Here is a 1,153,433-nt window from a genome sequence, read left to right as displayed (position 1 = left end):
AACTCTGAATCAATTTTTTTTAATATTGCGTGGGGGTCCCCCCAAATTCCATACCAGGCCCTTCAGGTCTGGTATAGATTTTAAGGGGAACCCCGCACCCAAATTAAAGAAAAATTGTGTGGGGTTCCTCCCAAAAATCAATACCAGTACCCCTACCATTTCACCCAAAAAAGTGACAAAATTGGTAAAAAAAACACACACACACACACACACACAGCTTGGGACAGGTCCTGTAATAAAAAAAGAGAAAAAAATTCCAGCAATGTAATCCTTCCAAGACCCGGGGATACACGCCGCCATGATCATTTCCGCCTCCATGGGAGACGCCCACTTAATGACACGAGACCCCCCCCCCCCCGACAGCTCTTAAATAGCTGAGGCAACCAGGGTTTGTGAGATACTGTAAAGCGTGGGCAATCTGCGCTTCCCCCACAGAGTTAAAATATTATTATTATTAGTGAAAATGGTGCTAATTAGTACAAATAAATGAATAAAGAAGGATCTATATATATCACCCAAGAATTGCATATAACCCACCACACAATGGTTATGTACTGATAAAATGTATATTTCCCAGCATAACAGAAGGGAAAAAAGAAAATCAATCAATAAAAAGTGACTGGTGCTGCAATAATACAAAATAACTGGAATAAACAGCTATAAATACATGTCAAAAATAGGTAAAAAATGCGCAACCAAAAAAAGTGCGAACAAACAAAGTGTCCTGATATGGAAATGTGAAAATAAATACAAATACATATAATGTTGTAAACCCAATTGATAAATAGGTGCAAATGGTATTAACCAAATTAGTGTCTACTGCAGATGGTGTTGATTTGCTGTAATCACAGAGAAAAAAGTGGTAAAAACTTCATCCAAAATTATCATCCAAACTTTCAGCCGTTGGTACACATTTAAACAGAGGGGCCGCTTACCAAAACAGGTGGACCTCTATTACGGAGGTCTTGGAGGCTCAACAGACCAGGGGTCACTCAAGGGGATCCTCGGTAGCTAGACACTGATGTAGTAGTGTCATGGCAAAATCGGCTGTATGCAAAGCACACCGCCATTTTGTCCTGTGCTAATCGAACACATTTCATCTTAGTGAAATAAGCCATCTTTAAACAAAATAAGTTCACTCACCATGCATTCTCTGCCCATTCATTCAAGTCAATAGACCATCACACCATGCTTGTTTTCATCTCGACATCCTCACCAGACTCCCTTGTCGACGCCCTCACAGGCTGTTTTATTAAAAACCCAGCAGGAAGTGATGTCACAACATGTGACCTCCTCCATAGGAAGTGAGCTCACAGGGTGTGAGCTCCACCCAGCAGATGCCCATATACGAATTTGACAACACAGGATGTGATAATACATGATAACCCTTCTAACAGGGATAATTAGATACATATAATACATGAATGCAATATAATACAACAACACCACAATACAATTTACGATACGATACAGTAATAATACTATAACCAATGAACACAGTTCCTGATGAGGGGAGCCTATATAACAGCTGTATGCTCATGCCACCACATTTATGTTGATCAGACAGAGACGACAAAAGCACACATCCGCTAAAACGATGGGGACGGATTTAGAGAGATCGGCGTATCTTTAGAGTGGCGTAGCGCATCTGATATGCGCTACGCCGACGTAACATAGAGAGGCTCGTACTGTATTCACAAAGCACTTGCTCCCTTTCTTGCGCCGGCGTAACGTAAAATGGCCGGCGTAAGCCCGCCTAATTCAAAGTAGCAAGGCAGTGGGCATGTAGTATTATAATGAAGCGTGACCCCATGTAAATGCATGGCCGAACGAACGGCGCATGTGCGTGCATGCTCAGAATCACGTCGCAAATATTCCCTAAGATTCCTTCGGCTCAATGCGTACGACGTGAACCTAACTTACGCCCAGCCCCATTCACGTACGACTTACGTAAACTACGTAAAATCCGACGGCACTTCCGACATCCATACCCTAAACTACTTAGACCAGCTTTTTGGTGGTTTATATTTACGCCGGAAAAACGCCTTATGTAAACAACGTAGATTACAGCGACGGGCGCAAGTACGTTCGTGAATCGGCGTATCTAGCTCATTTACATATTCAACGCGTAAATCAACGGAAGCGCCCCTTGCGGCCAGCGTAAATATGCACCCAAGATACGACGACGTAGGAGACTTACGTTGGTCGTACCTTGGCAAAATTCTGGCATATCTCATTTAAAGAATCAGAGCATAGATACGACGGCGCACATTTGGACTTACGACGGCGTATCAGTAGATACGTCGGCGTAAGTCTTTGTGAATCCGGCCCATAGTGTGCCTGCAGAGTGGACGCATTGCACAGGCGGATATCTGTGCATGACACAGGGGCCCGTTCGCCGGCTGATACCCCCATTCCACAAACACCCTTCTCTAAATCAGGAAGTGTATCTCAACCAGTCTCAGACTGCCCCAGTCAGCTCTGTAGAGCGGGTTGCGGAAGTACTAAGACTGGGTGCCATTATGACAATACATATTAAATACATCTTCAAATTTCCACAACAGTAGAGTATCCGTTTTTATCTCCAGGCTTCCCAGGGCTGTAATGGATCCTATTGCAGGTAGTCTCCACTCCCAATGGAATAGCGTGATGTACGGGTATATTAAAGGAAGAGCACAAAAAGCTTCATGGTGCAGAAGGATTTAAATAATTAAAAGCCCCTTTATTGACAAAGCGGGTTTACTGACATCAGATAAAAGCTTATTTGGCAGAACAATTTAAAAGCAGGTAAAACATCCAGCAGTGGCTCGGGCCGATCAGCTGGGGCGTGGTGACATTAGATATTATTCCCCCGCCCGACGCTGCGTTTCTTCTCACAAGGCATCAACAGGGATAGGAGGCAATACCCCAGACATCACACACGACTGTGCCATAAAGGATTCATGTGGTGACGTGACTGTGTTTGCAGACATGTGGCTGGAATGTCTTCATATGGAATTTTGGGTACATCACGCTATTCCATTCAATACAGTAACAGTGAGTAGGTGTTGTCAATATAGGACAGGAAGCAGGGATGGACTGGCCATTGGGACTACAGGGAGTTTCCCGGTGGGCCGATTGCTCAGTGGGCCGGCTTCAGTGACAGCGGCCTGGAAGTTTCTCACTTCTGCCTAATCTTGTCCCATAAGGGGGGGGCACCAAACTGATTCTTTGCCCCGGGAGAAATAATGTCTAGCTTCCCCACTGGTACTGCCTATAAGAGTACCAGTATCAGCTGTTCTACTCTAATAAAGTAAAACAGCTAGTGGCTAGTGAAGGGGGAGAGGGGGCTTGGGTGGCTGGGGGGGGGGGTGCGGGAGTTGTCCGGCCGCTGTGGGAGAGACCTGTCAAAGTGGGCCTGTCTGGATGAAGTCCAGGGCCAAATTTTTGTACCAGTCCAGCCCTGACAGGAAGTATGTTACTGGCAAAATTACAAGGTGAGAATATAGGGGAAAAAGCCTGAAGAAGAAAAAAAAATAACAAAAACTAACATACATCTATATAAGAACATGTAAGTTAAGTAAAGTAAAGTACATTCAGAAAAAAAATCTGCTGTATATCCCCTTTTATTCTGCAATAACTGAACACATACACAGTTGCTTTAGGCTAATGATCTTTGTAGCATAAGGTTAACATAAACTAAACATTGCCAAGTTTTTTTTTTTTTTTTTTTCATTTTACTTTTTACTAAGGATAAAGTTACTTCAACTCAGTAAATCAATTTACTACAGAGATTATAATTCTCTGGCTTCATATATCCTTACCATTATGTTAAATAAAATATATTCCCTTTACTGTCAATTTGTTAAAATAATAAAGGAGGCTGTGATTATTTTATTTAACATATATCAAATAATTCCCAGAGTGTTGATTATGTGACAAAATATTTAACACTAGTATAGACATACATTCTTGTTTGAGAATTCATTTTTTTATGACAATGCTTGAATGGATCAACAGTTTCAACAAGAGCAAGTGAGGTAATATCCACAGGAATTGTATGTTTGTATTACGTACAAATTATAGGCATATGTGAGGAAGGAGCCTGTTACCATTTTGTCATCGCAAAATCATATTCCTTGAAAAAGGAAGGAAAAAAGGTCAATACATCCATTCTATGGTTCTAGTTCATTTTCTCTATCAATTATGCAATAAGTATTATGTGATTACTTTGATTTAATTACAGTCACTTTGGCTGTCTAAATGGAAGTCTTATAATGCGTGTTTTATTTTTCTATATATTTTTCTTGGAAAGGGGTAAAGCAGACCAACGCAGTGTTCTTATGCTTATTAGAAAAAAATAAAACAAAATTAATAACCTTGGTGTTTTTTTAATGTACATTTATATTGATGACTAAAGAATCAGGCTTTGAAATTCAGACAAAACATATAACAGGCTCATTCTTAAAGAAACCCCCTCTTTAATATTATTAATAATAATGCTAGATGAAAAAAAAAATGCATACCTTTTCTTCCTATTCAACATTTATAAGCATGTTATTGAAATGTGAGATAAGGTTTATATAAAGTAGACGTTTAAAGCCGTTTTTGCCACAGGGAAAGGTGGAGAGACAGATGTGTATAGACACGTTCAGGCATTTATGTGACCTTGCTTTTTTTTTTTTTTAAACAAATTAATATTTTTTTATTCACCATAATTATTTGCAGACTGTCTTCTTTGAGAAAAAGAAAAGAAAAAGAAAATATACCATGATGTCATGCAGGTATTGGCAAGCTGTGACCTCTAAGCTGCAGGGATTTGCAAGTCCTATTAAGACATTCTAACAGTAGAAGGAAGCTGGTTAACTTAACCTGATCTAGTGACTGAAATAGTATTCTAAGTGGGAAAGCTCCATGAGTACACTATACAAAAAAAAGCTTAATTTATAAGGCTGATGGACATTGTTAAGTGAAGCAGATTTGTATGGTGCCAAAATGATTTGATGCAGGCTTTTGTACAAATAGGCATGGGGTATGGTGAGTACTGGTATGTTAGTTCATGTGATAAATAAGTAGGAGTTGATAGCTCAGATGATGTCTCCTTAGGGAATAATGGTAACACAAGTAACATGCATTGCTGCATTACAGTGCCATTCTTTTTTGAATACACTACGGCAGGGATGTCAAACTCAATGCCATCATGGGCCGCGTCAGCATTATAGTTGCCCTCAAAACACTAGTTGTATCTGTAAAAATATATAAATGTATCCAAGGCTTTTTTTCTCAGAGAATAGATGTAGGAACACAACCACAATCCCCTGCCGAACCACATTGAACAGTGGGTTTGGCCAAATTGCCCAGCGGGAGGATTTTAAAGGGACAATAAATACCAGGAGTGTGTTATGGGCAGAGTTCAGGGATGTACTGTGTACAGAGTGTAGAATTATTGGGTGTGCTTTGTACAGAGTGCAGTTTCAAGAGTGGCCTATGCCAGCCCTTAAAAATTAGATATTTAGGTAGACCGAATGGAGCAAGCAGAAGCAACCAGGATTCTGCTGAGGGAGAAAAGGCACCCGTGGGATGCTGAGGGGATAACCCACAACTGTCCTGGCTTGCTGGCAATCTCTGCTCTCCCCCCTCCTCAATGCAGACACCAGGCCAGCTCTGCCCTCTGCCTTCCGCTCCTGCTCCGGCTTTCTGCCTCAGTCTCAGCAACTCCCCTGGTAAGGAATCCTGCAGCCTCTGCATCATGTTTTCGTTTTGGAGAGACAGCTTTTTTGTGCGAGCGCCAGGCACCCAGGACATATGTCCCACATTTGCTGGTGGGTGACCCGGCGCCGCAACCGCCCGCATTGCTTTTGTTCTAGTCCAGCTCCTTCTTTCCCCCGACTGTCGAGACTGTAGGATGGAGCCAAGTGAAGTGCAGTGAAACTTCTCCTCGGCTCTGTGCTACAGTCCCGACAGTCGGCGCTCACTGTCAGCGGCACTGTGCTGAAGAAAAAAAATATCAAATAGCACGGTACCGGCTGAATTCTACATTTCCAAGAGGTGACAGAGCTTCTGGGAGAGGGGGGATTAGTTAGAGAGGTGGGGGGTTGTGAGAGAGCTGGTGGGGATTAGTGAGGGAGCTGGGGGGTAACATTGGTGAGAGAGCTGGCGGGTATTAGTGAGAGAGCTGGGGGTAGCATTAGTGAGAAATCTGGGGGTAGCATTAGTGAGAGAGCTGGGGGGAATTATTGAGAGAGTTGGGAGGGTGGCATTGGTGAGAGAACTAGGGGGGAATTGGTGAGAGCTGTGGGGGCATTGGTGAAAGAGCTGTGGGGCATTTGTGAGAGATGAGAGAACTGGGGATAATTTGTGAGAGGTAAGAGACTTGGGGGTTATTTGTGAGAGGTAAGAGACCCGGGGGGGCATTTTCAATCAAGAAATACCTGTGTATAATCTGGATAAAATGTGATAATTTACAAGGGCATTTAGGGGCAGGATTAGGGGCAGATCAACTGGTTGTGAGTAAATTTTGAGCCCTGCCCTATGCACAGAGTGCAGAGTTCAGAGATGTGCTACTTATATAGTGCAGAGTTTAGGGGTGCATTACATACCAAGTACAAGGTTCAAGATTGCACTGTATACAAAGTGAAGGGTTGAGGAGTGGGCTACAGTACATGCAGAGTGCAGGGTTTATGGGTGTGCAATGCACAGTCTGCAGGGTTCAGCTCTTTTTCACAGGCTGTCCACATCTCACTTCCACCCCTCCTCACATATGACCTTTACATCACTCTCCCCATCCCCTACCTCTACACACATCTCCCTCCACAGCCCTCAACTCTGAAATCCCCCCACCCAAAATCCTTCTCACATCTCACCTACCTGGCCTGGCTCTAGTACCTCCCAGTAGTGTAGGCAGCCCCACCTCTCTCTTTTACTTTCAGGGAGAACATTGGTCGCAGATTTGGGCACCGATAAGACAGCTTACCATGTGCCTTATCCCATACTGCACCTGCATCTCCCATGTCCCCGCCATGAGTGCAAGGCAGGCAGGGATCTGTGATAGCTGCCGAGAAGAAAGCTGTCCTTGTAAACACAGAGGGCTACTGTGTTTACAAGTGACTGTGGTGATCGGGGAGTGAAGGGTGAAGGGTGAATGTCTTCTAGCCCTCTACAGTTCTTCTCCCTCTCATGCATTGCACGAATCTATGTTATTGTCGCCGCTGCCACTGTTCTATTCAGATGACCGGACATGAGCTCCAACCATCTGAATAACGGCAGCTGGTTGGCTGTACGGAAGTGCCTATCAGAGCCAGCGGATCTGATAGGCTTTCCGAGTACAGCCCTTGGGTCCCCGGAAGCTTATCCTCGGAATGCATGGGGGGTGCGTTCCTTGGATAAGACTGACAGGCGTCTCAGCCAATCAGGTTGGCCGGTTCTGGCTACCGGTAACCTGATTGGCTGAAGCGTCATCGAGGGCGGGAGAAGACATCGAGGGTCGAGGATGTGGATGGCTGACTCCAGTAAGTGCTGGGCAGGGGGGGCAAAGGGGAATTTTACAGGGCACAGTGGCAACGAAGGGCACAGTGACATCAATGGGCACAGTGGTGACAATAGGCACAGTGGGGACAATGGGGACAATTGGCACAGCGGCATGAATGGGCACAGTGGCGACAATTAAAGGGCATAGTGACATCAAATAGGCACAGTGGCGACAATAGGCACAGTGGGGACAATGGGCACAGTGGGGACAATTGGCATGGCATAGTGACTGCATTTGATGGCATGGAACAGTGGTGACAATTCATGGCACAGTGGCTGCGTTTGATGGCATGGCATAGTGACTAGAGATGTAGAGAACTGTTCTCCAGCGAATAATTTGCAGCGATTTTTGCGCGTTCCATTTTAGATTCATTCGGAACCTGCATTCTTAATGAGAGGAGGGATAGTGTTGCTGCTGCTGAATTGATAGGGAAAGCATAGCTAGACTAGTGTTTTCAGTGTCCACTCCAGTCCTGAAAGACTCATCTAAACTATGCTGTAAGGACAGCACCCCAAAAAGCCCTTTTTAGGGCTAGTAACCCCAAAAAGCCCTTTTTAGGGCTAGTATATCAGTCAGCTTTTTTTTCTCTGTAATCTAATTGCAGTTGCCTGCTAGGAAGGCAGCGTGTGTCAGGATCACAGCGTACACTGTGCCCAGTGCGACCCACCACTCATCTATCTTGGTGGCACAGTAGATAACATTTAAAAAAAAAAAAATTATTACTGCAATATAATTGTAGTCAGTTGCCTGGCTGGCAGCGTGTGTCAGGGTACAGCGTACACTGTGCCCAGTGCCACCCACCACTCATCTATCTTGGTGGCACAGTACATAACATTTAAAAACAAAAAACAATTATTACTGCAATATAATTGTAGTCAGTTGTCTGGCTGGCAGCGTGTGTCAGGGGTACAGCGTACACTGTGCCCAGTGCCACCCACCACTCATCTATCTTGGTGGCACAGTACATAACGTTTAAAAAATAAATAAATATTATTACTGCAATTTAATTGTAGTCAGTTGCCTGGCTGGCAGCGTGTGTCAGGGGTACAGCGTACACTGTGCCCAGTGCCACCCACCACTCATCTATCTTGGTGGCACAGTACATAACATTTAAAAACCCCAAAAAATTGACTGCAATAGAATAGTAGTCAGTTGCCAGCGTGTGTCAGGCTCATAGTGTAAACTGTGCCCACTTGCCAGTGCCACCCCTCATATATCTGGTGGCATAGTATATTAAATTTAAAAAGAAAAAACACAATTTTGACTGCAATAGAATAGCAGTTAGTTGTCTGCAGGCGTGTGTCAGGCCTACAGAGTCTACTCTGCCAACTTCTGCCAGTGCACAGTGACACTCATATCTGGTGTCACAGTAGCTTGCACACATAATACAACTAAACAAATAAAAAAAAATGACTGTCAGAGGCAGGCCACCCCGCAGGGGCTGTCGTGGTGCTGTGATTCCCTTTGACCCTAGATTAATGCCCAGTGTTCAGAGGCCACGTACAGATTACAGATAGGGTTAGAGTTACAGACTGTAACCCTAACCCTATCTGTAACCCTAACCCTGTCTGTAACCCTAACCCTACCCTAACCCTATCTGTTACCTTAACCCTAACCCTAACCCTATCTGTAACCCTAACCCTAACACTATTTGTTACCCTAACCCTATCTGTTACCCTAACCCTATCTGTAACCCTAACCCTAACCCTAAGCCTTACACTACCTGATCGATATAACATCATACTTGATGTTTTAAAGCACGTTATTCCAAACAATTTATGAATGTTAGGTGATTTATGCCCTTTATGGATTAAAAACGGACTCTGCGACAACTACGTAATTTTCCATGGGAGTTTTGCCATGGATCCCCCTCCGGCATGCCACAGTCCAGATGTTAGTCCCCTTGAAACAACTTTTCCATCATTATTGTGGCCGGAAAGAGTCCCTGTGGGTTTTAAAATTCGCCTGCCCATTGAAGTCTATGGTGGTTCGCGCATTCGCGAACATATGCGCAAGTTCGCAATCGCCATTCGCGAACGCGAAATTTTAGGTTTGCGACATCACTAATAGTGACTGCATTTGATGGCATGGTACAGTGGTGCGAATTGATGGCACAGTGGCTGCGTTTGATGGCATGGAACAGTGGTGACAATTGATGGCACGGTGGCTGCATTTGATGGCATGGCACAGTGGTGACAATTGATGGCACAGTGGCTGCATTTGATGGGCACAGTGAGGCTGCAATTTTTTTTTCTGTTTTCACCCCCCCCCCCCCAAAAAAAAAAATTCAGCACCAGCCGCCACTGGTACAATGTCCCCTATACTCATTCACATAGGGCGGGGGGCTAGGATCTGGGCGCCCCCCTGTTAAAGGGGGCTTACAGATTCTGATAAGCCCCCTGCCTGCAGAAACCGACAACCAGAAAATACACCAGTTCTAAGCAGACAACAGTCCCAGAGCACCCTCTTCTGAGTCTCTGGACATGTGCTATGATTCAGAAAAAGTCTAGTTCAAGTAAAAAAGGGATGGAAGTTGTCCAAAATCTCTCTCTTTGAATTCTGCTGAGACAGTCCTATTTTCCTTCCTTAAAAGTAGTGGGAGTGCTCTCTAGTGTTGTCTGATCTCACCAGGCATCTAAATCACACCTCACACCTTCTCAGGTAGAAGTTTCTCAGTCTCTGCTTCTCTGAGCTCCCACCTGCTGGTGGTCACCTATGGCAGGGATCCATTCATCCAGCAGCTGCAGCTTATTCTTTGGTTAGCACTCATCTCTTGGGCAGCACAGCATCATATAGCTCAAGCCAAAACGTTAACTACACAACACTGTTTCCCCTTCACTGCAACCTTGTGGCACTCTCTCTCTCTCTCTCAGCTGTTCAACAATGATTGCAGCAGCACATGGTCCCCACAGTGGCTTCCTCCCTCCAGTCTCCAGGCTGGAATCACAATTCAGTTCCCTCTTTCAACAGCCCACTTCACTCTCCTCTTGCTCTATTGTATCAGACAATCACCCTCTTTCAGACCCAGCCAAGGGGGCAGCCCCCTGAACTGGATACACATCATAGATGAGCATTACAAAGTGGTCTCCCTAAAGATGGCCGCTACATGTCTGCAATAATGAATATTCAGTTTAATCCTGTCCACACTGCAGAGGGATAATACAACAGCACAAAAGAAGTTCCACAGTAGTTATTAGCTACAGTACAGGTAATATTACATTAAAAAATTGTTGTGTGCTAGTAGGGGTGTTAAGCACTATGGGGTGTACTAGCGGCCCGTTTACTTTGAATGGGCTGCCTTAAGCAACACACATTAACTTACAACATAACATGTGCTAACCTGAAAATTAACACACATATTTAAATATGGCCTTAGGATTAGGTTATCAGGTGATAACTCTCTCTGAATTGATCACCTGCCTTGTCACCCAGTCACATGATCCCCTAGTGAAGACCACACTGTATATGTACTGTATATATGTTCAGCAAGGAGGATCACTTTGGCATGGTTATTAGTAGAGGAGCGTATGTATATTTATTGCTGAATGCTTTTTTTTTTTTTCAATTCTTTATTTTATATTATGCTTTTTGACTGCTTTTGATTATTACTTTGAAACGCTATGTACAAATGAATAATTTATGGAACGTGTCACAACATTTTTTTGATTTATGTTTAGAATTCTTATAAGAAATGTTATGAACAGGTGATAAATATTATTTGCAACACTTTAAACAAGCGCACTTTTTTTACACAATTTATATCCAGATTAAGGGATTGATACAGACACTAGTGAAATTATCTTCACAATGAATTACTTAAGGTATCCTGCTAAAGCCTGAGTATATATTGGATTGAAGTGGTTGTGAAAGCTGAAGGTTTTTACCTTCATTTATTCATGCATGAAGGTAAAAAACTCTCAGCCCCCTCTAATACTTACCTAAGCCAATCTCAATCCAGCAATGTGCACGAGACCCAAGGCACTCCTGGGTCCCTGCCTCCTGATTGGCTGAGAGCCATTGGCTCCTGCTGTTGTCAAGCACAGCCAGTGATGTGGAAGCTGGGGACAGGGCTAAGCCACGCTCTCTGCATTTTATGGATAAGAAAAAGCCGAAAGCCGACTCAGGAGCTAGCATGCATGAGTGCCTCCACAGGAACCAGCTTGCTATGGGGGCATTCAACGGGTAGGAGGGGACCAGAGTGCTGGCGAAGGACCCGAGAAGAGGAGGATTGGGACTTCTCTGTGCAAAACCTCTGCACAGAGCATGTACGTATGATATGTTTCTTATTGTTTTTAAATAAAAATATTTCTTTTACGATCACTTTAAATTAAACAATGGATTTTCCCTTGTAGACAGCACAACCATTTATAACTACCTGGCAGACAATAATCATTTTTTTATGGATTCCAACAGTTATTCTCCCGCAGAAAGGAAAAGTGTCCAAATATGTAAAAGTGTGCGCCAATATGGCTCAAGAATACAGCAAAAAATGTTTTAAATTGATCAAACTACAGAGGTTATGTTATCATGAGAGGAATATTAAATTACAGCAAGGATTATTACAATTAGCCTATTAATTAACCAGCTAAAAATCACAAAGGGAATAATACATTATAGTTACCCTCCAAAGCAGATATAGGGGATCCCTGTGTAAAACGAGAAGGCTTTAAAATGGCTCCTGTCCAGACCCTTAAAATGGCTGCCGATCAAGTGGTGGAGTTATCTTCCCAAAATGGCATCTAGCTATGCTGGAGATTTGTGTCCTGGATTCATCGAAGTGTGTGTCAGAGTCTCTCGATCTTGAATAAGTGTCTCTCCGAGATGATCAATCTATAGATGATGGGTGTGAAATGTTTTATTCTCTCGTAGATAATCTATTTCTGTCTTGCAATTTATTTTGTTCAAATAATACAACTCATAAAACGACCCAGAGGGTATAATCTTATTTCTTATTGGTAGCCCAGATTATTAATTAACATTTTGTATATTCAATCAATAAATCAACCTTACCACCAGATGGCATCCTGGGACTTAAAATGTCTTACCTCAGGTTATCAGGGGAATTTAAATTGTGTAGTAAATAATTTGTTAAGGAATACATTTATATTTTTCTATACAGATACAATTATCTTAGTTTACCTAAAAACATAAAATATCATTGAGGGTCTGGCAGCCTTATAACTTGTGCTATTTATTTTTCTGAGTGTAGCAGCATTTAACTGGAACATTTTTGTTACAAAGAGAATTAATTTCTTACATAGTGATTAAAAATATTAACTATACACAGAAAATAAATTGTATACTTAAACTTATTCCAGCCAACTACTAGAGTATGTCTACATGATAACACGCATATTTCGAGCAATAATAATTACCCACAAACACAACTGTAGTAATTAAATATTCTTAATACTTAACTTTTTCCAGTCTTTTCTACAATGTCTCAAAATATCAAATTGTATGTATATATATATATATATATATATATATATATATATATATATATATATATATATATATATATATATAAATATATATACACACAGTATATATATGTAACATTTTCATGGCTTAACATTTTCAAAGAAAGGATCTGTACTGTTAATTTTCTGGTTAAAATTCTCACAAAATCCTTCAGCTTGAGAACAATGGGCACCTGTGTTTGCAGAAACTTGTTGAATGGGATCATATACCTCTTCTCTTCAAGCTGTTTCCCTTATTTCCAGAACCAGGAAAGACCAGCTGGACCACAGTATTTGTGTACAACTAGGTTAACTTGCTTGGGAAGTAAACTTTCCCCCATTGTTAAAAGTCCCTTAATTAATTGATTTTTACACAACTTGATTGCAGAACAACATGATTCACTTTCAGCCTCCTGGGTTAGTTAAATTGTATCTGACACTGTCATTTGACCTACTGCATTTATAATCTGGTCACAATTTTTAAAATTAGGAATGATAAAATATATTTTATTTTTTATTTTTATCAAAGCTCTGATATGGCATAGTTCACTGTCGTCACTATCGGGAATGTGGCTCTTCGCATTTATTCGACCTTTAGGGCACTAATCCTTTCACTGATATGATGAACTAATCCTTCCACTGAAGCCAAGGACAGGGCACTATCCCTCCCACTAACACCAACAACAGGGTAATATTCCCATCATTGACACCAGTGATGGGGCACTATTCCTCCCACTAACACCAACAACAGGGTAATATTCCCATCACTGACACCAGTGATGGGGCACTATTCCTCCCACAGACACTGACGAAATGTATTTCACTTCCACTGACCATGAGCCTACGGGCATTGTTTACTCCACCGATGTTCGGGCATTTTCTACTCCCACCGGCCACAGTCCAGCCCATCAAAAGTTTGAAGGACAATAATCTGGCCCTTTGTTTTGATAGATTGGAGACCACAGGTCTAGGGCAAGAATGTGAAGCCAACGCCAGGACAAATGCATGTAGACAGTAATGCCGCGTACACACGATCGGAGTATCCGATGGTCTAAAATCCGATGGATTTTTTCATCGGAATTCAGACTAAATTCCGACCGTTCAAAACACGGTGATGTAAAACACTACGATGAGCCGAGAAAAATTAAGCTCCATGCTTCCGAGCATGCGTTGATTTGATTCTGAACATGCATGGATTTTTCTCCGACAGAATTCCACACAGACGATCGGAATTTCCCATCGGATTTTTTTCCATTGGAAGAAATTAAAACATGTTCTATTTTTTTACTTCGATGGAGAAAAGTCAGATGGGGTCCACACACGATCGTAATTTCCGATGAAACTTTACCTTACACATTAGCCATGTTTGTTGATCTGTGTCAAATGCTTTTGCAAAATCCAAGTATACCACGTCCAAAGTTTTACTTACCTCCTCATAAAATAAATCAGGTTTGTTTGACAACTTCTGTCTTTCATGAATCCATGCTGTCTGTTGCTTCATTTTTTTTACAGCAAGAACTCATCTATGTGGTCTTTTACTTAACTCTCCAGTATCCTCCCGACTATAGAAGTTAAACTAACAGGTCTATAGTTACTTGGTAAAGACTTTGATTCCTTTTTAAATATGGGCACCACATTGTCTCTATGTCAATCCAGTGGTACCATTCCCGTCATTAACGAGTCCCCAAAAATTTGAAACAATGTCTTTGAAATGACAGAGCTCAATTATTTTAGGATCATTGGGTGGATGCAATCTGGTCCAGGTGCTTTATCCACCTTTAGTCTGTCTAAATTTTCTGGACCATATCACTTTTGGTCATTCTTCATCTGTATTTGACCTGTACATTAACCACTTCAGCTCCGGAAGGTTTTACCCCCTTCCTGACCAGGCAATTTTTTGCATTACGACACTGCGTCACTTTAACTGACAACTGTGTGGTCGTGCAATGCTATACCCACATAAAATTGATGTCCCTTTTTCCCCACAAACAGATCTTTCTTTTGGTGGTATTTGATCACCTCTGCTGTTTTGCACTGTTCTGCTGTTTTGTTCTGCTGTGTTGCACTATAAACAAAAAAGAAACCAACGATTTTGAAAAAAAAAAACAATTTTTTTTCTTTCTGCTGTAAAACAAATCCAATGATTTAAAAAAAAAAAAAAAATTTCTTCATGAATTTAGGCCAATTTGTATTCTGCTACATATTTTTGGCAAAAAAATCCCAAAAAGCATATATTGATTGGTTTGCGCAAAAGTTATAGCATCTACAAACTATGGGATAGAATTATAGACTTTTTTTTTTAAATAGTTTTTGGGGACCAGTGACACCAATTTAGTGCTAAAAAATGCACTGTCACTGTATACATGACACTGGCAGGGAAGGCATTAACATCAGGGGCAATCAAAGGTTTAAGTGTGCTCCTAGGGAATGCTTTCTAACTATTTGGGGGATGGACTGACTGGAGGAAGAGAGACATCTGTGTTCCGAAATAGCAGGAACACACGATTTCTCTCTTCCTCTGTGACAGAACAGTGGTCTGCCGTGTTTAAATGGGCAGACCACTGTTCTGTCTCTCCTACGAATGATCGGCGGGCACAGGGGCCATCGTGCACGCCCCAGAGAAGACAATAAGAATCATTTAAGGTATGTGATTTTGTATCTATTGCATCATTCTCAAAATCTGTGTTTAACAATTCACTACAGACATGTTTTTTACCTTCAATAGTTTTATTAGAAGATTTGAAAAAGTATAACAGTCTTTACATACATCAAGTGCATAATACCATAATGTGTGTAGGAAGGAGGGATTTGGTGTAGGAAGGAGGGATTTGGGTTTCTAGAGCACTGGGCTGACTTTTCATTGGGGTGCAACCTATATGCTAAAGACGGTTTGCACTTGAATGGAAGGGGGTCTGCTGTGCTGGGGGAGAGGTTTATGGGAATGCTGGAGGAGTATTTAAACTAGGATTGAGGGGGGAGGGTGAATTAGAATTACATCGAGCAGACAGGTCAGTTAGTGGTCAGACATTAATGGAGAGTGGAATGGGGATAGATGGGGGAAGGGTTATGGCAGGTGACAAGAAAGTTCCCATGTTGCAAACAGCCATTGGAAATAATAGTGCCATTTGTACTACTATAAATTATATGAAAAACACCAGAGAAAAAAAATGTAACAATACATTTAAGTGTTTGTTCACCAATGCCAGAAGTCTGCCAAGCAAAACAGGTGAGCTGGAAGCTCTGGTGCATGAGGAGAGCTATGATGTAATCGGTATTGCTGAAACTTGGCTTCAATCCTCACATGACTGGGCTATTAATATTCCTGGCTATGCTCTCTTTCGGAAAGACAGGGTAAAAAGGAAAGGTGGAGGGGTCTGTCTCTATGTGAGAAGTGACCTCAAAGCAAGCGTGAAAGAGAACCTGGTTGATGGAGAGTGTGATGAGGCTGAAGCATTATGGGTGGAACTGCATACAGATGTGCGTAGTTCAAAATTAATCATTGGAGTTTGTTATAAACCACCCAATGTTAATGAGGAGGTGGAGACTCAGCTCCTTGCACAGATGGAAAGGGCTGCAAGGTCTGGGACGGTGATAATAATGGGGGATTTTAACTACCCAGAAATTGACTGGATTAATGGCACTTCTGGGACAGTTAAAGGACAAAAATTTAAAAACCTATTGCAGGACAATTTTATGGTGCAGTTTATTGAGGCCCCAACTAGGAATGATGCCCTGTTGGACCTGATAATCTCAAACCATGCAGAGCTTATTACTAATGTTCAGATAAAGGAACACCTGGGTAGCAGTGATCATAACATGATTTCATTTAATATTAACTATAAGCAAGAAATACATACAGGAAATATTAAAACACTAAATTTTAAGAGAGCAAATTTTCCAAGGATGAGGGCTGCTCTCCAGGACTTGGACTGGGAGGGACTATTGGCACAGCTGAACACAGAACAGAAATGGGAATTCTTCAAAATGACTGTGTGGAACCTCACTGCAAAGTATGTTCCCATGGGCAATAAGTTTAAAAGGCTAAAAATAAAACCTATGTGGCTCACGGTCAAAGTTAAAAAAGCTATAAACAAAAAGAAAGCAGCTTTTAAAAAATATAAAAATGAAGGAACACTAGTGTTGTTTAAATGTTACAAAGAATATAACAGGATATGCAAAAAGGAAATCAAGGAAGCAAAAATTCAAAACGAACGACAGATTGCAAAAGATAGTAGGACAAACCCCAAAAAATTCTTTAAATATATTAATAGTAAAAAGGTGAAGTCTGAGCATGTAGGCCCCTTACAAAATAATCTAGAGTGGGTGACTGGGGACAAAGAGAAGGCAAATTTATTAAATGTTTTCTTCAGCTCTGTGTATACAATGGAGCATGGGGGAGCTCATGTCCAAAATGGGGGTGGGAGTGACACAGCCTCAAATCCACAATGGCTCAAAAGTAATATGGTCCAGAAATATTTAGACAGAATAAAGGTGGATAAAGCACCTGGACCTGATGGCATCCATCCACGGATCCTAGGTGAGTTGAGCTCTGTCATTTCAAAGCCACTGTATCTAATATTTAGGGACTCATTAATGACAGGAATAGTACCACTGGATTGGCGCAGGGCCAATGTGGTGCCCATATTTAAAAAGGGAACAAAGTCTTTACCAAGTAACTATAGACCTGTTAGTCTAACTTCTATAGTTGGGAAGATACTGGAACGTTTAATAAAAGACCACATGGATGAGTTCTTGCAGGAAAAAAACTATTTAAGCAGCAGACAACATGGATTCATGAAAGACAGAAGTTGTCAGACAAACCTGATTTCCTTTTATGAAGAGGTAAGTAAAACCCTGGACAGAGGCGTGGCTGTGGACGTGATATATTTGGATTTTGCAAAAGCGTTCGATACAGTTCCGCACACACGGCTCATGTGTAAGGTAAGGTCTACAGGATTGGATATATCAGTTTGTAAATGGATAGAAAATTGGCTGAAAGACAGAATTCAGAGAGTCGTGGTTAATGATTCTTACTCTGAATGGTCCAATGTTATCAGTGGTGTACCCCAAGGTTCAGTGCTGGGACCCTTACTTTTCAATATATTTATAAATGATATTGGGTCTGAGATCAAAAGTAACATTTCTGTCTTTGCAGATGACACCAAGCTATGCAGTGGAATAACGTCCTTGCAGGATGTCTCCAATTTACAAGCCGACCTCAATGCTCTGTCTAATTGGGCGACTAAGTGGCAGATGAGGTTTAATGTAGATAAATGTAAAGTTATGCACTTGGGGGCTAAGAATATGCATGCATCATACATACTAGGGGGAGTACAACTGGGGGGATCTGTAGTGGAGAAGGATCTGGGGGTTTTAGTTGATCATAAGCTCAATAATGGCATGCAATGCCAAGCTGCGGTTTCCAAAGCGAGCAAAGTCCTTTCTTGTATTAAGAGAGGTATGGACTCCAGAGACAGAGATATAATTTTGCCCCTGTACAAATCATTAGTAAGACCTCATCTGGAATATGCAGTTCAGTTTTGGGCACCAGTTCTCAAAAAGGACATCGGAGAACTGGAGAAAGTGCAGAGAAGGGCAACCAAACTGATAAGAGGCATGGAGGAGCTCAGCTATGAGGAAAGATTAGAGGAACTGAATTTATTCACTCTTGAGAAGAGGAGAATAAGGGGGGATATGATCAACATGTACAAATATATAAGAGGTCCATACAGTGAACTTGGTGTTGAGTTATTCACTTTACGGTCAACACTGAGGACAAGGGGGCACTCTTTACGTCTAGAGGAAAAGAGATTTCACCTCCAAATACGGAAAGGTTTCTTCACAGTAAGAGCTGTGAAAATGTGGAACAGACTCCCTCCAGAGGTGGTTCTGGCCAGCTCAGTAGATTGCTTTAAGAAAGGCCTGGATTCTTTCCTAAATGTACAGAATATAACTTGAGTATTAAGATTTGTAGGTAAAGTTGATCCAGGGTAAATCCGATTGCCTCTCGGGGGATCAGGAAGGAATTTTTTCCCCTGCTGTAGCAAATTGGATCATGCTCTGCTGGGGTTTTTTGCCTTCCTCTGGATCAACTGTGGGAATGGAGTTGGGTGTATAGGATTTTACTGTGTTTTTTATTTTTGTTTTTTTATTTTTTGTGGTTGAACTGGATGGACTTGTGTCTTTTTTCAACCTGACTAACTATGTAACTATGTGTGTCCGAGAATACATATCACAGTGCATCAACCACATGTTGTATATTATTACAATTAGATATGGTATCTCGAGTCTAAATACAATTCAAGTCGATAAACTTATAAACCTGTATATTGATAACCATGGCTTCGGTGCAGCACAGTGCTACAGGATTCACATAAACCACCGGCCCGGCCAATGCCCAGCCCGGACGGGGCAGACCCCCACACCACCGGCGCCCCGGTCGGGAACAAACTGCGCCAACAGCAGGGAGCCCCCCCCTCCCGGACCACAACACAGCCCCCGCCAGCGGCCAACATAGTAATCTCCGAGCATTTTGTGTGTCAGTAATACAATAGGAGAGGCTATACGTGCGTATGTAAATAAAACATAGAACAGATATAACAGGGGGTTAGGGGGGGAAGGGGGAATTGTAGTAACGAACATAGGTAAGGGGAGAATGGGATTTGGACAGCCTGGATAAGGAGGGATAGAGAGAGAAAGGGGAAGGGAGGGAGGGAGAGAAGGAGAAGGAAAAGGGAAGAGGGAGGGCTGGATGCGTCTCTATCTTATCTTACCAGAAGTGACAGGTGTGAGCAAGTAAATGACAAAGCATACTTAAAATTTGCATTCGTTAGTCTCATACCAAACTACCCAAGGCTTCCAGGTCTTGGCCCCATGACCATGAGCACAATATGACGTTTCAAACATAATTTCGTAGTTAATGTGGAGGTTTGTAGATCTCACCACTCCTTGTAGGGTAGGAACTTCTGTGTTCCTCCATTTTCTCATTAACTCTAGTCTGGCACTCAAAAGTATATGTGTAACTACCGCTCTATGTGTTGCAGGTATTGAGTCTATGCCTAAGGATAGGATAGCCATGTCTAGTCGAGGGGGATAGTCGCAATTGGTAACCTCACTTATGAGTGCAAACACTTTGTTCCAAAATGTCGATATCTTGGGGCAATTTCCCAAAATATGCATCAGCGAACCTCTATGACCACATGTTCGCCAGCATAGCGGGGAAGATTGGGCCTGGAAACTCGCCAACCTCGTGGGGGTCAAGTATCACCTCAGTAAAATCTTCTGGGAAAGTTCCCAAAGGTTGGCGCATCTGGTGGCTTTATACACTGACGAGATAGCCGACTGCCATTGGGATATGTCATATTTGCTGGCGAGATCCCATTCCCAAGACCTCATAGAGGGCGTTTTGGTCATAAGGTTCTTTTGGCTTAATAAACCGTAGAATAGGGATATACCTTTGATGGAGGTCACTGGGTTAGTGAGGTACAGGAACACTCTCCAGGGAACGTCTACAGACAGTTCTGGGGAGTTGTTAAGGAGATGTGTTACTTGCATGGTAGTGTACTGATCTCTGGGGGTTAAACCATATTCTATTTGAAGAGATCTGAACGATTTAGTTGCAGGTCCAACTTGGATATCTGCGACAGATTTAATGCCCCTGTCCCCCCAATGTCTAATATTAACGTTGGGGATCAGTAGCTGCAGGCCGTTTATAGGAAACGGTATGTTACGGAGGTTAGGGTCGCCTGTCGGTTCCTTCATAAATTTCCCCCAGGCTTTAAGCGTTGCTTTGATGGTTGTGGATATGTTTGGGGGTAGGTTACCCAAATGTGTGCTGGCTAAAAGTAGAGCAGGCAAATCTAGGTTTGGGCATTGGACGGTTTCTAACGATGTCCATCTCGACTGACTTCCACTTTGGAACCAGCTCCTTAATTGTGCCAGGATTGCGGCCAAGTAGTAGTCCTTAAGGAGCACATGCCCTACTCCCCCTGTTTTCCTAGATTTTACCAACTTGTGAAAGGCACATCTTGCCCTCTGACCCCGCCACAGGAACTTATTTATTAGGGATTGGGCTAAGGAAAATAATTTTTCAGGGACCAGTATAAGGAGGTTTCTAAATAAGTAGATGAATTGGGGTAGTAATATCATTTTAAAGGCCGCTAGGCGCCCCGCCCATGAGGATTCAGTCCATGAGAGCTCCTTGAGTTTAGATGGGAGGGAGTGTAGAAAAGAGTTGTAATTGGCGTCTACTAATCGATCCGTATTGTCCGTTAGTGTAATGCCAAGGTACTTAATACCCCTAGCACTCCAAGTATAGGGGTACTGATGTTTGATTTTAGCAGTTGATTTGTCATCTAGACCTAGGCCTAGAATATATGACTTACTTTCATTTATTTTATAATACAAAACCTTGTTGAATAGATTCAGTATTTCTTGAGTAGCTGCCAATGACGTGTCTATGTTGGTCAAGATCATGATTATATCGTCAGCGAAGAGACTGATAGAGTGTTCCTCTTTACCAACCTTGAACCCAGCTATCTTGGGATGTGATCTAACTGATATGGCTAGGGGTTCCATCAGCAAATTAAAGATCAGAGGGGACAGGGGGCACCCCTGTCTTGTGCCATTAGTTATACCAAAAGGCGCAGATAAAACTCCGGACATATATACTTTAGCTGAAGGCCTAGAGTACAGTGCTTGGATAGCTGTTAGTACATTACCACTGAAACCAAACTCTTCTAAAGTTCTAGACAAATACGTCCAGTGAATCCTGTCAAAGGCCTTCTCTGCGTCCAAAGATAGGAGCAGAGAAGGCCTTTGTTGCACTTTCGCCAAGTGGACTATATTGACCATGCGTCTGGTGGCATCTGACGTTTGTCTATTTTTTGTAAAGCCAGATTGGTCTGGGTGGATCAATGTGGGCATAATATCTATTAATCGTGTGGCGAGTAATTTAGCATAGATTTTAATATCTAAGTTGAGAAGTGATATCGGTCTGAAATTTGCTGGTGAGGTAGGTTCTTTGCCGGGTTTGGGTAGAGCCACTATGAGGGCTTCTAGCATTTTTGGTGGGAAAGAGGCAGAGGCAGCAGCCGACTGAAACAACTGCAGCATGAATGGTGATAGCAAAGATTTAAATTCCTTATAATATTCACTGCTAAAACCATCGGGTCCAGGTGACTTATTGAGAGGTAAGGAGTCTATGACCTTAGAGAGTTCAATGTTGTTAAAGGGAAGGTTAAGGGAGTCGAGCTGGGCCCTGGATAGCTTAGGGATGTTTATATTGTCTAAGAATTGAGAGATAAGCTCAGGAGTGGGCTGGGTGGTGGACGGGTCGTCTTTGAGATTATATAATTTGCTGTAGTAGCAGCTAAAAGCGTCTGCGATTTGCTGGGGGTGGAATATTTTCTGAGCGGTGTCGGGGTGTAGCACAAAAGGGATTTTCGTTTTATATCTATGACCTTTAAGGGTCCTTGATAGTAATTTCCCTGCCTTATTACCTGCGGTGTAGTAGGTCATCCTTAGACGTTTGGAGGTTCGCTCGAAGCTCTCCAGTAGGAGGAGTCTGAGATTATATCTAAGTTTTGTGAGTTGCTCAGATAGGTTCCTAGATGGGTTCTGTTTATTTTTGTTGTCTAGGTCTGAGATTTGGCTCAATTCCGTAAATCGACTCTGCCTCTGCCTCTTGGACCTTGCGCCGGCCTGAATAAATATGCCTCGTATAAATGCCTTATGGGCATTCCATAGTGTGTAGGGGCTTTGGACAGAATCTTGATTGTTTTTAAAGAATTCAGCTAAATGGGTTCTAATTTTGTCTTTAACCTCCCCGTTTTGCAGAAGAAGGGTATTTAGTCTCCAAACCGGGGTTCGTTTACAAGAAGCAGAATCAGTTAAGGATAACACCACAGAAGCATGGTCACTCCACGAAATGTCATTGATCTTAATCGATTTAACCTGAAATAATACTTTTTGTTCAACCAGAAAAAGATCAATCCTTGTATAAACACAGTGAGGTATAGAGAAAAAAGTGAAGTCCTTTTCATTATCATGTAAGCAGCGCCAAGCATCATACAGATTGTGCTTAATAAGTGATGGAGATAGTGCCGGTAGGTGACGGGCAGAGGAAGTGGTGGAGTCCATAATTGGATCAGGGGTTATGTTGAAGTCACCACATAGAACAAGTGAACCCTTCCGGACTTTCGATACTACTTTCATGAATTTATTAAAAAAATGAACTTGGCGTTTGTTAGGGGAGTAGACGCTGGCTATGGTGTAAGTGACAGTGTCTATGTCACAGATCAGTATTAGGTATCTTCCCAAGGGGTCTCTGAGGATATCCTGTAGTTTAAACGCCACAGTGTCTCTAATGGCAATCAGGACCCCCTTGGTTTTAGAGTCAGCGTTGGCTGTGAACACATGTGGGAAACTTCCGTGTGTACATTTCGGTGGGGCTTTAGCACAAAAGTGTGTTTCCTGGGCGCAGATAATATCACAGACATGTTTTTTTATGTCCAAAAAATTGTGACAAAAATTAGATCACCTTGGGCTGTCTACTTTAAAAAAAATATGATTTCAGGAGTTTTTGTACTATTCTGGCATTTTTATTTTAACAGAACGTTAGAGAAACAATTTTTTTCCTTTCCATAGTAAAAAAAAAATGTGATTATTACATACCACCAAAAGAAAGCGCTATATGTTCCAAAAAAAATATCTAAAACTAATTTGCATGTACTGATCAGTTGGTACAGTGTTGCTTGACGGAACAATTGTGAAATAAACTATCGTAAATGTTAAAGTAACACTATAGGCAATTTTTGGGGGGATATTTTCATTTTGGAGTAAGTATGGTTTATAACCCCTGTCATCTCCCATTGTGGAGATTTCCCGTCAATTCCTGTCCTGTAGCCAAACAGTAAGTGAGAGAAAATCCCCCAAAAGGAGGGCATCCCAGGTTGTCACCAGGGTCACCAGAACTAGTGTCTCTATTGGAAGATTTCCCCTCTATTTCTGTTCTGATTCAACCAAAAATGTGGAATGTTCGTTTATTTTTACTTTTGATGATAATGGTAAACAGGACAAATAGAGAAGGACAAATCTCCCTAATGGGGACACAGACAAAGAAAAAACTCACAAAAGTTACATATATTGGTAGAATTTGAAAATTATTTGTTTAACCTGACTTTATTAAAGTGTATATAAAAGCATTTTATTTAGTTTTAGAGTGGGGAACAAATGTTTAATACTGACTGTGTCCTCGTCGGGAAGAGTCACCCTCTCTATTTGTTTTGGTAACCATTTGTGAGTTGTCACTGTAGCAAGAGGTGAGCAAAAATCATCAAACAAGGACAACTGTTTTGTGACAACCTTGAGATGGGAATTTTGCTCGCTTTCAAGAGAGTTTCTAATATTCACTGTTGCATCTCCAGCAAAGAAAATATAGGAGAAACCTCCCCAGAAGGACACAGGCAGCAAAAATAACCCGCAAGGGTTGTTAACCATTTCATATTATCTAAATAGAAAAAAAAAAAGAGAAAAAAAAAGTTTGGGGCTAAAGCTGAACTAAACTCTCTCAATCAACATTAAATATTTTTAACCGTGGAGGAGTGTTTTACAGCTGAGCACACCCTCCTGCCTGCATGCCCGAATGTAAGGGCAGAGGCATTAAATGAAGTAAATGCTATATAAATCTACCCTTACTGAAGATAGCCGCGGTTTGAAATTCAGAGGGGTTCAAAGTGGATCTCAAGGGAAAAAAACCATGGAAACATAAACAGATAGGTGAGTTTGCAATGAATAATATAAACAAAATAAATAGCATTTTCATTTTTTGTGTAGTTGTAATTGTGTATTTTATATTTCCTTGTGTTATCTTAAAAGCTATTCTCTACTGCTTTTTAGATATATTTTAGATAAAAGGTGCAGTTCTAAAGAAGACATGCTTTAGCTCATTATTGACCAACACTGTTTTAGACTTATTTTGCCAATAACTGGGCTGTGTATGGAAAGCACAAGACTTGCAGAGTTGATCAATATCTGCTTGGATACTGTTCTTGCAGGATGGAAAAATCTGGTCCTGCAAAGAAAGCAAAGTGAAACGGCTGCTTTTAAAACAAGATCTTTAGAAAGTTGAAAGCAATGTATAAACCAGACACTAACTTTCCATTTTACCAACATTCCAAGAAAAACATTATGGAATGTGAAGAAAGTTGTTTTTAAGGGTATAGTCTGTATATATGATGAACTTAGAGGTAATTGTAATTGGTTATCCAGATTGGCTGAGTCTGAAAATTTGCATTGGAGACTAAGTCTGAATACTGTCTTTCACTTTGTGTGCCAATAGACTAGCATATAAAGTAAGTTGATATACAATAAACTGCTATATTGTTCTTTTATATTAAAGCACTTTTATTTTACTAAAATCCCCAAAAATTAAACATAAACAGAACTCACCTTTATAATTGAAACAGACAGGTGTTCCAAGATCATTGCTGTCTTTAAGAGCTTTTATCTATGATTTTGCTTACCACTGGTTTACAATTTAAAAAGCCAAATTAAAAAACAAGATTCCTGGCAGGATCAGCAAGTATTGTTTTTTTTAGCAATCATCGAACAGTTACAACAAAACACTTTCAATGGTACATTTAACAGACCATAAAGGGAGCAAATAAAATATGTTTACTGTTAGGGCTACATACTGTATACTTAAAGGTGATATAGCAAAGAATAAAATGGGAATGGGAATTTGATCTTATTGGTTTGCCATCATATAGCTTAGATATGAAAACATTATCTGTCGAGCTCTGTGAAAAATAGGGCTATTGACTATCTCTCTTTTCTGGCTGCTCCAGGGAATTTGTTTTAAATACAGCTCTTTTAAAAAAAAGGCCATCTCTAGCAGTGTTGCCAACCTACCAGATTAAAATTTACTGACACAACACCCAAAACTTACTGGCACGGCCATGTTTTTACTGGCATTTCCAAAAGTTACAAAATTACGGTTGTGCAAATTGTGCAAAGTGAAAATTTCAGTATTTAGGCTACAAATAAGTACAATGGGCCAAATTCTCAAAAGAGATACGCAGACTTAACTGCTGTTCAGTCTGTGCCTAACTTTGGAAACGATTCTCAAAAGGCTTTTTCCAAAGTTAGGCAGAAAATCTGACATGTGTAAGACACTTACACGGTCAGATCTTAGGCTGCAGTACCGCATCCGCCACTGGGGGCATTTCTCATTGAAATGCAGCTTTGAGTATGCAAATGAGGACTTAAGCAGATTCTCAAAGCATTTCATCACTGTGATTTCTGCGTAAGTTCCGAATTTGCCTGCGCAAAACTAGGGCTGGTTTTATAATGTGGAAAGTTAGTCACACATTGTAAAGGCCCATTCCAGCGACGGCATTTGGTATGCATTCCCGAGGGAGAACTCCACGGCAATTTTTAAATTCAAAACCGGCATGGGTTCCCCCCCCAGGAGCATACCAGGCCCTTAGGTCTGGTATGGGTTGTAAGGAGACCCCCCCTACGCCGAAAAATCGACGTAGGGGGTCCCCCTACAATCCATACCAGACCCGTATCCAAAGCACGCTACCCGGCCGGTCAGGAATGGGAGTGGGGACGAGCGAGCGCCCCCCCCTCCTGAGCCGTGCCAGGCCGCATGCCCTCAACATGGGGGGGTTGGGTGCTCTGGGGCAGGGTGGCGCACTGCGGGCCCCCCCACCCCAGAGCACCCTGTCCCCATGTTGATGAGGACAGGACCTCTTCCCGACAACCCTTGCTGTTGGTTGTCGGGGTCTGCGGGCGGGGGCTTATCGGAATCTGGGAGTCCCCTCAAATAAGGGGGCCCCCAGATACCGGCCCCCACCCTAAGTGAATGGATATGGGGTACATCGTACCCCTACCCATTCACCTGGAGGCAAAAAGTAAAAGTTAGTAAACACACAACACAAGGGTTTTTAAAATAATCTCCCCTCTTCCGCTGTTGACTCGGCGAACCCCGGTTCTTCTGCAGATGTCCGGTGCCTTCTTCTTCAGCGCTGGCTGCCTGCTATCTGTGTGTGTCAGCTCAATTAGTAACAGGCAGCCGGCGCGGTTCTTCTTCTTCCCTCTTCCGATGTTGCCTCGTCGCCTCTTGTCACTGTAATGATGGAAGCGCGCCTTGCATCCCATTTATATAGGCATCACCGTCCCATCATGCTCCGGCAGGTACCCACGTGGTGGGTGCCTACCCACGTGCACCCACCACGTGGGTACCTACCGGAGCATGATGGGACGGTGATGCCTATATAAATGGGATGCAAGGCGCGCTTCCATCATTACAGCGACAAGAGGCGACGAGGCAACATCGGAAGAGGGGAGAAGACCCTGAGGTCACAGAAGACCGCGCCGGCTGCCTGTTACTAATTGAGCTGACACACAAAGATAGCAGGCAGCCAGCGCTGAAGAAGAAGGCACCGGACATCTGCAGAAGAACCGGGGTTCGCCGAGTCAACAGCGGAAGAGGGGAGAAGATGGAAGAAGACCCCCGGAGAGCGGAGAAGCCCCCCCCGGAGAGCGGATGAAGAAACCCCCCCCGGAGAGTGGAAGAAGACCCCCGGAGAGTGGAAGAAGACCCCCGGAGAGTGGAAGAAGAAGCCCCCCCCTGGTAATAGAGCTAATAAAGAAGACAGGGGGGGCCTCCGGAGCAGAATAATAAATTATTTTAAAAAGCCTTGTGTTGTGTGTTTACTAACTTTTACTTTTTGCCTCCAGGTGAATGGTGGGGGGCCGGTATCTGGGGGCCCCCTTATTAAAGGGGACTCCCAGATTCCGATAAGCCCCCTCCCGCAGACCCCGACAACCAACGGCAAGGGTTGTCGGGAAGAGGTCCTGTCCTCATCAACATGGGGACAGGGTGCTCTGGGGTGGGGGGGCCCGCAGTGCGCCCCCCTGCCCCAGAGCACCCAACCCCCCCATGTTGAGGGCATGCGGCCTGGCACGGCTCAGGAGGGGGGGGGCGCTCGCTCGTCCCCACTCCCTTCCTGACCGGCCGGGTAGCGTGCTTTGGATACGGGTCTGGTATGGATTGTAGGGGGACCCCCTACGTCGATTTTTTGGCGTGGGGGGGTCTCCTTACAACCCATACCAGACCTAAGGGCCTGGTATGCTCCTGGGGGGGGGGACCCATGCCGTTTTTTTCTTTGAAAATTGGCATGGAGTTCTCCCTCTCAGGAATGCATGCTGAGCGACGCTGTCATTTTTTTTTTATAATTATTTGTTTTCCCGGCGCGTCTTTTTTTTTTCACCCGTCGCAACTTTAGTGTCCCGTCGAAATTCTCAAAGCCGCCCGGCGTTAATTACGTTCGCGCGCTGCACGTCGGGAAAATGACGTCACACGCATGCGCAGTACGGCCGGCGCGGGAGCGCGCCTCATTTAAATTTTATACGCCCCCAGGAGAGGAGGACCGCCTTACGACGGCAGCACTTAAGTTACACGGCCTGAAATTTCTAGGTAAGTGCTTTGAAGATCGGGCACTTAGGTAGAGATTTTAAGTCAGTGTAACTTAACTGCTGAAATTTAAGTTAGGCTACGTTTTTGGGAATTTGGCCCAATATGCAATAAGCAATGTGATTTAAAGTAGATATTAAGGCAAAGAACATATTTCTTATTTTATTTTTAATATAGTAAGTAAGTGGCTCAGGGACAGGACTGTGCAGCAGCACAGATCACTGACAAGTCCCCTCCTGAGTGACAGTGACAGTCTCTCTCCATGCCAGGTGGTCCTCTCAGTCCTCTTCAGTCCAAACAGCAACAACAGTCCTGCTCCTGGCTTGCCTTGCTCCCATCCCGCAGACCCGCACACGAGGCTCTGGCTATTCCGTTCGGCTCCCTTGCACTATGACATAACACAACATGCTCGCCCAGACTCGCCCCCACTGGTACCACCCGAACACACTGTAGCAGCCACTTGGATGGTCCTGGCCTGGCTCCAGACCCGAGCTGCGCATGCCCGGTTCCGAGCCAAGCTTCACACCCATATTTTTTTACTGGCAACCTTTTCCTCTTACTGGCATTTACTGGCAGGAGAAGAGCACCCATTTTTTACTGACTGCCAGTAAAAATACTGATGGTTGGCAACCCTGATCTCCAGCAGTGTCTGTATTTTAGACTACCATCAGTTTATGGAGAGTTTCTTCACAGTAGGAGAGGTTAAGCAATGGCAAGCCTTAGCACATAGTCAAAGTCAATATCAATAATAATAATAGTCGTTAATAAATACATTAAAAATAATAATAAAAAATAATAATAGTAATAATAATAATAATAATAATAATAATAATAATAATAATTGTCAAGAAGATTATTTTCTTGCAACTAATAATATCCAAAATGTAATTTACACATTTTTTCATCCTGTGGCAATTGTGCCAATAGTTATAAAGTTGCCTTTTTCTGGCACAAAGTTACAGGAGCTGTGAGAGGGGGAACTTGATAGACATTAGTGTTTTTTTACCTCAATTGAAGACTGAAGAACTGAATGCGTAATCTTTCTAGCAGCAATGTTTAGGAAAGGTGTTACAGAAGCCAAACTGAAAGCAGTCAATTCAAAAACACCACTCAGGTACGTTACCATTTCAGGTCAATTGAATACTCAATGTTGCCAAAAGCTGAAAAACAATATAATTATATAATTTTATATATGTATATATATATATATATATATATATATATATATATATATATATATATATATCATGTAAGAAATATATTTTTAGGGCCTGTGTGAGAGTTATTTTTTGCCTGCTCGGGATGCACAGGTGTTCTGTGCATCCACATGAAGGCAGTCCTATTCATCTCAGTTGGATTGCATTGGCTACAGGGACACAACTGCTGGTGTGCGTGTCCCCGAATGCACACTGTCTGTGTTCAGGGACACACCCGCATTCTCACGGGTGTCAAATTGAGAGCAGCAGCTGTTCGAGCAGCCACTGCATCCCAATTGACATGACTAGACTGCCTGCACAGAACACCTGTAAAAACATGGTCCTCATACAGGTGTATGCCTAAAGTATAACTAAGAAATATTTTTTTTTGGATAGAGTGGAGGGATTAGAACACGTTGTCAGTTTTTGTTGATTTCTGTGCCCCCGTTAAGGAAATTCATTGCCTCTATATATCCTGTTTACCATTATCATTGAAAAGTGAAAGTAAAATAAATTTTGGGTTGTCCCCAGAAATGTAATAGATGGGGACACTAGTCCTGGTGACCTGGGGGTCCCCAAGGAAGTCTCTTAATTTGCAGTGATTTCCTCTCAATTCTTGTTAGGCTATGGAAATATCCGCAAAGGGATACAGATGGGGGAAAAAAAATCTGACAGGAGTTTTAATCCTCTCTTAAGCCGGGTACACGCGATCAGATTATTGGACACATTTTTGTCCGTTTTTTGTATCTCATATCAAAAGTGAAGAGGTTACACAACATACGAAAACTCTCGTACATCAGAATTCAACTTCAAAAGTGATGTAATGTGTTTTTTTGTATGTGTTTCGTTTCTTAACATGTGCCGTCTTGCTCTTACGATTTTTTTTTCAGATGAAAACTGTAATAATTTACCACTTCAGCCCCGGAAAGATTTACCCCCTTCCTGATCAGAGCATTTTTTGCGATTCTGTACTGCGTTGTTTTAGCTGACAATTGCGTGGTAGTACAACATTGTACACAAACAAAATTGATGACCCTTTTTCCCCACAAATAGAGCTTTCTTTTGGTGGTATTTAATCACCCCGCTATAAACAAAATAGAGCGACAATTTTGAAAAAAAAGCAATATTTTTTACTTTTTGCTGTAATAAATATCCCCCCAAAAATATATATATATATATAAAAAAAATGTTTTTCCTTAGTTTAAGCTGATGTGTATTCTTCCACATATTTTTGGTAAAAAAAAAACAAGTATACTGATTGGTTTGCGCAAAAGTTATAGCGTCTACAAAATAGGGGATACATTTATGCCATTTTTATTATTATTATTATTATTTTTTAATAGTAATGGTGGCTGAGATTTTATTGGGACTGCAACATTATGGCAGACACATCGGACACTTTTGACATTATTTTGGGACTGTTGTCATTTATACAGCGATCAAAGCTACAAATAGCCACTGATTACTGTATAAATGACACTGGCAGGGAAGGGGTTAAACACTAAGGGGCGATCAAGGGGCTAAGTGTGTCCTAGGGAGTGATTCTAACTGTAGGGGGGATTGTCTCACTAGAACATGACAGAGATCACTGCTCCCGATGACAGGGAGCAGTAGCTCCCTGTCATGTTGCTATGCAGGACAGGGAAATACCTTGTTCTGACGCTCCGTGTCACGATGGCGGGCCGCCACCGAACATCAAGTTCGCAGGACTCGCGGCGCACATGTGCGAAAATCATACTTGGTATTTTTAGAGCATGCACATCCAGTTTTAGCCGTTCATCACATTTTACTTCCTATTTTCTGATAGTGTGTACTGGCCTTTACTCTATCCAAAATGAAGAAAAATGTTTTGCCCATAGTTATACTCAAAGCCTTAAAACATATAGCCATATTGCAAGATCCTTCTGTCTGTAGATTGAGTTTATGTAAAACATAAAAAAACATAAAAACCTTTATGAAACATATTTAAGATTAATACAAAATAAACTTTCATAGGAAGAAAAATTAAATTTTTGCAAGAAAATTTTCCACTAAAATGTCCTCTTAAATTGTAGTAATTTTAGGTAGAATTATTCAATACAGGTAATGCATTAAAATTATATTTAGATCAGAATGTAATCTCACCAACATAGAGGTGAGGCATAATAAGTGTAGCCAAAGCAGAGTTGAGCAGTGGCGGCTTGTGGTATATTTTTTTGGGGGGCGGCAATCCGTCAGATGCCACCCACACCGACGGTCAGGTCTTCCACCCTCCCCCAGGTCAGTCAATCGGTCCCAGCACTTAACCCATCTAGGCCATGGGCTTCCTCTGGGCGGCTGCTTCTGCAAACCCGAGCCTCCAGGTCCAATCATGTGCTTCTAAAAAAAAACTCCCCATTGGAATCCATGTGTCTGAAGCCCTGCATGTACTGTAAATTAGGGGCTGGGCACATGGATTAGGGGGGCGGCTCCCCTTCCCCCCATATGGATGGGCTGCCACTGGAGGCGAGACATCAAAATGTGATGACTGGCATTACATGTTGACAACGTCCTAGGCACAGTGCCACCAGCAGCAAAAAAACAAGGCCTTGATAGTTACTTTCATATATCCCTGAAGTATGGTTTAATCAATCCTCTCCAGAAGTTTTGGACTTCTGTGTGATGAAGGTTTTTATTTGCCTCCTGCAGCGCTCTTGCAGACTACACTCATCCTGTTGTTTACATCACTCATCAGCAGCCTGAAGTCTGTCCAACTGGCAACAATACTTTTTAGAAACTGCAGTTTTAAGTTTCGACAGTCTGTGATGTGTGATTCAAAAGAAGATGGCACTGCAAATCGTCTGAGAGTGGTGAAGCATCAAGTAGCGGAAATCCCCTTATTACCTCTCTGGAAAACAATTTACAATGACAAAACTGAATTAAATGAAACTTATACAGATGAGAAATGCATTATCATTTTTGTCCTATTTCTGACAGCAGCCTTCTCCCAAGAAACAATACACCCATAGATAATCGTATACAAAGATGAGATCATGAGAAATTTCTCTAGTTTTCATTTTAAGGAAATATAAAGAAATAACTAGATCAGAGAGATTACACGCCCACTCCCAAAGCATTTTTTTCTAAGAGAAAAGAGAGGATACTGTTCATATACAAGTAGAGCAAAGCCACGAATAAGACTGCTAATGGGTGCAAAGAATGGAACACTGTAAGTATACAGATCCAGTAATTGCATCGTAACACACTGGATCCATCAGCTTGGTGTTACATGAGAACATTGGTGAATGGGGATGAGTCAAAGGTACCTTCTGCCGTTGGACGAACATTACAAAAGTTTGGGTGTCAAATCCAAACTCCACTGGTGTTAAAAATCAGTTCTGGCAATTTTTTAGGGTAATAGACAAGGGATTGCCAAACAAATGACAGGAGGAGAAATGTGGGCACTGTGCCAAGGATCATGTACCATATTGAAAAAAAAGTTTGGTTTGGCAGGAAGCAGTGATTTTTGCAATACTTAAAATGAAACATTAAAATGCTGAATTCCTTTAAATAACATGCCTGGGGGATGCCCTTAACTGCCTGTGAATGGCCAAATCTGTTCAATCTATACAACCTACTGTAACAAAAAAAAACAGACATTTAGGCCCCTTTCACACTGATGGACTAATTGGGTCTGCCTGTCAGCTTTTTAGGGGGACCGGATCAGACCAATCATATAGAGAGCTATAGAGCGGTGGATGTCAGCGGACTTGTGTCCATGGACTCCCGCCGGCATCCAATCCTGTCCGCTAAAAACAGATGGTTGCGGTACAGATGACAGTTGTATGGAAAGGGCCAGGCAGTCCTTTTTCATCTGGAAGCCCCATAAAGAACAGTGGGCTGTGGTCATGTCCGCTCTGCATCAGTGCATCCACCTGCTCAGCGGGGATTGGCAGAGAGATCCCCTGCTGAGTGGGCAGATCCACTGGTGGACTCCGCCAATGTGAAAGGGGCCTGCCAAAGAAAAAAAAATTCTCTTTAAATTGCCATTAATTGGCATATTCAGCCGCTGTTTGTAAGCAAACAGCTGAGTACTCCCTTCATCCATAACGGATCCTTATCCTAGAGTCTGGTATAGATTTTACACAAACAAAACAGCATGGGGTTCCCCACACAATTAATACCAGGCCCTTCAAATCTGGAATAGATTTTAGGACGCCATGCCAAAAAGACTGAAAAAAAGGTGTGGGATTTAAAGGGAGACCCCGTGTAAAAATAAAAAATTAATGCTTGGGGTCCCCCCAAAAATCCATACCAGATTCTTATACGAGCATGTAGCTTGGTTGGCCAGCAAAGGGGGAGGAAATATGCACCCCCCCCCATGAACTATAATCAGCCCCACACTTCGCCAAAAGGGACTCCCTGGGAAAGCCCCTCGTCTCCATGTCCATGAGAACCAGAGTTCAGAGCTGTCAATTTATGGCAATCAGTCATCGTCATCTGACATGCCAGCGGTCTGTGTTTTTTTTTTTCTTTATTGCTGATGTGATCAACTTTTGATTTACTTTTGGGACATTGTTTAGTTTTGTTTCTTTTAAATAAAGGACTTATGTGTATGTAGCTGTTATTCACATTGGGGGGGCTGGAATCTGGTTTCCAGATTCCAGTAAGTTCCACATGGCTAGGGTTTTGGGGGAAGAGTCTCTTGCCTTCATGAACAGGGGGGCAAGGTGCTTTGCTAGGGAGGTCACCCTAGCAAGGCACTCTCCATTTTAAGGGCATGTGGTCTGGTGTCTTACAGGAGGGAGGACACACACTTGTCCCCGATTTCCTGCATGCTTAAAGTCTGGTGTCGTACTTGGGGGGATCACATTTTTTTATTTAATTTTGCTTGGGGTACCACCCTAAAACCCATACCAGATGCTAAGGGTCTGGTGTATAATTTGGAGGGACCTTACACCTTTTTTTCAGTTTTTTGCATGGAGACCTCTTTAAAATTCATACCAGATCTGAAGGGACTAGTATAAATTATGGGGGGAATCCCATGCCATTTGTACCTATCCTCAGCCACTTTGTTTACGTGGTCAGGGATTCCAAAGCCAGTAAATTAATAGGGTCAGAGAAAATCACTTGTTGCTAAGGACAAGACGGGTGCACCTGCTACCTTGACAGTGAAGGGTGAAAAAATAGCTGCTACATACAGTATGATGTACAGCTCTTACAGGCTGAAAGTCTGGCATTCTGAACATTCGAACAAACAAAATGTGGTCCCTATTGGTGAACTGATATTAAAGGGATTGTAAAGGTAAAAAAAAAAATCCTAAATAGCTTTACCTTAGTGCAGTCCTCCTTCACTTACCTCATCCTTCGATTTTGCTTTTAAATGTCCTTATTTCTTCTGAGAAATCCTCACTTCCTGTTCTTCTGTCTGTAACTCCACACAGTAATGCAAGGCTTTCTCCCTGGTGTGGAGAAAGTCTCTTGAGGGGGGGAGGGGGCGAGCAATTACTGTGTGGAGTTACAGACCAGGAAGTGAGGATTTCTCAGAAGAAATAAGGACATTTAAAAGCAAAATGGAAGGATGAGGTAAGTGAAGGAGGACTGCACTGAGGTAAAGGAAGCTATTTAGGGAAATTTGTTTACCTTTACAACACCTTTAATATTAAAATATAGTAGATATAACTTACCATTCTACTGTAAGATTCTGCACAATATTAATAAATACAAATCACCCTGTTCTTCTTATACTGAAGTATTACCTTAACTAAAATATAATGCTTTTCGGTACTTTGACTGTAATGCAATTCAAACTAACTTAATTAGAAAAGCTGGTAAAAAACATCAACTAACATATTTGAATAAATAAATAAAACATCCTTTTACCATGCGACCAGCACCTGCATTTGGATTAAATGTCGTGTGTACTAATTAGAGCAGGTCCCCAGGCAAAATATATGTAGTGTTGATATACTTATTGTATATGTAATGTTATGTCTGCCAAAACATTTGTAATGCTGCTCAGTCAGACTGGTGATTCCTCACAGGTTCATCTGGTTCAGATTTAGAGCTTAATTTAGGTGTTAATTATACACTAAATTAGTATCATCAGACTGTCAATTTATTGTCCATTAAGAAGGCTGGTGTCACAGAAACCTGTAATGCTATACAAGGAAATAGCGGGCCCTTACTATATATGTGTTTTAAATGTGTGGCAGGTTTGAAGGCATCTGTAATAAAGAGAATGGGCCCTGGTTTTGTATACTTTTTCACTATGTTTTATGGTCAGGATTAAAAAATAATATATAAAAAAGTACTTTTATTTTTTAGTCAGGTAATATAAAATACTGCATATTAAGGTTTTGTGTTTTCCTTTGCTGCCAGAAAGTGGTCTTCTAAGAACCCTTGCTATTTACAACCCTCAGTAGCTCAATCAGAAAGCTACCAACGCAAGAGAATGCATCAGAGCAGTAACCTATCCTCTTCTTCCTCTTCTTCCTCTTCAATCTATCTGGCTCTGTTTGAAGTTTCAGTAGGGAACAATGTAGCTAAAATGAGATATCGACTGATGATTTAATTTTGATTCATAGTACTCTGAGAATCCTTTGTGACATGCCCATGTCCATTTTTAACAGATGAATTGCATAAACAATACAATACAATTTACCAGAATCATTATAGATTATGTTTAAAGGGTAACTCCACTTTCTTGAGGTGAAAAAAATAGCAAATAAAGAAAAATAATATAGTGTTTACAATTGCAACGCTAGTCATATTGCAATTGAATGTTATTAAAAAGTACCTTTACTTTTTAATCTGCAGCTCTGTAAATTTTCTTAAAATGCTTTGCAATATGGCTATCTGGAGGTGTTCTGTTGCACAGAATGTGTACAAAACACCTCCCAGAAACATAATTTCCTGCTCGTGTGATTGGCTCACCGATTTTTCCAGAAGTCTGCCCAGGATACAAGTCAGGTTTCAGGCATCCCCTGGAAGAAAATTTTTATTTTTGGTGAGATACCCCAATAGGAAATCCTGTCTAAAGGGATGCAGGCCCAGTAGCTTTCCTCATTAGTGCTCTGCAGCTGCACAGCTGATTGATAATTATGACACCACTCTTATTGGACCCATTCTGAAAAGAGGCACAGAGGAACAAACAGTGATTTCTATAGAATAACGAAAGGTAGGAATCCGCAACAAAGTTTGTCTTAATCTGTGTAATGTACATAGATCACCTAGAGGGGAATGTTTTTTTCTCAACAAAAGTGGAGTTAGTATACATTTTGATGTCATATATTTACATTTTTGTTTTGTAGACATTGGGGCAGATCCACAAAAGCATTACGCCGGCGTATCTCTTGATACGCCGGCGTAATTTAAAATTTCCCGCGTCGTATCTTTGTTTTGTATCCACAAAACAAGATACAACGGCATCTGGGATCGTTCCGACAGGCGTACGTCTTAGTACGCCGTCGGATCTTAGATGCAATTTTTCGGCGGCCGCTAGGTGGCATTTCCGTCGAAATCCACGTTGAGTATGCAAATTAGCTATTTACGGCGATCCACGAACGTACGTCCGGCCGGTGCATTTTTTTACGTCGTTTTCGTTCGACTTTTTCCGGCGTATAGTTAAAGCTGCTGTTATGAGGCGTACTCAATGTTAAGTATGGCCGTCGTTCCCGCGTAGAATTTTTAAATTGTTACGTCGTTTGCGTAAGTCGTTCGCGAATAGGGATTTGCGTAGAATGGCGTCACCGTCGGAAGCATTGGCTTGTTCCGGGTTAATTTCGAGCATGCGCACTGGGATACCCCCACGGACGGCGCATGCGCAGTTAAAAAAACGTTGTTTACGTCGGGTCACAACGTATTTACATAAAACACGCCCCCATTACATCCATTTGAATTAGGCGCCATTACGCCAGCAAAGATACACTACGCCGCTGTAACTTACGGCGCGGATTCTTTCAGGATTTAAAAAAAAAAAAAAAAGGAGGTTACGGCGTAGTGTATCATTAAAACAGCTAGGTCGGGGTACCCCACATCCAACACATACGTGTAAAATAGATGCCTTCTATTTTAACAATAAAATGAAGGATAATCCCCGAATATATTATATTACCTCTAATATCCAGGTGGTCATGAGTATATCACTGCTGGGAACTGGGTCTCATACACTGCAATAGTCCATATAATGGCTACTTTTTAAATGCTCTTTTTCCAAATGTATTGTAGCTTCCAAAACTGATGAATATTCTCCCAATGAGGGAGTTTTTTTGTATAACAACATTTTCCGTGAGTGCAGCTTTTATTCTATTCTTTTTTGTTTGTGTTTAATTATATGTTATGAACCATGTGTCACATACAAGGTGATAAAATGAAATGTTCAGTGCAAGTTAAAACTTGATATATATGCAGAGAATGAAGTAAGAGGAAAATAGTTTTAGAAGAAGTTAACTTGTATATATTTATTAATGCTATTTTTTGCCTATATAAATCACTGTGTAGCCAGACAGTGCAGCCCCCCCCCCCCCCCACACACACACACAATAAAACCCACTACATTTTTGCAACCTTTTGACTTCGATTTTTGCAGCTCATTACTCCAGTAAGCTAATCAGTGCCACTCCATTGTAACCACCCTGTGACAATGATTTTAGGTATCCGGAAAATTAGGAACAATTGATATTGAATTTTTCTTAATTTGTGAATTAAACTGCCGTGCACCTTTTTTTTTACAGAAATATATTTTTATTTTATTAACAAAATTGGCATACATTAATTGTGCCACTCACATAAGCAAATAGAAAAATTACAAATTACCAAACATTTTTTTCTCCCTGGACAGTTCCCATTTCCATTCTCACCCATTCCACCAGTGTCCTGTGCCATCCAACATAGCATATTTGAGGTCTGTACTTAACTACTGTTTGTCTGCCTTCATGGTAATTATTGCAGGAGTTAAAGCAGTATTAAACACAAAAGCAAACATTTAGAGCCGGTTCACACTGGGGTGACTCGTCAGGCGACTCAGCCGCCTGACAAGTCGCATCCCATTGTATTCAATAGAACTGTTCTAATAGGAGCGACGCAAGTTGCTCCCATTTAGAAAAAGGTTCTTGTACGACTTCGGATGCGACTCGGGGCGACTTGAATTGACTTCTATACTTCATTTTGCAAGTCGAATCTAAAGTCGTCTTCAGGACGCCTTGCCGAGTCACCCCCAAAGTCGTGCCGCCCCAGTGTAAACCGGCTCTTATTATGTGCCCAAAAACTTCAGTGTATTTTTTACAGAAATCTTGCACTTCATAAACTGTAGCACTAATATTGTGTAACATAAAAAAATGGAACTACCAACATTTTATTCTTTAGGGTTTAGGGAAAAATGCACCTTCACCTGCGTAGACAAAAATCCTTGCACTGTCCCTGGCTTTCCATCTCACTTGTTTAAAAAGGTATTATAAACAGAAATCAGAACTGGATGTAGTAATGCAGGCAACTTCTACTGTATACATGCATGATGCACACAAACTAGATTATTTCTCTCTTGTAGGCTGTAGGGTCTTAAGGTGCTGTATACCCAAAGTCCACATCACATTTTACAGTATGTTCCAGAGCTATAGATGATTTTTTGACTGGACCTAAATGATTTGTTGACTGTTCTGCCCCAATGTAAGCACTGCATGTGTGATTTCTATAAATTATTCAATTGTGGAATGATAGTTGTAACTAGCAGTCTAGAATTAGCAGACAATGACGCAATCCAAATGGCATTTTGTGGATCACTGAAAGCTTTAAGCATCAAGTAAGTCAAAAAAATCATAATATATCTAGCTCCAGCAATTACATGTGCTCTGATTCGAAAATAAGGAAGGACACGCTGAAAAAAGGGTGAGACTAGATATACAGAGCATCCCCTAGCAACGGAGTGATGTAGGGACAACATTATTCAAAGGCAAATAAACAACAATGCATGTGTTACGTGATATCAGTAGAGCTAAAACCAAAACTATGGTATGCTGTTAAAGAAGTGTTGAACCCCCCCCCACGAAAAAAATGTAATGTCAGCAGCTACAAATTTTGTAGCTGCTGACTTTTAATATTAGGACACTTACCTGTCCAGGGTTCCCACGAAGTCGGCACCCCAGCTGATCTAAAAAATGGCTGTTGGTTGTTGCCTCCACCATTCCTGGTAAGGGAAACCTCATCGTCGTCTCCCAGAAGTGGTGAAGGGTACCTGGCAAAAACAGGTACCCGTTCACCCTATAAGATGCCAATTGTGACACTGGTGGGGTGGAGGAGACAGATAAGTGGAAGTTCCACTTTTGGGTGGAACTCCACGTTACCTTTGGATGGATGGTTAAAATCCCACACTTTTTTTGCTATCTGAGTTCCTTTAAGATGTTTTTCCTGTTTCAGGAACAGTAGAAAATGAGAGGATCTCTCCAAAGTAAGGGGATTCTCTCTTATCAGAACAAGTGTTTCCATTAAAAGATTTCCCTACAGGCCAGTTCTATTGACAATTAACATTTTGGATTTTCCCTTACTTTTAGACAATGGTTACCAGGATAGATAGAGTGTGAACTGTGTCTATCTCTGCTCTATCCAAAAAGGATAAAATGGCTTTAGATGGTCCTAATTCTAGTTCAGAACCAAACTTTTGTTTTTGTCCTGCACAGTTCTCAGTACTAGCTCTCACATGACTATAAAGGCCCCTTTTACACTGGGGCAGGACGTGCGGTGGCGGTATACAGTAGGTGAATCCGATTTTGTGTCAATCTCGCTCTCTTTCTCGGCGAGATTGAGCACCTACGAGCCCCATCGCGGGAGCCAGCGCCGAGCTGGCTTGCCGCGATGGAGACAGAGCCGTCATAGAAGCGACGGGAGATCCGACTTGGATTCCCGCCAATTCTACACGTGTGCGGCATTTGTTATGAATCCTGAGGGGGAAGTCCCCGCCGGATTTTAAATAAAAATCCGGCATGAGTCCCCCCCTCAGGAGCATACCGGGCCCTTAGGTCTGTTATGGGTTGTAAGGAGAGCCCCCTCTACGCCGAAAAAAACGGCGTAGGGGGTCCCCCTACAATCCATACCAGACCCGTATCCAAAGCACGCTACCCGGCCAGCCAGGAAGGGAGTGGGGACGAGCGAGCGCCCCCACCCTCCTGAGCCGTACCAGGCTGCATGCCCTCAACATGGGGGGGTTGGGTGCTCTGGGGCAGGGGGGCGCACTGCGGCCCCCCCACCTCAGAGCACCCTGTCCCCATGTTGATGAGGACAGGGCCCCTTCCCGACAACCCTGGCCGTTGGTTGTCGGGGTATGCGGGCGGGAGGCTTATCGGAATCTGGGAGCCCCCTTTAATAAGGGGGCCCCCAGATACCGGCCCCCCCACCCTAAGTGAATGAGTATGGGGTACATCGTACCCCTACCCATTCACCTGCAAGAAAAGTGGTAAAAACACAAATAAACCACAGTGTATTAAAATATTTTATTAGTCTGCTCCGGAGGCCGCCCCCTGTCTTCTTTATTAGCTCTTTTACCAGGGGGGGCTTCTTCTTTGACGTCTTCGGGTGGGTGGGGGCCGCCGTCTGGTTCTCTTCCACCGCCGGGGGGAGGTGGCTTTTAAAAAAGCCCCCACCCCCCCGGCGGGTTTCCTCCGGCGTCTTCGGCGGGGCTCTTCTTCTTCCGCTATCCCGACGGGTCTTCTCAACTCTCCGGGGTTCTCCTTCTGTCTTCGCCGCTCTCCGTTGTTGACTCGGCGCACCCCGGTTCTTCGTCTCGCTGTCCGGTGTCTTCTTCCGTGCTGTACGTCTTCTCCTTCCGTGCTGTGATGAGTTCTTCTTCCGTGCTGTGACGTCATGTTCTTCACTTCTCTCCTTCTCCCGATGTTGACACGCCGGTCCTCCTCGCTGAAATGACGGATGCGCGCCTTGCATCGGACCTATATAGGCCTCACAGTCCCATCATGCTCTGTACCTACCCATGTGATACCTACCCACGTGGTAGGTATCACATGACATGCAAATTGCACCACCCACGCATGGTGGATGTAACTAAATTAGGCTAAAAGTGATGGGGCATAAAGAATAGGCCTGGAGTCAATAGTAAAATACAAATCAATAAAATAAAAATAAAAATACAGGGCCTGATTCTCAAAAGAGATACGCAGACTTAACTGCTGTTCAGCCTGCGTATCCCTGTGCCTAACTTTGGAAACGATTCTCAAAAGGCTTTTTCCAAAGTTAGGCAGAAAATCTGACATGTGTAAGACACTTACACGGTCAGATTTTAGGATGCAGTACCGCATCCGCCACTGGGGGCATTTCTCATTGAAATGCAGCTTTGCGTATGCAAATGAGGACTTAAGCAGATTTTCAAAGCATTTCATCACTGTGATTTCTGCCTAAGTTCCGAATTTGCCTGCGCAAAACTAGGGCTGGTTTTATAATGTGGAAAGTTAGTCACACATTGTAAAGGCCCATTCCAGTGACGGCATTTGGTATGCATTCCCGAGGGAGAACTCCACGGCAATTTTAAAATTCAAAACCGGCATGGGTTCCCCCCCAGGAGCATACCAGGCCCTTAGGTCTGGTATGGGTTGTAAGGAGACCCCCCCACGCCGAAAAATCGACGTAGGGGGTCCCCCTACAATCCATACCAGACCCGTATCCAGAACACGCTACCCGGCCGGTCAGGAAGGGAGTGGGGACGAGCCCCCCCACCCCAGAGCACCCTGTCCCCATGTTGATGAGGACAGGACCTCTTCCCGACAACCCTTGCCGTTGGTTGTCGGGGTCTGCGGGCGGGGGCTTATCGGAATCTGGGAGTCCCCTTTAATAAGGGGGCCCCCAGATACCGGCCCCCCACCCTAAGTGAATGGATATGGGGTACATCGTACCCCTATCCATTCACCTGTCGCATCTTGTCGCTGTAATGATGGAAGCGCGCCTTGCATCCCATTTATATAGGCATCACCATCCCATCATGCTCCGGCAGGTACCCACGTGGTGGGTGCACGTGGGTAGGCACCCACCACGTGGGTACCTACCGGAGCATGATGGGACGGTGATGCCTATATAAATGGGATGCAAGGCGCGCTTCCATCATTACAGCGACAAGATGCGACGAGTCAACATCGGAAGAGGGGAGAAGAACAGAAGACCCTGACGTCACAGAAGACCGCGCCGGCTGCCTGTTACTAATTGAGCTAACACACAAACATAGCAGGCAGCCAGAGCTGAAGAAGAAGGCACCGGACAGCTGGAGAAGAACCGGGGTTCGCCGAGTCAAGAGCGGAAGAGGGGAGAAGATGGAAGAAGCCCCCCGGAGAGCGGAGAAGCCCCCCCCGGAGAGCGGAAGAAGAAACCCCCCCCCGGAGAGTGGAAGAAGACCCCCGGAGAGTGGAAGACCCCCGGAGAGCGGAAGAAGAAGCCCCCCCTGGAAATAGAGCTAATAAAGAAGACAGGGGGGGCATCCGGAGCAGAATAATACATTATTTTAAAAAGCCTTGTGTTGTGTGTTTACAAACTTTTACTTTTTGCCTCCAGGTGAATGGATAGGGGTACGATGTACCCCATATCCATTCACTTAGGGTGGGGGGCCGGTATCTGGGGGCCCCCTTATTAAAGGGGACTCCCAGATTCCGATAAGCCCCCGCCCGCAGACCCCGACAACCAACGGCAAGGGTTGTCGGGAAGAGGTCCTGTCCTCATCAACATGGGGACAGGGTGCTCTGGGGTGGGGGGGCCCGCAGTGCGCCCCCCTGCCCCAGAGCACCCAACCCCCCCATGTTGAGGGCATGCGGCCTGGCACGGCTCAGGAAGGGGGGGGGGCGCTCGCTCGTCCCCACTCCCTTCCTGACTGGCCGGGTAGCATGCTTTGGATACGGGTCTGGTATGGATTGTAGGGGGACCCCCTACGTCAATTTTTCGGCATGGGGGGGTCTCCTTACAACCCATACCAGACCTAAGGGCCTGGTATGCTCCGGGGGGGGAACCCATGCCGGTTTTTTCTTTGAAAATTGGCATGGAGTTCTCCCTCTCAGGAATGCATGCTGAGCGACGCTGTCATTTTTTTTTATAATTATTTGTTTTCCCGGCGCGTCTTTTTTTTTTTCACCCGTCGCAACTTTAGTGTCCCGTCGAAATTCTCAAAGCCGCCCGGCGTTAATTATGTTCGCGCGCTGCACGTCGGGAAAATGACGTCACACGCATGCGCAGTACGGCCGGCGCGGGAGCGCGCCTCATTTAAATTTTAAACGCCCCCAGAAGAGGAGGACCGCCTTACGACGGCGGCACTTAAGTTACACGGCCTGAAATTTCTAGGTAAGTGCTTTGACGATCGGGCACTTAGGTAGAAATTTTAAGTCAGTGTAACTTAACTGCTGAAATTTAAGTTAGGCAGACTTTTTGAGAATTTGGCCCACAACAGTTCTGTTTACTAGGCTACAACAGACCTCCCTGCTATAGAAAACATGTATACTTGAGAAAAAAAATTAAATCATGTCCCTCTAGAAATATTTATTAGAATTTGCATGTCAAGAAAGATAGCACCTCACAGAATACCAGTTTGCACCCCCCTCCCCCAAAATAAATAAATAATTAAAGCACACACCATCATCGGTAAACTAAAAAAGTCACTGTCTTAGGCCCCGTACTCACGACCAAACATGTCTGCTGAAACTGGTCCGCAGACCAGTTTCAGCAGACATGTTTGGCCGTGTGTAGGCCCGAGCGGACCATTTTCGGGCGGATCGGACAGGTTTCCAGCGGACAACTGTTTCCTGGACTTGCTTTAAAACAGTCCGCTGGAAACCTGTCCCCCCGACATGTACGGTCGTCTGTACAGACCTACCGTACATGTCCGGCCGCCCACCATCCCTCGCATGCGTCGAATGACTTCGACGCATGCGTGGAAGCATTTTAAAGGCAGGCCGCCCACGTCGCCGCGTCATTGTCGCGGCGACACCGCATCATCGACGCGGCGACGCGCGGACCTCTGTTCGATGGTGTGTACAGCCATCGAACAGAAGTCCCCAGGCAGACATGTCCGATGAAAAGGTCCGCGGACCGGTTTCATTGGACATGTCTGCTCGTGAGTACTCGGCCTTAAGGGTCCAAGATAACTTAGGTACTATTAATCACATAAAACTGCTTTGGTTAATATAAAATGTACGGTATATGTAATGCAGTGTAATGTTGAGCACACAAAGAAACATTTTACATTGGGTGTACTCTAATAAAGGATAAGGTATACAGTGGAACCTTGGATTATGAGCATAATCCGTTCCAGGAGAATGCTCGTAATCATAAGTACTCACATATCAAAGCGAGTTTCCCTATTGAAGTCAATGGAAACGAAAATAATTTGTTCCGCATTGACTTCAATGGCGTGCAATACCGCATGCGGCCAGATGCGGGGGGCGCTGGAGAGCCTCAGAAACAGCCGGAAAGGCCCGAGGACAGTTCGGTTGGCCTTGGTAAACCTCGGAAAGACTCCCACCTCAGGTCAAACGTGGTACTGCACACCGCTTTGGACTGAATCCTGCTTGTTTCACGAGACAACACTCGCAAACCAAGTTAGGATTTTAAGAAATACAGTGTTCGGATTGCGAAACGCTTGGTAATCATGTTACTCGCAATCCACGGTTCCACTGTAATTAATACATTTACATTGTTGGGCAAACATCAAAGATCATTTTGTGAAAACCAGAAGGGGACAGGAAATGGTTACTGTACAAAATGTGAATATAGGACATAGTTCGATACACAGTAAGTCTGGTCTTTTAAATGGTGGACTAACTCCCTGATGTCTGACTTATAATGAGAAAATTTACCATTGTCCAAGTTTTTAACTTGCACAAGAAGATGATTTAAAGGTAAGTATACCAGACTTTATTACACAACCATATTAAAATATTAAAATGACATACAAAAGTGATAGCGTATTAGCACATGTGTAATCTTGGGATTTTGGTAATTTAATTATAAATACCACTCACTTTGTACTCATTATTATAAAATCATCAACCAATAGTATCAGGGAAAAAAGTAAAGACATCTACACCCTTATCAGTGCAGCTTTCTATATCAGAGCCAGGGCATGACAGGTCCATGTCTGCAGAGCAGACACGGACACAGCAAGCTCTACTCTATAGGTCCTCAAGTCAGCTTACATCTGCGGCTCCATAGAGGTGAATGGAGGGTCCGATTGGGCCGGATAGATTATGTGAAACGGGCCTAAGGCTGCTTTCACACTGATGCGCATCAGTTTACTCACACTGAGGATGCAGCGCAGTACACTTGAGGCTTTCCTACGGGTAAGCTGCACTTTGCCATAGACTTCTATTATATCCTGCAGATGTAGTGAAAGTGCACCAAACACAACAGAAGTCTATGGCTCAGTGCAGGTAACCCGCAGGTACACTGCGCTATACCCGCAGATCAGTTTGAAAGCAGCCCAGTAACCACTGCAGAACAGATATGTCCATATATACATTGTGATTTTAGTAATAAACGTACCTTTAATAACAGTCTTCCATTTGAGTATCGCCTGATGTTGCTGTCCCAGGCAGCATGCATTTGGTGTCAGTCCGCCTGTGACAGGAGACGGCGCTAAACAGGAAGCATTGATTAATGCGGCTCTGCCCCGCAGCCAATTGCTTCCTCTACCAACAGCTTCATTCACAACACTGATGCTCTGGGATGGCAGATCGGCGACCTGCGATATGGGCTTGCCAACCAGCCATTCCAGAGCAGGAGGTCGTGGGCCATATCAGAGGGCTTTGCAGGTCACATGTGGCCTCTGGGCCACTGGTTGGGCACCCCTGGCTTAAATTTTAAGCATATCTTCTATGCTATTTAAACATGGTATGTGGCTTCATGCCAGCAGTGGCTAGTGCATGTACTTACAAGTTTAGAAATTTGCTTCAAGAGATGACATTATTGTCTGCACTTCTTAGTCAGGAACTCAAGTTGGGAGTCAAGCCTCATTTCACTAGTGTAGTTGGTTTGTTTAGCTTGATTCAATACATGCTCCTGTGTAGACATGTGCATGATTAAAATAATTGTTTTTCTTCGTTAATCTAGTTATTTCGTTTAGTTAAATTCAGTTGATTTGTTCAATTCCTATTTGGGATTCGTATTCAGAATTTGTTTGGCCTTTTTTTTAATATTACCAATTTTTTCAATTTGAAAAGTTCAAATCAATACATTTCGAACCTAAAATCTTCACCAAATGATTACAATGACTCTTTTAAATCACCTTTGGCTTAAAGGGGCTGTAAAGGTTTTTTTTTATTGTCACTGAGCCCGTCATCACTGTACCTGAAAATGTTTAAAACTTGCGGTCTCCTCCTGGTCCCTTCTGTGATAGACAACTAACACAGTTCCACCTATCATGGACATTCTCTCATCCTCGGACTCAGTTTCCCTAGCAGACACTGTCTTCATTTTTCCGCCAATCATGGACGGATAAAAAGGCGTCCGTGATTGGCGGAACACTGAACACAGTGTCTGCTGGGATGGGTGAGGATGAGAGAACGTTTGTGATAGGCGTTTCGCAGCAGACAGAGTTTCGCCTATCACGGAAGGGACAAGAGGAAACCGCAAGTTTTAAACGATGGACGTCTGCAGCCTCTCAATATTTCCAGGTAAACTGACTCGAGTATAAGCCGAGGAGGGCATTTAAAAAAAAAAAGGGCTGAAAATCTCAGCTTATACTCAAGTATTTACGGTAAGTAAAGTTCTGTTTTGGGACCACACACTAATTCTCTTACCCTTCTTAACTGTGAATCTTTTACACTCTGCAACTCTATACACAATTTGACGATAGGCATCTGTTCTAGAATTCTTAATTTTCTCAAGTGCTATTTTCTGTTTTGCATAATTCACAATAGGTCTTCAGCTGTGCTATTCTTTTAGTATTTTTAGAAAACAAATATTGAAAACTAAGGTTACAGTGAAGCTTAAGTGAATAAGGTTACATAAGCAGCCTTGGACATAAACATGCTGACTGTGGTTACTAACCAACTTCTGTAGGCCATTAAGTCTTTCTGTGTTAACACTTGCATTGTCTACCTACAAGCCCACACAATTTCTACATTGTACAAGAAATTCTAGAGTTCTGAAAAACATATTCATCAGATGAGAGATAGCATTTTCTGAACAGTCTGATTTGCAGAGCAGCATCTACAGTGTTGCAAGTTATAATTAGCAAGAGGAGGGTTCAAGAAAATAAACTACTGTGTTTCCCCGAAAATAAGCCCTGGTCTTATATTAATTTTGGCAACCAAAAACACATATTTTCAGGGTAGGGCTTGCTATGTAATTTGCTGTCGAGATTTGGCCGAGATCCCCCGACAGGCAGGAGAAGAGGAGATCTGAGTGCCGCTCTGGGCTTCCATAGCCCATCTGAGCGCAGATCCACGATCCGAGCATTGCAGAGGGAGCGGGGTCGAGATCCCCCGCTGACAGGCAGGAGAAGAGGAGGAGACAACCAGTTCAAACTAGGGCTTATTTTCAGGATAGGGCTTATATTGCAGCCCTCCTGGAAAACCAAGGTAGGTCTTATTTTCAGGGTAGGTCTTACTTTCGGGGAAACACAATAGCCAAGGGTAACTTTTTTCACCATAGGCCATATTGCCTCCATCCAGACACAAGGTAAATAGTTCCTTTCTCAATATCAGTGAGAGCACTGGTGCAGTTTGGTGCCACTTTCAACAACCACATGAACATTGCTTTGCAACTACAGAGTCTGCATTCCATCAAACAGTGGATCTGCATGCTCAGAGGCAGTCATTGCTAGGCTATGTTCATTCAAAAAACCTTTAAGGAGTGTTTCAACCTCAATCGTTTTATAAATGCGATCACTATCCGTACAAAAATAATTTCTTTTGCTGTGAACTATTCCCTCTCAAAGCGCATTTATCTTTAGAACTGCATATGTATAACATTCCATGGGTGAGCAGGAATGTTTTCTGTTTATCATCTTGCAAACACAGGTAATCTCTGATAAATATGCGCTTCACTTTAGGTTTTATCTCTTTATTTTTTTTGCTGTAGGCCCTGAAAAATATTACATTTTAAAACAGAAAAAAACTAACCACCAACATATCTAAGCAAAAAAAATGTCACAAGCAGTAGAGGAAAAGGAATCAATATCACTTACCAGGTGTCAGTCCTATTCAGTCCCAGTGATTGAAAATGTTGTCTGGGGGTAGTTCAATGTGTTTGAGCTTGGCAATATATATAAAGTCGATTTGATTGCTTTTGTTTCCAAGTGTGGCAATAAGTGGATTCATAGTGAAGGCATAGTTGTTTCTAGATTACTACAAGATAAAAAGGAAAACTCAGCAAAGAGATCAGACAAGCATGACCTTTATAGATAAGGACAAAGTAAAACTTACCAAGTGCTGTTGGTGACAGGTTCAACCTTTGGCAGACATGGGTAGAAGGCATGCTCAACTGCAGGTACAGGGTACAGTGATGGTCCCTTGGATGGCATGAGTAAGATTCCAGAAGGAGGTACAGGTAACAGGGATGACAGTAGCAATCATTGTCTGTGATTTAGGAAAACCTCAGAGCAACAAATGACCATAACCATTAAGGTGGCATGTCCAGTCTTGGGCAGATATTGCAGGAGGCAGATTCTAGCTAGACTGTAGGTACTGGGTGCAGTGGTGGTCTATTGGATGGTGCAGGTAAGATTCCAGAAGGATGCACAGGGTACATGGATAATAGTAGGAGTCAGTGTTGGTGAATCAGGAAGACAAGCAAATGAACATGATCATTACAAGGACAATAGAATAATTACTAGGTGGTGTTGGTGAAAGGTCCGAGCTTGGGAGGACTCTTGCAGGAGAACGGGAGGCAGATGCAGGCTTGACTGCAGGTACAAGTTGCAGAGATGGTCGCTTGGTTGGCATGGGTAAGATTCCAGGAGGAGGTACAGGAAATTTGGATGATTGTAGAAGTCACTGTAGGTGAAAATGGATGACCTCAGCACAAGAAACAGAAAGATGAGTTCTGTGTGCAATATGCAGGATGTCAAAGACACTATCACTATCAAAATCAAATATAGATTTATACCAAGATAACTACATACCCCTGCTGAATAATATTCAAAGTGAACTCAAAGGATACCCTGCCCATAGACTATCATGGTTCGGACGAATAAATGTAGTTAAAATGATGATCCTTCCAAAGGCCCTATATATCTTTCAAAGCTTACCAGTAGATATTCCTGGGGCTTTTTTTAAAACATTAAGATCAGTAATACAGAGATTTGTATGGAATAACAAAAGTAATCGTTTTGCCTTTCGGATATTAACTAGGACTAAAGAAAAGGGGGGTGTATTCCTCCCCGATTTTGAAAAATACTATGAGGCAGCGATTCTACGGCGGGTTATGGATTGGGCATATGCCCCTCAGCAAAAAAAAAATGGGTAGATCTGGAAGAGAAAATCTCTAAAGTAGCGTTGGGACAGATTATCTGGATCCCGAGGCAGTTTAGAGGTTTGATGGAAGTAATGGCCCCAATTACCTTAGTAGCATTGAACATATGGGATAAATTAATTAAAAACATACAGAAACAACAAAATAGTCCCTTAATGCCCTTAACAGGAAACAACTACTTTACTCCGGGGAAGGACAATAAATTATATCTAAAATGGACTACAGCACCCCACTTAAGATTAAGGGATGTAATGAAGGGGAATGCCCTTTGCTCACTAAATGAACTCCGTGAAAGATATGGGCCTACCCCTTGGGAGGCCTGGAGATATAAACAATTGCAACATTTCGTAGGCTCCCTTCCAAAACCACTCTGGGGGGTTGGTGAATTAAATGTATGGGAAAAACTAGTGGACCAAATGGGGATAGGTGGTTACGGAATTTCTACCATCTATACGCTCCTGATAACACAATTAGAAGATGGAGCTATGTGTCCAACGAGGAGCTGGGAAAGAGAATTAAATCAAATATTATCAGAAATTATGAGAAATAAAGTTGTAGATTTTGTACATTCCACATCGATAAATACCCGGATAAAATAAATGAATTTTAAATTACTAGTTAAGTGGTATTATGTTCCAGCAAAATTACACAAGATAAACCCCCAGGTTTCACCCTTATGTTGGAGGGAATGTGGGGAGGTGGGAACCCATGCCCATATCTGGTGGCAGTGTCTTAAGATCCAACAATACTGGAAGCAAATAACAGAATTAATAAAAGAGATCAGTAAAACAGAGATTACCCTAGACCCCTGTCAGTGTTTGTTTCATGTAGGGAAGGGGACTTGGTGTTTTTTTTTTTCTCCACGAGTGGATTTGAAGGGGAAGATTGTTAATTAATATTTCCCCCCTAATAATAATAAAAAAAATATATAGATATAAATAGATTTAGCCACAGGGAATAAATATAAAGTGAAATCACATAAAGATACTTTGATAGGGATCACGATGGGGAAGCAGGGGATAAATATACACGCAGTATTCAATAAGATGGGAGATGTGAGGGGTCCCTCCCTCCCTTCCCCTTTTTTTATTTTTTTGTTGTTTTTCTTTTTTTGGGGGAGGGAGCTGGGGGGGAAGGATAAGAGAAGGGGGAGGATAAAGGAGAAAGGAGAAAAATAAAAGGTGTAGGATAGACCCATATCGATAGTGTTTTGTTATTAATGTTGTCATGTATATTTAAGTAATGCTGAGTGTACTTAAACGTGAACTTTTGTATATGTTTAATGTAAATGTAATATAATGTGATTTGTGTATATGTTTTAAAATTTTTAAATAAAAACAAATGGAAAGTCAAAGACAATGTCAAATGGACAGAAAATAAAAGTGCTGCATAATTAGCAGACTCCTCATTAGAGGTACATTATTCACATTACTTAACCACCTCACCCCCTTCCCGACCAGAGCACTTTTTACAATTTGGCACTGTGTCACTTTAACTGACAATTGCGCTGTCATGCAATGCTATACCCAAAAAATTCTTTTTTTCCCGCAAATAGAGCTTTTTTTGGTGGTATTTGGGGTTTTTATTTTTTGCGCTATAAACAAAAAAAGAGCGACAATTTTGAAAAAATAAATAAATATTTTTTACTTTTTGCTATAATAAATATCCCCAAATTTAAAAAAACAAATTTAGTCATCAGTTTAGACCAATATGTATTCTTCTACATATTTTTTGTAAAAAAAATCTGAATAAGCTTACCATATATACTCGAGTATAAGCCGAGTTTTTCAGCCATTTTTTTTGGGCTGAAAATTACCCCCTCGGCTTATACTCGAGTCAGTACCTGAGTCCCCCGCCTGACCTCACGTTGCCCATTGCAGAATCCGATCTATGTACCCGAGTCTGTGATATAGACAGCGACCTTGCAGTTTTAAAAACTTTCGCTCCTCCTTGTGCTGTTCCGTGATAGGCAGAACACTGGGATTCCCAGCAAACACTAGCCCAGATTCACGTAGATCGGCGCATCTTTATGCTGGCGTAGCGCATCTCATATGCGCTACGCCAACGTAACTTAGAGAGGCAAGCTTCGTATTCTCATAGCAAATGCGCCCAACCTTGCGCCGGCGTAACGTAAATTCGTTGGCGTAAGCCGGCGTAATTCAAAGTAGGAAGGAAGTGGGCGTGATCCATTTAAATGAAGCGTGACCCCATGCAAATGAAGGGCCGAACGAATGGCGCATGCGCCGTGACGTGGACGTATGTCCCGCGCCCCTCTGCGCATGCTCACAACTACGCCCGGTGTAACCCCTGAGATACGCCGGCCCACCGCTTACGCCCAGGGCATAAATACGCCCAGACATGCGCCCGTCGAGTGCAAAAGTACACCTGTCTGTTTGTTAGTGGTGTAAGTACTTTTGCTTTGTCTTGCTTTGTGCCATGCCTGCTCCTAGGAGTGATAAGAGGAAGAAAAATGTCTCCCCAGAGGAGAGGGCGATTATCATATTGGCCATGGAGAGGTATGATGTTCACCTCCATGGGGCAGAGAGTAAAACCACGAGTAAGGCCAAGAGGGATGAGATCCTGATAAAGATCTCTACCCAGGTCAATGCCCTTCGGAATGAGGTAAGGACCCCCAAGGACATTTTGAAAAAGATTAATGACCTGCGTAGGAAGGTCAAAGAGAAGCTGGGCGAGATGAGAAAGCATGCCAGGAGCACTGGAGATGGACCAGCCTCTGCTCTTAGGCTGACTCCTGAGGAGCAGGTGGTTGCCCGTTGTCTTGAGAGGGAGCAAGTGGAGGGAGTGGAGTGCTAGGACTCCATTGAACCGGCCTTGAGGACAGGTAAGTGTGTTTTATCTCCTATCTGGTGTGTAGCATGTGAGGGGGAGGACGGGAACATGTGACAAGTGTGTGGGTCCACCAACATGTGAATGTTTTGTGTCATCCACAGATGTCCAGGAGGGAGCAGGGCCATCTGCTGCCTGTGGCCGTCCCACACCATCATCCCCTGAACATCCTGTACCTCAGCCTGACCCCCTGGGAAGCCAAGAGTCATTGGTGGAGGGAAGTGCCCAGACCTCAAATCAAGAGGTGGTTGAGGAGGATGCGGTCCCTATGGATCAGGAGGTGTGCCTCTATTTGGAGGAATCCTCCCTTTCGGCTGGGCCCTCTCGCACTTCCAGCCCCATCTCGTCAAGCCCCTCAAGGTCCATCGCCATCGGATCGAGTCCCTCAGGATCCATTGCCATCCCAACCACTCCCCCAAGGGCCTCCCCATATACAAGGCCCCAAGCCTCTCCTGGCCCCAGGAAGGCTACCAGGAAGACAAGGGGGGTTCCTGACTTCCTGCTGGAAAATTTAGCAAGGGCACAGGACTGCCAGACCCGCCATATGGGTAAAGTGGCCGTGGAGATGCGTTGTGTGGCAGACAGCCTGGCCTCCACGGGCCACATAAATTACGCACTTCTTGATGTCAGTGGCAACAGTGCAGCGATAATCACCTGCCTGGGGGAGCTGCAAGCCACAACGGCTACTTTCGTGGCAGAGGTGAAGTCCCTGACAGAGGCTGTACAGGGCAATACAGCTGCCATTGAGGCGGAGGGGAGGCAGACGCGGCTGGTGCAGGTGGAGACCAATGCCATACTCACCCGCATTGCCGTGGCTTTGGAGGGCAGGCAGCCAGCCAGGGAGAGACCAGGGGATGCTCCTCCACCTGATAAACCACCCCCCCACCCAAAGCTTCCACCAGGCAATTACGGAGCCAGGGCCGTGGCCGTGGCACCAGGCTTGGCCCACGACAGGGCACATGATTTTTTTGTTGTGCCTTAGATTTGCTCAGGTGATGAGCATTTTTTGTTTGGTTTTGCTCAGGTCTTTTTTTTTCTTAATTACTGCACACGGTGAGGCATGTAGACTTTAGTGTGACTGGTGTGTGAATGTGGGGGTGACACTCCTGACAGTAAGGTTTGTCACCCTGGGTCTTCACGACCGTGTGAATGTGGTATGAATTAACAGCGACATAATTGGGGCCTTGGCGTGACGTTGCTGCTCCCAAGTCCTGCATGGTGGACTTGGGCTAATCCAATGTGATGTGGATGTGGTGTGTGTGAGCTAGGGAACACAGTGGTGTGCATGCGTGCATTCTCCTTGTGCCATGATGAATGTGTGTGTTTAATGTGCAAAGATGCGTTCCACGAGGCAATTCCTGACTGCTGTTCCTTCAGCAGACGGGGTAGCCTCGGGCAGGGGGGGATGTCTGGTTCGGGGGTCAGTTCATCACATATGTCAATCTCCAGGCCCTTTCTCATGGCGAAGTTGTGCAGCATGCAACATGCAAAGATGATCTGGCACACAAAGTTTGGGGAATACAACAGGGTACCCCCGGACCTATCCAGGCATTGGAAACGGGACTTCAGGAGGCCAAATGTGCGTTCCACCACTGCACGGTTACGTATGTGTGCATCATTGTATCTTCTCTCTCCTCTGGTTTGGGGATTCCGGAATGGAGTCATGAGATGGGGCCCAAGGGCATATGCAGAGTGACCTGGAAGGGAAAAAACAGGAGGATGTTAGTCGTGCATGTGCCCCTCGTGATGTCTGCATCATGGGGTCGGACAGTCATGCCTGACTCCCATGTCACTCACCAACCAGCCAGCTGTCCCCGTTCTGTTCAAATTCTGTTGGGATGTTGCTTTGACGGTATTTGTAGCTGTCGTGGCTGGACCCGGGGTGTTTGGCACGGACGTGCCATATGAGGCATTGGGCATCGGCTATCACCTGTACGTTAATGGAATGCCAATGCTTACGATTGCGGTATATGTGCTCTGTGGCACGGGGGGGGGGCGTAGTGCCACATGGGTGCAATCAATGGCCCCCACGGTGCGTGGCAATCCTGCAATTCTGACAAAATCACCCCTTCCCTTCTGCCGCAGATGCTCATGGGTCGGTTTGATGAGGTGGTGGGACATGCATCTGAGGATTGCGGGGACAACCTGGTGCACACATCTGCTCATGGTGGTTTGTGACATCCCAGTCACTACTCCACTTGTACGCTGGAATGATCCACTGGCGAGGAAATGCAGTGTTGCCAGTACCTTGACCAGTGGCTCCACTGCATGTGAACGTTGTGTTGGGCTGGTGATGTCATCATTCAGGGTTGTGGCTATTTCCAGGATGGCAGCAGTGTTGAATCTGAAGATGCGATACACCTCCGAATCCCCCATGCCAAGACGTTCATGCGCGTTTGGTATATCCTCTCCTGTGCCCTCCTCCATCTACGCGCCTCTGAACACACTAGTAGTGCTATGACCATGCCTGCCCCTCGCATGTTGGCATACGGATGTGTTGTCCTGCAAGTGTGGTTGCTCAGCTCGTCCGTAACGGTGCAGCTGAAGCTGCTCTCCAGCTGACCTGCGCACGCCTGGTGCAAAGTTACCCCTGCTTTATGAGGGGTAACGTTAGGCCGGACAGCTTACGCGCAGCACGCGTAGCCTGCGTCAGGCGCACGTACGTTCAGGAATCGCGTATCTGTCTCATTTGCATATTTGAATACAAAATTAATGGGAGTGCCAGATGCGTCCTTCGTAAATATGCGCCCACGCTATGCCGGCGCAGAAAAGTTACGTCGGTCGGAAGAAGCCTATTTTCAGGCGTATCTGGTTCTGTGGGTACGGCGCATAGATACGGCGGCGTATATATACACTTGACAGTGTTTGCTGGGAATCCCAGTGTTCTGCCTATCACAGAACAGCACAAGGAGGATCCCAAGTTTTTAAAACTGCAAGGCCCCCCCTCTATATCAGATTGCCTCTCGGGGGATCAGGAAGGAATTTTTCCCCTGCTAAAACAAATAGGATCATGCTTTGCTGGGGGTTTTCAACTTCCTCTGGATCAACTGTGGGTAAAGAATTGTGTAAATGGGATTGTATTTTTTAATTTCTGTTTTAGTTGAACTGGATGGACTTGTGTCTTTTTTCAGCCTGACTAACTATGTAACTGTGTAACTATCTTTGTCTGTATACTTTCACAAGGTTGGTGATTTAAAATTAAACTCCAGACAGATATAAAAGATACAAATTAATGCAGTTCCTGTAATATTTTTCGTACCCCAGTTGAAGTCTTTGCGGACGAAATGCGTAGGGTTTACACGCTGCCCCAAGCTGCCCTATACTGCGCTTTTAAATTTTGTTCAATTGAACCTTTTTTAATAATTTTAATTTGTGCGGATATTTTTAAGTTTTTGCAATAAAACCACAATACTTTGGATTTACGCTATGTGGAGGTCCCCTCTTTTTTTCCTTTTTATGTTTTAAACTTTTTACCACCTGGTGAACTTACAACTTGGATTGAAGGACTACCCCTGACCCAGAATATATCCGACTCCTGGATTTGTTGATCGTTGGACACATGGTTTTTTCCTGAGATGGAGTGATTGAAAGATCTGCACTCCTCACCTGACTCCATGGTCTGTGGATATACGTTTGGTTGATCCACCACCACACGGTGAGCTGGATACACAATCTTGGGTAAGAGTAGCCATTTCTCTCCCCCCACCCCACTTATGGTGAAGGCACTCCCGGGTGTTAGTACTTGTGGTGTATTACGTTGTTTGGAAGGACATCCAGGCATCAGTAACAATAGCCTGACATCCTTGTTACGTCACTGATGATTACAGTTTATGGACTTCCAGCTACTATTGTTTGCACAAATTTTTGGTTCCCACTCCAATGACATTTGGACTGCAATGCATATATGGGTTTAATGCACCATTAGTGATTATTCAGTTGTGAATCGATTTTGCATATAGCGGGTTTATGATTATTTTGCTTAAATTTCCATTGGGATTTTAATTACGTATAATTTTTTCTTATCACCTTATTTTATGTGTTGAATGTCAGTAATTTCTCAGCGATTCCTTATTGCAAGAGATCTTTATATGCACTTTAAGGTGTTATATTTATTTAACTTTTTATACTTATTTGATATATATTGCATAGCTTTTACTTCTACTGTATATAACAAAAAGTTTCTGTATTAATCACTACCAGCACTTTTCTCTGCAATATTATATCGCAAGAGATCTTCATATACACTTTAGTGTGTTTCACAAGATACTTTTTCCTTAACAGGAGATATCTATTCACTTGTATGATTTCAATAATGTATTTCTTAGGTTGGGTGAGTACTCACACAATAATCATTCACAGCGCCACACTTTTCCATTTCCACTGTAATATTTAATGCATCAATAAATTTATTTTTTATATGCAAGAAGTGTAAGTAACTGAATTTGACTTGGTAGCAGTCTCTGCACATCAGACCTCAAAGAGATGGAGGGATAAGCAGCAGAAGGATCTTTCACTGCAGTACAACAGCCAATCAGAAGTGCTGAGAAGCAAAAGCATGCTGGTAGGAAGACAGTGTAAAGCCTGGTACACATGATCAAATTTTCGACGGACAAGGCGTAGGTCTTTTGTCTGAAGGGCATTGGCCAATAATTGATCTTGCATACAAACGGCACACAATTGTTGGCCAACAAACACAAAACAACTTGGTTTTTCAGCTCTTTAGCACCACCCTTTGGGCAACTTCTCCTAATGTTGTGCTATGGTTAGCATTGCTTCTGAGCATGCCTGTTTGTACTTTTTTTCCGAAGGACTTGTGTACACACAGTCGGATAATCAGACAGCACACATTTGTTGTCGGAAAATTTTAAAGCATGCTATCCAAAATCCGACAACAATTGTCCGATGGAGCGTACCAACGGTTGGATTTTTTGACAAAAGCCTGCCATCACACAATTCCCGTCGGAAAATCAGATCCTGTGTACGAGGCTTAGGATATAAGTTCATCAGTGTGCTTCTTCTCCTTGTGTGTGGGGGAGACTTGTAAGTAAAAAAATCAGGTCTCCTCCACTGCCAGATGGGATTGTGCTGTGGGGCAGAGCTGTGTAAATCTCAGAACTGAATGGAAAGAAATACAAATTCTTTGGCAGGTAAAACAGCTCTCAAATATGCATTTTATCTGTGTATTTAGCTACTTCCTGGAGTTGGGCTATAATGTATGAAAGCACGGTTTTCAGGTTTATAACCAGACAAGTAGAATTTACAGGAGAGCTCAGCAATGGCAGCCTCCATGTTTTTTTTTGTTTTTGCTTTCTCATGAAAGGTTTACTTTAAGTGTTTTCTAGTAGATTGTAACATAAATTCACTTTACGTGGTGCCTAAGTGAATTATTCAGGTAGCGGGTATATGTAAAACAAAATATTCAATGTGTAATATTATAGTCCTGACACAATTCACAAGCTTTGTTTACATTTCTTGTACAAGGAAAGCTTATAACAAAGAAAGGAGCCAAGGAGAGGTCAGTGTCTGAACTAAATAATTCAGTTTACATGTGCTTTTGCAGTTGAGTATCCAAGGTCACTAGGAAACAGCTGAGGGTTTGAAAACAGTGTGCTAAAAAAATAGCAGCAATGGGGATAAAGTGAAAGGGCGCAGATATGAAAATCACGAGTGCTCATAAACAGATGCCGAAACCCTGTAATTCCTCTCCAGTTCCGCCTGCAATGCATAAATCAGAACTGAATTCTCACAAAGGAACATAAACATACACAATAAACTCAGACAAGACTGTAATAATTCATTGCAAGTCAAGTAAAATTATTTTATTGCTGCTAACAGTGTGCTGCATGCAGAGAATGGACCACATGGATTTATGAAGAGTCTGTGCTTTGCGTAAAGATATTTTTTAGATTCAACAAGCGAAATAAAGATCAAATGCGTCTCCTTTGTCGATACACCCATCCCACTATTTTTATTTCTGCTATGACTTTCTTGTGAGAACATGCCATTTAATAAATTAGCAATTCCTAAACTTGCTCCTCTCATGCCCCGTGTGCTAAACCATGATGACTCCTCAGCCTCACCTCTTCGTATCACATATTGTGCAGTATGACTATAAACCATTTTTTTTTTATTACGACATATTAATATTATAATATTATATTGATATTATTTCAAATCATTACAGACATTGTTTAAATTACATTTGTTAATGCACGTTTGCATGAGATCTTACAGTTTGCAATGCCACAGTGACCTGTTCATGAAGTCTTAAATTTCCTTGTCAAAGTATTTTTATTGAATTGATAAAGAATTGTACAAGCATAATAAAAAGAACGAGTTACAAAAAGAAGAAACTCTCTAACAAACAAACATAGTCATTGTACATTGCAAAAGTAGCTTATTTCAGTCAGTTTAACAAGGTATACAGAAACAATATCGATTGAATAACTGGCCACCTAGGTTCATTTTGCATTACTTCTATTGACCATTGTGAACTAAAATTAATCTAGGGCCATGTCTTTATGTATACTCTTTTGGTGCAATCGTTGGGAGTTTAAACGATATTCAACATTGTAACCTTAGTTGCGGAAACAAAATTATAAGGCTAAGAACATGTTTCTGAGGAAGGGGAGAAAAGGAGGTAGAGAAGGGAAGGGTTGAGGATAAGGGGGTCTGCAGGAGCAATCTGAGTTCTGATGTCATAGCAGTAGGTTGTTAAATTGGCTGGGCATTCGGAATTACATATGTGAACCAGGGCTTCCATATTTTCTCGAATCTGGTGATCGTATCCATATCAATTGCCATCATTTTGGCGTGAGACATTGCGGTATTCATTCTATTTGTCACTTCATTTAGTGATAAATTAGGAGATTTCCAAGCCTTCGCGAGTGTCTGTTTGGCGGCTGTAAGAAGCTGCAGAATTAGTTTAAATTGCTTATGTGACACATTGTCAGGTTTTAGATTTAGTAATGCCATTTTGGGATCTAAGGGGATTGTCTTTTCGAAGAGGTCACTGATTATATGGAAAATTTCCGACCAAAATAATAGTGCTTTTGGGCACGACCACCAAATGTGAAAGTATGTCCCTTGTGATGAGCATCTCCTGAAACAATGGTCCGGGTAATTTTGCATGTATTTCGCAATCCTGACTGGCACTAGGTACCATCGAGTGAGTACCTTGTAGTTTGTTTCAACCGCTATTTCATTCAGGGATGCTGATTTAGTGTTATTCCAAATTTGTTTCCATTACGATGCGTCTAGCTCTAGATCTAGATCCTTTTCCCATTTACACACATAAGGTAATTTCCCAGAGATGGAATTAGTCAGTAACTGGGAGTATAATGTTGAAATAATTCCCCTAGTATGGGGGTCATTTCTGCAGAAATTTTCAAAAGTGGATAAATGTGTCGGAATCGGGAAAGAGTCTAGAGATGACTTGAAAAAGTTTTTTATTTGTAGATATCTAAATATCTCAGCTTGTGGAATGCCATATTTTTCACGAATAGAGGGAAAGGACATGAAAGAGGAAGAGTCTGTCAGTTGGTATAGACATGTACAGTCTTTCTTCACCCATTCATTAAAGGTGTTAGGATATATCGATGGGAGTCTTACATTTCATAAGTTGCTCAGCAAAATACTTTTCTGCCCTTCTCTATCCATTGCATCTTATGCTTAGTATGTCAAGCTTCTGCCCTTTTCTATACCTGCCCACTGTGTCCAATGTCTTCCATTCAAGGTTCACACCACCTTCTGCATACACCAGCTTTAATGCTATTGACAAACGTTTGCTTTCTATCCACATCACCTTCTACTTGTTTTGTCTACCCTCTGACCACTCTACCAACACCATCTTCCTCCTGCCCCATTCTAACAATACCATCTCATTCTATGTTGTTCTTCTTTTTCCTGTAAGCCAACAATATTTTCTGCCCACTTTACTCATATTTTCTACACCTTTTTGTCTAGACTGCCATTTGCTCACTTTGCCTATCTTCTGTACAGCATTGTTCATACCATCTTCTGTCAGGACCTGGATCTGAACACAGGACCTCTGCTGCATCTGGCAGTAGTTATTTCTGAGCCACCAGAGATGTTGCACAGCCCCCTATCTAATCCATTGGACCAAATTATTTTCTATCTTGTTTCTGGTAAACTCCTTACTCCTCCCATGAACTTTAAGCCATGTTATTGCATTTCCTGTTTGCCAGATTATTGTGCTCTTCTCCAGTCAATATTTTGCTCCTTACACTCTGATGTCTTCATCTTTATTACCATTACTGGTACTGAAGAAGAAGACATCAGCAAGAGTGCAAGAAGCAAGATATTGTCAGGAGAAGAGCGCAATAATCTGGTAAGCTGGAAGTGACTACCAACACTTAGGTTGTTCCTCAACTACACTTCTACAAAGTTGTACAGGCTGCCCCAGGTTAGATGCTTTGTTGTGCAGTACATTGCTGAATTCCAATGTTTGATCACAGATACTGCTTGGAACCCAGCAGCGCAAAAGAGACCGTTTCATCAAGGGCTCTCTTAACATGTAAACGATAAGCTTGCCAGAGTAGAGACTCAAGAGCTGTAATAATAAAGAGATAGTATGCACGGAGCTGTCTTTCTGTTATGTTGGGAACCCCCATTTATGCACAAGCTTATGGCCCCTCAACATTTTAGTAATGGGAAGGAGCTTTTTGTGTGCTTTTATTGTGGCTTGTGAAAGATAAGTATATAAGAATATCCCAGAGTATAATTCTGGCAGATGAGATATCTGTCTGCAACTTGCATGAGCAGTTCTTCTACATGATAAAAATATATTTTCACCAGAACTTTCTGGGTAGCCTGTCTGGGAGATGTCCAGCTTAGGCAATCTATGTGCTTGATCTATTACCACTTCTCACGGGTCCACTGACTGCAGGAGTATAATAACCATTTGTTGGATGTACCATCTAAGGTACGCAGAAGGGAACGTTTCTGAGATTCCTCCGGATGTTATATTATTTCTACGTGACCTTTCTTCCGGGTTGGCTAGCTTAAAAAAAAATTCTGCATGTCTTCCTCCAACTCATGGGCATTCACACATTCATTATGAGCATTAGCATACTGCCCAATTTTGTGTTGTACATGCGCCACTGCACTCTATCACCTATGGCATTGATGTCCAGTTTAGTTTGTGAGCATACAGTATCACGGTGAAGAGACCCCCTTTAAGGAAACCAGCATGGTCTTTATTGTGGTGTCTATAACAGGTTGTCCTGTGGTGGAAAATGTATCTATTTGCTCTACATGCTCTCTAGTATCATCCAAACATAATTACATAACTATAATTTCACGTGTAAGGTCGCTGCTTGTTCTTGTTCTGTGTTTGGCTGGGGTGTTAATTTTAGACACTGATCTAGCAGCAGATGTGTAAGAGAGGTCTCCTGTATGCTAGGCACTTGCTCTGCTAGAAGTTGAGCCAACAGATGAGCAGGGAGAAGCAGTCATTCCAGCACAATTTTGGCCTCTTTCTACAGCAGATGGTATGAAAAAGTCAGGTAATTTGGGGGGCCTCTCTCTATTCTTCTGCTTCATCACTGTGCCCCATGTGTTCCCAGGTGATGTCCCACCATATGGTGACTGGCTTTGTGTAAGTACACTGATTTGGAGCCTCTTCACTGTAGAACCTTTAGAGAAGAATGGCCACCCCCGCCCCCCAAGACTCTTCCAATATTGGTACATCTCAGTCCTGAACTAAATTTTTTTTAGTGGAAATGGATGTTTCAGATTCTGCTGTGGGAGCGTTCTCAGTGAAGGGGAGAATAGATCCAGCTTCATCCTTGTGTGTATTTCTCTCACTTGATGTCTTCAGCTAAAAAAAAAAATATGACATTGGGAATCAGCAGTTGCTTGCAATTAAGGAATCTTTTGCCGAATGTAGGCATCTGCTGGATGGGGCTAATCATCCTGTAATTGCTGTCACTGTTTATAAAAATCTAGAATTCATTAATTGTTCTAAGAGATTTTCTTCTAGGTTTCTCAAACTTTTTCAGTCAAAACACCCTTTATAGATGTGCACAAACTCAAAGCACAACAGTCTGAGGGCTCATTTACACCAGGGGGTGCATCCGTGCATTCTTTTATTTCTTTCATATGGTGCCCCCATACTTCTGAGATTCGTGCCTAGGCAGGAGTGATGTACAGAAAGGCAGTCTGCAGCCTTCTGGAATTTCTATGTCACACTTCCCAGGAGGCATTGCACTATTTCTTTCCCACTTAGATGTCTTTATGCAGACTGGAAAATATACCACAACATCAGATCTCAGTGACTGCTCTAGTGCACCCAAGTGAGTTCCCTGACTAGAGTGCTGAGTACACATACATGAGTGCCAACTCATTATGGGGACTGGCTTAAAAGACATGGGAAAAACAATTGTATCACTATTTCACCTTACACAAGATGCTCTCATGACAGAAATTACTGGATAGGAAAACTTCCCCAAAATTCAAGAGCAATATCATTGGACCACATGGAAAGGTAAGCATGTATTTTCTAATATTTATGTAATAACATTGTTATCAGTGCCTTTTTAGGTTTAGAGGGTGAAGTTCACCTTTAACGCTCAATTTTAGCATGACTTATGCCGCGTACACACGATCGGTCAAACCGATGAGAACGGTCTGATGGACCATTTTCATCGGACAAAACCAATCGTGTGTGGGCCCCATCGGTTATTTATCCATAGGTTAAAAAAAAGCAATCTTGTTTTAAATTTAACCGTTTGTAGGCACGTCCATCGGTTAAAAATCCACGAATGCTCAGAATCAAGTCGACGCATGCTTAGAAGCATTGAACGTTGTTTTTTTCAGCACGTCCTTGTGTTTTACGTCACCGCGTTCTGACACAATCGTTTTTTTACCAATGGTGTGTAGGCACGACTGACCATCAGTCAGCATCATCGGTTAACCGATGAAAACGGTCCATCAGACCGTTTTCATCGGATGGACCAATCTTGTGTACAGGGCTTTAGAAGTTGTACTATTTGAAAGTATCTTATTCGAAAGTTTCAACTGCTTTACAATAAAAAAGTGTGCCTATGACAGGCAAAACTGATGTCCTGTACATTACTTTGACTTGGCTGTGCATTTGTGAGCTACAGTATTGCTAATATCCTGTGTCAGTCTATGTGCTACTGTGTCAAGCGAAAACAAATAAATGTATCATTACTTTATTATGACCGATTTAAATAATAGGATCTTTGTTGCTAATTTTCCTTCATTAGTCTTATGTTATAGCTTTGAAGTCATGTGATTAACTGCATGACAGTAGTTTAATGTTACAGTTAGTGACTGTCCCTATTCCAAAACACTGGATGCCCTTGCAGAACATTGGCCTGACCTTCTACAGTGCTAGACTAATAATAAAAGAATGATAACATTTTTAAGTTTATAAAAAAAAAAAAAAAAAAAAAAATCTGTACATATAAGTAAATATATTTAAAATTAACACTATTTTTATTTTTCCAATTTTCTTTGCAGAATACAATGAAGGGTGTATTTAATTAAAATTAAATGTCACGTTTAGGCAGAGGATCAGTATTGTTAGACTCAAATATTATCACTAAGATAAAGCAGTAAGTATTGGTACAATGTTTACCAAAGGTTTAAAAGGTAAGTGAAGACTAACAGGAAAAGTGATGATGAATAGTAGTATTCAAGAAATATGGGACTAAGTTGGTGAATAGTTGAAGGTGCTGATGATTATTATTTAAACGTGCTATAATTCACTCTATGTCATATAAATATATATACCATATTTATCAGCGTATACCGCGCACTATTTTGCCCTGAAAATCAGGGCAAAATCGTGGGTGCGCGATATACGCCGATACCCGCTTTCCCGCCACGAGTTTGAATACTGCGCCCGCATATAGCGAGCGCAGTACACTCGTGAATCTTCGGGAAGTCTCGGCGCCTCTCGTACTGACGTCCTGACGTCCTGAGCGTACAGGACGTCAGTGCGAGAGGCGCCCGAGCCTGCCCGAAGATTCACGAGTGTACTGCGCTCGCTATATGCGGGCGCAGTATTCAAAGTCGTGGCGGGAAACGAGCGGGAGGACGCCGCAGAAGGACGCCGCAGAAGGACGCCGGACCCGCCGAAGATGGACACCGGACCCGCCGAAGATGGACACCGGACCCGCCGAAGATGGACGCCCGACCCGCCGAAGAGGACACCCGAAGCCGCAGAAGGACGCCGGACGAGGCCGCAGATGGACGCCGCGCAAGACACCAAAACTGTAAGTACAAAAAAACAAAAAATCTTTTTTTCCCACAGGATTGGGGGCCACTTTGGGGGTGCGCGGTATACGCCAGAGCGCGTTATACCGCGATAAATACGGTAAGTCCATATGTGATATCTATATATATATTGGTGAGTCCAAAATCTAAATATATCACCAAAAGTGTACTCAATGTACTTTCAAAAAGTGCAGTCCCAATAAATAATCATTCCACTCGATCCAGTGATCCAAATAATAAAAAGTTTGACGCGCCCTGAAGACGTTTGAAAAACGAAATGTACGTCGGCGGCGGACCTGGTCACGTGGTAGTCAACGCAAGTTCCGGACATCTGGTTGCTGTTCCGCTGGGTAGAACGCACGCCGCCATGGAGGTGGAGGACAAGCGCCAATACAGACGAGCGAGCAGCCTTGGTGCCGGGACAGGCACCTTTTAATGTAAGAGGCCAATCGGCCGTTTTTTATACCCTTATTTTAAATAAAAACAAGCAGTATTACGCGATGGATTTCTATATTCCTTTTTTTGCATATCTCATTAAAAACTCCTGAGCAAGAGGTTGGCATTTCTCCTGTCCGATTGATGTGTATGCAGGCACTAACCTGCAAATGCTATATCTGACTTTCTTTCTCACCAAAGAAGTCAGAGACATCTGGTAAGCGCATTAACCATTTGAGCACTTTGGGTGATCACAGAGACTCGAGTGTGGTGAAGAAATTTTTCACGTTGAGCAAGATTTGGGACAATCTTTTTATTATTTGGATCAAGTGGAATAATTATTTATTGGCACTGCACTTTTTGAAAGTACATTGAGTACACTTTTGGTGATATATTTCGATTTTGGACTCACCAATATATATAGATATCACATATGGACTTATATATATTTATATGACATAGAGTGAATTATAGCACGTTTAAATAATAATCAGCGCCCTCAACTATTCACCAATATTCCAAACAAGTATCACTTGATTTTTAGAGGAGCAGCTTTAGTCACTGTGGGCCAGATTCATGTAGAAATCCGGTGGCGTAACGTATCCCATTTACTTTACACCGCCGCAAGTTTTCAGCGTAAGTGCTTGATTCACAAAGCACTTGCCTGTAAACTTGTGGCGGCGTAGCGTAAAGCCGCCCGGCGCAAGCCCGCCTAATTCAAATGGGGCGTGTATCATTTAAATTAGGCGCGTTCCTGCGCCGAACGTACTGCGCATGCTCCGTTTTGAAATTTCCTGCCGTGCTTTGCGCGAAATGACGTCGCCCCGAATTCGACGCAGGAACGACGGCCATACTTTAACATGGGCTGTCTAATTTTACACCACCTAAATAGCAATCGCAACTTTACGACGGGAAAAGCCGACTAGCGACGACGTAAGAGAATGCGACGAACGCGCGTACCTTCGTGGATCGCCGTAAACAGCTAATTAGCATACCTGATGCGGAAAACAACGCAAACTCCGCCCAGCAGGCGCCGAAGTATTGCATCCTAAGATCCGAAGGCGTACAAAGCCGTACCCCTGTCGGATCTTAGCCAAATGCCGTCGTATCTTTGTTTGTGAATTCAAAATAAAGATACGACGCGGCAAATTTGAAAGTACGCCGGAGTATCAGCAGATACTCCGGCGTACTTTTTCTGTGAATCTGGCCTTGTGTATTTATATTTAATTTATGTATACACACATTTTTATTTATTAAGTGTTTAGCGCGGAATTTTTACTATCCATATGGGACTAAGTATTGACTCAATTGATTAGGTTAAAATGTAATTAAATTACAATGATGACCATACATCTGAAAAAAATCAAGAACTTTTTCCTACTGAAGAGCAGATGTGAATGTGGGTAAATGTTGATTAACACTGAGTGAATCTTCCTGGTGAATATGATTTTAAAAATCAAGTTAGGATTCTATGGTGCATTTGCAGTGAGTGCCATATTCACCACTTTAACAACTTCATCCCCCCACCCTTAATGACCAGGCCATTTTTTTGCGATATGGCGCTGTTACTTTAACTGACAATTGGGCAGTCATGCAATGCTGTACTGAAATAAAATGTATGTCCTTTTCTCCCACAAATACTGCTTTCTTTTGGTGGTATTTGATCACCTCTGCGGTTTTTATTTTTTGCACTATAAACAAAAATATAGCGACAATTTAAAAAAATATATATATATTTTTTACTTTCTGCTATAAAACACATCCAATAAAAAAATGTAGAAAAATCGAATTTCTACATCAAGTTGGGCCAATATGTATTCTGCTACATATTGTTGGTAAAAAAATAAGGCCCAATAAGCAAATAATGATTGGTTTTGCGCAAAAGTTGGGGTGTTTTTATGGCATTTTCTTTTTTTTTGCTAGTAATAGCAGTGATCAGTGATTTTTAGCGGGACTGCGACATTGCAATGGGCAAATCGGACACTTAACTGACATATTTGAATTTTTTGGGGGAACCAGTGGCATTATTACCATGATCAGTGCTAAAAATATGCACTGTTACTGTATTAATGACACTGGCAGGGAAGGGGCGATCAAAGGGTTAACAGTGTGCTTGGCTGGTGCTTGCTATCTGTGTGGGAATTGCTTTGACTGGATGAAGACAGATATTGGTGTTCATCAGGAACAAGGGGCCAGATCCACAAAAGGGATACGTCGTATCCCTGTTTCTATCTTTGGAACTGATCCACAGAATCAGTTTCCAATAGATAGGCAGAATATCCGACATGTGTAAGGGACTTACACTGTCGGGTTTTAGGATGCAGTACCGCATCCGCCGCTGGGGGCATTTCGAGTCGAAATGCCGCTTCGGGTATGCAAATTAGCACTTACGGAGATCCACGAAGCTTTTCAGCTTCGTTTTTTCTCCGTAAGTATTAGTTTGCAATCGTAAAATTAGGGCTGCTTTTACCAGGCCTAAACTGTTTAGGCCTTGTAAAAGTAGACCCTTCTATCCCGCGTCGCCGTCTTTTTTTTTTTAATTTTTTTTCCCGCCGCAACTTATATTTTTTTTTTACGCCCGTCACGATTCTCAAAACCCGGCGCAACGTAAAAGCGCGCAAAGCATGTCGGGAAAATGACGTCGTGAGCATGCGCAGTACGGCCGGCGCGGGATCGCGCCTAATTTAAATGGGACTCGCCCCATTTGAATAGGAACGCCTTGCACCAGCCGGATTTAAGTTACACAACCGAAAATTTCTAGGTAAGTGCTTTGTGGATCGGGCACTTAGGTAGAAATTTTCCGGCAGTGTAACTTAAATGGGAATATTTAAGTTACGTCGGCTGGCTGTGGATCTGGCCCAAGATCTCTATCTTCTCCCCTGTCAGAACAGCGATCTGACTTGTTTACATAAGCAGGTCGCTGTTCTGCCTCTCTCGGGAACAATTGCGAGTGGCCGGACCCGCTGATTGGCCGGACCAGCTGATTGGCATCCCCTGTGTCCTATCAGCTCTGGAGCAACTGCATTTTACAGAGTGTTACTGCAAAATCTACCCCTATGACTCCAAACATACAGCCAATCTTATTAAGAACTATCTTCAGCATAAAGAAAAATGATGCAAATCCCCAGTTCCACTACATCCCGAAGGTGCTCTATTGGATTGAGATCTGGTGACTGTAGAGGCCACTGGAGGACAATGAACTCATTGTTATGTTCAAGAAACCAGTGGTGAGATGATTTGAGCTTTGTAACATGGAGAAGAAGATGGGTACACTGTAGTCATAAAGGGATGGACTTGGTCAGCGACAATAGGTTGTGGCGTTTAAACGATGTTTAATTGGTATTTAGGGGCCCCTGAGTGTGCCAAGAAAATATCCTCCACACTATTACACCACTACCACCAGCCTAAACCATTAATGGATGGATCTATGCTTTCATGTTGTTTATGCCAAATTCTGATCCTACCATCTACATGTCGCAGCTGAAATCGAGACTCATTAGACCAGGCAACATTTTTCCATCTTCTATTGTCCAATTTTGGTGAGCCTGTGCAAATTGTAAATCAGTTTCCTGTTCTTAGCTCACAGGAGTAGCACCCGGTGGTATTCTGATGCTATTGCTCATCTGCTTCAAGGTCCGATGTGTTGTGAGTTCAGAAAAGTTATTCTGCATACCTTGGTTGTAACAAGTGGTTAATTTGTCATCTTGAACCAGTCTGCCTATTCTCCTTTGACAACAACAAGGCATTTTCATCCACACAACTGCCGCTTACTGAATATTTTTTTTTTTTTTACCATTCTCTGTAAACCCTAGAGATGGTTGTGTGTGAAAATCCCAGTAGATGAGCAGTTTTTGAAAGACTTAGACCAGCCTGTTTGGCTATGCTCATAGGGCCAAATCCACAAAAGGGATACAACGGCGTAACTGCTGTTACGCCGTCGTATCCCTGTTCCTAACTATGGAACTGATCCACAGAATCAGTTTTCCATAGTTAGGGAGAAGATCCGGCATGTGTAATTGAATTACACTGCCGGATCTTAGGATGCAGTACCGCATCCGCCGCTGGGGGCATTTCGTGTCGAAATGCCGCCTCGGGTATGCAAATTAGCACTTACGGAGATCCACGAAGCTTTTCAGCTTCGTTTTTTCTCCGTACGTTTTAGTTTGCATACGCAAAATTAGGGCTGCTTTTACAATGTGTAAAGTTAGTACACCATGTAAAAGCAGAACTTTCTGTCCAGCGACGCGATTTTTTTTTAATTTTTAATTATTTTTTTCTCGTCGCAATCCACAAAGCTAGACGTAACGTAATTTTGCGCTATGCACGTCGGGAAAATGACATCACTAGCATGCGCAGTACGGCCGGCGCGGGAGCGTGCCTATTTTAAATAGGAATCACCCCCATTACAATAGGAACGCCTTGCGCCGGTGGAATTTAAGTTACACAGCCCAAAATTTCTAGGTAAGTGCTTTGTGGATCGGGCACTTAGGTAGAAATTTTAAGGCAGTGTAACTTAAATGGAAAAAATTAAGTTACGCCGGATCTTTGTGGATTTGGCCCACACTTAAATACGCTTTCCTCCCCCATTCTAATGCTCAGTTTGAACTTCAGCAAGTTGTGAGTTGCTGCCATGTGATTGGCTGATTAGCAATTTGTGTTAACAATCAATTGAACATGGTGTACCTAATAAAGTGGCCAGTGAGTATATATAGATATATCTATATATAGATTGTGTAAGGGGTTAGCTCGGTAGTGGGGGTGTGTGACCTCCTGAGTGGGTTCACTACACACTGAATTATACAGAGAGGCAGCCGTGGGTGGTTGAAAAACAAGGGTTATGGTTTATTCTTTCATATTGCTGGAAACAAGTGCAAGCATCCAAACAGCATTAACAAAACAAAACATAAACTAAACCCTGGCCGTCTACACAACACAGGAACCTACCTATGGAGTCTGGCACAGCCTACTGCTGGTCTTCCAGCAGAAAATCATAGTCTTTTTTGATTTTCTTATCACACAGCAAAAATATCAACAACCACCTTCAGAAGTCATCCTCAGCTCACTGCTCTCCTTAACTCAACAAGCCTCAGGATGCAGCCATCAGTAGTAATCCTCTGGACAACTTATAGAGGCCTTAATTTTTCCATTCTGAACAGCTGAAGCTATCCAACGTCCTTAAACCTTTCTGGCTACCTCTGCAGCCGACACCTGATAGTAATTGGTGAATTTTCTAAACAAGGCAGAAATGTATCTCCGATCTGTGACAACACCCCCAGATTTACCTGACTTCCTGTCACAATATATAGATATATAGATATATCTATATATCTATAGATAGATCTATATATATATATATATATATATATATATATATATATATATATATATCATTTTTTTGGGGGGGTTAGCTTAAATAGCTCACCCCATTAGTTCAGCCCAGCTGTTTAAATACTTAACTGTCCTCCCTGTTTAGGCAATAATGACTTTGTAGCTCTGCCTGAACCCCTACAGCCTTTCCACTGAAAACATTCATGCTGAGTCCTTATCTCCCTGCTCATCCTTTCTTCAGCAATGCTCATGGCGGCCTCTAGCAGTTCAGTGGAGAATGGCTCTCCCATAGGATTAAATAAAGCCATGGTATGCTTGCACATTAAGAAGAGGACTAGGTGAACACATTTTTTGTCCCATTGGCCCTTAACCTTTTAAATATCAGTAAACCCAAAATAAATATTCTGGTTTTGGAGAGCTATAACAAGTTACATGACCCAACTGGTTTTTATATTTCTGCAAGAAAGATATCTACTTATACGTTCTTAGCAACTACTTCCTACTTCAGCCATCATAATAGTGTCTCACTATGTCTGAGGCTTGGCTCACACTATTGCAAATTGGATGCATGTTTTCGTATAGAGCACACATGCGTCTTTGGCTCCATTTCAGGTCTGAATTCAGGCAAAAATTCAAAACCAATTCACCCCTAAAATGGCGAACAGGGGTGCACCAGACCCCCTGCAGCGAGCCGCTCCACAAATAGTGTGAACCCAGCCTCAAGGTTTTTAATTTATTTGGCATGATATGATATGTAGAATGTATATGAACTTAATCTAGGTTGGAAAGGTGAGATTTCATGTTGGGATGGGGAATCACATGGAATTTCCCCAACTTACATAAAAAGTCAGTGGGTGATTCAGCCCAATAGCAGACACCCATTGTTGGAATGTATCTTTGTGCAGACTAACCCTTCAAAATAATTTAAGGCGTATTGGATTTGAGACTTGGGCTGTAGGCCTCAAATAAGTAGAAAAAATGTCTCGCATGTTTTCCAAAATAATCCATTTTTATTTACCAAATGAATAACTGTCAGGGCAATATTTCAAACCACATCTGGCCTTTAAAAATCCAGCACATTAAAATAATATATATAAAAATATGCTTATGTAGCCTGCAGCCGGTTATAGTACATTTCCAGTTAGTCAAGCAATTATTGTAAAGTGTACTTTTATCAAAAATCTGTGTGCCTTGGAAACTACCCCCTGTGGGCCAGAACTCTGGCTTTCATCTACATAGAAAATGTATTTAGTGGCTATAATTTATTCACTCTTGTGCTGTACAGTGAGCGGAAGTATTGTTTTTCTTTGTGTGCATTAGTAAATGTTCAGCTGTGTGTCAGGAGAAATCTCAGCGCTGCTAAAATAACAGCCTAAAATCCAGTTATAATACATCAAAATCAAACATGTTCCTGAGAAATGCCATTAGTATGGGCCATGTATGGGCCATGTGTCTAAAATTTCATTCTCTACAGTGAGGTAGAGGATCCAGGGAGTCAGGAGCACAAGATCCAGCTAACCTGTCAGAAGATGATGATGCCGAGTATTACAGACAGGTGGTTGGGAAGGAGCCTGACAAAGACCTTTTTCTACACGGAAGCAAAAAGCCCTTTGGGGGCAGGAAGTTTGGACCTCCCAGAAAGAAGTTTAAAGGTTCTAAAGGACCTGCCAAAGGGAGACGGGATTCTGATTTCCAGGCTGAACCTCACAAGGGCAAATTCAACAAACACCAAAAGTCAAAATTCCCAAAAGGACAGTCGCCCCGACCAGGCAAAATGCAACAGAAGTTTCATAAAAGTAAAGAAGGGAAAGGAGGACACACACGCTCTCCTGCTCAGGGCAAAAGGAAGGGCTTTAAGAAGCCTGGGGCATTTGGTTCTAAGGGCCCAAAGATGGGGGGGAATCGCTCAAAAACAAACACCCGGCAAAATGTGGGCGGGCCAAAAGGAAAGGCTTTCAAACAGAAGAAAAAGTCATATTAAATGGACAACTAACACATCTTTTGTAAATATGTGTATTTATCATCTAGGTATCCGGCTATGTTATGGCTGCCAAAAAAATAAAATTTCCTTTATAAATTTGAAAAAAAAAAAAAAAAAATTCATTCTGTACATTGGTTTGCATACTTGTATAATGTGCTTAACCACTTGAGACCCGCGCTATTGACAAAAGACGTCAACAGCGCGGCTCTCAGGTGCCAACTGGACGTCTTTGGACGTCATTTAAAGTGCATTACCCGCGCGCGCCTCTGGGGGGCGCGCAGCGGGTAAACACTGTCCCGGCGCATCGCTGGGAAGCCGATGCGTGTACCTGGCGGCCGCGATGTCTGCCGGGTACACGCGAATGTCGGTAACACAGCAGGGACGTGGAGCTCTGTGTGTAAACACAGAGCTCCACGTGCTGTCAGAGGAGAGGAGACCGATCTGTGTCCCTTGTAGATAGGGACACAGCATCCGTCACCTCCCCCAGTCACCCCCCACACAGTTAGAACACACCCAGGATACACATTTAACCCCTTCCTCACCCCCTAGTGTTAACCCCTTCCCTGCCAGTCACATTTATACAGTAATTAGTGCATTTTTATAGCACTGATCGCTGTATAAATGTGAATGGTTCCAAATTTGTGTCAAAAGTGTCCGATACATCCGCAGCAATATCGCAGTCCCAATAAAAATCGCAGATCGCCGCCATTACTAGTAAAACAAATCAAATAAAAAAAAATCATAATTCTGTTCCCCATTTTGTAGGCGCTATAACTTTTGCGCAAACCAGTCGTTTATTGCGATTTTTTTACAAAAATACGTCGAAAAATATGTATCGGCCTTAACTGAGAAAAAAAATAGTTTTTAAAAAAAAAAAAATGGGATATTTATTATAGCAACAAGTAAAAAATATATATATATTTTTTAAATTGTCGCTCTTTTTTTGTTCATAGCGCAAAAAATAAAAACCGCAGAGGTGATCAAATACCACCAAAATAAAGCTCTATTTGTGGGGGAAAAAAGGACGTCAATTTTGTTTGGGAGCCACGTTGCATGACCGCGCAAATGTCAGTTAAAGCGACGCAGTGCCGGAAGCTGAAATTTCGCCTGGGAACGAAGGGGGTTTATGTGCCCAGTAAGCAAGTGGTTAAAGAGTCATTGCCAATTCCCCCCAAAAAAACTGCTATAGGTATTCATTGTAGGCACTTGGAGGCAGAAGTATCTGTACATACATGCATCCTCCTTACTGTCATAACACTAGATGCCAGGACCTTCTGTTAACACTGGGCAGTATCAGGTAGCAAGGGAGTTTGCCACTAGTCCACCCCATCCCTCCCAACACATTGCTATTGGCCCATTGGTAGTGCATGCGGTTTGCCTATCAGAAAGGCCCAGGATTCATTTAGGAAGGAGGATGTGACAGGTGTCTCATGGTACTTGTATTTTATAACTACAGCAGTTTTTTGTGCGTGTTTTTGTGGGTTTTTTTAAGGGAGGAAGGTAATGACTGATTCTTTTTAATGTTTAGAGCATACCCGTAAAAATGAATGCGGACTACCATTGATGAACTGCTTCTGGATAGGCTAGTTGCCTGGTTGTGTTTGGCTTAAAGTTATTGTAAATGATCACATTGTAAAACAACATATTTGTATAGATATAAAAAATACATGATAAATACAGTTTTTCCCTTTTTATAAGTGATCACATTCTCTCAGCTGCATAAGAGCTGGGGGAGAAGAAGCAGCAGCACACTGAGCTTGCCCTTAACAGGCTGTGCAGGGAAAATGTGTCAGGTCAAGTCTGATCATTGGAGGAGAGAAGGCTGAGTTTTCAGCACAGCTAGAGAACTGACCACGATTTGTTATCCTGCTTAGTGTGGTGAGTTTTTAATAGGAAAGCAGAGGGACTCTGCTCTTTATATGTACATTACTTCCAGTCTCTGAATAGGTGGTTTAGAAATCCCAGAAGCAGGAAGTGGAGAGAGAGAGAGAATCTAAGACCATATGTGCCCAAGTTAGTTGCTATTCCAGACCAGAAGCAGGGGTTATTGAGCAAGTATTCCTATGTTAATAGTTTTCTATTGTTGCCCTTAGCTTCTGAATGTACAGTTTATACTCTATTAGCTAGATTCAGGTACAGTTACGATGGCGTATCAGTAGATACACCGTCGTAAGTCCGAATCCGCGCTGTCGTATATTTAAGCGTATGCTCAAACTGAGATACGCTTAAATGTTGCTAAGATACGACCGGCGTAAGTCTCCTACGCCGTCGTATCTTAGCTGCATATTTACGCTGGCCGCTAGGGGCATGTACACTGATTTATGCCTAGAATATGTAAATCAGCAAGATACGCCTATTTAAAAACGTACGCACGCCCGTCGCAGTAAAGATACGCTGTTTATGTAAGGCGTTTTCAGGCGTAAAGATAAACCACCAAAAAGATGGCGCAGCCAATGTTAAGTATGGACGTCGGAACAGCGTAGCATTTTTCACGTTTTACGTCATTCGCGTAAGTCGATTCAGAATAGGGCTGGGCGTAGGTTACGTTCACGTCGAAAGCATTGACTATTTGCGACGTGATTTGGAGCATGCGCACTGGAATACGTCCACGGACGGCGCATGCGCCGTTCGTTCGAAGCGTCATTTACGTGGGGTCACGATTAATTTCCATAAAACACGCCCAACTCTTCCACATTTGAATTAGGCGGGCTTACGCCGGCCAATTTACGCTACGCCGCCGCAACTTACGAATCAAGTGCTTTGTGAATACTGCACTTGCCTCTCTAAATTGCGGCGGCGTAATGGAAATAACATACGTTACGCCCGCACAAAGTTAAGCCGCCCTAGAATCTAGCTATATGTATATATTTACTGACTGGTGACAGAACCATAGTTGTTCCCTTGTTATATTGCATGCACTGTACCAGATGGTTCAGTCTGTGATCCGATGTGCATATGTAGTGGTTACCTTGCTGTATGTTTGTAGGTTAACCGGTTTATTTAAAGCAAAAACTTTAAATGTCTTTTAATAAACACACACTCACCTGTCCCAGGATCCAGCAATGTGGCCGCCGGTACCCTCGACTCTCTCCCTACCCACTCGCCGGCGCCGGCATTACAACTGTGGGCACCCAGATGTGACAGCTTGTGTCTTCACAGCAGGGTGTGCACTGCGCATTCGCGAGTCACGCTGTGCCTCTTGAATGGTCAGGTAATCTTCTGGGACCTATGACATGTCCCAGAAGATCGCAGTGAGGGAGGGGGAGAGGAGAACTTCCGCTCGGATTGCTTAGGCGGTCCAAAAAAATGACATGCCGCTTTAAATAGAGTTTATATGCAGCTTCTGTTAGTCTAGTTAATCCTGGCCCTTCTGATCTGGTTTTCTACAATTAGTTATAGTCCAGGGTTCAGTAACCACCATAGGCTAGCGCTAGGTTAGGCACCCGACGACCTCTTGGTAGTTAAAGTTCCAGTTGCATAACAGATTAGGCACTATTAGGGACTAGGCGTTTTGTAAATAGACTGACTCTCAGTTAAAGTGCCACACCATTGTTTCTGCTGGGGGAAAGCTGCGTTCCAAGCTGGCTAGATAATGACTGGGGGAGGGGTCTCCTTTTCACTGCAGATCATGTCTTCAGGTCTCCGACATCAAGACATATACCGCATTGTGATCATAGTCAGGGGCACCTTCAACTGGACTCTGGAGGTATCTCTATTATTAACTATAAATACCCAGGTACAGTATATGTGCACAATTGCACCAGGACTCGTGTTGGGCCATTTGCTGATGATACTTGTTTATACATTGGATGTATGTACTATTAATAATCTTTTCTTATATAAAGCTGTCTGCAGTAGTTCCTCTGCTCCTAATTACTTTAATTAGATACTGGTTAATTTCTCAGGAAGGGAATCCCCTATGTTTGGAGGCCCTGCACTGGGTGGAGGCCCTGACAACTTTATTATCAAACCCACTCTTTCCCCGCCATAAGAACTGATTATGATTATTTCTAGTGGCTATAACAGTCGCTAGCAATAACTGCATGTAATATCTGGCAGGCTGGTTGTACCCAAGTTGATTGATCAACTTGGGCACATTCAGCCTGCCCATACATGGGTCGAATCTAGGCTGGTTTCTGTTTCTGTTGTTTCTGTCTGAGATTCGACCCATCAATGGTCATCAAAGACTGAGGAAGCCCTTTGTATAGGATGTAACGTGTATAGGTGGCTGGAGCCATTCCCTTGACATCAGCCCATGTCCCTACTGTGTGAAGGAGAACAGTAGTGGTTATTTTATTTATTTTTTCAATGACTTTCAATGACTTTTATCTGTATTGCCGGGACCCAACAATTCATTATAGCGTAGAGTAGTTTTAAATGACTTTTTTCCTTTATAAATGTCATTGTGTGTAGAGACTGTTATAAACACGGGAAACATGCACTACTTTACATGCATACTATAGACTGCCCCCAGGTACGAAATTTAAGGGAATATTTCACTTTTATTGTTTCACTTTAAGCATTATTAAAATCACTGCTCCCGAAAAATTGTCAGTTTTTAAAACATTGATATATGTCCCCTGGAGCAGGACCCGGGTCCCCAAACACTTTTTATGACAATAACTTGCATATTAAAATGATCACTTTTGATTTTTCATGTTCGTGTCCCATAGACTTTAACGGTGTTCGCGTGTTCGAACAAATTTTTTGCCTGTTCTGCTGGGAACCCGAACTGGGGGGTGTTCGGCTCATCCCTACTTATCATGTGGGGCAGCACAAGAGAGAAGATACATGTTCTAGAATATATAGAGAGTGTCAGAGGTGCTCATTAGAAATCATCTCCCGTCAGTCCAACAAATGGTGCAATTTGAAACATATTCATGCAACTGTTGTTGGGTTATACATATCTATTGTAGAATTGACTCAAACTGAATTTTGTTTCAGTCAGAATTTTGTCTGCAATACAATACGTACACATGTGACACAGTTTACACCAACATGAAAAAGGTCCTATTTACCTCCCACCTTTCTTATCACTGATATGGAGATATACATTTTTTTCATTAACCTCCTGCCCACCGCCCCACCTACATGTACTGCAGGGTAGTGGCTCCTCTGCACAAAATCACATACAGGTACGTGATTTTGCACTTTTCGGGTCTGCAGCATGTGTGCTTTCTGCTGGCGACCTATTCCTCCTGTGATTTGACACATCAGGAGCCAATCAGCAGGCCCCGCTGATCGTTCCCGACAGAGGCAGAATGGCGGTCTGCCTATCTAAACAAGGCAGATCGCCATTCTGTTAGTAGGGATGATAGAGATCCTGTTTCTGCAAAGCAGGAACACGAATCTCTGTCTTCCCACAGTTAAAGCACCCCCCACACAGTTACAAAGCATGCCCTAGGAACACATTTAACCCTTTGAAAAGTATGGAAAGTGTCACTTAATGTCCAATTTGTCTGCCACAATGTCGCTGTCTTGCTATAAGTCCCTGATCGCCGCCATTACTAGTAAAAAAAATCCATAAAAACACCCCATAGTTTGTAGACTCTATGGCCCGGATTCACAGACAGCGGCGCACATTTATGCCGCCGTAGCGTATCTCCTTTACACTACGCCGACGCAGCGCAGAGAGGCAAGCATGGAATTCACAAAGCACTTCCTCCCAAAACTGCGCTGGGTTTCCTAGGCGTAAGCCGGTGTAGGTGGAAGTGGGCGTGAGCCATGCAAATGAGGCGTGACCCCATGCAAATGATGGCCTGAGCGCCAGACAGATTACGTATAACGAATGCATGCACCGTCCCGTGGACGTATCTCAGTGCGCATGCTCACAATCACGTCGGAACAACTGCCTAAGATACGCCGGATCACTGCCTACGGCGTGAACGTAACCTACGCCTAGTCATACTCACGTCCAACGTAAAATATGCGGGCTTGAGTTCCCTGGTGCAGACCTTTCCATGTCTGCTGCTGAGTTACACCTGCTTTATGGGGCTTAACTTTACGCCGGACGTACAACTTACGCGCACCAGTCGTAGCCTGAGTCGGGCGCATGTACGATCGTGAATCGGCGTATCTCCCTCATTTGCATATTTGAATAGAAAATCCATGGGTGCGCCACATGAGTCCAGCGTAAATATGCGCCCACTGTACGCCGGTGTAGGAAAGCTACATTGGTGGAATGAAGCCTGTTTTTAGGCGTATCTTAGTTTTGTGGGCCCGGGGCACAGATACGATGGCGCATATTTGCACTTACGTGGCGTATCTCGAGATACGTCGGCGCAAGTGCTTTGTGAATCCGGGCCTATAACTTTTGTGCAAACCAATCAATATATGCTTATTGGGATTTTTTACATCTTAAAGTGCAGCCTATATCGACAGAAGATCTGTGGTCAGTTATCCAAGTTTTTTGTAACAACCTACCTGCCAAGTTCCTTCAAAAAGTGTTAAAGTGCGCCTAGAAGAATTGAAAAATGTATGTTGTTTTGAAAGCAAAGGGTGGTCACACCAAATATTGATTTGGATTTCCCTTCTGCCCGTTTACTTTCCATTTTGTTAATTGATAAAAATAAATGATTAGAACTTCTATTTCTGAAAGCATTCTTAATTTGCATAATTTTTTCACACCTAAAAACAAATAAAATCTGCGCTTTGGCAAAAAAAACAATATATAAGTGTGCAGCGCCAATAGGAAAAAGTTGCAATATAAGCTCTGTGATGAACAGTCCTATTCAAAAAACGCCAACAATGATGTCAAGTACACGTACACGTCACCACCATTGTGTAGAAGCAATCCTGCTTACCAGAGGAAGTTGACTCTCAAATCATAAAGTGTCAGATGAAGATGAGCATCATTAACTGCATCACTACAACTCCTGACAGTTATGGAAAACGCAATCCCAATCCAGGAAGCACTTTCTCCAGGTAAGTGGATGTATTATATATACTGCAGACTTTTTACCTCAAAAGATGTAAAAGCATAGGGCACCACAATAGTGTAATTTTGCTTTAAAACCACTATTTCATTAAAAAATATATATAGAACACTCACATTTCCATAAAAAGATAACAGGCAAAGAATCTCATAAAAGGTCCATAAATCGTGGCATGCTTACATCGTCCAGGTACTGCCTTACATGTTTCACAATAGTATTGTCTGATGACGCAATACTATTGCGAAACATGTGAAGCAACTTTTTCCTTATATATTTTTTTCACACCTGCCTAAGAGCCGGTTCACACAGGGGCAACACGACTTCCAGCACGACTTCGGGAGGCAACTTGAACACGACTTGAGTATGAATCACAACACGACTTGAAGTCGCCTCCAGGAAGGGGAACTCGATGCCAAATTTTAAATAAAACAACGTTATGGCTTCCCCCTCTGGGAGCATACCAGGCCCTTAGGTCTGGTATGGATTTAAAGGGGAACCCCCTACGCCTAAAAAACAGCGTGGGGGTACCCCCAAATCCATACCAGACCCTTATCTGAGCACGCAGCCCAGCCGGCCTGGAAAGGAGGTGGGGACGGGCGAGCGCCCCCCCCTACTGAGTCGTACCAGGCGGCATGCCCTCAACATGGGGGGTGCTTTGGGGCAGTGGGGCGCCCTGTGGCCCCCCACCCCAAAGCACCTTGTCCCCACGTTTATGGGGACAAGGACCTCTTCCTGACAACCCTGGCCGTTGGTTGTCAGGGTCTGCGGGAGAGGGGCTTATCGGAATCTGGGAGCCCCCTTTAATAAGGGGACCCCCAGATCCCGGCCCCCCACCCTATGTGAATGAGTATGGGGTACATCGTACCCCTACCCATTCACCTGGTGGTAGAAAAATGTCAATAAAAAAACACTACACAGGTTTTTAAAGTAGTTTATTAGGCAGCTCTGGGGGTCTTCTTCTGACTTCAGGGGTCTTCCGATTTCTCCCTTCTGCCGGGCAACACCGCTGTCTTCTTTCAGCTCTTTTACCAGCGGTGGCCCGGTCTTCTCCCTTCTTCCAACTTCGGGGGGTCTTCTTTCGACTTCGGGGGGCCTTCCGAATTCTCCGCTCTCTTCTGCCGCTCCCCGGTTCTTTTTCTCTTCTGCTGGGCACCACCGCTGTCTTCTTTCAGCTCTTTCACCAGCGGGGGCCCGGTCTTCTGCGTCGCCTTCTTCTCTTCTTCTCCTCTTCGATGTTGACTCGACGCTTCCTCCCGCTGTAATGCCGGGTGTGCGGTATGCGGCGATTTATATAGGCCTCTTATGACGTCACAGTCCCAGCATTCTCCGGGGGGTGACGTTATTAGAGGGGGCTCCCAGATTCCGATAAGCCTTCCTCCCGCAGACCCCGACAACCAACAGCCAGGGTTGTCGGGATAAGGCGCCCTTGTCCCCATCAACATGGGGACAAGGTGCTTTGGGGTGGGGGGGCCACAGGGCGCCCCCTGCCCCAAAGAACCCCCCCCATGGTGAGGGCATGCCGCCTGGTACGGCTCAGTAGGGTGGGGCGCTCGTCCGTCCCCATCCCCTTTCCTGACTGGCCGGGCTGTGTACTCGGATAAGGGTCTGGTATGGAGTTAGGGGTACCCCCATGCAGTTTTTTTGGCATAGGGGGTTCCCCTTTAAATCCATACCAGACCCAAGGGCCTGGTATCCTCCTAGAGGGGGAACCCATGCCGTTTTTTTATTTAAAATTTGGTGTGGATTTCCCCTGTGGGAGGTAGGAGCTTGCCTTACAACAGGTTCACACTGGGGCGACTTCCTGTAAAGTTGCCTCACTGTGAATGGGTATCCGACCTTGGAGGCGACCTCCAGTGGAATCAATGGGTACAGGTCGCCTAGAAGTCAGATTGAAGTAGTACAGGAACCTTTTCTGAAGTCGGAGCGACTTCAGTAGTGTACATTAAGACGGCTCCCATTCACTTCCATTCATTTTCTCGACCGCGTGACTTGGGGCAACTTGGGGCACCTTGAAGTCGGATCCCGGGTCGCCCCAGTGTGAGCCGGCTCTAAGACTTTTGCACAGTACTGTATATTAAACAGAACTTCCTTACCCCTTGTTTTAAACTTCAAAATAAAACAGTCAAAGAAAAATAAACAGTTTATGATTCCTTCCCCCAATGATGCAAATTAAGCCTGACCTATTGTTTGTAATGATGGGGTCAGGGTAGTACTTGGTTTGCCCTGTCTGTAGGTTCCTGCTGGCTACAGTCATTTCACTCTGTCCAGCATGTTAGGTCTAACCAACATCACACAGTGCTTAATGAAGTGTTTTCCAAATTAAAAGTTCTGATACATTGCATCAAATTTTTCAAATATGGATTCCACTGAGTCAGATCCCAGTGGAACTATCCTTCTCTTCCTCGTATGTGGGGATGCCTGTGGGGCAGTCTACCCTGACAGTATTGGTTGACAGTCATCTACATACTGTACTTGCTTCAGGCCTTACACCAACATACCCCCCCACTCTGGCCCTTGGGGACAAGTTCCATATAGAAATTAGGAGAAGAAGGAGTCTAGAGAGACTCCACAGAGTTCAGAGAGATGTGGTATGAGAGGAGAGATGAGAGGAACGCTACTTACAGAATGGTTGACACAGAGTTCCACCTTTCCACAACAGGAGGAAGAAAGAACTCTAAGAAAATGCTTAAAACGCACATGGCTTACTGCCAAAAAAAAAGTGCAGGAACTCCTTTGGCACATTTGTAGAGTAGAGAGCAGCCCATTCAAGTGAATTGGCTGCCCAATGCTGTTTCGGGACAAATGTCCTTAAAAAACACGAAAAAAATGCACATATTTGCATTGCGCAGGTGTGAATTGGGCCAATAATTTTATTATTAGCTGCTCCATTGTTATTATTTGGTTGATGTAGCTTGTTTCTTCCTATTTCTTTTATTTAATATATTTTTTGTGCTGGATGAAAAAACTTTGTCCGACACGTCCCCTGCACAGCTTTTTACTTGGGAAGATCAGAGTACTGCTGTTTCTCTGTGTTAGAAATTTTGTGTATAGCCCTACAGAACAGACAGTGCACAGTCCACGTGGGCTTTGCTGCCTAACTTCAGACAGGAAACAGGAAACTTTATTCAGGAAAAAGACATAGAGCATACCATAGATGCAGCCACAAACTTATAAACACTGGGGTGGATTCAAGAAGCAATTGCGCCTGTGTAACCATAGGTTACCTTGTTACGCCGACTGCAGCCTAAGATCTGCGCGGCATAAGGCTCTTATGCCCGCATATCTTAGGCTGCATTGTTGCGATGGCCGCTAGGTGGCGTTCCCATTGTGCTCAGCGTATAGTATGCAAATTGCATACTAACACCGATTCAAAACGTTGCGCGAGCCCTGCGTATGCAATTTACGTTGTTTCCGTACGGCGGTTTTTGCGTAAGGCTGCCCCTGCTATTAGCAGGGGCAGCCAATGTTACGTATACCTGTCGTTCCCGCGTCGCGAAATTTGAATTTTACGTAGTTTGCGTAAGTGATTCGTGAATGGCGCTGGACGCCATTCACGTTCACTTTGAAGCAAATGACGTCCTTGCGACGTCATTTGCCACAATGCGCGTTGGGAAAGTTTCCCGACGGAGCATGCGCTCTACGATCGGCGCGGGAACGCGCCTAATTTAAATGATTCCCGCCCCTACGGGATCATTTAAATTGCGCGCGCTTGCGCCGGGCTTTTTGCCGGCGCACCCGCGCAATTTACGGAGCTTCTGCTCCGTGAAGCGAGGGCAGCGCAAAAAAATTGGGGGGCGCAGGGCAAAAACGTTGCCCTGCGCCTCCGTAATAAATGCGCAAATCTACTTGAATCCGGCCCACTGCTGTCATTTACTGGTTGAAGAATATATCTCTACTAAATACTGATGTACAGTAGTTGTTCCACAAAATGCAATTTTGAATTCTAACACCTAGCCTACTGCTGACATGCCCCGCTGTAGTCCCCCCCCCCCCCCCAACTCTTTAAGCCCCTTATGCAGCTGTGGTTTTTGATCACTTATAGAAAATGCAAAATAGGTATATATAATGTTTTTTATATGTATATGAACAAACACAATTTGCCTTTCATTTATATTTTAAACTGAATTGGTTGTTTTACTAGGTAATATATACTTTAAAGGAGAAGTGCAGCCTGAGCTCATTCCGCTGGGCTTCTTCTAAGGGTCACAGGAGTGCAATTCGTTTTGCACTCCTGTGACCAGTTTTCAGCAGAGAGTGGTCAGAAGTCTGCTTTTTGTTGACGTCACAGAAATCAGTCCAGGCACTGCGTCATCCTGACTTCAGAAGTTTGGATCCGCCAGGTGCCTCGACTGATAGGCGTCTCAGCGAGTCACTGAGAGGCTGAGATGGCCGCTTCCCTCCCCCTCCACAGCTCAGCACTTCAATGAGCGTGGAGGAGCAGAGCAGGGCAGCTCTCCACTCGGGATCTGTGAGAACGAAGCCATCGGCGATGTTCAATGGCTCGGTTCTCAGTGTAGAGGCAACGGGGGACAGATGCAGCATCGGTCCAATGTTGCATCTACTTAGGTAAGTATGACTATGGAAAAAATGGCAAACCCACACTTCTCTTTTAATTTCCTCTTCCAGATCACCAGCCTTCCTTGCAGTGCAGGAAATGGGAAATGTATCTTGATCAGTGGTGTTAGTCTCAGTCCCTCTGAACTCTTCTTTTGAAAATGTTTTAGATTGCGAGAGTAAGCCAACACCCAAAACCTCCCAATGACAATGGCCCATAATGCATGCAGCCCCCCTATCCATGCATCTGGCCCTCTAATCTACATGCGGGGCCCCAGACACATGGATTCCAATCAGGGGTTTTTGTTTCTTTGAAGCACGTGATTAGAGCTAGAGGCTCTAATAGACTTCAAAAAAGGGAGCACTGCGCTCCGAGCCCATCCATTTGTGTGACAATAGCAAATGAATATTCACCATTGTCACAAAGATTTTCTTCCTGGTTAATCAGGAAGTGGATCCTGAGATCCGTTTCCAATTGCCCGAAATGAGGCGCATTCCAATTGGCCTAGGACAGTGGTTCTCAACCTTCTAGTGCCGTGACCCCTTGATAAAATTTCCTAAGTTGTGGGGACCCCCAACAGTAAAATAATTTTCATAGCGTGGGTTGAAAGCACCCAAGGCAAGACAAGTAATTTGCGCCCCTAACCCGTGGACATTTAGCGCTCCCTGAGTGCCTTCCACTCGTACAATATTAAAACCCCTTATAGTACATTTTAGGATGTACCGTATTTATCGGGGTATTGCACACTCCCGCGTATAGCGCGCACCCCTAAAGTTGCCCCCATTCCTGTGGAAAAAAAATAGTTTTTTGTACTTACAGTTTTGGTGTCTTGCGCGGCGTCCATCGGCGGGTCCGGCGTCCGTCTGCGGCTTCGGGTGTCCTGTTCGTCGGGTCTGGCGTCCTCGCGTCCTCCCCGCTCGTTTCCCGCGCCGAGTTTTGAATGCAGTACACTCGGGCAGGCTCGGCTAATGTCGCGCTCACGTCCTGTACGTCCAGGACGTGAGCGCGGAAGAAGCCGAGACTGGCCGTCTATACCCGAGTGTACTGCGCTCGGTATATGTCGGCGCAGTATTCAAAACTCGGCGCAGGAAAGCGGGTATCGGTGTATATCGCGCACCCACGATTTTGCCCTGATTTTCAGGGCAAAAAAGTGCGCGGTATACGCCGATAAATACGGTACCTCTCTTTCTTTGTTCAACTTTCTTTCCCTTTCATCTCTCTCTATCCTAATTCCTTGTTTTTTCCCCATCCCTCCCTCTAACTGTCTTTCTTGCTCTCTTTTTTTCCTTTCTCTTCCTTTTTCTTTGTTCCTCCCCCTCTTATCATCTCCCTTCCTGGGAGAGTGGTACGGGCTTCAGGAATAGTGTTGCTCACGAATATTCGTATTGCGAATATTCGGCTCGAATATGGCATATTCGAGTATTCACGATATATTTCGAATTTCGCGGTGAATATTCGCTATTCCGAATATTCGCATTTTTTCAATTTTATTTTTAAAACAGATCACATCCTATCGACGTCTAAAAGCATTGCTGGTAGGATTAGAGACCCTGGGCCGAGTAGCTAAGCTGAGGCGATCCTTTTATGTTGCCGAATATAAAAAAAAAAAAATTGCGAATTTTCGCTAATGCGAATGCGAAAATGATTGCGAATTTTCGATAACTGTGGTAGGAGAACTCTGATTGTCTCTGATGCAAAAGGGGGGGGGGGGCTTTGTGTATGTTTCTGTTATGAATATTTGTATGTTTGATATTATTTTTTTTTGTAAGAAGGAAAAAATTGCGCATACCTTAAAAAAAGGGGAGAATACAGCAGCAACTCAAAAATGTTATACAACATAAATTAATACAAGACAGAAAATGGAGTCGCTCTACAAGAATAAAAAATATGTCTAGTGACAAGACATGTGGGCAAATTATAAAATAAGCAAGCGCAAATAACTTGTGAAATACACAGTGAAACAAATATATAAAGAAATATAGTCCCAATAATAGAAAAATAATCGTTCATAAAAATGTCTTTGATATGTGAAGTGAAAAAAAGTCCAAAGCATGCAGCATGAACGTGTTCAATCTTCAAGGTGTTTGATTGACAAACTGCTGTGACAGATGGATAGAGTAAAGAATCACCACCAATGCAAAACACTTTTTATTTTCTATTGTAAAATATCACGAATATTCTGAGCCAATCAGAGTGCTCCTTCCGCATTTGCCGAATATTCGCAATTATTTTGTATTGTAAAATATCAAGAATATTCTGAGCCAATCAGAGTGCTCCTTCCGCATTTGCCGAATATTCCCAATTATTTTGTATTGTAAAATATCAAGAATATTCTGAGCCAATCAGAGTGCTCCTTCCGCATTTGTCGAAATTGCGCAGTAAATATCGCATTCGCATTTTGCGAAATTTCGAAAAAATATCAAGAATATTCTGAGCCAATCAGAGTGCTCCTACCGCAGTTATCGAAATTTCGCAATTATTTTCGCATTCGCAATAGCGAAAATTCGCAATCATTTCATTTCGATATAATATCACGAATATTCGAATTTAGCGAATATATCTAGAATATTCGACTATATATTCGAGATATATCGCGAAATCGAATATGGCGTATTCTGCTCAACACTATTCAGGAACAGCCCAGGATTTGGTGACCCCTGGCAAATCATCATTTGACCCCCGAGGGGGTCCCGACCCCCAGGTTGAGAACCACTGGCCTAGGAGGAGGAGAGAGGAGACACATGGCGAAAGCGCTGCCCACGCCATAGATACGGTAAGTTTCGGGCTCATAACCGACTTCCCAGGGGGGTGCGGATGTCCCATACCACTAACTGACCCGCAGGGGGGATGCTAATGACCTGACCGACCGGGGGGGGGGTGGCTGTGGGTGCACTGCCGTTCCCCCCCCAAAAAGCTGCCACTGATATAAATCACACCTACATATGTCTTTATATAAGAGTTTATTTCATGCTGTAGGTGACACACATTTTTCATATATGATTATGGGTCAGAAAGATCAAAGGTCAGATGAAATCTGTTCTTGGTTGATATGCCTGTCTATATAAGATCATTTCTTCATAGTTCTGTTGCTCTAGCTGTTTGTCCAGTTGTTTGCTTCCTTGTTTCCGTGTTTTAACAAAAGTGACAAACGAAATTAACTTTTTTAAACATATAGGCCCGGATTCACAAAGACTTACGCTGACATATCTAATGATATGCCGCGTAAGTCCATGGATGGGCCGTCGTATCTATGCGTTTGATTCTGCAAAGGAGATACGCCTGAATTTCGGCTCCATCCGACCAAAGTAAGTCTCCTACGCCGTTGTATCTTGGGCGCATATTTACGCTGGCCACAAGGGACGCTTCCATTGATTTACGCGTTGAATATGTAAATGACCTAGATACGCCGATTCACGAACGTACTTACGCCCGTCGCTGTAATCTACGCCGGGTGACATCATTAGGAAGAAAAATACAGATTACTTGCAAGGGAAGCAGGTAAGGAGAAACTCATCTAACTAAATACATTTTATAACCTGCATATATCCATATACATAAAAATTGTCAGAATGGGGATACAACCACTTTAAAAGTGTGCCTAGCCATGTGTAATGTGTGTAAAATGTATTGCTTTTCACTAATGACCTGTCAGTTTCACTCTCTCCGTACAGAGCCCTGTATTGTTTACCAACACAGAGCTCTGGGCTGGGATTGCACACAGCTGATCAGCAGATCTGGGCCGTGAAATTTTTGTTTAGTTTTTTTGGAACATTTGTTATGATCAATATTCGTTACTTCAAATAAATTTGTAAATTCAGGAAAAAAATATATTTTTTACGTTCCATTCGTATAGATGCGTATTCGTTATTTTGATGATTCGGGAATTCTGAAAAATTTGAATTCGTTACTTTCCATTCGTATAGATGCGGTGTTCGTTATTTCGATAATTCGAAAATTCTGGAAAATCTACATTTGTTACTTTTCATTCGTATAAATGTGGTAATCGTTATTTCGATGATTCGTAAATTCGGATACATTTTTTATTCGTTACATTCACTAACAGACAAATTTGAAAGGAAATTCCAATACCTATAATTTAATCGTTTATAACTATTAATATTGTTTTTATTATTATTGTTGTTATTATTATTATTATTAATTAATAAATAATAATAATAATATTACAAAATAACTATAACAATGGTTGATAAACGTAATAATGTAACTACTTCCGGACCACCCACCGCACATATACTGCGGCGGGGCAGCCCGGACCTGATTGAACACATCGGGAGCCAATCAGCGGGGGAATGACAGAAAGTCGGTCTGCAAAGTAAACAAGGCAGACTGTCATTCTGTCACAGAGGAAGAGAGAGATCTGTAATTTCTACTAATCAGGAACATCAATATCAATCTTCGTCTCGTGTCACCATCCCCACATAGTTAGAAAACACACATAGGGAAGGGAACACATTTAACCCTTTGATTGTCCCTGGTGTTTATACAGTGATCAGTGAATTTTTTTAGCACTGATCACTGTATAGGAGTCACTGGTCCCCAAAAAGTGTCACACAGTGTCCAATTTGTCGCAGTCCTACTGAAAATCACTGATCGCAGCCATTACTAGTAAAAAATAAAAAGTCCCTAAATCTATCCCATAGTTTGTAGATGCGTTAACTTTTGTGCAAACCAATCAATATACACTAATTGGTATTTTTTTTACCAAGAATATGTAGCAGAATATAAATTGGCCTAAATTAATGAAGAAATTCTATTTTTTACATATTTTTATAGCAGAAAGTAAAACATATTGTTGTTGTTTTTTCAAAATTGTTGCTCTTTTTTTGCTTCTAGCGCAAAAAAACAAAAATGTAATCAAATACTACCAAAAGAATGCTTTATTTGTGGGAAAAAAATGATAAGCGCCAAATCGCAAAAAATAGTCTGGTCATTAAGGGGGTAAATCCTTCCAAGGTTGAAGTGGTTATTAATAGAATTTGTTTGTCCCGATTTTAGTTCTTAATTTCGGATTTTCATTCTTTCGGATTTTCGCTCTTTCAGATTATCATATTTTCGTTCTTATTTGCAGCTTTTCGAATTTTCGAATTTTCGTTCTTTAGAATTTCCAAATTTTCGTTCTTTAGAAAATGTTGTTGCTGCATCCACCTAGGTAGGTATGATTCCCCAACTCCCCTCCCCCCAACAAAAAAAATCCCATACTTCTCTTTAATCTAAAGCTTGTAGATGGGAAAAGGCTAACAGAGGCAAAATGAGTGTAAGCAATGGCCAAACGAATACATTTATGTAAAACCTCCATATGCTCCTAAGTACAAGTTAGCAGGGAATCAATCCCTTTTTTATAGTCATGGGAAGCACTATTTCTATGGAATGTCAAAATAATATAATAAATGTGTATATATGAATATATATTAGCATACTGAATGCTGGAACCTGACCTAAGGCAAAGTTATACTCATACTATCCAAATCAGCAAGTATAGTTTAAGCAAGTATTTCAACGAGATAAATTCTGTCCAGAATAGAGAAGATTTACTTTGGAATAAAAACCCTGCATTCATGCACTACTGACAAAAAGCTCTTAAAGTAAAATATGACAGGAGCTGTTATTCCCATCTTTGAGTGGCCACAGAAAATTCACAGAAGGTGCAGCTGTGTTATAGCAAGAAACTTGGAAGGAAAGTATGTTTATCTAGTCTCACTCTTTGCCGAGATGTCATCTGGTCTTTCTTTGGTCCTGTGTTATTGTGCAATTAAACTATTTCCTACAGTAATTACTTGTAGCACCCTCCTAGTTAGATGCTAGTATAGGTAGTTTATAAATAAATATAGTTATTGTTGGGCTCTGCTGTATCCAGTGGAGCTGAGTTAATTACTTGTGTCTATTCTGGGCTCTGCAGTTGTAGGTTTGCCTGTCTCCCCCTGGCTTTCCAGAAAGCACTGGAACATAGTAGGTGAGAGGGTGGAGTCTGGTGACTTTATGTGCAGCCTCAGCCAATCCCTGGTCAGGGAAACGACCAGCAGGGGGCTGAGGGGGAGGGCCGCCATCATGAATTATGGGGCCCCTTACAGAGCTTCAGGCATGGGCCCCTGGAGTAGAGAACCGGGGGGGGGTGCTGCCGCTAATTGAAAAAATTAAGAAGCGGGGGGGCGTGAATTGACAAGCATGGGGGGTGCCATGAATTGGGGGGTGTTGCCCTGGGGACCTCTGGGCCCTTTCTTAAAAACAAAAAAATATATAAAAAAAAATTGTTTTATAAAAAATAAAAAAAAATAAAAAGGGGGGTTGCCATCCGGGCCCGTTACAAAAAAAAGGGGGGTTGCCATCCGGGCCCCTTACAAAAAAAAAGAGGGTTGCCATCCGGGCGCCTGGGGACCTCCGGGCCCCTTAAAGGTGTACTGCCTGTACCCCCCTGATGTTGGGTGTAAATAGGGTGCTGAGCAGAGGATAGCCGGGTCCTTTACCTGCTGGAGGGTGACCTAGCCTGGAGGTGGTGTTAAACCTTCCAAGGCTCTGAAAAGCTGCAAACGCAGAGGTGATCTGCCACCAAAAAAAAAGGTTAAATTGTGGGGAAAAAAGGACATCAATTTTATTTGGGTACAGCGTTGCACGATTGCACAATTGTCAGTTAAAGTGAGGCAGTGCCATATCGCAAAACATGGCCTGGTCATTAGGGGGTAAAACCTTCCGGGGTTAAGGACTGAGTGGGACTTTGTGCACGTGGCTGAAAATACCCTGTGACTGGCTGTTTGCACCAAATTTGGATTAGAAACAATCGCTTTATTGAATAGCAATCTCAAAATGCTCACCAAACTTCTTACCGGTAGACTAAAAACTCTACTTAATTCAGTTATAGATGCAGATCAACTGGGTTCATGGCTCATAAGGCCACAGATGTAAATTTATGAAGACTATGAATATTTATGCCCCCACATATTAATGCATGCTCCAGAATAGTTGCTTCCCTAGACATAAAAAAGGCTTTTGATACCGTTAAGTGGCCTTACCTATAGGAAGTGTTATGGAGAATGGGCTATACACTTCTTTTCATACAATTGTTGCAAAAGATTTATCAAAACCCTACAGCAGCAATCAGGTTGGGTGGTGACCTATCAGCAAAATTCGTCTTGTACCAGACAGGGCTGCCCTCTCTCTCCAGCCCTTTTTGCAATTTCAATGGAACCAGTGGCCAAGGCGCTTCGGGTATCCCACTCATTCGTGGTCTCAGAATTGCCTGGCTGGAGGAGAGGGTAGCATTTTGTGTGGATGATCTGCTATTGTTTTTGAATGATGCGGGTCCCTCCTTCGAAGGGGCGTTCCAAACATTGGAGGCGTTCTCAATCATCACTGGACTAAAAGTTAATTGGTCAAAATCGTTATTGTTTCCGATTGACCCCAAGGCCCAAAAAACTGCATCTTCAATGTTGCAGTTTCAGTGGGTGGAACAATTCAAATATCTGGGTGTGACAGTATCTAGGCTTGCTACTGATTATCTTAAACTCAATCTCCTCCCAGTGTACCAGGTCACAAAACTCAGCTCAAGGCATGGGAAAACGTACCTTTGTCCCTATTTGGATGCTTAACTTTAATTAGGAGGAATCACTGCTAGATGGTGGCTATGCCCCGACAGATATGACACTTCCACAATTTTAGAGACAGCGGTATTGCACTCCTTGGAGGCCCTGCGATACCTTCTTATACCCTTATCCCCTGACCGATTCCATGGTCACTACAATTAAAGCTTGGAAAGTGGGATTTGCTTACTGCAGGACATTATTTCTCCAAATACCCCTCTGTTGTGCAATCCCGCTCTGACACATTTATCCAATCTGCGGATTGTGGGCCAAATATAACATTACACTTATCTTTCATATTGTTGCTAATGGCTCTCTGAGGTTCTTTGCATCCCTCTCTGCTGACTATAATATCCCACCCTCCCATCTACAGGGAGTGCAGAATTATTAGGCAAGTTGTATTTTTGAGGATTAATTTTATTATTGAACAACAACCATGTTCTCAATGAACCCAAAAAAACTCATTAATATCAAAGCTGAATATTTTTGGAAGTAGTTTTTAGTTTGTTTTTAGTTTTAGCTATTTTAGGGGGATATCTGTGTGTGCAGGTGACTATTACTGTGCATAATTATTAGGCAACTTAACAAAAAAAAAATATATACCCATTTCAATTATTTATTTTTACCAGTGAAACCAATATAACATCTCAACATTCACAAATATACATTTCTGACATTCAAAAACAAAACAAAAACAAATCAGTGACCAATATAGCCACCTTTCTTTGCAAGGACACTCAAAAGCCTGCCATCCATGGATTCTGTCAGTGTTTTGATCTGTTCACCATCAACATTTCGTGCAGCAGCAACCACAGCCTCCCAGACACTGTTCAGAGAGGTGTACTGTTTTCCCTCCTTGTAAATCTCACATTTGATGATGGACCACAGGTTCTCAATGGGGTTCAGATCAGGTGAACAAGGAGGCCATGTCATTAGTTTTTCTTCTTTTATACCCTTTCTTGCCAGCCACGCTGTGGAGTACTTGGACGCGTGTGATGGAGCATTGTCCTGCATGAAAATCATGTTTTTCTTGAAGGATGCAGACTTCTTCCTGTACCAATGCTTGAAGAAGGTGTCTTCCAGAAACTGGCAGTGGGACTGGGAGTGGAGCTTGACTCCATCCTCAACCCGAAAAGGCCCCACAAGCTCATCTTTGATGATACCAGCCCAAACCAGTACTCCACCTCCACCTTGCTGGCGTCTGAGTCGGACTGGAGCTCTCTGCCCTTTACCAATCCAGCCACGGGCCCATCCATCTGGCCCATCAAGACTCACTCTCATTTCATCAGTCCATAAAACCTTAGAAAAATCAGTCTTGAGATATTTCTTGGCCCAGTCTTGACGTTTCAGCTTGTGTGTCTTGTTCAGTGGTGGTCGTCTTTCAGCCTTTCTTACCTTGGCCATGTCTCTGAGTATTGCACACCTTGTGCTTTTGGGCACTCCAGTGATGTTGCAGCTCTGAAATATGGCCAAACTGGTGGCAAATGGCATCTTGGCAGCTGCACGCTTGACTTTTCTCAGTTCATGGGCAGTTATTTTGCACCTTGGTTTTTCCACACGCTTCTTGTGACCCTGTTGACTATTTTGAATGAAACGATTGATTGTTCGATGATCACGCTTCAGAAGCTTTTCAATTTTAAGAGTGCTGCATCCCTCTGCAAGATATCTCACTATTTTTGACTTTTCTGAGCCTGTGAAGTTCTTCTTTTGACCCATTTTGCCAAAGGAAAGGAAGTTGACTAATAATTATGCACACCTGATATAGGGTGTTGATGTCATTAGACCACACACCTTCTCATTACAGAGATGCACATCACCTAATATGCTTAATTGGTAGTAGGCTTTCGAGCCTATACAGCTTGGAGTAAGACAACATGCATAAAGAGGATGATGTGGTCAAAATACTCATTTGCCTAATAATTCTGCACTCCCTGTATTAAATATCTTCAGTTGTCCCATGCCTTTAGCAGTCAGTTTTCCACCACTCCCCTAAGGTTGAAACAATCTGACTTGGAATATGTAATTTGCACCGGGTGCTTGGAGAAGCCTGCTTCAGTGTTATATAATCATCTACCGTTGGCCACCCTCCCAGACCTCTGCAACCTACATCAGAGGTGGTTGAGAGACATGCCTGAGCTAGATAATGAGGATTGGGAAGACATTTGGTATGTTCCCTTTTGTCATTTGGTCTCTCAAAGAGACAGGTTCATTCAGTTTAAACTAGTGCATAGGGCCTACTTTACGCCTCACAGACTACATAAATTAACCCACATGTGGCCCCCGGGCCACTGGTTGGGCACCCCTGCTTTACAGTAAGTCCTATCCTAATTTGTCTCTATGAAATGTATCAGTGGCAGTCCCTATCCCCATAGCAGCTATGTGTATTTTTTTTAATATGCTGCTTGGACCATCAGTGTCTACCGGCTAAAAGAAAACTATCAAATGCCTGTATAAGCAGCTTCTTTTTTTTTACACCCAGTGTGCATGAGGCCTCAAAGCTCAGGTTTCTGTCATTGCTATCTTGTTTAAAAGTCCATTGGTCTTGCACTCATTCTGATAAGACTATGTCACAGATCAGTAGTAAACCAGCTCTGCTATTTCTTTTGGTTTCTGATATGGCCGGTCAACTTCGTACTACACTGTGGTTCTTTTCCTGTTCAGCATTCTTCTGCACAGAAGTTTCTGAGGGCCACGTCCTAGTACACCTACCAATGAACCTAGTACACCTACCAATGAAGTCAATTATTGTTTGCTGAGTGCTCTGGTGAAGATCTGAAGATCTGATGTGCTTGGACTCTGCACATACCCTCTCCTACATGTAGATACCACAAATGATATACTATCCTTTTTTCTGTGACAGTCTGTGCTCTCATGAAACTCTGGTGTGTGTGCCTCTTTCTTTTTAAGGGTCAGACCTTCCACAATATTTGGACATCACAGAGGTCCTACTATCATTTTTTTCTGTGACAGTCGGGTTCTCTCTGCATTTCAGATACAGTGGTTTTCTACCAATTATAGAAAACCATTCCTCTACTCTCACTAACAAGGTGATTTTCCTTGTAGCAATCACGTCCGACAGTGTATATTTTTTCTGTAAAGTAATGGACTATGGAAAGTTTCATTGTATTAATCTGGCTTTTCCTTGTCACTGCTTTGTAGCAGTTTGCACCTCAACTGAGCTTTCAGTCCTTTAATTATATTCTTCTTGACCACCATTAAATCATTCAAAGTTGAATTTTTATTGCTCCCCTGGATACATACTTTTTATTTGATAGCTTCAATAAGGTACTTTTCTTCATTTATCTGCTTTACCAATCAGTGAGGCCGCGTACACACGATAGGATCGCCAGAGGAGAACGGTCTGAAGGACCGTTTTCATCAGTCCAAACCGATCGTGTGTAGGCCCCCTAGGTTCTCAAAAATGAGAACTTGCGTTAAAATTTAACCGATGGACGCCTAACCGATAAGTCAAAACCGATTAGTATGCGAATGCATCAGTTAAAAACCCGCGCATGCTCAGAATCAAGTCGACGCATGCTTGGAAGCATTGAACTTCGTTTTTTTCAGCACGTCGTTGTGTTTTACGTCACCGCGTTCTGACACGATCGTTTTTTTAACCAATGGTGTGTAGGCGCGACGGACCATCAGTCAGGTTCATCGGTTAACCGATGACAACGGTCCTTGGAACCGTTCTCATCGGATGGACCGATTGTGTGTACACGGCCTAAGTGTTCATTATCAACTGATTAAAATGTCAATCTCAAAAATTATAATAAAAAAATAAACATTGATCACACAATGGGCAGTTAAAGTAACACAGTGCCAAATAGCAAAAAATGGTCTGGCCATGAAGGGTGTAAAATCTTCAAGCAAAAAATGATCTGGTCATGAAAGGTCTAAAATTTTCCAAAGCTCAAGTGATTAAAGTGGAATTAGACTCACATTATGCACTTTCCTCTGTATGCATCCTTATTGTAATTAGTTCTTGTGAATAGCTTTTCTTCAAAGCTCTCTCCGTTCATGAGATTTCTCTGGTTAATTTGGCTGTTAACATTTACGGCACACTGTCCATGCCATGATTTTCAGAGTGCCTTGCTGGAGTGATGTAAACCTCTGTCTCTCCACCAGCATAGGTGCTCATTCTTACGTGACTGCACTGCATGCCAAGCACTGCATAGGAAGCCTGCATAACATGAAGCTTGGCTTTCAGGCTGAGCATGCATGAGAATGCAGGGTGATGGGTGGTAGTCATAAAAGGGGAAGTAAAGCTTGAAGATTTTTAAAGATTGGGCCGGCTACAGCTGGGTAGTAAAAAAAACTTCTGAAAATGTAAGTGTTAAATAGGGATGAACACCCCCGCGTTCGGTTCGCACCAGAACCTTCGAACGGACCGAACGTTCACGCGAACATTTAGAACCCCATTGACGTCTATGGGACTCGAACGTTCAAATTCAAAAGTGCTCATTTTAAAGCCCAATATTCAAGTTATTGTTGGAAAACGTCTTTGAGAACCTGGGTCTTTCCCCAGGGAACATGTATCAATGGAAAAAAAAGTCTTAAAAACTGTAGTTTTTTCTGGAGCAGTGATTTTAATGATGCTTAAAGTGAGAAAAAAGCTAAATTCCTTTAAATATCGTACCTGCTGGGTGTCTATAGTATGCCTGTGAGGTGGCACGTGTTTAGAACTGTCCCTGCACAAAATGAGATTACTATAAGAAAAAGGTAATTTAATACTGCTTGCGGCTTCAATGTAATGTTTGGTCCCTGCAATATGGATAAAAATCACTGAAAAAAATAGCATGGGTTTCCAGCCACCACTCCCCCCAAGTCATTACAAGACCCTTTGGCCCTATACACTTTGAACAGCAGTAAACAGAAGTATACAGGCGGTGCAAACAAGACAAGCACTGTAGGTTTGTTAAGTAGAATCTGAACCATGTCATACTTTGCTGCTGCATATTGCACAATTTCCTAAAGAGACCCTCAACAAACTACATGACACTTGTGCCTGATGAGGCCATTGATGTTCCAGTGGCGGCCCGTGAGCCCCCCAAAGCGCACGTGCTGTGTGGCAACAATATGTTGATTATTTTAGGGGTGGGAGGACCATTCCAATGCCAGATCTTAGCTGAATAAATTTTTTTTTTGGGAAAGAGAAATTCTAGAAAAAAGGGGGGTTGCCATCCGGGGGCCCCTTTGAACAAATTCTGTGAAGAACTCCTGTTCTCTGAAGGCCTCCATTATTTCTGCAAGTCAAAATTAAACAAAAAAAGCTAATGTCAGTCAAGCCTCTTACTACTAAGCTTTCTCATATCCCATATCTAACCCACAAACTCATCCACTGATCATAAAGTCCAAAATCAAGTTACGTACAGTCGTACTACATGATCGTTTCTTCTGCCTTTTTCTACAGACTGTGAACAACGTTTTCACTCACGCGATATCCCTTTATACACTGTGCAGGGGAGAAGCTCCGCACGTTTTCCCGCCCCTGACGGTCGTTCTAGTATTTGCCACGCCCCTTTTCGGTCAGTCAATGCAAGACAGTGAAGACACCACGGAAGACACACAGAAAGCTGCAACCTCAAGCCAGGAGCGAGGCCAGGCGGTAGCACACACCAGACATAGGAGCAGGAGGTACAAGGTCACCAATATGTCCTTTGAGGAGATGGTAGAAATGGTGGCAATCCTAAGGAGGGAGGACTATGATTGCAAATGTAGCGCCCCCTTACTTTGAGTATGGGCACTACGCTAAAGTTAGTGGGGAATGGGAGAGTTATTTTGCTCCCATTCCGAATTTGCTAAATTTGGGCTGCTGTCATTCCTGAACTGTCCTGTAGGTCAGTCTGGGCTCCAGGGATGCGATCCCATCCCTGGGCGACAGTTTGGCGCTAGAGGGGTTCTGGCAGAGCAATTTTTCCCCAGCGGCCAATTAGAGGGGTTTTCCCCTTGCGGGGCATGCTGGGGGAGAGTATATCTGTGGCAGACGCCATTTTTGTTGGTTCTTCGCGGGTTCCAGGTGCGGCACCCACCTTTAGGGTGTGCACATGCAACAGACCCCGGTGATATGGCCTACCAGGCCGGAATCGCATGCTACGCGGAGTTCCATGTTGCTGAAAGGGGCCCCAGTGACTCGCTGGGTCCCCAGCTCTATTGAAGAGATCCCAAGCTATGTGCTGAACAGTGGGGGATTGGCTCAAGGAGAACCCAGAGGCAGGTTATCTGAGGGGCCTGAACGAACCATCGGGGATCTGGTGACCGGGACATTGACCGGTACACTTCAACTGTCACCCCGGTGACCCTGACTTAATTTACTGGGAGAATTTGCTCGATCCATTCAGCTCATTCAAGTACTAGGCCTGTGGCAGAGGTCCCTAGAGCCAGGTCTGTGGCAGAGGCCTGTTCCTCCCAGCAACCTTAAAGTAGCGATTCGGCTGCCAGACTTGTGGCAGGAGTTTGTCCGGGGACACTTAACCCACTCTGGCTAGAGTGGCGACGAACTGTATCTACTACTACTGAGAGCAGGATTGCTCGCTTCATATCCAGGCCTGATTCTGGAAAGTTCTCTATTACTTCATCAACCTTTCCTCTCTACCTCATGTTGATGTTAGTCGTGTTGGGCCGAGAATAAAGCATTCAGAAAACCTTTATTTATTGTCTGGACATTCATATGCCGATCCCAAAAAACAACCAGCGGCTCCTGAGAGGGTAGAGCTACACGTGGGGGCTCGTCCAGGATTATCGGCTGTTACCTCTGGCAACGGAAATCGTGAGTAGCAATTTATTAAAGCGCGAAGAGTGTCGTGTATTTAGAACTGTCCGGCTACGAGGGAGTTAACCTCACACAGCTAAGCTTGGGCATACGTGCAGCACAGCACGTGCCTACAACGTGTCCGGACAAGTTCTTCAAGTGGGAGGAGCCACCCTCCCCTGCATGAGACGTGGGTAAAGTTTCGCGCCAAGCCAGCAAAGCACCGCCCATCTGATGGAACTCCCTGAAGGCCCGGAAACCGGCGGAGAGGTGAGTACCAATCAAAAGAATTTTGATCGATCAAAAAAATTAAAGATTAATTGATGAATTAATAGTTAATTTCCACAGCCCGAATATATATATTATTTTTTTAAGAAATGGCTATTGGATGATTTTGAATTAGCATGCAGAGCTGCATGCTGATGTGGATTTTAGTGAAAGGGTTAGGTTTGGAGGTTACAATTAGGTAAAGATTTAGATTGAGGATAAGGGTAAGATTTTAGGATTAAATTAGAAAACATTTAACAGTTAAGATAATGGGTAAATTGTAGATTCAAAGGTTAAGGTTACATTTAAGTGTTTAGGAAGTAGTTGGAAGTAGATGGTTTTAGGGGTTAAAATTAACTGCTGTAAGGGTAATACTTATAAGTTAAGGGTTAAGATCACGGTTAATGGAAATATTTCAGTTAAAGTGTATGTATAAACAAATATTTTTGTTCTACATTTTGGAAACAGTGGAGAAGTGTTAGAACCTCAGGTTTATACTGCTATAGGGGGACCTGTTATGGACATTTTTCCTTGCATTCAGTCCTGCAGACAATATTTTAACAGTCAGGAAATGAGCAGAGCTGTCCAACAGCAATGCGGACAAAAGCAAAAAAATTTTTTTAGTAGAGTAAGGGAAGCCTAAAACCCCTGTTAGATTTTTATTTCTGTCTGAGTTTCTGTTTCAGGTTTCTTCTTATATCCTACCTAGTGACACTTTTTTCAGCAGTGAAAAACATGGAGCGGATCTAAGATACAGATTTTTCCTGACTTCCTATTCTGCCTGAAACCAGGGGCATTGCTAGGTGGGGCCAGGGGCTTCAGCCCGCAGTCCTAGCCCGGCACCGGGGGGGCTGTGGGCGCTGGGCGGTGGGGTTGTGTGGAGGGGGGTGTTGTTTGGCAGAGGGTAAGCTCACTTGCTGGTTGCTGCCTGGCTTAGCAGTGCCCATTAATGCTGACCACTAAACTCACCTACCTGACACACACTGACACGCACTGACCTACCTGACCCACACTGACACGCACTGACATACGCTGACCTACCTGACCATTACACTGACCTACCTGACCCACACTGACCTACCTGACCCACACTGACACGCACTGACCTTCCTGACCCACACTGACCTACCTGACATACACTGACCTACCTGACCATTACACTGACCATTAAACTGACCATTTCACCTGACCTACCTGACCCACAGTGACCTACCAGACCCACACTGACACACACTGACCTACCTGACCATTACACTGCCATGCACTGACATTGGACCAGTGGGACGTCCATCATAGGCGCTGCAGGCTCCAGAAGGTGGGACCTGCTATGCCACTTGGCCGCGCTCCGAGATTGATTAGTCCCTGCTTGGGGCTAATAATAGAGCTGTGAATGCCTGAGACCCAGTGCTTTTTAGGGACCCGCTCGGGGCCCCAGCCCCCCCCCCCCCCGACGCCACTGCCTAAAACCCATTACATAGCCAGGAAGGGGGAATATCATTTACCAAATGGGGACACAGAGAACAATAAATATCTGAAACCAGTTTTGTTCTTATCCCAGTCTAATAAAAAAAAAAACGTTGACTGTAGTTAGGCTTAATAAATCAGTACCCTTTTTTAGATAAGTCTACATCTTTTCTATTTATCCATAAATCAGTCCTACATCTGTTCTCAAAAGGGTGTTTGCTAAAGGGAAATGCATAACCTATAGACCTAATGTTCATTCAGGAATGCAGTAACAAACTAAACTAGCTGAAATAAGGGAACAGTCATTATACCACATTTGCAGTCATTTTTGTACATTTCTGTAGATAAGCCATTGAGGCAGAAAAAATAAAATGTCTGCTATGTGTTATCACCCTTGCAGTAAATGTTCCTAATGTGTCCAAAAATGGTATGATTCCAATGTTCTTTTCACATCAGCAAAGCCTAAGTGGAAGTTCAGTGTGCTGACAATGGTAACGTGATATACTCTAGCTGTATGGGATAATATACATTGGAGTTTGGTTCTTTTCCAGAGACACAAACTCACAATGAATGCACAGTCTAACAATTCTCATTAAATCGAAAAACAAATTATTCATGGGATGCGAGTTACTGTGATAATCTTTTAATAAATGAATACATCTGTATAATGTTTTGTTAAGTAATCCTTAGTTGAAGTTACTAAAACAAACACTGTAGCTTTAGGATGTATAAGGCTTACCTAATCTTAAATATGCAGAGATAATCAGGCACCTAGGATGCATATTATTTGTTTATGTACTTAATTTATTATATGTATTATGTGAATAGTGTCACTTTGGCAGTTAGCTTGTTGAAATACAAACTTGTAATTAATACCGTAGCGCAGAGTTATGATGACCGAGATTTAAACTTTCAGAAATTTGGTGTATTCATACCAATGTAATCCAATTCTAAGTTATTGTTAGTTAAAATACTTTACAAATTGGTCTTTGACCTAATGACCTAATGAAGAAAACCCACTGAGCCTACAAAACAGGACAGGGGTACAAAAGGGTTACAAAGAGTAGCAAAGGAGCAATTTGGATGATCAGTAAATATACAACTTTACTAACACTCGCTGATCACCTCTAGTTTATAGTATAGGGTCCCCTTTTTTATTTAGTAGCACAAGGTGCAAAGGAGATTGGGACTACCCGAATAAGGAAGCACTCTATTTCCTATATACCAGTAGGAAAGGCATAGGTCTCACTGGTATTAAAACAATATGGGCCCAATATCTTCAGCATATTGGCCTGATCTGTTTAACTTCATGGATCTAATCTGATAACTGATCTACTCCTTCCTACATAGAATATGTAACGATTTCCATTGCAAACAATACTAAAATAAGTTCAAGGAAATATAGAGAAAAAAAGTTTGGAGGTGCAAAGAAATCAATAAAAATTGATATTACACAATTAAAAATGTTATTAAACAAACATAGCTTCTACATGTTTCACCACAATCATGGCTTCGTCTGAAACTTTTGTAGGACCCTAGTACAACATCACTAAAACAGAACTGTAAAATACATTTTAGATTATAATGAATCCCAAGAAAAAGACACAAAAAAAAAACAAAAAATAAGGACATTACTATACATAGAGACCTCCAAGGGGTCTTATCGGAGTGACAATTCATGTATTTACATAATTACAATAATATATACAGTAGATCGTCTGATGGATACACTCTCACCCCAGTTCCACCGCTTGATCGTTCTTATAGGCGACGGGAGGGGACATCCCCCCCTTCCGCCGCCATCCGGTGCTTCTCCGAGCTCTCCCGTGCCATCGGGTGCCCGGAGAAAGAATCATCCAGTGCCGGATGGGAAGCATAGAGATGACTGGTGACCAGATGGTCACCAGTCATCTCTATGACCGTCGGAGGCCTGGGTGCGATGTGATGACGTCACACCTGGGTACCCGGAAGTAAACAAAGCCGCGATTGCGGCTAGTAAGCATGAGATTGGTGAAATTTTTTTCACAATCTCATGCTTTCCAGCCTGGAGGAGAGATGTGGGGTCTTATTGACCCCACATCTCTCCATAAAGAGGACCTGTCACACACTATTCCTATTACAAGGGATGTTTACATTCCTTGTAATAGGAATAAAAGTAAAAAAAAAAAATGAAAAAAAAAAGTGTAAAAAATAAATAAATAAGTACAAAAAAAATAATATATATATTTTTTTAAACGCCTCTGTCCCCGGTAGCTCGCTCCCAGAAGCGAACGCACACGTAAGTCCCGCCCACGTATGTAAATGCCGTTTAAACCACATATGTGAGGTATCGCCGTGTGCGTTAGAGTGTGTGCAACAATTCTAGCACTAGACCTCTGTAACTCTAAACTGGTAACCTGTAAATTTTTCAGAGCGTCGCCTATTGAGATTTTTAAGTAACAAAGTTTGGCGCCATTCCATGAGTGTACACAATTTTAAAGCGTGACATCTTTTACAAAAATATTGAGCTAACTTTACTGTTTTGTTATTTTTTAATTCCCAAAAAAAGGCATTTTAAAAATTATTGCGCAAATACTGTGCAAGATATAAAGTTGCAATGAGCGCCATTTTATTCCCTAGGGTGTCTGCTAAAAAAAAAACATATATAATATTTGGGGGTTCTGAGTAGTTTTCTAGCAAAAGAATGATGATTTGTACATAGGAGAGAAGTGCCAGAATAGGCCCGGTATGGAGGTGGGTATGGAGGTCCAGTGAGGTGTCTGTGTGCCATAAATAAGGGGGTAACAATAATTCTGCAATCACATCTGCAAAATCATATAGTTGGAATACATCACTTTTGTTATCATTTAAAACTATTGTTTTACCCCAAAGTAGCTCAACTTAAACCTACCCTGTTATGGTAAGCATTTAGCGAATCAATAGGCTGATAAGTGATATCACTCCCAGAGCATCTACTTTATATACTGGTTGCAAGCTTCCAAGGGGAACTGTGCCATCTAAAAAATACATAGGCCCCATACACACCATAGAATCTATCCGCAGATAAATCCCATCAAATGGGTTTCTGCGGATAGATCCTATGGTGTGTACACGCCAACGGATATTTATCCGCAGAGAAATCTCCCCTGGGATGGATTTCCAGCAGATGGATATTTGCTGACATGCTCAACAAATCCATCTGCTGGAATCCATTCCAACGGATGGATACGCTCGTCTGTACAGACTTACCGGATCCATCCGTCTAAAGGGATTCCCCGCACGCGTCGTAATGATTTGACGCATGCGTGGAATTCCTTATATGACAGCGTCGCGCCCGTCGCCGCGTCATAATAGCGGCGACGGCGCGACACGTCATCGGCAGAGGATTTCAGCGCGGATTTCAATGCGATGGTGTGTACACGCCATCGCATAGAAATCCTCTGAAATCCTCGAGAGGATTTATCCGCGGATACGGTCCGCTGGACCGTATCTGCGGATAAATCCTCTCGTGTGTATGGGGCCATACTGTATTTTATCACACAATTATCATGTAAATTTAGGATCTTTCACAGTGGATATAGCAATAAATTTGGCAAGAAACTATTACCTGAGCACTTCTTCTTTGAAAGTATTCATAGTCCTTTGCTTGGTATCAATATGATACCAATGCACCAGGGAAGATCAATATAAATGGTCTATCCCAAGGGATTGACCCTTATGTAGAAATAATAGATTGCTATTAAAAATCATGATCAAATTTTTACTTAGTTGAAGTAAAACTGTCATAGTCTAACACATGAATGACTTACTTTTAAAATTGGATTTAGGAATCCTGCAGGTACCATACAGTGCGATCAGCCACAGCAATCTCCCCTTTAAAATAAAGGTCTTAAATACCCTCTTGTGCCCGGCGGCGTATGACGTCACCGCTGGGATTTGAATATCCATTGGGTAGTCAGAAGTTCCTACTGTTCTATAGTAAGGAGAGAACACGGAACTTCTCGCGGCGGTGTTCCACGCATACACGAACCCGCCACAGCCATTTTGGAAACTCCATTTTCCCTTACAGAGTTCCTTTGCCCTCTTCACTCGCGGCTATGTTACCCGCATGAGCAGACCAGCGGCTCCCATTTTAGAATTCCCCTTTCCCTTACAACGGTTCCCACACACAAGCAAGGGAACCAGATGGCATATTACAGCACCACCTAGTGTTAGAGATAGTAACACCCTGTTTATGAAGCTGGGGAAGAGAGGAAAACCACAGTGAAAACACCCACAGCGGCCTATATCACCAACCCACAAACACATCCACCGAAATCCCAAACAGACCCTCATCAACAGCTGCACAAGGGTTCACTCGCAACCTGCCTACCCGAACAATCAAACTCTCCAACCAGAACCACCCCTAGGAGGGTGGAATCGGTAGAAGAAATAAAAGGAATAAGACAGCATTGGAATGCATGTAATCCAGAGATGAATATCTCAATACAGGCAAGTTGGCTAATCACTAAGGGAGGACAAAAAAAAGGGGGGGAGGGGAAAAGCAAAAGAGAGCCAACACTGGGGGAACCCCAACCACATTGGAAATTTGAGTGATACATCAGAGGATCTTTAGAAAACACAATATAATAAATTTGTACTATTGCAAATGCAAAATGATCATTGCCATAACCCCCTTAATTCATAAATCCAAAACAGAAGATAGCGGAAAAAACAAAAAAACGAAGTATCCGTGGGCGACAAGTCCTCCCACGGTCATAGTTGACCTACAGGAACGGCTTGAAGATCAAGGTGTCGTTTAACCCTGGATGTTTAATGGCAGATACATTGAAAATCCATTAATGCCACGTACACACGATCGCTTCATCCGATGAAAACGGACCGATGGATTTTTTCATCAGATATCCGATGAAGCTGACTTTCATCAGTCTTGCCTACACACCATCAGTTAAAAATCCATTTGTGTCAGAACACGGTGACGTAAAACACTACGACGTGCTGAGAAAAATGAAGTTCAATGCTTCTGAGCATGCGTCGACTTGATTCTGAGCATGCATGGATTTTTAACCAATGGACTTGCCCACAGACGATCGTTTTCTTCTATCATTTTTTTAACCATCAGATACTTAAAAAAAAAATGATGGGGCCCACATACGATCAGTTCGTCGGATGAAAACGGTCCATCGGACCGTTTTCATCCGACGAACCGATCGTCTGTACGCGGCATTAGTTGTAAAAGCAATTTATCTACATCACCCCTTCTCTCATTTAAGGGCATGTGTTCTAAGGCGAAAAACCTCATCTTTGTAGCACCAAATTAATACTAAAATAAGCGCTTACACAGTATTTAAATTCAGTTATCACAAGCATCTTATAAATATCACAAAGCTAATGGATGTTAGTGAATTTATTAGTCAAAACTCTATAGATTTTTCAGAGTAAAAATGTATAACTGTCCTTTGAAAGTTATGATGTTATTTTACCCCATTTTTATTTAAGCTTAAAGTCTTTAAAGATGGTTTTGATTCCTCCTCCTTTAACATATGGAGTCATTTTTTTGCCAGAGCTTTTCGGTTGTGCAAGATTTGTCATCCAAAAATCAAAACATATGCAAAGAATGTTGGCATAAAGCTCCAAACTGACTTCATATATTTGGAGAACTATGGGTGACATTACCATAGGAACGTTTCAGCAGGAGACACGAAACTCCTCAACTATGTTAAATCGCCAGATTTTATAGATAAAATAAACAGAATGGATAGTTAAATAGCTGTATGTTCAGAGCTACACAGAAACATACATTTTCCTAAAAGAAATTAACAAATAAAATGTTTAAAGTAAAACTATATGTATCTATACATATATCTATATATACACAGTATACATACCCAGTATGTGTGTATGTATGTATATATATATATATATATATATATATATATATATATATATATATATATATATATATATATATATATATATATATATATATATATACAGTATATATATATATATATATATATATATATATATATATATATATATAGTATCTCCCAAAAAAGTGAGTACGCCCCTCATATTTTTGTAAATACCGTATTTTATTATATTTTTTCATGTGATAACACCAAAGAAATTACACTTTGCTACAATGTAAAGTAGTGAATGTACAGCTTGTATAACAGTGCAAATTTGCTGTCCCCTCAAATTAATCTCAAGACACAGCCATTAATGTCTAAGCTGCTGGCAACAAAAGTGAGTACACCCCTAAGTGAAAATGATCAAATTAGGCCCAATTAGCCATTTTCCCTTCCAGGTGTCATATGACTCATTAGTGTTACAGGGTCTCAGGTGTGAATGGGGTGCACTCTCATACTGGTCACTGGAAGTTCAACGTGGCACCCCATGGCAAAGAACTCTCTGAGGATATGAAAAAAAAATTGTTGCTCTACATAAAGATGGCCTAGGTTATAAGAAGATTGCCAAGACCCTGAAACTGAGCTGCAGAATGGTGGCCAAGACCATACTGCGGTTTAACAGGACAAGTTCCAGAACAGGTCGACCAAAGAAGTTGAGTGCACATGCTCAGCATCATATCCAGAGGTTGTCTTTGGAAAACTGATGAGTGCTGCCAGCGTTGCTGCAGAGGTTGAAGGGGTGGGGGGGTCATCCTGTCAGTGCTTAAATCATATTCCGTACACTACATCAAATTGGTCTGCATGGCTGTCATCCCAGAAGTTGATGCACAAGAAAGTCTGCAAACAGTTTTCTGAAGACAAGCAGACCAAGGACATGGATTACAGGAACCATGTCCTGTGGTCTGATGAGACCAAGATAAACATATTTGGTTCAGATGGTGTCAAGCGTGTGTCGCGGCAACCAGGTGAGGAGTACAAAGACAAGTGTGTCTTGCCTACAGTCAAGCATGGTGGTGGTAGTGTCATGTCTGGGGCTCCATGAGTGCTGCCGGCACTGGGGAGCTACAGTTCATTGGAGAAACCATGAATGCCAAGACGTACTGTGATATACTGAATCAGTACATGATCCCCTCCCTTCGGAGACTGGGACACAGGGCAGTATTGCAATATGATAACCACTTAAAGTGGTTGTAAACCTTAAATTTGCACTTTTACCTACAGGTAAGCCCAGGGCAGGACTTAGGGTGGTGGGGGCCCCTGGGCTTGAGTGTTGAAGGGGCCCCCTGGAGCCGAGAATTGGGGGGGATCGAAGTTGTTGAGCGGGGGGGGCGAATTCAAGTTGTTGAGCGGGGGGGAGCGCATTAAAGTTGTTGAGCGTGGGGGGGATTTTGCAGTTGTTGAGGGGGGGGGGTGCCTCTCACCTGTGCCAACAGCCGGGGCCACAGACTGTCATTAGCCCGGCTCTCGGCTATCTTCCCTTCAGCAGCCACAGTCCTCCACACACCACTCCGGTTCCTCCTGCTTCCGTGCTGCCTCCTCTTGCAGTGCGGGAAAATTAACCCTTTTGCCGGACTGCGGGAAGAAGCTGTCTGTGCGGGAAAGTCCCACAGAATCCGTGCGTGTTGGGAGGTATGCGCAGGGTCGCGATCAGGAATTTTGGGGCCCCTTGCACAGCTTAAGGCATGGGCCCCCTGAAGCAGAGAACCTAGGGGGGGTGGGGGTGCTGCCGCCTGAAATTGAGAAGCGTGGGGGCTGCCGCAAATTGAGAAGCGGGTGGGCCTTTACAAAAAAAAGAAGAAATAAAGAAGAAAACAAATATATATAAATATATGTAGCCATCCGGGGCCCTGGGGACCTCTGGGCCTTTTAATAAAAAGAAAAAATAAACCTCTGGGCCCTTTAATACTAAAAAAAAAAAAACATTTATAAAAAATACATTAAAAAAGGGAGGTTGCCATCCGGGGGGCCCTGGGAACCTCTGGGCCTTTTAATAAAAAATTAAAAAATAAACAAAAATAAAAAAATAAACATTTATAAAAAAAATAAAAAAGGGGGGGTTGCCACATGGGGCCCTGGGGACCTCTGAGCCCTTTAATAAAAAAAAAAAAATATATATATATATATATATATATATATATATATATATATATATATAAAAAAATGTAATTTTTTTTTATAAAAAAATAAAAAAAGAAGGTGGGTTGCCATCCGGGGGCCCTGGAGACCCCTGGGCCCTTTAATAATAATAATTAAATATATATATATATATATATATATATAATATTATATATATAAAAATAAAAAATATATAAAAAAAAACATTTTTTTACAAAAAATAAATAAAAAAAAGGGGGGTTGCCGTCCGGGGCCCTGGGGGCCTCCGGGCCCCTGGGGACCTCCGGACCAGTAAAAAAAAAAAAAAAAAAAAAAAAAAAAATTTTTTTTTTTTTTTTTAAAGGGGGCCCCCTATTGGGTGGGGCCCCTGGGCTTGAGCCCAGTCAAGGCCAATGGTAAGTCCGGCCCTGGGTAAGCCTATAACAAGGCTTACCTGTAGGTAAAAAGAATATCTCCTAAACCTGTACGGTTTAGGAGATATCCCCCTCGCAATGCGGGCGGCGCATGCGCAGGAGGGATCCACGGCGGAAGATCCGGCAGCCGCCGGACCTTGCCGATTTTAAATCTCCCGCGCGCATGCGCGGGAGTGACGTCATCGCCGCTCCAGCCAATCACAGCGCTGGAGCGGCGCCGCTCCAGCCAATCACAGCGCTGGAGCGGCGCCGCTCCAGCCAATCACAGCGCTGGAGCGGCGATACCCGGAAGACACGCCGGAGCAAGATGACATCTCGCTCGGCGTGAACCAGGTAAGTGTCGTTCACCTCGTTTTGAGGTAAGTATTTCATAATCAGCTATTATGCGGTGCATACTAGCTGATTATGCATTTTGCCTTACAGGTAAAAAAAAAAAAAAAAAATATATATGCGGTTTACAACCGCTTTAAGGACCCCTTCACGCCGATATACGTCGGCAGAATGGCACGGCTGGGCACATCCACGTACCTGTACGTGGCCCTTTAAGCCCACGCAACCCGGTCCGAAACTCGTGGACCCGATCGCCGCTGGAGTCCCGCGATCGGTCCCCGGAGCTGAAGAATGAGGAGAGCTGTGTGTAAACACAGCTTCCCAGTTCTTCACTGTGGCGCTGTCATTGATCGTGTGTTCCCTGATATAGGGAAGCACGATCAATGACGTCACACGTCCAGCCCCACCCCCTACAGTTAGAAACACATATGAGGTCACACTTAACCCCTTCAGCGCCCCCTAGTGGTTAACTACCAAACTGCAATTGTCATTTTCACAGTAAACAATTACCCAGATTCAGGTAGATTTGCCCATTAGTTGCACATGTGAAGAGCAGCTGATTTGCTCTGCGCTGGGGCAAATTGGAAAGATTGCCACCTGATTCAGGATTCCTTTTGTCTGCTAACTTGCTCCTTTGTAAGGCAAAAATCAGGGCGTAAGGCAGCGCAAGTGAAAGTGGGTGTGCCCTATGCAAATGATCTTTTTTCCACTCAGCAGTGGTTTGCGCCTATTTTCAGGGCAAATTTTGCCCAACTGCTTGCACTGAGCAAATAAATAGGGGCAGACCTGTGCAGGTCCTGTGCAAAATGACATCCTGCTTGTTCCACCCCCCCCTGAGCAAGGTAATTTTGCCCTTTGCTGCGAGATGGCACCTCCCGGACAAAAAAAAAAGAGGAAGGCTAATTTTGTGGCAGCGGAGATGGAGATCATGCTGGCGGCACTGACGCGCCATACTGCTGTTCTGTATGGCGCTGAACGCCAAAATACTACCGTAGCCCAAAGGAGGGCAATATTTGAGGCGATAACCTTAGACATCAATGCCCTGGGCTTTGAGGACCGGACTTGGATGGACATCCAGAAAAAGTTCACGGACATGCGGCGTAGCGTCCGGGACAAAATTGTCCTCATTAAAAAGCACAGCAGGGGCACCGGAGGAGGACCAGCCTGTTCTGTGCGACTCAATCCGGAGGAGGAGGTCATCTCTCAGAGTCTAGCGCTGGAGCAGGTGGAGGGACTGCCAGGCTATGACTCCACTGTTGGGGACTTGTGGACTGGTAAGTTTTTTGTTTCTCATATCTGCTGTGTATCATGGGAGGGGGTAGAAGGGAACATATGAGGGGGTAGAAGGGAACATGTAACAAGTTTTTGTTTCTCATATCTGCCGTGTATCATGGGAGGGGGTAGAAGTGAACATATGAGGGGGTAGAGGGGAACATGTAACAAGTTTTTGTTTCTCATATCTGCTGTGTATCATGGGAGGGGGTAGAAGGGAACATATGATAAGTGTGTTGCTCCAGCAACATTTTTGTTTTGTGTCATGCACAGATGTTGATGATGAGGCTGGGCCGTCGTCGTCTGTAGGGCGACCCACGCCATCCCCAGAACATCATGGGGTGCAGTCAGGCCCTCTGCAGATCCTGGGCATGTTGGTGGAGGAGGATTTCGGCCAGAGTCCATCTAGGGAGGAGGAAGTGGTGGAGGAGGCCGTTATCCTCAATCTGGAGGAAGCAGTGTCCCTCCAGGAGGATCCCACCATCCCTGACCTCCCCACCACCCCCCCCCCGACCATAACGTCATCCCCCTCCAGGGCAAGCCCCTCCAGTGTCCCCCCTCCAGTGTCCCCCCTCCAGTGTCCCTCCCTCCAGTGTGGCCCACTCCCCTTCTTCTCCCTCAGTTCATGCCCCAGCCTCTCCTCCAAGGAAGGCTCTATGTAAAACGAGGGGTGTACCCTCCAGCCTCCATGAAGGTCTGCAGGAGGAGCAGGCCCGGCAGACCCGCCATATAGGGGACATGGTGGGAGACTTGAAGCGGGTGGCGGACAGCCTGGCATCCTCCTCCTCCTCTCTGCAGCAGGCCCTCCCCCTGCATGCTGACCGGGGGATACAAGATACTGAGAGCTTGGAGGAAGTCAGTGCCAACTGTGGAGCCATGGTCACCTGCATGGTCGAGCAGCAGGGCGCCATCGCTTTGCTAACAGCGGAGGTGAGCAGGTTGGCAGGTGCGGTGGAGGCCAACACTGCTGCTGTGCGGGAGGAGGGGAGATTAACCCGGCGGCAGCAGAGGACCAATACCACCCGGCAGCTGCGGATGTTGGCCCAAACCAACAGCGTGCTCACCCGCCTGGCCAACGCCATGGAGGGCATGCAGGCACCACCTGTCAGGAGTGAGGAAGTAGGGGTTGATGCTCCTCCCCCCCCTCCATCCCCACCCCATGCTCCATCCCCAGGCTCAACCACGCAGACTGAGGAGCCAGAGCCGGGGCACCCTTGGCACAAGGATGTCCAAAAAAATATATATATATTTTCCTTTTATTTTTTGTATTTTTTACCTATCCCTTGCTGCTCATATAATGAGCTTTTTTTATTTATTTTGATTATGCTTATATTTTATTTTTTTGGGGATATTTTTTTTTTGCTCAGATTAGGAGCTTTTCTATATTTAGTTTATGCTCAAAGTTTTTTTTTTTTTGTTTTGTAGTCCCTACACACGGTGAGGAGTGCTGTAGTTGCTCTCCAGCTGACCTGTGGCCATCTGTTGCTAACTTGCCCCTGCTTTTATAAAGTGCAAATTTGCCCCGGCCAAACAGCTTGCGCGCTTTGGGAGCAAAATGCTCCTCACACGCGCAAGTTTATGAATCAGTGGCAGTTCCTCATTTGCATATTTGCTGAGGGAAAACCATGAGAGCGCAAGTTGCTCCCTGAGCACAATTGCCCCTTAATTGCGCCGGGGCAGAGAAACTGCCTCCGTGCAAAAATGGCACATTTCAGGCTTAGCTTGCTTTCTGGGTCACCCGCAAATTAATAAAGGACTTTTCTCCACGGTGTGTGTGTTTTTTACTATTATTTACACTTCCTTAGTGAAATGGTAGGGGTACAATGTACCCCATTACCAATTCACATGGGGGGGCCAGGATCCGGGGGTCCCCTTTGTTAAAGGGGGTCTTCCAGATTCTGATAAGCCCCCCGCCCGCAGACCCCCACAACCACTGGGCAAGGGTTGTGGGGATGAGGCCCTTGTCCCCATGTTAAGGGCATGTGGCCTGGTACGGTTCAGGAGGGGGGGCGCTCTCTCGTCCCCCCTCTTTTCTGCGGCCGACCAGGTTGCGTGCTCGGATAAGGGGTCTGGTGTGGATTTTTGGGGGAACTCCACGCCATTTTTTTTTAAATTTGGGGTGGAGTTCCCCTTAAAATCCACACCAGACTTGAAGTGTCTGGAATGGATATTCGGGGGAACCCCACGTCATTTTTGTTTTTAAATTGACAGCGGTGGGTTCCCCTTAATATCCATACCAGACCTGAAGGGCCTGGTAATTGAATTTGGGGGGACCCCCACGCTTTTTTTTTTATGAATGAATTCTCTCTGAATTGCCAGGAGCCGACAATTCATTATAGCCGCGAGTCATTTTTAAATTACTTTTTTTCCTTCAGAAATTACACTTTGTGCAGAGACAGTTCTAAACACAAGAAACATGCGCTATTTCACAGGCATACTTTACAGTTGTTTTTAGCTACTTAGTCGAATCTTCATGTCTCTCTATGTCAAATCTTTTCTCTCTATGTCAAATCTTTTCTCTCTATGTCGAATCTTTTCTCTTTATGTAGAATAATATTGGACTAATAGAGTTAAGGTTAGGCACATTCAACCGCAATGAAAACGAAAAAAAAATGCATTTTTTATTATGGGTCTTTCGGTTTTCGTTTTCTGTGCTTTCGTTATCGTTTGTTAAAAGGATTTTGGGTCGCACTGTAGAGCACAGTGTCAGAAAGCTGGGTATGTGTCTGAGATCTTGGGTCTTTCAGCAGGACAATGACCCCAAACATAAGTTAAAAAACACTCAGAAATGGATGGCAACAAAGCGCTGGAGAGTTCTAAAGTGGCCAGCAATGAGTCCAGAACTAAATCCCATTGAACTCCTGTGGAGAGATCTTAAAATTGCTGTTGCTGTTGCTCTTCCAATAAGAGAGACCTGGAGCAGTTTGCAAAGGAAGAGTGGTCCAAAATTCTGGGTGAGAGGTGTCAGAAGCTTATTGATGGTTGTAGGAAGCGACTGATTTCAGTTATTTTTTCCAAAGGGTGTGTAACCAAATATTAAGTTAAGGGTGTCAAGAATTTTGACCAGCCCATTTTTTGAGTTTTGTGTAACATTATGTCCAATTAGCTTTTTTCCTCCCTGTTTTTGTTTTGTTCCAATACACACAAAGGGAATAAACATGTGTATAGCAAAACATGTGTTACTGCAATACAATTTCGTCCATGACTGTATAAGGGAGCTGTTTCGTGTCAAAGGAATTTGGAACAAAACCAGGCTGGTCCATAAAATACCAAGCTGGAGTGATAGTTTTGCTCTCACCAGGTCCCCCTACCTGGCATGTGGGAGGATATAGAAAAATCACACAGGAGTCACCCACTAAGGAAATGTAGGAACCACAACCTATTGCAAGAGATCCAGGTGAATGAAAAAAGAGGTCTCTGAGCATAACCACCCCAACTCCAAATTTCCAGAAAGGTCTTCTCCAAATAGCTTTCACATGAATTTTTTTTGGGGGGGGGAGCACAAACCAACGGAAAAATACTGACAAAAAAAACATCAATTGCAGCCTCACTGTGCCAATCAATTGCAGCCACTGTGCCATCAATTGCAGCTTTACTGTGTACTTCAATTGCAACCACTGTGCCCATAGATTTCAGCCACTGTGCCCATCAATTGCAGCTACTGTGCACATCAATTGCAACCTCACTGTGCCCATCAATTGCAGCCGCTGCACCCACCAATTGCAGCCACTGTGCATATCAACTGTAGACTCACTGTGCCCTTCAATTGCAGCCACTGTGCCCATATCACTGTCACTCAGCTCTTAGGCTCTGCTGTCACTCAGAGCTTATTCTCAGCTGTCACTTCTATCTCATGCAAAACTGTCTGTAACTTTGCTTTGCTCAGCTTTCATTCTCAGTTATCACTCCAATCTCAGTGTCAACTGTCACTTTCATTCTCAGTCGGGGATCTCCCACACTGATCGAGGGATGTCTCAGTCAGTATTCGTGGATTGGCAGATGCTCTTACCTTCAGGTTCCCAGCCATGTCCCCGCCAATCCTCCTCTCACACTGCGGCCATCCGAGCAGCACCTCACCCCCTCCATCCCCAGCCACCTAGACACATCCCCGGTCACATGAGGCTCCGGCTGGGGGGTCTCAGCATCTTCTCCGCCCAAACCTCCGCCAGCCCATCCCCCCGATGTCAACCCCAGACCTACACCACTGCCCTCCATACCGGAAATATGGACCACACTATACCGGAGCCTGACGGTCCTCCACTCCTCTTACACTCCTTACCAGAGATATACACCCTGGGCCCGACCCCACAACCTGCAGGGGGGCAAAGAACATGGCACTCGGGCCGTTAGTTCTATGACACAGTGGCTCCGAGGAAAGCACCGCCCCTGTCCTATGGTGGTGCCAATAGAAAACCTGACACCAAGGAGAATGACTGCAATATGGGAGTGTTGCGGCACATTGCTTTGCGCCACAAGGATGCCCAAAAGCAGCCAAATACCCAGTGTCATGATCCAGTCAAGAAGGAGTAGGACTGGATAATTTTTTCACTTAGTTTCATAAACATGTTTAACATTAGAGCACATGTCTTCCATTATCTAGTCAGGGAAAAGTTAATTCATAATATACATTACATTTAACAGTACAGTGTCGAAGGAAGACCAAATGTTTAATGTGTATACTTACACTGTAGGGGGTCAATAAAAAGCGAATCTTCGTTCTCAATCGGATGTTGCCTCCCCTCCACTGTGTAAATCAGGATCTTTCGTTCTTTATTGTTTATTTTTTTATGTGAAATCTTTTGCCCGTGCACGTCGCGCAAATGACATGCACTTTGCACGCTGTGCCTCCAGGGATTTGTACATTACATATCCCAAGAGGCATAGTTAGTCCTTAATTGAAAAAGAGGGAGGAGGTGGGGCCAGATGGCATGTCATTGGGAAGCTGCCAGCTGAACTTGGAAAAGCTGGCAGCTTACCAATGACATCTCAGAAGAAGATGGCAGTGCGGGATCGAGGTGGAGGGGGGTGGGCAGAAAAGAAGCTGATCCAACAGCAGGACAATGTTGGATCCGCTGGTGATGAGAACCTTAAATATGCAAGACCTGCAACCAGGTAAGCAGAAGTTTAAAAAAAACAAGTTGAGAGAGGATGAAGATTCACTTTAACTCCATAGTGTTTTCTTACTGAACACCAGACAAAAGAGTATGGGGCAGATCCACAAAGAGAGTACGCCGGCGTACCTACTGATACACCGGCGTACTTTTTAAATTTCCTGCGTCGTATCTTTGTTTTGAATCCTCAAAACAAGATACAACGGCATCTGGGTTAGATCCGACAGGCGTACGTCTTCGTACGCCTTCGGATCTTAGATGCAATTCTTCGGCGTCCGCTGGGTGGCGTTCCCGTTGTTTTCCGCGTCGAGTATGCAAATTAGCCATTTCCGACGATCCACGAACGTACGAGCGGCCGTCGCATTTTTTTACATCGTCTCTAGTCGGCTTTTCTCGGCGTATAGTTAAACCTGCTATTTGGTGGCGTACGCAATGTTAAGTATGACCGTCGTTCCCGCGTATAATTTACAATTTTTTATTTCGTTTGCGTAAGTCGTCCGTGAATCGGGATGGACGTAATTCACGTCCAATTAAAAATAAATTACGTCCTTGCGATGTCATTTAGCGCAATGCTCGGCGGGAAATATAGGAATGGAGCATGCGCAGTTCGTTCGGCGCGGGGACGCGCTTCATTTAAATGAAACACGCCCCCTACTCGCTGATTTGAATTCCACGCCGTTACACCGCGAGAGATACACTAGGCCGCCGTAACTTATGGCGCAAATTCTTTGAGGATTCGAACCGAAGCCAGGTAAGTTAAGGCGGCGTAGCGTATCTCAGATACGCTGCGCCGGGGCAGATCTTTGTGGATCTGCCACTATAGCTATCCTTAAGGCCCTCTTCACACATATTCATTGTAAAAAAAACTTTGCGGTACCTTAAAACACATATTACTTGACATCCCATTCTTTTCAGAGAATCTGGTTCACTTATTAACCTTGCAATAAGCATTTCATAAAAAAAAAATCAGGTATGTTTTCTTTAATCCATTGCTGTGCATCGATGGTGCCCATAGTCAAAAGGAGTGCATTAAAATGCACAACAAATTTGTTTTCATGCGGTACAAATCCATGGTTACTGAGACGACTGGGAACTGGCCATGTACTCTTGGAAAATAGCATGTTCTCCTAAGATCTCTCTAAAAGCAGGGCACATAATACAAGAAATAGCATGAAAAAAAGCACACGTAAAAACATAAAAATGGGAATTGAAAAACACAAGAAAAAAAATACATGAAAACAGAAGTGCATAGCTGTGAACAGTGGCGGCTGGTGCTCAAAATTTTTGGGGAGGCGCAAACAAACTAAAAAAAAAATCAATTGCAGCCACTGTGCCATCAAACGTAGCTATTGTGCCCATCAATTTCCGCCACTGTGCCATCAAATGCAGCCACTGTGCCATCAAACGCAGCCACTGTGCCCATCAAATGCAGCCACTGCGCTCATCAAACAGAGCCACTGTGTCATCAAACAACGCCACTGTGCCCATCAAGCGCAACCACTGTGCCCATCAAATGCACACCCACTGTGCCATCAATTGCCACCACTGTGCCATCAATTGCAGCACTGTGCCCATCAAATGCAGCCACTGTGCCCATCAAATGCAGCTACTTTGCCATCAATTTCCACCACTATCCCATCAAATGCAGCCACTGTGCCATCAAACGCAGCCACTGTACCCATAAATTGCTGTCACTGTGCCATCAAATGCAGCTACTGTACCCATCAATTGCTGACAGTGTGCCCATCAAATGCCGCTACTGTGCCCATCAATTGCTGCCAGTGTGTTCATCAATTGCCGCTACTGTGCCCATCAATTGCTACCATTGTGCTCATCAATTGCCGCTACTGTGCCCACCAATTGCTGCCAATGTGCCCATCAATTGATGACACTGTGCCCCATCAAATGCTGCCAGTTTGCATCCCCTGCCCGGCACTTATCTGTCTTGCAGCGGGTCACGGCAGTGTCCTCCACGCTCCTTGATGTCTTCTCCCATCCTCTCTATAAGGCGTCCAATCACAGCGCCTGTCGTTTCAGCCAATCAGGTAACAGACCCGAGAACCTGATTGGCTGAGAGGCAGTTCAGTGTTAGGAAAGCAAATTCATTCGCTTTCCTAATACAATGCTGAGTGAACAGTGAGCACCCAGCATGGCGCCCGCTGTTCACCTTTTTGGACGCCTACGGCTCTAATTAGGTGCTTCCAAAAAATACGCTGCCGCTGTAATTCAGGTGCCCGGCGCCCGAAAAGGTTCTGGACACCTAAATAGGGGGTGGCAGCGGCGTCCATAGATAGATTCATGCAATGCAGGAATCTTTCCACGGTATTAGAGAAGTGGCAGGAGAGAGGGGGCGGCGCCCGTGCATCCCTTATGGACACTCTGCCACTGGATGTGAAGCTAGCCCTGAAGTAGCCCTTGACCCAAATATTAAACATACCATGCTTCTCTCATTTCCCCAGTCTGTTAAGAAAAGGCAGTTTTTTTTCAGGGAGAGATTACCTATTTTGTGGGCACCTGTCCTTATCCCTCACATAGAAAAAGATGAAGTCCACCCCCCTCCTCACAGCCTCCTGGAATAACATGACTTCCCAGGAGGCTGCAGGACCAGTCTCACACCTGGGTATGTCTCACACATGTGCATGTGAGTCATCATGAAGTGACAGTCAGCTCCTCAAACAAGATGGTGGCATAGAGAATCTGCAACATGGAAGACATAAGTGTGTTTCCTAAAAGTCATCAGTCTCACTACGTGCAGATGGTGATTTTTAATTTTCTGAAACTCAGGTGAAGTTCTTTCTTTTCCTCTTTCCCCCATGACATCATGTTAACATCTGTCAAATGCATTGCATCATGAGGGGCCAGCTCCAATAAGTCTTTCATAATTTTCTGCAGTGAGCAGTATGCCCCTGAGCTGTGTGCATGCTCTCACATATTTGCTATGTTATTAATCAGATCAGTTATCGCTGAGTATCTCAGCTTACACTACAGTACCTTGATACCGTGTAACAAATCCCACTTAGTAGCAGCCATGCACATCAGAAGACTTGAATACCTTTGCCAACATTCCATCACAGAGGTGGCTATGTGATTGCCTCTTATTTGTAAGCATCTGAAAAGCCTCTTTGTGCTAAATAAATGTAGTATATTATTACAGGCTCCAACCTGCTTTGATACATTTTAGCCCTGGATATGTACACATCGGTGGCAGGGGAATTTTTGCATGCGTATAAGTAAAATATCTCATTTGCTGCAAAAATCATCCAGCTATTGCTCTGATGTGTGTTATAAACACGTCTGCTAAAAGAGTTCAACAGCCCTAGGAAAATGTTTAATGCAATAACCATAAGGCACATCAAACTGTTGCATCTCAGTGGGGATTGGGAATGATGCCACATCCACATTCTTTTCTGTGGATAAAAGCATGGAAGCATTTGGCTTTAATTAAAGGTAAATGTGGCCTCTAATTTAGTTGCAGTTTTTTCTTTTACTGATGAAGAAATATATGCAGTCAGCTAAATGTGTAGTGTTTGCCTGTTTTCGCCAGATATATATCTCACACACAGAAATAGCATGAGTATATAACATGAATATATATAGCAGAAAGTCCTGATACCTACACTGATGAGTGGGTTCAACTTTTTAAAGGGAGATAATCATATACGGTATACCATTCATATGTTGTATATACCATGGCCTGGATTCAGAAAGCCCGGCGTAACTTTGTGCGGGCGTAGCGTATCTCAGATACGCTACGCCGCCGTAACTTAGTGAGGCAGGTTCTGTATTCAGAAAGAACCTATATATATATATATATATATATATATATTTATATATATATATATATATATACAGTAAAACCTTGGTTTGAGAGTAACTTGGTTTGAGAGCAAGACTACAGTTTGCCAAAATGTACTTGAGTAAGCCAGAATCCTTCTGGGGAAAACGTCTTGTGGACAGATGAGACCAAGAGAGCTTTTTGGTAAAGCACATCATTCTACTGTTTACCGAAAAACAGAAGGAGGCCTACAAAGAAAAGAACACAGTACCTACAGTGAAATATGGTGGCTATTCAATGATGTTTTGGGGTTGTTTTGCTGTCTCTGGCACTGGGTGCCATGAATGTGTGCAAGGCATCATGAAATATGAGGATTACTAAAGGATTTTGGTTCACACTGTAGAGCACAGTGTCAGAAAGCTGGGTATGTGTCTGAGATCTTGGGTCTTCCAGCAGGACAATGACCCCAAACATATGTCAAAAAGCACTCAGAAATGGATGGCAACAAAGCGCTGGAGAGTTCTAAAGTGGCCAGCACTGGGTTCAGATCTAAATCCCATTGAACTCCTGTGGAGAGATCTTAAAATTGCTGTTGCTGTTGCTCTTCCAATAAGAGAGACATGGAGCATTTTGCAAAGGGAGAGTGGTCCAAGATTCTGTGTGAGAGGTGTAAGAAGCTTATTGATGGTTGTAGGAAGCGACTGATTTCAGTTATTTTTTCCAAAGGGTGTGTAACCAAATATTAAGTTTATTTTTGGAGTTTTGTGTGACATTATGTCCAATTAAGCTTTTTTTCTTCCCTTTTTTTGTTTTGTTCCAATACACACAATAGGAATAAACATGTGTATAGCAAAACACGTGTTACTGCAATACTTTTCTGTGAGAAATACTTGATTTTCTGGAAAAAAGTTCTGGGGTGCCAACAATTTCGGCCATTAGTGTATATATATAGATAGATAGATAGATAGATAGATAGATAGATAGATAGATAGATAGATAGATAGATAGATAGATAGATAGATATACTGTGTATACTCGAATATAAGTCGAGTTTTTCATCACATTTTTTGGTGCTGAAAATGCCCCCCTCGGCTTATACTCGAATCAACTTTTGCGCCTGATCTCCTGGACTTTGTGGACCCGGTACTGGCTGAAGCTACTTGGCACACATGTAACCCCACTCTTCCTCTACAAGTGTGCAAAGTTTGTTGTCCGTGGGACCTACGGCCGCGGAGCACCGATTTTTCAAATCCGGGCGCCCCTGACTCCCATGTTAAACGTTAATTTCTCTGGTGATTTTGGGGACCCAGTACTGGCCGGTCGTAGGTCCCCTGGAACTTAGCACACACATAGCCCCATTTCTCTTCTACAAGTGTGCACAGTTTGTTGTCTAGGGGACCTATGGCTGGGGAGCACCGATTTTTAAAAGCTAGGCATCCATTTCATAAACTCCCATGTTAAACATCAGTCTAGTCATGGACACAGTGAGGCATGGGCACAGTGAGGCATGGACACAGTGAGACATGGGCACAGTGAGGCATGGGCACAGTGAGGCATGGGCACAGTGAGGCCTGATTTACAGGGATTATCACCAGCTGGGTCCACAGTTCCTGTCAAACCTGACCCCACACTATACACCTAGACGTTGTCTCCGTTAAGCCGACAAAGCCCTAATCACTAGCAATACCGATAGGCTAATTTCCATAGAAGGTAAACGGTTTGGTTCTGCGGGGGCTACTCTCTGGAACCAAACCCTGCTTACCATTCGCATCTCTCCAAGACTTTATACGTTTAGGAAAAAGCTCAAGACCTGGCTATTTTTCCAAGCATTCCAATCCTAGGTCTATCTTCCTCTGTTCATCCCCTCGCTGACTTCTTAATCTTTCTTTCCCTCTTTTTACCCTTTAAGTTTGAAAAAAAAGTGTTGGTATTAGGTAGAGTGTATTTTGGATTTTGTAAGAAGCTCTATATGACAGTGGTTCCAATGGCAGAGTGCAGGAGCCGCCCTAATGCATAACTGAGCCCCATCTCCATCCAGTGATGTTGCACAAGAGCCTTGGCTGTCCAGGACTCTCCCTCCTCCTTGGCTGAGAGAGCAGCGGGCGCTATTGGCTCCTACTGCGGTCAAAGTCAGTGAGCCAATGAGGAGAGAGAGGGGGTAGGGCTGAGCCGCGGCTCTGTGTCTGAATGGACACACAGAGCTGCGGCTCGGCTCGGGTGCCCCCATAGCAAACTGCTTTCTCTGGGGGGCACTCAGCTGGATGGAGGGACCAGGAGTGCCGGCGAGGGACCCAAGAAGACGAGGATCTGGGTAGCTCTATACAAAACCATTGCACAAAGCAAGTAAGTATAACATGTTTATTACTTTTAAACCAAAAAAAACAAGACTATAATATCACTTTAACCCTGCAGGTTTGATTTTTAAGGCTGTCAGCAAAATAACAGAACAATCAGCATGCCACAAAGATGTCATCAAAATAAATGTTTCTTAAACTGCATGTATTTAGCATTGTTTTAATATTCCCTTTAAATACTATTGTTGAGTGTTTACTTTGAGCGTAATCGTAACCATATCAAGAGAAAAGTCCTTAAAAAAAATCTTTAGATATAAGTCCAAGTTAGTTTGATAAATATACCACAAACTATTCTTAGACCAAAGGAAAGTGCACTTGAAAGAGCTTACAAAATAGTTCAACAGTTCATCGAAAAGGAAATTGATGAGGATTATTTCTCAAGATCTCAGTACAACGTATGGTAACAATATGGCAGTGAACCATTTGCACCTTTTCTGCATAAAGTATGCCCAGTCCAAGAGTGATCATTGCCTTCTCTGACCATCATTTCACTGCACTTATGACATTAAAATGATGCCTGAGTTATTATGAAAGCTGACAATGGGTCCCTGTGTTGCATAATCTAGGACAGGCAAATGCTTTGCCTGCCACCATTGATGAACTAACGCTGCACATTCTAAGATAAAATCAGATAGCCACATAGAAACTTACTGAGTTCAGTCTGTCTCAGTGGACAGATTGATGTGCATTGACACAGGAACGGTTAACCAAATTCTCTGTGCAGCTGTTTTAGCAGGATGTACAGCTAACATGAAAAAAATAAATAAAAATATATATATATATTGTTGTTAACCCATACATATACACAAAAACACTTATTTTTAATTTAATACATAACTATTAATAAGATTTTTATGTTAGTGACGTTTTTTAGTCTGCTTATTTTAACTAGTCCGTTGAGATTTCATTCAAAGTGTTACTAAACCCAGGACCATGCATTCACTATATCTAAGTCTCCCACAGTACACATAATATGGAAATGCAATCGTTTCAGTAAAAATACCTTTTTTCATCAGCAGTTAGAGCAGTCTTGTGACTTCTCTCAGTATCTGCTTAAAGCTTGTAGGAGGAGTTTTCATTCTCCCCTGATCCTCTGTCTGGTCAATTGTTGATTGGCCCTGTGCACTCTCACAAAAAAAAAAGCTGTCTAGCAATACACACCAAGCTGAGCATGTGCAGCCTGACTCCTAATGCTCTGCTCTACTAGTGGAGGGGTTGGAGTCAGTGGAAGAAGGGGAGGATCAGAGAGACGGGATCACATAGCTGTTATGTACAATGCAGAGGATTAAGCCCTTATGCCACGTACACACGATCATTTTTCAGGTTGTAAAAAACAAAGTTTTTTTAAAAATGTCATTTAAAACGATCGTGTGTGGGCTTCAGAGTATTTTTCGGGTTCTGAAAAAACATAAAAAAAAAATCGAATATGCTCTATTTTTTCACAACGTTTTAAACAATGTCGTTTTTCCGGTTGTAAAAAAATGATCGTGTGTGGGCTTTAACGACGTGAAAAACCTGCGCATGCTCAGAAGCAAGTTATGAGATGGGAGTGCTCGTTCTGGTAAAACTACCGTTCGTAATGGAGTAAGCACATTCATCACGCTGTAACAGACAGAAAAGCGTGAATCGTCTTTTACTAAGACGAAATCAGCAAAAGCAGCCCCAAGGGTGGCGTCATCCGCATGGAACTTCCCCTTTATAGTGCCGTGGTACGTGTTGTACGTCACTGCGCTTTGCTAGAGATTTTTTTTTGTTCACGATCGTGTGTGGGCAACGTCGTTTTAGTGATGAAGTTGAAAAAAACTTAGGCCCAGATTCTCGTAGATCGGCGCATCTTTATGCTGGCATAGTGCATCTCAGATGCGTTACGCCGAGGTAACTTAGAGAGGCAAGCTCTGTATTCTCTAATCAGAAGCGTTCATTTTTGCGCCGGCGCAGCGTAAATTCGTCGGTGTAAGTCGTCGTAATTCAAAGTAGGAAGGAAGTGGGTGTGATCCATTTAAATGAACCGTGACCCCATGCAAATAAGGGGGCCGAACGGACGGCACATGCGCCGTCATGTGATCGCATGTCCCGCGCCCCTCTGTGCATGCTCACAACTACGCCTGGCGTAATTCCTGAGTTACGCCGGCCCACTGTTTACGCCCAGGGCATAAATACGCCCAGACATGCGCCCGTCGAGTGCAAAAGTACACCTGTTTGGTTTGGTTTGGTGGATTGGTGTCTATACTTTTGCACTGATTGTAGACATGTCTGCCCAGCGTTCTGGGACCCGAAAAAAAAATTCTCTCCAGAGGAGAAAGGCATAATACTTGCTGCCATGGAGAGGTACTATGATCGCCTCCATGGGGCCCGTAGCAAAAACACCAGCAAGGGCAGAAGGGACGAGATCCTTCAGAGGATCACGGACCAGGTCAATGCCGTGGGCAATGAAGCGAGGAGGCCCAAAGACATTGCCAAGAAGATAAATGATCTTCGCCAGAGGGTTAAGGAGAAGATGGCTCTTATGGCGAGCCATGCCAGGAGCACTGGTGGTGAACCTGCCTCCAGGGTCCGTCTGACTCCTGACGAGGAGGTTGTTGCCCGCTGCCTTACCAGGGTGCAAGTGGAGGGAATGCCGGGCTATGACTCAGTTCAGCCGCCCTTGAGGACAGGTAAGTGTGTTTTTCCTACTATCTGGTGTGTAGCATGTGAGGGGGGGAAGGGAATATGTGACAAGTGTGTGGGTTCACCAACGTGTGAATGTTTTGTGTCATGCGCAGATGTCCAGGAGGGAGCGGGGCCATCTGGTGCCTCTGCCCGTCCCACACCATCCCCTGATGATTCTGCCCCTGCCCGTCCCACACCCTCTTCATCTGATGATGATGCCCCTGACCCCCAGGGAAGGCAAGAGGCATTGGTGGAGGAGAGTGGTGGCCAGACCTCCAGTGAGGAGGTCATTCAGGATGCTGAGCATTTGGGTGAGGATGTGTCACTATACAAGGAGGAGTCGTCCACCTCGGCTGGTCCATCCCGGACGTCAAGCCAACGATCCTCGAGTCCCTCTGTCTCCATCCCCAACACACCCACTCCCTCAAATCCCTCTGGCTCCATCTCCAACCCACCCACTCCCTCAAGTCCCTCCCCCTATGCCAGGCTTGAAGCCTCTCGTGGGCCCAGTAAGGCAACCAGGAAAACCAGGGGGGTACCGGAATTCCTGCCAGTGACCCTGACCACTGCCCAGGACACGCAGACCTGCCTTATGGGTGAGATGGCTCAGGACATGCGGAGAGTGGCCGACAGCCTTGGCGACAGGGGACACATCACTGATGGTCTGCAGGACGTGGCAGGCAATACAACAGCTGTGATCACCTGTTTGGGGGAGCTGCAGGCCACCACGGCTACCCTTGTGGCAGAGGTGTGGACCCTGAATGAGACCGTCTAGGGCCACACAGCTGCCATTGTGGAAGTCCAGACTGAGACCAACAGCCTTCTGTGGCGTATAGCGGTGGCATTAGAGGGCAGGCCTCCAGCCATGGTGGATGCTCCTCCGCCTGATGTCCCCCCACCGTCAACCAGGCAGTTGCGGAGCCGTGGCCGTGGGCGTGGCAGCAGTTAGGGCAACTAGTTTTGTTTATTTATTATTGTTTGGCTCTGGTGAAGAGTGTTTATTTATTTTTGTTTTGCTCTGGTGAAGAGTGTTTATTTATTTTTGTTTTGCTCTGGTGAAGTGTGTTTATTTTTGTTTTGCTCTGGTGAAGAGTGTTTATTTATTTTTGTTTTGCTCTGGTGAAGAGTGTTTATTTATTTTTGGTAATAATGCACACGGTGAGGCGTGCAGATTAGTGTGACTGGTGTGTGAATGTGGGGGGGGGGTGTTACTCCTGCCGGCAAAGGGGTGTCACCCTCGGCCGTGTGAATGGTGTATGAATGTTCAGCAACATAATTGGAGCCTTGTCACGGCGTTGCTGCTCCCAAGTCCCGTGCGGTGTACTTGGGCTAATCCAAAGTGATGTGGATGTGGGGTGTGTGTGCTAGGGACCACAGTATTGTGCATGCGTCCATTCTCCTTGTGCCATGATGAATGTGTGGGTTTAACGTGTAAAGATACGTTCCACGAGGCATCTCCTGACTGCTGTTCCCTCGGCAGACGGGGTATCCTCGGTTAGGGGGGGATTGTCTGGTTCGGGGGTCAGGTCATCACGTAGGTCAATCTCCAGGCCCTTTCTCTCGGCAAAGTTGTGCAGAATGCAACATGCACCAATGATCTGGCACACGAACTTTGGGGAATACAACAGGGTACCCCCGGACTTTTCCAGGCATCGGAAACGGGACTTCAGGATGCCAAAGGTGCGTTCCACCACTCCACGGGTACGTATGTGTGCAGCATTGTAGTTTTCCTCTCCTGGGGTTTGGGGATTCCGGAATGGAGTCATGAGATGGGGCCCAAGTGCATATGCAGAGTCACCTGGAAGGGAAAAGACAGGAGGATGTTAGTCATGCATGTGCCCCTCGTGATGTCTGCATCATGGGGTCGGACAGTCATGCCTGACTCCCATGTCACTCACCAACCAGCCAGCTGTCCCTGTACACTTTCTGTTCGAATTCCGTTGGGATGGTGCTTTGACGGTATATGTAGCTGTCGTGGCTGGACCCTGGGTGTTTGGCCTTGGGCATCAACTATCACCTGTACGTTGATGGAATGCCAGTACTTCCGATTGCGGTATATGTACTCTGTGTCACGGGGGGGCTGTAGTGCCACATGTGTGCAATCAATGGCCCCCACGGTGCGTGGGAATCCTGCAATTCTGACAAAATCCGCCTTTGCCCTATTCCACAGGTGCTCCTGGGTGGGTCTGATGATGTGGTGGGACATGCGTCTGAGGATTGCGTGGACAACCTGGTGCACACATCTGCTCATGCTGGTTTGTGACATCCCAGGCACCACTTCACTTGTACGCTGCAAAGATCCACTGGCGAGGAAATGCAGTGTTGCCAGTACCTTGACCAGTGGCTGCACTGCATGTGAGCGGTGTGTCTGGCTGGTGATGTCATCATGCAGGGCTGTGGCTATTTCCTGGATGGCATCAGTGTTGAATCTGAAGTTGCGATACACCTCCGAATCACCCATGCCAAAGATGTTTATGCGCGTTCGGTATATCCTCTCCTGTGCCCTCCTCCTCCTCCTTCTACGCTCCTGGGCACACACTAGTAGTGCTATGACCATGCCTGCCCCTGGCATGTTGGCATACAGAAGTCTTGTCCTGCAAGTGTGGTTGCTCAGCTCGTCCGTAACGGTGCTGCTGAAGCTGCTCTCCAGCTGACCTGCACACGTCTGGTGAAAAGTTGCCCCGGCTTTATGAGGGGCAAGTTTAGGCCGGATGTACAGCTTACGCGCACCGTGCGTAGCCTGCGTCGGGCGGTCGTACGTTCGGGATTTGGCGCATCTCCCTCATTTGCATATTTGAATAGGAAATCAATGGGAGCGCAGGATACTCCCGGCGTAAATATGCGCATACGCTACGCCGGCGTACAAAAGTTACGCCGATCGGAAGAAACCTATTTTCAGGCGTATCTGGTTCTGTGGGTACGGCGCATAGATACGACGGTGCATATTTACACTTACACCGCGCATCTCGAGATACGCCGGCGTAACTTCTTTGAGAATCTGGGCCCTAGTTTTTTCTAGAGCCTGAAAAACGTAGTTTTTTACAACCATGATCGTGTGTACGCGGCATTAGGTTCCACAGTAGGTATAACAAGCATAGTTTTCTGGTTGAAAAAAGACACCTAGTTCAACCAATAAAAGGGGGTTCTTGGAAACAATCCCATACCCACAGTTGATCTAGAGGAAGGCAAAAAAAAAAAAACACCAAAGTATGAACCAATTTGCTCCAGCAAAAATTCTCTCCGTGATATAAAGCTAAAGCTTTCAGTTTTAACAGAGTAGGGAGGGTTAGAAGGTTTTAATAGATGTCTGTTGAGATTAGCCCTCTCTATTTGTACTATTGACTATTGTCACTATTCTATCCGAAATGTCACTTTGTGCAAAAGACATTCCTCTTGAGATCCTAATGCCGCGTACACACAGTCGTTTTTTTTCTCCTAAAAAAAACGACGTTTTTCAAACTTCATTTTAAAAAACGACGTTGTCTACATACCATCGTCTTTTCAAAATGCTCTAGCAAAGCGCGGTTACGTTCAGCACGTACGGCTGCACTCTGTTCCATTCAAGCTCGCTTCATAACTTGCTTCTGAGCATGCGCGGGTTTAAAAACGTTGTTTTAAACGTCGTTTTAGCTACACACAGTGATTTTTTTATGACACAAAAAACGACGTTTTGAAAACGACATAAAAAATTGAAGCATGCTCGAATTTTTTTTTGGTCGTTTTTCAGAAGACATAAAACAACGTTTTCCCCACACATGGTCATTTTAAATGACGTTTTTAAAAATGTCTTTTTTTTTTATCACAAAAAACGACCGTGTGTACGCGGCATAATAGTGCAGACAGTATGGCAACATACTCAAAAAAATCCAAAGGCAGCATCCAACTCACCAAGAAGTCTCAAAGTAGAATCTAATGTAGTTAATTTAGGCCTGACCATGCATAGGATGAATGAGGAAAAGGTAAGTTTCTCAATAAGGGGATCTGCTCTGTGGACTACTGTCTAAGAGAGGAATTTCTCTTGCTTTCTAGAGATTTCCTTTAACCACTTCCCGCCTGGCCTATGGCCGATTTACGTCCGGGAAGTGGTTCTGAAATCCTGACAGGACGTCCATGGACGTCCTGCAGGATTTCATGCCGCGCGCGCCCGTGGGGGCGCGCAGCGCGGCGATCGGTGATGCGGGGTGTCAGTCTGACACCCTGCATCTCCGATCTCGGTAAAGAGCCTCCGGCGGAGACTCTTTACCACGTGATCAGCTGTGTCCAACCACGGCTGCTCACAATGTAAACAGGAAGAATGGCTCTTCCTCACTCGCGTCTGACAGACCAGAGTATAGGAGAGCCGATCGGCAGCTCTCCTGACAGGGGGAGTTTGCGCTGATTGTTTATCAGCGCAGCCCCCCCTCTGATCGCCACACTGGACCACCTGGACCACCAGGGTGGGCCAAACAAAAAAAAAAAGCATTGAAAAAAAAAAAAGATGCCAATCAGTGCCCACAAATGGGCACTGACTGGCAACATGGGTAGATCAGTGCTGCCCCACAATGTCCATCAGTGCTGCCCCACAATGTCCATCAGTGCCACCCCAAGTGTCCATCAGTGCCACCCCACAGTGTCCATCAGTGCCACCCCACAGTGCCCATCCATGCCCAGTGCCCACCTATCAGTGCCCATCTGTGCCACCCATAAGTATCCATCAGTGCCACCCATAAGTGCCGCCCATGAGTGCCCATCTGTGCCGCATATGAGTGCCCAGTGCCGCCCATGAATGCCCATCAGTGCCGCCCATGTGTGCCCATCAGTGCCGCCTATGTGTGCCCATCAGTGCCGCCTATGTGTGCCCATCAGTGCCGCCTATGTGTGCCCATCAGTGCCACATACCAGCGCCGCCAATCAGTGCCACCTCATCTGTGCCCGTCAGTACTACCTCATCGATGTCCATCAGTGCCATCTCATCGGTGCCCATCAGTGCCCTCATATCAGTGCCCGTAATTGAAAGAGAAAACTTACTTATTTACAAAAAAATTTACAGAAAAAAATAAAAACGTAATTGTTTTTCAAAATTTTCAGTCTTTTTTTAGTTGTTGCGCAAAAAAAAAATCGCAGAGGTGATCAAATACCACCAAAAGAAAGCTCTATTTGTGGGGGAAAAAGTACGCCAATTTTGTTTGGGAGCCACGTCGCACGACCGCGCAATTGCCATTCAAAGTTCGACAGTGCTGAAAGCTGAAAATTGGCTTGGTCGGGAAGGTGTGTAAGTGCCAGGTATGGAAGTGGTTAACTTTCTGTTCCATCTCCAGGACAAGAGGCAATGAGAAATCTACCTAATGGGACACAGACAGCAAAAAATACACTTCCCTACACTTCCCAAAAGTAACATAAATGTTGTCTGTACAGTACATGTACTAGTTTTCTTTCTATTATGCTAATCTACTCTCTTTATTAATACTGTAACGCTGCGCCAAAGTGGAGTTTAGGCGCAGACTTCCTCAGCTCTGTACAGCTGAAGCCTGATCAAGGAGACAACTGCTTAAAAAATGGATAGTTGGTTTCTAAGTACCCATGCCAGGGTTCTCACTTATCTGAACCAGATCGTGTTTGAAAGCTTGGAGGATCTTTTATGATTGCCATACCAACAGTTTGCTAGGATCTTCAGTATTGGAGTAGTCAGTGGCCGATGAACATCTGGTCTTCCTGCCCTTTCCTGGGTTGACGACATCTGACTGCCTAGGAGGCAGACTCCATTTCCTTCTGGACTTCTGGTGACATCTCTGTGGGACATTCCAAGCTCGATCGATCCACTGTCGTATGACATTTGGGTCCAACGGTTGCGGTAAGCACATATGTATTCCACCTCATATTTGAAGATTTCTGTTGGGAAGTTCCTCACCATCTCTTGACATCTTCATGTGGGTTTTTTTATGGACACTACATTACACTTTTGTTTATATTGTTCACTTTATTGATTTGAATTTCACATTTTGTTGTGGTGCAATTTTTGCCATTACATCCTTTGTGTCAGAATATATGGTCACACCCCACTAGGTGTATACAGCCATTGCCTTTTGGCTCACACGTAGCGCTGCATTACCATCCACACTTGTCTGAGTTTTGTCACATTCCTGTGTAGCTGCTTCACTCCCTTTCAGGGTTCATTCTTTGTTACACTTATTTTTGTTTTTGGGTAGCGCACATGTTTTTTCCCTTTACACTGGACTATGCATATACATTATGATTATAAAGAGGTTTTATTTATTCAGTTAGTTGCTTACAAAAAAATATAAAACATGTATAAAAAGTTTTTCAGGATTAACTTAGATGACTGTGATGGTTTTTTGATAGTAAGGACAAAAAATAAAAAAAGGCTATAACAATGTATATGCATGTCATTCCTGGACCCTGGTCTTTGGCTTCATTTATGACAATGTTTTGCTTTGGTGTCTAATAAAGGTTCTTGCGGTAGAGGCCAAGGAAGTTTAGACCTCTGTAGTGTATTAATGCTTTTACTAAACAGGAAAAACTGCAAATACTTAAGAAAAATAAAGATAAGTGCGCAACCAAAATAGAACAATAAAAATTGTTGGGCAAGTGTCCTTATTCCAATGACAGAATATACGTGTTTAAAAATTAATAAAAGTGTCCTTGTAATATCACACCGATGCGGAGGCTTTGTCCTCTGTCTATTAGCAAGGTGGATGCAGGTAACTTCTATTAACAAGGTGGATGCAGGTAACTTCAACACAATTCCATGGACAAGTGTAGTAAATGGCCGCTTACCAGATCCGTTGGATCCCCAAGGGGATCAAAAGGGCTCTGCACAGTGATGTCCTCCCCTGGCTCCAGGTAATCCCTCCCAGTCCGCTCCTCTGCTGGAAATCCGGAGACAGTGCTTCTACTTTCTCAGAGAGTGGGATCAGCCTCAGGAGATGGTATGTGAACATGTGGATAGAGAGGAAAAAAAGTGCTTCATAGTGCAGTATTTTGGTAAAAAAACTTTTACTTTATTCCACTCAATGGAAAAAAGGACTGACATCTAAAAAGGCTTCATAGATACAAAGTGTCAACTTGGAAGCACAAACAAACAAACCAGCTTCGGCTCAGGCTGATCAGATGGGGGCGTGGTGATGTCAGCGGCTATTGCTCCACCCGGCGCTGCGTTTCTCCCTATTGGGCATCTACTGGGAAAGGAGGCATATAACTGCACATACACCTGTAGGATACACAATACAATATGCACAAGCCAATTATCCTTTCTAGCAAAAATAAGCACGTATAATATGTATGCAATATGTATCTTTATGATGGTGTCATCAAGATGACATTTTCTTCATGGTTCTTTGCTCAGAGTCCAACTCAAAACTTCTCCAAAGTCCTCCAGATTCAAGCAGACATGTGTTTCAAAACAACTTTATTCTTTATCTGCCCACATGCCTGTTCAAAGTCCTCCCTTCCCCCTAACTTCCTCTTACACCATATCCTGTAAAGAGCTTCCTCTGCTTAGCTCATAAAACTGACTGGTTCATTTGCATATCAATGGGGGAGCTTTAGATTCTTAAAACAGCACATGGTCTAAAATCACTACAAATAGCCATGGCAACACATTCTACCTCTTGATTTTTGTTAACATAATATAGGGAAAATTTGAAATTCAGCATCTCTCTGTGCTTTCCTGGGAGCACTGGCCTGCTGTTGTCCAATCTTCACAGCATGTCACTCTCTAGCAAAATGCCCCATTCTATGACAACAAAAACACCTAGGCCCAGATTCAAGAAGCTATTGCGCAATAGCTGTTTTGCTCCCGCGTAGCGAATGCCCCTGATTCAGGAACATCGCTACACGGACTGCAGCCTAGCATATGACAGGCATAAGCCTCCTTATGCCTTCATATCTTAGGCTGCATTCTTGCGTTGGCCGCTATGGGGCGCGGCCATTGTGATCGGCGTATAGTATGCAAATAGCATACTATCACCGATTCACAAAACTTGCCCGGGCCCAGCGCACGCCAGGTACGGAGTTTCCGTACGGCGGCTTTAGCGTAAGGCTGCCCCTTCTCATAGTAGGGGCAGCCAATGCTAAAGTATAGCCGCCCTTCACGCTCGTGAAATTTGAATTTCACGTCGTTTACGTAAGTGATTCGTGAATGGTGCTGGACGCCATTCACGTTCACTTAGAAGCAAATGACGTCCTTGCGACGTCATTTGCCGCAATGCACGTCGGGAAAGTTTCCCGACGGAGCATGCGCTGTTCGCTCGGCGCGGGAGCGCGCCTAATTTAAATGATTCCCGCCCCCGGCGGGATCATTTACATTAGGCGCCCTTACGCAGGGCAAATTAGCATAGCGCCCACGCAATTTACGGAGCTACTGCTCCGTGAATCGCGGGCAAATCGAAATATTTGCGTGGGCGCAGAGCAAAAATCGTTGCCCTTTGCCCACGCAAATATTGCGCGGCTCTACCTGAATCTGGGCCCTAATGTTTCTGAGCCTACTCTTGGCAATTACTTGCTTCCACCTCTTAAGCAATGCTGGTGTAGGAATCCTATCTATTTCCTCTCTAGGGACCCTTAAGTAAACCAGTTCACATGTGTTTCCTGGAGACCATTGGCCTTGTCTTTCTTTTATCTGACTGCAGGTTTGACTTTGAGTGCCCTACTTTGTAAATCTTTTGTCTTGCTTGCAGTGTCTTCCAAACATCTGGTCGCCACCACAAGCTACACCTTCAGTAACTCTATTTCTACCCCTGCCTTTTTCCACTTTTCATATTCAGTATGTAGAGCATGCAGGAAGTGCAAACCAAACACAGCAACTGCCTGCTTCTGTCCCTTACTAAACCCCAAACTTTTGAGACTAAATTTTCAGGAAAGATCATAGACATAGATCATAGACACCATTCTGTTCAAAGGAGAAGCATACCTAGTCAGCACCTTTGCAGCAGACATCTACTGACTCTCTCTGGCCTAGGTAGGAAGGGTGCATGTCTTCTCCTCCTGGACACCAGAAACCTTTGCAGCCTTAAACTTCCTAAACAGTGTACACAGCATCTACCCCCAGCACAAGCAACAGAACCACCACAGAAAACAGGTCTGCTTCAGTTGAGTTTTAGCAAATATGGGCAAATTCTGATTCACATAAATGAAAATGTTACAAATCAGACAAGGCAAAAATTGCTTTATTTGTCACAAATAGGTAGGCACCTCTTGTGAGCACCGAGTTCATCAAGAATTTTGCCAGTCATTGAAGTTGAAGTGATAATGCATCAACATCATCCATCAGGCAAATGTATTGGTAAACAGGTTTTTAATCCATTGGACAGTTTTTTTTTTTTATCTTCAACATATTTATCAAACAATTGTATAATGTTTGCCATTTGTCTCAAAACAATTGTATTAAATCCAATCCGGAAATATCTCTAATAATCCGAACCCCAAAGAGAATAGTGTAGGAACATTTACATAATTTCTCTCCCCAGGCAGCCAGTTTTTGTTGCCTGGCAGCTTTCTTCTTTTGAAGCCAGATCATTCCCCTGTGACCCTTTAAGCAAAACACTGATGTTATACAAAGGTCTATACTGTAGATTCAAAATAGGCATGTGACAATGAAACCTTATGTTTCAAATGCATACATATGAAAGTATGTGTGGGATATGTGATAAAACACTACATTATGGCATTACATCTTGAAGGGTCTGTATTTCACAAATTAACATTGAATGCAGGTTCATGGCAGATTTTAATCTCAGAGAAAGAGTATTTGATCCCAATGTTTGTTGGGATAGAAAAAAAAGGGATTATAAACACCTGTGGGGAACTTGCACATATCTAACAAAGTTCAAATGTTCCTCAGATGTTCTTCTATCTAAATTATCTCCAAAGAGAAAAATTACTTTCTTGAGATTCTTTTTTGCTGATGCAAAATACCAGGTGATGCAGCTAAAACAGGCCTTTTGATGATGTTAATATTAAGAAATTTGTTCCCTCTGTTGCCTTTTGAGAATTACTTTGACCATTTAAAGAGAACAAGGCTTGATAAGACTTTTTGTAGCTTTTCAGAAGGCCTCCAGAAATGTTTTCTTGGCTAGATATAAAAACACACTGTAGGGGCCCGATGGCAAAGACAGAGCTTTGATGTATCAGCAACTTCATTGAGACTCCAAACTTTGAGGCCCCATACACACCATAGAATCTATCCGCAGATAAATCCCATCAAATGGGTTTCTGCGGATAGATCCTATGGTGTGTACACTCCGTCGGATATTTATCCGCAGATAAATCTCCCCTGGGATGGATTTCCAGCAGATGGATATTTGCTGACATGCTCAACAAATCCATCTGCTGGAATCCATTCCAACGGATGGATCCGCTCGTCTGTACAGACTTACCGGATCCATCCGCCCAAAGGGATTCCCCGCACGCGTCGTAATGATTTGACGCATGCGTGGAATTCCTTATATGACAGCGTCGCGCCCGTCGCCGCGTCATAATAGCGGCGACGGCGCGACACGTCATCGGCAGAGGATTTCAGCGCGGATTTCAATGCGATGGTGTGTACACGCCATCGCATAGAAATCTTCTGAAATCCTCGAGAGGATTTATCCGCGGATACGGTCCGCTGGACCGTATCTGCGGATAAATCCTCTCGTGTGTATGGGGCCTAACAAGCGCACTTTTGTAGAATAGTTTTGGGAACTGGTTAATCATCGAAGTTTGTTTTTAATACCAAAACTTTTTGCAAAAAAAAAATCCTGAGTTGTTTGGGTCAGTCTGTGGACCCGAATTTCATTCCATTTCCATTTCCACCAAGAAATTTATTGCAGTACTTTTTTTGGGAGGCTCAGTTCATGTTCATTATCTTTGCACTTCCCTTAAGGGAGCCTACTCCACAGGTTATGAAACCCCTGGAGAAAGCTGAGCACAGGAAGTTCACAAGATTTCCTCACGATCAACAAGCATTTTTTTTTACTTATCAACTAGATATAACAAAACACCTTAAAAAATAACAAAATAAACAATATACAGTACATAAATTCCCCAGGTTCAACTATTTATATTGAAAGCATTGGATGGCATATAAAGATATTTAATTAGCCACAAACATTCCCATAAAAAGTCCACTGTGTTAAACTATTTAAGACAACAATTTTCAGACGTGCAGACCGTATGTCCGCTTTTTCATCCATCCGTTTGCGGATGAAAAAGGGACATACATTGGTCCCTATGTGATTGCGGGTGTCAGCGGATAAACATCCGCTGACACCCATAATCACCCGCCTCCGCAAAGATCCGATTTTGCAGACGGAAGAATGTCCTATTTTTTCTTCCGTCTGCGGATCGGATGAACACGAACACACGGTCCGTGTTCATCCGATCCCCCCATAGGGGAGAGCGGAGAAAAGACAGGGCGGTCCCTGCACAGTGTGCGGAGACCGCCCTGTCATCCGACGGCTCAGCGGGGATATACGGAGCGATCCCCGCTTAGCTTACGGACAGGCGGAGGCGGATCATTACTGATCCGCCCCGTGTAAAAGGGCCCTATTTTTTCCTGTGCGTGTTGAAATACAAAAAAATGCTCTTCTACATTAAAAAGCAAGCTTTGACTTTGAGCATTATCATTCTGCTTAGTGACTCAGTGCCATAGGAAAGCTATAAAAAAAGTATGGGTCTGCTAGTCATCTGGTTGTGTCCCCCTGAAGTAGATGCGTTATCCCTGCATCGATACGCGTTGGAGAGGGGTCAGGACGGCACTAGACATGTGCATTCCCGTTCGTAACAAATGGATTTTCGTACGAATTTGTTAGTTTTCGTACATTCGTATCAATTCGAACATCCGAAAAGCTGAAAGAACCAAAATACGAAAATTACGGAATTACGAATAAGCAAAATAACGAACAAGCGAAAATAGGAACGTATGTTTGGACAATCTTACTAAAATACGAAACACCGAAAAAGCAAAAGAACGAAAATGACATCTATAACGAACGATTTGCATTCCGTATTTTAAATCCTTTGTCTGTTCGTATTTTCGTTCGTATGTTCGTATTTTCATTTGTGTGTTTTGTAAAGCCGTTTCTTTGTCTGTTCGTAAATTTGTGTACTTGTATCGTTCTTTCGAATGGGCACTGGGCAGTGTAGTTAGTGAGTGATTACTTAATATCTTAGCCAATCAGCTTATCTATTTTGTGCTGAGTCACATTGTACAGTGTAAAGCCTCGTACACACGATCGGACTTCAAACAAACTTTTCCGTGGATTTTTGTCTGAAGGGAGTTGGCCGGACTTTTGAAACCGAAAAAGTTTGTCCGATAGAGCGTGCACACGGTCGGATTTTTTGGAAAACGCTCATTTTGACGTTTGTTGGCAAAAAGTCAGACCGTGTGTACGGGGCTTAAGAGAAAGTATATCTTAATATGGATTAGCCGCGTGTTGCTATGTATTTACGAAAAATTACAAATCCAATAACCGAAAATGATTATCTAACAAAATTACGAATTTTGAATCAACGAAAATAAATTAGACAGAATTCCAAATCATTCAGTATAAACGAAAATAAAACTGTTACAAAAATACGAACATGTCCGAATAGGAAAACTTGCGTCTTACGAAATACGAACGGGTTCGAACAGGAAAACTTGAGTCTTACGAAATTCCGAATCGTTACGAATCTACGGAACGAGACGAAACGGAACAAAAAAATATGGAAATTTTTGTTGTGCAGACGAAACGGAACAAAAAAATACGTATACAATTTTTGTTGTGCACATGTCTAGACGGCACGACAGTCATCTTGTGTACTGAGGAGGACGCTCGTATCATCCCGATACCATCATTGGCATACACCAGTATCATAGAATGGTGCACTGATGCACCCGATCTGTGTGAGTACCCCTGAAGGGGATTTTGCTTTATTTAATAAATGGTTTAAAACTTTATTCGCACTATCGATTTTTTCCTGTTTCATATATCCCGTATGGTTTATGCTGAGGAACCCAGGAGCCTAACACTATTAACTGCAAATATACTCTGCAAATAAATGTGGATAGGGAAATAACTTAAAATAACATAAAAATAAATAAATAATAATCTTGACCTAGGAGGACGAGGTCCATATGGAGTAGAAGGTTGAGGTGGCGGTGGATGTGGCTGTGTAGGTGGAAGCGGCGGTGGAGGAGGACGAGGTAGCCAACACAGCAGGTTTTGGTTTTTAATTGATTTATTTTTTAAATTAGGGAACACCCCAAAAGAGTGAGAAAGATCTAGGGTTGCCACCTCATCCCTTTAAACCCGAACACATAGTAATTACACAGGTTCTGGGGCTAATTTAATGTCGATGATCCCACCATCCTACTTCTGAGGCCTGTCATACATATTATGACCCCCTGTCATCTCCATCCTCCGTCAGCTTCCTGCACCCACCCCTGTCATCTCCATCCTCCCTGTCAGCTTCCTACCACCCACCCCTGTCATCTCCATCCTCCCTGTCAGCTTTTTTTTGGGGGAAGGGGGGATGCACGTAGCTGGTCTTGCCTAGGGCACCAAATTGCCTAGCACCGGCCCTGCCTGCACTGAGGGGCAAATTACCGCCAGCCCGCTCCACTCCCCGCTTCATCTTTGAAACAAATTGTTGCCAACCCGTTCTGCCCGCTCCGCGCTCCACTGTGAGGCAAATTGACGCCCACCCGCCAGCCAGCCCACTCCACCTGTTCTGCCAGCACGCTCCATTCACCTGGGCGTTGCGGGCAGAACAGGGTAACAGTCAGCGGGTGGGACAGTCAGCAGGTGAGCGGGCTTGCTTGCCAATCAGCAGTTCTGTCCCCACTGTGCGGGCAGCAGAGAGATTACATTATCTCTCTGCTGCCTGCCTTTACTCTGGGACACAGAAAGTGGCAATCCGCAATGTGTGGCAGGTGATGTGGCAAGTGACAATCTGCTACGTGTGGCAGGTGACGTTGTGGCAAGTGACAATGTGTGACAGGTGGCGTCGTGGCAAGTGACAATCTGCATTGTGTGGCAGGTGGCAAGTGACAATCCTCAATGTGTGACATCGTGGCAAGTAACAATCTGCAATGTGTGGCAGGTGACAACCCGCATCTGGTGACGCGGCAACTGACAATCTGCATCTGAAGGCAGGTGACGTTGGCAAGTGACACGCTCGGGGCTCCTACTGATTCTGCAATATGGTGAGTTGAACTATTTTATATAACAATGTAATAATATAAATTATGCACTTCAAGCATTTTTATTATTATTATTATTTTTTACTAGTAATGGCAGTGATCTGTTTTTTTTTGTGTGTGACTGCGACATTGCGGTGGACAGGTCAGAAACTTTTGACCCATTTTTGGGACCATTCACATTTATACAACGATCTCTGCTATTAAAATGCACTGATTAATGTGTAAATGTCACTGTCAGGGAAGGGGTTAAATGTGTTCCCTGGGAGGTGTTTCTAACTGGGGGGGTGGGACTGACTGGAGGAGGAGAGAGATCTCTGTTCCTAATCACTAGGATAGAGCCATGACAGGTCCTCTTTATACTCCTACATACATGTATAGAGCCATGACAGGTCCTCATTATACTTCTATATACACGTATAATGCCATGACAGGTCCTCTTTATACTCTTATACATGTATTGAGCCATGACAGGTCCTCTTTAGTTATAATGATATCAAATAAAGGATGTGGGGCATTTTGGTGGGCGTGATTTTTTTTTCTGGGGGGGCAGCATTTTATTCTTGGTACCAGGCAGCACAATGTCTTGGGCCGGCACTGGTGGTCACCATTATTTTCCAGTGCTGCCTTAACCCTCTTGGGCATCAGAGCTTCACAGGTTGCCACTGGAGTCCTCTTCCACTCCTCCATGAGACCTTGCGCTCCTCCACCTTTCATTTGAGGATACCCCACAGATGCTCAATAGGGTTTAGGTCTAGAGACATGCTTGACCAATTCATCACCTTTACCCTGAGCTTATTTAGCAAGGCAGTGGTTGTCTCAGAGGTGTGTTTGAGGTCGTTATCATGTTGGAATACTGCCCTGTAGCCCAGTCTTCAAAGGGAGGGAATCATGCTCTACTACAGTATGTCACGGTTAGGGATAAGCCGAATACCCCCCCGTTCGGTTCGCACCAGAACCTTCGAACGTTCGCACGAACATTTAGAACCCCATTGACGTCTATGGGACTTGAACGTTCGAATTCAAAAGTGCTCATTTTAAAGGCTAATATGCAAGTTATTGTCGAAAAACGTCTTTGAGAACCTGGGTCTTGCCCCAGGGAACATGTATCAATGGAAAAAAAAGTTTTAAAAACGGTTGTTTTTTCTGGAGCAGTGATTTTAATGATGCTTTAATAAAAAAAAATATATATGAAAAATTCCTTTAAATATTGTACCTGCTGGGTGTCTATAGTATGCCTGTGAAAACGTCTTTGAGAACCCGGGTCTTGCCCCAGGGAACATGTATCAATGGAAAAAAAGTTTTAAAAACTGTCGTTTTTTCTGGAGCAGTGGTTTTAATGATGCTTAAATTAAAAAAAAAAAGAAACAATGAAAAATTCCTTTAAATATCGTACAGTATGCCTGTGAAATGGAACGTGTTTAGAACTGTCCCTGCACAAAATAAGATTACTATAAGAAAAAAGTCATTTAAAACTGCTTGCGGCTTTTGCTGCATTCACACCTGAGCGTAGCGTTTTTCATATTTTTTTTCCGCGTTTTGCCGTGATTTTTGCAGCGTTTTTACCGTGTTTTGACGCGATTTCGGACAGGTCTAGGGTCACCAATGTTAAAAGCAAAAAAACACCCAAATATGCCTAAAAAAAGTCCCAGAACTTGTTTGAGCTTCAGGCGTTTTGGAACTTCTGGCTTCAGGCGTTTTGGAGTGGAGATGTGAACCATCTCCATAGAGAATAATTGATTTTTTCCCCTCCAGCGTTTTGTAGCTTCAGGCTTCAAGCTACAAAATGCCCAGGTGTGAATGGGGTCTTAACTACTTGCCGACATGCCGCCGTCGTTTTACGGCGGCAGGTTGGCTCCCCTGCGCGAGAGCCCGTAGCTCTACGTCGGCTCTCGCGCTGGCCACTAGGGGAGCGTGTGCGCCATCGGAGGCGCGCGCGCGCCCCCCGCTCGCTCCCGACTCCCGTGCGTGTGCCCCGCGGGGCACACGCGATCGCTCGTTACAGAGAGGGGACCGGGAGCTGTGCATGTAAACACACAGCTCCCAGTCCTGTCAGGGAGGGAAATGCTGATTTTCTGTTCATACAGAAGATCGGTCATTTCCCCTAGTGAGGCCACCCCCCCTTCAGTTAGAACACACCCAGGGACATACTTAACCCCTTCTCCGCCCCCTAGTGTTAACCCCTTCACTGCCAGTGGCATTTTTATAGTAATCCAATGCATTTTTATAGCACTGATGGCTATAAAAATGCCAATGGTCCCAAAAATGTGTCAAAAATGTCTGAAGTGTCCGCCATAATGTCGCAGTACCAAAAAAAATCGCTGATCGCCGCCATTACTAGTAAAAAAAAATATATAAAAAAAAATGCCATAAAAATACCCCCTATTTTATAAATGCTATAACTTTTGCGCAAACCAATCAATAAACGCTTATTGCGATTTTTTTTAACGAAAAATATGTAGACGAATACGTATCGGCCTAAACTGAGGGAAAAGAAAGTTTTTTTATATAGTTTGGGAGATATTTATTATAGCAAAAAGTAAAAAATATTTTTTTTTTCAAAACTGTCGCTCTATTTTTGTTTATAGCGCAAAAACTAAAAACCGCAGGGGTGATCAAATACCACCAAAAGAAAGCTCTATTTGTGGGAAAAAAAGGACGCCAATTTTGTTTGGGAGCCACGCCGCACGACCGCGCAATTGTCAGTTAAAGCGACGCAGTGCCGAATCGCAAAAAGTGCTCTGGTCTTTGACCAGCAATATGGTCCGGGGGTTAAGTGGTTAATGTAATGTCTGGTCCCTGCAATATGGATGAAAATCATTGGGAAAAATAGCACAGACACAGACAGTACACACACCACGTAGCTTTAGGTGCACACTGCAGAGGACACGGGCAGTACACACTACGTAGCTTTAGGTGCAATCTGCAGAGGACACGGGCAGTACACACCAAGTAGATTTAGGTGCAAACTGCAGAGGACACGGGCAGTACACACCATAGCTTTAGGTGCAAACTGCAGAGGACACGGGCAGTACACACACTACGTAGCTTTAGGTGCAAACTGCAGAGGACACGGGCAGTACACACCACGTAGCTTTAGGTGCAAACTGCAGAGGACACGGGCAGTACACACCAAGTAGCTTTAGGTGCAAACTACAGAGGACATAGGCAGTACACACACTACGTAACTTTAGGTGCAAACTGCAGAGGACACGGGCAGTACACACCATGTAGCTTTAGGTGCAAACTGCAGAGGACATGGGCAGTACACACCAAGTACCTTTAGGTGCAAACTGCAGAGGACACAGGCAATACACCATGTGAGAATACTGCAGCTAGCACAATCACCTGCCTACCAGTAAATTAGGAAGAGCTGATCTAGCTAAACTATACAGTTTATAAATATATATACACCTGGGATGCATATATATCCTCTACACACTGTGGGCCAGATTCTCGTACATCCGCGTATCTTCGTGCCGGCGTAACGTATCTGATTTACGTTACGCCTCCGCAACTTAGCAGGGCAAGTGCTTTGAGTTTATTCTCAAAGCACTTGCTCCGTAAGTTGCGGTGGCGTAGCGTAAATCGGCCGACGTAAGCCAGCCTAATTCAAATTTGGAACAGGGGGGCGTGTTTTATGTAAATGTGTGACCCGACGTGATTGACGTTTTTCCCGAACGGTGCATGCGCCGTCCGTGGAATTTCCCAGTGTGCATTGCTCCAAAGTACGCTGCAAGGACGTCATTGGTTTCGACGTGAACATAAATGACGTCCAGCCCCATTCACGGATGACTTACGCAAAAGACGTAACTTTTTCAAATTTCGACACGGGAACGACGGCCATATTTAACATTTTATAGTGTGGGGTGTGTACTAAACCCCCTGAGCCATAATTGGCCAAAGCCACCCTGGCTTTGGCCAATTTTGGCTCTCTGTTTTTTGCAAGCTGTGATTGGCCAAGGTCATAGTGCATGCTTGGCCAATCATCAGCCAGCAATGCACTGCGATGCCGCAGTAAATTATGGGCCGTAACACGCCACTTGAATTTGGCGCGAACGGCCCGTAACGTTCATATTTCGACAAACGGTCAAACTTACGATGTTCGAGTCATACGTGAGCTCATCCCTAATTTTCAGATTTACGTCCGGCACCCAGTGGATTTGTGAGAGAGCTGCAGCACCTTGAGCAAGAGAAAGTTCATATAGACTGAGATTACCGAAGAGGTGTTTGTGAGGACAGCGCTGATTTTTTTTTTTGTGTTTGATTTGCAGAGGCACCTACTATAAGTGCTATAGCTTTCAGAACCAACTTGTTTTTTAATGTTTGAAAGATAAACTTGGCTGTGTAGGCCATTCTTAAATTGCTGACCTAGCCAAAAAAGTGTCTAAGGTAACAATGGTAGAGCAGTAAAGATTTCAAATTGTTCATTGTGTTGCCTTGGAACCATTTTGATCATAGGCACAATGCTTCCATTTATTTCCTAATTAGGATCTAACCCTTCCTGGCAGTAATATTTTTTTTTATATATTTAACCTTGCAAAATCAGAGTCTCAGGAGCAGGGGATGTGGCATATGACAGGTGACTGACAAGAGATGGGAACTACCAAAGAAGGCTGGGCTTAATCCCGACTTGAAAAGATGTCAAGGATCTTGCAGGGACAACAAGGTGTCTGCATTTTAACCACTTAAGACCCGGACCTTTATGCAGGTAAAGGACCTGGCCAGTTTTTGCGATTCGGCACTGCGTTGCTTTAACTGACAATTGCGTAGTCGTGCGATGTGGCTCCCAAACAAAACTGGCGTCCTTTTTTTCCCACAAATAGAGCTTTCTTTTGGTGGTATTTGATCACCTCTGCGGTTTTTATTTTTTGCGCTATAAACAAAAATAGAGCGACAATTTTGAAAAAAATTCAATATTTTTAACTTTTTGCTATAATAAATATCCCCTAAAAAGATATAAAAAAAACTTTTTTTCCCTCAGTTTAGGCCGATACGTATTCTTCTACCTATTTTTGGTAAAAAAAAAACGCAATAAGCGTTTATCGATTGGTTTGCGCAAAATTTATAGCGTTTACAAAATAGGAGATAGTTTTATTGCATTTTTATAAAAAAAAATTTTTTACCACTAATGTCGGCGATCGGCGATTTTCTTTGTGATTCCGACATTATGGCGGATACATCGGACAATTTTGACACATTTTTGGGACCATTGTCATTTTCACAGCAAAAGATGCTATAAAAATGCATTGTTTACTGAGAAAATGACAGTGCAGTTTAGGAGTTAACCACTAGGTGGCGCTGTAGGGGTTATGTGTGACCTCATATTGTTTTCTAACTGTAGGCGGTCGGGGCTGGACGTGTGACTTCATTGATCGTGTTTCCCTATATTAGGGAACACACGATCAATGAAGCGCCCGCGACCCACGGCTGGGCACTTAAAGAAGACATACAGGTACGTGCTTGTGCCCCGCCGTGCCATTCTGCCGACGTATATCTGAAGGAGGTGGTCCTTAAGTGGTTAAGGTCAAGTCAGGTTCACTTTAGAACAGAACTATCAGAACATAGCTTAATTCATATATTAAATGCATATGTATGAACTATTTTATTTGCTAAAGAATCCAAATGGTCCCCAGGGTCAAAGGTAATAAATTGAAGGCTTAAACAGATACTTGGTGCCTACACTTCAGCGTTGTTAGATCAGATTCACTTTATGAGCAATAATTTAGCCTTATATCTAGCTTTAGCAACCTTTTTGTAAAGAAATACTGCCTCTACATTAGGAGATTCAGTGGAAATCCCTTACTTTAGCTCAGTAAATCATAAAGAAAGCATAAGCCAAGAGTATTTGACACTTGATGCAGTGACAGTTGTCTAGTGTTAGTCTCTCACAAGTATTACTCGAAAACATAAGCTATTTCCAGATGTTATCATAGCATGTATTACACCACTGCTGAAACATAGCAATAAATAAAGTCACAAGGTTCCCCCCATCCACTCTTTTTCTGATGGATTTTAACCATTGGAACCTTCATATTCCTTGACTTTTTAATGTGCAGCTTAATTTTGTCATCTTGAATTACCATTGCATGGCAGTGAGCCTTCATGCAGTTAATCTAAAAATAAAATATCAAGTGTAATATCAACTATGAGCCCTTGAGAGCATTGACTAGCTGGAGAGGATGAAAGTGGAAAGAATCTCTCATGTGCTATATTTCTCAGCCAGTCTGGCATTGTCAACTAGTATGATCTGTTAGAAGAACTATAACCTCCTCCTCCCCCCTCCTCCTTTGAATTTGCTGTCCATCAGCACTGGTGGACTTCTGTTGCTATAAAGTGTGACTCCAGGCAAGACAAGCTGAATTACATACTATGGCCCGGATTCACAAAGCACTTGCGCCGACGTATCTTGAGATACGCCGCGTAAGTGCAAAGATGCACCGTCGTATCTATGCTCCGTCGTATCTATGCTCCGGACTCAGAAACTAAGATACGCCTGAAAATAGGCTTCATCTGACCGACGTAACTTGCCTACGCCGGCATAGAGTGGGCGCATATTTACGCTGGACGTATTTAGGCGCTCCCATTGATTTTCTATTCACATATGCAAATGAGGGAGATACACTGATTCACGAACGTCCGTCCGTCCGACGCAGTGCGCGTAAAGTCATACATCCGGCGTAAAGTTATGCCCCATAAAGGGGGTGTAACTCAGCAGCATCCATGCAAAGGGCTGCACCAGGGAACACAAGCCGATGTATTTTACGACGTTTCCGTAGGACGTGAATATGACTAGGCGTAGGTTACATTCACGCCATAGGCAGTGATCCGACGTATCTTAGGCAGTTGTTCCAACGTGATTGTGAGCATGCGCACTGAGATGCGCCCACGGGACGGCGAATGTGCAGTTGGCGATACATATCTGTCTGGCGCTCGGCCCATCATTTGCATGGGGTCACGCCTCATTAGCATGGCTCACACCCACTTCCACTTACGCCGACTTATGCCTTGGAAACCCAGCGCAGATTGGAGCTCCCGAGTGAGGATCTCATGTGTTACTGAGCGGCTTACCTTTGAGGGGAATTCGTGAGTGTATCAGCTTTTACCTATCGTATTGGTTCCCCAAGTGTTACAATATTATGCTATATTGTTTATTTCTTTCACATGTCCTTTGGAATCGTGTGGAGCGGAGGGGAAGTTGGCCAATTGTATACATTCTAATGCTCGTGTTGCAAGATTGTGTATCACCTCATGGTGGTTTATTTAAACGCGCTGACGGATATGCATTGTCAGTAGTGGAGTTCTCTCTCTGTGATTGCTCCTATGTGGACACACTATTACTATTAATTTATTATGTGCACCTGATGATTTGTACTGGTATTACTACATTAGTCATTCACGTTGTTGGATATTTGTGTGTATCCATCTATTAATTCATTATTGATTGTATTTGTACTGGCATCACATTATTAGTTGTTTTTAGCGCATTATTTATAATTAGGAAGTAGACACTTTAAATGAATTAATGTGCTAGGTGGATGTTTTTGCAAGGGCCCCTGATAGGTAAGGTATGTCAGCTACATTACACGTTAAAAATTAGACTTTTGCCTAGCGTTGGACTTTAAGGAAAGCTAAATGATAGTGAACAAAATGCATTACCACTGGCTCATACTTTTTATGGTAAATGTTGTGTGTAAGCAGCCATTTTCTTTACTAAAGCATACAGCCTTTGGAACATATACACTGTTTTTCTGTACATCAATGTATGAGTAATCTATGATCACAAGGACATGCAGAAGGCTGTGGGTTTGGGGAGAAGCATAAAGTTTAGATTTGTTGGCCATTATTTAAAAAATCATTCGTAAACATTTGAACATTCGCCAAATAGATCCAAAACTTGCCCCAGTCTTAGCCCCGTCCAGTCTGTTTTCTCAGCTTCCATGCACCCAGCAGAATCTGCTGTTTCTCTCCCTCCAGCCACCCCAACACCGGTCTTTGCATGATTTTTTCACACCATTTGCAAACTCAGAAGCGGTTGATCTTGTGTCACAGTCATCTATGGCTTTTGGATTTTATGACTTATTTTATGCTTCAATAAATACAGTACAGTGTTTTTTGATACCTCAATGGCAGTTTCTTCATCTATTATTCTTATCATGCATTTGGTATAAAACAATTATTTACCACGATTTCCATTGAGGTCCCGAGCACTGTGTATGTGTTCTTTGAACTGGATTCAGCTACAGAATGTGGAGGGGGACCAGACATCTGACACTTCTACAAATTCCCTGCATGCTGAAGGTTTTTTTAGCCACTAGGCTTTCAAGAGCAAAGATTGGCAGTGTGGGTGGTGAGACAGATGAGTATTTAATGTTTTCTTTGCAAGGTGGCTTATTTCATCTTTTACCAACAAATCATACAATTTAACATGGTGATGGATGCTATGTTGTAGTTAACTACAATAAGACTGTTGTTACAGGTTTGCCTTCCAGCTACATATCTGGAATAGGGTGAACATTTCTGAATAGTTTAAGTGTTTACACAATAGACACATACTAAGCATACAATACCCACCTTAACTATATTTGTTTCTAACATATTTTTCATACCCGTGCAAACAGTCACTAGTAAAATATGTGAAAAATATATATAAATGTATATATCTATATAGATATATAGATATACACTGCTCCAAAAAAATTAAAGGAACACTTTTTAATCAGCATCAAGTCAATTAAACTCCAGGGATATTGATCTGGTCAGTTAAGTAGCAGAGGGGGTTGTTATTCTGTTTCAGCTGCTTTAGTGTTAATGAAATCAACAACAGGAGCACTAGATGGGGAACAATGAGACGACCTCCAAAATAGGAATGGTTTTACAGGTGGAGGCCACTGACATTGTTTTCCTTACTCATATTTTCTGACTGGTTTTCACTAGTTTTGCATTTGGCTAGGGTCTGTGTCACTACTAGTAGCATGAGGCGATACCTGGACCCTATAGAGGTTACACAGGCAGTCCAATTCCTCCAGAATGGCACATCAATACGCGCCATTGCCAGAAGGTTTGCTGTGTCTCCTAGCACAGTCACCTAGCACAGTCACAAGAGCAAGGAGGAGATTTCAGGAGACAGGAAGTTACTCTAGGAGAGCTGGACAGGGCCGTAGAAGGTCTTTAACCCATCAGCAGGACCTGTATCCGTTCCTTTGTGCAAGGATGAACAGGATGAGCACTGCCAGAGCCCTACAAAATAACCTTCAGCAGGCCACTGGTGTGAATGTCTCTGACCAAACATCTTCATGAGGATGGCCTGAGGGCCTGATGTCCTCTAGTGGGCCCTGCGTTCACTGCCTGTACCGTGGAGCTCAATTTGCATTTACCATTGAACACCAGAATTGGATGGTCCGCCACTGGCACCCTGTGCTTTTCACAGATGAGAGCAGGTTCAAACTGAGCACATGTGACAGACGTGAAAGGATCTGGAGAAGACACAGAGAACTTTATTGTGACAGATTTGGACCCTCTAATGTCTAAAATCATCCTATGTCCACTATATCCAGACTGATAGGAAGCGGTATATGATAGAACACTCAAGCGAAGTGTGGGACGTTCCGTTACATTTATGCTGCCTGCAACATCGTTCAGCATGACTGGTTTGGTGGTGGGTCAGTAATGGTCTGGGGAGGCATATCCATGGAGGGACGCACAGACCTCTACAGGCTACACAATGGCACCCTGACTGCTATTAGGAATCGGGATGAAATCCTTGGACCCATTGTCAGTCCCTACACTGGACAATGCATACTAGAGGACATCGGGGCCCTCAGGCCATCCCCATGAAGTTTGTTTCTGATTGTTTGGTCAGAGACATTCACACCAGTGGCCTGCTGGAGGTCATTTTGTAGAACTCTGGCAGTGCTCACCCTGTTCCTCCTTGCACAAAGGAGCAGATACTGGTCCTGCTGATGGGTTAAGGACCTTCTACAGCTCTGTCCTCTCCTAGAGTAACTGCCTGTCTCCTGGAATCTCCTCCATGCTCTTGAGACTGTGCTGGGAGACACGGCAAACCTTTTGGCAATGACACGTATTGATGTGCCATCCTGGAGAAGTTGGACTGCCTGTGCAACCTTTATAGTGTCCAAGTATCGCCTCGTGCTACCAGTAGTGACACTGACCCTAGCCAAATGCAAAACTAGTGAAAAACAGTCAGAAAAGATGAGTAGGGAAAAAAAATGTCAGACACCTCCACCTGAAAAAACATTTCTGTATTGGAGGTCGTCTCATTGTTGCCCATCTAGTGCACCTGTTGTTGATTTCAAATAACAGCAAAGCAGCTGAAACTGATTATATTAACAACCCCCTCTATATACACCCCTCCCCCTCTGCTACTTAACAGACCAGTTCAATATCCCAGGAGTTCAAAAGTGTTCCTTTAATTTTTTGAGCAGTGTACATACAAATGCTGCCTTTATTTACATAAAAATGGCACCGGCCTCAGCTATTTACATATGAAGGCTGCCATTATTTACATATAAATGAAGGTTATTTACATGTAAACACAGGGTCTGCATGTGAGTCATCTGTACACAACAATAGGGCAGAGCTGGGCAGCATTAGTAGCAGAACATCACACTGAGAAGTCAGGACACGGTAAAGGACTAAAACTTCAAGGGACAATGGAATTTAAACTAGGATAGTTGGCAAGTATGAGGCAGCTGCTTTGGGCCCCACAACAATGCCTGTCATTGTTGTGGGGCCCAAAGCAGCAGCTTCTCCTTTTGCCCTGCCTTAAAGACGTCCCTGATAATCTCTCATGTGAAGGAAGCCTTATAGTTTTAGGCAGTGCGTTACAAAATAAAGGAAAAAAGAGGAAAGGTCTGGTGTCCCCAGTGACACACTTCCATCCCTGTTACATATAGTCAAAACAAAAGGATTCGCCCCGGGACTTTAAATGAGGTGGGTAACGTTTCTGCCAGTAAAGATAACAGTAATTGTATAGTATATAATTTATTCAAGTAAAATTATTTACATGCGTAAAGTAAAATTGTTACATACATAGATAACACCAACAATTGCCAATTGAAACAATACATAAACAACAAATATTAGTACACAAGTATAATAGTGGACAGAGTACACGGGCATCCTAGTTTCACAAGATCCAGCTCGCTTTTCAGGGGTGTGTAACACTGTACCTGGGATGAAAAAGTATATATGTTTGGCAATCTGGCATAGTATTAGTTGTAAAGGCACAGGGCAGGAGGGGTTGTGGGTCCCCATACTCACCACTGAGCTTGACCATGGCTACAAGTGTGCGGCCCCAAGATGGCAGCAGCAGGTGCCTCAACCGGGAGCTGAGGGGGAGGAGTCAACAAGGGACCCCTCCAGGGGCCAAACGGAGAGCAGGCATGGCATAGGTATAGTGATGTATCCATAGAGATCTCATAGTCCATAAAAAGTATAGGCTTTGAACATAAGTATGTTTTATCAGACATCTAAAGTAGTAAAGTAGAATCAATCAATATTAGCATAGAATTGTGTCTGAATGAAAGGCCTGGGCCAAAAATGGTAGCGAGATGGTTAGCGAGATGGTTAGAAACATGAGATATCAGAGGGATACTAAAAAATGACAGGATAGAAGAGAGGTGAACTGTGAATGTGTGTGTGGTGATGTGTCGCTAGAAACCTTTGTTAATCCATACAGGAGTATAGGCTATAAATGTTTGTCAGGTATCTGAAATAGTAAAGTAAAGTTAATGAGTATTAGCATAAGGATATATATATCTCAGTAAAGGGCCTGGGTCCAGGATGGTGGGGACCTGGAGATGATGAAAAACATAGGATAACAAAAGGGTAATAGCAAGTGATAAGAAGAGAGAGGGAGAGAGAGAGAGAGAGAGAGAGAGAGAGAGAGAGAGAGAGAGAGAGAGAGAGAGAGAGAGAAAGAGAGAGAGAGAGAGAGAGAGAGAGGGAGAGAGGAAGAGAAAAGAAAGGGGTGATTTTTGTGTGGAGGAATCTAGGATATCACAAAGTAAAACAAACCAAAAGATGAAAATAATAATAAATGATGAGTTCTCAAGCAATGAGCTGTGTGTAAGAAATGCAAGTGTGCCTGAATATATTGAGGTGGATATTGGATAAAGCAAGTACCTGAGTGTGGTGAATATCCCAAGTATAAAAGTAAGACACAGCAGGCGATCTCCACAGCTGTGTGTGTTCTCAGTGGAGAGTGCCCTTTACTGAGATATATATATCCTTATGCTAATACTCATTAATTTTACTTTACTATTTCAGATACCTGACAAAAATTTATAGCCTATACTCCTGTATGGATTAACAAAGGTTTCTAGCGACACATCACTACACACACACTCACCTCTCTCTTCTATCCTGTCACCTGCTAGTATCCCTCTGATATCTCATGTTTCTAACCATCTCGCTACCATTTTTGGCCCAGGCCTTTCATTCAAACATAATTCTATGCTAATATTGATTGATTCTACTTTACTACTTTAGATGTCTGATAAAACATACCTATGTTCACAGCCTATACTTTTTATGGACTATGAGGTTGATATGGATACATCACTATATCTATGCCATGCCTGCACTCCGTTTGGCCCCTGGAGGGGTCCCTTGTTGACGCCCCCCCTCAGCTCCCGTGTGAGGCACCTGCTGCTGCCATCTTGGGGCCACACACTTGTAGCCATGGTCAAGCTCAGTGGTGAGTATGGGGACCCACAACCCCTCCTGCCCTGTGCCTTTACAACTAATACTATGCCAGATTGCCAAACATACTGTATATACTTTTTCATCCCAGGTACAGTGTTACACACCCCTGAAGAGCGAGCTGGATCTTGCGAAACTAGGCTAGTCAGGTAGTATGATGCCCGTGTACTCTGTCCACTATTATACTTGTGTACTAATATTTATTGTTTATGTATCGTTTCAATTGGCAATTGTTGGTGTTATCTATGTATGTAACAATTTTACTTTACGCATGTAAATAATTTTACTTGAATAAATTATATACTATACAATTACTGTTATCTTTACTGGCGGAAGCGTTACCCACCTCATTTAAAGTCCCGGGGCGAATCCTTTTGTTTTGACGTTACAAAATAAAGAGACAGTATAGCTACATTACATGTCAATACAATACAATTTAAAGTGTTCAAGATTTCTTCAACAAACTTGGACACAGTGAGCCAAAATTGTTGTTTTGTTTTTAATAGTGTGTTATACATTAAAAAGAAACTACACTAATGCCCCCCACGCACAAACAAAAGAAAAAAACAAGCCGAGCACCTAGCAGTACAAGACCCTCTGGTATTTACCTTTTTTTTTCTTGTTCAAGGCTTTTATTCAATTTAAGGTCACATATCAGTTGAGTTATTCTGAAAATGTGACTATTGTTCTTTCAGAATTACTGTAGGCAATAAAAAAATTACAGGTTCAAATTCTTGTCTTTGTCTGGGTAGTACATCTCAGAATAATGTGAAACATCGGTGGAGAGGTAAAGGAGGATAGCAAATCAGTAATCAGGGAGACATGGGGACAGGACTGAGGATTATTGCTATGGTAAACAAGAAGAGGAGAGGGGAACCCATTAAAATCTTTTAAATCATTTTGTGAGGTAGGGTATATGTTGTATTGTTCTATACAATGTATAAAAAAACAGTGTTTATTTTATATTGTGTTGTGCGAATGAAGGCCCCTTGATCCCATATGGGAAAGGGAACCTTGACTGATGGGAGCATGGCTCAGTAAATGGGCGTGCACATAAGCAGCAGGTTAAAAGCAGCTATACGATCATTGGCTATTTAGGCATGGGGTGAGGGGGCAGGTGAACTCTATTAAAGTCTACACTGATTTAAAATCTTCACTGATGTGAGTTACTTCCATTTCAGGCTGGGTTCACACTAGTGCTAATTGGATGTGGATTTCTCTGCATCCAATTTACATGACAGGAGATTGTGACTGGCTCCCTATGGAGCCGGTTCACACATCTCCGGAGCAGCTCTAGTATGAATTACACAGGAGTCCTGTGCAGCTTCTGGCCTGTTTCAGGTCCGAATTCAGCCAAAAACTCAGACTGAATTCGGACTTGAAATGGAGAACAGGGACACAATAGCAGGTGACCCCAGAAGACTACTGTTTAGTTGAAACGCGTCGGGTGGACCCACCTACATACATCGCTCCTGCACCTGATTTAAGATATGCCCATGATGATCTTTTAACATGTGAGTGTTCATTTTATTTGCTTTTAAATATATTACTACTCTTACGGTATCACGATATGTGAGTTTTTTTTACTACGCATGGTCTGTGGATACTGAATCTCTGGCTCAAACACGATTATATGGTATACATCCCTGAGGGTATAATGAGGCTTCTGGAATACCAGTGTCAAGTTGCCAGTTGGATTCAAGACCAGCGTTATCCATCGTGGTGATTAACCATATAAGCTTTTGTGACTTGGATGGTATATGCCTTCCTAAGTCATTTACCTTTGGTAAGCCTCCTTCTATCACTGGTGGTGGTGCCTTTTTTTTACTGTCATCTCATCTAGAGTGTCGCACCTACGTGGCATTAATCATTCTACTTTCTCTACACTTGTGGACTACTATTTTGTTTCCTTTATTGGACAATACATATTTTTTCACAGGATTGTTGGATTTATTGGATCTAAATATTTTCAGTGATATCTAATTTAATCACACTTATGATTTGTATTGTAATATTTATTTATTTTGATTACCTTATACAACATTAAGCGCTACACATTTTCATATTCACACTATAGCAGGTGCTATAGCGTTAAAAATAGCGCCTGCAATGTGCCCTAAAACAGCTTCTCTTCACACTCCAGAGTGAAAGCCTGAGGCAAATCCGGCGGTAAAGCGTGGCTAAAAATACCAGCGTTTTACCGCCGATGCTAGGGGTGGCACAGTGTGAAAGGCCTTTATGTTAAGGTGACCAGATTTTTTAAATGAAATCCGGGGACATATTTTTTCTTTACTAGTAATGGCAATAATCAGCGACTCTCTGCCCGTCATACCCCGCCTCACAGCCTCTCAAGTCTTACTCTTCGAGCCCCGGCTACTAATGGATGGGGAGCGGAGGAAGATCACTCCACCAGGGAAGGCAAGGAGATAGGCAGGTGCCTGGCCAGGATTTGAGCCAAGGCAGAATAACATGCAAGCGAAGCTGAATGGGCATGCGCCTGAAACTGAAGAAATATTCCCTCCGCTCCGACCAGCACATGATCATCAGAAAGGGGCACAGATAATGGGAAAAATTCAACCCCCTTATGCTAGTAGGCACAGCAGAGCGGGGGTGTTTAATTCAAATTTTTTTATTTTAATTCTGCACTGACTTTTTTTGAAATTGCCCCTGCCCCCTAATAAATCCAATCTGGGGACAAAACCAGGGACAGACTTGGTCCGGGGACAGTGTCCTCAATCAGGGTACTGTCCCCTGAAACTGGGGATGTCTGGTCACCCTACTTTAAGTAAGACATCCCAGTCTTTGCTAGAAAAGATTAAAGAAATTGTATTTCTCTTCTGAGTCATTTAGGTCTACTAATAGCAATGCAATTATAGAAAAGATTTGACATAGAGGATACAACGTGTACAGAACTTGTCACCTGTTGGTTGTAGCTGGTAAATATGTCAAGTTTATTGGCAGTATTTCATATTGATGAGATTCTCAGTTTACTGATGATTTTTTTTTTTCACTATGCCAATAAATTCAACTGTGCATTTGGGATAATTCCAGAATGTCTATTACCATATAGCTACTAAAAGTTTTAGACTGCAGTTTTTAAATAAAACATATTGTATGTTTAGGTTTCAGTGAAATAACATAACAGAGTTTAAGTGAAAATGCGTGTATGTGTAGGGAAAGTGTAGTTAATAAGAGAGCCCTAATGGATAAGTTTTGCATTTAGTAAATGTATTCAAGCCTGACATATCTAGTAGTTTTAAAGCTGTGGAAAATAAGTCTGCAATAAAAAACTTTGCAGTAACAAAATTAATAGTATGTACATTTGTAGAGTGGTAAAGTCTAAAAGCTTAAATACGTTTTGTGTTGTATTGAAAAAGCAGTGCAGTAATAAAGAAAAATCAGAAACAAAGAGGAATAAACATTTAAAATCATTATTTCAGGAGACACCTGGGTGCGGGCGCGTGCCTTCCCCAGCTATTGTCATCTTCCGAGTCCAGTCGGGTCCACACCAAGGGGTAGAAGGTTGCCAGGAGCGCACAGTGTGGGAGCTGCGCAGAGCTGGAGCGGCAGAGGGGAAGAATGGAGAAAGATATCCTGACCACCACCAATGAAGCGGGGTGGGCAAGTCTTGCCTTTTGTTGAGATTCACAGGTAACACTTTTGATCCAGATCTTGCTGCTACTATTGGTATTGAATTTAAGGTGAAAACCATTTCAGTGGATGGTAATAAAGCAAAGTTGGGCGATTTGGGATACTGCTGGACAAGAATGTTTCTGAACCCTAACTCCTAGCTATTACAAGGGTGCACAAGGTGTTATATTGATTTACTGTATGATGTCACGAGAAGGGACATATTCTTAAGACTGGACAACTGGTTAAATGAACTGCAGACATATTGCACAAGAAATTACATTGTAAAAATGTTAGTTGGAACCAAGATAGACATAGACAATCAAGAATTAAAGGGGTTGTAAAGACAAAAATATTTTCCTCTTAAATTAAAGTCTGACAGTAGCTGATAAAGTAAAAAGTAATGTTTTGCATTATAACTAGTTTGATACCTGTTGAAATCGAGCTGTTTTATTCACCTCCAGCACTCCTGAATCGTTATTCTCACTGACTTCCTGGTTTGTGGTGCGCATTCATTATTGCTACATCACAGCCTAATGGGAACTACAGTTCCCATTAGGCTTATTGGGGAAGGTAGTGCTGCGCTATTGGGTAGTGGATGGACGGGTGAATGGACAGGTGGGGGAGGGGGAAGGGAAGATGGTAAGACTGTGACAGTATAACCAAAATAGCATAAAAGTCAAAATGAAAATGATCAGTGAACAATAACAGTGCTAATGCAAATCATATAACTCCACAGGTTCCTCTTGGTGCAATGAAATACACTATAAATAAAGTGATAGAAGGTGCAAAATAATATGTGTAACACAACACCCAAAAAACTGTGATGGGTAATAAAAAATAGTGATAAACAGTCCATAAACAGGGTTTGAGAAAAGTCAGCAAAAATATAAATAATATTTTAAAAGTCCAAAAGTGAGACAAAGTGCTGGTGTAGGTCCGCAATGTGAAGTGAAGAGGGGATGGATATCCAGTGATTCTTTTACAGTGAATGAGGATGTCCCCTTACCTTACTGCTGTAAGGTAACAGCATATAAGTCCAATCACATTGAATGGTTATCCGAATGGGCTCTGATCCAGAAAAGACAGGTCCTCCTTGGAAGTCTCGTCCCAGATTGATCAGTATCTCCCCCCAGAGAAATAAAGCATTGATAGTGTAATACCGTTTTCTAAAACTTTAATTCTCATAAGCAATAAACGAAGGTACTCACACAGTTTAAAATACAATTAGGCATGTAAAAAGAGGGGCAGTCTATCGCAAGCGTCACCTCCGGTACCTCTCAGTGGACTCATGCGCATTCGTCACTATCATGTGACTTCATCAGGAGTAGTGAGAGGCATGGGGGAGATCCCTTATATAGGGTGACTTGTTTGGTGGGCTGTCAATAAAATCAGCTGTTTGTCATGCAGGAAATGCAGCTGCAGCCATTTTTTCGTAGCCTGCTGATACTCAATAAGTGCCCCACCCAGCGGGTTGAATATTAGGCTTGATGGCATTTTAACAGATGGGTGACATGCATGGCATCTCATCTGTATGATTATTTTTGGAAAACTTGGGGCAAAGAACGAGCAGGGAACAAAAAACGCTCATTATGTCTCCATGGCATTTGTATATTAACATATTAGCAGCACAAAACGTTCCCAGTGTCTCACAGAGCACTGGGCGTACGTCTTTCAGCTTGAGCCATATTATCCAGCGCCCGGTCGGGAGCCAGCACGGGGCCCCCCGGTCACGGCCAACATCTCAGGCCAGGCATCGAGCATATACCGGCAGCGTCCGTCAAAACGAGCGCCACCGGAAGTGGAGTCACAGCCATTTTGCAGCCACCGGAAGTGGAGCCGCGGCCATCTTGCCGAGGCCAGTAAACATTAAAACAATATTAAACATTCGTAAAAAACGAGGAGAAAGAAAAATTTAGCTCATCCATGATGTCTCGTGAAACGTCAACAAGATAAAAACCAATTAATACCACATATATTAAAAAATTGGTTGGAAGCCAGAATAAAATTATTTGTTAAAAATATTTGTTAAAAATATAAAAAGATTAAATGAGTAAATGTCGACATACATATGTAATGATTTCTGAAACCAATTGGGTTAAATTAATATGCCACATGAGGTAAAACCATAGATGACGTGTGCGGACAGATCCACATATAAATATTAAAACAGTCTACGTCATCAATAATGGATAACAAAAACATAAGAGGGGGAAAAAAGGAGGGTAAATTGTTGGAAATATTAAAATGAATTAGAAAATGTAGTCTTATCGGTCACTTAAAAAACAATTAAGATCAAAATCTATATTAAGACCTCGAGGAGCGAAAGTGTCCAAAGTAAATATCCAGCGAGATTCTAACTGGCTCAGTGTTCTAACTTTATGGCTGCCTCGCCAGTGTCTCACATAGGGCTCTATACCCCAAAATCTAAGATGTGTCGGATCTTTATTGTGATGGGTAAGGAAATGTCTTGACACACTATGTTTATCAAAACCTTTAAGGATGTTCTGAACATGTTCTTTTATACGCACTCGTAATGCTCTTTTGGTTCGGCCTATATATTGTAGTCCGCAACTACATTCGAGTGCGTATACAACTCCCTCTGTGTTGCAGCAGATAAATTATTTTATTTCGTATATATCTCCTGTACTGGTTGCAGTAAAATCTTTCTTCTTCTGGTTCGGTTTATGTGTTCTCAAGCATGCGTAGCATCGCTTGCATGGAAAAAACCCTTTGCCAGTGAAAAAGGAGAGGAAGTTATTTTTTGGCGGGTCAGGTACATTTTTAACAATTTTGTCCCTAATAGTAGGTGCCCTTTTGTATACAAACTTTGGGATCGGTGGGAGAATACTGTATACTTGTATACTGTAATCGAAGATGATGGGCATCAGGTCTTTATGCACCTTTTGTTTAGGCTTATCACTCATAAGGGTCCGTCTATCCATTGTTGCCACTTCTGCAATCTTCTGGTTAATGAAGGAACTGTCGTATCCTTTTTGTTTAAAACGTTCTCCCATATCTTTTGCTTGGGTAAGAAAAATATCTTTGTCTGTGCAATTTCGTCTTAGGTGCATTAATTGCCCTTTTGGTATGTTAAAAAGCCAATTTTTATGATGGCAACTTTCAAGCGGCAAATAGCTGTTACGATCCACATTTTTAAAATGGGTTTTAGACCGGAGTTCACTGTTTTCTTGTTCCACCTTTAGGTCTAAAAATGTGATCTTTTTGTTGCTGATTTCCCAAGAGAGTTTAATATTTCTATCATTGGTATTTAGATCTTGTAGAAAATCTGCTAGTGTTTCTTTCTCGCCCTTCCACAGTATGAAGATATCGTCAATATATCTTTTATATATGTACAGATCATCGGGAGGTTCGGAAAAGATTTTCCCTTCTTCCCATTGGGCCATAAAAAGCCCGGCTACACTAGGGGCGAATTTTGCCCCCATGGCTACGCCGGTTTTCTGGAAGAAGTAATTGCCGCCATACCAGAAGTAGCTATTTTTAAGGCAAAAATCCAAACTTTTTACCAGATATTTCCGTTGAGTGCAGGGCAACTGGGAGTAGGCTTAGCCTCTATGTCTGTGAGGGATAAGAGAGCATCTTCACACAGGGCTGTAGTCATAGGGAGGGGGTGAGCACATTCTGCTTTCCACCATGCAAAACAGCTCAGATGCTGGTGAAAAGCAAGAAGAGGAGAGACAGGAAATGGCATTTTCAAACCTGGATTACTGTATTTTGGAGGTCAAAAGGAAAAACGAGGTAAGTGATATTTAAATGCTCTTGCTTACAGCAGTCAATTGATCTAATAAAAAAACAACTTTTAGTGTTCCTTTAAACTGAAACGAAGGCCTCAAGTTTGCACCAAAACATTTAATGTTATTTACAGATGCCAGTGCAAAAAACAGGGATGGTGTAAAGTGTGCCTTCGAAGAACTTGTTGAAAAGATTATACAAATTTCTGAACTTTAGGAAAGCGAGTCCCATAACAAAGAACGCCCTGAAGCTAAAGGGAACCTCAGTGCAGGGTCCGCATGACTGGGGGGTACGCTTAGGCATGTGCACCAGGAAGTGATGTAGGAGTGGGTGCAGTATTAGCTGGGACACAGGGGGGGGGTTTAAATTACCCATGCTGTGTCGATATAGGAGATCGGGGGGCGGAGCCTCTGCATTCTGGCATGGAGAGCAGGAGAGGCATCACACAGTGCTGAATTTCCCTCCCTCCCTGTATGCAGTTGTCTGGTATGGGTGTGTGTTTTTGCTGTGTTTTATTTCAGGTGTCAGTGGCAGGGGTATCAGTGTTCCTGAAGGTCGGATAGTGGTGGTATACATATATATATATATTTATTTGTATATATCAGTTATGCGGTAATAGGGGTTGGGGGCCTGTCTCTGGTCATGGACTATTGGTCATCGGGCTGAATGGTGGAAGAAGGATCAAGGCATTGTCTCTGAGCTGTGGATCGCGGCTGGAGGGCAGGATACTGTGACAGTTGATGAAATAGCAGTTGGTACCTTCTTTCAGGAACCCAAGCGCAGCAGTTAGAGAAAAATCTGTTGGGAAAATGTTATGTGTTAAATATATATATATATATATATATATATATATATATATATATATATATATATATATATATATATATATATACTGTATTGGTAAGTATATATATATATATATATATATATATATATATATATATATATATATATAAAATTATGGAAAGATATATATATATTTATAAAAAAATATATTTTTGATAAGTTATTTTATGTTATCTTTTGAAATTAATAAAGGGGCCTTTGTTGGCCATTTAATCCAGAAGATGTCATGGTTTTATTTAGAAGTAAGTTAGCATAAGGATAAGGGGTTTTGGTAAACAGCATGCACAATAGCATCACACCATTCAAGGCGTCAGATTGTCCAATGAAGCTAGTGGCCGAGGAGAAACCTGTAGGTGATACTGCTATAAACTAGTTATAATTGTATGGCTAATCTAGGGACTTTTTTAGTGTGCACATATTTGTATCATGAGGCAGATATTTGTAGAATTTTGTCCAGCAAGTTTGCAGTCAAATAACGCACACAACTTTTTATTAATGGTCAGCTGCCTTAACCAGTGCATTGTTTGCAGTGCCACCAGGGCCGACCTTAGGTGTTCAGGCGCCCTGTGCGAGCTAATCCTGTGGCGCCCCCCCATCTTCACCACTCGCCCCCTGGTCACCTAAACATACACAAAGAGGAAAAACCCAACATGCCTGGGCCCCCCATCCCTCAATATCCACAATGCCTAGGTACAGCTTCCCTCACCACCTACTGTGCCTGTACCCCACTTTATTGCAAAAATACTACAGAAGATGGTCAGAGACTGCAAAACATACTACAGGAGAGGGTCAGAGACTGCAGACATGGTACAGGAGATGGTCCAAGATTGCAGACATTGTACAGGAGATGGTCAGAGAATGCAGACATTGTACAGGAGAGGGTCAGAGACTACAGACATTGTACAGGAGATGGTCAGAGACTGCAGACATGGTACAGGAGATGGTCAGAGACTGCAGACATGGTACAGGAGAGGGTCAGAGATTGCAGACATTGTACAGGAGATGATCAGAGACTGCAGACATGGTACAGGAGATGGTCAGAGACTGCAGACATTGTACAGGAGAGGGTCAGAGACTGCAGACAAAATACAGGATTTGATCAGAGACTGCAGACATAATACAGGATATGATCAGAGACTGCAGACATAATACAGGAGATGGTCAGAGACTGCAGACATAATACAGAAGATGATCTGAGACTGCAGACATAATACAGGAGATGGTCAGAGATTGCAGACATTGTACAAGAGAGGGTCAGAGACTGCAGACATTGTACAGGAGAGGGTCAGAGATTGCAGACATTGTACAGGAGATGATCAGAGACTGCAGACATGGTACAGGATATGATCAGAGACTGCAGACATAATACAGGAGATGGTCAGAGACTGCAGACATAATACAGAAGATGATCTGAGACTGCAGACATAATACAGGAGATGGTCAGAGACTGCAGACATAATACAGGAGATGATCTGAGACTGCAGACATAATACAGGAGATGGTCAGAGATTGCAGACATTGTACAAGAGAGGGTCAGAGACTGCAGACATTGTACAGGAGAGGGTCAGCGACTGCAGATATAACATAAGAGAAGGTCAGACTGTGGTCATAACACAGAAGATGGTCAGAGACTGCAGACATTGTACCAGTGTGGAAAAACATTGATCACTGAAAACAGGAGTTTACAAGCTGGAACTTTAAGTGCCAAAAAAAAAAAAAAACGTATTTTTCTAACAGTCATTTTTCAAGCACAGGAGGACAGTAAATGGTTAACAGGTTTGTGAAGCTCCCAGCCTGACCAGCTAATTCCTTCAAAGATAGGTTAGATAAATCAGGGAAATCAGGGATAGCTGACACTATCTCTGTTTCTATCTATGCGACTGATTCATAGAATCAGTTACGCATAGATAGCCAGAAGATCCGACAGGATGCAGTACCGCGGCCGCCGCTGGGGGGAGTTTGCGTTGTAAACCAGCGTCGGGTATGCAAATTAGGAGTTACGGCGGATCCACGACGGTTTTTCGCGTTTGCTACGTCGCCGCTAGTCTAGTTTCCCGTCGCAAAGTTACACTTTTTTTTTGGTGCCTTAACTTTAGTCAGCAAGTGTATTGCTGTCTAAAGGATGGCCGTCGTTCCCGCATCGAAATTTAAAAATCAACGTCGTTTGCGTAAGCCGTCCGGGAATACGGAAGTACGCTACGCGCGTTGCCGTTCAAAAAAATGACGTCACGGTGCGCAAAGCACGGCGGGAGTTAGGAAACGGAGCATGCACAGTAGGTCCGGCGCGGGAGCGCGCCTAATTTAAATGGCACACGCCCATTTGAATTGGCCCGCCTTGCCCCGGAGGCCGCGGGCGTAGGTTTTCATCGCAAGTGCTTGGTGAATCAGGCACTTGCGATGAAAAATTGCGGCGGTGTAACGTATCTAGGATACGTTACGCCGCCGCGATTCTACGTGAATCTGGCCCTTAAATCCTAAGCATCAAGTGTGATTCCTCTCTATATCTGCATGACTCACTCCTAATAGATTAAGCCAACATTACAGCCTTCCAGGAGATGCCCACTCCCCCCTCCAGCACACATGAGACACCCTCAGCTCTGTTTCTCTGAGCCTGTGAAAAGGAACGGATTTCAATTTCCTCCAATCAGCTCTCAGATTACACTTGGCTCTGCAGGTTTGTGTAACATAATCTTCCCGTCCCCTGCTTTGTGCTGAGAAAAATCCTTTCACCTGTGTCTTGTGTAAGGCTATACAGGACAAATGGCTGTAGATAAACAGGGGCAACTGATGTAGGATTTGTTTTCTCCCTGTGTATCATCTGGGGCTAGTCACTTTACTGGGTATATGTAAGGGTTTACAACCACTTTACGCTTTGAATAGAGTGTGGAAGTGTTATTTTCAGGTAAATATTGCTGCCTCTGTCTCCTTACGGTGATATCACTTTTTCTCATAGGGATCTCCAGGCATTGCTCTAAACCATACTTTCCGTTTTTCTTCATTATATTCTTGATGTACAGTATCTCACAAAATTGAGTACACCCCTCACATTTTTGTAAATATTTTATTATATCTTTTCATGTGACAACACCGAAGAAATTACACTTTGCTACAATGTAAAGTAGTGAGTGTACAGCTTGTATAAGAGTGTAAATTTGCTGTCCGCTCAAAATAACTCAACACTAAACCGCTGGCAACAAAGGTGAGTACACCCCTAAGTGAAAATGTCCAAATTGGGTCCAATTAGCCATTTTCACTCCCAGTGTCATGTCAGTGTTACAAGGTCTCAGGTGTGAATGGGGAGCAGGTGTGTTAAATTTGGTTTTATTACTCTTATGCCGCGTACACACGATCGGTCAAACCGATGAGAACTGTCTGATGGACCGTTTTCATCGGACCAAACCGATCGTGTGTGGGCCCCATCTGTTAATTATCCATAGGTTAAAAAAAAGCGATCTTGCTTTAAATTTAACCGATAAATACCTAACCGATAGAAAAAAACGATCGTTTGTAGGCACGTCCATCGGTTAAAAATCCACGCATTCTCAGAATCAAGTCGCCGCATGCTTGGAAGCATTGAACTTGTTTTTTTTTCAGCACGTCGTTGTGGAGGTGTACAATTTTGTCTCTAGTGTCTTTGGACAGCTCTTTGGTCTTGGCCATGTTAGTAGTTGGATTCTTACTGATTGTATGGGGTGGACAGGTGTCTTTATGCCGCCAATGACCTCAAACAGGTGCATCTAATTTAGGATAATAAATGGAGTGGAGGTGGACATTTTAAAGGCAGACTAACAGGTCTTTGAGGGTCAGAATTCTAGCTGATAGACAGGTGTTCAAATACTTATTTGCAGCTGTATCATACAAATAAATAGTTAAAAAAATCATACATTGTGATTTCTGGATTTTTTTTTTTATTATGTCTCTCACAGTGGACATGCACCTACGATAACAATTTCAGACCCCTCCATGATTTCCAAGTGGGAGAACTTGCAAAATAGCAGGGTGTTCAAATACTTATTTTCATCACTGTAAACCTTCCCCGTTCTTCTCTGTGGCAATGTCAGTGATCGTCTGTTCCCTGATATAGGGAACGACGATCACTGATGTCACACGTCCAGCCCCGCCCCCCTACAGTTAGAAACACACATGAGGTCACACTTAACCCCTACAGCGCCCCCTAGTGCTTAACCCCTTCACTGCAATTGTAATTTTCTCAGTAACCAGTGCATTTTTATAGCACTTTTCGCTGTGAAAATGACAATGGTCCCAAAAATGTGTCAAAAGTGTCCGATGTGTCCGCCATAATGTCGAAGTCACGAAAAAAAAATGCTGTTTGCCGCCATTAGTAGCAAAAATAAAAATGCCATAAAACTATCCCCTCTTTTGTAAATGCTATAAATTCTGCGCAAACCAAACGATAAACGCTTATTGCGATTTTTTTACCAAAAATAGGTAGAAGAATACGTATCGGCCTTAACTGAGGGAAAAAAACGTTTTTTTGTATATTTTTTGGGGGATATTTATTAAAGCAAAAAGTAAAAAATATTGTTTTTTTTTTCAAAATTGACGCTCTATTTTTGTTTATAGCGCAAAAAATAAAAACCGCAGAGGTGATCAAATACCACCAAAAGAAAGCTCTATATATTTTTTTTAAAAAAAGAACAGTGTAAAAAAATAAAATAAGAGGTAAAATAAATAATTATGCGTGAGTAGCGCCCGCATATGAAAACGGTGTTCATACCACACATGTGAGGTATCATCACGGTCATTAGAGTGAGAGCAATAATTCTCCTCTGTAACAGAAAACTTGCAACCTGTAGAATTTTTTAAATGTTGCATATGGAGTTTTTAAGGGTAAAAGTTTGTTGCCATTCCACGAGCGGGCGCAACTTTGAAGCATGACATGTTGGGTGTCAATTTACTCGGCGTAACAACATCTTTCACAATATAAAATTGGGTTAACTTAACTATCTAATTTTTTTTTATATTTTTCCAAAAAAAGTGTGCTTGTAAGACTGCTGTACATATATGGTGGACAAAAAGTATTGCAACGACCGCCATTTTATTCTCTACGGTGTTAGAAGAAAATATATATAATTTTTGGGGGTTCTAAGTAATTTTGTAGCAAAAAAAATTTCAAGTTGAGAAGCGGGGGGGGGGGGGGTTACTCCTCTCCCCACCATCCCCCGCATAAGACAGTCTACCTTTATCCTAACAAGACGCCAGCAATTGCCGCACCGCTGCTTCCTCCTGCAGTTCGGTCGGCCGCGCGGAACAGGAGATTCAGTTTGCTGTTCCCGGGCCGGACTGAAAAGTGTGTGCACTTCCTGTCAGTCCGTCCGCACCGCTGCAATTGCTGGCCGATCCCAAATCTCATGAGAATGCGCTCCTGCACTGTCAGGGCCGGACTTACCATTGGCCTTGACTGGGCTCAAGCCCAGGGGCCCCACCCAATAGGGGGCCCCCTTAAAAAAAACTATTTTTTTTTTTTTTTTTTTTTTTTTTTTATTTTTTTTTTTGGGGTCCGGAGGGCCCCGGACGGCAACCCCCCTTTTTTTTATTTATTTTTTGTAAAAAAATGTTTTTTTTTATATATTTTTTATTTTTATATATATAATATATATATATGTATGTATGTATGTATGTATGTATATATATATATATATATATATATATATATATATTTTTTATTATTATTATTAAAGGGCCCAGGGGTCTCCAGGGCCCCCGGATGGCAACCCACCTTTTTTATTTTTTTATAAAAAAAATTACATTTTTTTTATATATATATATATATATATATAATTTTTATTAAAGGGCTCAGAGGTCCCAGGGCCCCATGTGGCAACCCCCCCTTTTTTATTTTTTTTATAAATGTTTATTTTTTTATTTTTGTTTATTTTTTTATTAAAAGGCCCAGAGGTTCCCAGGGGCCCAGAGGTCCCCAGGGCCCCCGGGTTTGGCAACCTCCCTTTTTTTATGTATTTTTTATAAATGTTTTTTTTTTTTATTATTATTAAAGGGCCCAGAGGTTTATTTTTTCTTTTTATTAAAAGGCCCAGAGGTCCCCAGGGCCCCGGATGGCTACATATATTTATATATATTTGTTTTCTTCTTTATTTCTTCTTTTTTTTGTAAAGGCCCCCCCGCTTCTCAATTTGCGGCAGCCCCCACGCTTCTCAATTTCAGGCGGCAGCACCCCCACCCCCCCTAGGTTCTCTGCTTCAGGGGGCCCATGCCTTAAGCTGTGCAAGGGGCCCCAAAATTCCTGATGGCGGCCCTGCGCATACCTCCCAACACGCACGGATTCTGTGGGACTTTCCCGCACAGACAGCTTCTTCCCGCAGTCCCGCAAAAGGGTTAATTTTCCCCGACTGCAAGAGGAGGCAGCACGGAAGCAGGAGGAACCGGAGTGGTGTGTGGAGGACTGTGGCTGCTGAAGGGAAGAAAGCCGAGAGCCGGGCTAATGACAGTCTGTGGCCCTGGCTGTTGGCACAGGTGAGAGGCACTCCCCCCCTCAACAACTGCAAAATCCCCCCCGCTCAACAACTTTAATGCGCTCCCCCCCGCTCAACAACTTCAATTCGCCCCCCCCCCCCCCAATTCCCAATTCTCGGCTCCAGGGGGCCCCTTCAACACTCAAGCCCAGGGGCCCCCACCACCCTAAGTCCTGCCCTGTGCACTGTACTTCATTAGAACAGTAAGTAAAGGGGATGTGACCCTTTCTTACTTTGTCTTAAACTACAAAAATGCCTTCTCTTTATATTCTGATTTCCTAGTATCCATGGTCAAGGTCAAAGACTCAGCAAGTATTAAACCCAGTGGGTCAGCATAGTAGCCAGGCCTCTAGCATTTTCAGAAGGAGGTCAGCAATCTGACTGTGCAATGTGAAAAATGTATGTAAAGCAAAAGGTTGGCTTTACAGAATTGCATATAATTTAATAGTTGGGGTGCCGCAGCCTTTTTACTTTTTTGTGCTCTGTATTTTCACCTGTTCCCCACTCCTATTTTGTGTTAGATAGTATACCGGTAGTCCCCTTTTAGACACTGTCTTCTTCTCCATACTTTTTCTTACTTTTTTTTTTTTACCCTCATGGTGTGAAGAGCTACCTCCGTAGAGTTAGAAGGAATTTTGGTCAGTAACCCCTATTCATGTTCAAGAAATAGCCAGAAAACACTCTTATAATATACTAAGCCTGAAAAAAATACATCTGAGGCCTTGTACTCACGACCGGATCTGTGCGCTGAAAACTGTCTGCCGGACAGTTTCCGGCGTACAAGGCTGATTTTTGTTTGGTTCCGCTGGCTTGTACACACCAGCGGACCAAATTACCGTCGTACCGGAACGCGTGCACGTAAACTACGTACGACGTCACTATAAAGGGGAAGACCAAACTTAATGGCGCCGCCCTCTGTTCCTCTTTTGCTAGTTACGGGTTTGCTCGTGTTAGTGAAGGTTTGGTTAGAGCTGATTCGCGCTTCTCGGTCTCCAGGCTTTGACAGCGTGTATTCACGGGTTCAGTGCGTGTGCTTGCGGTAACGTAGTTGTCATTCGGCTATAGGCTAGCAGGTTGTTTCTGCTTTAGCAGTTGCATCCTGTGCGCTCGTATCTGTTTGTCACGCGTTTGTCGCAGGTAGTGCTGGATTTGCGAGTGCTTTCTGTTTGAGTGTGTTCTTGACTGACCAGCCGGCCGGTTTGAAGCCATGATGGAGCAGCAGCGTCAATTTTCGCGAGTTGGTGCTGTTTATGGGATGGCTGCTGGATATGTTCATTTTTCCAGTACTTTGGCCAGAAACAGGGGGCGGAGGCGTTTCTGGACCAAGAATTGGTTGTGCCAGCGTGACCAGTTCTCACATATGCCTCTGCTTAGGGAACTCCAGGAGAATAATCCTAATGACTTTAGGAATTTTCTCCGCATGACGGACCCCGTATTCAACAGTCTGCTGGAACTTCTGTCCCCCTATATCACGAGGCAGGACACTGTGATGCGCCAAGCCATCACGGCCGAGCAGAGGCTTATTGCCACGTTGCGGTACCTGGCGACTGGGAGGAGCCTGCAGGACCTCAAGTTCTCGACAGGCATCTCTCCGCAGGCGCTTGGGGTCATCATACCGGACACGTGTGCTGCCATCATCAAAGTTCTGCATGAGGAGTATATTAAGGTAAGTTTCCTGGCTGTAATAATGTGGCCAACTAACTTTATTTTTAATTTCCCAGATATGCTGTGTGTTTAACTAACGTTCCCTTTTCTCCCTATGCATGTTGATATAAGCTTTACATGTTTTATTCTTGACCTACCTGCATTTTTGTCCCTTACCCAATATTAACCTGTCCAGCATGCTATCCTAGGGACAAACCCACCTTGCCATTTTTTAAAACAGGACTTTTTGGTTTTTGTGTCCCCCCCCCCCCTTCAAACTTTTTTTGTCCCCATCAGAGGGCTGTGGAGTCTCTTAATTAAGTGGCCCTATATATTTCATTTCCCAAATTCTCCATGCACATTTTTCAAATGCAATTTTAATACTGTGAAGTGTCACAAGGATGCTTGTAGGATGTTTTTGTGCCAAAGTACTAAATCTCTTTTTTTGTTTGTCCCCACAGCTACCCTCCACACCACAGGAATGGCAGTCTGTGGCTTCCCAATTTGCCCAGCGGTGGGATTTTCCAAACTGCGGTGGAGCAATAGATGGGAAACACGTCCGCATTGTGCCCCCACCCCACTCGGGGTCCTACTATTATAATTACAAGGGTTATCATAGTATTGTGTTGATGGCGGTGGTGTCGGCACAGTATGAGTTTCTATATGTGGACGTGGGGAAGAATGGCCGGATGTCTGATGGGGGAGTGTTCGCACGGACTGATTTCTATGATCGTCTCCAAGCTGGTGGTCTGGCATTGCCACCAGATGAAGATAATGTGGAAGGACTTCCGTTTGTGTTCCTAGCGGACGAGGCTTTCGGGCTTGGTCCTCACCTCATGCGGCCTTTTCCCCAGAGGACCCTCACCTCAGAGAGGAGTGTGTTTAATTTTCAGTTGGCCAGGGCTCGGAGGGTAGTCGAGAATGCCTTTGGGATACTCACCAACCGGTTCCGCCTGTTCAGGACATCGATACATCTGGCGGAATATAAATTGGACACCGTTGTATTTGCCTGCTGCATTTTGCACAACTTTTTACGCAGGCACTCCCAGACGTACCTACCCGACATCGGTTCTGAGGCAAGACTACCCTCAGATCCCCTTCCCGGGCTGGACACTGGTCGCGCTGGCTTGGCCCCCCAATCAGCTCGTGAGGTACGCGACAAATATGTTGAGTACTTCATGGGTCGGGGGGCCATTGCTATGCCAGATCATATTTCTTTCTAATTCGGCCCCCAAAGAAAGGAATATTCTCACAAATAATAAATAATTAGACCATTGGACTTTATACAGTTGTTTGTCATTAATGCTTTTTCTCTTTTTATCTGTCTTCCTGGTTCTCTAACTAACTTCTTCAATTTTACTGCATAATTGATTTCTCCACTTTTAGTAAATAACCACATTTTGCACAGTATTCACTCATCTACAAACAGGGTATTGAGTCTAGAAATAAGAAGCAACTCCATTTTAAAATTTGGAGGTCAAGTTTTTTAATTTTTGCTTGTTCATGACCAAAAAAATTTTTTGGGGTTTTTTTCATTACTCCCTGCTTTTGTACTTAGGAGTCTACAATATTTTTTGGACTTTTTTTTTTTTTTTCAGGTAATTCAACAAAAAATCTTATGAAGATTATACATTTTTTAACAAGTTCACTGTTTTGTTTATCAAATATAGTTCGATTTATTGTTTACATATATATATATATATATAGAATAATTTGGGTGGGGTGTTTACCGCCTTTGTATTTTTTCTTCTCGGCATATTTTTTATGCCCAAAAACCTATATTTTTTTTAGTATATATTTTTTTTTTCTTTTTTTTTTTTTTTTTTTAAATACGAATATTTGTTGTTGAGATTTATGAGTCAAATCTCGACTTCAATAAATTCAGTGATTAGAGAGATTTATAATTCTATATATATATCTTTTGAATTTTTTTGGGTGTTTATTCTTTATGGTCTAAACTTTATAGTATCCAAAAATGTACAACATGGACAAAAATTTAAATAAAAAATTATAAAAATATCAAAATTCACAACAGCAGTCAGTCATGGTGTGCTTTCACACTGGAACACGCCAAAATTTGAAGATACACACATTCAGTGCAAACTCGGCAAATGTCATTGGTTCAACAGACAAATGGCCACATGTGCTATCTGACATCATGGGTGATCAATGTCTGTGTTTTGTGGGAGCAAACCCTTCCTCTCAACTACTTGAGGATGGAGGAGGGGGTTGGACCCACAAAGCACAGACACTAGATATTCTGTGATGGCAGATAGCACATGTTGGCACACTGTGTGTGTATCTTCAAATTTTGGCGTATTCATTATTAAAACAGTAAAAATGTTTGTGGGGGCGGGGGATGGGCGGGGGGTGTTTCAGTCTTTGACACGGCCCATCATGTCAATAATATTTTTAAAATTAGATTCGATGACCATCATTCTTTGCCGCATATTGTCCATTTCCGTGCTGCATTCCAAAAGGACATTTGTTATATTCTGTTCCATGACAACCATCCTTTCACGCATATTGTGCATTTCAGTGCTGCACTCCATTACCTGTTGAATAATTATAGCAGCACGTGAAAATATTGACACACCATCCTCCTCCCCTAAAAAATAAAAAAATGGTCATTTCCAAAAAATTTTTTGGATGAGGCCTATCTACATATGTTTTTTGTAATCAAGCTAGGGTGACACTGACCTGATGGGCTTCTCCTTTCCACCTCTTCAACATCTTCTATCACTCCTCCTTCTTCCACCACCTCCCCATCATCTTCTATCACTCCTCCTTCTTCCACCACCTCCCCATCATCTTCGACTCCTCCTTCATCCATCAATCCACCTTCTTTCAATTCGCCAAATTGTTCTTCCGCCACTTGCCCTTCATCTGCTATAAATTCTAAGTCCAAAATTACTTCTTCCTCCTCTCTTCCTTCCTCCTTTCTTCCTTCCTCCTCTCCTTCCACATCCTCTTCTCCTTCCACATCCTCTTCTCCTTCCACATCCTCTTCTCCTTCCACATCCTCTTCTCCTTCCACATCCTCTACTCCTTCCACATCCTCTTCTCCTTCCACATCCTCCTCCTCCTCCACATGTTGAGATGGAAGATTTTGGCCTTGTCTGGCCCTCTCTGCCTCCTCCAAATGCTGGCGACTTCTTTCCCCTTAAATAACAACAAAAAAAATGTAGATTCATCAGCACACAGATATTGGAGAGCATAAATCGCACACATTGCTTAGAAGAGGCTTTCATTTAGTTACTTTTATCTTTCACCAAACCTACATTTTGCAATTACTTCTATGGCAAGCTCTGATCCTGCCCCTTTTTAGCAAAGTGACACACATGGATGTCCCCCCTAAACTGTATTTCTGGGAGACCCTACCAAAACCCATTTTTGATTTGGGGAGACACAGGTGCTCTGCATTGCAGATGTGAAAACATCTGCTTTATTACCACTGTTTTTAGAATGAATCCTGTTTGCCTTTCCCATTCTCCTAATTCTATTTTTTCGAACTAGCTTTTACACAATGTTTACAAACAAAGTTTTTGGCCAGTGAGCCATGTCCAGGTGTGTTGTTCCTGGAATAACCAAGCCTTTCTGAGAAACTATGTGATGTTACGTGGTTTACTAAGAACCCTATTTGTAAATATGTAGTTATTTATGTCATAAAAAATAAATGACAACATGTCTTTAAAATAACAAGCAGGCCAAGGAGGCAGATGGTGAAATATACATGGCAACACATTCTTGCAGACTATCACCCACCCCCCCCCCAAACCCAATATATATTTACTTACTTTTACGCAGAATTTTAAGTATCTTCTTCATCTGATGTGGCTCCCTCAATTTTAAGTCTGACCAGCGTTTCCTCAGCTGTTCCTTGGACCTGGTGATCCCAAACATCCTCTGCATTCTCCTCGCCACCTTGTCCATAATATGTGCCTTTCGGCGGTTAGGGGTCTTGTATGGCCCTAATTCACCATCATAGTCCTTCCTCCGCATGATGGAAACTAACTCCACCATTTCCTGGAACCGCATTTTAGTGGCTTTGTATCTTCTTTGCCTTGATCGGGACGTCCCTGCCTCTGTCCCTTCACTTGTGGCATGAGAGCATCGTGCCCGCTCGTGTGACATCGCCATCTTTCCTTTCCCACAGAGATTATGGGCGGGGAAAAGATGAATTGTTACGCCATGGGCGGAGAAGAGGGCGGCGTTTAATACATACGCGGAGTGTAGAGAATGCAAACAACGTGTTTACGTAGGTTACGCGGAGAATCTTCGAGCGCATCCAGAACATACACAGTTAACGCCATATTTCCTAAACTCATTGATTAGGGGCTTTTGCAAAGGTGACGAGGGCGGGGTTTAATAAATACGCGGAGTGTTTAAAAGGTGCACGCCGTGATTATGCATCTTACGCGGTAATTAGGCGAGCGTGAGAAACGAGGAGCGAGAGACAGGAAGGTAAGGAAATTAAAAATGGGATCAGCAGAGGCCTGGAAAATGTAGACACATGGGATGGGGGTTTGGGCTGTTGGTTGCACCCTTTTTAAGCTATTCTGTCTATGGGGTACCACAATGTTATTTTGGTATCCAAATGCTTTTGGACAACTCACAAAATAGAGATGTGAACAATGCTGTACCTCATTGACAAGTTTTTGAATGGTGTATTCAGATCAGGCAAAGTATTGTTCAAGTGTTGGTTGTACAGAGGTCATTAGGAAGTGTCTTTTATGTCATCCATTGTCAGGGGCATGAGATTTACACATGAAAGAGTGCCTAGATGAATACTGTCATTTGTAATCATTGTTTATTTTTCTATATTAAAAATATTTACTGCAATGTTAACAATGGCTCTGCATCTAGCAAATCAATGTTTGGTACAACCAATGCGGCCGAGCTGCCAATCATTGTTTAAACAAGAGAGACTGTGTTTGTAATTAGATATAGGTAATAAATTTGAAGACACATATTATATCAAGGTCAACGCTGATCCTTTTGAATATTTATTTTTCTTTGGTTTATGTTTTGCGAATCTAGACTCAAAAAGAAATATCATTTTTCAAAAAGGGAAATGGACCTCCTACAAACAAAGGAAGCTATAGAGGCCTTACTCCAAAAATATCAGGACACGCCCATCCTGTGGAATTCCAAGCACTCTTTATATTGTAATACAGATGTACGAGCGGCAGCACTAGAAGAGCTAGCAAACTATATGCAAACATGGGTGCCAGGATGCACTACCAACATGGTGAAGGATAAACTTGCCAACCTGAGAAGCACATACAGAAGAGCATATAAAGCTAATAAAACCAAAAAATCGGGAGCAGCAGCAACACAAGCAAAGGAACCCAAACTGTGGTATTACAAACAGATGGCTTTTTTGCGGAACGAAATGGAGGGCAGGAAATCGATGTCTAGTCTTTCTTCCAACCTTTCCTCCATGCTACCTTCCAGCGGACATTCCCCAGATGACCACAGCCCTGCAGAGTCGGAGGAAGAGGGCCTGGCTGACAGAGATGCAGATCTGCCACCCTTCGATGAGGAGGTATAGTAGTTTCCTCTATATTTCTGGCGTAAATAATTATTGGTGGATTAATGATTTGATATTGTAAAAGAAAAGCCAAGCTGGGAAAAAGCACAAAAAAAGGTGTACAGACAAATAGGTGTCAGGGATGACAACTGCAGGGGTCAGAAGTAGAGTGTATTCAAGTAATAATGAACAGAAAATAATAAACGAAAAACATGAAAATGAGTGTGGTTTTATTTAGCGAAATTGTAAAAAATGTCCTTTTTTTTCCTCACAGGAAGAAGAGATCAGCCAGGAGGTGGCAGATCCTCAGGTGTCTGTCAGCCAGGAGGAGGCCGGGGTCAGTGGCAGCCAGGAGGAGGCCGGGGTCAGTGGCAGCCAGGAGGAGGCCGGGGTCAGTGGCAGCCAGGAGGAGGCTGGGCCCAGTGGCCTGCAGCAGGTCCCCCCGGCCAGGAGAACCACCACCAGCCAGTCTTCTCCCCCCCAGGTGAGGCCATCAGGCCGAAGGAGGCAGTTGAGGCCTGTGGAGGAGGCAAGCCTCCGCATGATACAGGAGGCAAGCGCCATCATGAGGGCCCCCCTCAACCCCACAGAGGCCTTCAGTGCCTCATTGGCCCACGATTTGAATGAAGGGGAGGAGGACCAGAGAAGACTGGCAAAGGCCCTGATGAACCAGGTCCTTTGGTGGATGCAGAAGGGCCTGCTGACCCCAGACACTGGGCTATGTGACCCGGCCCGGCTTGCGGAACACCATCCTCCTGCTGCCACATCGACCCCACCTGCAAGAGCCCGTGTTAGATCCGCTGGAAGGCTGCCTGGAGGGAAGGCTGGAAAGAGGAGGAAACGTTGATTCTCTGCCTTCCATTTCCTTCCACATAAAGGACATATTGTTTGGACTACCACAGTTTGGGTTCCTTTGTTTATGTGCTGCTGCTTCATATTTTTGGGTTTGGCTCCTGAGGCTTGGAAGTTTATCCTTCACCATGTTGGAAATGCAAGTTTGCATATAGTTTGCTATCTATTCTAGTGCTGCCGTTCTGTTTATTTTTTGTGATGACATTTGCCTAAATAAAAGGCTTTTTTACTTTCATTTGAAAACATGTCTATTGTTTGTTAGTTATACTGTGGGGATTATTAGGCAGCAAACCTTTAATAAATATACAATGGGTCATTTACAAAGGACACACTCCTTGGGGGGGGGGACATTTGGTGTGCCAACATGGTTTAATATTCTCAAATGAAACACAAAAAAATAAAAAATAAAAAATAAAAAATAAAAAACATGTTAAAAAAAAATAAACTAAATGGTGACATAACTAGAAACAACAAAAAATAAAAAAAAGATGCACATTCCTTTACAAAAATGACTACTATAAATTATGGAGGACCACCAACCAAAACACACGTCTGGCATAGAAAACATTATTAAAGGATTACATCACAAGCAAGAAATGTGACATTTCAGTATGGGACAACTCTATTGAAATTGCATCAGCAAGAGAACGGGGTTATTCTAGCAAGAGAAGAATTAATAAAACGAGGCAAGAAAATGTGGTTTAGTGCGCCTTTTTAAGACATTGTTCTCTTGCTAGAATAAAAGGTTTCTAATGACGAATGTGCCATATCCCAAACAAACGAGAGTTTTACCTGAACGAGCGCTCCCGTCTCCTCATTTGGACTGAGCATGCGCGGGGTTTTTGTACGCTGCTTTTGTGTACAGACGACCGAACATGTCTGACGGACACGATTCCAGCAGACTGTTTTAAAGCAAGACCAGGAAACAGTTGTTCGTTGGAAAACGGTCTGGCCGACGAATGTTTGCTGGAATCCTGTCCGTTACTGCCTACACACGAACGAACATGTCCGCTGAAACTGGTCCGCGGACCAGTTTCAGCAGAAATGTTTGGTCGTGAGTATGGGGCCTATGTCAGCAAGTTACCACATTGTCTGCACAGACTGGGTCTCAGGAGGCTATGTCTATTGGATAACGCAACATTGTAAATCAGAACAGCGGGTAGAACAAAAAAAACCTTTAGGTTTCCTCTAGATGGGTCCCCACCTGAGTAACAACTGATATGTAAACCTTCTGTCCAGACAAGGTACCCCTTGGGAACTATTTCCTTCTTTGGAACACATTTAAGGCCATCACCAGAGGCTCTTACATTAGCTATGTAGCACTACCCCCGGAGGAGCTGCAGGTTTGTTTTGGGTGGCATGTTACCTCTGTGACTCCGCTGTCTAGGGTAGTTGATGAGAGCCGTAGTAATGGAATGTCCACACAGCAGGTGTCTTTTTCTTGTGCTTTTATTTACCCAACAAGGTAAAACAGTTGAACTTGGTGAAGAATAGAAGAATAGCAGAGGTGCAGAACACAGATTCAGGTATAGGTAAAAGAAAACAATCCTGCTTCCAACGACAAACTTTCACTTCGCCACTTCAGCCGGAATGGGTATAGCGCACCTGGTCAGGCCTCTCTCCCAAGCCTGGCAGCCAGAATAACACTCGAACTTGGGGTTAAGTCTCTGCCTCAGACCCTCCCAATGGTTGCAGAAAATAGTAGTCCGAAGTCCTCTTGACTGGACATAACACCTGGATCTCCTTCAGGTAGTTTAGTTTAGGTTACCGACTGATAGGCAACAACATCCAGCCTCTCAGTGTCCAGTTCCACTGGTCCCCGATGGATGGTCAGGCCCCTATTGGAACACCAGCCTCTCTTGACACTCCTCAGGCAGACTTTCCACCGAACAGCTTCCTCCAACAGGAAGGACAGCCAAGGACCTCTTTAGATTGGGACCCAGTCTATTACTGAGTCCCAAGCGGCAGATCAATTGCTCTGGGCCAACGTGGTCTCGAAGCCAGGATCTCTGCGTAGCACGTGCACCCCGGCCCGGAAGGCCATTTGCCGGGGGCGCCTTGGAATGGCTACCCTGAAGGTGGGCACCACACAAAGAGAAAACCCAGGAAAATGGCGTCTACCCCATAAATACCCCTCCCCAGCATGCACTACAAATCTACTACAAATCCCCAAAGCCCGATACAAGACCAAAGGAGAAAGAAGATTTTCAGTCCAAGGGCCCCGACTGTGGAATGTTACCAACTAAAAGAGAATCACCAGGTCTTCAGGAAAAAAACTCAAGACCCACCTATTCTGAAGGCTAAATAGAAGAAAATGGATACCTAAGCACCTTGAGGCAATTCAGTTCGCATTTGTAGCACTATATAAGTTATTCACTCACTCACTCACTCACTCACTCACTCACTCACTCACTCACTCACTCACTCACAGTGTGTAAAGGCAGTGTTTAGAACCACTGGTATAAATCTTCTAATTCTTCCTGGCAGTTGCCCCTGTGCAGCTATGTGAATATAGTATATACAACACATTCACTGGCAGTGTTCCTAACACTTTTAGGCTCCATTCACACAGGCATTATGCGTGCAACTCCACCTATTACAGCAGGAGATCTTCTAACATAAAATTCCTGCTGAGATGGATCTGAAAAATAATGGATGTCACATATGTGATATCCATTTCCTTTCTGATTTTACACCATTAGAGCCCATTCACACAGGGGCGACACGACTTCCAGCACGACTTTGGGAGCTAACTTGGACACGACTTGAGTATGAATCATCAGGCAACTTACAAGGCAACTTCAAGTTGCCTCCAGGACAGTACAAGGCAACTTCAAGTCGCCTCCAGGACAGGAGGCTTTCCAGTGGCCAATCAAACAACAATCAGCTCTGTGGGAGGGAGGGTGGAAGGAGGGGTTTGCCTGAGAAATGTATGTTCTCTTCCTGTATTGTTGCTTCAGTTAAGATAGTGATCCGACTTCTGAGGCGACTTCCATCGAAATCAATGGGTACAAGTTGCCTACAAGTCACCTAGAAGTCGGATTGAAGTAGTACAGGAACCTTTTTTGAAGTCGGAGCGACTGCAGTAGTGTGCATTAGGACCGCGCCAATCACTTAAATTGATTTTCTCATGCAGCGCGACTTAAGGGCGACTAGGGCGGACTTGGAGCGACTTGAAGTCGGATCCAAAGTCGTCCCTGTGTGAATGGGCTTTTACCATTTTGATTTTACTCCATTACCCGACCAAGGAAAAATGGATCTGTGTTCACCTACACTACAGAGAAAACAGATCTACATCCATCAACATCCATTTACCTTTATTCAATTAACAAACATATAACATAAGACAACATTTATTTTTATTTATTTTTAACTGACAAACATGTTTAATCTGAAATGTTTTTTGATAATAATCATAATAATATAAGTAATTATAGGAGTACTAATAATGTGCATGGTGCCTTTTAAATGTGGTCTCTCAGGATCATAGATTTCCTCCCACAGATGCTTGTGTGCACACTTCTACAGCCTTCCCCAGCCTCCTGTCCTGGTTTTTCAACTCATATTGTGGTGATACTTCAATGCTGCTAATCACAGCATATCACTATGAGAATACAGCCACTTTAAATAACAAACATGTTTTGCACAGAGCAGCCCTGATCCTCCTTTTCTTGGGTCCCCCGGCGGCCCTGATCCTCCTTTTTTGAGGTCTCCTTCTCTTTATTGGGTGCCATCATCGAGATCCACTTTCCTTGGGGCCACCCGTGTGGGCACTTTTGAATCCTGTAGCTGTGTCCATTGACACAGACAGCAGGCCCCACGTCACTGGATTAGATTGACAGCAGTGGGAGCCAATGGCTTCTGCTGCTATTAATCTATTCAATGAGGACCCAAGACAGTGGGTGAAGCTGTTGGGCTTGTGTTCATTGCTGGAACAATTGGGTTCAGGTAAGAAAAAGGGGGACTCTGGGGGGCAGCTGTAGCTCAAAAGATTTTTCACCTTAATGCATAGAATGCATCAAGGTGAAAAACAGTGGCGGCTGATGTTTTTTTTGGGGAGGGATGGCAAACAACCACTCCCCTATTGACCCTCAGCAGTTTTCTGGTCGGTCTGGCTCTTACCCCATCTAGGCGGGGAACAGGTAGCGGGCAGCGTGCAATGGCTCTGTGTTCTCTCCTCCATCGGATGTGATTTCTGGGGGGTAAGACAGTTCTATCTGGGATTATTGACAACAAAACCATTGGTTTGTCTAATGCAGTGGTTCTCAACCTGGGGGTCGGGACCCCCTCGGGGGTCGAATGACGATTTGCCAGGGGTCACCAAATCCTGGGCTGTTCCTGAAGCCCACACTGCTCTCCCAGCCTTTTCACGGCCACTCAGCAGGGCTGTCCCTGGAGCTGCCCATTCAGTTCATGGCATGTCTGTGGGGCAGAGACTAGAAGTCAGCTGACTGGTGAGGAATGTGAAGTGGGAGGGGCTGGAGGAGACCCTATCTCCTGTTTTCGACATAGGTGTCACTGCTGCAAGATACCACAAAGTCAGAGACACAGTGAAGCCGGAGACACTACCTGTGACTATAGTTGCCATTAGAAGTCCCCACTACAGTTCTAAGATCAGAAGATGACCTTGATCAAGAGCACCTAAGTTGGCTAATCAGAACTCCCCCGAAAAAATGGAGGGAGACACATATTTGGGGAGATGGAAAGGCTGCTCGCCCCGGAATTGCATGGAAGAGAGGGTTCCCCATTGGGGCTTTTAGGCAGCAAGAAATTTTTTAGAAATAACGTTGTTGTATAAATTATTGTTTATTGCCAAGGATTAGGGATATCACAAGGGTACAAAGGTACAAAGAAGGTCACAGGGTGATAACAATATATAGGTTGAAAACATATGACATTGCTGGATGCAGTGAGCATGACATGAGTGCATAACATGGTTGCAACAAAGCTTTGACAGTAGGAGGTTATATGTAATAAATAGTATATAAAAATGAAAACCCCATGAGCGGTGCTGTAGCCCCGACGTGTTTCGACCAGTTGGGTCTCTTCAGGGGGCTGGGATTTCTAAAATATATATATAGAGAGAGTATAATAATTACATATGATCAAAAATGAATGAGAGGACATAAGTCAACACACATCATAAAAAATTAACCATAATAATTTCATAATTACCACTGAGGCAAAACAATGGGCAATGTATAAGACCATGGGGTGGACCAATGGGGCCCAGGCTGCCCCCACCTCCCAACAGCGGGCGGTCTGACCCGAACAGCTTTCAGGGAGCCGCATGATGAACGCCCCCCAGGGGCAGCGGAGGAGCAGTCCTACAAAAAAAACACCCATAATGAACCATGATTAGATTAATTAATATTGGAGGAATGTATGAATTCCAGGGGGCTGTTAAATAACAGCTAGCCCGTATGTATGTATCGTAGTAGGTATGTAGAATATAGCATGGGCTAGGGCAAATATGTGTCTCCCTCCATTTTTTCTGTACTTTTGGGTGGTTAAACACCCCTCACCCCTCCCCCCCTTGACACATAGAGATAAGACGCTGGCAGTGTGTCTCCCTTGTTTCTTCAAACTCCTGCACCATCCATCTTTGTTTTTACATCATTTGATGCGATTTGGGTTAGCCCTAATACATCAGGCACCCAGAAGGCCCATATGCCTCCATTTTTGTTGGGGGGACTTAGACCCATTAATCCCCCTACTCTGCGCCTGGGTTTCTGTAAACACAGAACCCGGCATGCGCAGTATGTTCAGATGGCCTAACTGACCATTTGTTCTTACAATCAGTTCACTTATGCAAGGAGTTTTTTATTCCCATGGGAACAACACACTGTTCATGCGTATTACAATTCAACTAATTTAAATAATGTGTGTATAATTATTTGCAACTTTTTATAATTTATTTACATTGACTTGGTGTCACAATTGATGACTCTGCGTAGGGTTTGATCACTTTGGCCGCGTGGACCCCCTTTGGGGTGTCGGCCCTTTGGGGTGTCGGCTGTCCCCCCTTTTTCCTTTGCGGGTGAGCCGTCCTTCTGAATGCTTCCCGGTGGGACGGGAGATACTGGTGGTTGTGGGGGGGGTGTTGTGGAGGGTGGGGTGGGGTGGTGTGTGATGAGCCCCCCATTTCTCCATCCTTCCCCTCTCCCCCCCTCCCGCCTATTTCGGGGTACGAGAGGGGCAAGTCCCCTCGGTGTCCCTGCTTGTCCCTGTCCCACCGGCGGCGTCCCTGGGTCTCCCTCAGATTGGCCGTGACGCAGTGCACGCGCGTCATTGGCTGCGATGGGGAGGCTGGCGGCCGCCTGGCTGTTTAGATTTTGTTTGCCCTCCCTGGAAGCCATTTGGGTCTTGGCAGCTGACTGACTGCAAAACTCCCAGTTAGCAATCCCCACATTCCGCTTTGCTGCTAGGACATGAAAAACATTTGGCATTCAATTCCAGAACTACAATAGTGTAAACCAATCGTTTTGCTAATTGGGAGTTTTTGAGCCAGGATCCAGGGAGTCCACAATGTCTACAGGTATGGAAAAAAAATTATCCTACAAAGCTGCACTGTTTTTAACATCTACTGGGGCCCCTTGACTACTATTTTTTTTTCCAGAAAAGGTGAACTTCTATGAAACAGTATGACTAACTTTAAAGCACTTTATTGTGCAGATTAAATTTGTTTCATGGGATTGAGAATGGGAATTTTGAGAAGTCATGTTTGTAAACGGTACTATTGCCATGGTCCAGAGAGAGTTTGTAAATTCTAGGCAGTTTTAGAATATCATTGCTGTCTGTAGAATTAAAAAAAGGGTAATTTTCATATCAATTTGCCAATTTGCTTTTGTGGCAATTACATATTTTATATCAGGTTGTAATTAAATAGTTCTGCATTAAATATGCTGAAAAAATAAGCCCTGGGGATAATGATACAAATAAAGAGTCATAGTTCTAGGATTTGGAACCTTTAATTTTCAAAAAATAAATAACAGGAATTTGTTCACAGCTAAATTTCCATGAATTTCAATGGTTGGATGCAAATAAGCAGGTTACTATGGCAACTAACAAGAAAATAACTATAATACTGTAAAGCATAGAAATTAGTTGATTATAAAAAAGTAGTAGATCTTTTGGAGATTTACTTAAAATGTGTTAAAGACAGCTTTTGTACTGTTTTGCGACCATACACAAAGAACCTTTGCTAACTTGTTGATATTACTTAGTGGACTATTTTGAAATGAGCCATAATAAGCAGCACTATTTCATTGTCATGCTTGCAAACTTTAGGGTTTTGGATACATAACTTCAGGATAGTTATAAAGCATCATAGGTACAACCAACCACTGATAACAAGTGCTTAACCCACTTAAGGATGATGGTCAAGTCACACAATGTTTGTAATTTTTTTAATGGGCCCTTTTGCATCATGGGGCACTGTGTCCCTCACAATTATTAAATGTAATTAACATTGTTCAAAAGACAATCTCCACTACAAGCTAAATTGCTCTTGCTCTGCATTCTGTGTCGGTGTAGGCGAATCAAGGAGCCACCTGCTCTCCAACACATGAATAAACAGAAAGAAATTCTCACACTACATGGATTAGACTTTAACTGTAAGATGAAGTATGTGTGTGAGAAAGAGGGAAAACCTCAAAAAGGGGGCTTTTCAGGGTGTAGAGCTGTTACAGAGTAAGCACACAGTATATAATTAAAATAATTTATTAAAAAATTATTGATAAAATTACATACAAAATATTTTGTTAATGATATAATCATTCATAGCATGATATTCAACCAATGAGAGATGATCCACATGTTTTGAAACTGTTAATGTCTGTAGAGTAATTGTCAGGTACCTGATAAGAGACTGAGTTGACATGGTCGACCTCTCTTATATCTCCTGTCTTGGCTCCGCTGAGGATGAGAAAGAGGAGCCCAAAGGACAAGAGGGACACAAGTGCCTGAAGTGGAAGGTCCTGGGTCAGCAGCTTGTCAGGGTTCTGCAGACTGGAGTAGGTTGTGGTGTGTAGAGCATGAACAGGAGACAGCCAGGCAGACAACCCGAGGGTTAACAGCAGCCAGGATAAAAGACAGTAGCAGAGTCTCAGGAACCAAATCGTAAACAGAGCCAGAGTCAGGAACAGAGCCGGGTCAGAGGTGGGTATAGGCACAGGAACAGAATACGAAGCCAAGGTCAAGAACAAGCCGGTCATAAACTAGGAGAGCACACAGGATCAGCTCAGAATACAGGACCCAGCTGAAGATCAGTCAGCAAAGACTAGGTGGCTAGACTCCCTTTAAAAAGGCCATCTGGCGCCAAGAGGAATTAAGGCCATGCACACACGTGATTGCAGGCTGCTGCGCACATGTGTACACCTGTTAGCCATTCTATGGGCAAACCAATGCTCTTGTACACATCTATGCGCCAAATGTCTCACAGGGATTCCCTGACAGTAATCCAGCACGTTTCATGAAGCAAAATCTCTGTTTCTTCAGGGAACTCTGATTAATATCTAGTCATAATTGGATTGAGAAAGATACATCATTATCATGAAGCTATGTTTAATTTAAATAATACATTTAAATACATATTCGCAACTGTGTAATTCACATTATAAACTTGTCACGTTACAATAGTGCTCACCAGTTAATTCAGTATGTAGAAGATACGCCCTCCCAGAGGCTAAACACACAAGGAAACGCCCTCCGGCTAAGGGTTCCCAGATAAATTGGTACTCAGTCAAACAGATATTGGATTGCGCACCAATAGATATGTCGGTATCCAGTGCTGTGAGGAGAAAGAACAGACATTTTCTATCGCATAATGCTATTACCAATAGTACATGGCAAATCATATTCATCAGACGTCCCGTATATACTTACTAAAGTCTGCCTTTAGTCAGAGTAATGTATAGGGATAGAGGGATTTAGCAATCGCACCAGGAGCCAATGAAGTTCACACAAATTGTAGGTGACAAGCCTCTAGAAATGCGTTGGATTACTTTACAGACATGAACTGTTTTCAAACATGTGGATCAACTCTCATTGTTTGTATATCATGGTATCAATGATTATATCATTAAACAAAATATTTTGTATGTAATTTTATTAATATATGTTTTCAATAAATTATTTTAATTAGATACTGTGTTCTCACCTTGTGACAGCTCTACACACTGAAAATTCCTATTTTTATGAGGTTTTCCTCTTTCTCACACACATATTTTAGATACCAGGATGTGGGTCTAACAGCTGTCCCTAGAACTGGTAACCTCTTTTCTATTTGTTGTAAGATGAAGTAATCTTTAAACAGATCCTAACCCCTTAATGCTGACCCCTCCCGGCCCTTTAAGAGGTTTCCGATGCCGTGAGGTGGGGCAGGGTTTCTGCTCATGTGACGCTGTGATTGACTGTCACAGCGATCACATGGTTGGAAAGCTCCTGATCGCAAGTAGAGATTGGGAGCTTTCCGTTTGCGACAGCAAATGTGGCGGGAGCATGTAGGGGGTCGCACAGCTCTGTTTACATACTGGTATGCATATTTGTGGCTTCTCAGCGTTAAGGCCCACCCGCCGAGAGAACACATATATGCGTACCACCAGCGCGAAGAGGTTAAAGCGGAGTTCAGCCCGCCCCTTTAAAAACTAAAAGTCAGCAGCTGCACGAACTGTAGCTGCTGATTTTTAAGATTATGACACTTCCCTGTCCTGGACTCCAGAGATCTTGGCACCCCAGCCAATGTTTACATCGAATGGTCGGGTGCTGCCGATGCCATTACTGCTGCCATTGTAGGCCCTTCAGCTTCAAGGCCAGGTGCCTACCCCACTGGCATAGCAGAAGATGAGGGAGGAGGAGGGGGACAGAGCTGCTGACATAATTTGCCATGACCTGGTCTCCCGGATGTTGGGACAGGGTACCTGTAAAAAACAGGTACCCGCTTCCCCCCGAAAGGTGGCAAATGTGGCACCGGAGGGGGGGGGGGGGAATCAGATAAGTGGAAGTTCCACTTTTGGGTGTAACTCTGCTTTAATAAATTAAAAGTATTGATAAACCCTAATTTTTAATGTGTGAATAATGATGTGATCATGTATGAATAATAAATATTCATGTATTAAAGTGGTTGTAAAAGCTAGCCTTTTTTTTAACCTAATGCATTGCCTTTTCGTGGAAATTTCAATGCTACATCCCGAGTTTGACAGGTATCGCATGTCAAACTCTGGATGTAGCATTGATATTGCTATATTTGATCAATGATATATAAGCTATTCTATTTATTGGTATACATCAAGGATATGCAATTAGTGGACCTCCAGCTGTTGCAGAACTACAAGTCTCAAGAGGGATAGCAAGACTCTGACAGCCACAAGCATGGCACCCAGAGGCAGAGGCATGATGGGACTTGTAGTTTTGCAACAGCTGGAGGTCCGCTAATTGCATATCCCTGGTATACATCATGTCGGTTTGCTTGTGATTTTGTCCTCCTGCCTCCGTAGAGCTCTGCTTATGTTATTTCAGAGACCACACTTGGATGTCTCTGTATATCACACTCTCCCACTGTCAGTGGCTCTCAGTATTCAAGAAACAAAAGCCTTAAAAAAACTCTTTAAACTCTTTAATTTTGCATTACATTTAAGCATCAGCATGCATTATTTAATCCCTGGCTTGATTGTTGATCGTGAAGCAATGTTAAATTAAAATAATATTCAGTGGTATACTGTGTGTTGTTTACAGTTAAGATGTGTTCTGCAAGAATAGTATTTGGGACAGACTCACCCTGGACAGAGGCATTTGGAGGGAAATGAATGCTAGCCTCTCGCCTACTGACTATGGGCCCTGGCATTTGAGGAAGCTACAAGCATTTAGGAAGATATTCTGTTATGTAATGCAAAAGGACATTATTAAGGAGGCCATTATGGTCTCTGCCAACTTGGGACTCAGTGGACAGATGTATGTGAAAGGAATGCTTGGTGTTTATACTTATGTGTTTTGTAAGTTGCGAGTCACCAAGTCTGGGTAAATGATTAGTAAACTAGCTCATGTTAATTAGGTTTCTGGTTACAGTTTGCATTGTCATCCTGCTGTATATATTTGTGTGTCATCTCAAATAAATCAGTTCATGTTCAGCAACCAAACGAGTATGGACTTGTTTTGTTGTTGTCAGCGGTTGGAATATCTGATATCTATATTCAGACTGGGAGGAAGCGGTATATGACAAAAGCACTCAAGCGGAGTGTGGGATGTTTCGTCACAGTTTTTAATTGCTATATTTATACAACACTCGCCCCATACTTAAACCAAGGTATATTGACAGGCTGACATACTCTAGGAGAAAGTTTTTACACTGTTTAATATAATGTTATCTCGGATAACTTGATTCCACTAGAAGCCCTATTTTCATACTATTGAAATCTAAATATGTTTTATAATAAATATAGTACATGCAAACATATTAAAACATTTTAAATAACACCAATAAAGTAATATGTAAAAAGTCTTTAAGTAAGTATTATGCTAACATATTATGCTGTATTACAAGGGGTGTCTTGTTTTGTGTAATTGCTTCTGAACAGATATAAGAACATGGCGTATTACAGATTTTATTTAAATGATATAGCGTGACTTGACATAATATGAGTCACACAGTTACACAGGGGATCCAGGAATGCGAGGAAATGTGGTGATATGCGAGGCGTGAAGATATTGTCTCCTATGCACATACAGTGCTTTGCTCTATTTACGGCGATTCATTGAGATTTGCTCTGCAATTTAATTCTGTGCTGGTAAGCACATTATGAATGTTCAAACTGCAATCTCCCCTGCTCTAGCTTCTATATTTTTAAATAACAAAAAAAAATATTCAAAGCAAACAGCAGTGATGGGCCAATTGAGAGCCGATGGCTGCGCTGCTCTCAATCCATCCACTCAATCAGCGGCCAGGCCGAGCGGCGAAGAGGATCTCAGGACCGAGCGCGGGACTTTTGAGGGGTCAGGTAAGTATAACAGGGGGCTCGGGGGTGGGGGCGGCAGCATCAGATGTTTTTTCACCTTAATGCATAGATAGCATTAAGGTGAATTATTTTTTTTACTTTACAACTCCTTTAATTCATGAAGCTAGAGGTGCCTGATGTGTGCTCTTGGCATGGGATAGGTATTAATTTTACATTAACTGTACACTTCAGGTTTACTTTAACCACTTTTGGACCGCCCGCCATCAATGTACTAAAGATAGGCGGCCTGTGCAGGCAAAACTGGTATAGCACTGACAAGTCACAGTGTTGACAATCAGCACACGGCTCTGTACAGGGGGAACAATCTCTCTGTTTCCTATCCCTGCAAAGTAAACAAGAAAAAAAAAGAGATACGTTAGTAAAAGCAATACACATTACACACGGTTAGGCACACATTTATCCCCCTGATCACCCTAAATGTTAACCCCTTCCCAGCCGGTGTCTATAGTACAATGACAGTGTATATTATTAACACTGATTACTGTATTAGTGTCACGGTCATGTCAGTGGCAGTTAATCAGTTCCCCCCTCAGCATCAGTTAATAGCCAATTGGCTGCTGCACTATCACAGTACCATTATAAGTCCCTGATCACCACCATTAGTAGTGTAAACAAACAAAAAAACAATATATATAACATTGTTTGTAGACTCTATGATTTTCATGCAAACCAATCAATATACATTTGTTGAAATTGTTTTACCAAAGACATGTAGCAGAATACATTTTGGGCAAAGTTTATGAAGATATTTATTTATTTATTTATTTATTGTGTTTGGTTTCATATCAGAAAGTACAAATTATTGTTTTATTATTATTATTATTGTTCAGTCTTTTTTTGTTTGTATCACAAAAAATAAATTACTACCAAAAGAAAGCTCTATTTGTGTTAAAAAATATATAAAGTTTGTTTGGGTACAGCGTTGCATAACCACACAATTATCAGTTAATGTAGCGCAGTGCTAAATAGCAAAAATTGCCTGGTCATGAAGAGGGTAAAACCTTCCAAAGCTGAAGTGGTTAAAGTCAGGTTGATCTTTCAGTTTGAATTAGCTGAATACATTGTAGATGCATCCAATCTAAAAATATACAAAGTCTTAGGCCCTGTACACACGATCAGTCCAAACCAATGAAAATGGACTGAAGTTCAGTTTCATCGGTCCAAACCGACCGTGTGTGGGCCCCGTCGGTCTGTTGTCCTTCGGTTGCCGGACCGATAGGTCAAAACCAATGGTTAGTACGCAAAAGCATCGGTTCCAAAACCGGCATGCTCAGAATCAAGTCGACGCATGCTTGGAAGCATTGAACTTCATTTTTCTCTGCACGTCGTTGTGTTTTACGTCACCGCGTTGGACTCTATCGGTTTTTGAACTGATGGTGTGTAGGCACATCAGACCATCAGTCAGCTTCATCGGTTGACCGATGAAACTGAACTTCAGTCTGTTTTCATCAGTTTGGACTGATCGTGTGTACAGGGCCTTACAGTTTGTTTTCTTTAGAAAATAACCATAGTCTAGGTAGAAAAGCCTGTATCTTGCCAGCATGCTGTAGAGAAGAATCTGTGCTCTGTGTGTGGAACCAGTTTTACATTTGCAGAGGCCAAACACATCCTCTGCAATAAGCAAAGTTCAACCTCCCTGCTGGTTGGAGACATGTAGTGCTGTATGTAGCGAATTTAAGCTAAAGGTTCAGTTGGGCTTAACATTTTGAAAACTCTTATCTACCCGGTCTCAAAGTATTTTTCACAATATAAACCATGGTACTTGTTGCCAGGCAAAATGTATGAAGAAGTTATGTAGAGCAAAGTAACATTAATGAATTGTCACCTATACATACAGAACAATGATATTTTAAAATCATATAATTATCAAAAAATATTACCACCAAGAGACGGCTGATGCTTTTGAATTCTGCCATTTACAAAAGGTCATTTATCAAAAGGACTTGTGGCCTAATTGTAGCTCCTGTGGGCTACCTAAACAATGTCAATACATTTTTATTAGAACTTTTGAGCACATTGAAGTCTGCACACATGTACATGGTACTTAGATGGCAATAATACTGATACATAAAAAATATTTTTCTACTGGACTTTCCAAAGATAGATCATCTTTACAAATACTTACAGGTTTGTTTTCTAAGAAAGGGTGCCATTTTTCCTTTCCCATTCTGTTCCTTTGTTGAAGGAAAATGGAAGGGTCCAAATCATTGGCCTTTCTACTATAAGACACTGTAATAGTTTTAGGGCAAGAATCTTAGGTGGTGTCCTCTCAATGATAGCACTAGCAAGTATAGTGATTTCATCTTGTCATCTAGCTTCTGTCTTTCTCTTCAGCTTGACTGCTCTTACACTTACTGAGAAAATAGGTCAGTACTCTATAGGTAAGGAAAGCCTTATGAAGCACTGCCTCGAGGGAACAAATAAGTAGAATGGCTCCACAAGGAACCTTCTAATGCTATTATTAAGGGAGAATCACCCATAAAAATTGAGTGGATGTTGCAGTACTTTTGTAAGTCTTTTCTGTGGGGCATATTGGAGTAGAAAATTATTTCATACAAGATTTACACTGTGAGCTACAGAAAAAATATTGCTAAGGTTTGATAATAAGATTAAAAATTTCTGTCTGTATATCAGTCCTGCAGCTAAAACAAACCAATGTCTAGTATAAGGCCCACAATTGTGTCTATTTTCATGGATAACTTTTTGTGCCCTACAGGGCGACAGGGTTTCCCCCATCCTCAAGTGTTTTTGCAAGTCAGCGCTGTCTTTTTAATTCCAGCTGCCCCTCCCAAAATGGCAACGGCGGTGTTTCCATTTCCGGTTGTGACGTCACTGCCAGGCGCCTTCTGGTTCCAACTGTTGGCTCATTTCTGGTGGAGCCCACCACTGGATTAGACGGCAGGGGATATAGGTGACAGCTATCTCCAGTCAGCCCTCTGGCCACCTATTATACATGCAGCTGCTGATGGCGATTTTGGCTCCCTCTACATTGTGTCCTCACAGTCACATGATTTAATCTGTTTTCCTTTTATTACATGCACCACCACAGTCATGTTCACTGCTGGTGATGCATGGAGGTGAGCTATACATAACCTTCTGGGCTCCACAATCTATGAAATTCTAGGTTGTACTCAAGTAAGTTTAGGCTTTGAATACTGATTTCCATCTGCTCCCCCTCCCCCCAAATCCACCTTGGGAGTAACTCATGGCATTCTTTGTTTATGTCTTTTAGACCTTGGTGGTAGTCATATGCCTGGCCCCCCTCCCATGTTGTGTGTCACCCCTTTTTCCCCTGTGAGGTGCAATCGATCAGTCTGGTTTGCCCTTTCTTTCTGTTATGCCGCATACACACGATCGGATTTTCCAATGAAAAAAGTCTGATGGACCTGTTTCATCGGAAATTCTGATCATGTGTGGGCCCCATCGGACTTTTTCTCATCGGAGTAAAAAAATAAAATATGTTTTGAATTCTTCCAATGGAAAAAAATCCGATGGGAAATTCCGATCGTCTGTGTGGAATTCCGTCGGAGAAAAATCCATGCATGCTCAGAATCAAGTGGACGCATGCTCGAAAGCATTGAACTTCATTTTTCTTGGCTCGTCATTGTCTTTTACGTCACCGCGTTTTGGACGGTCGGAATTTAGTCTGACAGTATGTATGCAAGACAGCTTGAATGGAATTCCAATGAAAAAAATCCATCGGATTTTAGACCATTGGAAATTCCGATGATGTGTACGGGGCATTAGGAACACCCAGGCCTCTGGGCTGGTCTTTTCTATCCCTTGTGTTGTGGACACACCTACAAGGTGTGAGGTGTACTCCTGCATTCGCCTTTCCTTTATGGACCTCCGACATCATGTAAAATGTTTTCTATGTAAATCTTAATCATGTAAGTGGGGATTATCTGCCTGACTGACAGCTCAGATGGAGCCACCAAGAGATAGGTGATTGCTTTGATTCAATTTTGTGTAAAGCTGGCCATATACAAATTATTTATTTATTCAGTCAGCATAGAAAAATTTCAATGTCTCTTAAAAAGAAGTTGATTAAATAATCAATTAATTTGTTGAGTGAGGAAGACCACACACTTTAAAAAATTTATTTAATTTCATTCAGTGTACGGCCAGCTTAAATTTCAGCTTGAGCTCTCATGCTCTGTACACAACAGACCTTTTAGAACAGGTGGTTAGAATACAGAGAATATTGCATGAAGCAGAGGATAAAAAATATATTCAATATTTAATAATTACCTGACAAAGAATTAAAGCAACATTCTTACTTTTTCATTCTTGATTATACTAAAGAAAGAACATATGTAAATATCAATGTAAATTCTCTTTAAATGCCCTGGAACAGATTTGTATTTTATTTTTGTTAGACTTTAAAAGCAAGTATGTTACTTACCTAGAAAATAATCTATTTATTTAATTTTCTTCTTTACATATAGTATGTTTAATAATTTCAAAGGAAAAATGTATCTCCTTCCAGTAATTTTTTTTATTTTTTATTAAAGTTTTATGAACATACAGAACACACATATTCAAGTGCTTACAATATATCATGGATAGAAGGTTAAATACAGTACATTTTGCAATGCAAACACAAGTGTGACAAAATCAACAGAGCCAGGTTACACCAATTCTTGCCCATATACCACCCGAAAGACATACACATGGAGCCCTATCTGGAACCCCCCACAATATGAATAAATTGCAGGGTTCTCAGGAGAACACCAGGAGCCAAGCCCCGACATGGTGACTCCAGGCACCCCAACTCATTAGGCTGTTTCAGGTTCATCCAGCCATGTGCGCCATACCTTGTCATACTTCAGTGGGAAGCCTCTATTTGTATGCATATCTTTATATAGCGGAAGGCTGTTGTTTACCAAGCGTTTCCATTGCACGAGTGTAGGGGAAGCAGTTTGTTTCCATGGCATAGCAATGTTTTTGTGGGGCATAAAAGAGCAGCAGGCTGACCATTTTGCGTTTTGCAGAGGTCGGGAAAACGGTTTCAATGAGTCCCAGGAGGCACACCTCCATTGCCAATGGCAACATTGTGAAAATCAGTTCTAGCACCGTCCCCCAGTATTGTTGAACTCCGGGGCACTGCCAGAAAATATGGGAAAAGTCGCCTGAGGAGGAGCCACATCTCCAACACTACAGGGATTGCGCATGGTTCATCTGGTGGAGTCAATGAGAGGTAAAATAGGCACTATGAACAATTTTTAAATTGCACCAACCTGTCACGAATGGAAACCAGGGAACTAAAGGGAAAGTCCCAGACATCGACCCAGTCATCATTATCCAAAGTGTGAATGTCGCTCTGCCAGCTTGTCCAGAGTTTGTCAAGGGGCGGGAGAGACACAAAGACCAAATACGAATATACATGCAAGGTAAGTTTTTTGTCACAGCTAAATCTGAGTGTTCTCTCCAGCTCCGACTGGGCCACAATGCAGGAGGAACTCGGGAACTGTGCCGCAAATGCATGGGATAATTGGTGATATCTAAAGAGATAGTGGTTATGGAGGTTATAAAGGGAGGCGAGGTGGGAGAAGGAAAGTAGGGAGTTTTGCGATACAATGTGGGACATGAGTTTGATACCATATTTTGTCCATGCGTAAGGGTCCAAAATGTTGTAAATGTGCGGCAAGCTAGGGTTCAGCCAAATTGAAGCATTTGAGGAAATCTCAGACTTTTTACATCCTTCAATGGCCAGGCCAGCTCGCCATGCCCGCAGGGTGGTAAGCATGGAGGGGGTCAGCGGATATGGAGCTTGAGGGCCCGGTAGAGTAAAAGTTGGAGGGCTTCCAGCGAACCAACCACTGTAGCCTCCAGCACCGTGGACAAATTCGTCTTGTCCAGCTGGAGCCACCATGCCGCAGTTACCAATTGTGTGGACAGGTAATACTTGTAGCAGTCCTGAAATACCATGCCACCCTGCGTTTGTGGCCTCATTAGTGTTGTTAGCCGGTACCTGGGAGGCGAAGGGCCCCTAATGAAAGAGGAGAAAATCTGGTTCAATTTCTTAAAAAAAAAGATTTGGGCACCCACTGTGGGGAATGGCGGAAGAGGTAAGTAAGCTTGGGAACAATCTTCATTTTAATGAGGTTCATTCGCCCCCAGATTGACAGGGGCAGGTTACTTCATTATTTAAGCTTCGATTGGGCTTCTAGAAGTACCGAGGCAAGATTCAGTGTAATGAAGTCTGAGGTCGAGATGGAGATGTGTATCCCCAAGTATTTGAAAGAGTCTACCCAACAGTCTACCCAACAAAGGGGGTTATCAGAAGGGGAGGTTAATTTGGCCGCTTGATTAATTGGGAACAAGAGGGACTTGGACCAGTTAACTCTAAGTCCGGTGACCTCTGAAAACGTGTCTAGAATGGTTAGAGCCCCCTGCAGCGATGGGCCAGCACCATTAAGAAAGAGCAACATACAGGGCTATCCTCTCCTCCAGCAGCCCCATACGGAGACCTTTGATATACGGTGAGGTGCGGAGTGCTTCCGCCACCATTTCAATAGTGAAGGCGAACAAAGCTGGAGAAAGAGGGCGGCCCTGCCTAGTTCCCCTGAAGAGTCTGAAGGGAGCAGATAATTCGCCACCCAGGCGTACCGAGGAAGTGAGGGACCTGTAAATCACCTGAAGCTATTTAATAAAAAGCAAAGGAAAGCCCATCCTGCGCATTGTTTCCCACAAAAAGGGCCATTCTAAGGAGGCCACCGCCCGTGAGCACACATTAAGGTCTTGAGCATGTATGTTAGTGTATAGCCTCCTGAGATTCACATCCGTGGACCTACGAGGCATGAAACCTGTCTGGTCTGTGTCTATCACTGAGGGCAACAGGGGATACAACCGAAGGGCCAGGAGCTTAGTTAAAATGTTAAAGTCAGTGTTGAGTAGTGCTATGGGTCGGTAGGAGGCACAGGAAGCAGGGTCTCTAGGGGCCTTATAGATCAGTGTTAGATAGGCATGATACATAGATGCAGGTAGATTTCCATCTGCCAGACATGTGGTATACAATTGTGCCAACAGGGGTGCCAGAAGGCCCATATGTGACTTATTAAAGTCGGCAGTCCATCCAGCCCAGGCACTTTGCCAGGAGGAAAGGACTGGATGGCTTTCTGGACCTCCAATGCCGTAAATGGCTGAACCAAAGTCTCCTTTCATGATCAGACAGCCAAGCGCCAACGGGTCCAGTAGGTCGTTCAGCATCTCAGGCTGGAAATCTGAGGACAGGCTGGAATAATACAGAGTTTCATAAAAAGTGTTAAAGGTCTGCAAGATATCCAAAGGGGAGGACACCGTCCCACCTCATGGGGTCTGTAGAGTAGATACCAGCGTGAGAGGTTGTTAATGCTGGGCCAGCATGGCCAACAGACAGACGTTCCGGTTACCCTGTTCGAAGGCTCTCTGTTTGCCCCTATAGGTTTCAAGTCATGTGACTTCAGTCAAATGCAACTAAAGTTCCCTCTGAGCCACCATCAGCAGATCAAAGTGAACCGGGGTGGGGTCATTATTGTAAGTGTCAGTATGGTCGGTAACTGCTTGTTCCAGCGCTCGAGTTGTAGTTGATTGCTGTCTTTTTATGCTAGTAATGGAGGAAATATGCTGTCCCCTAGTGTAGGCTTTAAAGGTATCCCAGATGATGTCTGGGGAGGAGGACCCTGCGTTCTGCTCCCAGAACTCAGCCAATAGGGGCGGTAATTTATCAGAGAGATCCAGATGGGAGACCCACTGAGCGCCCAACCTTCAGAGCACCACACTCCGGGAGGCCAGGGAGCGGAGCACCACCGCCAAAGGGCTATGGTCAGACAGACCACTAGGGAGATAGGCTGCCTCCAAAAAATCCGCTAACAGTGTGGGGTTGGAGAAGGCCAAATCTATCCTTGACACCGTCTTGTACAAGGCTGAAAAGCATGAATAAGCCCTTGTGGCAGGGTTCTTCCACCTCCAGATCTCTACCAGACCCACCGCCTGAGCCCAGGCGGACAGGTCCATACACAGTTTTTTGGAGGGGCTAGGTCTATCCAAGTCTGGCGACAAGGTGGCATTGAAGTCACCCATCACCAAGACCCTCCCCGGGCAAAAAGGTGCAATCTTTTCCAACACATCATGTAGAATTGTAGAGAAAAACAGGGGAGGGATGTACAGATTAATGACAATATATCTTTGAGACCACAACGTGAACACTACTATCGAAAATGTATCCAGGGGATCCGTACGGACCTCCTCAATTACACAGGGGAACTTCTTATGGATAAGGATCGACAAACCTCTGGCGTAAGTAGAATACGTGGCGTGTATCGCTCGTTGTATCCATGTTTTTTTAAGGGTTAGAGTCTTGCTGCCCATAAGGTGGGTCTCCTGAATTAGAATGAGCTGGGGGGAGTGTGACTTCAAATACTGGAATAAAAAGGGCTTGTGTCTAGAGCAGAGCATTGAGCAAAACGACTCCTATGATAGCGCTTGGAGATGTTTCACAATGGGTACATAGTCTGACATGCTGAAAGTAAAGGGGGTATGTGGAGCTCAGTCCCTTGGCCCAGATCAAACTCCCCAGAGGATAGGTGGGCAGGACGACTTATTTTCCATCATCAGGGAAAGGGGCAAAATCAATAGCGGTGGGGATAAGGTAACTTTAGGGACCCCAAGTAAAAAAAACAAAAAAACAGTAACAAACAAAGGGGGTAGCTTTCAGGCTTGATAAGATAGGGTACTTGCCATGGGGGGGGGGGGGGCGCTAGCGGCCATCCAACCAGGACATGGCCGCCTCTGGGTCCATGAAGAAGCGTGCTCGGTCACCGTCGATCACACAAAGTTTGATGGGATAGAGTAGGCTGAATCTGAGGCCTGCATTCCTTAGACGCTTCCTCACCTCTGTAAAGGAGCAGCGTCGGTGCTGCACCTCCGGGGAGTAATTGGGAAAAAGCATGGTCTTGGCGCCATTGTAGAGCAGGTTCCTCTTTTTCCTGGCCGCCGCCAAAATCCGATCCCTGTCTCTGTAGTTAGAAAGCAATTGGTTGGGACTTTAAATGAGGCACATATAGGGTGTGCCTCCATCCCTGTTTGAGGATAAGAGCGGAAGGTTTGGGACTTTGAATGAGGCCATAGACAGAGTGGAGGTATGTGAATCAAAGTAGCATATTTATTGATCATAAAATTGTATAAAACATATCAAAAAGAAGAACCACATAGAAATAGACATTATAGTAAACATCATTCCATATATGTTCACACAGCAATAAGTATGTGTGTGTGAACTATGGGCACCAAGAGTATATAAGTATATTACAACTTGTGCTAACATAGTGAACTAATTGATGGGTAGATACATTGAATGATACATATATGTACAAGAAACATCAAAGCAGCCTGTGCGAAATAAATAAATAATATACATTTATATACAAGTATTAACATTGTAGATGGTGAGTAGATGAATTTCTGAGTTGATAGTATGGTATAGACATGTATCTGCATCCCAAATAATGCCCGACGCGTTTCGTGTAAGAACACTCATCAGGGGCGGATGTTTCAGAGATATCTACAAAATATGATAGTATGATTGGTATGATTGTCACTCAAGATAGCAGGGGAAGGCATTACAGCCCGACCCATACACTTACATGGGGTCACTTGAGATGAGGTTTGGTGAATATAAAACCAAGGCCAGAATAATGGTCCGTCAAGGGAACTGAGGTGACGAGGCAGTGTGACGTCATGTTTGGCACCATCACGTGAGGCATGTGTTGGTCCATCTTAGCTGGCCAGCTGAGGAGTTTGGGCGCCCGCCACGGACGGTGTTTGCCGCCGATGCTGGAGCCCTTCCCTGTTGGTGCGATGCTGCGTGACGCTGGTGGGAGCAAGCGTGCATGTATGGGGTGGGTATTTAAGGTACCTCCCCCAACACAGTCGGGGTGTCCAGAGACTGGAAATGCCATACTCTTTTTAGTACTCCATTTCTTTCCGGGATGCATGCAAGTCCTCATTTATCTCTCAGGGAGGCCCAGGACACGAATGTTATTCCTCCTGAGCCTATTCTCGGTATCTACAGACTTTTCCTGCAGGGCTTTGACTTGCAGTTGCAAAGCGCGGAGGTCCCTGGAGTCCGACCTGGAGGTATCTTCCAGCTGAGAGATGCGGCCTTCTGCCTCAGTGACCCAGGCCCTAAATTTGTCCATGTCATGGTGGATCAAACTGACATCCGCCACTAGATGGTCTATTTTGACCATCACAGAGTCTATGCCCTCCTTAATGGCTGCCAGGAGCTCGGCAATGGAGGCAGCCTGGGATGGGATCGGATTAGGGGGGCCGGGGAGCTAGCAGACATAATGGGAGCCTCTTGGACAAGATGGCCACCGCGGACCCACCAACGGCCGCCGAAGACGATCAGAGTTTCCCCGGAGACAGCGGAGGAGGCCTCGGGGTGCCGGGTGCTTTCTTCCGCCCCATGGTGTCAGGCAAAGGGCAGCGGTATGTAGGAATCAGCGCTGGAAGGAGAATCAGGATGGATGCAGGAGCGTTCACACGTCCTCTCTCTATCACATCCAGGCCACGCCCCCTTCTTACAGTCATTTAATGCATTTGATCCCAGTATAAATGTAATTATGTAATATATTGTAATGTCCATAAATATTCTTGTAAAACTAACATAAATCAGAAACATAGACCTCAATTAATAGATGTAGACGTTTATCTTACACATGGTCCCTATGGGTTTAAATTGCAGATGAGTCTCCTCTGGTGGTGATATTTGATGGTAGCTCAAAAATCCACCTTTGCTTGTGAACAATAAGCTGACTCTTCTGTATTCTGAGCTTGGGTGCCTGACACTTTATTGTAATGGATCATTTTCCTGAGCCAAGCTTTGAAAAAAAAATATTAATTACTGATCTCGAGTGACTGTTAACACTCTGTAGGCCACTATACTGATCACTGTTTTTAGAACACATGGGTGAGAATTACACTGTACAACTAGCAAGCAAATTTTATGAGATGCAACATGCATTGAATAGGTGACTTTCAAAAGTACAATGATTGGGAAAAGGCACATGTGGACCCTGTGTAGTAAAATCCCAGTTGGTTCCTGTGTAGTAAAATCCTAGTTGGTTCCTTGCTTCCTTCATCACCTTCCTTTTATATATTGTGACAGTGCAAGGCCTTGCCACTATGGAAATGTAGGAGAAAATGACAAAGGATTCACATTAAAGCTTAATGTGAGGTTCCAGACTATCATTTCTTATCAGAGAAAGCTGTGTTTTTGGATTGGGGCACAGAGCTTGAAGGTTCCATAGTGTCTTGGGTGGGAAAGAACCTTCAATCCTGTATCTGGATTTTAGGTGTGCATGGTCATTAAATACTTACATAGTTACATAGTTAGTAAGGTTGAAAAAAGTCCATCAAGTCCAAGCTGTGTGTGTGTGCGCTTTTATGTCAATATTACATTGTATATCTCTGTATGTTGTAGTTGTTTAGGTGCCTAGCTAATAGTTTTTTTTAATTATCTATGCTCCCTGCTGATACCACAGCTTGTGGAAGAGAATCCCACATTCTTACCATTAAGAACCCTCTATGCTGTTTCCGGTTAAATCGCTTTTCCTCTAATTTAAGTTAATGGCCGCGAGACTTTTTAAATGCCCTTTTCGTGGAAACGTTTTTTCCCTATTGTGGGGTCACCAGTTCAAGATTTGTACATTGAAATCATATCCCCTCTCAAGCATCTCTTCTCCAGAGAGAATAAGTTCAGTGCTTGTAATCTTTTCTCATAAATAAGATCCACCAGTCCCTTTGTCCCAGCTTTGTTGCCCTTCTCTGTAATCCATTAATGTGTTCAGATCTTCTTGCAAGGTTTCCACATCCTGCGGAGAAGCTGTTGCCTTGCTATCTTAGTATCATCCGCAAATACTGAGATTAAGCTGGTTATCCCATCCTCCATCTCATTCATGAATAAATTAAATAGGATTGGTCCCAGGACAGAACCCTGAGGGACCCCACTTTCCACATTGGACCATTCCGAGTAATGCCTATTTATTTAACTTTTGCAAAATCCAGATACACTACGTCTACGGGCCTTCCTTCATCTAAATGGCAGCTCACCTCCTCATAGTAAGTTAGTATATTTGTTTGGTCAGAAAGATTTTGAATGAATCCATGCTGATTACTGCTAATGATACTGTTTTCATTATTAAAATCTTGTATATAATCCCTTATCATCCCTTCAAAGAGCTTGCATACTATTGATGTTAGGCTAACTAGTCTTTAGTTCCCAGGGTTATAATTTGGTGCTACATTGACTTTTCTCCAATCAGCTGGTGCCATACCATTCAGTAGACTGTTTGCAAAAATTAGGAACACCGGTCTGACAATTACTTGACTAAGTTCCTTAAGGACCCTCGGGTGCAAGCCATCTGGACCCAGTGACTTATTTATGTTAAGCTTTTCAAGTCTGTCTCTGATTTTACCTCTGTTAACCATGATGGCGCTTCCTGTGACGTGTCATGAGGATAAACATTGCAGTTTTGGTTACTAAAGCCCACCCGTTTCCCTCGTGAAGCCTGAGGAGAAGAATACATTCAAAACCTTTGCCATCTCATCATCCTTTGTAACCAGAGTCCCTTCATCATTCTTTACGGGGCCAATATGATCTGTCCTCCCTCTGTTACTATTTATGTACTTAAAGAATTTCTTGGGATTTTTCTTACTCTCCCTTGCTATGTGCTTTTGTGTTCTATCTTAGCCTCCCTGATTACACCTTTACATTTCTTATTGCATTCTTTGTACAGTTGGAATGCTGATGATGTTCCCTCGGTCTTGTATTTTTTGAGGCCTTCTCCTTTGTCCGGACGCATACTATCTCCGTATTAGGTGCTCTGAGGTTGCAAATAGGACTTTTTACCATACTTACTATGGTTTTAGTTGTTTTAGTCAACCTACCACTAATGCCCCCAATAATACAGACTGAAATATGTTCCACACTGGCAATCTCTATGTCTGGACCCTCCCCCAATCTCCTAGTTTAAAAGTCCCTCTAACTTTTCGCCCATCTTTACTCCCCGTAGATCTGTACCCTCCTCATTTAGGTGCAGTCCGTCCCTTTTATAGAGCTGGGAACATAAGCCCCTCCTTTCTACACCAGCTCCTCAGCCACTGGTTTACTTCCATAATCTCCCTTTCTGGTGTGGTTTGAGGTACCGGTAGTATTTCTGAAAATACTACATTGGAGGTCCTATTCCTCAATTTATCCCTAAAATCGTTTTTTTAAGAATTTCCATCTTCCTCTGACTTTGTCATTGGTCCTAACGTGCACCATGACAGCAGGGTTTTCCCTAGTCTCCCCAGTAATCTGTCCACCAGATCCATGATGTGCCAAACTCAAGACTGAAAATAGCTCCTAGTTGGGAGACAGGGCATTATTTACTAAAATTTGAGAGTGCAAAATCATTTGCAGCTCTGCAAAGAAACCAATTAGCTTCCAAGTTTTATTGTCAAAGCTTAGATGAAGCTGACGTTAGAAGCTGATTGGCTATCATGCACAGTTGCACCAGATTTTGAGTGCACCAGTTTTAGTAAATCCCCCCCACAGCTCCCATTTTGGAGACAGGAGGTCTCACCCAGAGGTTGGAGGTGCCCCAGCCAGTAGCCAAGAGACACAAGGTCTCTACCAGGGGTCAGAGGCACCCTGTCCATTTTCCAGGAAGTCTTGTCACAAGAATTAGGGTGGTTCATCTCAGGGTGTCAGGAAAACCCCTGTTCAGAGGCCAGGAGTGGGCCATGCAGCATGGAGCTGTGACTAAATGCTAAGTGAGCCAAGTGAACAAAGAGAGCTAGGCAATAAAGTCAGAGGGACTGGTAAGGAGGGCAGCCGTGCTGCTGACAAAGAGGCTAGGTGGCTAGGTAATTTCAGATGATTTTTCATGTTGATGGTGGAAACCCCTGCGTGGGTAACAGATTTCTGTGTAAACTGTTCTGTTCTGTTTAAAAAAAAGTTGCCACACCCTAAAATGCAGCTTGGACTGGCATAACTAATTGGAAAATGCATCTGCCACAGTATAATCACCCCAATACCACCAAATATAATATATATATATATATATATATATATATATATATATATATATATATATATATATATATATATATATATATATATATATATATATAATTATTTTTTTATTGATTGTATACGTACAGTATATATGTTCTGTAATGTTTTCAAAATGTACACATTTCAAATATTATGCTATTTATAGGACTGTACAGTATATAGGAATAGAGATATCACTTGTATAAGCTGCATCTGTCTGCCTTCAGGCGAAGGGACTTAATATAAACAGTAAGTGCCTGACTTTTAAAGTACTAACACAAAATCCACCAGTATAATATAATGTGAATGTGTATGCATGTATATTCTCTATATAATTAAGTTTGAGGTTCATATGCAAGACCATCCAAATGCTTTGCTTTCAAAAATATACATTGCAAATTGTTACATGGAAGGAAACTCCTGTACTGGTTTGGCTTACTTTCCTCTGGTATGTTAAGAAAGAGAGCCACTTAATCCATAATACAGCGGAAAATATTTTTCAAAAAATGTATTTAGCAGATCAAAGAGCTCTTTTCTTCTATCGTTGATATTATTAATGATGTGCTAGCGCTCATGTCGTTAATAAATCATGAGCTAGTGGTGCATTCTTTGCTCTCTTTCAAGATAACTTAAAGCATTTGTTAACCCCCCAAAAAAAATGATTCTGTTACTTTAAAGCATATTTTAGCAGTGCTTGAGCTGTGTACTTTGGCTCCCTGTAACACTTGTAATACCAGTCTATTCCTGCCTGGCTGTGCTCTCCCACCTGTTCACTGACCACGGTAATCAGGGCTGCTGAGCCTGAAACTGTGGTCCGTTTACGTGCCTCCATCATCAGCAGCTCTGCGCTGATATGGATACAGATTTAAATAACACAGGCACAGGGACATGTATTGGTGTATTACAGCGTAGATGGGATGATTTTTTAACCACCGCTTTAACAAAAACGTATAATAAATATGTGATTTTTTCAAATAAAATTTAAAAACTGATATCATAGACTCTCAGTTAGATTTTATGAAATTCTTTAGGTTGTTTCTAGCATTTCCGAAGCATGGTAGGCCATATGGTAATTTTGCTCTAGTTGTACCATGTCTTTGAACCAACTGAACCCTAATGTTGTGCAAGTGTATACTGCACTTTATATAGCTAAACTACGTGTTGGGGTTGATGTACAAAAGGCCAATAGGCTGTTCAATGAAATGCTTCCCCTACCTGTAAGTGTAAACACAGGCAGGGGAAGTGATGTCATCTCCCCTTGTGGAACTCTTTAAGGTTCTAGAGAAAGGACATCTAACTGTGAGTTGCACCAACACTACACTAACACCAGTACATGTAGGTACACTTGTCAGCCCCCGATTGCCCCCCCCCAGTTAACCCCTTCACTTACTGTCACAGTGTCACCAAGTGCAGTTTTCAGGTTTTTCTCTGATCACTGTACTGATGTCATTTGTGACACTAAACAGCGTTAGGGCAGTTAGCAGTAGGCCCAGGTAGCTTTAGGGTACCCCATACCCCCCCCCATAAAGGTTTAAACCCTTGATCACCCCCTGTCACCAGTAATCACCATATTAGTGTCATGGGTGATGCTAGTTAGTTTGTTTTTTATAGCGTCAGGGTACCCACCGTATATTTAGTGGGAATGCTCAATAGCATTCCCAGTATTGTTATTCGTTTTTTATTATTCTTAATTAGTGGGAATGCTCAATAGCATTCCCAGTATTGATATTCGTTTTTTATTATTATTAAATAATTTTAATCTTAATTTTATTATTCCGTACGTTTTTTGGCTCTGCGTAACTTCTGCATACTTTCAGCTATTAAGACCATTCAACTTTTAAAATGTTCAGCTCTTTCAGCTAATGATGGAACTTCTTCAACTTTTTTTCTACTATTTATACCGTTTAAAAAATTAAGCTTTTAGACACTTTTTTTAACATTGAAGTCAATGAGAGCATGCTTCAAATCCTTAAAACATTCTTCCGTTACAAAAAGTTTCAGCTCCTTCATACTTTCACCTACAGACAACAAACTTTAAAATGTTCACAAAATATTCAGCTATCCGGCTATGACTTTTCAGTTTCATATCTTTTACAGTTTTTGTGAAAAACCTGTTTAAGTTTTTCAGGAAATGTTATCGATTAAACAGAGATTCTATGGGGCTTGTTAGAGTGAATGATGTCATCGCTACAGCACGGAGCTTTAAAAAAATTATCTTTATAGAGAAGGAACAAATTGCTCTCACACCCACAAGATCTACACAATTTATACATCAAAACGTAGGTATTTTTGTCTATTTTCAGGCAATGTGCTCAGTTTTGGCTTTTTACTTTTGGCTGGTTGAGCTTCCAAATGACAAGAGTTCCACACTTTCTTCCATTGACTGTCATGTAAAAAATTCTTCAGATTTCCCAGAGAACTTCTTTTTTAAAACGCTGACATGCCCACATTTTTAAGTTTATACCAATACGTTCACAAAGGCTGTGTACTGTTGTGGATTTATTAAGGTTTGTTTGAAGGGGTCTCTCACTCATTAGGTGTGGGGATTAAAGGGGTTGTAAAGGTAATTTTTTCCCCTAAATAGCTTCCTTTGCCTCAGTGCAGTCCCCCTTCACTTACCTGGTGTGGAGAAAGCCTCTTGAGGGGGGAGGGGTCGACCAGGCAAGTCAGGACACTCTCTACTTTGCAGATAGAGAAAGGAGCTGTGTGTTAGTGGGCATCCTGCTCGCCCCCTCCCCCCTCAAAGGCTTTCTCCACACCAGGGAGAAAGCCTTGCATTACTGTGTGTAGTTACAGACAGAAGAACAGGAAGTGAGGATTTCTCAGAAGAAATAAGGACATTTATTATTATTATTATTATTATACAGGATTTATATAGCGCCAACAGTTTACGCAGCGCTTTACAACATCATTAAAAGCAAAATCAAAGGATGAGGTAAGTGCACTTAGGTAAAGGAAGCTATTTAGGGGAAAATTATTTTTCCTTTACAACCCCTTTAATGATCAAAGAGAGGCTTTATAAGTACTGAAGGAACACTGCTTATATGTCCTAAAGATAGTGTAGTGGTTATGGTGAATGGCTTTGGTGTGGGCTTAGCAATTCAGCTATTCAGTATTCCCACGCATTTTCTGCAGGAAATGCATTTTTTAGTACCTAATAAAGGTTTAACCCCCTGATCACCCAGCAGGTGACATCAGTTAAGTTTTAGTGTCAGTTAGGGTCAACGTCAGCCCCAGACAATGTCAGATTAGTGTCAGTAGCGCTAACACGCACGCACCATACACTTCCCTTAGTAGTATAGTGTCTGAACGCATCAATATCTTTGATCTGTACTAGCGTCCCCAGTAGTTTAAGGTTCCCAAAAACACAGCAGTAGCGGGATCAGCCGAGATACCTGCTAGCACCTGCGTTTAGCCCCTCTGCCCAGCCCAGCCCCCCCAAGTCCAGTATCAATCAAACTGTCACTTACAAAACACAAAACACATAACTGTAGTGTTCGCAGAGTCAGGCCTGATCCCTGCGAACGCTAACAGTTTTTTTGAAAAATGAGGAAAGGATTTCTAGACAGCCGCACTCCAAAACTTGTTGCTTTTATTGTAAACCAAAAACACAGGATACATGCCAGAGCAAATGGGGTACAATCTGACGCGTTTCACACCAAATCTTAGTGCTTAGTCATGGCCCAGCCCACCCAAGTCCAGTATCAATCAAACTGTCACTTACAAAACACATAACTGCAGTGTTCGCAGAGTCAGGCCTGATCCCTGCGAACGCTAACAATTTTTTTACAAAATGAGGAAAAGATTTCTGGACAGCCGCACTCCAAAACTTGTTGCTTTTATTGTAAAACAAAAAACACAGGATAAATGCCACAGCAAACGGGGTACAAGCTGACGCGTTTCACACCAAACCTTAGTGCTTTTTCATGACAACATGCAAACCCTATTAACCACTTCATCCCCGGAGGATTTGGCTGAACAATGACCGGGCCATTTTTTGCAATTCGGCACTGCGTCGCTTTAGCTGACAATTGCGCTGTTCTGCGACGTTGCACTCAAACAAAATTGACGTCCTTTATTTCCCACAAATAGAACTTTCTTTTGGTGGTATTTGATCACCTCTGTGGTTTTTGTTTTTTGCGCTATAAACAAAAATATAGCGACAATTTTGAAAAAAATCAATATTTTGTACTTTTTGCTTTAATAAATATCCCCAAAAAATATATAAAAAAACTATTTTTTTTTCTCAGTTTAGGCCGATATGTATTCTTCTATATATTTTTGGTAAAAAATCGCAATAAGCATATATTGATTGGTTTGTGCAAAAGTTATAGCGTCTACAAAATAGGGGTAGTTTTATGGCATTTTTATTATATTTTTTTTTACTAGTGTCAGTATCCTGTCACTAGGCAGAACAGTGAGATGCCTGTGTATACACATCCATCCCCCCATTCTGCCTCTCTGTGACACGATCGCGGACCGCCGGCGAACAATGAGTATGCGGTCACGGAGAGTGCGGCAGGCCACATGGCTTCTTAAAGAGGACGTAACTGTACCCCCATTTGCCTTCTGCTGCCATTCTGCCGACGTATATCGGCATTTCGTGGTCGGCAAGTGGTTAAAGTCTATGGGACACAAACATGAAAAATCAAAAGTGCTAATTTTAAAGGCTTATATGCAAGTTATTGCCATAAAAAGTGTATAGGGACCTGGGTACTACCCCAGGGGACATATATCAATGCAATTTTTAAAAAAGAAAAAAACAGGTTTTTCAGGAGCAGTTATTTTAATAATGCTTCATGTGAAACAATAAAAATTAAATATTCCTTTAAATATCATGCCTTGGGGGTCCCCTTAGTCTGCATGTAAAGTGGTGCATCAGTGCGATGCGTGGAACAGTGCTGTAGCAAAATAAAATTTCTAACTGTCAGGCCTGGGCTCAGCCCTTCCTTCTCTGAGCTGGCCGCTCAGCTGTCGGCTAATTGCCAGCTCCTTTCTCTCCACAGTGACTCACCAGTTGATGATCTGCTCGTCAATCCTGCCTACTTGAAGCCTTCCAGCTCACTTCATCTCTGCCTTCGCCTTTGTCAACATCACAGAGACTTTCTCCTGCGTTCCTGTTGTGGACTTGCTCGGCTGGCGTTCCTTCTGGATCCTGATCCTGCTTGTTGGACTATTTTGTTTATCTCTGGCTCTCTGACATTGGCCCTTCTGTCTCAACGTCCTAGCTCTGACAGCACTATGCATCCCTGTGGCTACTTTTCAAAGAAATTGTCACCTGCGGAGTGCAATTATGAGATTGGTGACAGAGAGCTGTTGGCGATCATTTTAGCCCTGAAAGAATGGAGACATCGCCTCGAAGGTACCACTTCTTCTTTCTTATTCTTACTGACCATAAGAATCTCACATTTTTGTCTGAAGCTAAGCCCCTCTCTCGCAGAAGGGCTTAGAAAAGCGCGATGGGCTCTTTTCCTGTCGAGTTTTAATTACATTGTCTCATTCTTACCCACAATTTTCCTCCACTTCCAAGATGGAGTCGGTTCCAGTTCCTGTGATTCCTCCTGATCGTTTTCTGGCTACGGTTCGCACCAGTCTCACTTCTCCATTGGGAGACAAAATTCTTGCTGCTCAGGTCGATGCCCCTCCTTAGAAACCTTGTGACCGCTGCTTTGTTCCCGACAGTCTCTGTACTGCCATGCTCCAGACTTACCATTCTCCCAAGGCTGCTGGCCACCCTGGGAACAATCAACTCTTTTTGGCTGTAACGGGAGTCACTTTTGGGCACAGATTGAGCCAGGAAATAATGGACATATGTTGGATTGCTTTAACATGAGTCTGTAATCCACAATATATTCAAGAATGTCTGTAATAACTATTTACAGGTTGTTGATTCTGAACTCTACAGGTTAATTGAAAGAGTGACTCATTCAATGTGGGAACACCGACTGTTAGATGTTAATGTCGTCTGCTACTGTGATGTAAATGAATCTTAGTATGGCTCCTAAAAACCTTCCATTGTGTTGTGCTAATGGACACTGTATTGTGTGACGTTCTATTGATGATAAATGTGGATTGTGAGTTAACACAGTCTAAAGGTCAGATGTCTGACTTATCAGCTGTAGTTAATTAGCTTATGTAAATTATGTCTACTAAAGGAATGTGTATTGTATAGCAGGTGTCTATCTTGAAAGGACATATCTCGGAGTCACTTTGTTTGGGTAAATGATTAGTTAATTAGCTCATGTAAATTAGATCAAGAGCTGGTGCCAGAAGGTCTACCAAAAAGATGTGTATTGAGCTCCTTGTGTCATGTGGTGGGTGGAGTTGAGTCAATGTTAATTGTTGGTTACTGACTGTATATAAAGAGCCTGAGTTTCTCATTAAAGAGTCTATTCGTTTTGAACCAGAGAACAGAACTGTGTGTCTCGTTTCTGGGGGAATCCGTATGGGTCGTGTTCGCCGGATTGTGAAGTGTAGATAAGCTGTCTTGGGTTCGGAATGGAATATCTTAAACTGCGTTAACCCCTGTCCCATTTGGGGTTCCGTTACATGGGCCATTTCCCAACAATTCTGGTGGCCTAGTCTATGTGCTGATGTAACCGCCTTCGTAGCTGCCTGTTCAGTGTGTGCCCAGAGTAAGACTCCATGATACCTTCTAGTGGGCCTCCTACAACCTATACCCGATGGAGAGAGGCCCTGAACCTACCTGTCTATGGATTTCATTGTGGAGTTACCCAACTCCCAGGACAACACAGTTATCCTTATGGTGGTTGACCGGTTCTTGAAAATGTCTCACATTGATGATCTGCTCGTCAGTCCTGCCTACTTAAAGCCTTCCAGCTCTCTTTATCTCTGCCTTCTCCTTTGTCAACATCACAGAGACTTTCTCCTGCGTTCCTGTTGTGGACTTGCTCAGCTGGCGTTCATTTTGGCTCCTGATCCTGCTCGTTGGACTATTACATTTATCTCTGGCTCTCTGACATTGGCTTGGCCGACTACCCGATCTGGTTACTGAACACTGGCTTGTTTGACGACGCTTACTCTTTTTACCTTTTTATTATTATTATTATTAAACAAGTGTGATTTAACTGTACTTCAGTCTCGGTCTAATTCATTGTTACTGACACTAACGGAAAAAATGTAATTTAAACTTGCTCGTGGCTGTAATGTATTGCCAGCTCCCGGCAATATAGATGAAAAACCTATGAAAAAATCTGTGGGGTTTTCCCCTCCCCCAGTCCATACCTGGCCAGTCTGGTATGGATTTTAAGGGGAACTCCATGCCAAAAAAAAAAAAAAACATAGTGCCCCCCCAAAAAATCTTTACCAGCCCCTTTGGGCCTGGCATCGATTTTAAGGTGAACTCCACACACCCACCCCGAACCATACCAGGCTGCTTGCCCCCAACATGGGGAGGGTGCTTTGGGGTCCCCCCAAAGCACCTTGTTCCCATGTTGATTGGGACAAGGGCCTCTTCCCCAGAACCCTGGCTTGGTGGTTGTGGCGGTCTGTGGGTGAGGTACTTAACAAGCGGGCCCCCAAATCCGGTCCTCCCAATATGAATGGGTACATTGTACCCCTACCTATTCACCCAAAAAAGTGTCAAAAAGTAAAAACCACAATAGACAATTAAAGTGTCCCACGATGTACATCCATTGTCAATTAACGCCTCCCGACGGACCCAAAAAATAGAAAAAAAATGAAAAAACTCCGCCTTCATGGAAGGCTTCCCAGCGATTGCTGTCTTTGGCTGTGACAGCTGTTATATAGGCAAATGCAGGGCCACCCGCTGACGTAACCGGATGATCCTGCCCTTGCCTATATAACAGCTGTCACAGTCAAGAGACGGCAGTCACCGGGAGGCCTCCCATCGAGTGTTTGTTTTGTTTTTTCGGGTCTGTTGGGCAGCGTGTTTGAAGATCAATGGACATCGCGGGACACTGCTTTTTTCATCTCTGTTTTAAAGGCACAGGGTAACTTGTATTTTGCAGAAAATAGCTTAAAAGAATGATATCATGGTTCATGATTTTAGTTCAATTTACATACAATTACAAAGAACACTGCATGTCTGCCAAGATCAACAGGTTTTTTTTTTTTTTTTTACTTGATGAAATTGTTTTTAGCTTGAAACATGAAATCTAATGTAGCCACTACATTCAAGGGTAAGCTGCAATATATTAAAATAGTTTTTGGGTTTATATATTCTGTAAATGTATTTTTTTCAATGCAAGTGTAGCAAGGTGTCACTTTGCAATGTAGCTAATAGACTACAGTTTGTGATTGAGAAGGAACTCGGCTCCCTCTGGTGTTCAATTGTTATACTGCTGCAACTTTTTCGGTTTAATTACATTACAACAATGCATTATGGACCTTGAAGTACAAGGAGATAAAGACTCATTTGCCTTGGGTGTTTAATAGACTACAATACCCACAGTGCTACTCTGCTACCAAAGTGCATTGCATTACGCACAGCCTTCTGGGAGGATCTATTTATAGCAAGGGAAGGCTTGGATCCGGCCTCTTGCGACACCATCTTCAAGCAAGCAGGAGGCCTGCGCTGAGGCCTGCTACCAGTGTGCCTAGGCCCGAGGAGCCTGGGCCCACCGTCGCCAGAGCGGATCGCCTAACCTGAGAGGGATCCCTTTCGTAGTGTTTGACCTACGCTCCACAGCAACCAGAGCCGTCCATCCACCAAAACCTTGTGACGGCTGTGCGAAGGACCAGGGACTGCAAGTTGCGGAGGACCAGGGACTGCAAGTTGCGGAGAGGCCAAGAACCCGAGACACTACAGGTGGAACGTACTGGAGAGGCGAGGCCTCATTTCGTGAGAGGGCACCTGCCCAATGATATAATTACTGTATCACACAAAGGTGGATCTGATAGACTCACTATTATTGTTTGGAGGTTAACACGCCACGTGCAGGGATACATTGCATCCGGCAGTGACTGTGCATTGAAAGAACTGGCGCCTGTGTCGCCAGCACACTATATTTACTGTGAATGTTCGCTTCTTCGTCTTCTTCTTTTCTTCATACCTATTGGATTACAAATTGTTAATGTGCACCAACTAAAGCTAGTGAAGACTACTGTTAACTGGAATGAACGATTACAGGATTCAGTTTGACTGTCTGAGCTAACATAGTAGGACACGTGTCTAGGAATTGCCCGCTAGAGGGAGCCAAAGAATATATAGACTCATACATAATATAATTTTTTCTATACTCATTTGTACAGTATTGTTGTTCCTGAGAGCTGGATGAGGCCTGGTGGAGAGGTACTCCAGTGCTGATAGTATTGCTTTGGGGAAATCCCTCCACTGTGTTCTTACTCTGTGTTCTGTGTTCTGATTTCAACTTGTATTGGTTAAGCTTGTTCTTTAATTTCTTACCACTGACTCTTGCAGGGCCCTGTAAGAAGTCAACTGCTGTTTGTTTAACTCTGTTTTATCTTTTCTCTACCAAGTTAACACCTATTTCTTGGTTAAACTGCATTTTGTGGGAAAGCTTTATCTTTTACCATTTGGACCAATGGGCAGTACAAGGTAACAACACTTAACTGTATTTTTATTACTGTATGATATCATTGTGGTTCCCAACTGTCAGTGGGTTTCACAATCGTTTTGTTGTCCAGTTGTGCCAAGGGAGGGTTCGAGCCAAACTTCTGGGGTTGATAGGCAGAGCATAGACCCAATCTAAACCAGCAGCTCCTTCGGGGGTAGTGCTACACAAGCAATGTAAGTATCAGAATCTGACTTGGTATCGGCTTCTTGCACTGTCTGTCCAGCAGAGCTCAAAATGGGAGAGGAAAAAGCAGCACAAGTTGCCAAGGAGGATGGTGATAGGAGGAGAAAGCTAAGAGACAAAGAGAGGGGCTCATTACTATCGAAATTCTCCTTCACTGTCCAGTCACAGAATGGGGGCAAGTACATGATGGCCTGAGTTCAGTGGAAGTGGGTTAAATAATGCTAACAGTCATTCAACCTGAAATTTTGAGAACAACTTGTGGTGGAAAAGAAGTAGTGCAAGGAAATGCTTTGGTGTTAAAGATACATATGCTAATTTGTCTTTTAATGGATATTTAATGCTATATTTTGTATTGTATTGCATTGTAATATACTGAATTTGTCACAAGTTAGCCTGCAGGTTCCTGCTTGTACTCTTACCTCCTACCTCCTTGCTGCAGTGTTTCTCCACCTTCACATGTGTGGCTTGGCTGTGTTTTGCTATGGGTGTTGTCTGCTATTCTGTGGACCTTTATTTTCTTCTCTTCCATCACTACCTGGCCCGCCTCCTAGTTTGCTTGTCTATATAAGACATACTCAGTGTAACCCACATTGCATGAGTAACTTCACAGTGCCCTGAGATCCCGTTTGCATACCTCTTAGCCATACTGTGTCTGACTACCTGTGTACCGACCCCAGCTTTGTTTACTGTCTGTGCTTGTTCGCTGCCCGCCCTGATCTCGGCTTGTCTTCTGGATTCCCTTTTGCCTGCTGCTTGTACACTCCACATGCGAGAAGTCTCCGCATCCTCGGCTAGGCATACCTGGAGGCCGCAACCTGGTTCCATCTTGCTGCAAGGCCATCCCCACCATAAGGGGCTCTGGTGAACAAGCAGGCTGGGGCTTAGACTCTGCACCCTGGGGAACCCTGAGTTGGCGATCTACAAGGGCTTACTACCACAGACTCCTGACAGTATTTTTGACTGGAGTTCAAATTTTAAGCAGTGGAACACAATTGAATACAGTGTATGTGTGTGTATATATATATATATATATATATATATATATACATACATATATATATATATATTAGGGCTGCGGAAATTAACGATTAATTGTTCGATTAATCGTTAATTTCTTTGATCGACTAAAATTATTTTGATCGACGAACCGCGGAGTGAGCTCCGCGGTCTCGCCGATAGGAAAGGCCGCGGCTTCGGCCTAGCTCCGGAGCCATCTTGGTCCACCCGGCGGCAACCAAGTAGCGGCGCGCTGACATCATCATCACCCGCCCGCCCTGCTTGTATTATGTTCCCGCGCACACGTGTCCATCAGCCTCTCTGCCGACGGGTCTGCCTGATGTAGGTAAGAGAGGACAACAAACCATTCTTTATATTAAAGCATGGGGGCATATGTGTTTATGTAAAGCATGGGGGCAGATGTGTATAAGACTATAAGCATGGGGGCAGATGTGTATAAGCATGGGGGCAGATGTGTATAAGCATGGGGGCAGATGTGTATAAGCATGGGGGCAGATGTGTATATAAAAGCATGGGGGCAGATGTGTGTATAAAAGCATGGGGGCAGATGTGTGTGTATAAAAGCATGGGGGCAGATGTGTGTGTATAAAAGCATGGGGGCAGATGTGTGTGTATAAAAGCATGGGGGCAGATGTGTGTATATAAAAGCATGGGGGCAGATGTGTGTATATAAAAGCATGGGGGCAGATGTGTGTATATAAAAGCATGGGGGCAGATGCTGTAATATACACATCTGCCCCCATACTGCAAGAATATACACATCTGCCCCCATACTGCAAGAATATACACATCTGCCCCCATACTGCAAGAATATACACATCTGCCCCCATACTGCAAGAATATACACATCTGCCCCCATACTGCAAGAATATACACATCTGCCCCCATACTGTAAGAATATACACATCTGCCCCCATGCTGTAATGTACACATGGGGGCAGATGTGTATATTCTTGCAGTATGGGAGGCAGATGTGTATATTACAGCATGGGGGCAGATGTGTATATTACAGTATGGGGGGCAGATGTGTATATTACAGTATGGGGGGGCAGATGTGTATATTACAGCATGGGGGCAGATGTGTATATTACAGTATGGGGGGCAGATGTGTATATTACAGTATGGGGGGCAGATGTGTATATTACAGTATGGGGGGCAGATGTGTATATTACAGCATGGGGGCAGATGTGTATATTACAGTATGGGGGGCAGATGTGTATATTACAGTATGGGGGGCAGATGTGTATATTACAGCATGGGGGCAGATGTGTATATTACAGTATGGGGGGCAGATGTGTATATTACAGTATGGGGGCAGATGTGTATATTACAGCATGGGGGCAGATGTGTATATTACAGTATGGGGGCAGATGTGTATATTACAGTATGGGGGGCAGATGTGTATATTACAGTATGGGGGGCAGATGTGTATATTCTTGCAGTATGGGGGGGATATATGGATATTACAGTATGGGGGGGGGAGATGTGGATATTACGGTTTGGGGGCAGATGTGGATATTACGGTATGGGGGGGAAGTCATTGATTGTGGAAACTAACTAGTGTCGAGTGATTGTATATAGTGTATACCACATTTACCACTGACTAATGCAGAGTTGCAATGCAAGGAGATCAGCTAAAAGTAGTTGTATCTGTATGTGCGTTAATTAATCGAAATTAGTCGATTAATCGATTAAAAAAAAAAAACGATTAATCGAACACAAAAATTTTAATCAGTAGCAGCCCTAATATATATATATATATATATATATATATATATATATATATATATATATATATATATATATATATATATCCAGGTGCTTGGCTAGATAGAGGGTATGGGACACAGTAACATTACCTGTCAGACAAGCTGAAGGAGCTTAATAGACTTGTATACTGCTGCATTGGACTGTGGAAATGTAAGTCCTGAATGATAACTATGCTATGGAACTCTATGGATCATTGATCTACAGTACTCACAATGAGATTGTGTGGGGAGGGGAAAAGTGCTGTATTTCCTAGGCTGCAGTTTGAATAGCACGATCTTTGGAACGGTGAGCCGGAGCAAGCACATATCCCTGTTTGGGCTTGAACCTGCTACACACAAGCCAGTAGCCTGAGCAGGGATCAAGACCATTCCCAACTGAGAGCCAGAGAGTGAGAGGAAGAATGGATGGGGGTGCAAAGAGACTGAGGACTGAGTTACTGCGGGATAAAGTCTATTTCTGCACAGATAGACCAACACAAAGTGGCACATAATTGTAAAGTGGAAGGAAAATTATAAATGGTTTTCAAACTTGTTTACAAATAAATATCTGAAACGTATGGCGTGCATTTGTATTCACAAACAACAAAAAACCGTGCTAATATCCCCCCCCGCCCTCCAGTCCCTGGCAGCAGCAAGCGTGTGAAAACACAATAGAAATAAACAAAAGAAAAAGCCGCGCCACAAAAATCAGTTAAATCACACGCATTAAAGATGTGATGAATCCGTGGCTATTCAGATGACAACGTCCAATCGCGACGAAACGCGTCTGGGAAGGATCACGCAGTGACGCCACCACGACAAGGAGTAGGGCTCCTGTATGCCGGCCGGCAATTTACCTTTTTATGCTGTTTTAAACACGCTCGCTTGTGAGTATATTTTACCCTTTTTAAAATAAAGTGTATGCTACAGAGTCACGCTATGTGCGCCTGTCTTTCTTTATTTTCATCTCTACGGTGGTATTGAGACATCACGCTCAGGGGACGGAGAGCTTCCTGGTAACCATCAGAGGGATAAAGGCCTGGGCTGGGCTATAGCCACCTGCCTCAAACCGCTTGCCTTCTGGTAAGCGGCTTTCCATATTCCGGTGGAGGGTCACTGTATGCATATGTGTCACTGGGTGTTGTGGAACGTAGGATCGATCATTGCAAGGACTGTATCTTATTGCCTGTGAACACTTGTGTCATCTGAATAGCCACGGATTCATCACATCTTTAATGCGTGTGATTTAACTGATTTTTGTGGCGCGGCTTTTTCTTTTGTGCATTTGTATTCAGCCCCCCTGGGTCAATACTTTGTAGAACCACCTTTTGCTGCAATTATAGCTGCAAGTCTTTTTTGGCATGTAGAGAGTGACATTTTTGCCCATTCTTCTTTGCAAAATAGCTCAAGCTCTATCTGGATGGAGAGCGTCCATGAACAGCAATTTTCAAGTCTTGCCATAGATTCTTAAAGTGGAGCTCCACCCGATTTTTAAGTCATTTGTAATATTTCTAATGCTAAAAAACAATACCGAAATGGATATTTAACCACTTGACACCCGCACGCCGTCATATGACGTCCAAAACGGGGACCTGTTATCCTGGGTGGACGTCATATGACGTCCTGGGCTTTGCGGGGGGATATCTCAATGATGCCTGCACCCGGAGGCATCATTGAGATATCATTTTTTAGCGGCGGCGATCCTGCGCACCGTAAGAACGATCATAGCGGCGGTTCCGTTCTTACAGGCGGCGGGAGGGGACATCCCCCCCCCCTCCTGCCGCCATCCGGTGCTTCTCCGGGCTCTCCCGTCCCACCGGGGGCCCGGAGAGATGATCGCCGTCCGCCGGATGTTTGCCATAGAGAAGACTGGTGACCATCTGGTCACCAGTCATCTCTATGACCGTCGGAGGCCCGGGCGCGATGTGATGACGTCACGCCCGGGTCCCCGTAAGTAAACAAACCGCAATTGCGGCTAGTTTGAATGAGATCTGTGAATTTTTTTTCACGATCTCATTCTTTCCAGCCTGCAGGAGAGATGTGGGGTCTTATTGACCCCGCATCTCTCCTTAAAGAGGACCTGTCACACACATTCCTATTACAAGGGATGTTTACATTCCTTGTAATAGGAATAAAAGCGATTGAAAAAAAAAAATGTAAAAAAAAGTGTAAAAAATAAAGAAATAAGTAAAATAAAAAAGAAAAAATAATAATAAAAAAATTAAAATGCCCCTGTCCCCGGTAGCTCGCGCTCAGAAGCATACGCACACGTAAGTCCCGCCCACGTATGTAAACGTCGTTCAAACCACACATGTGAGGTGTCGCCGCGTGCGTTAGAGCGTGTGCAACAATTCTAGCACTAGACCTCCTCTGTAACTCTAAACTGGCAACCTGTAAAAAAAATTAAGTGTCGCCGATGGAGATTTTTAAGTAACGAAGTTTGGCGCCATTCCATGAGTGTACGCAATTTTAAAGCGTGACATGTTGGGTATCTAGTTACTCAGCGTAACATCATCTTTCATATTTTACCAAAAAATTGGGCTAACGTTACTGTTTTGTTGTTTTTTAATTTATGAAACCATTTTTTTTACAAAAAAAAGCCGTTTGAAAAATTATTGCGCAAATACGGTGCAAGATAAAAAGTTGCAATGACCGCCATTTTATTCCCTAGGGTGTCTGCTAAAAAAACATATATATAATGTTTGGGGGTTCTGAGTAATTTTCTAGCAAAATAATGAGGATTTGTACATGTAGGAAAGAAGTGCCAGAATAGGCCCGGGAAGGAGGTGGGTTTTAAACCCCGGTATTGAAGTGGTTAAGTTTTATAAATATGTACATTATCTTGGTTCTTCGGGTTTTCCTCAGGTTATTCTTATTTCCTGTCCCGCGCTGTGTCATCTGGGAGCTTGTGTCATAGCTTACTTGTTGTCCTATTCTGGCCTAGTCGAAACATCGCGCGATTTCGGGGACCAGGACGAACCACCCCTGCCATTGCTATGGCAACACAGACGCTGACGCCCATGGTCCGCGCTGCGTGTGTGCATGTGCGAGATCGAGCGGTGGATGCTGGGAACACAGCATCACCGCAACCAGGAAGTCCCTGCCCGTATGTAATGCCCACACTAAAAATGGCAACGGAAGGAATATACGTTTTTTTTTTCAGCACACAAAGAGAGCGAAGCAGACCTTAGAGCGGAGAGAAGTAAGTTTATTTAAGCCCTGCAATTAGCTATGTAACTAGACTAAAAAAAAAAAAAATTAGTTGCATGGGAGATCCGCTTTAATATGATTTAAGTCTGGACTTTAAATGGGCCATTATAACACATGAATATGTTTTGATTTAAATTATTCCATTGTAGCTCTGGCTGTATGTTTAGGGTCGTTTTCCTGCTAGAAGGGGAAACTCTGCCCCAGTCTCAAGTCTTTTGCAGACTCTAGCAGGTTGTACTCCAATATTTTCCTGTATTTGGCTCCAACCATCTTCCCGTCAACTCTGACCAGCTTCCCTGTCCCTGCTAAAGAAAAGCTTACCCACATTATGATGCTGCCACCAGCATGTTTCACTGTGGGGATAGTGTGTTCAGGGTGATGTGTAGTGTTAGTTTTCTGCCACACATAGTGTTTTGCTTTTATGCCAAATAGTTCAATTTTGGTCTCATCTGACCAGAGCACCTTCTTCCACATGTTTGCTGTGTCCTTCACATGGCCTCCTGCAAACTGCAAACGGGACTTTTTATGGATTTCTTTAAACACTGACTTTCTTCTTGCCACTCTTCCTTAACCACTTAAGGACCGCCTCATGTACATATACGTCAGCAGAATGGCACAGGCAGGCACATGTACGTATATATACGTCCTCTGCTTGACGTGGGTCGGGGGTCCGATCGGGACCCCCCCCCCCCGTACATGCGGCGGTCCCTGTGGCTTCAGGAGCGATCCGGGACGACGGCGCGGCTATTCGTTTATAGCCGCTCCGTCGCGATTGCTCCCCGGAGCTGAAGAACGGGGAGAGCCGTGTGTAAACACGGCTTCCCCGTGCTTCACTGTGTCGGCGCATCGATCGCGTCATTCCCTTTATAGGGAAGACACGATCGATGACGTCATTCCTACAGCCACACCCCCCTACACTAGTAAACACACACAAAGTAAACCCTAACTCCTACAGCGCCCCCTGTGGTTAACTCCCAAACTGCAAACTGTCATTTTCACAATAAAGAATGCAATTTAAATGCATTTTTTGCTGTGAAAATGACAATTGTCCCAAAAATGTGTCAAAATTGTCCGAAGTGTCCGCCATAATGTCGCAGTCACGAAAAAAATCGCTGATCGCCGCCATTAGTAGTAAAAAAAATAAAAAAAATAAAAATGCAAAAAAACTATCCCCTATTTTGTAAACACTATAAATTTTGCGCAAACCAACCGATAAACGATTATTGTGATTTTTTTTACCAAAAATAGGTAGAAGAATACGTATCAGCCTAAACTGAGGGAAAAAAAATGTTATATATGTTTTTGGGGGATATTTATTATAGCAAAAAGTAAAAAATATAGCATTTTTTTTTAAATTGTCGCTCTATTTTTGTTTATAGCGCAAAAAATAAAAACCGCAGAGGTGATCAAATACCACCAAAAGAAAGCTCTATTTGTGGGGAAAAAAAGACGCCAATTTTGTTTGGGAGCCACGTCGCACGACCGCGCAATTGTCTGTTAAAGCGACGCAGTCCCGAACTGTAAAAACCCCTTGGGTCTTTAGGCAGCATTTTGGTCCGGGGCTTAAGTGGTTAAAGGCCAGATTTGTGGAGTGCCCTCTTAAGCCCCGTACACACGATCGGAATTTCCGATGAAAAAAATCTGATGGATTGTGTATGCCCCATCGGAGGAATTCCATCGGAAATTCCGATGAATTCCATCAGAGTTTAAATATAGAACATGTTCTATTTTACTCCGATGGAATTCTGTCAGAATTCCGATGAGCTTCTGGTCAGGCAAAAGCCTGATCGTGTGTACGCGGCATAATAGTTGTCCTGTGGACAGATTCTCCCACCTGAGCTGTGGATTTCTGCAGCTCCCCCAGAGTTATCATGGGCCTCTTGGCTGCTTCTCTGATTAACCACTTTCCCACCGGACCATTTGTCAGCCTTAAGACCAGAGGTGTTTTTACAATTTTCCACTGCGCTGCTTTAACTGGTAATTGCGCGGCCATACAATGTTGTACCCAAACAAAATTTGCGTCCTTTTTTTCCCACAAATAGAGCTTTCTTTTGATGGTATTTGATTGCCTCTGCGATTTTTAATGTTTGCGATATAAACGGAAAAAGAGCGAAAATTTTGAGAAAAAATGATATTTTCTACTTTTTGTTATAAGAAAAATCGAACAAACTCAATTTTAGTCATACATTTTGGCCAAAATGTATTCAGCCACATGTCTTTAGTAAAAAAAATGCCAATAAGCGTATATATATTGGTTTGCGCAAAAGTTATAGCATCTACAAACTAGGGTACATTTTCTGGAATTTACACAGCTTTTATTTTATGACTGCCTATCTCAATTCTTGAGGTGCTAAAATAGCAGGGAAGTACAAAACCCCCCCCAAATGACCCCATTTTGGAAAGTAGACACCCCAAGGAACCTGCTGAAAGGCATGTTGAGTCCATTGAATATTTTTTTTTTTTGTAACAAGTGATTGAATAATGACAAAAAAAAAAAAAAGAAATTACAAAAAGTTGTCACTAAATGATATATTGCTCACACATGCCATAGTTATATGTGGAATTGCACCCCAAAATACATTCTCCTGCTTCTCCTGAGTACGGGGATACCACATGTGTGAGACTTTTTGGGAGCCCAACCACGTACGGGGCCCCGAAAATCAAGCACCGCCTTCAGGATTTCTAAGGGCGCAAATTTTTGATTTCACTTCTCACTACCTAAGACAGTTTTGAAGGCCATAAAATGCCCAAATAGCACAAAATCCCCCCAAATGACCCCATTTTGGAAAGTAGACACCCCAAGGAATCTGCTGAGGGGCATATTGAGCCCACTGAATATTTTTTTTTTTTGTACCAAGTGATTGAATAATGACAAAAAAAAAAAAGAAAAAAGAAATTACAAAAAGTTGTAACTAAATGATATATTGCTCATACATGCCATGGTTATATGTGGAATTGCACCCCAAAATACATTCTGCTGCTTCTCCTGAGTACGGGGATACCACATGTGTGGGACTTTTTGCGAGTCTAGCCGCGTACGGGACCCCGAAAACCAAGCATCGCCTTCAGGATTTCTAAGGGCGCAAATTTTTTATTTCACTCCTCACTACCGATCACTACCTATCACAGTATTGAAGGCCATAAAAGGCCAAGATGGCACACAACCCCCCCAAATGACCCCATTTTGGAAAGTAGACACCCCAAGCTATTTTCTGAGAGGCATTTTGAGTTCATGGAATATTTTATATCTTGCCACCAGTTGCTGGAATATGACAAACTTTTTTTTTTTTTTTTTTTTTTTGCACAAAGTTGTCACTAAATGATATATTGCTCACACATGCCATGGTTATATGTGGAATTGCACCCCAAAATACATTCTGCTGCTTCTCCTGAGTACGGGGATACCACATGTGTGGGACTTTTCGGGAGCCTAGCCGCGTACGGGGCCCCGAAAACCAAGCACCGCCTTCAGGATTTCTAAGGGCGCAAATTTTTGATTTCACTCCTCGCTGCCTATCACAGTTTCGGAGGCCATGGAATTCCCAGATGGCAGACAACCCCCCCAAATGACCCCATTTTGGAAAGTAGACACCCCAAGCTATTTTCTGAGAGGCATGGTGAGTATTTTACAGCGCTCATTTATTTTTGAAAATGAAGAAAGATATATATATATATATATTTTTTTTTCTTTTTTCAATTTTCAAATCTTTGTGACAAAAAGCAAGATCTGCAAAATACTCAACATACCTCTCAGCAAATAGCTTGGGGTGTCTACTTTCCAAAATGGGGTCATTTGGGGGGGTTTTGTGCCATCTGGGCATTCCATGGCCTCCGAAACTGTGATAGGTAGTGAGGAGTGAAATCAAAAATTTACACCCTTAGAAAGCCTGAAGGTGGTGATTGGTTTTTGGGGTCCCGTACGCGGCTAGGCTCCCAAAAAGTCCCAAACATGTGGTATCCCCGTACTCAGAAGAAGCAGCAGAATGTATTTTGGGGTGTAATTCCACATATGCCCATGGCATGTTTGAGCAATATATCATTTAGTGACAACTTTGTTCCAAAAAAATAAAATAAAATAATAATAATTCTCTTTCCTACAACTTGTGTCAAAATATAAAATATTCCATGGACTCGAGATGCCTCTCAGCAAATAGCTTGGGGTGTCTACTTTCCAAAATGGGGTCATTTGGGTCGGTTTTGAACTGTCCTGGCATTTTATGAACAACATTTAGAAGCTTATGTCACACATTACCCACTCTTCTAACCACTTGAAGAAAAAGCCCTTTCTGACACTGTTTGTTTACATAAAAACATATTATTTTTTTGCAAGAAAGTTAAGTTGAACCCCCAAACATTATATATTATTTTAAAGCAAAGGCCCTACAGATTAAAATGGTGGGTGTTGCATTGTTTTTTACATCGCAGTATTTGCGCAGCGATTTTTCAAATGCATTTTTTTGGGCAAAAATACATATTTTTTTATTTTAATGCACTAAAACACACTATATTGCCCAAATGTTTGATGAAATAAAAAAGATGATCTTAGGCCGAGTACATAGATACCAAACACGACATGCTTTAAAATTGCGCACAAATGCGCAGTGGCGACAAACTACATACATTTTTAAAAGCCTTTAAAAGCCTCTACGGGTTACCACATTAGATTTACAGAGGAGGTCTACTGCTAAAATTACTGCCCTCGATCTGACCTTCGCGGTGATACCTCACATGCATGGTACAATTGCTGTTTACATATGACGCCAAACCGACGCTTGCGTTCTCCTTTGCGCAAGAGCAGGGGGGGGCAGGGGTGCTTTTTTTTTTTTTTTTTTTTTTATTATTATTTAATTTGCTTTTTTAATTTTATTTTAAACTGTTCCTTACTTTTTTTTATTATTTTTATAATTTTTATTGCCATCTTAGGGCATGTAAATATCCCCTATGATAGCAATAGTTAGTGACAGGTACTCTTTTTTGAAAAAATTGGGGTCTATTAGACCCTAGATCTTTCCTCTGCCCTTAAAGCATCTGACCACACCAAGATCGGTGTGATAAAATGTTTTCCCACTTTCCCAATGGCGCAGTTTATATCCGGGGAGGGGACATACCCTCCCACTGCTTGTAAAAGCAGTTTAGAGGCTAATTAGCCGCTAGGACTGCTTTTACATGAAAGCCGACCGCTGGCTGAAAAGAATGATACCAAGATGATACCTAAACCCGCAGGCATCATTCTGGTATAACCATTCAAAGTCCAGCAACATACCATACGTTGATGGTTCTTGTTGGACATGTATTGTAATCTTTTTTTTTTTTTCATGCAGCCTGTTGGCTGAACGAAAAAAAGATTGATCGGTGGGTATGCCCACCATTAGAATACCTCCCTTCATCCACCCACTTCTAATGATGGGCATACATGCACCATTTATATATGCCGAAGCATGGGGGCATCCTCCCGCAAAAAAGTTATGCCGCTCACACACGTATGTACGCCGCATAAAAAGTTATGGCGCATACACACGGTCGGACTTTTCCACGGGCAAGCTTCCAACGGAATTTCGACCGTATGTACGCGGCATTAGGAGCAAAATCGCTCCTCCGCCCCTAATGCCCCCATGCTTCGGCATATATGCTCTTTTTTTAACTGTGGTGGTGAAATCACCTCCCACAGTGTTGGAGTCGCGGCTTTATGTATCGTGGGAGCAAACGCTGTTGCTGTCACGCTAAATAAATCCGTGCTGCAACTGAATGGCGTACCTGCTAAGCAAATGATGGTTAAACATTATAACAAAGTAACATTACATTTTAACATTAAGATCTTACCATACCATACCTGCAAAGCAAATACCAAAAAAATAAATACAGTAAAAAATAAAAAAAATTTTAACGCAACCTGTGCCTAAAAAATATACATGCCGAAGCATGGGGGCATCCTCCCGCATAAAAAGTTATGCCGCATACACACGGTCGAACTTTTCCATGGGCAAGCCTCCGTCGGAATTTCGACCGTATGTACGCGGCATTAGGAGCAAAATCGCTCCTCCGCCCCTGCTGCCCCCATGCTTCGGCATATATGCTTTTTTTTTAACCGTGGTGGTGAAATCACCTCCTACAGCGTTGGAGTCACAGCTTTATAAATCGTGGGAGCAAACGCTGTTGCTGTCACGCTAAATAAATCCGCGATGCAACTGAATGGCGTACCTGCTAAACAAATGATGGTTAACAATAAAACAAACATTACAGTATAACATACCATACCTGCAAAGCAAATACAATAAAACATTGTAAAAATAGAGAGAATAGATATAGAACAATAGTGAGTGGACAGTAGAGAGTGAACATAAGAGAACAATAAAGAGAGGAGAAAAATACAACCACAACTATTTTTGGATTTTTTATTTTATATTTTTTTTGTGTTTTTGTGTGAGTTTTTTTAATTTTTTTTCCACTTTTTTTTCACTTTTATAAAAACTGTAAGAAAACTGTAAACTGAACCTTGCAGATTATGGTCTCTCAAAATGTGATGGCCATCACATATTCCGAGACCCTGTGTTGGTGTGCCTAGGACTGTGTGGTGCTGTACCCTACGCTAAAACTCAATTAGTGTGTGGTAGCGTTTGAAACATACACCAATGCAGAGACCAGGTTGGTCAGGACAGTCGGGACAATAAAAGCGGGTGTCACACCTAAATCCGAGTTTGCTGCAGACACGACATCTTTTTTGGCGGGTTTTTTGGGTAGGGGTACCAGGGAGGACAAAAGGAAAATGCCTCTCATACAGCCGGCTCACTGCATTTGCGTTGGGAAGGTGGGGCACAGCACCATCTGGAAACAGAAGGGCTTCGACGATCTCTTCCTGGAATTTTAGGAAGGATCCAGTCCGTCCTGAAGCTCTGTATAGCACATGAGCGTTCAGCAAAGCCAATTGAAACAAATACACTGACACTTTTTTGTACCAGCGTTTGGACCTCCGGGCAATTAGGTACGGCGCCAACAACTGGTCATTGAGGTCCACCCCTCCCATGTTAAGGTTGTACTCGTGGATACAGAGGGGTTTCTCCACAACACCAGCCGCCGTAGGAATTTGGACTGCCGTGTCTGCGTGAAGCGTGGACAGAACGAAAACATTCCGTGAATCCCTCCACTTCACTGCTAACAAATTATTACACTGTAAGCAGGCTCTCTCCCCCCGACTAAGACGGGATTCTACAAGCCGTTGGGGGATGCCCCGGCGATTAGGTCGCACGGTGCCACATGCGCCAATTCCATAATCAAAAAGGTGACTAAAAAGTGGCACGCTTGTGTAATAATTGTCCACGTACAAGTGGTACCCCTTTCCGAATAAGGGTGACACCAATTCCCACACTATCTTACCAGCGCTCCCTATGTAATCAGGGCAATTCTCCGGCTCTACGTGACTGTCTTTTCCCTCGTAAACCATAAAGCTAGATGTATAGCCTGTTGCCCTGTCACAGAGCTTATACAACTTGACCCCGTATCTGGCACGCTTGCTGGGAAGGAATTGTTTGAATGACAAGCGGCCAGAAAACTTAACCAGGGACTCATCAACGCAGACAACTTGATGGGGATTATACAAGGCTGCAAACCGTTCGTTGAAGTGGTTTACGAGGGGCCGAATTTTGTAGAGCCGATCGAATTCAGGGTCTCCCCGAGGACGACAGAGTTCATTGTCACTAAAATGCATGAACCGCAAGATCTGCTCGTATCGTGTCCTGGCCATGGAGGCAGAGAAAATGGGCATATGGTGAACTGGGTGCGTGGACCAATACATCCGCAGCTCACTCTTTTTAGTAATGCCCATGATGAGGGAAAGGCCCAGAAAGATCTTAAATTCGGAAACCGTAATTGGCTTCCAATCTCTGGCAAGGGACAGCTGGGGATTAGCGGCAATGAATTGACCAGCGTACAAATTGCTTTGGTCCACAATAGATCTATAGAGATCTTCGGTGAAAAACAGCGAATAAAAATCCAGTGACGTAAAATCAACTGTATTCACCTGAATTCCGGGTTGGCCAGTGAATGGGGGAAGTACGGGTGCTGCAGAAGTGGTGGGTACCCAATCAGGATTGGCGAATGCAGCAGGAAGGGCACTATGGGGACGGGCCTGTCTTTGTCGTCTTCTTCTTGGTGGCAGCGGGACACTACTCGTGCTTGCCACCTCTCCAGCTTGAACTGCACTTATGGGACTCGCCACGTCACCAAGTGTTACTGCAGTGCTGGATATATGACCAGGATGTACTAGGCCGCTGGTGCTTGCCAGTTCACCAGAAGGAATAGCGGCGCTAGTACTTCTCTCCTCCATACGAGAGCCCTGCGGTTCTTGCACCTCAGCGACAGCAGAAGATCGGGGTCTGGTACGCCTGATCCTAGCAGGGACCACTCCGTCGTCAGAGCTATCTGTCAGGGAGCCACTGTCGTCTACAGGATCGTATTCTGAGCAAGAATTTGACAGATGCGTGACCTCCTCATCACTATCTGTCAGGCTCATAAACAAGTAGGCCTCTTCATCACTGTACCATCGATTTGCCATTTTGGGCTCTAAATTTAGGGGTACAGTGGTGAGATTCACAGGCAAAAAAGCACCTGACCTGTTAGTGACCGAGTCAAGCGCTACCAAAAAAACTGTTAGCGATCGCAGAGATCAGGCCTGACTCTGCGAACGCTGCAGTTATGTGTTTTTGTGTTTTGTGTCAGTGATCGATCGATCGATACTGCACTTTGGTGGGCTGGACTGGGCGAAGGGGCTAAACGCAGGTGCTAGCAGGTATCTGGGCTGATCCCGCTAACCATGCGTTTTTGGGAACCCTAAACTGCAGGGGACGCTAGTATAGATCTGATCAGATCAAGTATCGATCCGATCAGATACTATACCACTAAAGGGAGGCGTATGGTGCGTGCGTGGGTGTTAGCGCTATTGGCCGCTGCCTGGGGCGACGCAGACCCTATCTGGCGCTAAAACCAAACTTTGATCACCCGCCGGGCGATCAGGGGGTTAAAACTTTATAGCAAAAAATATGGCGGGTGCCTTGATGCTATAAAAAATTAACTAGCTAAACTGCGTCACCCGTGACACTTATACTGTGATCACTGGTGACAGGGGGTAATGAAGGGGTTAAACCTTTATTGGGGGGGGGTTAGGGGGGGTCCCTAGACTTTTTAGGGCCTAAGACTGATTACCCTAACACTTATTTTTGTCACTAATGACACAAGTACAGCGATCAAAAAAAAATCTGATTGCTGTACTGGGTGACACAGTGACAGGCAGTGAATGGGTTAATTTGGGGGGTGATCGGGGGGTGAATTGTGTGCCTACGTGACCTGGTGTCAGTGTAGTGTTGTGCAACTCACGGTTAGATGCTCTCTCCCTCTCGGTCTGGAACGGAAAGACCGACACGAGGGAGAGAGCAGTACTTCCCCTGCCAATGTTTACAAAACATTGCCAGGGGAAGACAACCATTGGTTAGAGCGATCACCAGGTCCAGGCCAGATTTTATTGGCCTGGACCTGGTGGTTGATCAGTTCTGCATCGAATCTGATCATCGGGAACGGCGGGGGGGCGCGCGCGCGCGTCCAATTTCCGTTCACGCGTCGGACGTCATATTACGTGATCTCGCCCAGGAGAGCCACCTTGTGGACGTATTTCGACGGTGCGCGGTCGGCAAGTGGTTAATGCTCTCCTTGCCCGGCTTGTCAGTTTAGGTGGACAGCCATGTCTTGGTAGGTTTGCAGTTGTGCCATACTCTTTCCATTTTTTTGATGATGTATTGAACAGTGCTCCGTGAGATGTTCAAAGCTTGGGATATTTTTTTATAACCTAACCCAGCTTTAAACTTCTCCACAACTGTATTCCTGACCTTTCTGGTGTGTTCCTTAGCTTTCATGATGCTGTTTGTTTACTAAGGTTCTCTAACAAACCTCTGAGGGCTTCACAGAACAGCTGTATTTATACTGAGATTTAATTACACACAGGTGGACTCTATTTACTAATTAGGTGACTCCTGAAGGCAATTGATATCACTAGATTTTAGTTTAGTTAGGGGTATTAGAGTAAAGGGGTCTGAAAACAAATGTACGCCACACTTTTTACATATTAATTTGTAAAACTTTTTGGGAACCGTTTATAATTTTCATTCCACCTCACAATTATGTGCCACTTTGTGTTGGTCTATCACATACAATCCAAATAAAATATATCTATGCTTTTGGTTGCAACATGACAAAATGTGGAAGATTTCAATGTGTTTGAATACTTTTTCAAGGCACTGTATCTAGTATGTATATGTATATATATATATATATATATATATATATATATATATATATACTGTAAAATTGCTTATATACATAAATACATGCGAAAAAATGTATACTGCAACCCCTAAGGCAATCAAATAAACTGTAAAAAAAAAAGTACAATGGATCAAAAGAAGGCTTGCAACATTTCTGCATGCTACAGTACTTTAATGTATCATAATTGTTCATTATAAGACCTCAGCTTAATTTGATATGTCTGTACTTGTATGTTGATTGACATTTTTATATCCCTGACCTCATGAACTTATCTTGTAATATAACCAATGATTGGCTGTCTCAGCAAAAATGACAACCACACTTTTTTCTCTTTTTCTCATTGTCAGAGTGCAACTCCTACATATACAAATGACTCACATGCTAGATTTTTATCTCATCTATCTCTCTTAGTCACTCTCCTAATTAATATTATACCGTGTTTAAGCCATTAAATTAATTGTATAATTAGTAATAAAGGCATCCTAAATTTAAAGGTTGGCAACAAAAATACAGATGGCAGCCTAGTAGCATACTTTGCAATGCAAAAACTTAAAAACGCAAAGCCTAGGCTAAGCCATCGTTGCCTTTGTTCTTTTTTTGTTCAAATTTTTTTTACAAAACAGTCTAAAAAGTATTGTCACTATTTCTCTGCAGAGGACAATTAGGGCTTATTTTTAAATGATTGCTTTAGAAAGAAAGTGTAAACGCATACATTTCCATTAGACTGGCCAATAATTCATTTCAAAATGATTCATTCCTAAAGTGAACTAGTCAGGTATGGCTATTTGTAAAAATTGGTGTTCTACCTCCTCTGTCAAAAGCTAAATGCAGTTCATAATTGTGGACAGTTCGAACACTTTCCTAGTCTATCATTCGCTTTTCTAACACAACGCTGAGTGAACAGCGAGCGCCCAGCATGGCGCCCGCTGTTCACCATTTTGAACGCCTATTTTTTGTACGCAGGTGCTTCCAAAAAAAAAACAGATCTACAGTACAATCCATCATTTTGTCAATAATTTTAAATGGCACCTTAAAGTGGAGGTGCCATCAAAAAAATGTTTTTGCTCTAAACTCTAGCTTACGACTAAAAAAGAAAAAAAAATAATTTTTTTTTTTTACTCATCTGGAAATGCCTGTTGCTATGCGGTCCCACGAAATCTGCCTTTGAATCCACCTAGGATTCTGACATCATCTCCCTCTAATGCTCCTGGGAAATGTGTGTCAAAATTTCCCAGGATGCAGTGCGCTGTCCAATTATCACTCCCCATCCAAGACTTCCAGGAAGTAAGTGCCTATAGCCTTCACATTGCCCACAAGCAAAATGACAACGGTGTAGATATAGTTTTATAAACTATCTTTTTTGAATATCTATGCGGATCAACGGCGGATTGTAAAATAGTAAGTGACCAGATTTATATTATAAAAACGCAGGATGAAAGGACATACATTTAAAAAATGCTAATTGTGGTTGGAACTCCACTTTAAAGTGGAGGTTCACCCTAAAACATGTATATACCATTCCATCCAGCATACTGCCGACATGTACAGTATGCTGTTTTTTTTTTCGCTGTACATACCCTCGTATAGTTATTTCCCCCCCGGCTTCCAGGTAGTGGCTCCCGCGGGAGTGGGCGTTCCTATTCAGAGACTAAGTGATTGATGTGATGCCAAAAGCTTCCCCCCGGCGCATAATGCGCGTCACCAGTTTCCGAAAGAAGCCGAACTGCGAGTCGGCTCTATACGGCACTAAACGGCGCCTGCACACCGACGTTCGGCTTCTTTCAGAAACTGGTGACGCTCCGGGGGGAAGCTTTTGTCATCACGTCAATCACTTAGTCTCTGAATAGGAACGCCCACTCCCGCGGGAGCCACTACCCGGAAGTGGGGGGGAAATAGCTATACGAGGGTATGTACAGCGAAAAAAAAAAAGCATACTGTACATGTTGGCAGTATGCTGGATGGAATGGTATATACATGTTTTTAGGGTGAACCTCTGCTTTAATGCCAGGGTTTCTCAATGCATATGTGTTTCAGCTCACCAAAATACACAGATGTGAATTGGCAGCCTTAGAACAGAGGAATTCACACGTGGTACCACATGAAAATGCATTGCGCTAATACACCTACATTAACACAGAGCATAGTGTAAACCCAGTCTTAATGGCAGGGGCCTCCACTAAGCTACACTAGTTGCTACTTGATGCTGATCAGCATGCTGTTGGTCAATGTGTGTTGGCAGTATGCCTCATTCTATAACCTCTTTTTGTTATACCCTCAGCTATTTTGATCATCCATCTGTGTGTGTTCCCTCTAATGTAGGTCTGTCAATCAAGCAGTGTACCTTCGTATGTCTATCTGTTTTTTATGCAGGTCAGTGCGTGTCCAGCAGTTAATATTGGTCAGGGTGTGTCTGTAAGTCAGTGCATATTATGTGTTAAAAACTGATTATTGTAGTTTTGGGGAACCCTCATTGTGTGATAATCCTTATTCTTTGGAGTGGTTGTGGTTACAAGGCTTTATTTCACACACTATGGTTCCCTTTTGGTTAAAGTTCATTGTACATAGCTTTACATTACCTAATATCCCACCTGAATAGATAACTATTTACAGTCAGTTAAAGTAACCCTGTCAATAATCTGAAAGTCTGTAAGATAAAAACTGTTCTGAAAAAAACAAAACACTTGCCTCTCTTGCTGCTACTCCGATCAAGGGGAATCACCAGTTAAATGTTGTGAAGAAACCAACCTGTCAAGGAATGCATATCTCCTTGTCCCCACTGCATTGTGTAGTTCCTACCACAGACTCCTATATAATACTGTGGTACTCAGTAGTAGTGTATTTAGGTTTTGTGCTGCCCTAGGCCTGACTAAACTCGTGCACCCCCTAATTTAAATATGACCCACCACTTTATGTCAAGGCAACACCCCTTGCTGTTTAAGACCCGCCCTGAAATTTTCGAGTGGAGAAAATTGTTCTGAGGGCCTAGGGGGCAATGAATTCCTCTCACTTCCTGTTTGGCTATGGGGCAGGAAGTGATGGGAAATCTCTGCAATGGGACAGGGATGGTAAAAAATAAAATGACAGGGGCTATAACCCTCTCTTACTCTATCCAAAATGAAAAAAAAGTGTGCTTAAAGTAGAACTATAGGCAACAAATTTCTGATAATTTTATGGAGAGGACTAAGAAGATATAACCATGCCAATGGTGCAGCAAAAAACATATGGCACACTGAGGAAGGTTTGTGGTCCAGGATGATAGGACAGTCAAATTTAGAAACAGTGCCCTCCACAGTTGCAGAATGCCGCCTGCCCACATAACGGAGGCAGTGCGGCCGCTTTATGGGGGCGCTAGCCTAATTTGCCTCTCAGCCCAGTCCACCCCATAAGACTGGCGCTACACTAACAGTATCACGGCGGAGACTCTTTCCGTGCTGCCCACCTTCAAAGTGCTGCCCTAGGCCTGGGCCTTGTTGGCCTAGGCCAGGATACAGCATTGGTACTCAGTAGTGATGTTAAAATTGGTGAGAAGAATCAATGAGTGGGAGACACAGGAGATTAAGGCTCTGCTCAAACCAGTGTGATTTCAGATGCAACTTGAGTCACACAAAATCACATGACAATGGAAATGGTGACTGTTCACATCAATGCAACTCAGCACATTGGCCTACATTTATAGGGGTGGTGGGGAAACGCGGTAAAATCGCTACATGTTTTTGCCACGATTTGCATTTTTCGGCAACCGGCAGTCAAAACATTCCCGTCCTGAACATATATCTTCCATTTTGCATACTGAAGGTTTTTTACCTTAATGCGATGAAAGCAGTTTCAGAAGTTTAGAAATCCTTCTGTAACCAATGCCATTAACCACTTAAGGACCAGCCCATGTACATATACGTCCACAATATGGCACGTACAGGCACATGGGCGTATAGGTACGTCCTCGCCTATTAGCGGGTGGGGGGTCCGATCGGGACCCCCCCCGCTACATGCGGAGGTCGGGTCCGCTCGGGGAGCGATCCGGGACCACGGCGCGGCTATTTGTTTATAGCCGCTCCGTCGCGATCGCTCCCCGGAGCTGAAGAACGAGGAGAGCCGTGTGTAAACACGGCTTCCCCGTCCTTCACTATGGCGGCGCATCGATCGCGTCATTCCCTTTATAGGGAAGACACGATCGATGACGTCATTCCTACAGCCACACCCCCAAACAGTTGTAAACACATACTAGGTGCACCCTAACTCCTACAGCGCCACCTGTGGTTAACTCCCAAACTGCAACTGTCATTTTCACAATAAAGAATGCAATTTAAATGCATTTTTTGCTGTGAAAATGACAATGGTCCCAAAAATGTGTCAAAATTGTCCGAAGTGTCCGCCATAATGTCGCAGTCACGAAAAAAATTGCTGATCGCCGCCATTAGTAGTAAAAAAAAAATAAAAAATAAAAATGCAATAAAACTATCCCCTATTTTGTAAACACTATAAATTTTGCGCAAACCAATCGATAAACGCTTATTGCGATTTTTTTTACTAAAAATAGGTAGAAGAATACGTATCGGCCTAAACTGAGGAAAAAAAATGTTTTTATATATGTTTTTGGGGGATATTTATTACAGCAAAAAGTAAAAAATATTGCTTTTTTTTCAAAATTGTCGCTCTATTTTTGTTTATAGCGCAAAAACTAAAAACCGCAGATGTGATCAAATACCACCAAAAGAAAGCTCTATTTGTGGGGAAAAAAGGACGCCAATTTTGTTTGGGAGCCACGTCGCACGACCGCGCAATTGTCTGTTAAAGCGACGCAGTCCCGAACTGTAAAAACACCTTGGGTCTTTAGGCTGCATATTGGTCCGGGGCTTAAGTGGTTAATATGTTTTGCAACAATAAGGTTGAAAAGGTTTGGGGAGAGCACTTTGCTTTTACCCATCATGAGATGTTTCTTGTGTGACACCTTGGTAATGAGACACCTTTTTATAGGCCATCAGTTAAGACTGGGGCAGGATTGCTATCTAATTACTGATAGATATCAGCTGGTGTTTTGACTTTCCATGCCGTTTTACACCTCCCTTTCTTCACATGTTCAATACTTTTCCCCTGTGTCATTCCATTTTTTTACACATTATTTTATTTCTGAACGTATTTGTTTTGGTTTATTTGTATGTATGTATTGCATGGATTGTTAAGGACATGTGGTGAACATTTCATGTCATTAGCATCATTACACTCACCGGACACTTAATTGGGGATACCTGTTCAATTGCTTGGTAACACAAATTGCTAATCAGCCAATCACATGGCAGCAACTTGATCCATTAGGCATCTAGATGTGGTGAAGAAGACTTGCCAAAGTTCAAACCGAGCATGAGAATAGGGAAAAATATATATATATATATTTTTTTCTTCTAGCATAAAATTAAGCATAGTAGCGCGAGCTACAGTATGCCTGTATTTTTTTTTTTTGCCCCGTACTCACTGTGCAATCCTGTATTGAAGATTCCTATCCAGAGGGAAGGTGATTGACGGCCGGCTATGGCACGTCACGCTTCTCCGGAAATAGCCGAAATAGGACTTGGCTCTTCACGGCGCCTGCGCATAGTCTGTGCGCAGGCGCCGTATAGCGCCGTGAAGAGCCGAGACCTACTCCGGCTATCTTCGGGGAGCGTGATGTGCCATAGCCGGCCGTCAATCATCCTCCCTCTGGATAGGAACGCCCATTCCCCGCGGGGAGTCGGAATCTTATCTATACGATTGCACAGTGAGTACGGGGCTAAAAAAATAAATACAGGCATACTGTAGCTCGCGCTACTATGCCTAATTTAATGCTAAAATGTTGGTAATGAGGGTGAACCACCGCTTTAAGTGACTTTGAACGTGTCATTGTTGTTGGTGCCAGACAAGCTGGTCTGAGTGTTTCAAAAACTGCTGATCTACTGGGATTTTCACACACAACCATCTCTAGGATTTACAGAGAATGGTCAGAAAAAAGAGAAAATATCCAGGGAGCGGCAGTTGTGTGGACGAAAATGTCTTCTTGTTGTCAGAGGTCAGAGGAGACTGGGCAGACTGGTTTGAGATTATACAAAGGCAACAGTAACTCAAATAACCACTTGTTACAACTAAGGTATGCAGAATTTCAATTCTGAATGCATAACACATCGAACCTTGAAGCAGATGGGCTACGGCAGCAGATGACCACACCAGGTGTGACTCCTATCAACTAAGAACAGGAAACCGAGGCTACAATACACACAGGATGACCAAAAAAGGACAATAGAAGATTGGAAGAGCTTACCTGTTCTGATGAGTCTCAATTCATCAGCTGTGACGCTCAGATGGTAGGGTCAGAACTTGGCATAAAAAATATGAAAGCAAGGCCCAATCCTGCCTTGTATTAATAGTTTGAGCTGGTGGTGGTGTAATGGTGTGGGGGATATTTTCTTGGCACACTTTTGGCCCCTTAGAACCAATTGAGCATAATTTATATACCACGGCCTACCTGAGTTTTGTTGCTGACCATGTCCATCCCTTTATGACTACTGTCATGTTACATGATATTATTTTTATTATGTACTGTCTCTTTAATGCCTATCTAGTTTGTCTCTTGTGGCATTCCTTAGTTTGCATGCTGCTCAGTCTCCTCCCCCTCTTTGCTGTATCAGTCATTTTAATGCTGTAATTCATCTGACCTGTGTCTATTCTCTATACCTGCATGGAAGAATCGTTCTTTTACCTGTTGTAACTTGCATTCTACGGATCATACGACGAATAAACATCGCCAGATCTTCTTTCATGTGAGTTGTGACTGAGTAAGCTATCTGGAAAGGTGATTTGGGATGGATAATCTCTTCAGGGCAATGAGCTCCATGTGCCACTGAAAACCACATTCATAGCCTTTGTAGCCGATTCAGAATAGTAAAAGAACGTATCCAGCAGCCTGCACAGAGATAACTGCGTCACAGGACAGATCATAGTGAAGTGTAACTGTGTGTATTGCACGAGAATTCTGCATACAACCCCAGCACAGCTTGTTACAGCTCCTCACAGTATACAGACACTCTTCACTGCTACAGTCAAGCCTGTGTACTGCAGGCCATCATGAGTGGAAAGGGCTCAGTGTGTGATGAAACACCACAGCATGCACCACACAGAGAAAGCCAGGATGAGGACCCAGAGTTCACTGCATCGACCAAACGCTCTGTCAAACCCACTTGGAAGGTTAAAGAGAACTATGAATCCATGAGAACTGAACTAGCAACCAGTTTGAAGCAGATTTGGGATAAAATCCTCACCCACATTGATGTGATTTCATGTCCCAGCCATGAGGTACTGCAACTAGAGGGCGCCATAAAGCATCTCTCTGCTTCATACGAACTGTACCAGACTACAAGCAACAAATATAAAACTATTCTGCAAAGCATCAACACTGAGGAGTCCTTAGAGCAACTTAACAATGCCCAGCTTCTTAATGAGGAAAGAGAAAGCTTTATCCAGCGAACTAAAGCAAAGGCAGAAGCAAAATTAATGCTGCCACGGGACACTGTATCTCACAAATCTGTATCCACCAGACGTTCTAAAGGTTCCTCTAGATCCCGAAGTTCAAGGCACTCAACGCTTAGTGAACAGCTAATAAATGCCCGCGCCGAAGCAGAGGCTATTAAGGTACGGGCCGCATATGCAAAAAAGAGAGCAGAAATGGAAACCGAGGCAGCGCATCAAAAGGCAGTAATGGAAGCCGAGGCAGCGCATCAAAAGGCAGCAATAGAAGCTCAAACGGCACGTCAAAGGGCAGCAATTGAAGCTTTAAAGGAACAGAGCAACTACGAGGCAGCTGCAGCAAAACTAAAGGTTTTGGAACAAGCTATCGGTGCAGATGAAAACGCTAGCGAAAGGGTCAGCGTCAAGGCAGATGTAGAAGATCCCTTTGAACGCACTAAGAACTATGTTCTAAACCACAGCAGTGAACACTCAATTACCTCCACGTTTCACGGCAACGCAAGGACTTCACCACATCATCAGGTAAAAGCTGTTCCAGCCACTTCCTACATGCAAACCCACCCCAGTGCAGCTCCCGACTGTCATGCTGATCCCGCATATGTCACAAAACGGCACACTAATCCGCAAGCAAGTCGCCAGCCTCCTGCTAACAGTACTGTTCCAGACCTTCACCCAACAATTCAGCTGAATGCCCTTGCTGCACCATATCTTCCCACGTCTCTTTGCAACGATACCATAAACAATGCAATCCACAACAATCAACCAGCAACCTCCTATGTAAAGTCAGAGGCAACCGATACAACAGAGGTAGTAAAGTACTTACTTCGACATGAGCTCGCCAAGTCAGGCCTAGTAAACTTCGACGACCATCCTGAAAATTATAGAAGCTGGAAAGCCGCTTTCAAAACTACATTAGGCGGTATCGGTTTTACTGCCGATCGTGAGCTGGATCTGCTGATCGGGTTGCTTGGCCCACAGTCAACAGAACGTGTCAAGAGCCTCAGGTCACTTTACATCGACAATCCAACTGCAGGTCTCACCGCAGCATGGGAGCGTCTAGAACAGACTTACGGTAGTCCTGAAGCCATAGAGAATGCATTGCTCAAACGATTGGAACATTTCCCAAGGATATCTGGTAAGGACAATATAGAGTTCCAGAGACTCAGCGACCTTCTTCTCGAAGTCCAGCTTGCCAAAACTGACCCTAAGCTACCTGGCCTCAGTTACCTGGACACTGCTCGAGGAGTTAACCCTATCGTTTGCAAGCTTCCGCATGGCCTACAAGAAAAGTGGATCCAAGTTGGGTCATCATACAAACGGGAAAACAAGGTTTCCTTTCCCCCGTTCTCCTACTTCTGCAATTTCGTCAGGAACATTGCTGACACCAAGAACGATCCTAGTTTTGCATTCAGCGAGTTCAATACTCCCTCACCTAAAGGTGACAACCTACATACTAGCTACAGGAACCGCAGAGGTCCCGTGTCCGTTAGGAAGACAGACATTATTCCCACTCCCGCCCCAAACAAGAGCGGCAAGATCGAAAACCCAAACCGATTATGTCCCATCCACAAGAAGCCTCATCCCCTCAAAAAATGTATCGGTTTCAGAAAGAAGCCCCTACAAGAACGAAAGGAACTCCTAAAGACTTTTGGGGTATGTTATAGATGCTGTGCTTCCACCGATCACTTTGCCAAGGAATGTAAAACTCCTATCAAGTGCATAGAGTGCGGTTCCGAGGACCATGTGCAAGCACTCCATCCCCTTGAGTCCAATCCTTCACAACATGCAGACCTTCCTCCTGGGCAGAACCACAGCGGGAAGAGTACAGATCACGTACCTAATTCCACCATGGTATTTTCTTCGTGCACTGAAGTCTGTGGGGAAGACCACTGTGACAAATCTTGCGCTAAAATATGCCTAGTGAAAATTCATCACAAGGATCAGCCAGAAAAGACTTTAAGGGTGTATGCTATCTTAGACGATCAAAGCAATCGATCGCTTGCACGATCCGAACTGTTCGATCTATTTTGCACAAAAGGAGAGGTTCACCCTTACACCTTAGGCACTTGTAGTGGAACTACAGAGGTTTTTGGAAGAAGGGCTCATGGATTTATTGTGTCCTCCCTAGAAAATAACCTACAATTACCCTTACCTACACTTGTAGAGTGTAACCAGATACCAGCCAACAAAGAAGAAATACCTACACCAGAAGTTGCCTTCTACCACCCTCATCTAAGGTCAATAGCCAGTGAAATCCCACTACTTGACAAAGATGCTAAAATCCTTCTTCTGCTGGGAAGAGATATTCTAAGGATCCACAAGGTACACAGGCAGGTCAGCGGACCTCCAGAGGCCCCATTCGCCCAGTACCTGGACTTAGGCTGGGTCATCATAGGCAACGTCTGTATAGGCAAAATGAAAAGGCCTACTAACATTTCTTCATTCAAGACAAATGTATTGCCAAATGGTCGTAATACTCACTTTGAGCCATGCCCACATCACTACTGGGTAAAGGAGAAGGTAACTAGCTGCAAGTTGCAACATTGCAACACAAACCTTTCCCGCACCTACGATGACAGCTTTGGTTCTACAGTTTTCAATGTAAGCAGTGAAGACGACAAGTTGGCTCCTTCGGCAGAAGACAAAGAATTCCTTAAAGTAATGGACAATGAGTTCTTTCAGGAAGATTCCAATAGCTGGGTAGCACCCCTACCCTTTCGCCTCCCGAGAGAGAAGCTACCAAACAATCTACATCAAGCAGTCAAAAGATTCTCCTCCTTAAAGCGTACCTTAAGCAGGAAGCCAGAGATGGAAAGACATTTTGTGGACTTCATACAGAATATCTTTGACAGGGGTCATGCTGAACCCGCACCCCCATTGAAAGAAGGAGAAGAATGCTGGTACCTCCCTTCCTTCGGTGTGTATCACCCACGAAAGCCAGACCAAATCAGAGTTGTCTTTGACTCCAGTGCCCAACATGAAGGCTTCTCACTTAACGACATGCTCCTCACAGGGCCCAACTTGAACAACAACCTCATTGGAGTCCTAATTCGCTTTCGTCAAGAACCTGTAGCGGTGATGGCCGACATTCAACAAATGTTCCACTGCTTCATCGTCAAGGAAGATAACAGGAATTACCTCAGGTTTCTATGGCACAAGGACAACGACATCAACAAAGAGGTAATTGATTACCGAATGAGGGTGCATGTCTTTGGGAACAGCCCTTCCCCAGCTGTAGCAATCTATGGACTAAAAAAGACAGCTCAGCTTGGAGAAGCTGAGTATGGATCCGATGCTCGTCAATTTGTTGAAAGGAACTTTTACGTAGACGACGGGCTCAAATCCTTTCCTACTGCTAAAGAAGCAATTAATCTTCTTACCAGAACAAAGGAGATGCTAGCTGTAGCAAACTTGAGACTTCACAAAATTATATCTAACAGCCAAGAGCTAATGAATGCATTTCACCCTGAGGACTATGCTGCCAGTGTGAAAGACCTTGACCTTGGGTCAGACACACCCCCTATGCAGAGAAGTCTAGGTCTGCTGTGGAACATCAAAGTAGACACATTCACCTTCCAGGTGTCAACCTGTGACAAACCCTTCACCAAGAGAGGAGTCTTGTCCGTAGTGAACAGCATCTACGACCCACTGGGATTTATAGCCCCAGTCACCATCCAAGGTAAGATGTTATTAAGACAGCTTACTACTGATAACATAGATTGGGACACTCCGTTACCTATTGAGAAACAACAAAGATGGGAGAAATGGAGAGGTTCTCTGAAGACATTAGAACAGCTCCAAATTCCACGTTGCTATGCCCCAGTCTCCATCTCAGCCGCTGTCCAGAGGGAAATCCATATTTTCTCAGATGCATCAGTTGAAGCTATAGCTGCAGTGGCCTATTTGAAGACCTCAGGAGTTAATGGAGACATACACTGCAACTTTGTTCTAGGCAAGACAAAGCTAACACCAAAACCCGCACATACCATATCCAGACTTGAACTTTGTGCAGCTGTGCTAGCAGTGGAAATAGCTGAAGTCATAAAGAGTGAAATGGACATTAACATTGATTCCTTCACATTTTACACAGACAGCAAGATAGTGCTTGGTTACATTTACAACCAAACTAAACAATTTTACGTGTACGTCAGCAATAGAGTAGAACGTATCAGAAGGTTCTCCTTGCCAAAGCAATGGCACCATATTCCCACTGACCTTAATCCTGCCGATTGTGGGACAAGAGCTATATCTCCAGTAGCTCTCCTCGACTGCTTGTGGCTGTCGCCTCCAAGATTTCTTTCTGAAAACTCCTACTCAATTTCCACGGACACTACCTATGAACTGGTACATCCTGACGATGATAAAGAAATCAGGTCTATGTACACCACACTGTGTACCTCTGCGAGTTCAGAACAAAAACTAAAGTCGCATCGTTTTGAACGTTTCTCAACCTGGTCATCAGCTGTTAGGGCTGTTGCTTATTTGATACACATTGCCCATTGTTTTTAAAGGAGGTTCTGCTCGGACTTTCTCACGACCAACCACGGAATTGGTGCTTCTTCTCCCAATTGAGTGACTTAGGCAGGAGTACCGGCTATACCTGTTATGGCGGGGAGAATATCACTATCACTATTGACTGTGCTACTGTTGAAGTCCCACGATTACAAACGATAGACTGCAGGACTCAAGCCATCTGTTTTTTGGACGTCATGTTTCATTGTTCATTTACTGCATATCTTCTTGTGTTTGCGGGTATCTCGTATCTATGGTTTACACACCAGTTTTACCTTTAACGTTTCTTCCCCTACAGGTTCAAGTTGGACGTATCTTTATATATGTAATAGACTTTGAAATCTAAAGATTTCAGGCGGGGAGTGTCATGTTACATGATATTATTTTTATTATGTACTGTCTCTTTAATGCCTATCTAGTTTGTCTCTTGTGGCATTCCTTAGTTTGCATGCTGCTCAGTCTCCTCCCCCTCTTTGCTGTATCAGTCATTTTAATGCTGTAATTCATCTGACCTGTGTCTATTCTCTATACCTGCATGGAAGAATCGTTCTTTTACCTGTTGTAACTTGCATTCTACGGATCATACGACGAATAAACATCGCCAGATCTTCTTTCATGTGAGTTGTGACTGAGTAAGCTATCTGGAAAGGTGATTTGGGATGGATAATCTCTTCAGGGCAATGAGCTCCATGTGCCACTGAAAACCACATTCATAGCCTTTGTAGCCGATTCAGAATAACTACAGTGTACCTATTAGAGTTGAACTGAATATTAACTCATGCAGAAGTGCAGCAGCCATCTTTAGGGAGACCACTTAGTAATGCTCATCTATAAAATGTCTCCAATGCAGGGGGAGCCATTACTTGAAGACAGTAATTGGCTGAAGCAACAGAGCAAGGGGACAGTGAACGGGCCTGCTGGAAAAATGGAGCTTGGTTGTGCCACCAGCCTGCAGAATACAGAAAGGAAGCCACTGTGGGGACCATATGCTGATGCAACTATTTTCTTGCGCTGATGCAACTGAGAGAGTACACCACAAAGCTGTAGTGAAGGGGAGACAGTGATGTGTGGCCAACATTTTCTGTGCTGTCCAGGACAAGAGGGCTGTTCAGAGACTGATGCTGCCATCCTACCTGGAAGCAAGCTGGTGTGTGGGATAGACTGAGCTGCTGCTTCTACTGCTGCTGGATGATCGGATCCCTGCCATAGCTCACCACAGTCGAATGATAACTCAGAGAAGCAAAGAGCAAGAGAACCTTCTCCCTGGGTAGGTGTGATTTGGATGCCTGGTGAGATCAGACTAAAGAGCACTCCTACTGTCTGACTTGAACTGGACTTTTACTGAATTAAAGCACCAAAGAGTATGCCCTGTGACTGATCTTACATCATAGACGTTATTCTGTTGTCTGCTGGGAACTGTTGTTGTTTCTCCAAGGCCCCCAACTTTGCCGACCAGCGTTTTTTTTTTTTTTTCCATTAATCAGTTGCCAGTGCAATAAAACTGGGTCTGTTATAGCTTTCTTTATAACTGTCTTTATATTTACTGTTGCTAGGTAAATGCAATTAAATTCTGTTAATTACAGTTATTTAGAATACTACAGGCATTTAACCTTATCTCCCAGTGTCAATGTTATTTTCTAACTGATTGTTAGCACAAGTGCACTTGCTAATCCTCTCTTCTTTTATGCTGCGTACACACGATCGGTTCGTCTGATGAAAACTGTCCCGTTTTCATCGGACGAACCGATCGTGTGTGGGCCCCATAGTTTTTTTTTCCATCGTCGAAAAAACTTAGAACCTGTTTTAAAATTATTTGATGGTTAAAAAACTGATAGAAAAAAACGATCATCCGTGTGCAAGTCCGTCGGTTAAAAATACATGCAAGCTCAGAATCAAGTCGAAGCATGCTCGGAAGCATTGAACTTAATTTTTCTCAGCATGTCGTAGTGTTTTCAGTCACCGCGTTCTGACACAAACGTTTTTTTAACTGATGGTGTGTAGGCAAGACTGATGAAAGTCAGATTCATCGGATATCTGATGAAAAAATCCATTGGTCCGTTCTCATCGGATGAACCGATCATGTGTACAGGACATTAGGCTATCAAAAGAGGAAAAACTCAGATGACCGCACACCAGAATTATATGTTAAACGTCTTCTTTATCCAAACTTTTAAAATCACCATACTATCAGAGAACAACACCCCAGGGAAGCCTATTGATAAGTTTCATGCCACTAGGGCGCTTAATCATAATATGCTGTGACCACAGAAAGTGAAGGTATAAATAAACATGCAATTAGGCAATCAATTAATTAAAAAACTACACCTGGATGGTGCAGCATCGGCATAAGACAATGGTGATTTAAAAAGTTTGAATAAAGAAGATGTTTTACACTTGATATTGCTGTGCAGTCATCTGAGTGCTTCCTCTTTCTATCTATCTCATGAAAATGAAAACGATCATCACAGTGTATATAGAAATATATACAGTATCTCACAAAAGTGAGTACACCCCTCACATTTTTGTAAATATTTTATTATATCTTTTCATGTGACAACACTAAAGAAATTACACTTTGCTACAGTGTAAAATTGTACGTGTAAAGCTGGTATAACAGTGTCAATTTACTGTCCCCTCAAAATAACTTAGTTCAGAGCCATTCATGTCTAAACCACTGGCAACAAAAGTGAGTACACCCCTAAGTGAAAATGTCCAAATAGGCCCAATTAGCCATTTTCCCTCCCCTGTGTCACATGACTCATTATTGTTACAAGGTCTCAGGTGTGAATGGGGAGCAGGTGTGTTAAATTTGGTTTTATAGCTCTCACTCTCTCATACTGGTCACTGGAAGTTCAACATGACACCTCATGGCAAAGAACACTCTGAGGATCTGAACAAAATAATTGTTGCTCTACATAAAGATGGCCTAGGCTATAAAAAGATTGCCAAGACCCTGAAACTGAGCTGCAGCACAGTGGCCAAGACAATACAGCAGTTTAACAGGACAGGTTCCACTTAGAACAGGCCGCATCATGGTCGAGTTGATTGCACATGCTCAGCGACATGAGTGCTGCCAGTATTGCTGCAAAGGTTGAACGGGTGGGGGGGTCATCTTGTCAGTGCTCAGACCAATCGCCGCACACACTGCATCAAATTAGTCTGCATGGCTGTCATCCCAGAAGGAAGTCGCTTCTAAAGATGATGCACAAGAAAGCCCACAGTTTGCTGAAGACAAGAAGATAAAGGATATGATGAGACCAAGATGAATTTATTTGGTTCAGATGGTGTCAAGCGTGTGTGGTGGCAACCAGGTGAGGAGTACAAAGACAAGTGTGTCTTGCCTACAGTCAAGCATGGTGGCGGGAGTGTCATGGTCTGGGGCTGCATGAGTGCTGCCGGCGCTGGGGAGCTACAGTTCATTGAGGGAACCATGAATGCCAGCATGTACTGTGACATACTGAAGCAGAGCATGATCCCCTCCTTTCGGAGACTGGGCCGCAGGGCAGTATTCCAACATGATAACGACCCCAAACACACCTCCAAGACAACCACTGCCTTGCTAAAGAACATGAGGGTAAAGGTGATGGACTGGCCAAGCATGTCTCCAGACCTAAACCCTATTAACCATCTGTGGGGCATCCTCAAACGGAAGGTGGAGGAGCGCAAGTTCTCTAACAGCCACCCGCTCCTTGATGTCGTCATGGAGGAGTGGAAGAGGACTCCAGTGGCAATCTGTGAAGCTCTGGTGAACTCCATGCCCAAGAGGGTTAAGGCAGTGCTGGAAAATAATGGTGGCCACACAAAATATTGACACTTTGGGCCCAATTTGGAGATTTTCACTTAGGGGTGTACTCACTTTTGTTGCCAGCGGTTTAGACATTAATGGCTGTGTGTTAAGTTATTTTGAGGGGACGTCAAATTTACACTGTTATACAAGCTGTACACTCACTACTTTACATTGTAGCAAAGTGTAATTCCTTCAGTGTTGTCACATGAAAAGATATAATAAAATATTTACAAAAATATTAGGGGTGTACTCACTTTTGTGAGACACTGTAAATATATATACCAGATATCACCCATCTCTCTGCATCCCTGTCCTTGAAATGTAAATGATTAAAGCATGTTGCACTTTGTTTAATGAAGGTCCTATTTGTTTGCCTCATTCCCACCCAAGAGCACCAGACCACCCAGCTCATAGCCTGCAAACTATTTGAGGTTTTGTTTAGATTTTGCGGCTAGGCAATCTATGGTATATTGCATGTAATAGACTCAAACTCTGCATACATGACCGATTATGAAATTACCTCAATTAAAATGAAAAGGGAAAGCACTGCAGTGGGATTAACACTGGTTAAAGTTATAATCAGAGACCACATCAGAAATATAAAAATGTTTTGGTCTTTTCTTGGTTACTATATCACTATATACAGTATAATACAGTATATATTTGCATGTGTATAGATATACCTGTATATATCTTTACTGGTATTTGTTTAAAATCATCCATTAGTTTCTCAATTTATTGAAACAACATGAGAGTCATTATAATCTCCTAAAAGCTGGCTTTGTATTAAAGCTGGACTCCTGTCAGATAATAAAAGCTTACCATTTAATCCAGTTATGCATATATTTAAAATCATTAAACTTCTTCAACAAAATATCAACCAAACTTCTTTTCTATTGAGTTTTGTTTTAGTGTGGGGAATAGTGAACACCTCTGTCCGGTTTTAATAATCCCAGGACCCTGCATTCACTCAATCTTGTCTCCCACAGTACACAGAACATGGAAATGCAATTATTTTAGTAAATATAACCTGCTAAATACCCTTTATCATAGCAGTCTTGTGACTTCTATCAGTGTCTGGCTGAGCACTTGTTAAAGCTTTCAGGTGGAGTTTTCATTCTCCTCTGACTGTCCTATGAGGCTGCAGGACCCCTGACCCTCTGTTTGGACAATGCTGATTGGCCCAGTGTCGATCATATGCACCCTCCTAAGAAAAAAGAAAAAACTCTCTAGCAATACACACCAAACTGAGCATGTGCAGAGTGCCTCCGAGACTCTGTACTATAAGCAGATGTATTGGGGACAGTAAAAGTAGGGGAGGATCAGAGAAGACATCTTTTTTACACAATGTGCTTTACTGCCTATACAGACTGTTTTACTATTGTGAGTTTAGTAACACTTTAAATGCGCACTATGTCCCCATTAGGGAGATTTACCCTCACATTCTATTATGTCTGACACCTATCAACCAGACTGGAAAATAGGGGAAATCTTCCCAACAGGGACACAAACAGCAATTTTAAAAAAAAACTTACAGAGGTTGCTACCACTGTCTAAATCCCTAACTTGTATCTCTTTTCTAACTGACACCTTTAAAATAGACAGGAAACATGGAAGTAATCAGCCCAATGGGGACACAGAGAACAATTAAAAACTACAGAGAATCTAAAACAATAAAACAATGAAAAATAAAATATTTTGGATAAAGTTCCGATTTATACATGATTTTAAAAACACCTTCTATCAATGCCTGAAATCTATTCTTATAGTAGATTCTTGTTATTGCCTGCACTGTAGTGGAGAATGCTGTTAGTCTATCACATGCTGCTTCCTGCCAGGAGGAGAGAACAGGTTGGGGTTAATTTACTATAACTGGAGAGTGCTTGATCTGCATAGAAACCAATCAGCTTCTGACTTCAGCTCGTTTAATTAAGCTTTGTGAAAAAAAAAAAACTGGAAGCTGATTGGATTCTATGCAGAGCTGCACAAGATTTTCCAGTTTTGGTAAATCAACCCCAGTATGTCCTTATCATATTTGGGATGCTTCTTCCTTGTTGATTCAGGAGGCTGGGGATGGTTAGAAGCCTAAGCTTTATTTCTAAAGCCGGCCATAGACGGTTCGAGCCATGTATGTGCAAGCTGACTCTACTCAAGTTGATCCATTGGTCAACTTGGGTACAACTTGGGTACAACCATCATGTCAGTTTTTTTAGGATGTGAATATTGCCAGCGGCTATAGCCACTAGTAATGATCACTGTGTTTTCCTGCCATGGATGGCTCCTCGCACACCCCCCACTGGGAAAACATAAAAGATTGTGTTGATGAGGGAATCAAGCAATTTTCTTTTCTGCAATTTGTGGTTGTGGCTATTTTCACACTAAAGTTCCTCCCTGCCAATCTGGAGGCAGGTCATGAGACCTGTTTCCCGATTGGCCAAAGTGTCAGGCAATCCTATTGGATGAGAGAGAAGACACACGGCGGAGGAAGCTGCTGGAGGAGAGGACACCGCAGCCACTGCCCGCACCACACCAGGGATGTATTTAGGTTTTGTGCTGCCCTAGGCCTGACTATACTCATGCACCCCCTAATTTAAATATGACCCACTCCTTCCTGTCAATCTCTGCAATAGGACAGGGATGGTAAAAAATTTGAAGCGATGAACCCCCCCCCCCCCACCACAGTTGCAGAATGCCAACCGCCCACATGCTGGAAGCAGTGCGGCCGATTTATGGGGGTGCTAAACTAATTTACCTAACAGTGTAGCGCAAGCCGGCGGGGACACTGTCCGTGATGCCCCCCTGCAAAGTGCTGCCCTAGGCCTGGGCCTTGTTGGCCTAGGCCAGGATACAGCATTGCACCACACCACACGCACGGCTGGCAGACCATGCTGGAGGACACCACAGCCCACCACCTAGATCGGGTAAGTGGGGGACCGCGGGCCACCTAGGGTAGGGGGTAGTAGTGCCGTGCCGCTGGCATCCCGGCGAGGGGGTGGAAGTGCCACACCGCCGACCACCCGGGGAGAGGGGGTGGTTGTTTGCCAAACCCCCAAAAGAAAAACCCACAAGCCACCACTGATGGTTGGCTAGTTTGTTACTAGGTGGCTCTGTCCAAAAATAGTGTTTACAAGCAATGAATAATATAATTGGGTGTTAGGTCCCCTTTAGACAAAGCCTTTCTGTAGTTATGTAATGGGTGGCGTTAGTGGATATATATATATATATATATATATATATATATATATATATTGGGTTGGGTGGAACCAAGTGCAGATGGGGTATGGTAGCCATTTACACCATACTTATGCAGATGTAGTCAGTACAGTCAAGGTCCTGCTCAGGGTAGAGGTCGCAGGAGAAATATAGAGAGTTAAGTAGGAGCAGCTGCAGCAGTCCTGTCTCAGGAAGGACTAGGTAATAGTCATGAGCTGGATGCATAAAGCCTAATGTGCAAGTCAGAGCCCTCTAAGTACAAAAACATACTTGGGAGGAACACCCTAAAAATGCTATACATCTAAGATGGTGCTGCTATAAGACCAAAAACAGTACAACACAGATTATAGCGCACACATGCAAAAATGACATTTATCCCATTTATCCTGCAAAGCTAGTTAAAAACACGGGAGCATATTCAAAAATACGGGGGTTTGGTCACACTATATGGTCATATAGTGCTAAGCCCACTTACTGCGACAAAGTAGCATGAATTAGTGGGTCCTACCCTGTTAATAGAATGAAAGAACCTGGGTCTCAACCATGTGGGAGAACTGAAGGGATTCCTTCTATGCACTAGTGGCCACTAATGTGCGGTAATGAAGAGGGGGAGGGGTGCTCCAGCCCAAGAGACCTGGTCAGGGTCTATACAACATACAAAAACATACTTGGGGGCACACCCTAAAAATGCTATACATCCAAGATGGTGCTGCTATAAGACCAAAAGCAGTACAAAACAGATTATAGCGCACACATGTAAAAATTACATTTATCCTGCAAGGCTAGTTAAAAACACCGGAGCATATTCAAAAATACGGGGGTTTGGTCACACTATATGGTCATAGTGCTAAGCCCACTTACTGCGACAAATTACCCCTCTAAGTGTCTGGGTTCAGGAGAGTAACTTCAGGAAGAGTACCCGACTGAGTAGAGCTATGGAGTGGGACTTTAAAGGAAAGACTGGTATACTATAGAAGGCACCTTGTTAATCTCTGCTGACAGAGCAGGATGCTACATTAATCAGATTATGAGATGAGAAATTAGGAACTCTCATTACATGTTATATAACTGAGTGTGCATAAGAAGCTCCTCAAAGCGGAGTTCCATCCAAAAGTGGAACTTCCGCTCATTTGTCTCCACCCCCCCCCCCCCCCTCCGGTGCCACATTTGGCATCTTTCGGTAGGAGGGGACGCGAAAATACTTTCAGAAGCACAGGCCACAGCGTCAGCACCTCTTTCCCCCACCGTCGGCGCCAGTAGGAGAGCACAGAGGTGCCTCGCGCATGCGCAGTAGGGACCCAGCGTGAAGCCATAATGCTATACTGCCGGGTTCCCTTATCTGCAATGGCGGCGGCAGCACCTGACAACTGATGGAAACATCAGCTGCGGTGCCGACATCGCTGGACTCCAGGATAGGTAAGTGTCCTATTATTAAAAGTCAGTAGCTGCAGTATGTGCAGCTGCCGACTTGTAATTTTTGGAGGGGTGGGCGGACCTCTTCTTTAAGCACTTGTTTTGTGTAGAGTTAAATATAACTGGTTGATAATTTATGTGAATGAATTATGGCAATTATCACTTTTTTTATAACTTGAAGAGTGCTGTGTAATGTACTGGTTTCACATAATGACCACTGCAGTATGTCCTCTTTATGCGAGATTGGCAAAGTAATGTCAAGCGACCCGAAATAGTAGGTCTATGTGATGTAATGTGTCAATGCCATCTTTTGAAGAACACCAATAACGTGCGGAAACTATCTTTTGTGTCGACATTATTTTCTTTGTATATAAAGGCTAATGGCCAGGGATGTCGAGCGAAGTTCTCTGGCAAGGAGATGGGCACAATATGGCCAAGGTAGAGGGCTAAAAGCAGGTGGGTTGTTGTTCTATCCTACATAAAGCGGGGTGGGGACTTGCACCTCTTGGTGCCAACACCCAGCCATTCAGAAACCCCCTTACATGTTTATTAGTACAGAGCAGTAGCGGTACGTCTATAGAGGGCGCCGGAGTGCCGCCTCCTCTGGCTCTCGCACCGCCACTGATTACAATAACATAGATTCATGCATTGCATGAATCTATGTTATTGTTGCTGCTGCCGCCGACTATTGAGATGGCCGGATGGTAAGCGCCGGCCACCTGAATAGCGGCAGCTGGTTGGCTGTGTGGAAGTGCCTATCAGAGCCAGCGGCTCTGATAGGCTTTCCGAGTACAGCCCTCAGGCTGTAATCGGCTTGCGGAAACTTATCTAAGGGACGTATGGGGGTGTCTTCCTTGGATAAGACTGACAGGCGTCTCGGCCAATCAGGTTCACCGGTTCTGGTTACCAGTAACCTGATTGGCTGAAGCGTCATCGAGGGCGGGGGAAGACACTGAGGGACGTAGAAAAAGGATGGCTGACCCCCAGAAAGGTAAGTGCCGGGCGGGGGAGGGGAATTTTACAGGGCACAGCAGCAACAGTGGGCACAGTGGCGACAATGGGCACAGTGGCAACAATTAAAGGGCACAGTGGCATCAATTGGCACAGTGGTGATAAAGGGCACAGTGGCGACAATTGACACAGTGGCTGCGTTTGATGGCATGGCACAGTGGCAGCGTTTGATGGCATGGCACAGTGGTGAAAATGTATAGCACAGTGGCTGCATTTGATGGCATGGTACAGTGGTGACAATTGATGGCACAGTGGCTGTGTTTGATGGCATGGCACAGTGACTGCGTTTGATGGCATGGCATAGTGGTGACAATTGATGGCACAGTGGCTGTGTTTGATGGCATGGCACAGTGACTGCATTTTATGGCATGGCACAGTGGTGATAATTGATGGCACAGTGGCTGCGTTTGATGGCATGGCACAGTGGCTGCCAGGGATGGACTGGCCATTGGGACCACAGGGAGTTTCCCGGTGGGCCGATGGCTCAGTGGGCCGGCTTCAGTGACAGCGGACTGCTGCCCCCTCCACTCCTCTGTCTCTCCCTCCCCGCAGCGCCCACCTGGGGGGAAAAAGAAGCAGGGGGGACGACAGAGGAGTATGTGGGGAGGGACAGACAGCTGACTTAACAGCTATGGCCTGGGAGTTTCTCACTTCTGCCTAATCTGGTCCCATAAGGGGGGGCACCGAACTGATTCTTTGCCTCGGGTGAAATAATGCCTAGCTTCCCCACTGGTACTGCCTATAAGAGTACCAGTACCAGCTGTTCTACTCTAATAAAGTAGAACGGCTAGTGGCTAGTGAAGGGGGAGAGGGGGCTTTGGTGGCCGGGGGGGGGGGGGGGCGGGTGCGGGAGTTGTCCGGCCGCCATGGGAGAGACCTGTCAAAGTCGGCCAGTCTGAATGAAGTCCAGGGCCAAATTTCTGTCCCAGTCCATCCCTGGTGGCTGCGTTTGATGGCATGGCACAGTGGTGACAATTGATGGCACAGTGGCTGCGTTTGATGGCATGGCACAGTGACTGCATTTGATGGCATGGCACAGTGGTGACAATTGATGGCACAGTGGCTGCGTTTGATGGCATGGCACAGTGGTGACAATTGATGGCACAGTGGCTGCGTTTGATGGCATGGCACAGTGGTGACAATTGATGGCACAGTGGCTGCGTTTGATGGCATGGCACAGTGATGGCAATTGATGGCACAGTGGTTGCGTTTGATGGCACAGTGGCTGCGTTTGATGGCATGGCACAGTGGCTGCGTTTGATGGCATGGCACAGTGGTGACAATTGATGGCACAGTGGCTGCATTTGATGGGTCCAATGGCTGCATTTGATGGGCACAGTGGCTGCATTTGATGGGCACAGAGGGGCTGTAATTGTTTTTTTGTTTTTTTTCGTTTGCACCCCCCCAAAGATTTTGAGCACCAGCCGCCACTGGTACAGAGCTGGCAGGAGGCTTGGCAGAATGACTAGTCTGCATGCTTGCATTACAGTCTATTCAGCAATATAGTACAGCAGCACAGGGAGAACAGAGATGGTCACAAGAGTATGTGCAGTACTTTACAAATTCTTTGGCAGGTAAAATATTTCCCATAAACATGTTTAAAAGTGGATTTAGCTGTCTGGCTGGAGTTGCCCTCAAGGTGAAGAGAAGGCAAACAGAAAGAATTGGACGACTCTGAAAAATCTTCTTGAAATAACATAAACAAAGTGTCACTGTTGCTACTGATATTTATTCCAAAGAAAACCCACACTTTAATAACCACATAAGAGACTGATAAAGAGGAAGTAAGCCTCTGTGGTCAAGTCATTAACACTTTCAGGTCACTTAGTGGTATAATTACACATCATTGTGTTTCATTATCACAGACTTACAACTAAATCATGTTTGATAAAGGCAGTGCTTGATTCTAACAGCCTGCGCGGAAATCTTCCTGGAACAGCAGAGTTTGTATTGTATTGTTATTGATTGAAGTTTTTAATTAAATAAGGTTAAAATCGTTCTATACAAACACATAGTAAAACACATTATAATGTTAAATGACCCCAGAGACTCTAATAACACCTCCAAGTTATATAGATATATTGTCAACCCAATTGGCGCAGAGATAAAGGTAACCAATAGCAGCATCCAAATGGAGATATTTCTGTGGAGTAGTTGAGTCAAAATATGAGGTTGCACAAACAATTTGCTCTACATGTTACGTGCATAAATGTGCTTCTTCAGGAGCTTGTAAATCCAACAAATACTGTATATAAGAAAGACATCAAATAAGTATATCATTTTATCCAAAACATAAAACAAAAATAGTTATAAACAGTACAGCAGTCGTTCTGGTGGAGTTCAACACCTAGCAGCATTCATCCCCCATGACCACCAGAGGGCAAGAAGCAAAGCCCCTTAGTGGGGACACATTCATATATAAAAGAAATATATTCATAGATATGGCCATATAACGTTGCAATAATATATAGAGGTGTTCATACATATGTATACCATATTGTAAACAATACTTACATAAAGAGCAGAGTTTCTTAACAACACTGCAAAGGAACTGTGTATAAGTATCAGGACCAAATAGTCCAAATATAGGATCTATAAACAAAAATAAAATACAAATATGGTAACAGATCGAATTCCATTGCATGCATGCATGCCAAAGAAGGCAAGCATAGCAATATGCATAAGTAAAACTCGGTCAGGTACATTCAATGACCGATATTATGTTGCAACTATGTGTTAGTGGAACACAAGTATATAGCATAATGGGGGCTTACTGTGTAGGCATTATGTACTGCTGGTAAACAGAGCATTCAGCAAAAGTAGCAGTAAGGGACGCACACACGTCTAGACAGAGAACTCTTGCGGTAATGAAAACCAGCAGGTATCACTATCCAACATACATAGTAGTGTCCATTAGTAGGAAGAAGGGGGGAGGAACTTACAGCTCAATATGGCCACTACCTAATGGTAGAGAGCTAGAAAAGAACGATATATAGTCAAAAATATGACACCGCAATTGTATGAGAAAGTATCAGATAAAGGTCATGAATAATGCACCAATCCTACCTCTTTTATGGTGGAATAGTAGAAAATAATTAAGAAATTGGAGCCGTGTGTGTCCCCTGGATGTTTGGTGTGGTCTGCTGATGAGTTTAAGAGTAAGCCCAGGGCCGATCCGCCCTATAGGCTCACTATGCAAGCTGCTTAGGGCCCCGCAAAGCTGCGGAGGGCCCCCCAAATTACTAGAGGCCCCGCCTGGTGAGAAGTCATTTTCGACCCCTCACCCCACTTCTCAACTTGCTGGCTGCATGATAGAAGAGGTAAGAAGTCAGCACCCCCCACTTCTCACTTTAATGAAAGATGTAATTTCCAACAGCAGAACACCCCTCCCCCTGCTTCTAAACTTTAATCTTTAATGTGACATGTCACTGTCGGCAGCGCCCCCCCACTTCTCAACTTTGACATGTCATTTTGCTTAGAGCCCCAGGGAGGTCAGGATCGGCACTGAGTAAGCCACATATAAATGGGTCCAGGCCGGAAGTGCATCACTTCAAACCGGAAGTGACAACATCCGGTCTGACCACAGGCTACCACACATGCGCCGGATGAAGCCGCTGACACAGCGGCAAGCGAACAATGAAACTGCAGCAGAGGCAGAGCAACAAGGAGACTACAAGATACCCCGGTACTCCACCATACGCCACACATTCGGTCATAAAGGGACAGGATGGGCGGTGCTGGGTGGCCACACACAAGGGACAATAGAGCCTCAATGATCCCAAGAGGTCACAAGGACGGGCGTAGCCAAGCCAAACCGAACCAGTACGACATTAACATAGAAAGCTAAATATAAAAACCTTTTTTCAGATGTAACAAAGATATCCCTACTACAAATTGATAAATAATAACGTAGTACATATCCATAACCCTGGGTACAACAGTCTAAAGATATATTTTACTTTAGATTCAATTTGGGTCTACTCAATCGTTTGGATTGTAGGTTTTTTAAAAGAGATTGTTGGACCAATATGACATTCTAGAAAAATAGAGCCTATTATACATGGAGGGGAGAATATCATTCAATGAAGAAAATCATTGCCCTATAATTGACGGCAGGGAATCAGTGGCGGACTTCAAAAACTGGCAGAAAATATTTAATAAACTGTAAAATCAAGAAACACTATAGTAATTATATTTCAAGGATGTAATGCCAGAGTTGGTGGCCAGACAATGGGTCCCTGCCAGGGGAAGTTTTTTTTAGAGGGAAAGTATCGAAACAGACACAGCGACAGACTACAGAAAAGGCTTGTAGGATTGAGTTTCATTTAACCCAGGCAGGTAAATGGCATTTAGTCATTCAATCCAGAGGGTTTCTTTCTGGAGAATAAGTTTGTCCCACTCTCCCCCTCTGGGGCTTTTTGGGACAACGGCCCCCTTTATGCTATATACTTTTGTTCCACTAACACATAGTTGCAACATAGTATCGGTCATTGAATGTACCTGACCGAGTTTTATTTATGCATATTGCTATGCTTGCCTTGTTTGGCATGCATGCATGCAACAGAATTCAGTCTGTTACCATATTTGTATTTTATTTTTGATAATAGATCTTATATTTTGGACTATTTGGTCCTGATACCTATACACAGTTCCTTTGCAGTGTTGTTAAGGAACTCTGCTCTTTATGTAAGTACTGTTTACAATATGGTTTACATATGAACAACTCTATATATTATTGCAACGTTATATGGCCATATCTATGAATATATTTATTTTATATATAAATATAAGGGGTTTTGCTTCTTGCCCCTTGGTGGTCATGGGGGATGGATGCTGCTAGGTGTTGAACTCTACCAGAATGATTGCTGTACTGTTTATAACTATTTTTGTTTTATGTTTTGGATAAAATGATATACTTATTTGATGCCTTTCTTATATATTTATTAGATTTACAAGCTCCTGAAGCAGCGCATTTATGCGTGTAACATGTAGAGCAAATTTTTTGTGCGACCTTATGTTTTGACACAACTATGCCATGCGAATATCTCCATTTGGATGCTGCTATTGGTTACCTTTATCTCTGCACCAATTGAGTTCACAATATATCTATATAACTTGGAGGTGTTATTAGAGTCTCTGGGGTCATTTAACATTATAATGTGTTTTAATATGTGCTTGTATACAATGATTTTAACCTTATTCATTTATAAACTTCAATCAATTTGATATAGTCTATGCGTGTGCCTATAAAGTCCCATTCATTTATAGTTGCATACAACTGTAGCACTACCCCCGGAGGAGCTGCTGTTTTTTTAGGGGGTATACGCTCGGTGATTAACCCCTTAAAGTGTCTCAAAACCCTCCCTTAACACACCCGGTAATATGGGAGTTGTGGACCCCAGTAGCTTGAGGGGAAGTACAATATCCCGTTACACTGCAACAGATTATGCAAATAAAAGGGGTCTTGCAGTATGAAAGATAGGCTGCACACAGGCTTCAAGATAACCAAAGTAATGTTTTACTTAAAGAAGAAAACAAAGGAACATAAGTAAAACAGTAATACTCTATTTGCAGATCCCTGCAGTATCAATAACAATAATAAGGCTAAGGCCCCGTACACACGAGAGGATCCATCCGCTGGAATTGATCCGCGGACCGGCTCCAGCGGATAGATCCCCTGGTGTGTACAATCCAGCGGATCTGTTTCCGCGGATTTTTATCCCCTGGGATGGATTTCAAGCGGATAAAAATTTGAAGACATGCTTTCAAATCTATCCGCTTGAATCCATCCCAACGGATTGATCCGCTGGTCTGTACAGACTCACCGGATCAATCCGTCCGAATGGATCCCCCGCATGCGTCGTAATGATTCGACGCATGTGTGGAATTCATTATATGACAGCGTCGCGCACGTCGCCGCGTCATCATCGCGGCGACGGCGCGACACGTCATCGCGATGGGATTTCGGCGCGAATTTCGATCCTATGGTGAGTACACTCCATCGGATCCAAATCCGTGGAAATCCTCGAGAGGATTTATCCGCGGAAACGGTCCGTTGGACCGTATCCGCGGATAAATCCTCTCGTGTGTACTAGGCCTTAAGTGTAAGCTAGACTGCAATGTCATATAGACCTGTGTGAGCACACAGCAAGAGGGACCCCCTCAACAGAACATATACATTGAAAAGCCCTCTTGCCAAACCTCACCCAGCTCTCTGCCTCTCTACAATATTATATTATATAGTAATAGAACTGATTACTCGGTCAATGAGCAATGCAATGAATATATGCAATATATGCAATATACAACACTAAATAGATACCCCTTGGGTACTGTAACTATAGCTAATCAGGATGACCTGGCGTCCCAGGCCAAACTTCTATACAGTCTCCTGATAATAGTTTGTGCACTTGTGCGTTGGCATGTGTTGGCGCGCAAAGAGCAATTTATAATCCAAAAGGGTAATAGCAAACTGTTAAACGTTTCCTAAATAGTCAAACAATGGATATCAACGATCCGCCCTTCCGCAAGACAATCAGTACTTTCAGGCAAGTGACCGTCTCACCCAACCAGTTCAGGCTTTGTCCTTCTACGGCACACCGTCTGGTCGATTAGCAGTCTCCGGTCCTCAGACAGGTCACAGGGTTCCGTCTCTTCTTCTTAAAGCCGCTCCACCCGGGCGTATGTAGGCCTCAACTGCGACATACTCCCCGTGGAGACACACCTGACAGTGTTCTCCTGGGTTGAAGAGGCAGTCCCGAGAGAGCGTGCCGAACACGTCCTCTCCCTTAAATTTCCTCCCCCAGCAGGCGGTGCGGAAGGCAAAGCATCTTGGGGTTGCACAGCTGATCTCTGGGTAATGTAGTTCACTACAGGCCAGGGCAAATGGAGTCTCTTCTCCTTCTGAACTCAATCCCCAACATTCACTGCGGTACCAGGATTTAATGTGAACAACAGGTGGCTCTAACCCAACTCGGCCACAGGAGGGAGCTGAGATCCTTCACAATCAGCAATGGTAGTCTTTTGTATCACATCAGAAAGGGCGATACCCCGCTACACAACGTTACCTCATTTGACGTAAAAGTGTTACTAAACCCAGGACCCTGCATTCATTACATCTGGTTCCCCACAGTACACAGAACATGGAAATGCAATTATTTTTGTAAATATAAACTGTTAATACCTTTTCTCATAAGCAGTATATAGCAGCCTTGTGACTTATATCAGTTCCTTGTAAAGCTTGTAGGAGGAGTTTTCATTCTCCTCTCACCCTCTGTCTGGACAGTGATGATTGCGCTGATCACATGCACTGTCCCAAGTAAAAAGAAAAACTCTCTAGCAATACACACCAAACTGAGCATGTGCAGCTTGTCCCCGAGCTCTATATTATCTGAAAATAATTAGGGGACAGCAGAAGAAGAGGAGGGTCGGAGAGCCAGGATCACACAGCCTTTATACACAATGCAGAGAATTAACTCCTTAGGTTCCATAGTGAGTATAACAAGCATGATTTACTGCATATACACACTGGGCCAGATTCTCAAAAGAATTACGCCGGTGTACTACAGATACACCAGCGTAATTCGAAAATCCCGCCGGCATATCATTGTATTCTCAAAACAAGATATGCCAGAATTAGGCTAGGATCCAACTGGTGTAAGTCACTTACACAGTCGGATCCTAAATGCAATACTACGCTGGCCGCTAGGTGGCTTTTACGTCGATTTCAGCGTCGCCTATGCAAATGAGCCGAATACGCCGCTTCGCCGTAGTTTACGTCGTTTCCGTAAGCGTAAGGTTACCCCTGCTATATGCACAGTGGCAACATTTGATGAGCACAGTGGCAGCATTTGATGGCACTGTGGCAGCGTTTGATGTGCATAGTGACTGCAATTGATGGGCACAGTGGCAGCATTTGATGAGCACAGTGGCAGCATTTGATGGCACAGTGGCAGCGTTTGATGTGCATAGTGACTGCAATTGATGGGCACAGTGGCAGCATTTGATGGGCACATTGGCTGCAATTAATGGGCACAGTGGTTACGTTTGATGGGCACAGTGGCTGCGTTTGATGGGCACAGTGGTGGCAATTGATGGGCACAGTGGCTGCATTTGATGGCACATTGGCTGCAATTTTTATTTCATAATTTTTCAGTTTGTTTGCGCACCCCCAAAACTTTTGAGCACCAGCTGCCACTGTGTTTAGGGGTTCACATACTCTTCACTACAACTAATGTTCACCTGTGACCTGTAGTGATTTATATCAGTCTTAAAACTGAAAGCTCAATTCGCATTTATAATCTTCCTGCTTTGAGATTATCAGTTCTCTGTAATGGTCATGAGTCACACTCATTTAAATATGGACATAATCTCTTTCATTCCCTCTGTCCTTGGACCTGCTAAAAAGAAGATACATATTAGTCTAAAGGATGTAAATGGACATATGCGAAATATTGCAATGCAACAGCCATGGGTTGCAATGTTGTAGACATAGACAGTAGCAGGAAAGTGAAACATAGTACAATTTATGGCAGAAAGGTTTACCCTCTTCACAAACAGCTACACAAATGTATATATGATTATACTGTAGACCTACATGAGGAGGCTCAGATATTGATAAATGGGCCATCAAATGTTTGAAAATAGTCCAAGATATAAACCACCAGATGCAGGGGTATGAAACGATCACATCATGGAAACCTATCATAAATGTGACATAACTTGTAAAGCAATGCAAATAAATGTTTAACAGAAAATGTAAAATGTAGTCTACACAATACTGATCTATGATTTATAAGATTTAGTAAGTCATGCAATTGAGACCAAGCTTTCAACCCTCAACTTTTTCTGGGAAATCTAAAATCCACACAAATGTGGAAAATATATAATGTGGGTCAGGGCCAGCAAAATCCATATCTTAGGCCTCGTACACACGACCATTTTGTGCGTATGTTTGCGTGGATCTCGATGAGAAAAAAAGAGAACATGCTCTCTTTTTTCTCGTCGGAAGTCTCAATTTCCTCGTCGTGTTTCTCATTGGGCTGGTTTACGACAAGAAACATGTGTGTATGCTTAGAAACCCGCACATGCTCAGAATAAAGTATGAGACGGGAGCGCACCTTCGGTAAAAGTAGCGTTCGTAATGGAGATAGCACATTCGTCACGCTGTAACAGACTGAAAAGCGTGAATCGTCTCTCACCAAACTTTTACTAACACGCGGTAACACAAGATTAGCAAAAGCAGCCCCAAGGGTGGCACCAGTGAAATCGAACTTCCCCTTTATAGTGCAGTCGTACGTGTTGTACGTCACCGCGCTTGAGAACGACGAGATTTTGTCTTAACAGTGTGTATGCAAGGAAAGCTTGACAAGATTCTCGTCAAGGAAAACAACGTTTATTTTAAAACAAGATTCTCGGTCGTGTGTACGAGGCCTTAGGCTTTTACAGTAAGTGGATAAATCAGGCTGGAACTATTTATATAAAGCAATAAATCTGACATTCACTACAGGTGAATTTTCTTGGTGCATGTGTTTTAACCCTTTTTCAGCCAGAGTAGTTTTTGCATTCTTTTTGCACACGTTTAAAAAATAATTTCAGACCCAAAGATTAGTTAAAAGCTCCAAACGTTATATATTTTCTGAAAGCAGAGACCCTGGAAAACAATTTTATGTCACACAATATTAGCACAATGGTTTATATACACAAATTTTCAGTAAAAAAAATCACCTAAAATGGTATTAAATCCAACAACTACAGTGGGGATCGAAAGTTTGGGCACCCCAGATAAATATTTGTATTAATGTGCATAACGAAGCCAAGGAAAGATGGACAAATCTCCAAAAGGCATCAAATTACAGATTAGACATTCTTATAATATGTCAAAAAAAGTTTGATTTTATTTCCATCATTTACACTTAAAAATGTACAGAAAACAAAAAAATGGCGTCTGCAAACGTTTGGGCACCCTGCAGAGTTAATATCTTGTACTGCCCCCTTTGGGAAGTATCACAGCTTGTAAACGCTTTTTGTAGCCAGCCAAGAGTCTTTCAATTCTTGTTTGAGATATCTTTGCCCATTCTTCCTTACAAAAGTCTTCCAGTTCTTTGAGATTTATGGGCTGTCTGTCACGCACAGCTCTTTTAAGGTCTATCCACAGATTTTCAATTATGTTGAGGTCAGGAGATTGTGAAGGCCATGGCAAAACCTTCAGTGTACGCCTCTTGATGTAATCCCCTGTGGATTTTGAGGTGTGTTTAGGATCATTATCCATTTGTAGAAGCCATCCTCTCTTTAACTTCAACTTTTTCACAGATGGCATCAAGTTACCATCCAAAATTTGCTGAAATGTTATTGAATCCATTTTTCCTTCTACTCGTGAAATGTTCCCTGTGCCTCTGGCTGCAATACAACCCCAAAGCATGATTGATCCACCCCCATGCTTAACAGTTGGACAGAGGTTCTTTTCATTCAATTCTGTGCCCTTTCTTCTCCAAATGTACCTTTGCTCATTCCGGCCAAAAAGTTATATTTTAATCTCATCGGTCCACAGAACTTGTTTCCAAAATGCATCAGGCTTGTCTATATGTTCATTTGCAAAGTTCAAACACTGATTTTTGTGGTGAGGACTTCTGTGGTGAGGTTTTCTTCTGATGACTCTTCCATGAAGACCATATTTGTACAAGTATCTCTTTATAGAGGAATAGTGTACCACAACTCCAGTGTCTGCCAGATCTTTCTGGAGGGATCACGCAGTCAAACGTGGGTTATGAATTGCTTTTCTCACAATCCTGCGAGCTGTTCTGTCTGATATTTTTCTTGGTCTTCCAGATCTTGCTTTAACTTCCACTGTTCCTGATGACTGTCATTTCTTAATTACATTCCGAACAGAGGATATTCTTCTGAAAACGCTTTGCTATCTTCTTATAGCCTTCTCCAGCTTTGTGAGCGTCAACTATTTTCAGTTTCAGTTTTCTAGACAACTGCTTAGAAGAACCCATGGTGCTGATTGTTGGGGCAAGGTCATATGAGTCTGGGCATTTAAAACCTTTGAGATTGACATCACCTGGTCTTCCCAGACGATGATTGAGAACACTCCATGACACTGGCAGGTCTCAGCTTTGCAAAGGGGGCAGTGCATGCTATAAATTCTGCAGGGTGCCAAAAAATTTTTTTGTTTTCTGTAATTTTGAAAGTGTAAATGATGGAAATAAAATCTAACTTTTTTGGAAATATTATAAGAATGTCTAATCTGTAATTTGATGCCTTTTGGAGATTTTTCCATCTTTCCTTGGCTTCGTTATGCACATTAATACAAATTTTTACCTGGGGTGCCCAAACTTTCGATCCCCACTGTAGCTTACCAATGTGGTGGCTGTATTCGTTTTCTCTTTTTTTTTTTATATCGCCTAGTGATCCAGCCAGTAACACACTTTCTGTCTGAAGGCCCATACACACGCTAGGACTTTTTGACAACAAACTTCAAAATGAGCAGGTGTGAAAAACAGCACGGAGAATCCTTTAAGACTGTTCCAGGGTTCAAGCGCAAGGGGAAAAATTACAAGACTGTTGCCACAGATAAACAGACCATGGGCTCAGGACCTGGAGACTGGCCAAATAGGTCAGGAAGGTCAGGAAGGTCTCTGAGGCAGTTAAGAGGACTGGGTAGAGCTGTGAAGGCCCGGAAAAAAAATGGAAAAATTCAGAAAAAAACTTTTTTATTTCCCGTTTTTTTCCTGAAGGCTTTTTTGCATTTTTTTCCGGAAAATTTGAAAAGTTGAAAAAAGAAAAAAAATTGTGGAATATTTTATTTTAACATGATGAATAAAATATTTTAAGACATGGTGTTCAAATATTTTCCAAATCATTTCTAAAAAAAAATGTATGATATCAGATTATTCTAATTTCTGTGCAAGTGAGGACAACTAGGTAACAAACTAAACCCTCCAATGCAAGAACAGTATGCATTTCTTCCTTTAGGAGGTGCTGTGCTGCTATTGTAACAAGAAAAAGGTTTGAGTTTTGCTTTTGCATGTTAGTGGGTGTGTTTGGTTTGTTATGTCCTCTTCAATGGGCCTCAAAAGCAAATACAAGAAACAGAAGCAAGCAAAGAAAAGAAAATACAGAGCAACAAAAGGGACCTGAAAGTATATACTTAATTAAAAAAGGTAAGAGTTTACATTTATCTGATTCTGAATCCAGAAAACTGAATCATTTAGCTACATTAGTTTATCTTTATAAACTTTTGTGTAAATAATAATTTAATTACCAGTAATCTGGTTCTTCTCCCACCCCCACACACAACCATTAGTGTCTTGCAAAGTAGTAATTTTTTCTTGTTTTTTTTTCCTTCTCCCCTCAGAAAAATGGTGAGATCAACATCTAGCATATCGAGGCATTTTCACATTACAAGTTCTTCTGAAAAGAAAAATGTGATTTGCAAATAATGTCAGATGAAATATGCATTTCCAAATGCTACCAGGATGACAAAACACATTCTTGTATGTAACAAGTGTCCTGTAGATATTAAACAATCCTTCATGGATCGAAGTGAAGACGACAACAATGATGACAATGCCCATAGTTTTTCTACACTATGGGCCAGATCCACAAAAGGGATACGCAGGCGTATCTACTGATACGCCGTCGTATCCCTGTTTCTATCTATGCGGTTGATTCATAGAATCAGTTACGCATAGATATTCCTAAGATCCGGCAGGTGTAATAGTTTTACACTGTCGGATCTTAGGATGCAGTACCTCGGCCGCCGCTGGGTGCATTTCTCGTCGAAATTCCGCATCGGGTATGCAAATTAGCACTTACGGAGATCCACAAAGCTTTTTCCCTTCGTTTTTTTTTCCGTAAGTGTTAGTTTGCCGTTGCAAAATTAGGGCTGCTTTTACAAAGTGTAAACTTAGTACACCATGTAAAAGTAGACCCTTCTTTCCCGTGTCGCTGTCAAATTTTTTTTTTTTTTTTTTTTTCCAGCCGCAACTCTTTTTTTTTCTTTTACACCCGCCACGATTCTCAAAACTCGGCGCAACGTAAATCCGCGCAAAGCACGTCAGGAAAATAGCGTCGAGAGCATGCGCAGTACGTCCGGCGCGGGAGCGCGCCTAATTTAAATGGGACTCGCCCCATTAGATTGGGCACGCCTTGCGCCGGACGGATTTAAGTTACACAGCTGCAAATTTCTAGGTAAGTGCTTTGGGGATCGGGCACTTAGGTAGAAATTTTGCGGCGGTGTAACTTAAATAGGAACATTTAAGTTAAGCCCGCTGGCTGTGGATCTGGCCCAATATTTTTAATATGCTAGTTGTGATAATTTTATGCCAAGTCAAATTGTCCATAGTCATATTTTATGTTCCTAAAGTAACAGAATGACTTTCAATCTTAAAAAGACAAAAAAGTGCTAATGTAGCATTTTTAAAAATTTCCAAAAAGTTTTTCCCCCAAAAAACTGGAATATTTTTTTTTTTTCCGAGCTGCAAAATTTCTGTAAATTTTACATCTCTAGGACTGGGTACAGAACACATAAAATGTTATCGCTGCCATGCGTTAGGTCATATTGCTGCTAACTGTTCCCTAAATGTTGAACCAATGCAATGTGATAATGCTTATTTGAAAGAATGCATGTTTCATTTTGCACAGGTGGCATGTACTGCATTGTGTCAGGGACGCATTGGAAAAACAAATGTGTATGATTTAAGTTGATGGAAAGCCAGTCACTGCTCTGCTAGATTCAGCCAGGCAAAAGGAAACCAGAGCAAATATGCCACTTCAATCTCTTGAAACCTTGGACAGAAAGGCTTTTCTGGCAGTGCCAACCCCCCAAAAGGACACTACTAAAACATCGCCAGTGACCCAAGAGAAGGACGTTAAAGAGTTTGTGAGTAAGAAAATAGACTTTTTCTCTCCCCTACTCAGACAGACCAGTATTTTTACAGCATGACATAATTACGGAACCAGGTGTCTGTGTAAATGTAAAGCCCTATAGAATATCCGAGGCTAGGCGGGAAGCAGTTGCGAATGAAATAAAGAACATGTTAGAGTCAGACGTGATAGAGGAGTCCCACAGTGACTGGTCAAGTCCCATAGTGTTGGTCCCAAAGCCAGAGGGCATTATAAGTTTTTGTAATGATTTCAGGAAGTTGAATTGCATGTCCAAATTCAATGCCTACACAATGCCTTGGGTCGACAAGCTTGTTGACAAATTGGGAAGTGCATAACTACTTTGGATCTGACTAAAGGATATTGGCAGATACCCCTAACTGAATCTGCAAAAGAGAAGACAGTCTTTTCTACCCCTGAGGGGTCATTCCAGTATAAGCGAATACCTTGACGTTATTGGTCAAGGGCTGTCAACACCTCAGATCAACAAGATTGAGGCAGTTCAAAAGTGGCCCCAACCTATAGATAAAAAGCAAGGTGGTGCATTTCTTGGAATCACAGGGTACTACAGGCGTTTTATATCTGATTTTGCCACCATTGCAGCCCCACTGACAGATCTGATGAAGGGTCGGTCATGATTAGGCACTTCAAATGTTGAAGCAGACTCTTTGTGCACAACCTGTGCTCGTGACCCCAGATTTTACAAAGGAGTTTGTGGTACAGACAGACACCTCTGACGTGTGACGTGCTGTACTGTCCCAAATGGGGAGGAGCACCCAGTGATCTACATGAGCAGAAAGCTTAACAGACATGAGAAAAACTATGCCATTGTTGAGAAAGAATGTTTAGCTATCAAATGGGCCTTAGATACCCTGAAATATTACCTGTTGGGGAGACCATGCAGAATAGTCACTGATCATGCCACTCTTAAATGGATGTGTGATAACAAGGAGAAAAATAGTTGGGTGGTGAGGTGGTTTCTTGCCTCCATAGTGGAGTATAGAGCTGGGAAACTGCAGAATAATGCAAATGCCCTTTCCCGAGTCCATGGTCTACTTGGCACAGCTGCTCAGCCAATTGGGGCTTGAGAAGGGGGGGGATATGTGACATTATGAAAGGTAAGGTAATTGATGAACATTTTGTTTCACCTCACATGCGTTCATTTGCTGAGAACTAAGGTGGAATCTGGTCCGGGTTTTACCAGCCACCTTGGCAGGGTTGGTTCCGGATCAGATTGTGTGGTCCACTTGTATCGCTACCTGTGTCCCTACTTGACTTGGGACTCAAGAAGCCAAAATCCGAGAGAGCTGCTTATGAGAAGTTTGTTTTGTGAGAGAACAAAAGGTTTGCATTGTCTTTGTTTTGTGGGTGACTAAGAGAAGTCCCTCACCACTCAGTTAGGAACCTGCAATGTTTAGTTAGTGCCTGGATGGTAATGATTTATTTTCTGTTTTGTTTGTTTAATTTTCATTGACCATTTTAAAATAAAACAGATTTTAAGAAAACCTGCCGTTTGGACTACCCTTTTTCCTAAGGAAGGTTATCCCATTGAGCTAACCCCTGACATTGTATATAAATTAACCGGTTCCCGACCGGCTCTCGCAGACTTAGTGCGGCACAATGGCTCTCCTGGGCAAAATCCTGTACATATACGAGTTTCCCTTTAAGAGATGCCAGAGGCTGCGCGGCGGGGGATCCGATGCGAGTGGCTGGCAATCGCGTTTGTTGCCAGGCACGAGCAATCACGTACACGAAAGCCAGCATGGGGATTTGTGTGTGTAAACTGTACTGTATTGTGTGTATTGTGTGTAAACACACAAATCCCTGTCCTGTCAGAGGAGAGGAGACAGATAGTGTGTTCCTAGTTTATAGGAACACCGATCAGTCTCCTCCCCTAGTCAGAGCCATCCCCATACAGTTAGAACACACCCAGGGAACACACAGTTGACCCCTTGATAGCCACCTAGTGTTAACCCCTTCCCTGTCAGTGACATTTATACAGTAATCAGTACATATTTATGGTCCCAAAAATGTGTAATAATAAAAATGCCAAAAAAAATTCATAAATATTTCCCATAGTTTGTAGAAGCTATAGCTTATTGTGATTTTGTTTTACCAAAAATATGTAGAAGAACATATATTGGTCTAAACCGATGAAGAAATTAGTTTTTTAAAAACATTTTTTTTATTTTAAAGGAAACCACCAGGGCAATTATGAGATCATAGATTTATATTTGATTTATGCCATGTACACACGGTCGGACTTTTGACCGGGCAAAACTCTGTCGGAATTTCTGACGGAAAAAGAGAGAACCTGCTCTCTATCTAAGTCTGTTGGAAATTCCGACGGAAAAAGTCCGATGGGGCATACACACGGTCGGAATATCCGATGAAAAGCTCCCATCGTACTTTTTCCATGGAAAATTCTGACCGTGTGTACGTGGCTTTACTGTTTCAGCAGCTTGCAAACTAAAACGAACAACAAACAATTTTATTTTTTACAGATTTGGGTGTACAATGCTGTTTTAGAATCCAGTTAGACCAGATCCAGATAGGCGTTAAATGCCATAGGATTGCATATTATTCCCTTTGTTCTGGGTTAGCCTTAATTTATTGTAACTAGCAAGGTTTCTTGAAAAGTTACAAGTTCAAACATCTTTGCGAATTGTGGAGTACATAGCCGAGAGGGTACTTTCACTTGCTTTTGGCAAAGCATACACTCCTGAAGTCCCGTCACAGCCCAGTTATTTTAGTTCTTTGATCACCACGCAGAGACAAAGGTTATACAGCAAGGTTTACACTGAACTAGAATAGAATCTGGCATTCTGAATCTTGCATATACCTAAAGCCATGTTCAAGGGGTATTATGATATTATGAAGTGTAATATATACATCAGCTTCAGAAACTGCCCATAAAGGTGATTACTGTCCAGTAGAAATATGATGGGGCACCACAGTAAGTGTATGAGTTGGATATTTATCAATCAACAGCAGTTGCCCCAAACATAATAAAACAAATTTAATGATTCAAATAAATAAAACAAGACAATGTTACCAGTTTCATTGCAACATCATATTTTAGCAATGCATTTTAATTATAAAATTGTATGACTATGAAAAATTAAAGAATACATAATTAGATTTTTGTTATCAACTTACTAACCCTCAAAATAAATGTTTCGACAGATGGTCTAAGCAAAGCATTTTCATAAACTAGCTTCACTTATCCATTAAATTGTCCACCCACTGAAATTTGACAATACCCTAGCAAAAGTGCTTGCATTAAAAAACATGGAGAAAACTGACAATTAGCATAAAATAACGTAAGTTCTCCATTAAACAGTCCACCCACAGTATTGGATGCCAATGTACCAATGTGCCTATAATAAATAATAAATATCTGTAAAAAAGATAAAGGCGTGGAAATTACATGTGTGCTAGGAAAAAATAAATAGCCTAGCCTAAAAATTGTCCTAAAAAGCTTACCCTACATTTTGTGTATGTCCAGCCATGATCACCACAGGTAATTGCTGGTTGCAGAGACAGTCATGAATAGGTGTGGCCACCATCCACCTGTCATTGTTTTGTATGGGCTGAGCATTCAAAGCCATTCCAGTCACACAAACCTGCAGGAAGGAAGTCTCAGGGTGTACAAATCATCCATGTGAATGTAGCCTAAGGGCTAGTGTCAATGGGCAAATGCAATATGTGTTCAGGTTTGAGATCGGTTTGAGATAGTTCTAAGATCATTCCAAATTCATTCACATGTGCACTTGACGTGTTCTCAGCCCAGTCACAGTCACTTGACTGAAGTTTACTTGCCTGCCTTTTACTCTACTGACTCATTTCTAATCAAGTACATCAATAGAAATGTATTATTTTTTTGCTTTTCGGCTCTTTTTATGGGCAGGGCTAAGGAACATTGCAAAAATGTATATTATCATGACATATAATACACCATAATCTATAAAAATGAGGGCAGCGCAAATCAGGGTTCAATAAAACTTATACAAGTGCAGTAAAAAGTCCAATAATAATCCAGGAACAAAAGAGGTGGACTAGCAGTCCCAGCAAGTACTGTAGAGAATCCACGTGACAATGACACAAATCCAATGCAAGAGTGACTATCCCTTCACCTCCAAAGCACTCACTTCGCTCACCTCAGGATGTGGACCACTGAGCTAACAGATGGTCAACAACACATGTCGGTAAAACATCCGGGAAGCGTCCGAAACCTCCAACATATATCCCCAGGAATAAATGGTGAGAATAAAGCAGATCTAAGTGCTCATTGGTAACTAATTTCAAAGGCTTTATTTAATAAAAAAGGCTACTCACAAAGGGCTTAATAAAAAGTGCATATCCAGAGCAGACACTGTGATGTATGGTTCCAGGACAGCAGCGGGTGATGTCAGAGTGTGGCTCCTCCCCTGTTAGCGTTATGTTTCCAAGAACTTTGTCAGTGGGGCGCCACAAAGCTGTAGAATTTAACCAAATAAATATATGCAACACATTAAATATGTAACGTTCTTTAACCCCTTTAATACCTCCCCACACAGATATACTGCAGCTGGGCAGCCCTTCTGTATGTGATTTCGTGCACAGGGCACAGGGTTTGGGGACCTTGGTATTGGTTCTTCTGGGCTATGTTAGGCAGCTATAACAGAGTCATGCTCCGCAAACATGGGATACCTTTATTTTGTGCCGTGTTCATCAATGCCCTGGGACAAGGCTGAGGCTCCCATGGGGGAATACTCTACCTTAAACTGGGCCTCTACTCTTAGAGATGAACATACACTGTGTACACTTGCATTGTAACTGTTCTCGAGTTAACTCTCGGGTTTTCGTGACAATGTACCTTTTTGCAATAACTTGCATTTAGGAGGGACACACTGAGCTCTGTCTACAGCTAACTGTCCAGCATTTCCACCAGCATTTTACACTGAATAACAGCTTTTACAATCTCTCTTAACACCAGAGGGGGCAATGTGGATGGAAACTGCCCTCAATATTCAACAGACTGTTAAATTTTATGCTGTCCAGTTTAAAAGTTCAAGTTTGCTCTGTTGTGTATTAGCCTCGGGCCTGGTTACCTTCCGCCGGACTTCCTTGAGATGCGTCCTACATCACTGGCTCCGCCCCCTTACACGTTATGCAACAATCACATGGCTTCATCAGAGGGATGGGAGTATGGTAACACAATGTCGTTATTTAACTTGTGTGTTGTTTACTCATTTCTTTGGCAACCCTCCCAGCCATTTTACTTCACTTTGCTGCATATTATCTGCATGCTGCATTCCCAGTACAAATGCTAATGTTATTATGGATCCATATACTGCTGATATCCATCCAATTACCCTTACAATGCTGATAATTCTCTTAACACAATAAAAATAATAACACACATTGCAATGCATCATTGTACACCTTATCAGGCTCTTAAGATAAATATAAACATAAAAACTACCAAAACATTAAAGCGGGGGTTCACCCTATAAAATAAAAAAAATAATTTTTTTTTCTTCTAGCCTAAAATTCGGCATTGTAGCGCGAGCTAAAGTATGCCGGTCTTAATTTTTTTATCGCCGTACTCACAGTGTAATCGTACATAGTAGATTCCGACTGCCCACGGGGAATGGGCGTTCCAATCCAGACGGAAGGTGATTGACGGCCGGCTCTGGCGCGTCACGCTTCTCCGGAAATAGCCGAAATAGGCTTGGCTCTTCACGGCGCCTGCGCATAGTCTGTGCGCAGGCGCCGTGAAGAGCCGAGACCTACTCTGGCTGTCTTCGGGGAGCGTGACGTGCCAGAGCCGGCCGTCAATCACTCTCCCTCTTGAAAGGAACGCCCATTCCCCGCGGGCAGTCAGAATCTACTATGTACGATTACACTGTGAGTACGGCGATAAAAAAATTAAGACCGGCATACTGTAGCTCGCGCTACTATGCCGAATTTTATGCTAAAATGTTGTTCTGCAGGGTGAACCACCGCTTTAAGTAAAATAATACATATGTCCTAGATTTATATACCATATACAATAAAATGCATATATCATATGTAAGCATATCCTAACATAATAAATAACTACAAATGCTCCATAAAAAAAAAGACTAAAAAACTTTAATCTGAAATCGTTAATAAAACAATTGACATTAAACTCCACATTTAAACCCCTAGAACAGGGATCCTCAAACTATGGCCCTTCAGCTGTTGTAGAACTACACATCCCATTAGGCATTGTAACACACTGAACTTCACAGACATGACTAGGCATGATGGGAATTGTAGTTCCTGAACAACTGGAGAGTCGTAGTTTGAAGACCCATGCCCTAGAGACTAACATTTTTAACTCAAAGATCCATATCACTACCCCTCCAATTTTCCTTATATTTTTCGATGCTCCAAAAGTACATTCCTAAGGGGTCTATATTATGATATTGAGAAAACTGTAATTATAAGGCTGGCTTTTAAAACCCATGGTGATATTATCAAGTTGTTCTTTGATCCTGTTTGCCAGCCCTCTTTTTTTCCTGCCTATATATTGATAGCCACAAGGGCATTCTAAACCATACACCACCCTTTCGGTATTGCCCGTTACTCAATCTTTAATAGTACTGTATATTGCCTACCAGTGGTATATAAAACAAATGTTTTTCTTCTCTTGTTATTCCTCCTTCTGGAACAACATCCACAAGCATAAAAACCCCTGATATCAAATAAAGAGAGCCTGTTTAGTTTTAAATAACATATTGCGCAATGTGGGAATTTTACTGTAAATTAATCTAGGATTTTCTGGCAAAATAGTCCCCAGATGCTTATCACTATTTAAAACCAGTCAATGTCTTTTTTATCACTCTTTCCACACTTTTTTACTGTTTATTCTAATGCAGAATAACTGTTAATGTATATCCATTCTCTTTATTCTCTGTTTGTATATTTGGTATCAACGTTTTCCTTTCTACTTGTCTTACTCTGTCTATTTGGTTCCTAACGAAGCTCTTATAATATCCTTACTTTACAAACTTTTGTCCTTTTTTTTACAGCTTGTTTTAAATAATCTGTTTCATCAGTACAATTGCATCTAATTCTCAATAGCTGTCCCTTAGGGAAATTCATCACACATAATTTATGGTGACATCTATCGTGAGAAATATATCTATTTTGGTCTGTAGACTTACAAAACGTGCATGTACTTATTCCTTTATTGTTTTTCATTATTTCCAGATCAAAAAAACGTATCTACTGTTATTAATTTCCCACATTAATTGTATATGATTATAATTGTTATTTTATCTGGTTGTAAAATCCCTTAATTTATCCTTTCTATTCTTCCAAATAACCATAATATTGTCTATAAACTTACAATACAGTGTTAGATGCTCTGGCATGTGTTTATACATCATCTCCTCTTCGCATTTTGACATGAACAGGTTAGCAATGCTTAGCGCAAATTTTGCACCTATTGCTACACCTGTCACCTGTTTGTAAAATGTGTGATTGTACCAAAAATAACTATGGCCTAAATAGAATCGCAACATTTCACAATATAATATTTTTTCTAGGGTGTGACTACGATGCTACATCTACGCTTGCTGTCTATGGGAAAGCATTCTAATTGATTTGTTTTTACTGCTATTTGTGGATTTGCAGAACATTTTTGTAGTGTGGCTCCATTTACCAATTGTATTCTCCATCATCATTTTTTAATAAAAAAAAACTACGTATTGCACTATTGGCGCATATACATCTTTTCTTTTACCATGCTGATAGAGTGATCCTGACTGTATACGTGCCTGGCGTTTGGAATCATCCTGGTCAGATTGATTTAAAAGCGCACTGGTCCACTGGATCCGGTAAGAGGCTCATTTATCTGGTGTCACCTGCTAGTGGAAGCACTGAACATTAGGAACGTGGGGACACTTGTATGATTACTGGATTGCGAACTGATCATTTTTTTTTTTTACTTTTGCTTTTTAATGCCCTTGTTTATGGGCTCCTATGGACTAATTTTTTTTGTCACATATTAGTTTGTTGTCACTTTATATTTGTCACATAATAAGTTTGGTGTTACTTCAAACACATTATGATTTTTATTTGCTTTTATATTTTCAAATGTTGGTTCAGGCTTAAATTACTTGTTTATGATTAATTTAGTGGTGCCACGTTATATTATTATTATTATTATTACTATTATTATTATTATTATTATTATTATTATTATTATTAATCTAGTTTAGGGGTCCCCAAACTTTATAAACAAGGGGCTAGTTTACTGTCCTTCAGTCTTTTGGGGGGCTAGATTTTGGCTACTGGGAGGAAAAAAGGTCCTGACCTCAGCAGGAAAAAATAATGCCTATCTTTGTTGTCAGTGGGAGGAATTGTGACTCATCATTGGTGTAATTGGGAGGATATGTGTGCCCCATCATTGGTGTCATTGAGAGGAACTGTGTTCCTTTATTGGTGTCACGAGGGGGGGGGGGGGAATTACGCCCCGTAGTTGGTATCAGTGGATGAAATAGTGCCCAAAGGGCTGGATAAAAACAGGCAAAGGCTCACATCTGGCCACTGGGCCGCAGTTAGACAGGGACCATTTGGTTTTATTGCAGGCTAGCTGTTAAGTGAGCTTGGAATTTTTGTTTGTTTTTGATGTGTGTTGCCCTTCCATGTGCTCCTTGCTGCAAAGGCCAGTTAGAGGTTTGGATGGCTTCCATTTGTTCATACCTTGACATAGACTGCAGTTATTTCCTACACAACCAAAACTGCTAAAAACAATGGTATATTTTTAACTAAATTGGAAGCTTGCACTCGGAGGCATTCCATCTTTAATGGTTCAATAAATCTCACAGAATAGTCAGGAATACAGCAGAGAAACATTTGTGCAAGAAACAAGGGTAGTAAAGTGCCTATGATATTGTTATCTAGCATCAGGTTGCTCTACAACGAGCAAGGCCAAGTATATTCTATAACTTTTAGTATTACACAAATACATGTACTTAAAGTAACTTTTAACTCCATTTAAAATAAAATTAAATAAAGCCCCGACTATGTTTAGCTACCAAATGCCTGCTATTAAATTTTTTGGTGAGAAAAACATCTTCTGTGCCCCTCACTGAATTAGTTTCAATGTGTTACTGCAGACAAAAGATCCATTACAATGGACACGTTGAATGTGAAGGTGGACTGCAGCCTTACCATGCCCTTTGTGAACCCTGCTACATATCATGTGAACCTGTACTTTACCTATTAATTCTTAACATAGCTACTGTGGCTCAATTCCACTATAGATTAATAATTGCGTAACGACTATTATGAAAATTCAAATGAACAAAGTGAAATATCAACAAATAACCTAGCTGCAAGGGAGTGTCATATAGTCCAACTGATAATGGGGCTAAAAGTTCTTGACACATTCTCCTGCTGGGTGTCATAAAAATCTCTCCATTGAGCATGTAAAGTTCAGTTCCCAAGGGCAAGAGCAATAAAAGTACAGTGGCAGGTCTGATGAAAGCCTATAGAGTACCTTGTCTTGTGACCTTCACCTCTACTTTGCCATCAACACTAGGAGTGAGTCTCATGGGCCAGGCAATTCCCTCTTCTTCTTAGATTGTAGATTTGAATTGACTTCTGGATAAATCTATGAGTCCTTGTCATGGCCTAGAAGACTGAAGAAGTCAGGGGCAATTCCTTCTGCAGCAACCCAGGACCTGTTGAGGAGGAAGAATCTCCAAAAGCCCAGTGGAACATAATGCCCTTTGTTCAGTCTTTGAGAATTTTTCAATCCTTTTCCACTTAATTACTGACATAGACATAGAAGTATTTTGTGTGGTTGCGTATGTAGCCCAGAACAACCTTGCCGTCTGTGTCGAATTTAACGTCATCTACCTCAATGTCTAGCTTACACAGTATGAAGTCTGCTTTTTCTACTGATAGCATAGTTCCACAAAGTTAAAACCTAAGAATTATATGCTTACACCTAGGTGCTAACTTGGCTTTTCCGAAGAAAAATCACAACATGGGTTTGATTACAAGAAGAGACTATTACCTTGAGGTAGGCAACAGATGTTATGGCCTCAGTGGATGCATCTGAGAAAATATAAATTTCCTTTCTTTGACTTGCAGCAAGTGAAACAGAAGTATAGCAACTGGTATGTGAATCTCATCTAAGGCATGTAGAGATTGTTTCCAAGACTCCCATTTTGATAGTTTGGCAGTTGGTAGCAAAGAATCCAAGTCCTTAGTATTCTTGGATAACTGTTTTAGTAAGGATTTGCCTTGTATAGTAATAGGAGCTACAAATCCCAGTAGATCATATAAGCCAGGGCTTAATATTTAATGTACTGAGCTTCTAGACAGCCCTTAACCACTTGCCGACTGCCGCACATACATATATGTCGGCAGAATGGTACAGGCAGGCAAATGGGTGTACAGGTATGTCCCTTCGCATTTGCCGCCTTGTGAGCGTGCGCGCGCCATTGACAGGCACGAGTGTGCCCAAGGGTCCCGCGAACCTATCACTATACGCTTATTGCAATTTTTTAACAAAAATATGTAGAAGAATACATATCAGCCTAAACTGAGGAAAACTTGTGTTTTTTTTATATTTTTGGGGGATATTTATTATAGCAAAAAGGAAAAAAAATTAAATTTTTTTCAAAATGTACGCTCTTTTTTTGTTTATAGCGCAAAAAATAAAAATCGCAGAGATGATCAAATACCACCAAAAGAAAGCTCTATTTGTGGGAAAAAATTATGTAAATTTTGTTTGGGTGCAGTTGTCAGTGCCGTATCGCAAAAAGTGCTCTGGTCAGGAAGGGGGTAAATTCTTCTGGGGCTGAAGTGGTTAAGAGTTTCTAGCCACCAGTTTCTCCACCCAACCACTACCCTGCCCGCCTCTAATTCTGCCCCTAAACCCGCCCTTGTAAATTATGTCATGAAATTACACTGTTAAATGTTGCACTGCACAAGTGTGAAACAGCCCTTATGTCAGTGTCCTCAGTTCCCCCTTTTCATCACAGACCCCCATTCCAGTGCCCTCAATCCCCCTTTACCATCACAGACTGCCCCATTACAGACCCCCCATCAGAGACTGACGCATCAGAGACCCCCCATTACAGACCAATCCATCACAGCCCCCTCATCACAGCCTGAATCATAGACCCCCTCCATCACAGATCCCCCCCACCCCAGACCCCCCTCATGACAGATCCCCCATCACAGACCCCTCTCCATCGCAGATCCCCCTCTCCATCACATATTTCTCCCCCCCCCAGACCCTCCTCATGACAGATTCCCCCATCACAGACCCCTCTCCATCACAGATCCCCACCTCAGACCCCCCTCATGACAGATACCCATCACAGACCCCTCTCCATCACAGCTCCCCCCCCACCCCAGACAGCCCTCATCGCAGACCATCCCATTGCAGATCCCCCTCCCTATCATAGACCCCTCTCCATCACAGATACTTCCCTCATTACAGACCATTCCATCACAGACCCCCCTCTATTACAGACCTCTCTCCATCACAGATGCCCCTCTCTCCATCCCAGATCCCCCATTACAGATCATTCTCTATCACAGACCCCTCTCTATCACAGATCCCCCCTTTACCATAGACCCCCTCCATCACAGATGGAGGTGGCGTACATCTGCTGTACATCTGTACATGCTGTACATCTTAAGACAGACCCCCCTCATGACAGATCCCCCATCACAGACCCCTCTCCATCACAGATACTCCCCTCATCACAGACTATCCCATCACAGATCCCCCTCCATCACAGACCCCTCTCCATCACAGATCCCCCTCTATCAGAGACCCCTCTCCATCACAGATATCCCCCCCTCTATCAAAGACCCCCTCCATCACAGATGGAGGTGGTGTACATCTGCTCTACATTTGTGTACATGCTGTACATCTGATCTGGTTCTGGCAGGAGAACACTTCATCTGGTAACTGTTTTGCCTGTAGAGCTAAGTTGAAAGCCAAAAGAATACTTCAACAAGTAATACTGTAAGCCCAGACTTCTCTGTACAGGTGGCTTATCCACTCCTAGATTTAAAGTGGATCTTCACCCTCCCTCCCTCCCCCCCCCCCTACTTTTTTTTTTAAAGCCAGGTCATATATTATACATTTATTTTTTCATTCAAATAGCAGTTTAACGGAAAAAAATGTGCAGATTCCCCCATCCACAGATTTGAGGTGGATGGGGGAATTACTCCTGTGCTGTTGTGTTCTCATGGCAGGGAGCCTTCCCCACCATTAGTACATAATGATTAGTGGTGTGTCGGCGGCAGTGATCATTCAGAAAAAAAAAACGACAGGGTGGCTGTACAGACGTTTATTCGATAGATGGACTTTTGAGATTGGTCAATGTTTTCCTCATTTGTGGGTAAAGATTTAGTCCATTGTCAACATAGATGTCTACCTCAGAAAAATGTCAAACGTCTGCTCCATACTTGCATGCATCAAGAGCAGTCCATCGTAAGCTGTATGTTGCAACAGCAGGGGAGGGACTGTTACTGAAGACATGCACCTACATGCAGAATTCAATTACTTCATTTAAGAGAGAATTACTTCATTGTTTGTGTAATTGTCACCTGAGGAAGTTCCTATGGTCTTCTCTTACAAAAAAGCAATGAAACATGAGTTCAGTGTCAGCTGTAATGGTTAATGGCTCTTTTCTGAACCTCATAAGTACTCCTATAAGGTTGTTTTTTAGGACCTGTGAGAAAAATTATATTCAGTAATATACCTTAATATTTGGCACTGGAGTTAAACACAACCCTGATTTTTTTCCGGTTTACATGGGTGATACACTTCAAAGAAAAGCAACACAGCTTGTCATGTTCTTGTAATGGTGGAGCAAGCTCAGCATGACCATTGTTGAATATGTTCTTCATAAAGGCAACAAAATGGTGTTTCATTGCAAGCCCCTTCTTTAGTGTTTTCTGGAGTGAGACGAATCTGGACAAGACCTGCTCAGGACTGTGGGGAAGCTTGACTTGTGAAGCGAGTGAAGCCCTATACAAACGATCGGATATCTGATGGAATCTAATCCGATGGATTTTTTTTCGTCGTATATCCGATGAAGCTGACTTTCATCAGTCTTGCCTACACACCATCGGTCAAAAAATGCGACCGTGTCCAAACGCGGTGACGTAAAACACTACGACGTGCTGAGAAAAATTAAGTTCAATGCTTCCGAGCATGAATCGACCTGATTCTGAGCATGCGTGGATTTTTGACCAATGGACTTCCACAGACGATCGGTTTTTTCTATCGGTTTTTTATCCATAGGAAAAATGTATGTTCTCTTTTTTTTTAACCGATGGAAAAAAAAACGATGGGGCCCATACACGATTGGTTTGACCGATGAAAACAGTGTCCTGATAATTAGTGCAGCCCCAACAGTGCCCATCAGTGCTGCCTATCAGTGCCAATCAGTGCTGCCAATCAGTGCCCATTGGTGCTGAAAGATCAGTGCCAATTAGTGCTGCCAATCAGTGTCTCCTCATCAGTGCTGCCTATCAGTGCAGCTTATCAGTGCTGCCTATCAGTGCCCATCAATCTTGATTATCAGTGTCCTTTAGTGCTGCCTATTTGCGCCCATCAGTGCCGCCTTTTAAAGCCCTTCAGTGCTGCCTATTAGTGCCCATCAGTGCCGCCTATCAGTGGCACATATCAGTGCAGCTTCATCAGTGCCCACCAGTGCCGCCTCATCCTCTGCCCTGCTGATCCTGTCCTATCCTCTACCCCATTGACCACATATGTGGCACTTGGGCAAATCATGCCTCAGGGTCTGATGAGGAAGCCACGGCTTCATTGTGAACAGCTGCAGCTTCCTCATCAGACCCTGAGGCAAGAACGATATACCATGGCTGGGATGGGACAAATTTAGATTGGGTAGGCGCAGGATTTTAGTCTTGCCTAGGACAGCACAAAAAACAAAATACACCACTGGTTGTGGGGTAATTTATCACATTCAATTAATATTGGCAAGGGTATGTGCATATTTCCTTTGGTCGAAGAGATCATGCACCCATTAGCCCTCAGGAAAGTCTCTACGTGACCAGAACAGATGCTGAGAATATATGGTGCCCTTAATGCCAAACAACATCTCAAATCATTTTGGTTTACTGTAACCAGAGATTTGTTGCTTTGCTCATCTATTATGGCATATATCCTGGCAGCTTTTCTGGTTGTCCTTCAGGGTATATCTTTCGTTGCCATACTTTGGCACAAAATCAGAAATTGGAGAGTTCCCCACAGACTTCACAACAAGAAACTGTTGGTGCACTTGAAACATGACCTTGTGACTCTTTGCCATGGTTTGAGACAAGGCTGAATGCACCTGAATACTGTGGATTATCAGTAGTTGTGTAAAGCGTCGCACACACGACCAGTTTTTTCCCGGCAGGAAAACTGCCAGGAGAGCTTTTGGCCAGGAAACCGGATGTGTGTATTCTTCCTCGCAGTTTTCCTGTCAGGAAAACAGCCGGGAATCCCGGTGGGAAAATAGAGAACCTGCTCTCTATTTTCCTGTTGGGATTCCCAATGTTTTTTTTCCGCCAGATCTACTACTTACCTATGGGAAACACTGCAAGGCAGTGCCTATGGAGCATACACACGGCTGGGATTCCCGGCCAAAGCTCCATGGCAGTTTTCCTGCTGGGTTCTCGGTTTTCTCAGCTGACTTTTTACCGCCGAGAAAACCGAGCGTGTGTACAGGGCTTTAGGATGCCGAACTGTAAGACAATCTGACTTGCTAGTTTCTCCTGATGCTTGTTGGGGGGCTGTCAACCTTGCCAATGCAGCTGCATCCTCCTTTTTCATTTGCAGTATTTCCATGTGAGACTCCATCTCTGCCTCTCCTATTTCTAATTGAGTTTTTCGTCCTTTAAAAAGTCTCCTTTGAGTTTCTGTCTCTACTTGTTTAATTTTCACTTGAGTTGTCATCTTTGCTTCTTTTAATGCAAAGTATTTTTGAACTTTAGCTGCTTCTGTGTCTGCATGAGTCTCTGTAAGTTTGTCACTTAAACAAGAGCTCCAGTCTCCCAAAAAAAAGAAGAAAAGTCAGCAGCTACAAAAAATTGGACCTTAGGCACTGGTGGCGGTGCCACATCACTGAAACCCCTCACAGATTCTCTAGCTGTACACAGGAATGAGCCCTGCTGCGAAATATTACAGCAAAAATTGTAATTACACTCCCCTGTTAAACAGGGGCAGAAAAATTGGGCCTGGTGGAAACAAAAATGTTCTTAGAAGCTATCAACATGAACATTAAGGAGGAATAGGATAGTCACTCAGCATAATAGGATAGTCGCTCAGCATCAGCATGGGCAGTCTTCAAGGGATCTCACATTCATAGTAAAATTATTCGGTTACATCAGCATCAGGTGCTTGGTAGCTGGTGATCCAAGACTAATTTTTATGAAGGTGATCCGAGCAACTGAGTCTGTGGACAGGCACACTCTGTGATCAGTTGCAAAGCCTCCAGCAGCACTGAATGTGCGTTGAGATAGAACGCTGGATGCAGGACAGGCCAGTAGCTCAATTGCATACTGTGCAAGCTCTGGCCAGTGATCCACCTCAAGACCCAGTAACCCAGTGGATTTTCGGTTGAAAAAGTCTCCAAGTCTGATCTTGCCACTAGGTATTCCTGCACCATGTAAATCAGATGCTGGAACCGATCAGACCTTGGGGCTGTGGACTAAAAAATTGTCCGAACGCATCGGTCAGGCGGCCACCTTCTCCACCGCTCCTTCTGTGACTGACTGAAGCCTCAGCAACACATTGTCCAGGAGGACCAGGAAATTGTAACCTTCCAGGCTCTCGAAACGCATTGCACAAACCTTTCTGCTCCCTCTGCGAAGGCTGGATAAGTTCCGCAACCTTTCCCTTGTAACGTGGATCAAGAAGGGCGGCCGGCCAGTAATGATCCCTCTCCTTGATACCACAAATCCGAGGGTCCTTTCGCAGGCATTGCAGGATCAGAGAGGCCATGCAGCGTAGGTTTGCTGAGGCATTCGGTCCGGAGTCCTCTGGGTCACTAAGGAAGACATGATCTGCAGCCACCTCCTCCCAGCCACGTACAAGTCCATGAGTTTCTGGGGACTGAAAACAATCCCTTGAAGACTGCTGCTGATGCTGAGTGCTAGGCTCCACATCCATGCTGACACAATCCTCATCCTCCTCTTCCTGTGTGATCGGTGGGCCCACAGGAATACTTTCTGGATAAAGGGGACCTTGAGAGGTAAGGAAGTCCTCCTCTTCCTCCCTCTGTTCTGCCTCAAGTGCCATGTCCATTATTCCACGCAGCGTGTGCTCCAACAGGAAGACAAGAAGGACAGTATCACTAATGCATGCACTGTCACTGCTCACCATACTCGTGGCCTCCTCAAATGGTGACAGGACAGTGCATGCATCCTTGATCAGTAGCCACTGGCATGGCGAAAAAAAGCCAAGCTCTCCTGACCCTGTCCTGGTGCCATACTCACACAGGAACTCATTGATGGCCCTCTGCCCTGTGCAGCTGCTGCAGTATTGCCACTGTTGTGTTCCACCTGGTGGGCATGTCACAGATGAGGCAGTTCTTGGGCAGGTTGCATTCCTTTTGAAAGTCAGCCAGTCGAGCACTAGCATTATATGAGCGGCAGAAATGCCCACAGACTTTCCTGGCCTGCCTCAGGAGATCCTGTAAGCCTGGGTACCTGCCCAAGAACCGCTGCACCACCAAATTAAGGACAAAGCCAAACAGGGAACATGGGTCAAGTGTCCCTGTCAGAGGACGGGGAGGAAGTTAGTGCCATTGTCGCAAACGACAATTCCTGGCAGAAGCTGTCATGGTGTCAACCACCTCTGAGCCTGCCCCTGCAGAGCTGACAGAATCTTTGCCCCAGTGTGGCTCCTGTCCCCTTTTAAGTACTGTTGCCAACGGACTGCATGGGAGGTCGACATATGTCTGGTCAAGCATGGGCTGCCCAAGAGGCTGCTGTTTTGGCCACGCTTGATACGCTTCAGACATATGTTGCAAACAGCAACAGTGTGATCTGCTGCACACGTCTCAAAAAAGGCCCACCCCAAAGAACTTTTGAAAAAATGTGCGGAGTCAGCAGCGCCCTGCACATGCGGAGGATGCAGTCGGTTGGCTGCCCTTAAGCTGGCCCCTGGAGGGCATCCTGCCCCGTTGGAGATGTGCCTCCTCCTCCTCCTCTCTTCTATCAGGCACCCACGTAGAATCAGTGACCTCATCATCCCCTCCCTCCTCGCCACTGGAGCAAACCTGGCAGTATGCTGCCAGTTTCTTGTCCTTCTTGGGCACCTCCTCTCACTGGGCTCACGTTACTGCCTTCCTCAACCTGGGTACCATCATCGGAGCCTTCAAAACGCTGCGCAACCTTCCTGCAGCATGTACCCGACACTGTGGTCGAACAGTTCGGGGGTCTCCTCAATGCATGATGGTGGGGCTAGGGAAGGAGTGACTGATAACATTGAGCCAATGGAATAGGCCGCTTTGGCAGCTGCATTGGCAGCCAAAGTACTCTGAGCTTGATTGACAGAGGATCAGGAGGATGAGGATGGCTTTGTGATCCACTCTTCTGCATGTCGTGGCTCAACAGGACCAGCTGCCGAAAAAAAAGAAAAGTGTGCCCCACGGCCACATGCTGAGGATGCACCGTGTGTCCGTGTCCACGACCAGCACTGTTGGCTGTATACACAGAGCCTGCTTGCCCTCTTTTAGTGGTCTGTGAGCATCTGCCTCTCCTTGGTGTCCTTCCAGACATACTGTAAAATTCGATTAGCAAAACACTGCCTGAAGTTTACTAGAAAAAATACACTAGGAATGGCCTGCAGTCAGATATAGGCTTGGTTAGACTTGATGCAGCGGATATATATGTAGGAGACTGTATATATATTTTATGCACTGCAGATCACTGAATCACCTGCCTGGCCGGGCCGTGCCTGAAAGTGTATTTGAAAACGTAAACCAGGAATGGCCTGCAGTCAGGTATAGGTACTCCCGACCCTGAACTATGTACATTACCAAGTCCCGACCCTGAACTATGTACATTACCAACACCCGACCCTTGAACTACGTACATTACCAAGTCCCGACCCCTGAATTATGTACATTACCCAATCCCGACCCCTAAATTATGTAAATTACCCACTCCTAACCCCTGAACTATGTACATTACCCACTCCTGACCCCTGAACTATGTACATTACCAACTCCCGACCCTTGAACTACGTACATTACCAAGTCCCGACCCCTGAATTATGTACATTACCCACTCCTAACCCCTGAACTATGTACATTACCCACTCCCGACCCCTGAACTATGTACATTACCAACTCTCGACCCCTGAACTATGTACATTACCAACTCTTGACCCTGAACTATGTACATTACCCACTCCCGACCACTGAACTTTGTACATTTCTCACTCCTGACCCCTGAACTATGTACATTGCCCACTCCCGACCCTGAACACTGTTGTTTTTATTTTTTCTATCACTTTTACTGCTGTCACAAGGAATGTAAACATCCTTGAGACAGAAATAGGCATGTGACAGGTACTCTTTGTGGAGAGACCTGGGATCTATAATACCCCAGATTCCTCCTCTGCACCTAAAAGCATTCAAAACACAAAGATCTGTGTTTTTGAATGCTTTTGATTAAAAAAAAAAAAAAAACAGTGATGTCATGTCATTGCTTCTGGTTTACTGATCAAAGCTGATCCCGCTTTTCTTGGCTGTGAGGGCCAGCCTGTGGATGTACCTGCTGGTTGCTCGGGTCTCCCGGTGGGATGGGAGAGCCTGAGAGAGTCATGGATGCAGACATCATCCCAGTATAACCACCGAAAAGTGGTTAAAGTTAAAGTATTGTTACAGTTTCTGATTTCTCATGTGTGTGTTATCACACTCCCTTGTCTGTCCTGTGTGTTGTCGCAATCTCTGATATCTCATGTGTGTTGTCAGAGTCTCTGATCTCTCCTGTGTGTTGTCACAATCAATCTCTGATCTCTCATGTGTGTTGTTGTCACGGTCTCTGATCTGTCTGCCCTGTGTGTTGTCACAATCTCTGATCTCTCCTGTGTGTTGTCACAATCTCTGATCTCTCCTGTGTGTTGTCACAATCTCTGATTTCTCCTGTGTGTTGTCACAGTCTCTGATCTCTCATTTGTGTTGTCACAGTCCCTGATTTCTCCAGTGTGTTGTCACAGTCCCTGATTTCTCCAGTGTGTTGTCACAATCTCTGATCTCTCATGTGTGTTGTCACAGTCCCTGATTTCTCATGTGTGTTGTCACAGTCTCTGATCTCTCATGTGTGTTGTCACAGTCCCTGATTTCTCCAGTGTGTTGTCACAGTCTCTGATCTCTCATGTGTGTTGTCACAGTCTCTGATCTCTCATGTGTGTTGTCACAGTCCCTGATTTCTCCAGTGTGTTGTCACAGTCTCTGATCTCTCATGTGGTGTAGTCACAGTCTCTGATCTCTCATGTGGTGTTGTCACAGTCTCTGATTTCTCCTGTGTGTTGTCACAGTCTCTGATCTCTCATGTGTGTTGTCACAGTCCCTAATTTTTCCTGTGTGTTGTCACATTCTCTGATTTTTCCTGTGTGTTGTCACAGTCTCTGATTTCTCCTGTGTGTTGTCACAGTCCCTGATTTCTCCAGTGTGTTGTCACAGTCTCTGATTTCTCCTGTGTGTTGTCACAGTCTCTGATTTCTCCTGTGTGTTGTCACAGTCTCGGATCTCTCCTGTGTGTTGTCACAGTCTCTGATTTCTCCAGTGTGTTGTCACAGTCCCTGATTTCTCCAGTGTATTGTCACAGTCTCTGATCTCTCATGTGTGTTGTCACATTCTCTGATTTCTCCAGTGTGTTGTCACATTCTCTGATTTCTCCAGTGTGTTGTCACAGTCTCTGATTTCTTCTGTGTGTTGTCACAGTCCCTGATTTCTCCTGTGTGTTGTCACAGTCCCTGATTTCTCCAGTGTATTGTCACAGTCTCTGATCTCTCATGTGTGTTGTCACATTCTCTGATTTCTCCAGTGTGTTGTCACATTCTCTGATTTCTCCAGTGTGTTGTCACAGTCTCTGATTTATTCTGTGTGTTGTCACAGTCCCTGATTTCTCCTGTGTGTTGTCACAGTCTCTGATCTCTCCTGTGTGTTGTCACAGTCTCTGATTTCTCCAGTGTGTTGTCACAGTCTCTGATCTGTCCTGTGTGTTGTCACAGTCTCTGATTTCTCATGTGTGTTGTCACAGTCCCTGATTTCTCCTGTGTGTTGTCACAGTCCCTGATTTCTTCTGTGTGTTGTCACAGTCTCTGATCTCTCCTGTGTGTTGTCACAGTCTCTGATTTCTCCAGTGTGTTGTCACAGTCTCTGATTTCTCCAGTGTGTTGTCACAGTCTCTGATCTCTCCTGTGTGTTGTCACAGTCTCTGATTTCTCCTGTGTGTTGTCACAGTCTCTGATTTCTCCAGTGTGTTGTCACAGTCTCTGATCTCTCCTGTGTGTTGTCACAGTCCCTGATTTCTTCTGTGTGTTGTCACAGTCTCTGATCTCTCCTGTGTGTTGTCACAGTCTCTGATTTCTCCAGTGTGTTGTCACAGTCTCTGATCTCTCCTGTGTGTTGTCACAGTCTCTGATTTCTCCTGTGTGTTGTCACAGTCTCTGATTTCTCCAGTGTGTTGTCACAGTCTCTGATCTCTCCTGTGTGTTGTCACAGTCTCTGATTTCTCCAGTGTGTTGTCACAGTCTCTGATTTCTCCAGTGTGTTGTCACAGTCTCTGATCTGTCCTGTGTGTTGTCACAGTCTCTGATCTGTCCTGTGTGTTGTGTACAGATCGGTGTGTGTGTTTGTTGGTGATCGGTGTGTCCGGTGAGGAGGAGCACACACACACGCAGTGTACACAGAGGCAGTGTGTGATGGAAGCAGTGTTCCTCCTCTCCTCTCTCCTCCTCTGCTCTCTTCTCCTCCTCTCCCCCGCCCTCCCTATCCTTGTTCGTCCTCCCCAGGCAGGTCATTTCAGGACAAGCCCAGCGCCCTGCACCAGATCAGCTGTACAGCTTTCCTCCTCCCGGCCGGCCGGCCGCCGCTCTGCATTCATCTGACTGTCAGGTGAGCTCCGTTCTCCTCTATGTGTGTCTATGGGCCTGTGTGTCCGGGCTCTGCCCGCCGCTCTGTGCCGCCTGTGTCATCGCACTGACAGCCCGGCCCGACTGTCATCTCATACTTTCACTTCATGGCATTGCTGGCATTGCAGTGTATATGGCCGATGTGTGGGGCTGTCATGGTGTGTATATATAGAGTATATATAGAGTGTATATACAGTGTATATAGAGGATCGGGTGGTGTCCGATCTCCGGGGATGTACCGGGACATGTCATGGACAGATAGCCGGCTGGCTGCTTGTAGAAGAAGAGATAGATGTGCATTAGATGAGATGTGACCTGTCATCCCTCCTCTGTCATGTTATTGTATAGGAGGACCGACTGCCCTACACACTGTACGAGAGGATCGCTACTGACATTAGGCGTCATACTACCTGATGCATTTATATTACACTAAACACTTTACAGTCATCTCCATGTGCTTAGATCAATTCCCATAGAGAACCGATCACCCGATCTATAGAGAGCACCGATCACCCGATCTATAGAGAGCACCGATCACCCGATCTATAGAGCACCGATCATACTATTTACATGGATACAATGGAGCAATCTGTACACACATGTTGGACCTGTCAGTGATTTCTATCTACGAGTTCGTTTGTTGTGTTTGTTGTGTTTGTGCTATCACATAGTTAGCAGTGCTCTAAATTACACAGCATGGAAGTCACTGCTGATGCTAAAAAAAAGAAAAAAGAAAAAAAAAATGTATACACATATAATATTTTTTGTATAAATAGATTATATATATATATATATATATATATATATATATATATATATATATATATATATATATATATATATATATTATCTATTTATATATATATATATATATATATATATATATATATATATATATATATATATATATATATATATATAAATGTGTGTGTGTGTGTGTATATATATATATATTTTAAATTGTACCTTATTTAAAAAAAACTTTAACAGATATATATATATATATATAAATAAAAATTACCATGTTTGTATGTGTATATATATATATATATATATATATATATATATATATATATATATATATATATATATATATATATATATATATATATATAAATGTGTGTGTGTGTATATATATATATTTTAAATTGTACCTTATTTAAAAAAAACTTTAACAGATATATATATATATATATAAATAAAAATTACCATGTTTGTATGTGTGTATATATATATATATATATATATATATATATATATATATATATATATATATATATATATATATATATAATGATAACTGCTTACAAATATATATAGATTAAATTGTGTATGTGTGTATATATATATATAAATATTTTTTATTTAATTAATTAATTTTATATATATATATATATATATATATATATATATATATATATATATATATATATATATATATATTTATATATAAAATATATATAAATATTTATTTATATATATTTTTATATATATATATATATATATATATATATATATATATACACACACACATACAAACATGATCATTTTAATATATATATATATATATATATATATATATGTTTAATTAGAGAGAGCGGCACTCACAAGTTTAGAAAGGTGAACGCATAATGAAGGTTTTAGTTCAATGTTTCAATGAGGTACAAGCTCGTCTTCCTCAGGACAAGCACTGTCCTGAGGAAGACAAGCTTGTGCCGCGGCGAAACATCGAAATAATGTGCATTCACCTTTCCAGACCTGTGAGTGTCGCTCTCTCTTTAGGATTATAAAATAATAAAAACCTTCATTATGCATTTTGCATTCACATTTCAAGACCCACAAGTGTTGCTCTCTCTTTTGGAATGTTATGTATACTACAGTTTTTGCTGTGCATTTGGGCCCATTTTCTATTTCTGATTTGTGTACAGTGGCAACCATTGGATACTATATATATATCTATTTACATCTATGTTTGTGTGTGAATGTATATTTATATGCACACATATATGCAGTATATATACTGGTACAGTACATGCATATATTCAAATAAATCACATATGTAAAAAAAAAACTTTCTAGCTATCCAAAATCTTTTAGTAGGAAAGGTATAGGATAAAAAGACTTGAGAAGGTATGGCATCTCTGCCACTAGATTAAAAAAAAAAGTTTTAAATAAGCCCCAGCTGCAAAAAAAAAAAAAAAAAGAATATTTACCTGTCGTGCTACTGATATGTGCTCCATTGCAAAGCTTCGGTTGCTGAAAAGTATAAGATACCCGAGTTCCATGTGTGTTTCCAGCTCCACAATCAAAACGCAATGCAGTTGTGGTCTGCAGCAGGTGTCAATGTTAATGACACCCCAAGCGCAGGTCACAAATGCGTTTGCCTGCATCGGGTTGCATGATACAATAATACCATGTGATTCATGCGTTTTTTAATGAGGTGCGTGAACTACTTTTGGTGTCCAATGGGACTTCATTGGGTGGCTGTTCCAGTGCAGTTCCTCCACACCCCCACTACAATACAAGGCAAAATACATTGGCCCAGATTCACAAAGCACTTGCGCCGACGTAGAACAAGATACGTCGATGTAAGTGCAAATGTGCGCCGTCGTATCTGTGCGCCGGACCCACAAACTAAGATGCGCCTAAAAACAGGCTTAATCCTGCCGACGTAACTTGCCTACGCCGGCATAGAGTGGGCGCATATTTAGGCTGGACGCATGGTGGTACTCCCATTGATCAGTCATTCAAATATGCAAATGAGGAAAATACAGCGATTCACGAACGTACGTGCGCCCGAAGCAGGCTACGCGATGTGCGCGTAAGTTGTACGTCCGGCGTAAAGTTATGCCCCATAAAGGAGGTACAACCCAGCAGCAGACATGCAAAAGTCTGCACCAAGGAATACAAGCCGGCGTATTTTACGTAGTTTACGTTGGACGTGTGTCTGGCTGGGCGTAGGTTACGTTCACACCGTAGGCAGTGAGCCGGCGTAGTTTAGGCAGTTGTTCCGACGTGGTTGTGAGCATGCGCAGAGGGATGCGTCCAATCATGATACGTATCTGTCTGGTGCTCGGCCCATCATTTGCATGGGGTCACGCCTCATTTGCATGGCTCACGCCCACTTCCACCTACGCCTTCGAAACACAGCGCAGTTTTGAAAGCACTGGCTTTGTGAATTCCCTGCTTGCCTCTCTGCGCTGCGTTGGCGTAGTGTACATTATTTGCACTACGGTGGCGTAATGTGCGTCCGCTCTCTGTGAATCTGGGTTATTGTCTCCAATGCGGCCCGGTTCACACCCCTGCATTGCGGTGCTGTGCAGGCGGCGTTGTAACGCAGCAGCTGGTGCGAATAGACCATTTGCTACATGCAGCTCAAATCAGCTGAAATTGATGCTATAGGTGACTCTGTTGGCTGTACCCAGGTCGAAAAATATCAACAGTTCTAAAGGCTCTGCCAAAGGAGCCGGGTGGAGAATTGTCAACCGAACAGCGCCTGCAGCCACTTTTCCGATATCCTGACAACCATTGGCTGTCAGGATAAAATCGATGGCAGGAGAGGTTCGTCCACCCGTGCTGTTTGGTGTGGGTGCAGAATTCTGGATTTATTTTCCCCATGGGGTGAATGAAAGTAATACCTTCCACCAGCCACTACATTACTGCACCACAGAGCATTGATGGAGGGGCCAGCAGAAGGTACCACGCCACACGTGGTAGTGGGGGGGGGGGGGGGTCAGGTAGCCAACACACCTAAAAGTGTCAGACCATGAGGAATTTTTAGCCACCAGATCTCTGTACCTGATTGTTAATGCAGGAGGTGGGTCAGATAGGTGGAAATCCTTTCCTTTATAGGAAAAAAGTATTTATTTTGTGATTTCTGCTACACTGTATACTGGGCACTTAGGAGCACTGGACACGGTGCAAGTTTTGGCCGATTCATACTAAAATGTCTGAAATTGTCTGAATTGTTGGTGGTTGGTTGCTATTCATTTGGCTTTTATGTAAAAAAAAAAAAAGACGTAAATATGATATACATTCCTATCTATTTACTAATGCTAGCAGCATGAGGATTAAAAATAATCAATGTTGATTGGGAGAGTGAAGTTCCACTTTAACAGGGTTTTTATGCCCAGAGGACAGGAAGGAATGTCTCATCACCTGACCACTGTGATTGGCTGTAGAAATATAAAGAAATAGCCCCCGAGGGTGGGCAAAACATGAACTTTAATGGCATCCCAGTCTAAGACCTCTTTCACACTGGGGCGGTTTGCAAGCGCTATTGTGCTAAAGATAGCGCCTGCAAACCGACCTGAAACCGCGACTGCTGTTTCTCCAGTGTGAAAGCCCGAGGGCTTTCACACTGGAGCGGTGCGCTAGCAGGACGGCTCCAAAACTCCTGCTAGCCGCATCTTTGGAGCGGTGAAGGAGCGGTGTGTTTACCGCTCCTCCACCGATCCTTCCCATTGAAAGCAATGGGAAACCGCGGCTATACCGCCGGCAATGCGCCTATGCAGAGGTGCATTGCCGGCGGTATTAACCCTTTTTCGGCCGCTAGCGGGGGGTAAAATCGCACCGCTAGCAGCCGAATACCGCCGCAATTCTGCTGGTAAAGTGCCGCTAAAAATAGCAGTGCTTTACCGCCACCGCACCTCCCACCCCAGGGCCAACTCAATATTGTACCCTATGGAATAAGACCCCATACACACTTTACAACGTTTGTTGTCTGATTTCCTTTAGATTTACCAAAACCATGTAGTGCAAGGGCCTGTCTGATTGCATACAAATTGAAACTCTTAAGGTTTGACCTCATATGTTTTGGTAAATCTAAAGTAAAAAATCTACAGAAAATTGTATAGTGTGTATCCAGCTTAAAATTGGGATGCCATTACAGTTCATGTGCGTGTAAAGGCAGGTGTCTCAATACTTTTGACAATATAGTGTATGTATGTATATATATATATATATATATATATATATATATATATAATATATATATATATACAGTAAAACCTTGGTTTGCAAGCATAATTTGTTCCAGAAACATGCTTGTAATCCAAAGCACTTGTATATCAAAGCATTTTTTTACAGGGTATAAGGGCTCTTTCACACGGAACGGATCCACGATGATCCTCCCCGTGAACCTCCGCTTTCTCAGCGGGGATCGCTCCGTTGATCCCCGCTGAGCCGGCGGGTGACAGGGCGGTCCCGGGACTGTGCCGGGACCGCCCTGTCAGATCTCTGCTCTCCCCTATGGGGGGATCGGATGAACACGGACCGCCTGTCCGTGTTCACCCGATCCGATCCGCAGATGGATGGAAAATTAGGGTTTTCCTTCGTCTGCAGAATCGGAGGATTGCAGACCCGGATGAGATTGGGTGACACCCGCAATCTCATAGGGATCAATGTATGTCCCTTTTTCATCTGTAAACGGATGGATGAAAAAGCGGACATACGTTCTGCACGTGTGAAAGGGGCCTTAAAGAGGAGAGAGGCACCTCTAAGTGTAGCAATAAGTTGCCAAATGTTGTACCTTCATTAAATGTAACCATATTGCTACACTTAGAGGCTCCTCTCTTCTTTTTTATACTCAGGCCCCGTACACACGTCCGAGGAACTCGACGTGCCAAACACATCGAGTTCCTCGTCGAGTTCAGTGTGGAAGCCGCCGAGGAGCTCGGCGGGCCGACTTTCCTCATTGAACAACGAGGAAATAGAGAACATGTTCTCTTTTCGCCCCGACGAGTTCCTCGTCGGCTTCCTCGCTGAAAAGTGTACACACCACCGGGTTTCTCGGCAGAATCCAGCTCTGATCGTGTTTCTGGCTGGATTCTGCCGAGAAACTCGGTCGTGTGTACGGGGCCTGAGTTGTGACATGACGCTACTCTTATATCAAGACATCGCTTGTATATCAAGGCAAAATGTATTAAAACATTTTGCTTGTCTTGCAAAACGTTCTCAAACCAAGTTACTCTCAAACCAAGGTTTAACTGTATATATATACAATCAGAAGTCAGCTTCCATTAGCAAACAGTAGGCCGAATCAGGAAAGCCATTTAGTCCAATTGATTTGTGTTGCTCTTGCTCTTTGGTAGTAAATAAGCCCCGCGTGTCATGGAGTCAGTGATTGGAAGGCGCTCCTGGCTAGTAGGTTAAAGAATAGGCCGCAGCCTGTAATCAGCTGTCACATCCTCCCTGCGCCTGTCAAAGCTCGCTTTCTAGGCACCATGATCACTGTCCCCTGCTGGTCCTGAAGGGGTGAACAGTTCAGCAATGCCAGAAAGGATTAGGTTTGGATTATCTGAAAGAGAGAGTTTTTTTTCCCCCCCTTTAGCTTTTCGGAAGAATACAGCATGTTCTCTCGGCTGAGGAGATTCCTGCATTCTTGATGAAAACATTTAGAGGGAGACGGGTCAGATGGAAGCCTGTGCCAGCTAGTCTTCTATTGCAGACATATTGGTGTAAACTAACCTAGTTCTTGCCGTGTCCGCCCCCCGCCCCTCTCCCTTCATGGGCATTTACAGACACTTGGGCCATTGCCAACTGTGAAGTTCACAGACTGTGAGTGCTGCTACCTTGTCCTTGTTTGAAATGTCAGGCCTGCACGCTCTCAGACTGTGCTGTCTTCAATGTTTGATTTCCATTTAACCAGTTCCACGTCACCCGTGTTGCTATGATCGGTCTTTTTTTTTTCCTGCCTCACAATCTAACAATAGTCAGGCAAAAGCTGGCCATTTTCTACCAGGCTTTTCAGGTCATCAGTCTCATTAGGATTATCCAGCACTGTCGCTATGTTCCTGAACAGCAGGCCAGAGAATTTCCTCGCTCATGTGATCTAGGCTGTTGCTCATTTCATTGCGATTTAATTGCCTACTAATGAATGGTAATTTATTTTTAACGGCAATGTAAGCAGTGCTGTCTTGCCGCACCGTATTAAAAGTGAAAGGGGCGCCCTATTTAACCACTTCAATACCGGGCATTTTCACCCCCTTTCTGCCCAGGCCAATATTCAGTTTTCAGCGCTGTACCATTCTGAATGACAATCGCGCGGTCATGCAACACTGAACCCAAATGTTTCCCCACAAATAGAGCTTTATTTTGGTGGTATTCGATAAACTCTGCGGTTTTTATTTCTTGCGCTATAAACAAAAGAAGACAAGTTTGAAAATAAAAAAACACAATGGGGGTTATTTACGAAAGGCAAATCCACTTTGCACTACAAGTGCAAACTACAAGTGCAAAGCGCACTTGAAATTGCACTGAAAATGCACTTGGAAGTGCAGTCGCTGTAGATCTGAGGGGGACATGCAAGGAAAACAAAAAACAGCAGTTTAGTTTGCACATGATTGGATGATAAAATCAGCAGAGCTTCCCCTCATTTCAGATCTACCCCTCAGATTTACAGCGACTGAACTTCCAAGTGCACTTGTAGTGCAAAGTGGATTTGCCTTTTCGTAAATAACCCCCAATATTTTTAACTTTTTGCTATTTGTCCCAATTGAATTTTTTTTTTAAAACTATTTTTTTCCTCAATTTAGGCCGATACGTATTCTTCTACATATTTTTCCTTAAAAAAAATGCAATAAGCGTATATTGATTGGTTTGTGCAAAAGTTATAGAGTTTACAAAATAGGGGATAGATTAATGGCATTTTATTTTATTTTTTACTAGTAATAGTGGCGATATGTGATTTTCTGCGGATATTGCTGCGGACATATCGGAACACTTTTGACACTATTTTGAGACCATTCGCATTTATACAGCGATCAGTGCTATAAAAATGCATTGATTACTGTATTTTTTTCCGTATCTGCACATTGAATCTTCGGTGGAGGTCCTATATCTTCATTCCATTGATGAACATATTTTTCACGGACTTTCTACATTGTTTATTTGAATATAGATTCTGTGGACTTTATATCACATACATTGTATATTTGGATTAATTTTTCCATCTTATTTTGAGCGCTGCACTATTGGGTTATACTGTATTAATGTCACTGGCAGAGAAGGGGTTAACACTAGGGGACGATCAAGGGGTTAAATGTGTTACCTAGGGAGTTTTTCTAACTGTGGGGGGAGGGGAATCACAAGGGGAGGAGAACGATCAGTGTTCCTCTGTACTGGGAACACACATCGGTCTCCTTTCACCTGACAGTCCTGCTCTGTTATTGGTCAATCGCGGGTGCCCCGCGGACATCGTGTGGCTGTTGGGCACACGCATTGGCTCCCAAGTGACGTGGCCCCCTAGAGGGCCAGTAAGCCGAGGACATCCTATGACGGCCACCTGGAGGGACAGAGTGTTCCTGCGGTCGTCATATTACGATAGCTGGGTAGGGAAGTGGTTAAATGGGACAAAACTAGGGGGGCAAAAACTGAACGTTTGCCATTATAATTATAGAACCCCAGATCTTGGTGAACTCTTGACAGGTGAAATAAACTACAATGCAAGCTTGGTAAATATTTATATGTACAAGCTAAAAAGATTGTGAAAGCAAAAACATTTAACTAAGGGCTGGTTCACACCAGAATCACACAGGATTGTGTTTTGTGTTCCTATGCGATTCTTGTGCGTTCCCCTGCATTGCAGTTTGGCAGCCCATTCATTTGAATGGTCTGCAAGTCACACCGGACTTCACAAAAATGTAGTGCATGTACTGCTTTTGAAAAAACATGCCATGCAATAGGATGCCTGCAAACGCACTACGTTTGCGTTCTTCATTTGGGGGTGCCATTAACAATGTATTTTCACCTGCAGCAGATTGCAAAAGCAGTATGTTGTGAACGCAGTGCGGGAAACGCATATGGAAGACACCTTTTGCACACCGCGTTCTAGTGTGAACCGGCCCTAAAGGCAAAACTTAACCTCCCTGGCGGTAATCCCGAGTGTGGCTCGGGGTGAATTTTAATTACCAAAAGTGGTAACCCTGAGCCACACTCGGGATTGCATCGCAGTATCCTGGGAAAGTTACTTAACTTGTCCCTAGGATCCTGCAATGTCCTCCTGCTGTGTCCGTGGGCTGTGTCCTCCGCTCGGTCTATCAATGTGCCGGGCTCCGTTCCCTGCGAGCAGCACGACGCATGGGGACGACGCACAGCGGCAAATACAAAACATGAAAAAAACATAACACATACAGTACACTGTAACCTTACAAATTAAATTACTGTATGGCCTCGTACACACAACCGAGTTTCTCGGTAAAAACCAGCAAGAAACTTGCTGGGATTTGTTTTTTGCAGAGGAAACATGTCGTGTGTACATTTTTCGACGAGGAAACTGTTGAGGATCCCGTCGAGCAAAAAAGAGAGCATGTCTTCTTTTTCCTCGACGGGAAAGGAGAAACTTGCCTTGTCGAGTTCCTCAACAGCCTAACAAGGAACTCGACGAGGAAAACTATGTGTTTCGCCCGTCGAGTTCCTCGGTCGTGTGTACGAGGCTATAGAAATCATTTCATATGCCTTTTGTCTATAATGGTTTGTCCAATGCTCTGCATGCAGTTTTATATTATATATACTGTTCTTTCTGCTTGGAAACTGGAGATTGTCCATGGCAACCAAAAAGAGTCCCTTCACGTAAGTGGTTTCAGACCAGCTAGAAAACAGCGATAGTAAATTAGAACACTTGCAGAATTAAGCAATAGCGATTCGTGGGGAAATTTGTCAGATACTGAATGTGACGACAGCGACAATTCTACACCTGAGCACATTTCTGTGTTTTTGATTTGATTACATTATTGAATACATTTTTATTATTATTCTATTATTATTTGTTATAATTATTTCTAGTTATTTATTATATTATCATTTATGATTTCGTGTTTCAAACTTTATCATACCCGGGATGTCTACTAGACTCTTGTTTGGACAGATTTAAGTGAGTTATTCCTAAGAATTGCAGCCCTACAAAATAAAACGCAGAATTTCCATGCAAAACATTGTACCGCTTTGAGCATCAAAAATCTGACTGACACAATCATACCGCCACATAGGCTTAATACACACAACCAGGGAACTTGTCGTAAATGAAACATCGTTTTCCTCGACGAGTTCCTTGTCAGGCTTGTCGAGAAACTTGACAAGCTTTCTTTGCATACACACTGTCAAGACCAAATCTCGTCGTTCTCAAACACGGTGATGTAAAACACGTACGACGGCACTATAAAGGGGAAGGGGATTCCACTGGCGCCACCCTTCTGAGCATGTGCGGGTTTCTAAGCATACACACGAACGTATTTCTCGTTGAAAACCAGCCCAATGAGGAACACGACGAGGAAAACTTGTTCTCTTTTTTTCTCATCGAGTTCCACAACAGTTTTCTCGATGACAAACATACACACGACCTTTTTCCTCGGCAAAAAAGCTCTGCCACCAAGTTTCTTGATGGATTCTGTCGAGGAAAACGGTCGTGTGTACGGGGCCTGAGGGTAAAGCTTGGATAGGTTGGAGAGTGATTACAATGCTTTTTTTTTTTGCTGTCTCTGTTCCCGTTAGGGAGATTCAGCCTCCCTATTTGTCTTGGTGACCATCATCAAAGATATCAAAAACAGTAAAGGAAAATACCAAATTTGGGGTTGTCATCAGAACAGTGAAGCTAGTTCCTGTGACAACCAGGGAATCCCTCACTCTGGAAGTTTTCCCTTTCACTTCCTGTTTTGGCTCTGGGACAGAACGTGCACAACAATCTCCGAGATGAAACACAGATGGCCATAAAATCTGACAGGGGTTAAAATCCTACTTTATTCTAGCCAAAAAAAAAAAAAAAATTACCGTAGGTTTCCCACGTACACCTAACTAGCCTTAAAAATGTCCCCGCCCCTCTCCTAACGCCTATAATGACTAACCTGAGTAAGAAAGATCTGTATACTTACCTATTTTCATGCTGCTCTGGTATGTTCATGTGATCTCCCCTGTGCGGCTACAGGGGAGAGGAGAGATCTCAATAACAGCTGGTAAAGCTGTCACCCATAGGCTCCTATGGCCTATCTGTTATCGGCACTCCCTCCTCTCCCCTGCAGCCGCCACACAAGGAATTTCAAGCTGCCTATGGCCAGCGTTTATTTTTAGTTTCGGATAGAACAGGAAAGAGTTACATTTTCTCTCAGGCTTTTTTTGCAGCCTGTGACCCCAGATTTTCCATCACTTCTTGTCCCTGTGACTTGAATGCAAGAAATGGGGATGTGGTTGTCACTAGAACAAAAGACAACCTGAAAAAAAAAGAAATAAATCACAAGTTCTGACCTTTTCTAACATTTGGGCTACGCTCACACTAGTCACACACGAAAAGCGCTCCTATTTTAAGGTGTGGCTGGTGTCAGCTGTGTAGCAGTGGTGTTGAGGGGTGCCTGGCGTTTTATCTCATATTTAAAGCGGTGGTTCACCCTGCAGAACAACATTTTAGCATAAAATTCGGCATTGTAGCGCGAGCTACAGTATGCCGGTCTTAATTTTTTTATCGCCGTACTCACAGTGTAATCGTACATAGTAGATTCTGACTGCCCGCGGGGAATGGGCGTTCCTTTCAAGAGGGAGGGTGATTGACGGCCGGCTCTGGCACGTCACGCTCCCCGAAGACAGCCGGAGTAGGTCTCGGCTCTTCACGGCGCCACACTATGCGCAGGCTCCGTGAAGAGCCAAGCCTATTTCGGCTATTTCCGAAAAAAAAAAAAAAAAAAATATTTTTATTTTATAGGGTGAACCCCCGCTTTAACAAGGAAAATAGAAACAAATCAACATTATTGTATGACTACAGCAAAACGTTTTATACTCTGGGCGTTCCTGTGCAATTTACGTTCGGTTCAGTGTGGTGCGATTTACTTTCGGTTCAGTGTGGTGCGATTTGAGCCCATTCTATGTGAAGGGAGGTGTGTCCTTGCCCTCCAGTCAGCTCCAGTCTGAAGAGTGTTAAATTCAGCCCCCTGCAAGCTCAGACAAGCTGTATAAATGATGTATTCGGCATGGATTTAAAGCGGAGTTCCACCATGAAGTGGAACTTCCACTCATCGAATTCTTCCCCCCCTCAGTGACACAATTTGAACCTTTCAAGGGGGAGGGGGGTGCAAATACCTGTATATTACAGGTATTTGCACCCTCTTCCAAGGAGAGATATCTGCAGAATAAAAATATATATAGATTTTTTTTTTTACAATGTGTCAGTATGGAGGTGGTTAAATGACCTCCTTTACCTTGCACCTAAGGCCCCTTTCACACGGTACAGATTCTATTTTGGAATCCTCACAGAGCCCTTGGTGATCGGAGCAGAGCGGGTGGATGATACATACGTCTCCAATCAGTTTCTGTAGAGTGGACACGGACAGAGCAGGCGGGAGTAAATGGACTCCGCTGTCTGTTTACACCCAACTGCCCTCCAGTCTGGTTCAGACGGAGGAGGATGGATCCCCTACCATTTGTTTTTTTTGGAGACCAAACTGGATCGGAGGTGTAAAAGGATACTGTTTAAACCCGCCAGTCCATAGGACTGAATAGATCGTTTGCTCAGGCCCACCTGACAAACTGACAGACAGATCTCATCTGAATGGCCGTGTTAAAGGGGCCTAATTGTGAAGGTAAGAATGCAGACTGGAAACCTATGAATTGTGCAGCCAAAACTGATGCCGCGTACACACGATCATTTTTCAGCGTGAAAGAAAATGTTGTTTTTCAGCATGTCTAAAAAACTACGTTTTCCCAACCTCATCATTAAAACGATGTTGCCTACACACCATCGTTTTTAAAAAAAAATAGCAAAGCGCGGTGACGTACAACACGTACGACGGCACTTTAAAGGGGAAGTTCCATTGGCCTTTGGGCTGCTTTAGCTGATTCCGTGTTAGTAAAAGACGATTCACGCTTTTTTGTCTGTTACAGCGTGATGAATGTGCTTACTCCATTATGAACGGTAGTTTTACTAGAACAAGCGCTCCCATCTCATAACTTGCTTCTGAGCATGCGCGTTTTTTTTCCGTCGTTTTAGCCCACACACGATCATTTTTTACAACCCAAAAAACTACATTGTTTAAAACGATGTTAAAAAATGCAGCATGTTCGAAAAAAAAAATTGTCGTTTTTCAGAACCTGAAAAATGATGTGAAGCCCACACACGATGATCGTGTGTAAGCGGCATGAGACTTATGCCGCGTACAGACGGTCGTTTTATGCGATGTAAAAAAACGACGTTTTCTGTGAAGTAAAAAACAACGTTTTTGAAACTTCAATTTTCAAAAACGACGTTGCCTACACACCATCGTTTTTTCACAATGCTCTAGCAAAGCGAGGTTACGTTTTTTCCATTGAAGCTTGCTTCATAACTAGCTTCTGGGCATGCGCTGGTTCAAAAACTTAGTTTTAAACGTCGTTTTTTGCTACACACGGTCAATTTCTGTGACACAAAAAACAACGTTTTGAAAAACGACACATAAAATTTAAGCATGCTTCAATTTTTTTTTTGTCGTTTTTTACAAGACATAAATCTACGTTTTCCCCCACACACGGTCAATGCGTTTTTTTACATCGCATAAAACGACCGTCTGTACGCGGCATTAGGTTGATGTACTAAAACCAGAACCTGAACCTGGTGCAGCTGTGGTTTCGTTGGTTTCTATGCAGAGATGCATTAGATTTGACACGCTCCAGCTTTAGTAAATCAACTGGTTAGTCAACCTATAACCTGGCTTGTGGTCAAAAACCTACTTGTGCATAGTCATACTTGTGTGCCACAGTATTAGCGGGTAAAGAGTTTTTGTCGTATGTGCACACTTTAAAAGAAAGCTATGCTGAGAAAATACGTAGACATCTATTGATGACCTACTAACAGTGCTAGTTTTTTTGTTATCACGCTATATGCTCCAGTGGCATTTTCTGTCTCTCGTTGACTTGGAAATAATGTACAAAAGCAGTTCTGACTTCAATTGCCACGTGCTTGTTCCTGGTCAGTGACAGGTCTGAAATTTTTCAAGGAGGAACAACTAGGCAACTATCATTTTCAGAGGAAGGACCAGTAATGACCGAGTACTCCTTTCTCTATTCAATGAGAGTAATAACTGGAAATTTGACTTGACATACAGAATTACAGAGAACCATACTCTGTATATAAGTGGTAGAAAATAAGGACATTTCCAGGGCTGAAAACAAAAAATAAAAAGCAAAAACTCTTTAAAAGTTGTTTTAATTTACTTTTTTTAATTTGTGTTTTAATTCTAAAATTAAAACATCAAGATACAGGGGGTGACCCTCTGAATGTGTTTTTTTCCCCCTCGTACTTTATATTGGATTGCTTTCCAGTACAAACCCGTGCGTGCCAAGCCATTTGTGCACGCCTAGGTGCACAGAAAACTTCCGAATGAAAATCCACGTTTACACCAACTGGAAAAATCCAGCCTGTCTGTCCTTTGAAAAAGCTTTGCAAACCCGTACACAGGGAGGGCACGGCTCCAAGTCTACCAGTCAACCCAACTTTCCTTTAATTAAAAGACCTGAAAGCCAATAAAATGTATTTTAAGTATTTTCTTAACTGGGCCTTTTAATGGAGAATATGTTTAACATTTTCATGTACACTGTTTTGCGCAATACTTTGTGCAAGCTATGAGAAGAGGCTTATTCCGTGTACACACGGTCGGAATTTCCAACAAGAAAAGTTTGTTGTGAGCTTTTGGTCAGAAATCGTGTGTAGGCCCCGTCTGACTTTTTCAACAGCAAAGATTTAGGAGCTGGTTCTCAAATTTTCCGACATGAAAAGTTCTTGTCGAAAATTTTTCGGAATCATCGAACGTAATTTTTATCGGCTCGTTGTAGTGTTGTTCGTCACAGCTTTCTTGACGGTTGGAATTTTGTATGACCGTGTGTATGCAACACTAGTTTGAGACACAATTCCGTCTGAAAAAAATCCATGGTTTTCTTGTTGGAATTTCCGATCGTGTGTATGCGGCATAAGAAGTTGTTTGCTGCTTTTTGACATCTAGCTACCATAGTTGTCAACGATGTGGCTTCCTTCTGAATCACATTCCAACATGGGACGGAGATGTGTTGCAGCGTATCACAAGGCGATGCACTAACTTATGTTGCAGTGCGCTGTCAAAGACTGGTGCATGCACTATTTTTCAGTTACGCTACAGTGCACGTCCACTGGCAGATTGGTGTGCCATTCAGAATACATGGCACCGCATCATGCCAATGCATTTAACATGGGTTTTGGCAACACATTAGGGATCAACCAATATAGTTTTTTCGGTGTCGATACAATACTTTGGCCACCTCTCCGGCTGATATTCGATATTGTATCCCGATATTCTGTACATTTCAAAAAACATTTTTTTAACCCTTTCTTTTTCTTTACTGTTATTGCTGTCACAAGGAATGTAAACATCCCTTGTGACAGTAATAGGCAGTGACATGTACTCTTTATGGAGGGATCAGGGGTCTATAAGGCCCCAAACCCCTCCACTGCACTTGAAAGTATTCAAAATGTCAAGATCAGCGTTTTTGAATACTTTATATTTTTTAAAACTGGCACCTTTAAGATGCACGTAATCCGAGAAGTGATGCCATGACACCGCTTCCGGGTTATTAGATCCGAGACCCGAAGGAAGCATCAGCTTTGTTTGGGTCTTCGGCCAGCCGGCGGACGTGCCATCTGGTTCGGCCTCCCAGTGGGACAGGAGAGCCCGAGCGTGCAGCGGAAGGCGGCGGGGGGGACGTCCCCTTCTGCGGCTTGTAATAGTAGTCGAGCGGCTGCTGAGCGGCATCAGTTGTTATTACAATAAAGCTGACCATTTGCTCTAAAGAACGGTAGTGGGGTGATGCCTGCAGCTGAAAACATCACCCTGGTAAAACCCCATGAAGCAATATCGGTAATATTGGGTACGTTTGTGTAAAAAAAAGTGAATATCGGCTGAGTTTACTTACCTTGTCCCTGGATCCTGTGATGTCTCCCCACTGTGTGAGCGAGCTGTCTCCTCGTTCGATTCACACAGTGCCCCGAGTGCCACCGAGCTCCATTCCCTGCAACGTTACGACGCACGGAGGCAGAGATTGGCGCCAAATTCAAAAAAATTAAAACACATTACATACAGTATACTGTAATCTTATAGATTACAGTACTGTATGTAAAAAATACACACACCCCTTGTCCCTAGTGGTCTGCCCAGTGCCCTACATGTTCTTTTATATAATAAAAACTGTTCTTTCTGCCTGGAAACTGGAGATTGTACATAGCAACCAAAAAGTGTCCCTTTATGTCAAAAGTGGTTTTAGACCAGCTAGAAAACAGCGATAATAAATTAGAATCACTTGCAGAATTGAGCGATAGGGATTTGTGGGGAACTTCGTCATCAAACACCGAAAGTAATGACAGCGACAATTCTGCAACTGAGAACATTTCAGTGTTTTTGATTTGATTACATTATTGATTAATTTTTATTATTATTATATTATTATTTTTTATAATTATTTATAGTTATTTATTATATTATTATTTATGATTTTGTGTTTCAAACTTTATCATACCCAGGATGTCTACTAGACTCTTGTTTGGACAGATTTAAGTGAGTTATTTTTAAGAATTACAGGCCTACAATCTAAAACGCCAAATTTCCATGCAAAATAATTGTACAGCTTTCAGCACCTAAAATCTGACATAATCATACCGCCAGGGAGGTTAAATACCACCAAAAGAAAGCTCTATTTGTGTGAAGTAAATGTCAAATTTCACATGGTTACAGTGTAGCATGACCGCGCAATTGTCATTCAAAATGTGACAGCGCTGAAAGCTGAAAAATGGCCTGGGCAGGAAGGGGGTGTAAGTGCCCGGTATTGAGGTGGTTAAGTAAGCAGCAGGACAGCTGATCGGCATGGGACCCAGATACTAGTGGATATCACTGTATTAGTGGTGCAAGCTGGAGAAAGCTGTATCAGGGTAAATTAACTGCTTTTAATAAATTTATAACTGAAATATGGTTTTCTTTTATCTGCCGGGAGTTCAGTTTAAGTATTTAATGCGTATTGTCACATGCTGCTGATCAAAACTGTTTTATTTTTTGCGGAGTAGCTGAAAGAGCCACGGGGTATATACATAATAAGTTAACTATATCCTCAGCATATGTGATGGCTACAAGGCCTGGCAGCCTAAACAGCCTAAACCCTGAAGGTAAATATGTGACTGTGAATCCCCCTCACCACAGCTATGTGTTTTTATACAGCAAAATGATTTTCCAGTTACCAGGGATAAAATATAAATATAAAAATGTGTTTACAGGACAGAAATTGCATCAGTGGTGTAATTTTGGGCATCACTTGGGGATAAGAAGATCTCTTTGGTAAGATGCTGCTTTTTAATAAAAGGCGGTAGCCAGGGATTGACGTTTTAAGATGCCCTGCTAAATCTTGGCTGTGCCTCCCTGTCTATAACCACATTGAATTTGCTTTCATCAGTTGTTGAAAAAAACTCATATAGGCTAATTTGGAAAGTGGCAAATATACTGTTCTTCATAACGGGTCCCTCTTCCCTTCTCTGTTGGCCTTCTCTTTGGTTTGATGTATAGACCTATGTAAATAAATGTACAATTTAAAGCCCAATTGCAGCCAAAACTTTTTGTTTTGTTTTGGATAGTGTCGAAAAGGGATACAGTCCCTGTTGGGTTTTTATTGTCATTTGACTCCCTGTTAGAAGTCTCTTAAAATGAAAGGCAGAAAAACAAATACAAAAAACTAATTTTTAGTAAAGCAAGCAAAAGTAAGAAGTTCTGAATGTTTTTATTAAGTCCCTGTTCCTTGTACAGCCTTCTCAGGAACAGGAAGTCGAGGAAAACCCTTCCCAACGGGGTAACAAAACCTTTACAGAAATGTTTAACTTTCTTCATTCTCCAATGCCAACAAACATGAAAAAACAACACTTGGGTAGTGGTAAAGGTGGCTATACCATGGATTAACTTTGGCCAGTTCCTGATGAACCTTCCAAAAATCGAGCCATTGGTGGTCCTTTCGTAACTCTCAGGCCTCGTACACACAACCGAGGAACTCGACGGGCGAAACACATTGTTTTGCTCGTCGAGTTCCTTGTTAGGCTGTCGAGGAACTCGACGTGCCAATTTTCTCCATTCCCGTTGAGGAAAAAGAGAACATGCTCTCTTTTTGGCTCGTCAAATTCCGCGGCAGTTTCCTTGTTGAAAAATGTACACACGACCGGTTTCCTCAGCAAAAAAAAAAACAAAACAGCAAGTTTCTTGCTGTTTTTTTTTTCTGAGAAACTCGGTTGTGTGTACGAGGCCTCCTCCTCAATGTTCTTCAATATGAAAATCATAGGAGCTGGTATTCTGACAGTTGTGGGTGCTGTCTCTTATGCTGGGTTTACACTGCTGCAACCAGAAAGTCGTGCGACGTAGGGCACGACTTTGCCAAGCAACTTAATTGCGGCTTGCTTAGAACTTCAACAGAAGTCAATGCAAGTTGTGATGAAGTCGCCCTAAAGTAGTGCAGGAAAAGCTTTTCTAAGTCGTACTGATTGCAATGGTTTCATTGTAGTTAATGGTAATACGACTTTGAACTCTCAAGTGGCATGACAAGTCGCAGCAGTGTGAACCGAGCCTGAGGCCCCGTACACACGACCAGTTTCCTCGGCAGAATTCAGCTTCCGACCGAGTTTCTGGCTGAATTCTGCCGAGAAACCCGGCCGTGTGTACACTTTCGGCCGAGGAAGCCGACGAGGACCTCGGCGAGGAAATAGAGAACATGTTCTCTATTTCCTCGTTGTTCTATGGGAGCTCTCGGCCCGCCGAGGTCCTCGGCGACTTCAGGGCTGAACTGGCCGAGGAACTCGATGTGTTTGGCACGTCGAGTTCCTCGGCCGTGTGTACGAGGCCTTAGAGGTAGGGGAGATTCCTCCATCCACACTGTTTAGTGTATATGGTTGAAAAAAATTTTTTTTTAGAGGCTTTAGGCTTTAAACTTGCAGGGATCTCCAAACTACGGCCCTACAGTTGTTGCGGAACTTCACCCCATGAGGCATTGTTACTCCCATGAGGCAATGTAAAACTCTGACATTCACAGACATGACTAGGCATGATGGGATTTGAAGTTCCTGAACAACCTGGAGGATCTGTTAAATATACCAATTAAAAGTCTATTGTTATATTGGTTGGATAATCACAAAAAAATCTTTCTGTATACACTACCCTATCAGATAGCAGTATTTCCAGCTATCTTTGGGGACTACAAACTTCCCTACCATGTTATTGAGAAGAAGAGTGAAGGAGGTGTTATGTGCTTCTGTCCTAGGGTGGCAATGCTGCTCCTCCATGGGTAACAAAAAATAAAAAAATTGCATCCTTGGTTTTTACAAAAAATAAATAAATCATGTTGACAATTGCCTCTTTAGGGCCCTTTCACACGTATGGCTCACGTGTGTATCCGTACCTTTATCATACGCTGGCTCAGTGGGGATCGCTCCGTTGATCCTGGCTGAGCCGGCAGATGACAGGGCGGTCCCTGCACACTGTTCAGGGACCGCCCTGTCAGATCTCCGCTCTCCTCTATGGGGGATCGGATGAACACGAACCGTCTGTTCGTGTTCATCCGATTCAATCCCCAGACGGATGTAAAAAAAGGATTTTCCTCCATCTGCAGAAACGGGGCATAGCGGACACTGATGAGATCGGGTGTCAGCGGATGTTTATCCGCTGACACCCGCTATCCCATAGGGATTCATGTATGTCCGTGGATGAAAAACGGACATACGGTCCTCATGTGTGAAATGGCCCTTATTATTTTTTTTTCTTTGTAGCCTGAAGATTGAGATTTGTTGTTTGATCACGCTTTATAACCAGGGCTGGTTTTAGACAAAATGGGGCCCTGAGAAAATACAAAGTATATGGGGACCCATATGACAGCATTTCAGCTTCATTCACCTGCTGCCATTCTGCCAGCTGAGTGACTGAAGAGGTTGAAGAGGCCTTGGAAATTTGCCCAGTTTATATCCCATTGCCCCCCAACACCATAACCCCTCTCTGAATAAAGTCCATAAGCCTCAACATTGCCTCAGATATAGGCCTCTCTGTTCTTAAAGAGGAAGTAAATACTAGATCATTATAAATTACTTTCCTGAGATCGAAGCCCCCGCAGCGGTCCTCGTTCCCCTCCTCCGTCGCCGCCATATCTCCTGGAGTGACTTCCGGGTATTGCGGCTCCGGTGCTGTGCTTTGCCGCCAGTCACGGCATATCCACCTGTAGAAACGGCACGACAATGCATGAAATAGGCAAGAGGATCAGACAACTGAAGGCAATCATTTTGATAATTACATTTAATAGGTAGTACAAAATGCAATGACAGATTGTATCTTTGCATCTAATGACACCTGTCTACAAAGAGATGTCCCCTTACTTTGGAGAGATTCCCGTTGTGTCCTTAGGACAGGAAGTGATGTCAAATGTATTCACTAGGGAACAGACAGACACCAATAAACTGACAAGATTTAACTTGTTTAACCCCACTCAATAAAAAATAAAAAAAAGTTTGGGCATTAGACATACATGAATTCTATAGACATCAAAGTTGTAAAGGGGATTCCTCGAAACAGTGCCTCTATTCTGTACATTGTGCTAGCCATGCAGTAAATCCATATAATGCTGTTATTGCTGGTTCTTAGTGAACTTGGATTTGTAGGATTAGAACTGCAGCCATTTATTTTTCTAAGAAACATGGCATTGCCACGCTACCGTGTCTCTACGGTTTTCTCATATTGGTTCTGCAGATTAAAGTGCCATTACGAGTTTGTTGTAACACTATAGTGGCTATAGGGAACTGTCTCGGGGATATGGCCTGGTCAATGAAATAATGAAATAACCTTTCCAATCTCGGTTCTAATACCGCGCACTGCCTGGTTCTATATTACATTGCAAGCTGCAGACTCGAAAAAGTTGCTAGTCCTTCCTTCCAAAGTGTCAGGTTTACTGTTTCGTGATGTGGCAGTATATTAAGGTCTGGATATATGAAGTGGTTTTAAGGTATCTTGGGAACCGTAGCTATCGTCCATTCTCATGATTTCAGTGGCTATATTGGACAGTGATTAGCTATTTACAGTAAACGTCCAACTATAACATTTCCTCCAAGAAAACCCGGTATTCAGCAAGTGTGGATGACACTGGGAGCCAAAGTCCTGTAATTCAATATGCACCAGATAGATGCTGTTTAGATTAGCGAGTTGTATTGTAAGACAAGCTTCGTATTATTAGAAGCAGCGCTGCTGATGGTTTTTACAGATTGGATGTGCAATCACATAATACTCATCCCCAGCTTAGTGTAAAACAAAATATATATTACCTAGAGTTTCACTAAAATGATATGGTTGATTAGGGAAGTTTTCATCATTGTACAGTAGAGTGTTTTTCCCTTGTTCATACATATGAAGGTCAAAGATGCTACGAATTAGTATAATCAGGGATGGATTTCCACCACTGGAGTCGGTAGGCAAAGATGTTTGGCAATCAGAAACAAAACCCCTCTGCAAGGGTCACCTCTGTTACTCACATTTTCTTGCATAAAGTGATATTAAAGACTCCTTTTTTATCATTTTAAATTGCTGAAATGTAGAATTATACTGGATGATGGTTCATCATTTATAAAACTTGTCCTTTGCCCCGTTCTGTTTGTTCCCCCCAGCACTTGTCCTGTTTTCTGGATTCCTTTCCCTTGCAGATATCTGTGGAGCCACACATGCATGTGTGCTGGCCTATCTCACTTGGTACCAGGGTGGATTTGATTTAAATCAAGTCGATTTGAATCACGATTTAAATCACTAGTAAAAAAGCGTGATTTAAATCAACTGGATTTAAATTATAATTTTGAAAGTGCAACTGTCATCTCTGTCCATCAGCGGCTCCTCCTCTGACCCGCTGTTGACTCACGACAGTTCCACTCATTTTAATGGGACGGCTGGTGATGCGGCAGTGACACAACAAGGTTAGGGACGTGGCGACAGCAGGTGCGTAGATGCCCGCTAACATGCGCTGCGTAGATGCCCGCTAACATGCGCTGCCATGATGTATCTGAAATAACAGGTGCTCTTTAAATGTAAGGACGGATTTTTTTTAGACTCTTTAATATTTGCAAACAAAACAAAGGTTACCTATTTAGAATAAAGGTTAGTAAAACAGCGATATCAGAACTGATTCAATCATACAGTTTGAAGTGTACATAGATTTGCAAAACAATGGGATAAAGGAATGTTCCTGAAGGTTTATCTCGTGGTTATTGTGAAACTGTGTGAATGCATCAATGCAGTGCATGTTACCTCAGCTTGCAGAGCTTGGATTCATTGAATGAGTTTAATGTAAATATTGCAGAATATATAGCCTTGTGCTACATAACTAAGCTCCATGTCATGCTGAATAAACTAAATTATCAAGGTATCTTAAAGAGAAAACTATCTTTAGATAGATTTTTACTCCATTTTTAAAGCATTGATTTATATCCACCCTGTTTGGTACCCAGTGCAATCTCCCTCCTGCATAGGTATGCACTGCCTTTTGCATTAGGGTGTGCACCCCAAAGCTCAAACATATATGCGTGCATGTGTATATATACTGACAGTGTCAGTAGGGCAGAGATTGATGTCAGTAGAGCAGTGGACAGTGTCAGTAGTTTTAATTTTTTTATAATTTTTTATAATTCTAGTTATTTATTTATTTTTTCCATTTTTTTTAGGTGCCCTGTTAGGGGACTTTGATGAAATATCAGGGGTCTAAAAAGGGGGAATCTGCACTACACATGGTGATTAGGGAGTGCCCAGGCACACCTGGCACACCCTGTGCGCATGCATATGCCCTCCTGACAGGAAGTTTGAGGAAGTTGCAATTAGGAACCAGTAGTCAACATCAGTGAAGTTTCCAAAAAGTGCTTAGGGACACATGTATTAGTTATGTAACATACTGGGGAATTGAAAAAAATCTCTGAGATTTTAATAATACTTTAAAGCGGTGATCCGCCCCCAAAAAAATAATTAAAAACCAGCAGCTACACATACTGCAGCAGCTGGCTTTTAATAAATGGAAACTTACCCATCCTGGAGTCCAGTGATGATGATGTTTCAGCTGTCGGGTGCTGCTGCCGCCATTGCGGCTAAGGGTACCCAGCAGTGTAGCCTTTCGGCTTCACGCCGGGAACCCTACTGCGCATGCGCGAGGCCCCGCTCCTCTCTCCTATTGGCCCGGCGTCCGGGGGAGGAGGAGGGACCTGCGGCCCAGACTCCCAGAAGTGGGAAGGGATACCTGTCTTTGACTCTGTCCCCCCTCCCTCCTGAAAGGTGCCAATTGTGGCATCGGAGGGGTCGAGGAATCCAATGAGTGGAAACTCCACTTTTGGGTGGAACTCTGCTTTAACTGGTTCAATCCTGGCTAAAGTAATTGCGACAATATTTATAAAAGTAGTAATATTTGCCAGCACACCATGGAATGACGTAAATAGCGTCCAAACGGATGTTTTATTGCATGATCACAACACAAAGAAAGTGCAACATTTCAGAGCCGCTTAGGGCCCCTTCGTCAGGCATGTGAATATTTATAAAAGTTTATTTGAGATAACCATATGTCTACTGATGATAAAAACAAAAAGTAAGGCCAATAACCAATAACTTCTTTGTCTCTGGCATCCTATACGAAAAAGGAAAATTAAGCTTTTCCCAGGTGTAAGAGACAAATCAAGAATAAAAAAAATATATAGATCGTAATCAATTGAAGCTTTTTCTCTACACCACAAATTAAAATATTAATTTAATGCACATAGAGAATTGAAACATGTGACTTTCAAGATACCATCATAGAACAGATCAAATAAATCTTTAAAGATTTTAGATTTTTTTTTTACAAAAGTATTAAACAACAACAAAAACTGAATATAGTTTTAACCTATCGACAAAGGATTATAATATCAGATCTCTTTGAATATCCTAATCTTTATTTTTCTTTACATTCCTTTTAGATTTATTATTATATTGTCGTATTTGGAGAAGCCATAATTCGATATCAACTTTCAGTTGATCATGTCCAAACCATTCCTCTGGGTAGAAAGAAGAGATAGGGAGGCAAAAACTGAAGCAGCAAGAAAAAGGAGCCACTGTGCATGGCAACCACTAAACTTAGAAAGTGTAAGATAGAAGTTGAACTGAACAAGCTGAAGATAGAAGCTGGTTGGTGGCCATAAACAGCTTATCCGGATTCTGTCTGCTCCAGTTTTGATAAATTCCCCGCTATGTGGTCTGCTACTTCAGGGGATAGTAGAAACAGTTCTGTATTGTAAATTAAGCTTAATTTAATTAAGAGCATCAATCTGCTACAATTCAATTGCTTTTATTGAAGGTCTTAAGAGGTCTTTCCAATGTAGGTGCACAAAAACAGTAAAATATATACCACCTATTACAGTGTTAGAAAAGTTTGAAAATTGCCCTTACCGAAGTGTATGGCTTGACAATCAGGTGAATTTTCCAAACCCCATTTGTGCCAAAAATGTTGGTAAGCAAAGGCATCTAGTTGGGTTTAAAAATAGCACTACAAATATTGATATTGGTTAATCAGTCAAAAAAAGTTGGCAAAGCCTAATAATACATCCAATAAGAACACTCACCAACAATGTTCTGAACCAAGGCTTGGCCAAAAACACCACCACAAAGAAAATCTCACAAAAAAGAGATCATTGTGGGTGATGGTGTCCCTGTAAGTCCGCGCTACATGCCAACCATGCCTAACATCGCATAAGTCACATCTACATTATGGGGTCGCAGAACGTGGTGCACAGCATGAACATGTCATTGGAGAAGCCACAATACTGCTTTTACAACATGGCATAATAACAGGTAACCCAATAAGAATAAAGGCTAGACACGTTGAAAAGACGTGGTATTTCAATCCTTTATTGATAGGTTTTCACTACACTAGTTTAAAGTAAAGTATATTTTTATGAACAAGAATAAATTGTTCAAATAGGAAGACATTTTCCAAGTACAGAGAAAAGGAGTATGTTTCAGAACTATAAAGAATAATCGTAAGTGCAATAAAATAGTCTATGACTGCAAGATTACAGTCTAAACAATTCCAAAACATTTTGATGGTACAGAATGTATATACTGTAAGCCTCATACACACGACCGGTTTTCTCAGCAAAAACCAGCAAGAAAACTGCTTCTTGCCGAGATTACCATTCGTGTGTACGAGGTATTCAGGTTTCTCGTCAGGAAATCTGGCCAGAATCTCGACGAGAAAAAAAGAGAACCTGCTCTCTTTTTTCTCGTCGAGATTCTTGTCGGCCTGTTTCCCCACGAGAAACTTGAGAGTGTGTATACTGTACTTACCTGTCGCCGTGGAAACCCGCGCATGCTCAAAATGACTTTGACGCATGCGCGGTATCTTCCGCGGCATAGGTAGGGTGAAGCAAGATGGCGGCGACAGCATCAAATGTGACGAGCGCATGCTCGTCGTACACGATGACGTCACCGCGTTCTTTCCTTTCAAGAGAACCGCGATTCTTTTAAAACGAAAGTCTGTACACTCGGGCGGCAAGAGTTTCTTGCCATGAATCTCGTCAGGAAAAACGACTGGTTTTTCCTAACGAGATTCTCGGCCGTGTGTACGAGGCTTTAGAGATGAAAGTGTAGTTGAGTTGAGTTAGTACACAAAAAAAGAAGAGCATAGATAAAACTGCACCTTTTGGAATAAGCTAAGGACAGGAGAAGGAGAAAAAAATGGGCAATGTAAGAAAGAAAAAGGGTAGAGAACGAAAGTGTCTGGGGATAGCGAGGAAAGTATTTTTAGACCTGGGATCTGCCAAATAAGGGGAGCAAATGTTAGATTAGTAGATAGCATATGGAAAGAAAATGGATAAGTTGTCAGTTGATAGGTTGTCAGATAGTTAGTGTTAGGTTTGTTCAGTCTATCAACTAGTGATGTTTTTAAATCTTTTAATAAATGTGTGAAAAGATTTTGGGTAATATGATTGTCCTCCGTGTCCAACTACAGTTGATAATATATATATTGTTTGTTAGAATTATAGGGAGGGAAGGGGGAAGGATTAGAACCCATATCAGGTTTTCCTTGCTGTGACTCCACTGTGAAGGTTGTGCCTCCTTGTGCGTATCAGTGACAATCAGGAAAAAGAATGAAGGCACAATAAGGTACACATAGCTATAAAGATCAGACCAACCTTTTAACCCTTTGCCAATGTACTAAAAATGTGTTTTTGTTGCGTTCCCTGTAAACTGTTACAATTACTTCTATCTCTTTGACTCCCTGTAATTGGTGCAGGAAATCTCCCTAATGGGAGCCCAGACTGTGACATTACCTTACAGTGTTCCAAACTATACCAACTATCAAAAAGAAAAAGAAAACACTTTTGGCTGGAATTGGGCTTTAAAAGAGTTGTAAAGGCAGAAGGTTTTTTTCTTAATCGTAATGCATTCTATGCATTAATTAAGCTAAAAAGACTTCTGTGTGTAGCAGCCTCGCCAGTACCCCCTAATTCTTACCTGAGGTCCCATCTCTGTCCAGCCATGTCCACAAGTCCCTTGGCTGTCCTCCTGATTGGCTGAGACACAGAAGCGGCGCCATTGGTTCCTGCGGCTGTCAATCAAAATTAGTTAGCCAATCAGAAGAGAGAGGGGGCAAGGCCAAATGGCAGCTCTGTGTCTGAATGGACACACAGAGCTGCAGCTCGGCTTGGGTGCCCCCATAGCAAGCTGCTTGCTGTGGGGGGCACTCGACAGAAAGGAGGAGCCAGGGGCAGCGAAGAGGGACCCGAGAAGAAGAGGATCCAGTCTGCTCTGTGCAAAACCACTGCACATAGGAGGCAAGTATAAAATGTTTGTTATTTAAAAGAAAAAAAACAAGACTTTACAATCACTTTAAGCAAACAGGTCAGCTATTGGCTTTTCACAGGTGTCCTTACACCTCTTGTTAGAAACCTGTTGTTTGCAGAGCTCAGTGGCTCAAGCAGAAATGTACACATTTAGGAAATTATAAAAAGACACCTTCTTTATTGAATGTCTCTGATGTTCCAATCAAAGTGGTTCCCAAGTCAGGCAGCTTCAACCATTTTGTTTTTTTAGGTAACGTTAATAAGTGGGACTCGTATTTCAGATATCAATGTTTTCTTTGTAAAACAAGGGTTGTACACATACAGTAAACTGACTAGCACAAAACATTTTAAAAGCCTAAACCTAAAAAAAAAAAAAAAATCCCCTCAAACTTTTATGGTTTCCCCCTTTAGATGTAAAATGTGTTCCTTTTTTTCTTTTACAACCCTCTGAGGCCTACAAGTATTTCCTTGCATTTTTGCATCTGTTTAAAATGCTGACATAATGCTTGGACATGAGCAATAATGTTGTTTTCAATGTCCTAAAAATCATCAAGACACATTTTCCTTGCAATTTTAATGTTTCTGACCTGTGGATGAAAATTCCTAAAATTCTCATAAATGCTTGATACAAGCACTTATAGATGGTTTCAGTACACCACAGTTTCAAATGCTTAAAAATCTTAAAAAAGTTTGTAAAAAGGTACAAAATCCTATGAGAACACTCATAAATACCAACAAGTTAAGCTGATACAGTGAGGGAAAAAAAAGTATTTGATCTCCTGCTGACTTTTTTAACCACTTCAGCCCCGGACCATTTTGCTGGTCAATGACCGGGCCACTTTTTGCAATTCCGCACCTAGTCGCTTGAACTGACAATTGCGTGGTCGTGCGACGTGGCTCCCAAACAAAATTGGCGTCCTTTTTTTCCCACAAATAGAGCTTTCTTTTGGTGGTATTTGATCACCTCTGCGGTTTTTATTTTTTGCGCTATAAACAAAAATAGAGCGACAATTTTGAAAAAAAATAATAATATTTTCTACTTTTTGCTATAATAAATATCCCCAAAAAATATATAAAAAAAATATTTTTTTTCCTCAGTTTAGGCCAATACATATTCTTCTACATATTTTTCGTAAAAAAAAATCGCAATAAGCGTTTATTGATTGGTTTGCGCAAAAGTTATAGCGTCTACAAAATAGGAGATAGTTTTATGGCATTTTTATTAATATTTTTTTTTACTAGTAATGGCGGCGATTTTTATCGGTACTGCGACCTTATGGCGGACACTTCGGACACTTTTGACACATTTTTGGGACCATTGGCATTTTTATAGTGATTAGTGCTATACAAATGCATTGATTACTGTAAAAATGTCACTGGCAGGGAAGGGGTTAACACTAGGGGGCGAGGAAGGGATTAATTATGTTCCCTAGGTGTGTTCTAACTGAAGGGGGGGTGGGACTGACTAGGGGAAATTACAGATCGCTGTTCATACATTGTATGAACATGCGATCAGTCATTTTTCCCTCTGAAAGGCCCAGGAGCTGTGTGTGGGCGTGCGCGCGCCCCTAGTGGCTGAAATACAAAATCACGTAATATTACGTTATTTTGCGCAGCTGAGCCGACCTGCCGCTGTAAAACTGCGGCGGCCGGTTGGCAACTGGTTAAAGGGAGTGCTCTTAATTTTAGCTTGTTACCTGTATAAAATATACCTGTCCACAGAAGCAATCAATCAATCAAATTTAAATTTCTCCACCATGGCCAAGACCAAAGAGCTGTCATGGATATCAGGGACAAGATTGTAGACCTACACAAGGCTGGAATGGGGTACAAGACCATCGCCAAGCAGCTTGGTGAGAGGGTGACAACAGTTGGTGCGATTATTCCCAAATGGAAGAAACACATAATAACTGTCAATCTCCCTCAGCCATGAGCTCCATGCAAGATCTCACCTTGTGGAGTTTCAATGATCATGAGAACAAAGAGGAATCAGCCCAGAACTACACAGCTGGGACCATATTCACCAAGAAAACAATTGGTAACACACTACGCTGTGAAGGACTGAAATCCTGAAGCCCTCGCAAGGTCCCCCTGCTCAAGAAAGCACATGTACAGGCCGGTCTGAATTTTGCTAATGAACATCTGAATGATTTAGAGGAGAACTGGGTGAATTTGTTGTGGTCAGATGAGATCAAAATCGAGCTCCTTGTTATCAACTCAACTCGCCGTGTTTAGAGGAAAAGGAATGCTACATATGACCCCAAGAACACCGTCAAATATGGATGTGGAATTATTATGCTTTGGGGGCGTTTTTCTGCTAAGGGGACAGGACAACTATGCCGCATTAAAGGGATGATGTATGGGCCCATGTACCATCAAATCTTGGGTGAGAACCTCCTTCCCCCCAGTCAAGGCATTGAAAAGGGGTCATGGATGGGTATTCCAACATGACAGTGAACCAAAACACACGGCCAAGGCAACAAAGGAGGTGTGCTCAAGAAGGGCCTTGAGCCTCCAAACCTAAATCCATAGAAAATATGTGGAGGGAGCTGAAGGTTCAAACGTCAGCCTCAAAACCTTAATGACTTGGAGAGGATCTGCAAAGAGAAGTGGGACAAAACTCCTTCTGGGATGTGTGCAAACCTATTGACCAACTACAAGAAACATCTGACCTCTGTGATTGCCAACCAGGGTTTTGCCACCAAGTACTAAGTCATGTTTTGCGAAGGGATCAAATACTTGTTTCACTTATTAAAAGGCAAATTAAATTATAACTTTTGTTAAATGCATGTTTCATAATTTGTTTTGTTGTTATTCTGTCTCTCAGGCCTCATACACACGACCGAGTTTCTCTGCAAAAACCAGCAAGAAACTTGCTGGTTTTTTTTTTTGCCGAGGAAACCGGTCGTGTGTACATTTTTCGATGAGGAAACTTGTCGAGGAACTCGACGAGCCAAAAAGAGAGCATGTTCTCTTTTTCCTCGACAGGAATGGAGAAAATTGGCTTGTCGAGTTCCTCGACAGCCTAACAAGGAACTCGACGAGCAAAACGATGTGTTTCGCCCGTCGAGTTCCTCGGTCGTGTGTACGAGGCCTTACTGTTAAAATAAACCTACCATTAAAATTATAGACTGACTCATTTCTTTGTCAGTGGGCAAACGTAAAAAATCAGCAGGGGATAAAATACTTGTTTCCCTCACTGTATATGTCAGGCATTTTAAAATACTGCTAACTTAGTGTTAACTAAAAGTATTAGAAGAGGAATTTAAATTATCATTGGCCACTCTATTACTATCAAAGTTGCGACAACATAAACTATATGTCTTCAAATAGATTGAAATGAAAAAAACTAAAATATCATATAAAATGAACATGTTAATTTAATTCTAAGGCCCCGTACACACGACCAGTTTCCTCGGCAGAATTCAGCTTACGACCGAGTTTCTGGCTGAATTCTGCCGAGAAACCCGGCCGTGTGTACACTTTCGGCCGAGGAAGCCGACGAGGAGCTCTGCGAGGAAATAGAGAACATGTTCTCTATTTCCTCGTTGTTCTATGGCCTCGTACACACGGCCGAGGAACTCGACGTGCCAAACACATCGAGTTCCTCGGCCAGTTCAGCCCTGAAGCCGCCGAGGAGCTCGGCGGGCCGAGAGCTCCCATAGAACAACGAGGAAATAGAGAACATGTTCTCTATTTCCTCGCTGAGCTCCTCGTCGGCTTCCTCGGCCGAAAGTGTACACACGGCCGGGTTTCTCGGCAGAATTCAGCCAGAAACTCGGTCGTAAGCTGAATTCTGCCGAGGAAACTGGTCGTGTGTACGGGGCCTATGGGAGCTCTCGGCCCGCCGAGCTCCTCGGCGGCTTCAGGGCTGAACTGGCCGAGGAATTCGATGTGTTTGGCACGTCGAGTTCCTCGGCCGTGTGTACGAGGCCTGAAAGTCATTTTTAACCTTTGTAAATCTGCAGTTTTCACCTTCAATGGATTTGTATTGAGAATTTTTAAGTACAAAATTTTAGTGTAAAATAATTTTTTGTAATTGCAGAGAAGACAGCTTAAACGTAGCTGCTGAGGATGTGATAACATCCAACAGTATAAATAGCATAATAACAAACAAAACTTGTAGCTTGCAAGTTAGAGTAGGTATCAGTCAGCCAGGTAACTTTGTCGCAGGCCGTGAAACAATAAGCAGATCAAAACAACACGTGTGAATATACAGCATGATCTGCAACAATAAAATAAGAAAGAAAGAAAGAGGAAAGAAGGATGATCACAGTAGGAAGGTGGGAAAGAGAGGTGAGGTCAAAGGGAGGGGAATCACAAATGCCCAAGACCAGTGTGCCAAAGCTGGACTATTATAATAAAGTATAGCTCTACGTGGACAGTGATGGGCATATTGTATCCACGGGGTCCAAATCCAGCAGGATTTTTGCGTTTTGTGTGTGCAGCAGGATACTGGTCAGTTTCTCAAAAGAACCTGTCGATCCTCTGACGAACATAAAGGGTCACTAAAGGAAATGTTTTTGTTTGCTAAATAGCTTCCTTTTCCTTACTGCAGTCCTGGTTTCATGTCCTTATTGTTCGTTTTTGCTCTGATGTTGCTGTAATTCTTTTCTGTTCTGGACACTTCCTGGTTGTCTGTTTCCTGATGACCACAGTACTGGGAGATTTTAGTTTCATTTTCCAAGCCATCACTGCTCTATGGCTCTGTACATGCACAGAGGCAGGATAACATGCAAAAACGAAACTAGATGCAAAAACGAAACTAGATGCAAAAACGAAACTAGAGGTACATTATATGATTGATTTTTATCTATTTTTAATCAATTTTAAAAGCAATCAGTTAACTATTATGTCTCTATACCCTGTAAACAGTAATTTCAGCAAAAAAAAAAAATTCCTTTACAACTCCTTTAAGTCTTAAGTTTTCAATACCATAGTTCTTTTATCCTACCACAAAAGTCTTTGTTCAAGCTCTTTGTGTTATGGGGTGACAGCTGTAACAATTGTGCTTATTCGTTGTCACCCTGTCCTATGCACATGTGATGGAGTCCACAGGCAACCATGCCAGTACACAATGTGAGGCCTCGTACACACGACCGAGTTTCTCGGCAAAAACCAGCTAGAAACTTGCTGGGAGATATTTTTTTGCCGAGGAAACCGGTCGTGTGTACATTTTCGTTGAGGAAACTGTCGAGAAACTCGATGAGCCAAAAAGAGAGCATGTTCTCTATTTCCTTGACGGGAATGGAGAAAATTGGCTTGTCGAGTTTCTCGACGGCTTCACAAGCAACTCGACGAGCAAAACGATGTGTTTCGCCCGTCGAGTTTCTCGGTCGTGTGTACGAGGCCTTACTGTATGGTTCAGCGCTGTTGCCTTCAGTATACCTGTCAAGATCAATGCTCTGCAGTTGTCACCAGTCATTAAATATAAACAGAAAGTGGCTGAAAAGGGCTGGTAAAGTTCAGAATCGGGAATGAGTTCAGGCGTGTTTGGATACTAGTCAGATATTAAGCCGAATGTGCCTGAGCTATCCTGCCAGGAAGCTGTCAATGCAAACCAGCGATTATAAGTGGCCCCGCCCCACAGCTGCACATATACATGCCTTGGGGAATGCCTCAGCTGCTTTTGATTGGTGGTCTACAGTGACAGCTTTCTACTGGGATAGCTTGCATGGATTTGGACTAGTATCCAAACACATCTGAGCTCATCTTTATTTAGAAGCATTAAGAAGACAAGAGTTAAAAACATAATAAAGCTAAAAATGGTAATCTAGTTAAGGTGTAGCTCTTACTTTATTAGAATGTTTTTTAGATCACTTGTGATCACTTGTTTGAAGCTGGAAATATGAGTTATGTATTTTAATTATTATGATATAACATTTTATAAGGTAACTTAACTTATTTTAATTAGTATGATATAATATACGGTAACTATAACTTCGAAAGCATAAAATATTTAGCAAAGCAGTCATTGAGCACAACCCACCTGCTCAAACCTCCACTACTGATCCAGGCATAACTATAAAAAAAGGGTAAGCACAGTTTGTTTTCAAGTGCACCTATCCTTTAAATTTCATTGAAGCATGGTTAAAGGGCCTAATTCGACGTGTTTAGTTCATTGAGAGTATTTATCTGTTTTAAAGTGAAACTTGTTGGGTCTTTTCAATGAGGCCATAAGTACTTGGTGGTGCCGCTCCAGGCTGAGGCGTAGAGTTTAGTTTATTGAGAGTTTTTATCGGTTTCAAAGTGAAACTTGTTGGGTCTTTTCAATGAGGCCATAAGTACGTGGTGGTGCCACTCCAGGCTGAGGCGTAGAGTTTAGTTTATTGAGAGTATTTATGTGTTTCAAAGTGAAACTTGTTGGGTCTTTTCAATGAGGCCATAAGTACTTGGTGGTGCCGCTCCAGGCTGAGGCGTAGAGTTTAGTTTATTGAGAGTATTTATCGGTTTCAAAGTGAAACTTGTTGGGTCTTTTCAATGAGGCCATAAGTACGTGGTGGTGCCGCTCCAGGCTGAGGCGTAGAGTTTAGTTTATTGAGAGTATTTATCTGTTTCAAAGTGAAACTTGTTGGGTCTTTTCAATGAGGCCATAAGTACTTGGTGGTGCCGCTCCAGGCTGAGGCGTAGAGTTTAGTTTATTGAGAGTATTTATCGGTTTCAAAGTGAAACTTGTTGGGTCTTTTAAATGAGGCCATAAGTACGTGGTGGTGCCGCTCTGAATTTTCGTAAGAATTTTTGTAAGAATTTTCTTTCATCATTTACAATCTGCTATGAAACATCAAGAAAAACGTTCAAACGTTTTTCTTGATGTTTCATAGCAGATTGTAAATGATGAAAGAAAATTCTTACGAAAATTCTTACGAAAATTCTTACGAAAATTCTTACGAAAATTCTTACGAAAATTCTTACGAAAATTCTTACGAAAATTCTTACGAATATTCTCGTACGACAAAGGCTTTTTTCGTTGTTTAGTGTTTATGATCATGCACAGTCTTTCTTTTCTGATTATTCTTGTACGAAAATTGTCCGAAAACGGTACACATTAAACGAAAATCTTTTGTTCTGTTCCTGTATGAGAAAAATTTTGGAGTTTGTCCGTCTGGGAATTTTCATACGAAAATCTGGATCGCGCGAAAATCATACGAAAATTCTTTGGACGAAAAATGTACGCCCGTTTTTTTTATAGTGTGTACGAGCCTTATGCAAGCCATACACTTTACGAAAAGCGCAAACGATAGTGCCATCATGTAATGACCGATAAATCGTTCAGTGGACATAAATAAAATACATTTGGTTAGTTTTTTTTACATATACCTAGTGCAGACAGTTCAGACGGGAAACACATTATTATCGATTTTGTGCCCATTAACTGTTCGAAAAACGAACAAACTGTCTAAGTGAGCAAATTTCAGACGATTTTTCGTATAGTGTATGGCCAGAATTAAAGCGGAGGTCTGCCGATTTTTTTTTTTTGTTAAAAGTCAGCAGCTATAAATACTGCTGACTTTTACATTTTTGTATGGAACTCTGCTTTAAGTGTATAGTTTTGTACGTTTAAAAGAAGAGCTGGATGTGTTTCTAAATACAGTAAAATAAAAATGGCTACAATTTTTTGTGAAATAACATAACAGAACATCGATCCAGGGAGTTAGCTGTCTTTGCGGAAGAAATTATTGTTAGAGCCAAAAGGACTACATTTTCTTGTGCTTTCCTTTGGATGACTGTCAGATTTACAGGTTTGTATAGGATTGAGGGTATATATATATATATGTTTATTTTTTTATTCTAAACTTGATGAGCATGTGTTTTTGTCAGCTTGACCACTTATGTAACTAGAGAACCAGAGAGCAGTAACATGCAATATGAGATATTATCTTGTCTCTGTGAAAATCCTAATACTTAGACCAGGGGTCAGCAACCTTTTTCACATTACATGTCATGTTCACAATCATTAAACAACTGGCGGGCCAGTGTACAAAAACACACTGGGGGAGGTTTTCTAAAATTGGGCACTCAGAATCTGGTGCATCTTTGCATCTTTGCACCAGAATCTGGTGCATCTTTGCAGCTTGTTAAATTAGGCTTTGACAAAAAAACCTGGAAGCTGATTGGTTTCTATGCAGAGCTGCACCAGTTTTTGCACAATCCACTTTTAGTAAATCCTCTCCATTGCAGTCTTTTTTTTCTGTTTTTGCACTCATGGTTGTATTGCTAATTATTAATAATAATTGTGGCGTTTAACGTGCCAATGCATGCACTACAGACCTCAGATCAGCCCTTATTCCTGTACTTTAGACCTCAGAACAGTTCATAAATTTGAGACTTTGGATTAACCCTAGTGCGTGAACTATAAACCCCAGATCAGCCCTGAGACATAAACTTCAAACCATTGATCAGTCCCAAATCCTGTACCTTTAGGAACATGGGGTACCGCTAAAGAGTGGGCTTCCGCACAGCACACTGACATCCTCCGCCATCATTAGGCTATCAGTGATGTCTGGGAGGTAGGTGGGTCAGGCTATTAAGCTGTCAATGGCAGCCGGTTCCAGCACAACAACATTGTCTTGCCTGGAGTTACCTATGCCTGACTTAGACCATCTCTCCAAGATCACTGAAACATACTCTGAGGTTTTCAGTGCTATTTGAGAAACACATGTCAGAAGATTGGACCGCCTATGGCCTCGTACACACGACCGAGGAACTTGTCGTAATTGAAACATAATTTTCCTCGACTAGTTCCTTGTTAGGCTTGTCGAGAAACTTGACAAGCTTGCTTTGCGTACACACGGTCAAGACCAAATCTCCTTGTTCTCAAATGCGGTGACGTACAACATATACAATGGCAGGGGAAGTTCGATTCCACTGGCACAACCCTTGGGGCTGCTTATGCTAATCTCATGTTACTGCGTTTTAAGTAAAAGTTTGGTAAGAGACGATTTGCACTTTTTAGACTGTTACAGCGTGACACATGTTCTATCTCCATTACAAACGCTACTTTTACAGAAGGTGCGCTCCCGTCTCATACTTTATTCTGAGCATGCGCGGGTTTCTTAGCATACACATGATCGTGTTTCTCGTCGAAAACCAGCCCGATGAGGAACACGACGAGGAAATTGAGACTCCCGTCGAGGAAAAAGAGAACTTGTTCTCTTTTTTTCTCGTCGAGTTCCTCGACAGTTTTCTCGAAGGAAAAACATACACACGACCATTTTCCTCGGCAAAAAAGCTCTGCCACCAAGTTTCTTGATGGATTCTGTCGAGAAAAACGGTCGTGTGTAGGAGGCCTCAGAGATATGGGCCTTGGTTTAGATTTTAGACTGTAGATTGCCCCAATCATTATCGAACACTGAGCAGATAAAAAATATCACTCAGCCATGTTGGTTTCTCCTTTAAGGCTATGGCATAATCTTTAAAGATGAACTCCAGGCAAAAAAAAATTATGAACTGTTTTACCTGCCAAGGAATTCATCTGAATATCAAGTTTTGTAAAGATCTTACCTTTTTCTGCAGGTAAATATAGGACCTATTGCCCAATTACTACAAAATAGCTGCAACAAGCTGACAAGTTCTTGTTTTACACAATGATCTGTAAGCATAATCAGACAACACAATGTAGAGCCTCGATTGGCTTAATGTTCTGACGCTTCTTCTGCCAACCTGTAGGCCCTCCCTGTTGACCCTTCCTCCCCCACAGTGTACAGCAGCCAATTGCTGTTTGTAGCTGGGCAGACGATCATGGAGGCCTAAAGCTAAATATAAATTTAGGTTGAATATATTTTTTATTATTATTTTCATAAAAAAATTTTAACCACTGTAAGGACCACTCACTGTATATTTTATATTTTTGCATTTAGTCTAAATATGAGATCTGAGGTCTTTTTTCTATTACAAGGGATGTTTACATTCCTTGTAATAGGAATAAAAGTGATCCTTTTTTTTTTTAGTGTAAAAATGAATAAAATAAATAAGAAAAAAACTTATTTTTTTAAGCGCCCCGTCCCGACGAGCTTGCGCAGCAGAAGCGAACGTGAAGTATCACCGCTATCGTTAGAGCGAGAGCAATAATTTTAGCCCTAGACCTCCTCTGTAACTCAAAAGATGCAACCTATAGAATTTTTTAAATGTTGCCTATGGAAATATATAAGGGTAAAAGTTTGCCGCCATTCCACGAGCGGGCGCAATTTAAAAGCGTGACATGTTGGGTGTCATTTTACTCGGCGTAACATTATCTTTCATAATATATAAAAAAATTGGGCTAACTTTACTGTTGTCTTATTTTTTAATACAAAAAAGTGAATTTTTATCCAAAAAAAGTGCGCTTGTAAGATCGCTGCTCAAATACGGTGTAACAAAAAGTATTGCAATGACCGCCATTTTATTCTCTAGGGTGTTAAAAAAAAAATATATATATAATTTTTGGGGGTTTTAAGTAATCTTCTAGCAAAAAAAAATGTTTTAATCTTGTAAATGCCAAATCTGAAAAACAGGCTTGGTCCTTAAGTGGTTAAATCAAAGATATCCACAATCTAACACTAACCTATCTAACCCTGTAAAGAAGAAATCAGGATATATACCTTTTCTGAAGCTGATCCGACCCGATTCCACACTGAGCTGTCATCTGTGGCTTAGCTGCGGAGGCTGTGTGCAGAGGACACAGCCGACAACGGAAGCCCCATAGTAAGTCTTTGGGTGACGTCACTTCCTGTTAATTTCACAGCCGTTGTGGCTGTGTCCTCTGCAGAGCTTCAGATCAGATCGGCTTCAAAAAAAGTATGTACACTGATTTTTTTTCTTTACAGGGCTAGATTGGTTAGTGTTAGATTGTGGATGTCTGTAGATGCAGGGATGTTAGTGTTAGGCTGGACATTTGTTTAATGCATTTAGAACAATGAGGGAGGAAAACTCATGAATATTCAAATGTAAACACAGGATAGCATTGAAAACAAAGTCCCAAATCATGGGTTCTGTTCTATAAACTAGACATACCATAGGCGTACATCAAACTCCTGCTGGAGAAACAGCTGGTTTATACTAAATATATATTTTTTTTATAGTTTGCAGTTGATGAGAATAAATTACCGGCTCCACTTCCCATATGAGTTCTTGTGGTTGATTAATAACAGCCGGGTAATTATTATATAAACAAATGAAATGCAATTTACATTGCATTTTGGTTAGTTCATAATCAACGTTCATGTAGTAATATAGTTCAGTCTTCTACGAGTGCCAAAACTGTGTTTTGTTTTAAACTACATTGCCATATATGCATTAGTTCCGTGCATGAGACGTACATCAAAAGCTTCTATTTTTCTTCTTTATATGTTGGTTCCATATGTTAAAGTCTATATTTCCTAAAACAACAAAAGCGTATAAAAGGGAATACTTTTGTGTTCTAAAATTGCATTAAGGAGAATTTTTTTTAGAAAAAACATGGGGTGAGTGCAGTATGTAAATTGACTTTACCTCTGTGTCCTCCTTGTTGATCTTTTGGCTGAAAGTGCTATTATACTTGCAGAATTTGTCATCTATTCTTTTAACTCTTTCCCGTCTGCCCTGACCTGCATTTTAAACGTTTTTAATGCCCAGGGGGGTGGGAAGGATCGGCGGTCATGTGACCACTGTGATTGTCTGTCACAGTAGTCACATGATCCGAAGCCAATCCCACCAGCTACTGATGTCATTTTCAGCAGCTCGGTCTTCGTGCCAAGAGCGTGCAGGGATTACGGTCTCAGCACATACACATTGCCCGCCCAGCGATGACTATGTGAGATGGGTGGTTATTACAGCCAAGTTTTGTGCTGCCACACATATGGGTTACTGTAGCGTCAAGGGGTTAAAGTGCATGTAAACCATAACAATGAACATCTATTATTTGCGTCATCTGCTTAGTTAAAGTGTTACTAAACCCACAACATTAAAATCAGCTTGTATATGCAGTAAAGCATGCTTGTTATACTCACTGTTAAACTTAAGGGGTTAATCCTCCGCATTGTGTAAGAAGGCTGTTTGATCTTGTCTTTTTTGATCCTCCCCCATCTTTCACTGTCCCCAATCCATCTCCTGATAAGACAGACAAATATGTACAGGGAGTGCAAAATTATTAGGCAAATGAGTATTTTGACCACATCATCCTCTTTATGCATGTTGTCTCACTCCAAGCTGTATAGGCTCGAAAGCCTACTACCAATTAAGCATATTAGGTGATGTGCATCTCTGTAATGAGAAGGTGTGTGGTCTAATGACATCAACACTCTATATCAGATGTGCATAATTATTAGTCAACTTCCTTTCCTTTGGCAAAATGGGTCAAAAGAAGGACTTGACAGGCTCAGAAAAGTCAAAAATAGTGAGATATCTTGCAGAGGGATGCAGCACTCTTAAAATTGCAAAGCTTCTGAAGCGTGATCATCGAACAATCAAGCATTTCATTCAAAATAGTCAACAGGGTCGCAAGAAGCGTGTGGAAAAACCAAGGCGCAAAATAACTGCCCATGAACTGAGAAAAGTCAAGCGTGCAGCTGCCAAGATGCCACTTGCCACCAGTTTGGCCATATTTCAGAGCTGCAAAATCACTGGAGTGCCCAAAAGCACAAGGTGTGCAATACTCAGAGACATGGCCAAGGTAAGAAAGGCTGAAAGACGACCACCACTGAACAAGACACACAAGCTGAAACGTCAAGACTGGGCCAAGAAATATCTCAAGACTGATTTTTCTAAGGTTTTATGGACTGATGAAATGAGAGTGAGTGTTGATGGGCCAGATGGATGGGCCCGTGGCTGGATTGGTAAAGGGCAGAGAGCTCCAGTCCGACTCAGACGCCAGCAAGGTGGAGGTGGAGTACTGGTTTGGGCTGGTATCATCAAAGATGAGCTTGTGGGGCCTTTTCGGGTTGAGGATGGAGTCAAGCTCAACTCCCAGTCCTACTGCCAGTTTCTGGAAGACACCTTCTTCAAGCAGTGGTACAGGAAGAAGTCTGTATCCTTCAAGAAAAACATGATTTTCATGCAGGACAATGCTCCATCACACGCGTCCAAGTACTCCACAGCGTGGCTGGCAAGAAAGGGTATAAAAGAAGAAAAACTAATGACATGGCCTCCTTGTTCACCTGATCTGAACCCCATTGAGAACCTGTGGTCCATCATCAAATGTGAGATTTACAAGGCGGGAAAACAGTACACCTCTCTGAACAGTGTCTGGGAGGCTGTGGTTGCTGCTGCACGCAATGTTGATGGTGAACAGATCAAAACACTGACAGAATCCATGGATGGCAGGCTTTTAAGTGTCCTTGCAAAGAAAGGTGGCTATATTGGTCACTGATTTGTTTTTGTTTTGTTTTTGAATGTCAGAAATGTATATTTGTGAATGTTGAGATGTTATATTGGTTTCACTGGTAAAAATAAATAATTGAAATGGGTATATATTTTTTTTTGTTAAGTTGCCTAATAATTATGCACAGTAATAGTCACCTGCACACATAGATATCCCCCTAAAATAGCTAAAACTAAAAACAAACTAAAAACTACTTCCAAAAATATTCAGCTTTAATATTAATGAGTTTTTTGGGTTCATTGAGAACATGGTTGTTGTTCAATAATAAAATTAATCCTCAAAAATACAACTTGCCTAATAATTCTGCACTCCCTGTATAGTAACTGCACAGATGAAAAAGTTAGATAAAACCGCAGCTGGCAATCACACAACAGAACATAAATGTATAAATGGTAAAAACTCAAGATTGCCACACTAAAAAAAGTGATATAACCAAAAGACAAAACATAAATACATATATGTGTATGTACAGTGATCAGTCTATGAAGACATCCAAAGTAACAGCGAGCAGCAATGCTGTATTCTGGCCTAGGCCAACAAGGCCCAGGCCTAGGGCAGCACTTTGAAGGGGGACAGCACAAAAAGAGTGCCTGCCGGCTTGCGCTACACTTATATAAAGTGGCAACTGTAGGAGGGGGGGGGGACTCTTCTAATTTTGACTGTCCTATCATCTTGAACCACAAACCTTCCTCACTGAGCTATATGTTTCTGCTGCACCATTGGCATGGTTATATCTTGTTAGTCCTCTCCATAAAATTATCAGAAGTTTGTGCTTAAAGTAGAACTATATGCAACACTTTTTGGGGGGGATAAATTTAGCCCATTTTATTTGTATAATGTGAAAGATTATGTTATGCTGTCATGCTTTAAAATTGCAAACACTCGTGGAATGATGGCAAACTTCATTACTTAAAAATCTCCATAGGCGACGCTTTAAAAATGTTTACGGGTTACATGTTTATAGTTGCAGAGAAGGTCTTGGGCTAGAATTGTTGCTTTTGCTCTTAACGCACGTGGCGATACCACAAAGGTGTGATTTGAATGCCATTTACATATGTGGGCGTGACATATGTATGCGTTTGCTTCTGTGTGCAAGCACACGGAGGCGGGGGCACTTTATTTTTTATTTTACTTTTATTTTTTTATTTTTACATTTTCTTGTTAAAAATAAATTGTGAATGTAAACATTCCTTGTAATAGGAATAATGAGTGACAATAAAAGTGGAGTTGCTCTTTAAAAATGTGAAGAAAATTGAAAATATACTTACATTCTACCCAGCTTCCGTTTGTAACATCTAGGCAAAGTCAGGCCTCGTACACAAGACGGAGTTTCTCGGCAAAAACCAGCAAGAAACTTTCTGGGATTTTTTTTTTGCCGAGGAAACCGGTCGTGTGTACATTTTTCGACGAGGAAACTGTCGAGGATTCCGTCAAGTCAAAAAGAGAGCATGTCTTCTTTTTCCTCAACGGGAATGGAGAAACTTGCCTTGTCGAGTTCCTCGACAGCCTAACAAGGAACCCGTCGAGTTCCTCGGTCGTGTGTACGAGGCTTCAGTCCTTCTAGAGAGATTCTGGCTATGCTGAGTGTAACGACACCCAGAGTATGAAAGGGGTTAAATTTGTTTAGGAAATTCCATTCCCGAACACAAGGCAGCTACCAGACACTCCAATCAGCCGAACTAGAAACCCATACAAATGATTCTCCCCCAAATACGAGACAAAGCTCGATGTTGAGGGTCAAGCAGGAATATATCTTTATTGAAAGCAATACAACTCTGGAAATACACCTATGACCAGAAACCTAATTAACATGAGCTAATTATCTAATCCTTTAGACAGCATAAGTCACTCATAGGCATGAATTTTTAGGTCCTAGTCTTGCTGTCTCCTAGCTCCCTAACTACAATACACATTATCAAAAATACATCTTTACACAATTGCAGGGTCAATTAGCACAAGCAACAATGAGATGCAGAGCAGCGACACTAGACTCCTTAACATTATAGAAGGCAACAGACAGACAGGTGGCTGGAGGTGATGACACTTTTTCTAATATGTCATATATCCTTGGAGATATTGTGGATAAATATTACTGTCCCATTTTAAAGCGGAGGTTCACCCTAATTTACAAATCATCGTTCATCCCACTGGCTCAGTTTCAAAGTTAAAGTTAGCTATCAATTTTTTTTTTAAATAAATCCCATACCTTGTTTATGATGTCGAAACCAGGTACTTCCTGGTTTAGCTCCTGCGGGAGTGGGCGTGTCCGTCCAGGGATTACTTTGCAATGTCTCCAGGGAGCACAGCGTGATGCTGCCCAGGAGATGATTCTCTAGCTAACAAGACGAACTATCGCGTGATTTCACATGTCACGTGACTCTTGCAGCCAGTCACGTGACGAGGGCGGATACAATTCCGCCATTTTAATTCAGGGCAAACGGGAAATCGCCAATACTGTGTAGTGTTGATGGCGCCGCTCGCCGTCAACACACTGCACATGCGCGGGATAGATCAGTGAATGCTGGGACATCAGCATTCACTGCATCCCGGAAGAATTTGCTTGTGGGCTTCAGAGTGCCCACAAGCAAGATGGAAGCGTCCTGCACATATTTTTATAAAATATCTTTTGCGGAAGAATGACAGTGCGGGGGGCTATGAAATTTGGACACGTAAGTATCGTATTAACTAATTTAAGAGCGGCAGGTGGATATAAAGAAAAAAAAAAACAACGAATTCCTGCGGAACCCCCGCTTTAAGTAATCCAAGACATTTCTTAAAGCGGGGGTTCACCCTTAGAGGGCACTTTTTCCCCTTAGATTCCTGCTCGTTTTCTCTAGGGGAATCGGCTATTTGTATTAAAATATGAGCAGTACTTACCCGTTTTCGAGCTGCATCTTCTTCCGTTGCTTCCGGGTATGGGCTTCGGGAATGGGCGTTCCTTCTTGATTGACAGTCTTCCGAGAGGCTTCCGACGGTCGCATCCATCGCGTCACGATTTTCCGAAAGAAGCCGAACGTCGGTGCGCAGACGCAGTATAGAGCCGCACCGACGTTCGGCTTCTTTCGGCTACGAGTGACGCGATGGATGCGACCGTCGGAAGCCTCTCGGAAGAATGTCAATCAAGAAGGAACGCCCGCTCCCGAAGACCCATACCCGGAAGCGACGGAAGAAGATGCATCTCGAAAACGGGTAAGTACGGATCATATTTTAATACAAATAGCCGATTCCCCTAGACCGAACGAGCAGGAATCTAAGGGGAGAAAAAAAAAAATTTAACAAATGGGTGAACTCCCGCTTTAATGTCCATTATTTTCTTGCTCACCCTGTGCCCTTAATAGACACAGGACGACCTAGACATAAGAGATGCATGGGGAGCTGAAACAAGGATATCCCATACTTTCCAAGGGATTCTGGGTTCCACAGGCCCTCCCGTCACACTGAGGATCCCAAATTTCATGAGAAGATAGTCCAGCATTATGTTGGGGTGGCTTCTCATGAGATTCGGGATCCTCAGCATTCCTAGATTCTCAGCGAAAGGATCATGGCTTCACCCTCTGCAGTACAGAAGCTGGTGATTGTTCAGAATGTTTTTCAACCTCTTTTGCTGAGGTTTTTTTAAAAGCTGTCATGAAAAGGGTTGAGATAGATTAAGTGGACCTCACATTTTAGGGCTAGGTTTGCCTTAACCCCTTAAGGACCGCCTCACGCCGATTTATGTTGGCAGAATGGCACGGCTGGGCACAATCACGTACAGGTACCTTTAAGAGCCCAGCCGTGGGTCACGTGCTCGCGACCCGGTCCTAAGCTCCGTGACCGCGCCTGCGGGACCCGTGGACCCGATCATCGCTGGTGTCCCGCGATCGGGTCGCAGAGCTGAAGAACGGGGAGAGGTAAGTGTAAACAAACCATTCCCCGTTCTTCCTAGTGTGAGTGTCACTGATCATCTTTTCCCTGTCATAGGGAACGATGATCAGTGACGTCACACACCAAGCCACGCCCCCACACAGTAGTAATCACTCCCTAGGAAACACTTAACTCCTTCAGCACCCCCTTCAGGTTAACCCCTTCACTGCCAGTGTCATTTTCACAGTAATCCGTGCATTTTTATAGCACTGGTCGCTGTAAAAATGGCAATGGTCTCAAAATAGTGTCAAAAGTGTCCGCCATAATGTCGCAGTCATGCTAAAAATCGCTGATCGCCGCCATTACAAGTAAAAAAAAACTATTAATAAAAATGCCATAAAACTATCCCCTATTTTGTAGAAGCTATAACTTTTGGGCAAACCAATCAATAAACGCTTATTGCGATTTTTTTTACCAAAAATATGTAGAAGAATACGTATGGGCCTAAACTGAGGAAAGAATATATATTTTTTTAATATTTTTGAGGGGTATTTATTATAGCAAAAAGTAAAAAATATAGCATTTTTTTCAAAATTGTCGCTCTATTTTTGTTTATAGCGCAAAAAATAAAAACCGCAGAGGTGATCAAATACCACCAAAAGAAAGCTCTATTTTTGGGGAAAAAAAGGACGTAAATGTTGTGTAAAATCCACGTCACACGACCGCGCAATTGTCAGTTAAAGCGTGGTCGTCACAGTTGATGCTTCCATCTGTACAAATTGATAGACCTATGTATGGCTGTGCTTACCTTTGCAAGAGTTCATACTGTTATCATGTAACTATAGACAGAATGGGAACCCAGACTAGTCATCTGATAATCAAAGAAAATGAAAGACTGCACAAAGGTTGTATAGGGCTGCTGACTGTGACTAATGCATAAAGGTATAACGCACAATAGCTATATTAGTCTATTTTATCATCGTACAGCACAGTGTGTTCCGTATTCATTTGCTAGTTGATTGCATTTCCTGAGAAAACATTACACTCCCTGTATGTGGGAATATAGGCAATATTTTACAGCTTTCCTTTACATATCTCACCTTACTCTCACGATATGTCAGGAAATTGCCACTGTAAACTGATATGATACCTGAAAACACCTTGGAGTGCAAAAAGGTTGTTTTGGGTCAGGGACAGGTATGTGACACATACATAAGGCCTTCTTTATATAGAAAAAAAAAACAAAGAGAAAGAAAAATATTTCTGCCTCCTCTATAGAAACTATAGAAATATTCTCCTAGCTTTCTGTTTTTTCGGCCTCACAGAAAATTACATAAATGCAATGTATAGTATTTTTGTGTATGGCTTGAAGTTTAGGATTAAAACTAGAGATATCATTTTTTTTACAATGATGATTTTTTTTTTAGTACTCACCCATATGAATTATCGATACCTACCAACAACTGTACTGTTAACACTTAACCACTTAAGGACAGAAGGTGTTTTTCAGATTCGGTTTTTACAAGACTAAAACAGTTTTTTTTGCTAGAAAATTACTTAAAACCCCCAAACATTATATATATTTTTTTCTAACACCCTAGAGAATAAAATGACGGTCATCGCAATACATTTTGTAACACCGTATTTGCGCAGCGGTCTTACAAGCGCACTTTTTTTGGAAAAAATTAACTTTTTTTAATTAAAAAATAAGACAATAAATTTGGCCCAATTTTTTTATATATTGTGAAAGATAATGTTACGCCAAGTAAAATGATACCGTGCATGTCACGCTTTAAAATTGCGCCCGCTCGTGGCATGGCGTCAAACTTTTACCCTTAAAAATCTCGATAGGCGACGTTTAAAAAATTCTATAGGTTGCATTTTTTGAGCTACAGAGTAGCTCTAGGGCTCTCGCTCTACCAATCGTGGCGATACCTCACTTGTGTGGTTTGAATACCGTTTTCATATGCGGGCGCTACTCGCGTATGCGTTCGCTTCTGCGCGCGAGCTCGTCGGGACGGGGCGCCTTTTTTTTTGTTTTCTTATTTTTTTTTATTTTTTTTATTTTTTTTTACACTGAAATAATAAAAAAAAAATGATCACTTTTATTCCTATTACAAGGAATGTAAACATCCCTTGTAATAGAAAAAAGCATGACAGGTCCTCTTAAATATGAGATCTGGGGTCAAAAAGACCTCAGATCTCATATTTAGACTTAAATGCAAGAAAAAAAAAAAAAAAAGGAAAATTTGTCATTTAAAAAAACGACAACAAAAAAATTGTCTCTTTAAGACGCTGGGCGGGACTGACGTTTTGAAGTCACTTCCGCCCAGCAAAGCTATGAGGATGGGTGGGGGCCATCTTGCCCTCACTCAAGTCCTCACACACCAGGCAGCAGGATCCGATCTCCTCCGCCGCTACCAACGGCTCCGGTAAGCGGCGGAGGGCGCGGAAGAGCGGCGGCCCCTCTCCCGCCACCGATAACGGCAATATTGCGGCGAATCCGCCGCGGAGACCGCCGTTATCGTTTACAGGCCCGCCCACTGAAAATATGGATACCTCGGTTGTGGCAGCAGCTTCTGCCGTTACCGAGATATCCATCTTTAAAAACAGGACGTACATATACAGTGGGCGGTCGGGAAGTGGTTAAGCTATCAGTAGTGGTACAAAGCATTGAAAAGTTATTTACAAATGAAATAATATTTTTATTTTTTAAGTTTGCGCTTTTTTTAATGTGAAACATGTAAATATGTTTTAATCATGTAAAAATATTAATGAACAAAGCAAACAAAAACAAAACAAAGGTTTAATTATTAATAGTTTAAAAAAAAGAAGCAAACAAAAAAAATCTGCAAAATAATAATTAAATAGAGAAGGAGAATAAGAAGTTAATTAAGACTGATTAGAGTAAATTAAGAGTTAATAAGGGGTAAAAAAGAGGAACATTTAACCAGTTACCAACCAGCCGCCTGCGATATACTGCAGCAGAGCGGGTCTGTTGTGTGAATCGCCGTATCGGGGCGGGCACTCGGTGTAATAGCTATAGCAGGCACCCACGGCGCATCGCAGAGCTGATGCATGTGGATGGCAGCCACGATGTCCGCTGGCCACCCGCGATCGCTCCACAGAGAGCCAGAACGGGGATCTGCCAGTGTAAACAAAACAGATCCCCATTCTGACAGGGGAGTAGAGAGAGATTGTCTGTTCCTAGTGATCAGGATACACTCCCCCCCACAGTTAGAAACACCACCCAAATGGGCACTTAACCCCTTGATCGCCCCCTTTGTGCAGTTTCCACCTTGGTTATAGGTAAGCCTTATTATAGGCTTACCTGTAGGTACACGTTCAAAAAAGGAGTTTACTGCTACTTTAGGGACCCCTGCCCATGATGTTGACTTTCCATTTCATACTTTGACACTCATTTATGCAGGATAAACATACTCATAAGCCCACCAAACCCTCATTGTCTCTTTCTCACCTGCCACATGTCCCATGCCACAAGGCCATCTTGAATCAAGAGTCGGCTGTCTCCTAGTCTTTTGCACAGCCAACCCCCTGATGGTGTACCTTGATTCCGCGCATATGCAGAAGGTCTTGATTATGACTCAACTGAAAGCAATGTATTTCTTTAGCTCCACCGCCTCCTGGGTTGTGGGATTGTGTATATATACCAAAAGGCTGGAGGCTGCCTATATGTTAACCTAAAGCCTTGCACATACCACTCGTGTTTTTTTTGGGTTACGCTGGGTTGAACGTAAAAAAAACTCACAGCTCAGGGTTGGAGCCGCTGTACTATTGTGTTCTGATAGGGGGATACACCCCCCCCCCCAGCAAAACACTCAGTTCAGCGCTCTCATTGGCTGAGTACGCCAATTGAGAGCCAGTCGGTAGACTGTTTTTGGTCATGAGCCTTCGACAGATGTTGGCCTGGCTGCCATACACATGGACCGAATGTTTCTATTGGACCGACTGATGCTGGCTGACATTCGTGTGTGCTAGGCTTTACCTAGTTGAGGGAAGTGGGGTCTGCAGTTGTAAAAAAAGGTATTTGCCTAAAGAAAAATTGTAAAAAAAAAAAAAGGTGGTGGGGGGCAAAGGAGAGGAAACTGAGTTTGAGTGAAGGACGCGCTAAAAGCTACCACTGTACAAGACTTGACTCCTCAACAAATGTTGAACTGTATTGACCAATCTGTTTGTTTGCTTGGTATCCCAAGGGAATAAAAGATTTCCTTGGTGACCAATCAGGTTTCGAAAACATGCTTTTTTGTTATTCTGTTTTCATTTCATTTTTCTTATGTATGTCTATATATATATATATATATATATATATATATATATATATATATATATTTATATAAATAGCAACCCTAGCTACATTAGCAGCATTGTGCTGCATACTTCAGGTATTGCAGAAGCTGGTGTCCTTTCCAGTTGGCTATGAATCATGCATAAGATTTATGTTTTGGCAATGTCCTTTCAAATTGTTTGACAAAATATATTTATGTCGGTGTTTTTCCAGCATTAGGATTTATTGCTCTGTGTAATATCTTGCATAGTTCAATGCAAACATATGTCAAGGGAGTGTTGGGCTGAAAGAAGAGAAGTCAAACGCAGTTAAAGATTCTGTAGTACTGTATGCAATTAACACATCGAGTGAGTGTCAAGTAAACAAGAATATAATGTAAGGGAAAACAAAGCACCGCTCGGCAATGACTTCAATACACACAACACAGTTTTCAATGTGCAGGATTCTCAGAATTTAAAGGGAAAATGTAATAACATTTACCAAAGTTTGAAAAAAAAGCAAGACCAGTTATATATGTTTATGTGGATACAGTGGGGGCTATTTACGAAAGGCAGATCCACTTTGCACTACAAGTGCAAACTACAAGTACAAAGTGCACTTGAAACTGCAATGAAAGTGCACTTGGAGGGGAAGCTCTGCTGATTTTATTAGCCAATCATGTGCAAGCTAAAATGTTTTTTTATTTTCCTTGCATGTCCCTCTCAGATCTACAGCGACTGCACTTCCAAGTGCACTTTCAGTGCAATTTCAAGTGTAGTTTGCACTTGTAGTGCAAAGTGAATTTGCCTTTAGTAAATAACCCCCAGTGTGTATGTATATATACACTCACCGGCCACTTTATTCGGAACACACGTTAAATTGCTTGGTAACACAAATTGCTAATCAGCCAATCTCATGGCAGCAAATCTAGACATGGTGAAGTTCAAACCGAGCATCAGAATGGGGAAGAAAGGGGATTTAAGTGACTTTGAACGTGGCATGGTTGTTGATGCCAGACGGGCTGGTCTGAGCATTTCCAGCACTGCTAATCTACTGGGATTTTTTTTTTTAATCAAGAAAAAGGTTTAATAATAATATAAAGGATTACAAATATTCATCAAGCGTATTACATGTCATACAGTGAATATTGTACATCAAAGTAAAAAAAAAAACCATCTTAGATTGTAATGAAGGGAAAACAAATTATAAAAATGAATACCATACTATAGATCAATAACTGGCTGGAATGTCATGTAAGGGCTCAAAAAACACACTCAAAATGTCATCAGTTAAGGCCTCATCTACAGCCATGGCCAAAAGTTTTGAGAATGACACAAATACTAATTTTCACAAAGGCTGCTGCCTCAGTTTTTGAGATGGGAAATTGCATATACTCCAGAATGTTATGAAGAGTGATCAGACGAATTGCAATTAATTGCAAAGTTCCTCTTTGCCATGAAAATTAACTTAATCCCATAAAAAAAATTTCCACTGCATTTGTGAAGAAGGCTCCAGGGTGCCCAAGAAAGTCCAGCAAGCGCCAGGACCGTCTCCTAAAGAGGATTCAGCTGCGGGATCGGAGTGCCACCAGTGCAGAGCTTGCTCAGGAATGGCAGCAGGCAGGTGTGAGCGCATCTGCACGCACAGGGAGGCGAAGACTTTTGGAAGATGGCCTGGTGTCAAGAAGGGCAGCAAAGAAGCCACTTCTCTCCAAAAAAAACATCAGGGACAGATTAATCTTCTGCAGAAAATATGGTGAATGGACTGCTGAGGACTGGGGCAAAGTCATATTCTCCGATGAAGCCTCTTTCCGATTGTTTGGGGCATCAGGAAAAAGGCTTGTCCGGAGAAGAAAAGGTGAGCGCTACCATCAGTCCTGTGTCATGCCAACAGTAAAGAATCCTGAGACCATTCATGTGTGGGGTTTCTTCTCATCCAAGGGGGTGGGATCACTCACAATTTTGCCCAAAAACACAGCCATGAATAAAGAATGGTACCAAAACGCCCTCCAACAGCAACTTCTTCCAACAATAGTTTGGTGAAGAACAATGCATTTTCCAGCACGATGGAGCACCGTGCCATAAGGCAAAAGTGATAACTAAGTGGCTCAGGGACCAAAACGTTGAATTTTTGGGTCCATGGCCTGGAAACTCCACAGATCTTAATCCCATTGAGAACTTGTGGTCAATACTCAAGAAGCGGGTGGACAAACAAAAACCCACTAATTCTGACAAACTCCAAGAAGTGATTATGAAAGAATGGGTTGCTATCAGTCAGGAATTGGCCCAGAAGTTGATTGAGAGCATGCCCAGTCGAATTGCAGAGGTCCTGAAAAAGAAGGGCCGACACTGCGAATACTGACTCTTTGCATAAATGTCATGTAATTGTCGATAAAAGCCTCTGAAACGTATGAAGTGCGTGTAATTATATTCCACTACATCACAGAAACAACTGAAACAAAGATCTAAAAGCAGTTTAGCAGCAAACTTTGTGAAAACTAATATTTGTGTCATTCTCAAAACTTTTGGCCACAACTGTACACTGCTGCTGGTAAACGGACGTTTAGGAGCAGTTGGGCATTTTTTTCAACTGCTCCTGAACTCTCCTCTATGTTATCTTATCAGTACATGTACACAGGGTCGTTTATAGTCGTTTCTAGGCAGTTGAGTTTAGAGGCTTTTTCTGGAACCCCAAAAAAATACATTCAGAAGCTGTGTTTAGAGGCATTTCAAGCGCCAAACTCGCGTTCAGCAGCGTTTCGTTTAGACGTTTTTCATTTTAATAATAAAAAAAAATTAAATGTTGGACCAAAATCTCTGGGGAATGTTTCCAACACCCTGTTGATTCTATGCCATGAAGGATTAAAGCAGTTTATTTACTTATTTTGTATGTACAGAAATTCTGAGGCGGGATCAGCAACTAGATGAAGGTGAGGGCACCAAAAAGAAACCGTTAAGCATAGGACCACCTACAGTATTTAACCACTAGAGTACCGGGCCATCGTCAAATGACGGTTCCACGGTGACTCTGAATATTCAACAGGACGTCAATTGATGTCCTGTATTCTTGCGGCCACTGGGGGGCGCGCGCGCGCGCCCGGTGCGTCCCCGAGATGCCGATGCGCGTGCCTGGCGGTCGCGATGTCCGCCAGGCACTCGGAATCGGCGGCTACAGGGACAAGACGTGGAGCTCTGTGTGTAAACACAGAGCTCCACGTCCTGTCAGGGGAGAGAGGAGACCGATCTGTGTCTCTTGTACATAGGGACATAGATCGGTCACCTCCCCCAGTCACCCCCCTTCCCCCACAGTTAGAACACAATACAGGTATACATATTAACCCCTCCCTCACCCCCTAGTGTTAACCCCTTGAATGCCAGTCACATTTATACAGTAATTAGTGCATATTTATCGCATTAATCGATGTATAAATGTGAATGCCGCCAAAAACGTGTCAAAAGTGTCCGATGTGTTCGCCGCAATGTCACGGTGACAGTAAAAAAATCGCAAATCGCCGCCAATACTAGTAAAAAAATTTATAAAATAAAAATGCCATAAATCTATCAGCTATTTTGTAAACGCTTTAACTTTTGCGCAAACCAATCAATATATGATCATTGCGATTTTTTTTACCACAAATATTTAGAAGAATACATATCGGCCTAAACTGAGGAAAAAAAACGTTTTTTTTTTTTAAAATTGTGATATTTATTAAATAAAAAAGTAAAAAATAGTGTTTTTTTTTTAAAATTGTCACTCTTCTTTTGTTTATAGCGCAAAAAATAAAAACCGCAGAGGTGATCAAATACCACCAAAAGAAAGCTCTATTTGTGGGAACAAAATGATAAAAAAATTGTTTGGGTACAGTGTAGCACGACCGCGCAATTGTCATTCAAAGTGCGACAGTGCTGAAAGCTGAAAATTGGCTTGGGCAGGAAGGGGCGTAAGTGCCCGGTATGGAAGTGGTTAAAGCAAAAGGTTAATACGTTTATATGAATGAATTTATTCTTATTTAAGACCAGGCGGAGTCAACCTATTACGAGCTAGTAAAAAAGATAAAATCATTTATTGGTCAGACTTCTGTAAACTGATATTGCAGCTTTGGTTATATGCCAGCAGGGTTATATCTCATGCTTAAAGTGTATCTGTGGTCGAAATGCAATATCATATATCCATTTCCATATTGCATTTCAATTATTTCTAGCCTACTTCTAGTAACCTGAACAATCTTGAAGTTTGTGTTTGAATGCTGTATTCGTTTTGCCATAGATATGGAAATGAGGTTGACACCTGCCCAGGATTCACCCAGACAGTCCGGGTTTTGAATCATGTGCAGAGGAGAAGCTGCAAAGCATGCAGGGAACCCATGAAGTTGTGGAAAGAGATGACCAACAGGCAGGCAGCAATCACTACATGAAAATAGATTTTTAAGTAAGCTTTTACTGGATTGGAGTGTGTTCTGGGACCATAAACTTTTTATAAAGTGGTCAAGTTTCCTTGCTGTACTTACCCCCTGTGGGTGATGAGCTGTCAGTGCCCATGAAGGTAAATCAACCCCATATTCTTTGTTTTTAATTTCCAGACAAAATATGTAAACCCCAACAATAATCTTCTCTTATTTGCTACCTCTTTGTCCGTAAATATACCATTGAATGTATTTTGTAATATCTGTTTGAAAACTGCCCTTTGATCATGTCAGGAATTCAGAGCTGTCCAGTGTTCTAAGCATACTTCCTGTGCTATCTCTAGGAGTCTAATTAGCCCACCTAGTTCCTTTTTTAGGCTACAGATCAATGTGCGTCTATGTTGTAGACATGAGTGGGGCAATTTGAGTAGTATAGCAAAAGACAACTGAGCCAGGCTTAGTCCACCTACTGCAGGGGTGGCCAACCAGTGGCCCGGGGGCCACATGTGGCCCGCGGAGCCCATTGGTGTGGCCCGCGACCTCCTGCTCTAGAATGACAGGTTAGCAAGCCCAGATCGCAGGTTGTCGACCCGCCATACCACAGCATCCATGTTGTGAATGAAGCTAGTGGTAGAGGAAGAAAGCGGCTTCGGAGCATATCCCCATAAGCCGATGCTTCCTCTACAGCACCAGCTTTTGCTACAGGCAGAATCTATGGCAAAGTTCAGCTAACCCGCAGGATAGACACAGGTCCACTACGCTGCACCAGCAGTGTGGGTAAAACGCAGCACATCAGTGTGAAAGCAGTCTTAGGCCCTTTTCACACAATCATCCCAACCAAACGGAACCCTCAATTCACCTCTACAGGGCAACAGATGTAAACAGACTTTTGTCTGTTTTACGCCCGCTTACCTCCAATCCGCTAAAGAAAAAAACAGGGAATTTGTCCCCTTCCATTTTGGCGGATCGGAGGGCCTTTAGAGTAGTCGTGACCTGCCATCCGCCCGCTCTGCTCATTGTGGCCCGCGACTGGTTACCAAGTTGCTTAAGTGGCCCTCGCTCTTCAAAAGGTTGGTCACCCCTGACCTACTGTATATGTTGTGTGTTGTCAGCCAGCAATGGGTTTTAGGAACTGAGCGGACTTATGGCAGAGCAGCAAGTATTTTTCTGTACTTTTAAGAGCTTGAAAGACATGGTTATTTCTTTTTTTCTTTTGGTCATTGCTGCAAACTAAAAAAAAATAGCCAGCAGGTGGAGCTCTATGCAATGTGAGGGAATGTTGTTTTGCTAAAAGTAGACCTGACTATCCCAAAGGCAAAGGTTCTGTGGCAGCAGCATAGGAGTTGTTCATCCAATATCCCCTTTTGTCCCCCCCCCCCTTTTTTTCCCCTTCTCTCCTGCCAACGCTTTCTCTTTTTCTCTTTTGTGTCTCTGTTTCTTGTCCTTCTTGCTTGTTCTTCTACTTCCCTTTCTATTTTCAAAAACAATAAATAAACTTAGGGAGTTGGTTCTCTCTTTTTCTCTGGTTCTCTCTTTTTTTTGTGAAGCCTCGTACACACGTCCGAGGAAATCGACGGACGAAACACATCGTTTTGCTCGTCGAGTTCCTTGTGAAGCCGCCGAGGATCTCGGCGAGCCAAATTTTCCCATTCCTGTCGAGGAAAAAGAAGACATGCTTTATTTTTGGCCCGACGAGATCCTCGACGGTTTCCTCGTTGAAAAGTGTACACACGACCGGTTTCCTCGGCAAAAAAAAAAAAAACAGCAAGCTTCTTGCTGGTTTTTGCAGAGAAACTCGGTCGTGTGTACGAGGCCTCAGACTTGCACCATATAGAGATCTTAGGAAGGGAACGGAGAGTTTTATGCCAATTTTCTATCTCCATCATTGGCTGTACCCTTGGACTCCATTAACTGTATTATGGTGTATGACTCTCTATGTATGTTGTCTTGTTGACATGGTTACTGCCTTCTTTTGGTTAAAAAAAAAAAAAAAGTCAGGACCTTTTAGTAGGTTGCGTATTCACCTGTTCTGACACCCGTTCTTGCAGAGTGTCCTCAATTCTGACCAGTTGATTTGCATGCAATTCTTGTAACATTTTTGTACAATGCTATAATACCATGAGACTGTAATAAACCTGGTATATATAAAAAAAACAAAGAGAAAATTAAATAAACTATGCAAACCCCCACAAAATAAATAAATACATAAAATGAATATATATATATATATATATATATATATATATATATATATATATATATATATATATATAGTTGTGCTCAAAAGTTTGCATACAATTGAGTGATTGTACAGTATATTAAAGGCTTTTGATATCTTTTTATGTCCTTTTCCATACTTGTAAAGTTTCATTACCTTGTCACGCAGGTCTTTTGACTGTTCTTTTCTACCTACTCATGGCTCAGTGTCTAGCCTGCTTAGTACATCCATGTGAGAGCTAACAAACTCATTGACTATTTATACACAGACACTAATTGTGATTTAAAAAGCCACAAATGTGGGAATTTAATCTTTAATTGCCATTTTAACCTGTGTTTGCCACCTTCTGGGTCTGTACCAAGGCCAAACATCCCAGGGTATGTAGACTTTTTATCAGGGCCATTTGGGTGGTTTCTGTTATCATGATTTAAAGTGATCCAAAAAATGATTTGATAATAAATGGCTTCATGTGATCGCTATCGTTAAATAAAAAACAGTTTTTTTGCACGATCAGTCATATTTTTCAATATTAATTCCAAAATTTCACAATTTCTGCCAGGGTATGCAAACTTTTGAGCATGACTATATATAGATATATCTATATTTTTATATATATACAGGCATACCCTACTTTTAAGTACACGATGGGGCTTATTTACTAAAGCTGGAAAGCGCAAAATCAGGTCTCTTCTACATAGAAACCAATGAGCTTCTTACCCCCAGCTTGTTCAATTAAGCTTTGGTAATACAACCTGGAAGCTCATTGGTTTCTATGCAGATGTGAGTCTGATTTTGCGCTTTCCAGCTTTAGTAAATAAGCCCCATTGTGTACTTAAAAGTGGGGTATGCCTGTAGATATATATAGATATATTTAGGGAGAGGAAGAGAACATATTAATTTTTTTTCCTAAAGCAAATTCTGCTACAGTGGAACCTCAGATTGTGAGTAACGCGTTTAACAAGCGTTTCGCAATACGGGCAATATTTTTTTTTAAATCCTCGGTTTGCGAGTGTTGTCTCGCAAAAGGAGCAGGAGTCAAGCCTCTGTGGTGTGCAGTACCACATTTGGCCAGAGGTGTGGGGGTGCTGTAGCTGATCGGAGCCGATTGGAAATACTTGGAAATGGTCGGACTATGTTTCCGGGGGTTTCCGAGGGCAGCCAAACGATCTCTGAGTATTTCTGAGTCTCCCCCCACCTTTGGTCACATGCGGTATTGCATGCCATAGAAGTCAATGTGGAACAAATTGTTTTCACTTCCATTGACTTCTATGGGGAAACTTGCTTTGGATTACAAGCATTCTCCTGGAACGGATTATGACTAAGCACTAAGTACTAGTGCGAAACGCATCAGCTGTGTGTCCCATTTTTCTTGCTGTGGCTTGTAGTGCCTTTTATCCAATTTTGCCAATAAAAGCAATTCAAGGAATTTCTTCTGGAGTGCGGTTGTCCAAACATCCCTTTTGTTTTTTGCTATATGCATTGCCAGCATCCTTGGTCTTTGAGAAGAGGTTGATCACCTGAGCACATCCACCTGGAGCGGTTACCTCCCTTTCCCTGGAACAGATTATGCTCGTAATCCAAGGTTCCACTGTACATTGAATTGAGATTTTACATTACATTTCTCTGATGGTGAAGTCCATTTGGCCAATATACTCTACTCATCTTTGATAACCAATCAGTGGCCATCAGTGATCCAGTGCAATCTAGACAAAGCTAAAAAAAGAGTCTGAGGCCTCGTACACACAACCGAGGAACTCGTCGGAAAAGACACATAGTTCTCCTCGACGAGTTCCTTGTTAGGTTTGTCGAGAAACTTGACAAGCTTGCTTTGCGTACACACGGTCAAGACCAAATCTCCTCATTCTCAAACGCAGTGACGTACAACACATACAACGGCAGGGGAAGTTCGATTCCACTGGCACAACCCTTGGGGCTGCTTTTGCTATTCTCATGTTACTGCATGTTAAGTAAAAGTTTGGTAAGAGACAATTTGCACTTTTCAGACTGTTACAGCGTGACAAATGTGCTATCTCCATTACGAACACTACTTTTACCGAAGGTGCGCTCCCGTCTCATACTTTATTCTGAGCATGCGCGGGTTTCTTAGCATACACACGATCGTGTTTCTTGTCGAAAACCAGCCCTACGAGAAACACGGCGAGGAAATTAGGACTCCCGTCGAGGAAAAAGAGAACTTGTTCTCTTTTTTCCTCATCGAGTTCCTCGACAGTTTCCTTGATGAAAAACATACACACGACCGTTTTCCTCTGCAAAAAAGCTCTCCCACCAAGTTTCTTGATGGATTCTGTCGAGGAAAACGGTCGTGTGTACGAGGCCTGATTGCTTGTTGCTGCATATGTATTACCTGCCATCAGACAGTTTCCCATGCCTGACAAGAATAAATTTGTTTTTGCATTATCACATATAATAATTTGATTTCCAGAACGGCATTATTTTCCGGCTGAATGCATTCACCTCTTGTTATAACCATCAACCTCCCGTAAGAAGGATTTACAAAGCCACAGTCTAATTTTTCTGTGTATTGATATTGCTAGGCGAGGATAAAATAACACGCAGATCAAATATACGAAGGCATGCAAAGGGCCGATACATATGTGTACATTTATTAGCACTGCCAATGTCTGGATTGAAATTCTAGAAGTATCAGTACATATATCATAATTAACACCTTTACAGCTCAGAGCTTCTGGCCACGAAGATCTGCCGTAGATCCAAACAGTAAATTAGTTTATGTGTTCCCAGGGATAGAAGCAGAACAGAAGGTACTGTTGTGTAGGTCAAATGCTAAGTTTGCTTTTTCTGCAGACTAACTGGCAAGAAATTTCGTTAATGTTATTAAGCTGGAAAAGCTGAAGCCAAAACATCTTGCTTGCCCACACATTAACAAAGTAGCATAAATAAGTAAAAAAAAAATAAAGTCAAACATTTCCACATCCACGGATTATTCTGGACATTTTCGATACATTTTCAATGTTAGTGATGCTCAAATAAAATATTTTCTCTAGGGCAGGTTATTAGTTGAAACAACTAAAAGAAAAACCACTGGCTTGTTGTATTTGGCAGTATCCAGCCAATGAGAACTGCAAACAAGGCCGCTTTAACTAGATGCCAAACCATGAAGCTAGCTACCAATTTTTATGTAATCGCTAGTATATGATATAATACACATGTGTGCCAAACTGGGATCAGTGTAATCATCCTATCCATTTTATTCAACCTTTTATTATCATCTACTATTTAGTTATTAACGAGCAATGGAATGATTTTCCATGTCATTTGTTCAAAGAGTTTTTGAATAGTGGCTTTTGTTTGGTACAGCTTCCTTGGTGCCAGGGAAGTAGTCTTATTATAGCACACAGACGGGTACAATTTAAACTTGACTAAAAATAGCATGCATAAAGCTCGCTAAGCTATGACGCATACGTTTTTTTAGCCATGTAAGTATTATTTGCAGTTTTTATTGGTTCTCATTACTAAATAAAAAGTCCATTATCATAAATAATGATCATTACAGGTTAGTGTACTGAGTATATACAGGCATACCCCGCTTTTAAGTACACAATGAGGTTTATTTACTATCGTTGGAAAGTGCAAAATCAGGCTCACTTCTGCATAAAAACCAATGAGAAGTACACAATGGGGTTTATTTACTATCGTTGGAAAGTGCAAAATCAGGCTCACTTCTGCATAAAAACCAATGAGAAGTACACAATGGGGTTTATTTACTATTGTTGGAAAGTGCAAAATCGGGCTCACTTCTGCATAGAAACCAATGAGAAGTACACAATGGGGTTTATTTACTATCGTTGGAAAGTGCAAAATCGGGCTCACTTCTGCACCGCCCGATTCCCTACTGCGCATGTGCGAGCCGCACGGCGCTATGTGAATGGGCGATGTCTCCTGGGACACACACAAGGTCCCAGAAGACACCACTCCCCCATTCCCCATGAGACACCCGAGAAGGAGAAGAAAGAAGACAGACCACGGATCAGGAAGTGGCAGATTAGGACAATCTGCCTAGCAACAGGCACTTCAGGTATGTATAAAAAAAAAAACATTTTTTTTTTTGTTTTTTTTTTGCAGCATTTTTTTTTTTCAGGGTGGAGCTTTGCTTTAATTGAACAACCTGGGGTTAGAAGCTCATTGGTTAGTATAGTAAATAAACCCCATTGTGTACTTAAAAGTGGGGTATGCCTGTAGTAAATCATTTTAGGATACTAATGGGGTTATGTACGAAAGGCAAATCCACGTTGCACTCCAAGTGCAAATTTCAAGTGCAATTGAAATTGAACTGAGTGCACTTAGACGTGCAGTTGCTGTAAATCTGAGGGGTAGATCTGAAATGAGGGGAAGCTCTGCTGATTTTGCACTTGTAGTTTGCACTTGTAGTGAAAAGTGGATTTGCCTTTAGTAAATAACCCCTTTGTCCTTAGTATCCTAAAATGATTTACTATATACTCAGTACACTAAGGCTGCTTTCACACTGAGGCGTGCAGCCGCGGTGACGGTATAGCCGCGCTATTTGTAGCGCGGCTATACCGTCGTATTTACCGCGATATTCGGGTGATAGCGGTGAGGTTTTAACCCCCGCTAGCGGCCGAAAAAGGGTTAATAGTTGCGGGCGGTATTACCGCACTTTCCCATTGATTTCAATGGGAAGGCGCGGTATAGGAGCGGTGAACACACCGCTCCTATACCGCGGTAAAGATGCGGCTAGCAGGACTTTTGGTGCGCTCCTGCTAGCACACCGCTTCAATGTGAAAGCCTTCGGGCTTTCACATTGAACACTACAGGGCATGATTTTTCATGCGGTATAGCAGCGCTATTTTTAGCGCTGTACCGCATGAAAAACGCCCCAGTGTGCAAGGGGCCTAACCTGTAATGATCATTATTTATAATAATGGACTTTATATTTAGTAATGAGAACCAATAAAAACTGCAAATAATTGGTGAAAGACAAAGTAAGATAACATATAAAATATGTGATGTTATAATAATGTGATTACAACTTGTAAACCATACATACATCAAATTCTCACATATTAATATAAGGTCTTTTTTCTGAGTAATCCGGCAAATAATTTTTTTTTTCCTGTAAATTACCAGGAGACGGGAGTTTGGGTGTTGATTTGGCTGTATACTTGATAACACAATCTGTTAAAGATCAGGCTGTCTTTCATTACGTTGCCAGATTATATGATTTGTGACCATCTGTGTTTTGGAGGATGTCTAACAAAAGTCTGTTATCCATAGTAACCAGTTACTTTTCAGGTCAGTATTTCCTTTTTAGGGGACCAGCTTGGTGAAGTTAATTTGTGCTTAGTTAATTTTAAAATGTAGGTCATTGTTTTATTAGTATGTCCTCATATTAATTTTGACGTAGCTACAGATAGGTAGTCTTTTTTTTCCTTGATTCTGAATATACAAACAGTGGGGGTTATTTAGTCGTGTTGCCCCTGTGTGAATGGGCTCTAAGGTTTTACAACCACTTTAAGTACCACCTTAGAAGGATTTTGTAAAGGAGGGTTCCCATAAATTAACGCTTTTAGTGGCTGCGTAAGTAGTCTTAAGCGAAGATTGCACCAAATATTGATTTAATTTGGATTTCTCTTCTGTTCATTTACTTTCTATTTTGTTTGTGTGTGTGTTTGGTTACTCTCTAAAGTAGAGCGTGTTCATGGGTCATTCATTTGGAAAAGATTATTTATGACAATTTGACCTGGTCAGGTTTTTCAAAATTTTCCCTGTATATTTGTTATATATATATATATATATACACATACACACAAAATTACATATGCATAAACACACTAGGGGTTATTTACAAAAGGCAAATCCACTGAAAGTGCAGTCACTGTAGATCTGAGGGGGACATGCAAGGAAAATAAAAACAGTATTTTAGCGTGCACATGATTGGATGATAAAATGAGCAGAACTTCCCCTCATTTCAGATCTTCCCCTCATATTTACAGCGACTGCACTTTCAGTGCAATTTTAAGTGCACTTTGCACCTGTAGTTTGCACTTGTAGTGCAAAGTGGATTTGCCTTTCGTAAATAACCCCCATAGTCTCCCATATTCTTAGAGGCGCTAGACTAGCACTGGTTAAATGCTGGAAAAGCATTGTTGTTCCAACTCTCGCAGAGGTAATTAGGACCACTAACTTGCATATAACATACAAATTAATATTTGCTGCTTCCCAGGGAAGCTACCACTCAAAGTACGATCTCTGGCACCCATGGTTTGACTGGTATCAACCCAATAAGTTTGACTAACACACTTAGTTAAAAGTTAACCCTCATATACAAAACTACATTTCCATTTCTGGTTCTATAGCTGCATCCATTCTCAATACTACCCTTCTAATACAAATCACCCTAACCTTCTCATAACCTTGAGTACTCAGTGTACCAACACTATAAGGAAAACAGGTTTTATGTGATCTGTCTCATATAGTGTATAGAGTGGCCTGGCCAGCTCCTAGAGGCGGATGCAGCAAGATCCCTTTGGGGCGTCCGTTGCCTGGAGCAACGCTAGAGTAGACCGCTCATAAGTGGTAATTAACACTACAACAGGTAATAAAATAAACAGAATACTAGTAATGTTATACTGTTTACAACTCAAGAACCCATTAAAGATGTATGAGCCTATCTTTGTTTTCAAATGTCATACCAAGACAAAGTTCATATGTGCTCAATGACCTACAATGTAATGTTCACTAACTTGGCATTCTTCTTCTTATTATTATTCCTAATTTCTGTTATATATGATTTTTTTTTTTCAATACAGCATCAATTCTTTTAGGTACACTTCCACACAGTTTTTGAAAAAAGTCGACAGGTAGGTTGTTTCAAACAATTTGGAGAACTAACCACAGATCTTCTGTGAATCTAGGCTGCCTTAAATCCTATTGGGGGTTATTTACGAAAGGCAAATGCACTTTGCACTACAATTGCAAACTACTTAACTAGAATGGGGTGTCCACCCTAGAGAGGGGAGAAGAAGTGAGGACCAGTAGCTAAAGATTAGCCTAATGAGAGAGAGAGAGAGTAAATAGAGAAAGAGAGTTGTACCCGCTAGATAAAAGGGATAAATCCACTTAGAAGTAGGAGGGAGGGGGAGAGAGGGGAAAGAAGAGAGAAGTAGAAAAAAGGAAAAAGCTTATTCTGCAGGAGTCATAGAGGTCGTGTGTGAGGTAAAAATAAGACAATAGGGGAAAAGGGGGAGGGGAGGGCGGATCTACAGCAACTTTCAGTGCACTTTCAAGTGCAATTTGCACTTGTACTTTGCACTTGTAGTGCAAAGTGGATTTGCCTTTCATAAATAACCCCCATTGTCTCTTTATGTAATCCCTGCTGCAGAATACATTTGGGGCCAATCACACATCTCCCTGATGGTATGGCATGATGGATAAGTATCTGCCTGTATTTCTCAGCATTGAGGACACCATTGATTCTAACCAAATGAGAGAGTGGGTAACCGCTCAAAGAGAACCAGATAATCTGATTCCTGTGGTCCGAGCCAAGGGTGCAGGCAGTGCAATCAAAATGCAGGTTAGGATGGCAGGTTAGGTGGCATGTATTTTGTGATTTTTAATTAAAGGAGGAGTTTTTTTGGAGTGCGGCTGTCCCAGCTTTTTTCATTGATTCTAACCAAATCTAAAAAAAAGATTTGCAGAAATGCAGCCCCAACCGCCACCATGCTTCACTGTTGCCTGAAGACACTCATTATTGTAAGGCTTTCCAGCCTTTGGCGTACAAACTGCTTTCTGCTACAGCTAAATATTTTACATTTTGACTCATCAATCCAGAGGACCTGCTGCCATTTTTTCTGAAACCTAGCTCCTATGTTTTCTTTCACAGTTGAGTTGTTTAGTCGTGTTTCCATGTCAGAGGTATGTCTTTTTGGCCACATCTCTTCCATGACGACTACTTCTCCGGACAGTAGATGGGTTCCTGGGTCCCGTTGGTTTCCACCAGTTCTGTGCTGATGGCATTGCTGGACATCTTCCAGTGTTTCATCTGCTCCATTAAGTTTCCATGGCTATCCAATGCATCTATGGTTCTCAACATTTCCCAATCATAATGGTATCATCAGTGCTAAGATATGCAGGCAGTTTCTTATTCATCATGCAATACCATGGCATGGGAGGCATGTGATTGGCCCCAAATTTTATTCTGCAGCGGGACAATGACCTTAAACGTACAGCCAATGTCATTAAGAACTATATTCAGCATAGAGAAGAACAAGGAGTCCTGGAAGTGATGGTTTGCCCCCCACTAAACCCTGAACTTAACATCATCGAGTCTGTCTGGGATTACATGAAGAGATAGTAGGATCTGAAGCAGCCTACATCCACAGTAAATCTGTGGTTAGTTCTCCAAGATGTTTGGAACTACCTACCTGGGGAGCGAGTTCCTTCAAAAACGTTGTGCAAGTAACCTAGAAGAATTGGTGCAAAAAGGGTGGTCACATCAAATATTGATTTGATTTCGATTTTTCTCTGTTCACTTACTTTGCATTTTGTAAATTAATTAAAAAAATTAACAATTTTATAGCTATATAAGATATAGATATTTACACTATATTGCCAAGGGTATTGGGACGCCTGCCTTTGCATGCACATGAACTTTTGGCATCCCAGTCTTAGTCCGTAGGGTTCAATATTGACTTTGCAGCTATAAGAGCTTTCCACTCCTCTGGAAAGGCTGTCCACAAGGTTTAGGAGTGTGTTTATGGGAATGTTTGACAATTCTTTCAGAAGCGCATTTGTGAGGTCAGGAACTGATGTGGACGAGAAGGCTTGGCCCGCAGTCTCTGCTCTAATTCATCCCAAAGGTGTTCTGTCGGCTTGAAGTCAAGACTGTGTGCATGCCAGTCAAGTTCCTCCACCCCAAACTTGCTTATTTATGTCTTTATGTACCTTGTTTGTGCACTGGTGCGCAATCGTGTTGGAACAGGAAGGGGCCACCCCCAAACTGTTCCCACAAAGTTGGGAGCACGACATAGTCCAGAATGTCTTGGTATGCCGGCGCTTTAAGAGTTCAAGTCCAACCCCTGAAAAACAACCCCACACCATAATCCCCTCCACCAAATGATTTGGACCAGTGCACAAAGCATTCCTGAGTCCTGGTTAAGTCCTGACCTCCAGAGTTGAAGCTGTTATAGATGCAAAGGGTGGGCCAACTCAATATTGAACCCTACAGACTTATGCCCTGTTCACACGGCCGGTTTTCCTGACATGCCAAAACCCAACGTTTTTCCCAACGTGATTCCTCTCAAGCCTGCCTTGCATACACACGTTCAGTCAAAAAAACGCTCGACCAAAGCACGGTGACGTCCAACACGTACGACGGCACTATAACGGGGACGTTCCATTAAATTGGTGTAACCCTTTGGGCTGCTTTTGCTGATCTTCGTGTTAGTAAAAGTTTGGTGAGAGACGATTTATGCTTTTCAGTCTTTATTTTCCCCTCGGAAAAGCATACGCATGAGCGGTTTTCGTGACGAGAAAAAGACTAGCGGGAAACACGACGGGAAAAAATAGAGCAGGTTCAATTTTTTTGCGGGCAGTTTTCTCGCTGGGAAAACTGCTATGGAGTCAGTTCCCGACCAATCTAAAAAATAGCAGTTTTCTCGTCTGGAAAACCGGTTGTGTGTACGAGGCATAAGACTGGGATGCCATTAAATTTCAAGTGCGTGTAAAGGCAGGTGTCCCATGACTTTTGGCAATATAGTGTATATGTATACGGGAAAAAAAATTATTGGCAGGACAGCACTTCGATACAGAAATACAGTCCACATGCAAAGCAAAGGTACAAAGGAGAGCGAGTACCCAATCTGCAATATATATATTCAAATTCAATAAAAAATATAGTTTAGTCTGCAGCACCAAATTTATGAAGAGTTTCATACTCATTTGTACAACACTTTCAGACCCACATAGATCCTTTGTCAAATACAATACGAATAAAAAAGGTGTTTCCTTCTTTTATCTGACAAAGGATCCTTGTACAGATGAGTATGTAACTCTTAATAAATAACAGCCTTACAAACATGTTAATGTCCAAACTGTCCATTCTCTGCTGTCCACTAGTTGCATGTTAACGTATATTAAAAACTTTTTAATTTCACCTTTCAGACCGTGTACATTTCTGATTTCTTTGCTGTATAACATGTACAGTCTGAGCAAACCTTTAAGAATTTACAAGTTTGTCTAGAAAAATTAGATTTTGGCCAAAGCTCACCAGCTGTGGTTGTGGCTGTACACCACAAGCAAATCAACACAATCTTTCTGGTTAAAAGGATTATAATAAAATAAAATGGAGGTCTGTCTGATTAGTTTACAGTTATGTGCCTTCAGTTTAATGATGTCCAGTAGATGCGTATATTTAACCACTTGCCGACCAGCGCACGCACTTTTACGTCGGCAGAATGGCACGGACAGGCAAATGGGCGTACAGGTACGTCCCTTTAAATTTGCCTCCCTGTGGGCAGGGGAGCGCCGCCACCACCGTGCACATGCCCCTGCCGCGAGCTCTATGACTATGCCTGCGGGACCCACGGACTCAATGTTCGCCGGTGTCACGGAGTGGCAGAACGGGGGGATACCTGTGTAAACAAGGCATCTCCCTGTTCTACCTAGTGACAGGACACTGATCGTCTGCTCCCTCTCATCGGAAGCAGAGATCAATGTCGTGTCACAGTAAGCCCGGCCCCTTCACAGCTCGAATCACTCCCTAGAACACACTTAACCCCTTCCTGGAAATAACAGCCTGGTGTATCCAGCCGTCTCTCCTCCTCCAGAGACGCAGGATGGACTGAGCTGCTTCCCTACATATTTGATGAGTGCATTTAGTCCACTATCATGTGTGTGCTTTTAACTGTTGTGAATAAAACAGTTTTCAATTACTACACTTAGATGGCGCTTCCTGTTCTCTTTCCTTGTTCTTATCCCACAGAGCTGGCTATACTCTGAGGATAGCTGCTGTTATTACTGTAAAAATGTCACAGGACAGGAAGTGAACAGGACATAAACATCCAAAAAGCCTGAGGTACATCCACTGATCTATTCAATGAGGGGACTTACCATTTAGTATTGCATTTGGTATTAAGGCATGGATTTAATTCAAGTTGTAGCATATGCATATTTAGCTGATAGCTTTTGTTCTTACACCATTTACAGATAAGGTTTTATATGTAATTCTTGTTTACAAATTAATTAAATATTGTTCCCTGTGAAATGTTTTGTTCTTTATTTAATTAGAATATAGAACTATTGCTTCAACATGCAGCAAGCACTATTATTTGTTTCTATGATCTGTCTAAATAAGCAATTAGCATTTCACTTTATGGTCGACAAAAGGGTTTACTTTTTGTTTTATTTTCAAATACTAAAAGCATACTTGTATTTAGGCCCCCATGCACTAGATTTCTGTAGCGTGTAGTCTATAGAGCAAAGAATGTTAAAGGACCAGTACTGAAGCTACTGGATTGAGCACAGCACAGTAGAATCAATAGAATCAATTACTTAATGACCTTAGTGGCAAATTAAGTCACTATACTGTTTGGTTTTCCATCAATTCTGTTTGGGTATTAAACACATAGCAGTTGGACACTGCAGTCATTTTCATCAATTATGTCTGCTAAATACTCAATGCAAGGTCAAATTAAGGTATTGATAAACGCCATATGGCTCTCACATCATAAAGTGATAATCTAGTATTAGTGAAGGCCATCAAGCCTAAAGCCCTGTACACGCGCTCGGTTTTCTCGGTGGTAAAAAGTCCACCGAGAAAACCGAGGGGAAAGCCGAGAACTCGGCAGGAAAACTGCCATGGAGCTTTGGCCGGGAATCCCGGGCACGTGTATGCTCCATGGGCACTGCCTCGCAGTGTTTCTCATAGGAAAGTAGTAGATCTGGCAGAAGAAAGAATGTCGGGAATCCCGACGGGAAAATAGAGAGCAGGTTCTCTATTTTCCCGTTGGGATTCCCGCCTGTTTTCCTGATGGGAAAACTGCAAGGAAGCATACACATGTCCGGGAAAACTGGTCGTGTGTACGACCTCGTACACACAACCGAGAAACTTGTCGGAAAAGACAAATCGTTTTCCTCTACGAGTTCCTTGTTAGGCTTGTCGAGGAACTCGACAAGCTTGCTTTGCGTACACACGGTCAAGACAAAATCTCCTTGTTCTCAAACGCGGTGACGTACAACACATACAATGGCAGGGGAAGTTCGATTCCACTGGCACAACCCTTGGGGCTGCTTTTGCTAATCTCATGTTACTGCGTGTTAAGTAAAAGTTTTGTAAGAGACGATTTGCACTTTTGAGTCTGTTACAGCGTGAAAAATGTGTTATCTCCATTACAAATGCTACTTTTACTCCCGTCTCATACTTTATTCTGAGCATGTGCAGGTTTCTTAGCATACACACGCTCGAGTTTCTCGTTGAAAACCAGCCCGACGAGGAACACGACGAGGAAATTGAGACTCCCGTCGAGGAAAAAGTTCCTCGACAGTTTCCTCAATGAAAAACATACACACGACCGTTTTCCTCTGCAAAAAAGCTCTCTCACCAAGTTTCTTGATGGATTCTGTCGAGTTTCTCGGTCGTGTACCAGGCCTATGAAGGCTTTAGTATACAGTTGATCTTTAGCATAAGGTATATTGGTTGAGATTTTTCTGCTGATCACCTTATTAAAAAGCAAGTTGGAGCTCAAATTACTATTTTTTTGTAGTAGTTATTTAAATATAAATTGGAAAATGACCCTTGGTTCTGCATGCAATAAACCCTGAAAATTAGGAATTAAGAACAATATAATACAACATATCAGACCAATCCCCACAAACTGTATGCATCCAAGGTAATATTGAGGGTATGTGGGGTACAGCAGTTGAAGCAGAACTTGGAATTAGGCCGCAGTTCCCCCTACCACATTTCTTCTTTTTCCTCCTAATCTCCCCCACTTTCTCTTTCATCTTTTTACCATGGAACATATCATCAGACTTGTTATTGGCATGTCGCGGGCTGCTACACTTAGCCCTTTGCAGAACATTGTATTACGTCAATCGTAATGTCCTGATCAGAGGGTAGATAACTATGCTATTGATCGTGATTGATCGTGATTGATCGTGATTGACCGGACCCTAAGTGATCAACCTTCTTCTCCCTAATCTGGGGACTGTTGTGACCTGGAAGACTGCCGGGACAGGCATCCCCTGGGAGGAGAGAAAGTTGACAGGTGGGTAGTTCAGCATTGAGCTGGGCCCACGGGCTCTGTCACTCCACAGTGTGAACCCATAGGGGTGGGGTTATTACCCTGCAGGCCCCCGGCGCGGTGTGACCCTAACCGACTCTGGTACATCCAGATCACTCTCCACAGCAGATAGGATTAATCGGCTTGCCGTTTTAAGCTGTGGTTATATAGGTCTAGATAAACACATTATACCTAGATAAGGGACAATCCTAAAGAAAGATCAATCATACTGTTTAAACCAAATAAAAGTTACATACCATATGCTTATAGGTGCTCTTGGCCCCCCAGGGGACCTCCAATTTTTAAATTAACATGTTACCATTGTTACTACTATTATATGTTTCCAATAGATAATATTGATACTGAGATGATACAAATGTTATTGTTAGCGTATCTATGATTACTGAATTACATTACAATGTGCCAAAGACTTAAAGCGGAGGTCCGCCAAAAATTAAATAAATATTAAAAGCCAACAGCTACAAATCCTGCAGCTGCTGACTTTTAATAAATGGACACTTACTTGTCCAGGGTGCCCGCGATGTCGGCAGCCGAAGCCGAGCAATCGCTCGGCCCTCTGCTGCTCCCACCCTATCCTTGGTGAGGGAATCAGGAAGTGAATCGTTGCGGCTTCACTTCCCGGTTCCCTACTGTGAATGCGCGAGTCGCATTGGATAGAACTTCCAAGTACTATACCTACTGTAGATGGAGTACGATTTTTAGGAGAGAGGAGAGCCTTTAAGTAGCATTTTATTTATTTTGTTTAATTCTATGCATATGAGAACATTTAACAAATATAAAACAGGTGTTATCGCAGCTTGGCTGCAAAAGTGGAAATGCACTTTAGGTGCCCTTTAACATTTTAATTTTGCAGAAACAAAGCTCTGTATTTCAAGTGCTTCCTAAAACAGGAATGTGCTTAACTTGTTAAACTGTTTCCGCAAATAAGTACATTTATATAAACACACTCATTTTTGTGACTATTTTCATTTAAAATGGTATACACAATCCTTCGAATGATCACAGCATGTATAATGATATATAAGACCTAAGCCGGTGCGAAACATTTATTTACATGGGTGTCTCCCACACAGTGTGGTAATGTAATCTGCAGTGCCCTGGAAAAAATATGTGGGAGAGTCCGTTCCTCTCATATTTCTGTCAACGCTTCAATTGAGTGTTAAAAAATGTATATTGTGTATACAGGTTGTTAGAGTTTTAATCTACGATGATGCATGAATTATTTTTACTTGCATTTGTTTTGTTTTTCTTTTGTTTTTTTTACCTAATTGATAAGATTGAATAAATACAGAGAAGGACCAAGAAAATGGTGAAAGGGCTAAAGCCTCGTACACACGACCGAGGAACTCGACGGGCGAAACACATCGTTTTCCTCGTCGAGTTCCTTGTTAGGCTGTCGAGGAAATCGACAAGGCAAGTTTCTCCATTCCCGTTGAGGAAAAAGAAGACATGCTCTCTTTTTGGCTCAACGGGATCTTCGACAGTTTCCTCGTCGAAAAATTTTCACACGACCGGTTTCCTCGGCAAAAAAAAAATCCCAGCAAGTTTCTTGCTGGTTTTTGCTGAGAAACTCGTGTGTAAGAGGCCTGAGGGATAAAACATATTGAGAGAGACTGCAGGCAGGCCCATCGCAACAGGACAGGCAAACCAAGCAATTGCTTGGGGCCCCGAGCTAGCAAGGGGCCCCCAAGCTGGCTCGTCTGTCTGCCTGCTGCTATGTTCACAGGCTGCATTGCAGGCGTGCCGCACACGAGTCTGTCCCGGCCTTCGGTAAGATCACAGCACTGCCCCCACGTCTCATCTTGTGTGAATAAGACAGGCAGGGGGTGGGGGCCCTACCCCCTGCCTGTCTTATTCACACAAGATGAGAGCCTCGGCCGCTCTGGACAAAGCACCGGACTGTTTAAGTTAAGAAGTGGGTGATTGGCTGCTACACAGCGGGGCGGTCCCAGCAATCAATCACTCACTTTTAACATGAAAAGTCCCGCCTGTTGTCCAGGGCTGCCGTGCTTCTCATCGATTTGTGTGTGAATAAGGTAATGCTCTGTGGGGAGGGGGAGTGCTGTGCTGTTATGGGGACAGGAGTCTACTATCGAGGGGGGTCTGTGGGGGGGGGTCAGTCTGTAATGGGGGGTCAGTCTATGATGGGGCACTAGTGTGATGGGGGGTCAGTCTGTGATGGGGCACCAGTTTGTGATGGGGCACCAGTCTGTGATGGGGCACCAGTCTGTGATGGGGGGGTCAGTCTGTGATGGGGGCACCAGTCTGTGATGGGGGCACCAGTTTGTGATGGGGGCACCAGTTTGTGATGGGGGCACCAGTCTGTGATAGGGGACCAGTCTTTGAGTGTGGGTGAACTTAAACTGTATCGCTATGCTGTGGTTCCTGTAGGCTTTGTGTGCGTGCAGGGGGGGGGGGGTTGGGGGGCCTCTATGTCCATTTTGCTTGGGGCCCCCAAATTCCTTCAAACGGCCCTGACTGCAGGAACTTAAAATAGAATTAAACCCAAAGCCAAAAATATATTATATTGCAGCTTATCACTTTTTAGATATGGTGGCTCTATTCATTTTCTTTTTTTGGGCTTTTTCCTTTATTTTCACCTGTTGCCCAGAGAGGGCTACACAGATCAAAATTTGGCCAGGATCCGCTGATCCAGCCAAATTTCCATCCAGCGTAACTTTAAAAACTATTACCCATTACTACCCCATTGCAAACTAAAGATTTTTTTTTTGTAGTAGTATTTAGTAGATATATTTTAATGACTATTTCCCATAAATCTGTACCCTAGCTACATTCAAACAGCTCCTTTTCTGCTCTCCTTAATAGCTATTCTAAGAACCCCACAATTATTGCCAGAAAGGGGTTGTAAAGCATTGCGTTTTTTCACCTTAATGCATCCAATGACATGGCACGCCAGGGGCGGAGCCGAGTGATACAGTCGGCGGCCAATTTTGCCGACTGTATCACAGGAGCGCGCCTGCAAGCTAACCCCCTTGGAAGAGCGCTTCCCAGAGGGGGGTTAGCTCTTGCGGGGAGGAGCCAAGACAGCCGCCAAGGGACACCGGAAGATGAGGATCTGGGCAACTCTGTGGAAAACGAGCTGCACAGTGGAGGTAAGTATGACATGTTTGTTATTTTAAAAAAAAGGAACCTTTACAACCCCTTTAATAATAACCTGGGTGGTAATTGTGAAAGTAAAATACAGCAGAATTGTGGCCACATTCACACTTTTTCATGTGCATTGTTGCTTTCTAAGGTGGATTTATGTGCATTGCCTTCACTTTTAGTAGCACCTTAAATTGGTTTTAGACCACTGTGATATCTTCATATAATCCTGTGTTTTTTGTAATGCTATGTGCCCCAGTCTATGTTTTATTAAAAAAATGCCGCTATATACCTTATTTCAGATTGGCACTAGGTGCTCACGTGACCGGCCGCCTCTCACCTCTCTTAATCTGACAGCCACAATGGGATGGGCCAAGAATCCCCCACTGGCGTCAGTCGGGACTAAAGGGAAGAGAGAGGCGGCCAGTCATGTGAGCGTCAAGCGGCGCTCTGATGTCGGGTATAGAATGGCATTCTTTTTATAAAACACAGAAACTGGGGCACAAAGCAGGAGGGGAAGGGGCAGGCACTGTCACAAACTGACAGGCGGGGGGGGAGGAGGACAGAGGAGGATAGAGAAGAACTGCGAGAATAGAGGGGAGCTGCGGATGACGAAGGCACGTAAACTGACCACAGTGTCAGGGCTCAGCAGCCATGATAATCCATGGTTAGTTTACAGGTAGGAGGGCAGAACCAGGCAGGATCAGCCAGGTATTTCAGGTGATACAGGGGGCCAAATTACACAGCACAAGCACTGTGCTGTATAATGTTCATTAAAGGAACGGGGTCCTTTTTTTTTTATCTTTATAGGGTAACAAACACTTTAATGCTTATACACAGGCAAAACAAACACAGGCCCAACAGGCTGATAATGACCACAGGCAGTATTTGCTTTGATAACAAGAGATATTCTCTTTTTTTTTTACTTTCCCCTTTTTTCCACATATATTATGTAATTAATGCAAACATAACATTCAACCTAGTAACTGTGAACAGCCACAACTTTTTTTTTTTAACCACTTGACCTCTAGAAGATTTACCCACACAGCCCCCTAATCTTGAAGAGGCCATTTTTTTGCAATACGGCATAGCGTTACTTTAACTGACAATTGCATTATAGAATGCATGAAATCTTGAGCGTTTACAACCACTTTAAATGAAATAAAGCTATGAGATTATAAAGTCCAGTTGCCCACTTATGAAAAAAACAATACAAGATGACCTACCAAAGAACCTACACTATATTCTGTTTTAAATTATGATCTGTGCATTTTGTGGCTCAACGCAATGCTCCAAACAAATTCAGTTTAATATAAATATTTGAAATATCTTCCCGGCAGCACTTTTCCTGGCGAATAATACACTGCACATATTTTTCTCTGTGGCGCAACAGGGGAGAAAGAAAGCTGCCATATGATATAGCATGTGGAAAATCTGTTCATGTAAGAATTAACAAGGTTATTCCTTAAAATAAATTCAAACTAAAGCCATTTCTACTTACTGCATAAAGTGTATTGCCCTACATTACAGCAAGGGGCATAGATATAAAGCAGTGAATGTGACACTAAACATTCACTGCAAGCGAATCATCAATGAAGTCTCGTACACACGTCCGAGGAACTCGACGGGCAAAACACATTGTTTTGCTCGTCGAGTTTCTTGTGAAGCCGCCGAGGATCTCGGAAGGCCAAATTTTCCCATTGCCGTCGAGGAAAAAGAAGACATGCTCTCTTTTTGGCCCGACGAGATCCTCGGCGGTTTCCTCGTTGAAAAGTGTACACACGACCGGTTTCCTCGGCAAAAAAAAACAAAACAGCAAGCTTCTTGCTGGTTTTTGCCGAGAAACTCGGTCGTGTGTACGAGGCCTTACAGTAATTTCAAACACATGCACCAGGAATATTCCCTTTTCTGAATACAAGTTTTCAGACCCCAGTATGTGAGCGTGAGTTTCCATTGCTACACATGTTTTCAGGTGAAACTAAACCCATCCATTTACCAATTTCAAAAAACATTTCCGGCACGTGACGAAAATGTAACACTCCCATTGGTTGTGCTGTCAACCAAACTGTCAAACCATCCAATGGCTGGTGTCATAACTGATCACATGTTCAGCATCATGGCAGTTGTAGATTAAACAGAGGCAAAGATGGCAGCTTCCTTGGCTGAAAACGATAGGAGGGTTTACATTCCACTTTAAATCAGATTCTGCAAACAAGTTTGATAAGTTGTTTTAGGGAAAAGCTATAGCCTGAAGCAAAAAATGAGCATGAATCTTGAGCTCACACAAATCACAAATAGTTTTTGCTTATCAGACCACTGGTGTAGCAACAGGGGTCAGGGAGGCAGAGTACTAATACTTTGCTGTCTTTGGTGCCCATTATCTTTTAAACCATTTGTTATAGCCAGTGGCCCGGATTCAGATACAAGATACGACGGCGTATTTCCTGATTACGCCGATTCAGAAACGTACGTCCGGCCGGCGCATTTTTTTACGTCGTTTACGTTAGGCTTTTTTCGGCGTATAGTTACCCCTGCTATGTGAGGCGTAGCTAATGTTAAGTATGGACGTCGTTCCCGCGCCGAGTTTTGAAAATTTTACGTCGTTTGCGTAAGTCGTTCGCGAATAGGGCTGGACGTCACTGCTGGCCGGAGCAGTGATGACGTCACTCCCGTGCATGATGCCGTTATTAGTGGCACGCTCAGTGCACCTGCGCGCCATTGTGTACAGTGCATGCCCCGTAGACATCGGTGCTGCCTTTCTTGGAAATATCTCCTTAACCGTTTAGATTAAGGCGATATTTCTTGTTCCTACAGGTAAGCCTTAATCTAGGCTTACCTGTAGATCAAAGTGGTCTGTAAGGGTTTACAACCACTTTAAATCTCTGTGTATAACATGAGGCTTGTCATTTCAGTTTGTTATGTAATGCCATGTACACACGATAATTTTTCGGGTTGTAAAAAACTAAGTTTTTTTTTTTAATGTCATTAAAAACGATCGTGTATGGGCTTCAGAGCATTTTTCGGGTTCTGAAAAACGGGCAAAGAAATTCGAACATGCTCTATTTTTTCACGACGTTTTAAACGTTGTCGTTTTTCGGGTTGTAAAAAATGGTCGTTTGTGGGCTTTAACGACGTGAAAAATCTGTGCATTCTCAGAAGCAAGTAATGAAACGGGAGCGCTCGTTCTGGTAAAACTACCGTTCCTAATGGAGTAAGCACATTCATCACGCTGTAACAGACAGAAAAGTGCAAAATGTCTTTTACTAACACAAAATCAGCTAAAGCAGCCCCAAGGGTGGCATTTTTTTTTCACGATCGTGTGTAGGCAAGGCCGTTTTAATGATCAAGTTGAAAAAAACTTTGTTTTTTCTAGAGCCTGAAAAACGTTGTTTTTAACAACCCGAAAAATGATCGTGTGTACACGGCATAAGGGTTTAAAACCACTTTCAAAGTGTGAAATATGACACGTGGCAAATAATAACCTGTATCACTTATATCACTAATGATATCTATGCAAATACATAATTTGCTATGTGTGTTGGTTGTGTGCACAGCAGTGTGTTGGAATATAATTAAGGTATGTGGTTATTATTTATGGATGGATGGTGGTTTTCTCATGCTGTGTGGCAATATATGGTTTAAAGTCATATCGCTGTGAATAAACTACGTTTATAATGAAAACCCATACATTTTATGCTGTGATGCTGCTTAGTGATGCCCAATAGCAAGAGTTTTGGCGCAGGTAATTCTCTTGAATTTCTTGATATTCAAAAGATAAGGGTTGTCTGTTCCTGGAGTATACAGATTTTCACATTATCACTAACCCTGAGAAACTTTAGTTCAATTTTTTCTATCAGAAACCTTTTTTCTAAATGATTCCTGAGAGTGTTTAGAACTGTGACCTAGCATACTATTGTAGTGCTGAATGCCATCACATGAGATTTTGTCATATTAGGAGTTTCTTAAATTACCTAGGTTCAAAAATGTCTACTTATTATAACTGACCCCAACAACCGACATATTAAAATTAATTACATTACAGTCCTGATCAAAAGTTTAAGACCACTTGAAAAATGGCAAAAAATCATATTTTACATTGTTGGATCTTAACAAGGTTCCAAGTAGAGCTTCAACATGCAACAAGAAGAAATGAGAGTGAGACAAAACATTTTTTGAGCATTCAATTAATTGAAAATAATGAATAAACTGAAACAGGCTGTTTTTCAGCTGATCAAAAGTTTAGGACCACATGCCTTTAACCTCCCTAGCGGTATGATTATTTCAGATTTTAGGTGCTGAAAGCGGTACCATTATTTGCAAGGAAATTTGGCGTTTTTTTCTACTGTAGGCCTGTAATTTTTAGGAATAACTGACTTAAATCTGACCAAACAAGAGTCTAGTAGGCATACCGGGTATGATTTTTTTTTTTTTAAAAACAATAATTATAATATAGGAAATACTTATAAATAATTATAACAAATAATAATATAATTATAATAAAAATTATTCAATAATGTAATCAACTCAAAATCACAGAAATTTGCTCAGTTGCAGAATTGTCACTGTCATTAATTTTTTTTTTATGACAGATTTCCCCACAAATCGCTATTGCACAATTCTGCAAGTGATTATAATTTATTATCGCTGTTTTCAAGCTGCTCTAAAACCATTTTTGACATAAAGGGACACTTTTGGTTGCTATGGACAATCTACCGTTTGCAGGCAGAAAGAACAGTTTTTATTATATAAAAGAACATGTAGGGCACTGGGCAGACCACTAGAGACAAGGGGTGTGTGTATTTTTTACATACAGTACTGTAATCTATAAGATTACAGTATACTGTATGTAAGGTGTTTGTTTACCTTTTTGAATTTGGCGCCGTACTCCGCCCCCGTGGGTCATAACGTTGCAGGGAACGGAGATCGGCAGCACACAGAGGCACTGTGTGAATCGAGCGAGCACCCGCTCGCTCACACAGCACGGTAGCATCGCTGGATCCGGGGACAAGGTAAGTAAACCAAGCCTGTGGATTCAGCGAGGCGAGCCCGAGTCGGACTCCGGGTTACCGATCGCAGCAAAAAAATGTAACCCCGAGTCAGACTCAGGAATACCGCCGAGGGGGTTAAAAGGCCAAATCTGTGCAAAGATGTGGATTCATTGTCATTTTCTGTCAGGTAGTCGCACGTTGTGATGGCAAAGACAAAAAAACTCTCTCTTTTTGAACGTGGTCGGGTTGCTGAACTGCATAAGCAGGGTCTCTCATCAAGACACTGGACGATCCTTGACCCAAATTAAGGCCCTTACTGGTGCTGACTGCAGCCCCATAACCATTAGACGGCATCTGAGACTGAAGGGCTTCAAAAACAAAAAAACGTCTTCAAAAACCTTGTCTCCTTGAAAGCCACAGAACTGCTCGTTTGGACTTTGCAGGGGAGCACCAAACATGGGACATTCAAAGGTGGAAGAAAGTTTTATTCTCTGATGAGAAAAAATTTAACCTTGATGGTCCTGATGGCTTCCAACGTTAATGGCATGACAAGCAGATCCCACCTGAGATGTTTTCTACGCGCCACAGTGGAGGGGGCGCCATAATGGTCTGGGTGCTTTTTCCTTCAGTGGAACAATGGAGCTTCAGGAAGTGCAGGGGCGTTAAACGGCCGCTGGCTATGTCCAGATGTTGCAGAGAGCATTCCTCATGACTGAGGTACCTCGTGTGTGTGGTAACGACTGGGTTTTTCAACAGGACAACGATACAGTACACAATGCCCGCAGGACAAGGGACTTCTTTCAGGAGAATAACATCACTCTTTTGGCCCATCCTGCGTGTTCCCCTGATCTAAATACAATTGAGAACCTTTGGGGATGGATGGCAAGGGAAGTTTACAAAAATGGACAATAGTTCCAGACAGTAGATGGCCTTTGTGCGGCTGTCTTCACCACTTGGAGAAATTTTCCCACTCACCTCATGGAAACGCGAGGCATCAAGCATGCCGAAACAAATTTTTTAAGTGATCAACAATAACGGCGGAGCTACTCATTTCTGAGTTCATGTTTGGATTTCTGTTTTTGGGGGGGGGGGGGGGTTCGTTTTTTTTTGGAGGTGTGGTCCTAAACTTTTGATCAGCTGAAAAACAGCTTGTTTCAGTTTATTCGTTATTTTCAATTAATTGAATGCTCAAAAAATGTTTTGTCTCACTCTCATTTCTTCTTGTTGCATGTTGAAGCTCTACTTGGAACCTTTTAAGATCCAACAATGTAAAATATGATTTTTTGCCATTTTTCAAGTGGCCTTAAACTTTTGATCAGGACTGTATTCAAATCTTTTTCTTTTTTTTTTAGTTTAAAGTGAGAATGCATTGGACAGCAGAGATGGCCGCAATATTTGGCCAAAACAATGGTATAAAGAATAGTCACATTACAGTAAACAGTGAACATAGGATGGGTGGTGCTCGGTCCTAAAGGGACACTAAAGGTTCCCTTTCGAAAAAATAAATAAAAATAACAACCAGGTTATACTTACCTCCACTGTGCAGCTCGTTTTGCACACAGTGGCCCCGATTTTGGTCTTCTGGGGTCCCTCGGCGGCTGTCTCGGCTCCTCCCCGCATCAGCTAACCCCCTTCATGGAAAGCGATCTCCCAAGGGGGTTAGCTTGCGGGCGCGCTCCCGTGATAGCCGCCATAGTCGCCGAATGTATCACATGGCCCCACCCCCAGCGCGCTGCATCATTGCATGTGATTGACAGCAGCGTGAGCCAATGGCTGCACTGATATGAATGTAGTAAATCTAGCCAATAAACAGACAGACTCCGAAGAGAAGGGGACGCTGGGGGACGCGCACAGCAAATTATGTAAATAAAACGAGGGGGCTGGAGGGGCCGGCATTGACAGTTTTTTTTCACCTTAATGCATAGGATGCATTAAGATGAAAAGAACGGACCTTTACAACCCCTTTAAGCCCCGTACACATGGACAAAATATAGGATGGTGTTCAATAGAGACAAGCCCACATTTGGCCCGTGTGTATGGCAGCAGGAAAATCCAGCTTCTGTTGAAGGGACATGACCAAAAAAGTTCAGCTGATTGGCATCCGATCAGTGCTCTGAGAGCGCTGACCGTTGTGTTCTGGCTGGGGGGGCTACACATGATCATTTTTCGGCATGAAAAAAACGTTGTTATAAAAAAATGTAATTTAAAATAATCGTGTGTGGGCTTCACATCATTTTTCGGCTTCTGAAAAACGACATTTTTTTTTTCCGAGCATGCTGCATTTTTTAACGACGTTTTAAACTATGTCGTTTTTCGGGTTGTAAAAAATGATCGTGTGTGGGCTAAAACAACGTTAAAAACCCGCGCATGCTCAGAAGCAAGTTATGAGACGGGAGTGCTCGTTCTGGTAAAACTACCGTTCATAATGGAGTAAGCACATTCATCACGCTGTAACAGACAGAAAAGCGCGAATCGTCTTTTACTAACACGGAATCAGCTAAATCAGCCCCAAGGGTGGCGTCATCCGCTTGGAACTTCCCCTTTATAGTGCCGTTGTACGTGTTGTACGTCACCGCGCTTTGCTAGAGCATTTTTTAAAAACGATGGTGTGTGGGCAACGTCGTTTTAATAATGAAGTTGGAAAAACTTTTTTTCTACATGCCGAATAACTTCGTTTTTTTTTCATGCCGAAAATGATCGTGTGTACGCGGCATTACAGTTAGAAATAAAAATCAGGTAGATGCTTTTAAATCTCTTCTTGCACTCAAAATACACGAATGGATGTTAAATTATATTCATAATGGAATTTCTAAAAACAGTTTTTATGCTCTTAGCTGAGCTTAGACGGTAAAACTATTTTATCTAATGTCTCAGGACTTGCAGTGCTGGAAGATGTGGTCTCTTATCTCTGTTGCACAAAAGGATATAGCACACTTCTCTGTCTGGTAAATATAGGTCTGTCAAGAATATCACTACTTTATATTCCCTACAATTGATAAATTCACTGAAAGTAAAACAAATCATCCGTTGAAAGAATAGACACATTATTGTCCTGTTCTGTATCTACAGACAAAAGGTATTGTTCGGCTTTTGGTTGCAAGGTACAGTCAGAATTCTAGCTAGACCAGATTAGCTACTGTACTTTTGTGATTGTAAAGTCTTAAAGGGGTTGTAAAGGTTTGTTTTTTTATTTTCTAAATAGGTTCCTTTAAGCTAGTGCATTGTTGGTTCACTTACCTTTTCCTTCCATTTCCCTTCTATGTTTTTTTGAATTTCTCGCTTCCTGTTTCTTCTCAGTAAGCTTGCCCCATCATCCGAGCCGTTCTGGCTGGGGGTTGGTCAGCATGCTCGCCCCCTCCCTTGGGACTACATCCCTGCAGGGAGACGCACAGGGATGTAGTCCCAAGGGAGGGGGCGAGCACGCTGACTAACCCCCGGCCAGAATGGCTCGGATGATGGGGACAAGCTTACTGAGGAGAAACAGGAAGTGAGAAATTCAGACAAAGAAAAAAAACATTTAGAAGGGAAATCAAAGGAAAAGGGAAGTGAACCAACAATGCACTAGCTTAAAGCGGAGTTCCACCTAAAAATGAAACTTCCGCTTAACCCACTCCTCGCCCCCTTACATGCCACATTTGGCATGTAATTTTTTTTGGGGGGGGAGTGGGGGCTTCAGGAGAAGGGAACTTCCTGTCCCACTTCCCCCTTCCGCCAAGGGGCTGGAAAGGCGATTAGCTTAATCGCCTTTTCACAGCCCCTCCCTGTAGGTGAGCGCCTGTCCAATCGGACGGCGCCGCGCCGCTCGCGCATGCGCAGTGGGTGCCCGGCCGTGAAGCCGAAAGCTGTCACTGCCGGGTGCCCACACTAAGAAGTGGAGTGGAGCCCCGGCCGGCGCGTCGCTGGAGCCGTGGAGCAGGTAAGTGTCTGTTTATTAAAAGCCAGCAGCTACACTTTTTGTAGCTGCTGACTTTTAATAAACGTAAAAAATGGGTGGAAAACCCCTTTAAAGGAGCCTATTTTGAAAATAAAAAACAAACCTTTACAACCCCTTTAAAGCAGAGTTACCACCCAAAAATGTAACTTCAGCTTTTTGGAACCCTCCCCCCCTCCGGTGTCACATTTGGCAGCTTTCGAGGGGAGGGGGGTGCAGTTACCTGTCTAAGACAGGTATTTGCACCCACTTCCTGGAATACACTAGTGCGGCAGCCACGCCTCTACTGTCTTCTGGGAAACACATTGTTCTCAGGAGAGAGCAGGGGCCAGTGAAGGCGCACCATGCTACTCGCGCATGCGCAGTAGGGAACCGGGCAGCGAATCTGCAACGCTTCGCTTCCCGATTCCCTCACCGAGGATGGCGGAGGGTGCAGCCGAGGGACGAGCGATTGCTTGTCCTCGGCTGCCGACATCGCGGGCGCACTGGACAGGTAAGTGTCCATATTTTAAAAGTCAGCAGCTGCAGTATTTGTAGCTTCTGGCTTTTAAAAAAAAAATATTTGACGGAACCTCTGTTTTAATGAATTCTACTTATTAAGGTGAAAAACCTTTTGTGCTGCAGCTTCCCCCCTTTTTCTTACCTGAGCTTGATCCGATCCAGCGATGTGCACAAGTTCCAGCCGCTGTCCCTCTCCTCATTGGACAGATTAATAGCAGCAGGAGCCATTGGCAATCAAAAGCCATGACATGGGAGCGGGGGGGCGGGGCCAAGTCCCGCTGTCTGTGTCAATGGAGCCTGCACAGGTGCCCCCATGGAAAGCCTTGGAGGCATCCGATGAAGAGGAGGGGCCTGAAGTGGTGGCGGAGGACCCTAGAAGAAGAGGATAGGGGCTGCTCTGTGCAAAACCATTGCACAGAGCAGGTAAGTATAGGCATGTTTGTTATTTTTATTTAAAAAAAAATGAGGGTTTACAAATATTTTCAAAGCTAGTTTAATCTGCTTATATTTTGCCTTCCCTGGTTCTTCCCTTCCAACCTTTTCCCCCTTCATCTACATCAAGGGTCAGCAACCTTTTCCCCCTTTATCTACAAGATAATGAACATTTTTGATAAAATCTTTCCGCTTTAATTACATACCGAATTTTAGAACCTGTGACATCATTACTGGGTCTCTGTGCATCTTTATGCAACGTAGGCAGATTATGCCTACTGAGAGGGGCCAGCAGGATGCTCTATATAGTTTCCTAAAAACATTACAGCACCCTGCCTCAATGAGGATCCGGCATTCACTATATCTGGTCTACCACAGTACACGAGACATGGAAATGCAATTATTATAGTGAATAGAAACTGCTAAATACCGTTTCTCTTCAGCAGTATATAATAGTCTTGTGACTTCTATTCGTGTCTTGTTAAAGCTTGTAGGGGAATTTTCATTCTACTCTGACTGTCCTATGAGTCTGTAGGACATCTGACCCTCTGTCTGGACAGTGCTGATTGGCCCTATGCTGATCACATGCACCCTCCCAAGAAAAAAAAATACACACAAACTGATGGTGTGCAGAGTGCCCCGAAGGCTCTGTTCTATGAGCAGATAGATTGGGGACTGTGGAAGAAGGGGAGGAGCAGAGAAGACAGGATTAAACAGCCTTTTTATACAATGCAGAGGATTAACCCCTTAGGTTCCACAGTAAGTATAAGCAGTATGCTTTACTGTATATACAGACTGATTTTACTTCTGTGGGTTTAGTAACACTTTAGGAGCCCTTGGCTGAGATGCAAGGCTGCATCTTTGGAGAAGTTATGCAAATAGTAAAATGCCTTCATTGGCAGGTGTCAGTTTATACAAGTTGGTGTATCTTGGCAGACTGCATTTACACACAGATCACAGTTTGAAAGAACTGAAATCCAATAAATGAGAGGTGAGAATCAGGGACAGTCAGGCTTGGGAGGAGAGTGCTAGCTGTTGCTAGAGGGGTTTAAATAGTTGTTAGCCTATCAATTGTACACTGCCCCTGGTGGAGAAAGAAAAATAAGCTACCCATTATATATCATTTTTGAAGTACACGTTTAAAATAAAAAGGTTACAAAAACAACCCCCCAGCCTTCAAACCTAATTTAACCCAGACACCCCAACCCATGTTCCTATTTTCTTCTGTCAGAAAGCACCTTATTATTCCTATATCTTTTTCCCAGACAGAAATTGTCTCCCATGCTGGCCATGCCGGAGAGTTTGCATTGACTTGAATGAGGATGAACTTCTTCACCAGAAATTCAAGTCTATGGGGTACAGCCAACGCTGTAGAAGATTTGGGGCCAGAGGAAGGTAAACATTAGAGGAAGTTACTGTTATCAGGCAAAGGGACATAAGCACTTCAGCCCTTCATGTACCACCTCGAAACTTCAGTTCCCTGCATCTGAAATAGTGGTCAGAATAAGTAGGTTATAGCAGGGGTGCCCAACCTTTTGAAGCACGAGGGCCACTTAAGCGACTTGGTAACTGGTCACGGGCCACAAACAGTGGAGCGAGTGCAGAGCGGACACGGATCAGTTTGAAAGCAGCCCAGTAACCACTGCAGAACAGATATGCCCATATATACACTGTGGGGCAGATCCACAAAGGAAGTACGCAGGCGTATCTACTGATACGCCGAAATTTCCCGTGTCGTAACTTTGTTTTGAATCTTCGTACGCCTTCGGATCATAGATGCAATTCTTCGGCGTCCGCTGGGTGGCGTTCCCGTCGTAATCCTCGTTGAGTATGCAAATTAGCTATTTATGACGATCCACGAACGTACGAGCGGCCCTCGCATTCTTTTACATCGTTTCCGTTCGGCTTTTTTCGGCGTATAGTTGAAGCTGCTATTTGGTGGCGTACGCAATGTAAAAGTATGGCCGTCGTTCCCGCATCGAATTTGAAAATATTTTAATGTGTTTGCGTAAGTCGTCCGTAAATGGGGCTGGACGTAATTTACGTCCACGTCAAAACAATGACGTCCTTGCGACGTCATTTAGCGCAATGCATGGCTGGAAAATTTAGGGACGGCGCATGTGCAGTTCGTTCGGCGCGGGGACGCGCTTCATTTAAATGAAACACGCCCCCTACTCGCCGATTTGAATTACGCGCCGTTACGCCGCGAGAGATACACTACGCCGCCGTAACTTACGGCGCAAATTCTTTCTGGATTCAAAGCTTTGAAAACTAAGTTACAGCGGCGTAGCGAATCTCACATACGCTGCGCCCATGCAATTGTACGTGAATCTGCCCCTGTGATTTTAGTAATAAACTGACCTTTAATAACAGTATTCTATTTCATCCCAGAGCAAGAGGTTGCGGTCCACATCAGAGGGTGTCGCGGGCCACATCAGAGGGTCCGCGGGCCACATGTGCCCTCCGGGCCCCTGGTTGGGCACCCCTGGGTTATAGGATTGGCATACTAGAAATCTAATTTTCTGGAGAGGTCCAGTCTGGGGACATTTTACATGTCCCAACTGCTGAATTAATACCATTGTCAACTTTCTCACTGCTTCTGTAGCTCTTGGGCTTTGTATCTGTGCTCTGCTTTGTTCAAATAAACTTCCGACACCAAGTTATTCACCTGGACTCTAACCTGCTTCAACACAACAAGAGCAAATGTTGTTGAATTTTTTATTTTGTTGCTAAAAAGTTCCTCTGTTCTTCTTTGCACATAGCATTTCTATTTTATCTCTTTAGCATGCCCTTTAATGTTTTTTGTGTTTTTTGAAAGTTAGTGTGGAATGTATTTTATGTCCTTAGAAGTGTGTTATTACATATAGGATATAGAAAAGTAGAATTTGGTTGGTGGTAGGTGGCCACATACTCAACTGAAATGTATGCTTAGTCACAAAATATTTTTGCATGCAGTGCAATCGTTTTGAGAGATTTTTGTGGTTAGGAGGCTTACTGTACGTATGAAAGTATGCTAACTGGAAAATGTATTTTTGTCCAAAACAACCATGCAGAATCCCTTTTTTTATTTTTAAACTATGGGCTGTAAAAATACCAGGAGAAAGCAAATCTCCTGAATGAGAGCAGTGGTGGTATGCGTTCTCTACACTACTAGAAAATGTGTTTTTATCACCATCTAAGATATTCACTCACAGTTTTGTGTGACACCTATTAAATAGACATGATGTTATGAGAAATCTTTCACAGGTAGACAAAGAAAAAAAATTGACAATAGTTCTAACCTGTCTCCACTCACTAAAAAAAACCTTAGTTGGAGCTTGGCTTTATTGTGCTTTTGATGGCTTTTTTAATTCTTTGTGGACTAATCAGCAATATACACAAAAGCCTACATTATCCAATTAAGCCCTGAAATAGTGACATAGTTACATAGTTAGCCAGGTTGAAAAAAGACCATCTAGTTCAAACTATATGTACATATATGTACAAAAATATTGTACAATCCCATATACCCAATTATATACCAACAGTTGATCCAGAGGAAGGCAAAAACAAACAGCAGAGAATGCTCCAATTTGCTACAGCAGGAGAAAAAAATCCTCCCTGATCGCCCAAGAGGCAATCAGATTTTCCCTGGAACAACTTTACCTATAAATGTTAATACCCAGTAATATTATGTACATTTAGGAAAGTATCCAGGCCTTTTCACATTTTCACAGTTCTTACTGTGAAGAAACATTTCCATATTTGGAGGTGAAATCTCTTTTCCTCTAGACGTAAAGATTGCCCCCTTGTCCTCAGTGTTGACCGTAAAGTGAATAACTCAACACCAAGTTTACTATATGGACCCCTTATATATTTGTTCATGTTTTTTAATATCCCCCCTTATTCTCCTCTTCTCAAGAGAGAATCAATTCAGTTCCTCTAATCTTTCCTCATAGCTGAGCTCCTCCATGCCTCTTATCAGTTTGGTTGCCCTTCTCTGCTCTTTCAACAGTCCCCCGATATCATTTTTGAGAACTGGTGCCCAAAACTGAACTGCATATTGCAGATGAGGTCTTACTAATGATTTGAACAGGGGCAAAATTATATCTCTCTGGAGTCCATACCTCTATTAATAAAATAAAGGACTTTGCTTGCTTTGGAAACTGCAGCTTGGCATTGCATGCTATTATTGAGCTTATGATCTACCAGAACACCCAGATCCTTCTCCACTAGGAATGGTCTTATATTTGAGCACATACATTCGATTGTATCAGTCTTGGCAAATTTGGGTCATTTTCATAGTTGTTGGCGAGTGTGTTATTTAGACCAAAGCTTTTAGGACAGTTATGGGTTCAGGCATTAGGCTTCTTTTCACATTTTATTCACTTTCCTTAAACACCTACTTTAAAAAGCCTGTTGTTTACAGAGGTCAGCAACTAAAGCTCAAATGTACTCACACAAATGAATCACTCATTTCTCTACCTCTGGACAATGCATGGTGTTCTGGGAATCTTTCAACTTGTATTTCATGGCTAGTTGTAATATAAAGATTGCATACATATAGTACGAACACAGAAAAAAAAACAGTACAGGCGCTCCCCTAGTTACAAACATCCGACTTACAAACGACTCCTACTTACAAACGAAGGGAGACAACAGGAAGTCAGAGGTAATCTACCCCTATGAAGGGAAATTCTCTCCTGTAAGAGTTATTATGGGAAAAAGGTACCTTCACTGAAGCTTTATCACCAATCCTTGTTTCCACAACAACCCAACATTTTCAAAATCCAATTGTCATTGGGACAGAAAGTGAGGTGAAGTCTTCTGAACAGGGGCACAGACAGCAAAACAAATGTTACAGGGGTGTTAACCCTTCCCTATGCTATCCAAAAAGCTTTAAAATATTTTTTTTTGGCTGGAGCTACAGTTAAAAAATGTACCTATTCCGCCTTACAAACAGATTCAACTCAATTTCAATGTAATTCAAACTTGAATTCAAACTTCAATTTAAGAACAAACCTACAGACCCTATCTTGTTTGTAGTTCGAGGACCACCTGTAATGTACAGACTCAAAAACATTATATAAAAATGATGCAAAGCTATTTTAGTTTCACTTTAAAAGTTGTAAAACTCAGTGCTGAGATATATATTTTTTTTTATTAAGTTTTGTAAAAAAAAAACATCTTTAAGTATAATAAGGTCAGGTTAAGAGTATTAAAAGGCTATTCTATTTTGCTACCTGAAAATGATGGATAATTATAATTACTTTACAATACAGTAAAATGTTAAATCAGATTATATAGTTACTACTAAATAATCTGATTATTCCTGGTCAGACATCATGTGGTTAAGGTGGTTTGAGCAGACCTAGGGCGAAAAAAAGCTTGGCTCGTGTTCCATGGAGGATGTTATTCTTACTACACAAGTAAGACTGCTCTTCATATCACAGTTTGTGATCTGGCAAGGGCAGGACTACAGAGTTTACTGCAAGCAATTTTGCTTGTTCTTTATATATTGAAGTCACTGGCACATGTGCAAGTACAGCAAAATCCATAATCTACATCCCTTTTGGTTGAAATCCGACTTTTCTACCTACATTGCTTAAGAACTTCTACTTTACAATGTTAACATTTACAGGGCTCTTTTGAACATTCTGTACGCGATGTATCTTTCTGCTAGGGCATTATTCTGTCAGAGCAGCACATTTTATATATCAAGGTTGTGCAACCCTGCAACAATTTCCATAGCAGAGTGTGCACAACCATCTGGTTAAGCCACCATATCATTGGTAATGTGGGGAACGTATGTGGCTAAGCTGAAAGAACACAATTATCTGAGGAACCATAAAGACACAACTGGTTCTCACAAGAAAAAATTTCACAGCGCGCTCCGAGATGGAACAAATGTCATTTTCTAAGCCAATTATAAGAGGTTTCACTCGCAGACTGCAACAGCAGGCTCAGCTACTGAGATTTACTGAGATAAGCTTGGAGATGAAGGATATAACACACATGAAATTAGCCAGTGATAACAGGGACTGCATGCTGTAGGGATGAGAGACATTTTACTGCTAGAATTACAGACAACAATGGCTTTATTTGCTTTTTATAAAAACGCGTTGGCATACGCATCATCTAAAAATATGGTTAAAGTTAGACAAAAATAAAATCTAGTATTCAGTAATGAACAAGTATGTTTGTTACTTCAACTACCAGAAATCTACCTGTGCTTGTTCTGCACTCTTAACAATTACTGTACGTCAGGGGTAGGCAACCTTTGGAGGTTGAGACCTGGGCAACATGGAAGAAATCAAAGACTCGGGGGGGGGACTCCCTTTAAAAACAACAACAACAACAACTATAAAGCCCCCAATTAAACACAGCACAGTGTTCTGTGCCCCCCCACCCAAAGTAGTGTCCTATGTTCCTCTTCACATCATCCCCCCTCACAGTAGTGTCCCCTGCCCCCCCCCCCATACAGTAGTGTCTTGTTCCTCTGCATACCAGTATCCTATCCCCTTTCACATAACCCCTCACTGTATCCTGTCCTGTGCTCCCCCCTCATAGCAGTGTCTTCTGTCCCCTTCACATAACGCCTGCCACTGTAGTGTCCTGTGCCCCATAACAGTGTCCTCTACCCCTGTTTACACCACCCCCGCTGTAGTGTCTTGTGCACCTCCATAATAGCGCCCTGTGCCCCCCAAAGCAGTGTCCTGTGCCCCCTTCACATCATCCCCCCCTTAGTGTCCTTTGCCCTCTCTAGAAACCCCCCATGTATTGTGCTCTGCGCCCCCCCTCATAGCAGTGTTCTTTACCACCTTCATATCACCCCCACTGTAGTTTCCTGTGCCCTTTCTCTCCACCCAGCACTGTGATATTTCCCGCTCTCTGCTCTGCAGTGAGGGGGAGAGCAACGGAGGCTGGAGAAGGGGAAAAGGACCGGCAATGCAGAACCAAGTTCACAATCTATCTGTCGGCGGCCCGCAATCGACGGCTTGTCGACTTCCGGTGTACATCATTCCCAGCTCCTTCTGTGGACTACAAAACACTTTTTCATTTGGGAAAGAGGTAGCTGTTTTGTAGCCCTGTCCTAGGGCGACAACATCACTCCTCAATACATACAGTACACCAAATAAGGGTTATCATTCTAGAGCAGGAAGTGTGTTAAAGGTAGGCTCACTAAATGAAAAAATAAAATAAAAAGTCTGCAAAAAAATGTTTTTTAAACATCTGACAACAGATTCAATTTATTGAAGGTCTTGGGTTAAGATGTACTTTAAAGCAGAACTCTAGCTAATTTAGTTCCGAGAAATAGAGCACAGAAGTGTTGAAACCTCAATTTCTGTTCCAACGTTACTGGTCCGTGATGGGAAGTCCCTGCAACTGGGAAAGGAAAGGTTACAACTTGTGTCAAGTTTTTAATGCTATGTACACCAATCATCCAAAACTTTTTAGTCATAGACAGGTTAAGTGAATAACAATGATTATCTCATTACAATCTGAAAGTTGGTGGGTATAAAAGTAAGTAACCATGTCCAGTTGATGTGTTGAAAGCATTAAAAATGGGCATCACAGTTTGTTGTGATCCGTCAGGGTGCCCATGCTGACTTGTGTCAATATCCAAAAGTTAACAATATTCCGTGATGGCAGTGGTATCCTGGTTTGAGGAACACAAAAACGAGTTTGAGATGCTGACTATGGGCCAGATTCACGTAGCCCGGGCGCAGCGTAACGTAACCGATTTATGTTACACCGCCGCAAATTTTCTGTCTAAGTGCCCGATCCACAAAGCACTTACCTGGAAATTTGCGGTGGTGTATCGTAAATCCGTCCGGCGCAAGGCGGGCCAATTCAAATGGGGCGGGTACCATTTAAATTAGGCGCGCTCCCGCGCCGGACGTACTGCGCATGCTCCCGACGCAAATTTTCCGACGTGCTTTGCGCGAAATTACGACGCGCCAACGTTTTGTGAATCGCGACGTGAAAAAAAGACTTGCGCCAGGAAAAAGAAAAAAATTTAAAAAAATTCAAAAGCGACGCGGGAAAGACGGGTATACTTTTACATGGTGGAGTAATTTTCCACTTTGTAAAAGGTGCCCTATCTTTGCGACGGCAAACTAACACTCGCGGCGACGTAACGACGGGAAAAAGCTTTGTGGATCACCGTAACTCCTAATTTGCATACCCGACGCTGGTTTACGACGCAAACTCCCCCCAGCGGCGGCCGCGGTACTGCATCCTAAGATCCGACAGTGTAAAACTATTACACCTGTCGGATCTTAGGGATATCTATGCGTAACTGATTCTCTGAATCAGTCGCATAGATAGAAACAGGGATACAACGGCGTATCAGGAGAAACACCGTCTTATCCCTTTTGTGAATCTGGCCCTTAGTCTCCAGATCTCAATCCACTTAAGCATCTGCGGGATGTGCTGGAAAAAAGAAGTCCAATCCATGGAGACCCCACCCTGCAACATACAGGACTATAAGGACCTGCTACTAATGGTGTCAGATACCACAGCATACCTTCAGGTCTAGGTCTAGTGGAATCCATGCCTTGTTGGGCCAGGGCTGTTTTGGTGGCAAAAGGACAGACCCTTTTGGCAGCAAAATAGGTACCTTCTCAACATTGCGTCATTGGGATCATAACGTTATGGCTGGTCGATGTATGTCCTCATTGAGGAGATTCCCCCTACTACCTGGCTCCCTTACAGTGGTTACTGCAACAGGACGTTGCAATAAAACATCCCCAGTTGAAATCTACATAGTAGTAAAGGCCTGATGAAGGCCCTAACCCTATTCCACACTATGCAATGTTAAAGTGGAAATAAAATTTGCCAGCTGCTATAAAAGAGAATTAAACTTATGCTAACTAACCATGCCAAAGATCTGTTTTGCTGTATTTTTCCAATGCAGGCTGCGCTTTTGTTGCAGCAGTCGCCATCTTGAATGTCTTCATGCTTACTACCCCTTTTACGTATTTCGCCCTCCATGGAGGACTCGTGCATGCACAAAATAGAAGTGGCCACGCCTCTGTTTGGTTTTTAAGTTACATATACAGCAGCAATAGACTATCCCGAACACTGTGACATCACTAGTCGCATGGGGTTGAAAGGAATTAAAAAGAGACTTCCTGTCTCGAGTCTCTGTGCCAGAAATACATGGTTATGTCATCCCGACAGGGTGATCTTCAAATCTTGGCCTAGCCAGGATGCCATGAATGTGTTAGCAGCTATGCATGTGTACATGTAAAAAACACAATGATTGTTGCACTAAGGTATTTCCAGCATGCAGAGCTGTATCATTCATGATATCATTCGGGATAGGGGAATGGTTAAAATGTCAGGATTCTGGACGTATAGTCCAAAGTTCCAGGAAGTGAGCAGCAGAGAGTCAATAAATATATAGGATGATGTTTAAGAGTGACTCCTGATGGAAGTGTAATGTTTGTTAACCACTTGTTTACTGCCCAGACCAATTTTCAGCTTTCAGTCTTTGAATGACAATTTTACGGTCATACAACACTGTACCCATATGACATCTTTATCATGTTTTTTTCCCACAGATAGAGCTTTCTTTTGGCGGTTTAAATTTTTTGTTAAAAAAAATACAAAACCGTTTTATATTTTGTTAATTTTTTTGCAAACGTGTAATTTTTTTCCTTCATTGATGTACGCTGTCGAGGCTGCACTGATGGGCACTGATAGGCTGCACTGATGGGCTGCACTGATAGGCACTGATGGGCAGCACTGCTGGGCATTGATAAGGCGGCACTGATGGGCCCTGATAGGTGGCACTGGTGGGCCCTGAGAGGCGGCATTGGTGGGCACTGAGAGGTGGCATTTGTGGGCACCGAGAGGTGGCACTGATGGGTGGCACTGATGGGCATTTATAGGTGGCACTGGTGGGCACTGAGAAATTGGCACTAATAGGTGGCACTGATAGATGGCAGTGATGGACACTGATAGGTGGCAGTGATCAGCACTGGTAGATGAGACTGATATGCAGCACTGCTAGGTGCCACTGATGAGGCACTGACTGGCACCACTGGTGGGCATTAATAGGTGGTAGTGATGGGCACTGATAGGTGGTACTGGTTGGCACTGGCAGGTGGCACTGGTGGTCACTGGCAGGTGGCAGGGGGCACTGGCAAGGGACACTGGCAGGGGGCATTGGTATGCAGTAATGAGGCTGCTGTGCCTCTTCCACTGGGGACCGATGCAGCTGATCACGTGGTAAGGGGCCGGGTCCGGCCCCTTACTCGGATCTGTGATCACCCGAGTCTCAGTGACTCGGTGATCACAGCGTGCGCACCCTGCAGGGGGCACGCAGGGCGCGTGCAAAAGGGAGGATGTCTATTGACGTCCTCCCGGCAATTGGGGTCCGAGCTGTAGCCGTCATTCGGCTATAGCGCAAGACTCTAGTGGTTAAGGGAGATCCGTAGCCTGGGTGATTACTACAGGGAATGTAGCTGGCACAGGGAAGGCAGCATGCTGAAGGATAGAGGATAAAAGCAGGCACATCTTTGTAAAAGTCAAATGGACAGCAGGGATCCAAAAACAATCATCCAGGCAGCACTGTAGTGTCTTGCTCGGTGGGGCCAGTGGTTTCCGGTGTCCTGGGCTTGAACTTACAGGTCACAGAAAGTCAGCCAATGTCCCCCTAGTACAACCTGTGCTGTGTGTGCTAGGAGGACTAGAACTTTGTGCTTTGTACTTGGAGGACTAGGACATTGTGCTGTGTACTAGGGGGGGCATTGGCTGACTTTCTGCGCCCTGTGTGTTCATTACTACTTAATTAAATGTGTTATAATTACTGCTGCACTTACTTGTCTTTCTTGCATGTGCAAATGTGCATCTAAAAAGAAACATCAATAACCCTCACATACATGTCAATACAAACGCATGAATAGAATTAGTACATGTATGTAAACAGCAACTGTGCTACACATGTGAGTCTTCTGGCAGCGTTAGTGAGAGCAATGCTTCTAGGGCTGTAATTCATGGTTAACTCTAAACTGATAACCTATGAACATTTTCAGGTACCATCGTTTTTCAACATTTCACAGGCACTCACAATTTTGAGACTTGATGTGTTTGGTATCTATTTACTTGACACAACCCCATCCTCTATCTTTCACTAAAACATTAGGTATTATATTGTGTTTGTGTACACTCAAATCCATTTTGGTGTATTATTTTCTGAAAATATACTTTTGATAAATATCTGTGCAAATATGCAACATCAAAAATTGCAACTGTCAGCATTTTATTCTACAGGGCCTATGCTTTCACAAAAATATTAAATAAAAAAATAGTGTGTGAAAATTTAAAAAAAAATTCCCGTTGACACAAAGTGATATAATAGGCCTTGTTGTTGTCATGTGTGCAATGTTATCCGCATGCTGAAAAGAATGTTACACCAGACCTGTCATATTGTGGAGTTTATGCAGAACAGTGTGTAGAGCAGAAGTTGCACTTTTACTAGCAAGAAATTTGACATCTTAATGAGTCATGAGTACATCCCTACACATGATACTGCATTTTTGTTGTTCTTTATCCTTATCTTGGCCCTTTATTCTGAATGTAAAAGTGGATCTGAGGAATAAAATGTCTTCATCTGTTGTTAATAGATAAAAAAGGGACTATCGTGTCTCCCCACTTCTCTGCCCTTTATTTTTCCGATAATCTGAGAAAAAATTCAATGTATTCATTAAAATCTAAAGAACACTGATGCTACTTTATAAAAAGTGGAGTGAACATTTAATATATTTTGCTTTTCTTAATCTCTCTCTCTCTCTCTCTCTCTCTCTCTCTCTCTCTCTCTCTCTCTCTCTCTCTCTCTCTTTCTCTCTCTCTCTCTCTCTCTCTCTCTCTCTCTCTCTCTTTCTCTCTCTTTATCTCTCTCTTTCTCTCTCTTTCTTTCTCTCTCTCTCTCTCTCTCTCTCTCTCTTTCTCTCTCTCTCTCTCTTTCTCTCTCTTTCTCTCTCTCTCTCTTTCTTTCTCTCTCTCTCTCTCTTTCTCTCTCTCTTTCTCTCTCTTTCTCTCTCTCTCCCGCTCTCTCTCTGTATACACACAGTATCTCACAAATGTGAGTACACCGCCCACATTTTTGTAAATATTTTATTATATCTTTTCATGTGACAACACTGAAGAAATTACACATTTCTACAATGTAAAGTAGTGAGTGTATAGCCATATAACAGTGTACATTTGCTGTCCCCTTAAAATAACTCAACACACAGCCATTAATGTCTAAACCGCTGGCAACAAAAGTGAGTACACCTCTAAGTGAAAATGTCCAAATTGGGCCCAAAGTGTCAATGTTTTGCGTGGCCACCATTATTTCCCAGCACTGCCTTAACCCTCTTGGGCATGGAGTTCACCAGAGCTTCACAAGTTGCCACTGGAGTCCTCTTCCACTCCTCTATGAGGACATCATGGAGCTGGTGGGTGTTAGAGACCTTGCGCTCCTCCACCTTCCATTTGAGGATGCCCCACAGATGCTCAATAGGGTTTAGGTCTGGAGACATGCTTGGCCAGTCCATCACCTTTACCCTCAGCTTCTTTAGCAAGGCAGTGGTCGCCTTGGAGGTGTGTTTGGAAACGTTATCATGTTGGAATACTGCCCTGTGGCCCAGTCTCCAATGGGGGAGGGGGATCATGCTATGCATTCGGTATGTCACAGTTCCCTCAATGAGCTGTAGCCCCAGACCATGACACTCCCACCACCATGTTTGACTGTAGGCAGACACACTTGTCTTTGTACTCCTCACCTGGTTGCTGCTACACACACTTGACACCATATGAACCAAATAAGTTTATCTTGGTCTCATCAGACCACAGGACATGGTTCCAGTAATCCATGTCCTTAGTCTGCTTGTCTTCAGCAAACTGTTTGCGGGATTTCTTGTGCGTCATCTTTAGAAGAGGCTTCCTTCTAGGGCAATAGCCATGCAGATCAATTTGATGCAGTGTGCGGCGTATGGTCTGAGCCCCGACAGGCTGACCCCCCCACCCCTTCAACTTCTGCAGCAATGCTGGCATCACTCATACGTCTACTTCCCAAAGAACCTCGGGATATGATGCTGGGCAAGTGCACTAAACTTCTTTGGTCGACCATAGCGAGGTCTGTTATGAGTTGAACCTGTCCTGTTAACCCGCTGTATGGTCTTGGCTTTGGTAAGTGGCGAAGGGCGCGGAAGAGCGGAGGGAAGGGGGCCCTTCTCCCACCACCGATAACAGGGATTTTGCTACGAATCCACTGCAGAGAACATTATTATCGTAAACCGGACTGCTCACTGAAGAGATGGATACCTGGGTTATGGCAGCTAGCTGCTGCCATAACAGAGATATTCATCTTTAAAGTACCGACGTATGTATTCAGTGGAAATTGGTAAATCTCGCGCCAAATCGGGTGTGTAAATATAAAATTACAAATTAATAATAAGCTGCTCCCCAAAAAATCTGTGTAACCTGAGATATATAGCATGTGAAACGAGGGCAGGTGTATGTATTCAGTGGGCGATCCGGAAGACTTTAGTTATTTAAAAAAAAAGAGGGGCATTTAATATTTTCAACCGAAAATGCAATTGGGCTTTAAAGAAGATTTTTTTTATTTTTTTGCGTTCTAGTGTTCTTAGAAGTGCATTACATCCATATTATTATAGAATAACCCCTACGTTGATTATAATGGCCTATGACTTGATTGTTCTGAAAGAATATTGCAGGAACTATGTTCATAGCCATGGCTTCGAGTCTGCAGCCTTGTTCCGTTGTTTAATGTCTGTTGCCAATCTTCGCCTGATTGCCACTGTTAAATATGTGCCAACAATAGCGTTTTAGAAAACATTGCGGATTCTTTGCACTTTATACCCTTTTATGGTGTTCTGCCAAATTAAGGATTGCTATGCTGCATGTCAATCTACAGCTGAAATATTTATTTTCTTAGCTTAGTTGCTCATACAGCTGGGAACTGTTATAAGTATTGCTTTAATCAGGAACATTTGTTGTAGTGAGATATAAAAAACTTATGTACCAGTCAGCAAATTATCATGACTAATTACTGCCGCCCACATTTGCTAAATAGGGAGGTTAAGGTATTTAATTCTTTTGATGTTTCACAATCTTAAAAAATCTGGCTTGGCATTGGATTCAAGCTATGGCTTTATGTCATTTTGCGCTCTGAACAGCTTCACATAAACAGCTGTCATTTTAATAAGTGACTTTAATAACTGACAAATAGTACACAGATTTTTATGATGTATGGGGTGGTATTTGTAGCAGACAACATTGAAATAATTACACCTGTCTTTAGTAGGATATGCTTACTATCAAACCTCTGTGTGTATATTGTATATCAGAAATTAGCTTTTAGTATAACTAAAGATAAATCTTTTTTTTTAGTTTTAGAGGGGAGAGGGATTATAATGCTTGTCAGTTTTTATTGATGTCTGTGCCCCCGTTAAGGAGATTCACCCGTCCTGTTTGTTCTGTTTACCATTATTATTGAAAGTGAACAAATGAAAATCATACATTTTGAGTCGTCCCCAGAAAAATAATAGAGGGGAAACCTTCCAATAGGGACACTCGTTTTGGTGACCTAGGGATCCCTGAGAAATTACCATAATTTGCAGGGATTTGCTCTCACTTCCTGTTTAGTTATGGTACAGGATGTGAAAGGAAATATCCCAAATGGGACACAGAAGGCGAAAAAATATCTGACAGTGGTTAAAACCCTCCCGTACTCTATCCAAAATGGGAAAAAAAAAAAACTTTTGCCTATAGTTCTACTTTAACATATTCAGGGACATCAAGCATGTTTGGAAATATAATGGACTTTACACTCCCCGTGCTGTAAGAGCTGCCATCACTGGCCTAGGCAGCTGTGAACACTGCATTGTTAACATTCAATCTGTGTGCAGTTTGTATTGTAACTGCATACCAGGACTGAGAACAAGGATAACATCTAGTCCACATATCTGTTTTATTCAATGTCTTCATAACCAGAAACCATATATGATAATTTCTACATTGCACTCATGTAATTGCTGTAGAGACCACATAGAGATTGCCAGTAGAAGGCTGCCAATGTGTTAGGCCTGCCCACCCCATACGACTTTAGACATGAAGTTGTGGAAAGTAGAATGAACATTTTAGTGGGATCCCTTAAATTGTAAACTCTAAGGCCTCGTACACACGACCGAGAAACTTGACAGAATCCATCAAGAAACTTGGTGGGAGAGCTTTTTTGCCGAGGAAAACAGTCGTGTGTACGTTTTTCATCAAGGAAACTGTCGAGGAACTCGACGAGGAAAAAAGAGAACAAGTTCTCTTTTTCCTCGACGGGAGTCTCAATTTCCTTGTCGTGTTCCTCGTTGGGCTGGTTTTCGACGAGAAACTCGAGCGTGTGTATGCTAAGAAACCCTTGCATGCTCAGAATAAAGTATGAGACGGGAGTAAAAGTAGCATTTGTAATGGAGATAACACATTTTTCACGCTATAACAGACTGAAAAGTGCAAATCGTCTTTTACCAAACTTTTACTTAACACGCAGTAACATGAGATTAGCAAAAGCAGCCCCAAGGGTTGTGCCAGTGGAATCGAACTTCCCCTGCCATTGTATGTGTTGTACGTCACCGCGTTTGAGAACGAGGAGATTTTGTCTTGACAGTGTGTACGCAATGAAAGCTTGTCGAGTTCCTCGACAAGCCTAACAAGGAACTCGTCGAGGAAAACGATGTGTCTTTTCCGACAAGTTCCTCGGTCGTGTGTACGAGACCTAACAAGCAGGGCCCTTTGATTCCTCCTTTATTGAATTGCACTGTAACTGTACTGTCTGCCCTCCTGTTGTACAAACTGTTGACGCTATTAAATCTTGTTTAATAAAAATACGAGGGGCGTTTAAGTCAAACCAGGACTTTTGAGTTTATATAATAAAAAGACAAATTTCAAGGAATGGGAACTGCATTTATTTTTCAACACACTCCCCTGCTACGTTTATACTCTTATCTCAGCGTTTAACAAATCATAGAAAGATTTGTCAGTATGCCTGAACCATCCTAAGACCTTAGAAAGATTTGTCTCTTGTTCAATTTCACGTCTGGTTATGCATCAATTATCCAGGATCAGGAATGTTCACAGGAATGACTGCTGTGGGATGGAAACCACTGCGGCCAGGATCATCACTGATAGATATACGGCCATCTTTGAAATGTTTACCTTTCAAATGTCTTACCGCGGCTGATGCCTAGTACACAGGTACGGGATTCCCGGCAGTAAAAAGTCAGCCGGGAATCCTGAGGGGAAAACCGATAACATTCTCGGTAAGTTTTTCCCCCTACACACGAGAGGTTTTCCCGACACATAGGAAAACTGTCGGGAAAAAGGCCGCCGGGAATCCCGGCGGGAAAAAAGAGAGTTGGTTCTCTTTTTTTTCCCAGCAGTTTTCCTGTCAGGAAAACTGTGATGGAACATACACATGGCCAGTTTTCCAGGCCAAAAGCTCTCATGGTCGTGTGTAGGAGGCATTAGTGTCTCATCACCGTACTGTGCTTGAAGTCTTCTGTAGATATCAACAGGTTTTATGTCTTCGTTCACAAGAAACTTCATCACCACACACTGTTCCAGAAGAAAGAAGTAACCGCTCAGGTGTAGTAGATGAACCCCCTCACTGGATCCAAAACCACGGGTGCTGGCAATGCAAGTGCATAGCTATGATTAAGCACTGAGTTACAGTGTGAAACGCGTCAACTTTCATCAGTTTTTTTGCTGTGGCATGTATTTTTGTGATTTGTTTTTACAATAAAAGGAACATTTTTTGGAGTGTGGCTATCCAAAACTTCCTTCATATTCCTGCACACACTGTTCCATGCACGCACTAACACTATCATCTGACATCTTGATTAACGTGCCACTTACTACTGTGTGCAGTACCGCCACGCTAGCATCCCTTTTTATACCTGTAAAATTAAAAGTCCTGGTTTGACTTGAATGCCCCTCCTAACAATTCCTAATACCTTCTTACATAAATTTGCCCATCTAGTACCGTGTTTCCCCGAAAATAAGACGTAGTCCGAAAATAAGCCATAGCGGGATTTCGACGCAAGATCGAAATATAAGCCACTCCCCCGAAAATAAGACGTAGTGATGGGCGTGTCGAATCCCCAAAAATAAGACGTAGTGATGGCCGTGTCGTATGCGTAGCGGAGCGGTAAACAACACGTGATAGGCGTACTGTACTGGTGCAGAGCTCAGGAGCTGTAAAGAAGTCGTGCAGCCCTTCTTATCTGCTCCATCGTGACAGCTGCTACGGTGACCGGAGAGGTGTCGGCAGCACCATCAATAAGGTCAGCTCCCCCTGTCAGGTCCCGGTCTGTGAAAGGGAAAGTAAAAAGTCTCCTCAGTGAAGTGAGGAGCTGGATGCTCTGTCCTCAGGGGAAGAAGTAAAGCTGCTCCCCAGCACTGACCAGCAACAGTCTCTCACCCCACACAAACAAATGTAGATTGTTGTACCATACTTGCCGGTAATACAAATAAGACATCCCCCGAAAATAAGCCATAGTGTGTTTTCTTGAGAAAAAAAAAATATAAGACAGTGTCTTATTTTCGGGGAAACACGGTATGTAAATATTGCATGTAGGGGAACCTAATGGTTGTATAGGTGCAAAGATCACTGACCTGCTGGAAGCAAAGGCGTTCAATCAGAGTATTCTAATTGGACCATTGCTTTTTGATGTGTGATGTACTGTATGTCATTTAAAGTGTAAGTAACTTCATCATTGCACGTTATCCTAAATTAAAACCATAATGTACACACTATTTGTAGCTGTTATCCCCATACACAAAAGCATTTTTGTTTCTGAGTTATTCTGTTTTTCCCTCCCGGTGATGTCACTGGCGCCTATGCTGATCATTACACATTCTGGGATGTAAACAGTATCTATGCCTGCGTGATATCAGCATAGATCTCCGGAATAAGCATTGTATCGTGAGTCTAGGTTTTCTTCCTAAAACCCCATGTGACTAGTGATGTCTCAGGGTTTGGCACTTGTGTTTATGCCCTGCAAAGGAAGCCCTGCTAATGTCAGACTGGATCTTTTTGTACTACGCATGTGCAGGTTTTGTTTCTGATCACCTCGAAAGGTGAAAGACGTGATAGGGGAACAATAGTAAAAAGGTGCACACATCCAGGAGTGTTTTGCAAGCTTAACTAAGTAAATGGAGTTATGAGATTTTTGGTTTGGCTGACTTTACTTCTGCTTTAACTCAAATATAACTCTATTGCTGATTTGTCAGTTTGATTGTGGAGTCTAATGCTGGCCATACACTATACGAAAATTCGTCCGACATTCGGTCGTTAAGAAAGATCTTTCATTTTTCGGCCAGTTAATGGGCACAAAATCGATAATCGTTTGGACGTTTTTGAGCCAAAACGAAGTTTGGAAATTTTCTGCCGAACGAACGATAAATCGGAAGGTTAATGTGTTTCCCGTCCGAATTTTCTGCACTAGGTATATGTAAAAAAAAAAAAAAACATTTTTTTTTTTTATGTCCACTGAACGATTTATCGGTCATTACATGATGGCACTATCGTTTGTGCTCACGAACAAACTTTCGTTTTTCGAAAGTTCGTTCGGACGATTTTTCGAGGAGTGTATGGCCAGCATAAGAACTAGGAACACGCACAGGTGCTCCTTCCTAGTTGTCTGTTGTTAAAAAACATTCTTGCAGCATGAGGTCTAGTGAGTGAAGACCACTATTATATTGTGGTTAATCATGTTATTTAGCTTACTGCTCAACTAGTTATCTCGTTTTTTTTAAACAAAAAAAGGAAAAATTAAGTGATACATTTATTTTTTCATCTCTGAATTATACAAAGACCTGCAATGCAGTTTAATTTTTATACAACGTAAATTTATCTCAATAATGTGCCATTTGTATTATCTCTTGCACCATGTATCTCTTTTTTTCCCAGACACTGTTTTCTAGTTAAATGCAAGTGGTGTAGCGTGCATGGGGTTTAGCCATGTCCACAGCATAGTCAGTGAATCAGCACAGTATTTAGTGCGATCAAAACAACTGTCTCTGGTGTGGTTTGCTGGCGATGCATTTCAAACACAGAGGGAGCTTTAAATCCCTTTCTCTGATGTCCTGTCAGCTTGCAATATAGATGTGTCACTGAGCTGCCAGCCAACCTTATTGACATTATTCTGATGAAATGTAGGATGGCTTCATTTTCATTTGTGAAAAAAAAATAGTCAGTTTAGTCATTTTGAAACACACAGTTTAAATGGAACTGTCAGCAAGGATGCTTTGCTCTTCATTTCAGGTATTACTTAACCACTTGACCACTGGGCACTTAAGCCCCCCTAATAACCAGACCAATTTTCAGCTTTCGGTGCTCTCACATTTTGAATGACAATTACTCTGTACCCAAATTAAAATTTTGTCCTTTTTTTCCCACAAATGGAGCTTTCTTTTGGTGGTATTTAATCACCGTTGGGTTTTTTATTTTTTTGCGCTATAAGAGAAAAAAGACTGAAAATTCTGTAAAAAAAAATAATTTTTCTTTGTTTCTGTTATAAAATTTAGCAAATTTGTAATTTTTCTTCATAAATTTGGGCCAAAATTTATACTTCTACATATTTTTGGTAAAAATAAGTACAAATTGGTGTATATTATTTGGTCTTTGTGAAAGTTATAGTGTCCACAAGATATGGTGACAATATCTGAAAATTGTTGGGGAGTATTGCAGAGTATTGTGCAGGGGTATTGCAGAGTATTGTGCGGGAGTATTGCAGAGTATTGCGCAGGGGGTATTGTAGAGTATTTGCAGGGGGTATTGCAGAGTACTGTGCAGGGGGTATTGCAGAGTACTGCGCAGGGGGTATTGCAGAGTACTGCGCAGGGGGTATTGCAGAGTATTGCGCAGGGGGTATTGCAGAGTATTGCGCAGGGGGTATTGCAGAGTATTGCGCAGGAGGTATTGCAGAGTATTGCGCAGGGGGTATTGCGCAGGGTGTATTGGAGAGTATTGCGCAGGGGGTATTGCAGAGTATTGCGCAAAGGGTATTGCAGAGTATTGCGCAGGGGGTATTGCAGAGTATTGCGCAGGGGGTATTGCACAGGGTATTGCAGGAATGGCTGAGCAGGGATGGCTGGATTTGTGACTGCAATAGTCACAGATCCAGCCCACAGCGCTGCTGACACCCGCTCTCTCCTCTCACACTGTACCGATCGGTACAGAGAGAGGAGGGAGGAACCGGCGTCATCAAATGACGCTGGTTTGTTTACATGTGATCGCTCCGTCATTGGACGGAGCGATCACGTGGTAAACGGCCGCTATCAGCGGCAATTTACCGCAATCCATGATGCGCCGGGTCCTCTGGACCCAGGGGTCACGGACACTCCCGTGTGCGCGCCCCAGGGGGTGCGCTGAAGCGCGATTCTGGGAGGACGTCCATGGACATCCTCCCAGAGTTAAGGAACCGCCTTGTAGCCGTAATTCGGCTATGGGGTGGTGATTAAGTGGTTAAAGATAAAATTGGGGCATATAAAAACAAACACACAAACATCCATACTCACCTCTATGCTGTAGCATCGGTGGAATGCTGCAGCTGTCCCATGTCAGCTTTAAGACCGCAAACTGAGTGATCACATGATTATTGATTGATCAGTGTTTGGTCTGCTCCCAGCGGAATGTCACCGCTCTCTGCTTTGCTTCTCCAGCACTCACTGGAGCGCTGGACTAGAGAGAGGACCGGAGCCAGCTGTAAATTGGACAGATAACGGCAATATTTTCGGGATCCTTCCACAGCCTGGAGTGACTCTGCTGACAGCGGGCAATAGCCTGCTTTAAAGTGATTCTGGGAAACAGGAGGGCAAGAGTAAACACACTCCTATGACCTACAAGAGAAGTGTGGCCAAAAAAAGCATTGGCCATACTTCTTTTTTAAAGGCTACTGTCCTAACACATGAGCACTTTATTAAAGTGGAAGATATGGCTAATACTAACTATTCTTGAAAATGTTCCCTCCTCCTCCTACTTATCCTGCATACCCTGTATAAATAAGATCTGTGTACTTAACTAATTTTTGCTGATGGTCCAGTCATTTGATCCTGTAGCTCAGAGAGTGGCTGCTGCTGGGGGGAGAATTGACAACGGCTGGGCCATGGGAGCCTATGGGTGATGTCGCGGCTTGATAATTCACGGCGGCTGTGGGCCGCTCCCTTAGGAGCAGGACCTGCAGGGTTTCGGGAACAGACTGGAGTGAATTAAAAATAGGTAAATGCACATATTTTTTTTTATTCAGAAAAGGTAGATGGGGGAAGGGAAATTATATTAAGAATAGCTAATATGATCCTTTGCTAAGTTAAGTGTGAAGTTGGTGGATGCATTAAACAGGATGCCATTGCAGAGAATGCAGTGCAAGGTCACTTTATTTTTCTATGCCAGTGGAGGACTCTGCTGCCCCCTCATATGTCCTAAAGCATAAGCACCCTAGATTACAGGGTACCCAGGAGCAATAAGGCAGTTTGACCTATTAGAGGTTAAAGTGTATTTAAATTCCAAATCTATTTTTCCATTTGCTTGGCATCATGCCTCAATTCCAAAAAAGTTGGGACATTGTGTAAAATCTGCATAAGGGCAGAATGCAATGATTTACAAATCTCATAAGCCCATTTTTTATTCCCAATTAGAAAACATATCAACAGAGAAAATGGACGATTTTAATAAAATATAAGTTCATTTTAAAATTGATGGCAGCAATACGTCTCAAAAAAATAAAAAAAATGTAAAATGGCAACAAAAAGCTGGCAAAGTACAACCCCAAATCCCAAAATTTTTAGACGGGGTCATATTTACTATGGTGTAGCATCCCCTCTTCTTTTAACAACACTCTGTAAATGTCTGGGAACTGAGACCAGTTGCTGGAGTTTTGGGAGAGGAATGTTGCCTGAGCATATGCTGTTCGAAAACCTGGATATATCTTTCAGCATTGATAGTGTCTTTCCAGATGTGCAAGCTCTCCATTCCATATGTACTAATGCACCCCCATACCATCATACCATACCCCATACCATGAAAATTAGATTTAGCATTTACATTAGAGCCTGTTGTTTTCAATCAAGCAGACACTGTCTGTTAGGCTTCTGCTAGAGGAAAGGGGATTAGTAGATATTACAGAACTAAAGAGGGAGACAGTTGTACTATTTTTCTTTAATAAAAAAGAGTAGAGCTCAAATTCATGTTAGGTTTTTATTTGTGTTTCTGACCCCATTGAGGAGATTTAACCCCCCTTCCTGCTCATGTGACACCAGGACCAAAAAAAATGTGAAAAGCAATGAAAGCATTGTCAAAAGTCAATTAGACTTCACCTTCAATTTTTCCACTTCCTTTTCTCTTCACTATTAATGTTTTTTTTTTGTTCCTGTATTCTCGTTAGAGAGATTTCACCTCACTTCCTGTCCTGGTAGGACGTGAGGGGAAATCTCTCAAATGTGACGCAATTAAAACCTGAAAATCTTCTGTGCAAAACAAAAACATTTTGGCAAGATTTTTTTTAGGCAGTTCTCCACAGTCTGTACTTAAAAGTAAAAATGGTGTTTGTGTGTGAAAAGTACAAAGGTATCTGTATGTCTTGGAATGTGTCTTTAACTTTGCTACTTTGTTGTGGTTTTTGTAAAGAAGCTTACCTACATATTTCTTTGAGTTTTGGCTTGCTACCCTATCCTAGTATGACTCACTTTGTAAACTCCTCTGGAAGGGTGTCAGTTCTTTTTTTGTATACTGGATTTCCAATGTACTACTCTGACTTGGCATGAACCACTTTGTGAACTTCCCTGAAAAGAGCTTAGCTCCGTATAGTGCTGAACAAGGTGATCATGATGAACTTGAGCTGTTTTTCAGCCCCTGAAGCTATAACCAATGACTACTTATTATTATTGCTTCTGTCTACTCAACATTGTCTTTTCCTAGAGACTAATTAGCATGTCAGATGATATTGTTCTCCTAAACAAACACCAGACTGTTGTTTGCAAGTATCAAGAGACCTTCTTATAGTCACCACTGATCAACAACACTGGTAGCTGCCAAAAGAATGAGGAAATCCAACTGCCATTTTCCACCAGTAAATGCTGCTACGTAGTTGCCACCTCATATCATCCAGCAACATTATCACAAGGTAGCTAAAGCCGGCAATACATGGTTCAAATTTCGAAAGAATTTTCTTTCAAAAATCGTATCAAAGAATTTTTGTACGAATTTTGCACCGTTAGTGGGCTGCAGAAATAGCAATCAAATTTGAGTAATCGGACATGTTGGAAATTTTGGGAAAAACAAACAATTTTCTAATCAATGATGGGAGAATCGTGCGAGAAATGTAATAGAAAAAAAATGCGCATATGCAAGAAAAGAATATTCCTGACAGGGGGGCGGGATGGCCCTGTGGTTAGATGTATTTTGACCTGCATGTGTAAGCTACTGATCTGTTGCTCTCTGTCTTCCCCCACACTGTTAGGGGGAATAAGTATGACGTGTACCTCTGAGAAACCCAATAAAATTTTGTTGGATAAAAAAAAAAAAAAAAGAAAAGAATATTCCTGGCCACGAAAATTATTTTCTGTAGCAACATGAAGGCTTGGTCAGCCAAATTTCAAAAATCAATTGTGGCATCATCGGATCACAAAAAAACGAACTTTCTGATTTTGAAAAGAAATTTTTTTTGAAATTTGACCGTGTATGAACTGCTTAAGTTAAGGTATACTTTGGTGTCATCACTCCACTCCTAGCCTCCTCACAGAACACTGAAAGAGCAGTATCAGAATGATGAAGTCATCCATCTGCTCATTCTGCCCTATCCTCATACCATCATGTTCCTTCTCAACATATTAGCATAGAGCATATTTGATTGGCTCCTGTTCTTTGCCTCTTTTTTTCCAGTCTGACTGCTGTTGTAAAGCGAATTGCAAGAGTCTGAAATAAAGTTAATTCTTGACGCATACACTGTTTGCACTAATATGTTTCATCATTTTTCAACAATAACGGAGATGCCTTAAGTTGTGTCTTTCATATATTCTTGGTGTTCGGCTTTAAAACGTCACAATCACTTATGTACTTTGTGATTTCAAGGGCTCATTCTCTTATCAGGTTTCCATAAAAGGCCAAATATGAAAAAAAGTAGGATATTTCCTTATAGGTGAATAGTGGTGCCTGCTCTGCCATCAAATTCCCATGGGAGCTTAGAGTGAATGCATCCATCATGCTTGCTCCGCCATCTCCTGACCAGATCTTCACTCTGTACACTGCATGACTTTGTCCCTGCACTAACCACATTAACTAATTTAGCTAATTAAAACTGCAGCATGCATGAAAATTAATTGGAAGCATGTGAATAATTTGATACATAATTTGAGTTTTACCAGCTGCTTTACTGCATAAAATTGCCTTTGCAGCCTCCTGTAAGCAATTGCATAAGTGCAGACTTTATCCCCGAACAGTGAGTTGGCGGTAAGATCCAACTCCACTTGCAGCAAAACACCATATGGCTCCTGAGAAAAGCCAAAAAGCTACAAAAGAAGACATATCCAGGGGCAATCAAAGTGTCCACGATTGAATGGAGAAAAATTCTACAATTCAGCGCAAGGTCACAAGGATGTAAAAGAATGCTAGGCATTCAGATGGCACAGTGCCTGTCCCCAGGAAATGTCAGTCATTCCTTACTGGCACAAGATAGGTAAGTGAACTGCAGAAATCCAGCATCATGAGAACTTGAAAGCAACCAAGTATCTCTGTTCTGCTGCTCGTTCCCTAGAAGTAAACTGAAGACAAAAAAGACAAGAGAAGCCAAATAGTGTAAAAATCCTTATAGCTTTCATGGTAAAAGACCTAATCAGTGGCGCTTACTGTGACCCTAATGATACCCTTTTTGGCAAGACACATTGAGAGGAGTTTGTGATTGTAACCTCAAGCCTCATACACACGTACGGTTTTATTGACAAAAAAAAGCTGCTGTGAGAGCTTTTTGCCGAGAAAACCATGCGTTTGTATGATTTCTCGGCGAGAAGACTGCCAGGAATCCCAACGAGAAAAATAGGGAACCTGCTCTCTATTTTCTCATCTGGATTCTCGGCAGAATGTTTCCTACCGAGAAACCGTGAGTCTGTATGCTTACTTTTCCCCAGGTAAACCCGCACATTCTCGAAAAGACTTTGACGCATACAAGGGTACTGTAGGGGTAGCAAGATGGGGGCGACAGCATCGAATGTGACGGCGGTTCTTTTGAATGGCCGTCTGTATGCATGGCTTTTTCAAGGAAAGCTTGCCAGGAATTCCGTCAGGAAAACCAACGTTTTTTTCCTGACGGGATTCCCGGCCGTGTGTACAGGGCTTCAGACCAAAAAATTGTGACTTGGTGGAGCAGTATTGAAGTATTGTTTTTAAGTATTCTATCGAAACAACGTAGATATATTCTACTTGAAATTACAGTAAAATGTACCTAAATTAATAAAGTTAACAAAGTTTTGCTGAAGCAAAAGAAAAACAAAGACAAAATGCCCAAATAACTTTCGATCAAGGAAGCAGAGTAAGAATGCAAAAAAAAAAAAACATGAAAATAGCAGCAGTTATAGAAACGTGTGCTCCCAATACTGCCTGTTCTAGAACATATTTCAGCACAGATAGATGTCAATTGAGACGTGACAAAATTACAACTACTGATGAGGAGGACATTTGAATTACCTAAATATACAAGGAACGCATTAGGATTCAGCAGAATCTCCTTGATGGCATTCCAAGGACCCCACAATAATTGAGTCGGCCTTGCCAATTCAAAAGCCAACTGGGTTGCAGCACCATGTTTGCATTGTATGCACTGTGAATAGCTACGCTTTAGAAATATGTTTTCTCATTAAAATGACTATGACTTATTATCATAATATTATAAAGTATAGCAATAATAATGCTTTAATTAAAAGTCATGATTTATTATACTATACTGCTAAAAAAAAATAATGAATGAATCAATCTCCCTGCTCATTTGTTGGATGCAAAGGGCATGATCGAAAGACAATAAAAATAATTATTTGCAGGGGCTAACTTCAGGTTTTTTAACAATTTTTCTTGTCTGTAATGCCCAATAACCTATCATATATAAAAAACATAATTGTGCTGATTCGAGGACTGTTGGATGTCCTCTGGTGGGTGAAAATATGACAGATTAGATCTCCGAACCAGTGAAAAATTGTAAATATTTTTTGTGAGTGTTGTCTGCCACTTTCAAACTGCATGAGCCTATTTGGTCTGCATCTTAAACATTGTATGGTTAATTTACTAAAACTGGAGCGTTCAAAATCTGGAACAGCTGTGCATGGTAGCCAAGCAGCTTCTAACTTCAGCTTATTCAATTAGGCTTTGATTTTAGTAGAAGCTGATTGGTTTCTATACAGAGCTGCACTAGGTTTTGCACTCTTCAGTTATAGTACATCAACCCCTATGTACTGTATTTCTGGTGTCATGCTAAAAGCCATGCCCACTTTGTATACCAACACTCTATGTTCCTTTTGTAAAGTAATCAATAAAAAGTCAAGATTTGTTTGCTCCCACGATCCTGTTAAACCTGCAGCAGGGTACTAAAAACTGTTCCTAGAGAAAGATAGATAAAACGCGATACAACAAAAGCAAAAGTAAATAAATAAATAAATGAAATAAAGGACTGTTGCCAAATGTAATGGCTCATTTGTCTTGCAGCTATGTGGACTTGGTATTTTTCAAATCAGTTACAGTCAGCTTATTATTAGAATAAATGAGGAACATTTATATAAATGAGAGTCACGTAATTGTGGTTAATGTCTCATTTTTCAGACGTGTACATTAAACCTTGGATTAAAATCTTCTTCTAGCATGCTCATTTAGGCTTGTTTTCTTAATGATTGCTCTTGTTTCCTCAAAGATCAAAAAACATATGTACTGAAGCAGTAAACAAAGTGCTGAAAAACTGGAGGGGAACTTAGACATAATACTTAATTTATCCGTAACTACGTTTGTAGTATCAAGGTGTTATATATAATACTTTAAGTAGTCCTATGGGCACCTTTAATCTTTGCCCATTACCATGGACAGACCAGAAGGTTAGCTTATGGGAGCGTTAGATGTGTTATACTCATCTGCCATTCTTCACCCCATGACATCAGCCATCTTCAATGGTGGGGAGTTTTTAGACCATTAGATTTCCATTAAAAAGGTAGTTTGCATAGTGAGGGACCAGTATATCCTTGAAATGATTGCAAACCTTACAGACACAATGAGGACAATTAACATTCATATACAGAATGCACAATAATTTAATGCACACAAAGAAGGATAGAAATGTGTGCTCCAAATTAATAAACTGATAAGCCTATTTAAAAGAAAAAGTTAAAATTAAGTAGTACAGGGAGTGCAGAATTATTAGGCAAATGAGTAGTTTGACCACATCATCCTCTTTATGCATGTTGTCTTACTCCAAGCTGTATAGGCTCGAAAGCCTACTACCAATTAAGCATATTAGGTGATGTGCATCTCTGTAATTAGAAGGGGTGTGGTCTAATGACATCAACACCCTATATCAGGTGTGCATAATTATTAGTCAACTTCCTTTGCTTTGGCAAAATGGGTCAAAAGAAGGACTTGACAGGCTCAGAAAAGTCAAAAATAGTGAGATATCTTGCAGAGGGATGCAGCACTCTTAAAATTGCAAAGCTTCTGAAGCGTGATCATCGAACAATCAAGCGTTTCATTCAAAATAGTCAACAGGGTCGCAAGAAGCGTGTGGAAAAACCAAGGCGCAAAATAACTGCCCATGAACTGAGAAAAGTCAAGCGTGCAGCTGCCAAGATGCCACTTGCCACCAGTTTGGCCATATTTCAGAGCTGCAACATCACTGGAGTGCCCAAAAGCACAAGGTGTGCAATACTCAGAGACATGGCCAAGGTAAGAAAGGCTGAAAGACGACCACCACTGAACAAGACACACAAGCTGAAACGTCATGACTGGGCCAAGAAATATCTCAAGACTGATTTTTCTAAGGTTTTATGGACTGCTGAAATGAGAGTGAGTCTTGATGGGCCAGATGGATGGGCCCGTGGCTGGATTGGTAAAGGGCAGAGAGCTCCAGTCCGACTCAGACGCCAGCAAGGTGGAGGTGGAGTACTGGTTTGGGCTGGTATCATCAAAGCTTGTGGGGCCTTTTCGGGTTGAGGATGGAGTCAAGCTCAACTCCCAGTCCTACTGCCAGTTTCTGGAAGACACCTTCTTCAAGCAGTGGTACAGGAAGAAGTCTGCATCCTTCAAGAAAAACATGATTTTCATGCAGGACAATGCTCCATCACACGCGTCCAAGTACTCCACAGCGTGGCTGGCAAGAAAGGGTATAAAAGAAGAAAAACTAATGACATGGCCTCCTTGTTCACCTGATCTGAACCCCATTGAGAACCTGTGGTCCATCATCAAATGTGAGATTTACAAGGAGGGAAAACAGTACACCTCTCTGAACAGTGTCTGGGAGGCTGTGGTTGCTGCTGCACGCAATGTTGATGGTGAACAGATCAAAACACTGACAGAATCCATGGATGGCAGGCTTTTGAGTGTCCTTGCAAAGAAAGGTGGCTATATTGGTCACTGATTTATTTTTGTTTTGTTTTTGAATGTCAGAAATGTATATTTGTGAATGTTGAGATGTTATATTGGTTTCACTGGTAAAAATAAATAATTGAAATGGGTATATATATTTTTTTTGTTAAGTTGCCTAATAATTATGCACAGTAATAGTGACCTGCACACACAGATATCCCCCTAAAATAGCTAAAACTAAAAACAAACTAAAAACTACTTCCAAAAATATTCAGCTTTGATATTAATGAGTTTTTTGGGTTCATTGAGAACATGGTTGTTGTTCAATAATAAAATTAATCCTCAAAAATACAACTTGCCTAATAATTCTGCACTCCCTGTATGACTAGTGGGCCAATTTCTAATGTGTTGCACTCTTTGCGCCAAACTAACAAAAATCAAGTGTGCTATTTCTGTATTTGGAAACCTTCTACTAAAGTACACCAAATTCAAACTGGTAGGGGTCGACCGATTATCGGAGGGGACGATTATTTGGGGCCAATATTCAAATTTTTCAAATTATCGGTATCAGTCGGAAACGTACTGATATTACCAAAATTGGTCAGGCTTCTTCCCCCAGTCTCTGCCAATCTCTCTCAGTGGGGCGGTGGGCCTGGAAGGGTGCTCTTGACAGAGCTGCAGCCGTGGGTGAGCAGAGAGATAGTTACATGATCCCTCACCGCCTGCCCACACGTGGAAGTTTACTCGTTTTGACACCACTGAGGAGAGGCTACTAGAAGTAGTGTTAGTAGTGACAAGCTGCATATGGGTGGCAGGTGACAAGTGACATGCTGCATCTGGGTGGCAGGTGACAGTAACAATCCACACCTGGGTGGCAGGTGATGGTGACAAGCTGCATATGGGTGGCAGGTGACAGTGGCAAGTGACTTGCAGCATCTGGGTGGCAGGTGATGGTGATGTACAGAATATCGGCACCTGTTCGGTTATTAGCCTGAAAGGCTAATCAGCCTTGAAAAAATTATGATGGTCGACCCCCTACAAACTGGTGTACAGAAATGAGAAGTAGGGAGTTTCAGTGGATAAAGAATAAGCAATATTCTTGTAACCAGAACAGATGTCTACTCTGTTTCGCTCTGGTGATAATTTAAAAAAAAAATTCCTCTAGTTTTCAGTCCAGGGAAAAAAAGAGATAGTACGCCTTTCTGGGGATAAAACAATAAACGGTAAAGGAGGTTATAATTATTCACTCTTTCAATAGATTCATATAATCTATTAGGGTAGCACCGATAACGATACCAGTATCAGTATCGGTGCCTATACTAGGCATTTGCCCGGTTATCGGTACTCGTGCAAATGTATCTAGCTTCTTTTTTTTTCAGCTGTGATGGGATTTTCTCACTGAGGCCTCGTACACACGACTGAGGAACTCGTCGTAAATGAAACATCGTTTTCCTCGGCGAGTTCCTTGTTAGGCTTGTCGAGAAACTTGACAAGCTTTCTTTGCGTACACACTGTCAAGACAAAATCTCGTCGTTCTCAAACGCGGTGACGTAAAACACATACAACGGCACTATAAAGGGGAAGTTTGATTCCACTGACGCCACCCTTCTGAGCATGTGCGGGTTTCGCATACACACGAACGTGTTTCTCGTCGAAAACCAGCCCGACAAGGATATTGAGACTCCCGACGAGGAAAAAGAGAACTTGTTCTCTTTTTTTCTCATCGAGTTCCTCGACAGTTTTCTCGATGAGCAACATACACACGACCGTTTTCCTTGGCAAAAAAGCTCTGCCACCAAGTTTCTTGATGGATTCTGTCAAGGAAAACGGTCGTGTGTACGAGGCCTAACAGCTGAAATGTAAAGAAAAGAATTCCGGCAATTATTTGTTGTTAAGGAGAGGAGCCGCCACGTCCTTAACAACAAATGTCTTTTCAGCCATCCGCTACAAGGGCGACACCATTAGGTAGCACTGTGGTAGGTTTGGAGGGGGGGAGCCGTGTCAATGCTCATAGACCGGCTGTACACTAACAGGCAGCATGGAACTACAGCTCCCACCATGTAGTGCGGGCCTCACTTTGTGAGCGAGCTTCCTAGTTATTGAGCAAGTGGGCGGGTGGCCCCTTCTTGGATCACTGTCTTTGCTGGCTATGACTGCTGTAGCGGGACTATGAAAGTGAGCCTGGAGTGTGGTCCAGAGTGAGGACAGCACTGGCAGAAATGGGGCAGGACAGGACAGCAATGACTCTGGAGCTCCTCCCCTGCATCAAGGAGCGCTGGAGCCGTGGTCTTCAACTTTTATGCTCATCCTCACCATCTGGTTCTTCAGGCTTCTGCATGAGAATGCAGGGGCCATGGTGTATGGTGGGTGCATGGGCTGGCACTGTAAGGGTTAAACCTGGGGGCAGAAAGAGAGGTCCCCTGCTGCATACTTATAACCCCTGTGCTTCTTCATCCTCATCACCCCTGTGCTTCTTCATCCTCACGTACCCCCCAACTCCCCCCCACCCTGCCCTCAACCCAGCATTACCTAACTCCCTAATTCCTCCATCCCCCCACACACACACACCTTCCAAACCACCCCTCTACCTACTCTTCCAAGGTGATAGGTATCAGTAATTGGTACTTAAAAAAGTATCGGTACTCATACTCCGTTAAAAAAATTGTATTGGTGCATCGCTACTATCTATAGCTGGCTTGTGATGTACTTTAGGTCAGCCTTTTTCAACCTGTTCAGTAATTTTAGGGTCTCAAGGAACCCCTGCTAAAAATTATTATAGCTACAGTTCAGAAAAGCAGACAGTGAAAATTGTAATGCACTCTTATATTGGTGGTCAGTGGAAAAGTGGCCCCCACCCCACATTCATGGTCAGGCAACAGGGGCCTTCCTTACATTTATGGTCAGTGGACAGTGGGATTTGTTTAGAAGATATATCCTTGCATTGGTGGTCAGTGGAAAAGTGCCCCATTTACATTTATGGTTACATTTATGGTCAGCGGTCAGTGGGACAAGGGTCCCTTGATTTGTAGACCATTTGAGGAAGAATGTTAATTAAATTATTGATTACATTAGTGGTTAGTCAAGGAACTCTGTGAAATTACCTTGGTTGGGATAGGCTGCTTTAGGTAGTTTTAAAGCAAACAATTGGCCATATACAGTATGAGTAAGCAATTCATTAGTACATTATTTATTATTACATACTCACAAAATTCAATGAAGGGAATAGAAAATTTGATTACAGAATGACCACATCTCCACAGGTTCGTAGTCTGTATGCAAACATATCTACTTATCTGTGTATTAGGAGACCTTTTATAATTGCAATACCTTCTCCTAAACACAGATTAGATCCTTGGCCCAAGAAATCTGAGAACAAATAGCCTAACTATGCAAAAGGGAAACTAAGGAAAAGCCAGTGCCATGCAGGATTATTTTTTTTATTGTGTTCTTGTTAACAGACCATAAAGGGGCTCGGGAGAATGAGCTTGCATTAAAGCATGCTAATTCTTTAAATAATGTTTAGAGAGCAATTAACTGTGTAAATGTGCTCCACTGAAAGGAGTCATTACTCACCCGTCCTGACATGAACCTGTTTTACAGTGATATCTTTATTTCTAGACTGACAAATACTTTTATCTGGACAACACTTGTTTGTTGTTGAGTAACTGCTGCATACATTATGGCCAGTCTAGACAGTATATTTCTTAGCTGTTTTCTCCATTTACTTGTGGATGTACCGAGCATGGTGGGAAGAAGAGACAATGGAAATAATTGTTGGCAGGGGCCCTGTGAACTAACTTCAGGCTCTGCATCCATCTTTCTTGTTTTGCTGAAACAGTAAAATGATGACTTTATTATCAACTTGCATGCAATGTTCAAGAGCTTTTTTTTTTCATAAGGGAATAATAAAAACACATACAAAATAACATCTTCTTGTGTAGATTGGTGCATTGAGGGTCAATTTACTAAAAGCAAATAGGCTGTTTGCTTTGCAGGGGAAGTTGCATTTTGCATACAAAGTTGTCCCAGAGCTTAGTGAATACAGTGAAACTTTGCTATGCAAAGACATGCTTGCACATGGTTGGCTTCACCTCATTTACAAAGCTCTGTGGCAAAATCCCATGCAATGTGCAGCTCCCATTTCAAAGTAAACAGCCTATCTGCCTTTAATAAATTAACCCATAAATAAATACATAATTTTTTTTATGACAATACACTTAAAGCGGTAGTAAACCCGCTGCTTTTTTTTTCTTTCTTTACACCTGTAAGGGAAAAGGTATAATGAGCTAGTATGCACTGCATACTAGCTCATTATGAAATACTTACCTTAGAACGAGGCGTCTGTGTCCCTCCCGGTCCACGCCATGTCTTCCGGTATCCGGCTGTGAGTGGCTGGAGCCGCAATGTCGTCACTTCTGCGCATGCGTGCGGGAGACTTCTTTCCGGCAAGGTCTGGCGGCTGCCGGGCCTTAAGCTGAAAATCCTCTGTTTATAGGCTTACCTGTAGGTAAAAGTGAAAAAAAAAAAACTTTACTACCACTTTAAGAAAAAGTTAATTAGAGCATAAAAATAAGGGAACCAATCTGCCAGCTGTGACATACAGCTCAGGTTGAACCATTTTTAAGGGTTAAGCATGTAAAATTATAAATAAATAGTATATTATGTGGGTCTCTACCATATGTCATATTTAAATGGGTGACACATTAGGAAGAAATAGGGTTTCAAAAGAAGGACAGTTGGGACATATTGGTTAATGTACTGAGTAGCGGTTGCAGAATCAAAGTTTAATGTTCAGTGATCGAAATTGCATTGTAAAGATATAATAGGTAAAACATGGTAATTAAAGTGATACTAAAGTTGACATGTTATACTTACCTGCTCTGTGCACTGGTTTTGCACAGAGCAGCCCAGATCCTCCCTCGCCGGCACTCCTGGCCCTTCCGTCCTGTTGAGCAAAAGCGGCTTGATTTTGGGGCCCTCGAGCTGAGACGCAGCTCTGTGTGTCCGTTCAGAAATGGAGCAGTGGCCAGGCTCCATATCATCTCTCCTCATTGGCTCACTGACTTTGATTTACAGCAGCGGGAGCCAATAGCGCTTTACTTCTGTCTCAGCTAATGAGGAGAGAGAGTCTCGAATAGACGAGGCACTCGTGCAACATCGCTGGATGGAGATGTGGCTCAGGTAAGTATTAGGGGAGCCTTTACAACCACTGTAAAGTGGTTGTTAAATTACAGGGTTAAATTGACACTATGCTCTGGGTTTTATCCATGTAATGTCCCCCTGTGACTGTGCGTTATAAAAATAATGCAGCTATATAATATCTATATACAGCATGCAGATTGGTGCTCACATGACCTGCTGACTCTCTTCTCTCTTGGCCTAACAGCTGCAGCAGGTGGGGCTGAGGATCCCCCGCTGACGTCAGTCAAGACGGGCGGAGGAGAGAGCCGGTGGGTCATGTGAGCAGTATATAGTTGCATTATTTTTTAAAGCACAGTCACAGGGGGACATTACATGGATTAAGGGGGTAGGGCAGGAGGGGAGGGGGTGGCCATGGACATGGAGCTGACAGGCATGGAGGGGGAAGAGAATGGAGGAGAGCACAGAGGATGATGAAGACACGTAAACTGACCACAGTGTCAGGGCTCAGCAGCCATTATGAACCGTGGTCAGTTTACATATGGGAGGGCAGAAACTGGCAGGATCAGCCAGGTATTTTAGGTGATAGAATGGACCAAATTACACAGCACAAGCACTGTGCTGTATGACATGCTTTAAAGGAACAGGATCTTTTTTTTCCAAATTCTATATTTATTAACATTACGAATGTAATATAATGAATCTCTACAAGATTTATTAAGTCCCTTTTATTTTCAATTGCCAAATTGCCCTGCAATACGGAACAAAATTCAGATCTTGAGCAGAATGGGAAGAATACACCCTTTTATTTTTTTGAATACTTACAAATATTGATACATGAAAGAGGGCGCATTTTACATGAAGCAAGTTTCTATTTAGTATAGGATAGAGTGGTAGTGGTAAGATTTTATTGCTGTCTCCAGAGGGAGATTTACTCTCACAGTTTGGTGACGATTATTACCAGAACTGAAAATGAGATAAAATCCAAATATTTGATTTGTTACCAGAACAGGTAAAGGCACCAAAGAAGCACTGGCTTGATTGAAGCAACTCGTCTAGCGTTTAAGCACATTTAGACGCATTTACATGCATCAAGATTTTTTTTTTTCTGCTCAAAAGTTCCTCTACTAAATGCACTGGTTTTGTTCTGCCTGTAAACGCCATTCTTCTAATATGCCTGTAAATGCCTATGCATGCATGGACACATAGGCTAACATAGAGGGGGGGAAAAAGCCAAACTGTCCTGTGTGCGTGAGCCCTTATTCTCTCATTTCAGTTATGCCTCGTACACACGACGGTTTTCTTGTCAGTATAAAAAAACAACGTTTTTCCCAACGTGATTCCTCTCCAGCCTGCCTTGCATACAGACGTTCATGCCCAATCCCGCTCGACCAAAGCGTGGTGACGTACAACACGTACGATGGGACTATAAAGGGGAAGTTCCATTCAAATGGCACCACCCTTTGGGCTGCTTTTGCTGATCCTCCTGTTAGTAAAAGTTTGGTGAGAGAAGATTCGCGCTTTTCAGTCTTCGTGCTTTTCAGTCCGTTACAGCGTGACGAGTGTGCTATCTCCATTACGAATGCTAATTTTATCATAACGAGCTCATACTTGATTCTGAGCATGAGCGTTTTTTTCCCCTCAAAGAAGTATACACACGAGCGGTTTTCGCAACGAGAAAAAGACCAACGGGAATCACGATGGGAAAAAAGAGAGCTGGTTCTAATTTTTTTGGGGGCAGTTTTCTCATCGGGAAAACTGCTATGGAGCATACACACGGCCGGTTTTCCCGACAAAAAGCAAATATGGCAGTTTTCCCAATCGGGAAAACCGGTCGTGCGTACGAGGCATAAGAAAGCAGCGAAACATTACCAGGAGAACATCAGTTTGTTGTAGAAGTTCAGTATTTTTGCAGTTCATGTCTGAAAATTGTATAAGCCTTTTACTGTAGTTGGATTAAATAAAATAAAAATAGCAGATCAAGGCAGTGCACGGGACAGTGATAAAGTGTAGAGTTTTGACCAAGGTAAAGTGTGATTGGCAGCTGTGCTTTATTATAGTTATTATAGTTTGAACATCACTGATCTTTGCCTTTTTATAATGTATACTAGATAGTTACATAGTTGGTCCCGTTGCATGAAGACACAAGTCTATCTAGTTCATCCAATAGAATAAAACAAACAAGTGGAAAACCTCCATGAACACAATCCTCTACCAACAGTTGATCCAGAGGAAGGCCAAAAAAAACAAAAAACAATAAAGCATGATCCAATTTGCGGGAGATACATTTTTCTTCCTGATCCCCCAGGAAGCAATAGGATCAATTACCCTGGTGTTTTTACTTACAAATGTTACTATTTAGTTATATTTGTGTATTTAGAAATGCATCCAGCTCTTTTTTTAAATAATCTACTGAGCTGGCCAGAACTAGTTCTGGAGGGAGTCTACTCCACATTTTCACAGCTGCTACTGTGAAGAAGCATTTCCATATGTGGAGGTTAAATATTTTTCCTTCAGATGTAAAGACTACCTCCGTGTTCCCTGTAATGACTTGAAAGTGAATACCTCTACACCAAGTTCACTATATGGACCACTTACCGTATATACTCGAGTATAAGCAGACCCGAATATAAGCCAAGGGACCTAATTTTACCACAAAAAACTGGGAAAACGTATTGACTTGAGTATAAGCCTAGGGTGTCAATCTGCATGCCTCACTGTGCCTCACTTTGCCTCACTGTGTCCATGTGCATGAGTCACTGTGTCCATGTCTCACTGTGCCCATGTGCATGCCTCACTGTGTCCATGTCTCACTGTGCCCATGTGCATGCCTCACTGTGTCCATGTCTCACTGTGTCCATGACTAGACTTACGTTTAACATGGGAGTATATAGAATAGTATTGGCTCCCCGGCCATAGGTCCCCCAGACAGAAAACTTTGCACACTTGTAGAGGAGAACTGGGGCTACATGTGTGCTAAGTTTCGGGTCCAGGATGCCGGTACCGGGCCCCAAAGTTACCGGAGAAATTACTGTTTAACATTAGAGTCTATGGAAGGGATGCCCCACTTTGAAAAATCGTTGTTCCCCTGGCCGTAGGTCCCCCGGACAACAAACTTTGCACACTTGTAGAGGAAGAGTGGGGCTATATGTGTGTCAACTATGGGTTCTAGGGGACCTACAGCTGGCCGGAACTGGGTCCCCAAATTCCGGTAGATCAGACGCAAAAAGGTGCCGAGGGGGGCATTTTCAGCACAAAAAAATGTGCTGAAAAACTTGGCTTATACTCGAGTATATACGGTATGTATTTATACATGGTGATTTTATATCCCCTTAATCACCTCTTCTGAAGAAGAGTAAATTTATTCGAATTCATTTTAGCTAATCTTTCCTCGTAGCTGAGCTCCTCCATGCCTCTTATCAGTTTGGTTGCCCTTCTCTGCACTTTCTCCAGTTCTCTAATATTTTTTTTGAGGGCTGGTGCCCAAAGCTGAACTGCATATTCCAGATGAGGTCTTACTAATGATTTGTACTGAGGGTAAAATTATGCATCTCTCTCTTTCTCTCGCTCTCTCTCGTCTATACCTGTTTTACAAGAAAATATTTTTTGCTAGCTTTGGAAACTGCAGCTTCACGTTGCATGCTATTATTAGGTCTATGATCTACCAGAGCACCCAGATCTTTCTCCACCATTGACTTCCCAGCTGTTCTCTTCCTAGACTGTATGATGTATGCATATTTTAGCACTCAAGCATATAACTTTACATTTATCATCATTTAACCTCATTTGCCACATAGTTGCCCAGTTAAAAAGTGCATTGAGGTTGTTTTTTAAGTTGAAGACATTCTATAAGAATGTTAAACCTATAAAGATGTTAAACTTGGTGTAATCTGCAAACACAGAAATGGTACTTTTAATTCCAAACGCTATATCATTTATAAATAGGTTAAAAAGTAAGGGTCCCAACCCTGAACCTTGGGGTACACCTCTAATAACCTTAAATCATTCAGAGTATGAATTATTTACTCTACTCTCTGAGTATGCTTTCTTAGACAGTTTTTTAACAATTTACAAAACTAATGCCACGTACACGCGATCGGATTTTCCGACAAGAAAAGTTCTATGTGAGCTTTTCTTTGGTCGGAAATCCCGACCGTGTGTAGGCTCCATCGGACATTTTCTGTCGGAATTTCCGACAGCAAAAAATTTGAGAGCTGGTTCTCAAAATTTTCGACGGGAAGCGTTCTTGTCAGAAATTCCGATCGTCTGTATGCAATTCCGACTCACAAAAAAACATGCATGCTCGGAATCAATTTGACGCATGCTCAGAATCATTGAACTTCATTCTTCTCGGCTTGTTGTAGTGTTGTACGTCATCGCGTTCTTGACAGATGGAATTTCAGATGACATTTGTGTGACCGTGTGTATGCAAGTTTGAGACATAATTCCATCAAAACAAAATCCATGGTTTTCTTGTCGGAATTTTCGATCGGGTGTATGCGGCATAAGACTGTAGACTTTAACGTGTGTGGGGAACTGTGTCGAATGCTTTTGCAAAATCAAAGTATACTATATCCACAACCATTCTTTTGTCTATGTTTTTGCTTACTTCCTCCAAAAGAAAAATTGGATTTTGGTCTTTCGTGAATTGTTGCTATCTATTAAAATACTGTTTTCTAGTAAAAACTCTTCTTTCTGTTCTTACATTAAACTCTCAAGTATATTCCCAACTATAGAAGTTAAGCTAACCTGTCTGTAGTTAATTGGTAAAGACTTTTTTAAATATAGGCACCACATTGGCCTCCCGCCAATCCAGTAGTACTATGCCAGTCATTAAAGAGTCTCTAAAAATAAGAAATAATTGCTTTGCAGTAACAGAGCTCAACTCTTTGAGGAAACATGGGTGTAAACCATATGGTCCAGGTGCTTTAGCTTTATTTTATTGATATGTTTCTGAACTATAGTGTGGTCTGAACTGAAGAACTTCACCCATTTCTGCCCTCAGCCTATGTATTAATTTTTTAAGTCAAACAATGGTGCTTCCTTAACCCAGAAAGCCTGATCCTACACTTGGAAGATGTAGTTCTATCGAGTATAGCTAAGTCAATAGGGTCTGATGATGATGATGTCACAGGAAAATAAAGCATATTCTTGCTACAGCAACAAGGTAGGGGGAAAGAAATAATGCTGAAACATGCTCTAATGGGGGAGGGGGGGAAGATTTGGGTTATGCCTAGACATATCATTTAACTAAGTCACATTATTCATTATTGTTAAGATAAAGGCAACATGCAATGTTGCCAAATGGACATTTATGTCTCCTCTTTAACTCTTCCTCATGTAGCCTTGGTATAGAGATCTGTATAAATTATTTGTCAATAATTGTCAAAGCCCATTTATATTGCAAAGACAATTCATCAATCTTTCATATTTTTGCATTTGTTATTTTTAAATGATAAAATAAAAAATAGCAGTGAAACAAAAGCTCCATTGCGCTTATGTGATTATTCTTGTATTTGAAACATCATGTTCTGTGTGTGGCAAGAGTGTTTTCTTTTTATAAAGAAATACTTACCTGTCTTAAGGCCCGTACACACGATCGGATATTCCGACGGGAATTGTGTGATGGCAGGCTGTTGTCGGAAAATCAGACCGTTTGTATGCTCCATCGGACAATTGTTGTCGGATTTTCCACCAACAAATGTTGGATAGCATGCTTTAAATTTTTCCGACAACACATGTGTGTTTTCGGGTTATCCGATCGTGTGTGCTCAAGTCCTTCGGACAAAACTCCAAAGTACAAACACGCATGTTCAGAAGAAATGTTAACCATAACACAACATTAGCAGAAGTTGCCCAGAGGGTAGCGCTAAAGAGCTGAAAAAACACATAGTTTTGTGTTTGTTGGCCGACAATTCTTTGCCATTTGTATGCAATCCAAGTTTTTGGCCAACGCCCTTCGGACAAATGTCCTACGCTTTGTCCGCAAAAAATCTGATCGTGTGTATGAGACTTTAGAATGTTGGGAGGTATGACAGTCTTAGGGCCAGACCCACAGAGATTTAGATCGGCGCAGCGTATGTGAGATATGCTACGCCGCTGTAACTTACTTTGGGCTGCTTTGAATCCTCAAAGAATTTGCGTCGTAAGTTACGGCGGCGTAGCGTATCTCTGGCGGCGGAATTCAAATCGCCGATTAGGGGGGCGTGATTCATTTAAATGAAGCGCGTCCCCGCGCCGAATGAACTGCGCATGCGTCGTCCCGAAATGTTCCGCCGTGCATTTCGCTAAATGACGTCGCTAGGACGTAACTTTTTTAACTTAGACGTGAGTTACGTCCATCCCTATTCACGGACGACTTACGCAAAAAAAAAATTCAAATTTCGACGCGGGAACGACGGCCATACTTAACATGGCAAATCTAACTATACGCCGCAAAATACCAACTTTAACTATACGCCGGAAAAAGCCGACTACAGACGACGTAAGAAAATGCGACGGCCGCGCGTACGCTCGTGGATCGACAGAAATAGCTAATTTGCATACCCGACGCGGAAAACAATGAGAACTCCACCCAGTGGGCGCCGAAGTATTGCATCTATGATCCGAAGGCGTACGAAGCCGTACGCCTGTCGGATCGAACCCAGATGCCGTCGTATCTTGGTTTGAGGATTCAAACTAAAGATGCGACGCGGGTAATTTGAAAGTACGCCGGCGTATCAGTAGATACGCCGGCGTACTCTGTCTGTGGATCTACCCCATGATCTTTACATTGATTGGCCCAAATTTTAAACAAAATAACCATCAAACTTCAGCAGTAATTTTATCCCATTATTTAATACAGGCTTTGAGAACATAATTTGACAGTGCAAACAAGCTGGAGCTGTTTGAGAGAGTGGGTAAAGTTTACCGGTGAATTAAATTCCAAATCCATAAACTTTCTGGATGTTAAGTTGGCAGGTGCGGGCAATACAGTAGCTACTAGCCTCTACAGAAAACCAACAGCGGGCAATGCCATTCTAAGAGCAGATTCTGCCCATCCGAGACACACCATCAGGGGGGTCCCGTATGGCCAGTTCCTCAGACTCAGGAGACTTTGCAGTGCACCTGAAACCTTTAACGAGGAGGCCCATAATATGGCAACCAGGTTTAAAGATAGAGGGTACCCTGAACACATCATTACTAAAGCCCTGCTGGCTGCCAGCTCTGTTCCCAGAGATAATTTGCTGCAAAGTTCCAAGAGAACAGCTTCCAAATTCTCCAATAATACTCCAGTTTTCTCTACTCCATTCAGTCTAGAGTTTGAGAAAATTAAAAACACAGTGATGAAGTATCTGCCCATACTGTATAGTGACCCAGCCTATAGTGCCATACTACTCAAGGGCATTAAAACAGTGTCTCGAAGGGCACCCACGCTTGGAAGCTCCCTTTCACCCAGCCTATTTAATAGCAAAATCACCCATCATGGCTGGCTGAGTTTTAAGGGCACCTTCAAGTGTGGTATTAAAAGCTGCATTTATTGTGGCTTCATCAAAACAGGCCAACACGTCATTTCATGTAGCAATCATAGAGAATTTGAGATTAAGAGTTTCATGAATTGCAACACCAAACACATTGTGTATGTCATTTCCTGCACACTGTAATATACAGTATGTGGGACGTACAATTCGTAGGCTTAGAGATCGTCTCAGGGACCATCTTTATGATATCTCCACCAATAAAAACACCAATGTGGCACGACATTGGAACAACATACACTTTAAGGACATCACCAGTCTTGTTATACAGGGTGTAGAACAGGTCAAAACCCCCATCAGGGGAGGCGACAAATTCCGGTCATTGTGCAAACGTGAAGTGTTCTGGATCTTTTCACTCCAAACCAGAATTCCGTCTGGAATGAATTTTGAGTGGGATGTGTCCCATTTTTATGACTGATCAGTATCAGTATCCAGTTTCAAGTTTGTACCTTTGTCCATTACTGCCACAATTACATATAACACAGCTCATCACATCTCCATGGAGATTTTTCTCTGATTTTGTGTCTCCTAATTCCCCCCCCCCCCTTTTTTTACTCTAGACGTGTCCGGTTCTTGAGTGCACTATATATATACATACAGAACTATTTCGCTGATAACCGATATTTCTCCGACATGGATTTTACATTATACCATCTTCACACTCTCCCATACATGTATTTACAACACATGTGGTAGATTTTTGGTTTTTGAAGCGTTCTAATTACACATTCAGATTATGTATATGCCGGTTGTCCCTGCCCTATGTTTATTTTTACATTGACTTTTATTTTTTTTCATTTCATCTTTTTTCCTTTTTTTTTTGTCTTTTTTCCTTTGTTTTTTTTTTTTTTTTTATTCCGCTTCCTTTTTTTTTTTATTTATTTATTTATTTATTTTTACCACTTCCACTTCCACCCTTTTTTTTTTTTCCACTTCCACCCTTTTTTTTTTTTTCATCGCTCTTCCTTGTGCACATTTTCCCATTTTTTCTTATTCCCTTCCCCCCCCCCCCTCTCTTTTCATCTTGCCTTTTTTCCTAACCTTATTTTCTTACAAGCACCCTGGATGTTTTTTCCCCGATTTTTACAGGATCCATAAACACAGTATCTCCTTCTTTGTAAGAGGACTACAAAACACCTAGGCACTTGGCACCCTTTTCAACAAGATCTCAGTATCCTATACTCTCTTCTTTCTTTCTCTTTGGGTTTCATTAGAGAACCAACCAACATACATTGTAAGATATGTCCCACGATTACAGTTCTGCTGGCTTCCCAGCCATTCATACGATATTGTTCGTTATCTTAATATGTTCATCGGGACATTTCATATGCATATTGTGTGTTTTTTGTTCTTATTACTGTATTAACTGTTATTTGTATATACAGCTGTCAACAGTAATGTTCGGCTTCTCCGTTTTATCGAATTTTATTTGTTCCTTGTAAATACACATTTAAGTATTTAATTCATGTAGATCGCACAGTTATCGCGACATGTATGGCGATGTCTTTGTTGTCGGCGAGATGTGGTGGCCTCAAATGTGGCTTTTTTTGTAATTGGATGTGTCAAGACAGAGAATCAGATGGCGTATTTCCATTTCAACACATGTTTACCTACTGCCTAGGGAGTTTTTCATTAACCCTTCATTAACCTCTTGGTTTCCTTTTGGTTTTACTTTTCCCTTTCCAGTCTAACATTAAAGTATTAAAATATTGTAATACCAATATATCGATTCCGCTATGCAACCTGACACACACTCCATGCCCATACCCTGATCGCTATCATTCTCTAGAGAGATTCTCTATTTAGAATGAGGTTCACATGTTGGCAATTGTCCGCTAATAGCGGTTATTTTTCATTAGCCTCATATAGCCACATTGACACTTCCCGACATTTCAAGTGCCTCTTTTTTACTATCATTTCATACTATTCTGCATGTTTACTCATTTACTGATTTTTAAGATATTTTAGACGGCCACACATGTTCACATCTTTTTGCTTTTGTTTTTGTCTTTGTATTAATGGTTCAGCTCACAATGAATGTTTAACCAGTCCAGATAGATGCCCCGGTGTCTCAGTTATTATTACAATAATGAGTAAGTACAAAAACACATACATTCAACACAAATACAAAAAAAAAAAATAATATAACAATAATCATAAAAATAATAAAAAACACAAGTTAATATACTATAAAACAAATAAGACCATTAGAATTAAGGTGCACCTTTTTCACTATGCTCAATCTTTAGGCATTTTTTGTTCACTACATTACACCATATTATTTTATGGTCTATGCATCGTCCTTCATATGGTTCACCGTCATATTCACCCCCATTTTTTTCCCTTTTTTTTCCCATTTCACTTTTCATTTGTTTTTCTTTCTTCTTCTTTTTTAATTCATTTCACTTTACTTTATTGCACTTTAATTCATATCATATTTTTTGTTTTCTTCATTTCATTTTATTTGTTACTTATACATGTTATACATGTTTTACACATATCATTCCATTTCCTGTCCTCTTTAATTCACTTCTCTTACACTCAAATATATTTCTTCACACTTACACATACTCCTACACTCTCTTTCACATTTTTCTGCACCCCACTTCTCTATTGGGTCAACACATAATTTTATCCAATGTTCACTATTCACTATGAATTTGTATGAGACATAGTCCACATGAGACACTCTCTGATTGTCTGTCGAGACACACCCAAACTTCACAGGGGACCCTGTTCAACTTAATTGTTTCCAGAGCCCCCTCCCACTCATTGGGTTGTAAGGTATATATTCACTCATTTCACTGCTTACACACTAGCTATGAAGAAGCACTAAGGCATAGTGCGAAACGTCAGCTTTTCTTTTGTTGTGCTGTTTTTTGCTGTGGCATGTATTTTGTGATTTTTAATTAAAGGAGGAGTTTTTTTGGAGTGCGGCTTTCCCAGCTTTTTTCCTTCATCCTAAGCTGGAGCTGTTTGTATGACCCATTGGACCCAATGTTAGGGCCTGTCTGAGGGTCAGAGTATGAAGTATTAGTGACATTAAAAGGGAAAGTGCAGGGGCTAAACTTCAAGAGTCAGTGTTTAAAATCAGTTCACCACAGGCAAACCTCAGTGCAACTATTTGTATTCCTCATAGTCAAAACACAATTACCCTGTGCAAACTGCTTTGCTGTGGTAAAAATAATAAAACAAATAAAAAATAAATGTTCCTGTTGTTTGGCAAGGAAAATGGCAATAAATGGGTTTCTAAGTTACATTTTTTTGTGTTATTTAAATCTTTGTATTCAGTTGCCAACAAACAAACTGTACAGTATAAATGTGTTATTATGCAATTTTAATTTATTATTATTTAATTTTTATTAAAACATAATGCACATTTTTCTAGTACTAGTTTAGTAGTTTTGTTAATGTCTTGTTGTTATTGGGCAAAAAGTAATGACTATGTTTTTGGGAATTGTATTTTGTCACATGTACTTTCTCTGTGTTAAGTAAGGCTTTTAGTTAGGAAATAGTATTTAAAAGTGCTTTATTCAAAGTAAAAAGTAAGTTGGAGATCTAACAATAATTTTAAAGAAATTAATTTGGTTTAAGTGTCATCTTCTGTATTTAGTGAAAATTGTGAGAATTTGTGTTTGTATGAACCAGGGCCATAGATATATATTTTTTTTCCTGGATGGTTCAGCATTGATCACCTAGATCAGTGGTCAGTGGTTATCAACCCTTTCCTCGGGCCCACTAACAGGCCAGATTTTATGTATTACCTTGGGGAGATGCAGACTAGAATACTGCAATCACTGAGAAGCAAATGATATCACCTGTGATGTATTTCAGTTATCTTGCAAACCTGGCCTGTTAGTAGGCCCTGAGGACATAGTTGATGACCACTGACCTAGATCATTGTTTTGACAGTAAAAGGGTTAAATAACAGCAGACTGTTTGTGTGCAAAGTGTTCCAAGAGTGTATCAGATTTGGGTGGAGTGGGTGGTTACTCATGTAGTTCAGAGAAACACAGCTTTTTTTATAAAGTATAAGTACGGTATTTTTTTTTTAGCTCTATTATTGAATGAAAGAAGACCATCTCTAAAACAACAATTTCATTTTTGGAAAAAACATGGGGCTATGATTTTTTAATTTTTTTAAGTGGAGGAGTTGGATTAAAATTTCTATCCGTGTCCCAGTTAGGTCTCCCTAGAGGCTAAATTAGAATTTCAGAATGTTTACACCAGGGGTCAGCAATCTTTTTCCACTTAAGGGCTGGATTCAATGTATGTGAATACATGGAGGGCCGCATTCACCTGCTAATACGTGAAGGTAATCATCTGGACCTCTTTACATTACACAGCCCCCGCACCTCTGGACCCCTTTACATTACACAGTCCCCGCACCTCTGGACCCCTTTACATTACACAGCCCCCACACCTCTGGACCCCTTTATATTACACATCCCCTGCACCTCTGGACCCCTTTACATTACACAGCCCCCACAACTCTGGACCCCTTTACATTACACAGCCCCGGCACCTCTGGACCCCTTTACATTACACTGTCCCCGAACCTCTGGACCCCTTTACATTACACAGCCCCACACCTCTGGACCCTGTTACATTACACAGCCCATGTTATGCTTTTAAAATTGCACACACTCGTGGAATAGCGACAAACTACGGTACTTAAAAATCTCCATAGGCGATGCTTTAAAAATTTCTACATGTTTCCAGTTTAGAGTTACAGAGGGGGTCTAGTGCTATAATTATTGCTCTCGCTCTAACAATCACGGCAATACCTCACATGTGTGGCTTGAACACTGTTTACATTTGCGGTCGCAACCTACGTATACTTTTGCGCGCAGCCACAGAGGGATTGGGCGCTTTAAATTTTATTTCATTTGATCATATTTATTTTATTTTTTTTTTTTTATTTACACTGTTCCTTTTAAAATAAAAAAATCTGATTACTTTTATTGCTATCAGAAGGAATCTAAACATCCCTTGTGACAGTAATAGGCATTGACAAGTACTTTTTATGGCAGGATCTGGGGTGCCGCACCGCCGGGGGGTGGTAGTAGTGCCGGCTGCCCGAAGGGGTGGAGGGTGGTTGTTTGTTGCCCCCCAACTCACCAGCTGCCACTGCTCAGAAGCATCTCAAGCTGATATCAATTTAAGGCTGAATGCATGAACACAAATCCTAAATATACTAGTCTCTGCTGTCAGAAGTATCAAGCATGTGGTGCACTCATAGGCCTGTTTGAGGCTGGGTTCACACTACTACACTACTTTCATCCTACTTTGCTCTGCTACATTGGTCCTACATTTATCCTACATTGGTCCTACATCCATCCTACTTTCATGAACAGGATACTACTTTGGTCCGACTTCAATGATATTCAATGGGCCTGAAGTAGGATCAATGTAGGACCAAAAGTAGTACAGGGAGCATTTTCAAAGTCGGACCGACTTGTGTAGGACGCTACAAGACGCTCTCATAGGGAAACATTGAACACAGAGCAAAGTAGGATGAAAGTAGTGTAGTAGTGTGAACCCAGCCTCACACTTGTGGTAGGAATAGTAAAAACAGGCAGTTAAGCTGTGGGTTTAGGCCCCCCAACCTCCCCCCTATTAAACTAACACGGCTGCCAGATAGGGGTTGTACGCATGCAGCAGCAGAGAAGCTTTGCAAAAATAATACCCCTCAGTACTACCCACCAAAATGTGACCCGTTTAACTGAAAGCACGTGGTACAGGATTTACGGGGTTAAAACAGGACAGCCATCAATCAAATGCCCTTTGAATAGTGATCCACTTTGGATTGGTTTTTAGAGACATAGAAAATGTAAACAGTCATTGGGCCATCTTGTAAGTGTATTACCGTACTTATAAATATGATATCAATTTAAGTTTAAGATATGCAAGAAAGTCTCTTGACTGTAGTATGGTAGGTGCTGATTTTGTGGGGAATATTTTAAATATTCCTCTTCAAAATATTTGCTAGATGTGATTGTGCAAACCCCATGAGTTGGTTAGAATCTTGACTATGATAAGCTGACCTCAGATTTATAACACTGTTAGTTGGCATTATCACTCTGGCTTGGTGAATGGGAAAGTTGGTCTCAATGGGGAAGACTGTGTTTTTGAACGAAGATTGGAACATGCTGTTAGCTCTTCGTCTCCTTCCAATTTTGTTTGGGTCCTAAAATTAAACTCTGTAGAAACATTACCAATTATGTTCTTGCTTATATACAAAAGATAGGTAAAACTCAAACATTTAAAGAGGATTTGCCAGAAAATTTAATATAACCATTTGATTGTAACAATTTTTTTCCCATACTTACCTGAGTCCGATCTTAGTCGAGCTATGTGCATGAGGGCAGTCACTTTCTCGGGTCTTTCTCTCCTCATTGGCCCACACAGCAGTGGGAGCCATTGGCCCCTGCTTTTTTCAATCACAGCCAGTGAGTCAATGAAAAGAGAGTGGGGGGCGGGGTGGGGACACACTCTCTGTGTGAGTGGACACACAGAGTGCAGCTCAGGAGTGAGCCTGCTTGAGTGCCCCCATAGCAAGAGGCTTGCTTTTGATGGCCCTCGGGCAGGGGGGAGGTGCCAGGACCACCAGTGTGGGACCCAAAAAGAAGAGGATCGGGGCTGCTCTATGCAAAACTATTGCACAGAGCAGGTAAGTATTAGATGTTTGTTATCTTATTTTTTTTTAAATAATAAGTATTTAAAAAAAAATCTTTAGAATCACTTTAATATGAACCTGTTTCTGTCTTTGTATGGTCTTTAAGAAATATCAGATAATGCGATTATGTAACACCATGTCACAAACTACGGTGAACGAGAGTGAACCACAATTGCGGTTATGAGAAGATTTCAATGCACTTCGCTATGCAATGTGATTTTCAGTACTGGACCCCAGGCGTCACTCTAATCAGAGAAAAAGAGTTTGGGGATTCACTACATCAGGGCTCGACAAATCCCGGTCGCCAGGTCGCCATGGCGACTAGAAATAGGGTCCTGGCGACTTGGCTTGGAAGTGGGGGCACAAAAAACAAAACATTTTTATTTTTATTTTTTTGTGAGCTGGCGCCATCTGGTGGTGAGCCGTTGGTATTACAAGTTATTACCACCAGATGTGTAAGCTGGCGCCATCTGGTGGTGGCCGTTGGTATTACAAGTTAAACAGCAATTCTAATGTCATTTTTCACTATTTTCACTGCCATCTTCTTCCCTCTAATTAGAACCCCCAAACATTATATATATTTTTTATCCTAACACCCTAGAGAATAAAATGGCGATCGTTGCAATACTTTCTGTCACGCCGTATTTGCGCAGCGGTCTTACAAGCGCACTTTTTTTGGGAAAAAATTACACTTTTTTTAATTAAAAAATAAGACAACAGTAAAGTTATCCCCATTTTTTTAAATATTATGAAAGATAATGTTACCTCGAGTAAATTGATACCCAACATGTCACGCTTCAAAATTACATCCGCTCGTGGAATGGCGACAAACTTTTACCCTTTAAAATCTCCATAGGCGACGTTTAAAAAATTCTACAGGTTGCATGTTTTGAGTTACAGAGGAGGTCTAGGGCTAGAATTATTGCTCTCGCTCTACCAATCGGGGCGATACCTCACATGTGTGGTTTGAACACCGTTTACATATGCGGTCGCTGCTCACGTATGTGTTCGCTTCTGCGCGCAGCTTGTCGGGATGGGGCGCGTTTTCTGGCTCCTAACTTTTTTTAACTGGCTCCTAGATTCCAAGCAAATTTGTCAACCCCTGCACTACATCACCTCTCTCACATATAGGAATGCGTTGAGCTACTAAGGGAGGAGGTATTACAACATACCTTCAACCCCTAGCCTTAAAGGCTTACAGTGCACGTGAGTGAAGTACAACTGCGTAAAGGAAAAGATTTCAATGCACTTCTGTATGTGAAGTGATTATCAGTAATAGACCCCAGACGTCACTCTAATCAGAGAAAAAGAGTTTGGGGGTTCACTACATCATATCACTCACATACAGGAATGCATTAAGTTACTAAGGGAGAAGGTATAACATACCTTCAACCCTTAGCCTAAAAAAGGTATAGCGAACATGTTCAATATTTCTGTCCGGAAGGCCGTATACTATTAACAACAAATGTCAAGCACGTAGCATATGAAAATACTGTATGCAGATAGCATTCACTTGAGAGTGGCAACTGTAGAAAAATGGTTAAAGAGTGTATGTCCCTTTAAGATATTGCAGAATTGTTACAGGAAAGCAGAATAAGTAATCCCAAGCTGCACAGTAGTATTAACTAGAGCCAGATTCAAATACAGTCCTTAGTAAAAGCTATATGTGAACCGGGTAATTCTAGAGCAATATATGTAATGTAGTAATGGTACTTATCCGTTTGCAGAGGATGAGTGTTCTTCAGTAAGCAGAGTATTGTAGCAGCAATGGGATTTTGTCATGGTGGAGGATCTCTTAGGGTGTCCCCAGCAACTGTAGTAAGGATAGCAGCATGGATCCAGGTAGTGCTTACTTATAGGGATTAACTTGTAGCTTTAGTGGTAGCATGGATCCGACTGTAATGATCTACAGTTGAGGGGGAATTGTGCCAGTAGTTTGTTTGTAGCGTGGTCTGGCTAGAGCCGACAATAATAGAACAGCGTGTAGTAAACACGCTGTTCTATTTATTAGAGTAAAGCATATGTGCCGAATAGAGCGTTGATTATGCTCGGCACTTCCGCGTTCCACGCTGGAACACACAAATGCGGGGCCAGGCGATGACGTCAGTCCGCAGTCGCCGTATGCGTTCCAACGTGGAACGCAATACGGCGACGAGCGACGTTTACACACCGTTGGAGAACTCTGTAATCGTAGTACCCTTTAATGGAGGTGAAGCCATTGTTTGACAGATTAAAGTGTCGTTTTTATTTTGTTAAAAATAGAAAACATGTTATACTTACCTGCTCTATGCAGTGGTTTTGCACAGATCAGTCCCGATCCTCCTCTTCTTGGGTCCCTCTTTGGTGCTCCTGACCCCTTCCTCTTGTTGAGTGCCCCTACATCAAGCATTTTGCTATGGGGGCACCCATTCAGACACAAAGTCGTGTCCCGACCCCGTCCCCTTTCTTTCCTCTTTGGCTGACTGACTTTGGTTGACAGCAGCAGGAGCCAATGGTGCCGCGCTGCTGTCTCAGCCAATGAGGAGGGGAGTCCTGGGCAGCCGAGACACTCCTTCAACATCGCTGGATCTAGATGGACACCAGGTAAGTGTTAAGGGAGTTGAGGGGGGCTGCTGCACACTGAAGGTTTTTTTTATCTTATGGCATAGAATGTATAAGAAATTCCAGAGCCATAATTCCCATATTTGGACCAATGTAATATTTGCATGCAACATAATAAGCAATGGATAACCAAGACTGTGCAAACATTCTGCCAGATGCTAGTCAAAGCTCTTTAAATATTTAGCAACTTCTCAAGTCTTTTGGTGTTACATAGGTAATAACAGTATGCTTGGCTCATTATCAGTTATACTTTCCTCTTCTGTACTAGTATCATTTAAGATATGCCACAAGCTCATCACATATATAATTATTTCCAAAGAGATACTTTTGTGCTTATGTGGATAACCTTAGGCCACACCTAACACCTAGTGTGATATATGCCAAGTAAATATATTTATATAAAGATGGGGCAGCGCTCACTGTCTTTCCTATCCCTAAATACATTTATCATATACAATTAATAAAGCACAAAATCACAAAATCAAAAAATCACATATACTCAGGCCGAGTACTCACGAGCAAACATGTCCGTTCGAAATGTCCGACGGGCTGTTTCCGGCGTACAAGGCTGTTTTTTCATTTGGCCCGCTGGCTTGTACACACCAGCGGACGATATTTCCCTGCGGACCTGAACGCGTGCACGTAATCCACGTTTGACGTCACTATAAAGGGAAAGGCCAAAGTCAATGGCGACGCCCTCTGTTCCGCTTTTGCTAGTTACGGCTTTGCTCGTGTTAGTGAAGGTTTGGTTAGAGCTGATTCGCGCTTCTCGGTCTCCAGGCTTTAGCAGGTAGTATTTTCTCGTTCAGTGCGTGTGCTTGTGGGTACGTAGTTGGCATTCGGGTACAGGCGTGCAGTTCGTTCTGCTTAGCAGATTCGTACTGTGCGTTCGTATCTGTGTGTCGTGCGTTCTTTGCAGGTACCGCTGGATTTGATTGTGCTTTCTGTTGGAGTGTGTTCTTGACTGACCAGCCGGCCGGTTTGAAGCCATGATGGAGCAGCAGCGTCAATTTTCGCGAGTTGGTGCTGTTTATGGGATGGCTGCTGGATATGTTCATTATTCCAGTACTTTGGCCAGAAACAGGGGGCGGAGGCGTTTCTGGACCAAGAATTGGTTGCGCCAGCGTGACCAGTTCTCACATATGCCTCTGCTTAGGGAAATCCAGGAGAATAATCCTAATGACTATAGGAATTTTCTCCGCATGACGGACCCCGTATTCAACAGTCTGCTGGATCTTCTGTCCCCCTATATCACGAGGCAGGACACTGTGATGCGCCAAGCCATCACGGCCGAGCAGAGGCTTATTGCCACGTTGCGGTACCTGGCGACTGGGAGGAGCCTGCAGGACCTCAAGTTCTCGACAGGCATCTCTCCGCAGGCGCTTGGGGTCATCATACCGGACACGTGTGCTGCCATCATTAAAGTTATGCACGAGGAGTATATGAAGGTAAGTTTCCTCATTTTAACCTCACAATGTGTCTTTAATAATGTGGCAAACTAACTTTTTATTTTATTTCCCAGATATGCTGTGTGTTTAACTAACGTTCCCTTTTCTCACTATGCATGTTGATATCAGCTTTTACATGTTATTTTTATTTTGGCCTACCTGCATATTTTGATCTTACCCAATATTAACCTGTCCAGCATGCTATCTTCGGGCCAACCCCCACCATGCCACTTATTTTTTATTTTTTTGGTTTTCTAAAAACAGTTTAAACACCCCCCACCCCCCCTTCAAAGTGTTTTTGTCCCCATCAGAGGGCTGTGGAGTCTCTTATTAATTAAGTGGCCCTATATATTTGTGCCCCGAAATTCTCCCTTCATAATTTGCAAATGCTATTTAAAAAATGTAAAGTTGCACAAGGATGCTTGTAGGATTATGTTTGCAATGTTTATGTGCCAAAGTACTAAATCTCTTTTTTTGTTTGTCCCCACAGCTACCCTCCACACCACAGGAATGGCAGTCTGTGGCTTCCCAATTTGCCGAGCGGTGGGATTTTCCTAACTGCGGTGGAGCAATAGATGGGAAACACGTCCGCATTGTGCCCCCACCCCACTCGGGGTCCTACTATTATAATTACAAGGGTTATCATAGTATTGTGTTGATGGCGGTGGTGTCGGCACAGTATGAGTTTCTCTATGTGGACGTGGGGAAGAACGGCCGGATGTCAGATGGGGGAGTGTTCGCACGGACTGATTTCTATGATCGTCTCCAAACTGGTGGTCTGGCATTGCCACCAGATGAAGATAATGTGGAAGGACTTCCGTTTGTGTTCCTAGCGGACGAGGCTTTCGGCCTTGGACCTCACCTAATGCGGCCTTTTCCCCAGAGGACCCTCACCTCAGAGAGGAGTGTGTTCAATTTTCGGTTGTCCAGGGCTCGGAGGGTAGTCGAGAATGCCTTTGGGATCCTCAGCAACCGGTTCCGCCTGTTCCTGACATCGATACATTTGGCGGAATATAAATTGAACACCGTTATATTTGCCTGCTGCATTTTGCACAATTTTCTACGCAGGCACTCCCAGACGTACCTAGCCCCCATGGGCTCTGAGGCAGGACTACCCTCAGAGAACATTCCTGGCCTGGACACTGGTCGCGCTGGCTTGGCCCCCCAATCTGCTCGTGAGGTACGCGACAAATATGTTGAGTACTTCATGGGTCGGGGGGCCATTGCTATGCCAGATCATATTTCTTTCTAATTCGGCCCCCAAAAGAAAGGAATATTCTCACAACTAATAAATAATTAGACCATTGGACTTTATACAGTTGTTTGTCATTACTGCTTTTTCTCTATTTTTCTGTCTTCCAGGTTATCTCCAAAAATAGTGCACTTCTAGTGCCAGATTTACTTACTCAGATGTATTAACTAACCACATTTGCACATTATTCACTCATCTACTAACTGGGTATTCAGTCTAGAAATAAGAAGCCACTCTTTTTTCTGCTTTTGATGTCTCTTTTTTTTTTTTTATTTTAGTCATTTTTTAACAAGAAATGTGTATTTTTAGGCAGAAAACATTTCCTGCAAATTCTTGAGACAAAATATTGGCTTTTAATTATTTATTTTTTTGTCTTTATTGACAGTGATTATCAATAATAATGATCGAAACACAATGTAACAATAATTTCACTGAAACTATACGCAAGAATTTTTGGGCTTGTCATTTGTTTGTGTCTAATTTTTTTAACAAGATTTTAACACAACACAAAAATTTTTTTGTTTTTTACAAAAATTAGTTAACTTCTTTCTTTAGGTGAGATTTATTGTTCGTTTTGTGATCTGAAACTGGAAACATTTACAAACCAAAAAAGATCAACACCAAACAAAAATTTAAAAAAAGAACAGCAGTCAGTCATATGGATGGTGTGCTTTCACACTGGAACACGCCAAAATTTCTAAATGCACACATTCAGTGCAAACTCGCCAAATGTCATTGGTTAAACAGACAAATGGCCACATGTGCTATCTGACATCATGGGTGATCAATGTCTGTGTTTTGTGGGAGCAAACCCTTCCTCTCAACTACTTGAGGATCGAGGAGGGGTTTGTACCCACAAAGCACAGACAATAGATAGTCTGTGATGGCAGATAGCACATATTGGCACACTGTGTGTGCATTTAGAAATTTTGGCGTATTATAAAGTACAAAAATTAAAAAGGGTTTTGTGGGCGGGGGATGGGCGGGGGATGGGCTTCTGTGGTTCAGTCTTTGACACGGCCCATCATGTCCATGATATTTTTGTAATTTTGGTTGATGACTAGCATCCTTTGTCGCATGTTCTCCATTTCCGTGCTACACTCTGAAATGACATTTCGCACATTCTGCTCCATGACTAGCATCCTTTCCTGCATAATGTCCATTTCCGTGCTGCACTCCATTAGTTGCTGTATAATGATAGAAGCACTTGCACGTGAAAAATGTGCTACTCCATCTTGATCCCCTAAAAAGAAACAAATTGGCATTCAAAATATGTAAATAATTTCCAGCCTATCTGCATATGTTTGGCCCTATTAATATAGGGGTGACACTGACCTGATGGCCTGATAATTTCCACATCCCCAATTTCTTCATCTTCTATCACTCCTCCTTCTTCCACCACCTCCCCATCATCTTCTATCACTCCTCCTTCTTCCACCACCTCCCCATCATCTTCGACTCCTCCTTCATCCATCAATCCACCTTCTTGCAATTCGCCAAATTGTTCTTCCGCCACTTGCCCTTCATCTGATATAAATTCTAAGTCCAAAATAACTTCTTCCTCCTCTCTTCCTTCCTCCTTTCTTCCTTCCTCTTCTCCTTCCACATCCTCTTCTCCTTCCACATCCTCTTCTCCTTCCACATCCTCTTCTCCTTCCACATCCTCTTCTCCTTCCACATCCTCTTCTCCTTCCACATCCTCCTCTCTTCCTTCCCCAGCCTCCTCCTGCTCAACATGTGGAGGTGTTTGATTTTCCGGGTGTCTGGCCCTCTCTGCCTCCTCCAATTGCTGGCGTCTTCTTTCCCCTATAAGAAATAATAAAAAACAAAAGGTATACTCATCAGCACACAGATATTGGATATCATAAATCGCACACATTGCATAGACGATACATTTATGATGATTTTTGGTTGTTTATTCTTTCAGCAATCCTCCATTTTTGGCGTAGTTCTAGGCCAAGCTCTGATCCTGCCCCTTTTTTGCAAAGAAGTGACACAAATGGATGTCCCCCCAAAACATTAATTCTCGTCGACCCTCCAAATAAATATACTTTGATTTTTGAGACACAGGTGCTTTGCATTTCAAGATGTTAAAACATCAGCTTTATTTGCATTTTGGAGAATGAATCTTGTTTGCCTGTCACATTCACTCAATTTAATTTCTGTGATATTGCTAGTCAACAATGTTGGAAAACCAAGTTTGGGGCCAGTCAGCCATGTCCAGGTGTGTTGTTCCTGGAGTAACGTCACATTTTTGCGAAACAATGTCATATTACGCGTGTTTACTATTTCACCAAATTTGTTTAAGGTTGTTATTTGACATAAACACAATACAGTATCTACACGTGTTCAAAAGTAAAAGCAGGCCAAGGAGGCAGATGTGAAAAAATACATGTCAACACATTATTGCAGACATTCCCCCCCCCCTTAAATAATATGGACTTACTTTTACGCAGAATTTTGAGGATCTTCTTCATGTGATGTGGCTCCCTCAATTTTAAATCGGACCAACGCTTCCGTAGTTGCTCCTTTGACCTGGTGACACCAAACATTCTCCTCATTCTCCTTGCCACCTTGTCCATTATGTGTGACTTCCTACGGTTCGGTGTTTTGTAGGGCCCACATTCACCATCATAATCCTTCCTCCTCATGATGTAAACCAACTCCACCATTTCTTCGAACGCCATATTAGTGGCTTTATATCTTTTAGGCCTGGATCGGGACGGTCCAGCCTCTGTCCCTTCACTTGCGCCATGAGAGCTCCGTGCCCGCTCGTGTGACATCGCCATCTTTCCTTCCCACAGAGATTAGGGGCGTGGAAACGAGGAAATGTCCCGTCAGGGGCGGAGATGAGGGCGGGGATTATTGCATATGCGGAGTGTCGCGAATGCCAACAACGTATTGACGTAGGTTACGCGGAGAATATTCGCGCGATTCCAGAACCTACACAGTTAACGCCATATTTACTTTTTCAATTGATTAGGGGCATGGCAAAGGTGACGAGGGCGGCGTTTCATACATACGCGGAGTGGATAAAAGGCGCTTGACGTGATTACGTAGGTTACGTGTTAATTCAGCGAGCGGAAGAAACGAGGATTGTGAGAGAGGCAGGTAAGAAATTTAAACATGGGATCAGCAGCGGGCTCTAAAATGTAGAGCAATGGGATGGGGGTTTGGTCTGTTGGTTGCACAGTTTTATTAAGCTATTATGTCTCTTGGATACCAGAATGTGATTTTCGTACCCAAATGCTTTTGTAGACATCACAAAATAGAGAGATCAAAAATGCTGTGACTCATTAGTAATTATGTAGGGTGTATTCAGATCAGGCCAAGTATTGTTCTGTGTTGGTTGGACAGAGGTCATTAGGAAGTTTCTTTCATGTAATCAATGCTGAGGGGCAGGATATCTACACATGCAATAGTGCCTTGATGAATGCTGTCATTTGTAATAATTGTGTATGGTTGTAGATTTATATTATTTCCTGCAATGTAACCAAAGGGGCGGCATGTTAAAAAAAAATGTTAGCTAAAACCAACCAATGGGGCAGAGCTGGCCAGCATTTTCTAAACAAGAGACACTGTGTTTGTATTTCTATATAGGTACTACTTTTTTAACAACATATTCTATCAATGTAAATGCTGAGGCTTTTTTTAATTGTGTTTTTGGTTTCTTTTCATTTTTTCAATCTAGAATAAAAAAAAAAAAAACATAAATTCACAATGGATCTCCTGCAGAGCCAAGACATTATCCAGCATTTGCTGGATAAATTTCGGGAAATGCCCATCCTGTGGGATTCAAAGCAGGACCATTACCACAATAAGGACGTACGAGCGGCAGCACTTGAACAGCTAGCAGCATACATGAGGACATGGGTGCCAGAATGCAGTGCCAACATGGTGAAGGATAAACTTGCCAACCTCAGGGGCACATATAGGAGAGCGTACAAAGCTCACCAAAAACAGCTAAGATCTGGAGCAGCAGCAAGACCACCAAAGGAACCCAAGCTGTGGTATTACAACCAGATGTCATTTTTGCGGGATCAACTGGAAGGCAGGCCATCAATGTCGAGTCTGAATCCCAACCTTTCCTCCACGCTACCTCCCAGCGGGACTTCCCAAGATCACCACAGCCCTGCAGAGTCAGATGAAGAGGGCCTGGCTGACAGAGAGGCAGATCTGCGCCTCTACGATGATGAGGTATAGTAGTTTCATAACTATTTATGTAATAATATTAATTATTGTTTGATTCTTGACTTGATATTGGTTAATAAAATACAAGCTGGGAAGTAAAAATCTAAAATCGTGGGCAAACAAATAGGTGTCAGGGATGACAACTGCAGGGGTCAGAGGGTGAGTCTGTTTTCAAGTTTAAATTCAAGGCAAAAAATAAGATTCAAGCATGAAAATGTGAGTGAGTATATTCCTAAATATATTACAACATGTCCCTTTTTTTTACACAGGAAGAAGAGACCAGCCAGGAGGTGGCAGATCCTCTCCTCACTGACAGCCAGGCCGAAGGGGTCAGTGGCAGCCAGGAGGAGGCCGGGCCCAGTGGCGTTCAGCAGCTCCCCAGGACAAGCACCACCAGCCAGGCTCCTCCCCTTTATATTAGGCCACCAGGCCGTAAGAAGAAATTGGGGGCAGTGGAGGAAGCCAGCCTCCAAATGATTAGGGAGGCGAGTGCCATCATGAGGGCCCCCCTCAACCCCACTGAGGCCTACAGTGCCTCCGTGGCACATGACCTGAATCAAGGCACGGAGGAGCAGAGGCAACTGGCAAAGGGCGTGATCAACCAGGCCCTTTGGTGGATGCAGAGGGAGCTGCTGACCCCAGACACTGGGCTATGTGACCCGGCCCGGCTTGCTGAACACCATTCTCCTGCTGCCACATCATCCCCACCTGCAAGGGCCCAGGGAAGACCCGCTGGAAGGCAGCCTGGAAGGAAGGTTGCAAGGAAGAGGAGACGTTGATGCCCTGCCTTCCATTTGATCCCCCACAAATGGCATCTTGTTTGGACTACCACAGCTTGGGTTCCTTTGGTTATGTGCTGCTGCTTCAGATTTTATTTAGTGTGCTTCCTGAGGTTGGCTAGTTTATCCTTCACCATGTTTCAAATGCAAGTTTGCATGTATGTTGCTAGCTGTTCAAGTGCTGCCATTCTGTTTTTGATCCTTTTTATAATTTGCTCAAATAAAAGCCTTTTTGTTGATTTGAAAAACGTGCCTATTGTTTGTAATACTGTGGGTATTATTTTAGGCATCAAACATTACAAACAAATAAAATGATTAATCTAAAATATTCACTAACTCATGTGGGGGGGGGGGGGGGTCATTTGGTGTGCCAACATGGTAGACAATTTAAACAACCTTCAACAAAATCATGTTAAATATACAAACAAAAGCTAAATCAAAACTATTTCCTATTAAAATATTCTAAATGGTGACATAACTATAAACACCTAAAGAAAGTGGGAAAGATAACCATTAAACATTAAAAGCAAAAAATTTGAAATGTGGAGGACCACTAAAAATATGATACGTCGGGCCAATAAAAGTTTGCTAAAATCTTACTACATCACAGCTAACAAATGTCACTTTTGAGTATGGAACAACTCAGTTGAAATAACATGAGCTAAATAACTGATTAGTTAGAGCAAGAGAAGAATGAAGAAAACGACGGCATCAAGCATTGGTTATTGTGTGTTTTGCTTCAGTGTTCTATTGCTAGAATTAATCTTTCTATTGACGAATGTGCCATATCCCAAAGAAACGTGAGTTTTACCTGAACGAGCGCTCCCGTGGCCTCATTTAGTCTGAGCATGCGCGGGGTTTTTGTACGTTGGTTTTGTGTACTCACCACCAAACATGTACGTTCGGACAGGATTTGAGCGGACGGTTTTAAAACAAGTTTGGAAATAATTGTCTGCTGAAAAACGGCCCGGCGGGCAAATGTACGGTGAAATTCTGTACGCTCGTAACTACACACGACCAAACATGTATGCTGAAACTGGTCCGCGGGCCAGTTTCAGCAAACATGTTTGGTCGTGAGTATGGGGCCTTAAGGGCAAACATTTTATGTACTTGAGTGCAACAATTCATAGGACCTGCAATCCCAAAGTAATCAGTGCAACTGTTAATAAAAAAAGTGAAAAATACTTTCCAATTTCATATACAAGTGTAAACTGTAACCAAAAGTTCACATGGGTCACGTGTTACTGCAATGTTTTAGTGTGTATTGAGTTGCGGTGCCAATATTTTGGAATTTAGGTAATGCATCTCCAATGCACATGCATTGCAGCACATCATAACCACATAAAAATGTACTACTGAGCATTATCAAAGATGGTACATGCCCATCTTTTTGGACGTTGTGGTGCTTTATCAGCCTATTCATTTCAATGGGCTCCCTTATTGCAACTCACATTACCGCGCACAAAAATTTGCTTTACGAATAGCAAAAACTGTAAATTGGGTCTATACTTATTTACTTATTGAAAAAGACCTTGGTACTATATTTGTTACTAATGTAAACCAAAATCTTTAAAATATTGCTTTTATTTGTGATTGTGGTTAATAAGTGCTAGGTCTAAAGCAGGGTTCTCAAACTGGTGGCCCTCCAGCTGCTGCAAAACTACAAGTCCCATCATGCCTCTGCCTGTGAGAGTCATGCTAGTAACTGTCAGCCTTGCAATGCCTGATGGGACTTGTAGTTTTGCAGCAGCTGGAGGCTCGCCAGTTTGAGACATTTTGTCTAGAGCAGTGTTTCCCGACTCCAGTCCTCAAGGCACACCAACAGGTCATGTTTTCAGGATTTCCCTTAGATGAAACGGCTGTGGTAATTACTAAGGCAGTGAAACTGATCAAATCACCTGTGCAAAATAATGGAAAGCCTGAAAACATGACCTGTTGGTGTGCCTTGAGGACTGGAGTTGGGAAACACTGGTCTAGAGAGTAGTCTAGCAAGCCTTATAATATTCTGCAACTGACAGTATGTAGGCTGCTTGTTCTCATAACAGTACTTCTAGGAGATGTTGGCTTCCACATGAATGTTACCCCCTGTAGCTGGTGGGTTCTCTTTTCACGGTGTAATCATTTTTACTAATGGAGCTTTATAGAGCAATAATCTAATACAGAGCAGTCCGTCTATGGACAAAAGTAAAGCAACTATTTGTTTCCTTCCTGCCTCCCTCGCTGTATCATTGTAACAGGCGCTCCGTGCTCCTGTTCTCTTCTGTGCCGCGTTCCACGCTGGAACGCATTACAGTGACTGCGCGATGACGTCATTGCGCGGCACCCTGAGCGTTCCACTGTGGAACGCGGAAGTGCACCGTATAGGCGCTTCTTTCAAATCACTGCCAATGCATTACAGCTGTCTGGTACCTGTCTCCTGCCTATAAAGGCATTCACCTGATACACAGACAGCGTTCTATTATTGTCAGCCGTAGCTCGGCCGCGCTACTGATATTGGTGCCATCGCTCCCCATGCTGCAACAACGCTCCAGCTGCAACTACTACTTTAGTGTTGCTACATCTATTGCAACAGAGAGCCATTGCTGGGGACAACCTTGAGGCCTTCCTTCCTGTACACCTTACACTACGGTATCCATGTTTACTACACTGAAGCCTGCAAACGGATAAGTAGCTATTGTGTCACTTGTAGTGCCATAGGAAATCTGCTGCTAGTGTTCTATCTATTACTATTGCTATTGCTTATTATGCCTTGTGGATGTCAACATACTACTTGGGAAATATCGTTATGCTAAGGACTGTTTGCTAAGGAATACCTTAAAGGGCCATCTACCTTCAAATTAGCTGAGCTATAATTGCTTCTCATATGCAACTGTAATACCCTAAGCTATATTGCTTCTCATATGCAACTATAATTACCTAAGCTATATTGCTTCTTAAATACAACTACTATTACCTGAGCTATATTGCCTCTCATGCTCAAGTACTAGTTGTCACTACAACTCCTATTTACTACGAGCTTGACATAAGTACAAATCGCTTATAGGCCTTGTCCTAAATTATTCAACATGTTCGCTCTAACTTTTCTATACTAAGGGTTGATGGTATTTTATACCAACTCCCTTAGTGGCCTAATACATCCCTATATGTTCAAAGTGATATGATGTAGAGAACCCCCAAACTCCTGTTTGTGTGGAGTGACGCCTGGGGTCCCACACTGATAATCACTTGCATATAGAGGTGTATTGGAATCCTGATAATTAACTTACATAATATAATTTTAAATACTAAGCTCTGGTCGCATGTTGTAATGCTTCCATCCTTAGTAGCTCAACGCCTTTCTTTATGTGACAGAGAGATGATGTAGAGATCCCCCAAACTCCTGTTTGTGTGGAGTGACACCTGGGGCCCAATACTGAGTTCTTACATAAAGAAGCGCATTGAAATCACTGCTAGCCGCAGTTGTGTTTCACTCCGTTCACCAGTGCTGTTACAATAATTTGCTTTCAATGGATTCCGTAGGAGTCAAGATCCATCTTTCTTATTTAACAGCTATTATCCTTTTATTATGATTTTAGTAATGATGTGGAAATGCTTAAGTAGTGTAATAAGTGCAAAATGACAAAGACTCACAAATAAACATGAGCTGCACATTGTCTGTTGTCCTGAAATCTATCTGGGGACTTATTTTTAAACTATGCTTCTTGGCACAGAATATCAGGAACTATTGCCAGTGATGTAATGTCTGAAGTTAAGGGATTGTGTTTTTCTACCGCTGTCTTCTTTGACATAACTATTATTTTCATATTCCTGAACCAAATCGATGTAACAGAGTAAATACAGTTGAAAGAGAATGTTCTTGAACAATTTGGATTTATCTGGATTTCAGGATAAACAGCTGATAAAATGTGACTAGATTGTCATCCATTCGGAAAAGTGACATGATGCCCATGGTGACCAACCAGACTTCATCTTTGTTGCCTGGTAGACACTATGAGCTTGCGAGGAGGTCTATGGCCCGTACACACGTCCGAGAAACTCGACGACACGTCCGAGAACACATCGTTTTGCTCGTTGAGTTCCTTGTGAAGCCGCCGAGGATCTCGGTGAGCCAAGTTTCCTCATTGACTAACGAGGAAATAGAGAACATGTTCTCTATTTGGCTCGACGAGTTCCTCGTCGGTTTCCTCGGCCAAAAGTGTACACACGACCGGGTTTCTCAGCAGAATACGGCTCCGATCGAGTTTCTGCCTGAATTCTGCCGAGAAACTCGATCGTGTGTACGGGGCCTCTGCACTAAGTATGCTAAGTTAGTACAGTATTCCCTCCGCTGAGCTATTTTGTTCTGACAGGGGGGCTGCCCCCCCGGGCCTCTACATAACGGTCAGCGTTCGCAGGCACTGGCGATCGGCAAGTGTTTTTCTGGCATTCCCATTCTACAGAAGCTGGTTGTTCTGCCAGGTTCTGTTGAACTGACTGCCATACACATGGGCTGAATGTCGGCTGGTTTCTGTTACTGATACTGATAGTGTCCGATATTTGTGTGTACCAGGCTTTACTCTCAGTCAAGGAAAGTGATTGTCAAGCATCTTACTATGTCACCATTTTCTTCTTTCTCCTGAACCTGGAGAGGATTTCAGCCATTTCCTAGTGAACCGGACTAAAATTCCTCCATGGGTAGCCCTGTCGGCACCGTGCAGCCTGACATCTCATGATTGAGAAATCAAAGAGGCCTTGTGAAACATTTTCAGCTAAATAAACCAGCCATATGCAGGCACTTGGAATACAGTATTCCAAAGTGGTGAATTCATCGATCCGGGGCTTTTTGACATGGATGGAGGAATCTTTTAGATGAAAAATCTAGGTGTGAATGGCCAGCTTTAGTGAGATGCTGTGGCATGACCTGAAGATAGCTGTTTACACTGGAAAATCCAGAAAGATGAAGTGAAGCAAATTGGTCTAAAATTTCTTCCAATGGAAGCCACAGAATTGTTTATATCTCTGTCCTGCCTTACAGTATTGAATTTGGTAACTTTTGTCAAAGATAGATGGCAGATAAGGATTATGATTTAGTGGCGTTGATTTACTAACGGCAAATAAACCATTCACTTTGCAAGGGAATTATCCCCAGAGCTTAGGGAATGAGGTGAATCTCTGCTGACTTCATCCAACACCGTGCAAGCATGTTTGGGTATTCTTTTCAAACTGAAATTTCACCACCTTCACTAAGCTCTGGGGCAAATTTAATGGCAAAGTTAACAGCCTATTTGCCTTTAGTAAATTAATCCTAATATGTTTCTATATCTACATGTATGTTTTGTTCATAGCGTTATAACCAGATTCTGCCCAGAAACAGATAAAAGAGAAACCAAGAACTGGTATTCTGTATATCGACAATTGAAGCAGGTCTTTGCATATTATACATTCACACCAGCCCCTACTTTCAGTGAGCATACAGGAGGCAGCCTCTTTCAACCAGGGTGCCTTCAGGTTTCCTCAGGGGTGCCTTGTCAAAATGCCTTAAAAATTGCTCCAAAATTGTATACAAGCTAGTGGGTGGATCAAGCCTGCCATTTAGTTACACACTTGGGTGAATTTACACAAATAGACTGTGCACTTTGCAAGTGCAGTTACACTCATTTTTCTCTGAGCTTAGTAAATGTGGTAAAGCTCTGCTGATATCCATCATCCAATCGCGTGCAAGCAAAAATGCTGTTTTTGTATTTTCCTTTCACCTGATTGGCTGTTCTTTACAAAGTTAAGCTTTACCACATTTACATATACTAATGAATGCTTGCAAAGTGCCCGCAGTCTATTTGCTTTTGGTAAATACACCCCAAAGCCACAGTTTTCTTTGTGCACTATTATAACCTTACAGCTGCCAGCGTGCTAACAATCAATGACGTTATTGGTTGGTAAGGAGGACATCGGACCCCTCCCCTGCTCCTAACTGTCAGCATTGGGGCCACGTTAGCTGAGTGAGGTAGAGAAACTGAGGGAAAGAAGGAACATTGGAATACTCAAATGTGGGTGTCCTATATGTGTGAATGTCTCTGCGTTTTGTAAAACCATATGTTTTGTTTTTTACATTTTAGAATGGAGTGCCTCAAGATTGTGCAGAATTTAAAGGGGTGCCATAAATGAAAAAAGGTTGATAAACACTGGTCTATGGTAGTGATTCTCAACCTCAGCCCTCAAGTACCCCCAACGGGCCATGTTTAAGACACTTTCCTTCGATAAAATATCTCTTATCAATACCATGTCATTGATATTGATTTAAAGCAGCTGTCCAAAGTAAAGGAAAACCTAAAAACATCGCCAGTTGGGGGTATTTGAGGATTGGGGTTGAGAACCACTGGTCTAAGGTACCTACCTCACCTGCATGATATAGATAACATAGAAAAATAGCCGGCAACTCCAATCCGTAAGAAATATTTATTGGCACATATGGGAAAACAAAAAAGCTACTTTTTTTGTTTTCCCATGTGTGCCAATAAATATTTCTTATGGATTGGAGTTGCAGGCTATTTTTCAATTTTATCTACCTATTTGGGTGTTGTTTGGAGGACACCGCTGCCTGAGCACCCACCTGTGGACTTCGCCCTACCGGTTGGTATTCCCATGTTCAGAGCGCTGCACCTTTCTGTTTGTATACCTGCATATTATTGGACCATATTACACAGAAATCACTTCATCTACCGGCACGTCTTTGTAGTTTGGGAGGAAACCCACACAAGCACAGGGAGAAAATGGACATGCCTGGTTGGGATCCAAACCAAAGACCTTAGTTGTGCAATGCAGATAGTCTAACCACTATGTCGCCATGCACATATCAATTTATTTTTTAACCTAGACCAGTGGATGGCCTGGAGGACATTTGAGTGGTTTATCGCTATGCAATTGAAGAATTGGGTTGGTATTGTCAATGAATATTGAAAGAGTGCGTTTGGTGAAATATGGGCATTGAGCAGAAAAAAAGACACTTAATTTTGCCAATCTGTATTTTAGGATGGATGGACTTCTTATATATTTAAAAATATTTGGATATTATTAGTCCTTGTACTCTCTATTTGTTTCTTTTAGGTACTTCAGTGCGTCTTGTGAATAAGCACAATGAGCCATTCCTTGATTGGCCTTAAACAGCTCAGCTAACTTTTGGTATGCTTGTCTGGTCTTTGGCTTGGTCATTTGTCTTTTTTGTGCTCCAATGCAGTAACCTTATTTGTAAGAAAATACACTGATTTGTGGTTTTTAAATAAGCACTTTAAAGAAAGAAAAGAGCCATTATGTTTCATGTAGTAAACGTTTAATATTTATTTCCATGTTACATTCAATTTAAAAAAACTCACTCAGTTTTGTGGCACTAAAACATACTTTGCAACATCTGCAATTTTTTAATTGTAGCAGGAATTCCTCTGTGATGCTAAATAAATCATTGTTATCAGCATTCTGATTGGTTACAACTGACAGCAAAGCACAGGGAATTATTTGGAAGGATCTAACAACAATCCACTTTTCTGGTGTGACTATGTGATACGAGAGGACATGGAAGCCCACAGGTCATTTATGATACATAGCTGCCAAAGGGCTCAGATTCTGGCAACCAAGAGAGTGGGAGTTAAAGTGAACCTGTCTTTCCTATTTATTAAATTTCAAAAAAGGAATTTTATCGTCAGGCTAAATACTTAAACTCATTATCTAACAGCTGTTGTCTCACCTAAAAGATTTCAAGGCAGTCGCTGCTTTCGACAGATGCTCAACACATGCTTTGCTGTCAGGACTAGTACAGCATGCCATTGAAATGATGGCAGGTCCAATCAAAATATTTAGCTTGATAGCAGGTTCCCTTAAAAACATAGTAGTGTTTGCAATTTACCCAAGAATTTTGCCAAACATAAGTAATGCCGCATACACATGACAATTTTTCGGGTTGTAAAAAAATCAGTTATTTTTTTATGTCATAAAAAAATGATCGTGTGTGGGCTCCAGAGCATTTTTCACGACGTAAAAAATGGCCATTAAAAATTTAGAACATTCTCTAAATTTTCAAGTCGTTTTTAACGTTGTAAAAAATGGTCGCGTTTGGGCTTTAACGATGTGAAAAAAACGCGCATGCTCAGAAGCAAATTATGAGACGGGAGCGCTCATTCTGGTAAAACTAGCGTTCGTAATGGAGATAGCACATTCATCACGCTGTAACAGACTGAAAAGCGCGAATCGTCTTTTTTTTTTTTTTTTTTTCAAATATAATTTTATTTTATTTTATAGAAACATACATACAATAACAACATTACCACACGATTTAAACTTACACGCAAAGTTCACACATAGAAATCTCAGACACAGCTGGACGTATAAACTAGAGTAGATAACCCAACTCAGGAGGCCCTTAACTTAAAGCTCCCAGTCATCAGTTCAATGACCCCCTTAGATATTTTCCGCATTGCAACAGAGTCATCAAGTGGGGGAGGGGGGTGGCACTCTGTCGCGTCTATCGGCCGTCCGATACTCTTATCGCAAATCGTCTTTTACTAACACAAAATCAGCAAAAGCAGCCCCAAGGGTGGCGCCATCCGAATGGAACTTCCCCTTTATAGTGGCGTTGTACGTGTTGTACGTCACCGCGCTTTGCTAGAGCATTTTTTTTCACGATCGTGTGTAGGCAAGGCCGGTTTAACAATAACCGGGTTGAAAAAAAACGTTGTTTTTTCTAGACCATTGTCGTGTGTACGCGGCATCAGTTTTACCATAGGGAGACAGGCCAAACCTGCCCCAATTCTAGTGAAAAATGTGTTATTAGCTTTGGACCACCCAGTGGCGGCTGGTGCTCCATTTTTTGTCTCGATCGTCAGCCCACTAGCCCCACACTTACCCCATCTAGGTCGTGGGCAGGGCTTCCTCCTCGTCAGCTTCACTCTGCGTCTACGCCTCCTCTGCATCAAGGCGGCTTCCCCTGTGTCTTCTCCTCTTCCTCCTCCTTGGCGGCCAATACGATCACTGCTCCTCTTGGCCAATCAGGACCCGCTTCCTGATTAGCTGGGAGGAGAATCTTGGAAGACAATAGCGAATATTAATTCACTATTGTCACACAACTGGGTGGGCTCAGGACGCAGTGCCCACCCTTTTTTTAAGCCAATCAGAGCCTCTGGCTCTAATCATGTGCTTCTAAAAAAAATCAAACTACAACATTGGAATCCAATGCATCCGGTGCCCTGCATGTAGATTAGGGGCCGAAAATAGAAAATCACCAATTTTTTTTATAAACATCTGGCATAGCTGGTTGAATTCCCCAGAGGTGGCACCCCCGCAGCTGGTTCTAGATAAGTTACTACTGGGCTAGATAATTACCTGCACTACTTCCAGGTGAATGACCATATGAAACTACTTATGACCTGTCAGCAATGATATACCTTATGTGATATCAGACAAGAACGTGTGGTATTGGGTTCTCTCTATGTACTTCCTGTTGATTTGTTCTTCTCTTCTTGTTTTTCTTTTTTTCTTGTCTATCAGTTTATATTTCATTGCTAGTGTAAAGAACGTGAGGTATTACACAATTCCTATCCTTCTGTTGACAGACTAGTTGGTTACGCAGTTACTACACATTATTTCTTGTTATGAGGATTGTATCTCCTGATTTATAGGGACTGTATGCCTACACACTTGTAACATGGAATGCCTTGTGCTATATTCAATAAAATTATATTTTGTTGATAAAAAAAAAAAAAAGATTAGGGGCCGGAAGCATGGATTAAGGGGGCGGCGCGCCTGCGCCCTTATGGAAGGGCTGCCACTGGGGCCAACATAGGCCAAACCTACCACAATTCTAGCTAAAATGTGTAATTTTTCTTTTGCTCTTATTGGAAACTATAGTAGTTAAAGTGAAACTATGTGTAACATCAAAAAGGAAATATATGCTACAGTCTGTCGCCTAGTATTACCACATTAGTCTATTTTCTTTTTTTTTTAATTCTCCCTGTAATATAGTTTTAAACTCTTGACCACTGGGCACTTAAACCCCCTTCCTAACCAGACCAATTTTCAGCTTTCGGTGCTCTCACAATTTGAATGACAATAACTCAGTCATACAACATTGTGTCCATCTGAAATTTGTGCCTTTTTTTCCCCCACAAATAGAGCTTTCTTTTGGTGGTATTTGATCACCTCTGGGTTTTTTATTTTTTGCGCTATAAAAGAAAAAACACTGAAAATTCTGTAAAAAAAAAAAAAATATTGTTTCTGTCATATTAGCAGGTATTGCGGAGTATTGCAGAGTATTGGGGGTATTGCAGAGTATTGGGGGTGTTGCAGAGTATGGGGGTATTGCAGAGTATTGGTGGTATTGCAGAGTATGGGGGGTATTGCAGAGTATGGGGGGTATTGCAGAGTATGGGTGGTATTGCAGAGTATGGGGGGTATTGCAGAGTATGGGGGGTATTGCAGAGTATGGGGGGTATTGCAGAGTATTGCACAGGGAGGGATGGATGGCTGGAACTGTGACTGCATTTGTCACAGATCCAGCCCACAGCAGCTGCTGCTGCTTCCGCTCTCCCCCCTCTCCTCTCACACTGTACCGATCGGTACAGAGAGGACAGGGAGGAACCGGCGTCATGACATGACGCCGGTTTGTTTACAAGTGATCGCTCCGTCATTTGACCGAGCGATCACGTGGTAAACGGCCGCTATTAGCGGCAATTTACCGCGATCTGTGATGCGCCGGGTCTTCTAGACCCGGCGCTCACAGATGATTCCGGGAGCGCGCCCCAGGGGGCGCGCGAGTGAAGGATTCTGGGAGGACGTCCTCCCAGAATAACTCCACGGCGCTGTAGACGTCTTTTGTCTATGGCGCGGTGGGGAAGTGGTTAATACATGTTGCTTTAGCCAGTAGATCCATTATTTTTCCATTTTGTTTAACAGGTTGACAGTGCTGTTCATTGTACAGTAAAATTGTGCAGCAGTTCTGTCACACTGTGGAGTTAGATGGACATCTACTTTTGGTTTGACTTTAAATAAGTGTCAAATAAATTACAGCCCTAATGCCTTTTAAGCAGCTGTAGCAAATGATTTCTTTTTTTTTTCCACTTGGAAAAAAAGGTTTAGACCATATGAATAAATGGTAACCATTATAAACATCCATGGCAGTGTTATATGGTTTGTCCCAACCCCTGTAGCTGTCACTTATGGTGGACATGTATAGGTTGCATGTATATGCTGATTTTTTTTTTTTTTTAAAGCCTTTAAAATAAAAAGAAAAAAGGAATTGAAATACTGAATACTATCATGACAGGTATTAACTCTATATACTTACTATAATACAATATATTTTATTATATCAGTCTTTTCATTTTATCAGTAGATGATTTAGCCATTTGTATTTTAGAACATGGAGGTATCATCACAGAATATGCTAGCACTATAAACGGAAGATCTACAATTGGCATTTGAAGACAGTTGTGCCCTACGGGTAGCTTATAAAGCAGGGAGCAGCACTGCTGCCAGATAACACGCTATAAATTATAATGTAGGTGGTAATAAAACAGATATTTGTTTGCTCTGAGCTTTGTAAGCATGAGTACATTATGTGTAATCCTTCTTAATATTAGAGCATAACCTAAAAGCAAGTCGAAATTCCCACAGTGTACATTTAAGCTAATTGCTGCCGTGATATTTATGAAATTAATGAATGTCTAGACAGAGCTTTTAGCGCTGCCCATTACACCCCAAGAAAATTACAGGAAATCCCATCTTTATGACAAGTACGGGCATTTATCGCTGTGAACAAAATATTGACAATATATTATGCAGAGGTCACTCCATTAACCCATTAAACATAAATTGATTTAGAAATGGCACAAATTATCAGTCACATAGCAGTGTTTTAGCTATACCAACTTAAAAATATTGACCAATATTGAATACATAAAAGTATGACTTCCCTCTACCAAACAAGCATGGTGACCTATAACAGTACACAGCTTTGAGTAGATTCCTACAGAAACTAGCAAAACCTGAATGTTTCCTACTGGAACCAGTGGGCCTGATTTACAGATGGGATTATGTACGAACAAGCAGATTGTGCTCTGATGGAATGAAATGTACTATGCACACTAACATGGGATGCATTATATATATATATATATATATATATATATATATATATATATGTATGTGGAGTTTACTAACCCATTTGGTTTGCTATGAAAGGTACAAACTAGAATCCAAACATAGGCCAGATAAATTGTGTGTGCCAAAAAGTCAAGCGTTGGATCTATCAAATTTCTGTTGAAATTATTAAAGCAGAACTGTAGGCAAAACATTATTTTTCACTTAGGATAGAGTAAGGGAGGGTTATTACCCCAGCTATAAAGTTCCGCTGCCAAGCCGGAGGTGGAGAAAAGATGTGAAGTTCCAAGTCCTGGACAATGCTTATATGGACTCTCACCTTACAGAGGTAGGCTTGGGCCACTACATTGTGATAGTTAGGATTAGGGAAAGGACATTGTTCTTGCTTTATTATCATGCTGCATTTCAACAGTAAAGTTATGTCAACCGTTCTAAGCCTGAAGATATTCAAAAGGGGTGAATGTTGGTTCTGTCGTGTTCCAAAGAACCTGGGTCTGTAATTGCACTATAGGGTATAGAGTAACTCTACTACAAAAGGTTAACTCGGAAAGACAAGGAAGAAATGTGTAGTTGCTTTGGATTACTAAGTGAAAAAACAAGCTACATGCAACCAGTCATTAATAATATTAATGCCATAAATCTATCCCCTATTTTGTAGACGCTATAACTTTTCCGCAAACCAATCAATATACGCTTATTGCAATTTTTTTACCAAAAATATGTAGAAGAATACATATTGGCCTAAACTGATTCGTTTTTTTTTTTTGAGTATTTAATACACCAAATAGTTAAAAATATTGGTATTTTTTTTCAAAGTTTACTTTTTTTGTTTATAGCGCAAAAAATTTAAACCGCAGAGGTGTTCAAATACCACCAAAAGAAAGCTTTGTCTCTGAGAAAAAAAAATTGTTTGGGTAGAGTCCCACGGCCGTGCAATTGTCAGTTAAAGCGACATAGTGCTGTATCAGAAAAAATGGCCTTGTCAGGAGGGGGCAAATCCTTCCAGGGCTGAAGTGGTTAAGGATTTTTTTTGTTTTACGAATAAGATCTGCTGAAAAAAATCAGAGATTCTGACTTGAACTGCTTTTTTTTACCTGCTATTTCATACATCGGGAGTGGGTGGGGCAGCTATTATGGTAGCTCAGAGTTCATTCACTGGTTGTATATGTTACAAGAAGCAGAGTTCGGATTCAGTAAAGAAATAATTGTAGCCTCAAAAAAGTGAGTTCCACATGTCAGGGTATATGCATAGGTATCACTGGACAGAATGAAGAACTGGCGATACATAAAATAAATTGACATGAAAGCCGTAGCCATTACAGCTATGTGAAACTAAGTCTCTCCTTGCCTTCCATTCTCTTTTCAGCTTATTGCAGCTCATATGGAGTGTCTGTGCCCCTCCCTGTGTTACATGTAATCAGAGTATCAGACTAGTATGACTAGGACGGCTCCTTCAGGCAGTTTGCTGGGTGCTTTTATATACGTCTGAAGCAGGGAACAGCAGTATTAGCACATAGCTTGAACTCCTTCTTAGGACACACCATGGCTCTGACAGCATCGACAGGTTTACATTCCTTATCATATGTTATAAAATACATCTGTTGTTCACATTTGCTATGTTGATGAAACTGTCAGGTCACAACTTGCACAATCCTCAACTGACAAAACTGGTGATATAGTACTGACATTACAAACAAGACTTTTTTTTTTTTTTTTCTGGCAAAATATATGGTGTTAATACAACGTGGATAACACACAGAAGCCATGGTCTCAGTAATTTGTAAAATGTGTGTGCCTCCTAATAAGACGCTTGAGGTCTCATATTAAAATACCACCAATTCCCTCTAGTTTAGGCTCTGCTATTCAAGGAAAATACGGCAAGATGTAATTCAGTTGATTGAAATTCTCTGTGGCCTCAATTATGGCCCCCGTGCTCAGGATTGGATTTAGCACTCTCATTATGATCTAGTTCATAAAGAACACACAAACACTTTTTGGCTGATTAATTAATGAAAAAATACATTTGTACTGCTAATCAGAATCCTTCCTTTGTGTTAATCAGTTGTGGTAAAGTACTGTAATACAGTAAATCTTGGCGTTTTGCAAGACGAGCAATTTTTTTTTTTATAAATTTTGACCTGATATACAAGTGATGTATTGATATAAGAGTAGTGTCAAGTCACAGTTGAGTATAAAATAGAAGAGAGATGCCTCTAAAGCCTCGTACACACGACCGTTTTTCGGCAAAAAACAGCAAGAAAACTGCTTCTTGCCCAGAAAACCATTCGTGTGTACGAGGCTTTCAGGTTTCTCGTCTAAGTTTCTGGCCTGAATCTCGACGAGAAAAAAAGAGAACCTGCTCTCTTTTTTCTCGTCGATATTCTTGTCGGCCTGTTTCTCAACGAGAAACCCGAAAGTGTGTATACTTACCTGTCGCCGTGGAAACCCGTGCATGCTCGAAATGACTTTGACGCATGCGCGGTAGCTTCCACGGCATAGGTAGGGTGAAGCTAGATGGCAGCGACGGCATTAAATGTGACAAGTGCATGCTCGTCGTACGCGTTGGCGTCACCGTGTTCTTGCCTTACAAGAGAACTGCGGTTCTTTTGAAAGGTCAGTGTGTACACTCGGGTGGCAAGAGATTCTTGCCAAGAATCTCGTCAGGGAAAACTACAGGTTTTTCCTGACGAGATTCTTGCCCGTGTGTACTGGGCCTAAGTGTAGCAATATGGTATGGAGTATACCATAGTATGGAGGCATCCGGGGTAAAGCTGTCCACATAGACCAATCTCCGCAAAGCCATCAACATCATCCCTTCCACGCTGTGCTCTACTAGCCCTTCAAGCTTTGTTTTCAGGTCGCTCTACTGCAGGGTAGTGTCACAATTGCAGACTGACAGGGGTGAGAGCCAGCAGAATGGAGGACGGTCTATGTGGACAGCTTTACCCCCGATGCCTGCATACTTAGATGTGCCTATTTTAATCATCAACCATGGGAGTTGCTAAATGTTGTATCTTCATTAAATTTAACCATATTGCTACACTTAGGCCCCGTACACACGACCAGTTTCCTCGGCAGAATTCAGCTTCCGACCGAGTTTCTGGCTGAATTCTGCCGAGAAACCCGGCCGTGTGTACACTTTCGGCCGAGGAAGCCGACGAGGACCTCGGCGAGGAAATAGAGAACATGTTCTCTATTTCCTCGTTGTTCTATGGGAGCTCTCGGCCCGCCGAGCTCCTCGGCGGCTTCAGGGCTGAACTGGCCGAGGAACTCGATGTGTTTGGGGCCTAAGAGGCACCTGTCTTCTCTTTTATACTCTGTAGCGCCTGCTGGATTTTGCTTCTAATCCCCATGTGGAGGCTTCCATTTGTGGATGGACATTTTATGGTTACACAACCTATCACATTGCTATAATCTTTTTATATGGACTATAAACTGAAGGATTTATGAATAAATGGTTGTGGAACGAATCATCTGGATTTCCATTATTTCTTATGGGAAAATTTGCTTTAATATACAAGTGCTTTGGATTACAAGCATGCTTCCGGAACGAATTATGTTTGCAATCTATGGATTTACTGTAATAGCAGTTATGTGATTGGTTGCTAGGGGAAACACAGACAGTTTTCTGTGTCTATCACCACAGTTAGTAGGCATTGGCCCCATTTAGGGGGAGTACGGTTATCCCTTTATATGAGACCACCAAAAAAAACAAAAGCAATTTCCTTGGGATTTTCAAGGTACTAAATAGTGTGTCATATTTAAAATAAGACTTATGCCCCGTACACACAATCAGAATTTGCGATGGCCTAAAATCCGATGGAATTTTTTGTCGGAATTCCATTCAAGCTGTCTTGCATACACACTGTCAGGCCTCGTACACACGACCGTTTTCCTCTACAGAATCCATCAAGAAACTTGGTGGCAGAGCTTTTTTGCCGAGGAAAATGGTTGTGTGTATGTTTTTCATCGAGAAAACTGTCGAGGAACTCGATGAGAAAAAAGGAGAACAAGTTCTCTTTTTCCTCGTCGGGAGTCTCAATTTCCTCGTCGTGTTCCTCGTCGGGCTGGTTTTCGACGAGAAACACGTTCGTGTGTATGCTTAGTAACCCGCGTATGCTCAGAATAAAGTATGAGACGGGAGTGCACCTTCAGTAAAAGTAGCGTTTGTAATGGAGATAGCACATTTGTCACGCTGTAACAGACTGAAAATCGTCTCTTACCAAACTTTTACTTAACACGCAGTAACATGAGATTAGCAAAAGCAGCCCCAAGGGTTGTGTCAGTGAAATCGAACTTCGCCTGCCGTCGTACGTGTTGAACGTTACCAGGTTTGAGAACAACGAGATTTGGTCTTGACAGTGTGTACGCAAAGAAAGCTTGTCAAGATTCTCGACAAGCCTAACAAGGAACTCGTTGAGGAAAACGATGTTTAATTTACGACGAGTTCCTCGGTCGTGTGTGTACGAGACCAAATTCCGACTGTCCGTAAACGCGGTGACGAGAAAAATTAAGTTCAATGCTTCCGAGCATGCGTCGACTTGATTCTGAGCATGCGTTGTTTTTTTTCTCCGTCAGAGTTGCATCGGAAAAAAATAAAACATGTTCTATTTCTAAACACCAACGGAAATTCCGATCGTGTGTATGGGGCATTACCTATTTTCTTGGTATAGTTATATGACATGCTTCAATGGTTATCCAACCGGTTACTGGAATTTGTGGTTTTGCTTAGTTTAATTTCCCTTCTATGTCTTCCAATTGCAATGCAGCATCTTCTTGTGATATTTCCCAAATCCTTTTGTAAATCTCACCTTTACAGTGATTTGGGATTGTCCATTTGAAGACTGTTTGGAAGTATAATAAAAATGATCAAAATTCAAAGAGCATAAATGCACAGATATTAAAATCACAAACAGCGCTAATGGTGACAGTTCTAGTGTAGATGCACAAGGCACCACGTCTACACTCCAATGTTGCGTGGAAGTATACTTAGTACAAATGACATGATGTGCCTGCTGCATTATTTTTTTTACCAAAACGTTCAATTAAAACCAGTATAAAATGAACAAAAAACATTGATTTCTTGATGTTGCTTGACGGTAGGGTTGAGTTCTGTGCGTATCGTGAGTACTTGTTCAGAAGCCTTGGCTGATGCTTAGTCTACAATAATAGAAATAATTATGATTATTACATATTACTAACAATTCACACTAGTGTTGGATGTGGTTGATGCCAACACTTAATAAGGTCATCTTGACGAGAATAAAAGTTAGCCAGATTCAAAACCTTATGCCGCGTACACACGATCATTTTTCGGCATGAAAAAAACTTAGTTTTAAAAAAATGTCATTTAAAATTATCGTGTGTGGGCTTCACATAATTTTTCGGGTTCTGAAAAACGACAACATTTATTTTCGAGCATGCTGCATTTTTTAACGACGTTTTAACCACTTAAGGACCGCCTCCTACAGATATACGTCGGAAGAATGGCACGGCTGGGCACAAGCACGTACCTGTACGTCCTCTTTAAGTGCCCAGCCGTGGGTCGCCGTGGCAGTGGGACCCGCGGACCCGATCACCGCTGGAGTCCAACTGATTCAATTCAAAATACTAACAACTTACAAAGCCATCCACAACTCAGCCCCCAGCTACATCACTAGCCTAGTCTCAAAATACCGACCTAATTGTTCCTTTAGTTCCTCCCAAGATCTCCTTCTCTGAAGCTCCCTTGTCACCTTCTCCCATGCTCGCCTCCAGGATATTTCCTGAGCTTCTCCAATACTCTGGAACTCCCTACCCGAATCTGTCTGATCATCTCCTACTCTGTTTGCTTTTAGACAATCCCTGAAAACCCTTTCCTTCAGAGAAGCTTATCCTGCCCACACCTAGCAACTGTACTTTTATTTTCGCCATCAATTATTACCCTTTGTATCACTTGACCCTCCCTTTTAGATTGTAAGCTCTAACAAGCGGGCCCTCTGATTCCCCCTGTATTGAATTGAATTGTATTGTAACTTTACTGTCTGGCCTTGTGTTGTAAAGCACTGCACAAACTGTTGGTGCTATATAAATCCTGTATAATAATAATAATTATAATTATAATAGGCATCTTTAAAAGGCTCAGATCAATGCAGCATTGTAATCATACGACATCATTAATTGTATTGTTTTAAATACAAGTAGTGTAATTGCCTGAATTCGACCTGGTATCAGCCTCTCATAGACACTACAGATGATATTACAGGCTGGAGTATGAGAGGAAGAAGCAGTTCAAGCATGTTGATAGAAGAAAGCAGAAGTGGGCTGAATGATGCTGGCCATCAGATTGAGGATATCTAGTGGCAAATCAAAAAGTAATGCAGGAGAAATCTCTGGACTGAATCTCTGCAACAAAAGCAACCACATATATTGTTATTGTATCTTCCAATGACGATTCATTTTTATCTTACTTTTGCCTTGAGTTCTGCTTTATTGTTTCATCAGGTAAATACGGTTCCTTTTTAATTGTCCTCAACACAGGCTTCAGGTTCTAAAATGCTAGTCTGAAGAACAATGGGCCAGATTCACATACCCGCGGCGCAGCGTAACGTAAACCGTTTACGTTACACCGCCGCAAGTTTTCAGTCTAAGTGCCCGATCCACAAAGCACTTACCTGGAAATTTGCGGCGGTGTATCGTAAACACGTCCGGCGCAAGGCGGTCCAATTCAAATGGGGCGGGTACCATTTAAATTAGGAGCGCTCCCGCACCTGACGTACTGCGCATGCTCCTGTCGCAAATTTCCAGACGTGCTTTGTGCAAAATTACGAGGCGCCGGCGTTTTGAGAATCGCGACGTCAACAAAGTACTTACGCCGGGAAAAAGAAAAAATTCAAAAAAAATTCAAAAGCGACGCGGGAAAGACGGGCATACTTTAACATGGTGGAGTAATTTTCCACCATGTTAAAGGTGCACTATCTTTGCGACGGAAATCTAACACTTGCGACGACGTAACGACGGGAAAAATCTTCGTGGATCGCCGTAACTCCTAATTTGCATACCCAACGCTGGTTTACGACGCAAGCTCCCCCCCAGCGGCGGCCGCGGTATTGCATCCTAAGATCCGAAAGTGTAAGTCCATTACACCTGTCGGATCTTCTGGCTATCTATGCGTAACTAATTCTATGAATCAGTCGCATAGATACTCTGAGAGATACGACGGAGTATCTGAGTCGTATCCCCTTTGTGAATCTGGCCAAATGTGTACAGCAGGCCTTTAGAAACCAGTGTGATCTGAACCTTAGTATTTCAACTGTATAATTAGCTGTTTTGGCTTGAAGTCAACCCTTAGCGCTCCCAAAAAATGACATGCGGAATCTGATTGGTTGCTGAAGGCATTTATTTCACTCATTATAAATATCATCTGTTAATCTCATCTTTTAATGTAAATTAATCCCTTAATAGCTAGACCTGTTTCGCAAACATTATCTTCACCTAAAGTAGTTAACCTAGAGCAGCTTCAGGCATCAAGTAAAATCCATCAACGATATGTTAATGCTTTTCAGAAAACCATACAGCCATGGTAAAGTCGGAACCTCCACTTAATTTTCACTGAAACTTGTCCTCCAAAAAATAAACATTGTCAGACTACCCAACTCTTCTTCATTCGCCTATTGGAGGCATTTGCCTTACTTCCTTTCCTAGGAAATCCCTCTTAAACAATGAAAACCTGAAATAGGATCTAACCCTTCCTTTTCTCTACAGATTGAAACAGAAGGTTTTGGCTGTAAATTGACATTAGTTCTTGCTTTTCAATTTGGCAAACTAGGACCTAATATTTTTAGCAGAAAATTTGGTAATGTCACTATCCCATATTGACTTCTTTCAGCAAGCCACCTGCAAGCTTTCTTCAATAGCATTTCTTGGCAGTTTCTACATCCAGGCTCTAGTGGCTTTAGCCCTGGTTTACACTGGTGCGATTTGACATGTCAAATCGCATGTCAGATCGACGGCATTTGCCGGCAATGGCACCGTCCTAATCGGTGCGACGCCGCATCTGCTAAAAGTAGTTTCTGTACTACTTTTTGCGATTTCGGCCCACGATTTACATTGGCATCTGTGCAGAAACTGCACAGATGTCTCTGTAATTGTGGCCGAAATCGGGACTGACAAGTGGGAGTGAAATTGTGTGAGTTCAGCTGAACTCGCACAGCTTCATTCCCGCAGCCCAGTGTGAACCTAGGCTTAAGGTAGAATTTTAGCATCTTGTCAGGTAGATTATCCGTGGTCATCAACCTTGTCCTGCAGGGCCCACTAACAGGCCAGGTTTGCAAGATAACTGAAACACATCACAGCTGATATAATTTGCTTCTCAGTGATTGCAGTATTCTAGTCTGCATCTCCCCAAGGTAATACATAAAACCTGGCCTGTTAGTGGGCCCTGCAGGACAGGGTTGATGACCACTGGATTTGATGATCCAAAGCACAGTGGGTACAAAACAGGGAAGTATCGTAGGAGCTCTGGTTCCCTTGATGGACAAGGTTTGGTAGTCTAACTACCGTACTAGAAATTGTTGGTGGTAACTCTCCATCAACAGGTGCATTCCAAAGAGTCCCCAGAAAAATCTGTTAAATTTTAAGTTATATAAAATTTTTATAGACTAAATGACAGTGGGGGGCAGAAACACAGTTTGGAGCTAGAAGGAGAGCATAGAGGTATCAGGAAAGAGGTTGCATGGTTCAGAAAGTGAACATGGAGGGGTATGATGACCTTGGGCCTTCCAGGGAGCATGTAGAATGCCACAAGTAAACCAGCAATACACACCTCACTTTTTTTCCCCGAACAGGGAGGTAATGATGGATGTTCTAAAGATATTGAATAATTAGGGAGTTTGGGTTCACTAAAGAGATGGGCGGTGTTGGTGAAGGTTTAAAGTACACAATGCATGTAGAGAGTAGAGGAGGGTTAAGAGAAAATGTTTTCCTTTTCTTTTTTTTGGGAAGGGGGGATATTTGATGTTAATGTGGTGTTTTTCTTGATATTATGGAAAAAACATGTTATGTGGTGTTTTCGATGGATATGTTAAATCTTAATAAAAATACATTTTTAAATAAGGAAAAAAAGTGAGATATAGCACATAAAAAGTGCTCCGTGCTTGTAAATAAATTCATATAAATTCAATAAAATGTATGAATAAAGTTCATATGAAAAAAAAAAACAGCAATACACACCTCACTTTTAAATACGGCTAAACAGAGAGATATTTTCAGTAAGGCAAAAAGCAAAGTAAAGTATTCGATAGAAACCACTTGTAATTTATTAATTGTCTCATTCCAAAAGAAAAGTAGTTTGACTGTTCTGGACTTCCGCTATATAAACTGTTTCGCTTCCTTTCCAAATCTGATTAATGTGCACCTTTAAAAATTTTAGTGTGTGTGATTGGTTTTAGATTAATTAATGTTTGGATTGGTAAGTATAGTAGTAAAGTAAGCACTTGCCATTTAAATAGATATGTTTGTTTTTATTTTGAAGCTGTAGTAAACTCTACTGTTGTGTTTTTTTTAAATGAGCCCCTGCAGGTTTAAGCCATAATATGCTAGTATGCACCATGTATTAGCACATTATGACAGGCTTACATTTTAAACAGAGCCCTCCTGAGCTGTTACCGCTCCCTGTGCTTCCATCTACACCTGGGTTTGCGCTCCCTAAGTGTTTGAATGGCGGGGCTGCAATTATGTTACTTTTGCGCATGCACACAGGAGTCGTGCTCGTGGCAAGGTGCTCTCTGCATTCAGGGCACACTCATTGACACAGAAATTGTTATTATTATACAAGATTTATATAGCGCCAATAGTACTTTACAACATGAGGGCAGACAGTACAGTTACAATGCAATTCAATCCATGAGGAATCAGAGGGCCCTGCTCATTAGAGCTTACAGTCTAGAAGGGAATGATGTCTATTGATGTCATTGGCTGCAGCCAATGTGAATATTTTCAATATAAGAAGAGTTTACCACTGCATTAATAATCAAGGAACACTAATACTTTGTTTTTAGTCGATTGAAGAATGCATTCACAAAAAAAGACAACTATTTTAGCTTAGTTTTAATACACAAAAATGCAAACCTCAATGGAAATATATATATAAACTAGCTATTTTACCTATTGAAGGATTTAAATTTTTGCCCATCCAGTCCTGAGATTTACACAGCCCACATAGCTCAGCCAGGTGGTGACACCATTTACAGTGCCCTCTCTCCATTTACAGTACCCTCTCTCCATTTACAGTACCCTCTCTCCATTCACAATGCCCTCTCTCCGTTTACAGTACCCTCTCTCCATTTACAGTACCCTCTCTCCATTTGCAGTGCCCTCTCTCCATTTACAGTGCCCTCTCTTTTATTATCCTGCCTGCTGACTGGATAATGAAAGAATAACAGCAGATTGCATTTACATGCCACACACCTGATTGTCTCCTAGGGCTGCCACTTCCTATCCCAGTCTAAGTATAGTGGATTGCAAGAGGCTGATATCAAGTAAAACGTTTTTTTTTGCATTTATTAATTAACACAAAGCTGTGTTTGAGTATTTTTATCAGCCTGGAGTTCTGTTCGGTTTTAATACATAGTAATTGTATACAGCATATGTAAAGAGGAAAGTACAGTCATTTTTTGTTGTTTACTTCACAACATTTTTCTTGCCAAATATATGTTCTCCATGTGCAGTATTTCATCAAAATGTTTTACAGCCATCATGGATTTTCTGTAAAAATACTAAACCCCTAAAGGGTCCAGATATTATATCAGTGGCGTTTTTAGTGAACTCGTCGCTGCAGATCTGATTACTCTTCTAAAGTTTATGGAGAGATTTGTTTCCAATATGGGACCTGGAGGAGGAATTACCGTAATAATATTAGTCAATGAGCAGAAGTATGACCTTGTTCTATCACTATACTACAGCCCTTTAAAGGCCATTTAAAGAGGTGCAGATGTATAAAAGTACCCCAACAAAACATGGAACGTTAGTGTGGGTTTCTGTTTACTTAAAATAATATTAGAAAATATATTGGTTTGAAAAAAAATCACTTCTATGAAGTCACTTTCCTTTACAAAAATGCCAGAGTAATGTGGTTAGTGTCATGGACATGCAATAATGTCTGGCAGCTTACCTTCTCTTCCATGTGTCCATTAGAGGCCTGACTCTCTTTCTGGCTGCCTTTTATCACCTCTCCTCCCTGTATGGCTCCACCCCAGGCCATCCCAGGAAGTCTATATTACCTAGTGCACTGCAGGTCTGCTTGGCTGTTCAACTTTGTTTGTTAGCTTGTGTTCCTGTCTGCCATGTGCTACGTTAACCTTTCTGTGTACCGATTTTGGCTCGTTTCTGACTATTCCTGTTTGCCTGTGACCCTGACCTTTGGCCTGTGCCTTGGATACCCTCGTCTGTCTGTTTCGCCCGACCTCGGCTTAACCATCACTATCCCTTGTGTCCTCAGTGGCTGCTTCCCCTTTCTCCCTACGGAGCGTGACCTGGGGGACCCCAGGGGCCGCGACCTGGGTTCAGTTGCAGCGAAGGCCATCCTCACCACTAGAGGCTTTGGTGAACACCTGCTGGACCTTAGACTCCACGCCCTGGGGAATCTTGGGCTCACGTTTCCTATCCATCTGCAGCAGTCTGCTACTGGGTTCACTACCTTGCGGTGCACCCCTGTCTCAAACGGGGTGCATTTGTCACCTGGCCACAGGTGACCTGACAGTTAGTATGGCACTCAATCATTTATTGAACAAAATGATCAATAGATGTAATGGTGTACTGTGAAAAAGCACCCTTGTCCTCAAAAGCGAAAATTACCGAAATTTAGCAGAATTTTTTTCTTATAGATCATTTTGCATAACTGTCCACTAGTTTTAGAACACTTTTTCATAATTGTCCACTGGTCTCTGATCACTTCTCAATAACTGTCCACCAATCTCTGACCACTTCTCCATAACTGTCCACCAGTCTCTGGCCACTCTTCCATTACTTTCCACCAGTCTCTGACCACTCTTCCATAACTGTCTACCAGTCTCTGACCATTTCTCAGTAACTGTCCACCAGTCTCTGACTACTTCTCAATTACTGTCCACCAGTCTCTGACTACTTCTCAATAGCTGTCCGCCAGTCTCTGACCACTCTTCCATAACTGTCCACCAGTCTCTGACCATTTCTCAATAACTGTCCCCCTCTGTGCTGCTCCATGTCCCCCTCTCTTCTCCTCCATGTCCCTCTCTTTTCTCCTCCATGCTGTTGTCCCCCCTCTCTTCTCCTCTGTGTCCCCCTCTCTTCTCCTCTGTGCTGTTGTCCCCCTCTCTTCTCCTCCGTGTCCCCCTCTCTTCTCCTCCGTGCTGCTGTCCCCCTCTCTTCTCCCCCTCCGTGCTACTGTCCCCCTCTATTCTCCTCCGTTCTGTTGTCCCCCTCTCTTCTCCTCTGTGTCCCCCTCTCTTCTCCTCCGTGCTGCTGTCCCCCTCTCTTCTCCCCCTCCGTGCTACTGTCCCCCTCGATCTGTCAGGATGGAGAGCGGAGGTAGGAGCCGGTAAATCCTTTTCCGAATACACAGAGTCAGTGATCACTGACTCTGTCTATTCACATAACTGAAACATCATGAACTGTGTTTACAATGTTTCAGTTTATGAATGGAGAGGAGCCGCTGTCTTCTCTCCATTCATTTTCAGCGCAGCTGAGGCTGCTGAGAAAGGGACTGGGGAATCTGTGTCCCTAGTCCCTTTCCCTGTCTCAAAAGGGAGATGTCAGAGGTCTGTTAAGACCGTTGATATCTCACCAAAGCCCCCCAACAGGGCTGATAAAAAAAAAAAGAATTGCAGTAAATAATATATATATTTTTTTTAAATAATAAAAAATTAAATAAAAAACACACTGACACCCCCTCCCTTAAAAAAAAAAAAAACATTGTAAAAAAAAATAAAAAACACTGACACATGTGCCACTGTCACATGCAATTAAAAAAAGTATCAGTAATCGGTATCGGCGAGTACTTGAAAAAAAGTATCAATAAAAAAGTATCGGTACTTGTACTCGGTCTTAAAAAAGTGGTACCTGTACAACCCTACTCAAAATCATATCTTAAGTTATTTTCTCCATATAATACAATTTTTTTTTTGTTTTCTGAGTAGCTGAGGCTGTAAGAACCTTTAATTACTGGTGCTAATTCTGCATGTAGCTTATGATAAAGAACTACTGTCCATAAGTATAGGAACGGTCTTGCCTTTGCCATTCAGTGGATAATTGTTCAAAACAATTGCGCTAGCTCCTTTGCTGAAAACAGTGTCTTGTTTATCCATTTGCACAGGGTTGTTTTTTAAAGTACCTATTCCTGAGAACAAAAGGTTGTTTGATTTCTTGGGCTTTTAACAGTTTTTATCTTAAACATACATAATAACAGCAGAGTATCATGACTACATTCACCAACAGATGCTTTCATCATACAAACCCATCTACCATCCAGAATGCTTGGTGTTAGAACAAGCAGCCGTAATTTCTTCACATAATTTAAAGTGTTGTTTTAAGGTTTGAATATTTTGATAATTCTTTTTATTTACATGACGACCGTTTAGGTTCGTCCTGTCTAGGGTTTGCCAACTGGCAGTGCTCCAGTGGTTTCTCTGCTCCCTAGCCTCCTACAGAGCCTGTATAATGTCAGTCTTATGATATCATTATTTCCATAGGCCCATCCTATGAATACATTAGTTCTAACTGACCTTATGTTGTTAGAGCCTGGAAGGTGTTGCTAAAAAAATGTTATTGTTGTAAGCTTAGAATAAAGGTATCATCAACACAGTATTAAAAAAAAAAAAAAAAAAGTATTGTTTCTCAAGTTTACATACTACCAACAAGACATTTGTCTCCTGCTCAATGCAACTGCTTACTGTTATGTACTGTGTATATGTTGGCCAATGCAGATTTGATTGGTTGGCATCTTTTTTTAAGACCCCTGTCATATCTCACATGGGTAAACAGGCTTTTTTTACACGTATGGGTGCCATGTAGGTAAATTGCACCATTGCCTAATTTTGGTTCACTCTATAGTAAGATGAAGATACAGTAACCTGAGTAAACCCTTATCAGGTTTTACTTTTTTTTAGCAAATTACCAGATCCAAAGTACAACTTTGGAAAAGCAAAATGGAGCACCTTAACCACTTCAATACCAGGCACTTTTGCCCCTTCCTGCTCAGGACAATTTTCAGCTTTTAGCACTGTCACATTTTAAATGACAATTGCGCGGTCATGCAACACTGTAGCCAAACTACATTTTTATGCTTTTCTTCCCACAAATAGAGCTTTCTTTTGGTGGTATTTAATCGCCTCTGGGGCTTTTATTTTTTGCTAAACAAGCTAAAAAAGACCAACATTTTTGATGAAAAAACAGGTTTTCTTAGTTTCTGTCATAAAATTGTATTTTCCCCTTTACTGACAGGCACTGATGAGGCGGCACTGATGGGCACTGATGAGGCGGCACTGATGGGCACTGATGAGTTGGCATTGATGGACACTGATATATCGAATCGATGGGCACTGATATGCAGCACTGATGGGCACCAATAGTTGGCACTGATATGCAGCACTGATGGGCACTGATATGTGGCACTGATGGGCACTGATAGGTGGCACTGACAGGCGGCACTGATGAGCACTGACAGGTGGCTGTTATGGGCACTGACAGACAGCTGTGATGGGCACTGATAGGCGGCACTGATAGGTGGTACTGATTGGCACTGACAGGTGGTACTGATGGGCAGGTACTGATTAGTTGCTAACAGGTGTTACTGCTGGGCACTGATTGGCACTGTAATGGGCACCGATTGGCACTGTGGTGGGCTCTGATTGGCACTGTGGTGGGCACTGATTGGCACTTTATTGGGCACTGGCAGGGGGTTATGATGGGGCACTGACTGGGCACCGATTGGCAGCTTATAGGTACATCTGATGGAGCTGTGCTGATAATCAATGTGCTGATTATCAGCACAGACCCCCCTTCTGACAGGGAGAGCCGCCGATCGGCTCTCTCAGTTAGCGTGAATCGAGGAATGCCGTTTACCGGCACTTCCTGGTTCACTCGATGATCAGCTGTGATTGGTCTATTGCATCGGTCCCCGTACACAGCTGTGACCGGCGACATATCTCTCGGAGTTATTTTTGGGTTCGCTGGCTCTGGCTGTGATCGGCCAGAGCCGTGATGACGTCACTCTCGCACATACGCGCCAGATCCGCCGGTTAGAGCATGACTGCCTAAGAAAAGGCATGCTCGGATCGTTTCTTCAGTGCGCATGGGTAATGATGAAGCACAAGCTGTATGTGTGAAACGCATCTACATGACCTCATGTTGGTGTCTTTGGTGTTATCACGGTGATCAATAAAAGGCAATCGGTACCTCTGGATGTGCAGCCATTTCTTTTCTTCTCTACAAAGTTTTTCACAGAAGTGGGCCGAGGCTGGCACTCTTAGAGACGTTCCACTTAGGCTCTGATTACACACCAGCAGCGGTTCTTTTTCTTGGATGCATGCGCCAATGATGTCAGCTCAAGCGTATATGGTAAATATCTCCTAATGATATTTACAGTACCTACAGGTAAGCCTTATTATAGGCTCACCTGTAGGCAAAAGTGGTGTAACTAGGTTTACAACCACTTTAAACGTAATCAATACTTGTAATTTGACGTACATTTCGTCGTGATGACGTACATCATCGCGGCGAAACGTACATCGAGGCACATCTCGGTCACGTTTTCACTTCCGGCCACTTTCAGTTTCTGCATCTCCAGATGGTGGAATGCACGCCGATCCATCACAGCATGGGGCGGCTGCTTCACAACCCATCTGGCAGTATAGGCGGATTACCTCCAGTGCCGAGGCAAGGCACTTTTTAAAGTAAGAGGCCATTTGGCTTGCTGTTTTTTACTATTCTTTTTTAACTAAACAGAATTATGCCATGGTCCTGCTTCTTTCCAATTTTTTCTGAACAATCTTGAGGCGGAGCTATTCCCAGGCTTATCCCATTGGTGTTCACCAGCACAGATTACAGTTTCTAAACCAGACAAAGCTCCACCTGACCTTCCCTTTTTATTAAAGAGGTCATGGTGGTCTAGTAAGTAGGATACTTACCTTTATCCACTGGATGTCGTTTGTTTCCATAAAGTCGTTAGTGGTGACGGTGCAAAGACCAGAATTGCTTCACATATTTTATAGAATTTTTTTGTTATATAATTTATCCGGATTGTTGTTTTCATGATGCACTTTGTCTATTTGAATACTTTCAAGCACTGAATATGAAGTACTAAGCACCTTTGCACTTTATTTTTCAAGCTATCTAATTATAGTGTATAGCATACTACATTGTATAAGCGCCCCCCTTATAATATACAACCCGCATACATAAACATGTTTTGGCGTACAGGAAAAAACAAACAAATGTTTAACTTAGCTTCTTGTTTGTACCAAAGCATTCAGATCAGTATGCCTTAGCCCAAGGCACTTGGATGCTTGGTGATTTAAGGAACCTGCATCGAGCACCCCCTTTCAAACTCTGCATGTACAAGACTTTAGTTATATCCCTGGGGTACGGAATGCTTGGCATCAGCAGACTAATTACATTTTTGTTAATGCCAATCAATCGAGCTCTCTGTCAGTCCAATAGATTTTAGACACTGTTGTGTTTGTGTATACAGAGACGTGATCGTGAGAATATCATCTGCAATGTCTAACAGACTGGAGGACAGCCAGCCTTGACAGACAGAGCTGGAAAGCCTGAACACAGATATTTACAGACTTCTCTTGTTCCTTCTCTTTTTAATCTAAAAGAAAAGTCCACTTTCTCAAAAAAATTTAAATAAAAAATAAAATGAAAGGTTGTGTCGCTTTGTATATATATATACAGTACAGACCAAAAGTTTGGACACACCTTCTCATTCAAAGAGTTTTCTTTATTTTCATGACTATGAAAATTGTAGATTCACACTGAAGGCATCAAAACTATGAATTAACACATGTGGAATTCTACATAACAAAAAAGTGTGAAACAACTGAAAATATATTTCATATTCTAGGTTCTTCAAAGTAGCCACCTTTTGCTTTGATTACTGCTTTGCACACTCTTGGCATTCTCTTGATGAGCTTCAAGAGGTAGTCACCTGGCGCAGCACCCCATCACTCTCCTTCTTGGTCAAATAGCCCTTACACAGCCTGGAGGTGTGTTTGGGGTCATTGTCGTGTTGAAAAATAAATGATGGTCCAACTAAACGCAAACCGGATGGAATAGCATGCCGCTGCAAGATGCTGTGGTAGCCATGCTGGTTCAGTATGCCTTCCATTTTGAATAAATCCCCAACAGTGTCACCAGCAAAGCACCCCCACACCTCCTCCTCCATGCTTCACGGTGGGAACCAGGCATGTAGAGTCCATCCGTTCACCTTTTCTGCGTCGCACAAAGACACGGGGGACTTAAGCCCAAACGAGTCTCTTCTGCTTGTTGCCTTTCTTTAGCAGTGGTTTTCTATCAGATATTCTACCATGAAGGCCTGATTCACACAGTCTCCTCTTAACAGTTCTAGAGATGTGTCTGCTGCAAAAGGTGGCTAGAACCTAGAATATGAAATATATTTTCAGTTGTTTCACACTTTTTTGTTATGTATAATTCCACATGTGTTAATTCATAGTTTAGATGCCTTCAGTGTGGATCAATCCATTTGTAATTGGAATATAATAACTCACCTAATCAATACACAACCACATTTTTCTGACATTAAATACTGTTGTTATAGCAGCAGATAGCTGCCATAACCCCGGTATTTTCTTTAACCATGGGCAGTCCGCTTTCAGATCCTTTCCCCTGATAGGCAGGAAGTCGTGTGAGGGAATGATGGCCCCTACGCTCTATGCCATTGAATGACAGGAGCGCCGTCAAACGTCACTTACGCTTAACAACCTTAAAGGTACAATTTTTTTTATTGGAAAAATAAAATACTTTTTTTTATTATTGGTTTTAAGTGTAAATGTGAGATCTGCGGTCTTTTTAACCCCAGATCTCACATTAAAAAGGAAAAACAATCATTACAAAGGACATTATTACTATTAATCCAATGTGTCCCTTGTGCTGCTGGCTCCTGCATTCATTGAAATCTTCCATCAATTCTCCCCACCCCCACAGATGTAATTTTCTGGTGCAGTGAGTGGTTAATGAAGCCAACAGACCTGTGACGGGCAGCCATCAAGAGTGCCAATTATGCTTGCCCTTTCTGCGCTTCTTCTACATTCATAGAAGTTGTAATTTAGAGGATGAATGAAAGACCTGGCTCCTCTATGTATTGATTGTTGTGCTGATTTTTTTCTTAATATTGACTAAAGTTAGGCTTTAAAAGACCAAATAATTGTAAAATTCTCTTACTTTCAATGCTTGAAAAAGGATCCTGAGCACAAGACTTCTAGATATTTCACCCCATTACTCATCATTCAGGTGGGTCACTCCATATACATGTAAAATGATGTGCAGATGCAACTTCTCCTATTTTAACACTGTGATTGACCACATAAATATCTTAAAGGCAGACACTCATGTATAAGCAATGAGGTTTCTAAAATTCTTGTAATGTTTAGCATGTACAGTAGGTGAACCCGATTTTGTGTCAATCTCGCTCTCTTTCTCAGCGAGATTGAGCACCTACGAGCCCCATCGCGGGAGCCAGCGCCGAGCTGGCTTGCCGCGATGGAGACAGAGCCGTCATAGAAGCGACGGGAGATCCGACTTGGATTCCCGCCAATTCTACACGTGTGCGGCGTTTGTTATGAATCCTGAAGGGGAAGTCCCCGCCGGATTTTAAATAAAAATCCGGCATGGGTCCCCCCTCAGGAGCATACCGGGCCCTTAGGTCTGTTATGGGTTGTAAGGAGAGCCCCCCTACGCCGGAAAAAACGGCGTAGGGGGTCCCCCTACAATCCATACCAGACCCGTATCCAAAGCACGCTACCCGGCCAGCCAGGAAGGGAGTGGGGACGAGCGAGCGCCCCCCCCCCTCCTGAGCCGTACCAGGCTGCATGCCCTCAACATGGGGGGGTTGGGTGCTCTGGGGCAGGGGGGCGCACTGCGGCCCCCCCCACCTCAGAGCACCCTGTCCCCATGTTGATGAGGACAGGGCCCCTTCCCGACAACCCTGGCCGTTGGTTGTCGGGGTATGCGGGCGGGAGGCTTATCGGAATCTGGGAGCCCCCTTTAATAAGGGGGCCCCCCACCCTAAGTGAATGAGTATGGGGTACATCGTACCCCTACCCATTCACCTGCAAGAAAAGTGGTAAAAACACAAATAAACCACACAGTGTATTAAAATATTTTATTTTTCTGCTCCGGAGGCCGCCCCCTGTCTTCTTTATTAGCTCTTTTACCAGGGGGGGCTTCTTCTTTGACGTCTTCGGGTGGGTGGGGGCCGCCGTCTGGTTCTCTTCCACCGCCGGGGGGGGGGTGGCTTTTAAAAAAGCCCCCACCCCCCCGGCGGGTTTCCTCCGGCGTCTTCGGCGGGGCTCTTCTTCTTCCGCTATCCCGACGGGTCTTCTCCGCTATCCGGGGTTCTCCTTCTGTCTTCGCCGCTCTCCGTTGTTGACTCGGCGCACCCCGGTTCTTCGTCTCGCTGTCCGGTGTCTTCTTCCGTGCTGTACGTCTTCTCCTTCCGTGCTGTGATGAGTTCTTCTTCCGTGCTGTGACGTCATGTTCTTCACTTCTCTCCTTCTCCCGATGTTGACTCGCCGGTCCTCCTCGCTGAAATGACGGATGTGCGCCTTGCATCGGACCTATATAGGCCTCACAGTCCCATCATGCTCTGTACCTACCCATGTGATACCTACCACGTGGTAGGTATCACATGGGTAGGTACAGAGCATGATGGGACTGTGAGGCCTATATAGGTCCGATGCAAGGCGCGCATCCGTCATTTCAGCGAGGAGGACCGGCGAGTCAACATCGGGAGAAGGAGAGAAGTGAAGAACATGACGTCACAGCACGGAAGAAGAACTCATCACAGCACGGAAGGAGAAGACGTACAGCACGGAAGAAGACACCGGACAGCGAGACGAAGAACCGGGGTGCGCCGAGTCAACAACGGAGAGCGGCGAAGACAGAAGGAGAACCCCGGAGAGTTGAGAAGACCCGTCGGGATAGCGGAAGAAGAAGAGCCCCGCCGAAGACGCCGGAGGAAACCCGCCGGGGGGTGGGGGCTTTTTTAAAAGCCACCCCCCCCCCGGCGGTGGAAGAGAACCAGACAGCGGCCCCCACCCACCCGAAGACGTCAAAGAAGAAGCCCCCCCTGGTAAAAGAGCTAATAAAGAAGACAGGGGGCGGCCTCCGGAGCAGAAAAATAAAATATTTTAATACACTGTGTGGTTTATTTGTGTTTTTACCACTTTTCTTGCAGGTGAATGGGTAGGGGTACGATGTACCCCATACTCATTCACTTAGGGTGGGGGGCCGGTATCTGGGGGCCCCCTTATTAAAGGGGGCTCCCAGATTCCGATAAGCCTCCCGCCCGCATACCCCGACAACCAACGGCCAGGGTTGTCGGGAAGGGGCCCTGTCCTCATCAACATGGGGACAGGGTGCTCTGAGGTGGGGGGGCCGCAGTGCGCCCCCCTGCCCCAGAGCACCCAACCCCCCCATGTTGAGGGCATGCAGCCTGGTACGGCTCAGGAGGGGGGGGGCGCGCTCGCTCGTCCCCACTCCCTTCCTGGCTGGCCGGGTAGCGTGCTTTGGATACGGGTCTGGTATGGATTGTAGGGGGACCCCTACGCCGTTTTTTTCGGCGTAGAGGGGGCTCTCCTTACAACCCATAACAGACCTAAGGGCCCGGTATGCTCCTGAGGGGGGGACCCATGCCGGATTTTTATTTAAAATCCGGCGGGGACTTCCCCCTCAGGATTCATAACAAACGCCGCACACGTGTAGAATTGGCGGGAATCCAAGTCGGATCTCCCGTCGCTTCTATGACGCGCTTGCTGGGATGTGCTGTCACTATTCCAGTGAGTGTGAGATGTCGGCGAGATCTCGGCACCCTGTCGCCGAGTATCAGCGCGACGCTGTCGTGCTGAAAGCACAATATCACAAACACCTACTGTAGTTCAAATAGAAGGGATTGCATTTTCTTTCAACAAAACTAGATATTCACTTTAATGTAAAGCCTCGTACACACGACCAAATTTCTCGGCAAAAACCAGCAAGAAACTTGCTGGTATTTTTTTTTTTGCCGAGGAAACCGGTGGTGTGTACACTTTTCGACGAGGAAACTGTCGAGGATCTCGTCGAGCCAAAAAGAGAGCATGTCTTCTTTTTCCTCGACGGGAATGGGGAAATTTGGCTCGCCGAGATCCTCGACAGCCTAACAAGGAACTCGAAGAGCAAAACGATGTGTTTCGCCCGTCGAGTTTCTCGGTCGCGTGTACAAGGCTTCAGATAGTAAACAGCAGACACACACATGCTGGCATTTCTTTAAAGCCCAGCTCTAAATTTTTGTCAGACCTTTTCATGCCCCTGTTGAAAAAAGGGTATTGAAAGCACTATTTGCCCTCTTCAACATTGCGCTCTGTGTTCTTTAACAATCTTGGTTTCTCTTCCAGGTTGAATGGCATCAAATGTCATTCAACCTACTTCATGTGAGCCCAGACTGACTGACCTCTACGATTAAGCCCGATCCAGGTAAAACGCATCATAGGGGCATGGCCAATGGGCAGGGACTGAGCTAAAAATCAGAACTTTTCTATGAGATATAGTTGACGTTTACAGTGCATGGCCTGAGCTTGGTATGGTTGTAGATATGTGGAGTGGGACATGCTCCTTTTGTAACCAGCACCTGAAGTTGAGGCGAGGGGGGGGGGGGGGGATCATCATACAATCTAGGCTCATGGGGAAAATGCTGCAGAGAACAGCGCTCATGCATAATAATGTAAACACCATCATATCCAGCAGTAAGAACCGCCAACACTGGAGGAGAAGTCATGTGACCCTCCAAAAGAATTAACTCATATATGTAAGTTATGCTATATTATCAAAAGTATTGGGCCGCCTGCCTTTACAGGCACATAAACTTTAATGGCATCCTAGTCTTAGTCCGTAGGGTTCAATATTGAGTTGGCTCATCATTTGCAGCTATAACAGCTTCAACTCTATTCACAAGGTGTAGGAGTGAGTCTATGGGAATGTCTGACCATTTTTCCAGAAACGCTGATGTGGACAAGAAGGTCTGGCTCACAGTCTCCGCTCTAATTCATCCCAAAGGTGTCCTATTGGGTTAAGGTCAGGACTGGGCCAGTCAAGTTCCTCCACACCAAACTCACTCATCTATGTCTTTATGGGTTGAGCTTTGCCCCTTACTTCCAGTAAAGAGAACTCTTAGACCCCTTTCACACTGGGGCGTTTTACAGGTGCTTTAGCGCTAAAAAAAGCGCATGTAAAGCACCTGAAAGAAGCGTCATCTGCAATCCCAATGTGAAAGCCTGAGTGCTTTCAAAGCCCTTTCACACTGCCAGTGCCCAAAAACGCTGGTAAAGCTCCAATATGACCCCTCTCACACTGGAGCGTTTTTCAGGCGCTTAGGCGTTAAAAAAGCACGTTAAAAAGGCACCTCAATGGGAAGGGGTGCTTTAGGGCGGTGTATTCAACGCTCCTCAGTGCTGCAAAGAAGCTGCTTGCAGGTCTTTTTTTGATGACCTGCCAGTGCAGCACCTCAGTGTGAAAGCACTCAGGCTTTCACATTGGGATTGCACATAAGGCTTCTTTCAGGTGCTTTTTTTAACGCTAATATAAGACCCCTTTCACACTGGGGTGTTTTTCAGTCGCTTTAGTGTGAAAGCACTCAGGCTTTCACATTGGGATTGCAGATGAGGCTTCTTTCAGGCGCTTTACAGGCGCTTTTTTTTAACGCCAAAGCACCTGAAAAATGCCCCAGTGTGAAAGGGGTCTTAAGGCGTCAGCATACCAAGACATGTTGGACAATTTCATGCTCCCAACTTTGTGGGAACAGTTTGGGAATGGCCCTTTTCTGTTCTAACATGACTGTGCACCAGTGCACAAACAAGGTCCATAAAGACATGGAAGAGCTGGTTTGAGGTGGAGGAACTTGACTAGCCTGCACAAAGTCCTGACCTGATAGAACACCTTTGGGATTAATTAGAGTGGAGACTGCGAGCCAGGCCTTCTTGTCAACATCAGTGCCTAACTTCAAAAATGCGCTTCTAGAAGAATGGTCAAGCATTCTCATACACATACTTCTAATCCTTGTGGACAGCCTTCCCAGAATAGTTGAAGCTGTTATATCTGCAAAGGGTGGGCCAACTCAACATTGAATCCTATCGACTAAGACTGGGATGCCATTATAGTTCATGTGCGTGTAAAGGCAGGTGTCCCAGTACTTTTGGTAATATAGGGCCAGATTCACATACATTTGCGGCCCTGTAACGTAACCCGTTTACGATACACCGCCGCAAGTTTCCAGTTTTAGTGCCCGATCCACAAAGCACTTACCTAGAAACTTGCGGTGGTGTATCGTAAATACGTACGGTGCAAGGCGGGCCAATTCAAATGGGCGTGTGCCATTTAAATTAGGCGCGCTCCCGCGCCGGACCTACTGCGCATGCTCTGTTTCGCAATTCCCATCATGCTTTGCGCGCAGTGACGTCATTTTTTTGAACGGCGACACGCGTAGCGTAATTCCGTATTCCCGGACGGCTTACGCAAACGACGTTCATTTTTAAATTTCGACGCGGGAACGACGGCCATACTTTATACAGCAATACGATTGCTGTGTAAAGTTAGGGCACCAAAAACGACGACTAACTTTGCGACGGGAAACTAGACTAGCGGCGACATAGCGAACGCGAAAATCCGTCGTGGATCGCCGTAACTCCTAATTTGCATACCCGACGCTGGTTTACGACGCAAACTCCCCCCAGCGACGGCCGCGGTACTGCATCCTAAGATCCGACAGTGTAAAACAATTACACCTGTCGGATCTTATGGATATCTATGAGTAACTGATTCTATGAATCAGTCGCATAGATAGAAACAGAGATACGACGGCGTATCAGGAGATACGCCGTCGTATCCCTTTTGTGAATCTGGCCCACAGTGTATATATGCTATGGGGAGTTGGAGGAAAAATAATATTCTTCTGTTAAAATTGCTATAAAAAAAACAAGGTCCTTGGAGTGTCTGGAATACCTGTTACTATATTTCATCATCATTGAGTGTACCCAGGCAGTGACCCGGTGATGACTAAAAGTTATCGCCACAATTTCTGAGAAATATCATTTTTTTTAACCCCGATATCTTCAGTTGTATTTGCTTTGGAAGTAAAGGCATGATCGGAAGAATAAACAAATAATATAACAATAAATATATAGTAAAGTTGAACAGACATTCCTCTTTAGGGCTCATTCACACCGCCAGTCCCAAAACAAGGCAGACTTATTTTATATGGTCTTGGTTCACATTGCTGTGTTGCATTGGTGTGCATAAAAAGAAAAAAAAATGATAAAAATGCAGCTCCATGCAATTCACATGCCCAACCCATCACAGCGCATGTGTGTTATACACACGCTATGCGTATGCTATGAGGCCCTTCAGAAGTCTCAGTTCCTGGCTGACTAATAGGATCAAACATACTTTTCTTGGACTTATGTGGCTTCTATCAGCTTGTATCTATCTAGTAGAGCAATGAAGCAATACATTACTTAACAGATGTTTATTTCCCATATATGAGTAGTTGTATTATTTGCTTTATGTACTCTGTCTGTACAGTAACTGCATGAAAAGAATGATTTTACCTAGAAGGTTGACTGAGTTTAGCAATGATTAATTGTAATTGTCAGTAGCAAAGGAAAGTTGCTTGCAATAGAGGAATTGAGCTGCTGACATTGTCAAGGCCAGACTGTCTAAAAACTTTGTTGATTCATGCAATCATTTATTTTCTCTGGTTAGACTGGTTGTAGCTTGCTGTCATAATTTTTTTTTATTGAAATAAATGTATGGAGATTAAAGTACAGACTGTATTTTAAAGGTTTTAGTTCCTTCATCTTGCTCAATATTCCTATAACAGCTTTAATGCCTCGTACACACGACCGGGATTCCCAATGGGAAAAGATCCGTCGGAAATCCCGGGGGGAAAACCGAGAACCTGCTCGGTAACTTTTCCCCCATACACATGAGAGGTTTTCCCGTTGGGAAAACTCAGATGAGAGCTTTGGTCGGGAATCCCAACCTTGTGTATGCTCCATTGCAGTTTTTCCCATAGGAAAACTGCCAAAAACTGTCGGGAAAAAGTCCGCCGGGAATCCCAGTGGGAAAAAAGAGAGCAAGTTCTCTTTTTTTGTCTGATGGTTTTTGGGCAGTTTTCCCATCAGAAAAACTGCGAGGAGCATACACACGGCTGGGATTCCTGGCCAAAAGCTCTCCTCGCAGTTTTCCCATCGGGAAACCCAGCCGTGTGTACGAGGCTTGATTGAAGGTGGCATTTCTGCTCTACCTTGGAACTTTTTTTGTGTGATGCCGCTATCCAGCGGCATCTTTTGTCAAAGTATGCCGCCCTCCTGTAGGGTGAAACAGTATGACTTCAAACAGTATTGCCATTGTCAGCTGGACTAAACCTGTTGCATTCACTACGTATTGGGGTATGAATTTATTACAGTGAAATTAACATGGCTTCCCTTCGAACATTCAATCACATGTAGGGTAACATAAAAAGTAGCACTTTTTCTGTTGCTGGTTAAATGTTTAGCCACTTTAGCCTCGGAAGATTTGGCTGTCCAATGACTGGGACATTTTTTGAGATTCGGCACTGCGTCGCTATAACTGACAATTGTGCGGTCGTGCGACGTTGCACCCAAACAAAATTGACGTCCTTTTTTCCCCATAAATAGAGCTTTCTTGTGGTGGTATTTGATCATCTCTGCGTTTTTTTTTTTTTTGTTGCACTATAAACAAAAAAAGATCGTCAATTTTGAAAAAAAGCAATATTTTTTACTTTTTACTATAATAAATATCCCCAAAAAATAAATAAAAAAAAAACATTTTTCTCCTCAGTTTAGGCCAAAATTTATTCTTCTACATATTTTTGGTAAAAAAATCGCAATAAGCGTATATTGATAAGCGCAAAATTTATAGCATCTACAAATTAGGAGAAAGATTTATGGCATTTTTTTTTTTAAAGTAATGGTGGCGATCTGCGATTTTTACCGTAACTGCAACATTATGGCGGACACATCGGACACTTTTGATGCTATTTTGGGACCATTGTCATTTATACAGTGATCAGTGCTATAAAAATGCACTGATTACTGTGTAAATGACACTGGCATTGAAGGGGTTAAACACTGAGACAATGAAGTGCTTAAGTGTGTCCTAGGGAGTGATTCTAACTGTGGGGGGCTGGGCTACAAGTAGATCTCTGTCCTGTCACTAGGCAGAACAGGGAAATGCCTTGTTTATATAGGCATCTCCCCATTCTGCAGCTCCATGACACAATCGCGGGCACCCGGCGGACATCGAGTCTGCAGGACCCGCGGTCACACTTATGGAGCATGTGGCGCTCGCACGTCCACTATGCCACGATTTAAAGGGGACGTACAAGTACTTAGGCGCCTGTGGCTCAACACCTAAAGCTCAAAAAAGGTACAAATGCTAAGTTTGAAGCAGAACTGGTGCATTTTTGGCCCCATAGACTTCAAAGGAAGTGCTTGAAAAACGTTTTTGAAGCCTAGACAACCCTGTCCTCCTCCTAGTAACTAGCTCTTCATTAGCTAAAACAAAAATGCTCAAATACACTTAAGCACTTACAGAACACCCACTGTCATTACACAGCAGAGCTTGGCAAATAAGGTGTTTAGCATTGAACACTTAAAAAAACACACACACACTGTTTTTAATATGTTCCTAAAGAGAGGATTAAAAGAATATAATAGATGTGACTTTACAATCACTTTAATCTTTGGAGATAAACAGAGCTGTCATTCACACATTGCAAAAGTAAGACAGGTTTAAACATTAAAGGAGAAGTCCAGCCTGAGCTTTTTAGGCTGGGCTTTCCTATGGGTCACAGGAATGCAATTCTTTTTGCACTCCTGTGACCCATTTTCAGCAGAGAGCAGACTGAAGTTCGCTCTCCGCTGACGTCACAGGAATCAGTCCAGGCACCGGGTCGTCACAACAATATAGTCCGGATGAGAGGCCGAGACGGCCACTCCCCTCCCCCTCCACAACTCAGTGCTCTAGTGAGTGTGGAGGATCAGAGAGGAGAGCTGCTGATTGACAGTCAGCAGCTCTCCATTTAGGGATCTGTAAAAACTGAGCCATTGGCAGTGTTCGATCACTCGATTCTCAGTGCAGAGGTGCCGGGGGACAGATGCAGCATTGGACCGATGCTGCATCCACCTAGGCAAGTATGAATGGGCAAAAAAAAACATACTTATTTATTAAAGCTAGTACCTGCAGGATCTTCTTTTTATTTGTGCTGTCTCCCTCTTGCAGAAACAGTATAAAACAAAAAGAAAAAACATGATCCTGGGAAGTGCTAAGTACTCCAAATCTCATGGGAAGATGCTGCAGAACAGTGCAAGATTGTCTTTTTAGTGGGATTTGGGCTACTCAACATTTCAGGAATCCTGCCAAAAGCAGAATGACATCATCCTCGCCTAGGAGCTGTTGGCAGAAGCCAGGGGAAGGTAAATATATTTTATAACTTTTTGCCCACTGGTGTCTTTTTTTGTATATTTTATGCAGTGTTTCTGTTAGGAGGGAAGGCACATTTTAAAAGTGTACCTTGCAAATTTAGGTGCAAGGTCCCCTTTAATGATACAAAATGCATCCGTGTTGTTATTTTTACTACTTGAGTCTGAAATTATGCTTGCCTTACAGATAATAAACTGTATTTAATGATTTGCTAATTTTGGACAGAGTGACATTCACAAAGAGTTATCATCCGGATCAGACAGTGATAAAACTGCTACTTTTTATTTAATATCAGTATGGGTTACTGATTTCTGAAATTTTAATAGTATTAGTACATTTGTATTTTATGCCATTTTTGATGTACATTTTGTGTTTTGCGGAATTAAGCTTTCCACTAAATGTATTGTGGTTGTGCATATATTTTCTTTTATCATTAGCATCAGGACAAAAAACAAATATGTTTACCTTCTTTTCACAAGTTTCTCTCTGGCCTCGTACAAATGACCGTTTTCCTTGGCAAAATCCATCAAGAAAAATGCTGGCAGAGCATTTTTGCAGAGAAAAATTGTCGTGTGTACGTTTTTCGGCGAGAAAACTGTCGTGGATCTCGACGAGAAAAAAAGAGAACATGCTCTCTTTTTTCTCGTCGGGAGTCTCAATTTCCTCGTCGTGTTTCTCGTCGGGCTCGTTTATGACGAGAACGTGTGGAAAATAACTATACTAGAAGTATAGATAAACACCGCGCTACTATAAAAAACTTATAAAATGCAGCCAACACCACGGAATGGATCAATTCCGAAAAACAAACAAAATAAAACATAAAGTGTAGCGCTAATTATAAGTGAGATAAAGGATTGGGTATATTAATAATTAACCAATCATTGAAAAGTGTCCGTATGAAACACATTAAAGTAGTCCATAAAAAACTGTGAAAAAATTAATAACAAATGAATCCTCAAAATTCAGTTCACAGTGGATAAATGTGCAAAATAAACTTCAATAAAGAAATGGTAATAAATCTTCATAGGTAAAAAAGATGTATAAATCCAGCACCGAAATGAATGGAGGCTTACCAGAAGCTGTGGACCCAGAATAGGCATATACCTAGTGGGTCATTTGCGCTTTAAAGTTGATGATACCAGCGAGGAGGTGAAGTCCAACACAGGATCAGGTGAAAGTCGGTTCAGAAGCACCTTGTATTAGGTTGTAGACTTGGGTCCATATGGAGGTTCAAACACTCAATACAACGGAAGTTAGAAAAAAGAAGGCAAAAATACACATAGTGTAAATCCGTTTAAAAGTTTACTTGATAGCAAAATCAAAAAATGGGTTACACTCACATTTTCAGCATTGGTAACAGGCATGTAACAAAGAGCAGTATTGTCAGCAAATTCCCGACATGTTTCAATCTAAACGATCATCATCTGATCATGCCCGTTACCAATGCTGAAAATGTGAGTGTAACCCATTTTTTGATTTTGCTATCAAGTAAACTTTTAAACGGATTTACACTATGTGCATTTTTGCCTTCTTTTTTCTAACTTCCGTTGTATTGAGTGTTTGAACCTCCATATGTACCCAAGTCTACAACCTAATACAAGGTGCTTCTGAACTGACTTTCACCTGATCCTGTGTTGGACTTCACCTCCTCGCTGGTATCATCAACTTTAAAGCGCAAATGACCCACTAGGTATATGCCTATTCTGGGTCCACAGCTTCTGGTAAGCCTCCATTCATTTCGGTGCTGGATTTATACATCTTTTTTACCTATGAAGATTTATTACCATTTCTTTATTGAAGTTTATTTTGCACATTTATCCACTGTGAACTGAATTTTGAGGATTCATGTATTATTAATTTTTTCACAGTTTTTTATGGACTACTTTAATGTGTTTCATACGGACACTTTTCAATGATTGGTTAATTATTAATATACCCAATCCTTTATCTCACTTATAATTAGCGCTACACTTTATGTTTTATTTCGTTTATGACGAGAAACTAGTTTATGTGTATGCGTAGAAACTCGCGCATGTCCAAAATAAAGTATGAGACGGGAGCTTTCCTTCGGTAAAAGTAGCGTTCGTAATAGAGATGGCACATTCCTCACGCTGTAACAGACTGAAAAGCGTGTATCGTCTCTCACCAAACTTTTACTTAACACGCAGTAACATGAGATTAGCAAAAGCAGCCCCAAAGGTGGAGCCAGTGGAATCAAACTTCCCCTTTATAGTGCCGTTGTACGTGTTGTACGTCACCGCGTTTGAGAACGACAAGATTTTGTCTTGACAGTGTGTATGCAAAGAAAGTTTGACAAGATTCTCATCAAGCCTGACAAGAACCTCGTTGAGGAAAACAACGTTTCTTTCACGACGAGATTCTTGGTTGTGTGTACGAGGCCTCAGTCTACTTGAACCCTCATGTAATAGGTCAGTTGTCACAGAGCTCAGTAGCTCAAGCCGAAAAGTACACTTACAAGTGAATGACTTATCACAGTGACTTATCACAGTGACACCTTATCCCTTATGGTAAATGTAAAAAAATATTTTGTGTTTCCCATTGGTAAATGGGGGTAAATCGTCCTGGTAGGGACTTAAGATGGCAATGCAAACCTGACCAAGGTAATCATTCATGAGTATCTGAATAAAAATGCTTTAGATTTACAGTGCAAAATTAATGTAATTCTATTACTATTTACAACATATTAAGTGATGCCTTTCTGTTTCAGGTTTAGAATCCACTATCCGCCTTGCAGCTTTCACAGGTGAAGAATCTGAAGAGGTCATTAATGGTTGCATGGTACAGGGAACAAGTCAAAGGAATATAGACATGAAGATTTAGTAAGTGTATCTCTTAGATACTTACATTTGTGCTTGTATGATATTGAAAGAGCTACTGCAGAGGACTTGGTTGTATATTCATCTTAATATGTTTTATCAGATTTTGACAGAGATAGTTTAGACTTAAAGGGGACAAATCCAAATTTGACAGTATTTTCAAAGGAATTCAATGCTGCTTAAACAGTGTGCATTAAGCCTCATACACACACAGTCAGACTTCAAACACACTTTTCCGTGGATTTTTGTTTGAAGGGTGTTGGCCATGAACTTGGTATGCATACACACGGCAGGACTTTTTCAGCAAACTTTCTCAAAATCACGTGTTTTTTTGCTCTTTACCACCACCCTTTGGTCAACTTCTGCTATTGTTGGTTGATTTTACCTTGGTTCTGAGCATGCGTATTTGTACTTCGGTCTAAACTCTGATGGATTTCTGTACACACGGCAGGACTTTGCACTGTAGGACTTTTGTTGCCGAAAAGTTTGTCCGGGTTGCAGAGCGAACTTTTGTCCGATGAAAACCGAAAAAGTTTGACCAATGGAGCGTACACACGGTCGGATTTTTCTGAAAACCTGCTCATTTTGAAGTTTGTTGTCAAAATGTCCGATCGTGTGTATGGGCCTTAAAGCGGAGGTTCACCCAAAAATAATTTTTTAACATTACATTCAGCCGAGTTGTCCTAATGACAATTTTTTCGTACATACCGTTTTTTTCCGCCAGTTCCGGGTATGTCTTCTGCGAGACTGGGCGTTCCTATCTGATTGACAGGGTTCCGACTGTCGCATACAGCGCATCACGAGTTGCCGAAAGAAGCCGAACGTCGGTGCGGCTCTATACGGCGCCTGCGCACCGACGTTCTGCTTCTTTCGGCAACTCGTGACGCGTAGTATGCAACGGTCGGAAGCCTGTCAATCAGATAGGAATGCCCAGTCCCGCAGAAGACATACCCGGAAGCGGCGGTGTAATACGGTATGTACGGGGGAAAAAAAAAAAACAGCCGATTGTCATTAGGACAACTCGGCTGAATGTAATGTTAAAAATTTATTTTTTGGGTGAACCTCCACTTTAAGATTGTTATAAATGAATTTTACACCTGTGTTTATTTTTTATTTTTTTTACCATCTTATCTTTTGCTGCCATCTTTCTTTTTTATGTCATGGGGAGCCAGCTGTCTCTTCCTGGTTCTTGCAGCTGACCCTCTGATGGTGTGGTGCATGTGCTGTATGTATTACGCATGACATATATTTCCCAGGGATCTACAACTGGGGCTTTGTCATTCTTGCCTAGGACAGAAATCCACATATACAGGGGGCCAGTTACATAAAAAAGTATTAAAATACATGGTTGGCTTAGAGGATCGTAAAACTCTATATACATATTTATTGTATTATGCTTTTCAAATCATGTTCTTAAAGTGGATGTAAACCCACTCTCATCCTTTCTAAACTACTGCCATAGTGCTGATCTATAAGGATATAGATGCCTCCTGCATTTATCCTTACCTGTCAAATGTCTCCCCTCTTTCTGTTATAAGAACTGCAAAACTGCAGATTCTGTGGGTGGGTCTGTTGTCTGGAGCTCGGTGGGTGGAGTCGTGATGTCAGTAGACTCCCCACCTACCTCTACACTCCCCTTGTCAACATGCATTTTTTCCTATGTATTCCTTACACTAAATTCTGCTTTGATCACTAACATCCAGTCAAAATCCAGAAAAGTAACCACATGACTTCTGAAAAGGAGTGGGGGTGGGAATTAAAAAATAATCCCTGTCTCCAGGCTAGTGCATGAGATATGTAAATAACCTGTCACTCACAGCAAGGGGGCGGAACGGACTAAGGTTTTTCTCTGTAAGTCCGTTTTATTTCACTGAACAATAAAAGAGGATTGCTCAGAGCTAGATTAGCTCTGTGTGACAAGACTGGGCACATATGATAGGAAATCTAATACTCTACATTGTGACATAAAAAAAAAATAAAAAAAAATCGGGTTTACATCCACTTTAATGAATAACACAATAAGATTCAAAGGATGTGAAAAGATGAGAGACTGAATAAAATACATAGACAAAGAGAAATTTTTGGTACAGTTGAGTATCAAAAACAGGTAAAATTGTTACGGTGGACAAATCTCCAACGGGTGGGGCTGTCTTCTGCAAGTCATAGGAAGGCAGCATGCAGTTTTGCTATTTAAACCTTAAAGTTATGCTGAGACTTAATCTTAAGGACTTTGAGGAAATGTGGAAGCCATGGTTGGAGGAAAAGGGCGCTTCTCTCTAGGGGGTAAGAACTACAGTTGGGGTAGAGAATAACCAAATATAATAGCTGATTGAAAAGTCACACGTGGGATATCTTGGTAGAGCTACGACTAGTGTAGCCTTTGGATTTAGATGGGGGAAGGGAAACAACCGGGCAATGGAATTGATTTACGAAACCAACAGTAAAATAGATTAATGGAGTAGTACTAGGTGGGGGGGAATAAAAAGAGAGGAGGGTTGAGAAATAGTACAATTATAATATCATATAGAACTCCTCAACTCCAGTAAATGTTATTATTTGCCTCCCAGTATACCAACTTAGGAGGTCTCACTTTGTACTAAGATTTTGATATATATAAGGAACATTTTTTTCCTGTTTTTAATGAATTGTTAAAAATTTGTATGAGATAAAAATATAATAAAGAATGAATATATTTAAAAAAAAAGTTATGCTGAGACTGCATTTCCTTACATGGCAATGTTTTTTAGAATGTCTTTCTTTTATGGTTGAGAAAATTACTCAACTCATATCTCTAATTTTGAAGTTGTACCATGTGGATTTTTCAGCAAGGAGGTGCCAAATGATATTACCTATTGAAGGCAACCAGATTTTGTTTAACCTATTTGACTACAGTACAAGTACTGTAATCTGATTTGTTCTGATTATATCTAGGAGTATGATGATATAACTGCACTTTAATTATTTTATAAGTAATTGCTAGAGATTTATTTGCAACCTGCGTAGCATTGGTGCCAGAGTATGATAGCATTGCAGTAAAGATAAGGACAGCAACATTTCATGCCCAATGTCATACCATATTAATTAGAAAGCTTCTGAAGTTTATGTGTCCTCAGGTTACTATTAATAAGTACAAATCTTGATGTCATCTAAGAGAATTTGAAGTTATACAATATAAGAACATGAAGTTGTACTACAGTAAAACATTCCCATATAGCTGTTCTCTGAGGACACAGCTTGCCTATTAAATGGTTCTGATGTGTATCTTTGTATTTATCATGTATAGATGACTGTCTCACTCACTAAATCCATTTGGTTGCCTGCGTCCTTATATTCTGAGTGGCTTTAAAATGCAATAAGTATTTCCTGCTTATCAACATTGCCCTCTGTAGTTCACATGGAGATAGTACATTCTGAATCAAGTGACAAAAGGCTGCCATCTGTAAAAAGCTTGCAACCGTGAAGGTCTAATTAAAGAGGAATTCCAGGTATTGATATCACTGTACAGCACAGCAGCTGGTGTGCGGTGCGATCCGGCTGGTGATGTGCCAAGCTCATCAGCCAGAAAGACATCTCATCAAGTTAAATTGCCAACTACGGGGTGCGAGGCAGGGGATTGGCTCGCACTGCACTGAGAAAAAAAGTACAGCATGCAGTACTCTTTTTCAGCGCATCATGCCTGAACCTTGCACATAGAAGTCAAAGCATTTAGCCTTTTCCACAAAGTGAGACTGCACTGGAATAGCTGCCCAATGCCGTGCCACTGCATCTGGTGTGAACCAGCCCTAAAGGTTTTAACCCTTTCCTAAATATAAATAAATAAACGTTTTGAACCATTGTGAACCAGAGTTGGTTCACACAGGGGCGACTCAGCCGCCTGACAAATCGCGATCCGCTCTATTCAATAGAACCGTTCTAATAGGAGCGACTTAGAAAAAGGTTCTTGTACGACTTTGGGGGCAACTTGCATTGACTTTAATACAGAAGTCATTTTGCGAGTCGCCTCTCAAGTCGTCTTGAGATCGCCTTGCCGAGTCGCCCCGCCCCTGTGTGAACCGGCTCTTAAAGCGGTGGTTCACCCTAAAAAACAAGTTTCTACCATTAAATCCAGCATACTAGCGTGAGCTACAGTATGCCTTTATTTATTTTTTTGCGCCGTACTCACAGTTTAATCCCGTAGTGAAGTTTTAGACTCCCCGCGGGGAATGGGCGTTCCTATGCAAAGGGAAGATGATTGACGGCCGGCTATGGCACGTCACGCTTCCCAAAAATAGCCGGAGTAGGTCTCGGCTCTTCACGGCGCTATATGGCGCCTGCGCACAGACTAGGAGCTGACTGCGCAGGCTCCATGAAGAGCCGAGACCTACTCCGGCTATTTTCGGGAAGCGTGACGCGCCATAGCCGGCCGTCAATCATCTTCCCTCTGCATAGGAACGCCCATTCCCCGCGGGGAGTCTGAAACTTCACTACGGAATTAAACTGTGAGTACGGCGCCAAAAAATAAAATAAAGGCATACTGTAGCTCGCGCTAGTATGCTTGATGGCATGCTAGAAGAAAACATATTTTTTTTAGGGTGAACCCCCGCTTTAAGGTTTTAACCCTTTCTTAATTATAAATAAACGTTTTGGCTATACATACACTTTAAAAAATGCATCAAAAAGGGTAACTACTATTATAAAAATAAAGAAACCCCTCCATCAGCATCAGACAACCTTGTAAACATAGAGAGTAGGGAAACCCAAATGGCTTGTATGAGGCTCAAGGATGAGAAATGGGGCAAGGACAAATCCTTTGCAATTATTATTTACTCATCCTCCCTTTGCTATAGTTATGGCTTGAGAAGGCCAAAATATTTTTCTGTGAATTCGTTTGCCCATTTTTAGCCATGGTCGTTTTAGGTGACCTGCAGAGAAGACTTGGAAGATCCTTTTCCAAGCAATTTTAGAAAGGTCTGTGGTGCTTTCTTCTAGCTTGATACCACATCAGACTCAGGAGGCAGAGGACCACCATAGTACTGCCAGTCCCGGATTCCTGGCACCTACATATAAGTACCATCTTATGTTCGAGTGACTTCAGGTTACTACATTATGCCTGTGTTTATTCACAAATATTTGACACCAGTTAAAAGCTCAGTGGAAAAGATATTCTGGGTTGCTCTAAATGCCATCTTGGCCCCACTAGCTAAATCTCTTGCATTGTCCATAGTCAAACCTTCTCAGCTGCTCGAATCTGAGCCTAGGAAGCCAAGTATCACCCAGTGTAATTCTTAGAAAGGGATATAATATGGCACAGAATATTAGGATAAGGCGGCAGCACTACCTAAAAGATTTGTGAATGTCTGCTGACTCTGTTACAAACATAAGAGTTACATGTGACCAACATAGATATTCTGTTTGATGTAACATAAATGAACAGTTTATGTATTTATTTATTTAGTCTGTTAAACTCTTTGCTATTCCAGCCATGTACTTAAGACTTCAAGTATAACTAAAGGCAACATTTTTTTTTTTTCGTTTTGGATAGAGTGGAGAAGGATTAGAACACCTGTTAGTTTTTATTGCTGTCTTTGTCCCCGTTAGGGAGATTCACCTTCTCTATTTGTCCTGTTTACCATTGTCATTGAAAGTGAAAGTAAAGGAAAATCCTAAATTGTTGGTTGTCCCAGAAAAGTAATAGAGGGGAAGCCTGCCTATGGGGATGCTGGTGACCTTGGGACCCCAAGAGATTCCCTTTAATTTGAAGGGATTTCCTCTCACTTCCTGTTTTGGCTATGGGGCAGGAAGTGAAGGTAAATCTCCCCAATGGAACATCAATGGCAATAAAATATGGCAGGGGTTATATCCCTCACTTACTCTATGAAAAAAAAAAAAAAAAAAAAAAAGGCTAAGCTTTGCTATATTAGTAACAAACTATTCACATTCAAATGACTTGCATTTTTAAATTTTCCTTATTTTTATTTATTTATAAATGTATTATATGTAATATTTTTATATATTCAACTACATAGATCTCTATGTCACAAATTTATACTTGGGTCTAACTGCTTAATAGTAGGGTTTATTTATTAAATGAATAAGATGTGTTCACTTTCATGAATAAGACATTTTGCAAAGAAAATGAAAAACTTAATTTATGCTTGTACATGATTGGATAAATGAAGTCCACACAACTTCACAATTTATTAAGTTCTCGTATATACTCGAGTATAAGCCGAGTTTTTCAGCAATTTTTTTTGTGCTGAAAATTCCCCTCTCGGCTTATACTCAAGTCACCTTTTTGTGCCTGATCTCCCGGACTTTGGGAACCCGGTATCCGCTGGCTGTAGCTCCCCTGGCACACATGTAGCCCCACTCTTCCTTAACATGTGTGCAAAGTTTGTTGTCAGATGGACCTACGGCCAGGGAGCACAGATTTTTCAAATTCGGGCACCTCTTCCATAAACTCCTATGTTAATTGGTAATTTCTCTGGTAACTTTGGGGTCCTGGTACCGGCTGGCCGTCTGTCTCCTGGACCTGAAACCTGGCACACATGTAGCCCTAGTTCTTCCCTACAAATGTACAACGTTTTCTGTCTGGGGAACCTACGGCCGGGGAGCAGCGTTTTTTCAAAGCCGGGCACCCCTTCTATATACTCCCATGTTAAACGTAAGTCTAGTCATGGACACAGTGAGGCATGGGCACAGTGAGGCATGGACACAGTGAGGCATGGACACAGTGAGGCATGGGCACAGGGAGGCATGGGCACAGTGAGGCATGGACACAGTGAGGCATGGGCACAGTGAGGCATGAACACAGTGAGGCATGCACATGGACACAGTGAGGCAAAGTGAGGCACAGTGAGGCATGCAGATGGATACCCTAGGCTTATACTCGAGTCAATACGTTTTCCCAGTTTTTTGTGGTAAACCTCGGCTTATATTCGGGTCAGCTTATATTCGAGTATATACGGTATATGAATTTTCTCTGAAAACAAACATTCTCTATTACTTTAGTAGGATCTAAATATTTATGTTATAATAATGTAATCAGTGTTTTTTTTATATTTATTCAATTTCTAATCTCAGTTAGTATGATAATTATGTCACTTTTATATAAAGTAGTTTTGGATATAATAGGGAAAGTTTAGAACCCCTGTCGAGTTCTACCTTTCTAACCTGCTATTCAGTCCTCGTTTAGAGAGATATCCCCTAATTTTCTGTTCTGGGGACAACTTTTTATTATACGGGAAGTGAAGGAAAACATGCAACAGGGAAACATACAACAATAAAAAGCTGACAGAGGTTCCAGCATTCCCCTACTTAATGTAAAAAATAATTAAAACATTTTTTATAAACAATTTCCCCTTGCTTCCTGTCCTGGGGACAAACAGGAAGTGAAGAAATCTCTCCACCAGAGCTTCCAATGGCAGTTCCAATTCTTCCCCACTCTATCCAAAAACTAAAAAAAAAAAGTTTGGCTATTGATACACATTTTTTTCTACCTACTGATCTTTAAAATAAACTGCAGTCTGGTTGATTTCTATAAGTAACTATATTTTTCACAAAGTTATTGCACTTAGCACTCCATTAGGGCTCATACATGCTGACATCATTTTCTAGTATTTACTGAGCTTTGCCAAAGTCAAAAAACGTTTGTGTCAATATTTGTAATGTAAGCGTCCCCGCTTCTAAATACAAGTGCCAGCATGACTTTCGTGGAGATGTCTGCTGGAAAGTTGTTTGGCCTCCTGGGTGTGTCAGTTCTGATAATGCGAATATTTAATAATCGCCCACCTGTGATTTTGCCAGCCCTTTGCTTTGGCTGACTTAGGTTTTGCGATGCCATCAGAAAAGGTTAAAAAAATATATATATATATTTTTTAAATGCCTGTACATATGAGCCTCTTTGAATAAACCAGGAAAAAATAGTAAGGAGCAGAATAAACAATTATCAATATCTGTTTTTCACTAAAAGGGGGTTGTTTGAAGAGTGATGAAACTTTATCTTTATCCATACAAATCCTCAACTTCAAACTTGTTTTTAGACATTTTTATTTTCATATTTTTGCCTTTGAACTTTATTACACTACTAAAGTTGCTCGTAACAACTCCAATAACTACTAAAAGTGGATGGGAATATATATATATATATATATATATATATATATATATATATATACACATATATATACATCTATTTTTATGTACAGTATACTGTATACGCGATGTTAGTTGGATCATGATGAGTCTTTAGAAAGATGAGGTCTAGCCTCCAATGTGAACATCTGGCTAATTGAGGAACCTGTTATAAGTTAGTGTCAAACAGAAACACACCCATATTGGGCACAGTGTGTTTTATTCAGCTATAATTCTTTTGATGTTCTGTAAGTTAATTACATAGTGGTTTATCCCAACATATGTATCTTTTAGTTTGGGCTTTTAAACACATTATAGCAATGTCTGTGCATGTCCTGATACCCACACAAACCATCATAATAAGTATAATGCACTCATTTCTTTCTCATTTTCAAGGCATGTCACTCATCTTTTCTTAAAAAGAAGAAAGTACAATTTATCCCATCAGTTATTACCAACCAACAGTTATATGTCACTATTACGATTTATGAACATGTTTTTGCTTGTCTAAGGCCCTGTCAGTTCACCGCCCAAGTTTTAGAACTTCTACATTTAATTTTCTCTTAATGTACAGAGCTTTCTATGAGTATTTTGCCACCTTTCCCCCTTTAGATAATTCCACATTTTGAGGTTTTACAACCTGAAATTATTTATTTTTATTTTTTCCGTTCAATAGTTCTTGGTTTTTGAAATTGGTTTTCATCTTAGTAATGATACAAAAGTAAGAGACATATGCAGGCCTGTATTTCCCACAAGGCCACTGAGGCCAGGCCTTGGGGCGGCAGGGCTCCAAGGGGCGGCAGTGGCATGGAGTCCCCCGACGCCAGGAACATACAGTTGAGGGCGGTAAGTTATGGGGGAATCCGATCGATCGTTAACAAGTGATTGCGGCGATGCTCTTCCCATCTCAGCTGTGACAGGAGTTCTAGCACAGTGCTAGGACTCCTGTTTTGGAGGTGACAGGGTCAATAAAGAGAACATATCACCTCCAATTGCTATCACACAGGAAATAGTTTTCTCCTGTGTGATAGCAAAAAAGTTAAGTGAACAAAAAATGATAAAAAATAAATAAATAATAAGAAATAATAATTAAATTAATAAAATAAAAAAGTAAAGAATAAGAAAAATAATAAGAAAAATAATAAGAAAATTATACAAAAATTTAAAAAAGTAAGCGACAAGCTACAAATAAATAAAAATAAAAAAGTGATAAAAAAGTAAAAAAACAAACAAAACATATCTGAACTAACCGTGCCGCACATTCTCTGTTGATTTGGGGGGGGGGTTTGGTTGGCGGGGAGGGGGTGCATTGTGGAACCTGGCCTTGGGGCGACAGGGAGAGCAAATCAGGCCCTGGACATATGGACATATGGATTGACATTAACCTGAAACTTCATACAGACAGTTGCAGTGCTGTTGTTGATCAACTTACATTCACTTATCACTCAAGACCTTACTCGGTCTACTCGTTGTGTCAGCATATGCCACAACTAAACACCAGCGTCAACACTATGGGTTAGGGATGTATAGAAAAAGGGGAGAACTGCATAACTTTTGAAAGAAAACGTGCGTTCGATAACTTAATGCAAACAAACATAAAAATGTATTTTTTTTCAAGGTGCAAATATGTTTTATTGTTACAGAAAAGAAGATATTTGTTGGTTGCTGAAAGTGGACTTAAACTTAAAAAGTGAAGATTTGCTATGTTCTAGGGAACATCTAGAAAAGTCAGTTGTGACTAAGAAGCAGTGCTGGGTCTGCATATGCCCAGTTCAGAGATGCCAAACTGCCCCCTCTCCCCAATTTACTATGCATAGGTCAGTGTCAGGAGGAGCAGCCAGTTCAGTACGATTAAACTAGAGCAGTGGTGGTCAACTTGAAAATAGTAGAGCAACGCAAGTGCGGCCTCTGCACCCCCAGAGGGCTTGGGCATGCTTTTATGCATTGAGGTGCACTACATCAAGTTAAAAATAATAGGCTGTAATACACCAACATTTTGGTCCTGCTGAAATCTTCGCATTGTACTCCAATGTGCACTGAAGAGAAAGTGGGAGTAAAATTAGCCCTATCGATGGTGTCAATGGCAGTAATAGTAACTCTCAGCACTGGTGGTAGTAATGGTAACTCCCAGCATTGGTGTCAGTGACTGCAATAATAACCCACAGCATTAGTGTCTGTGAGAGCAGTATTAGCCCCAAGCATTGGTGTCAGTGGCCTCAGTAATAACCTCTATCATTGATGTCAGTAGTACCCCCATCATTACTGTCAGTCAGCCCAATAATAACCATCAACATATTGGAGTCATTGGCTGCAATGATAACCCCCAGCATTTATTATCAGTGGGTGCTGTAATAACCCCCAGCATTGGTGTGAGTGGCAGGGTCTGCATTTTGGGTTTGATTTAATTTACTTCTTCAATAGGGGAGGTGTGCTATTTTTAGAGATTTTTAGGAAAGGTAGCCTGTCCCTTAAAGGATAACTTACTCCAAGAAAAACAATATTTTACAACAAAGCGGTCCTTCGATTTGGCTAAATTCATTTTGTTTTTTCAAGATAAAAACATATTCAGCAAGTACAGAAAGAACCTTATGATCTTGTAAAAAACAGTGTTACTTTCTGTGAACTGATATGCAAAAAGTGTGTTGGTGTCTGCACTGTGTGGACAGAAGGGTGGTAAAAACTTACTGGATGGGTAAGTGGACCACTAGGGACAGAAAACCCTATATGGCAAAGTGGGTAATAAACAGATATACAGCATAAAATATAGTGCAAACTTGAAAAATGCTCGACTGAGCATATAGATAAACACAAAGTGCACCAAACATCAGTGTAAATAATTACAAGTGATGACACATAATGAATGACCAAAAATATATGAAGTGAAAGAATACATATAATATATTGAAGCAGAAAATAAGTCTTTATAGAGCAGTTTTTCCAAGGAAAGTCCAAATTCCAGTGTTGGTGAAACAAAACTTCAGTGCAAAACACCTGGTGGTATCTAAATGCTCACCTCACGGCTATAGCACGGACAGCCAAAACAACACCACAAGGGGTACTCAAACAGATGCAGCAAGACTTGTAGTTGAAAAAAGCTCCGTATCAAATTGTCATATGGAAAACAATAGCAAAGAGAAAAAATGGCGTAATACTGTGAGGGTTTTTGAGGGGAAATTGATATATCACATAGACATGCACTCACATGGAGGCCATGAATAGTGGGCCTATCTCCAACGAACGCCGAGTTCGTAAGTCCACCTGTATGGATCCCTTGGTATCCTTTAGCTACCTCTTCCTCCTCCTGGTATGTAGGTATGAGTGGATGGGTGGATGTATCTCTCACAGCAACCAAATGCAGGGGGAGAAAGGACAGCACATAGCACAATACCGCTGTAGTGCTCCTGGTACCTGGGATCGATGGACCGTTTTCATCGGTTAACCGATGAAGCTGACTGATGGTCCGTCGCGCCTACACACCATCGGTTAAAAAAACGATCGTGTCAGAACGCGGTGACGTAAAACACGACGACGTGCTGAAAAAAACGAAGTTCAATGCTTCCAAGCATGCGTCGACTTGATTCTGAGCATGCATGGATTTTTAACTGATGGTTGTGCCTACTAACGATCGTTTTTTTCCCATCGGTTAGGAATCCATCAGTTAAATTTAAAGCAAGTTGGCTTTTTTTTAACCGATGGTTAAATAACCTATGGGGCCCACACACGATCGGTTTTGACCGATGAAAACGGTCCATCAGACCGTTGTCCTCTGTTTAACCTATTGTGTGTACGAGGCCTTAGTGTTACAAGGTCTCAGGCGTGAATGGGGAGCAGATGTGTTAAATTTGGTGTTATTGCTCTAACTCTCTCATACTGGTCACTAGAAGTTCAACATGGCACCTCATGGCAAAGAATTCTCTGAGGATCTGAAAAAAAAAATTGTTGCTCTACATAAAGATGGCCTAGGCTAGCGATAGCGAATCTTGGCACCCCAGATGTTTTGGAACTACATTTCCCATGATGCTCATGCACTCTGCAGTGTAGTTGAGCATCATGGGAAATGTAGTTCCAAAACATCTGGGGTGTCAAGGTTCGCCAGACTATGCTCAGACTATATGGTCCACACTGCATAAAATTGGTCTGCATGGCTGTTGTTTAAGAAGAAAGCCTCTTCTAAAGATGATGCACAAGAAAGCCCTCAAACAGTTTGCTGAAGCCAATCAGACAAAGGACATGGATTACTGGAAACATCCTGTGGTCTGATGAGACCAAGATAAACGTATTTGGTTCAGATGGTGTCAAGCGTGTGTGGTGGCAACCAGGTGAGGAGTACAAAGACAAGTGTGTCTTGCCTACAGTCAAGCATGGTAGTGGGAGTGTCATGTCTGGGGCTGCATGAGTGCTGCCAGCACTGGGGAGCTACAGTTCATTGAGGGAACCATGAATGCCTACATACACATACTGAAGCAGAGCAGGATCCCCTCCCTTCAGAGACTGGGCCACAGGGCAGTATTCCAACATGACAATGACCCCAAACACACCTCCAAGACGACCACTGCCTTGCTAAAGAAGCTGAGGGTAAAGGTGATGGACTGACCAAGCATGTCTCCAGACCTAAACCCTATTGAGCATCTGTGGGGCATCCTCAAACAGAAGGTGGAGGAGCGCAAGGTCTCTAACATCTACCAGCTCTGTGATGTTCTCATGGAGGAGTGGAAATGGACTCCAGTGGCAACATGTGAAGCTCTGGGGAATTCCATGCCCAAGTGGGTTAAGGCAGTGCTGGAAAATAATGGTGGACACACAAAATATTGACACTTTGGGCCCAGTTTGGACATTTTCGCTTAGGGGTGTACTCACCTTTGTTGTCAGCGGTTTAGACATTAATGGCTGTGTGTTGAGTTATTTTGAGGGGAAAGCAAATTTACACTGTTATACAAGCTGTGCACTCACTACTTTACATTGTAGCAAAGTGTCAATTCTTCAGTGTTGTCACATGAAAATATAAAACAAAAATGTGAGGGGTGTACTCACTTTTGTGAGATATTGTATGTACACACACATACTGTATATATATATATATATATATATATATATATATATATATATATGTGTGTGTGTGTGCATATGATTGTCTGTTTACATTTGCTTTAAAGAGATACTGCCATAACAATACATGTATGCTAACAACAGTGGGCCAGATTCACGTAGAATCGTGGCGGCATAACGTATCGTAGATACGTTACACCGCCGCAAGTTTTCATCGCAAGTGCCTGATTCACAAAGCACTTGCGATGAAAACTACGCCAGCGGCCTCCGGCGCAAGGCGGGCCAATTCAAATGGGCGTGTGCCATTTAAATTAGGTGCGCTCCCGCGCCGGACCTACTGCGCATGCTCCGTTTCGCAATTCCCGTCGTGCTTTGCGCGCCGTGACGTAATTTTTTCGAACGGCGACGCGCGTAGCGTACTTCCGTATTCCCGGACGTGTTACGCAAACGACGTTAAATTTTAAATTTCGACGCGGGAACGACGGCCATACTTTAGACAGCAATACGATTGCTGACTAAAGTTAGGGCACCCAAAACGACGACTAAATTTGCGACGGGAAACTAGACTAGCGGCGACGTAGCGAACGCGAAAATCCGTTGTGGATCGCCGTAACTCCTAATTTGCATACCCGACGCTGGTTTACAACGCAAACTCCCCCCAGCAGCGGCCGCGGTACTGCATCCTAAGATCCGACAGTGTAAAACAATTATACCTGTCGGATCTTAGGGCTATCTATGCGTAACTGATTCTATGAATCAGTCGCATAGATAGAAACAGAGATACAACGGCGTATCAGGAGATATGCCGTCGTATCCCCTTTGTGAATCTGGCCCAGTATTTCAAAAAAATACATCAATTAAAGTAGAACTTAAAGTAAAGTCTTTACTACCACTTTTACCTACAGGTAAGCCTATAATAAGGCTTACCTGTAGGTATAAAGAATATCTCCTAAAACTGTACGGTTTAGGAGATATTCCTCTCGCAATGCGCCGCTGATTGCAGCGGCGCATGTGCGGGGGGGATCCTCAGCTAAAGGGCCGACAGCCGCCGAACCTTGCTGGAATGAAATCTCCCGTGCGCATGCGCGGGAGTGACGACATCGCCGCTTCAGCCAATCACAGCGCTGGAGCGGCGATACCCGGAAGACACGCCAGGCAAGATAACATCTCGCTCGGCGTGGACCAGGTAAGTTCTCTACACCTCGTTTTAAGGTAAGTATTTCATAATGAGCTAATATGCGGTGCATACTATCTCATTATGGCTTTTGCCTTACAGAAAATGCGGGTATACAACCGCTTTAAGGCAAAACTTTTTATTTTTGGATAGAGTAAGGGAGTGTTATTTGCCATCTGTGCCCCATTGGGAGATTTTACCTTCACTTTCTGGCCCATAACCAAACAGGAAGTGAGACAAATCTCTTCAAATTAAGGGCATTCCTTGGGACCCCCCATTGTGTTCCCACTGGAAGATTTCCCCTCTATTATTTTTCTGGAGACAACACAAAATGTGGGGTTTCTTTTAATTTCACTTTCATTGATGATAGTAAACAGGACAAATAGAGTGGGTGAATCTTTCTAACAGGGACACAGACAGCAACAAATACAGCTGTTCTAACCCCTCAACACTCTATCCAAAACTAAAAAAAGTCTTGCCTTTAGTTATACTTTAACTTCCAAGTACTGGCTCTGGTGGGGGGGGGGGGTCACAGCCAGGTAATACTGTTGTCAGGATGCATATATCCTAATAGTGGGGGAGATTTACTGAAACCGGTGCACACTAAATCTGGTGCAGCTGTGCATAATAACCAATCAGCTTCTATCTTTAGCTTGTTCAGTAACCCGCCAGTTCACACTGCCGCAACTTGTCATGCAACTTGAGAGTTTAAAGTCCCATGGCGAGTCACGGCGGATTAACGGCAATGGAACCATCCTAATCAGTGGGACTCAAAACGCCTCGACTTCAACACTATTTGCATTGACTTCTGAAAAAGAAGCCGTAAACAAGCTGTGCAGGGATGTCAGGTTCAAAGTTGCCGCAGTGTGAACAAGGGTTAAAGCTTTCAAAATTAAATCTAGAGATTGGTCACTATCCACAGCTGCACCAGATTTTGTGTGCACCAGTTTTAGCAAATCTCCCCCAGTTGACAATGCATTTAGCCAGTTTAAAATGTGACAATGTAAATACTTTGGGTAGGTTAGGGTAATTTGTATTATACCATTAAAATGCAATATTTTTCATTTTCCCAATGTTATCTTTCCCTAACAGTCTCAATAAAACCAAATAGATGTTTATATACCTTTAACACTCAAATATTTATTTGAAAAAAATTAATAAAATGAAATAAAAAAAAGTAAAACTTTTTTTTAAGTATTAGTTGTCAAATTGATGAAGACCCCATTAAAAATATTGCGTTGGTCTTAATAGACTTTGAACAGAATGTGACAATTCCATTATCTCCTTTTGCTTTAGTAAGAATTCAGAAATTTTCGAGCTCCATCCCTAGAATATCTGTATTTTTGGACTAATTTCACATCTGAAAGGGACTTCTGTTACACTGGAAAACAGAACAGATTCATAGTTCTTTTTTCTCTTTTATATCAAGTATGCTCTGCGTTTATATTCATTAGAATGGCATGACTTTTTATTGAGGTATGCTCCATCTCCAGCTTATTTTGTTTATTTTCACTTATATCCTCCAAAAATCTGAACATTTTAGTACAGTGCCAGATCCAAAGATACTATTAGTCAAAGTTAAAAGGAATAAAGGAGCAAAATCTTTATAAAAGCTTTTAGCTAATGGAAAACCAGAAATAAAGGCTAAAAATGTATTTTTATCCTCAAAGGCAATGTTTAGGATATTGTATAAGTTGATATCATGCCAGGTAAACATAAATATTGCATGACTCACGGTCACTTTACAGCTCCGATACAGGGCTTCTGTGGAAGGCAACGTGATCTCCCCGGTTGTCATCAGAGGGAGATCTCGGCCCCTCCCGCAGAAGCCATGTATCGGAGCTGTAAAGTGGCTGCGAGTCACATGATCATTAGAGATGACTTAATGGCGTGGCTGGTAGTGATTTCAAATTTTAACTTAATAAACACTTTAATATTCATGATTTCCAGCAAGCAAGCCCCAAATGTATTTTTACATGTTTATGATGCAAATTTTCACAGCAAAATGGAAAAAGCCTTTTTGTTTATAGAGCTCAATGGCTAAAGCTCAGTTTACACTCCCTGAAAGAAGAAGAAAAGTGACTAGTCCCCCCCTTGTCTCCTGTTCTGTTTGTTACCATACAGAATTTCAGTTAGAGAGATATTCTGAAAGGAAATAGCCACTATTGTACTTTTTCTATTAAAAACCCATTAAATAAAGTTATATGAAAAAATAAAAGATCTTTTAAAATCCTGAAACTTTAAGTAATGTAAAGTAAAATCAATTCAAAATGTAGAGCTTCCATTTAAAGAATGATTTACCCTCGAGGAAATAAAGTTATAACATAATAGCACACAGGTAATGCTAAATGGCACTATTGACTGTAGATCTTGATGAGGTGCAGCCTTTAAAGTGCTGAATATTCCACATAAGGGACATTTCAGGAGAGCCATAGAGAAAAATGCCTCTGTCTTCATCTTGGTGCATTTGCTGGGCAGTAAGTGGAAAATCTGGCACCAATAGAGTAAAGGCTATGCAAGCCTCAGACCGCAGAGTGAACTCCTTTTAACGTGATCTGAGTTAAGAAATTGTAAAACAAATATAGTATATATACATAGTCTGGGTGTGGGGGCATTGCTGGTCTTTTAAAGGTGCATTCATCCTTGAAAAAGACATAGTGAATTCTATAAAATGCTGAATTTTATTGTTTTGGTAAGAGGAGAATAGGTAAAAATTGGGGAGATTTCTCCCTAATTTCTTGCTCCTGTAACAGCCCATGCAATACAATAGGGCTATGCTTGTGTCCAGGACAGAAGGGCAAGTGCAGGTCAGAAGCGCTGATTTCACTGGCAGCATAATTGATTGCCAGGATGCATTTTATTTCATAAAGTGAACCTGTCCTAAGTGAAACCATTTCAATAGTAACAGTGCTGATATAAAGGTACCTTGTGGGTACCTGCAGGTACCAGTGTTAGTTTTCATATTGATTACTGTGTTCTGTGGACCTCCCTTGCATCTTAGACCCGAGCCGTAAACACGAAGCCTTGCCTTTTTGGCCAAGTCGAGATTATCCACTTCAGGCTTGACATGTTGCACTTCCATGTTACACTTGCTGTCCACCTTTTTTATATTATGAGCACTGATAGATATATATATATATATATATATATATATATATATATATATATATATATATATATATATATATATATATATATATATATATATATATATATATATATATATATACACACATATATATATATGTATATATATATGACATACATTACATAATTTTTTTTATTTTATACTATATAAAGGAAAAAAAGCCATAAAAGAAAAAAATAGTTTCCCTTATTCTCTGGGAAAAAAACATATAAAATACAATTCCCAGGAGAGTACAAACCCTCCCAAAATGAACAGTTTTTGGAAAGTGAACATCTTAAAGTGGTTGTAAAGGCAGAAGGTTTTTTTTATCTTATGTATTAAGATAAAAAACCTTCTCCCCTCAGCCCCTAATACCTACCTGAGCCCCATCTCTATTCTGCGATGTGCATGAGTGCCTCGGTCGTTCTCTCCCTCCTGATTGGCTGAGACACAGCAGTGGCACCATTGGCTCCCACTGCTGTCAACCAAAGTCAGTTAGCCAATCAGGAGAGAGATGGGGTGGGGCCGAACCGTGGCTCTGTGTCTGAATGGCTGCTTGCTGTGGGGGCACTCGACAGGGACCAGGAACACTGAAGAGGGACCCGAGAAGAGGCTGCTCTGTGCAAAACCATTGCACAGAGCAGGTAAGTATACAATGTTTGTTATTTTTAAAGAAAAAACAAGACTTTAGTATCACTTTAAGGTGATATTGTTTTTTTTCCACAATTTTTGGGAAACATGCTGGTATTGAGGTGGTTAAAAATAAATTAAGATATGCTCAGAATCCAAAAGCCACTCACTGAAGCCAGATGTGATTCTTCCGTTATTAGTGGAAGAAAGTTCCTTTGAGCTTGAAATTGCATTGCACTGATATTGCGTTGTGTGCAATGGCTAGGTGTCATGCAAAAACTTGAGGAAAATAATAATCTTTACCAGCAAAAGGCATTACATGCCAATTTTTTGGGACCTCTCAGGGATCCCGTGAGTTCCCAAAAATTTGGTCGGCGGTGCCTGTTGCTTTATGTAAAAATAAAAGGGACATCTTCACTATACCAGTTGTGCTGGTGATGATTGTTATTTTCATATGATCACATGGTGGTACCATCCACCAATTCACTATATCACCCTACATTAACTGTTCTTTATAGATAATACCAAAACACTTTAACCCCCTTAAAAAGACCACATCCAATGGTACTCAACAACCCCCCAAAACAATCACACAAGCATTGGTGGTCAGCGGCACTTTAACAACCCCCCCCCTCCCAACCCCCAAAACATCATTGGATCATTGATGATCAGTGGCATTTTAAAATCAGCTATACCCATCATTGGTGGTTGCTGGCTCACTACACCCTCTTCTCCACCACCAAACAATCCCGACAACATAGGTTAACATTGGCTCTTTAAACCCCTTTGCAATTCTTTTGACCACTTTGTTTTTATCTATTTTCATGCAGTTCAGTTTTAAGGCACCCCTAAGGGTGTTTATTCATCCCAGTTTAAAGGCCAGTTTAAAAGCTTAACATGCCTCACTTCTACTTTTTAAAATTAATTTCACTATTTTGTCTCATACGATTAAATAATTATTACTACCACCTTATGACAAAGTCATCAAAAAATCTGTGTATTTAAAAAAAAATTGTAAAAATGAATTTAACAGACCCACATTTTTCCAGAAAAACATGTTTTCCAGACTTATGACAAATACATGACATATTTTTCAATTTTATATTATTGTTTTCTTAAATAACTTAGGCAGGAAATACCCATTACGACTGACCACAGAAACAAAAATCCTTTTTTATTTAAAGAGAAATTGTCACTGAGCTAGATATCTGTGTAGGTAGCTTCCAATGGAAGCTGCAATTGTCTGATTGGCTACACTTTGACACCTATACAGCGTTAGGTTTTATTTCCCTGGAAATATTGTGTAGCCTGAGGCCTCGAACACACGACCGAGGATCTCGACGGGCGAAACACATCGTTTTCCTCGTCAAGTTCCTTGTTAGGCTTGTCGAGAAACTAGACAAGCTTGCTTTGCGTACACACAGTCAAGACAAAATCTCCTCGTTCTCAAACGCGGTGACTACAACACATAAGACGGCAGGGGAAGTTCGATTCCACTGGCACAACTCTTGGGGCTGCTTTTGCTAATCTCATGTGTTTGCGTGTTAAGTAAAAGTTTGGTAAGAGACTATTTGCACTTTTCAGTCTGTTACAGCTTGAAAAATGTGTTATCTCCATTACAAATGCTACTTTTACTCCCGTCTCATACTTTATTCTGAGCAAGCGCGGGTTTCTTAGCATACACATGCTCGAGTTTCTCGTCGAAAACCAGCCCGTCGAGGAACTTGACGAGCCAATTTGAGACTTCCATCGAGGAAATAGAGAACTTGCTCTCTTTTTGGCTCGTCGAGTTTCTCGACAGTTTCCTCGACGAAAATGTACACACGACCGGTTTCCTCGGCAAAAAAATATCTCCCAGCAAGTTTCTTGCTGGTTTTTGCAGAGAAACTCGGTTTTGTGTGCGAGGCCTAACAGTCAGACAATGGAAGCTTCCAACCAAAGGTGATTACAACAATTCAATGTCTTGATAACAAATTACCTTCTTCCTATCTACAGCTAAAACGTATTTTGTTGCTGAAACATAGAACATAGATAGCCCCCGACCAATGGTGAAGTGTAAGGAAAAATAGCCAGTTATTGCCAAAACCACCTGCTGGAGCAACCATCTCTAAAAGCTTTATTAAAATTGAGTTTTCTACAGTTCAATAATTGATATCTCTTGAGTGTTTGAAAACCCTGGTGAAGGGAGACCCATGTAATCCCTGAAACATATTGGCCTATTAATAGAATTTTTTATCAAAAAAGAAAGTCCTTCCTTAAACTTTATCATTGGTCTTGCTTTCTGTATAATATTCTAGATTTTAGATAGCTTGCCTGAAACTCCAGCTAATGGACGTTTGGTTTGAGACTTGCCTTACCATTGCACTTTGACATGTAGAACCCTAATGCCGCGTACACACGATCGGGCATTTGCCCGGCCAAATTACATTTGAATTCCGACGGAATTCCATCGGAAAAAAATAGAACATGTTCTATAACTAAACTCTGATGGAATTTCTGATGAAAAAACTCTGATGGGGCTACATACGATCAGAAAATCCGATGGAAAAAGTCCATCTGACTTTTTCCATCTGAAATTCCGATCGTGTGTGTGCAGGGCATAAGGCCTTACAGAAACACCACAGAACCCAAACCTGTAAGGTTTTTCATTGCTGTTCATGTCCCTGTTGGGGGGGGACTATGCTCACTCAGGACAGGAAGTGATCTTTACAATGGAGACACAAAAAAAACTGAAGGAGTTTTTCTTTTCCAGTCTTAGTGACAACCACACCTATACTTCCCTCATATACACACATGAGCGCACACACCTCTTGTATGGGCATCACAGAGATAAGCATAACAAGGACAGGATGTGACAGAAAATCTTCCCAAAGGGTCACAGAAAGACATATAATCCTGATAAAAGTGCAGGTTTTTCCACTATAAAAATAGTTTTGTGAAGCACAGCTAGAGTGATCCTGTGTAGACCCGAGTGAAGACCAAATGAAGACCATAGCATGTCGTTTTGAATAAAACTTTTTTTATCAAAGTGGTCTTTGGCCAGATTTGTTTTTCATTTAAGGCATTTCAAATTGATTAAGGAAATGGGGTCTTCACAAGTAAAAAAAATGGTACAAGGGCAGTTTATAAAAATTAGGAAATGATAAGTTGGGACAACCAGGTTTTATTTTTCTTACAGAAAATCAAACAATAATCTGATTAGCCACAATGACCAACAACTCTGGTTTTCTCCATTTTCTTTTCTGCAGATTTTTACACCAAGCCCTAGGGGTTTATCCTCAATGTAGCCATTACAGGATCTTATAGGACACATACAATTAAAATCCATGCACTTTTAAAAACTGTTCCATTTTGAAACTCCCTTCACAACAGCTGAGAGCAATTTCCTCTAATCAAGAAAGTGTATAGAGTAAAATTTTATGCCGAAATAAATGCATTGTGAATAATGGCTACCAAGTTGTCATGAATCCACAGGAGCAGGATGTTGTGTGAGAGAGGCTTTGTTTCCTACTGACCAAAATCCTAACAGAATAATGTCTTTTTTTTTTTGTGAATCCAAAGCTGAAAAATAGCTTACCAAATTACATGTTTATTACACATTTTGTGTTTTGCCTCTTCTCCTCTAAGGATCTTGAATAGAGCCAAGCAAATCATTCCTTTATGTCCCTGTGGCCTACTGTACCCACACAATCATAGTTTTTTATTAGTGCTTTCACATTGTGTTGATATCCTTTAGATGCTTTTACTAACATTATGAAGGACCCGTCAGTTTACTGCGAAGGAGAATAAAGGCCAAGAAGCCAAAATGCAGGAAAACAAATCTCAAGGCTTCATAATTAACATTGACTTATAACAAGAGTCGCACGAAACACTGAAAGTACAAAAAACAACAATCTGTTCAGAACAAGCCATAATGTATAGAGCCTTTTATGTAAATTACACACAGCTGCTTTATGCCTATTAGCTCTCATTAGTGCCAGATATAAAAACCATGGCTGGATTGTTCTAGGGCTTTTGAAGCGGTGATGGATAATATCCAAAAAGTTAAAGTTGAGGTTAGACCAAAAAAATTCTAGTATGTAAGATATCTGAAGTAGTTTTGCTGTTGCCCAATCTGCCTTTTTTACAGAAATCAAAGAAATTCCTTCAGGTCCTTACCTGAAATCCTAAGTGAGGCCACCTATTTTTTTAATTATACCAACACATTTTGTATGACTGAATCCCAAACTGACTTTATTCTGTTCTGCACACCTACTATGCTGTGACCCAAGAAGAGAATCTTTACCAAAATGTTAGCAAAGCCAAATAACAATGACCAGATAACCCATTGAACATACTCGTCACCCTTTCAGCAAGTTTAAAGTGGTTGTAAATCCCATTCATGAAATCTGACCTGGGCACATATATCTGTAGTGTTTACTTATGTCTCGCCAAAGTTCTGAGTGCATTTTTTCTCTGGTGCTCTGTTCCTCTGTTATCAGCATGAGTCACTTCTGACAAGCTCTCTGACACATGAGGAGGGAGCTTAGAGGTAGATAAGCGGCAAGCTTGTCTATTCAGAATACAGCTCTGCATGTTTCTTTGTTCCTCTGCCTGTGTGGAGGGGGGAGGGGGGGTGCCTTTCCTCCAATCAACTCTCACATGGTGTAGGCCCAGACTCCAAACCCACTGCTGGAAGAGGAAGAAAGATTTCTAACATGATCTGCACTTTTCAAAGAGTGTAGAAAAGGGAAGACTGCAGATATAAAATAAAAACTTATGTAGGGAGATTTGTAATCTCTGTTTATCATCTGAGGCCATTCACTTCACTGGGTATATGTGATGGTTTACAACCACTTTAAGTAAGGCTCAGAGAAATAAATGATTTTATATATATATATATATATATATATATATATATATATATATATATATATATATATATATATATATATATATATTAGAGCTGTGCAAATTAACTTTTAATTAATCGATTAATCTTTAATTTTTTTGATCGATTAAAATTCTTTTGATTGGTACTCCCCTCTCCGCCGGCTTCTGGGCCTTCAGGGAGTTCTGTTGGAGATCCGGTGACATCACGGACACCGGCGGGGCTTGCCGTGTCCATCTGAAGGGCTCCTTTGCTGTGCCTTCATATCTGCATGCCGGCGGGACCTTACTATCTGCCACACGCATGGGCTGTTACACTTCCCTCTATCAACCCGGGATTCTACAACTATCCACTGGGAGTTGTGATAGTTCCCTTCATGGGACATCTATATGCCGACGGACTGATGTTAACCTCTCCTCATCTAGATTCAGCAGTGGTATCGTTGTACACATTTTTATACCAGTATCATACTTAGCTACATGTTTTTATGACTGCTTTTGGTACTGTTTGGTATTACTCGCACCATTTTTACAGTTTATGTAGCTACATCGATTTTTATCTCCAGTGCAATATTTATTTGGTTACCTACTTGAAGACTATAAAAATGTAATGCTATTCCCATTGAGCGCTGCCTTTGTGTGTTTTTTGTATCCTGCTATCCATTTTTCAGGGGTTGGTAGCTGCACTGGGAATCAGCCTGCAAGGAGATCAGCTAAAAGTAGTTGGATCTGTATGTGCGTTATAATTATTCAAAATTAGTCGATTAATCGATAAAAACAAAAACGATTAATCGAACAGAAAATTTTTGATCAGTAACAGCCCTAACATATATATATATATATATATATATATATATATATATATATATATATATATATATATTTGACATTTTCAACTAGTGCTGCAGTCTATTCACCTCTCAGCCTTGCTTGTGTAATTTCCCTCCTTCTTTGCACACACTGTAATACCCTATACATGTCTTTGCTTTCAATCATATTAATTTATTTGAATCACATGTTTTGAGAGGGGTAGTGGTGTATGTATTACATTTTCATTCCATATAAATTAACACTCTCTGATACATTAACCATGTTGTTTATATGTCCTAGATCAGGGTTTCTCAACTCCAGTCCTCAAGGCGCCCCAACAGGTCGTGTTTTCAGGATTTCCCTCAGATGAAATGGCTGTGGTAATTACTAAGGCAGTGAAACTGATCAAATCACCTGTGCAAAATAATCGTAAGCCTGAAAACATGACCTGTTGGGGCGCCTTGAGGACTGGAGTCACAGATACATAAAGTGTGCTATTGTATGTTACTCACCACTGATTTTAAGCTTGGACAATTGGCTATGCTTACTACACAGTCATGTGGCAACTCGTCACAAACACATTTGCCAACAAATTTTGGCCCTGATCCATAGTTTAAGAAACACTTACAACAGTAACAACAACAGTAATAGAGAAGAAAGGTTCAATATTTTTCAGCATTGGAACCATCTACTACCTAGTGGTGCAGGAGACTTTAAAATTATAAATGCAGTTTAAGTTCCTGCCAACTGCTACCAGACCTTTGCCTTTTTGATTCCTTCTTTCTAACCATACTAGAATCCACTTCTATCATTCTTTATTTTCTTTCAAATTCTAATGTCCTCTAAATGGATACCCTTACATCTACAATTGTTCTAGCTTGACAAGAGTGAGAGAACCCAGACTGCGGAGTGGGGTCATAAGGAGGCATTATGGTGTGATTGTCTTTAATCAATGGTGGTGAGTAGGTTCCCTTTTCCAACCTGCTAGTTCTAAGTGGTCTCCTTAAAATGGCTAATATCGTTTTTTTCCTTCTTCATTTAAATCAAAGTGATCACACTCTAACTGATGCCTCTTTATTTACTACACTTCCCCATCTTTCTGTTGGTTGACTACATAGACAACACCTCAGGACTCTCCAATTAGAGGGCTTCATGATGCTCTATGATGAAGGCTGCTTTCGCACTGGGGAGCGGAAGGCGTTGGCTTTTAACCCCCGCTAGCAGCCGGAAAAGGGTTAAAACCACCCGCAAAGTGCCGCTGCAGCAGCGTTTTGCCGGCGGTTTGGCGACGCTGGCCATTTATTTCAATGGGCAGGAGCGGTATATATACCGCTCCTTCACCGCTCCAAAGATGCGGTGAAGCAGGAGTTTTTTTAACGTCCTGCCAGTGAGACTGCAGGGGAGCCATTTTTCAGGCACTTTACAGGTGCTATCTTTAGCCCAAAAGTGCCTGAAAAATGCCCCAGTGTGAAAGGGGTCTAAGGGATTGCGTATGTGAAGAGGCTGCCTGTGGGTGGTTAACCACAGCGGCAGAGGTAGTGTGTAGTTATATAAGCTTTGTCCTGTGAAAAATGTATACAATTATCTGTCCTGTGAAACTGCATCTACTATTTTTCTGTATGAATGGGGCATAACTGAATATTCTCAGGATATATTCTCTGCAGCTTGAATGTTATTCATTGAAAAAAAAGTGTGAATGGCAAAAATACCGCATTATGACCACTGGATAGAGCTGAGGAGCAAACCTATTTCCTGTTATACTCGCCACCATCTAGTGGCCATAATGCAGTACTTTTCCCATTCATTCACTATTCAAAGAATAACATTAAGGAGTAAACCCTCCTAAAAAAAAGACCCTGCAAGACAAAGGCATAATGAGCTAGTATGCATAGCATACTTGCTCATTTTGTAGTACTTACTTCCGATCTAAGCCTCCGCAGCCGTCCATGTCTCCCCCTTCGGCCGCCGACATGTTGTCCCGCAGTGACTTCCGTGTATTGCAACTCTGACGCTGTGATTGGCCGGAGCCACCACATGTGCGCGGCAATGGCACAGTAAAACTGAAGCAACGGCACATAGTGCCATTGCTTCAGTTGGCTTAAGTGCGCATGTGCCGCATGACGTTGGCACATGCAAATACAGGGATATATCCTAAACCGTACAGGTTTAGGATATATCCTTGTTAGCTACAGGTAAGCCTTAATTTAGACTTACCTGTAGCATAAAGTTGTAAACAAGGGTTTACAATCACTTTAAAACTGCAGAGACTAAAGCCCGAGAGCATTTGATTTTGCCCCCATTCACACAAAACAAATGTACCTGCATTTTCCAGGATGAATTATTCTCCAATTTTTTTATAATACATTTTTATAAATAATTTTTTTATAATGTCATCTCATAGTGTTCACTTTAAGAGGACATTGTAGAGCTCCTGTTTATCAATTCCTGACGTGAGAAAAGAAAAACAGAGAAGGTAAATTATAGAGCGTATGTTTCCTGGAAAGAGAAAATAAAATGTTGCAAGGGCACTCCCTTGTAAAGTTAGTAGCTATTCACATGCATTATATAGGCCATCACTTCCGTCAAGGAGACCTGCAAGTCTATTGTCTTGGCAAGGACTGTATAAGAACTGTTTCATGGCTAATGGGAAGAGCCATGATCCTCTTTGAAATTGTCTATGTAGGCAGAAAACTCAGTAATCCAGTTTTTACATTTTTGGGATTCATTTACTAAAACTGAAGAGTGCAAAATCTGGTGCAGCTGTGCTTGGAAGCAAATCAGCTTATAACTTCAGCTTTTTCAATTAAGCTTTGGCAATAAAACCTGGAAGCTGATTGGTTTCTATGCAGAGATGCACCAGATTTTGATATTTTCAGTTTAAGTAAATCAACCTATTTGGACCCAGAATACAGTGTGCATTCTGTGAATACTCGAAAGCTTGCTAGAGTCAAAGCAATCTCTCATGCCTCTTGAACTGTATTTTTTTATTACCTTAGACCATTTGACCAGAAAGGTCTTTACACCTGATATAAATGACGCAAACTTTGATTAACCTCCCTGGTGGTAATCCCGAGTGTGGCTTGGGGTTAAATTTCAGTACCATTTGTGGTAATCCCAAGCCACACTCGGGAATGCATTGCAGAATCCTGGTCCAGGTTTCTTACCTTGTTCCCAGGATCCTGCAATATCCCCCCCACTGTGTCCTCTGCCCGATGCTCTGTGTTGCAGTCACCATTCCCTGCGAGCTTCACAATGCATGGGGGCGGAGCCTTCGGAAAATGCAAAACGTACACAAAACATAACACATACAGTACACTGTAATCTTACAGATTACATTACTGTTTCAAATCATTTCATACCCTGTTTGTCCCTAACTCTTTGTCCAGTGCCCTGCATGCACTTTCCCTTTACGTCAAAAGTGGTTTTAGAGCAGCTAGAAAACAGCCATAGTACATTAGAATCACTTGCAGAATTGAGCGATAGTAAATTGTGGGGAAATTAATTTTATTATTATTATATTGTTATTTTTTTATAATTATTTCGAGTTCTTTATTATATTATAATTTATGATTTTGTGTTTCAAACTTTATCATACCCGGGATGCCTACTAGACTCTTGTTTGGTCAGATTTAAGTGAGTTATTCCTAAGAATTACAGGCCTACAGTATAAAACGCCAAATTTCCTTGCAAATAATGGTACCGCTTTCAGCACCTAAAATCTGAAATAATCATACCGCCAGGGAGGTTAAGTGAGTTATTCATAAGAATTACAGGCCTACAATATAAAGCCAGGGCTTTTTTTCTCAGAAAACAGGTGCAGGAACTCGACCACGACTTCCCAAACCCCCACACACCCTCCAAACCGCACCAAATAGTGGGTGTGGTCAAATTTTACTAACAGTGGGAGGATCTTAATGCACTCCTGGTATTTAGTGCCCCTTTAGGTACCAAGTGCAGAGTTGACGGGGGGGGGGGGGTTTACACACAGAGGGCCAGATCCACAAACGAGATACGACGGCGTATCTACGCATAGCTAGCCCTAAGATCCGACAGGTGTAATTGAATTACACTGTCGGATCTTAAGGATGCAATTCTAGGCCGGCCGCTAGGTGGCGAGGCCATTGCGGCCGGCGTAGAATATGCAAATGAAGATTTACGGCGATCCCCGAACGTCCCGAACGGCCCGTCGATCTAAATCTACGTAGTTTCCGTCGGGTTACGCCGCGTAAAACTAGGGCTGAGCCCTAGTTCTCCTAAGCCATGTTAAGTATGGCCGTCGTTCCCGCGTTGAAATTTAAACATCAACGTCATTTGCGTAAGACGTCCGTGAATGGCGCTGAACGCCATTTACGTTACCGTCTAAGCAAATGACATCGGTGCGACGTCAGTTAGCGCAATGCACGTCGGGTAATTTACCCGACGGAGCATGCGCAGTACGTCTGGCGCGGGAGCGCGCCTAATTTAAATGGAAATCGCCCCATTCTATTTGGCCCGCCTTGCGCCGGCCAGATTTAAGTTACACCGCTGCAAATTTCCAGGTAAGTGCTTTGTGGATCGGGCACTAACTTGGACAATTTGCGGCAGTGTAACTTAAATGGGAAAAGTTAAGTTACGCCCGATATTTGTGGATCTGGCCCAGAGTGCAGAGTTTGGTGGTGTGCTATGTACAGTGTAGAGTTTAGGGGTGCTCTGCAGGGATCGGAGTGCATCCTCTGTGACCCAAGCCCACCCGATATTGAAGCCTATTAGTTCCTATGGCTCTAATCAGATGCATAACAAAAAACTGACTGCTGTAATTTATGCGCCCGGTGACCCGAAAGGAGCAGCAGTGGTTGTGGATAGATTGATGCTATGCATCAATCTATCCACTTCATATAGCGGGTGGAGAGGAGAGAGGGGACAGTGCGCCGGGCGCCCCTAATGGACGGGCTGCCACTGTGAGTATGTCCATTCTGGGTTCCCTTAGCACAAATCTGGTTCAATCAACAGAAACTGTTTCTTTAAAAAAAAAAAGATCACTGTAAAAGTTAAGTAATTGCAGTATAAGTATAGGCTTCAGTGAGACCTGATTATTGCTGAATGTAAGGCAGAGAGAACTGGGCAGAGCCTGGAGAAAAACTCTCTTATACTACTGGGCTGATACTGAGCTACAAGGACGGGAGCCAAATGTGCATAAGAGCGCTGACAGAGCACTAGACAGGTACGTGCAAGGAGAATTCCGTCTACATATTTTAATTTGTACTTTTACGACTTCAGTAAGTGTGCTTGTGCTATAGGAATAGTCATTTGGGAGCAGCGCCGAACTGAAATCAGTGTCGCTATATGTGTTACGTAGTTATATAACTCAATTACAGGCAGTTTATGAGCCCAGCTGAAAGTGTGTATGATGGCGTTCTGGAATGAGAGTGGTAGGGAAGGACTTGGACTGGTAGCAGAAGTCTGAGTGACTCCAGCTGCTCATAGAGTAAGAAGGGAGAGACGGAGGAAAAAATTGTTTGTGAATATGTTGTGTTAGGCTTCACAATGCTTCCACTGATGATCCTTAAGGCAATTTACTGCATGTGTTTAATACGATTAGAATTGTGGGGAAGTCCTACCCACACAGATCACATAAAAGCCATGAAGAAATGACACAGCGGCGGTGAGAATAGCGTGGAATAAATCCAGAATCTCAATTAATACTGTAATAAAAGAATGCGTAGGATGGCAAAGAAAGTCTCTAGTATGGTTCGTCCGACAATGGCAGCATCTGAAGTGAGCCCTGTAAATGGATGACAAGCACGGAAGAAAGGTGATGTCAAAAATGTGCGCCATTAATAATATTTAAAACACAGAAAAATATTAACCACTTCAGCTCCGAAAGTATTTTCTCACTTCCTGACAAGGCCATTTTTTGTGATACGGCTCTGCGTCGCTTTAACTGACAATTGCACGGTCGTGCGACGTCGTACCCAAACAAAATTGATGTGCTTTTTTTCCCCACAAATAGAGCTTTATTTTGGTGGTATTTCTCCTCAATCTCTTTTTTTTTTTTTTTTAAACAGTTATACTGATACAGTACATATATATATGTACCGTATATATATTTTGATTACATTATAAAATTGGATAACATTCTATATTTTAGTGGTATTTGATCACCTCTGCGGTTATTATGTTTTGCTCTATAAACAAAAAAAGAGCGACAATTTAAAAAAAATGTTTTTTTACTTTTTGCTATAATAAATATCCCCCCCCCCCCCCCCCCCAAAAAAAACTAATTTCTTCCTCAGTTTAGGCCAATATGTATTCTGCTACATATTTTTGGTAAAAAAAAAATCCTAATTAGCGTATGTTAATTGGTTTGCTGAAAAAGTTATTGCGTCTACAAAATAGGGGATAGATTTATGGCATTATATTATTATTATTATTATTGTTTTTTTACTAGTAATGGCGGTGATCTGTGATTTTTTGTGGGACCGTGACATTGTGGTGGACAGATCGGGCACTTTTGACACTTTTTTGGGACCAGTGACATTTATTCAGCGATCAGTGCTATAAAAATTGATACACTGATTACTGTATAAATGACACTGGCAGGGAAGAGGTTAACACTAGTAGTGATCAAGGGGTTAAATGTGTTCCCTGGGAGGTGTTTCTAACTGTATGGGGGATGGGCTGACTGGAAGAGGAGAAAGATCGCTGTTCCTAATCACTAGGAACAGACAATTTCACTCTACTCCCCTGACAGAACGGGGATCTGTTTGTTTACACTGGCAGATGCCCGTTCTGCCTCTCTCTGGAGCGATCGCGGGTGGCCGGCTGGTTGGCAAGCGGTTACACATCTGGATAACAGGAAATGTGTCCTGAAAACCTCAAGCTGTTTTATAGTAAAGCAAGTATTAGAGGGACATGGACCAGATATTTCTGATGCCTAACTATGCTGATAGGATTGGTCTCCTTCACGGAGTAAGGCTGCATTCACACCTTAGCGCGGAGTTTTGTACCGCGATTTGCCGCGACAAATTGCAGCGTTTTGTACCGCGATTTGCCGTGACAAAACGCGTCGTTTGTTAACCTTGTTTTCGCTGGAGGGGTGATTTACACATTGTCGGCTATGCCGAACGCCGAAGCCGCCTGAAAAAAAGGGTCAGGGACTTGTTTTGAGCTTCAGGCATACGGCGTTTCGGCGTTCGGCGTGGAGATGTGAACCATCTCCATAGAGAACAATGTTAAATCACCCCTCCAGCGTATTTTAGGCTGCAATAGCGTCGGGCTTCAGGCGTTAAAACGCCTAGGTGTGAATGGAGCCTTAAGGAGCCTATTTCTGACCCACACTCAGTATAGCCTGCCTTTTTCCTTCACATTGCACCAACATGAGCAAAGACTGCATAGCAACATTATTATAGAACCACTGGCACTTTTGTTTTTTGTTTTTTTGTTTCACACTGGGGCGACTCGTCAGGCAACTCAGCCGCCTGACAAGTCGCGTCCCATTCTATTCAATAGAACCATTCTAATAGGAGCGACGCAAGTCGCTCCGACTTAGAAAAAGGTTCTTGTATGACTTTGGGGGTGACTCGGGGCGACTTGCATTGACTTCTATACAGAACTCATTTTGCAAGTCGCCTCTGAAGTCGTCTTCAGGACGCCTTGCCGAGTCGCCCCCAAAGTCGTGCCGCCCCAGTGTGAACCGGCTCTTACTGTACATGTTTATTACATTTTGTCAAAACAAGGAAAATGCACACTTGTCACATAGGGGTTGATTTATTAAAGGCAAACAGACTGTGCACATTTCAAGTACAGTTGCATTCTGCAAGTGCAGTTTCTCCAGAGCTTAGTAAATGATAGACATGTGCATTCGTTTTCGTCCCACTGCATTTTTGTCAGAATTTCGGGTGTTTTCTTTATCGCTTTAACAAACGAAAACAAAATCCGAAAAATGTGACATAAAAATGCTTTATTTTCATTGCTACAACAGTTCGATATAGATAGGAGATTCAACATGACGCTGACAATAGCAATCTGTGTCTATCGAATCTGCAGCCGAATGTGCCTAACCTCTATTAGTCTAAAATTATTCTACATAGAGAGGAAAGGGTCAACATTATAGAGACAGTGTTGTGGTAGACCATTTCACATGAACGAGGAAGCAGCGAAAAACATACAAACGTCAAATCTGTCATTGAAGGCTTATGGTGTCTGTCGAAAGTTCTAAGAAGATTCGACAAGCAGCTAAACTGTACGACGCCACAATTGTACATTTCCGGTCAAATGCCCGGCCCATAGGCTATAGAAGAATTTGAATGTTGGTTGACTAGTAATAATAATTTATAAATATAATTATTACTAGTGTCATACAACATTAGAATTCTTCTATAGCTTGTAGGCGGAACATTTGACCGGAAATGTACAATTGCGGCGTCGTACAGTTTAGCTGCTCCGTCGAATCTTCTTAGAACATTCAACAGACACCATGAGCCTTCAATGACAGATTCTACCCTAATTAATTTGGATTTTCGGACGAATGCTTTTTTTTAACGAAACAAAATGAATAAAAACGAATTTCGGGAGTAACTAAATACATTTATTTTTCGGACGAAAACGAAATTCTAAAAACAAAATATTTCAGTGTGCACATGTCTAGTAAATGAGCAAAAATGCTGCGTAGTACCATCATCCAATTATGCGCAAGCAAAAAAAAATTGTGTCCTTTTCCTTGCATGTGATTGGGTATTCTTTACAAAGTGAAGCTTTAACGTATTTACTAAGTCCTGGAGCAACTGCACATGTAGAGTTCAACTGCACTTCCATAGTGTATACAGTATTTTGTTTGCCTTTGGCAAATAAACCCCTCAATGTCATGAATATACAGTGCAGAGAAGCAAATCCTTTATATTGCTTCAATAGTCAAGTGCTGGAGAGATACCAGATACTGTGAAGCCTCGTACACACGACCGAGAAACTCGAAGGGCGAAACACATTGTTTTGCTCGTCGAGTTCCTTGTGAAGCCGTCAAGAAACTCGACAAGCCAATTTTCTCCATTCCCGTCAAGGAAATAGAGAACTTGCTCTCTTTTTGGCTCGTCGAGTTTCTCGACAGTTTTCTCGACGAAAATGTACACACGACCGGTTTCCTCGGCAAAAAAATATCTCCCAGCAAGATTCTTGCTGGTTTTTGCCGAGGAACTCGGTCGTGTGTACGAGGCTTTAGTAACACTATAGAGGTGTATACAATTTTTTGTGATTTTAGTAAGCATTCCTTTGTTCACACCCTAGTAATATTAATCATAAGCAGTCACTGCAAAATATGTTTATTTAAGGTTTTAAGTCATATTAGGGTCTTGTCTCAAAAGTAGAGAAGGGTGATCAATGGTTCCCCTGGCTCCTTAAACTCCATTTCAGACTGAGTAGGGAAGAGTCAGAACCTCTGTGGGTTTTATAGGCAGCCTCTTTTTCCTTCTCCCTGATAAATGGGTTTCGAAGGGATAGAAAGTTTGCGTCCATGCTGGCAGAAATAAAACATTCTTTTTAGTAGAATAAGGGAGGTTAGAACCTTAGCCAGTGTTTTATTGTTGTTTGTGGCTTCCTGTCCCAGTGACACCCTTTCTTTTTGTTTCTTGTCCTGGACTTTTTCCAGAACATACCACCAGGGGAGTCACGTGTAGAGATAAAGGCCAGATTCTAATTTAACCCCAATGACTATCTAAAAATAAAACTTTTGGCTGGAGCTTTCATTACTTTCACAGTCAGTGTTTCCATGTCTGGCCCTTGCTTTCCTGAATGTCCCCCATTATGCACTTGCCAATTATTTTTCACAGCCACACAGTCAGTCACTTCATACAATTATAATTAAAAGCACCAAAAGTGTCATTAAACCCATTAGCAAACATTATTATTGTATTTCGACTTACCAATTCTTAGATGCAGTGGCTGCATTTGTTTTCTTTTGTAGGCTTTCTTTCCTTTATTTTCACCTGGTGTTCCTGCTAGTAAGTCTATTATTTTTCAATAGAACAAGCTTTCCTGCAAATATAGCAATTCCAGTTTAAGACAAACCATTTACTACTTACAATGATCAACTTTTATGTATTGCTATAAAACTTTTATCTCACAGGGGAAAAAAACGTTGTTGTAGCTGCTTGTGTAACATCAGTGTGAGCTGGAGTTCGGCTTCAATTTTTTAGTGTACAGTATCTAAATCTACTGGTAATCTAACACTCCCCTCCCATAAGAATGACAATGCTGCAGTCCAAAGGTGCCCCTGTTCTCCCTTATCCAGAGTGGAGGCACTCTAAGGCCCCTCTCACACAAATGGACTGATCGGGTCCGCCTGTCAGTTTTTCAGCAGACCTGATTTGTATCTAACCATAGCTCTTTATGGAGCAGCGGGTGTCAGTGGACATGTGTCTGCTGACACGTACCGGCATCTAATCCGATAATGTCTACTAAAAACAAACAGATCAGGATTCGTTCCCTAGCCATCAGGCGGATCGGATGACAGTCGGGTAAAAACAGACAGGAGGTCCATTTCCATCCAACTGCTCCATAGAGAACAGCGGGCTGTGTATGTGTCTGCTCTGCATAGCGTAATGAATACTGACCGGTCATCTGCCTGCTCAGCGGGGATCAGGAGAGAGATCCCCTCCTGAGCAGGTGAATCCATTTGACAGAGTCCGCCCCCGTCTGAAAGGAGCCTAATACCGCGTACACACGATCAGGCTTTTGCCCAGCCAAATCACATCGGAATTCCGATGGAATTCCATCGGAAAAAAATAGAACATGTTCCATATCTAAACTCCGATGGAATTCATCAGAATTTCCAATGAAAAAACTCAGACGGGGCTACACACGATAGGAATATCGGATGGAAAAAGTCTGTCTGACTTTTTCCATCGGAAATTTCGATCGTGTGTACGCGGCATAACACATGAGATGTGTTACTGGCCAGATCACAAGGTGAATACAGAGGGGCAACAGCCTAAAAAAAAAGAAATCAATTGCAGCCCCTATATCTAAGGATTGGTAAGCTGCAATGTTGTATTGCTGCACAATAGAAACATGTGGCCATTTGTAATGAAAGTGAAAGCTTGATCTACTTGCTGGCTTGTTGACAATCTTTTCAGCAATTTGGAACAATTTTTAGGCATTTTGCTGAGGCATCCCTGAAGTGCCCAAGGGCACCCCAGGGTTCCGCGCCAAACTGGTTGAAAACGGCTGGAATAGGGAGTGACTAGAACCCATGTAGGATGAAACAGCTGGTAGTAAGTAGAAATATTCCAACATTTGGGTGAAATACCTTCCTAGACAATTGTCACCTTAAAATGTTGTGTTTCTCATTACTGACCAGGGACAGCGGTCACAGAGATAAAAATGAGAGGGTGATCTCCCCCTTAGCAGTGATAGAGACAGCATTTCACTACTCTATCCAATACAAGGAAAAGGGTTTTCCTACAGTATGCTTTAAGCGTGGAAAATTGATCAAATTAGATACAAGGTTGTTGTCTTACTGACGAAGGTCATTTTGAGTGTCAGAGTAAGGGCGTATACCTGAAAGTTATAGGGAAAGCGTTACAAGTTTATTTTTTATTTTTGCAGATGCAACTAATTGACAATTACCATCTATATTTTTTTCTAAATCATTCATTTTAAAGAGATGACTAAATTACTTTAAATCCCCCGTCTGCAGTTTTGATCCACTTTACTGGATGCCAATAATCTGATGTTTTTTCAACTTTCAACTTTTAAAAAAAATATATAAATGTAAGCACTTTGTGAATTTACTTTTCCAGAAACAGCATTCATGCATACCAGGTACATGAGTTCATACACACCTTTTTTTACAGCAATAGAGCCAACAAGTAGTTTACCTTCCTGTATGTCCATCATTATAGCTATGTGTCTAAAGGAAGAGGACGAAAGAGGTAGCAAGGGTTCCCCAACATCATGACGCCAGCCAGTTACTTAAAGTATAACTAAAGCCTCGTACACACGACCGAGGAACTCGACGGGCGAAACACATCGTTTTCCTCATCGCGTTCCGTTAGGCTGTCGAGGAAATCGACAAGGCAAGTTTCTCCATTCCCGTTGAGGAAAAAGAAGACATGCTCTCTTTTTGGCTCGACGGGATCCTCGACAGTTTCCTCGTCAAAAAATGTACACACAACCGGTTTTCTTGGCAAAAAAAAAATCCCAGCAAGTTTCTTGCTGATTTTTGCAGAGAAACTCGGTCGTGTGTACGAGGCCTAAGGCTCCTTTGGAACGGGCTTGTCCACTTGGCGGACTACGCTTACTCATCGGGGGGATCGCTCCGTTGATCTCTGCTGAGCAGGCAGATGACATTTCCATCTCCGCTCACTGTGCTCTCCTCTATGGGAAGATCGGATGAAGACAGATCAACTGTCAATTTTCATCTGATACGCCAGACAGATGGAAAATAGGGTCACCATCTGTCTGGATTTCATGGACAGGATTGGATTGGATAGCAGCGGGTATCAGTTGACATGTCACCGCAGACAACCGCCACTCAATAGGAGTGAATGGAGGCTCCAATCAGGTTCGTCTGAAAAACTGACAACTGACGCTAGTGACGGACCGGCCTCTGCCTTCCCTCAAGCTGCGCTGAAGCTCTGCTGTACGTCACACAAGTTACAAGCCTTGTAAGTGATTTTATGGATTAAAACGACTGTATTACACTAACTCTGCCTCCTTGTGGCTCATTGTGTTGGAGCCAAACACTTTGCAGATTGAATGAAAAAGGGGGTCACGGGTGTCTAAGCTTATGCCGAGTAAAGAGTATATCCCATGTAAGTGGATTGAGATGAAGTCTTGCTAATATCTGGGAACAGTGATTATAGCCTGTGAGAGGCTTGAAGGAGGAAGGATTTCAAGGAAAAAAATTCTCCTACAGTATATGCCTGGTGGTCATTTATGGCCTTGGATATCTGGTGAGCACAATTGTAAAACACTTCGGGTGAAGCACTTTGATTAATGCACGTTGCACTTTATAAAAAGCACGGTGTTGGAGCATTAGAAGACCCGAACAAATTATTGTTTTATATCTATAAATTTATTGTCTAAATATCCACATTTTTTTTGGACATTTCTTGTTGCGCCCTTTCACTCTTGCATCATTGAAAGTGAAAAAAATAGAAAATCCCCAAATTTTGGGTTGGTGCCAGAAAAGTAATAGGGGAACTGTTCCAATGGGCACACTAACAAGTTCACTAGTGACCTGGGGTCCCCAAGGAATTCCCCTAATTTGCGTGGGTTTCCTCTCACTTCCTGTTTGGCTATGGGACAGGAAGTGATGGGAAATCTGCGCAATGGTTTATATATTTTAATAGAGCTTTTCTACCTGGAAGAAGACAATCAGTTGTGCTGCAGGGTGGGACATGTGCTGTAGGGTGGGACAAGACCTTTAAGTACTCCTAAACTGCCACAGGGAAAAATCAGGCTTCCAGACAGGACTGTGCTGTGTGAGAGGGCTTTAAAAACTTCAGAACTTCATGAACAGAAATACAAATCCTTTGGGAAGTTAACAGCTCCATTATGTATTTCATATGTGTGTTTAGCTGTTTGTACAGACTTTAGCTTTACAATATATATTTGAACAACACCACAGCCTTCTGTTCACTTTTAAATGAAAAAATAACTCCCTGTTGGTTATTTAGATAGGTCTGTATGTATTAAGAAGTGTTTGCTGGTGTATTGTCTTTTTGTGGTATTATATTGATTGAGCTATGGAATGCTCATTGCTTTTTAATTAAAGTGATTGTAAAGGTTTGCATTTAATTTTTTTTAAATAACAAACATATCATACTTACCTCCAGTGTCCAGCTCGTTTTGCACAGAGTGGCCCCGAACTGCGTTTTCTGGGGTCCCCCGGCGCCTCTCTCAGACCCTCCCCGCCTCAAATAACCCCCTCTGGGAAGCGCTCTCCCAAGGGGGCTACCTTGCGGGTGCACTCCCGGGTCATGCATTCAGTGTCCATAGCCGCTGAGTGCAGGACTCGGCCCTGCCTTCCGTCATCCGCGTCATTGGATTTGATTGAGAGCAGCTCAAGCCAATGGCTGTGCTGCTATCAATCTATACAATGAAGAGCCAAGAAGCCCGGGCAAAGGAAGAGCACGTTCGTGACGCTGGTTTTTCCAGGGCTGAGGTAAGTAAAATGGGGGTAATCGTCATATGTTTTTTCACCTTCATGCATAGGATGCAAATGAACCTTTACAACCCCTTTAAGTATTGAAATACAGTACAGATTTTTAGAAGACAGTGGGGTTGATTTACTAAAACTGTAGAGTGCAAAACTTATCAAGACAAGGCTTATTGATTGATCTAGTCCAAAGGCTTCAAGTGTATTGAGATCAGATAGACTTTTTTCATCGGAAATTCCGATCGTGTGGGGGCCCCATCGGACTTTTTTTCGTCGGTATTTAGAAATAGAACATGTTTTATTTGTTTCCGATGGGGAAAAAAAAAAAGATGGGAAATTCCTATCGTCTGTGTGCAACTCCAACAGAGAAAAAACCCACGCATGCTCAGAATCAAGTCGACGCGTGCTCGGAAGCATTGAACTTAATTTTTCTTGGCTCGTCGACAGTGTGTATGCAAGACAGCTTGAATTGGAATTCCGACGAAAAATTCCATCGGATTTTAGACCATCGGAAATTACGATCGTGTGTGCATAAGAGAAGGTTATAGGCTCATTTTAATATTACCTCTAATGCCGTGTAGACGAGCAAACATGTACGATGAAACCGGTCTGTCGGACCGTTTTCACCGTACATGTCTGCCCGGGGATTTCTGTATGGTGGCTGTACTCACCATCATACATAAATCCACGCGTAAACAATACGGGGGGCGTGTCCGCGCCATCGCCGCGACGATGACGCGGCGACATGGGCGGCCCTGCCAGTTCAATGCTTCCACGCATGCGTCAAAGTCATTCGACGCATGCGAGGGATGGCGGGCGCTCGGACATGTACGGTAGGTCTGTACAGACGACCGAACATGTCCGAGCGGGCAGGATTTCAGCGGGCTGTTTTAAAACAAGCCCAGAAATATTTGCCCGCTGGAAAAAGGCCCGGCGGGCAAATGTATGCTGGAATCCTGTCCGCTCGGGCCTACACACGACCGAACATGTCTGCTGAAACTGGTCCGCGGACCAGTTTCAGCAGACATGTTCGGTCGTGTGTACGGCCCATAATGAGTATATACACAAAGGGGTGCTCACGAGGTGGATTGGTGGTGGTATTCAGGCAGCGAATGCTTAGGATGCTTTAAGAACCTGTTGGATACAACTCGGCACATCATCTTTTTTTGCACAAACTTCTCCACTGGATTAGTGTTTACCACCTTTTGTATTTATTTAAGCATGGACTATATTGATTTTTTAATGTTATAAATATTTCAACATTTTGTATGCAAATGTTTAGCACTGAAATTTCATATTGATATTTCATTTAGCGCTGTTAATGTTGAGACCTTTAGTCATAACATATTTTTAACTAAGTACTGGATGGACTGCTTTCAGCTGGTTCAGGTATTGAGGCCATTCCTCTTTAGAAGGTGGACTATTTGTTGTACCCCCATGCACTTTTTTTATGTGTTGTGATTTAACAGTTCACTTTTTTGGTTCACAGGGGATCAACTAAGCATAAGAAAAAAAATGTTTCTCTTTCACTGTTTTCTTTTCCTCCATCCCGCCTTTCCCTCCTTCACCCTCTTGTCTGCCTTTCTACTGCCCCTTCCTGTATACCTTAAATGGGTTGTAAAGGTTTGTTTTTTATTTTCTAAATAGGTTCCTTTTAGCTAGTGCATTGTTGGTTCACTTACCTTTTCCTTAATTTTCCCTTTTAAATGTATTTTTTCTTTGTTTTCTTTGTCTGAATTTCTCACTTCCTGTTCCTCCTCAGTAAGGTGTTCAGTAAGCTGTTCTAAATGACTTTCCACTGCTCGGATGATGGTGGAAAGCTTACTGAGGAGAAACAGGAAGAGAGAGATTCAAACAAAGAAAAAAAAACATTTAGAAGGGAAATCGAAGGAAAAGGTAAGTGAACCAACAATGCACTAGCTTAAAGGAACCTATTTAGAAAATAAAAGACGAACCTTTACAACCCCTTTAAATCTGAGCGACAATTTAAAAAAAATATATATTTTTTTTACTTGTTGCTATAATAAATATCCCATTTAAAAAAAAAAAAAGGCCGATACGTATTTTTCTATGTATTTTTGAAAAAAAAATCGCAATAAGCGACTGGTTTGCGCAAAAGTTAGAGCGCCTACAAAATAGGGGACAGAATTATGATTTTTTTTTATTATTTTTTTTTTACTAGTAATGGCGGCGATCTGCGATTTTTATTGGGACTGCGATATTGCGGCGGACGTATCGGACACTTTTGACACAAATTTGGTACCATTCACATTTATACAGCGAACAGTGCTATAAAAATGCACTAATTACTGTATAAATGTGACTGGCAGGGAAGGGGTTAACACTAGGGGGTGAGGAAGGGGTTAAATGTATTCCCTGGGTGTGTTCTAACTGTGTGGGGGGAGGGGGCTGACTGGGGGAGGTAACCGATGCTGTGTCCCTATGTACAAGCACGTCCCTATCTGGCAGCACGTGGAGCTCTGTGTTTACACACAGAGCTCCACGTCCCTGCTGTCACTTGCTGTGTCACCGCCGATCGCGTGTACCCGGCGGACATCGCGGCCACCAGGTACACGCATCGGCTCTTCAGCGATGCGCCTGGACAGTGTTTACCCGCTGCGCGCCACCCAGTGGCGCGCGCGGGTAATGCTTTTAAAAAGACGTCCAAAGACGTCCACCCGGCACTCGAGAGCCGCGCTGTTGACGTCTTTTGTCAATAGCGCGGGTCTGAAGTGGTTAAAGGGGAAGTAAAAAATTGTATGGTTTTATTACTATTGCTTGAGACATTATAAATGAACGTTTTTTAAATATTGACAGACTCAACACAAACTTTTTTTATACATTGTTAAAAAATGTGTGTCATTTTTTATTGCTTATGTTATTAAACATGTGTGATCTCTTTGCGTCTGAAAGTTGCATCTATACATTTATAAAGTTGTTAATAAAAACATACGTCGGTTCTAAGAAAATATATAAATAGTTGGAAGAGGTTTGTACTTGCGCTGGTGGTGAATCGTGTTTCCAGACTTGTGGCTGTGTCTAGGAACAGGACCACATCAATGAACGGAGTCTGACAGCTGTCGATTCACTGACACTGACTTTCCCCGGCTGTGGCAAGACTGTTCAGGGTAAAAGATCTAGTAGTCGGCATCCATGCTTGCATTAGGATTGTTCAGCAGCCGGTGCTGGAAATATCCCATATCTAGTTTCATTAGGTCAGTAGTAGATTAGCTCAGAAGAGGTCAGTGCAGCCTTTGACAGTATGAATACTGAACAAGAGTGCAGACATTTAAAACCGCGAGAAGTAAAAGGACTTTAATCACAAAAACAGGCAACGCAAAGAGATGTCATAAAGAAAATGTGAATAAATAAATGCATATAAAGAAATGTATTTTTCTATGGGGTTGGTTTACTAAAGACAAATAGACTGTGCACCTAGCAAAGTGCAGTTTCTCCAGAGCTTAGTAAATGAGACAAAGGTTCACTTTGCAAAGAATACCCAATCACTTGCAAGGAAAAAAAAAAACAGCAACTTGTAGAGCGCAACTGCACTTTGCAAGGTGCACAGTCTATTTGCCTTTAGTAAATTAACCCCTAAGTTTTAAGGGATGCATTCTTCTATCAAGCTAACCCAAAAAGAATTTAACCACTTACCGCCTGCCCACTGTCAAATGACAGCGGGTCAGTGCGGCTCTTGTTCTGGGTGGACGTCATATGACGGCGCACCCGAACGAACGCTCCTGCACGCCTGCGGGGGGCGCACATTGCGGCGATCGTGGCTGTGCCGTGTTGCTAGGACACAGCGTGGCCCTGATCTCTATAAAGAGCCGCTGACGCGACTCTTTAATCATGTATTCGTCTGTGTCCAATCACAACCGGTCACATGTAAACAAGGAAGTACCGGTAACGCTCCTCACTTCATACTGACAGAGTGTGTGGCGAGGAGAGCCGATCAGCAGCATCTCCTCGCAGGGGACAGTGAGAGATGTAATCAGGGCACTGATAATCAGAGCCCTGATACATTAGAGTGCCACCAGTGCCAGCCACCCATGCTAACCAGTGCCAGCAACCAGAGCCAGCAATAAGTGTCCACCAGTGCCACCAATCAGTGCCCCCCACAGCCAGAAATCAGTGCCTATTAGTGATGCCAGTCAGTGCTGGCTTTCAGTGCCGCCTATCAGTGATCCCTATCAATGCCCATCAGTGCCACCCATCAATGCCCATCAGTGCCCATTAGTGCCGCCTATAAGTGCCGTTTATCCATGCCGCCTATCAGTGCCCACCAGTGCAGGCTATCAGGGCCCACCAGTGCCACCTATTAATGCCCACCAGTGCCACTCATCAGTGCCACCTATCAGTGCTCATCAGTGCCCATAAATATCTCTATTTCTGTTTTGAGACAATACAACCTTTTATATATTCATTCTATTTTTGTCACAATGACAGTGGTCACTAGGACACATAGGGTTTGATTTACTAAAGGCAAATAGACTGTGCACTTTGCAACGGGCACTTGCTCCAGAGCTTAGTAAATGAGGCAACGCTTCACTTTGTAAAGAGTACCCAATCAGTTTTTTGATGCATTCCACCCACCTAACAAGTGTTTAAAGTGGTTGAAAACCCATACACACAACTTTTCACTACATGTAAGCCTATAATAAGGCTTATAGAGAAAAGAATCAGCTCAAGGATACTAATTAGGAACTTCCTCACCAAATCCGAAACCACGGGTGCTGGCAATGCATAGGATAATGCAAAATGAAGGAAGGATTTCTGGACAACCGCACTCCAAAACTTGTTGCCTTTTATTGTAAAATGAAAAACACAGGATACATGCCACAGCAAACGGTGTACAAACTGACGCGTTTCACACTAAACTTTAGTGTGCAATGCATTCATTTGTACCCAGTGGCATGTATCCTGTGTTTTTCATTTTACAATAAAAGGCAACACGTTTTGGAGTGCGGCTGTCCAGAAATCCTTCCTTAATTTTGCATTATAATAAGGCTTACCTGTAGGTACCGTGAATATCTACTAAACCTGTATGGTGACGTCATCGGCACATGCACACTGAAGAAATGTCTCGTTTGTGCTGTTTATTCAGCTGATGTGCCGTGACCAGCGGCTCACGGGGGAGTGACGTCATCACAGCTCCGGCCAATCACAGCGCCGGAGTCCACGAATCCGGAAGTAACATTCCGGACACATGTCGCCTGTTACAGCGGTGTACAGGGACCGATGCACCAGCTTCGATCTAAGGTAAGTATTTCACAATGAGCTAGTATGCGAGGCCTTGCAGGTTTTTTTGTTTTGTTTTTAATGGATTTACAACCACTTTGAAGTACAGTAAAACCTTGGTTAGAGAGTAAGTTGGTTTGAGAGCATTTTACAAGACAAGCAAAATGTTTTAATAAATGTTGCCTTGATATACAAACGATGTCTTGATATACAAGTAGCGTCATGTCACAACTGAGTATAAAAGAGAAGAGAGGAGCCTCTAAGTGTAGCAATATGGTTACATTTAATGAAGGTACAACATTTAGCAGCTTATTGCTACACTTAGACGTGTCTCTCTTCTCTTTTATACCCTGTAAAAAAAATGCTTTGATATACAAGTGCTTTGGATTACAAGCATGTTTCTGGAACGAATTATGCTTGTAAACCATAGTTTTACTGTAATAATATGTGTGCATTGTATGTAGTTTTTTGCCACAAAGAAGACTGAATCAACCTTCGTTTTCTGCTTGAACTTTATTTTATTTTTACCCTACAAGTGACTCTTCAAGGATCACGTACTTATAAAGAATTAATCAGTACATGTACTGCTGTTAAGAGTCCTGCAGAAAGTGTTCAACATTCCAACATAATGCAAAGTCTGTGCTCCTGAACACTATAATATAAATAAGTTATCCAAGAAAGAGTTAGAAAAAATAATGTTTAATATGTGTTCCTTCTTTTTAAGCACAGTATATATTTACCCAGTTTTTACCACTTCAGTGCTTAACCGCTTCCATACCGGGCACTTACGCACCTTCCTGCCCAAGCCAATTTTCAGCTTTCAGCACTGTCGTACTTTGAATGACAATTGCACGGTCGTGCTACACTGTACCCAAACAATTTTTTTATCATTTTGTTCCCACAAATAGAGCTTTCTTTTGGTGGTATTTGATCACCTCTGCGTTTTTTATTTTTTGTGCTATAAACAAAAGAAGAGCGACAATTTAAAAAAAAAAACACAATATTTTTTACTTTTTTATTTAATAAATATCACAATTTTTTTTAAAAAAACTTTTTTTTTCCTCAGTTTAGGCCGATACGTATTCTTCTACATATTTTTGGTAAAAAAAATCGCAATAATCATATATTGATTGGTTTTCGCAAAAGTTATAGCGTCTACAAAATAGGTGATAGATTTATGGCATTTTTATTTTATTATTTTTTTTACTAGTATTGGCGGCGATTTGCGATTTTTTTTACTGTCACCGTGACATTGCGGCGAACACATCGACACGTTTTTGGGACCATTCACATTTATACAGCGATTAATGCTATAAATATGCATTGATTACTGTGTAAATGTGACTGGCAGGGAAGGGGTTAACCACTAGGGGGCGTTGAAGGGGTTAATATGTGTCCCTAAGGTGTGTTATAACTGTAGGGGGGAGGGGACTCTCAAGGGGAGGAGAGCGATGTGTGTTCCTCTGTACTGGGAACACACATTGGTCTCCTCACCGCTGACAGGAGTGTGGATCTGTGTGTTTACACACACAGATCCACACTCCTGCTGTGATTACCGACAATCGCGGGTACCCGGCGGCAATCGCGGCCGCCGGGCACCCGCCCCGGGTCACGAGCGCGCGAGCACGCGCCCTAGATCGCCGGGAACGCAGGACGTCATATGACGTCCACTCGGATCGAGGAGGGGTTCCTGCCGCCGTCATTTCACAATGAGGCGGTAGGGAAGTGGTTAAAATGACCAGGCCATTTTTTGCGATTCGGCACTGCGTCGCTTTAACTGACAATTACGCGGTCGCGCGATGCTGGACCAAAACGAAATTTACATCCTGAGGCCGGTTCGGCAAGCAGTTAAACAGCAACAGCATTTTTAAACTGGTATATTTCAAAGAAAACTTAAAGTGTCACTAAATGAACATCATAAAAAACTTTCAATAACTCCTGTCTTACATGCTGTTCATTTAGTCACCATGAGATTTGTTTTCTGTATTCTGTAAACAAAACCTTGGTTGATCCTGCTATTCTCTATCTCCCTATTCTGTTCATGTCCCCAATTCAGCTATGGATTTTGCAGCTGTGGTGACAACTCAGTTTTCAGGGAGTTTCTATGCTGAACATTTCCTTCCTATCACATCTGAGCAGCGCATGTGATAGAGTCACACATGCGGGTGTATACCCAGTGGTAAATGACAGCCCACTCCCTCCCTCCTCCTCTATGCCCACTAACCAGCTAAACACAATGGAGTGGGATATTACATCTTGATTGATGGAGGCTTTACCTCCCTGTTATTCTAAAACACAGGCTGGAGGGGTTTAACACAGCCTGTGACTGTCAGAAATCTACCCATACCATATTATTCCCACGAAATAATAAAGATTTGATTTCAAATTTATATTTGTATGCCAATTTAAATCCGTTTATTGATATTATTTATTTATTTTTACTCTGTATTTCAAAGGCATTTTTTTAATTGTTTTTTATTATGTCTTTATCAGTTTAGGCCAATATGTATATTAATTGGTTTGCCCAAAAGTTATAGGGCCAGATTCTCAGAGAAAGTACGCCGGCGTATCTACTGATACACCGGCGTACTTTCAAATTTGCCGCGTCGTATCTTTAGTTTGAATCCTCAAACCAAGATACGACGGCTTCTGGCTTCGATCCGACAGGCGTACGGCTTCGTACGACTTCGGATCGTAGGTGCAATACTTTGGCGCCCGCTGGGTGGAGTTTGCATCGTTTTCCGCGTCGGTATGCTAGTTAGCTTTTTCCGTCGATCCACGAAGGTACGCGCGGCCGTCGCATTCTCTTACGTCGTCGCTAGTCGGCTTTTCCCGGCGTATAGTTAAAGCTGCTATTTTGTGGTGTATAGATAGACTTGCCATGTTAAAGTATGCCCGTCGTTCCTGCGCCGAATTTAAAAATTTTTGGTAAGTCATCCGTGAATAGGAAAGGACGTAACTCACGTCGAAGTTCAAAAAATTACGTCGGTGCGACGTCATTTCGCGCAAAGCACGGCGGGAAATTTCAAAATGGAGCATGCGCAGTTCAATCGGCGCGGGGACGCGCTTCATTTAAATGAATCACGCCCCCTACCCGCCCAATTTAAAATACGCGCCGAGAGATACACTATGCCGCCGTAACTTATGGCGCAAAATCATCCTAGATTCGACTTAGAGCCAGGTAGGATACGGCGGCGTAGCGTATCTCTGATACGCTGCGCCAGGGCAATTCTATGTGAATCTGGCCCATAGTGTCTACAAAATAGGGGATAGATTTTTATTATTATTATTTTTGTTTTTACTAGCAATGGTGGTGATCTGTGGTTTTTAGCGGGACTGCGACATTGCAGCAGACAGATTGGACACTTTTGACACTTTTTTGGGACCAGTGACATTTATACAGCGATCAGAGCTAAAAAATAGCTATTTAATACAGTATAAATGTCACTGGCAGGTAAAGGGTTAACACTAGGGGGCGATCAAGTGATTAAGGGGTGTCTAGGGAGGTGTATCTAATTGTGGGGGGAGTGTAATGACTGGGGGGGGGGAGATCACTGTTCACTAGGAACAGCAGATCTCTCTCTACTCCCCTGTCACAACAGGGATCTGTCTGTTTACATTGACTGATCCCCATTCTGTCTCGCTGAGGAGCGATCGTGGACATCACGGCCATCGACCACACACATTGGCTTCGGTGTGAAAGCACGTGCTTCTTAAAGCATCCGATGACAGAGATTCGCGCAGCCATGCCAACCTGCCGCAGTACAACTGCGGCAACTAGTCGGCAAGTAGTTAAAAAAAAAAAAAAATGATTGCTTGTGAGACAATTTTTTATTACATGTTACAATATGCAAGATATTTATATTACATATAACTGGATGTAATATTACTATATGTATTGCACGTTGGCTGTGTGGTGAGATTAATATATATCCATATATACCTTGTTCAGTATCGTGACAAAGGACACATCTTTTTTTTTATATTTAGGTCAACGCACCACCACCACAGGCTCTGAAGTTAAATGCAGAGTTGTGCAAACATAAAAAGTTATTTTCTCTTTGATATGTACAGTAAGTTCCCACTGACCAGTGTAGTTTTAAACTTGCTTGTGAATAATTTTCTCGTCTCCTGTAAGAAGTCTATAAGCGAGTAATGTATATTCTTGGATCTTTGCTTTTGTGGTTTCTCCAGTCAAACTTTGGGTCCAGCTTTCCAGTCATCTAACACATCTTAAATTTTTCAAGATGGAGGATAGGGTGTTACAGGACTTGATGTTTTTGGCCATTGCTGATTCAACAAGTATCCCTATACCACATTTACATTTAATGAACTTGCTGGAGATTGAATTCAGGCATTATGAGGTCTGTGTGGCAGAAAAGACGAAACACTGTTCACTGCAAAAGTATATACATATCTACAAGGGCTTCATTCACTAAGTTGACTTCCCTGTAATACAAACTTTCCACTATGTTACACATATAGATGAAATCTGTGATGTACAATTGATTGGTAAATGTGGGTTTAGGCACTCATATAAGTAGAGCGGCCAGATGAAATGTACCTAATATTAAATCAGGGGCACTTCAGGTACCTCTTTTATATCAGTATATTGACTTAAAGTGAAACTGCACTTTGTTGTCCCACAAAATAAGATATGGGCTCAGGGATGAAAAGTGTTCTGAGGACAAAATTATTTGTTGCAAACTGCTGGCATCCCATACTCAATGTGCTTGGTTATAGTACCATTCGGTTATAAGTGCCCTAGGTGGCATGAATTGCACACGGATTTTGGGCAAGACAAGTAATGTGTTAAATTAGGTGACCAGCGGAGAGCTGGCTCGCAGAATGTAGGGACACCCGGGAACGCTACAATACTGTATGGGGGGATTGGAAGGCACACATCCACGATACTGCCCCGTTATCGTCCAGTTTAGAGGAGGCTCTGCTTACTTTGGCGGACCCCTCCTTTGGGAGACTCGTCCAGGCGCACCGCCAACGGTCTAACCAGGAGACCTCCTGATTACTGATATACCCCATCTGTGCCGTCGGTGAGGGCTGATTCTTCCGCTAAACTTCCCTTCTGTTTCTTCCTTTCTCGCTTCTCCTTCTTATTCTAACTCTCTTGTTTCTCTTCTCTCTCTGTGTTTGTCCACTGTTTGTCTATTTTTGTTTTTTCTTTTATTTTTTACTGTCTTATTTTGGTCTTGCCTTTTATTGCAGTTTATGGTTAATGTCAGGCAGGCATGTGGTGCTCAGGTGTCCAACCTTGCCTCGGGCTTTCGGGATGTTCTTGGAATGTTCTTTTTTTTTTTTTTTCGTTTATTAGGCGGCCCATGGTGCCCCTAGCTGTTCCAAGAAATGTATCACTGTTACTCTGGGAGCGTAATTAACATTTGTTAGGGGCAGGGGTTCGGGGCTATCCCGCTCCCCACTTGTTGGGGGGGATGCCTGCTCAATTAGACCGAATGTCCGGAGTGGGCGGGGTGACCCCCGTCCCCTTGCTTATCCAGAGCCTCATCCCAGATGCAAAGCCCGAATGTGCTCGGATTATGTTAAGTAATGTTGTTCCACTGTCAATGTACCTTGTATTTGTTTTGAATTTTTTAAAATAAAATACAAATTATACAAAAAAAAAATTAGGTGACCAAAGGACATTATCAGTTCACAAGTCAAGTTGTGGGCAGTTCATCTACCCTTAGGCTGCATTCACACCTGAGCGTTTTGTCACCTGAAGAGCGACGCTCAAAAACGCTAGAGGGGAAAAAATACATTATTCCCTATGGAGATGGTTCACATCTCCACTCCAAAACGCCTGACGCCGAACGCCTGAAGCTCAAACAAGTGCCGGACCCTTTTTTGTCGTGCGTATCGGGCGGTTTGGTCATTTTTGAGCGTTTCCATTTCCCATAGAAAGTAATGGAAACGATCGATTTAAGCGACTAGTGCGACAACGAGCGTTTGCTACAGGCGCTATAATCAATAGAACATTTCACCCAGGCAGAAGATAAAAAAAATCTACCAACATAGCAACAAGTGATGAAAAGATGATCATTTTTCCTATTGGCTAAAATAAAAAACGTCGAAGTACAAAAACGTCGGACGACGCTGTATGCAAACGCGCAAATAAGCATGAATACGCGCGACAAAACGCCGGAAAAAACGACCGAACGACCGGCGCTCAAGTGTGAATGCAGCCTAAGCCTCACCTACCCTGTGGAAAGAGCAAATTGGGACAGGCAGGTCCACTGTGAAAATAAGACCCCTTTCACACTGAGGAGTTTTTCAGGCGGTACAGCACTAAAAATAGCGCTGCTATACCGCCTGAAAAACTCCTTCACTGCCTACTCAATGTGAAAGCCCACTGAGGCGATGCACTGGCGGGAGACAAAAAAATCTCCTGTCAGCAGCATCTTTGGTGTATACCGCTCCTTCACCGCTTCTTCCCATTTAAAACAATGGGAAACCGTGGCAATACCGCCCCGCAATGCGCCTCTGCAGAGGAGCATTGCGGGCGGTATTAACCCTTTATCGGCCGCTAGCGGGGGTTAATAGCGCACCGCTAGCAGCCGATTCCCGCGGCAAGCTCGGCGGTATAGCGCAGCTATTTTTAGCAGCGCTATACCGCCACCGCGGCTCCCGGTCCAATGTGAAAGGGGCCTTAGTGAGAATGCTAGACATCGGCAAAACCCTTGATTAGGTCAATCAATATTGTATGTACGCGCGTGCAGTCATGTTCACTCCAGCTCTAAAAACAAGAACGTGAAACCCTTCTCCACATAACACCATGATACAGTTTCAATGATGCCATGCAGCTTCAAAGCTAAAGCCACTTGGCAGCAAAGCCTTGCAAACTCGGTGGAACATTGTCAGGAGATTCAAGGATTCTAAGTCATAATAGCCTTATGCCACGTACACACAATTGGAATTTCCGACAAGAAAACCGTGGATTTTTTTCTTGACGGAATGTTGGCTCAAACTTGTGTTGCATACACACGGTCACACAAATGTTGTCGGAAATTCTGAACGTCAAGAATGCGGTCACGTACAACACTACGATGGGCCAAGAACAATGAAGTTCAATGATTCTGAGCATGCGTAGGATTTTTGTGCGTCAGAATTGAATACAGACGATCAGAATTTCTGACAAGAACTTTTCCCGTCGGAAAATTGGAGAACAAGTTCGATGGGGCCTACACACATTCGGAATTTCCGTGTGTACGCGGCATTAGACCGGATCTCCATCCACCATTGATCCCTAGTGGTTTCAGTTGGGGAGACCTGGCCAATTATCTTAAGCAAGGTATATGAACAGATATTCCACTTTCTGAAATGTAAAACATAACTAACACAAACCATTTTTTTTAACTAAAATGGAGAAGAACATGAACACCTGTCAGGTTTTTAGAGTTATGAGAAAAAAGGTTGGGACTTTATGTGAAGCATGCAGCCAGGGAGGCAACACAACATAATACTAATAATGATGTCTGGTGGATAAACCATATTTGTTACCATATATGTTGCATAATACCAGAATACATACAATATAATATAGTAAACAAGGAAACTTTAATTCCATAACATAGTACATAAAAACAAAGTAACATAATGGCATAGCAGCATAATATAATCACAGTGGTATAATAGTGAGAACACTAGACTCATTGTTGCGTGTCTCCACAGTAACAATATATAAAAAATTGGTAAAGTCCAAAAAAGCATATTGTAGATAATGTGTAAAAATTGTATGCAAGGCATCTAATAGCTCAACGCTTTTCGTGGCTATGTTGCCACTCTTCAGGAGTACATGCAATGTAGATGTCTATACAGGTATTGAGAAAAATTAGATTGGGTATTAAGTAGAGAGAATAGTACAGGAACAAATCCCCCACTCATACTTACAGACCAACCATGAGCCTGGGCACAAATAAACACAGGGACAAGGGCCGGCCGGGCAAAGGTTTTTAGAGTTGTCTGTATACCCATTAAGAAGATTCACCCTCACAATTTGTCCTTGTGACTGTTATCCTCGAAAGTAAAGGAAAATTCCAAATCTTGAGAGCTCACCAGAACTGAAATAGAAGAGAAATTATTCAATAGAGACACTAGTTTTGGTTCCCTTACTTTGTAGAATTTTTTATTTCACTTCCTGTGCTGTTCTGTCCATGGAACATTAAAGTGGTTGTAAACCCTTACAGACCACTTTAACCTACAGGTAAGCCTAGATTAAGGCTTACCTGTAGGTCCAAGAAATATCTCCTTAACCTACACGGTTAAGGAGATATTTTCCAAAAAAGGGGGGTACCGATGCATGCGCGCCGTAGACAATGGCGCAGGCGCACTGAGCGTGCCGTTAGTGAAGGCGATCGTGCCATTACTAGCGGCTCCCGCGCGCATGCGTGGGAGTGACGTCATCGCTGCTCCGGCCAGTCACAGCGCCGGAGCAGTGATACCCAGAACTCACTCCGGGAGAGATGGCGGCGGTGGAGGAGGTGATCGAGGACCGCTTCGGGGGCTTCGACCTCAGGTAAGTAATTCATAATGAGCTAGTATGCTATGCATACTAGCTCAATATGCCTTTCTCTTGCTGGGTTTTTTTTTGTCTGATTTTTTTAAGAGGGTTTACTTCCTCTTTAAGTAAAAGGAACGGTAATGCATTTGGCTACTTACGTTACATCCTCAAGTGCAAGGTCTATATATTTCTCCATTTTCTAAAAGGAAATGTCTTCAATGTCAAAAAAACAGACAGGGTTATTATTTTCCATGGGCCAGATTCACGTACGATCGCGTATCTTTGTGCGGGTGTAACGTATCTGATTTACGTTACGCCTCCGCAACTTAGACGGGCAAGTGCTGTATTCTCGGTGTTTTATGTAAATGTGCTGTGACCGGACGTGATTGACGTTTTTCACGAACGGCGCATACGCCGTCCGTGGAAATCTCCCAGTGTGCATTGCTCCTAATACGCCGCAAGGATGTGTTGGTTTTGACGTGAACGTAAATTACGTCCAGCCCCATTCACGGACGAGTTACGCAAACAACATAACATTTTCAAATTTTGTCGCGGGAACGACGACCATACTTAACATTGGTACGCCGCACTTACGCCACCATATAGCAGGGGTAACTATATGCCAGGAAAAGCCTAACGTAAACGGCGTAACTTTACTGCGTCGGATGGGCATACGTTCGGGAATTCGCGTATCTAGCTGATTTACATATTTCGACGCGTAAATCAGCGTACACGCCCCTAGCAGCCAGCGTAAAAATGCAGTTACGATCCGACGGCGTAAGAGACTTACGCCTCTCGGATCTAACAGATATCTATGAGTAACTGATCAGGCTCATAGATACGACGGCACAACGCAGAGATACGACGTCGTATCTGGAGATACGCCGTCGTATCTCGGTTGTGAATCTGGGCCCATGTCTCTATCCAAAATGCAAACACATTCAGTGTTTCAGTTCTGTGTTTCAATCTTGGTAATCTAATTTTTCTCTGTAGCTTACCTGCAACCCCTTCATGTAGTAATACTAAGGTGACCTCGCTCCTGCTCTGCCCCTTTTTTTTCCCCTTACCGGGAGATGTAAATCGCTACTGCACCTATAAATCCAAAATATGTTATTGTATCTCTGTTCAGAGTTTTATACAGCACATATATTTGAGCCGATGCACTAAGTTGGTTGCATGCACAGCATCTGGAATTATGTTTTTGCTATATTGTCTATTTTCTTTAATTCAAACTGTTCATGAACACATACAGTACATTCAATAGAAGTGAGCCTTTACCCACTCTAGTGTTATGCACTGTAGAAAATCTGCATGTTACAGACACGTTTTCTAGTTGTATGTTTGGTGTACCTGGCACTCTCCGATTTGTGGGACTTCCATTCTATAAATAATTATGGGTTTCAGAGTTCATGCTTGTGTTTGGCCAAAGTTCATATCCTGACTTGACAATACACCAGCTATCCATTTATAACAGATGGAAACTACTATAAACGGGGACTACCATATATTTCTAGTAGGGGCAAATAAGAGTTGTGCTGCAGACCTATGATAGTATTTATATTAGCAGTTAACTATATAGCTTCATTGCATGAGATGAGAAAATCGTTCTTCTACCTACCTTCTTGGCTGTTTTAATTCTGCAGTTATTTTTGTGGTAAATATTCAACGACAGGTCACAAATGCGTCCACAGTAGGCTTTCAAATGAACTAATTCTTGTGGGGAAAAGCAGAGAAAATACTGTCTATTTACAGTAGCTCAGCTTCACACTCTGGGGCCCCATTGAGGGTTCAGCCTATGGCCCCTGGTCCCCAACCTTTCTCCTACAGCTTTGCATCCAGAAGTACTGAAAGTGCTAATATAGTATAATGTAGGTTCGAGCTACCCTTGTTTTACCCTTGCATTATCCCAAAGTAGAAATCCTAAAATGCTATACCAAAAACAGAGGGCATGGTATTTGATTGCTAAAGAGACCCTAGGGGAAGTTATAACATCTAAAGTTCTACCTGAAAGATTTCTTCTTACTTCTTGTTTTGGCTATGGGACAGGAAGTGAAGAATAATGTCCCCAATGGGACATAGATGGCAAAAATGCTTGATAGGGGTTGTAACGGTCACCACCGTTTACGATATTCCCATTCTATCACCCACGTCAGCTTATCCCACAATCTACAATCCAGCACACACGATCCATATGAATTCCCTCCGAGAGATGAGACATACGCTCTGTGTTTTGAGTCAAAATGTATGAATGATCTTTAATGGTTAGCTCTCAGCTTTTTATGCAGTACAGGCATGTTACAGGGACAATGAAACTCTCCACCCACACATCACACAATGGGGGGGGGCTTCAATACACCTTCTCTCAGACAATGACATTCAGTTGAGTTAATTATTCCCCCAGACATTCCGTCTCCGACAATAAGTGATTCACCTGCATAATACACATTCCTTTACTAAACATAATTGACATGCTAATTCCCTACCCCTGAAAGGAGACATCTGACCTTTAAACTGCTAAATCACAACACATATCTTTCATCAATAGCATCTTCACACAAGGAAAGGTCTTAGAAGCAGACGTACTTAGTTAGCATCTCAACAGCCTAGGTTAAGCATTGAAGTAGACACTCTTATTGACCAGTTGGGGGTCAGCATGAAATCAAACTGTAATATTCCAAGATCCTGCAAAATATGACTTTTCAGTAATGTCCCATCTCATGTAATTTATAATTAATATTTCTCAATCACCCTATGCCCAAAAGGGGCACAGGGTGACCCTAGACCCAAGAGTCATTAGTGACGCTGGCACAGGAGTACCCCCCATCCTTCCAACGTCTCTGGTTGTCACGGGTCATTCCGTTACAGGGGTTATAAACCTTCCTTATTCTATCCAAAATGAAATTTTACCTTTAGTTCTACTACAAGTGTGTAAATACTTATTGTAGTTGTCAGCTCAAAGTTGCGACCATGTGACATTTAGAAGTGACCCATAGCAACCAGTTCCATTCCAGCCACTGTGTGTTTCGTCATAAAATGAACCACTTCCCGCCCGGTCAATAGACGATTGACGTCCGGGAAGTGGTTCTGTTATCCTGACTGGACGTTTTAGTATTAGTATATGAAATTCATATACTGAATACTAACATTATAGGTTTTAACCACTTACAGTTACTAAAATACAGTGCAGTGGAACCTTGGATTACAAGCATAATCCGTTACAGGAGAATGCTTGTAATCCAAAGCACTCGCATATCAAAGCGTGTTTCCCCATAGAAGTCAATGGAAACAAAAATAATTTGTTCCACAATGACTTCTATGGCATGCAATACTGCATGTGGCCAGAGGTTGGAGGGAGTCGGAGAGACCCGGAAATACTCAGAGATCGTTTGGCTACACTCGGAATCCCTCGTAAACGCTCGGAAACCACGGGAACTAAGTATTTACGAGTATTTCCGCACGGTTTCGAACAGCTCCAAACGGCTCAGAGTGTCACCGGCGCCCCCGCACCTCTGGCCAAATGCGTTCCTGCACGCTGCAGGGGCTTGAATCCTGCTCGTTTTGCGAGACAGCACTTGCAAACCGAGTCAGGATGTTCTAAAAAATAATTGCTCGTATTGCGAAACGCTCGTTAACTGCGTTACTCACAATCCAAGGTTCCACTGTATTTTACGCTACATTGGCCACTTAATCGTGAACTCTGGAGTTGTATCTAGCAAAGGGGATTACAAGGTATTTCTTCTTGTTGAAAGATTCCTTGGTAGACCATAGTGGTCATCATATAATAGAAGACTCTGTAGGATAGGTCTGAGTCTTGAGGACAAGGTTGAAGTTTTACATTTCCTTCACTAAGTTATGTACACAGAAACTTTTTAGATATTGCAAAGATAATACAGTACATTTAGAGAAGCAGTACACTGGTAGCAAAATAGACACTTTTAATCTATTTTGCACATTTAACCACTAACCAAAAACATGTTCACAAAGGTATGCACATACTCTCTAGGCACCTGATCTGCTCTGGATTGGATCAAGTTCCAGATTGCTTGGCTATGATTGAAGGCTGCCAGTATACCATAACAAATCCTTGTTTCAAGGCATTGCAATTTCTGTTTTCAGAAGCAAGCCTCTCATATTCGTAATTTTTTTTACCTTCATTTGTTAAACAGGCAGGCCTGCTGCTCTGACAGCAAACCACAAACTGACCACAATACTGGAGAACTCCTGTACATTCATTCAGTACTTTGCGGTAAGGGTATTGCCTTTCATTTTATGGAAACTTAAACAAGCTACTTTTATAAATAGATAAAGTATCACAGGAATCAAAGGCTGACTGACCAAGCTTCATGCCACAAAATCAACACGTCGAGGCTGCCATGCTAATAACCTATGCGCACAGAAAACACATAAGCCAAATTAAATAGCAGGTCTAGCCAGAATGTGTTTAACAAAACACTAGGTTGTTTTCTCCGTCTCTGCTGCAGGAAATCCTATCATTATGAGATCCCAAACCAGTGATATGATAAGTAGGACTGCAGAGCAGAAATGGTTAATCAAGTGCGCATATTGGCGTCCTGTAAAGCTTATCTTTTTTGCATAAGGGAAAACAGCTGTGTGAAGATTCCCAGTTGACCAGCCCCACTCCTCAATGTTCTAAACCGAAACGGCATCCACAGTCCAGAAACTGGACTTCACCTTCTTGGCAGGATTTGTTAGACTTGTATTTCAAGTTATTATAGCCTAAAATGCCATGTCAGAAGAGTTTAGAAAGAGGAGGGTGAATGGCAAATGTAAGCTTGTGCCACATCCAGTATATATGAAAAAAGCAAAAGGAAAAAGAAAAAGGAAAACAGAAAAATGGGGTTCCCCTGGGTGGGTTTTTAAGGCACTAATAGTATTCCAAAATATACAGGATATTGAGAGTAAAAAAAGGGTTGTATTCACAATTGTACATGTTTATCAAAAAAATGAAACATTGAATTAAAATACACAATTCCAATGGTTATCATCATATAGGTAAATACAAGAAGAACCATCTTTACACCCAAAAAAAACGCGTTTCGGAATAACCTTCTTCAGGGGTGTGTAGAAAAGGACAATTAGTTTTGATGAACTAATTGTCCTTCTCTACACACCCCTGAAGAAGATTATTCCGAAACACGTCTTTTTTTTGGGTGTAAAGAAGCTTCTTTTTGTATTTACCTATATGGTGATAACCATTGGAATTGTGTATTTTAATTCAATGTTTAATTTTTTTGATAAACATGTACAATTGTGAATAAAACCCTTTTTTTACTCTCAATATCCTGTATATTTTGGAATACTATTAGTGCCTTAAAAGTCCACCCAGGGGAATCCCCTTTTTCTTTTTTCATGTCAGAAGAGTTTGTTCTTCTTGTGCCATCACTGGACATACCTGTATGTTGTAAATCGGGGTTGATGCTTTATTTATCTTTAAACCACATCAATACAGGGCACTTTCGCCCCCTTCCTTCCCAGACCAATTTTCAGCTTTCAGTGCTCTCACACTTTCAATGACAATTCAATGACAATTGCGCGGTCATACTACACTGTACCCAAATGAAATCTTTATCATTTTGTCTGCACAAATAGAGCTTTCTTTTGGTGGTATTTATTCATGACTCCGTTTTTTATTTTTTGCAATATAAGCGAAAAAATAGCCAAAATTTGGAGAAAAAAAAACATTTTCTTCTTTCTATTTTAAAAGAAATCCAATAAAATCGAATTTTGTCATAAATGTAAGCCAAAATGTATTCTGCTACATGTTTTTGGTAAAAAATTCCCATTAAGTGTATAATAATTGGTTTGTGTGATCACGGACATATGTGCGCAAATGATCATGTACAGATGTGCGCAGGAGATCACGAACATATGTGTGCAAATGATCATTTGGACATATGAATTTACTGTTACATATGTGGGGAACAGGTGTTTTTACTATGTGGGGACATGTGTGTGGGGACATGTGTTTTTACTATGTGGGGACATGTGTGTTTACTGTGTGTATTTTATATTGTGTGTGACACTAGGCTGGTGATCAGTGAGTAAAAAGCTGTAAAAAACAGCTCATACTCACTGATCACCAGCTGGGCTGCGGCGATCCCCCCCCTCTCCTCGCGACAACTTCTGTGTGAGGAGAGGAGAGCCGGTTGCCTAGCTCTGTGTTTACATCACATGACGGCTGTGATTGGACATGGCCGTCATGTGATCAGGAGGGCCAATCACAGAGCCCTCCTGCTGATCTGAGATGCACCGTGTCCGGGTGACACAAGTGCATCGGGATCGCTCCACTGTGTGAGAACGTGAGCACGTGATCCCCCTTCTTCTGAGGGACATTCCCGGACGTCCACTCAGAAGGAGAGAGTGCCCACCCGGCCGTATATATGTGCAGTGTCCGGGTGGGAAGTAGTTAAATGCTCCAGTTAGATTTGCCTTAAAAAATGTCAGATGTGTTATTTTGTATGAAAATTAGGCTGGTTGTTCTTGTATATTAATCAAATGTTGAAAGTGAATTTTTTTTCCACTTTCAACATTTGATCAATTGACATTTAGGATGTGGCATGCCCAAACGCCCACAGTTCCATCTTGTTTTGGTGTTTTGTTAACCTCCCTGGCGGTATCCCCGAGCGTGACTCGGGGTTGGTTTTCAATGCTAAGATCGGTATCCCCGAGTCACGCTCGGGGTGGACGTGCAGCGGCGCGGCTTACCTTTCGCTGGATCCACAGGCAAGTTACTCACCTTGTCCCTGGATCCAGCGATGCCATCCCGCTGTATGAGCGAGCGGGTCCTCCTCGCTCGATTCACAGTGCCCCCGATCTCCGTTCCCTGCGATGTTACGACGCACGGGGGCGGAGAACGGCGCCAAATTAAAAAAAGTAAACAAACACTTTACATACAGTATACTGTAATCTTATAGATTACAGTACTGTATGTAAAAAATACACACCCCCCTTGTCCCTAGTGGTCTGCCCAGTGCCCTGCATGTACTTTTATATAATAAAAAATGTTCTTTCTGCCTAAAAACTGTAGATTGTCCAAAAGTGTCCCTTTATGTCAAAAATGGTTTTAGATCAGCTAGAAAACAGCGATAATAAATTATAATCACTTGCAGAAATGTGCGATAGCGATTTGCGGGGAAATTCGTCATAAAAAAAAAAAATAATGACAGCGACAATTCTGCAACTGCAAATTTCAGTGATTTTGAGTTGATTACATTATTGAATAATTTTTATTATAATTATATTATTATTTGTTATAATTATTTATAATTATTTATTATATTATAATTTATAATTTTGTTTTAAAAAAAAAATCATACCCGGGATGCCTACAAGACTCTTGCTTGGTCAGATTTAAGTGAGTTATTTCTGAAAATTACAGGCCTACAGTATAAAAAGCCAAATTTCCTTGCAAAATAATTGTACCGCTTTTGGTACGTAATTCCAGACAGAATCATACCGCCAGGGAGGTTAACTCTAATGTTACGTACACACACTCGGAATTTCCCACAACAAATGTTCAATGGGGAATGAAAAAGTGATACTACAGCGCTATTGTGGTGAATACAAAAGAAAAACAACAACAAGGATAACCAAATAATTAAAGCTGCATACATAAAAATAGTGTGCTAATCTAATAAAAATTTGATGTGATGTAATGATGCGCTAAAATCAACCCTATATGCTGTACAGTGATATAAAGTAAATGATATGGACCTAAAATAGGTATTAAATAAACTGTGACAAGCCAAAAAATTACATAAAAAGTGCCAATGTGATAAAAGCAACAATTTGCAAATCATAGTCCATTCATCTGAACTGGGTAGGAAGTGATGGTAGACTCCTGTGATACTGAATTCCTTCCACCACTTGCATACGACACTTCCTTAACCAAAACGACGGCTCATATGAAAGAAAAAAATGACAAAACAAGACCTCATTGCGCAATATGAAGCGCCAACTAGAGAAAAAAGCACGACAGCGATACGATCGCACTCACGAATCCTCTGGACAAAACGGACGTGTAGCGATCTCCTCATGCGGTGTACGACACCTTCGATCGCGGCACTCGGCTCCCTCCCACTGTTACATTATCATAGACTTCCCTATATTTTCCTATCGTATTGGCTATCACTGCAAGTTGGTAAAGAAAAAAACGTTGTTTTTCAAAAACTTAATTTAAAATGATCGTGTGTGGGCTACACCTCATTTTTCAGGTTCTGAAAAACGCCCCAAAAATTCGAACATGCTGCATTTTTTAACGTCGTTTTAATGATGAAGTTGGGAAAATTTTGTTTTTTGGACATGCTGAAGCATCAAGCATCAAAGCATATTTTGTGGGTGCTGATTGTATTTTATGTGTTGTTATTTAATCACATTAGTTTTCCCCTCGCCCCCCCCAACTGTCTGTGCAATTAGGCCACACCCTCCATTCGCCACAGCACACATATTGCGCCCATCATTGTTTTCTTCAGGATGCCAAAGGGTGCTCCAGGTCTTCCACAATCCTTTTTACGCCTCTGGCTCACAATGCTGTTCTCTAGCAAACTCTGGGGCTTTTTAAAAAAAAAAATTATCACTGCATACCTGAAGAACTTTTAGTGCCAGTTCACACTGGGGGGAACTGTCAGGTGATATAGCTGCCCTGCAAGTCACGCTCAATGCAGTGCAATGGAACCATTCTAATAGGAGCGACTCAAGTCGCTCCGGCTTAGAAAAGGTTCCTGCTCTACTTTGGGGCAACTTTGGAGCAGCTTGCATTAACTTCTATTAAAGAAGTAATTTTCAAGCCACGCTGAGGTCACGCTGTGCGGGGCGGCTTTAGAGTTGGACGACGTTGAAACCACTCCTGTGTGAACCGGCACTAAGTGAAGTTGTCCTTTAAATATCCCCTCAGCTGAAGCCGCATAGCTAAATACATACCTTCACCCGTGCACCTGAGATCTTCACTGTGTTGCCCTGCCCAGCACCACATAGCTTGTGTGTGACCAGCAGTGATCACTGAAGGCAATCGCAGGCTGAGCAAACAGCGGCAAGTAGCTGCGGCCGCTATCAACCTGTCATTAAAAGTATATGTGCTCAGTGGCCACAGTTAGCACAGTAGATTCCTGCCGCCGCCATTCGCACCATGGCAAAATGCTTGTGTGAATGTAGCCTAAAGGGTTCACCGGTAGCCGGTAGCATTGGCACATGACTTCCTCCATTCACCTGCAACTCCCTCTGTGATATGCTGTTGTTTTGAGACACACCTCATTTTTAAGGCTCTATTTGATTCCATGTTTAGAAAGAATACATACTTTGTAGGGTCTTTTCTCAAAGGGGCCACATGGATCTGTCAGCTACTGTCATCCAGAATTAGGTTGTATTAGTTCATGTATCTCTGTTTTATTGTGCCAGCTAAGGTTTGCTGTCTAGCTGGTGGGATAATATGGACTAGTAAGAAACTGGCACTACCGGTAGTAAGAATTCGACGGTGTGACTCATCAACACACTGTGTGGCATATTTATAAGCAGGTAATCTGACATTCACTAAACATTCTCTGCAGGTGAATCTTCCTGGTGAGTTTTAAATGACAGTGATTGATTCGCCACCAGTTAATATTTGGTGAAAGTCACCTCCATTGCTTAATAAATATGCCTTTTTTTTTCGTCTTTTGTGGCATATGGTATTTGCACAAGAAGAATAAGCAGAACAGAGTTGGCAACATCATTTCTAATGTTGCTACATTACATTAGCCTGTGGCTAAATGTGAGCTTCATAACTATTCCTTGTAGAGCTGGATGACTTCCCAGTGCTGCAATCCAGTCCGCCCACCATGGTATCTAAAGGCAGACATTGCAATTAATATTCATCGACTACAATATCACACACTTTGTAATAATCATATTCTGTGAATAATTCACACAGAAAATTGCATCTCATCAGATACCTATGTATACTTCAGATTTATTTTCACTTATTTGGATATATGACCAACCATTCTCGAAACGTTCCTATTCATGTGCATATAGACAGTTATTTCTAGCTATTTCTATTTCTAGTGGTGAACTGATTTCCACAATATACAGGTGCATCTCATAAAATTAGAATACCTTCAAAAAGTTATTTATCTCAGTAATTCAATTCAAAAAGTGAAACTCATATATTTTATATAGATGCGTTACACTCAGAGTGATATATTTCAAGCATTTCTTTCTTTTAATTTTGATGACCATGGCTAATGCCTCGTACACACAATCGGTTTTCCCAGCAGACTTTTTACCACCGGGAAAACCGAGGGGAAAGCTGAGAACCTGCTCGGCAGCTTTTCCTCCTCTACACATGGCCGGTTTTCCTGGCAGGAAAACTGCCATGAGAGCTTTGGCCAGGAATCTCGGCCGTGTGTATTCTCCACTGCAGGCTTTCCCCATAGGGAAACTGCAGAGAAAAATGCCGCCGGGAATCCCGGCAGGAAAATAGAAGACATGCTCTAATTTTTCCTGCCGGGACTCCCGGCGGTTTTCATGTCGGAAAAACTGCCATGGAGCATACACACGGCCAGTTTTCCCGGCCAAAAGCTGTCCTGGCAGTTTTCCTGCCAGGAAAACCGGCCGTGTGTACGAGGCATTACAGTGAAAACCCAAAATGTTGTATCTTAGAAAATTTGAATATAACATAAGCCCAATAAAAAAAAAAAGGATTTTTAATACATGAATGTTGGCTTACTGAAAAGTATGTCCATGTACAGTATAGTGTGCACTCAATACTTTTTGGGGATCCTTTTACACAAATTACTGCATCTGTTTGTGATTATTTGGGTAGCCATGTCATCTGCTGGAGTTGGTCCACTGTGTTTTATCCAAAAGTCCAAAGTCAGCGCAGCCCTCTACCAGGAAATTTTAGAGCACTTCATGCTTCCCTCAGCTGACCAGCTTTATTAAGATGCTGATTTCATTTTCCAGCAGGACTTGGCACCTGCCCACACTGCCAAAAGTACCAAGACCTGGTTTAATGATCATTGTATCACTGTGCTTGATTGGCCAGCAAACACAAATAGAGAATCTGTGGGGTATTTTCAAGGGGAAGATGAGAGACACCAGAGCCAACAATGCAGATGAGCTAAAGGCCACTATGAAAGCAACCTGGGCTTCCATAACACCTGAGCAGTTCCACAGGCTGATCGCCTCCATGCATTGCCGCATTCATGCAGTAATTCATGCAAAAGGAGCCCTGACCATGTATTGAGTGCATACTATACTGTGCATGTCAAAAGATTGAAACCCTATGGAAAATGGGATTTTAGTGGCAAGCAAAACACCAGGCAAGGAGAGAGAAAGTAGCCGCTCTAGGTGGGAGCCTTGATGAGAATCCACCGTGTAGGTATCACAGGTGCAGGCAATGCATTCAGCAAGACAGGAACAAAAGGATGTTTCTGGACAGCCGCACTCTGAACAATGGTTGCCTTTATTGAATTAGGAACAGCACTACAAGTCACAGCAAACAAAACAAAAACCTGGGCAGCTGACTCGTTTCACACTAAATCTAGTGCTTAGTCATAGCTAGCAAATACAGCAAATCATTTCAAATTTATACATAACCCTTGTAAAACCATGTGACTAAAGCCAGGAGTGGTAAATTGTGTCTAATTGGCTAATTAATGGTAGAAGCGCCTTATTGAAAACCCCTTGTGAAAGAAGTCAAAGGGCACTTTTATCAATATAGATGCACAGGTGTGTGAGGTTATGCATTATAAAATGAACAGATTCATATGAATAAACAAATAAAAAAATAGAAAAATACAAAACCAGTGAAGTGACAACCAAAAAAAGGGGGAGGGAAAAAGTGACAATGATGCATCATGCATATATAAATGTGAAAATATGTGAAAGAATAAAGCATGAAAATAATGAATGGAATAAAATCCTTTATATGTATATCATGCTATGTGATTCTATGAGGGTTATGTATACATTTGAAATGATTTGCTGTATTTGCTAGCTATGACTAAAAATACCAATCAACATAGAGTAAAAATATTACAATTTATTTAGAAGTTTAGAAAACATGTAGAAAAAAAGTATATCACAACAAAGTCAATAGCATAAAAAATATATTGGCTACTATACATGACCATTAAAATGTCTGACAGATTAAAGCTGTAGGTTACTCCATTCACCCGACACATTTCAGGTAAGTATAACCTTTCTTCAGGGGTGTAAGTTAAGGAGTTACTTGGTTTGTTCCTGTCACCTTCTATGTATAAAGGAATGTAGCCCAAATCCATTACTGCATAACTTATATTTTTATATTTTGCCAAAAATAGGTCATATGTTGCATTTGTAAGCACTAACATTAACTTTTGTGTATTTTTTCATGAAAATATGCATTTAATAAACCGAAAAAGACCTAGACACTGAACTTCAGTCAGGTAGCTTGGCAAATCAGAAGGCCATTCTTACATTTCTCTGCTGGTAGGAACTGATTAGTGGGAACCACAAGTATTGCTGTTGTAGTGTTGGCAACCTGGCAGGGATTTTAACACTTTCCCGCCCTGTTCAAAACAAAAAAGTTTTGACTATACATACAGAGATATGCAGAGATAGAAAAAAAAGTGTGTGTAAGTGTGTGTAAGAAAAATAATAATAATAAAAAATAAAATAAATAAAAAAATACCTAGATTTGATCTAGATCAGTTCCAGGGTTAATGTTTGGGTCAAGGTCAGGGTCAAAGGTCAAGGTCAGGGTCAGTATTTTTTGGACAGGATTTTTTTTTATTAGTATTAGTGCCAGTGTGTTTCAGACATGATAAAAACAAGCAAAATGCGCAATATTGTTTCTGGGCTGTACTACGGGTACAAACAACATACACATATGTGGTATCGCTGTGATCATTCGGAGCATGAGAATTTATTTTGGGTCATTCTTTGGTGTTTGATTGTGGTAGTACCAAGAAATATAGTTACATTTTTTTATTATCATTTTGGGCCAGTTTTCCTTGGGTAATAGAAAAAAAAAAATAACGAGATATTCCATTTACCACCAAATAAAAGCCCAATTTATCCTGAAAAAAAACAAGGTATAATTCACCTGGATGCACAAATTAATTGTGATGTTATGTACGGTTTTACTAACATATGTAAAAGTTGCAAATCTGGGCTTAGGCATTAAGATTTGTTTTACCCTTAGGCATGAAGGGATTAAACATCTACTTTGTTTTTTGCTGTGGATTTTGAGAATGAATTGCTCCAAAGTGCCTGTAGCTACAGAGATCAGTGAGGGCTTGGTTTAAAGCTTGTTTACTGATTTGATTAGAATGTGTATAAAATATTTATATTTTTTTTGGTGTAATAATTACATTTTTTTTGCATTGTACTATTGCTAAGCAAAATCATGGGTTTTAACAGCATTTATGGCAGTTTCATAAAAGTTCCCAAACTGTATTCATTTTCGAAAAACATATTTTTCCAGTGTTATTGCCTCCTGATTAAACCTTTATCCAGCACAGTAGTGGGCCTCATGGCAGCAGTATAGCCTGATATTTATATAAGTAATGAGCTTCCCAGGAAGAATTTGTAGTCATCTAAAAACAAACTCTTTTAACAGAAACGTTTGAAATAATAGCTGACTGTGATGCATTAAAGCAGCAAGTTGGATTCATATCTGTACTGAAAACTTACAGTGGAATAATAATGGGAGAATAAAATTGCTTGGCAGCCCTATGAGGCCCTATTTGTTCAAAACACAGTGTTTCTGAATTTTTGGGCAGCATTTACATCTATGCGTGCATTAATGGATACAATTTTTCAAGACAGCCTATTTACTTTGAATGGGTCCTTTTGCATGCTTGTTTATACTGTATATGTGTGTGTATGTATTGGGGTGCAATTTAGAATGAATAATAAAAATATACAGAGCATTGTAGTAGGAGAGTAATGCCACATGCATGTAAATCCAGCCATAAGGAATGGCAATGGCAGTCGTATATCTCACAAAGAAAGGATACCTGTTTATTTTGTCATTATTGGTATTGCTTTGTTATCTGCTTTTGTACTTTTGGTTTGTTTGAGGAATAAATTATGGTTACATGTTGCCAAGTTTCCTTATCAGCAGTATGTTTACTAGAGCAATACTGCATTGTAAAAGCGATGATGATGACATCTTCATGTACTCCCTTATCGGCATTATTGTGTATTGGGATTTATACACTTTATTGTTGTTACACTGTATCTCAATGGACTTTTAATGTTTCTGGTGGTGCAGATCGTCAGTAAGTCTAATGTGTTCCCGTCCATCCATTAACTTCCATGTGTTTGGCTTCTTTAGAGGTATGTAACAAACAAGATTCATTACTGAACGTGAGACTTGCTGTTTTCCAAAATATAATCATTTCCAGAATCAGACATTTGTAAGAGCTTTTCTTTTTTTTTTCTTTAAGACTCTTCTATCGGGATCCAGCTTAGGTAGATTCAGAAAGAGTTAGGCCGGCTTATCTACAGATAAGCCGACCTAACTCTGAATCTAAGCCGGCCTATGTTTAAGTGTATTCTCAAACAGAGATACACTTAAACATACCTAAGATAGGCTGGCTTGCGCCATTCTATCTTAGGCTGCAATGTTTCTTTTGCCCGCTAGATGGCGCTGCCATTGCGGCCGGCCTAGATTATGTAAATGAGGGGCTACGCCAATTCCCGACGATTTACGAGCGTACGCCGGGCCTACACCGTCGAGTTACGCCGTTTCCGTACGCGATAGGCCGCCTAAAGTTATTCCACCTATGAGGTGGAATAACAATGTTAAGTATGGCCGTCGTTCCCGCCGCGAGGTTCGAATATTTTACGTCGTCTGCGCAAGTCGTCCGCGAATCGGGATTTACGTCGTTTACGTACGCGTCAAAATCAATAGGCCCGTAGGGCCTACTTAGCCGCAATGCGCACTCTGGGAAATGTAGTCGCCCGGCGCATGCGCAGTGTAAAAAACATCAAAAAACGTGAGGTCAAGCCTCATTTCAATAATACACGCCGCCCTCCCAGTCATTTGAATTAGGCGCGCTTACGCCCGCTCGTTTTAGGCTACGCCGCCTAAAATTTGAAGGTAAGTGGTTTGAGAATCACTTTTAACCTAAATAATTTAAGGCGGTGTAGCCTAAAAATAGTAGGCTAGGCCGTCCTAATTTTAGGCCAATCTCTCTGAATCTACCTACAGCTGTCTATTTTTCTGCTGGACCCGATTGGACCCTCCATTCTCCTCTATGGTCAATCAGATGTAAACAGACTTGTGTAAGTTTATACAAAGGAAAAGGGATCTGTTCCCCTCCTGGTTGGATCGGATCAGAGTCAGGTGTAAATGGACAGTGGGCATGTGGGCTGTGTTCATGTCCACTCTGCATAAGTAGAGCAGACACGGACCTGTTATCCAGCTGCTCGGCTCAGCTCAGCAGGGTATCAGATGACGGATCCCCTGCTGAGCCAAACTGGATCTGGCCCGTGTGAAAGGGGCCAAAATGGATGTAATCCCCAATACTAAAGTTGTGTAAATAGCTTCCATTGTGCTTTAAAAATGTAGTTGTGTAGGGTTCTTAATATCATCGTAAGTAAATGTTTTTAATGTATATCTGTTGATCCCGCCAGTTTCTGCTCTCTCTCCCTCTTTTTTTTAGTAAGTTGACCACCAGCAATTATTTAGTGCTCTTGCTGGTTGATTGAACTTCCTGTAAATGGAACTGTGCTTTTGCTGGACAGCTTGGCCTGTTAACGGTAGTGGAAAAATTACGGATCTACTGGCAGGATCAACCTATAATAAAAATATTTTACAGGGGAGAATCAGAAGAACAAACATTGCTATTTTAATGGTGATGACTGCATCATGTATTTCATTTTTTATTGTGCTTGTTTTTGCATTTTAATAATTTAAAAAGATCAGTAAAAAAAATATATATATACACAGCGTTATACTACTTCAATAAAGTATATGTAATTACTCTCACAAAAATATCACTTTTTTTTTTTTTTTTAAGTACAGGGACAAGGGAATAAAGAAGATAAACAAAGGAAGTAGCCTCACAGGGTGAATAGATTATATGTGATGTAGTGCTGCCAAAACAATAAAATATGAAGTGTAAAGTGCAATGATACACAATGTGCAAAAACAATATATACATATATTACTGCTTAAACCATGGGTGCCCAACCAGTGGCCCGGGGGCCACATGTGGCCCGCAGAGCCCTCTGATGTGGTCCGCGAACCTCCTTCTCTGGGATGGTGGTTTGGCAAGCCCAGATTGCGGTTTTCCAACCCACCATCTCAGAGAATCAGTGTTGAATGAGCAAAGACGGCGGTAGAGGCTGCGCAGCAGAGTCACATAAGGATGCTTCCTGTATAGCGCTGGCTCCTGCCACAAACGGAGTGATACCCAATGCACTCTGTTTTAACCTGCAGGTTTGGTACGCTTTCAAACAGTGCTCCACACCTGCAGGATATAATAGAAGTCTATGGCAAAGTGCAGCTAATCTGCTGGAAAGCCAAAGGTGCAAAGGGGTAAACCACAGTGCATCAGTGTGAAAGCAGCCTTAGACCCCTTTCACACGACCAGTGGACCCTCAATTCACCTGTATGAGCAGTAGATGTAAACAGACTTGTGTCCGTTTACACCCACCTACCTCCAATCCGATCCCCCCCCCCCCCCAAAAAAAAAAAACAGAAGGGTATCTGTCCCCTTCCATATGGGCAGATTGGAGGGCCCATACTGTGGCCTGCGACCAAATACAAAGTGGCTTTAGTGGCCCTTGTTCTTCAAAAGGTTGGGCACACCTGGCTTAAACCATGCATAATGCAATCTACAATAAGTGCACAATAAAATGTCCATCAACAAATTTCAGTCTATGAAGAAAGTTCTTCCAATCCCATGGTGCTAGTGACTTTCCTTGCCAATGAGTGACTCACTCCACTGTATCTGATAGTGATCTTAATATAACATAACACCTCGTGTTTCCTCCAGTCTCCCAGAACTCTCACATCTGCTTGGTGGAATAAAGGCATTTATCAATTCAATCCTCTAGGTACACAACTCCCAGTCTACGGAAGGCATCCAGCTCCGTCCACAGGGGTCCATAGAAATCTAAAAAAATGCCATAAGCGTGTAAAGTACACAAAGAGTACCTGGACTTTCTTCCTATGTCACTTTCCGGTCCACACTGTCACTGCTTAGGTGCTACGCGTAACATCAGGGTCATGTTACTTCATCAGGGGTGCCTCATAGGACATCATAGTATCCAAACCGAATCCAAATGACAGATGTGAGTATAATCAACACAAAAATGAAAAGAGATTATTATACTGTGATTTGTAGTACAGAGATCTAAATAATTAATAGGTTATTTGTAATACCAGAGTAGCCGTGGTTGCCAAGCTTTCTCAAATAATACCAGTAAGTCCGCTCTAGGATCTAGTAATCTTTCATATTAATAATATACCCGAATAGTGGCTATGACTTCCAATAGATTGGGCTTTCATATACAATTTAATACCATTCTGTCCTTGTCTAAGGCCCCATACACACGAGAGGATTTATCCGCGAATACGGTCCAGTGGACCGTTTCCGCGGATAAATCCTCTCGAGGATTTGTGCGTATTTCCATGCGATGGAGTGTACTCACCATCGCATTGAAATCCGCGCCGAAATCCTCTGGCGATGACGTGTCGCGCCGTCGCCGCGATTATGACGCGGCGACGTGCGCGACGCTGTCATATAAGGAATTCCACGCATGCGTCGAATCATTACGACGCATGCGGGGGATCCCTTCGGACGGATGGATCCGGTGAGTCTATACAGACCAGCGGATCCATCCGTTGGGATGGATTCCAGCAGATGGATTTGTTTGGCATGTCAGCAAATATTCGATCTGCTGGAATCCATCCCAGGGGAGAAATATCCGCGGAAACAGATCCGCTGGAGTGTACACATCATAGGATCTATCCACTGAAACCCATTCGCTGGGATTTTTCAGCGGATGGATTCTATCGTGTGTATGGGGCCTATCAGCTGTGCTTTTGCGATGTCCCCCTGTCACAGCACTTTTGGTTGGAGACTACAAGTGGCTATTGCTGGGGAGCATGCATGTAGACAAGAAGTAGTTGCAAAGAATCAGTGTGAGTGTAGCAGCACTGAACTGCAACAAAGGATAAACAAACTACAAACAAACACTGTATTTTATGTACATATAAATGGTAATTGCTTCTGATACACAATGCAAAGTAAATTACATTACATTTTTGTTTTGCGTGTACTTTAAGTGAAGTAACATGCAGCAAGTAATTAGAATCACTGAAAAAAATGGGGCTTATATAGGGTTTGTAGGTACTAAAATAAATTTTTATGTATATTTTACTGAAAGTATAACCTTGATAAACAACATGCAACATAAAAACGACTGTTCTATTATAAACAGGCTTCCTGCTTTTTTTAAAATGCATAATTTTTTTCGAGAGTTATAAGTATTCCCAAGGCCAAAAATACATATTTTATTATGTCTGTAAAGATGAAAACAAAAATTGGTCGGACATCAAAGGGGGCTAAAGGTTAGAGATGAGCAAATTACCCCATCAATCTATTTTTTTTTTTTCTCACAGATCTTTGGAGTCATGGAGACACCATAAACATGTTTTTTTCACATAAATAATTATTGTTTTTCAGGCAATGGACCTAAGTTATGTGGTCAGTTTAGATGAAACTAGTGATTATCAAAGTTGTAAAGTTGTCCGGTTGTGGCCAAAGACAGGCCTTTAGCCAATAGGGGGCTGTTTGATTTTGGTTCGCAATCAGTGCTGACTGGCTCAGGATACATCTTAACCAATGCCAGGCCAGTAATAACGGGAAAGATCACAAAATGTTGATAAGACAGAATGAGTCCGGAGAAAGGAAGCAAAAATGCACTTGAGAAACTTAATATGTACTGTCTGGAGGAAAGAAGGAAAAGGGAGACAGGACTGAAACCTTTAACTACTTGCCGACCAGCCGCCGTAGTTCTATGGCGGCAGGTCGGCTCCCCAGCGCGAGAGCCCGTACAATAACGTCGGCTCTCTTTGCTGCCACTAGGGGCGCGTACGCGCCACCGGAGGCGTGCACGCGCCCCCTGCTCGTCCCTGACTCCCGTGCGGGGGCCCGGCGGGCGCGATCGCCGCTGGGCACCCGCGATTGCTCGTTACAGAGTGAGGACCTGGAGCTGTGTGTGTAAACGGTCCTGTCAGGGGAGAAATGCCTGAACAATACAAGCGATCAGTCATTTACCCTAGTGAGACCACCCCCCTACAGTTAGAACACACCCAGGGAACATACTTAACCCCTTCCCCGCCCCCCTAGTGTTAACCCCTTCCCTGCCAGTGGCATTTTTATAGTAATCCAATGCATTTTTATAGCACTGATCGCTATAAAAATGCTAATGGTCCCAAAAATGTGTCAAAAGTGTCCCAAAGTGTCTGCCATAATGTCGCCGCCATTACTAGTAAAAAAAAAAAAATTTATAAAAATGCCATAAAACTACCCCCTATTTTGTAAACACTATAACTTTTGCGCAAACCAATCAATAAACGTTTAGTGTGATTTTTTTTTATGACAAATATGTAGAAAAATACGTATCGGCCTAAACTGAGGAAAAAAATGTTTTTTTATATATTTTTGGGGGATATTTATTACAGCAAAAAGTAAAAAATATTCATTTTTTTCAAAATTGTCGCTCTATTTTTCTTTATAGCGCAAAAACTAAAAACCGCAGAGGTGATCAAATACCACCAAAAGAAAGCTCTATTTGTGGGGAAAAAAGGACGCCAATTTTGTTTGGGAGCCACGTCGCACGACTGCGCAATTGTCAGTTAAAGTGATGCAGTGCCGAATCGCAAAAAGTGCTCTGGTCTTTGACCAGCAATATGGTCCGGGGGTTAAGTAGTTAAATACATTAGGGGGGGGGGATAAGGTTCAAGAGGACAATATTTTCAATATGAAGCTGAGATCAAGAACAGTAACATGGGGCCAGATTCACGTAGAATTGCGGCGGTGTAACGTATCGTAGATACGTTACACCGCTGCAAGTTTTCATCGCAAGTGCCTGATTCACAAAGCACTTGCGATGAAAACTACGCCCGCGGCCTCCGGCGCAAGGAGGGCCAATTCAAATGGGCGTGTGCCATTAAAATTAGGCGCGCTCCCGCGCCGGACCTACTGCGCATGCTCCGTTTCCTAACTCCCGCCGTGCTTTGCGCGCCGTGACGTCATTTTTTCGAACGGCGACGCGCGTAGCGTACTTCCGTATTCCCGGACGTGTTACGCAAACGACGTTAAATTTTAAATTTTGACGCGGGAACGACAGCCATACTTTAGACAGCAATACGATTGCTGACTAAAGTTAGGGCACCTAAAACGACGACTAACTTTGCGACGGGAAACTAGACTACGCGAAAATCCGTCGGGGATCCGCCGTAACTCCTAATTTGCATACCCGACGCTGGTTTACGACGCGAACTCCCCCCAGCGGCGGCCGCGGTACTGCATTCTAAGATCCCGACAGTGTAAAACGATTACACCTGTTGGATCTTAGGCATATCTATGCGTAACTGATTCTATGAATCAGTCGCATAGATAGAAACAGGGATACGACGGCGTATCAGGAGAAACGCCGTCGTATCCCTTTTGTGAATCTGGCCCATGACCTCTAATGCCCTGTACACACAATCGGAATTTCCGATGGAAAAAGTGAGACGGACTTTTGACTATGGGTAGAATCGATGGACTAATTGGTCTATTTTCTGACATCACTTTTCTGGGTTTCCAAGAGAAGCAATGTTTGATGTACAGATAGAGAAATGTGACCATTTCCTGTCCTGAAAGGTGGAGTGAAATGATTGTTTATGTGACCCAGTGACACGATTGAAACAGCTATTTATGCTATGTACACTCACTCCCTCTTCATGCCAGTCCTCATTCGTAGAAATGTTAATTTTGGGCCTGCCTCTGCCTGCAAATTGGCATGTGCTAGCTGGACAAGTTTATACTTACAGAATAAAAAGGCATACTTTTTCAAAACATGTGCTTTCTAGCACTGAACATAAGGAATGCAATACAAATATATGTTTAAAATGCTACAATAACTTTAAACCTGTGTTTTCAGATATACTGTTTCAATCAAAAAGAAGATTAAGCATATTTAAAATAAGTGAGAGTTAAAAATCACTCAATATAACCAATAGACGATTTTATCACTTGTCGATTTGTATTTTTTTCTTTATTAGATTATAATGGATGCTCTTTTTTTTTTTTTTTTTTCATGTTTTTTTTTTTTGGATAGGGTATATATGCTTTCCATGTTTGCCTGCCAAAAGATTTCTCTTCATTTCATGTCCTGTAGACACATCAGAAAACAAGAGGGAAATCAGGTAAATCCTCAAATTTTGGATTTAGATACAAATAGAAGTTGAACTCCAGATGAAAATAAAAAATTAGATATCTATATAAACACTTAACCTAGCCTCCTTGCGAGAGGACTAATGAACTTATGAAGCATATTTGTGGGTGTTAAAGCGGAGTTCAACCCAAAAATGTAACTTCTGCTTTTCCAGTTCTTCCCCCCCTCTGGTGTCACATTTGGCACCTTTCAGGGGGAGGGGGGAGCAGATACCGCAAGGCTTCACTTCCTGTTTCCCTTACCGAAGATGGCGGTGGCAGCAATCAGGAGCCAAGGGAGAGATCGGCTTTGGGTGCCGACATCGCAGGCGACCTGAACATGTAAGTGTCCTTATTTTAAAAGTCTGCAGCTGCGGTATTTGTAGCTGCTAACTTAAAAAAATAAAAAAATTGTCAGACCTCCGCTTTAAGTGCAATATATAATAACTATTAGGCCGCGTACACACGGTCGGACAAAACCGATGAGAATGGACAGAGGTTCAGTTTCATCGGTCCAAACCGACCGTGTGTATAGCCCATCGGTCTGTTGTCCTTCGATCCAAAATTTTAAAACATGCTTTGAAATCGAACTGATGGACCGCTGCCCGATCGGTCCAAACTGATGGTTAGTACAGAAAGCATTGGTTCAAAGCCCGCGCATGCTCAGAATCAAGTCGACGCATGCTTGGAAGCATTGAACTTCGTTTTATTCAGCACGTCGTGTGTTTGACGTCACCACGTTCTGACCCGATCGGTATTTGGAACGATGGTGTGTACACACATCAGACCATCAGGCCACTTCATCGGTGAACCGATGGAAATGGCCCGTCGGACCATTCTCATCGGTTTGGAACGACCGTGTGTACGCGGCCTCATATGTACAGTATGTGGCTATATGTGTAGTAGTACTCTGGCAAAATATTGAATAATCCAATTGATGCTTGATGGTCATTGACAATTCTTGCAGATATAACCTCACACTGTTTTTGCTAATCTATGATGGGATGCAAGATCATATATTAGCCTTAATGCAGGTTGTTTGGAATATTTGCCACAAGTGGTATGGTATGAATGCTCTGGACCTTTTGTTATTTTCTCTGAAACAACGTTATCATTTTTAAGATGGTGGAGGGTTCAACGTTTTTTTCAATGATTTTTGTATTAATAAAATTAAGTGTTGTCTATATCACGTTGGGCCCCAAGAATAACCTCTTTTGGTGGCTAATTTCAGTCTGCCAAATAGGTTATTCCTGGGGGCCAAAGTGATATAGACAACACTTAATTTTTTTGATATAAAAATAATTACAAAATACTTTGAACCCTTCACCATATTAAAAATGGCAATGTTGTCACTGACAATCTCACAGTGGTATTTAGTAAATTGATAAACTAGAGTACTTCTGGCATTGTTTTTGTATGCAGTATTTCTAATTGCAGGGGTTATTCCAATACAGACACCAGTACGCTACTTCAGTGTAATCAACGAAGCACTAAAGACAAACATATTGAGCGGAAATAAGTAAAAGTGTCTGAGGCAAATTCTCAACTGGTGCCATTGAGACAAAGTTGTCTCAGGCACTTTTTATTAATTCCCCCCACTGTGCTTCTGACTAGCAAGTTCATTTAATGTAGCATTTCATCTAGCTGCTATACATTCCGCTTTGGTTTGTCCGGTAGGGTTTTGCCTGGAGCATGTATGGAAATAATTATTAAGCGAACCACCATGCGGGTTTCAAGTGTCCAACCTAAATTCACTCGGCTATTTACCAGATGGCTGTATACATCTTCCTTTGTCATTAATGAGTTTTCTGCTATTGTGCACTTGGCAAGAAAATGTGTCATTAGAGGGAAGAAAATGTCCCAGCTGAAAGTAACTTAATAGTCCAGTAGTTCTAGTTTTAATTCTGCTGTCCAATTCATCATAGTGAATTAGAATTTTGATTAATGTTGTGTCGGTGTTCATTTATGGATGTGGTGACATCCTACATAAATCTTTCCAAAAATACTTTTGTCATGTAATCTACACAGCAATTGAACATACTGCAGGTGGAAGTCAAGACATTAGAAAGTCATTAGATAGCTTGCTGGCACTGTATGGAGCTTATGATGTAAACCCACTAACCTTTTACGAGCAAGACTTTGCTTATCTTTTGGACTGAAGCATATTGACCGTATTGGCTGTTTAATTTTGCAAGAGACTATCAATTAACACAGGAGAACAGACTGAGGCCTCGTACACACGACCGAGAATCTCGTCGTAAATGAAACGTTGTTTTCCTCAACGAGTTTCTTGTCAGGCTTGTCGAGAATCTTGTCAAGCTTTCTTTGCCTACACACTTTCAAGACAAAATCTCGTCCTTCTCAAACGCGGTGACGTACAACGGCACTATAAAGGGGAAGTTCGATTCCACTGGCACAACCCTTGGGGCTGCTTTTGCTAATCTCATGTTACTGCGTGTTAAGTGAAAGTTTGGTGATAGACGATTTGTGCTTTTCAGTCTGTTACAGCGTGACGAATGTGCGATTTCTATTACAAACTTTACTTTTACCGAAGGTACGCTCCCGTCTCATACTTTATTCTGAGCATGCGCGGGTTTTTAAGGATACACACGAACATGTTTCTCGTCGTAAACCAGCCCAACGAGAAACACGACGAGGAAATTGAGACTCCCGACGAGGAAAAAGAGAACATGTTCTCTTTTTTTCTCATCGAGATCCACAACAGTTTTCTCGACGAAAAACATACACACGACCGTTTTCCTCTGCAAAAAAGCTCTGCCACCAATTTTCTTGATGGATTTTGTCGAGGAAAACGGTCGTGTGTACGAGGCCTGACTGTAAAAATAAAGTCATCCTGTAATTCTTCTTTCAGGCTGGGTTCACACTAGTGCGAATTAGATGGTTTCCCTTCATCCAATTCGCATGACAGGAGATTGTGACTGGCTCTCTATGGAGCCAGTTCACATATCTCTGGGTCGGCTGCAGAGCGGCTTGCACAGACACTCTGTGTCTTTGGCTCAGTTTCAGGGCCTAATTCAGGCAGAAATGCGTCCCTGATTCGTCCCTGAAATAGAGAACAGGAACACAGCGGACCCCTGCTATGGGCTGCATCCGACAGCAGTGTTAACCCAGCCTTCATTTTTTAATGCAAATGCCTTGCCTCAAGTTCAACTTTTCATAATAGGGCCTGGCTTCCCCCTGACATAAAGGCTTAACCCTTCCAACTGCAGTCCTTTTAGACAGCCAGGGCACTCCCTTCAGGCACCTCATTGGATGCAATTTGGCAGAGCTTAGCCATGAATATACAAGAAGTCACAGGAATGTACACCCCCATTAACAACCAACATGCTTAGTCGCTATGATTTAAGCAACAATATCTTACACCAACAAGATAAGAGTTTACCAACCACTGTCCAGCTACAAAGTGGGCAAGATTGCCACATTAAGATGGACAGTGATGAGGGAAAATAAAAAAGGGAACTGTGGGTGGGGAGCATGTAAACAGATCAAATAGAGAGGCTATGGATAATTCAGAGGTGAGTCCAGATGACAGACCTGAGATGACAGACCTGAGGTAACTGGGGGGTATACTCATTGGCCAGCTGTTTCCCGCACTCACCTGACTAAAAATTTGCCCACTAGCTCAGGTAAATCTTCCTAGCAACAGCAGGCAGTTTTTGACCTCAAACACCAAACAAAAAGAACCAGCAAAATAGCCATAGAGAGACATGGACTTAACAGTTACTGTAGTCCTCTATTAAAGTATAACTAAAGGCAAGATTTTTTTTTTGAATTTTGAATAGAGTAAGGGCCAGTTCACACCAGACGCATTTCCTTTCCGTTCCGTGCAATTTTTTTCTGCACTAAAAATGCATGCACAGTGTTTTCCATGTATTCCAATGGCTCTAGTTCACACCATGCAGTCAGTTTCTGGTGAGTTTCTGGTCAGTTTCCAGTGCAGAAACTGATAGGAAACTGATCGTAACTGACTGTATTGGTGCAGAAAAAAGGAACTGCACGGAACTGCACGGAACTGCATCTGGTGTGAATTGGCACTTAAAATGCATTTAGTTTCCGGTCAGTTTCCGGTGCAGAAACTGACCGGAAACTGACTGCATGGTGTGAACTAGAGCCATTGGAATACATGGAAAACACTGTGCATGCATTTTATGCAGAAGAAAAGCACATGGAACTGAACGGAACTGCGTCTGGTGTGAACTGGCACTTAGGGAAGTTTTTAACCCCTGTCAGTTATCTGTGTCCAATAGGAGAGACTTCACTTCCTGTCCCATAGCCAAAACAGGAAGTGAAACAAAATCCCTTCAAAGTGAGGGAATCCCTGGGGTTTACTAGCGTAACCAGAACTAGTGTCCCCAATGGATGATTTCCCCTCTTTTACTGTCCTGGCGTCAACCCAAAATGTGGGATTTTCTTTTGCGTTCACTTTTGATAACATTAAACAGGACAAATAGAGAGCGTGAATCTCCCATCCAAAACCCTAAAAAAAGTTTTGCCTTTAGTTATACTTTAAGAATATAATTATTTTATAAAAAAAAATGGGTGCTAGGGGTGACAATCCCATGGCCCCACTTTTCTAGTTTTTTCTTTCTTCTCCCTAACTTTCTGTAATAAAAATCATCTAGTTGGATAGATGCGATGGGACTGTCTATTATTCTTTGTTGAGAAAGTTATTCTTATTTTTACTTGTGGGATATTTATTAGTTAGCCATGTATGTTAGAGGGGTACAGGTGCTATATTGATTCATTTATTTAACAGTAACTCGTGGGCTTAGTGCTGTATTTTTGTCTGTTTTGTTTTTGTCTTCTTTTTTGTTGCTATTTGGTTAAATGTTTCTCTTTTTCTATTTTTAGTTATTTTATTCTGTGTGACAGTGAGTATGTTATTCTGTACTTGTAAAGAAAAAATCTCTAAATACAATTTGATAAAAAAAAAAAAATCCTCTTCACTCCATTTAAAACAAACAAAAAAAGTTTTGCCTTTAGTTATACTAGAATATAATTGTTTTAAAAAAACAAATGGGTGGTAGGAATGACAATCCAATGGGCCCAGTTTTCTATTTTCATGGCCCTAACATTCTGTAATGCTACGTTTCCACTGAGCGGATCGGTTCGGGTCGTTTAGAATGGAACGGGTTTGAATGGTCCGGTCTATTCTGGTGAGCGTTTCCACTGCAAATCGGACCGCCAGGGCCATACAGGTTTTAGAAAAAATGCCTCTCATGATGTCACACTAGTGCGACGAGAAACGTGATGCAGCGTCACTCAGCGTCAGCCAAACAACAACAACAACAATGGAGGTCAATTAGCAGCTCGTCTTTTCTCTGCTAGCCTTTTGGTTCTTTATAGGCAAAATTCATACCGCACTGTATGAGAGAAGGTTGCGAGCGGCAATGAGAAACACAGCCGAAAAGAGAAGAAAACTTTTAGCTTGGATGTGTAGCCGGGAGGAGAAGTATACATTTGTGCTGCTAAGACAAAGACGGCAGCGCTATAGGGTAAGCACAAATGACTGACTTACCTGAAACACACACACACACATACACTGACACACTGAAACACACACTGACCTACACACACACTGACACACACTGACCTATACACACACACACTGACACACACTGACCTATACACACACACACTGACACACACTGACCTATACACACACTGACACACAGACACACACACTGACCTATACACACACTGACACACACACACACACACTGACCTATACACACACTGACACACACACACACACACTGACCTATACACACACTGACACACACACACTGACACACACTGACCTATACACACACACACACTGACACACACACACACACACACACACTGACCTATACACACACTGACACACACACACACACTGACCTATACACACACTGACACACACTGACCTATACACACACACACTGACACACACTGACCTATACACACACACACTGACACACACTGACCTATACACACACTGACACACACACACACACACTGACCTATACACACACTGACACACACACACTGACACACACTGACCTATACACACACACACTAACACACTGACCTATACACACACTGACACACAGACACACACACTGACCTATACACACACTGACACACACACACACACACTGACCTATACACACACTGACACACACACACTGACACACACTGACCTATACACACACTGACACACACACACTGACACACACTGACCTATACACACACACACTGACACACACTGACCTATACACACACTGACACACACAAACACACACTGACCTATACACACACTGACACACACACACTGACACACACTGACCTATACACACACACACTGACACACACTGACCTATACACACACTGACACACAGACACACACACTGACCTATACACACACTGACACACACACACACACACTGACCTATACACACACTGACACACACACACTGACACACACTGACCTATACACACACACACTGACACACACTGACCTATACACACACTGACACACACACACACACACTGACCTATACACACACTGACACACACACACTGACACACACTGACCTATACACACACACACTGACACACACTGACCTATACACACACTGACACACAGACACACACACTGACCTATACACACACTGACACACACACACACACACACCTATACACACACTGACACACACACACTGACACACACTGACCTATACACACACTGACACACACACACTGACACACACTGACCTATACACACACACACTGACACACACTGACCTATACACACACTGACACACACACACACACACTGACCTATACACACACTGACACACACACACTGACACACACTGACCTATACACACACACACTGACACACACTGACCTATACACACACTGACACACAGACACACACACTGACCTATACACACACTGACACACACACACACACTGACCTATACACACACTGACACACACACACTGACACACACTGACCTATACACACACACACTGACACACACTGACCTATACACACACTGACACACAGACACACACACTGACCTATACACACACTGACACACACACACACACTGACCTATACACACACTGACACACACACACACACACTGACCTATACACACACTGACACACACACACTGACACACACTGACCTATACACACACACACACTGAGACACACACACACACACACACACACACACACTGACCTATACACACTGACACACTGCATTTTTTACAGATGCTTCTCCTTTTGGCAAAGCAGCGCCGCCGACCAGTGATTTGGGCATTCCCTCGTGCCAATGAGTGGTGGAATGTGACCGTCCCAGGATTCACCCACAGACAGTGGGTGCAGAATTTAAGGATGTCAGAGGAAACCTTCTCATTCCTTTGTGCCAAGCTACGTCCAGTGATGGAAAAGAAAAGCACCAACTTCAGAGCCTGTTTGCCTGTAAGGAAAAGAATTGCCATTGCACTGTGGAAGCTGGCTACCAACAGTGAATATAGGAGTATAGGTCATCTTTTTGGTGTCAGCAAATCATCAGTGTGCCGGTGTGTGCAGGACTTCTGTAAGGCTGTGTGCACATTGCTAGCTCCTGAAATTGTTCATTTTCCTAATAGGGAAAAGCTCAAAGACATGGCTGAGTACTTTGAGAACAGGTGGGGCCTTCCACAGTGTGTTGGTGCTATTGATGGCTCACACATACCAATAATAGCACCACAAGAATACCACACTGACTACTTCAACCGAAAAGGCTGGCATTCCATCGTCCTCCAGGGAGTAGTGGATGGCAAGGGACTATTCTGGAATGTGAATGTAGGAAAGCCTGGGAGTTTGCATGATGCTCGGGTTCTCCGATTGTCAACATTTTGGGATTGGGTTGGCCAGGGAGGCCTGTATCCTGTTAGCACTAAGAACATTTGTGGGGTGAATGTTGGCTATTATGTGCTTGGGGACTCTGCCTATCCTTTACAAAATTGGCTCCTGAAACCATTTTCTGACAATGGGCGCCTAACAACAGAGCAGCAAATCTACAACAAGAAAACATCCAGGGCACGTGTTGTAGTGGAAAATGCGTTTGGAAGACTAAAGGGTAGATGGAGGTGTCTTATGAAGAGGAATGACAGTGACATTCAACTTACAAAATCCATGGTCCTAACGTGCTGTACTCTTCACAATCTTTGTGAAAGCCATGGAGAAGACTTTGACCAGGATTGGAATACATCTCCAGAAGAGCCAGTACCAGTAATAGCAGCACAGGATATGGAAGAAGAGTGCAGCGAAATACGTCAGGCTCTGATGAGGCACCTTAACGTTAACGTTGTTACCGTGAATAATTAAAATCTTTAATTACTTTTTGCTAAATGCTAAATAAAATCAGACATACTCAGAGAAGTCGTTCTTGTTTTTTATTCCACAAAAAAAATCATCTTCATACATATTTTGTAAAAGCAAAATTTTGATAATGTAGAAACATTGTTTACAATAAAGAGCTTGTAAAGGTTTGTTTTTTATTAAGCTAGTGCAGGGATACGCAATTAGCGGAAATCCAGCTGTTTTGCAGAACTACAAGTCCCATCATGCTTTTGCCTCTGGGTGTCATGCTTGTGACTGTCAGAGTCTTGCTATGCCACATGGGAATCGTAGTTCTGAAACAGTTGGATATCCACTAATTGCATATCCCTAAGCTATTGCATTGTAGTTTTTTTCTTCAATTTCACTACCAATAAATGTTTTTTTTTTGTTTTCTTTGTATGAATTTCTCACTTCCTGTTCCTCCTTAGTAAGCTGTTCAATAAGCTGTGCTGACTGACTAAACACAGCTCAGATGATGTTGTCAGGTTTACTGAGAAGGAACAGGAAGTGAGAAATTCAGACCAAGAAAAAAAAATGTAGAAACATTGTTTACAATAAAGAGCTTGTAAAGGTTTGTTTTTTATTAAGCTAGTGCAGGGATACGCAATTAGCGGAAATCCAGCTGTTTTGCAGAACTACAAGTCCCATCATGCTTTTGCCTCTGGGTGTCATGCTTGTGACTGTCAGAGTCTTGCTATGCCACATGGGAATCGTAGTTCTGAAACAGTTGGATATCCACTAATTGCATATCCCTAAGCTATTGCATTGTAGTTTTTTTCTTCAATTTCACTACCAATAAATGTTTTTTTTTTGTTTTCTTTGTATGAATTTCTCACTTCCTGTTCCTCCTTAGTAAGCTGTTCAATAAGCTGTGCTGACTGACTAAACACAGCTCAGATGATGTTGTCAGGTTTACTGAGAAGGAACAGGAAGTGAGAAATTCAGACCAAGAAAAAAAAATGTAGAAACATTGTTTACAATAAAGAGCTTGTAAAGGTTTGTTTTTTATTAAGCTAGTGCAGGGATACGCAATTAGCGGAAATCCAGCTGTTTTGCAGAACTACAAGTCCCATCATGCTTTTGCCTCTGGGTGTCATGCTTGTGACTGTCAGAGTCTTGCTATGCCACATGGGAATCGTAGTTCTGAAACAGTTGGATATCCACTAATTGCATATCCCTAAGCTATTGCATTGTAGTTTTTTTCTTCAATTTCACTACCAATAAATGTTTTTTTTTTTTTTTCTTGGTCTGAATTTCTCACTTCCTGTTCCTCCTTAGTAAGCTGTTCAATAAGCTGTGCTGACTGACTAAACACAGCTCAGATGATGTTGTCAGGTTTACTGAGAAGGAACAGGAAGTGAGAAATTCAGACCAAGAAAAAAAACATCTAAAAAGGAAATTAAAGGAAAAGGTAAACCAAAAATGCCAAGTATATTCGCAATTACATCTAGAATGCAAAAATGAGAAGAAATTAAGCGATCGGGGGTGCCCTTTGTTGAAATCCAGGCTCCACCGTCCAAGGGGGGTGATAACGCAAAGGAGGCAGAAGGGAATCAGAGCAGCAGCACAAAGAAAGCCATGTGCAGCAAGGAGCAAATGTGTCCAATCTTGTGTGATCGCTGATGGCTCAAAGGAGCCTATTAAAAAAAAAATCTAACCTTTAAAACCCACTTTATTTTTAAACGTAAACATGGGTACAGGTCCTGTGCTGCATGAAAGGCACTAATGTCTGGGTGGTGACCTGGGTTGACGATTGGCTCCAATCACTTGAACAAGCTGACCAAGGACACCGAGGAAGGCCTGGTTGAAGGTAGCCAACTGCTCCATCTGCTGCCGGGCAATTTCTGCCTCCTGGCGCATAGCTTCCTGTGCATCCTGACGTAGTGCTTGAAACCGCCTCTCAGAAAGGTTATCCATTCTTTCCAGCTGCCTTTCTTCTGCTGCCCGCATATCCTCCATAACTGTGCGCAGATCCAACTGGAACCTTCTCCTTTCACCTGTAATATACAAAAGACCTAAATATTGCTTTTGGTAACATCTGCCAAACCAATACTGTAAGCTCCTTTCTCATCTGCCCCACTAGACTGTACCACACTGATTCACTGCCACACCTCTGTTCCCCCCGCTCATCTGCTACACCAATACACAGCACTGCTCATCTGCCCACTGCTGAACCCCCTTCTCATCTCTTCTACCACTGTACCTCCTGCTAATCCCCCCCTTCTCATCTCTTCCACCACTGTACCTCATGCACATCTCCCCCACAGCTGATCTCCCCCTCCTCATCTATTCAACCACTGTACCTCCTGCACATCTCCCCCACAGCTGGTCCCCCCCTTCTCATCTCTTCCACCACTGTACCTCATGCACATCTCCCCCACAGCTGATCTCCCCCTCCTCCTCTATTCAACCACTGTACCTCCTGCACATCTCCCCCACAGCTGGTCCCCCCCTTCTCATCTCTTCCACCACTGTACCTCATGCACATCTCCCCCACAGCTGATCTCCCCTTTCTTATCTATTCCAACACTGTACCTCCTGCACATCTCCCCCACAGCTGATCTCCCCCTTCTTATCTATTCCAACACTGTACCTCCTGCACATCTGCCCCACTGCTGTTTTAGTTTAAGAAAATGCAGTTAAAAATTACTTTATTATCATCATGTCTTACCATTGTGCCTTGGTGCATTGGGAGTACTCTGTAGTTGGCTACTCTGTGGTTGGCTACTCTGTGGTTGGCTTGAGGAAATACTGCTGCTGTTGCTGCTGAAAGACATTGAAGGTCCATCTTCTGATAAGTTTGATGCATCAGTGGAGAGTCCATCAACTGTTTCTGAAAATAAACATATGGTTAGATATTATATTTTAAATGGTAAGCAGAGCGATATCCTATGCAAAGTTTTAAAAAAAAAAAACTTACCAAAGGGGTCTACCATAGATTCGAGAATTACAGTTGCAGAGTCCAGACCTCCCTCCCTGCCTTGGTTTGCTGGCCGATGACCGTAAATGGCGTCCATGGCGTCGTACCACCTCCAAGCAGTTGGACAGTTTCCACTACGGCTGTTGGCGTCCTTAATTTTTTTATATTGTGCTTTAAGCTTTTTAAGCTTTGCCCTACACTGGCCCGACGTCCGTTCAAATCCCTCGGCTGCCATCCGCTGAGAAATATCTTTATAGACCTTTTCATTTCTCACTGATCCATCAAGCTCACTCTGAATAACGCCATCGCCGATGATTGCTAAGAACGTAGATAGTTCCTCAGATAACCAGACCCTGCTGTTGTTTGCTGGCATCCTTCTCCTTTATATGGACTAATAAGGCGACGTGGTGATTGTTTGGCGCTTTGCTTTGACGTCAGCATTGATGTTTTCTGACCACCAATCAGTGGAAAGTACTGTGTGACGCCAGTAGCTCCGCCCTAACCGTACCGTTCCATTTTCTATGGACCCACATGAGAAGCAGGACCCTGAATGGTGCGGTACGGTTCGGTTTTATGGCACGCTTTCATAATGGAAACACCCAAAATAGCGTACCGTACCGAACCGTACCGAACCGATCCGCTCAGTGGAAACGTAGCATAATAAAAATCATAAAATAAAATACAGACGTAGTCCCAACCAGCATCCTATATAAAAACCTAGAAAACATCCATATAAAAACAAATATAGCTACATAAAACATACACACAATCAATAAAATACACCCCCTCAGTCCTCCCGAAATTCAAAGGGGGAAAAAACATCTGTGAAGTCTGGCATTACGGGAGGCAATACTCCTGAACTGCCTACCAGAAAGTAACAGTTTAAAGTGATTGTAAGGGCCCTTTCACACGGACGTGTCCGTGTACGGGCTTCGTTTTGCTCAGCAGGGATCGCCTTGTCGATCCCTGCTGAGCAGGCAGGTGACAGGTCTTCTCTGCACACTGTGCAGGGACCGACCTGTCAGAACGCCGCTCTCCTCTATGGGGGATTCGGATAAAGATGGACTGTAGAGTCTAGTTCATCCGATCCGATCTGCCAGACGGATGAAAAATAGGGTTTCCATCCGTCACACTTTGGCGGATCAGCGTGGGTCGGATGTCAGCGGACATGTCACCGCTGACATCCGTCGCTCCATAGAGTTGCATGAAGCGTCCGTGTGATAGGGGCCTAAAGTCTTGTTTATTTTTCTATAAAAATAACAAGCATGTTATACTTACCTCCTCTGTTGCAGTGGATTTGCACAGAGCAGCCCAGATTCTTGGGTCCCTCTTCTGTGATCCTGGCCCCTCCCTCCTGTTCAGTGCCCCCACACCAAGCAGCTTGCTATGTGGGCAGCTGAGCCACAGCTCTGTGTGTCCATTCAGACACAGAGTCCCAACAGGGCCCTGCCCCCTCCCTCTCCTAAATGGCTAGCTGCCTTTGATTGACAGTAGCGGCAGCCAATGGCACCGCTGCTGTGTGTCAGCCAATCAGGAGGGAGAATTTTGGACGGCTGAGACACTCTTGGACATTGCTGAACAGAGAGGAGCCTCAGGTAAGTATTGACCACGGTGTATCATGGCTGCTGAACTCTGACACTGTAGTCAGTTTACGTGCCTCCATCATCTGCAGTGTGCTATCTGCTCTCCCTGTGTCTCCTGTGTCCTCCTCCCCTCCCCCTTGCCTGTCTGCTCATGACATTGCCGCCTCCCCCCACCCTTCCTGCTGCTTGAATAACTCTAACCTGTATACACCATCAGCACTGCCTCCCAATGTCCCCCTCGGTGTATGATTTATAAATATAAATGCTGCAAAAACCTAATTTCAGAGACGAGATCGTGATCACATGACCGGCCGACTCTCTCCTCCTCCCCTCCAGACTGACGCCAGCGGGGGGAATCTCGGCCCCTCCTGCTGCATCTGTCAGAGGAGGAAAGGAGAGAGCTGGCCGGTCGTGTGATCACATTATTGGCTCATAAATTGGGTATTCGCAGCATTTATATTTATAAATCATATGCAGACGGGGATACTACAATAGGAGGCAGTGCTGATGGTGCATACATGCTTAACAACCACTTTAAGATATAAAAACTTCTGCCTTTACAATTCTTTTAAACAAAAAATTACTTGGGTGAGAACTATCCCCCAAATACTATGGGTTCTCCAAGATATATCCTTTCCCCCAGCTCTTCAATACTAGGTACACCTGTGCCTGTGATGATTTACTGCGCCTTCTTACAACTGGCTGCAAGGACTTTATATTTTGAGCTGTGCATGACCGTTGCCGCAGAGAACTGTGGTAAGCCGACACACTCTCTATGGCAGTCCTGCAATGCGGGGAACACACTGAACAATAGCTGTGCTATTGCGTTCTCCCCCACCAGGACACACTGATCAGAGCCTCTGGCTGCAGCTCCAAATGGATGCCAGTCGGCTGCTGGTTTTCCAGCATGCCCGTTCAACAGAAGCTGAACAGGACTATATTACATATTTGTTTTTAGATACACTTTAAGCCATTGGGTGCCAACAGAAAGTTCACAATTGTAGATGCATTCACATTGATGGTTTGCATTTTGATTTTTTTTTCTAAATTCAGCTAGCACCTGCAGTTACAGGGTAACATGCCGCACTATGGTATTTGCGCAAAAGTTTTTGTGCACACCCGCGCAGCAGTGACAAACAACGTCAATTTTACTATCCACGGGCGATGCTTTAAAAGCCTTTACACCACTTTATATCTACAGAAGAGGTCTAGTGCTGGAATTACTGCCCATGATCTGACGTCCACGGTGATACCACGACGATCGCTGTTTACGTGCATGCGGGACTGACACACGCGTTCGCCTGTGCAAGCACAGGGGTCTTTTTTTATTTATTTTTTACACTATTGCTTTAATTAAATTTGTTTTACCACTTTTATTGCTGTCACAAGGAATGTAAACAAAGTCTGTTTGGAGGGATCTGGGGTCAATAATGGGACCAAATTCCTCCTTTGCACTTGAAAGCATTCCAAACATAAGATACTTTTGAATACTTCAGATTTTCAAAAATGGTGCGGTTGACAGCCAAGTAAACTGGAAGTGATGTCATGTCATCGTTTTCGGGTTATCATTGTGGAGACCTGATCCATGCTGATTCCAGGCTCTGTCGGCTGTTAACTCGGGTCTCCCAGTGAAACGGAAGAGCCTGAGAGAGCCGCGGAAGAGTGGGGGAAGTCCCCGCCCACTGCTTGTTATAGCAAGTTAGCTACTCCGATTGCTATTACAAGAGAGTTGTATGGAGAGATCTGGGGTCAATAATGGGGCCACATCCCTCCATTGCACTTGAAAGCATTTAAAACACCAAGATACCTTTGAATACTTCCGATTTTCAAAAAATGATGGAGTTGACAGCAAGGTAAACTGGAAGTGATGTCATGTCATCGCTTTCGGGGGAGCATAGCGGAGACCTGATCAAAGCTGATTCTGGGCTCTGCCGGCTGGTAGCTTGAGTCTCCCAGTGGGATGGGAGAGCCACAGAAGGCTGGGGGACATCCCAGCCCACTATTTGTAATAGCAGTCGAGGGGCTAGTTAACCCCTCGATTGCTATTACAAGAGAGCCGACCGTTGGCTCTAAAAACGGTACCAGCTGCAGGCATCATCCTGGTACAACCACTTGAATTCAAATGAAGTACCAGGTACGTGATTTGGCGGCAAGTGGTTATTTGAGCAAGCTGAAGTTAGAAGCTGATTGGCTACCATTCACAGCTGCACCAGATTTTGCGCTCTACAGTTTTAGTAAATCAACCCTCACTGCAGCTTGATTTGGCAGTCCCCAACCAAGCCAGACTGCTCCTTCTATATTCATAATGTACTTGGAGACCAGAGTACTAGCTGGTGACTACACACAACCAGATATATGTATTCCTAGCCTGGTCCTTCTTCCTGGATGTGCTTTAAAGATTGAAAACCTTTAGCTGACACCCTGAAGTGAAGTATCGCTCTCCTTTCTATGTTTCTGGAGGGTGCAGTAAGCTTGTTTTACCGGTAACAGCCTTCTGTGGAACGCCTTGCTGTTCATTCATCCGTATTCATCTGTTTTCTTTCTGCCTTCATTTGGAACGTGGCCTCTGTCGCAATTCGCAAACACATTGCTTCATTATGCCTCTAATCAACAGCGTAAACAGAGACGTAAGCCAGAAAGTGTGTTTATAAAACCAGAGTAGTGAAAGAATATATAGAACAAAGAGTGTTTATTGCACATTGTTATGATAACTCCCCATAAATGTGATTGCAGGAAAGATGCCTTCTAGTGATAGCAAAGTACTAAAATAAGGATTCATATATATGAAGGCCGAGGGCTCATGAAAGCTGAACTCTAGGTGCAAAAACATTAATTTAAATATACTCCTCAATAGCCACAAAGGATATATAGTTAGTCAGGTTGAAAAAGTCCATCTAGTTCAACCAAAAAATAAAAAATAAATCTTACAATCCCATATACACAATCCTTTATCCACAGTTGATCAAGAGGAAGGCGAAAAACCCCAATAAAGCATGATCCAATTTGCTCCAGCAGGGGAAACAATTCCTTCCTGATCCCCCGAGAGGCAATCGGATTTTCCCTGGATCCGCTTTACCTATTAGGCCTGGTTCACACCTATGCATTTTTTTGTGCATTTTTAGTTTTGCAGAAACATGGTCCATTTACAACTTAACCCAATGCAGGCCACTTTTTGCGATTCGGCACTGCATCGCTTTAACTGACAATTGCACGTGCGACGTGGCTCCCAAACAAAATTGACGTCCTTTTTTCCCCACAAATAGAGCATATTTTTGGTGGTATTTGATCACTTATGCGGTTTTTATTTTTTACGCTATTAACAAAAAAAGAGCGTCAATTTTGAAATAAATTCTATATTTTTTACTTTTTGCTATAATAAATATCCCCCAAAAATATATAAAAAAAAAAAAAATTTCCTCAGTTTAGGCCAAAAATGGGTCAAAAGTGTGTGATGTACCGCCATAATGTCGCCGTCCCAATAAAAATCGCAGATCGCCGCCATTACTAGTAAAAAAAAAAAAATAATAATAATTCTGTCCCCTATTTTGTAGGCGCTATAATTTTTCGCAAACCAGTCGCTTATTGCGATTTTTTTATTTTATTTTTTACCAAAAATATGTAGAAGAATGCGTATCGGCCTAGACTGAAAAAACGTAAAAAAAAAAAAAAATTGGGATATTTATTATAGCAACAAGTAAAAAATATTGTATTTTTTTCAAAATTGTCGTTCTTTTTTGTTTATAGCGCAAAAAATAAAAACCGCAGAGGTGATCAAATACCACCAAAAGAAAGCTCTACTTGTGGGGAAAAAAGGACGTCAATTTTGTTTGGGGGCCACGTCGCACGAACGCGCAATTGTCAGTTAAAGCGACGCAGTTGCGGAAGCTGAAATTTCACCTGGGCAGGAGGGGGGTATATGTGCCCAGTAAGCAAGTGGTTAAAGGACAATTTTACAGAAAAACAAGATTGGTTAAACCCACAAGTGCTTTTTTTTACCACTACTATTCCTTTGTATTGGCTTTTGGAATTTACAAATGCAGCAATTTAGAAATCAGATGAAAGGTTTAGACCTGGAAAACACTTTTTGATGGATAAAAAGTGCATTTTATATCCATCTATATAGATCAGACCAAAATGAGGGACAAATGGGGAGGAATGAGGGACAGAGGGACATTGCTCCAAATCTGGCACAGTCTCTCAAAATCAGGGACAGTTGGGAGCTATGCACATGTGGATATTTGATTGATGAACAACTTGATGTTTAATTGTGAAAATATATATAAACTTCTAGACCACCAACAAATCACCTCACTCGTGCTCCCCCCCCCCCCCCAATGAGTATAGGCTCACCTCTGGGAGTGCGGCCCCCCAACTAAGCAAGGTCAAATAACGCTTGTGAGTCACCCCGGGATTCAATGAGATATGCGACACAGCTGGTTCCTATACTTCTGCCATGGTCCCCTCCTCAGTATTTCAGCAACAGAGTGCATGCATGGAGAAAGACTCCAATAGTGCTTGATTTAAACACTAACACAATTTATAAAAATGTACAGGGTACTCACAATGTGTGGGTGCTTCCAGCCCACAACACTGTGACAGACATGGGTTTAAAATGTGTAACACAGAGTCGCACATCCGAAATCTCAATCAGCTCCTCAAACCACTGTGGAGCCCGAGTGCCTTCACTGTCCTAGCCCCTCCCCTACGCGTGTCAACACAGGGTCACATGTCTTCCTCAGGGGAATTTCCTGTTATATATATATAGTGTTATTATCTCTCTGCCCTTCCTTTTAAATGCGATTTGACCTTCTTTGTACAAAATTTGTCTTTTAAAATACTAGCCTGAAGCACTACTTAATAAATATCCACTTAAAGACTTTTTCTGGCACTTTTTGCCATATGTAACAGTCAGCTTTTCTTTTTGCTAAAAAATCGCTTAGAACCCCCAAACAATATATCTTTTTTAAAGCAGAGGCCCTAGAGAATTACTTGGTGGTTTTTGCCATTTTACATAAACATAAACATAATACATAACCCATTTTTTTTTGTAAAATATAAAAAATCATGTTACGCTAAATAGATACCAAACATGTCACGCTGTAAGATTGCACACGCCCGTGCAACAGCAACAAACAGTGTAAATCTTACTATCGATAGACAACACTTTAAAAGCCTTTACAGGTTACCACTTTAGATATATAGAGGTGGTCTAGTGCTAGAACTACTGCGCATGATCTGATGCTCACATCGATACCTCAAATGCGTGGGATGATCGCTGTTTGCGTGCATGCGGGACCAACACACGCATTTACCTTTGCGTGCTAACATGGGGGGATGGTGACAATTTACATTTTTGTTTTTTAAATTATTCATATATTTTATTTTTACACTGTTGCTTCAAATTTTTTTTAATCACTTTTATTGCTGTAAACATCCTTTGTGACAGCAATAGGCATGTGACAGGTACTCTACATGGAGGGATCTGTGGTCTCTTCCCTGGAAAGAATTCCAAACACCAAGATTCGTGTTTTTGAATACTTTTAATTTTAAAAAAATGTCGATGTGTTGTCATGTTATCATTTCCATGTTACCATAGCGGAGATCCGATCAAAGCCGATCCCGGTCTGAGTACACGTTATTTATCACCACCCTTTGGACCTGCCCCTGTAACCAGTTTTCTATACAAGAACAAACCTTATGGTCCATGCCTGCAGACCTCAGCTTGTAGATTAAGGCACGGATTCTCAGAGGACTTACGATGGCGTAGCGCCATGTACGCCATCGTAAGTCCGAATCCGAGCCGTCGTATCTATGCGCCTGATTGTTAGAATCAGTTACGCATAGATTTCTATTACATCCGACTGGCGTAAGTCTCTTACGCCGTCGGAGCCTAACTGCATTTTTACGCTGGCCGCTAGGGGCGTGTAAGCTGATTTACGCGTCGAAATATGTAAATATGCTAGATACGCGAATTCCCGAACGTACGCGCGGCCGACGCAAAAAAAAAGATACGCCGTTTACGTTAGGCTTTTCCCGGCGTAATGTTGCCCCTGCTATATGAGGCATAACTGTGGCGTACCAATGTTAAGTATGGCCGTCGTTCCCACGTCGAAAATTGAAAAAGTTATGTCGTTTGCGTAAGTCGTCCGTGAATGGGGCTGGACGTCATTTACGTTCACGTCGAAACCAATGACGTCCTTGCGGCGTACTTTGGAGCAATGCACACTGGGAAATTCCACGGACGGCGCATGCAGCGTTCGGGAAAAACGTCAATCATGTCGGGTCACAGTACATTTACATAAAACACGCCCCCCTGATCCAAATTTGAATTAGGCGGGCTTATGCCAGCCGATTTACGCTATGCCGCTGCAACTTACGAAGCAAGTGCTTTGAGAATACAGCACTTGCCCGTCTAAGTTGCAGAGGCGTAACATAAAGCGGATACGTTACAATAGACACAATAGACCCCTCAAAGCGATTTTAGACCCCGTCAGAAAGAATCTATTTCCTAGCAGCCAGCGTCAATAGATCCCTCTCTCAACATTAGATCACTTCTAGCAACAATTGATCTCCTCCAGCAACATATAGTAAGCCAGTGAGGCCTCGTACACACGACAGAGTTTCTCGGCAGAATTCGGCGAGAAACTCGGTCAGAGCCTGATTCTGCCGAGAAACTCTGTCGTCTGTACACTTTCGGCCCGATGGAGCCGCCGAGGAACTCGTCGAGGAAATAGAGAACATGTTCTCTATTTCCTCGTTGTTCTATGGGAGCTCTCGGCCCGCCGAGCTCCTCGGCGGCTTCAGGGCTGAACTGGCCGAGGAACTCGATGTGTTTGGCACGTCGAGTTCCTCGGCCGTGTGTACGGGGCCTAACAGTATATCTCCCACCAGCAACAATAGACCCCCACCCACAACAATAGGATCACCCTACAACAAGATATCCTTCAGCAAGCAGCAACAAGACCCCCCAGAACCCCTTGCCATTACATACTGTGCATTCAATGTGGGAGGTGCCGAAACGGCATTCCCCCCACGTTCCCGCTGCAAAAAGCCCTGGTAACTATGCATTTGCTATATCTGGCCAATGCCCCATGGTAGCTGGAAATTACTGAAGTAGTCACTGCCTTGCCCCTCCACCTCATCCAATTAGAGAACATTTTGCATTCAAGCTGCCAACCTCCTGTGTATAGAATGCAACAGGGCAGCCAAGCCATTTGGCACAGAGGTAAGTGAAGATCGCTGGAGTAGTGGTGTCCACTATTAAACCCTCCCGGGATATCGGCTAGGTATGGTATATACATAGTCACATTCGTCCAAGCTTGGGGAAATATTCGTACCTGGAATTCATCTTTAGATAGGGCCAGATTCACAGAAGAGATACGACGGCGTTTCTCTGAAACGCCGTCGTATGTCTCAGAGTATCTATGCGACTGATTCATAGAATCAGTTACGCATAGATAGCCCTTAGATCCGACAGGTCTAATTGTCTTACACCGTCGGATCTTAGGATGCAGTACCTCGGCCGCCGCTGGGTGGAGTTTGCGTCGTAATCCAGCGTCGGGTATGCAAATGAGGTTTTACGGCGATCCACAACGGTTTTTCGCGTTCGTTACGTCGTTGCTAGTCTAGTTTCCCATCGCAAAGTTAGTCGTCGTTTTACCTGCCCTAACTTTACACAGCCCATGTTAAAGTATGGCCGTCGTTCCCCCGTCGAATTTCAAATTTTTTTTTCTTGCGTAAGACGTCCGGGAATACGAAAGTACGCTACGCACGTCGTCCTTCGAAAAAATTACGTCACTTTGCGCAAAGCACAGCGGGAATTTCAAAACGGAGCATGCGCAGTAGGTCCGGCGCGGGAACGCGCCTAATTTAAATGGCACACGCCCCTTTGAATTACGCGGGCTTGCGCCGGAGGCCGCCGGCGTAAGTTTTCACGCAAGTGCTTGGTGAATCAGGCACTTGCGATGAAAACTTGCGGCGGTGTAACGTATATACGATACGTTACGCCGCCGCGATTCTACGTGAATCTGGCCCATAGACTTTAAGTAAGAGACAAATAAAGTAGAATTCCAGATAACAGTTTTTTAAGCAAGTACAGCATCAGTTTTAGCAGGTAATAAAGCAGAGCGGACTTAGAAAAACAAGAACTGCTGTGATAATGCTAATGACAGGCTGAAACACATATGATTTTCCCAATAGCTATACTTTAGGTAAATATTCCTCTGTAGGTAGGATGTTGGATTTTACTCAATTGTGACATAGCGTCGTGAGATTCCTGAGACCGCCTATTTAAAAGTACAAAGAAAGAAATTACCAGTGACAGTACTCACCGTATCGGGACAAACTATGATCAGACGCTGACTTGTGCAAATACACTTATTATGCCATCAAATTACATTTATGAGTCCCCAGACAACACATGTTGTGTTTAACTGGATGTCAATCTAAATAAAAGACTTGGCTTATTTAGCTAGAGGTTGATTAAATGCAGTAGGAATAAATAAGGCATTTTGTCTAGTTGGGAAAGCTATCCATGATTGGTTGTTATATGGTTCCTGATGTTAATGAGAAGCTAGGACTTCGTACTTAAAGGGGTTGTAAAGGTTTGTTTTTTATTGTGGGTGCAATGTCAGGCTCCTGCAGACACTGCCTACAGCTCTGTACCTCAGTGGGAATGAACTTAAAGGGGTTGTAAAAGTTAGTTTTTTTATTTTCTAAATAGGTTCCAATGCTAGTGCATTGTTGGTTCACTTACCTTTTCCTTCCATTTCCCTTCTAAATGTTTTTTTTCTTTGTCTGAATTTCTCACTTCCTGTTCCTCCTCAGTAAGCTTGCCCCCATCATCCGAGCCGTTCTGGCTGGGGTTTAGTCAGCCAGAACAGTTTACTGAGGAGGTACAGGAAGTGAGAAATTCAGACAAATAAAACAAAGAAAAAAAACATTTAGAAGGGAAATCGAAGGAAAAGGTAAGTGAACCAAAAATGCACTAGCTTAAAGGAACCTATTTAGAAATTAAACAAAACAAACCTTTACAACCCCTTTAATTTTGTTCAACATTCAAAAACACCTTCAGCATCTAGCTTGACTGTACAGCAGCCAAATAAAGTATTGTCTTTGCAACGTCTTATTTTGTCAAAAACAGCCAAATACTTCACAGCTCCTTTTCCATCATCAAATGGTTGCTGACATCTGTAGTCTTGGTAAAGAGGGCTGGAGCCAGATGATTCTCTACAGATGATTACTGCCAGAATGTTACATGAATTTCGTTGATCATAGCTTTGTTCTGCTCTAATGTTAACAATAAACTGCATCTCCAGCCAAAACCTTTTTTGGATAGGGTACGGAGAGATTAGAACATGTGCTTACTACTCACTGTGGCCCTATTAGGGAAATTTCACCTTACTTCCTGTTAGGGGTGCAACAGATCAAAAAACTCATGGTTCGGATCGTTCCTCGGATCAGGAGTCACGGATCGGATCATTTTTCGGATCGGCAAAAAAAAAAATCTCCCCCACTGTAATATCCACATCTCCCCCCCCCACCAACTATAGTACCCCCTCGGTGCAGACACCCCCCCTCCTCTCAGTACAGTGACCCCCCCTCCTCTCAGTACAGTGACCCCCCCTCCTCTCAGTACAGTGACCCCCCCTCCTCTAAGTACAGTGACCCCCCCTCCTCTCAGTACAGTGACCCCCCCTCCTCTCAGTACAGTGACCCCCCCTTCTCAGTACAGTGACCCCCCTTCTCAGTACAGTGACCCCCCCCAGCTAGTACCGACAGACGAGCGGTGTGTCCCACGAGTGCGGGCTCCTCCTCTGTGGGTGTAAACAGAGGAGGGCCGCCGCCGGGTGTACCAAGATGGCCGCGGCTCCGGAGCTAGGCCGAAGCCGCGGCCTTTCCTAATGTTACGGCGGCGGCTCCGGAGCTAGGCCGAAGCCGCAGCCTTTCCTAGCGTTATGGTCGCGGCTCCGGAGGTAGGCCGAAGCCGCAGCCATAACATTAGGAAAGGCTGCGGCTTCGGCCTAGCTCCAGAGCCGCCGCCGTAACATTAGGAAAGGCCGCGGCTTCGGCCTAGCTCCGAAGCCATGGCAATCCGCGGATCACAGTGTGTTCCGATCTGAAGGGGGTGACCCGTTCGGATCACGGATCAACTGTGATCTGTTGCACCCCTACTTCCTGTCCTAGTCACAAATCTGTCACCGGGACGGAAAGTGCAGAAAAAACTGTACGCGCTTTTTTTGTTTTAGTGAGTTAAGGTAAAGCTAGAATCTTTATTAGCTTGTAATTGCATACATCGGTTAAAATAAGTATTGAACATGTCACCATTTTTCTAGGTAAATATATTTCTAAAGGTGCTATTGACATGAAATTTCCCCACTATCGGGAACAGCCCAAGCAATCCATACATAGAAATAAACCTCTACTATGAACGCTGATCTTTAGTTCTTTCCATAGATTTTCTATTGGATTCATGTCAGGTGATTGGCTGGGCCATTCTATCAGCTTTATTTTCTTTCATTGAACCCAATTGAAAGTTTCCACGACTTTGGGTTTGGGATCATTGTCTTGCTGAAATGTCCACCCTCCTTTCATCTTCATCATCCTGGTAGATGGCAGCAGATTTGTATCAAGAATGACTTGGTACATTTTTCCATTCATCCTTCCTTCAATGATATGAAGTTTGCCAGTACCGTATGCTGAAAAACAGCTCCACACCATGTTGTTCCCACCTGCAAACTTCATTGTTGTTATCATAGGTGTGTGCAGCCTATAGCATTAGGGTGTGCACCCCAAAGCTCAAACATATTTGCATGTGTATATAAAGTATACTGATGGTGTCAGCAGAGCAGTGGACGGTGTCAGTAGGGCAGTGGACAGTATTGGTAGTTTTTTATTTTTATTATATATTTTATTTTAGGAGCCCCATTAGGGTGCTTTGGTGAAATATCAGGGGTCTAATTCTGTGCGTTACTGCATGTTTAACGCAGTATATTCCAGTGTGTTGCTGCACATTTAATGCAGCATATTTCTGTGCATTAGTGCACGTTTAACCTTGTATATTTCGGTGTGTTATGTGCTGTTTAATGCTGTATTTTCCTGTGCGTTAGTGCACGTTTAATGCAGTATATTTCAATGCAATCTGCACCACACAGGGTGATAAGGGTGTGCCCAGGCACACCTGGCACACCCTGTGCACACGCCTATGGTTGTTATGGTGTTTTTGGGGTGATGTGCAGTGACATTTGACCTCCAAACATGGTGTGTATTATGGTATCCAAAGTGCTATAGTAAATATCCCAATTAAAAAAAATATTTCCTCAGTTTAGGCCGATATGTATCTACATATTTTCCTCTACATATGTTCTTCTACATATTTTTGGTAAAAATAAATCGCAATAAGCATATATTGATTGGTTTGCGCAAAAGTTATATCGTCTACAAACTATAGGAAAGATTTAAGGCATTTATATGGCGTTTTTATTATTTTTAATTTTTTTATTAGTAATGGCGGAGATCTGCATTTTTTGCAGTATTGCGATGTTATGGCAGACAGGTCGGACACTTTTGACAAATTTTTGGGACCATTGACATTTAGAGAGCGATCAGTGCTATAAATATGCACTGATTACTATGTAAATATCACTGGCAGGGAAGGGGTTAACACTAGGGGCGATCAAGGGGTTAAATGTGTACCCTATTGTGTGTTCTAACTGTGAGGGAGATGGGACTAACTAGGAGATTTGACAGATCGTGTTTTCTACTTTGTAGAAAGACACAATCTATCTTGTCTCCTCAGACAGCACGGGGATTTGTGTGTTTATACACACAAACCCCGTGCTCCCGCTCGTGCACACAATCGCACGTGGCCGGCAGCAATCGCGCCCGCTGGCCACACGCAACGGGTTCCCTGCTGTACAGGGTATGCGCGCACCCTCTGGTGGCTCTCCTGGGCGAAGCCGTATATATACAGGATTTCGCCCAGGAGAGCCATTCTGCCGCAGTATATCTGCCTGACCGGTTAATGCATAGGATGCATTAAGGTGAAAAAACATGAAGGTTTGCAATCCCTTTATTCTCCTAAATGTACCCCGTCAGGAGGTATGTTTAGGAGCATTCTAATTGGTCAGCGGCATTACATGGGCGGCGCAGACCAATCAGAAGCCGCATAGTCCGTCCTCAGCGGGGAGGAAGAAGAGGAGACAGCTGAGAGGATTTCCAAGTGCCGGAGCCATGAGGCAGCTATACCGGGGCTCAGAACGGGCGCTCGCCACCATTCAGGTCAGCGGGACTGGGGGGGCAAGGTGGGGGTCCTATGTAAGTTCACCTTTACAGATTTATCTGTAAAAGTGAACTAACACTTTAAGAATGAATGGACTATATTAACTATGTTTTGGAACATTTCCCATGATGCTCATCTACACTGCAGAGTGCATGAGCATCATGGTAAATGTAGTTCCAAAACATCTGGAGTGCCAAGGTTCGCCCCCACTGTTCTAGTGTGTGAGTATGTTCAATAGAGTGAGGTGTCTTTCATTTCTGTGGTCAGTTAGGATTCTCTGTGACTGCTACCCACAATTTCATTTGTTCGCCCCCACTGTTCTAGTGTGTGAGTATGTTCAATAGAGTGAGGTGTCTTTCATTTCTGTGGTCAGTTAGGATTCTCTGTGACTGCTACCCACAATTTCATTTCCGAGATTTAACATTTATTTGTTTTTTTTTATAGTGTGTTGATTGGCATTATGATTTGAAAGCTGCTTGATTCTGTGAATAATGTAACGTGTTGGAATACTGTAATCAAACATAATTACTGTAGATTTAAACACTTTTGCAAATAATACCCCAAATCTACAATTCTCCGTGATTTAGTCTAAATATTGTTCCATGGCAGGCAACACAACTGGTCTTTATTCTGCAAATGCAACATTTTTGGCACAAGTGTTTTTGTGGATAATTGCTACTTGGTGGGTATAAATCATTTTTTGTTTCCTAATGTGTGTCTCTGTGCTGTTAGTTTAGCGTACACCCCAGCATTGAATCAAGTGTTAATACAATTATAAAATTAATAAAAAAAATTGCAAATTTGGGAATGGAGGCTGTAGCGAGTCGAAGTAAATTGCTGTTCTAATATGTTCACACCCATGGTTATTCATGTTTCATCACGCTGAGTAAGAAAATATTTTGAAGCCTTTATTGTGCTAAAGTGACTTTTTGGACCCTGTGCAGAAACGACATCTTTTGAAGTCTTAATTTGCTAAAGTGATATTTTGGATGCCGTGCAGAAACGTGTCTTTTTTGCTTCTTTTGTGAACAATTTGACTGCAGTTTTGGTAAAGCTGCTGAAAAAGAGTAAATGATATGTATTTAATTGGAATAAAGTATTACATGACAAAACCATTCTACAGAGCTTAGCATGTGGTATAAAAGCTAAACTCATAAAGGTATCAGCTGCGGAAGACACACTGGGACTGTGCCTGAGGAACGCAGACACTATTATCTCTTAAGCCTCGTACACACGACCGAGGAACTCGACGGGCGAAACACATCGTTTTCCTCGTCGAGTTCCTTGTTAGGCTGTGGAGGAACTCGACAAGGCAAGTTTCTCTATTCCCGTCGAGAAAAAAGACATGCTCTCTTTTTGGCTCAACGGGATCCTCGACAGATTCCTCGTCGAAAAGTGTACACACGACCGGTTTCCTCGCTGGTTTTTGCCGAGAAACTTGGTCGTGTGTACGAGGCCTTATTCATTCACTATTCTCATAGATATATTTTTAGATTTTCAAAAAGCTTTTGTCAATTAAAATCAATGTATACAGTGTATAAGTATGTTTTTAGTTATTTTATATGGCACTCTATATCCAAAAGCAAAAATTGTATATACTGCAGCTTACCAATCCTTAGGCCCCTTTTCACACGGTCGGACCGTTCAGGTCTGCCTCTTAGTTTTGTCGGCGGACCTGAATGGCCACTCCATGCAATCCTATGGAGTGTCGGATGTCAGAGGAGACATGTCCGCTGACATCCGACTCGTCAAAATCAGACGTATGGCGATACGTCCCCATCCATCCATGGCGGATCGGATCGGGTGAGATCTGATGAAAACGGACATGCTGTCCATTTTTATCAGATTTCTTCACAGGAGACAGCGGCGCTGCACAAGCCCCTCTCCGCTCAGTGAGCAGAGAGGGACTTGTTATCCACCGGCTCAGCGGAGAGATCTCCCGCTGAGCTGGCAGGAACTGGTAGAGTCCGCCTTGTATGAAAGAAGTCTTAAAGTAGATTTAACTTTTTGCTATAATAAATATCCCAATTAAAAAAAAAACTAATTTCTTCCTCAGTTTAGGCTGATATGTATTCTCCTATATATTTTTGGTAAAAAAAATATCTCAATAAGTGTTTATTGATTGGTTTGCGCAAAAGTTATAGCACCTACAAAATAGGGAATAGATTTATGCAATTTGTATTATTATAATTGTTTTACTAGTAATGGCGGTGATCTCCAACTTTTGTCAGGACTGTGATATTTTGGGGGACAGATCGGACAGTTTTGACACTATTTTGGGACCAGTGACAATTATACAGCGAACCATGCTATAAATATGCACTGATTACTGTATAAATGTCACTGGCAGGGAAGGGGTTAACACTAGGGGGGATCAAAGTGTTAAAGTGGTTGTAAACCCCTCCTTACAACTTGAACCTACAGGTAAGCCTAGATTAAGGCTTACCTGTAGGTGCAAGAAATATCTCCTTAACCTACATGGTTAAGGAGATATTTGCAGTAAGGACTGCACCGATGTCTACAGCGCATGCGCGCCGTAGACAACGGCGCAGGCACACTGAGCGTGCCGTTTTTGTGAATGGGATAATTGGGGGTTAATGGCGTAATCTCACGCATGCACTGGGATCTGCCGGTCCCGCGCGCATACTTGGGAATGGCGTCATCGCCTCTCCGGCCAGTCACAGCGCCGGAGCGGAGACACAAGATAGAAGATCGGAGGAGACATGGCAGCGGAGGGGACAGAGGAGAACCTCGGGGACTTCGATCTCAGGTAAGTCATTCATAATAAGCTAGTATGCTATGCATACTAGCTCATTATGACTTTCTCCTGCACGGTTTTAAAAAAAAGATGTTTGAGGGTTTACTTCCTCTTTAAATGTGTTACCTAGGGAGTGATTCTAACTGTGGGGGGAGGGGACTGACTGGGGGAGGTAACCGATCGGTGTTCCTATATACAAGGAAAACACGATTGGTCTCCTCTCCCCTGACAGGACGTGGATCTGTGTGTTTACACACACAGATCCACGTCCCTGCTCTGTGACCAGCAATCGCAGGTGCCTGGCAAACATCGCGGCCGCCAGGTGCACACATCAGCTCCCGGCTAATTTACACTTTCAGCAGCCCTTGCCACCCCCCTAAAAGACAACCCAAGCATTAGACAGGCATCTGGGAGGTGATACATTGCCACCACAGTGCCTGTTTTAAATCCTGTAAGTCCGCACCTCCGCGCCGCACTGCTCACTCTAAATGGAATTGAGGGGGGAAAGAGAGGTTCGGGAACTCACTGGGAGCCTTACAAAGAGGCAGAAAAACAAACTAAGAAATTATTGATTAAATGAAAAATTAATTACAGACACATTAAAAGTAATGAATGTATATGGATTATTTTTGGAGAATAATGATATTGTTTTTTTGTTTTTTTTCAAAAACATTTTATTGGAAATGATGTAAGTACAAATAGGTACAAATAAAAGCCAATGAACAACAAGATAACACAGTTTTGTATTACAGAATAAAGATTGAACAATAAAGAGACGTTGTATAGTAAGGAGCGGCAGTTTCGTTGTTATCGGTGACCGGCATAACAAGTATCATTGAGATAAAGAAAAATATAAGTAAGTGCAATTTATCAATACATACAATGTATCATAATAACATAGCTAGTTTAACAGTAGAGGGCGTATGTAAGGTGGGCAAGATTGGTAGGGGTGGGGGGGTAGGATGGAGTTTATCGAGGAAAAAAACATCAAGGTTTGCATTGCTGGAACAAAAGATAACAGAAGACAAGTAGCAAGGGAGGTCAAATTCAAAATTTGATAGGAAAAAGGTAATAATAACTGTGGCCAAAAGCATAAAAAAAGGGGGGAGAGGAAAAAAGGTGAGAGGGAATGAAGAAGGGAGGTAAGGGGGGGAGGAAGGAACTTACCAAGTTTCCTCTGGCACTTGTTCACCTTAACCGTCGGACAGTATCAGGTGGAGTTTCGCAGTATGTTCAAAGACATTAGGGCGCAGGAGATACAGGCCATGAAGTCTGAATGTCCATTAGGTGGCGGTATGTCTCAGTTGTTTGAAAATGTATCCAACATGCCCATGTAGACGTGAATTTTGACGGTTGATCTTTAACGACGGCAGTGAGTTCTTCCATTTCACCCATTTTTTGTAGACAGGTAAACCATTCTGAGATGGTAGGAACATAAGGTGTGCCCCATTGTACCGGTATGCATAATTTGGCGAGTGTCACTTCAATGTGTTCTGTTGATTTTTTTTATTTTTATGAATAAATAATTTAATGAATAAATAATGACATATTTGCCTGGAGTTGAGCATTAAAGCTATTTACACCCAGTGCCCCATGGCATGATGTACTGCCTCTTAGGCCTCTTGAAGCCCTTAGCTCAAAGAAAAGCATCTAAATCTTGGAGTGTTGTTATTCTATGCTAGGAAAATTATTTTGCAGAAATGGAAATCTCCTGTGTTACCTACTTGATTGGAAATCTTTGGTGAATTTAGTTCTGTCATTGCATAAGGCTACCTACAACAGCAGAGGGTGTCCAGTCAAATTTGATAAAATCTGGTCGGTGTGAGTAGAGAGCTCTAACACTTCCACGTGATTTAATACCCATATTTCTCCTGGCGGTTTGACTTTGGCCTTGCCATGGCGTTGTCGTGAGGCCTCTATTGCCGCGTACACAAGACCGTTTTTCATGACGAGGAAAAATGCAATTTTTTAAAGTGGTCGTTAAAAACAATCGTGTGTAGGTTTCAGAGCATTTTTCTCGATGAGAAAAATGGACATTAAAAATTTCGAACCCGCTCTATTTTTTCTCGTCGTGAAAAACTGTCGTGTGTAGGCTTTAACGATGGGAAAAAAAACATGCATGCTCAGAAGCAAGTTATGAGAAGGGAAATTTGCATAATCAGCCCAAAGGGTGGCGCCATTCTAATGGAACTTCCCCTTTATAGTGCCGTTGTACGTGTTGTACGTCGCCGTGCTTTGCTCGAGCATTTTTTATCACGATCGTGTGTATGCAAGGCAGGCTTGAGAGGAATTACGTGGAGAAAAATGTTGCTTTTTTCCATGACATGAAAAACGGTCGTATGTACGCAGCATAATGCTTGCTGACTTTTTCTAATGTGTTGTATTATAGCTCTGGGACTGTGTCTTGGCACCTGTAATGCTGGCATGTACTTCTGTCGCTCTCCTGTTTCAGTAAGCCAAATCTGATTGGATGGCTTGTTAGGCCTATTGAAGCACACTGTGTGTATTTTTTTATTTCTTTTTACTGTGTTGATCTGTGTGTAAATGTCTTTAGACATTGTTGCACTGCATAGTTGTATACCATTACAAAACGAAAAAAAATTATTAATAATAATAAAAAAAGCTCTTCACACATCTTCGGAGGGTGAGTTACTAAATATAAATACTCACACCTTGGAATAGAGTTTTCCCCAGAGCTTAGTGCATGTAAAATTTCACTTTGCAAAGAATACCCAATCACATGCATAGAAAAAATATTGGGTGATGGAAGTTAGTATTTCATAGCTAGTGTACCCCAGAGAAACTCAAGAAAAGTTTATAAGCATGACTGATTTCTATGCAATAAAAACACCTACACCTTTATAGGATCTTCAGTAATAGCAAGCAGTGACCTACTGTAGGCATCTGCATTATAATAATTTATTTATATCATACTTATGTGTATTTTGCTATAATGTTAATATGCTACACATGTCTATGAGTGTTTGCAGACTAGTCCAAATGATATAAAACAACTGGACCTATGGTAGGTGCCTGCTATAGCCATGATAAAGGCCTATTTTGGCTATGCTAGTGGTCTATGCAGCTTCATACTGTAGCTAAGCTAGAAGCTTATTAGAGCACTACAGATGTGGTCAATTTATATAACAGCACGGTTGCTATGGCTGATCGTTAGTATAGCACTGTGACTATAGTAGATGTCATACTAGCTATGATAAATGTCTAGTACAGCGTAGATAACTATTATGGCACTATAGTTATACTGCTATGGGAGGTTATTACTATAGCTCCATAACTATGATAGCTGGGTATTATAGGTATGTATCTACAACAGGTCTATGGCAGATCTCTATTGTAGCACTGTATCAATGATATTTACTACACATAAGCATAGTAGATACCTGTTAAAGCTCCATATCTATGACAGAGGCCTCCTACAGCTTCATAACAATGATAGATGCCTTTTATAGTACTATAGTAAAGTTATGTGCCTACTATGACTCCATAACTATGGTAGATGCCTACTATAACCTTACGTCTAAGGTACATGTCTACTACAGCTTCATAACAGTGGTAGATGCCTGTTATAATACTATAGCTAGCCTATATGCCCACTACAACTCCATAACTATGGTAGATGCCTACTATAGCCTTACATCTAAGGTAGATGCCTACTACAGCTTCATAACAATGATAGATGCCTTGTATGGTACTATAGTTAAGCTATATGCCTACTATGACTCCATAACTATGGTAGATGCCTGCTATGGCATCATAGCTAAGGTATCTGTCTACTACAGTTTCATAACTATGGTAGCTGCCTTTTATAGTACTATAGTAAAGCCATATGCCTACTTTGACTCCATAACTATGGCAGATGCCTACTATAGCCTTACGTCTAAGGTACATGCCTACTACAGCTTCATGACAGTGGTAGATGCCTGTTATAGTACTATAGCTATGCTATATGCCCACTACATCTACATAACTATGGTAGATGTCTACTATATGAAAAGTGGGGGGTGCAATGGCGCTTGCTAGTAAGAATAAACTAGAAAATGGCTGGTAGGAAAAATGTTCAAAACAAGTATTGAGGACAATCCCTATTCAGCCAATCACTCAATAAATGAAATTCCAAAATGTGTATCACTCCAAATGAGACCCACACAACATAAATATAATGTGGACGGTGATAAGAGTGAATAAATGATGAATGATTACCTGAGGGGTAAACAGACGTGCCACCAGGGGCACCGTAATGGTCAATGAATGAGCAATATCTATATAAAGTATATAGACATGACCAATATGACAAAGTGTTCATAGGAAAAATGAATAAGCAATAATATAAAGTGCTGCATCAATAAAGTGCACAGTGCAATAAATAATACAATGTATAAAATCCAGTGAACAACAGTCTTTGCAAAATACAAAAAAACTGTCCAATATTCGTGCATAAGTGCAAAAATAATTCATATGCAGTGAAAAGTAAATCCACAAATGGGATCAAATAAAACGAAGTGATATAAATAAAACCATGCCAAAGTGTCCAGTGCACAAATGTGCAAATTGAGCAAATCCAAACTGACTGCAGAAAAATAAAAAAGAGATAAACGTTTCAATCTGTAAGAGTGATCAAGCAATAGTCCACAATTGATGCTTCAGTGTGTGATGATAAGCACACGTGCTTGTAAATAAAATGCCAAAGGATCCCGCAGGAAAAAAGCAAAAAACAGGAAAAGAACAGCCAACGCGTTTCACACTGGTTCAGTGCTTAGTCATGGCTAACATTTTTTTGGAGTGCGGCTGTCCATCCTTTTGAAATTTCTACCACAGTGTTACCCTAGAGGAAAAAAACAATGCGATTCGCGACGAGAAAAATGAAAACATGTTCTAAATTTTCTCGTCATGATTCTCGGTGGTTTTCTCATCGGGAAAACTGTTGGAGAGCCTACACGCGGACGGTTTTCTTGTCCAAGAGAAAACATGACAGTTTTATTTACAAGCACGTGTGCTTATCATCACACACTGAAGCATCAATTGTGGACTATTGCTTGATCACTCTTACAGATTGAAACTTTTATCTCTTTTTTATTTTTCTGCAGTCAGTTTGGATTTGCTCAATTTGCACATTTGTGCACTGGACACTTTGGCATGGTTTTATTTACGGGATCAAATCACTTCGTTTTATTTGATCCCATTTGTGGATTTACTTTTCACTGCATATGAATTATTTTTGCACTTATGCACGAATATTGGACAGTTTTTTTGTATTTTGCAAAGACTGTTGTTCACTGGATTTTATACATTGTATTATTTATTGCACTGTGCACTTTATTGATGCAGCACTTTATATTATTGCTTATTCATTTTTACTATGAACACTTTGTCATATTGGTCATGTCTATATACTTTATATAGATATTGCTCATTCATTGACCATTACGGTGCCCCTGGTGGCACGTCTGTTTACCCCTCAGGTAATCATTCATCATTTATTCACTCTTATCACCGTCCACATTATATTTATGTTGTGTGGGTCTCATTTGGAGTGATACACATTTTGGAATTTCACTTATTGAGTGATTGGCTAGATAGGGATTGTCCTCAATACTTGTTTTGAACATTTTTCCTACCAGCCATTTTCTAGTTTATTCTTACTAGCAAGCGCCATTGCACCCCCCCACTTTTCATATTCTGCCAGTGTGTGAGCACTATTAGTTGTGGCTGCTGCTTATTAGCTTTTTAGTTTATTTAATATTTTGTATTTATTTAATATTTATATAGCCCTCTATTCTGTGGTTAGGTTGGTTTTTGCGCATTAGTTCCCCCCCACTTTCATAGATGCCTACTATAGCCTTATATCTAAGGTATGGGACTACTACAGCTTTATAACAATGGTAGATGTCTTTTATAGTACTATAGTTAAGCTATATGCCTACTACGACTTTATAACTATGGTAGATGCCTTCCATAGCTGATGTAGCTGCCTACTACATCTTCAGCACTAGGGTAGATGCCTACTACAGCTTCATAACTTTGATAGATGCATGTTTTAGTGCTATGGTTATATCTATTACAGAACCATACCTAAACTATATATCTAATAAATCACCATATGGTAGAAGCTTGTTATGGTGCATACTACAGCTCAATAAGCATGTCAAATGCCTGTTCTAGCATCATAGTTGTAGTAAATCCCTACAATACCAGCATAGTTGTAGTAGATGTTGTAAAGCCACGTACACATGATCAGTTTTCTCATCTGGAAAACTGTCATGTTTTCTCTTTGACAAGAAAACCGGCCGAGTGTAGGCTCTTCCAGCAGTTTTCCCGATGAGAAAACTGCCGAGAAAATTTAGAACATGTTTTCATTTTTCTCGTCGCGAATCGCAGCGTTTTTTTCCTCTGCAGTTTTCCCATAGGGAAACACTGTGGTAAAAATTTCAAAAGGATGGACAGCCGCACTCCAAAAAAACTCTTTAAGTTGTCTTTATTGGTAAAATCAATAGAGAATGCACCACAGGAAAACAGCAAAAATCAGGAGAAGAACAGCCTACGCGTTTCACACTGGTTCAGTGCTTAGTCATGTTAGCCATGACTAAGCACTGAACCAGTGTGAAACGCGTAGGCTGTTCTTTTCTTGATTTTTGCGGTTTTCCTGTGGTGCATTTTCTATTGATTTTACCAATAAAGACAACTTAAAGAGTTTTTTTGGAGTGCGGCTGTCCATCCTTTTGAAATTTCTACCATTTGCCTAGTGCATCGCCGGCACCCTTGGTTTCCTGAGAAGTTCTTGATTGCTTAGCAGACCCACCTGGAGCGGTGACTCCCTTTCCCTGTTCATAGGGGAACACTGTGGTGGAGCCTACACACGGCCGGTTTTGTCGACCAAGAGAAAACATGTCGGGAAAACCATCCCTGTGTACACAGGGAAAAGGGACCAAGCCAGTCCTCGGTTTTCCCACCGGTTTTCTCGGCGGTGCTTTCACCGCCGAGAAACCCGATCGTGTGTACGCGGCATTAGTGTTAGGTATTGTTTTCTGGCAGCCTCATGAGTATGAACCTTTACATATTTTTATCGGGTATTTAGCAATTATTAACATTTATGCAAACGTTTATTTATTGTCCTTAAAATGCTTATAGAAATAACCTTTATCTGATCCTGGTGCTGTGAATAATTCCAGAAGTTTATTTGTTCAGCCCATTACTGTTTGTGCTGGAGGAATCTTTTCATCCCCATGCCACCCTTTTCATAATACATTGTTTTTTTCCATTGTGTAAACAAGTGCCTCTTCATAGAACATGACCTCTTATTCTGCAGTTTTTCTCTTTGGTATTTTCTCTTTTATTCGTTGTTGGATATTTTCCTGAGTGATTCAGCTGTATTTCTCTTCTGTTTTTTTTTTTACAGACAGCAGTGAGTAGATTATGTAACTGAGTATACAGACTTTTTGCACTTTTGTACTGCACTTACCGTTATTTCAAAGAACACATAGTCAGTATATACTTCTTTATTATAAAGTACATCATGGGTCTGTTTCATCATCCTTAGCCAAAAAGATAAATACAGGACAACATGAAATAGTTGATATTGCTTTGAGGGCTAAAGTATCAAGTGTTATTTAAAGGCTTTTTGCAAAGAAAATATGCATTTATCATTTTTTAAACCAGAGCCTGCAAAGTAGGTCATAAGTAAGGCTGTTATGGCAGAAACACGTTGACTGTTTGCGCTGCCCACACGGATGTCCTAAAAAAGCTGATGTCCTTCTGCATTTGACCATGGGGCTGCTGATCTTCCTTCTCTACACTTCTTTACTGGACTGCAATCCGTGCCTGAGCACCAGCCGTCCAGCCATGGATACATAATGGGTGAAGTAGTGGCACTGTCATTTGTTTTCACCCTGCAAAGTATTACATCCGTGATCAGCAGATTGTGGGTGCAATGTCAGGCTCCTGCAGACACTGCCTACAGCTCTGTCCCTCAGTGGGAATGAACTTAAAGGGGTTGTAAAGGTTTGTTTTTTATTTTCTAAATAGGTTCCTTTAAGCTAGTGCATTGTTGGTTCACTTACCTTTTCCTTCGATTTCCCTTCTAAATTGTTTTTTTTCTTTGTCTGAATTTCTCACTTCCTGTTTCTCCTCAGTAAGCTTGCCCCCATCATCCAAGCTGTTTTGGCTGGGGGTTAGTCAGCATGCTCGCCCCCTCCCTGCAGGGAGACACAGCGTTTGAGGGGGATGATGCGAGTACCCAAACTAAATAGTAATTATCAATAAAAACTGAAGCACTTTTAATATTACCATTAATATAAATTAGAGAAGTTTGAAGCAGAAGCACCACCACATGGAATCCAAGAATAAGATTCTGAGCTTGCCAGAATATCAGATGTATCATTCATAACATTGTTTTCTGTTAGAATCTACATCTCTTTAAAGTTATTTAAAACTCTTTACATCTTGTTTTTTTTTTAGGGGGGGGGGGGTTACATTAAAATAACAAACATGTTATACTTAAATGCTCTGTGCAATAGTTTTGCACAGAGCAGCCTGGACCCTCCTCTTCTCAGGTCCCATGCCGGCGATCCTGGCCCTCCCTCTTGCCGGGTGCCCTCACAGCATTCACACACAAAGCCATGGCTCAGCCCCACCCCCTCTGTCTCCTGATTGGCTCACTGACTATGATTAAAAGCAGTGCCAATTGCTCCCACTGCTGCCAAAAGCCAATTAGGAGTGCGAGTCAATTGAGAGACAAGGTTCTTGTGGACATCGCTGGATCGAGAGGGGGCTCAGGTAAGTATTAGGGGGGCTGGGGGGGGGCTGTTGCTCACAGAAGGTAAAAAACCTTGTGCTTTTACAACCACTTTAAAGTGAACCAGTGTTTGCACTTATCAGGTTTACGTTAACACAGGCCAATTCATTAGCATATTCTCAGTTATCCTTTACGCCCCTACTGCTCCACTTCCTCACTGAGAAGGAATAGAAATACCTGGTACTTCTGAGAAGGGGGATGCATTAAGCAGGCCATACATGGATCGAGATTCAGCCAGATCAGCAAGGAGTTGATGAGATTCAACCCATGTATTTGGCAGGCTGATTGTGCACAAGTCAATCAATCGATCAACATGCATACATCCAGCCTGTCAGCTTTTTCTACATGTGATTACTGCCCCGGCTATAGCTGCTAGCAGTAATCATTGTGTTCTGCCGGCCGGGAAGGCTCTCCGCACCCCCTGCCAGCAGAACACAAAAGTGCTGTAGGGGGGACGACGACTCCCCCATCAACACTGAATGTGTTGATGGAGGAATTTAGCAATTTTTGGTGGAAGGAAAGAAGATCAAATCATCTATGGGCTGCCTTACTCCCTTCTTCCCATGTGAAAGTGCTAGTTTTTGTTGATTAGCCACTTTGGCACCTATTTTCATCATTTGTGTTAAGAGAAAGTCCTCAGCCCAAGATCTTCAGGCTCCCTTGTTAAAAGGGGCTTCCATATTCTGATAAGCCCCCCGCCCGCAGACCCCCACAGATACTTGCCAGGGTTGTGGGGAAGAGGCCCTTGTCCCCATCAACATCGAGACAAGATGCTTCAGGGTGGGGGGGCCTCCTGCCCCATAAGGCCCCCCCCCTATGTTAAGAGCATGTGACCTGGTATGGTTCAGGAGGAGGGGCCGCTTACTTGTCCCCTCCCTTTCCTGACCTGCGGGGCTGCATGCTCAGATAAGGGCCTGGTGTGGATTGGGGGGAACCCCATGCCATTTTTTTGTCAATTTTATTATTCCCGCCAATTCTTGTTTTAAATGGAAGTCCGCTGACAGTTAATGACTCATCAGTTGTTAGGATGTGGCAGCCGACTCCCTAACAACCATATGTTTAAAAATGAAAAAGCACTACAAAGCGTGACTGAAAACCACATCAACTGCATAGATGTGAACCTAGCCTCAAGGGATGCAGACCCTGACACTTTCCTCATTAGAGCCCTGCAAGTGTAGCAGCTGACTGATAATTAAAAAACACTCCCATACAAATTTACTGTGCACATGGACACAGACAAACAAGTATTTCTTAAGAATAACAAAAGATAGGACAATGTTTGCTAAAATCCTTGCAATGTACATAGATCACCCAGATGGGAATATTTAACCATAATGGTTTGCCTTTAATTTAACAATACATTTTATCTTACATACAAGAGCATTCCATTACTGCATCACCTCTATCAAGTAACAACGTCTGGAGCCATGAAACACTGCAAGCTGTACAACTTCTTATGAGCAGAATTTACTTTCTCACATCACACTTCTTTAATCAATGCCAATGAAATAAGGCCAGACCGTCGAACAAAGGCTGTGTTGTCTCCCTGATGAAATCATATGTGAGTTAATGCGATGTTTCTGTTTTCTCCAAAGGCCAACGTAGTGATGCGGCACAAGCTATCATGAAAATAAAGCAGTTCAGTAATTGTCTTACAGCTGCGCAACATATTTAACATTAGCTAATTTTATTTCAAAGTCAACACCAAAATAAATAGCAGAGATATTGCACTGTTCATGTATGTATTTGGCATAAACATTGCTTTACTGCTATTTATGCTTACATAAAATGCTCCAATTTACAAAGCATCCACATGTTTATTGGCTATATTTCCCTTTATATATTTCCATTTTGTTCCAGCAAAAGTTACAGAGATTTATTTATTTTACTTTCTCTATAGTTGTGGCTCCTTTAGATCACCCCCTCATATGCTGTTCCTACTATTTGTTTATGAACAAATAAAAAATTCAGTCTATCTGCATAGATTGGCTGCTGCTTAAAGAGTTACTCTGCTTTTCTTAAGAAAAAAAAACACTCCCCTGTGGGTGACCTTTGTCTATTGCAAGGATTTTAAAGGGCAACTCCACTTTGTGGGAAAAAAATAGCAAATACATAAAATATTATAGCTTGAAATTGTTACAGAAGTCATGATGTAATTGAAGGTTATTAAAAATGGCCTTTCCTTTTCAATCCACGGCTCTGTATTATTCTGTAAAACGAAATGCAAATTGGCAACCTGAAGGCATTCTGTACACAGGTGATTTACAGGAGACCCCCCCCCCCCCCCAGAAATGTAATTTCCTGCTTGTGTGATTGGCTTTCTAAATTTCCCAAATGTCTTCACTAAGATACAATTGGGCGTGCAAAACTATTCAGCCCCTTTACTTTCAGTGCAGCAAACTCTCTCCAGAAGTTCAGTGAGGATCTCTGAATGATCCAATGTTGACCTAAATGACTAATGATGATAAATAGAATCCACCTGTGTGTAATCAAGTTTCCGTATAAATGCACCTGCACTGTGATAGTCTCAGAGGTCCGTTTAAAGCGCAGAGAGCATCATGAAGAACAAGGAACACACCAGGCAGGTCCGAGATACTGTTGTGGAGAAGTTTAAAGCCGTATTTGGATACAAAAAGATTTCCCAAGCTTTAAACATCTCAAGGAGCACTGTGCAAGCGATAATATTGAAATGGAAGGAGTATCAGACCACTGCAAATCTACAAAGACCTGGCCGTCCCTCTAAACTTTCAGCTCATACAAGGAGAAGACTGATCAGAGATGCAGGCCCATGATCACTCTGGATGAACTGCAGAGATCTACAGCTGAGGTGGGAGACTCTGTCCATAGGACAACAATCAGTCGTATACTGCACAAATCTGGCCTTTATGGAAGAGTGGCAAGAAGAAAGCCATTTCTTAAAGATATCCATAAAAAGTGTTGTTTAAAGTTTGCCACAAGCCACCTGGGAGACACACCAAACATGTGGAAGAAGGTACTCTGGTCAGATAAAAACCAAAATCCAACTTTTTGGCAACAATGCAAAACGTTATGTTTGGCGTAAAAGCAACACAGCTCATCACCCTGAACACACCATCCCCACTGTCAAACATGGTGGTGGCAGCATCATGGTTTGGGCCTGCTTTTCTTCAGCAGGGACAGGGAAGATGGTTAAAATTGATGGGAAGATGGATGGAGCCAAATACAGGACCATTCTGGAAGAAAACCTGATGGAGTCTGCAAAAGACCTGAGACTGGGACGGAGATTTGTCTTCCAACAAGACAATGATCCAAAACATAAAGCAAAATCTACAATGGAATGGTTCACAAATAAACATATCCAGGTGTTAGAATGGCCAAGTCAAAGTCCAGACCTGAATGCAATCGAGAATCTGTGGAAAGAACTGAAAACTGCTGTTCACAAACGCTCTCCATCCAACCTCACTGAGCTCGAGCTGTTTTGCAAGGAGGAATGGGCAAAAATTTCAGTCTCTCGATGTGCAAAACTGATAGAGACATACCCCAAGCGACTTACAGCTGTAATCGCAGCAAAAGGTAGCGCTACAAAGTATTAACTTAAGGGGGCTGAATAATTTTGCACGCCCAATTTTTGAGTTTTTTATTTGTTAAAAAAGTTTGAATATCCAATAAATTTCGTTCCACTTCATGATTGTGTCCCACTTGTTGATTCTTCAAAAAAAATTACAGTTTTATATCTTTATGTTTGAAGCCTGAAATGTGGCAAAAGGTCGCAAAGTTCAAGGGGGCCGAATACTTTCGCAAGGCACTGTATTATGAACTATTATGCCTTTCTCTTGCAGGGTTTTTTTTTAGGAAAACTTTCAGAGGGTTTACTTCCTCTTTAAGCAAAAATATAATGACAGTCCCTGTTGAATGAAAACGGTTGTGCATGGATCGAAATTCAGACGGTTTCTGCTGAAACCAGCCAAATTTCGGTCCATGTATTGCCAGCTTTAGCAATCTCCTGATGCTCCTTTTACCAGTTATGGAGGAGCATGTATATAATCTCCTCCTATGTGACAGGTGCTCTGGTCTAGTGGCCAATCACTAAGGGGTGGCATCATGGCTCATTAGACTCAGACAATAGGTGTTTCATTCCTACAATGTAGGACGGAGAAGTGGGATATCACTTGAAAGTTCAGCATAAGTGGGCAGTGGGCACGGTCACTTTGTTTTTAATGGGCAAAGTGACACTAGGAGGGATTTACTAAAGTTGCGGCACTCATAATCTGGTGCAGTAGTGCGGGGTATCCAATTAGCTTCTGTCTTCAGCTTGTTTAGTTTAGCGTTGGCAACCTGGAAGCTCATTGGTTTAATTGCAGAGCTGCATCAGATTTTACACTCTCCAGTTCTGTGTCTTCTTAAAGCGGTGTTCCAGTCATTTTTATTAAAAGTCTGCAGCTTCAAAAACTGTAGCTGCTGACTTTTAATAAAAAAGACACTCACCTGTCCCATTATCCAGCTATGTGGCCGCCTAAAGCCTTGCTCCTCTCCCTCTCCTCTCCATGGCGCCGGCATTGCAAGTGTGTGCATCTAGCTGTGACAGCTTGCAGCTTCACAGACGGGTGTGCACTACGCATGCGTGAGTCATGCTGCACTTTCCCAGTGGTCGGGCAATCTTTTGGGACCTGTGACATGTCCCAGAAGATTGCAGGGAGGGAGAGGAGGAGTCAACTAGGTCAGCTAGAGCGGAAGTGGGAGCTGGGTACCTGTCAAAACAAGGTACCTACTCCCTCCTAAAAATAGGAAGGCATGGCTTACCAGTGCTGTGTGTGTCTATAGATGCACACCGTCTGGCTTGTCTGCATGGGTGCCCTCATAGCAGCATGCTTGCTAACGAGCCACCCGGATCAAGGAGAAGAGGACATCACTGGCAGGAGACTGCCAGAACAGGAAGTAAGGGACCGTTCTGTAAAAAATATCATTGCACAAAGCAGGAAAGTATAACCTTTTTTTAATAAAAAAAAAACTTTAGCTATTATTATCATTTTAAGTCACTTATTTACAATGTTGTGTTCTTTTGATTTTCACTTTGTGGCATAAAGGAACTATTAATTTGCAATTTGTTTTTGTTTGTTTTTTTAACAATAATTTAAAAAATAATTCTTAAGATTTACTATTTTAAAAGTTTGCTAGACATTTGTTAAACAAAACTAACTAAACTCACAAAAGCAGTAGCACCTTCTTTTTTCCTACCAGGCCTGGGCTTTCAGAAAATAGATTGGTTTGGGGGCTTTTTTACAAACTTGTCGTAAGTAAAAAAAATAACAAAAATCGTCAGGTCCGCTGAGGTCAAAAAAAATATGGTAGGCTGGGGGGATAAAACACACAAATCAGCAATGAACTCTCCCTTATTTTTAACCTCAAGTGGTTTATTTGTAAGGAAATTAGTTCCCAGCTAAAACCTAAAAAAAATTTAGGTTTGATTGCTGATGATTATTAGGTAAGCTATAAACACATGTATAGAAATGAATGTGCATTTTTCCTCTTCACAGTTTAAGTAAGTGCAATTTACATCAGAGCAGAAGCTAAAAGCCTCCAGAAAGACAATGGAAACATTAATCCAAGTACCCGTCATTCTAAACATGCTTGTATTACATTGTTTGCACTGGTTTTATGTTGTGTCTATGTGTCAAATACATTTCCTGCAGGACTTTGGTCAATGGAAGAACATAGTGTTGGCCTATGTCCCATAACTGTCTTGACAACATATTTCCAAGTACCACTCTATTGTCAGAAATGTTACATATATATATATATATATACTGTATAGAAAGTATAATTATAATAAGGAGAAAAAAGAAATTACTTTAGTGTTAAAGGGATGTCAGTGATTTAAAGCAAGCAGCTCAATACACAGTTAAAATACATATGTAGAAACTGTTTGAGCTGCCAAACATTTTGTAATTCTATACCGCCAGTTTTGTGATCCAACCACCCCTACCAAACTGAATAGCCAGATTCTCAACCTCCACAGCAGCAGAAGCAGCACAGTTTGGTCAAGAACAAACTTCCAATCTGTTGAATAAACAGTAAAACAGCAGCAGAACACTGATAACATCATCCCTCTGGATTTTTCTTCTGCTAGCAGAGATTGATTGGTTCCTAGTGGTGGCCCTTTTCCCCCCCCCATGCTCTATTCTACACTGCATGCACAGGATTGCTTACAACAGTCCAAATTACAGTCTTAAAACCTGACATAACATGTCAAAATTTGAATTAATTACTAAGAATCTTGTTCTTGCTAAAACGTAAGGAAAGTAAGGCCCCTTTCACACTGGGCGCAGGAGGTGCGCTGGCGGTATAGCGGCGCTATTTTTAGTACCGCTATACCGTTGTTTTTACCGCGATATTTGGTCGATAGCGGTGTGGTTTTAAACCCCGCTAGCGACCGAAAAAGGGTTAATACCGCCGGCAATGCGTCTCTACAGAGACGCATTGCCGGCTGTATTACCGCGGTTTCCCATTGCTTTTAATGGGAAGGAGCGGTGGAGGAGCGGTAAACACCCTGCTCCTTCACCGCTCCAATGATACGGCTAGCAGGACTTTTGGCGCGGTCCTGCTAGCGCACCGCTTCAGTGTGAAAGCCTTCAGGCTTTCACACTGCAGACTGCAGGGCAGGATTTTGTCAGGTGGTATTTATGCGCTATTTTTAGCGTTGTTTCCCCTGAAAAACGTGTCAGTGTGAAAGGGGCCTAAGGAAAACATAATTTTGTCTTTCCCAATGTATGGGAGACTGTTGTAAGTTACTTTATATTAGGTCAAAGCTGACCAATTTACAAATGTGAACTTGTGAGTACCTATTAATGCTTTGAAGCATTCTGGATTAGTAGTTGTTCTTGGGGATTACTGTATATCCCACACCCTCTATTATGTTTTTGTGAATACTAAGAAAATCTGGCAAGTATAGATAACAGGAAAATAGTAAAGCGTAAAATTGTATGGTTGTTATGTGTTTTCACACACTTTTCACGCCTTTTTTAAACAACTCCAACCGTTTGGTTGGAGGGATAACCAGACAATGTCCCACTGGAGTTGGCTGGTTGGTTCATTGGTGTACCGAACATATGTATAGTTAAAGTAGCAATGAGTGAGTGGCTTGGTAGAACCAAACTAATGTAAGGTCTTACTTTGGGTAACCAAAAAGATGAAATGCATATGTGAACGCTGTTTTACATGCCAAAGGATTTGTATTTCTGTCCATCCAGTCCTGAGAATTACACCACTCTACCACATAACACAGACTCTTTCTGGCAGAGGAAGGGACCTGATCGTTCTCTGATGCAACCCTCTACGTAGTTAAAGGTTAAACCTCTTTTCTTCAAATTTTAATGAGTGGCCACTTGTCTTGTTAAACTCCCTTCCGCAAAAAAGTTTTATCCTTATTGGGGGGGTCACCAGTACGGTATTTGTAAATTGAAATCATATCCCCTCTCAAGCTTCTCTTTTCCAGAGAGAATAAGTTCAGTGCTCGCAACCTTTCCTCATAACGAATATCCTCCAGACCCTTTATTCGTTTTGTTGCCCTTCTTTGTACTCTCTCCATTTCCAGGACATCCTTCCTGAGGACTGGTGCCCAGAATTGGACAGCATACTCCAGGTGCAGCCGAACCAGAGTCTTGTACCTCTCTCTCTTTTTTTTTTTTGTTATTCTTTATTTAGAAGAATCAGCATGGCAGTGCAGAAGTTAAAACATTTAGACATAACATATACTGTATAAGAAACTAGAGACTGCATTACATAGCCAAGAATCATACATAGGACAAGGATCCATGAACCCTAAAAACCCAAAAACGTGGTGGCCTTGCAACCTATCTCGCCTACACGCCAGGTCATACTGATCCTCCCAGTTCTTGTTATATTTGTTACAGGGGGGGGGGGGGTTGTAAATGTCAAACCCACCTATCAGCTTTAACCATGGCCCTGCAAGAACAACTAATCAACTACCTAGAGTTCAGCTTTGGTTTGGTTCTCTAATCTGCACTAGACATGTGCATTAGTTTTCGTCCGAATGCATTTTCGTCCGAATTTAAGGTATTTTCGTTATCGTTTTAACAAACGATAACGAAAGCACAGAAAACGAAAACCGAAAGATCCGACATAAAGTGAGACATGAAGATTCGACATAGAGAGACATGAAGATTCGACATAGAGAGACATGAAGATTCAACTTAGAGAGAAAAGATTCGACATAGAGCGACATGAAGATTCGACATAGAGAGACATGAAGATTCAAATTTATTTATTTTTTTAGATTCTGTCGATTCTTCTTTTTTGCTTTTTTTCTTAAAACATTCGACAGACACCATAAGGCCGCGTACACACGATCAGTCCATCCGATGAGACCGTTGTCATCGGTTAACCGATGAAGCTGACTGATGGTCTGATGTGCCTACACACATCGGTTAAATAATCGTGTCAGAATTGGCTCAGAACGCGGTGACGTAAAACACAACAACGTGCTGAAAAAAACGAAGTTCAATGCTTCCAAGCATGCGTCGACTTGATTCTGAGCATGCGCATGTTTTTAACCAATGCTTTTGCATACTAACCATCGGTTTTGACCTATCGGTTAGGCGTCCATCGGTTACATTTTAAAGCAAGTTTTCATTTTATTGACCAAAGTATAACTGACCGATGGGGCCCACACACGATCGGTTTGGACCGATGGAAACGGACCTTCCGTCTGTTTTCATCGTTTTTGACCGATCGTGTGTACGCGGCCTTCGCCTTCAATGACAGATTCAACCTTAATTGTGCCTAACCTTAACTGACATAGAGAGAAAAGATTCGACATAGAGATTCTGACGAATCTTCTTCTTCTTCTTCTTCTTCTTCTTCTTCTTCTTCTTCTTCTTCTTCTTCTTCTTCTTCTTCTTCTTCTTCTTCTTCTTCTTCTTCTTCTTCTTCTTCTTCTTCTTCTTCTTCTTCTTCTTCTTCTTCTTCTTCTTCTTCTTCTTCTTCTTCTTCTTCTTCTTCTTCTTCTTCTTCTTCTTCTTCTTCTTCTTCTTCTTCTTCTTCTTCTTCTTCTTCTTCTTCTTCTTCTTCTTCTTCTTCTTCTTCTTCTTCTTCTTCTTCTTCTTCTTCTTCTTCTTCTTCTTCTTCTTCTTCTTCTTCTTCTTCTTCTTCTTCTTCTTCTTCTTCTTCTTCTTCTTCTTCTTCTTCTTCTTCTTCTTCTTCTTCTTCTTCTTCTTCTTCTTCTTCTTCTGACAGATTCGACCTTAATTTGGATTTTCGGACAAATGCATTTTTTTAACGAAAAACAAAATAAATAAAAACGAATTTTCGGGAGTAACTAAATAAATGTATTTTTCGGATGAAAACGAAATTACGAAACAAAATATTTCAGTGTGCACATGTCTAATCTGCACTAGAAGATAGTTTGATGCTGTAGCAATAACCCCCTTCTATGTCTTTGGTTTATTCTATTTGTTCCTTAGTGTTTGTATGATATGCAGTACAACACCTACATATTGAACCATTAATAATAAGGTAAATGTCTTCACTAACATAATTCTTAACCTCGCTCATAATTGCTACCTTATATTACTTGGCTCAGAGTCTGACATTATTTGTAGACTTATTCTTTGCTTTGATTGGGTTTCATAACCTCTTGTACAGAGAACCTTCAAAATCTTCTTTCAATGAATAAAACACAATGGATTATGAAGCAAACCATGAGTGCTCTCCAAGAATAATGTGTTTACATAGCTATTATTAAAGTTGGAGCTGTTTAAATGCCGAAGACCTTCTGACTTCAACACACTGCAAGGAAAATGTAAATATGATTTTTTTTCTACATGAAGATACAAGCCAAAACATATAAACTCCATCCGCCACAGGATTAAAAGCAATGTGTAACAGATAAACATATCAAGAATCTGTGCTCAGTTTTGGATATCTTCGCTAGAACTGAATGGACAGAAACTGTCTTCAATAATACTTTGCTGCTATGGTTGCGTAGTTGTTGAGTTGTTGGGGTAAAGTGATATTAAAATAGTCTTAATGGGCTGCTTTGCAAGTGCCGTTAGTAGGAAGGAGCACAGTGAGGTTTTCCTGCCACTTGCGTCTTTTGAGGCTAGCCATTATAGCGATGAGATCTGCTCACCATCATGCCAATGCTTAAACTGTCAGTTAGCTCTTAGGAAATACGCTTCATTAAGTGAGTTCAGAATTCGGTAATGACTCACAGAATCATTGCTGAATACTGGCACTCACAAACCAGAGTCAGAAAATTGGACTGGAAGATCTAACTAAAGTCTAAAGCCTCATACACATGATCGGCGTTGGCCTTAAACTTGTATTGCATACAAACAGCAAACAATTGTTGGCCAAAAAACGCAAAACGACATGTTTTTTCAGTTCTTTAGCGCCACCCTTTGGGAAACTTCTGCTAATGTTGTCTTAAGCCCTGTACACACAAAGGCCCAGATTCTCAAAGGGCTTACGACGGCGCAACGCAATGTACGCCGTCGTAAGTCCTAATCTGAGCCGTCGTAGCTATGCGTAACTGATTCTTAGAATCAGTTACGCATAGATAACCATTAGATTCGACAGGCGTAAGGCTCTTACGCTGTCGGATCTTAAATGCAATTTTTTTTTCGCCGCTAGGTGTCGCCTCCGTTGTTTTCCCCGTCGAGTATGCAAATTAGCAAAATACGCGAATTCCCGAACGTACGCGCGGTCGACGCAGTGAGGTTACAACGTTTACGTTAGATTTGCGCCGCGTAAAGTTGCCCCTGCTATATGAGGGGCAACCAATGTTAAGTACGTCCGTGAATGGGGCTGCACGCCATTTACGTTCACGTCTAAACCAATGACGTCCTTGCGACGTCATTTGGAGCAATGCACCCTGGGATATTTTCCGGACGGCGCATGCGCAGTACATTCGGCGTGGGAACGCGCCTAATTTAAATGCTCCACGCCCCCTACCCGGCTAATTTGAATTAGGCGGGCTTGCGCCGGGTGAATTATGCTACGCCGCCGCAACTTTACAGGCAAGTTCTTTGAGAATAAAGCACTTGCCTGTAAAACTTGCGGCGGCGTAACGTAAATCAGATACGTTACGCCCGCCCAGTTTTGCGCAATTGTACGAGAATCTGGGCCTAAATTTCCATCAGAAATTCCGACCGTGTGTATGCCCCATCGGAGTAATTCCATCGGAAATTACGATGAATTCCATCAAAGTTTAGATAGAGAACATGTTCTCTTTTACTCAGATGGAATTCCGATGTGATTCTGTTTCGGACAAAGGTCCGATCAAGTGTACGGGGCTTTTTGGTTAGCATTGGTTCGGAGCATGCGTGTTTGTACTTTGGATTTTTTTTCCGACAGACTTGTGTACACACTATCGGATAATCCTACACCATACATTTGTTGTTGGAAAATATTAAAGCATGCTATCCCACATTTGTTGTAGGAAAATTCGACAACAATTGTCAGATGGAGCCTACAAACAGTCGGATTATCCGACAACATCCTGCCATCATACAATTCCAATTGGAGCGTCTGATCTCATGTAGGGCCTTAAGCCTTATTTACAGCTTAACAAAACATTATATTGCTGTAATTTTCACAACTTAAAGTGTTACTAATCCCAGGAGCCTGCATTCACTATATCTGGTCTCCCACAGTACACAGAACATGGAAATGCAAATTAAGTACATATAAACTGCTAAATACCCTTTCTAATCATCAGCAGTATATAGCAGTCTTGTGACTTCCATCAGTGTCTAGTTAAAGCTAATAGGGGGAGTTTTCATTCTACTCTGACTGTCCTATGAGGCTGCAGGACCCCTGACCATCTGTCTGGACAGTGCTGAGATTGACGGTAGCTATGAGGATTTTGTTAGCAGAGCAGCCAATATGGACAAGGTAGATACAAGCAATGAGTTTGGAGTCCAGCCTAAATGTGAAATATTTCTTCTAAATTAATTTAAATGCAACAATTTAATTTTGACTGAAGTGACAATTAAAAAATCTGTCCCAAATTTGTAATTAAAGGTTTGAAATTCTGCCATTTAATTTGATAATTTTCAATGGCTGATACCTCAAGATCATTTTAACTGAAACATCAATATACTGCAGTAAAAACCTTTTGCACAATATTTTGTTTCGAAAATTTTGTGTTCGTCCGAAAAAAAAATTTTTTTAGTTAGTTACTCCCGAAATTAATTTGTATTTATTTTTTTTTTTCGTTAAAAAATGCATTCGTCCGAAAATCCGAATTAATTAAGGTTGAATCTGTCATTGAAGGCGTATGGTGTCTGTCAAATGTTCTAAGAAGATTCGATGGAGCAGCTAAATTGTACGACGACGCAATCGTACATTTCCGGTCGAATGTTCCGCCTACAAGCTATAGAAGAATTCTAATGTTGTATGACACTAGTAATAGTTATATTTATAAATTATTACTAGTCAACCAATATTCGAATTCTTCTATAGCCTATGGGCCTGGCATTTGACCGGAAATGTATGATTGCGGCGTCGTACAGTTTAACTGCTTGTCGAATCTTCTTAGAACTTTCAACAGACACCATAAGCCTTCAATGACAGATTTGACGTTTGTATGTTTTTCGCTGCTTCGTCGAATCTTCGACGTTCATGTCAAATGGTCTACCCCCAACACAGTCTCTGTAATGTCGAATCTTTTCTCTCTATGTCGAATCTTTCCTCTTTATGTAGAATAATCTTGGACTAATATAGTTAAGGTTAGGCACAGGTTCGATAGACACAGATTGCTATTGTCAGCATCATGTCGAATCTCCTATCTATTTTGAACTGTTGTAGCAACGAAAACAAAAATAAAGCATTTTTTTATGTCAAATCTTTCGAATTTCGGATTCTGCGCGTTTGTAAAACAATAACGAAAATTCCCAGAACTCGGACGAAACTGCATTCGGACGAAAACGTGTCTATACAATATAGCAGTGCAAATAGCAACAACCATGCACTTGGTGCAGTACCCTACAGTAAGCAATATAGGTTCAGTTTACAGAGAAAAAAAGTAATTCTGAAAAAAGACAAGGTATATTTGATCAAGTTATGACTAGGGATTACATATATAGTTACATAGTAGGTGAGGTTGAAAAAAGACACATCAAGTTCAACCTATACAAGTTTACATCCTCTGTTTCTGCAGAGCCAGCCCATATGTTTGCAATAACTGTGAGTGTGAGGAATGTGCAATACTTTTTATATTTTACGTAGCTTCATTGTTGAGGAATGTTGACAGAAAACAATATTTGAGATCAGACTGTTTCTTTACATTTTATGAGTGTTAAACCAGGGGACGACACGTCAAAAATAAAGCACCTTAGCTGACAATTTTTTTAAATAATACATAGTAATAGTACAGGCCTTCAGTTAGAAAGCTGAAATAAGATTAAAGGGCCAGATTCAGGTACATTTGCGGCAGTGTAACGTATCGTCTTTACGTTACACCGCCGCACGTTTTCAGCGCAAGTGCCTGATTCACCAAGCACTTGCGTGTTAATTTTCGGCGGCGTAGCGTAAAGCCGTCCGGCGCAAGCCCGCCTAATTCAAATGGGGCATGTACCATTTAAATTAGGCACGTTCTCGCGCCGAACGTTCTGCGCATACTCCGTTTGGAAATTTCCCTCCGTGCTTTGCGCGAAATTTCGGCGCCCCGCTGTGTTTTTGAATGGCGACGTGCGTAATGTATATCCGGACATCATAGGGAAAAAAAATTGAAATTCGACGCGGGAACGACGGCCATACTTTAACATGGCTGGTCTAAAGTTAAGCCATGAAAAAGCAGGCTTAACTTTGCGATGGGAAAAAACCACTTGCGACGACGTAACGCACGCGAGTACCTTCGTGGATCGCCGTAAAAGCTAATTTGCATACCCGGCGCTGGAAAACGACGCAAACTCCACCCAGCGGCGGCCGAAGTATTGCAGCCTAAGATCCGAAGGCGTACGAAGCCGTAAGCCTGTCGGATCTTAGCCAAATGCCGTTGTATCTTGTTTGTAAATCACAAATTAAGATACGACATGGCAAATTTGAAAATACACCGGAGTATCAGTAGTTGCTCCGGCGTATTTCTTCTGTGAATCTGGCCCAGTGTGTTTGTTAACTCAAAAGTAGAAATCACTGGCAGCCCCTCTATTATAGGCAGGCATACCACACTGTATATGTCTTTTATAAAAACGAGGATTGTAAATACCTTTTTAGGGCGATCTTTAGGCCAGTCATGTGATTTGTGGCCACTTTACATCTCCGATACATGGCTTCTGCAGGAAGGGCCGAGACCTCCCTCTGATATCCGCCGGGGAGGTCACGTGGCCAATCAGCCCCTCCCGCAGAAGCTCGGTCTCGAAGATGTAAAGAGTCACATGACCGGCCTGAAGATAGCTTTAAATATGTACTTACATGTCTTGTTTTTGGGAAAAAAACATACACAGTGTGGTATGCCTGCCTATAATAGAGGGGCTGGCAGTGACCATTGTAAAATTAAAATGTATAATAATAGCGGAGACAGATACACATCACACAAAGCTGACAGGCAGGGAGGAGCAGGTGATGGGGAGAAAAGAGAGCAGCGGGGACAGCTGCAGATGATGGATGGACGCAAACTGACCACGGTGGTCAGGGCTCAGCAGCCCTGATTATCATGGTCAGTGCAGAGAGGGGATACATGAAGTGACAGGAACAAGCATTGTGCTGTTTGATCTGCTTTAAGGGAACAGGATTTGTTTTTTTGGGGGGGTTGACAAACACTTTAGGTAGACTACAAGTGTGATGATTACCTCACTCATAGTCATTGAGAACTACAGGTCCATCTGGAACAGTGGGGGACAACTTGGAGTTTATTCATTCACAAATCAGTGTGAATGATTAACACAGCTTCGCTGGAAGAGCCCCACACAGTCTCGCTGATTTGAAATGTTACAACGTCTGGGGGGGGGGAGCCGTTTCTATGATGTCACAGGGGGGTGAGGGGTGCTTAGGAACATATTACATCCTACATACGTCTGTAGCATTTTCCTGAAGGTGAACGTAGCCTTTAATCTGAGGTACTAAGCACTGAATTTGCAGAAGATTTAAAAAATGTGTAAAGAATCAATTTCAAGGCAAAAATCATTTCAACAACAGGGAATTCATTTCTTATTTTTGTTCATTTTCTGCTGTTTCTAAAAATGTTCTTTACTTCAAAATATATCTTGGATGTTACTAATGTGCAGATGTAGCCTGCTCAGCATCTCTGGGAATAAAGCAATGCCAGGAGAAATATTAGTAATCAACATACTTTCGTCTAAAAGGAGTTTTTTAAACAAGGGGGAGATCGGCAGCTTATAGCAAAGCCCAGCCTTCGGTCAAAGATTTTAGGTCATTGCTGGGGTTTTATTGCTTTGTTTGTGTAAAATCTGAACATACTAAATTGAAGGATCGAAAGGGGGATTTACCAAGGGCTATTTCACACAGGTGGCCAGAGGGCAGTAAAAACCAGCAGCTGGGCCACTGTTTTAACAACCCCCCTCCCTTCCCCATAACTTCACAACTAAATTCTGCTATTGCAGTCAAATAGGGCTGTACACATACCACAGCTGAAAAGCTTTGCTTCATGGCAAGGGAAGTCATGTGGTTACTTTTCTGGATTTTGACTGGATGTTAGTGATCATAGCAGAATTTAGTGTAAGGCCTCATACATGCGATCAGTCCATCAGATGAGAACAGTCTGAAGGACCGTTGTCATAGGTTAACCAATGAAGTTGACTGATGGTCCGTCACGCCTACACACCATAGGTCAAATAACCGATCGTGTCAGAACGCGGTGACGTAAAACACAACGACGTGCTGAAAAAAACGAAGTTCAGTGCTTCCAAGCATGCGTCGACTTGATTCTGAGCATGCATGGATTTAAAACCGATGGTCGTGCCTACTAACGATCGGTTTTGACCTATCGGTTAGGCGTCCATCGGTTAAATTTTGAAGCAAGTTCCTATTTTTTTGACCGAAGGTTAACTAACCGATGGGGCCCACACACGATCAGTTTGGACCGATGAAAATGGTCCATCAGACCATTCTCATCGGATGGACCGATCGTGTGTACGCGGCCTAAGGAATACACAGGAAAAAATGCATGTTGACAGGGGGAGTGTAGAGGAGGGCGGGGAGTCTACTGACATCACCAGAAATTAATCGGACAGTTAGTGGTAAACATGTGGTAGTCAGGTAAACATGTAACGCAGACCAGAGCTCCATCTGCTGGCTGGAAATAAACAAACTGACCCCACCTATAACTTGCCTTCACAGCAAGGAGCACATGGAAGGCAATGCATGCAAAAGAAAATTCCCAGCTCAACTCACCAGCCAGTCTGCTACCAACCGTATTATCCTGTCTAACAGTATGATTTAAAGAGAAGGGTTTAGTTTGCAAACATTTACAAATACATGCGTAAGCTGCAGAGTCGCTCCAAGGCACCACTTTATTTTCTGCAGTCCTAACTCTGGTAATTTTATGAGAGCCTCCATAGTAGAAGCACATGCATGGAAATGAGAACACAAAATATTCTCATCTAATACAGTATTTAACCACTTCAATACAGGGAACTTTTACCCCTTCTTGCCCAGGCCAAGACCATTTTTGGAGTTTTGTGTGACTTTGGTCCAATTAGCTTTTTTTCCTCCCTTTTTTGTCTTGTTCCAATACACACAAAGGGAATAAACATGTGTATAGCAAAACATGTGTTACTGCAATACTTTTCTGTGAAAAATACTTGATTTTCTGGAAAAATTCCTGGGGTGCCAACAATTTCGAGCATGGCTGTGTATATAGATATATATCTGTAGAAAAACCTATATATAAGATTTTTTTAAAGAGGCACCAATAGAAATTTGTTATAATATTTTCAATGGTATAAAATTGATAATTCTATTTGAAGTAGCTTTAAACACAATTTTTTTCTTTAAATACTGTTTCTCCTCTAGCATCTTGCAGCCACTTGCGGCTTCATGTCATTACTCTGCTTCCAGATGGTGAAAAAAGGGGTTTTATGCATGTGAAGTGTGTGTCAGCTCTGCTTCTTGTAGTCTTAGTCTCGTGACAAGGGTGACAATGCAAGAGCCTAATTAGGAGACAGTTGTCGCCTTATACTAAAAACTGCCTCCACAAAAACCTATATGGCAGGGATACTGGGTATTCTTTTAATTAAAGCTTCAGAGTTAATATGATAGAAAATATAATTTTTTATTTCATCAGCATGTTAAAAAGTTTGAATGAGATTTTAGTGATTAGGTTTAGATACTTTTTTTCAAGTACTCGCCGATACCGAATACCGATACTTTTTGTTAATCTCATGTGACAGCAGCACATGTGTCAGTAGTTTTTTTTTTTTATCTTTAACAATTTGTTTTTAATTTTTTACAATATTTTTTTTTATTTATAATAATGCTTTCTTTTTTTTTAAGGGGGGAAGGGTGGACCGTGTCAGTGTGTTTTTTCTTTTATTTTTTTATTATTTTCTACAATCATTTTTTTTTTTTTTTTTATTATTATTATTCTTTATTTATGTTTTATTTTTTTCAGCCCTGTTGGGGGGCTTTGGTGAGATATCAAGGGTCTTAACAGACCTCTGACATCTCCCCTTTGAGACAGACTAGGGACTAGGGACACATGTTCCCCAGTCCCTTTCTCAGCAGCATCAGCGCTGAAAATGAATGGAGTGAAGACAGCGTCTTCTCTTCATTCATAAACTGAAACATTATAATCACAGTTTACGATGTTTCAGTTATGTGAATGGACAGAGTCAGTGATCACTGACTCTGTTTATTCGGAGGAGTAAGGAGCTGGATTTACCCCGGCTCCTACCCCGCTCTCCATCCTGACAGTGCCAGGGGGTGGAGGAGGAGCATGGAAGGGGAGAGAAACGCGGCGGGAATACACAGCGGGAATACACGGCGGGAATACACTATATAGCGGTGATTGGTGCCTGTAACTTCCCCATGCACTGATCACCCCTGACAGTACAAGTATCGGGTGAGGCATCGGGAGCATTTGCCCAAGTACAAGTACTCGGGCAAATGCTTGGTATCGGTCCCGATACCGATACTAGTATCGGTATCGGGACAACCCTAGTTTAGATCTATTCGAATTGCATTTTTGCAGTTTAGGACTTATTGTACATTTCTCGCTCTTGGCAACCCACTTTTTTTTATGGTGCTCAGTATAACTTTATTTTTGAATTGCATAGATGCTTCGATCATTACTTATGTGGGAAATACCTCCATACCCTGGGATGGCTGAAGCTTCAACTGTATTCATTATGAATATTAAGTATTTTGTGTTAATTGTGAAGTCATTATTAATGAATAAAATGCTCGGTTTGAGCACTGCCGCTGTGATGAGACTGTTTTCACCAGTTTGTTGAAGGACGTCACATTACTATCTTCTTTGTCGGTGCAGCCACCAGGACGATTCTTGTGGATGTCTGCCGACGGCTCATCCAGGGACTCATGCTTGTCCACCTGCTTTTTCCATGTCGAAGTTTTCAGCCGCCATGGGCTCTCTCTTATTGCTTTTATCGTTAGCCTGCCTTGTGTCTCTATACTGTGAATTTTCCTACATGAGAATAAAGTCACCCAAAATATAAATCTCCCCTGATGAAGGAATAAATACTGAAAATTCCGAAACATGTTGGGATTCCTGCTAGTAATTTCCATGGACTGACCACAGCCTGACTCTGGCAGTACCTGGATATTATTGCTTCTTTGAGTTTAACATTCATGTATATGTATGATTTGTTTCATTTGCATATTTTGTATATTTTAGTATAAATACCTATATGGCTATGTTCATACTTTCTAGAGCTGCACGATTCTGGCCAAAATGAGAATCACGATTTTTTTTGCTTAGAATGAAGATCACGATTCTCACGGCGTAAAATCTTTTACATTTATACAAAAAAAAAAAAAAATGGGCTAACTTTACTGGCTATTTTTTTTTAAATTCATTAAAGTAATTTTTTCCAAAAAAATTGCATTTAAAAAGACTGCTGCGCAAATACAGTGCAACATAACATATTGCAACAACCGCCATTTTATTCTCTAGGGTCTCTACTAAAAAAGTATATAAAGTTTGGGGGTTCTAAGTAATTTTCTATCAAAAAAAATAATGATTTTAACTTGAAAAGAGCTGTCAGAAAAAGATTTGGGGCCAGATCCTCATAGCGAGTACGCCGGCGTATCTACTGATACGCCGGCGTACTTTCAAATTACCCGCGTCGTATCTTTAGTTTGAATACTCATACCAAGATACAACGGCATCTGGGTTCGATCCGACAGGCGTACGGCTTCGTACACCTTCGGATCGTAGATGCAATACTTTGGCGTCCGCTGGGTGGAGTTCGCATCGTTTTCCGCGTCGGGTATGCAAATTAGCTTTTTCCGACGATCCACGAACGTACGCGCGGCCGTCGCATTCTCTTACGTCGTCTCTAGTCGGCTTTTTCCGGCGTATAGTTAAAGCTGCTATTTTGCGGCGTATAGATAGACTTGCCATGTTAAGTATGGCCGCCGTTCCCGCGTCGAAATTAGAATTTTTTTTTTTTTTGCGTAAGTCGCCCGTGAATAGGGATGGACGTAAGTCACGTCTAAGTTCAAAAAAATTACATCGTTGCGACGTCATTTCGTGCAAAGCACGGTGGGAAATTTTGAAACGGAGCATGTGCAGTTCAATCGGCGCGGGGACGCGCTTCTTTTAAATGAATCACGCTCCCTAATCGCAGATTTGAATTCCGCCACCAGAAATACACTACACCGCCGTAACTTTCGGCGCGCAATCTTTCAGGATTCGAACCAAAGCCGGAAAAGTTACGGCGGCGTAGCGTATCTCTGATACGCTGCGCCGATCCATTTCTATGTGGATCTGGCCCTTGGTGTTTAAGTGGTTAAACGTTTCTAATTTACATACAGAAGTTTATTCCTTTGATGTAAAAGTCAATGTGATACAATGTTTAGACTTAACTTTCCACTGATAAAGAATGTTTTCAAAACTTGGCAGGCTGCCCAGACTTGGCAGATTGCCCAGACTTTGACTTTTGGCTGGGAGCAGAGAGGAAATTCTTTGCATACCAAAGTGCAGAGAGAAAATAATTTTCATGTCAAAGATCGTGAAACCCTGTGTCAAGAATCGCAATGGGAAAAAGATCGCGATAATGATTCTTGACGATTAATCGTGCAGCTCTAATACTTTCTACTATATTATGTACCCAATAAAAGGGGCACTGTGTTGCCTTTTATCTACACTCTCTTTACCAGATTTTTTTGCCTAAAAAGTCCAAGGGGGCTGCCTCAATTGCATTTTTGATGCATATTCTTTCCATTATTAATGAATAGAATTTTTTGAAGATTGGATTGGTTATGCTAAAAAGGATTGTAGGAATGTATTCTAGCTAGTTAAATGGGAACTGGTCTCCGTAAATAGGAGCCTGACCTTGGTATGCCTTAAGCAGATGTAAGAAGCACAGTGTTCTCATTTTGCAAATATCCAGCTTTTTTTTTTTATAACAAGACAATTCTGTGTTTGTAAACGAGTAGTTATATTTCCATTGTAATTCTTGGATGTGAATCTCATGGTGGCATTTGTCCAATCATGTACAAAGTTGAAAATAAGCACTTGATAGATCTGCCAAATGAAATATTAAGCTGATGCATAGATGGAAACATTTTTCCTCGACAGGTAGTAGGAACAAATAATATTGCATTCAGTATTTCACTGTAGGAAACATCACTACAAAACACTTCTGAACATGATGAAGTTTAGAGCTCATTTCCATTTTTAGGCGTGGAGAAGCACAGGATAAGTCTCTTTCCAATGCCAATTCTTTTCTCGCTCTCATACGCTTTCTGCCCAACACAGCTGGATGCTGGAATACACATTTTAATAGTGTGGTGAGGAGTGAATTTTTAGGGTAAACATTTTGGTCCCAATATCAGGGAGAGCATGGCATTCTTATAATGTTTGTGCCCACTGGGCTTTAAAATGTAAGGCCGCATACACACGATCGGTCCATCCGATGAGAACGGTCTGATGGATTTTTCCATCGGTTAACCGATGAAGCTGACTGATGGTCAGTCGCGCCTACACACCATCGGTTAAAAAAACGATCGTGTCAGAACGCGGACACGTAAACCACATACGACGGCACTATAAAGGGGAAGTTCAAATCCAATGGCGCCACCATTGGGGCTGCTTTAGCTGATTTTGTGTTAGTAAAAGACGTTTCGCGCTTTTCTGTCTGTTACAGCGTGATGAATGTGCTATCTCCATAACGAACACTAGTTTTACCAGAGCGAGCGCTCCCGACCCCTCAGGCCTCGTACAGATGAGGGGACAGTCCGCTCGGAGATTTCTGTCTGATGGTTGTACACACCATCAGACAGAAATCCGCGCGGACAGACAGCGCGGTGACGTGTCTGCGCCGTCGCCGCGACGATGACGCGGCGACGTGCGCGACGCTGGAAGATCAATGCTTCCACGCATGCGTCGAAGTGATTCGACGCATGCGAGGGATGGCGGCCGCTCGGACATGTATGGTGAGTCTGTACAGACGACCGAACATGTCCGATGGACAGGATTCCAGCGGACATGTTTCTTAGCATGCTAAGAAACATTTGTCCGCTGCAAAACGGTCGGCTGGACAAATGTCCGCTGGAAACCTGTCCGGTCGGCCGTACAGACGACCGAACATGTCTGCTAAAACTGGTCTGCGGACCAGTTTCAGCAGACATGTTCGGTCGTGTGTACAAGGCCTCATTTAGTCTGAGCATGCATGGATTTTTAACCGATGGTCGTGCCTACTAACGATCGTTTTTTTTCTATCGGTTAGGAATCCATCAGTTAAATTTAAAACAAGTTGACTTTTTTTTAACCGATGGTTAAATAACCGATGGCGCCCACACACGATCGGTTCAGAACGGTCCATCAGACTGTTCTCATCGGTTTAACCGATCGTGTGTACGCGGCCTTAGTCCAGTTTTGTTAAGAAAAAAACATTCCGCCTGGTACACACTATCATTTTTTTTTTCTGTTCATCTCAGCGGGCTGGTCAAAAAAGAAAAAAAACTGAGGAGCTTGGGAGGAGCTTGCTTTACTAGTTACATGCAAAAGTATAAAAACGCACAAGCATAAAAGCAATCAGTATAAAAACGCACAAGCATAAAAGCAATCAGTATAAAAACGCACAAGCATAAAAGCAATGATAATAGGTGCAAAGTGCAAAATATTATGCAAGTGGCAAACTAAATAACGCGCCAAACAATATAGTGTCCAAATAAACCTTTATTGCTGAAGAGGTATGTAACACAATGCAAAATAATCATGGAAAAAACTTCAAATAGTACAAGTGCAAATGACATCTGCTCTAAAACAATTTCTGCTGAGAAATATGTAAAATAAGCATGAAATTAAATGCTAAGATGCATTAGGTGAATGTGGTAAATTCCAAAATGTGATGCAAAAAGAAAAGAAAAAGTCCAAATTGTGGAATCGCACATAAAAAGTGATGTGTAATGACTTTTTGTGAAAAAAAAAAGTGATGTGTGCAAGGTGATGGCTTCTTCAGTGCCTTCTACTAAGGTGCAAATGTGCAGAGTGATGGCTCTTAAGTGCCTTCTGCTAAGGTAAATGGATAGCCCCCTTACCTCACAGCATATAAGAAAAGCCTGAGTGTATCCAGTGTAATCCAGCCTGCCTGGATGGTGCCTTGGGTAATCCCTGGATGTGGTCCCTGGTTGTGGGGAGCGGCTGTTACATCCGTGGTGTAAGGGGTCTCCGCATGCTGTGCATATATGATAGCAGGGAAGGTAAAAGGAATCCCAGGATAGTGTAGTATGTTTTAACTACAATTGCGTTTATTGCATAAAAAGTATACAAGGTACTCACATTCAAACAGTAAACAAAACATGTGTATCCACGAGCACCGAGCTCGCCTGCGTCACTTCCGGTTTCCTCTACGTCCCTACATGTTTCGTCAGCGATCACGTGATTTCATCAGCCCTAATGCCTCCCTGCCAGGACACAGCCATTAGCTGCCAGCGCTGATCAGATGCCGATCAGATGCTGGTTTTCCAGCATGCCCATTGACCGGCTTCTGTCGGAAAAGCTGGCATACACATGGGCTAGATTTCGGACGATTTCTGTTGAACGGGGCTGTAGGGACTTGTCCATGCCTTCTTTTCTAAAGTAGGGCCATTTCACACTGATCAGTTTTTGCTTTACTTTTTAAAAGCCCTGCATGCTGCATGTTTGCTGCTGTAAAATGCACCTTTACATTGAAATGTATTGAATATGCATAAAAAAGGCTTAAAAAATGCAGTTGCTTCTTTTGGTGCACTTTTTGAGTCACATGTCCTTTTTTCACAGGTGGAAAACACACTGGAAATGGAGCAACAACGCACCAAAAACGTATATGTGAAAGCAGCCATAATCACTTTTGGTTTTCTTACCAAACCTGATTTTTGCTTAGAAGAGCCTACCTAATTATAATCATCTGATCAGTCTTAGGCCCCATACACACCATAGAATCCATCCGCAGATAAATCCCAGCAAATGGGTTTCAGCGGATAGATCCTATGGTGTGTACATGCCAGCGGATCTTTATCCGCGGATATATCTCCCCTGGGATGGATTTCAGCAGATCGGATATTCGCTGACATGCACAACAAATCCATCTGCTGGAATCCATCCCAACGGATGGATCCGCTGGTCTGTACAGACTCACCGAATCCATCCGTCCGAAGGGATCCCCCGCATGCGTCGTAATGATTTGACGCATGCGTGGAATTCCTTATATGACAGCGTCGCGCACGTCGCCGCGTCATAATCGCGGCGACGGCACGACACGTCATCGCCAGAGGATTTCGGCGCGGATTTCAATGCGATGGTGTGTACACACCATCGCATGAAAATCCGCCGAAATCCACGAGAGGATTTATCTGCGGTCCGCTGGACCGTATTCGCGGATATATTCTATCGTGTGTATGGGGCCATAGTGCTGTAACGGGAAAAACTATAGTGCCTGAATTCCTTAAAGCGGAGTTCCACTCAAAAGTGGAACTTCCGCTTTAAGCACTGCTCGCCCCCTTACATGCCACATTTGGCATGTCATTTTTTTGGGGGGGAGTGGGGGCTTCATTAGGAGTGGGACTTCCTGTCCCACTTCCTACTTCCACCTACGGGCTGCCTAGGCGACTCCTCCACTGCCCCTCCCTCTAGGCCACAGGTGTCAAACACAAGGCCCGTGAGACGAATCCGACCATCCAGACCCTTACTTTCTGCTTTTAAGCAATGAATCCAGCTTCTTCCCAGCAGCAGCATAAGGAAAGGGGGGTGCACTGTGATGTAAGGGAGAGTGGGGGACTCAACTTCTGATGGTGGGGTGGCTCTTGACATATAATATATGGGGAGGGGATGCCCTGGACATCTAATCGTAGAGATACAACCGGCCCTTTTGAGGGCAATCATAATGCCAATGCGGGCCTTGATGAAATTGAGTTTGACACCCCTGCTCTAGGCTATCTCCTGGGACACGTAGCAGGTCCCAGGAGATCGGCTGTCCACTCCGGGAGTGCAGAGCGACTCGCTTATGCGCAGTGCGTGCCCAGCCATGAAGCCGAAAGCTGTCACGGCCGGGTGCCCAGAGTGGCATTGGAGGCGCCGAGGAGAGGAGAGGAGGGACGCCCCAGGCGGCCGCTTCGCTGGACTATGGAACAGGTAAGTGTCTGTTTATTAAAAGTCAGCAGCTACTCTTTTTGTAGCTGCTGACTTTTAATAAACATTAAAAGGCTGGAACTTCACTTTAAGGATAGGATGAACCATCGATCGTATCTCAGGAATAAGGAAGCTCAGAGGATGCCTGAAATTTGATTTGAAAATCAGTGCAGACGTTAGGGAATATTGTTGATCCAATCACACAAGCAGTAAATGACATTTCTAGGGAAGTTCTATATACATACATGCAGATCACATTTAGGTTGCTTAATTTCAAGGAAGCAGCATTTGATTTTTTAGAAAATCACATGGGCCACAGGATGAACTAGATTATTTTTCTGCAACCGCATTGCTTTGAACATAGCTTATTGGCATGTTTTGGTCAACTAGAAAACTGTTCACAAAAGTTATTCCTTTTGCATCTGTTTGGAAACTTGCAGCTAATTAAACCATATTATATTGTTAAAGAAGGCCTGCTGTCTAATTAAAAAGTACAATATATTTTTGAAAATTAGCAGTTCCACAGCTTGAGATGTCTTCTAAGCCCATTGGGGGTAGCTTCAATTACATATAAATGTACTTTTTTCGGTTATCTAATCCAAGCCCAATCAGTTTTAGGCCCAGATTCACGTAGGGCGGCGTAACTATGTGCAGGCGTAGCGTATCTTATTTACGCTACACCGCCGCAACTTAGAGAGGCAAGTGCTGTATTCACAAAGCACTTGCGTCCTAAGTTACGGCGGCGTAGCGTAAATGGGCCGGCGTAAGCACGCGTATTTCAAAGTAGGCAGGTCGTGGGCATGTTGTATTTAAATTAAGCTTGACCCCATGTAGATGCATGGCCGAACGAACGGCGCATGCGCGCGCATGCTCAGTATCACGTCGTATTTACGCCCAAAGATACGCCGGCTCAATGCCTGTGACGTGAACGTAACCTACGCACAGCCCCATTCACGTACGACTTACGTAAACAACGTTTACTTGCTTGTTCCGACGTCCATACCTTGCATGGGCTGCGTCACCTAGAGACCAGCTTTATCTTTACGCCGGCGTATGTCTTACGTAAACGGCGTAACTAATTGCAACGGGCGTACGTACGTACGTACGTACGTTCGTGAATCGGCGTATCTTGCTCATTTACATATTCAACACGGAAATCAACGGAAGCGCCACCTAGCGGCCAGCAGAAATATGCACCCAAGATACGACGGCGTAGGAGACTTACGCCCATTCGGACTTACGACGGCGTATCTGGAGATACGCCGTCGTAAGTCTTTGAGAATCTGGGCCTTAGTGTCTAAATTAACCGTTTGAGCTTTGAAGTGAACAAAAGTTCGGATAGGATGAAAACATCTTTTACATTTTTTTAATAATACAGTCCTATGTGTTTATGTTTACCTGCGCCATCAAAGAATGATGATTGACCATCTGTTTGTATTCACTCTTGGAACTGTTATGCTTTTTAGCCTGCTAATACGTATGGCTCTTTACTCTTGACTTCCCAGTCTGTGTCTCCCTTGGGAAGTATCAAGGGCTTTCTAATGACACCTTCTTCCTCTAGGGTTTGCTGGTTCATTGTGTATTGTTTCTAGATTTTCCAGCCAGTGTTCCTGTGATTCTTAAATTTGAGTGTTGGCCTAATCATGATATCATGAGTTTTTCTTTTAGTCATAAGCTTTCTGGCCCTGATCTCTAGGGTCCTTAGTTTTGACCTGGTCCCAGGACTTTCTTAAAGTGGTTCTAAAGGCAGAAGGTTTTTTACCTTAATGCATTCTATGCCTTAGGGTAAACCTTCTGGGTTCACCCCCCCCCCCCCCAGCCGCTCTAATACTTACCTCAGCCTCATCTCCATCCAGTGATGGGCATGGGAGCATCGGCTCTCCCGTGTCTCTCTCCCCTGATTGTCTCATACAGCAGCAGGAGCCATTGTCAATCACAGCCAAGTGTACCAATAAGAAGAGAATCGGGGGCCAAACCACGCTCCATGTTTAAATGGACGATGTCAAGCTTGCTCGCGTGTCTCCATAACAAGAGGCTTGCTATTTGGGGCACTTGACAGAGGGAGGAATCAGGACTGTCGTCAGGGGACACAAAAAGAAGAGGATCAATGCTGCTTTGTGCAAAACCATTGCACAGAGCAGGTAAGTATAACGGGCCAAATCCACAAAAGGGATACGACGGCGTAACTGTTTTCCATAGTTAGGCAGAAGATCCGGCATGTGTAAGGGACTTACACTGCCGGATCTTAGGATGCAGTACCGCATCTGCCGCTGGGGGCATTTCGTGTCGAAATGCCGCCTCGGGTATGCAAATTAGCACTTACGGAGATCCACGAAGCTTTTCAGCTTCGTTTTTTCTCCGTAAGTTTTAGTTTGCATACGCAAAATTAGGGCTGCTTTTACAAGGTGTAAAGTTAGTACACCATGTAAAAGCAGACCTTTCTGTCCAGCGACACGATTTTTTTAAAATTTTGATTTTTTTTTTTTTCCGCAGTATCTTTTTTTTTTCCCGACGCAACTTTATTGACCCGTCGCAATCCACAAAGCTCGGCGTAACGTAATTTCGCGCTATGCACGTCGGGAAAATGACGTCACGAGCATGCGCAGTACCGCCGGCGCGGGAGCGCGCCTAATTTAAATGCGAATCGCCCCCATTTGAATAGGAACGCCTTGCGCCGGCGGAATTTAAGTTACACAGCCCAAAATTTCTAGGTAAGTGCTTTGTGGATCGGGCACTTAGGTAGAAATTTTAAGGCAGTGTAACTTAAATGGAAAAAAAGTTACGCCGGATCTTTGTGGATTTGGCCCAACATGTTTAATATTTAAAAAAACAAAACACAAAAAAACTTTGGAATCACTTGAAGCTGCAATAACCTAGCCTTGATGGGTTTTTGGCATTGACTGACTTACCCATTATATGGACAACTGCTTATTACCCAGAGATAGGAACTGGAAGCTTAAACTCCATCATAAGAGCAACATTTAAGCAACTGTTTCTGAAAAAGACCTGAGCTATGACATACTAAATCCCTGTACACACGATCGGTTTGTCTGATGAAAACGGACCGATGAACCGTTTTCATCAGACAAACCGATCGTGTGTGGGCCCCATCAGTTTGTTTTCCATCTGTGAAAAAAAAAGAACGTGTTTTAAAATTTTCCTTTGGATAAAAAACTGATAGAAAAAAACTATCGTCTGTGTGGAACTCCATCGGAGAAAAATCCATGCATACTCAGAATCAAGTCGACGCATGCTCGGAAGCATTGAACTTGATTTTTCTCAGCACGTCGTAGTGTTTTACGTCACCGCGTTGGACACGGTCAGATTTTTGACTGATGGTGTGTAGGCAACACTGATGAAAGTCAGCTTCATCGGATATCCGACGAAAAAATCCATCGGACTAGATTCCATCAGCTATCTGATCGTGTGTACAGGGCATAAGGAGCAAAAGTGGCAACATAAAAAATATTTAACGGTATCCCTATGACAATGAAAGTTAGTGGCAGAAGCTTTGTAGAGTTCTTTTTTAAATGTTATGCAATGCAGATGTATTATTCCAAGTATGACAAGAACACAGACAATTCATTATAGCTGAATGTATATTTGGCATGTACAAAACTGAATGGCCCTTTTTGATCTCGGATCTCAGCAGTTTAAAAATGATGTAATGGAAAATGTATAAATGCCCCTCAAGCATGGGAAAATAACTGCAAATGCAAATGGATTTATTTTGGTTTGGTCACTTTAACCCACAGCTCTATTAACATATTCATCTTTCAATGACAAGTACAGTTATTATAAGACAGCTACATAACTACAGCTGCAGCTGGAATAAAATGTATATCATATTTTGCTGTAGGCGTAAATATCTTTTAAATTCTCGTGAGCCAGTCCATGGCTAAGAACAGCGCTTTTCTTTAACCTTTCCCCACCTTATTTCTACAATATATGCATAGACAAAACCAAGCGATCAACTTAAACTGGCCATATGCAGGACTTTACTATCACCCAGTTCACCCAGTCATTTGCTTTTATATATATATAGGGCCGGATTCAGAAAGAGATACGACGGCGTATCTCCTGATACACCGTCGTATCTCTGAGTTCCGCCGGTCGTATCTATGCGACTGATTCAGAGAATCAGTTATGCATAGATATCCCTAAGATCCGACAGGTGTAAGTGTTTTACACCGTCGGATCTTAGGCTGCAATTCCAGGCTGGCCGCTAGGTGGCACTTCCGTATTTTTCCGCGAGGAATATGCAAATGAGGATTTACGCTGATTCAGAAACGAACGACCGCCCGGCGCTTTTTTTTTAGGTCGTTTGCGTTCTGCTTTTTCCGGCGTATAGTTACCCCTGCTATATGAGGGGTAGCTAATGTTAAGTATGGCCGTCGTTCCCGCACCGAGTTTTGAAATTTGACGTCGTTTGTGTAAGTCGTTCGCGAATACGGCTGGACGTAATTTCCGTTCACGTCGAAAACAATGACGTCCTTGCAACGTCATTTAGAGCAATGCACACTGGGATATTTTACGGACGGCGCATGCGCCGTTCAAATAAAATGTAAAAAACGCGGGGTCAACACAAATTTTAATAAAACACGCCCCCTACATCCCCATTTGAATTATGCGGCCTTACGCCGCAACACATACGTTACGGTGCTGTAACTTAGGGCGCAAGTTCTTTCTGAAAAAATAAATTGTGCCCAAAGTCTCCGATACGTTATGCCGGCCGGACAGATACGCCATTGTATCTGAATCCGGCCCATATACTGTGTATATATATATATATATATATATATATATATATATATTATACACACAGTGCCTTGAAAAAGTATATAAATAGTATATAAACAGTAAAAGAGGGAGAACAGACCATATTGGCCCCATAAAGAATGAGGAATGGAATCTGGTTACAAAGAATGGTGAGATGGTGACGGTATTGAATTTATTTTTCTCCTCAGCCTTCAGGAGGGAATTGGGGGCCTTCAGTAACCAAAACTGCAGTGTTTATCCTCATGACACATCACAGGAAGCAACCTCATGGCTAACAGAGGACAGAATTAGAAAAAGACTTGAAAACGTAACATTAATAAGTCACCGGGACCAGATGGCTTGCACCTGAGGGTCCTTAGGGAACTCAGTCAGGTAATTGCCAGACCATTGTTCCTAATTTTTACTGACAGTCTACTGACTGGGATGGTATCAGCTGATTGGAGAAAAGTCAATGTAGCACTAATATTTAAAAAAAAGGGCCAAAATACATCCCTGGGAATTACAGACCAGTTAGCCTAACATCAATAGTATGCAAGCTCTTGAAGGGGATGACAAGGGACTATATACAAGATTTTAGTGAAAACTGTATCATTAGCCGTAATCAGCATGGATTCATGAAGAATAGTTCTTGCCAAACCAATCTATTAACCTTCTTTGAGGTGGTGAGCTGTCATCTAGATAAAGGGAGGCCCGTAGATGTGGTTTATCTGGATTTTTACAAAAGCATTTGACAGTTCCCCATAAATGTTTACTGTACAAAGTAAGGTTGGCATGGACCATAGGGTAAGTACATGGATTGAAAACTGTCTACAATGGCGAGTTCAGAGGGTAGTGATAAAGGGGGGAGTATTTGGAATGGTCAGCGGTGGAAAGTGGGGTCCCCCAGTGTTCTGTCCTGGGACCAATCCTATTTAATTAGTTCATAAACAACCTTATGACCTCATAAAGGTTTTTTATAACCTTACCCTGCTTTAAACTTCTCCACAACTTTTTCCCTGACCTGTCTGCTGTGTTCCTTGGCCTTCATGATGCTGTTTGTTCACTAATGTTCTGTAACAAACCTCTGAGAGCTTTACAGAACAGCTGTATTTATACTGAGAATTAATACACAGGTGGACTGTATTTACTACTTAGGTGACTTCTGAAGGCAGTTGGTTCCGCTAGATTTTAGTTAGGGGTATCAGAGTAAAGGGGGCTGAAGACAAATGCACACCACATTTTTCAGAACACCTTTGGGATGAATTAGACAGAGACTGCAGGCCAGGTCTTCTAGTCCACATCAGTACCTCACAAATGCATTTATGGAAGAATAGTCAGACATTCCCATACTCCTAAACCTTGTGGAAAGCCTTCTCAGAAGAGTTAAAGCTGTTATAGCTGCAAAGGGTGGGCCAACTCAATATTGAACCCTACTGACTAATATTGGGATGCTATTAAAGTTCATGTGAGCCTGATAAACAGGCATCCCAATAATTTTGATAATATAGTGTACTTGTGTGTTAACCAGCGTTTTGTTGTAATTTTTCTACAAGCATTTCCTATTGCCTGCTTGCAAACTTTTTTGTTTCTTTTACCAGAGCAACTTTCTACCTTTAATATTTAGTTTGTGTTAACTGAGTTAGCATTATGATTCCACCAGCAGTTGCATTTTTTTGTTGATGTGCTACATGTTTTTAAAAAAAATATCTGAAGGGCAAAAAGTACGAAGCTCCCCTGCAGTAGCTGCATCGTTTCACTGGCAACTGCTGTGCTGTGAGCACACATTGGTTGGTGAACTTTGCCACAGATATAATTGTGTTGGTTTTAATTATCTCATAAAATAATTCCTTTTGTCTTCAGTCATAAAATACTGCAAACACAATCTGCCTTTGAAGCTGTGACAGTGAATTTGAAGTGTAGAAATATTAAAATATTTTAGGCTTAGCTTTCCTTAGGAAACCAGATTTATTTTGTAATTCAGAGATTAAAAGGTCTGATGTTAACAAGAACACACATCAAACAGTCTTATATATAAATAAAAGCACATGAATATGAGGATATGAAAGTTATTTGCTTGTTTCTATTTGCGAAAACCAAGCAAAAAAAATGGGAGTAAATAGAATTATGTAAGATGTACAAACATAGCACAAATATGACTGCAAAAAGATACATATGCAAATTGTGATTGTCGGAGCCAGAAATAAGGGGTCCTGTATAACAAAAAGTTTGTTATGTGAATAATCACTGTGATGTGTCTAATATGTGTATGTTTTAGGATCGTCAGCTTCATCTAATAGCCATAATTTCAATATTTTCCTGAAGTATCTAAAGCAGGAAAATACTGCATTAAAGGGGTTTTAAAGGTAAAAAAAAAATCCGTAAATAGCTTTCTTTACCTTAGTGCAGTCCTCCTTCACTTACCTCATCCTTCGATTTTGCTTTTAAATGTCCTTATTTCTTCTGAGAAATCCTCACTTCCTGTTCTTCTGTCTGTAACTAAACACAGTAATGCGAGACTTTCTCCCTGGTGTGGAGAAAGCCTCTTGAGGGGGGAGGGGGCGAGCAGGAGTGACAGGACGCCCACTAACACACTGCCCCTTTCTCTATCTGCAAAGTAGAAAGAGTCCGGACCCTCCTGCTCACCCCCTTCCCCCTCAAGAGGCTTTCTCCACACCAGGGAGAAAGTCTCGCATTACTGTGTTTAGTCTTGCCGGTCCAGGTTCCTTCTCACTTTTTCCATATACATCAGCGTAAAATCCTGCAGTTTGTTTGGGGTTCTAAAAGGCCCAGGATCAAGAGACAGGTTTTATATGCCTGCAAAGTCAATGGTGGTCTCTCAGTTCCCAATCTGCAGGTTTACTATATGGCCGCGGGCATAGCCGCCCTTTCTCATCTTCATGAGCAACAACAAATGCCATTGTGGGCCACCATCGACGTAGTGGATTCTCATCCGATACCTTTAGCTTCTCTCCACTGGCTCCCTCGAGCGCACTGTTCAAGCACTATAGGTCCTTGTCTGGCTCACTCGCTCCGGCTGTGGGATACGGTTAAATATTCAGCGGCCTGATCTCCCCCCATCTTCCCCTACTGCGCCTCCTTCATTGCCCACTATTCCCACCCATTGCAGTTCTCGTGGTGGACCGAGAATGGTTTTGTGGATGTTCAGTCCCTGTTTACCCCCACTAGGATTGTCCCTTTTGCAACCTTACGTTCCTCTCATGATATCCCCCTTCGGGAGCATTATAGTTATCTGCAACTCTGACACTTTCTTTTGCAACTTATAAAGTCCCAACCTACCCCTTATATGTTGACCCCTTTGAAAGCCTTTGCAGATCACGCCCCCAATCCTCTAGTCTAATTTCCTTGATTTATGCGGCCATAATTTCTTCTAAAAGGGGGCGTGGCCAAGACCGGCATGTGAGAAGACGTGTGTCTCACAGCTCCTCCGCAATACCTGCTATTGATCCTCTCCCAGCAGCGATCCGACGGTTCTGACCGGCTGTTTCGCTGGCTACTCACCCGGACATCCTCCCGGTTCATCCACCGGCTCACTGCACCCGTGGAATGGCTAAAAAACTGGACGACTGGCCCCCGCTCGAGATCCAAGATGGCGCCACCGCGGCCCGGACTCTCCGCACACCACGAGGCGCCGACAAGCTCAAAGGGGAGACCAGCAAAAAAGCTGCAAAGACACAGGGTAAGGAATACCCTAGAGATATGACCTTTTTTACCCAGAAGCTTGGGGGCCCCCAGGATCAAGACACAGGGGGGGGAGCAGAACGGGCCATGGACTCGGGGCAGGCCTTGCAGGGACAGGCGGATGGCGGGGCCTGGAGATGTGTGGAACGAGTGGATGGGGTGGAACAATCCCCCTCCATGCCTACAGACCTGGAGTCAGGGGCTGGGGAAGCAGAGCAACCGACGCTGGCTGAAATACTTAGAGCGGTCCATGTATGCACAGCGTCAGTGAACACATTGAAAGAACAGTTTGGGGGCCTCAGAGAGGAGGTATCCCTGCTAAGGCAAAACATGCAAAAAATGAGGGAGCGTACTACAGCTGTCGAGAGCAGGGTGAGTGAAGTGGAAGACAGGCTGCCCCCAGTTGCCCGTGAGGCTCATGCGGCCATTCAACTGGCTAGAGACACTAACAACAGGGCTGATGACATCGAAAATCGTTTACGCCGCAATAATGTGCGCATAGTGGGGTTGCCGGAGAAGACAGAGGGCCGGGACCCCACCTCCTTTATTGAAAGCTGGCTAGTGGAAATATTTGGGAAGGAGGCCTTCTCCCCATTCTTTACTGTGGAAAGAGCGCACCGCACACCCGGCCGCCCACCGCAGCCTGGGGCCCCCCCTAGGCCTATCCTGGCTAAATTGCTGCACTATAGAGACAGAGAGGCGGTGCTGAGGCACGCTAGAGAGAAGGCCAACGTCCAGGTTAATGGTGTCCGGGTGTCCTTCTACCCGGACTTTTCTGCTGAGGTGCAGCGTCGCCGGGCGAAATTTTCAGATGTGAAGAGGCGTCTTCGCGCACTACAACTACCTTACGCTATGCTGTACCCTGCTAAGCTGAGAGTCACTGCCAACCGGCAAGCCCAATTCTTTGAATCAGCCCAAGACGCTGCACAGTGGCTCGACCGCAATGAACAGGCCCTGCGTCTCCGTGAGAGAGAAGAGGAAGGTGACTGACCCTACAGAAGATGAAGCAGGTTGTTACGTTTTAAGTTCTGGGTTCGGTGCACTGCCAGCACTTTTACAGTGGGGGGTTTGATTCGGTTCCCCTCTTCCCCTGATGGGGGTGGTGGGTTTGAAATCCCCACCCGTTGATTTTTGCACAAAGTTCCCCTTTTATTTTTGTTTCACCCCTTCATCTATTACCTACTTACCTTTTCCTGGATGACTATGTTTTTGTCATGTTCTGCTGGGAGACATTATATCAGGATGTGAACTCTGAGTTGTCTTGTAAAGGTGCAAGAAAAATGCGATTTCTCCACAAAGCAGGTGGAGTAAAAGTGCCTTATTATGGTCCGCTCCATGTTGGAGCCGAGGGGTCGGCCCTGTTGGTGACCTGGACTTTTTCTTTTTTTTTTGTTGAACTACAGTACTGTTTCCGGAATACTGGCCATGAATATGGGTCTGGCCCGTTGGCAACCCAGGCCTTTTGTTTGCTGAACTTTTACCTACTACATCGAGAACTATGTTTGCTCACTGCCGCACTGAGGTGTCATGACTGTCCTCTCCTGACCACTCCTGGGCCTCTAGGTACTAGCCTAAGGCCGATGCAGTCACTTCCAATGTCTATACCCTTTAATTCATGCATTTTATTTCCCAATGGCTGAAATACCTATAGTATCGTGGAACGTGAGGGGCCTTGGTTCTCCACTGAAGCGTATGATGGTATCTACTTGTTTGAAAAAATATCACCCTATGATTTTATGCATGCAGGAAACACATTTAACCGCAGAAACGCAATGCTGTCTTAAATATGCCTGGGTGGGTAAGGCCTACCATTCTACTCACACCTCTTATTCCAGGGGTGTGAGTGTAATGATACACGCCGCTGTTGAATTTCAGGAATTGGATGTTTGTATTGATGCGGAGGGGCGATTTATTTTTTTGCATTGCCGGGTGGGTAAGCTGGTTTGTATATTAGCATGTATTTACATACCCCCGCCGTTTACAGTGGCGGTGCTCCGTTTGCTGCTGACCTATTTGGAGGGCAGGCCGGACCTTCCGCTGTTAATTGTGGGGGACTTTAATTGCTGGCTGAGTCCCTCGCTGGACCGACACCCCATTTCTGGGGTTTCGTCCACTCCGAGGGACTCTCCATTGCTGAGATTGCTCACCGAGGTAGGATGGATAGATGTATGGAGGGCAAGGAATCCATTGGAGAGGCAGTTTTCCTGCTTTTCCAAGACTCACGGGACATTGTCTAGGATAGATCTGGTGGTGGGCAACCCCGCAGTGCTCCCATCCATCTCGGAAGTGACGTATAGGCCCCGCAGTGTCTCTGACCACTCACATGTGGTGACTAACTTGATTATCTCCCCACCCTCTACACTTCCAAGATCCCCATGGAAATTTAACGCCTTTTGGCTGGAACTTTTTCTGTCGCACGAGGAGGTGGAGCGGAGCATGCGGGAATTTTTAGATAGAGAGAGCTTTGTTGAATCACCATCCGAGCAGTGGGACGCATTTAAAGCATATGTAAGGGGACTCCTTATCCGGGAAATTACCAGGGTGAAGAAGGATTCTTCGGGGCTCAAAGAGGACCTTGAAAAACAGGTCACGGCCCTGGAGGAAGCTTTCGTGCAGGCCCCCACTGAGGCTGCGAGGGAGGTGTGGCAGTCAGCTCAATCAGCTTATGAGCGGCTGCTGGCCTCCAAGGCTGAAAAGAAGCTATTCTTCTCCAGACTGGCTTTTTTTGAGGAGGGCGAAAGTACAGGGCGTATGCTTGCTAGAATAGCTAACTCCCAGCAGAGAGCTCCCAGTATTGGTGCAATTAAAAACAGAGAGGGCAAGATAGTGAATTCCCCGGACCAGGTCCTGGCAGAACTGGCTAGATTCTATGAGACTTTGTACCTCCCGACGGAGCTATTCACTCGGACAGAACTACTGACTTACTTACAAGACATTGACTTCCCCCGACTGGGTACTGTGCAAAGGAAGGCCTTGGATGCCCCCTTCACTTTAGAAGAACTGCAGGTAGCGCTGGCTGCATTCCCTAACTGTAAGGCTCCGGGGGCAGACGGATTGCCCATTGAAGTTTACAAGCACTATGCAGGCCTTCTCCTGCCAAGGTTGCTGGCGGTATTTAATTCGGCCAGGGAACGACAGTCTTTACCTCCCTCCATGACCACTGCCAATATTGTATTGATACTCAAGCCTGGTAAGGATCCGTTGGATCCAGGCTCCTATAGGCCGATATCACTGCTCCAGAGCGACATTAAACTGCTGGCCAAAATGCTAGCGATCAGGTTGAACGGGGTCATTACAAGCTTGGTTCATCCTGACCAAGCAGGATTTATGCCTGACAAGTCAACGGCTGTCAACCTGCGTAGGTTGTACCTTAATATGCAATCCCCGGCAGATAATGTAGGACAGAGGGCCTTGCTCTCACTGGACGCTATGAAGGCCTTCGATAGCGTGGAGTGGGAGTACCTATGGGAGGTCCTGGAGAGGTTCGGTTTTGGGGAGTCCTTCGTCTCTTGGGTCCGTCTGCTATACTTTAACCCGAAGGCGGCCATTCGGTCGGCGGGGGCGGTCTCGCACACTTTTTCCTTGGGAAGGGGCACGCGACAGGGGTGCCCGTTGTCACCCCTGTTGTTCGCCTTGGCGATAGAACCCCTTGCAATTAAAATCAGAGCCAGCCCAGAGATAGTGGGGTTCAGGTACGGGGATAGACAAGAAAAAATAATGCTGTATGCTGACGATACCATGATTTTGTTAGGAGATGTAGAGGACTCACTGACGGGGGCTATGACTGTGATACGGGAGTTTGGTACATTCTCAGGGCTACAGATAAACTGGACCAAGTCCTCACTAATGCTTATTGATGAAGGGGGGGCTCCTCCGACCTCTTCCACGGTACCCCTGACTACCTCATTCAAATATCTGGGTATCCAGGTGACGCCCAGGATATGTGAGTATGGAAGACTGAATGTGTCCCCATTGCTCCAAAAATTTCGTGACCGTATCAAAACGTGGAATTCTCTCTGCCTGTCTGTTGCAGGCAGGGTAAACCTGATCAAAATGATCCTTATGCCCCAGCTGCTTTATGTACTGCATAATGCCCCCACGGTGGTGACTCTGAAGATATTTAGAATTGTCAACTCCTTGTTTCGCTCACTCATCTGGAAGAACCGCACCCCTAGGATTAAGCTGGAACATCTCCAGTGCCCGAAGGATCAGGGGGGGCTTGCCCTCCCTAATCCCTGGTTATACTACATAGCTGCCCAGCTACAACAGCTGGTAGGCGTGGTTCGCACTGGGGAGAGGGGGGAGGGGGAGGGAGGAGGCTCCTCTGAAATGGTGATGCTCCACACAGTTGGGAGGGAATCGGTGGCGCCTGCCCTGGAGGCACAGGCCTTCGGAAAACCAAACAAACAATACCCCACTTATAACCTCATGCAAAAAGTATGGAACAAAGTTAGGTATCTACAGGGAGTGACGGGGTACACGGAATACAGCCCTATTTGGTCGAATGATTCGTATCCCGAATTGGCCAAGCTACAGCATGGGGCGCTTTGGAGGAGGTATGGGATAGTCAAACTGGGACAGATATTTTGTAACGGGCAACTCCTTCCGTTTGAGGCTTTGCGGGACCTTTTTAAGCTACCACAGTCGATGCTGTTTTATTATATGCAACTTAGCCATGCAGTGAGAGCTCAGGGGGACGCTTCGGAATGGTCCCCCTCCCCTACCCCTCTGTTTAATTTGATCGCGAGAGCGACTACTACTAAGGGATTCATATCGCAATGTTATAGTATGCTGCTACAGGGCTTCATGACTAAGCACCCGCTGAAAGTGAGGGCCAAGTGGGAGGGAGATGTGGGCCCGATGGACGGCGAACAGTGGGATGAGGCTCTGCAGGCTGTACCAGTTTGTTCCCTAAATGTGTCCCATAAAGTATCACAACTATACCTGCTATTGAGGGTGTACTACACCCCTCACAGACTGTTTGCAATGGGGCTTCGGCCCAACCCGCTATGCACCAGGTGTAAGAGGGATCATGGTGACCTGATCCACCTACTGTGGAGGTGTCCGAAGCTTCACCCCTATTGGGTGGGGGTAGTGGACACCATTAATAGGGTGTTCAAGATATCAATGCCTATTGACCCGAAACGGTGCTTGCTTCTTATTTTGGAAGACCTGGAATGGGAGGAGGTTACTAGAGTGGCGGTCATTAGATCTTTGTTCCTAGCTCGGAAACTTATAATGTCTCATTGGATAGCGGAGGAACCTCCCAGTATGAAGGAGTGGATCAATATAATGGGGGAAATGCTCCGAAAGGAGAAGGTGATCTACCAACATAGAGGATGCTCCCAGAAGTTTGAGAAGCTGTGGGGCGGGTGGCTAGATGTACCGGGCTTGGCCCCGGTGGACCTGGTCACGGGTAGAATACTCGGTTGATCAAAGCAACTTGAACCTTGGTCGGTCACGGTGGACGGCCTCTGGATTATGGGTGACGTTCCTGGGAGGTGGGGGAGACCGGGTGGGGTCGGGGGGAGTGGAATTAACCATGTATGTGGGCGGCGAAGTGTTATGGTTTACAGCTGCTGAAATTTGTATTGGAATGTAATCTGATGCTTGATGCCTGAAAATTTTCTCGATGTATGTAAGTTTTTACCAGTGCTTCAATAAACTTTTCTTTTGGATAAAAAAAAAAATTTCTTCTAAAAGGCCTCCGCTGAGACCTTTTAATTTACAGTGGGAGGCGGAAGTAGCTTGACTCGGAGGATTGGAGGAGTATGACTATTGCTCTACCCAAATGCTCTAGAAATGTTCTCTTCTTGGAGAATGCTTATAAAGTGTTTTACAGGTGGTATTATACCCCAGCCAGATTGACGACTTTTATCCCGTCCTATTAGCCCTTATGTTTCCGTGGATGTTCTCAGGAGGGCACAAATAGCACACATCTGGTGGACTTGTCCCAGGGTGTGCAGACTGTGGGTCAAAGTTTATACGCTCCTTCGCAATCTCTTTAACATCAATTTAAAGAGGAGACCTATTTGAGGCCCTTCTTTGGAAACCAATCATGGAACTCCTCCGTCCGAAACGCCAATTGGCATCGCATATTTTTACTGCAACTAAATTGACCATAGCTAGGGCTTGGAAATCGCTGGCCCTCAGTTTCGAGGCCATTAAAAATTGTGTGAACGACATCATGAGATCGGATGTCAATCTCCTGCTGACCACACCTGACCACCCTTGGATCTCCAAGGGTTTTTTCTTATTGTGCCTTGAAATGATCGTTCCGTTTCTACTAGTTTATCTATTTATTTATTTTATTTTTATATTTTTTTTGGTTTGTTTTTTACACCTATGTATTGAACTGTTGAACTATAACTTTTCAATAAAACCCTTTGTACAAGAAAAGTCCTCCAGTAATTTTTGTAATACAATTCAAATACAGAAACACCCCTATTTGTCTTATTTTGTTTAATATCATAAATATTTTTTTTAAACTGTTTGGTGGACAAAATCACTTATAATTATTTTTCTTATAAGCTTGCAAACAGACAATTCTATAGCTCAACGCATTTCGTGGGTGAAAATCCTCTTCTTCAGGAGTTGATAATGGGGTAATAAAAGGTAACTTGGCTAAACTTAAAAAAAGGCTAGAAAAGTCAATAATTAAATAATCAAAAACAGAACACATAAATATATTGCATCAATGTGTGCTGAGTGAAAGTATCTGAGTGACTAGCATACAACCTGAACAATCCAAGGAGAGGACCCCGGAATACAAGGCAAAAAGTATTACCCCCGGCTGTCAAGGACCACCTCCCCTTCCCCCGACGACACCACAGGCACGTGCGTTCTTCTGGAAACTCTCATCTATTAATGTGGGTCATAAAAATAATGACCACAAGAAAAGCAAAAAGGGAGCACCTAAAATATTACTGATCCCCCTTCTATCTACATTCCATTCTTTAAATGTACATGAATACCTTATATTTAACCCCAGGTGCATTTAGGTCCCTAGAATACAGGGCACAAAGTACAGCAGACACGGAGGTTTTGATAACACCACAGGCCAACTTGGGGGACTATAAATGGGGCAGATGTTCCCCATGGATCAGTAGGGCCTCTGTGATGACACTTTGAGCACTTTAATGGGGCTATTCTATAGTATAATGAAGCTTGTTTATTTATAGAGGATATAACACCACAAGGGGGCTTAATGAGCTATTTCTACATCCAACAAAGCTTGCTAAAGAAAGCTTGCTAAAAGGATAACAAATACTCTATACCAGGGGTGGCCAACCAGTGGCCCGCGGAGCTCTCTGATGTGGCCCGCGACCTCCTACTCTGGAATGGCAGGTTTGGCAAGCCCAGATCGCAGGTTGCCGACCGGCCATACTACAACATCAGTGTTGTGAATGAAGCTGGTGGTAGAGGAAGAAAGAGGCTGCGGAGCAGAGCCCCATAAGCCGATGTGTCCTCTACAGCGCCGGCTTTTTCCACAGGCGGAGTCTATGGCAAAGTTCAGCTAACCCGCAGGTTAGACACAGGTGCACTAGACTGCACCCGCGGTGTGGGTAAACCGCAGCACATCAGTGAGAAAGCAGTCTTATACCCTTTTCACACGATCAGCCCGACCAAATGGGACCCTCAATTCACCTCTACAGAGCGACAGATGTCCATTTACACCAACCTACCTCCAATCCGAAAAACAGAAGGAAATTTGTCACCTTCCATCTGGGTGGATTGGAGGACCAATAGAGTAGCCGTGACCTGTCATCCACCCGCTCTGCTCATTGTGGCCCACTACTGGATACCAAGTTGCTTAAGTGGCCCTCGTTCTTCAAAAGGTTGGGCACCCCTGCTCTATACTATAATTTGATACATTTTGTGGTGTGGGGCTATATTAATATGTCTATTCTTTTGCCCTGTATTCTGGGGTAAAAAATGTTTAGGCTTTAGAACCACTTTAAATTAAAAATGCAATTTATTATGATTATTTTATACAACAATTCTTCTTTAATATTAGAGCATTGAAAGTACTTTGGGAAGGAAATAGGTTGTATGAGCCGCATTTGCATTTTGAAGCTTCAGGTTCTAAGGGTAATAGACTGTTTTTATTTTTAAGTCAGCATTTTGAATGACATTTTAATCTTTCTGAATGTAACTTAGCAGCTTTAAAACTCCGCAGCCTACAATTGTTTGTGATTAATGTGTACTTGTCCCACCTTGCGAGAACTAGGCGACCTTAAAATATATTCTTTACAGCCTGAGCGTGCTTGCTAAATGTTTTTTTTTCCTTGCTAGTGAAGTGCGTGTGTAAATATAATATTTCTCATTTATAATCTGTAGACAATGTACCTTGAGAGTATTTCCATAGTAATGGAAACATTCTGTATTTTATATTCTTCATGAATTTTAATAGTCTTAATGGGACTTGTAACATTCTGATCACTGTTTTATTCTGATTTGCAGGTTACACGTCGCCAGTCAAAGACGATCACATCATATTTCCAATGAGGTACATTTTAATTACCAGAACTTACAATTTATTAGGTAAAAATAATGCATGTTAGGTCAGATATAAGTAGCAGGTTGTGGTTTTAAAATGCATACTAACAAAAATAAATGTCTTTCATGTAAAGCTGCATTAGCATGATGGTTAAGACTTTTCCAGTACTTACAATTAAAAGTCCCATGAGAGTCCCATTTATAAAGACATGACTAAGGGAACAAAGCAGTACCCAGAGTGACCACTCAGGTTTCAACTTTTATTATTTAGTGTATATTCACACCAGATAATCTTGAAATGCATTCTGAATGCATATACAGTAAAAAGGAATGTACTCCAATTAGACTAGTTAACACCATTATGTTGCAGTGCCCTTAAAATAGTATAACATTATATTTTTACAATGAAATGTGCATAAATGAGCATATGAACTAGTATAAATATAGAAACATCTCCATGAGGAGACAAGGTCCATCACCTATAAGCTTGAGGAGCTCCTAGTCCTCTGCTGCTGGTCACGTGTTCAAAATAAAAAAATAAAACTGCCTTTGGGATACAGAGTAAAACTAAATAATGAATATCAATTAACTGTTTTAAATGGTCATACAAATATACATTTGAAATCAGAAATGTATTATTTTTTGGCAATAACATGGTGTGGGTAGATTTCTGCCAGTCACGGCTGTGTCACCTGCCTCCAGCCTGTGTCTTAGAATAAGAGGGAGGTGATGCCTTCATCAATCTACATGTAATATCCCACCTCCCATTGTGTTTAGCTGGTTAGAGGGCATGGAGGAGGGGGGAGGGAGTGGGCTGTCATTTACCACTGTCTATACGCCCACATGTGTGACTCTATAGTCACATGGACTGCTCAGATGTGATAGGGAGGAAATGCTCAGCATAGAAACTCACTGAAAACTGAGCATGTGCAGAGCTGCCAACACTGCTCTGCAAAATCCCCAGCTGAATTGGGGACATGGACAGAAGGGGGATATAGAAAGCAGCAGGATCAACTAGGTTTTTTGAAGAATACAGAAAACAAATCTAATAGTGAGTATGAACAGCATGTAATACAGAATTTATTGATATTTTTTTTATGATGTGGGTTTAGTGACACTTTAAGATAATGTTAAAAAAGTAAAAAGCTTGTAAAGAATGCATTGTAATGCCAAAGCTTGGGTGCATTACAGTATAAGTACTTAGCTCAAACATCCATTTTGTTGTACACTGACAGTTTTTAAAATTGTTAATTTGTTAATGTACTGAACTGAGGCAAAGATATGTAAAGTGAACCTTTGCACCGAACATGAAATAAAATGCAGCTGAAATCTTACCTTTAATGCTCCTGCAGGGGTTAGAATTATTGCAGTGAAGTGAACTCAGGTTCAGAGTTAGGTTCACTTCAATTTATTCATTCTGTTGAAGTGGCAGTAGAGTTGTTGTGTGGTATGTATTATCTTTCTTTGAACCTTGATGTATTATGTGTTCCATTGCTCAGGGGCAATTATTTGTTATCAGGGACAGACAGTGGAATAAACACTAGTTCCCTTTTTGGCATAAAGTTAGGCCCACTTCAGTACTTCGGTTCCATTGTTCTGTAGAAGAGGTGACAGAGTTCTTTTTTGTACTTTTTTTGTACAACGCATTACCTTTTTTTCAGTCATTTTATGACTCGGGGACAGTTATTTGTTAATAGCTTTTATTGGTCATTGAAGGACAGTAATGCCATCCACATGTTTTTTAGGGGTTATTTTTTTTTTATTTACATTTTTTCAGTGCATTTAAAGTGGTTGTAAAGTCAGAAGGTTTTTTATCTTAACCACTTACCCCCCGGACCATATTGCTGCCCAAAGACCAGAGTACTTTTTGCGATTCGACAATTGCGCGGTCGTGCGACGTGGCTCCCAAACAAAATTTGCGTCCTTTTTTTCCCACAAATAGAGCTTACTTTTGGTGGTATTTGATCACCTCTGCGGTTTTTAGTTTTTGCGCTATAAACAAAAATAGAGAGCCAATGTTGAAAAAAATGAATATTTTTTACATTTTGCTATAATAAATATCCCCCAAAAATATATAAAAAAACATTTTTTTTCCTCAGTTTAGGCCGATACGTTTTCTTCTACATATTTTTCGTAAAAAAAAATCGCAATAAGCGTTTATTGATTGGTTTGCGCAAAAGTTATAGCGTTTACAAAATAGGGAGTATTTTTATGTCATTTTTATTATATTTTTTTTACTAGTAATGGCGGCGATCAGCGTTTTTTTTTTCGGTATTGCGACATTATGGCGGACACTTCGGACACTTTTGACACATTTTTGGGACCATTGGCATTTTTATAGCGATCAGTGCTATAAAAATGCATTGGATTACTATAAAAATGCCACTGGCAGTGAAGGGGTTAACACTAGGGGGCGGGGAAGGGGTTAAGTATGCCTGGGTGTGTTCTTACTGTGGGGGGGGGGGGTGGCCTCACTAGGGGAAACACTGATCCTCGGTTCATACATTGTATGAACCGAAGATCAGCATTTCCCCGGCTGACAGGACCGGGAGCTGTGTGTTTACACACACAGCTCCCGGTCCCCGCTCTGTAACGAGCGATCGCGTGTGCCCGGCGGCGATCGCGCCCGCCGGGCACACGCACGGGAGTCGGGGGCGAGCGGGGGGCGCGCGTGCGCGCCCCTAGTGGCGGCTGGGAGAGAGGACGTCATATTACGTGCTCTCGCCCAGCAGAGCCACCTTGTGGACGTATAATGACGGTGCGCGGTCGGCAAGTGGTTAATGCATTCTATGCATTAAGGTAAAAATCCTTCTGTATGCAGCAGCCACCCTCAGCCCTCCTAATACTGTACTTACCTAAGCCCATCTCTCCAGCAATGTCCACTAGTTCCTCGGCTGTCCGGGACTCTCCTCCTGATTGGCTGAGACACAGCAGCAGTGCCATCGGCTCCCGCTGCTGTCAATCAAAGTCAGTTAGCCAATTGGGGGCCAAACCGGGGCTCCGTGTGTGAATGGACACAGGGAGCTGTGACTCAGCCCGGGTGCCACCATAGCAAGCTGCTTGGTGTCAGTAGTTTTTTATTTTATGTAATTTTTTAACAATTACATTTGTTATTTTTTTTTTACAATTACATTTTGTAATTTCTTTTTTTCTTATCGGCCCTGTTGGTGGGTTTTCATGAATTATCAGAAGTCTAGTCCTCTGACATCTCCCCTTTGAGACAGAGAAAGGGACTGAGGACACGGATTCCCTTGTCCCTTTCTCAGCATTGAAAATGAATGAGCATTCTTAAACTGAAGCAGAGTAATCACAGGTTACTCTGCTCAGTTATTATAGGACACAGGAGTGATCTGTAGCGATCACTCTGTATGTCCAATTCAGACAAGAAAGGGGCCGGTAAATTACATATTTACCAGCCCCTTCCTCTGCTCTCCATTCTGACACATCCCCTGCAGCCGGCGGGAGAGGAAAGGAGGGAAGCCGGCTGTGGGGGAGTAGGAGGGGGCGGAGGAGGAGCATAGATGGGGGCGAAGGAAGACACCGGGGGCGGAGGAAGACACCGGGGCAGAGCAATACACGAGGGGGCAGTCAGGGATGATTGGTGCAGAGGTGGAAAGCTGCAAGCACCGATTGCCCTGTATGGCATTTCAGCAGACAGTTATAGTAGGTAGAGTAGGAGAAGCGGCTTACAGGACAGCTGAAATGCCATAAAGGGAGATTGGTGCTTGCAGCTGTCCCCCGCCGCACCGATCATCCCTGACTGTCAAGGGACAATAATCCATGGGTGCAGGGTGGGTCACAGTGCAGGGTGGGTCACAGTGTCACGCCCCCCCCCCCCCCCAGGGGCCCATGTGCAGCTAACACCCTGCATCCATGGATGATATGCCACTGGCTTAGTCACCCCCTAGCATCTTGCATATGTGTATTTTCTACATCCATGATATTTCTATTCTCCAGTTCCTGGTCTTTATGCTTATCTTACAGTTTTTGATGTTCTTGCCAACTTTGGGGTATTCCCAGCTCACTCCCTCTGCTATGTTCTATAAAATATAAAATGATTGAAAGTTTCAACAGGTGGAGTAGGACCCCATCATAATGGCCATAGTGGGTATGCAGACCTGGGGGCAGAGATTTTACCACCACAGTCCATGAGAGATAAAAACCATTAGGTAACTAATCTTGCATATCTCAGAATCTAAAAGATCAATTTTGGTAACACTGACCCTTTTATATTTAATTACATTTTAAATGTATTTGTGAGAGCAAATGTACATACTGGTTCCCAAATTCTCCTTTTTTTTTACATCTTTACATATACATGTATGCTGCAGTAATTACTTTTCTATTAGTAATAATATTGTCCGATTGGTCATGGTAACTATGGTAACCCAATGCAGATTTATGTTTTTATATAGGTATAAGCATATCTTCCTTAGACTTTGACATTGCTGTTAAAGTTAGACAGCGTTTTTTTTTTTTTAGCAAAATTAATTGGTCCTCACCGTAGTAGTAGTCGTCTGTACATGCAGAGTAAACTATTATTTTCCAGCCAACCATCTTATTATATGTTTAATTTTCCACATGCTGGCAGTCCATCATACATTCACAATCTGAATTTATTAGGTAAAGTATTTTGTAATGCAGTGGACAATAAAAAAAGATAGAAATCCTTGGGCACCACTATGTGTGACAGCAGTAGAGGGACTAATAGTGGAAAGACAGTCTGGTTCTTAGATACAGTGGTAATAAACTAAAAGCAAAATGATTTTCAAAAAATGTCAGTTGCTTATGCTAAACAGATTTTTGGCAAACTAAATGTAATTTCGGTAAAGCAGTAGTAGGCTGTAACCCCCCCCCCCCCCCCAAAAAAAAATATATCAGGCCATGCAATGCATACAAGCATATTATGATGGACTTACCTGAAAAGTCTACTGTAGGAGCTTCCATCTTTAACCAGTCTTCTTTCTGGGTTCAAGGGCTTGACTGGCCAAGCCACAATGACATCACTCTCGTGGCACAGAGTTCTAAATGGACAGCACAGCCCATCCAGAGTCCAGTGCGCATGTGCTGGTGATGTCGCTGCCACTAAAGTAAATATCCCTTAAATGCACATTTAGGAGGTATTTACTGTACCTACAGGTAAGCCTTATTGTAGGCTTACCTGTAAGTAAAAATCAACCACCTGACTTTTTTACCTCTATTTTAACCACTTTCTGACACTTGTTGCTTACAAATTAAAATCTGTATTTTTTTCTAGAAACATACTTAGAACCCCAAACATTATATATATATATATATATATATATATATATATATATATATATATATATATATATATATATATATATATATATATATATATATATATTTATATATATATATATTTATATTAGCAGAGACCCTAGAGGATAAAATGGCGGTCATTGCAATATTTTATGTCACACTGTATTTGCGCATAGGTCTTTCAAACGCAATTTTTTGGGAAAAAATACACTTTCATGAATTCAAAAATATATTTTGTATAATGTGAAAGATAACGTTACGCCAAGTAAATAAATACCTAACATGTCATGCTTTAAAATTGCGCACACTTGTGGAATGGCGACAAACTATGGTACTTAAAAATCTCCATAGGCGATGTTTTAAAAATATAATTTTTTTTTTAATATTCTCTCTTTTATTGTACATACAGTGGAACCTCGGTTTAAGAGTAACTTGATTTGAGAGCATTTTGATTTGCGAGCAACTTTTTTTTTTTAATTCTGACTCAGTTTGCGAGTGTTGACTCGCAAGACGGGCAGAATTCAAGCTAAATAGGCCTGCAGTGCCTAATTTGGCCTGAGGTACGGGGGCACAAAAGCCGAGCAGATTCGAAAATAGGCCTGCAGTACCTCATTTGGCCTGAGGTACGGGGGCGCAGGAGCCGAGAAAAGCCGAACATTGGAATGCAGTACCTCATTTGGCCTGAGATACGGGGCGCAGGAAACAAGCCGAAGTGTCCTTGGGCCTTTTCGGACATTTTTGGTGCTCTCTGGGGCCCCCCACCTCTGGCCGCATTCAGTATTGCATTCCATTAAAGTAAATGCGGAACAAATTATTTTCGTTTCCATTGACTTCAATGGGAAAACTCGCTTTGATATGCGAGTACTTTTGATTACGAGAATACTCCTGGAACGGATTATGCTCGTAATCCGAGGTTCAACTGTACAAGTATAAACAGATACATATGATAAAAAGTCATATTCCTTTATTTACGATCTAAACATTTATTCCCCCTACCCCCAAAGCCTTCCCCCCAAGCAACCTCCTCAGCAGGAAAAAAAAAAACTCCTCTCCTCCCCCCAGTTCCCTACCCCTTTGTCAGTTCCTCCAACTTCCCGGAATTTCCTCTATTTCCCCCATATATTCCGGAATATCTCCAGTGAGTCCTCTTCTGTACGTATAGTTTCTTCTATGACTCTTATCATTTCAACCCTTACAACCTAATCCTTCATGCTCTGAACTTCTTGGATCCTCCAGAACCTCGGGATCAGACTTTTAGCTGCGTTTAAAAGGAATAGAACTAGGGTATTCTTATATTGAGGGACCGTTTTCCTTGTATCGTAAAATAGACACTCCCAAGGGTTCTTCTGAGTCTGTTCTCCTGTAATTTGGTACACATCACCCTGAAAGTGGCCAATCTCGTCTGGGTTAAAAATATTTAACAGTTAAAAATTTAGAGTTACAGAGGCGGTCTAGTGCTAGAATTATTGCTCTCACTCTAACGATCGCGGCGATACCTCACATGTGTGGTTTGGACACTGTTTACATTTGCTGGCGTGACTTACATTTGTGTTCAATTTTGCGTGCGAGCACGGAGGGATGGGGGGCTTAAAAATAACAAATTATTTTTTCTTTTCATTTCTTTTTTTTTACACTGCCCCTTTAATTATTATTTTTATCACTTTTATTGCTGTTACGATGTAAAAATACCTGACAGGTAACTATTAGGCCGCGTACACACGATAGGATAGCCAGAGAACAACGGTTTGAAGGACTGTTTTCATCGGTCAAAACCGATCGTGTGTGGGCCCCATAGGTTATTTAACCTTCGGTTCAAAAAATAGAAACTTGCTTTAAAATTTAACACCTAACCGATAGGTCAAAACCGATCGTTAGTATGCAAAAGCATCGGTTAAAAACCAGCGCATGCTCAGAATCAAGTCGACGCATTCTTGGAAGCATTGAACTTCGTTTTTTTTCAGCACGTCGTTCTGTTTTACGTCACTGCGTTCTGACACGATCGTTTTTTTAACCGATGGTGTGTAGGCGCGACAGACCATCAGTCAGGTTCATCGGTTGGACTGATCGCGTGTACGAAGCTTTACTGTCACAAGGGATGTAAACATCCCTTGTGACAGTAATAGTTACCTGTCAGGTATTTTTTTGGAGGGATCTGGGTTATATAAGACCCCAAATCCCTCCTTTGCATTTAAAAGCATTCAAAATGCTGAGTTTGGCTGATTTGAATACTATTTTTTTTTTTTTTTAAACTGGCGCCTTTAAGGCTTCAGTAAACTGGAAGTGACGTTGTGAAGTCGCTTCTGGGTTACTATATCCACCCCTGATCAAAACTGATTACGGCTTTGTTCGGGTCTCCAGCCAGCCGGCAGATGAGACAGCTGGTCACTCGGGCCTCCCAGTGGGATGGAAGAGCCAGAGTGGGGCGGTGGAAGGCAGCGGGGTCGTCCCCTCCCACTGCTTGTGATAACAATCGAGTGGCTTCTTAGCCTCATCGATTGTTATCTCAAGAAAGCTGACAGTTGGCTCTAAACAATGGTATTGGGGTGATGCCTGCAGCTGCAGGCATCACCCCAGTACAACCACTTGAAGCAGAGTGACGTACAGGTATGTGATTTTTCAGCAAGTGGTTTTAAAGCCTATATTTTACTAGTACAGTACAGGACACAGGGCTTGTATTCATAGAACATGGGTAATATGCAGGCTATCTTCAGGTAAATGGACAGTGGCAAAAATAATTGCAAGGGCCATCCCAAGTGCATGCTCATAAAACCCAACCTACTCTGTCAGACTTGTGATGGACCTTTTCTCCTAAGAAGAAATGTTACTTTTTAAACCATTATTTTCTTTCTTCTGACCCTTCTATCAAATCTGACTGCTTATTGCCCAGTACTATCTAGCAATTTCCATGTCACTGACCCCCGTATTTTTACCCTGGGTTTGCGGGCTTCGCGAATACTCGAATCCCACGGTGTGAGGCCAACCTTTAAAGTTTGCTTCAGGCACTGGATTCTGTGTTAGACGTTCACCTTGACATGAAAAGCAATGTGTGTATTTAGCCTAAGAGCCGGTTCACACTGGGGCGACTCGTCAGGCGACTCAGCCGCCTGACAAGTCGCGTCCCGTTCTATTCAATAGAACCGTTCTAATAGGAGCGACGCAAGTCGCTCCGACTTAGAAAAAGGTTCTTGTACGACTTTGGGGGCGACTCGGGCGACTTGCATTGACTTCTATACAGAAGTAATTTTGCAAGTCGCCTCTGAAGTTGTCTTCAGGTCGCCTTGCAGAGTCGCCCCCGAAGTCGTGCCGCCCCAGTGTGAACCGGCTCTAAGGATGCTTTAGGGTTTGTTCACACTTGACTACATTGCTAACTCTAAAAACGCTCCCCAAATGCCCTATGCGCGGTTTTGATGCAAGTTAAAACTGCTCTACAAACGCCTTTTTTTTTTTTTTTAAAGGGAAGTGACATTACAGGAAATAAACAATTTTAGGTGTGGCTTGTAATGGTGAATGTTTCCTGTGCATACTCCATTAGCAGGGAAGGCAGCTGCCTGGATTCCTTTACTATGCTTTATCTCTTGTTTGATGATGCTGATGTATGAGCAATTGGCTGAGCAGAGGAAGAGGAGAAGGGTATCGAGGTGCTATTGGGTACATCCAATTGTCTCCCAGAAATATTCTAAAGGACACTTTCATGTCCTGTATTATGATTTATGCACCTACCCTCAGAAGTTGCTGGCAACCATCTTCAAGCAGCACAAGCATAAAGTGCATAGAAAGAAGTGATTACAGGACAGTGTTGCCAACCATCAGTATTTTAACTGGCAGACAGTAAAAAATGGGCAGTAAATGCCAGTAACAGGAAAAGATTGCCAGTAAAAAATATGTCTGTAACACTCGGCTTTGGCAGTTCCAAACCGGAGCCAGTCATGACCATCGGAGTGTCTGCTACAGTGTGTTTGAGCGGCTCCAGCGGTGGGTAGGTCGGGGGGAGGTGGTGCCTGAGCATTTCCTGTAATGTCGAGGTGTAAGAGAGATGAGCAGAGTGGCCAGAGCTTTGTGTGCAGGTCTAGGGGATGGGGGCAAGATAAGCCGTGAGCAGGACTATCAGTGCTGTTTGGATTGGAGTGGACTGAAGAGATCACCTGGCATGTTGAGAGACTGTCACTGTGACTCAGGGGGGTACAGTCCAATTGAAGCAACGGCACAACGTGCCATTGCTTCAGTGCGCATGTGCCGATGACTTTGGCACATGCAGATACAGGGGGATATCTCCTAAACCGTGCAGGTTTAGGAGATAACCAGGGTAGCTACAGGTAAGCCTTATTATAGGTGGTAAAAAGTGGTATGTAAGGGTTTACAAGCACTTTAATGCCAGTGTGAACTTACTGCAGCCTTACTGTAGGTCCAGGGCCATGGTCCATCTCTATGGTTCCCAGACCTCGACGATACCTTTCTGGATAGCTTGTGTTTTCACAAAACTCAGTACCTACAGGAGAGGAGGACTGTCTGGAAGATGAAAACAAAGGAATTTCAATGTTTCTCAGTGATTGTAAAACAACTTGAGACAGAGTATGATGATGTTATCATATTATGCGCACAATGCTGTCCACCCACAGCTAGAATAAATAGATGGTATGGTCCTTGAATGCATTCTAATTAGTCTGTTTTGTGCTTTGAGCACCACTTACATCTAAGCAGACCATGTAATATATCTTGCTCTGGAAAATAAAGGAATATACAGAAAGGCATAAAAGAAAACAGTAATGAGAAAGTGAACCACAAGTGAACCCTGTTGTGGCCCCATGTAACCCAGTGACTTTCTTTTGCTCCTATGTATGATGCAGCATTGGGTCAGTTATTACTGTGTTATTGTACAACATTACTAAGCAACCGTTGTCATCTAGCAGCCATCACTTGGCAGATTGTAAGCTGTAGTTCAAAAAACTGTCAGCTCTTCCTGTACTCTGAAAGATTCATGGTTTTTATCATGGCTGAAAATAGTTGCTTGGGCATTTTGCTGGCAACATTTTGTACAATAACATTGGCGTTCCTGTTTTATTGCGCAGGAATTTGCATTTAGGGAGCCAAATGCTGATTGACTCTGACCTTAGATATCAGTCCAGTGTCGCTGCAATGTTTGTACACAGAATGTCACTATTTTCTGTTGAGGTTGTCCTTTTAAAGTGGACATGTCTTATGCCACGTACACATGATGATTTTTCGGCATGAAAAAAAAAGAAGTTTTTCGGCATGTAGAAAAAACTAAGGGCCATATTCAGGTACATTTGCGGCGGTCTAACGTATTACATTTACGTTACACCGCCGCAAGTTTTCAGCACAAGTGCTTGATTCACAAAGCACTTGCCTGTAAACTTGCGGCGGCGTAGCGTAAATGCGTCGGCGCAAGCCCGCCTAATTCAAATGGGGGGTGTATCATTTAAATTAGGCGCGTTCCCGCTATTCACGACGACTTACGCAAAAAAATTTTTTTTTAATTCTACGCGGGAACGACGACCATACTTTAACATGGGCAGTCTAAATATAAGCCATGAAATAGCAGCCGTAACTATACGCCGGGAAAAGCCGACTAGCGACGACGCTGTAGCGAGATCTCCTGGAAGTGGGGACGGTCACCTGTCAAAAACAGGTACCTGAAAGGTGCCAAATGTGGCACCGGGGGGGGGGGGATGCAGATAAAAGGAACTTCCACTTTTGGGTGGAACTCCGCTTTAACTGAAAATTGCGCAGTCATGCAGCCTTGTAGCCAAACAAAATTGATATCATTTGTATAATTTTTCATACAAGCAGAGCTATCGTTTGGTGGTATCTGATCATCACTTGTTTTTTTGTATCTATTTGCCATATAACCAAAAAAAGACCAACCGTTTTGAAAAAAAAAAAAAATGTTTTACTTTCTACTATGTTGGATAAAAGAAAGAGGCTTCAATATATTGATACATTCCTCCTGGCTTATATATAATAGTATCTTGACTATGGCCTAGATTCACGTATGGCCGTTCTACGTTGTGCGGGCGTAGCGTATCGTATTTACGCTACGCCGCCGCAACTTAGAGAGGCAAGTGCTGTATTCACAAAGCACTTGCGTCCTAAGTTACGGCAGTGTAGCGTAAATGGGCCGGCGTAAGCGCGCGTAATTCAAATTAGGCTGGTAGGGGGCGTGTTGTATTTAAATGAGGCTTGACCACATGTAGATGGATGGCCAAACGAACGGCGCATGCGCGCGCATGCTCAGTATCACATCGTATTTACGCCCAAAGATACGTCGGGCTCAATGCCTGTGACGTGAACGTAATTTATGCACAGCCCTATTCGCGTACGACTTACGCAAACGACGTAAAATGATACGCTTGTTCCGACGTCCATACTTTGCATGGGCTGCGCCACCTAGAGACCAGCTTTATCTTTACGCCGGCGTATGTCTTACGTAAACGGCGTAACTAATTGCGACGGGCGTACGTATGTTCGTGAATCGGCGTATCTTGCTCATTTACATATTCAACGTGGAAATCAAGGAAGCGCCACCTAGCGGCCAGCGTAATTAATGCAACCCAAGATACGACGGCGTAGGAGACTTACGCCGCTCGTATCTTGGCCAAATCTATGCGTAACTGATTCTATGAATCAGGCGCATAGATACGACGGCGGCCATTCGGACTTAGGACGGCGTATCTGGAGATACGTCGTCGTAAGTCTTTGTGAATCTGGGCCTATATCTTATCACCTGGCTATTATATATAGGCCAGGAGGAATGTATCAATATATTGATATATATGAAATCATTTTATTTATTTAGAATTTATCATCGGAATCGTGTGTTATTTGTGAGTTTCTGTTCCCTCTGGGGTGGGCTACCCTCCTGATCCATTTATCAGTCTTTTATGGCGCAGTACACACAGTGAGATCACAGGGTGGACTGGGCTTGGTTCATGGGATGGATGCACGTCCATTTTTAAATAAAAAGTGTAGTCTATTATATTATATATCCACAATGTATAATAATACTAATGATGTCCTTTCTATTTATAGTTCATGTGCCAAAATTCATGCATATCCCTTGACAAATGTATATATGTATCTAGCTCCTAAGGAAGCCAATTCTACGGAATAAATTGTTGATAAGTGGATATTTCATTGGTAACAATAAAATATCTATAACGAGCCTTTTGCATGATTGTCACACTAAAATAATTTTTATTTTATCGTACATCATTTCTTTCTATCTTTTGTAATAAAAATTATTTTATACTATATCTCCGACTGATTATCAGTTTTTTCTACGGTGCCATTAAAGTTCACCCAAGCCTCTTTCTTTCATACAATATTTTGATGGGACGAAGGCACCAATTTAAATAATGTTCTTATATTTATAGCACTTCATTTTTGTTGCATTGTGTGTGGCATGTGTACACCCCTGTCCGAGGCCTTTGCAGCTTTACCATTTCAATACCAGGCACTTCCCCCCTTTCTGCCCAAGCCAATTTTCAGCTTTCAGCACTGTCGCTTTTTAAATAACAATTGGGTCATGCTACACTGTACCCAAACATTTTTTATTTTTTTCATTTTGTTCCCACAAATAGAGTTCTCTTTTGGTGGTATTTGATCACCTCTGCGTTTTTTTTTTTTTTTTTTTGCTAAACAAATAAAAAAAGACCGAAAATTTTGAAAAATAAAAGTTTTTCTTTGTTTCTGTTATAAAATGTTGTAGATACGTATGTTTTCACCTTCGCTGATGGGCGCTAATGAGGCGGCACTGATAAGGTGACACTGATGGGCACTGATGATGTGGCACCAATGAGGTGGCACTGATGGGCACTGATGATGGGCGCTGATGGGAACTGATATGCAGCACTAATGGGCATTGATAGGTGGCATTGATTGGCACTGATAGGTTGCACTGATAGGTGGCACTGATGGGCACTAATAGGTGGAACTGATGGACACTGATGGGTGGCACTGATGGACACTGATAGATGGCACTGGCACTGGCAGGCATTGCTTGTGGGCACTGATTTCCATCTGTCTGGGCACTGATTGGCATCTGTATGGGCACTGACCGTCATCCCTGGTAGTCCAGGGTGGCATACATGGTGGCCATTCATTGTGGGCATCCCTGGTGGGGATCCGCAGGGAGGGCTGCGCTGATAATCAATCAGCGCAGACCCCCCTGTCAGGAAAGCCGCCGATCGGCTCCCCTCTACTCACGTCTGTCAGATGCGAGTGAGGAAAAGCCGATAAATGGCTCTTCCTGTTTACAATGTGATCAGCTATGATTGGACACGGCTGATCGTGTGGTAAAGAGTCTCTCGCAAAGAAGCTTTATCGAGATCGGTTTTGCGGTGTGTCAGACTGACACGCCACACCACAGATCGGCGCGCTTGCCCCCAGGGACACGCGCTGGCTGTTATCCTGAAAGACGTTATATGATGTCCAGTCATTCTGCTATAGGCCGGGCGGGACATGGTTAAAGTATAACTAAAGGCAAACCTTTTTTTTTGTTTTGAATAGAGTGGAGAGGGATTAGACCAGCTGTTAGGGAGATTCAACCTCTCAATTTGTCATGTTTACCTTTATCATGGAAAGAGAAAGTGAAAGAAAATCTCAAATCTTGGGTTGTTCCCAGAAAAGTAATAGAGGGGAAATCTTCCAATAGGGACACTAGTTCTGGTGATCTGGGGGTCCCCAAGGAATTCCCTTAATTTTCAGGGATTTACTCTCACTTCCTGTTTGGCTATGGGACAGGAAACAAAGGGAAATCTCTGCAATGGGACACAGATGGCGAAAAAAATCTGACAAGGGTTATAATCCCCCTTGCTCTAAATCTAAATCTAAAATGAAAACGAGCCCTAAGAGGGAATTTTCTTTCTCGTAGGAAAAATCTCCTTTTACTTCCACTTCCCATTTAATTTATGTATTTAGCTATTTGCCTGTACAGTAAATCAGCCATAATGACAGGTTCATTTTAATAATGAGGTTTATCTCTGTGGGAGGTAACAGCATATGAGGTCTGTGGACCCTCCTCTTTATCGGTGTAGGGGAACGGCAGAGTGAACGTGAACGCTTATACAGATCTAAAATACATCCACCATGTAGTAGATTTACAAATTGCTGATAGGTTAATAGACACAGAAATAGGATTATTTCCGATACGGGAATAATATAATTCCTTTTACAGAAACCTTGGCTTTTGTTGCGCTCCGAGAAATATCTTTCCCCTCATTCTTGAAGTGTTGCCAGGGTCAGCTGTGAGCATCAGTTTTTCTACCTCCATTTATTTATGACCTCTCAATAACGTTTGGACATATTTATGGTTTGCTAAATCACGATTGTTATTTTTATATTAGGCAACTTAACAGAATTCACATATGTGGAGCATACTCGTGTTTATTTTATAGGATTTAAAAGACAGACATTCCACAATTTATATTCAGTTTGGGGGTTTTATTTGTTGGACTTATACACAAGTTTTTACCGGAGGGCCTTTCTGAAGACTTTCTCCATATGTTGCTATCATGTGTTTGTGGAGGAGTGATTGTATGCATGAAAAGAAATGAAGAATTAGCTTTTGTGGTTGATGATGTATTTATGTTAGTGCTAGGCACATTGAAGAAATACGCCCCAGTTTAATGTCTCTCCATCTCCTGCATCACATGTACATGATATTGATGGCATGTACCAAGGAGCATGGCACAACAAAAAATAAACACAACACTGAATCATTGCTACGTACAGGGAAAAAAGGTTTAAGAAACTTTTGCTCTAGAACTTTAGTCATGAATACATGGGGCCAGATTCACAAATAATTACGGCGGCGTAACGTATCCCCTTTACGTTACGCCGCCGCAAGTTTTCGGCGTAAGTGCTTGATTCACAAACCACTTGCCTGTAAACTTGCGGCGGCGTAGCGTAAAGCCGTCCGGCGCAAGCCCGCCTAATTCAAATGGGGCGTGTACCATTTAAATTAGGTGCGTTCCCGCGCCGAACATTCTGCGCATGCTCTGTTAGGAAATTTCCCGCTGTGCTTTGCGCGAAATTACGGCGCCCCGATGTGTTTTTTGAACGGCGACGTGCGTTACATCCTTTCGTATTCCCGGGCGTCTTACGCAAAAAAAAATTGAAATTCGACGCGCGAACGGCGGCCATACTTTACCATGTCTGGTCTAAATCTAAGCCATGAAATAGCAGGCTTAAGATTGCGACGGGAAAAACCGACTAGCGACGACGTAAGAGAATGCGACGAACGCGCGTACCTTCGTGGATCGCCGTAAACAGCTAATTTGCATACCCGACACTGGAAAACGACGCGAACTCCACCCAGCGGCCGCCGGAGATTTACACCTACGATCCAAAGGCGTATGAAGCTGTACGCCTGTCAGATCTATGACAAACGCCGTCGTATCTTGGTTTGAGGATTCCAAATCAAGATACGATGCGGCAAAATTGAAAATACTGTATTTCTGCTGTGAATCTGGCCCATGGTGCTTAATTAATTATTGTGTTTTGCTATCAGCAGATTCCATTTTAAGTAGCTTGTGTAAAAAAAGGAAATCACCTATTGACTTGTTATGTTTTCCATTATTAAAGTGATCGTAAAGGGATTTTTTTTTTAAATAACAAACGTGTTACACTTACCTGCTCTGTGCAATGGTTTTGCACAGAGCAGCCCCCGATCTTCCACCTCTGGGGTCCCCTGCCAGAACTCCTGGCTCCACCCCCCTTCTTAATGCCCCCATAACAAACTGTTTGCTCTGGAGGCACTCATGTGGGCTTGATCCCGAGCCAGGCTCTGTAAGTACACTGACACACACAGCACGGATGCCCTCCCCACTCTCTCTTTTGTTCGTATTTCGACGAACGATCGAACATACGATGTTCGAGTCAAACATGAGTTCGACTCGAATACGAAGCTCATCCCTACTGGCCATAAATGGATTGAAGTTCAGCCAGTTCAGCAGGGACCAGCCGAATGTCAGTCTGGGGCTGTCAACAGAAGTTGATCATTTAATAGACATTTGTTGAAGAGTCATACTAGAAAACTTGTCAATCAACGGCTGCAGCAGCTGATCAGTTTATTCTGATTTCCCACTGTCAGTGTAAAATGTCTCGGCAAGGGTAATTCCTCCATCCACTTTGTTTTTGTTGATGGGGATATCTGTCCTTTTACGGCCCGCTGCTAAATGGAAAAAAAAACGACCCCGTCTCTGGCCAGCTTTACTCATACACATTACAGGGAGGTATGCCTGTTTCTCAGCTGCCAGAAAAAAGCTTTGGAGTGATAATGCATAAAACAGAATTTTTACTGACAAAAATGCTATCTTATGCCCCGTACACACGATCGGAATTTTCGATTGCCTAATATCCGATGGAATTTTTCGTCGGAATTCCGTTCAAGCTAGAAATTTCCTATTGTTTTTTTTTCCCATCGGAAAAAAATAAAACATGTTCTATTTCTAAACACAGACGGAAAAAAGTCAGATGGGGCCCACACACTATCGGAATTTCAAATGAAAAAAGTCCATCAGACTTTTTTCATCAAAAATTCCGATATTGTGTACGCGGTATTAGGCAATTCCTAAACAGTAAAAAAAATCAGAACTCGTAAAGGTAAAGAACTAAAAGAAGGGAAACTTCAATATGGCTTCACTGTAAAGCCTTATCTCAGCAAAAAGGCCAGTGTCATTCATTGGATTTCTATGTAGGATTTAATATACATAAAATAATAAAAATAGCTTATTTTTTTTACCTTTTAATCAACATTTTCAACACGGTCACATGACCACAATTCCCCCTGCAGATCATAACACTGTGGCTGGTGAGTGCCACTACAGTTCTTGCCGAAAGTGATGAGAACGTTTTTGGGGTTGGAGTATCCCGTTTGAAAATAATTTGGTACAGTATATAATGCCTACTAGCAGTGCCGATCCTGACCTCCCTGGGGCCCTAAGCAAAATGACGGGGCCCTAAGCGGCTTGCATAGTGAGCCTATAGGGCGGATCGGCCCTGCCTACTAGTAATTGAATTTTTTAATACTCATTTGTCTTTAATAATTATTTAAAATGTCAAAGTACCAGGTTTGCAGTAATGCTTCCTTTGCATTTGGAATACCATGTTTGTTTAGATTTGCTTACCTAAATTATTCAGGAATTCGTATTTGATGATTAAGTCTTCTGAATGCTCACTTTATGATGATAAATTGACATTACATTTTATTCCCGGCTACCTGGTGAGTTGGAAAATGATGACAAGCTAATATTGAATGGTGCCTTTGTTTGAATGTGGATAGTGGTTTAATTACATATAGCTTGGCAACAATATGATTTTTACATAAACATGAAGATATTTTTTTATAATCAGCAGGAGGGAGCGTTAGGACGAGCAGATATTTTTAGATCCCCAGATTGCTGACAAATCAAAGTATTTGATAAAACAACATTCCCTGCTGCTGTGTTGATTGCAGCAAACATTTTCAGCTTAGTCCTTTATCTATGCATGGTCTTTCACATATAAAGATAATACAGTATTGAAAGTTGCCGCATAAAGGAAATTGCTGGCAATCAGACATTTTTTACCTGGCTGCAGATTTATTTTTTTCCAATTCCAGCTGAGTTTTTTTTTTTTTTTTTTCAATCAGGTGCAAATTGTTCCTTCAGCTTTTATACATTAAAGTTATAGAAACTTTTTCTTTCTGTACTATTTTGTGACTCACTGGGCCAGATTCAGGTACAAATGCGGCGGCGTAACGTATCGTCTTTACGTTACACCGCCGCAAGTTTTCAGCGCAAGTGCCTGATTCACCAAGCACTGGTAAACTTTCGGCGGCGTAGCGTAAAGCCGTCCGGTGCAAGCCCTCCTAATTCAAATGGGGCGTGTACCATTTAAATTTGGCGCGTTCCCGCGCTGAACATTCTGCGCATGCTTCGTTTGGAAATTTCCCACCGTGCTTTGCGTGAAATTACGGCGCCCCGACGTGTTTGTGAATGGCGACGTGCGTAACGTACTTACGCAAAAAAAAATAAATAAAAAATTTGACGCGGGAACGACGGTCATACTTTAACATGGCTCGTCTAAAGTTAAGCCATGAAAAAGCAGGCTTAACTTTGCGACGGGAAAAAACGACGAGCGACGACGTAACTCACGCGAGTACCTTCGTGGATCGCCGTAAAAGCTAATTTGCATACCCGACGCTGGAAAACGACGCGAACTCCACCCAGCGGCGGCCGAAGTATTGCAGCCTAAGATCCGAAGGCGTTCGAAGCCGTAAGCCTGTCGGATCTTAGCCAAATGCCATCGTATCTTGTTTCTGAATCACAAATTAAGATACGACGCGGCAAATTTGAAAATACGCCGGAGTATCAGTAGATACTCCGGCATATTTCTTCTGTGAATCTGGCCCACTGTATCTACCTATACTGAGATAGATAGATAGATACACTCCCACTACTGAATGTCTTCTGAAAAATGCAAGTTTCCTGCAGTCAATACAAAGCATAATGCATTACATACGTGTTCATTATATGTGTTCAGTGCCTCAACAGCTGGTTGTTAGACTGTTTTTATTACAGACAGCTTAAACTCTGGACTATAGTTGTCCACCTCCCCAATACTGCAAAGATAAATGCTTGTTTTCTGTAGAGGGACAGGAATAAGTACATGCATCTCTATTGCTCCTGGAAGTCCACCAAAAAAAATGGCAGACCTCTGGTCTTGCATTGCGCACAATGACACTGGGGAGCTACAGCTGAGGTTGAAGTGAAGACGAGTGGCTTTGGGGGACATTTTTCCCATTAGCCTAGACAAAACAAGCATTTAAAGGGATTATAAAGGTACACAAAAAAACAAACATGTCCATACTTACCTACTCTGTGCAATGGAATCGCACAGAGCGGCCGGGAACCTCCTCTTTTCGGGTCCCCTGCCGGCGCTCCTGGCCACTCGTCTGTGGCCAGTGCCACCATGGGACGCCACTTCCCATGGGGGCACTCGTGCGTACTTCTACCCAAGTCCCTCTGCTGCGTCAATTGACACAGACAGAGGAACTCAGTCCCAACCCCCACTCCCTCGTCACTGGCTTTAATTGACAGCACTGAGAGCCAATGGCTCCCGGTGCCCCAGCAAAGCCAGCGAGACCCGGAAGTGAGGGGAGAAAAGATCTGCAGACGTGCATGGCACTGGATCGAATGAGATCTCAGGTAAGTAAGAAGGGAGGTGAGGGGGGATGCTGACACCTAAACATGTTTACCGTAATGCAAGGAATGCATTAAGGTAAAAAATGTTTAGATTTTTCAACCACTTTAATCTTGAAGTGCCAGGGGAAAGCTCTGCAAGGGTATTTTTTTCTACTGCCCATAGCTGAGCGTTAAGGTAGGCTCATGCAAACTGTTAGCAAGGGCACAGTACCAGCAGAAAAAAAAAACTTCTGAGATCAGAAGTGGAAACCCTTGTAAGTCACTCATTAGTACTATAGGCAAAACTTTTTTTTATTCTCACTTTAGACAGGGTAAGGGAAGGTTATACAGTGGGGATCGAAAGTTTGGGCACCCCAGGTATACATTTGTGTTAATATGCATAACGAAGCCAAGGAAAAATTGAAAAATCTCCAAAAGGCATCAAATTATCCATAGATTTTCAATTATGATGAGGTCAGGAGATTGTGAAGGCCATGGCAAAACCTTCAGTTTACGCCTCTTGATGTAATCCCCCGTGGATTTTGAGGTGTGTTTAGGATCATTATCCATTTGTAGAAGCCATCCTCTCTTTAACTTCAGCTTTTTCACAGATGGCAACAAGTTACCATCCAAAATTTGCTGATTTTTCCTTCCTGCAAACATGTGTGTAAATGGGAAATCTCTCCTGCAAAGCTATTGTTGGGAGGGGGCAGGTTGAGCTGCCCCGTCCAGGAGAGCACACAGTGATTATTGCTAGTGAGTATAGTCGATTGATCGATCAACTTGTCTACAATCAGCCTACCCATACACGATTCGAACCACCTATGGCTTAAACTACAATCAGCTTAAGGGTACCCGGCGACACCAAATACAACATTTTTACTTTATCTTTTGGGATGACACTGCCAAAACAAACCTAGATGGGTTATGTTTCAAAATATATGGCATTTTAACCGGTTAACGCCCACCGCATGTACATATACGTTCACAGAATGGCACGTACGGGCATATGGGCATACATGTACGTCCCCGCCTTTCCGCGGGTCGGGGGTCTGATCGGGACCCCCCCGGTACATGCGGAGGGCAGTAACCCGCGGGGAGCGATCCGGGACGAGGGCGCGGCTATTAGTTTCTAGCCGCCCCCTCGCGATCGCTCCCCGGAGCTGAAGAACGGGAAGAGCCGTATGTAAACACGGCTTCCCCGTGCTTCACTGTGGCGGCGGCATTGATCGAGTGATCCCTTTTATTGGGAGACTCGATCGATGACGTCAGACCTACAGCCACACCCCCCTACAGTTGTAAACACACACTAGGTGAACCCTAACTCCTTCAGCGCCCCCTGTGGTTAACTCCCAAACTGCAACTGTCATTTTCACAATAAACAATGCAATTTAAATGCATTTTTTGCTGTGAAAATGACAATGGTCCCAAAAATGTGTCAAAATTGTCCGAAGTGTCCGCCATAATGTCGCAGTCACGAAAAAAATCGCTGATCGCCGCCATTAGTAGTAAAAAAAATAAAATAAATAAAACTATCCCCTATTTTGTAAACGCTATAAATTTTGCGCAAACCAATCGATAAACACTTATTGCGATTTTTTTTACCAAAAATAGGTAGAAGAATATGGATCGGCCTAAACTGAGGAAAAAAAATTATATATGTTTTTGGGGGATATTTATTATAGCAAAAAGTAAAAAATATCGAATTTTTTTCAAAATTGTCGCTCTATTTTTGTTTATAGCGCAAAAAATAAAAACCGCAGAGGTGATCAAATACCACCAAAAGAAAGCTCTATTTGTGGGGAAAAAAGGACGCCAATTTTGTTTGGGAGCCACGTCGCACGACCGCGCAATTGTCTGATAACCACTTTAGCCCCGGGCCTGTTTTTCAGAGTCGGTGTTTACGAGACAAAACCATTTTTTTTTGCTAGAAAATTACTTAAAACCCCCAAACATTATATATTTTTTTTTCTAACACCCTAGAGAATAAAATGGAAGTCATTGCAATACTTTTTGTCACACCGTATTTGCGCAGCGGTCTTACAAGCGCACTTTTTTTGGAAAAAATTCACTTTTTTAAATGAAAAAATAAGACAACAATAAATTTGGCCCAATTTTTTTATATATTGTGAAAGATAATGTTACGCCGAGTAAAATGATACCCAACATGTCACGCTTAAAAATTTCGCCCGCTCGTGGCATGGCGTCAAACTTTTACCCTTAAAAATCTTGATAGGCGACGTTTAAAAAATTCTACAGGTTGCATTTTTTGAGTTACAGAGTAGGCCTAGGGCTAAAATTAATGCTCTCGCTCTAACGATCGCGGCGATACCTCACTTGTGTGGTTTGAATACCGTTTTCATATGTCGGCGCTACTCGCGTATACGTTCGCTTCTACGCGCGAGCTCGTCGGGACGGGGCGCTTTAAAAAAAAATTTTATTGCTTTTCGCATTTATTTTTATTTATTTTACAATTTTTAACACTGAAAAAAAAAAAAAAAATTATCACTTTTATTCCTATTACAAGGAATGTAAACATCCCTTGTAATAGAAAAAAGCATGACAGGTCCTCTTAAATATGGGATCTGGGGTCAAAAAGACCTCAGATCTCATATTTAGGCTTAAATGCAAAAAAAAAAAAAAAAATTTGGAAATGTCATTTTTTCAAATGACAAAAAAAAAAATGTTTCTTTAAGACGCTGGGCGGGACTGACGTTTTGACGTCACTTCCGCCCAGCGGAGCTATGGGGACGGGCGAAGGAGATTTTTCCTTCAGTCTCGTCCCCGCTCAGCTGCCGGATGGTCGCGATCTCCTCCGCCGCTACCGACGGCTTCGGTAAGCGGCGGAGGGCGCGGGACAGCGGCGGGAGGGGGGGGGCCCTCTCCCGCCACCGATAACGGCGATCTCGCGGCGGATTCGCCGCGGAGACTGCCATTATCGTTAACACGGCCGCCCACAGAAGAGATGAATATCTCGATTGTGGCAGCAGCTGCTACCGTTACCGAGATATTCATCTCTAAAGTGATGACGTATAACGGCGGTGGGCGGTCGGCAAGTAGTTAAAGCGACGCAGTGCCGAATCGCAAAACCTGGCCTGGGCATTTAGCTGCCTAAAGGTCCGGGGCTTAAGTGGTTAAAAAAAAAAAAACATATTTCACTTTGTGGAATTATGTGCAGGATGTACATATGCATCCCCAAGTATCGTCTCTTAACTGAAGCCCATAATACATGAGTGCCTTGTCCTCCCCCTCTAATACTTCAATAAAACCATAACTGTTTCTCATTATGTCTCCTTATATCTGCTCATACAAATTCAGAAACAAGTTAGTTGTCAGTAAAATGTCAAGCAACAACTTCATTTCTTAATAGACAGTGTTGTGAACTTAGCTAAAACTGGTTATAAAGTGACACTGCAATCAATATTGTACTGCAGTGCTTCAGAAACATGCTGTTTCTCACAATCGTTTTTATCAGACAAACCGATCGTGTGTACGCGGCATAAGAACATTCGACAGACACCATAATGCTGCGTACACACGATCGGTTTGTCTGATGAAAACGGTCTGATGGAGCGTTTTCATCAGACTAAACCGATCGTGTGTGGGCCCCATCGGTTATTTATCCATCAGTTAAAAAATGAGGAACTTGTTTTAAAATTATCTGATGGATAAATAACCTATAGAAAAAAACGATCGTCTGCAGGCACGTCCATCGGTTAAAAATCAGAATCAAGTCGACGCATGCTTGGAAGCATTGAACTTCATTTTTTTCAGCACGTCGTTGTGTTTTACGTCACCGCGTTCTGACACGATCGGTTTTGTAACTGATGGTGTGTAGGCACGACTGAGGCCCCATACACACGAGAGAATTTATCCGCGAATACGGTCCAGCGGACCGTTTCCGCGGATAAATCCTCTCGAGGATTTCGGCGGATTTTCATGCGATGGAGTGTACACACCATCGCATTGAAATCCGCGCTGAAATCCTCTGGCGATGACGTGTCGCGCCGTCGCCGCGATTATGACGCGGCGACGGGCGCGACGCTGTCATATAAGGAATTCCACGCATGCGTCAAATCATTACGACGCGTGCGGGGAATCCCTTTGGACGGATGGATCCGGTGAGTCTGTACAGACGAGCGGATCCATCCGTGGGATCCGATTCCAGCGGATAGATATTCTGTGCATGTCGACAAATATTTATCTGCTGGAATTCGGAAATATCCGCGGATAAATATCCGCCGGAGTGTACACACCATAGAATCTATCCGCTGAAACCCATTCGATGGGATTTATCTGCGGATAGATTCTATGGTGTGTACGGGGCCTGATCATCAGTCAGCTTCATCAGATAACTGATGGAAAAATCCATCAGACCATTTTCATCGGATGGACCGATCGTGTGTACAGGGCATAAGCCTTCAATGACAGATTCGACCTTAAAGGGTCACTAAAGGAAAAAAATTTTTTTGCTGAAATGACTGTTTACAGGGCATAGAGACATAATAGTTAACTGAATCCTTTTAAAAATTATTAAAAATTGATAAAAAAACAATCATATAATGTGCCTGCAGTGTAGTTTCGTTTTTGCTGTTGTTTGCTGGTTCTCTGATGTACAGAGAGCCACTAGAGGGCAGTCAGCCAATAGAGATCAGTGATACTTTGTCTAAAACTCCTCAGCACCAATCCAGTTTAGTTTTACACACAATAATCACATTAGTGACCACCGTGAGAAATCTCCCAGCACTGTGGTTATCAGGAAACAGGCAACCAGGAAGTGTCCAAAACAGAGAGGATTTACAGCAACATGAAAGCAAAAACGAACAATGAGGACATGAAACCAGGACTGCAGCAAGGTAAAGGAAGCTATTTAGCTAAAAAAAAAAATTCCTTTAGTGACCCTTTAATTCATTTGGATTTTCGGACGAATGCATTTTTTAACTAAACTAAAAGAAAAAAAAAAACATTTTCGGGAGTAACTAAATAAATGTATTTTTCGGACGAAAACAAAATTCCGAAACAAAATATTTCAGTGTGCACATGTCTACGAAATGCCAGGTCTATTATGGAAATAGTGTAAAGTGTCTGTAATAAACCAAAATGGCGACAAAACCTGACATATACTCAGTAGCAGCAGGAAGGTAATAACGTTGTGTTGCTACTACACCTATGCAGTTCCATCAACTTTTAAATATACACCCCAGGTTCTGCTGCTGCTTATACAGGCACTGTTATATCTGGCCTGGCCATTCCCACCACCAACTCCCCTGCCTGAAATCTGCTGCTGGCTGGGAGGATTGTATCTGGAGTTACAGCTGACAGCTTTTTGTATAGGCACCCCTCACAACTGTGCCAGCCAACCACCCTCTTTTTTCCATCACCACTGTGCCTGCACTCTCCTTCTCAGAACCATGTATGAATCTTCCCTACAACTAGGCCTTCATGCCTCCCAGCATTAAGAGCTTAAGGGCCGCTGCACAACTTTTTACGTCAACAGAATGGCACGGCTGGGCAAATGGGCGTACAGGTAATGTCACGATAAAAATCGCTGATCGCCGCCATTACTAGTAAAAGAAAAATTATTAAAAAAAAAATCATAAAACTATCCCCTATTTTGTAGACGCTATAACTTTTGCACAAACCAATCAATAAACACTTATTGCATTTTTTTTACCAAAAATATGTAGAAGAATACATATTGGCTATAAACTGACGAGAAACATTTTTTTTAATATATTTTTTGGGGGATATTTATTATAGCAAAAATTAAAAAATGCTGAATTTTTTTCAAAATTGTCGCTCTATTTTTGTTTATAGCGCAAAAATAAAAACAGCAGAGGTGATTAAATACCACAAAAAAAGCTCTATTTGTGGGAAAAAAAGGATGTCAATTTTGTTTGGGAGCCACGTCGCACGACCGCACAATTGTCAGTTAAAGCGTTGCAGTCCCGAATCGCGAAACCTGGCCTGGTCTTTGGCCAACCAAATGGTCCGGGGCTTAAGTGGTTAATAATACCAAAACTGCTCACCCCCATCTGCCTTCTCTCCACACCACAACTGCACAGCAACCCTAAGGTCGCGTACACACGGTCGGATCGTTTTCATCGGTTCACAATTGAAGCAGACTGATGGTCTAATGTGCCTACACACCATCAGTTCAAAAACCGATCGAGTCCAACGCGGTGACGTAAAACACAATGACGTGCTGAAAAAAATGAAGTTCAATGCTTCCAAGCATGCGTCGACTTGATTCTGAGCATGCCCGGGTTTGGTACCGATGCTTTTGCGTACTAACCATCGGTTTTGACCTATCGGTCAGGCGTCCATCGATCCAATTTTAAAGCAAGTTCTCTGTTTCTGGACTGAAGGACTACAGACCGATGGGGCCCACACACGGTCGGTTTAGACCGATGAAACTGAACTTCAGTCCGTTTTCATCGGTTTGTATCGACCGTGTGTACGCGGCCTTACACTTACCACTGCACCACTCATGCTCCCCCTGCTCCCACTACTTCTCTCACATACACCCATATCACTGCCACTGCATCAATGTCCATCTCTGTGGTTGCTGCCACTGTACGAAATGCCTCAGCATTCACCACAGCTATGCCGGTATGCACTTCCTTGTCCTCTGCCATTACAGTTACGCTACCCTTCCACAGTTATCCCATAAAGCAAATGAGCATACTTTTGCTAGTACACTTTAAGACAGTCAGGGGTGAGATGAGCCGGGCACAATCACTGCCTCAGAGCCTGGGAGAAGTGCTTCACCCCAGCTGTTTTAATTGATTAATTGTCTCAAAGGACTGTGCTTATCTAAAATTATATTGAGGCTATTTCACATACATACAATATACTGCTTAGCAGAGCTCCACTCTAAATATCTACATGTGATTGCAGCATGAAGCAGCGGGTCTCTTCTAGGCTTCAGGCCTGTAAATAAACTGGAGTGCTTTTTGGGCCGCTGTAGTTTTTTTCATCTAATATTTCCCTTTTGAGATGCTTTATTTAAGCGGTGCATGTGGAGAATGTATTTTATAGACCATGAATTTGGCTTTCTTCCAAAATATATGGCAAATTTGTCACATGGGAACGAGTGTAATATATTACTCTCTGCCATTGTAAAAATACTATTCCTCTCTAAAGAAACATTTCAGCCATTTTCTCTCCAAAGTTTATTTTGCAAGGGATTTGAGACTTGACAAAGAACTCACCAAGTACCAACCCATTAATTTATCATACACTGATACACTGTAAGGGAAGTAGACAGAATTTCCTGGTGTTTAATATATTTTACTTTGAATGATAACACAGGAGAATCAAGTACTGGCAGGGAAAGAACAAGGACATCCTTGGGTCCTTAAGAAATGTGTCCCCAGCTCCCCCCAGGGCATTCCCTAATTGTTTTAGGGTTGTGGACAAGAAGGTGTCATACACCATATCTGATGGACTTCTGAATCAACTTCTATTACATCATTAGGTCTATCTAACCCACATTAACCTTCTAAAGCCCCTGGACTTGTTCAATGTAACCCTCCTCTTGTGTTAGGGTCAGAACCGACCCGTTTTCAGGTTTTGAATGTCTATAAGTATCACATAAATTTGTTTATTGCATCAAGATTTTTTTACTTTGTCAGGAACCTCTATTTAAACAATGTAATAGAAAAATAATCCTTTTCACTAAATTATAAAATACTGTGGTGAAAATTAAGACGTTTATGGTGTTAGGGTCAATTCTGACCCAGTTATAATATAGGATTATAGGACACTAATAAGTGCCAAAACTGAAATCATAAACACTCTCTCTGCTTAGTAACACTGACAGCCAATCACCTCTCAACCCTGTGAGCTGTAGTTAGGGAGGGGCCTATCTCTTTGCCTGCTTGTCTGCTTCTCTAAATAAAGTAAAGAAACATAGGACCAATTATAATATTCTATTGAGGTTTATTTTACATTTTTTTTAATTTGAAAATGAGAGGTATGCTATCAAAAGAAAGGTCTAAGGGGTCACACCAAAAATATTAAAACCAATCTTTTCAAGGATAAAGAAGCCTAACAAGGTAACCAAGAGGTAAGAAACAAATTGGATGATAAATTATTGTTCAGAGGGTATTTTATGGCTGATTTAAGACACGGGTCAAAACCGACCCGTTAACATCATGGATAGTAACAGAAAGCTAACATAAGAGGAGGGTTAAAATGACAGACACTTCTATATATGTTCATAAACAAATCTTCTTTATGTTCTCGCCACTTGAATTAGCTTTGTCACAAAAAGATATCCAACGCATTTCAGAGGAAATTGGCCGCTTCTTCAGGGATAACTCTGTAAACAGTATAGTGTAGTCTATGGTAGAAACCAGGCTTATGGTAGAAAGACAGGCTTTAAATCACTTGGCCAATATATTTTCCCTGACTATCAAATCTTCCAATAAAGGAGGAAAAGTAGTCATGGACAATGACCAATATGTTTTGATGTGCAATAAGTAGTGGCATTGCACAGGTGATGAGTAGAGCTCATGCATTTCAGGGTATGTGCTTCCTCTTTCGTCGGGTCTGCTCTCTGTCTCACATGTTGGTTCTCTGTCTTTTGACACCTAAAGGGCTAATGACATACTTTACCTCTGGTTCTTGGTCAATCCCAATGGCATGCACCACCATATCCTCAAGTGTGATGACCTTTACACTGATACAAATCTACAACCTCAATTCAGGAGTGCATTAGTGCTTATGGATTGGGTACGATACCATCAATGCTAAAAAGATATATTCATACGCTCAGGCAAGAATGGGACAACACTCCTCTCATAAAAATTCCGGCAACTGCTCTCCTCAGGAAAAAAGAAATGTTCCTGGACTGCCGCACTCTGATAGGCGATTTATTGAAACAAAATGAACAAAGGATAAAATCCAAAGCTGTATAACATCCAAAAATTCATGCAACACTGCAATCAATGGTAGAAAGTGGACAAAAAAGCTAACATGTTTCACATCATGGATTGATGCTTAGTCATAGCCCTAACTGCTCTCCTCAGTTCCCAGACGTTTAAAGAGCATTGTTAAAAGAAGAACAGATGCTAACCCATGGTAAACATGGCTTTTTTGGGGAATTGGGGTTGTACTTTTCCAGCTTTTTGTTGCCCTGCTCTTACTTTTTTGTTGCCATCAATGTATTTAAACTGGTACATTTTCTCAGTTTAAACATATGATATGTTTTCTATCTTCAATTGTGAATAAAATATGGGTTTTACACGGCATCCCAATTTTTTGGAATGCCTTTCTGTTGCTACCAGAGAGGCAGGACCTGAGATCCTAATTGGGCTCACCCACGTTTTACCTTCATCGGCCCACACACCCACTTGAAGGACCACACATCTTGTATGACCTCTAGGGAAACCAGAGGTCCATCCCTGTCTCAAAAAACACATCAAATCAATTTAAAAAAACATAATTTACTTACCTAATTGGGTTTATGTCTCAATAAAAGATCTAACTTAGAAAAAGAATTACAAAGAATTGTATTGTGGGACTATATATTTTTTTTCATTAAAGGATCACTAAAGTTATTTATTTTTTATTTTTTTAAATAACAAACATGTTATACTTCCCTGCACTGTGCAGCTTGTTTTGCACAGAGTGGCCCCGAACCTGATCTTCTGGGGTCTGGGGTCCCTCGGCGGCTGTCTTAGCTTCCCCGCAAGGACTCAACCCTCGCAGGGTGTTGAGTCTTTAGCGCGTCGCCTTAGCCGCCGACTGCTGCGCTGCGCTTCTTTCAATCAACCAATGACAAAGCCGGGAAGACGGCCGAGAAGCCTGCGCGTTCACGGCATGGGACATTCGAGGGGACAGGGAAGTAAAGGAGGGGTTCGGGGGGCCTATAATCGGCAGATGTTTTTTCACCTTAATGCATAGAATGCATTAAGGTGAAAAAACTTTTACCTTTACAACCCCTTTAACCCTTTTCAGCAAAAGTATTTAAAAGCAAACTCCATGCAGATAGCTTTTCTTATAGAAATTGAACGTAGGGCTACCATTAGAATTGTGTTACCTGTTAACTACTTAAGGACCTCCTACCGACGATATACATCAGCAGAATGGCACAGCGCTCGCACACGACCAGGTCCGAAGCTCCGTGACCGCGCCCACGGGACCCGCGGACCCGATCGCCGTTGGTGTCCCGCAATCGGTCACAGGAGCTGAAGAACGGGGAGAGGTGTGTGTAAACACACCTTCCCCGTTCTTCTGTGTGACAGTGACACTGATCGTCTGTTTCCTGATATAGGGAACGACATTCAGTGACGTCACGCCTACAGCCACGCCCCCCTACAGTAAGAATCACTCCCTTAGGGCACACTTAACCCCTTAGCGCCCCCTAGTGGTAAACCCCTTCACTGCCATTGTCATTTTCACAGTAATCAGTGAAATCAAATTTTATAGCACTTTTTGCTGTGAAAATGACAATGGTCCCAAAAATGTGTCAAACGTGTCCGATGTGTCCGCCATAATGTTGCAGTCACGAAAAAAAATGCTGATCGCCACCATTACTAGTAAAAAAAAAAAAAATATTAATAAAAATGCTATAAAACTATCTCCTATTTTGTAAACGCTATAACTTTTGCGCAAACCAATCAATAAACGCTTATTGCGGTTTTTTTTACCAAAAATATGTAGAAGAATACGTATTGGCCTAAACTGAGGAAAAAAAAACATTTTTATATATTTTTTTGGGATATTTATTATAGCAAAAAGTAAAAAATATAGATTTTTTTTAAAAATTGTCGCTCTATTTTTGTTTATAGCGCAAGAAATAAAAACCGCAGAGGTGATCATATACCCCCACAAGAAAGCTCTATTTGTGGGGAAAAAAGAACGCCAATTTTGTTTTGGGAGCCACGTTGCACGACCGCGCAATTGTCAGTTAAAGCGACGCAGTGCCGAATCGCAATGGTCCGGGTCTTAAGTGGTTAAAGGAATCCCTTTGTGGGAGCTTTCGGTAGCACATGACTATGATTACTTTGGGATTTCTTGTAAGATTTGGCTCGTATCTTGAAGCAGGAATCTTTGCACCCTGAATAACAATTGAGTTTTTCGCATCCAGTGCTCACAACAAATTACATACATACTCAATTCACAAAACTAAAACACAGGATGAGAATTCTTATTTTCAAAAAAAGTCACAGGTCTAAAAAATAAAATATCCTAAATTGCTTTGTTATTGTGCTTTAGCATTTGTCCAATGTAGACCATCACCATTACCAAGGCATAATTGCATAGCCCTGACTTTTTTTTTTTGTATGATACGCTATGATTTCCACATTTGCTTTCAGCTTTACTTTCATGTAATTTATTTGATTTAGCTTAAAGCCCTATCTATCCTTGTCTATCCCTTCCCCACCAAGGAATTCACAATGTAAAAGGACAGACTACAAAAGCATTACATTTTTAAATTCCAGCTCTGTTGAAGTATAAAGGTTGGGGTCTTGCCTGGTTAATGAAAAATAGGGGTCTTTTTTTTCTTCCAAATGCGTAAATGAAAGTTATGAGAGAATGTATTTTGAGGTGCCAACCCCACAGGGGCTTGATATTTACAGTTTACCTCTATGTTGCAATTGCATGATTATATACTGTTAATATTAGTAGTGATACATTATTTTTTTACTGTCTCACCCATAGGCGTGCGCACAGCCTAATCACCATGTGCAGCACAGATTCCACCTACTGCCCTGGCTCCCATCTTTCACCCCACAGCGATGCCAGCTTCCCTTCTCTCCTATTGGCTGTTGCTTCTGGGATGTTTTAGGAGTAAGGAAGGAGCCAGTAAATATGTAATTTACCGCCCCTTCCTTTTCTGAATTAACATCGTGAGTGATCGGTAGTGTGTGGTTGGGCTTTAGGGTGCACACCCTAATGCAATAGGCTGTGCACACCTATGGTCTCACCTTTTAGACCTTCCACTCCAGCCTTGCCTTAGGAGCTTTGCATATACTTTGGAACGATCACATGTACAGTATGTAGCATTGCCGATGGAGCTTCATATGGTTTTTAAGCATTTTCCCTTTTATGGCAACATTCCAAATAGCTGGAAACGCCTGGTAAATTTATAAGGACTGTGCTTGATATTTATATTGTCCCCCATGAACCAAGAGACACTGGTATGTAATGATGTGAAGAAATATGTGTATTAGGAGAACTCAATGTCATGTTAGGGTACTTCTGCTTCTATATTTGTACTCCCTTTGAATATTTTGTTTTAGGTTTCTTTGCACAGTATTACACAGCAGAATCTGTAACCTTAAAATATATATATTTAAACCCAGTTACTAAAATCCTATATTAACTGACTAACTGAAACCATCAAAAATTGTACTGGGGTCCTTGTTTTATCACTTCCTAGTATATACCATATTTATCGGCGTATAACACACATCCTAAATTTAAGATGGAAGTTTCAGGGAAAAAAATTTCCACAGCCCCCTGCGTGTAACACGCATGCACAGTTTACCCTCTATTTTCAGGGTCAAAAAGTGAGTGTTATACGCCAATAAATACAGTATTTACAACATTCTTGATTCCCTTTTGTTCTGATATGTTGTCCCCCTATCACACAGGCTTCCAATGGAGACTGGTTCAATATTGAGCTTTTATTCATTTATGGAAAATCTTTATCCCAAAAGGAAAACAATGTTGCTGTAACTGCATAAAAGTGTTAACTGGAGATCGACTGTAATTTGTTAATCAAGTCCATCTGAATCTTCTAGTTTAACATTAGCCTGTCCAGATTAACAATCTCCATCCAGAGTGGAGACACCCTAGAATAGGAAATGTGTCACTGGCCAGATGGCCAATTGAAATTAAATGAAAAAAAAAAAGCCTCATGCCCTATACACACGATCGGTCCATCCGATGAAAACGGTCTGATGGATTTTTCCATCAGTTATCCGATGAAGCTGACTGATGGTCAGTCGTGCCTACACGCCATTGGTTAATAAAACAATTATGTCAGAACGCGGTCACGTAAACCACGGCGCTGGCACTGTCTACGGCGCATGCACGCCGATGTCTACGGCACGTGCGTGCCGTAGACAACGCCGCTGGCATACTGAAACTGCAGTTTTTCCTAATGGCATAACCAGGGTTAATGCCGTATTCCCGTGCATGCGCTGGGATCTCCCGGTCAACGTCATCGCTGCTCCGGCTAATCAAACAAACATGAGGGACAAATCAGATGGAAAGAGGGACTTTGTCCCAAATCAGGAACAGTCCCTCGAAATCAGGGTCAGTTGGGGGCTATGTATTAGGTATATTGGTATAGAAACAATGTGGACGCTGGGAAAATTGTGGCTATATAGTGTATACTGGACTGAAATAAAAGTTTTTCTATAGTCTTGAACATAATAAATGCATACAATACAGTAAAACCTTGGTTTGAAAGTAACTTGGTTTAAGAGCGTTTTGCAAGACAAGCAACATTTTTTAATACAGTAAATTTTGATATATAAGCGATGTCTTGATATATAAGTAGCGTCATGTTACAACTGAATATAAAAGAGAAGCGAGGCGCCTCTAAGTGTAGCAATATGGTTACATTTAATGAAGGTTCAACATTTAGCATTGCTACACTTGGAGGCGCCTCTCTTTTTTATACTCTGTAGCTCCTGTTGGATTTTGCTTCTAATCCCCTTGTGGAGGCTTTCATTTGTGGATGAACATTTTATGGTTACACAACCTGTCACATTGCTATAATATTTTTATATGGACTATAAACTGAAGGACCTCTGAATAACTAGTTGTGGAACGAATCATTTGAGTTTCCATTATTTCTTATGGGGAAATTCGCTTTGATATACAAGTGCTTTGGATTACAAGCATGTTTCTGGAAGGAATTATGCTTGCAATCCAAGGTTTTACTGTGTGAAGGATATGCTTCAGTTAATTATCCCTGCTAGTAATGCTGTGTATGTTAAAGGGTAATTGATCTAGTGTGTTGTGTGAAGAAGCCCTGTGTTTACTGTTTACTGTGATTAGAAGGGGCTCGTGTTAATTATTCTGATTGCTTCATTGTGGTAATTACCTCTTCTATATGCGGGGCCAAGCTGTCTAGATAACGTATTCTGTTACAACTAGTAATTACCTTCACTGATGTCATTATCTAAAGAAATGTGTCTTCAGAGTCGGCGCCGAAGTGTCTGCCTATAATCTGTATGAGAGCCCCCACTGTGTGTGGAAAGGGGGTGGAGATTTCATTGTTCTTTGATTGAGGATTTAGCTTGTAAACTGCATATATACCTAGCAGCATGCTGCCATTAAAGTGTCTTGTTCCAGCAGTAAGCTTGGCTCATGTGTGGCTTATTGGGCGATTCCAGGAATATTCCTCCTCATGGAATATTGGGTGATTTTCTTTATGGGAAGAAGGGAATGTTTGACGGGGATATCATTCTACTACCGTCACATACTGTAAATGTATATAAAAGCACTATACATTCTCTTTAAAAAATATTATGCATCTGAGTCTGAAGCATATTAAACAACAGTACATAGTATCCTAATAAAAATAATGTCCTACAGGAACAGATCAGTGCAGCTTGCTGAGTAGAGCTTCAACATTAAAATTCCAGGCATTGAGACTGTGTGTTGACTGTAAAGTTGCATTTTTTTTTTAAGAAAATTAGTGCAGACTTGGCAGTTTTCTATTTGGAATGTTTTCTTGGAAGCAGAACAGTCAGAACGAGGATTGCAGCATCATCGTGTGGGTTAACAGTGCACAAATTACCCTGAGTTGGGCACAAAGGCAGAGCTTGTCTGATTAAAACACATTGATTACCGTTGGTTTTAAATGTTATTAAGCAGTAAGTAAAGCATCTTGGTTTTCTACCCTATTAATGCACAAAGACACGCAGACATTCTGAGGATTAATTGCTGATTACTTTGCAAGATAAGTCATATTTCAGTTATTTTGCAGCTCTTAAAGAATTCTTGTATTTGGCCATTTGCCAGATACTCATTTTACTGCAGGGGTAGTATTCACAAATTGTCTCGTGGAATTGCTCTGTGGGAACAAAACCAGCCAAACCAGTTATAGGACATATATATATATATATATTTAATAAACCACCCTTTGGCATGCATTGATAAAACAAAATCATAGCACAAAGAACAGAATATTGGCTATCAACTGTGAGAAAGACAGAAAAGGAAACAGATTAGTAATTTAGGGCCTGTTCACACCAGAATGTGGTGTGGGAAACCCGTGTTTCAAAACGTACAAGGTGTGTGATTTTCTGAAGGTGTCAAGGTAGGGTGACCACATTTCCAAACTACAATTCAGAGACACCCCCCTTCCCAAAAATCAGCTTGTGCTGTAACGAATCACAACACAGTGATTGGACATAAGAGGCGGGATTTATGATTTCTCCAATCACAAACAGGGGGCGGGGATTGTGCTCCTCCAGGCATTCCCGGCCAGCACAAGTACTGTCAGTGAGTAAAGCGGTGATGTGGCAGGCTTTTTTTCGGGGCATCAGATTGGCCCGGGGGGGGGGGGGGGGGGGTTGGCTGCGTCAGTTTCATTCTGGGACACTGTATTGTCCTGGAATGAAGCAAAATGCGGGACTGTCCCGGGCAATCTGGGACAAGTGGTCACCCTATGTCAAGGTAATCCTAGCAATACCCCAAATGCAGATCTGGTGCAGTGCGTTTGCCTGCACCGGATTGCAGGGTGCCACAGTACCCAACAATCCAGTTACAGTGCATTTTTCTTTCTTTTATAATTAACAACTTTATTAAAATGTTTTCCTTTACATATTAGGGAAAAAAAACAGACTCTGGGCATCACAAGACCAAAAAATAACCACATACAAAGTAAACACAAATAGGTAGATTCACATTCATTGGTGTACCTTTAGAGCGGCCTAGCCTAGCCTGTTTAGGCTACACCGCCGTAAATTAGTTAGGCTAGTAGTGATTCACAATCTACTTACCTGCTAATCTACGGCGGTGTAGCCTAAAACGAGCGGGCGTAAGAGCGCCTAATTCAAATTGCTTGGAGGGGGGCGTGTTGTATTGAAATGAGGCTTGACCTCACGTTTTTTGACGTTTTTTGACACTGCGCATGCGCCGGGCGACTACATTTCCCAGTGCGCATTGCGGCTAGGTAGGCCGTACGGGCCTATTGATTTCGACGCGGACATAAACGACGTAACTCCCGATTCGCGGACAACTTACGCAAACGACGCAAAAATTTCGAACCTCGCGGCGGGAACGGCGGCCATACTTTAACATTGTTATTCCACCTCATAGGTGGAATAACTTTAGGCCACCTAAGGCCTTACGGAAACTACGTAATTCGACGGCGTAGGCCTGGCGTACGTTCGTGAATAGGCGTATCCCCTCATTTACATAATCTACGCCGGCCACAATGGAAGCGCCACCTAGCGGTCAGCCAAAACATTAGAAAATCTAAGATAGGACAGCGCAAGCCGTCCTATCTTAGATATGTTTAAGTGTATCTCTGAGAATACACTTAAACATAGGTCGGCTTAGATTCAGAGTTAGGTCGGCTTATCTGTAGATAAGCCGGCCTAACTCTTTGTGAATCTACCTAAAAGCCTCAAAAGTTCTAAAGTAGGTCCGAAAAAGGGCTACAATTGTATATCTATCTATACTGGCATGTACAAATTAAATAGGAGAACAGTCGTATAAAAAAAATCCTTATTATGCCGATCCGTTACAGTAAATAAAAGTTCTCAAAAATAATACTGGACCCTAAATAAGAGACCTATATCCAATTTAATAATCTCACAGAATATCCAGGAAACAATAAACAAAGTTGAAAGAAGAGAAAAAACAAAAGTTCCTCACACCAGGGTACTGAGAGCGCTAAAATCCAAGTCGAAAGAGGGCCGTGGGGCCTAGGGGGATCCTCTTTCGAGCATCAGGGCTCCCACACTGCATAATGTTGTCCCACCATGTCCGATAGTCGTGCCAAAAGTTACTCCATTATCTCCACATCTTTTATATTAGTGTATAGCTCAATGGGGGGTTGTTGGCGGCTGTCTTTTCTAGTGAAGAGCTACCAAGTGCCTTGCGGCTCTCAGCATGTGAGATACAATTTTTTTGCTAGTCTGGTTAACCTAGGGGGGAGTAACCCCAATAGAATTTGTGTTGGGAGAAAGGGGGATGTCCAGATCAAGCAATCACTAGATAAGGTTCTGGACCAAACTCCAAAACGGTTGCAAGAGGGGACATTGCCAATAAATATGTAACAGAGTACCTTGGATTCTGCGACATTGCCAACAGTAAAGGGAAATATGGCCTGTAAATGGTCAGGGGTCATATACCAAAAGTAAAGAACCTTATGTGTATTCTGTTTCTAGAGGGTGCAAAGTGAACTTTTGGCTGCCCGGGAACATATAATCCTCCACTGTTCTATAGACAATTCTTCCTCGAGAACCCGTCCCCATCTGAGCATGTTCCTGTGCTTCCCCTGAACATCCATATTATACTCATTCAATATCCTATAGAGATGTTCACACATAAGGTATGGTTTTTGTCTGGTTTGGCTTTTAGAGTAGGATGCTTGCATATATCTATATCCCCCCCCCCCCCCACCTTGCATGGATCCATTATTTAATCGTGTCAATGATCAGCTTTTATTTATCCACGTAAAACTTTTATCTCACAAGAAAAAAACATGATCCAATGCTGCATCTGTCCCCCAACTGCTTCTGCAGTGAGAACTGAGCAATCAAACACTGCTGATCGCTCAGTTCTCCCCGCCGCTCTGAGCTGACTGTCAATCACTGGCTCTCTGTGGATCGCTGAAAGGCTACAGTCAGGTACTGGCTCGGGCTTCTAGGCCTGGACCAGCTCTGTGACATCAGCCATCTGTGGGTTTTAGCCCACTGACGGCTGAAGACAGGTCACGAGAGTGCAGAATTACCTGCACTCCTGTGATCTGTATGAAAAATACAACCAAAAAAGCTTTGGCTGTAACTTTCATACAGATCACCTGTCCAGAATTCACCTGGACAGTTCGGGTTTGGAGTCATGCGTCCGGGTTTCAGACTGCCTGAAACCCAGACACATTTAGACTTGACTATGGCTTCCCAGCAGGGTTGCTGGCTGCAGTTGTCTAAACTGAGAGTGTCTGTTACACTTTTTCACACTGTCCCCCCCAACACACATACAGACGGGAGAGTAGAGAGGGCTCGATCTGCTCCTCTTCCCCCTTACATTAGAGTCTTCTCCGTACATCAGAGTTCTCATAAGGATCCCTTATGTTAGAGGCCCCAGAGTTTTCCCTAACATCCGAGTCTGCAGAGTCCCCCCTTGCAGTGAAGGGGAATTCCGTGAGTGGAACTCTGCGGATTCTGTCGTAAAGTGGGACTCTTGTTATTAAAGGGTCACTAAAGGAATTTTTTTTTTTCTGAAATGACTGTTTACAGGGCATAGAGACATAATAGTTAACTGATTTCTTTTAAAAATGATTAAAAATAGATATAAAAACAATCATATAATGTGCCTGCAGTGTAGTTTCGTTTTTGCTGTTGTTTGCTGGTTCTCTGATGTACAGAGAGCCACTAGAGGGCAGTCAGCCAATAGAGAGCAGTGATACTTTGTCTAAAACTCCTCAGCACCAATCCAGTTTCGTTTTGCACACAGTAATCACACCTCCTTGATTAGTGACCACCGTGAGAAATCTCCCAGTACTGTGGTTATCAGGAAACAGGCAACCAGGAAGTGTCCAGAACAGAGAGGATTTACAGCAACATCAAAGCAAAAACGAACAATGAGGACATGAAACCAGGACTGCAGTAAGGTAAAGGAAGCTATTTAGCTAAAAAAAAAAATTCCTTTAGTGACCCTTTAACTTCATATGATTAGAAATGTTATTTAATAGCAAAATATATGAATAGTTTGTACTATAAAAAATAAAAAATTACGTGCCCTGCTAAAGTGTTTGACTTGAAGAAAAGGTGGCAACCCTGGCTGTGCCTCTCTTTTACCAGTATGGAGTGAAGAAACCTGGGGCAGTTAACGCTAAGCAATCATAGCTGTGATTGGGTGACGTGGGCAACACCTTCACTTTTGCTCCAGTTTTCTTCTTCAGCTTTTCATAAAATCAGGTAATTAACTAAATTGCATTAATTAGCCTTATAGTCGTATAATTATATAATGATGGTAGACGCTACTTCTACGAACAAGCATGTGCCAATTTTAGGTCATGGCAATTTCAAGTGCATCCAAGACATGACATCATTTTATTTAGAAAAACTGCACTGATAAATGAAGTAGTCCATCAAATTTAGAGAATGAGTATTTCACACTTCATGAAATTACTCTTAATATCTTTAGTTAATAACAAAATACAAAACGCAGTGATGTACACAGAACCAGTCAGTGTTTACCCCTCAAAAAAAAGACTAACTGCCGATTACCCTTCAAAAAAAGACTAACTGCCGATTGGTAGCTATAGATTGCTGTATTACTGCCCTTTTCCATTTATAGGAAACACGTACCCAGGGAAATAGAGAGGCTGCCAGACTAAAATTTGTTCTGAAATGTTCGTTTTTTGGCAGTCATTCTAATCTCATAGCTGTAAATACAAATGGGCAGATCTAAAGTTCTGACTTCACTCTGACATCATCAAAACCCACTGATGTGCTGCTACATACACTATATTACCAAAAGTATTGGGACACCTGCCACATGAACTTTAATGACATCCCAAGTCTTATGCCGCTTACACACGATCGGATTTTCCATCGGAAAAACCTTGGATGGTTTTTCCGATGGAATTCTGCTCAAGCTTGGCTTGCATACACGCGGTCACACAAAAGTTTTCTGAACTTTCGACCGTTAAGAATGTGGTGACATACAACACTACGACCAGCTGAGAAAATAAAGTTCAATGCTTCTGAGCATGCGTTGAATTGTTTCCGAGCATGCGTCGAAATTTTGAGCGTCGGAATTGCTACAGACGGTCGGATTTTCCGATAGGATTTTTTTCCATCGGAAAATTTGAGAACCAGCTCTCAGTCTTTTGTTGGCGGAAATTCCGACAGAAAAAGTCCGAAATGAGCCTACACTCGGAATTTCCGTTCAAAAGCTCACATCGGACTTTTGCTGTTGAAATTTTCGATCGTGTGTACGGGGCATTAGGGTTCAATATTGAGTTGGCTCACCCCTTGCAGCTACAACAGCTTCAACTCTTCTGGGAAGGCTGCCCACAAGTTTTTGGAGTGCGTCTATGGGAATGTTTGGCCATTTGGCCATTCTTGCATTTGTGAGATCAGGCACTGATGTTGGATGAGAAGGCATGTCTCGCAGTCTGCAGTCTAATTCATCCCAAAGGTGTTCTATCAGGAATCTGTGCAGGCCAGTCAAGTTTCTCCACCCCTAACTCGCTGATCCATGGCTTTATGGACCTTGTTATGGACCATGCGATTTGAACAGCTTCTCATGCGTGTGTGTATATAGAAAGGGATTAAAGCGCCATCTAGTGGGCAGTTTAATAAAATGTTAGAACTCACAGTACATATCTGGGCACGTGCAAAATAACCTACATAGGTGTCCCGGTCCACCGATGGCAGCAAATTAGGGCTGCTGGAGGTGCTCACAGGTTTGGAGGAGAAGTTACTGTACCCTGTGTATATAGTGATGTCAACTTGGGGGTGGACTGCCTCTACATCTCCTCCAACCCTGTGAGCACCTCCAGCGGCCCTGATTTACTACCATCGGCGGACCAGGACACCTATGTAGATTGCAGGCATACCCCACTTTTAAGTACACATTGGGGTTTATTTACTAAAGCTGGAAAGCTCAAAATCAGGCTCACTTCTGCATAAAAACCGACGAGCTTCCAGGTTTTATTACCAAAGCTTAATTGAACAAGCTGGGGTTAGAAGCTCATTGGTTTCTATGCAGAAGTGAGCCTGATTTTGCACTTTCCAGCTTTAGTAATAAAACCCCATTGTGTACTTAAATGTGGGTATTCCTGTATTTTAAGGTGACCAGATTTTTTTCAATGAAATCCGGGGACATATTTTTTTTTACTGGTAATGGCAGCAATCAGCGACTTTCTGCCTGTGGCCGCCCACCTCACAGCCAGTCAAGTCTTACTCTCCGGGTCCCGGCTACTACTGGGTAGGATGTGGAGGAAGATCACTCTGTCAGGGAAGGCAAGGAGATAAGCAGGCAGGCGGCTGTCCGGGACTTGAGCCAAGGCAGAAGAACATGCGAGCGGAGCTGAATGGGCATGCACCCGAAACTGAAGAAAAATTCCCTCCGCTCCGACCAGCACCTGATCATCAGAAAGGGGCACAGATAATGGAAAAAAAATACTCCTCTCCTAAGCTAGCAGGAGTGGCAGAGCAGGGGTTTGTAATTCAGATTTTTTTTTTTTATTCTGCACTGACTGTCTATGAAATTGCCCCAGCCCCTGTTCAAATCCAATCTGGGGACAAAACCGGGGACAGACTTGGTCCGGGGACAATGGGCCAGATTCACAAAAAAGATACGACGGCGTATCTCCTGATACGCCGTCGTATCTCTGTGATCCGCCCGTCCTAACTATGCGGCTGATTCATAGAATCAGTTACGCATAGATAGCCCTAAGATCCGACAGGTGTAATTGACTTACACCGTCGGATCTTAGGATGCAATTCTAGGCCGGCCGCTAGGTGGCGATTCCATTGCGGTCGGCGTAGAATATGCAAATGACTAGTTACGGCGATCCACGAAGATACGCGCGTTCATCGCAATCTCTTACGTCATCGCTAGTCGGTTTTTCCCGTCGCAAACTTCGGCCTGCTTTTTCATGGCTTATCTTTAGAACAGCCATGTTAAAGTATTGCCATCGTTTCCGCATCGAATTTCAATTTTTTTTTTGCGTAAGACGTCCAGGAATACGAAACGACGTAACGCACGTCGCCGTTCAAAAAAAACGTCGGGACGCCGTAATTTCGGGCAAAGCACGTCGGGAAATTTCCTAACGGAGCATGCGCAGAACGTTCGGCGCGGGAACGCGCCTAATTTAAATGTTGCCCACCCCATTTGAATTAGGCGGGCTTGTGCCGAGCGGATTTACGTTACACCGCCGCAAGTTTACAGGTAAGAGCTTTGTGGATCAGGCACTTACGCTGTAAACCTGCGGCGGTGTAACGTAAATGGGATACGTTACGCCGCCGCGGCGTAACGTAAATGTACCTGAATCTGGCCCTATGTCCTCAATCTGGGGACTGTCCCCTGAAACCGGGGTGTCTGGACACCCTACTGTATTTAGCATGTGGCCAGATATTTACTGTGAGTTCTAACATTTTTTAAAACTGACCACTAGATGGCACTTTAATTCCTTTTCTATACACACACACACAGGAACAGTGGGGGAAATCGCACATGATTTGGACAGGAATCGCATCGGGTTCAGTTTTTGGAGTGTCGATCTGCTGTGTTTCGCATCGCTTTCAGAAATTCTTCCTACTTGCCTCCATGTCACTACAGGAGACAGTGATATTGTGGAGGTCAGTAGGAAGAAAAAGGGCAAACTACGGGGGGACCTAAGATGTGGACATTCCCATAAGTGTGGGTGTTCCCAGCAGACTTTGGGAAGGATCCTTTTTTAGTACTTTACTGGAACTCAGAAATGTGGGCAACAGGTAAGCTGTGTATGTACAGTACACTTTTCTATTACAGGTATAACATTTCTTGGATCTGTTACTACAGCAAAGAAGGTCACTTTAAAAAATCAGTGCATAGGGTATAACCAGCCAGTCAGAAACGATCTGTCATTTCTCCAGCTCCTACAGACTGTTGCATGCCTGTTCTGTACAGCTTGTTATTAAACACAGGCCATTGCGCCCAGTTTTCTGTTTGTGTCTCCTCCCAGCCAACTTTTTTTTTTTTTTTTTTTTTTTACTGTTCGGACAAAGCACTTCAGCAAATTGCTCAGTAATTAATAATTGTGGGTAACAGAAGCAGTGTGTGAAATTCCAGATGGTGGTGAAAGTTGATCCATGTGAGGTAAAGGTTACGGACATCAAAGTGAAATTTTGTACATAGATCTTTGTCTCAGGAAATGATACACACAGATGACGCATTTAAATAAACAATCTCCCCGCAGTGTTTTCATGAGATAGTGTTAGAATACGTGATTCATTTTCGAAGGCAAACGCTAAAAAAAAATTGACGGTAATGACCTGATTTATAGTTTTATTTCTGTGGTATTAATTGTATTAAAGGAAAACTGCACCAAGAGAAATACTTATGCCTTGTACACACGATCGGAATTTCCAATGGAAAAAGTCAGATGGAATTTTTTCATCGGATATTCCGACCGTGTGTGTGTGCTACATCTGAGTTTTTCCATCGAAAATTCTGACGGACTCAGGCCTCGTACACACGACCGAGAAACTCGACGGGCGAAACACATCGAGTTCCTCGTCGAGTTCCTTGCTAGGCTTGTTGAGGAACTGGACAAGCTTGCTTTGCGTACACACTGTCAAGCCAAAATCTCCTCGTTCTCAAACGCGGTGACATACAACAGCAGGGGAAGTTCGATTCCACTGGCACAACTCTTGGGGCTGCTTTTGCTAATTTCATATGTTTGCGTGTTAAGTAAAAGTTTGGTAAGAGACGATTTGCACTTTTCAGTCTGTTACAGCTTTAAAAATGTGTTATCTCCATTACAAATGCTACTTTTACTCCCGTCTCATACTTTATTCTGAGCAAGCGCGGGTTTCTTAGCATACAGACGTCCGAGTTTCTCGTTGAAAACCAGCCCGACCAGAAACTCGACGAGCCAAATCAGACTCCCGTCGAGAAAATAGAGAACTTGCTCTCTTTTTGGCTCGTCGAGTTTCTCGACAGTTTCCTCGACGAAAATGTACACACGACCGGTTTCCTCGACCAAAAAATATCTCCCAGCAAGGTTCTTGCTGGTTTTTGCCGAGAAACTCGGTCGTGTGTACGAGGCCTCAGAAAGACAAAATTCTGTTTGTCTGTGTGGAACTTCGAAAAAAACATGCATTCTCAGAATCAAATCGACGCATTCTCGGAAGCATTGAACTTAATTTTTCTCGGCTCGTCGTAGTGTTGTACGTCACTGCGTTTTGGTGTGACAGTGTGTATGCAAGACAGATTGAACGGAATTCCGTCAGAAAAATCAGTCAGAGTTTATCCCGACGGAAATTCCGATCTTGTGTATGGGGCATTAGACTGCCATGGCATACCTCCCTATGAAAGTCATTGACCTAGGACACATACGTAGCAAGTGAAGGTACACTATATTACCAAAAGTATTGGAACACCTGCCTTTATACGCACGTGAACTTTAATGGCATCCCAGTCTTAGTCCGTAGGGTTTAATATTGTCGGCCCTCCCTTTGCAGCTATAACAGCTTCAACTGTTCTGGGAAGGCTGTCCACAAAGTTTAAGAGTGTGTCCATGGGAATGTTTGACTATTTTTCCAGAAGCACATTTGTGAGGTCAGGCACTGATGTTGGAGAGAAGGCCTGGCTTGCAGTCTCCACTCTAATTCTTCCCAAAGGTGTTCTATCGGGTTGAGGTCAGGACTCTGTGTAGGCCAGTCAAATTCCTCCACCCCAAACTCGCTCATTCATGTCTTTATGGACCTTGTTTGTGCACTGGTCCAAATCATTTAGTGGAGGAGGGATTACGGTGTGGGGTTGTTTTTCAGGGGTTGGACTTGGCCCCTTAGTTCCAGTGAAGGGAACTCTTAAGATGTCAGCATACCAAGACTTTTTGGATAATTTCATGCTCCCAACTTTGTGTTGAACTAAGGGGCCAAGCCCAACCCCTGAAAAACAACCCCACACTAGTGCACAAAGCAAGGTCTATAATGACCTAATTGAGCGAGTTTGGGGTGGAGGAACTCGACTGGCCTGACCTCGACACAATAGAACACCCTTGGGATGAATTAAAGCAAGCCAGGCCTTTTCGTCCACATCAGTGCCTGACCTCACAAATGCGCTTCTGGAAGAATGGTCAAACATTTCCATAGACACTTCTAAACCTTGTGGACGGCATTCCCAGAAGAATTAAAGCTGTTGTAACTGCAAAGGGTGTGCCAACGATATAATATCGAACTCTACGGACTAAGAATGGGATGCCATTAAAGTTCAGGTGCAGGTAAAGGCAGGCGTCCCAATACTTTTGGTAAGCTTTTGGGAGCTATGGAAAACATTGGATTATATTGACAGACAAGTGTTTTACCATTTTCAGAAGAATACCAGTAATGGTATAATATACATTTCTTTCTGCACCAGTTTCCTTTAATCATTGCTGAGCATAAACGGGTCACTGAAACTATTACTATCAAAACTACCATTGTTATAAGTATGCATGCTTGCAGTGGACCTGGACTCCAAAAGTGAAGATCTGCTGTGTTATACAGGTAGAAATGTTAATTTTGCCTAAGAAACATCCTGAAATATCAACATTTTGTCTTGACTTCCTCCTGAAAAGTAATGCACTTCCTGGTATGTGCTGCTGCTAGGCACCCCTCTGCTTATAGCTTCATAGCTCCATATCTGCAGTGTGAGATCTAAGGCACTGCTAACCTCTGATTGCTAGATTTGGCAATACTGGGAACTAGTCCTTTGCCCATTGCTTGCTTTTTTATTTCCGGCACAGCTTTAAGGCCTCGTACACATGGTCGAGTTTCTCGGCAAAAACCAGCAAGAAGCTTGCTGTTTTTTTTTTTGGGGGGGGGGTGCAGCAATGCGATTCTTGGGGGCGAGCCTGCACATTTTTACCGCCATAGGAAATGGCTGCCTATGGTGGCACAGGGAGAAGAGGAGGAGTCTAGAGCACTGACGGAACAGAGGTCCCCAGTAGAGAAGTTTCAGGGCTGCTCTGTGCAATACCATTGCACATAACATGCAAGTATTAAATGTGTTTTATTTTAGGGAAAAAAAATTACTTTAAAATGACTTTCAGTTCCTCCTTATGCAAGATGAGGCCAATAATTTAAAATGTAATTAAAAATTTCAAGAACAGCAATTCATAAAGTTGAAAAATCTCAGCCCATGGCTGTCTCATGGCATAATGGACCAAGGCTTTAGAAGCTAAGCTTGAAAACAAGGGGGCAGATCCACATAGATCTGCACCCGTGCAGCGTATCAGAGATACGCTACGCCGCCGTACCTTACCTGGCGTTCTTTCAAATCCTCAAAGATTTTGCGCCGTAAGTTACGGCGGCGTAGTGTATTTCTGGCGGCGGAATTCAAATCGGCGATTAGGGGGTGTTTTTTTTTTTTCATTTAAATGAAGCGCGTCCCTGCGCCGAAAGAACTGCGCTTTCTCCGTTTTGAAATTTCCCGCCGTGCATTGCGCGAAATGACGTCGTCATTATTTAACTTAGACGTGACTTACGTCCATCCCGATTCACGGACGACTTACGCAAAAAAAAGAAAAAATTCAACGCGGGAACGATGGCCATACTTAACATGGCAAATCTAACTATACGCCGCAAAAAAAGCAGCTTTAACTATACGCTGGAAAAAGCCGACTAGAGATGACGTAAGAGAATGAGACGGTCGTGCGTACGTTCGTGGATCGTCGGAAATAGCTAATTTGCATACCCGACGCAGAAAACGACGCAAACTCCATCCAGCGGACGCCAAAGTATTGCATCTACGATCCGAAGGCGTACGCCTGACGGATCAAACCCAGATGCCGTCGTATCTTGGTTTGAGGATTCAAACTAAAGATACGACGCGGGAAATTTGAAAGTACGCCGGCGTATCAGTAGATACGCCGGCGTACTCTCACTGTGGATCTGGCCCAAGGTTTTTTTTTTTTTTTTTTTTCATTTTTGTCCATCAAGTTGTCGATTGCTGAACCTATTTTACTGTTTATTTGGTCATAATTTATCTTGCTGAATTGTAGGACATACTCCTATTTATTATTCATTAAACAAAATAAACTTCTACTTGTCCTGATTAATAATCATCATAGCAAAGTTCTTTGCTTTAATGTTGGAAATAATCTGTACATTAGCAGTGTACAACACAATGCATCTCCTGCAGTAAAACCGATATATTCTGAAATGAGAACGTGCTTCCATTCTAAAAGAGCACTTCAATTATTCAATGTCTGGAGGAAAATCTGAACTCCATAAAGCTGATGTACTGAACATAAAATACGCCATTACCTGTGCAAAGCTTTTTTCTGCATCAAGGGCCTAGGGGTCAGCGATGTCTAATTCTGAAATGCATTGAACAGAAGATATGGTAGCACAAGTAACATGACATGTGGAATGAGGCCCATCTATAAAGAGGGTTTTTCCCGATTGGTAGTTTTGTTGGCTTGATGTGAATAATATTACCTGGAGGACCTTTGTTCTTTAAGAAGTTTATTTGAATTTGTATTCTAGAGAACATGAAGTCATTTGTGTACTTTGAAGTCATTGTTGTGACCAAAACCACTTTAGTTCAGAAGATTCCTGAATTGTTGAGCTACAGGCTTGCCTTGTAATACATGGCATTCCCCAGAAATCCTGTCTTTTTTTGGAGGGTTTATTTGTATCATTGTAAAGGACCTGTGTCCCTAGAATCCAATAACATAGGTAGCATTGCATATGTCACAAATTCTTTTATTGGAAAGGGACAATTTTTTCAGAAACAGACTTGGCAGGACATTCATTGGTCAAGACACTGGTTTGGTGTAGGACTTGAAGACAGGGGCGGACTGACCATTCGGGCACTCGGTCACTGCCCGAGGGCCCCATGCCACTAGGGAGCCCCATCAGGGTTGCCAGCCTCAGTTAAACCAGGGACAGTATGTACAAATCAGTTTTTTTTTTAAATCCCAAGATTATAGCTGCCTTGCCTCTCCAGTAACTTTTTAGTGTGTGTATGTGTATTCTGTGTGTATGTATACTGTGTGTGTATACTGTGTGTGTGTATATTGTGTGTCTGTGTGTGTGTGTGTGTATACTGTGTATGTATACTGTATGTATGTGTGTGTATACTGTGTGGCTCCATAATCTATTGCCTGGGGTCCCTATAATATCCTATTGCCCGGGGGCCCCATAGTCTCCTATTTCCCGGGGGCCTCATAAGTTGTCAGTCCGCCCCTGCTTGAAAATGGCATTTCAAATTTTGGAATTATACATTATAACTGCCTACGAGCTAAACATGCGTTAAACATACTTGTTATCTATTATGTAAAATTGCCCAAATGCTTTTTATATATTTTCTGTTTTTTCAGTCTTTATAGAGCAGGCGTCACTAAATGGCGGACTTCAGTTAGGATGCAGACCGTGTCAAAGTCTTGTCCTGACTGCGGCCGCACCGCTTGGCAGCCTGGGTGGACTCCTTTTCTGTGTGTACTCACCTGCCTGCCTCCGCTGCTTCTGTTAAACTGACAGCAAGGCAGAGGGCGTGAGGCACAGCAGGTTTGCACTAATGGCGGGAGCTGCCCAACTTTTCAAATTACCAAGCGAGTGATGGGTTGCTAGGGCACGAGGCAGTCCTAGCAACCAATCACTCGCACCTTAAAAAGAGTTGGGAAGCTCCCTTCCTCAGTAAAGACCTGCCGTGTCTCCTGCCTTCTGCCCTTCTGTGAATTGAACGGAAGCATCAGGGGCAAGCAGGCGGGTACACACAAGAGGAGTCCAACCTGCTATGCCTCCCATCCTCTGCCCTGTTGTGTTAAGATAGGTCTTTGTAACTGCAATGGGGACTGTGGCTTAATGGGGGGTATGATGTGGGGGGGTTGTGATTGCAAGGGGGCTGTGATGAGAGGGGGATGCTGTGATATAGGGGGTGACTTAAGGGGGGATGTGATGTGAAGGGGTATGTGATTGCAAAAGGGGTTTGATGTACGTAGGGCTGTAATGTGAGGAGGGAGACTATGATATAAAAGGGACTGCGTTGCGAAGGTGACTGTGATGTGAAAGGGGGGGAATGGGGTCTGTGATGTAAAGGAAGGGACAAAGGACATTGATGTAAAGGGGGCTGTGATGTGAAGAATCTGAATCTTATGCCACGTACACACGACCGTTTTTAATTTCATGGAACAAGTTTTTCTCGACGTGATTCTTGTCAAGCCTGCCTTGCATACACACGATCGTGCAAAAAAATAAATACTCAAGCAAAGCGCGGTGACGTACAAAACGTACGACGACACTATAAAGGGAAAGTTCCATTAGACTGGCGACACCCTTTGGGCTGATTATTCAAATTTCCCTTCTCATAACCTGCTTTTGCACATGCACGTTTTTTTTGTTGTTGTTAAAGCCTACAAACGACCGTTTTTCACTACGTGAAAAAACGACGAGAAAAAATAGAGCATGTCGAGAAAAATGCTCTGGAGCCTACAGACGATCGTTTTTAAAGCGGGGGTTCACCCTAAAAAAAAATAATAATTTTGTCTACCATGCCATCCAGCATACTAGCGTGAGTTACAGTATGCCTTTTTTTTTTTTAGCTGTACTCACAGTTTAATCCGTTAGTTAAGTTTCAGACTCCCCGCGGGGAGTAGGCGTTCCTATGAAGAGGGGAACATGATTGACGGCCGGCTATGGCGCGTCACGCTTCCTGAAAATAGCCGAAATAGGACTTGGCTCTTCACGGTGCCTGTGCAGTCAGCTCCTAGTGCGCAGGCGCCGTATAGCGCCGTAAAGAGCCGAGTCCTACTCCGGCTATTTTCGGGAAGCGTGACGCGCCATAGCCGGCCGTCAATCATGTTCCCCTCTTCATAGGAATGCCTACTCCCCGCGGGGAGTCTGAAACTAAACTAATCGATTAAACTGTGAGTACAGCGCAAAAAATAAAAAATAAAGGCATACTGTAACTCACGCTAGTATGCTGAATGGCAGGGTAGAAAGTTGTATTTTAGGGTGAACCCCCGCTTTAATGACCAATCTAAAAAATGCGTTAGAACAAAAATTTGATTCGTACCTCTGCAGGAAGAATGTTTTTACTGACCGGACCTCCATTAATTCAGTACCCCTGCTTTGCCAATTTGTCTCATTCAAGACCCTCATATCCTTAGGTATGACTAACACATAAGTATTATATCACCTATTTCTGAAGAGCTCATAGGCATGTTACATGATCAAATAAAATATGTGACCATAGTTGTTGTCGCTTGTAAAACATATTCTAATAATATTAAATCATGGCATTGTTTGGCTTCATTACCTTTTTACAGAATTAATGTCCTAATGAACTTTTTCACCTGGAGTGTTTGCTCTGATTTTAAACCTCAATTACTGACATTTCCTCATTTACATATCATACAGCTTTCAGCATGCTGCAGAATATCAATTAAATGTCTTGATGCACACTGCAAAGAGGAAAAAAACTGTCATGGAGATATTTGCTACTTTTTTTCATATTGTTGGTGATTAGAGTTTCAAAATCATTTTTTTTCTTATGTAAATTATCTGCAGCCCAAGATTATCAAAGCGCAAGTATCCCTAGTATTTAAAAAAGATGTGCTGCAAATATGTGTTATGCCCCTATACCAGGGTTGTCAACCTCCCGCAAGCATTTTTTACTGACAAATCGTGGAAAATTTACTGGCGGAGCAGATTTCTTACTGCCAACCTGAGAAATTACAGAACTCCTATTGAAAACTAACAGAGTAAATATTTGAACAGTATAAACATGATATGGAAACACTGACAATACCTATAACAAAGTAATTTGCTTGATTTACATCTAAAAAGTCAACACAGCATAAAATGATCATCCCCCTAATATTTACTGGCAGTTGTCAAAAAAACACTTATTTTTACAAACTGGCGGTTGGCAACCCTGCCCTATACAAACACTGCAGAAATCATCTGTCCTGGCTCCCATGGTGAAGATAGATTGTGTCCCCTGTGTCTGTGAAAAAAAGAGCAGCCTCATGCTTGCCTTCTGTTCCTAGCAGGACTTGAAATTGCACTGAAAGTGCAGTCGCTGTAGATCCGAGGGAGACATGCAAGGAAAATAAAAAAAACTGCATTTTAGCTTGCACATGATTGGATAATAAAATCAGCAGAGCTTCCCCTCATTTCAGATCTACCCCACAGATGTAATTGCACTTGTAGTGCAAAGTGGATTTGCCTTTCGAGCCTTTAGAGCAGGGATATGCAATTAGCGGACCTCCAGCTGTTGCAGAACTACAAGTCCCATGAGGCAAAGCAAGACTCAGACATCCACAAGCATGAACCCAGAGGCAGAGGCATGATGGGACTTGTAGTTTTGCAACAGCTGGAGGTCCGCTAATTGCATATCACTGCTTTAGAGACTGTGACTTAGGGACCATTCAGAGGGTTAGAATACTATGGAGCTATAGGGATGAAAATCGTAACCATTCGGAAGGAATGCTGAATTTCCAAGGTCAATTTAAATATAAAATATTCATTCAATACATCTGAAATGAAAACTAAGAAAGTAAGACTGATGTGTAGAGGTGGATAATTTCCATAAAACACATTACACTTAGGAGTTCATTGATAAACAATTTGTTGGACGAATGACTCATGGCATTCACCCAGCCATCATCATTTTAAACTATACTTTGTGTAATATGTTGCTTTCCTGTAATCGTCAGTTCCATCTTGTGGCCATACTCTAATATATACCAGATTGACTTATTTCAGGGTATAAAGCAAAATATTGTCAGAATTTCTGATGGTTGGCTAAATACTCGTGACACTAGTCAAACATTTTATTTCACAAAAAGACCCCTTAGATGCCAGGAGCTGTGACAGACCAGTTTATCTACTATCACCCAAGCAGAGCCCATTGTCCCACTTAAATTCAGAACCATTTTGGGGAGTTAGACAAGAGTGTGCATTGTAATATTATCCAAAAAGTCCTCATTTCAATAAGGTTTGAAACCTATAGGGTTCAATAGGTTGCAACATTTTTGCGGTGTTCTTCTGCCAGATGAAGGAACATAAGCTTCTGTTCTTAAGTACCTTTCCTGTGTTTGTTTACTTGAGTAAATATCTGCACCATCCCCGGGCCACTACTCTTGGCATTAGTTTCAAGAACCTGTCTCCGAACCTCTCCTCTTCTCCTTCTTTATTGGCACAGTATCCACATTACACAGCCTCAGCAAACACTTTCACAGTTTAATAAGTTTATATGACAGATTTGTGATACGCAGTAGACTTTGAATCGTCTTCATTATTTATAGGCCTGAAATAGTTCTAAAAATCTGCCCCTCCGACCTTTTTTCTGAAGCCACATCCTTGGCACTAACACTCATCTTCTCATAATCACAATACATTCCTATAGACCAGGAGGTGTAACCTCTCCATCATGCTTTCCATGTGTGGGTAAAACTGGGTGTACACAACTGGACTGTCAAATGAAAATGTAGATGAAAGTTCTTCGTACATTCGATGGCTTGATGAATGTTGCTTTAAGTTGTGTTTGATTTTGTAATTCTCAAGAGAAGGCTCTGGAATGAAATACCAAAGCCCCTAAGATTACCAAGAATAGAGTCTAAGGCCTCGTACACACGACCGAGGAACTCGACGGGCGAAACACAACGTTTTGCTCGTCGAGTTCCTTGTTAGGCTGTCGAGGAACTTGACGTGCCAATTTTCTCCATTCCCGTTGAGGAAAAAGAGAACATGCTCTCTTTTTGGCTCGACGAGTTTCTCAACGGCTTCCTCGTCGAAAAATGTACACACGACCGGTTACCTCGGCAAAAAAAAAAAACAGCAAGTTTCTTGCTGGTTTTTGCAGAGAAACTCGGTCGTGTGTACGAGGCCTGAAATTAATGTATGGGATCTCGCTGTTGGAGTATCAGAAATCCAGTATTTAGGAAGCTAGGGTATGACTCGATCTCTTATGCCGCGTATACACAACCGTTTTTCAGGTTGTAAAAAATGAAGTTTTTCAGGCTCTAGAAAAAAAAAATTCAACCCGATCATTAAAACGGCCTTGCCTACACACGATCGTGAAAAAAAAATACTCTAGCAAAGCGTGGTGACGTACAACACGTATGACGGCACTATAAAGGGGAAGTTCCATTCGGATGACGCCACCCTTTGGGCAGCTTTAGCTCATTTCGTGTTAGTAAAAGACGATTTGCGCTTTTCTGTCTGTTACAGCGTGATGAATGTGCTTACTCCATTACGAACGGTAGTTTTACCAGAACGAGCGCTCCCGTCTCATAACTTGCTTCTGAGTATGCGCGGATTTTTCATGTCGTTAAAGCCCACACACGATCATTTTTTACAACCCGAAAAAATAGAGCCTGTTCAAATGTTTTTTGGCCCGTTTTTCAAAACCCGAAAAATGCTCTGAAGCCCACACGATCGTTTTTTATGACATAGAAAAAAAAAAATTTACAACCCAAAAAACGGTCGTGTGTATGCGGCATTAGGCTTAACCTAAATGTAACCTTTATGGTGTATAATGGCAGGTTGCCAGTTGCCATATTTCCAAACCAGGACAATTAGAATTTTTTGCCAGTCTTTAAAATGTATAGCTGGCTGAAAGTAGAAATAGAAAGGAATTGTTAAGCATCCATGCACACTATGGTGGCTGAAAATGACAGAACCTCTTTAAGCATAAGCTATGGCTAATATTGCACAAAAGTTTATGCTCGTTTATGGGCATTTGCTTTTGTAATTTTTTTTGTAAAGGGGTTGTAAAGGTAAAAAAAAAATCCCTAAATAGCTTCCTTACCTTAGTGCTGTCCTCCTTCACTTACCTCATCCTTCGATTTTGCTTTTAAATGTCCTTATTTCTTCTGAGAAATCCTCACTTCCTGTTCTTCTGTCTGTAACTACACACAGTAATGCAAGGCTTTCTCCCTGGTGTGGAGAAAGCCTCTCGAGGGGGGAGGGGGCGAGCAGGAGTGTCAGGACACCCACTAACACACAGCTCTTTTCTCTATCTCTAGTAGAGAGTGTCCTGACTTGCCTGCTCGCCCCTGAAGAGGCTTTCTCCACACCAGGGAGAAAACCTTGCATTACTGTGTGTAGTTACAGACAGAAGAACAGGAAGTGAGGATTTAGGGAAAAATGTTTTACCTTTACAACCCCTTTAAAGTGGAGTTTCCATCCCCAAAATTTTTTTTTATTATTGTGCTCATTAGACCTAAAAAAGAAAAAAAATGTTTTACTCATCTGGAAATGCCTGTTGCTATGCAGTCCCACGAAATCTGCCTTTGGAATCACCTAGGATCCTGACATCATCTCCCTCTAATGCACCTGGGAAATGTGTGTCATAATTTCCCAGGATGCAGTGCGCTACCCAATTATCACTCCCCATCCAAGACTTCCAGGAAGTAAGTGCTTGTGGGCTTCACAATGCCCACAAGCAAAATGACAACGGTGTGGACAACGTTTTATAAACTATCTTTTTTGAATAACAATGCGGAGCGGCGGCGGATTGTAAAATAGTAAGTGACCGGATTTATATTATAAAAACGCATGATGAAAGGACATACATTTAAGAAATGCTAATTGTGGTTGGAACCCCGCTTTAAGTCAGAGCTGTTCTTTGAAAAAGATGCAATCTACGGTATTTCTTTCTTTTTGTACTTCTCAACTGAGACGGAGCCTATTTCCTTCTGCATGAGCAACAGCCAGTGAAGCACAGTTCATTTTCCTGAAGACTGCCAAAACAAACTGAAAACAAAGTGCACTGAATCACTGACAACATTACAGTATTACAATATTTATAAGCCAGACCAAAAGACAACTGCCAGAGATGAGGACCTTTGTTACATAGTTGAATTATTCTCATGTGTCCATTCTGTTCTATATTTCATTGTTTTATTAATTATTCAACTCACTTTTTTCTTTTTCATGGTAAACGTGTAAAGGGAAATTTCTTTCACACACTGGTTAATATTTTTTTTTCTCACAAAGTTTAATACATTTTTTATATACTAATTGTTTTTACAGGAAACAGGAGAAGATGAAAATAAATAGATACTAAGCGCCAAAAATAAGAATCAATAAATAATAATAATAATACACTTAAATTTAAAATATATCAGCTGCAGTGAAAAAAACTTGCTAGTCAGCAAATATGAATAAAGAAAAACAGTTTATTGTGCTAGGTGATATTAGTTTAGGCAATAATATATATTGTATAAATTGCAATATGGCAGTCCCAACAAAGTGATGTTGACACGTGCTCATGCTTAAAAATACATCCGTGCTCCTTGGTGCTCACATATGTACAAGTCGCGGAGAGGGGTGTGCCTGCCGCTGCCTAAACCTGCCCGCGCTCTCCGCTTCAGTGGGGGGGCACCAGCCTGACACCCCCCCAGCACGTGGCACCCGGGGCGCCCCGCCCCCCATATAGTACGCCACTGTGATACACTCAGGCCTCGTACACACGACCGAGTTTCTCGGCAAAAACCAGCAAGAAACTTGCTGGGAGATATTTTTTTGCCGAGGAAACCGGTCGTGTGTACATTTTCGTTGAGGAAACTGTTGAGAAATTCGACGAGCCAAAAAGAGAGCATGTTCTCTATTTCCTTGACGGGAATGGAGAAAATTGGCTTGTCGAGTTCCTCGGTCGTGTGTTCGAGGCTTCACATGTAAGGGTGGCACCTGGTGTGAATAGCAGGTGATTATTTTAGGGGAAATCGGGCTGCAATGGATGGTGTAGATCTATGTGGGGCACCCAGTCTGAGCACCAAGGAGCATGGATGTATTTTTGAGCACGAGCACCTGTAAATATTGCTTTGTTGGGACTGTCACATTGCAATTTATACAATATACAGTATGGGCTAGATTCAGTAAGATTTATGACGGGCGTATCAGTAGATACGCCGTCGTAAGTCCGAATCCGCGCCGTCGCAACTTTAAGCGTATGCTCAAATTGAGATACGCTTAAATGTTGCTAAGATACGACCGGCGTAAGTCTCTTAAGCTGTCGTATCTTAGGGTGCATATTTACGCTGGCCGCTAGGTGGCGCTTCCGTTGATTTCGGTGTAGAATATGCAAATTAGCTAGATACGCCGATTCAGAAACGTACGTGAGCCCGGCGGATTTTTTACGTCGTTTACGTAAGGCTTTTTCCGGCGTAAGGTTACTCCTGCTATATGAGGAGTAACCAATGTTAAGTATGGACGTCGGGACATCGTCAAATTTAGCGTCGTTTACGTTGTTTGCATAAGTCGTTCGCGAATAGGGCTTTGCGTAAATTACGTTCACGTCGAAAGCATTGACTATTTGCGACGTGATTAGGATACGCACTGGGATACGTTCACGGACGGCGCATGCGCCGTTCGTTAGAGACGTCATTTACGTGGGGTCATGTTTTATTTACATAAAACACGCCAACCTCTTCTCATTTTTAATTTGGCGCGCTTACGCCGGCAGATTTACGCTACGCTGCCGTAACTTAGGGCGCAGGTTCTTTGTGAATCCAGCCCCAGCCTCACTAAGTTACGGCGGCATAGCGTATCTGAGATATGCTACGCCCGCACAAACTTAAGGCGGGCTATCTGAATCTAGCCCTATATTACTGCCTAAATGTATATCACCTAGCGCAGAGAACTGGTTTTCTTTAATAGGAGAAGATACCCACATTCCTAGTGACATAGACTAGTGTGTTGGACCCTCAGTTGACATTTTAAAGGGCATAGACTCCAAGGTTAAGAAATACAAAACAACTTTATTTAAATATGTTAAAACGTATCAAATACATAAAAAATACTGAGCGGTTTACAGTTCACTGAATAGTGTTAGTAAATATGTGTTTCATACAGACAGAATTGTAACTAATGCGTTCCTAGGATTTACAATTTTTCTCTTCTTCAGGGATAAGTAGTTAAAGTACACAAATTTATTTACAATGAAAAAAGGAAAAATAAGTAAAAATACATTTAGATATTTTGGAAAATCCCTATGGATATAAATCTCTATTCTGGGCTACCACATCACTTTAAAAACATAGACAAAGCTTTTGCCGCTATTTGCTATTAAGAGTCCAGATGGTGGGGAGTGTTAGGGCCCATGTCAGTTCACCCACAAGGGGTGCGAGAATGGAACAGAAAGGTGCTGTAGGTGTGAAACTATGAAAACATTCTAGTGTGCTTTCATTAACAAATAATCTCCCTCTGATGAAATGTTACAATTTATTTTCATTCCTGAGCTCAGAGGAGAACATTTTTGCACTGATACATTGTATACTTTTCACCTCCTGACCAGTGCAGAGTTCCTCAAATTGTTATTTTGTACATTTCCTTTTTTAAAAAAAAATCCAATATGTTATTTTTTATTTTGTTTGGTTAATTTTATTTCAATAGGTTTTTATTGTTTTTTAAACTTGACAGGTGTTGGTACACAACATGGAGATAATGCATACAATATACATTAGTAGAGTGCAAATAGTTAATATATTACATCAACAGTTCAAACTTTCAAAATGTATTTATCAGACCAAACTGACCATGTTTGGTCAAATCTATTACAATTAAGTGAGTTGATTGCCAGTAAACGCTCGTAATCATAGTTAAAATTAACAGTTTTAATTACTGTATATACTTGAGTAAAAGCCACGTTTTTCAGCACATTTTTTTGTGCTGAAAATGCCCCCCCCCCTCAGCTTATACTCGAGTCACCTTTTTGCGCCTGATCTCCTGGAATTTGGGGACACGGTACCGGCCGGCATTGGGGCCCCTGAACCCCAAACACTCTATAAGTGTGCAAAGTTTGTTGTCCGGGGGACCTACGGACGATTTTTCAAAGCTGGGCACCTCTTCCATAGACTCCCATGTTAAACGGTAATTTCTCTGGTGACTTTGGGGGACCCGGTACTGGCCGGCCATAGGTCCCCTGGACCCCAAACTTGGCACCCATGTAGCCGGACACCCCTTCCATAGACTCCCATGTTAAACGTCAGTCTAGTCATGGACACAGTGAGGCATGGGCATAGTGAGGCATGGGCACAGTGAGGCATGGACACAGTGAGGCATGCACATGGACACCGTGAGGCAAAGTGATGCACAGTGAGGCATGCAGATGGACACCCTAGGCTTATACTCGAGTCAATACGTTTTCCCAGTTTTCCGGGGGAAAATTAGGTGCCTCGGCTTATATTTTGGTCGGCTTTTACTCGAGTATATACGGTGCTTCAGTTATTTTGCACATTTCTAAAATAGCACCAGCAAACACCAGGTGACGAATAACGAACGTGTGTGTTTTTTAATGAATTTACTTTAATGATTTATCTCATGTTTTTTTGCAGTATTTATCTCACTATTTTACCAAATGTGCTGTGTTAACCTCGTATTCAATATTTTACTTTGATGAATTGACTATTTTATTATCTCATGTGATATTTCCAAAAAACAGAGTCATGTTATCTTCATGTCGCATGCGGTAACCTTTAGTGAATTGTCATCAGTAAGTGGATTCAAACATGCTTGGGACAAACATAGCTCTAAACTCAGACAAAAAAGATAAATGAAAATTAAAAACACACTGTTGTACTTAAAAGTGGGATTCAGTGCACTTTTTTCAGTGCTAGCAAGGAGGGTGGTGAAATGTTCAGGGTATACAATTTTTTTAATCCTTTCTCATGACCTGTCGCTGAGAATGTTGAGGGGGGGGTAACCACATATATGGGCCATTGACACATGGGATCCCATTGACAACGTCCAATGACGAAACGCGTCTGGGAGGACGTGCGGTGACGTCATCACGTTCAGAAGGAAGGGCTCAGTTTATGTGTTCGCCGGCCGGCAACAATTTTTAGATGCTCGTTTATTCTTTTAAAAATGTGAGTAATTTTCTACTGCTTGTTTTAATAAAAGTCCTTTGCGGAATTACACTATATTTGCTATTTCTGTGCATGATCGTGCGGTGGTGTTCTGTCACGTCTGCTGGAGCCAAGGTGTAGATTCTGATCCAGGGAGTGAGATCTCTCCCCAAAGGCCGCGGCTGGGTTATAGCCGACTGCTGTTTATTACAGTCCATCTGGTAAGCTGCTTGAATTTAGTGGTGGTGGGCTCTCACTGAAGAGTGAAGTGTGCTGTGGAATCACGTTGGTGACTGAAATATTCCATGTGTAGCAGACTTATGCCTAAGTTGGAAGGATTATAGACTTTCCTCTCACCGACACAGTTCCTATTGAGGACCAATATTATATTTATGGACTAATGATCACACTGAGTCCGGGTGCTATGGCGCAGTTCTAAACCCCCCTTTTTTACTTAAATAATATATATGTAAATATATATTGAATGTGTGTAGATGTGTGATATTAAAGTTAATCCAATACCAACACAAATAAAGCAAAAATTAAGTGAAATCAGTAGTTAATGAGAGGAAGAAGAAAAAATCCTCATGGTGCAGTATGTCTTTTTAAAAATGCATTTATTGCACAAACTTCATCACATACTAATATCCATAGGAACAGACAATTTTCAAACCCAGCCGCGGTGTTCACACCAGCTGGCTGGAACGTAATGACGTCAAGGACTTGTGGCTCCACCCTACGCGTTTCCCCGTCTTAGGATTCGTCTGGGAACCGAGCCTATGGATGTTAGTATGTGATGAAGTTTGTGCAATTAATGCATTTTTAAGAAGACATACTGCTCCATGAGGATTTTTTCTTCTTCCTCTCATTAACTACCGACCTCAGGATACCATCTCTGTTCTGATATCGGATGTTGTCTGAGACAACACCACTTCATCTCACTGCTAGTGAAGGATCAACAGAGCTGACGGTGTCAGAGATCAGGTGTGCACCGAGATTGCCTTTTGGAGTCTAGGATCGGTCCATGTGTGAGGAGTTCCACGGATTGATTGACTATAGGCAGGTCGGCCTGGTTCAGAGCGCAATATCTCCTGGATCTGGTAAGCAGTCATTATCTTATTAATAGCTCACTGGATATGATTTGTCTGACAGTATACCATCTATTCAACACATCGGTTGCTGCATCTTCACATTAATTTTGTCGTTGTGTGGTGGATTCATCAAGTTTTGGATTGTTTATTTACAGATTTACACCATATGGACTTTATTTAAGTTTGAATTCTTTTAGGTGGTTTTACTTGCATATGATTAGTGTCATGTCACTTCATTTTTTCTTTAATTGTGTTGTATTGGATTAACTTTAATATCACACATCTACACACATTCAATATATATTTACATACAGGCATGCCCCACTTTTAAGTACGCAATGGGACCAGAGCATGTATGTAAAATGAAAAAGTGTCAGGAGCTGTAGTTGAGGTCTCAGGGGCTGTAGTGGGGGTGTCAGGGGCACACTGGAACAGGGCTCTGAGCTTCAGCTCCTTCTATTGCGGCTGCAAAATGTCTGCACAGTACTTGTAAGGCACTTTAAATACACTCACGGGTATGTCCTTACTCGTGAGTGTATGTAAAATGAGTGTACTTAAAGCGGGGTATGCCTGTATATATTATTTGAGTAACTGGGTTGCGCACTTTTTGATGTATATACAGTAAAGCATGCTTGTTATACTCACTGTGGAACCTAAGGCGTTAATCCTGTGCATTTTTAAAAAGGCTGTTTGATCCTGTCTTTCCTGATCCTCCCCTCCTTACACTGTTCCCCAATAATTTCCTGATAACACAGAGTCTATGGAGTCAGGCTGCATATGCTTGGTTTGGTGTGTATTGTTAGAGAGGTTTTTTTTTTTTCTTGGGAGGATGCATGTGATCAGCAAAGAGCCAATCAGCACTGTCCATACAAAGGGTCAGGGGTCTTGCAGTCTCATTGGACAGTCAGAAAACCCCTCCTACGCACTTTAACCAGTGCTTGGCTGGACACTGATAGAAGTTACAAGACTGCTCTAACTGCTGATGAGAAAAGGTATTTAGCAGTTTATATCTACTATAATAATTGCATTTCCATGTTCTGTGTACTCTAAGAGACCAGATATTGTGAATACAGGGTCCTGGGTTTAGTAACACTTTAAGCAAACAATTGTCCTGATTTTTCAAGCTCTTTTTATCTTTTTTTTATCCCATTGTATACATGTGTGTATCACATTTTTGTGAAGTTCCTTTTTTATCTATAGTAATATGAATTAATAACTAGTGATTAATAGTGATAGTAGAAAATGAGGAATATTTCTTTAATTTTTTGTGCTTTCCTGTGGTTTATACGTTACACTCAATACAGTAAATGATGTCTTGTGCATGCATTATTATATATGTCCACAAGATGGCACAGTTCCATATATCTGCATTCTCTCTATTGTGTGAAATGTATATTTTAGTCTCCCAGCACAAACTAGGCTTCATGTGAGTAATTGAAGTCAAAACAAATATATAATATAAAATAAGACAGAAGCACAATTATGTTTGTATAATTTTCTATAATTGTTTTAAATGCAGCTTTCACGGTTTTGCATGCATGCTAGAACTTTTTAATAATAAAATAACAATAATAAAGAGAATCTGTCTCTAAAGAAAGTTTTAATAGCGCTTGTAGGTGTTAACTTTACAAAACTAAAATATACCGTAAATCCGGGTCCAGCCCACAACATTGACAGCCTTCATTCCAATAGGATGTTCTGCGTAGATTTATTTAAATTAACACCTAAACATATTTATTTATTTTATTATAGCTGCTAGTATGGCGTCAAGGAGCTTACAATCTAAGTTCCCTAACTCACATTCATACATACACATACTAGGGCCAATTTAGACAGGAGACAATTAACCGACCAGCATGTCTTTGGAGTGTGGAAGGAAACCCACACAGGCACAGGGAGAACATGCTAACTCCGTGCAGGTAGTTCTGTGGTCAGGATTCAAACCAACAACCCTAGTGCTTCCAGATGTAGTACTAACCATTTAGCCACTTTGCTGCCCAAAATGTAATTAATGTAATATCTCTGTCTTGTTTAATTGTTATGTATCCTACATCTTTATTTACATATGTCATCTAAAATCTAGCCTGTTAGGTGGTGGTCTATCTGTTCTGATTTTTTGAGTCCATCCTCTTGATTTTACTGGACTAGAATTTGATCTTTTTTGAGTATGATCATTGTCAAATGTAGTATAAAAACCTAAAGGAAAATATGCTTTGTTTGCAGCAACCAATCAGATTGCAGTATTCATTTTCTAAAAGAAAGAGAGAGAAAAGAAAGAAGAGAAAGACATATTACTAAATACAACATTCCAATTCCCCCTTTCATCCAGTGTCTGCTTAGTTGTCTTCAAGAATATATATCATAGAAACAATCTGTACCCTGTTATGCGATGCTTAAAGCTGAAGTTTAGGTATGACCAGGGCTGGACTGGGACTAAAATTTGGCCCTGGACTTCATCCAGACCAGCCCACTTTTAATTCAATAAAATGCTAACCCCAATCCCCCCCCCCCCAAAAAAAAATCACGCCCACCAAAAGGCCCCTACATCCATTATTGTATATCGAGAGAGAGAGAGAGAGAGAGAGAGAGAGAGATAGAGGTGAGTGTAAGAAAAAGAGAGTGAGTGTAAAAGAGAGGGGGTGAGTGTAGGACCCCTTTTTACACTGACGCGTTTTTTAGGCGCTTTTGGGCTAAAAATAGCGCCTGTAAAGCGACTGAAAAACGCTTCCGCTGCAGTCCCAATGTGAAAGCCCGAGTGCTTTCACACTGGGGCGCTGCCAGGGCGTTACAAAAAGTCCTCCAAGCAGCATCTCTGTTTTAAAAAAACGGCCCACTGAGCCATCGGCCCACCGGGAAACTCCCTGTAGTCCCTATGGCCAGTCCATCCCTGGGTATGACTATTTGTAAATAGTTACATTAGTCCAGCTTAGACCAATTTACGTATGTGGAATCCATGTGGAAGCTAGAAATTGCTGTAGTAGTCACGGTGACAGACCAACCAGGATGGGGGCTTATGGAGGGGACCAGGGGTTAGCCCACTAATAATGGCCCATGGAGGAGATAGGGGATTTGGTCTGTATCTCCCAGGCAGAGCATGGTAGAGAGCTTGGTTAGGTCTCTGATCCCATGGAGAGAGCAGATTATTCTCTAATGATGGACAACAACGTGATGAGCACTGAGAGTGAGGCTTAGATTTATTCTCTGCTTAAGGACAATGAAGCTTTCTTTTCTGGAGTTGTTGAAAGGGTGTAGTGGTTATCTTGTGCAGGTTAATAGTCAGGGGGGGGGGTATGGTGGCTCTCCTGCAGACAGGGTTGGAGAAGCTCCTCCATTTGGGACAACAATATTTATGAACAATCTCCCTCAAGAAATCTATAAGGATACATTAATTCAACTTTTTTTTATGATGACTTTTCTAGTGGACATATTACACAAGTAGCTGTACCTGGAAAAACAGCATGTGTAATGTACTTTGTGTATTGATGGGTGGGCTTGTTGCCAGACTGTCTGTGGTGGACTCCCAGATTAATCAAAGCATTGTCTGGGAGCTTGGCTGTTGCTTAGCTTACTGTAATTAGATCACTGTTAGCTGTTGGTCACTCATTAAATGTCCTGATGATATTACTGTTTACAGCTTGCATTGTTTAGGCTAATGTGATCAAGCTCTTACCTGATTTTGTGTGAATTTACAATAAAGAGAGTTTCAGTTTTCACCTAAGCTAGTGTCGTCTAGTTCTTGGGTGCAATTGTCAGCTATAATACCTGGTTCCTGATTTCAGAGTGGAGGAAGCTGTATCTTGGATGAGGCACCCAGACTGGGTGTCAGGTGGTCCATCACAGTCGCCACTACTACAGGGATCTTTACTAGTTTCTAGACCCTATTCTAAGTGGCTGCATTGTGAACACAAAAGGTCGCTTACTCAGCATGGGTATCATTCAGAGGAAGACTTTGCATTTTCTAAATAAATGCAAAATATTTCCTCATTGGACAAGCTGGAGAGGTGGCGTGCTGACATCACAATCTCCACCTTGTCCAATCGAAGAGAACTTTGCATTCATTGAGAAAATGCAAAGTGTTTCTGAATTGCACCTTTGCTGAGCAGGTTACTAGGAGAAGACTGGCTTTTAGATGTGAAAAAGCACGAAGGATGCTAGGTATGTGCATTTTTCAGGTGCTCCGATTGAGATCTATAGCCAGCATCGGAATATCCTGCCCAAAGTAATCTCCTGCACCTCTTTAGCATGAAAAGTGACAACGCTATTGCACTTCTTGAAATATGCATCAAATCACTCAGTTATAAATGGGTGCTTTAACCACTTAACCCCCGGACCATATTGCTGGTCAAAGACCAGAGCACTTTTTGTGGTTCGGCACTGCTTTGCTTTAACTGACAATTGCGCGGTCGTGCGACGTGGCTCCCAAACAAAATTGGCGTCCTTTTTTTCCCACAAATAGAGCTTTATTTTGGTGGTATTTGATCACCTCTGCGGTTTTTAGTTTTTGCGCTATAAACAAAAATAGAGCGACAATTTTGAAAAAAAATTATATTTTTTACTTTTTGCTATAATAAATATCCCCCAAAAATATCTAAAAAAAAAAAAATTCCTCAGTTTAGGCCGATACGTATTCTTCTACATATTTTTCATAAAAAATCGCAATAAGCGTTTATTGATTGGTTTGCGCAAAAGTTATAGCGTTTACAAAATAGGGGGTAGTTTTATGGCATTTTTATTAATATTATTTTTTTACTAGTAATGGCGGCGATCAGCGATTTTTTCCGGTACTGCGACATTATGGCGGACACTTCAGACACTTTTGACACCTTTTTGGGACCATTGGCATTTTTATAGCGATCAGTGCTATAAAAATGCATTGGATTACTATAAAAATGCCACTGGCAGGGAAGAGGTTAACACTAGGGGGCGGGGAAGGGGTTAAGTATGTTCCCTGGGTGTGTTCTAACTGTAGGGGGGATGGACTCACTAGGGGAAATGACTGATCGCTGTTCATACATTGTATGAACAGACGGTCAGGCATTTCTCCCCTGACAGGACCGGGAGCTGTGTGTTTACACACACAGCTCCCAGTCCCCTCACTGTAACGAGCGATCGCAGGTGCCCGGCGGAGATCGCGCCCGCCGGGCAGGCGCACAGGAGTCGGGGCAAGCGGGGGGCGCGTGTGTGTGCCTCCGCCGGCGCGCGCGTGCCCCTATTGGCTGCTGGGCGAGGTGATGTATAGCTACGTGCTCCCGCCCAGCAGAGCCGACCTGCCGCCGTATAACTGCGACGACTGGTCGGCAAGCAGTTAATGTTCTCATAACCGTGCTCAACTGTTTTTTTTTAGGTGACGTGATCAAGGACTTAATCACGCAACAAAGCCTGGTGGGTTTGGCACCAAAAATATTGCGCTGTTGTTACATTCTTTTTTTATTGTGAATATTATGTGTTCCTATTTTAAAGCCTTAAATAAGATTTGCTGTAAGAACATCATGACATGAATATTGACGAGACTATGGGGTTATTTTACTAAGACTAGAGAGTGCAAAATCTGGGAAAGCTGTGCCTGGTAGTCAATCAGCTTCTAACTTCAGCTTGTTCAATTAAGCTTTGACAAAAAAAAAAATGCAAGCTATTTGGTTTCTATTCACAGCTGCACCAGATTTTGTGCTCTCCAGTTTTAGTAAATCAACTCCTACATATTGGTCCTCTGGAACTGCGTAGTGTTTGCTGCTGGTAATTGAACACTACCTGACTTTTATGACACAGATTAAAATAATACCTGGTGATTGTGGCTGTTTTTTTCTGCTGGATTTTTGAGTAATGAACTATACAAAGACACACTTATTTGCTGTAAATTGTTAAACAGTGGCTTGTCTGGAAGTTGTTTTTTGTGTGCAAACTATGTAGTTCTGTATGCTCTTATAATTTATAGTCAGGACATTGGATTGGGAAGGCCAGCGCAATGTTCGTAGATGGGACAGGGGGTAGCACCGCTGGCGGGAAGGGGGATTTGGCTGATTGTAGGGATGAACTGGAGACACCAATCCCTTGACCCAATGAGTAGATTTTTGGTCAAAACATACCTCATCAAAGTCGGTGTCTGGTAAAATTTTGTAATGTCCTTGCTGAGAACCATTCATATTTATATTGTTGCCCATCAACCAAATGTTTAGTGACTAAAAGGTTTTTCTGTTAGCTAGTTTACACATATAAAATGTCAGTTCTCAGGTGAGAAGCTGAGAGCTTTAGCTAAAGTACTCAAAAAAACACTTATAAAAAAAATCAGGCTACAAATACATAAAAGAATGGACATTTATATTTAATAGTAGCAATTGAAAAGTGTTTTCGCAGAACTACTTTTGCCTGTAAACTAAAATAAGGGGGAAAAACAAACTGGTTCACATTCAGGGCCTTTTTATGCAGTGTAAATGTGTACTTCCTGTCTGGTGCACTGCAGTCAAGTTTTAAAGGGAACCTGCATCTACAGTCAGCAGTTCAATGGTTAAACCTATGTACTAGGCAGAGGTGTAATTAGAGAATATTCACACTATTGCCCCATAGCAACACTGTGGTCTTTTGAGCAGTGATAGATCTGCCATTGTTTTAACCACTTCCATACCGGCCGAATTCCGTCATTTCTCTCCTACATATGAAAATCATAATTTTTTTGCTAGAAAATTACTTAAAACTCAAAATATTATATATATATATATATATATATATATATTTAGCAGAGACCTTAGGGAATAAAATGGCGGTCATTGCAATCTTCTAAGTCACACAGTTTTTGCGCAGCAATTTTTCAAACGTGATTTTTTTGGGGGGAAAAAAACACTTTCATTAATTAAAAAAGAAAAAAACAGTGAAGTTAGCTCACTTTTTTTTGTATAATATGAAAGATGACGTTATGTCAAGTAAAGAGATACCTAACATGTCACGCTTTAAAATTGCACACACTCGTGGAATGGCGCCAAACTTCTGTACGTAAAAATCTCCTGTAAATTTTTACAGGTTACCATATTAGAGTTACAGGGGAGGTCTTGTGCTAGAAATATTGCTGTGAGTGAGTGAGTTAGTGAGTGAGTGAGTGAGTGAGAAACTTGTAAAGCGCAACACATGCGAACTGAATCGCCTCTGGGCGCTGTCACTGTAAGGTTTTCGGTGATACCTCACATGTGTGGTTTAAACGTTGTTTACATATGCGGACAATTCTGTGTGCGAGCACCAGTGGATAGGGCGCTTTAATTTTTTTGTTTTTATTATTGTTTATTTTATTTTATTTTTAAAATTGCGCTTTCCCTTAACGTTTTTTTTTTTTATCACTTTTATTCCTATTACAAGGAATATAAACATCCCTTGTAGTAGGAATAGGGCATGACAGGTCCTCGAGGCTGGAAAGCCTGAGATAAAAAAAATATATGATCTTAGGCTTTCCAGCCAAGCACACAGCAGTGTTTATGATGTCACGTCCAGCCTCTTAAAGTCATAGGCCTCGTACACACGACCAAGTTTCTCGGCAAAAAACAGCAAGAAACTTGCTGGGAGATATTTTTTTGCCGAGGAAACCGGTCGTGTGTACATTTTCGTCGAGGAAACTGTCGAGAAACTCGTCGAGCCAAAAAGAAAGCAAGTTCTCTATTTCCTTGACGGGAATGGAGAAAATTGGCTTGTCGAGTTTCTCGACGGCTTCACGAGGAACTCGACGAGCAAAACGATGTGTTTCGCCCGTCGAGTTTCTCGGTCGTGTGTACGAGGCCATAGAGATGACCGGGAATCATCTGGTCCTCGGTCAGCTCTATGGTAAACTTCCGCCGCCGACAGATTCCTTCTCCGGCTTACCGTTCGCACAGGCGAGCCAGTAGAAGCACCGGAGGGCGGTGGAATGGAACAAGCCGCTATGAATGTTTTTACGGTGTAGGGAATCGCCAGCAGAAAAAAAAGATATCTCAATGATACCTGTAGCTGCAGGCATCATTCAGATATCTCCACTGAAAGCCCAGGACCTCATATGACGGCCTGTGGTATGGAAGTGGTTAAGAATATTGGACATTATATAACCAAAAATCATAATCTGACCAGTTAACTCCAAAATGAGCGCAGATCCATAAAACTAGAAAAAAATTTTGACTGCATCATACACATGGGGATGTCAGGGTATACAATGCATGCAATGTATAGGATAATTCTGGGATGAACTTGTCAGTATGGATTCCAAACAAATATTGTTTTTTATAGAACTGGCTTTTAAATCCATATCTAAATGCAGGTATGAAGGTATATTTGATTTTAGTGCATTGAACTTAATACTAGTAGATTGTAGTGCAGAGCTATATTTCTAACCATTTTTAAAAATGATTGCATAGCTGTTTGCCCAGAGAAACTGAATGTACAATAATTGTGTGCGAATGCGACACAATTATATGTTTTGCTTCTAGTTTCTCTACAGATCGAATGCTATTCATAAAGATTGGAGCTGTTCTAGGGCCGTGACCCCTTGATAACATTTCCCAAGTTGTGGGGACCCCTAACAGTAAAATAATTTTCGTAGCAGGGGTTGTCAGCACGGACATTTAGCTATTCCTGAGTCCTTTTAATGGTAACTATAATCACAGGTAGTGTTACTCTCTGTGTCTCGTAGCAGTGACACCTATGCTGAAATCAGGAGATAGGGTCTCCTCCAGCCCCTCCCACTTCACTTTCCTCACCAGTCAGCTGACCTCTAGTCTCTGTCCCACAGCCATGCCATCAACTGAATGGGCGGCTGCAAAGAGGCTGAGTGGGCGGCCGTGGGCTCCAGAGATAGCCCTGCTGGGATGCCGCAAAAAGGCTGGGAGAGTGTGCGGGCTTCAGGAACAGCCCAGGATTCGGTGACCCCCTGGCACATCTTTATTCGACCCCCGAGGGGGTCCCGACCCCCAGGTTGAGAACCACTGCTCTAGATAGAGCTGATGATCATAGTAAATAAGCATTCATTTCCTTTGATCCTCAGCTCCATCTAATGGCCATAATGCAGTGTTTTCTCAAATCTCTCTATTGTTTATGAATGAAAACCATTGCTGAGGAAATAGAACATTTGACTTTGCCCTATTCGTAGAGAACCAATGTATCAGCAGTTTCACTGTACAAATAGCTATGCAAATATTTTCTATAAATAATCTAACACTGACCCTTAACATTAAACTTCCTTGTTAAAAATAAAAAAAGTGCAGCCCTCCAATAATATATAGTGCCAAACATCAAAATAATATATATTTATTAATAGTGATAAAAGAACATTCAAATATTGTTATACTGTTACTGTGCATAGATCAAACTAAAGTGCAACAATTTAAAATCCCAAAGCCATTAAATTCCCACTCAAACAGACAATCACAAGGACGGATCTTAATATTTAGTGCTTCGAAATTGTAGTGGAAAACGCCTTTTAATTCCCACCTACTACACTGTGCTCTTCTATTATGCTCACCCAGCAAATTACCTCTGTGTTTACAAATACTTAGATAAGGCTGAAAATAATGCTCAGAAGAGGACACCAGCTAGACTTCACACTCTCAGCCTGCAGTGGGGACACAGAGAATATAGGAGGGACATCTGAAGGCAGGATCAACCAGGAATATTTCACTCTAAACAAAACAAATTCTTAAGGCCCCGTACACACGGTCGGACAAAACCGATGAGAATGGCCCGACGGACCGTCTTATCGGTTCACCTCTGAAGTGGCCATACGGCCTGATGTGTGTACACACCATCAGTTCAAAATCCGATCGGGTCAGAACGCGGTGACGTAAAACACACGACGTGCTGAATAAAACTAAGTTCAATGCTTCCAAGCATGCGTCGACTTGATTCTGCGCATGCGCGGGTTTTGAACCGATGCTTTTCTGTACTAACCATCGGTTAGTAATAAATAATTATAACAAATAATAATATAATTATAATAAAAATTATTCAATAATTTAATCAACTCAAAATCACTGAAATTTGCTCAGTTGCAGAATTGTCGCTGTCATTACTTACTTATTTTTTTATGACGAATTTCCCCACAAATCGCTATTGCACAATTCTGCAAGTGATTATAATTTATTATCTATGTTTTCTAGTTGTGGATTCAGCGAGGCAAGCCCGAGTCTGACTCTGGGTTACCGATCGCAGCACAGAAATGTAACCCAGAGTCAGACTCAGGAAAACCGCCAGGGGGGTTAAAGCTCTCTGAACACCAGTCAAAGCTCCCGTCACTAAATAAAATGGTTTGCTTACAGTCCTGTTTACACCTGCTTGTGCTTGGCGCTTTGATGAGGCTTCGGTTGGGGCCTTGGTGGAGCTTCGGCGGGTCTTTGTGGGGCTTCGATGAGGCTTCGGTGGGGCTTCAGTGGGGATTCAAGTGAGCTTTGCCATAGACTTCTATGGAGGCTTTGAAGATGCTTTGAAGCACCACTGAAGCTTCATGGGATATAATTTTTGAAGCAAAGGAAAGCAAAAGCAGGTGTAAAAAGGACTGTAAGCTAACCATTTTATTTAGTGACAGGAGCTTTGACTAGCATTCAAAGCCTGTCTGAAGCCTTGTTGAAGTTGAAACAAGTGTAAATGAGCCCTAATAAAAGAGCACATTGTGGTAGTGAAATTAAGAAGCATTCACTAGAATGAAGATTTGTCCTTATGATTGAATGAGTTTTGCAATTTTGTTTTGCTGTTGAGGATTTTGAAATGTTGGCCTTCACTTTGATATATGCACAGTAGCTGGATAATAGACATAACATTTTGTAGTTTTTTGTTCCGTTTCGTCTCGTTCCGTAGATTCGTAATTTCGTAAGACTCAAGTTTTCCTATTCGGACCCGTTCGTATTTCGTAAGACGCAAGTTTTCCTATTCTGACCCGTTCGTGTTTTCGTAACAGTTTTATTTTCGTTTATACTGAATGATTCGTAATTCTGTCTAATTTATTTTCGTTGATTCGAAATTCGTAATTTTGTTAGATAATAATTTTTGTTTGATGGATTCGTAACTTTCATAAATACATAGCAACACGCGGCTAATCCATATTAGGATATACCGTATTTATCGCGGTATAACGCACTCCCGCATATACCGCGCACCCCCAAAGTGGCCCGAATTCCTGTGGAAAAAAGTTTTTTTGTTTTTTTGTACTTACAGTTTTGGTGTCTTGCGCGGCGTTCATCGGCGGCCTCGTCGGGTCCGGCGTCCTTCTGCGGCTTCGGGTGTCCTCTTCGGCGGGTCGGGCGTCCGTCTTCGGCGGGTCGGGCGTCCGTCTTCCGCGGGTCGGGTGTCCTCTTCGGTGGGTCGGGTGTCCTCTTCGGCGGGTCCCGCGTCCTCGCGGCGGGTCCCGCGTCCTCGCGGCGGGTCCCGCGTCCTCGCGGCGGGTCCCGCGTCCCTGCGGCGTCCTCGCGTCCTCCCCGCTCGTTTCCCGCCACGAGTTTTGAATACTGCGCCGGCATATACCGAGCGCAGTACACTCGTGTAACGTCGGGCAGGCTCGGCAACTGTCGCGCTGACATCCTGTACGCTCAGGACGTCAGTGCGAGAGGCGCCGAGACTGCCCGAAGTTACACGAGTGTACTGCGCTCGGTATATGCCGGCGCAGTATTCAAAACTCGTGGCGGGAAAGCGGGTATCGGCGTATATCGCGCATCCACGATTTTGCCCTGATTTTCAGGGCAAAATAGTGCGCGGTATACGGCGATAAATTCTCTTAAGCCCCGTAAACACGGTCTGACTTTTTGCCAACAAACGTCAAAATGAGCGTTTTCCAAAAAATCCGACTGTGTGTACGCTCCATCGGACAAACTTTTTCGGTTTCAAAAGTCTGGCCAACTCCCTTCAGACAAAAATCCACGGAAAAGTTTGTTTGAAGTCCGATCGTGTGTACGAGGCTTTACACTGTACAATGTGACTTAGCACAAAAGAGATAAGCTGATTGGCTAAGATATTAAGTAATCACTCACTAACTACACTGCCCAGTGCCCATTCAAAAGAACGATACAAGTACACAAATTTACGAACAGACAAAGAAATGGATTTACAAAACACACAAATGAAAATACGTACATACGAATGAAAATACGAACAGACAAAGGATTTCAAATACGGAATGCAAATCGTTCGTTAAAGATGTAATTTTCGTTCTTTTGCTTTTTCGGTGTTTCGTATTTTAGTAAGATTGTCCAATCATACGTTCATATTTTTGCTTGTTCGTTATTTTGCTTATTCGTAATTCCGTAATTTTCGTATTTTGGTTCTTTCAGCTTTTCGAATGTTCGAATTGATACGAATGTACGAAAACTAACAAATTCGTACGAAAATCCATTCGTTACGAACGGGAACGCACATGTCTACTGGATAACAATATTTATATTTCAATATTTTTATTGTAAAAGAAACAAAGTCTGGTATGAACAGACGCATTGATGGAACAAAGTCAATTCTCAGGTTGTCAACAGAGTAATACAGAGACATGAAAGGTTTTGCCATAATAGATACCCGTCATCCACCATCACATCAAAAAGCATAACATATATCTGAGTTAATTCATTTAATGGAACCAAACAGTTACTTCCCATTGATTATCAGGAATACCACTATGTATGATGGATAATGGAGAGCCAGAAAAAAGGCATGATATAGGTAAAAGGGGAAGGGGGGAGGAAAGTGATGGTTGAGAAGCCACGTAGAAATCCTGGTAGTGATCCCTGAGATTAGCGTAGGGCTCACTACTGTGTGAGGCCCCATAAGCCACCAAATGTAACGTACATGTAAATACCAGAAAAGGAGGGAATAATAAGGAAAAATAAGGAGAGGAAGAAGAAAAAGAACAAAAAAGAAGAAAATGGAGGAGAGGGTCATTCTGGAGTTCATTAGGGAGTCGAGATGTAACTGATCCATGGGTCCCATATCTTGTCAAATTTTTGGGAGTTATTACAAAGTATATGAGTGAGTTTATCATTAATCATGATCCAATTGAGTTTACTTCTAACGTAATCAAGAGGAATAACCGACTGTTTCCAATACCTAGCATTGTAATTCTCACTGCCAGCAATATATAAGTAATCAATTTTACTGATTTTCTAGATACTTCACCAGGCAGTTTGTGAAAAAGAGCTGCTTCTGGAGATCAGCAAATGTTTACCTCCGTCACCGAGTTTATTATTATTTATTGGAAACAATTTGGCGAGGTAGAAGGATGCATTTTAGCTACCCTAGCTGAACCAGGTACCAACACAGGAGTGTTTTATAATTGGTCTCTTTTAGAGTCGTATTGATGGAAATTTTAGATAATGTAAGGTCACCTTCCCATTGATTCATATAGGCAGGTTTTGAGTCTGGCTCAGTGAGAGAAGCATATACCGCTGATACACGCCCCCTCTGGAAGCCCCTGGCTTGGCATGATAGTTCAAATGTTGTGAGTGTAAGGGGTCCCACTAGTAGGTTAAGTTTAGATCTGGCAAAGGATGCAATTTGATGGTATCGGAATATTTCGCTAGCAGGCATTAGCAGCGTGTCCTTAAAATGTTGCAAAGTGTATATTTGATCTCCATTAAGAAAACCGCCAAAAGTCACCAATTCTTAATAACCCCTTATTGAGCCACCATTGGAATTATTTTAGTACATACCTGTAAATATAAACTATTAGCAGTTTTACCTTGGATTCTGAAGATGGTAATTGATAATTTGCAAAATTTATGCACTTCAATTTGCTTGGTAATTTTTTTCCTTTTTTTATGCCTATCTAGTATCTAAGTGTAACATAACTTAACTATATGTCTGCTATATCTGTAAAAATGAGGGAACAGTACAGCCTGTCCACACAGTATAATGTTTAACAAAGTAAAATTTTTAGAAACACTTGTAAATTTCCAAAACGTTCACAGACAGTCCCTTTTCAACAGATGTTTTATTAGTCACTTTGATGTCCACCAGTTTGATACACCACATCTTTCTAAAATAATTATAACAAACATAAAACCTTTGTGTAAGATCACAGCATTTCTCACAGTTCTTTTCCAATTTGAGTTTAAACTGTACTGCTCTCAGAGACAAATTTATCTACCTCAATTACCCATACTTTCTTTTGTCATTTTATTTTATAACTGACGCTGATTTCCAGATTTCCAGAGGGGGTCTGTGATAGTGCTACACATCAAAATATAATCAGCCTTCTAAATAGTAACTAGAGAATCAGTTTTAAAACCAGGCAAATTTACTGTTTTTTTTGTAGTTGGGGAGGGGGTTCAAATCATGCAATTCACGAATAATGATTGTCTAGATCCTGGGATTGCAGATCACACTGACCTATATTCAAATAATAAGGCAACTCAGAAATTGGCAAATGATGCATATTGCTCATAAGGGTATGCCTTGCCAACTCCACCTCTCTACTGCTGCCTGGAGTGATCAAAATGGCTGCTGCAATTAACCTATTTTCCCACACTGGTACTTCTGGGTAATAAATGTTACATGGAGCTTCTGAAAAGTATGACTCTTAGCACTAGGATAATTTTTTTTACTGTTTACTAAATAAATGTACTATACTAGTTTAGATGTATATAGTGCTTTGTAATATATGTATATATATTTTTTTATATATTTTCTTTATTATGCCCAGGAAAATAATAAAAAAAAATGTAAGATTCCTTTTTAAAAAAAAATGCCAGGAAATTATTACATATGAGTACTTTATATATTTTATACAGCCACTATTTGAAGGTGCAGACTACTTTTCATGTATCTGCTTTTCTGCCAATTGTTCACAAATCTCAGTAACTCAAGTTCGAATTAACGCGTCCATGTGAATGCGTCAGAACATAAACTCATCCTGCTCCTTCCATACAGTTCTGCCTGAGGGTTCAGTCAAAGACAGTAAAACTGATTTATTAAAGGCGATGCGACTTGTTACACATTAAGGCCCCTTTCACATGGGTGACCCATCTAGCGGATCAGATCGGATGGCAGTCAAGTGAAAATGGAGGGACAGGTAGGCTATTTACATTGGACCAGTTATATAGGAGAACGGGCTGTGTCTGCTCTGCATAAGCATAGTAGACACGGACCACCTGCTCAGCAGGGATCAGTTGAAAGACTCATCACGGAGCAGATGGACTCCTAGTGGAGTCCACCCCATGTGAAAGGGGCCTAATATGTGTAAATATCCAATCATCTGAAAAACAAACCCCTATTTCTTATTTCAGCTGCAGATTGGATCACTGAAGTGAATAGTCGCACAATTTAAAACTCCTTAAAAAAAAAATGGGGAAAAAATGTGTAAGGAACCTACTTCTGCTTTCCTCTCTTTATAATGATGATGATGATGATTATAATTATTATTATTATTATTATTATAATAATACAGGGCTTATAAATCACCAACAGTTTGCATGGTACTTTACAAAATAAAGGGAAATAGTTGGCTCTGCAACTTGGGAAGGCAACTGATACAAAAGGTAATAACTGTGGTGGATGAGTTGATGGAGAAAGTAAAATTCCAGTTGTTAGAAATCATTACTACAAATTCTGTGTCATTGGTGTTTCCTGCATTACATGCTTATAAAAATAGGAGTGTGTGTAGCAACAAACAGATACACTGTATAACATAATTTTAAAATGATGTCAATTAAAATAAAATAAAAATCACAACCCAATAAACGTGAGCGTGCCGACAGAGGCTCAGGCTTCCTCCCCTCTCCTTAGGGTTAGCTCCCTGAAATATCTTGGGATCCGGATATCTAGATCCCCAGAAGACTACGTTACTCTCAACATTGAACCGCTGATACCGTTTCTAAAAACCAAGACGCAGACCTGGGCCAAGTTGCCACTGTGGGTAATGGGGCGAGTGAATTTAATTAAAATGATTCTCCTTGCCAAATTCTTGTATGTGCTGTGGCATGCCCCTGGCTATCTCCCCCTCAGACTTTTCAAAACCATTGAGGCTATTCTTAATTCGTTTGTGTGGGGTGTGTCCCGACACAAGTTGTCTTGACAGGCTCTGAAAAATCTGATTGAGTTAGGAGGTGCAGCATTACCTGACTTTAATTTATACTACCTAGCGGCACAACTGTCTCACTTCTTCTATCTAGACATTCATGACAAAGACCACTACCTTGCATTGGTCTGCTCCCCCTGGGTCTCGGGGATTACCCACCCTTTTCAGGTTCTCCTTAGGAACTTGGAAGGCTCCTGGACATTGGGGAGTCGCCAGGGCCTGCTTTACCACCACTGCAAAATTTGGGAGGTAGTGGGTCGTAGGCTGAAGGTCTCGCCCACAAACTCCCACACACCACTATGGGATAACCCCGGCCTTGCTGAGCTGCTCACTGTTCCGGATCAGATCCTATGGCTCAATCAGGGGGTGAGATATTTGTCTGATGTTTATGTTGGCTATGTTTTGATGTCTTTTCAACAGCTCAAGGATAGATTTGACCTCCCCAACTCCATGCAATTCCGTTATCTCCAGCTCCGTCATGCTCTTCGGACCCAATTTAGCGATGTATCTCCCAACACTGAACGAATTGATGTTCTCTACTCTATTATGGGTCTGGACTCCCAAAAGCTTATTTCGATGTTCTATACTTCTCTCCTAAGTCCCTCGGCAGCCGTTTTGGCCTACAAACTTAAGGATCGCTGGTCTGGAGACGTAGGGGAGCTAGAGGATGATGAGTGGGAGGATTCCCTGGAAAACAGCAGGAAGGTCTCGACCAAGTTGCCGGACCGCCTTACACACCTCTACATCTTACACAGAACATACCTGACTCCTGCCCGCATAGCTAAATACAAGCCCGACCAAAATCCATTATGCCCCAGATGTGGTAGCCCTTCTAGCACCTTCTTTCACCTTTTATGGGCGTGCCCGGCAATACAGGATTACTGGCTGCACATAGTAAAATTCATACACGATGAAATGGGATCTCCCCTGACAATATATCCCAAGCAGTGCCTGTTGGGGGTGTTTCCTGACCCAGACTCGGATAAATACCATAAGATATTTCTTCAAGAAACGCTCTTTACAGCCAGATTACTCATAGCACGAAAGTGTCTTCAGGTTACGCCGCCCTCCCTTCAGGAATGGATTTAGGCGGTTAACTGCATACTGCCATATAAAAAGGAAATCTATGCCCACAGAGGCTGCCCGGCCAAGTATGGTAAAATTTGGGATGCTTGGCTGGCTACGGCCGCCACATGCGCCGATCTACCCCCCTGAGTATGCCTGCGGGTCATATGTCCTCCCTGTCTTTCTATGCTCGGTTATGCACTCTGTGTGTCTTCTGCTCATTTATGCTTGTTTTATCCCTTTGCCTTTTTTTTTTATTGGTTGCTTTTGTGTTTGTTTGAATCAGTCACCTTGAAACCAGCTAATTTGTACTGCTCATTAAATGTTTGTATACACCCGTTTGCTGTACTTGTTGTGTTTACATATGTTGTATCTCTGTATACTGTATGTCCTCATTTTCATTTTATACAATAAAACACCACGCTGTTTGTAAAAAATAAAAAATAAAAATCACAAAACCATTAGGCCGCTTTTACACAGGCAGTCTGATCAGATCTGCCTGTCAGTTTTTTCAGGCAGGCCTGATCAGATACTACTGTACATGTTTGTCTGTGGGCAGCTGGATGTAAACAGACTTGAATAAGTTTACATCTGATTACCTACGAGTTTGTTAAGATCTGCAAAAAAAATGGAAATGGTCTGTGGCCTTTTCTATTTGTTTGGACCTAATGTGACAAATTGGTGGAAAATGAATGTAAATAGATGCAAGTCTGTTTACATCCAACCACATACGGTAGATCCAATATGGGTCCAGATAGCTGTGGTATACAACTGAACAGACAGATCTATGGGCAGATCCCCTGCAGATCAGCCCAGACAATGTGTCACAGTGTGATGGGAAGCTTTAGAGTTTCCCTTTAAGTCATATTGAAATAATATATTTTTTTTTTCTTTGCATAGGAGGTTTGTGGGTCTCTGAGGGTAATTGAAGCAGCAGTGCATTTGAGATATGAAAGTTCTGTTTTTTTACACACCTGACTAGTACACATGACCCACTTTTCAATTCACTTACATTTTTACCTGAATTATACTGCACATTTTAAACATAAACCCACTTTTTCCACTGGTTTACTAGAAATTTGAGTTGGCTTATTACACTGACAATTGGCGTTACCATGAGACTGCTGTGAAAGGCTGTCCATGTTATAAAGAGACAATTCTTTAGCTGTTGAGGGATGGAGCAGGTTGTCAAAGTTCTAGACAGACTGGCCAGGCCTATTAGTTCCATTATGAAAAAAAGGGAAGATAAACTGCGATAATGTAACAAAATGTACCCGTCAAATCACGGGTATAAAATTATGCTAATGAAGCAAATATGAAGCTGCGACTTGTGTAACATCAAACAGTGATCAGAAAATAAAAAAATCGCGCTACAAGCTTGTGAAAAACATATAAACCAATAAAGGCATATGCTAAAATGAACTTCAAAATGAACACTCCTCATGTGCAAATCGTGAATACATAATTAAGAAAACATTGATTGCATTAAACAAAAAAGTCTATAAATAAAGTGAATAAATAAAAAAGTGTCGCATCAATGACCAAAGCAAGGGAAAGAATCTTCCTCCACCAGTGCGAAAGTCCTTAGTTGGTATATTCAAATTATATCACAGATGAAAGTGACAACCCATCCACTGAAATCCTCCACCGACAGAGCACACAGATCTGCTTACCAGATCCCGGTGGTCCCTTGATTATGAGGGACCCCAGGTAGCATGTAGATATGAAAAAACTGCTGGGCTTTATTAGGTTCAGACAGCCTGATAGGGATCATCTCATCATCTCAATACTCCAAGGCGATGGATACCAAGTTTCATGAGTATGGAAAAAGACAAAAAATGCCTCGATCGTGTAAAACTTTTAAAACTTTAATGTATATAAAAACGTACACACTAAACACTCACAATTTTGCAGTGGTTAGAAAGCCTTAAGTCTGCTGTGCCGGCCGGACACAAGCAGACAGACCCATCCGTCTAGGGAATCCGAGCAGTCCAGGAGGTTGACGTCAGTGCGCCGCTCGTTCCGCACAGGGAATATACCAACTAAGGAGGTGGAGGAAGATTCTTTCCCTCGCTTTGGTCATTGATGTGATACTTATTTATTTATTCACTTTATTTATGGACTTTTTTGTTTAATGCAATCAATGTTTTCTTAACTATGTATTCACGATTTGCACATGAGGAGTGTTAATTTTGAAGTTCATTTTAGCATATGCCTTTATTGGTTTATATGTTTTTCACAATCTTGTAGCGCGATTTTTTTCTTTTTAATCTATTAGTTCTATTAATGCAGAACTGTATAGGCAAAGTTGCGTTAGGGGCCCGGATCTGAAAGAAAGGACGCTATCCAATGCAATGTATATATGAAATCACAGAATAGAGCAGGTCAAAGTTTGTAATGAAAAGTATCTAAAGCAATGAAAAAAATAACTTGTATCACACTCATAAAGTCATTTATTAAAAAAAGAACCATTGTTCTCAAGCATATTCTATGTCTCTTTAGGTTGTGTGTGACGCTTAAAAGAATGCACAGAACTACCTATCCATAATGCCTAGCAGCATGTCAGGTAAGTTGCTATTCTTGAAAATGATATTTGCCTAGGACAAAAATCTCAGTTTATATGTTATGTCAATAGTTTTGTCTGTGGATTGTACTCTATATGTTATATACAAAAGGAAACCTATACTGAGAGAAATTTGAGGCCATCCTTGTTGACCTTGTCTACTTACCTTACTCCCATAAAATACTTTCTATGATGCCTTCCTGGAACAAGTATATAGATTGGGGACAAGATTCACGTAGGAGGGCGTATCTTTGTGCGGGCGTAGCGTATCCTATATACGCTACGCCGCCGTAACTTAGAGAGGCGAGTACCGTATTCACAAAGAACTTGCGCCCTAAGTTACGGCCACGTAGCGTAAATGGGCCGGCGTAAGCCCACCTAATTCAAACTAGGCTGGTAGGGGGCGTGTTGTATGGTAATGAATCGTGACCCCACGTAAATGACGCACCTAACGAACGGCGCATGCGCGCACATGCTCAGTATCATGTCGAATTTTCTCCGTAAATTACGCCGTCTCAATGCTTAGTCGACGTGAACGTAACCTACGCTCATCCCTATTCACGTACGACTTACGCAAACAACGTAAAATACGACGCTGTTCCGACGTTTCCGACGTCCATACCTAACATGACTTACCCCTGCTTTTAGAGGGATAAAGTTACGCCGGTCATACGCCTTACGTAAACAGCATATTTTAATACGCCGGGCGCAAGTACGTTCGCGAATCAGCGTATCTAGCTCATTTGCATATTCAACGCGAAAATATACGGAAGTGCCCCTAGCGGCCAGCGTAAATATGCACCCCAAGATACAACGGCGTAGGAGACTTACGCCGCTCGTATCTTGGCAACCGCGAGGCGTATCTGATTCTATGAATCAGGCGCGAAGATACGACGGCGCACATTCGGACTTACAACGGCGTACGTGGAGATACGCCGTCGTAAGTCCTTTGTGAATCCGGGCCCAGGTGTTTTGGCTTCAGTCATGGTCATTTTCCTGTATGGGCTGTATTGTAGAGGGGGCTGTAATGTACGGGGGGGTATGTATTGTAGAGGTGGTCTGTAATGTAGGGGGGTCTGTATTGTAGAGGGGGTCTGTAATGTAGAAGGGTCTGTACTGTAGGGAGGGGGTCTGTACTGTAGGGAGGGGGTCTACACTGTAGGGAGGGGGTCTGTATTGTAGGGAGGTCTGTGTAACATGCGGGGGGTCCAGAACTGTTGGGGGGGGTGTCTGTGTAACAAACTGTGGGGGCTGTGTAATGTAAAGGGGTCCAGAGGTGCAGTGCTATGTAATGTAAAGTTTTTCAGAGGTGCAGGGTGCTGTGTAATGTAAAAGGGTCCAGAGGTGCAAGGTGCTGTGTAATATAAAGGGGTCCAGAGGTGCAGGGTGCTTTGTAATGTAAAGGGGTCCAGAGGTGCAGGGTGCTGTGTAATGTAAAAGGGTCCAGAGGTGCAGGGTGCTATGTAATGTAAAGGGGTCCAGAGGTGCAGGGTGCTGTGTAATGTTAAGGGGTCCAGAGGTGCAGGGTGCTGTGTAATGTAAAGGGGGGGCCCAGAGGTGCAGGGTGCTGTGTAATGTAAAGGGGTCCAGAGGTGCAGGGTGCTGTGTAATGTAAAGGGGTCCAGAGGTACAAGGTGCTGGAACCCCACATCCCATCATTAACCGCCGCGAAGCGCGCAAACCCTCCCCCAGCCGGGCTGCTAAGTCTAAAATGCGTGGGCGTATTTTTTGTCCCAGTCTGGGCCTGACTGAAGCTGTTTCTGGGCTGCAAGATCAACTCATGAGAGTGCTAATGATAGTTCTCACTAGCCTGGGACGCAAATATGAGTACTCTCTTCCCCTCCTCATTCCCTTTTGTGGGATGATGAGGCATTGGTGGAAGTTCCTCTGAAGAAGAGGAGAAGGAAGAAGCAAAAGCCATTGAGGTTGATCAAGAATTTTCTCTTCAAAATGAGTTCTCTCTGAAAGAATCTCAGGGTCCAGAATCTTATCTGGAAGGTCCTGCCACTGCTGGAAGATATTTCGGGAGCTTTGAGCTTCTCGGTTGATGGATTCGAGGATTCCATAAGGCACCATATCTGTCCACATGAAAAGAATCCTGACTTAAAGGAGATGTAAAGGAAAATGTTTTTTCACCTTAATGCAATCTATGCATTAAGGTGAAAAAACATCTGATGCTGCCACCCCCCCCCCCCTATACTTACCTGACCCCTCGAAAGTCCAGCGTGCGGTCCCGAGATCCTTATCGCCGCTCAGCCTGGCCGCTGATTGGCTAGAGCGGATGGATTGAGAGCAGCGCAGCCATTGTCAATCACATCCAGTGATGTGGCGCACCGAGGGGTGGGGCCGAGTGATACAGTGAGCGACTATGGCCGGTTGCTGTATCACGGGAGCGGAGACAGATACCGAGGGACCCCAGAAGATGTGGATCCGGGCCACACTGTGCAAAACGAACTGCACAGTGGAGGTAAGTATGACATGTTTGTTATTTTAAAGAAAAAAAAATTCCTTTAGTAACCCTTTAAGTGTTGGGTGGCAAAACTTTCTATACAAGCAGGACATTGAGAGACTGCCTTTTGAGAGTGGACATATATTAAGACCGTTGCTAGACACCTACATCCAGAAGGTAACTGTGGGGAAGAGTACTCCCTTACATCTTAAAAAGAAGGCAAAGGTTACAGATCGGAAGCCAGTAATGCCTCCAGAGTCCAAGAGAAGTTCCTTTCATAAGAAACCAGCCTCAGGCTCTAAATAAAAGCCCTCATCCCAGTTTCATAAGAACTGGAACCCCAAGCCCTCCAGTCCTGGAGGCAAATCCTCCTCTCAGGGAAGGGACACTCCCATTCACTTAAGGGATGCCTCAAACAACTGGATCCGTATACTGGTTTCCAGAGGATACTAGCTGGAACGGCACAGTTTAGGAGATATTCAGAGTGCATGCAGCCGGTGACATTACTGGCACATGCGCTCTCAAGGTCCAGCATACAGTGCCGAACATTCAGAGCCTGTGCTGTAAATGGTGGCTCCCGCATGCATGTGATGCATACTAGCACATTACGACATTGCCTTACAGGGGATTTTTTTTCCCCATCAACTGTGTTTTTTTACCACTTTCAGGAACAGTATTTTACAAGTAAATTACAAATACTACTAAATAATATTTTATGTTTAATTTTTGTGACAAAGCCTTTTGTAGCAGTGAGCTTTGCTATGTATACTATGACATAGGACAAGCAAACCATATGACAATTTTGTTTTAAGGGGAGAGGTTAAAAATCCAAAATGCATGCAAGGAAACAGAGAAAACCATTATGATAAGTTACACCAAATTAAAATGCGCATAAAGATGAAAAAAAACACCTGCCATAAAATGTTAAAAATTTATAAAAGTTCATGTTTTTTTCACATTGCAAATCGTGTAAATGAATGATAGAGCAAATGTATTAATTTATCAACATTTCATGATTTTTAAACTAAACACAATTAGCATAAAAGCACAAAGTCTTAGATTTTTAAACTAAACACAATTAGCAAAAAACAATTCGTTTCAGATTTTGCTGTTTTCAGTTGTTTAATTGAGTTGTTAAATCCCTCGTACATAAAGTGATTTGTATTGGTGCCTTCTCAGACCAGTGAAGAGAAATATTCTTTAGACTGACTTCTAGTAGTTAAATAGCAGACATACACTAAAAAAATAACTTGGCATCATTCTACTCCTTCCCCCTCCTTGTTACACATTTGCAGGTATTTGGGTGGGGGTAGCAAGATTATTTATTTATTTTCCTAGGTGCACCCTTAGGCCCCGTACACACGGTCGGTTTGGTCCGATGAGAATTAACCGAAGTTCATTTTCATCGGACCAAACCGACCGTGTGTATAGGCTATCGGTCTGTTTTCCTTCGGTCCAAAATTTTAAAACATGCTTCAAAACCGAACCGATGGACCGCTGCCCCATCGGACCAAACCGATGGTTAGTACAGAAAAGCATCGGTTCAAAACCCGCGCATGCTCAGAATCAAGTCGACACATGCTTGGAAGCATTGAACTTCGTTTTATTCATCACGTCGTGTGTTTGACGTCACCGAGGTTCTGACCCGATCGGATTTTGGACTGACGGTGTGTACATATATCCGGCCGTACGGCCACTTCAGAGGTGAACCGATGAAAACGGTCCGTCAAACCATTCTCATCGGTTTTGTCCGACCATGTGTACGGGGCCTAAGGTGTAATCATTTCCTCATTCCTTGCCTAGGTGAGGATGATGTAGACCTCAACTCGCCCACAGCTTTCTGGCTTACACTTTACACATCACAGGAGGCTACGAAACTATTCTGGGATCAGTCTTCAGCCTGGGAACTCACGGATACGCAGTAGGGGGAGGCTGTGAGTGATCAGGAAGTGACAGCCGGCTCTTGAATGCAAGATAGTGGCACCAGAAGATAATAAACCCTGCAACAAATTGGAAGCCTGGGAGACAGAGTTGGACATAATGGGCTGGCTGATGACTTTTAGTTTTCCCATAGCCGGGTGAAGTTCCCCTTTAATTTCTTTCACACTGTTCTTACTTTTTCTGTGCTGTCCATCCCTCTTTATAGTTTTTTTTTGCCTCAACACTTTTGTAATGGATCACGCTAAGCAAAATATCAAATGTTGTTGTTGTTGTTCTTCAGTCGTTTAGTCTTGTCCGACTCTTCGTAACCTCATGGACCTAAGTGTGCCAGGTATTTCTGTCCTCCACTGTCTCCCGGAGCTTGCTTAACTTCATGTTCATTGTTTTGAGGATGCTATCTATCCCTCTTGTTTTCCGTCATCCCCTTTTCCTTTTTTTCTTCCATGTTTCCCAGCATCAGGATCTTTTCCTCTCTCTTTGCATTAGTTGGACGAGGTATACAAGTTTCAGCTTCCAGTGAATATTCAGTGTTGATTTCCTGGTTTGATCCTGCCGTCCAAGGGACTTTTATGAGTCTTCTCCAACACCATAGTTCAAGTGCATCAATTCTTTAGCGTTCAGCCTTCTTTATGGTCCAACTTAGGTTACAGTCATAGGTTACTACTAGGAATGCCATATAATGTTGTCTAGGTTTGCCATTGCTTTCCTCCCAAGAAGCAAGCGTCTCTTAATTTCGTGGCTACAGTCACTGATCTTAGTTTTCCTAATGTTCAGTTTCAGGCCTCTTTCACCTTCATTAACCACTTGCTGACGGCCGTACAACTTTGTACGGCCGCAGCGCGGCTCCCAATCTCTAATAGGCTGTCTTTTTACGGCCGCCCCTTTGCACGTTCCCCGCGCACGCTCCCGAGCACGCAGCGGGGAACTGCTGTGCTGGCCGTGTCCCTTGGACACAGCCAGTCACAGATCGCCGTGAACGGCCAATCGGAGCGGCCATTTCCTAGGCGATCTGTGCGGCCAATGAGAGATGATCTCATATGTTTACATATGAGATCATCTCTCATTCCCGGCTCTCGCAGACAGCGGTGCTGTCAGGGGAGAGAGGAGACGGATCTGTGTCTCTTGTACATAGAGACACAGATCGGTCACCCCCCCAGTCACCCCCCTTCCCCCACAGTTAGAACACTATATAGGACACACATTTAACCCCTTCCTCACCCCCTAGTGTTAACCCCTTCCCTGCCAGTCACATTTATACAGTAATTAGTGCATATTTATAGCACTGATTGCAGTATAAATGTGAATGGCGCCAAAAATGTGTCAAAAGTGTCCGATGTGTCCACCATAACGTCGCAGTCCCAATAAAAATCACAGATCGCCGCCATTTCTAGTAAAAAAAAAAAAATAATAATAATTCTGTCCCTTATTTTGTAGGCGCTATAACTTTTGCGCAAACCAGTCGCTTATTGCGATTTTTTTTTATTTTTTTACTAAAAATATGTAGAATACGTATCGGCCTAGACTGAGGATAAAAAAAAACGTAAAAAAAAAATTGAGCTATTTATTATAGCAACAAGTAAAAAAAATATATTTTTTTTCAAAATTGTCGCTCTATTTTTGTTTATAGCGCAAAAAATAAAAACCGCAGAGGTGATCAAATACCACCAAAAGAAAGCTCTATTTGTGGGGAAAAAAGGACGTTAATTTTGTTTGGGAGCCACGTCGCACGACCGCGCAATTGTCAGTTAAAGCGACGCAGTGCCGAATCGCAAAAAGTCCTCTGGTCAAGAAGGGGTTTAAGTGCCCAGTAAGGAAGTGGTTAAGAGACTCTAGTTCTTCTTCACTTTCTACCATTATTGTGGTATCGTCTGCATATCTGAGGTTGGTGATATTTCTCCAGCTTATGATTCGTCGATCCTGGCATTTTGCATTATGTACTCTGCATATAAGTTAAATAAGTAGGGAGACAATATACATCCTTGCCACACTCTTTTCTTCTTTCTGTGATTAAATAATGGAACAATATAAAAACAAATTTAAAAAAAAAGTATTCTGTTTTGGTCAAGGTTTGATATTTGAAGGATGCTTCGTTTACACAAATGTTTCTGCTGTTAGCACAAAAACATTTCCTTGCATTGTTAGTTTATATCTCAGATTTTCATTATGCACTCTTTTTTTACTGTAACATGCACTTATAATATAATCAAAGTTTTTGACTTGGCTCCAAAACAGCAGGTTTGGGCACCATTTAATCATATATGCAGATAGCAGAGATTAGGGTCACAATGTGTACCACAGTACCTGTCACATAAAGCATTTGACCCCCAAATTCTTTAAAGAGATTGTGTTGGACCAAAAAATATTTTAATTTGTTGTGTTTTCTGACTAGAAGGATTCTCCAATAGAATTTTTAAGCACTAATTTATAGTGCAAAACGTGTCAGCTGTTTTACTCCCGTGTTGTGTGCTGTGACTTGTGCATTTTTCCTTTTTTAAATAAAGACAGCCATCAAGGTTTTTTGGAGTGCGGCTGTCCATATTTTTTTTTCCACTCTTTTTAAGTCCCTCGGAATTTCCGATGGAAAAATTCAGATGGGGCACACACACGGTCGGAATATCCGATGAAAAAATTCCGTCTAATATTTTCCATCGGAAATTCCGATCGTGTGTACAAGGCATTACAGAAGCAAATGCAGGTCTTCAACCTCTCCCTCTCCTCTGGCATCTTTCCTTCCCTACTCAAACATGCGCTGGTTACTCCCATACTTAAAAAACCCTCACTAGACCAGACCTGTTTGAATAACTTCAGACCCATCTCCCTGCTCCCGTTTGCTTCCAAGCTCATCAAACGCCTTGTCCATGACCGAATGAGTCGTTACCTCATGGACAACAACCTTCTCAGCCCCCTACAGTCCGGTATCCACCCACAACATTCTCCTGAAACTGCCCTACTAAAACTCGCCAATGACCTACTAACTGCTAAAACCCATTGGTCATTACTCCATACTCATACTCTTAGACCTCTCTGCTGCCTTTGACACAGTTGACAACCTGCTCCTCCTCAGCAAATTACACTCCCTTGGCCTCCGTGATTCTGCTTTATCTTGGTTCTCCTACCTATCTCAGTGCACTTTCAGTGTAACTTACAACTCCATCCCTTCCGCTCCTCTTCCTCTTTCTTCTGGGGTACCCCAAGGCTCCGCCCTTGGGCCTCTCCTATTCTCACTCTATACCTCTTCCCTGGGCCAGTTGAAAACCTCCTATGGCTTCCAATACCACCTCTATGCAAATGACCCCAGATCTATCTCTCCACTCCTCAACTCACCCCCTCGATCTCCTCACAGATCTCAAACTTACTGAATGACATATTGGTATGGATGTCACACCACTTCCTCAAACTCAATCTTTCTAAAACTGAGCTTGTTATATTTCCTCCTTCACGGTCCCCCTCTGTGACTTTACCATAAATATCAACAACACAACCATTGGTCCCTCAACACATGCCAGGGTCCTGGGTGTAATTCTTGACTCTGACCTCTCCTTCAGCCCCCATATCCAATCACTGGCTAAATCCTGCCGCCTTAACCTCCGCAACATCTCCAGAATTCGACACTTCCTGACTAATGACACCACAAAGCAACTTATTTACTACTTGATTATTTCCTGCCTTGACTACTGCAACTCTCTCCTTAATGGCCTACCCTTAAGCAGGCTATCCCCCCCCCTTCAGTCTATTATGAATTCTGATGCTAGACTAATACACCTCACTAACTGATCTGTGACTGCTGTTCCTCTTTGCCAATCCCTTCACTGGCTTCCCCTACCCCACTGTGTAAAATTCACCATTCACAACATCGCTCCCATCTACATCACCAACCTCATCTGCAGATATCGCCCAAATTGTCCCCTCCGCTTCTCCCAGGACCTCCTGCTCTCTAGCTCCCTTGTTACCTCCTCCCATGCTCGTCTTCAGGACTCCTTCAGAGCCTCTCCCATCCTCTGGAACTTCTTGCCCCAGTATGTCCGATCAGCTCCTACCCTGTCCACCTTCAGGAGATCCCTGAAAACTCATTTATTCAGGGAAGCCTATCCCACACCCACCTAACAACTGTCCCCGAACCACCCCCCATCAAATAATTCTCTGCAGCTATTAGCTTTTGTACCACCACCCCCTCCCTTTAGAATGTAAGCTCTACAAGCAGGGCCCTCCTGTACCTTTTGTCTTGAACTGTACTGTAATTGTGTTGTCCCCCTGTACATTGTAAAGCGCTGCGTAAACTGTTGGCGCTATATAAATCGTGTATAATAATAAGAAGAAGAATTGCCCTCTTTTTATTTATTGCAAACTGCTGTCACTGGTCTTTTGAATCACTGTCTTTCTTCTCTACAAGCACCAATACTGTATATACAGTATGTGCACCCATTACAAAAGTGTTTTTGTAAAGCAATAATTTATGAAAAGAAGAACATGTCTGGTAACCAGGTTGTGTATGCATTGCTGACTGACATCTAAAAATCTTGTAGTTACCTTTACTTGAGTCCAATGGTTGACAGGTTCAGGCAGCTTTGTAAAGAGGTTATCGACTAACAAAACAGACAGACGAATCTCTTCCTGTACAAAATACATACATAATCATTTTCTATCCTAGAAAGGCTTTTTATTTTTCATTTTGTGCAATTTTTTTTCTTTTTACGTTTTCAGTTTTTTTAGTTTACCTCCACCATTTTCTGCTGGTACTTCCTTCATAAAACCAATCGCTCCAGTATGCAAATGAGAGGCAAAGTACAGATAAAGCAGTGTTCTGCTAGTGTTAAAAAATAAAGGTTTTTGTTCTTTTTGGATAAGGATAGAAAAGGTGACTGAGGCCTCATAAACACAATAGGTTAAACAGAGGACAACGGTCTGATGGACCGTTTTCATCAGTCAAAACCGATCGTGTGTGGGCCCAAAGGTTATTTAACCATCGGTTAAAAAAAAGCCAACTTGCTTTAAATTTAACCGATGGATTCCGATGGTTAAAAATCTACGCATGATCAGAATCAAGCACGTCGTTGTGTTTTACGACACCGCGTTCTGAAACGATCGTTTTTTTAACCGATGGTGTGTAGGCGCGACGGACCATCAGTCAGCTTCATCAGTTAACCGATGAAAACGGTCCATCGGTCCGTTCTCATCGGATGGACTGATCGTGTGTACGCGGCATAAAACAAAATCTTTACATTTTTAACACACAGTCATCTTTTCTTTTTTTGTTACAGAAAAGTTTTTCTTTATTTATCTCAAGGGAATCAATAAAACAAACCAGTTACAATAAACCGTCAGGCACAAAGATCACATTCAGAACAGGACAGCAATCTTAGTGTAGGTTAGCAAAATTGCAGTGTACAAAAATGAAACCAGTAACAAGGTTAGGGTTACAGTGTGGTACCTAGAGAATCAGCTTAAAGCAATATTATGTCAGAAGGAGAAGGTGGCCATCCAGTTGGGAGGGGTGGAGAAGAAGAGTCTTACTGACAGGTGGGGGGGAGGGAACCCAACCCAGCTGGCCACCTGGTACTAGATTAGGGGATCTGGCCTCTATTGAATTTTTTGGGGCAGTTCTGGCTCATGTAGGTGAGTTTATACAGTATCTGACAAAAGTGAGTAGACCCCTCACATTTTTGCTACATGCTACAATGTAAAGTAGTGAGTGTATAGCTTGTATAACAGTGTAAATTTGCTGTCCCCTTAAAACAACTCAACATACAGTCATTAATGTCTAAACCGCTGGCAACAAAAGTAAGTACACTCCTAAGTGAAAATGTCCAAATTGGGCCCAATTCGCCATTTTCCCTCCCTGGTGTCATGTGACTTGTTAGTGTTACAAGGTCTCAGGTGTGTATGGGGAGCAGGTGTGTTAAATTTGGTGTTATCGCTCCCACTCTCTCATACTGATCAATGGAAGTTCAACATGGCACCTCATGACAAAGAACTCTTTGAGGATATGAATTTTTTTTGTTGCTCTACATAAAGATGGCCTAGGCTATAAGAAGATTAACGATACCCTGAAACTGAACTGCAGCATGGTGGCCAAGACCATACAGTGGCTTAACAGGACAGGTTCCACTCAGAACAGGCCTCGCCATGGTCAACCAAAGAAGTTGCTACAGAGGTTAAAGGGGTGGAGGGGTCAGCCTGTCAGTTCTCAGACCATACGCCGCACACTGCATCAAATTGGTCTGCATGGCTGTCATCCCAGAAGGAAGCCTCCTCCAAAAATTATGCACAAGAATGCCTGCAAACAGTTTGCTGAAGACAAGCAGACTAAGGACATGAATTACTGAAACCATGTCCTTTGGTCTGATGTGGCCAAGATAAACGTATTTGGTTCAGATGGTGTCAAGCGTGTATGGTGGCAACCAGGTGAGAAGTACAAAAACAAGTGTGTCTTGCCTACAGTCAAGCATTGTGGTGGGAGTGTCATGGTCAGGGCTGCATGAGTGCTGCTGACAATGGCGAGCTAGAGTTCTTTGAGGGAACCATAAATGCCAACATGTACTGTGACATACTGAAGCAGAGCATGATCCCCTCCATTCAGAGACTGGGCCGCAGGGCAGTTTTGCAACATGATAACAACCCCAAACACACCTCCAAGACGACCACTGCCTTGCTAAGCTGAGGGTAAAGGTGATGGACTGGTCAAGCCTGTCTCCAGACCTAAACCCTATTGAGCATCTGTGGGTCATCCTCCAACGGAAGATGGAGGAGTACAAGGTCTCTAACATCCACCAGCTCTGTGATGTCGTCATGGGGGAGTGGAAGAGGACTCTAGTGGCAACCTGTGAATCTCTGGTTAATGCTATGCCCAAGAGGGTTAAGGCAGTACTGGAAAATAATGGTGACCCCACAAAATATTGACACTTTGCCCCCCAATTTGGACATTTTCACTTAGGTGTGTACTCACTTTTGTTGCCAGCGGTTTAGACATTAATGGCTGTGTGTTGAGTTATTTTGAGGGGACAGCAAATTTGCACTGTTATACAATCTGTACACTCACTACTTTACATTGTAGCAAAGTGTCATTTCTTCAGTGTTGTCACATGAAAAGATGTGAGGGGTGTACCAGGGCTCAAGTCCTGTGGGAACGCGTGGGAACGGAGTCCCTGCACTTTTTTCACAGCAGGAACGCAGTTCCCTTTGCAGGACTAGAGCAGCTGAGAGCAGCCGAGCCGCCCGAGCCAATCCTTCACTAAGCGGTGATGCCCAACTCGAGTCACTGTCAGGGGCAAGCGAACCTTAGTAATCCTTTATGTTACTGGCCACTTCCTGTATGTGTATTCCGTCACTTCCTCGGGAAAAAAAACATGCGGTTTAGTAATTATGCATATGAGCGTATCATTTTTTTTTTTTTTGGTGGGGGAGTGGATCTTGGGTGGGAGTTTCCACACTTTTTTCCCCAGGACTTGACCCCTGGGGTATACTCACTTTTGTCAGATACTGTACATAGGCAAGACAGAGTCGATCATTGATCTCCATTGTAAAATTGTGGGAGGATCAGCCTGTTTCCATTTGGTAAGTATGGCCTTCCTGACATAAAATGCAGTATAAAAACTGTTGCTTGTGAGTGTTAGGGGTATCACATTTTCCCAAGAAGAAGATACTAGGATCAACATCTATAGACAGGTTTCCAACTGAATTTATATCAGCAACCACCTCTCTCCAGAAGCTTTGAATTATAGGGCACAACCCCACTAAATGCATAAATGTCCCAGTCCCAGTTAGTCATTTAGGACAACCATCAGACTAATTGGCATATATCCTTGAGCGTCTTTGGGGAGTATAATATGCCCTATGTAGAAATTTGAGTTGAATGTAGCTATCCTTAGCTGATATAACCAAAGGAATATATTGTTGTACCCTTTCATCCCAGTCTACGGTATTAAGAGAAGGTATATCATTCTACCAGATATTAACTAAGCGGGGTCCCTTTACCAATATCCTCCCCAGAGATTTTGAGATATAGGAACAATAGAATCCTGTCTGCATGACTAGAAGTAAGGAAACGCTCCACCAAATGAGACACCACAGTTACCACATTGGAAAACTGTGACTGCATTGTGTGGTACTTACAGTACCGGAAAAACATCTAAGAGAGGAGTTGAAATGTATCCCTTATGCCGCGTACTCACGATCGGTTTGTCTGATGAAAACGGTCTGATGGACCATTTTCATCAGACTAACTGATCATGTGTGGGCCCCATCGGTTATTTATCCATTGGTTAAAAAACTAGAAACTTGTTTTAAAACTATCTGATGGTTAACTAACGGATAGAAAAAAAAGATCGTCTGTGGGTACGTCCATCGGTTAAAAATCCACGCATGCTCAGAATCAAGTCGACGCATGCTCGGAAGCATTGAACTTCGTTTTTCTCAGCACGTCGTTGTGTTTTACGTCACCGCGTTCTGAAACGATCAGTTTTTTAACCGATGGTGTGCAGGCACGACTGATGAAAGTCAGCTTCATCGGATATTTGATGAAAAAATCCATCAGACCGTTTTCATCGGATGAACCGATCGTGTGTACAGGGCATAAGGCTATTAAAGGGAAGTGGTTTTCCTGTATGCATAATCTGCTTTATTGTTTTATTGTTAAATCAGGCCCACACCTGGGGATCAGGCAGGGAGTGGATATGCGACAGTCGAGGGTTACCCCATTGTGGGGTGTGAGCAGAGATCATATTGGCCCAATGTTTTCCTTACCTGTCCCCACACCCTAACCATAGGATGCATGTGGACATCATGTCAGGGTTGGTTTTCAGACCCCTAAATACTAGTTTGTTCAAATAGGATCCTAAGATAGCTGCTTCCAAGTTGATGACTGGATTGGCCTGTGTCTGTTCAAACCAACAACTCACCATCACCAACACCGCCGCCCAATAGTATTGTCTAAAGCAGGGTAGTGCCAGTCCCCCATGTGAAAGGGGTAATTGAAGGGCAGATTTGACTATCCTGGGAGTAGAACACGCCCAGATAAAGCTTGTAATAAGCCATTCCAATTTAATAAAAAAAATAAGTGGGAATAGAGACTGGGGTGTTTCTAAACACATAGAGAAATTTAGGAAGGAAAGACATTTTCAGAAAATTGATTCTACCAACCAGGGAGAGCAGAAGGGATTTCCACGCCAGACACTTACCGGGTTAATTGTTGCAAAACTGGGTACACATTGTCGGCTGAATAGCAACTTAGATCACCCTGTATTTCAATCCCCAGGTATTTAAACTTGGAGACCCAGATCAGCGGAGTCTGACTAGGAGGAAGGGGAGCCTGCTGAGAGAGAGGAAAGAGAAGCGATTTACTCCAATTGATCCTAATGCCTGAGAAGCCACCAAAGCGGTTAATTATGTCTAGTGCTGCCATGAGGGAGTCGGAAGCATCAGGTAAGTACAGAAGCGCATTATCTGCATATAATCATTTTTTTTTCTGTAAGGGGACCTACAGACTGTGTGGGAGGAGCGAACAAGAATTGCCAATGGCTCTATTAACCCCTGACTGGTACCTCTCCTGAGATAGAATGTCTTAGACAGAATGCCATTGCTTCTGACCCTAGCCATAGAAGCTCTATATAACAACTGTATCCAAGATACAAATTTGGGTCCAGAGCCAAATCCCTGAAAAATGTGCCGCAGGAATTCCAACTCCATGGAGTAAAAGGCCTTCTCCACATCAGGGGAGGCCACCACTCCAGGCGAGCCGGTGTAACTAGCGTGGGAGATGTTAGTATATAATCGCCGGACATTGATGTCAGTGCCCTCACTCGGCATGAACCCCGATTGATCATTGTGTAGCAAAGACAAAATCACTGAATTGAGGCGGTTAGCCAGAATTTTAGTAAGGATCTTCGCATCAACATTAAGCAGTGAGATTGGTCTTTAAGAAGCACACAATTCAGAATCTTTACCAGGCTTGGGCACCGGAAAAAACAGCGTCCTACATTGATGGAGGCAGGGAATCATCTTCCAATGCCCTCTGGAGCAGTTCATGAAAGTGGGAAGCCAATACATCCAGATTAGCTTTATAAAATTTGGCTGGCAGGTCAACTGGGCCCAGAGTTTCACCAGTTTGGAGAGAGGCTATAGCAACTTGTATCTCTTTCAGTGTAAACAGCATCCAGTCTCTGTCGCGTCAAAGCTGACAGATCTGGAAAGTCTACAGAATCCAGAAACTGTCCAAGGTATAGTCCTCCCTTGATGTGTATAGGTACTAACAGAAAAATGCAAATTGAGTATTATTTGAAACGGATCGGCATCTCTAATATTCGGAATGTGAAACGTTGCGGAGCGTTCCTTCGCCAGTCAGGCCAAGGATCTACCTGTCCTTTCTCCCTGCTCAAAGAATCTCTGAGACTGGGACAGTAGGAGTTTATGGCAAGTGGTAGTCCACGTCATTGCTATTTTTCTGTATTAAGTTTGCATAGCACTATACACCCCTTGATCTCTAGTTACCACATATTGAGCTTCCAGAGCCTGTGCCTTAGCCTCTACTAGGGAGATGTAAGACTCTTTACAGACTCTGCCAATACAGCCTGATATTGGCCTCAAGTGTATGCCTTAAAAGCATCCCAGACTAGTGCCCTGAACGTTGTGCCTTGATTGTGTACCAAAAAGTTACCTAGATCTGACGACACTACCGGGGCCACCCGCTCATCAGAGACCCAGGAACGAGACAACCTCCAGAGACAAGGGCTAGAGTTAGCTCTGCATGTCAGCATAACTGGGGCATGATCTAATATCCCACAGGGAGATGTGGAGACATCCAGGAGAGCAATGGATTACTAGAATAAATCAGATCAATATGAGAGAGGGTGGTATATGTAGTTGTATGACAAGTAAATTGTCTCTCTATTGGATGCCTCCATCACCAGGTGTCAGTCAAACCAAATATCTCAGCCCAGCAGGACAGAGCAGAATCTACAGCTAAATCTGGTTTAAACTTATCCATCATAGGATTAGGGGGCATATTAAAATCACCAGCCAGGAGAATTCTTTCCGTAGCGTACAGAGACAAAATTGGTGCAATTTTGTGGAGGACTGACATACTAGGACCAGGACACTGACTCCTCTGGAATAAGAGTGCGTGGACACACCATTTTATTCTATAGGGTTTCTGCTAAAAAATATATGTAATGTTTGGGGGTTCTAAGTAATTTTCTAGCAAAAAAAAAAGATTTTTTACATGTAGGAGCGAAGTGTCAGAATTGACCCAGATGGCAAGTGGTTAAAAATAAGAATAAACACGTCCCAGATCTATCAGCACATGTCAACCTTAAATGGGGGCCAGGTTTAACTGGTGACTTCACCGGCTGCCAAACAAGCAAATATCTCCTAAATCGTGCACGTTTGGAAGATATTCCTTTGACCTACAGGTAAGTTTTATTATAAGCTCACCTATAGGGGAAAAACAAAATGTGAAGTTTACTAACACTTTAACAGTGTGTTTCTTAATGGGTTCCCCAAAACAAACAGGCAGCTTTTTTACCTTTTTAGTGCTTAGTCTGCAGTCAGCCTTTTTACCCAGCAGCAGGTTCGCACAGCAGAGAGCGTAAAGGAGCCCAAAGCATCAGTCAGCTCACATATATAAAGGCCTGTGGACAGCTGAGACTAATATGTAGACCTGGCTACTAGGTAACTAGGAATGGAGGCGTGACCTCACCCAAAGCTCTCATAAAGCCTCCAGGCTCAGGACTGAAGACAGAACCTATTAGGATACTGAGAAAATAAAAAGGTTGCTTTCTCTATGTTGCGCATAGAGGAATGCTGCAATAAACAAGCCATTTAACATAAATGGGCTTTAATCCAAAATTGGGTAGGCTACATTTTATTACAGCCAAATGCAAAGTATACCATACAGGCTACACGCAGTATATGCCTATCTGGAATAATTTTAATCTTATATAAGTAAATAAACTTACTGGTTTTGTGTGCTGGAAACAATCTGGTTGTGTATATCGTCATCAGTTGTATAATGGAGTTACTATGCTGTCATTTTACATTATTGTAAAACAGTATCACATTTTTCCAGTTTCTACAACATGGTCACGCATTAGTCTCAGACTCATTTGTATCCCATATATTTTAATCTTTCAAACATTTTTTCTATGGTGGGGACACCATCTGATTCTAAAAGGGGTTGGTGGTTGGGGGTTTATATGAAGCCTTAGTGAGTGCAGTCAGCTTTAAAACCTTGATTAAATGCAGACAGATATGGAGTCAAGATAAAGGCAATCTAAACAAGGATCAGTGGACAGCTTTCAGAAGTTTCGCTTTCCCCCTCCCAAAAACTGATGCATACTCCAGAGAGTCTATTATACCCCTCAAAAATTGGTTTCTTGGGGTCGCCAACCTTCACCTAAATGCCATTGCTGTAGTATGTATATGGGCACTTTAATCCATATGTTATAGATAGATATATTTTGTATCTTATCGGAACTCTGTTCAATCCAATTGACTATTAATCCTAAATTTGCCCTGTTGGGCATGTTCTCAGCCCATTATTTACCCATTTGTTATTTATTGCCTGCAAGTTGATTTCTCAACGTTGGCTGACTTCTTAAGCCTCGTACACACGATCAGTCCATCCGATGAGAACGGTCTGATGGATCGTTGTCATCGGTTAACCAATGAAGCTGACTGATGGTGACGTAAAACACAACGACGTGCTGAGAAAAACTAAGTTCAATGCTTCGAAGCATGCGTCGACTTGATTCTGAGCATGCGTGGATTTTTAACCGATGGTTGTGCCTACTAACGGTCGTTTTTTTCCCATCGGTTAGGAATTCATCGGTTAAATTTAAAGCAAGTTGGCTTTTTTAAACCAATGGTTAAATAACCTATGGGGCCCACACACGATCGGTTTTGACCGATGAAAACGGTCCATCAGACCGCTGTCCTCTGGTTAACCTATCGTGTGTACAAGGCCTAACTCTTCAACTTGTATTCAGTAGTACACAGCTGTGAATGCTGTGTTGGACAAAGAGTGACTTACTTATAAACAAAAGGGTCCTATGAGTAAATTTAATAAGATCCGGTTCTCTTGGTTATCCTGCCCATACACAGTGTCCACTATTGTGGATGATCTCCCTGACTCTGCCCATACTGATGGGTCTATGGTGGGGAACTGAACTGAATTACTAATTGTGTTGTAACGTTAACACCCCTCAGGAACGATTGCTATATACCAGAACAACATTTTTATTTTTTATTTTTTTATTGGCTTGTTTTGTAAGGACATTTGTTATGTGTTTTGTCTGTATACAGTATGTGCAAAAGTTTAAACTTAAAACAAAGTATTTGATTAAAAGGTAAATGGGCTGAAATACCTAGTAATGCATGGGAAAATGAGGTGGGCTGCATTATGTCATAGCTAAATACAAAATATACCATACATTGAATGGCACATGTGTTTTGGAGGTGTGTTGAGATGGCATTCACAATGAATGTATGTAACATGCACTGATGCGTGCTTTTTAAAACGTAATAGTGTGAATAGGCCCTAAGGTGAAAAAAAGGACCTTTATAGCATTTCAGCACACTACAGTGTAATGGTTCTAAAATGTTAATATTTGTAGAGGATATGTCAAAGATTGAACAAATGTTGGAGTTAATCAGATACATGTACCAGAATTTGTAGCACCTTCCATCAGCTTCTCCTTCATCATTCTTGGCACTGTGGCAGGCTGGTGGCCTTGGCACAAGCGTCAGATGGGTGGCCAACTTAATTTCTTCTGTTTTCAGAAGCTTGTTGAGTTCCCACCCCTAATTCCTCATCAGCAAGTTGAAAGGCCAGTCAAAAGCTGGGAATGGTTGAACAACACATGACCTAGTGTGCTTTACGCTGATACATAAAATAAGGTTGTTGGGCCAGCTTAGGATGGCCTTTTAAATACTTTAGTTTGGCAGCAGAGGCAGGTTTGCAAAAGCAATGTGTCCCTCAATAACCAAATGTCCCTAGACATGAACTTCCTGTGCCCAGCTAATCATTCTACTCTGACCGGCTTTATTCCATTAAATAAAAGCACTTTTTTTTATTCTAGTACAATTCTTACATATCTGTGTTTATGAAAAACTTAAATGTAAAACAGAATGTTTGCAATATTCATGCTTTTAGTCTGTGGCATTTTGGAAACTTCTGACCCCAGAGCTAGTTTATAGCAGAAGAAAAGCAGCACAGTATGTGCAGTACTTTTTACCAATTAAAAGTTAGATGTTTCTAATATCTGTTCCTGCTGAGGCTCAATTTTATGCAAATTATTTACGCCATCTGAATGTTTCTGATAGCACTCTATTAAAACCTGGTTCTCTTTCATATGATTATACTAGCACCTAAACCAGAAAGACTTAGGTCAGCTAAGGTCATTTTTGGATGTAACAGGCCATGAAAAAATACATATCTGTGGAGCATCCAGAAAATTGATGGTTATCTATTTTAGAATAGTAATGTGTTTTTTGTTTTGGAAAGCATTAAGTGTACTGAATGCAGTCACCGGGCAAGAGGAACCGGTCTACATTTCCTTTATTAAATTCAGTTTCTTTCCCCTTGGTTATACTGTACAGTAAAAAAAAAAGAGCTGAATGTGTGGAATAGCATTTTCGAGTGTGCTTCCTTCCACTATTTCAGGATTAGATAACATCCTATTATTTTGATTGTTTACAGATTGTAAGTAAAGGTGTTCTATCTGTGTAGTTAGGATTATGTATGTATACTGCACATTGATGGTTAGGATTAGACTTTTGTTTGAATAGCAAAAATAGTTGGCTATTTCATTTAAATGTACCATATATACTCGAGTATAAGCCGACCCGAATATAAGCCGAGGCACCTAATTTTACCACAAAAAACTTGGAAAACGTATTGACTCAAGTATAAGCCTAGGGTGTCCATGTGCATGCCTCACTGTGCCTCACTGTGTCCATGTGCATGCCTCACTGTGTCCATGCCTCACTGTGCCCATGCCTCACTGTGTCCATGCCTCACTGTGCCCATGCCTCACTGTGCTCATGCCCTAGACCAGGGGTGCCCAACCTTTTGAAGCACGAGGGCCACTTAAGCGACTTTGTAACCGGTCGCGGGCCACAATGAGCGCAGCAGGCGGATGACAGGTCCATGTCCGCTCTGCATATGCATAGTGGATATAGACACAACCCAATATACTCTACTTTTTTTCCTGATGCGCTGCGGTTTACTTGCAACCGTTAGGGGCAACACAGTGTACCTTTTGCTTTCCTGAACTTTGCAATAGACATTCTATTGTATTCTGCAGATTTGGTGCACTTTCAGAAAGCTCACCAAATTTACAGTTATTAACAGAAGTCTATGGCTCAGTGCAGGTAACCTGCAGGTGCGCTGCTCTGCATCTGCGGGTCAGTTTGAAAGCAGCCCAGTAACCACTGCAGAACAGATATGCCCATATATACACTGTGATTTTAGTAATAAACTTACCTTTAATAACAGTATTCTATTCCATCCCAGAGTAGGAGGCCACGGGCCACATCAAAGGGCTCCGCGGGCCACATGTGGCCCCCGGGCCACTGGTTGGGCACTCCTGCCCTAGACTGATGTTTAGCATTGGAGTCTATGGAAGGGGTGCCCAGCTTTGAAAAATTGGAGCTCCCTGGCCGTAGGTCCCCCAGACAACAAACTTTGTACAGTTATAAGGGAGGAGGGGGGCTACATGCATACCAAGTTTGGGGTCCAGGGGACCTACGAACGGCCAGTACCGGGTCCCAAAAGTCACCGGAAAAATTACTGTTTAACATGGGAGTCTACGGCGCTCCCCAGCCGCAGGTCCCCCGGACAACAAACCCGGCCAGTACCGGCACCCCAAAGTCCAAGAGATCAGGCACAAAAAGACGACTCAAGTATAAGCCGAGGGGGGCATTTTCAGCACAAAAAATTGCACGATCTTCTGCATCTGTACTTATCTTTCAAGGCCCATGTCTTGAAAGGCCACCTCTTCACTGCTTCCCAGAAGCTGCACGATCTTCTGCATCTGTACTTATTTTTCAAGGCCCATGTCTCGAAAGGCCACCACTTCGCTGTTCTCCCAGCTACTGCAATGGTTCGTCTGTAGGCTAGTATTCCTTGTAGTGACGTATGTGCTGGTGAGACAAATAAATGCACAGAGCATGGAAACATGTATTCACACATCCAGAAGATTCGTATATATGCGGGGGGAGCAGTAAAATGGCACATTTCAAGGCCTGCTGTGCCATGTGCTTCTCTACAAGACTGGGTGTTTTTATCAGTGACCCTATGGTGAAAAGGTCATCTTAGGGAATGTAGTGATACCATCTCTTGGCCTACAGCCTGCTGATTAAACAGGGAAGACACTGATAAGTCATCGCACTTTTCTTGTGTCTACCTGTTTCCCTGTCACTAAATAAAATGGTTAGCTTACAGTCCTGTTTACAACTGCTTTTGCTTGGTGCTTTGCTGAGGCTTTGGTGGAGTTTTCGGTGAGGCTTCAGAGGGGCTTTCAAGCGAGCTTTGCCATAGACATGAAGACTTTGAAGACGCTTTGAAGAACCACTGAAGCTACATGGGGTATAATTTTTTAAGCAAAGCCGAAGCAAAGCAAAAGCAGGTGTAAACAGGACTGTAAGCTAACCATTTAATTTTCATCGACATGAGCTTGAATTGGCATTCAGAGAGCTTTAACAAAGCCTGTATGGAGCCTTGTTGAAGCAACTGTAAATTAACCCTTTCATACCTATCTGTAGTTCAGTTTCAAGGCCAACTATATATGTTACCAGTATTTAGCTTTTAATTAATTATGCTAGTTGCCTGGCAGTGCCTATGAACAACAGTGCTTAAAAGAGAAGTTTAGGATTTAGTTCTTCTCTGCCCCCCCACGCTCACTGTAGTGCCGAGCTATGGAAGGGAGGGGCCAGGGATGGACTGTCCATCGGGACTACAGGTAGTTTCCCGGTGGGCCGATGGCTCAGTGGGCTGGCTTCAGTGACAGGGGACCGCCGCCCCTCTCTGCTCCTCTCTCTCTCCCTCCCTGCAGCGCTCACCTCCTCTCCCTCCCTGCAGCGTTCACCTCCTCTCCCTCCCCGCATCGTTCACCTCCTCTCCCTCCCCGCAGCGTTCACCTCCTCTCCCTCCCCGCAGCGTTCACCTCCTCTCCCTCCCCACAGCGTTCACCTCTCCTCCCTCCCCACAGCGTTTACCTCCTCACAGCGCTCACCTCCTCTCCCAGGCTAGTTAACGTCAGCGTGACTGAATACAGATATGCTTCTCGGGAGTCGCACTGAGAAGCTCATCATAGGATCCGGAAGGACGGCGACCACACACAGCTGTGACATAAGCTTCCTCGGCACTCGTTCTCCTGGTCTTTCCTTCCCCCGCTCTCCATTTAGATTCTCCGCGGCAGCAGACAGGTTGGAGAGCAGGGGAAGGAAAGACCAGGAGAACGAGTACTAAGGAAGCTTATGTCACAGCTGTGTGTGGCCACTGTCCTTCTGGATCGTATGATGAGCTTCTCAGTGCGAATCCCGAGGAGCATGTCTGTATTCAGTCACGCTGAAGTTAACTAGCCAGGGAGAGGAGGTGAGCGCTGCGGGGGACAAGAGCAGGGGATAGAGGCACATGGGGGACCAGAGCATCATGGGGAGGATAGAGGCGCATGGGGGACCAGAGCATCATGTAATAAAGTAGAACGTCTAATGGCTAGTGAAGGGGGAGGGGGGCTTGGGTGGCCATCGGGGTTGGCCGGCCGGGGGGGGCGGGTTTTGTCCGGCCGCCATGGGAGATACCTGTCAAAGTGGGCCGGTCTGGATGATGTCCAGGACCAGCATTAGAAGCCAATCAGGCTTTTGCTGCAGTGGACATGTGCTGAAAATACACAGGCAGATAGAAGAAAACTTTAACCATACCTCATTGAAGTTGGTTTGCAAAAAAAAGAAAGCTGGCCAGCATAAAAATCTTTTTTAACCCCCCTGGCGATATTCCCGAGTCTGACTCGGGGTGAGATTTTTGTGCGACGATCGGTAACCCCGAGTCAGACTCGGGCTCGCCTCGCTGAATCCACAGGCTTGGTTTACTTACCTTGTCCCTGAATCCAGCGATGTCACCGCGCTGTGTGAGCGAGTGGGACCTCGCTTGATTCACACAGTGCCTCTGTGTGCCGCCGATCTCCGTTCCCTGTGACGTTACGAGGCACGGGAGCGGAGAACGGCGCCAAATTCAAAAAGGTAAACAAACACAATACATACAGTATACTGTAATCTTATAGATTACAGTACTGTATGTAAAAAATACACACCCCCCTTTGTCCCTAGTGGTCTGCCCAGTGCCCTACATGTTCTTTTATATGATAAAAGCTGTTCTTTCTGTCTGCAAACTGTAGATTGTCCATAGCAACCAAAAGTGTCCCTTTATGTCAAAAATGGTTTTAGAGCAGCTAGAAAACAGCGGTAATAAATTATAATCACTTGCAGAATTGTGCGATAGCGATTTGTGGGGAAATTCGTCATAAAAAATTAAAAGTAATGGCAGCGACAATTCTGCAACTAAGCACATTTCAGTGATTTTGAGTTGATTACATTATTGAATAATTGTTATTATAATTATATTATTATTTGTTATAATTATTTATAATTATTTATTATATTATAATTTATAATTTTGTTTTAAAAAAAAATTCATACCCGGGATGCCTACTAAACTCCTGTTTGGTCAGAGTGAGTTATTCCTAAGAATTGCAGGCCTACAGTATAAAACGCCAAATTTGCTTGCAAATAATTGTACCGCTTTCAGCACCTTTTTTCTGAAATAATAATACCGCCAGGGAGGTTAATAGATCATTAGCTGCTGTGTGTCACCACAATTGCTGATTCAATTGCACTTAGTAAACACTCAATAACATAAGGGGCCTGATTTACTATGCTCTGTGCGCTGCGCTGGTTCATGCGTTAATTAGTACTCCGGGTGGAGGCTTAATTGGGCGCATGAACCAGCGTAGCAGCCGGCGCATTGAAACTAATATGTAAAGCCGCGCCGAACTCCCTATAGAAGTCTATGGGAGAAATCAAAAGTGTTCATTTTAAAGGCTAATCTGCAAGTTTTGTCCTAAAAAGTGTTTGGGGACCTCAGTCCTGCCCCAGGGAACATGTATCAATGCTTTTTTTATTTTTTAAAACGGCCGTTTTTTCGGGAGCAGTGAAATTAATAATTCTTAAAGTGAAACAATAAAAGTGAAATATTCCTTTAAATTTCGTACCTAGGGGGGGTGTAATGTCAGCATGTGAAATAGCGCATTTTTCCCGCACTTAGAACTCCCCCTGCACAAAGTGACATTCTGAAGGAAAAAAGTCATTTAAAAATTCACACGCGGCTATAATGAATTGTCGGCTCTGACAATTCTAAAGGGATTCATTCATAAAACAAACAAAAAAATGTGTAGGGGTTCCCCCAAATTAAATTACCAGGCCCTTCAGGTCTGGAATGGATATTAAGGGGAACCCCGCCGTAAAAAACAAAAAAAAAAAAGACGTGCGGTTCCCGGCAAATATCCATTCCAGACCCTTCAGGTCTGGTGTGGATTTTAAGGGGAACTCCACCCCAAATTGAAAAAAAAAATGGCGTGGAGTCCCCCTAAAAATCCACACCAGACCCTTATCCGAGCACGTTGACCTGGCCGGCCGCAGAAAAGAGGGGGGGACAGAGTGCGGCCCCCCCTCTCTCCTGAACCGCACCAGGCCACATGCCCTCAACATGGGGAGGATGTCCCCATGTTGATGGGGACAAGGGTCTCATCCCCACAACCCTTGCCCGGTGGTTGTGGGGGTATGCGGGCGGGAGGTTTATCAGAATCTGGAAGACCCCTTTAACAAAGGGGACCCCCAGATCCTGACCCCCCCCTGTGTGAAATGGTAATGGGGTACATTGTACCTCTACCATTTCACCCCAAAAAAAATGTCAAAGTGATAAAAATGACAGTAGCCGGTTTTTGACAAATCTTTTAATAAAATCTTCTTTTCTTCTTTCCTTCGGGTTTCTTCCGCTGCTTCTTTCTTCTAGTCCACATCTTGCCCGACGTCTTCTTCTATCTTCTCCGTCCGTCCTTCCGCCTTCTGGTCCCGCATCTTGCCCGTTGTCTTCTCCGTCCGCCTCCTCGTCCGCATCTTGGGTCTTCTGCGGTCTTCTTCTCGGTCCGCCGCCTTCTCGTCCCCTGCGTTTGAATTTGATTTGGCCGCCGTTTTCCCGCTCCTGGGACCCGCCCCCCTCTGACGCCACAAGTAAACTCCTTAGAAGGTCATGTGCGTCAGAGGGGGGCGGGGTCGCAGAGCGTCACACAGCGGGGGAATTCAATTTCAATCGCGCCGCCCGGAGAAGAAGTTCCCGCCGTGTCACACTCATGTGACCCCGCCCCCCTCTGACGCACATGACCTTCTAAGGAGTTTACTTGTGGCGTCAGAGGGGGGCGGGGTCACATGAGTCTGACACGGCGGGAACTTCTTCTCCGGGCGGCGCGATTGAAATTGAATTCCCCCGCTGTGTGACGCTCTGCGACCCCGCCCCCCTCTGACGCACATGACCTTTTAAGGAGTTTACTTGTGGCGTCAGAGGGGGGCGGGTCCCAGGAGCGGGAAAACGGCGGCCAAATCAAATTCAAACGCAGGGGACGAGAAGGCGGCGGACCGAGAAGAAGACCGCAGAAGACCCAAGATGCGGACGAGGAGGCGGACGGAGAAGACAACGGGCAAGATGCGGGACCAGAAGGCGGAAGGACGGACGGAGAAGATAGAAGAAGACGTCGGGCAAGATGTGGACTAGAAGAAAGAAGCAGCGGAAGAAACCCGAAGGAAAGAAGAAAAGAAGATTTTATTAAAAGATTTGTCAAAAACCGGCTACTGTCATTTTTATCACTTTGACATTTTTTTTGGGGTGAAATGGTAGAGGTACAATGTACCCCATTACCATTTCACACAGGGGGGGGTCAGGATCTGGGGGTCCCCTTTGTTAAAGGGGTCTTCCAGATTCTGATAAACCTCCCGCCCGCATACCCCCACAACCACCGGGCAAGGGTTGTGGGGATGAGACCCTTGTCCCCATCAACATGGGGACATCCTCCCCATGTTGAGGGCATGTGGCCTGGTGCGGTTCAGGAGAGGGGGGGGGGCCGCACTCTGTCCCCCCCTCTTTTCTGCGGCCGGCCAGGTCAACGTGCTCGGATAAGGGTCTGGTGTGGATTTTTAGGGGGACTCCACGCCATTTTTTTTTTCAATTTGGGGTGGAGTTCCCCTTAAAATCCACACCAGACCTGAAGGGTCTGGAATGGATATTTGCCGGGAACCGCACGTCTTTTTTTTTTGGGGTTTTTACGGCGGGGTTCCCCTTAATATCCATTCCAGACCTGAAGGGCCTGGTAATTTAATTTGGAGGGACCCCCTTTTTTTTTTTTTTTTTTTAATGAGCAATGACTCTATTCTTTATAGCCATGAGTACTTTAACCACTTGCCCACCGGGTTAATTCTGGCACTTCTCTCCTTCATGTGAAAATCACAATTTTTTGGCTAGAAAATTAATCAGAACCCCCAAACATTATATATTTTTTTTTAGCAGACATCCTAGGGAATAAAATGGCAGTCATTGCAATACTTTTTGTCACACCGTATTTGCGCAGCGGTCTTACAAGCGCACTTTTTTTGGATAAAAATCACTTTTTTGAATTAAAAAATAAGACAACAATACGTTTTGCCCAATTTTTTTCTATATTGTGAAAGATAATGTTACGCCGAGTAAAATGATACCCAACATGTCACGCTTAAAAATTGCGCCCGCTCGTGGCATGGCGTCAAACTTTTACCCTTTAAAAATCTCGATAGGCGACGTTTAAAAAATTCTACAGGTTGCATTTTTTGAGTTGCAGAGTAGGTCTAGGGCTAGAATTATTGCTCTCACTCTAACGATCGCGGCGATACCTCACTTGTGTGGTTTGAATACTGTTTTCATATGCGGGCGCTACTCGCGTATGCGTTTGCTTCTGTGCGCGAGCTCGTCGCGACGGGGCGCTTTAAAAAAATTTTTTGGGGTTTTCTTATTTATTTTTATTTAGTTTTATAATGTTTTACACTGAAATAAAAAAATAAAAAAAAAATGATCAGTTTTCTTCCTATTACAAGGAATGTAAACATCCCTTGTAATAGGACTAGTGTGTGACAGGTCCTCTTTATGGAGAGAGGCGGGGTCAATAAGGCTGGAAAGCATGGTATTGAAAAAAAAAAAAAAAGATCTCATGCTTTCAGCTGCAATCATGTTCGTTCACCACAGTGGTGTAGTGTATAGCACTTTGACCTAGCAGCAAAAGAGTCGTTGGTTCGAATCCCGCCCGTGACAGCATCTGCATGGAGTTTGCATGTTCTCCCTGTGCCTGCGTGGGTTTCCTCCCACAATATAAAAACACGCTGTAAATCGGTTCCGGTCTAAATAAGCCCTAATATGCAGTAGTATATTAAGGTTTGGTTCTGCCCTAGGCCTGACTACATATCTGCACCTCCTAATAGAAAAATGACCCACCCCTTCCTGTCAAGGTCACACCCTGTTTTTGTATAACCCCGCCCAGTAATTTTCAGGGGACCCACACACTAGTTCTGGGGGGGCACTGGATTCCCTTAACCACTTCCATACCAGGCACTTACGCACCTTCCCGCCCAAGCCAATTTTCAGCTTTCAACACTGTCGCACTTTGAATGGCAATTGCGCGGTCATACAACACTGTACCCAAACAAAATTGGCGTCCTTTTTTCCCCACAAATAGAGCTTTCTTTTGTTGTTATTTGATCACCTCTGCGTTTTTTTTTTTGCGCAACAACTAAAAAAAGACTGCAAATTTTGAAACAAAAAAACCTTTTTCTTTTTTTAGGTTAATTTTTTTGAAAATAAGTTTTTCTCTTTCAATTACGGGCACTGATATGGCGGCACTGATGGGCACCGATGAGATGGCACTGATGGACATCGATGAGGTAGTACTGACGGCACAGATGAGGTGGCATTGATTGGCGGCGCTGCTATGCGGCACTGATGGGCACTCATAGGCGGCACTGATGGGCACTCATGGGCGGCACAGATGGGCGGCACTTATGGGTGGCACTGATGGATACTTATGGGCGGCACTTATGGGTGGCACTGATGGATACTTATGGGTGGCACAGGTGGGCACTGATAGGTGGGCACTGTGCATGGATGGGCACTGTGGGGTGGCACTGATTTTCCCAGTCAGTGCCCATTTGTGGGCACTGATTGGCATCTTTTTTCTTATTTTTTAATGCTTTTTGTTTTTTTGTTCTATATTTTTTTTGTTTTTGCACACCCTGGTGGTCCAGGGTGGGCATCCCTGGTGGTCCAGTGTGGTGATCCGAGGGGGGGCTGCGCTGATAAACAATCAGCGCGAACGCCCCCTGTCAGGAGAGCCGCCGATCGGCTCTCCTATACTCGCGTCTGTAAGACGCGAGTGAGGAAGAGCCATCGATGGCTCTTCCTGTTTACATCGTGATCAGCCGTGATTGGACACGGCTGATCACGTGGTAAAGAGTCTCCGTCTCCGTGAGAGACTCTTTACCGAGATCGGAGATGCAGGGTGTCATACTGACACCCCGCATCACCGATCGCCGCGCTGCGTGCCCCCACAGGCGCGTGCGGCATGAAATCCTGCAAGACGTCCTGTCAGGATTGTGTAACCACTTCCCGGACGTAAATCGGCCATAGGCTGGGCGGGAAGTGGTTAATTTGCATAGTTTTTCTCTCACTTCCTGTTTGGCTATGGGGCAGGAAGTGAAGGCAAATCTCCCCAATTGGACACAGATAATACAAAATAAACTGACAGGGCCTATAACCCTCCCTCACTCTATCCAAAATGAAAGAAAATAAAACTTGTTGATTATAGTTCTTGTCAGGGGCGGACTGACCATTGAGTCACTCGGGCACTGCCCGAGGGCCCCATGCCACTAGGGGGCCCCATCCGGGTTGCCAGGCTCAGTAAAACCAGGGACAGTATGTAAAAATCTGTGTTTTTTTTAGATCTGTCCCTGATATGTCCGAAAATGACATGCTTTTAATGTGAATATCCCAAGATTTTAGCTGCCCGCCTCTGCACTACCTCCTGGCGTGGTGGTCATCTGTAAGCCAGAGGGGCCCCATAATCTTCTATTGCCCAGGGGCCCCATGAGTTGTCAGTCCGCCCCTGGTTCTAGTTTAAGCACAAATTTCATAGAGTTTTATTGAGAGCCCTAAGAAAATATAACCATGCCAATAGGCCAGGATAGAGCGTTGCTAATATGTAGGAATGTGTGTGTTAGAGCACCCCACCCAATGTTAACTAAAAAATTATTAATTTGCAAATAAGTATTATCTGCTCATTTTTTTGGGGATGTCTGCACCCCTGATAGTGACAACATTTGTGAGGTGTCTTCACCCTTTCTAATTCATTCACTTCCTGTCACATAGCCAAACAGGAAGTGAGGGTAAAACCTTACTAATATATTTTCTTGTGGACACAGAGATCAATCTAAATAGTTTCCCATTATGTAAATTGCACTCTAGCATTTTGCTGTGTACACCCCAAATTATTAGGGATCTTGGACTTTGGGGTCCATTTACTAAAGGCAAATCCACTCCTACAAGTGCAAAGCAAGGAAGAAAACAAAACAACTTTGCTTCTACAGGATTGGATGTTAAAACCATCAGTGCTTCCTCTCTGATTTTCAGCAACTATGCTTGTACTGCAGAGTGGCTTTGCCTTTACTAAACCCCAAACTAAATAATCATTTGGGGCAGGGATCCTCAAACTACGGCCCTCCAGCTGTTGTAGAACTACACATCCCATGAGGCCTTGTAATGCACTGACATTCACAGACATGACTAGGCATGATGGGAATTGTAGTTCCTGAACAACTGGAGGGCCGTAGTTTGAAGACCCATGATTTGGGGTGTACACAGCAGTGCTGGAGTGCAATTTGCTTAATGGGGACACTAGTTAGATTGACCGGTGTCCCCAAGAAATGACACTGGTAGGGTTTTAACCTCACTTCCTGTTCAGCTGTGTGACAGGAAGTGAAGCCAATTTTAAGAAAAGGGACACAAAGCTCAACACAAAAATAAAAAAAACACAAAGCAGGGGTTCTAACACTCACTTGGCTTCCCTCAAACACCCACAATTTGAATAGGATTGCCTTGCGCTAGATTTAAGCACAGTGCTGTAAATCAGCACGTCAAGCCTGTCCACCAATAGCAAACCCCCCCCCCCCCCCCCACAGGCCATGTTTGCAGGTTTTCCTTCATCTTGCACATGTGCTTTAAAATAGTCTGGACAGCAATTCTTGATAAGAGAAATCCCCAAAACATGTCCTGTCGGGGGTACTTGAGGGCTGAGGACCACTGCAGAATAAATAAAATACTTACCAGTTTTTGTCTTTAAAGTCAGGGAGAATAAACATGGCAAACATTTCATGATTACACACCAGGAAAGAAGCTTAGACAAAAATCACACATAATTTGTTAGGCCCAAACCTAGTTCAGCTGCAGCTGTCAACATATGTAGCATGAAAAAGTAACAAAAGACAAACTTAACAATTTTAAAGTAATTTTTATTGGTCAACAAAACAAGGAAAGCAAAAAAAGACAAACAAACAAAAATACATTTCAAAATTCTAATTAACCATAGCTTTACACATTTTTCATAAAATAAGGCCACATAGACAAATACATCAAAGTGAACATCATTTAAAAATAACCCAAAACCATTGGCAAAATAAAACAAAACCCATGCAACACACCACATTTGTGTTTAGCAACAGCATTTCTGCCAGCCTGCCCCTTCTGAGGGCAGCTGAGGACTGATCGATCCAAGCTTTTTATAACAGTGCTAGTAATGAAGCAATTGAAATCACATGAACAAATTGCAGTCTCTAGTTTGGGTGAGCTTGTAATTGGGCACACCTGCAATTAATCCAAACCACGCTCTATGAGCATCCAATGAGTGTTTTTCACCTTTTAAAAAGAAAGGATATTTTTTTTCTAAGTGTTTGAGCATGCTCAGTTCATCACACATGTAGGAACCAAGCTGCAATGGAATGAGAGCTTTTTTTTTTTGGTTTCCCCTGATCTGATGCTTTCCAGCCTGAAGGGGAGGTGTTAAAGACAGAAGTAAACACGCACATTTAATAATCTATTTGTGGGAAAAACGGAAAATTGTATCATACTTACCAGTAATTTTCCTTTCCTGGTGCCTATCCATGGCAGCATACCTGTGACAAGCTCCGCCTTGGCTCCTCCCTCAGGACTAGTGAATATTATAAAAGAGTTGGTTAGCAGCGCCCCCACATTCTCCGTAATATAGAATACCGAGGGTGGGAGCGTATGCTGCCATGGATAGGCACCAGGAAAGGAAAATTACTGGTAAGTATGATACAATTTTCCGTTTTCCTGGTGCCTCCATGGCAGCATACCTGTGACAAATAACTAGCTGAGACGGGTGGGATGATGCTTAGGAGGTTTATTTCAAAGGAATTATTATTATTATTATCAATAATTAGAGGAAGCAACGGCTGATTTGATCGCCTGTCTGCCGAATTCTACCGATGAGAGAGCTCCTGGGTCTACTCGGTAATGCTTCAGAAAAGTATGTTGGGACGACCAGGTCGCTGCCCTACAAATAGTTTCGATTGCCACGTTCGCTCTTGCCGCCCAAGAGGCAGAGACCGCCCTAGTGGAGTGTGCCCTGACCATCAAAGGGGGGTCCAGACCCTTTGCCCTGTACGCCTTGTGGATAAGCTTAACAATCCATGAGGCAATTGTTCTTGCTGACGCCTCCTTGCCTTTGTTCTTCCCCCAGGGAATTATGAGCAATTTGGTAGAGTCTCTGAAAGGTGCCGTGACCCTGAGATAGCATTTTAGGGTGGAGGCAATGTCCAGTTCATGAAGAGAACCTGATTCCTGTTCTAGAAACGTTGGGAGAGCCCAGGGTTCCGACATGGCCAAAGATGACGTGACCTTGGGGATAAACCCTCGTACTGTTCTCAGTTCCACTCTGTCATGGTAGAATATGATATGGTTATCATCCGCCCCCAGAGCTTGGAGCTCTGAAACCCGTCTGCCAGAGGTTATGGCTATCAAGAAGGTAAGCTTCAAGGTTAAGTTCCAAAGTGATGCCGAGTCCGAAGGAGCAAAAGGTGGGCTGGCTAAGGCCTCTAGGATGACAGCGAGGTCCCAGGTGGGAAAAGCCTGTTTAGTTGGTGGACGGATCTTTCTGACTGCCTTAAAAAATTGGATTATTAATGGGTCCTCTGCCCACCTTCTGCTGGTTGCTGTTGAAATTGCTGCTACCTGTACTTTTAATGTACTCATAGCAAGGCCCACATCCAGGCCTGCCTGCAAAAATTCAAGCATTTGCGAGGATGATGGAGAATCTGGATCGCAGCTTCTGCTAATCATGAAGGCCTTGAACTTGTTCCACACCCTATCGTATATACTGTTTGTGGAAGGCTTTCTAGCCCTGAGAAGGGTTGCGATAACCTCGTTGGAACATCCTAGTGATTCAAACCTTTGCCTTTCAGCAGCCAGATGTGAAGGTTCAGCCTGCCTGGATCTGGATGGGTGTGACATCCCTGAGCGAGGAGGAAGGGTATCAGCGGAACCTTGACCGGCGGCTGAGTACTCAGGTACATTGCCGTAGGAAACCAAGGGCGTCTCGGCCAGTATGGTAGAACCGTTATTACTGTTGTGGACTCTATCATGATCCTCGCCAGGAGTTTTGGAATGAGGGGCCGTGGAGGGAATGCATAGGCCAGTTTGCATGCCCATGGGGCTGAGAGAGCATCTATTGCTTCCGCTTGGGGATGTGGGAGCCTCGAGATGAATCTTGGAAGCTTGGAATTGTATGCAGTTGCAAATAGGTCCAGTTCGGGGAGCCCCCACTGGCTCACTATCCAGTTGAAGATTCTTGGGTGTAGAGACCACTCGTTGGCATCTATGAACCTGCGAGATAGGAGGTCGGCTCTTGAGTTGAGATGACCTGGTAGGTAGATTGCCCTTAGGTCCTTTAGGTTTCTTTCCGCCCAGAGGATAATGGGCTCCACCTCCCTCAGCAGGGACCTGCTGTGCGTCCCTCCTTGACGGTGTATATAAGATACAGCGGCTTTGTTGTCCATCCGTAGAAGGACTGGTCTCCCTGTGATCTCGAATTCTAGGGCTAGTAATGCACGGTAGGCTGCCCGGATCTCCAGGATATTCGACACCAAGCCCGTCGCACTGAAGGACCATCTCCCCTGCACTGAGATCTGGTTGCAGTGTGCTCCCCAACCTGCTGAACTGGCATCGGTGGTAATTGTGATCCAGTTTACATGCCCTAGCGGACGTGATTTCATCAGCGTGTGTTTCTTCATCCACCAATGAAGACTTCTGAGCATCAGGGTCGTCAGATGTATAGGTTGAGATAGATATCGTTTGTTCCACTGCCTCAAGAATTCCAGTTGGAAATATCTCAAATGCCAATGGGCCCAAGGGACCATGGGGATACATGACGACATCCGGCCTATCAGGCTCAGACACTTCGAGGCGGTCAGATGGAGTCTCGCACTCACACTCTTCATCTGCTGAATAATAGACGCCACTTTCTGAGGTGGAAGGGACACTGTACCATTCTCTGTGTTGAACAGTGCACCCAGATAAATCATTTCCTGGGTTGGAGACAGATGACTCTTCTCCTGGTTTATCTTCCATCCAAAGTCTACTAGCGTCGTTAGAAGAACTTCCCTGTGTTCCATCAATTGGGCTGGATCGCTCGCTAGGAGAAGAAGGTCGTCCAAATAATGGTATACTCGAAGCCCCTGTTCCCTTAGAGGGGCTATCACGGCAATCAGTGTCTTTGTGAAGACTCTCGGTGATGTGCAGAGGCCAAACGGGAGACTGCGGAATTGAAGATGTACCTGGCCTACTGCAAACCTCAGATACTTCTGGAAAGAGGGGAGTATGGGTATATGCAGGTACGCATCCCGTAAGTCTATGGATAACATCCAGTCCCCTGGTTGGATTACATGGACGATTGTTTGTAGTGACTCCATTTTGAATCGTTCTAGGAAAATGTAACGATTTAGCCTCTTTAGGTCTATGACAGGTCTCCAACCTCCGTTTTTTTTGGGGACGAGAAACAGGGTGGAGTAAAAACCTGTAAATCTTTCCGATGGAGGTACTGGGATTACTGCCTGCTGTTCCTGTAAGGAGAGAAGAAAGTGCTGTAGAGCCTCCGCTTTTTGAGGGGACCTTGACATCCTTGTTGGAGAGAAGAAGTCTTTGGGGGGTTTGTCTAGAAACGTCCAGAAGTGTCCGTATTTTACAGTGGAAATTACCCAGGGATCCCTGCACCTTTGCTCCCAGATTTTCGAGAAGTGTTGGAGTCTGGCCCCCACCGGAATCGCTTGGGATGGTTCGGCGTCAAAAGGACTTAGCAGAATCCTGCGGAGTAGGCACGGATCCCTGTCTACGGTTCTTGAGGAAGGTGGACTGCGTGCTTTTCCAATTTTGCCTAAAGCCTCTTCCTTGCCTGGACTGTCTGTAGTCCTTGTTCTTAGAATATTGGAATCTGGGTGTGAATGTTCTAAAGCGCTTGGATCGCCTGTCCTGGGGCAACAGACCCGACTTCCCGCCAGTAACGCGAGATATGGCTTTATCCAACTTCTCCCCAAATAGGGCTTTTCCATCAAATGGTATTTTGCACCAATTCTGTTTCGATGCAATATCTGCTGACCATGGTTTTAGCCACAAGGCCCGTTTGGCCATTACTGTGTGGAGCATTGCCCTTGCGGAGCATCGAACTGAATCGATGGCAGCTTCCCCAATGAAGTCTGCAGAGAGTTTTAGCTCATCTAAGGCCTTAATAATGTCTTCCTTTGGGACATCCTGCTGGATTGCCGACTCTATATTCTCTGTCCAAACGCGTAGCGCGTTGGAAACCGATGTTAAAGCAACCGCGGGCTTGCAGGCATTGCCCGCCATCTGGTAGGCTTTTTTGAGGTCGAGATCCATTCTTCTATCCAGTGGATCCTTGAATGACGTTGAATCTTCCATAGGCAGCGTAACGTTTTTCGCTAACCTTACCACAGCTGCATCGACCACTGGAGGGGCCTCGAGCATTACAGAGTCTTCTTCCGATAGAGGATATAGTTTTCCTAGGCGGTTAAGGGAGAATCTTTTTTCGGTCTTTCCCCATTCTTCCTCGATCACACCCTTAATCTCGTCCATGAGAGGGAAAAAGGAAATCTGGCGCTTGAGAAAGGGGAAGTATGCCTTAGACTTCTTGCCTTCTGTCTCAGTTTCCTCCCAACCAATTGCCTGTTTTACTGCCTGCACATAGGGCTGGACCATGGAAAAGGCAAAGCCGGAGACATCCAGGTCATCCGAGGAACCCTCTGAAGCGTCATCCTCCTCCTGATGTTTAGAGGATGAGGCAGGTGTCGGTCGAGGAATTCCGCTAGTGGACGGTCCGGGAATGGCCTCCCCCGCCGGCTGCTCCTGGAGAGGAACCACCGGTTGCGATGGCATTGAGGCCACTAATTCTGCAAAGGAATCCTTTATTGCTTTCTTAAGCAGGTCCGCCACTTGCATGCCCTCGGACTCTCTGTCCGCCGCATAGTCCCTCATGCAATCTTGACAGATCCGTTTATGTGGAAGAGGGGTAGCTCCACAGGCTTGACACTTTGGAGATCTGGGTCTCGGGGAGCGTGAGTGATGGCGCTTTTTGGCCAAAGACTTCTTGCCACTCTCATGGTCTCCTCGCCTGGAAGACCTTCCCCTGCTGTGGCTTGAGTCAGAGTCTTCATGACGCCTTGATGTCTTCTTAGACGTCTTCTGGCGTACATGGCTGCAATACATAAGAGTATGCGCCTTAGTGCACTCTTTTTTTTTTTTTTAAAACTTACCTGGACGTAGGTCCTTACCTTAATTGTAGAGTAGGATCTTGTATGGACGGCGAATGGCTCATGTTAGGTGGATTAGCGGAGGAAGCAGCTAAGGAAAGAACAGGAAAAGGTTAAACGCCATAACCTAACCCGGCTAAACGGACACATTCCTAAGTGTTATTGTTTTTTTTTTTTTTTTTTTAGAAAAAAATTATTTTATGTCTTTTTTTTTTTTTTTTAATAAATGGCCCCTTTTTTTTTTTTTTTTTTTTTTTTTACCTGTAGAAACAGGTCTTTTGTCCTGGAGCTCTCAGTATTTTGGTTCTCCCTGGACAGCCTCAGGCATCTTAGTGAGGCAGCCAGGGAGTTATAAAGGGTTCAGGTGAACAGAGGAACGCCTCTGCCCTGAACTTTTGGAGAAAGGGCAAAAATTCTATGTTTTTCCCTATTCCAAGATGGCCGCCGGAGCCTCCGGGCGTACTGCGCATGCGCGAACCGGCGGCTCTAGGACCCGGAAGTCCCGGCCGTCGGCGCCAGCGTCGAATGCAGCAGAGGACGCCCCCAGCCATACAAAACGGCTGGGGGTGACGCACGCGACCCCTAAGGGGCCAGGAGACAATATGGAAAGTGAGGGATGACCGGGGCAGGCGAGGGAAACACCGGGGGAAAACGAGGGGGAAAACGAGGGGGACCGCAGGTGAGCCATGGGATTGCAGGGACAGGAAGGATGCCAGAAAGGAGTTTAGGAAAGGGGGAAAGAAATAAATAAAAAAATAAATGAAAAATAAATGAAAAGTAAAAGAATTAGCTGCTGCCTCCGTTACCATGGGAAGCCAGATGCCTGAGAGATACACTGCAGATAGAGCTCTTAGTTAAGAGACAAACTGCCTGTCCCAAAAGATCCTACAGAAGGGACTCCCAACCTTATTAGCGCGTTTAGCTGCCCAAGAGAAGGGACCGCATCCGGGAGAGGCTTGAACCCGGATGGACGCTGCCGAATGCAGAAGGTAGGACGATCGACCAGTATTCACTGCCATGAGGTATGAGGAAAAAAAGGAGAATGTGGGGGCGCTGCTAACCAACTCTTTTATAATATTCACTAGTCCTGAGGGAGGAGCCAAGGCGGAGCTTGTCACAGGTATGCTGCCATGGAGGCACCAGGAAAAAAAGGTTGCCAATTTTGTTTGGGAGCCACGTCGCACGACTGCGCAATTGTCAGTTAAAGCGACGCCGCGCCGAATCACAAAAACTTGCCAGGTCATTGACCAGAAATATGGTCCGGGCTCAAGTGGTTAAAAATTAACAAAACACAAAAGTGAGCCCAATTTTTGGGGATAATGTGAAAGATGATGTTACACTGAGTAAATAGATACCTTACATGTCACGCTTTACTATTGGAAACACTCCTGCAATGGGGCCAAAATGAATTCCGTGAATATCCCCATAGGCGACCTTTTATTTTTTTTTCCAGGTTACCAGTTTATAGTTACAAAGAAGGTCTAGTGGTAAAAGTATTGCTCTCGCTCTAACGCACGCGTCAATACCTCACATGTGTGGTTTGAACGATGTTTATATATGTGGGCGGGACTTGCGTCCACATATGTAAAAATTATTTTTACTTTTTGCTATAATAAATATCCCCAAAAATATATATTGTAAAAACTAAAAAAACCCTCAGTTTAGGCCGATACGTATTCTACATCTTTTTGGTTCCAAAAAATCGCAAATAGCGTTTAGTGTTTGGTTTTTGCAAAAGTTATAGCGTCTACAAAATATTTTTTTTTTTTGTTTTAACTAGTTATTGGGGCGATCAGCGATTTTTATCGGTACTGCGACATTATGGCGGACACATCGAACACTTTTTTGGAACCATTGGCATTTTTCTAGCGATCAGTGCTGTAAAAAATGCATTGCTTACTCTAAAAATGCCACTGGCAGGGAAGGGGTTAACACTAGGTGCGAGGGAGGGGTTAAATATGTTCCCTGGGTGTGTTCTAACTGTAGGGGGGGGTGGGACTGACATGTGTAAATGACAGATCGCTGTTCATGAAGGGGAACTCCAGACCCCAAAAAAAAAAAATAAGGTGGGTTCCCTCCAGGTGCATACCAGGCTCTTAGGCTTGGTCTGGAACATAAGGGGTTAAACCCGCGCAAAAAAAAATAGCGTGGGGTCCCCCCCAAGATCCAAACCAAGCCATTATCCCAGGCACGCAGTCTGGTCAGACAGGAATGGGGGTGGGGACGAGCGAGCGCCCCCCTCCCTCCTGAGCCATACCAGACCACATGCCCTCAACATGGGGGAGTGTGTGCTGTGGGGGAGGGGGGCACTGCCCCCCCACCCCAAAGCACTCTTGTCCCCATGTCGATAGGGACAAGAGCCTCTTCCCGACAACCCTGGCCGTTGGTTGTCGGGGTATGCGGGCGGAGGGCTTATCAGAATCTGAGAGACCCCTTTAATAAAGGGGTCCCCAGATTCCGGCCCCCCACCCTATGTGAATGAGTATGGGGGTACATTGTACCCCTACCCATTCACCTGGGGAAAAAAATGGAAAAAAATAATACACCACACATGAATAAATTAATTTATTAGTCAGCCGGGGGTCTTCTGCCGGGGCCCCCCACCACCACCCCATTAGGCCCCGGGCTTCGCCATCTTCTGCCGGAACCCCCTTCACCAGTGAGGCTCCTGCCTTTGGGGGAGGGTCCCGGGCTACTACGACGGTTTCTGCGGGGGGGGTGCACTGGCACCCCTCCCCCGTCTTCAGCGACGTAATTCACCGGGACCCCCTTCACCAGGGAGGCTCCTGCCTTTGGGGGAGGGTCCCGGGCTTCCACGACGGTTTCTGCGGGGGGGGGGGTGCACTGGCACCCCACCCCCGTCTTCAGCGACGTAATTCACCGGGACCCCCTTCACCAGGGAGGCTCCTGCCTTTGGGGGAGGGTCCCGGGCTTCCACGACGGTTTCTGCGGGGGGGGGGGGGGGTGCACTGGCACCCCACCCCCGTCTTCAGCGACGTAATTCACCGGGACCCCCTTCACCAGGGAGGCTCCTGCCTTTGGGGGAGGGTCCCGGGCTTCCACGACGGTTTCTGCGGGGGGGGGTGCACTGGCACCCCACCCCCGTCTTCAGCGACGTAATTCACCGGGACCCCCTTCACCAGGGAGGCTCCTGCCTTTGGGGGAGGGTCCCGGGCTTCCACGACGGTTTCTGCGGGGGGGGGTGCACTGGCACCCCACCCCCGTCTTCAGCGACGTAATTCACCGGGACCCCCTTCACCAGGGAGGCTCCTGCCTTTGGGGGAGGGTCCCGGGCTTCCACGACGGTTTCTGCGGGGGGGGGGTGCACTGGCACCCCACCCCCGTCTTCAGCGACGTAATTCACCGGGACCCCCTTCACCAGGGAGGCTCCTGCCTTTGGGGGAGGGTCCCGGGCTTGTACGGTGTCTTCCGCCGGAGGGCGCCACTCTCCGGGCTTCTGCGATGCCTTCCGCTTCTGCCTGTCTCCTCCGCGGAGCACAGGGCTTGTCTCCGCTGTCTTCTCCCTTCTCTTCCATTCGATGTTGACACGACGAGGTCCGGCGCTGGAATGCCGTCTGAGCAGTGGGCATGGACTTATATAGGGCAATGCCACCATGTGACCTCAACCCATGTGACATCACATTCCCATCATGCCCAGGGAATGTGATGTCACATGGGTTGAGGTCACATGGTGGCATTGCCCTATATAAGTCCATGCCCGCCGCTGACACGGCATGTCAGCGCGGAACCTCGTCGTGTCAACATCCAATGGAAGAGAAGGGAGAGGACAGCGCAGACAAGCCCTGTGCTCCCGGAGGAGACAGGCAGAAGAAGGAAGAGAGAAGAAAGAAGACGGAAGAAAGCCCTGGCTCCGCGGGGGAGCCAGGCAGAAGAGGGAGCAGAGAAAAGACCGGGGAGTTGGCGCACCCCCGGCAGAAGACCAGGAAGACCGGAACCCTGGCGGAAGGCACCGGAAAGACCGGGGGATAGGCGCCATCCCCCGGCAGAAGACCCCGAAGTCCGGATGCCCCTCCCTAATGAAAAAGAGCTTAAATGGGGTGGGGGCATCCGGCGGAAGGCTCCGGAGAGGACCGAGGGATGGCGCCCTCCCCCGGCAGAAATCACCGAAGCCCAGGGTCCCGGCAGAAGATCGGGAGAGAAGAAACCCCCCCTTCTAAGAGAGCTAAAGAAGAAAGGGGGGGCTCCGGAGCAGATTAATAAAATATTTTATTGTGTGGTGTTTTATTTTACTTTACATTTCCCCCATGTGAATGGGTAGAGGTACGATGTACCCCATACTCATTCACATAGGGTGGGGGGCCGGCATCTGGGGGCCCCCTTATTAAAGGGAGCTTGCAGATTCCGATTAGCCCCGCCCGCATACCCCGACAACCAATGGCAAGGGTTGTCGGGAAGAGGCTCTTGTCCCTATCGACATGGGGGCAAGAGTGCTGTGGGGTGGGGGGGCAGTGCCCCCCTCCCCCACAGCACACACTCCCCCATGTTGAGGGCATGCGGTCTGGTACGGCTCAGGAGGGGGGGGGGGCGCTCGCTCGTCCCCGCCCCCATTCCTGTCCGGGCCAGACTGCATGCTTGGGATGAGGGCTTGGTTTGGATCTGGGGGGGACCCCCGCGCCGAATCAGCGCGGGCTTAACCCCTCACGTTCCGGACCAAGCCTAAGAGCCTAATGTAGCCCTGGAGGGGGACCCGCGCCGATTTCAAGTTTGAAATTTGGCGCCGAGTTCCCCTTCAGGGCTGAAAACAGCTCGGAGATTCCCGTGCGCCGCGTCACGCAGCGCATTCACGGGTACGCCGCTTGGTATTTACCAAGATTTTCACGGCGTACTGACAAGGCGCACGGGAATCCCTGACTTTTCTCTCTGCGCATGCCCAGTATGCAAATGAACCTCCCGAGGTTCAGGCGCACTGTGCAAGCGTACGGGGATCTGTTTTCAAAAAACACTTTCCCTTTCAATTCGGCCCGCCAAACACTTCAAAACACATGTCACTTCACTTCCCCTGCATCCCCCCACCTCCCCCCCTAATAAACTCCCGCCCAAACCCCCGCAATTTACAGTTTAATGTGCCGTGCGCCAGGTCTGTACTGGTGCACAATGCACCCTCTCCTGGGCGCACGGAGCACATTAGTAACTAGGGAAATACACTGCACTAGCAGCGTATTTCTTTAGTAAATGGCAAAACGGCTGCTACTCCTGCTTTTACTCCATGAGTCATGGAGTAAAGGCTTGGTAAATCAGCCCCAAAGTGTTCCATCGTGCTGGTAGATTTTTTTTTTTTCTCTGACACATTGCTCCAAATCAATATAGAGTAATGCTTACATTGGTGACATTGTTTCCTTATCTCTCATTGTGTGATGTCAGTATAAAGACATGCAGTATTTATTTTTTTGTATTGCACCATTACAGAGCTGTACATTACCGAAGCGATTTTGTATCAATGTTTTGTATCATATACAGAGAACAGTGCAAACTATTAAAACATATCCCTTTCTGTAGATATAGCTTTACGAATCTCTATATGCAATTAACCACTTAAGACCCGGACCAAAATGCAGCTAAAGTACCCAGCCAGGTTTTGCGATTCGGCACTGCGTTGCTTTAACAGACAATTGCGCGGTCGTGCAACGTGGCTCCCAAACACAATTGGCGTCCTTTTTTCCCACAAATAGAGCTTTCTTTTGGTGGTATTTGATCACCTCTGCGGTTTTTATTTTTTTGCGCTATAAACAAAAATAGAGCGACAATTTTGAAAAAAATGCAATATTTTTTACTTTTTGCTATAATAAATATCCACCAAAAATATATATATAAAAAAAAATTTCCTCAGTTTAGGTCAATACGTATTCTTCTACCTATTTTTGGTAAAACAAATCGAAATAAGCGTTTATCGGTTGGTTTGCGCAAAATTTATAGCGTTTACAAAATAGGGGATAGTTTTATTGCATTTTTATAACAATTTTTTTTTTACTACTTATGGCGGCGATCAGCGATTTTTTTTCGTGACTGCGACATTATGGCGGACACTTCGGACAATTTTGACACATTTTTGGGACCATTGTCATTTTCACAGAAAAAAATGCATTTAAAATGCATTGTTTACTGTGAAAATTACAGTTGCAGTTTGGGAGTTAACCACAGGGGGCGCTGATGGGGTTATGTGTGACTTCATGTGTGTTTACAACTGTAGGGGGGGTGTGGCTGTAGGTGTGACGTCATCGATTGTGTATCCCTATAAAAGGAATCACACGATCGATAACACCGCCACAGTGAAGAACGGGGAAGCCGTGTTTACACACGGCTCTCCCCGTTCTTCAGCTCTGGGGACCGATCGCGGGACTCCAGCGGCAATCGTGTCCGCGGGTCCCACGGTCCCGGAGCTTCGGACCAGGTCGCGCGCGCCCGCGACCCACGGCTGGACAATAGCACAGCACGTACCTGAACGTGCATGTGCCCAGCCGTGCCATTCTGCCGACGTAAATGTGCAGGAGGCGGTCCTTAAGTGGTTAATAACTCTGGGCCGGATTCAGAAAAGAGATACGACGGCGTATCACCTGATACGCCGTCGTATCTCTGAGTGCGGGAGGTCGTATCTATGCGCCTGATTCAGAGAATCAGTTACGCATAGATATCCCTAAGATCCGACAGGTGTAAGTTTCTTATAGCGTCGTATCTTAGGCTGCATTTTCAGGCTGGCCGATAGGTGGCGCTTCCGTATGTTTACGCGAGGAATATGCAAATTAGGTAGATACGGCGATTCCGAAACGTACGTTCGGCCAGCGCAATTTTTTACGTTGTTTACGTTAGGCTTTTTTCGGCGTATAGTTACCCCTGCTATATGAGGCGTAACTAATGTTAAGTATGGCCGTCATTCCCGCAAAGAGTTTTGAAATTTTTCGTAAGTCGTACGTGAATAGGGCTTTACGTCATTTACGTTCACGTCAAATCCAATACGTCCTTGCGGCGTACTTTAGAGAAATGCACACTGGGATATTTTACGAACGGCGCATGCGCCGTTCAAAAAAAACATCAAAAACGCGGGGTCAAGTAAAATTTAAGTAAAACACACACCCAACATCCCCATTTGAATTAGGCGGGCTTATGCCGCCACACATACGTTACGCCGCCGTAACTAAGGGTGCAACTTCTTTCTGAATACAGAACTTGCGCCCAAAGTTACAGCGGCGTAACGTATCTGAGATATGTTACGCCGGGCGGATAGATACACCATTGTATCTGAATCCAGCCCTCTGTATTAATTTTTGAATATGTTGGACTCAAAAAGGGAACATAGAGGGAACACAGAGACTGGGCCTAAAGCCCCATACACACTATGGGCCTGATTTACTAAGCTATGTGCGCTGCGCTGGTTCATGCATTAATTAGTACTCCGGGTGGAGGCTTAATCAGGCGCATGAACCAGCGTAGCAGCCGGCGCATTGAAACTAATATGTAAAGCCGCGCCGAACTCCCTATAGAAGTCTATGGGAGAAATCAAAAGTGTTCATTTTAAAGGCTAATCTGCAAGTTTTGTCCTAAAAAGTGTTTGGGGACCTCAGTCCTGCCCCAGGGAACATGTATCAATGCTTTTTTTATTTTTTAAAACGGCCGTTTTTTCGGGAGCAGTGAAATTAATAATTCTTAAAGTGAAACAATAAAAGTGAAATATTCCTTTAAATTTCGTACCTAGGGGGGGTGTAATGTCAGCATGTGAAATAGCGCATTTTTCCCGCACTTAGAACTCCCCCTGCACAAAGTGACATTCTGAAGGAAAAAAGTCATTTAAAAATTCACACGCGGCTATAATGAATTGTCGGCTCTGACAATTCTAAAGGGATTCATTCATAAAACAAACAAAAAAATGTGTAGGGGTTCCCCCAAATTAAATTACCAGGCCCTTCAGGTCTGGAATGGATATTAAGGGGAACCCCGCCGTAAAAACCAAAAAAAAAAAAGACGTGCGGTTCCCGGCAAATATCCATTCCAGACCCTTCAGGTCTGGTGTGGATTTTAAGGGGAACTCCACCCCAAATTGAAAAAAAAAATGGCGTGGAGTCCCCCTAAAAATCCACACCAGACCCTTATCCGAGCACGTTGACCTGGCCGGCCGCAGAAAAGAGGGGGGGACAGAGTGCGGCCCCCCCCCTCTCCTGAACCGCACCAGGCCACATGCCCTCAACATGGGGAGGATGTCCCCATGTTGATGGGGACAAGGGTCTCATCCCCACAACCCTTGCCCGGTGGTTGTGGGGGTATGCGGGCGGGAGGTTTATCAGAATCTGGAAGACCCCTTTAACAAAGGGGACCCCCAGATCCTGACCCCCCCCCTGTGTGAAATGGTAATGGGGTACATTGTACCTCTACCATTTCACCCCAAAAAAAATGTCAAAGTGATAAAAATGACAGTAGCCGGTTTTTGACAAATCTTTTAATAAAGTCTTCTTTTCTTCTTTCCTTCGGGGTTCTTCCGCTGCTTCTTCTCGTCCACATCTTGCCCGACGTCTTCTTCTATCTTCTCCGTCCGTCCTTCCGCCTTCTGGTCCCGCATCTTGTGTCTTCTGCGGTCTTCTTCTCGGTCCGCCAGCCTTCTCGTCCGCATCTTGTGTCTTCTCCGGACCCAGCGTTTGAATTTGAATTGGCCGTCGTCTTCCCGCTCCTGGGACCCGCCCCCCTCTGACGCCACAAGTAAACTCCTTAGAAGGTCATGTGCGTCAGAGGGGGGCGGGGTCACATGAGTGTGACACGGCGGGAACTTCTTCTCCGGGCGGCGCGATTGAAATTGAATTCCCCCGCTGTGTGACGCTCTGCGACCCCGCCCCCCTCTGACGCACATGACCTTCTAAGGAGTTTACTTGTGGCGTCAGAGGGGGGCGGGTCCCAGGAGCGGGAAAACGGCGGCCAATTACAATTCAAACGCAGGGGACGAGAAGGCGGCGGACCGAGAAGAAGACCGCAGAAGACCCAAGATGCGGACGAGGAGGCGGACGGAGAAGACAACGGGCAAGATGCGGGACCAGAAGGCGGAAGGACGGACTGAGAAGATAGAAGAAGACGTCGGGCAAGATGTGGACGAGAAGAAGCAGCGGAAGAACCCCGAAGGAAAGAAGAAAAGAAGACTTTATTAAAAGATTTGTCAAAAACCGGCTACTGTCATTTTTATCACTTTGACATTTTTTTTGGGGTGAAATGGTAGAGGTACAATGTACCCCATTACCATTTCACACAGGGGGGGGGTCAGGATCTGGGGGTCCCCTTTGTTAAAGGGGTCTTCCAGATTCTGATAAACCTCCCGCCCGCATACCCCCACAACCACCGGGCAAGGGTTGTGGGGATGAGACCCTTGTCCCCATCAACATGGGGACATCCTCCCCATGTTGAGGGCATGTGGCCTGGTGCGGTTCAGGAGAGGGGGGGGGGCCGCACTCTGTCCCCCCCTCTTTTCTGCGGCCGGCCAGGTCAACGTGCTCGGATAAGGGTCTGGTGTGGATTTTTAGGGGGACTCCACGCCATTTTTTTTTCAATTTGGGGTGGAGTTCCCCTTAAAATCCACACCAGACCTGAAGGGTCTGGAATGGATATTTGCCGGGAACCGCACGTCTTTTTTTTTTGGGGTTTTTACGGCGGGGTTCCCCTTAATATCCATTCCAGACCTGAAGGGCCTGGTAATTTAATTTGGAGGGACCCCCCTTTTTTTTTTTTGTTTTAATGAGCAATGACTCTATTCTTTATAGCCATGAGTACTTTAACCACTTGCCCACCGGGTTAATTCTGGCACTTCTCTCCTTCATGTGAAAATCACAATTTTTTGGCTAGAAAATTAATCAGAACCCCCAAACATTATATATTTTTTTTTAGCAGACATCCTAGGGAATAAAATGGCAGTCATTGCAATACTTTTTGTCACACCGTATTTGCGCAGCGGTCTTACAAGCGCACTTTTTTTGGATAAAAATCACTTTTTTGAATTAAAAAATAAGACAACAATACATTTTGCCCAATTTTTTTCTATATTGTGAAAGATAATGTTACGCCGAGTAAAATGATACCCAACATGTCACGCTTAAAAATTGCGCCCGCTCGTGGCATGGCGTCAAACTTTTACCCTTTAAAAAACTCGATAGGCGACGTTTAAAAAATTCTACAGGTTGCATTTTTTGAGTTGCAGAGTAGGTCTAGGGCTAGAATTATTGCTCTCACTCTAACGATCGCGGCGATACCTCACTTGTGTGGTTTGAATACTGTTTTCATATGCGGGCGCTACTCGCGTATGCGTTTGCTTCTGTGCGCGAGCTCGTCGCGACGGGGCGCTTTAAAATTTTTATTTGGGGTTTTCTTATTTATTTTTATTTAGTTTTATAATGTTTTACACTGAAATAAAAAAATAAAAAAAAAATGATCAGTTTTCTTCCTATTACAAGGAATGTAAACATCCCTTGTAATAGGACTAGTGTGTGACAGGTCCTCTTTATGGAGAGAGGCGGGGTCAATAAGGCTGGAAAGCATGGTATTGAAAAAAAAAAAAATAGATCTCATGCTTTCAGCTGCAATCATGTTCGTTCACCACAGTGGTGTAGTGTATAGCACTTTGACCTAGCAGCAAAAGAGTCGTTGGTTCGAATCCCGCCCGTGACAGCATCTGCATGGAGTTTGCATGTTCTCCCTGTGCCTGCGTGGGTTTCCTCCCACAATATAAAAACACGCTGTAAATCGGTTCCGGTCTAAATAAGCCCTAATATGCAGTAGTATATTAAGGTTTGGTTCTGCCCTAGGCCTGACTACATATCTGCACCTCCTAATAGAAAAATGACCCACCCCTTCCTGTCAAGGTCACACCCTGTTTTTGTATAACCCCGCCCAGTAATTTTCAGGGGACCCACACACTAGTTCTGGGGGGGCACTGGATTCCCTTAACCACTTCCATACCAGGCACTTACGCACCTTCCCGCCCAAGCCAATTTTCAGCTTTCAACACTGTCGCACTTTGAATGGCAATTGCGCGGTCATACAACACTGTACCCAAACAAAATTGGCGTCCTTTTTTCCCCACAAATAGAGCTTTCTTTTGTTGTTATTTGATCACCTCTGTGTTTTTTTTTTGCGCAACAACTAAAAAAAGACTGCAAATTTTGAAACAAAAAAACCTTTTTCTTTTTTTAGGTTAATTTTTTTGTAAATAAGTTTTTCTCTTTCAATTACGGGCACTGATATGGCGGCACTGATGGGCCCCGATGAGATGGCACTGATGGACATCGATGAGGTAGTACTGACGGCACAGATGAGGTGGCATTGATTGGCGGCGCTGCTATGCGGCACTGATGGGCACTCATAGGCGGCACTGATGGGCGGCACAGATGGGCGGCACTTATGGGTGGCACTGATGGATACTTATGGGCGGCACTTATGGGTGGCACTGATGGATACTTATGGGTGGCACAGGTGGGCACTGATAGGTGGGCACTGTGCATGGATGGGCACTGTGGGGTGGCACTGATTTTCCCAGTCAGTGCCCATTTGTGGGCACTGATTGGCATCTTTTTTCTTATTTTTTAATGCTTTTTGTTTTTTTGTTCTATAATTTTTTTTTTTTTGCACACCCTGGTGGTCCAGGGTGGGCATCCCTGGTGGTCCAGTGTGGTGATCCGAGGGGGGGCTGCGCTGATAAACAATCAGCGCGAACGCCCCCTGTCAGGAGAGCCGCCGATCGGCTCTCCTATACTCGCGTCTGTAAGACGCGAGTGAGGAAGAGCCATCGATGGCTCTTCCTGTTTACATCGTGATCAGCCGTGATTGGACACGGCTGATCACGTGGTAAAGAGTCTCCGTCTCCGTGAGAGACTCTTTACCGAGATCGGAGATGCAGGGTGTCAGACTGACACCCCGCATCACCGATCGCCGCGCTGCGTGCCCCCACAGGCGCGTGCGGCATGAAATCCTGCAGGACGTCCTGTCAGGATTGTGTAACCACTTCCCGGACGTAAATCGGCCATAGGCTGGGCGGGAAGTGGTTAATTTGCATAGTTTTTCTCTCACTTCCTGTTTGGCTATGGGGCAGGAAGTGAAGGCAAATCTCCCCAATTGGACACAGATAATCCAAAATAAACTGACAGGGCCTATAACCCTCCCTCACTCTATCCAAAATGAAAGAAAATAAAACTTGTTGATTATAGTTCTTGTCAGGGGCGGACTGACCATTGAGTCACTCGGGCACTGCCCGAGGGCCCCATGCCACTAGGGGGCCCCATCCGGGTTGCCAGGCTCAGTAAAACCAGGGACAGTATGTAAAAATCTGTGTTTTTTTTAGATCTGTCCCTGATATGTCCGAAAATGACATGCTTTTAATGTGAATATCCCAAGATTTTAGCTGCCCGCCTCTGCACTACCTCCTGGCGTGGTGGTCATCTGTAAGCCAGAGGGGCCCCATAATCTTCTATTGCCCAGGGGCCCCATGAGTTGTCAGTCCGCCCCTGGTTCTAGTTTAAGCACAAATTTCATAGAGTTTTATTGAGAGCCTTAAGAAAATATAACCATGCCAATAGGCCAGGATAGAGCGTTGCTAATATGTAGGAATGTGTGTTAGAGCACCCCACCCAATGTTAACTAAAAAATTATTAATTTGCAAATAAGTATTATCTGCTCATTTTTTTGGGGATGTCTGCACCCCTGATAGTGACAACATTTGTGAGGTGTCTTCACCCTTTCTAATTCATTCACTTCCTGTCACATAGCCAAACAGGAAGTGAGGGTAAAACCTTACTAATATCTTTTCTTGGGGACACAGAGATCAATCTAAATAGTTTCCCATTATGTAAATTGCACTCTAGCATTTTGCTGTGTACACCCCAAATTATTAGGGATCTTGGACTTTGGGGTCCATTTACTAAAGGCAAATCCACTCCTACAAGTGCAAAGCAAGGAAGAAAACAAAACAACTTTGCTTCTACAGGATTGGATGTTAAAACCATCAGTGCTTCCTCTCTGATTTTCAGCAACTATGCTTGTACTGCAGAGTGGCTTTGCCTTTACTAAACCCCAAACTAAATAATCATTTGGGGCAGGGATCCTCAAACTACGGCCCTCCAGCTGTTGTAGAACTACACATCCCATGAGGCCTTGTAATGCACTGACATTCACAGACATGACTAGGCATGATGGGAATTGTAGTTCCTGAACAACTGGAGGGCCGTAGTTTGAAGACCCATGATTTGGGGTGTACACAGCAGTGCTGGAGTGCAATTTGCTTAATGGGGACACTAGTTAGATTGACCGGTGTCCAAGAAATGACACTGGTAGGGTTTTAACCTCACTTCCTGTTCAGCTGTGTGACAGGAAGTGAAGCCAATTTTAAGAAAAGGGACACAAAGCTCAACACAAAAATAAAAAAACACAAAGCAGGGGTTCTAACACTCACTTGGCTTCCCTCAAACACCCACAATTTGAATAGGATTGCCTTGCGCTAGATTTAAGCACAGTGCTGTAAATCAGCACGTCAAGCCTGTCCACCAATAGCAAACCCCCCCCCCCACAGGCCATGTTTGCAGGTTTTCCTTCATCTTGCACATGTGCTTTAAAATAGTCTGGACAGCAATTCTTGATAAGAGAAATCCCCAAAACATGTCCTGTCGGGGGTACTTGAGGGCTGAGGACCACTGCAGAATAAATAAAATACTTACCAGTTTTTGTCTTTAAAGTCAGGGAGAATAAACATGGCAAACATTTCATGATTACACACCAGGAAAGAAGCTTAGACAAAAATCACACATAATTTGTTAGGCCCAAACCTAGTTCAGCTGCAGCTGTCAACATATGTAGCATGAAAAAGTAACAAAAGACAAACTTAACAATTTTAAAGTAATTTTTATTGGTCAACAAAACAAGGAAAGCAAAAAAAGACAAACAAACAAAAATACATTTCAAAATTCTAATTAACCATAGCTTTACACATTTTTCATAAAATAAGGCCACATAGACAAATACATCAAAGTGAACATTATTTAAAAATAAACCAAAACCATTGGCAAAATAAAACAAAACCCATGCAACAAACCACATTTGTGTTTAGCAACAGCATTTCTGCCAGCCTGCCCCTTCTGAGGGCAGCTGAGGAATGATCGATCCAAGCTTTTTATAACAGTGCTAGTAATGAAGCAATTGAAATCACATGACCAAATTGCAGTCTCTAGTTTGGGTGAGCTTGTAATTGGGCACACCTGCAATTAACCCAAACCACGCTCTATGAGCATCCAATGAGTGTTTTTCACCTTTTAAAAAGAAAGGATATTTTTTTTCTAAGTGTTTGAGCATGCTCAGTTCATCACACATGTAGGAACCAAGCTGCAATGGAATGAGAGCTTTTTTTTTTTGTTTCCCCTGATCTGATGCTTTCCAGCCTGAAGGGGAGGTGTTAAAGACAGAAGTAAACACGCACATTTAATAATCTATTTGTGTGAAAAAAAAGGTTGCCAATTTAGTTTGGGAGCCACGTCGCACGACTGCGCAATTGTCAGTTAAAGCGACGCCGCGCCGAATGACAAAAACTTGCCCGGTCATTGACCAGAAATATGGTCCGGGCTCAAGTGGTTAAAAATTAACAAAACACAAAAGTGAGCCCAATTTTTGGGGATAATGTGAAAGATGATGTTACACTGAGTAAATAGATACCTTACATGTCACGCTTTACTATTGGAAACACTCCTGCAATGGGGCCAAAATGAATTCCGTGAATATCCCCATAGGCGACCTTTTATTTTTTTTTCCAGGTTACCAGTTTATAGTTACAAAGAAAGTCTAGTGGTAAAAGTATTGCTCTCGCTCTAACGCACGCGTCAATACCTCACATGTGTGGTTTGAACGATGTTTATATATGTGGGCGGGACTTGCGTAAGTCCCGCCCACATATGTAAAAATTCTTTTTACTTTTTGCTATAATAAATATCCCCAAAAATATATATTCAAAAAACTAAAAAACCCCTCAGTTTAGGCCGATACGTATTCTACATCTTTTTGGTTCCAAAAAATCGCAAATAGCGTTTAGTGTTTGGTTTTTGCAAAAGGTATAGCGTCTACAAATTTTTTTTTTTTGTTGTTTTAACTAGTTATTGGGGCGATCAGCGATTTTTATCGGTACTGCGACATTATGGCGGACACATCGAACACTTTTTTGGAACCATTGGCATTTTTCAGCGATCAGTGCTGTAAAAAATGCATTGCTTACTCAAAAAATGCCACTGGCAGGGAAGGGGTTAACACTAGGTGCGAGGGAGGGGTTAAATATGTTCCCTGGGTGTGTTCTAACTGTAGGGGGGGGGGATGGGACTGACATGTGTAAATGACAGATCGCTGTTCATGAAGGGGAACTCCAGACCCCCCCAAAAAAAATAAGGTGGGTTCCCTCCAGGTGCATACCAGGCTCTTAGGCTTGGTCTGGAACATAAGGGGTTAAACCGGGGCCCAAAAAAATAGCGTGCCCCCCCCCCCCCAAGATCCAAACCAAGCCCTTATCCCAGGCACGCAGTCTGGTCAGACAGGAATGGGGGTGGGGACGAGCGAGCGCCCCCCTCCCTCCTGAGCCATACCAGACCACATGCCCTCAACATGGGGGAGTGTGTGCTGTGGGGGAGGGGGGCACTGCCCCCCCACCCCAAAGCACTCTTGCCCCCATGTCGATAGGGACAAGAGCCTCTTCCCGACAACCCTGGCCGTTGGTTGTCGGGGTATGCGGGCGGAGAGCTTATCAGAATCTGAGAGACCCCTTTAATAAAGGGGTCCCCAGATTCCGGCCCCCCACCCTATGTGAATGAGTATGGGGTACATCGTACCTCTACCCATTCACATGGGGGAAATGTAAAGTAAAAAAAAAACACCACACAGAATAAAATATTTTATTAATCTGCTCCGGAGCCCCCCCTTTCTTCTTTAGCTCTCTTAGAAGGGGGGGTTTCTTCTCTCCCGATCTTCCGCCGGGACCCTGGGCTTCGGTGATTTCTGCCGGGGGAGGGCGCCATCCCTCGGTCCTCTCCGGAGCCTTCCGCCGGATGCCCCCACCCCATTTAAGCTCTTTTTCATTAGGGAGGGGCATCCGGACTTCGGGGTCTTCTGCCGGGGGATGGCGCCTATCCCCCGGTCTTTCCGGTGCCTTCCGCCAGGGTTCCGGTCTTCCTGGTCTTCTGCCGGGGGTGCGCCAACTCCCCGGTCTTTTCTCTGCTCCCTCTTCTGCCTGGCTCCCCCGCGGAGCCAGGGCTTTCTTCCGTCTTCTTTCTTCTCTCTTCCTTCTTCTGCCTGTCTCCTCCGGGAGCACAGGGCTTGTCTGCGCTGTCTTCTTCCTTCTCTTCCATTCGATGTTGACACGACGAGGTTCCGCGCTGACATGCCGTGTCAGCGGCGGGCATGGACTTATATAGGGTAATGCCACCATGTGACCTCAACCCATGTGACATCACATTCCCTGGGCATGATGGGAATGTGATGTCACATGGGTTGAGGTCACATGGTGGCATTGCCCTATATAAGTCCATGCCCACTGCTCAGACGGCATTCCAGCGCCGGACCTCGTCGTGTCAACATCCAATGGAAGAGAAGGGAGAAGACAGCGGAGACAAGCCCTGTGCTCCCGGAGGAGACAGGCAGAAGAAGGAAGAGAGAAGAAAGAAGACGGAAGAAAGCCCTGGCTCCGCGGGGGAGCCAGGCAGAAGAGGGAGCAGAGAAGACAGAAGAGAAAAGACCGGGGAGTTGGCGCACCCCCGGCAGAAGACCAGGAAGACCGGAACCCTGGCGGAAGGCACCGGAAAGACCGGGGGATAGGCGCCATCCCCCGGCAGAAGACCCCGAAGTCCGGATGCCCCTCCCTAATGAAAAAGAGCTTAAATGGGGTGGGGGCATCCGGCGGAAGGCTCCGGAGAGGACCGAGGGATGGCGCCCTCCCCCGGCAGAAATCACCGAAGCCCAGGGTCCCGGCGGAAGATCGGGAGAGAAGAAACCCCCCCTTCTAAGAGAGCTAAAGAAGAAAGGGGGGGCTCCGGAGCAGATTAATAAAATATTTTATTCTGTGTGGTGTTTTTTTTTTACTTTACATTTCCCCCATGTGAATGGGTAGAGGTACGATGTACCCCATACTCATTCACATAGGGTGGGGGTCCGGCATCTGGGGGCCCCCTTATTAAAGGGAGCTCGCAGATTCCGATTAGCCCCGCCCGCATACCCCGACAACCAACGGCAAGGGTTGTCGGGAAGAGGCTCTTGTCCCTATCGACATGGGGGCAAGAGTGCTTTGGGGTGGGGGGGCAGTGCCCCCCTCCCCCACAGCACACACTCCCCCATGTTGAGGGCATGCGGTCTGGTACGGCTCAGGAGGGGGGGGGCCGCTCGCTCGTCCCCTCCCCCATTCCTGTCCGGGCCAGACTGCATGCTTGGGATGAGGGCTTGGTTTGGATCTGGGGGGGACCCCCGCGCCGAATCGGCGTGGGTTTAACCCCTCACGTTCCGGACCAAGCCTAAGAGCCTAATGTAGCCCTGAAGGGGGACCCGCGCCGATTTCAAGTTTGAAATTTGGCGCCGAGTTCCCCTTCAGGGCTGAAAACAGCTCGGAGATTCCCGTGCGCCGCGTCACGCAGCGCATTCACGGGTACGCCGCTTGGTATTTACCAAGATTTTCACGGCGTACTGACAGGGCGCACGGGAATCCCTGACTTTTCTCTCTGCGCATGCCCAGTATGCAAATGAACCTCCCGAGGTTCAGGCGCACTGTGCAAGCGTACGGGGATCTGTTTTCAAAAAACACTTTCCCTTTCAATTCGGCCCGCCAAACACTTCAAAACACATGTCACTTCACTTCCCCTGCATCCCCCCACCTCCCCCCTTAATAAACTCCCGCCCAAACCCCCGCAATTTATAGTTTAATGTGCCGTGCGCCAGGTCTGTACTGGTGCACAATGCACCCTCTCCTGGGCGCACGGAGCACATTAGTAACTAGGGAAATACACTGCACTAGCAGCGTATTTCTTTAGTAAATGGCCAAACGGCTGCTACTCCTGCTTTTACTCCATGAGTCATGGAGTAAAGGCTTGGTAAATCAGGCCCTATATGTTTTCCTGCAGGTTTTTCTCTTCGGGTTTACCAAAACCATGTAGTACAAGGGCCTGCCTGATTGCATACAAATTGAAACTCTTGAGGTTTGACCTCATATTAAATGGTTTTGGTAAACCTGAAGACAAAAACCTGCAGGAAAAGTGATAGTGTGTATGGGGCTTCAGAATTACCCTGAAAATGTAACCTTTGGGAGTTATTTACAAAAGGCAAATCCACTTTGCACTACAAGTGCAAACTACAAGTGCACTTGAAATTGCACTGAAAGTGCACTTGGAAGTGCAGTCACTGTAAATCTAAGGGGTAGATCTAAAGTTGGGGGAAGCTCTGCTGATTTTATTATCCAATCATGTGCAAGCTTGCATGTCCCCCCTCGTATCTACATTTACGGATTTGCCTTTCGTAAATAACCCCCTTTGTCTAATAATTTCTTCTGAAAACTATCACTGCGTTTCCTGACATGTGAAGGTGCCTAGGCACTGTGCATACAGTCACATAGCTGTGTATCTGCTGTTTGAGATTCAGGACACGACTGTTATGCCCTGTACACACGATCGGTTTGTCTGATGAAAACGGTTCGATGGACCGTTTTCATCAGACGAACCGATCGTGTGTGGGCCCCATAATTTTTTTTTTCCATCGGTGAAAAAAAGTAGAACCTGTTTTAAAATCTTCTGATGGTTAAAAAACCGATAGAAAAAAATGATCGTCTGTGGGGAAATCCATCGGTCAAAAATCCAGAATCAAGTCAACGCATGCTCGGAAGCATTGAACTTCATGTTTCTCTGCACGTCGTTGTGTTTTACGTCACCGCGTTGGACACGATCGGATTTTTAACTGATGGTGTGTAGGCAAGACTGATGAAAGTCAGCTTCATCGGATATCATTAACTAACTGATCAATATCTTGTTGGATGGATGTGGTAGCAAATCCCGATGAATTCTCAAGGTGCTCATTAGATATTTTGGTTGTAATTTTGCCCATCATGTGCTTCATCCTTCAAAAAAGTTGCTCACAAATATACTAAAACACCATCAACTAGTAATTGCGCTAACAACTAGAGTCACTGCGTGGCCAACCTTGAAGTCAAAGAGAAAGATAAAAGTTTGTTTAAGCGTGATAACCAAAATCCAAAAGCCTTGATGCTTTCAAAACACACCACCGGGTAATGGAAGCTGTAAATAGAACAAAAGAGAGAGAGCGCAGAAGCTCATAGTGCACTTACCTTGACTATCAAAACAATTAAAAACAATGTAAAAAGTTGCAATCACAAACAGAAGCCTGTATCAGGCATGACATCCCAACAGTTGTGAACGCAACTTTTAACAATATTTTTTATTGTTTTGGTAATTAAGGTACCTGTACTATGAGCCTTTTGTTCTATTTTCAGCTCATAAATATAGTTGCTGCCGAAAACTGATGACATGAATAAGGATTGATTTTGAACAGTGGGCTATTTGATTTTGGGAAAATAAAACTTATAAAAGTCCAATAAAGAGACACTGTTAAATTTTTCTTCTTCAGTTGCATGTGTTCACTAAGTGTAAACACATTTTTACAACCCCCCCCCCCCCCCCAAAAAAATTTTTTTAAGGAAGGTTAAAGGGGTTGTAAAGGTAAAAAAAAAAATCCCTAAATAGCTTCCTTTACCCTAGTGCAGTCCTCCTTCACTTACCTCATCATTCGATTTTGCTTTTAAATGTCCTTTTTTCTGAGAAATCCTCACTTCCTGTTCTTCTGTCTGTAACTCCACACAGTAATGCGAGGCTCTCTCCCTGGTAAGGAGAAAGCCTCTTGAGGGGGAGAGCAGGCAAGTCAGGACACTCTCTACTTTGCAGATAGAGAAAGGAGCTGTGTGTTAGTGGGCATCCTGACACTCCTGCTCGCCCCCTCCCCCCATAAGAGGCTTTCTCCACACCAGGGAGAAAGCCTTGCATTACTGTGTGGAGTTAAAGACAGAAGAACTGGAAGTGAGGATTTCTCAAAAGAAATAAGTGTAGCGCCCCCTTACTTTCAGTATGGGCACTACGCTAAAGTTAGTGGGGAATGGGAGAGTTATTTTGCTCCCATTCACAGATTGCTAAATTTGGACTTCTGTCGCTCCAGAAATGTCCACTGGGTCAGTTTGTGCTCCAGGGATTCGGTACCATCCCTGGTCAGCAGTTGGCACCAGAGGGGTTCTGGCAGAGCAAGTTTTCCCTAGCAGCCAATCAGAGGAGTTTTCCCTCATGGGGCATGCCGGGGGAGAGTATATCTGTGACAGGTGTCATGTGCTCAAAAATGACTGCTCGGTTCATATCCAGGCCTGATACCGCAAGGTTCTCCCTTTCTCTTCATCAACCTGCTCTTCCTATTTGATGTTGATATTGGCCGTGTTGGCCAGGAAATAAAGCATTGGAAAACCTTTATTTACTGTCTGGACCTTCGCTAACTGCTTTGTTCTCCAACTGCACCCCTAGACCACATTAAGGTAACTTAAAATGCCGATCCCAACAACAAATCAGCGGCTCCTTCGGGGGTAGCGATACATAAGGACATTTAAAAGCAAAATGGAAGGATGAGGTAAGTGAAGGAGGACTGAATTAAGGTAAAGGAAGCTATTTAGGAAAAATTGTACCTTTACAACCCCTTTAAGATTTGGTGTTGGGTCTCATTCAAGGACACTCCTGTCTTAGAAGATTTGAAGAGTTCAGCTGCAAGGAGACCACGGTAATGCTTGTGACTTGTCCTCTGCCCCATGTCTACCTTTTTTGGGAACAATTTCCGGAGCTTTTGTTCCTCTGTAACTATTTGCCATCCTGGGCAATTTTGACATTTCTCACATTATAAATGCAACATTTGTTTGCTAGCAAATTACTTTAAACCCCCCAAACCTTATATGTTTTCTAAAAGCAAAGGCCTTGGAGAATAATTTGTTGCAATTTTTTATATCGCTCAATATTTGCGCAACTGTTTATCGATTGCAAATTATCAGGAAGAAATACACAATTTTAGTGCACACAAACCAATTTTTCTTGGTAAAATATAAAAGATAATGTATGAGTAAAAAGATGCCAAATATGTCAAGATTTAAAATTGTGCATGCCTGTGAAATGGTGACAAACCATGGTACCTAAATTATCCATAGGCTACGTTCTAAAACATTTACAGATTACCATTTTGGAGTTAAATGCAAGTGATGGAATTTTTGCTTTCTGACATTCATGCTGATACCTCACGTGTGGTGCAATCACTGTTTACATACATATGTGTGCGAGACCCACATGCACATTTTCATATGCACAGTGGTACATCTGTGCTTTAAATTTTGTTTATTATTTTATTTAAAATAGTTTCAATACTTTTTTACATTTTTTTTATTCAACTTTATTGCTCATATAAGGGGACAGTGGGAGGTATTCTTTGTGTTGTTATCAGGAGTTTATGAGACCTCTGTTTCCTCCTCTGACCTCCAAGCCAGCAGAACACAGTGACACCACAAACCACTCCCCGATAATCTCTTGCCTCGACTACTGCAACTCCCTCCTCACTGGATTACGTTTACATAGGCTTTTGCCCCTTCAGTCCATCATAAATGCTGCTGCCATCCACAACTTGGCCCCCAGCTACATCACTAACCTAGTCTCAAAATAACAACCTAAGTGTCATCTTCATTCCTCCAAAGACCTCCTGCTCCCTTGTCACCTCCTCCCATGCTCACCTCCAGGACTTTTCCAGAGCCTTGCCCATCCTATGGAACTCCCTACCCCAATCTGTCTGACTATCTCCTTCTCTGTCCACGATCCCTGAAAACCCTTCTCTTCAGAGAAGCCTATTCTGCCTCCACCTAACAACTGTACTTTTATTTTCTTCATCAGCTTATCCCCATCAGCTATTACCTTTTGTATTACTTGACCCTCACTCCTAGATTGTAAGCTCTAATGAGCAGGGCCCACTGATTTATCCTGTGTAAAATTTGTACTGTAACTCTACTGTCTGCCCTCATGTTGTAAAGCGCTGCAACTGTTGGCGCTATATAAATCCTGTATAAGAATAAGAATAATAACAAAGCACTGAAATCAGAAGTTACTAAATGCTCATTGCCTCTGGCTTCATTTGTCATAGAGGAGGTGGGGGAACTGGTGTTCCCTCACCTCCTCTGTGATTAGCTAACCTGACCGTTTACAGAGTTGGAACAGGAGAGCCTGGGAATGGTGAGGGGAGGCCTGTTCCGAGCCCTGTAAAAGTAATGGGACAGTTGTAGAGCTGTTTGGGTCATTTACGTGTAGCGATACCCCGGCAGGAGCCGCTTTTTGATTCAGGATCAGCTTTCTAGGTTACCTTCTTGACTTGGTCTAGGGGTGACTTCTGTGAGTGTGAATAAAGAGCAAATATCCAGACACAAATTCAGTTTCAAAGCTTTATTCCAAGGCCCAAACTGGCCAACATCAACAGGGCACACGACAGGAAAAAGGCTGATGAGCGTAGAGGAACTTTAGTATCAGGCCTTTAGATGTTAGGAGAGAGCAAACCTGCTCTCAGCAATGATGCAGACCAATTCATCGCCACCCAGTCAGGGTGGGTAAAGTCCCCCCGGACAGGCAGTTATCTCAGGCCTGGCAACCGGAGTGCCACTTGCAAAAAATCACTGGGAGGATACAGGCCTCTGCCACAGGCCTGCCTCAGGGCCTCTGCCACAGGCTGGACAATTTAGGATTTAGAAAAATCAGTTTGAGTAGATCCTCCCAGTCAGTTCAATCAATGTCACCCACTGACAGCTTAAGCACACCTGCAATACAGTGCAGCGACTGGATCCCCGGTGGTTCGTCCAGGCCTTCCAGACAACCTTTGGTTCTAGGCTCTCCCGAGCCAATTCCCACCGCACAGCTCCCAGCCCGGGATCCTCTCAGCAACAGTCTGGGACCCAGCAAGCCACTGGGGTCCCTCCCTAATTAAGGTGCATGATGCACGACCTCGGCATGGCAGGACGCGTTGGTGGGGCCCATGGATGTGCGTACCCTGAAGGTGGGTACCACACCTGGAACTCGGGCCCCGCAAGAACAACCTGCCAAAAGCGGCCGCCACAGATATATCTCCCCTCCCAGCATGCCCAACGAGGGAAAAAAAACCCTGATTGGCTGCTGAAAGGAGGTGGATCCTCCAGAACCCCTCTAGCGCCAACTGCCGCCCAGGGGTGTCAACGCACCCCTGGCACGCAGACTGACCTACAGAATTGTCAGCAGCCTAAATTTCCATAATTCGTGAATGGGAGTGATTAAGCCTCCCATTCCCCACTAATTTTAGTGTAACGCCCGTACTGAAAGTAGGGGGGCACTACATACTCCTCCCATTTGAGTTGACACTGTCCCCAGTGTCCAAAAGCATTCGATCCCGAATGCGGGCCTGATACTGAACAACAAGAAAGTAAAGAAAGAAGAGAAAAACACATTTGTAAAAACGGCATTACATTTCAATGTTGTAGACATACACACATACACAACCCTGTCATCAGACTGCCCATTCTCCGCAGTGGACAACAGGTGGGTCCAAAGGAAAAAAAAACTGTATGTATAAAGAAAAAAAACATGTGATACACACAAAAACAATGTAAGACATGCATCCTAACATGTTACTATGGATCAGGGCTGCACGCTCGAACCTGAACGTGAAACCCTCTCCAAATACCATAAACCTGCAAGTACTAGTAAAAGGCATTTTATGCAGAGTGAGTGGGAGAAAAAAAAATTTAATCCACACATCAGTAATGGCATTGTCTCTTAAAGTAACGGTGCAGAGCACTGACCCTAATGGTCAGTGCGCTGGTACTGCAACAGTTCACTTAATTAAAAGGAGGAGAGAGAGAGAAAAAAAAAGTCACAAGTGCGGAAATAGCAGCAAAGAGGAAAAAAAAAAAAAGAATAGCCCTTCTTTTCCAACCAGATCTTCCCATGCTGTACCTCCAACGTTCACAGACCTCCACTCTAACTGACTGAACCTACTCCCCAGAGAGTTCTGCACAAAATAAGTCTATGTGGTTCTGGAGGAGTAGGGGGAATAGGGGAACTGGGACAATAAAGGAACACAGTCAATGAGTGGGCATACTTATCCGTAACCTCCCTCTTCTGGGTGAATGCCCCGACTGAGCATCCCACCCAACTTTAAGCAGGGCTCTATGTGCAACGGCACAACACGGGCATATTGGAGGAGCAGTGAGCTGATAACTCACTCAAAAAAGAAACACAAAGCTCACCAGCTCCTCAAGGCATACAAGGGCCAGCAGGCCCGCAGGAACTGCTCCGGGCCGGGCGCCTCTGTCTTCGTCTCCGTCCGGGGCCCCAGCATTCCCCGAAACCCTGCTGTTCCGGGAATTGGGGCTCAAATAGGTGATTGGGTAAGTCATCCCCGTCAACAATGGAATCACCCGACCAGAACTCCCACTCAGAGGTGTCGGTCTCCTCCGCTCCGGCGGGGAGATAGTTTAGCGATGTGGCGGTCGAGTTGGATCGAATGGTCCCTCGGAACGCTCCCCAATCAATTAGTCGATGAGGCTTCACTCCGATGGACCCGCACTGTACAGAGACCGCGTTGACTAAATCTGTCTCGTTAATGGCCTCGGCCTGCACGCGGGCCACAAAATCAACAGGTCCCCTCTTCTCTCCCAGTGGGCCTACCTCCTGGGATTGAACAGTCCAGGCAGCTGGCAGGGAGACCTCCAGGGATGAACCTATGGCTCTCCAATTTCCCAAAGATTCTGTCTCCGCCTGTGTGTTTACAGCTCCGGAGGACCCATCCACATAGTAGTCCCGCGGGGGCCGAACCATCGGCAGGGTGGCGAACAAGGGTGGGAACTAATGCGCAAAACCAACCTAACCATAAGCAACTAAGTAATAATCAATTTAAAATATCGACACAATTAAGTAAATAATAAATTAAGAAAGCAGCAGCCACTACCAAAACAGTGCTCACGCACCAAATGACATATGTAAAGAGGGGTGTGTAATGGCGCTTGCCAGTGGAAGAAACTAAAAAATAAATGTCAAATAACGCACAGCAACGTATGGATATTGACAAAAGGAATCCAATATGTGTGTTCCACTCCTATTTTTCCTCAAAAGCCCTTCATAACATCCACGGCTAAGATGTAAAGGGTGGGAATAGTGAGATTGATAAAAATGAAATAAAGACTAAAAATGATGATTTAAAGTCAATAAATAATGTGAAGAAAAGTTATAAATCCAGTGCTGACACCAAAACCGGCAAAAAACAGTGATGTCGTGAATAGTAATAATAGTGTGTAGAACAAGGGTGCCTGACATTCCCAGCAAAGGGCAGGGGATGAACCGCCAGCTTCTCGCACCTGGGGCACAGGAGGCCCAACATCTCGATCCCCTGGATGACAGCAACACGAACTGCCCGGCCGTAGACAGCCGGATCCCCGTGTCTGTCACGGGCACGCCATGCCCCATAGACTCAGTAGGCATCTCCGGCACAGTATAAGGGCACCTCAAGGCGACCCGGGCCCTTGGGATCTCGGATACTTCCATCGTGGAACTGCTCTGGCCAAGGAGAAACATGGTTCTGACGATTTGGTGCGCCAAAGGGCGTTCCCGTTGTAAATGGCGCAAAATTGCCATGCATTTTGCACGCAGGGAAGGGTGGCTCCTCCCACTTGGAAAACTTTCTCAGGCACATTGCTGGCGCGTGCTGAACTGCGCGCACGCCCAGGTTCAGTAATGCAAGGTTAATTCCTTCACCTCTGGACAGTTTTCACACACGGGCGAACACTCTTCGCTCCTTAGTAGATCACACTCATACTTTCTTTGGTTGTCAATGGCAACAGCCGATAATCCCGGACGAGCCCCCACGTGTAGCGATACCCCCGCAGTCAGTTTACCCCTTTCCCACGGGATTCCCCACCTTGCATGAGTGAGAACCACTGAGTACTCCAAGACTGTAGTCAAATTGTCCCCCATAAAGGGATCATAATCTAAAAAGTGGGGATACAAATCTATAACCCAGGACCCATCCCCGCCGTACTGTACATAGTCCAAGTGTGTGTGTTTATGCAGTGAAGGAGAGCTTGCAAGCATCCTTAGTGCTGACCCTATATTAAGAAAAACAATAGCAATCTTCTAAAAAAAAATACAACCATATACTTATGCAGTTCAGCCTCATTGACTCGAACAGATGACAGTGACCTTTGCATGAAGTATCAAACTGAAATAAAGCCCGTGTTCACATGCTAGCAGCCAGTCATTGTCTTCTCTATATTTCATAACATGCCCCGGAAAAATGAAAGATAGAAGCTAAATGGTTCCTAGAACAAATATACAGAAAGGTCTACAGTTGGGCATTTCATAAGCCTCTTGTAGAATATTTTAGTACTTTTCTTGCAATACACATTGGGAATGTTTAAAATGTGTACATGCTGTAAACTGGGGGGATTTAAGCACTCTTCACATTTTTCCAGCTTTAAAGGAGTTTAGAAAATAGTGAAATTGCCTATTTTCTTGTAAAATATCTAAATTGCCAGCTTTCAACCTCTGCAAGATTTGATAATGTATCCAGCTGATCCATTTATACTGGGAAATGTTTAAAGCTGAATGTCACTTTTTACTAGGTAACTAAATGGATAAAAGTGCACGTTTTTGAGGAAGCTTTGGCCACTTTATCCCTTATGTACCATAAACCAAAGTATGTTAAATTAGCCAGAGGCTGACAGGGGATCAGCTTAAAAAAACTGCATGGAGTGATAGATGAAGGCATTTCCTTTAATTTCCTTTTAATTTCATGTGAAAGGATCTATGTTCTCAGTAAAGTGCTGCATAATATATTGGTACTATTTAAATACTGGTAATAAATAAAAATAAAATAACCACAGTCCTCTGGATGCTTAACTTCAGAAACAAATGAGCATTTTTAATCTGATTTCATGAATCAAATGGGCTAAAAATGGTTCTTGATTTTGAATTTAGAAAGCTGTAATGTTCCTGGTTGAATAATATTATGCTTGCTTTTCTTTAGAGCTCTCTACATTTTTTTGGTTTGTTTTTGAACAGACATTTTGACCAGTACCGGTACGTCTCTGGACTTTGAGTGGTTATACGGGGATGATGTCTGCAGGCTTCATCCCAGTATGGTTTTATTCAGCTGGCAGTCGGCTTCCTTGTAAATCAAAAAAACTAAATCGTAGTGGTTAATTAACTGATGGATTGCTTTACAAGCAGTGGGAGTGGACATCCCCCCTCCCGCCACTTTGCGCGGCTCTTTTAGGCTCTCCCGTCCCACTAGGGAACCCAAGAGTGCAACCGGCAATTTTTCCAGCTGACCATAGAGCTAATCAGAGACTGGAATGACTCCAATCATTTCTATGGTCTACAAAATCAGAAACGCTGGGCATTCACTGCCTATTGCTATCACAGGGAATAAAGTGTAAAAAAAAATAAAAAAAATTTGAAAGCACTTCCCCCCATGTTAGCACGAAGAGGCAAACACGCGTGTCAGTCCCAGACATGCGCAAACAACGTCCTTTACAGAGGCCCACACTTCCAGGACTGTGGTTACCAGAATAAATGTTCCCATTGGAACTCTAATGCCACGTACACACGATCAGGCTTTTGTCCGGCCAAATCTCATCGGAATTCCAACAGAATTCCATCAGAGAAAAATAAAACATGTTCTATATATAAACTCTGATGGAATTTATCAGAATTTCCGATGAAAAAACTCAGATGGGGCTACAAACGATAGGAATATCTGATGGAAAAAGTCCATCTGACTTTTTCCATCGGAAACTCTGATCGTGTGTACAAGGCATTACCCTCTATTCTTGCTTGTGTGACAACTCAATTATTTTTTTCTGATAACAGTTGTCACCAGAACAAATGGAAATGGTAAATCTCTTTACAAGAACAAGACAGCAATAAACTATTCAGGGGCTGTAACCCTTCCTAACCAAAATTAAAGGAGTTTTATATTCACAGCATGCACTTTCATTTTATAACATTAGAATTTTAGTTTACTTGAAAAATCTCCTTTCATATTGTGAATGCTGCCTGTCTGTTGGCCATCTCTTTCCACAACTTCCTGAGTTCCTGCACGCGTTGCAGCTTCTTCTCTGCTGTTTACTTTTGATTTATTAGGACTATATATCCCATGGTTTCCTGCTGCCTGACTCTGCTTCTTAAAACTCCTACCTTCCGACGCCTCTATAGTTCTAAAAATGGCAGGCTCTGTAAAATGTGTGACACAGCAGTGCCTACCTACAGGGCATAGTGAATATGTGTCACAGAATTTAAGGAAGTAAATGTGTGGGAGCTTTAACAAAGTAAGTTTAGAAACTTCCAGATCATTCAAAATAATAGAATATAAATAATTCAAATACAATGTGAAAATAAATATGCATGAATGTTTTTACAATTTGGCCATAGATATACTTTAAGAAACAAGAATTTGGGCAGCACATACACTTTAAGGTAAGAAATAACTTTAAGATAGGAAATGACTAATTTAAAAAAAATATTCTCTCTTAATTTAAGTAAAGAAATTACAAAATATACAGTATCCACAATGACTAAAGTAGATGTTTGTAACTTTATTGTTAGAATTGAACCGTGAAATGTAAATGTATATCGTCACAGCATTGTAAATTAAAAGAAAATTTAGCGCTTAATACAAATGCCAATAAAAGAATTTTAAAGGAAAAAGTATGATGTCATTTTGAAAAGTACCTGGACTGATCAACCATAGCAGGAATATACATACGACATAGCAACCACATCTTAAACCCCAAACAAAATAAATGTTTCTGCAGACGGTGCTGTGCTAACAAAACGATGGCTGTTTTTTTAAGTAATTATTGAGCAGGCTGTCAGTTCATAAGAATGTCACACTTAGGTGAACGAGTGTGAGCCAGGTCATTGTGTGGTAAGAACAGTCATACCAGGCTGAATCCTCAATGTTTTGAGTTCTCACAGCCTAAATAATGTCCACGACCAGCTCCGACCTAGGGGACCTTAAGTGATCATGGAAGAAAAGCTCATAAATTGCTGAAGCTTTTCAGTCAGGCCAGAATTTTCAATAGCAGTGTCGGTGAAACCTGGTCCACAAATGCAGCTTGTAGGTAGTCATTGAAAAGCGTGAATTGCACGTTGAAAAATTACTTTAGGTCTGTGTGAGAGATAATGGACAAGCAGTAATGCAAGCAAGCGACAAAGCTTAGAAGGAAGCAAAACTATTTTTTGGCCAAAACATCACAGCTGAGCTGAGTTAATTATGCCAACAGTTTGCTCAAAAATATTTCCTAATTCATCCGAAGAAGCTGCAGAATAATGGAATCTCAAAACTGAGTTTCATCCTAAATTTTTGTATTATAACTTTCAAGATAAAGCAAGAAACTTCATATACAGTGACTCAATAGATGGAAACAGTACAAGACAGTGCTTATACAACATATCCGGATCATATCTAACTGAATCAAGCTTTCAATTAAGCCAGTTGGAAATAAATAAGCTGAGCGCTGCCTATGAATCCGGCTGCCAAGTGGGACATAGGAAAGGTAATTGAATTTGGAGTGTGGTATGTTCAGAAATTTCAGCTGAGTTTAAATAACACAGAGAAACACATGGATTGTTATGGATTTAGAAGTGATGCAGATTGCATTGAGATAGCTGTACACTAAGCTGAAAATGTCTTTTGTAGACGCAATTACTTTGACATCATGTGACTTATTATGCATGTTGACCTATTTTCCAAATTGCCAAAAAAAAATGCTCAGTGTCAGTTGCGTGTTTTTTTTTTTTTGGTTGACTTTAAGGATATCTATACAGTAAGCCATATGCTATGAAATTAAATATTACTATATTTGTACGGTTAATTGCTAGTATGCATGGTCCAATGTATAGTATACACATTCTTATATATTTAACGTATGACTCTAGTGACTACTAGTAAGACAGAATAATCACCACAATGGGTATTAGCTTGTTATCCTGTACTGTGATTAGTTGTGTTCTTTATACATGTAAACTACTTTAAGTGCCTACAAAACTGTTATCGCTTTCCACTATTGATAACTTGAAAAGTTTTGGCGAGCATTATTGAAGCAGTGCAAGCACTACATGGTTTGAGACATGGAAAATATAGTATTAAATATTAGGTGTACGAAATACATGATCGTAATTGGCTGTTTACAGTATGAAACAGGATCATCATTATTCAACTGGCATAGGACCAGGCATGCCATAGCATTCCTGTTCCTCTTAAACAGGAGCTCTTAGGCCCCGTACACACGACCGAGTTTCTCGGCAGAATTCAGCCAGAAACTCGATCGGAGCTGAATTCTGCCGAGAAACCCGGCCGTGTGTTCACTTTCGGCCGAGGAAGCCGACGAGTTCCTCGTCGAGCCAAATAGAGAACGTGTTCTCTATTTCCTCGTTGTTCAATGAGGAAAGTTGGCTCGCCGAGATCCTCGGCGGCTTCACACAGAACTCGACGAGCAAAATGATGAGTTTTGCCCGTCGAGTTCCTCAGACGTGTGTACGGGGCCTTAGTGTTGGTCAGGTGTCACTGAACTAATATGAGAAACACTTTTTTAAAGTTTTTGAATTACAGTAAAACCTTGGATTGCGAGCATAATTTGTTCCAGAAACATGCTTGTAATCCAAAGCACTCTTATATCAAAGCGCATTTCCCCATAAGAAATAATGGAAACTTAAATGATTTGTTCCACAACCATTTATTCAAGTCCTTCAGTTTATAGTCCATATAAAAAGATTATAGCAATGTGATGGGCTGTGTAACCATAAGGGGATTAGAAGCAAAATCCAGCAGGAGTTACAGAGTATAAAAGAGAAGACAGGTGCCTCTAAGTGTAGCAATATGTTGCTAAATGCTGTACCTTCATTAAATGTAACAATATTGCTACACTTAGACATTGCTTGTATATCAAGTCAAAATGTATTAAAAAATGTTGCTTGTCTTGCAAAATGCTCTCAAACCGAGTTTCTCTCAAACCAAGGTTTTACTGTACACAGAACCAAATTTTACACATATATGAATGGTAGCAGGTTGGTAAAACTAAAATGACTTTGTATGAATTTTGGATGGAAAAGTACTTCAGTATAAAATCACTTGGCAAATGGACATTCCTAATGAAATCGTATGTGTGTTATGTCAGAATTATTTGGTCTATTTGCAGCAGATTAAGTGCATTTGAGATGACAGCATATGATTTACAAGGATACATCCTATCAATTTGATAGAAATTAATGACGCCACTGAAGCACCTCATGGCTCACAGCCATGTTACAGGTCCCTAGTGGATTGCTGCTGGTTCATTGTAGGAAGCTAACAGGTGCTCTTTATCCTTTTGTTTTATGCAATGTCTTATTTATGGTATGTGATATGCTTTTTAGCAGACAAATGGCTTTTTTTTCTTCATCTGAGGTCACTTAAGGAGGGATTAAGCCTTCTTGAGAACTGTTACCTTATAAAAAGTTAAACTGGTTTTAAGTATTTTGCTTCTTTAGAATTAGCAGTTATTTACCTCAGAATGCCTTCTCCTGACAGATGCTCTCTGCTTACGGCTTTAACCTCTAACTTAACCTAGCATGTCGAGACGCTCTTCTCTGGCTTAATGATTAGCTCTTAAATTGGAAAATAAACTAAATAACGCAATTATGTTCTAAGAAATGTAAATAGCCTTGGTCTACGTTCTATGGGTGTAAACACATAACTACCGCTACATTATTATTTCTTGTCCTTAGCAAAGAGCTCACTTTGAATGCCCTGTCATATGCAAGAGAGAAACTGGATTTATGTTTTTACAATTGCAGTAAATAAAGCTTTGCCTCGTTCACTCTCCAGACAGAAAATTATTTGCTTCTTTTAGTAAATCAACTTCAATGCCTATAAAGCCATGCTTAAAGCGGTATTAACTAAAAAAGTGCAATGTATTGGAATTTACCAATCATTACATGTGGTGGCTGTATTCTTTAGTTTTCTTTATTTTTTTGCCCTTTTTTCAGTTGATCCAACCAGTAAGTCTGTTCTTTTTAAACTTCCTTTAATAGACCAAGCTGTCCAGCAAAGGCAGCAGTTAGTGGGTTTATATAAAACCATTTAAAGCGGAGGTTCCGTGGGTTCTGCAATTTTTGTTACAATGTGCAATGCTTAGTAATATAGATTGCAATGTACCACTCACTTGCTAGCCGCTTGTACGTCTATCTGTTCAGTTTCCGTCCTAAATAAGAACTTTTAAAAAATAATCCTGGGCTTTTCCATCTTGCTTGTGAGCATTGTGAAGCCCACAAGCAAAGACTTCCTGGATTCCGTGATGCGATGCCCCCATCAAGTCACGTGACACTTGAGCTAGCGCGAGAATACACGCCTGGCTATTTCTGATGTTCTCCTGCGAGTGTTGAAACATCACTCCCAGGAGACATAGCACACAGCTCCCATAATTCCTTGAGGCATTGGGGAAAAGGAGCGACACGCCCACTCCCGCGGGGAACAAGACCCGGAAGTGAGGCTAAATGCATCAGAATAAAGGTAATTGTAGAGACCTGGAAAAAAAAACAGCGGTTTATGCATTTATTAAGGCTGCAGTACTGATAAATACAATGTTCAGTTTGAGGGTGAACCTCCGCTTTAACACTGACAGGAATGCTTTCAATGATCAGCTTTTATTCATGAATGTAAAACCTTTATTCCGAAAGGAAAAATAAACTGTTGCTGTAACTGCTGAAACAGTTTTAGTTGGAATTCAGCTTTAGTTAGTCAGTTGTTTGTCAAGGCCATCTATATCTGCTAGTCTTCAGATCTACCAAAACCATATAATATGAGGTCAAACCTTAACCCCCCTGGCGGTATCCCAGAGCGTGACTCGGGTTGGATTTTTTCTGCTGCGATCGGTATCCCCGAGTCACGCTCGGGGTAGATATGCAGTGTATACTGCAGCGTGCGCTGGCTTACCTTGTCCTGGATCTAGCGATGTCACCACGCTGTGTGAGCGAGCGGGACCTCGCTCGATTCACACAGCGTCCTCCTGTGCCGCCGATCTCCGTTCCCTGCGACGTTACGACGCACGGGAGCGGAGATCGGCGCCAAATTCAAAAACTTAAACAAACACCTTACATACAGTATACTGTAATCTTATAGATTACAGTACTGTATGTAAAAAAAAACACACACCCCTTGTCCCTAGTGGTCTGTCCTGTGTCATGCATGTTCTTTTATATAATAAAAACGTTTCTTTCTCCCTGCAAACTGTAGATTGCCCATAGCAACCAAAAGTGTCCCTTTATGTCAAAAATGGTTTTAGATCAGCTAGAAAACAGCGATAATAAATTATAATCACTTGCAGAATTGTGCGATAGCGATTTGTGGGGAAATTCGTCATAAAAAAAATAAAATAATGACAGCGATAATTCTGCAACTGAGAACATTTCAGTGATTTTGAGTTGAACACATTATTGAATAATTTTTATTAGAATTATATTATTATTTGTTATAATTATTTATAATTATTTATTATATTATAATTTATCATTTTGTTTAAAAAAAATGTCATACCCGGGATGCCTATTAGATTCTTGTTTGGTCAGATTTAAGTGAGTTATTCCTAAAAATTACAGGCCTACAGTATAAAACGCCAAATTTCCTTGCAAATAATTGTACCGCTTTTGGTACGTAATTCCAGACAGAATCATACCGCCAGGGAGGTTAAGAGTTTCAATTTGTATGCAATCAGGCAGGCCCTTGCACTACATGGTTTTGGTAAATCTGAAAACAAAAATCTGTAGAAAATATAATAGTGTGTATGGGGTCTTACACTACCCTCTCAGTCTCTAGACTGAATAGACAACATTTTGGCTTTAATTTGTTAGTCAAGGCCATCTACACTCATCAGTCACTTTATTAGGTACACCTTGCTAGTACTGGGTTGGACCTCCTTTTGCCTTCAGAACTGCCTTAAGGGTGTTGGAAACATTCCTCAGAGATTATGGTCTATATTGACATGATAGCATCACGCGGTTGCTGCAGACTTGTTGGTGGCACATCCATGATGCAAATCTCCCATTCCACCTAATCTCAAAGGTGCTCTATTGGATTGAGATATGGTGACTGTGGAGGCCATTGGAGTACAGTGAACTCATTGCTTCAAGGTTGAGTGGTTGTTTGAGTTACTTTTGTCTTTCTATCATCTCAAACCAGTCTGCCCATTCTCCTCTGACCTCTGACATCAACAAGGCATTTTCGTCAATACAATGCTCACTGGATATTTTCTCTTTTTCGGACCATTCTCTGTAAACCCTAGAGATGGTTATGTGTGAAAATCCTAGTAGATCAGTAGTTTTTGAAATACTCAGACCAGCCCGTCTCGTACCAACAACCATGACACATTCAAAGTCAATTTCTTCCACATTCTGATGCTCGGTTTGAACTTCAGCAAGTCGTCTTCACCTAGATGCCTAAATGCATTGAGTTGCTGCTATGTGATTGGCTGATGTCTACCGGTAGATAGTGCCCATTAATTGATGGTGGCGTTGGGCCCTCTCGGGAATTGGGCTGCTCCCTTTTCTGTGTGACCTTAAGGTTGTTTCAGCATGTAGACTTAGATAAAAAGAAAGGAGAAATGTGACTTCTAAGATATAGTTCATGGACTGTTAATACAAATTAGCAACTAAAAAACAGCATTGCTGCCTATACAAAGAAAGCCGGAATCCTTCCATTTAGAAACCTTAATCCAGTATAACCACTCATGGGAATCTTTCCCACCAAATAGTATGCAACAGCCCTGAAAAAGGGGGAGTGTATTCCCCCCGAAAACGTTGTCTTGATGTACATATTGCTAGTTTTTATTAAAGGTCCTGAAACCATATTTTAGAAGTCACATTTTTCTGGACGCTGGGCGGTCCTTTCTTTTTATATGAGATTTTTTTCATTAATGATAGCTTACAGTTTTGTGGTAGTTATTTTCACATGTGATAAAGCTGTCCATTCTGCTTGGCAAAAAAAAAAACAGGTGCCTTAAATTATTTGTTAGTCTTGTATGAACTGCATGTTCGAGATGCCCTCAAAATGATTTAATGATGTTGAGGTCAGAAGGTCAGTGATTAACACCTTCTCTGAAAAAAATATACCATGCAAATTACATACCATTACTAAATTACTAATTACTAAATGAAATCAGAAAAATCTCAGCAAGACCACTTTCTTGGTTAGGTCCTATAAACATTGTGAAGATAAGGCTTTTACCAAAAATCTTTACAAATTTCAGATGCTCCCGATTGGTTTTCCACAATCATACTTTAGGACACTAAAAACTATGATTCTCTTGTATATATGGCTAAATAAAAAGCCAAGAATACAATACATAGTATTAAGTAAAGGGAAAAATCAAGGAAGGGTAGCCGTCACAGATTTTAAAAGATATTAGTATGCAGTACTGTAACACAAATAATAGATTGGACAGTTTATTCACGAGAAGCAAGATGGGTAGAATGGAAAATCCATTAAGTAAAGCACCTTTGAGTAACGTTATTTGGGTTCCACAAAAATAGCACGCATTTTTTAAGGGCACGAGTGATTTAAAAGAAAAGTAAAGGTTTTTTGTTTTTTCAGATTCATACTTACCTCAAAGGATGCAGCATCGGTGAGAACCGAGCGATCGAACACTGCCTATTGCTGGGTTTTCAGAGCTCCGAGAGCAGAGAGCGGCAGACTGTCAGTCACAGCTCTCTACCTTTCCCCCTCCTCGCTTATTGGAGGACTAGGCTGTGGAGGGGCGCCTAGCTCAGACTCCCAGTAGTTCGCTGAGTGGCCGAGTCGGGTGTCAGTCCAGGCCCCTGACGAATCCAGAATTTGTTGTCACGATGACGCGGGGCCTGGACTGACTTCTGTGACCTCAGCAGAGAGTGGACTTCAACCCGCTCTCTGCTTAAAACGGGTCACAGGAGTACAAAACTAACTGCACTCCTATGATCCATAGAAGTACAGCCAAACAAGCTTTGGCTGGACTCCTCCTTTAACACTGAATGTATTTAGGATTTGGGATTTGATTTATAGACAAGCTAAATGGGAATAAAATTGACAGTTAACACTACTCACAGGAACAAATAATTTTTGGCCAGGAAAATAAACATTATTTGGAGATTGGATTAAAGATAAAAATGCACAATTAAAGATATAATGAAGGGAGAAATAATAAACACCATTCCGGAATTGCGGCACAAAGAGGGGTTGTTTTTGATAGATGAATAGGGGTATAACCAATTAAGACATTTTGTGGTGACTTTACCACAGCCAATAAGAACAGTGGAAAACTTGCTTCATTTAAACAATTGTTATGTTCAGAGGTGACATAAAAAGCATGGTATCTCCCAGATTTATAAGATACTTCCTACAATGGCGGAACCAAATATTCCACCATATGTGGAAAGATGGGAGAACGAGTTTGAGGAACTTCTTAATGAACAACAAAGGGAGAAAATACTGAGATTGATTCATGGTATAACAGTGGATGCAAACACGATAGAAATTAACTTTTAAGTGTCTGGCAATATGGTATGTAACATCTATTAAAGCAAATAAATACCATTCAAAGGAATCACCATGCTGCTAGCGAGGTTGTAAGACGAGAGGAACAATGACACACCTATGGTGGGAGGGCCAAAAAATACAGAAGTTCTGGCAGAAGGTCAATCAACAGATACAAGAGATTATGGGAATAAATATTCCCGAAGACCTTGGTCTTATCTATTTCATTACACAAAGCTTTCCATAAATCAATACAAAAATACCGTAATACCTCATCTTATAAATGCAGCAAAATGGTTGATACAAAAATGTTGTCAGGTAATGGAGAGCCCAACAAGAGATTGGGCCAAATAACCACTTAAATAGAGTGACAATTTAAAAAAAGAATTCAATATTTTTAACTTTTTGCTATAATAAATATCCCCAAAAAAATATATAAAAAAATAACTTTCCTCAGTTTAGGCCGATATGTATTTTTCTACATATTTTTGGTAAAAAAATCGCAATAAGCGTTTATTGATCGGTTTGCGCAAAAGTTATAGCGTCTACAAAATAGGGGATGGTTTTATGGCATTTTTATTAATAATTATTTTTTTACTAGTAATGGCGGCGATCAGCGATTTTTATCATTATGGCGGACACATCGGACACTTTTGACACTATTTTGAGACTATTGTAATTTTTACAGCGACCAGTGCTATAAAAATGCACTGATTACTGTGAAAATGACACTGGCAGTGAAGGGGTTAACCTGTAGGGGGTGCTAAAGGAGTTAAGTGTGGCTTAATGTGTGTTTCTTACTGTAGGGGGCGTGACTTGGCATGTGACATCACTGATCGTCGTTCCCTATGACAAGGAACAGACGATCAATGACAGGCTCACTAGGAAGCACGGGGAGAGGTTTGTTTACACTTATCTCTCCCCGTTCTTCAGCTCTGTGAGCCGATTGCGGGACACTGGCGGCAAAAGCGTCCGCGGTTCCCGTGGTCACGGACCTCAGGACCGGGTCGCGAGCGGGTTGCGTCCCCTGCCGACGTATATCGGCGTGAGGCGGTCCTTAAGTGGTTAAAGATTATGGCCCAGATTCATGTAGAATCGCGGCGGCGTAACGTATCGTAGATACGTTACACCGCCGCAAGTTTTCATCGCAAGTGCCTGATTCTCAAAGCACTTGCATGAAAACTTACGCTGGCGGCCTCCGGCGTAAGCCCCGCGTAATTCAAAGGGGCGTGTGCCATTTAAATTAGGCGCGCTCCCGCGCCGGACCTACTGCGCATGCTCCGTTTTGAAATTCCCGCCGTGCTTTGCACGAAGTGACGTCATTTTTTCGAACGGCGACGTGCATAGCGTACTTTCGTATTCCCAGACGTCTTGCGCAAGAACAATAAAATTTAAAATTTCGACGCGGGAACGACGGCCATACTTTATACAGCACATACGTGCTGTGTAAAGTTAGGTCAGCAAAAACAACAACTAACTTTGCGACGGGAAACTAGACTAGCAGCGACGTAGCGAACGCAAAAAAACTTTGTGGATCGCCGTAACTACTAATTTGCATACCCGACCCTGGTTTACGACGCAAACTCCCCCCAGCGGCGGCCGAGGTATTGCATCCTAAGATCCGACAGTGTAATTCAATTACACCTGTCGGATCTTAGGGCTAACTATGCGTAACTGATTCTATGAATCAGTTGCATAGTTAGGAAGACCCTAAAACAGAGATACGACGTCATATCAGGAGATACGCCGTCGTATCTCTTTTGTGAATCTGGGCCTATATCTATAATATGAAAGAATTATATTACAGTGGAAAGAATATAATAGAAAAATGGGTTAAAATTTGGGGAGAATAGCTTAAGTTCAAGGAAATATACAGAACTTGTGGGAATATAGGAAGGAGGAGGAGTAGATCGCGGTATGGAGATGGGAAAATAGATGAATAATTAACAGACTAAAGAGGAAAGAGGACATACATTTACAAAATCATGACAGTTTTATTATTGGGGGGGGGGGGGGTAAGAGAGGAAATTGGGTGGGGGGTAAGAGGGGAAATCGGGGGGGGGGGGGGAAAAAAGAATGATGTGATGGGTATTGTGATGATTTTATATGTAATTTGTATAGTGAAAAATGAATAAAAATATAATAAGTAAGGAGATTGGAAAATAGATGGACAATTAACAGACTAAAAAGGAAAGAGGAGAGAATACATTTACAAAATCATGACGGTTTTATTACTGGGGAGGGGGAGTAAGAGGGGAAATTGGGTGGGGGGGTAAGAGGGGAAATCGGGGGGGTAAGAGGGGAAAATCGGGTGGGGGGTAAGAAGGAATGATGTGATGGGTATTGTGAGGATTTTATATGTAATTTGTATAGTGAAAAATGAATAAAAATATAATAAACTAGAAGATTGTGATAGCCACTCCAGAGTCTTCACTTTTTTCTGCTGCAGCCACTGAAGAGTCTACTTGACCTTGTTTTCCGAGCTCAGGAATACACATGTTCCTCCAATATTTATAGATAATTCACTGCATTCATCTCATCGTCAATGTTGACCAAATTCCCTACATGCTTCATGGAAGGGATGGTGTGCTTCTTATCATAGGGCTTGTTCACTCCTTTTCAGACATAGATTTTATTACTGGTGCTATACAGTCCAGTTTTGGTCTCCTCACTACAAATAATTTTGTTCCAGAAGTTTTAAAGCTTTTCTAAAGTTTGGCAAATGTAGGCAGACAATGGCTATCATTTTACAGACTTTGCCAAGACTACATAAACTTATGGGCACAACTAAAAAATAAAGTTTGAAAGCAGCAACACATTTATATAGCACTTGGGAATTTAAAACCATTTAATGATGCCTCACAAAGTAATTCAGGCTGTCCAGTTATTCTCCCATATATACCTACCATGTTCTTTTTTTTTTTTTATCAAGCAAAACGTATTTATTGAGCATAAAAGGTATTTGTACACACATGGTTCAGAGCAAAGCGAATACAAAAGAACAGTCGGTACCGAAACATACAGCAGTAACGTTATACACATAATCAACAAGAACAATGGCAACCCACTCTTTATTGCAGATAAAATAAACATTCCGCCCCTCCCCCCCATCCAGATGTATAAAAAAAAGGAAAAGAAAAAAAAATGTTTCCTCCCCTTTTTTCTAAAGCAACCGCATATACTGTAGAAAAACAGTCGGTCATAGACCAGATCCAGTGGGGCTAGACCGGGAACACCTAGCCAAGGGGCCCACAGTTTATCAAATTTATCACTTTTACCCCTATGTTGATAAATCAGTTTTTCCAAACGGATAGTGTCACCCATTTGGGCAAGCCCCTCCCGCAAACTGGGCGGCTCCGTGGACTTCCAGTGCCTCAGGATTACCTTCCTAGCTTACAAGAGAACCCTTTGCACCGCCTGTCTGTGGGCGTCTTCCAGTGGGAGTGCATCTAATATGCCCAACAAACAATATTTAGGGTCAATAGGAATTTTTGTCTGAAAGACCCTATCAAGGGTATCCCGGACTTGTGTCCAGTATAGGTGGAGCTTTGGACACCTCCAAAGGAGATGAATCAAATCTCCATGATCCCTGCTGCACCTAGTACATTCTGCACCTGACCCCACCCCCATACGCGCCAACCTTGCTGGCGTGTAATGAGCCCGCAAGAGAATATATAGCTGTGACACACGTTGGGCCACATTCAGGGAACACAGGGGGACGGCCTGCATGGCCTCCTCCCACTGCTCCTCCTCAAAAGTTCCAACATCCCGTTCCCACTGCGACACCACCTTAAGAGGGGAGTCCCCGTAAAAAAGGGCGAGGAGCATGGCATAGCTACAGGAGATAAATCCTTTATATGTAGTGACCTCAAGCATGTAATTAAAAATGGAGGCGGGATCTAGGGACCATTGGACCCCATCTCCCTGAGCCCCTACCGCATGCCGTAGTTGCATGTAGTAAAAGTGCAGTCGGGAGCCTGAAGGCCTCCTTAAGCTCTGCGAAAGGCCTCAACCTGCCCTCTCGAAAAATATGCGTCAAATGAGATATGCCAAATTGTAGCCACCTGGTGCCATATGGTATTTTTGCCAGTTCCGGGAAGTGGTTGTTATCCCATATGGGGCTATATTTAGTGAATGTACCTACCATGTTCAAACTGATAACACATACTGGAGACATAGCAGGATTATTTAACCATTGTGTATGTTTTTTGGATTCTCTTGAAACACTGACACACCTGGCTAAAGCTTATGCTAGCAAGGGGTCGACTTATACATTTTATTTAGTAGAGAATTGGATGGAATTGGTTCCAGTATTCTAATGCTGCATATCAGAAGATATAAGCACTGTACTGGATAGTGCAGCACCATATAGTAGTATAAAATGAAATTTAACAAGCACAATAAAATACACAAAATTACATTAGTTATAATGTACTGTATATGTGCAGTGTATTGTACTGGATAAGAAAGATCAGACGACTGTCACTAACTAAATGCTAACATAGATACTAACTATCAGCCAACCATAAGCTAACCATACTAACTATACAGCAACTGTATGCAAACATAAGTAACCATAAGTAACAATAAGTCATCTGTAAGGATTACAATTATAGGCGATGGAGTGGTGATCAGCGTATCAGGAGACAGCGCACTACAGGGCACTTTAGTGAGCGAGGCTGAAGCTGAAGCAGAAACCGAAGTGGATAGCGATAGTGGAATGCCACTTTAAGGGATCACAAGGGGCGTGGGGTGTGCGGGGTGTGTGGGGAATAGTGTGCCAGAACAGTGTGCGGGGAGACGTAGCTTTTTTTTCCCTGCCTCTTACCACTCCCCAGCTTAAGCTCAAGCTCACCTACCACCTACCAGCTCGCATACCAGCCCATATTGCTCCTACAGTCCGCAGGCTCTCACTACACTTTAAATACCAGAGGATGGGAGACGACTGAGCAGGAGAAGCGAGATAAGGGAGAAAGAGAAAAATTTGAGGAAAACAAAGGATACCTTTCTTTCTTCAGAGGTTTATCAACTGAATATAGGAAATGAGAGGCCGCCCAGTAAGAGGTGCGGTGGCTAAGGACCCCAAAATAAGTGCCAGTCCTGGCACCATAAAAAAATACATGACACAAGACACGTCCAAAGATTGCCCTAGCGAAACATCTGGGGCCAAAAGTAGATCATCACTGGGCCAACAAAAAAACGCACAGAGAAGGTACTCAGAATCAGTGACAATCAGAGAGTCTGAGGAAGATGTTGTAGGACCACTCGGTGCCACCCATAAAGACCTTCCCCCATCAAAAACAGAGCTATTAGAAATGTTTTCGCGACTAGAATCATCAATCTCACGAATGGAGCTCTCGCTAAAAAATGAAATAATGATTGTACACGAAGACATGAGTCACTTACTGAGAAGAGTGGAAGAAACCGAAGAAAAACTGGATAGCCAAGCAGCTGAGGTGTCAGAGTTAAAAATGCAAATGAAGGAACTACAAATAGAACAAAGGAATCTGAGGTATCGTTTGGAAGATCAAGAAAACCGGAACCGGAGGAAAAATTTGCGGATCCGGGGTCTACCAGACCTGGAAGGAGAAGACCTCCAAGTAAAACTCGATAAACTATTCGGCCCCATTCTGTGTAAAACGGAAACGGAAAAAATCAAATTTGAAAGATTTCATCGGATCAGAAAACCGACTGAATTGGCAGCCGGAATTCCCAGAGACGTGATCGCAAGATTTCACAATTTCCAAGATAAAGAACAGATATGGCAGCGTCTTAAAACTATCAGGCCGGTTACATTCAATGAGACTGAATTACAGATTTTTCCGGACCTCGCCACCGAGACCCTCTCTAGAAGGAGATTATTAAAACCATTACTCGAACATTTAAAAGCACATGGTATCCAATATTCCTGGGGTTACCCAGCGTGTTTAATCGGGAAGAAGGAGGGCAGGTCCGCGACCTTAAGGTTCCCTGAAGAGATGACTAAGTTTTGTAAGAGACTAGACATTCCATTGATAGAGATACCTGGATGGAATGAACCACAAGAGAAGACATCACCTATACCAGGTCATCAGACATGGAACCTCATCCCAGGAAACAAAAGAGGAAGATAATCAGGAAAAAATCCACATAGGATGATTAGGGGGGAGATGGGGGGGCGGGGGGGGGGGTTAGGGGGGGATGGGGGGGGGACTGGCTGGTGTGGGCCTGGGGGGTTCGGGGGTCCTGGGGCTACTCACCCACCCCCAACCCCCGGTTGGGGGGGGGGGGTGGGGGCAGTTCCGGATGTGGTCGCACTTACAGAGCTCAACCTCCGGGGCGAGAACCGTGGGCCGGGTGGTGCAGGTTGGCCACGGATCCAGGTGCCTATTTTAGGCCGTAATGCCCCTATTGGTGGGGGAAGGGAGGGAGGGGGGGAGGGTTAGGGTGAATATAGGGGTCTTAGCACAGAGTATATGGGGGGAGGTGGGGGGGTGCGGGAGAGGGTTTGGGGGGGAGTATCTCCGGTCTGCAGTACTAGAAATAAGCTGCCTGTTGTGGCTTTGCTCTGATGCCTATTGGAAATCCTATCCATGCAAGATGACGAGTGACATGACTCAACTGATAGAACTATGGGAACCCTAAAAATACTCTCATATAATGTAAGGGGATTAAATTCCACGTTAAAAAGGGGTAATATTTTAAGAGAAATCAAACATCTTAAAGCAGACATAGTACTCATACAAGAGACACATATCTCGCAGGAGTCAAACCTTAAAATAAGTTCTCCGGAATATCCACTATGGTTTTATGGAGACTCACCGACTAAATTAGCAAAGGGGGTTGCCATAGGGTTTGCTAAGGAAGTTAGATTCGTCCTGGCAGAGAGAAAAGTGGATCCCGAGGGGCGGTATCTCCTACTTAGAGGAAAAATAAACGAAGTGGACTATTCTATTGCAAACATTTACTGCCCAAATAAGAACTCCATGAGATTTCTTAGGGGGGTCATTGAGATGTTTATGGACTTTAGGATAGGCAAGGTAGTTGTGGCGGGTGACATGAATCTCTGCTTGGATCCGGACCTCGACTCTACGTCCCGTGCACAGCGGACTGGAGATGTACAAAGAAAATTACTTAAAAAAAAATTACATCAACTCCAATTGATAGACGTTTGGAGAATTCAGCATCCGAAAATACGAGATTATTCATTCTACTCCGCTGTGCACGGGACGTACTCTAGGATCGATTTTTTCTTAGTGGATCATAGCTCACTGGATGTAGTGACAAGTTCGGGAATTGGGATAACGACCCTGTCGGATCATGCGCCAGTTTCAATCAACTTAAAAAACGAGGGAACCCCTAAAAGTAACACCAAATGGAGACTTAATGAGGATTTAATACAGGACGAAGAGGTTGTAGCAAGGATAAAACAGGAATTGGAATGGTACTTTAAGACAAACTGTTCCGAACATATGTCGGAATCATTAGTTTGGGAGGCTCACAAGGCCTATATCAGGGGCATACTGATCGCAATAGGATCAGCGAAAAAAAAAGAAACTAAAAAAAAATATGATGAGCTATATAAAACTATCTTGGATCTTGAACAGATCCATAAACTAACAGGAGAGCAGGAAGCGGATCGTACCATTATCTTAAAAAGAGAGGAATTAAGAGATCTCATTGAATATGATAATAGAGCGGCATCCTTCAGACGTAAGAAAGAGAAATATCAATTGGGGGACTTGTCCGGTAAATACCTAGCAAAAAGGTTTCAAAACAAATTTAAGAGCAATTATATAGAAAATATTCAAACAGGCAAAGGGAGTAAGGTATATACAACATCAGAAATAGCAAGAGAATTTCAAGAATACTATGGGAAGTTGTACTCGATATCGCAAGGGGATACCTCAGAAAAAACAAAAAGGAGAAGTGTTAATATAAAAAAATTCTTAAGTAACACATGTTTAAATAAAATACCAGAGGACAAAATTAGTTTTCTAGAAGAACCTATAACGGAAATGGAAATCCGTAATAATTTAAAGGAGTTACCAAAGGGGAAAAGCCCAGGCCCCGATGGGCTAACAACTGCATACTATCAAAAGTTCAGTGACATTCTTGTCCCCAGGATGTGCTCCTATATAAATGGTATTGGTTTAAATTGGGATATCCGTCAAGAGGCTTTGGAAGCTGCAATTACAGTAATCCCTAAGATAGGTAAAGATCCCTCCTTATGTTCTAGTTTTAGACCCATCTCGCTATTAAATGCAGATGTAAAATTGTTCGCCAAAATCCTAGCAGGGAGAATGAAAATAATCATGAAAGATTTAGTACATACTGACCAAGTAGGTTTTGTCCCCGGGAGGGAAGGTAGGGACAACAGCATCAGAACACTTCTGTTGACACAGATAATAAAAGATAGTAAATCCCCAGGTCTACTCCTGCCTATAGATGCCGAAAAGGCTTTCGACAGGGTAGACTGGGGATTTCTATTGAACACATTGGAATTTATCGGGATCGGTCCAAAAATGATGGGGTGGATAAGCGCTCTATATAAACACCCAACGGCAAGAGTTAAGGTGAACGGGACATTGTCAGGGTCATTCGAAATGTTCAATGGGACTAGACAGGGGTGCCCCCTGTCCCCTCTCTTATTCATTTTATCTTTGGAACCATTGCTAGCCGGGATTAGAAATAACCCCGACATCAGGGGGATTCAAACAAATGACGGGGAACATAAACTCGCAGCGTTCGCCGACGATATCTTATTATTTATAACGAATCCAACTATAACACTCCCGAATCTATTAAAAACCCTCAAATTGTACGGAGATGTATCCAATTTTAAAATCAATCCTCTAAAATCAGAAATCCTTAATATTAGCGTGAACGCACAGGATATACGGAGATATAAGCAAGAGTTCCCATTTAACTGGAAAGATACCGAGATAAAATATTTGGGAGTCAATATTACTTCATCCCCTGACTCAATTTACCTGCAGAATTATATACCATTATTAAATGATATTAAAAAAGACCTGAAGAGAATTGCACTGAGACAAAGATCCCTACTAGGGAGAATAAACTGTTTTAAAATGTTTACACTCCCTAAGATACTATATATAATGCAAATGTTACCAATTGCATTACCGGGTGTCTATTTTAAAATACTAAAACAGTTACTAAATAGGTTCATATGGCGAAACAAAAAGGTGCGCATAAGTATGGAGGTGTTAACTAGAGATAAGGAACATGGTGGTCTGGGGGTACCGGATATTTACACATATTATAGGGCTATACACATGGCACGGGTGATCGATTGGGTCAGAGATAACAAAGAGAAAAGGTGGGTGAGAATAGAAAGTTGCTCAAATAAGTCACGGTTAGGAAAAGAGATTTGGATACCGCCACATTTTAGACAAATAAATCCGCACATGCACAAAATCACATTGGCATCCACGTTTATATGGGATAGGGCACATAAAAAACATAGATGGGGCTATAATTCCCCACTAATCCCTCTATATGACACACATTTTTTTATACCAGGGAAAATGGACCTGTTTGGTAATTGGATTAAAAAACCACATGCACAATTAAAAGACATATTAAAAGATGGCAAAATTCTTACCTACCAGGAACTAAGTAAAAAAAAAGATTTGTTTGAGTTGAACAGGTGGCGATACCTGCAGTTGACGCATTTTGTGGATTCCCTCCCCTCCCCCCTGAGATCAGATAGACACTTGCTTCCTTTGGAGCGCCTGTGTTTAGCCCCAGGGGGAAGGGGCGCGATTTCCGCAATTTATAAAATTTTGATGGGATTAAAAGACCCCGGCCTCCCTCCTTATATTAATAAATGGGAAGAGGAATTGGGAACGGGTAAAACCGAGATAGAGGTCAGGAAAATATTAGAAAGGACCCATACGACCTCATTTAATTGTGCACTGATCGAAATGAATTTCAAGTGTTTAGCACGATGGTATATAACCCCGGCCATAGCACACCGTTATCAAGACGACACCTCCAAAAATTGCTGGAGGGGCTGTCTTGAAGTGGGAACTATGTCACATATATGGTGGACCTGCCCAAAAATTAAAACATACTGGAATAATATATTATTGGTAATTGAGGAGATAACCGGAATTAAAATACCTCCCGATCCATGGGTCTGCTTGTTCCATGGGACAGAAATGTCAACTAAACAGTACATGAGAACTTTACTTCCTCACGTACTAGATGCAGCAAAGAGTCTGATTCCCAAACAATGGAAGGACCCTATGAGCCCGACAGAGAAGAGTTGGTTTTGCAGAATCAATGACATATATTATGCTGAACAGCTCAGGTATATGGGAGAGGAAGGAGAAGGCGGATTTAAACGAAAATGGCAGGACTGGGCTAACTTTAAACTTACACCAAGGTATATTGACAGGATGATAAGATGATTTGACATAGAGTAGGAAGATTATCGGGCAAAGAGTGATTCAATAGGAGACTGATTTCCGGAGGTAGGGGAGGGTGGGAAGGCGGGGAGAAGGGTTGGGGGTGACTTGAGGGTGGGATGAGGGTTTGTTTGGCGCGGGGAAACTAATGTATCTATTTTTGTACTTAAGTATTTTTTTTTTTCCTTCCTCTCCTTTTGTATATTAACTGATATATATTAAAAAAAAAAAAAAAAAAAAAGGGGAAGAAAATGAAATGAATAGATAAATAAATTTTCCAACCATGATGCGAACTAAGGAGACTGCGAAATGAACGCAAATTGATTGAATATCCTGATAGTTCTCTGAGGCGGAAACAAAAAAAAAAAAAAAAAAAAAAAAGAAAGATCAGACAGAAATTTGGTAGTTTGAATCACTAGTAAAACTGACGACTTTAACCACTTGACCCCCAGTCCAGTTCTGACATTCCTCACTCAAATCAGCATTTTTTACTAGATAATTATTTAGAAACCCCAAACATATATTTTCTGAGAGCAAAGGTCCTGGATAAATGTTCTTTGTTGCAATTTTTTATGTTAGGCCTCGTACACACGAGGGGACATGTCCGATGAAAACGGTCCGCGGACCGTTTTCATCGGGCATGTCCACTCGGAGATTTCTGTCTGATGGTTGTACACACCATCAAACAGAAATCTGCGTGGATTTTGATGACGCGGCGACGTGCGCGACCCTGGAAGGTCAATGCTTCCACGCATGCGTCGAATCACTTTGGCGCATGCGAGGGCTTTCGGCCGAGCGGACATGTCCGGTGAGTCGTACGAACGACCGAACATGTCCGACGGACAGGCTTCCAGCGGACATGTTTCTTAGCATGCTAAGAAACATTTGTCCGCTGGAAACCTGTCCGATCCGCTGGAAAATTGTCCGGTCGGCCGTACACACGACCGAACATGTCCGTGGAAACTGGTCCGGCGGTGTACGAGGCCTTAGACAATATTTGCGTAGCGTTTTTTCCAACACAATGTTTTTGGGAAAAAAATACACTTTAATGAATTTTAGTGCAAACACAATAAAAAAAAAAACTATAGTTTGGTAAAATATAAAAGATGATGTTATGTCAATTAAATAGATAACTAACATGCCACATTTTAAAATTGAGCATGCCTGTGGAATGGCGAGAAACTATAGTACTTCAAAATCTTCATAGGCAATGCTTTAAAAGCCTTTACAGTTTAGAGTTACACAGGAGGTCTGGCGCGAGAATTTCTGGGCTCATGGTGAGGTCCACGGTTATACCTCATATGTGTGAGCACAAGGAAACAGGGCACTTTATATTATTATTTATTTTATTTAAATGTATTTTTTATATTGTCTCTTTAATTTTTTTATCAACTTTATTGCTATAACAAGAGATGAGCAACATCCCTTTTGATAGCTGAGGCACTGACAGATACTCTTTACTGAGAGATCTGGGGTTTATTATGCCCGGTACACACGATCGGATTTTATGATGGACTTTTTCCGATCGTGTGTAGCCCCACCAGAGTTTTTTCATCGGAAATTCCGATGAATACCATCAGAGTTTAGATATAGATCATGTTCTATATTTTTCCGATGGAATTCCGTCGGAACTCCGATGTGATTTGGCCGGGCAAAAGCCGTGTGTATGCAGCATTAGACCCCCAGTTCTCTCCTCTACTCTCAAAAGCATCTGATCTATCCAAAATCGGTTTGATCAAACGTACTGGCTTGTAAACAGCAAATCAGAACTAGAAGTGACAAAATGATCAATGATTCCGGTTTCATAGACCATAGAGATGATTGGGGAATGGAAGTTTCTCATTTATTTCTATGGTGGGCTGCCCCAACCGTCCTAACCGCCCCATCTGCCTCCTTCAGTCATGGGCTCCCTGGTGGAATGGGAGAGCGCAGGAAGGCGGCGGCAGAGGACTAGGAAAGGGGTCACCACATTTTGCCACATGGAAAAGTACATTATAGAGCATTGCCATCTCGAAAGAAGATACGAGGGTCATGACTACAGCTGCAGCCATGACACCACTGAAAACCCCAGGATGTACGGGTACCTCCATTTAGGGTAAGTGATTAAACTAGAGGTTTGTGATAACTGGCATATTATCTGGTTCACTGTAGGTCCTCTTAACTATAAGCTTTAAACAGCCTGGGACAAGTTATAGAGCTACCTGCTAATCCACAATTGCTAGAATATTAAAACCTAATAGCTGGATTCACGTAAAGGTGGCTAACGTTAGGCAGGCGTAGCGTATCTCATATACGCTACGCCGCCGTAAGTTAGAGAGGCAAGTGCTGTATTCACAAAGCACTTGCGTCCTAAGTTACGGCGGCGTATCGTAAATGTGCCGGCCTAAGCGCGCCTAATTCAAATTGTGAAGAGGTGGGCATGTTTATGCTAATGAATCGTGACCCGACGTGATTGAAGTTTTTAACGAACGGTGCATGCGCTGTCCGTGGACATATCCCAGTGCGCATGCTCCAAATTATGCCGCAAATACTTATTGGTTTCGACGTGAACGTGAATTACACCCAGCACCATTCACGGACGACTTACGCAAACGACATAAAAAATTAAAAATTTGGCGCGGTTCCGACGTCCATACTTAACATTGGCTGCGCCATCTTTTTGGTGGAATATCTTTAGGCCTGAAAACGCCTTACGTAAACGGCGTATCTTTAGTGCCACGGGCAAGCGTACACTCGTGAATAGGCATATCTCGCTGATTTACGCATTCTAGGCCTAAATAAGCGTACACGCCCCTAGCGGCCGGCCTAAATAGACAGCTAAGATACGACGGCGCAGGCGGTCGTATCTTAGCTAGATTTAAGTGTATCTCAATTTGAGAATACACTTAAATTTACGACGGTGCAGATTCAGATTTACGACGGTGTATCTACTGATACGCCGGCGTAACTCTCTCTGAATCTGGCTATAACTCTATAAACTCTATGGGCCAGATTCTCATACATTCGCGCTGCTCCTGGGCAGCGGAATATATGAGATCTACGTTACACCGCCGCAGGTCTACAGGTTTACATCCTGATTCTCAGAACACTTACCTGTAAACTTGCGGCGGTGTAGCGTTAGATTGCTCGTCGCAAGCCCGCCGAATTCAAATGGGGCGGGCACCATTTAAATTAGGCGCGCTCCCGCGCCGAGCGTACTGCGCATGCTCCGTCGGGTAAATTACCCGACGTGCATTGCGCTAAATGACGTCGCCCCGACGTCATTTGCCTAGATGTATACGTAAATGGCGTCCAGCGCCATTCACGGACATCTTACGCAAACGACGTAATTTATATTGAATTCGACGCGGGAACGACGGCCATCGTTAACATTGGTTGCGCCTGCTAATTAGCAGGGGCAACCTTACGCGTCGGGTACGCTACGCAAACGACGTTAATTCGCTGCGTCGACCTCGCGTATGTTCGGGAATCGCCGTACTTACCTCATTTGCATAGACGACGGGGAAAAGCGACGATGCGACACCTAGCGGCGGGAAAAAAAAATACATTTAAGATCTGACAGCGTAACAGCCTTACGCATGTCAGATCTAATGGGTACCTATGCGCAACTGATTCTGAGAATCAGTCGCATAGATACCCGGGGCCAGATGAGGTGTTACGACGGCGCTAATGGTGTTGCGCCCTCGTAACGCCTTTGAGAATCTGGCCCTATAAGTCCTATGTATTCAGGTAAGGTCACAAAGGTACCTAAAGTTGTCCAAACACAAACTTAACTGATTGTACATTCTCTGTACAATCCTCTTTAGACTTATCAAAATTATGTATTGGGGGGCCCCACTAAAACTATTAATTTTGTTTGTATACACTTAGTTAGGCCTTTGTGCTACTTCATGTTTTGTAAATTGAAAGCAGTACAATGGCATGAAATATAAATGGCTTGCTTTATGCATTAATGTACTGTTACTTTGAACTGAGCTTGCTTCTCTTCCACCTCCGAACTGCATCAGACCTGCCCTGAAAGCTTCACTTTGATCAGTACATGTGGAAAAATAACTTGGTAAGGTCTTGGTAAGGACACATCAATAGAAAAGGCCTTTGCAAAGCCCTTCTTTTAAACTTTTGTCTCGCTGGAATCTACAATATTCATTGCAGACATAAGGGAAAAGGTACAGAATTGTTCTGCTTTGCAACATGACATTTATCAGACAAGTTAAAAACATAGGTTAATGAAACATCAAGTATTTTGAATTCTCTCTAGTCTAGTACAAGACCAATTTAAGAGATTTCTTTACAGGTACAGGGAGCTTTGTGACTAATGATTTGAGTGACAAATGCATTTATATGGTTTCCGTGACACAGTACTAAAAACTGTAAAGCAATTATTTTCTGTTGTAACCATGAAGTATTGCAGTTAAAAAATGAGGCTTTTATGATTGCTGTTTATAAAAATGTGGTGACTTGTCAGGTAGAGTGCATATTCAGATTTAACCGATAAAAAGCTGAGTACAATAATAAATATATTTTCCTTTCAACCTTATCTTCATCTGTATTATCTGCTGGTTGTGTATGTCATGTTCTTTTTCATCCATTATTAATATTCTTGTCCATAATTGCAAAAATAGAACCCTGCGTTAATATTTACAACATAGGTATCTTGACAGCTTTTGTTATCACAAAGATTACATGGACCTAAAATTAATATGCACACTTCCAACAAACGAATAGGGCACATGTCAGCATTAGCAAATCACATTATCATTATCAGTTAAAAAAAAACATGTCTTGCCATAAACACAAACCTTTTGTTTCCCTAACTCACAGCTTAGATAACAGTTTGTTGTTTTCAGTCAACAGATACAGTGCCTTGAAAAATTTCCACATAATTTTATGTTACAACCAAAAATGTAAATGTATTTTATTGGGATTTTATGTGATAGACCAACACAAAGTGGCACACAATTATGACGTGGAAGGAAAACAATGAAGCCTCGTACACACGGCCGAGGAACTCGACGTGCCAAACACATCGAGTTCCTCGGCCAGTTCAGCCCTGAAGCCGCCGAGGAGCTCGGCGGGACGAGAGCTCCCATAGAACAACGAGGAAATAGAGAACATGTTCTCTATTTCCTCGTCGAGCTCCTCGTCGGCTTCCTCGGCCGAAAGTGTACACACGACCAGTTTCCTCGGCAGAATTCAGCCAGAAACTCGGTCGGAAGCTGAATTCTGCCGAGGAAACTGGTCGTGTGTACGGGGCCTAAGTGGTTTTCATTTTTTTTTACAAATATCTGAAAAGTGTGGCGTGCATTTGTAGTCAATAGTTTGTAAAATCATCTTTTGCAGCAATTACAGCTTCCTGTCTTTTGGGTATGTCTCTACCAGCTTTGCACATCTAGAGAGTGAAATTATTGACTTCTTTGCAAAATAGCTGAAACTCTTATAGATTGAATGGAGAGCGTCTATGAACAGCAATTTTCAAGTCTTGGCACAGATTCTCAATTGGATTTAGGTCTGGACTTTGACTGGGCCATTCTAACACATGAATATTCTTTGATCTAAACCATTCCATTGTAGCTCTGGCTGTATGTTTAGGGTCGTTGTCCTGCTGGAAGGTGAACCTCTGTCTTAGTCTCAAGTCTTTTGCCCTGCATTTGGCTCCATCCATCTTACCATCAACTCTGACCAGCTTCCATGTCCCTGCTGAAGAAAAGCATCCCCACAACCTGATGCTGCCACCACCATGTTTCACAGTGGGGATAGTGTTTTTAGGATAATGTTCAGTGTTCGTTTTCCACCACACAGTGTTTTGCTTTTAAGTCAAAAAGTTCAATTTTGGTCTCATCTGACCAGAGCAACTTCTTCCACAAACTGCAAATGGGACTTCTTATGGCTTTCTTTCAACAATGGTTTTGTTCTTGCCACTCTTCCATTAAGGCCATATTTGTGGAGAGCACAACTAATAGTTGTCCTATGGACAGATTCTCCTACCTGAGCTGTGGATCTCTGCAGCTCCTCTAGAGTTACCTTTAACTTTTTGGCTGCTTCTCTGATTAATACTCTGCTTACCATACTATTTTCATTTGCGGATAATGGATTGAACAGTGCTCCCAGAGATGTTCAAATTTGGAAACTTTCAAGGGTTAGGAATACTATTTCTGAAAATTGCAATTTTTTCCAGGAAAAAAACTGAAAAACATTTTGTTCCCCATGGCTTCAAAATGTCTGGAAATTTTACATCTTTATTTAAAACTCTGTGTACGCTCCCTAGCTTGATAATTGACTACTCAGACCTAAGCAGACCGGAGACAGTCAGTTTGACAATCAGGGGAGAGAGAGGGCAGGGCCAAACAGCAGCTCTGTGTCTGAATGGACATACAAAGCTGCAGCTTGGCTTGGGTGTCCCCATAGCAAGCTGCTTGCTGTGGAGGCACTTAACAGGAGGGAGGGGCCAGGAGCAGGGAAGAGGCACCCAAGAAGAGGTTGCTCTGTGCAAAACCAATGCACAGAGCAAGTAAGTATAACTTGCTTGTTTTGTAAAAAAAAATAATAATAATTACAATCACTTTAAAGTGTAGCTTCAATTATTTTTCTTTAGTTTTGTATATAGTGTGGAACAGTTAGAATCCATTTCAGGTTTTTATTGCTTGCTGTCTGTGACCCTCTTTACTTGTCAGGGTTATCACCCATAAATGGTGGTAATAGGAAATACAAAGTGTATTGTCACCAGAACAGCAATAGAGGGGAAATCTTCCAGTGAATAATGGTATATGTTCACTTTGGAAAGACTTCTTCCTACTTCCTGTTTTGTGCCCAGGACAGCGAAGAAAAATTAAGGGAAATCTGCCCAACAGAACAAAGATATCAGAAACAAAAAACTGCACAAGGTTTTGCACATGGTATATGTTAAAGTGATTGAAAATGCTCACCTTGTTAAACAACCCATTCAGTTTTAAATATCACATTTCCTCTGTTCTCAGCTGCAAAAGAGCTTAGGGAAGGAGAAGAAGCAGCACACTGATCTTTCCAGTAAATGGCTCTGGAGGGGGAGGTGAGGAGAGGTCTGTTCATTGGAGGAGAGCAGGCTTAGTTCCCAGCACAGCTAGACAACTGACCGAGTGGTGTTCTCCTGCTTAGTGTGGTCAGTTTTTAATAGGAAAGCAAAGGGTCTGACAGGAACACCAGGGATTTGACATACAGAAAGCAATACTAAGAGAACAGGATACTATTTTCCACAAGTACATGATACAGCAGGCACATATCAAGAATATAAAATGTTGGGTTTACATATTCTTTAACTGAAAATCATAGGGATAAGGGTAGCAGGGCTATTGTTACTGTATTTTTTATCTAATAAAAAACGTTTGAAGGAAGACAGGAATTTTATTGACTTTTACCCCCTTCCTGCCCCGGCCAATTTTCAGCTTTCAGCGCTGTCACACTTTGAATAACAATTGTCATGCAATAACAACATTTTTATATATTTTTTGAGACAGACAAAGCTTTCTTTTGGTGATATTTAATTACTACTGGTTTTTTTTATTTTTTTGCAAAAAAAACGAAAAAGACATGAAAAAAAGTTTCTGTTATAAAATTTCGTAAATAAGCATTTTTCTCCTTCACAGATGTGTGCCGATGAGGCTGCACTGTTGGGCACCGATGAGACGGTAATAAAGGGCACTGATGCGGTGGCACTGATGAGGAGGCACTAATATACAGCACTGATGAGCACTGATAGGCAGCACTGATAGGTGGCACTGATGGCTTCTGATAGGTGGCATGAATGGGCAATAATAGGCAGTACTTTTGGGCACTGGTCAGGGCATGGGTTGGTGGCACTGATTGGCGACACTGATGAGCACTAAAAGGTAGCACTAACTGGCATTACTGATGGGCACTGATTGGCATCACTACTGGGCACTGTTGGGGCTGCACTGATAATCAATGCCCTAATTATCTGTACAGATCTCCCTTGTGAGGAAATGCAGCTGATTGGCTCTCTTATCCTTACACGCTATCAGTGTTTCCTTGTTTACCTGTGATCAGCTGTGATTGGACACAGATGATCACATGGGTAAAGAGCCTCATCATCAGCTTTTTACAGAGATCGGTGATGCACCGTGTCCCAGGGACAGAGCACCCCACTGATTTCTGTGTACCCCCATGGGCACACAAGCGTGGCAAGAGTGGGATGACGTGATATGATGTCACCCCAGAACAAGAGAGCCGACACCCACCCGTTACCCGATTTTTGTGGGTAATTTACCCCCTAAAAACTTAAAAGAGTTCCACACACCATATTTACTATTGCAACCTCAATTATGAGTCCTCCCTTTTTTTAAAACATCATAATTAAAGAGGCACAAAGAAATGGAGGGAGGGGTGCCTCGTACCAACGCGTTTCGTTCTGGTAATCTTCCTCTGGGGTCTAAGGGGTGCAGCTGAGTATGATTTCTTGAAAGGAAAAGACATAATAATAAATTATCAAATATATAGTGTATATAGTAAACATTAATCAGTGCTTCAATATAATTGTGAATATGATGTTTATATAAAAGGGAGCCTCATAATTGAGGTTATTTGTAATAAAGATATTACATTTTTAAGCATGCAAGTGTTTTTGTGAATTATTCTGAAAGAGTGTTTAACACCATTAAAAATCCTGTCTTCTTTCAAACATTTTTTCTAGAATAATTTGGGATGCAGTGTTGATCTAACAACTAAACTCACTTGTGTTGACTTTTTTTATCTACTAGTCTATTGTTCCACTGGTGAAAAGCAGTACTGGGGTATTTTCTCTGGGCACAGAAACAATTGAATGAATGACTTGTATAGCGCTACTCATGCGAACTGAATCGCCTCTGGGCGCTTTTTCCAACCAGTGTCTGCTTGGCTGGTGCGGTCATTTTACCCCGTAGGATCGTGACACGCTTGGGACACACAGTCATACACACAGATATACATATATATACTGGCCCGATTTGGACAAGATCCAATTTACCTACCAGCATGTGTTTGGAGTGTGGGAGGAAACCGGAGTACCCGGAGGAAACCCACGCAGGCACAGGGAGAACATGCAAACTCCAGGCAGATGGTGTCGTGGTCGGGATTCGAACCAGCGACCCTTTTGCTGCTAGGCGAAAGTGCTACTCACTGCACCACTGTGCTGCCTTAATTAATGTTTATATATCAAGGTACTGGAACGCTGATGTTCATAGGCAGTTTTAGCTATAAGAAAAGCTCCATAATTTTATTTCTGAGATAAAGAAAGAAACAGCAGCACCGAGGACTAAAGTCGTGAGCGAGTCTAGGTCGAGCCTAGATCAACAAAGTCCTGGCTGCAGCTCCCAACCTGAATCAAACATTCCTGCAAAATAATAATATGAATTTTATTTACTCTTCTGGGTGTCTAGGTAGCTGTTTCCCAGGTAACCAATTAGACCTTGAAAAACATTATTGTTGTGCTACATTAGAAAAAAAAAACATTTTTGGCAGCATTTTCAGCTGAATCTGTTTACAGCATTAGACAATAAATAGAAAAACGATATCCTAAACAAGCAGCATCTATATGAACATCATGGTCTGGCAGTACATATGATGAAAGCTATATTTCTTTTAACAGAGCTGACAAGGATTCTTTCCATAAAGTACCATCCATGGTACTTGGCTGGAAATATACACTGCTCAAAAAAATTAAAGGAACACTTTGAAAAAATATCAAAACTCAACGGGCAAAAATCTCATGCTGGATATCTATACTGATATGGACTGGGTAATGGGTTGGGAATGAAAGAATGGCACATCTTTTGATGGAAATGAAAAGTATCCACCTACAGAGGGCTGAATTCAAAGACACCTCGAAAATCGAAGTGAAAAAATTATGCAGCAAGCTAGTCCATTTTGCTGAAATATCATTGTAACAACTCAAAATGGTCCTCAGTAGTTTGTATGGCCCCCAAGTGCTTGTATGCATGCCTGAAAACATCTGGGCATGCTCCTAATGAGACAATGGATGGTTTCCTGGGGTACTTCCTCCCAGATCTGGGCCAGAGCATCACTGAGCTCCTAAACCGACTGAGGTGCAACCTGGCGGCACCGGATGGACCGAAACATAATGTCCCAGAGGTGTTCTTTTGGATTTAGGTCAGGTGAGCGTGGGGGCCATTCAATGGTATCAATTTCTTCATTCTCCATGAACTGGCTGCATGCTCTGGCCACATGAGACCGGGCATTGTCGTGCACCAGGAGGAACCCAGGACCCACTGCACCAGCGTAGGTTCTGACAATGGGTCCAAGGATTTCATCCCGATACCTAATGGCAGTCAGGGTGCCATTGTGTAGCCTGTAGAGGTCTGCATCCCTCCATGGATATGCCTCCCCAGACCATCACTGACCCACCACCAAACCGGCCATGCTGAATGATGTTACAGGCAGCATAAAGTTCTCTGCGGCTTCTCCAGACCCTTTCACGTCTGTCACATATGCTCAGGGTGAACCTGCTCTCATCTGTGAAAAGCATGGGGCACCAGTGGCGGACCTGCCAATTCTGGTGTTCAATGAAAAATGCCAATCGAGCTCCACAGTGTCCGGCAGTGAGCACAGAGAACACTAAAGGACGTTGGGCCCTCAGGCCACCTCCATGAAGTCTGTGTCTTTTTTGGTCAGAGACATTCACACCAGTGGCCTGCTGGAGGTCATTTTGTAGGGCTCTGGCAGTGCTCATCCTGTTCCTCCTTGCACAAAGGAGCAGATACTGGTCCTGCTGATGGGTTAAGGACCTTCTACGGCTGTCCAGATCTCCTAGAGTAACTGCCTGTCTCCTGGAATCTCCTCCATGCTCTTGAGACTGTGCTGGGAGACACGGCGAACCTTCTGGCAATGACACATATTGATGTGCGATCCTAGAGGAGTTGGACTGTCTGTGCAACCTTTATAGGGTCCAAGTATCGCCTTGTGCTATCAGTAGTGACACTGACCCTAGCCAAAACTAGTGAAAAACTGTCAGAAAAGATGAGTAGGGAAAAAATGCCAGACACCTCCACCTGAAAATCCATTCCTGTTTCGGAGGTCGTCTCATTGTTGCCCATCTAGTGCACCTGTTGTTAATTTCAATTAACAGCAAAGCAGCTGAAACTGATTAACAACACCCTCTGTGTACACTCCTCTCCCTCTGCTACTTAACTGACCAGATCAATATCCCAGGAGTTCTGATTCAAAAGTGTTCCTGTTTTTTTGAGCAGTGTATTTTCTGTCTCAGTGGCTTGGCAATACATTTTGAGTAATATACTTTTTACAATGGCTAACTTGAAGTGGAAATTGCACATAAAATGGAAGTTCAACTTTTTAAATGCCCCCTCCCTCTTGCCCACGATGATTAAAAGTGAAAAACAAATATTAAAAGTGAAAAAAAAACATTCATGAGGAAAAAAGAGATTGATAGATACATACATAGATAACATACTCACCAGAGGAGAGGTGGGACCAATAACAAAATGTTCTGCCCCATGAGGGGAACCACAGGGTCACTTTTAGCCAAGAGGCCACCTGTAAAAGAAGCAGTTATATCGTCTTTAAACTTTTTTGGCTGCCCAGTATTGAAAAACTGCCACTTCTCTGCTCCCCAGTCATTACAAGTATTCCACATTTCAAAACATACACTATATTACCAAAAGTATTGGGATGCCTGTCTTTACATGCACATGAACTTCAATGGCTTTCCTGTCTTACTCTGTAGGGTTCAATATTAAGTGTGTCTATGGGAATGTATGACCATGCCTTCCAGAAGCACATTTGTGAGGCCGGGCACTGATGTGGACAAGAAGGCCTGGTGTTCTGTCGGGTTGAGGTCAGTCAAGTTCCTCCACCCTAAACTCACTCGTCCATGTCTTTATGGATCTTGCTTTGTGCACTGGTCCAAATTATTTGGTGGAGAGGGTATTATAGTGTGGGGTTATGTTTTGGGGTTGGGCTTGGCCCCTTAGTTCCAGTGAAGGGAACTCTTAAAGCGTCAGCATACCAAGACATTTTGGACAATTTCATGTTACCAACTTTGTGGAAACAGTTTGGGGATGGATCCCTCCTGTTCCAACATGACTGTGCACTAGTGCTGAAGCAAGGTCGATGAAGACATAGGTGAGCGAGTTTGAAGTGGAGGAACTTCAATTAGAGTGGAGACTGTGAGCCAGGCTTTTTTCGTGCACATCAGTACCTAACCTCACAAATGCGCCTTCTGGAAGAATGGTCAAACATTCCCATAGACACACTCCTAAACCTTGTGTAAAGCCTTCCCGGAAGAGTTGAAGATGTTATAGCTGCAAAGGGTGGGGCAACTTAATATTGAACCCTACATACTAAAACTGGGATGCCATTAAAGATTCTGTGCGTGTAAAGGCAGACATCCCAATACCTTTGGTAATATAGTGTAGAAGAGTGACAGCAGAAAAAAGACCAAGTGGTCCATCGAGTCTGCTCGATTTACTTTTTTTACTTTTTTGTCAGAGTATAGATCTATGTTTAAGGCTTGGTTTCCCTGCATCCAATTTGCATGACAGGCAAGTGTGACAAAATCTCTTTGGAGCCGGTTCACACATGTCCGGAGCGGCCGCAGTCCGGATTAAAAAAGGGTCCGATTTGTCTTTGGGTCTGGTTCAGGTGCGAATTCAGACAAAAATTCGGACCTGAATCGCATTGGAACCAGTGTACAGGAACGCACTAGACCCCAGGCATGAACCAGTGGCTACATATGTGTGAACCCGGCCTGAATACACTTACCGCTGACTGACTCACTGCCTCCTCCTGTTCCAAGCATCAGCTACTCTTTTGGTAAAATAATACTTCCAAAGATTAGTTTTGAACTTTCTGAGTTTGAGGTCATGTCCCTGTGTTCTTGATCCTAACTTAATATTAAAAATACCCAGTTTACACCCTCATGCCTAGTACACGCAATCGGTTTTCCCGATGATCAAAAGACTGGCGGGAAAACCGAGGGAAAAAACGGGAACCGGCTCAGTCCCTTTTCCCCTGTACACATGGCCGATTTTCCCTACAGGAAAACTGCCAGGAGAACGTTGGTCGGGAAAACCGGCCGTGTGTATGCTCCCTTGCAGTGTTTCCCATAGGAAAACTGCGGGGAAAAAGAACATGTTCTCATATTTTAAACCGCAATTTTCCTGTCTGGAAAACTGCTAAGGAGCATACACGTCTGGTTTCCCCGGCTAAAGGAAAACACGGCAGTTTTCCCGATGGTACTAGGCATTAAAGTAGAAATATAGGCAAAACATATTTTTCCATTTTGGATAGAGTAAAAGGGTCATAACCCTTGCCAGTTTATTTTTTAGCATCTGTGTCCCATTGGGGAGATTTCCTTTAATTTCCTGTCCCATTCAGGACAAATAGAGAGGCTAAATCTCCCTAATGGGGGTACAGACAGTGATAAAAACTGACTGACTTCTAATCCATTTGTCCAAAACAAAAACAAAAAAGCTTTGCCTTTAGTTGTACTAAAGGTTTCAATCATGTCCTTTCTCTTGTTTTCTCAAGACTGTACATATAAGGGTCCCAAAGTCTCTCTTGATATGTTTTATCCCCCACACCTTTCACCATTTTTGTTGCCCATCTCTGGACTCGTTCTATATTATCAATATCTTTTTTTAAGTGAGCTCTCCAGAACTGGACACAGTATTCTAAATGAATTCTAACTAAAGATTTATATAGAGGAATCAGGACTGCCTTCCTTCTTGGGTGACCCCTCATACTGTTTTGCTCATTTTGCAATAATCTGAAATAAGTAAGTAACCCCATTTTTTTACCTCTGTAGTACTGGGCCAACACTGTATCCTCTATATTGTACTCTATGAAGGGCTTCTTTTTTCCTTAGGTGCATTATTTTACATTTAGAAACATTGAACTGCAGCTTTCAAAGCTTTGACCATTCTTTCAGCAATGCCATATCATGCCATCATCACAGACATCTCTGTTCATTGTTCGTTGTTAGGGCTTACATACATAACATTTAGCCCCACTGTTCTTGCTGCCTTTTCTACTTATTAAAATCTTATGTTATAGCAGGCCAACTGTGGGCTTTTAGAGATCTATGGGGAGGATAAGATAGCGCTGTAGGCAGATAATACTCCTCTCTTTTTAGGTGATACCACACACTCCACTAGTGCAGTAATGTCCTTAGGTACTACTTATGTAAAATTCTCTGGGTTCTCTATTAATTGGGAAAACTCTGTGATGATGCCTTTAGACCCAATCAGAGCCCCCCCCCCCAGTTGCAGCTACTCAAATAAAGCAAGTCACATATTTTAAATATTTGGGAGTAGGGGTGTCCCTTAATGTGGTAGAGTATCCTAACTTGAATATTTTTCCACTACTGCGAAAAATGCGCAAAGTTAGTGCTTTTTGGTGTAAATTACTATTATCAGTAGTGGGGAGAGTAAACTTTATAAAAATGGTGTGGCTACCCCAGCTTCTTTTTATGCGACTTAATTGTCCAGTTTGGATACCCCAATGCATATTTAGACAGATGGATATGTTATTTTGAGAATTCATATGGAAACATGGGAAGGCCAGGTTCTGACTAAGTGGTTTACAGCTTGTTAAGGATGGTGGTGGGTTTGCGGTGGCCAATGTAAAATTATATTTTTTGGCATCTCAGATGCAACAGATAGCATGGTGGGCGTAAATTGACCTTTATGACCTAATTCAGAGAATTCTTCTTTCCTCTTTGAACCCCTTGTTTCCTTGCTGGCTCCTCCCCAATTTTTTTGTTGATTAATACGTTTTGGGAGGCTGTATATGTTACTATTGGTCATAAAGGCTACATGCAGTATATGCATATCTGGAATAATTTTAATCCTCCAGCAGTAAATAAACGTACTGGTTTTGAGTGTTGGAAGCAATTTGGTCTTGTATCTTCGCAAATTGTATAATGGAGGTACTATGCCATTCTTTGACTATATTATAGAGCAGTATCACTTGTCAAATAGAGTTTTTTTCAGTATCTACAATGCTACAACCTTACAATGCATTACAGTCTCAGACTTGTTTGGATCTCATATATGTTACATTTTCTAACATTCTTTCTATGGTGGTGACACCGTCTGATTCTAAAAAGGGTTTAATTGGCGATTTATATGAAGCCTTGGTGAGGGAAGTCAGCTCTAAAACCTTGATTAAGTGTAGACAGATAAAGCGCTGCGCAAACTGTTGGCGCTATATAAATCCTGTATAATAATAATAATAATAATAATATGGAGTCAAGATATAGGCATATCAGTGGACATGGGCGTTAAAGCTCCTCCTAGAAGTTTTGCTTTACCCCTCCCAATAACTGACTCAGCTTTTCATACTCCATAGAGCCTATTCTACCCCTGCAAAAATAGTTTTATTGGGCCAACTTTCACTGAATTGCCCTAGTTGTAGAATGCATACGGGCATGTTAATTCATATGTTATGTCACGATCTTAAGTTGTTTCAATACTGGATAGATATATTTCATATTTTATCGGAACTTTGTTCAATCCAATTAACTCCTGATTATAAATATGCCCTCTTGGTCATATTCCCAGAGGACTGACCATTTTTTTCTCAGAAAATTGTATTTTCTTGTTTGTTATTTATTGCACGTAAGTTGATTTCTCAACATTCACTGTCTTCTAACCCTCCAGTGGTGAATGATGGTGAATGCTGTGCTGGATAGAGAGTGACTTACCTATAAACACAGGGGTTGAATAAATGTATTAAATTCTGGTTCTCTTGGTAATTTTCCCCATATGCAGTCTCTTCTAGAGTGGATGGTCTCCTTGACTCTGTCGATAGTGATGCTGTTCTATGATGGGTCTATAGTGGGAAACTTAACTAAATTTACTGATTGTGTTGTGACGTTAAAATTCCATAGGGATAATACTAGAACAAGTTAATGTTATATATATATATATATATATATATATATATATATATATATATATATATATATATATATATATATATATATATATATATATATATATATATCTTAATTGTCTTGTTTTGTAAGGACATTTTTATTTGTTTTGTCTGTATACTTAATGTGTAAAAAAAGTACATAAAAAGTATTTGATTGACAAAAATCTTATGTTATATGTGTAAGTGTCCAGTAATATGTGTATCTGTCTTCATGTACTATACAGTTGTTGAAACAAAATAGTAATATTATGAACAGAATGAAAGGGCAGATGTCAATGTGTTGTCATTTTAAATATGCTGGTAAATTGTACATTAAGTAATTTAAGGATATTTGTGCTGAAAGTTGCTACATAACACTGCCCATAAACAGCTTGAATACCTATCATTCTTTGATTCATGGACCTGGAATGAAGTGCTCAGTTAGCAGTAAATTATAGAATAATACAAATATAATAAAAATGTAGGGATATTGTTTTGATGAATTTGACATATTGATGCTATTGTTTGACCTTGTCAGCAGTCTATTAGTTTGGGGTCAAACAATAGCATCGATATGTAAAACTCATCAAAACAATATACAAAAATGTGCCTACATTTTTAATTATAATATATATAAGTGACTCATTTGAACACAATGTTGCCCCTCTGGGCAATAAGTTTAATTTCCCTAACGTCAGAGTTACAGGTAGGAAAAAGGGATCAGCACTTTAGGGTGTATCGGACTCTTCTCTTTCTGGCTGCCCTAGCTATTTCTCCCCCTGTGACTATTTTAAATGTAATTGAAAGCACTGGAACTGCATACATGAGAACTGCTCCTGAACACAGGTTCAGTATACAGTACATAATTATTATTTTTTTGTCCAAAAAGCAAGTTTATTAATCAAAATTTTAAATATACAGTCCAAAGTACCACAATCTTATCAAATATAGAAAACACATACAAGGCCATAAACAATACAAGCACTGTAATTAAACAGGGATCGTCATTCTGAGGGGTCATACAGCCGCAGCCAACCACCACACTACCCCCTGGCCCATATCTGTGCCAGGTCAACCCGCCCCCCATACACTAGTGCCGGCCCCTCTTAAGCAGCATATTTGACCCACATTTAGCTCAAAAGTCTGTCCATGATTAGGTCGTCCGGGGCTAGCCCCGGTGTTCCCAACCACAGGTCCCATAGTTTTTCAATTTTCCAGAGCATCCCCTATGTTGGTATATAACCTTCTCCATTCTCAGTGCATTACCAAGTGCAGTGGTCCATTCCCTGACTGTGGGGGGCGACTCAGACTTCCAATGCTGCATGATCAGTTTTCTGGCCATAAAAAGGGCCCTAGTGAGGGCTTCTCTAATATGGGGTTCCCATTTTAGCTCATCTAGAAGATTCAAGAGACATTGTTTAGGATCTAATGGGACTGAAACCTGGAATACTGCGTTTAGTGTGTCTGTCACCCCCTTCCAATAGACATGCAACTTGGGGCAGCGCCAGAGCATATGTATCAGGTCCCCATGGTCCCTTTTACATCTCGCACAAGTCGGTGTGGGCCGCAGTCCCATATCATACAATCTTTGGGGCGTGTAGTATACTCTTAGGAGTGTATATAGTTGCGTCAGCTGATGTGTCACATTAAGGGAGCATATGGTAACCGACTGCAGGGCCTCCTCCCACTGATCCTCATCCAGGGGCCCTACGTCAACCTCCCACTTCCTTCTAACTGTCAGGGGATGTTTCGTGAGAAATTTACGAAGCAGTATACTGTAGCTCTGGGAAATAAAACCCCTAGACGTCTCTGCACTCTTAAGCTGCGAAAGAATTGGAAGGGAATCCACATGCTACTCTGAAGCCCTGGACTGAGCAACAAATGCATGCCTAAGTTGCATATAGTAAAAGAGCATGTTCGCTGGTAGTTGGTATGCCTCCCTCAGAGTCTCAAAAGGAAATAAACCACCACTCCCCAGAATCTGTGTCAGGTAGCGGATCCCATACCTCTTCCATCTGTCCCCCTGTTGCAATTTGGCTAGCTCGGGATAGGAATCATTTGCCCAAATGGTGCTGAACTCGGTAATACCCGAGGCCCCTTGTAAATATTTAGTTTTATTCCATATCTTCTGCATACAGTACATAATTAAAGAGTTCTGAGCTTGTGGGCAGGAGAGTGACTTCTATTGTCTATTACATACACTGATGCTGTGCGCAGGAGAACGTTTACCAATCACAACCTTAAAGTGCTATTAAACCCCAAATCCAACATGTAATATATTGCAGCTTACCAAACCTTAGATGTGGTGGCTGCATTCAATTATTTTTTTTTTATTAGGCTTTTCCCCCTCTGTTCTCACTTGAGGATCTGACCAGTAACACACCTTCTGTATTACAGTGCCTCCGCTCTGGAAGAATGAGCACAGGGGCACATTTGTACAGCAGCGCTTCCAGCCTGGGAGGAGGGGAGTGTTTGTACTAGTAGATTTAGATACTCTAAACAAATTGAAGCCAAACTCCAGCTCACACTTTATAATCAGTTACAGCAAACATTTAGGCCCGGATTCACAGAGACTTACGCCGACGTATCTACTGATACGCCGTCGTAAGTCCAAATGACCGCCGTAGTATCTATGCGCTGATTCTTTAAATGAGATACGCCTGAATTTTGCCAAGATACGACTGACGTAAGTCTGCTACGCCGTCGTATCTTGGGTGCATATTTACGCTGGCCGCTAGGGGCGCTTCCGTTGATTTACGCATTGAATATGTAAATGAGCAAGATACGCCAATTCACGAACGTACTTGCGCCCGTCGCTGTAATCTACGTCGTTTACGTAAGGCGTTTTTCCGGGGTAAAGTTAAACCACCAAAAAGCTGGTCTAAGTCGTTTAGGGTATGGACGTCGGATTTTATGTTGTTTACATAAGTCGTACGTGAATGGGGCTGGGCGTAAGTTACGTTCACGTTGTACGCATTGAGCCATTGTATCTTAGGGAGTATTTGCGACGTGATTCTGAGCATGCGCCGTTCGTTCGGTCACGCATTTACATGGGGTCACGCTTCATTATAATACTACACGCCCACTGCCTTGCTACTTTGAATTAGGCGGGCTTACGACGGCCATTTTACGTTACGGTGTCGCAAGAAAGGGAGCAAGTGCTTTGTGAATACAGTACGAGCCTCTCTATGTTACGTTGGCGTAGCGCATATCAGATGCGCTACGCCGCTCTAAAGATACGCCGATCTCTCTGAATCTGGCCCATTGTTTTTGCCTTTTGGGATAAAGGTCTTAAATAGGTGTAGCGCTATTTTTCTCTCTCTCTCTGTGGCTACTGAGGTATGATGGTGCCACCTGTATAGTATTTAGGAGCAGAGGCCCGGATTCAGATACCTTCGCCTATCTTTTTTTTTTTTTTTTGAAAAGCCTATGGCGTGTGAACACACCCAAAAACTCCACCCGGTGCAGAAAAAATGTGCACACACATAAAGAGTGTTCACAAAAACGTGCAGACGGGTGCAACGTCAAGTGGTCCTCCTGTGAAGAGGGACCCAAACCCTGATCCCCCGGGGCATTAGGCTCCAGACGGGGACTGAGGTACTGTGGTCCGATCAACCGAAGCCGACACGGACCCAACTTCCTCGGAGGGACTGCCGAAACAGAACCCTCCCAGTACTAGGTGGGGCTCCCCCGAAAGGGAGACCCCATGAGAGCAGGCAGACTAAGCCAGAAGGCCATGTCCACCTACTCTCAAGACGTTCAGGGCTGGCCCGAGGACCCGCAACCTACTAATCACACAGTGACACAAAACGTGCACAACAAAAAAGACAAAAAAGTGACAAACATAGGCTTAAATTAAATAAAGTGGGGGAAAGGGATAGTGAAGAGGAGAGTGAAAGAAGTGGTCATTGTGTTCAACAATGACCAGGCCCTCCGGCCAGGAATAAAAAATTCCTCCGGTCCTAGCCAAAAGGCCCGGCCCAGGAGGCAGGTGCTAAAAAAAAGCATGTATCTGGTGCAGTGACCGTGGTATCTTAAATCAATGTGTCCCTCACACACAGTGATCTTCAGATACCCCTGGACTGCCACTCCAGGGGCACATGCATTTAGTATCATGTATCTATGCGCATTTCTTCAGGAAGACGTCAACCTGGCGAAACATATGTCAGAGTAGAGGATCTGCCATTCCAGGTCCTGACCCTACATCCCACTCAGGCTTTGCCCTTAGGAGAGACACGGACTACACACCATCCTTCATGGACTAGCCCACTTGCACACGCTCATTACACCTGGATCGGCATTGTAAAATGTGAGTGTAATCACCATTTGTTGCCGTAGTTTTTTACTGGGGGCTGGAACTGTGCTGTCAGTGGAATCAATTGGTATTCCATAAGCACTGTTTGACCTTCCTGTAAAAAGGGGTCATATTTTCTGGTGAGGGGCCACCCATCTATTGAGCACTCGTGGTGAAGAACTAGAAGTTTATTTTTTTAGCTCCTTCCCAGTTGGGCTGACCCTAGGTATTTAAGGAGGACTGCCCCCTGCCAATCCAGATTGGGGATTGGTCAGGGCTCCTTATAACATCCCAGACAGCACCACCTCCCCCCTCCTCCTCCCCTTCCAGAAAACACTAAAACATTCTGGAAAGAAGTGGGAAGTCTTGGGGATGCTGCCTGGGAGTCACCCAACTCTACTCCCAACCCATATCAAAATACACCCAGGCTTGGCTTCAAGCCAAGCCTGGAAATGTACCTACTCTCACAAAAAAAAGCATACACTATCCTAGCACACTATAGGGTGCTACGCATATGTAATGAGCAGAGCCCCATTTGTGTTAACAATTACAATGTAAACATAGACGCTTGGGTATAATACTTGGCATATACAAAATTGCAGTTTCAAAAAATAAAATATGCTTGTGTGCTTTTTAATCAGTTTGTTATACCTAAGGGCTGCTGATCTCATGCAACCTCTTTGCACCAGCTTCATGTCTACATGCATTCACTCTAGTGATGGCTGCATGAGGGGTTTTCCTGATGGGACAACCATGACATATACTTTTAGGGCTGGCATTGGCAGGTATTTTTTAATGATAGTTGCATATTTTGATAGCATTTTTAAACTTATATGATGTTTTAGTGATTGAGTTCTTCTGTATTCATAGCTAATATGCTATTAAATAATAAAATACGTTGATACTGATCCCATGTTAAATGTATATACTGTAAATAAACTTGCTAATAGGCAAGAACAGTCTTTTAATAGAAAAAAATATAAAGAAAGGTGTAAAAAAAAACAGAGAAGGTCTATCCAGTCGTCAGTACTCATTTCTTGCAACCTTTTCAATGTAAAACATTGTGTAAAACATGCACAATGGGTTAAAAATAACTGAAACAGCACATAAATGCCAATCAATACACCCATCACAGCAGGTTCTTCTTTACCACACGGTTAAAGCTGTAACACCAAATCAATAGAACTGATCGTGGATTAGGTTGCTGCCGTGTTTACCTTTTAAATTCTGGTATGGGTCATCTAGGTTCCTTTATTGAATTTCTAAAAGGATAGAGTTAAAAACTCGGGGCTTATTGATTTTAGGATTTTCAGTAGCCCCTTGTCTCACTTCGGCTTTATTCCTCGAGATGTCATGTAAAGTATCACCAATCATATGTCACACTAAATATGATCCTGCAAAGTTATAGGCCCAACTTAAACCAAGACAGGATTGGGGTCTGCCACTGCTTGTGTTGTGTCTCTAATACCCCCTGCTACCTGTCTGAGCAGCCATCTACCCTGGGATTTAGCAGTGGCTCATAGATTAGGACCTTAAACTGTTACAAATCTCTTTTCCAACATGTTTGGCTGCTGTGTGGCATGGCTGATATAAATAGGTCCTTAGCACAGAAGTTGCTGCTCCAAATCGTACTCTAGGTGCTTAGCTTTGAGGCAGATTTCAGCCACTGCTTGATATTCATTTGTTGTTTTTTTTTTTCTCCCTCCACTCTATGCATGTGTGTGTGTGTGTGTGTGTAGTGTCTGTGTAAAGTAGAGGCTGGTTCTGGAAAATCAAAATGAACTACTGCATTCAAGAAATGTACGATATGCCCCAGCCTGCTGTTAACACCTACTGCATGCAGCCCGCAGAATATTGCACTTATATCGAAGATAGTCAGAACTACAGTTCTTGTGAGGCTCATGTCCTACACAGCAATAATATATATATGGATCAGGCCTGGGCGGTGAATCAGGCTTATACCTCTAGTTACCCTGGAAACATGTTTAAAAGCGAGTACTCAGAAATGGACATGGCCCTGAATTCATACAACCAACCAGGGTATTTCTCTGAGGAAAAAGCAACTTTTGCACAAGGACAGTCTCCGATGTTCTCACAGAAAAAAGGTAGGGACGGGTCTGCTTGATTTTTTAATTTTTTTTTCCTTAATCCATAAAAAGGGGCTCATTCACATCATTGTCTTAGCATTGTCGCATCCGTTGTCTGTGATGATTTAAAGTTGCATAGTTATAGCAACCGTCCGTCATTTCAGAGCTCATCTGTAATCAGCCGAAAGCCGTAGTTCAGGTTGCTAGGAGATTAAAATGTTTTTATTTCTCTTAACGTTAGGAATTTCCCTATTCTCCTTTGTGCTTGAATTATAGATTTATTCTCTGCTGTATGTGCTATGAGCACATTTCTGTGTCTTTCAGTCTCTCTCACTAGCTACAGTATATATGTGATCTTTGATCTGTTGCAGTATAGTACCTGTCACATATATATAAAGCCCTTTAGATATAAAGTTTTTATCTTTTGAATTTATCCTGGACTGAAAGGTACACATTAGAATGTCTATCTGGATTAATATGATACCGATAAAGTGATTGAGATTTTTTTTTCAATGTTTAAGCATATTTGCCTTTTTTGTAGCTAGTCTGTTCAGTGTTACTTTTTTTTTGTTCTCCAATCTCTTTTAATGTCACATCATTCACTATGAAATAACAATATTCAGGCACTTTGCTATTAAGAACTTTAAATGTGTCAAATTTACACTTAAACTGTATTGCATTTTGTATGACAATGCTTTTCTTACCTTATTTTAGCTGGTGAAAGAACTGAACTTTTTTTTTTTTTACATTTCAAAACATTATGTGGATATCCTATAGAATCAATGCAGTGTATCTTTATCCCCAGAAAACTTTATGACCAAACAACGTAGGTGCATACATTTTATCACAGTGACTCATCAATTTAACTAGTGATGTAGCCTGACTAGAACACAGAACCGATGGCTCTTCATTATTTCTGCTAACACAACAGTTTTATTTAGAGAACTTTAGAATGTACAGTCCAGTATTGCTGAATCCATAGAGTTTTTTTTTTTTTTTTAACAGAATCTTAGGAGATATTTTTACTATATTCATCTGTTTTACAACTTTAAAAGATGGGGTTTATTTCTGTATAGAAAATACCCTCCAAAAATCTCTTTATTTTAACTCCTATGATTTTATGTTTAGAATAATATGTTGTTCTGTGTCATTTATAATATAATTGCAGTGAAGCTACGGTTTATATTTTCTGCTAGTGTGAATTCCTAGGAAATGTAACAACATTAGATTTAATGAGCCGACATTATTGTGTGGTCAAATAAATTATAATAATAACAATAGCACTGCACATAAAAAAATGATCAACATAAAATGTCACTGTTTTTAAGCTGATATATATTTCTTTACATAAAAAAATGTAGTATGTGTTTATGAATGCAATTTAAAACATAATCAGTGCTAAAAAAAAAACACAAATGGTAGAACTATTAGCATTTAGGAATGTAAAATTGTATTGCAAGCTTAAACGTATAAATAACATAGAATGATTGATATATATATATATATATATATATATATATATATATATATATATATATATATATATATATATATATACATATATATATATATATATATATATATATATATATATATATATATATATATATATATATAAAATAAGTATGAGATTGGATTGTCTGCAGTATTGCTATTAATTTTTATAGATTTTTAGCACAGTAATAATTACAGTTTATAGTAAATGAACTGGAATAGTTTTTTTTTTTTTTAAGATTAAATACATCTTTAATATAAAATCAACATTATTGAATTTTCTAACAGAATCAATTAATCCAGTGGTGAGGACAGAAGGTTACTCAAAGGGCATGCTTGTCCCTATTGATCAGCATTGATTTGGATTTAATGAAGTCTCTATAGTAACTCATTAAAAGCCAAGAGAGCAGGTGTCCTCTTTCAACCTTTCTTGTTGTATTTGCACTCAAAGTAGTAAAAAGCAGCTTGTTTGATTCCATCTATCTATCTTTCTGTAGTACACACTTTTATTACATACTGTATATACACTAAGGGTCCTATTGAGTAAAATGTAAATTGAAGTAACATTCACACATGATAGGATGAATAAGTGAACACTTCCCCTCTTTGCTTTAGTTTGATACATTTCACATTTTTCACACTTTAGTAAATCAATGCAGGAGTCTCAATTCACAAAGTTTTAACACCAGCTTAAGACACTCTATTTTTCCTTGTCAAAATTATCTTTATTTGGTGATTGTAAAGTTACATTGTACATGTAGCAAACTTTTGGTATAGTGAACAAAAGGTTGGCATTCCATATTCTCAACAAATTATATCATCTTTAGAATTAAATGCAAAATAAAACAAAGAAGAGTATAACCAAATACTTCTGGCGACAACTGGAGAAGCTTGAGTATTTAGATGTGGAATGCATACAGTCTGTCCAAGTTGCCTCGTTTCCAGATTAGCCGTACATTAAAGGCTACAAGTTTCTGTTTAACACAACCTTAAACATATTAATTATAAGTTACAAAAGTACGCTACCATCTCTGCGTCGATTGTAAAAAATAAGAGGATATAATCACATACAATAACTAACCAGGGGAAGGGAAAAAGGGGATAAAATAATAGGGTCTGCAGGGATGGGCTTGGCTCTGTTGTCAATATATACCTTATATAACAAATGTGTTTATTGAGTAAGCTACCATGGCATCATTACTCCTTCGTTAAAGTTTCCTGGTGCTGTGTATTGCGTCCACGGGTACCATATATTTTCAAACCTGGCGATCGTGTCCGTGTCCAATGAAGACACTCTATTTTTATACACATGACTGTGATTCTCAAATTTCATTGGCTCGACTGAAAATAACTTTTTTTTTTGTAAATAAGGAGTTGTATCTCAGTGTGTAAGCTCTGTGAATTTGTGGTATTCAAATACTTATCACTGGCTTGGCAGTTAAAGTAGCAGTGATATAAAAAAGTGCAGTAAGCAATAGCAATCAGAAGTTAGCAGACAGTGAAAAGTGATCAGTTGCTGTGAGATACTTTACTTTCAACATTGCACATATATGTGTTGCTTTATGTCTCTTTACCTTACTGTGGTCAAATAATTAAATAAATAGCAGAATATGGCCTTGCCCTTGTTCTTGTAGCAATCATTTCCTGACAATGCCTCTCTCAGACATGGCATGCTCATGCTTTATTGCGCAAGTCATGAATTCTCTGGCCTTTGTTAGATAAAACAATGTTTCCAGAGCCATGAACAGTTTTATACATTTTTTGTTGTCAGAAAATATGAATTGAATACAGAAAAATGGAAACAACACAGCTCATGTCTGTACTATATTAATCAAAAAAACTATGCATGTTTGTATAATATTATTGGTGAAATATGATGAGGTCAGGAAGTTCTGTATGAATGCTAAACACTCCATTTAGCATCTTATGGTCAGTGAAGGATCTCGTATCCAGATATAATGTGCCCTGTGTAGTATGTGTATTGTTGCCACAATAACAGGGATTACAGGTGGTTTTGGGTAGGCAACTGTTCAGATTTCTCCAGATCAAAGAACCAAGAAAGGTAAGAGGGCAGTATTGTCGAGAAAGTATGCCAGCGTGACTGTACAGGGGGTAATTTACGAAAGGCAAATCCACTTTGCACTACAAGTGCACTTGGTAGTGCAGTCGCTGTAAATCCGAGGGGGGACATGCAAGGAAAATAAAAAACATAATTTTAGCTTGCACATGATTGGATGATAAAATCAGCAGAGCTTCCCCTCATTTCAGATCTTCCCCTCAGATCTACAGCAACTGCACTACAAGTGCTCTTACAGTGCAAAGTGGATTTGCCTTTCGTAATTACCCCCCATGTGTGTCATTGTGAGCGTGCATAAGCTAAGTCTTTGTCCTTTATGTAATAGGGCAGAGAGTGATGTGCAGAAAACCTTAACAGTTAGTCAGAAATTACATTATCAGAAAACTATTCAGAAATTAAAATGTTATTATTATTATTATTATTATTATTATTATTATTATTATTATTATTATTTTGTTATTATTTTATTATTGTAAAATTGAGGTTATTATATTTTAATACACATTGCTGCATGTGTATTATAATTTAAAAGGTCAGTCTATTTTTTGGTTATAATAAGTGCAGGTTGGTGAATGGTGTTTTGTCACTGACATTTATTAAACCCAGTTTTGGCTGGACTGAAATTTAAATAAAAGCCATGACGGTATATTTAGTAAAGTGTGGCCTGAGGTGAAATTAAGCAACCCTGTGGCAACTTTATTCAAACCTTTTCTTACACAACTGGATGGTTGAAGTGACTAGAGGTTTACTACACATAGCTTCAAACTTTTATAAATAACCACCATGTGTTTTAAAAAAAAAAAAAAACCTTGTTTATGTAATTCATCATCATTGAATATTGTTCTTAAAATTTAGAATCAAATTCCAAATACATGCACATTAGCCTGCATGTCCTATATATATATATATATATATATATATATATATATATATATATATATATATATATATATATATATATATATATATATATATATATATATATATATATATGCAAATACCATGTTTTTATTTTCATTATTTAAGATCTAAAATTGCTTAATATGGATAATGACTTATTTAATGGTAGAATGTTTGATGTGTGTCATATTTAAAGATTTCCTCTCCCGACCCATTTGAATTAATGAATGTTATGTTTTTTTATAGGGTACATACCCAGCTATTTAGATAAAGATGAACTGTGCGTGGTGTGTGGAGACAAGGCTACAGGGTATCATTATAGATGCATCACCTGTGAAGGATGCAAGGTAAATAAATAAATGTGTCTAACATATGGTCTATTGCTGCATACAAGGATGTTATGTTAGCTGTAATGGTTTTTAATTGTAAAAAATGCACTGTACAACAGGATATCAAACTCAGATTACCAATTAGAATCAAACCTGTTCTGATTCTAACTTGTGGCTGTTATTGAAAACATTCTGATAAATTAGCTAAAAATGCAGTTGGTGGTTTCCATGTACAAAGTAAAAAAGTACATGACTTCACCAAAGCTGATACCCATTCTCTGCAAAGTGCTTCATAAGCAAAAGAAAAAGAGATTTTATGGTAAGTACACACAGGGCTTTTTTTCTCAGAGAATAGGTACAGGAACTCCCCCTCTCCAAGTCACCCCTTGTTTTTGCCCATACCCACTTTTGAGCAACATCCCTTGGTTCCACCACCGGCACCTACCCACCTCCCAGTACTACCCTTTTTAGGGGAATACAGAACCAAATATCATTTGTTGTGCTAAGCAATTTGTATGGAATTTGTGAATGATAACATGATAAGCAGTAAAATTGATCCCCTGCAGCCAGCAACAATAGATCCCCTGGCAACAATAGATCTCCCCCAGTAATAATGGACACCAGCAACATAAAACCCACCCCAAGCAACAATAGATTCCCCACCAGCAACAACAGACTTTCCCAGCAACAATATACCCACCTGCAAAACATAGATCACCTCCAGTAGTGGGTGCACCTATGACAATAGACCTCCCCCTGCAGCTAGCATCAACAGATCCTGCAACACACCCAAGCACCACTTGACATTACATACATTCAGTGGGAGAGGTGCCGGAATTGCGTTCCCCCACGTTCCCACTGAAAAAAAGCCCTGAGTATACATTTATCATTCATTAAAGGACACAGGATTGTAAAAGAGTCTATAACATGTGGGATGTCCAAAAGCAGTCCATCCGAGTGGGGGGGAACGCCACTAGGAAAACCAACAATTGTGACATTTTACTAGAATCAGCGCTTGAGTAGAGGTTTATTGGGAATTTACCAAATATGAAAAAGAACAATATCAATGGAAGATATCTAAGATCAGATATCTAGGCCTGGCATTTCAGATCAAGATTGACTAACTCAAGCAATCAGCTTAGAACAACAAATAAAGTGATCGACAAGAAGAAAATTACTGGTATATAGGCCTAAGCCTGGTATATCAAGCCTTTGACATTAGGGAAAGGAGGTTAGGACAGGCAAAATATGTCCATAAAAAAAGAAACCAACTAGATAAGTCAGAGGCCTAGAAAAAGTTTCTTTAGCCTTTGATTTCAAAGCTAACCATAGATGGTTTGAAATCCGACAAGTTCAGCAAGGACTGGAAACATTTCAATCCATGTGTGGTTGCTCCCACTTGACATATAGTAATAGGTGTTTCAGTATCTTTGTTGCAGACATCAATCCCTTCTGGGAGAACAAGAAATTGCTGCTTTTTGTAATAAGAGGGTATAGGCTCAGATCACTCATTACAACAGTGTTCTCTGTGTCTCTATGTAAAGATATGTTGCACTGCATAGCAGAGAACAACTAGGCCTAAAGTGAGGCAATGCCTTGCCTATTTGCAAACCCAAGCAACTGGTGCTTATTAGGGTTGCAGACATCCAAGGTGACTGAGTCTTCACAGGCAGTCAGTGGAACCAGACCAGGAACTAGATGATACCAAAAGTACTGGCACAGCGGGAGCCATAATTAGGCAGTGCTTTTTTTCTAGGCTGAAAATGCTGGGGAAAGAACATGGAGCACACATGCGGTACACTCCCCCTAGTGGACAATGACAGCAGAAATTTTCCTTTTGCAACCATGTCAAAGTGGAAATAGCAGGGAATTATGAAAAGTATGCAAATGTTTCAAATAGGAACACAAGAGGAAGTGACATACTTTAAACATTGAAAATTCTTTGTGAAGTGCCCCTAAAGAAATACCAGTGCACATAAGACACCTTGCAAAGGAAAACCCCAGTTGATGGTACAGAGGGGTATAAATCTGTCACAAATAAAGTGTCACATTCCAAGCTAGTCAAACAATATATAGTGTCTAGTGGGTCTAAATCCATAATTTTGAGCCCTATAAAAAATATAGGAGAAATCTTTCATGGCTGGGAACTGTTTTCTGGCTGATTTCCTCAGTTTTAAGAAATGTCCTCTCACTTCCTGTTGGACAGGAAGAAAATTGAAATCTCTCAGATGGGACACAGATTGGCATTAGATATACTTTATCTTTTTTTTTTTTTTTCACGAAAATGCACTTTATAGTAAAGCACAATAAAGTAGATAACTATTAAAACATGAGAAAGCATAAAGGGGGGGGGGGCATTTAGACCATCATTTTCAGCAAATGAACACAAAAGAGATGGGTAGTACAGGAAGATGTATACAGCTTCAATTATGACTTTGAGACTCAAAAAGAGATTTCACCATGGGCGTGCAGACATCACCTCTGCAGCTCCACCCATTGCGTTTCATCCTATAAGGCACTGTCACTGGGGCAGTGGAGTATACTGATGTCTGTTTCCCCAGTGAGGACATTGAAATGCATCAGGCAGAGCTACAGCAGTGATGTCATCACACCCACCAAGGAGCTGATTGGCAACTATATATTTTATATTTGTGAGTACATTTCTAATTTTAATAAAAGCTGGTTTTAATACTACACCATGAGAAATCTTCTTCCTCTTGCTTGTTATAAATATAATCACAAGCTAACTTGTTACATGGTAAATTGCTTCTCTTGGTGAGATGAGCTCTGTTTGACATACTGGGAAGCCATCATTCATCCATCCATTTAGTTTTTTTTCCTTAAAGCCTAGCCAGACCTCCTTCTTTTTGAGGTCTGAGGATCTGTTAAGCAGCTGGCGACTGTGGGACACACAAGTGGTAAAGAATCTATCAATCTGTGGGATTACCTGGGCTGCTGTATTTGCACATTTTCATTCGATTATGGACTTTTGCACGTAGCACTTAATAATTCTGTGGAACTTCTAATTAAGTTGTTCTCATTAAATAATTTATGATTTCTTGGTCATTTTTCAGAGAATATGAATGATAACACAAACATTTTTCTTTCAATTATGGTTAGTGTTTGGCTGAAGCCATTTATTATGAATCAACAGTGTTTACTCTTTTTTTAAATCATAATGACAACAGAAACTACTCAAATGACCCTGATCAAAAGTTTACATGCCCTGGAATGTTTGGCCTTGGTACAGACACAGAAGGTGGCATACACAGGTTAAAATGGCAATTAAAGGTTAATTTCCCACATTTGTGGCTTTTTAAATCACAATTAGTGTCTGTGTATAAATAGTCAATGAGTTTGTTAGCTCTCACATGGATGCACTAAGCAGGCTAGACACTGAGCCATAAGGCGGTAGAAAAGAACAGTCAAAAGACCTGCGTAACAAGGTAATAAAACTTTACAAAGATGGAAAAGGATATTAAAAGCTATCCAAAGCCTTAATTATGCCAGGCAGTACTGTTCAACCACTTAATAAGAAGTGGAAAATTTGGTAATTTCTTGATACCAGGCCAAGGTCAGGTAGACCAAGAAAGATTTCAGCCACAACTGCCACAGGAACTGTTCAGGATACAAAGAAAAACCCACAGGCAACCTCAGGCTGCTCTAGAAAAAGATGGTGTGGTTGTTTTTAAGGAGTACAATATGATGATACTTAAACAAAAAAGAGCTGGATTGTCAAGTTGCCAGAAAGAAGCCTTTACTGTACAAATTCCACAAAAAAGCCTGGTTACAATATGCCCAACAACACCATGAGATACCTCATTGACCTTTTTGTGGCACAGTAAAGGCTTCCTTCTGGCAGCTCAGCCATGCAGCTCTTTTTTGTTTAAGTATTGTTGAATTGTGCGCTTTAAGAACAACCACACAATATTTTTGGAGAGCAGCCTGTATTTCTCCTGCGGTTACTTGTGGGTTTTTCTTTGTATCCTGAGCAATTCTTCCTCCAAACTTTCTTGGTCTACCTGACTATGGCTTGGTATCAAAAGAGCCCCTAATTTTCTACTTCTTAATAAGTGATTAAACAGTACTGACTGGCATAGTCAAGGCTTTGGATATCCTTGTATATCCTTTTCCATCTTTGTAAAGTTTCATTATCTTGTTACGCAGGTCTTTTGACAAATATAATATTTCACGGTATCAAAAAACAAAAGAAGAAAGTTATGCCTGCTTTTATTTGAAAAAAAATCATCTACTTGGTTGCTAAAAATAGCGTATCTATTTTTGTTCCTTTATCAGTCCCAGTATGTGCTGTCTGTAATTATATTTTTGTTTAGTGTAGTGATTCAACATAGACTAAAGTCGGTGTAATGCCAATAGTCTGTGGAGAGATCTATAGTACAAGGATCAATAGGCTTTTGATATCCTTTTATATCCTTTTCCATCTTTGTAAAGTTTCATTATCTTCATTATCTTTCATTATCTCAAAGCCAAATATTTATTTTACTGCTGACACCAAGAGAATAGTTTACTAAAGGATTCAATATAAACCCTTTATGGGAAACCAGTGTTTATTTCAAACACCAACTCACACAATACACCACAAAGGAATGTTTTAAAAATGTTTCTCACCTGACAAAATGCTATGCTTTATATTATATGAAAAAATCTGTACAATGTCTGATAAAGAGCCCATTCATATAGATGTCAAAGAACCACTAGGCCAGGGGTGCCCAACCTTTTGAAGAGCGAGGGCCACTTAAGCGACTTGGTAACTGGTCGTGGGCCACAATCAGTGGAGCGGGTGGATGGCAGGTCCGTGTCCTCTCTGCGGACACAGCCTGATCGGATTGGAGGTAGGACACAAGTTGGTTTACATCTGCCACTCCTTAGGCCGCGTACACACGGTCGATCCATCCGATGAGAATGGTCCGACGGACCGTTTTCATCAGTTCACCGCTGAAGCAGACCGATGGTCTGATGTGCGTACACACCATCAGTTCAAAAACCGATCGGGTCAGAACGCGGTGACGTAAAACACACGACGTGCTGAAAAAAACGAAGTTCAATGCTTCCAAGCATGCGTCGACTTGATTCTGGGCATGCGCGGGTTTTGAACCAATGCTTTTGTGTACTAACCATCGGTTTTGACCGATGGTCAGCCGTCCATCGGTTCGATTTTAAAGCAAGTTCTCTAATTTTTGTCCGAAGGACAACAGACCGATGGGCCGTACACACGGTCGGTTTGGGCCGATGAAACTGGACTTCAGGCTGTTTTCATCGGTTTGGACCGACCGTGTGTACGCGTCCTTAGAGGTGAATGGAGGGTTAAATTGGGTCGGACTGACTGTGTAAAAGGGGCCCATGGCTGCTTTCACACTGATGCTCTGCGGTTACCCGCCCCATGGGTGCAACGCAGTATACATTTCGCTTTTCTGCAATATGCAATATGCAATAGACTTCTATTATATTTTGCAGGTTTGGTGCACTTTCATGAAGCTCACCAAACTCGCAGGTAAAATAAGTCTTTGGCTCAGTGCAGGTAACCTGAAGGTGCACTGCTCTGCATCTGTGGATTAGTTTGAAAGCAGCCCAGTAAACACTGCAGAACAGATATGCCCATATATACACCGTGATTTTAGTAATAAACTGACCCTTATTAACAGTATTCTATTCTATTCCATCCCAGAGCAGGAGGTTGCGGGCCACTTCAGAGGGCTCCACTGGTTGGGCACCCCTGCACTAGGCTAACGATCTTAGCACACCTTTTTAACCCCTTCCATACAGGGCATTTTCACCCCCTTCCTGCCCAAACCAAGTTTTAGTTTTCAGCGCTGTTGCACTCTGAATGACAATTGCACGGTCATGCAACACTGTACCCAAATGAAATCTTTATGTTTTTCACAAAAAGAGCTTTCGTTTGGTGGTATTTGATCACCTCTTTTTATTCTTTGCGCTAGAAAAAAAAGAAGAGCGACAATTTAAAAAAAAAAACACAATATTTTTACATTTTTGATTTAATAAATACCAAAATTTTTTAAAAAAAAAACATTTTTTTTCCTCAGTTTAGACCGATACGTATTGTTCTACATATTTTTGGTAAAAAAAATCACAAAAAGCATATATCGATTGGTTTGTGCAAAAGTTATAGTGTCTACAAAATAGGGGATAGATTTCTGGCATTTTTATTTATTTATTTATTTTTACTAGTAATGGCGGCGATCTGCGATCTTTATTGTGACCATGACATTGCGGCGGACACATCGGACACTTTTGACACGTTTTTGGGACCATTCACATTTATACAGCGATTAGTGCTATAAAACTGCACTGATTACTGTGTAAATGTGACTGGCAGGGAAGGGGTTAACACTAGGGGGCGCTGAAGGGGTTAATATGTTCCCTAAAGTGTGTTCTAACTGTAGGGGGGAGGGGACTCACAAGGGGAGGAGAACGATGTGTGTTCCTCTGTACTGGGAACACAGCATCAGTCTCCTCACCTCTGACAGGAGATCCACACTCCTGCCGTGATCACCGGCAATCGCGGGTGCCCGGCGGACATCGGACATTTTTGACAGATAGATGCTTTACATCCCCCCCCCCCCAAAAAAAAACATACCAGAGTCAAGCTTGTTGAGTTGGAATGGTCTTTTTAATAACAAAAATTAACAATAACAATAAAAACAAGTCCATCTAATTTAACCGAACAAAAAAAAAACATACAATCCCATATGCACAATCCTATACTCACAGTTGATCCAGAGGAAGGCGAAAAAGAAAAGCATGATCCAGATTGCTACAGCAAGAGAAAAAAATCCTTCCTGATCCCCCGAGAGGCAATCGGATATTCCCTGGATCAACTTTATCTATAAATGTTAGTACCCAGTTATAATATGTAAACCTAGGAAAGAATCCAGGCCTTGTGAAGAAACTGAAATGTAAACAATGCATTACTAGAGTGTCTTCTGTACAAGAAAATCAGCTAAGGACCTACCACCACTTTCTCAAACTGTTATTATTGGCCACGGGTGAACAGAAGCAGGGCTGGGAACATTATTTCTGACCCAGACTTTAGTTATCAGCACCACTTTCAAAATATCCCACTGCCTGTGTCACTCAGCAAGAAGGAGTGTGACTGGTTGTGGTGTTGCAGCCGTTGGAGTGACTAGCCTCAGTGACAACACTAGGAGAATAGGCTGGGTCACAGCACATCACTGCAGTCTTATGGCCACAGCCAAGAAGAAAAGGATGACATCTGGATAATTTCACTTTTTTCCAGGAGGTTGCCCCAAAGCAAAATTCAAATGTTTAAAGTGGATGTAATTTTTATTTATTTTTTATGTCACAATGTAGAGAATACGATTTCATATCATCTGTGCCCAGTCTTGCCACACAGAGTTAATCCAGCTCTGAGCAATCCTCTTTTATTGATATTGATTGATAATTAACAGACTTCCAGATAAAAACCTATCTAAATAAAAAGTCCTTTCCGTCCCCTTGCTTCGAGTGACATACATTACCTCTCACAATGAACTGTGGATCACCCCCCATATTATGATAAACATCCAGGAATGTGCATGTGTCCAAGCTAGTGCACGAGATATGTAAAAACCCTGTCACTCGAAGCAAGGGGACGGAAAGGACTTTTTATTTAGACATGTTTTTATCTGGAAGTCTGTTAATTTTCACTAAATAATAAAAGTGGATTGCTCAGTTCTGGATTAACTCTGTGTGGCAAGACTGGGCACAGATGATAGGAAATCTTATTCTCTACATTGTGACATCAAAACAAAACAAAAAAAATTTGGGTTTACATCCACTTTAACTTTGACTGGACATACCCTAAAATGCAGACTAGCAAAAGCATGTCTGTCGGAAATTAGCATGAGACTATGGTAGAATGCCCCCCACTGTGGCAAAATACTTCACCTGTCACTATGTCAGAACATCACCTTTCCCTATATACCTTTTGTATGAATTATAATATGTAGGGTTCTGCACCAGCTGTGAGATGGCAGGTAAAGGGGGCAGGGCTTTGCAGCAACGTGTATCCAGAACAATAATGTCACTTGTTTTAAATAGGGAAGAAAGCTGTAGCTGTACAAGGAAAATTACATGAACTAGAAAAGATACAATTTCTGGGGAAATTGTGCGGCGTGGTCTTGCCTCCACCAATACTCCTGACTGGAGACGGTGCCCCTGGAGATGTAAATGTGATCCAACAGTGTGTCGAGCCAGTTCAGTCCATTGCCCCATCAAAAACTGCTCCATTAAAAACTACCCCATCAAAACTGCACCATCCTATTTGCCCCATCAAAAACTGGTTGCTATGGAGGGTTGCTATGGACTGGTTGCTATGGAGTGGTTGCTACGGAGTGGTTGCTACGGAGTGGTTGCTATGGAGTGGTTGCTAGAGACTGGTTGCTATGGACGGTTGCTATGGTCGGGTTCCTATGGACGGTTGCTATGGACCGGTTGCTATGGACCGGTTGCTATGGATGGGTTGCTATGGAGTGGTTGCTATGGACTGGTTGCTATGGACTGGTTGCTATGGATGGTTGCTTTGGACTGGTTGCTATGGACTGGTTGCTATGGACCGGTTGCTATGGACCGGTTTCTATGGACTGATGGCTATGGACGGGTTGATATGGACTGGTTGCTATGGACTGGTTGCTATGGACTGGTTGCTATGGACGGTTGCTCTGGATTGATTGCTATGGACTGGTTGCTATGGACTGGTTGCTATGGACTGGTTGGTATTGACGGTTGCTCTGGATTGGTTGCTATGGACTGGTTGCTATGGACTGGTTGCTATGGAGTGGTTGCTATGGACTGGTTGCTATGGACTGGTTGCTATGGACTGGTTGCTATGGACTGGTTGCTATGGACAGTTGCTATGGAGTGGTTGCTATGGAGTGGTTGCTAGAGAATGGTTGCTATGGACGGTTGCTATGGACTGGTTGCTATGGAGGGTTGCTATGGTCTGGTTGCTATGGACGGGTTCCTATGGACGGTTGCTATGGACGGTTGCTATGGACCGGTTGCTATGGACCGGTTGCTATGGATGGGTTGCTATGGAGTGGTTGCTATGGACTGGTTGCTATGGACTGGTTTCTATGGACGGTTGCTATGGACTGGTTGCTATGGACTGGTTGCTATGGACTGGTTGCTATGGACCGGTTGCTATGGACTGGTTGCTATGGACTGGTTGCTATGGACAGTTGCTATGGACTGGTTGCTATGGACTGGTTGCTATGGACTGGTTGCTATGGATTGATTGCTATGGACTGGTTGCTATGGACTGGTTGCTATGGACTGGTTGGTATTGACGGTTGCTCTGGATTGGTTGCTATGGACTGGTTGCTATAGACGGTTGCTATGGACTGGTTGCTATGGACTGGTTGCTATGGACTGGTTGCTATGGTCTGGTTGCTATGGACTGGTTTCTATGGACTGGTTGCTATGTATGGTTGCTATATGCAGAGCATGCAGAAGTTACGCAGAGCCAAAAAAAACTGAGCCATATCACCTCACAGTGTGTGGGAGGAGCTATAGAAAGCCCTCACAGATGTGTGTATGAAGGATTTTACCTCAGCGTCTCCTAGGAAACCAATGTAAACATATGCAAACACTCGAGTCTCAAACTGGCGGCCCTCCAGCTGTTGCAAAACTACAAGTCCAATGAGGCATTGCAAGAATGACAGTTACCAGCATGACTCCCACAGGCAGAGGCATGATGGGACTTGTAGTTTTACAACAGCTGGAGGGCCACCAGTTTGAGACCCTTGCAAGCAGAGGAAAGTTCCCTCAGCCTTGTGTGGGAGGAGCCAACTCACCTCACAGCTGTTTGTGAGGTGTTATTAAACTCCTCAGCGTCTCCTAGGAAACCAATTGTTTGGTTTGCAGGCTCTCTGTAAACACAGCAGAAATTGAGGATTTTTTTTTTAATACTTGTCCTTCAAATTAAGGTATTTACCTCACAGAAAACACCTCACAGCTACCTCACAACTGTGTGTATTAAGGTATTTACCTCACAGAAAACGCCTCACAACTACCTCACAACTGTGTGTATGAAGGTATTTACCTCACAGAAAACACCTCACAACTGCCTCACAACTGTGTGGGAGGAGCTATAGAATCCCCTTACAGCTGTGCGTGAGGAGTTTTTATTACCTCAGCGTCTCCTAGGAAACCAATGTAAACATAAGCATGCAGCCTCTAAGCAGAGACTCAGATCCTGGATTTTTCTTAAATACTTGTCCTATTCAAATGGTTGTATTTTAAAAACTATGAATCGTACAGCGAATATCTTTATATTTTACGAATCACAAGACCCAGACCTACATTTTGATGTATAGTATGTCTCTGAAATAATAAAATTGAAGGCACAGTCGCAGTTTACAAATTCCAAAGATGATTTTAGTTTTCTAAACTTTGACCTCCATTGACTTCCATTGAAATAATGGATGGCGTAGGTTGCAAACAAATTATCATATTGTGAAAACGGTTTGATCAATCACTTAGCCGTGAACACGTGTGGAGGCAGCAGGGATAGCTGAACGTTTTGATATAAGATTTGTGTAGGTCGGCTTGAAAATGAGGGTGTGGTCGCAGTTTGCAAATCATGTAATGATTTTTCATTTTTAGAAATCCCACACTCTACCGCTCCCCATTCATTCCTATGGGAAAATTTTGCCGCAAAAATTACAATATTTCGCGAACGGTTCGGCGAAATTTTCCACACAGTAATAGCCCACCGATCGGGAACAATCCGCACGATTCGATATATTACTCGTCTATGTAGTGTAAAAACTGTGGGAGGAGTTAGGGGGCTAATTTGGCTATAAGAATAATAATAATATATATGTGAGATAACAATAAGTGCTCTTGCTATGCAAGACCACTTAATAAAGTGTTGGATGACAATGTCATGTGCAGAGGTGTATTTAGGTTTTGTGCTGCCCTAGGCCTGACGAAACTCATGCACCCCCCTAATTTAAATATGACCCACAGCTTCCCACCCTTTCCTGTCAAGGCCACACCCCCATTTAAGACCTGCCCTGACATTTTCCAGTGGGGACACTAGTTCTGAGGGCCTTGGGGGGGCAGTAGAGTCCCCTAATTTGCAGGGATTTACTCTCATTTCCTGTCTTGCTTTGAAGCCTGTCAGCTGACTGTTTGACAGTTTTTAGCCTCCCGACATGGCATCTGTCTCTCTCTAGCTGAGAACTCAGGTGGGAGGTCCACTGTTATGATAGGACAGTCAAAACTAGAAGCAACGCAAAGCCCTGCCCCCCAGTTGCGGAATGCCACCCGCCCACACAACAACTCATTGGTTGGGGTCTGACTCCCTAGCCACCTCCATGTGTATGGGCTGGCCCCCCCCATGGTGGCCCTGCCAGTATCATTAAACCGACAGTAGTGTGGTCGCTTTATGGGGGCACAAATGATTTGCCTCCCGGCCCATTCCCCCAAAGACTGGCGCTACACCAAAAGTGTAACGCAAGCTACGGGGACTCTTTTCGTGCTGCCCCCCTGCAAAGTGCTGCTCTAGGCCTGGGCCTTGTTGGCCTAGGCCAAGATACAGCATTGGTCATGTGGCTTAGTGTAAGCAGAAGCTCCGTGTATTGAAAATTTGGGTCAGAAGTCTTCTATATCTCAGGTTGAGACTCATGGGTCATGAAGCCATCTCACTTCTAAGTTAAAAATGCCAAGTGTTTTCGTACAGTTTGCATTTCTTACAGTGCTATATTGGCAATACAAGTTCAGATATTTTTTTTCCAGTCCATAAATAGTAACAATGTATTTTTCCATTGTTAGGGCTTTTTCAGGAGAACTATTCAGAAAAATCTTCACCCAAGCTATTCCTGTAAATATGAAGGAAAATGCGTGATAGACAAAGTAACAAGGAACCAGTGCCAAGAATGTCGTTTCAAAAAGTGCATCGCTGTTGGCATGGCAACAGATTGTAAGTATCTCATAAGAGATGTTTGTTCCACATACTCACATAGAACACAGTATGGTGAATGCCCAACAAATGAACCAATTCAAAGTAAATGGATTATACGATATGTTGTTTGTCCTTAAAAATAATTATTTCAGTCTTTGCAGATGACACCAAGCTACGTAACGGAATAATGTCCTTACAGGATGTCTACAACTTATAAGCTGACCTCAATGCGATATTTACTTGGGCAACTATGTCACAGATGAGGTTTAATATTGATAAATGTGAAATAATGTACTTGGGAGTAAAAAACATGCATGCAATAAACATTCTGGGAGGAAAACAGCTAGGGGAGTCAATGTTTAAGAAAGATCTGGGTGTTCTGGTAGATCATAAACTTAATAATAGAATGCAATGCCAAGCTGCAGTTTCTAAAGCAAGCTAAATATTTTCATGTATTAAAAGAGTTATAGATTCCAGAGAGGGAGAGAGACATCATTTTTTTACCCCTGTACAAATCATTAGTAAGTCCTCATCTGGAATATGCAGTTCAGTGTTGGGCACCAGTTTACAAAAATGATCTTGAAGAACTGGGAAAAGTGCAGAGAAGGGCAACCAAGCTGATATATTATCTGAACTAAATATATTCTTGTTCAAAATTTTTATTAATTTAGTGTAAGGCCCCGTACACACGGTCAGTTTGGTCCGATGAGAATGAACCGAAGTTCATTTTCATCGGACACAACCGACTGTGTGTATAGGCTATCGGTCTGTTTTCCTTCGGTCCAAAATTTTAAAACATGCTTCAAAACCGAACCGATGGACCGCTGCCCCATCGGACCAAACCAATGGTTAGTACAGAAAAGCATTGGTTCAAAACCCGCGCATGCTCAGAATCAAGTCGACGCATGCTTGGAAGCATTGAACTTCGTTTTATTCAAGCATGTCGTGTGTTTTACGTCACCGCGTTCTGACCCGATCGGATTTTGAACTGATGGTGTGTACACACATCAGGCCATCAGGCCACTTCAGAGGTGAACCGCTGAAAACGGTCCATCGGACCATTCTCATCGGTTTTGTCCGACCGTGTGTACGGGGCCTTAGACACATTTTAAAGAGTACAAAGGGTATGGACATATGGGTATGGACATATGGTCACAGAGTAAAGGACAGTCACATACTGAGACATTGGCAATACATCAGATAGCAAGGAAAGGCATGCTAGCTTGTAGGCAGGTGCAGTCATTTTCTCCACTGCAGGTGACGCTTAACTGCAGCAGCACTGCAGGAGGTCAAGAGGAACATGATTCCTCTATGGTTTCCTGGGTCACTGGGGCAGCGATCCGGTTGGATGCTGACAGCCCATGTGACTCTGGTGGCTATCTTGGGTCAGGCATAGTCTATTTAAGACCCTGGCTGCCGAGGTTGGTGCGCATTTAGAGTGTGGGTAGTATAGGGATATGGCACCCGTCTGTCAGGGACAGTAATAGCAGCAGTGAAAGATTCCAGATAAGTAGGGAAAAATAGGGATCTGACACACTTCCTGGAAACCTTCTCACTTGGGCACAGATTGGTCAGGCTGCATTCCGCCCCCTCAAGACAGACTGTAAGGTTCGGCTGAGATCTGCTCTGCTACAGTCTGCTATTTATCCGTGAGTGTTCCTGGTTGGGCTACTTTTAGTGCTTGTTGTGAACTGTTATACTCTGACTACAATACAGTTTTTTTCTATTGCATCTGTAATGTGTGTGCGTTACTGCTGCCGCACCACGCTGCGCTCACCCACAAGCTTACACACAAAACCAAGATCCATAGTCAAAACAGCTGCATAGAGTTATTGACTTAAACATCAATGCCTACTAGACCATAAGTGTCAAAACTTACAAGATTAGAGTGTCCGAGGGACTATGTTTTAAAATGGGAAAGGTAGAGAAGAAAGGGGGAGAGAAAGGGCGTGGAAAGGTAGGGGAAGTCCCAGGGGTCCAGTAAGGATCCACTAAATGTATTCTATTTTGAGAAGAGGCAATTAAGGGAGGAAAAGGTCACTATGGATAAATACATAAGGGGTCCATATAGTGAACTTATTGTACAGTTACTCACTTTTAGGTAATTACAGTGGAGAAGGGGGAGCGTTTTAAAGCCTGGTTCAAACTTTTATGGGTTTGCAGCCTCCGTATGCTTGGGTACAGCAGCTCAGCTATTTTTTGACATGTAGGATTAGTCTTTTGTCTTTTATTTATTATATATTATACAGTACATCACAGTCAGTTATGATCCTAATATCGAGTGTAATAATTCAGTTAATGGTCCCATCAGAAAAAACTGGAGGTAGTCTTCCACAGTGCAATAAAACTTACTGGCAGTAATTACTCTCTGGCCTCCTGGGTTGTACCCTCTAATGCCTAGTATGCATGATGAGAAAATCAGACAAAAAATACCGCTTTCGGGGCAATGGTCCAATAATCTGCTCTTGAGAGCCAATCACGACAGTTTATGTGAAATTGTCAAAAGGGATAAGCACAAAAAATTTTCTCATGCAATAACAGAACTAACAATTTTCATTTAATCAGTACAATTCTCATCCATAATATATCGAGTTAACAAGAACACACATGTTTTGAAACAAGAGAATACATTACAATACATTATATCAATGCAGAAAGTTGTAGTCTGTCTCACGAGAATATTCAGAACTCTAGTAACCTATTCGTTTTTGATATGAGGCTAGCATCCAAAAAAAGACGGACAGTCATTCGTCAGATATTCTCATTAGCCCCATACACACGGTAGGACTTTTTGACAACAAACTTTAAAATGATCAAGTTTTAAAAAAAAATCCTACCGTGTGTACGCTCCATCGGACATACTTTTTCGGTTTTCATCGGACAAATGTTCACTCTGCAAACGGACAAACATTTTGGCAACAAAAGCCCTACGGTGCAAAGTCCTATGTACAGAAATCTATCAGACTTTTGTCCGAAGTACAAACACACATGCCCAGAACCAATGTTAAAATCAACCAACAATAGCAGAAGTTGACCAAAGGGTGGCGGTAAAGAACAGAAAAAACATGTGATGTTGGGAAAGTTTTGGGAAAGTTTGCAGAAAAATCCTGCTGTGTGTATGCTATGGGTGTGCCTGGCCAACGCCCTTCAAACAAAAATCCACGGAAAAGTTTGTTTGAAGTCCTCCCCTACGTGTTATGTCACTTGTCACGTGACTTTTTCAAGGAAAAGGTCACGTGACAAGTGACGTAACATGTAGGGGAGGAGCCTAGTGACGAAACGCGAGGAGTGAAACATTGTATCTGATCGTATTATGCGCTGCAATACATCTGACTATATGTGAGTTGCCTGTACACTTTAGATCCACAAGTCAGTATCAGCATATTACGCTATGTTCACCTCTTTCTTATTTGTTTGAGAGCCTCACTGTTTGAAGCAATCTTGGACTAGGAGAATTACACTGAATACCTGGATCTGTCTGTCAGCCAGCTGGTGATCAGCAGGGATTGCTGCAAGTTAGGAAGTACTCTGCAGTGTCCTTGATCAGACAAACACATTGCACCTGTCTATGGACGGTGGTTTTATTTATATATTTATTTCTTTGATTTACACACTGTGCACCAATCCAGCAGCACTTACTATTTAAGCCTGAGGCTCTAATTGGTTTAAAAAAAGGTGGGCTTGGGGTGCAGAGCACTGTGCCCTGAGCCCACCCAGTTGTGTGACGTTAGTGAATTAATATTCACTAATGTCTTCCTGCTTCTCCTCCCAGCCAATCAGAAAGCGGGTCCTAAGACCCGTTTGGCCAGGAAGTCTTCCTGGACCCACATCCTGTTCGGCTGGGAGGAGAAGCAACACCTGTTCGGCCAGGAGGAGAAGAAATGGCCCCGGGTCTTCCCTAGACAAGCTGAAGCAAGGAGCAGCAGGTGGGGGTGCGAGTGAGGTGGCCAGGGTTGCTTGGCGTCACCCCCCTCAAATATTGAGCACCAGCCGCCATTGTTTATGAGTATATGTAAAGAGGCTAGACAGTTTTTCAATTCTCAAAATGTAATACACTCTTTTCATTACTGACTGAAGTGACTGTGATCATTAGGCCTCATTCACACTACGGGCCATTCGGGTCCGTTTAAACAAAGCTTTCTTTTTGGGGGGGGGTTTGGCGGGAGTGGACGGTGTCAGTGTTTTTTTTTTTTTACATTTTTTATTATTTTTACAATTTTACTTTTAAAATATTTATTTATTACCATGTTTCCTTTTTTTTCTAATCAATCCTGTTGGAGGGGGTGCATTGGTGAGATGTGGTGAGATGTCAGGGGGCTAAACAGACCCCTGACATCTCCCCTTTGAGACAGAGAAAGGGACGGAGGATAAAGATTCCACAGTCACTTTCTCTGCAGCCTCAGCTTCACTGAAGATGAATGGACAGGAGACAGAGGCTCCTCTCCATTCATAAACGGAAGCATCGTAAACACAGTTTAAAATGATCAGTTATGAATGGATATAGTCAGTGACTCTGTCCATTCGGAAAAGGAAGGGGCCGGTAAATGACATATATACTGGCTCCTTTCTCCGCTCTCCATCCTGAAAGATCTAGGACAAGGGTACTGGAGGAGAACACCGGGGGGCCAGATGAGCACATGGAGGAACACACAGAGGGGGACAGGATGCGGACACGGGGTGACCGGAGGTGCACACAGAGGAGCACACGAAGGAGGACACAGAAGGGGACCGGATGAGCACACAGAGGAGAACCGGAGGAGGAAACGGGTCGACTGGATGAGCACACAGGGGAGCACACGGAGGAGGACACAGAGGGGGGCCGGATGAGCACACAGAGGAGCACATGGAGGAGAACACAGAGGAGGACTGGAGGAGGACCAGAGGGGGACAGGGGGGAGCGGAAGAGCACATGGAGAACACAGAGGGGTACCGGAGGAGGACACGGGGGACCGGATGAGCACACAAAGGAGCACACGGAGGAGGACACAGAGGGGGACCAGATAAGCACACAGAGGAGCACATGGAGGAGGACACAATGGGGGACCAGAGGGGGACCGGAGGAGGACACAGGGGAGAGTCAGGAACGATCAGTGGGGGGAGTAATAATCACCGATCTCCCTGCATGGCTTTCAATAAAGCAGCTGAAATCCACAGGAGGGAGAGGAGGAGAAGCAGCTGTCAGATACTTTATTGAAAGCTGTGCAGGGAGATCAGTGATTGTCTGCCGCACCATTCGTTCCTGACTGTCCAAGTATTGAGGTTAAGCCTCGGAGCAATTGCACGAGTACAGGTACTCGTGCAAATGCTCGGTATCGGAAAATATACCGATACTAGTATCGGTATCGGTGCAACCCTATTCTGTATTATATATTCTGGTCTTTCTGTGGGCTAAATAATATTTTGCCTGGCTAAACCCTGACTGCCAGTAGTAAAATACCTTAAATTCATTAGGCAATGGGAAGCTAGATGAAAAAAATGTACTTGGCCGAGCTGAATGTTTGCAACTTGTGTTTATATGTATAAATCAGTGGACATTTATTGACATTGGGAAGTGAGAAAATAATTAATGTGCATTTATTCCTTAAAGTGGTTTTGGACGACAGTAAGCGTTTGGCAAAAAGAAAACTCATAGAAGAAAACAGAGAAAAGAGACGCAAAGACGAACTACAGAAGACACTGGTACAAAAACCAGAACCAACACCAGAGGAGTGGGAGCTAATACAGGTTGTCACTGAAGCTCATGTGGCCACAAATGCACAGGGAAGTCACTGGAAACAGAAACGAAAATTTTTGGTAAGAAAAGGCTAAATGACATATTAGTATTTAGTTGGAATATTAGGTTTATGTGACTGCATGTGCTTTGAAGGAGGACCCATCCGTGTTGCCAAAATTCATAAAAATTTACCTACTAGGCAGAATTTGCCTGAGAAAAACTCTTAAAACTGTAATGCCCTGTACACACGATCGGTTTGTCTGATGAAAACAGACCGATGGACCGTTTTAATCGGACAAACTGATCGTGTGTGGGCCCCATCAGACCGTTCTCATCGGATGGACTGATCGTGTGTACGAGGCTTAAGAATCTGGAGGTTTTCATTATTCTCTTACAGCTTTCAGAGTTTTTTAAAGACCCCCAAACTATACATCTGAAAGCATAGGACCAGTAGGATAAAAGAAAGGTGCTACTGATTTTTAAGGCCCCGTAATATATGCGCAAATGTTTACCCAATCCATATTTTTGCAAAAAATACACTAAAATCATTATTAACAGATACAAACACAGCTAATTTTACAAAATTCCTGCTTAATTTCTTCTAAATATAAAGGCTAAACCTGTATTGAGTTAATGAATAACAAATATTTATAGATTTAAAATTGTGCCTTTTTGTGAAATGGTGAAAACTGAAGGTGGGCAAAACAGTAAAATAAAAAACAACATACTATAAACATAAATATATACTAAAGTGTGCACCCATGGAGGGCCATGTTTACCTGCACGGGAATGTAAAGGTGTTCCGTGGGTTAGTATGTGGGTACGGCGATTCGTGCAGCTGAGCCACCTTGCCGCTATATAACTGCAGCAGCTGGTCTGCAACTGGTTAAATGTTATTAAATCTTAATCAAACATTGTTTTCTGCAGTGTTCTCATTTACATTCTGCCTATTAACATACATGCAAGGTATGCTACATTTAAGGCATGTGATATCAAAATATAAAATATTGCATGCTCTTGATGATAACTGAGTCAGTTTCTACCATAAGCTATACAAATTATTTCCAAAAATACATATACAGTGCTGTGTTTGAGACAGGTGTGAAAAAATGCTGGAAATTAGGAATGCTTCCAGAAAAATAAGTGTTAAGTGTTTATTTTTTATCAGTTTACAAAATGATAAGTAAATGAACACAAGGGAAATCCAAATCAAACCAATATTTGGTGTGACTATCCTTTAGCTTCAAACCAGCATCAATTCTTCCAAGTACATAAAATGCTTGTGCACACAGTTTTTTGAAGGGACTCGGTAGGTAGGTTGTTCCAAACATCTTGGAGAACTAACCATAAATCTTCTGTGGATGTAGGATGCCTCAGATCTTTCTGTCACTTCATGTAATCCCAGACAAACTCGATGATGTGGAGATGAGGTCTCTGTGGGGGCCAAACCATCACTTCCAGGACTCCTTGTTCTTTGCACTGAAGATCATTCTTAATGACATTGGCTATATGTCTGGGGTCATTGTCCTGCTGCAAAATAAACTTGGGGCCATTCACAAGCCTCCCTGATGGTATGGCATGATAGATAAGTATCTGCCTGTATTTCTGAGCATTGAGGACACCATTGATACTGACCAAATCTCCAACTGCATTTCCCGAAGTGCAGCCCCAAACTTGCAAGGAACCTCCACCATACTTTTCTGTTGCCTGTATAGACTCATTATTGAATCGCTTTCCAGCCCTTCAGCGAACAAACTGCCTCCTGCCCCAGCCAAATATTTCACATTTTAACTCATCAGTCCAGAGCACCTACTGCCATTTTCTGCACCCCAGTTCCTATGTTTTGCTGCATAGTTGAGTCACTTAGCCTTGTTTCCGCGTCCAAGATATGGCATTTTGGCTGCAATTCTTCCATGAAGACCACTTCTGGCCCGACTTTACTGGACAGTAGATAGGTGTACCTGTGTCCTACCTGTTTCCGCCAGTTCTGTGCTGATGGCACTGCTGGACATCTTCTGATGTTGAAGGCGAAGTGAATATGATGTGGCTTTTATCTGCTGCATTAAGTTTCCTTGGCTGACCACTGTGTCTACGGTCCTCAAAGTTGCTCAATGGTGTGCTCAGTGCTGAGAAATACAGACAGATATTTATCTGTTTTATTAAGATCTGTGGTTAGTTCTCCAAGATGTTTTGAACAACCTACCTATCAAATTCCTTAAAAATCTGTGTTTACAAGTGCTGTGTGTACATAGAAGAATTGATACTTGTTTAAAGCCAATGGGTAGTCACACCAAATATTGATTTGATTTAGATTTTTCTTCTGTGTGCTCACTTTGAATTTTGTAATTTGAGAAAAAAACAAAATTTCAATAAAATCAATTTCAGGTAATTGGGTAAGCTCCAGGCCTTTCTTCCCTCTTGGGATCTGGGTTCTGGCCTCTGAGTCTAATTACGTGTGTTCATTTATTCAATATATATTACCTTGAGTAATGCATGCGCTTGGTTTGTCCTTCTTGTTTCTTGTCATATAATAAATGTAATGTTTACCTGCAAAGTGAATAGTAAAAAAGATTAAACTGTGTTTACTTTGAATTCCCAGTCACGTGCAAAGGATATTTTTATATATCCTGTATATATTAGAAACATTTTTTCTAGCATACAATCAGTTGATCATTTAAGATTCACTTTAGTGAAAAGTCTCTATTTCTTTAGTAAATCAATCAAATATTGTGTGGCAGAAAAAGTAACTATCCACACCATTTTTCAGTCAGGACTGTGTTTATTACTGGCAAGCTAACTGTCAGACCCAATCACATGGGTCTGGGACAAGCATGGCAGGTGTCAGCAACCGGAGTGGAGTGAGATCAATGAACATTTGTTTGCTACATCTGTTCACTGACCTCCCTTCTGGTGAATGTTCCCAGCTGTCAGCCCCCTAGTGATAGCAATAAAGTTAAGTGTAAACAAAATTAAAGTAACACAAAATAAATAAACACAAAAACTATTTTTAAAGCCCTCTCACATACAAAAATGTCCACTGGAGTAAGAGCAATAACTCTAGGGCCATTGGGGTAGATTCAGAGAGCAATTACGCCGGCGTATCCATAGATACGCCGCGTAATTGCTAAGTTGCGCTGGCGTATCTACTTTCTGTATTCAGAAAGCTAGATACGCCGACTTTAGCCTAAGATACGACTGGAATAAGTCTCTTACGCCGTCGTATCTTAGGGTGCATTCTGACGCTGGCCGCTAGGTGGCGCTCCCGTAGTTGTCAGCGTAGAGTATGCAAATTACATACTTACACCGATTCGCGAACGTACTTGCGCCGGGCGGTAGTTTTTTACATCGTTTGCGTAAGTCGTTTTCGTCGGGACCTTGCTCCTGCTATTAGGAGGCGCAGCCAATGTTAAGTATGGCCGTCTTTCCCGCGTCGCGATTTGAAAATTTAACGTCGTTTGCGTAAGTCGTCCGTGAATGGCGCTCGACGCCATTTACGTTTACGTCAAAACCAATGACGTCCTTGCGACGTCATTTACCGCAATGCACGTCGGGAAATTTTAGGGACGGCGCATGCGCAGTACGTTCGGCGCTGGAAGGCGCCTAATTTAAATGATCCACGCCCCCTACGGGATCATTTGAATTACGCGCGCTTACGCCGGCCCCTTTTACGCTACGCCGCCGCAAGTTTACAGGCAAGTGCTTTGTGAATCAAGCACTTGCCCGTAAAACTTGCGGCAGCGTAAAGTAAATGTCATACGTTACGCCGCCGCAGTTTTGCGTGCCCCTACCTGAATCCACCCCATTGTTTGCAGTAAACTCTAAACTGATAACATGCTTCAATTTTATGTGTCGTTTTTCAAAAGTGCACTTTTTACTTCACAGAAATTGACCGTGTGTAGCAAAAAACGTCGTTTTCTAAGACGTTTTTTCATCCACGCATGCCCAGAAGCTACTTATGAAGCAAGCTTCAATGGTAAAACGTGGTGGAACGTAACCTCACTTTGCAAGATCATTGTGAGAAAACGATGGTGTGTAGGCAACTTCGTCTTTGAAAATTGAAGTTTCAAAAACGTCATTTTTTACTTCACAGAAAGTGTTGGTTTTTCTCATCACATAAAGTGATGGTGTGTACGCGGCATAACTGTACTGTATCCATGGAAGTGCTGCGTTGTTAATCACCCCACTTCCCAGTCTCCAAAACCTTTGTTGTTCTTTTATTGCTCACAAGGTACTCTGTGCAAGAATGATAGAGCTACTTGAGAAAACACAAAGTGGGCAGGAACTCACAGGATTTCCTGCAGGATCAAATTTGAAATTATGGAACACATACAACAAAATGCTTTAATTTATATTTTAAACAGAGATAAAGCCAAGAAGAAAAAAATTCTAACATTGTGCTTTCAATGGAACCCATAACTTGATTAAATGGTGTTTTTGATATCTGAGTGGATTTCAACTTTAGGTAATATATTTACATATGTGATGTTTTGCTTGACCCTAGCCAGAAGATATCGGGCAGGCTCCTATAGTTAATGCACCGGAGGGTGGAAAAGTGGACTTAGAAGCTTTCAGCCAGTTTACAAAAATAATCACCCCAGCAATTACACGAGTGGTTGATTTTGCCAAAAAATTACCTATGTTTTGTGAGGTAAGTAAATGCACTCTACAGTGGTGCTGCAGCTATTCTGTAGTATCACTCCGAAACTTCAGCAAAATTGAAAATAAATATATTGTGAAATATATTACAGGTATAAATAACACACACTAAAAAATAATTCTGCAAGTGCATATTTATTAAGGATGGGCGAACGGTCGGCCCGAGCATGAGTATGACGAACATTGAGTGTTTGGAAGTTCTCCGAACAACCAAATTAAAGGGACGGCCTGCCAAATTACCACAGTGCCGCACAGTGCATTGAAAGCCCTAATTGACTGAAGCAATGAAAGCTTTGTTCAATCAGGGTACATAGCACTATCAGAGCCATGATTGGATGCTGTCATGATGACTGTATCCAATCATGGCTCATTGCTCTTAATCCCGCCCTACACTATAAAAGTATTCTTTCCATAGTGGCCATTTGTAGTGTGATAGTGGCGGGGAGAGCTATAGAACAGGGCTCTGTTCAGTGCTATTAGACAGTTAGTGTGCTATAGTGTTCTATTCTGATTCTATTGCCAGTGCAGAATGTCAGTTTAGTGTGTATCTAGGGATAGTTCAGTGTGAGAGTAGTGTGACCATTCATCTTTACATTAGTGTGAATGTAGGGATAGTTCAGTCATTGTGAGTTTAGTGTGACCACCATTCATCTTTACATTACTGTCAATGTAGGGATAGTTCAGTCATTGTGAGTGTAGTGCGACCATTCATCTTTACATTAGTGTCAATGTAGAGATAGTTTGGTCATTGAGTGTAGTGACCACCATTCATCTTTACATTAGTGTAAATGTAGGGATAGTTGAGTATATTCCATTGCGTTACTGCAAGTTTAATGTCATATAGTTCTGTGCGTTACTGCAAGTTTAGCGCTGTATATTTCATTGCGTTACTGCTAGTTTAACACCATATAGTTATGTGCGTTACTGCAAGTTTAACGCCATACAGTTCTGTGCGTTATGGCAATTTTAGGGCTATATATTTCATTGCTTTACTGCAAGTTTAAAGCTGTATATTTCATTGCGTCACTGCAATTTTAACTCCGTATTTTTCATCGCGTTACTACAAGTTTAACGCTGTATAGTTCTGTATATTGCTGCAAGTTTAGATTTGTATATTTCATTGCATTACTGCAAGTTTAAAGCCATATAGTTATGTGCGTTACTGTAAGTTTAACGCTGTATATTTCATTGCGTTATTGCAAGTTTAACGCCATATATTTCTGAGCGTTACTGAACGTTTGACGCAGTATATTGCAGTATATTACTAGTGTGTCTGTGTCGTCAATACTCAAATTAAAGTGCACAAAACACCACTTTCCATTGTTTAAAGTGCATCCACGTACACATTTACACATCATTTTGTTAATAAGCACCCCCCACTACCCCCATCATATCTGGAAGGACAGCAAGGAGAGGAAAATATTCCCATGGCATTGTAACGGGGCCAGCAGCATATGTGTCCACAGGCAAAGGTGGTCGTCATCAGTCCTCAGGCAGGGCAACATTTTCTCTGTTTAGTGGTGTTGCCTGTGCTTTTCAGCCACAGCATGCAGAGAGGTGGTAGACTGGCTTACTAATCCATCCTCACTCTCCTCATCCTCCGTCACCCAAGCAGAGACTTGTGCACAGTCCCCTGCAGTTGCCAGAGTGACAAAACCTGCCTCCTTGTCGACAGCTATTCCTGGAAGAGTCAGTGGAGTTATTTGAATACAGTGTTAGCCACTTGCTCCTTGACGATCCACAGCCATTACTCGATTCAGATGTTGATTCTGACTCTAAAGATTGAGGAAGGCAGGATCATGAGCCTACAGAGAGGGGAGAACACTGGTACACAAATTGGCAGTCATGTTCCGCCAGCCGCAGCGTACTGCCAAGTTGTCTCCAGTGGTAATGAGGATGGAGGAGATGATGAGGTTACTGACTTGTGCAGCTGATCGCACTGTTGTTATTTGCAAACTTTGTCTCAAGCGCATCAAGTGTGGCAAACACACCAACCATTTGGGTACCACATGCTTGACAAGGCATTTTAACCTCCCACCACTTGCAAGAGCAACTAAAAGACACACAAAAGGGGCACACATCTGTCCCTCCTCCTTACTCACCTCAGTCTGTCCCTGCTATACCTAATGACCTCTCAGCAGCCTCCAATGACAGGGATGATGGTATAATGCAGGGTGTCCCAGGTCCTTGCAGAACATTTGCCAGAAGCACACCACCAGGTGTAGACTATAGCCGTCAAATTTCTCTGCCCCATCTTCTGCAGTGGGAAAAAATACAGTCCCTGCCACTCACATGCCCAGTGTCTAAATGCAAGCTTGTCAAACCTGCTGGCTCTACAACTTCTGCCTTTCCGCCTGGTGGATTCTGCCCCCTTCCGTGAATTTGCCAAATGTGCTGTACCACAATGGCAGGTTCCCAGTCACTTTTTCTTTTCATGTAAGGCCATTTCATCTCTCTACTACCACATGGAAGGCAATGTTGGCAATGTTGTGGTATCGTTGGGCAAGGCAGTCAGTCGCAAAGTCCACGTTACTGCTAACACGTGGTCCAGCAGACATGGGCAGGGATGATATATTTCATCCACAGCACACTGGGTAACTCTGCTTGCAACTCAGAAGGATGCAGGACAGGGCTTAGTGCTGCAGATTGTTGTGCCCACATGTCACCATACAGCTGGTGATGATGACAGATTTGTCAGCTCTACCGTCTCCTCCTCCTCCTCCATGCCCTCCACTGCTGAATTGTCCTGTGAACCTAAAGTACCCCCTAAGCATTCAAAGGGCTATTCAATGAGTCAGGCTAAAAGATGCCATGGAGACCTTCAGCTGGTGTGTCTAGGGGAAAGGAAACACACCGGAGCAGAGATTCTTGCAGCTCTGCAGGGACAGGCACGGAGGTGGTTTATGCCACGCCAGCTGGAGCCAGGAATTGTGGTGTGTGATAATGGCACAAACTTCCTGTCTGCCCTTAGACAGGGAAAGTTGACACATGTGCCATGCCTGGCACATGTCCTCAATTTGGTGGTGCATAGTTACCTAAATAAGTACCAGTAGTGTATTTCGGTTTTGTGCTGCCCTAGGCCTGACTAAACTCATGCACCCCCTAATTTAAAGATGACCCACCCTTCCTGTCAAGGCTACACCCCTTTCTGTTTAAGACCCACCCTGAAATTTTCGAGTGGGGACACTAGTTCTTAAGGCCTGCGGGGGGGCAATGGATTTGCATTTCCTCTAACTTCCTGTTTGGCTATGAGGCAGGAAGTGAAGGGAAATCTCTGCAATGGGACATGGATGGTAAAAAATAAACTGACGGGCTATAACCCTCCCTTACTCTATCCAAAATGAAAAAAAGTGTTGCCTATAGTTGCCTATAGTTCTACTTTAAGCACAAATTTCTGATCATTTTATGGAGAGGACTAAGAAAATATAACCATGCCAATGGTACAGCAGAAAAAATATAGCACAGTGAGGAAGTTGTGTGGTCCAGGCTGATAGGACAGTCAAAATTAGAAGCAGCTTGCGTTACACTGACAGTGTAGCACAAGCCGGCGGGGACTCTTTCCGTGCTGCCTCCCTGCAAAGTGCTGCCCTAGGCATGGGCCTTGTTTGCCTAGGCCAGGATACAGCATTGATAGGTACCAAGGATGGTGAGCCGTGACAATGCATGCATCAGTGACACAATCCCTGTTGTGTTTCTGCTGGAGCAGACTCTGCGTGGTATTATGGACAGGGCACTTGAGGCAGAGCAGCGGGACGAAGAGGAGGACTTCCTTTCCTCTTAAGGTCCACTTTATACAGACACCATTGTTTCTATGCCACAGAACACACAAGAGAGAGAGAAGGAGGTGGATTCTAGCAGTTTCTGAGGCATTGAATCAGAGGAAGACATACGTCAAACAGTAAGAGATGGTTTTCCATCCGCAGAACCCTTGGGAGCAGTACGTGGCTGGGAGGAGGCAGTTCCAGATACTATAATCGTCAGTGACCCCTTAGAGTCTGCTTCTCATGTCTCCGCAAATTTGCGGTGCACAGGCTCTCTCATGCTTCAAAGCCTGCGAAAAGACCCAAAAATACGTGGCGTAAAAGAAAAGGATTACTATTGATTGGCAACCCTCCTTGACTATCGTTATAAGGGCAAAGTCTCAGAACTCATCCCGTCCCCACAGAGAGTGCAGAAGGTTAAATCTCTTGAGGACACCTTAAAGAGAAGTTTACCGAACGCTTTTTCAAACTGTAGTTTTCAGGCTTCTGTTGGCCAAGAGAGGAGCGGTGGAGAAGGCTGCCGCCTAAGTGATGCATTTCTGATTTTTTTTAGTCGCCGCCCATGGCTGGCAGCTTCCACATCCCATCGGTAGCGTCTGCTTCACATGCTGGATGGTTATCTAGGGGCATAAACAGAGATGAAGAGGTTTCCAGTCGACGATCCACTGGCTTACTGGGTCATAAGAAAAGACCATTGGCCAGAACTTGCCCAGTTTGCTACTGAACTGCTGGGCTGCCCTGCATCCAGTGTGCTTTCCGTATGGGCATTCAGTGCTGCTGGAGGTTTTGTTACTGATCATAGAACGCTTCTGTCCACAGACTCCGTGGACCGATGTCACAGATTAAGTGTTTTTGGGATGTGGAACCTCTGCAGGACTTCTAGGCTGCCTAGTGTTGTGGTTGTTGATTTCATCTGGAAGAATGTTTTTGGTGTGACAGGTGTCAATTCTTGCTTTCATCAACAGTAAAGCTATTGGGTTACGGTGTGAAGGTGCCAACAACACCCAAAGAACAATTTTTCTGCACCTGTTACAGAAGTAGAAATCCAAAGTCTGTGGTAGAGACATCAGAATTTATCCAAAAAATCTCTAATCTTGTTCCCCATGCACTACATTGTGGCCTCATCATAAAGACTGGCTCCCCAAGCCATTGCTTACAAAATAAAGAAAGCTTGCAAGGAAAATTTAATTGTTTGGGCTTTATGAATGCAATTATTGCTGCAGCAGCTTCTATACACAGTACAAACGTGCCACTTTACAGGTGGACTAAGGGGACCCCCCAGGTACTATATTGAAAATAATTTTTCATTTTTATACTTTCACTTTAAGCATCAATAAATCACTGTTCATTTAAAAAAAAAAATTTACAAACTTTTTTTCATTGATACATGTCCCACAGGGCAGTACCTGGACCCCATAACCATTGTATGCCCAATTACTTGCATTTAAGCCTTCACATTCGGGTCTTATAGACTTCAATGGGGTTGGTTGTTTGGTTCCGAACTTTCCCGATGTTCGAAGGTTCTGGTGCGAACCGAACAGGGCGTCGTTCGGCCCATCCTTAATATTTAATAATGCTCTGCTGAGTTCTCCATGGCTGTCCTAAACAGTATACCTTTCAACACAGCTACAGTTTTACTGGTTGAGAAACGATATGTCTATTGAATTCTAATAACAATAATAAACCCATTTAAGTTATGTCCTAACCTGCTAGATTCCTCCCCCATGTTAATGAAAGCAAGTTGGTTGAACCCCTTTGTCTTTAAAGCATTATCAGCCAAGACATTGAAGTAACCAGAGGACCTTCTGATGAGCCCTGACTACAACACCTTTGACACAAGTAGAATATTGAACACACTGTACTGTATTGTTATATTCCCTTCATATATATCTACTACAAATATACCCACAATGTACCCACAATGTACCCTGAATTCTCCTTGCACATGACTGGATGACTGCAGTGATCAGCGCTGTACTGTATTCAGCACTATGGATATTACACTATGCACAACAAGGGTAAAAAGGTTATTCATTTTATCTAAAAAGCTTTTTAGAATTATTTTTAGAATTATCAAATATGGTCAGCCAAAATGTATACAAACTTGTTCTTTTTTTCAGTCAGCAATTTTTAGAAAGCTTTACTGAATAATAATACATGTATGCTTATTTGTAGCTGCCATGTGAAGATCAGATCATCCTTCTCAAAGGCTGTTGCATGGAGATCATGTCCCTCCGAGCTGCAGTGCGCTATGATCCTGAAAGTGAGACCTTAACGCTGAATGGGGAAATGGCAGTGACAAGGGGACAGCTGAAAAATGGAGGACTAGGAGTGGTATCTGATGCCATTTTTGATTTGGGTGTATCGCTATCTTCATTTAACCTTGACGATACCGAAGTCGCCTTGTTGCAGGCTGTGCTACTTATGTCATCAGGTGTGTGCATTATCAAATGTTTCCAGAGATATTATAGATATTTAATGCAAACATTTACAAGATAATTGTTCTTTTAGGGCACTATCATAAAAACTGTTATATACTATTACTAACATTGTTTGTTTGCTTTTGTCCTTAAATACTTTACCAAAATGTTCCCAAAACTGCTGGGAAAAGACAATCCTGCACCAACATCCCTTATCCTTATACCCAATCTTGCACTTAGTCTTTAAAGCCCAATTAAAGTCACAAAAGTATATATGAAATCTAATAGATGTACTAACACCCAAGTTTATATTCTTACCTCCACTTTCCCCTTACAGTAGTTGTGCAGGGTGTCTGCATATGGCTGTACAATCCAGAAGGCATCAGAGTTAAGCTGGGTAGGGACTGGGGCTGAACGAAAAACAAACTGATTCCTGCATCCACATAAGCACCCCTGCCTATTGATATAAATGGGCAGCGTCGCCGAACTGCCGGCAAAGCTCCGCTGCAGGGGCACTTTGTGGGCAATTTTAACCCTTTTTTCGGTCGCTAGAGGGGGTTAAAGCACCCCACTAGCGGCCGAAAAGCGCTGCAAAAAAGACGGTAAAGCACTGCTAAAAAATAGCGGCGTTTTACCACTGATGCCCCCAATGGCTTGGTGTGAAAGTAGCTTAACTCATTACTAACAATGTTTGAAAGAAAAGAAAGAGAGAAAATTAAACTGGAACTTCAGCCAATTTTTTTCTAGGTTTGAATAAAGTAATAAAGAGTTAGAACTTTTGGCTAAATGTATTGCTGTCAGTGACTTTATTGGGCAAATTATCCCTCTAGAAAGGAGAAGAATGAGAATGGGGTATTTAGGACAGGAAAACAGAAACAACGTATAAAATAAAACCATACAGATTTTATCCTACTTTACAAAAAAGTGTTTTAGCTTCTATCTTTGTCCATGTTGAAGAGATGTCCCATCACTTCCCATCCATTTAACTTTCTGTCACTAGGACAAGAAATAAGGGGGGGGACATCTCCCCAATGGGAACAGAGACAGCAGTAATAAGGTGTGGTGAATGTAGGCTATTGGTGAGAAATTTAGAAGCACTGTGTTGAGCAACTAAATCAATAGCTGTTTTTACAAAACCTGTTCTTTTTTTATTGTTAGATCGTCCTGGTCTCTCCAGTGTGGAAAGAATAGAGAAGTGCCAAGAAGGTTTCCTCTTGGCTTTTGAACACTACATTAATTACAGGAAACACAACGTTGCACACTTTTGGCCAAAACTGCTGATGAAAGTCACCGACCTCCGCATGATTGGAGCCTGCCATGCCAGCAGGTTCTTGCACATGAAAGTGGAGTGCCCCACTGAACTGTTCCCCCCACTTTTCTTGGAAGTGTTTGAGGATTAGAAGAGACTGTGCTTCAGGATTCTTGGCACTACTGGGGTCACCCCTTCCATTCCATTGCCTCCGTCACTTTTTTTGTTCTCGTCCGTTCTGAATAGACATGGATGAAAATGTTCCTCTGATGCGGGTACTCGTGACTATCGTGTTTTTGTTATTCTGTCCTTTTGATGTGAAGTTTATCCGTGGAAGTTTAACCTCTTTCGTGCTGAAGTGGCCATCAAAATGGTCCTTCCCATTATAAAGTGGTTATTGTATAAAAAAAGAAAAAAAAAAGAAAAAATATATATTAACTTGCATTCACCAGCACTACGGATCCTACACAGAAAAGGTATTCTCAGATATTGTGCCTGCGGCTAAAATCCCTACCAACCGTCACCGTTCATTATCACTCAGTGGTGCAGTATAAGCAGTAATAATCACTCACTGCTGCAAATGTTCCTCTTAGAACAAGGCAAATATTTGGTTTTATCACTAGATGATATTTTTTTAATTTATTTTTTTAAAGAAACAAACAATGAAGCCCCTTATCTGGCACCATATGCAACCAGGCATGGGGAGAAATTGGCTTGGCAGCATGATTTCAGATTGGTTTATAGTTAGAGATTTTAAGCCTGGTAAAATTCTAAACAATCATACCTTTATACTTAAGAACAGAAAAGGATAATCCTGAAAAGAATGTATTTTTTTACTCTAGCTTCCCTTTTCCAATATGCTTTTTTTTTTTATCTGAAAGATATGAGCTAAGCTGACTGGACGTTTAAGTATAATAGTACGTTGCTCACTCTTGTGTTATATAGTTGGTGTTAATAGGACAACTGTACAGAACTAGCTTCTCGATTCTGCACATTCCCTTCTCAGGTATTTGGAAGTAAACCTCTTGGGATTCCATTATTGTTTCGCCATTTTGATAATCCCTACAATTCTTCATAAATTACTTTGGTATGTGTCATTGTCATGTGCCTCAACTCACATGACAATAACACAACATTTTACAATTTGGTAACGTCACACTGTTGTACTCTCAAGGGCCATAACTTAATGGTATATAAACTCCTGAACTGTGATATATATCTATATTTCATTCTGTTCTACCTCCTTCATTATCCATACATTGACAGTGCCTAGTAAAGAAGCAGTGATAATAAAGCCAATTATTTTGTCCAGTCTACATTGCTTAAGTGCCACATATCCCTCCAGTTAATCAGCATGTTCTCATTGAACCTCAGCAAGTGTATTCATATTAACAATTCAGGGTTCCATGCTATGCCAGGTTATTTTTTTTGCCAGACATATATTTTTTTAAAAGAAAGGCTGGCATATCAACAAATAACATATGCACAATAGTTCCCTAGATATAGAGTACAGAACCAAAACAATGCATTATATATTGTATCATTGGTACATGTTTTGCAGTAGAGAAGTAGAGAGTTTATATTCATTAAAAATGTAAAATAAAGTTATATTTTTTAACAGCAGCATATACCATGTCTGGTAGGCAGTGGCACCAGATAGATAGAAGCAGAGTCATGTGCCTTTATTAAATTACCTATTTGTCCCAATAGACATATAAGAAAAGTAATTTTGGTATTATAACCATATTACTGATATTAGCCTTACTGGCTAAACAAATTGCTACATTTGTCTTTTTTTTTTTTTTCAAAATTAGGCTTAAATTCTACAATAGATGGTTGGAATTTATTAATGATTTAGTCAACATAAATTATGATCACTTGGCCTTTAAAACACACCAATGAACACGAAAACACCTTGACTTCTTACATACACAGAGATTCTTGATTGTTTGTTTTTTGTCTCTTAAACTTTAATGTGTTATCCTATATATGGAGATTTTATGTCACATAGATTTGATAACATAGAGAATGATTCAGAAGATGGGTTTTGGTGTAATTCTCTGTCAAGGCCTTCCACTGGAATACTGATGACTGAGTTGATGTGTAGTGAAAATGGATGTGTCCTGGTTTTCAATGCTTCTTAAATTTTCTATACTTTTCTGTTGCTGTTCTGTTAACTACTTAGAATCAATAAGACATAGGACCATCAAACTCAACATTTTTTATATAGCTTGATTTGAATAATAATAGAAAAATAAGGCTCTCAGTAGTGTAACTAACATGCATTATGACCATATGCTGAAACATTGATGTTATCACAACCAAGCTCTGAACAGTTTTCAAGTTTGTTGTGGTGACATCACCATCAGCTCACATAGAAAAGCTCCACACATCAGTGTTTATGTCCACATGTGGACACTTCACTGATCTCAGAACTTGTGTTGGACCAGCAGAAGTTGCTAGATACCTTTTAATTGTGCAAATGCTATGGCAAGCATTTAGACCCTTGGGCCTATAAGCAGTTACACTTAATGTGACATCTGTATTGCAGAATTTGGGTTATGCTGCACTGATCAGTGACCTTATTTTCTCCCTTAACTAGGCCCAAATTGAAAATTATTGTTTTTTAAAGGATAACTCCACTTTTGTGGGGAAAAAATACAGTGAGTAAAAAAAAAACTATATATAAATTTATATAACGGATATATATGATACTACACAGTGTTACTTTGCAGAGGGGTGTGTCCTTTGTTGAGATATAATTAAAGGGTAACTCCACCTATGTCGGAAAAAAAAACTATAGCAAGAAAACAAAATTATATACAATCACTACACAAGCCATACTGTAATATAATGTTATTAAAATTACATTTCCTTTTCAAACTGCAGCCTATGTAAATTTCTATAAAGTCAATGCAATATTATTATTATTATACAGGATTTATATAGCGCTAACAGTTTGCGCAAGGCTTTTCAGGGTTAGGGCAGACAGTACAGTTACAATGCTATTCAATACAGGAGGAATCAGAGGGCCTTGTTTGTTAAAGCTTACAATCTAGGAGGGAGGGCCAAGTGATGCAAAAGGGTAATAACTGTGGGGGATGAGCTGATGGAGAAAATAAAAGTACAGTTGTTAGGTGGAGGCAGGTTTCTTTTAATGCAATAAAGGTACCTTAAAGCCCTGTACACACAATCAGATATCTGATGGAATCTAATCCGATGGATTTTTTTCATCGGATATCCGATGAAGCTGACTTTCATCAGTCTTGCCTACACACCATCGGTTAAAAATCCAATCATGTCCAACGTGGTGACATAAATCATTATGACGTGCTGAGAAAAATTAAGTTCAATGCTTCCCGAGCATGTGTCGACTTGATTCTGAGCATGCATGGATTTTTTTTTTCTCAACAAAAGTGGAGTTACTATTTAAAAGTTATTGGGGGGGGGGAGTCTTTATTATCAGGACTACAGTTTTTAGGCTACTCTCTGCCCATCGCTCAATACATGCCTTTACAGACACATTGCTTACTCTACCTCTGGCTAATTTTCAGTGCAAAATTCTAGTTTAGCAGGTGCAGTAGAAATCCAAATTTTGGCCGTATCAAACAACAGATGGAGGAATAGATATGTGAGTGAAAGTATCATTTTCTGTGAAGGGAAAGATGATTTCCCTGTGCTAAATAACTATTTTTATGCTACCTAAATACATTTCTGCTTTGGATAATGAAAGGCTTTGAGTATCTTGGTGTAAAATTCCTGCTGGGAATTGCTAAGAACTAGATAGCACTTATTTTGTAAAAATGGCACTTTTTGGTTTACGTCAGGGTTCCTAAACACAGAATGTGTTATACATGGGGAGGATGGGTAGAAAGTTTTATAAAATATTTAAGGTGGAAGTGGTTGTTTTTTTGACCAGGGATGGTATCCATTCTTTAAATTTAAGCCATGTGTTTTTAAATGTATTACTTTGAGCAACTCAAAATATTCATGGCTTAATTCTACCACCATATTCAATGTCTAAAATTTGTTGTGTCAATGTGATAGTGTGAATTCACATAATTTGTTAATACTGGATTTGCATTAAATGCCAATAGAGTATAATTCAGTTTTCTTACCTCCATTATGCAGTCAAATAAATTCATACGCAACATTGTGGCTGTATTAAAAATCATAATAGGCAATCAACAGTAGTTATATCGACCTATACAGTCTGTCATGCTATGCAACTGGCTTTTGGTCTCTGTTCAAATTTATTAGTCAAATACATTGAATTTTTATGTCTCTTATATTTAGTCTTCGGTTATGGATTTTATGAGTTTTGTAAACCAAATTAATTTACTAGTTATTTCATGTAAATGCCATTCTTGTCAATGGTTTGTACTGCAAGACAAAAATAAAACAATTCTTAAATATAAAAAAATGAAAACCACTCAATCCACCATGCTTATTTTTTTTAATGCATTGACTTTCAGTATGTGAGATAAGTTACCAAGCATGAGAGACAATTGTTCACTATGAAATAGGAGTGATAATTACAGGTTCCACTGATTAACACCATGTTGAACCTCACAATGTTGTCTGCACCAAGGATGCAAGAGAAGATTAGTTGTATGGAAGTATAAATCGTTGGAATAATTGGAAGGAATAATCAATGAATGATTTCTGAAATAGCAGGTTGTATACTAGAAAGGAATGAAGACTTTGAAGAAAGAAAAAAAAAAAAACAACACAGTTAATATATAAATATATATATAGTATTTCAGTAATGCATGTCAGCTAGCTCAAAGCTATTACCACTCAAATTTATGATTGCTCTATATTAATAGAGGGTAAATTCTGATTGACTGCTCTAGGTTACAGCACCTTGTACATATCACTGTTCTTTGAACTTTAAATTAGTCTAAATGTGTTCTTTAAAGAAAAAATAAATAAACATCTGCCTAATACATATATAGTATTATATACACAACATCCATAATATTAGTGGATAATTATATTTACATTATAGATATTTTAGCAATATTGTGATGTTGTGCTAATTTGCTGTTTAATACATTTACAAAGTCTATTTAATTTTTTTTTACTTAAAAGCATTTATTTGCAATTTAGCCTTTTTACAGTCCTACTAGTTCACAGGTTTCTTTTAATGCAATAAAGGTACCCTAAAGCCCTGTACACACGATCGGATATCTGATGGAATCTAATCCGATGGATTTTTTCATCGGATATCCGATGAAGCTGACTTTCATCAGTCTTGCCTACACACCATCGGTTAAAAATCCGATTGTGTCCAACACGGTGACATAAATCACTACTATGTGCTGAGAAAAATGAAGTTCAATGCTTCCCGAGCATGCGTCGACTTGATTCTGAGCATGCATGGATTTTTGACCGATGGATTTCCACACAGACAATCGTTTTTTTCTATCGGTTTTTTAACCATAAGAAAAATTTAAAACAGGTTCTATTTTTTTTTAAAAACGTTTTCATCAGACGAACCGATCGTGTGTACAGGGCTTTAGACTGCCCATAGACATTAAAAGGCAGAATGATGGTTGTATCATGCATGCAATGTGCAAGTTTATGTATATGCAGACATAAGCATTAGGGAGGGTACCCACAGGCAACTAAAAATGGCTGAATCAAGTGATTGTCATCACATGACTATGGGAAGATAAACTTTTTTTGTAATTGGCTGTTTCGGTTGTCGTACACCTGATACAGACTGTATTCAACTGAGACAGTAAATGAAATGACAGAAAGCATGAGAAGATTTCTAATACCTCTATAATGTAAACATTTGTAGGAGTGATTTGCATCTTGAATCTGAAGATTACTTTGCTGCCAGCAGATGTTCAGGTGGATTTCCATTAATTCCAACCCATGTATTTATTTTTTTAGTTGTTAAAACGGGAAGGGTTAAAACCTGTCAGACTGTATTTCAATCTTTGTTCTAGTTGGGAAAAATATACTCCAATTCCAGTTCTTATTACTAATACCACCAGGAAAGAGCAAATGAGGAAAAATTAACACAGATATTGCACATATTTTTCATACAATGGGAAAGGGTTGGACCTACTGTCCAGTGTCCTTGGTAGTAGGATTACCTTCAGTTCCAAGTGTCACTAGGACAGGGATTGAGGGTGAAGTTCCCAGGTAGTCAGCAATGAATACCTAGCTGAGAACCCTTTAATATTCTATTCAAAAACAGAAAACCTTTTTTGGTGGAATTGCATTATAGACTAGGTTCATAATGTTGTAATCCCATTTTCAACTAGCATGCTACGTCCACGTTGGAAAAAGACTTATGAGTGCTGCCAGCAATGCTGCAGAGGTTGAAGGGGTGGGGGTTCAGCCTGTCAGTACTCAGCCCATACGCCGCACACTGCATTAAATTGGTCTGCATGGCTGTCCCAGAAGGAAGTCTCTTTTAAAGATGATGCACACAAAAGTCTGCAAACAGTTTGCTGAAGACAAGCAGACTAAGGACATGGATTACCGGAAGGATGTCCTGTGGTTTGATCAGACTAAGATAAACTTATTTGGTGCAGATGGTGTCAAGCATGTGTGGCAGCAACCAGATTAGGAGTACAAAGTCAAGTATGTCTTGTCTACAGTTAAGCATTGTGGTGGGAGTGTCAGGGTCTGGGGCTGCATGAGTGCTGTGGGCACTGGGGAGATACAGTTCATTGAGGGAACCATGAAAGCCAACATGTACTGTGACATACTGAAGCAGAGCATGATCATCCCCTCCCTTTAGAGACTGGGCCATAGGGCAGGATTCCAACATGATAACTACCCCAAACACACCTCCAATTTGACCACTGCCTTGCTAAAGAAGCTGAGGGTAACTGTGATGGACTGGCCAAGCCTGTCTCCAGACCTAAACCCTATTGAGCATCTGTGGGGCATCCTCAAACAGAAAAGGAGGAGCCCAAGGTCTGTAACATCCACCAGCTCTCTGATGTCATCATGGAAGAGTGGAAGAGGACTCCAGTGGCAACATGTGAAGCTCTGGTGAACTTCATGCCCAAAAGGGTTAAGGCAGTGCTAGAAAATAATGGTGGCCACACAAAATATTGACACTTTGGGCCCAATTTGGATATTTTCCCTTAGGGGTGTAGTCACTTGTGTTGACAGTGGTTTAGACATTAATGGCTGTGTGTTGAGTTATTTTGAGGGTACAGCAAATGTACACTGTTATACAAGCTGTACACTCGCTACGTAACATTGTATCAAAGTGTCCTATCTTCAGTGTTGTCACATGAAAAGATATAAAATATTTACAAAAATGTAAGGGGTGTAGTTTTGTGAGATACTGTATGTACAGATTTAACCAGATTTTTTATTCAAATAGATTTATACATAGTTACATATTTTGTTGTATAAAGACACATGCAGGTCTGCAGAGTATTGAAAAACTTCTATATATAATTCACATAGTTTAAGTAGACAAAACAACATATAATTTAAAGCACCCATAATAAATGATTACTTATTTACTTTTCCAGCAGCTTTAAATGTTATCATCTTGCCGATTCAGGGCAAATTGATAGGTTCTCTTGATAGGCCACACCCTGATATTTGCCTGTTCACCAAGGAAAGAGGGAGTAGCCTGTTCACCAGTTATTGACCACCTCCGCTCCTCCATGTGACTGTTTTTGAACCTACAGATTGGACGCTAAGTTTGAGCACAGCATTCTGGGGAAAAGGTTCAAACTCACCAGTACCCAAATGTACTGTTTTCTTTTAGAAGCTCTGATAGGTAAATGGCATGCAAGCAAACCCAAGGTAAGTATTAAATGCCCTTTGCTAGAAAATGGTCAAATGGACACCACTGGGTAGGAAAGTAACCAGCTATGTCTTGGTCCTGTGACTACCCTTCTCTAAACAACTAGGAGTGCCAGTGAACATGTACAGTCTTAAAGCCGAACTAACCCTTCAAAAATCTCCTCCACCTTCCAGCAATGCAGCAGCTACATTCCTCACCAGCCACTGCCATCTGCTTCTCAGCTACTTCAAGGTGCTGAGTTTTTGGCATTTGATTGGCATGCATATCAGTCATTCCGGCACAGCCAGAGTATACCCAGGAATGCCCAGCTCAGTGTACAGTATGTCACTTCTGCTATAACAAGCTGTCTGCTCACAGTTTTTTACTAGTTAAGTTTAGTTACAAAAGCTAACAGATACCTCTATCGACACAACAACAAAATACATGGAGCAATCCCCATGTAGGGCATTGTATTCTGTCAGCAGCACATGTAGATGTTAGAATACATTGATCAGCAGCTGCAGTTGCTGATTCAGAAAAGTTTTCCAACATACTCTTTTTAACTAACAGAAATTACCAAACAATTGACTTCTGTTGAGCAGGGTGGCCACACCTGTCCCTGCTGGACTGGCCAAATTTCACTCCATCTATGGCCAGTTTTACTTGGGCAGCTCTTATACTTATTCACTGAATGAACCACATCTAATGGTCTCTTAGAATCCTTGGCATTAAAGCGGGGGTTCACCCTTAGAGGGCACTTTTCCCCCTTAGATTCCTGCTCGTTATTACTAGGGGAATCGGTTATTTATTTTAAAATATGTGCAGTACTTACCCGTTTACGAGACGCATCCTCTCCGTCGCTTCCGGGTATGGGCTTCGGGAATGGGCGTTCCTTCTTGATTGACAGGTTTCCGAGAGGCTTCCGACGGTCGCATCCATCGCGTCACGATTTTCCGAAAGAAGCCGAACGTCGGTGCGCAGGCGCAGTATAGACCCGCACCGACGTTCGGCTTCTTTCGGCTACGAGTGACGCGATGGATGCGACCGTCGGAAGCCTCTCGGAAGAATGTCAATCAAGAAGGAACGCCGGCTCCCGAAGACCCATACCCGGAAGCGACGGAAGAAGATGCAGCTCGAAAACGGGTAAGTACTGCACATATTTTAATATAAATAGCCGATTCCCCTAGACCGAACGAGCAGGAAGCTAAGGGGAGATTTTTTTATTTTTTTTAAATGGGTGAACTCCCGCTTTAAATATTACCTTTTTCTGTATGCTGACCTTAGATATCCTTGTACAAATATTTTTTTTTAGATTAAAGTGTAACTTTTTTTGTTTTAAATAGAGTAGTGAAGTGTTAAAACATCTATCACATTTGATTTTTGCTATTTGAATTGCATAGGAAAACTGCCGGGTTCTCTATTTTCCCGCCAGGATTCCCGGCAGTTTTGTTCTCGGGAAAACTGCGAGAGAGCATACACACAGCCAGTTTTCCTGGCCAAAAGCTCTCCTGGCAGTTTTCCCGACGGGAAACCCGGCTGTGTGTACGAAGCTTAAAGGGTTACTAAAGGAATTTTTTTTTCTTTAAAATAACAATCATGTCATACTTACCTCAACTGTGCAGTTCGTTTTGCACAGTGTGGCCCGGAACCACGTCTTCTGGGGTCCCTCGGCGGCTGTCTCTGGTCCTCACTGCAATAACTCACCACAGTCATGAGAGAGAGCTTGCATGGTGGTCAGTAATTGCGGGCGCGATCCCGTGATACAGCGAGCGTCCATAGCCGCTCACTGTATCACTCGGCCCTGCCCCTCGGCACGCCGCGTCACTGGATGTGATTGACAACAGCGCCAGCCAATGGCTGCGCTGCTCTCAATCCATACGCTCTAGCCAATCAGCGGCCAGGCTGAGCGGTGAAGAGGATATCGGGACCGCGCGCAAGACTTTCGAGGGGTCAGGCAAGTATAAGGGGGACTCGGGGGGAGGCCGGCAGCATCAGATGTTTTTTCACCTTTGCATATATTGCATTAAGGTGAAAAAACATTTTCCTTTACAAGTCCTTTAAGAGTACCTTAGGGAGAGTGTGACCACGTTGCTCGGCATGCGGCCAAGCAAGATACATTAATCTTGCAGCAACTGGCAAAGTTAGGAGTAATGCCGCGTACACATGATCCGAAATTCCTACAAGAAAACCGTGGATTTTTTTTCGACGGAATGTTGGCTCAAACTTGTGTTGCATACACACGGTCACGCAAAATTCTGACCGTCAAGAATGCGGTGACGTACAACACTACGACGGGCCGGGAAAAATTAAGATCAATGCTTCCGAGCATGCGTCGACTTGGTTCCGAGCATGCATGTTTTTTTGCGCGTCAGAATTGCATACAGACGATCGGAATTTCCGTCAAGAACATTTCCCATCGGAAATTCCGACAGAAATAGTCTGATGGGACACGGTTGGAATTTCTGACCAAAAGCTCACATCAAACTTTTCTTGTCAGAAATTCTGGTCGTGTGTACGATGCATTAGAGTATCTAAATGGTCCTTCATTTAAACTTAAATTGCAATGGAAACTGGTAGCATCTGCACAAAATTGTGAACTTTTAGGTGGCTGTAGATTTTATCATGTGAAAATCTAGAGCTGTTTATTGCAAATGTAGTTTATTTGCAAACAATCAGCTATGCTAAGGCAATTTCTTTGATTATTTTTTATTCCCTTAAACATAAATAGCTGGATTCAGGTAGGAGAGCCTAACGTTAGGCACGCGTAGCGTATCGCATATACGCTACGCCGCCGTAAGTTAGAGAGGCAAGTGCTGTATTCACAAAGCACTTGCGTCCTAAGTTACGGCAGTGTAGCGTAAATATGCCGGCCTAAGCACGCCTAATTCAAATTGTGAAGAGGTGGGTGTGTTTTATGCTAATGAATCATGACCCGACGTGATTGACGTTTTTTACGAACGGCACATGCGCCGTCCATGGACATTAAATTACGCCCAGCCCCATTCACGGACGACTTACGCAAACGACGTAAACATTTTAAAATTCGACGCGGGTCCGACGTCTATACTTAACATTGGCTGCGCCATCTTTTTGGTGGAATATCTTTAGGCCTGAAAACGGCTTACGTAAACAGCGTATCTTTACTGCGACGGCCGGGCGTACGTTCGTGAATAGGCGTATCTCGCTGATCTACATATTCTAGGCGTAAATCAGCGTACACGCCCCTAGCAGCCAGCGTAAATATGCAGTTAAGATACGACGGCGTAGGAGACTTATGCCGGTCGTATCTTAGCAACATTTAAGCGTATATCAGTTTGAGCATACGCTTAAATTTCCGACGGCGCAGATTCAGAGTTACGACGGTGTATCCACTGATACACCGGCGTAACTCTCTCTGAATCTGCCTAAAGGTGTTCATTTTATTGATAACCCATAGAGAGGGGAAGAGAGGGAGACAGCGCAACCACTCTGGTGTAGTAATTCCAAAGTTTAATTACAAAGAAAGGTTAGAAAATGAATAAAACTTATGAAACAAAAAAAATGAATACTCCCAAAAGTATAAAAAAACACACACATTCAAACAGAAGAAAAAAGTCTACAGGAGAGGGTGACCCTTTTAGAATTGTGTCTCCACCACATGTTCACTCTCTCCTGTGGGCTTCCATTTGTGTGGTTTTTATACTTTTGGGAGTATTCATTTTTAACCTTACTTTGTTTTTAACTGCTTGCCGACCCACCGCCGTAGTTGTATGGTGGCTCATGCAGGCTCCATAGCGGGCACACCACTAACGGCGTCCACTCATGGACACTGCACGCTGCGGAAGCGTGCTTGCGGGTCGGGCGGACTCGATGTAAACAAGGCGGAGGAGACATGACAGAGGTCTACTGTTCCCAGTGATTGGGAACAGTGATCTATGTCATGTTCCTAGCAGCCCATCCCCCCTACAGTTAGAACATGCTGAGGGAAAACATTTAACCTCTTGATTGCCCCCTAATGTTAACCCCCTTCCCTGCCAGTGACATTTATACAGTAATCAGTGGCTATTTATAGCACTGATCACTGTATAAATGTCAATGGTCCCCCAAAAGTTTCAAAAGTGTCCGATCTGTCTGCAATGTTGCAGTCCTGCTGAAAATCGCAGATCGCTGCCATTAATAGTAAAAAATAAAACTTTTGCCTACTACATATTGGCTTAAAATTATGAATATTTTTTATTTTTTTTGGATGTGTATTATAGCAAAAAGTAAAATGTGTATATATATATTTTTTATTATTATTATTATTATTATTGTTGCTCTTTGTATGCTTATAGCGCAAAAAATAAAAACCACAGAGGTGATCAAATACTAAAAAAAGAAGGCTCTATTTGTGGGGGAAAAAAAGGACATCAATTTTGTTTGGGTACAAATGTCAGTTAAAGAGACGCAGTGCCGTAATGCCAAAAATGGCCTGGTCATTAGGGGGGCAAATCCTTCCGGGGCTGAAAGTGATTAAACTTTGTTGAAACTTACTACACCAGAGTGGTTGTGCTGTCTCCCTTCCTTCCCCTCTCTTTTGTTTTACAAAGGGAGTCCCACCTTTGTTTTGACAGCAACACCCCTCGGTCATTAGTTTCTTATTTCTTGCTGTAAGGGTTCCCCTTTTATAAGCCCCCCTCATTTTTGGTTTGTATTATTTTTAGTCTGTATCATTGTCTTTGCTTATTTGATGTTTTATTTTTCACTTCACCATTTCTATTTCCCATAAGTGGTTGAGCGCTGATAGCCTTTCCGGCATTGGGAAAATCATTGTTTATTTTTGGGTTGGTATTGATAACCTATGCCTGATGTATCCTCAGGTTTGGATTTTTGGTAAAATAATTAAGGGGTTTCATAAGAAAACCAAAAGATTTCATGCAGCTTTGCGGCACGGCTCACTGCTTTTTAAGATTACTAATTCAGAGACCACAACTGTGACTTGTAAAATTCACAACCATCAAGCCGAATTTCAGATTTTACTTAAACATGAATCAAGCGCTACAAAAAGAAAACGTCCTGATGAAGGCCAAAACACAGTGGCAGTAGGAGTGGTAAAGGTCATTTTACAGCTTGGTGATGTAAAATTGCCACAAATCAGAAATATATCCCAAATCGGGTTACTATCTATCTGCTTTTGATAATTGAATGACTAAAGCTGTCAGTGCAGTCATACAACAGCTGAATCAGTCCATGTATGCAGTCATTCTACAAATCTTTATGTTATGATTTACATAATCTAGCCAACTGGGGTTTTAAGAGGCATATTTATAAAATCATAAATGTTACATTGACCAACCATTGACTGCAGATTCACTACTTGTTAAATACAAGTATGTGGTTGGATATTTAGGATATTATACTACCAGATTCATGTAGTCATATCAATCATATATGGCCCCTGGGCTATTCCTCACCTCACAATCACAACATAATATACCCATTTTGCCTTTATAGTAATTTGCCTTAAACAGTACACCAAAAAAAAAAAAAAATCTATACAAAGTAAATATTCAGGTAACTTAAGTCAAACACCATAGCGTAATGCTTACAAAACACAATATCAAAACTTTATCTGTAGCTAAAAAGCCATTATTATAATATATTGACAATCCTATGGACTCTAGTTTGTGCAGAGCATGTTGATACTAAGATGCTATATAGTTGATCTATATTTTATGAACATTCATGAATAACTCAGCGATATAAACCCTTTTGCTAGCTATTTAACTTATGGTATTCAACAAGTTTTATAAGAGTTTACTCTATTGGGTTTAAAATCATTTGTTCTCAATCACCAAAGATCCTAGATTTAGTTGTTAATGTGAAAGGGTGAAGTGTGATACTTGTTGACAAGTAGAATTCCTAAGTGAAACGCCTATTACAAGGTACCTTGTATTGTTTTTTACAATGCAGCAGAATTGGGTGTGCCACCTGATATGAAATTCTAACCTTGCTTCGTGGAAGGTATGGCTCTCTTGGTCAACTGCAATTTGTTCCCAGATCTGTTTAACAAGGGATGAAAGAACTCAAATATTCAAAATACCTATTTTTTGTTTTACTATTTAAAAAAGGAAGACCTACTACCATCTGGCTTTATTGCAAGTATATCTAAAAATGGGGTTAACCAGTGGCTTATAAACCTTGTTGTCAGAATAATGCTCATTCTTGTTCAAAATGCACACTAATACAATAAAAAATTCAGGAGTTTATTGCCATAAATGTATAAAATCTTGAGCATATAAATCATAGAGGTGTTACCCATGGCAAGCCTATGTTAACTTTTTGAAAAGAAGAGTTACAGTTGGATTTTAGCTAGTTGCTATAGATAACACCTCTGCTATACATTTGCTCGAGTTTTGATAAAGGAATCCTATGTCCGTTAAAATACTGCTATTGGCTAAACAGTGTTACGTTACCATTTCACCTAACGATTTCTTTCTGTGATGTATCAAAGCAACGGTAATATTGCATGTATTTTGTAAGTATGCACAAGTATGACTGAGAGGTAATAGCTGTGTGTCATGACCCTTCCTCTGTGGATGTTGTGATCACTTCCAAGTGCAAATCGATCCTTTGTTATTTCTTATGCTACAAGACTCTGGATATGTACATGTATACTGATCTCTATCTGCATGCATCACGGTTTTGAATGAGCTGAAAATAAATGTTCATATTTGTAAAGGCTAAACCTTTTTCAAGAACTAAAGTGAATGCTGCAAGACAATATTACGTGAATATATCCATGTGACAATACAGGGGGAACATCAATGCATTTGCTACAAAACCACAAATCCCAACAGAGCTGGTGCTTTGCCTGTTCATGATGGAATGCACATACTACATACAGTCTTGCAGAATGACTATTTTGCCATGGCCCTGTTTATATTTTCATGATATGTGCTAACGAACTGAACTCACTGGTGAAGAAAGTGTCTGCACAGAAATATATTGCACAAACAAATGTATTAGATTTAGCACCAGAACTAATTATACATTTTAGTGCTATGCAAAAAGATGTTCTATTTCTTTCATTTGTTTTGTCCTAATGTTGTTTTTGTGTCTTTGGTAATTGAGACAGGCCCGTGTGACGTATTGCACAAAAAAAGGAGAATTCTGTTTACCACTGCAAATGTAAAAGGAAATATAATTTCAGTTTATCTGCCATGTTTTTTGTATTACTGTCTGCCAAAGTGTCTGCTGGAACGTTCAGACTGGAGATTAGGATGCTCTTCTTCAAGTCTTGGTTTGAGTCCAGTTTTTGTGTATACTGCTTCTCATTGTAGAGATAAATAATCTGCATGGCGACTGCAGGTTCGGTACATAGCACAGTGATTATCTTGCTGCAAATGCAATTTGTGGATTAGAACAGCACTTTGCCATGTTATGGACCCATGGTGGCCTCAGGAATCCATTTTCTTTACAGTGAACCTCAATGATGCAACTATAGACTGGCAGAATCAAAACTGTATTTAAATCGCCAGTCTGTACAATAAAATGGCCATCTCATTCCTTTAATAGGAGTAAGCACATCATGTGATTGAAATGTGTGTAGACATTAGATAATCACCTCACCTGCCCAAACTCGGTCAAAGCAGGAACCTGTGTAAGGCTGGGTTCACACTACTACACTACTTTCATCCTACTTTGCTCTGCTACATTGGTCCTACATTTATCCTACATTGGTCCTACATCCATCCTACTTTCATGAACAGGATACTACTTTGGTCCGACTTCAATGATATTCAATGGGCATGAAGTAGGATCAATGTAGGACCAAAAGTAGTACAGGGAGCATTTTCAAAGTCCGACCGACTTGTGTAGGACGCTACAAGACGCTCTCATAGGGAAACATTGAACACAGAGCAAAGTAGGATGAAAGTAGTGTAGTAGTGTGAACCCAGCCTAAATGATTGGTGTCTCTTATTAAAGGGAAGGGCAGCCATATGCACCTGGTTACAGCCTCTACCGGTATCTTTGCAACTGAAGATCCAATCACTGGCGCAGCAATGCATGGTAGCCAATCAGTTTCTAACTTGTTCAATTAGACCCCATACACGCATATTAGATTTTCTGCAGATTTTTGTCTTCAGAGGGCCTGCCTGATTGCATACAAATTGAAACTCTTAAGGTTTGACGTCATATTATATGGTTTTGGTAAATCTGAAGACAAAAATCTCAGAAAATCGAATAGTGTGTATAGGGCCTTAAGCTTTAGCGATAAAACCTAGACGCTGATTGGTTACCATGCACAGCTGCACCCGATTCTGCTGTCTGCTATCCCCTACGTGACTTGTTAGAAGTTGTGTTGAGGCACATAGTTTACATGTGCTTTTCTTTTCACCATACAAGAGTGAAGGATCTGCACCCTCTTGAACATTTAACTAACACAGTACCTCTAGATTCTCTAGAAGACATGACAGTCAGTCCTAGATTGCCCAAAGCACCATACTATGTACATTGTAGCATAAACCTAGTTTAGTAGGTACACGTCATAATTCAGACCAATTTCTGGCTGGTACTATGCCTCATCTTGCCCAGAATCTGAAGTATGTTTGCATAGTATGTGATTATGTCTCTGTTTTATGCCCCCAAATCCACACTCAGACTCTAGCTCTTGAAAAACAGTTGCTGGATTCTCTAAGAACATAGTGGATGGGGATGGGCAACAGAGACAGGTCTTACTGTATAACACTCACTTTTTTACCCTGAAAATAGAGGGTAAACTGTGCCTGTGTGTTATACGCAGGGGACTGTGGAAAAAAAAATTCTTGAAACTTCCCTCTTAAAGTTAGCGTGTTATATGCCTGTGCGTGTTATATGCCGATAAATACGGTATTTACCACATGTTGATACTCAATCACGGTTCTCTACAGTTTTGGGAAACATCAGTTCATTGTCATTTTTTTAATGATACATTAAAGGCTTAGTCCACTTTTTGAAAAAAAATCAAAAAATAAATGCACCAAAAATGATAAAATGGAAAATGTGCATTCAAGCCGAATGCCGCGTACACACCATCACTTTATGTGATGAAAAAAAACGACACTTTCTGTGAAGTAAAAAATGACGTTTTTGAAACTTCAATTTTCAAAGACGAAGTTGCATACCCACCATCGTTTTCTCACAATGATCTTGCAAAGCGAGGTTACGTTCCACCACGTTTTACCATTGAAGCTCGCTTCATAAGTAGCTTCTGGGCATGCGTGGATGAAAAAACGTCTTAGAAAACGACGTTTTTTGCTACACACGGTCAATTTCTGTGAAGTAAAAAGTGCACTTTTGAAAAACGACACATAAAATTGAAGCATGCTTCAATTTTTTTTGGTCGTTTTTTACAAGACATAAAACGACGTTTTCCCCCACACACAGTCAATTAAAGTGACGTTTTTAAAAACGTCATTTTTTTTCATCACATAAAGTGATGGTGTGTACGCGGCATAAGCATTTCAACTGCTATCAGTGTTGTGGGTGCAATGCATGGTCTTTAACATTGCTTCCCCCCCCCCCCCTGTTTTTTCAGTAGTGAAGGCCTTCCGTAATCGGGTTGCAGCATATGCTGAATGCACCACCCTGCTGCCGGTGTGCTCTGTTAAGTCACCCTGCTGCAATGGCAGATTGAACTTATAGTATCTGCCATTGAATGGATGACACTGCTGTGCCGGCAGAGCCACGATATGCCAAGCTCAGTTAAAACAACATCAACCACCTCCAATATAAAGCACCCTTTAATTTAGGTAGGGGTACAGTTTGAATGTAGGGGGGTGATATATGTGACTATGTTTAATGTTACATTCTACATATGCGTGTAACATGAAACATGGTCTAAAAAATGGACTATGCCTTTAGGTTTATCTTTTTGAACTAACTTGTATTTTAGGATTGCTCCTTTAAGCTACCTTCAACATTGAATTTGCAGTGTTGACTTGAATTGTTCTTGATTATGTTACAACATGGTCATTAATAACATTAAATATATGACACTACACTGTGTCACTTTGCAGATGGTGTGTTCTTTGAGATATAATTAAAGGGTAACTCCACTTTTGTGGAAAAAAACTAGAGCAAGAAAAAAAGAAATGATATAGCATATACAATCGCAACACAAGCCATATTGTAATTTAATGTTTTTAAAAATTACCTTTTCTTTCCAAGCTGCAGCTCTGTAATTTTCTATTAAGTCAATGCAATATGGCTTTCGGAGGCATTCCATACACAATTGGTGTACAGAACGTCTTTAGAAATGTAAGGGCCTAATCCACAGCCAGCCGGCGTAACTTAAATATTCGGATTTAAGTTACACCGCCGGAAAATTTCTACCTAAGTGCCCGATCCACAAAGCACTTACCTAGAAATTTTCGGCTGTGTAACTTAAATCCGGCCGGCGCAAGGCGTTCCTAATTTAATGGGGCGAGTCCCATTTAAATTAGGCACGCTCCCGCGCCGGCCGTACTGCGCATGCTCACGACGTCATTTTTCCGACGTGCTTTGCGCGGTTTTACGTTACGCCGGGTTTTAAGAATTGCGACGGGCGTAAAAAAAAATACGAGTTGCGGCGGGGAAAAAAAAAATTTGAAAAAAAAAAGACGGCGATGCGGGATAGAAGGGTCTACTTTTACAAGGCTTAAACAGTTTAGGCCTTGTAAAAGCAGCCCTAATATTGCGACGGTAAACTAATACTTACGGAGAAAAAACGAAGCGTAAAAGCTTCGTGGATCTCCGTAAGTGCTAATTTGCATACCCGAAGCAGCATTTCGACGAGAAATACCCCCAGCGGCGGCTGCGGTACTGCATCCTAAGATCTGACAGTGTAAGTCCCTTACACATGTCGGATCTTCTCCCTATCTATGTGAAACTAATTCTGTGGATCAGTTCCATAGATAGAAACAGGGATACGACGGCGTATCAGTAGATACGCCGGCGTATCCCTTTTGAGGATCAGGCCCTAAGTTCCTACTTGTATGGAGCATTCTGCACTAGGATACATGTCAGGTTTTAGGCATCCACTCCAAAAAAAAAAAAATTCTTTGATGCGATACCCCCCTAAGGTTTAATCATATCTTAACCCTTTCGCGGTCAGGTCTGTAAATAGTACAACTGCAGCCCCGGGATTGTGTGGGAAACTGGCAGGCAGACTTCTGCCCATCAGGTGGATGCATTTGGGTGGCTGCGCTGCCGCCTGATTGCCTCCACACACACCCTTGTGTGTGCGTTTGCCCATCTACTGGCCTGTGACTGACATGGCAGGCGTCGGCAGATGGTGGGGAGGGAGAAGAGTGGACACGCAATCCTCTCTCCTCCCCTTCTTGCAGTAACCTGGAAAGCGACACTTATGACTTCACTTCTGGGTCAGCCTCTCGGCTAGCATTAGTTTCATGTCTCATTAAAGACTTTTGTCTGCTATGTGATGCAAAAAAGTTAAACAAAACAGAAAAATAAAGTTACACCCAAGCACATAAAAACCCCCTCCACCTCGCCCCCAAGTATATGCACTTACGAACATAAACACACACTGAAGGCACTTACATGTGAAAACGCCAACTGTGATACACATGTTACACGCACACCAGAGGGAGAGCGTGTAAAATTCTAGCACAAGACTTCCTTCGTAACACTAAACTGATGACCTATAGGGGGCCTTTAACGTGTCACCTATACAAAATATAGGGTACTGAAGTTTGTCACCATTTTATGGGCACACAAAAATTTAAGGTGTGGCATGTTGGGTATCTATTTATTCGGTGCAACCTCCTCTTTTATATTTTACCAAAAATGTAGGTAGTATATTGCATTTGTTTGCCCTAAAATTCACTTTAGTGCATTACTATTGCAGTAATATCAAGTAACATAAAAATTTGAACTACCATTATTTTATTCTCTAGGGTGTCTGCTTTCAGAAAATATAACATTTTGGGGAGGATTTATGTAATCTTCAGGCCAAAAAAGAAATCTCAAAACGCGAGCAAAAAAAGCAAAAGTCTGTATCTGGCAGCAAAAAGGTTAAAGCTTATATCCATGTTTCATGTGACTTAAAATAGTTTGTTTGGACCAAGCTGGTTCAAATTAACTATTTGCTTCACTAAGTGCTGCAGTGTCCCTAAGCACTGTATGTACAGTGTAGCTTTTGCCATCAGAGCATTTTAAGTGCCCCAGCTGATTAAAATTAATTAGATACTCCCTTTCAGAATCAGTCTCCTAAAAACTTGGAAGTGCATGCAGCTTTTTATTTCAGCAGAAAGGTAGGAATCTGTAACAAAGTGTGTTAAAATCTCACAATGTACATTAATCACATAGAGATAATTGATTTTTTTTTTTTCTCAACAAAAGTGGAGTTAATCTTTAAGTGAAACTGGCCTCAATCATTTTTAGGTTTTACACCCTAAGCCAAATTCTCAACAGCACCATAAAATACTATAGCCATAAAAGAAAATAAAGGTACCCCCCAGTGTAAAAGTTTAGGAAGATAGAAATGTGTATTTAGATTTCATACAGATAAAGAATTTATTATATTATAAAAAAATATATATTTATTTTCAGCAGCATCCCAAATTCCAAAATATGTTTTACAATACAGAGTTCAAATATATAAACCCTATTGGTGGGATTTTTAAGACAATTTTGAAAAAAATGTATAAAGAATAATTATATATAAAAAATATAAATGTATTAATACAAAGGCCCAGATTCACAGAGATCGGCGTATCTCTGTGCGGGCGTAACGCATCTCATTTAGGTTACGCTGCCGCAAGTTTTTCAGGCAAGTGCTTTATTCACAAAGCACTTGCGTGTAAAGTTGCGGCGGCGTAACGTAAATCACCCAGCGGAATTCAAATTTGGCGGGTAGGGGGCGTGTATCATTTAAATGATGCGTGTTCCCGCGCCGAATGAACTGCGCATGCGCCGACCCTAAAATATCCCAGCGTGCATTGCTCTAAATGACGTCGCAAGGATGTCATTGGTTTTGACGTGGACGTAAATTACGTCCAGCACCATTCACGGGCGACTTACGCAAACAACGTAATTTTATAAATTTTCGACGTGGGAACGACGCCCATACTTAATATTGACTGCGCCTCATAGACCCAGGGGCAACTTTACGCCGGGAAAAGCCTAACGTAAACATCATAACTTTACAGTGTCGGCCGTGCGTACGTTTGGGAATTCGCGTATCTAGCTAATTTGCATACTCGACGGGGAAATCGACGGAAGCGCCACCTAGCGGGGCAAAAAAAATTGCAGTTAAGATCCGACGGCGTAAGAGACTTACGCCTGTCGGATCTACTGAATATCTATGCGTAACTGATTCTATGAATCAGTCGTATAGATATGACGGCGCTAGGCAGAGATACGACGGCGTATCTGGAGATGCGCCGTCGTATCTCTTTTGTGAATCTGGGCCAAAGTTTGCATAATAAAAAGATTCCCATAGGTCATCATGGAAACTTTGTATTAATACATTTATATGTTTTATATATAATTATTCTTTATTATTTTTTAAAAAATTGCCTTAAAAATCCCACCAAGAGGTTTTGTATCTTTAATCTATACAGGGATGATGGCAATGTACATGCCAACCAGCATGAGTCTATCAATTTTTTACAATACAGAGTTATGACAATAGAGATGGAATAGGAAAAAAGGTTTTGACTGAACTCCATTTATATGAATTTTTCAAAAAAAAAAATGTGTTTCTATTGCATATGTGCATGCCTTATAGTGTTGATGGAGTATCTCAGGTTGCAAAGTGAAATTTTACTACAGTAAATTATTTGCAAAAAAAATTACCTTTCTTAACATTATGAGAAACTTAAGGAAGTTGCCTGGGGTGTTACAATTACCGTATTTATCGGCGTATAACACGCACCCTAACTTTACAAGGGAAGTTTTGGCAAAAAAACTTTCCACAGCCCCCCGCGTATAACATGCAGGCACAGTTTACCCTCTATTTTCAGGGTAAAAAAGTGAGTGTTATAAGCCAATAAATACAGTATATAAATATAAAATTATGCTAAGTTTAGATATTTACCAATGTCAAACCAGAAGCATTATTTAGACTGCCAATGAGTGGAGAGTCAATTATTATTTTCAATCAATACTGGGATAATATTCTTGTTGTCACAAGAAGTTTACAGTAGAATTTTCCCAGTTTAAGTTGAAGGTAGTATTCATATTTAAATGCACTTATTGGAGATGAAAATCATGAAAAGTATTACTTACATGCCCCAAGAATATGTGATACAGTACCATCAAGAACTTTCAGAAAATCCAAAGTTAAGAAGGGGCTGTTTTTTTTTTTTTAAATAGGGAATTGTTTTCTATGCACATCGGTCTCCTGTTTGTAGGAAAGAAAATTGTTAATAGACAATTGTTCATAAGATAAGATATATTAGGGTTGCACTGATACCGTTTTTTTATCAGCAAGTACAAAGTACCAATACTTTCGGTCAAGTACTTACCGATACCGTGTACCAAGGCTTTGCAGTGCGACTTGCGTCAATACAAACAAAAATGCCGCAAATGGCACTGCAAAACATTGCATGCAATTTGTACAGGAATGTGGTGTGATTCCTATCCAAATCGCATGCAATTTTCCCCACTTCTACCGATACCGGTATTGGTGCATCCCTAATATATGTGTAAATATATATATATTGAACACATACACATGTTGCACATCCTCAATTGTTTGATATTTTTATATTTAAATCTACAAAGGCAGGAGGGGGCCAAGTCTATGTGTGCCTCCAGCTTGGATTATGCCTGTGTTTTGTACATAGTTCCAGCAAGTATAAGCAGCCTGAATTCCTCCAGTTTTGGAGACAGGTGACGTCAATGTTACATGTAAATTGCATAATGTAATGACTTAGATGCAGGTTAAACGATTTATTTTCTACAAAAGACAATCATTTTCTCAGTAATTGTTTTTTTTTACATTCAAATATTTTCTCAGTAATTGTTATGACTGTACAAGACTGGTTCATCTAAATAATTGAAAAATACATTTTGTGCTGAGGCTGAATATTTTACTCCCTTCAATGTTTACTTCAACCCATTATGTTATTTTGTCATGTTTACACAAAATTCAGTAGACCCGGTTCACACTGGGGCGACTCGTCAGGCGATACAGCCGCCTGACAAGTCGCGTCCCATTGTAGTGAATAGAACTGTTCTAATAGGAGAGACGCAAGTCGCTCCGACTTAGAAAAAGGTTCTTGTACTACTTCTGGGGCGACTCGGGGCGATTTGCATTGACTTCTATACAGAAGTAATTTTGCAAATCGCCGCAGATGTCGTCTTCATGTCGCCTGGCCGAGTCGCCCCCGAAGTCGTGCCGCCCCTGTGTGAACCAGCTCTTAAATTGGTGATCTGCATTGTGTTTCGTCTCCCAGAATTAAGTCACCACTGTCAAGATCCAGGGCTGCCAGTATATTGCCTTACACTATATGCAACAACTCAAGCCATGGCCCACACTATACATTTACAATATACTGTATATTAATTGTAATGCCTAAAAGAAGGTCATGCTGAGAGAAGTACAAAGTCTAACATTGCTGACCACCTTCTAAAAATGCTAGTTGCCTGGCTGTCTCCAATGCTTTCTGAGAAACCGATTTCAAAAGTGACAAAATTAAGAGCCTCTGATCTGGAAACCTGTTATAGGTTTTGATTCCTAAAGTTAAAGAGGAGGCCCAGCCCCCCCCCCACGAAAAAATTAAAAGTCAGCAGCTACAAAAATTGTAGTTCCTGATTTTTAATATTCGGATACTTACCTGTCCTGGAATGTATCGATGTTGGCACCCCAGCCGATGTTTCCATCTGCTCTCGAGTGCTGCCGCTGTCATTGCCTGTATGGAAAGGAGGGGGGGGCTAAAATTCCTGGTGATCTCATGGCAGCCAGGAAGTGGGGACGGGTACCTGTCAAAACCAGGTACCCATCCCCACCCCCCCCCCCAAATGTGGCACCGGGGGGAAGCAGATAAGTGGAGCTTCCCCTTTTGGGGACTGGATCAACCTGACAACCAAGAAAACCGGTGTATTGGCGCTGCAACCTTCCTACATAAAAGCTCTGTCCAGTGCTCAGACCTTGAGGCTGCTGACACCTCCAATGTAGCAGAGTGAGGAAAGGGATGGTCAGCACTCAGGATGACATCCAAAATGGTATTTCTTTATTAAATACATGTACAAGGCTGTAAAATAGCCTACGCATTTAGGTAGTCATGGCTTTGTACATGTACATAATAAATAAATACTATTTTGGACGTTAGTCCTTAGTCCTGGCTTTGTACATGTTCTTATTAAATAAATACCATTTTGGGATGTCTTTCTAAGTGCCAACCATCCCTTTACCAACCTGATAACCAGGCAAATAGAATTTTAAACAGGAGAGGTCAACAACAACTGTCACTCTCAGTATGGGTTTTCTTTAATGACATTATTTAAACAATTCCTATAAAAAAATTCCAGGGGTTTTATAGAAAGGAGGCGGAGGTGAAAGCAGTGATGACTGGCCAAGTGCAATGCCATTGGGGAAAAAAATCATAACAGACTTTTGTGTGGGAAATACAAAAGGAACCTGTGCCCAGGCAATGTCCACTATATTATTTTAAAAAATTGGACCAGCATTAAAAGCACTGTTAAACAAGCCTACACTCACCTCTGTAGCTATAAGCATTGTTGAGAAATCTATATTCAAAATTCACAACAGATGCAAAATGTTTAGCTTTTTCTGCTATTACTTTAAATTGTGACAGAATATTGGCAGCCTGCTAGGCCTCTAATGTAAACCCATATCAGATATTTCTAAACTGTTAGTAACTGACTGAAAGCCAAATTTAGATCCTTTTTTGTGATCTTTGAGAAAATATTACTTTAAACTATAAGCAGATAGAGATGTCAGTGATGGCTTGTTTTAAAGCTGTATTAATGCTTGATCAGAATTGTATGTTAGTGCAAATAAAGTATATTTTATGGACAGTACTCAATTGTTTTGGTCGCCGGTGCACTAATATGGCTATATTCACCTCAAGCTTAAATTCTTTCTTAAATATTTGCCAAGCAAAAGCAGATCATTTTGCATGTAGTATAAAACATTATCACATCACACATGCTAGTAAAATGGTCTATTAATGACCATATGATTCTAAAAGAGTACCTCTAGCCACAGACAGACAGACTAGAAACCATGAGGCACCATACTCTATAGAATAAAACATTATAGCGTAAGTATATTATATGGCCATGCTAGAAGTCAGACCAGCCAGCAATTTCTGCAAAAAGACACAGGAGGGCACAAATGCCTAGTGCATTATGTATATATAAAAAAACACCAAAGACTTACTCACAAACATGAAAAGATACAAGCTTGTCAAATCACAAATCCAGCATAGATGATTTCCAAAAACAATGCAGTTGGAAAGCTGACACGTTTCAGTGGACCCTTCCTCAGAGCTGTTTATCATCTGTGATTTGACTAGCTTGTATCTTCTCATGTTTGTGAGTATGTTTTTGGCGTTTTTATTTATAAACATAGGGGCAGATCCTCAAAGAAATTACGCCGGCGTATGTGTTGATACGCCGCGTAATTTCAAATTTTGCGCGTCGTATCTTTGTTTTGGTATCCACCAAACAAGATACAACGGCATCTGTGTTAGATCCGACAGACGTACGCCTTAGTTCGCCGTCGGATCTAAGATGCAATTTTTCGGCGGCCGCTGGGTGGCCATTCACGTCGTAATCCACGTTGAGTATGCAAATTAGCTTTTTCCGACGATCTACGAACGTACGAGCGGCCGTCGTTTCCGTTCGGCTTTTTCCGGCGTATAGTTAAAGCTGCTATCTGGTGGCGTACTCAATGTTAAGTATGGCCGTCGTTCCCGCGTATAATTTAGAAAGTTTTACGTCGTTTGCGTAAGTCGTCCGTGAATGGGGCTGGACGCCATTTACGTTCACAACGAAAACAATGACGTCCTTGCGACGTCATTTGGAGCAATGCACCCTGGGAGTTTTGACGGACGGTGCGAATTCTTTCAGGATTCAAACATTTGCAAAGTAAGTTACAGCGGCGTAGCGTATCTCACATACGCTGCGCCCATGGAAATGTATGAGGATCTGCCCCATAGTGTTGGTGATAATACACAAGGCATCCTCCTGTGCCTTTTTTCAGTGTTTGTCAATTTTCCCTAATTGAGGCTTTGTTGCTCTTTAGTGATCCAGCCTACAATTTCTGCTTGGTACAAAAGGCTTTGGATTTGCCAAAGTACTTAAGTGTACTAGCCCTGTGTGTGATCATGCCCCAGTTTAAGGAAGGATGGTAAGATTAATATCTAGGGTCATCTTTAATGCAGGGCAAAAGGGGCAGCTTCCCCTGGTCCATTCATTGTTGTTTGGCCAAAAGTATCTGCTTCTTGAGCCCACACTGCCAGCAAATAGTTGATAAGTGGATTTGGGAGGGCCCAAGAAAATATTTGCCCAGGGTCCAATCAATATTAAAGACAGCCCTGTTAATATCATACCTAGCCAATCAATTTTTATTTTATTGAAGATAGTAAAAGATAATTGGTTTCTCTATGTTACTGCTCTTTATCTTTTGACTTTTTTGATATTTTGAAAAGGGTTAACCTTAAAGTAGAACGCTGGCTTCCCATTAAATAAAATTCTTGCCACACTAATTATAAATTAATTTACACTTAATTTACTCTTAGGCCGGCCATACAATGGTCAAATTCCGAAATAATTTTCTTTTGAAAATCTTTTCTGATAATATTTGTTTAAATTTGGCACCATTAATGGGCCACAGCAGCGCCAGTATTTTGTATGGTCATCGAATTTCAGTAATCGGGCATGTTGGAAATTTTTACAAAAACAAACAATTTTCTAATCTAAAAAGAAATGCATGAGCACAAGAAAAAAAATTCCCAGAAAGAAAAGAAGATTCCCGGCCACAAAAATTATTTTCTGTAGCAACATGAGGTGAAATTGAAGGCTTGGTTGGTCGAATTTCGAAATCAATTGTGGTATCATCGGATCACAAAGCGCACAAAATTTCTGATTTCCGAAAGAAAATTTGTTTGGAAGTCGACCATGTATTAGTCCCTCTGAAAAGTTCTGCAGACACCTGTTGAGCCTGCCAGTGAAGTCCACCTAATGCAGCTTTCTGCAATGGTGTGGCAACAATGGCGCACTGCTTCTGGATTTATAGCAGAGTTGCCACTCCTATGTAGGCTGTGCCTGCTTTCACTGCAATAGGATGCACAAATGTTGCAGTGGGTGTGGCTATCAGAATTTTCAAGTAGAACATTCTGGCACTTACTGACACTTTTGACACTTTTTGAGAACCAGTGACACTAATACAGTGATCAGTGCTAAAAATATGCACTAATGACACTGGCTGGGAAGGGGTTAAACATCTAGGGTGATCAAAGTGTTAAATGTGTGCCTAGCTAGTGTTTATGTGTACAGCATTTATTAGGGGTAGTAATCGATTTCATTCCCTGCTTTGTGGGAAAGTCAATCCATTACTTGCCCCCTGACAGGACAGAGTTCTGTCTTGTTTACATGGGCAAAGCCCTGTCCTGTGTGCGTCCCAGACGATCGATGGGTGCCAGCGTTAATCTATTGGCTGGCAACCGCTAATTTGCATCTGTTGTGTAAAATCACAACGCCCCCTACCTGGAAGTGGCAGATCACGTATTAGGTACGTGATCTGGCGCAGCAGAGGAGCCTTTCCACCATATATTTATGTTATACAGTCGGCAAGCGATTAAGCAGCAACATCATGTGGTAGAAGCTATTTATGCTCAATAAAAGTAATTTATAAAAATGTGGGGCATCGTAACTCAAGCTATATGTCACTTAAAAAAAGGCAATGTTGTGCTTTTAAGATCATAAATAGCAGTAACACAGAATAGCTGATTCTGTAGTAAGATATACTGCATATGTTGTACATATTTTGTACACCTTAGATCAGCACTTTATACAGAAGTGGTCCCCAAACTGTGCTTGCCTTTATCTGGCCTATGGGGCACCATTCCATCCACACTGCCACTACTGATGGGGTGCTATTCCTTCCATTGACACCAATGATGGGGTGCTATTCCTCAAACTGTTATCAACAATGGGGCACTATTATTACCACTGTTGCCAACAAAAGGGGAACTATTCCTTTCACTAAAAGCAATGATGGGGCATTTTCTACTCCCACTGGCCACAGTCTGGCCCGCCTAAATTCTGACGAAACTGGCTCTTTGTCTAAAACATTTGGAGACCCCTGATATACAGTATTATTTAATTTATATAGGTGCTCTGCCTCTTTAACATATTTCTTGTGAACTTGTGTTGAATGGAAGTATGTACAATGGAACACAAACACACAATATAGACAGTACAGGAATCCAAAATGCAGAAATGGTAAACTGATCACAAGCAGAAAACACAACGTAAAGGAAACCGGTTAGAAGCACTACCGATGATCGTCGATGTCCCATTCCAGTGTGGGAGGCTGCCATTGCCTGGATGCTGAAAACACAAAATCACAGCCCCGTACACACGATCGGAATTTCCGATGGAAAAAGTCCGACTGTGTGTTTGCCCCATGTTCTACTTTACTCCGTTGGAATTCCGTGGGAATTCCGATGTGCTTTTGGCAGGGCAAAAGCCTGATCGTATGTACGGGGCATAAGGGTGCAGATGTATGCCCTGTCTTGGTACTTGCACATATATAGCTAGATTCAGGTACAGCCACCTATCTTTAGGTCGGCGTAGCGCATCCCATTTGCACTACGCCGATGTAACATAGTGAGGCAAGAACTGTATTCACAAAGCACTTGCCTCCTAAGTTACGTCGGCGTAGCGCAAATGGCCCAGCGTAACCCCGACTAATTCAAAATAGGCAGGTAGGGGGCGTGTTGTATGGTAATGAATTCACAATTCATTACCATACATGTAAATGAATCACCGATCTACGGCGCATGCACGCGCATGCTCAGTATCACATCGCAAATACTCCTTGCTTTGGACGTGAACGTAACCTACGCCCAGCCCCATTCTGAATCGGCCTACGCAAACGACGTAAACAACGTGAAATTTGACGGCTGTCCGACGTCCATACTTAACATTGGCTGCGCCATCTTTTTGGTGGTTTATCTTTACGCCTAAAAACGCCTTACGGAAACGGCGTATCTTACATGCGACGGCCGTGTGCGTACGTTCGTGAATAGGCGTATCTTGGTCATTTGCATGTTCTCGGTGTAAATCGACATACACGCCCCTAGCGGCCAGCGTAAATATGCAGCTAAGATACGACGGCGTATCTTAGCAACAGAGAAGCGTATCTCAATTTGAGCATACCGCTTAAAGATACAACAGCGCGGATTCGGACTTGAGACGGCTTATCTACTGATACGCCGGCGTAAGTCTTTATGAATCTAGCTAATAATATCAGGTCTCAGTATCGAATAGGAGATTCAGCTGTGACAGATAACATCCATTCTGCAAGGTTCTCTTTAAATCTGTAAAGATTATGCATATCCAGAGACATCCATGCTGTAGACTAGATACAGTTTAGGGAGCATTCTCTCCATAACCCCGTCAGTAAGATGGAGGTACTTCCAATTACTAGGCAGTGCTCCCTATGGACATATGGCATCCATAGGGGAGGTAATACCTGCAAATTACATATAGCTTGTATCAATGTTTACTGACTCTTTTTTAACTAGACCTTCTGTATCTTCTGTATGGGGTCAACGTTACAATTCAACAATGAGTTAAGTTTGTTTACCTTTGCTTGTTGTATACTATAATGTGGTGCTGCCACTTTGTGAACAAGGCAACACTTGATGACAAGAGTTAGGATAATGCTTTGTGTTGCTGGAGTCCGTTGAGAATTTGGGCTGTCAAACACGACTCGAATGCCTGCCAATTCCTACTGAATCATCTTGACAATAGTCGATTGTTCGGTCAACTTTTGTCAAAGGAGCCAGGTGGAAAATTGTCAGGCAAACAGTATCTCTATCCAATCAGATGCAATAACTGTTCAGGTATTCGGACAGCTGTGATTGCCAGCTGTTAGAATACAATAGTTGGTAGAAGAGATTGGTCCATCCACACTGTTTAGCATGGCTAGAGGAATCTATTGGATTTATTTTGTGTAGCTCATGCAATTTTTGAGCGTATGGCCAGTTTAAGCTCCAATTTGTTCTGATCCTGGGGAAGCTTTCAGAAAAGCATTGTATTCAGCTTCATATTCTTCATTATCTTTATACTACCAGTCTTTAGCCCTGCAAGAACACTCCAATCAGCGCTTTCTGACATTGGCTGAGAACGCTGATCGGGAGTCGGTCATATGTTGGTTTTACAGCATGCACGTCCGACAGAAGCCGGCCACAAAAGACCAACATATATATAGTGGCCAAATGTCGGGCTTTTTTTTTTTTAACCGACCATTGTCTCCTGACATTCGGCCCGTGTGTACAGGGCTTAACTCAAGTTTATTAGATCTGTAAATGAAGACTATACGGTGTTCAAAGCTGAGATCTTATGGGCCTAAATATAAATGTTTTGTTCAAATTTCCATCATTCTTTTTTTTTTAAGACACACCTTTATAGTACCTAATAGACTTTACAGTATTTTAAGAACATGTAGATTCTTGGGTCAGCCAGGAAAAAAGGATACTTGTATTTGATGATTTTTTTATGGCAAGCTTTACAGAAACAGAACAATTAGACATAAAATGGCAGCACGCAGATTTTAGCAGCACACAATGTTGCAACTACAAAATATGAGGTGGTTGTAAACCCTCTCATATACACACTGAAGTGAACAGCCTCAGATGATACACAGAGATTAAAAAATCCTCCTACATAAGTTTAACTTGTTTATCTGCAGTCTTCTCCTCCCTATACCCCTTCAAAAGTACAGAATCGTATTAAAATCCTTCTCCATCTGTCAGTATCACAGAGGAGGGGGCGGAGAGCTGTAGTTACAGTGTGTAAGAGCTTATTGGAGAAAAGGCACACACACCCCTCTACACAGCAAACAGGAGCAAAGGAAGGATACAGAGTTGTGTTCTGAATAGACAAGCTGTGTGCTAAACTCTCTCCCCCATCACAGATTTATCTCATGTGTCGTTACAAGTGACACATGCTGATAACAGAGGAACAAAGCACCAGAGAGAAACGACACTTAGGGGAGAGACAAGTAAACACTACAGATATACAGTATGTGCTTTGTTCAGATTTCATGACTGAGGTTTACATCCACTTTAAGCTGCCTGAAGGTTAAAGTGGGCAATACACCTGGCACATTATTACATCATACGTTACATTACCTGCCACCGTAGCTAAGCTGCAAGTGGCAATCTGTGATACCAACTGGCTACCTCCCAATCTCTAGCACTAACACCAGGATAATTGAACCTATAAATATTTACATAATCTTTAGGAATTCTTTTGATTTAGTATTGACTTATTTAGAAGTATCTGCAAAGATATGATGATGATGATGAGCCGTTTGCTGTACTATATACTGTATCTATCTGACCTGTATTTTCTTATTTGATTGAAAGTCTGTAAGACAATTGACAAATCTTTTCTCATGATCGCACTTCACATGCTCTTGAAATAAAAACAAATGGAACAACAAAATATTTGTTATTTTCCTGCCCAAGAAACACTGTATAAATCACATGCAATGCTTTAGATTCCTTGCAAACAGTGTTACGTTTTATTGCATTTTTGTAGCATAACAAATAAATATATACAAAAAGTTGACATTCTTGCTATATTTGCTTGTACTTCTGGGTATTTTTTCTCCCGAAAGCTCTTGTAGATTTCTGCACTATGGAAGACTAGTGCATACGTCATGTAGTGGATTTACTGGCAAAGGACAAGATACTACCAATAATTGTTTACTGTTCTATCAAAGAATTTGGAGTTCCAGACACTGTTGGCCAGTGAGGATCCTTCCGTAGCTTACAAATCAATTACTGCTTCCTGGGTCAGCTTCCTGCTCATTGCACAGAGGTGATGATTCAGTGTCCAATGAGGAGGATGTAGGTGTAAAGGGGAAATAGGAAGCTGATTTTTTTTAACCAGTAATGCCGCGTACACACGATCGGTCAAACTGATGAGAACGGTCTGATGGAACGTTTTCATCGGTTAACCGATGAAGCTGACTGATGGTCAGTCGTGCCTACACACCATCGGTTGAAAAAATGATCGTTTCAGAACGCGGTGACATAAAACACAATGACGTGCTGAAGAAAAACAAAGTTCAATGCTTCCAAGCATGCGTTGACTTGATTCTGAACATGCCTGGATTTTTAACCGATGGAAGTGCCTACAAACGATCGTTTTTTTCTATCGGTTAGGTATCCATCGGTTAAATTTAAAACAAGATTGCTTTTTTTAAACCTATGGATAAATAACCGATGGGGCCCACACACGATCGGTTTGGTCCGATGAAAACGGTCCATCAGACCGTTCTCATCGGTTTGACTGATCGTGTGTATGCGGCATAAGGCCTATATCCCATGGAGCATACTATACTTTGGAAAATGTAGAGAACCCCTCCAAGGAGTGTGTTTCCTCAATTGGGACTTTGAATTGGAATGACTAAAAACTTTATAGAATTTTTTTTTGGACCAAAAGGTTCTAATAAATATCGTTTATTGAAAAGATCATAATTAAATACATTAACCACTTAAGCCCCGAGCCTGTTTTTCAGATTCGCGATTTACAAGACTAAAACAGTTTTTTTTGCTAGAAAATTACTTAAAACCCCCAAAAATTATATATTTTTTTTTTAACACCCTAGAGAATAAAATGGCGGTCATCGCAATACTTTTTGTCACACCGTATTTTCGCAGCGGTCTTACAAGCGCACTTTTTTTGGAAAAAATTAACTTTTTTGAATTAAAAAATAAGACATCAATAAATTTGGCCCAATTTTTTTATATATTGTGAAAGATAATGTTACGCCGAGTAAAATGATACCCAACATGTCACGCTTTAAAATTGCGCCCGCTCGTGGCATGGCGTCAAACTTTTACCCTTAAAAATCTTGATAGGCGACGTTTAAAAAATTCTATAGGTTGCATTTTTTGAGCTACAGAGTAGCTCTAGGGCTATAATTATTGCTCTCGCTCTAACGATCGCGGCAATATCTCACTTGTGTGGTTTGAATACCGTTTTCATATGGCGGCGCTACTCGCGTATGCGTTCGCTTCTGCGCGTGAGCTCGTCGGGACGGGGCGCTTTAAAAAAAAATTTTTTTTGTTTTCTTATTTATTTTTATTAATTTTGTTATTTTTTACACTGAAATAAAAAAAAAAAATTATCACTTTTATTCCTATTACAAGGAATGTAAACATCCCTTGTAATAGAAAAAAGCATGACAGGTCCTCTTAAATATGAGATATGGGGTCAAAAAGACCTCAGATCTCATATTTAGACTAAAATGCAAGAAAAAAAAAAAGGAAAATTTGTCATTTAAAAAAATGACAACAAAAAAATTGTCTCTTTAAGAGGCTGGGCGGGACTGACGTTTTGACGTCACTTCCGCCCAGCAGAGCTATGAGGACGGGTGGGGGCCATCTTGCCCTCACTACAGTCCTCACTCTCCAGACGGCAACATCCGATCTCCTCCGCCGCTACCGACGGCTCCGGTAAGCGGCGGAGGGCGCGGAAAAGCGGCGGGAGGGGGGGGGCCCTCTCCCGACACCGATAACGGCGATCTCGCGGCGAATCCGCCGCAGAGACCGCCGTTATCGTTTACACGGCAGCCCACTGTAAAGGTGGATATCCCGGTTCTGGCAGCAGCTGCTGCCGTTACCGAGATATTCAGCTTTAAAAATAGGACGTATATATACAGTGGGCTGTCGTTAAGTGGTTAATGAACGGCTGTTACTCAATGTGAAAAACACATCCAGATGAATGTGAGACAATGGAAAAATGCACCGGTGAAAATGACAAATAACAAATAATAAATGACAGTGACAATGCAGGACCCGACTCTGTCTGTAGAGTGAGACAGAAAACCCAACATTTCGAGGTTTATTTTGTTTGTAGAACCTCTTCTTCAGGGGTGGGATGTTGCACTATGATGGCAGCAATATCATTCACACATATGTGTACATGTTAATTGGACATTTAATAACCGGTTAGTTAAAAAGCACCGGAATTCCGGTTAAGTTGACAGCCTGAACCATATTCTTTGTTTCGACTTAGGACCGGAGGGGGGCAGCCAACCCGACCAAGATATTATCCAACCCAGTCACTGCTGATATCACAGAGAGCAGGAGGTCCCGTCCCTCCTCTACAACATACGTGCATCTGTCTCACTCTACAGACAGAGTCGGGTCCTGCATTGTCACTGTCATTTATTATTTGTCATTTTCGCGGGTGCTTTTTCCCATTTGTGCCTCACATTCATCTGGATGTGTTTTTCACATTGAGTAACAGCCGTTCATTAACCACTTAAGGACCCCTTCACGCCAATATACGTCAGCAGAATGGCACGGCTGGGCACAATCATGTACCTGTACGTGTCTCTTTAAGCCCAGCCGTGGAGTCGCGAGCGCTCCGTGATCCACGCCCGTGGGACCCACGGACCCGATCGCCGCCGGTGTCCCGTGATCGGTCATCGGATCTGAAGAACGGGGAGAGGTGTGTGTAAACATACCTTCCCTGTTCTTCGGGTTTAGGGTCTGGGGTTAGGGTTAGGGTTAGGGTTGGGGGTAGGGTTAGGGTTAGGGTTTCCCATTGAAGAATATGGCTAGGACTCGCCTTAGGGTTAGGGGTTAGGGATTCCCTTTGAAGAATATGGCTAGGACTCAGGAATTGGAACAGGAACCTCCCCCAAAGGTCAAAGGTCAGAAGGCGGGTCCCCAGAGGTCAAAGGTCACAGAGCATGGCTGACCCACCCCAAACCAAAGTGTACCACCTACCCTAACTAAGTCGGGGAATGAACAAGTCGGAGAATGAACAAGTCGGGGAAAGCGTGTCATTGATCGGCTGTTCCCTGATATAGGGATCAATGATGTCACACGTCCAGCCCCGCCCCCCTACAGTTAGAAACACATATGAGGTCACACTTAACCCCTACAGCGCCACCTAGTGGTTAACTCCTAAACTGCAATTGTCATTTTCACAGTAAACAATGCATTTTTATAGCACTTTTTGCCCAAAAAATTTGTCAAAATTGTCCGATGTGTCCGCCATAATGTCGCAGTCACGAAAAAAAATCGCTGATCGCCACCATTAGTAGTAAAAAAAAAATATTAATAAAAATGCAATAGAACTATCCCCTATTTTGTAAACGCTGTACATTTTGCGCAAACCAATCGATAAACGCTTATTGCGATTTTTTTTACCAAAAATAGGTAGAAGAATACGTATCGGCCTAAACTGAGGAAAAACATTTTTTTTATATATTTTTGGGGGATATTTATTATAGCAAAAGTAAAAAATATTGATTTTTTTTCAAAATGGTCGCTCTATTTTTGTTTATAGTGCAAAAAATAAAAACCGCAGCGGTGATCAAATACCACCAAAAGAAAGCTCTATTTGTGGGAAAAAAAGGTCGCCAATTTTGTTTGGGAGCCACGTCGCATGACCGCGCAATTGTCAGTTAAAGCGACGCAGTGCCGAATCGCAAAAAGGGGCAAGGTCCTTAACCTGCATAATGGTCCGGGTCTTAAGTGGTTAATGTATTTAATTATGATCTTTTCAATAAATGCTATTTATTAGAACCTTTTGGTCCAACAATTTTTTTATAAAGTTATTTAGTCATTCTAATCCAAAGTCCCAATTGAGGAACCACACTCCTTGGAGTGGTTCTCTACATTTTGTATTTAGGGATGTGGTTTGACTAATTATTACATCCATGCACTTTGGAACACTGCTCTCCGTACTATACTTTGGAGGGCCATGCTTACGCACACAGATGCTCAGGTGTTCCATGCTTCTCAATGCAGGAAGTCCCAATGATGTCAATTGAGACACAATCACTGCTCACAATCTGACATCCATGTGATGTTGGTGCTTGTTCCTGAACTCACACTGCCTGCATTCGGGCACACGCACAGATATCATATTGGGAACAGCGACTGTATCCAAACTTACATCAATGTGACTGCCTGCAGTGGCAATCTGTGCATACAGTGCTTTGAAAATGTATTCATATCCCTTGAAATTTTCCACATTTTGTCATGTTACAACCAAAAAGGTTAATGTATTATATTGGGATTTAATGTGATAGACCAACACAAAGTGGCACATAATTGTGAAGTGGAAGGAAAATGATAATCACAGTGTTTACAGGTCAGTTGCACACAATGAATAGCTTTCTTTCATAACCATTTATTGTGTACTGTTGTGATGGTCTCTGTGATTGGTCATGGTGATCACATGATAAGGATAGGGCCAATCACAGTGCATCTGTACCATGTGATAGCTGTGGCCAATCACAGCTATCCCAATAGTAAACATGACAATGAATGACTGGCCTACCGGGATACAGGCAAATTTCTGGTAGGCCGGTGAGGCAGCCTGCCCTGGGGCCACTTTGGCGTAATTTTTAAATGTAAGGCAGTGGTGGCACTCTTTTCTGTAAGGTCTTGGCAGTGGTGTGCACCTCTTTATAGCCCTGTAAGACCCCTTTGCAGCCTCTGACCATCTCCTGTTATTGCTCTCCTGTACCATGTTCACAGCCTCTGCATCTCCTGTACCATGTCTCCAGCCTCTGCATCTGCTGTACCATGTCCACAGCCTCTGCATCTCCTGTACCATGTCCACAGCCTCTGCATCTCCTGTACCATGTCCACAGCCTCTGCATCTCCTGTACCATGTCCACTGCCTCTGTATTTCCTGTACCATGTCCACAGCCTCTGCATCTCCTATACCATGTCCACAGCCTCTGCATCTCCTGTACCATGTCTGCAGCCTCTGTATCTCCTATACCCTGTCTGCAGCCTCGAACATGTCTTCCTGTAGCATGTCTGCAGCCTCTGACATGTCCTCTTGTACCATGTCCACAGCCTTTGACATGTCCTCCTGTACCATGTCCGCAGCCTCTGACATGTCCTCTTGTACCATGTCCACAGCCTTTGACATGTCCTCCTGTACCATGTCCGCAGCCCCTGACATTTCCTCCTGTAGCATGTCTGCAGCCTCTGACATGTCCTCCTGTACCATGGACACAGACTTTGACATGTCCTCCTGTAGCATGTCCGCAGCCTCTGACATGTCCTCCTGTAGCATGTCCACAGCCTCTGACATGTCCTTTCTGTAGCATGTCCGCAGCCTCTGACATGTCCTCCTGTACCATGGACACAGACTCTGACATAGTTACATAGTTACATAGTTAGTCAGGTTGAAAAAAGACACAAGTCCATCCAGTTCAACCTCAAAAAAAATAAACAAACAAAATTGTCCTCCTGTACAATGGACACAGACTCTGACATGTCCTCCTGTAACATGTCTGCAGCCTCTGACATCTCCCCTTCTGTACCATGACCACAGCCTCTGACATTCTTTTTCTTCTCTTGTTTTTTTCAGTTTCATCCACTTCTATTTTTTCCTCCTATACCAGATCCACACAGCCTATGACCACCTCCTGTACCAGGTCCGCACTTACTTTTAACGGGAATTTGCTTTTATATATATATATATATATATATATATATATATATATATATATATATATAAAGCCCTATGTACTTTCATACCTGTCTTATCTATATATAATACACTCTTCAAATGTGCTTTAAAATGCATGGTTTTCCGTTTTATGAACAAGAAAATAATAACGTTATGCTGTTGGGCTGGTAATGAAATTATTTCCAAACCTGAATAATGGAAAATTGTATCAAATACTTACCGTAATTTTCCTTTCCTGATGCCAAGACATGGCAGCATTACATATAGCCCCGCCCCTATATCCACCCACAGGACTCGTTTAACTCTCCATAAAATTCTGACTGAGAGCTACCTCCCCCATTCTCCGTATAAAGAACAAAGATCAGTGGGATGGTTCGTATGCTGCCATGTCTTGGCATCAGGAAAGGAAAATTACGGTAAGTATTTGATACAATTTTCCATTTACCTGATGCCAGACATGGCAGCATTACATATGATAAAATGATGAGCTTTTGAGAGGGAGGGTTTAATGCTGTAAACTTAATCTTTATTCAACAAAAAGACATAGAAGCTTGGATAGACTTCCTCCCAAACTCTACTGTAGTAAGAGTTGCTGGATCCACCCTGTAGTGTTTTAAGAACATATAATGTGATGACCAGCTAGCCTCTTTGCAGACTTTCTCCAGAGACAACCCTGGTTGAGTGATGAGCTCTAACCACCTCTGGAGGATCCTTCCCGGCTCTCCATGCCCAGTGAATATTTTCACTATTCAGGCCGAGAGTGTTCTGGCCTAAGCTCCTCACTCTTTAAATCTTCATGATTCTGAATGTAGAAGTAGCCTGAGATAGGCTTTGAGGACCTTTGGAATGTCCAACTTGTGCAGATCAGCATCTGATCCTGCTAGCAAGGCTGGAAGCACCCATTCACTGGAAAGACGAAATATGGATGCCACTCTTTGGAACAAAATGAGCCAATGGTCTCAGCACAACCCTGTCTGGGAAGAACATGGAATAAGGTTCTGCCGCCCCAAATTTTTGGAGTCGACACACTTTCCCCCGAAATCATGGCTAATAGAAAAGCAGATTTTAAGGAGATCTCCCATAAAGAACAGTCTGCTGTCAAGAGTACAATGAGGGTTTGCTAGAAAATTGAGGACTTTTGCCAGGTCCCATTAAGGGAACCTATTTCTCTTGGGAGGGCGTAGTCCAAGTACCTCTCATGAAGTGATCCATCAGCAGGTTTGCTGCCCATTTCTTTTGTGTAAAAGCCAAGATGGCAGAAATGTTCACCTTAAACAAACTGAGAATGGAGGAGGTAGCTCTCAGGCAGACTTTTATGGAGAGTTAAACGAGTCCTGTGGGTGGATATAGGGGCGGAGCTATATGTAATGCTGCCATGTCTGGCATCAGGAAAAATAGATGCCATTCATAAAAATGATTGCTTAGAACAGTGATCAGTGGTAAAAAAAAATCACGATAACCCCCACCCCCCAGAGTAGTACAATGTCATTGTGGTAGCCCGGTACTGCTCTGGTGACAGTATGTAAAAAAAAAATTGTAACAAAAGAATTGTTTTTTTTTGTTACATACTGGTCAGTATCCTTTTTTTTATTTTTTATTTTTATTATTTTTTTTTATTTTTTTTAAAGTGTATTTTGTGCGTGTACTCGAGAGAGGAGCTGGACTGCAGGAGTTGGGAGTAGGCAGGCCTCCCCCAGAGGCAATCTGCCACCTTTCTCCATGCCCCGGGTGGCAATGGCGGGTGTGTGAGGGGGTCCTCCCACACAGCCCGCCCTACCTGCTCCGCTTTGAAGCCCAACGAGGCAGAGGGACTCCCTATAAGGGAGTGAGAGGATTTGCCCGCTCAACCACCTCCGTTAGTCCTTCGCCTCTCTTTTTAGAGACCGCGTGGTCAAAGTGCGTGCATGTTAACCCAATTTCGAGTGCGTGTAAGTGTGGTGGTTTTTGCGGGAGGGGGGTGGGCGTACTAAGCGCAAGCTTACCTCGCATAGCACACCCACCGGGAGCCGGGATGAGACCACCAAACTCAATTCACATGTAGCTGAGACCGGGATCCGAACCTCTAGCTGCAGAGGTGAATGGCTTGTCAGCGCAGTGCCAATCGCGTTGAGCCACCGCAGCTCCGTCGCACCAGTCATATGATGATGCTGTACTATTCTGATGACAGTATGTAAAAAAAAAAAAAAACTCAAAAATTGTATTTATTTCTTTTAGTGTGTCAACTCTGAGAACTAAAAATTTGGGCAGATAGGGGGTAAAAGTGTCCAGTACTGAACTGGTTAAAGAAGTGAAAGTTACCCGAAAGTTTATTAGTCCATTTCTTTATGCAGATTTCTGAAGGGATATTTGAGGAGGAATTCGGGATTTTATTCCAAATGAGGGGCAGTTAGGAGGTACAGTGTAACGTCTCCTCTCTGCCAGCTGAACTCCACAGGGCTCATAGCAGCTGCATGGGCTGCTACCCTGTTAGTGCATTTAGGGTTGTCCTTTTTATGTTTCAGGACTGTTATACCACTGAGACTTTCTTGATTTTGAGCAGGACTTTCCCTTCAAAGATTATTACTAACCCATGCTAAACTACTTGTGTAGTCATAAAGTCACAACTTGTGTACCTTTGCAATTTTGACATTAAGTACTGTAAGAGTGACATCTAGTGGTCATTATCAAGTATCACAGTGAAAATGTTAAATAAACCCAAAACATAAGTTTTATGCCGCGTACACACGACAGTTTTTACTGTCCTAGAAAAAACAACGTTTTTCTCTACGCGATTCTTGTCAAGCCTGCCTTGCATACACACGATCGTGAAAAAAAAAATGCTGGAGCAAAGCGCGGTGACGTACAACACATACGACGGCATTATAAAGGGGACGTTCCATTCGGATGGCGCCACCCTTTGGGCTGCTTTTGCTGATTTTGTGTTAGTAAAAGTTTGGTGAGAGACGATTTGCGTTTTTTAGTCTTTGTGCTTTTCAGTCTGTTACAGCGTGACGAATGTGCTATCTCCATTACAAACGCTAGTTTTACCAGAACGAGTGCTCCCGTCTCATAACTTGCTTCTGAGCATGCGTGTTTTTTTCCCATTGTTAAAGCTTACACACGACTGTTTTTCACGATGTGAAAAACGACAACGTGAAAAACAAAGCGAAAATTTAGAGCATGTTCTAAATTTTTAATGGCCATTTTTCACGTCGAGAAAAATGCCCTGGAGCCCACACACGATAGTTTTTAATGACATTTTAACATGAAAAACGGTTGTGTGTACGCGGCATAATAGATTGCAGCCTATCATTCTTATAACGCGGAGGCTGAATTATTATTATTTATTTTCACCTGGTGATACAGCCAGAAAGTCTGTTATTTTTCATCTTTCTTCAACAGACCAAGCTGTCCAGCAAAAGTGGCAGTCAGAGCGTTGAGACAAACCATTTAACTCTGTGAGGGGTGCTTACAATGGTCAAGCCATTTATGGCCACCACAATTGTCTATACATTCTGCAGAGAGATATAATGACACACAGTGCATTTTTCTCAGACTTCATACTGTGGGTTTATTGCTCTCTATTTGTCCTGGCTACCATTATCATTGAAAGTGAAGGTAAAAGAAAATCCCACATTTTAGGTTGTCCAAAGGAAAGTAATAGAGGGGAAATCTTCCAAATGGGACACTAATTTTGATGACCCAATGGCTCTCAAAGGATTGCCCTAATTTGCATATATTTTCTCTCACTTCCTGATTTAGCTATAGGACAGGAAGTGAAGAGAAATCTCCTCTATGGGGCACAGATGACAATAAATACACTGGCAGGGTTTTTGAGCCTTCCTTGCTCTATCCAAAATAAAAATGTTTTTGGTATAGTTTTAACTTGTAATGGCAAAGTTATTGCCAAATACTATGTCCATAGCAGAAACGTAAAAAAAAATACTCTGGTCCATTGGGGGTGAACAGGTGTGAGAAGAGAAATGGTTAAAGAGGAAGTGAACATTATGCAAAGTAAAGGCATAATGTGACACTTACCTGCAAATGAAGTCCGCGTCGTCCCTGCTGCAGGCCGCATCCATCTTCGCCCGTCTTCCTTCTGGGGGCCGCGGACTCCGGCTGTGTGACTGGCCGGACACGTGTGACGTCATTTCGGCGCATTCCCCGTGGGAGCCGCCAGTCACGGCACACGTTCCTGAAGAAATGGCACGGGGCATCTGTTCCTTCAGGGTGCATGCGCCAATGACATCATCAGCACAGTATATAGTAAATATCTCCTAAACGGCGCAGTTGTAGGAGATATTTACAGAAACTATAGGCAAGCCTTAATATAGACTTACCTATAGGTACAAATCATAAAGGAAGGTATACAACCTCTTTAACCACTTTCATACCGGGCCATTGTAAAATGCCAAAAACATCTCCTGTCTCCGGGTGGATGTCATATGACGTCCTCTGGTTCTCGCTGTTCCTGCGACCCCCGGGGCCCGACAGCGTGGCGATCGGGGATGAGGCGTGTTCCTTGGACTCATTGGCTCTATACCATGTGACTGGCTGTGTCCAATCACAGCCCGTCACAAATGTCAACACATGGCTATAGTGCCGTTCCCAGGTTCTCCTCCTCAGTGTGTGAGGAGACCTGGGAGAAAAAATGTGCTACAGTACATCTGCCCCCCGATTGCCCCACAAATGAAGAGGACCAGTCACCAGCCCCAGAGTACCCGAGTACCTATCACCAGCCCATCAGAGTACCTGAGTACCTATCTCCAGCTCGTCAAAGTACCCGAGTACCTGTCACCAGCCCATCAGAGTACCCAAGTACCTGTCACCAGCCCATCAGAGTACCCAAGTACCTGTCACCAGCCCATGCCTCATAGAATATATGTTGGGGTGTTTGCTTTTCAAAATGGGGCCATTTTGTTTCCATGAACCTTCAAAAGTGCGGTAGGTTGTCAGGAAATTAAATGTGTAATTTATGCTCCTAGAATGCGTGACGGTGCTCCCTGCATGTTGGGCCTCTCTGTGTGACCTGACCTGGCTGTATAAGGCTGGGTTCACACTAGTGCGAATTGGATGCGGGGGTGTGATAGGTCATCAGGAAATTAGATGTGTAATTTAGCAGCATCTCCCCACAGGGATGTAGTCCCAAGGTAGGGGGCCAGCACGCTGACTAACCCCCAGCCAGAACGGCTCGGATGATGGAGGCAAGCTAACTGAGGAGGAACAGGAAGTGAGAAATTCAGACAAAGAAAAAAAACATTTAGAAGGGAAATCGAAGGAAAAGGTAAGTGAACCAACAATGCACTAGCTTAAAGGAACCTATTTAGAAAATAAAAAACAAACTTTTACAACCCCTTTAACCACTTAAGGACTGCCTAACGCCGATATACGTCGGCAGAATGGCACGGCTGGGCACAGGCACGTACAGGTACATTGCCCTTTAATGTCCAGCCGTGGGTCTCGCTCGCGACCCGATCCGAAGCTCCATGACCATGCTCGCGGGACCCGTGGACCCGATTGCCACCGGTGTCCCGCAATTGGTCACATGAGCTGAAGAACGGGGAGAGGTGTGTGTAAACACACCTTCTCCGTTCTTCTCTGTGGCAGTGTCACTGATCGTCTGTTCCCTGTTATAAGGAACGACGATCAGTGACGTCACACGTCCAGCCACGCCCCCCTTACAGTAAGAATCACTCCCTTAGCGCCCCCTTGTGGTTAACCCCTTCACTGCCATTGTCATTTTCACAGTAATCAGTGCATTTTTATAGCACTTTTCGCTGTGAAAATTACAATGGTCCCAAAAATGTGCCAAATGTGTCTGATGTGTCCGCCATAATGTCGCAGTCACAAAAAAAATCGTTGATCCCCGCCATTACTAGTAAAAAAAAAATATTAATAAAAATGCCAAAAAACTATCCCCTATTTTGGAAACACTATAACTTCTGCGCAAACCAATCAATAAATGCTTATTGCGATTTTTGTTAACAAAAATAAATAGAAGAATACTAAACTGAGGGAAAAAAATAAATTATATATTTTTTGGGGATATTTATTATAGCAAAAAGTTAAAAATATAGCATTTTTTTTTCAAAATTGTCGCTCTATTTTTGTTTATAGCGCAGAAAAAAAAAAACGCAGAGGGGATCAAATACCACCAAAAGAAAGCTCAATTTGTGGGGAAAAAAAGGACGCCAATTTTGTTTGGGAGTCAGGTCGCACGACCACGCTATTGTCAGTTAAAGCGACGCAGTGCTGAATCGCAAAAACTGGCCAGGACCTTTACCTGCATAATGGTCCGGGTCTTAAGTGGTTAAGCGGTTCCTCTCTGTTGGAGCTGCGGATAAGCTGACCAGGGAGAGGGAGGAGGTGTAGGAGAAGGGGAATCATATGCATTACGATTGATTATGTGCCTACAATTCGGACTGCACTGCCTAGAAAACGCACATGTTTTTTGTGCAATGCGGAGTGCAGATGCAACACACATATGTGAACCAGACCCATTGAAAATAACATATTTTCAAATGTTTTGCAAATTGGATGCAGTGTAAGCCACATGTGTGTTAACCCAGCCTCACACGTGTGGTATCGCCATACTCAGGAGGAGATGCAGAATGCATTTTGGGGTGTAATTTTTACTATGTACATGCTATGTGTTAGAAAAATCTTATAAATTGACAACTTTGTGTATGAAAAAAATAAGTTTACATTTTCCTTCCACATTTTCCAAAACTTGTGGGGAAAAAAATGACATGTTCAAAAGACTCATAATGCTTCATAGATTATACGTTGGGGTGTTTGCTTTCCAAATGGGGTAATTTTGTGGGTAATTCCACTGTCCTGGTGCTCCAGGACACAAAAGTGTGATAGGTAGGAATGACATTTTATGTGTAATTTATGCTCCTAGAATGCCTGATGGTGCTCCATGCATGTTGGGCCTCCTCTATGTGGCCAGGCTGTGTAAAGTCTCACACATGTGCTATTACCATACTCAGGAGTAGCAGAATGTATTTTGGGGTGTAATTGAAATTATGTTTATGCTGTGTGTGAGAAATAACTTGTTATTATGACAATTTTGTTTAAAACAAAAATATAATTATTGTCTCCATTTTCCCCCAAGAATTGTGGGGGAAAAAATACAACTTCAAAAAATGCACCCTGCCTCTTACTAAATACCTTGGACGGTCTACTTTACAAAAAGGGGTTATTTGGGGGTATTTGTACTGTCCCAACATTTCAGTACAACAGGTGTGACCAATTTTTAATGATTTAAAAAAATAGCTTGTAGGTTTATTTTTTTTAAAGCTATGTAGCAGTATTATAATACAAACTAAAATAAAAGTTTTTTTTTTTTTTAAAGGTTTCACTTTTATTTATTTTTTTATTTCTACTGCAAAAATAAAAAAACTCAGTGATGATTATATACCACCAACAGAAAGCTCTATTTGTGTGAAAAAAAAAAATGTTGTTTTAGTACAGTGTTGCATGACTGAGTAATTGTTATTTAAAGTGTGAGAGCAGTGAAAGCTGAAAATTGGTCTGGGCAGGAAGGGGGTATAACGAAAAGAAAAGAAAGGAGGGCGCACCGACCTTGTGCATTACCACTTAAAATTTAATTAAAAATAGAATAAAAAGCACTGGTCCTACTCACAAGACAATCAAAAAATAGGCGCTTTATAGACAGCTGGACTGGACCTTGCGGCATCTGCCAGTGGAACATCAGACATCTAAACGGCTGACGTGTTTCTGGGGCGTACCCCCTTCCTCAAAGCCTAGACAGTCCGTGATACTTCTCTCCTACTGTGTGTCCTCCTTTTATTTAAGTGCATGTGTGTAGGTATGGGCGTCCCCCAAAGGCTACTGGCCAGTGGCTGCAAGCCCCACCCCTATCACGGGGCACCACCTAGCATGGCTGTCACCCCAGACTAGCAGCCACAAATGGGAGGGACAGACAATGCCAGAGCAATCAAGCACCTCTGTAAATTCCCCAGTCTCTCTCTCCGTACACAACCAGTGGCAGGAGTCACCAGACCAACCAATGTATTAAAAGGTAATCACAGTCCCAAATAGCAAGCAAACAAGTGCCACCCAGATGGCCAAGCAAAGTTTATTAATAAAAAACTTTGCTACACACATGCACTTAAATAAAAGGAGTTCCAGTTCCTATACACACAGCGCCGTCTAATACACACATGGGCAATGTACAGCGTAATACGGGTTTCCTTGCCTCCTCATCAAGACTGACTAGGAGGGAGAGGAAACCTGACTTGAGTATAAGCCGAGGGGGGCTTTTTCAGCACAAAAAAATGTGCTGAAAAACTCGGCTTATACTCGAGTATATACGGTAAATGCCCTGTATTAACGTGGTTAAAGTGTATGTTACACCAAAAATTAAGTTTCCTAACATGTATTGGTGTATGTGTAATGTTTTCAAATAAATATAACCTGTACAGTTTTATTTAATCGGTTCTTGCTAAAAGCTTGGTGATCCAGGCAGTTCCCCTGGGGTCCGTTTTCAAGCTGGCCACACCAAGCACGGAAGCAGGGGAACTTGCATGGTCAGTTTGCATTCCTGGGATCACTGTTAGGCAAGTCACAGATGGTACAAATTTCACACGATTCCCCTATCAACACAGACACAGACACCTCCTGCCGAGAAAATGTCTTCTCCTGATGGGGGCAGCCATCCCCGCCAGGAGAAGAGTGATAAATCGCAAGAGAATACAGCAGGCTGGTTGTACCCAAGTTGATTGATTGCTCAACTTGATACATTCAGCCTGCCAACTTATGGTTCGAAACTCAGCCGTTTCCTGCTGAACCGTCCGAGATTTGAACCGTCTATGCCAACCTTTGAAGATACAGTATGCTATTCACAGACAGCGACTCCCCTGTGGGAGTGCGGGCAGATATAAGACCAAATCGCCCTGCAAAAGAAGAGAGCAGAAGTGACTAGTCTTTATTACAGGAAACTGGATTACTGCACAGAAACGCTCAAAGGACACCAAGATTCAAGAGGTTGTGTTTGTACTGAAAACTGCTGTTCTTTATGCATTTGAGTCACTACACTTCATTTTTTGCCCACTTCCATTTTTTTTTTCCTTTTTTACAAAAACATGATGGAGAAAGAAATAAATATAGGACATCTCCATTGTCACTGGGGATGATTTACTAACACTGGAGTTCAAAATCTTGTGCAGCTGTGCTGAGAAACCAATCAGCTTCCAGGTTTTTTGTTAAGCCAGAGTTCATGCTGTCACGACTTGTAATGCGACTTGAGAGTTCAAAGTCGCATGAGAAGTGACGCCCTATTAACTGCAATGGAACCATTCTAATCTGTGCGAAAAAGGTTCCTGCACTACTTTTGGTGCGACTTCAATACAACTTGCAATGACTTCTGTTAAAGAAGTCATATGCAAACCACGATGAAGTCAAGAAGGGACGTTGGATTTAAAGTCGTGTGACACAGCAGTCACAGCAGTGTGAACCCAGGCTAAAGCATAATCGAACAGTAAGGCCGCGTACACACGATCAGTCAAAACCGATGAAAACGGACTGAAGGACAGTTTCATCGGTTAACCGATGAAGCTGACTGATGGTCTGATGTGCCTACACACCATCGGTTAAAAAACTATTGTGTCAGAACGCGGTGACGTCAAACACAAGACATGCTAAAAAAAAAAAACGACGTTCAATGCTTCCAATCATGTGTCGACTTGATTCTGAGCATGCACGGCCTTTTGATCGATGCTTTTGCATACTAACGATCGGTTTTGACCCATCGGTTAGGCGTCCATCGGTCAAATTTTAAAGCAAGTTCTCTTTTTTTGACCGAAGGATAACTGATCGATGGGGCCCACACACGATCAGTTTGGACCGATGAAACTGACCGTCAGTCCGTTTTCATCGGTTTTGACTGATCGTGTGTAGGCGGCCTAAATCATCCCCTAAGCCTAGTGTTGATTAAACTCAAATATTAATAAGTAAAATTATACAATTAGCATTTTTAATGTTAGATTGTTTGATACCTATGTCTATTGACAAGTATGGGCTAACAAAGTAAAACAAGGCCAACTCTTTTAATGTGTAAAGTTGTTTATTTGAAAAGTCTAGCAACATATACTGTGTACAGACATCTCTGTGCAGCAGGAAGTTACAGCTAATGGTTCACAGGTCCAGGTCAAAACAAATTGCACCTCTTTTTTTTTTTGCCCCATCCATTCTTTCCACATTGATGGAAAAAGTGGTTAATTCAGACATATATCATCTATTACTTAATACAATGTTTATCATTATTTTAGGTGCCATTCATCAGTTTTCACAGACACATCAATAACCTTGTAGAAAAAAAAAAGTCCTCCCAGCATGTCTTAAAATAAAACTACCTATATTACATTTTCAAATTCTACATGCATACATTCAGCAAAGTTTAAGCAGAAAGCTGTTTCTAGTTTCTAAAGAGTCCCGGATGAGAATACAGGCTCCTATGCGGTCTAGGCTCACTTTACCCTACGATTCTATATAGAGAAGTCATCTTCTGTTTTATCTTTGCAGGCAAAAAATGTTCATCTTACTCTATTATAGTACATTGTTTTTAAGAGTATTTAGTTGAACTGAATAAACAGTAATCCCATAGTATAGAACATACAAATGCACAAAAGGTTGTTCCCTCCTGGGCCAAAGGGAGCCTCTGGAATACCATTTGGCCTGACTGAACCCAAAGCTGAGGAGGAGTTTAGTCATGGTTAGACCTAGAGCCTGGTTGCCTATCTGGGGCACAGCTTGTCAAAAAAAAAAAACATTTTTTTTCTTAGACACTTAGCAATGTGTTGAAAATTGTGGGAAATACATAGCTAAAGACTTATGTTGTCCCTAATGGAAACTTTAGTATCCAACAAACATTTTCAGGTTGAAGCACAAGAGAGCTACTACTACCCTTGGACTCCACAAATAGGACCTCTCTGGCTGAGCCCTTGTTCCCTTATCTTGATGAAGTAGTCAACCCCCATTAAAGGGTATTTGAGCCCTTGTTCCCTCATCTTGTTGAAGTAGTCAACCCCCATAAAGGTATTTGAGCCCTTGTTCCCTCATCTTGTTGAAGTAGTCAACCCCCATTAAAGGGTATTTGAGCCCTTGTTCCCTCATCTTGTTGAAGTAGTCAACCCCCATAAAGGTATTTGAGCCCTTGTTCCCTCATCTTGTGAAGTAGTTAACCTCCATAAAGGTATTCATGAAATATACTAGTGAGTGTGACTAAATCAAATGTTAGAAAATGTTAAACAGATGGGGTTAATGGCTAATTCAAAGTAGTCATATCACTGGAACACTGCAGATAAATATGTAGTTGATCAGTGCTTCAACCCACCAATCTCCTTGTATTGATGGACTTAGGTTTTGACCACAGGTTTGCCCTATAAGTGGCCGATAAGGTAAATCTATGTGTTAGCCTAGGCCATTGATGGTGAACCTTGGCACCCCAGATGTTTTGGAACTACATTTTCCATGATGCTCATGCACAGTGCAGTGTACAGTAGTTCAGCATCATGGGAAATGCAGTTTCAAAACATCTGAGGTGCCAAGGTTCGCCATCACTGGCCTAGGCTATATGCAGTTGGTCATAACATTTGTAAATAAGGGATTCTCCCTGTTCATTACATTTATTTCCTACTACTATATACACAATTACAGACAACAGCAACATGAAAACACAACATAGTAGAGTCACATGATTGGTTAATGCCCAAAAATGTGTGTTTTACAAAAGCATCACAATTCACTGGTAATTTTAGTCTCTTCTTATTTGAAAAAACAATAATTTTTAGGGGATTTTAGCTGACAGATGCTGCAGAAACAATGATCAATGTATTTTATAGAAATAGAGGCATCACCCACAGAAACCAATTTGATTGATCCATTCAAACTTGCTCTGGAAAAATGTTAAAGCAGTTGTAAACGCATGCGCGCGGGAGACTTCAACTCGGCAAGGTCCGGCGGCTGCCGGTCCTTTAGCCGAGGATCCCCACTGCTCATGCGCCGCTGCAATTGCAGCGGCACATTGCGGGGTGAATATCTCCTAAACAGTACAGGTTTAGAAGATATTCTTTATACCTACAGATAAGCCTTATTATAGGATTACCTGTAGGTAAAAGTAAAAAATGTGGGTTTACAACCACTTTAACAGGAATATGGTTGGCAGCTATGGGCATTGACACGTCTGCTTCTTCTCACTTCTTTATAGAGAATGGCCCTGATCCTTTAAAGGGATTTTAAACCCTTAAGGTTTTTTTCACCTTAATGCATTCTATGCATTAAGGTGAAAAACCTTCTGTGATGCAGCAGCCCCCCAGAGTTTTACTTACCTGAACCAGGTCTTTCCAGCGACGGGACCGAGGACACCAGCCGGAGTTTCGGGTCCTGACTGGATAGATTAAGAGCAGCGCAGCCATTAGCTCCCGCAGCTGTCAATCATATCCAATGATGTGTGAGTCGGGAACGGGGATGAAAAATCGAGTGCAGCTCTGCATAGAAACCAATCAGCTTCCAGGCTTTATTGCCAAAGCTTGACAGAACAAGCTGAAGTTAGAAGCTGATTGGCTAGCTACCATGCATAGCTGCACCAGATTCTGAGCGCACCAGTGTCTGCAAAATCTCCCCCATAGGCATTTACGGGCTTGAGATTAGGAGCTTTGGCAAAGAAAATGCCAAAAGCTCCTCAATTTTAGGAGCTGCTAGTGTGCATGAAGCCTTTTTGCACCAATTAGGTTAGATGTTGCTTTTTTAAGGGTTTCAAACTAAAACTTGTGAGTAAACCATATAGGTTTTTTCATGAAATCTTTAGATTGGTGCAATAATGTGAGCTATATACGCCGTTAGCATTATGAAAGTGTTTCCCCAGCCTGCTATAGTCTTCACTCATCAACAGATAAGCCGTCTCTTGAAAAAAATGTGAAGTTATCTCCTACTGACTCTTTCAATGTCCACTAAAAGCATTGTCAATAACTAACATGTGCAACAAGCAACACAGACAGCAGGTCACAGAGAAAAACGAGAGGAGTCAACTGCATTTTACAAATAGTTGTCAGTGGGGGTTATTTACTAAACCTTGAAAGTACAAAATCTGGTGCAACTCTGCATAGAAGCCAGTGAGCTTCCAGGTTTTATTGCCAAAGCTTGCGTGAACAAGCTGAATTTTAGAAGCTGATTGGCTATCATGCACAGCTGCACCAATTTTAGTAAATTTCCCCTAATGTGTAACTTGCACTAGCTTCAAGAGACGAATTAGCTAAAAAAAGAAAACTACAGCCTTCTAGAGCAGTGGTTTTCAACCTTTCTAGTTCTGTGACCCCCTTCATAAAATTTCCCAAGTTGTGGGGACCCCTAACAGTAAAATTATTTTCGTAGCGTGGGTTGTCAGCACCCAAGTAATTTGTGCCCCTAACCCACGGACATTTAGCGCTCCCTTCCACTTGTACAACATTAAAACCCCTTATTGTACACTTTAGGATGTACCGCGCTCTCTCTTTGTTCTCCTTTATTTTCCTTTTATCTCTCTCTATTCTAATTTCTTGTTTTTTTTCCCCCATCCCTCTCTCGTCTTTCTTTTTCTCTCTCTTATTCTTTGTCTCCCCTTTTCTTTATTCCTCCCCCTCTTTTCCTCTCCCTTCCATGTATTCTCTATTTTTATTCCTTCTCTTACTCCTTGGTGGGGGGGGGGGGATTAGGTGTTTTTGATTAAGGTCATCTGCTGATCTGAGAACTGTAGTAAGGATTTTTAATGGCAACTATAATCACAGGTAGCATTACTCACTGTGTCTCCGACTTTGTGGTGTCTTTTAGCAGTGACACCTATGCCGAAATCAGGAGATAGGGTCTCCTCTAGCCCCTCCCACTTCACATTCCTCGTCAGCTGACCTTTAGTCTCTTCCCCCCAGCCATGCCATGAACTGAATGGGCAGCTGCTAAGAGGACGAGTTGGTGGACGCAGGCTCCAGGGAGAGCGGTGCGGGCTTCAAGAACAGCCCATGATCTGGTGACCCCTGGCAAATCATCATTCGACCCCCGAGAGGGTTCCGACCCCCAGGTTGAGAACCACTGTTCTAGAGGAACCACTTACATATATATCAAAGTCTGATAACATACCGTATTATCTTATCAATAAATATAAAAATATTGTAATAAAAATGTAAAATAACCCAGTTTCTGGTTTAAAACTTTTAGAGCCCTTGGTGTTTGGTTTAACAAATCACAACTTAACACACAAATGTCCTTAAAGTATCATAGCACAATGACTTACATGCACTAAAAGTGTCTTAAGGTCTACTAAAAAAAAAAAAAAGTAAGATTCACATAGTAGCTAAAAACTAAATATGCAGTATGGCGGTTTTGTCAAACATTCACTAAAAGCGGAGAACAGCGGAGTGGGGCGTCCACATTTTACTAATGCTTTTGAGAAACTAAGCAGAAAGCAATTTAGTACCACTGTTCAGCATATATTTACTCCATGGGAGGTGGAGGAGGAGAGAGCACACAACAGACTAGGATCCACAGGAGAAAAATTTGTAATGCAGAATAATACTGAAATAGGTGAAAGAAATCAAAATAAAATAGTTAAAAGAAAAAAACAAGTGAAATAGAATCAGGACAGTAGTGGACATCTTTTTATGTGCCAGGTCAATAGGGAACCAGGGATCAAGACTATTGATTTGGTTAGGGAATGCAGAAAATGTGGTAGGTATAGCTAATAAAAGTGTAACAATATAATGTTTAGCAGCACCTACTTATGGCTGATTATCAAGCCTCTTAGGCCCCATGCACACGAGACGCTGGTAAACTCGAGTTCAGAGGCATTTGGGCATTTTTTTCAACTGCCCCTGAACACATTTAATGTTATCCTATGTGTCCATGCACACATTCACGTTTTTTGGCGTTTTAAAGCAGTTGGGTTTAGGCTTGTTTTTTCAGACACAAAAGTTTTTGCGTTTCAAAGCTTTGGGAGGGTCTACAATGTCTTTGTTATGAACGCTGATAGCCGCAAACGCGGTAAAACGCCACTAAACGCGTCAAAATGCCACGAAATTCGCGGCACAAACGGGCGTTTCAAACGCCGGTTTTTGCCTTTGAAAACTTGAGTTTACATGTGTTTGCATTTGCTTCTCGTGTGCATGGGGCCTTAGTGTACCATATATTTCCTGAGATATACCTGAGCTAAATGCTAAAGCGTTGGGTTGTGCTAAATGGGATCATACTATGGCAAAGTCTGACTTGTCCCTGTTCTGCCACACTCTCAGGCAACCAAAGCCTCGTACACACGATCAGATTATCCGACGGAATTGTGTGATGACAGACTGTTGTCGGAAAATCCAACCATTTGTATTCTCCATTGGACAATTGTTGTCAGATTTTCTGCGGAAAAATGTGGGATAGCATGCTTTAAAATTGTCCGCCAACAAATGTGTGTTGTTGGATTATCAGATCATGTGTACACAAGTCCTATGAACAAAACTCCAAAGCACAAACACGCATGCTCAGAATTCTCACCATAACAACATTATCAGAGTTGCCCAAAGGGTGGAGCTAAAAAAACATAGTTTCATGTTTGTTGGCCGACAATTCTTTGCTGTTTGTATGCAAGACAAGTTCATGGCCAACGCCCTTCGGACAAAAGTCTTAGGCCTCGTACACACGGCCGAGGAACTCGACGTGCCAAACACGTCGAGTTCCTCGGCCAGTTCAGCCCTGAAGCCGCCGAGGACCTCGGCGGGAGGAGAGCTCCCATAGAACAACGAGGAAATAGAGAACATGTTCTCTATTTCCTCGCCGAGGTCCTCGTCGGCTTCCTCGGCCGAAAGTGTACACACGGCCAGTTTCCTCGGCAGAATTCAGCCAGAAACTCGGTCGGAAGCTGAATTCTGCCGAGGAAACTGGTCGTGTGTACGGGGCCTAACGATTTGTCCGATGAAAATCCGATAGAGTGTACGAGGCTTTAGACAGCCTTAAAATGGATACATCAAGGATAGGTACAGTATAAATCCAGAAGCAGCTGTAGACCTGAAAATTGGCTGACTGGCACATACACCATCATTATCAGCAGCTTCATAACCTAAAGAGCTGTAAAATAAAGAAAGTTTTCCTAAGGGAATAAAGAACTATACATCAGACGTTGCAGCCATTAAATAATATCTATGTATCCCTATACATAATAGAATGATGAGTAGCTGAATGCAGCATATTGTTTTGGTTTAGCAGCCATTGAAGCTTATGGAGAAGTATACCTTTGGACCTGTTTGATTGCATAGTTTATAGCCATCTTTATACAAAGTACATGGGAGGGAGTAGATGGAGACACTCATTTGCTCTTGTGTAAAACGCACTAGTTTCACTTTCAGGCCCCATTTACACCTAGCGTAGAGGCAGTGCATATTTTTGGCATATTTTTCCCATGATGTGCATAGAAAAGACAATTTTTCTTAACGGGCTGCTCTAAACTCAACAAATTCTGCAAAGTAGCTCATGGAGCATTTTGCTGTGTTACGGTTTGCACATTTTTTAATGTGCGTTTTGTAGTTTGCTTTAGTGTTTGGAGTATCATTAACAATTAATGATACCGAAAGCGCTATAAGTTCACTTTAGGTGTATAAAGATGGCCATATCCTATACAATTTGATTATATGATCTCCTTTAGATTTATTAAACCTTTATAATAGGACGACGCATTTATCTATCCAACCACAGTCCCTTGCACTTGATTACTGATAATGTTTGCATGCAACTACAGGAGGTGGGTGGGAGCAAACTCCTGGAGGGGGAAGGCAAGTACAGGGTGTGCGTTAGTAAGGTCAGCTGCTGAAGTACTTTCTAATGGTTTTCATGTCCCAAAGACCAGGGCAAATACCAGGAAGTCATGGAGCAGTTTTTGATCAGAGACACTGGAGGCTGAGGTACGCATGCTCTAGAACAGGGGTAGGCAACCTCGGCACTCCAGCTGTGGTGAAACTACAAATCCCATCATGCCTCTGCCTCTCGGAGTCATGCCTGCGATTGTCAGGGTTTTGCAATGTCTCATGGGACTTGTAGTTTCTAGAATATAGAGAAAGCATTTTCTATTCTGCAGTAAAGGTACATTAATGATATACTGGTACATAGAAACAGGAACAGGAATTTAGAAAAAGAAAAGTTGACCTTAGTTCTTTAACCTTTATAAACTACAAAAGCTTTTTACTGTGCTCCTCTCTGATTTAGTTTCACTTGCTGAAGCCCTACGGTTCCCAACTTCATTAAAAAGCTCTGCAAACTGCTATTCGCAATCTAATTAGGCAAACTCAGTTTCCAGTAAGAGAACTCTCATCGGACAGGGGGTGGTAGTTGGTGGAGTTTAGTCATACAATCGACAAAAGTCCAACATCAGTGACATAGTGAAACTCAGAGAGGGGCATGGAAAAGGCTTGCTGCAAAAGGCATCCCCTCCCACCTTCTGGCCCATAGAAATAACAAAAGGCATTAGGGGTTCATTTACTAAAAGCAAATAGGCGTTTCACTTTGTAAAGGAATTTTCACTTGACAAGGGAATTGTTTTGAATAGCTTAGTGAATGAAGTGAACCTCTGCTGACATCCATAATCCAACAATGTGCAAGCAAATTTATATTATATACACACATATACATACAATATTACAAAAGCATTGGGACGCCTGCCTTTACACGCACGTGAACTTTAATGGCATCCCAGTCTTCGTCTGTAGTGTTCGATATTGAATTGGCCCACCCTTTGCAGCTATAACAGCTTCAACTGTTCTGGGAAGGCTGGCCACAAGGTTTGGGAATGCGTCTATGAGAATGTTTGACCATTCTTCCAGAAGCGCATTTGTGAGGTCAGGCACTGATGTTGGAGAGAAGGTCTGGCTCGCAGTCTCTGCTCTAATTCACCCCAAAGATATTCTATTGGGTTGAGGTCAGGTTCCTCCACCCCCAAACTCGCTCATTCATGTCTTTATGGGCCTTGCTTTGTGCACTGGTCCAAATCATTTGGTGGAGGGGGGATTATGGTGTGGGTTTTTTTTTCCCATGTGTTGACCTTGGCCCCTTAGTTCCAGTGGCGAGAACTCTTAAGGCGTCAGCATACCTAGACATTTTGGACAAAATGTAATGCTCCCAAGTTTGTGAAACAGTTTGGGGATGGTCCCTTTCTGTTCCAACATGAGTGTGCACCAGTGCACAACGTCCATAAACACACGGATGAGCGAGTTTGGCGTGGAGGAACTTTTGGGATGAATTAAAGTGGAGACTGCAAGCCTGGCCTTCTTGTCCACATCAGTGCCTGATCTCACAAATGCACTTCTGGAAGAATGGTCAAACATTCCCATATACACAATCATAAACCTTTTGTATAGCCTTCCCAGAAAAGTTGAAGCTGGTATAGGCCAACTCAACATTGAAAAAATATATAACTGCGCTAAACCAAATAACAGTATTCCTTTCAAAAAAGAAAGACTGAGAGGGGCATAAAGCCCAATTTATATAGTGCTACCCAAAATGAATTAAGTAAAAGTACGCAAAAACATGTGAATAGGCATTACTGTGCAATCATGCACCGGGCTCCAACTCCCTGGAAACCCAATACGTGAAAAGCACTTATATGCAAATCAGTAGCCTCTCTAGCCGAGGCTGGAAAAGTAGTGTTGAATAAAATAAATCAATACTAGAAAAAAAGAAAAAAAGGAAAAATCTGAACCAACATTGAACCCTACGGAATAAGATTGGGATGTCATTAAAGTACATGTGCGTGTAAAGTAGGGCCACAACAACTAATCGATTAATTTCATAATCGATTAGTTGTCGATTAATCGATTACAATTTTCATAATCGATTAATCGGCCAGTAACATAATGGGATTAAAACAACAAAAATTAGCCCTTTATAGTACAAAAAAGCAAATCGCTACTGTAATTATTACTTTCACTGTCCCACAGTAGCAATTATTTGCTCTTTTTGTACTTATTTTTGTTTTTTTAACCCATGTTACTAAACATCTCAGGCCTGGGTTCACACCACTGTTTTCTGGTGCTTTTTGCAGAAATACACTACAGTTAATTTATATGTTTTCCTATGGGACATGTTCACATCCATGATTTTTTTTCAGCTGCTTGGAAAGGGCAAGGACTTTTTAACGCAAAACGGTGCTATTTTTTTTTTCAATATACTTCAATGGAGAAGTGTTTTGTAATCAACAAATTGGGCCAAAATTTTTAAAAAATGCAATTTTTTTTTTTAAGGCTATTATCCGATTAATCAAAACAATAATCGGCCAACTAATCGATTATGAAAATAATCGTTAGTTGCAGCCCTAGTGTAAAGGTGGGCATCACAATACTTTTGCTAATATCGTGTGTGTGTGTATATATATATATATATATATATATATATATATATATATATATATATATATATATATATATATATATATATATATATATAGTTGTTTTGTTTTTTCCTTGCAAGTGATTCTTTACAAAGTGAATTTTCACTGCATTAAATAGGTTAAGGGAAATTTTATTTGCAAAGTGATAACTGCCTATTAAATCACCCTCTTTGATGTGTGTACTTTGGCAGGACATTTGTTTGTGGATGGTGTACAGGTTAGTTAATACAGTAGCATTTAGCTAAATCACTTTTTTTATGAGGCTATAGGGGCTTGGCTCTTGATCAGCATTCTGATATGAATGTTTTGCTATGAAATTAGTTGCCAATTAGACATATTTATGCAAGTAGTGGTAATGAGAAATGTTCTGTATAGAATTGAAGATGCATGCCTTAAATACTTCTAAAATGATATACAAGCACATGCTGTTTGAGATTCAGGAGGAATTGAACATACATTTAAACTGAGAAAGCGGGGCAGAGATTTCATCTATAAAGAACAATTCTGTCCACAGCAGGTAAAAACAAATATAAGAGAACTGTATAAAATAGACAGAAATATTATCAGTTTCGGCGAAAACATAAAAAAAATAAAGAAATTGTTAAATTCGCTAGAAGAAAAGACCATTTTTTGTTTAGGCATCAGTAAGAAACAGGGAGAAAATATATTATGTTGATTGAGACCTGGGTATAGCAAATAATTTAAACAATTAATTTGACCGGGATGGTTCTGTGGACATAGCCCATCTCACTTTCAGCATGGCATTAGAAATGGTTGCACAAAATGAGTGAACAGCATAGCCAGCCAGTGAGGAAAGCAAATACAATTCTAGGGTGCATCACTCAAGATATCACCAACAGTAGGAAGGAAGAAGGCCTTCCTATTGATAGACCTTAGTTAGACCTCATTTAGAATATAGCATCCAGTTCTGGAGACCAGACTTACAAAAATATATTAAGACAGAATGAGTCCAAAGATGAACAAGAAAAATAGTGAAAGGTCTGAGACATAAAACATACCTGGAGAAACTGGAGGGGCCTAATTTGTTAAGGAAAGTATGAAAAGGGGGGACATGATGGAAACCTATAAATACATTTTAGACCCCTTTCACAATGGGGTGTTTTTCAGGCACTTTAGCGCTAAAAATAGCACCTGTAAAGCGCCTGAAAGAAGCCTCATCTGCTACGCTGGCAGGGTGTCAAAAAAAAAAAAGTCATGCAAGCAGTTTCTTTGCAGCGATTTAGGCTCCCCTTCCCATTGAAATCAATGGGAAGCGCCTTGGCAGCTTTGTGGGTGCTTTTAACCCTTTATTCAGCCACTAGAGGGGGTTTAAAGCGGAGTTCCACCTAAAAATGGAACTCCTCGCCCCTTACATGCCACATTTGGCATGTCATTTTTTTTGGGGGGGAGTGGGGGCTTCAGGAGAAGGGGTTCCACTTCCTCCTTCCACCGAGGGGCTGGAAAGGCGATTAGCTTAATCGCTTTTTCACAGCCCCTCCATGTAGGCGAGCGCCTGTCCAATCGGACGGCGCCGTGCCGCTCGCGCATGCGCACTGCCGCTCACGCATGCGCAGTGGGTGCCCGGCCGTGAAGCCAAAAGCTGTCACTGCCCGGTGCCCACACTAAGAATGAAGACGGGGGGGCGAGGAGCGGAGCCCCGGCCGTCGCGTCGCTGGAGCCGTGGAGCAGGTAAGCGTCTGTTTATTAAAAGCCAGCAGCTACACTTTTTGTAGCTGCTGACTTTTAATAAACTTAAAAAAAAGGTGGAAAACCCCTTTAAAGCGCCCCAATAGCGCTCGAAAAAGACTGGTAAAAGCGCTGCTAGTTTAGTTTTAGTGGCGCTTTAAGAGCGTTTTTAGGGCGCTGGCAGTGTGAAAGGGCTCTTAGTGTGTATAATAAGGTTCAGGAGGGCAGTATTTTCAATAGGAAGCGAAGATCACAAACACTGGGATATGACCTCAAACTAGCAGGAGGAAAGTTCAAATTAACCTTAGAAATGTTACTGAAAGCATAGTTCATGCTTAAAACCGGACTTAACAGAGCTAGTGAGCTGGTCAACAGTAAGTGGATTTAAATATGCTTGGGACAAACATAGATCTGTAAAGTCAGCCAAAAAGGTTCAAAGAAAAATTAAAAAAGGCAGATTTGATTGACTACTTATTCTTTTTTTGCCTTTCTACATTTCTATATTGCCATGTTCTTGAACACTTGGAGTGAGAACATCTTAAAAAAAAAATCGAAAACTACTGGAGCTTAACCTTTTTTTAAAGATTTGTCAAAAACAAGCCGTCAAATTATGACAAAGTGAAAATAAAACAAATCACAAAGCTGTTGCCCACTCGCTAACCATTGTACCCCGTAACAGTTTACTAATCTTTCAAGCAAATTTGTGTACTACTTTTCTCATGCAGGTTTCTAAGAAATGAACAGATGTAACTTTTGCAGTTTTCCCTCTTGAAAAATAATTTATAATAAAAAAAATGAACAAAAAAGAAATACGCATGTTTATAGTTGCAAGTTGTCCGAGGGATGTCGGTTTCCGTGAAAAATAGCAGAGGAATTCTGATTAACTTTGGCTCAACATGAAAAACGGCCACCTCTACTCTTATTGCAATTACTTTTTTATTTCAATTTTTAGCTCTTTCGGTATGGCGCAGTAGATTTCTCATTGACCTATGTGTGCCATTTTAGTCAAATATACATACTTTTTTTTAAAGCATTGGAAGGGTTTTAATAAAAAAAAAGAATAGCTGGATGTTTATGGCACATGAATGAAGCAGGATAAAGCCAATGTAATGCAATAAATAAATAATAAAATATGAAGAAAAGGCTTGCTCTCAAACTGAAATAATTAGTGATCATTTAAATATTACACGTTTTATCAAATGCAAAGTTTTAAAAATATAAAAAATATTTTTTGGTGCAAAGGGTCAGTGTACTAAAAGGTAATTTTTTTTTTAATTTGTGTATATAGGCTAAGGACCAACAGGAGAGATCAATCCACATTTAAAATGAAGCCTACAAGATTTTACACTATTATTGTAGTAATATGCAGAAAGAGTATCAGTTTGATTTTTTTTTTTCATATAACATTAAATACAGCCACTTAGCAGAGAATGCCTGAAAATGGCTTGGTAAAATACATCACCAAGACAGGATAGCCCTCTAAGATGGGTAGTCTGGTAACCCAATGGATGAAAGGGACTTGTGCAATAAGATGACTTTTAAAAGCCCGATACATCACAGCCAGATACCTAAAGATTTACATAAAATGCTGAAACAACTTTGAAGTCACACTGGGCTTTGTGCCGAAAAATGATCTAAAAAGAAGTGTGTATTGTTCATAACAACAGAATCAGATTCCAGCTTTTTTCCAAAGCATATCTGAAAATAAAAGCAACAAATAATTGCTATTAGAAACGCAAACACTTGCCTTTCAGATAGTTTTCATACGAAAGACCTAAAGCTAGAGACACATAGGTGATATTTAGGTCATTATACTAAAATTGATAGTAATTAATCACTACACAGGCAGAACAATGGTTTCTTGCGATATAAGCCACACACTTATGTATTATGCCGCGTACACACGACCGTTTTTCCTGTCATGCAAAAAAACTGTTTTTCTCGACGTGGTTTTTCTCAAGCCTGCCTTGCATACACACGTTCATGAAGAAAACGCTCGAGCAAAGCACGGTGACGTACAACGGCACTATAAAGGGGAAGTTCCATTCAAATGGTACCACCCTTTGGGCTGCTTTTGCTGATCTGATCCTCGTGTCAGGCTGGGTTTACACTACGGTTTTCCCGTCCGTCAGCCGCATACGATTTCAGTATTGAAAACGTACGGGCCCGGACGGGAAAACGTATAGATAGACAATGCATTGCAAATCGTATGCACTCAGATGCATCCGGGTGCGTACGATTTGCTGGCAAAACGTTTTTTAAACGTACGCAAAAAAGTGTTCAACCACGGTTTTGCGGCCGTTTTTAAAACAGTATGGCAAACGCATACGTTTTCCTTTAACATTAACGTCAATGGAAAACGCACATATGTGCGGTTCCATACGTTCCCGTCTGTTTCAGCCGCATACGGTTTTTCATATAAATCGTATGCGGCTGACGGACGGGAAAACCGTAGTGTGAACCCAGCCTTAGTAAAAGTTTGGTGAAAGACGATTCGCGCTTTTCAGTCCGTTACAGCGTGATGAATGTGCTATCTCCATTACGAACGCTAGTTTTACCAGAACGAGTGCTCCTGTCTCATACTTGATTCTGAGCGTGCGTTTTTTTTTTTTTTCCACCTCGGAAAAACATATACACGAGCGGTTTTCGCGACGAGAAAAATCACAACGGGAAAAACAACGAGAAAAAATAGGAGCAGGTTCTAATTTTTTGCAGGCAGTTTTCTCGTCGAGAAAACTGCTATGGAGCATACACATGCTTTTCACGAGCAATCTAAAAAATTGCAGATTTCTCGTCATGAAAAACGGTCGTGTGTACGCGGCATTAGAGATTAATCTCTCCCTAGTTTTGGTTGAATGTACACTACTTTAGGGCACTTGTATAACGTATACCATTGGGAACCATTTGTTCTATCCGTTTAGCTACTACACACTAATGATTTTTTTATCAAAACTGAGTTACTAAAAGTCATGCATGTAGCTCTAGCCTAAAGGCCCATACACACGATCAGACTTTTCAACAACGGTCCGACCGACAGGTTTTATTGGACAATCCGACTGTCTGTATGCTCCATCGCACAATTGTTGTCAGAATTTCCATGGACAAATGCTCGCTATGCATGCTCTCAAACTTCCCGACAACAAATCTCCGAAGGAGGATCATCTGATCGTGTGTACACAAGTCCATCGGACTAAAATCCAAAGTGCAAACACGCATGCTCAGAACCAATGCTAAACATCAGACAACAATAGCAGAAGTTGCACAAAGGGTGGCGGTAAAGAGCTGAAAAAAAAAAACGTGATTTGGTGAATGTTGGCTGGAAATTCAAGTTCATGGCCACCGACCTTCGGACCAAAATCCACTGAAAAATCTGATGGAAGTCCGATTGTGTGTATGAGGCTTTACTGTTACTTCTAGGTTGCATAAACCTTGTGTCTTACTAATATTGCATGATGTTATTTTTGCTTGATCTTATTTAGCAGCAAAGCAATGATATACATATGTAAGGGTCAGACCTTCAAAAAAAAAAAAAAGGCCAACCCCACTTCAAGGTAAGCACAGTGATTTTAATAATTTTTCCATTTTCTAGATATAAAGCGCATACCTTAATTACTCCATTTCAAAACCTGATACACTGGGTGCCTTGTGTATAAAAATTTGAAAATGAAGCATGTGGCCCATAGCAACCAGATTTTTAAAGTGTATCTAAACCCAAAACATAATATATCACAGCTTACCAGTCCTTAGATGCTGTGACTGTATCAGTTTTCTTTCTTCAGGCATTTTTTTTACTTTATTTGTATCTGGTAATGCTGAAAATAACACCCTTCCTGTGCCTGGGTGGCTACACTTACTCCTCCACTGTATCTTTGAAGGGAACTGTGGTTGTCACCCAGGATTAAACTTCAAGTGCTTTTTCCTTTCTTCATCTCTATGACAGGTTGGCTGGGGAGATCGGTTGTTTACAGAGAGAAGATACCATTTCATCCCACAGGAAGTAATAAGGACACTGCATTTTCGGCAACATCAACAAGGGATTTCTGTACTTGCTGAAAATGTTCTTAGTCTGCAAAAAGAAAACTAACGTAGCCATCACATCTAAGGTATGGTGAAGTGCTCTTGGATATAAACATCCTTTAATCCTAACTGTAGCTTGTACTAGATAAGCAGCAAGATTAATTGCTATGAAAAACACCTCTATTTTCTCTTTCTTTAGATTTCATACATGTAGTTGTAAAAAAAAAAAAAAGAATCTTTAACAAAAAATTAATTCTGCACATATCTGAAAGTAGTACGACGACAGGGCATTACTGTTGTTTTTCGCCTGGACTTGCCATAGCTGTCACCTGCCCAACAGTTTTTCTTTTTTTCAATATTTTAAGTACATTTAAGTCACTGAGTTTGACTAGCAATGAGCCTGTTCCACGGTGGGAGGCTTTAATGTAATAAATGTTTGCAGCATAAGTTTTTTATTTTTTTTATATAATTTTCAAAAATATAATCCATTAGTAAATGTACCAGTAGCTCTGGGTATTTTGTACATATTATAAATCCTTTATACCATCTGTTTCAGCTCCCTTCACAGGTTAAAATATTGCGAGGAAGCTGATATTTATAACTTTTTTTTTTCTGTAATGCTCTAAACTAGGAATATTTACAGTCTCCAAACACGTGACGTGTTAGTAAAACATGATATCATATACACATAAATACAGAAACAATACGAGAAAATACACCCAACACGCACACTAAGAATCTGTGTGACAGACAACAATTCAGATCTTGGCAGAGGCACATATCGATTCCATGAAGAATTAAGAAATGATGATGATACGTGCTTCTTCTAAGTGACCAGTGTCTACATATCGACTTCACACACACACTTATATAGCACTCAGAGTATACTACATAGCTACCTTGTCATAGCGTATGTTCATAGTTAAAGACGAGGGGCTCCATTAGCAAATCTTTAGCACAAGGATAAAGATCTTTATTTTAGTCGTGCAACTGCCATTTCCAAAAATCTTTATTTTAGTCGTGCAACTGCCATTTCCAAAAATCTTTATTTTAGTCATGCAACTGCCATTTCCAAAAATCTTTATTTTAGTCATGCAACTGCCATTTCCAAAAATCTTTATTTTAGTCATGAAACTGCCATTTCCAATATTCTTTGGACTTTACATGGATAACTTTCACTATAAAAAAAAGTATCCTTATCCTTGTGTTACCTTTTTGAATTGCTCCTTACGTCAATTATTTTGGTGATGTAAAAAAATTATATTACCCTGTATCTTACAGAGTCTCCTAGTCATTTGAATGTGTGCTCAACAACAACACTGCTGTACACCAAAGAAATGTGGAGCTTGAGGATTTTGTGCAAAATTCTACTTGTCTGCAGTACAGGGTTTTATTTTTTATATACCTGAGGCAATTTTTTTTCGTGGAGGGGCGGTCAACTAAAATTAGATAATTCATAAAAAAAAAAGAATTGTTTATTTCAATTAGTGTTATTCATTATGTCTGCATGTCTTTAAACCTAATAAAACTAAACAATGTTAAAGCTCACACAACTGATATCACTGTATATAGTAGTTTGAATGAGGTATAGAAAGTATAGAAAGGATAGTTTTTTTTTACCTCAGGCAGCTGAATGTAAGTAAACCCCTGACTGCATTGCACCAGTTCCCCACACAACACTCTCCATTTTGTGGACTAAGGCAACATTCATGACAATGGAGCCATTCAATTGTTTACATCATTCCTTCTGAAGTATTGAGGCTGCAGTTTCATGAATAAACATGATAAACCCACAAAATGGAAGGCAGCAACGGTGCACATTTAAACAACTACTAATATTTATCTTGTGCCACAAATACCAGTAAAAAACACCTCATCAGTCACACAATATACAGTAGACATTACACGCAATTGTTTTTATAGGCCTATGGGTGAATCTTGAAAGCCAGAAGCTCCTCGGAGTGCATGTTATTTAGAGAACGCAGGTCTGCTAACTTCAGGAGGAGTCTGGTAAAAGTGGAGGCCTCGTTAGGATGGTTTTTCATGATTAAAGTCCTCAGGGCTCGGATCAGAGTCTCTTGCAAAGCTTCAACAGAGTTTACATTTTCAATACCAGAGCGATCTGTAGAAAGGATGACAAATATCTTCATCCTTTTTAAATGAATTTATAAAACAATAAACCAAATAAAATTACAATCCAGGGTATAATGTGGAAGACAATGCTTCATATACATGAACTAGTGCATAACATTATTGTCAAAATGAAAGTGGATATTGCCATTTGCTGCAGTTTTTACTCCACACACCACTTTAAGTTATCCATAAATTGGAGGCAATGGTGGGGACTGGGGAGCCTATTGTGTCTTACATAAGGCTGCAGAGAACATTGCCTAATAGGGGATGAGGTCAGTCAAATGACATGTCACATATATGATCTCAGTAAGAGCCTGAACTCAGTGCAACGTTTCATAACATTCACATAACAAAAGGTGCTGTAAAAAAATACAAGAAAACTAAAAATGCCAGTTCATACAACATTCAGTACAGTGCATTTTTTTTTGCATCAGAAACGCATGCATAGTAGTTCGCTTTCAGTGCGTTCCGGGAAAAAAAAAAAAAAAAGAAATGTAGAACATGCTGCAATTTCTTTCTGCAATGAACTGTACTGGAACAAACTAAAAAAATGCATCAAAAAAGCACTGGAATGCACAAAAAACGCACATGTCCCAATTTAAGGTGAAGGAAAAAAAAGGAGGGGGAAAATGCATTGGAATGCATCAAAAACGCAACGGAAACGCCTCAAAAACGTGCATCCAGAACGCATTCAGACTGCGTTGAGGGAGGTTGATTTACTAAACGGAACATTTACTGTGCACTGCAAGTGCAGTTGCTCTAGATCTGAGGAAAAGCTCTGCTGATTTCTATCATCCAATCATGTGCAAGCAAAAATGCTGTTTCTTTTTCTTAATTTTCCCTGCATGTGATTGGGTAGTCTTTGCAAAGTGAAGCTTTACCTCATTTATGGAAAGGGAGTCACCGCTCCAGGTGGATCTTTAGCAGACAATTGGAGGAACGTCCTAGGAGTCCAAGCAATGACTAAGCACTAACTGTGTGCGAAACGCGTCGGCTGTCCCCTCATGTGACTGTATCTTTGGATGTACATGTCTTACTTTTATCAATAAAGACAACTTTCTCAAGTTTATCCGGAGTGCGATTTCCATGTTTTCCATGTTTACCTCATTTATGAAGCTCTGGAGCATCAGTAGCTTTGCCTTTAGAAAATCAACCCCCTTGTTATTTGCCAGGTACACCCTCCAGAGTGTCAGTAATCAACCCTGAGCTCGGGCAGGAGATAACTCAGCCTCAATAAGGGGCCTTATGTAGATGAATAAAATCTCCTGTTATGACTATTGTATTTTCCTTGCCAGTTGTAAATATACAGAAACCGTGTCAAAATCGGATTGGTTGCAGACACTGTATGACCAAAAATTTTCCACCCAGCTCCTTTGATTTTTTTGAATCTAGGGATTACGGGCATGAGGTGGCTGGCAGGGTCACCCACTGAGTGAAATTTGGTTGGTTCATCAGGAACTGGATGAAATCCAAACAGTCTATGGCCAGCTTTACAGTCTGACATTGGGGGGGTTGATTTACTAAAACTGGAGGATGCAAAATCTGGTGCACTGTGCATGGTAGCCAATCAGCTTCTATCTTCAGCTTGTTCAATTAAGCTTTGACAAAAAAAAGCATGGAAGCTTATTAGTTTCTATGTACCAGATTTTGCACTCTCCAGTTTTAGTAAATCCCCCCAGCAATTTAAGAGCAGAAATTTGGATTCCTAAAAACATCTGCTCCTCCTCCTGGTTCTCTTAAAGTGATATTAAAGGGCGATTCTTTTGACAAACATACTTACCTGCTCTGTGCACTCTGGTACTCCACCGCTGCTCCTGGCCCCTCACTCCCGCCAAGTGCTGAGAGAGAGCTGCTTGCTATAAGGGCACCAAAGCAGTTTTCATTCAGACACAGCGTGCAGCTCGACGCCTGTTCTCTGCTCATTGGCTCACTGGCTGTGAGTGACAGCAGCGGGAGCCAATAACTTCCACTGCTGTCTCATGCCAATGAGGAGAGACGAACCCCAGATAACTGAGGCTCATGACGTGCACATCACTGGATTGAAATGGGGCTCAGGTAAGTATAAGGGGGGGTGCTGCACACAGAAGGTTTTTCCCCCTTATGCATAGTCTTTACAATCACTTTAAATATCTGCTAGTTTGTTATTTTACTGGCTACAACATCCTGGTTTATGCTGGATTATGAATTTCACATTCGTGTATAATGGCAAGGGACATCAGCGTTATTTTACTTTCCAGTACGTTGGCTCTTCCATGTTCATAAAAATAATTTTTCTCTACAATATGGCTGTTACTAGTCAGATTTCGTAATCTGCCTAGTTCCTAGTCCACGGTGGTAGAACTTCCTGTCCTAAGACCCCATTGCCTCCTGGGAAATGATGACACTCATTTCCCAGGAATCTCTGGGCATTACTATGCCTAAAAATCCCAGCATGCACCTCTCTCGGAAAATCCAGGAAGAAACATGAACTGGGCTTCACAGCTATGATGGAAACGGCCACAAGATCCCTGAGATTATATCAGGTAAGTTTTGGCAACTATTTATGTACCGATCATGATTTATTAATATGTTTTAATGAATATTCATAATAATGTAATTGAGATTGCAAAAAAAAAATATATATTCCCCGAACCCCGCTTTAAGTTTGCTAATTTTGTCAATCTGAAATATTGGTGGGGGGTTCAAGGTCATGCTGTTTACAAAGGATGGATGACATAAGAAACGACAGAGTACTTCTTTCTTACCCGCAGAGACGAGGACAACTGCTGTAAACAAACTCATCTCCTCCTCGCTAAGATGCAGTGCTTTAAGCTTCTCGCTGAATTCAAACACTGAGTTCAGCAGCTCGCCAGCTCCCATGAAGCGCAGTTCATCCACATTGTACTTCCTCCCACTTAGAAAGGTGACAGTGCGCTCCTTCGCATCAAACAGTGATGCAAACCGAACCATTAAAACCTGGCAAAAGAAAAGACAAAATAGTAGCATTGTTGTTTTATACAAGAAAAAGGGCTTTAATTACTGCTACAGAAAAATACAAAGACATGATTCATCATTTCCCTAATGCTGTTGTGCTTGATCTAAAATAATACTTGAAATCAGTCCTTGTATTCTTTTGTTGCTGTCTCAGCAATCTGGCGGATGATAGGGGTCTATTCATAAAAATCCTAATGTGCGGATATCTGAGCATTTGCACAGCCATAATGAATCATTTCCGTAATGTGTAATTTCTTATGTAATGTAATTTCTGTAATGTGTCTAATATGTTTAATTTTCTATGATGGTCAGCTCCATCTAGTGGCCATAATGTAGTATTTTCCTGAATTAAGGTATTTCAGTAAATAATGGCGACTAGATGGAGCTGACAATCACAGGAAATAAACATATTAAACACATTGGCCCGGATTCAGATACAATTGTGTATCTATCCGCCGGCGTAACGTATCTCAGATACGTTAGGCCGCCGTAACTTTGGGCGCAAGTTCCGTATTCAGAAAGAACTTGCGCCCTAAGTTACGGCGGCGTAACATATGTGGGCCGGCGTAAGCCCGCCTAATTCAAATGGGGATGTTGGGGGCGTGTTTTATTTAAATTTGGCTTGACCCCACGTATTTTACGTTTTTTTTTTTAACGCCGCATGCGCTGTTCGCGAACGACTTACGCAAACGATATAAAAATTTAAGAAACTCGGCGCGGGAACGACGGCCATACTTAACATAGGATACGCCGCACATACCCCTCATATAGCAGGGGTAACTTTACGCTGAAAAAAGCCAAACGCAAACGACGTAAAAAAAAAGCGCCGGGCGGTGGTTCGTTTATGAATCGACGTAAATAGTAATTTGCATATTCCTCGCGCAAACAAACGGAAGCGCCACCTAGCGGCCAGCCTGAAAATGCAGCCTAAGATACGACGGTGTAAGACACTTACACCTGTCGGATCTTAGGGATATCTATGCGTAACTGATTCTCTGAATCAGGCGCATAGATACGACCGACCGCACTCAGAGATACGATGGCGTATCAGGAGATACGCCGTCGTATCTCTTTTCTAAATCTGGCCCATTATGTGGATTATTCGTGCAGCTGTGAGAATGCACAGACGCTCACACAGAGAATTTTTTTTCCATTAACAGAACTCATAGTTCTAACCCCCGGAAATGTTAGGAGATTGTAAACACCTTCACTTGAACTACAGCTGGCTAACACAAAATAGCTAGGTATGTCTGTGCTTATTCTTTTTAACCACTTGCTTACTGGGCACCTAAACCCCCACTGGTAGGGTGGCACTGGTAGGTAACACTGATAGGTAGCACCGATGACAAGGCACTGGTTGGCACCGATAGGTGGCACAGGTGGGCACAGATGAGGCGATGGCTGCTCTCCTTGATCGGTACCGATGTCCCTCTGACAGCCGCCAGTGATCAGCTTTTTTTTTTCCTCCTCACGCTATCAGCGCGAGGAGAAAAAATAGCACATTACTGGCTCTGTTTACATCACATGATCAGCTGTCATTGGCTGACAGCTGATCACGTGGTAAGGGGTCAGGATCGACCCCCTTACTCCGATCTGTGATCAGCCAAGTCTCATTGACTCGCGAATCACAGAGCGTGCCGCACATGCCCTGCAGGGGGCGTGCAGGCCGCTCGAGCACGGGAGGACCTCATACGACGCCCTTTCGGCAAAGTAGGTCCATCATTCGGCTATAGCGCGGACAGGACGTGGTTAAAGAAACCTGTAATAAAATTTAAAAAATCTGTAGGTTGGTGTTGCAGACCTCTTGAAATATTAGAAATAGTGCATCCTTGCCGCTTAGGGATTACCCTTAAAGTGGGTTCAGGGACAGAAGCCAATGCAAGAGGTGGTTGGGAGTCAAGAAGGAAGGTATCAACAGTACTCAAAAACTATGCATGTATATCATGCAGTGTACAGGAGGTTTAAAGGGGTTGTAAATGTTCGTTTTTTGTGAACACAGCGTCTCCCTGCAGGGATGTAGTCCCAAGGGATGGGGTGAGCACGCTGACTAACCCCCGGCCAGAAGGGCTCGGATGATGGGGGCAAGCTTACTGAGGAGGAACAGGAAGTGAGAAATTCAGACAAAGAAAAAAAAAATTAGAAGGGAAATCGAAGGAAAAGGTAAGTGAACCAACAATGCACTAGCTTAAAGGAACCTATTTAGAAAATAAAAAATGAACCTTTACAACCCCTTTACTAGCAGAGTTGGGAGGGGGGACATTACAGGTCTCTTTTGCCCAAAAAATCAAACTGGTTGCCATTTTTACAGCGGGACTTTAGTTCACATTTCCAGAGCAATTATTTGATCCAGCAAAAGCCATGGTATGCGTTTACTTTTTTGTATTATTGAACATATTGCAGATGCAGTTTGTGAACAAGGTTTATTCAACTGCTACTGAAAAAAAAATACCAACGGCAGTTTTGCGCAAACGGATAATTGCCAGGTTTACAAATGACAGCGGAGAGCGAGAGCTGGAAGTGGCGGAATAGCGTTCCGCCATGTTCCGGCTGTAAAACTGGGTGTTTGAGGTCCACGTGACAAGCCCTGGCGGGATGGATTCGGCCCACGGGCCTTGTGTTTGACATGTGTGCTTTAGAGGTAGCATATGACAAGGTTCTTCCATCTGTCACTACAGCCTGACAATGCAGAATCTTCATCACTTTATTTTTCTGAAGTGTCCATAATTGCAAAATCAAGAATGAGTGTCAAAGGAGACCACAGCTCAGGTAGCACTAACCATAGAAATGTTCCTGTACTGTAAAACAATCAGGCCTAGATTGGTAACTGATATTGGTGGGCAGAACTTGTGGCCCGAGTGTAGTTTTGGGCTCATATGATCTCCTATGGTCTGCTTAGGCTCAGACACAGTTTTATGGCACGTACAAACGAGCTGAATTTCCGATGAAAAAAGTCTGATGGACTTTTTTTCATCGGAAATTCCGATCGTGTGTGGGCCCCATCGGACTTTTTTAGAAATAGAACATGTTTTATTTTTTTCCGATCGTCTGTGTGCAACTCCGACGGAGAAAAAACCCACGCATGCTCAGAATCAAGTTGACGCATGCTCGGAAGCATTAAACTTTATTTTTCTCTGCTCGTCATAGTGTTTTAAGTCAACGCGTTTTGGGCGGTCGAAATTTGGTCTGACAGTGTGTATGCAAGACAGCTTGAACGGAATTCCACCGAAAAATTCCATTGGATTTTAAACCATCGGAAATTCCGATCGTGTGTATGGGGCATTAAAGTACAATCCCCTATTTGTCTTACAGTACAATGCATGTTTATCTCTTGCCTCCTGTATTCTAAAGAGATGACTGTAGTGTCAGTATTACGTTGCTGCATTGCTCTAAGCAAAGATTTATTTAACATAAAGAAGCATAGGTGGTATGTTTTATAAGACTGAACTTATAATAATAAAATCTCACCTCAAACGTTCCAGCTTTCAGCAAGTTAACCTGATCATACTGTGAAAGGTCCCTAAATCCTGGAATGCGCTTGGCAAATTCCACCACTTCTTTCACAGCCGGGGTAAAACTCGTGGAGAACTCTTCCCAGATTTGAGGTCCAGATTTATTTGGGTCCATGTAAGGAGACACGCTCATTGGACAAACCTGCAAAGTTTAACACCTAGTAAGTATACAAGAAAAAGCAACCAAAACATAAATGGATACAAAAAAAGCTGCGCTAAGACAAGTAACTAAATAAAGATCCCTCTTAAAGGAAAATGAAGTATTGAATAAATGTAGTAACACAATTAATACGTGTAGTAACACAATCAATAGGTGTAACTGGTAATGAACCTAGGCCCAGATTCACGTAGAATCGCGGCGGCGTAACGTATGTAACGTATGAAAACTTGCGGCGGTGTAACGTATCGTACCGCAAGTTTTCATCGCAAGTGCCCGATTCTCAAAGCACTTGCATGAAAACTTACGCTGGCGGCCTCCGGCGTAAGCCCGCGTAATTGAAAGGGGCGTGTGCCATTTAAATTAGGTGCCGACCTACTGCGCATGCTCCGTTTTGAAATTCCCGCCGTGCTTTGCGCGAAGTGACGTCATTTTTTCGAAAAGGCGACGTGCGTAGCGTACTTTCGTATTCCCGGACGTCTTACGCAAGGACAAAACATTTTCAAATTTTGACGCGGGAACGACGGCCATACTTTATACAGCACATACGTGGTCTGTGTAAAGTTAGGGCAGCAAAAACATACAACTCCTATTTATTATAGGAAAGAGAGTAGACTTTTTGACTTAAAGCGGAGCTCCACCCTAAAGTGGAACTTCGGCTCATTGGATTCCTCCCCGCCTCCGGTGCCACAATTGGCACCTTTCAGGTGGGGGGGGGGGTGCAGATACTTGTCTAAGACAGGTACTTGCACCCACTTCCGCCATAGACTCTGCAGGGACCTGCGGGTAGTGCGTCAGTCCCCGTCTAACCACCCCCCCCCCCCGTTGTGTTCTGGGAAACACACGGCTACGAGAACACAGTGGGGAACAGTAAGGACGGCGCAGTGTGACTCGCGCATGCGCAGTAGGGAACCGGGCAGTGAAGTCGCAACGCTTCACTTCCTGGTTCCTTCACCGATGATGGCGGTGGGGGCAGCCGAGAGACGAGCGAATGCTGCCGACGTCGCTGGACTCCAGGACAGGTAAGTGTCCATTTATTAAAAGTCAGCAGCTGCAGTATTTGTAGCTGCTGGCTTTTAATATATATATATTTTTTTTTACCGTGGAGCTCTGCTTTAAAGCAAACATATTTTGCCAAAACCAAACAAAGCAACAAGTTTACTTTATTCCCTTCTCACTAGAAGAACGTTTGACTTTCCTTCACTCCTCCTACGAATTCATTCAGTGACCGGGGAAAAGGAGACCTTATATCAAGCTTTAGGCCAGAGCTTAAAACACCACTAAAGGCTCTCTCCCTACCCCTAAAAGAATTCACCAATCACAATGCATCTGCATTATAAGGGGAGAAGTACCACGTACTCTACCTAAAGGAAGCATGCATACCTGATGATGTCTTTTTTTTAGTCCCAAAAGATGCGTTTATTGAAAATGAGAGAATTCTATACTGTTGGGTGGCCTTCACGATAAAAAAAAAAAAGGAAAGCCTTGGTAGGCATGTTGTTGTCCATTTAAAGCTGATCTCCATGTTTCATTTAACTTTAAATAATTAATTTGTACCAAGCTTGTCCAGACAATTTACTTCACTAACAGTTGCAGCAGTTTGTTGATGATGTCATCAGCCTGCTTCTCCACCTCAGCCAGAGGAAGCTTTGTATTCATTCATAGAATGGAACGCTGCTCAGCCCGCCTACATTTTCTTCCGGGAGTGGAATGGGAAGTTCTTGTCCTGCTGTATACCAGGGGTCCTTAAACTCTCTAAACAAGGGGCCAGTTTACTGTCATTCAGACTTTAAAGGGGCTAGACCAGGGGGCTCCCAACTTTTTAAGAAAGGGGCCGGTATACTGTCCCTTGGGCTTTAGGGGGGCCAGTAGAAAATGCAACAGCATCAGTACCCCATTATTGGTTTCAGTGGGAGAAAAAGTGCCCCATTGATGGTGTCAGTAGGGGAAATGGTGCTCTATCATTGATGTCAGTTGGTGGAGTAGTGCCCCAAGGGCCAAAAAAAGCAAGCAATGGGCGACATCAGGCCCTGGGGCCGTAGTTTGGAGACTACTGGGCTAGACTGTGGCCAGTGGCACTAGAAAATGCCCTGGCGTCAGTGGGATTAAACAATGCCACATCGTCAGTGGGGATAATAAAGTCCCATCAATGGTATCAGTGACAGGAATAGTGCTCCATCGTTGGTGTCTGCAGTGCCCCAAAGGTAAAGGCAAGCAAAGGGTCACATTCGTAGACCACTGCTGTATACTCTAAGCGTGTTATATAGGGCCAAAACAACTAATCGATTATGAAATTAATCGATTACAATTTTCTTAATCGATTAATCGGCCAGTAACATAATGGGGTTAAAAAAACTAAAATTAGCCCTTTATAGTACAAAAAGGCAAATCGCTACTGTAAATATTACTTTCACTGTCCCACCGTAAAAAAAATGAACCCCTTACAGTAGCGATTATTTGCTCTTTTTGTACTTATTTTTGTTTTTTAAACCCCATTATGTTACTAAACATCTTAGGCCTCACACCTCTGTTTTTTGGTGCTTTTTGCACAAACACACTACAGTTCATTTACATGTTTTCCTATGGGACACGTTCACATCCATGATTTTTTTTCAGCTGCTGCGTATTTGGAAGGGCAAGGAGTTTTTAACGCAAAACGGTGCTATTTTTTTTTTTTTTTTGTTCAATATACTTCAGTGGAGAAGCTGCAGAAAAGCATGTAATGTGTTTTTGCAGCAATTTGTGTTTTGGAATCTGCCCAACAACAAATTGGCCCAAAAAAAAAATCAAAATGCTAATTTTTTTTATTTTAAGGCTTTTTTCCGATTAATCTCAACAATAAATGGCCAACTAATCGATTATGAAAATAATCGTTAGTTGCAGCCCTAGTTTTATACGCAGGGGGCTGTGGAAAGTTTCTTTCCTGAAACTTCCCTGTAAAAGTTAGGGTGCGTGTTACATGCCTGTGCCTGTTATACGCTGATAAATACAGTATTTTTGTACAATATTTTCACAGTGGAAACCCAACATACTTGTGAGTACTTCTAATCAATAGATAAACCAAAAAAGTTTGTACCAAATACATTCTTTTTCCTCTATTGCACGGATAGCCATTCATGCGCTCAGTCTGAGACACGTCAATCGTGGGTGTTTTACTGAACTCCTTGTGGGAATAGCTATTGGAAATGTTTATGTTCTGTTCATTAGAGTAGTAAACGGCATGGGAATAGGGACAACCCATGTTGTTTTTGCCCCTATGTTGTCCATTCATGTTGTTCTGGCTTTCACCAACAGGACAGCGAGCAACGTTGACAACACTATCGAATTGAATATTGTTACTGTTACTGTATTTAACATTGTTCATCCTTTCTTCCTTGTAGTGGCTGGCTTCGCCTTTAAATTCAGAAGTCTCCTGATTATACATGAAGGTCTCTCTGTGAGCTCTAGTTACTGTACCAATGACATCCTCCTTACTAATGTCTGAAGATGGAGGAGCTGGATTAATTGAAGATGAGGATGGTAGCGTGGGGCTTTTTTCGGGATATTGCTGAACCTTGCTGTCTAGGTTTTCTTGAACAGGATGGGGCACAGGTGGCAAAACTGATGGTGAAGCTTGGTAATCTGGCAGTGCTTCTTGAGGTCCCGAGCTACCAAACTGACTGTTCATCATAGTCTTCATGGCAGACTGCATTTCCATCAGCATTCTTTGTTTTTCACGCTTTGGGATGCGACCAAAACGAACAGCTGTCGAAGAAAGACAAAGCGAGAAGAGAAATGAAAGAAAGATAACCCTAATTCACTCCCATCTTTGACATATAGCCAATACAACCAATGTTGTGAGCAAGCACTTTATATCCATGTGAAATGTCAACCTTGGTCCTGTAATGTTTATCTGGCATGCGACAAAAAAAAAAAAAAAAGATTTCTTCTAAGCAAACATCTCGTTCCAGCGTGTGCACACTCTTCTTTCTACATAACCGATAAAGGAACTACCATGATTCTGTCTTTGGATGATGCATCAGATATATTCTCAAGGAGGATAGGAAACTTAGGAGGGGTCATTTATGTACAAATGAAAGAAAGCAATCAGGAACACAAGTGGAAATGTTGCCTATAGCGACAAAATTCCTTATTCAAATTTTCCCAGACAATTAACCACTTCCCACCTGTATGACATCCTGGACTTTCAGTGGTTGTACCAGGATGATGCCTGCAGCTACAGGCATCATCGTGGTATCTTTTTTTTTCCGGCAACGGCAGGGGATATCCCCCTCCCACCAGCACCGCCCTGGGCTCTCCCATGCGAACATGGAAGCGGTTATCTGACCCGGTCTGATCGATCTGACCCATCTCTTTGGTCCTGGGAGGCCAGAAGTGACATCATAATGTGAATGGTTCCATTACAGGCAATAGGGCTTAAAGCCGAAGTAAATCCATAGATCTAACAGTTTCAAAAACAGTTACATTTTTGGCACATGCCAGGAATGTAACAGTCACATTGGATGTGCTTTCAACTAAACTGTTAAACCATCCAATTGCTGGTGTCATAACCGATCACATGTGCAGCAACATGGCAGTTGAAGATTAACGGAGGCCAAGATGGCAGCTTCCTTGGCCTCCACTTTAAGGCTCAATTATTTTTTTTATTTTTTTTAAATAATACCAGGATAAAGATACTTATTTTACTTTTTTTAAATAGTGACAGATATTTTCTGTTAAGTTCAATAAGAATTGAAAATAACAGTCACATGGTTGAAATAAAGATCCTTATTTCTGTGTTATGCCTCGTTCGCACCATGGTGCAGACAAAAAAAAAAAAAAACAATTGTTCTATGGTTACACCACAACACTGGTATCGCGTGCAGATTTTTTTCCGTGCAGGAATTTGCAATGTGTATGCAGTTTTCTGAACGTGAAAAAAACTGACATGACATCAACATTGACATGCATAAAAACTGATGTGAAACTGATGTCTCTTTTCATGCACCTATGGTGTGAACGAACACTTAAAAGTTTTTTTTAAGAGAGCCCTTTATGTTTTAAAAAATAAAATGTCACTTGGTCCATTTATGGAAAAGTGACAATGTTGTCTAAGGGCATTACCTGATGTAAAAACCAAAATGCAGGTCAGAAGGAGGTCAAATGCAGGTTTAAATACACCGGTTATTGAATTCTGATTGATTTCAAAAGTGTGTCAAACTAATGTCATCAACACAGGCCCCCATAAAATGCAGGATCTTTGCCGAGCTTCCCTACTGCTCCGTTCACCTGTGGGAAGCCTTGGAAAGAACCAGAACATTTGCTTATGAGGAAGCATGTGACCTTATTTTCATACCAGGATGTAGAGATCTGTGGCCAATTATCAGCCCCGACATCATATAAAGCTGTAGAGGGGAGAAGGACATGGACCCTCCAACACAGATTGACATGAAGCAGACACAGGTATTACACTGGGCTCCATCAGGATAACGGAGAGATGAGGAGCGGCAATGTGAACTATCAAGAGAACCTGTCACTTTGACCTGAATGGGCAAAGTGACAAGTTTTGTTTAAAAGAAAACAAGAACAGGAGGAGATAATGTATTTACTGTTAAAACTGCTTTTCAACCTGTAGCTGCTTTCACTGAGAATGTAAATGATAGAACACAAACACGGTTACCCCCTTGTGAGAATCTCACCCCATAGGCCCATTGGCCAGTTTACTTCCAGCAATGATAAATGTGTAAGGCTTTTCACATACCATCCCTGGACATGCCGACAGACAAACATTTCTTGAAGCGGCATTGCTGGCAGCGATTTCGGTTCATCCTCATGATAGAACAGCTCTCATTCTTGAGGCACTTTTTGTACTGGATGTTTTGTTGTATGCTTCTTCTGAAAAAGCCCTACAAACACACAACAACCCCTTAACAAATTGATATATATATATATATAAAAATATATCCGAGTGCATTTGTGTATCATTAATTTTTGTAAAGGAAATCAGAATGCAGAATTATCTGGCAAAGAAAGATCTGAGATAACAGGATAAAGAAAAATAATTCTATTGATCCTAAAATTCTATGAAATATAATATTATATTAAATAATAAATCTAAATTTAATTAATAGTATTCTGCACTGAAGTGACTAATCCAAGTGCCAATCATGAAGGCAATAACCCCCTATCACCACCCTAATAAAATAATTACCTCACAAGTTGTGTTTACCATTATTTGGGTTAACGCTACTAGAGTTAGTAACGGCCCTTTTTAAACTTTTTAACCCATAAAATAATTTAGATCTCATGGAGCAATTCATTGGGAAAAATGCCCCCCTTACAGTGGTGGTCAGAATGCCACACATAAAGACAACTAAAAAGATCATTGGTGTCATGGCACTGGCTCTGCCAAGTGGCATTGGCCTTGCAATTATGAAGACACCGTCATAATGGGAGGTAAACCAGCCACAGCTTAAGAGACATATTGGCCCGGATTCAGAAAGGATTTATGACGGCGTATCTCCAGATACGCCGTCGTAAGTCTGAATGTGAGGCGTCGTATCTCGGCGCCTGATTCAAAGAATCAGATACGCCAGAATTTGTCTAAGATACGACTGATGTAAGTCTCTTACACCGTCGTATCTTAGGTGCATATTTACGATGGCCGCTAGGGGCGCTTCCGTATATTTCCGCGTTGAATATGCAAATGAGGTAGATACGTTGATTCCAAAACGTACTTGTGCCCGTCAGATTTAGCTACGCCGTTTACGTAAGGCGTCGGTCCGGCGTAACTTTACCCCTCATAAAGCAGGGGTAAGTCATGTTAAGGTATGGACGTCGGAAACGTTGTATTTTACGTCGTTAGCGTAAGCCGTCCGTGAATGGGGGTAGGTTACGTTCACGTCGACTAAACATTGAGTCGGCGTAACTTTGGGAGAAATTTCGACGTGATACTGAGCATGCGCGCACATGCGCCGTTCGTTAAGCGCGTCATTTACGTGGGGTCACAATTCATTTCCATACAACACGCCCACTGCCTGGATCATTTGAATTAGGCGGGCTTACGCCGGCCCATATACGCTACGCCGCCGTAACTTCGGGCGCAAGTTCTTTCTGAATACGCTACTCGCCTGACTAAGTTACGGCGGCGTATCGCATATGAGATGCGCTACGCCCGCCTAAAGATACGCGATTCTTTCTGAATCTGGGCCACTGACCTTAAGGACATGTCTGAGCATGGTGGACTCTTAACCTTTAATCAATTGTAATTACTATACTAAAGAGCTGACTTTTCATTTGTGAAGCACTGAACCAAAGCTGCAATGTTCCTGTATGTGCAAGTTAACAGTACTGCAAAATTAAAGGACCCCATCACAAAAATATTGCATCCTTACAACCGTATGCGCTTAACACAGGTAATGTTGGCCTTTTTTTATACATTTTTTATATAGGCCATTTTTCGGACACATTGTTCTGCATGAAAATTTACAGAAAAAAGTAATAAAAGGAAATAAAATACTAAAAAAAGAATTTATATATGAAAATCTACTATTAAAAGTATTAACAGCATACAGTTGAAGGGATACAGTCTTATTTAACCACTTAACGACCGCCCACTGTATATATACGTCCTATTTTTAAAGCTGAATATCTCGGTAACGGCAGCAGCTGCTGCCAGAACCGGGATATCCACCTTTACAGCGGGCGGCCGTGTAAACGATAACGGCGGTCTCCGCGGCGGATTCGCCGCAAGATCGCCGTTATCGGTGGCGGGAGAGGGCCCCCTCCCGCCGCTTTCCGGAGCCGTCGGTAGCGGCGGAGGAGATCGGATGTTGCCGCCTGGAGATTGAGGACTGTAGTGAGGGCAAGATGGCCCCCACCCGTCCTCATAGCTCTGCTGGGCGGAAGTGACATCAAAACGTCAGTCCCGCCCAGCCTCTTAAAGAGACAATTTTTTTTTTGTCATTTTTTTAAATGACAAATTTTCCTTTTTTTTTTTTTTTCTTGCAATGAAGCCTAAATATGAGATCTGAGGTCTTTTTGACCCCAGATCTCATATTTAAGAGGACCTGTCATGCTTTTTTCTATTACAAGGGATGTTTACATTCCTTGTAATAGGAATAAAAGTGATAAAAAAAAAAAAAAAAAAAATATTTCAGTGTAAAAAATAATAAAATTGATAAAAATACATAAGAAAACAAAAAAAATATGTTTTTAAAGCGCCCCTGTCCCGACGAGCTCACGCGCAGAAGTGAACGCATACGCGAGTAGCGCCGCCATATGAAAACGGTATTCAAACCACACAAGTGAGGTATCGCCGCGATCGTTAGAGCGAGAGCAATAATTATAGCCCTAGAGCTACTCTGTAGCTCAAAAAATGCAACCTGTAGAATTTTTTAAACGTCGCCTATCAAGATTTTTAAGGGTAAAAGTTTGACGCCATGCCACGAGCGGGCGCAATTTTAAAGCGTAACATGTTGGGTATCATTTTACTCAGCGTAACATTATCTTTCACAATATAAAAAAAATTGGGCCAAATTTATTGTTGTCTTATTTTTTAATTCAAAAAAGTACATTTTTTCAAAAAAAAGTGCGCTTGTAAGACCGCTGCGAAAATACGGTGTGACAAAAAGTATTGCAATGACCGCCATTTTATTCTCTAGGGTGTTAGAAAAAAATATATATATAATTTTTGGGGGTTTTAAGTAATTTTCTAGCAAAAAAAAAAGTTTTAGTCTTGTAAATCCCGAATCTGAAAAACAGGCTTGGGGCTTAAGTGGTTAAAGTAGAACTATAGGCAAGGGGATTTTAGATAGAGCAAGGGGAGGGTCATAACCTGTTTGTTTTTCGCCATCTATGTCCTATTGTGGAGATTTCCCTTCACTTCCTGTCCCAAAGCCAAACAGGAAGTGAGGGGAAAAACTTTGCAAATTAAGGGAATTCCAGATTTCCCTTCTATTACTTTTCTGGGGACAACCCAAAATTTGGGATTTTCTTTTACTTTCAATGATAATGGTAAACAGGACACAGAGGGGGTGTATCTCCTGAACAGACAGGCATTTTAATCCCTCTCCACTCTATCCAAAAAAAAAAAAAAAAACGTGTTGCCTTTAAGTATACTTTAACCACTTCCATACCAGGCACCTTCCTGCCCAAGCTAATTTTCAGCTTTCAGCACGGTCGCATTTTGAATGACAATTGCGCAGTCATGCTACACTGTACCCAAACAATTTTTTTATAATTTTGTTCTCACAAATAGAGCTTTCTTTTGGTGGTATTTGATCACCTCTGCGATTTTTTTTTTGCGCAACAACTAAAATAAAGTTTTTATTTTTTTTCTGTACATTTTTTTTGTAAATAAGTATGTTTTCTTCTTCAATTACGGGCACTGATATGGTGGCACTGATGGGCACCGATGAGGTGGCACTGATGGGCACCGATGAGGCGGCACTGATATGCGGCACTGATGGGCACTCATAGGCGGCACTGATGGGCACTCATAGGCGGCACTGATGGGCAGGACTTATGGGTGGCACTGATGGGTACTTATAGTTGGCACAGATGGGCACTGATAGGTGGGCACTGGGCATGGATGGGCACTGAGGGGTGGCACTGATGGCATTGCTGGGCATCACTTGCTTATTTACCAATTTGTGCCAGTCAGTGACCATGTTGCCAGTCAGTGCCCATTTGTGGGCACTGATTGGCATCTATTGTGGTCATTTTTTTTTTTTATGTTTATTTTATGGTTGCCCCATTCCCTGGTGTTTTTTTATAGTTGCCCCCTTCCCCGGTGGTCCAGTGTGGGCATAAACAATCAGCGCGAACCCCCCGTCAGGAGAGCCGCCGATCGGCTCTCCTCTACTCGTGTCTGTCAGACGCGAGTGAGGAAGAGCCGATCAACGGCTCTTCCTGTTTACATCGTGATTGGACACGGCTGATCACGTGGTAAAGAGCCTTCGCCAGAGGCTCTTTACCGAGATCGGAGCTGCAAGGTGTCAGACTGACACCCCGCATCACCGATCGCCACGCGCCCCCACGGGTGCACGCCGGCATGTTATCCTGCTGGACGTCCAGTCAGGACAACACAACCGCTTCCCAGACGTCAATTGTCTATTGACCGGCGGGAAGTGGTTAAACAAATTTTTAGAGGTTACATGTGTAAACCTCATTTATTATGCCTAGAAGGAACGTCAAGGACTCATTTACATTAGCGGCAGAAAACACATAAACAGTGGACCACTTTTGGAGGTGATAAGGTGATAGGTCGCCTCCTCAACACCTCTTTTATCCCTGAAAAGCTTGCAAACACTCCGCCGCAACCATGTGTATTGCACAGCTCCATTTATTTGACAACAGGGTAAATTATTTTGCTGTAGCAGGTGTACTACCCTCTCCGGCCAGTGTGTTGGGTTAAGACGGGCACTCGGGAGTAGGTAAAACCACGGTTCAAAAGCCTATTTTTACTGCCCCCCTGTCTGAAAATGTGAACGAGCTCTAACTCCTCATGCTTTCTAACCCAGTGGCTATGTATGCCACCTCATAATGCCCAATATCTTTACAGGTATCACACCTTTAAAGTGTTTTTACAGCAGTGTCATTTCTCCAACTTCACCAAGTTTAAAGCATGGGTACACAGTATCAGAGGAAAGTTTGCAATCTGTTTCTGAATTACTAAACATAAAACAGTCTTTGGCTTCTTAAAACTGTAGTGATATTTACAGTGGCCCGGATTCACGTAGAATGGCATATCTTTGTGCGGGCGTAACGTATCTTATTTACATTACGCCTCCGCAATTTTTACAGGCAAGTGCCGTATTCTCAAACGAAAGTTGCGGCGGCGTAGCGTAAATAGGCCGGTGTAAGCCCGCCTAATTTAAATGTGGTCGTGTGTTATGTAAATGTTATGTGACCCCCACGTAAATTACGCTTTTTACGAACGTCGCATGCGCCGTCCGTGAAAGTATCCCAGTGCGCATGCTCCAAATTAACCCGCAAGAAGCCAATGCTTTCGACGTGAACGTAAATGACGCCCAGCCCTATTCACGAACGACTTACGCAAACGACGTAAAATTTTCAAAATTTGACGCGGGAACGATGTCCATACTTAACATTGGTATGCCGCATCTACGCCTCATATAGCAGGGGTAACTTTACACCGGGGAAAGCCTAACGTAAACGGCGTATCTGTACTGCGTCGGCCGGGCGTACGTTCGTGAATTTGTGTATCTAGCTGATTTACATATTTCTAGGCGTAAATCAGCGTACACGCCCCTAGCGGCCAGCGTAAATATGCAGTTAGAGACGTACGCCGGTCGGATCTAATACAAATCTATGCGTAACTGATTCTAAGAATCAGGCGCATAGATACGACGACTCAGAGATACGACGGCGTATCTGGAGATACGCCGTCGTATCTCCTTTGAGAATCTGGGCCAGTGTGTCTTGGCAGAGGTGTAAAAAGAAGTTCTCAAGTAATAGTCCTGAGACCAACTGTATATCATACAGAAGAAGAAGACACAAACCGCTACTATTACTTTTTTTTTTTTTTACTAATGGCAATTTATAAGCCAAATCCGCTGTGTGAATTTAAGGATTATATAGCAGCTGGATAAAAACTAACCATATATACTCAATCTGTGTATGTGAAACACAAACAGTTCTGGATAAAGAGCTGACCAGAGAAAAACATATAAACAGATCCTTCCTATAAGACCTCACATTTTGCTCTCCTTTTGTAAAATATTTCCAGATCTGGAGGATCTTGCAGAACAAATATGAAATCTCTTAATAGGTATAGAAGTTGTTATGTGATGAAGCAAATCTTTACCTTACATCCCTCACAGGCGTGGACTCCATAGTGAAATCCAGAGGCTACATCTCCGCACACCTTACACAGAAGTATCATCCCATTGAATTCTAAAATATAAAAAAAGTTACAGGCATAGATATACAAAAGCATAATAAAATAAAAGTAATAAGGCATATAATAAATAGGTTTGTGGCGTTAATCTAGTGCATACTATTTACCTCATAGAAAATATCTTATCTAGGTATGTGTTAGCCAATGGTCACATTGAGGGCGGGTTTGAAATCGTGCGATGCATTCCGATTTCGGGAGCAATTTGACAGACATTTGAGCGGGTTCATGCACAGGTGTCTACACAAATCGCCTCCTAAGTCACCAAAAGTAGTACGGAAACTACTTTGGGAATTGGTGCGGCACTGCAAAGTCGGTGTCACACCAATTCGGACGGTGCCATTGCTGGCAATAGCCGCCGATTTGGCATGCGATTTGACATGTCAAATTGCATGTCAAATCGGCTCAATGTGAAAATGGGCTGAATGTCATATATATTTATTCTCTTTGGTGCAACTGCACAAGTAATGAGTATCTGTCTCATGAAATAAGCCCAACAGGACTCGATGGATTAGGAAAATGCTATCTGTCAGTAAGGCCCCTTTCAGACTGGGGCGGGAGCCGCGGTGGCGGTATAACGCCGCTAAAAATATCGGCGCTATACCGCCGGGATTGCCGCGGGAATCAGCCGCTAGCGGTGCGGTATTAACCCCCGCTAGCGGCCGATAAAGGGTTAATACCTCTATAGAGTCGCATTGCGGGCGGTATTGCCGCGGTTTCCCATTGTTTTCAATGGGAAGGAGCGGTGAAGGAGCGGTATACATGCCGCTCCTCTCACCGCTCCAAAGATGCTGCTGACAGGAGATTTTTTTGTCTCCCGCCAGCGCATCGCCTCAGTGTGAAAGCCCTCTGGCTTTCACATTGAGTCTGCAGTGAAGGAGTTTTTCTGGCGGGATAGCAGCGCTATTTTTAGCGCTGTACCGCCTGAAAAACTCCTCAATGTGAAAGGGGTTTTAGGATCTGCCTGACAGGTTCATGGTGCTAGAAGGAGAAGAGAGCAGAGTGATGATTCTATCATGCCGTCATCCCTTCACTGCCCAGTCACAGGTGATTTATATAGGGAGAATTCAATTACATCAGATGTGCCTTAAAGGGGTTGTAAAGGTAAAAATGTTTTCTCCTAAATAGCTTCCTTTACCTTAAATCCAAGGTAAAGGAAGCTATTTAGGGGATTTTTTTTTTTTTTTCACCTTTACAACCCCTTTAACTACCCAAACAGCATTGGTGCCACATCCCAGAACAAAACAAAAAGATCAATATTATGGAGAGGATTTTTACAGGAACCAATGAGAACCAATATAATAAAATACAAAAATTTTACTGTAGAACAGCTTAAAAAACAACTTGTAGGTTACAATTCATACAGATTACATTTGCATAACATGAAGGGGTCCCTCTTTGTCATTCATGCTTCCGTGATAAATGGAGACTTTAACGTTATGCTCATGTGATCTGTATAAATTTTACCCTACATATTGTTTTTTAAGCCATTATACAATAAAATACAATAACAAAAAAAAAGCCTAAAAAAACAAATGCAGCCACCACGTCTAATGATTGCTAGGCTGCAATACATTACATTTTTGATTTTGTATTTAATACTGCTTTAAGTTCAAGTTAGGGTAAAAGCCATCTATCATTAGGTATATTAACTGCAAAAGTTTAATTACAGGATACGTATTACTCACTTGAGGTGAGGCCTGCATGGCTTTTGGTCAGGATTGCTGCACTTGTGTAGGTTGTCCTTATGCACAGTGTGTCCACCTGTTGGTTCCTCTGAGATTCCTCCAGGTTGAAGAAGAGGTTTCCAACGGAAAGGTCACTTTTTCTGGTGTTCCCATTGCCACCGCTGCCATTGCTACTCCCTTCAGAGGCAGAACTGCTGGGGGAAGATGGCAGAGAGGACGAAGACTGGAAACTGAAATTGGAGCTCTCACTGTGGCAGGAGGAAGGGCTGGAGGCTGAGCTGGAGGAGCTGATGTATGCAATGACACCACCTAGACAAAACAGTGTAAAACCAATTAATGATTTAAAACAGTTATATCATGAACTCAGTTTAGATAAAACCCATATGCTTATAAAGACTTTTGGATCTCCAACCGAACAACTGGGTCAGAGTAAAGAATGAGCTGAATAATAACTGCAAACACTATGAAATGTAGACATCGTATGAGTGTATCCACCACCCTGCCTCTTCAATATCCTGTCATTGATAAGTAGGAATTGTGTTGATGATCATAAATATGTTGAAAATAAGCAATAACCAATGTTCCTAGACAGAGATTTGGATGGATTGTATTTCAGTTGGAAATTAAGGCCAGGTTCATATCCATGTCCATTTTTTCCCAAAGGCATAAAAAAATAGAAAGGAACAGAAATATTCTATTATCCTCCATCTAGTAGTAAGGGGGGTCTAAAATCCCTGGTGCCAAAACATTACGGAAAGTAGGTTCTTGTTTATATAGAAATCTAAAGTAATTGTTATTAGACCTCCCCTACTAGAAAGAAGCATAATAGAATATTTTTGTTACTTTCTGTTTTTTACACCAGTGACAAAATGGTAAAGATTGCAAAACATTGCAAATTTATGTTAAAAAGAGGCAAGAAGTTCCAGCAAATGTTATTGGAAAAAATAATAAATGTAAGGAATGTCTTACATGTACAACAGAATGGGTTGTCTATATTCTGGACTGTCCGTGCGGCCTGCAGTATGTAGGCCACACGTCTCAACACCTCCAGGTGCGATTAGGGGTGGTAAAATACTGGAGGGGGTGGGGGGTGATTTTTATAAGGTAGCTTATGAAGAAATTTGTGTTGGCTATACAAGACAAAAGTACTTGCTTCTGCTGACCTTAATATCCAAGAGATGTATCACAGTCCAATGAGCATCTGAGCAGCAACCATTCAAAAGGATTATACCCCTGAGGGGAAGGAGTGAATAGACCCATTTAGGGGTCTTCAGGGGAGGTGAGGGCATAATTAGATTGGTGGAGGGACTTGTCACCTTAAAGATTTATTCACAGAAGAATTATTTTTTCACAGTGATTTATAATTAATCACATCATTCAAGACTTTCTATTCACTCTGATTTGGCTCTTTTGTTTATTTCTATACACATGTTCACAAGGACTTTTATTTAATTTGTGTCAAGAGCATTATAATTGCATTGTTTTTCCCTCAGGAATTCATACACATTACAGTGCATATAAAAAGGATTTCTAATTTACAATTAGCCACTGGGTGGCACTGTTTTACTTTATCACCGTTGTATATACTATTTTGATTTAATAGGTAGCGATTCACTATTTTATTATTATTTTATAGCCAATTTCCATATCAACAACGCTTCAAGGCACAAAACATAATAGGTAAAATATCAGTTATTGCGAACAGGGTAGGTCAACAACTAGGAAACAGGTCAGATAGATTATATCACATATAACTTCCAATAAGTATTAAACTAAAAAAAAAAAGTTCCCTCCCTGGAGTTCTCAAATCAAGCTGAATCATAACAATGTATACAGGATCCAATGACGAAAAAGCCTGAGGCCAAGCAAAGGAGAGAAGTCAAAGAAGGCAAGGGTGAGAAGAAGGCGGCGAACGAAAGACCTAGAACTTACAATCGCAGAGTAGACAAAACTAGCCAAGTGTGGGAGAAAGCGGAACCTGAACATAATATAATATGCCCATGGTTCCCAGGTCTGCTCAAAGAGCAAACGTCTTTCATTTATCACACTAGCCACCTTCTCATGCAACATGAACCAAGACATGTTATGCTGCATGCAGGCTGATAGAAACAGTAGGAGATTTCTCTGCTCCTACTACTTTAATTTTAGCTGCAAGCACCATAAAATAAATTATTATTTTCACAGGACGTCGTGTATCCTCTGGGAGATCGTTCAGCAGAGCCACAGAAGGTTGATCTATGGATAACCCGTGACCTTGATGATCATAGAAAAGACTATGACAGTAGCCCCTAATAATATTCCCACCATATGTGGAGCATCGTACCTCGTAAGGTGCATCCTCTAAAGGTGTCCACTGAGTACATTCTGGCTAGGCGAGCAGGGACCAAATAGCAATCTGGCGGCATTTTACGGGGCAAACTTGTGGTTTTTGAGGGGGAAAACTGGCAGCAATTGATGGGCACAGTGGCAAAAATTGATGGCATGGCACAGTGGCGACAATTGATGGGCACAGTGGCTGCTTTTGATGGAAAGGCACTGTGGCGACAATGGATGGCACAGTGGCGACAATTCATGGGCACAGTGGCGACAATTGATGGGCACAGTGGCGACAATTGATGGGCACAGTGGCGACAATTGATGGGCACAGTGGCTGTGTTTGATGGCAAGGCACAGTGGCTGCGTTTGATGGCATGGCACAGTGGCGACAATTGATGGCACAGTGGCGACAATTGATGGCATGGCACAGTGGCGACAATTGATGGCACAGTGGCGACAATTGATGGGCACAGTAGATGCGTTTGATGGGCACAGTGAGGCTGCAATTGAGGTTTTGGGGGTTTTTTTCGTTTGTTTGCGTCCCCCCAAAAATGTTGAGCACCAGCCACCACTGGTATCTAGCAAGTACACCTGAGTATATGAATGGCTGAAATCTGTGGTACAATTCTAACATTTAGTGGGCAATAATGGTGCACATGGTTAAACTTTCTAAATTTTAATGAAAAGCTGGAAGAGTCCAGTTATGTGACCTGTCAAAGTCGTGTGATTGTCAATCCTTCCAATCAGAGTTTCCTCTGCAGTGTTACACAGCTTGCATTTTATAAATGAGCCATAAAATACATGCCATGATGTGGAGAAACTTTGCAGTGCATAGCTGTATCTTCAATACATCATAAACTCCTTCCATTTTTTTTTTCCATTTTCCTTCCATCCTAGCCTTTTTTAATGACCCATGAGGATGCCCTTCATTGCAAGAAGACAATATGGAGGATTGAAGGGCAGGAAGGGTGGACTAACTGGAAGTATCCAAAGTAGCTGAGGGTCCAGGTCTTTGACAGACTGCTGAAGGTATGTGCAGTCACCTCTAGTTATGCCCAGGTAACTTGTCACAGACATACTTCTCATCTCTTAAATATATTGTTAAAAGTGTCTGGTAACACCTGTAGTAGATACATTGGAAAATGTCTGTGGATCCTGTTATTTAATACTGTAACTTCCTGTGCTCCCTGCTGCATTCTTATCAGCTACATTTTTCCGAGCTATATCTAAGAACTACAAAACACCCCCCCCCCCATGTTATGTAAAAAAGGCAAGGTGCTTGTAGTCTTGCTCTAGGGCAGTCATTGTCAACCAGAGTTATGTGGAACCTTATGGTTCCTTGAGTTGTGGTTGACTCACCTCCTATTTAAAGGTGCCTATTTAGTTACAGAACCAACCTCACCTGGCAATGCCACCAGAAATACACCAATTAAGCTTTTAGCTACTGCCAAGGTTGTATTCTTTCTTCTGACCACTAACGTAAGAGGCATTTTGTCACTGACCCCAATTAATAGTTTTAGCCCTCAATTGACCCATCCAATCTTAACAACCTACGCCCCATCTCCTTGCCCCCCCCCCCCCTTTTTATCCAAACTCCTTGAAATCTGTTATACAACGGACTGAGCGACCACCTTCTTGATCCCCTTCAGTATGTATTTCGTCCTCAACACTCCACAGAAACTGCTCTCCTAAAACTAACAAACGATCTACTAACAGCCAAAACCAATGGACACTATTCTGTACTCCTGGACCTCTCTGCTGCCTTTGATACGGTTGACCACTCCCTCATCCTCAAAAAATTACACACCTTTGGCCTTCATGACTGTACTCTTTGCTGGTTCTCTTCCTACTTAACCAAACGCATGTTTAACATTTCTCACAATTCTACTTCCTCCTCTTCCTTTCTCTGTTGGGGTCCCCCAAGGTTCTGTTCTTGGACCTCTCCTATTTTCAATCTACACCTCCTCCCTGGCTTCCAATACCACCTACAGATGATAGCCTCCCATGGCTTCCAATACCACTTCTACGCCGACGACACCCAAATCTATTTCACTACCCCTCAGCTCACTCCCTCCGTCTCCTCACGTATCACTCATTTACTATCAGATATATCAGTCAGGATGTCACACCACTTTCTCAAACTCAATCTATCCAAAACCAAATTTATACTTCTTCCTTCCCGTGTGCCCCTTCCCATGATCTCTCTGTCAAAATCTATGGCACAACTATAAGCCCATCCCTGCATGTCAAGGTACTAGGTGTAGTCCTGGACTGTGAGTCTCCACACGTCCAATCACTGTCCAAATCTTGCCGGCTCTACCTCTGCAACATTTTGAACATACGCCCTTTTCTAACCAATGACACAACAAAGCTCTTAATTCACTCCCTCATCTCTTACCTCTACATAGTCTATTCCCCCCTTCAATCCATTATGAATACTGCTGCCAGACTTATCCACCTTACCAATTGCTCTGTGTCTGCTACTCCTCTCCGCCAATCCCTTCACTGGCTTCCGCTCACCCAATAAATTAAATTTTAAAATACTAGCAACTACTTATAAAGCCATCCACAACTTAGCCCCCAGCTACATCACTAGCCTAGTGTCTAAATACCAACCTATTCGTTCTCTTTGTTCCTCTCCAGATCTCTTGCTCTCTCGCTTCCTTGTAACCTCCTCCCACGCTCACCTCTAGGACTTTACCAGAGCCTCTCCAACCCTTTGGAACGCCTTTCCCCAATCTGTCTGATTATCTCCTACTCTATTAGCTTTTAGACGGTCCCTGAATACCCTTCTCTTCAGAGAAGCCTACCCTACCCACACCTAACAACTGTATTTTCATTTTCACCATCAGCTCATCCCCCACAGTTGTTACCTTTTGTTCCACTTGACCCTCCCTTCTAGATTGTAAGCTCTAACGAGCAGGGCCCTCTGATCCCTCATTTATTAATTTGTATTGTAAGTGTACTGTTTGCCCCATGTTGCAAAGCGCTGAGCAAACTGTTGGTGCTATATAAATCCTGTATTATTATAATAATAATAATAATAATAACAAATAATTTTTAGTAATGGTTCCCAAGACCTGAAAATTATTTTTGGGGTTCATCTGGGGGTAACAAAAATTTGAGAAAGGCTGTCGTAGAGTGACAATGCTGCTTCTCTATAGAGATGGTACATTTGAGTGAGCATGTTGTCACCCCAGGACAGAAGGTGCGTTTTCTGAACAGCTCACCGATTGCTTTCACTTGTTGCCTGGAATTGTCGTTTAAGCTTGTGCGAAATTCTTAGACATATATATATATATATATATATATATATATATATATATATATATATTTATATATTTTTTTTTTTATAACACACAATCGGATGACCCAAGCCACGTGACTTGGTAAAACAGCCAAAATAAATGTGTCACACAGTGTGACATACTTTGAATATTCAAACTTTACTTGAGGGCATCACTTACAGTAATTGTACTTGTAGAATTTTTAAGCTGACATTTTTCATTGTAAGAACATTTGTTTGTTTCTTTAATAATTAGTGGGGTGAAATCGTTCTTTGTTTCTGACGTTAGTAATAAAAGCATGTAAAGGAGCAGAATGTTTTGTATGAGGTTTTCGTTTTAGTAAAGGCCATTCATTCCAAAAATCTTAAAAGCAAATAAAATCTTGAACTACTTTCAAAACGGCATTTAAATTTACTGAGAATTTTTGCATTAATTTTCCTAAGAATTTTCTAATTGAGCACACATTACCGTTTCTATTCACACAATATCCTTCTGTCTACATAATAATGTACCGAACTGGATGATTAAAGCCTCGTGCAACCTGAACGCTTAGCCCCAGTGCATAAGGCTCCATCATTTACAGTAGATGCAGGTGGAAGGTACAGACACAAAGTCCAGCCCTGCTGACGCTTAATGTGTCCCTATATTGTATTAGTCAGCAAGATATTCTGAACAATTTAAGCTCTCTATAGAGTCCTATATAGTCCTGCTCCAAAGAAAAAACGACTGTGTTTCCCCAAAAATAAGACCGTGGCTTTTATTAATTCTGGCAACAAAAGACACAGTAGGGCTTATTTTCGGAGTAGGTCTTACCATGTAATGTGCCGTCTTCTCTCCTCCTCTCTCTCCCTGCCTGACAGGAATCCCCAGTGTGAACCGAGTCAAAATGCCTTTAAAATCCTATAATCCACTCTATTACAGTGGTATATAATGTACAATGTGTGTGTTTCTCTAATAGAATTGTGCCAAATACCTTCATTATAGCGCTCTCTATAAGTGAGCAACATGTGAATTTTTTATTTTAGCAGTGTTAGAAGATCATAGCAGACTAAAATAGAATAATAATAATAATAATTTTTAATAGCATGAAATGTCAGCATATCTTGTGCAGTACTTGTAACATAGAATTATCTGCTTAAAGTGAAGGTTCACCCGGAAATGTTAATTTTTTTTTTTTCACAAGAAAGGAAATGTTAATTTTTAACATTAGATTGAGGCTCATTTTGTCAAGGGGAATCGGGTAGTTTTTTTTAAAAACGAAGCAGTACTTACCGTTTTAGAGAGCGATCTTCTCCGCCGCTTCCGGGTATGGGCTACGGGACTGGGCGTTGCTATTTGATTGACAGTCTTCCGACAGGCTTCCGACGGTCACATCTATCGCGTCACGATTTTACAAAAGTAGCCGAACGTCGGTGCGCAGGCACCGTATAGAGCCGCACCGACGTTCGGCTTCTTTCGGCTACTCGTGACGCGATGTATGCGACTGTCGGAAGACTGTCAATCAAATAGGAACGCCCAGTCCGAAGACCATACCCGGAAGCGGCGGAGAAGATCTATCTCTAAAACGGTAAGTACTGCTTCGTTTTTAAAAAAAACTACCCGATTCCCCTTGACAAAATGAGCATGAATCTAATATTAAAAATAGTTTTTCGGGTGAACTCCCGCTTTAACAGGGATTTTATTAATCAAGACTGCCGATATACATGAGAACTATTACCGGCTGCTACTACTAATAAACTAAAAACAAAAAAAATACAATGACCCTAATAAGAAGTCAATTTACCCCATTACTCAATGAATAAAAATAAATCTCAACATGCACCCATCAAAGCTACTCCTGGGGGCAGATAAACCAATGAAATGAGACACAGAAGCGTTCATCTATTGTCAGGAGCGGCTTGGTAATTCAGTACACATGTTCTGATGGCTCCTTAGGTCAGATCAGATTTTGAGCACCAGCCACCACTGGTATCTAGCAAGTACACCTGAGTATATGAATGGCTGAAATCTGTGGTACAATTCTAACATTTAGTGGGCAATAATGGTGCACATGGTTAAACTTTCTAAATTTTAAAGAAAAGCTGGAAGAGTCCAGTTATGTGACCTGTCAAAGTCGTGTGATTAATCAAGACTGCCGATATACATAAGAACTATTACCGGCTGCTACTACTAATAAACTAAAAACAAAAAAAATACAATGACCCTAATAAGAAGTCAATTTACCCCATTACTCAATGAATAAAAATAAATCTCAACATGTACCCATCAAAGCCATTCCTGGAACACTGGGGGCAGCTAAACCAATGAAATGAGCGTTCATCTATTGTCAGGAGCGGCTTGGTAATTCAGTACACATGTTCTGATGGCTCCTTAGGTCAGATCAGTTGTTACATAATATCTTAGAAGCAGTCACATTCCCTCTCCATGCTAAAAACACATGTTTAGTTAAGAATGGCCTTGTGTCTCTTTGAGTCAAGATCAAAGCAGCTGAAACACGTGTTTGCTCCATGCTGAGCATCTCGAATAATGAAAAAAGGCATCTGGTGTAACAAGACAAAACATAATCAATACCACGATTTCTTAGGTTTACTGTATTGTTTCCCAATGACATACCCATCTGTAAGAGGCTACATGTGCCATACTAATAATTGCAATACATCATACCAGGACCTAGATTAGATTGCCCACTGAAGAAGGAGCATGATTTAGCCAGTGCTTTTTACAACTATGATGAAAGATGAGCATTTGACTGCCAAAAACTATCAATTGTTTGGTCAATATATCATTCAACGCTATATAAAAATGTCCAAAGGTTTAGATCAACTGTGAAGTTGACAAATAATTTAAATTTATAAGCATTAAAGCCCCATTCCAGGTTAAAAAAAAAAAACATTACAATGCAACCCCCACCCCTAACAGGTCAAATGCCTGTTGAAGTGATTGTAAAAGTTTTGTTTTTTTAAATAACTAACATGTCATACTTACCTACTCTGCGCAAGGGTTTTGCACAGAGCGGCCCCGATCCTCTGTTTCTGGGGTCCCCTGGCGGTGCTCATGGCTCCTCCTCTTTATTGAGTGCAGGCGCGTGAGTCCTGTTGCTACGTCTATTGACACAGACAGCAGGACTCGGCCCCACCCCCTTGCTCCTGTGTCACTGGATTTGATTGACAGAAGGGGGGGGAACGATCGCAGGTGGCCGGCAGACATTGAGTCTGCTTGACCCACTGACTGGCTCCCCCCCGCTGGCCAATGGGAGCACGCGCCCACAAAAGCGAGATCCCGCGCCGATGTACACCTACAGTGATTCACGGGATCGTGCCACCTTGCAGCAGTATAATGACCGCGGCTGGTCGGTAAGCAGTTAAATAAGATAGCTGTGCCGGGGTGCTCTTGCGCATGTGTCACAGCAGACACACACAGCAACAAATTCTTGTGCGCCATCTTAGAGCTACAGCGCATTCGCGGCTCTGTGTACACACAACATACTGCGTGGCAAGTCGCGTGCTCCATGTCCATGTTTGCCCAGTAGCCATGAACGAGCATGCACTCTGGCGTACGCACGTGCGCCACAGCGAACCAAGCTGCACATCGGCGTACCTCTGTGTACAGACTCCCCGTAAAGTAAAACGACAAAAGACAACAGGAAAAGGGTACCCTAATTCAATCACAAGCAGCTAGCCCAAACTCCCCACTGCGGTCACTGCTACAGGTGTCCAGCCTTAGCTAGATTGACAGGCAACCCACAATAAATAAGGGTGGATTTTACTTTTACTCGTCTAAGCGCAGGGCAATCTTAGAAACTAAAAGCCCAATCATCATCCAAGGACTGGGTACCCTTTTCATGTTTTAGGGTCCATTCCCTTGGTCCTGTACAGCACCCTGCTGGAATGCCTTAGCTCTGTGATGTACAGGATTCCACTACGCTGGGTCCAGCACCGGGAGGTCACATTACAGGCAAACCCTTGCAGGATCCTTGCGTCTTCTTTGCGAGGGTCGGGTACCATTTATCTTAGCATATGAGCTTGTTTCAAATGGATCCGATCGGTCAATTCCTTGATTCATTCTAGAACCGTGCTGGGACTTCAAAACCTGGAGCTCAAGAGAGCACAAACGTGCCCATCCACCTTGCAGACACCGGTAAAAAACTGAAGTACTTCCTGCATGGGAGAGGTTATATATGAGAACACTTCCTGTCAAAAGACCTATGGTATACCAGTGTCCATTCACCTGGAGATGAAGTATAGCCCAGTAGGTACTAGAGCTGCACGATTTATCGTGAAAAAAGATCGCAATCTCGATTTTAAAAGTGGGTTACTATCTGTCGAATTAGATCGTTCATGGGACGTTTTAAAACCTCTCTTGATGTACGATAAAGAAATGTTAATTCTTCAACAGAATTTTTAGGAAGTATATCTATATAGAGATTGAGATAGACTGAAACCAGCGCAAATAATATGGAAAACAAGGTGACAAGAATAAACACACTGTGAACAACAAAATTATATAAAAAGATCTAGTGCACAATTATGGGTTAACCATAATCCACCATAAAGTCCAAAACTGGAAAAAATGTGTTCACATTCAATGATCTCCCAGGTGAAATTTATCCACAAACATCCTCAGAAAAAGTGATGATAGAAGCACCTCCACCACGATCACACACTGCCTCTTACCGGAACTATACGATCTCTTAATTACAGGAGATCACATACAGCATGAACTAATGCCACATACACACGATCGGTTTGTCTGATGGAAAACGGTCTGATAGACCGTTTTTATCAGACTAACCGATCGTGTGTGGGCCCCATCGGTTTTTCAACCATGGGTTAAAAAAATAGGAACTTGTTTTAAAATTATCTGATGGTTAACTAACCGATAGAAAAAAAACGATCGTCTGTAGGCACGTCCATTGGTTAAAAATCCACACATGCTCAGACTAAATTAGGGGACGGGAGCGCTCGTTCTGGTATACACCCTTTGGCCTACACATAGATGTCGATATCAATTGTTTTATTGATAATTCTTAGGATTTATTTTTACTTAAAACATTGCTTTCTGAACTTTTTTAATATTATTTGTTACACCCATTGATTCCCCCTTGTTTGGGTCTTCCGATGCCACCCACTGGTATAGGAGAGAATTTATGTGATAGCCATGTTATAATTTGTGAAGTCCTATTGTGAGTCCTATTCAGTTGTTAAGTTTTGGCTTTAAATATCCAATATATTAATACATGAGGGTCTTTGGGATACTTGATGCCATTGTCATGGTGGCATTTTTCGGTATTCCTACCTGTGGAGATGGATGTGAGCGCAATTTATTATGCTAAAGATAGTTTTCGGCGCTTATTCTCCCTTTTTTCTTATTAATTTTATGCGTTTAGAAGTGAGTGGCAGTTGCGGATGTCCACTCTGCCAGAATTCATATGGCATATTGGGATCCATATGGTTGAGTTTCATACCCCATGTGGATCTTTGTAATAGGGGTATTGCATAGAGGCTGATTGACCCGAGTATGATTTGCCAATTTTTTATATATTTTTTTAATATATATTTACTGTCTATGGTATACATCAGATACAGTGGTGTATGACTATGTCAGGGGACTATATGTGAGAGTGCAGGAAGGCTCGTTTTATTTCTTGCCCTTCGTTTATGGTAAGATATCTAAGGTTTAACCTTTTAAGACATATTTACTTTCCATCAGTTAAGATGGCGCGGTTGTGGCCGTTTCGGGACTGACATCGAGGCTGCACCATTCAATCTGTATTTAAATGCGGTGATTCAGAACACTGCCTGTATCCCGTGACCACGTCCCCATCGAGACGAAACATTGGGAGGCGACGTTCTGACGTCACCGCGTCAAGTGATACGCTTCAAGGATACCATCAGTTCATGCTGTATGTGATCTCCTGTAATTAAGCGATCATATAGTTACGGTAAGAAGCAGTGTGTGATTGTGGTGGAGGTGCTTCTATCATCACTTTTTCTCAGGACGTTTGTGGATTATTTTCACCTGGGAGATCATTGAATGTGAACACATTTTTCCAGTTTTGGACTTTATGGTTAACCTATATAATTTTGTTGTTCACAGTGTGTTCATTCTTGACACCTTGTTTTCCATATTATTTGTGCTGGTTTCAGTGCATCTTATTAACCACTTAAGACCTGGACCAAAATGCAGGTAAAGGACCTGACCAGTTTTTGCGATTCGGCACTGCGTCGCTTTAACTGACAATTGCGAGGTCGTGCGACGTAGCTCCCAAACAAAATTGGTGTCCTTTTTCCCCACAAATAGAGCTTTCTTTTGGTGGTATTTTATCACCTATGCGGTTTTTATTTTTTGCGCTATAAACAAAAATAGAGCGACAATTTTGAAAAAAATCAATATTTTTTACTTTTTGCTATAATAAATATCCCCCAAAAATATATAAAAAAAACTTTTTTTCCCTCAGTTTAGGCCGATACGTATTCTTCTACCTATTTTCGCAATAAGCGTTTATCGATTGGTTTGCGCAAAATGTATAGCGTTTACAAAATAGGGGATAGTTTTATTGCATTTTTATAAAAAAAAAAAATGTTACTACTAATGGCGGCGATCAGCGATTTTTTTTCATGCGACATTATGGCGGACACATCGGACAATTTTGACAAATTTTTGGGACCATTGTCATGGGTTTAAGTGTGACCTCATATGGGTTTCTAACTGTAGGTGGGAGGGGCTTGTAGGTATTAGGGAACAGACGATCAATGACAGCGCCACTGTGAAGAACGGGGAAGCTGTGTTTACACACAGCTCTCCCCGTTCTTCAGCTCCGGGGGCCGATCGCGGGACTCCGGCAGCGATCGGGTCCGTGGGTCCCACGGTCACGGAGCTTCGGACCGCGCTGGGCACTTAAAGAGGACATACATGTACGTGCTTGTGCCCAGCCGTGCCATTCTGCCGACGTATACAGTACAGACCAAAAGTTTGGACACACCTTCTCATTCAAAGAGTTTTCTTTATTTTCATGACTATGAAAATTGTAGATTCACACTGAAGGCATCAAAACTATGAATTAACCCATGTGGAATTATACATAACAAAAAAGTTTGAAACAACTGAAAATATATTTCATATTCTAGGTTCTTTAAAGTAGCCACCTTTTGCTTTGATTACTGCTTGGCACACTCTTGATGAGCTTCAAGAGGTAGTCACCTGGCGCAGCACCCCATCACTCTCCTTCTTAGTCAAATAGCCCTTACACAGCCTGGAGGTGTTTTTGGGGTCATTGTCCTGTTGAAAAATAAATGATGGTCCAACTAAACGCAAACCGGATGGAATAGCATGCCGCTGCAAGATGCTGTGGTAGCCATGCTGGTTCAGTATGCCTTCAATTTTGATTAAATCCCCAACAGTGTCACCAGCAAAGCACCCCCACACCATCACACCTCCTCCTCCATGCTTCACGGTGGGAACCAGGCATGTAGAGTCCATCCGTTCCCCTGTTCTGCGTCGCACAAAGACACAGGGGTTGGAACCAAAGATCTCAAGTTTGGACTCATCAGACCAAAGCACAGATTTCCACTGGTCTAATGTCCATTCCTTGTGTTCTTTAGCCCAAACAAGTCTCTTCTGCCTGTTGCCTTTCTTTAGCAGTGGTTTCCTAGCAGATATTCTACCATGAAGGCCTGATTCACACAGTCTCCTCAAACAGTTCTAGAGATGTGTCTGCTGCAAAAGGTGGCTACTTTGAAGAACCTAGAATATGAAATATATTTTCAGTCGTTTCACACTTTTTTGTTATGTATAATTCCACAACTGTTAATTCATAGTTTTGATGCCTTCAGTGTGAATCTACAATTTTCATAGTCATGAAAATAAAGAAAACTCTTTGAATTAGAAGGTGTGTCCAAACTTTTGGTCTGTACTGTATGTGCAGGAGACGGTCCTTAAGTAGTTAATAGACACATTTAGCTAGACTCTTTTCTTTATAACATTCTTTTAGTCGCAGCTTTTTCACATTTATTTTTTGAACAAGGGGAGAGAGAGAGAACATAAGTTGTTCTTGTAATATAATGGTTTTGAATTATGTTAATTGTGTAATGGGGAGCTTTGTGACAAAAAGTGAACATGTTTGGAGTTGTTGATATTGCATTCATTTAGTTCTAAACTCCAAACCCCAAGAATTCAGCGGGGGGGAGTTTGCCATCCACCAGGGTTTGGACAAGTCTTACATCTTGACGACTATGCCATTTAACCACTTAACCCCCGGACCATATTGCTGCCCAAAGACCAGAGTACTTTTTGCGATTCGGGACTGCATCGCTTTAACAGACAATTGCGCGGTCGTGCGACGTGGCTCCCAAACAAAATTGGCGTCCTTTTTTTCCCACAAATAGAGCTTTATTTTGGTGGTATTTGATCACCTCTGCGGTTTTTAGTTTTTGCGCAATAAACAAAAATAGAGAGACAATTTTTAAAAAAAAATTATATTTTTTACATTTTGCTATAATAAATATCCCCCAAAAATATATAAAAAAACATTTTTTTTCCTCAGTTTAGGCCGATACGTTTTCTTCTACATATTTTTCGTAAAAAAAAAAAAATCGCAATAAGCGTTTATTGATTGGTTTGCGCAAAAGTTATAGCGTTTACAAAATAGGGGGTATTTTTATGTCATTTTTATTATATTTTTTTTACTAGTAATGGCGGCGATCAGCGAATTTTTTTTCGGTATTGCGACATTATGGCGGACACTTCAGACACTTTTGACACAGTGCTATAAAAATGCATTGGATTACTATAAAAATGCCACTGGCAGTGAAGGGGTTAACACTAGGGGGCGGGGAAGGGGTTAAGTATGCCTGGGTGTGTTCTTACTGTGGGGGGGGGGTGGCCTCACTAGGGGAAACACTGATCCTCGGTTCATACATTGTATGAACCGAAGATCAGCATTTCCCCTGCTGACAGGACCGGGAGCTGTGTGTTTACACACACAGCTCCCGTTCCCCGCTCTGTAACGAGCGATCGCGTGTGCCCGGCGGCGATCGCGCCCGCCGGGCACACGCACAGGAGTCGGGGGCGAGCGGGGGGCGCGCGCGCGCCCTTAGTGGCGGCTGGGAGAGAGGACGTCATACTACGTGCTCTCGCCCAGCCGAACCAACTTGCCGACGTATAACGGCGGTGGGCGGTCGGCTAGTGGTTAAGGAAGACCGATGCCTCTACCGCCGGTGGAAATTCAGGATTAGAAAATAAAGGTGTCATAGGCCCGACCTGAGTAGCTAAAAAATATTTCTTCAACAGTGAGTCCCACACCTTTAATGGCCAAAAGAGGAAAGTCTCTCCATCATAGGTCAAGAGTTAAAATCGACCCATGGTAGTGACTTCTGTTTCATGGCAATGATATCTTCTTCCAATTTCACCCATTGCTTACAATTCGAAACCAGTCCACTATCCTAGTCACAAACGCTGAACGTACTGTATATTGTAAAATCTGGAAAGACCAAGCCCCCATCCAGCTTTGTCCCGATTAATATATCTCTTCTAATTCGTGGAGGAGATCTATGCATAATAAATATAGATAGATATTTTATTTATATACAAACACACACACATCATATATATATATATATATATATATATATATATATATATATATATATATATATATATATATACACATATACATACATACCCCTCACATTTTTGTAAATATTTTGTTATATCTTTTCATGTGGCAACACTGAAGAAATTACACTTTGCTACGATGTAAAAAGTAATGAGTATTGTATAACAGTGTAAATTTGCTGTCCCCTCAAAATAACTCAAAACAGCCATTAATGTCTAAACCGCTGGCAACAAAAGTGAGTACACCCCTAAGTGAAAATGTCGAAATTTGGGCCCAGTTATCCATTTTCCCTTCCCGGCGTCATGTGACTCATTAGTATTACAAGGTCTCAGGTGTGAATGGGGAGCAGGTGTGTTAAATTTTGTGTTATCGCTCTCACTCTCTCATACTGGTCACTGGAAGTTCAAACATGGCACCTCATGGCAAAGCTCTCTCTGAGGATCTGAAAAAAAAAAAAGAATTGTTGCTCTACATAAAGATGACCTAGGCCAGGGATAAGCAATTAGCAGACCTCCAGATGTTGCCAAACTACAAGTCCCATGAGGCATAGCGAGACTCTGACAGCATCAAGCATGACACCCAGAGGCAGAGGCATGATGGGACTTGTAGTTTGGCAATACTAATACTTATCCCCAACCTAGGCTATAAGAGTATTGCCAAGACCCTGAAACTGAGCTGCATAACGGTGGCCAAGACCATACAGCGGTTTAACAAGACAGGTTCCACTCAGAACAAGCCTCGCCATGATCGACCAAAGAAGTTGAGTGCACGTGCTCAGCATCATATCCGGAGGTTGTCCTACAGAAACAGTTGTATGAGTACTGTCAGCATTGCTGCAGAGGTTAAAGGGGTGGGGGGGTCAGCCTATCAGTGCTCAGAACATACGCCGCACACTGCATCAAATTGGTCTGCATGGCTGTCGTCCCAGAAGGAAGCCTCTTTTAAAGACGATGCGCAAGAAAGCCTGCAAACAGTTTGCTGAAGACAAGCAGACAAAAGAGATGGATTACTGGAACCATGTCCTGTGGTCTGATGAGACCAAGATAAACAAGGTGGCAACCAGGTGGGGAGTACAAAGACAAGTGTGTCTTGCCTACAGTCAAGCATGTTGGTGGGAGCGTCATGGTCTGGGGATGCATAAGTGCTGCCAGCACTGGGGAGCTACAGTTCATTGAGGAAACCATGGATGCCAACATGTACTGTGACATACTGAAGCAAAGTATGATCCCTCCCTTCAGTGACTGGGCCGCAGGGCAGTATTCCAACATGATAACAACCCCAAACCCACCTCCAAGATGACCACTGAATTGCTAAAGAAGCCGAGGGTAATGGTGATGGACTGGCCAAGCACGTCTACAGATCTAAACCCTGTTGAGCATCTGTGGGGCATCCCCAAAAACAGAAGGTAGAGGAGCGCCAGGTCTCTAACATCCACCAGCTCTGTGATGTCATCATGGAGGAGTGGAAGAGGACTCCAGTGACAACCTGTGATGCTCTGGTGAACTCCATGCCCAAAAGGGTTAAGACAGTGCTGGAAAATAATGGTGGCCACACAAAATATTGACACTTTAGGCCCAATTTTTACATTTTCACTTAGGGGTGTACTTACTTTTGTTGCCAGAAGTTTAGACATTAATGGCTGTGTGTTGAGTTATTTGAGGGGACAGCAAATTTACACTGTTATACAAGCTGTACACTTTACATTGTAGCAAAGTGTAATTACTTCAGTGTTGTCACATGAAAAGATATAATAAAATATTTACAGAAATGTGAGGGGTGTACTCACTTTTGTGAGCTACTATATAGAACTCCCCGGGGAAGTCACAAGGTGCGACTAAACTAGTGGAAGGGACCTGAGAGACTGATGAACAAGGAACCAGGAATTAGTATTCAGAGTGTAAGGAACGGAGGGAGCACTGATGGGGCTGCAGGGCCGGGTGTAAGGCAATACATTGGTCCTAGCATCGCTGGTACAAGCAAAATATACATAGGCTTGTGTGACAGACTCCCCCGGGACAGAAGCTTTTGGAGGGGACTGAATGCTAGCCTCTTGCCTTGCGATCATGGGCCCTGGCATTTGGGAGGGAACGGTGCTCTTTGTGAGCTGTATGCCTCGGGACCCTGTATATCCCATATTAGAGTGACTGGTTCATACTGTTGGGACATACAGTGTAAGGAGATGCTAATGCCATCCCCTCCAGCCATCTGTCTGTTCTCTGTGCTAATTGACCCTGCTATTGTGTGTTTACACTTATGATAATGTGTATATTGTATAGCAGGAGACGTGACGTCTACCCTGAAAGGTCATATCTATGAGTCACCTAGTCTGGGTAAATTATTAGTTAATTAGCTCATGTTAATTTATGTTCTGGTTACCTCCTCTTTAAACTGTATATAAGGTTGTATTCTTGGTTCTATTAAACACTCCATGTTCAGCAGACAAACAAGTCTCATCTCGTTGTGTGCTTGAGAGCAGCTGAAATATCTGATATCTATATCCAGACTGATAGGAAGCGGTATATGACGGAATCACTCAAGCAGAGTGTGGGACGTTCCGTTACAGCTTGCTTAACCACTTAAGGACCCCTTCACTCCGATATACGTCGGCAGAAGGGCACAGGCACGTACCTGTACGTTGCCTTTAAGAGCCCAGCCGCGGGGTCGCAAGCTCCGTGACCGCGCCCATAGGACCCGCAGACCCGGTGTCCCGCGATCGGTCACAGGAGCTGAAGAACTGGGAGAGGGGTGTGTGTAAACACACCTTCCCCGTTCTTCTGTGTGGCAGTGACACTGATCGTCTGTTCCCTGATATAGGGAACGACGATCAGTGATGTCACGCCTACAGCCACACCCCCCTACAGTAAGAATCACTCCCTTAGGGCAAACTTAACCCCTTAGCGCCCCCGAGTGGTTAACCCCTTCACTGCCATTGTCATTTTCATAGTAATCAGTGCATTTTTATAGCACTTTTCGCTGTGAAAATGACAATGGTCCCAAAAATGTGTCAAAACTGTCCGATGTGTCTGCCATAATGTCGCAGTCATGAAAAAAAAAAAAACGCTGATCGCCGACATTAGTAGTAAAAAAAAAAATTATTGAGAAAAATGCCATAAAAACTATCCCCTATTTTGTAAACGCTATAAATTTTGCACAAACCGATCGATAAAAAAAAAATGTATATATCTTTTTTGGGGATATTTATTATAGCAAAAAGTAAAAAATATTGAATTTTTGTTTATAGCGCAAAAATAAAAACTGCAGGTGATCAAATACCACCGAAAGAAAGCTCTATTTGTGGGAAAAAAGGACGCCAATTTTGTTTGGGAGCCACGTCGCATGACCGCGCAATTGTCAGTTAAAGTGACGCAGTGACGAATCGCAAAAAGGGGCAAGGTCCTTAACCTGCATATTGGTCCGGGTCTTAAGTGGTTAAAGGGTTAGTAAAGGTTAGTTTTTTTATTTTTTTTAAATAACAAACATGTCATACTTACCTCTTTCCTCCACTGTGCAGTTAGTTTTGCACAGAGTGGCCCGATCCTCGTCTTCTGTTGTCCCTCGGCGGCTCTCGAGGCTCGTCCCCGCAAGAGCTAAACCCCTTCTGGGAAGCGCACTCCCAAAGGGGTTAGCTTGCGGGCGCGCTCCCATGTGATACAGTGGCAGCCATAGCCGCCAATTGTATCACTCGGCCCCACCTCCGGCGCACCGCATCATTGATTTGATTGACAGCAGCGGGAGCCAATGGCTGCGCTGCTATCAATCTCCAATGAAGAGCCGAGAAGACCGGCCCGAGAAACGTTCACGATGCAGGACTTTCAAGGGCTCAGGTAAGTAAATGGGGGGGGGGGGGCTGTGGGGCTTGTAAGCATCGGATGTTTTTTCACCTTAATGCATAAAATGCATTAAGGTGAAAAAACGGGAAGCTTTACAACCCCTGTAAAGTGGAGGTTCACCCGAAAAGTACATTTTTAACCTTAGATTGATGCTCATTTTGTCAAGGGGAATCGGGTAGTTTTTTTAAAATCTAAGCAGTGCTTACCGTTTTAGAGAGCGATCTTCTCCGCTGCTTCCAGGTATGGGCTGCGGGACTGGGCATTCCTACTTGATTGACAGTCTTCCGGCGGTCGCATACATTGCGTCACGATTTTCCGAAAGTAGCCAAACGTCGTGCGCAGGCGCCGTATAGAGCCGCACCGACGTTCGGCTTCTTTCGGCGACTCGTGACGCGATGGATGCGACCGTCGGAAGACTTTCAATCAAATAGGAACGCCCAGTCCCGAAGACCATACCCGGAAGAGAAGATCGCTCTCTAAAACGGTAAGTACTGCTTCGATTTTAAAAAAACTACCCGATTCCCCTTCACAAAATGAGCATTAATCCAATGCCGCGTACAGACGGTCGTTTTTTGTGATGAAAAAAAATGACGTTTTTGAAAACGTCATTTAAAATGACCGTGTGTGGGGAAAACGTTGTTTTATGTCTTCAGAAAAACGACCAAAAAAAAAAATCGAACATGCTCGAATTTTGTGTGTCATTTTTCAAAATGTCGTTTTTTGTGTCAATTAAAATGATAGTGTGTGAGCAAAACGACGTTGAAAACGACGTTTTAAAACCCGCGCATGCTCAGAAGCAAGTTATGAAGCGAGCTTCAATGGAACAGAGTGCCGTCATATGTGCTGAACGTAACTGCGCTTTGCTAGAGCATTTTGAAAAATGATGGTGTGGGGCTTTCACACTGGAGCGGTGCGCAAGCAGGACGGTAAAACAAATCCTGCTAGCCACATCTTTGGACAGTGTGTGTATACCGCTCCTGCCCATTGAAATCAATGGGACACAGAGGGTATACCGCCGCGTGGTGGTTTTTAACCCTTTCTCGGCCGCTTTCGGGAGGTAAAACCTCCCCGCTAGCAGCCAAATAGTGCAGCGAAATTGGCGGTGAAGCAACGCTTAAAATAGCGGCGCTTTACCGCCAACACTGCTCCCACATTAAAGGACACTAGAAGGATATAATCTGCACATTGCACTTTATTACCAACTACATTCTGTGTAAAATGTGCATATTGCACTTTATTCACTCATATTATTGTTTACATGATGCACTTTATACCCCTTAGGGCAGGGATATGCAATTGGCGGACCTCCAGCTGTTGCAGAACTACAAGTCCCATGAGGCATAGTAAGACTCTGACAGCCAACAGCATGAGACCCAGAGGCAGAGGCATGATGGGACTTGTAGTTTTGCAACAGCTGGAGGTCCACTAATTGCATATCCCTGCCTTAGGGGATATTCTTATATTTAGCGCTGCACTTATCCCTATTATATACAGATGAATAACAAAGCTCTCCTATGACGTATATAGATGAATAGAGGAGCTCTCTTATGGAGTATACAGATGAATAGAGGAGCTCTCCTATGGAGTATATAGATGAATAGAGGAGCTCTCTTATGGAGTATACAGATGAATAGAGGAGCTCTCCTATGGAGTATATAGATGAATAGAGGAGCTCTCTTATGGAGTATACAGATGAATAGAGGAGCTCTCCTATGGAGTATATAGATGAATATAGGAGCTCTCCTATGGAGTATATAGATGAATAGAGGAGCTCTCCTATGGAGTATATAGATGAATATAGGAGCTCTCCTATGGAGTATATAGATGAATAGAGGAGCTCTCCTATGGAGTATATAGATGAATAGAGGAGCTCTCCGATGGAGTATATAGATGAATAGAGGAGCTCTCCTATGGAGTATATAGATGAATAGAGGAGCTCTCCTATGGAGTATATAGATGAATAGAGGAGCTCTCCGATGGAGTATATAGATGAATAGAGGAGCTCTCCTATGGAGTATATAGATGAATAGAGGAGCTCTCCGATGGAGTATATAGATGAATAGAGGAGCTCTCCGATGGAGTATATAGATGAATAGAGGAGCTCTCTGATGGAGTATATAGATGAATAGAGGAGCTCTCCTATGGAGTATATAGATGAATAGAGGAGCTCTCCGATGGAGTATATAGATGAATAGAGGAGCTCTCCGATGGAGTATATAGATGAATAGAGGAGCTCTCCTATGAATTATATAGATCAGTGGTTCTTAACCTTGTTGGAGGTACTGAACCCCACCAGTTTCATATGCGCATTCACCGAACCCTTCTTAATTGGAAAAATAAAATATGATTTTTTCAAATTCAAAACATAGGTATATATCTATACATAGGTGCACAAAATGAACAAAACCATTAAGAACAAAGAACAAAACCATGATTAAAACATGATTTTCACACAAAAACAAAAACATAATAATGAATATTTACTGCAAATCAGTGTGACTTCTGCAGAGACCAGTTCAGAAATGCGCGGCTTTACCTTGGCAAGTGCCACTCTCATGTCATGTACAGTATGCCGTTTCTTTTTTTTTGCAGCACACTGGCGGCAATTGATGGGGCAAACTGGCAGCAAACTGGCGGCAATTGATGGCACAGTGGCTGCGTGTGATGGGCACAGTGGCTGCATGTGATGGGCACAGTGGCGACAATTGATGGCACAGAGGCTGTATGTGATGACATAGTGAGGCTGCAATAAATATATATATATATATATATATATATATATATATATATATATATATATATATATATATATATATATATATTATTTTTTGCTAGTCAGAGAAGGCTCATTTAAAATAACACAAAAACATTTTTTTTATCTGCCATTTTATATTAATAAAGTGCTGGTCACCTCACATCAGTCAGCCTCCCCGCCCCCCCCCCCCCCCCCCCAATCCAGCCATTTAATTATATGCTCTTAACAGGTTCTACTTACTTTCAAACAAGTTCAGTAGTCTTTTTTTAGCACACTGTCTGCTAGGTTCAAATTCCACTAGTCAGGCAGGCTCCTCGAGACTAGTCCTTGCCTCTCTAGCTCGTCACAGGCAGCGCCGACACACAGCTTTCTGCGCAGCGCTCCGAGTCCCCCCCTTCCGGCCGTGAGTGGAGTGACGTCACGCCGCTGGAAGGGACCAAGAGACTCCTTCATAGGGGGAGTAAACAGGCTGCAGCAGACAGGAAAGGGAGCCGGGAGGCGACGGATGCACGGATGCACTCGGCACACAATTTGTACAGTGCCGCTGGCCGTGCTGGCGGCCATGGCAGAGCTTCACCTGCGGCTGCGCCCCCCCTCCTATACAAATTGGTATCGCCCAGGGCACCCATCCGCCCCTGCCTTGCACCGGCGGCCCTGTGTGACCTCCGCCGAACCCCCGAGACTCACTCACCGAACCCCTGGGGTTCGATCGAACCCAGGTTAAGAACCACTGATATAGATGAATAGAGGAGCTCTCCTATGAAGCAGGGCTGTGGAGTCGGTAGATAAATGTTCCGACCCCGACTCCTCAGTTTTATGTACTTCCGACTCCGACTCCCCGACTCCAACTCCTCTGTATTAATATGCAAATGTATTTTATACATTCCTTGAGGGAAAGAAACGCAACCTACCACAGGACTACTGGCTGGGAAGCCAACAGTCTACTGTATTGCACAGTTTAAGCAAAAGACAAACACAATGAAAACAATCAAGTGACTGGATAGTAGCAGCAGGCATAAACATCAGGAACAGGATCTTTACCAGTTCAAAAATACAAACCACATCATTTGGTTGTTTTAGAACAAAAACAAAGCTTATCTATAATGAACCAAAAACAAAATCTGCAAAACCTAGAAATGGTTTATATTAATCTTGAAATGTAGTTCTAGGCTTAGCAAATGCAAATCAATTCAATGTAGAGTTCTAAGGAAGAGAATTGCCTCTGCCAGATCCTCTTTCATAGAAGCTGTCAGACTGAGCCTAATTTCACACTGCTGCGAATTCAAAATCGCGGTAAAATCGCGATTTTGGCCACAATTTAATGTAAATCGCGGCCCGAAATCGCAAAAAGTAGTACAGGAACTACTTTTTGAAATCGCAGATGCGGCGTCGCACTGATTAGGACAGTGCCATTGCCGCCGATTTGAGATGCGATTTGACATGTCAAATCGCATCTCAAATCGTTCCAAATCGTACCCAGTGTGAACCAGGGCTTTATTATTTTTAGGGCTGAAAATAATCTTTCGACACTGACTTGGGTGGGTGGCATTGCAGTAACTATTCTGGCCACATCACTAACGATCTCTGGATAAACAAGGATGGCTTCTTCAACAGTAAGTTTTGATGAGCGATCATACTTTTCAACTTCTTTTAGTGCTTTATAAAACTCCTGTTGGAATTTTTTTATTTGGACACTTATTGGTTCTCTAACATGCGTTCCCTGTAAAAGCAGAACACAACACTATGGAAAGTATAAGTATTGCAGCTCCTAATTGTGCGTTGCGTGCCATATAGTGAAGCACATGAAAAGCATGCTTCTTCACGGTCACTTAACGTGTTCGTTTTGCGGTTACGTGAGGCACTGCATGCATTGGTCTTTATTCTTACAGTAGAGAAGTCATTAATTATAACTTTTTGTGAATTGGGACATTTAAACTTGCTTTTTTTTTTTTTTTTATTCCAATCTAAATTTAGTAGGAGTCGGAGTCGGTGCATTGTTTGCCAACTCCGACTCCAGGTACCCAAAATTTCCCCCGACTCCGACTCCTCGACTCCGACTCCACAGCCCTGCTATGAAGTATATAGATCAGGGTTTGACAAATCTGCTTGGAATCTAGAAGCCAGCTAAAAAAGTTAGGAGCCCAAAAAAACGCACCCCGTCCCGCCAAGCTCGCGCGCAGAAGCGAACGCATACGTGAGTAGTGCCCGCATATGTAAACGGTATTCAAACCACACGTGAGGTATCGCCGCGATTGGTAGAGCGAGAGCAATAATTCTAGCCCTAGACCTCCTCTGTAACTCAAAACATGCAACCTGTAGAATTTTTTAAACGTCGCCTATGGAGATTTTAAAGTGTAAAAGTTTGTCGCAAATTCCACAAGCGGACGCAATTTTGAAGCGTGACATGTTGGGTATCAATTTACTCGGCGTAACATTATCTTTCACAATATAAAAAAAAATTGGGCTAACTTTACTGTTGTCTTATTTTTTAATTAAAAAAATGTGTATTTTTTCCCAAAAAAAAGTGCGCTTGTAAGACCGCTGCGCAAATACGGTGTGACAGAAAGTATTGCAACGACCGCCATTTTATTCTCTAGGGTGTTAGAATAAAAAATATATATAATGTTTGGGGGTTCTAATTAGAGGGAAGGAGATGGCAGTGAAAAAACACATTAGAACTGCTGTTTTTTGCTACTTGTAATGTAATGTAACCTGTAATGCCAACGGTCACCACAAGATGGCCACTCCTAGATTCCTTCTCCAGTCCTCAGCTTGCTTCTGTGAAGGCCCCAAAGCCACGGCCTCAATTACCGCCTGGACCGCACCGGCCGGTAATTGAGGCCGCGGCTTTGCGGCCTTCTGCTGGCCTCAGCTTCCTTCTGTGAAGGCCGCAAAGTTGCGGCCTCAATTATCGGCGGGCCCGCCGCGATCGCGCCCCGCACGCCGGTAATTGAGGCCGTGGCTTTGCGCCCTTCTGCAGCCCTAAGCTTCCTCAGGCGCCAGGTCACGATTTCTTGTTGCAATTGCGACCTGGCGCCCAGATTTTGTCAAGGCCTGATATAGATGAATAGAGGAGCTCTCCTATGGAGTATATAGATGAATAGAGGAGCTCTCCTATGGAGTATATAGATGAATAGAGGAGCTCTCCTATGGAGTATATAGATGAATAGAGGAGCTCTCCTATGGAGTATATAGATGAATATAGGAGCTCTCCTATGGAGTATATAGAGGAGCTCTCCTATGGAGTATATAGAGGAGCTCTCCTATGGAGTATATAGAGGAGCTCTCCTATGGAGTATATAGAGGAGCTCTCCTATGGAGTATATAGAGGAGCTCTCCTATGGAGTATATAGAGGAGCTCTCCTATGGAGTATATAGAGGAGCTCTCCTATGGAGTATACAGATGAATAGAGGAGCTCTCCTATGGAGTATATAGATGAGCTCTCCTATGGAGTATATAGAGGAGCTCTCCTATGGAGTATATAGAGGAGCTCTCCTATGGAGTATATAGAGGAGCTCTCCTATGGAGTATATAGAGGAGCTCTCCTATGGAGTATATAGAGGAGCTCTCCTATGGAGTATATAGAGGAATAGAGGAGCTCTCCTATGGAGTATATAGATGAATAGAGGAGCTCTCCGATGGAGTATATAGATGAGCTCTCCTATGTATTATACATATGGATAGGAGCAGCTCTTGATTATTAGCAAGGATGAGCTCCGGCATGTTCGCAGAGCCCGCCAGGAAGTTTGCGCTGTGCTAATCACAGGCGCCGAGACATTTCCCGATGAATGGCTGCACAAATTGGGAAATGTCTCACTGCCTGTGATTAGTGCAGCGCAGACTTCCTGGCGGGGTCTGCATCTATGATCAGAGTCGGGATAAAGGGAGAACTCTGTGATCAGAGTCGGGATAAAGGGAGAACTCTGTGATCAGAGTCGGGATAAAGGGAGAACTCTGTGATCAGAGTCGGGATAAAGGGAGAACTCTGTGATCAGAGTCGGGATAAAGGGAGAACTCTGTGATCAGAGTCGGGATAAAGGGAGAACTCTGTGATCAGAGTCGGGATAAAGGGAGAACTCTGTGATCAGAGTCGGGATAAAAGGAGAACTCTGTGATCAGAGTCGGGATAAAAGGAGAACTCTGTGATCAGAGTCGGGATAAAAGGAGAACTCTGTGATCAGAGTCGGGATAAAAGGAGAACTCTGTGATCAGAGTCGGGATAAAAGGAGAACTCTGATCAGAGTCGGGATAAAAGGAGAACTCTGTGATCAGAGTCGGGATAAAAGGAGAACTCTGTGATCAGAGTCGGGATAAAAGGAGAACTCTGTGATCAGAGTCGGGATAAAAGGAGAACTCTGTGATCAGAGTCGGGATAAAAGGAGAACTCTGTGATCAGAGTCGGGATAAAAGGAGAACTCTGTGATCAGAGTCGGGATAAAAGGAGAACTCTGTGATCAGAGTCGGGATAAAAGGAGAACTCTGTGATCAGAGTTGGGATAAAAGGAGAACTCTGTGATCAGAGTCGGGATAAAAGGAGAACTCTGTGATCAGAGTCGGGATAAAAGGAGAACTCTGTGATCAGAGTCGGGATAAAAGGAGAACTCTATGATCAGAGTAGGGATAAAAGGAGAACTCTATGATCAGAGTAGGAATAAAAGGAGAACTCTATGATCAGAGTAGGAATAAAAGGAGAACTCTATGATCAGAGTAGAACTAGAAGAGCAGTCTCCATGTCAGCCGCCCCTAGTGTCCCTCTGTCACATCACACACCAGTCATGTTGCAGGGAGGGTGACTTCTGTCGCTGATCAATTACAACGTGCTTGTTAAGCCCCCGGAGCTCAGCGGCGCCCCCTAAGTCACAAGGCATGACTCGTGTCCCCCCCCAGACACATGTTTCTAGTCTCCACCAATCGGCAGCCTTGGACTTTCATGTGAAACTAGGAAAAGAGGCGCCTCCCAGGCGCCGATTGGCTGGAGGGATCCGCGTGTGGAACAACACGTGTAACAGAAAAGTAGGTCAAGAAACTGCTTTCCCCTTCGGCTGCCTCACGTGGAGAGCTGCTCGGGCGCCCTCCCTCATTATGGAATCCTACGTCACGGCTCCGGGGAGCCAATGGGAAGCGGCGCTGGGCAGAACGTAAACAGAGGCCGCACATGGCTAGGGCGGCCGATCCATGTGAGAGTGCGATGACAGGATATCAGTGTCAGGCACAGGCCACGCCTCTTTCTAACCCACTTTGGGACTGGCACAGGTGAGCGGCTGGAGAACCACAATACCCAGCAGTATACCCCTATACTAATACACAGAGAGAGGGGAGGTGACTTACCTGCACTGCTCTCCATGTCGGTGTGGGGGGTGAGCTGTGACCAGTCAGGGAAGATGGTGATTCAGGTGGTGGGCTCCTCTCCCCGGCTTCCTCCTTCTCTCCCGCCTCTCCTCAGCTACTCATCTCTCCTGTACATGATCCATGATGGGGGATGGGGTGCTGTGTCCGCCCTCCTCGGAGTCCATACAGTGTGCCCAGGGGATGAGGCTGGCGGTGTCCCTGTGCCCGGAGATTTGTCCCCTGTCACTCCTGATAGTGTTCTCCTGTGTGTGCTGTACTGGGGGACACATCCAGCCTCCTTCTCCAGGGGAGGAGCTCCACATCAATTACACAGAATGGCCTCTGCCTGGGACTCCTCCCCGAGGGGCGGGGCTACCACACACTGTCATCTCATCCACTATACAGCATCATGTCCTATCAGTTAGGCTTCTCCACACAGATCATCATGTCCTATCAGATGGGGGGCTTCTCCATACAGATCATCATCATGTCCCATCAGATGGGGGGCTTCTCCACACACAGATCATCATGTCCCATCAGATGGGGGGCTTCTCCACACACAGATCATCATGTCCCATCAAATGGGGGGCTTCTGACTGATGTCTGTGCACCTGAGATAAGATCTGCAGTCTCAGCCCTGGTGCGGAGGGAGGATGAGGACGTGACGTAGCACGAGTGAGGTGGGAGGTGTAGGACGGCTCTATGGCGGCAGGAGACACACGCCGCTCTGAGGCTCCGTCGGCACCGCTCGTGACCTCGCAGTTCACAGCGTGAGATCTGTGAGAAGCGAGCGGGTGCCGCAACCCCGCCACATCCCCGCCCGGGACCGGGCTTACTTACCTGAAAACTGCCGGAGAACGAGCCCCTGATGGACACGCAGCGCCGGAGAAATTAAAGCTGCCGCGTTCTCAGCACTGATGTCAGCAGCCTGAGCGGTGATATGCGGTGCAGGGGTTATCAGAAATCCAGCGGAGACACGTAGCCGGGCAGTGGATCAGGAGGAAAAGCAAAGGGTCTGGTGAGGCGCTCAGTAGAGCCGAGTCCGTGCGGGCCCCCCCCCCCCCCCCGTGACCCCCCCTCCCGTTTGTTATAATACTGTCCCCCGGAATGACCATACACCAGTACATCAGAAGGTGTCTTATTGTGTAAAAATTGGAGAAGAATTAGATGCTAATCTTTTACTGGGTTAGATATCCGTGAGAACTGTATATGAAGGGAACATGAATACAAAATGCAAGTGAAATGTAAATGAACATACAATTGAATATATAACCCACACCGGGACATGATGATGTAATTGAAGAAATATCTGAGGAGTATGATATCTGGTTTATTTGAACTCACCACCTGCTGCAAAATCTCTACACTACCTGTTTTATTTAGGACATATTTAAGTGTATGGTCCCTGTCCTTATTGAATGGCTCTGGTTGGTCTGTGGAGTCAAACAGGAGGGAAATCTAGGGCAATATAAATTCTGATCTTCCCTCTCATGATCTACCTAATTGCCCTTTTATATAGTTGAATTAACGACAACCCCGAGGGCCTGGGCATTGAGACATTAGCGTTCTGAGGGGAAACTTAGGCCGGTGAAGGATGACCAAAAATACATTACTCTTTCTCTGGACTGTACCGGTAACGCACACGCGACCGTGAGAAGCTGGTAAAATTCTATTTTTTGAAGATTGGGGGACAGGGAAAAGATCATTTAGACCTTCTCTGACTCAAAGTGTCCCCCCTGTCTCTGGAATAATGAGGAAGTTCAGGGCTGATGTAGCATAGGAGTTGGCTCTTTAAAAACACTGAAGGTATTTACCTTATAAGAAGAAAATCCGGTAGCCCAGGTAATTCTGCTTAAAGCAGTAAACGTCCTCTCCCCTGCTGATCAGCCCTTTATTTCTCTTTCTCAGTTCAGGGCTCTTTCTTTCCTGTGGCCCTCTCTTTATTAAAATATCTACTTTTTCAGGACATGAGTAGTGGATAAGGGAAGATAGGAGCTCATATCAGGGAAGAAAGTCGTGGACCGTTACCTTTCCTTTTTCAAAAAAAAAATAAAAAATAAAAAAAATCCATCTCCAAACTGGGGAAGAGAATTCGACCCGCCAACAAAATGAATAGATCTACGAGGGGTGGCACTACAAAACCAACTAAGAATAACTCGGGGAATAGCTCCATACAGCAATATATGACGCAGGAAGGGAGCCTTAAAAGCCCAGGACTCGCAAAAAAAAACTGAAAAGAAGAAGATCGATAAAAAAAAAGGTGTAGGAACAGGTAGTGCGGAGAGTTCTAGAGGTGAAACGACACTAGAAAGCGAGCAAGAGCAAAATAATGCAGAGGAGCTAGCCCAAGATACACAGCCCCCTACAAAGGCAGAGATGAACGCAATGCTGTTGAGGATGGAAAATGTCATGGAAAATATCATAAGGACAGAAATTAACAAAGTAAGAATAGACCTAGGAGGGCTTCGAGAAAGAGTGGAAGAGACGGAAAAGAGAATAGAGGAGCAGGATCAGGAAATAAAATCCTTGAAAAAGCAAGTAAAGGCCTTGACTGAAAACCAGAGATTGGTGGCATATAGGATTGAGGACCAGGAGAATCGCAACAGGCGACAGAACCTTAGAATCAGAGGGTTAGTAGAAGGAAAAGATGAAGACCTAAGAGACATCATGAACATAATTTTTAACCCCCTGCTAGAGAGACCAGTAGAATCCAAGCCCCTTAAGATTGAGAGAGTGCACCGAGTGGGGAACCCCCAACAAATAGAAAGATATGGCCCAAGGGATGTGGTCGTAAGGTTCAGGAACTACGTCGATAAAGTAGAAATATGGAGTAGGCTTAGGGGGAAACCCCCCCTGAGATATAGAGACACTGAGCTACAAATATTCTCCGATCTGGCGAAAGAAACACTGGCAAGGAGGAGATGCTTGAAACCCCTCTTAGAGCTTATGCGGGCACAAAATATTAAGTACCAATGGGGATTTCCGGCGTGCCTTATAGGTATAAAGGGGGGTAAAACAGCACGACTTAGGTACCCGGAGGAACTGAACGAATTTTGCTCTAAAATGGACTTAAAAATCCCTGATCTCCCTGACTGGGTGGATTAGCTGATCTCTGCTTAGTATGGAATTCTGGAATGCTGGACGGGGAGGTGGGGGGAGGGGGGGGGGGAGGGGGTGGGGGGAGTCAAGGGGGAGCCCTGAACACCACCACGAAAGAGGAGCCAAGGATGAAGGCGAGGAGTCTTCTACCAGCGGCTCCCAGGCCAGTGGGCCGGGGTAGGGAAGGGAGGGAGGCGGGGCTGGGGAGTGAAGGGGGGGTGGGGGAAAAGTGGGAGGGCGGGGGGAAAAGGGGCGGGGGGAGGGAGGGAGGGAAACGGGAGGGGGACCATCCGTACGACTCCACAAGAATTATCTTCAAACTTATAATTAAAAAAAATAAAATAAATGACAGATATTAAGTTCCTATCATACAATGTAAAAGGATTAAACTCCTATACCAAGAGACATAAAATTCTTGGCGAATTAACGCAGTATAAAGTAGATATTGCCTACCTACAAGAGACCCACATTACCTTAGAGTCCAATATAAAGCTGCACTCACTTGAATACCCTGTTTGGTACTATGGGGATACAGTCTCATCTAGATCCCGTGGGGTTGCCATTGGATTCTCAAGAGAAGTTAGATTCACATTGGTGGACAGAATGATCGACCCTGAGGGGAGATACTTGTTTTTGAAAATAAAACTAGGAGAGGAGGATTATACCCTGGCAAATGTGTACGCCCCCAATGTGAACTCGGTTAAATATATCAGTAAAATCCTCAGAAAATTAAAAGATTTTGAAGAGGGACATGTGGTGCTGATGGGGGACTTTAACTTCTGCATGTGCCCAAGCCTCGACAGTACGTCCCGTGTACAGGGGAATAGTGGTGAGCACCTTAAGCTATTGAAAAAACAAATGTCACAAAATCAAATGGTTGATGTCTGGCGAATTCGCAACCCCAAGACACGTGACTATACGTTTTTCTCCCCTGTACATGGGACGTACTCGAGGATCGACTACATCCTCGTGGACCACAGACTTTTGGAGAGGGTGGTAGAAGCAAGTTGTGAGATCACGACACTATCAGACCATGCTCCTGTAACCATGATAATAAACACATCCATACAAAAATCCTCCCCACCTGAATGGAGATTGGATGAAGGTCTGTTGGAGGACGAGGAGGTGGTCGAAAGAGTACAGAAAGAATTGGAATGGTATTTTCAGGAGAATGACAGGGAGGATATCTCAAGAGCAACTCTGTGGGACGCTCACAAAGCCTATATAAGAGGGATTTTTATTGCAGAAGAGGCAAAGAAAAAGAAAATAAGGACGAGTAAATTAAAAACATTAAAGGAGGAGATATATAAGCTGGAACAGGAACATAAAATACAGGGACAAAAGAGGGAAACACTCCGTAAGTTAACTATAACAAGAGATGAATATAAAGCCCTTGCTGGGCAAGAAACCAAGAACTTCATAGACAGGATAGAGAGAGAAAGATATGTCTGGGGAAATAAGCCTAGTAAAAATTTGGCCAGAATGGTAAGAAAAAAGAAAACCAGGAATTTTATTGAAAAAATTAGGAACGGGAACGGGGACTTGGTATATGTGACAAATCAAATAGCAGAATCTTTTAGATGCTATTATGAAAAACTATACGATGTTCAACAGAAGTTTAGGGACCCAGCCGAAAAAAGGGAAAAGATCAGGGAAGTATTACAGCAAACTAACCTACCGAAGATAGAAGAGTGCGAGATAGAAAGAATGGAGGAATGTATAACTGAGCAGGAAATAAGAGAGGTCCTAAAAAATACCCCAAAGGGGAAAAGCCCCGGACCAGACGGTTTCACGTCAGCCTACATACAAAGGTTTAGTACCATCTTAGTCCCTAGACTTTGCCAATATTTCAATGGCCTGGGGCTAGACTACGAGATGAGTAGAGAGGCATTAACAGCTACGATTACTGTCATTAAAAAAGAGGGAAAGGACAATACGATCTGCTCAGGGTTTCGACCAATCTCACTCCTGAATGCAGACACTAAACTGTATGCAAAAATTTTGGCCGAAAGAATGAAGGGGTTGATGTCAGATGTTGTCCACCCAGACCAGGTTGGCTTCATACCTGGGAGGGAGGGTAAGGACAATGGGGTTAGGGCTCTTCTTCTCCTGGAGCAGATTAAAGAAAAGGGGACCCCCGGTCTATTCCTGTCAGTAGACGCTGAGAAAGCGTTCGACAGGGTAGACTGGGGGTTCCTGATTCAAACATTAGAATTTATAGGAATAGGCCCAAGGATGATTAAGTGGATCAAAACTCTCTATTTTCATCCATGTGCTAGGATCAAGATCAACGGATCTCTTTCCGCACCCTTCGAGATGAGAAATGGAACTAGGCAGGGTTGCCCCCTGTCCCCCCTCCTCTTTGTCCTCTCATTGGAACCCCTGCTGGCAATGGTCCGACAAAACCCAGAAATATATGGAGTAGAAGTAGGAGAAGACGAGCACAAATTGTCCGCCTTTGCAGACGATATTCTATTTTTTATAAGCAGCCCAAGAGTCACTTTCCCGAATTTAATAGCTACCTTAAAACAATATGGTGAAGTATCAAACTTTAAAATGAATACAGAAAAGACGGAGATCCTGAACATTAACATTCTTAAAGAGGAAGAACAATATCTGCGGAAGAAATATAACTTCACATGGCAAAGTGAGATAAAGTACCTGGGCATAAAACTGGCAAATAACTTTAAGAAAATATATAGAATAAACTTCATCCCCCTGCTTAATGAAATTAAAAGAGAAATTAAAAACATATATAATAAACCAATCTCTTGGTTCGGGAGGATAAATGTGGTAAAAATGGTCCTTATCCCAAAAATTCTGTATAAGTTTCAAATGGTCCCAATTTACCTGCCACCGTCATACATCAAAATAATTAACTCCCTCATAATGAACTATATCTGGAATAATAAAAAACACAGGGTGTCTGCTCAAACACTAAAACGGGCCAAGAAAAAGGGAGGCTTAGCGGTACCGGATATTAGATTGTATTACAATGCTTCGGTTCTCTCACGGGTTATAGAATGGGCTAAAGAGTCCCAGGATAAAAGATGGATACACATTGAATGCACATTAGCGAGGGCACAGCTAGGGAGATTAATTTGGAACCCACCACAATATAGATCTTTACACACGTCAACACACACAATTACACATAATGCGTGGAGGATTTGGGATAGATTACATAAACAATTAAAAACAGAATTCAACTCACCTTTAATAGAGTTAAAAGAAAATGAATATTTTTCACCAGGGACAAAAGAAGTTGGCGGAAATTGGATTACAAAGAGAACACAGTTAAAAGATATAACACTAGAGGGTAAAATTAGGACACTTCACGATATCAAATATAGGATTGGAATTAAGGCGCTTGACGAGTGGAGATACTTGCAGTTGGTGTCATTTGTCAAGCGCCTCCCACACCCTTTGCGGACACAAGAGGAGTATACTATTTTGGAACAATTATGTAGCACCGAAAGCTCAAAAGGAAATATATCTAAAATCTATAACTATCTGCAGAAAACGGAAGAGTTGGACACGCTAAAATACATCCAAAATTGGGAAAGAGATTTAGGTGTCCCAAGAGGGAAATCGTCCATAGGAAGAATCCTGAACATGACTCACACCTCGGCGGTGGATGTAAAAACCGCCGAGATGAACTTTAAATGTCTGACGAGGTGGTATGCCACCCCAGATAAAATGGCCAAATTTAGAGCGGAGGAGTCAGAGAAATGCTGGAGAGGCTGTGCGTCAAGAGGAACGATGGCGCACCTTTGGTGGGACTGCCTGAAAATCAAAGCCTATTGGAAAAAAATCTTGGCCCTCATAAAAGTAATAACAAATAAGGAAGTAGAAGATAACCCATGGGTAGTTCTCTTTCATGGGGGGGAGGTACCAGAGAAGGAATATAAGGGCTCATTGATGCCTCATTTGCTCAATGCAGCGAAACGACTGATACCCTTAAAATGGAGAGATTTGGAAAGTCCGCAAATGTGGGAATGGATCGACTCCGTAGAGGATACTTATAGGAGAGAGAAATTAAAATACGGAGTTTATAAAAATAAGATAGGGGAAAAGGATATCTGGGCCCCCTGGTTGGAATTCAAAAAGTCCTGGAGTTTCGCAGAAAATCTGAGAGAGGAATAGGAATGTATGTGCATCTAAGGGAATGAATTCAGCAAGTGGAGTCGTGGGATGGTCCTGGGTGGGTGAAGGGTGGGGGGAAGAGGGGGGGTTTTCGTTGGGGAGGGGGGTAAAGGGGGTTTTCGTTTTTTCTCTGTCACGCGGATAAAAAATTTCTTGTATTGAAAATCCGTACTTAGTATATTGGATATAGTCCCCGATGAAGGAAAAAAAAAAAAAAAAAAAAAAAAAAAAAAAAAAAAATATAAGAAGTATAAAAAAAAAAGATACGTAATAGACCACAAATGATGCTAAACCAGATGTAGAGATGGAATTATGAATAAAATCATGAGCGTGTCTCTCGCTGTGGTGAAGTCTGAAGTGGGGGAAAAAAAAAAAAAAAGAAAAAAAAAAAAAAAAAAAAAAGAAAGAAAAAAAAAAAAAAAAAAAAAAAAAAAAAAAAAAAAAAAATGGGGGGCTTCTCCACACACAGATCATCATGTCCTATCAGATGGGGGGCTTCTCCACACACAGATCATCATGTCCCATCAGATGGGGGGCTTCTCCACACACAGATCATCATGTCCCATCAAATGGGGGGCTTCTCCACACACAGATCATCATGTCCTATCAGATGGGGGGCTTCTCCACACACAGATCATCATGTCCCATCAGATGGGGGGCTTCTCCACACACAGATCATCATGTCCCATCAAATGGGGGGCTTCTCCACACACAGATCATCATGTCCTATCAGATGGGGGGCTTCTCCACACACAGATCATCATGTCCTATCAGATGGGGAGCTTCTCCACACACAGATCATCATGTCCTATCAGATGAGGGGCTTCTCCACACACAGATCATCATGTCCTATCAGATGAGGGGCTTCTCCACACACAGATCATCATGTCCCATCAGATGGGGGGCTTCTCCACACACAGATCATCATGTCCCATCAAATGGGGGGCTTCTCCACACACAGATCATCATGTCCTATCAGATGGGGGGCTTCTCCACACACAGATCATCATGTCCTATCAGATGGGGAGCTTCTCCACACACAGATCATCATGTCCTATCAGATGAGGGGCTTCTCCACACACAGATCATCATGTCCTATCAGATGAGGGGCTTCTCCACACACAGATCATCATGTCCCATCAGATGGGGGGCTTCTCCACACACAGATCATCATGTCCCATCAGATGGGGGGCTTCTCCACACACAGATCATCATGTCCTATCAGATGGGGGGCTTCTCCACACACAGATCATCATGTCCTATCAGATGGGGGGGCTTCTCCACACACAGATCATCATGTCCTATCAGATGGGGGGCTTCTCCACACAGATCATCATGTCCCATCAGATGGGGGGCTTCTCCACACACAGATCATCATGTCCCATCAGATGGGGGGCTTCTCCACACAGATCATCATGTCCCATCAGATGGGGGGCTTCTCCACACAGATCATCATGTCCTATCAGATGGGGGGCTTCTCCATACAGATCATCGTGTCCTATCAGATGGGGGGCTTCTCCACACAGATCATCATGTCCCATCAGATGGGGGGCTTCTCCACACACAGATCATCATGTCCTATCAGATGGGGGGCTTCTCCACACACAGATCATCATGTCCCATCAGATGGGGGGCTTCTCCACACACAGATCATCATGTCCTATCAGATGGGGGGCTTCTCCACACACAGATCATCATGTCCCATCAGATGGGGGGCTTCTCCACACACAGATCATCATGTCCTATCAGATGGGGGGCTTCTCCACACACAGATCATCATGTCCTATCAGATGGGGGGGCTTCTCCACACACAGATCATCATGTCCTATCAGATGGGGGGCTTCTCCACACACAGATCATCATGTCCCATCAGATGGGGGGCTTCTCCACACACAGATCATCATGTCCCATCAGATGGGGGGGCTTCTCCACACACAGATCATCATGTCCCATCAGATGGGGGGCTTCTCCACACACAGATCATCATGTCCTATCAGATGGGGGGCTTCTCCATACAGATCATCATGTCCCATCAGATGGGGGGCTTCTCCACACACAGATCATCATGTCCTATCAGATGGGGGGCTTCTCCACACACAGATCATCATGTCCCATCAGATGGGGGGCTTCTCCACACACAGATCATCATGTCCCATCAAATGGGGGGCTTCTCCACACACAGATCATCATGTCCTATCAGATGGGGGGCTTCTCCACACACAGATCATCATGTCCCATCAGATGGGGGGCTTCTCCACACACAGATCATCATGTCCCATCAAATGGGGGGCTTCTCCACACACAGATCATCATGTCCTATCAGATGGGGGGCTTCTCCACACACAGATCATCATGTCCCATCAGATGGGGGGCTTCTCCACACACAGATCATCATGTCCCATCAAATGGGGGGCTTCTCCACACACAGATCATCATGTCCTATCAGATGGGGGGCTTCTCCACACACAGATCATCATGTCCTATCAGATGGGGGGCTTCTCCACACAGATCATCATCATGTCCTATCAGATGGGGGGCTTCTCCACACACAGATCATCATGTCCCATCAGATGGGCTTCTCCACACACAGATCATCATGTCCTATCAGATGAGGGGCTTCTCCACACACAGATCATCATGTCCTATCAGATGAGGGGCTTCTCCACACACAGATCATCATGTCCCATCAGATGGGGGGCTTCTCCACACACAGATCATCATGTCCCATCAGATGGGGGGCTTCTCCACACACAGATCATCATGTCCTATCAGATGGGGGGCTTCTCCACACACAGATCATCATGTCCTATCAGATGGGGGGGCTTCTCCACACACAGATCATCATGTCCTATCAGATGGGGGGCTTCTCCACACACAGATCATCATGTCCCATCAGATGGGGGGCTTCTCCACACACAGATCATCATGTCCTATCAGATGGGGGGCTTCTCCACACACAGATCATCATGTCCCATCAGATGGGGGGCTTCTCCACACACAGATCATCATGTCCTATCAGATGGGGGGCTTCTCCACACACAGATCATCATGTCCCATCAGATGGGGGGCTTCTCCACACACAGATCATCATGTCCTATCAGATGGGGGGCTTCTCCACACACAGATCATCATGTCCTATCAGATGGGGGGGCTTCTCCACACACAGATCATCATGTCCTATCAGATGGGGGGCTTCTCCACACACAGATCATCATGTCCCATCAGATGGGGGGCTTCTCCACACACAGATCATCATGTCCCATCAGATGGGGGGGCTTCTCCACACACAGATCATCATGTCCCATCAGATGGGGGGCTTCTCCACACACAGATCATCATGTCCTATCAGATGGGGGGCTTCTCCATACAGATCATCATGTCCCATCAGATGGGGGGCTTCTCCACACACAGATCATCATGTCCTATCAGATGGGGGGCTTCTCCACACAGATCATCATGTCCCATCAGATGGGGGGCTTCTCCACACACAGATCATCATGTCCTATCAGATGGGGGGCTTCTCCATACAGATCATCATGTCCCATCAGATGGGGGGCTTCTCCACACACAGATCATCATGTCCTATCAGATGGGGGGCTTCTCCACACACAGATCATCATGTCCTATCAGATGGGGGGCTTCTCCATACAGATCATCATGTCCCATCAGATGGGGGGCTTCTCCACACACAGATCATCATGTCCCATCAGATGGGGGGCTTCTCCACACACAGATCATCATGTCCCATCAGATGGGGGGCTTCTCCATACAGATCATCATCATGTCCCATCAGATGGGGGGCTTCTCCATACAGATCATCATGTCCTATCAGATGAGGGGCTTCTCCACACACAGATCATCATGTCCCATCAGATGGGGGGCTTCTCCACACACAGATCATCATGTCCCATCAAATGGGGGGCTTCTCCACACACAGATCATCATGTCCTATCAGATGGGGGGCTTCTCCACACACAGATCATCATGTCCTATCAGATGGGGAGCTTCTCCACACACAGATCATCATGTCCTATCAGATGAGGGGCTTCTCCACACACAGATCATCATGTCCTATCAGATGAGGGGCTTCTCCACACACAGATCATCATGTCCCATCAGATGGGGGGCTTCTCCACACACAGATCATCATGTCCCATCAGATGGGGGGCTTCTCCACACACAGATCATCATGTCCTATCAGATGGGGGGCTTCTCCACACACAGATCATCATGTCCTATCAGATGGGGGGGCTTCTCCACACACAGATCATCATGTCCCATCAGATGGGGGGCTTCTCCACACACAGATCATCATGTCCTATCAGATGGGGGGCTTCTCCACACACAGATCATCATGTCCTATCAGATGGGGGGCTTCTCCACACACAGATCATCATGTCCTATCAGATGGGGGGCTTCTCCACACACAGATCATCATGTCCCATCAGATGGGGGGCTTCTCCACACACAGATCATCATGTCCCATCAGATGGGGGGCTTCTCCACACACAGATCATCATGTCCTATCAGATGGGGGGCTTCTCCACACACAGATCATCATGTCCTATCAGATGGGGGGGCTTCTCCACACACAGATCATCATGTCCTATCAGATGGGGGGCTTCTCCACACACAGATCATCATGTCCCATCAGATGGGGGGCTTCTCCACACACAGATCATCATGTCCCATCAGATGGGGGGCTTCTCCACACACAGATCATCATGTCCTATCAGATGGGGGGCTTCTCCACACACAGATCATCATGTCCCATCAGATGGGGGGCTTCTCCACACACAGATCATCATGTCCCATCAGATGGGGGGCTTCTCCACACACAGATCATCATGTCCTATCAGATGGGGGGGCTTCTCCACACACAGATCATCATGTCCTATCAGATGGGGGGCTTCTCCACACACAGATCATCATGTCCTATCAGATGGGGGGCTTCTCCACACACAGATCATCATGTCCCATCAGATGGGGGGCTTCTCCACACACAGATCATCATGTCCTATCAGATGGGGGGCTTCTCCATACAGATCATCATGTCCCATCAGATGGGGGGCTTCTCCACACACAGATCATCATGTCCTATCAGATGGGGGGCTTCTCCACACAGATCATCATGTCCCATCAGATGGGGGGCTTCTCCACACACAGATCATCATGTCCTATCAGATGAGGGGCTTCTCCATACAGATCATCATGTCCTATCAGATGGGGGGCTTCTCCACACACAGATCATCATGTCCTATCAGATGGGGGGCTTCTCCATACAGATCATCATGTCCCATCAGATGGGGGGCTTCTCCACACACAGATCATCATGTCCTATCAGATGGGGGGCTTCTCCATACAGATCATCATGTCCCATCAGATGGGGGGCTTCTCCACACACAGATCATCATGTCCTATCAGATGGGGGGCTTCTCCACACACAGATCATCATGTCCTATCAGATGGGGGGCTTCTCCATACAGATCATCATGTCCCATCAGATGGGGGGCTTCTCCACACACAGATCATCATGTCCCATCAGATGGGGGGCTTCTCCATACAGATCATCATCATGTCCCATCAGATGGGGGGCTTCTCCATACAGATCATCATGTCCTATCAGATGGGGGGCTTCTCCACACACAGATCATCATGTCCTATCAGATGGGGGGCTTCTCCACACACAGATCATCATGTCCCATCAGATGGGGGGCTTCTCCATACACAGATCATCATGTCCTATCAGATGGGGGGCTTCTCCACACACAGATCATCATGTCCCATCAGATGGGGAGCTTCTCCATACACAGATCATCATGTCCTATCAGATGGGGGGCTTCTCCACACACAGATCATCATGTCCTATCAGATGGGGGGCTTCTCCACACAGATCATCATCATGTCCTATCAGATGGGGGGCTTCTCCACACACAGATCATCATCATGTCCCATCAGATGGGGGGCTTCTCCACACACAGATCATCATGTCCCATCAGATGGGGGGCTTCTCCACACACAGATCATCATGTCCTATCAGATGAGGGGCTTCTCCACACACAGATCATCATGTCCCATCAGATGGGGGGCTTCTCCACACACAGATCATCATGTCCCATCAGATGGGGGGCTTCTCCACACACAGATCATCATGTCCTATCAGATGGGGGGCTTCTCCACACACAGATCATCATGTCCTATCAGATGGGGGGGCTTCTCCACACACAGATCATCATGTCCCATCAGATGGGGGGCTTCTCCACACACAGATCATCATGTCCTATCAGATGGGGGGCTTCTCCACACACAGATCATCATGTCCTATCAGATGGGGGGCTTCTCCACACACAGATCATCATGTCCTATCAGATGGGGGGCTTCTCCACACACAGATCATCATGTCCCATCAGATGGGGGGCTTCTCCACACACAGATCATCATGTCCCATCAGATGGGGGGCTTCTCCACACACAGATCATCATGTCCTATCAGATGGGGGGCTTCTCCACACACAGATCATCATGTCCTATCAGATGGGGGGGCTTCTCCACACACAGATCATCATGTCCTATCAGATGGGGGGCTTCTCCACACACAGATCATCATGTCCCATCAGATGGGGGGCTTCTCCACACACAGATCATCATGTCCCATCAGATGGGGGGCTTCTCCACACACAGATCATCATGTCCTATCAGATGGGGGGCTTCTCCACACACAGGTCATCATGTCCCATCAGATGGGGGGCTTCTCCACACACAGATCATCATGTCCCATCAGATGGGGGGCTTCTCCACACACAGATCATCATGTCCTATCAGATGGGGGGGCTTCTCCACACACAGATCATCATGTCCTATCAGATGGGGGGCTTCTCCACACACAGATCATCATGTCCCATCAGATGGGGGGCTTCTCCACACACAGATCATCATGTCCTATCAGATGGGGGGCTTCTCCATACAGATCATCATGTCCCATCAGATGGGGGGCTTCTCCACACACAGATCATCATGTCCTATCAGATGGGGGGCTTCTCCACACAGATCATCATGTCCCATCAGATGGGGGGCTTCTCCACACACAGATCATCATGTCCTATCAGATGAGGGGCTTCTCCATACAGATCATCATGTCCTATCAGATGGGGGGCTTCTCCACACACAGATCATCATGTCCTATCAGATGGGGGGCTTCTCCATACAGATCATCATGTCCCATCAGATGGGGGGCTTCTCCACACACAGATCATCATGTCCCATCAGATGGGGGGCTTCTCCATACAGATCATCATGTCCCATCAGATGGGGGGCTTCTCCACACACAGATCATCATGTCCTATCAGATGGGGGGCTTCTCCACACACAGATCATCATGTCCTATCAGATGGGGGGCTTCTCCATACAGATCATCATGTCCCATCAGATGGGGGGCTTCTCCACACACAGATCATCATGTCCCATCAGATGGGGGGCTTCTCCACACACAGATCATCATGTCCCATCAGATGGGGGGCTTCTCCATACAGATCATCATCATGTCCCATCAGATGGGGGGCTTCTCCATACAGATCATCATGTCCTATCAGATGGGGGGCTTCTCCACACACAGATCATCATGTCCTATCAGATGGGGGGCTTCTCCACACACAGATCATCATGTCCCATCAGATGGGGGGCTTCTCCATACACAGATCATCATGTCCTATCAGATGGGGGGCTTCTCCACACACAGATCATCATGTCCCATCAGATGGGGGGCTTCTCCATACACAGATCATCATGTCCTATCAGATGGGGGGCTTCTCCACACACAGATCATCATGTCCTATCAGATGGGGGGCTTCTCCACACAGATCATCATCATGTCCTATCAGATGGGGGGCTTCTCCACACACAGATCATCATCATGTCCCATCAGATGGGGGGCTTCTCCACACACAGATCATCATGTCCCATCAGATGGGGGGCTTCTCCACACACAGATCATCATGTCCTATCAGATGAGGGGCTTCTCCATACAGATCATCATGTCCTATCAGATGGGGGGCTTCTCCACACACAGATCATCATGTCCTATCAGATGGGGGGCTTCTCCATACAGATCATCATGTCCCATCAGATGGGGGGCTTCTCCACACACAGATCATCATGTCCTATCAGATGGGGGGCTTCTCCATACAGATCATCATGTCCCATCAGATGGGGGGCTTCTCCACACACAGATCATCATGTCCTATCAGATGGGGGGCTTCTCCATACAGATCATCATGTCCCATCAGATGGGGGGCTTCTCCACACACAGATCATCATGTCCTATCAGATGAGGGGCTTCTCCATACAGATCATCATGTCCTATCAGATGGGGGGCTTCTCCACACACAGATCATCATGTCCTATCAGATGGGGGGCTTCTCCATACAGATCATCATGTCCCATCAGATGGGGGGCTTCTCCACACACAGATCATCATGTCCCATCAGATGGGGGGCTTCTCCACACACAGATCATCATGTCCCATCAGATGGGGGGCTTCTCCATACAGATCATCATCATGTCCCATCAGATGGGGGGCTTCTCCACACACAGATCATCATGTCCTATCAGATGAGGGGCTTCTCCATACAGATCATCATGTCCTATCAGATGGGGGGCTTCTCCACACACAGATCATCATGTCCTATCAGATGGGGGGCTTCTCCATACAGATCATCATGTCCCATCAGATGGGGGGCTTCTCCACACACAGATCATCATGTCCTATCAGATGGGGGGCTTCTCCATACAGATCATCATGTCCCATCAGATGGGGGGCTTCTCCACACACAGATCATCATGTCCTATCAGATGGGGGGCTTCTCCATACAGATCATCATGTCCCATCAGATGGGGGGCTTCTCCACACACAGATCATCATGTCCTATCAGATGAGGGGCTTCTCCATACAGATCATCATGTCCTATCAGATGGGGGGCTTCTCCACACACAGATCATCATGTCCTATCAGATGGGGGGCTTCTCCATACAGATCATCATGTCCCATCAGATGGGGGGCTTCTCCACACACAGATCATCATGTCCCATCAGATGGGGGGCTTCTCCACACACAGATCATCATGTCCCATCAGATGGGGGGCTTCTCCATACAGATCATCATCATGTCCCATCAGATGGGGGGCTTCTCCATACAGATCATCATGTCCTATCAGATGGGGGGCTTCTCCACACACAGATCATCATGTCCTATCAGATGGGGGGCTTCTCCACACACAGATCATCATGTCCCATCAGATGGGGGGCTTCTCCATACACAGATCATCATGTCCTATCAGATGGGGGGCTTCTCCACACACAGATCATCATGTCCCATCAGATGGGGGGCTTCTCCATACACAAATCATCATGTCCTATCAGATGGGGGGCTTCTCCACACACAGATCATCATGTCCTATCAGATGGGGGGCTTCTCCACACAGATCATCATCATGTCCTATCAGATGGGGGGCTTCTCCACACACAGATCATCATCATGTCCCATCAGATGGGGGGCTTCTCCACACACAGATCATCATGTCCCATCAGATGGGGGGCTTCTCCATACAGATCATCATCATGTCCCATCAGGTGGGGGGCTTCTCCATACAGATCATCATCATGTCCCATCAGATGGGGGGCTTCTCCATACAGATCATCATCATGTCCCATCAGATGGGGGGCTTCTCCATACAGATCATCATCATGTCCTATCAGATGGGGGGCTTCTCCATACAGATCATCATCATGTCCCATCAGATGGGGGCTTCTCCACACAGATCATCATCATGTCCTATCAGATGGGGGGCTTCTCCACACACAGATCATCATCATGTCCTATCAGATGAGGGGCTTCTCCATACAGATATACAGATCATCATCATGTCCCATCAGATGGGGGGCTTCTCCATACAGATCATCATCATGTCCCATCAGATGGGGGCTTCTCCACACAGATCATCATCATGTCCTATCAGATGGGGGGCTTCTCCACACACAGATCATCATCATGTCCCATCAGATGGGGGGCTTCTCCACACACAGATCATCATGTCCCATCAGATGGGGGGCTTCTCCATACAGATCATCATCATGTCCCATCAGGTGGGGGGCTTCTCCATACAGATCATCATCATGTCCCATCAGATGGGGGGCTTCTCCATACAGATCATCATCATGTCCCATCAGATGGGGGGCTTCTCCATACAGATCATCATCATGTCCTATCAGATGGGGGGCTTCTCCATACAGATCATCATCATGTCCCATCAGATGGGGGGCTTCTATATACAGATCATCATGTCCCATCAGATGGGGGGCTTCTCCACGCACAGATCATCATGTCCCATCAGATGGGGGGCTTCTCTCCACACAGATCATCATGTCCTATCAGATGGGGGGCTTCTCCACACATCATCATCATGTCCTATCAGATGGGGGGCTTCTCCACACACAGATCATCATGTCCCATCAGATGGGGGGCTTCTCCATACAGATCATCATCATGTCCTATCAGATGGGGGGCTTCTCCATACAGATCATCATCATGTCCTATCAGATGGGGGGCTTCTCCATACAGATCATCATCATGTCCCATCAGATGGGGGGCTTCTATATACAGATCATCATGTCCCATCAGATGGGGGGCTTCTCCATACAGATCATCGTGTCCTATCAGATGGGGGGCTTCTCCACACACAGATCATCATGTCCCATCAGGTGGGGGGCTTCTCCACACAGATCATCATGTCCTATCAGATGGGGGGCTTCTCCATACAGATCATCATGTATGTCCCCCATCCTATCAGATGGGGGGCTTCTCCACGCACAGATCATCATGTCCCATCAGATGGGGGGCTTCTCTCCACACAGATCATCATGTCCTATCAGATGGGGGGCTTCTCCACACAGATCATCATCATGTCCTATCATATGGGGGGCTTCTCCACACAGATCATCATCATGTCCTATCAGATGAGGGGCTTCTCCACACACAGATCATCATGTCCTATCAGATGAGGGGCTTCTCCACACACAGATCATCATGTCCCATCAGATGAGGGGCTTCTCCACACACAGATCATCATGTACTATCAGATGGGGGGCTTCTCCACACACAGATCATCATGTCCCATCAGATGAGGGGCTTCTCCATACACAGATCATCATGTCCCATCAGATGGGGGTCTTCTCCACACAGATCATCATCATGTCCTATCAGATGGGGGGGCTTCTCCACACACAGATCATCATGTCTCATCAGATGAGGGGCTTCTCCACACAGATCATCATCATGTCCCATCAGATGGGGGGGCTTCTCCACACACAGATCATCATGTCTCATCAGATGGGGGGCTTCTCCACACACAGATCATCATGTCCCATCAGATGGGGGCTTTTCCATACACAGATCATCATGTCCCATCAGATGGGGGGCTTCTCCACACAGATCATCAGGTCTCATCAGATGGGGGGCTTCTCCATACACAGATCATCATGCCGCATCAGATGGGGGGCTTCTCCACACAGATCATCAGGTCTCATCAGATGAGGGGCTTCTCCACACAGATCATCATCATGTCCCATCAGATGGGGGGCTTCTCCACACACAGATCATCATGTCCCAACAGATGGGGGGCTTCTCCACACACAGATCATCATGTCCTATTAGATGGGGGGCTTTACACAGATCATCATGTTTTATCAGATGGGGGGCTTCTCCACACACAGATCATCATGTCCCATCAGATGGGGGGCTTCACACAGATCATCATGTCCCATCAGATGGGGGGCTTTACACAGATCATCATGTCATATCAGATGGGGGGCTTCACACAGATCATCATGTCCTATCAGATGGGGGGCTTCTCCACACACAGGTCATCATGTCCCATCAGATGGGGGGCTTCTCCACACAGATCATTAGGGATGAGCTTCGAGTTCGAGTCAAACTCATGTTCGACTCGAACATTGCCGGTTCGCCGAACAACGAACAATTAGGGGTGTTCGCGGCAAATTCGAAAAGCCGCGGAACACCCTGTTAAAGTCTATGGGAGAAATCTAAAGTGTTAATTTTAAAGGCTAATATGCAATTTATTGTCCTAAAAAGTGTTTGGGGGACCTGGGTCCTGTCCCAGGAAACATGTATCAATGCAAAAAAAGTTTTAAAAACGGCCGTTTTTTCAGGAGCAGTGAATTTAATAATGCTAAAAGTGAAACAATAAAAGTGTAATATTACTTTAAATTTCGTACCTAGGGGGGTGTAAAGTCAGCATGTGAAAAAGCGCATGTTTCCCGTACATAGAACTGTCCCTGCACAAAGTGTCATTTCTGAAAGAAAAAAAGGCATTTAAAACCGGCTTTGCGGCTCTAATGAATTGTCTGCTCTGGCAATTACAGAGATGATTCATTCATAAAAAATAAAAATAAAAAAGCTGGGGGTCCCCCCAAATTCCATTAACAGGCCCTTCAGGTCTGATATCGATATTAAGGGGAACCCCGCCGTCAATTAAAAAAAAAATGACGTGGGGTTCCCCCCAAATATCCATACCAGACCCTTCAGGTCTGGTGTGGATTTTAAGGGGAACTCCACCCCAAATGTAAAAAAAAAATGGCGTGGAGTTCCCCCAAAAATCCACACCAGACCCTTATCCGAGCACGTTAACCTGGCCGGCTGCAGAAAAGAGGGGGGGACAGAGTGCGGCCCCCCCCTCTCCTGAACCGCACCAGGCCACATGCCCTCAACATGGGGAGGATGTCCCCATGTTGATGGGGACAAGGGCCTCATCCCCACAACCCTTGCCCGGTGGTTGTGGGGGTCTGAGGGTGGGGGGCTTATCAGAATCTGGAAGACCCCTTTAACAAAGGGGACCCCCAGATCCTGCCCCCCCATGTGAATTGGTAATGGGGTACACTGTACCTCTACCATTTCACAAAGGAAGTGTAAATAGTTAAAAAAAAAACACACAGACACCGTAGAAAAAAATCCTTTATTAATAAAAAAAATAATAAAAATAATTTTAAAAAAATCCAGCGATGGGAAAGACCGGGAAAGACCGGGCTTTCCCAGTGACGTACGAGGGTGCGTCAGAGGGGGCGGGGTCACGTGACGGGTGGCCGCTTCCCCTATATAAGAAATGTCACAACTCCAGCGCATCATTCCGCTGGGCTGTGTCCAGCGGAGAGAGGAGCTCGCCTGCTGCGCTCTGGACGGATGGATCTTCTCATCGCTGGACCGGACCGCTGATCACCCGTCGCTGGAGAGATCATCCGTCGCTGGATAGAAGACAATGTTGGAGCGGGGGGCCGGGCCGAGAGTGGATTCACATCGCTGGATTTTTTTAATTTATTTTTTATTAACTACTTGCCGACCGCCCACCGTCGTTATACGTCCTCACTTTAGAGATGAATATGGCAGCAGCTGCTGCCACAATCGAGATATTCATCTCTTCTGTGGGCGGCCGTGTTAACGATAATGGCGGTCTCCGCGGCGGATTCGCCGCGAGATCGCCGTTATCGGTGGCGGGAGAGGGGTCCCCCCCTCCCGCGCCCTCCGCCGCTTACCGTAGCCGTCGGTAGCGGCGGAGGAGATCGTGACCATCCGGCAGCTGAGCGGGGACGAGACTGAAGGAAAAATCTCCTTCGCCCGTCCCCATAGCTCTGCTGGGCGGAAGTGACGTCAAAACGTCAGTCCCGCTCAGCGTCTTAAAGAAACATTTTTTTTTTTTGTCATTTGAAAAAATGACATTTCCAAATTTTTTTTTTTTTTTTTTTTGCATTTAAGCCCAAATATGAGATCTGAGGTCTTTTTGACCCCAGATCTCATATTTAAGAGGACCTGTCATGCTTTTTTCTATTACAAGGGATGTTTACATTCCTTGTAATAGGAATAAAAGTGATAATTTTTTTTTTTTTCAGTGTTAAAAATTCTAAAATAAATAAAAATAAATGCGAAAAGCAAAAAAAAATTTTTTTAAAGCGCCCCGTCCCGACGAGCTCGCGCGTAGAAGCGAACGTATACGCGAGTAGCGCTGACATATGAAAACGGTATTCAAACCACACAAGTGAGGTATCGCCGCGATCGTTAGAGCGAGAGCAATAATTTTAGCCTTAGGCCTACTCTGTAACTCAAAAAATGCAACCTGTAGAATTTTTTAAACGTCGCCTATCAAGATTTTTAAGGGTAAAAGTTTGACGCCATGCCACGAGCGGGCGCAATTTTTAAGGGTGACATGTTGGGTATCATTTTACTCGGCGTAACATTATCTTTCACAATATATAAACAAATTGGGCCAAATTTATTGTTGTCTTATTTTTTAATTTAAAAAAGTGAATTTTTTCCAAAAAAAGTGCGCTTGTAAGACCGCTGCGCAAATACGGTGTGACAAAAAGTATTGCAATGACTGCCATTTTATTCTCTAGGGTGTTAGAAAAAAATATATATAATGTTTGGGGGTTTTAAGTAATTTTCTAGCAAAAAAAAAATGGTTTTGTCTCGTAAACACCGACTCTGAAAAACAGATCCGGGGCTAAAGTGGTAAAGGATTTTTTTCTACGGTGTCTGTGTGTTTTTTTTAACTATTTACACTTCCTTCGTGAAATGGTAGAGGTACAGTGTACCCCATTACCAATTCACATAGGGGGGGCCAGGATCTGGGGGTCCCCTTTGTTAAAGGGGTCTTCCAGATTCTGATAAGCCCCCCACCCGCAGACCCCCACAACCACCGGGCAAGGGTTGTGGGGATGAGGCCCTTGTCCCCATCAACATGGGGACATCCTCCCCATGTTGAGGGCATGTGGCCTGGTGCGGTTCAGGAGAGGGGGGGCCACACTCTGTCCCCCCTCTTTTCTGCGGCCGGCCAGGTTAACGTGCTCGGATAAGGGTCTGGTGTGGATTTTTGGGGGAACTCCACACCATTTTTTTTTAAATTTGGGGTGGAGTTCCCCTTAAAATCCACACCAGACCTGAAGGGTCTGGTATGGATATTTGGGGGGAACCCCACGTCATTTTTTTTTTTTAATTGACGGCGGGGTTCCCCTTAATATCGATATCAGACCTGAAGGGCCTGTTAATGGAATTTGGGGGGACCCCCAGCTTTTTTATTTTAATTTTTTATGAATGAATCATCTCTGTAATTGCCAGAGCCGACAATTCATTAGAGCCGCAAAGCCGGTTTTAAATGCCTTTTTTTCTTTCAGAAATTACACTTTGTGCAGGGACAGTTCTATGTACGGGAAACATGTGCTATTTCACATGCTGACTTTACACCCCCCCCTAGGTACGAAATTTAAAGTAATATTACACGTTTATTTTAAACTGAATGGGTTGTTTTACAAGGTGATCGTTTACATTAAATTTAACATTTCATAATTTATTGTCCATATCAGGGGAACCTTAAAGCTGTTGTAACTAATGAATTATAATTATAAATATAAGTTTGATAAGCAATTAAAACAATAAACATGTAATACTTACCTGCTCTGTGCAGCGGTATTACACAGAGTGGCCTGTTATGTCCTCTTCTGGGGTCCCCTGCCAGTGCTGTACGAGTGTCCCCATAGCAGGCCACATGGATACTGTAGCTGGTCACAGTTTTAGCACCTAGAGTAACCCACTCCCATTACACTTACAAAAAAACTCCAGGTGTAAAAATAAGTATTCCATTAAAGGTAAAAAAATAAAAAAAAAACAGCCTATTTACCTTCAACTCAGAGAATTTTCCCACAGTCCCTTTTTTTGTGCTGATAAACATTTTCGGTCTCATGGCCAATATCATTCAAACTACTTCCTCTGAGCCCAGGACTTTCTGGACCCGTCGTAGCCTGTAATAAATATATAGAGGTAAAATCAGCGCTAAAACAAAACTAAAATGGCATGTAGCTGTACACTTGAAGATCTTCACATAATCTTAAGAAATGTCAATAATAAACAGGAAGTGCAGCGCAAAAAAATCAATCAAATCTCAATCAATATAGCACAAAGTCCAGTAATAGGTGAACTACAAGGCCAAGATGGCATCAGCAAAGAGTATCCACGTGATGAAAAGGAGACCAAGGACATATGTGACAGGCTGTGAAGGAGAAGAAGCACAGTGATAAACTCATCTCAGGTCAAATTCATGTTCTTACTACTTGCATTTTAAAAATAAACGTATTGTGTATTATTGATTACAGAGCTGCATCCATTTATGTTCTCTAAAACAGCCTAGCATTTCGCTTTAGCCCACGTTCACATCGGGCCGTTTTGACATGTCAAATCGTCGGCTAAGACACCGCCCGAATTGATGCAATCGCCGGCGCTGCACCGATTCCCAAAAGCAGTACCTGTACTACTTTTGGTGACTTGAGGAAGGGGGTTTGAATAGACATCTCTGCATGAACCCGCAAAGAGGTCTGGCAAATCGCCCCCAAAGTCGGGCTGCATTGCCGGTTTGAAATTGTGCGAGTTCAAACCCACCCTCAATGTGAACCCAAAACCAGCCCCCAATGTGAACCTGGGCTTTTAGCGTGCATTTACACCTGCGAATGTACCTGAAGCCAATTACATGCCAGAACCCCATGCAGTCACATGCAACTGATTGGCCCTGGATGAATTGAATGTGATTGCCACATGAGCAATTACATGCAAATGGCCGCAATTAGCTGCGGGAGCTGGCAGCCTCCCATTGCTTTCAATGGAGCTGCGTTTCGCAGCTGATCACGGGAACCCCTGCTGAGGGCATCGGCATCAGGTGCATTCTCAAGTTTTAATGCTCCCTTACAGAAACTGCTGTCAAATAACAACTAAGCTTATAAACCGTTCTGCTCAAGGTACTTCGATAGTGCTGTCAATTTATGTAGTCCTTTACACATATATTGTACATTTACATCAGTCCCTGCCCTCAAGGTCCCTAACTCACATTCATACATACTGGGACTAGACAAATAGCTAGATCCACAGAGATGGCCGCAACTTTAAGGCGGTGTAGCTTATGGCATTTAAGCTACGCCGCCGTAAGTTAGCGAGGCAAGTACATGATTCACAATGTACTTGCCTGCTAAGTTACGGCGGCGTAGCCTAAAGCGGGCGGGCGTAAGGGCGCCTAATTCAAATTTGTCTGAGGGGGCATGTTTTATGGTAATGAGGCTTGACCCGACGTGATTGACGTTTTTTTTTAACTGCGCATGCGCCGTGCGACTACATTTCCCAGTGTGTGCATTGCGGCTAAGTCCGCCGCACGGGCCTATTGATTTAGACTTGGACGTAAACTACGTAAATCCCTATTCACGGACGACTTACGCAAACGACGTAAAATTTTCGAATTTCGACGTGGGAACGGCGGCCATACTTTAACATTGGCTACGCCACCTAGGGGGCATCTTTACCTTTAGGCGGCCTATCTCTTACATAAACGGCGTATCTGTACTGCAGCGGCCGGACGTACGTTCGTGAATAGGCGTAAGTAGTGATTTACATATTCTACGCCGACCGCAATGGAAGCGCCACCTAGCGGTCAGCCTAAAAATTACACTTTAGGATACGAGGATGTAAGACACTTACGCCGCTCGTATATGAGCCTAATTTAAGCGTATCTGGTTACCAGAATACGCTTAAATTAGCGTAGGCGCACATTCAGACTTAGGCTGGCGTATCTACTTTTTTTCACACTGCTGAAAGAACAGCTAATCAAAACCCATAAGTAAATTAATATTGTTTATGTGAGTGTACAAAAGGCATATCACATTTGTAAAAACACAGATGCCTCTAACCTGTGTAGCCTAAATCTGATCATTTGTATATACTTGTGCATTGATGTGTCTATCTGATGTTATGTAACTGTTGTTTGAACTGATACATTGAGTCTAGTGCAATTATTACCTGGTACCTGATGTTCCAGTGCAAATAAGGTCACCTATCTAAAGTAGCTTGTTGTGTTAATCATCAGGAAACTACAGAAGTTTCATATTGCAGGGATTAGGTATGCGGAAAAAGAGCCGCCGACTACCCTTCTTTGAGAAGAGAGTGGAATTTTTGTGTGTTAATCATGCATCAAACTATTATATATTAAATGTGTAATTAACATAAAAGTTTTAAAGAAAGTTGCAGGGCTGTATTTAGAATTCTGGCTACTGTAAGCTGGTCTGGGTGGTGTGCAGAATTGGGGTGATGTATTAGGGCTTTTTCATCATACTAGTTTTTGATGCATTTTTGGTGCATTACCTGATTGCCTGACTCCAATCATGCACCTGTGAAACTTAGACGTGACTCAAAAAATGCACCAAAAATGCAACCGCGGTGCGTTTTCAATTAATTTCAGTAGAGAGGTGCATGCACCTAAATGCAACATGTAGGCCATTTAACCACCTCATTACCGTGCTATAGCCAATAGATGGCTACAGCAATACTCTCTTGTTCTGGGAAGGCATCCGTGGACGGCTCCATGGACCCGTCTCCATGGGGGCCACACTCGAGCGCCCTTTGTGAAGTGACAGCTTCCTACGTTTTTGGGTTGTTTCCTTAAAGTGGAGTTTCCATCCCAAAATGTTTTTTTCATGATTGTGCTCATTAGACCTAAAAAAGTAAAAAAAAAAAGGTTTTTTTTACTCATCTGGAAATGCCTGTTGCTATGCGGTCCCACAAAATCTGCCTTTGAAATCACCTAGGATTCTGACATCTCCCTCTAATGCTCCTGGGAAATGTGTGTCATCATTTCCCAGGATGCAGTGCGCTGTCCAATTATCACTCCCCATCCAAGACTTCCAGGAAGTAAGTGCTTGTGGGCTTCACAATGCCCACAAGCAAAATGACAACGGTGTAGACATTATAAACTATCTTTTTTGAATATCTATGCGGATCGGCGGCGGATTGTAAAATAGTAAGTGACCGGATTTATATTATAAAAACGCATGATGAAAGGACATACATTTAAAAAATGCTAATTGTGGTTGGAACTCCGCTTTAAGTACACTCATCTCTCTCTGGACCCGAACTGGTCGGGTTGAGGCTGCAGAATTTCCTAATCTTTCTAATTTGGATGCAAGATCTTTGAACTTCTATGCAAATTATATGGTCAAACATAAAACTAAGCATTTAAAAAAAAAACTTTTGATGTCATGATTACAAAACAATATATATATTCTTATATAATTTTTTTGTCAATTGTAGACGTATTACCATTCTGTTGTAACCCCTGAAGAAGGGAAATATTATCGTAGACTTGAAACGTGTTGGTTATTCTTTGTTGCTACATTGTTTCAAACAGAGTATTGGTTGTATTTGAACTGTATTTTCAATATTGCATTCCTTTTGTATCTGCATCCTGCATTTTCTATTTATTATACAGCCAACCATTTTTAACTTTTTCCAATAAAATAATATTATTTTTATATATTTACGGTTGATCTGTAGAGAAGTACTGTCCCTTTAACCACTTACCCCCCGGACCATATTGCTGCCCAAAGACCAGAGGCCTTTTTGCGATTCGGGACTGCGTCGCTTTAACAGACAATTGCGCGGTTGTGCGACGTGGCTCCCAAACAAAATTGGCGTCCTTTTTTTCCCACAAATAGAGCTTTATTTTGATGGTATTTGATCACCTCTGCGGTTTTTATTTTTTTTGCTATAAACAAAAATATAGCGACAATTTTGAAAAAAATTAATATTTTTTACTTTTTGCCATAATAAATATCCCCCAAAAATATATAAAAAAACATTGTTTTTCCTCAGTTTAGGCCGATACGTATTCTTCTATATATTTTTCGTAAAAAAAACCGCAATAAGCGTTAATTGATTGGTTTGCGCAAAAGTTATAGTGTTTACAAAATAGGGGGTATTTTTATGGCATTTTTATTAATACTTTTTTTTACTAGTAATGGCGGCGATCAGCGATTTTTTTTTCGGTACTGCGACATTATGGCGGACACTTTTGACACATTTTTGGGACCATTGGCATTTTTATAGCGATCAGTGCTATAAAAATGCATTGGATTACTATAAAAATGCCACTGGCAGTGAAGGGGTTAACACTAGGGGGCGGGGAAGGGGTTAAGTATGCCTGGGTGTGTTCTTACTGTGGGGGGGGTGTGGCCTCACTAGGGGAAACACTGATCCTCTGTTCATACATTGTATGAACAGAAGATCAGCATTTCCCCCGCTGACAGGACCGAGAGCTGTGTGTTTACACACACAGCTCCCGGTCCCCGCTCTGTAACGAGCGATCGCGATCGCCCAGCAGAGCCGACCTGCCGCCGTAGAATGACGGCGGCTGGTCGGCAAGCAGTTAAAGTCCCATTGAGAGGAAAATCTTTCCTGTTGTTAAATTTTGAGTTTAGGGATGTGGGTCAGTTATCTTCATCCGTTGACAAAGAGCACCATTTAGTATATATCCGTGGACGTCCTCCCAGAACCACTCCCCCCGCACACTCTGTCATCTGATCACAGGTCACGGTAAAGGCCCAATCACAGCGACCCTTTACCATGTGATCAGCTGTGTCCAATCACAGCTGATCACATGTAAACAAACTTGCCGGTTATCGGCATTCCTTTCCTCACACGCTATTACAGCGTGAGGAGAGAAGAGCTGGTAGCAGGCAAGTTGACAGGTGACATTTACACAGATAATCAAGGCACTGACCATCAGGGCTGCCCCATCAGTGCCGCTTCATCTGTTCACATCAGTGCAGCCTATCAGTGCCCAGCAGTGCAGCCTCATCCATGCTGCCTCATCTGTGCACATCAATGAAGGAGAGAAATTATTTTCAGATTTTTATAACAGAAACTAAGACAAACATTTGTTTTCAAAATTTTAGGTCTTTTTTTCATTTGTTTAGCAAAACAAAACAAAAAAAACTCAGTGGTGATTAAATACCACAAAAAGAAAGCTCTATTTTTTTTTACAGTGCACTGGTGTGAAGTTTCCTAGGATTTAAAGGGATACATTTTTCATGCATTTTTCTTCCACTTTTTAAACCCCAAAATCGCATCAAACACTGATCAGTGTGAAAGGGCCTTTACTGTGCACTAATGGTAATAAAGTCCAGTGTAGTTTTGTTTTCAATATTGAAAGATCAAAAATATAAGAAAAGTAATGTGCTTCAGGGCTTCACACACTCCTGTTTCATCTGGGTTACAACATAAAGAAAAAATATATATACAGTGTTGCTCGTAAGAATGAAAGATAACATGCATAAACAGTTCACTGTTCACAAGAGCCACCTTTAAAAGAGAAATATATACTCATATCAACTAGTAAGGTGTATACAGGTTATGGGCAGAATGGATACAATACTCCCCGTAGATTGGGAAAGAGTAAAATGCATTAGAAAGTGTATATAGGCAGGTATTGCATGTAATAGGATGTAACATTGTCGTAGATTCTCACCTCTCGTATAGGTGCATCAGATATTTAGTAAATGTATGTAAATTAAATGTAGGATATATCATTTTGTGTGGCTTTTTCTTATTTTTTTCCTCATTGGAATGGGGGGGGGGGGGGGTAAGAGAGTGGGGTTGGGTCCCGTCCCCGCATTTTTTTTCTCCTGTTTCACTGTCTTCTATATGAAGCACACATGGATAAACACATACACATAAAATAACACATTTATAATAGATACATGTTAGCACCTAAGCTAGGAAGGGAATGTAGATCCTTTATTTGGCAAAGAGGAACCTTCCCGTACGTTCACTTTTTTCATTATTTTTCTTTTTTTCCCTTAACCATCCCCTATATGAAGTACACATGGATAAACACATACACATAAAATAATACACTCATAATAGACACATGATGACACATAAACTTGGAAAGGAATGTAGACCCTTCATCTGGAAGAAAGGGCCTTTTCCGTTTGCTCACCTTAAATCTCCCCCTTTTTTTTCTCTTCATGGCTACCTCACCCTAGCATCAGAGGTTGCAATGGAAACCCAGCCCATGCTCAATAGGGCCCATGCAGAGCTCCCATAGCCAGCTACACACCATGCTGGTTAAAGCCTCGTACACAGTTCGATTGTTGGCAGGGGATTTCGTCTGTTGACAGACTGTTGTCCTAAAATCTTACTGTTGCTTTTGACAATTGTCCAACTTTCAGCCAACAGGCTAGTACATTTTTTACGTCAGATTTTCGTTTGGTCAGTACACAAATCCATCACACAAAAGTCGAAAGTACAAACACGCATGCTCAGAATCAATGCTCACCAAACACAAAATTAGCAGAAGGGGCCCAAAGGGTGGTGCTCAACAGCTGAAATTCCTCATAGTACGTCACTACGATCGTGTTTGTGGCAGTTGTCTACCGTTAGTATGCAAGACAAGATCCTTGGACACGCCCTTTTGATAAAAATCAGACGCTCGGTTGGCCAACAATCGTATCGTGTGTACGAGGCTTTAGAATTACTCTGTGTGCAATTGGGGGAGGAGCAGCACTGCCAGCAATGACCCTATCCTCTGCCCTGATGATCCTGACCTCTGCCCTGCTGATCCCTGTCCCATGCTCTGCTACCCTGCCCTCTGCTTAGCTTACCCTGTCCTCAACCCCACATAGCCACCTAAGACACTGCATAGCAATCACCCGACAATCAGCCACCAGAGACCCCTAATAGCTACTTGGGAAGGAAGAGTTGGGACAAATTTAGATTTGGGGGGGGGGGGCACATTTTAGTCTTGCATAGGGCAGCACAAAACCAAAATACACCACGGGTTCCACTGCATTTGAAAGCCCCCACAGCTCAGAGTAATCCACGAGGTTCCATCATTGCCTCACAGCTTCTCTCCGTGGCCATTAAGCATATTTTCTTAGTAATGCCTATTTGTGACTACATAACCAACATGAGCTTAAGCAGTAATCATTCGCTCTAGGCTGCAAATTTTGAAATAGGAAGCAATACAATGAAATCACCTGACGTGATAGAGCGTAACTTTATGGTACCTTCACAGTTTTTAGTTTATCGGTAAAATGTTTTTAAGGCACATACCGTATTTATCAGTGTATATCGCACACCTTTTTCCCCTTAAAATCAGGGGGAAATCGTGGGTGCGCAATATACGCGATACCCGCGCTCAGTTTGAATGCCTGCGCCAACGTATACCGAGTGCAGTACACTCGGCTACATTCGGCCAGGCTCGGCTTCGCTCGTGCTCACGGATAAACGTCACAGAGCGAGAGCACGAGCGAAGCCGAGCCTGGCCGAATGTAGCCGAGTGTACTGAACTCTGTATACGTCGGCGGAGGCGTTCAAACTGAGCGCGGGAAGCGGCGATTCGACTGGGAGACAGCGCGGGAGAAGCCGGGAGGACACCACCGAAGCCGCAGACGGACCAGACGAGGCCGCCGATGGACGCCGCGCAAGACACCAAAACTGTAAGTACTAAAATGTTTTTTTTTTTACAGGAATTGCGGGTCCACATTAGGGGTGCGCGCTATACGCCGGAGCGCGCAATACCCCGATAAATACGGTACTCAAAGGTTTTATGTCTATTCTGGTGCCTCTAGTGTATTTTTAGAAGCAGTATGGGTAAGGTCTCCATTCTGTCACTCCTAAGAACGATCTGTGTCATGTAACAGCACTTAAGGTTTTAGGTCTTGAAATCATCTAATTATTCAATTCATTCATCATTTATGTAATAGTTTTACATAATTCCGTAAGCTGTGGTGGAATAATACCAGCTCAGCAGCAGAAATATTAATGTTCTTCCTTCCATGGACATCAATAATTCAGAAATGGTATGGTGTTTTGACACGGTTTCTTGTACGACTTGTGTTCTATAGAATGTGACAGTAATTGTTCAACATGTGGTAATGCTGAGCACTGGAGACAAGAACACGTGTGTAGTTCTTGCTCGGCTAACAAAACCATGATAATAGGAATTGTGCACTGATACACAGAACCCACAAAACAAAGGGAAATAGCGGCTTATACTATTTTGTTCTCCAAGTATGCTAAAGTTCCAAGACTCCCACGGTGCAATGTACAGTGGGTATAGAAAAGAATCACTCCCCTTTAAACAAATCACATTTTGTTGCTTTGCAGCCTGAAATGATGACAGTTTTTGTTTTATCCAGCTGTATTTACTCAGAGCAACTTATAACATCCGAGTGAAAGATAGAACACCAACATGTCAGAAAAAAAAATAACAATTCAAAAACAAAATCGCTGTTGGAAAAATGATCCCCTTATGTCAGTATTTTGTTGAACCACCTTTTGCCCTCTGGAAAATGTACCCTCCTCCACGACCTGGCCATTTTTTTGTGATATGGCAATGAGTTACTTTAACGAAAAATTGCACAGTCATAAAGCACTTGACTATACCAAAGAAAATAGTCTTTTTTTTTCTCACAGCTAGAGCTTTCTTTCTGTGGTATTTGATCACTACTTTTTTTTTTTTTTTTTTGCGATATAAACAAGTGATCATTCACTTGTGGGAACACAAAGGACTGATTTTTATTTTGGTTGGCGCAATTTTTCCCTTTTTTCTATAAACAAAAAAAAGCAGACAATGTTGGGGAAAAAAACTTTTCCTGACTGACTCCATGGCAGCCTACGTGTGGGTTAATCCCGCCTCCTCTCCAATGCTATAGGACCCCATACCCATAAAAGTCAGCTCACCTATCAGTACTGTGTTCCTTTTTTGTCCTCCTCATGGACCTACATCACGTTTGTTCCTGCTGGCGTCCGTTTGGAATATTTCCTGAATTTTTGGCATATCATCCATGCGGTACAGCTCAGGGCTGAGCTACGAGTTGGCCTGTGCAATTCTTTGGCAGTATACACTCCATAGAGAAGAAGGGATCTGCCGCTCCAGCTGAGTGCACTAAGCAATCAGTGTCCTCTCAGAAGCCTGGGTGCAGGCAATGCATGGAAACAAAGCTTGAAAGGAAAAAGGTGAACAACTGCACTTCCAAAAATATATACCCCAGTGATGGAATGGAGGTTGCCACGGTATGCCTGAAGGTGGACGCATCAACGGCTGGCAAGGTCTGAACCTTTTTCACTTCCTCCATGGCAGTCGCCTCTGTGTCTATTTGTTTGTTTGTTTCCCTTTATTTTCTGGTACTCTCCGGTACCTCTGTGTCCCCTCACGGCGCATGGAATGCATTTGCGTTCCAGGGTGCCACGGTACTTCCGGGTCACGGACGCTGCCACCGCTCTGCGCATGTGCGGGGCCTCTGTGATAGTGAGGCCTGGCTCTCGTGTTCACGCAGTGGCAGGTGGTCCGGCGACCGCGCAGGTGCCGTTAGGCTGTCTTCACGGCGCAGGCGCGAGGTGGAGGGGGCGGTGACGTCACCAGGCCGGGGATTCAAATGTCTGCCTCCTGTCAGTGCGGGAATTTTCCTCAGACAGTGAGCGGTGGCTTCCCCCATGCTGAGTCTGCACCAGGATGCACTATATGTAAAAAAAAAAAAAATATGTATATTTTTGATAATATAAAAACAAAAAATAATAATAAATAGATGTTTTTTCTTCTGGTTGGCTTCCCTGGCCTGGGTAGCATTTATGGGTCATCCGCAGACTGTATGTATTTTTTGCTGACGTCCTGTCCAGAGGTTATGGACAGGTCACTGCCTTTTTGCAGCCAGCCCTTGCGCACTGGGTAGGTGCAGGCAAGGGGAGGGGGCTGAGGTTGCATTCTCAAGGGTTTGAGATTGCGTTTGGTGTCCCCACCCCCCAATCTTACTTTTGCAGCTCTTTCAAAAGATCGGACCAGCAATTTGTGGTCCAGGATGTCCGAGACCTTGCCAGACCACAACTTTCTCCATTTATTGTCTAGATCTAGACGAGATTTGCCGTCTAGACAGAAGAGGAGAACTCACATTCCTCCTGCAACTGGAGGTGAAGCCGCATTCCTCCTGCAGCTGGAGAAGTCGCATTCCTCCTGCGGCTGGAGAAGTCGCGTTCCTCCTGCGGCTGGAGAAGTCGCATTCCTCCTGCGGCTGGAGAAGTCGCATTCCTCCTGCATCTAGGAGAGGTAGCATTCCTCCTACATCTAGGAGACGCAGCATTCCTCCTGCAACTGGAAGGAGACGCAGCATTCCTCCTGCGACTGGAAGGAGACGTGGCATTCCTCCTGCGACTGGAAGGAGACGTGGCATTCCTCCTGCGACTGGAAGGAGACGTGGCATTCCTCCTGCGACTGGAAGGAGACGTGGCATTCCTCCTGCGACTGGAAGGAGACGTGGCATTCCTCCTGCGACTGGAAGGAGACGTGGCATTCCTCCTGCGACTGGAAGGAGACGTAGCATTCCTCCTGCGACTGGAAGGAGACGTGGCATTCCTCCTCCAACTAGAGGAGACGTTGCATTCCTCCTCCAACTAGAGGAGACGTTGCATTCCTCCTCCAACTAGAGGAGACGTTGCATTCCTCCTCCAAATAGAGGAGACGTTGCATTCCTCCTCCAAATAGAGGAGACGCTCCATTCCTCCTCCATTCACCTTACCCACTGCCGCGACAGCCGCTCTGAACGCAGAGCCTGCTGGGGATATGGGACACGAGTCCCGGAGGGCAAGTCCTTATGTGACCAATGTGATGCCCAGGCGGTTGAGGGAAATAGAGACTGGAAACTATGAAGTATGAAAAGTCTCTGGTGAAATATGTGGTAGATCAATCCCTAAAGAAATGGGATACATCCCACACACAGAGCCAGTCCACCATTCTACATGGCTCCTTGGCTGATGCGGCCCAAAGGATTTGGATCCTTACAGCCCTACGCTGCTTCTCCGGATTCTTCGGTCAGCGAGCTGGAAGGTGATGTAAAGTGTCAGCGGCCTTGATGGCTCTTTGGCTCCCCCACTAGTCAGGATGGTTAAGGAGACCCTTAGGTGGGTGGACCCTTCCACCCCCGGCTAAGCGAAGAGGTTCTTTAAGATTCTTACGGAGTTAAAGGATATCATCGGAGTGGACTATGGTGGACATGAAAACTGCTTCATAAAAAAAAAAAAAAAAAAAAAAAAAACATTTCCAGAGTATACCCCTTCATGACAGAAGAAGTGAAGTCTCTGGGAACACTCCCCCCATAGTTGCAGCATTAATACGGTTGGCTAAATGGGTTACCATTCTTTTAGAAGATCCTGCGTCCTTCAGGACGGGCTGGAGAGAAGAATAAGCCAAGACCCAAGAAAATCTATGGGATGGCTGTTGACCTGACCTGGCGCTAACAGCTATGGCTAAGGCTTTGGAAACCTGGACAGAGAACATATGTCTCCATACTCAAGCCTCGGTCACGGCTAGTGGGCCTTATACTTACGTCTTCCCCAAGGTTAGGCGTCTGTTTGATCGGAAGAGTTTCTAGTATGGAAGGTTCTGAACGCTCGGGAGAAGCTCACCCTTAAAGGCCTGGCTGGAACTTCTGGCACATCTGTGTGGACTTAAATCGTTGAAGTCGCAGGGAGCAGCGGTACATGTCCCAAGGGACGGAAATTCCCAGGGGGTATACCCCCCCCCCCTCTCGTAGCACAAGAGAAAAGGTTTATGGCGACCAGTGACAGTCTTGGCTTACCTAAACAAGTATATGTAGTATGAAGGGTCAAATGTAGACTCCGTCTGGCTATTCTTAATCGACTTAAAATACTTACCTCCATGTTCTGGTGGCGAAGGAGTTTCTCAAATACCTCCGGTTGCAAGTTGGACGATAACATCTACATTTCATCTTCCTTTCTTTTTGGGCTGTCAACCCCACCCAAGTCTTCTCTAGAATTCATCTGGCCATAGTGGCTCTCATCAGAACGTACGTCCTTTCACTACTTCAACCTCCTGTTGCTGTCCCAAGACAAAGGGTAGCTGCTGGTTCACAGGGAGAAGGTAGTCTCCACCTTGGCCAGCTGTGGATGGCTCCTAGATCAGTGAAAGAGCCACCTAGAACTAGTCCAGCGCCCGCTGTACTTTGGAGCCCAGCTTTGTTTTTTCTATAGTGGAAGGCACCATCCCACTCCCAGTGGGGAAGATCTCGTTTTTTCCAGAGGAGAATTAAATTTCTCTTCATGGCTGAAGACCTCATGGTATCAAAGATTATCGGCCCAATGGGCTCCACGATCCCTATGGTCAAGTGGTCCCTGCAGACGTACGCCCTTCTTTCCAGCTAGGTTGTCGACAGCAACGGAAACCAAGGGGCAACAGTCAACCTATTTCACGTATCGAGGATGAGGGGCAACCTCTTCTGGTGGCTTCAGTTCTAAACCGGCGTAATTGCCCCATCTCATGGGTCATGGTCACGACTGATGCCAGCAGTTCCGGTTTGAGAGCCCTCTGCAGAATGGATCCTGCTCCAAGACAAATTGGCTATGCTTCTTCTCATCCCGGGCTAGATCGTTCTGGAGCCTCAGGCAGCTTAGGGTGCCCTTCAGTCCTTCTCCCGTCTCCATAAGGGGGAGTCAGTTTCATTAAGAATGGTCGACACCACGGCGATCTCCTATATGAAGAGTTTGAGGGAGCACTCGGGGGGAGGTCAAGCCCATTCTGTCTTGGGACCAGAAGAACCTGTCCAGCATTTCAGCGGCTTGCATCCCCGGAGCCCAGATTGTCCAAGCGGACTTCCTGACGCGTATTCGGTTAAACACCAACAAGTGGTCTATTCATGTGCAGACATTCAAGTGGATCCTGTTCCTGGGAAGTCAATTCCGAAGTGGATCTATTCTCTTCACTGGCAACTTCAAGCTTAAGAGGGATTTCACTCAGGGCCGTACAGTTAAGGCCTCCGGTATGGATGTCCTGACAAATCGATTGGGTTCCAAGAGGGCATACGCCTTCTGACCACTCGCATTCATCCTCACGTTCCTAAAAAGACCTCATGCGGAAGCGATCTAAGTGATGGTAGTAGCTCCTTATTGGCCGCACAAGCTTTGATTTTATTTTCCCTCCCTGAGCTAGCTCAGCTTTTGGGATCAGGTGCCTCATCCTCTCAGGCTGGATTCTTTTTTCCTCGAGGGTCAGTTCTGCACCCCTGTCCGGTTTGGGTGCGCTTTAAGTCTGTTTTTTTTCATTCTCATAAGCTTTAAGGAAATGGGCATGAATTAGGTATTTAGGGAGGCTGAGCCTCTGTCAAGAATGATTGCGGCCTGAATCGTTCAGTCCATCCAACAAGCTTGTAGAGTCGAGGGCTTGGCTCCTCCGGAGCCAGTGAAGGCACTTTCCACCAGGAGTATGGTGGTTTAATGGACAGCAGTCCAGCACATTGCTCCAGATGTTATCTGTGAAACGGCCCTATGGCCTCCATTAAGACCTTATGTCACTTTTGTAGTGAGCCTGCTTCGCTGTCTTCTGTGATTTTGTATTTGTAAATCCTGTTGGTTGACGGGTCAAATTGAATTTTTTTCTGTTCATCATACCCACCCGTGTGGTTTGGCTAGTTATTTCCCACACGTAGGCTGCCATGGAGTCAGTCAGAAAAAGGGAAAATTTATTATCAATACTTACCGTAATTTTCCTTTCCTGATGGACTCCATGGCAGACGGAGTTCCCACCCTAAAGGTTAATAAGGGGTCCAAGAGTCGGCTAGTTACGGAACACAGTACTGATAGGTGAGCTGACTTTTATGGGTATGGGGTCCTATAGCATTGGAGAGGAGGCGGGATTAACCCACACGTAGGCTGCCATGGAGTCCATCAGGAAAGGAAAATTACGGTAAGTATTGATAATAAATTTTCCCTTTTTTTACTTTCTGATAAAAACACATCCAATTAAAAAAAACTTGGGCCAATTGACTTCTGCTACATGTTTTTGGTAAACAAAAGACCCAAATAAGCGTATATCGATTGGTTTACATGAAGGTTATAGCGTCTAAAATCTATTGGATGCATTTAAGGATTTTTAAAAAAAATAGTAATGACGGTGAACAATGTCTTATAGCGGGACTGCAATATTGCGGCAGACAGACACTAACTGACGCTTTGTGGGAACCAGTGACACCAATACAGTGATCAGTGCTAACAATATGCAAGGTCACTGTACTGACACTGGATAGGTAGGGGTTAAACATCTAGGGCAATCACAGGGTTAACAGTGTTCCTAAACAGTGTTTGAGTTTACTATGTGCGTGGCTTTTACTAGGGAAATAGATGGATTTTATTCCCTGCTTTGCAGGAACACAGAATCCATCCCTTCCCCCCATCAGAACAGCAATCGAAAAGTTTAGCTCATGTACAGTGGCATGTGGTTGCCATCATCCCTTGAATCAATTATAAACTGAAAACCTCAATGGGATTTTAAAGGCAACAAAATGTAGAACAAAATCATAAAAAAGTATACATTTATTACAACATATGAACATTAGAAAGAACAATATCAATAATGATTTTTTTTTAAAACTTTTGAAAAAATACTGTCCGTCACCGCATGCCCAAAGTCAGCAGGCTGTAGGAGTGCAGGACAGAGTTTACAATGCGTTTCGAATGATTGACATTCTTCCTTAGGGTATTTTTACAGTATCAAATTCTATAATGAAAAAGACAGAAAGAAAAAATAATAAATATACATATTCATTAGGCACAGGAAGAGGGCAATCATCATTACGTCTCACCACCAAAAGATGACATAAAAGGTGACTCACCCTCTCCTCCAGGGAAACATGTGTAAAGGAGCCCAGGCTGTGCATCCCAAAGGGACCCAAATGATAATATTCAGAAAAGGCACCAGAACATACACGTGGGGCTCATCATCCCTTAACCCATAGAGGGCGGAATAAAGAAAATTCCAAAAAAATGGCATTCACAAAACGTGTCACTGTGGGGAAGAAAAAGGAGTATATATATATATATATATATATATATATAGAGAGAGAGAGAGAGAGAGAGAGAGAGAGAGAGAGAGAGAGAGAGAGAGAGAGAGAGAGAGAGAGAGAGAGAGAGAGAGATATTTTAATTGATGAGACCAAAAAACAGTCCCCATAAAGAAACAGGGAAAAGAAACCCCCCAAAGGTTTCCACCGAATTGGGAAAGAATTTCTATAGAGACTCACCAAATTTGAGATGAAGTAAATTTTCCACAGATCCATATATTCTTTATCCAACCAAAGAAAGGGGGGAACATCAGGTATTCCCTAAGATGGAACAAAGGAAGGCAGGACCTATCAACTCCCCCAAACGTGTCCTCCTCCTTCAACACATAGGAGGAAAGTGAAGCCAGGATGCCCCCTTAAATACTTACCTTATCCCCGTTCCAGGTAGTAAGATCCTCCCTTTTTGGTGACTGGTAATGAAAAACAAATCCCAAACGATTAGCGGTGTGTTGCCGCCATGTGTGCCGCGTCATACAGACGCGACACCCAATCAGCGGCGCCACACGCCCGCCGCGTCATGCGTGATGTCACATGCGTACCGCGTCATACAGATGCGACCCACACGACACGGCGTCATCCGCGTGCCGCGTCACGCTAAACGCGCGTAGCAGACAAGGAACGGCATCATCTGTAAACTCCCACACACATCACTGCCGATACCGGAAGTGATGTTGCGGCCGGTATCGGCAGTGATGTGTGCGGGAGTTTACAAATCCCAAACGATTAGCGGTGTGTTGCCGCCATGTGTGCCACGTCATACAGATGCGACACCCAATCAGCGGCGCCACACGCCCGCCGCGTCATGCTGACACGCCGCGCAATTCGCGACGTTGCATGCGTGCCGCATCATACAGACGCAACCCACACGACAAACTGCATAAAAGGAGGCTACAATCAGGCCCTAGACCAGGGGTAGGCAACCCCCAGGACTCAAAGCCTCTTTTGCCGGCACTCAACTCCGTCCCCATCAGTAGCGCAGGGAAGTGTCAGTGAGACACTAATGCATTCCAATTTCAGAATTCCCTACGCCGCACCTGCACTGAGGGCGAGACACTGTGCCCCTGCACATTGTAAAATATAGGAAAGATTGTTTAGTTCTCTAACTTTGGTGTAGCTGCGTTCGTCAGCTTTTGTGATGGAAGGAGATTGGGTGAAGTTATGGTAGGGGGGGGGCGGTCCCTGTTTTTAAGAGGAGTAGGACTGTCTTGGCCACTGCTAAAGCCAATCAAAGTCCTGCTAGCCCCGTCCACCATATGGAGGAAGATGACATGCTTGGTTGCCACTACCAATCTCAGAAATAAGGGATTTCACTGTGATTGAGAAAATCACAATTAGGTGACAGTTTGTGGAATTAATGTTGAGTTTCTAGGAACCTTGTTGAAATTTTTCCTGAACCTTTGCGTCACGTACTACTTAACCCCTGCATTCTGTGTCCCTTTAAGCCACAGCCAGTCTTCAGCACAATGAAAATCACACCCAACCACATTTTCTCAGCTGCGGGCGGCCCAACTTATGATCCTGCACACAGGCCCACTGCTTTCAGAAAATGCCTGACCTGAGCTCATCATTGCGCATCCATTCCATATAAAAACGGAAAAAATAAGTTGCGCTAAACCATAAGTGAGTATAAATTATCAATTTGATTAATAAATTAATATAGATATAAATAGTGTCCTTAAGTGTCCAAAGGACCAAAAATGAATAAAAACGTAGTGAAAGTTCAAATCAGGTGAGTGAATTGATGAATAAAAGTGTAAACGTGACTGGCAAACAAAAATCCTCCACCGGTGCAATAGATGAATGAATGTCTATGCGCTTACCAGAAGGGCAAGCAAACAAGGCTTGCAGCTGGAAACCCCCAGCAAGGGTCTTTATCAGAAACTGCCACTGATAGTCCGGATGGTATTCCTCCAATTGTGTGGATAGATTCAAGATCCAAGGAGCATGAAAAAAATATACAGCATATGGTGATGTACCGCAGATGAAACGAATAATAAGCACACCAAGGGAAAGCCGCCACCGATAGATATCACCAAATAGGGGGGACTCTTACCAGATATATAACAATAGAATGCTTGTGGCCAAACCCAGCCAGGGCCTTTAAAAGATTGTCTCCAAACACACCAGCCAGAGCAAACGACTCTCTCAAGCAGCCACAGCAGAGTACCGTATTTATCGGCGTATACCGCGCACTATTTTGCCGTGAAAATCAGGGCAAAATCGTGGGTGCGCAGTATACGCCGATACCCGCTTTCCCGCCATGAGTTTGAATACTGCGCCCGCATATAGCGAGCGCAGTACACTCGTGAATCTTCGACCAGTCTCGGCGCCTCTCGTACTGACGTCCTGACGTCCTGAGTGTACAGGACGTCAGTGCGAGAGGCGCCCGAGCCTGCCCGAAGATTCACGAGTGTACTGCGCTCGCTATATGCGGGCGCAGTATTCAAAGTCGTGGCGGGAAACGAGCGGGAGGACGCCGCCGAAGGACGCCGGACCCGCCGAAGATGGACACCGGACCCGCCGAAGATGGACACCAGACCCGCCGAAGATGGACGCCCGACCCGCCGAAGATGGACGCCCGACCCGCCGAAGATGGACGCCCGACCCGCCGAAGATGGACACCCGACGAGGCCGCAGATGGACGCCGCGCAAGACATCAAAACTGTAAGTACAAAACAACAAAAAATCTTTTTTTCCCACAGGATTGGGGGCCACTTTGGGGGTGCGCGGTATACGCCAGAGCGCGTTATACCGCGATAAATACAGTATATCACCAAAAGAAAAATGAAATCCACATAGTGATGTACCGCAGATAAAAAGAAAATCTTTTTATCTGCAGTACATCACTATGTGGATTTCATTTTTCTTTTGGTGATATACTCTGCTGTGGCTGCTTGAGAGAGTCGTTTGCTCTGGCTGGTGTGTTTGGAGACAATCTTTTAAAGGCCCTGGCTGGGTTTGGCCACAAGCATTCTATTGTTATATATCTGGTAAGAGTCCCCCCTATTTGGTGATATCTATCGGTGGCGGCTTTCCCTTGGTGTGCTTATTATTCGTTTCATCTGCGGTACATCACCATATGCTGTATATTTTTTTCATGCTCCTTGGATCTTGAATCTATCCACACAATTGGAGGAATACCATCCGGACTATCAGTGGCAGTTTCTGATAAAGACCCTTGCTGGGGGTTTCCAGCTGCAAGCCTTGTTTGCTTGCCCTTCTGGTAAGCGCATAGACATTCATTCATCTATTGCACCGGTGGAGGATTTTTGTTTGCCAGTCACGTTTACACTTTTATTCATCAATTCACTCACCTGATTTGAACTTTCACTACGTTTTTATTCATTTTTGGTCCTTTGGACACTTAAGGACACTATTTATATCTATATTAATTTATTAATCAAATTGATAATTTATACTCACTTATGGTTTAGCGCAACTTATTTTTTCCGTTTTTGATTGTATATTGTGCGTATATCACAATTTTTGTTGCAGCTCATTTATTTTCTGTTTAGTTAGTTAGCGCAGTATCATATTTTCTCTCATCCATTCCATATGCTGGTATGTGACAACCCATACAAGCACGTGGGCTGGATACGAGAGTTGGATCAACAGGATGAGTGTGCCAGGACAGGTAGATGTGTCTCATCTCTGCTTCCTTTCACCACTGCATATAACACATATCATAGATGAGAAGAAGGTACAGGGGCGGAGCAGATGAGAAGGCGAAACAGTTGTGGAAGAGAGGTAAAGGGGGTTCAGCAGTGGGACAGAAGAGCAGGGGGTACAGTGTTGGACCAGATGAGCAGGGGGTTCAGTGTTGGGGCAGAAAAGCAGGGTATAGAGCAGTGAGGTAGATGTGAAAGGAGGTGTATTGGTGGGGCAGATGAGCAGGGGGTTACAGTGGTGGGACGGGAGAACAGAGGTGAGACAGATGTGCAGGAGGTGGTTTGGTGGGGTAGATGAGAACATGGGTTACAGACAGTGGTGGGGCAGATGAGTTCAGTGTTGGGAAAGAAATTGATTCAGTAGTGAGACAGAAGAGCATGTGGGATATGGTGGTGGAGCAGATGTGCAGGGAGGTACAGTGGTGGGGCAGATGAGCAGGGGGGGGGGTTACAGTGGTGGAACAAAAGAGCAGGAGGGTACAGTGGTGATTGAGAGTGTGAAGTTTACTTTTTTGTTATAAAATCGGCACGCTCAATTTCTTTGAAAACACTTTTCGGCACACTGTGCTCAAAAGGTTGCCAACCCCTGCCCTAGACTCATACTAAAGTGGAATGTCAAGCAACCTCTGGACTGGGGAGCTTAAATCTGAGACCGGTGAGTCTGAGGTTTCACCTGTGGAATGAATATTCTGGCCAGAGCTAGACCCAGATATTTCAAACAGTCAGTTCAAGGGATGATTTCTGAAGGTTTAGAATTTAACTAAATTGCTGCAACTTCTGGACAGTCAGAGCCACTTTCGTGTAGTTCCCACTGACTCCCCCCCCCCCCAACAGGAGATCAAAGTATCCCTCAATGGGGACACAGAGCACAGAAGGGTGACTACTAGGTCCTGTATCCTAGTGAACACCCACGGTAAAGATAAGAGCCTGAGGGACAGAGCCACAAACTGGTAGTGTAGGCGTTCTCCAGCAAAACAAGCTAGAAGAGAAAACACACATGGATGAATTACATGGAACCAATCTATGGAGTCTTTTGAAGAAACTTCAGTATATAGTAGTGAGGTGAGATAGCAGTATGCTACACCCAAGGAACCTTTGCAGAATCATGGAAAGAAAACAGGGTCCAGCAACAAGGTGAAAGCCCAAGAGTGACACTCCAAGGCACAGACAACTTGCAGCATTACAAACGAGCAATATCATACTGCATAAACGCAGGGTGTGCATATGGAACATTAAAGGGACAATCACAGGGCTCAATGCCGGGCACAGCAAAGGACCAGTGTCAGACATTTGGTCGCAGGGCAACAGTCCACAGGGAAGCATTACAGTACAGCCAGTGGCACAACACAACTACTAAAGAACTCAGTGTGGGTAACTGACTGAGGGGCAGGTGGCTTGGTGGAGAGAGATCCAGGCCGGATTATCTGAAGAACAAAAGGCATACAGTCTTTCCAGGGGGAGACTGCTGGGTCCTGGAAGAGGTGGAGGTTGTGTGCCACAGCAGCAGGTAAACCAGTTAGCACATAGCAAGGGCTAAGAATGAAAAAGGCAGAGTGGCACCCAGGTCAAGGCTAGTAGAGGGAAAAGTCCTGTAGGCTGGTCTGTGGTCTTGGCACCACACGGGTGGCAAAGGATCCAGAGAGGTGAAACGGGAAGTCTTGGTGTCTTGTTAGCAGCTCACAGCAATAAGAACTACTGGTCCCAGCATCCACAGGTACAAAACTGTCCCATCCATTCTATGCTACTGCTAGTCTCCCCGTTAAGACCCTGCAGTAGGGATCAACCAATATAGTTTTTCAGTGCCGATACGATACCGGTATTTCAGCCACCTCTCACGCTGATATTCTGTATATTAAAAAAGTGAGACAGTAATAGGTATTCTTTATGGAGGGATTGGGGTCCATAAGACCCCCAACCCCTCTGCACTTGAAAGTATTCAAAACATCAAGATCAGAGCTTGAACACTTTATATATATTTTTTTTAAACTGGCGCCTTTAAAATGCCAGTAATTCGGGAAGTGATGTCATGACATTGATTCTGGGTTACTATATCTAAGACCCGAACAAAGAATCAGCTTTCAGGTCTTCAGCCAGCCAGACATGGCGGTTTGCCCTCTCAGTGGGACAGGAGAGCCTGAGCGAGCACCAGACGAAGCCCTTTGGATGTCACTTCTATGCCAAAGTTGTCCAATCATTTGCAAAGGTTAACCACTTAAGGACCACCCCATGTACATATACGTCCACAATATGGCACGTACAGGCACATGGGCGTATAGGTACGTCCTCGCCTATTAGCGGGTGGGGGGTCCGATCGGGACCCCCCCCCGCTACATGCGGAGGTCGGGTCCGCTCGGGGAGCGATCCGGGACCACGGCGCGGCTATTTGTTTATAGCCGCTCCGTCGCGATCGCTCCCCGGAGCTGAAGAACGAGGAGAGCCGTGTGTAAACACGGCTTCCCCGTCCTTCACTATGGCGGCGCATCGATCGCGTCATTCCCTTTATAGGGAAGACACGATCGATGACGTCATTCCTACAGCCACACCCCCAAACAGTTGTAAACACATACTAGGTGCACCCTAACTCCTACAGCGCCACCTGTGGTTAACTCCCAAACTGCAACTGTCATTTTCACAATAAAGAATGCAATTTAAATGCATTTTTTGCTGTGAAAATGACAATGGTCCCAAAAATGTGTCAAAATTGTCCGAAGTGTCCGCCCTAATGTCGCAGTCACGAAAAAAATTGCTGATCGCCGCCATTAGTAGTAAAAAAAAAAAAAAAATGCAATAAAACTATCCCCTATTTTGTAAACACTATAAATTTTGCGCAAACCAATCGATAAACGCTTATTGCGATTTTTTTTACTAAAAATAGGTAGAAGAATACGTATCGGCCTAAACTGAGGAAAAAAAGTGTTTTTATATATGTTTTTGGGGGATATTTATTACAGCAAAAAGTAAAAAATATTGCTTTTTTTTCAAAATTGTCGCTCTATTTTTGTTTATAGCGCAAAAACTAAAAACCGCAGATGTGATCAAATACCACCAAAAGAAAGCTCTATTTGTGGGGAAAAAAGGACGCCAATTTTGTTTGGGAGCCACGTCGCACGACCGCGCAATTGTCTGTTAAAGCGACGCAGTCCCGAACTGTAAAAACACCTTGGGTCTTTAGGCTGCATATTGGTCCGGGGCTTAAGTGGTTAAACATTCCCCCCACTCTGGAAAGTGAGGGTGCACCTTTAAGTCTGAGGATTTGGCAGACCTTGCTGTCTAACTTTAAACCAGTTTTGGAAAATTTTAACAAGAAATGTTGCATGTAGGGCTGTCCCGATACCACTTTAAGACCAAGTTCAGGTACCGATACTTTTTTCCAAGTACTTGTCAATACTTTTTTTTTTTTTTTTTTTAATATAATTTGACAGTTTCTCAAAGCACAATACAGATTAGGTGGCACTGATAGATGGCTGACTAGCACTGGCAGGTGAAATTTATGGGCACTGGTGGGAAGGCACTAAAATGCAATTAGGGAACGCTGCCTGCAACGCCCACCCTGGTACTCCTTGCACTCAGCCGCATAAAAGCAGCAGCGGCCATCTTGTTACACCCAGTCCAAACTATATGGGCTGGTGTAACAAGATATCCGCTGCTGGCATAGTGTGGCTGAGTGCAGAGTGTACCAAGATGGGCATCTGACAGCAACACAGAGCGTCACTTCCACGACCAAATGTTACGACTCCCGTTTTCCTAAACTCTGCACTCCCTGCCAGCTCAACGCGCCACCCTGCCCACTGACTTCGCCAGGTATCGGGAGCATTTGTGCGAGTACAAGTACTCTGTATCGGTCCCGATCCTAGTATTGGGACAACCCTAGCTTCATGTACACTAGCATTTTTTTTTTTTTAAGTGCTCGGCTTTTATCTGGTGATCTGGCCAAGAACACCTCCTGTATTCAAAGGTCCACTCCAGATGAAGCAGCACAGGGGGCATCTTTGAACAGAAGCAGTCAGCCTTGTGGGAGGGGAGTGTTAGTGCATCTAAATCTGCAAGTACATCTAACAAATTTAAGTCAAACTCCAGCAAAATCTTTAGGCATAAAGGTTTTACAATACAAAGCACCATTGTAAGCACCTTTCAGTGGTAAATCCTTTGTCTCAAAACTATAAATTTTAGGAGAGCTTACACAAAAAAAAAAAAAAAAGGAAATAACATACTGGCTGGATCACCAGGTGGAAAAGGAAAGAAATATATATATATATATATAAAAAAAAAAAGCAGCCATCACATCCAAGAATTGGTAAGCTACAATATGTTTGCTTTTGGGTTTAATACCACTTTAAAATAGCTTGGCCCAAACAAACTAATTCTTGCACCAGCAGCTTGCTATGGGGGGCACCCAAGCCATGGCTCTATGCCCCACCCCCTCATTGGCTCACAAACTTTGATCGACAGCAGTGGGAGCCAATGGCTGTGTCTCAGCCAATCTGTAAGAAGAGTGCCAGGTAGTGGAGGTTCTCTTCTCGCACATCGCTGGATTAAGATAGGGGTCGAGTATTAGGGGTGCTGACAGTTTTTTTAAAACCCATTGCATTAAAGCAGGGGTTCACCCGAAAAACCGAAGTTAGGCTTACCGGTAACTCTGTTTTCAAGAGTCTTCCAGGACAGCCCTGTAGATGTAGCTCCTCCCTCCGGGACAGGAAACACAATCACCCCCAATCATAAAAGGCGGTCCTCCAGGTCCTCTCCTCAGTTCATCCAAGAATTCCTGACGGACTCTGAAAAACATAATCTTACCAACATATCGTTAGTACAAACTTCCATTTCCAGTTTAGAATAATATACACCGGGTGGGAAGCCAGGCTGTCCTGGAAGACTCTTGAAAACAGAGTTACCGGTAAGCCTAACTTCGGTTTTACCCTTTCGTCTTCCAGGACAGCCCTGTAGATGATAGACAAGAAACTTACTTATCAGGGTGGGGTTACTGCTTGGAGGACCCTCCTACCAAATGCCTGATCCTTCTCAGACATCAAGTCCAGGCGATAATGCTTGGCGAAGGTAGTATAACTTGACCACGTTGCCGCCTTGCAAATCTCTTCTGGTGAGGCTCCGCCCCTCTCGGCCCATGAACTCGAAACTGCTCTAGTCGAGTGTGCTTTAACAAATGGGGCTTGTAGGCCCTCTAACTCATAAGCCTTCTCTATTGCCATTCTGATCCATCTGGCAATAGAGGATTTTGATGCCTTATGACCCTTCTTACTACCTGAAAAATTAACAAAAAGGGAATCACTCTTCCTAAACTCTTTGGAAGCTTCTAAGTAAACTAAAAGGCACCTCCTCACATCTAGTAAGTTTTGGGGTGCTCCCTCTGAGTCTGAGGTGGAACAAAAAGAAGGAAGGACAATGTCCTGTGTCCTATGGAACTTGGACACAACTTTAGGAAGAAAACTGGGGTCTGTTTTCAAAATAATCCTATCATCAAAAATCAACAAAAAAGGCTCCAAGATTGAAAGAGCCTGTAGCTCACTCACCCGTCTGGCTGAGGTCACTGCCACCAAGAGGACCGTTTTAAGTGTGACCCATTTCAGGATGGATTTCTCCAGAGGTTCAAAAGGTTTGCCTGAGAGTGCTTTGAGCACCAATGAAAGATCCCAAGAAGGACAGGTCGAGACCCTCACTGGCCTAGATCTTGATAAGGCCTTGAAAAAACTCCTAACGTATGAATTCTGCTGAAGGGAACACTGCAAGAAGACACTCAGGGCTGCTACCTGTACCTTTAGAGTGCTAGGGGAGAGACCCAGATCTACCCCAGTCTGCAAAAAATCCAGAATAGCTGGAATACCTGGATGATCTAACTCTTGTTCTCTCATCCAGGAACAAAATCTCTTCCAAAATTTGGCATAGATTGCTCTTGTAACTGGCTTTCTGCACTGTAATAGGGTGTTTATTACTTTCTCTGAGAAACCCTCTGCTCTCAATAACTCTTCCTCAGATACCACGCAGTTAGACTCAATCTGTCTATCTGCGGGTGTAGGATTGGACCCTGCGAGATCAGATCCTTCCGGACTGGAAGGGGAAATGGAGGAAAAATGCATAGTTCCTTCAGGATTGCGAACCAAGGCCTCTTTGGCCACCAGGGCGCGATCAAAATCAAGTCTGTCGCCTCCAACCGAAATTTCTGGAGCACTGCTGCTATCATCCTTACTGGGGGGAAGGCGTAGCAAATGTTGAACCTCCAGGGATTGGAAAATGCGTCTATCCTTAAGGCCTGATCTCTGGGATCTATTGAGAAGAACTGGGTTACTTTCTTGTTCTTTTCTGAGGCAAAAAGATCTATTTCCGGAAGACCCCACCTTTGTGTTATCTGAGCAAATACTTCTTCGTTCAGGGACCATTCGTCCTGTTTCACTGGCTGGCGACTTAAATAATCTGCCAGAGAGTTTTGAGTGCCCTTTAGGTGAACTGCTGTCAGTGAAAACAAGTTGGTCTCCGCCCAGGAGAGGATTTTGTTGGATATCTCTTGCAAAGCCGGACTTCTTGTCCCTCCCTGCTTGTTCAGGTACGCAACAGCCGCTGCGTTGTCCGAACGAACTTGCAGGTGATGTCCTACCAACCTTCCCTGAAATGACTCTATGGTTCTTAGAATTGCCAACAGCTCTCTTTGGTTGGAGGAACGACTTGCCTCCGCAGGAGACCATGCTCCCTGGGCTACTGCTTCCCCTAGATGGGCTCCCCAGCCCCAGGCACTTGCGTCCGTAGTCACTATTACTTCCACCGGGAAGGACCAGTCTAGACCCTTGCTCAGGTTGTGATGTTTTCGCCACCACCACAACTTCCTTTTTACTTTGGCTGAGATTGGAATCAGTGACTCTAAATCTTGACTTTGGCCGCTCCAGAGACGGAGCATAAGTTCCTGTAATGGGCGTTGATGATGTCTTGCCCAAGGAACTGCAGGGAAGCAGGATGTCATGAACCCCAGGACTCTCATTACCTCTCTGATTGAAATCCACTGATTGGACTGTAGTTGGGCAACGGCCTGACTTACTTTGATAACCTTTTCCTCGGGGAGATAAATTTTTCTCCTTACCGAAGATATCCTGTACCCCAGGTAAACCACTTCCTGGGATGGCACCAACTGGGATTTGTCCCGGTTGATTATCCACCCGAGTGAGGAGAGATATTCCTGTGCCACCAGTAAATCCTTCCCTAACTGTTGAGCCGATCTGGCTACAAACAGTAGATCGTCCAGATATGGGATTACCGTGATAGCTTGATCTCTGAGAGGGGCAAGAGCTTCTGCCAGAACCTTGGTAAAAATTCTCGGAGACGAGGATAGACCAAAGGGCAGAGCTTGGAACTGGAAGTGTTGAATCCCTAAAGTTGCCCTCACTGCTACCCTGAGAAATTTCTGGTAATCTGGATGTATAGGGATGTGCAGATAAGCATCCCTGAGATCCAGGGTCGCCATGTAACACCCCGGGAACAGACATCTTGCAACTGTAAAGATCGACTCCATCCTGAACCTTTTGTACCTTACAAATCTGTTCAGGGGCCGAAGGTTCAGGATCATCCTGAACTTCCCTGATGGTTTCTTTACTATGAAGACATGGGAATATACTCCTTGTCCCTGCTCCTCCAGGGGTACCGGAATTAGAACTCTCTGATCCACTAATTCTCCTAGCGACAGCATGAGAGCTTCTGCTTTTGCCTTTTCTCTGGGAGGATGAGTCACCCTGAAGTTCCATTGAGGCAGTGACGCAAACTCCAGTTTGTATCCGTTCTCTATTAAATTTAGAATGAACGGGCTTGAGGTTGCCTTGGTCCATTGTGGGAGGAACTGCCCCAACCTTCCTCCCACGGGGACACAGGAGTCATTGCGGTTTTGGGGGGGGTTGAGGAGGATTAAACAGGATTCCTCCTCTACCACGCCCCTTGTGGCCTGCCCAATGCTTCTTGGGTTGGCCTTCCTTTTTCTGGTTTTGCCAAAAGTTTGAACCCCTGAAGCCACGAAAAAAACTCTTTCCTTCGGCTTTTTTCTTTTTCTCAGGAAAGGCCTTCTTCCTGTCCTGAGTACGTTCTAAAGCCTCTTGGAGGCCGGGTCCAAAAAGGTGATCTCCTGAAAACGGAAGACCACACAATTTTAATTTTGAGGCGGCATCTCCCGTCCAAGTTTTTAGCCATACTGATCTTCTGGCTGCATTGACCAAGGCTGCTGACCTGGCAGCCAACTTTACTGACTCCTCTGAGGCGTCAGCTAGAAAACCCACTGCCTTGAACAAGAGTGGAAAAGATTTTAAAAGCTCTTGTCTAGAGGTACCGGCCAAGATGTGTGCCTGTAACTGGGTGAGCCAACACTCTAAGTTTCTTGCTACACAAGTAGCCGATAGAGCTGGTTTTAAACTGATCGCAGAGGCGTCCCAAGCTCTTTTCAAAAGTAGGTCCCCCCTTTTGTCCATTGGGTCCCTAAGGGAACCTAGGTCATCAAATGCCAAATCTGTCCTCCTGGAGACCTTGGCTAAAGGGGCATCCAGTCTAGGAACCTTGTTCCAAGGATGAGACACATCTGATTCGAATGGAAACCTACGTTTGAGGCTGCCTGAAAAAAAGGGTCTTCTTTCAGGTTGTTCCCACTCTCGCAGAATCATATCAATCAAAGACTTATGAACCGGAAAAACTTTGGTTCTGGTCGCATTCCCCTGATACATGAGGTCATGCCGTGAGAGCTGAACCTGTTCCTCCTGGATATCTAAAGTGTCATAGATGGCATTCAGGAGATCCCCCACATCATCCAATGACAATTTGTATCTGGCCGCCCTGGAGGAATCCTCCTCCCCCTCTGATTCAGATGCTGAACCTGCCTGAGAGGAAACAACTGATCTGGGAGTTCTGTCTCTAATTTCCTCCTCTTCCTCCTGAATTTGTAAGGAAGGAGTACTAGAGGCCCTAGTTAGGGACGGGGCTGGAACCTGCATCCTATCAATCAGTCCCTTAAACGACTGAAATGTGGATGCCATCTCATCTTTAAAAGATGATAACATTTGGTTACAAGTGGTTAACGAACTTTCTTTAACCAAGCTATTAACACAGTCAGGACATAAAGGCTTATCCCAATTAGAACTTAGCTTTGTCCCACACACTGCACATTTCTTCCTAGGAGGCTGGTTCTTATCATGGGCCTTGACCTGTTAAAATAAACAACACAGTTTGACCACATTATAACCAGCTAAACCTTCATTCACCACTGTGACAAGGTTCCTAGAAGGTGCAAAAGAAAAAACCTCCACCAAACAGGTTCACCACCTAGGGGGGGGTATCTGGGGTAAAAATCCCCTACCTATCAGAGTAAGCCATGTGCCGTCACCAGGCCTTACCTGAGAGGTACCGGTGCCTGCTGGACCAGGATCGGAAATAGCCGCTGCTGCCTCCATGGTCCTGTGTAATCGTTTTCAGTCTCCCTGAACAAACACCAGCGCCGGGTCCTTCGAGTCTCCTCCGCGCCCTTTTTTGAAGTAGGAACGATACTTCCGGGCGCCCCCTGATGACGCGCTTCCGCCGAGAATACTCCTTCCTCTCTTTGGAACGCATGGAACCCGCCCCCTCATCGAATACCGGAAGCGGCGCGCCGAATCGATGGCGTCTCTCACCCTCGCGGCCACGCCACCCGGATCACTACAGGGGACGGATCCCACCGTCAACGGGGTCCGACTCTCGCCGAGCTCACGGCGGAGGAGACTCCAGCTACGCTCTCTACCCCTAGGGCCAGAGGAGTGCTGAAGGCTGAGGTAGGTTCTCTCACATAAAAAACAAACAAACACGTTCCCTGATTGTATCTCCTCCCGTCCGGCAGGAAACACAAAAAAACTGAGGAGAGGACCTGGAGGACCGCCTTTTATGATTGGGGGTGATTGTGTTTCCTGTCCCGGAGGGAGGAGCTACATCTACAGGGCTGTCCTGGAAGACGAAAGGGTAAAACAAATTTTTAAAGCGGAGTTCCGGCCACAATTTCACTTATTAAATATAAATACCCCTGTAATACACAAGCTTAATGTATTCTAGTAAAGTTAGTCTGTAAACTAAGGTCCGTTTTGTTAGGTTGTTACAGCATTTAGACACTTTATAAAATAGAAATTGACTGGGGCCATCTTAAGTGTGGGCATCATGAAGCCAGACTGTATGACTTCCTGGATTTCAGTCTTGCAAATCTCGCACATGCTCAGTGCTGCACAAGCAGTGTCAGATCAGGTTTCAGCACCTGTGCTGTCCAAGTCACATGATTCTTTGAGACTGGGGAGTGCACAGACTCCTGGAAAGTTACACCCACTACATTCCCAGGAGTCTGTGCGGTGTAGGTTAGGAAGCTTAAGCACCTAGGTGCAGGAAGAGGGAAGATTAACTATTCTGCCTAGCAACAACACTTTGAAGGCATCTAAAAAAAAAAAAAAAATTCTTAAAGGACTAATGACATTTTTTTAAAACTACTGATGTAATGTTATATTTATGGGTGGAACTCCACTTTAACATTAGATTGAGGCCAATTCTGGGAAGCACAATCGGGTGTTTTTTAAATCAATGCAGTACTTACCGTTTTAGAGATGGATGTTCTCCCGCCGCTTCCGGGTATGGTCTGCGGGACTGGGCGTTCCTATTTGATTGACAGCCTTCCGACCGTCGCATACATCGCGTCACGAGTTGCCGAACGTCAATACGCAGGTGCCGTATAGAGCCGCACCGACGTTCGGCAACTCGTGACGCGCTGTATGCGACGGTCGGAAAGCTGTCAAATAGGAACGCCCAGTCCCGCAGACCATACCCGGAAGCGGCGGAGAACATCCATCTCTAAAACGGTATGTACTGCATCGATTTAAAAAAAGAAAAAAAAAAAAAAAACACCCAATTGTGCTTCCCACAATTGGCCTCAATCTAATGTTAAAAAAAAAAAATTCGTGTGAACCACCGCTTTAAGATGAAAAAACTTCCGCCTTTAGAACCCCCTTTAAAGCAGGCATTATCTAAGCGTTTTAGCATGTCACCCATTTTCAGTATCATAGGTGACATACTGTATAACATGGTATATTTCTCCTTGTTCTCCTGCTTTATCTGTCAAGGCGTTTGTTACATTTGGATAGCCTTATTTTAACCACTTCAATACCCACCCATTGTGAAATGACGTCCTGGGTTTGAGTGGGGATATCTGAATGATGCCTGCAGCCACAGGCATCATTCAGATATTCATCTCTTCAGCCGGCGATTCTAAGAACAATCATAGCGACGGTTTCGCCGCTTGATCATTCTTATAGGCGGCGGGAGGGGACGCCCCCCCCCTCCCGCCGCCATCCGGTGCTTCTCCGGGCTCTCCTTTGCCATCGGAGACCCGGAGAAATGATCCGCCGGCGTCTGATGGAAACCATAGAGTAGACTGGTGACCAGATGGTCACCAGTCATCTCTATGATCGTCGGAGGCCCGGGCGCGATGTTATGACGTCACGCCCGGGTCCTGGAATGTAAACACAGCCGCAATCGCGGCTGAAAGCATTAGATCTGTGAAAAAAAATTTCACGATCTAATGCTTTCCAGCCTGGAGGAGAGATGTGGGGTTTTATTGACCCCGCATCTCTCCATAAAGAGTACCTGTCACGAGCCATTCCTATTACAAGGAATGTTTACATTCCTTGTAATAGGAATAAAAGTGATCAAAAAAAAAAAAAATTAAAAAAAAAGTGTAAAAATAAAAGAAATTGAGTAAAATAAAAAAATTATAAAAAAAAAATGTAAACGCCCCTGTCCCCGGTAGCTCGCGCTCAGAAGCGAACACATACGCAAGTCCCGCCCACATATGTAAACGCCGTTCAAACCACACGTGAGGTATCGCCGCGTGCGTTAGAGCGCCAGCAACAATTCTAGCACTAGACCTCCTCTGTAACTCTAAAATTGTAACTTGTAAAAAAAAAATAAGCGATGCCTATGGAGATTTTTAAGTACCGACGTTTGGCGACATTCCATGAGTGTGCGCAATTTTAAAGCGTGACATGTTGGGTATTTATTTACTCGGCGTAACTTAATCTTTCACATTATACAAAAAAATTGGGCTAACTTTACTGTTTTGTTATTTTTTAATTCACAAAACCGTTTTTTTCCCCAAAAAAAAGGCGTTTGAAAAATTATTGCGCAAATACTGTGCGAGATAAAAAGTTGCAATGGCTGGCATTTTATTCCCAAGGGTGTCTGCTAAAAAAACAGAATGTTTGGGGGTTCTGAGTAATTTTCTAACAAAAAAATTATGATTTATGCATGTAGGAGAGAAGTGCCAAAATAGGCCCGGTATTGAAGTGGTTAAAATGCAATAGTATTCATTAAAAAAAAAAAAATTCTCAGTATAGGCCAATATATATTCTCCCACATTTTTTTTACCAAAGTCACAATAAACGTATGTTTATTGGTTTGCGCAAAAGTTAGTGTCTATAAAATAGGGGATAGATTTATGGCATTTTTATTTTTTACTAGTAGTGGTGGCGATCTGCAATTTATTGTGACTGACATTGCAGCAGACATTTCAAACTTTTTGGGACCATTCACATTTATACAACCATCAGTGCTAGAATAAAATAAAAATAAAAAAAAAACACTGATTACTGTGTAAATGTGACTGGCAGGGAAGGGGTTAACAGTAGGGGGCGATCAAGGGGTTGTGCGTTTTAGGGAGTGAATCTAACTGTAGGGGACTCTCAAAGGGAGGAAACTGATCTGTGTTCCTCTGTACTGGGAACACACCATCGTTCTCCTCTCACCTGACAGGACGTGGATCTGCGTTTACACACACAGATCCATGTTCCTGCCGTGTTAACAGGCAATCGCTGCCGGCACGCGATCCCCCAGACAGCCGGGAAGCCCAGGACGTCATATGAAGCCTGCCCAGGATGGGAGAATTCTCCTGCAGACGTCATATGTATATGGGCGGGATGTGAAGTGGTCAAATCCAGTCCACAAACTGGATAACTTTATATTGTAAGTGAGACTTGTATGAAAAATTAAAGCAGATATAGACATGTATATCTTTTTTTATAGACATGTTAGGCCCCTTTCACACATGCAGACCGTTCAGATCTGTCTTCGTTTTTTCAGGCGGATTTGAACAGGCGCTCCATTTACCTCTATGAAGCGTCGAATGTCAGCGGGAACATGTCCGCTGACACCCAATAAGCCTTGATCGATCCTCTGCTAAAAGTGATGGATGCAAACCCTATTTTGCATCCGTCTGGCGGATCGGATGAAAACGAACAGACTGTTTGTTTTCATCGATTCCCCATAGAGGAGAGCGGAGATCTGACAGGTCGGTCCCTGCACAGTGTGCAGACAGACCTGTCATCTGCCAGCTCAGCGGGAATCAGAGCGATCCCCGCTGAGCAAGCAGATGTTTAAAAATGGATCCTCACATGTGAAAGGGGCCTTATACTGATCCTACTCTACTGCAGTCACCCGCTGGTACTCGTGCACCCCCATAGGAAGCAGCTTCCTATGGTGTTGCACATGGGGGCTTGCTCTCAAGCCAGGCTGTGCGTCCATAGACACAGGGGATGATTTATTAAAACTGAATGTGCAAAGTCTGGTGTAGCCCTGCATAGAAAACAATCAGTTTCCAGGATTATTATTAACGCTTAACTGAACAAGCTGAAGTTAGAAGCCAATTGGCTACCATGCACAGCTGTAGCAGATTTGGCACTTTCCAGTTTTAGAAAGTTAACCCCACAGCATGGCTAGGCTCCCCCCCCCCCCCCCACTGATGTATGTTCAGTGAGGAATAGAGAAGGGAGCCCTGCTGCAGACAGGCACAGAATTGGATTGTGCAGGCTCATGCATGCGTTTGCAAATGCTTGTGGACAAAACCCCTGTTTTTAACGCATACTGTTAGACAGGTTCATTTGGTTGTTCTGCAGGCTGGTCGGTAAGGAGGCTTGGTTTTTCCATGGGCATTCCCCAGGTTTTGTTAACAGCATTGGATTGAAATTGGGGTCAGGCAAATATAAGGGGGCAATGCAGATGCTGAAAATTATTACCTTAAAATGCACTAAAGTAAAAAATGTCCTGCCTTTACAACTTTAAAGTTAAGTCCCTAGCCTAGACCAATATCAAAAATGCTTTGAACATCTAACATTACCATCAAAATAATGCTGCTAAAACAGACTGACAAGATGTTGTCCCAAAACAACTTTATTTTAATGTCAAATTTACAAGTATGATCCCAGTTAGCGGTAACGGTGGAGCTGAAGAGTGTTGCGTCTTCTCCAGGCAGCACGACGAGAGCCACCAATGGTAAGATGGAACTTGTGACCTTTGCCAAGACCACGACTCTTTTTGCCAGCAGATGTCAGCCCACGCATCTCCCTGTGTTTGTGCACAGCTTTTGTTATCCATTGGGTGTCTGGATTACGTCTGATGGCCTTGTGGAAAGTGTCAATGAGGATGATCTCAAAGAACTTGTAAGTGGAGTCTTCACCAACCCAGTAGGAGGCAAGGACTCTCAGTCCTCCACAGTGACGGCCAGCACGCTCCTGAAAAGAAATGAGAAATTCAGTACATGCACTATGCTTACCAAACTGTTGGAGGGGGGGACACAAACCTATTTAAGCTACATTAGATAAGGTTACTGTTAACTTTGGGTTGGTGCTTTCAGAAATTATATGTACAGCACTCCAGAATTCATTATTAACCTTTTATGTTTGGTTACCATGCCTAAAAATCACTTCTGCCCAAAATCTACAGATTTTTTTTTTTTTTACCCAATTCCCCCTATGCCCACATTCAAGGTGGATGAGGGAATCCGCCCTCCCGAGTCAATGTAGTTGGACAGCCTGGAGACTTATGGGTTCAGGATCACCACGAACTATTGCTTGGTCAGTTTAGGTTAGCCACAATAATCCATCTACTTAAAAGCTCAATGTCCCAAAAATGTTGGGGCCAAGTCAGCCCAAACAGTTTCCTAGACCAACGTGTGCCCATTGGTGCACAGTAAACTTGTAAATAGCCTTAACTATATACAGCACCGTTCCACCAGCAAGACAAGACCTTCCCATCTCAGACCTGGAACAAAACAATGGCAGGCTGAGTGGCATTATTAATGAACACAAAGGTTCTCCAAGAGGACGACTGATGTCGCAATCTCCCACTCAGCCAGAGGAAGCTTTGCATTCATTGTTAAAATCCAAAAGCTGCCTATGAACAGCTCAGCACAAGAAAGACAGGAAGGTCTCATCTTGCTACTGGAATACAGCACTGTATACAGTATATAGCAGAGGCTACATACAGTTCATAAAGCATGCCCTATGGGTAATTGTTCGTGCCACCTGGGCCCCAAGCAATAAAAGTGACAGTAAAGCTGGACATCAGCTTTAAAACCAGTTTCACACCAGTGTTATGGTAAAGCATGCATTACCGTAATGCCTGCATGAGCCAAGATGCCATTTATGCTGAAGTGCACTGAAAGTTTGTTTACACTTGGCCATTTGGTTGGAAAAAACATGCAGCCGAGACGCGTTTTTAAAGACCCCCCTAAGCTTTACCTTAAAAGAAAAACTTACTTTAGGTGAATGCAGCATTGGTCCCGACACCTCTACACTGAGAACCGAGCCATTGAACAGTCTATGGCTCGGTTGTCAGGGGGTGAGCGGGAGCAGCAGTATCAGGCTCGAGAGGCATTGTCGGGACGACACGGTGCCTGGACCGATTTTCTGTGACATCGGCAGAACGCGGACTTCAGCGCTCTGCTGAAAACGGGTCACAGGAGTGCAAAACGAATTTCACTCATGTGACCCATAGGAGAAGCCCAGTCAAACAAGCTTTGGCTGGACTCTTTAAACTTCAAAGGCAGCAGCTAGGTGTGTATACTTTCACAGGAATTATACCCCGTCGCATTTGGAGAGTACTGCTGAAAAGCAATCCAAGCTCAGATCACTTTTCAAGAGTGGCAGTCCTTGTAACTAAACAAATACTGTAGCTGCTGACACTTAGCTGCCCCAGGATCCATCGCTGTCCACAGCCAACCCAATTCTTTAATCAGCTTTGGGTGCCAACATCTTCACCAAGTTTGCGGCTTCACAGTCAGCTTCTAACTGTACAAGCCACGCGATTGGTCCCACAGGCTTCTGGGACCTGTGATGTGCACCAGAAGGTTGTGGGGGGAAGGAGAGCGGCTAAACCAGAGATTGCGGCTGTACCGGGCAGAGAATGACCATTCTACACCGATTTAACACAAACTTGGAACAGAAAAACATTTAGCCAGTCTCTGTATTGTTATGGTATGTAGCTTACAACATGCAGAATTACAAAGGCAAATAATGCCCAGTTCTAGATCAGAAGTCATCAGGTCCTTTTAACAGTATCCATTCAACTCTTAAGCCTAGTAAACCATTTTTTTTTTAAACTGACGGAGCCGCTGTACTAACAACCTGATGATAGTACATTGATCTATCCAGCTGTTCTATTGCAATCTGATAGGGGGATGGTCCCCTTCCAGAACACTCCAGTCAGCCCTCTCAAATGGCTGTTTTTTCAGTATGCTCGTTCAACAGAAGCTGACCGAACATCCAGCTTCTATACACACATGGGCTGATTGTCATAGTTTATTGAGCCGGCTGATGTCGCCCAACGGCCAGCCTGCGTATTATACTGGATTTATATAGCGCCAGTTTTTGCAGCTCTTCATGTTAGGGCAGACAAAACATTTAACAACTCAATACAGGAGGAATTAGAGGGCCCCGCTCCTTAGAGCTTACAATCAAACCATATACTATGCCTTTAGCTATCCTAGTTGCCTAAAGGGAGAGATTTCCAAAAGTAATAGATCTCTCACTTCTGTGCATTAAGGTCAAAGTTAGCAGGAAAAAAATATATAGTACACAGAGCAGACTATAGCAGTGCTATCAATTAAAAAAATAAAAATAAAGATACACAAATAAGTGTAAAAAATAAAAAACACCAGCAGAGAAGTCTGTTTACAGTGGAAAACAGATTTTAAACTCTGAAACAAATGTTTAAGTACAGACATACCTCAGCAACAGACTGCAGGCTGCGAGCAAACTTGATCTGGTTAATTCCATGATGCACAGGTTTACCATAGGTTGCACCCTTGGGCACAGGGCGCTTACGTCCACCACGGCGAACTCGGATACGGTAGATGACATATCCTGTTATGGAAGAGAAAATTAAAAAGGTAAAAGACCAGTCCCTTTGACAAGATGCTACATCTGATATTCAGGCAAGAAAATGCAATCCCTTCATGTGGCTGAACACTTGGAACTGGCCTTGCTGTTGTACATCACTTACCAGCAACTTTCTAAGCCACAGGTGTCAAACACACGGCCAGCGGGCCGAATCCGGCCCGCCAAGCCATTTCATGTGGCCCTCACACCTCTCCTGCAGCTGCAGGAGAGCTCCAGCCCTCCTCTGGTCTTCCTCCAGACCCTTACCTTTCTGCTTTCAAGCAATGCATCCAGCTTATTCCCATTCTGCCGTATGTATGCAGAACAAGTTCACTGCCAACGCCCATTCGGACAAAAATCCATGGAAAAGTCTAATGGAAGTCCGATCGTGCGTATGAGGCTTTATACACTTCTAAACAATCATTCTGAAGAATATATGAGCAAACACACCTTGCTTGGCCTTGTAGCCTAGTCTACGAGCTTTGTCTGGGCGCGTAGGACGTGGTGCCCGATGGAGAGAAGACAGTTGGCGATATTGCCAGCATCGGACACGCAGGAGAAATCGCATCACATCTGACTGCTTCTTCCTCCATAGCTCTTGCATGTACTTGTAGGCACCCATGCTGGCTTATGCTGAAAAATGAACATTGTCATAAGTTAAATTACAAAAATAGATATTCAAGATTTACAACTACAGCAACAAACACAAACATTACACTTACAAATCTTACTAACTTAACTGCCAGGCTAACATTTTTATCTTCAATTTGACATTGACAGCCAATATAAGGCATAACTGAGTACAGATTCAAATGCGAGTTATACACACACACACACACACACACATTTGTATTAACCTTTTAAAAGAAGTCGGCATGGGTTACAAATGAAGCAATACATAGCTTACAGCTACATCAACACATTTAGAAACAAACCCACACTAAAAGGACCAGGACAGAAATATTCTGAAAGGCTGCTGGGATTTGGTACGTGTCATGGCATTCACTCCCCCCCTCCCCCCATGGACGTTAAAATACGAACAAACTATACAGAAAAAGGGCCATAACAGAAATTGGGACAAACCCCAACAAATGCCAGGGGTGCCAGGTTCCTTCACTCAGAGTGAACATTTCCACCAAACCATATACCTATATATATCCCATGTGACATCAGTAACCTCCATTCATAAAAAGACAGACGGCTCCATATCTCTGTGCATGTGTGAGTTCTACTCAGAGTTGATCACTGGGGTGCCAGCTGCAGGAACCAGAGGCGGCAGCCGGCTCCCTGTGACAAAGTAGATGGAGATGCAAGACAAGCCCTCCAGCAGGACATTGGAGACAACACTGAATATATTGGGTTTGTGATTTAACAGATTAAATCAGGGATCTGCAATTAGCGGACCTCCAGCTGTTGCAAAACTACAAGTCCCATCATGATTCTCCCTCTGGGTGCCATGCTTGTGGCTGTCAGAGTCTTGCTATGCCTCATGGGAGTTGTAGTTCTGCAACAGCTGGAGGTCCGCTTATTGCATATCCCTGGATTAAATATTCATTATACTGCATCAGATTTGCCTGACTTTCTTGACAGCCTGGTCTGCATGTCAACATGGAGAAACTGATTATTATACAGGATTTATATAGCGCCAACAGTTTGTGAAGCACTTTAGAACATGAGGGGCAGACAGTAGAGTTACAATACAGGAAGAATCAGAGGATCCTTGTTAGAGCTTACAATCTATGAGATAATCATTACTGACTCGCATGGAATCACAAAGGTCTTCCAAGTAGCACCTGAAGTAGTACTTTGAAATCGTGCAACTTCCAGTGAAGCAGCACAATTTCAATGTTGTGTTTGGTGTGACCGAGGGGCTTAAAGGGAAAGTGAACTGTGCTTTTTATTTCTTACCTGCAGAGTAAAGGCATAATGTGCTAGTATGCATGGCATACTAGCACATTATGTAACACTTTCCTGCAAACAAAACCCTAGTCGTCCCCGCTCGAGGCTGCATCCATCTCTGCCCATCTTCATTCCGGGATCTGCGACCCCAGCTGTGTAAATGGCCGGGGGCCGCATAACGTCACTTCTGCGCATGCACATGGGAGCCGCCAGTAGCAGCACTGCATTCTGAAGAAAAGACACGGACGGCTGTTCCTTCAGAGCGTATGCGCTGATGACAAACTGTGCAGTATAAATCTCCCAAACTGCAAGTTTAGGAGACATTTACAATACCTATAGGTAAGCCTATAAAAGGCTTATAGGCACAAACATTAGCAGGAAGTATACTTCCTCTTTAAGGGCACATGATGCTCATCTATGGTGAGGCTGTGTACATTCTGCTACTTCTCTAGGCAAGTGGCACCGGGGTATCTACCCCCTTGTGCTTCCAATCACTTTAGTGCAGCCAGGAGACTCAGGAATAACAGCCAGCCTGTCAGTCCTCTACAGGCTGAAATACACTGCAGCTGAACCCCAGACCAGGTAGATCTCACTTTAGAGCCCCCATGTGCTCAGGGATGAATGCCTGGGAACCACCAACACCTGTGTTCTGGGCATTCATATCTATACACATTGGGCCCCAAATACAAGAACCACTGGGTCCAGGCACAAGATGACTGACATCCTGTGAGGCTGGATGCTGTACCTGTGCCACCCGGGTACACTAAAATACCAAGACAGGACACAGACTAGACACCCCATGTGCAAGAGACCTAAAAAGTATAGATCTTGTCACAATGCAATGCGTGCGACTGCTTAATGAATATCAGCACAAAAAGTTATTCTGTAGGCAAATATCACACATGATAGGCTACAGAAGATCATTAGACACACAAAACACACACCATGCCAACCCGAATGTTCTTAACACCGGCCTTCAGTCCACAATCACCCCCCTATAATAAAGCCTCCAGTCACCCCCCTAATAATAAAGCCTCCAGTCACCCCCCTATAATAAAGCCTCCAGTCACCCCCCTATAATAAAGCCTCCAGTCACCCCCCCTATAATAAAGCCTCCAGTCCCCCCCCCTATAATAAAGCCTCCAGTCCACAACCATCCTATATAAAGCCTCCAGTCACCCCCCCTAGAATAAAGCCTCCAGTATAGAACTATCCTATATAGAGCCTTCAGTGTAGTCCCCCGGCCTCTCCTACACACTACATAGATCAGTCTACGGTCTCCTCCATAACACAGAACTGCAGACACGGAGCTATTCTCCATAACACTGAGGAGATGTGGAGTTGAAGCCGCACACTGACACACACACAGAGCTTGGAGCGGGGGGCACACTGACACACACTGCTAAGACACAGACGTCCTGAGGCCCCGCACACTGACAGGCCAGGAGCCGGTCAGAGGCCTTGACCGGGCGGCCTGTACGAGTCCGCACACCCGGGCAGGAATCACCCATCGGGAAGGGACAACGGCTGGGAACATATTACTACACCGACATGGCCGGAGCTCCGGGGGAGAAGGGAGGATGGTCACGGATTGGGAAGCCTCGTTCTACCCCACACAGGAAACCTCCATTACCTGATAGCTCGGCAGCCGGAAAGGAAGGAGCGCGTTACCCAGAATGCCTTATGACGAGCAGGGCGAACAGGGCACTTCCGGGTTGGGAGGAGAGGCTCCTGGGAAATGTAGTGCGGGGTAGCGGTGAGGAAGTGTCTCGGTGAGAATGGAGCTGTGAGGAATAGAGAAGTTTTGGGGGGTAATTTCATATTTCCTGAGAGAGCTTAACACGGCAGTCTTTGTATGAGGAGATAACCTTACAAGGCCCAAGAGTAAGGACACGTGCACACATGTGTATTGAGTATTCGCCTATATTGTGGATTCCTACACACTGGACTGTCAACCCACACTTATATACACATTTATACACAACACATTGGCCCAGATTCACATAGAAGCGTGCATCTTTGTGCAGGCGTAACGTATCCTATTTACATTATGCCTCACAACTTTGTCAGGCAAGTGCTGTATTCTCAAACCAAAGTTGCGGCGGCGTAGCGTAAATAGGCCGGCGTAAGCCCGCCTAATTCAAATGTGGAAGATGTGGGCGTGTGTTATGTAAATTTAATGTGACCCCACGTAAATGACGCTTTTTACGAAAGGCGCATGCGCCGTCTGTGAAAGTATCCCAGTGCGCATGCTCCAAATTAACCCGCAAGAAGCCAATGCTTTCGACGTGAACGTAAATGACGCACAGCCCTATTCGCGAACGACTTACGCAAATTTACACATACACATTTATACACATACACATTTTTACACACATTATATACACATACACATTTATACACACATTATATACACATACACATTTATACACACAATATAGCCAAACATTGTATGGTGTTCTGTACTATGATTGAGACCTCTCAGGGGCTCATGGATACCTTCTGGATTTGTGGCGATGCTTCTGTATTGTTGTAGTATTCTTTCTTTCTTTCAATAAAAACTATTGAAATATACACACAATATATACACATACACATTATGTACACACAATATATACACATACACATTATGTACACATTTATACACACATTATATACACATACACATTATGTACACATACACATTTATACACACATTATATACACATACACATTATGTACACATACACATTATATACACATACACATTATATACACATACACATTTATATACACATTATATACACATACACATTATGTACACATACACATTTATATACACATTTATACATATACACATTATATACACATACACATTTATATACATATTTATACATATACACATTATATACACATACACATTATGTACACATACACATTTATATACACATTATATACACATACACATTATGTACACATACACATTTATATACATATTTATACATATACACATTATATACACATACACATTATGTACACATACACATTTATATACACATTTATACATATACACATTATATACACATACACATTATGTACACATACACATTTATACACACATTATATACACATACACATTATGTACACATACACATTAATACACACATTATATACACATACACATTATGTACACATACACATTAATACACACATTATATACACATACACATTATGTACACATACACATTTATACATATACACATTATATACACATACACATTATGTACACATACACATTTATACACACATTATATACACATTTATACATATACACATTTAGGGATCATTCAGATGGGCACGGCGGGAATTGTCGCACAATTGTCAGATTTCCCGACAATAAATGTGGGATAGCATGCTTTAAATTTTTCTGACAACAAATGTGAGGTAAAAGGGAATAGCAGCTCCAGGTGGGAACCCAGATGAATATCCTCCGTTGCAGACAACTCAGGCGCAGGCAATGCACTTAGCAAAGCAGGAACAAAGATAGTTTCTGGACAGCCGCACTCTGAACAAGTTGTAGCCTTTATTAAAAAAAAAGGACAGCACTACAAGTCACAGCAACATGAAATAAAACCCCACCACTGACGCGTTTTGCTGAAATTAGTGCTTAGTCATAGGTTATGAGTCAGAGCTATGACTAAGCACTGGTTTCAGTGCGAAACGCGTCAAAGGTCGGGTTTTATTTCATGTTGCTGTGACTTGTAGTGCTGTCCTTTTTTTTTAATAAAGGCTACAACTTGTTCAGAGTGCGGCTGTCCAGAAACTATCTTTGTTCCTGCTTAACAAATGTGTGGTGTCGAATTTTCTGATCATGTGTAAACAAGTCCGATCGCGTGTATGAGGGCTTGAGTCACTTTTTGCACCTTAGGCCCTGTACACACGACCGAGTTTCTCGGCAGAATTCAGCCAGAAACTCGGTCGTGTGTACACTTTTCAGCGAGGAAGCCGACGAGGAACTCGTCGGGCCGAAAAGAGAACATGTTCTCTATTTTCTCGTTAGTCAATGGGAAAAGTCGGCACACTGAACTCGACGAGGAACTCGATGTGTTTGGCACGTCGAGTTCCTCGGTCGTGTGTACGGGGCCTGAGACACCGTGGTGAGGGATTTACTAAAGGCGAATAGACTGGGTACTTTGCAAGAGCAGTTGCCCCAGAGCTTAGTAAATGAGGGGAAGCTCTGCTGACTTCCATCATCCAATCATGTGCAAGCAAAAATACTGTTTTTTTTTTGTTTGTTTTTTTCCTTGCACGGGATTGGTTACTTTTTGCAAAGTGAACCTTTACCTCATTTACTAATCTCTGGCTAAGCTTTGCAAAGTGCACAGTCTATTTGCCTTTAGTAATCATTTGAATCTATGCACCCAAGCCTGTCCACGTGTCAAGTTTGGACCCGACTCTGTCCATGCGTCCGCTGCCTCTCCATCCACTACTATAGGGAGTCTGCATGCAGCTCCGAGGTGGATGCACACCCAGCAAAGTGTGGCCCAGGTCTCTGCACCCATGTGAATGAGCCCTCAGAGGATATTCCTGTACAGGTCATACATTTTCAATCGTTCCATTCACACCGAGCATTGACCTGTATTTAGGTGTAGTCAGTTGCATCTAGAGAAAACAGATTTCTGTGCATTCATCTAAACCTGCTTTAGGCTCCGTTCACATCTCAGCGTATGGGGGGGGGGGGCAACAATCGCGGTAAAAACGCGTGAACAGCTTTGTGGGACGCCCGTTGCCCAAAAGAAGCTCCTGGATTTCTTTTGGGCGACAAGCGTCCCACAATGCTGTTCGCGCGTTTTTACCGCAATTGTCGCCCAGACGAATCGCTGGAAAACTGTGCCGTGTTTGGGGTGCTATACAAATCAACGGGGAATGCACAGGCGTCCTGTGATTAGCCGCTATTGCGAATAGCGGGCAGAATTGTGGCAAATCACAGGCAGAATCGTGGCCAATCTGCCCACAATTTGGAACGCAAAGATGTGAACGGAGCCTTCAAGTGACAGTAAAGACTAAATAAAATAGATAAACATGTTATACTAACCTGCTCTTTGTAATGAATTTGCACAGAGCAGCCTAGATCCTCCTCTTCTAGGGGCCCATGCAGGCACTCCTAGCTCCTCCCCCTTGCCGAGTGCCCCCATAGCAAGCCACTTGATTTACTAAAACACTGCACAAGATATTGCACACTCCAGTTTTAGTAAATCACCCGTTGTGTGTGTCTATGGACACACAAAGCCCTGCTTGGGAGAAAGCCTGCAGGTGCAACACCATAGGAAGTAGGTGCACAGAAAAGAGGAGGACTTTCCAATCCCAGATGTTGACTTTTACGGGGAAACGCGGGGAATCGGACCCCTCTCTCTACCGTTTAGTTTTTAGTTTATTGTTGTAAGTGCATTCATTTTAACCACTTAAGACCCGGACCGAAATGCAGGTAAAGGACCAGGCCCCTTTTTGCGATTCGGCACTGCGTCGCTTTAACAGACAATTGCGCGGTCGTGCGACGTGGCTCCCAAACAAAATTGGCGTCCCTTTTTCCCACAAATAGACCTTTCTTTTGGTGGTATTTGATCACCTCTGCGGTTTGAATTTTTTGCGCTATAAACAAAAATAGAGCGAGAATTTTGGAAAAAATGCAATATTTTTTACTTGTTGCTATAATAAATATCGCCCAAAAATATATAAAAAAATTTTTTTTTCCTCAGTTTAGGCCAATACGTATTCTTCTACCTATAAGCGTTTATCGATTGGTTTGCGCAAAATTTATAGCGTTTACAAAATAGGGGATAGTTTTATTGCATTTTTATTCATTTTTTTTTGTTACTACTAATGGTGGCGATCAGCGATTTTTTTTCGTGACTGCGACATTATGGCGGACACTTCGGACAATTTTTACAAATTTTTGGGACCATTGTCATTTTCACAGCGAAAAAAAAAAAATGCATTTAAATTGCATTGTTTATTGTGAAAATGACAGTTGCAGTTTGGGAGTTAAACACAGGGGGCGCTGTAACATTTAGGGTTCACTTTGTGTGTGTTTACAACTGTAGGGGGGTGTGGCTGTAGGACTGACATCATCGATCGAGTCTCCCTAATAAAGGGGATCACTCGATCGATGCGCCGCCATAGTGAAGTACACTCGGCTCTCCCCGTTCTTCAGCTCTGGGGAGCGATCGCGACTATAAACGAATAGCCACGCCGTCGTCCCGGATCGCTCCCCGAGGCTTACCGACCGCCGCATGTACGGGGGGGGTCCCGATCCGACCCCCGACCCACGTCAAGCAGAGGACGTATAGGTACGTGCCATTCTGCTGACGTATATTTACATGAGGAGGTCGGCAAGTGGTTAAAGTCCAAATGTGTTCATAAAGTCCAATACAGCAACAGAGACTGAATAGCAACAAAGTACATATAAATGAAAATAAATAGACATGAACTGAAGTCCTTGGGCCAGATTCACATAGAAGAGCGGCGGCGTAACGTATCGTAGATACGTTACACCGCCGCAATTTTTCATCGCAAGTGCCTGATTCACCAAGCACTTGCGATGAAAACCTACGCCCGCGCCGGACCTACCGCGCATGCTCCGTTTCCGAACTCCCGTCGTGCATTGTGCGCCGTGACGTCATTTTTTCGAACGGCGACGCGCGTAGAGTAATTCTGTATTCCCAGGCGGCTTGCGCAAGCGACGTTAAATTTTGAATTTCGAAACGGGAACGACGGCCATATTTTAGACAGCAATACGCTTGCTGACTAAAGTTAGGGCACCAAAAATGACGACTAACTTTGCGGCGGGAAACTATACTAGCGGCGACGTAGCGAACGCGAAAAACCATCGTGGATCCGCCGTAACTTCTAATTTGCATACCCGACGCTGGTTTACGACGCAAACTCCCCCCAGCGGCGGCCGCGGTACTGCATCCTAAGATCCGACAGTGTAAAACAATTACACCTGTCGGATCTTAGGGATATCTATGCGTAACTGATTCTATGAATCAGTCGCATAGATAGAACAACAGATACGACGGCGTATCAGCAGATACGCCGTCGTATCTCCACTGTGAATCTGGCCCCTTGTGTTGAACCAAATCCAAGATATCCTCCACCATGTGACGTCACAACATTAAGGTCAAGATGTGCTCTTACCCCAAGTAATGGTTCCTCTATCATGGAAGGTCAAATAGGCAATTTGCATATCCCGGTTGTATCCATAGGAGATGTAGTGCAGATGATGTGTATCTCATAAACCGTTCCTCCAGCACTATGCACAGACTTCCGGAAACCCAGAGATACCCAAAAATAAACAAGGGGCTTCAATAGTGTAAAAAATACTTTTTTAAAGGCGTTTATTAGATGCCAAATGCACTTAAACAAATTGCCAAAAAGTACAGGGCATAGATAAGAAAGCTGCAGCAGTCAAATAACGATAATATAGTTGCGATAACAGGTTTGTGTTATTTTTGGGTATCTCTGGGTGTCTGGAAGTCTGTGCATAGTGCTGGAGGAACGGTTTATAAGATACGCATCATCTGCACTACATCTCCTATGGATACAACCAGGATATCCAAAACGCCTATTTGACCTTTCATGATAGAGGAACTATTACTTGGGGTAAGAGCTAGGGTGACCACGTGACCCGGATTGCCTGGGACAGTCCCGCATTTTGCAGGTCTGTCCCTGGCACCTTCATTCCAGGACAATACAGTGTCCCGGAATGAAACTGACGCAGCCAACCCCCCGGACCAATCTGATGCCCCCAAAAAAGATCGCCACATCACCGATTTACTCACTGACAGTATTTGTCCTGGCTGGGAATGCCTGGAGGAGCACAATCCCCGCCCCTTGCTTGTGATTGGAGAAATCATAAATCCCGCTTCTTGTGTCCAATCCCTGTGCTGTGATTCGTTACAGCACAAGCTGATTTCTGGGAAGGGAGGGTGTCTCTGAATGGTAGTTTGGAAATGTGGTCACCCTAGTAAGAGCACATCTTGACCTTGATGTTGGTGACGTCACATGGTGGAGGATATCTTGGATTTGGTTCAATGCAAGCGCTTCAGTTCATGTCTTTTTATTTTCATTTATATGTATTTTGTTGCTATTCAGCCTGTGTTGCTGTATTGGACTTTATGAACACATTTGGACTTTATGGGTCACTCGTATTGAGCGCAACCTTATTTATTTTTCACTTACTTGGTTGTGCAATATCTCACAATTTGTTTAGCTGCTATTTATTATTGTTATTATTTTGGATTTTTTACACAAGCGCAGTATTGTTTTGTTTTTTTCATGTTTGTGTGAGTTTCCTCCCACAATCCAAAGAGGTAGGGTACAGAAATGTCAGCTCATTGAGTGCAGGGACTGATGTGAACATACATAATGTGAATAGCTGTTTAAAGCGGGGGTTCACCCTTAGAGGGCACTTTTCCCCCTTAGATTCCTGCTCGTTATTACTAGGGGAATCGGCTATTTATTTTAAAATATGTGCAGTACTTACCCGTTTACGAGACGCATCCTCTCCGTCGCTTCCGGGTATGGGCTTCGGGAATGGGCGTTCCTTCTTGATTGACAGGTTTCCGAGAGGCTTCCGACGGTCGCATCCATCGCGTCACGATTTTCCGAAAGAAGCCGAACGTCGGTGCGCAGGCGCAGTATAGAGCCGCACCGACGTTCGGCTTCTTTCGGCTACGAGTGACGCGATGGATGCGACCGTCGGAAGCCTCTCGGAAGAATGTCAATCAAGAAGGAACGCCCGCTCCCGAAGACCCATACCCGGAAGCGACGGAAGAAGATGCAGCTCGAAAACGGGTAAGTACTGCACATATTTTAATATAAATAGCCGATTCCCCTAGACCGAACGAGCAGGAAGCTAAGGGGAGATTTTTTTTTTTTTTTTAAATGGGTGAACTCCCGCTTTAAATTGTCAGTACTCTATAAATGCCTGTAAATATTTTTTTTTATTTACTATATTATAATATTTCAGGGAACATTCCTTCCACGTTGACACAGATCAGTAATGTACTAGTGTACCACTAATATATATTTTGCTGTATATAGTCTATAGGTGATATTTTCTGTATATTTGCATGTGATTACTAAGGTTAATACACCAACAAATCCCGTCCATTTTTCAAAGCTGTTTCTTGAAGACCCCCACCTAACATTCTTGCTACTAAACGTATGCTCTGAGTATTGTAGATATTTACTGTAGGTGCTTGAGTCAGCAGAGGTGCTGCAGAGCTTGGAAATGTTGCACTATTTTATACTGAACAGTGCCCTCTGCTGTCTACTTATTGATTTGATTCACTTACTATTCCTTGTGTTTATAAATCCCATTTTCTTATATATCTTCTTATATAAGGTCCATTGGGCCAGATTCACAAATGAGATACGACGGTGTATCTCCTGATACGCCGTCGTATCTCTGTTTCTATCTATGCGACTGATTCATAGAATCAGTTACGCATAGATAGCCATAAGATCCGACAGGTGTAATTGTTTTACACTGCCGGATCTTAAGATGCAATACCGCGGCCGCCGCTGGGGGGAGTTTGCGTCGTAAACCAGCGTCGGGTATGCAAATTAGGAGTTACGGCGATCCCCGACGGTTTTTCGCGTTCGCTATGTCGCCGCTATTCTAGTTTCCCGTCGCAAAGTTAGTCGTTTTTTTTGGTGCCTTAACTTTACACAGCAATCGTATTGAGGTGTAAAGTATGGCCATCGTTCACACGGCGAAATTTAAAAAATAACGTTGTTTGCGTAAGCCGTCCGGGAATTACGCTACGCGCATTGCTGTTCAAAAAAATGACGTCACGGCGCGAGTTAAGAAACGGTGCATGCGCAGTAGGTCCGGCGCGGGAGCGCGCCTAATTTAAATGGCACACGCCCATTTAAATTGGCCCGCCTTGCGCCAGAGGCCACCGGCGTAATTTTCCTCGCAAGTGCTTGGTGAATCAGGCACTTGCGATGAAAAATTGCGGCGGTGTAACGTATCTACGATACGTTACGCCGCCGCTGCCCTACGTGAATCTGGCCCATTGTTCTTATACATTTCCTTTTGTAGTGTGCAAAGATTGGAGGTTCTCTAAACCTGTCCTCTGGCCATACGATCAGTTGTTGGTTGTGGAAATTCTCACAAGATATCATACAAACTGACAGGGATATTTAGATATGATAACTAATTTACATGTTGGTGGAGCCTCTGCACTGTATGTGGAGACCAAAAAGTAAGTAGAGACACTTAGGGGGTTGAAGTGTATGGGGAGACATGGTTGGGGGAGGCTTGTCAGAGGTGGGGAGGTGGCAAGAGGACCCATGGTGTATTCAGTACATGGTGCGGTGTGCATTGTTGTCTCTTCTGTAATGTGTGCACTATGTTTTATGTGCGTTGGGGTTCATGGTGATGTGTATTTGGGGTATATGAAGTGAAGTATAATATAGTCTGTCTGCTGTGTGTATTGGGGTGTTTGGTGCAGAGTTTGAGGTGTATGGTGGGGTGTGTATTGCAGGGCATGGAGGTGTCTGTATTTGCATGTATATGGTGCTGTATGTATTGTGATGTATGTGCGGTTTATTGTGATGATTGTGTTATAGTGTATGTGCTGTGTGTATTGGAGTGTTTGTATGGTGCTTTTTGTGTATACACAGTCAACCCTCAGCGCTCACTATGTTCCACATCCAATACTGTGGTAATGTTTCAAGCGATGCTGCTCGCCTCGATTGGGGAAACTCCATAAACACTACAAAGAAGAAAAAAGGAGGGTGCAAACGCTTAGCGCATTACCTTTAACACCATCATAAATTTATTAAGAAGCCAAAAAACATACACACAAACACAAAGAGAAGATATACAAGACCTTTAAATCGTAACTCCAGCAAAGAGGATAACCTAATGTCACAATTATTTTCCCCCACTGTAGCACCCTCTAGTGTGCTAGGGTTGTTAGTGCAGGTTTGTTAGTGTAGAATAGTTAGTGTGGGAAAATTTTGTTCAGCTCAGGGCTAAGCCTTAGCTATGAATCCGGGTCAGGGTTCAGTGAGTCAGGGTTGGGAAAACTCATCCTAGCAGCCTCTCTGGTGCCTCACCCTTGTTTTCTGTGACATCGAAGAATGTTCTAGACATAGTGGGTGGAGGCTAGGAGAAGCTGGTTGAAATATTTCTGAGGACCCCATCCAATCCCTCCGGGCCGGGGGTCAGGTCCTGGAAGGATCCTGACAAAATACATGGAGGAAGCCCTTTCTGGAGGCATGGGAGCAAGGAGAGGGGACAGCAGGAGCAGCTCAGCACTAGTGGGAGATCTCTTGAGAGTCAACCGGGTGGGCTGGGGAGTGTCAGTCTGGAGGACTTTGGGGAGAAGGTAGCCTGGAGGGCTAGTGGAAATAGCAGCTGCAGCCAGGTGGGTTGGCAGTGCCTGAAAAGGTGGTGCTGGGATCAGTAGCCACAGAAGTGATACAAGCTAAACTGTCAGGGACGTACTGCCCGCTTCAGAAGGCGTGGGCGCGAATCACGGACTTTGCGCTCGCATGTGCGCATGCGTGTTAGATGCGCTTTGGCGCCCAACGGCCTATAAAAGACGCTCTAGGGATGTCTCCCCTTGTGGTTTGATCTGCTTCTGTTCCCTGTGTTCCTGATTCTGTGCCTGTATCCTCTTCCTGTGTATGACCCGGCTTCCTGACCTTGCTTCTGGCTCCAGTCCTGACTTCTGGTTGATTGACCCTGCTCAACTTCTTGCCTGATTGCCTGTTGGCAAGACCCAGCCTGGACTCTTCTCTGCCTGTCGTTTATGCTGTTTACTCTGATGTGTATGACCCGGCTTGTCTGACTCCGCTGCTCTGCTAACCTGCATCCGCTGCTCTGCTGACCTGCATCCGCTGCTCTGCAAAATGGCACCTGCTGACCTGCATCTCCTGCTCCCTGTTCCAGCTGTTCCAGCTTCCTCTTGGCTTCACTACTCCAAGCAGTGAAGACTGAACAGGCACCCTTACCTCACCGTGCTCTTACCACCACTGTCTCCACCCCAGTGGTCTCCGAGCCGGGGTTGTATGGGAGGTCTCCCTCCACGTGTCAGGCTCACACCTTTTTTTGCTACACATACAAGAGGCCTCTGGTTCCTGCCTGTAATAGGTAAGGTGACCAGATTTTTAAAATTAAATCCGGGGACATATTTTTTTTTTTTACTAGTAATGGCGGCAATCAGCGACTCTCTGCCCATCGCCCTCCACCTCACAGCCTGTCAAGTGTTATGCCACGTACACACAGTCGTTTTTCGGCATGAAAAAAAATGACATTTTCAGCATGTCCAAAAAACAAAGTTTTTTCAACTTCATCATTAAAAACGATGTTGCCCACACACCATCGTTTTTGAAAAATGATGAACAAAGCGCGGTGACGTACAACACGGAGGACAGCACTCTGAAGGGGAAGTTCTATTCGCCTTTGGGTTGCTTTTAGCTGATTCCTTGTCAGTAAAAGACGATTCACGCTTTTTTGTCTGTTACAGCGTGATGAATGTGCTTACTCCATTATGAATGATAGTTTTACCAGAACGAGCGCTCCCGTCTCATAACTCGCTTCTGGGCATGCGCGGGTTTAAAACGTCGTTTTAGCCCACACACGATCATTTTTTACAACCCAAAAAATGACATGTTCAATTTTTTTTTTTTTCCAGAAGCCGAAAAACGATGTGAAGCCCACACACAATGGGCCTAATTCCCAAAAGAGATACGCAGACTTAACTGCTGTTCAGTCTGTGCCTAACTTTGGAAACGATCCTCAAAAGGCTTTTTCCAAAGTTAGGCAGAAAATCTGACATGTGTAAGACACTTACACGGTCAGATCTTAGGATGCAGTACCGCATCCGCCACTGGGGGCATTTCTCATGGAAATGCAGCTTTGAGTATGCAAATGAGGACTTAAGCAGATCCACAACGCTTTCCAGCACTGTGATTTCTGCGTAAGTTCCGATTTTGCCTGCGCAAAACTAGGGCTGGTTTTACAATGTGGAAAGTTAGTCACACCTTGTAAAGGCCCATTCAAGCGACGGCATTTGGTATACATTCCCGAGGGAGAACTCCACGGCAATTTTTAAATTCAAAACCGGCATGGGTCCCCCCCCCAGGAGCATACCAGGCCCTTAGGTCTGGTATGGGTTGTAAGGAGACCCCCCCTACGCCGAAAATTCGACGTAGGGGTCCCCCTACAATCCATACCAGACCCGTATCCAAAGCACGCTACCCGGCCGGTCAGGAAGGGAGTGGGGACGAGCGAGCGCCCCCCCCCCCCTCCTGAGCCGTGCCAGGCCGCATGCCCTCAACATGGGGGGGTTGGGTGCTCTGGGGCAGGGGGGCGCACTGCGGGGCCCCCCACCCCAGAGCACCCTGTCCCCATGTTGATGAGGACAGGACCTCTTCCCGACAACCCTTGCCGTTGGTTGTCGGGGTCTGCGGGCGGGGGCTTATCGGAATCTGGGAGTCCCCTCAAATAAGGGGGCCCCCAGATACCGGCCCCCCACCCTAAGTGAATGGCTATGGGGTACATCGTACCCCTACCCATTCACCTGGAGGCAAAAAGTAAAAGTTATTAAACACACAACACAAGGGTTTTTAAAATAATTTATTATTCTGCTCCGGAGGCCCCCCTGTCTTCTTTATTAGCTCTATTACCAGGGGGGGCTTCTTCTTCCACTCTCCGGGGGTCTTCTTCCACTCTCCGGGGGTCTTCTTCCACTCTCCGGGGGGGTTTCTTCTTCCGCTCTCCGGGGGGGGGCTTCTCCGCTCTCCGGGGGTCTTCTTCTCTCTTCGCCGCTCTCCGCTGTTGACTCGGCGAACCCCGGTTCTTCTCCAGCTGTCCGGTGCCTTCTTCTTCAGCGCTGGCTGCCTGCTATCTTTGTGTGTTAGCTCAATTACTAGCAGGCAGCCATCGCGTAGGGGGGGTCTCCTTACAACCCATACCAGACCTAAGGGCCTGGTATGCTCCTGGGGGGGGAACCCATGCCGTGTTTTTTTTTGAAAATTGGCATGGAGTTCTCCCTCTCAGGAATGCATGCTGAGCGACGCTGTCATTTTTTTTTATAATTATTTGTTTTCCCGGCGCGTATATTTTTTTTCACCCATCGCAACTTTAGGGTCCCGTCGCAATCCACAAAGCCGCCTGGCGTCAATTACGTTCGCGCGCTGCACGTCGGGAAAATTACGTCACACGCATGTGCAGTACGGCCGGCGGGGGAGCGCGCCTCATTTAAATTTTAAACGCCCCCCGGAGAGGAGGACCGCCTTGCGACGGCGGCACTTAAGTTACACGGCCTGAAATTTCTAGGTAAGTGCTTTGTGGATCAGGCACTTAGGTAGAGATTTTAAGTCAGTGTAACTTAACTGCTGAAAGTTAAGTTAGGCAGCTTTTTTGGGAATCAGGCCCAATGATTTTAAATGACGTTTTTAAAAATGTCATTTTTTTTTTATGCCGAACAACGACTGTGTGTACGCGACATCACTCTCTGGCCCCTGGCTACTACTGGGTGGGGTGCAGAGGAAGATCACTCCGCCAGGGAAGGCAAGGAAATAAGCAGAGACTTGAGCCAAGGCAGAAGAACATGGCAGTGGAGCTGAACAGGCATGCACCCAAAACTGAAGAAATATTCCCTCCGCTCCGACCAGCACATGAGCAACAGAAAGGGGCACAGATAATGGAAAAAAATACACCCCCCTTAGCTAGTAGGAGAGTGGGGGGGGGGGTGTAATTCAGAATGATTTTTTTTTAATTCTGCACTGACTGTCTTTGAAATTGCCCCTGTTCAAATCCAATCCAGGGACAAAACCAGGGACAGACTTGGTCCGGGGACAGTGTCCTCAGTCCGGGGACTGTCCCCTGAAACTGGGGATGTCTGGTCACCCTATTAATGGGACAGTGCCTAAAATCTGACTGAGAGCCTGTCAGATCTTCACAGTAATCCACGCAAAGGAGTGCTGGAGGAAGACGTGAAGCTGTATATATAGACTGTATATAGGAAGAGTTGTCTCTGAAGTTTGCTGTTGAAGTCAATGGGCATTCAATAACCTTCCATCCCTATCCAAGTTATTACCCTCAATAAAAAAAGTCATGGACTCTCCTTTGACTCTGAAGTGCCTTTGCAAATTAAATGTGCCTGGCTGTGTAGACTGGGGGATCCCAATTCAGCTGTGGCCCTTAAGGGGGTGCTCTACAAATAGAAAATGGGGCCAAGGCAAAATAGATGCAGCAGAATGTTTACTGTGAGCTCTATATCATGCTCTGTAGGTTAAATGGCTGTCCAGGTCCACTTTTAGGTAATTATTTTTAAATTATACAAATGTCAGGAAAATAATTTTGTTCATAAGATGTACATACAATCTCAGTGGGGTGTCACAATCCTCTAAAACAGGGATCCTCAAACTATGGCCCTCCAGCTGTTGCAGAACTACACATACCATGAGGCATTGTAGAACACTCACCTTCACAGACATGACTAGGAATGATGGGAATTGTAGTTCCTGAACAACTGGAGGACCGTAGTTTGAAGACCCATGCTCTAAAACAAGGGTTCTTTCACTCTGCAGCTACACAGAGATTCTTGGTGGCCAACTGCTGTAAACATGAAGTCTGTAGCCCTGGTGGGACGGATGTACAAAGGGTTTTATCCTTGTCATCTAAGTGTGGTGAGACCTGACCCATATAGGGTTGCCACCTCATCTCTTTAAACCACATATGAATTACACAGGTTCTGAGGCTAATTTAATGCAGATAAGGCACCAAGTGAGTGTAATTACCACCTTAATGCCTGCCGCACGACTATTTACGTCCGCACAATGGCACGGACAGGCAGAAGGACGTATATATACGCCCTTGCCTTTCCGCGGGTCGGGGGTCCGATCGGGACCCCCCCCCCCCGCTGCGTGCGGCAGGCGGATTCCCTCGAGGAGCGATCCGGGACGACGGTGCGGCTATTCGTTTATAGCCGCTCCATCGCGATCGCTCCCTGGAGCTGAAGAACGGGGAGAGCCGTATGTAAACACGGCTTCCCCGTGCTTCACTGTGGCGGCACATCGATCGTGTCATCCCTTTTATAGAGAGACACAATCGATGACGTCAGACCTACAGCCACACCCCCCTACTGTTGTAAACACACACTAGGTGAAGCCTAACATGTTCAGCGCCCCCTGTGGTTAACTCCCAAACTGCAACTGTCATTTTCACAATAAAGAATGCAATTTAAATGCATTTTTTGCTGTGAAAATGACAATGATCGCCGCCATTAGTAGTAAAAATTATTTTTTTATAAAAAAGCAATAAAACTATCCCCTATTTTGTAAACACTATAAATTTTGCGCAAACCAATCGATAAACGCTTATTGCGATTTTTTTTACCAAAAATAGGTAGAAGAATACGTATCGGCCTAAACTGAGGAACAAAAATGTTTTATATGTGTTTTTGGGGGATATTTATTATAGCAAAATGTAAAAAATATTGCATTTTTTTCAAAATTGTCACTCTATTTTTGTTTATAGCGCAAAAAATAAAAACCACAGAGGTGATCAAATACCACCAAAAGAAAGCTCTATTTGTGGGGAAAAAAGGACGTCAATTTTGTTTGGGAGCCACATCGCACGACCGCGCAATTGTCTGTTAAAGCGACGCAGTGCCGAATTGTAAAAACGCCTTTGGGCATTTAGCAGCATATTGGTCCGGGGCTTAAGTGGTTAATCAGTCTCAGAACCTGTGTAATTAATGTGTTCAGGTTTAAAGGGATGAGGTGGTAACCCTAGACCCACAGCTTGCACTGATACACGTGAAAACTCCACCTGATGGATGGGGTGGAGGGGGGAGAGGTTAAAGTATTGCTAAGATGATTCACATTAAAATAAATACATTCAGATACTTTATATAATTATATGTTAAAAGATTTGTTTCCCTTTAAGGAGATTCGGTCTCTGCACTTCCCTGTGCTGTCTTGACATACGCAACCAATTAAAGACAGAATTAATTTTGGGTGGGGGAAATGGAAAGAAGATAAGGGCTGTACAAAACTTGTTTGCAACACACCTGCCTAAGGTTCGCGACAGGTATGTTATCAGGAAGATTCACTTTATGTACAAATGTTTTCTGCCTCTTCTAGAGGCATTAATGGACCCACATTGTACTAATAGGCTTTTTTAAGTTGGCCATAGACAGATCCAAGTTCAGCTGGTTCAGCAGGGACCAACCAAATTTCAGTGTGTGGCTGTTTCTGTTGCACAGAAGTCGATTGCTAGTTTCACTTCTATTGGATGGACAAGTTGGAAAACGTTTGTTCGTCAGCTGCCGATCAGCGTAATCTGAAAGCATCAGGTCCTGCTGTCAGAATACAATTTCCCAGTGGGGTGAGGCGCATTGAAAGTGCAGTTTCTTAATGGCATAACCAGGGTTAATGCCGTATTCTCGTGCATGTGCGGGGATCTCCCGGTCCTGCGCGACTGCCAATCACAGCACCGGAGCAGCGAAAACAGGAAGTATGTGCGAGGGGACATGGCAGCGGTGAACGAGGAGGACTTCAGGGGCATTGATCTCAGGTAGGTGCAACATAATGAGCTAGTATGCTATGCATACTAGCTCATTATGCCTTTCTCTTTCAGGTTTACTTCCTCTTTAAGTTTAATGTTAAAGGGGTTGTAAAGGTTTGTTTTTTATTTTCTAAATAGGTTCCTTTTAAGCAAGTGCATTGTTGGTTTACTTACCTTTTCCTTCGATTTCCCTTCTAAATGTTTTTTTTTTCTTTGTCTGTCTGAATTTTTCACTTCCTGTTCTTCATCAGTAAGCTGTTCTGGCTGACTAACCCCCAGCCAGAACATGGGGGCAAGCTTACCGAGGAGAAACAGGAAGTGAGAAATTCAGACAAAGAAAAAAAAAAATTTAGAAGGGAAATGGAAGGAAAAGGTAAGTGAACCAACAATGCACTAGCTTAAAGGAACCTATTTAGAAAATAAAAAACGAACCTTTACAACCCCTTTAACTATAGCATATGATTATTTTTAATGCTGGGTTCACATCTTAGGGTTTTTGCAGCCAGCACTTGCACTAGGGTTGCCATCTCATCCCTTTTAAACCTGAACACGTATGAATTACACTGGTTATGAAGCTAATTTAATGCAGATAAGGCACTAAGTGAGTTTATTCCCACCTTGAGCCCTGGTTCACACTGGGTACGATTTGAGATGCGATTTGACATGTCAAATCGCATCTCAAATCGGCAGCATTTGCCGGCAATTGTCGGCAATGGCACTGTCCTAATCAGTGCGACACCGCATCTGCGATTTCAAAAAGTAGTTCCTGTACTACTTTTTGCGATTTTGGGCCGCGATTTACATTAAATTGCGGCCGAAATCGCGGCCGCGAAATCGCGGTAAAATCGCGCATTTTACCGCGATTTTGAATTCGCAGCAGTGTGAACCTAGGCTTAATCAGCAACAGTACCTGTGTAATTATTCAGCTACAGTGTAACTAGTATGTGTTTGGTTTTAAAGGGATGAGGTGGCAACCCTAGTTTGCGTGGGCACAGCAGCCTATTCAAATGAATGGGCTGGAGTGACTGCATTTCCTCCAAAAAGAAAAAGGGCATGCACCTTTTCAAAAAACGCAGCCGCAGGAAAATCGCATTGTCTTTTTGACCATGCAATTTTTTTTTTCAACACGCTGCATGTTGAGATGCGTGTGGTCATGCCATTTAGAATAAAGGGCAGTGATGTTTAACTGCGGGTGGTTGTGGGTATCGCTGGGCACTTGACGGGCCCGCAGGCACACGCATAGGTGTGAACCTAACGTAAGCCTTATTTTAAGGCCTATGTTGCCTTACTGAAATTTGGCCCGTTTTTGTTTTGTTAGACAGTTTCTTTTTGTCTTGGACTTGTTTCCCAGATCTTTAGGGGCCCATTCATACTGCTTTGTGTTGAGGCAACCATTTTTTTTTTTTTTTAAATGGGCCCCAGCTCAACCACAACGCAACCAAAAATGGCCATGACCCAAAGTGCACCACAATGCATGAAATCTGTATCGTGATGTGCTGCTCTCTACTGTGTGTTAGTTTGTTGGGTGGGCCATTTAAAATGCTTGGCTTTGGGGTAAGGTGTTTTACTTTATTACACAGATCTGAAGGAGGTATACCTAATGCCTGATGCACACAAGTTTATTTATTTTTTTGTTCAACCCAGCGGGTTGGTGGTTTTTGGTCACCTCTGCATTTATTTATTTTGCGCTATAAACAAAAAAAGAACGAAAAAAACCCCCACAATATTTTGTACTTCTTTTTTTTTTTTTCTATAAAAATTTTTTCTATAAAAAAAGTTTTCTCCGTTTAGGCCAATATGTATTCTTCTACATATTTTTGGTAATAAAAAAAATCTCAAAGCGTATATTGATTGGTTTGCGCAAAAGTTATAGCATCTACAAAATAGGGGATAGATTTACGGCATTTTTTTTATATTACAGGCGGTCCACTAGTTAAACATTCGACGTACAAACGACTCCTACTTACCGTACAAACGGAGGGAGACAACCGGAAGTGCGAGGAAATCTATCCCTAGGAAGGGGAATTCACTCCTGTATTAGTTGTTATGGGAAAAAGGTACCTCCACTGAAGCTTTATCACCAAGGCTTGTTTCCACAACAACCCAACATTTTCTAAATCCAATTGTCATTGGGACAGAAAGTGAGGAGAAATCTCCTGAACAGGGGCACAGACAGCAAAACAATGTTACAGGGGTGTTAACCCTTCCCCATGCTATCCGAAAAGCTTTAAAATATTTTTTTTGTCTGGAGCTACACTTAAAAAACGTACCTGTTCCGACTTACAAACAGATTCGACTTAAAGCGGGAGTTCACCCGAAAAACAATTTTTAACATTAGATTGAGGTTCGTTTTGTGAAGGGGAATCTGGTGTGTTTTTTTTTAAATCGAAGCAGTACTTACCGTTTTAGAGATAGATCTTCTCTGCCGCTTCCGGATATGGTCTTCGGGACTGGGCGTTCCTATTTGATTGACAGGCTTCCGACGGTCGCATACATCGCGTCACGAGTAGCCGAACGTCGGTGCGGCTCTATACGGCGCCTGCGCACCGGCGTTCGGCTACTTTCGGAAAATCGTAACGCGCTGTATGCGACCGTCGGAAGCCTGTCAATCAAATAGGAACGCCCAGTCCCGCAGCCCATACCCGGAAGCGGCGGAGAAGATCTCTCTCTAAAACGGTAAGTACTGCCTCGATTAAAAAAAAAAAAAAAAACACCTGATTCCCCTTCACAAAATGAGCCTCAACAAAATGAGCCTCAATCTAATGTTAGAAATTGCATTTTTGGGTGAACCTCCACTTTAAGAACAAGCCTACAGTCCCTATATTTTTTGTAACCCGGGGACCACCTGTAATTGTCGTTTTTTTTTTTTTTTTTTTTTTTTATTAGTAATGGCGGCGATCTGCATTTTTTTTTTTTTTTTTTTGTGTGTGTGTCTGCGACATTATGGCGGACGCATCAGACACTTTTGACGCTATTTTGGGACCATTGTCATTTATAAAGCAATCAGTGCTATAAAAATGCACTGATTACTGTGTAAATGACACTGGCAGGGAAGAGGTTAAACACTAGGGGGGCGATGAAGGGATTAAGTGTGTCCTAGGGAGTGATTCTAGCTGTGAGGGGGCTGGGCTACGATGACAGGGAGCAGTAGATCTCTGTCCTGTCACTAGGCAGAACAGGGAAATGCCTTGTTTACATAGGCATCTCCCCATTCTGCCTCTCCGTTGACACTATCGCGGGCCACGAGCGAACATCGAATCTAGGGGGACGGTCATGGAGAGTGCGGCTTCTTAAAGCGGACGTACAGGTACGTCCATTTGCCCACTGCTGCCATTCTGCCAACGTATATCCGCGTGCAGCGCTCAGCAAGTGGTTAAGAACACTGCTATCTTCCAGGAGGCCTGCTACATGTGGCAGTCTGCTCCCCCCTTGCAGGTCCCTGCACCTTCCTGTAGTACTCACACTGTCTTCCTTGCTCCCGCTGCCTCACAGGAAAGCCTAATCCAACTTGTGGTAGGATCCTTCTAGGCTAGCCACCTGAGCCCTGGCCCGAGGTAGAGCCCCTACCTTGCAGGGGTCCCTTGAGGGTCACCAACTGTCTCCTTCAGCACTGCCTCTCCATCTTCCACCCAACTTCCCCTGCTGGCATGGCTCATCCATATTTAAGGATAGGCTTAGTCCCCTGCCAGGCCCACTGCCCACGAATCCGCCAAGCTCCCTTTAACATTTCAGGACAGCCCTCATAGCCTCTGCCCACTAACTTCTAGAAGTTTCTCCATACTTCCAGATCCAGGGGGGGGGGGTACTGGAGAGCTGCCTGTATGAGTCACTTGGCTTTGAAAATTTAGTAACCCTGGCCCAATTAGACTCGCTGGGTTTAACCACTTCAGCACCAGGAAGATTTGGCTGCTCAATGACAGGCCATTTTTTGCGATACAGCACTGCATCGCTTTAACTGACAATTGCGTGGTCGTGCAACGCTGTACCCAAACAACATTTACATCCTCTTTTCCCACAAATAGAGCTTTCTTTTGGTGGTATTTGATCACCTCTGCGTTTTTTTGTGCTATAAACAAGAGCGACAATTTTGAGAAAAAAATTCCCAGTTCTCGGCTCTGTCGCGAGCGATCGCGGGTGCCCGGCAGTCATTGCGCCCACTGGCACTAGCATTGGGTCTGGGTACACGCAGCGGATGCGTGTGCCCGCCCCTGTGGCCAAAAGGCGATGCGACATAAGGTAATGTCGTTTCGCCAGCTGTGCCATTCTGCCACAGTAAAACTGCAGTGATTGGTTAAATGGTTAAAAATTGGTTAAAATGTGCTTTTTACCTACTCTGCCACTAGAAGCACACTAGATGGCGCTACATATGTGATCTGGAAGACAATTCTAATTGCCCAGAAACTATTATGGTCCAGGTCACAGGACACATTATTATTTGAACTCCTAATATCCACTAATTGTCGCTAACGATGATTGTATATATTGCACTTAAAATGAGTATGCTATAAATATATTGACATAATGATGATTTATTTTTATTTTTATATATGCAGAATTTCCTTGTTTATGATGGGAAAAGGTAGCCGAGTTGTTATTTGTGGATTCACCACAGTTGGAAAAACTGCTATACTTGAGCAGGTGATCTATGGAAATCATGTAGTTGGTAAGATCCTTCAATATGTTCTGTAGTGGACCATTTGGTATAAATGCATTCGAAGATTGATGTCATCATATGTGTCACCTATGTGTTTAGTAAAAGGTGGTGATATTCCCTATACTTGTCTCTGCCATAATTTGCTGTCAGTGACAGGTTTCCCTAATTCTATAAGGCACCCTGCCCAGTGCCATCATAATAGCATCATGGGCCCCTGGGCAAAGTAATGCACTGGGGCCCCTACCAGCCTGAATCTGATTTCCCCATCACAGTCCCCCCTTATATCGGGTGTCCCCATCAGTTTCCCCATACATCAGATTTTCCCATCAGTGTCCCCCTTCCCCCTTGTACTCATAGATCACAATTCCTTTTTCCCACCTGCGATAAAGGCAGCTCCTCCTTCCTTCGTCGGCATTATAACTGAGGTGAGTTTTCCGCCCCCCTGAAGGATGGAGGAGAAGGCTGGATCCTCACTCCAGCAGAAGCCAAATGCTGCTCTTTCTGACAGGAGTGACATTGCAGTTATCCCTGTAAAAAAAGAGCAGCACAATGCACCCCCCAACACAGCAACTAAACCTGTCCTGGCTCTGATCATGGGGCCCCAATGTACCCGGGGCCCCCGGGCAGTGTCCAGGTGTGCCCATGCATTAAGACAGCCCTGACCCTGCCCATTATTACACGTGTCCCATTTCCAGGTAGCTGGTTAGAATCAATCTGTTGCAACAGAAACCTGGGATCAGCCACTGCTGCCTTGTTTTCAATTGTGCAGACTGAGTCTCTCGTTCTCATCCTTGCTTCACAATGAAGTCATGACCTAGAACATAATGTATTGGTTGTCGCAGCTGTTCCAGATTCTGACTGCACCAGTTTTGATAAATTCTCCTCACTGTGTTTCACATATCTTACTCCTGACTACTGCATTCGAAGTACAGAACATGCTTTGTTAAAGTGGTTGTAAAGGCACAAGGTTTTTACCTTCATGCATGCGGGTAAAAAACCTTCTTTGTGCAGCAGTCTTCCCCCAAGCCCCACCTAATACTCACCTGAGCCCCCTCCTGATCCAGCGATGTCCACAAGAGTCTTGGCTCCCCAAAGACTTGCACTCCTGATTGTCTTTTGGTAGCAACGGGAGCCATTTGATCCCACTGCTGTCAATAACAGCCAGTAAGCCAATTATGAGACGGAGTGGACAGGAGTGTTTCTGCTTAGATACCCCCATAGCAAGCTGATTGCTGTGGGGGCATCCAGAAGGAGGGAGGGGACAGGGGCGCCAGCGAGGGACCTGAGAAGATCAGGGCTGCTCTGTGCAAAACCATTACACAGAGCAGGCAAGTATGACAGCTGTGTAGTAAAGGATATGCAATAGAAATTTTTTATTTTATTAAAATGAATGTACTGGGGTTTGTTTTGTCTGTTACATACTTGTTTGTGGCAGTCATTAAAGCATATGCCCCTTAAACCCCTCCCACTGTTGATGCAATCTGACCACACCCACAGTTTTGGTGTGGCTCCACAATATTGCCAAATATCATTTCTCTTTTGGGGGGTGCAAAAAAAATGACCAACTGCGGGTGCCAGATGTGCTAGCTACGCCACTGACTGCCCTGTGTCACCTGATAGAAGCCCCCCCCCCCAATACAAAAATATAAAACCATATAAAAAATTACATAAAATAATAAAAATGTATAATAAAATATATAATCTTTTATTAAATGTATCTTGGGGAAGTAATATTTTGCTGGTCATCTGTAACAAAAAAAAATCTTTGCCATTCTGAAGCTTCCCTCCAACCACTTTGCATATTATTTTATATATACTGTGATTCTGTACTTGCCAAATATGCTGCAGACCTCTCCCTCTACTAAGTCTGGCTGCAATCATTTTAACTGTGGGCAGCTGAAGCTGCTGCCTGTTCACTTCCTGGATTGACACAGTCACACCTCCAGCTCTGCAGCTCTCATTGGCCCTTTTATGACTCCCTCCCCCCTCCCTTGCTCACAAACTTTCACAAGAGTGAGAGAGAGAGAGAGCTGTGCATGATGTCCTAAGCCTAGTTTTTTTCCCAGACAAGAAACAGGAAGTGAGCTGTGTAAGGTATTTACTGGCAGAAAAAAATGTTTTACTATCCAAAGTTTAAAACAACAAGGGCAGAAGATTTAATAGATAGAAAGTTGAAAAAAAGGTTCGCTTTAAGCTGAACAGGTATATTTATTACATACATACATTATCCATATAGGTAAGAGAGCCAGCAGCTCGATCTTCCGCAATGAAGGAGTTTATTAATCCAGGTATAGTGCAAAATAAAACAGGGCTTGCACGTTTTGGCGACTTGCCGTAATAGGCATTGATTAACCACTTCAGCCCCGGATACATTTACCCCCTTCCTTACCGGAGCATTTTTTGCGATTCGGCACTGCGTCGCTTTGGCTGACAATTGCGCGGTCGTGCGACGTTGTACCCAAACAAAATTGATGTTTTTTTTTTTTTTGTTTTTTTTCGCAAAAAGAGATTTATTTTATACATAAAAAAAATCTTCCACAGTTTAGGCCGATATGTATTTTGGTTAAAAAAAATCCCAATAAGTGCATATTGATTGGTTTGCGCAAAAGTTATAGCGTCTACAAAATGGGGGATAGATTTATGGCATTTTTATTATAATTTTTTTTTTCACATTGCTATTTGCCTAGCGTACTTGTTTGTAGCCTAAATACTGAAATGTGCTCTTAAAAATGTAATTTAGTAACTTTTCTGAAATGCCAGTAAAAACGTGGCTGCGCCAGTAAATTTCAATCTGGTAGGTTGGCAACACTGGAGGCTTCTGAAATCATTCTGAGGTCTGACGGGTACAATTGACCTATTTCTGTCCTGCATTTGACCTCCTAAGCTGCATCAACCTGCTTTTGCAATCCCATTGACTTGAATGCAAAAAGCAATCGCAGACCCTAAACTTGCCCTTTTTGTTTTGTGCTTCCCCATTTGCAGGTCAGGAACACAGTGACACCCTGGAAGATGTTTATATTGCCTCTGTGGAAACTGACCGTGGTGTGAGAGAGCAGCTCCGTATTTATGACACGCAAGGACTTCAGGATGGAATGGAGCTGCCAAAACATTACTTCTCTGTTGCTGATGGATTCATTCTCGTCTACAGTGTGGACAGCTTGGAATCTTTCCGAAGGGTTGAGCAGCTTAAAAGGGATGTTGACAGATTCAGAGATAAAAAGGAGGTTTGTTTTAAAGAACTTCGATAAGCACTTATCTTAAGGCCTTTCTGTAGAAATATACTCGATATTCCCCCACCCCTTCCTCAGCATAGCGAGCAGAGTACCGTATTTATCGGCGTATACCGCGCACTATTTTGCCCTGAAAATCAGGGCAAAATCGTGGGTGCGCGATATACGCCGATACCCACTTTCCCGCCACGAGTTTTGAATACTGCGCCGGCATATACCGAGCGCAGTACACTCGTGTAACTTCGGGCAGTCTCGGCGCCTCTCGCACTGACGTCCTGAGCGTACAGGACGTCAGCGCGACAGTTGCCGAGCCTGCCCGACGTTACACGAGTGTACTGCGCTCGGTATATGCCGGCGCAGTATTCAAAACTCGTGGCGGAAAACGAGCGGGGAAGACGCGAGGACGCCGGACCCGCCGAAGAGGACACCCGAACCTGCAGATGGACGCCGGACCCGACGAGGCCGCCGATGAACGCCGCGCAAGACACCAAAACTGTAAGTACTAAAAAACTTTTTTTCCACAGGAATTCGGGCCACTTTGGGGGTGCGCGGTATACGCGGGAGCGCGTTATACCGCGATAAATACGGTATGTATTTTTTGTGGATAATGCAGGCTTTCCCTGGTTTAGGCCCGATTCATACCTATGCATTTTCCAGTTTTGCAGAAATACACTGCAGTCCATTTAACATGGTCTCCTATGGGTCACGTTCACATCTATGCATTTTATGGAAAGGGCCAGGGACTTTTCTCTGGCTGTTAGTTCTATAGACTTCAATGGATCAAAAACGTGTATTAAAAAATGCAAAATGAACCTGGAATAAGCAAACTGCAACCTGCATATGTGTGAACCGGGTTTTAGGTGAAAGATCAACACATCTGAACCAGAAAAAAAATTCTTACATGATGCAATAATTTTTTTTTGGTTCCAATGTCAAGTAGGCATGATGACCTGTGTGGGATAGGGTGACAACATTTCCAAACTGCCATTCAGGGTCACACCCCCTCTCTCACCTTCCCCCAAAAAAAGATAAGGGGGGGGGGCGTCGGAGGGTAATGTAGTCTCGGGGTTGATCGGGAATTTGGCAGCGGGTTATTTGTCAGGTGAATGTGCCGCTTGCCACCCATAGCCTGCCACCAGATGCAGTGCTTCCGTCGCTCCCTCTGCATGATGAGGTACATGTGTAGAAGGAAAGGAATGCCATCACTATCTGGAGAGTGAAGATCACACCAGTCCCTGCTGCTTGCCGGAGAAGGAGGAGGTGCCGAGGTGGGAGGTGAACAGCAGTGCTGCACTAGGCGCAGGCCTCGCTCCCGGTCTAGCTGTCTGAGAGTAAATTGTCACTGGTTGCAAGATGCCAGGCAGAGCTGGTCCTAACAACCAGTTCCGGAAATGTAGTTATTGGTTAGTAGGGGGTGGCTGTGTCCTCTATTTCGTTCCGGGACATTGTATTGTCCCAGAATGAAGGTGCCCAGGACAGACATCCGGAACACGTGGGCACAGGCTCCAAGGTATATGAGAGTAAGTTCAGATAACTGACTTTACATGAACCACTTTTAGATAGACCGGAAAAAACTGTTTGCGCTCAGTGTGATCACTTTATACCTAGAGCTGCACCTATTTCACATCCGAATATAAAGATGAACGAAAAATATATACACCTAGAACAAGTGTGCTAGCAGATAAATAAGTGCTAAAAAATAAGAAAAAAAATGGGGGAACAGTCTGAAAGTACATGTATATAAAGTGCATTGCCAACTGAATGACTCGATAAATGCTGAAAATTAAATGTATGTGACCAAACCAAATGTATATGTATTGGTTGGCAATGCACTTTATATATGATCTATTTTGTACTTTTGGACTGTTACCATTTAATATTTTTTTAGCACATATTTAATTCTTTATCTGGTAGCATCGTTGGTGTGTGTGTGTGTGTGTGTGTGTGTGTGTGTGTGTGTGTGTGTGTGTGTGTGTGTGTGTGTGTGTGTGTGTGTGTGTGTGTATAAATATGTAAACTCACCTATGTGTCTTTGTTCTTGGGGCTCATGAACACAGTTAAGCGCAGACTAAATCCTTGTACACACTATTCGATTGTTGGCAGGGGATTGTCTGTTAACAGACTTTTGTCCTAAATTTGTACCATTGGTACACTCCTTTTGACAATTGTTGTCCAACAAATGTTGGATGACATGCTAGTAAATTTTCGGCGGACAACGGTTTGACGTCAGATTTCCGTATGGTCAGTACACAAATCTGTCACACAACAGTCAAAAGTACAAACACTCATGCTCTGAATCAATGCTCACCAAACACAAAATTGGCAGGAGGGTGGCGCTCAAGAGCTGAAATTCCTCGTAATACGTCACTATGTTCGTGTTTGTGGCACGAAAATTGTGTAACGTTGGTATGCAAGACAAGATTCTGGCACACGCCCTTTTGACAAAAATCAGATGCTCGGTTGGCCAACAATCGTACCGTGTGTATGAGGCTTAAGGCAGTTCATAGATGACTCCATATTCTTTCCTTCTAGCACAGGTGGAAGGAAAGAAAACCACTTGCTTACCCCATCAACATGGTCAGTATTTTGTTCTGCCGGTGGGTGGGTGCGGGGAGCCCTCCTGGCTGGCAGGACATGATTACTGCTAGCGGCTATAGCTGCCAGCAGTGATCGTATGTAAAAAAAAAAAAAGCCAACAGGCTGATTGTACCCAAGTTGATTGATTGACTTGGGTACAAATTAATCAACCTGCCCATACTTGAATCAAATCTTGACCAGTACCTGCACAACTGGCCAACTTAAATAAACATGACCAAGGCTGCTTGGCACTTGATTTTTGGAGGTGTTGGAACCCTTGTCATGTTTATATTGCTGTCTAAGGATGAGCTCTGGCGTGTTGGCACAGTGCACGTGCAGAGACCGCCAGGAAGTCTGCACCGCGCTGCACTAATCACAGGCAGGGAGACATATTCCTGATGCTCGGCTGCAGAGATCGGGAAATGTCTCCCTGTCTGTGATTAGCGCAGTGCCGTGCAGACCTCCTGGTGGGCTCTGCACGTGTACTGTGCCAACACACCGGAGCAATCCTTATTGCTGTCTGTTCTGCACTGGGGAGAGTCGCCTTCCCTGTTTGTCCTGGTGACTATTGTCACAAAAACAGAAAGTGATGGGAAATGCAAAATTTTACAATTGTCATCATAGCAACCCCAATAAAGTTGAAATCTTCCATTGCATACATCTCTGGTGACCACTGTCAGAAGGATTTACTCACGCTTTTATATTGTGTCTCCAAGAGAGAAAGTGGATGGGTCATCTCATTTCCTGTTGTGTCTTCAAGAGATTAAAAGAAATGGGATACAGCTGTAAAAACACTGGTTGTAGGGCCTGTGCTTCCTGGTTATCAGCCAAACTGGCACCCCTTCCAAGTGACTTCTTTGTGCACGCTGCAGAAAAAAGTAATAAGTGCTAAAGTGCCCTAATTATTTAATCCTTACCGAGCAGCTCAATCTAGGTCTGCTCAGTCTGCTGTAAATTGATTCATTGTGCCAGTAGAGGTTGCTTTTTCATTGCAAAGAAAGCAGAAGACAGAATAAATTAGTTGTCTATAGTAATCCCCTTTAAAAGAAGCAAAGTGTGCCCAATTGGGCACAGGAGGATGGTGGGTGTAACAAAATGTATTTTTTTAAAAGCCCACCGTGAAATAAATGCTATCTTATTAGGGTAATCATATAAAAGAAACCATCGGGAAAGATTAAAGCAGAACTAAACTCAATCAGCATTAACCATTTTTAATCCTTATGCTGCTATCCTTAGTAAATAGTGTGTGTGTGTGTTGTATACTTCGTATATACTTCCTATCTACTTGTGCTAAACTTCTTCTTTATTTTTTTTATTTTTTTTACATCTTCAGTTGCCTCCTGGTTTTTGGCCTAGGCCAAAATGGTGCCATACATACCAAGTCTTCATGGGCATTTTTATTTTCATCTGGAGGAGGGAGTTTTTGTCACAATGTGCGAGTAATGTATGATGAACCTATTTGCACATTATGACACACTTACCTTATACATGCCTTAGAGCTCCAGTGTTGCCATGGCCAGGGCAGCTGATAGAAATTATGGGGCCCCATACAGCCTACCTGACAGGGCCCCCTTCAGCTCCACACCTGATCCCGCCCCTGGTCCCTCCTTCAGCCCCACTCCTGGCCCCTCCTTGAAACTATTTCTGCAGCACATTACGGCATTGGTAGCACTGTCTCTGCAGGCGGCACATATGTTATGGGACCAAACGCATGTTCTGCCTGCCGACAGTGCCACCCATGCCATATTGTGCTGCAGACAGTGCCACCCATGCCCTCAATGGCATGCCATTGGCAGCATGGGTGGCACTGTCTCTGCAGGCAGAACATGGGTTTTGGCATTAGCGTCATGGATGGCACTGTCTGCAGTACATTACGGCATGGGTGGCACTGTCTGCAGGCAGCACATGCGTTATGGCCCATAACGTATGGGCTATTTTCAGACCGTGCCACCCATGCCGCAAATGTCATAATGTATAGATGCTTCTGCTGCAGTAGTAGATTTTGAATCCCCCCCAACCAAGCACACACCTGTTAGCCGGGGCCCAGGAGTCCCTTCCTCCCTGATCCTGCTGCTGCCTGGACTGAAGTGCGAGTGTCCACAAACTATTTGATTCAGATGCCAGCTGCTTTTTCTTCTCCTGCCGGTGCTGCTGCTCGCCTCACTGGTTCTTCTCTCAGGCTGAGTGAGGAACATAGCAGAGGGGGAGGAATCACTCTGCGGCGCCAGGGGAAGACCCTATAGAGCATGGGTCTTCAAACTACGGCCCTCCAGTTGTTCAGGAACTACAATTCCCATCATGCCTAGTCATGTCTGTGAATGTCAGTGTGTTACAATGCCTCATGGGATGTGTAGTTCTACAACAGCTGGAGGGCCGTAGTTTGAGGATCCCTGCTATAGAGGATGCGCTGGCTGGGACTTGAGCCAGCATGAGGAGCGGGCGCGGAAGAGACATTCTTGCATTCCTCCGCACCCGAAATAGGAGAAATAGTCCCTGCCCATGCCGCCACCTACATAAATGCCACATTGAGCTATTGAAATAAAACAAAAAAGTACGGGGGGTGTGTTTGGGGGTGACTATGTTCAGTCATGGTGGCTGGATTTTTTTAAATTTTTTTTACTTTACATTAATTAGTTCTCTGTTAAGGTTGCCCCTGGTGCCCTACTGGTCGGGCCCGGTACAACAGGGCCAGTTGTACTGGCCTATCAGCAGCCCTGGCCCCCCTTGTCCTTTTTTTTTATTTTTATCTACCTATGCATAATTTTCCACATGTTACCACTTTAGTATCTGTGTGAACAAGCTCTAAATGGCAGAGTTCAGTGGTCTGTAGGCTGTAAAGCCTCACTGCACCGCATCAGTGTGAACGTTCTTTGTTGGGGTTTACATACACCGAGTGTAACAAAATGGATGCTTTTCTTTTTCAAGGTGGTGACCATCATTCTGGGAAATAAAACAGACCTGCAGGACTACAGACAAGTGGACCTAGAGATGGCTTCACAATGGGCAAGAGGTGAAAAAGTTAAATTATGGGAGGTGACTGTGGCAAACCGACAGACCTTACTTGAGCCATTCACGCTGCTGGCCAGCAAACTCAATCAGATCCAATGTAAATCCCTTTTTCTCCCTGGCAAAGGAAAGGTTAAGGGGACCCCATCTTCTGATAACTAGTCTACATCTCTTTATGCTTAATTAGAACTGTATTGTAGAGTTTTGTACTGATCCCTTCAATGCACTGCAGTATGCATTATAACAGATGGTGGTTACTGACATATATTTTCTTTCGTTAATGTGCTGTCGTAAAATGAAAGTATCCATTCTTTACTAGGTCCTATTTACAGTGTAGAAAACTGAACAATTACACTATTGTACATAATTTGTAAACCTAGGTCACACTTCTCTGCCACCTATCCAGTGCATATGCCTTTTGATATGTGATAATTCAAGATGTTCTGCATAATCGGTTCCCTCCAAGAGAGACTATGGCTTATTTCTCACAGCATGGTTCCCGGTTGGTTATGGTGCTGCACGGCCTGGTTTCAGCATGATGTCTTCCTGTGAGCGGCACCTGATATCTCTGGATCTCAATCCACTGTCACTGGTCTCTTGTATAAAGTTCCTCTTTGTGTTTAATAGTTCTGTTGATTACTTGTAAATAAAGGTTTTGCTCTTAAAGTGGATCTATCACTAAAATTCACTTCAGAACACATCAGCATCGCCAAATCCTGTTCTAGTTTTGCTCAAAGAATTTTATTTATTTTTTGCAATTTTAACCACTTCCCTACTGCCTCTTTGTGAAATGACGGCGGCAGGGACCCCTTCTCGATCCGGGTGGACGTCATATGACGGCCGGCGATCTAGGGCGTGTGCGCGCGCCGACGCTTGTGACCCGGCGCGGGTGCCCGGCGGCCGCGATTGCCGCCGGGTGCCCGCGATTGTCGGTAATCACAGCAGGTGTGTGTGTGTGTGTGTGTGTGTGTGTGTGTGTGTGTGAGAGTGTGTGAGAACACACAGATCCACCTCCTGTCAGCGGTGAGTAGACCAATGTGTGTTCCCAGTACAGAGGAACACACATCGGTCTCCTCCCCTTGAGAGTCCCCTCCCCCCTACAGTTATAACACATCTTGGGACACATATTAACCCCTTCCTTGCCCCCTAGTGGTTAACCCCTTCTCTGCCAGTCACATTTACACAGTAATCAATTCATATTTATAGCATTAATCGCTGTATAAATGTGAATGGTCCCAAAAACGTGTCAAAAGTGTCCGATGTGTTCGCGGTGACAGTAAAAAAATCGCAAATCGCCGCCAATACTAGTAAAAAAATTAATAAAATAAAAATGCCATAAATCTATCACCTATTTTGTAGACGCTATAACTTCTGCGCAAACCAATCAATCTTCTTTTTTTTTTTTTTTACCAAAAATATGTAGAAGAATACGTATCGGCCTAAACTGAGGGAAAATTTTTTTTTTTTAAAAAAAATTGTGATATTTATTAAATTAAAAGTAAAAAATATTGTGTTTTTTTTTTTTTTTTTTAAATTGTCGCTCTTCTTTTGTTTATAGCGCAAAAAATAAAAACCGCAGAGATGATCAAATACCACCAAAAGAAAGCTCTATTTGTGGGAACAAAATTATAAAAAAATTGTTTGGGTACAGTGTAGCATGACCGCGCAATTGTCATTCAAAGTGCGACAGTGCTGAAAGCTGAAAATTGGCTTGGGCAGGAAGGTGCGCAAGTGCCCGGTATGGAAGCGGTTAATGTCTCATGCACACTTGTGTGGGTGTTAAGTCTCTGTGCATGAGCATCTGGTTTTCTAGCCAGCTGGAGGGCACACAGTCCAGCCTGACTGTGGGCAGCCTGTCAAATTCTATGTGAGTCTGACAGCAGATGGACCATGCCCTCAAAGGTACTTCTTTTAGGGGAACATGCACCCAGGGATGAATGCAGATTGCTTGTGTTCCAGGCAGTTGTCCTTTGGATGCATAGAGCTTAAAGCCTCGTACACACGATCCAATTGTTGGCCAACCAAGCGTCGGATTTTTGTCTTAAGGGCGTGTGCCTGGATCTTGTCTTGCGTACAAATGGTACACAATTGTCGGCCAACAAACAAGAACGTAGTGACGTACTATGAGGAATTTCAGCTCTCGAGCACCACCCTTTGGGCCCCTTCTGCTAATTTTGTGAGAATGCGTGTGTGTACTTTCAACTTTTGTGTGATGGACTTGTGTATTGGCCATCAGAAAATCTGAATTTTCTAGCATGTCCTCCAACATTTGTTGGCAGAAAGTTGGACAACAATTGTCAAAAGGAGTGTACTAAGGACCCATACACACTATTAGATTTTCTGCAGATTTTTGTCTTCGGATTTCAAGTGCAAGTGCTTACCAGATACATATGCTTGTTTTACATATCTATCTGGTAAGCAGATTGATTGCACTGGGTGTTGGTGTGCATTTGTCTTTTGTAAACCCTGAAGCTTGGTGGAAGTTTTCTCATCTTCATCGGAATCTGTTGTCATTTGGACTATTACACATTTATTATTACTTTTATTTTTTGTGTTTGATCTACAAACTGTGCTGGCCGCTTTCTATTTTCTATTGTTGGCGCAGATATTTGTTCACCCTGTTTTACATTGTCTTCAGATTTACCAAAACCATATAATATGAGGTCAAACCCTAAAGCCTCATACACACGATCGGACTTCCAACTGACTTTTCCGTGGATTTTGGGCATTGTCCGTGAACTTGGTATGCATACTTTTTCAGCCAACAAATGCGAACGTAGTGATGTAATGGACGCACTACGTTGTTTTTGCTCTTTACCGCCACCCTTTGGGCAACTTCTGCTATTGTTGTCTGATCTTTAGCATTGGTTCTGAGCATGCGTGTTTGTACTTTGGACTTTAGTCCACAGATCGGATTAGCCAACGTAGGACATTTGTTGCCGGAAAGTTTGTCTGTTCACACAGCGAACATTTGTCCGATGGCAAAGTTTGTCCGATGGAGCGTACACACGGTCGGATTGTCTGCAAAAACAGGTCTGTCGTAGGTTTGTTGTCAAAGTCCTATCGTGTGTGTACAGGCCTTAAGACTTTCAATTTGTATGCAATCAGGCAGGCCCTTGCATTACATGGTTTTGGTAAATCTGAAGGCCAAAAATCTGCAGAAAATCTAATAGTGTGTATGAGGCCTAATTGTCAGATTTTAGGACAACAGTTCCTGCCAACAATTGGATTGTGTGTATGAAGCTTAAGTGGGTTCACACTGATGCGGGTCACAGCATGGGGTCTGGTGTGTCCCTGTACACAGATTCAGGTCAGAATTTTTGCCTGAATTCGCATTTGAAATGGAGCCAAAGGGCCCTTTTTTTTTTTTTTCAATGCGGACCATGGCCGCCCCGGAGATGTGTGAACCAGCTACATTGAGAGACGGTCACAATCTCCTGTAAAGCGAATTGGATGCAGAGAAATCTGCATCAGTGTGAACTCAGCCTTAAACCTACATAGTGCTAGGTGCACCATACAGCCACGGCAGCTGCCAGACTCCTAACCACTTCCCTACGGCCGTACGACTATTGACGGCCGCAGGGTGGTTCTAAATCTCTGAGCCGCCGTCAATTGACGGCAGCTCATTTCCACGTTCCCCGCGGGCGCTCCCGAGCGCGCGGCGGGGAACTTCTGTACTGGCCGTGTCCCTCGGACACAGCCAGTCACAGATCGCCGTGAACGGCCAATCGGAGCGGCCGTTTCCTAGGCGATCTGTGCGGCCAATGAGAGATGATCTCATATGTTTACATATGAGATCATCTCTCATTCCCGGCTCTCGCAGACAGCGGTGCTGTCAGGGGAGAGAGGAGACGGATCTGTGTCTCTTGTACATAGAGACACAGATCGGTCACCCCCCCAGTCACCCCCCTCCCCCCACAGTTAGAACACTAATATTAGGGTACACATTAACCCCTTCCTCACCCCCTAGTGTTAACCCCTTCCCTGCCAGTCACATTTATACAGTAATTAGTGCATATTTATAGCACTGATTGCAGTATAAATGTGAATGGCGCCAAAAATGTGTCCGATGTGTCCGCCATAATGTCACAGTCGCAATAAATGTCGCAGATCGCCGCCATAACTAGTAAAAAAAATAATAATAAAAAAATAATAATTCTGTCCCTTATTTTGTAGGCGCTATAACTTTTGCGCAAACCAGTCGCTTATTGCGATTTTTTTTTTTTTACTAAAAATATGTAGAATACGTATCGGCCTAGACTGAGGATAAAAAATGTTTTTTTTTTAAAAATTAAGCCATTTATTACAGCAACAATTTAATTTTTTTTATTTTATTTTTTTTAAATTGTCGCTCTATTTTTGTTTATAGCGCAAAAAATAAAAACCGCAGAGGTGATCAAATACCACCAAAAGAAAGCTCTATTTGTGGGAAAAAAAGGACGTCAATTTTGTTTGGGAGCCACGTCGCACGACCGCGCAATTGTCAGTTAAAGCGACGCAGTGCCGAATTGTAAAAAGTCCTCTGGGCAGGAAGGGGGTTTAAGTGCCCAGTAAGGAAGTGGTTAAAGTTTGACAGGCTGCCAGCAGCAGGGTGGGTGGTTCTCCTGTGCTCTCCAGCCACAATTTCATGTGCCAGAGCTGAAGGCCCAGTGTGCATGAGACCAAAAGAAAATGGTGGTTCTCCAGCTACCAGCCTCCATCACATGGTCGCTGGAAACCAGCCATTGCATCAGATCAGAGCCTATTGTCTTCAGTAATCAATGAGCTAAGTGGATCAAAAATGCTGCACCTATGTACATAACCAGAGCTTTTTTTCTCAGAAAATAGGTGCAGGAACTCAACCACGACCTGTTCAGATTCTACAAACAGTAGAAGGGTCTTAAATGGGCATTAAATACCAGAATTGCATTACATACAGAGTGCAGAGTTCAGGGGGTTACACAGCTGTCTCTTGTAAACACAGAAACCAGACTTCTGTGTTTACAAATGATTGTGGTGAGCAGGCACCAAAGGGTCTGAGCCAGAGGTGGTGGAACTGAGTTCCCCCAAGTTCCCCCTGAAAAAAAGCCCTGTACATAACAAACTATGTATGGAAACAAGGGTTCCTTTTAAACTACTATTCATGAGGCTGTTTAAATTAAATTATTCTCTTACACATATACCGTAGAGCAGCTAAAAACATTAACTTTTTGTAAAATAAAATTTTATGTTTGCTTTTAAACATAAAATTGGAAACCATTCTATTTGATATTAACCACTTTTTTTACTTTTACTTTTTTTTACTTTTACACGGGCTTCCCCCCCCCCCCCCCCCCGTTCTGCCGCTCCATGACACGATCGCAGGACACAGAGTTCGCGGCAGGGGTGCGCGCCCACATGGCAAATTTAAAGGGATGTACCTGTACGCCCATTTGCCTGTCCGTGCCATTCTGCCAACGTAAAAGTGCGTGCACTGGTTGGCAAGTGGTTAACAGAGCTGGATCCAAACGCACAGCTTTTATATTGGGGGTCCTCTTCTCCTTCCTTCCCTCCCTGCTCCTTTCCCTCTGCTGCATTGCTAACATTTCCCGCTGTCAGGGGGGCCTTCCTAAGGGGACTGTGGTATCTGGGCTGAGTTTTTTGTACTGGGGCTTTCCTGTGAGTTTTTTTTTTTTGCACTTTGAAAGCCCTAGAAGGCTTTTGCTGTTTAAATGCGGCATTTTGCCAGCGTCATTTTTTTGGGTGGTTTTCAATTGCATTAAAAACTCCCATTGGTGGCCATTTTGTCATAGCTGCGCTATGGCGCAGCTTACATTGCGGTTGGCCATTTTCCTGTGGCTGCATTCTGAACGCTCTGCGGCCATCTTTGGGTAGTCCTGACCCCCTAGTGCTGAATCCTACAGCGCACACAGGTCCCTTCAGATGCTGCAAGATACCTTACGTTTTTTTTTTTCTCCCCACACACCGTGTGCTGAGGGCGGACGGCAGCGATGGGCAGTCTCCTCCTGAGGTGAGTCCCCTGGGTACCCCTGGTCAGCGCAGCAAGTGGGTGAGATGCCCTGAATAGGACCTGGGAGCTTCAGTTTTTGTGGAGACAGGTGTGCATACACCTACATGATCTATATACGCACTATGTGTATGTATTACTAATATGGGATCAGTATCTGGGTCCTTCCCCACCATACTTGTGGTGGCAGCAGGTGTTTAGTACCTGGGATTCCCACAGATGTTTTTTATTGTTAGTCCTGGACACTTTGGTGCCAGGGTGGGGGTGGACTGCGGAGGGGCGGGGAATAAATGAGTGCCCCCTCTCACTGTTATCCCCTGGGGAATGCTCTGTCATGGAACAGGTACCTGGGTCTGCATGTTAACGCACTTAGGGGTGCGCTTCTCACTTCTGTAAGGCACTTTCTTTAGCTGGATAGTGCAGCTGGGTTTCCGCTGAGGGCTCTGTCTTTTTTGGGTCGCACAAATCGGACTGCTCTGTGTAGGTTTTTCCTTCTCTGCCCTTGTTTGCTTATTTCTAAGATGTGGAATGAGAAAAGCCGCTGAGGGCTTTTGTAGTCCCTTACTGCCTGGCGGTTCAGTGCCCCCTTGAGCATAGCCTTTACAAGAGAGTGGTCTTATCTGGTGGTGGACCCTCTGGTTCCCATGTAAAGGTGACCACCCTCCCTATTGCGGGAACCCCTGCTTGTATGGATTTGACTGATAGAAGATCCGAAGTACTGACCCGTTCCATGTTTGCAATGCTGAAGTCTGCCTTGCGGCCTATTGTGGCCACTACTCTGGGGTCCCAGTCACTCATGGAGTGAGCATTTTGCACCAGACAGTGGAGGAGCACCGTCTCTCTCCCGAGGTTATTAGGCTAATGCACCAGCTGGTCCAGAGCCTTGTATATGTCTGTGATGCTTCACTGGAGGCCGCGCCCTTGATATCCAGGGCTTTGGTTTCAGAGATGGTTGCCGCCTTCTCTGGTTGGAATGCTGGTCTGCTGGGCAGGCCTCTAACATTCAGAGATGAGTGAACCCTTTGGCCACGCCTCCCTGTATGCGCCCGCTCTCGGTAACTACTCAGGGTCGGGCTTGGTTAGTACCTGGGTGGGAGTCTGACTGGGAATACCAGGGGCTGTAGACCCTGTCTACCGTTTTTTGTCCTAGTACTTTGGGCGATCAGGCTATGCCTCTCCTCGTGGTCGAGGTTGCAAGGTCGTCCGATCGGTATTCAGCCAGACAATGCCACGGCTTCGGTCTACCATCAAGTATACCGGCAGGCGGACTACTGGAGTCGCCTGATGCTGGACCAGGACAACTGGTCTTGGTACTCGGAGTCAACTCCCTTGCAGGAGGCGAGTCTCACAGGGCATGGATCTCCTGGCCGCTCGTCTCAGCGGCAAGGGTGTCAAGGTTTGTGGCCAGCTCTAGTGATCCTGTACAGACGTGTCAGTGGCCCTGTGGGGTCTGTATCTTTATGCCTTTCCTCCTTTGTAGTTGCTTCCTCGGCTGCTCCACAGAGTGGAGGCTGGGGGATTCCGATGATTCTAATTTCTCCAGATTGGCCTTAACATCCTATGTACGCCTATCTTGGGTGCCTGGGGGTTGCACCTTCTGTCTCAAGGTCCCATACTTCCTCCTGTTGTACAGTCGCTGGTTTGCATGACATGGCTATTGGAAGCCATGTTTTAAGTGACTGGGGTCTGTCCGACTCGGTTGTCTCAACCAGCATGGTAGTCTTGTTCCTGGAGGATTTACCATCGCACCTGGACGGCCTGCATCTCTTGGTGCGAAGAGACGGGTGACATCCACGGATGTACTCTGTGTCCAGGGTCCTGCTGTTTTTACAGCTTGGAATGGATCTAAAAATTGCTTAAAGCACCATTTGGGGCAGATTTCAGCCTTGGCTGTGTTTTTTTTTTTTTTTTTTGCAGCCCGGTCCCTGGTGGGTACCACTTTTGTGCTGGGGGTTTGTCATATACTTCCCCCCTTAGCCCACCTCTTCCCCCATGAGTTTTGACTCTGGTGCTCTTGGTTTTTCAGGAACTTTTCTTTTGGAAATGTCAGAGATCATGCGTCGGTCTCACAGGTGTGCGAGGCGGCGACTTGGTCGTCCGTTCACATTTTTTCCAGAATTTACATGGTTGCTGTGAGTGCATCTTCTGATGCTTCTTTCGGCCGCTAGGTTTTGCAGGCGGCTGTTTAAAGTTGCACCCCCTCCGTTGAGTAGCTCTGCTTGTTTTGGGGTGTAGTTTTAATTGGTTTTACTGATACTGTTCCCACCCCTCGTTTTTGACACTGCTTGGGGACGTCCCACTTGTCAAGATTTAGGGCGCTGTGTCCGTCCATGGACGATAAGAGAAAATAGAATTTTTTTTTCTACTCACCGTAAAATCCTTTTCTCTGAGTCCATGGATGGACACAGCACCCACCCCTCCTTTTTAGGTTTGTACTGCTGGTTACAAACTGAGGCTGCATACTGCAGGGAGGAGGGTTATGTCTGGAGGGACCGCCCAACTCTGTTAATGTAACATATATTTAATTATCTAACATGTTTCTGCCTAGTCCTCATGTAAACAGGGAACATAACCCACTTGTCAAGATTTAAGGAGCTGTGTCCGTCCATGGAAAAGGATTTTACAGCGAGTACAAGGAGTATTTTTCTAGGGTGCCTGGGGAATTAAGAAAATGCACAAAAAACCCACATAAGGAAAAAAAAAAAAAAGACAAGAATATAGCACTGGAAAGTAATCAGAAGAGGAAGAAAAAAAAGGGAAATTGTAAAAAAATTACCAGCTAAAAGGACTTTTTGGGGGGGGCACGCGCGTGTCTAGATGGCAGACGTGTGAAACTGTGTGAAACTTCAGCTCTGTCTTCCGAGTGGCATCCCAAGTCTGATTTGCACCAGACTAACTTCTAAATACTCCCCACGGTAGTGGGAACATTCCAGGCTGGCATCCATGGTGAAATACAGCCCACCCACGCCAGCATCCGCGGCGGAACAGCAGGCCCGATTCAGATGGATCCAGGACACAGGCAGAGCAGCATGGCATGCTGCTGCAGCCACCAATCGCCACTCCTCACAAGAAATCACAGGCTCTGGTGAGTGAATCTGCCCCTGTTCCCCACAGCCAGACCCCCTTCAGTCTCAGGACTCCCCCATAGACAGTGAGGATGGCTCAGGCCCCGATTCCCCTCCTGCTGAGCTCACCCTGGCCATCATCATGCATGCTATACAGGACAGCAAGGCCTCTCTCACTGCACAGATTGCATCAGTCTGCATGGACTTTTCTCTCATGAAGCAAGATGTGCAAAATTTAAGGGACAGAGCTGGGGAGGCTGAAGAATGTTTCAGCTCCCTTGAGGATGTTGTCCACCCCTTAGCTGTTACAGCGAGGGACCCAACGGGGGAAATGGCGGTCCTCCGCAGCAAAATCGACGATTTGGAAAATCGTTCAAGGAAGAACAACCTCCGCTTCGTTGGTTTCCCTGAAAGGGCAGAGGGCTCCCACCCAGAAAAATTCTTATATAATTGGCTGAGAAACATTTTTGGGACTGACGCACCATCCTTTTCACATGTCATTGAGCGTGCCCTCCACCTTCTGGAGCACCCCCACGATCTATTATAGCAAGGATCCTCAACTTCCAAGACAAAGTTGCTATTCTGCGCCTGGCACGGGAGAAGGGTCCACTTAAATACAATGGCAACACCATTTCAGTGTACCCTGATTTCTCAGCAGATGTCCAGCGAAAACGCACCTTATTTGCGGAAGTGAAGGCCCGCCTGTGTACAGAGGGCCTCTCCTACGCATCAGTAAAGCGCAGTTCTACAACAACCCGAAGGAGGCTATGGCCTGGCTCAATGATCGATAGAGTTGGCTGGTGTTTTTTTGTATGTTTCTTTCTGCTTGTTGGTTTGTCTTAAACCTAATAAAAAAAAAAAGGGTAATTTCACACTGAGGCACTTGGTGCGCTGGCAGTAAAGCACCGCTATTTTTAGTGGCGTTTTACAGTCGCGTTTGCTGCTATTTTTGGGCACTAGTAAGGAGATTTTAACCCCCTCTAGTGGCCGAAAAAGAGTAAAACCGCCCGCAAAAACACAACCCCATTGATTTCAATGGGCAGGGACGCTATAGAACCGGTATTTTTACCGCGCCTCAAAGACGCGGCAGGCAGGACTTTAAGCATCCCGCCAGCGCAACGCTGCAGTGTGAAAGCCCTCAGGCTTTCACACTAGATAGAAAGGAGTGGCTCTTTCAGGGCGCATTGCAGGTGCTATTTTTAGCGCAGTAGCGCCTGCAACGTGCCTCAGTGTGAAAGCAGCCTAAGAGAGGGAAGAGGTAGGGACCAATATTTCCCAACCTCTTGAGCAGTTTAGGTAAGGGAAAATCTTTTATTGGGTCAACTGGCTAAGGAGGAGATTTCCCCTCACTTTAGGAGGCGATATCCTCCAACTTCATGTTGCATCCTTGAGACAAGCAAAAGTGAAAATTCCCTTATGGCATGCGATTCCATGCATTCTGGAACGCATCAGAAATCGCATCCCTGTGAAACAAGGCTTAGAGTTCAAGAAACCTGCTTGAATGCCTTGTAAACGCTTGCTTGACAAATTTCCCTTTCATGTACTGAAGCCCATATGATCTCATAATTAGCTTTACATTATCAGGATTACATAATGTGTTCTAATAGGAGATTGTGTTTTTCGAGCTGCAAGTGCCTAGGTTGTCATCAACTCTATAAATGAATGCAGATTGGAAGCTATGGCTTTGGTGGCTGCATACTTTGGGACTTTGAATACTGCAAGAGGACGACAGCCAGGAAGTTGGCAGTCAAAGGTCTTGTCTCCAGTGTATGGTAATGGGGGGGGGGGGGGGAAGAGAGGTTCCTTTACAGTTTTCACCTTCTTCATACTGGTGACTGCATTCAGTAATCAGGTTTTGGTTTTCACCACAAAACACCAGCAAGTCTTTTCAACAGTGTAACAATAAGCTGTTACTTTATCTCCATCAAAAAGCACAACACACACACACATTTTTTTTTTTTCACTTTTATTAGCACAGTAACAAATGCAGACTTCATTAGCCTACAACATATAACCAATCCACGGAGTAATTCTTATTCACTTTTACATTTAAACAGCTTAAGGTATTTTACTAGATTCCATTACCACCTCTTTCATCAAAGCTCACCGACATACAAAAAAGAAAATTATATAAAGTGTAAAATGTTTAATACAGCTTACCAGGCCCCTTACAGTAGAGGCTTGGTTATGTTTGTCACACACTCTGCAATTCATCTCTCACACACAAATATGCATTCAATACTTGAACAAGGACAACACAGAGGTATACAGTATAAGCAGTGTAACTGTACAAAATTAAATGGTTTGAATAGTTTACATAATCGCTTCCAGAACCAAAATAAAAGGGGAAAACAACTTTACATTCTTTGTAGTCCTCTTTAGATCATAATTCAGAGGTTTCTGTAATCCAGTCAGTTACCGCAGAAAGATACCTTAAGTTACAATAACAAAATTCTCTGGAAATAAAAGACAGAATAAAATTTGTTATAGAAATAACCTATTCTTTGCAGACTCCCACCCTCCATTGCCCAATGATCAAGCAGCTCTTGCTATCACAGACAAACTGGTGTGCTGAGCTTTATTTATGTAGCGTATCTCTTGGTCCACTGTCTGGCCATTCTGTCATGCTCGGCTCTGTTGGTCGTGTACTGGGTGGCAATGCTTCCAACGAGAGGGTCAGCTAGAAGTAAAAAAAAAAAAAAAGTTTGTCAAGGTTGCTGAAATAAAGCATGGAAGATACATCTCTGACAAGTGCATTTCTGTAATTTCACAAAAAAAAAGTGGGTTTTCCATTGACCCTTTTACGCTGGCATTAGCCGACTTAAAGTGGAGGTTCACCCTCAATAGAAACTGCAGCTTATTTTTCCTATGTAACTCAGGGGTGTTGGTAACCTACTAGGGTCTCCCCTTTAGATACTTTCCATTTGCAGCTTATTAAGACCGACACAATAAGTACATGTAAAGTCCGCTATCGATATTTTTTTTAAATGATTGCAATACCTTGATTCAGCAAGACAATACCAGGCACTTCCGGGTATCCCTCCCGCGGGAGTGTCATTTAATTTCCATGCACCCCAGTGATTTCTGGGACAAGATCGCAATGTCTCCTGGGAGCACAGCGTCATGCTTCCCAGGAGACGAGTCATAAGCATTTGCTTGTGGGCTTCACGCTGCCCACAAGCAAAATGGAAACGGCCAGAAGAGATTTTTATAAAGACACATTTCATGCCAAGGGAGAATGCGGGCCAGTTGTAAAATAACATATACATTATAGATCATATAGAGTCTCTTATTAAAATTAAATTTTTTGCATCATACCTGGCATACAGTTTAAAGGTCTATATGAATGTTAGGATAGGTTTAACCCCTTCCCTACCGGTGCATTGTAAAATGACCCAGGCAGGAATCCTCCTTCGATCCGGGTAGACATCATATGACGGCCTGCGTTCCCAGCGATCTAGGGCGCGCGCCCGCAGCACCACTCGTGACCCGGCGCGGGTGCCCGGCGGCCGCGATTGCCGGTGATCACGGCAGGAGTGTGGATCTGTGTGTGTAAACACACAGATCCACCTCCTGTCAGCGGTGAGGAGACCATTGTGTGTTCACAGTACAGAGGAACACACATCGGTCTCCTCCCCTTGTGAGTCCCCTCCCCCTTAGTTAGAACACACCTTAGGTAACATATTAACCCCTTCAGTGCCCCCTAGTGGTTAACCCCTTCCCTGCCAGTCACATTTACACAGTAATCAATGCATATTTATAGCACTAATCGCTGTATAAATGTGAATGGTCCCAAAAACGTGTCAAAAGTGTCCGCCGCAATGTCACGGTCACAATAAAAAATATCGCAAATCGCCGCCAATACTAGTAAAAAAAATTAATAAAATAAAAATGCCATAAATCTATCACCTATTTTGTAGACACTATAAATTTTGTGCAAATCAATATACGATTGAGATTTTTTTTTACCAAAAATATGTAGAAGAATACGTATCGGCCTAAACTGAGGAATTCTTTATTTTTTTTTAAATTGTGGTTCCCCCTAAAACAAATTTCTAACAATACATTCGTAAGACCCGTTACACTGCGGGTAGGCTGGCTTTTGTCTTGTTTTTTTAGTACATACCTCGATATCGGCGTTTCGTCCCTTGGCGGTGGGCGTTCCTAGTTGATTGACGTTCCTCCGACGGGCGCATACTGCGCGCCACGACTTTCCGACAGAAGCCGAACGTCATTGCGCAGGCGCCGTATAGAGTCGGCTCTATACGGCGCCTCCGCAGCGACGTTCGGCTTCTTTCGGAAAGTCGTGACGTCACGTATGTGCCCGTCGGAGGAACGTCAATCAACTAGGAACGCCCACCGCCAAGGGACGAAACACCGATATCGAGGTATGTACTAAAAAAACAAGACAAAAGCCAGCCTACCCGCAGTGTAACGGGTCTTACGAATGTATTGTTAGAAATTTGTTTTAGGGGGAACCACCCCTTTAAATAAAAAAAAAGTAAAGAATAGTGTTTTTTTTTTAAAAATTGTCTCTGTTCTTTTGTTTATAGCGCAAAAAATAAAAACCGCAGAGATGATCAAATACCACCAAACGAAAGCTCTATTTGTGGGGGTGGGGGGGGAATAATTTTTTTTATTTGGGTACAGTGTTGCATGACCACGCAATTGTCATTCAAAGTGCAACAGCGCTGAAAACTAAAAATTGGTCTGGGCAGGAAGGGGGTGAAAATGCCCTGTATGGAAGGGGTTAATAAAATAGTTTGTTCCAAAGGAAGACTGTGGCTTATGTTTTGAAGAACTGATTTATGGGGAAGGGGGGGGAATTCTTACCAGGGTTGCAGTCTGTGAGCAGTGAACAGATGGAGAGGAGAACTTTAGAAATGGTTAATGCTGGGCTCCAGTTATCTTTCAGGATATCGAGACAGATGACTCCTTGGCTGTTTATGTTGCAGTGGTAGATCCTCGTCCGAAATGTCACCTGTATCAAGAGGCAGCGGAGGAAGAAAAATTGGTGCAGGTTGTTAATTTCTCATTAGATAATAAAAAGATTATTTTGCAGACATTTCATATGCTGTCTTTATTTACTTTGACTTATAGGAGAAGAAAAAAAGCCCAGATACAAAAGAAATGCTCAGGAATATGAATACAATCATTAAACACTTGTTCTGGTTTAAAAACAAAAAAAAAACACACACATGCAGACTTACTAGACCATACAGTCATGTGTCTTAATTTCATTTCACTACTCTACTACTGCACCGCCATCTTTATCAAAGATCTGGCACATGCGCAGGCAAGTTGAAAGTCTGTCAGGTTTACAGGACCTGGCAGAGAAGGTCCTGCAGTGTGTCTGTGCATGAGTCCGATGTCTCCACGCATGCGTCTACATCACACTTAGCAGGAGGCAGTTACCAGACCTCAGAGATGCACAGAAACACTGCTGGGTCTCTGCCAGGGACTTGTCACCATAGAGTGGCTGGGCATGCACAGGGACCTGCTTCATCATCCTCAACTAGAGGAGCGTTTAGCAAGAAAAAAAAAAGCAAGTATCATATACATACACACACTCTTGGTTTTCAGAGAGCAGATTGCGCTCACTGGAGTGCTGTGGAGGGGCTGGCTCAGGTTCCCGGTTGCTGAGAAGTTGAGCCAGGTGCTGGTCCAGGCATCTGGATAGATCTTTCCAGAGCCTGGACTGGCTGAGAACGAACTGCACTGCTGTGATCTAAAGTATGGCCAAAAAGAAGCTTTGGCCATACTTCAACTAAACAGTCTTTACTATACTGTCTCAATATGATTCTGAATTTGGATGCATCTGGAAGGTCAATCTTATTCATTTACTGTACGTGTTCTCTCTTACACTTGTGAAAAGTTTTGATATTACATTTTTTTTTTGCAAATATGTAAAGGGGGGGTGAGGGGTTGAGAGAGGACCTTCCTAGAATGGGTAAAGGCACCTACTTTAGGGACTTAGACATATTTTACTACTAGCTGAATACCCGGCGTTGCCCGGTCTTCCTATCTTAACCTTTTGGGGAGGAAAATCATACCCATCTTTTATATAAGGGTGTAGGTAAGGGTTAATTTAACTGTCATATATTTTTATTTGGCATATAAGTAATATGTGTACCAGGTATTATTGAAATATCTCCAGGCGTACAGAAGTTATGTGGGAACATACATTTCCCATTGATTTGCATGGGACTTTAAACAAAAACCCCGACCCTCACAAATGGGGGTAGTTAATTTATCCCTCAACTATCCTATAGTTTAAGTGGACATATAAGTAACATGTGACCAAGTGTTATCGAAATATGTACAGCCGTTTGGAAGTTATGAAGTAACATGTATTTCCCATAGAGTTGAATGGGACTTTAAAGAAAAACCCCGACCATGGCAAATGGGGGTGGGTAAGGGTTAAACCACCTATCCTATGTTTGTTGCTGACATATAAAGTAACATGTGTGCCAAGTTTCATGTTAATATCTTTAGCCGTTTGGACGTGATGCTGGAACATACATACATACACACACACACACACACACACACACACACGTTGAGTTTTATATATACAGATGGTTACAGATCAGGTCAGTGTGTTGCACATAAACATCCAAATGTAACACATTCTAAATAAAGCTTGGTTTTGTTGCCCACAGCACCAATTGAAATGAAACAAATATTCTGATGGTGGTGGCTGTAGAAAAAAACTGCCAAAGCAGTGGGAACTGCATTACACTGTTCCTAAATGTAAAATATACATATGAAAAATAAGAATCCTCCATAAAGTACAATACTGGGAGTACACCGTGTTTAACAGAACTACATAAGAACATATTTCAGGGTGCTCATTTCAAATGTTTGCTAAATTCGAGCTAACAGTATGACTGGGCAGCAGGGAAAGGTAACGTAATTCTGGGGTTCATCACTAGAGCGATAAGCAGGAGGAAGGGGGTCCCGATTCCCCTACATGATCCAGTAAATCCCTTTTAGAATACCGTGGCCTGTTCATTAGGAAAAAAGTGTGAAAAAGGCGACAAAAATGTTAAAGAATAAAAAAAAAAAAAAAAAAAAAAAAAATCAGAGGCTAAAGTGTATCTGGTGAAAAATGTAAAATCTGATTAATTTCTACATTGCATTTCAATAATTTCTATCCTACTGCCATTACTCTGAATAAACGTCCTTATATTCTGTGATATGTATTTACTATGCCCTGTGAGTAAGCACTGCTGTGTCACACATTTCACAAAGTCTGCCTTCTGAACTACAGAGGTGAGGAGTTTCAGAAGGCGGAGTCGGCACAGGAATCCCTGCTAGGCAGCAAGGTATCATGGGATATATTAGAAATGGAAAAGTAAACAGCAAGGCTGTAAAGCATGCAGAGAATCCAGGAAGTTGTGGAAAGATGGCCAGCGGACAGGCAAAACTCACAAAAAAATAAATATTGTTTGTATTGTTATTACAATGCTACGGTTATAAAATGAAGTGTATGCTGTGACCATAGATCTGGTTTAAATTAAAACTGGTCAATTAAAAAAAAGGTAAAGGGGAGCAAGATTGAAACCTTCAAATATATTAATGGTGTGAATTAGAATCAGGAGGGTAGCATTTGTTCTATGAAGTGGAGATCAAGAACACATGGATCTCAAACCAGCAGGAAGAAACATCAAAAATAATGCTAGAAAGTAGAATGTTACTAAAAGTAGTAGTGGATGCTTGGTACAGACGTCTATCAGAAGTAGTGAGTCAGCCAGTTTAGTGAGTCAGGGAATTTAAACGTTCCTGGGATACACACAGGTTTACCTTCAGACCAAACAAAAAGAATAACTATGCAACTACAGGTCTGACTGCTTTGATTTTTATTCAGCACATCCTGGTAAATGAGGTCAAGGGTGTGTTACAGAAGACAAAAACAGGGCAAACGTGTATTCCAGTATGGATTCACTACCATGAATTAGCAGATGAACTCAAATTTTATAGGTTATCGTTTTTGCATTTGTAATAGTCTTCTGACCTCTTGTGGTGAATCCAGTGAAATACAGTTGAGCTAGTTTCTTCCTGGTGAAAGTTTTACATGCAAATCCAGTCTCTCCAATATCATAAGGAACACACACATAGCGCAAGTAAATGTTACATCCTGTAAAAAGCTGCATCTCGTAAGTGCCGGTTCACACAGGGGCAACCTGACTTACAGCGCGACTATGCAAGGAGATCTGCAGGCGACTTGCAAAAAAACTTCTGTATAGAAGTCAATGCAAGTTGCCCTGAAGTCGTCCCAAAGTAGTACAGGAACCTTTTGGCAGGTCGGTGTGGCCCGAGTTGCTCCTATTAGAACGGTTCTATAGTACAAAACGGAGTGCGACTTGTCAGGCGGCCAAGTCGCCCCTGTGTGAACCGGCACTAAGGCCCCTTTCACATTTGTACGACTTGTTCTGCGACTAGGGACTTCAAAGTTGCATGACAAGTCGTTCCCTATGATTTCCAATGACAACCAATCATACAAGTACGACTTCAAAGTAATCCCTGCACTACTTTGGTCAGACTTTGATGCGAGTTGAGGTCTATAGACCTCAAGTCTCCCTGAAATCACAGCAAAATCGCAGCCGCGATTTGAAGTTGCGGTAGTGTGAAAGGGGCCTAAGGATGTAGAAATAAACGATTAAGATTTCTCTTCCATATAAAGAAGGCAACAGTTCTGTTTGAAGAATGGATTTCCCAGAATTGTCCTGCCCCTGTTCAAGCTCCTTATATCCTGCTTTTCCCAAATGTTGGCACAGAGATCAAAGTTGGGTTAACTACACAGGTTTACTGGAGTAATGATCTTTGGGGTGGGTGCTGCAGGTCTAGGGACTAAATGCCACCATACATGGATCGGCTGACTCACAATCTATATACAGGAGCTGTATGGAAGTTGATCTACTGATGGCTTTTTGTACAGCCACCCTGTCAGATTTTCTCTGCTCAATAAATTGCCACAGGCCAAGTAATAGCTGGGATTGCTGATCAGTATATTCTGACAGTGGGGAAGTCCGAAAAAGACATTCGCCAGCTCTAATCATTATCTAAATAAGGCACTTCAGCTACACAATACTGTTCCAATCCAGCAAGGAGGGAGAATAAACATTCTAAACAGTTACAGGAATTCCATCCAAATTGTCTCTACATATGTTGAAGTCTTATTAAGCAACAAAGTTGATAATATAATGAGCCTGCTTAGAAAGTTGGGATGAGGCTCTGTAATCGCTGTAAGATATTTAGAGAAGATACATAGGTTTGCCTTTTATATGTATATGTTGAAGAGATTAAGGAGGGTGCCAACAGGTACACAGGAGGCAAGGTAGTGTCACAATAACCGCAGACTATGAAAAGTGTTGTCACCCTTTTATTCTAAGCAGACATATAGGCAGTTCTCCTTTACCCTTTGCCATTTGCCACCCCCTTAAATGGTTCTAAATGTCAGGTAGTGGAGACGAAATTCCCAATACTGTGACCACTATGATTGACTGTCACAAGCAGTAAGGGATGCTCCCAATCGTAAACAATGACCAGGAGCTGTCCGCCACACCTCAGTCACTATGCTAGGCTTCATGCCGGGAACCCTCCTGCACATGCACGAGGCCCCGCTACACTCTCCCACTGGCTCGGCAACAGGGGGAGGGTGCCCCCTGGTGACTTCATGGGCCGTGGCGCGGACTCCTAGAAGTAGGAACAGGATGCCTGTCAAAGAGCTGCGGTGCCGACATCCCTGGACTCCAGGACAGGCAAGTGTCCTATTAATAAAAGCCAGCAGCTGCAGTATAGTTTTTTTTTTTGGGTGGAACTCTGCTTTAAGGTAAAAAATCTTGAGACTTTACAACTCCTTTAAAGGCCCACCAGCATCTTATATAAAGTACTGCTGGTGGGAACTGGATGGCTTCATAAATAAAGGGCCAATATGGTCAGACAAAGCATCAGTAGTGAGGATCCTCAAGAAGCTAACCTCAATCCAAATCAGAATTAGTGTCTTTTATAAACTACACACGACATTCACTTCGACTTCACTTGGTTGAAGATCGATCCGTTTACCAGCTTAGTACCTCAGAAAAGTGAAAAAGAACAAACAAGCCTTACCTTAGGGGGTTTGAATGGGTATTCAGGTGTAAATGTGATGTCCAGGAAGAAAACACCTCCCTCATACACTGAGCCAGGAGGACCCAAAATAGTAGACCGCCATTCATAAATATTGTCTCCTTTTGGACCAGCACTGTATGTGGGAAATAAACATATTTTAATATGCATCTATTAAAAGCATATTGTTAAACTACAGGAAATGCAAACATCTAAGCTTAAAGCGGTGGTTCACCCTGCAGAACAACTTTTTAGCATAAAAGTAGGCATAGTAGCGCGAGCTACAGTATGCCTGTCTTAATTTTTTTATCCCCGTACTCACTGTGTAATCGTACATAGAAGATTCCGACTGCCCACGGGGAATGGGCGTTCCTTTCAAGAGGGAGGGTGATTGACGGCCGGCTCTGGCACGTCACGCTCCCCGAAGACAGCCGGAGTAGGTCTCGGCTCTTCACGGCGCCTGCGCACAGACTATGCGCAGGTGCCGTGAAGAGCCAAGCCTATTTCGGCTATTTCCGGCTGGATTGGAACGCCCATTCCCCGTGGGCAGTCGGAATCTTCTATGTACGATTACACAGTGAGTACGGGGATAAAAAAATTAAGACAGGCATACTGTAGCTCGCGCTACTATGCCTAATTTTATGCTAGAAGAAAAAAAAATATATATTATATATTTTTTTATAGGGTGAACCCTCGCTTTAAATAGACTAATCAAACAGTGCATGTATTTCTAAACGGTACAGCCTTCAGAAAAAGGAGAGAGACAAAGAGGATCATATAAAACTGAAAAGGCAAATGTTATAGTTATAGCTGCCTAGATGGCAGCATCATGCAAACATTAGAAATACTGGAGCATAGAAGCTATATAGCTGTGGTGGGGGGGGTCTTCTAGATTTTTTTTCTTTCTTCTTAAAAATCACTTAAAAGTTACAGCTGGAAAGTAACTATATAAATATATTGTGCACAATGTCAAAAAATGATCCCAAATACAAATGGACACAACACAGTCACATCTACTGGGTGACACATAAATGTATATTTGATCATACTGGATCAGTCCAGACACCATTTCCATGAGCTATAATGCTAAAAACAGGTCTGCTTTACAGGATATGTTTTTTTATCAATTGTATTCTCATATTGCTTTCTAAATATATAAAGTTTAATGGCTCATTACACTGAATATTTTGCTTTTGGAGAAGCCTTTGGCCCCATACCCTCTGACAGTTTCTTGCATCTCTTGAGGCTTCATTTATATATAAAATATCACTTTGAGTGGTCACCCTTCAGCCCCTTAAGCCAGCAAAAATAAATAAACACAAAACACGCTTTAACAAACAAATTTCCAATGGTCGACATACACTAAAAGCCTTTTAAAAGGAATAAAACACTTATGTTAATGCGCACACATGTATTATGCGAGCGAGTCCCCTACATACACAATGATGTACTATTTCAGAACAGCCAAACAATTTATCACAATGGAACTGAAGGGTGTGAGAGATGAAAGATTTACACAAACAGGCTTACTGAATAATGTGAGTGTGACATTTTTCACCTCTTCTAAACTTTAACAATGTGCTACAATAAACTGCAGATCAAGAAGTTCCTGCAGTCTTCCCGTCATTATCATTGTTTGCACCACTTTATTGAAGAAGCCTGTAAAAGTGGCAACCAAGACACTGCCTGTGCAGTGATATGAGAGAAAGCAAGCGGGATAACAGACACAGAAGCCCAATTGCTGGATGTGTTATGAAATAAGGAGACCATGAAATATGAGCTGTAAAAAGAACTGCTCACTAGTCAATACAAAGCGTCACTTCGTAAAACCTGCAAGGAGACAGATGGGAATACCACGCTGACATTTGATAAGGTATTTATCCATTTCCACTCTTATGATTTTCCCCTTGCACGTTTCAAAATACACAGAGCTTGCAGCAAGCCTGAAACCCAAGACCGATGGCAAGGTCACAATTCAGACAAGGCCCCCGGTACGTGCCATTCACTGAAGCAGACCATTTCCATCACATGCATTCAAGAAGCTGTAATGTATGTGATCAGAGCACCATTGACCAACTCCTTAATCTGAACAAAACACTTTTCTCTAACTGGCACTGTTCTGAAAAAAAGTTTAATATATATATATATATATATACACACATATACACACACACACACACACAATTTGCGCTCAGATGGCGACTCGTTAAAAGCAAGTTTTTCTACACGGAAATACAATTGGTTCTGGATCATTCCCAGCTACACCACACTTCACTCATACACATTGGGACTATAACCTTGGAGTGAGGAACAAACTACAGATTTATCAGGTCACTGTAGTTGCAGAATCCATAGTCGTCATCAGATGGTACCTGCGCTCTGCCTGTGCTGCTCATTTCAGGTCGCTGTATGCAGCAACCTTTTAGGCCCCTTGCAGACGGGCGGACTCCACCAAGCGGATCCGCCTGCTCAGCGAAGGATCCGTCTCCTCATCCCTACTGAGCAAGCAGATGACAGGTCTGTGTCTGCTTCCCTATGCAGATCAGACACGGACATAGCCTGCTCTTCTCTATGAGGGGGTTGGATCAGATCCACTTGATGAATGGGGAATCCGCCTGTTTTAGTGGATAGGATCAAATGTCTGACAGCTTCCGTATTTTAACCCAAAACAATAGGACGGCTGCATTAGTTTTCACCCCTACCTTTATTTATACCTGGCGATCCTGCAAATACACACTTCCGGTCTCTATACGTCTATGCTTATTTCTTTATGATATCTATAGGAGGGAACTATGGTTGTCGTAAAAGGCTGGACTTCAAACATGTCTCCATTACATGTTCGTTCTACCCACTTTTCTATCTCCACATCATCCGCTTGAGACCCGACCATAGTCACTGCAATGGGCAATTCTCCCCCCCCCCCCCCCCCCCTGTGCTTACCTTGTTTACAAGGCATTCTTTAGCACTTCCTGTCTCTCCCTTCAGTGGCAATGTACACAATATACTGCTGCACACTGGTTCCTGGGAGATGTGTCATAATTTCCAGGAGTCAGTGGGCATCACCGCCTCTCATCATCGCGAGATCCCAAAGACATGAGTATAATGCGCAATATCGGGTGGTGCATGCTGGTTAGTCAGCGGCACCGTATCCTGGAAGAGTATCCTAGTGGCCTTTGCATGCCCACGAGCAAGATGGAACCGTGCAAAACATAAAAATAAGGTTAGTTTTAGAAAAAATATTAAAGAAAGAAATGTAGCAGCAGTATTACTAAACAATAGTAACTGTAGCATTAGATTAAAAAGGAGAAGTCCAGCCTGAGCTTTTTAGGCTGGGCTTCTCCTAAGGGTTAGAGTGCAATTTGTTTTGCACTCCTGTGACCCGTTTTCAGCGGAGAGCGGTCTGAAGTCCACTCTCCGCTGACGTCACTGCCATCAGTCCAGGCACCGACGGGCTGCTAAAGCACGTCACGCCTTCCGAAAATACCCGAAGTCACACTCGGGTGTTTATGGCGCCTGCCGTGTAGAGCTGACTGCGCAGGCGCCGTAAACACTCGAGTGTCACTTCGAGTATTTTCGGAAGGTGTGACGCGCTTTAGCAGCTCGTCAATCAACTTCGCTTGGCTTAGGAACGCCTATACCCGGAAGGAATCCCCGCTCGGAGCCGGATAAAAAAGGCTGATAAAACGATGAGTACAAAAAAAAAAAAAACATCATACTGCAGATGTCAGCAGTATGCTGGATCTAATGGCAGAAAGTTGATTTTTGGGTGAACCCCCGCTTTAAGCAGTACAGCTCTGCAATACAAGCATGTTAACCCTTTAAAGACCCTGCAAGTACAGAAAAATACCTGGAAATCTGCCAGAAATGTACTCAAATAATCCTGTAGGCTGGCAGCACACAGCACTTTAGAAGTGTGAAGAGGACACAGGACTCGGAATTTCTGACATTTACAGGATTCTTTGCATTTATCAAAGAGATCTACCAAAATGCTTTCAATTAAGAACTTACAGATCAAAAAGGGAATAAAATAAGCAAAGTTCATGGTTAGGGCTGACATACACTTTCATTCAGGCCTTTTAAACAAAGTCACAAGCACATCAAATGTGCGAAATTACGTTTTCTGCAAAACCTGTTAGTCACGGGGTAGCGCGTTCTGCTCCAAAATGATATCATATTACTTCATCCTTTCACTGCTGCCATTTAAACAGTTTTAAAACTAAATCTTCATAACATGAACAGGTAATCCATTTAAAAAAAAAAAAACTAATTCCAGATTAGACGGTTGGAAGAAAAAAAAAAACATTCACACAAAGATCATAAAAACATCCAAGTCTACCCAGAGTCAAAAAACAGTGCCCAACAAACCCATGAATAATCTTTTGGATGAACAATCGTATAAAAGACATCAATCCCTAAACAACCCAATCCGTCTAATCACTACAGCACCGCGTTGCAGAACCTAGGTCGCACTACCTTTTCGGTGCGCAGTTGGAACTTCCATGATTATCTGGTTACCACTCACACAACAGATGTATAAATGAGTTGGACATTATTTAATCCCATTCTCACTGCCAAAAGATTAATTACCAGAAGTTAAAGCGATAATAAAGGCTTGTTGTTTTAAAAATAAAAACAAACATGTTATACTTACCTGCTTTTTGCAGTGAATTGCACAGAGCAGCCTGTATCCTCCTCTTCTCGGGTCCCCCGGTTGTGCTCCAAGTCCCTTCCTCCTGCCGAGTGCCCTCAGAGTAAGCAGCTTGCTGTGAGGGCACCTGAGCAGGCGTGCTACCAAGCCGCTGCTCTGCGTGTCCATTTACACACAGAGCCGCATCTCAGCCCCACCCCCTCTCTCATTGGCACACTGGCTGTGAGTGACAGGAGGGAGCCAATGAAGAGCAAGTGCCTGGAGAGCCAAGGCTGTCGTGCACATTGCTAAATTGCAATTAGGCTCAGGTATGTATTAGGGGGGGCAGAAGATTTTTATGCTTCATGCATAGAATGCATGAACAACAAATCTTGTGCCTTTACAACCACTTTAAGTACCATATATACTCGAGTATAAGCCAAGCTGAGGTACCCAATTTTACCCCCAAACATGGGAAAACTTATTGACTCGAGTATAAGCCTAGGGTGAGAATGCAGCAGCTACTGTAAGCAGAAAAGAGGGTAAACAATGCCCATTTGCATGCCTCACTGTGCCCATTGCAGTCTCACTGTGCCCATTGGCACCTCCCTGTGCCCAAGTCAGTGTACCTGAAATTCTTGACAGGCTGCGGGCGTCCATTCATTGTTTAAAAGTCACGGTCTCCTCCTGGTCCCTTTCCGTGATCTGCGTTTCCCAGCAGCCTATCACGGATGTCTATTCATCCTCGGACTCAGTTTCCCAGCAGACACCGTGTTAATCCTCAAAACAAGAGAACGTTCGTGATAGGCGGAACACTGAACACAGTGTCTGCTGGGAAACGCCTATCACAGAAGGGACCAGGGGGAAGCCACGACTTTTAAACAATGGATGCTCGCAGCCCTTCAGGTACACCGACTCGAGCATAAGCCAAGGGGTGCATTTTCAGTGCTGCGTAAATTAACGGCGCTATACAAGTACCTAAATAATAATAATATTATTATTATTATTATTAATAATAATAATAATAATAATAATAATAATCTGTGCTGTGGTTAGGAAATAAATGCATATTTTCCCCATTTGTGCTGGTTGTAGCTCCACCCTAGGCTGAAGCCCAACTTATGGTTGTTTCTATGGGGGAGTTACAACCAGCACTAAAGCCACCGCCCCCTTTCTCAGATGCTCTTTGCAAAATAGAATTGTAAAATGTACATACCAATTCTGCAGACTTTTATAATGTGGGACAATCCCACAGGACTGCACCCCACAACTCCCCAAAGAGGCGGCTTGAAGAAAGACACACAGATATACCACCTTCTTTGTAATCACGGAGCATAGGTTGCTGCTGCTCATTTTTGCAGAGTGCAATTGAAGATTGCATTTATGCCCACTCCCTGACAGAGGCTGCTGAAGGACAGGGAGACGGGCACTTTCAAGCGATTACACAAACTATACCAGCAGTGGCAGTTGGGTTTGAACCAGACAGTCAGACTACAGAGAAGCCTTCTAGAGTTGAGCTGAGAGTGTTCCTTCAGCAATGCCTCCTGTTCCTAAACTTCATTACAGCTCCTGCTGCAAACCAGGCTGCCATTGCGGGAAGTGCCTAAATGTTTGCCTGCAGCTGGCAGAAATGCTTAATTTACACGGTTATGTCACTGTACTCACAATAGCAGTGGATCTGTGATAGAACACACAGCCAGCAGATAGAACACACAGCCACGCCAGCGCCTACAAATCCACAACGATTTTAACTGCCGGCATTGTAAATTGAGTGGACCATGCCCCCTTCTGTGCTGAATGACAACTCATGTCTCCAGCATGCTTCTGCTGCCAGAAACTAGTGGTCTTATTCAGACACAATAAAATATTTGTCTCCATAGCTAGCAGCACGTCTGATCACTCTGCTCAGAAACCACTGGACAGACCAAGAAATACTAAGTACTGCATGCACTCGGCCCCCTGGGGGTGTTTACCTACTATGTGTTAAGTCCAATGAGGTGCATGCCACCTCGTGGACTTCTCTTTATATTTGTGCTGGTAGCAGCATACCCATCGCTATATTTCTGTTGCTCCGAAGACAGAAAATCCACTCCCAGCTCTTGCAGCTGTAGATTCATATGCAGCCGCTCTGCCAACTCCCCTCCTACTGCCCAATCACAGAGCGCATTATATTGGGTGAACAGTGTCACAAAATACAAAGACTTCCTTGAAGGGACAGCAGAGGGAAGGGGCTGACAGAGCAGCTGCTGTGTGAGAAAACTGTATCTCTCCTGTAAGAACAGAGGGAGTATATTGAGAGTTTTATTCCCAGGGATAAAGTCCAGGAGGTAGAACACACCTCTTGATTTAACCCACAGTAATCCGACACATTTTAAAAGAGACAGAATTTCCAGTAGAACTATAGGCAAACCCCCCCCCCCCTCCCCCCATTTTGGACAGAGTAAGGAAAGGTTATAACCCCTGAAAGGTTTATTTCTGGCATATTTGTCTCTTTGGGAAGATTTACCTTCACTTTGTGCTCCATAGACAAACAGGAAGTGAGAGGAAATCCCTGCAAGTAAAGACAATCTCTTTCTCAGGTTACTTTTTTGGGGACAACCCAAAGTTTGGGATTTTACTTTTACTTGTAACCTCACAAAAAGAGAGAGAGTGGACAAAAGACAGCAATAAACACTGACATGGGATTTAATCCATCTCACCCCTATCCAAAACTAAAAGTTTTGCTTTTAGTTATACTTTAAGGCTTAAAGTGGTTGTAAACCTCAGACATGAAATATGACCAAAGCATATCCCTCTATAGTGTATACTTTGCTCAAGTCGGAGGACAAAGTAATTTATGCCTGCTGCTTCCTTCCTCTGCTCTCAGCATGGGTCACTGCCAGGTTTTCCTGACACCAAGAGGTAAAAAAGTGACAGGGGAGGGGGCTCCAGCACATACTGACAGCGATTGCCAGGGCTTCAGTTTTGCACCACCTTTTTTTTGATCTGATGGTGTAGTGGTTACAACAAACCCTTCAAGTTTATCCAGACCCAAGAACAAAAATGTTATAGATTGCAGCTTAATTGTCCAGATGTTGTGGCTGCATTTGTTTATGTTTTTCTTGTTCTGAACTAAAAATACTGTACCATTGTAAGCATTATGTTAGATCTGTTCAATAGGTGAAACCAATCCTGTCAGGAAATCAAATATCTTAGTTTTCTGCAGCCTGCAATGGTATTGCAAGCAGTCTTATCTTCCTGTTCAGGTTACCTATTAAAACAATGGATACTTCCCATTTTCTATAAATTAAAGCGGTGGTTCACCCTAAAAACTACTTTTTCTTATTCCACTGCCCCCCCCACATTACAATCCGATTAAGGCTCTTATTATTTTTTTCATGCTGTACATACCTTAGTACAGCATATTCACCCGTGCATCCGGGTTGCGAGTCCCGCGGGAGTGGGCGTTCCTCGCATGCTGGTGATTGACGTTTTGCCCAAAAACGAGCTCCCCCCGTCGCGTAAGCCGCGTCACGATTGGCGAAAGGAGCCGAACGGCGATGCGCATGCGCAGTATAGCGCCGACTCGCCGTTCGGCTCCTTTCGCCAACCGTGACGCGGCTTACGCGACGGGGGGGGGGGGGGGGGGGAGCTCGTTTTTGGGCAAAATGTCAATCACCAGCATGTGAGGAACGCCCACTCCCGCGGGACTCGCAACACGGATGAATATGCTGTACTAAGGTATGTACAGCATGAAAAAAATAATAAGAGCCTTAATCGGATTGTAATGTGGGGGGGCAGTGGAATAAGAAAAAGTAGTTTTTAGGGTGAACCACCCCTTTAACATAAGGGGGATGTTTTTTGTAGTCCTAATTTCCTACGGTGCCAATGCTGCTTCTCAGTCCAGTGAGTGAGCGATGTTTCCCTAGGAGTGGAAAGGTTACTGGCAGGATCATCTGGTGTATATAAGGGAAAAAAAATCCTGAATGAAAACTGGTCCCGACCAACTACGGCACAGAAGAGCAAATTTTCCCCACACCACATGCAAACAAAAGCTGCTATGTGCAGATGCTCGTGGGTGCATTTAAATCATAATGGCACCCCCACGCCTCTCGCAAATGCGGGTGTGTTTGCGGCAACCAAAAATGCATGGTACCATAGTTCCATGCGCTTCGATTTGGCACAATTTTAAAAGTCGCACCTGCAGACCATTAAAATTAATTGGCTGTCAAAAGCATGTTGCCTGGGAACATGCAAAATCACATGCAAACACATCCTTTATGGTGTGAAGTAGCTGGAGGACTAGTAAGCTGCAATACAACATTTTTTCTTGGGTTTTTGATGTGCTTTAAACATTGACCAGTTTTAAAGACATGAAGAATACAATTAGGAGGCATGTATGACGCAACCTATAAAACCTTCAATGTCTGCTCCAAAATCAGATTTAAATGTGATAACATTAGGCATGTTGATTAAGAGCTGTTAAATGACCTCCTTCCCAAATCACGGTGACGGCTTTCTAATTATACTTAGATCAGTCCTGAAGCAACAGAACATGGCGACTGCTCTTTCTAGCGTCCCCTTAGGTTTCATTAGAAATCACATTTCAGGGATATACATGGCTGTTAATTTGCTGTTGATCTTCACACAATTGCCTTTTGTTGCTTCAGTCTGGCACTCAATGTGACAATAACAATGATAGCAAATCCAGTAATGACACTACAGCGGGAGTCCCTAGAGCAAAGGCCAGAAACACAAGGCATTAAACTGCTGGTGGATGTATTCAAATGCCACTGGAATTCCTCACCTAATGTACCGATGTAATCTGAGCTATATTAAAATACGAGCAGCAGAATGGCAAATGTACTGCCAATTTATTGAATGGCATACTGGGTTTCTTTTGGCCTTAATAAATGAAGTTCACAAGCAGGGCTGCATGTGACATGACACATTCCAGTAAATGCAAATGCCAGGAATAGACCCCTATACACAAAGATAAATAAACTGCCATCACCCATTGGTCCTAAAGCTGGTTACAATATGAAAGCAAACACCCAATTGGTTGCTATGACCAATAAAAATTGTTTCCACAACTTCATAACTTTCTGCTCTCCAAGTCCATTGCATTATTTTAAACAAAGCTTAAAATTTAACACACGTTTTTAAAGTAACGCAAAAGACCAAACAATTTTTTTTTAGCTTTAACTTATGCCACGTACACACGATCGGAATTTCCAACAAGAAACGTTCGATGTGACCTTTTGGTCGTAAATTCCAACCATGTGTAGGCTCCATTGGACTGGTTCTCAAAATTTTTCAACGGGAAAAGTTTTTGGCGGAATTTTCGATCGTTTGTATGCAATTTCGACGCACAAAAAAACACGCATGCTCAGAATCATTGAACATTTTTCTCGGCTCGTCGTAGTGTTGTACGTCACCGCGTTCTCGATGGTCGGAATTTTGTGTGACCGTGTGTATGCAACACAAGTTTGAGCCAAAAAAATCCATGGTTTTCTTGTCGGAAATTACGATCGTGTGCAAGCGGCATTACCTGCATGTAAAATCATAGTTGTTTTGCTAGATAATTACTCAGAACCCCCAAACATACATACATTTTTTAGCAGAGACTCTACTGGATAAAATGGAAGGCATTGCATTTTTTTTTTTTGTCACACGGTATTTGCGCAGCAATTTTTCAAATGTGTTAGCCCAATTTTTTGGTATAATATGGAGGCTGTTACGCCGAGTAAAAAGATACCTCACATGTCACGCTATAAAATTGCGCACACTTGTGGTATGGCGCCAAATTTCAGTACTTAATCCCCATAGGTGACGTTTAATTTTTTTTTACAGGTCACATGTTTAGCTTTTTTGAGGAGTTCTAGTGCTAGCATTGATATCTCTCACTCTAACGTCTGTGGCGATACCCCGACATCACAGTCTCCGTGGACAGGCAAGTGTCCTTATTAAAAGGTCAGCAGCAATGAAGACTTCTACCTGGTACAACAGAGGATGTCAATTCATCTGTGCTCAGTCTTGCCACGAAGAGTTAATCCAGCTCTGAGGAATCTTCTTTTTTTTTTTTAGTAAGATAAAAAAAAAAAAACACACAAACAGATAAGTTTGCATAGCCACATCCCCCACTGCTGTGACATCGGATTTCTTGATCTTGTGAATGAGTATGAGAGCAGAGAGTGGCTAAGATTCCAGCTTCTCATCCCTCCTCCTTTCTTCTCCAGCTCTCCCAGGATTGGCTGCTCTACACCTCAGAATGATTGGGCATGCTAAAGTCATGTAGTGCCTTTCCTGAGTTTTCACTGGAGGTTACTAATCATGGGGCACGATCCTCGAGATCAGCAGATCAGTGTGACTGAGGAGTAGGAGAGTGTAGTTGGGCGGGGAGTCTTGTGACATCACTACTCCGCCCACCGAGCTTCGACAAAGAAACCCACCCACCGATTCCAGAGTTTTGCAGGGCTCCTACTGCTAAAGGGGGGTGACATTTGCAAGGTAGGGATACATGCAGGAGGCTTGCATGTATTTACACATTAATACTGTGCCATTAGTTTATACTGGGTGAGTGGTGGGTTTACATCCACTTTAAGGTAAGCCTTTCACAATACGATATTGCCTCGCAGGGTGAAAAATGTTTTATTTAAAAACTTTACTACCACTTTAAAAAGGTAATTTCTGGGGGAAAAAATAAATAGAAGTCTAAGCAAAAAAAATGTGCATCTCCCTAGGGTGGAACAACATCAAACAATACAGATAAGCAGTGTGGGTTTTCCCATTGCAAGAAGAAGAAGAAAAAAAAAAAAAGAAAAAGCAATTTTTCAAATAGCATTAAAGCTGTGTAAAATACCATAACTACCAGAAGGTCAAACATAAATATCAAGATCACGTTATGATACAGTATGTATAGCAGAAAATATACCTTGTGTAGAGTACAAAAAAAAATAAAAAAAATGGTACACAGTTTTCTTTTGCGTTTAGAGTTTAGGATTTGTAGAAGAAAACAGTAGAACTTAAGAATATACAATCTTTTAAAATAATACATACACACACAGATCAGCCATAACAGTATGACCACTGAGAGGGAACATAAACAACATTGATTATCGTGTTACAATGACATTGCAAAGTAGGTGGGATATATTAGGCAGCAAATTAACATTTTGTCCCTGAAGTTGATGTGATGAAATCAGAAAGAAATGGGAAAACGTTTGGATTTAAGTGACTTTTGACAAGGTCTAGATCAGGGGTGTCAAAACTAAATTTTTATCAAAAAGGGCCGGTTGTATCTGCACATCCCCTCCCCTTACATTAGATGTCAAGAGCCACCCCCCCCCCCCCATCAGAAGTTGTACCCCCACTCTCTCTTACATCACAGTGCACCCCTATTCCTTATGCTGCTGCTGGGAAGAAGCTGGATGCATTGCTTGAAAGCAGAAAGTAAAAGTCAGGAGAGGTGCGAGGGCCACATGAAATGGCCTGGAGGGCTGGATTCGGCCCACTGGCCTTGTGTTTGACACCTGTGGTATAGATGATTGGGTCAGAGCAACTCAAACTTTAGGCCCTGCTGCCATGCACAGCACTTTTCAAAATAAAGAATGAGAAGCGCCCAATGGATGTGTACATAGGACAGATGTCATTATTTCCAGGCTGTTTGTAATAAGAAATCATTATGAGCACTCTTGTTAATAAAGAGTTTGATTTGTTTCACAGAGATACGGATGGGGAAGGTGTCTATCCAGTAATATGCTCTGCACTCCCTAGTCACAAACTGACACACAATACATGCTGAGCAAAGCACTCTTCCCAATGTCTTCCTGGAAAGCAATAAGAAACAGACTTGGCAGCAAATCCCAGGGATGCACATATACCCACATGAAACTTGTTAAGTCTCATTTACCATGTTCTAGAAGGATAATCACCCCTTCATACTGCTGAGAAGTCTCTAGAGACTGACTCACTACAACACAAATCCCTGACACAGCTTTACAGACAACGTTCACAAATTGGGGGTTTAACAACGAGATGCCATTTTGCTAGTCAGAGACACGCATTGTATACTTTCTCTAACCTAATTTCACTAGAACTAACATTGTTTATAATGCTACAAAGGCTTCAAATTCAAAATCCTGTATGGCTAAAATAAAACTAAGCTGTGGAAGGTTCTTCAGAGGTTGCTTCTATTGAAGACGCCATTGTACATTGGGTATATAAAAGAATCACCCCTTTAAAATAATCACATGTTGTTGCTTTGCAGCCTGAGAGGAGGACAGACACTATTTTTGTTTTATCCAGCAGTATATAACATCCAAGTGAAACAGAACACCAACATGTCAGAAAAAAAATCAAAATCAAAAATCAAAAACAGACTAGTATTGCAATGTTGCTTGCCGTCATTCAGCTAATGCGACCCCAGGGCTTTTCAAATGGGGCAAACAAGGACACTCTGCTGGTGCCCAACATCCTCCTTATCCGCTGACATTGGTTGTTAGGACGTTGGCAGCTAGAGGGTTGTAACGGTGAACAATAAAAACCTGTGGCTTTGTGCAACTAAAAAGGTAGGCTTAATCCACCCGCTGGCTTGTATAAAATTTTTGGGAAATTTTTAGGCATTTTGCCAAGGCACCCCTGAAGAAACCTGAAGCCCCCCTGGTTGAAAAAGACTGGTCTAGTGTAATCCTGATTAAAAATAAAAAAAAATTAAAAACAAGCTGACCCAACACTAATTAACCCATGAATCTACCTCAAAACACCAACCTGCTAATTAACCAAGAAAGCTGGGTAAACACGCAGGAGGTTTTTTTCTGAAGCCATTGGCACCAATTAAACGCTGGTTTTCCAGCAGGATCGTTAGAGGCGGGTCTAACGATTGGTTTCTGTAGAACAGACAGGGCTACACATGTGCCGAAATTCTCCTGGACCCTGCAGATCACCTCTCCCTCCCTGCAATCTTCTGTGACACGTCACAGGTCCCAGAGAATTGGCCGGCCATTCACAGCGCAGCCCACAGTAAGAATGACGGTTCCTTGGAGAGGAACGAGGATTCCTGCACCCGCATTGCTCAGTGTCTGTTTATTAAAAGTCAGCAGCTACACTTTTTGTAGTTGCTGATTTTTAAATGGGTGGATCTCCGCTTTAACATCTACACTGTGACTGTGTCACACAGATCTCCTCTGCTAATGAGTGAGGGGAGATACAATCAACAGGCAGCTTTCTCTCTGATCTCCATGATTGATTATTCACGGTGATCATATGATCTGTAACCAGATCCAGGAGTTTCAGTAGGATCTCACTGTTGGATTCCCCTGCAGAACTAAGCAGCATGCTCACAGGCATCCTGTTGAGCCCCTAGGGCACATTGCAGCTGGGGGGGGGAGGGGGGAGAAAGGACTTTATTATATGCTCTCCCAGCATGGGATACTTGCCAGGATGATATTAATTACCGTGGGGGTGGGTAGGGATTAGGCAGATTAATTGTAATCTGCATCTCATCTACCTTTTGTCCATGGCCAAACTACAAATAATAAAAAAAAAACGTGACTTTTATATAATACTTTGAGTGAAACACTGCAATACTACCTGGAAGGTATGCTCTGTGAAAATATGCTACACTTTTCTTTTAACAGTCTCAGGACACGATCATGTAGCCATTTAAAGTGGAGGTTCACCCTTTAAAAAAGATTCTGACATCACACGGAGTCGCGCCATCCTACCGACAGAATGCCGGTGTTTTTTTTTTTCTCAGCACATACCTCTTAATCCCGATTTTCACCTCACGGCAATCCCGCAGGAGTGGGCGTTCCCAAGCACTGCCTGTGATTGACAGGCTTCCGAACGGCGCATACTGCGCGTCACAGGTTGCCGACAGAACCCGAACGTCGGTGCGCAGGCGCCGTATAGAGTTGCACCGACGCTCTGGTTTTTCCGGCAACCTGTGACGCGCAGTATGCGCCGTTCGGAAGCCTGTCAATCACAGGAGGTGAAAATCGGGATTAAGATGTATGTGCTGAGAAAAAAAAAAGGCATTTTGTCGGTAGGATGGCACGACTCCGTGTGATGTCAGAGTTTTTTTTGAGGGTGAACCTCCACTTTAACCAGCGACATACCCGTACGTCTCTGGACTTTCGGTGGTTATACCATGTATGGGCCAGCTAAACGTACCAAGTTGATCCATCAACTTGGGTACAACCAGTATGCCGAGTTTTACCGGAAATTATAGCTAGTGGCTGCTATAGCCACTACTAGCAATAATCGCTGTCTTCTCCTGGCAGGGACGACTTCCCCCACTGGGAGAAAACAATGGCCCAGCAGGAGGGATTCCGGCATCAATGCTGTCTGTGTTGATTAGGAAATTGTGCAAATTTCTTTCCTGCAACCCTTGTTTGCTGGAAAGAAATTCACCCAGTGTATGGCCATCCTAACCCTCCCCCGGGAACTGAACAGAAAGGCAGTGGCAACTAGGCTCTGCCTGCACTCAAGATTAGTAAAGCCCAAAAACAGGATTCCATCACAGGAAGAGTAGAAACTGGAGAGCAAAGAACAAAGAATCAATCTTTTACACAATTCAAAACCCGCTTCATTGGTGACACAAATACGGGTATTGTAGACACCGAAAAACCTTAAAAACTTAATGTTTAAATGTTCTTCTTGAGCAGCCAATAGAGAGGAACATATGTGCAGGCAGAGCAACAGTGACTAATATCTGCAAGTGAAATAATATTTTATTTAAAGTAGAAAAATTGGGCAAATCCCCCCCCCCCCATTTTGGATAGGGAAAGGGAGGGTTATAATCCAACTTTACAGTTAATTTTTGCCATCTGTGTCCCATTGCGGAGATCTCCTTCACTTCCTGTCCCAAAACAAACAGGAAGTGAGGAAATGCCTGCAATTAAGGGAATCTCATGGGGACCCCAGGTCACCGAACTAGTATCCCCATCGGAAGATTTCCCCTCCTTACTTTTCTGGGGACAACCCAAAATTTGGGATTTTCTTTTACTTTCAATGGTAGTAGAAAGCAGGGCAAATAGGGGGGCACAGACAACAATACAGGGGTTTAAAATAAAAAACAAGTTTTGCCTATAGTTCTACTTTAATACATCACAGGATGGTTTGTAAATGCTAGAATTCCACAGGGTTCAGAAACAGGCCAGCACGGTCTAGTGGTCCAGTGGGTGGATTTCAGACTCTCTTGGGAAAATGTATACCCCCAAAACAAATAGTTCACTTTAATGTATAGAAACTAAGATTATATTGTGCCCTCCAAGAATCGCCGAGTGCTACCAGCAGACATTTTTCCCCAATTGGTACAGATTTTAAAAAGCAGAGAATAGAAAAATGAAAAGTATATTTAGAAGTGCAAAATATGTTTGAAAGAAGAAGTCAAAAACAAATTTCTAGACAGTTCAATAAAACAGTTTGCAGGTGGATGCCATTAGGGTCCATGCTCACTTGTACAACTCCAAAGTCACACAACTTTGGCTTTGGCCAATGATAATGGACAGCTGCTGCTCAACTGTTGCATGTATAACATTCAGGTGCAAATATAGCATTTTTTACTGCCCTCAACTTCAAGTATAAATGGGGCCCAAGTGTGAATAAGCTGTTAGAGACTTCAAGGAGGTGTGAATTACTGGGTGTGCCGCAATGCATACTGGGAAATGTAGTTCTTACATGAAAGAGCAATGCAAACCAGGAAGTGAATGAGAGAACAGAAACTAGAACGCCAGAGGTGATATAGACAAAGGAATTTAATAATAGGTATTTACTCGTTTTTTAACAGAATCATTACACTATTCTGTCTGTCTACCTTGCAGACATGAATTTTAGGCAAAACATTTTTTTCCTTTACAACAGTGGTTCTCAACCTGGGGGTCGAATTATGATTTGCCAGGGGTCACAGAATCCCGGGCTGTTCCTGAAGCGCGCACCGCTCTCCCAGCCTTTTCACGGCCACCCAACAGGGCTGTTCCTGGAGCCCGCTGAAACGCCCACTCAGCCTATTCGGAGCTGCCCAGTTCATGGCATGGATGGGGGTGCAGACTAAAGATCAGCTAACTGGTGAGGAATGTGAAGTGGGAGGGGCTGAAGGAGACCCGATTTCAGCATAGGGGGTCACTGCTGCGAGACATCACGAAGCCAGAGACACAGTGAGTAACACTGCCTGTGATTATATTTGCCATTAAAAGTCCCCACTACAGTTCTCAGATCAGCAGATGACCTTGTTAAAGAGCACCTAATTTGGTTGATAAGAACTCCCCTCAGCACTGCTACTCTTCACATCCCCCCCTTAACAAGGAGTAGGAGAAGAAATACAAATAGAGAATACATGAAAGGGGGAGGAAAAGAGGGAGTAACAAAGGAAAAGGGAGAGAAAGAATAAGAGAACGAACAAGAAAGACGAGAGAGGGATGGGAGAAAAAAAAAAAAAAAAAAATTAGGATAGAGAGAGATGAAAGGGAAAGGGAAAAAAAGAAGAACAAAGAGAAAGAGTGGTACATCCTAAAATGAGGAGTGGAAGGGACTCAGAGAGCATTAAATGTCCGTGGGTTAGGGGTGCAAATTACTTGCCTTGCCTTGGGTGCTGACAACCCACGCTACGAAAATAATTTTACTGTTAGGGGCCCCCACAACTTGGGAAATTTTATCAAGGGGTCACGGCCCTAGTAAGGTTGAGAAACACTGCTTTACAACTCCTTTAAAGGTTTGGGTGAAAGAGGAATTGCAGTCTGCTCACATAATAAAAACATCTTTGCCATTCTAAATGTCCCTTCAACCACTTTATATATATATATATATATATATATATATATACACACATACACATACACACACACACACTGTCATTCTGTACTAAATATGCAGCAGAAATCTCCCTCCACTAAGGCTGGCCATACATTACACAATATTCTTGTACAACTTTCCTTTAGATTTACCAAAACCAAATAATATGGAGGTCAAATCTTAACACTTTCAATTTGTATGCAATCAGACAGGCCCTTGCGCTACATAGTCGAAGGTAAATCTAAAGAAAATTGAATAAGAAAATTGTATGGTGTATGGACAGCTTTAGTTTGACGGCACCCCATTTTAACTGTGGGCAGCTGAAGCTGCTGCCTGTTCACTTCCTGGATTTACAGAGACACACAGAGGCACACCTCCAGCTCCGCAGCCCTCTTATGACTCATCCCCCTCCCTTCCTGGCAAACTCTCATGAGAGAGCACTGTGCATGATGTCATAAGCCTAGGCCAATGACCAGACAAGAAACAGGAAGTGAGCTGAATAAGGCAGAAAAAAAATATATATTTTACTATTCAAAGTTAAAACAAGGGCAGAAGATTTAATAGACGGAGAGATGAAAAAAATGACCGAATGTCCACTTTAAGTGTGCGTCTTGCACTTCTAGTTGCTAAACATCTGACAGGAGCATGACAGAAGATGGCAGTGACACATACCAAAACACATTTTTTATTAAAAATATCCAACCTGCAAAATGCCTCCTCGCCGCCTGTCCTAGAAGAACACTGCACAACCACTGAAAATCTCCCTTATCCCATACCTACAAAACACTGTAGTAGATGAGAATCCCTACCAAGCAAAGTAATGTCAATACTACCATATCAGGTTCATTTTAACCACCAACTAAAACTTCATTCAAGTATTTGTTCCTCCTCGTTTAATATAGCAGTAGGAAGTGAAACCATTCTTCAGTTTCAAAGGTGACAGCAATACCATACCACAAAGCAACAATGCGAGTCAGCAATGTCACACGAGACAGAAGAAGAATGCTTCAGAGACACTAACCTGCAGTTTGGAGGAGGATCCAGGGTGATATCAGCCAGTTCTTTCTGAATCCTGTACAAATACAAAAGCAACATTTTAGAATTAGGAAACATTGCATAGCTATCTCTACACCAGCTAAAGTGGCACAAATACCTCAAACACAATCACTACCAAACAAGATGCTTTTTGTTTGAAAATAAACCTACATTTCTTTTTTTACGAATTTCATAACCTGCAATGTAAAGATAATATACTGTGTGGTCTTCACTAAAGACAACTTCCCACCAAAGCATTTTGCATGAATGCCGCCCAGCTGAATCGCCTGTTTTTTCACATTTTAGGGACTTTGGTGACAATACTACTACCAGAATTTACAGTTCTCTCTGACTGTTGTAGATACAACAAAGCCTGTTTTTCAGATATACAGGTAAAGGTGTAAAGTGGATGTGAATTACATTCAGCCTGCCATTAAGGGTTCAAATTTCGGCTGGTTCCTGCTGAACCGTCTGAGATTCAAAGGCCCGGATTCACATACATTGGCGCATATTTATGCCGGCGTAGCGTAACTAATATATGCTACGCCGACGTAGCGCAGAGAGGCAAGCACCGAATTCACAACGCACTTGCCTCCCAAACTGCGCTGGGTTCCCTCGGCGTAAGCCGTCGTAGGTGGAAGTGGGCGTGAGCCATGCTAATGAGGCGTCACCCCATGCAAATGATGGGCCGAGTGCCATACAAGTACTTAAAACGAACGTATCCCAGTGCGCATGCTCAGAATCACGTCGGAACTACTCCCCAAGATACGACGGATTACTGCCTACGACGTGAACGTAACCTACGCCCAGCCCTATTCACGTACTACGTAAAATACGATGGCTGTGTTCCCTGGTCCATACCTTAGCATGAGTTGCGCCTCATATATGGGGAATAAATTTACGCCGGACGTACGACTTACGCAAACCGCGTATATTATGCGCCGGGCTCAAGTACGTTCGTGAATCGGCGTATCTCCCTCATTTGCATAGAAAATCAATGGGAGCGGCAAATGCGCACAGTGTAAATATGCGCCCACGGTACGATGGCGTAGGCAAGTTACGTCGGCCGTAGAAAGCCTATTTTTAGGCGCATCTTACCAAGATCTTAGTATGTGGGTCGGCGCATAGATACGACGGCGCACATTTGTACTTACGTCGGCGTATCTTGAGATACGTCGGCGCAAGTGCTTTGTGAATTCGGGCCAAACTGTATATGACCTGCCCTGAATTAGTCACACACACACACCCAGATTATCTCTTGTTCAGACCACAGACTGAATAGCTGCCAACACCGACGACTGTCAGAACACCCAAACAGTGACAGCATCCAACGTGCTGTATGCCATTACTAGAGAGGGGCAGCGTAATTGATCTTTGATTGAAAGTGTACAAAGGCTACTTTATTTGCTCCGCTATATATGATATACCATTGTAAGTGTTTTGTTGGTTCTGTTTGAGAAGTGCAAAAAATACCTGTTGATGCCAACAGAAGTTCAGTGAGGTCAACTTTCTTTGCACTCTGCTTTTGCGGCACACATAAGCCTCATTTATCAGGCCTACACAGTTGACTTTTATGTACTACAGAACACCTCCCCCAATGTTCTGATGAGGTGCACTTGTTTAGTTCAGCGGTATGGTTTTCAATAAAAACCAACAATTCACATCTGTTCTAATCTGGTTATATACAAAATGGCAAATTCATGTTGGTTTGGTCCCTGAAGACCCTTCTCATAAATCGTTCAGTAGCCGGATGTGCAAGAAAGTTTCAGTAGCCATAACTCTAAAAATGTTGCGATTTCTTCTTACAAACCACAAGCTCCAAAAAGCTACAAACAATCTAAATAAACATATTACATCATAATGCAAGTCACACTGCTTTTTCAGGGGACAGCAGTAAAATCACATTTAGGCCCCTTTCACACTTGTACGACTTGTCCCACGATTTGGGACTGCAAAGTAGCCAGATAAGTCGTTCCCTATGATTTCCAATGACAACCGTTCATATTAGTACGACTTCAAAGTAGTCCCTGCACTACTTTGGTCAGACTGATGCGAGTTCAAATTCATAGACCTCAAGTCTCCCTGAAATCGCATTAAAATCGCGGCAAAGTCACAGTAGTGTGAAAGAGGCCTTGGGGCAAGACTTCTGTATAATGCAGGCAAGTATAAACCCTCTAATCTCACATCTTTAGCCAGCCACCCTGTTGTACAACTATTGGATCTCCAATTTCATCATTATTAATACTCAAACCTGCCAAGTTCATCACATAAACAAGACCTAGGACCTCTAATTGTTTTGTCTGTAAGGCCCGGTTCACACTGCTGCGAATTCTATTGCGAATTTGAGCCGCTGCGATTTCTCAAATTCGCAAGTCATTAAAATAACATTGTTTTCCATTAGTGCAGTTCACATCAGTGCGGTGTGAATCTAAGCTGCAGGGAAAAAAGGGTCCTGTGCGAGTTTGATCCGTGTGCGATGCAAATTCAGCTCTATAGACAGGCATTCCGCGAATCGCTGTAAAATCGCGCGATTTTGAGTCGCGGCAGTGTGAACCTAGCCTTACACAGTACCATGGTAATTCCAGGATGTGCATTTTAAAGGTTAAAATGTCCAAATAGGAATTATACAAACACCACCTGTTATTGGTTAATCGGATGGCTGTAAGATGCAGACAATCCAAGCTATTTCTGTGTATTTGCAGACATGAAGAACACAATGAATGTCAATCTATTACCATCACACAGCAATTCCTCAGCAGCCTGGATGGATGTCAGCAGGCTTTTTACATGTGGTTTATACCAAGTCTGAGAAATATGGTATCCATAGAGTAAAAAATGCCTCCTATACAGTGTAACCTTGCTTTTCCAGTTACTTTGAAAGACGTTTTTAAACCAAATCTGTGTAAACATTTTCCTACCAGTGAAGCTCCATTGTGTACTCAAAAAGATCTGGTCTCTGGAGGGAATGGTTTTAAGGTTCGGCCATTTAAATGAAAGGCACAGTCTATCTGCAATGGCGTCTCAGGTTCTGAAGGTACCAACTTGAAGCAGCAGAGCTGGCGAATCACAGAGCGGTGATGGAGAAGGGATCACCACCACGCTTTCTACAAGTCTCATCAGTCAAGGATGACATTGCTGTTTAGCCGGGGGATTGCACTTTGGGTATTCGGGTTGGTAGTGTTTTATACCATTATTTTAATTATATCATAAGTATAGGTGTAATATGAAACACTGTATACAAATGTGGACTTGGCCAGTCACACAGACAATGGAGAGATCCAAAGGTGGAGGTTACCTTTATTGAAAGCCATAGGCCAAATAAATCCGCAGATCCTGAGATATGGACAGCTGGATATATAAAGGATTCTTAACTTTTCAGTTTCAACACCATCCACTCTTTTACTTGCCCTGGTTCCCATTATTCCTTTAGGCTCGGTTCACACCTATGCGTTTTTTTTTAGGGCACTTTGCAGAAACACACTACAGTCCATTAAACATGGTTTCCTATGGGACACGTTCACATCTATACAATTTTCAGAGGCTTTTTTCCTGCAGCAGATTGTGTTTTGCGTGTAATAGACTTCTATGGAGCCGCGAGCAAATGTTGTGTTTTTTTCTAATAGGAAAGGCTCCTTAAACTGTGAATAGCTGGTTATTAAGGACACAGCAGGTTTCCTGCTGACAGCTGAATGTAAACCAAAAAATGCCTGTGCTCCGTCAAAATCCAATTCATCAAGCTCAATCCTATAATAAGGCTTACCTGTAGGTACTGCAAATATCTCCTAAACTTGCACCATTTAGGAGATATTTACTATATACCCCGTCATCGGTGCATGCGCTCTGAAGAAACGGCCGCTCATGCCGTTTCTTTCAGGACCCTGTACCATGACCAGAGGCTCCCGCGCAGATGCTTGGGAGTAATGTCATTGCGGCTGCCGCCAATCATAGCCCAGGAGCCTGTGAACCCAGAAGAAACACCAGGGAACATGTCAGCTGGTGCAGGCACCGCTGAGAGAGCTTCGGTATTTCATAATGAGCTAGTATTTGTGCCTACGCGATTTTTCAATCAAACCTTGCTGAGCCAGGTAGTGTTGGCAGGACCACCCACAGCTTGAATTTCAGCAGATTACCAGGAATCTTCCATAATTCGAGTCGCATACTGTCAGCTTTAGGCAAGCTAGATTTTTGTGTTTCTGGAACCACAGTACAATGGAGCCAAATTGGATAACCTGCACACCACATCACCCCGTAAAACATATGGACATCTTTCCCCTGGGTAGTCAAACACAAAATTTAAATTCTGCAAGGGACATTTATTATAACTGGAGTAGCCAGAATCTTGAGAAGCAATGTATGGCAACCAGACAGCTTCCATCTTTCACGTTCAAAGCTTAACTGAACAAGCTGATTGGTTGCCATACACAGCTTCTGCAGTCTTCATAAATTCTCTTTGTGTAATCTGAACTGCATAAAAACCTAAAATTTACACAAGCAAGGGGAAGCGAGATTTAAAAAAAAAAAAAAAAAAAAAAACATTATGGAGATGGAAAATTGGAGCCTGGGTGATAATTATACAAATTCGATGTTCTCATGATTTGAAATGATACCATTTGCAATGATTTTCACACTCAGAATCATCAACATGCCAATAGGGCCCCATGCTATCACAGCGCAGCAACATGAAATCCCTGGTGAGAATAAAGAGAAGATGGTGCCATAGCAGGCCAGCAATGCAGACAATCCACAATTCTGCCTCTACACTCCATGTGACGGCTCCTATCACTGCACATGACAATGTATCCGTTAATGCAGATGTAAACTCCAAGGGGAAGACATTCAGATTGCCAGAGCAGTGTGCATGATCAGCAATAATGTTTTCTTTGTTCGGAAAATACTGTTTTCTCCTTATTTGCATCTCAGAACTGCTAATCTCCTGCAACCACTTCCAGTCTATGGATACTTGTTTCAGCATGGACTCCCAAGCTGGCCATTCATTACTGAGCCGATCCCCCCCCCCCCCCCCACACACACATATTTTAGAAGGATGGGGGAATCCTCCTTGCTGTGTCTTTATAATCTGACAGCAGGACTCTCCCACCATCAGAATACACTGATCAGCGCCGCATCCCATTGGCTCCATCTGCTGATTGAGTGGGGAATTTCCAACAAGCCTGTTCATAAAAAGTCGATGAATGGGAACCACCATACATGGATGAAGATTCAGTAGATTCCTGCTGAACTAGATGAATTTTCATCCAGGTATGGCCAGTGTTCTGTCAATTTCTTCAACCACGTCACTTCAGGCTTATTTTAAACCCTTAGTAATTGGAGATTTTGATGAATTGGTGGTTGGACATAACACTGACAACCGAATAGAGTCCGGTACAGGAAGATTGAGCCGTTTTGACAGCACAGCGGCTAACAAGGACAAAGTTGTCGCCGCCTCAGAGGCGGCCATTTTGTTGGCTAGTATCAGGGAGGAGTAGAAATCTCCTTTGATAATATCCTGCATCAGACTCTATTCCAATGCCAGTGTTGTGTCCAACCACCAATTCGTCAAACTCCAATGACTGCTGGTTTAAAGAAGCCAGAAGTTAAGTAGTTGGAGTTTGACGGGTTGGAGAATTTGTCAGAACACTGGCTTTAATCACTGCTGTGAAACAGACTCCTAATAGAGACAACAATGGACCAAGCTTGAGCAATGTTTGTCAACTCAAACACTTGTAGTCTCACCCAGGGAATGGTTTGACAAGGTGACAAAGCAGCACAATTCTCTCTAAAACCCCTAAACAAGGACCTTCACAGCAAGGATCAGCGGGGATTATGTTTAACAAAAGCTGAATATTCAACATTTAAGAAAACTTTAGAAAGCACATTCCCACGTTAAAGCAGAGAAGACAATTTAGTGATTGGATTTGCATCTACTTTAAAGAGGTATTAAAACAAAAAATGTAATGTATTGCAGCTTACTAATCATAAAAGATGTGGTGACAGAATTGCTTTTCTTTTTGTTAGGCGCCCCCCCCCCCCCCCCCCTCCCCTGGTGATCTGACCAGCAACACATCTCCTGTATTAGTGTCTCCACTAATCTTCCTTTCCCCCATCGATATCAGTCTGGGGGAAAGGAAGTGTTAGATGGACTAGCAGATTTAGATACACTAACATACTGAAGTTGAACTCCAACCAACACTTTTTAAGCAGTTAGAGCAAACATGTTTTCCCCTTTTGGAATAGAGGTTTGAAATGCATGAATAAAAGCTGATCATTGTAACCACCCCTGGCAGAGTTAAATGGTTTGAATGAAACCTCTAACAGCTACAGATGCAGAACAACTTGATATTTTGAAAAACAGACTTATTGACCAGATCACCAGGTGAAAATATAGGAAAAAAATAAAACGAATGCAACCACCACATCTAAGAATTTGTAATCTTCAATATAATAACTTATTAGGCTTAAAAAGAAGAACTCTGAGAAAAATAAATAATTTGCATGCACTGGGGCTATGCCCGCTCCACATGGGTTAACTACTAGTTTTGGCCTTGGGGTAAGGAGAGCGGAGATGTACTTACCTAATCCATTGACTCTCCAAGCACAAGACTGGAACCTGCTGCTCCTGACTCCCTGCTCGCTAGCAGTCTTGTGCATTGACTATTCCTGATGTCATGACACCCATAGACTGGTTATGGACATGAGGACAGCAAGAACAGTCCACCACTGGACTTGGGGGGGGGGGGATCTAAGGATTGGATAAGTATAGCCTTTCAGTGTGTCCCTACACAAAACAAGAAGTTAACCCACGAACAGTCACCCTGCATGGGAGAACTTTCTTTTTTCCCCTGGAGTTTTTCTTTGATACTGCATTAATTAGACCCAGTTACCAGACCAATTTCTTCAGTTGTCCCATAAGATTTTATGTGAAGATAATGCATATTTGTTTACTTGCAAAAGCTTCCCTTATGTAGACACAGAAATAATGGGCACTGCTATCTTTACGGGATACTGGCATGCCCAGCAGAGATGCCATTCAGGTGAATATTGGTTTTCAATGAATAAGGTGTTCTATGATTGGACAAGGGGGAGCGTATGAATGTCAGAATCTACAAAGAGAAAACACCTTATATTCACAGAAAGTAATATTGGATGAGGTGCAGAGCAGGCAACCCCCAATCATCATCACTCTATCTGGAGGGAAGTCACAGCAGCACCCTGAAGCTCACAATGTATCGGATACAGAACACAACTGAGAAGGATTCCACTGGACGTTACAATCAATAGAGATACCCAAGCTGACCCAATCCAACGTCCAATCATTTCTTCTTAGCGTTCCACTCTTGGGGTCCATGCACACTGAAGCTGATAAACTGCCGTTAAAACTAGTACCGACGCCAGAAAAAAGAATTGGCGGTTTAAAAAAAAAGTTTTTTTCAGCTTTTTGCATTGGCGTCGATGCGCATTTAGCCACGCTAGCTTTTACCTGCATTTCTCTGCCTCTATTCAAAATTAATGGTTCCCTATGGGAGCCCATTGTTTTGAAAAGAAGTTGCACCAGAAGTCGGATCATGATGGTGCGTTGTGTGCTGAGGATCTTGAAGGGGTACCCCCAGCCAAAATGAAAAAAAAAAATGTGGGGGTTGCCCCCGGGATGAGATCAGACCCTTTGGCTCAGTATAGCTTTTAAGGGGTACCCCCACGTAAAAAAAAAAAAAAAAATGTCATGGGATCTCCCCCGAAATCCATACCAGGCACGCAGCCTGGCAGGTCAGAAAGGGGGGGGGGGAATGAGCAAAGCACCTTATCCCCATGTTGATGAGGACAAGGGCCTCTTCCCGACAACCCTGGCCGGTGGTTGTTGGGGTCTGTGGGTGGGGGCTTATCGGAAGCTGGAAGCCCCCTTTAACAAGGGGGCCCCCAGATCCTGGACTCCCACCCTGTGTGAATTAATATGGAGTACATTGTACAGTCTCTCCCCAGAAGTGGGAGCAAATACCTATATTATACAGGTATCTGCACCCCTCCACCCTAAAGGTGCCAAATGTGACCCTGGAGGGGGGGAGTGTTCCGAAAAGCGGAAGTTCCATTTTTGGGTGCTTTAAGGCAGCCCCGGCATATCTTTCGATTTGTTGTCCCTCTCTGGCTTTTCCCCCCTCTGCGCTGTCTTCCCCGCTTCCTTCTCCCTCTGCTGTTCTTACGACATTGACTCAACGCGATCTCCCGTTGTAATGGCTTATATTGGCATGGGGCAGATCCACCCGCTAATGTCATTCGGAGACACACGGCGGGCCCAGCATTACTGGCAGATCGCGTTGAGTCAACATCGGAAAAAGAACAGGAGGGAGAAGACAGAGGCGAAGACCCAGCAAAAGAGCGAGAAGACAGCGCAGAGAGGAGAAGAGACAGCAGAGGGGGAAGAAATCAGAAGAGATGCCAGAGCTGCCTTAATGAAATACTTTTATTTTTAGGTGAATGGGTAGGGGTATAATGTACCCCATACTCATTCACATAGAGTGGGGGGGGCCGGATCTGGGCTCGCTCGCCCCCCCTTTCCTGGCCTGCGTGCTCAGATAAGGGTCTGGTATAGATTTGGTGGGGGGGGGGGGCCCCCCACTCCATTTTTTTTGGGTGTGGGGGTTCCCCTTAAAATCCATATCAGACTGAAGGGTCTGGTATCGTACTGGAAAGAACCGCACACCAATTTTTTTTCCCCATTTTGGTCTGGGGGAATTTCCCATTCAAGATCCTCAGCACACAAACCGGATCATCATGATTCGACTTCTGGTGCGACTTTTATTCAAATTAATGTGCTCCCATAGTGAACCATTGATTTTGAATAGAGGGTTAATGCTCTGTATACAGCATTAAACGGTGTTTACCAGCATCTGACATTTTTAGGACTGCTCTTGAACGCGATTTTAGGGTGTTCAAACAATAGCCCATAAACTCCCCTGCTGAAAAAACTTCAATAAACATCCATGTGTGTATGGACACAAAGGGTACCAGAGTTTAAGGGCTGTTATAACGAATGTCCAAACTCCCAAAAATGTCCGTTTAATCAGCTTCAGTGTGCATGGACCCCAAGGCCTCATTCACACCAGTCTGTACCGCCATGTCTGGATGGGACGGGGACCCCGCTACTTGACACAAGCATGGGGCGTTTATTCAGTCATCTCCCAACTTTACTTCATACAAGAAACGTCTCCTGCTGCGTGTCCAGATCTGGAAACCCAGAGGGGAGGGAGATCACCGAGCTCAGTCCTACTAGGTCATGTGTTCATGGAAACCCACTATGTCCCCTCAGCACCACACAGGAACTGCTTCCCCCTCCCCCACCATGTCCCCTCAGCACTACACAGGAACTGCTTCCCCACACAGGAACTGCTTCCCCTCCCCCACCATGTCCCCTCAGCACTACACAGGAACTGCTTCCCCCTCCCCCACCATGTCCCCTCAGCACTACACAGGAACTGCTTCCCCCTCCCCCACCATGTCCCCTCAGCACTACACAGGAACTGCTTCCCCCTCCCCCACCATGTCCCCTCAGCACTACACAGGAACTGCTTCCCCCCCCCCCACCATGTCCCCTCAGCACTACACAGGAACTGCTTCCCCCTCCCCCACCATGTCCCCTCAGCACTACACAGGAACTGCTTCCCCACACAGGAACTGCTTCCCCCTCCCCCACCATGTCCCCTCAGCACTACACAGGAACTGCTTCCCCCTCCCCCACCATGTCCCCTCAGCACCACACAGGAACTGCTTCCCCCTCCCCCACCATGTCCCCTCAGCACTACACAGGAACTGCTTCCCCCTCCCCCACCATGTCCCCTCAGCACCACACAGGAACTGCTTCCCCCTCCCCCACCATGTCCCCTCAGCACCACACAGGAACTGCTTCCCCCTCCCCCACCATGTCCCCTCAGCACCACACAGGAACTGCTTCCCCCTCCCCCACCATGTCCCCTCAGCACCACACAGGAACTGCTTCCCCCTCCCCCACCATGTCCCCTCAGCACTACACAGGAACTGCTTCCCCACACAGGAACTGCTTCCCCTCCCCCACCATGTCCCCTCAGCACTACACAGGAACTGCTTCCCCCTCCCCCACCATGTCCCCTCAGCACTACACAGGAACTGCTTCCCCCCTCCCCCACCATGTCCCCTCAGCACTACACAGGAACTGCTTCCCCCTCCCCCACCATGTCCCCTCAGCACTACACAGGAACTGCTTCCCCCTCCCCCACCATGTCCCCTCAGCACTACACAGGAACTGCTTCCCCCTCCCCCACCATGTCCCCTCAGCACTACACAGGAACTGCTTCCCCACACAGGAACTGCTTCCCCCTCCCCCACCATGTCCCCTCAGCACTACACAGGAACTGCTTCCCCCTCCCCCACCATGTCCCCTCAGCACCACACAGGAACTGCTTCCCCCTCCCCCACCCTGTCCCCTCAGCACTACACAGGAACTGCTTCCCCCTCCCCCACCATGTCCCCTCAGCACCACACAGGAACTGCTTCCCCCTCCCCCACCATGTCCCCTCAGCACCACACAGGAACTGCTTCCCCCTCCCCCACCATGTCCCCTCAGCACCACACAGGAACTGCTTCCCCCTCCCCCACCATGTCCCCTCAGCACCACACAGGAACTGCTTCCCCCTCCCCACCATGTCCCCTCAGCACTACACAGGAACTGCTTCCCCCTCCCCCACCATGTCCCCTCAGCACCACACAGGAACTGCTTCCCCCTCCCCACCATGTCCCCTCAGCACTACACAGGAACTGCTTCCCCCTCCCCCACCATGTCCCCTCAGCACTACACAGGAACTGCTTCCCCACACTGTCCCCTCAGCACTACACAGGAACTGCTTCCCCCTCCCCCACCATGTCCCCTCAGCACCACACAGGACCTGCTTCCCCCTCCCCCACCATGTCCCCTCAGCACTACACAGGAACTGCTTCCCCCTCCCCCACCATGTCCCCTCAGCACTACACAGGAACTGCTTCCCCCTCCCCACCATGTCCCCTCAGCACTACACAGGAACTGCTTCCCCACACTGTCCCCTCAAAGCCACACAAGAACTGCTTACCCTCCCCTACATTGTCCCCTCAGGACCACATAGGAACTGCTCCCCCTCAGAACACAGGGACTCTCTCTGTCTCCTCAGAACACAGGAACTGTTTCCCCTCCCCCACACTGTCCCCTCAGCACAACACAGGGACTCTCCCCATCTCCTCAGAAACTGTTTCCCCTCCCCCACACAGGGACTTTCCCCCTTCTCCAGTCGGCTGACCCCCTGAGAAACACAACATGGCGGCGGCTCCGGTCACACACACCCGGCTGGCTCGCTCTCTCCCCCGGTGCACGGACCGCTCTGACCCGCCCTGGCTGCACGGGGACCCCAAAAACCTAACATGCAAATGAGAGTGGGTGGCGCCCTGAAATGCAAATGACTGTCGAGCCGTGCCACCCTTTCATTGCCGGGGGGAGAGGGGGTGACCCGTAAGGACAGTGCGGGGAGAGGGAAAGACGGCGGCGGCGGCCATGGCGGAGCAGACTTAAAGGGGAAGAGCGGCTTGTTGGTGCTCAGCTCTTTGTTGTCCCCCCATGTCCGGTGCAGAGCCCAGCCTTTGTCTCCAGCAGGCCACACACACTGAGGGGGGGCAGTGCAGCCTGGCACCCCATGTATAGCCCCCCCTATGTATATATAGCCACCCCCCATAAATACATATAGCCTGGCACCCCAATGCTGGGGGTAATGATAGATCCTGCCAGCGCTGACACTTCCTTAATCCTCACATACATACACGGAGGTGGCGGAGGACGGTAGGTACCTCTTGGCGCTGGTGGAGAGGAGTTTGGAGTTCTTGCTCATGCTGACTTTGGTGTCCTTCTTCCTGGGGAGATTGTTGGAGAGGTCCCGGTCTATGTGCTGGTTGTTGGAGGAGGAGGAGGTGGATGAAGAGGAGCTGGCCCTGGAATCGTCATCCGACATAGCGAGCTGACACACAGCCTGCACCCAACAGAGGAGGGAGGAGGAGGAGGGCTACCAGATGGAAGATCCGTCCTTCCCCCACCACACACACTAATAGAGAGAGAGCACCGACCAGAGAGAGGACCCTTCTATCCTCCCCCCACCACACACACTGAGAGAGAGGACCCTTCTATCCTCCCCCACCACACACACTGATAGAGAGAGAGAGAGGACCCTTCTATCCTCCCCCACCACACACACTGATAGAGAGAGAGGACCCTTCTATCCTCCCCCACCACACACACTGATAGAGAGAGAGGACCCTTCTATCCTCCCCCCACCACACACACTGAGAGAGAGAGAGGACCCTTCTATCCTCCCCCCACCACACACACTGATAGAGAGAGGACCCTTCTATCCTCCCCCCACCACACACACTGAGAGAGAGGACCCTTCTATCCTCCCCCACCACACACACTGATAGAGAGAGGACCCTTCTATCCTCCCCCCACCACACACACTGAGAGAGAGGACCCTTCTATCCTCCCCCACCACACACACACTAATAGAGAGAGAGCACCGACCAGAGAGAGGACCCTTCTATCCTCCCCCCACCACACACTTGATAGAGAGAGAGGACCCTTCTATCCTCCCCCACCACACACACACACTCTAATAGAGAGAGAGAGGACCCTTCTATCCTCCCCCACCACACACACTAATAGAGAGAGAGAGGACCCTTCTATCCTCCCCCACCACACACACTGAGAGAGAGAGGACCCTTCTATCCTCCCCCACCACACACACTGAGAGAGAGAGGACCCTTCTATCCTCCCCCACCACACACACACTAATAGGGAGAGCACCGACCAGAGAGAGGACCCTTCTATCCTCCCCCACCACACACACACTCTAATAGAGAGAGGACCCTTCTATCCTCCCCCACCACACACACTAATAGAGAGAGAGAGAGGACCCTTCTATCCTCCCCCACCACACACACTAATAGAGAGAGAGAGAGGACCCTTCTATCCTCCCCCACCACACACACTAATAGAGAGAGAGGACCCTTCTATCCTCCCCCCACCACACACACACTAATAGAGAGCGAGGATCCTTCTATCCCCCCCCCACCACCACACACACTGAAAAAGAGAGAGAGAGCACCAACCAGAGAGAGGACCCTTCTATCCTTCCCCCCACCACACACCAATAGCGAGAGAGGACCCTTCTAGCCCCCCCCCCCCCACACACACACACACACTGATAGAGACAGAGGGCACTTCTATCATTTAAACACCACACACACACACACTGATAAAGAGAGAGAGAGAGAGCACCGACCAGAGAGAGGACCCTTCTATCCTTCCCCCACACACACACACACACACTGATAGCGAGAGAGGACCCTTCTATCCTCCCCCCACCACACACACTATTAGAGAGAGAGAACCCTTCTATCCTTCCCCCCCACACACACACACACTGATAGCGAGAGAGGACCCTTCTATTCTCCCCCCACCACACACACTATTAGAGAGAGAGAGAACCCTTCTATCCTTCCCCCCCACACACACACACACTGATAGCGAGAGAGGACCCTTCTATTCTCCCCCCACCACACACACTATTAGAGAGAGAGAGAACCCTTCTATCCTCCCCCCCCACACACACACACACTGATAGCGAGAGAGGACCCTTCTATTCTCCCCCCACCACACACACTATTAGAGAGAGAGAACCCTTCTATCCTTTTCCCACCACACACACACTCTGATAGAGACAGAGGACCCTTCTATCCTTCCCCCTCCCCCCCCCCCACCACACACACTAATGGAGACAGAGAACCCTTCTATTCTTTTCCCACCACACACACACACACACACACACACACACATTCTGATAGAGACAGAGGACCCTTCTATCCTCCCCCCCCACCAGAGAGAGAGAGAGGACCTGTCTAGCCTCACCCCCACACACACTGATAAAGAGAAAGAGCACCAACCAAAGAGAGGACCCTTCTATCCTACCCCCACCACACACACACTGATGGCAAGCAAGGACCTTTCTATCGATACCTTCTCGCATACACCACGTATACCTCTTCACACCTCACATACGCCACCTATACCTCCTCGCATATGCCACGTATACCAGGGGGCTCTGGGATATATGGGGGTCCATTTATACTAGATGGGGATGAGCGACTGACTGGGGACCTCTTTCATATAAATCCAGAGATTGCAAAAGACATACTTCCTGGTAAAAAAAGGGTGGACATTTGTGCAGCTATAAAAGGGCCCCTCCAAGATATAGGGGCCAGTTTATACTATATACAGGCAGCTTAAAGCCCAGTACACATCACTAGATTAAAAAACTGACAGTTTGGGAGGGAGCCGCTGTACTAACGATCCAGTGTTAGTAAAGCTATCTCCACTGCTGTTCTATTGTGTTCTGACATGGGAATGGCCCCCTTGCCAGAACACTCTGGTCAACACTCTCAGCCATTGGCTGAGACCGCTGATCAAGAGCCGGTCGGCTGATGGTTTTCCAGCATGCTTGTTCGGCCAGCTTCTGTCAGACTGGCTGGCATACACACAGGCTGAATGTCGGACGGTTTTTATTGACCTGGCCGATGTTGCCCGATATTCAGGCCCATGTGTACAAGGCTTAAAGGAACCCTTTCCTCTTTTATATAAAGCAGAATTTTGCTCATTGACATGCAGGTTAAATGCAGAAGACATACTTTATGATACACAGGGGTATACATATTATTTGTGCGGACCGTGCAGCTACAAATGGGCCATTTGGGATATAGGGGCCAGTTTATACTAGGTGGGCACAGGTGGCTGATGGGACACCTCTCGTATAAAGTGGGATATTGCTCATTGGCATGCAGGTTAGATGCAGAAGACATACAGTTGTGCTCATAAGTTTACATACCCTGGCAGCATTTATGATTTCTTGGCCATTTTTCAGAGACTTTGAATAACACAAAAACTTTTCTTTCACTCACGGTTAGTGTTTGGCTGAAGCCATTTATTATCAATCAACTGTGTTTATTCTTTTTAAATCATAAGGACTGACTCTCCAAATGTGTTATATACTGTGCAATGAAAAGATGAGATCTTTGTACCTTGTTTTGAAAAACTTTAATTATTGAAACATAAATCATAATGACAACAGAAAATACCCTAATGACCCTGATCAAAAGTTTACATATCCTGGTGATTTTGGCCTGATAACATGCACACAAGTTGACACAAAGGGGTTTGAATGGCTATTAAAGGTAACCATCCTCACCTGTGATCTATTTGCTTGTAATTAGTGTGTGTGTGTGTGTGTATAAAAGTTCAATGAGTTTCTGGATTCCTGACAGACCCCTTCATCTTTCATCCAGTGCTGCACTGACGTTTCTGGATTCTGAGTCATGGGGAAAGCAAAAGAATTGTCAAAGGATCCATGGGAAAAGGTAGTTGAATACATAAAACAGGAAAGAGATATAAAAAGATATCCCAAGTAATTGGGAATAACAATCAGCAGTGTTCAAACTCTAATCAAGAAGTGGAAAGTTTGTGGTTTTGTTGAAACCAAACCACGGTCAGGTAGACCAACTAAAATTTCAGCCACAACTGCCAGGAAAAATTGATCGGTATGCAAAGAAAAACCCACAAATTACTTCAGGTGAAATACAGGACTCTCAGAAAACATGTGGCGTGGCTGTTTCAAAATGCACAATAAGGAGGCACTTAAAGAAAGATGGGCTGCAAGGTCGAGTCGCCAGAAGAAAGCCATTACTACGTAAATGCCACAAAGTATCCCGCTTACAATACGCCAAAGAGCACAAAGACAAGCCTCAAACCTTCTGGCACAAAGTCATTTGGAGTGATGAGACCAAAATTTTGCTTTTTGGCCACAACCATAAATGCTACATTTGGAGAGGAGTCAACAAGGCCTATGATGAAAGGTACGGAGGTGGATCGCTGATGTTTTGGGGATGTGTGAGCTACAAAAGGCACAGGAAATTTTGTCAAAATTGTTGGCAAGATAAATGCAGTATTTCCCAAGGCGTCTTTTAGGACAGCACCTTGAGAGATAGTGACCACCATATCTTCTTTAGTTCAGGAGGAATCGGCCTCTGTACGTGAAGAGTTGATGGCCTCTGTAAAGAAGGAACTATTTGCCACGATTCAAACTTTTCGTGACTAGTTACCCAGGCTGACTCTCAGGCCTCCACTTTACAGTCCTCCCAGGGGTCAGTGACCATACCAGCGGTAGAACCTTTAGCGGAAGAATTTGTCACCAGGGAAGGACAGTCCCAAATGCCTCTTAGTGAGGATTCAGAGGACTCAGGAGAGGAGTCGGCAGCTTCTCCTTCCAGGTTTAAATTATCCCTAGAGGAGGTAGATAGCTTACTTAGGGCCATTCATGTCACGCTAGGCCTAAGTGAGGAGAAAAAGGAGTTGAGTTTACATGACCGTATGTATGCGGGTCTAAGTGAGCCCAAGGGTCGGACATTTCTGGTCCATCCGGTCATTTCTGACGCTATAACCAAAGAATAGCCGGATCCAGAGAAAATTTTTTTTTTCTCAAAAGCCCATAAAAGGCGTTTTGCCTTTTGAAGAAGATCCCTCTGCTGTGTGGAATAATGTCCCTAAACTGGATGCGGCCTTCTCTCAGGTCCACTGATCTGTCTTTTGAAGACATGGGGGTCCTAAAAGACCCGATGGACAAACGCATGGATCTCTTATTAAAAAGATCTTGGCAATCTATAATGAATAATTTAAAACCCACTATGGCCACAACGTGTGTAGCCAGAAACTTAGAATTTTGGACTAACCAGCTGAAAGCCCATATAGTGGCGGACTCACCTAAACAGAAAATTTTAGATTATTTTTCCACTCTATTCTCTGCAGTTGCTTACATAGCAGATGCTTCAGCTGAAGCAATCAAGATGTCGTCAAGATCCGTAGCCTTGACTAACACTGCAAGAAGAGCATTGTGGTTAAAGACCTGGCCAGGTGATGCAGCTTCGAAGAAAAAGCTTTGCCGGATTCCTTTTTCGGGGGACCTTCTTTTTGGCCCTGATCTAGAGAATATCCTAGACCGGACAGCTGATAGGAAAAAATCCTTCCCAGTAAAGAAGAAGAAACAACCCCCAAGACGTTTTTTTCTACCTCAAAAGGCTCAAGAAAAAGACAATAAACCCCAAGGAGGCAGAAGGAATTGGGCCGCACAGAAGGCCAAAGGAAAAGGTGGAATCCTTTTCCATCCTCCTACGTAAGCCGAGAAATCCCAATGACTCAGCCGTGCGGGTAGGCAGAAGACTGCAAAAGTTCCTTCCGCAGTGGTCAGTGGTAACGTCCAATCAATACATCCTGACCACCCTTGCCCAGGGTTATGTCATAGAGTTCTCGGAGACACCACCAAGCAGGTTTTTGATAACAAACACCCCAAAAGACCCAGAAAAATCCCTGGCCATAAAGTCCTCTTTAAAAGAGCTGATGCAACAGGGTGTGGTGGTACATGTACCTCCAGAGGAACAGCAACTGGGGTTCTATTCACACATTTTCCTGATAAAGAAACCTACAGGAAAATTTGGAATGATTCTAAACTTGAAGCCTCTGAACAAATCTGTCATATACAGAAAGTTCAAGATGGATTCAATCTTTTCGGCAAAGAATCTATTGACGCTAGACTATTCTATGGCGTCAATAGATTTGAGGGACGCATATCTGCATATCCCGAACTCCCCTCAGTCACAAAGGTACCTCAGGTTGGCAGTAAAGATGGAGGGAGTAGTTCATCATCTGCAATACAGGGCACTCCCATTCGGGCTGTCATCCTCACATGAATTTTTACCAAGGTGATGGCGGAAGCCCTAGCCCCACTTCATCTACAGGGGGTCGCAGTTATACCCTACCTAGGCGACCTATTATTCTTCGCCCCATCAAAATAAGGGTTACTAGACAACCTATCCAGGGCGCAGAACCACCTGGAATCTCTGGGCTGGATTTTGAATTTACAAAAATCATTCCTAGTTCCATCTCAGGAGATTAGTTTCTTGGGTTACCAAGTCGATTAGTTGAGCCAAAAAATGTTTCTTCCACAGGAGAAAAAGGACAAAGTTCAGGACGCCGTGTTGCGGCTACAGTCCAACCAGCCTATAACAATAAGGCAGGAAATGTCGGCATTAGGAGTCCTGACTTCAATGATGCCGTCCATTCAATCGGCAAGACTACATTTCAGGTGCCTACAAGCCTTTCTCCTGAGGTCGATGGATCACAATCTCAGATAAAAATTCCATCACGAGTGAAGAGGTCACTTTATTGGTGGAGAAATCACAAGGTCCTTTCAAGAGGTCTGGAGTGGTCCTTTCCAGTAGAAAAGAGACCGACTACAGACGCCAGTGCGTGGGGATGGGGAGCCCACCTAGGAAAATATTTCATCCAAGGGTCTTGAAGAGTCCAGACGGTCCTCAAACTGGAGGGAGCTAAAGGCGATTGCATTAGCTCTAGTAAAGTTTGCCCCAGATCTTCAAAATCACCATGTTCAGGTGCTAACAGACAACGCCACGGCAGTGGCATACCTAAACAGGCAGGGGGGCACAAGAAGCAGACCCCTGCAGATTCTGGTGGCAAAGATTCTTCTGTGGGCAGAAAAGAACTTGCGGTTCCTTTCAGCTATACATCTAAAGGGGTCCCTGAACAGGGTGGCTGATTACCTGAGCAGATATCAGGTATGGGAGTCAGAGTGGTCTCTGAACCCGGAGGTCTTTGTGGAAATTTCCAACAAGTGGGGTCGGCCAGATGTGGATCTGTTTGCCTCAAAGGAAAATTCCTCAATTCTTTTCCCTAAACAGACTGGACGGGTCCCTAGGAATAGATGCTCTGGCGCACCCTTGGAGGTTTCGCCTGTGCTTCGCGTTCCCCCCGTTTTAGTTAATCCCTTTAGTACTAAGGAAAATCCAGAGGGAGAAGTTACCGGTCATCTTGATCACCCCGTAATGGCGACCAAGCCATGCTGGCATCTATCTCTCAGGCAGGATCTGTTAATACAGGGTCCTGTGACTCATCCAGATGTGCCCAGTCTCTCCCTTGCAGCCTGGTATCTGAAAGGCAACTTTTAAAGAAAAAGGGTTTTTCAGACCGATTAGTTTCTACTCTACTAGAAAGTAGGAGGAAAGTAATGAGGGCTATATACACAAAAGTATGGAAGGTGTATAATTTGTGGTGTAACTTGTCTGGTCAAGACCGAAATGATCTTAGGTCCATTTTAGAGTTTTTGCAAGATGAAGCAGATAAGGGTCTGGCAATCAGTACTTTGAAGGTACAAGTATCTGCCTTGTCAGTGTTTCTGGAAAGATCCGTGGCCTCAGAACCGCTAGTGGCTAGGTTCTTCAAAGCCCTTTCTAGGTCTAGACTGGTTCAGATTAAAGGTTTCCCGAAATTGAATCTCTCTGTAGTTCTAAAATCCCTGGCAGGAAGGCCATTTTAACCTTTAAAAGATGCATCTCTTAGGCAGCGTACACACGGTCGTTCCAAACCGATGAGAATGATCCGACGGGCCATTTCCATCGGTTCACCGCTGAAGTGGCCTGATGGTTCTGTGCTTCCAAGCATGCGTCGACTTGATTCTGAGCATGCGCGGGTTTTGAACCGATGCTTTCTGTACTAACCATCGGTTTGGACCGATCGGGCAGCGGGCCGGTTTGGACCGATGCAACTGAACCTCGGTCCATTCTCATCGGTTTTGTCCAACCGTGTGTACGCGGCCTTAGAGATCTTACTTTAAAAACATTGTTCCTGGTCGCTATCACGTCAGCACGCAGGATCAGTGAATTGCATGCATTTTGCCTAAGGTTGCGTCAACAGGGAATCGCTCCCAGGATATTGTGCTTCCTACCTTCTGTGCGAATCTCTCAGGGGAGAAAGAAACTTTTTTTCATATGTAAGAAGGGCTTTGTTATGCTACTTGGAAATAACAAAGAACTTCAGACGCACAGATTCATTATTTGTTCTTTTTGGAGGCAACAAGAAAGGTTGCCAAGCTTCAAAAGTTACCTTGGCCAGATAGTTAAAGTTATCTATTCGGGAGGCCTACTCTCATGCAGACATCGTGCCACCAGTAGGAATCTGTGCTCATTCAACTAGAGCACTTGCGACCACATGGGCAGAGCGAGCTGGTGCCACCCCTGAGCAGATTTTACCATACATTTGTGCGGCATTACAGATTGGACCTTGCATCTGCCAGTGACCAGGCATTCGGCAGAAAGGTCCTACAGGCTGTTGTCCCGCCCTAAGGTGGTAAGTCTCTGTTATCCTCTCAAGGTGCTGTCCTGAAAGACGCCTTGGGAAAATTCAAGTTAGACTTACCGGTAACTTGTTTTCCAGAAGTCTTTCAAGACAGCAACGACCTGCCCTAGTGTTTTAATATGCTATGCTGTGACTAACGTATGTGTTTATGTGTTCCAGCCGGGGCCGGAGTTTTCTCTGAGACAACTGAGGTATGCTAGGGAGGTACCTCCTTTTAAAGATCTGGAGAAAGAAGGTGTTTCCTGTGGTTGTGAGTGGATTCACTATCTCTCAAGGTGCTGTCCTGAAAGACTTCTGGAAAACAAGTTACCGGTAAGTCTAACTTGAATTCTTATAAAAAAATACTGGAGGAACATTTGCATTCATCAACTAGGGACGTACTTGGACATGACAATGATCCAAAACACAAGGCCGAGTTGACCTGTTATCGGCTACAGCAGAGAAAGGTGAAGGTTCTGGAGTGGCTATCTCCGTCTCCTGACCTCAATATCATTGTGCCACTCTGGGGAGATCTCAAACGTGCAGTTCACGCAAGACAGCCCAAGAATTTACAGGAAGTGGAGGCTTTTTGCCAAGAGAAATGGGCAGCTTTACCATCTGAGAAGATAAAGAGCCTCATCCACAAATACCACAAAAGACTTCAAACTGTCATTAATGGTAAAAGGGGTAATACACAGTATTAAGAACTGGGGTATGTAAACTTTTGATCAGGGTCATTTGGGTAGTTTCTGTTGCCATTATAATTAAGAGTAAACACAGTTGATTGATAATAAATGGCTTCAGCCAAACACAAACCATGAGTGAAAGAAAAGTGTTTGTGTTATCACCTATGCCCAGTACACATGATCACTTTTTGTCATGAAAGAAAACAAAGTTTTTCCAACTTCATCATAAAAAACGACGTTGCCCACACACCATTGTTTTTGAAAAATGATGAACAAAGCGCAGTGACGTACTACACGTACGACGGCACTCTAAAGGGGAAGTTCTATTCGCCTTTGGGCTGCTTTTAGCTGATTACTTGTTAATAAAAGACGATTCACGCTTTTTTGTCTGTTACAGCATGATGAATGTGCTTACTCCATTATGAATGGTAGTTTTACCTGTGTGGCAGGTGACATGCTGCATATAGTGGCAGGTGACATGGCAAGTGACAAGCTACATATGGTGGCAGGTGAAGTGGCAAGTGACAATCCGCAAGTTGTGGCAGGTGACATGGCAAATGACAATGCACAACAAGTGGCAGGTGACATGGCTAGTGACAAGCTGCAACTGGTGGCAGGTGACGGTGGCAAGTGACGCACTCTGGGCTCCCACTGATTCTGCATTATGGTGAGTTAAACTATTTCTTTTTTTATTACAATGTAATATAAATAATGCGCCTCAATCATCATGACACCATACCAACCATGGTGCCATGATCATTGAAGCGCTAACACCAGCCATTTGCCTGAAAATTTGCCCGCAATAAAAGTATTTTCTGCCAGTGCCACTCCCGAGACTAGACTCTGGATCTTCCCCTGGAAGAACCTGTGTGCAGACCATGCAGCAGCACAAGGGCTCTTTGGGATTTAGGGCCAATATATACTAGATGGGGAACAGGTGACTTATGGGCCCTGCTACATCTTTCACTTAACACTGAACATTTCTCACTTCACATGCACGTTAGTAGCTGGATGGATTTTTCACAATGAGCAGGGATGAACATGCCATTTGTGCAGATTGTGTAACAGCACAAGGGCCCTCTGGGACATAGCTGCCCATTTATACAAGATGGGGGGGACAGGTTTTGGATGGGACCTCTAATGTTAAATGCTGAAAAACGCGGCTCGCCAGTGTTTAACATTTTTGATCCATTGGAAAAAAAAACGCTAACTCTGAAAAACGCTATTGCAAAAACATTGAAAAACTTACTGCAAAGCTACTGCCATTTTTATAACATTAATATAATGTCCAGTGTGCATGAGGCATAATACTCACTCACCTGTCCTCGTTGCAGTAAGATATGAGTAATCAGTAAGACAAATGAGTGTTAGGCCTCGTACACACGATAGGTTAGCCAGAGAACAAAGGTCTGATGGACCATTTTCATCCGTCAAAACCGATCGTGTGTGGGCCCCATAGGTTATTTAACCTTCGGTTAAAATAATGCAAACTTGCTTTAAAATTTAACCGATGGATTGCTAACCGATAGGTCAAAACTGATCGTTAGTATGCAAAGCCATCGGTTAAAAACCCGCGCATGCTCAGAATCAAGTCGACGCATGCTTGGAAGCATTGAACTTCGTTTTTTTCAGCACGTCGTTGTGTTTTACATCACTGTGTTCTGACACGATCGTTTTTTTAACTGATGGTGTGTAGGCACGACGGACCATCAGTCAGCTTCATAGGTTAACCTAGGACAACGGTCCTTCAGACCGTTGTCCTCTGGTTAACCTATCTTGTGTACGAGGCCTAAGGGCACTTTCTTTTTTGGAGAGCACACACAGCCTGCTGTTCTCTATGAGGCCGTTGGATGTAAATGGACCCGCCTGTCCATTTACATCTGCCTCACCCGATCCGTTAGAACAGATCCCCATTCGTCTGTTTTCATTGAACTGGATGCAGATGGGTGTAAATGGACACATATTAACATCCGCCTCCTCATAGAGAACAATGGGTGGTCCGATCGAGTCCGCCTGAAAAACGCACAGGTGGATGTAGGGTTGCCACCTCATTCCTTTAAGCTTTAAACACATATGAATTACACAGGTTCTGAGGCTAATTTAATGCAGAAGAGGCATCAGGTGAGTTTAATTACCCCCTTACTCAGCCACAGAACCTGTGTAATTCATATGTGTTCGGGTTTAAAGGGATGAGGTGGCCACCCTCACTTGGCCTCATTTACTAAACTCTGGAGCAACTGCACTTGCAAAGTGCACAGTCTATTTGCCTTTATTAAATCAACCCCCTCGTTTTTGAATCCCAACCACAACACTTCCTGCCTGTTCTCGCAGTGGCTGCATGGGTTTCCTCCCACACTCCAAAGACATGCTGGTAAGTTAACTGGCTCCTGTCTATATTTACCCTAGTATGTGTATGTATGACTGTGAGTTGGGGACCCCAGATTGTAAGTTTCTTAAAGGGCAGGGACTGATGTGAATGTACAACATATATGTAAAGCGCTGTGTAAACTGATGGCCTTATATAAGTACAGTGATGAAAATAAGTATTTGAACACCCTGCTATTTTGCAAGTTCTCCCACTTGGAAATCATGGAGGGGTCTGAAGTTGTTATCGTAGGTGCATGTCCACTGTGAGAGACACAATCAAAAAAAAAAAAATCCAGAAATCACAATGTATGATTTTTTTAACTATTTATTTGTATGATACAGCTGCAAATAAGTATTTGAACACCTGAGAAAATCAATGTTAATATTTGGTACAGTAGTCTTTGTTTGCAATTACAGAGGTCAAACGTTTCTTGTAGTTTTTCACCAGGTTTGCACACACTGGAGGAGGGATTTTGGCCCACTCCTCCACACAGATCTTCTCTACATCAGTCAGGTTTCTGGGCTGTCGCTGAGAAACACGGAGTTTGAGCTCCCTCCAAAGATTCTCTATTGGGTTTAGGTCTGGAGACTGGCTAGGCCACGCCAGAACCTTGATATGCTTCTTACAGAGCCACTCCTTGGTTATCCTGGCTGTGTGCTTCGGGTCATTGTCATGTTGGAAGACCCAGCCTCGACCCATCTTCAAAGCTCTAACTGAGGGAAGGAGGTTGTTGCCCAAAATCTCGCAATACATGGCCCCGGTCATCCTCTCCTTAATACAGTGCAGTCGCCCTGTCCCATGTGCAGAAAAACACCCCCAAAGCATGATGCTACCACCCCCATGCTTCACAGTAGGGATGGTGTTCTTGGGATGGTACTCATCATTCTTCTTCCTCCAAACACGGTTAGTGGAATTATGACCAAAAAGTTCTATTTTGGTCTCATCTGACCACATGACTTTCTCCCATGACTCCTCTGGATCATCCAAATGGTCATTGGCAAACTTAAGACGGGCCTTGACATGTGCTGGTTTAAGCAGGGGAACCTTCCGTGCCATGCATGATTTCAAACCATGACGTCTTAGTGTATTACCAACAGTAACCTTGGAAACGGTGGTCCCAGCTCCTTTCAGGTCATTGACCAGCTCCTCCCGTGTAGTCCTGGGCTGATTTCTCACCTTTCTTAGGATCATTGAGACCCCACGAGGTGAGATTTTGCATGGAGCCCCAGTCCGAGGGAGATTGACAGTCATGTTTAGCTTCTTCCATTTTCTAATGATTGCTCCAACAGTGGACCTTTTTTCACCAAGCTGCTTGGCAATTTCCCCGTAGCCCTTTCCAGCCTTGTGGAGGTGTACAATTTTGTCTCTAGTGTCTTTGGACAGCTCTTTGGTCTTGGCCATGTTATTAGTTGGATTCTTACTGATTGTATGGGGTGGACAGGTGTCTTTATGCAGCTAATGACCTCAAACAGGTGCATCTAATTTAGGATAATAAATGGAGTGGAGGTGGACATTTTAAAGGCAGACTAACAGGTCTTTGAGGGTCAGAATTCTAGCTGATAGACAGGTGTTCAAATACTTATTTGCAGCTGTATCATACAAATAAATAGTTAAAAAATCATAAATTGTGATTTCTGGATTTTTTTTTTTGATTATGTCTCTCACAGTGGACATGCACCTACGATGACAATTTCAGACCCCTCCATGATTTCCAAGTGGGAGAACTTGCAAAATAGCAGGGTGTTCAAATACTTATTTTCCTCACTGTACCTGTAATAAAATAAAATAGTGTCTATGGTCATCTTGAGATCCTTATCAGATCTGAATGAAAATGGCCAAATCAGTAGACTGTCAACTTATTATATGCCTATTGGTACTTTAAAGTGGATGTAAACCCAATCTCATCCTTTTTAAACTACTGCCATAGTGCTGATGTATAAGGATATACACGCCTCCTGCATGTATCCTTACCTGTCAAATATCTCCCCTCTGTCTGTTATAAGACCTGAAAAACTGAAGCTTCTGTGGATGGGTCTGTTGTCTGGAGCTCGGTGGGTGGAGTAGTGATGTCAGTAGACTCCCTGCCCACCTCTACACTCCCCTTGTCAACATGCATTTTTTCCTATGTATTCCTTACACTAAATTCTGCTATGATCACTAACATCCAGTCAAAATCCAGAAAAGTAACCACATGACTTCAGAAAAGGAGTGGGAATGAAAAAATAATGCCTGTCTCCAGGCTAGTGCATGAGATATTTAAATAACCTGTCACTCACAGCAAGGGGGGGTGGAACGGACTAAGGTTTTTCTCTGTAAGTCCATTTATTTCACTAAACAATAAGAGGATTGCTCAGAGCTGGATTAACTCTGGGCCAGATCCACAAAAACCTGACGTAACTTAAAAAATCCAATTTAAGTTACACTGGCTTAAAGTTTCTACCTAAGTGCCTGATCCACAAAGCACTTATCTAGAAATTTCAGGCTGTGTAACTAAAATTCCGCCGGCGCAAGGCGTTCCTATTCAAATGGGGCGAGTCCCATTTAAATGAGGCGCGCTCCCGCGCCGGCCGTACTGCGCATGCGCGTCGGCCGTACTGCGCATGCGCGAAGTTACGTTACGCCGAGTTTTGAGGATCGCGACGGCTTAAAGTTGCGTCGGGGAAAAAAAAAATGACAGCGGCATGCATTCCTGAGGGAGAACTCCATGCCAATTTTCAAAGAAAAAACCGGCATGGGTTCCCCCCCCAGGAGCATACCAGGTCCTTAGGTCTGGCATGGGTTGTAAGGAGACCCCCCCACGCCGAAAAATTGACGTAGGGGGTCCCCCTACAATCCATACCAGACCCGTATCCAAAGCACGGTACCCGGCCGGCCAGGAAGGGAGTGGGGACGAGCGAGCGCCCCCCCCCCTCCTGAGCCGTGCCAGGCCGCGTGCCCTCAACATGGGGGGGTTGGGTGCTCTGGGGCAGGGGGGCGCACTGCGGGCCCCCCCACCCCAGAGCACCCTGTCCCCATGTTGATGAGGACAGGACCTCTTCCCGACAACCCTTGCCATTGGTTGTCGGGGTCTGCGGGCGGAGGCTTATCGGAATCTGGGAGTCCCCTTTAAAAAGGGGGCCCCCAGATACCGGCCCCCCACCCTAAGTGAATGGATATGGGGTACATCGTACCCCTATCCATTCACCTGGAGGCAAAAAGTAAAAGTTAATAAACACACAACACAAGGCTTTTTAAAATATTTTATTATTCTGCTCCGGACGCCCCCCCTGTCTTCGTTATTAGCTCAATTACCAGGGGGGGCTTCTTCTTCCACTCTCCGGGGGTCTTCTCCGCTCTCCGGGGGTCTTCCGCTCTCCGGGGGGGCTTCTCCGGACTCCGGGGGGCTTCTTCCATCTTCTCCCCTCTTCCGCTCTTGACTCGGCGAACCCCGGTTCTTCTGCAGCTCTCCGGTGCCTTCTTCTTCAGCGCTGGCTGCCTGCTATGTTTGTGTGTTAGCTCGATTTCAAACAGGCAGCCGGCGCGGTCTTCTGTGACGCCAGGGTCTTCTGGTCTTCTGTTCTTCCGATGTTGTCTCGTCGCCTGTTGTCGCTGTAATGATGGAAGCGCGCCTTGCATCCCATTTATATAGGCATCACCGTCCCATCATGCTCCGGTAGGTACCCACGTGGTGGGTGCACGTGGGTAGGCACCCACCACGTGGGTACCTACCGGAGCATGATGGGACGGTGATGCCTATATAAATGTGATGCAAGGCGCGCTTCCATCATTACAGCGACAACAGGCGACGAGGCAACATCGGAAGAACAGAAGACCAGAAGAGAAGATGACGCCACAGAAGACCGCGCCGGCTGCCTGTTTGAAATCGAGCTAACACACAAACATAGCAGGCAGCCAGCGCTGAAGAAGAAGGCACCGGAGAGCTGCAGAAGAACCGGGGTTCGCCGAGTCAAGAGCGGAAGAGGGGAGAAGATGGAAGAAGCCCCCCGGAGTCCGGAGAAGCCCCCCCGGAGTCCGGAGAAGCCCCCCCGGAGAGCGGAAGACCCCCGGAGAGCGGAGAAGACCCCCGGAGAGTGGAAGAAGAAGCCCCCCCTGGTAATTGAGCTAATAACGAAGACAGGGGGGGCGTCCGGAGCAGAATAATAAAATATTTTAAAAAGCCTTGTGTTGTGTGTTTATTAACTTTTACTTTTTGCCTCCAGGTGAATGGATAGGGGTACGATGTACCCCATATCCATTCACTTAGGGTGGGGGGCCGGTATCTGGGGGCCCCCTTTTTAAAGGGGACTCCCAGATTCCGATAAGCCTCCGCCCGCAGACCCCGACAACCAATGGCAAGGGTTGTCGGGAAGAGGTCCTGTCCTCATCAACATGGGGACAGGGTGCTCTGGGGTGGGGGGGCCCGCAGTGCGCCCCCCTGCCCCAGAGCACCCACCCCCCCCATGTTGAGGGCACGCGGCCTGGCACGGCTCAGGAGGGGGGGGGGGCGCTCGCTCGTCCCCACTCCCTTCCTGGCCGGCCGGGTACCGTGCTTTGGATACGGGTCTGGTATGGATTGTAGGGGGACCCCCTACGTCAATTTTTCGGCGTAGGGGGGGTCCCCTTACAACCCATACCAGACCTAAGGGCCTGGTATGCTCCTGGGGGGGAACCCATGCCGGTTTTGTTTTTTACAAATTGACGTGGAGTTCTCCCTCGGGAAAGCATACCAAATGCCGTCGCTGCAATGGGCCTTTACAAGGTGTGACTAACTTTACACTTTGTAAAACGAGCCCTAATTTTACACTTGCAAAATAACACTTACGGCGCAAAAAAAAAGCTAGAAAGCTTTGTGGATCGCCTTAAGTGCTAATTTGCATACTAGCAACGGCATTTCGACTCGAAATGCCCCCAGCGGCGGATGCGGTACTGCATCCTAAAATTAGGCAGTGTAATTCAATTACACATGCCGGATCTTCTGTGTAACTTTGGAAAAAGCCTTTTGAGGATCGTTTCCAAAGTTACACACAGACTGAACAGCACTTAAGTCGGAGTATCTCTTTTGAGGATCTGGCCCTCTGTGTGGCAAGACTGGGCACAGATGATAGGAAATCTTATACTCTACATTGTGACATCAAACAAATAGATACAATTTTTTGCGGGTTTTCATCCACTTTAATACTCCAAGGGGAGATCCACACAAGAAATTTTTTGCAGGGCGATTTTACCACTGGAGTCCTTCAGAAATAGAAGGCCCAAAAGAGTGATGAAACTTGGCAGCATATGCGAAAGCCAGAACATCTGTACAGACTGGACAAATTGTTAAATTATAACTAAAGTCAAAATGTTTTCTTTCGCTTTGGATAGAGTGCAGAGTGATTACAAAGAACATCTGTCAGTCTTTATTGATGTCTGTGCCCTTATTAGGGAGATTCCCTCTCTCTCTATTTGTTCTGTTTTTAGCATTGAAAGGGAAAATAAAAGAAAATCACACATTTTGGAAAGTAGTAGTGCAGAAATCTTACAATGAGGACATTAGTTATGATGACCTGGGGGTCCCCAAGGGATTCCCTTAATTTGCAGGGATTTCCTGTTTTGGCTATGGGACAGGAAGTGAAGGTAAATATGAAGAATGCTTTTCTTACAGTGGTGATCAGAATGCCACTCTCAAGCCTCGTACACATGATCAGATTGTTGGCAGGGGATCGTGTGATGACAAACTGTTGGCCTAAAATCCGACCGTTAGTACCCTCTTTCAGACAATTGTTGTCCAACTTTCGGCCCAAATTTTTTGGATGGCAGGCTAGTAAAATTTCGGCGGACAATGGTCTGTTGTCAGATTTTTGTATCGTCTGTACACAAGTCCTTCACACAAAAATCCAAAGTACAAACATGCATGCTGCGAATCAATGCTCACAAAACACGACATTAGCAAAAGGTGCCCAAAGGGTGGTGCTGAAGAGATGAAATTCCATGTAGTTTGTTCACTACGTTCGAGTTTGTTGGCTGACGATTGTGTGCCGATAAGGCTGGGTTCACACTGATCCTACACGACAGTCATACAACTTTTATCCTACTTTGCTCTGCAACATCAGTCCTACATTGGTCCTACATACATCCGACTTGAATGAACAGGATACTACTTTGATCAAACTTTGTGATAGTCTGACTTGTCCTTTGACCAATCAAAACAACCCAGTGTGAGATAAATTCCTTTTACTGCTGCTGTAATCACATGTCGGATGCCACAAGTTGGATGGTTAGGACAAGGATCCTACTTTGATCCGACTTCAATGATATTCAATGGGCTGAAGTAGGATCAAAGTTGGACCAAAGTAGTGCAGAAAGCGTTTTCAAAGTCGGACCAGTTAAGGCCCCTTTCACACTTGTGCGACTTCAAAGTGATTTTGACAAGACAGTCATACGACTGTGGATCCGACTTTGCCCCAAAACTAGAAGTACGACTTCAATGAGCAGGGACGCGACTTTGATCCCCCAATAATTAGGGGGAACTCCACGGCAATTTTTTGGGAAAAAAAATGGCATGGGTTCCCCCTTCATGAGCATACCAGGGCCTTCAGTCTGGTATGAATTTTAAGGGGAACCCCCATGCCGAAAAAACGGCGTGGGGTCCCCCCAAAATCCATACCAGACCCTTATCGAGCACCAGCCTGGCCGGTCAGAAAAGGGGGTGGGGACGAGTGAGCGCCCCCCCCTCCTGAGCCTTACCAGGCCGCATGCCCTCAACATGGGGGGGTGGGTGCTTTGCACCCTGCCCCCATGTTGATGAGGACAAGGGCCCCTTCCCAACAACCCTGGCCATTGGTTGTCGGGGTCTGCGGGCGGGGGGCTTATTGGAATCTGGGAGCCCCCTTTAATAAGGGACATCCCCCCTCCCGCTGCCATCTGGTGCTTCTCTGGGCTCTCCCGTGCCATCGGGGGCACGGAGAGATGATCGCTGTGTGCCGAATGGGAGGCATAGAGATGACTGGTGACCAGATGGTCACCAGTCATCTCTATGACCGTCGGAGGCCCAGGCGCGATGTGATGACGTCACGCCCGGGTACCCGTAAGTAAACAAACCGCAATTGCGGCTAGTAAGAATGAGTTTTTGACGTGGAGTTGACGTGGAGTTCTCCCTCGGGAAAGCATACCAAATGCCGTCGCTGCAATGGGCCTTTACAAGGTGTGACTAACTTTACACTTTGTAAAACGAGCCCTAATTTTACACTTGCAAAATAACACTTACGGCGCAAAAAAAAAAGCTAGAAAGCTTTGTGGATCGCCTTAAGTGCTAATTTGCATACTAGCAACGGCATTTCGACTCGAAATGCCCCCAGCGGCGGATGCGGTACTGCATCCTAAAATTAGGCAGTGTAATTCAATTACACATGCCGGATCTTCTGTGTAACTTTGGAAAAAGCCTTTTGAGGATCGTTTCCAAAGTTACACACAGACTGAACAGCACTTAAGTCGGAGTATCTCTTTTGAGGATCTGGCCCTCTGTGTGGCAAGACTGGGCACAGATGATAGGAAATCTTATACTCTACATTGTGACATCAAACAAATAGATACAATTTTTTGCGGGTTTTCATCCACTTTAATACTCCAAGGGGAGATCCACACAAGAAATTTTTTGCAGGGCGATTTTACCACTGGAGTCCTTCAGAAATAGAAGGCCCAAAAGAGTGATGAAACTTGGCAGCATATGCGAAAGCCAGAACATCTGTACAGACTGGACAAATTGTTAAATTATAACTAAAGTCAAAATGTTTTCTTTCGCTTTGGATAGAGTGCAGAGTGATTACAAAGAACATCTGTCAGTCTTTATTGATGTCTGTGCCCTTATTAGGGAGATTCCCTCTCTCTCTATTTGTTCTGTTTTTAGCATTGAAAGGGAAAATAAAAGAAAATCACACATTTTGGAAAGTAGTAGTGCAGAAATCTTACAATGAGGACATTAGTTATGATGACCTGGGGGTCCCCAAGGGATTCCCTTAATTTGCAGGGATTTCCTGTTTTGGCTATGGGACAGGAAGTGAAGGTAAATATGAAGAATGCTTTTCTTACAGTGGTGATCAGAATGCCACTCTCAAGCCTCGTACACATGATCAGATTGTTGGCAGGGGATCGTGTGATGACAAACTGTTGGCCTAAAATCCGACCGTTAGTACCCTCTTTCAGACAATTGTTGTCCAACTTTCGGCCCAAATTTTTTGGATGGCAGGCTAGTAAAATTTCGGCGGACAATGGTCTGTTGTCAGATTTTCGTATCGTCTGTACACAAGTCCTTCACACAAAAATCCAAAGTACAAACATGCATGCTGCGAATCAATGCTCACAAAACACGACATTAGCAAAAGGTGCCCAAAGGGTGGTGCTGAAGAGATGAAATTCCATGTAGTTTGTTCACTACGTTCGAGTTTGTTGGCTGACGATTGTGTGCCGATAAGGCTGGGTTCACACTGATCCTACACGACAGTCATACAACTTTTATCCTACTTTGCTCTGCAACATCAGTCCTACATTGGTCCTACATACATCCGACTTGAATGAACAGGATACTACTTTGATCAAACTTTGTGATAGTCTGACTTGTCCTTTGACCAATCAAAACAACCCAGTGTGAGATAAATTCCTTTTACTGCTGCTGTAATCACATGTCGGATGCCACAAGTTGGATGGTTAGGACAAGGATCCTACTTTGATCCGACTTCAATGATATTCAATGGGCTGAAGTAGGATCAAAGTTGGACCAAAGTAGTGCAGAAAGCGTTTTCAAAGTCGGACCAGTTAAGGCCCCTTTCACACTTGTGCGACTTCAAAGTGATTTTGACAAGACAGTCATACGACTGTGGATCCGACTTTGCCCCAAAACTAGAAGTACGACTTCAATGAGCAGGGACGCGACTTTGATCCCCCAATAATTAGGGGGAACTCCACGGCAATTTTTTGGGAAAAAAAATGGCATGGGTTCCCCCTTCATGAGCATACCAGGGCCTTCAGTCTGGTATGAATTTTAAGGGGAACCCCCATGCCGAAAAAACGGCGTGGGGTCCCCCCAAAATCCATACCAGACCCTTATCGAGCACCAGCCTGGCCGGTCAGAAAAGGGGGTGGGGACGAGTGAGCGCCCCCCCCTCCTGAGCCTTACCAGGCCGCATGCCCTCAACATGGGGGGGTGGGTGCTTTGCACCCTGCCCCCATGTTGATGAGGACAAGGGCCCCTTCCCAACAACCCTGGCCATTGGTTGTCGGGGTCTGCGGGCGGGGGGCTTATTGGAATCTGGGAGCCCCCTTTAATAAGGGACATCCCCCCTCCCGCTGCCATCTGGTGCTTCTCTGGGCTCTCCCGTGCCATCGGGGGCACGGAGAGATGATCGCTGTGTGCCGAATGGGAGGCATAGAGATGACTGGTGACCAGATGGTCACCAGTCATCTCTATGACCGTCGGAGGCCCAGGCGCGATGTGATGACGTCACGCCCGGGTACCCGTAAGTAAACAAACCGCAATTGCGGCTAGTAAGAATGAGATCTGTAAAAAAAAAAAATATCACAATCTCATTCTTTCCAGCCTGGAGGAGAAATGTGGGGTCTTATTGACCCCGCATCTCTCCTTAAAGCGGGGGTTCACCCTGTTAAAAAAAAAAAAAAATGTTTTTTTTTATTAGACCATTACTTTCGGCATTGTAGCGCGAGCTACGGTATGCCGGTCTTACATTTTTTATCCCCGTACTCACTGTGCTATCGATGATTGAAGAATCCGGGGAATGGGCGTTCCTATGGTGAGAGAAGGTGATTGACGGCCGGCCCTGGCACGTCACGCTTCTCCGGAAATAGCCGAAATAGGCTTGGCTATTCACGGCGCCTGCGCATAGCCTGTGCGCAGGCGCTGTGAATAGCCGAGACCTACTCCGGCTGTCTTCGGGGAGCGTGACGTGCCAGAGCCGGCCGTCAATCATCCTCCCTCTCCATAGGCACGCCCATTCCCCGCGGGAGTCGGATTCTTCAATCATCGATAGCACAGTGAGTACGGGGATTAAAAATTTAAGACCGGCATACCGTAGCTCGCGCTACGATGCCGAAAGTAATGGTCTACTGATGTGAAGGAGGGTGAACCACCGCTTTAAAGAGGACATGTCACACCTTATTCCTATTACAAGGGATGTTTACATTCCTTGTAATAGGAATAAAAGCGATAAATAAATAAATAAATAAGTAAAAAAATAAAAAAAATTAAAACGCCCCTGTCCCTGGTAGCTCGCGCTCAGAAGCGAACGCACACGTAAGTCCCGCCCACGTATGCAAACATCGTTCAAACCACACATGTGAGGTGTCGCCGCGTGCGTTAGAGCGTGTGCAAGAATTCTAGCACTAGACCTCCTCTGTAACTCTAAACTGGTAACCTGTAAAAAATTTAAAGCGTCGCCTATGGAGATTTTTAAGTAACAAAGTTTGGCGCCAGTGTTTGCACTTTTAAAGCATGACATGTTAGGTATCTATTTACTCGGCGTAACATCATCTTTCATATTTTACAAAATAGGGGCTAACTTTACTATTTTCTTATTTTTTAATTCATGAAACCATTTTTTTTTTTTAAAAAAAAGGCGTTTGAAAAATACCATGCAAGATAAAAAGTTGCAATGACCGCCATTTTATTCCCTAGGGTGTCTGCTAAAAAAAAACATATATAATGTTTGGGGGTTCTGAGTAATTTTCTAGCAAAAGAATGATGATTTGTACATGTAGGAGAGAAGTGCCAGAATAGTTCCGGTATGGAGGTGGGTTTTAAAGCCCTGTATTGAAGTGGTTAAGCAAGCATTTAAAATACGTATTTTCTTCATGCTTTAACCTGCATTTTTTCCTGTTGGTGACAAAGTCTCTTGTCAGGGGGTTGGCAACTTAGTATAATTTATCAAAGCATTCACTTTGTTTTGTGCTATGACTACTGCCCCAAACATAGCCTGCAATGCCTGGCCTGTGCTGCAAGCCCATTCATTTTCATGTGCTCATCCTGCTACTATACTGTATATGTATTTAAAAGCCAGGTGGAATGCCACTTGAAGTCATGCAGATCCCGGAAGCCCTTGTATCAAGGTCCATGTGAACTTTCCCTTAGCACAGTAAGTATTTTATTGTACGTTTAAAAAGTAAACCCCAAAGAATGCTGAAACAAAGAAAAACACTAGAATTTATTAGCTTTAGTGAAAAGTGTACATTTAAGCCATAGGAATGTGACTAATAACATACATAGTCATGAAATAAAGTAAATATTGTACACATTAGGTGGAACTGTTGATAGTTCCTTCAAGTGTTACATCATAAAATGTAACAAGACGCGGTTTCTAGGTAAACAAATGACTGCAGTGATATTTCAAGTTAGACTCTACTCAGATATACGATGCACAAATAAATGCTGCTTTGTAATCATTAATGTGTCATTAAATTTATTTTTTACATGCAAACAATTTAAAGCGGAGTTCCACCCTAAAAATGATCTTTCTATTAACAGCTTGCCTTTATTGTAAAAAAAATAAATATTTTTTTACTCACTTCTATCTGGCTGTTACTAGGCAGATTTTGTAATCTGCCCACTTCCTAGTCCTAGGTGGTTCAACTTCCTGTCCTAAGACCCCATTGCCTCCTGGGAAAGCTGACACTCATTTCCCAGGAGTCTCTGGGCATTACTGTGCCTAAAAATCGCCCAGCATGCACCTCTCCCTGAAAACCAGTAAGGAAAAAAGAACTGAGCTTCACATGCCCACACATATGATGGATACGGCCACAACATGAGCTGGAGGATATAAGGCAAGTGTTTGCAATGATTTCTGGAACGATTGGGGAGCTATTAATATGTTTTGGGGACTATTTAATGTGATTAATTTTAGCTTGCAAAATAATAAATAAAAAATAATGCCCGAACCCCGCTTTAAGTAGCTGAATTTGATCTGGTGTCAACTTCTTGCAGCCCCCCTCTACAACAGCAGCACAAGCAGCCAATCAGTTCATGTACTGACAAGAAGCATGTTGATGGGAAGGAAGAGCAGAGAGGTGACCTCTTCCCTGTGTTTCTTCACCCCTCACTGTCCAATCACAAGCTGGGGTCATCCTGGGCTTAGAGGAAGTGAGTTGAATGATGCTGACAAGAAGACTAAAGCTGGGTACACAGGGATTGGAAATAGGCCAGTTCAGCAGGGACTGACTGAATTCTGTTCTGTGTGTAGCCCTCCCAGTTCTCCAAAAGCCTGTATTAAGCCACTATAGCCAATGACTGCAGTGTATTCTGACAGAGGAGTCTCCACTGTCAGAATACAATAGCACAGCAAAGTAGATTCCCACATCCAATTTGCTTTTGTGGATGCAGGAGTATGCAGAGAAAAACCTCAGTGTATACCCAGCTTTAAGCCGGTGATCTGACGATATGGTACCGGCTATCGAGATGGTTCCTGTAAGGACTGCGCAGGCGCAATCCTTGCCGACAGAACTCACCGAACCTCCAGGGCGACGTGGAATTTGAGGTAAGTGGCCAGTCGGCCTCATGTCCTTGCTTCGCTCGGCCTCTTGGCTCTTTTTTTAACATCCTCCAATCCACGGGGATGTTAAGGAATGAGCCTGGATGCCAGCCGAGGTTCGTAGATTTCCGTCGGCAAGGATTGCACCTGCGCAGTTCTTACAGGAACCATCTCGATAGGGGAACCATACTGACAAGTCACCGACCATAGACTGTTCGAATCTCAGCCTGTTCAGCAGGAACCAGCTAAGATTCGAACCATGAATGGGCAGGCTAATTGTACCAAAGTTGATAGATTAATCAGCTTGGGTTCAACCAATATGTCAGATTTTACAGCCGCTAGCAATAATCACTGTGTTCTCCCAGTGGGGACGGCTCCCCGCCGAGAGTACACAATGGCTCTGTGGGAGTGGTTCAATCAAGCGGTTGTCTCTCCTGCAATCACGGGTTCACCTATTGCTTTAGACTGTCTAGCTGTAGAAAAAAAACTGTGGGTGAGATCTGGATTTTTGCTTTAAGTAGATATAACATGAGTGCGCACAAGAAAGTTAATGACTAAATCAGAAAAATTAGTGCAAATCAGACTGTCTCTAATTTAGTAATGAATTAGCAACTATTTTGTATTTAGTGCCTGAAATCCTGGGCAGCGTACTGTGCTAGATTTTCAAAGATCCAACAGATTTAACACCAAGGCCTCATGTACACAGTCGTTTTCAGGCATAATATATGCCTAGCGTAAAAAATACATGCCTGGGGAGTCAAAGGTGGGGTGTGCAGCTGAGAATAGAAGTTAATGACTGTACACCCCTGTACTCGTGTAAGCGCTGAAGCTGCTGTGCATCGGCATTTCTCCACTCGTGTGCATACAACATATTTTCCCAGACACAAAACCTCTGAGCCCAATCAACTGTGGCCACGGCCTTTTCTATCCTACAGCTTCACGTACACAAAGGGGTGGGGATTGTCAAAACATAATTGACCTACTATGGCCCCATGCCAAGAGAATTGCCATTGTTTGCCACGGGGGTCTGTTCACACCCGTGTGCTGCACTGCCATGTGTCAGGAAAGATACCACATGTGCTTTTTTGGTGTATTAATGTGCCTTTTTGTTCCCACAGACTTCAATGGCAGTGCATACAAAATGTGCAAAACATATTTTTTTTTAAATAAATGCATGAAAATGCAGATGCAAACATGTGAACATGGCAAATTTTATATTATTGCAATGCTACTTTCCAGAGGCGGGGATGAGAATTTATAAATCAAGCTGTAATCTCAATACATCTGTCTCATAATCTTTCTCATTGTTCACATATTGCACTTCCTTGCAGTGTGAAAAAAAACGATCAGTTTCCTTCACAGTTTTACAGCTGAGTTAGGTAAGCTGCAAGTCCCAGTATCTCTAAGTGCCAAAGGGCACCCAGGTCCAATTACCATCTAAATGCAATCTTTCAGATGAAGACTAGGGCAGCTGGAAAATCCAATTCCGCAATGGCTGTGAAGCACAAAAACATAGCTTGCAAATGGTGACCTCCTTCTAAAAAGGTTTGTTTCCTGGCTGTCACGCTAGTCCTGTGGCTTCCAGACCCTCTCAGTCCCTGATCCTGGACACAAGTAGATCAAGAGTTGTAAATTCAAATTCGGTATGACTTAGTAAGTATTGAAACTGGAATTAAGGAGTGCATTAAAGTGGAGGTTCACCCGTAAATAAAAAATGTTACCCTTAGATTCCTGCTCATTTTGTCTAGGGGAATCGGCTAGTTGTTTTAAAATCGAAGCTGTACTTACCGTTGTAGAGAGCGATCTTCTCCGCCGCTTCCGGGTATGGGCTGCGGGACTGGGCGTTCCTATTTTGATTGACAGTCTTCTGACAGGCTTCCGACGGTCGCATCCATCGCGTCACGATTTTCCGAAAGTAGCCGAATGTCGGTGCATAGGCGCAGTATAGAGCCGCACCGACGTTCGGCTTCTTTCGGCTACTCGTGACGCAATGGATGCGCCCGTCGGAAGCCTGTCGGAAGACTGTCAATAAAGAAGGAACGCCCACTCCCGAAGACCCATACCCGGAAGCAGCGGAGAAGATCGCTCTCTACAACGGTAAGTACTGCTCGGATTTTAAAACAACTAGCCGATTCCCCTAGACAAAATGAGTATCAAGCTACGGGTAAAAAAATTTTTATGGGTGAACTCCCGCTTTAAGATCTCCTTTTAACAATCAAGAGCAGCCTTTCCCAACATTTTTAATACAGAGGGACCCTTGAAGTAACATTCGGGTCTCAGGGAACCCCTGCTAACAATATTATAATTAGAGCCCATGGTACATTGGCGTGAAAGAATTAAGAATATGTGATACCTAAACTATTTCACATGGGGCTGCTCTATATAACACACATTTGAAGTAATAATAATGAATAAAAACAAAAAATAACATCTAAAAAATAAAGTATTATTATTCAGGATTTATATAGCGCTGCTGACAGTTTACGCAGCGCTTTACAACATAAGGGCAGGCAGTACAATTACAATCCAATTTAATACAGGAGGAATCGGAGGGCCCTGCTCGTTCGAGCTTACAATCTAAGAGGGAGGGTCAAGAGATAATAACTGTCAGGGATGGGCTGATGGAGAAAGTAAATGTACAGTTGTTAGGTGGGGGCCAGATAGGCTTCTCGGAAGAGATGCGTTTTCAGGGATCATCTGAAAGTGGACAGAATAGGAGATAGTCCGACAGATTGGGGTAGATCGTTCCAGAGGATGGCAAAGGCTCTGGGGACATCCCGGAGGCAACCGTTGGATGAGGTGACAAGGGAGCTAGAGAACAGGAGGTCTTGGGCCAAACGAAGAGAACGATTAGGTTAATCTTTTGAGACTAGGTTAGTGATGTAGCTGGGGGCCGAGTTTGGATGGCTTTGTAAGTTATTGTTAGTATCTGGAAATTTGTTGGGTGAGTGGAAGGGATTGGCAGAAAGGGGTAGCAGATGCTGAGTGCTTTATAAGGTGGATGAGCCTGGCAGAAGCACTCATGATGGACTGAAGGGGGGATAGCCTATTTAAAGGTAAGTCAATAAGAAGGAAATAGCAGTAGTTGAGGCGGGAGATTACAAGGGAATGAATTAGAAGCTTTGTGGTGTCATTTGTTCAGGAAGGGACATATCTTGGAGATATTGCAGAGGTTAGGGCGGCAAGCTTTGGACAGTGATTGGTTTTGGGGCCGAAAGGAGAGTTCAGAGTCCAGGATTACCTATGACCTTGGTATGGCGGGATGGGTTGATAGTTGAGCTGCTGATTTTGACAGAGAAATCAGGGAAAGAGGCATGTGGGGGAGGAAATATTATGAGCTTGGTTTTGGATAGTGTTTGAGGAAGTGGTGGGAGTTCCCTCACATTGGTGGTCTTTGGAAAGTATCCCCTTACATTGGTAGTTAGTAAAAAGCTTCCTTACTGTAGTGGTAATTGGAGAGGTGCCTCTTTAGATTGGTGGTCAGTAGGACAAGAACAGCTTTACATTATTGATCATTTGGAAAGGGATCCCCTTACAGTCAGTAAGAAGAATGCCCCCTTCCAGGTGACCACTGATTTCAGTCATACATTTTCTGAGAGGTAGAAACTGCTAATTTCCTAAGGAACCTCTGGAGGAACCATAGTTAGGAAAGGCTGCACCAGACAGAAGATTTAGAGTGCTTTAAAATGGTTAAAGTCAAATCATTTTTACCTTAATGCATACCCTGCATTAGATGAAAAAATGTCCCACTATCAGTTTCTTCCGACTAGCACTTACCTGAGTCCTCTCTCAATCCAGTGCTGTGCCCGTCTGCAGCAGGGCTGATCTATCTTCCTATTCTCACAGGACAGATTGAAAGCAGTGAAGTTGTTTGCTCCTGCTGCTTTCAATTAAATCATGTGAGCAGGAAGTTGGGGGGGTTTGGGGGGAATAAATAGAAAACCTCCAAATAAGGAATCTTATAAGGCCTCATGCACACTGGATGTTTTAATCGCTGCTTTTAGGGGTGTCTGGCTATTTTATTTATGCCTATATTTATGCCTATAAACGCCGCCTTTTTTTTCCAACATAAGAGATGGACGGTCCGCAGCCCTCTTATCATTGGTGGGAGAGGGGGCGGCGGCCACCGATTGGCTGGCCAGTGGAAGCGCTGGATCATGGGAATTGTAGTCTGGCCACAATCAAGCTCCTGGCGGTGGGAGGAACCGAACAGCGCAGCCGGACTACAACTCCCACCTCCCAGGACTCAGAAGCAGCCAGGGCATGTGGGAGGGGCCGGCTGGACATGACTTGCGTGGTGAATTGTGGGCAGTGAACGTCGGGCGCTGGCTCGTGGGAGAGAGAGAGAAGGAGACGTGACAGAGCATCACAGCACAATTGTTTTGAGCAACAAGAGCTGAGGCAGCTTGGAGGAAGTTGGCATCATCCCCCCCCCCTGAAGAGGTTCAATCAAGGCTGAGGTGAGACGGATCCTGACACATCAGATGACCTTCATATCCCATGGGCACTAATTGGGCTGTGGTGGCAGGCACTGATTGGGCTGCGGTGACGGCACTAATTGGGCTGCGGTGATGGGCACTAGTTGAACTGCAGTGGCAAGCACTAATTGGGCTGCGCTTGCGATCTCTGAGCAGTGCGAGTTCAGCCATATGCTTGTATGGCTGAACTTGCAGTGGAATCGGATCGCATGGGTCTTCTCACCCATGTGATCAGATTCCTGTTCGAGTTCACAGATCATTAGCCAAAAGTAGACTCATAGGGCCAGATTCACAGAAGAGATACGACGGCGTATCTCCTGATACGCCGTCGTATCTCTGTGTTCCAGCCGTCCTAACTATGCGACTGATTCATTGAATCAGTTACGCATAGATACCCAGAAGATCCGACAGGTGTAATTGAATTACACTGTCGGATCTTAAGGATGCAATTCTAGGCCGGCCGCTAGGTGGCGAGGCCATTGCGGTCGGCGTAGAATATGCAAATAACTATTTACGGCGATTCCTGAACGTCCGCGCTGCCCGTCGATCTAACTTTACGTCACTTCCGTCGAGTTACGCCGCGTAAAATTAGGGCTGAGCCCTAGTTGTTCTAAGCCATGTTAAGTATGGCCGTCGTTCCCGCGTCGAAATTTAAAAAACCACGTCGTTTGCGTAAGTCTTCCGTGAATGTCGCTGGACGCCATTTACGTTAACGTCTAAACAAATGACGTCCGTGCGACGTCATTTAGCGCAATGCACGTCGGGTAATTTACCCGACGGAGCATGCGCAGTACGTTCGGCGCGGGAACGCGCCTAATTTAAATGGTGCCCACCCCATTTGAATTGGGCGGGCTTGCGCCGAGCGCATTTACGTTACACCGCCGCAAGTTTACAGGTAAGAGTTTTGAGAATCAGGCACTTACGCTGTAAACCTGCGGCGGTGTAACGTAAATCAGATACGTTACGCTGCCGTGGAGCAACGTAATTGTATCTGAATCTGGCCCTCAGTTCCCATTGAAATACTGGTAAGTTTTGTTGATTTAACTTTACTTGCTCTTCATTTTAAATATTGTATTTGTTCTCGTTTTGTTTTTCAAATTCCAAATAAGATATGTGCAGTGTGCATAGGAATTTGTTCATAGTTTTTTTTTTTTTAACTATAGTCCAGCCCTGTAACGGTCTGAGGGACAGTGAACTGGCCCCCTGTTTAAAAAGTTTGAGGACCCCTGACCTACACTATATTGTCATTGGTTTAGAAGTGTGTCTATGGGAATGTTTGACCATTCTTCCAGAAGCGCATTTGTGAGATCAGGCACTAATGTGGACAAGAAGGCCTGGCTCGCAGTCTCTGCTCCAATTCATCCCAAAGATGTTCTATCATGTTGAGGTCAGGACTCTGTGCGGGACAATCAAGTTCCTCCACCCCAAACTTCTTTTTCTTCTATCCTGGCAAGTCCTTAGGGATGCAACTAACGATTATTGTCATAATTGATTAGTTGGCCGATTATTGTTTTGATTAATCAGATAATAACCTTTTAAAAGTGTGGTGTATAATTTAGTTAATATGTAAAGTAAAAAAAAAACAGGCAATTTATTATTGAATATCTACCGTATATGCAGTGGTAAATCTAAATAACCAACTATATGGTTAGGGAGCAAAATCTCCACTCTGAGACTAACAGACAGAAGAGATATATTGTATATACTATTCAAGGGTGAATCTGGAAAAAATCATCAGACTCAGAGATCAAAGACTGTTTTGGTTATTTTCCGCCAGAACTGAATGAAAGAATGAAAACTTATATAGCGCAAAACAAATGCGAACTTAATCGCCTCTGGGCGCTTGTTGTTCCTGTCTCCTTTGGTATCAAAAGAGATGAGTCTTGATCTTTCTCCTGAACGCCAAGTGGTTCTCCTCCAACCGAATGCTGGTTGGTAAAGCGTTCCATAGTCTAGGCCCTTGGACCGCGAATCTCCTTTCTCCTTTGGACTTGTAGTTGGCTTTCGGTATCTGGAGGAGATTTTGATTGGTGGATCGCAGAACGCAATTGGGATTATGAGCTTTTATTTTTTTGCATAGATAATGGGGAGCATTCCCATAGATACATCTATGCATTAGACAGAGTGCTTTAAAAGTGATTCTGTCTTTTACTGGTAACCAGTGAAAGGTTCTCAGTGAAGGTGAGATTGATTCCCAAGGTTTTTTCCCAGTCACAAGTCTAGCGACCGTATTTTGAACGACTTGTAGACGAGCGATTTGGTACTTGGGGAGTCCGAGGTAAAGGGCATTTGCATAGTCCAATCTGGAGTTTACAATAGCTCCCACCACGACCGCTATGTCTTCCTTGGGAATAAAAGGAGTAAGTCTGCGTAGTAGGCATAGCAGATGGTGAGATCCGCTGACTACTGACCCTATTTGTGCATACATTGTCATGTAGGAGTCAAAGATGTCCCCAAGACTTTTGACTTTGGCGCTAGGGGTGATGATTTTGCCCAGAATGGGCGGGGGGGTGCAAGTTGTTGCAGGTTGATTCATACGTTTGGCGTGAAACAGGAGAAGTTCTGTTTTCGCTCCGTTGAGTTTAAGATAACTCTTTGTCATCCAGTCCTCTATCAAAGAGAGGCATGTCTCTAGATTGAGGTGATGATCCTTTTTATTGCAAATGCGGAAATATAGTTGCGTGTCGTCTGCATATGAGTGGTAGAGCAGTTTTTGACTGCTAATAATCTCAAAAAGAGGGCGAAGATAGATGTTGAATAACACCGGCAACAGGGGGGATCCTTGAGGGACTCAAGAAGTGAAAGGTCCTAACTTCACTATTTGCGATCGGTTTTCCAAAAAAGAGGAGAACCAAGATAAATCGCCTTCTGTGACTCTGGCTACTTCAACTAGCCGAGTCAATAAAAGCTTGTGGTCTACTGTGTCGAAGGCTGCGCTTAGGTCCAACAGAACCAGAAGACAAGATTCTCCTTCGTCTGCGGCCTCGAGCGTCGTCCCATATTTTGAGCAATGCGGTTTCTGTCCCATGTCCAGGCCGGAATCCCGATTGAAATGGATCAAGTAGGTTGTGGGTATCTAGATGCTGTTGCAGCTGTTGTACCACTACTTTTTCCATTACCTTTGAGAGTACATTTAGGCCTGTTATTGGACGACGGTGGAGTGGGTCCTTGGGGTCCAGGTTGGGTTTCTTCAAGATGGGTCGAATTATAGCCTCCTTCAACTGGGAGGGCACTATGCCTTCCCTGAAGGATTGGTTGATAAGCTCTGTGATAGGAGGTGCCAGGATGTCGGCGCATTCCGTCAGCAGTTTAGTGGGGATGATATAATTCGGCGTGGTGCTGTTACGCAGAGTACGATGATATTTTTTGTGACATGGATAGAGATAGGTTCCAGCGTGAACTTACCTGGTTGTGGTGAATTACTGCAGGTATTGTGTAAATCATCATGCATCATGTAAATCATGCAAATCAATCATACATAACTGTAATTTATTATGTATGACAGACTCTCTTGTCATAGGCAGATGGCTTGATAAAAGCTACCTGCATCGGCTGTCACTTATGCTGGCCATACAAAAACAATGAGAGTGAGAGCAAGAGAGTGGGACTTTACATGAAGCGCGTGGTTGCAATAGAGTAAATTGGTGAACATAAAGGAAATGTATTGATTATTACATAGTATATACATACATATAATATTGGTAAAAAATTATAGACAATGAAAATGGTAATGACATTGATATTTCATGATGTAACCACAATAATATTCCATAGTTCACCAAAAGCAAGATTGTAAAAAAACATAAAATGTGAAGTAATGCCTGCAGGACCTATGGCCTCACTAATCCTGAAAAATGGGTGTTGCGTAATGACTTGAAGGTCTAGAGTTGAAGAGTAGACTTGAAGAGTAATTATTAGTAGAAACCCGGCATCTGGTAGCTCTACGCGTTTCATGGTTTCTGGGCCACTCGTCAGGAGAAAGCGAGTGATGTATCTAGAATAAAATTATTTTTATAAATAGTTTGATAAATACATGCATGAACAGGGGTAGGTTAAAGAAGACCCCACACCAGGTGCATGCTTACTTACTGTAGTTTGTGTAATGATGGTGTGGTGACGGGCACCTTGAGCCATCCAAGGGCACCTCCAACCAGGAGCTGTGGCGGACAACTCGGCGGGGACAACCCAACAGGCTTCAACCAGGGCAGTAGAAACAGGGCACGTTTTCAGTGACAGGAAAATTTGAAGAAGAAGAATAGAAAACTTCTTGCTCACAGGAATTTTCATTCAGAAATTACATTTTATCTTTAACTGAATGTTAAAAGTGAAATTTTCAAACCACATTCTTTCATTCAGCGAATGTACAAAGATTTTTCGTATGAATATTCTTGATCCGTTTTCACTGTGCGTATTTGCTCACACGATTTTGTTGCGATTTACATTTTTTTTATGCTTTTTTGGCCAATATGTTGTTGGGCAGATTAACAAATGTGAATCGTGGCAAAAGCGCACTACATGCTTTTCTACAGCTTCTCCATTGAGGTCAATTAAACCAAAAAAAGCACAGTTTTGCATTGAAAAGAGTCCTTAACCCTCTCCAAATGCGCAGCAGCTGAAAAAAGCATAGATGTGAATGTGTCCCATAGGAAATCATGTTAAATGAACTGTAGTGTGTTTCCAAAAAACGCATAGGTGTGAACCAGGCCTAAGATGTTTAGTAGCAGCAGCATGCTTTTTAAAAAAAAAATAGAATTAGCGCTTTATAGTACAAAAAGAGCAGATAATCGCTACTATAAGGGGTACATTTATACTGTGATTACTTATAGCCTATATATAATAATGAATACACCCAGAAGTAGGATATATGGGCATTATAAATGTCAGACATGAAGCTTTATGAAGGGTGGAAGGGATATATAAATCTTTTATATTAAAGTTTTCATCGATATGATCATTTTACAGTATATATAATGCACAATACTGGTAAAAGTTTACTTTAAATGTAATTGTAATGCCATCCAATACCTCCAGTCTATCAGCCTCCAGCTTCTCTCGGTTCAGATGCTGATCTTCCCTGCACACAGTCTTTTAAAGTGATTTACTTTTTATTTTTTTATATAACAAACATGTTATACTTACCTGTTCTGTGTAATGGTTTTGCACAAAGCAGCCCTGATTCTCCTCTTCTGAGGTCCCCACTGGCACTTCTGGCTCCTCCTGCCTTCAGAGTGTCCCAATAGCAAGCCGCAAAGTATAGTATAGAGTGCCCCAATAGCAGGGTAAAGGGCGCTGAATACAAATGCACGCCACACTTTTCAAATATTTATTTGTAGAAAAAAAATAGAAAACCATTTAGAATTTTCTTTCTACTTCACAATTATGTGCCACTTTGTGTTGATCTATCGCATATAATCCCAATAAAATACATTTACGTTTTTGGTTGTAACATGACAAAATGTGAAAAAGGGATATGAATACTTTTTCAAGGCACTGTATATAAATAATATATAAAACGTCTACAGAACTCAATAGCTCATGCTGAAAATTTCAAACACACCAGAAATGAGACAGAAATGAGACCCTCGTTCTGCCCTTCCCCACCTATTTGATCTGTTCAGGCTTTTTACAGAGTTTTATTTGTATAGAGAGTGAGCTTGAAGTCAAATAGCGATTTTGCGTTAGAATCCTGAGTTGTAGGAAATTGGATATTCAGGTCCCTGAGCTACCAGGCTGGGGGTAGGAGAGGAGACGGAGGTGGGAGGGAGAGGGGAGGAGAATGGAAACCTCCCCCTATCCCTATTTTCCTTAGCTTTCTCCAGTTGCAATTTTTTTTATTTATTATCTCTTCCTTTTCTCTTGCTTTGTTTCTCCTTCTATTGCCTCTGGATGGATCTCTCCTCAGACCTCTGGCTTGGGTCTTGTCCTCTCCCCCCCCCCTCCTGGGTGGAGAACCGGGAGGGGGGAGGTGGTCTCAGACCCCACCCGGAGTGACCTGAACCATGACAGGGAAGATGGTTCAGAGGCCTTTAATAGGCCAGATAGGGGGGGTAGGAGGGAGGAGGGAGGGAAGGGGGAGGGATGGGATGGTCGGAGGGAGGGGGGAGGGACGGGAAGGAAGGGGGGGGAGGGATGGGAAGGAGGGAGGGAAGAAACCCTATCTCACCAAAACAATCAAAAGAGATCGTAGCCCGAAGAAAGGTAAACAAGGATGCCAGTGATTAAATGTCTGTCCTATAATGTAAAAGGCCTCAACAGCCCAACTAAGAGACATAAGATATTAAAGGAGCTGAAAAGGTACAGGACAGACATTGCCTTTTTACAAGAAACCCATCTTACACTGGGGTCAAACACAAGGATATACTCCCCCGACTTTCCCAGATGGTACTACGGAGATACTATTTCCAAAAGAGCTAGAGGGATAGCAATCGGAATAGCGAAGGGGAGTAGGTTTGTCCCAATAGATAGAATGACAGACCCGGAAGGGAGATTCCTCTTTTTAAGGGGAAAACTGGAGGAGGAGGAATACACTCTGGTAAATATATATGCTCCAAATACCTCCCCGATGAAATACCTGCTGGAAATACTAGGGAAATTAAAAGATTTCAGGAGGGGAAAGTTAATATTGGGAGGTGACCTAAACTTTTGCATGGACCCGAAAGTAGATAAGACTCACCAGACAACAGAAACCCAAGACATACAACTAAGAAAGGTTAAAGAAAGTCTATATAGAAACCAATTAGTGGATACATGGAGGATCTTTAACCCAAGCCAACAAGATTACACGTTTTATTCCCCGGTCCACGGGAGCTACTCGCGGATAGACCACATACTGGTAGATCATAGAATGCTGGAAACGGTGGTCGAGACAAGAATAGAAACCATGACGATCTCGGATCACGCCCCCATTAGCATATCTATAAATATCTCAGGGAATCAAAAGCCCTATCAAAACTGGAGACTCAATGAGGAGCTAATAATCAAAGAGAAAAGTTTTCTGAGGGTTAAAAAAGAATTAGAAGAGTATTTTAAAACAAATGAGATAGATGGAATTTCTAAGGCAACACTATGGGACGCCCATAAGGCGGTGATAAGAGGGATCTTGATCTCTGAAGGAGTAAGGAGGAAGAAAGAAGAGAGTAGTAAAAAAGAAAAACTCATAGGGGAGATTTTTATTCTTGAACAAAAACACAAGAAAATGGGAAAGCAACAAGACCTACATCTAAACCTAGTAAACAAGCAAAATGAACTAAAAGAACTCTTAGATCAGGATACAAAAAGGGAATTTAACTTAATAGCAAGGGAAAGATACAGGTGGGGGAATAAAACAAGCAAACATCTAGCTCGGATGGTACAAAAAAAGAAATCAAGGAATTATATAGACAAAATTAAAAACGAAAAAGGCGAGGTTTCACATACAACAAAAGCTATTGCAGAAACATTCAGATTATACTATGAAAAATTATACTCGGTAGAACAAAAGAACTGGCAAAAAGGGGAAAAAGAAAATAAGATCACAACATTCTTAAAAGAAGCAGGAATATCGAAAATTGGTCAAATGGAGGCAGAAGTGATGGACAGGCCTATCACAGAAAATGAAATTAAACTAGCATTAATAAGTTCAGAGGCCGGTAAAAGCCCGGGTCCAGACGGCTTCACTGTGATGTATTATAAAAAATACAAGGAGATCCTCCTCCCAAAACTATGCCAGTATTTTAATGGCCTTGGAAGAGAGTATAAATTAAGTAAAGAAGCATCAGAGGCAACCATCACGGTTATTCCAAAGGAAGGTAAAGACACGGGAAGCTGTCCGGGGTACCGGCCGATATCTCTCCTGAACACAGATATAAAATTATACGCAAAGGTACTGGCCGGAAGAGTTAGACAGGAAATGACAAAATTGGTTCATCCGGACCAAACGGGTTTTGTTCAAGGTAGAGAGGGTAGAGACAATGGAGTAAAAACACTCTTGATACTCCAGAGAATGAAGGCAGTAGGGTCCCCAGGTCTGCTTCTGTCGATCGACGCAGAAAAAGCGTTCGACAGAGTAGACTGGGGATTTATGTTGCTTACCCTGAAGGACATGGGGTTTGGACAGAGAATGATAGACTGGATTGCAGCCCTTTATTTGTCTCCCACAGCCAAAATAAAGATAAATGGCAGTCTATCTCAAACTTTCTCAATGAAAAACGGTACAAGGCAGGGGTGCCCTCTGTCGCCACTCCTGTTTGTGCTTTCATTGGAACCTCTTCTGGCCAGGATCCGTAACTGCCAAGAAATAAAAGGGGCTAAAATAGGGGAGGAGGAATACAAACTTTCTGCCTTTGCAGACGACGTCCTCTTCTATTTGGATAAACCCAAAACATCAATCCCAAACCTATTAAACCTATGCAGAGAGTACGGGGAAATTTCGAATTTTAAAATAAACCTCACCAAAACGGAGATTATGAGTATAAATATAAGTAAATTGGAAGAGGAATTTTTGAAAGGGAAGTACCATTTCGCCTGGGTCAAAGAACTTAAATACCTAGGGATATTGCTAGCAAATTCTTCTAAAAAAATGTATAAGATAAACTTTATCCCCCTATTAAATGAAATTAAGACAGAAACAAAAAGAGTGGAAAATAGAGCAATATCATGGATAGGACGAATTAATTATTGCAAAATGGTTATTTTACCTAAAATCTTATATAAATTTCAGATGATTCCCATAGCCCTCCCGAGAACACTATTCTCGGCACTAAAAAAATTAATTATGAATTATATATGGAGAAATAAGAAACATAGGATATCACTCCAGACCCTAAAACAACCAAAAAAAAAGGGGGGTTTAGCGGTTCCGGATATTAAAGGATACTATGATGCAGTGGTAATAACAAGGGTGGTGGAGTGGGCCAGAGCCAACAAAGAAAAAAGGTGGGTAAGTTTAGAAATTGAGTTAGCACAGGCGAGGTTGGACAAGATAATTTGGAACCCTCCCCAATTTAGGACACTAGATAAAAACGCACATGAAATAACAAAAAATGCACTTAAAATATGGGACAATGTTTATAAAAAAACTCAGAAGGAATATAATTCACCTTTAATAGCACTAAAAGATAACGATTATTTTGCACCAGGTAAAACACAAGTAGGGGGTAATTGGATCAAACAGGACACGGCACAATTAAGGGATATAATGAAGGATGGCCACATAATAACAATACAGGAGTTAAAACTTAAAAATAATTTAATGGAAATTAATGAATGGAGGTACCAGCAGCTTAAACATTTTATCCAGGATCTCCCTGGTCCGCTGAGAGCGGGAGATCAGCTAGTAGAATTAGAAAAAATATGTTCCACGGAAAGATCTAAAGGAATTACCTCAAAGTTATACAGGATTTTATTGAAGATGGATGAGCGGAACGTACCTCCATACATTGAAAAATGGGAAAGGGAACTAGGAACACAGCGGGATAGGGGCACAATAGATAAAATGTTGGCTCTGACACACTCTTCGGCGGTAGATAGTCGTACTGCGGAGATGTGTTTTAAATGCATATCCGGATGGTACATGACTCCGGATAAGCTAAAAAAATTTAAAGAAGAACAGACAGGAGAGTGCTGGAGGGGATGTAGATCACCAGGAAATATGGCACACCTCTGGTGGGGATGCCCCAAGGTTAAGAGGTATTGGGAAAAAATTTTGGCCTGTGTGGAAGAGATCACGGGGAAAAAGATCAAGATGGACCCATGGGTCATCCTATTCCATGGGGGGGAGGAAGGTATAAAAAGCTATAGGAAAACGCTCGTGCCGCATCTACTCAACGCCGCTAAGAGACTTATTCCAAGGAAGTGGCAAGAGGTGGAGTGCCCCTTAATTTGGGAGTGGATAGATGCGGTTGAAGAAACTTACAAAATGGAAGAACTAAAAGAGGCTATAGAGGGTAACAACATTTTACAAACCACGAAATGGGATAAATGGAGGACTTTCAAGAAATCGTGGAGTCACGCAGAAAAATTAAGGGTAGATACTTAAAAGATACATTAGGAGAAAACTAGAGAGAACTAGAGATATAAGAGATTGTTTAAGGTGAGATAGGGGGGATAGGGGGGGGGGAAGGACCAGGGGGGGATAATGGAAATTATAATTATTTTGTGCCTCATAAACATGAGGAGTGATATTTAATAAATAACTATAATATATACTCATATTGAAAAAAAAAAAAAAAAAAAAGGGGAATAAAAAGCAAATTTCCACACAAAAAGAAACGACACTCATGATGCAAAACCAATATAGAGATGCAATGGGCTGGTACGCAGAACATGAGCATATAATGCACACTCTATGAGGTTGAGTCTGAAGTGGAGGAAAAAAAAAAAAAAAAAAAGAATCCTGAGTTGCAGCGTGCACGGTAATGTGGTTGAAATAATGGATCATTTTTACCTACCAAAGGGCTGCCCATCGAAACTGTCAAGTTATAGTAGAGGCTTATTTACTCATACCACATAATGACTAACTACATGCAAACGTCCCAGATGTTAGAGTAGACAAAGGCACTATTATTTCTTGCACTATCATGTTCGTAAACAGTGTACCAAGAAAATTGTAGTAAACAGGAGTAGGCGTAATAACTAAGTGCTAACTGCATATTAATCTGTCAATAGTAACAATGTGATGGCTAGCACATTTTGATATAACACTGCAAAACCTGCAATAAGAACAAACAGCAGGGAAACCTGTCTTAACCCCAAATACCTGCAAGCGCAAAACATCATTTAACCGTTTGTGTGTTTTTTTTTATTACAGTAGACTTTACGCGTTATAATTTGGGTTTTATAAAGGGAGAGAAATTATTCTTTAACCACTTCCCGTCCGGTCAATATACAATTGACATCCGGGAAGTGGTTGTGAAATCCTGACTGGACGTCTGTTGACGTCCTGCGGGATTTCATGCCGGCGCGCGCCCGTGGGGGCACGCAGCACGGCGATCGGTGATGCGGGGTGTCAGTCTGACACCCTGCATCTCCGATCTCGGTAAAGAGCCTCCGGCGGAGGCTCTTTACCACGTGATCAGCTGTGTCCAACCACGGCTGATCACAATGTAAACAGAAAGAGCCGTTGTTCGGCTCTTCCTCACTCGCGTCTGACAGACGCGAGTGGAGGAGAGACAATCGGCGGCTCTCCTGACAGGGGGGGTTTTCGCAGATTTTTTATCAGCGCAGCCCCCCCTCGGATGCCAATACTGGACCACCAGGGAGTGCCCCCCGGTGCTCAATAGAGCAAAAAAAATAAAAACACCAAAATAAAAACACCAATAAAAAAAATAAAAAAATAATGCAATCGATGCCAATCAGTGCCCACAAATGGGCACTGACTGGCAACATGGGCAGTGGTTCAAATGATGCCCAGCAATGCCATCAGTGCCACCCCTCAGTGTCCATCAGTGCCACCCAGTGTCCATCAGTGCCACCTCTTAGTGCCCATCTATGCCCAGTGCCCACCTATCAGTGCCCATCTGTGCCACCCATAGGTACCCATCAGTGCCACCCATAAGTGCCACCCATGAGGGCCCAGTGCCGCCTATGAGTGCCCATCAGTGCCGCCTATAAGTGCCTATCAGTGCCGCCTATGAATGCCCATCAGTGCAGCATACCAGCGCCGCCTATCAGTGCCCATCAGTGCCACCTATCGGTGCCCATCAGTGCCACCTCATCAATGCCCATCAGTGCCACCTCATCGGTGCCCATAATTGAAGAAAACTTACTTATTTACGAAAAAATGAACAGAAAAAAATAAAAACTGATTTTTTAAAAAAAATGTGGGTCTTTTTTTAGTTGTTGCGCAAAAAATAAAAATCGCAGAGGTGATCAAATACCACCAAAAGAAAGCGTGTAGTATGGAAATGAGGCTTGACCTCACGTTTTTCGAAGTTTTTTACACTGCGCATGCGCCGGGCGACTACATTTCCCAGTGCGCATTGCGGCTAAGTAGGCCATACGTGCCTATTGATTTTGACGCGTACGTAAATGACGTAAATCCCGATTCGCGGACGACTTGCGCAAACGACGTAAAAAATTCGAACCTCGCGGCGGGAGTGGCGGCCATACTTAACATTGTTATTCCACCTCATAGGTGGAATAACTTTAGGTGGCCTATTGCGTACGGAAACGACGTAATGCGACGGTGTAGGCCCGGCGTACGCTCGTGAATCGTCGTAGCCCCTCATTTACATAATCTAGGCCGGCCGCAATGTAAGCGCCACCTAGCGGTCAGCGGTCATCTAAGATATGTTTAAGTGTATCTCTGTTAGAGAATACACTTAAACATAGGTCGGCTTAGATTCAGAGTTAGGTCGGCTTATCTGTAGATAAGCCGGCCTAACTCTTTGTGAATCTACCTATATATTTCTTTATCATGAAATCTTTGCTGTCATTACCTTAGATTGCAAATCTAAGAATCCATGGAGGAACATTGGGCCAAATTCTCAAAAGAGATACGCAGACTTAACTCCATTTTTCTAATTTTACACGGCGCGTATATTTGCGCGCGATCGTCAAAACGACTTAAGCAAAGATTTCCGTATTTTCAGCCGTACTTAAATTAGTTACACCTGCGCATTCCCGGGCGCAAATTACGCTAGGCTCGCCGCTGTTTTTGATAGGCAAAGATGCAAATGAGGGAGTTAGGGCGATTCTCAGAATTAAGTGTGTGTGCCGTATTTTCCGCCCTGTGCGCACCTGTTAGTTTTTCTGACTAAATTTCCACATTATAAAACCAGCCCTAATTTTACACATGCTGTGGAAGGGTTTGCAGAAGGAAGTGACTAGAGGTTACAGCTCTAGTTGTGAAGGTTTATTTTGAAAAATGCCAGGACCAGCAATGATTTTGACGGCACTTGCTGCCTTACAGGCACAAAGGAGGAGGAGGGCACAGAGGAGGAGGATGAGGGCACAGGCGCGTGTTTATCTGCCACGCCGTGATATTTGGCAAATGCCAGTTTATGAGGTCATTGGCAACTACCGATTTGATAGGGAGGCCATCCTGGAGATCACCCAACTCCTTCATGATGATCTAATTGCCCCAACCCTACGTTCCCATGCCCTGACACCTCTTGAAAAAGTTATGGCAACCCTCCATTTTCTATCGAGTGGCTCATTCCAGCGAGCATCTGGTGGTGTGGCTGGGATGGTGCAGTCAACCATGAGTAAATGCCTACATCAGGTGGTCCCTGCCATACTGCGGCGCATGAGCCACCAGTTTGTCATGCCCACCCAGGAGGACCAGCGTGTGCAAGCAATGACAGACTTTTACAATATTGCTGGCTTTCCTAAGATCATCGGGGCGATTGACTGCACCCATGTGGCACTCCAGCCCCCCCATGATACTGAACACCTGTTCAGAAACAGGAAAGGCTGGCATTCAATCAATGTCCAGATGATCGTAGATGCACATGGCCTCATCTGGCATGTTTGTGCCAAGTTTCCCGGCTCGTGCCATGATAGTTTCATACTAAGGCAGACCAAGATCTACAGAGACTTTGAGATGAACATGTATGGAGACAGCTGGCTGATTGGTGAGTGACATTGGTGTCAGGTATGCCCCCCCCATGATGGAGACATCACAAGGGGCACATGCATGACTAATATCCTCCTGTCTTTTCCCTTACAGGTGACTCCGGATATGCATTGGGACCCCACCTGATGACCCCCTTTAGGAACCCCCAAACACCCGGAGAACGAAAATACAATGAGGTGCACAGCCAGACCCGGGCTATAGTAGAGCGGACTTTTGGCATGCTAAAGTCACGATTCAGATGCCTGGACAAGACTGGGGGTACACTATTGTATTCCCCAGACTTTGTATGCAAAATTATTGGTGCATGTTGCATACTGCACAATTTTGCATTAAGAAGGGGCATGCATGTGGAGATATCTCCTGACCTAACCCCCCACCCAGGCAACCCCCCCCCCCAAACCCCTCTACCCGGTCTGCTGAGGGCCAGGCAATCAGGAGACAACTGTCTGAAGGCATCTTTGCCCAGTAAATGCATCCTAATACTATTTTTGTTTTTGATTTGCCAAGACCAAATCACAGAGATTATGTGACCTTTAAATCTTTATTTTGGTAAATAAATGCACATTACTTATATGCCAAACAGAATGTTTATTTTTATTTACAAAACGCACATTAATTATCTCACAATGAGAATGCATGAATGCACGTCACTGTGGTCCCTAGCACAGACACATCACATGCACATAGAATTGGATTAGATCCAAGTACCCCCCCCCCTTTGGTACTTGGGAGCAGTAACGCCCCGCCACGGCTCCAATTATGTCACTGTGCATTCATACACCATTCAGGAACCTAGGATGACTTCTCCCTGGTCCTGGGGATCCCTACTCCACCAAAACTGAGGGTGACACCCTTATGTTTTCAGGAATGCCATCCCCCCACATTCACACATCATTCACACACATATACCAAATCATAAGTACAGTGTAAAAAAAAAAAAAAAAAAAGTACCCCTGCAAATTAGGGATGTTGCCGAGTGCTCCTTCTGGGCTGCCCACGGGCACGGGCACGGGGACGGCCACGGGGACGGCCACGGCCAACTGGGGGATCTTCACGGGGGGGGTCTGTGCAGGGGAGGGAGTATTTTCAGGGGGGGTGGACTGTGCAGGGGAGGAAGTATTTTCAGGGGGGGGGGACTGTGCAGGGGAGGGAGTATTTTCAGGGCGGGGGGACTGTACAGGGGAGGAAGCAGCCTCCCCTGGTGTCTGTCCTCCTGCTGGCCTTCCCTCCAAGGCAACGGCTATCCTTGTCAGACAGGAAGTTATGGCAGCCGTATTGGCCTGCACAGCCCGGGTATTGGCCTGCACAGCCTGGGTGAGGGCAGTCACCTCCTGGGCCACACCTGTTGTGGCGTTCCTCAGGTCCCACAAACAGGTGATGACCCCCACGGAGTTGGTGGCCACGTCACCCAGTGACTCCCTCATTGCACCCAGGCTGCGCTCCACCTTGCTCATAGTTTTTTGTATTGCAGACAGACTGCGGGTCTGCCGGACATTGTCCCTCAACAGACTGACCGGCAGACGCACCAACCCCCCCCTGTTTTCAGGGGTCGGCATCCTACTTGCCCCTGAGGCTTGTGGCCTTGGAGGAGGAGTTGGAGTGAGCCATGGGTGCTGCTGCATGTTGGAGGAGGGTTGGAAGGGGCGACCCATGATGGTGGCCTGACTTCTGGGCGCCTGTGGGGTTCCCTCAGGGGATGATTCAAAGGTCATATCTTGGCCCATCATTATTTCCTGCCCAATCAGAATATTGTCATCTTCCTCCCCCTCATCCTCCTCCCACTCAACATCCAAATTAGGGGAGTTGTGGGCACTCCCCTCCCATGGCGAATCCTGCCCTTCTTGGGACTCTGCATGAGCCTGTCTTGGGGGTGGTGCAGCAGCCTGCCCTGATGGGCCTGCAACCTCCTGACCTGATGGGGCTGCCACCTCCTGGGCTGATGGGGCTGCCACCTCCTGGGCTGATGGGGCTGCCACCTCCTGGGCTGATGGGGCTGCCACCTCCTGGGCTGATGGGGCTGCCACCTCCTGGCCATCTGGGGAGGACACAAAACAATCACAGGTTGTTGGATCCATACACTTGGCACATCTTCCCTTCCCCCACCCACACATGCTAATCACCAGATAGAAATTCCAAAAAATTACCTGTCCTCATAAGAGGATCATTGTCAAAGCCAGGCAGGCCCACCACCTGCTGTGGGTGGAAACACTGGGCCACTGCCCATTCCTCCTCACTCATCCTGACTGGGCAGGGTCCCCCTCCTCCAGTGCCCCTGGTATGGGCATGCAGCGTTGCCAGCTTGTTCCGGGACACGCTCCTCAAGTCATTTATTTTTTTTTGAACTCCAGCGATGGTCCTGGTCTCCCCCCCCCCGCCGCATTGATCCGATCGGTGATCTTTTGAAGGATCTCCTTCCTCCTGGCCGGGGTGGTGGTGTGGCTCTCAGGGCCATGGAGAAATCGCCCAAATTTAATGACGCCCTGAGCAAGTATATGCTTCTCTGCCGGTGAAAAATTTAGCTTCCTGCGCTTGGGAGCCATGACAGACAACACCCAGCAACAGGGAACTCAGCCAACAAACAAACAACAATACACACACACACCAAAGAAAATACAAACAAGCCAAAATAAAAAATAGACAGACAGCTACTATTAATTCGAAAACAAACAGGCAAAAAAGGAAAACAAAAAATATAAACAAAACCCAAAAAAAACTATTAGGAAAAACAAACAGGCAAACAATCAAAACAAAAAACAAATTAGCAAAAACAAACACCAACTATACCCTCCAACTCCACAAACACTTTTCTCACAAAACAATCTTACCAACAAACACTGACAAACGTTCAAAGCAGAAGCAACTTGCTTTAGGAAGGGAACACAGGGAAATACTTTTGCAATTGAAGTGTGTTTGACTGGGGCTATTTAGACACAGGGCGATCTTCAAACTAAGTACGCTTGGCCTTTTACCTATCTCACTGATTGCGCTGACCAAAGTTCTGCACATGCGCATTGAGGTCCAGATTCGTGCGCGCATGCGCAGTACGGCCGGCACTTCATTTGCATGGGGTCACGGCTCATTACAATGAAGCACGCCCACTTCATTCCCACTTGCCATAACCACGCCTTAGGCATTGAAACTTAAGTTAAGGATGGCGCAGTTTTGTGCGCAAATGCACTGAGAATACGGTAGTTACGACACCAACTTAGGGCGCCGTAACTTAAATGACATAAGTGAGATAATCCTAAATTTACACATGGTTTTGAGAATTTGGCCCATTTATCCCATCAATCACTTTTTCTGACATTCAAATCTGTTTCATAGGCACCCCGCTCAGGGGATATACAATGAATAAGCTGGCCATACATGGCTCGAATTTCAATGGATTCCTGTGAATCGGCTGAAATACATGCCATTGGTGACCCTGCCAACTCTACTTGTCTTGACAAAGTTCAAATAAGAGATCGAAGGAGCCAGGCCAAAAAAAGTTGGTCAAACAGTCACTGCAACCAATCAGCTGTATTCTGACAGCTGGGACTGTCAATTGCCAGCAGTGACAACACAAGATTCATCCATCCATGCTGTTTAGCCTGGAAATGGGAATCTCTTAATTTTTTTAAACGATAGAAAGCCATCTATATTGTTGTCAGCAGTCTCAAATCAATCTGTTGATCTCCCTTGACATGTTTCATTGAAAGCTGTAAAAGTCACACAGGAACCTTCAGCAATGATTTATATGCGTTATTATGATTGGTAAGGTGTTTTAAGGACCAGTTCACACCAGACGCAGTTCCGTTCAGTTCTGTGTGCTTTTTTTCTGTACAAAATGCATGCACAGTGTTTTCCATGTATTCCAATGGCGCTAGTTGGCTCTAGTTCACACCATGCAGTCAGTTTCTGCGCCGGAAACTGACCGGAAAATGACTGCATGGTGTGAACTAGAGCCAACGGAATACATAGAAAACACTGTGCATGCATTTTTAGTGCAGAAAAAATGCACACAAAATTGTACGGAACTGCGTCTGGTGTGAATTGGCCCTTAATGCATCCTATGCATTAAGGTGAAAAAAAACACCTGGCAGTCACCGGCCCCTCAGCCCCCAGTTTTATTTTCCTGAGCCCTGAATTTCCATTGAATTTCCATCCATGGGGTCCCAGCTCTTGATTGGATAGATTGACAGCAGCGCAGCCATTGGCTCTTGCTGCTGTCAATCAAATCCAATGATGCAGGGGCAGGCCCAGTTGTACATTCGGCGGCTATGGACGCCGAATGAATGACTCGGGAGCACACCTGCAAGGTAACCCCCCGGGAGAGCGCTTCTCTTAGGGGGGATTATCTGATGTGGGGAGGACCTAGGAGAGCCGCCGAGGGATCCCAGAAGTTGGTGTTCGGGGCCACGCTGTGCAAAACTAACTGCACCAAGTATGAAATTTTTTTTATTGTTTGTAATTAAACCTTTACAATCACTTTAAGCTGACTATCCACCAACATGCAGAAGACAAAGGAGCTCATTTATAGAAAGTGGACAGCCTAGAACTTTTACATCTTCATTTTTTACAGATATTAGATTGGACTAAATGGGTAAACTACAGAGCTCTTTTAATTGCACTGATTCTCTTTGGCTGGCTGGCAGCTGCCTGCAGGGGATTCCTTTTCTGGGAGCAGTTGGGTTTCAGGATCACTATATCTTTCTGCATCTCCTGTTCAACATTTGGCAACTGAATGTGTGTCACAAGCTGTGAAAACACCAGAATGTACGGAGCCCTAGGGCTTAGGCTGCAGTCATTGCGGTGATTGAGATTCTAACAACACTTCTTTTATAGTTTTTTCTATGAACCATATAACATTTTGCAATCACCTCACTATGACCCTTGTTCCACAGATTATCTTGGCACCCCAAAACAGATAGAGGAGAATGAGTTAGGCAGGTCATTTTTATTAAATTATCCATATATACAATGATGAATAATACGGTATGTAAACCACAAGAGACACACTTTAGTAACTCAAGGCTACAAGTAGCTTGGTATTCAGTCACTATTTCTTAAGAAGATAACATATGAAATGCTATACAAGTGGTAAACAACTATAATGAGATGTCTTCTACAGAGATCACACAATCCAGTTCCTACGCCTTCTGATGTTCAGAAAAAAAAAGATACCATGTGATTATTTTTACAGTAATAAACTATTTCAATAAAATTAAATCTTTTTGTAGCAAGTGTTGTTCAGCTATGTTTAAGGCATTTGTAAAGGTTCAGCTTTTTAAAATAACAAACCTGCTCTGTGCATTCGTTTTGCACAGAGCAGCCCCGGTTATTCCTCTTCTCTGGTCCCCTGCCAGGGCTCCTGGCCCCTCCCCCCTGCTAAGTTCCCCAATAGTACTCCCTCCCAAGTGGGGTTGTGATTGACAGCAGCAGCAACAGGAGCTAATGGCTCCTGCTGCTGTGTCTCAGCCAATGAGGGGGCAGAAACAGGGGCGAGCTTCTGCTTATGTGCACACTGCTGGATCCGGATCGGGCTTAGGTTAGTAGGGGGGGGGGGGTTAGCTGCACACTGAAGGTTTTTTCAATTTAACATGTGTAAAGCCTGGTACACATTTAGTTTTTTGGGGGGTTGAACAAAATAAACTGACAGCTCCAATCGGAGCCGCTGTACTTCGATTCAACATTAGTACAGTGATCTTGCCCACTGAGCTGTTGTGTTTTGACCCTAAGAAGGTCCCCCTGCCAGAACATTCTGATTAGTGGTGTCAGCCATTGGCTGACGGCGCTGATCGGGAGTCATTTTGGCTGCAAGTTTTCCAGCATGCTTGTTTGACAGAAGCTGACGAAATGGCCGGCTTCTGTCAGAAAGGCTGACATACATATGGGCCGAATGTTGGACATTTTTTTTTGAACTGGCAAATATCTCCTGACATTGGGGGACCTGCCAATTCTGGTGTTAGAAGGCAAATGCAAATTGAACTCCACGGTGCTGGGCAGTGAATATAGGGCCGACTAGAGGACATTGGACAAAAAGGGCCACCCTCATAAAGTCTGTTTCTGATTGTTTGGTCAGAGACATTCACACCAGTGGCTTTCTGGAGGTGACTTTGTAGGGCTTCGGCAGTGCTCAGTCTGTTCCTTCTTGTCAAAGGAGCAGATACCAGTCCTGCTGATGGGTTAGGGACCTTCTGCGGCCCTGTCTAGCTCCTGGAATCCCCTCCGTGCTCTTGAGGCAATGACATGTATTGATGTGCCATCATGGAGGAGTTGCCTGTGCAACCTCTATAGGGTCCAGATATCGCCTCATGCTACCAGTAGTGACACTGTCACTGTCCATAGCCAAATTCAGAACTAGTGAAAAACAGCCAGAAAAGATGAGTATGTCAGTGTCCTCCAAATGTAAAACCATTCCTGTTTTTGGAGGTCGTCTCATTGTTGCCCATCTAGTGCACCTGTTGTTAATTTCATTAACACCAAAGCAACTAAAACTGATTAACAACCCCCTCTGCTACTTAACAGACCAGATCAATATCACAGGAGTTTAATTGACTTAATGCTATACACTGATTAAAAAGTGTTCCTTTAAATTTCTTGGGCAGTGTATTTCAGTCATGTTTATTTATGGAAACCTAATATAATTTACACTGGTGTTCTATGTATATATTTCTTATGTTCTGTTTTTAGCTCTGCATTTTTGTGTTACTGAAGACCTTTTACCATCATGCATAGAATGAATGAAGGTAAAATACACTTTATCTATATATCTATCTATCTACAGTTGTGCTCATAAGTTTACATACTCGGGCAGAATTTATTATTTTATGGCCATTTTTAAGAGAATATGAATGATAACACAAAAACAAGTGTTTGGCTGAAGCCATTTATTATCAGTCACCTGTGTTTACTCTTTTTAAATCATAATGGCAACAGAAACTACCCAAATGACCCTGATGAAAAGTTTGCATACCCCAATTATTAATACCGTGTATTGCCCCCTTTAACATCAATTACAGCTTGAAGTCTTTTGTGGTATTTGTGGATGAGGCTCTTTATCTTCTCAGATGGTAAAGCTGCCCATTCCTTTTGGCAAAAAGCCTCCACTTCCTGTAAATTTTTGGGCTGTCTTGTTTGAGATCTCCCCAGAGTGGCCTCAATGATATTGAGGTCAGGAGACTGAGATGGCCACTTCAGAGCCTTCACTTTATTCTGCTGTATCCAATGACAGGTCGGCTTGGCCTTGTGTTTGGCATCATTGTCATGTTGGAATGTCCAAGTACGTCCCATATGAAGCTTCCTGGCTAATGAATGCAGATGTTCCTCAAGTATTTTTTAATAACATACTGCATTCATCCAGCCAACAATTTTGACCAAATTTCCTGTGCCTTTGTAGCTCACACATCCCCAAAACATCAGCGATCCACATCCGTACCTTTCATCATAGGCCTTGTTGATTCCACTCCAAATGTAGCGTTTGTTTGTGGCCAAAAAGCTAAATTTTGGTCTCATCACTCCAAATGCCTTTGTGCCAGAAGGTTTGAGGCTTGTCTCTGTTCTGTTTGGCGTATTGTAAGCAGGATACTTTGTGGCATTTGCATAGTAATGGCTTTCTTCTAGTGACACGACCATGCTGCCCATCTTTCTTCAAGTGCCTCCTTATTGTGCATCTTGAAACAGCCTCACCACATGTTTTCTGAGAGTCCTGTATTTCACCTGAAGTTATTTGTGGGTTTTTCTTTGCATACCGAACAATTTTGTCCTGGCAGTTGTGGCTGAAATTTTAGTTGGTCTACCTGACCGTGGTTTGGTTTCAACAAAACCGTTCATTTTCCACTTCTTGATTAGAGTTTGAACACTGCTGATTGCCATTCTCAATTCCTTGGATATCTTTTTATATCCCTTTCCTGTTTTATACAGTTCAACTACCTTTTCCCGTGGATCCTTTGACAATTCTTTTGCTTTCCCCATGACTCAGAATCCAAAAACGTCAGTGCAGCACTGAATGAAAGATCAGGGGTCTGTCAGGAGCCCAGAAACTCATTGACCTTTTATACACACACACACTATTTACACACTAATTACAGATCACAGATGAGGATGGTTACCTTTAATAGCCATTCAAACCCCTTTGTGTCAACTTGTGTGCATGTTATCAGGCCAAAATCACCAGGATCTGTAAACTTTTGATCAGAGTCATTTGGGTAGTTTCTGTTGTCATTATGATTTAAAAAGAGTAAACACAGTTGATCGATAATAATTGGCTTCAGCCAAACACTAACCATGAGTGAAAGAAAAGTTTTTTTCTTATTCATATTCTCTGAAAAATGGCCAAGAAATCATAAATGCTGCCAGGGTATGTAAACTTATGAGCACAACTCTATCTATCTATCTATCTATCTATCTATCTATCTATCTATCTATCTATCTATCTATCTATCTATCTATCTATCTATCTATCTATCTATCTATCGTTCAAGGTTCCGGGGATGTGTCCTGGATTGGAGGTATGTGTCCCTACTATTTGGGTTGTGGTCACTTTAAACCATAGAACCCTGACTCTGTGTAGGCCTTTATATATACGTGTTTTGTAGCCAAACATTTCTATATATTATGGCCATTGTGTTAATTAAATGGTGTGATATTTAACAGAAGAATATTTCTTGTTAAAAAAAAGTCTGTTTGACCAATGAACCTACTGTAACCTAAAAAACTGTTAAATTATTTGGCACTATCTATAAAAATAATTAATTAACCTTCATCAATTATGTTTTTTTCTTCTTCTTTATATAAAGGTATATAAATATTTTTTTTTAGGATTTAACTGTGCTACCACAAAGATTGTGAGAGATTTTTGCCTTTGTTCAGTCCTTCCTTATACATTGCAGAGTATAATCAGCACTTATGGGTCTCCATTGCAAATGTCACAAGGTTAATGACTTTTAATTACAATGCAGCAAATAGAGGGACTCAGCTCTGGTGAATAGGACTAGATGGATTTAATCCTCCTGAGCGGTGGCTGTCTACACATTCACATATTAATCCTGGTGACAGTTGACAGGAGACAGAGGATGAATATTACTACTTAATTATGCCAAGCCGATATTGTTGCAGTAGATCCACAGATGTGAGATAATTGCCAAAAGAAGCTGGATTAGGTGACAAACTCATGCCTGCAACTTACCTAAAGCGGAACTTCACTCTCTCAATCAACATTGACTATTTATAATCCTTATGCTCCTAGCATTAGTAAATAGATATATTATATTTACTATGTTTGACATATATTTGTTTACATTTCTTCAGTTACTTCCTGGTTCTTGCCTAGGCAAATGATGTCATACATCCCAGGAGTCTTCAAGAGGAGAGGAGGGGCTTACTCAGCTAAGCACTCTCAGGAAGTAAATGCTACATGAATCATTTGCCCTTACTCAAGATGGGGGCGGCCAGAAATTCTAGAGGGGGTTTTTTTCAAAGTGATTTTTCAGTAAAATAAAGCATGGAGACATGGATGGATGGGGAAGTTTGCTTTGAATACTAAAAATGAATTAAATAGCGTTTTTTATTTGTGATGCTGAGATGCAGTGAAGTTCTGCTTACACTATGGGGATTATTTACTAAAAAATCCACTGTGGAATCCAAGTTCACTGCAAGTGCACTTGGAAGTGCAGTCGCTGTAGCTCTAAGGCCTCATACACACGGACGGACTGTCCGCTGAAAAAGGTCCGCCGGACCGTTTTCAGCGGACATGTCCGCCCGGAGATTTCTGTCTGATGGTTGTACACACCATCAGACAGAAATCCGCACGTACACGGCGACGATTACGCGGCGACGTGCGCGGCCCTGGAAGGTCAATGCTTCCACACAGGCGTCGAATCACTTTGACGCATGTGAGGGATGGCGGCCAAGCAGACATGTACGGTGAGTCTGTACAGACGACCAAACATGTCCGACAGACAGGCTTCCAGCGGACATGTTTCTTAGCATGCTAAGAAATTTTTGTCCGCTGGAAAATGGTCGGCTGAACAAATGTCCGCTGGAAACCTGTCCGGTCGGCCGTACACACGACCGAACATGTCTGCTGAAACTGGTCCGCGGACCAGTTTCAGCAGACATGTTCAGTCGTGTGTACGGGGCCTAAGGGGAACATGCAAGCTTGCAAATCAGCAGTGCTTCCCCTCATTTCAGATCTTCCCCTCAGATCTACAGTGACTGCTCTTCCAAGTGCACTTTCAGTGCACTTGTAGTGCACAGTGGCTTTGCCTTTAGTAAATCAACACCAATAATGGCTATACATATATACTGTATATGTTGTGGCTTTGAAGTGGTTTACCAGGGTTATGGCCGAAGCTATGCGACATAACCACATTTTTTTCTCATAACAGCAAATCTGAGCGACTGAGAGCTTTTGGAAGCAGCGGGACGGGTTGAGCCTCCCCCCCCCCCCACCAGTGGCTCTCGGGTTTACCATTTTTACCGCCGAGCCCGGGAAGCGATCTGATGGTTCATGCAGCTGGTCACATAAGTGAGGAGAGACCAGATGGTCTCTCCCCACCTCTATAATCTAGGAGGGCCGGAGCGAATTCATGACGTCACATCCAGTCTAAGGCAGAAGTAAAACATTTTTTTTTTTAACCATAAGATCAGTGTTTTCTTTTTTTTTGTTGATCGTTTGCTTTTTAAGGTACCAGAGAGTGTCTCTCGGGCTAACCATTTTTACCGGGAAGCCTGGGAAGCCAACCGATGGTTCATGCCACTGGTCACAGAGGTGAGGAGAGACCAGATCGTCTTTCCCCACCTCTATAATCTAGGAGGACTGAAGCGATGTCATGACGTCACATCCAGTCTAAGGCGGAAGTAAACAACTATTATATTTTTTTAACCATAAGATCAGTGTTTTCTTTTCTTTTTTTCTGTTTTTGATCGTTTGCTTTCAAAGGTAGAGGAGAGTGTCTCCCGGGTTTACCATTTTTAATGGCGAGCCCGTGAAGCGGTCTAATGGTTCATGCCGCTGGTCATAGAGGTGAAGAGAGACCAGATCTTCTTGTCCCACCTCTATAATCTATGAGGACCGGAGCAATGTCATGACGTCACTTCCGGTCTAGGGCGGAAGTAAACATTTTTTTTCTCTTTTTTTTAGCATAAGATCAGTGTCTTCTTTTCTTTCTTTTTTTTTTTGATCGTTTGCTTTCAAAGGTAGAGGAGAGATTTGAGTTCAGATCTCCATAAAGAGGACCTGTCATCCCTTATTTATATTACAATGAATATTTATATTTCTTGTAATAGAAATAAAAGTGATCAAAAACAAAAAAATTTAAGTGTAAAATCCCTCCCTGCTCGTGCACAGATAACGCATATGTAAGTCATGCACGCATATGTAACCTGTTCACACCACACATGTGAAGTATCACCTTGAACATTATAGCAAAAACAATAGTTCTAGCACTCAATGTCCTCTGTAGTCATCTTAACGGCATTCTACGAGCATGCACAATTTTAAAGCGTGACATGTTAGGTATCTATTTACTTGGCATAACATCATCTTTTATATTTTACCAAAAAATTGCGTTATATACCCATATATGATTTTCAAAAATCAAAAACAAAGATCTTGGTGTGATCGAATGCTTTTAATGGCAGAGGAGGGTTTTGGGGTCTTATAGACCCCAGATCTTTCCATAAAGAGTACCTGTCACAGGCCTATTGTTGTCACAAGGATGTTTACGTTCCTTGTGACAGCAATAAAAGTGCTAAAAATTTAAATTAAAGCAACAGTGTAAAAAAAATAAAAAAAATAAAGAATAATTAAAAAAAAAAATGAAGTGCCCACGCACGCAAAGGTGAAAGCATTCATCAGTCACTCAACACATGCACACAGCAATCGTCCCACACATGTGAGTTATCATTGCGAACGTCAAATCATGTGCAGTAATTCTACCACTAGACCTCCTCTGTAAATCTTAGGGCTGTAGTGGCAGTTCACCCATCTCCACTATAACACTGAAAATCACAATTTTAGAATTAAACACCAGATTTTTTTTTGTGGTGTTTAGTTCTCGCTTTTCTATAAATAGATGGATAGGCTAGTATAAAGTATAAGAGCACTGCCTGCCAGGCGCAACAAGGGGGATAATTATTGTGCAAAACATCATAGTCACAGCATGTGTACACCCCCATCCATTGCCCCAAGCAGAGATGTCCTGTAAGTAGGCCTTAAAGAAAGAAAAAGGCCAAACAAATCAAACAGTTCCGTTCAAAAGGCTAAAACACAAAGGATAAGAAACATAAACAGGTACGCTGCTTCAAGTCGGTCTGCCTACCTTCTGGCCCCAATCCACACGCAAGGGGCAGAATAGATGAAAATAAAAGCAGATACTCCAATAAAAATGACAATAATAAAAAAAAAAGAAAAGAATAGCAGATGACTGCACACTGATACGATGGAAAATCCATTCACTTTATTGGTAGCTAAATCTTCAAAACATCACAATATACACAGGAGAGATAGGAGAATTGTCAGTGCCTGGACTTTCCATCACATCAGTGTGCGTCCATCTACTATTATTTACACAAAGGATAAGGATTCTTTTATCAAACCACAAGTGACAATTCTTTTCAGTTGAGTTCAATGACATTCGAAAACTACAGTAACAGCTGAAATAAAAATCCTTATATTTGGTAAAGCTTTGCGAATGGAACCAGTATAGTACATGCATGTCTGACATTTCATTGGAAACCCATAGATGCCAACAGAATTTATCTTACACTGATCTGACTTCAGCAAATTGAAATCTGAATGTATGAGATGCTTGACTTTGTACTTATTATTAGTACTTAAAGCGTTTATTAACCCCCCTCCCCCCAAAAAATAAATAAAAAATAAATGAACCCTGCTCCTTTAAAGCATGTTATATGACACAGTGCTTGTCCTGTGTCATTTGACCCCCTGTAACACCTAAAATCCCTGACTGATCCTGACAGTTTTTCCCCACCCCTTTGTAAACTGACCACTCTGTATCATGGCTGCTGAGACCAGACAATGTGGTCAGTTTACATGCTTCTGTCATCAGCAGCCTGCTATCTGTCTCCTCTCTGCTCCTGTGTCCTCCTCCCCCTCCCCTCTCTGTCTGTGTGTGAGCTGCCCCTCCCCCTCCTGCTGCTCTCATAACACTAACCTGTATACACCATCAGCACTGCCTCCTATTGCAGTGTCTCCCTCTGTGAATGATTTAGAAATATAAATGCTGTAAATACCTAATTTAAGAGCCGAGATTGCGATCACATGACCCGTAAGCTTTCTCCTTCTCTCCTCCAGACTGACATCAGCAGAGGAATCTCAACCCCGCCCACTGCATCCCTCAGAGGAGGAAAGGAGAAAGCTGGCCAGTCATGTGATCGCAATCTCGACTGTGAAATTAAGTATTTGCAGCATTTATTTTGATAGATCACACACAGAGGGGGATAATGCAATATGAGGCAGTGCTGATGGTGTATACAGGTTAGAGTTAATTAACAACCACTTTAAAGTGGTTGTAAACCCAAAACCTGCAAGACAAAGGCATAATGAGCTAGTATGCATAGCATACTAACTCATTATGAAATACTCACCTTAGATCAAAGTCCCCGCAGCGGTCCCAGCACACTGCTTATTTCCGGGTATCGCGGGCTCCAGCGATGTGATTGGTTGGAGCCGCAGTGATGTCACTCCTGCGTTTGCGCACGGGAACCGCTGGTAACGGCATGTCAGCTGAGGCAAAGGCCATGAATGAACCATTTCTTCAGTGTGCATGTGCCAAAGATGTCGGCACATGCTGATACAGGGGGTATCTACTAAACCATGCAAGTTTAGGAGATATCCACGGTAGCTACAGGTAAGCCTTATTATAAGCACCACTCTGTGGGGTTGATTTACTAAAGGCATATAGACTGTGCACTTTGTGTCCATAAGCCCCCCCGCACCCTCCTCACTGGCTGTGAGCTGTGATTTACAACAGCGGGAGCCAATGGCTCCTGCTGCTGTTTCTCAGCCAATCAGGAGGCAGAGACTCGAGAGAGCAGCTGTTCTGGTGCACATCGCTGGTTAGGGATTGGATTCAGGCTTAGGTAAGTATTAGAGAGCGGGTGTTGGGGGAGCTGCATACTGAAGTTTTTTACCTTCATGCATAGTAAAAAAAACTTTAGCCTTTAAAGTGATTGATGCAGCCACCAGATGATTGGTAAGCTGCAATTTTTCTGTTTTTGGGTGAAATACCACTGTGACGGTATCGGTATGATATCCCCGTCAAAGATTCCCTTCTTCCATAAGAACATCACCCAATATTCCACTAGGAGGAATATTCCTGAGATCGCCCATTAAGCCACACATTAGTCCAGGCTTACTGCTAGAACAAGACAGACTTTAATGTTATAACACACAGCTTATATGTAATTTCCAAAACTGTTACAATGACAAATCTCCGCCCCCCTCACACTGGGGCTTCCATACAGATGATTAGGCAGACACGACGGAGCCGATGCTGAAAACACATTTTCTTTAGACAATGACATCAAGGACGCTGATTACTAGTTGTACTAAATACATTAACTAGACCGCTCGACCCCGCATATAGAGAGATAATTACCACACTGGAGCAATCAGAATAATTAACACAAGCCACTTAAACACAGATCTCCTTCACACAACACAATAGATCAATTAACCTTTAGAAATAGTGAGGGGACATTAGCACGTCAATAACCTGTTAGCCGAGGACAGAATCACACAGGGCAAGCAGGGAGAATTAGACTGAGACATATAGGCAAATGCATCACAATGGCCCCCCTTTTTCTCCCTGCTACGGCAAACCCGGTTGGACCTTCCCTGGTCCAGTAGGGTTGACGGGTTTAGAGCTTTTAGTCCGAGGTTAACTCCGTTTGGCGTGACTGACCTCCCTTGGCAACTGCTTCAGACTCAGGTATGCCACCGGGTCGTCAGATCACACGCCGGTCAGTCCCCAAGTCTTTGTGCGATCTGCAAAGTCACCAGAAGTCAGTGTGAAGACGGCGAATGGGTCTGTGCGCCGCCATCTAGGTGTCCCGCTATGGGAGGGGCAGGTTATGGCTCTGAAGTGACAGTCACAGGAGATTCATAAAAAGAAAAAGTTATATTTGTTGAAATGCTGTAGCACCGGTGCTCAGAGTTCGGGGGGGGGGAATCAGGGCCCCATAGGGTCAGCCACCCTCTGCTCCCTCCGCAGCCGCCAGTTCTCCTCTTTGAGCTTCTCCAGCTCTATTTCCAGTTCATGGAGCCTGGGGGGGTCAGCCTGCTGCGACCTCAGGTGGTTGTTCTCCTCCTCCATGCGGCTTATGCACTCCTCCAGCTCCATGTACTCACGGATCAGCTCCTGCTTGCTCATGTCCTGCAGGCTCTCCACGTGGTCCTTCATCATCAGGAACTGGGTGGTGGTGTAAGGGGCCACCGGTGGGCCCTTGGCGAACATCTCGGCCCGCATCTGGGACGCCCGCTGCGACTCCCTCTCCTCCAGTCGCTTCTTCTCCACCCAGGTCAGCTTGTTATACGGCTTCCAGGACCTCTTCTTCTTGGGGGGTAGCCGGCGGTGCCTCTTTCTGCCCCGCTCCCTCCAGGGCCCCTCCGGCTCATGGCTGTCGCCCATGACCAGCTGACAATGGTGTTCCCTGTTGTCCGTAATACCAGATTGTACCCTGAGGACTTCGTAAATGGTGTCCAATGGTTCTTCCGGACCCAGCTCCTGGAGATCCCAAGCCGAGTCTACACAATGGGCTGCTGCTGGTGGGCGGTACCCAGGTTGAGACCAATTTGACCTGGTGTTGTCGTTCATGGGGCAATTCTGCTTGAAGTGACCCAGCTGTTTGCACCGGAAGCAGCGTTGTTCGTTGTCCTCCTGGCGTGGATAGCGAGGGCTAGATGTCATCGGTCTGTTAGGCGGTTGGTATCTAGCGGCTGGTGGGTGTGAGGGCGCCGTTGGTCGTGGAGGTTGTACCCGTGGTGTGACCTGGTTTGTCTTGCGAGTATCCGCATATTCATCTGCCAACTTCGGGGCCTCTGGTGGAGTCATGGGCCTGCGATCTCTCACCCAATCTTTGACATCCGTCTGGATGTGATTGTAAAATTGCTCCAGGAGCATTAGTTGCAAAATGTCCTCTGCGGTGGTGGCCTGGCTGCTGTTAACCCAGTTAGAGGCCGACAGGGACAACTGGCATGCCCATTCCGCGTAAGAGTCTTTCGTGGTTTTGCGTGAGTCCCTGAACTTCTGTCGGTGGGACTCTGGGGTTACTGCATAACGAGCCAGGAGCGCTTCTTTAACCCGGGCGTAGCTTTGGATATCCTGATCTGGCACGGTCCGGAAAGCATCAGAAGCTTTGCCTGACAGTTTGCCTGACAATATTGCAACCCACTCTCCTCTAGCTATTCGGTGCAGGTTACATTGTCGCTCAAAATCTGCCAGGTAGTTATCAATCTCACAGTCCTTTTCATCAAAAGCTTTAAAAGCGCTAAACGGGATCTTCCTTGTGTCTGCTGTGCTGTACTCACTGTTTGGAGAATGTGCGGCTGCTTGTTGGACTGCTGCCAGTTTTAACTGTAGCTCTGCGTCTCTTATTTGTTTAGCCTCCTTCGCTAACAGGTCCATCACTTTCAGCACCACATCCGTCGTTGGGTTCGGGCCGAACCATGCTAGCTTCTCTCTCATTAGCTTGTTGGCTGGCGATTCCTCCTCCTGAATCACTGGTGTCTCCATCTCTTGTACTGCTGGCGTTGCTGCAATCCTGTCCTCCTGGTCTATCTCCATTGATTCTGCTATGATGACCCGCTTGGTTTTGTTGCTAGCAATCCTTCCACAAACTTCCAGTAGTTCTTCCAGTGTCTGCTTGGAATCCGGGTGTAAAGGAGAGTAGAAGGGAAAATCCCACTGCTGCCACCAATTGTGACGGTATCGGTATGATATCCCCGTCAAAGATTCCCTTCTTCCATAAGAACATCACCCAATATTCCACTAGGAGGAATATTCCTGAGATCGCCCATTAAGCCACACATTAGTCCAGGCTTACTGCTAGAACAAGACAGACTTTAATGTTATAACACACAGCTTATATGTAATTTCCAAAACTGTTACAATGACAAATCTCCGCCCCCCTCACACTGGGGCTTCCATACAGATGATTAGGCAGACACGACGGAGTCGATGCTGAAAACACATTTTCTTTAGACAATGACATCAAGGACGCTGATTACTAGTTGTACTAAATACATTAACTAGACCGCTCGACCCCGCATATAGAGAGATAATTACCACACTGGAGCAATCAGAATAATTAACACAAGCCACTTAAACACAGATCTCCTTCACACAACACAATAGATCAATTAACCTTTAGAAATAGTGAGGGGACATTAGCACGTCAATAACCTGTTAGCCGAGGACAGAATCACACAGGGCAAGCAGGGAGAATTAGACTGAGACATATAGGCAAATGCATCACAACCACTTTAAGGTATGATAAGATATATGAAGAAATCTCTGTTTAAGATAAAAGGGCTGTTGAGACCCCAGTATATTTTTTTCTTTTCTTCTATGTTTTAGATACACTCAATAGGGTTGTAAAGCAGACTGCATCTGCAGTTCTGCTGTTGTGTCCTTTAATGCAAAGCAATCTCATCCTAAGAGGCATCAACTGAAGAGGCACACTTAATCTTTTGTAACTGATAAAAGGACTTCTAATATTGTAGAATGTATCAAGTCTATTTCCAAGCTCAACATCTTTGTGGCTGTTACGCTTAAAAAATTAGAACACACAGATGGGCTTCAAAAAAGGGCTACTAATACAAGTTGGTTATATCTGTTGTTTAGTGGTTATTTATGTATTTATTACAGATATTAATATAGTGCCAACAATTTACTCTACTTACTATACATTCATATCAGTCCTTGCCCTCGCGGAGGTTTGACTGGCAAACATGTTAAGATTTCTCTATCTCAGAGGAATTCCCTGATTCTCCCATCCAGTCTATACAGCGTGGATAAGAGAATCTACAGCGCTCTTATCCTCACTGGGCTCTGCAGAGTGTAACTTCAGCTCTTCCCCCTTTTATCTGAACTCTCAGACAAGGTTGTAAATTCAGCACTTTGAACAAATGTAGAGAAAACTGCAGATAAACAAGTACAACTTATGTAGAAGGATTTGTTTAATTTCTGTGTGAAAATAACTGTGAAATCTAAAACTCCAGTGGGTGTAACAAGATGTCCGCTTGCCCCCTTCACGCTCTATCATTACTGTGCAGGAGTGTAGGGTGTAGCAAGATGGCGGCGACGGAATGTCACTTCCAGAGAAATCTGTGATGGGGAGCCGACATTATCTAACGGTTTCACTGGTCTGTATTGTCGCAAATCATTTGGAACGCATTGCGCAAGTGTTTGGAACGCATCGCGCATGCGCAGTGCGAAATTTATCGCCGCAACGTTACTTCCAGGGCATTCTGTGATAGGGAGCGGAATGTGACACTACACCGGCACGAAGGCCCCATTCACACCTCAGCGTTTTGTAGCTTGAAGCCTGAAGCTCCAAAACGCTGGAGGGGAAAAAATCAATTATTTGCTATAGGTTCACATCTTCACTCCAAATTGCCTGAAGCCAAACACCAGAAGTGCTCGAATTGGGCAGATTTGGGCGTTTTTTGGCACCTTTGTATTGCCAAAGAAATTAATGAAAGCGTGCCATTCGCGCGTTTTTGTGCATTGTTGTACGTTTCTGTGCAATTTTCTGCTCAAATTAAGAAAAAAAAAAAATTAAATAGTAATAATATATTAATAAATAAATGTAAAATAAATACACAAATAACTAAAAACCATCCTAAATAAGTAAAATAAATTAATATGTAATAACACATTAATAAATAATAATTAACCTCTAATCTTAAAAAAAATTTAAATACATTATTATTATTTTAACCACTTCAATACCGGGCTTTAAAACCCACCTCCTTCCTGGGCCTATTCTGGCACTTCTTTCCTACATGTACAAATCCTCATTCTTTTGCTAGAAAATTACTCAGAACCCCCAAACATTATATATGTTTTTTTAGCAGACACCCTAGGGAATAAAATGGCGGTCATTGCAACTTTTTATCTTGCACCGTATTTGCGCAATAATTTTTTAAACGGCTTTTTTTTTGTAAAAAAAATGGTTTCATAAATTAAAAAATAACAAAACAGTAACGTTAACCCAATTTTTTGGTAAAATATGAAAGATGATGTTACGCCGAGTAACTAGATACCTAACATGTCACGCTTTAAAATTGCGTACACTCATGGAATGGCGCCAAACTTCGTTACTTTAAAATCTCCATAGGCGACACTTTAAAATTTTTACAGGTTGCCAGTTTAGAGTTACAGAGGAGGTCTAGTGCTAGAATTGTTGCACACGCTCTAACGCACGCGGCGACACCTCACATGTGTGGTTTGAACGACGTTTACATACGTGGGCGGGACTTACGTGTGCGTACGCTTCTGAGCGCGAGCTACCGGGGACAGGGGCATTTTAATTTTTTTATTATTATTTTTTCTTTTTTATTTTACTTATTTCTTTATTTTTTACACTTTTTTTTACACTTTTTTTTTTTTCAATCGCTTTTATTCCTATTACAAGGAATGTAAACATCCCTTGTAATAGGAATGTGTGTGACAGGTCCTCTTTAAGGAGAGATGCGGGGTCAATAAGACCCCACATCTCTCCTGCAGGCTGGAAAGAATGAGATCGTGAAAAAAAATTCACAGATCTCATTCAAACTAGCCGCAATTGCGGTTTGTTTACTTACGGGGACCCGGGCGTGACGTCATCACATCGCGCCCGGGCCTCCGACGGTCATAGAGATGACTGGTGACCAGATCGTCACCAGTCTTCTCTATGGCAAACATCCGGCGGACGGCGATCATCTCTCCGGGCCCCCGGTGGGACGGGAGAGCCCGGAGAAGCACCGGATGGCGGCGGGAGGGGGGGATGTCCCCTCCCGCCGCCTGTAAGAACGATCTAGCGGTGGAACCGCCGCTATGATCGTTCTTACGGTGCGCAGGATCGCCGCCGCTAAAAAATGATATCTCAATGATGCCTCCGGGTGCAGGCATCATTGAGATATCCCCCCCGCAAAGCCCATCACGTCATATGACGTCCACCCAGGATAACAGGTCCCCGTTTTGGACGTCATATGACGGCGTGCGGGTGTCAAGTGGTTAAATAATAATAATAATAATAATAATGGAAATAAAATAACACCCAAACTCAAACAAAAAATACAAAATCATTTGTTTTGTGTTAGGGTGTTTAGTTATTTATTATTATTTTATTTTTTAAGGGGTAAGGGTTAAAGTTAAGGGTTATTTTTTTTATTGTAAATTAGTATTCGTTTATTTTTTATTATTTATTCATTCATTTATTATCATTCATATAATAATAATAATAATAATAATAATAATAATAAAAAAAATAACCCAAACCCCAATTCCTAATCCTAACCCTAACCTCAACTGAACCTGAACCCCTTACCCTAACGAAAAAAACATTATAATAAATGAATAATTAATGTTTTGCCTGAAGCATTAATACATTAATACAAATAGGAGGTCCTTTTGAAGTCAATATCTGGCAGGCGTTGCAATTAAGTATTTTTTTAGATCATTAGGCCCGGGAAGTAATTTTCATCGTCAGTTAACAATCTTTGAGTCGTACTGTAATGATTTAGAACCACTAGCCCGAGGGATCTCTAAAATGTATGGACTATTAAATAAATTTAGGGAGGATCAGGAGATACCAGGCCTTAACAAATGGGAGAAGGACCTAGATAGGACCTTCTCTGCATTACAACGTAAACAGATTATCTTTTTGACTCTAAACTCTTCAATCTGTACACAAATTCAAGAATTAAACTATAAAATTTTGATGCAGTGGTACCATACTCCAGTACGACTCAAAAAATTCTGCAATGAAAATTCTGACAGATGTTGGAGATGTGGAGAAGAAAGCGGGACATTGATTCATATATTTTGGTTTTGTAAAAAAATAAGAGTTTATTGGTTGTCAATTATGAGAATCTTGCAAAAAATTTCTGAGTTAAAAATACCCAATGATCCCGCTTTTTTCCTACTTCACCTATCTGAGATCCCAGTTCAGACTTATCGGAACTCAGTACTGTGCCATTTGGTGAATGCAGCTAAAGCAGGTATACCCTTACGGTGGAGGGATACTACGTCACCAACAGTTTTAGAGTGGATAAATAGAGTTAGAGATATAGAAGCTATGGAAGACCTAGTTCTCTCAGCTAAGGGTAAAAATAAACTATACAAAGAAACGTGGAAGAGCTGGAATTTGTTTAAAAATTCAGATGAGGGGAAAAGATTAATGACTGAACCTGATAAATGAAGAATCGGATACGCGCAGGGAATTATAATGTAAAATATAATATGAAGGATAAACCGACTTTCCTGTTATGAATTGTGGTTTAAGGGAGGGAGAGGATGTGGTTCCCCTTCTCTCCCCCCCTCTTTTATCTTTTTTTCTTTTTTTTCTCTTTTTTTTTTCTCTCATCTTTTGAGGGGGGGGGGGGAGCTGGGAAAGGGCAGATGCATCACTTGTCTCTCTGTGAGAGAGAGTGATGACTAAGAAAAGGGTTAGAGTGGGAAGATTTAGTGAGGGAGTTTATGGGAGGGCCCAGAGCAAATATGTATGTATTTTTTTTGTCAAGAGGATTGTATTCATGTTTGTTTTTGGCAGAGTATTTGCCCTGTGCCTTTCCATATGCTGTTTTATGTAAAGAAAAGAAAAAAACAAATAAACATATAAAGTACAAAAAATAATAAATGAATAATAATAAAAGAAGAAATAAAAGCTAATGGAAAAGCTAAAAAAGCTGAAATACCTAACAACAAATGATGCAGCAGATAATAGTTTTTTCTATTGACTAATAAATAATATAAAACACTGCATACAAACGTCCAAAAACGCACCAAAAATCACGGAAAAACGCTCAAAGACGTTACGCTCAGGTGTGAATGCAGCTTAAGGGGTTAACAAACACTTTCATAGCTAGATACAGGTACATTTTCTTAACTTTGCGGCGGCGTAGCTTAAGGAATTTAAGCTACACCGCCGTAAGTTAGCCAGGCAAGTACATGATTCACAATGTACTTACCTGCTAAGTTACGGCGTAGCCTAAATCGGCGGGCGTAAGGGCGCCTAATTCAAATGTGTTTGAGGGGGGCTTGTTGTATGTTAATGTGGCTTGACCTTACGTTTTTTACGTTTTTTTGCGAACTGCGCATGCGCCGGGCGCCTACATTTCCCAGTGTGCATTGCGGCTAAGTACGCCGCACGGGCCTATTGATTTTGACGTGGACGTAAACGACGTAAATCCCGATTCACGGACGACTTACGCAAACGACGTCAAAAATTCGAATTTCGACGCGGGAATGGCGGCCATACTTGACATTACTATTCCAACTAGGGCCCAGCTCTAACTTTACGCGGCCTATCTCTTACGTAAACGGCGTAAAAGTACTGCCTCGGCCGGGCGTACGTTCGTGAATCGGCGTATCTACTCATTTACATATTCTGCGCCGACCGCAATGGAAGCACCACCTAGCGGCCATCCGAAATATTGCAATCTAAGATAGGACGGCGCAAGCCGTCGTATCTTAGATATGTTTAAGCGTGTCTCTGTTTGAGCATACGCTTAAACATAAGTCAGCGTAGATTCTGAGTTAGGTCGGGTTATCTACTGATAAGCCGGCCTAACTCTTACTTAATCTACCTATAAATATTTGCCTTTAGGACCACTCTAAGTTTATGTTAACCCTTTGTATAATTGTTCTGCTAGCAGACCTTTCTGTGATCCAAGGGAATGCAAATCGGTCAGGTCTAATTGGATGTAAATGAACGTTCCTGTTTGCTTTTGGGGTGCAGGAGGAAAACAAAGCAAACACAGAGGAAGTAAACATAATGCTATACAGACAATGACCCGGTAGGCATTCCCCCCGGGATCCCAGCATTCAAGGCTCCAATGCTAAGCACTTCTTCTTGGGAAATGTCCTGGTTTTTAATTCCCTTGCACATGATCAGCTTTTTGGCCTCAATGCAGGTTTACTAAGCAAAGGTAAATATTTACTCCTGTAATAGATCAGCCTGAAACAGACTGTAGAAAACGGGAGCATTTAAGTGAACGAAGACAAATGTTTATTGCCTACCTGTAAAATCTGCTTTTGTCTATTCCTTAACCTGGTTTTATCGGTGTCCTTTATAATTATTATTTATTATGGATATTAATATAACACCAATACTTTTCATTTTTTTTTCTGTTGAAAAGCCTGTGGCGTGCAAAACACAACCCAAAAACTCCACCCGGTGCAGGGAAAAATGTGCACACACATAAAGAGTGACATCACAAAAAACTGCGACGGGTGCATACGTCAGTGGTCCTCCGAAGAGGACCCGTCTCTGATCCCCCGGGGCGTTAGGCTCCTGACAGGGAAAAGAGTTACTGTGGTCCATACAGCCGAAGCCATATGGACCCATCTTGGTCCAAGCAGCCGAAGCCACAAGGACCCAACATCCTTGGAGGGACTGCCGAAACAGAACCCTCCTCGGTGAGGCTCCCCCGAAAGGAGACCCAATGAGAGCCGGCGAACTTAGCCAGAAGGCCGGGTCCACCAACTCCCAAGACTTTCAGAGGCAGGCCCGAGGACCAGCACCCTACTCGCCACACATAAAGTGCCAAGCACCAAACAAAAAAAGTGACAAAACAAACAAACACGGGGAAAAATAAAAAAGGAAAGTGGGGAGAAGGAAGATGGGAGAGTGAGGTAAAGTGACCAATGTGCAA

At 42.9% G+C, this 1,153,433-nt stretch overlaps 5 protein-coding genes and 1 pseudogene across 14 annotated transcripts; 3 read left to right on the top strand and 3 right to left on the bottom strand.

The window, feature by feature from the left end:
* Positions 1-154,853: 154,853 nt before the first annotated feature.
* On the top strand, positions 154,854-159,860 carry LOC120941106 (annotated as a pseudogene).
* Positions 159,861-282,436: 122,576 nt separating this feature from the next.
* On the top strand, positions 282,437-836,972 carry THRB (thyroid hormone receptor beta). 6 transcript variants are annotated; one of them, XM_040352998.1, is made up of 12 exons: positions 282,439-282,594; positions 464,546-464,657; positions 566,431-566,534; positions 616,159-616,204; positions 695,017-695,080; positions 708,718-708,884; positions 804,465-804,565; positions 816,365-816,512; positions 822,082-822,287; positions 826,709-826,855; positions 832,800-833,058; positions 834,203-836,972. In XM_040352998.1, the coding sequence occupies exons 6-12, from the start codon at positions 708,818-708,820 to the stop codon at positions 834,442-834,444; spliced, it is 1,170 nt and encodes a 389-aa protein (XP_040208932.1). In that variant the 5' UTR covers positions 282,439-282,594; positions 464,546-464,657; positions 566,431-566,534; positions 616,159-616,204; positions 695,017-695,080; positions 708,718-708,817; the 3' UTR covers positions 834,445-836,972. The 6 variants fall into 6 exon arrangements, with proteins under 6 accessions (XP_040208936.1, XP_040208932.1, XP_040208933.1 ...); XM_040353002.1 differs by lacking the exon at positions 708,718-708,884 and having other exon boundaries at positions 282,437-282,594; XM_040352999.1 differs by lacking the exons at positions 282,439-282,594; positions 464,546-464,657 and adding an exon at positions 493,039-493,622.
* A 60,250-nt stretch (positions 836,973-897,222) lies between these two features.
* On the bottom strand, positions 897,223-946,635 carry NR1D2 (nuclear receptor subfamily 1 group D member 2). Its single transcript, XM_040352996.1, has 8 exons — positions 946,317-946,635; positions 919,187-919,495; positions 917,409-917,497; positions 911,340-911,484; positions 908,676-909,343; positions 905,399-905,584; positions 901,705-901,915; positions 897,223-898,949 (listed from the first exon to the last, which is right to left on the bottom strand). Exons 1-8 carry the CDS (start codon positions 946,330-946,332, stop codon positions 898,753-898,755), a joined length of 1,821 nt encoding a protein of 606 aa, XP_040208930.1. The 5' UTR covers positions 946,333-946,635; the 3' UTR covers positions 897,223-898,752.
* Positions 946,636-1,002,183: 55,548 nt separating this feature from the next.
* Positions 1,002,184-1,008,815, bottom strand: RPL15 (ribosomal protein L15). Its single transcript, XM_040352995.1, has 4 exons — positions 1,008,721-1,008,815; positions 1,005,639-1,005,821; positions 1,005,037-1,005,173; positions 1,002,184-1,002,542 (listed from the first exon to the last, which is right to left on the bottom strand). The coding sequence occupies exons 2-4, from the start codon at positions 1,005,808-1,005,810 to the stop codon at positions 1,002,237-1,002,239; spliced, it is 615 nt and encodes a 204-aa protein (XP_040208929.1). The 5' UTR covers positions 1,005,811-1,005,821; positions 1,008,721-1,008,815; the 3' UTR covers positions 1,002,184-1,002,236.
* A 15,247-nt stretch (positions 1,008,816-1,024,062) lies between these two features.
* NKIRAS1 (NFKB inhibitor interacting Ras like 1) lies at positions 1,024,063-1,038,798 on the top strand. Of its 4 annotated transcripts, none has more exons than XM_040352992.1 (5): positions 1,024,064-1,024,188; positions 1,026,587-1,026,722; positions 1,029,219-1,029,328; positions 1,032,302-1,032,543; positions 1,038,052-1,038,798. In XM_040352992.1, exons 2-5 carry the CDS (start codon positions 1,026,712-1,026,714, stop codon positions 1,038,292-1,038,294), a joined length of 606 nt encoding a protein of 201 aa, XP_040208926.1. In that variant the 5' UTR covers positions 1,024,064-1,024,188; positions 1,026,587-1,026,711; the 3' UTR covers positions 1,038,295-1,038,798. The 4 variants fall into 4 exon arrangements, with proteins under 4 accessions (XP_040208928.1, XP_040208926.1, XP_040208925.1 ...); XM_040352993.1 differs by lacking the exon at positions 1,024,064-1,024,188 and adding an exon at positions 1,024,588-1,024,674; XM_040352994.1 differs by lacking the exon at positions 1,026,587-1,026,722 and having other exon boundaries at positions 1,024,063-1,024,188.
* Positions 1,038,799-1,049,128: 10,330 nt separating this feature from the next.
* Positions 1,049,129-1,087,883, bottom strand: UBE2E1 (ubiquitin conjugating enzyme E2 E1). Of its 2 annotated transcripts, none has more exons than XM_040352989.1 (5): positions 1,087,532-1,087,883; positions 1,075,713-1,075,763; positions 1,057,297-1,057,429; positions 1,052,017-1,052,164; positions 1,049,129-1,049,863 (listed from the first exon to the last, which is right to left on the bottom strand). In XM_040352989.1, the coding sequence occupies exons 1-5, from the start codon at positions 1,087,717-1,087,719 to the stop codon at positions 1,049,766-1,049,768; spliced, it is 618 nt and encodes a 205-aa protein (XP_040208923.1). In that variant the 5' UTR covers positions 1,087,720-1,087,883; the 3' UTR covers positions 1,049,129-1,049,765. The 2 variants fall into 2 exon arrangements, with proteins under 2 accessions (XP_040208923.1, XP_040208924.1); XM_040352990.1 differs by having other exon boundaries at positions 1,087,559-1,087,878.
* Positions 1,087,884-1,153,433: the final 65,550 nt, after the last annotated feature.

This window comes from Rana temporaria, chromosome 5, assembly GCF_905171775.1.
Source record: "Rana temporaria chromosome 5, aRanTem1.1, whole genome shotgun sequence".
NCBI classification, from domain to species: Eukaryota; Metazoa; Chordata; class Amphibia; order Anura; family Ranidae; genus Rana; species Rana temporaria.
The sequence above is the reverse complement of the archived record's forward strand: the minus strand, read 5'-3'. Positions and strand labels throughout refer to the sequence as shown.

Coding starts and splice junctions, on each gene's coding strand:
- THRB (XM_040352997.1), top strand. CDS start 799,438: ATGAACTACTGCATTCAAGAAATGTACGATATGCCCCAGCCTGCTGTT. Junction 799,766..804,464: donor GATGTTCTCACAGAAAAAAG/GTAGGGACGGGT, acceptor GTTTTTTTATAG/GGTACATACCCAGCTATTTA. Junction 804,566..816,364: donor TCACCTGTGAAGGATGCAAG/GTAAATAAATAA, acceptor TTCCATTGTTAG/GGCTTTTTCAGGAGAACTAT.
- NR1D2 (XM_040352996.1), bottom strand. Junction 909,344..911,339: donor TGTCGGCATGTCCAGGGATG/GTATGTGAAAAG, acceptor TTTCTTCGACAG/CTGTTCGTTTTGGTCGCATC. Junction 905,585..908,675: donor GAGGAAAAAGAATGTATTTG/GTACAAACTTTT, acceptor TAAACTTTGCAG/GTTTGTCCAATGAGCGTGTC.
- RPL15 (XM_040352995.1), bottom strand. CDS start 1,005,810: ATGGGTGCCTACAAGTACATGCAAGAGCTATGGAGGAAGAAGCAGTCA. Junction 1,005,174..1,005,638: donor AGGCTACAAGGCCAAGCAAG/GTGTGTTTGCTC, acceptor CTTCCATAACAG/GATATGTCATCTACCGTATC. Junction 1,002,543..1,005,036: donor GCCTGCAGTCTGTTGCTGAG/GTATGTCTGTAC, acceptor ATTTCTTTTCAG/GAGCGTGCTGGCCGTCACTG.
- NKIRAS1 (XM_040352991.1), top strand. CDS start 1,024,550: ATGTGCGGGGATCTCCCGGTCCTGCGCGACTGCCAATCACAGCACCGG. Junction 1,029,329..1,032,301: donor CTATGGAAATCATGTAGTTG/GTAAGATCCTTC, acceptor CCCCATTTGCAG/GTCAGGAACACAGTGACACC. Junction 1,032,544..1,038,051: donor GATTCAGAGATAAAAAGGAG/GTTTGTTTTAAA, acceptor TTCTTTTTCAAG/GTGGTGACCATCATTCTGGG.
- UBE2E1 (XM_040352989.1), bottom strand. CDS start 1,087,719: ATGTCGGATGACGATTCCAGGGCCAGCTCCTCTTCATCCACCTCCTCC. Junction 1,075,764..1,087,531: donor CCGTCCTCCGCCACCTCCGT/GTATGTATGTGA, acceptor GTATTTGTACAG/GATTCAGAAAGAACTGGCTG. Junction 1,057,430..1,075,712: donor GATCCTCCTCCAAACTGCAG/GTTAGTGTCTCT, acceptor TCCCACATACAG/TGCTGGTCCAAAAGGAGACA.